This window comes from Lichenostomus cassidix, chromosome 9 (assembly GCF_008360975.1).
Source record: "Lichenostomus cassidix isolate B80296 chromosome 9, HeHo_3.0, whole genome shotgun sequence".
In the NCBI taxonomy this organism is placed as follows: Eukaryota; Metazoa; Chordata; class Aves; order Passeriformes; family Meliphagidae; genus Lichenostomus; species Lichenostomus cassidix.
Genome location: NC_139490.1, coordinates 23,247,758 through 24,382,616, shown reverse-complemented (window position 1 = coordinate 24,382,616; position 1,134,859 = coordinate 23,247,758). Strand labels below are relative to the sequence as shown.

Genomic DNA, 1,134,859 nt, shown 5'->3' with positions numbered 1-1,134,859 from the left:
ATCTCTTCACCCACGGGCCTGGTAAATGACAAGTAGCACCACTGTGAAGTGCCACAAAGTGCCACTGGAGTTATTCATGCTGTTGGAATCCCAAGGCTCTACGCAGGTTCACTGGTACTGGCAGAAGCGAGCCTGACACAGGGAAGAGCTTGTGGAACTAAACTATCACAGAATAATTGCATAATTAAAGAGCGTGGGAATGTACAAAAAACAATGACTTGCAGCCCTGCAGAAGAAATAAATACACAGTAAGCTCCCTTTGCACCAAATGAGGCATCAGGGTGAGCAGAACAGGCTCACCTGTGCGTGATGGGGGCAGCTGGTAAAGTATTGATGTGCACAATAAGTGCAGCTCCTGCAGCTCCTCAAGTAGCTTGTTTTATATACATATATAAGAAAAAGGTGTCCCTTTTAATCTCTGGTCAAGCTATTGCTGGTGTTGGCATGCCAAGCTCTTTGAGGGAAGACCCAAGAGCAGCCCGTGTGTCTCAAGGCATTTTAGGAACCATCCCGCTCTTCCTGCAGCTCCTGCATCTGATGACGCTATCAGAGTTCCCCGAAATGGGGCCTTGGTTGGGAAGACAAAAAGCTGTGGGGAAAGAAGGGAAGAACATGCTGGTAGAGGGCTAGAAATTATCTGAATATCATCTTACGTTCACTACACTTGCCTATTAATAGCCAACAAAGACCAAGAATTTAAGATATAGGCCACCTCATTTGGATTATTTTTCTTTAGCAGTAAGCTCAGGCAGTTTGGGACTTGGTTGCTGGGATTTTTTTTTTAAATCCTCAAGGAGAACAATGATTTTTCCATTATTATAGGTGGCTCAGATGCACGTGCCTGTGGTTGAGATGGATATTGTTATGCAGTTACTCCCATCTTTTTTCAAATAACACATGCCTCTGACAAACCAACTGTCTGGACTGGAAATTCTTGTGTTTTTAGCTGCAGATTGATTCTTTTTGTTGTGTTCCAACAAAACTTAATCAAATTAATTTTTGAATATGAGATTAAGGAAATTTTTTTGGGGGGCTGGCGGTAAATATACATTTATTTTTGCTAAGGATTTCAGTGGGAAATTCCTGCTGAGTTTACCTGCTTTAGGGTAAAGGTCTGTAAATTGACCTGTTCTGTGGCTTTAATGAGATTGATGTTACTTGGTTGTTACGTAAAAAAAAAAAAAAGGCCACGTAGCTTGACCAGTTTATAATTGTCTGCATAGTAGTAAATGGTAGCTTCATTTGATCCAGAGATCTTTCTTGCAGATTTTGTAATGATGCTGGTTTTGCATAGGAGCAGATTGCATGTGCCACATGGAGAGTAACCTTCACTGCCGCCTTACTGCTCTGTGGGAAGGACAGGAGTTTGACAGACATCAGTCTGCTACAAGCCATTCCTGAACATAAGATTGTGTGAGGCATAACTCCCTAGCTTTGGAAACCAGGCTTTGATTATTGGTCTGTTGCCATAAAGTTGCCAAAGGTGGATCTTTTCAGTCGGTTGTCTTTTGTGCTGTATCCTTGTTTCCTCCAAAGCAGGCAAGTTACTGAAGGCTCAGATAGGAGCAAATGCTTCTCCTAACTTTGTTGAAGAGAGAACATTTATTTTGGATGAAATCTCCCAGAGAAACTTGAACAAACACTGGATGGGAAGATCAGTAAACCCAGCAGGATATAACAACATTTGTATGCTTGGACAGCTGAGAATGTCATAGTGGAATATGAAGTAAAAGAGCAAAGTCCAGTGGTTTTAACCTGGCCAAGAACTGGCTGATGGTGTTGAGATCAGAGCTGTTGGTGCTCAGAGTGCATTCTGAGGGTGCACAACAGTGAACACTTACAGAACATCTCAGTTTGGCAGCAATCCCAGGTGGAAGGTCCCTCTCTTGGGGGCTTTTTGGTGATTTTGTCACATGAGTGTCTCTGCTCTCACCAGTGGAATCCAGTGGCTCCAATACCATTTTCGCCCCTTAATTTTAAATGTCCTGATCATATGTGATGAGAAAAACTGACACCATCCTGTCCCCACCATGTTTTTTTCCTTGCAATATTTTTTTCCTTACTCTGCAGCTGGTACTTTCCTGTATTACCAGCAGAGATTTAATCTTGAGTATGATTTCTTGATGACCACTACCCAAAATGTTGCAGTGGTTAATAGTTTCATATAATACCTGTTCTGCAGTCTTCTATCCCGGCTTTCAAGCAGAAATATTCTATTATTTAGTCCTATAATTATTTTCCTTGGATGAGAGTAGTTTATTTTTTAAAAACTGTGAAACCTTTATCACTTATACATCTCTGTCCTTTGACTGGGATGTGCTGTGTTGTGAGAGTAGATGCTAGAAAGGCTTTTACTGTTGGGAGTTTTATTTAATAAAAGAACTGGTGTTGGAGTGTGTTTTTCTCTAATTATTTTATTTTAATTTTCTTCACTTTTTTTGTGCATTGTGGAAATACTTAGGGACACAACTCTTTAAGTGCAAAATTGTCTTGCTTTTACAGCCATTAAGGGGTATCAAAGCTGTAGACCTCTGTCCAGTCTTGTGTTTTACTGGAAAAATGGACTTGTACTAGGATGGTTATTATTATTATTTACTTTTACTTTGGTGCTTCTTCCTGGCCTTTCTTTATTCCTGGAAGAATATGGAACAAAAAAAAAAATGGAGAGAGATCTTGAATTAATCCCTTTGTCTGTCTTGGGGTAACAAGATCTCTTAATTGCTGAAGATTTCACTGCATTTTTTAAGCAGCTTATTCCAGTGCTGTATATTCTTACTGCCTGGTTTGTTTCCATTGTTTAACTGATATTTTGCAGTTAACTTTTGGGGTTTTTTTTGGTCATATTGAGCTATTTCTGGTGTACCTGAATGTCCATGAGCTGCCACTTTTTTTTCTTCCTGAGCTCTAGCACAAACTGGGTCTTTGAGTTTCTCAGTGTTTCCTCCTAGCTCTGCTTTGCTTGTCCTCTGACCCAGCTTACTGCTTTGTAGACTCTCTCCTGTCAGTTCATGTTTTGAAGCCTGGATCCCCAAACTGGGCACTCTGCTCTGATGCTGATGATTTAGTGTTGGAAGGTAGATTGTTCATTTAGTTAGTTATTTATTGTGATGAGCTCTTCACAAGTGTACCTTGCTCTTCCCTCATCCTTGTTTTTGTCATTCATGGAAGGCTTTGCAGGCCATCCACGGGCTTGAGAATCTGCCTTAGCCTGTGCTCAGATATCTGAAGTCACTCTGGATTTCTGTCAGCGAGAGGCACAGTCACCCTTGTCACAAAGGGAGGGGTGCAAAACTGGATGGAACCGGCATGGGAAGTGGTTGTGACTGGTGAAGCAAACATACTGGCCTGTGACAGGGGCAGCTTCCCCTGTGTGGTTAGCACAGGCAACAGCACAAACATGGGCTTAGCTCTCGGCTGGGGTGGGATCAGACAGGAGCCTGGACTCTCCCCATGCTCCTTGCGAGGAGCATGAGGAGCTGTTGTTTGGTACTGCTGCCTGGTGCAGTTGTCTGTGTTGTCATTTGATTAGCTGCAGTCTTCAATATTCATGAAGAGCAGTGAAGAAAGAGGCTGCCGTGTTTGTTTAGCATCAAGCTGTTGAAAGCATACATGGAACACCGGTTTCTCCACATCCTTTGATTTCAAATGCTGCTTTTTTGTTATTATAAAATGGTACAAGTCTTCATGACAACTTTGACAATACAGAAAGAGGAACTGTTTTTTATGGTAGAAGTATAATAGCAGCTGTAAGAGAAAAAAACTGGGAAAGAATCAAAAGATGTTAAAGTGAAAAAGGGATGCATTTAAAATGAATGTAATCTGTGTGTTTTACAGGCTTCCCCTAAAATTTGCCTAGGCAACAGCTGTCTTCAAGCATGGGCAGCATTTGCAGCTTTCAGTTCTTCCAAACTGCAGGTACACTTTTGTACCAAGCAGGGATGTTTTGAGCTTTGAAACCAGTCTTCTAGTTATGACATCACATTAGCAACATTTATTTATTATCTGATTCCTCATATCACAGCATTTGTTTCCTATCAGTTTATAATCTTCAGGGAATAGCTGCAGACAGATCTGATTTAGTGCTCTACTGTTTTAAGTGTATGATGATTTGAAATTCGGATTTCACTCCTTGTTTGCCTATTTTGAAATTGCTTCTTGCTGTGTTTTACAAGCTAATTTGTTGTGGGACTATATTGATTGAGGTGGGATGAAGATTTAGAATTTATTAATTTATAAGTAAATTAAGTGGAACTAGGTTGTGCTTTCTAGGCTTTACTGAATTGTGTTTATTCAGTAGCTTTATATTGATAAACATACCTAACTTTTTTTTTTTTTTTTCGTCCTCGGTTGGTGCTTTCCCACCTCATTTTTTTAGGTGATAGTCGGGGCTATCACCTTTGCTGTCCTCCTTGTCACCTCCAAGTGTCTGCTTTTGACTGATGAGCCTCTGTTCCCTCCACCCTTGTCGCTGCTTTCTCGAGAAGCAGTTTGGCTCCTGCTTGGAGGACAAGGTCATGTGCCTGGCAGTGCTGGAAAATGTTCCAGGCCCTGCCTCGGGGAGGGGAAACGTTCTCCTGCAGGTCTGGGATAACCCAGGGGTATTATGTGTGTCACTCAGCAGTGACAACGCTGTCTGCCTTTGCCGGCTCATCAGCATCTGCTCCATTTGTGCAGGTGTTCTGGAAACACACTGAGTGAATTTGACAGCTTTTGGTAGCTGGTTTGTCAATAGATGGAGGAGCCTTTGAGTAGCAGAAATATGAAGGGGACAATGACAGAACAACCTTCCTTTGGCCCCACGTGCCCTGTCTGTGCAGCTGCAGCTCCCCAGCGGTGTTGTCTGTTCTGCTGGGGGGTGTTGGTAGAGATGTGTGGGAAGACAGGGATCTCTGCAGGTTAGAGAGCACTCTGTGGTCTGATGGATGGGACTTGTGCTACTGAGGGTTGGGATGGAGAAGCAGTTGGTGTTTTGGGTGTGTACCTCTGTGGCTCCCTACCTGATGGAGCAGGCTTCGTTCTGTAATTGGGCATTTTGCTGGGGGGGCAGCGCAGAGTACAGCAGTAAATGAGTGACTGCTCGACTGCTCAAGGAATCCGGCTAGCTCTCTGAGAATATGGCTTTCTTTCCTACCATTGCAGTGGAGAGGCCATCAGCACTTTCTTCTTCCAATGTACCTCTGTCAGGGAAGCTCATCTCCATGATTACATCACTTATCTTACCAATATATAGTCCTTTGTAATAGACTAGGAAAAGTCTTGTCAGCAATGTCTTACTTTCCCTTCTAATAGCCCTCCGATATCCAAGGAGAAAAAAAGTCAGCTGCACTTGGATCGCTTGGGAGTTTGGCACTGCATGTGTATAAGGTGCTTGAGCTTTATATGTTTAAATCAAAATCCATCCAGTCTTAGAACATCTTTCACTCTGGTTTCATCCACGTAGTGCTCAATTCTGCCAGTTTCTCTTCTTCTCTGTTCTCTATAGACTGCAATATTTTGAGAGAATCTTCCTTGATCAAGCTCCAAAACTGTTTTCCTGCCCCTCCTGTTTACAGTGGTTGTATATGAATTCTTGGTTAACAGACTCGACAGTGTTGAGTTAAAGGAAGAAAAGGCTTGTGCCATTTTATCACAAACTTGTAACTCTTTCTTATCTGAAATTAAAGTAAGAAATTTATGAAGAAGAAACACTATAATAGAGCAAAATAACAGCCAGTGGGAAGGGGAAGGTAGAAGACTAAATATGGGGTATAACAACTCAAGGCAGGACTTCTTGCTTCTCACAGCCAAGAGCTGGATGGTTGGATGTCAGGAGCAGGAATCTCACCAGCTACCTGACAGTGGTTTGTCCCTAAAATGATCTTTGCTTAGGAACTTTTTGACTTTAAGGATTCATTTTCCCCTGGAACCTGGGGGCTCTGTTCAGAAAAGAGGTGACAGATTTTAAATGTTCATTTCAATCTTACCTTGCTTTTGTCATGTCAATTGTTTGTTGACTTAAGGAAACACTCTTACGTTTGCAAGTCAGTATTTAACTACTGTGCTAATTGTTTTCTCTTCCATTTCCCTGTAATGGGGTTTAATTTTATTAAAGTCTTCATCAGTCTGGGAGTTTGCAAGCAGATTAGAAATTAAATTGTACAGTAGAGTAAATATACTTTTAAAAGTAAATATACTTTTAAACACTAATTTTTAATTGTAAAACCTCTCCAGTTAAAAATGGTATTTTGAAATGTGTTCTGGTTCCCATTTTTCTAGTGAACTAAAATTTCATTCTGTTTTCTTTTTTCTTCCTTTGGCAACTAAACTCATAACTCATTCTTCCCGATCATCCTCACGGTGTTTTAGTAAGGACAGCATACTCTAAACTACAACCTTTTTTCAGATGTGGCTGTCAAATGGCATTTTCATGTCAGAGAAATATCTTCTGTCCACAGAGAACACATGGACACTCCTGTTACAGAAACATCAGCTGTTCCATCTCTGCTCACTGTGTTCATGTATCAGTGAACAGAGGAACTCCTTTGAAGAATAATTGAAACTCATGGAAGAGGTTTTTGTACCCATTGGTGCTCATGAAACTGTCATGAAACTTTTTTCATTGAGCTCATGAAACTTTTTTTAGCTTAAAAGACAAGATTTTCTCAGCAATGCCCTAGGAATGCTGAAGAGGTGTTTTTAGCTTCAGTGTGGGAAATTTTGCTGGAACTAATAACTGTCTTATTTTGTGCATTCTGTTAATCTGCCCAGTGTCTCTGGAACTGGAAGATGGCTGTATTGACTGCAGTTAATATGTGAATAAATAAAACATAAAATAATAGATAATATTCTTTATAGTATACATTTTCTATATATACAGTATATAAAATGAATAAAATGTGGAAGTGTTGAAGGGTTCCCTGGATTCTGACTGGAAAGGAAGGTTCAAGGTTTGGGAGTGCTCAGGTCTGGGTTTCACTGGTGCTGTAGTTTCAGAGGGCTGGTACTGAAACAGGCTGTTCTTTAAAGCTGCAGTCCATACAGGTTCTATCAGATGTGATGTTCAGGCTCTGTGTTGTCTCACGTCTGCTCGTGGTGCTCTGTCTGCAAGGTCACATCCTTCTTACAGTTCTGGTTTTGAATGGTACCTACAGAAATAAGAAGTGGTGCACAGGATTTGACTTCACTTTTTTTGTCTTTTTTTTTAATTGAAAAAGATAAGAGATAAAATCCCACAGGCATAAAAACCTCAAATGCATTCAAGTGTGGACCTTTTGCTCCATGTACTGAATGGGAATTATCTGTGAATTCTCTGGGAGTTCTATACTCAGGACTTTCTGTACTTAAGAAGGCTGTGTGATGTTCAACATGTATATTTTAGGGTGCTGAATGCCTGCTCTAAGTGCATAGTGAAGTCCAAGTTTCAGCCTGCAGGTGAGACGAGTGCCTTCCGTAGCAAATGCACAAGTAATTCCCAGTGTTCCTGCAAAAAAGCAATAAGCCTAAAAGCATTAGTTTAAAAAGGTAGTCGGTTTCCATTTCTCTCCTTGGCAGTATTAAGACCAGAGCATTTTTGATAAAGAAATGTAAAAATCAGTGGTGGGAATCGTATTGGAGTTGCCAAGCTTTTGGAGCTCCCATTCCTCTTGTGTTCCCTCTTCCAGCCAGGTGTGGGAAGGCTAGTTGGGAGTCCTGCAGGGATGTGCTGCTTCCCAAGTGCCTGGGGGCCTGGGATAGACTGTTAAGGTGTTTTGCCATTGATTTTACAAATACGCATTAAAGCAGCACATCCTGCTTGAAACCCATTATTTGTGACAGAGACAGGAGAACAAGGTAATCACAGCAGAACAGGCCAGGCTGAGGTGAAGAGTAAGATGTGGGATTGCTTATTTCTGCTGGTCATGAGCTGGAAATTGATTAGTGTTCTACTTGAAATATGTAATTAATGATGAAAAGAGCCACTGGCAATTTGGAGTGTATTGAACATGAGCTGTGTAATGAAGTAGGGAGGTGAGCTCAGCCGCATTAAATAGGAGAACCTGTTATATCTGGAATATTAAAAAGCTGTAAGACTTAGAATTAGCTCACACTGTATTAGAAAACTGAAGTGATAGAGTATTGAGCAATTTATAGTATTAGCATTAAAAATCTGAATGAGCTAATTATGGGTATTAAAATAGCTGCAATAAAATTTGAACATTAAAAGTTTATAGAGGCTCTAAGCAGTAATTAAGGATGCTATTTTAATATATACTATTTATTCAAGTTGAGCAAAGAAAAATCCTCATGCAGCTCACAAGGGAAAGTGTAAAAAGGAAAATTTGCTTTTAAATTCTTATTGTCTCTTATTAGATTTAGTTGAATAACTAAGAAACATTAGACTATCCTCTTCTCAGACATAGTATAATTTGAGAGATTTCCATGTCCTTACTGAAATTGGAGAAGATAGTCCTTTGAATGTTTATCTAATTTTATACTTCAGTTGGTAGAGTATTAGAGACTATGTTGTGAATTTTTTGTCTGCTCTGTATTTTCTGGGATTTTTCTGTTCTAGAGCTTCTGAGATCACAGTTGAAATAAAAGCTTTACTTTTATGCCTAATCAAGCAGCTTCCTCATTTTTAGTTGATGAAATATTTTTGGCACCCTGTTCTCAGTCTGATCTTGCTGGGCTGCTATTGCTGGGGTAATGGCAGCTCCCTGAAGAAGGGAAATGCAAGAAGTTACAAAGGCTCACCAGTTTCTTCAGAAGTTCAGCAGAGGCTTAGTGGATTATCTGCATACTGAGTTGTCAACTGGACATGCACTTTTCTGAAAGAGATTTACCTTACCTGTAAATTTAATGAGCCATCTGCCATCTCCTAGACAGGTAATGGTTCATCAGTGACACTGTCTTGGATTAAGTACAATACTCAGTTGGACTGAGTAAGATTAAGTAAATAGAACAGGACCATTCAGTTTGCCACCAGCTTCTTTCTTAACTGCTTTCCATTGGGGATAATCGGGATTTTTCCTTCTTACCAGGATGTGGCCCTTTCTGCTAAAGTTTTGGTGCTGTTTCTGTAGCAAATGCTTTTGCCATTCATAGTTTGGGCCATGGCTAGTGTGAAGGTTCAGGCTAAATCCTTTGGGACAGGGGGACATGCAGAGCTCATTTTTAAACTGTTTATTGATGAGTAATCTTTGATTAGCATCAGCATCACCGACTCCTAATGAACATCATTGCCTTTCTCTAATACCAGTACAGGAGTATTTGTACTGAATTCTAGCTATTCTAGGCTCTCTGTCTCCCCTAAATGGAGTTTGAGCCTGTGCAGTCACTCTTTTTGAAACCAATAATGGGAGAACTGTTATCTTGTGTGTCACTGAACAAATAATTCTGGAAATGTTTTAATTTCTTCTTTTGCTCTAAGTTTTACACTCACTGCATCTTCCTTAAGAAGTATTTCTGAAAAATAAAGCTATTAGTTTAGTTGGCTTTTCCTCAAATCAGAAAGTGCTTGTTCTTGTTACATCTCGCTGTTCAGTGTGCTCTTCGGCACTTCTCTTAGCAAGACCCTGATCAATACAGTACTTCATAATTTCTCAGGTTCAACTCAGATTTAGAGAGGATGTCAGTATTCATGTGTTCAAATTATTCTCTGGAAGCAATTCGGCTGTTAGTTCATTCAGCAGACAAAATCAACTTGACCTGGACTGGGAAGCTGCCTCTCATCCTAAACCCTAATTACAATTTATTAAACCCTCTGCATTCATTGATGTTGCCTGTTCATACCACTGCTTTTCATGTTATCAGAGAAATCATTAATAGCTTCCTCTTCTCTGAGATTATATTATGGTTTCTTAGATGCTACATATCAGTCTAAGGTTTTTTGCTTATATCACCTCCTTTCCCTAATTCTTGAGCCTTTCTTTCTTCCACTAAAAAATAAATAAGTAAAAAGACCAACAACTCAGAAGGTCAAAATGCTGAGCATTAAATTCTGTGCTACTAAAGCTCTGGGATTAAGAGATTTTTTAAACTGTGCTGAGTTCTAGAAGATTTTTGAAACAAATCTTTGAAGTAAGGAATATGTATTAGTTTGGAAACAGAGAAACCAATCTTTTAAAACAGTTCTGCAGTACACATTTAATTGTCTGTGTTTATTCCAAATGCTTTTAAGGTAGAAAAGAAGCTTAAAGATTTTTGGCAAATACATATTACTTGGATAGAAACCCAAGAATTTTAACAGCTGTTTTCTGCAGAATGTCTTGGCTTTTCATGTTCTTCATGATTTATATCTGTATGGGCAGTTTGATGTCACCTTTTGCAGATTCATGATTTTCAGTTTGGTCCTCTAAGGCAGTGTGACTTTGCAAGTGTTTGAGTACCTCCTGTCACTGCCAGGACAATGGGGCAGAGGAGGAGATAAGGAAAAGCACCTTGGGATACTTTATTGTTGCTAATTTTTGGTTTTTAAATAGGGTTCTGATTTTTCATGGTTTGACATAACACATTTAAATGCATTGGAAGGACTGAGTTGCTGCATGTCTCTTAGGAGCACTGCCATTAACTTCAGTTAAATTTGGAGGGGGTGGGAGGTGTCCAATAGAGAAATTCCTGCAGTTTTTGTGAAGGTAGATAACTGGCCAAAGTTACTCTCTTAACATCTCTTTCTCATCCCTCTTCTTCACACTCTTCTGCAAGAGCAGGATTTAAATTGTTATTACATATTAGAGAATCCACACAGAGTTACAGAACAGTAACCTAGGGAGAACCAAGCTTCATTGTTTCCACAGCTTGGGGAACTTCTGGAAAGGACAAACACAAGAGTAAGTGTGCAGCAGTCTCAGTTGGCCAAAGCCTACACTTTTATCAGCATGGCAGCAAAACTCTGGTTCCTGAAAACAGAAATAATGTTCTGGTTCTGGAAAAAAATCATCATCACGGTTTAAACCAGAGCAATTACATTCCCAGGAAAGGCAGCAGGAGGAACAGAAAAATGTGTTGTACCTTCTCAGAAATCCCCACAAAGCAGCTGATCAGATTTAGAATCTCATATGATGGCTTATGATGTGTTCTTGCAAATTCATTTTTTTTAAAGTGGAATTGTGCCTGACTCTTCCAAAGCCACATATTCCACTTACTACATTGATAGAGAGAAATTTGTGTACTAGTCACTGTTAGGTGAGATGTTCTTGCTCACGGAGTGAGGACATGGTTCCATTGTTTGCTGCTTTTGCACACCTTGTTTCTCTGGTTGCTGAGGGCAGAGGGATTGGTGCACTCAGCCTCTCATGTTCCGGCAGCAGGGATGGGAATACACACTGACCTTAAGAGGGAATATGGTTTTATTCTACTTTATTCATATTGTATAAATTGTTATGGATTAGTATTTTAGTTTTAATTTAAGAAGCAGTTTATTTGTATTAATTGCATTTACTGGGGAAAAATTCAGCTTGTTTGAGCTTTCAGGTTAAATTTGACACCTTCAAATCTGACTCTTCAGTGCAAAACGAATTTTATGCAGTGCTGATGGTAAATGGGAAATAATTTCTAGTTAGCTAATAAATATAACCCTAGACAGTTTAAAAACAGAAAGAAAACCTAGCCTTTAAATAAAAGGAAAGTGTAGTGAGTCCTACAGCCTTATTAGAAGCGTCTTTTAAGAATTAAAATATAGGAATTACCTTAATGATGAGCAGATTATCAGAAAAAAGCTGTGTAGGATTCATTTAAACAATCAAATTTTCATGTTAGTGCTAATGTATTAATTTAGTAAGAAATTATTATGTTTATGGGATCCTGATAGCAGAGCTGGCATTGATGTGGCTTTTTGACTTCCATCTGAAGAAGTGGGGGCCAAAAGACTACATGAATTTTCAATGATAAGTGTTACAGTTCCAGTGTTTAATTACAATGACAAATTATGCAGAAAGGGACAGGGCTATTTTGTAAAACATCTTGTTTATGTGAAGGGCCAAGGTTGTATCTCCTCCTAACAGTGAGACAGCAGCAGTGTACAGGATAAAATGTAAAAGATACATTTCTGGGATCAGAAGAACGCCAGAAATGCTGGACCTAAAGGTTTGATAGACACCAAATCATTTGTGGAGGGTTTTATGGAAGGTGGTAAGAATACAGTCAAACAGTGTACTGAGAACTGACTGTAGGCTGCTAGGATATAGCTTCCCTCCATCCTTCTGCCCTTGTTTCCGATGCTTCATGCTTCTGCCAACATAGTCTGCAGCACTTAACTTTTCAGAGGACTGTATTGTAGAATTGTGAATGCCTTATTTTTCAACTGGAAGTGTTTCTTAGAAGAGGAGGCCTGGGTAAAGGTATGAAGTATCTGAGCCCAAAGTAGAGAAGTAGGCATTTTGAGGGGGTTTGCTGGTACATCTGAACTTGGTGACAGGAATGTAAAGGTGGGCACAGACTCAAGAACAAAGGAGAGGGTGGGACAGGACAGGGTGGGACCTTCATTTTGGTCAGTGAAGGAATAGAAGCACAGAGGGAAGCTGGTCCCTGACAGGGAAGTGTCCCAGCTGTGGCTGAATCTGCAGTCCTTGAGCCATAGTCATGGAAAGAAGAGAAGAGGAAACTGCTCAAGTCACATTCTGCATGATCAGGGTTCTCACAGTTGGTCTGTGGGAGAAACCAGCCTCCTGAAAATGCAAAGGAGAAGCAGGAAAGCTGGTTCCAGCACAGCCTGGCTGTGTGGTTGGGGAGGGGGGGATGGCTATGGCATTCTGACTGTTGAATCACTGCTCCATGAACTTCACCTGGTGCCTCAAGATACCAAGGCGGATGTCAAGACAAGTAGGGATTTTGTCCTGAATAAAGACAAAGATCCAGAGAGGAGAAGAACATTTGGAAAGACATGAGAGCAAATGTAGTACTGAATGTAGGTGGTAGTGAAAGATGACCTGCATTGTTTATTCTCAGAGGGGTTTGTTGGGGTGGGATATAACTACATTTTTGAATATGAAAGGACTCCCATATATATATAACATTAGGGAATGAAAAGTTTCACCTGCAAAGAGAATACTGATGCGAAATCTAATGTGTGTAATACAAGCAGTTGGGAAGATCTGGATTTTGGGAGTATGGCCACATACTGGGATTTTGGAGGAGGGAAGGATTTTCTGGGGAGTATGGCTACACACATGCATTTGTCTTGTGACTTTTGGTCTTAGTAGAAGTACAGGTCTTTACAGGTCTTTCTTCTGCCTCATGTGGTGTTTTTATTATTGTAGATGTGTTTAAAAAATCAGCCAGAAAATGGCACCACTTTTTTAATAACTTTGAAGATGAAGGTATCTTGCCTTTCTCAATTATTTAAAGGTTTGACTCATGAAATTGGGATCAGCCAGATTCTGGATTAAAAAAAAAAGTTAATGACAGTTTACGATTCCTGTTATAAAACCTGGAGAGCTGCCTGTTGGTATGTCATTGGAAAGATTAAGAGAAACTTCATTATTGTATTTAAACAATATTTTTAAACTAGTCCTTTCCCTCATGACCCCTGCCAGCTGTCCACAGGTAAGAGGAAAAAAGTTCTTCCATCTTGATGTAAGAAAGGAGATTTTAAGGCAGTGCTTTTCTTGCTGTTCAGACACATTTCAGAGTGTTGAATTAACTATAACTAGAAATGAAACCCTGGTTGTTTGTACCTCTGCCTGCTTTGCTCCTGTGAACTGTCATCCAGATGCAGTGAGATGGAATTGCCACTGTACCCCTGAGTCTGGGCCTCACTGCCTTGGGGAGATGTGTATCTCACAGCTCTCTTACAATATAAGGATCAGACTTTCAGAGGTGGTCTTTGTTATCTAAGCTAAAAGGAGTGATTGTGATTCAGTTTTTAGAAAATCCTCCCTGTGAAGTCCAGGGCAAGTGGAAAGTCCTTTTAGGAATTGTTGCATACACATAATCAGGCCGAGGTTCTTGGTGGAGCTCACTCAGACTGAGCTGCTCACTGAGGTAGTGCAGAAGTTTTGGCTGGATTTCTGTCCTGGTTTAACCGCAGCCAACCACCAGGGTCTTACAGCCACTCGCTTGTTCCCCCACCAACAGGATCAGGAAGAGAATTGGAAGGGTAAAAGCTGAAGAATTCGTGAGTTGAGATAAGGATAGTTTAATAGGGAAAGCAAAAGCTGCATACACGAGCAAAACAAACCAAGGAATTAATTCAGCCCTTCCCAAGGACAGGCAGGTGTTCAGCACCTCATGGAGAGCAAGGCCCCAGCAGAGGTACCAGTGACTTGGGAAGACAAATGGCATCACTCCAAATGTCCCCCCTTTCTGCCTCTTATATACTATGCATGATGTCATAAGGTCTGGAATATCCCTTGAGTCAGTTTGGGTCACCTGTGTCCCCTCCCAGGCACCCCCAGCCTCTCCCTGGCATGGTCATAGGAGGGGCAGGAAAGACTTTGGCTCTGTGTAATCTCAGCAAGAGCAGAAACATCTCGGTATTACCAATCTGTGTTCAGCACAAACCCAAACACAGCCCCCTACCAGCCACTGTGAAGGAAATTAAATCTACCGCAGCTGAAACCAGCACAGTCTCTGTTTTCTGATACCCACAGTGTCTTCGAGAAGGATTTCAGTTGGCATCAGTACCAGTATGTGGTCAAAGGCTGGGTTCTGTGAGAGCTTGATGTTTATCTCAAACCAGAAAATATAACAGGAAAGCAGTTTTTATCTTTGTCATGTGAGAGAATGATTTGAACTGGATTTAGAGCATGTGAGAAAGGAAATTGAAACAATTTTCAAGGTCACTTGGAGCTCCAAAGCTCTGCAGGCTTTCTCACCATGTCATTGATGCAGACAGCCCTTGGTGATGCAGGGTCTCTGCAAAGCTCACGCATCAACCTTTATGTTCTGTACAAAGACAATATTCTGCACTTAGCAATTCACTGACCTTCTACAGGTCAGAGGGACAGCCCATGGGCAGCACACCTGCCGTGGCTGAGACAGGCAAGGAACTGATACTTAGGACATGTGCTTGACTGAAAATCACCTGCTGTGTAGGGCGGGGCTTTGAGAGGGAACAACCGGAAATGAGCCGGTGTGGGTAGTACTGGAGTACTCTCAAGTTTCTAATTGCGCTAGTTGCATTTTCCTGAAGTTTTCTCTGTGAGAACAGCTAATTGGCATTTTAGATGTGCAGTCCTTTCCTGTCCTTATGCTTTGTATCTAACACTAATCACCAACTACTCTAACCAAAAACTGGTGGACACCTGGGTCCAGAGAAAGGGAGTGTTGCAGGTTTAGTCTGGTGGCTAATTAGAAATAACCTGACCACAGGATTTCATGAAGTCTACTGAGGCTGAAAGTGGATACTCAGTTTTTTGTTTACTCAATGTGTTTTAAAATACATTATTTCTTATTAGAGATTTCACCCAAAACACGCAACAGAAACCTAAATTAAATTCTGTTTTTCTGTGTTCTATATATGATTTTACAACTAAGTTGAACTTGCTTAAATTAGACATTTAATGATATTTACAAGTGATTTCCCCCTTCAAAACTGAAGGGAAGTTTTTTCATACCTCATGAATTTTGTGCACCTAAACAGGAATATGAGAGTTACATCTTGGTGCTAAATGTGTGCCATTTGTTAGTTTTTTTCCATTGGTAGTGAGTCTAAGCCTTCAGTGGGTACTGTACAGAAGTACTCCCAGTACTTCCTTTTGTGGACATAAAGCCTCTGTTTATTTGTTAATTTTTTGGCATATGTGGTGTGTGTGTTCCTGTGAGCCATGGTTATTAATTGACAGATGAGTTACACTATGATGGCACTTAAAATGCACAACGTGTATTTCTGAAAGCAGTCGTTGCTATAGCAACTTTCTAGTAGGTCACTGGCAGTGTTGTGTGAGTGTGTGTGTATGATTTGGCTGTTAATGCAGACTAATACTGATAGAAAAATGAGAAATGGGAGAGTCAGAAAGAAGGTAGCCCTTCCCCCCCATCCTCTCCCCTCAAAACAGCATAAGAAAATTTTGTGGAGAAAATGCTTACTTAGGATATCGCATGTATTGGCAAGAAACTGGCTATCATCTGCTATAATTAGATGCTTTCTTTCTATTTATGCAAAGATTATTAAAAAAACTCCAAATGGCCTTTACCTGACTCGCTTTTTCTTTGACATCTTTAGAGTTTGGTTAGGGAAGGAATCCATACTCATTTGATACACAAGTAATGTGTTGTATTTATTGAGCGTTAATGCCTATTTTGAAGTACATCTGTAGTATACACTGGAATTTTGAGAAATTGTTTTTTTCCCCTTGTTAGTAAGATCTGTCAGCAAGGTACAATGCGTTTCCATAGCAGTTTAGGCCAATGCAGATCTCCTGGTCCTGTTCTCCCCTGGTTGCTCCCATCTCTTCCCTAGCCATGGTCCTGTGCTCATGCAAACAAGGGATGAGCCAGAGTTCAGGGAGCTGATCCAAATACAAACAACTGGAAAACAGTTTTTAAAATTGCTAGATGATTTCCTGGATTGTATACATGTCATGTGCCAGTACAGCCATAGGAGGGAGGAGCCACGATGACTGAGGCTCAGGGCCGTTAATATGGGTGGTAGTGACTGGGATTCCCACACATTCATTCAGATGTTATTTCCCACTGATTCTGCTTTTGGTTTTGCTCTGAAACTTAGCTAGAAGTGCTGTGCAGAGGACTCTATCCCAAATTCTTTGCATTTGTATTTTTCTCTGAAATAGTTCTCCAGTAGTGTCTCCTGGGTTTTTCTTTATTTTTTTAATTTTTACTGTTCTGATTAGAGAGCATTCATAGATCTCTTTTAGAGTGATTAACCTATAGCCAGGCCATTATTTTGAGTCTTGAATTAACACTGCCTTAAGATAAAAGAAAATGAATTACTTAGGGGAGTGCATTCTAGATTGTGATAAATGAAAATAATGTCACATGTAGGAAGTATTCTATGATATTGTAATTTAATAGATTATTCTGAAGTTATGGTGTGGAGTGTTTAGTGTGAGCTTTGTTTTGTGTTGCCTCTTTTGTTCTGCAAAAGCCATGAAGAAGCTGTGCTGCATTTTCAATTGAATCAATATGGTAGAATTGCTGCGCTACCTGGATGGCAGCAGGGAGGGATCATGGTAGGGAGGGCAGGAGGACTGGAGCTGCTTGCTCCTTTCTCTTCTTTTCTGGCATCCCCTCTGTCTCCATTCGCTGGTTTGCTGGAGTATCCAAGCTGCTGTGAAAACAGGGGTAGGAACATGTGGTCAGGAGCAGGAGGAACGAGCAGGGACTGCATTTTAAACAATAGCAGCCCATCAGATAGGTTCAACCATTGTATGAAACCTCATTCCAAAACCCTATTGAAAATCACTATTCCATGTTGGTTTCTTGGGTTTTTTTTATTATTATTCTCTGATATGCAGTCAAGTTCTTTGTGTTCTTGTGTTTCAAGAACTTGATTCGTTGAAGTGCTAAGTGTTGATATAACCCCCAGAAAAAAAACTTCCATGTCACTTTTTGGATATTCAAGTGATTGCCGAATGCTTTATTAAATATGCTTGTGTAAACTGTGTGCTCTGGAAAAGCTTGCTCTAACTTTGCCTCAAGAGTGAAGGCAATGCTTATAGATTAAAGTATACATTTATTTGAATAATGTGTAGGAAAACTGAGGTAGGACCAGGTACAAGAAAAGCAAAAACTTGTGTCTGCCTTGTATTTTCTGTAAGGATTTTTCCTAGAGGAAACGTTCCCTTAGTTTACTCCTGGGGTTACAATTTTTAGCTAGAACTTGCTCTTGAGAATCTTATGGGAGTTGAGAATGTGTTCAAGGCAATGCTTCCAAATATTTTCACTCTTGCTCTTACAGCCTGACAGTTTCAAATATCAGTTACTGGATGTATTTTCATTTTATGTAGCTGTGTAAGATACTGAAAATCCTCTGCCTTTCTTCCTGAAGGGCAGAAGAAAGTATTTGCAAACTTGTCAGCGTTTAAAGCTGTGTGGTCTGATCTCTTCAAAAACAAAAGCCAAGGAGTCTTACAGGGGGAAATATTCTCTTGTGTGGATCAGCTGCTGGAATTTCCCCCCTCACTGGAGAGCCTCAGCTTCTCTTTTCCGGAGCTTAAGTTTCACTCGGTCTTACCAGCAGTGCGTGGAGAGCTGTGCTTTTTCTATTTCCAGTGTTTTGTATTTGATGGTAGAAGATGATTCTCTTCTGGGCACAAGGTTTTCTTTTCTCACCTGTTGAGTTTTTGTTTTTTCTTAGTCTTAGTTATTCCCAGGGAAGAGATTAGTAAGGCTCTGTGTGTGTAAGCAGAAGGGTGGTACTGTTGGAGACCATCACTGTAGCTGAGCAAAGAATTTTATGAGTAGCGGTTCCTAATTTCCAGATGTTAAAGACTGTGCTCTGAGCACTGACCTTAGCTTCATCACTCTGTCTTGAATGGAGCTTTGACCTTGCACAGACACAAACCAGGCAGATGCCTCTAAACCCCCAGCACATTTTAAAACATGTTTTGTTTGTATCAGGATAGCTTCAGGATCCCACGTTGTTTGTGTTCTTGGTTCCCTCAGAGATGTTGGTTTGTGGCTCTTGATTTCATCTGTTATCCTGCTGCGTGTGAGGCAGCTCACTGCAGCTACTCTGCACTTCTTTTGGTGATTAATCCTTGCATTCCTTCCTCAATTCCCAGGCAAGGTTAGCTGTCTTTGGGGATCAGGTGGGGAAGAGGTTTGGTACCTTATTTTTTTCCCTTGGGAGCGTACTGGGTTTAGGTTGCTGGCAAAGCCGGTGTTGCAGTTTTCCAGTACCACAGGGTTTCCTCTCTGTTTGGGTATCTAGAAAAATAAAGCACTCCGGCAGTTCATGCTGGAACTGTTGGTAACTTCATTACCAACATCATGGAGCAGCTTTCATCTGATTTGCAGCCTTTCCAAGGGAGGCAAGACCTTTCTTCTGTCTCTTTTTAAGTGGTCCCTTTTGGCTAAGCTTTAGATGATCTATTTCATTAGGCTCCAAACTGCTGCATTAGTCCAATAAATTGTTTTAGTAAGTATTTCCCAGCTCAAAAAAATTCTTCCCTGCCTAGGGGGAAGGACTGCTGTCAGTGTTACTAGGAAAAAGTATTTTTGGCTAGGTTTTAAAGTTGGGAGCACAAAAATGAGTGATACTTGCTCAGACACTGTCACTAATTCAATTTTTTGTCATCTGCTTGTCTGAGTAACTCTTCAGAAATAAAAAAAGGTGTTCCTGTATTTTTGTAAGCAATGCAAGATACAGTTATAAAAGAAATAATCAGTGTTTGCAATTTAGATATCCAGGTAAATTAGTGATAGCTTTGAAGTTTGAGTTGTCACCATGCCTTCAAAGTAAAGTATTTTTATTGAGTCAGATGGGAAAACACTGAAAGGGCAGTGGGAAGAAGGTGGGAAATCTTCTGTTTGTGTGGTCAGTGGAGTTAGCAAAGCATGTTTTGGTGATCCTTTTCTGTGCAGTACTGCAGTAAATCCATGGTTCACCTGTGCCCTTGTGCCCTACACTTCTATTGCACCACCACCTCAGCACCTTCCCTGGGCTGGGCAGGGCATGTGGACTCTGAGCTGTGTGGCTGAAAGTAGGACAAAACTGTCTGATAAACAGGACAAAAGCAGCTCTGCAGATCCTAGCTGCAGCCTCCACCCGTGCCAGGCTCAGCCAGTGCTTCCTTTCAAAGATCCCCTTTTGAGGTACCTGTCCTTCTGTCAGGACTGTTGGCATTTGGCAGCAAGGCCAGAAATTGTCAGGAGATGGAGGGCAAACAGCCTGGTTGGATGTTGAAGTCCTTAAGAAAGGAAACTGAGTCAGCTTCTTGTCCAGGTCATGCCCTGGTTTCTGTGTTCTTGCCTCTCCTCCTTGTATTTCTGATATTGCTTGTTTGGTTTGTCAGTTTGTCCAGTTTGGAACTGGGCTCTCAGCTGGTTCTACACAGTGTGATCATCATCTTTCATCCGTACAGTCTTTATTCCTGTACCTGGAATAATGAAAAAACAATGGAAGAGATACTGAGGGTTTTTTCAAACATTTTTTCCTGAGAAAGTTTCCCTTTTAGTGGGGTTCTTGTGATGTTCAAGAAGTTTTTAAATAGCAAAGAGCAAGCAGTTTCACCCCCTACCTATTCTTCCTAGGGTTTTTGACTAACCAAAATTAATTTCCAAATCATAAAAGCTTTTCTTCAGGATGATTTACTGAGCTAAAATAAATCTTCTTCCCAGGTGCTAATTTGTGTTTTCCCTAGTGATATTTGAATTTTGGACTATTGCAGAACCTGTTGCCAGTTGTGCATAGTACTTGATAATAATTTGGGCCTATTTCTTTCATTTCTTATGTCTTGCGATTTTTGTGTTAGGGAGGTCATTAGGAAATGCTGGTGGGTAGCCATCCCTATTTTAGCTTATATTTTATTTCTTGAGTCTGTAGATTCTCGTTTTCCCCTCATATCTCAATCTCAATCAGGAAAAGCTTGCAGGTACAGAAAATGTATTTTTAGGTCGGTTGACATTGCTGAGAAAAAGTAGGCAAGCTCCTGGATCACACTGCTTTAGACTGAAATAAAACCACAATCCTCAAGCTCAGTATGGGTAGAAAGTAGTTAATTGCTGTTAGCTCTGCTGAGGTGTGGGGAGGTATTGCCTGTGGGGCAGAGAGATAAGTTATAGGAATGGAGGAAACTAGTATGGGATAAAACCACTTTGACTTATGAGTCAATTATTTTAAATGATTGTGAATTTTTATTTTCCAGCCATGCACTTTCCTAAGTGTTTCAGATCAGGTGTGAGAACTTAGGAGTGGAATGGTTTTGTTCTGGGAAGTGTTCTGCTGGCAAAACACCTTCCTTGTTTGCTGCTCGTCCTGTTGCTGTTCACCTGTATAATTTTGGGGAAGCCATTGTAGGGCTTTGGGAGATTGTGTTAGTCTGTGGATTAGGGTTTGAATTTTGGTTGCAGTATGATGTCACCTGGGAAACATGATTGCAAGGCTTTTTATTTCTAGCTCCAGCTTGGTTGTGTGTGTTCACTGAAAAAAATGTGCTTCTCCTCACAAGTTTGTTGTGGTGGTTGGGTTGTTCTAAAATGGATGAGAAGATGGTGTTTTAATGTGTGCTTTTACAGAGAAGGATTTGACTGTGTAGCTGCTACAGATCAAAAGCTGTGCCTCGTGTACAAACAGAGGACATACAGTTGGTGAGGTTTGTTCAGCAGTGTTGGTAGGTTTTTGTGTGAAGGAGCCTTTGGGAAGTTCTTCTGACTCAGTGCAGGTGCAACACTGAGTGCTTGCAACACATGCCCAGGCTCTTGGGGCACTGCCTCCACTTTATGGCTTGTTTGAGTTTCACATCGTTGGCTTTGTGACAGGAGGTGTTGGCCTGGAGGACAGGAAACCAGTCTCAGTATAGGCTTTGGGTACAGTCTCGTAGAGATGTTTGTTTGGTATCACATGTTGGATGACTTTGACAGTGTATGAGTTTTCAGAGGAAAAATACAGGTAACGTGTATGTTTTAGAAAAAGAGTAGGCTTGGTTATATCTTTATAATCTTTGTTGAAGTAAGCCCATGAGGATTTCAGCCTGTTTTTGGTTCTGTTCCACAGCCTCTAGACTGAAACAATGTCAGGTTAGGATGTATTGGAGCTATTTAATAGCATGTGGACTTCGAAGTTATTGTTCTTATAAGTTCTTAAGGCAAAATGGGGTCTCACAATGGAGGCTGGTGATCTGACTGAGTGTGTTTGTGGTAGCATTGATGGTTTGATGGAGGGATAATTTAAATTGTGTAGTTTATAGATGCAGTGTAGGTTGTCTTGGGGGTAACCAGCTCACTGAATGGTGGAAAGGGAAATTCTCTAGTGCATTCTGATGGTATTTTGTTCCATCTGTTTTCCTTGGATTAAGGACCTGTGCAGCCTCTTGGTTTTGGGGAGCACGTAAAAAGTTTATGGAGGAGGAGAACAGTGTTGATTCATTTACTGGGAGGAGAACTTGAAGCAAATTTTAGTGAAGAAGAACGAAGTCAGAGTTGCCTCCTTGTTTTGCTGATTGTCAGGGTTTCGGATTTCTCACAGCTTTTTCTTTGGTATCTGGGACATGGTGGCATTTAGGGCTTGGGTGGTTTTTCCTTGAAAGGCTGCAAGTTGGGGATTGGTTCAGAAGAGCGATTGTGGTGGTGTAAAATGTAGGTGCAGGGTGTCTGGTTTGATATCAGGTTGAATTTCCTCAGGAAGTTGTAGCAGCAGGGAAGTAGAGTTTGATTCTGTATTTTTTTTTTTTTGTGTGTGTGTATACATATATATATAGACCTTTTTTGGATAACTTAATGCTTTGTGGTCTACCTCTGCTCCTTTTTTCAGCTCTTGTTCATTTTTCACAAACTCTTTTCTAGGAGCTTTTCAGGTATTTGTAATTTAGATTCTTTAGCTGATGGATAGGGGAAGGATATGGAAATTACTCCCTCTCTGTGGTACATCTGTATATGCTGTCAGTAGTTCCACAGAATGTCAAGGATCAAGAGTGAAAAAATTTGTGCTACCATGAGCTCTTTTGAGAAGTCTCTTTTATGCTAAAGCAGATGGGAATTTTTAAGAAATCATTTACAGAGTTATTGGGGCTAAAAATAATTAACAGTGGAAGAAAACCAGCTTTCTTGTATTTCTTTTTAAAATTTAGTCCTGCTTAAGTGAAAAGCGTTAGTAGAACTCCTGTCCACTTACTGCTAGTAAAAATGGTTACTAAAAGCAAGGGTATTTGTTTAGACTACCTCACTGCAGAGGGATAGCATTATGCTCCTTGTAAAATGCTTATTGGATATTTACTAATCCCTTTTTAAAATTAAAACTGACTTCTGAGGAGCTTGAAACACAAAGGATTTAATAATTTAAAAATATCCACATACCTTCACATACACAATAAGATGATACTTGAATGAATGAGCTGTAGTGGAACAGAAGCCAATTAGCTGCATCAGGCTGAGCCTCCAACCTGTTGTCGGACAGTAGTACAGTAATCCATGGGATTTTGTCATCGGAGCATTGCTGAATTCCCTGGACTTGGAAAAACTGGTACTCCAGGATCTTCCAGTCCCTGAACTGTTAGCATTGAAAGACTGTCTTGGCCTAAAACTTTGTAAGGGTTATCGCTGGAGTAAGTGTGGATACTGTGTAGAGGCTTTCAGGGCCTCAGTTGCTCCAAGATAATGCCCAGAAATTTTTGCAGTTTGAGGGACTTGGATCAGGACATTGTTGCAAGGCTGTGGACCTTGACAGGTCTGGCAATGAAGAAATTGATGGAGCTGTTCCTCAAAGCACAGAATCTGAGACGTGGCTTCCTGAAGGATCAGTTTTCAGTGGTGGGAATGCTTTAACAAAGTCCTCAACATTACCTGCTTCCTGTGAAGAACCATTATTTCTTCGTGCTCTTTTAAGGAGAGTATTGAAGGTGCCTATAAACAAATTAATGGAGTATTACACAGTAGAGTGGTCCTACATTTTCTTCTTGATACATGCAAGAGTCTCTATATATTAACCATTAAATATCCTTTCTGTTAGCAGCTAAGTTAGTAGGTTAGTGACCTTATTTTCATGTACCCTTTGTGCACTTTCCCCATAAGTTCAAATGAGCACCAAAATTGGCTACTTTCCAGAGTTTTTAATTTATATGTGAATTCAAAATGCATGTTTTCTTTTATAATCTGGAAAAAAATTTCTGCAGTTCCTTTTGGCTTTTCTCCTCAGAGCCCCATATGAGGAGAAATGAAAAGACAGAACAAACACTTTATCATTCTGAGAATTTTTTTCCTTTATTTCAGCATTCTGCATGTCAGGCTCTGCTTCCTTTTTGTGAAAATTGGTTTTATTGTTGGCAATTTTCCAGATGCAATGAGTAATAGAACGCCAGATGTCCACTGCTGAGAAGAATTACAGATTAGTAAACACTTTTTTGAGGTAGCATAAAAATCTATTAACAGTGCTTCTGGTGTGCCTGCAGACAATGTGAGCTCCTGGCCTGCTGTGCTTTGTGCTGCACGGAGATGAATATCCATATCCTCTGTGGCCCTCTACATGTGTCTCACTCTACCAGGGATTGCTACCTTCCTCTAGATGTGGATTTTTTTTTAGGAATGTGCACTCACTCACTGAAGTGCTTGAGGGTAAATTTAATCACTTGATTCAGTTTCAATTATTGTCACACATGGGTTTGATTGAGGGTAAAAGTTCCAGAAACATTAGAAGAGATGAGGGTAAGAAAGGGTATGGAGAGTTGGCCTAGTCCTCAGCCTTTCCCCTCCAGCAGGCACAGTTATGGTTGTGCCATGTTTTCAGGTCCAAAGCAGGCTGTGTTCCAAAACCTTTGTCTGGTTTTCCCCAGCTGTTTCCAGCTCCTCAGAATAAGCTTTTACCACAGTCCTTGCCTGTTGCACCTGACAAATATGACCCATCTACTTGGGCAAAGCAAAATTTCAGTGGTGAGTAATTCACATTTGATTTAGCAAGCTATTGGAGAGCTTCACTAGTCCTTACCTGGTTCGTGTGTGTCTTACCTGGATTTTCCTTGCTGCAGTACAAACCCATTGCTTGTGTGTACTCGCTGAGAAAGAGACTTTGCTCTTCCTCACCATTGCCTTTGCAGTAGTTTTGACACATGGGGAAAGAAGTCATCCTCCTTCAGTCTGGTCTGTGTCCAGCTGTCCTCTCCTGTTGTTTTTCTGTGCACAGGTGTGTTGGAGCCTCCTGGAACACTGGCTTGGCCTACTAAAATCAAGTGTGCAAAACCTTGAAAAGCTTTAGGCCATTTTAGTCAGCTGAGTGACCATCAGCTGACCAGGGTGGTCCTTTTTGGGGGAAGCGTTTAATTACCTTGATAATTTGTTTTGATAACTCGCACTCATGCTGTCCCTTTAAGTATTCAGTCTTCTGCAAGTTTTTGGTTGCTCAGTCTTTTGTTTGGAGGATGACTCCACAGTTTCTATCCTAAGCAAAATCTCTCTCAACTTAAAATTTGTCCCATGGGGCTTTTTTTTTTTTTTTTTTGTGATTCTCAATGCTCTTGCATCATCTTAAAAAGGCAATTGAGTTTATCTTCTTAAGACTTCCAACTTTTGGAAATACAAGTGCAGAGAAGCAGAAGACTGCATGGGTCCATGCTCACAGCTTGAGGACAGTAGAAGTAACTTTGTAGAGCCCTTTTCATTTTTTGTATTTTATGTTCAGAGCTGGTAGGCAAGAGGCAGGTGGATAGCTGATGTTATCCTAATGGACAGATGGGAAGGAACAAGTTATTAATTTAGACCTTAGTCATCCAGACATTGGACTAACATTAGAACTCAGTGCCTTAACTCTTAGTCTTGTGCAGTCAGCCCATAATTATTTGCTGTGTGAGTGACAGAGTGCCCGTAGCCCCCAGTGATCTCAGTCACAGTTGTGAACGCTCAGTGCTGCAGAAAATCGGGTCAAGTATCTCACAGTGTCCACAGAGGAAGGCGCAGTTATGTCTGGAGAGTCTGTAAGAATAACAAAAGGAAAACAGGCTTGTTTTTATATGCTCAGTCCATCAAATTTACATTTATTTAAAAAAATATAATTACAAATTGAAATTCTGTTCTGAATTCTGTTCTTCGTCAAGTCAGATCTACGGGCAATTGTTTGCGTGAAGCATTGATTAGTATTTTTAGTATTAGCCATCCTAGGCATTAGAAGAAAGCAGTATATGGTAATATATTTTAAAACTATTGGAGTAAACACTGGAGATAAAGCAGAATTAGGTCTGAGTGATGTGTGACATTTAATTAACTATGCTATTGTAACCGTGGTTAAAACATTGTATCAGCTTTCCTGCGTGATCTTGGTGTCAGTGCCTTTGCACAAACCGGCCCAGTACAGGAATTAGCTGCTACCTTCTGGAAACAGTAGCAGAAGATACAGAAAAACTGATTGGTTTTGGCAGTTCACACATTTTTAGAGACAGAAAACTGAATATAGAAATGTGGTAGTATGACTCGGAGGGCTTTGTCACGTAAGGATTTTATTCCCAGCTCTGGAAGAAGTGATTTGTGTAGCCTTTCAGTGTGAGGTCTTGCGTTTGGAATTTCGAGGGGCACAGAACAATATCACATGCTATGACATGACACTTCAGATGATTTTTCTGGCTGACTGGGCAGGACCTGTCTAGGCTAAAAGCATTTGGTGAAAGGAAGCAGCAGCAGCTCTTTTGCCTGTAGAGTCAGTTCTACATGTTGGTGCAGCTGAGGAGACAACTGCCATTGAAGGCAATATAAGTGGACAGCTAGGGGTTGCCACAAGATAGTTCTTGATCCCACAGGTATGTGTAACATGTCTGGAAATACCTGTAAGGAATGGAAGAAGAGGAAGAAACTTTAGTCGATGATAAAAGACATCTACTAAATGCTCCAGTTTTATGTACAGTCTTGCTGTGTGGATTTTGGCTGTACATTTGACTGAACTTCACATAATTCCTGTGTGTCCGTTGCTCCAGTCACTCTGAATGGCAGCACAAACATCCGGGGTATCAATCAGCCCCCCCAGGGTTTTGAGTTTGGCATTAATGTGCCCTTGTAGGCTGGGAACTGCAGGTTCTGCTGGAACAAGAACATCAGAGACACACTGGAGAGGGATGTGGGTTACTACTAATAATATATCCAGGGTGATTTTGGCAGGTGCAGGAAGTGAAGCATCACCATGCCGTGCTAGCCTAGTTGTTGCTGGTATTTCCTCCTTATGTCATGATTTGACTGGATTAGGAATGCTGTAGACCACATAGAGAGCTTGCTATGCGCCATAAGTAGTGAGGAACTCACTAGTGCTCGGTGTTCGGTTTTCTATCACTTGGACTTCAAATTTTGGTTTAAGTACTTACTAGAATGTGATAAAATGAAATATACTGTGCACAGAACTTCAATGACATTATTTTCAAGATAGGCTGAATGAACATTATGCCTTGTTTGGCCTTAAATTGTGCTCTGTGCTTTCAAAATCAGAGCTGGGAGTGGTGATCTAATTTGATTTTTGGATCGAGTGGCTGTGTGGTCAACGTGAATTAATTTGTTTCAAGTTCCGAACTTGTAGCAGAAATAAAGCTTATGCTTATAGAAATATATAATCCAGAGCAAACAGAAACTCCTGAGTGATGCAGAACACATCAAGGCACTTGGTAAATTTGTTACAAGGTTAATTCCTGATGATTGTTTTTCTATTTCTGCAGGATTTAGAATTCACATTTCCAATGTCTGCATACTGTTTTCACTTTGCAGATGGGTAGCTGGGCAGGAAGGGTTTCTGTGGTGGGCCCAAGGCCTTGGATAAAGCAGTGAAGGCTAGAATTTGTCTGCCTGCATCTGATCCTTTCTTCTTCCTCACCTGGTGGATGGAAGCTTTCAGAGCTCAGCCTGAGTGTGCAGTGCTGATGCCTTTTCCTAGTGGTCAGATGTGGGTTTTGGGCAAGAATGTTGAGGGGACAGATCTTGTCTGTAAAGTATGTAAAGCTAGAGTTTTCTGTGTCTTGTTTTCTGGTGCTGTGCAGGGGCGTGGCCCACCATCATGTTCTCCAGCGGGGAGCGCCAAGGAAGAGAGCAAAGTAATTGGAAATGGAAAATGAAGGTAGGGGGTAAAGGCATTACCTGTTAATTGTACAAGACATTGCTCCATTCACATGAGCAGTTGTTTGAATATATTTTGCAGTCAGATGGGCTAAGGTGACTTGGTCAACATGGAAAGGATTTTGTATTGGAAGTCATTCTAATGCCAGTTATCTTTAGTTTTGGATATTTCTAGGCAATGGAATAAATAATGTTGAACTGTTATTCCTAGATTTAGTAGTTTGTTTTCTTTGTTATTTAAGTTTTGGGTTCAGCTTTATAAGGTGTAGGTACCTGCCCCATTACAAAGTTCATTGAACTTGATTTGGTTGTTGCTATCAGAGAGTTGCTGGGAAGGACTCTGTCAGGGTTTTGTCAGTCTTTTAATTTGTTTGTTGTTTGGCTAAAATAGGTAGATTACTTCACCACCAGAGAGGCAGATAAACAACCAAAAGCCTGCAAAGAATATGGGTAGCTTTGTGTGTTAGTAAAAACTACAGGAAATACTGATGGAATGCATGCACTGGATTCACTGTTGTAAAATCATAAAGCCTTTTTTAAAAGTGAGCCCATTATGAGATACTTATTGAAGAAAAACTATAATAAACCAAACACTTTACTAGAAAACACTCTTTTTACAGAAGCAGTTCTATATAATGGTCATTATGTCTGCTCTGATTATTGTGCATGCTTGGAAAACAGGCAAAAAAGGAAAATATTTACTTGTTTCCCATTGTATGTTTGAACTGAATGGTGTCTTCTACTGAATGCTTTATATTCCTCTATAGGTCATTTTAAGTGGGCCAGCATAAATTTATGTAATCTTAAAATATAGAGGTGCAGGTTCAAAAAGCTACAAAGGTACAAAGGTCATTATAATTGGGATTGAATGAAAACATCAGACTTTTTTTTTTAAACTGAAAGAGAAGCAGTTCACTGCATGTTAAAGGACTGTATTATGCTTATTATAGTTTAAATAGCCCCAAATGCCAAAGTATCATGTATTCGTTCCCCTGTTCTGATCTCCAGGGTAGAGGTGACAAAATGGTTATTTGTCTCAAGCTTTCAAGTTTTTTTTGTCAATGACTTTATTCTCAGGCTGAAGGAGAGAAAGAGGGAGAGTTTGATTTTCCTGGCTATAGGAACAATATTTCAGAAACAGGTATTTCTTTTATTAAAACCAGGAAACCACAAAGGCTTGTATTTATGTAGTCCATAAGGATCAATGAATTTTCCACAGCTGTCAAACTTAATTTAATGCACAACTAAATTGAGAGCCCTGCTCTGAGCACATACAGCTTCTCATTAGTCACTATAGGGCCTCACTTTAATTCCAAACCATGCCTAAGGGACGTGAATGATAATTTAAGTTTGAACTTTGGAAGGAAGTGGTGGCGTTTCTGTGAGCACACAGGAATGTTACTGTAGAGAGGAATTCAAGGCAGTTATATCAAGGCTGTTGATGGCTTCCTGGGTTGAGGAAACAAGAACGTCCAGAAGGCAGCACCCAGCAGTACTGTATTGGGTGTGATTGTGAGGGGTATGGCTGACTGGATTGTGTTAGGGAGAGGTGTTACTCCATGCAATGGAAGACTCCACTCCTGGCCAGTCCTACAAAATGTGCAGCATTGTGCCATTTCCTCTTGGGCTTCTGGCTCTGAGCTGTTCATTTTCTGGCTTGTCAGCACTGAGAGTTCTTGTATTTTATCACACGCTGGCTTTATTAATACAAGAAAGTAGAAAGGCAACTTTGTCATCTTCTGATGGTCCAGTTTGGACTTAGGCACATAGGGATGTTTTTTTCCAGCCCTGTTTTGCGGTTTCCTATTTAGCATAAGGACAATGAGAGAACACCACAGGCCCTTGCAGTTCCTTGGTGTCAAGTTGTCTGCCCTTAGCACGGTGGGTTCAGCTTCCTTGGTCCTCTTTTCTGCTTCTGGCTCTTTATTCCCTTCACTCCCTGCTTCTATGTCAGGATTTTGCTTTTCAAATACGCTATCTCTGAGCAAGTATCCTTTTCCTTGTGTATGAAGGCTCTTTCCTACAACAGTTAAATGCTGCTGATTACTACATCTGAGCATGCAGAGTAAACAGTTGTGAAGGATGATGAGGTTAAAAAGGAAAATTAGAAAAGAAATCCCACATAGCAGTTGTGCAGGATGCCTTAAATGTCTGTGGAAGATATCTCACATGGAGCACACATAAATTTTCTTGAACTTCTTTAGAAAGCTTTGCAGAAAAGTAAGATTGCCACAAATCCTGCTAGAATTAGATAATCTGAAGATCTAAGATGGATAGATTTCCTTTGAGGTCCAGCTAGCATAAGTATGTGTGTCTATGTGTTTGTCTGGGTAAAAAAAAAATTACTTTTTTTTTTCGGTTTTGTTCTAATTGTCGTGATCTTCTCTATTTCAGAGATCTGAACTTTGCTGTTATTTTTTCATATAGGAAATCAACTCAGAACTTACTTCAGTCTGATGCTTGTGTTTGTTTATGGTAAATTCTTACCAGCATCTGAAGTGGTTGCTTTACATTTCCTAGTGGGCATGTCATTGTCCTGTTACGAGCAATTGCATCCTTTGAGAAACAGTAATGGGCAGTGTGTCTAATGAAGAAACACTTATGGAAATACCATATATGACATTTTTGTTCAAGAACTCAGACTACTTTCTGTCTCATAGTGAAACTGGAGAGCTTTTACACCAGCCTGGCCCCTTTAAACCATTAGTGCTGGAGTGGTGCTTTTAACTGCAAACAAACTTTTTGTCAAACTTTTTGTTTATTAACATGTGTTTTGCAACAAAGTGGCTTGCTAATTATATGGTATAAAAAAAAGTAAATTTCATGATGAGACACTGTAGGTAAAACTGTTGGTAGCACAAAGTACTGGAAGAACAAGCATGCAACTGTGAGTCTAATTGGAGCTGTAATATGAAGAGGGAGAAAAGTCTGTTCATTTTGTACTGTTTGGTAAATAAACACTGATGTGTGTTTAGTAGGATGGAAATTACACTTCATATGCTGTACTGTTTTGTTTAGAAGGGTGCACTTTCATTTGGATCCTCCATTTAGTGCAGGTCACATTACCTCTTCCTGGCTGGATTTTTTTCCTGCCTTGTGCAAAGCTATTGGAACACAGGGAAATAACTGCCCATCAAGATGAAATTAAGTATATAAAAAAAGAGTTTGAACATATCCCATGTTTTAAAAACTCACAGTTAAGTCCTCTGTATTCATTGCCATTGCTCAACTGCAATGCTGCATGCAGGTCTTTATATTACCCCAGGACTTGTAAAAGGGGAGACTTGAACAAATCTATTTAGTTTCTCCAGAACTTGCATTTTCTGGAATAATAGGGTTGCAGTTCTGTGTTTTATTACACTGAAGATTATTGAATCTGTCGCATAATGCAGTTATTTAATGGTAAAGTCACGTCTGCTGCCATTAGTCAACTCCTTGATTAGTCTTTTGGGTAGAGAAACGTTACTAGTGAGTGTAGTGGTACCACAGATGCAGTCTACTTTATTATTTAAACTTACAACTTCAGTTTCTTCAAGTTAAAAGACCTTCTGCTGCAGTTAGATGCTTGCACAGCTTCTGACTATTCTGCGAAATTGAGTCACACAAAGCTGTGAGCCAGAGCGTCTGATTGAATAACTGTGGTGCCATTTAAACACATACATGTGGTAGACAAATATGAGAGGTAATGCAGAACATTTATTTTTTAGAGTTTTTTTAATTGCACAAAGTTGCCTTAACAGAATTGTAAAAACTGAGTGCAAGAATAGGATTAAACTGTTATGGGGCCACCCATTCAAAATTTCATGTGGTTTCATGGTAATGCTACTTCAAAATTGACCTTTTTTGTTGACATTGTTTTATTCAATGTATTACTATTTTGGAATCACATCTAACAGTTTTTTTCTCTCTCTTACAGACTGGACTTGGACATTCTTTTCATGAAAGAGGTTTCCAAGTAATTGTCTTATAATAACTTTGAGAAGAAGTTCTGTGTAGCTCTTACTTTCAAGAGTGCTGCAAAAATGATCACTTCAGATTTGCCAGTACTACAGTGAGTATACTCTTCTCTCTATATTTGAAATCTTTGAAATATTTTTAAAAAGGCTGAAGTAAACAGAGAGGTGATTGTGAGGATAAAGCACAAGCTTGAGAGAAGTTCAGGTTAGTGTGAGGGTTCCAGACCTTCTGTGTTTTCTTATGCTAAAAAACTGTGTGAAAAAAACGTAGAACATTTAATCTAAAAGATATTTCTTTCTATGTATGGAGATTTAACTTTGCTCTTGGAAACCAAACAAGGTCTTTGCTACGTTTATGCTTCTGAATGTTGTAAGATTTCAGCAGCATGTATTGGTTTTGGTTGTAACCATATTGTGTATTCCAGTTGTGTACTTTCTCACACCACATTGTGTATTCCAGTTGTGTCCTTTCTTACAATGAGCTGAATTTATTGTGCAAAAAGCCTTTGCCTGCTGCAGCTGAAGACAGCAAGTGGCATGGACATGTTTTGGTCTTGCTGGGAAATAGGAGTGGCTAATACCCATGGGAACATAGCTGTGCTTTGATAAAGTGAGCTATTAGGAAGAGCAGAGTGGAATTCTATAATAGGAGGAGCTGGAGAGTAAATCAAGTAGCATTAAGAAGGAGTTTTAGAGACAGGAACCTGCTCCGCTATTCACGGGGCAGGGAGAGAACACAAGGTGAAGAAGCTCATGGCGTGAGCTTCACCCTGTTTCCTGAGCAACAGACCAAATGGTCTTGGCTTGGAGAAAATTAATTTAATGCTAATTAAAAAATACTTGGATGATAGTGAGAAACAAAGACAAAACCCCCTGCACTTACCCCAGGTCACCTTCAACCTTTAATCCCACCCCATCCCCTCCTGTCCCCAGCATGGGTGCCCACTCCAGCACGGACTCCCCTCACAGAGTCTCAGAGTCCCCCCCATCACCTCACAGAGCTCCCTGTGTGACTGCACTGCTGCTGGTGCCAGGCACCTGTGCCAGGTACATTCGGTGACTAGCTCATGTTAATTTATTTTTGCTTGGAATGTTTTCTAATTTTTTTTTTAACCTCAGGGTGTGAAGGAACCTCAGTTTACCAGGGTTGAGTAGAGTTCCAAGCTAAGATTTTAAGTCATGTTACTTAAGAAACTGAATGGTTGGACAATTGAAAAGAAATTTGTCTGACCTTAATAATAACATGCTTTGCATTGCAGTTTTGTCTTGTATTTTTAAAACTTCAATAAAAATTCAGTTGTGTGTGAGTACAGGCTAAAGCTGGGGATGACCTTGATTGGCAGCACAGAGGAGTGTCAACCTGAGGGGGTTCTTGTTAGGTTAGGGATTAGTTGTGGAAGAACATTTTCTTGGTTCATATTTCCACAATTTGCCACATTCAAAAAGTGAGGGAATGTTTGTGAAATATGCCAAGAACAAACAGCTAGGAGATTCTGTGATGGTAGTGATAGAAAAGGGATATTTCCACTTCAAGAACCCAGATGGCCTTAAAAAGTGAATGGAGGATCACAGAGTTTAAGGTTAAAAAGTGCATATTAATGGATTTGGTAACTCTACACACAAGCTGAAAAACCTGAGGGATGTTAAAGATATTGGTGTATTCTTTAATCAGAGCCACCAATATTAAGCAAATCAAAAAAATGAAAGAAAATGTGTATGTTGTTTTGTCTGGTAAAGCTGGGAGTCATTTAACACTACTCTGTGAGGTGTTGGTGAGATGTCATCCTCAACAATACATGTAGTGTTGATTGCTTTTAACAAGAGAAAGTCTTTCATTATATAAAAAATTCAGCATGATATGCATATAAAGATTTTGGGACTCTCCTGAGGGCTCAGAACACTGGCAAGTGTGGATGAAGTATCAAAGAAGGTGATAAATGCTAATTCAGAAAGTCACAGCCAGGCTTTCATCAGGAAGAGTGCTGGCTAAGAGTAAGGAAACCCAGAGTGATTTTTGGGCTAGGGGTTATTAACTTCACACATTTAGGTTTTGGAAGACACAGTGCAGTTCCACACAGAAAGCCAAGGTTTCCTTTCTAGCTCTTAAATGAATTATTGATAATCTCCCACTCCTGTGCTTAATTTCTACTCCTTTTCTGTAACATTTTCTAATCTTTTTGGCTACCCTCTTTAAACAAACAGTCCTAAAGCCAATTTAATATGTTAGTATACATTGCTTAGGACCATATAATATATTCCTTCCCAAATTCTTCTTTGTTGAGGGAACATGAGAGGAGAATCTTTAACCTTTCTAGATACATATAAGTGGCTTCAGAATACAATGAAGACAGTATTTCACTTATTGGTGTTTCAGATGTTTGGAGAAAACATCTGGTATATTTGACCAGTGTGATGGACAGCTGTGAGTCTTCTCTCAATGGCTTGACTCATATTTGCTGTGAGGCATGTTCCTCTTTAGATTTTTGAAGATCAGCCATGAGAACTGATTCATCCATGATTCATGATCCTGTGCATTTAGCCGTTTTTCTTCATGAATGCTTTTTTTCACAAGGCTGAACCTCTGAATCTGCTGGTAGCAATTAGGGAGTTTATCTCTGCCAGAATGTTGAGCCCCTCAGCAACACAGATAAAAGCTTATAGAAGTGGTTTGGGATTTTTTTTTTGTTTGTTTTTTTACAAAACCTGATACACAAACACAGGTTTTTGCTGTGGTATGTTTATAAAAGAGCATGGTATATAAACTCTATAGTTAGGGCTTTGTGTAATAGTAGAAGAAAGGTAAAATGGTTTTAGTTTGTTTTACAGAGATGTGAAATTTACTGTGTTTATGGAAACATGTTTTTCAGAAGCATGATGTGGTAAAGGGCTGCCCAGTAATCTGTTAATTCTTCATTAACCTTTGGATAGTTACAAGGATCACTTACTATAACTCCGGAATAATATCTGGAGTTTTTAGGAGGGACCCTGGAGTTACTGTCACTTTTCTAGGATGCTTTAGTCACCACAGAAACCAGAAAGCGAAGCAGAGTAAACATGGGATCTGAAAAGGGGTTATCACTTGGTCTGCTTTGCTCTGCTCACCCTAACCTTGTAGGTCCCCTCCCCATTCTGCCAAATTCTCTCTTGTTCCTGTCATGCCAAAGGAGTCTTAAGAGGAAAGGTTTAGCTTTGGGCACTGCTGCCTCTTCCCTTCTTAGATGAGGCAGGTTTCCTTAGGCCCAAATTACTTTCCTCACAAAGGCTTCAGGAAGAATAAATTACGACGAAGCCAAAGTTTCCTCCCTCAGATGCCTAGTCACACACACATGGAATGAGGATAGGATAATTCTGGTCTATTAAGATGTGGATAACTGCCACCAGATAAATTACTTCCTAGCAGTTTTGCAAGATGTGTAGGGAATGAGGGACATGGATGCTGGCCAGCTGCTTCTCTCGGTGAGTGTTACAAACCTGACAGAACTGCAGGCTCTAATAAAAAAAGCAGGCTGGTGCAACCTTACTGCTAACCAGAATGTTGTCAGAGTACAGGAATTGAAGTAATAGCAACACTAGTGGTATGTGGAGTAAGACTTTTGGTGGGAATGCCTGTGTATTTGTTATTAATGAGTTTGATTCACCTCTTAGTGTTGCTCTGTGAATAAACTCACAGTATGAATGTGCCCTATATATATATATCTCACTAGTAGATTGAGATTACTTTTTTTTTTTTTTTTTTTTACCCTGAGAGCTAGGAGATGCTGTACTGCTGCTCTGAGTTCAGAAATAAGAGGAAAAGGGGCATGTGTGTGTACCCAGAGCAACTGCAAGGTTGGGACAGAAGCACAAGGCACTACACCTCCCAAACTGAGAGGGCTTACGGCTGCACTGGAAGAGCCTTTTTGTGCAGGAGTTGCATGATTCAGACAGAATTCCTTGCTGCTTGGAATGATGTTTATTTTAATATGAAACCAGCTATGGACTGTAGGTTTTCCTTGATCCTGTCTCCCTACTCCAAATAATGTGGGGATTGAAGGGAACCTAGTTTTTGTTGGTTTTCCCTTGCTCCTTATATATATTCTTTGCTGGAAAGAAGTCCCCTTTCTGCCTCACATATTGATAATATTCATATAACAATATGAATATTGAGATTCATATTGTTTTATTTGAAGCATTTCTATTTGAGCTGCTTTTCTTGAACACCTTACCATCAGTGGAGAAAAACCAAAATGTATAAGACTTAGAAACTGTCTGATCAGTTTTGGGCACTTGACCTTAGCATGATATATCTTGCACCTTAAGATTTTCTGTTCTTGCATATGTCTCAAATTTAGATTAGATCAATCTCACCCTTACTACTGATTTATTGAGCCATTGTGTAAAAGGGAAAATGCCAAAGAGGCTTCCAGCAAAACCAGAGAAATTTTATCATAAGAATATTAAAAGAATAAAATTTAAGACAACAGTCTATTTAAGACAAAGAATAGAAGGTGGTTAATAACTTAACTGTTCCTTCCATATGCAGTGTTTGGCAACAATTGAAATTTCCAGAACTAAATAGACATCTGTGGAGGTTTTGCTACACCCAGACTGAGGCTCTAGCAAAGCTGAGTTCTCTGTGGAGTAGATGCATGTGAAGTAGTAGTAGAGTTTAATTTATTTATGTAGCTCTAGTGTTTCAAGGGAAGAGTTTGAGCCATTTTCCTAGGAGGATTGCTGAATCTGGTTTTGAGAGAGAAATTTTTATCCTAATGGTCCTAGGGGTGTACAGCATTTCCCTAGGACATGGGGGAATTGTTTAGACAGACACACTATGCCTGAAACTTTTCCAATAAGGATTTCTCTCCAGCAATAGAAGGCAGAAGATGTTTTTCTGGGGTTCTTTACTTCAGTGTTCAAAATTTATTAAATTGCAGTTGTGAGGCAATATGCATTTTTGTCAAAATGCACGTCATTTTTGTCAAAACTGCACTTGAGTTGCAGTCTTTGAGTAAAGGCTGGATACATCCATCTGCATCAACATGTTTTCAGTTGTATTTACTACATTGCTTTTCTCTGGTGTGACCCTATTTTACCAAAGAATTTTGAACTCCATATGGGATATCTTTTATTTGGTTTTAGGCTTTTTACATTTTTGGGGGTTTTTCCAAATTTGTAGCTTGATACTAAATTTTTCAAATTTCGTATTTTATGAAGAGAAAAAGCTACTTTACAATTGTATCACAACAAAGCTGCATTTTCAATATTTTGTAGAGGTACTGCGTTACAAGCATGTAATTTGTGAACTCAAATGCACTTGAATAATGATTTCTAATATAGGACGCCTGATTTTCTGGGGTATGTAGAGTATTTAGAGATAATCTGTTGAAGTTAATTTCAGAAAAAGAGATTCGTATATGTTCTGCATTCTAGCTTTTTTAAAGGTTTCTGTGGGCCCCTTGGTGTTTTTGTACTTACAGATGGGAAAAGGCTGGAAAACAATGTCTTAATATTAGAAATACCTCATAGTTCTGCAGAATTATTTGAGTGAGAGCAGACCTAGACAATACAGTAATTTCTGTACAAGAGGATTATCAGAACATTCCCAGTTTTGGTACAATGATACTTTTCTGCATTATTAAATAGCTTTCTTGGTGGTACAGCAAATTTGTGAAGTATTCCTGATGTACAGAGCAAAACACAAAATAACCCCCAGACAACGTGGAAGATCTGTGCGGATCTCAGCTTGCTGGAGCTTCTCGGTTTCTGTAAAAGATCACTAATGCTGCCTTTTATGTTTGAGGCTCTATAAAATACAGAATATATCTGGTTTTCACCTTCCCTTTGCACAAGATGTACAGCAACTGAAATCCTTTCACTTCAAGGAAATTATTTTGGATTTAGAGAAATCTATGATTACACCTAGAGTTGACCCATCTTTGAGTAATCAGGGACATTATTAGTTGTAAATGAAATTTACAAAGGTCTGATGCACAGTAAAAATAAAGCACATCAGTAATGGGTATGGTTTTGCATGTGAGCTGCTCTTGGGCAAGATCTCATGCCTCAAAAGATCAATTACAATCTGAGTTTCTTCAAGCAGCCATGGCTGTCTGGAAGGCAGAGAAGTATCTGTGAATCTGGCTGGGAGGGGTGATGAAAATAGGGGAAATTTTTTTTTTTCTGCTTATTATGGTCTTAAATCTGAAATAGCAACAAATGAGAAATGATTGTTTGGGTTTCTCTGCTAACAGGCATTGAGCAGTGTCAAGGCTTTTTCATTGTACAAGTGAAAATATTTTTCTAACTGCAAAAATTGTAACTGTCTTCAGATCAAAGGGAGTTTTCTATTTTGGGCCTGGCAGTCGTTGTCAGTCCTCTGTATTAATAGCTGAGTGGGGTCTGACTGCGAGCACGGTGTAAGCTGAATGGAACCTTGTGTGACTGTGCTAACGACCAGACAGCTGGATTGGGCTCTACATTGCTCTTGTGGCCTTGAAGGCAGCTTGGAAGCAGCTACAAAGAGTAAAAGGAAGTTGGTAGTAGTGAATACATTGTGGGATTGATGAATTGAGCATGTGCTGGTTAATACAGCCAGTTTTGAAGTGCAATGTGTTTTCAACTGAAGCTGTTAATTTAAAGAACTTCCAGTCAATAAAATGACATTCCAGCCCATGAAAAGGTAAGGCTTTTTGCCAGGGCTAACAATGGCCCTTGGTTTGCAGAACAAATGGGGAAAGCCTTTTAATGCTGATTTTTTTTTTGTTGTTTGTTTGTGTTCTGGCTTAGGACTAAGTATTTAATCAGTCAGTTACAGATTACTTGTTGATTTCAAATCATTTGAATTTATCTAGTGTTTTTCCCCCCCTAGGGATTCTACAAATGAAACTACTGCACACTCAGATGCTGGCAGTGAGCTTGAAGAAGCAGAAGTCAAAGGAAAAAGAAAAAGGGGCCGTCCCGGCAGGCCTCCAGTATGTGTAATTTTGTTTTGTTTTGTTATGCATCTATTTAAAATTGGCTGCAGACTCTTTTTCATCTGATCATCTTGTGGTCACATAAATAGGCTTTTTATGAGTCCTATGTCAGACTTTATGAAGACTTGTAGTATGAAATATTTATCAGATTGATAAGCAAACAATGTTTGGAGTGTTTAAAAAGGGACATAAAAATGACCTCATAATAGCTATTAATTTTTCTTTTGCTAGCTGCTTACATGAACAATAGAGTTTTGTTTTTATTGTCATTACAACATTCTTCTAAGACACGAGAATAACCTCACAAGAATAACTCAGAATAACTTCAAGAAGAAAGAATAACTTTCTTCTTGAAAGTCATAATGGACTTTAAGTGACAAATGACATTTGAGCCATCCTTTTATTACTGATAATCTCTTAATGCGAATGGAAGAATCACAGCATGATATTAACTAGATGCCTCAGAAAATCTGTTAACACATTTAAAAATTCATGTGATTGACATACACTGCATCCTGCTTACAGATTGGGAGCATCAGCCTATCCTCTGGTACAGTGCAGCAGGTGATACTGCTGCCTTTGTCTCTGCTGGCCCATCAATAGGAACATACAGAAACAGTTCTCTGTTGCGCAGGGTATTTAAGAAGGCTTTCTTTTTTATTTTCATTTATTTTATAAAATAGCCAATTTATTGGATAATAAAGGGGAAGTTCTGTGTGTCATGTTTTCCTTCATCATGGTTCTTGAAGGTAATAATTTTAATTCTTTTGGTGGTATCACTTGAAGTACACACTGTGGAATAAGACTTTTGGTGGGAACACCTGTGTGTGTGTTATTTATGAGTTTGATTCGCCTCTTAGTGTTGCTCTGTGAATAAACTCACAGTATGAATGTGCCCTGTATACGTATCTCACTAGTAGATTAATTTTTTTTTCTTACCCTGAGAGCTTTGATCCTAAGGTTTATCTCCTTAACCATGGGCTGGTGAGGCTGTGAGAATGGACAGAACCATGTGTTCCTCTCAGATGTGCTGACCAAGCTGGAGCAAATTCCTCTTTACTCTTGGTTTTCAATTTGTGTCACAGTCTCTGGACTTACACTCGGTGCCAACATTTTAAATCCTGGTCTTTTCTGGGCACGTTGTCTTCCTTTTTTAAAGTTTTTGAACACTTTCCTGTGATGCCTATATTCTTAATCAGATAAATGGATTTGCTCATGAACGTGGAGGTTCTTTAGGGGAAGCTTTAAAGAAGCATGTGAAGAGAGCAGCTCATCTGTTTACATAGCTTGTAAGCAAAGGGCAAAATGAAAAATTATCTTACAAATATTTCATTAGTAAATCTATGGGGTTTTGCAGCTCTAATAAAAAAAACCAGTCTGGTGCAACCTGATTGCTAATCAGAATGTTGTCAGAGTATAAGAATTGAAGTTATAGCAACACTAGTGGTATTCTGTGACCAGCACCCACTCACTGGAAGGGAAAAAGGTGAATGTTACAAAAAGCTTTTCTCCTCCCTCTGTTTCAGTTTTTTAGTAGCTCCCATGTGAACATTTGCTGAAGCACTCTACTGGTCCTGCTGTCAGGTTTCTTTGGGAGGAATTGCTCATTTTGCTTAGAACAACTCCAGGCTCATTAGGTGTGCGTGATTGTGTAGTGATGAACATGCAGAGGAAGCGGTCGTTGCTTCATTCACAAAGTGATAGGCTATAAGCCGACTGCTGCTGCTAAGGAGCCAGACCTTAGGGTTATCACAGGTGATTCTGTGGAAGCTTCATCTTACTGCTTAAGAGGGGTCAAAAAACCCCAAATCCAGTCTTAAAACTTAGAGGAAGAAAGTGCAGAATGAAACAAATACAGTGTCCTTTATAAAACTGTAGTTCATTAAAATTTGGAGAAATTTGCTCAGTTCTATTTTCTCTTTCCTTTTTGACCTCCATCCCAGAATCTCAAGCAAGAGTATATTAGGACTGGAAGAGTTTAAGAGAGGAAAAACAATGTGCTCCTTTATGGAATGGGGCTCGGGAGGTCTCATTGCAACCTCCTACTCAGACTGGGGTCAACTTGGGGATCAGACCACAGTGCTCATGGCTTTTCCAGTTTGCTCTTGAAAACCACCAAGGCTGGAGACTGCACAACGTCTTTCAGGTGCCTGTTCCCTTTTACTTCATAATAAATTTCTCCCTTGGTTTTTCTACAAAAAAAAAAAGCCCCAAAAGCAAAAAGCCACGCAGTGTCTAATATCCTAGAGGAGAAATGCAAACACATCGAAAGGCTAGTCGGGGCAATTGAATTTACAGCATTACTTGATGTTGAAAGCCAGGGACGTGGTAATTGTATTGTTTTAGCAAACTGTGTTGCTAACCCAGCCACTTCCCTCAGGCGAATTGCCTGCTTCTTACAGGAGAGACAGCTCTGACATTCCACCCCCCCCAAGCTCTTCACTACTGATTTTTGTCTCCTTCACAGCTACCATCTACCTTAACTGTCAGATATTAAACAGATTAAAAGATTTGGTTGAATTCAGATGTATTTTTCTCAACTGAGATTTAGCTTAGATGGTTTTTACTTCTGTTAAAGACCTGAGGAAAGGTAGCCCAAAGGCTCATGTGGGTTTTGTGGCTGAGATTTTTTTCTAACTAAAATATTATGGTCTAATCAGATTTGATCTCTTCCTGCAAATGCTGATTTGCCCGTGTCCTTAGGCTTTCCCAGCTACAGTGGCACATCTGCCATAAACATAGTGACCTCTTTTGGAAAGGGACTTGACTTTGTGCTGCATGGTCCTATTACAGAGCTACATACAATATACTCCATTAAATGTATGGATGTGTTTTAAACTCTGCTGAGTGTCACAGAAGGGACTTGACCTTTTATCAGAAAGATATACTACTACAAGAGGATTTTCCAGACTGTTTTCCAAAGAAAGACATTCTTCTCTGCAGATTTGAGACCTCTGTAAGAAGATGGTGCTCGTTTGAAAAATTGCCTTTTGTAGCAAATGCCTCTTCAGTGCCTAGAACTGTAATGTTTTGGGGGTACCTTCACTTTCTAAAAGACTTAGAACTAGTTGATCTTTAAGTCCTTTCAACCCAAGTAATTCCATTCTAAAGCACTGCTTTTCAAGTAGTCCCGCCACTTCTATACTCTATTATAATAAGTACTTGACTGAGTTGGCTAGACAGTCAATTTGCGAAGAGATTAAGTGCACTGGTCTTGCCCAATAGCTCTCAGAATCTAACCTGATTGCCCTGAATTCCCCAGCCCTTGCTGTGAATTTAGCAGGGGTTGCACCATGTCCTGCTCTGGTGGCTGGGGCTGCCATTGCCCATGGACCTTTCTAAACCCTGAGTCTTGCAGACAGGATGCCTGTGAGGTGACTGGCCAAGAGCTGAGTATGTCCAGCCAGTGGGGTATTGTGGTGCATGTATTTGTGATACTGTATGTGAGGATATCATCTGGCTACGTATTTTATGAATTCCGTATGGTCTGTTTAAGGAGTGACCTATAACAGTCTTCTCCTTGAAGTTCTGAGTAGCATTGGCCAAAATGCCCTCTGCGTCTGCTGCGTTATTGAAGTATGGGCATGAACGTGCTCTCCTGTTCTGCATAGGTGATTTGAAAGCCTAAGGGCTTATGGTGCTACGTAGTGTTCACAGTAGTGAGCTCAGGCTCAGATCAGTTATTTATCTGTTATTTTTTGTCTCTCTCTTGGATCAATACTGTTCAGCATTGTTGGGATGCTTTATTTTAAAATTCCTGGCCTCACCTTCCCAAGAGCTCAGAATAGCTTGGCTTAAACCTCAGCTGTTGGAGCATGAGGGTGTGATAGAGATCCCTGGCTCTATTTCAGATTCGAAGTAGGAGTAGACAGATGTAATCTCCAATTCAGAGGACAGGGAGAAACATCAGTTTGTCTGTTCCAGAGGTGGCAATATGGAGATCTCTGCTGGTTTCTCTTTCATCCCTTACTCAGAGCCACAGCGTGTTTAAAGCAAGATGGAACGAGGCACTTCTGATCCTTTTGTCCTCGACAAAGCTGGTACAATTTTGCTTCCAGGTCTTATTGTAGTTTTTGGTATGGAGGAGACAGACCACAATGCCTTATCTTTGCATTCATATGGGAAATTTTAACTTTGCAGCAGAGCCCTGGCCTTATTTAATCTTGCAGCATAGATGTTAGATACATCAGGGGATTGAGTTTTGCGTCTAGTTCCAAGTCATACGTGTCCTGATTAATAACAGGGAGGAATCCTCTTAGAAGAATTTCTTTTCATAGCAGTGGAGCTTTGTGGTTGGTGTGATTTACATGAGTGTCCTGTTTGAGCTTGCCTGCCTGATGGTTTAGGTCTGTTCCTTAAAACTGAATTAACTCTGTAGTTCAGTAGAAATGCAATGCATCTATAACATCTTAGCGAAGACTTTTTTTATCCTGTCACCTGTTGCATTAGAAGTTTTCCTTTTAAGCTTTTGATGGGATGGTCCTTGTATTTTTGGCAATCTAATCTATTCTTCATTTTTCTGTGGAAATAGTCTTTTTTTGGTAGTAATTGCCTCAGCTAGAAGAATTGAAATTATTCAAGCATTTATAGCATACTCTCTTAATTCTTTAAGATGACTTTTAGAACTCTTGATAGATTTTTAAACAAGGGTGGAAAATAGCCTCACCACTCCCCAACACTGCCTCTGCTTTTTTTTGTCCTGAACTGCAAGTGGTGCAGCTGAAGCAGCTCTGGATGCACCGGGTGTTAGGGGACCTGCATCTGTCTTTATTTGCAGGATGAGGCTTTTCACAGAGAACACCCTGTTTGTTTGTATGACCAAAACAGTCCAAAGGGACTGACTGTTGGAATCCAAGAACCTTCTCCCTAGATAACCATGATGGTGGTATGAAATGTGTCATAATCCTTTTCTAATCAGGATTAATTCAGAAAGACCTCAAGCATTACTTTCTTCCACTTAACACGAGCTTATAGTGCAGAGGCCTCTTAAGAGTCTGGTGCCTTGGAGAGGCAAGTTCTTCATTCTTACTTAAGTGGAGATTAAAAAACTTCTTCCACCTTCCCTGGGAAATGAGGTATTTATTTCTCTAAATGATTCATGGTGTGACTGCACATACAGGCCATCATTTTCATATGGGGTATTAGGTGGTATTACTGACCTGTAGCGCTTTTACTGCCTTTGTTTCTTCATGAGCTGCATCAGATCCACTTGGGGAATGTTGGTGGAAAATGTCAAGCTACTTCCACTCTTTTTTTTGGTAGTGCATGAATTAACTTTCACTGTATTACTTGATTTTACAAATGTGGGTCACTTTTTTGTCTTCACAGTAATTTTGAAGACATGAAAGGAAAAGTATTGTGTAGCTAATTTGTTACGAAATCCTGAACTGTCATCATTTTAGTTTAACTGCAGTCGAGGTGAGTGTTTTGTTTCCTGTTTGCATTTGTTTAAGCCTTAAAGCAACAGATAAGGTATGTGACCATCAATACGGCCATTTTTAGAGTTGCTTCTGTGATAAATTCTGGAACTTCTGAGTTTTCTAATCTGGTGTATATAAGCCCTCAGCTTTCATTGTTGTCACAGATCTGAAAAATCATCACAGATCTGAAAAATCATCAGTAATTTCTGTTTTCATTTGGCACCTCAGTTTATTTTGATGCTACACAAGCCTGACTGTTGTGGGTTTCAAAGTGAAAGCACAAATGCAAGTGCTGCAGACTCTCATCTCCAAGCAGCACCTTTCTTGGTGTGGGATTAAAAAGCCTCAAGCATTCTTACCTTGTCATGCTGCTTTATCCTCCTTCAGGCAGTCCTAATTCACCTGCTTCAGGTGGGAACTTTCTGGCTGAAAGGTGTAAAGTGGCATGAAATAACCACAATTGTTGCTTCCTCTAGAATTCAGAGGTTGTGTTTTTCCTGTATCTTGATGAGCATTTGGTATCCAGAGGAGTATTTGGATCCAGAGGAGTAGACCTGCTACAAATTCATCCTAATCTTATGAAACATCTCATTCTACACCTGTCAGTGATAATCTGACAGGTTTACTGGGGCCACACTCATCCTCAGGCAGGGCTGTTCCTATGTGGAAGCTCTTCACAGTGTTAGAGAACAGGGGTTTTTGTGTTTGGCAGAAGGATCACCCTTTCCTGTGAGTGCGTCTCTTTTCTGGGATGCAGTGTTACCTGTGCCTGGCATCCTCAATGCCAAATGCAATTCTTAGATTTGTAGCTTTCATAACTGCACTTTCAAGAGCACTTTGCCTCTGGAGGTATGCCACAGATATTCTGTGTCATGAATGAGTCTTCTTTTGTTTCTGTGAATGTACCTGCCCTTGCTTTTCCTTCATGTGCTCCTTCATGTGCATGTCTCCATCCTGGGATAGAATACCTGGTTGGAAGGGACCTCACAGATCATTGGGGTCAACGTTGTCTGTCAAAAGCACAATCTTAGGAAAGACCCCAGCACCCTGTCCAGCTGAATCTGAAGTGTCCAATGTTGAGGAACCCCCAGCTTTGCTGGGGAGATTATTCCAATGGCTGGTTTCTGGTCTCTGTGAAGTAGGATTTCCTTCTGAACTTTGTGCTCAGAGGTAGGAACCTGTGTGATGCTCAAACCTGTCAACATGGCCTGCAGAGTTTCTTGTTGTAAATTTGGAGACACTACGTGTAAACAATGTTTGACAATAGCATTGTAATGTTGTGTGTTAATGACTAAGGGAATGCCATGTGCTTTGTGCTTGCAAAACTTTAGAGCACCAGGCAGTTGCTGGAGGATCTATGTATTACTTGCTTTCATATTTACATTCTGGAGTGGGATTGAGTTTGAGCTTCCTGCCAGATGCCTGCTGGGTGGAAGTGCTGATGGTTGGTTGCCCTTACCCTAGTGCCTCTCCACCTGAAGACAATGTTAATCCTTGCCTAGCTCAGAAAGTTCCCATTTTGGATTTTCTTCAGTTTCTAGCAGAGAATCTTGTCTACTTGTTTTGTCTTTTGAGGCAGGATTCAATACAGATCCTGCATCTGGATTTAGCTACCCCAGCTTGGATACAGAATGGCTTTTGTTAGACACAAAATTTGCTTTCTCTGCTGTGAGAGATGTTCTCATTGTAAAAAAAGAAAAATAGTGACATCAGAGAGAAATTTTGAGTAGACTCAGTAATATATCTGGTGTTAATTCAGGGCCAAGATATGGAGGTATTTACTTGGGTCTGAAGAATCTGTCTTTATCCAGTAATTTGTCAGAAGTACATCTGTCAGTTATTTCTGTACCTCTTCTGAGGACTCAGTGGTAATCTCACCCTTCCAATTCAAACTAGGAGCCTTGGTGAAAGCACCTCCCTTTTCCCAGGATACCTGACAAATGGAATTTAAACTGGGCATTTACATGTCTAGTGATTACACATTTTGAGCCTGTGAGCATAGTACTCATGCTCAGGTACTGAAGCAGGTGGCTTTTTCCATTGGTTTCATTAACAAGGTAGCTTTGGATATGTGCATTTCACACCAATCTTTTACTTCCTTTCCCTTAATCCGTGCAGCGTTTAATACCTCCTTTTCAACTGCATGTTGAGAAAAACTGAGTGTAGAGGGGGTTTGCATTAGCTTCTGTGAAGGGCATCAGTTTGCATTCAAGTTTTCATTTAGCAGTCCTTGTAGCTAGGTGAAGTATTAACTGTCACTCAGATTGAATAAGTGCATGGATTATATATCTCAAAAGAGTCAATTTACTTCTAATTCTTTCCCGTTTTATTAAATAGTGATCTCATGTCTCTTTGGGGCTCAGTAGTACTTAAACATTTCATATATTGATAATATTCTTGCTGTTACAGGCAGCTTTGCACATGTTTAAAAATTCATTGAGGGAGATAGTATTTTGATCCTAAGTGCAAATGTTATCCAAAAATCTTCACAAAGATTGTACCTTTTTTTAGGCTTTCCAGCTTGCATTTCTATGCAAGTCCTTAATTGAATATTTGCAAGAGGCAACTGCACCCTACCTTGCCCTTTTCTTCAGCTCTCTGGCCCCTCCCCTTTTAAGGCAATGATCCCGTTTAAAGCATGGGGAAAGTTGGATGGCAGGGCTGTCTTCTACCAGCTCTCTGCCAGAAATAAGATCCCTTTCCTCTGCAGTAAAATTCTCAATGTGTCTGCGCTGGAATATGCAACCGAAATTGTTCTTTACTGGAAGCTTTAGTAGAAACTTGGCTGCCAGTATACTCATGGCGTTGTTTACTAAACGATGCCATGAGGGTATTGTCCTAAGTTTAATCTTTGAGTTGCTTATGTATTGTTTTCTTTAACATAATTCCTCAAAATAGCTTCATTGTTCTGTGGAAAACAGCAGCTTTTGCTTTTGTCTGCTTCACAGTGGGGAGAAAGAATAGAATATGGAAGTAAGAAAGCTGATGATATTTTTCCCAGATTTTTTTTTGTTTCTGTTGCACAGGTAACTTAAATTCAGAGCAAATGGTTCACTAGGTGAATCTTTACAGGTGGTATCCATACCACCTGATTAAAACCTTGATGAATCCAAGGAAAATTTACATTAAATAATTTAGACTCAAAGGGAAAAAATGTTTTAACTCATAAAATGTTGAAGCCAGGGGCTGTTATGGTGAGCTACTAAATCTGGCTGTACAAGTTTGGTGATTTGTGTTGAAGAGCTGACTATGTACACAGGTTCATATAAAAGTTGTATGAAAATGAGAATACAGAAAATGTTAATATAGCAAATGTATTTTTAATAACTTGATGTCTTAGAAAGATCATTAGTTATTCTAATGTCTGTGTTGTGTAAGGAACTGACACGAGCTGGTACTCCAGCTTTGGGAGTTCACCACTACTTATCTTGGTGTGGTGGTGGCTTTTCAATAGTTCCTCAACAACTACTGATAAATAAAATTATACGTACCTGACCGGATAAAGTTCTGAGCAACCTGGTTGAATTTCCTGGCTGACCCTGCTTTGAGCAGGAGGTCAGTCTGGAGACCTGGAGATGCCATCCAGCCTGGGTCATCCTGTGATCCTTGTGTGTGTGTATATGCGTGTGCGGGTGTAACGGTGTAATATTTATGTTTCATTTATAAAGAAAGGCTGGGTGATTTCAGATGTAGCTGTAATAAACTTTCACTCTGCTGGTTTTCTTTGCCCAGTCTGCCACTAAGAAACCCCGGAAGTCTCCAGCGGACAAGGGGCGTTCTGACGCCGGAGCTCGAGGAGCGAGTCGTGGGAGAGCCAATGGCCACCCGCAGCAGAATGGAGAAGGGGACCCTGTCACTTTGTTTGAAGTGGTTAAGCTGGGCAAGAGTGCTATGCAGGTAAAACATCTGCTTGTGTTCCCCCTTCACAGTTCAATGCATCCTGACTGGAGTCCAGTCTAAGCTGTGCTTTTGTAAGCAATTGCATTTTCTCATTACTATATTGGTCCAACAGACTGTGTATGATAAAGTACAGGACTAAGTGGGCTCTGATTGAGGGCTGTCGTGTATCCTTCTGAAGAACAAGAGACCTGGCAGAAATTCATGTGTTTTAAATTTTCCATTGTTTTGTTCATTACTCCTAAGTTAAAAATATATGTTGGTGGTTCTGGTATTAAGCAGTCCATTAAAGAATATCCTGTAGCAAGTTTTATAGGGGGAAAAAGCATATGAAATTAATGATGAATCCAAGCCTATTTTGTTCACTTGGTTTTTCAAGAATACCTTCTGACACAAGCAGTTTGGAGTCCTTTGCACTGGAACTTGCATTCCTGCTGTCCCCCTCAGGGCAGCAGATGAAGGCTAAACTAGTTGCCTAGACTTCCACTGAGTCTGAGGGAAAATATGGTCACATCCTGAAGGAAAATTTTTCATTGTAAAAGAAGTAAGATAGTGGTAGTTGCCTCTAGAAATGTTTCTTACCCCCTTCTACGTCAGTAGGTCAGTGGTCTTACGGGATGTGTGAGCCAGATGAGTTGCACCTCAAGACCCTCCCCAGACAATTGGTTTTGACAGTGCTATGTAGTTTTAGTAAGCTGCTGTGCTGCAGCTCTTGGTTTTGGTACTGAGAGGAGAAACGATGGGCCCAAAACATTCTCCAGCCTGGGCAGTGCAAGGCCAACAGTTGTTCCTACTCTGAAGGATTGTTTAAGCAAACCTCCTTTGCATTTCAACAGCACAGGACTTAGGCAGTGTCAGTTAGTTTGTTTCGGTGCTGACTAACATGAGAAAATTAAAAATTAGGAAAATTAGGTGCCAAGTCCCATTCTCAATATTACTTTTAATGTAGCTAAAAGCTAACTGTCTTCAACTCCCAGAGGAATCAAGTATTCCAAATGAGTGAAAGTTGTTGAAAATTTTCTGTCTCAAATCTGTGGAAAGTCTGACATGTAATTTTAAAGCAGTAATATGCAGGAAGGAAATGAGAATTTTTGTTCTTCATAGTTTCTGTGTTTACTCTTATTCAGGATTGACCCTTCTTATCTAGTAGGTGAAGACAGAACAAATTTACTCCTAACAAAGCCACAGATTCCTTCTACCTTTTTTTTTCTACATTAGAGCTTCCAACTTTGTTTGGTTTTCAGCACTTTTCAAATTTGGTTTTTGGCAGGAATCGAGACATCTGGAGTCTATTTTCTGGTTTCACTGTGGTACAGAACGTACAATGTGCTTAGTGTAGTGTATTTGACTTTGAGTTATTGATATTTGCAGAAGCCAAATGAAAAGGAATGGGCAATGACTCTGTGTTTGTGTGTGTGTGTGTGTGTGTGTGTGTGTAACTGACTTTGACACATTTTATCTATTTCAAAAGAGATGCTGACACAAGTCTTCTGCAGATTAATGCAAAAAATAAATTGTTTTCATGTTTGTATGAAGAAACCTTTGGAATTCAGATACAAAGGAATTGTTTTGAGAAGTGGAGAAGAATTTGTATATGCATGTGTAGGTGGATGTGTCTGTATATTCATGTATACATACATGTGTCACATATACATAGACACATACATGATTAATCCATGTGCCCAGCCTGCAGGTAGCCAAAAAGTACACACCACAGTCTAAGCTGGGGAGAAATTATATGCAAATAGTAAAGGAATAGGCAAGAGTATTTGAAGGCCTGGGTTGCAAACAGGCATAAATGACTTGAGGAATAATTTCAAGAGTATGCATTGCTTGGACACCTTTGAAAAATTTACTGTTGGTAAAAATATTAAAAAAAACCAAAAACAAACCAAAAAACCTATAGTAGGAAAGAGAATGCATTTAAAATGTGATTTAATATTTTTTAACTTGTACTTCTGGACAATAATCTCATGTGAAACCAAGGTTCTAGAAACCAAACTGATTACTGTTTTTATATTTGTATTTTTCTGTAATAGCTTAGGGATTTTGGTGTAACAATTAAGAATGTTTGACATTTTTGCTTTTCATAGTTTTATTGCAGGTTTCTTTGTGGCCCATTTTAGCAATTTTATCAGTATTGCAATTTTTTAAAACAAGTGCCATATATTTGTATTTTTCTGAACCTATTATTTCTCAATATTTAGTTCTTTCCCTGTAATATGAGCATACATTTTTTTCCTAGTGCTCCTAAGTTTGCTTCCAGCAATGAAAACCCAGGAAAATTAAATTAAAATATTCTGAGATCACATGAAAATCATGTGCTTTCATTTTTTATTTATCTGCCCCAGCTATTTGCTCATAGAATTTGTTTTATTAGTTGGATTTTTCCGGCTTTGTGATGCCAATTTATGGAAGTCTGTAGCTGAATTCAATTTTCACTTCTTTTAAGCTTCACTCTTTTGGTTCTCACAGCAGGATTCATATAATACTTCTTCAGGCTTATTGTTAGTTGCTTCTTTCAGGGAAATAAAACCAGGTTAATATTTTGTATTTCAAGTATACATAACTTCAGGGATGCTCTTGGCATAAAATCTTTGCCTCTGTCACAAGGTGCTATTTGTGTCTTGTTTGAGCTCTGTAAATCTATTTGATGCCCACGTTAAGTTAGTATCAGATTGTTGTCAGTGTTTTTCATTTGCTCTGTAACCTTTTGTACAGTTAGTGCTTCAGAAGTTGTTCTGTCAGCAGCTCTCTGTGTATGAAGTATGACATCGCCTGCTGCTCATGTTTTCTGTGGTATATTTTCAAGCATTACTCCATTAAGGCTGTTCACTTTAGAAGTTCTTTAGACTCTGTGGTTTTTATTTTCATAGGCAAACACGAAACTCTTCTGCTTTTTGTCATTTGTCTCTTCCACATATTTATTTTTTAGTGAAGTCATTTTATGGTGACAGCTGTATACACTACATTTCCCCACTCTGAACTTCCATAGGCAGAATGGTCTCTATCAGCATTACTTGCGTGCTCAGCTGCCCACTGGTGGGAATGAAGGCTTGGTTGAGCCTCTGCTCTTCCAGGTGAGCTGCCCAGGCAGAGACTGACTGGTAGCTAAAATCTTCACAGACATCTCCACATTGGTCTCTGACCCTGCTGTTAAGATCACAGTGAACTAAAGAGCCTGTGATGAGATCAGTTTTTGTTTAGGACGCAGACTGAAAATTTCTCTTGAGTTAGTTAAGACCAATTATCTTTAATGAAGTTTGTACTACTGTTGGTCAAAGCAAGCATAGAAATGTTCTGCTTTCTTGTGTGTAAAGGAGGTGTGTTCCCCCAGAATCTTGGTGTTGATTAGACATAATTCAGAATAAATAATGGCTCCCTTATATGCCAGCAAGCATTTTAAGATAAGTATCCAAAGTGAGCTTTCTAGTTGAAATGGAATTTTTTGTTGTGCCACCTGTTCTTCCTTGTCTTTCCAGAAATCAAGGATGCACAAGGTTCCTCACTGTTCTTCACTGCACATTCTGGCACATGGGGAGTTGTGTCCTCTGAGGTTCCCTCCCTGTCCAAGGAAGGCTGTATTTGTGGCCCTGCTTACCCTGCCTTGAGAAGGCCATCTCTGGCAGCAGCTCAGGCTTATTCCTGATTAGAATGACTGTATAACCATATCTTCCTTAAGCTGGAGGAACTGCATGTATGTTTTTACATAAATACTTGAGATTAAGAACATTAGAGCAGCTCTAACTGGATTACACCAAAAATCCAATAGCCTCTCTCTGACAGTGGCAGTTAAGAAAGAAAATAAGGTGGCAAAAAAGAATTTTGCAGATTCTCCCCACTCCTGTTTTCAGCTCAGGATCAGTGTGGTGTTCTCAGTGGCCTTAATGGCTTTCTCTTCCCTGAGTTTTTCTTCCTCCTGGAAGTCTTTTGGTGGATCATGTCTCTATGTCTGCCTCAGCTATTTCTGAAAGAGATGGTCTTTGAAGATTGATAATATACAGACATACATTAAGCATTATCCATTTTTTTTTTTGTGTTAAAGGCATGCTTTAGTTTAGTTGTCCTTTGTTGTATTTTAACAGTGCTGTATCCTCCAGCGTGAAGGATGGATAATAACTTAGCGTTTCCCCCGATTGTCTCAGAAACTCCTTAGGAATTTGAGTGCGCAGTCTCTAAAGTTTACAGGGCAAATGACTGCATCTATTATTGACGTTTAAACTAGTGTTTTAATTTTGTTAGGCAGATTTCTTCTGCAGCCTAATCTTGCCTTGCTTTTGGTTGTATGCTACTGAATTAAAAGAAAAAAAATCAAAACTAGGTACAAGTTTTCATGGTTGGTACACATTTGGGAACAATTTAGCCACCAAACGAAGCATTAATTAATTAGAAGGGTATCCCTTAATACCAAATGAATTTTTCTGCAGTCATCACTCAAGGCTTCTTTGCCCTTGTGATTTAATAAAATATAAGATGATTTTGCTGTTAATGTGAACACAAGTGTCAGTAGTACAGTGTGTGAAAGCATTTGTACCTAAAACCACTCATTATACTTGAAGGCAGAGAAGTCTTTTGCCCTCTAAAATGCTCATTTTTTTTTAAGTGTCTGGGGTGATCTGTGAACCCTTTACAAATTGTGCTAGCAAAGGAATATGAATCATGTGTTTTAATAAATTGATGGAATAACTGGAATAACTTCATTTTATTTCTGCACTCCTCAAAGTATCTTTTCATTCTGCTGTTCAATGTTTATGAGTAGTTTTGATGCTCTGTATCATCTCAGAACCATTCATGCCCATGATTGGCTCAGCTTAAACAGACACAGCCCCTTGGAAATGGTGTAACATCTCAATTGTGAGAGATGAGCACCTGCAAAAGTTCTATTCCACATTACAAAACCTGTTTGGTGTGGTGAGACCTTTGCATGGTGCGCTCATCTTTCTTCAGCACTCAGGTGAGGAACTGCTGCCCTGAGCAATGTGGATCCTCTGGGCAAGAGTGCTCAGCCTCGGGACTTTCTGTGATTTCAATCCATTTGAAAGAAGAATTTTTGCAGTACCTTTTATGCACATCAGTGTAATTCCAGTTAAACAGTACCATTTTGATATTCTCCTGAGAGAACTAAATATTTTTTCTTTTGGTAGTGTTTTTTTCTCCCATATGGTTCAATGTAGCATGTTATTCTGATTTCCCTGTGTAATGATATTTACTACCCAGTCTACTGCATAGAAATATGTATTTACATAAAATACAGATAACCCAGTATGGAGAATATAGATCCCTTAATTTTATTGGGAAGAAGTACTTCTAGGATTGTATTACTTCCCTCTCTGTGTTTCAGGAAATAAAAAGTTATGTAGGTAGACACTGCATAAAACAAATTTTTCCATCTTTGCTTATGATGAAAAATCAAGAAACAGATACCGTTACCTTAAAGTGAGATTTTCTTTTTTAAAAGAAAAAAATTTTGTCTTATCAGGAAGTGCATGATAGGTGCTAGCCAAGTGTGAACTATTTCATAATTTCAAATTATCCTTACTGAAAAAAGAACAAAATGCAGGTCCTTAAGCTGCAGTTCATTTTTATTATCTTTATATTAGGTTTTCGCTGGGTGTATATTAGACTTACTGCCTGCAGTTTGGAATGCAGCCAGGCATCCTGGAGCAAATGCCCAATCTGAATTGCACCTGTGTTCACACGTTAGTAACTACCTTCTCCTGGGTAGCCATCTGGGTAATTACTTCAGTTTTCCCAAAACTTATCCTTTAAAGGCTTTTATTCTGTTTTTATAAAACCCAACCTGAACAAATTCACTTTAAATTTTTCATGGAGAGTGTTCTAAGTCTTTCACTATTTGCCTTTTTTTCCCTGGGTCCTTATTTTTAGTGTACTCTCTAAATTCTTTCTATTTGAGTTTCTCTTTATACAGTTTATTGAAGTATTTAATTTCACTTTGCATTCCTTTTTTGCTTTAATGAGTTTCAAATTTCATTTAAGTAACTTTGCTTTGGGTTCTTGGCAGAAGTTTTAGGGTGAGCTTTGTTTTTTTTTATTTCTTTCCTGCCTTGATATAAACACGTTGCACACTCATTCTAGAGTAATTTTTCTCTTTCTTATTAACTGCAAATATAGCATGTCCATGATCAGTTGTATGAAAAGGCAAATTATTTAAAAAGTTCTTTGTACTCTATTTGCCTTGGTTTGCAATTGATTCAGATATTTCACTTTAACGTGCGCTTTGTATATGGTGTCATTTGCTTTCACTTTTGTTTGTAGCACAGTTGCCAGATTGTTACTTAATTTAAATTGCGAAATAGCTTTTTCTGAAATCAACTTTCAGCAATATTTAGTGGGACTGTGCTAATTTACACGTGCTGGCAAGGTGTCCTCTGCAGTCAGTCCCTCTGGTTCCTCCAGCACTTAATGCTCCTAAATGTGGTAATTCTCTTGCACTAAAGAACATGAAATGGATTCTTAGCTGCAAAGGCTCCAGGAGGTAATAAGATAACTAGCTTCATTATTTCATTCATTGCATCAGACTTGCTTTTACTGGCAATCCGAGCTGTTCTTTCTTTTCAGTACCATAAAATGCTCCTGTTTATCTTTTAGCACACTTTGAGATGAGAAGGTCAATATTTCTGCAAGGTGATTGATTTGAAGTTGTTTAATCAGACTGTGGATCTATCCTGTGACTTGCTTGACTTTATTTAGGCTTCTTATTTTTGTAGGGTTGCTTACCTGGCATATTCTTCAAATTATGTTGCATTGTAGTTCTTAAAACAGACTCATCAGAGAGTTCATTTCTGTGAGATTCTCTTGAAAAGTGTTGCAGGCTTTGGCAAATCATTGTCCTGACTCTGTATTTGTACCATACATCTTCTGCCATTTGCAGGAAACCTTGATTTTTCACTCAGTTCTCATAAGGTTGGAAGCAATTTCATAATAAAAAAAAATGGTTGAGTCTCATTTTTGTAACATGTACTTGTATGGACTTGTTGACTGACCCAGAGATGTGGTGCATCTGTGTGTGTGCGTATAAATGCATATAAGTGTGTGTGCATATGTGTCTTGATGTGTGCGGACAGCAGAGAGTGGAGGAGGGGCATTGGTGTCACAGGAGTTATCTGGAGTTTATATCTGTGTGACTGAGGTTGTTGCCAGGAGAGCCTTTTCCTTGTGCATGTGCCTTAAATTTGGTGAATCCCAAAAGCATGGATGTGCTGCCCTTGGGCAGGCTGCAGCACATGTCCTGTTGATCCTGTGCCTCCCAGAGTGCTGAACTTACCATGTATTTCATGCACAGCATGTAATTGCATGTTTCTTTACAGTAAATCCTTGCTCCCCACTGTATCTGAAGGTAAGAACATCTGGAAGCAGATGGGTACCACTGCAGCAACTCATGCAATCTATTGCTGCCTTTTTTCCTAAGTGTTTTGTGGAAGTAGGCAGGAAGGCTTGTGGAGATGAATTCTGGGTTGTGGAACCTGCTTGTAGGTTACTGCCTCTTTTCCAAAGGGCCACCTGGTCTTTCCCTGCTGTCACCACATGTGCCTTCAAGGCATTCTTGATCTGTACTTGATGACACGGAGGGGCCAGAGCAAGAACAGGGGGCTTGATGACACGGAGGGGCCAGGGCAAGGTGAACAAATGTGGGTTGTTTCCCTGAGTTTGCTCTTGGATTATGTATGAGAAGCTGTTGAAAATGTGGGAACTGGATGGGGGTGGCCAGCAAGATAAAATCATCTTGGAGGGTTTGCTGTAACCTGGGGCCTGTTGGTTAGAAATCCTTGTTTTTAATAGGAGTTCTTCTCTCTGTGCATGTTTATGCAAAATAATTCAATTTCTGGCAAGGATTGCATGTTGCACCGTTTGCTACCACTGCTGCCTGTGGTTTGATGTCTTTCACGCTTGTATTCAAACCTTTTTCCTGGTATTTGGATCACTGCTGTTTTGTCTTGATTCAGGTGATAGTTGTCTCTATTTTGGGTCTGATGTGTATAATTTTTTTTTTTTTTTAATCTAGTGTTTTCAGTTTTTGTAGCTCTTTTCTGTTACATCAAAAGTCAACAGTTTGATTAAGTTCCAACTGTTGTAGCATATGTAGTCTGGCTTCATTATCTCCTGTTGCCTTAAACTGAAATCTCTAACAAAATCAGGCAGCAAGAGTGCCAACTCATGGGCGGCTGAGTGTGTGGGTCTGTGGGTGTTATTTTGGGGCACTGATTTAGGGGTTGGTGAATGCAGTCTGTGTGGCTCTGTGCTGATGCAGGCCAGGTTAGGTGCCTGTGCTTGACTTGTCCCCCGCAGCCCCTCCGTCAGTGGGGCTCTCTTGGGGTAAACACAAGCATTTTGCAATGGGAGCCATCTCAGCTTTCCACACATACCTGCTCAGAGAGAGGAGTTACACTGACAGCTCACTGAACACCGACTGTGCACGTTTGTGTCACACACAGTGGTGAGTGTGAAGGCACTGAGGAGCTTGTGCATGTCAACTTAGGTAAAATGAACCTTACCCACACATTCAGATTTCCTTACAGCTTTGTCAGTTCTCTGTGAGGTCCAGACGCTCTTTGCCTAATATCCCTTTAAGAATCTTTGCTTGGATTTTTCTGCTTTTCTTACCTACTGCTGCCACTAAAGACTCTGCATTGCCTCCACTCTGGTCCCCAAGTCTGGAGATGAGCCACTTGTCTTTATTTTTCTGTAAGTTGTATGATGGTTCTGAGTTTTTTAAATGCAAGTGCCACACTGGTAGGACAGAGTGGGCCCTTACTGCCCAAGGACACAGCATGTTCTGCACAATTCTTTTTGTATGAAAGACAATAAATAGAAGAAAAGAGAGGAGCTGCACTGATGCTGCAATTTGAGGTAGTGCTGCAAAAATAAATTAAATAATTTTTTAAAAGAAGCAGAAGCAAAATTTAGAGATATTCCTTCACATTGCTTCCCTTGGCCTTTTTTTTTTTTTTTAGTCCAGATGGGTTTACTGGCAGTATTTATACCACTGCATATATGGACATATATACCACTGCCTATGCCCATATATGCAGTGGTATAGCCGAAGGGGCAGTGTGTTGTAGCAACAAACAGGAGTAAGACTGAACATGGGAGGGAATTTCTTGGGCCAGCCTGGCTTCCACAGGGAGTGTTTTATGTGAAACTCAGCTGTGGATAATGAACAGATGCTGGGGAACTAGTTATTGACTCTCAGGAAAAGCAGCTGAGATTTCCTGGGCTCAAAGAAAAGTATAGTAGACTTCAGAAACTGTCAAGAGATGTGTGACAAAAGTGGGCAAGGATAAAGATACAGAATTAGTTCTGGGCAAGCCACACGGCACAGAGTAGGATTATTCTGCCTGAAAAGAAGTGACCAGACGGAAACGTGGAAAATGCAATCAGGGGCTTGGGGTTTGTTTTTTCTTGTTTTGTAAGAATTGGGTCACATCAAATAGTTCTAACAATTGGCAAGTTTAAAATACAATTATTCTTTTCTTTTGTATTGAATAATTAACCCTTGCACATTGCTGCAAGATGATGTAGATATAAAGCTGATTTAGACAGACACATCCATGAGAGAAGAAATATGCTGGTGTCTTAAGGGTTTGGGAGAGTAACTCAGAAATATCACTGTATTCTTGCCCTTTTCTTAAGCTTTTCCCTACATGGATAAGCCGTCTTGTGCAGGTGAACCTGTAGTCTGACCCAGCACAGCTGCTATTTTCTTTAGTGTAAAAAATAGCTATTGTCAATTGCATGTTGTTCTGCTATCTACAGTAATAGGGCTATTCAAACAAATCTTGTAAATTGGTAGTACACCAACAGCCTGGTCATTAGGCTCTGTCAGTGTTTGCGGTAGGAAATACCTTTTACGTTTGGCTACACTTGGTTTATGTGCCCTGGAGAATTTTGCTGATTAATTGAAATGATTGATACTTCCAGGAGCTAGGTCTGAATTAGTGATGAAATAACAGTGAGATAACATTCTAGATAACTGGTTTTGTGCTGCTGCTTCATGTTTCCTCAACTTGTGTGAAGCTCAATTAGAGGCCAAGACTTTCTGAATTCTTCTAAGTAGCAGGTGGACCCCTTTGTAAGATTGCTTCTCCTGTTGGGTGTGTATCTGTGTGTATGTTGGGAGGCACAACCTGTGAAAACTTAGTTTCCTGGCAAATTGGATGTGTAGAGATTCATGGTGATTGTTGGATAACATGATGGTATGATAGATAACATGAGCTAGTCTGTCCCTGGCTCAAGGGTGAGCATAGTGATGTGTGTTAAACATGGAGCGTTTGGCTTGCTTCAGAGCTGTATGTGTCTGGTAATACACACTGTTGCTCTTTGGTTTTCCTCATAGAGGTCCCACTGGTAGTTTTGGGAGTTTGCACTTGGATTAAATGGAAACTTCAGAGGGATTTTTCAAGGTCCCTTCCTAGAGCTACTGATTAAGAAAAAGGCAGATTTTTCTAAGAGATCAAACAGTTTGGATTTTGTCTCTCCTATTGATTCCTTTTCAGAACAGTAGAAGCCAGTTGTGTGGGCGTGGTGGGGTATTTGGATATGTGTGTGGGTTTTTTAAATTTAATTTTTGTAGAAATTCATTGTAGACCTGAACTGTCCAAAATAAACGAATCCAATTGGAAGGTGCGCTCTGATAACATAATCAAGCTTTTCCGGATGAATGCTGCTGCATGTATGGAACAGAAAAGTTTGGTTTTTTCCTCATAAAATAAGTAAAGCATAATATTTGATTACATTAAATATACACAATTCCTTACCTACAGAGATTATGCAGCTGAGGATCTTGGAATATCAGGGATTATAAAAATATTTCCTGTCTACCTATAGTTCCGAGGGTAGTTTAAAACTGTGATTGAGTTTAATATCCTGTGATCCAGGTGGCTTACAAAAACCCTAAGTCCAACGTCCATGTATTATTTTAGTTACTATGTATTCCTCATTGTATTTTGTCTTCCTGAACTATTTACAGTGTTCCTGAGTGACTGATGTACTACTTTGGCCTTTATAAATACTGCCATGTTCACTATGATGTGTAAAATCAGTATTTATCCCAAAGTGTTTCTACTCTTCAGTTTTCTGGCAATATATACTGGTCATTCTGAATGGAGTAACAGTGTTTGGTTTTTTTCAACACAGTTTTAAAACTGAAAAAATACTCTAAGTAGTTTTGAGGAATTCCAGTAATTTCAATTTGAACTTGTGTTTATACTATTATAATACTAGAAAAGAGTGCATATAGTTCTGCTCTCTAACAATATTTGTTCTGTCTCCACCTTGAGAGAAGGTGCATAGATTTCTGAATTTGTACACATGTATAATTATGCAAAATAAATGCTGAATTATAAAATTCTATTCTGAAAAGAATAACTCATTTGTCTTTAATAAAACACTTTTTAAGAGTCTCTGATAAGTATTCTTTTTTTCTTGACAGTCTGTGGTGGACGACTGGATTGAATCATATAAACAAGACAGGGACATAGCACTTCTGGATTTAATCAACTTCTTTATCCAGTGTTCAGGATGTCGAGGTACAGAACATGGGAAACAAGTTGTATAGAATAAATCTGACCTACAAACATGTGTTAGTGCAAATGCTGGTAAAGATGGGGGAGACACTTGGATTGGTACTCCTCATGTGCATGGTTTGTATAGAAATATTGTCTGCATACCACAATAACTTGACTTAAAGCTTGTTTATTAAGGGCTGCCCTTTCTCGCTTTCTTGTCATCATGCTAAAGTGTACAAATCCTCACTGAGACACTCTACTCAGCAGCAGCAGGAGACAAAAGATCTGGTACTCCAGGTAGGCGTATCTTTACTTCCCCTTTCTGCTTCTTCCCAGTTTCTTAATTGCAAAAGTTAGTAGGTGTAGCTATACCTTAACTTTGATATTTTTTCTTTCTTTCTAGGGAAATGATTTTATTTTTAAACTGAAGAGGAAGGAGTCAGGCTTCAGCTGATTTCGATTAGCAAGAAAGATTTCCTGTGGATGAAGCACCGGTCTTATTTGTTCCTCTGTCATACTTTATCATGTCAGCAGCGAGTGCGCTGCCTTTTGTACCCTGTTTAAGCAGTCTCCATTACCAAGCATTCTGCAGTCAGCCTTTCTAGCATTCTCTTGCCACTCTGTGCCTTCTGATGAATTTTTCTTGTCCTTTTGTTGTCTTTTTTTCAGTTAACTTAGCCTTGGAAAGAGACAAAGACAGAGCTCCACTCTCTCTGTAGTGCCCAGAACCAAACCATTTACTGTTTCTTGGTGCTTCCTAGAATTTACTTCAAGTAGAGTTGAAAACTACCCACAATTCAGAAATGCTTTTTCTTAGTTTTGTATCTGATGTGGGAATACGTCTTTAGGCATCAAGTGGTCTGGCCAGAAGTCCCTTTTATTCGTTCTGAAGTATAAGATAAAGTCTCGAGTAGTTAATAGCATCAGAGAAAAGAAATAGGAGCCATCAGCAGCTTCAGCAACCCTTTTTCATAGCTGAAGGAAATAAACTTATTTTGTGGATGACAGGAAAGACTGAAGCTCTGGGAGCATTCTGTAAAAGGGCTGAAGGTTAGGGCTTAGGTTACCAGCCTGTGTCAATGTCTGTACTGTTCACACAGAATCCCTGAAACATTAATTTTTCAGTCATGTTTGGCAGCTTATGTGAAAGTAGTTGTATTCTGTTTGTTTTTTTTTTTAACTCCCTCCTAAAGGTGTATATGGAAAAAAAAAACACCAAAAACCAACCAGACAAGCTTATTTGTAAAAATTTGGGTAGCATTAAACCAAAGGCATCATTGCCCATATGTTAATATTCTTGTTGATGGAAGTTTTTGGTGAAGGTATGTCATAAATATCTTCATTCCCTTGCTGCTCTCTAATTTATTCTCCCTTCTCCTCATTAGAGAAAACAGTACTCTGATAAGATTCATATTTTTCAAGCCCCTTGTTGGTGAGGGATGCAGGGTGAATCCCACTGTCAGCCATATGCTGCTGGAGCAAGTGCTTCCCAGAAAAGCTATTCTGTTACTGGCTGGGAGGCAGCAGTGCTGTGGGTGCCTGATGTCATTGACTTGCTTGGCTTTTCTTTGAGTGGTGACTTTCTGTTTTCAGTGCTCTGCTCTGTACCCCCGGGGATGTCTCTGCTGAGCTTCCTTCAGCGCCTTCTGGTCCCAAACAGCAAGGGTAGGAGAAAGGAAGCAAAAATTACTTATCCCCCAAGTTTATGGTGTGTTTGGGAGATGTATTTCTCTGTTGGAATTCTTGCAGTGGCTACAGTAACAGCTGTAGAACAGGGTTAAAATCCTGGCAAACAGTTCAGCTCTTTCCAGTTTCCAGTAATATACCTGTTTTCTAGAATAAATAAGAGCTTATCAGAAGAGAGTGGATTTTATTGGTAGTTCACTTAGGGTAAAGTGCATACTAAGCTCTCCTTAATGGAAATGAGAAATGTGGGGTTGTTCTGTATTTTGTGAGGAAGACCAAGTTTCTTTTTCATTAGAAGATCATATGCTAGGACATTTTTATTTCCCTTTAGAGACTTTGTTGACATTCTTGCTTATTTTTATTTCAGATAAATCACAACCCCTTGTGAAACTCAACAACTGCTTTATCTTCCTTAATAGTCCTTAATTTTCTTCTTTTCTGTTTGTTCCACTAACATCTCGGATTCCCCAGCCTTCTTTCCCAAAGTTAGATCTCAGTGCTGACTGATTATATATCTAAGTTTGTGATCATTTACTGAAGGGAGGAGGACAACTAACATGGGAGGAAGTTTTTCAGGGAAGTGTGATGCTAGGTTCATAAATCTACCATTTCAACAGTGCTTAGAATTAGTTGATATCTAAATATATGTAAAGTACATTTAACTTGATGTGTCTTCAAAAGTTGAAGCAGGTGAAGAGTATGTGCCCATTTTCTGACTTTAATTACAAATCATTGAGGCACCAAACTGTTCTGTTTAGCAGCGCTATTGACTCTGACAAAAATACCTTTCTGTTTAGAGAAACATTGATTATTATGTATTTATCCCATTCTCTTGGGCAGCACAGATGCTTGGCATCTTCCAGCTTTGCTTAGAGATTCTGCTGAAATGAGAAGTGATCTCTTGTAAACATGAGTAAGCAGGCGCATTATATAAATTGTTAATACTCACAATAGTTAAATCAGGGACTTTCACAGGTGAACATAAAAGATCTGTGCAGTTTAAAATTCAATAAATATACATCAAATATTCACGCATATCTGTCCTTTGTTAACTCTGCTGAGTATCAGTTTAATGTATGTCCAATAGAAGTGTAGGAGATTAGGTTTTAGCATGATTCCAGTAATATTTCTGTGTTTTTAGAGTGCTATTTGGTGTAAATTGAAGTTTCTTGTATTGAACTGTCAAAACATCTCAGTTCAATAAGCAGATTTGCATGGGAGTTGGTCACTTTTCATGTCATCTTTCCTCTAGTTTGCCTGCTCAATCTATCCATATGTTGCCTTTGCTAATTGTGATTACAGAGAAGTGAATTGGATACGTAAAGAATTCTTCTTTTTCTTGTTTGTTTTTTTCCTTCAAGAATACAACAAAGTCCCTGTCTTTCACAGTTTGTCTTCGTAGTCTTTTCCGTCACATTATGTTGAATTTCTGTGACAGAAAAATGGTTAACGAGAACTGATACATTCACCCATTCACTTTTTCTTTCTGACCCTTTTAAAATGGGTTGTTGCTTTTAGAGGGAGGATCTTGTATCATATAGTACCTTAGTAGGTGAAAAGGTAAGTTTTAAAATACTACTTCTTCATGGAAAATGCAAAAATGCTCTTTGCAGTCCTTGAAAATAAAACAGGTATGTTTGTTGGTATTAGGTGTTTATTTTCCATGGGATTCACAGTCTGTAAAGCAGGTGGTGTTATATTTACTGTATTATTTCTAAGTCAGGAGCAGAATTTCAGAGTTTTCATTATTAGGTAACAGAGAACTTTTTTATATTGTCATAATAATAAAGTGATTTTTCACGGGAGTGCCACAGGACTGGGGGTGCAGGTATATCCACTCTGCTGAGATTTCCATCCCCAGTATTGTGCTGTGGTCTGCAGCATTGTGGATTCAGGCACCCTCCTCCTTTGCAGGAGAGTTATAGATCAGTGTTCAGAGTTTTCTGGGGGGGCTTGTGAGCTCTTTTCCATTGCTTTCTTCTTTGTAGAAACATGTTTTTCTCTTTTCCCTTTTTCTCTTCTTCCTTTGAACTTTTACGTAAAGCACAGCATTGAGTGCTCTGCTCCCTGGGCTGGTTGCAAGCAAACTGAAATGTCTAATCAGCAATATGTTCATGCAGGTCCCAGAAGGATTATAACTGTGTCAGTGTGATGCTGCATCTGGGCTAATTAGCTTTGCCTCTCAGACTGAGTAATTAGCTCAGGTATCCTGCTCTGCTGCTATGACAACCAGGCTGTTTCCATTTCTGGAGCTCCCGGGATTTAGAGCTGACTTGGGTATCTGCATGGCTGTCAGCTTGTGCCTTCTGTTATTGATAGAAAACAAACAGAAAGTTCCTCAAGCACTCTGACCTTTCTACTTTTGGAGGCAGAGAGCCATGCTTGTGGAATAAATATTTTTTTTCCTAACTAGAAGCAATTAGTGGTTGGAACAGCCTCTTGAGCTGTGAAGGAAAACCAGCATTGAGTCCATGGGAAAAAAGAAGCTTTCTTTTGCAGGGTAAAAGGGTCTCACGTAGTTGGAGAGGAAACTACTTGACTACTTTTAAGTGTACAGTGAAATTACTCCCTTTCTTCCTCTCTCGTCCATCTCCTTCCCTCTCATTTATTTTCTGCTTGGTAAGCCAGAAACCTGTACATTCCTAAGCAGGTTTTCAGAAGTGGTTTGAGCACTGCTGCCACTTGCTCACCTGCCTCTGTCAGACAGCTGTGAGACACCAGTTGCTGACGGAATCAAACTGGTGGAACTCCCTTCCTGTTACATGCCTGGCAGTTGTTCTAGCCTCCTCTGGACCCTAAGGGGCTCTCAATTTCTTAACTGCAGCTTTCTGAATTGGCACACTGAAGTTGTCCTTGGTAGTTGGTGAAGGAAGTGTGTACATTTTCTTTACCTGATCTTTCTCATTCCTTATTTTGCCCTCAGGATTTTCTCTTTAGGTTCCTGTGTGGAATCAGTCATGATTGCACATGCTCAGCAAATATTCCATTCACCTGTCAGTTTGAATTGCTGGTGCTGCATAAGGCTGGATTTTTCTCAGGTGTGAGTAACCAGAGATCTGTCTATGACTTTCCCAAGGGCTTAAAGCCAGACTCCTTTGTGGAACTTTTCTTGTGAATCAAATGCTTGGGCTTCCATACTCTTCCCATTTCATCCATGAGTGCCTGGTTGTTCCTCACTTATTCCAGATCCTCTGTCAGATTCTGTTTGAATGGTGCAAACTGAGCCAATAATTGCAGGACTTCTGAGTTAGCTTGCTCATCTTGGTTTTTATTAATGGTCTATGAGTTTAATTAAGGGCAAATGAGTAAATTTCTGCTTCGCCAAAGGAAATTGAAGGCTAAAACCACAAAAAAGCAGCACAGAGTGGTCATTATATGGTCTGGTAAAAGCAGTGAATTGGCAACTGCTTGCTTTGCTGTTGGAAAGGATTCCAGAAAGCAAAATAGTTAGGACAGAGTGTTATTTACTCTGATTAATAATATTTTAATAGGGGGTATAACATGGTATTTAGAGAAGTGGTCTAAAAAAATATTTGTGCATGGTTTTGTTTTGTGATGGATTGAATCATCATTCTGTACTGGGAGGGTGTTATGGAGCACAAAGAAGACTTTGGTAAATCTAATTTCCTGCATATGGGCCTTTTGCAAGGAACTGAAAATAGTGAGAAATGTTGCTGACTTTGGCATGTGTTAAAAAGCTCTACCTCTTCAGTCATTCAGTTATTATTAAGAAGTTGGTATCATAAGTATTTTGCATTGTGACCAAATTAGAAAATAATGCAATTCATCGCATTGGATATTGTATTTTTATTACAGGTATAAACTCTGCTTTCTCACAACAAAATCCATTTTTAGGGAATATAGGGGAGAATGTTGCAAAGTTACAATTAATACAAATTTTGAAAAACTGTTACTTACGAGTATAGGATTTAAGTCATAGCAATTTCAAGGATTTCTAAAATATTTTGTCTGCATGGTATATAGAAATAAATGCACCTCAAGAACTATAAAGCAGTTAAAAACATGCTGTTAACATTCACAATTGGGAAGATAAGACTGTAATATGGAAATTACTTCATTTTAATTTCATGTGTGGTGTAGATAAACAAGAGCTGAACTTTGTACTTCTTGTTTCTGAGCCTTGAGGTAATTTTTACCGTGTGTTTATCTTGAAGTGAAAGCTTACAAAATTCAAACTGAAAATAAGATGCAAATGGCTTATGTTGAAGGTAAATCAGATTACCAGGCATACATTAAATGTTTCATCAGTTCTTTAAATGAAGACAGGTAGGATTAAAAAGTTCATGTCAAACACTTACCAATTAATGTGATTACATCAAAATTTGTGAAGAAGTACAAATAGTTAATATGTGTTGACATTCTGGAAATCAAAGCTTTGGTTTTGTTGTGTGTATTGTTTTAAATCCAAAAGGTTTTCAGTATTTCTTCAGTTTGCTGCTGAATGTATTCATACTTGTCATCTCATACACTCTTTCTTCCTTATTATTTCTTTTTCCTCTTCTTTAGCTCTTCAGAGATTCTTTGGCTATGAGGAAAGTAATTACTCTTTTTAAAAAAATTCTTTTAAACTTTTCTCAACTCCTCTAGAGATGAGAAGCATTGAAAAATAAAAAATCATTCCATCTGAAAGTGTAAAAAAGCGTCAAAGTGTTGCAACACATTCTGTAGTCACTTGTGAGCTAATGGCATTTCTTTCCCAAATTATGTACCCTGCTACTTTCAGAAACAAGTGGGAAAAAGCCATAGGAATTTACTTTCAGTGCAGGAGACACGAAGGATGGGCAAACTGTTTGTGTTTTGAAAATCTGAATTAAATACCTGCTGTAGTGAGGTCTGACTGCAGTCCAAGGTTTTCACTCTATGAATTAGTAACAGGAGCAACAGTAATTTAAACCAAACATATTTTTCTTTATTACTTGCTACCTGAATATATTGAACTATGCACTGCATGTACGACAGCAGACCAAAAATGAGCTGGCCTAAAATCAGCCATTAAGTAATTTATGGGTATGAATTAATATAAACTTTCAAATAACTAAAAATAAATTTATTGAATTAATTGACAGAACTCATGGTACCAGAATATTGTAAAGCGAATATATAACGTAAGGAAAGACAAATTAGCTTTGACATTAATTCTACACTGCCAGTTCTGTATAATAAGTTCAAATCTCTGCTGGAAATGAAAGCGTTCCGTGTAAGCGTGGAACAAAATCTATGTTCTGCCCCTGTGCACTACTAAGTAAACACAGATCTTGTAAAATTATTTTTGGCACTGCTCATTTGGAGATGAATTGTGCAAGGAGTTCAAATACTACTTCTTGTTTTCCACTATATTAATTTAATTACATCCATACCCATATTGATCTGGAAAATAGCACTACTTACATGACTACAGAGGTAAAACATGAGGAGTCTCTCAGTTAGATGGTGCTTTAATGTTATAGCTTTTTAAGAGAAGAGCAGTAAGTATCTCTCGGATTCAGAATAGTTGTTGCCTTACTAGCCAGATCTGTGCCATTTTCTCTTTATTTCTGGGGTTTTCTGTGTTTTACACATTTTTTACAGGAGGAACATCCTCCGTACTAAGCAGATGAGAAAAAGCCTTAATGTGATTTATTTTTGACAGTATTATTCTAAGACTTGTGAGCAAATTATGTCAGGATATGAGTTTGCTACCAGTGTGTGAGATACAGTGCTGGATTCATTATAGTTTACATAGATGGGGCTTTCTGTGAAGACAAGAGCTAATTATAAAAGCAACCGAATACCACTAGATCTTAGATATTTTCTGACTGGATTACAAATTGGAAAAGTCCTCATGTCTCTGGCCTTTCCAAAGTTGCAGATTCTGCTGAAGGTTTAGTCAGACTTTTTGCAGACCAAGGGTAGGAGTTAAATTGCAAAAATGACATTTTTCTCAGCAAATGCTGTAACTACGGTTCTCTTGCCTTTGCATTAATGAAACCATAGAATTATTTGATTAAGTGCAGTGCTGATACACTGCAGTAATGACTTCAGAAGAGAAGATGGGGTGGTTAAAAGGGTCTGTGTCCTAATGAAAAAGTTGTATTCTCTGTCACAAAAAAAGTGGTTAAACCAAATACAATACATTCCTAATCTGAAGGCATTCAGTAGTAGCTGGATACAAGGGAAAAAAAGGCTTGGGTTTCAAAGAAGATACATCTTAACTTAGAAGTGGACTCTAAAGCAGATCCAGTCCTGCTCACATTCCACCACTGCCTACTTCTTTCCTTATTTCTATCAGTCTGATCAGATTGCCTCAGTTGTCTTTAACCTGAATCATGACCAGCTGAGCTGTCGCTGTTGAGCCGCTAGCAGAGAAAAGACCTGAGTTCTCAGTGTGGCAAGAAAGAGGAAATTTATTATTTTGATTTCAATATATATAGACTTTTCAGAGGTTGCCCAGATTGGTCAGCCAGAAACCTCCCCCTAGGCCTGATTGGCCAGGCCTGAACTGTCCACATCTCGAGACACTGTTTAAAAAACATCCAAACTTTATCTTTGTTTATAAAACACAACGGAATGTTCTCACGAGAAAGACCTGTGCTAGCCACACTGAGCCTTACAATTGCTCATGTCCTTTTAACTGGAAGTGACAGAATTTTCTGGCACTGCTGGAGTCAGAGCCATTACAGGGCAGAATGGTGTAAATGGCCTTTACTTTGTCTTTTCCTTATTTGCATGGAGCAGGAAGCATGGTGGAATGGTTTTGGATACCTGGAAGCGTAGGAAGGGTTGTTGTACAAAAGTGCTCCTGGACCTTTCAGGAGCAGCCAGGAGCTCCCTGGCCAGCAGCCTCTGTCCCCTTGTTTAAGGACTGATGACCACAGCAAAGCTGAGCCCTGTTCTTGGGCTCCTGTCATCAGCTCAGACATCAGGTATAGAGTTTTGCATTTCTTTCTGGTCACCAGAACTTAAATTTCAGCTTTGAACTATTGGTGTTTGCCCTCGCCAGCTGTGGCATTGGCCCTGTGTAAAGATGAAGTTTAAAGCACCTTGGTCTGATTAGAGCTCTTCCCCTCAGGAGCAGTCACTGGTCTTTATTAGGCACCATCTCTTGTACGAATTTGCTTCTACAAAGTTATGGCATAATTTTTTTGCAAAACCCTTAATGCAGTTTGTCAGATTTACCGCTGTCTCTACTGTTTATTTGTTTATTTCATCATTATTGAAATAAAGCTCTGCATAACTTACAAGTTCTTGTGACTTAGGGAAAAGGACCTAGAAATACTTCTAGCAATTTATGAGAGTGAAAACAAACCGTATGTGTATTTAGTCACATAGATCTAGATGTGGTGGATTTTCAATACGTGGTGACATAAATAATGGCAATTTTCTGTACTGTTGGTTCAAACCTTCTTTGCCCCCCACTTTGATTTTCATCTTATGTTCTTCAAGTCACTTTAGTTAGCCATTCAAAGTGACTTTTTTTTTTCATTGACGAAGAGGAGGCAGATGTGTTTCAAGAAAGCAGCATCTTTTAAGGTTAACAAACCTTCCTATTACTCCTGTGTTCTCAGAGCCTTTGACTTACTGGTGTCATATGCAGAAACAACTTATTCTGATGTTTCACTCTTGAATGTATTTGTTGTCAGCTTCTAATTAAATCTATAGATTAGAGTTTAATTTTTGATTTTTACATTTGGAGTTACTTCTGTCAAACAGATACTTCTTTTTATTTCTTTTTGTTGTGTGTGAGTACACTTGAGCTGTAAAGATTTTTGAAAATTTTCTCTGTCCTGTGTTCTGCTCCACTTGTAGCACTTACAGGAGAAAGTGGCACACGGGAAAGGTTCCAGCCCAGACCCATTAGTAGAAGCATTTGCAAACCATTTTGTCTAATAGCAGTGATGGATGTTCTCACTCTCACATTTTAATATTCGGCCTTTTTTTTTCCTCTGGTTTCCATGGTAGCCTGTAACAGCAGGATTATCCTTCAGTCGTGTGCTGTGTATAAAAATCACTTTATAGAGCTCTGAGCTGGCGACTTCGTTGGGAAGAACAGGCTGCTCTTGGGGAAGGTGAGAAGTCTTCACCCCAGGAAATGCTCCTTTCTGCCTGTGCTGAACAAAGCTTTCAGTTTCTTCTGACTGGAAACAGAAAGAGACATCACACTGTGATGAAAAATGCATTTAACCCGTAGGGAATTGGACACTTTGATCTCATGCAAACACTGTAAGGTGGCAGGGACTGTGAAAATGGGCAGTCCTCCCTGCATTTCTCTCTAGTTCTTGTCAGCCTGTAATGACAGGAACAAAGTATTAGAAGTCACTGAATCTCAGGATGGTTTGGGTGGGAAGGGACCTTAAAGCTCATCTCTCATGCCACCCCTGCCATGGGCAGGGACATCTTCCACTATCCCAGGCTGCTCCAAGCCCCATGCACCCCGGCCTTGGACATTTCCAGGGATCCAGTGGCAGCCACAGCTTCCCTGGGCACCCTGTGCCAGGGCCTCCCCACCCTCCCATGGAAGAATCCCATCTACCCCTGCCCTCTGGCAGTGGGAGCCATTCCCCCTTGTCCTGGCACTGCAGGCCCTTGTCCCAAGTCCCCCTCCAGGTCTCTTGGAACCCTTTTAGGCACTGGAAGGTGCTAGAAGGTCTCCCTAGAGACTTATAAAAGGTTAATTACATATATAAAGTCTCTTTTATAGAGAAAATGCAAGGAGAAGGGCAAACTCAAACGTCTATAACAGTAGAATGAAGGATGGAGAGGTCAACTTGTGCCTTTAAATGCAGCAAAGTATAAGGGAAAATGGATTCTGAAAACTGCAAGAAAGGCATATGTTCTTTGAGGACACCTCTCCACAGAGGAGCTTAGGAAGCAGCGGAAGAGAGGCAGGCAGCCATACATCCCAGTGGTTTTACTTTGCTTCAACAGCCAAAAATAGCAGTTTTCTCTTTTCACCTGGTTAACATGTTGGGGGAGTGCTTTAAGCTGCTGCAGAATGATGGAGCCAGAATATACCACTGAATGGGGCCAGAAATTACAATGTAACTCCATTCTTTAATATTCTCATCAAGCAGGTGGTCCATATTGTAAAACCCCTTGGTGTTTATATTGTGGGCTTCAAGGAATTCATGGGGGAAGGACAAGAAAGCAATTAGTAGATAAGAGTCTATGCTGACAGGAATGAGAATGTAGTTATGCCCAAAAAACCACGTACTGTACAGAAAACTCAGCATTCCGGTAAACTTAAAAATGTGAGTATGTCACAGGAAAGAAACCCTGATATTAAGGCTTCCAGACATCTTAAACTGATAGAAGTCCTAAAAGGAAAATTTGCAAAAAGTGCTGAAAGCTGGGGGAAAGAAATACTCTATTACAAAGTACTCAGAGAATGAAATGCCCTTTACAAATTAAAACACTGGATGTAGGTTCAGTTAAAACAGTTTATTTTACAGTATTGCTCTGTATTTTCCCACTTTAAAGTGTTTTCCACCAAGCTCTAAGACACAACCAGAGGAGTTATGGGGTGGTTAACCTGGTCTGGTGGAAGGTGTTCCTGTCCATGGCAGGCGATTGGAACAAGATGCAGTTTAGGGTCCCTTCTGTCACTCAGTGAGTCAGCTGGCTGCTTTATTCTGTGTCTTCCATTTGTGTATCTACCAAGAATTGTATGATGATGCATGGTGTGTTTACAGACGTTTCTAATTTCCACAAAATCCACCATTTCAACTAATTCTGGTAGTTAAATTTGTAAGGTAGAGGATCCAAAGCAATTTAAGAGGAGTTATAACTAAGGATTGAAGGCATTTTTCTGATTAAACATCCTTTACTTGCAACATTCCTCTGTGTTTTTCTTCTTTCCTTTTTCTTTAGCAGCACTTGATTAATTTTCCCCCTTGAGTCCACTATTTTTGTGTTAATTAAAGTACTCAGACTTTCCATTCCCTCTTGTAATTCATCTGCTGTTTATTACTATTTGTCTTTCAGCACTCTTTTCAGGCCCTGCTGCTTTATTACTTATGCAGAGTTTTGGGCTTCTAGTATTACTAAGTTTGTACAGGTGAATCTTTTTTATGTTTTGCTCTCAAATACTCCTTAGTGAGTCTTCAACACAGACTGTTAAGAAATACGTTGTATGTTTAGCTTTCCTAGTTTTCTGCTCCCTTTTCCACATTCCCATTTATATTTGTCCTGTCAACACTTGCTGTGATCTGTGTGTGTTCCAGCAGTTCATAGTTTCTCAGTTCTGATGTGACAGTTCCCTCTGGCATTGTATTTTTAGAAGCATATCCAGACTTTTACAGATTTTGGCTCTAATATGTGTTCTCTCTTACCCATGCCAAAAGATGTTGAGCAACTATTCATTGTGTTGTTTTAACTTCACTTTTGGTATGATGCTTCGTCTTATTTTTCCATAGTAGCCAAGTTCCAATCAAAAATTTAGAAATTAAAGTTTACTTTAAGGGTGGTTTTTTTTTATAGGGTTTCTTCTAGTTATCTTTGTAAATCCCTTTTTAAGTAAAGATCCTGTTTCTGCTCTGGAAATGGCCAATCCAGGCACAGAGTCATTGATATCAAAAGCTTTTGAGGCAGCAGATGGAGAATCTGTGCCACTTCTGGAGGGGAGGTTTTTCAGGTAACTTGTGACATGTTTAAACCATTGCTTTTACTGGTTTCCTTCTCCTCAAATTGCCTAAGGACTAAGCTGAGAGTACTTAGACTTCTTAAAGTTCATGGAATTGAAACTTTTGAAGTTCCTAATTTTGTCTGCTACATACATATTTGCAATAAGGAAAAAGCAGGAGTCTAGCCTACGCCCTCTTCCTTATGTTCTCTGGTAAGGAAGGGCCAGTTCCAGCTTTGCCCCTTGTTCTTATGTTTAGGGGTTTTTACATACCTGAAGGATGGCGTCACACGCAGGGTACCTGGGGTTGCAATTGTTTGTGTGCTGCTTTTTTGTACATTCATCCATGAGACTGTAGGGGGGATACCTGGAAAATGGGGAAAGTTAGGGACCATCTTAGACATGGTTTCAATTGTCCAGACTCTTACAGGAACCTTGGGAATAAAAGCAAAAGCAGTCTGCAGCATCCTTATCAACCCTCTTGTAAGAACGCCCCTTGTCTGCGCTTCTTCTCAGGTTCATTGGCTGCAGCAGAGCTGCACACGTCAGAGAGACAACAATGTCACCTCCACAGCTCCTGCTCCCTCCCCAGATCATTCTGCTTTCTGTGCTAATGAAGCTACACAGAACAGCAGACAGCCTTGGAGGTTGATGACTCACCGAAGCTGACACACAGAGAGACTAAATCAAGGTTACACACAGCAGTTGAAGTTTGGCACATCTTAATTTCGGCTTTAATTTCTAAGCACAAAGATTAGGTGGTTTTTTAATGAGATTTCTCAAATTCTTTGTGTTTCCTTACAGTAAAATGCTCCATACATGTGCTCAGATAGTCAAAAGCTAAAAAGGGGCTTTGGAATGGGCTAACAGCTAAGAGAAAATGGGGGGGGTTTGCCTAGAAAAGCAGGAAGAAATAATTATATGAAAAAGAAGAATTCCACTCATCTCCCATACTTTTAATTGAGGAGAGAGAAAGATAAAGGCATTGCTTTGAGCTAGCTCAGCTAATTTTTTGTAGCATATGGAATGGGAAACACTTGCTGTATGCAAAATGAATCTGCCTTTATTACAAAGTCAAACAGTATATATAGTTTTTAGCATGAGAAGTTGTCTCTTAGTTGTTTGCTCAGTCCTTTACAATTCCTCAATACATCTGTCAGGTTTGACAGCTTGTTCTTCTCTCAGGGGAAAGCAGGAGGCTGCTATCTGCTTCAAATCCTGTGCTGATTAGCACCCTTCTGTGTCCAGTTCACATGGGATCTTGGGCGTTGCTTCCTCTGCAGCTCCACATTTTTTCATTGTCTTTTCACAGGTCATTGTCAGTAAATGTTTTGGTCTTTAATATACTCTCAATAAGTTATTTCATTAAAAAGCAGAACTAATGAAGAGGAATTTCTGATGTATCTGTGTTCAACCTTCCTGAGTCATACAAAAGCAGATGAATGTGCTTATGAAGTGCAGGATAAGCTTTATGAGAGACAGTGTTCTGGATGCTATGTAACTCCAAGAAAGCTTTGGACACACACTGCTGGGCAGGAGGTGGTTGTGCTGCAGGTGAAGCTGTTCTTGAAGAAGCAGCAGCATTCGTAATGTGAGTGTCCCTGTCTGTCTCCAGCTCTGTCAGAGGCTGAGATTAACAGATGGGGGTCATGGCTCATACTGTTCCCCAATGACATCATTGGCTTCCATTCAATGACCTGCTTTTGTAAAATTTATTGGGGTACTTTATATCCAAGACTAGTCAGGTTTGGTTAAACAAAAAGTTTAGAATTTATTAAGCAGTGCAGTTACAGACAGAAGTGCACCCAAGTCTCATTTCCTTCTTTCAGGTTAATAAAAAAACCATAGAAATGTTGCAGGTAGATGGTGTCTTTCATTTAATGAGGGAAATAAAATGTTTTGGATATAAGTTGTTTTCACAACATCTCTGCATCTCCTGTCTCACTTTTCGAAGCACACCAGCTTTCCTCAAATTGACAGATAAAGGTCTTCACCTTTCTGCAGCAGCTCTGCAGTGCTTACAAAGCCTCTGTTTTACTGTTGCTTAATGTGTCTGCTTTTTACCATCGAGTAAAGGATAGGGGAGGACACTGGTCAGCCCTGGCCTGGTGGCTCTCCAGATGGTGATGTGGAACACTGAGAAGTAAGGATTGGCTCTGGGAAAGCTGGAGCTCAGCAGTCTGTTTGGTGTGTCATTGTTAGTGAGCTTTGGCACTGTATGGATATCAAATGCAGATACCCCTGTAATCCTGGTCCTTTCCTTCCATGTGCTGGAGCAGCAGTTGCAGGAAAACGTAGAGGCCCTGAACTGAGGATATTTCTTCAGAGCTGTGTCTGGGAATCTCTCATGCAGGTAACAGCAGCTTCCTTGAGGAAAATGAAACAAGGGCAGTTCTCTCTCAAGGAGTAAGAGGCAGGTGAGGAAGGAGCAGAGTATGATGCTCCATCAGCAGCTGCAAGGGACTTGCCTTTGGCCTTCTGAGCTCTGTCGGTTCTTTGGAAACTCCCAGGTGTAGAACAAAGAGGTCTGGCTTATTGCTTTGAGGGAAGAAGGGTGCTGTAAAGGATTCTGGGGGGTTTTTTTTCCCTCTCTTAGTTTCTTATTAGATGCTATGTCTTATGGACTCTAGAGCCTGTCATATCAATCAAAAATCTCTAGAAAATTACTTCTCCTTCTGTATTTCTTTTAGGACTTGTTTTTCTTCATCCCTTCTTTACTACTTCTGAGAAACAGTGGGAAATACAGGTAGAAATAAGAGTAATAGATGACTGAGGAAAAGATCAAAATTCCATCAGGGAAAGCAGAAAGACTGAGGGAAAGAGGATAGACCGTAGCTATATAATCCTCCTGTGACTGTCTTTTACCTCCTAACTTTCTGGAAAGTGGAGGTACCATGTTTTATAGAGTTTTGTTTTATGTGGTAGAGAGATGTTGACACTGACTAACAAGAAATTTGTTTCTCTCATAGAGAAAATATAGCAAAAACATTTGAAGAAGTGTTGTGATACTGACACTATGCATGTGGATCACTGCTGAGCTCTGGGAGCCTGCAGGTGGGACAGGCGCATCCATAGAGGGTGGAAGGAAGGATGCACACTGAAGTGAATGTCCTTGGTTTCAATGAAAGTGAGCTTCCAAGTTCTTTGAAGTGTGAAATGTAGATAAGTGTGATGTGATTAAGAGAGTCAGCCTGGATTTCCAGGAAGCCTTCAGGGGAGTCCTCACTCTGCCGAGTGAGGAGAAGCTGGGGAACAGCATTGCTCAGTCTTGAAAAGGCTGAAGGAAGATCTTGCTGCTTCCTTCAGTTATTAAGGGACTAGAGAAAAGGGGAATGCAGACTCTTCACGTAGCTCTGTGGCAGGTAACAGATACCAGTTGGAACGTGGGAAATTCTAGTTTGACAGAATGGAAAACATCTTTGCTGTGAGGTGGTTGGACACTGGAGGCAGAAGGGCTCAGGGAGCCCTGTGTGGCTGATCCCAGTGTGGGTTCAACTGTCCTAGGATATACTCAGACTCACCTGATCTAGCTTGGATCTCTGCTTTGGGAAGGGTTTGGACTAGCTGATAGTCAGGAATTCCGTCAGCTGAAATTACTCTACAATTCTAGATTTCTAAGGAAAATAAGAAGCTGTGAATTTGTCCTTTAGTGGACATTTGGTAAAAATCATAGGAAACGGAACAGGGAAAAATAATCTGAGTTAAAATATTAATTATATACTTATTGCTTTTAAAATTGGTGGATTAAATCTTTTAGCTATCCAGAAGAATGCATAATAAAGAATCTATAGTATATGAAGCCTATTCCAGTGTGGTGGAACAGAAATCCATTATTTTTCCTTCGACAAGTACTCAGTGTTTTGAAAATTGCTCTGGGGTTTATTGTAGAAGGTACAGTTATGGTACAAAGGAATTGCTCTCAGTTGAAATGAGTTTATCAGACAGACTGCATGTTTTCAAGGCCTTTGCTATTACAGTATCCCACACCTGAGCTTGTGTTATAACAAGAGACACTTGGTGCCAAGCCTCAGCTCACACAGCAGGTACTTGTGGCTGTGGAGAACTCCCCCAAGAGCCCAGGACTGGGGCTGTGACCCAGGAACAGGGGACTGGTGGGATGCCGCTTGTTAGCAGTGGCAATACTGTTTTCTCTCCATTGGTGGCTTCAGAAATGCTTACACAGCAGCAGTGTGCTCATGTTTGGGTTGTCAGGTTGTCCTGTCACCTGACCCCATTGAGGAGCGTCTGGCACCACTGTCTTTGCCCACTCAGATCAGGAGTTTCTGCACACATACAGGTTCCCCCAGGAGGAGGGAAGAACTTGTGCCCACACTGGCCCCTCATTTCAGAGGGAAGCTTTGGTGGGAGCCTGTTCACAGGGCAGATGAGGAGGGAGAGCAAATGTGAAAAGAGCCTGTGATAAAGGCAATGGGAAAGAGGAGATAGACTTAAATGGATTTAGTCCAAATATTTACATTGTTGTATCTTACACTTAACTTGGAGCTCAGCCTCCACACTACCTATGTTTACATTGCTGGGTTTGAGTCAGTTCTGACAGCAGGCAGCCAAAGGCTGTTTCCACACACGCGCTGATAAGCTGTAGTTACTTGCATTCTGCTCTTGAAGCCTGCTGTCATTGTGAATAATTGGAAAATACAACCTCTGTACTTGGCAGTGCTCCGAGAGGCAAAGTTAAGAATTAGAAATAAAGGGCAAATTTGTATGTACATATATTAGACATAAAAAATCTCTCTCAAACTTACCTGCATCTTGAGCATTGAATGTAGTTCTGACCATCCTACTTCCTAAAGGATACACAAATTTAGAGAGAAAAAACCAAGCAATGGGTAAAAGAATAGCAAATTTAGGAATAGTTTTTCATGCATTGCAAAAAAGTCCTGGTTTACCAAATAAAATGATCAGGCAAGAGGTTTAGAAATAGAATGAGGTACCTTCTGAAGGAATGTGGGGCTAAACTGCTGGTGGCATTGATGCAGAGTTATGTGGAGATGGAAAATACAAATGAGTTAAGAGATGATGGAGCCACTATCAGCTGTTAAATCCAATAGTTACAGTGTGCCTTAACACCCTGCAGCTCGGGTAAGCCCTCAGCTACTGGCAGATGTGAGATTTGTGTGATACTGACTTGTGCTTGCCCTCTGCCTAACACCCGATGCTGATTGCTGAGTACAGAAATCGTGAGGTTAATTTGTTTCATCACATCCACCAGGAATGTTCTTAGCAAACACAGCACATGTGCAGGAAGCTCAACATGAGCAGTGCTCACACAAATGAACTTTGGAACCAGCCCTGGGGGAACAGGTGGGAAGTTTCAGAGAAGCATATCTTGGATATGTGCTTTTGCCTCTCTCCTCAAGTGTGGGTGTCCTCTGTGGTCACAGACTCCTCATTCAGCCAGGGTGACCTGAGCAGTGCAGGGCAGGGTGTGCCTGTGGGTGACTGTGGAGCTTAGGGCTTCCAAGAGCAAAAGCTGTAAGACCTTGCCAGGAACAAACTTTTGCTTTTGGGGCAGCAAAGGCTCCTCAGCTTATCACTCTTGTTCATGTCATTTACTGCTGTTCAAGTCTGAAGTTGCTTGACAAAAAGGTGGGTGCATTGTGAGAATTGCTAGTTTGAGTCATCAAAGCATGAAAAGATCTATCTTATGAAATAACTTAGTAAAAATACTAGATTGCAAGTTTACTGTGTTTGGGTGTTAATTGTGTGGCTTCTAGTAAATCATCTCCCTGAGGATGCAAAGCAGCTTACACTTGGCAAGTGCAAATGCTATAGAGCCATCTCAAACCAGCCTTATTGCTTTAAACCCAGAGCAAGGGAGTTTCCTTTATCAAAATTTTAAGACTTGAGCACATGAAGTGTAGTATTTCTCATGCATTAAATTATGTAGGCCTACTTCTTTTTCTACTAGCAGTTTGGGGACTGAGCATGCTTTCTTGCTGAAGAGCATTTTTTCAATTTCCAATAAACCCACTCTGGCTAGACCTGGTCACTAAAAATAAAGGTTTTTGTAAACTAAGAGATTATATTGAGATTATATTTTGAAAACTATTAAGAGATTATATTGCCCATCATACTGGGCAAGACGTCTTCCTTTAGGCTGAATTTGGTGTCAAAGGCCAGCAGAAACAGCTAAGGTAATTTCTGAATGACAATAAGAACAAAGTGTTTCTTTCTTTATGAGTTATGTAAACCAGAACAGTAACAGATTTCTGGGCCTTGTGTAATGAAAGAGGTAAAATTGAACATGCTTTAGTAGTGGTCCCTTGGAATGTCCTGTTCTGTCTCAGTGGCAGTGTCTTTTGGATGTCTGTGCCATCATGGGCGTGGCATGAGCACAGAGTTGGGTCTATAGATGGTAGTCAGGCATTGGGAGCAAAGAGCACTAAAGGGCCATAAGGACACTGAAGGGACTCGAACAACTAAAGTTTCATCATTTCACCATCAAGATTTCCTTTCAGGTTTTCTCAGCTGTAACAGCACCTTGCCATAAAGGTGGTGATGCTAATGTAGTTCTCTGTAATGACTTTTCTGGTCTTCATTTAATTCCAAAAAATTCCCTGGAAGGATTTTTAGCAAAATCAAGATCTGAAAATTCAGGAAAAGGAGCTTGCCACTAAATCCTTGTCCTGTGTAACATTTACATTTGTTATGAAATCCAGAACAGCTTTCTTGAAAATGTATAGGTGGTAGAAGGGGAGAGAAGCCAGGAGTTTCTCATTGCCTGTGAGCCATCAAAACAAGAAGACCAGGTACAAAAGCTTCACTGCTGTTTGTTACTTGGTGTATAGAGTTGCATGATGTACAGTAGGTTGGGAGAGGAAGGGACTGAAACTAGTGAGGTGCCATCAAAGAGCACAATAGAGCAAGTTAAAGATTGTCCAGTGAATTCTTACAATGTGGCGTTGACAAGTTTTTAAAACAGAAACTGAAGAACACAAATGGAAAATAATCTCCTCCAATTCTCATGATTGGGAGGGCAATTTCATGAGCTGTATCATTATAATAATAATAATAATATTCCTAGTTCTGTGAGAGCAGAATGAAGGGCAAAACAGCAATAATGGTTTTCAAAAGAGGAAGAGAAAAATAGCTATAAAAGTAAAGTTCTGTGTGGGAAACACAACCAAGGCAAAAAAATAAAAGCCCTGTTCCAAAATTCAAGACTCAGCTGTAGCCTAAAGCAAAGGAGGAATAGGAATTAAAGCAAGAGAACTACTTGTTTTATTCATGTGCTGTGCGGTGGTCTGAAAATCAACATGAAATGTGAAAAATGAAATGACTAAAGGTAAGGATACAATAACTGCAGGAGCATGATGGTAAAAATCAGGTATTCATCAAATATGTAAAAAATGAAGGGTTACAAAATTTTGTTCTGGTATGTAGCAAAATTGATAAGCAGAAGGTCGATCAGAGAATTGGACTGCAGCAAGAGTGCACTTTTCATGGGTGTACTGTGTATAAGGCCTTCATACGGCAAAGAGATTCCACAGAACACATTCAAACTTTTTATTTGTTTTGTTGTAGGAGGGTAGACTTAGATAAACCATTAGAATTCTTTTTAACAGTCATCTGTGATTCTGTGTTTCATAAGGTTTTAATTGCACAAGACTGTACGTATTTTTCCACTGGGATACTTGCTGATTCATTCAGTAAGAGTTCATTGTCAAAAGCTGCTCTAAGGATGAATTTGGTCTGTGCTTTATAGGAAGCCTCTGGCTTTGGAGTATTCCTTCACTGGCAGCAGAAGCTGGGCGATGTAGAGTCCATGCAGCAGGAAGAATTGGGGAATAAATCAATAAATGGGTCTTCTGTTCCTGCATGTGCTGAAATTCAACCAAGTATTTAGACCAACTTCTTTCTGAAGTCCTGACCTCTGGTCTCAATAAAGAGTTTCAGTTTTCAGGGCCAGAAATCAATAGAAGATCTGGAGCCCTGGTGGGATTTAGGAGTCTCACCATCTATTTGGATGGGCTTCAACTGTCCCCGTACTGCTTCCATTTAAATAAATGAGTAACCCCTATTGATTCCAATGAGGTAAGAGCTACTTCAGTGTTCTTATGTGATCATGGGCAAGCCACAGAAAATGAACTTTCACACTGAGTAATTTTTGGGTAGTTTCAGACAGCTCTCTTCTGGAAACAGTCAGTGGAAGTGCTACATCAGAGTATCCTGACCCAAGCTGAGCCCTGAGAAATCATGTGCTCCTGATGTTTTGACTTCAGTCTTTAGCATCTGTCACACAGAATTTATCATTACCATTTCTCAGACGATTGAAAACTGCACTTAAGAACATTATAGAAGTGGATTATTTCTTATGATCTAAATTATAAGTGGGGAGAAAGATTTAGGAGGTGCACATTGAATGACATCAAGGGAGATAAATACTGTCCATCCAGCAGTTCTGTAATTGCCATCCGTCCTCACCAATGTCTTATTAAACTTGCCCTCTCTTGGCAATTTCAATTAGTTTCTGGTGCTCTGGTCCCCACTACTGATTTTGAGCTGATGCAAAAGAACAGATTGTGTTTTCCATATGCTTTCCTGGGCAAATCTTCTCATGTCTTCATCTCAATGCCTCTATAAATCTTTATCCTGTTTTTCCCATTTGTATGGTTGAGAGATCAGTCTAATCAGTTACCACAAATTTAATGTGCCACAATTAATTCTCCTTTGGCAGGAGACTGTGAATATATTTTATACCCATTCGCCTTAGTCTTGAGCTCTAATTTTCCCACTGCTTTTCTTGCAGCTTACTCAGTGTGGTCCAAAAGAGAAGGGATAAAATAATGTGGTTTTGGTGAATAAAGGTCCCAGTGATGAAAACTGACCATATAGTATAGGTAGTATCCTCCACAGTATATAACTTATTTCCATCAGCACTTCAGTTTTCAGGAGTCCATTTACTAGTGAGCAGTTTGTTGTCATTAGCAGTGTGTAATACAATTACGGTGAGCTGCTGGAGCTGGAGTACCACTTATTTCTCTCACCCAACTTCTCCTTTCCTGTAGAAATCCCAGAGCTGCCATGTGCAGGAGGCCATGGGAGTGTGGCATTTGGTGTGATTGTGTTCCCTGATTGCCTGCAGTGGTTACTGCCAGTACCTCCTGTTTAGAGGTGGAAGTGCAATCATGGGACCACCCACATTCCCAAGGGCACCCTGTTTAACTCCTGGTGGTAAAGGCTGGTTGTTGCTCAGCTCTTGGAGATTCTTACTGTTGCTTTGCTTTTGCAGACCTTAATAATTAAACTAGTTATTCTTACTCTGAATGCATCTTTTCAAGCCACTGAGTCAATGGTGTGTTATATCTCCTGAATATACTGTATCTGGTTTTGGAAACAGTTTTGGGGTTTTTAAGCTATATTCATCCAGTGTTGTATATGCCCTTTTAATCTTTCTCTTCTCTCATTGAAATTAGGTTGGGGACTCTGTGTGGGTTTTTTCTTTTCACTCTTGCTGTGATTATTGACAAATTAAATTGATACTTGTCTAGCTGAAAGTCGAACCGGAATTTGGTCATTAAGGACATATACTTACATGTCAGTTAGAAGAATTTTTAAAACACAATGTGTGTGAATAGGTTTTAACCGAGAACTTAGTCCTGAAGTAAAATAGGCTTCTCAGTTTTTAATGGACTAAGACAATTTAAATTCTCTTCACTGAATATAGAGAGAGAGCTTCATGACAGAGGTAAAACTCAGCTTATAAAAGGATAGAAGACATGAAGCAACTTAAAGTAAAGACTTCAGGAATGCATTCTTGTCCTACAATTGTGCTTTATAGAAAATCTGTTATTCACCTGAAAATGGGAACGTTTTGCTTTTCACTAGTCGTAAAAACTATGAGTTTGAATAGTGCTGGCCACTGCAGTGCTGAAATGTGGTGACATCATGCAATGTGAGCAGAGCCTTCATAGCATGTACACAGTGTTAAATCAGTTTTCCAGAAAAACAAGGGGCTGTGCTGTGGCTGGGTGGGGGAGAGGTGATGGTAGGAAAAGCAGTCAGGCCAGAGCCATTGCCTACTGCCAGATAAGCAGAAACACTCCTTGTGCTTTCCATGACTTCTGTAAACTGGGTCCTGAAAAGCTGGGGAAAGAATGAGCCAGGACAGTGGGCTGGTAAATGCTGCTCTCCACTCCTCTGAGTGCTGGCGGATGTGCCCTTGGCAGTGCAGAGCTCTCGCCCACCCTGGCAGCCCTGGGGTATGTCAGGAGTGTGTCTCATGGTGTGCATGCTCCTCCCTCCTGGGCTCACAGAACTGCACCATTGATTGTTGGAAGGTGTTGGAGGATCTCCCCAGCCTCACCCGTGACACCTCTGCTCCGTGACACCCTTGAGTGCCCAAGGAGAAGGTGGTGCTCTGTCACTTCTGCTGGTGCAAGGGAAATAGCCTGGCCATGATTCCAGAGAAACTGAGGCTATTTTAGGTTCTTAGAAGAAGCCATAAACAGGTAAGAATAAATCAGAGCTATAAACCAGTGAAATAACAAAGGTCAGTAGGTTATTTATTGACTGAGGAGTATGCTGCCAGTGAGAAGAGCAGCAGATGCCAGCATGCCGTGAGAAAAAGGGGCATTCCTGCAGCAGAGGAGGATTTGGAATAGTACCTGTCCACTGCTCTGAGACATACTGGGAACCTGCTTCATTTAGCCAAAACAAAACTTTCAGAGAAGAGAGTTTGGGAGAAATACAAAAACATATCTGGGAGAAATACAAAATAAATACTGGGAGAAGTACAAAAATATATCTGCATGTACAGGTGATTTCCAAGCTGAGAAAATACATTTCCAACTGTCAGATGGTGGATTCCTGGTTTTATATTGGTATGTTGCATTAGTAAATGTTTATTAATGATATGGAAATTACCATGCACAAATATTAATTGCCATTGTCAGAACTGAGGTTGACCGTATTGCCCAGTATGCAGTAGATAACAAATATTATTTCATGAAGAAGCAAAGCCAATTAAAAAAAATCAATATTTAATCTGCATTGTAAAACTGTACTCCTACTAACATATAGAGGCTTGGTGTGTTCTGACTGTGCTTGCATGTTTTGAAATGCATATGTTTCTAATGCTTCTTTCTCAAGGAATAAAATACCAAATTAAAACTTTTGACTAATATTTAGTATGTTTAATTTATGTTTATTTAGCCTTTGTAGAGGGACTAATAGTGTTAGTTGTTAAGCTGCTTCTATTATGGTCTGAATTTTTGAAGCCATGCAGTGGATCATTAATCCAGTTGAACTTTTTGCAAAAGCTGAGAGATTTGCTTTTTGTAATGCTAAAGATAATGGGATGGATTTTGAAGTTCTGCAGTTTGCTTATTCTTCCATTAACAAAAGAAGATTGTGAAGTGTTGAAGAGAAGATCATGTGGCAGTAAAAACAAAAGACTTCATGTTGCCCTGGGTTGTATGATTGGATGTTTAGATAGCATGTAGTTGCAAAGGCAATAATGTGTCAGGATACTTTATTTGTACTGATTGAATTTTGATCAAGTCACAAGAATTTTCATTTATAGCTATTGTGTTCTATTTTCAATTTTTCTAGCTTTGTTTGATTTACGATGAAAAATCAGTTAATCCTATCGACTCCACCGTTCAGATAACATGGGGGAATGGAAAATCCACATGAAAGAAAAACAGATGGAGTTGCTGCTTCTGGTTCTGAGCTGGCTCATGTCTTGGCTGAGCTTTTTGGAGCATTTGGGTTTGCAAAGGTTGCTTCAGTCCATAAACCATGCTGGTCCTGAGCTAAGCAGTGTGGCAACTCCCAGGCTGTGCATAGAGAATGTGGGTATCTGTCATCCAGGGCACTTGACACGGAAAGTGCACAGCCACCAGGAGTGGCTGTAGAACTGAAAGATGGTGCTCATTTGCTTTTGCACACAAAATTGAAAGCACTGGGCACCTACAGACAGGACATGAGTCCTCCACAGTTATCACTGCTGTATCACACTTGCTTCGCTGCAAAGAGTGAAAGGACAAAAAATGATACTAACTCCTTGTTGGAAAGCACATTACAGGACAGATGATTTCTATTTCCCTACTTCTTCAAGAGACAGACTTGTTCAAAGCATTCCTGTTGTTGTACTCTACGCATTCTTATATGCATTACTGAGCTGTTTGTTTAGCAGCAGAAAAACACTGATATTTTGATGTAACAAAAATGTGTTGTGGTAATTTCTCATGTTCTTTCATTACATTACAGGTACGGTTAGAATTGAAATGTTCAGGAACATGCAAAATGCAGAAATAATAAGGAAAATGACAGAAGAATTTGATGAGGTAGAGTATGCAAATAGTTGTTTTAAACATTATGAAATATGTTACCATATAGTCCTGGTTTAAATTAAAAATGCAATGGGCCATTGGATGAGCAATGTCTCAGTATGGGAAACTGCACTGACGAGCAAAGCAGCACCTTCAGCTATTGGATGAGGTGTAACAAGGCAGCAGGGATGAGAGAGGTTCATCAGAGCATGCAGGAGGAGGAACAGGAAAACTGTCATCCCATTGAGAGTAGTGGGGGCATTCTGGGTGCTGAACTTCAGCTCTTAGGAGTGCCATCATACAACAAAGAGCTCCAGATTCCTGACATGTCACATTCATGAGACAGGATTGCAGGCTTTTGCAGCATTCTGCTCTGTTTTGTCTGTGCAAATTAATGTTTTGTTCATTTTAAATGACAATTTAAGCCAAATAGGAACTTGACATGAAAATTACCATTTTGGAACAGTGATACAGAAAGAAATACTCTTTCAAAAGATCTGAGCATTTTGTTTGAAACAAGTAAATTACAATTCAGACTGGGTATCTTCTGTCAAAATAAACATGTTCCTAATGGAGAATGATTTTTAGCTTTGAGATTTTTGAACTGTATTTTCTTTGATTTTTCATGTATAAAAAGCTGAGTATTCTGAGTGTTCATTTTGTTCAGCGAGGGAAACTAAAGCTGGAGCAGGAGTTCTCTGTAGGACAGGAGTATCTCTGACCAGTTCTGAATTGAATGCCAAGGCTGCGATTCAGAAAGTTAAGCAAGAAAACTACAAATATGAGAATTGCTCTTTTCCAGGATGTACTTCTGCACGATTTCTATCTTGTTCACGACCTTAAACAACAAATGTTTCAACAAATGCCTGACTACAGCCATATGCACCTTTTGCTGGACAACTGTCCCACAGTTGATGCAAGAAACTATTTTAAAGCTTTTTCTCATAGGAGAACAATACTCTTCCTTATGAATGTACTTAAAAGCAACAACTCTTAAAGAGTTACAGTTACTGATACCTGATTTTGCTTTCTCCATTACCTAAAACTTTTCAGAACTTCTACTGTTCTAAAAAAAGTTTCAGTTCTAGCTTCTGCCTTAACACTTGAATGGATTTGTGAGAGAATTTGTGGGGTTTAGTACAAAAGCATAAAATTGCTAGTCCTAGGCTGCAGCCCAGTGAATGTTTTGAAATCTGGAATAAACTGTTGTCATTTCTGTAATAGCTCCCCCAGTACCCCAGAAATCCTGAATCATCCCACTGTTCCATGAGTGCTGCAGGAATCAGCTGGTTGCTGGCCTGATGTTTGCATTTATAGCAGGTACTGAAGTAATGATTTTCCTCCTTGCGAGTGGAGGAATGCTTATGCAGGATTTAAATGATGGAAATAACTTTGTTCACTGCTGCCACAGGTTCACTTTGGGACAGGGAATTCCATGGACATCCATTGGCTGCACTATTTGGCTACTTGGCTTAGGAGTACAGGTGTTTTGTAGGTGAATTCCCTCATAATTTTTGTCCTGGAGTCGGCAGGTGAACAAAGACTTAGTTGAGTTTTCTAAGCACTGGGCCATCAAGTACCATGTCAGTGTCACTAATGAATAATATTTTTACTGGTATTCAGGAATAAAAGAACCATGAGGTGACTTTATTGTAAGTTTATTTTTCCCAATTCAGCCAAATGAGTTGTTCGCAGTGCAGTCTTCATGGGCTTTACAGAAGAGTTGTCTGATGTGTAGGTTAAAAATACACCATGCAGGTGTGAGTAGTTACACACAGCACTAGAGATTCTAAGGATCTGTTCCAAAAGCCTGCATAAACACACACCTCTCAAACACATGCATTATGTACCAAAGTTCACATGTAGAGACCCATCAGGTTATTTTGGTGTGGTTGAAATGGGTGTGATTTGGTTAAATTTGATGGCTAGGGGGTTTTCTGCAGGGCAATGTTGTTTATGAAGTTTACGTTCAAGGTTGTTTGATTGCAGCTCCTCGGTGCTCATGTTAGGGCCTTTGTGTGGTTCAGTCTGGGTGATAAGGGAACTCCTGAGAAGGAAAGTGTTTGCTCCTCACAAAAACACAGAATAAATGTGTACAAATGGATGTAACTTTTGTATATTGACTTCTTATCCTGGCTGAGAGATTCAGGATGGAGCATTACTGCCTTGATGGTTTGGAGACTCTGAAATGGACTTACAAATCAAGTGGCCCGGGAGATTTGTACTCAGGCTTTTTCACTGAGGGGAAAAAATGTTTTCTGACTGTGGGGGAACAGTCTCCCTGAAACGCAGTATACAGAGTGAAGTAAATATAGTGAGAGCAGACCTGGGGAGGACTTAAATGTATGTGCCTAGTCCAATCTTGTAATCATTTTTTGAAGATAAAGTGTAAAAATCTGTGGTAAAGTTGCCATTACTGCTATCAGAAGGCAAGTGCTACCCCTAGAATAAGGCTGCATTTACAAGATAAAACAGGGCAGTGTTTGCTTCCTGGTAAGAAAACTGTTAGCTTGAGTAAACTGCACTGAGCTATAAGCTTGAGCAAAGCAAAATCCGTGGGGAGGGGAACCAGCTGATTGGAATATTAACCTGGAATTGAAGTGGCGATACAGAGTGACACAAGCTTTCAATCACATAAGCCTTTCTTTAGGCTTTGACCTTCAATACTTTGAAATAGTCTCTTCTCATTCTTTCCTCCCACTTCGTAATGCCGGACACAAGGAAAAGAATTGAGTCTCGGTACTTATTTTGGACTATATGGAGCCAATACTGCAAGTGTAAAACTGTTACAGTGATGTCTTTGCAGAAATGGTTTCATGCTAATGAGCTTCCCTATGTATTGAAGAATCATGTGTTGGTTTTATTTGTTATTCTCTCTTGGCTTGAAGGAACAAGATGATGTTTAGCTTAGAACCTTAGACCATGATGGCTACACCACCATTAAAATAAATCAAATGGGGAGACCTTTAACCCTTGATCTTTTCCTTTGCTGTTGTGCAGGACAGCGGTGATTATCCTCTGACCATGCCCGGGCCTCAGTGGAAGAAGTTCCGTTCGAACTTCTGCGAGTTCATTGGGGTGCTGATCCGGCAGTGCCAGTACAGCATCATCTACGACGAGTACATGATGGACACGGTGATCTCGCTGCTCACCGGCCTGTCCGACTCGCAGGTCCGCGCTTTCCGGCACACCAGCACACTGGCTGGTGAGTCAGCTGCACCCAGGGCTTCCCTCCCAGAAACTGCTGCTCCTTATCCACTGCGAGAATTACTTGACATTTGGATTGAGGTGGAGCTTGACCAACATTAAAACTGGGGAGAGCTTTGTCAAATCCAAATACGATGTATGGTACCACTATACTTAAAGAACTCCTTTTTTTGTTTGGAAAGGAGTGTGCTGAGGCAGTTAGGGATTCCTGTCATACTCAGGGCTTCCACTGAATCCTGAGGATCAAAAGTGGCATGGTTATATCTTGTAGTTTGTTATTAGTTGTTCACTTGTTGTATAGAATGTTGGAATCATTTTATATTTTGAATTTATTCTAAAGAAATATCAGGACAATGGTATTATCAAAGAATTTCTATCCACCAGAAAAAAATAATCTGTACCTTAACTCTGGAGAAGCATAAGGTTTGGGATCACTGGGCCATGGTTGTAGGGCGTCCTGTCTTCTGCCTCCAACGACATCGCTTTTCAATGATATTTTAAATTAATTCTAAAATGATATTTTAAATTTATTCTAAAGAAATGTCAGGACAATAGTATTATCAAAGAATTTCCATCCACCAGAAGAAGTAATCTGTACCTTAACTCTGAAGAAGCATAAGGTTTGGGGTCACTGCACCGTGGTTGTAGGTCTCCCTGTCTTCTGCCTCCAACCACATCGCCTTTCAATGCAGCTGCTACACACAAGGAAAGCCCTGAGTGTATCATTAGGTAGAAATGGGCTTTCCTCATGTGTTTCATCACACCTATATGTGATGTGTTCTGTAAGAAGGATGAATTGCTCCCCACAAGGAACTATTTTTCTCAATTACAAAGAACTGCTAGGGTGGCTGGCTTGGGTGTAGATGTCTACAGCTGGACATGTCACATGATAAGAAATCCATCTTATTGCAAAGTTCATAGATCATGCCAGGTATTTGAAACTTTTGCAGGAGACGTTTGTCATAATCTGAGTATTTCTACAGTCAATATTTGTTAATATTTAGTCTTTCCACAATCAGCCTTATACAGGTTTTTTCAGTTTCAAGTGTATTGACACCCAGTCTCCAACAAATACAATCAGAATTTATTTACAATTTCATCTCTTGTTATAAATCAAAGTAAGAGGCAGGTTTCCAATGATATTGAAAAAAAACCTCCAGATTAGAGTGCATTTTGATTTTAAAACTGAAACCCAAACCCTTCAACTCACAGTGGCTGAACTCCTTTGGAAACACATTCCCTTGTGTTCTTCACCATACTCAGCAATGGGATGATTAAACCTTGAATTATGCAGGCTTAAGCTTCCAGGTTTGGAGTTTCCTCTACAAATTCAGTATTCCAAGGTGAGCACTGTTTCAGCCTAGATAACCTGCTGGAAATCCATGCCTATTATTTAATATGTATTCCCTTCCATCTGATGTTGTCTGCAATTCTGGGTAGTTTTGATTTGCTGTTTGCTCAGATTGTGGTTGACTGAGTGACTAGGGAAGAGTTTATGGAGTGAGGTCTGCACTCTGCTCCCTGGGATTGATTGGCCATCCCTGCATGGGGCACGTGTTTGGAAAGTATGAGGGGCTTGATGAAAAGACGGGAAACAGAAGGATATATTGGAGTCATTTCCCAAGCCCTGTCCTCTGTGGAAGAAAGAGTTTCCACTGTTTGGAATGGATTCTGTAGCTAGAAACTTCTAGCAAGAATAAGCTGATGCTAAAGGTTAGGTTCATCACAGCTAACTGCAGTTATTACAGCCACTGCTGACTTCCTGCATTAGTGACACATTTATCTAACGTTGCAGTAGGGATAGGAGCTGCCAAAGATCTCAGCATTTATCAGCGATGATACATACCATTTATTTATTTGTTTGCTTGTTTTAACAAGCTTGAAGCTTTGCTTTGATTCTACAAATTTCCTTCAAGCTGTTTTTAGCACATTTAACTGTGTTGCAGTCCCAAAGAGCAGAGATCAATATGATGCCATGGAGTTCAGTCTTGATATAGTTTATTAATATCTACTTGTAGACCTGCATTTCTTCTTGAAGGAGTGTTTTCTTCTTGAAGGTCCCTGTTTCCAGTTTTCCTCTATGCTAGTCAATTGGAATGAGGGATGATTCGCTGTAGGAAGAAGTATCTGTAGGTCACCACCAGCTTTGAGCTATAGCAGTGTAAATCAATTAGAGTAGCCACACTTCTCTATTTGTGTGGTTGCTTTTATACCTTGAAGCAATGCTGCATATTTAATCAGAGAGGATGTGATAGTTTGTTGCAATATTTTGCTGGTTTTTCAATATTATAAAATGCTTTGTACCATGTAATCGCAAAGAACTTGCGAAAGACCCTTATTAATGTTTTTGTAAAAGTAAATTTTAGTACCAAAAACCAGACATGAACAATATATCCAACGTGTGTGAAAACAAAAATTGCATTTTGATACAGCTGTACAGCTGACTTAGAGCAGTGTCAGACCTGCATTCAGAGGAGCTGTGCTGTGGTGCCTTGTGAACTGAGGCATCCTCAGCAGCCATTGGGTTAAGGTTACCCTTAGTATGGAGCCATCTCTGGTGGCACTCTCAGTGCAGAAATGGCTGTAATGCCCCAGCAGCTGCCTTCATGGTGCCTTCATGCTACAGGCTCACAGGCTGGCTCCCTGGTGCACTCAGAACTCATTTGGAGAAGGCAGCAAGGAGCACTGCCTGCAGCTCACTGTGGGGGTTATAGACTCTGCTTTCTGGCTATGGACCAAGGACATGGGCATTGCTTGGGTGGGAAGTGCCTTTCCAGATGGCTGGGCCGGGGTCGAGGGGCTTTTTGCTGTGAGTATGGATATGCTGAGGAAATATTTTTCTTAGATCTGACTACAGGTAAAGAGTCATGTTCTGTCTTGTGCCTTTGCAGCTATGAAGCTTATGACTGCTCTTGTGAATGTTGCCTTAAACCTGAGCATACATCAGGACAATACACAGAGGCAGTATGAAGCTGAGAGAAACAAAATGATTGGCAAAAGAGCTAATGAAAGATTGGAGCTGCTGCTTCAGAAAAGAAAAGAGGCAAGTGAAAAGACTTTTTTTTCCTGGTTCATGTACATTCCCTCTAACAGGAAGCGCAGGGTTGTTTGTGACTTGAGTACCACAGTGAGAGTGAGCTTAGTTCTGCAGTGGTGTTTGTGTGATCTCAAGCACACTCTGTGGGCTACACTTAAATCTTGTACTGCCACATTCAGTTGAGTTTGTGGTGCTGTTGTACACACACTGGAGAATTCCTGTTCTCAGGCTTCTATGTATGACCAGCCAGGAAGAGTCCCAAACTGTGAGTAGTTACTGTTATGATTATGCAAAAAGATTCTGACAAGAGGATCACGTTTCCTCTCTGCACTGCCCACTTCCCTCATTGATCACTGCAGTTATTTCATGGTGTCTCATCAGTACTTCTTTTTTAGCTGCTTTCAGAAAACGCTGGAGTTGGGGCTATAGCACCTGCTCTCAGGGAGAAGGAGCTAGGGAGACGTTAAAGTTGTCTTTAGTAAGTACCAGTCTGGCATTAGGTGAGAAAAAAATAGGTTTCTCAATTAGAAGGTTGCTGTAATCATCCCTAAATAAAATTTTGTATCACAGGAAATTTGAGTTTTAGAGTTAAATTTAAAGATGATGAGTAGAAAATTAATACACATACACCCAAACAACCATAATGTGTAAAGAAGCCAAGATTCATAAGAGTGATTGAAAAATTGAAGTTTATATGGCTTAGATATAGATTTCTGATTTTATTATATTTGTTTTGAATTTCCTCCACCATTGTTTTACTCTGTGGCAATTAAGGATATCTGGATGCTTTACGTATGTGCACCTTATATTCTTTGAGGTGTAACTTTAACTCAGAATTGCTTGACTTTGTAGTCTTTGTCTGGGGATAATTACAATTATGTATATTTATTTAACCCCTATGAGCACAACATTATTTGGTTTTCATAATTCTTAAAAAGTCATGCATTAAGGTACAAAGCAAGAACAATTTCTTCTGCTCAAACTGCAAGGGAAACAGTTTAAATTAAATATTAAACTGATTGTGAGTCTTAAAGCATTTTGAAAGCAAAATAGCTGGAACAGAGTTTGTATTCCATATTTGTTGATTTTTGCTTTGAATTTGTGGAGCACAAAGGCACTAATTGCACTGATTACCTTGGGCTGGTGGCTCTGTGGCTGTGGACTCCTCTGTGCCCATTGGCCCAGCTGTTCTTTCAAAGCTAGAGGACATTCTGGCTCTGGGGAGCTGTGTAGCAAGGATGCTCAGGCTGCACGGGCTGGGGAGGCTTGACAGGAGAAGGAGCATTGGCAGTCCTTCGCTTTGGTTCTGTGTGTTCAGGGGCTCTCATCTCACTGCTCGTGACAGCCCAGCAAAGCGTTTCCTGGGCACAGCCAGGGAGGAGTGCTGGTGCTCGAGTGTGTCTATGGGGTTAAGCACACCAGGGGCACCTGGGCAGAAGAGATCTGTTAGGATTAGGCAGCTTTGTGGCTCTGTGTAAGAATTCCTGACATAATACTGTCTATTCCCAGTGTTTAAATACACTGAATTGACAGTGTCATTCTGTGCTGGCACTTCCTCAGTTGATTCTTTGATGAAGTGCCATCCTAACAATGCTTCCTGAGCAAGTACATGTGCATGTGTTGATCTTCATGAAGTGATAGAGGAACAGTTCACCAACTGAGTGTGGCAAATTAGGCTGACATAGAGAAGGTGGAGCACAGCCTGAAGTGTTTCATGCTCATGGCATTGTCTAAAGGCCCTATGTGAGAGCTGTGCATGGAGCTCTGTCTTGTCAATGAGAGTCTCAGCTCAGGGGATGATTTATGTAGCAATATGCCACAGATCAGAGAAATGTGTCTTTTAGTATCTGCCAGTAGTAACTCAAATTTTTTTACATGTCTTTTTGAGCTTCTGAGCCTCCTTGTAGAGTCAACAAGAGAATGCTTCCCTCATTCTTTACTTATGTTTAAGAGGGGAAGTGTTAAATCATTTTTGCTTTGGTGAGAGCAGGAGTCCCAAGACACAGATGCTCTCTCAAGATACTTGAAGTTAAGCACTCAGATTCAAGTGCATGGTTTAGAAAACTTGAATGTGTACAAAGCAATTAGAGTTTCAGAGAAGATTTGTTTCTGAATCTAAAATACATTTGAGAATTGTATCCTTGAAATGTTAGTACACAGAGGTAAAAGGGATCTCACGTGGACCTATTGAACCTCTGATTCTGCTTCTACACCAGCTGTGCCCCAGCACCTGGATACCTTTACCAGATGATAATTTACCATGTTCATATTGAGCTGTAAATTCTATGCAGAAGAAGAGGGAGGAAGCCATCCATACTGGCCCTTCATTTGTGCTGCTTCATTTTTTACTCAGAGAGATGTCAAAGTACATTTTTTTCAGTATTTCAACTTCCTTGTGGCTCAGAAAGTCCATTCTCTCCTACCTCTCTTCTGTGGTGTGGTTTTATACCAATAATTCATTCCCTGAGTTCTCTGTGAGCTTTCCCTTCCAGGGCCCTAGTAGTTTTTCAGAAAGCCTCCTGAGGCTTCTTGGTTTGTTCGCATCCTCATTTTACTGCACCATCTGGCCTGGGCTGTCTCTTCCTCCATGTTTCTGTGGATGTTTTTCTGCCTGTGGAGTCAGCAGGCTGAGGAGTGATTAGGAACTCACAGTCCTCCTTGGGTTCTGAATTCTCAAACAAGCATTTAGTCTGTGCATGTTTGGGTGGAGCTGATGCTGCAAATACTGTTTTTCCCAGAAGCCATGTCTAAATATGCTTGGTTTGTGTATGCAGAGCTAGTGTGCACCCAGCTCTTTCCTTTGTACACAATCCCTTTTCTGGTGAAATTAATTTCTTTGGCAGACTTTGAACAATTTAGTCAAGAGCCCTCAATGCCTTGGTTTCCTGACATGCAGAATGAAGGCAGCACTTCCTTACACTTGAGTGAGCTGGGAGGCTTCACTCTCTGAGTTCTGAAGCAACTTCAGATCATACCTGCAAGACGCTGCAGAAATATTTGGCCAAAAAATAGAAGCCCTTAAGTGAAAGTGTTTCAGAACTCATGCCATGCAAGAGGTCAAACCAGCTGGTCACAATTTTGCTTCTGGCTTTAAAACATTTTATCTGTTAAATATATACATTCATAATTGCACAGGTTTAATTATTTTATGCATATGTGCACTGTACTAGCAAGGCTCTGTTGTGGTTTTCCTACTGAGAATGTGGGCAAATTTACATTCCCACATTGTGGTGCTGTGCTTGGACTGTAATGAACACCTTGATGCAAGAGCAATGGCTGCTCCAAAAGCTGATTGGATAAAATTGTTGTCATCTTATTAACAAAGCTGCATTTAGGTGTAATTAATTTATACTTACTTAGTTTAGTACAAGATCTGACAGGATGAGAATACTGTAATTAATTCCAAATTATGTTAGCATATTAATTGACACAAGGTAAGCTTCCCGTAGCACTTGCAAAATATGCTCATATTACCCAGGAAGTGAAAAGTTTTTTAAGAAAATGCTCATATTTATAAAAGCATGCTCATAAAAAAGCATGCTTTTTTATTTGGGATTGGGTTTGGTTTTTTGCAGTCCAAGGCCTGGATGTCAAGTGTACTCCAATTCTGGAAATCTTCCTGGTTCTGAAACCCAGTTATTGTGGGTTTGCTGAAGTTCAAGCAACTGACAGTCTTTTACTTAAGACTGAGAACATCTTTAACTCCTTTCCTTAGATAGAATATTAATTTTTTCAAAACTAATCTGTAACCAGCTTTATGTCTGCAGCTGTCATTCACTCAGTTCTGTTTCCCTGTGAACACAGCACTGCTGGCATACTGCACACATTGTCTCTACTTGTCTCGTTTTCAGTACCAGAAGATGATGATCACTTCAAAGAACTAATTTGAAGCCAAATTGATGTTTGTAGTGAATGATAATTTTCTTCCATTAAGACATTGCATATATAAACGTAAATATTTGTATGTATATGCACACAATATAGGCATGTGCTGGAAAAGCAGAAATGGTGAGTTTATTTACATGCTCTTCCAAGGTCTTCTAATGTTTCCCAGTAAGGAATTGTAGAATACCAAATTATAATGAGCAATGATCTTTTATTTATTTTGTGTTTTGTTTTTCACAGCTGCAAGAAAACCAGGATGAAATCGAAAATATGATGAACTCTATTTTTAAGGGTATATTTGTTCATAGATACCGGTAAGCAAATGCATGTTCAAGTAGGCTCTGCCAACAAAGTGTGGCCATAAAGAAAGTAAAGGGCAATTTCTGGGCTGATTTTTCTTCTGATGTAATATTCTCGATGCTGCAAAAGCACTGTCAAAAGCACTTGAAGTTACGAAAGAACATATAGTGTAACCTCTATTAAATACGCAATGGAGCCATCCACACAACTTTGTTTCAGTACAGTAAACAGCTTTAAAGAGTTGTGGAAGACGTGGGCTTTGAATCTTGCATTTTGAAAAGTTGTCCATTTTTGGGAGCACAAAAATGACATGTCTTAAGAATAATCAGTCAATCACTGCATATCATAGGACAGCAGTTATCCTCCAGCCTGGATTTCCTTATGTATGTCTTGGGTGTAAAGAGCAAATTTGGAATATGCTTTACCAGAGAGGAGTAGTCTTTTAAAATAGATTTAGGGTTGTTGTGCATCACAAGATGCCACAGAGCATCTGCAGCACCTTGGTGGAACCGCTCTTTAAATGTTAATTGAGTTGCTGAAATCAAAAGATAAAATTCAATGATACTAAACTATGAAATTAACCTTTCAGATTTCAGTTCTGGTTTAAAGGTTTATAGTTTGTGGAATCTTTTGGGAAAATGGCAGAAAAAAGGGTGTATAAGAAGAGGGTTAGAAGGTGAAGAAGAATCCATAGTTCAGTTGGACAGAGGGATGATTGTAACTGTGGAGAAAAGAATGCAGGAAACCTGGAAGGAGCTCATGCTGAGAAATGTGTGAGTGTGAGCAGCACAGTGGTGTTGCAGGGTGTCTCCTCAGTACCAAGCACAGAAAGTTAGTTCATGGTTTATGGTCAGGAAGCCTGGAGCTACTTGGCAGCAGAAGGATGGGTATGCAGAGCCAGCAGCTAAATGAGTGTGTTAGATTAGTGTAGCACTCACATCGTTTTGTTAGGAGAGCAGCTTTCATGGTGTAGGTAAAAAAGCTGAAGAAATCAAATTCTAAGAGTGTTTCCATTTTTATCCCTTCAGAATTCAGTGTATTATATCAAACAAAAAGTCGCTTTAAAATATCCTCCTAGTATCATGCCCTCATGTGGGTTTGGAAAAAGACTCAGCCTTTTGATGGTCTGCATTCTAGTTTTTTTTCTTTTTTTTGCTTTCAAAATCCTGCTTTTGTAAAAACATGTGCTTTCATGCCTCCTGCCACTAGTAAAGACCTGATTTTGCTGGTGTTGCTGTAACAAAGGAGAGGCCAAATAAATAAACTCCATACATACCCTGGAAAAAGCTGACAGTGGTGGCCCTGTTAGACCAGTGGGGAATTGGCTGAAGTCAGACAGGTGGTGGCATGTCCTGAGCAGAGGGGTGGCACCACTCATGCCACTGTTCAGAGAGGGCAGGAGGAACCTGTTCCTACCCTGCCCCAGAGCCCCCAGCACCTGCTATCCCTGACCTTCTAGGGAGCCCCAAAGAGTCTCTTAACAACAACTCTCTAGGAGTAATTGTACTCAGCAGAGAGCACAGAGTCAAACTCCTGCACTCACTCCTGGGCAAGGGCACAGAGGGGGAGAATACCTGTATGAAACACAGCTAATAGAAGACAAAGCGTAGGGGGGGATGAAATTTAAAGGACTTCAAACTATTAACTGCTTTCATAATTTCATAATTTCTTGAATATCTCTTCTCTCAAATCGTTCAAATTATTTATAAACTTCACATGATTTTACAGTCCTTAAACCATGTACAAGTGGTGATAATTTCAAAAGAATGTTATTTTAATTACTCCCAGAGAATAAATCCCATCCCTCAATATGATTCAGACTTATCTACAGTGATTCATGCTTAGTGACCTTTGTAGCTTAAATAACAAGTCCTTGACCTAAACAAAACCCCAAAAACTGTTCCATTCAGAATGTGTCTTCCTACGAGCGTTGCAGTGAGATTACATCTTCTTTTTGTAGATTGGCTTCCAATTACTGGAAGATTCCAGAGCTCACTTCTCTCATCAAGAAGAAAAAAAAATTGCTGAAATAGCTAAACAGTTTTCTGGGTATAATGCTGGTCTAGTGTTAATAGCAAATTTGGTCCAAAACTGAGACATTCTTAATGAGCACACAGGAAATGTACCCACCTCACTACATATTGCCTTTTCTCCTTCCTCAACCACTTGGTCTCACTATTCTTCTGTGACTTTAGGATATTTGGTTGTCCAATGATTTTTTTAATCCTTTTTTTTAACCCTTGAAAAGGGGTTAAAAGGGGTTTTAAACCTTTTTTTTTTTAAACTGAAGTCAAAAGCTGAAAATTGCTTGCAAGGTATATGTATATTAAAAATAGGAGGGCAGGTCTATTTCTTCATTGCAGTTATATCTGCATGTCAGAGATTACTGAATCTGAGATTATTGACACATAGCTGCCCAGATGTAACGAGTATTTATGAAATGTTCATCCCTCTCAACCTGAGGTGTCAGAGTTTTGGTTTGGCTCTTTCCCTGCTCAGGACTTAGCACTGTGCATCCAGACACATTTCCATTTCAGAGGGTAAGACTGAGAGATCTAGGATTTCAGTCCTACTTCAAAGTATCTTTTTGGTTTGAATGCTCAGAGAGCTTTTCCTCCAAGTGTGACTGTCCAGAAAAAGAGAACTGTTGCAATTTTAGCTTCTGGCAGAGCAGAATGGGGATCCTCACACTCATGGACACGGTGGGTTTGGGAATTTATGCAAGGCATGAACCTGTCCTGAGGTAATATTTTGTCAGTACTGGCAAATAAGGTAAACCTCGCCAAACCAAATGGCATTGCCATTTTTATGGAGAAGATTCGTTTGTCTCCTTCCAGGGTGTTCCTTTGCCTGCTACAGAGTAAATAGGATGATGGTGACAAGTTACATGGGAATTCCACTGTGGGAAACAAGACAGGACAAAAAGGGAGAAGGGAGAGGGGTGATCGAATGGCAGTCTGGGGAGGAAGCACAAACCAGTCAGCCTAGGGAAATGAAAACCCAAATCAAACCAGAGAAAAATCCTTCTCCCTGCACCCTAAATGTGTTATCCCAGGGAGGTGAAATGGAAATGCATTATGTTTCTAGGTATGTTAAAAAAAACAGACAGAAATTACTGATATCACTTACAAGCATAAAAAAAAGGGAAGGGCAAAAAGTTACCTTATTTTATTTCAATGAATTTGACCTTCCTATGAAGTTTAGAAGCACACAGTGCTCCCTTCCCTGCAGAGCTGTGTCTCATACTTCATACAAGCAAAGGTTTTGGGACAGGAACTCTTTGCGGAACACGGGGGTCAGAGTTACATAAGCTACATCTCAAAATCCAAGCCATGCCTTCAAACAATAAATTCCTTGGTGTGGAAGGAGTGTTGGATGATCAACAGATTATTGGAATAGATACCTGAGTAGCTGCTCTGCGCCCAAGTACTCAAGACTGGGAGTGCAGCCCCTCCCACAAGTGGGATACGCAGGGAGCATTCACCAGAACTTTTGGAAGTGGGCTCTGAACTCCTGTTTTTGTAACAGTATCCTGATTACTTCTGGCCTTAATCACAATTCTTAAGTGTAATTTGGCATGAAAGGTTCACTGAAGTGGTACTATGAGTGGCACTGGTAAAATCTGTTTCCTGACACTGCTGTGGTTTGTCCTAAGGTTTAGGGTCTGCCTTGTCAACCCAAAATTTCAAAAGGACACAGAGAATTTCTTATTTGAACCCCTTTTGCCAAGTCTTTTAGGAAGTTGCATGATGGAGGATCTCTTTACACAGAGTAAGAACAGAAGCTGTGAATTCTGCTGGGAATACTTTCCCCATGCAGACTTTGCTTTGCAATTTGTGCTGAAAGAGGGTTAAACGTATTTCATGTTTAAGATTTGTAAATCCCACATTAATTTTAATTTCTGTGCTGGATTAGGTTCTGTTTCTTTCTAGAGGCATTTGGCAAATAATACAAGCTTACATCACTAATTTATAATTATGATAATTAATAATGCATTCGGTATTCCAAAAGTACTTCCAGTGCAGGTGTAATTAGTATTTATATGTTCTTATGTCATCCAGAAACAGTGTGTACATTCAAAAAACTAAACAATTCATAGTGACTCTGACCAGAAGCTAAAATGTGTTTAACTGTATAAAAATGAGAAGAATTACAGTTTAAAGACAAGCAATTAGCACATCCATAGCAAAGGTACAGAGATCTTTTTGGGCTGTATTGTGTTTGATACAGCATTGTATGGGCATGGAGTCCATGTTAGTGATTCCTACAGGAAAACAAGTGATTCTGATTGGTGATAGTTACCTGGGAGGTGATGTGGAGAGGGAAGTGGTGTCTCATAAGCTCCCCTTCTTCACCAGCAATTTAAATCAGTTTGCTGGTCTCACAAGCCTTAACCATGATTCTTTCCCATTTTCAATTATACTGGAGATGTTACATTCTTATTATACTAAATCTTTTAGTTACTTGAATAGTCTTCTTTTTTTCTTTTCTTTTCTTTTCTTTTCTTTTCTTTTCTTTTCTTTTCTTTTCTTTTCTTTTCTTTTCTTTTCTTTTCTTTTCTTTTCTTTCCTTTCCTTTCCTTTCCTTTCCTTTCTTTCTTTCTTTCTTTCTTTCCTTCCTTTCCTTTCCTTTCCTTTCCTTTCCTTTCCTTTCCTTTCCTTCCCTTCCCTTCCCTTCCCTTCCCTTCCCTTCCCTTCCCTTCCCTTCCCTTCCCTTCCCGCCTCTCCCTTTCTCTCTCCTTTCTTTCATCAGCAGGTTGGAGTGAGTGTCCATAGTGCCAAAGGATTTGAAGCAGTTTTTCAGTGTCTGCCTAGGGAAGCTTGACTGCATTCTTAAGAAAACATTATTTTTCCTGCTTTTTGGCTGGCTGTGCCACATGATTAAATGATTGTTGACATTTAGGTTCTTTTTGGGATTGCCATTAAATCTTTCCAAAATCCTTTACAGTTAGTAAGTTTATACGGTGGTGAAATAACCTACTTGGATGTGGGGACTCAGGAAGTCATCCCCTAGTAGAAATGTCTTTCTGGCTACTTTGTGTTGCTGCAGATGACTCCCCTTTTTTTCTTGATTTATACTTACTATTTTTTTAGATTTTTGCAGAAGTCTTGCATTCTTCCAGCTATTTTTTGCTTTTAAAATAGTTTTAAGGTAACTCCATATAAGAGAATTGCTAAACTAGTTCAGTGTGAAGGAGTATACAATTAAACACACACTCATATATATATATATGAATATGAATATATTCATAGTTTTAACCAAAAGTTGTGTTTGTTATGGCTGCATTCCCATAAGGAATGCAATTTTTAATCCTTGAGTGTGATATTTAGCACATTGGTCCTTACACAACTTAAACCTGTTGTTGTGTAAGGAGAAATCCCAGGTAGGAGCTGCCTGTATGCTGCCCTGCCCTGCTCCTAATGCAGCTTGTCTTCATTGTGCATTGCCCCTTCCCTTGGTTCTGAGGGTACAGAGGTTGGACACACCAGCTTTACTGGTGCTGTTGGGAAGTTGGTAAAATGAATGTGTTTCTCATAGGCAAAGAGAGACAGTGGCAGTGGTTTGGTGGCATTCACACACATTTCCCCTCATGTTCATGCATTAAATGCATTACATGCTGTTTATGCATTCCTGCTGTTCCAGCAGTACAGTTTCCTCCGCATAAGTTGAATTCAAACCCTGAAACTTGCCTGGAGAAGTCCCCCTGGCCGCGTGTGATGCTGTGAGTGGTTCATGGTCCCTGTGGGAGCCGTGGGTCCCACCTTGGGCTCTGGAAGTTCAGGGACCAGACAATGGCACGGGATGAGCTGGGCCAGCCTGCAGGAGGGAAGTACAGAGTTCCAGTATGGAGTCATCAGGGGTTTGCTACACTGGGTTAGGGCTGTGAACCTTTGCAGTGTCTTGAGCGGAAGAGTGAGTGTGTTTTATTTATATTTTGTTAAATTTAAATATTTTAGAAAAATAGTTTCTCATTTTTGCAATTATTCTCTTGCTTGAAGCTTGGAATCTCTTTCTTTTCTTCCCATAAATTAAATTTAATTTTGGGGGTCTGTTGGTCTGCTTTAGAATTAAATTGATGTTTATTACTTTTCCAAGAAGATTATTTAAAGAAAAATGCAAAACAAGGGTCTCAATTACAAGCAAGTTCAGTGTTTGCAAAGCATCAGACATTCCGTTCTTCTCTGCAGTGTCTCTTTGTGTTCCGCTTGTATTACAGCTGAAATTTGGAACTGTGAGGCATTGCCAGCTGGAGTGGCACAAGTGATTTTTCATGGTAACAGATGTCCCAGAGATGGAATTACTGAAGGGACAGATGGCCTCCATCCCTTTTCCTGTTGTTTCATTATTAGTAAATATGCCATGCTCCGTGTCAGGCAGGCAGGAAAGTGCCAATCAGATGGAAAATGTTTCTATCCTGGTCTCTTTAGGTGATTGCTCCAGACAGTTTCCTGCTGCCCCTCCTCACTAAGCAGCTGATAAGTCTGCCTGAGATACGTCTTTGCCTCTTCCATGACTTGCCACACCCAGAACGTAGGATAAAAGCAAGAAAACTCAAAGAAATCAATGCTGAAGTGCAAAATTCTCCTGGATTTTGTTGTAGGGGCTTTCACTGGGGGCATGAAATGAGATCTCTTTGTGTAGCAAATTCCATTGTGCACCTCTGGCAGGTGCCTTTGGCTAAACCAAATAACTTCTCCCACCTTGCAGTGGTTCTGCACCTTGAGCTGGTGACAGTCAGGGCTGCAAAGCAAAATAGTGATGCTGTTTCAGAAATGATTGTCCTGAGGAGGTTTGTAGCTTGGATTCATAATTCTGTTTGAATAGAGAGAGGTTAAAGGATGAAGTAATAGACTAAGAAGCAAATTAGGGTGAGAATTATTTTATGTAGAGGAAATACATCTGAATAAATAAATACTGAAATTATTAGATAGATCAGTGACTTCAAGGAGGTAGAGGAACAGAAAATCAGTGAGATGGCACTAAGAACAGTGACAGGCCTCACATAGTGAAGTTCTTGACAAGTAAAAGCAAAATACTACAGCTATGGCAATGGGAATGAGAAGTATAAGTGTCTATAACCTGGCTAATCCTTGTTATTTTCTTTTTCCCTTATTAGTGATGCTATTGCTGAGATTAGAGCTGTCTGTATTGAAGAAATTGGTGTCTGGATGAAAATGTACAGTGATGCCTTCCTGAATGATAGTTATTTAAAATATGTTGGTTGGACACTACATGACAGGGTGAGTACTGTGTATTCCCACACACAGCAGAGTACACTGGAGGTAGCTGCTGCTGCACTGCCCAGCACATATTTGGTGCATCATTCTTGCTTTGCCAAGAGATTGTTCTGTTTCCTCTTTTAATCACGTCCCTTCCAGCTATTTGCTTAAATTAGGAGGCAGTACTCCCATTCTGCTTGGTCCATGCGCTTTTCCTGTGTTCAGTCTCTGCCAAAGTATCTTGATAGGAATTCTTACATGGGGCTTTTCTTTTGATTACAAGAGAAAGAGAAGTCTCCTCAGAGCACCCCTGAGAGCCTCTGTGTCTGAAGCAGAATGGAAGTTAAGAGGAAAAGGAAGTCTCTGGGTCCTCAACAGACATCACTGCCTCCACAACCAGTGGAGTTCTCATCAATTCACTTTCCCTTCCTTGAAGAATCTTTTCAAGGTTCTCTTTAGCTTTTTCTTCAAAAATTTTTTGAAACACCAGATGGAAGCAAAAGAGGTGCTTGCCTGGCTCAGCGCAGTTCTTAGTGCTGATGATATCCAATCAGTTCTTGCAGCAAGAGGAGCCCATTCTGGGTGCTGATAGAGCAGCACTTCTCACTTTTTCTGGGGGATTTTGTACTCCTGGCAGGCAGCAGTGGGACTGGCTGTGCTCCCACTCCCACCAAAACCACTGGAATCACTTGTTTCGCTCTAAACTCTCTTGCTAACCCTGTCCAAGGAATACGAAGGAGACTTACCTGTGGTGTTGAAATGCTCATTAAATTCCAGCATCCTGATTCAGACTATTCTCCTTTTCTAGGAGCACTGCTGGAAAAAAAAATTAAGTCTGCAAGTTTGTTCTGATGACTTACATAATTGACAGTTAACAGCTAATTATTTAAAAATATTTTTTTCAATAACTTCAAACATCATCTTAATATTGAGGCTCTGACTCAGTCACTCTTGTGCTGAAGTCTGAAATACGAGTTATACAGATGTTGACTTTCGCCAATGGAAGAAGTCAGCTTCTGCTGCTGGTTCTTTTAGCTACAGCTGCCAGGGATCTGCATCTATCCTTCATTTGGATGAGCAGTTCACATGTTAAGAGTGCTCTGTGCTTTAGACTAGATATGGGATTTCTTTCCTCTCCAACCTGTATTTCTCAAACTTACTCTTTACAAATTTTCCCCCAACTTTTTCATTATGTATCATTGAACAAAACTTGATCAGGAGGAAGATCCTGCTTACTGCTTCAATCAGCCACAACCACTGTCTGCTCCAGAGCCACTGCAGTGTGTCTCAGTAAATGCTGGAATGGAGACACAAGACAGAGCTGCTGCTATCTGTCCTTTGTTGGTGACATTACTGTCCTTCACAAGCTGCCACGCTCCAGGAGGAGACACTGTTCAAGCTATCAAACCAGTGGGGAGGTCAGCTCAGGTTGGAGGATCAGGATTTTAGATGTGTGGGGAGCTTTGTTTTACTAGGACTTGTAATTTAAAATGAATTATCCCTGGAATAATTGCAGTGGATTTTTGAGAGGACATTCTAAACCTTGTAGAACATTTCCACAAAGCTGCACCTCCAGAATCTTGTGGGGTTGCACTTCACAGCTCTCAGCCCCCTCCCAGTGTCTTTGAAGTCCATTCATTTCCCACATTACTCCCTTTAACCATATGTGGAATCTTACACTCTCATCTGTCACATCTGGCAATTTCTCATGTCACGTCCACTGCTTTCTCTCATCCTCTTCAGTTAGTTGAACCTCAGGGCAGGGTCTGGTCATCTGCCTGCAGTACAACAGATATTTATGCCTCAGATTTTTTTTAAATTACCATGTTCTTTCATATCAGAAGTCTTTATATTTAAATAACAGTGTTAGGCTAAAAATGGGACCATTTGGACAAGACACAGCAGAATTCTATCAGACTGCTCTCGTACCTCTGCTTTGTAGTATTTTTTGTGGCAGGCCATAGAATTGCCTTGGAGTTCTAAGTCTTTAAATCACTAATGTGTTTAATGTCCCAGTCCACCTGATAGGTGGTGGGGTTTTATTGATGTAGTGGATGTGTCATCTACAGAGGGAGACAGACTGTAGGCAGAATGGGAAAGAATCTGAGGCAGGTGTGAAAGGATGAAAAGGGAGAGAATGGAGAGAAAGAGACATTTTGGGAGGCACAGAGAGCAGATGGAGTTGCAATAGGAAGAATATATTGGAAAAAGATGGAGTAAGAGCCAACTAAAAATGCAAACCCCCCCAGAAGCACAAGATTCCTTACAGCATGGTTTTCATTGGCAATGCCTGAAAAATTGCCAGCTGTTACCCAAGTTTCTTGATTTTGCTTTGCTTTGATCAGGAGACAGTTTTTGCTATGATTGGTATTTTATAAATGAAGACTGGGGAAATAGCCATAAACTATTCCCATTTCACATAAACAGAAGTCACCCCAAAATTATTAACTCCTCTGGAAGTTGCAGCTGTAAAAAGGAAACAACAGTGCAGGAGATTCCTGAGCACTTTCATATTCTACTTCAGAAGACATACTAATTAAACCACAAGAAAAACAGTTCTTACACTTCTTTGTAGTAGCTCCAGTGTAGTCTTTCAGAGATAAGATACAGACGTTTAGTTCTCTAATTTGGAAAATCCTTATATTTTGTATGTTAATCCTGTCTCCCAGATTTCAGACAAATGTCTGCAGGGTTTTTTGTTTTTTATACATCCTCGCTTGAATGTGGCTTTCAATTTTTGCCTTTCTCTCCTTTAAAGTGTCTTTTTCATTCCTGTGTATCTGGGAGCATAAATTAAAAGTGTTTAAGATACGATATAATTGCATTTTAAAAGCCCTTTTGAAAAGCAAAGTGTTAAATTAGACTGTTCAGCCTAAATTTTCATCTACTTCATTGATCCATGGAACTCTTTTTGAAACCTGGACAATCATGGTTCTTAAAACCAGTTCCTAACACATACGGAAATGCTTTTTCCTTCTTTGCATTCCTCTTACTTTGCTTATTGTCTATTTCTGTGGAAACGATGAACCCAGGGTCCTCTGGAACAGATGTTCATCTTGTGCTTGACTTCCTAATTATTAATCAGTTAAGCAAGTTCATCTCTTAGTTTTTTAAGTCTCTTCCTGTTTGCAGATTTTATGTTGGCGTACATTTCTTAGGAATCATCCTAACCTGAGCATTCCCACCCAATTAATTCCTTGCTAGGCGGTGTTTGGGGTGTTCAGAGCTCCTGTGAGCTGGATGATTCTCACAGTTACCAAGAGACATCTCAAGTGTGGCATGTTGAGGGTCTGTGGCACATTGCTGCTCCTCCAGTCTGGACTGGAGTGCATCCACACACCCCTTCACCCTGCCCTTCTTTTCTTCCTGTCCAGCTCTTTGCTCTTTAGGCTTCCCAGAGCGTTCCTGCCACTAATCTCCACTGACTTTATTTTAAAACCTTCTTACCAGGATTAGCAAGCTGATGTGCACAGGCTCTTCCCTCTCCAAAGAGGTGAATTCCATCCTTGACCAACAGTTTAAAAAACAGACTCTCAGAGAGTTCTCTTTCCATCATTCTTCTGCTGGAGGGGCAGTTATTTCCAGGATTGCCTCCATGCCTCCTGGTCCCACTCCCAGCCAGAAGGACCAGGTGGAGCAAAACCTTTCTCTCTCTCTTCCTCCCCTGCTTCTGCAGTCCATTCTCCTTGGATCTGGTCCAGGACACTTTGGTTAGGGCCTGGCTGTAGTCTCCTGTAAGGGCGTGCAAGGAGCTGTGCTCGGGGTGTGGTTCCTGCCTGCCTGGCTCCGTTTCTGGCTTAAGCCTTACAGACAGCCCAGTACAGGGCCTGGACTGAACTCTGGAATCATTGATCCATGGAGTTTGGGGAAGTCCCCAAGGGCTTTGGGCTCCATGGGCAAGTCTGAGCCTGTTCTGCACAGATCTGGGGTCCTGTTGTGGGTGAGTTTTGCATTTGGCTGTCAGCTCACAGGTGGGACAGGCCCCAGTGCAGCTGGAACTAAAGCTGCTGTCTCACTGTGCCTTGCAGTGTTCATCCAGGCCAGAACTAAGCTGGGCCTGATCCTCTGGGGCTCAGGAAGCTGAGGCCATCAGAGGCTCATGTCCTCTGAGCGGTGATGATGGCTTCAGGCATGCTGGTCATTATGAGCACCACACAACAGAGCAGACAACATTTCTGGTACTGTGACACAAGTGCTGTTCAAAAAGAATGGCAAGCAGCATTTCTCTGGGCTTTTTTAGCAGTTGATCACATCCATGGAATTTTTCTTCAAGAAAGTTCTATTCTGTACCTTGAGAGATCTTACGGTAGATCTCTTAAAACAGCTTACATCTCCTTGACTTTCACTCTGCAGTCGTAGTGAAAATGATCCCTAGATTAGAGCATGAGTGCCCAGAGATTCCTCATGGATATATAGTGAGGTGATTTTTTAGGAACAGCTGTTCTTCGTGAAAGTTCTGAAAATCCAACTTCTGTGCTGCTTTTGTCTTCTATTTCAATTTTTGAAATAGGTGTGAAGGAGGAAAGAAACTTAAAAAGCAGGATTTATATCTTCTGGTTTTATGTCAGTCTGTGAATGTTCTTTCAGTTTTTAGTGTGAGGACTTTTTAAATGCAGACTGGATTCTGGAATAGACAGATTCAGAAATGAAGCCCTTTGGCTAAGGAGTTTTATTTATGAAGTTCAATAGTTCATTTTGGTTCTTGAGCAGTTTAAGGCCCTTTCACTTTCATAAAAGTAAATTCCCACTGCAGTGAACTCTACAGATTATATTTGAGTAGATTTGTGTTTATAACATTTTTGTTATCCACAAGTATTTTTCAGCAAGAATCCATGGTTTGCCAAGATAGTGCAGTGGAGTTGTCCACCTGCAGCACAGGGGCTCCAGTCCCTTTCTTCCTCAGCAGTGTTCCTGTAGGACCAGACCTTAGTCCATAGGCACCCATGACACCCACATTTCCTGCCTGCAGCAGCCCAAAGCAATCCCCAGTTGGAGAGCAGTTGGGAATGAGCTGCTGCCACCAGCACAGCTCAGACATGGGGACACAAGCCACCCTTCTTCCCAAGGGCTCCTCAGGCTGTGGCTCGGATGTGTTGTTCCTGTGGCAGCAGCCTGCTCCCCACTGGAGGGTCACCCCAGCCTTTTGCATCGTTTTGCAGCCTGTGCTGTCCTATTGTGAGAGATGCAGTGTAGAACATTTTGGGATAACAAATGCAGTGTATATTCCCTGTGACCCTGCCCTCGGAGCTGATGGAGCTGCTGAGCCCATGCCCAGTCATTTGGAGCCCTTGTGCACTGGGTGTGAACACGCGCTATCAGTCCTGAGGTGCCTGGGGGCTCTTCTCTGAAGATAAGCAGCCACACTGCCTGCACCAACAATCTGGAGATCCTGCATCTATAGTTTGGATTTACTTGCTACATTCTTTATCTTTGTGTGGAGTTACTTGAAAGGGAAGCACTATGTAAGTGATGGCACATCCAATTCTTTCCATATGCAAATAGGGAGAAAAATTAACATTGTAGGTGACTGCATGTGGGTTTTGGTTTTTAGCTGAATTGTAAATTGGCCTTGGTCACTCATTTGCATTAAATTTTAAATGTACATTAAGCAAATTACAGTATTGTGCTCTTTAATATTCACGTGCTTTTGGTTAAAGTATTCTGTCAGCTAATCTTGGTGTGTTTTATTTAGCAAGGTGAAGTGAGGTTGAAGTGTTTGAAAGCTCTTCAGAGTCTGTATACCAACAGAGAGTTGTTTCCCAAACTGGAGCTGTTCACTAATAGATTCAAGGTAAGAGGAAATACAGTTTTTGGAAGGAGGACAGAAAGTAGAAGTATCGTCATCCTGTTGTGGTCTTTGAGTCGCGTCTATTAAAAATGAACTCGTTTGTGACAAGACATGTAACTGCACTACTAAAACTGTTACTGAGTGCTGAGATGAAAACAAATCCATTTCACAGGGTTTATCTTGGGAAGATTTGTCAGACTTAACCAAGACTATTATTTGGCTGTATGTGTTGATAGCTTATATATTGTCATTATTCAATCTGCCTGTACTTATTTAATTTCAGGTTGACTGAATTTTAAGGATGTGTACAATATAAAATCTATCTGAAAGTATCAGCCTATAACAAAAGTTTGTTTGTTACACAGCTTTTTTTAGCTCAGTATGTGCCTGTGTGTGTAGGGAGAGTCACCTGGATGTGCCTCACTGTCCCATACACAGTGAACTGGCCTTGCTGCAGAGCAGGAGTTCACACTGTGCTTCTAAACCCCCTGAGTCTGATTGTCCCTGCAGGACAGAATTGCTGGGGGAATATTTCATGGAGTTTTCATTAGCACAAACTTTTTGCCTAATGTCTGGATAAGAATGTGGCTGTTAATTGACTTTGTGGTCTGACTCCTTTATTTTACACATGAACTGTCTGCAGAGGTGGGTGTGGGAACACTGTCCCTGCTCCTGTTTGGCTGCCTGCTGAGGAGAGTGTTCACCACATCAGCTGCTGCCTCTCCCTGTGGCTTTTGTCTTCTGCAGAACACACAACTGTGGTAAAGGCTATCCCCAAGGAAAAACTCATTTATTTCATTCTAATCTTTATTAGAATGCTGATGAAAAAATTGTTTAGAAAAGAAGCAGAGCTGACTGATTTATTTTAACTTAAATCATTATTATGATGCTGATGAAAAATTCTGTTGAGAAAAGCGGAGATTTAAATATTTATAAATACTGTGCACAAGACTTAAACTTCTCCCTGTAGATTTTATGCCGCTTTGCTGGTTTTGTCTGCCATTCCATTATTAACTCTTCCAGTTTGACCTAGAAAGCACAAAATATAAAAAATTTGTCATATTTTCCCTGTATGTCAACAATTTAGAAAAACATGATGATCAGCCTTTTACCACATTCACTTGAGATGTGGAAAAAAGATGCTTAACCTGCAGTAGAGCCTAGATATTAAGGAAGGCTTTTTGTCCAAAATGATAATTATATAATAGAGCAGCCTCTTTATTAACAATTTCCTTCATTTAAGATAACAGTTTTAAAGGGCAGATTAACTAAATATCTGTCAGGAATGAACTAAGTATAGTTCACTAAAGTAGGAGATAAAACTGGATCATTTTGTGAGACCCCACTTAAGAGCCTGTATTCTTCTAGTTTTATAAAACCTGTTTATGGGACTGTTGCAGTACAGACAAAATTTCCTCTCAAAGGAGAGAACCTGGCAAACAGGTTCACACCTCATACTGCTTCTCCAATGCCTTCGTAAGTCTGGTTCACTTTATCATCTCAGGACAACCAGAAAAATGGACCCTCCAACTCTGCTGCTCTGCAATTCTTTTCCTGCTCTCTTTGTGCAGACTTAGATTTGTTTATATTTGCTACTTCTGTAATTCCATTTACTTTTAAATAGACCACAAAAGCTCTTGTGGGCCCTTATATCTACTTCTCTTTACTAGAAAATGTGCAGAATGCTTCTTGTCAGGTTCCCATAATTTGTAAGGGAAAGGACTGCTTTGAGGCTGAACCTGTCCTATCCACCAGCAAAACTTTGCAGGACAATTGGAGACACTTTGAGCAACAGTTACTCAGTAATGTACTCCAGAAAACTACAGGGGCATGAGACCTCTAAATACAGCCTGCTTTTCCCAGTACAGACAATCCTCTTAATGGAAGTGAGGTTACGTCTGTGCATTGCTTCTTGGCTTGGGATGGCACGAGGTATTTCCATTTCTGTCAGAAAGGTTCAGAGGGAAGGGAAGGAGCCCTCTTAGAAATTCATCTTTCTAGTGTCCCATTAAAGCTGGTTTTACTACAGAAATCTGTATCCTTATGAAACAAATGACAGGAAGAGTGAGCTCAAAGTCTCTGTGAGGCTAGAGGACAGATTTATTTAACATAATGATTTATCAGTTTCAGTTTCCAGCCACATCAAGAGAACAAAGAGCTGGCATGGCCCAAATGCCTGCATTTGGATTTACAGCTGTGCTGTCAGGGATGTGGCCTTTGGCACCAGGGTGGAGCGAAGTTCCAAATTAATGCTTTTTGAATCTCTGATACATGAACTAAATGTCTTGCCATCACAGACTCTACCACCACTTCTTTGAAAAATTATTGACCTAAATGCCATTTTCAGTTCCATGGCTGCTTATTTATACTTCTTCATCAGAATTTAATTGACCTGCACAGTTCAGCTGGTGTTCAGTTCAATCCATTCAAACTGTCAAGAGAAATGTCTCTAGAGGTCTTTCAGCTGTTTAAAGAACACATTAATTTGATCCAGAGTGCCTTGTGCTGGGGTGTTAATATTTCACCACCTTCCAGAGAGCTGTGACAAGGATCTGATCTGTCCCTTTTTCAAAGAAAAAATGCCTATTCTTTCCAGCATTTGTGTCTTAAGAGTAGGTGATATGCTGGAAAAAAAGCTTAGTCCATAAAAACATAAATTTGTCCATCAGAGAGAAGACTTGTTTTCCATCAAGAAGTCCAAGAAGTCCTGTCTGATACAGACATTACATGACCTCATATGGAAAAGCTGTGAATTAACTCCTCTGCAGTCAGTTCTCATACCTGACCCTGTGCTGTCTCCACAGCCTGGGAGCAGAAGGAGAGATTGGCTCTTCAGTCTGCCTTGTTCACAAGCCTAATACGGAATGGAAAACTGATCTTCAGAGACACTGAAAATTACTATTTCAAGTTAAAAATACAGGCCTGTGCCCTGTTCTGCTGCTGTACAATGGTACAGGGAATCTCTGTGAAGGCAGATGGAGCAGCTGGGGGTTGGAACTTCCTCAGCCACAGAAGTTACACCTTCAGAGGCATTGGGTGTGCAGGTCTTGCCAGGAAGGCTCTTGGGGCCTGGCTGGCAGCTGCCACCACACAGAGGTGCTGCCACCAAGGCAGAAAATGACACATCCACACTGTTATTTTAAACCTGATATTTCTGGGAAAAATTGAGACAGCGGTCTTTTTGGATCAGAAAACATTCTCGTGTCAGTTGGTTTCAGAGTCCCAAAGGACTCCAGATTCAGAGGGTACCTCCTGTTCTGCAGGCAGGAGGGGGGATCCTCTCCCTTCCAGGCTTTTTTCAGAGATGCAGAAGGAGTTTTGCACCTGTGTGCTCAGTCCTTCATGTGCAGCTAGTTCCGTTCCTGTGGTATCCTCGGGTGTAAGATGCACTTGGAGGCAATGCATGAAATTTCACTGAGACATTTCAGATCACTATCTCTGGCTGTTCTTTCTCTTGGTGGTGTTGTTGCTGTTCCTTGGTCAGGGCCCTAGGAAAAGTTGACAGCAATTCTTTTGTCTTGTTCGTAACTGAGTGTCCTATTTGGAAAGTTATTTTATTGGGTCTCTCCATGGACTCCTTGCAGTCTTCAAAACTGTTTAGATCTACAGGAAATGTGTCAAATTCCCCAGGAACTTAACAGTGATTGATTGATTGATTGATAGAGGCTCATTCAGTCACAGTGACAAAAGGTGTCTCTGCAGACTTGGGTTTGTTGGGAGGTAACACCTGAGACAGCCACGATGCATTCTTTAACTAGTGATCCCAAATTTCTGTATTGAAATAAACATCAGTTGCTTGATATTCCCCTTCAGCCTTTAAATGCCTGGAATAGGAGGCAAAAGAGGTGAAAACCTTTATTTTGTCCTGGTTTGTTCTGGTGATTTTCACTGATGTTGCCTTACACTTCGCTTGTTTCTTCTCCAGTGCCTGATTTTTATTTTTTCATACCCCAAAATGTCACAGAGTACCTAGTCCCTTCTGAAGCATGTTAAGCCAGAGAAATCAAGTTTTGTTTTCAGATGGCCCAATTTCTTTTCAGTAACTTGATCAGTCAAGCAAAGAGCTCTGAGACATATTGCATTTTTATGGCTGGATGGAAATTCTCCCTGCATGGGAAGGACAGCATACACCAATCACAGCCATTTTTGCCTGTAAGGAAACTGAACCTAAGGAGAAAGAAACCTTTAAAAGACTTCTCATAACTACAGGGTCCTTAGAAGTTGCCAAATCATTAGATTTGACAGGAAAATGCTGTGCTTGTCTCTACTAGAAAGAGTATCACAAAACACAAAGTCAAACCATGCATGAATTTAGGTGTGATTTTTCTTCACAGTATTTCCATATATGCAGCATTCCTTGCTCTGAAATTATTTTGTTTCAGGGGAATGAAGTGGGACAGTTTTTCTGCTGATGTCCAACCCAAGTACATGACTTTTCAGGAAAGACCTGTTAAATTAACCCAGCCCAGAACAGTGGTGTAACTGTCAAGTCTCCTCCCTCCCTTCCTGGCAAACACACAGGGATAAGGACTGCTGCAGCACTTGTTTCCACTGTTCCACTGTGCATATGGCACACAGCTAAGGGCTACATTGAAAAGTTGGGTAGTATTGAGGGTCTCTCATTGGCAGTGTGCAGTTAAAACATCTTTCCCCCAAGGGTATTTATTTCATAATCTCTAGAATTTTCCATCTGCTGGCTGTGCTGTGTCTCTGCCCTGTGCCTGACCTGGAGTTCCCTTGCAGGACCGCATTGTGTCCATGACCCTGGACAAGGAGTACGATGTCGCTGTGGAAGCCATTCGATTAGTCACGCTCATCCTCCAGTGAGTGCTGCTCCAAACCCCTGGATTCCCTTGGAAAATGGCCTAAGCCAGTAACATTGGAGTGATTGATGACTTTGCTTGTGTATTGAAGTGAATGTGTTACTTTACACTGAGTGTGAAGTTGAACTGACCACATAGTAATATGGACATGAAGCTAAAATATTTCACTTCATGGAAATATAGGAGGCAAAGCATAAAAAATGTGTGGGTATTTTGGAGCCATTAGTGCATCCATTGTGTGGCAGAATGCCAAAGGGCATTTCTACCTTTTGCCAAGGGCAGAACTGCTGTCCTCCCAAACCAAGTGTCTGTGGGTTATGCTTGCTAGAATAACTCCAGCAGTAACTGAGTGAAGGTCCAGTGCTAGGAGAGTTGATTGGTTTCCTGACAGCTGAAAAGAGCAGGTGGGACACCTGCTTCCAGGATTCTCCATGTAGGGATGCAATGGGTCCCCTGAGGTAAGGATCACCTCAGAAATCTTCCCATGTGCTCATGTGGAACCAGCCTGTCCCCAGCAGCCTCATGAGTGTGCACCTGGAGGGGCACTGCTAGGCTTCTGTGATATATTTATTAAAAACTGTACTACAGAAAATTTGGTTTACAAGCAGATGCATAGAATTTTTGCTTCATAACTTATATCCAGTGGCTCTGCTCTGAAGAATGTTTTTGGACACGCAGAATTTGGGTGAAAGATTGCAATAACCTTTCCTTAGTAAAGAAGTCTTGACTTCAGCTTTTTATTTATGGGTCATTCTGTTTTAAAGAGATTAGCCTTGTAATATTAGGAAGAAATGAAACCTTGCATCTACTGTTACATTTTTAAAGTAAATATAACAAATATGATCAGAAATGACATGTAGAGCACACCTATTCCCTGCATTATTAGCAATGTTTGGGAACACAATGGGATTTAAGGTCAAAAATTACCCAGTGCACCTTTTTTTGTCCATTCCTGCTTTCTCTCTGGTTGCATGTTGAAAGTACAGCTAGATGCATTTAGCACCAGAAGAGTCTGGGTCACCTTGAAGAGCACAGGGCAATGATCTGGTAGGTAGGAACTCCAAAAAGGTGTCTGGAGCAATTCTGATGGGGAATGACCAATTAAAATTATGTCTGGTAGGAAGCCAAATGTAGAGTCCTGATACACAAATGGTTTTGATGGATGCCAACTAAACAGAGGTGGAGGTAACATCCTGATTGTGACAGTGCTGATATTTTTATATCATTTTTATAATATTCTGGGACAGGCTGCTGGGAAGGTGGCACCCCTTCCCTGGAAGTGTTCAAAAGTGGGTGTAGCACTCTGGGACATGGATTAGTGGTGAACACAGAGGTGCTGGGTTAATGGTTGGACTCGATGAGGATGGAGGTCTTTCCCAGCCTAAAGGATTCTGTGATTCCAGCGTTTTAGTTTAATGATGTTTGATGAATGTTTGGCATCTTGCAGTATGTGCATTGCAATGCAATATGGGCTAAGGGATAAGCAGGGAAGTGTTTGTAAGCAGTGATTCTGATATTTTCATAATACTACTTTATATTGATACAACTGGGAGAAGAAAATCAGAGAAACTTACAGTCTTACAGGCCCTTTGAATACCCCTGTATTTTGAAGTTGAACCAAAGACCCTTGAAGTCCATGTCCAACCATTTAGGATTTTGCAGGAAGTGAACCAACCTTGTGGTTGAGTTGTGAGCAGTGGGAGTTGAGGGGATGGAAATGAAAGCTGTGCTGTAGCTCAGGTGTTACTGTGACTCTTTCAGTGGGAGCGAGGAGGCTCTGTCCAATGAAGACTGTGAGAATGTTTATCACCTGGTGTACTCTGCACACCGGCCTGTGGCAGTAGCAGCTGGGGAATTCCTCCACAAAAAGTAAGTCATCAGTTGCCCTGGAATAAGACCAGATTTGTGAATATAACATCAAAAATCAAAGAAGCAATAGAGTTAAATATCCCTATTTAGCAAACCAGGTATTTAATTTAAACCAGAGACTTTGTTCTCTTGTTTGAAGTCAAGACCTGAGGGCTTGAAGAAACTGAATGTACATTTTTCTTGCTCTACAATTCAGATAACTTTTCTTGATTCCTCGAGGGTTAAATATACAAGCACTGCATAAACTTCAAAGGTTGGTTTAAGTCCTGCATCACTTGTTGAATTCCTGGTGTGATAAGATTGGGCCTGTAGTCTGTAGACATAATTTCTAGTGAGTTTTAAGCCAGTTTATTTCAACATTGTGAACTTGAGAGGTTTTTATGTAGCAATAATTACAAAATTTGTTTCTAAACTCACTGCCTTCCCCTGAAAATACACTATGCTACGGTTACATGTCTCATGTTCCCACTGTGCCAAAAGACATGAGCCAGCTTTTCCATGGATGTGTCACACCACATCAGTAACTGTGACCAGGACATTGCCACATAATACAAGTTAACCTTTTTATTGTTTGCCATTAAAAATCTTCCCGGAGGAATTTGATTTTTTTCCCTCATGGGTTGTGACATTAGAGTTCTTAGATATAGATATAGATATAGATATATCTATAGTATTTATATCAGAACCCAGGTTATCTAATTTTTCATACCAAGATACAGGTAGAAAAAAGTACACAAAAGCATCTGTTTTCCTTTGCCAGTGTCTATGGTTTATTACAGATTTAGAAGTCCTCATTGTAATTGTAAGCTTTCGTTGATGGATTTTTGGAATTCCAGCTTTGTGATCAAGCATTATCTGTTTCAAGGAATATTTTTGTAGATTTTCATGACCTACAAGACATTTTATTAATTACAGGAAAGGGTTAGGTTATTTTTTAAAATATATACTAAAATTCCTTTATTAATCAAGGAAATGTGACAAAATAATTTTGAAAATGCCTCAAGGGTAAATAAGGACATATCTGCACCTCAGTGCACTTAGGATAGAGACAAAACTTCATTTTGACTACCCTAACAAGATACTACGCTGTGTTCTGTAAATGTGCCTCAAAGTGAACAGCATGGAGACAAGATGGTCGCATTCTTAACTAATTTTGTCTTGGTTTCTGCAAAGAAAATCTCCAGTTAAATAAGTTAGAATCTATTTGAGGCACTTGAGGTATGAGTTATCTCACCTAATTTAATACATTTCACTATCACTTTCTCTGTGTAAGATAATCATTAGACTTGCTCTCTGTGCAAGGAAAGCAAAGGAAACCAAATAGTACACAGAATATAAAGGATCACCAAGTACAGAGGCTCAATGGCTCACCCCTGAGGTGCAGGTTGTAAGGTATCTTAGCACCTGCAGAGGTGCTCATTGCTTATCTGTTGAGATAAGCAGGGGGGACGAGGTGATGATTTTAACTAAAATACAACATTTGTGTGTAACTCGTCCTTCTCTTCAGTGAATTACAGCAGTGAAATCAGATTTCTGTGTTTCCTGTGTTAATTTGCTTTGTGGTTTCACTGTAAAAGCCAGGAACAGCTTTCAAACTTCTCAAATTAAACTGTCATTGGTGTAACTGTAATATTGGCACATCTGAGGTCTCTTCAAGCAGGAAAATTTGAGTGTTGAGAGGAGTTTGGGATCGGCCATGCATCAGGGAACTCAGTGCAGAGTGTGTCATTTACCTGTAAAACCCCAAATAATGGCTAGGAGCTGGTTTTATCCTTGATGCTGCTCCTGGTACTTGAGGTTGGCTGTTTCGATGGATGTCAGTACTATGTCCCAGCCAGCGTAACACAACCTTAGCTCTTGGAGCACTTAGCTCTTGGTGCAGTAAGTGCTGCCACCACTGTAAGACTGGGTAAGTTATAAATGCAAAACTGTACAAGTGATGCAAATAATTAAAAATGTGCAAAACGTTCAATGTAAGCAGGTTTTGGAGAGCTTTTTCCTGTGTGAAATTATTCCAGCCTTGTAAACTCAAAGACTCTGAAGATAAATTCATCTCTTCAGACAGGCAGAGGTTGCGCCCTCTTTCCCTAGAAAGAGATAGCTTGAGATTCTTGCACTGTCTTATGAACAAATTTACTGTATCAAGAATGAATGCTCATCATAGTATTGCGGAAATGAGATGCGTTGTGATAGCCATGAGCTCCTTCTGCTTATTTTCAGGCTGTTCAGCAGACATGATCCCCAAGCTGAAGAGGCTCTAGCAAAGAGGAGGGGGCGAAATAGCCCAAATGGAAACCTTATTAGAATGTTGGTTCTCTTCTTTCTTGAAAGTGAGGTAAAGAAGTAATTTTTAACCTTTAAATGTTTAATAAAACCTGGAACTTAAGTAGTGATTTATCAACATACAGTAATAAATTTTCTTTCTTTTCAGGTGTTTTTTTTCATATTTTCAGAAATACTGTAAGCCCTTTTCCCTGTCCCTCCATTTCCTTGTCCATTAGGCAAATTGATCTGAAAATCTTCATGGTTGATTTAACTCATGCATGTCCCCAGTGTACTCATGCTGCTTTGCTGGTGCTGTGGTGGCTGCCACAGTGCATTGCTGCACAGAAATGTGAATGGTTCTTTTCTTACATAACCATGCAAGGAGAATACCTCTGGAGTTACTCTTTGTGGAGTAAAATAATTTGAACCAGGAAGGAACAAAAATTTTATAACATCTCCAATTCTGATTAGAATCATAGATGAACTCAGAGTGGAAGGGACCTGCGGGTCCCCATGCTCAGAGCAGAGTCAGCTGTGAGATGATGAGATGATGAGATGATGAGATGAGATGAGATGAGATGAGATGAGATGAGATGAGATGAGATGAGATTTATGCAGGTGCATCATGGAAACATTGGAGGATGAGGACAGCAAGCACGGATGTGGTGACATGAAGTGTTTGATGAACACATCCGGGATGGGATTGTGCCCATGGTTTATTGAGACAGTATCTGTGGGAAGCTGTATGGTAGATGTACTGCAGTAATTCAGGTGGAGATGGCAGTGGAGGGAGGAAAACTTGAGAAGATACTGTCAGGTACAGGTGTTCTAAAGATAGAGGGGGAAGGTTCAAAATTATACATTTGATTTGGTAATAAATAGACTGAAAGAAAGGAATGACGAATGTTTCTCTAGAGAAGGGAGGGTAGTATATTTTGGGTAAAAAGCAAAAGGAAGGGTATTACAATTGGTTATTTTAACTGTTATGAAGCCTTGAACAAGAGACTTGACTGTGAGAATGAAAAGAAACACTTAGAGTTGCTGAGAAGGAAGGACAAAATTTCAGTACAGTGTTCTTGTTTTTCAGAAACACCTCGTAAACCTGTAAGTTAAGTCTGGATGAAGTGTCACTACTTGTGTGAGCCTTCAGTCTGCGACCTGAATGGATTTTTAGTTCCAGCTGCTTTAAAGCTTAGATTTTAACAGAGCATTGTGTTTTACGTTGAAAACACCTTAGATGTGGGTGTGTGTGATTGGAGTTACCCAGCACTGAGCTTGTCTGTCCTTCTGAGGAGAAAAGAAACTCTGGTCCACTCCCAAAGCCAAGATCAGCGAAATGTCACCCATGCTGCTCCCTGAGGTCCCTTCTCTCTCAGGGCCTGTTTTTGCTATTGTTGTTTTTGAAAGAGTTGTTATGAGCCAAGTAGACCATCCTGACTCCAGTTTTAGTACAGAGTTAGAGAATTGAGAGTTTCCATGTGCGTAGGACGAGTTAACACTGCAGCCTGGGGTGCATTCAGGGGAGGGAGCCTTGCCCAGCAGCAGTAACTCTGTGGCGTTTTGCCCAAAGCTGTCAGAAGCAGAGGAGGAAAATGTACTGACACCTCCTTCCCTGAACTTGGAGATGTCTTCCAGCTAAGGAATGAGTCCTGTGTCTGGCAAGCACAGACCGCATGTTGTGCTTGGTACTTGTTTGTAGTGGTTAAAGATAAGTGTAGAAAACAGTGGAAGCCTATGGAATATTTTTCTCACTTTACATCAGTTGTGTTAATTCACATAAAAACATTTTTTACAGTTAAAGTTAGTGTTAAATATACCCCCTGAAATCACCAGGGTTTCTGCTCCTTTTTTCTGAGCACTTATCAGCACATATGAAAACCAAATACTTGTTCAAAACAAATACATTACAACTCTCATGTCTCACCATCTCTCCTTTGTGTAATGCAGTGAGAAGGTGAGGAAAGATAAGTTTACAACTTCTGGGTCAAAACTCTGGCAAAGATTTTTCACAAACAAATAGCTTTGTGGAGAAGAAGCTCAGCTTGGGTTTATTCAATTTTCTGTTAAAACATAACCCCATTGCACTTGTATCATTCAGCTGGGAGAAGATCTTCAGAGTTCGTTTCAAACTGAATTTTCTTTCCAACTAACATAACATACATGCCCAGGACACTCTCTGTGGCCACATGATTGTGAAAGTTGAGGAACTAGTGCTTATACCAAGTGCTGTACTGATGATTGCTTTGGATTTTCTAGTTGCATGAACATGCAGCCTATTTGGTGGACAGCTTGTGGGAGAGCTCTCAAGAACTGCTGAAAGACTGGGAATGTATGACAGAATTGCTTTTGGAGGAGCCAGTCCAAGGAGAAGAAGGTATTGGTTTAACCTCTCTGCTTCCTTGATATTGTACAGTATTGTTAATTATTCCTTTAATACATCTGGCACCCGCAGTAAAACATGTTTTTATGTTGTGGTTTGTTTGGGAAGCATATTGAAGATCATTTTGGGTTAATCCATTTTTAATGCACTTTCCTTCAAAAGTAGCAGTTTGTAGTCTGTTTTTCGTCTTGTACTCTGGAGGGGTTTTTTGTCAGGTCTGCTGTACTGTGGTTCCCTAATATTAAGGACTAAGACTTCATTTTGTCTGAATGTTTAAATAACTATTCCAATAAATTAAATAGCTAATACAGTTTTGAATAAACAAGCACTTCAGGTGATGCTAGTTAAATACGGGGCTTTTCCAGGCAATGTGAACACATAAAGAATTCTCAAGAGGAAAAAAAAAGAAAGGGGGATTCTTTCACCATTAGTTTCACATCTCCTTTTGCTAATGATAGCACAAAATAACCAGGGAGGCTGGAGGCAAAAGGCCCCTGAGGGTAATGAGTGCCATTCAAGATCCTTTATAATCCTTCAGGATTGTCCTGCATCAGGGACCTTCACAGGGCTTGGGTGGTTGAAAAATCAATGTTCCCAGCAAGGTGTGCTCACCATGTCCATCTTTCAAATGCTGACCTTTTGGTATACACCTGCTGCAGTGGGGGTATTTATAGGGTAATTTCCTTAGGAAATTAGGCACTTTGGTTCCTTGTTTCTGCTTAGCCTCGTGGGCTTTGATCCTCCCCATGTGAGCAGAGGTACTTGCCAAAGGGCAGAGAATTTATGCGGAACTGACAGTGAATTGCTGTCTGTCCTCTGTGATGCCCTTTATTTTGTAGATCTTTCTTATATTCCCCTTCATTCATTCTTTTCTCCAGCCTGCATTCCTCTGGGCTTCTTTCAGTTCTGCCATGTCTATTTTGAGATCATATGAATGGCAAATCAAAGAGGAGGCAGGAAAGCCTCGATGAATGTGGCTGCACTACCTTGTGGTGGTGTCTCCTGTGCTGTGTGTCCCCTGTTGCTGTGTGTCCCCCGCTGTCCCAGACGTGTCTCCATCTCGCTGCCTTGTCCCCAGTGATGCCCTGTTCTCCCCGCAGCAATGTCGGACCGGCAGGAGAGCGCCCTGATCGAGCTCATGGTGTGCACCATCAGACAGGCTGCCGAGGCACATCCCCCCGTGGGCAGGGGCACGGGCAAGAGGGTGAGTGGGGCTGCAGCAGCTGCCTGGCTGGCACCAGGGCAGCCTGTAACACCGCATTTGGACGCTTCTGCACAGCAGAGTTTTATAGTCTGTGTTTGATGTTTCATCTGAACACTTCCAAGAAAAATATTAGAAATTCTGTTTCTGGATGTGTTTTGTTTTCTCTTTGTTTGATTTTGGGGTTTGTGTTGCCAAGTTAAGCAATATAAATTTACAGCATAAAGGTTTTTTTTATTATATTTTTGTATACTCTTTTTATCATAGCCCTGCCTTACCTTTATACCCACATCTCCAGCCCGTAATGTTAAAACTAGATTAGAGTGGAAAGTATAGGAGCAGAGTAAGATTACCTCTGACCGTCTTCCATAAAAACGAATGTGCTGCTAATATGGACATAAAATTTGCAGAAAAGTCAACAGGATCTCCATCATGAGGGTGTTTAAGCACTGGAACAGATGCTTGGTAGTTTTTGAGACCTGACTGGACAAAACCCTGATCATCCCAGTGTGACACCTGGGCTGGCTCTGCTTTGAGCAGGAGAGGGACTGGGACCAGTCTGAATGTCTGTGGTTTTAGGCATCCATCCTCTTTGGCCTCTTCCAGTGAATGCCCTAAAAATTTCAGAACTTGACATTCTGGCCATACTGCCTCTTTCATTTATTTTATAGTGACTGTTTGAGCACCAGTGGAAGGCCATTCTTAAGGCTGGACATGCAAACATTTCAGTATAAGTCACACATCAGGGTAATAACAGGCTTTCAGCTGTATTCTCTGTAAATACAGCATCCATGTTCCAAAGCAGTTCAGCTTCTGAAACATATTCCCCTGATTTTTAGTAGTACTCCTCTTATTTAGGATAGACTAAAATGGAATAAACCCACGTGAACATATGGTACTTCTGTTAACTTCCGTTCTAAATAATTATAACTAGTTTATTGAAGAAAGCCACAGATTTAATAAATATGAAATCTGGAGACAGCCTTGGCATTCTCTAAAATTAATTCTCTGCTAAAATAATGCAGTTACTTAACTTCTTAATTTTTATGTACCAAAGCAGATTAGTCTCATGTCCAGAAACGGCATTCCAGGAAAAGTTCCAAGAAACCATCAATTTAAACACGCTTTCTGTACCTGAATTTATAAAGCACATTCTTTGGAATTCCTGATTTATTAAAACATTTCAGGGTTGAGAAGGGAATCCATGAAAGCACTTACATAAATTTACTCAAGCATGTCATATCTTTAATCACCAAAACTACTGTAAGCACAACTTTTTTGTCTCAAGCTGCAAACCTTTCTAGCAGGCAAAGCAACCTTTAAATTTAACAGAAAATTTTCTGTTGGTGTTTTCTGTTTGGAGCACCAAAGAATGTCAGTGTTAACTTTCCAGGTATTTTCTCTTTCTCACAAGATCCACAGCTCAATTCACTGAAGTTCAGCAAATTGCATAGTCTTAAGTTTCCAATGTCTGTGTTCAAAGCTAAAGAAAACACATCAGTAAAACAAATTTCACCATCTGAAGGATGATCAAGGGAGCCTGGAAATCATGCTGGGGACCCGGATCAATTCCCAGTGCTAGGGAACAGCAGTATTTGGTCCTCAGAACACAGCTAGGCTGTCAGGGCTGGGATTCTGACCTGGATTTGCACTGCTCTACGCTTGGCTGGTGCTGCCCTGCTGGGCATGCAGGGGCTCAGGCTGCTCTGGGGCTCCCCTGCCATGCTCTGTGCAAGTGGTGTCTTATCCTGGTTACAGCTCCATGCCCCCTCACTGCCATGGCTGCTTTGGGTTCCTGCTGACACAGTGCCTGGCACCCAGCACATGCCTTGTGTCCAGCTGCTCCTCCTCCCTCGCGGAGCCATGTAGGAGTGACACGGCTTTTGCTTCTCCTCAGTTAGACCATGAGTGGTGGGCTGGTAACTGCAGGGATACCTGCCTTGTCACTGGAGGTTTCTCCTGTCTCATGATCCCACCAGTTCATTCTCAGAGTTGAAACGGAGCAGATTTCTAATTAAATTCTCGGAGTTGAAATGGAGCAGATTTCTAATTAAATTCTTCTTGTGAGATAGTTTCTCCTCTGGTTTTAGCTTGTAACCCTTACTGTGCAGTCTGGCAGATTGGTTATATGTGAATCATTAGCTAACTTGAGTATTTTATTATCATTCTTTGTTTTCAAAAGTATTCTTTCCTTTCCTGAAGCCAAGCAGCCAGATCTAACCTTTGATGAAGCATGCTGGTTTGATTATTGTCTCTTTGGTCACTGTTTCAAGAGGGTTTTGCTCTGACAGCATTAGTGCTTCAGTACATCCTTGTGAACTTGGAAGTATATTCTCACTGAGAATTCCACTCCAGTTTACAGATGAGGCCACAAATCTGCTAATGAAAATCACTGTTACAGTGTGGTTTGGTTTTGGTTTTCTTAATTATACTTCAGTTTGTCCTGAGGTCTTACATTAACACTTGGTTTAATGTGTGAAAGCCAGACCTCAATACACTTGAAAGTAATAGCAAAACTTCCACTGACTTGGGTTATATTTGAATTTCAATCCTAAAAAGATGTTGATGTGTGGAGACGATGTCTTGTTGGGGGATATGGTGTTTTCCTTTTCAATCACAGCTTCTTAGGACACACAGTCCTCCCACTTAATCACTCTTCAGCCCAAATGTGCTTTGAGTTTTTTATTCCCTCCTCTTTTGATTTATAAAAAATACACTTTCATGGATTTTTGTTTGTGATACAACATTTAGAAAAGTTAATGGATGCTATATGCAGAAATTGCATTTACTGTAGTTATTTTTGATCACTTCCAGGTCTTGACAGCAAAAGAAAGAAAAACACAGATAGACGACAGAAATAAATTGACTGAGCATTTCATTATTGCACTTCCCATGCTGCTATCAAAGGTAGAGTTTTCAACAAAATAAATATTTCACTGATTTACAGCTGTCTGTAGATGTTCTCATTCTGGAGTGCAGAAGTTTATTTTTCCTTCCCTGTTGTTTGTTTTGTTTCCATGATGTTCCAGTATTCTGCTGATGCTGAGAAGGTTGCAAACCTCCTGCAGATCCCTCAGTACTTTGATCTGGAAATCTACAGCACGGGCAGGATGGAAAAGGTACCGTGCCTTGGGCAGGAGGTGTGGCTGCTCTCAGGTGTGACCACTGTTCAGTCCCACAGTGCTGTGCCTTTGGTTGGCAGATGAGCAACCCAGCCTTGCTTAGGTGTTCTGGCAGAGGCTTTGCTCAGCGTCATTGTCCTGGTGAGGGGAAAGCTGAACTTCTTTTCTGCTCTGCAGCATCTGGATGCCTTACTGAAGCAGATTAAGTTTGTTGTGGAAAAGCATGTGGAGTCAGATGTTCTGGAAGCCTGCAGCAAAACCTACAGCATCCTGTGCAGTGAGGAATACACCATCCAGAACAGAGTTGACATAGCCCACAGCCAACTGATCGACGAATTCGTGGATCGATTCAACCATTCCGTGGAGGATCTACTGCAGGAGGTTTGTTTTCTTAAAATTGTTGAAGTTAACTGCCTAAAATATGCTTGGATAGACTACAGAAAAACATTCTTAGCAAGCCATAAAATTGTCTATCTGAAGATGTAGTGCACCAGTATCTATTTCATAATTATTTGGAGCTTATTCTCCCTGTAGAAAGTCCCTTACAGCAGTAGCCCTTTAAATCACTGATGATGTAAAACAAGACTATGGGACAATCCTACTTCTGCAAATTTAGTTGAGTATTTAAACAGTCCACATGAGAAATTAAGTGGATGAATTGGTGAAAGCTGATGAAAAATTCAGAAGAGGCTGTATTTACATTAATGCTTGTAGTGATTCCAGTAGTCTCAAATGGATATGCAGGCAACAAAATCAAGCTTGGATTATATTTTGAATAGAAGAGAGGATTCAGTAAAATATGTATAATGGCATATTTAAAGAGCCCTGGAAAGAGTAAAAGATACAGGTGTGAAACCTGGAAGTACCTGGGATTTAGCTGTAAGAATTTATCCCTCAAAATGCATAAGACAGAATACATTAAATAAGAATAGAAACTGTACTCATTTTTTACTCCTTTGCAGCAATTTAACTTTGTGTAGCACTACTTAATTTGATGTCATTTTCATGCCTTTTAAACATAACATGAGAGCTGCACAGACCTTTTTCTTTGCTTGTAGTCATGCACTGCACTGTGGTGGATACATTTGATTTTTGATGTACATTTAGAGGATGTTAAGCTAAAACTCTGATTTAGAGTGGCATATTAAAGGAAATACACCTTTTTTTCCTATTTTTATGTAACATGACACTTACAGGCACACTGTAAATATGCTTTGTCATGTTGCAGAGTAAATAAAAATGTTTGTGTAACTGCAGAAATGTGCATGAGTGAAAAGGCAGCACATGCAGGAAGCCTTCCACAATCCAGAGGAGTTGGGGCACCACTGTGCATTCTTTCATAAAATACATTGACCCTGCTGTCTACCTGTCTGTCATTTTTGGTGTACTTTCTCATTAATTTCTGATCAGAGCCTGGAAAGACAGTCCCAAATTTGTGCTCCATCTCTGCCTCCCCGTGTGTGCCAAGGGAGTCCTTCTAGCTAATGTCTTAGCCTGGGATTTTGAAGTTCCTCACCTCTGGCCAATGGGACCAAAACCTGACTTGTGCAGCAATAAGGGCTAAATCTGGACTGCCAGCAAAGGTCCAGCATCAGAACCACCCGAGTTCTGCACACCTGATGCCCAGCAGCTGAGCACTGGAAATAGGGGCCTTTTAGAGACCTCTCCCTTCCTGGCCCTGCTCCACAGGTCCCTCTGGCCTCATCTTTTACCCAGGGGCAGTCAGAGGACAGCACTGAGGTGCTGGGACTCATAAGTGCCTTCCCAAGAGTCTTGTGAGGAGAAATGGACTAGGAAGGAAAAACATTTTTCCTGCAATTTTCCTTAATTTTTCTTCAGAACTGCTCTATAGCTGCTATTGAAATAAGAAGCCAGTACCTGCTTATTCCCACTCCTTTTCCCTTCACCTCTCTTTGCCAGTGGCTTCCCTTTGTGCTCCAGTGCAGAAAGCCCTAAAGGATGTCGTGGGACTGCTGGGCAGAGCAGGGACAGTGAGTTCCTCTGAGGGCTCCCCTTCCTTTGCACCACGGGGAGCCCAGAAAAGCGAGTGAGGCCTCTTATTCCTTGTGGCTTTCTGCTCCCAGGGGAGCAGGCATCAGGCTTTCAGAGAAACAGTGTCTGAAAGGCATCTGACAAAAGAATTCAGAGGTTTAGATCTCTGAGTAAAAGCAAGTGCATAGGTGCGACACGGGACATAGAGATCTGGAGACAGAACCAAGGCAAAATAGGAGAAGACAAGAAAGAGAACAGCAGTAGCAAGGATTTAAAATTACGGTCTTTGTGATATTTTTCTAAGTGATACTTTGTGGCTAGCACAGACCTTTCCCGTGAGAATTATTCTTTCTCTTCTTCCTGTGTTTTATAAATAAAGTTTGGATGTTATTAAAAACAGTTTCTCGGGATGTGGACAGTTCAGGCCTGGCCAGTCAGGCCTAGGGGGAGGCTTCGAACTGACCAATTTGGGTGACCTTTGAAAAGTCTATATAAGATGGAATTAAGTAATAAAACTTTCTTCTTGATGCCACTTTGAACCTGGGTCTTCTTGCTCTGCTAGCGGCTCAACAGCGACATCACTTCTTTGAATAATTAATTTAAGTAAGTCCATTCCGTAATTTCAAAGACATTTTAAATTGAAAAATTTGCATACTGGTACCCAAGTTAGTATCCCACTGCTTTACGGCTTCTCACTGGGCTGATAATGAGAGAAACATTGGTTGAGCATTGCATCTCAAGACAGGAAGATGTCTTAATTGATACGGTTTTAGATGGAAAAAAATTAACAAAATGAAACGGAGAAGAATTGTTGTGTTTTCTTATTTCAGAAAATCACTGGGAAAATTAGGGTTTGGAAGTACCTCATTTTCACTTGTTTCACTAAGGGAATTTGCTGTTTAGTCTGCAGAAAATATTAAAATTGTGTTGTAGCATGTTCATCAGCTGGTGGTTAAAGCTGATGGATCAGTCCTTTTTGTAAAATAAGATAGAATTCAGATTTTGGTCTTGGGAATAACGTCTACTGCAAAAGGATACTGGTATATAGTATCACTGATATTAACACAGTGATAATGCTGAATATTGTCCGATGATCTTGCTTATTTTTTAGTGCTGTGCAGTGGTTACTTAAATCTTATGGAGTCTAGATAAAAGTCACTGGAAAATTTGGAGTCAGTTTTGGTATCAGCATAAATCCCCAAGAAGCTGCTCCTGCCTGTGCAGTACTGGGCTGGATTGCTGGGCTCTCCTCATGGGTTGCCTTTCCTTTGCAGGGGGAGGAAGCTGATGATGATGACATATACAATGTGCTCTCCACACTGAAGAGGTTGACTTCTTTTCACAAGTAGGTGGTGTTTTCCCTCACAAATCTGTGATATTAATTTTATCCTTTCAGCAACTTTCAGTAGTGTCATGTGTGGAGAAATGAGAAAATACAGGGCCTGAAATCTGATGTGGAGATGGAGGAATGACTGGTGGTGTTTGTCAGTGGAAGTGTTTGGGTTGATCTGCGTCCTTGCTCAGCTCGTGCTGTGACCTTTGCAGATGGGATTTGCAAGTGGTACCCCCTCCCTTGCACCCAATGCTTTTACACCCATGAGTAAGTTACTACAGGTCCTGCTCCCTGCGTGGCACAGTCGGGGCACAAGGGACACCTCTCTGCCAACACACCTGTGCTTTGGGCCTCAGCATAGGAGAGCCTGCAGGAAGCTGTTTCTCGATGCCTTTGAGGTATTTCTCCTCAAAATTACAGAACTAATCAGTGGTAGCAATAATAATAATAATAATTAACAGTTTATGGTGAGTGCCTGGAAGATGCATTTTCTTCCTGCAGTTGAATTGTTGGCCAAGTTTCCCTGTGTGGATTGCACAGAAACTCCTTCAGCAAGCACAAACCAGCTTTTCAGGTTCCTGCTGCTCTCAGAGCTGTGGGCACCCTGAGAATGAGCAGAGCAACCTGCAGAACACTACTGGAACTGTGAATTTTGGAGCAAAGCCAAAGCCCTGATTTTCCCTCTATGAACTGCAGGAAGCATTTGCTCCTGGTCAGCACATAAGAAAGCCACAAATCATTTGTTCTTCATCACAAGGTGGGAGAGGACCTTCCTTCTGGCAGCTCTTTTATACAGCTTGTTTTCAGTGATTCCATTTCCCTCTCTATGCTTAGACTTAACTGATCCCGAATCCTGCACTGGATCACTGTCTGAAATGGTTCTGCAATCTCTATTCTTTGTTCCCGTTCAAGGAGAGTCCCACAAAGATCATTAAATCGTTACTACTTTCCATAGTACAGCAGGCTGACACATGTGCAAATTAGATTTACAATCTCCCCAGTAACACACTGGAGCCACTTCTGCCTTTCCTGAGGGGACTTGGGGAAAGCTCTACTCACATCCAGGAAAGAAGCACAAGTCTTAAGGCTTTCCTGAGATGCTTCCATGTATATTTTTTCCCTCAGGGTTCCAAGTCTCTAGAGTTAATTCAGGCCATAAAGAAAACCTTGTAGAATAACACACAAATCAGGGTCAGGGACATCTACTTTCACCTTCAAAGAAACAGGAAAGAGCAAAGAATCGGAGCTGAAGAGCTGCAAAGCAGTTAATGTATCATTTCTCAGATGATTTCTTATTTATGGCTATAGTTCAATAGGAATTTCTAATTAATATCTGCTTGCATATAAAGAAGTAATGAAATCTTCATTTCTGTCTTAAACGTTATGTGTGATGTGATTTCTTTGTGATAGGAAACAATTCCACCACGTGAGCCAGAATTTCTACTGAAGCTTTGCTATGAGGGTCTTCAGTTCAAAACTCATGTGTAGTGTTGTGTCTCAAATCACAGTGGCTGTGGTTTGACTGTCATTGTCTGGCATCACCTGGGAGTCAAAAGAAACTAAATCAATGGAAGAAGCTGAAATCATAGGCTAACAGCTGATGCCTTTCAGATCTCCTGAAGGGGCACTGATAAAATGGTTGCTGGGGCTTTGGGAAGAAACAGGTCGCTTTCTTCTTCCAGTGAGAGAATCTGCACTGTACCTTAGCCATGCTTTTGTTCCCTTGGTACTTGCTGCTGCTTCATACTTTAAGCAAAAGCAAGGTGGAAAATACAGGGGAAGGGATTATGAGAAAAGCCTTCCAGACCAAAAAGTTTCTATACTGGGATTTCCCAAGCCTGAGCTAATCCTCTTCCTGAGAGGGCCATGACAACAAAGGGCTCACAGCACACTTTTTAATTTATCAAAACAAGGATAGCAGTGTATCAATACAAATTAAATTCATCCTTACAAATTTTCCTTACACATTTTCACAATACAATAATAAATTTTCTTGAGGTCTTCTGAGTAGAACTCATGGAGTATCCACTTGTTTTTTTTTTTTTTTGCCAGAATCTCACAGATATTCAGAGCATTTAGGTACATGGAGACAATTTTCTATATTGACTCCAGCCCAATTCAATTCAACTTTCACACATGACACATCAGTGCTGTAGCAAAATTTTTTATTTACTTACTTCAGTAAATCCAGTGCAAGACACATCCCAAGCATCACCTCCGTTCCCCTCAATGTGCCTTTTGGTTTTGTCTTGCATGGAGGACATTGTGTAACATCTAGAAACCAGGATTGTTGGTATCACTGTCCAGCAGTCCTCAGATATGATACAATATTTGCTTCCTTCCCACCTCCACACTGACTCTACAAACCCTCAGGAGCTGTCATAACTCTCAGATAAAAACACAATGTCTGTAAGTGTGATCAGTCAGGGCACTTCCCAGACGGGTAAATTCATGAGCACATCAGCATATAACCTCTTCCTCTTAGAGAAACTCTTTGCTTAACATTTTTCCCAGTAGTTGAGTAGTTTTCCCAGTAGTTTAGAAGTTTGTTACATCCAGAGGAAGTAGAAATGTTCATAAATGAAACCTCATTAGAGAAATTAGACTGTATCAGTAGCACAGCTGCTCAAAGCCCAAAGCACAGCTCTCTTTGTGCCTCTTGAAGAAGTGAAGCAGTTTCCTGGATGGAAAGGTCACCTCTTTTCTTCGAAAGAAACTTTTTGAAGCTGTTTTTTGCCACACTTGGAGAAACACTGTGAAACTAGTACCTAGCACTGGTACTCACCTGCCTCTTGTCTGCAGAAATGTGCCTCAGCCGACAGGGCTGTCCATAAGGATTAAATAAACCTTGGATGAAATGTTGGGCCTTGTTTCCTGTAATCCATGAAGAGTCTGACATGGAAGGGAGTAAGGGAAAATTCTGTGTCATGTGAATTTTCTTTCTGGGAGCCTCTCTGTCAGTCTGAACCTCTGTGGAGAATGGTATAGTGTCCACGGTACCCTTATAACAATGGGTTTGATGGCTAAGTAGCTCAAAAGGGATAAAGAGGTACCAGAATAGGCCTAACTAATGTGGAAGCTCTGCTTTCAGGAAGTTTCTGTTGAAAAACCATATTTAACTTGTATATACTTAGAATTTTTCAGCTCTGGAAGCTGAAGAGCCCTTCCTGGCTCAGCTGTAAGGCCAGGCTGAGGGCAGGGAGCTGAGGTGCCCCCATGTGAGGGTATGGCCCCTGTGCTGGCTGCCTGATGGGGAATTTCTGAGCTGAAAAGGCAGGAATGAGACAGTTTTTCCTTTCATATTCTCTGTAGGACAATCTGTGCTGATGTCTGCCTCTGCACACCAAGGAGATTTTACTGCTTTAATTACAGTGCTGTAATTAAGGCGTTACCACTCTGCCTTGCTGGCAACCCTGTGATTTACTGAAGCAGCATCTCTGTGCTTAATATCACCAGTCAGGGGCAGCTCTCTGGCAGCCTGTAATTTATCTGTGAAACATTTTATTTTTGTACCTGAAAGACCATCTAAGCCTGGGAAGTATTTTTGCACTTTTTACATTTTTAGTTCCATTTTTTTTTTTTTAAGTTTTCCTATTGTTCTATTCATGCACTTGAATTTGAAGTCAAGATGCACCTTGGCTTAATGGCACAGCCCTGGAGTGCATAGTGCACTTGCTCTCAGCACAAGGGCTCTGATGGTTGTGTTTGCTGTGAAACTCTTCCCAGTGGAATTTTCCAACTGGGAAAGGGCTTCCAACTGGACCTGGGCATTCCCAGTCCTGAGTTCAGCCTCTGTCCCTTTTGGAACTAGAGAGTTGTTCCTTCTGGCTGAACAGGGCAGTTCATGATTTAACCCTGGGCAGGCACAGCAGGTGGGAAGTGTGAGCTTGGCTGGGTGATCCAGGTGCTGGGATGAGCTAGGTGCAAGAGGCTGCTACATCCAGTTGAGACTTCCAGTTCAGTCTCAGTATCTCTTCTTCCAGGTGAGTATTTTAATCAGCACACTTCTGATTACTCTGACCTGGCTTGCTCTTCTATAGATATATTATAAAACTGTTTCAAATTATTTCAGTTTATTTCCACTGCAAAAAAAGGTCTTAAACTTAAATTCGCTTGTGAGAGGGAATTTCTGTCTTTCAGACAACCTGTTGTTTTTCAGTTTCTTCTGTATTTCTCATTTCTCTGTTAAAAAGCTGTTTCATGAGCTGTTGAGCTCTGTAAGGCTGTGGAGTATTTGTTCCTAATGTCACTTTTATTCCTCTCACTGGCAAAATCAAGTTGGTGCAACTGAAATGTGGAACAACGAGTGGAGTGGCAGCCACCACCTCTATCTCATGTCCATGTGTTATCCTATTATTTCACTTCAGATATAATATCATATTATTTCACTTCAGATATAATATCTAGTGATAATGTATATTATTTTCCTCCAAATGAGACAGTAGAAAAACATACAACTTTGTTTTGCTTAAATCCATTTTTATTCAGTAGATATTGAAAGAGTTTGGCTGTCGTTTCTGCTGCAGTGCCAGGGAAGGGTTTTCTGGAGTTCTGTCAATGTTTCCAGAAGAGGAAAGACAACTTAGAGAAAGAGCAGCTACACTTGAGTGACCTTTAGAGATGTGTGGTATGGAGAGAGTTTCTCCCCTCCCTACAAAAATCCCATGTACTAAAACATTTTTCTTGGATTATCAGAAAGCCTGACTTGTGCTTTTAGCATGGAGTGAGCTGCTGTGCAGCTGCTTGATCAGCTGTGCAAACCACCAAAGCTCTCTGAGCTGGGGGTTCTGAGGAACCCAACTAATCCCTCTTTATTTCCTCTTGTTGCAGTGCTCATGATCTCACCAAATGGGATCTGTTCAGTAACTGCTACAGATTGCTGAGAACTGGAATTGAACACGGAGCTATGCCAGAACAGGTACCCTTGACAACACCTGCACTGCACCACTTGGGTATCCAAGGTTTTAAAGAGTCTGATTGTACAGAAATTCAAAGTTCAATGCACTTCAGTGATTTAGGAAAAACATAGTTTGGAATGAAATTTATAGTGGAGTCAGGGGCTGTCTAGGAGGTGAAACCATGGATTCTGTGATTTTTGAGCTCCTTCCCTCACCTTTCTCATCTGTAAAGTTGGGAATACCTAATGTTCCTGGCTCTGCAGAGCAATTCATCAATCCTGATGTTTACATTGAAACCCAACATTGGAAGTCTTGACTGCAGTTAGAATTATCACAAGTGATTATTGTGCATTGAAGGTAAGATGGAAACTTATGAAAACCAGGAAACTAGAACATCCTAGTGGAGTTCTCTTAGTGACCACATCTGGGACTTTGTTCCCTCATAGTTCAGTTTTTGTTTCCCTTGGATGAGCAAAGGAACCATTTTGTATTCTCCCAGGATCCCTGTTTAAACTGCAGAATTCCTACTTCAGTATTTAAGCAAATTTTGAGTTATGATTTGATTTCAGTTAGAAGCCAGTTGTTAATTCTAACTCAGCTTCATTTAGAAAAAAGAAGTTCTCATGAAATTCTGAATAAGTATTTTGTAGAGAGGACCCTAAGAGTAGGTATTGCCACCCAGTGTGTGAAAGTCCTGGCTTTGAGCCTCTCTCTGCATTTGCTGCTCCATGCTGGACTTGTGCTACCTGGAGGGACAGGGCTGGCAGACAAAACCTGCCCATGCAGCTGCCAGCCATCGTCACCTTCTGGGTCTGACAGCCTGCGGCTCTCCAAATGTACAATCTTAGCGGAAAGATCCCAAAATCTGAACTAGGCTCAGTTTTTTTTCCCGCAGGCCACTCTGAGTCAGTTGTAGCATCTAATCTGGACTTGAACTGTTCAAGAGACACCATGGGTGCTTTACTGGGCACCCTGGTCTTCTCCGTGGGACAAGTTGTATTTTCTCGCGTTTTTTTAGCAATTGGGCTACATGTTCATTTGACAGTGGAACAGATTTCCAGGCTGTTTAATGGTGAAGCCAGGTTTAGAGGTATTTAAACAGATGCTTTTGACCTGAGAGATGTAGATGTTGGGTTGTACTTCTGTCATGCTGTGACATCCCCTCTTGCTCTGCCCCTGCTGTGAAGAGTTTTCTGACGTTTTCCAGCATTTACACGGTATTTTTTCACCTCTAGTAGGCTGGGTTCTTACTGCACCAAACCAACTAAGGAGAAATATGATACCCTTGAAAAAGTGCTACCTCCAAGCTTCTCCTGTCTCTTCACCACAAAGTGCATGATAGATTTTCTGTCCACTCCCTGCTGTGTCTGCTGTTTGCAGCGTGCTGGAATTCTGTGTGTTCTTGTGTTACAGATCGTTGTCCAGGCACTGCAGTGTTCCCACTACTCTATCCTCTGGCAGCTGGTGAAAATCACTGAGGGCTCCCCTTCCAAAGTAAGTGGCCATTTGATCAGACAGATTTTACTGACAGGACACAACTTACCTAAAAATGAGTTACACCTGATTTCTTTGTAACTCCCACTCTTGCCATCATTTGTTGTCATTTATAACACATAAAATCTTGATGTTCTTATTTGTTCCATATTTCAGGATCTATTTAACATCATGCATATGTCTAAGCAATGCAAATGGTCTCATCAGGATTTTATAGCAGCTGATTATTATATTTTTTTTTCTGAGAATAATTAATGCACTTTATTGTGAGTACTGCAGTTTACATGGCTGATAAGGAAGGTTGGCAATGCTGACTGAACAGTTGTGAGCAATACTGTTGATCTGTAGACCACAGATAGCTTAATCTTTTATAAAGCTTATCCTTTAATTCACCTTTTATGTTGCAATAGAAATGGGCACTGGCAGGAATAATTACTAGTAAAAAGTAAGTGCACACAACTGTCATGCAATCAGGACAAGGTGAGATGTCACTTCTCCAGGATCTTTCCTTAGCTCTTTTCTCAATCAGAGGCCCACATCCTGTCTCTTAGACCTGTTTCAAAAGTAATACATCAAGATAAAATAGCATGAAAACTGAAGTAGTAACTGTACTTCCCCATGAGCCTCAAAAATAAAAGGTGTACTAAAGTGCTACTCAAATAAGCATTTTATGCATAGAAAAATGATAAAAATACATTGTAAATTCTCTGAGTTGTTTTGAATTAACATTTAAAAATAGCTACTAGAAAAAAAGGAATAATTGTTATTTGTTATTCTGGCTTTTGTTCCCATTTCCCCTTCCCAGCCCCTTTCTTATTAGCATGCTGGTAGTGTGCAGCACTACATCTTGGAACTCAGAGAACTGAATCCATCCTATTTGTTTTAATTTAACTCAGACTCTCATCACAGGAAAGCATCTCAAGTCCTCTACTGGCAGCACTGTTCTCCTCAGGGAGCAGTGTCACTGTGACAGGAGGGACTGAGTGATTGAGAGGAGATGGAGCAGGCTGCACTGCTGCAGCCCCAAACACACAAACACCGCTGGAGGCACCGATCTCAGCCCAGCCCTTCCCTGAGGAGGAGAGCTGGGATGCTGCTTCCTGTGGAACCAAGTGCTCAGACCACCTGGGCACTTCTGCAATGCCTTCATTTGGTTTTCCCCAGCTGCTCTGGGGTGCTGGGTGATGCTGGGGTTCTCCCCACCCCCTGAGGACTGCAGCCGTGTTCTCCTGCGTGCTGGGCCCAGCCTTGCCTTGCCCTGGGGGCAAATGCCCAGGCACAAAGGAGCATTCAGGAAGATTCTCATCACCCTTCCCTCCATTTCTCCATTTTTTGGAACAAAATACAGTAAATTGCTGCAGTATAGCACAGATGGTGCAGGGATAGCTGTCAGCATTGCTGGAAAAAAGTTTCATGTGTTCTTGTGTCTCAATTACAGCAAAAAAAATGTACTTACCATAACCTCCAGCTGGGGATTAACATACAGCCTCTCTCTGCATGGAGCATGGTACAAACTGTGCATTTTGGTGCCCAAGCGTTCATGTGGCTGCTGTTGCAATGTGACCATGATGGCCCAGTCACACTGAAAGAGAAAAAAATTTTATTTATTTCAGTGGCTGGGATTTTCTTGTAGACAAGTTTAATGCAACTGTGTGGCTTTGCCTACTTTTTCAAAACAGGATGCATTTGTATGAGATGTTGTTCTGTGAGGTGAATGCAGAATAGTTTTGATCTCTCCTATATTTCTAATCTTGTTATGATCCACGTTAGACATAGGATAGTTCACAGGAGTGGAAAGAACCCTGAAGGGTCGCTCCAGAAATGCCCTTCCAAGTACAAGTCAGTTTGGCTTTGCCCCATGAAAATCATAATTACTGTCAGCTACAGAGCTCTCATCAATTTGTTGTTTGGTGTTCCACCCCAGCATCTACAAAATAATGAGTTTTGTGCATGCTTAGTTTGAGGGAAGCCCTGCATTAGTGCCCTGCAGCTCTTCAGAGTGGCAGCAGCCTCAGCTGAGGGTAAAGAGACAACCACAGATGTGGCTGGAGCATTTTGCTTTCCAGTGTAGTTTGTTCACTGTGAAAGTAGATCTGATCTGCACTGTGTCATTTCATCCATCGGGAAATCGTTTTGCCCATGGCTGGTTTATAAGTCATTATTGAGGATTGGAAATTGGTAGACGTTAAAGGGCATCACTTTTAAGGTGTGGGTAGACAAAGGCATTAATACAAGCATCTCAGAATGAAAAACAGTGTATTTTGGGAGTATTTTTGAAGTATTCAGGCTTTTACAGGAAGATTTCTGGCACAGTAGTTTAATATGTAGGTGCATGCAGGTTCCTAGTGCTACTTCGCTGTATCTATAATGATCTCAGGGCAGAGAGGGGTCATGGTGTGTAGCCTGAAGTGGCATCTTTGGTAGATCAGTGGATATAGCTGTAAAAAGCAGAGAGGCTTTTGGACTCCCAAGCCTTTCAGGTCTGAGATAAAAGCAGAAGATTACAAAGTAAAAGACAAGCTGAGAGCAATAGCTTGGTTTCTATTCAGATACAAATCAGGTAAACTCTCTGACAGGGAAGGAAAAGATTGTTGGTACCCATAAAGGGGTTGAGAGCAGGGAAAAGAGCGGTAGTAAGAGATTTAAGAGGAGGATTAGTGGGGAAGAAAGGAAGATAAAAGATAAAAATGGAGAGAATTTATAATACATCATAAAACTAATCCCAAGTCTTTGTTTTTCTGTATCCCATAGATTTATGAATTTTTGTTCCCTGGCTCATGTTTCAAAGGTGATTTTTTAGCTTTCCCTTGAAAAAACAGGCTGAGAGATCAGAGATGAAGGGTTTGATTTGTAAGAAATGTTCATGTGCTGTCATCTGGGTCACTTGTGTGAGTTCATGCTGGCAGTAGTAGCTGCTCTGTTCCACCTCGTTAGGTCTCATTTAGGCACTCAATGCACAGGATAAAGTATATGAACATTTTGGAGTTGTAAGTGCAGGAATCAAAGGTGGGAACAATTGCAAGTATCTTGGCAATTTTTACATTTCTTACTCAGGTGTGCTCTGCATCCATCAGGTGCATATTTTATTGCAGGGAGTAGTTTGCAGGTGGGATTCTGGTAAGATTTCCTTCAAAGAGAATTCTTTGGCTACAGTTCAGAATTGCTTGGTAATTTTTGTATCTTTTATTGATTCTGTGGTGGAGTCATACTTGACAACCAGAGGCATACACTGCGAACAGAATCATTCTGGAAAAGCTATTCTTTGGCTGGTGTTCAGATGGCTCTTCAAAAATACCTCCTGTCCTGAGAGGACTGTCCTTGTTTGGGAACTGTCCTGGGCATTATGCCCAAGCCAGGGCACATGAATTGCTGTATGAGGGATACCTCATGTTACAGCTGATGGGCAGGTTTGGATCATGGTTCCTTACCTGAGCCAGGTGTGTTGGACTGGAGCCTCCATGTGTGTGGCAGGGAAAAGCTCAGCTCTTGCGGTTTAAATCAAATTTGGATCATCAGCTAATGGATTTATTAACAGCACATAATTGACCTACAGATAGTGCAGCGCATCTCCAGGATAACTATCAGCTATACAGAACACAGAACCAGGATACTGGACACTTCTGTAATGTTAATGAACACCTACAAATTCCAAACTGCCCTTCAGCCTGTCACAGGCTACTCCAGTCCCCTCCCCAGGACAAACACAAAATCTCTTGTTTCTGCAGTCTGTTACCAGGAGGGTGCTCTGTAGATTGCCCCTCACTGTGCCATATCATTTGTAGATAGAGCTTAAGGGAGTGATAGCAGCATAAAAATGTATCAGAATTTTAGCAGAAGCGTGATAATTAATGATTATTTGAATTAATAAGCAAGTCCAAATTCTCTGCCCTATAACAAAGATTCCACCAGTTAAATACAGCAGAGAGTTTGTGCAGTTATTTTAAAATATTTTTTCAAGGTAGCCTGTGGAGAAAAGGGTGTCATGGGGAGTCATCTTGGTGTCTAAAATCTGAAATGAAAAATTGATTACTGAAAGGAAGGTAGCAGCAGGTAAGAACAAAATGTGCAAGTCTTGAAATAATCCCCAGTGTGATACTTTAACCTTTGGTCTCCCCCAGTCTATGTTCAGTGGAGAGGCTGAGGCTGTGTGGGCTGTCAGTGCAGACTGGTGCTCCTTGGGGTAACCAGTACTGTACTGGAGAGAAATAGTTTATCCTCTGTAGTTTGTGGGAACAGCCTGCTGTAGCCTGGAGGAAAAGTCTTCCCCAGGGGAAAAGACATTAGAGGGTGGTTCCAAAGGAAACTGGTAATTTTCTTGTCTGTAGATCTTGGGGAGCAAGTACACTCTTGAGGCAGGAGACTGGGGGATTAGAACATGCACTTGCTTCCATCGGGATTTCTTCAGGCATATCCCAGGTGCCCAGGACACAGTACTGGGCACTGTATGTGTGTGCACTGAAAAGGAAATACTTGCAGAAAAATAGTCATAAAACTTGGAACACTAAAAAAAAAAAGCATAAATAGAGCAAACATTGAGAGGCAAGATAGAGGTCAGCCAGTTGTGAGTGAGCAGCAGCCAGAGCAGCCAAATGCATGGCTATTAGAGTGTGATTAGTGCACAGAGGACTTGAGATTTAAAAAGGGATTTAAAGAGCAATCTAGTGGCTTGGTGACGTTTCATATTTATATGGGCATGATGACAGAAAGCACAGAAAGCTGAAGGGAAGAAAACAGTTGCACAGTGCAGAAGAGTGTTCCGTGTTCCACAGTCAGATTGGAACCTAAGGGCTCTTGAACTCTGGGAAGTTAATGCTGCAAATAAGAAGTACTTTAGAGGAAAAGCAGTGGGCACACAGGGAGAAAAGGATAGGGTTTGGGAGATGAATGAAGCAAAAGCACAGCATTTTTAAATTACTTCAGTGGAAAAAAGGTTTTAATTTAAAGCTAGAAAGTACCTGAAGAATTGCAGACACTGGTCTCCAGAGCACCCTTGTGTGGACACTGAAAAGCTGCTAGCAGAAGGTTTTCCCTGCTCTGTGAGAATCTCTGCTTTCTCATGCAAGCTATGAAAACAGATGGTTTTTGTAAATAATATCTAAACACCTGCTGTTTTCCTGATCTGTTTGGGTTTAAGGCAGAGTGTTTGGAATTGGGCGTTGTAGGTCTTCAGCCAATCACCCCAGGAGATGGGTGACCACTGACCAATCACCTACGGGATTTTAGCACATATAAGCAGAAGTTGTAAACAATAAAGCTCTCTTCGCCTGGATCTATGCCTGCTGCATCTCTCCGTCCCAGGTACTACAGCACCCTTGTTTGGGTTCGGGGGGTGGCACAGCCTCCAGTCCTTACTCCCAGAAGCTCGTTCTTGTTCCTGCCGTGGAGCAGTGCAGTTGCAGAGTTGTGACTCTGGTTTTGTCTAACAGCAAGCAGGATGGTAAAATGGTTTCATATCAGCTTTTCTGCTGAAGGCAGCAGATCAGGTACTCACACCTTGAGAGCCTGGGCTATGCACCCCACAATGCTCAAAGACTTGGAAATCTAATTAATTTTCTTTCTTCCCATTTTCTCTGTTGAAAAAAATCCCCACTCTGCAGTAGTCTGGGGATTTCTCCAAGCTCAGAAGAGTTCCAGATGGCTTCATTGCACTGTTTAGTTGGGCTTCCTCCTGTCTGTAACTTTTCAACATGGATCTCTGTTGTGCTGTCAGGAGAGGATAATAAATACTGCGTACCTGCCTGTTAGTCACTTTGACAGAAAGAAAAAATGGGAGACATACTCATTCCCTTTTTAACCTGTATGTAGGATTTTTCATAGGTTCTAGCTTCTCCGTACTCATTAATATCTAAATGGAAGGTAGTTGTGATAGAAAGTAGAAAGCATTACAGTGACTGTAATCCCAGAATTTAAAGGGGTAAATCAGGTGATTTTGTAAGAGTGATAAGCCTGGCATCAGTCCGAGGTAAAATCTTGGACTGGGAGATAGAAAACACAATTGGTACAAGGCTGAAGGGCCAAGAGCCAAGGCTGGAAGAAACACATAAATTTGTTGTTTGGAAGATTGTATTTTTGCCTTAGAAGAAAACAAGTTGAAACACCAGTGTCTGTAAGACATTATTCGCACATTGCATTTCAGGTGCATATTTGGATTTAATGTAATTTATATGCAATAGCTCAAATTTGATCCAGATGTTAAAGACAATTAGTAGCTGAAAAATCCTCATGCAATGGAATAGTTTCTGATGCATTTCAGGAGAGATCTGTTCTCTGGTAAAAAACTGGTCATTTTTATTAGTCTGTGAAGATAAAGTGAAGGTATTGAAAATGGGGATGATACAGATCAATTGGTGAACAAAACACAATTTAAAAATTTTTAAAATAGGCATTTTAATGCTACTTAATGGAAATTTTATATCAGCTTTTCTGGTGAAGGCAGCAGATCAGATACTTACAGGGTACCTGATCTGCTGCCTCATTGATCATCAGGGTGATCAATGGCAGATTGTGTATTAGAGCAGAGCAGAGCTGTCTTACAGATTCTGTCATGGCAGGGTAATGCAGAGGCACAAGGGATCCATGGCTACATTATCAGAGAAAAACTCATCAGGAATGGGAAGGTGAGGGAGTCCACAGACCTTCAGTGTCCATATCAGAAAATTCCACTCACTCCTTTGGAAATCATGAGAGGTTTGGGAACACTCAGGGTGCTTGGACATGCTGGCAGTCCTGCCTTGTGCTGGAAATCAGCACAGGGAGAACATACGGACAACAAAAAGGCTCTGTCTGCAGTAAACACAGAACAACAAGAGCTCGTGGCAGGAGGCATAAGAAAAGCTAAAACCAGAACTGAGACACATGGACTGAACAGCCAGCAGCAGTAAAACATTTCAGCAAGGAAAACATTGCTTGTGTGTTGTGTAGGTTCTTCACAATTTCATCAGAGACTGTTCTGCAGGACATTCTCTCCTCCTCATGGAAGCTGGTAGAGCTATGCTGGAGAAGGTCTGCAGAGGATGGGCCAGCCATCCTGCTGTGAATTCATTTAATTTCATTTAATTTGGGGTTCTTGTTTCCTTCTCGGTGATTGGTTAATCATCACTGTAAAACCAAGGCACTGTTTCTGTGTGTGTTCTCTTTGAATATCATATTTCTTTGCCAGCTTTTTGTTGAATGTATGAAATTTTCACCATTTCTTTGTTTTGCTTCCTCCTAGCAACCTTTTATTAATTTTTATATACTTTCATTTTTAATGTTTATTCCAGGAGGATTTATTGGTATTGAGGAAAACTGTGAAATCCTTCCTGGCTGTCTGCCAGCAGTGTCTATCGAATGTCAACACTCCAGTCAAAGAACAGGTAAAGGACATGTCTGCTGTGCTTTTAGAAAAGTGTGAGTGTTAAATTGTAGTAAAACTCAAGACAACACTTTATCAACCATAAATTAAAATCATCTGTGCTCCTGTCTAAATAAACCTGACCAAACACCCCAGAAGAGCAGCTCTATTAACAGCACTTCCAAAGCACAGCTTATGACAAATTAACTTTTGATTAACAATAAGAAAGGATTACCTGGATGCTCAGACTCATTTCCAACCCTCATCACTTCAGGCATCCAACTCAGTCACCTGAAATGAAAGCCTGTTCCTGTAGACACTGGATAAAGAGATGGAAATAGGCACTTTTGGAGGGTGACTCAGACCTCAAATGGGCTGAATCTTTCTGGATATTTTTTCCATTGAATCAAAGATTCTGTTGAAATAATTCGGTCTGTCTCTGCAGAACACAATAGCTGGTTTGTTAGCTGAGGTTATGTGAATATCCACTGATTTATGTCAATAACATTTTATTTATCTACAAATGGCATTTCTGTCAGACCTCCCCAGATTTTGCAAAGACTTTAACTAATAACCGCCATGTGTTTTTCACCTGTGGTATTTAAAAGATAATACTTCTTAAAAGACAGTTTTATTTCTTTGAAAGATAGCTCTGCTTGGCATTTACTGTCTTTTCTGCAGGTTGTTAAATATAAACATCAAATGTTTAGAGATGTCAATGGTTTTATATATTTCTAAAAGACTTGTGTGTCATTGGCTTCCAGCAGATTTTACTTTAGTAATTGTTTTTTAATATTCAGAGTAGTTACTCTTCGCATATTGTATTTATATTATATAGTGTGAAAATACCTTCTAGCTTCACACAAATACCTCCCTTCCAGCTCGAGCTGGACATGATGTCCTTCCTGCCTCAGCAAATGGCAAATGATCCTTCCTATTCCTGCAGTGGGTTTGTTCTTGGGGTGTATTAACATGAGTTTGTTCTCTTCTTACCAGTGGCCACAATGGTTTCTTCATTGATAGATTAAACTTAGAAGCTCCTGTGCTGTTCCCAGTTCTGGGGAAATTTTCAAGCTCAGTCAGACAAACCCACACCCAAGCAGGCCCAGAGCAAGTGTCCCAGGCAGAGTGGGCTGGACTGGCGACTCCAGGGAGCCCTTCCGGCCAGCACTTCTATGATTTGCCCTCATTTTCTTCCTTAAGAAGTATATTTCTGTGAGTGCCAGACTGCTGCTTACTCCCTTTGTTTTACTGGATTTCTTGGAGAATTGTGTGCAAATTGTATTGTCTCTTTCCCGCACTTGATCCTTAATCCAGACATTCTTTCCAGACACAGTTGATGTCTATATCAAATGAAGAAAAAACATACTAAGTATTTAGAGAAACAGGACTAAAACATTTCAACTTTTCCATTGTGTTTGAGTGTAATAAATATTTAATGACTGAGTCCACTGCTGCCTTTATATTGGACAGAACTTAGCACTGGCAGTGCATTACTCATCTGCTCTTTTTTAGAGGTCTGCATTAGGAAGAGCTTCAATTCTATTGAGTATCAAGGGAATTTAGAGCAGGTGAGATCATCACTGGAATGAATCACAGCTTTTTGGATCAAGGGGAGAAAAATCCCAAATAGCAGCATCTGTTCCCAAGGTCTCAGCAGAACGCAGTTTACAATGATTTGCATCTGCTCTTACCTGAGTGCAGCTCATTCAGATTTTATAACACACTCCAAGAAATGAGGGAGCCACTGTGAAGTTCAGCATTCAAAGATTTTATTTTGGAAGTTTGTAAAGTTTTCAGAACCAGAGGTTAAAAATAGAGAAACTATGATTAAAAAGTTCTCTAAAAGGTGCTGAATGTGATCAAATGCAGACAGCTGGCTGTGACCCCCCCCCCAACAAAAGCCATTTGGGGGCAAAACAGTCTTATTGCCATGCAGGAATGTCCAGATGAGCCCTTGGAAGAAAGGAATGTAGGGAGAGCTGCCTTCTTTTCCTCTCTCAGGTAATGAGGATATAATAGTAATGAGCATAAATCATGGACAATTCTGCCCAGGTTGGCTTTTGTCTGGATTTGAAAGCTGGGTATACATGCTTGGTTCTTTTGTTGCAAGAACTGTTGAAGAAATTCTGTGAGAATTTCCTTGCTTATGGCTGCTTCTCTGTATTTTTGGGGTCTTACAGTGGCTCAGCATGAATTTTGCCTCATAATGTTGTTCATGTTTTTACTTGTTTGATTTTTCTTACTGTTTATCAAAAGAGGTGTGTTTTCCTTACTATGAAATTGGCTGCAGGCCTTGGATCAGAGGTAGATTTAGAGTTGTTTTTGCAGAGAAGAAAGGGAAGCTTAATATGGATCATCCAGGACATGGAGAAGGTAACAAACACAGTTCCTGACCTAGGAATCAAAGGCAGAGCATTCCAAATTAGAGGAAACCCTTATGGATACTTTTCACAGCACACAAACAGCTACATCTGAGAGCAGTTTAAGAAGCTGTTTAATAATAGCAGGGGGCATCTGGAAATGAGATCAATGGTATTTTATCTTTTCCTTACGTGACTTTTCACTGCATTCATTCTCTTGCCTTTCAGGCTTTCATGCTGCTCTGCGATCTCCTGATGATTTTTAGTCACCAGCTGATGACAGGAGGTCGAGAAGGGCTCCAGCCTTTGGTATTCAATCCAGACTCAGGCCTCCAGTCAGAACTTCTCAGCTTTGTGATGGACCATGTGTTTATAGACCAAGATGATGAAAACCAGAGCATGGGTATGTTTAGCTTTTTTTCATGGCAGACACAGAAGGAGGAAATAGAATTTTCTGATTAGTTTGTTCAAATGTTTTCAGACTTATTCCTACTTTATTTTTGAGAGGTCTCTGCTCTGAAGTTTCTTATATAAGTAAGTTGGGGAATAAGCTTTTATTATATGATACTATAATTAAGATTTTACATGTAGCTTCTTTTATATTCACAGAGTGAAGTCTTGCATAGGAACTTAATACTTATGGCATTGCCATTCAATGTTAATGCTCCTCACAACTGGATTTTACTTGATGTTTTTTAGAATCATTGATTGCACATCTGAAAATCCAAGGCATGCAGAAATACTGGTGCTTCTAATTTTTCTTTTGTTAAATATTTATAGCTTAGTCATGGTAATGAAGCATCTCCAAATGTCCTGTGTTTGAGAAGTTAAGCAAGAGCATTCAGCAAGTGTTCCCTGAGGCCTTTCATAGGGTAAAGGAAATAAACTCAGTTCCTTGTGGATTACGTTCAAGATCTCAGGACTATGGAGACCAGCCTTGGTCAGTGGTGTGTCATGTTCCTCAACTTCCCTGGAAGTTTTGAAGTAGGCAGGACTCAACAATTATGACCTTTCATTTTAGCTTCTTCTCCAACAATCGTTGCTTTGTGCTCAAGAATTGATTTTTTCCTTAAAGCTCGCCTTTGATAACGTTTTTTTAGAACTTACAGTTACTTACAAATACTCTGCTGTTGGTGATGCTTTCAGAGGGAGATGAAGAAGATGAAGCCAACAAAATAGAAGCTTTACATAAGAGAAGAAACCTTCTGGCTGCCTTTAGCAAGCTGATAATTTATGACATTGTGGACATGCATGCAGCAGCAGATATCTTCAAACACTATATGAAGGTACAGCTTGTGCTTCCTCGTGTCCTGACTGAGCCCAGTCTGCAGTGTCAGGGCCTCTCCTTCCATCCCTGTCAGAGCTGTGGTTACAGCCCAAACACTCATAAAATTTTTCAGTTTTATTTGAGCCTCTCTGGTTGTTTTTCCTTTCTGAATGACACCTGGCCCTGAGCAGCAGCAAGCACTGACTTCACTCTCTGTGCAGTGCATTTGCTTTATTTAAGGAAGCACCAAAAGCTGGTCCTGAGGCTGAGTATTTCCAGAGGCTCCATTCTACAGAGAGTTTCTTACCCTGCTCCTCAGACTTGTTCCTAGAATCCCCAAGAAGTTGCCTGTTCAATGGCCTGTTTCACTTACAGTCTCCCAGGCTTGATGCTTCCCTTGAGCAGGCAGGGCTCTTGTGAGAGGAGATTGGTTTGAACAGGACAGCAATGAAACAAAAAACTCTGTGTGGCTGTGCTGTAAGTGGGTCTTCTGTGGTAGCTGAGTGTCTTCCCAACTTTCTCTGCTTCCACAGAGCCTTTAGGGCCAGTGCAGGTCAGAAGGGGCTCAGCTGCTGCTGCCCCTGTACATGGGAGTTTTCCTGGCAGGACAGGCACAACAGCAGTCCTGGTACAGTGATCCCTCAGGTCCTGTCCCACCTGTCCCTGCAGGGGATCAGTCAATACAGAGGTGACAATCCAAGGAGGAAGAACTGGAAGACAGAGCAGGTCCTTTACTCTAGACCCTGTTTGAGATGTTGATGTGAAATGTAAAGGATTTAACTTGCAATCCTCCTGTTCATCAGGAGCACACAACACAGTAAAATCCCCAGGACACACTGTAGTGTTATGCAGGGTTGGTTTTGCTAAGGGATTGTTTGCCAGAGGGGGAGTTTCAAATTGAAGTTGTCACCATCCAGGTAAATGCCCTCCCTGCTGCTCTAGGCTGGGCTTCTCCTCTCCTCATGCCCTTCATTCTCTTAAAACTGGAGGAGAGAGAGAAAAATTGAATTTAAACTAGTACCGAAAAAGGCAGAAGCAATATTTTAGAGGGAATGAAAACAAGTGGCTGCAAATGCAGAAATATTGATGAGGCTCAAAAAATGCTGTTGGGGAAAAAATAAATATTCTCAGCCTGCAATTTGTAATGATAGTACAGCTTTTCTACCCATATGGGCAGCACCATAGGCTGTGGTTTTCAGCAACCATTGTGTTAACATAAAGAGAATCAACACTTCATGCTGACTCACTCCTTATTCCACTTTATTTGTTACAAAATATAATAAATGCAGAAGTTCCTTACCTTATCACACGGTTCAGTTTAAATTTTGATACTGAAACATTGCCCCCCACTCACACCAAAAACCTGGATTTGAGCGATTGCTGCCTTTTCAAATCAAGAATTACAAGTAATCTTTCCCTTGGGAAAACTGTAAGAAATTGTATAAGAAGTTTGATTTAAAGGGTTTTTGTTTTTTTTCTTCACATTTTTTCTTAGTACTACAATGACTATGGAGATATCATTAAGGAAACGCTGAGCAAAACTAGACAAATTGATAAAATCCAGTGTGCAAAGACACTCATTCTCAGTTTGCAACAGGTAAGAACATTGATTTTTTTTGTTAGAAATGCCTCAACGCAAAAAGGCCTGGCCAGGATTTCCTTTGGTGCCCTTTACAGGGAGGCAGAAATGCTGCACTTCATTAGGACATTATCTTCATTTCCTACTCCCCAGCTCAGGCTGTCACTGGTCCTCTGTCTCAGTAACCTCTGTCTCCATAAATCCACACTGGCAAATTTTGGTCAGATAAAAAGAGAGGAGAGGGAGAGAAGAGCCTTGGAGGCAATTTGGTCCAGGCTGTTTCATGGTATTTGTTTACTGATCCCGAGCCAGCAAGAAGAATTAGGATGCCTTTTTCTTAGCATTTGCTGAAGTAACGCATCTTCCTTATACTATGTCTAAATACTGTTGGATTTTTCAAATTTCAAGCTAATTAAGTCCTCCAATACTGTTAGACATGTTTTTCCCCTGAAAAATTTGTTTTACATCAACTATAAATTACTGCCTGGTGATGAAATCTGTCAGCCAACAGCAGAAAGTGCACTAAATACCACTTAGGCCCTTGAAGTCCCAGCTATAGCCATTGCACAGAGAAATTACTTCTACAAATTAGATGCTCTCAAATGAGCTGGGCCTCCCAAAATTCATTCCTAAGGGATTTCCTGTAGCAATCTGGAAGCTGAGAGAGATCTGTGCAAACTTGGGGAAAACAGATGTACTTCCAGAAGAACCAGGGAGTGTCAAAGCAGCCCCTGTCTGTAAAACTTGGAGAGGAGGAAGCAGGTGCCACAGATCATTCAGGCTGACAAAAATTCCATGAAAAAATAGTGAGAAGAGCTCTTTGCAAGTGCCTCAGTCAGTGATAGGTAACAACCAGTGTGAATTTGTCAAGGAGGAATCTTGTCAAATTAAACTGCTGTCATTAATTACATGGTAACAGAGCTTGTGGAGATGAGAGAAACAGTGGCTGTAAAGCAGCCTGATTTAATATTGTCACTGGCACTGTCTGCCAGGATACTCTCAGCAGCCAGTGAGGGAGATGTGGTGTAAATGGCAATGGCAGGAGAGGTGGAACTGGGTGGAAAGGCACTGAGCACTTCAATACTGTTCTGGGAGGGCCTTGGAGGCAGCAGTGCTGGGCAGGCAGGCACTGAGGCTGCAGTGGGGCAACTGAAATTTTGCTCCCCCAATTCAAAGCACCACCTGATCTGATGGGTGATGGAGGTGTTTCAGAGAACAGCACGAGAATGCAGGACCTGATTGATGAGTTGGAAGAATCAGAGATGGAATTCAGGGAAGGTGGGTGCAGAATTCCACCAAAATAACTCTTAGTTATTGTCCACACAAGCACAAGATGGGGGACAGCTGGCAAACAGCAGAGGGACAGAACAAATTCTGGGAAGGGACAGGGACTCTGTTACGTCGCAGGGCAAAAAGTCATCGCAAAAGCCACTCTCAGGTGGAGCAGGTTCAGAACCCAGGTCTTTCTCAATAAAAGTGTTTTCCAGATGTCAACCTCTGAACTCTCTCTGCAGCTGTTCAATGAGCTTGTTCAGGAGCAAGGTCCCAACCTGGACAGGACATCTGCCCATGTCAGTGGCATTAAGGAGCTGGCCCGGCGCTTTGCCCTCACTTTTGGCTTGGATCAGATCAAGACAAGAGAGGCTGTGGCCACACTACACAAGTGAGTGGTGGTAAATAAACTAGATTTTTGTATTACTTCAGATTAAAACTCATGTTTGGCATATCCTTTCTAAAGGTGCATAATCTCAACAGGCCATGGAATAAGTATATTTTCTTTTCTAGTTTAAGTAGAGGGGTGTGTATGTATGTAGGTAGAATGGAAAAAAAATGGCTGCTACCTCATTATTTCTTGGAATTTATTGGAGTGGATATGTTTGTTTATCACAAGTTAAGCTTGTGTGGGCTGTGTCTAACAACTGAGGATGGTTCTTTGGCCCACACCACTATGGATTCTGGAGAAACCAAAGACTTTCATAACAAGATACTTCAAAAATACTTTGGAAATCTTAAAGTGGACTGGAAATTTTTAAGTAACTGCTGCATGGAAAAGTGTAGGAAGGTTCTGCTAAATTTAACTTACGACTTTGCCATGCCACAAAAAAGTTGAAATGCTAAGGTTTGCTGTCTCAGAGACTCAGTCCTTGAGACCAAGATCAGCAAGGCTGGGTCAGCAGGCAGCAGCCACGTCCTGTGCCAGCCAGGCAGGAGCCAGGGGACACTTGTGCCATGGTGGGTGAGGGAAGGGAGAGCATTCCTTTAGTCACAGATGACAAAGCAGAAGTAGGTGTGTTCCTGCTCTGGGGACTCAGTTCCCTGCTCTGGCTGCAGAGGGTGGCTCCTGTTTGATCTGACACATCCTGTGCAGCTCCTGCCCCCTGGGCTGCACCTGCCGAGTTCCCACTCTGGGCGAGTTCCCTCTTGCAGGGACTGGCCATGTGCTGATCTGGGTGGGGTCTCACAAGTCCACAGGCAGCTCTGCATTCCCCTTAGTTCAAAAGCAGCTTTTTGCTAGTAATGGGGAAAAAACACTGTGATGGGATCTGAGGATACAAACAATTTCTTCACAGCTCAGATTTTGGGCAATTTGTTTGGGGTTGGGTTTTTTTTTTAATTTTGTTTTGTTTTGTTGTTGTTGCAAATGTCTGAATATGTTAATATTTCTTTACTGTAGAGATGGCATAGAGTTTGCCTTCAAATACCAGAATCAGAAAGGACAAGACTATCCACCTCCTAACCTTGCTTTCCTCGAAGTGCTAAGTGAATTTTCTTCCAAGCTCTTGCGACAGGACAAAAAGACTGTGTAAGTAATGCTTTGTGTTCTTCCCTGGGCTCTGTTAATCCATGCAGTGTGGGTTTCAACTCCCTCCTTTGAGGTTTCCACAATCTAACAGGGGCTGTAGAAAGTCCCAGTGAGACATTTCACATACATACTTACTCATCCTTTTTTGTTTTAAAGAAATAAAAATGAATTGGAAAAGGAAAATCAGGTTCACCAATGAGGTGAGCTTGAGACCTCCCAAAACAACGTTGTTTAAAATTTCCCATGGGGTACTGGATATGAAAAAAAACCAGTGTTTTTTCAGGCTAGAAGAAAAGAAATTAAACATCAGCAGTGCCGGGAATTTACAGTCTGTCACCACTGCTGTAACAGCTGTTTTCTGCTGTATATTTTGATAAAGTATAAATGTATATTTGTTGTTTCTTTTAATACATTGGAAGAGGACTCCAGTCAAACATCACCCAAGCACTATGGCCCAGTGTAGAACTGAATTCAAGGAATAACTTTATGACCAGTTAAAAAGTGCAGTTGCCAGATCTGCTGATTTATGATTATAGGTATTTTTCCAGTCAATTCTGTGACCACAATGAGTGTTAGTCAAAGATCAACTGGAATGACCTCAGCTGACTCTTTCTGTCAGACCTTGCTGTGAAGGTTCACAGATTTTTTTCTGTGAAGACATTTCTTTTAAAGGACTTTTTTATTAGGGTTAACAATTATGAATATTACAGTTTTATCTGTGCAATAAGAAATGCATCTTGGTTACTTTCGTATAATTTTTAACATGTACACACTTGAACCAATTTAACTTTTTCATTGTATCAATAATTTCTCAATTCAGCAACACTGTAGGACAGATAGTTAAAGGAGCTTGGGAATGGGATGATCCAGTTGGGTTGTCTTGGCACTCCAGTTATGCAGCTGCACTTCATTATTACATCCTGTAATCTTGTCAGCCTCTGTCCTATTCTTCAGGACAGGATTTAAGGATAACAGAGTTTAATGGCCTATCTTCCTAGCTGAACTGTAGGTTCTCCTGCATGTTGGTCTCAGTGCCACTGGCCTGTTTCCTATTGAATTTAGTGAAATTTAGCCTTTTCTGCAGTGTCATCTCTTCCACAGGTTTTCAGTGTCTGACATTTTCCAGTGTCTAAACACTGTCCATGACAGCTTCTGCTAACCTGAGCCTTCGAGTGAAATTCAGTTTTTTGAGACATTTTGTTCCTTCAGCTTCCATGTTGCCATTTCAGTTCTGTCTCAAAGGTTCCCCTGCCCACATACACAACCAGTGGCTGCTCCTGCAGGACTGTAAGGATTGCAGTGGTGGAATCCATCTCTCCTGGTTTTATCTACCTTTGTTGTAGTCATCTATGCCTGAGCTAGTGACTTCTGCTGAATCTGAAGATCAGTGAAAAGAAATAGATGCTTTAGGGCCTGATTTATCTAATCTGTGCCAGACTGCTGCATGAGGATGAGTTCAGCCTGGCCCCAGACCCCACGGGCTATGGTGACCACGAGAAGGGTCAGTTCAAGTTGCTGACATTGTAAGGATTTTGTGGAGGTGGCTCCCCTCCTGCCTAGGGTGCTCCACTGCCAGGACAGGATTGGGATGCTGGATTTGCCCTTCTCTCTAGCTTCTCCAACCCACAGGGACCTCTCCCCTTCTGCGGGGGCTGCCTGTGTGTAGGAAGGTCCATGACCACCATCTGCTGGAGAAGTCCCGTGCTTGGGATTGCTTCCCTCCCTCCTTCCCTCACTCCCCACCCAGGGCCCTCCCCAAGCTCAGCCACGAGCTCTTATCTGCAGCCAGAAGTGCTCTGGAGCCCTCACAGTCTCAGGAGCACATGGCTGCCTGGCTGCCCAAGTCCTCCCACTTGGCTTCCCTGTCTCACCCTCAAATCATCACCCAGGAGCCTGCAGGTGTCAGGGCCTGGCTCCACAGCAGCCTCCCTGGCAGGGTGCAGCACATGCTGCTCTTCCACAGGGCTTCTGCCTCCTTCTGTGGGGCTGCTGGATTCTCTTTCTGGGGGGAGAAAAGGGAGAAGTTTCCAGTTTGGGAATGGAGAAGCAGCCCTGCTTTCATTTAGTTTTCCTGTCCTGTTAATCTGGCTACCCATTTTATGAGTAATCTCCAGAACTGGTGATAGCCATTTATGGATTTATTCAAATCTGTGGATTTAATATGAAACTGTTCATTTAAGGTGCCAGGCTCATAGAGCTGGAGAAAAAAAAAATTGTACTAACACTGTTACAAACCCACAAGGCAGATACAGGCAGGGAAATCCTGATGGACTAGAGGTGATTGTCCTTGGAGGCACTTATTTCCATTTATTTCTCTCAAAGTCACTGACTAGTGGGTGTCTGATGAGGCAGAGCCTCAGCATGGTGTTCTCACTTCTGGAAATTCAGAGTTGATAAGAACTGCCAGTTTGAAGCTCCCCCAAAATGCTTGCAAAAGATGTCTCGGGGCGCTGTCTTCATCTGGACAGTGAAGAGCTCCTAAGTGGTGTCATTTTACTCCTTCACAATTTGCCCATCAACATGCACTCTAGTTCTGTAAATACAAACTGGCGGCAGAAATCTTACTTTCCAAGACTCTTCTGTAGGTGGATTCTCTGAAGTCATGAAGCACTCAAGTGGCACGGTTAGGTACTGTAAAACAGAGAATACACCAAGAATTTCCAGTTAGTGCCAGGTTTGGGCGTTAGTGTGCACATGAAAAAGGGAAGGAGGAAGCATTTGTAATATGCAGTAGAACAGCAGGAACCTGCTGATTTTTTAACAAAGTTATCCCATTCATTGAATCAAAAAGTTGATGTGATTGTTACCCTGGCATGAGCAGTGTGGCTCCTGGCCCTGTTCTGGAGCTGGGCTGTGTAACAGCTCTGAGCTGCCTTGAGCAAACAGAGGAAAACCCTGCCTTTGGAATATGTGGGGGTCACTTCCACTGCTGGCAACCTGACGAGATGGTATTAAAGGAAATTGAGGAAGGGTGCAAGGAAGTGATGCTGAAGTACCTGAGTTCTTTTACCAAATTTCTGAATGTTTGGCTCTGCAGTCTGAAACTCGTTAGAATCACATTTATGTAGATTTGCATGTTCATTTTAGAGATTACTTCAAATTCCATAATAAAACAACCAATAGAAAAAGAAAACAGCTCCCATGCCCTCCAGACCAGGAGGGAGTTGTTGGTTCCTCCTTTTAGTTACCTTGTGTACAATCATGGCAGTGGACCAGGTCTTCAGATTTCCTACGGAAAAATAAATGCTTGCATTTGACTAAACCTGTGTTTCTTGTTCCAGGATCCCAAAAGATATCCTGCATCCTAACCAGTTTCTCTTGTTCCAGGACAAAGGATATCCTGCATCCTTGCAGCAGTGGCTCTGATGCAGTGGTTGCTGACACAGTGGCCATATCCAGGTGTCTGTAGGGAGATTGTTGCATCTCTGTACCCCCTGCCTTTCCTTTCCAGGCACACCTACTTGGAGAAGTTCCTGACAGAGCAGATGATGGAGAGAAGAGAGGACGTTTGGCTGCCGCTGATCTCGTACCGGAACTCGCTGGTGACAGGCGGCGAGGACGACAGGATGTCAGTGAACAGCGGCAGCAGCAGCAGCAAGGCCTCCTCCGTGAGGAATAAGAAGGGCCGACCTCCCCTCCACAAAAAGAGGGTGGAAGGTTGGTGTGGGCTCAGGGCTTTGGCATTGTGGACTCTCAGGAGAGTGGGGTATACCGGTTCATGCAGAAACATGTGCTACGTGCTGGATGTGGCAGAACCAAGGCTTCTGTTCTGCACATTCTGTTAGGCCTGGGCGTGTCTTTAGGGGAAATATCACCGCAGGCCCCTGTTCTTGTTTGTTGTGACTGAAATTGGCAATCAGAGCTATTAAAGCTCTTACTGCTGGTGGAGGTGGTGTTTGTGGAGTTACCTGCTCTGCAGGTAGTGCAGTTACCTGCTCTTTCTCACTCCTGGACTGCTGGGTTTCTGCCTGTGCTTCCCTCTGGGCAGTTCTTAATTCACAAGGAGTTGGAGCAAATTCCAGGCAGAAATTCTGATATAGATCTCTGTTGTTGCAGGACCACTGAGGAACACAAAAAAGACACTATTTTTGTTTAAAATAGTACTGTTATCTAGTGTCTGCATTTACTCTTTCTGGGAGCTCAGATGTGTTCATCAGGAATCTGGCTGTGATAGCAAATTTCTTACATGGCTGTTTCTGTTCCTAGTCAGCCTGTGTGATGTGGTGTGGACTTTTGTGAGTATTAATTTACTGTTCCACTACAAAGTAGGTGTAAGTGGGATCTTAAACTTCAGGGTTTTTTTCCAAGGTCAGTATCTATGACAGTAACCCCTCAGTAAGGAATCAGGTGCAAATTTTCCTGATATACAGCTGTTTCCCAAAATATTCCTCAAAAGTTTACCCATACAGCCAGGTCCATTCTCCACTGCAGTTCGTGTTGAACAGTGCCTGCACCAAGTCCTTTGGTTTCTCACAGCCAGCACTGAGTGTAGGTACATAACATACTGGCTCCTTTCTTCAGGCACTGTTTTTCCTCCTTCAGGATGCCAGGATGTTCACAGAATTCAGCTACTGAGATTTTCTTCTTTCCTCTTGTTGTCATTTTCATTCTATTGTACTGTATTTTACCTATATCATTTTTTTAATCCTGGGAAGTGTAGTAGCATCTTTGCTTCTCTGTAAGGCAAATCTTGGGGTTAAGATGTAGTTTTTAGGCTTTGTTTGCCTCATATTCTTTTGTGTTCCGCTCTTTCAGTGATCAATAGAAGGGAGAATTGATTTCCAACACTTTTCCATTTGAGAATCTCCTCTTTTTTTGTTTCTTTAATTTCCACTCTAAAGGATCTAGAACAGGAGAAAGGTCACTACTGAAATGACCGTGGCATCAAAGAACCATGTCCAGTCCCCTCTGGTTTCTTTCTCACCTAAATCCAGCACAGACCGGCTTAGAGAACATTCCCCATTGCTCCTGAGAGGAAATGTGCTCTGTGACATTTCTTCACAATGCCTTAAGGAAATCAATAGGTTTTTTAAAAATAATCCCTAACATGAAAATGGTTCAAAGGTATATTCAAGAATAGGCAGCTTTTTGGACAACATTTATGCCTCAAGGGTAGTAAAAAGCAAAGGCAGAATGAATAGATCTGTGGAGTTCCCCTCTACTTCCTCACCACACATTTCCTGTTAAATCTGTGATCTTGTCATCTCTGTTGTCATCTCCTGTCTTTTACTCCAGCAGCTGAATTTTTTTCTACATGTCTTGGGCTGCAGACTTCCTGCTCTGTCCCATTCTTATCAAGTCCTCCCTCTTCCCTCCTCTCTGCTTTGCTCCATTCCCAACATGAGCACCAGATCCCACGTAGACCTTCAGTCATCTTTACATTATTATCACTGAGTAAAATATCCCTTCCCTGCTCCACTCCAGTGGTTTTGATATCAGAAGATCTGGACTGACCAGATTTTGTGGTTTATGCTCCACCTCATCTTAGTGTTTGACTGTATCTTGGTTGCTGTAGGTGCATGGGATTAATAGTCTCATATTTAAATTGTAAATGCAGGAACTGGGAATTCCCTTGGTTGTTTATGTGCAAGATACTCAACAGTAGAGGCAGTGCTGCACTATGACTTTGTTTGCAATGGGGGTTTGTGTTTGTTCAGGATTTCTGCTTTAAATTGTTGTTATTGCTGGGAATAGCTGGTAGTAATACTTAAAAGGACAGAGTCTAAAATTAGAGCTGAAAACCTTATCATTGCAAGTGTTTATCCAGGGGATCCCTTTGCACACTTGTTTGAATGCTGCCCTGCATGTGGTCAGAAATCAGCAGTGATTTTAGTGTTCTGTCTCTAGATGAGAGCCTGGAAGGCTCCTGGCTGAACAGGAACGAGAACATACATACTCCAGGGACACTGCAGGCACCTCAGCTCACCTCCACTGTGCTGAGAGAGAACACCAGACAAATGGGAGAGCAGATCCAGGAGCACGAGTCGGAGCAGGGATCTGAACAGGATTTTTTACACAAGTAAGTATTGGAATTGCAGCATCAAATACAGTCAGACAGGCAAAGGAATTGCATGTGGTTTATATTGATACTCTTAGCCTATGGCTCCAGAGATGCACTGTTGATTTGCAAAGCCACCTGGAAATGTCTTGACTACAGCTTAGCAATACTTGGATTATCTTCAGGTCCCAGAAAAAATACATTGTAATGAAATAATCGTAGAAATTCCTTATGTTAAAACTCTCATAGTGCAGGCATGCAGCTCTGGTTAAATCCTCTTAGTGCTTGTGTCCCAGGCTGGGTGGAACTGTTTCTCCAGAAGATCTGTAGGTATTCTCTTTTCTTTCCCCCTGCCCAAGGTCAGAGTTAAGGTTCTCCAGACACCCTGACTGATCTTTTCTAAATTAACTCTGCGATCCCATTCCAGCGACTGAGCTAGTAATTCCTGGTTTGGGGTAACTGCCATAAATTATACATTCTTTTTGTCCCTTTGCTCCCATTTTATCACCTCCATTTAGTGGGAAAACATTCGTTATTTTCTGTCAGTGGTTCCGTGGTCATTGCCAGCAGGTGCTGCCAGGATGGGGCAGGTGAGCACAGGCTGGGTGTTGGGACAGGCATGTGACCCTGGGCCACAGCTACAGACCAGTGAGCTGCTGAGCTGACAGGTTAATCATGTTCAGTAGAAGGTTTGGTTCTAGGTTGCTTTCCCATGGGTTATCCCAGTTTATCCTGTTAGCCTTACTAGGGTGCAAGGGTGCATAGTACCATAAAACCTGGTGTTGCTGCAGAAGAGCTGCACTGAGTTTGCTGCTGTTTCCTTATGCTGCCCCATACAAATTGTAGCAGAGGCATTGCTGGCTGTCGGCATCAGCAGTGCAGCCTGGAAGGTATTTATTTATGAGCTACTGGCCCTTAAGTTCATGGTATTTGTGTAAAAGCAATTTGGTTTTCAACGTTGTGTGACATTTTTGTTTTAAAATGTGTCAGTTACTAATTTGAATCCACTCTTGCTCATACTTTGCTTGATCTAACACAGTGAAGTAGTATTTTAACAGTAACAAATTTTAGAGGTGCCCACTCTAGGTGCCTGCCCCTAAAATAGGAGCAATGTCAGTGTTTTCCATACCTGCTTTTATTGCAACAGTTAATTGATTTTTTTGTGCACATACAGTGAGAGGAGACAAGTTGTGTAAGGCAATCTAGAAGATGTGTACAATGATGGATGTGATTAAATTATCATAATCTGAAGTATGGCCAGACAGAACTTGGAGACAGATATTGCCCCAAAATAGGCAGCTCAGGCCTGTTGCTGCTGTCAGTCCTAACATGCTCCCTTGTGTCAGTCCCCAGATGCAGATCTCATGGCTGGGCCAGCAGAAGCTGGAAGATCTCAATCGAAAGGACAGGACAGGAATGAACTACATGAAAGGCAGGAGTGGCGTAAGGCATGCAGTGTAAGTGCTCCCAGCCTGCTGCCCTCAGCAGACTTGTGTGCAGAGCACCAAAGGGAAAAGTTACTTTGCTGCTGGTTCCAGTAATTTCTGTGCCATTTCACCCTTGTGGTGAACGCAGAGGGACAGTTTGTAGTGCTGGGATGGATCCAGTCCAGCCCTGCCGTTCCTCTGTCCCAGCCTTCAGTTGTTCCCATGTCAGGGGGTTCCATGGTTTGTGTGCTGTGTAATTCCTTGTGAGCTCTGCCCACAAGCCTGTTCCTTTGTGTGAACTTCCTATCCTTTTTTGCCAAGGTGTCCCCCCGAGCAGTAGTGGAGGGAACACATATGGGTGAATGCTGGGGCACCACATGCTCTGTGTTGATCCTACCGAGTCCTTCAGCCGGAGGCTGGAATCCTTACAGCCTTTGGAACTGGGCTTGGAGGCACTGCTGGAGTCCCAGGGCTTTACCAATGATCCTGGCCAACAGTGTCGCTTCTCCGTGGTAAAGGGCAAGCAAACACAGAGGGGTTCTTGCCCTGTTCTTGTTGGGCACAACACTAATTACTGTTCATAGTGCTGTAGTGGGACTTGCTGCTTTAGCCTGGGCCAGGACTTAAACCCAGGGGGGTTTTAATTCCCATTGATATTCCAGAGAGTCTGCTGGCTTTACATTCAGCATCAGGGTTTGGGTGAAGGCATCAAGTGATAGGATTTCAACATTCTTTTTAATTACAAAGATCAGGGCTGGGAAATTTTTCTGCCTCAAAATGACTCTCTATTTATTTAATCAGACGAGGTCTAATGGAAGATGACGCTGAGCCCATCTTTGAAGATGTAATGATGTCCTCACGAGGCCAGCTAGAGGACATGAATGAAGAATTTGAGGACACAATGGTCATTGATCTGGTCAGTAAATCTTATCAATGGCAAGTTTAAAACAGTTGAAAGCTAATTTAAAAGGAATTTTAGAAGTATGAACAAAAATTTCCAAAATTTTGAGCCTGACTTCTGTTTGTCTGAATGTTAGAGTGGCAATGATGTGGGCACTCCCAAGAGCCTCCAGCTGAAGGATCAGGCCCAGTGGGTTTGTTCCACAGCCGCACAAGGAGCATTGCTTAGTGCTCCTCCTCCCCAAGATTCTCTTCTTGGGCAGTAGCAGGTGCTGGCAGCACCATCACCCACCTGCGACTTGCACCTGATCTGCAAGGATCAGGTTATGAGTTTCAGGCTGTGCTGACAGGGCTCTTTAAGCAACCACACTGTGTCAGACTGACACAGCCAAAGGGTTTCTGTCTGTTCTTTCCTGGTCAGACTGACACAGCCAAGGGCTTTCTGTCTGTCCCTTTCCTGGTTGGTTTGATTTTGCAGAGGTGGGGTGGACAGGGGGTCCTTTTTCGAGGTCTCAGTAAGTCATAGCCAGAGTCCTGCTGGCACAGCAGGAGGTAGCACAGGCACTGGTGGGTGGGTAGGAGTTCCTTAAACAGGAATTGCTCCCAAACAGATCCCATCATCAATGGCAGTGTCAGGTGCCTTCAGGTACTGCACTGACTGCAGGCAGAAGTTCCTTGCAGCACTTACAACCTTACCTGGCCTCCCTTGTGGAATGGCTGCTTCCTTATACAATGGGTAAAGGAGCAGTTTGCATTACACACCTCACCATTTTTATGCCTTTCTGTTTATCCTTTCATATCCAAACAACAAGCCCTCGGTTACATTAGGACTGGGCTGTAATGTTTTGGAAAGACCATTTAACTGATGATTCACTTGCAGCTGCTGCCTACTGAGGTTATTGCCAGTACTCATGTGATTACCAAGTAACATCCAAGGCAAGGAAAGGAAGGAACTGATGAAGCCAGTGAGGCTGACATTTACTCTTGTGCTGTTGGGGAAGGACAGCCCTAAGGGTTTACGCCTCAGAAATACTACGATATCTTCAGTACCCTTTTTGTTGGTAAATCCGTTTTTGACCATGTCAGAGCTCAAGTTTCACTGTGAACTTAAAAGCACAGTTAAGAGGGAGTTTCTGTGCAGTCTGGCCTATAGTCCCAATACAGAAACATTCTCAAGTCAGCAAGAGCCTTGGGCAAGTCCTTAACTATGAGCACAGACTTAGAATTCGAATCCATCAGCTTTTTACCCCCTTCCTTCAATACAAAAGAATTGAGGGAGTGCTGTCCTATGTCAGGGTCCAGCTTTGCCCCAGAGGTTTTGTGCCATTGGGGGGGCGGGTGAGGGGCAGGGACAGCTCTGCTGTAGCCTGCAGAGCTGCCTGTGCCCCGTGCTGTTCCAACTCCTGTGTGTTGCAGCCGCCGTCGCGGAACCGGCGCGAGCGCGCGGAGCTGCGGCCGGACTTCTTCGACTCGGCGGCGATCATCGAGGACGATTCAGTAAGGCCTGGCTTGTTCTGCTTGCTTTGAGCTCTGCTCTTGTCCCACCCCACGTAACCACTGTGTTTTCCACCTTTTCCAGGGATTTGGCATGCCCATGTTCTGAAGTCTGGCGAAGACCTTTTACAAACTTGGAACTCTATTGTTTAGAGCTAGAGGCCTATATACTGTGATAGCTTGTATGAAAACCACATTTTTGATGTGATACGGTTTGATTTTTAACCAAATGATTGAGGTCAACCCATTGGTGTAGTGATGGAGAGAAGAGCTTCTTAATGACACACGGGAATGTTGGCCAATCCAGTCACCTCAGAAGGGCTGACCTAAAAAATCATTTGTATCCCTGTTCTTGACTGTCCTAATACGGATTTTTTTTTTCTGGATGAGGAGGAAGTTTTAAATTGTTAAGACAGCTGTCAGAATAAACACTGTTCTACATATGTTTTCTGAAAACAACATTGAGTGAAAACAGAACTTTTTAACTTTATTTTTCTGCTGTACAATTTAAAACAGTTTTAACATTTGCCTTTTTATGTTTTCAAAGCTAGCCATTTTTATTAAACCTATGCCTATCAGCCACTGACTAGCAAGGCTACTGTAAGCAGGTCATTCTGGCTACAGAAAAGTGTTTTGGAACACACTGGATTTGATTAACATTATGGTACGCTTATGTCCTCTCATAGGCATGGAGAAGAACACTCTCAGAGAAGAGGTTAGAATTCTAATGAAGTGCATCTCTGCCAAAAAATTTCAGATTCTGATATGATAAACCCAGATTTTATACTCTTGAGAAGATTTATTTTTATTTATAATGGGACATAAAGTAAGAGATGTCCATGAAGCCACTTTTCCAACAGATGCTGTGTAACATTCATTTTATATAGCACACGGGGACACAAAACCAGTAAATTTTCTATTGGTACTTGCTCTGTGCATTTTTAGCAACTTATACCAGCAAATAAAGTATTCTCAGTAAAACACACAAATGGTTCTCAAGTAATCACTTTGCTGTTTTTACTACCTACTTCAAGCCTGCCAACACAAGGTACATAAACAGCAACTTTCCTATTAAAAAAATAGTTCAAGGGTGGGGGAAAGGATCACTTTAGCATACTAAAAGTAATTTTAACTGTACCATAAAAACAGAGTCTACTTTCCATGCCGTAAATTCCCTTTTCTGCTATTTTTGTAAATTAATTTTGCCAGTTAGAAGTACTGTATGTGCTGCATAGAAATTTGTGCTTAGATGGTGAAGTTCTTAAGCTTACAATGGAATACAGCTACATTTTCAGTGTTAACTGTGCATATTGAGAGTAATTCTTTGGAAAAAAATATGATTTTTCAAAAAAGCTAAAAACATTTTAAAAAAATTCCAAAAATCCCCAAAACATTCTCAGCTAATTCATTGTACTAAGCTATTTTTCAATGTCTTCAATGATTTTGGATTTCATTATGCTTCAATTTTATGACTCAATGGAGTAGCTGCTCCTTACCCAGCCTGGGTTGGCCCCAGCAGTGCTGGCCCTCCACAGCTCCACATCTCTAACAAAACCCAAAAAACCTTCAAAGGCCCCAAAACCTTCATCTTCTTTCTGCACTCAGTAGCAGTTGAGATACAAAGCAGACTGATCCACTTGGAGCACAGCAGTTTCAGAGGTGCTTTAGTTGTAGCAACTGCAGAAGAATCACGGAGCTTTTTTCTGTTTTGAGCTTACTGGAAATCAACCCAACCCCTCAGTGCCCAGTGCGGGCAGGGAAAGCCCAAATTCAGCCAGCCCAGCGCCTCACCCAGCTGAGCTTGGCTCTCACAACATGTGCAGTTCTCAGACACAGTTGCCAAAAATGTTTGACCAGGTAATTCAGCCATTCCTCGGTGTGGGCTGGGGATGTATTGACCCCAAGATGTAGCTGGAACTTTCTAAACCCCATTCCCTCCCTCTGTGCATCCCCCATGGCCCGGGTGCAGGAATGGCTGCAGGACCTGTCCCAGGATCACTCTGTGAGCATGGTGGCACAACAGATGCTGCCCAGTTTGAGTCAGAGTCTCAGACAAACCTTGTGCTTCACAGTCCTCTGTGTGGAAAACTGATTCCTAATTTAACATTGTAGAATACTGTACAACAAACATTTATTATCATGGTACCTGCAATGGGTCTCCAGTTCAGTTTGCAGTCAATAGGTTTTTGTATTATGAGTGTCTCCTTGATTGGTTTTGCTAGTAATTCTGTAAATTGTACATTTACAATATGAGGTTTTTTTTTCCTTTTGTACAATTTAAAACTGATGCTTCACCTTTCATTTAATAAACTATTCAAAATCATGAGTATGATGAGCACCCTCTTCACTATAGCTTTCTTTTAAGTGCTTGTTTGGACCATCACATCATGTCATCCCATTTATTAGCAGGAATTCAAGGAATTATTAAAGGCAATACTGACGGATAGTTTTCATGTAGCCCAGGCTTCACAACCTGATCTGTATCCCACTCCCTAACCCACTCAGCCTCAAGAGTGATGGAAAACCCTCTCTGGGCTTCTTTCTCCCCCTCCACTGTTGTGTGTTTTGGTTGGGGGGGTTGGGGGGGCAGGGGAGGATGAATGTGAGATTGCTGTAAATCTGGGAAGGCCCCACACCAGCTGCAAACAGCTACACTGCTAAAACTTAGGATTTCTTGAACTGCCACAAGGTTTGAGAAGAACTTCTCTCTTCTGCCATGTACGTCTGAAGTGAGCTGGAGCCTGTGGGAAGAAACTGCCATGGGAAAGGCTTGGAAGCTCTAACAAGCAGCTTGGCTAAATTAAGTTTTACAGAGTCCTGAAACAAAATGTCCATGTTACTCCCATGTCTCAGGGAGCTCTTTTTTGTCCACCCCATGAATGATTTAATCTCTCTAGTGCTAAAGAAAACTGACTGGTTTATCACCTGGCCCACTTCCTTAGGAAACATCACTGGAGTCAGGAAAAGGAACAAGATGCAGCAGCTGAGGCACAGGGATGATTCAGTCTCAACTACTCCCAAGACAAAACCTAAAAGCTCAGTCTCCAACTTCTTGTAAGTTATGGCAACTCCTGCTGCACTGAGGAACACAGTAAGTAACTTGCCTTGCTGCTCACTGTTGAAAGGATTTTATTTTGTACCTGGTTTTTGTAGGTGACTGGAATTCAAGAAAATCCTCAGTAGCCTGGTCAGAGCAGCTTTCCAGCCTGTTTCTAGCATATTGTTGTAGAGCAACTGACTGTTTGGAAATGGAGAGGATCTAAAAGCCCAATTCTTGTGCTGGTGAGGGATGGAAGAGAAGATGGAGTCTGTAGTAATACTTAGTTTAGGAAAAAACTTTAAAAGCTGTACTTTCCTCTTTGTGACAAGTGGGTTTCTCATGGAGTGTGTCTCCTCCTGACTCTGGGCAGGCTGGAGAAGCTGTGTGTGTATCCCTTCACTTACAACAGCTTCTGCCTCTAAACCAGCTTTAGCTTTGGAAAATCCTCTTGGGTATTACAAACCCTGACAGTTTGCTCACAGTTGAGTAAGAACTCATCACCACAACACCCAACAGTAACATTTCAGTTTACCTTCCCCCGTTACTGCAGCCAGCTCTGTTCCCTGGGTAAGCTCAGAGAGCCTGTTCCTGGTGAGGCAGTGACAAGTTCATGCAGCTCCCGTGAATGTGCTGCAGCCAGTACAGCCAGTGTGTCTGCAGCCTGAAGGTGCTGCCTCCCATGCATCCAAAAACCTGGGGAGCTGGGACTCCTCCTATCTGAAATTCTCCTTTTACACTGTGCTTTTAGATGATGTTTAGCTGTTGCTTTCCGCCCCCCCCCCCCCCCAAGGTACAGGCTTCAAGCTCCACAGCTCTACTACTGCACTTTCCTGGGAAGAGAAGCTAATCCAGCAAGTGGCCATCCTATCTCTCTCCCCCTTCAGGCTCATGCTGGGAACTGAGCAGCAGCAGCTGCAGTCCAGGTAGGGAGATAAATACAACCTCACAATAAATGTGAGGCAGTCACAGCAGTCAGGTCACTACAGTCCCTCCCATGGCTGGCAGCTGGTGCAGGAGGACTAAATGTGACAGTGGCTGTTCCTCACTGCCGTGGGGCTGGAGGGAAAAGGCAGCTTCTGGTGAGCAGATGAGCACAGGCCCAGGGCTGATCAGAGAAACTCCTCCTGCAGCAGTTCCTGGCAAGTCTAGCAAATAATCCTGGAGAAAAGAGGCTGGAAGGGGCCTCTGGAGGTCTCTGTTCCAGCCTCTACTGAGGGAGGAGGATTTGCACGTTCCACCAACACTGCCCTTTTTTGTCTGCTGTCCTTAAGAGGAGGCTGGCTGTGCCTTCCCTGTACCACCCACCTCTACCCCCAGCCTGGGGCTCAGAGACCCAGCTGGGCCCTGGTGCTGCTGTGGCCAAGCAGGGAAAAGCTGCCACAGGGCAGGCTAACAGGAAGAGAACAGCTTAGTCTGGGATCAGCACAGCCTGAACTCAAGGGCACTGGAACCCAAGGTCAGGATTTTCCTCTCTGAGTCAGTGGTGCAGGAAGTGGAGTCAGACTCCAAGTGGAATACCCTTGAACTCCATAGGGGTCCAACTTCCCAGCAGTGGAAGGCCACTCAGCTCTACCTGAGCCACCTCCAGGGCTTGTGGAATGAGGGAGGCAAGAGGACATTTGACCTTGAGCAATTATTAACATTCAGTAACAATTAGTTTGCCTGCAGCAGGCAGGGCAGGATGTGTTATTAGCCACCAAAAAGGGTTTAGAGAGGTGAGCTGGTCAAACCCCCAAATTAAATATATACTATGATTTATTGATGGTTATTGGCCAAATCAAAATGAAAATAGCTATTTTTATTGCCAAGCAGACCTCCATTAACCAGAGAGTACATGTTCAGGATGTCTCCCCACATGGGCAGCTCCTGCTCATGCTCACAGTGGGATGTTGGCATGTTTCTTCCACGGACTGGACTGGGATTTGCTGGCCAGCACATCGAGGTCATGGCAGATGCGTGTGCGGGTGGTCGAAGGCTGGATGATGTCATCAACAAACCCTGCAAAAGATCAAAACAAACAAACTCAACCTGACCAACTATGAAGTGTTTGTCTCCCAGCCTTCTGTATCTAGGCTGTAACATAAATTAGCAAAATCAAAACAGTGGTGGAAATAAGTTCACAAGTTACAAATTACCTCGGTTTAAAATAGCCTGAGAAGGAAACATCCCTGAGTCAATTTTTAAATTTTAAATATTACTTGCCTTTTAGAGCACAGTTACTGCTGCAAAGCTGGAACTAACAACAGTGCAAAAACTTGCTCCTGAGAGTTCTGGAGAGCATAATTGAACTAGACCCAACTCTTTCTTCAGGCCACTGCTCTGCATCTAGGGCTGTCAAACAGACTGTCAAAGCAACTGTGCTAAAAAGAAAAAGGCTGAATTTTGAGATGCTTTCTATCTACACAATTGAAAATGCACTTTTCGGAGCAGTCCCCACTTCTCACCAAGCTCTGTGCAGCTGAAGATGAGTGTTGTGTCTAGCTGTCCTTCTCATGCACAAGCTGTTGTTACGCATCACCTAACTCCAGATACAAGTATTTTACCTAAATAACTTACTTGTTAAGCAACAGGTTTACTCAATGCCACAACTTTGTCTCCGTGCCTTGGCAAACCAAATGGGATATGTGTGAGAGACAACCTACCTCTCATGGCAGCAGGAAAGGGATTTGCAAACTTATCCACATACTCCTCCTCTGCATCTGCCTCCTTTCCTCTGAAGATGATCTGGACAGCGCCCTGGGAACAGAAGAGCTTGCGTCAGTGACAGTCCCTCAGCCCTCTGCCCTGCCAGCCCTTGCCCATCACAGAACACAGTCATGCAATTCAGGTGAGGGCTGGGAAGCATCCCCCCGTCCATAGCACGAGGACACCCCATGGTGTTGGCAGGACACTGGTGCTGCTTGCAGGGCGCTGCTGCACCACCAATGAGAGGGGCCTGGACTCACCTTGGCTCCCATCACGGCCACCTCGGCTGTGGGCCAGGCGTAATTGGCATCTCCTCGTAAGTGCTTGGAGCTCATCACATCATACGCACCCCCATAGGCCTGCATCAAGACCCAGAGGATTCCCTTCAGGAGTGGCCTTGCAGCAGCAACAGCCTACACTGCTCCTGCAGCTTTTTGTAATCCAGAGACAAGCAGCTGGGGCTGAATTTTACCTGAAGGAGAGCATGAGCATCTCCACTTTGCTGCAGCAATCTCCTAGGAATAGGCACCACTTCAACTAGACCCCAAGAGAGCAAGGAAGGGAGCTGCTGGTAACCAAGCCTATTCTGCTAGGCAGGCAGGGAGGGCTCAGTGTGTATCCAGACCAGGAGGCCTCGACCTGCACCTTGCACATGCACACAGACCAGCTGGGCAGTGTTCTTCTGGAATTTCCTGGCCAGGGAATGCAGCACTCAGGCTCTGCAGTACTCCACTCTGGAACTGGAAATGCTCCAGGACAGCAGTGATAAACAGATACTGCAGGACTGCAGAGCAAACTGCAGTGCAGTCCCTTTCAGGGCAGTACTGAATGCTGCAGCGAGGCTGCAGGATTGACTAGTACAGCATGGAAATACTCGGAACAATCATAGAAGGCAAAGAGAGAGAAACTTCTTTTTGTTTTTTGCCATGATAAACAAAGAGCCTATCAGAAAAATGAGCAGGAGGGGCAGAGCAGCAAGGAGAAGGCTAAGGCTGTGAGGAGCCAGCCCCAGAGCTTATGGCAGCAGGGTGTCAGGTACCTTATGGAGAAAGGAAGAAGATGAGGAAGAGCATAGCAGAAATCTGGGGAGGAAGAGAAGCCACTAGAGCATTAAACCTGCAGACACAGCAGAAGACAGATGCAGCCAGTGCTGGGTTTGCAGAGGAGGTTCAGGAGGCAAGAAGGCAGAAAGCAGAATTGCTGCAAACAGATGGCATGTACTTAGTGAGACAGGCTGAGTGACAAGGGACAAGAACTGGAGTGAAGGCATGCCAGGGAGAAAGCAAGGATCAGAAACTAGAATTTCCAGAGGGTTGCATAGACAAGAGGAAGGAACTGATGTAATGGTCTGAGAACAGAAGAAGTGGCCTCTCGTAATATGTGGTACAAAGAGATGTTATCAGATAGGACAAATAGAGATGTGACATTGAGAGAAAGCACAGTGGGACAGATGCACACAGCTTGGTGTAACTAAAATTGCCATCAGTGGAAAGAGGAACTCTGGAAGACCTCCATGGAATTTGCCAGCTTACTTTTCTGGTGATGACAGTGATCTTAGGAACAGTTGCCTCTGCAAAGGCAAACAGCAGTTTGGCGCCATGGCGTATAATCCCACCGTACTCCTGAGCTGTGCCTGCAGAGGACAGGAATTGCTTCACTCCAGGGAATTCACACAACCTCATCTTGCATCACTGGCAGCAAACCTGACCACCACCACCACAGTGGCTGCAAATAGGAATGCAAGTCATCCATGTGACAGGATGCTCAACACCCTTCTGTCCCAAAGACAGGCTCACCTGATTGGACTTGGAATCAGCAATCCCATGTAACTTATTTCTAGGACTGTGAATTTCAGACCACTGGATATAACTCTACAATAACTTTCTAGCAGTTTATTCACCTCCTGACTTTAGCTTTCAGCACATGAGATGACCCCAAGTACACTAAAAAGGTTTTCTGTGGATTTTTTTTTTATGTAAGTAAAAATTCTTTTGTGAGATTCAGTATCTTATTTGGTAGTATGTTTGCTGGCTTAACTTTAATGTTTCCCCTCAGTTGTAAGTTTAGTGCCTGGTAATTTCTGCCTACACTTACAAATGTCTGCTCTCAGTTGGAATTTTACGTTTGGTTCTTGCCTTCCCCTGCAGCCAGTGGGACCTGCCAAGCCCACAGACTCTTCCTGCAGCAGGAATCAGAACAGCCGGGGGGGTTCATCCCCAGGGAGCAGCATGTGCCCAGCTGGGACACCCAGCCCAGACCCAGGAGCTTGGCAGCACTCACAGACCCCATTTGTAGTCACAGCCTGCTTTTAATCCACACTCAGAACAGAGTAGCCACTCACTGAAAGTGCTTCCAGTGTAAGATCATTCCATTATTTGAAGTGTTTACACTGCCACCCATGACCAATTAACATAAACTCGTTTCTGGCCACAGATTCAGTCCCAACCTTGTTCTAAATACATATTTTTATCCAGTTACACGTTATGAACACCTTAAATATCATCTCTGTGCACACCTGTAAAAACTAGGAGCTACTCAAGTAGTAGTTTGGGTCACTGATACTGAAGTTCTGTACACCACTGTGAGCCAGTGGAACAGGTGGTTTCTCCTTTTGTACTGAACAGGGACATGGGATGATGCCACCCTCAAAATTTGTTACTTAATCTGAGATTTCTAATGCTAATGGACTAATCTTGCCAAATTCCTTAAAACACAAGTTTGGGATCACAGTCAAGCCTCAGGTCTCCTCTCTTCAGCTTTCTCATTTTTCTTCTGTTTATCTGCTTTCAAATCAACATTCTATGTGCAATAAGTCATTACTTTGAATTACCTATATGGAAATAGATCTTGGATTCTGAGCAACTGCTCAAATCTGGATTGCTGGAGTGTCCTCTTACACCAAGCCACTGCCTGGCCTGTGTCAGAGGAGAAGGCTGAGCTGGAGAGAGACTGGGGAGAAAGGAGAAGAAAGTGTTGCCTCCAACTCCATCTTCTTAAAGCAAGAACTGGAATGCTGAATCAGAACATTCTGGTGCTCTGAGAGCTGCAGAGGCCTCAAGGTAAACCATATTTTATACAATATTTATACAATGTTTATACAACAGTGTTAATGTTAGATTTGATTGTATACAATTTATAGTCCTCTCTCAACCTGTTTTGTAATGGGTCATTTTGGTGTTACCTGCTCAGAGAGCCTGTGCAGAAAGCAGGCTCATCACAGCCCTTTCCTCACTGATGTACCTCTAAACACACGCATTTTCCACTGAGAAGTGCCTTAGAACATCAAAGAGATACAGAGGGGACTGTGTATAACCAAATCAATGCCAATGAAAACATACCTTCCACCCCCCCCCCCCCCGGTGCTTCATGCTGTTCCCCCCCACACCCCATCAGAGGCTGGGAAAGGTAATTTGTTTGGAGAGATCTTGGAGGCTTGGAATGTGTGGTAGGGGGTGGGTCAGACCTTGCTCTGGTGAGGTGGTGCCCTGCCTGCCATGGCCACAGTGTCTGTCTGTCAGCCATGGCACACTGAAGGCAGCCTCCCAGTGTCACCTGACCTAGCCCCAGCTGGCCAAGAGACCACAGGTCCCACCTGGGAGGAAGGCCAAGAATGGGCCAAGACTTTAAGAAGCCTGACCACGAGGCAAGCATGTTGTCCTTTAACCCTACCTTCATCTTGGAGTTTTACATCACTGGAATTCAGGAGTTGGTAGCTCTGTCTGTTTCTCTGTAATACATTTTCCTTTCTTTCTGTTTTTCTCACTTTCTTCTTCTTCTAACCTTCTTCTCACAGAACAGGACATTGAATGGATTTAAAGGTTTTCTATGTCAAATGGGTCAAGTCTATGCCGTGATAAGTGATGTTATGTTGCATTTACTCTTTTGCCAATGTTCCTTAATTTTCTATAGTTTTCCAGTAAATCTTTACTGTTTTTTACCTCCTGAGAATGTTTGGTTGGGATTTTCTCCTTTGCATCTACCTAGAGCAAAAGAACCTTGGTTTAGCCCTAAGTTGAGTGACGGGGTTGTAACACCCTCTCTGTGCAGCTGGTACATCAGGTGGTGGAGGCAGCAGGAGGTTCTCCAGCTGTAGCAGAGCCTGGAGAGCAGCATGTACCAGGATCAGCTGAGGGGCTGCAGCAGATGCGGGTGGAACATCCTCGGGTGCCCCTGGCTGTCACTGCTACCTGCCCGGAGTCAGCAGTGCCAGCTCTCCCCTCATGCTGCCCTGAGGGCTGGGGGACAGTGCTGGGCTGCCTCCCCTGGTCCAGCACAGCCTGTGCAGGGCCTGCTGCTGCCACCCTGCCCAGTGAGAGCTGTGGAGCTCAAACAACATCTAAAGGCACTGCTCAGCATTTAACAGGATGTGGAGCCTCGGTATAACACAGCAATCAGTGTAACTTCCACACCACTTACAACGAGGGCAGCATCTCCAGGGAATGTATTTTCCTTGGACAGGTCACAGCTTTTGACAGTAGGACAGAGCTTGACAGAGCATGGTATTGCCAAGCCTGGCCCTGGCAAACTGCTCATTCCAGTGTCTACCAGGCTGCTGGAGACTGCAGCATTAACTGACTGCATGACCTGCCTCTCTCCTCGGGTAACTCCAGCAAAGCTTTGTGATCCCTGAACACACTGGTTAGTTATGCACTACTTCATTCTATTACAATTTTTTGCACATTTCACTATCCTTTTGTGATGACTACTGTACTTACAATACAGAGTTTCTGTCCCAAAAAGTGGGATTTTAAAACCTGGCTTATTTAAGTCTACTGCAGCAAAGGTCTTCTCAGAGTTCTGAAGATGTGTTTTAACACCAACACCACCGTGCACCACACTGAACTCTATGGGCAAAGCATACCTGGCAGAAACCCAGGGACATCCACAAATGTGATCAGGGGGATGTTGAAGGCGTCACAGAACCGAACAAATCGGGCTCCTTTCACAGAAGAATTTATGTCTAAGCACCCTGGGTTAAGAACACAGAGAACAGTGTTAACAACTCCAGGGATTTCCAGTAATTCAAGGCAATTCAAAATCACACTATTTTAGTTGTATTGTCTTCTTAGAACAAAGAAAAAGCTTATCTGTAGATAACGTGAAGATTATCTGCCATGAAGCTTGCCTGGTTTAGAACTAAGATCACAGAACAAGATACACTGAAAGGCTCATTTCATTTTTCTCACCCCTGTGTGTAAAGACTTCCTATCCCAAAACATAACAGTTTTAGTATCTTTTCTATAACTTTCTCTTCATTAGTATTTTTCAGATCAGTCATATTGAAAGGTTACAGAGTTCACCATTAAAAACCCCCAAGCATTAAACAGTTCAATAATATTTAGAGAAAGATCAGCATATTTGGGAAACATACTGCAAAGTGTTTCTGGTTTAGAATTATATTATGCACAACTGTATTAAAACAAAACATATTTTGTATATTAAAACTTTCTGTCTAGTATCTTGGTAGTATATCTTGTAGGGATGAAACAAGTGTAACACCATACTGGTGTTTCATTCCTGATTTTCCCAAACAAAAAGACACAAGAGTTAAAAACAAGGAGTAAACCAGAAAGTGCTGATTGTAGAAGGTCACTTCAGATATTACTAAGTTAAGGAGAGAAAGCAAAATCCCCGGACAGTTAAAAAGAGTGATCTTAGCTGCACGTTGTACCTTTATATCCAAATCATGTGCAATCAAGAGCTCCACACTTGAGAGGCTGAAGGCTTTGCACTGTTCAGCTACAGTGAGATAACAAAGTCCCCTCACCCTACAGATGAGTTCTATGGATTTTACTGCCATGGAAGGAAGCATGCAGTTTCCAAGCTATGATTAACCCAGTTAATTGCAGGCTGCTACCAAATAAGTGGCACTCTCCTAATCCCCCCCCCCCCAATTGCTGTGAGCTCCTGATGCTCTTCTTGGGCTGGATGCAGCACTGGTTTAATTACCTGGGAGCAGATCACCTTGTTGAGCCACTAAAGAAACAATTTTCAGTTCATTTCACAGCTCACAGCTGCATTACAGGGAGGTTCAAGACAAAGCAAGAGGTGGAAAAACACAGTGAGAATGAGCGGAGAAGCACACAAGCCCAACAGCTCTAACCTTACACAGCATGCAGAAGAAGAGACAGAGGCAAGGCACTGTTACCAGTCTCACACTGGACTCTAACCTGAGGCTACTTTGGGTTGGTTGCCCACGATCCCAACGGTCCGTCCATTCATCCTGGCAAACCCAACCACAATGTTCCTGGCATAGGTTGGCATGATCTCAAAGAACTCCCTCTCATCCACAATCTGCAAAGGTGAGAGGCAGGCAGAGCCCATATGAGGCCACACAGAGGTGCTTAAATACACAGGCAAACACAAACTCAGTTACCTTAGTATTGCAACTTTTAAAACATTTCAGAACTTGCAGAATTTTGAAGGAAAGAGAGGGAGGGAAACCTTGTAGGTTTTGCAGCCTTCATTGCAATAATTAACTAGTCCTACATTATTACCAAAACTGTTAGTTAAGCGTTCCATTAGGGAACACCTCTGTGACTGAAGGGAGCCTTTTTTCCTGACTTAAAACGTAAATCACATGTTAAGAACCTCTTCCTCACACCTTAATTAGTGGCAGCCTTACAAACCAATTTGCAGTGATAAAACAGTTCTTCCTGCAGCTCAGAAGCTCCCATGACATGTTTGACGTAATCTCTCTCTCCTGGCAAGCCCAGAGCCCTTTTTTGGAGCGGCCAGCACAGCCCTGTTGCCCCAGGGTCAGTGCCAGATGTGCCCTAGAGAATGCAGGGAATACAGAGCTCAGTCAGCATCCACCTGGAATCAACCACACACCCGTGTAGCTGCACTTCCCTGGGCCTGGAACTCAGTGTATGCCCTGCCAAGGGACAGCACCAGTCCATGAGGCACGATCAGAATTCACACGTTCCCGGAGATCAGAATTATCCATGGAGCAGCAGCGACACCTACACATGCTGCCTGGGCTTCCAGCAGGATTCCCTGGTTCCATCTGTTTATGGCAGCTGTGCCCATACACACTGCAGTGTGCCAGTCATTTCATTAGCCTCAGTCTCAAAGAAGTTGTGAAAAATTTAACTAGTATTGATGCCTAAAACAGACTACCTGAAACAGAGGCCAAGACAAATTAGGAGTATAAAAAGCGGACAAATTTATTCGTGCCTTCAAGGCACATTTGGGCAAGTAAAGTCCCCCTCAAGGGACTACACCCAAAAATGGATGCTGAGTCACGAGCCCTTCACCTTTTATAAGTTCTGTCCTATTAGCATATTGGTCCCTAATTCTCCAATCACACCCTTAGGCAATGACGTTGACCACCCCAGGCCTGCTCCCCCCTTTCCACCATTGTTTACATATTTTTGGGCCCTAGGGCAATGAATATGTCCTTGAATCTCTATCCAGAGAGCTTTGTTTTGGAAAAAGGTGCTGGGAACAGAGGTTTTTAGCATTTTATGAGAAGCACAGAACTATACCAAGTTACAGATACATGAAAAGTAAAAAAAACCCAGAAATGACTAAGGCATCAGTATAAAAGTGGTTTTAGTTCTTTCCTTAATACTTCCCAAAATATGTGGGAGAGTTTGGGGTTTTTTTTCCTAATTCACCAAGGCATTTTTTTCACATGCCACCTTTTAATTTTCAGTACACATAGTGCTGAAATTCACAGGGGAAGAATCCAGAGATTAAAAACACCCGGAGGTTGCTTTCGCTACTAAAATGAGTATAAATGCAGCCAGTTATTAACTGCAATTAACTTTGTAATTAAAACAGACATATATTTTCTTGTACTGGCCATGTACATAACTGACTCTTAGCATAAACAGGGAAGGGTAAATTTCTGCATTCTGGGCACTTTATTACTTTTATATAAAAGCGCTAGAACCCAAGAAAGAAGCAGCAAGGTGCAGGGAGGGGCCAAGCAACAGAACTCAAGGGGGATTCTGACCCCAGAAAGAACTGAATTGCAGTATCTTTTATCTGTACAGTTGTGCATACAGCATAAAATTTATCCTGAAAACAAATCCTGGGCTTCTGCTAAAATCCCTTTTGTACCCTGCAGTTTTTGTCACCCATTCACAGCTACTACACAGGTAGAAATAGCCACTTGTAAAGACTGAAATAAGTAACAGTATCTATCTTCAGTGCCATTCTGATGGTTTCCATCAATTATTTCTAAATAATTTACATTATTTAGAAATGTAATATATGCATCTTAATCTGAACACTGTCAGACTTACTGAGTGTATAATATCCAGCATATCATAGGCTTTGGTTGATTCACTTGGGACAATGGTGTCCAGCTCTGGAACCAAACGGTCACTGTGGAGAGCAAGTAAGCATGAGCAGTAACATCTACAGACCAAATGAACATCAAAAAAACCTCAGGTAAACATTTCTACCTCTCAGAGACTTCAGAAACCCCCTCAAATTCAGGGAAAGAACCGATTCACTCCATCTTGGGCAGCCAGAGCAGCTTCCTCCTGAAGGAGACCCCTCTTCCACAGGCACCTGTGCTTGGAAAGCCCTGAGCAGCAGAGTCCAGCAGGGCAGTGGGGACACAGCCAAGAGGCTGCCAGGCTGCAGGGGACACAGATCTGTGGCAGGAGGGCTCGGCAGGTCAGGGGCAGCAGCAGCAGAGCTCTGTCCCTACAGCTGGCCAGGCAGAGCCCTTCTCCTGGGGTGGCCCAAGTCTCCCTGTCACACCCTGGCATCTCAGGTGCTGCACTCACCCTGCCCTGCCCACGCTGTCACCCCGGGCTTTGAACACACTGAGATGCAGGAAACCTCTCCATGCTCATTCCCCATCCCCAGACGAGCAGAGAGTGGGAAAAACATTCACACTGTTTCTTCCCTTGACTGACTGTGTTTAAAGACTCTTCTCTATTCCTCCACTAACAGGGACACACCTCACGTGGAGTTTTCCTGTAACAGAGATGCTACCCCACCATCAGCAGTGACAGGATCAGTTACCCCAGCTTTGATCACATTACCCTCATTAAAGACCCGCCAGCACTGGCACCCACTGGGTCTATGGATTCAGTCACAGTCCCAGTGAGGGGGTGTCAGATTTTATGAGTCACCACTGAGAAGGCTTCAGGGAGTATTATATTTGTGCTATTCCATAAAAACACTGATATTTATTTGTTATAAATGGTGTTTCTGTGGCATTCTTACTGAATTACTATTCCAACAATGCCATGATTTAGTACATTTTGAATAAGACAACACAATGCTCTAGACACACAATTTAAAACTGATTAAAGTGATGTGCAGTTTGACAAAATCAGACAAAAATTAACAGTACAGCCCCATGGCTGTCTCTGTGCTCCCTTAGACACGGGACAAAGGAGGCACAGCCCCTTGCAGGGAAGGGAAAAGGCACAGCTACTAATAGAACAAAGTTGACAGCAACACTTCAAGTGTTTTTTCCATACGACTACAAGTATTGCATGCAAACACTTCCATAAAAACATATAATGAAACCTTAATCTGAAGAAATTAAATTTATTTTAACATACTAAACTCCAAGATAAAAATAATTCAGAACTTTCTTGTCCATAAAGTAGATACAGATGTGCTCCAAGCTCTGTCCTATGACCTGTAGTACCCCAAAGGAAAAAAGTGGAAAAATGAAATTATTGGACCCATAAATTCACAGTGCTGAAGGAAATTTTAACAGAATTAAAACAGCCATCATCAAAATGAAGACATTATCCAGGATATCACGTGTTTGAAAATCTCCTTCAAACCTCTACAGACACAGGACATCCGGAGCTTGCTGCTGCAGTCACTGGGCTTGATACATGGAGAGCTGTGTTTCTTACAGATCCCACTTAGTGGGACAAAAGTGCTGCTCATTGTCAAAGCCTGTGGCAGCTGGAGACACCCTCACCAGATGGACACTGGGTTTCATTCAATGCAGAAGTGAATCTGCACTTGGTTACCAAGAATAACCTTCTCTAGAAGTTTGCAGAGAAAGAGAGGTAAAACTCCCACCACGCCATACAGCAAATGGAATACACCAGCCACCTTCCAAGAGCAGGGGACATCTCACCAGAGACAACTTGGTACTGCGAGAAACTTTTAACTCATTGAAATCCAGATCACTTACAACAAACACTATTCAACTCAAGCTTCAGCAGCCAAGGCTGGCATTTTTCAATACCAAAAAGAACTCACCTACCTAGAGGGAAAACCAAACCAACCAAAAAACCCCCAGCAGCCCCAGGACTTCACAATGAAGTCTACCCAGCACAAGTAGGTTATATTTGGTTTGTACCATTTGTGGCAAATTTTTGTGGTGTGAAAATGATGCAATAACAAAGCAATTACTCTAGAGCAATGGACCAGGACTGGAGCAGCTGAAGGGATCAAACACATAAATTCCAAGCAAAAGGAATCTATTAAGATGTCAGTATGTCCAGATGAAATAATACCAGTCTATGCATTAGCACCCCAAATGGGAGATGCTGCTATAAAACCAGACAAATTGAACAAATAGATCTGTCTTCATATGTATAAAGGCTACTAAATTGAAGTTCTTAGTACAAATTCCATTTATTATGCCGCGATCCTCTAATACTGTATCTCATGCCATGTAAAAGATTAGTTCTTTACTTCTTATGGGAGACAAATCTCTTACACTTCAATAGGTACAACATAACTGACAGCTTCTCACAAATAAACTGCCTGTTATAAAGTACATTGATTTTAAAAATGGACTGTTGTTTCTATAGTGAAATTAAAATATAAGTCTACAAAGAGCAATTATCCCAGAACAACTTGTTGAATGCTTAGAAAGATGATGATAACCTCAAAGATAACCCCCCAAATTTAGTAAATAATATAAGAGATTTGCTTTGGTTTGTCACTATTGAACCAAAGCAGTCAAGAACAGAACAGAACAGAACCAGAACAGAACAGTTCAATGAACTAAAGATCAACACCTTAGAAAAATTTAGGACTAGTAATTAATTGACCTCTCTGGCCATTCTCTAAAATAAAATGGCAAATTTATTTATCCAAAAGTGAAAAATGTATCTCAGAGACCAGCACAGTGATTTGTAAAATCAATCCAAAAGCACCTCCCCAAACAAACTTCTGCAGAGACACTGAAAAGCACAGTGAAAATGAAGAGAAAATAACCTTTGAGACTCACATGTTAAAATCCTCAGGCATGTAAGAACCCAAAGACACATCATAAACATGTGAGGAGCTTAAAGAACAGATTCAGGCACCACTCCCATGCAGGAGAGTGTGACAATTTCACAAGGGCTTCCTATGGAAAGGGCTGAACTGAGAGTACAGCCGGAGCTTGGGTCAAAATGCTTTTACTGCACAGACATTCTCTGCCTTTCACAGTCCTAGCAAGGCTCTCTGCTCAGTGTCCCATGCTGCCTCTCTGGCTGTCCAGCTCCTAGAAAAATTCCCTGATAAAAGTCCAGACAGTTGCCATGTTTCTGCACTTGAAATGGCTCAACTCCTTTCTGTGTTATGTTGCTCCACAGTGAGCCTGAGACAGGTACCTAACACACAAAGCTTTCTACCTCCTTGTTGCCTGCCCACCTCTAATCCTAATGAGCAGAACTCATCCAACAGACACAACTGACATGGCAGGGCAAGTTCTCCCCACTGCCACTCATTGTGCTATTTCCTGCCTCTCTCACTTGTTCCAAGGGACTGGGCAGCCCACCTGGACACAGAGTGCTTTTCCCCACGTTCTGCACACAGCCTGCACACCATCCCTTTCAGAAAACAGAAACGAACCTAACAGTGAACATGTATGCACACAGACATGTTGGAACACTTCCCATATTCACATACTACAGCGCAGAATTATCTGCCAAGATCTCAGGCATGGAACACCCATCTCACTGTGCCCCTTGAGCCAGAGAAGCCCTGAGAACTCAGTTCAGAGTGCACTGAGCTCAGCCAGGTTCCCCTTACCTGGGATCATGGCACTCACAGACTGGAGCTGGATCCTGGTTGCTCAGGGGTAAATAATTAAAGAACTCTCGGAGATTCAGCAGAGCATCGATGTCATTCTCAAAGGCTCTGTGTGCAACTCCTGCACAGACATAGCAAAGCAGGTATGGATATCATAGAGCAAGTTTTCCTTTCCAGATATATACCAACAAAGATAGAAAGAAGCAACAGCAAGAACATTTAAACTTGAGCTCTTGAGCTATTTACAACCAGGAGTCTTCAGCCACCAAATCTGACCAGCTAAAAATATCACGAAAATGCGTGGCTGTATCAGACCTCCTCCAACCTAGGCCTAGGATTGTTGATTTCATATTTAAAATAATGTGAAGTGGTTTATCAGCTTTCACAGCCCTAGCTGGATCCCAGCCTTCTGGAACTCTGTGCAGGTTACTGTGCTACACCCAACCGTTGGACTTCAAGTACTTTTTGTAATGGCTGGATCTGGGCAGCATCTGCGTCTGTGTTTTTGGTTCATCATCAGCTCCGTTCACACAGAATTTGAGATCCCACAGTCAGTGAAGTCTTGAGAAGATTCATGGCTCACAGATGTTTTCCCAGAGAGGAAAAAAGGGGAAAAGAAGTGCTCATCTCACACTGCCACTTGGTTTATAGTTAAGCAATTCAATCAATCACTTTAGTGAGCAAACAAGGGACTGTTGAGAACCATTCAACCCATGCAAATGTCTGAACAACAAACAAAAAACCCCACCCCAGGCTAACTTTGCTAAGCCCTGCCCTCCGACAGTCTTCCCATTTCTAGGATCTTTTCTGGGTTTGCTACTTTCTCTTCCAAATACCAGAACTCTCCTGCGTTGCCACTTTGCCTCCTTTGAGTTGTTACTAAACAGGAGCTGCAGGAGAGCGTATGCAGAGTGAGATCCAGTGCTTAGGCAGAGCTTTGTCCCTTGGACTCATCTGCATTGGCCATCAGCTGTTTAGCCAGAACTGCTCTCGTTTATTCTGAACACAATTAGCATGCTCAGTAAAGCCCCCAGCTCTCACCAGACACTGCAGTGTGTGTCTTTGCACCCCCAAGCTGCTCCTGGGTGACATCTTCATTGGTGACAGACTTCACCACATCCGGGCCGGTGATGAATAGGTAGGATGTGTCCTGGGGGAGGAAGAAAAGCAGAAATACAATGAATGCCAGAGCCAAGCTGCAAAAGCACCTAAGGAACAGCCACAGCCTCTGGAGACTTCCCCCAAAATAAGAACAAAGAGAGAAATGTCTTTAAAAGGCTGCATTGTATTAAAAATCCACTGAAAATGCAACTGTCCAAAAGTTGTTGGGGAAAGTTTTTCTCAACTTTTCATGCCAAAAATAAATCCAAAGCAGGAGATAATCTCAGAAAATACTCATTTCCATGTGGTCACTCAGTGTGTGATGAATGTCACCAGCAGCAGCTCACGACACACCCTTACCTTCACCATGAATGTGAAATCAGTTAAGGCAGGAGAATAAACCGCTCCACCAGCACAAGGACCCATGATGAGGGAGATTTGGGGAACGACCCCAGAACACAAAACATTTCTCTGAAACAGGAAAAAAAATCTGGTTTTATCAATAAAGTGCATCTTTAAATCTGTGCCCAGATTCTGCAAGAATTCACCATCACAAATAGGACTGCTTTATCTACTAGGAGATATACATGTCTTGAGAGAATGTCTTGATGCAAATGAAACCAAAATGAGTTTGTTCTTTCTGTTTTGCTCCTTTCTGTTCAGTTGATTCGCTATACTATGCAAAGACTGCAAAGGAAGAGCCACCACAACAGATGCTGCAGGGGCAAAAACTGCACTGAGCCTGGAGTGGGGAGGAGTGGATGTCCCTGATATTTGAAAGTGTAAGTACACTGTGCCCAGAGGTAGAAGTAAGTTTTACTGACCAGCTGGGAGAGGGATTCTTTTAAATTTAGGTTTCTGCACTGGCTTGAGTTTCACACGAAGGTGAACGACTGCTCTCCAACACAGATGGCATGTTGTCCAAAAAACCATTTACACTGCTTCCTGTGCAGCTGAGTCACAACAATTTCTGTAACTGTTCCTCCCAGACTGCACCACCCCAACACCTGTCAGCATCTGATCCACCTGACATCCCACCTGCTTTCCTACTGAAAGGACCATGTTCTGTGTGTGCACTTTAATGCACTGTACTTTAGCAGGCATACAAAATAATGTCATTTCTGTGGAAAAAATGAGCAGCAGTGTGCCTACAGGAAAAATTCTTGCATTAACCGCAAAAATCCTCTAGGAACTTAAAATTTTCACCAGTGCAATCAACACTGAACATCCCAAATTGGTAATGTTAAGTGACTGGCACACTTTTTTGAACAGAAACCTTCTGACTTGCATCCTTTCTTCCACCTACCCAAAACTCTCTTTTATTTCCCCATCTGTGCCCCATCTTGACAGAACAGGCACTTCACTGCTTCTGATCTGAGCTTTTGAAGTTTCCTTTCAGTGCACAGTGCTTTATTTACTTTAAGTCCCTCTTTCTGTAGTGGAAATCATTCACCCTTTACCAACCCTATTGAAGACAACTATACTATGTGAAATTGATAACCTACCTGTGTTTCAGAAGAGACACAGGGAAGCTGACAGTGCATCACAATCCAACAAAACACTTAATTATGGTGTGCTCACTTGTCTTAAACTGGTAATTGCTCAGAGAAATTACATCCCAATACAGGCAATTGATAATTTAGGTGTAAAGCACTAAGTTAAGTGGTTGCTTAGGGCTTTTCCTCCAATTAAGCAAAATGCTGCTTGCTCTTTCATTCTTATTACACGTGTGGTGGTTTTGATTGCCTCAAAACATCACTAAAGTATTTTTAACATCTAGGAGAAATTTGGACTCCTCAGAAGCTGTTGTGGTAGGCCTGGGGAGATGTCTGAGGGGTGGGGAGTGGCACAAAGATGGCTCCTGTGAGTCCTGAATGAAAGTTCTGGAAGTTTTTCATCAAGTCCAGCAGAGCCAATCTCTGATAGCTCTGAAAGTGATGGACATGCTGCTGGCCAAGTTTGAGCCAATTAGAGGTGCTGGTTACGTCTCTGTGAAAACATATTTAAGAAAAATTCAAAACAAGGTAGGCACGCACGTCTTTGTAGTTAGAGGAGGAGGAGGAGGTGGAGGTAAAAATATGTGAAGGGAGAACAGCATGGAGATTGCAAAGGTCAGTGAAGAAGGTGGGGGAGGAGGTGCTCCGGGCGCCGGAGCTGAAAACCCTCTGCTATCCATGGTGAAGGCTATGGGGGGAGCAGAAGGTCCCCCTGCAGCCCATGGAGTCCACAAAGATGCAGAAATCTACCCACAGCCCATGCCAGAAGAGCGGGTAGATGCCTGGAGAAAACTGTAAACCAGTGGGAGTCTCATCTAAAGAGTTAAAACTGCAAAGGCCTTGCAAAGGAGGGAAAGGCCTTGCTCCTGGGATGGAAGCAGCCTGGCCTCAGCTCGGGAGAGTCTGCACAGCACCCTATGGACAAGAAGACTCATGTTGCAGCCGAATTCGGGGGGGATGTTGCTCGTGAGCGTGAGATTGGACCCATGCCAAAGAAGTTCCCAGAGGACTTTCCCATGGCTAAATAGAGAACCCCTCTCCCTGATGGATTGACCAGAGAACCCCTTACCCTGCCCCCTGCCTGTGTTGTTGGTTTTGAAAGAGGGAAGGGGGGTGAGTGGAGAGACTGCTTCTTAAGAGGGAGGGGGTGAGAACAGAGAAACTGCCTGAAGAGAGATAAGAGTATTTGTAGTAGAAAAACTGTGGTGATGAATAGATTTATGGACCTACTCTGTGAACTGCAAAAATACCCCATACCCTGCCCCCCCTGCCCAAGCTTGTTAGTTAAAAAAGAGGAAAGGGGGTGAATAAAATGGGTTTATAAGAGGGAGGAGGTGAGTGAACAAAATAGTGCATGGCAAGTTGATTTTTGCCTTGCATTGATCCTCCAACTCTGTTAGGTAATGAAATCGCTTTTGGAACTTTAAGTTTAGAGCCTGTCTGCCCTTTTCTTCTGTGCGTTCTCCTACCAGTGTCCTATCTCACTTAACTCATGAGATTGGTGTGTGTTTTTTACAGTTTTCTTTTTGCAGCAAGAGAGAGTCAAAGTGCCTGGCGTTTAGTCAAGAGTCAAACCCCGACAACACATTGGATCACAGAGCTTTACAGAGCTCAGCATCATCCTTGTTTAAAACATGGCTACATTTGCCCAAAGCCAAGAAAAGAGCCTAGGTCTGAGTTTCATACACTGCTTTATCCATTGGCTGAAACCGAGTGATAACCTAGAAGTTCACTTACAAATACCCATTTGCATGTTTTACCCACCTTTGTGGATGCCAAGCTCCCTGTCCATCCAGCAGCCTACTCACCAAAAATATGTCTGCATAGCCTGCCAAGGACTCCACTCCCTCCTGGATACGGGCTCCTCCAGAGTCATTCAGCCCAATCACAGGTGCTCCAACCATGGCCGCTTGATCCATGATCTAGTGATGAACACAGACTCCTCAGTACTGATTCAGCTAAGCTAAACCCCAAAATGTACATCACCTAGAGAAAATGACCTCTATTCATCTGCCTTCCCACCCATGCATCTCCACACTCAGCACTGGTTTTGGATAATGCAGTGTGAGTGACACAGTCACAGGAGACAGACAATTTCTTCCTGTTCATAAGAGGCCTCAACTGCACCTCAAACATACCCCCAGATATGTCTAATCTGATCTTCAAAATTTGGTGCCGTGGAAGCTGTGGAATCTCGCTAAGCTGTATATTCTAATGCTTGATTATCCTTCTTAGAACTGCTTTGGGAAGACTAAACCAAATCATTCCTCCAGAAATTTAGAAACATTACATTTCTCTTGATACACAGCAATGAGGGAGAGCAATTAGCTATTCTTGGCCTTTATCTCTGTTGAATATTCAAGTACCTCAAATCTCCCTTCAGTCTTCATATTCCCCTCCATGTTTTGAGGCTAAGCACCACCAATTCATTCCCACATCCTGTTTTCCAGGGCTCAAATCATTTTGGTTACTTGCCTCAAGATCACAGACAATACAACACAGAGGCTTAAGTAGGAGGATTCAATTCCTTACATCCCTTTCATAAAATATTCCTGATTATTGAATCTCAGTAAAATGTTTACCATTTTCACAACACTACAGGACTGGCATATTATGTTAAGATCTGTTTTAACTTCAAGATTTGCTTTAGCTCCTAAATAATTTTTTGTAAAACATCAGTTAATCCCCATTTTGAATTTTGAAGTTGCTCTTCCCTGCCCTGTATTAGCCCTTTCAATTATTGGTACAAAACTGTTTCAGACAATCTTTACCTTGCTAAGTGTTTTACAATTCTAGTCCTGTCTTTCAGAGTGCTTGTAGTATCAACCTTGAATTTTATATTTCCTAGAAACACCAAAACCACACTTAGTGCCACTCAAGTCAGCGCTATCTCAGGAGTTCCAAAACTCCAGCCCGAATATGACCTGGTGGTAACTACCTCTGTACAGCCCTAGAATTCACCAACACATTCTGCTGTTTTCCAGGGACTTAGATATGGACTTTCTTTCCCAGGGCTTTTCCAAGTTCTTCCTAAAACACACATCAAAGACTGAGCCCCAAAGCAACCAGTGCCCCCAGAGCCTTCCAGCTTGGAGCCAACCACTGGCACTGGTGCCCACCAGGAACAGCACCCACCAGGAAGGACTCACACTTTTTCTAGTTCTGCGATCAGCACCTTCCCTGCTGCTTTAGAAATAAGAGATCAACGAAAACCCAGCAGAAAGCATCCCATCATTCCAGTGCCATCCCATCCCTCCCCAGTACAGACACCACAAAGCTCCAGTGTGAAAGGGTAATTCAAATCCTTCCCAATATCAAGACCTGGTAAAACCAGAGAGTTGTTACCTAGCCCAAAGTCTTTGTACCCACTCACTCCTGAAGAGTCTATGCCAAAGAAGAGTTATTTCCACAGCATAAAAGGCCTTGTGCACCAAAAACCTTGTTTCTGATTCCATGGCAAGAAATTTCAGGAAGACTTCCGAGCTCACACTACTCAACAATCATGCATGGAAGAGTTCTTGTCTCCCCAGCCCTGGGATTCAAAAACTTCCAGCAAGACAAGCAGACAAACAGGAATAAATAGCCACAAGTGCCTGGTAACAAAAACTCTCAGGATCAAGGTGACCTCCAAGTTGTAAAACTGTTTATCTTCAGGCTGTTTACTTGTTACATTTGCTTTTTTCAAATATTACTCACTTTCACAGCACACTGTTTAGAGGAAAAGGTTTCTCCAAACTCATTCCACATTTCTGCAGTGGACAGTGGAGTATTTAATTTATATCTGTACTTAGCAAGTCTCTCATGTTTTGCAGCACAGTAGAAAATGTAACTTAATAAAGTGTGTACTACCTGGAAAAGCTCTCTCACACTCAAAACGCTTCCACAGACACCTCTCTCAGGTATGCACACATAGCCAGATCCCACTAAAGTCAGTCATGAAACATTTTCTCCAAAGTCAATATCACAACAGACTGAAAAAAGGATGCTGACAATTTTTTGGTTTTCTCCTTTGCAATATTACCTTGCAGATCTTCTGGGCATGAGCTCCAGATAAACTGCCTCCAAATACAGTAAAATCCTGAGGGTAAAGCAAATTCTCAGATTAGAGGAAGAATAATTTCAGTAAAAGGTTGTCAATTATTGCCAGTAAATAATATAATCCTACAGTGCTCTGTATCTGGTATGCTGCTTCAAAACAACTGAGTCCCTCAGTGAAGCCTGCAGATCAATGCAGTTCAATCCAAGCCTCCTTTCCAAGAAGGAAATACAAACCTGGACACGTCACCATTCTAGACTCATGAGTTATGTCCAAAAGTTATTATTCTTTCAGGGTGCTGTAGGGACTACATCAGCCAAAGCGGACTATTGTGGCTACCTCTAGGCTTGAGCAGAGAGGTCTCTGACAGGCAATACAAGGCCCTGGGACTGATCCAGAAGAAAAAGGGGATATTGACACCTACTGGCACCAACAGAGCCCAGACCCAACTCCTGGGAGTCTCCCCGCTGCATTCCCACTGAGTGTCACTCCTGAAGAAGCCCCAAAAGCTGTGTGGACAGAGACAGCATGGCCATGACTAACAGTTCAACCAAAAAGGTTCTGCATCTCAGGAGGCAGATCAACTTGGACGGAAAAAGATCTTTAAATATAAAAAGGGAGGGGTGTATCATGAAGGAACACTTTTAAATTCTACTAATGCAAAACGTGCCCTCTACTTGTGTTCTAAAATGAAGGTTTGTGTTTGGCTCCTATCTGACGTTGAAGCCCATTTAATAATGTCTTTCCTTGGAAGGAGCACACATCCAAGACAAAAAAGGCAGGGTGTATGCCTTGCTCCAAGGTCACACAGCAACAGCCACTTTGGCCATGAGAGCAAACGGAACAAAGGCTACTGTGTGGCCCAGAACAGAGCAGCACTTTCTAATGATCTGAAAGAAAGCCTTTCTTTCTTAGCATTATGAGTAACCAAGATAAGTCTCTACCAAAGATGTTTCCTCCAAAATATTTTTATTTTAATATAAAAAAATATATTTTAACATGAAAATTATATTTTATCTATTTATATGCTATCACAAGCTTTCTTATTCTTCTTGGATGAGGGTGCCCTGCTTCTTCCCACAGGTACATTGCTACATGGCCACACTGAACTATTGTGAACTTATTTTAAAGGATAAGTTCACACTATTTAAAAACAAGTAAAACTTTACCTGACTGAAAACATAAGCCAGTCTCCCATTAATCCGTCCACGGCCAGTCACCACACTGTCACCAGGATACTGCATTAAAAACAGATAAAATAATTAAAAAATAATAGAAGAATCAAATCAACTATGATGTCCACTAAAAATCCCACAAATTCCTACTAAGACAAAGCAAAGGCTGATTTCCTGAGAGGTCTGATCTTCCATGTGATCTTCCATGATCTTCTTTGTGGAGCAGTGGGGGCTCCACAAAGATTTTCCCCAGTGCCGAAAAGGAAAACTAGAGGTAATAGATTCATTATGTATTAGAGTAAAGATCAGTGAACTTAGCAGTTTCCTTTCAAATTTAGCACATCTGGAGCTAAGGCAAATGATGCCCTTAGAGACAGGACGTACCTTTTATCAGGACTACCTGACGTTTTTGAAAGAATGGACACAGTGCACAAATCTCTAAGGTGTTGATACAGGATAAAAAACAACACTGGACAGGTCAAAACAATGTAATTACAGTCACCCCAAATGCTTGAATTTGATCTGTCCCACCTTTCACCCTGTAAATAAGGAAAGAAAGAACTGGAAGAGCAAATGGAGCTTGTGAGTCTTAAAATGTGCTTAATCTATATTGTATCACTTTCTAGTAAAGGACATATAGAGAAGTTTTTCAAGACAATAGAAAATGAACTTTACTGGGCTGTCATCAAGAAATTACAGATATTGAAGTGCTTTTTGTTGTCTGGTATTAAAAAAGAAAGGAAAAAAAGAAAGGAAGAGGGGAGGGAGGGAGGGAGGGAAGGAGGGAGAGAGAGGGAGGGAGGGAGGGAGGGGGAGGGGAGGGAGGGAGGGAGGGAGGGAGGGAGGGAGGAGAGGAGGAAGGAAGGAAGGAAGGAAGGAAGGAAGGAAGGAAGGAAGGAAGGAAGGAAGGAAGGAAGGAAGGAAGGAAGGAAGGAAGGAAGGAAGGAAGGAAGGAAGGAAGGAAGGAAGGAAGGAAAGGAAGGAAGGAAGGAAGGAAGGAAGGAAGGAAGGAAGGAAGGAAGGAAGGAAGGAAGGAAGGAAGGAAGGAAGGAAGGAAGGAAGGAAGGAAGGAAGGAAGGAAGGAAGGAAGGAAGGAAGGAAGGAAGGAAGGAAGGAAGGAAGGAAGGAAGGAAGGAAGGAAGGAAGGAAGGAAGGAAGGAAGGAAGGAAGGAAGGAAGGAAAGGAAGGAAGGAAAGGAAGGAAGGAAGGGATAAAAAAAGGAAAAAGAAGAAGTGTGTGGTCCAGGGGCCACTCCAAGGTGGTCTGTTCTCAGGAAGGTCACACCTGCCTGGGGCCTTTTCTCAGGCTGCACACACAGAGTATTCTCCCAGCCCCTGGCACGCAGCATAGCAGCACACACCTGCACTTCAGTCACTGTCACACTTAGGTGACTCCCAAAAGCCCCAGCAGCCCACAGAGTGGCCTGGATGCGAGCACAAATCCTACCCTACCCTCAGAAAGTTCCAGGGACTCTGAGAAATTCAATGCTAAATTAATATTCCAGCTCAGTGGCCACAGTTAGATCTGTGAAACTGTGCTCTGTAAACACAATCTGCAGCTCACTGAAGGGTGAATTCTGAAGCACAAGGGAAAAATTTAACCCTCTTGTCACACTCAGGACTCTGCTGCTCCTCCTACTTTCAGAAACAGCAATTTGTTATGAGTACTGTGGGATGCAGCATGGACTAACATGATGAGAGGCAACACGGCAGTTATTTGAGTTTGCTGGGGAACAGAGCAAAAAAATTAGAGGAAGAAAGATGATTGCTCTGCTACTCCCTGAGTGGGGAGGAGGTCTAACACAACATTCTTCGCAGCACCAAGTGTCATCAGTCTCTGGCTAACACAACAAACAAATCCTTCCATTCTTAGTGACCCAGCTGGAACCCTGCTCTTCCCTCCCGCATCCAAAGGCTGCAGTCCTGCATCCTGAAGGACTGAAACCCAATGAACTGGTTTAAGAACTGCACAAACAGAAGCAGCAGCACACACTGAGCAGCTCCTCGCCCCACACCACAACCCACAGGAAGCAGCCTTTGGCTACAGGAAGATTCACAGCGAACAGGCACATTTGCACCAGACACTGACATCCCAGCAGCTCACTGGTCCCTTCTACCAAACCACAACAGAAACTTTTCCCAGGTAGTAAATTATCAGGCATCAACATTATGGTGAGAGACTTTGGGGAGCCATGGATTTTCCCTCTGTGTGTGGAACCCCCTGTACCATGTTGGTTCAGGATACATAGCCAGGTATCCAAAAAGTGCCTTAGCAAGCAGGGTGCAACTGGCTAACAGAGCAGTGCACATGCTGGGACTTCCAAACATCCAGAGCAGATTGTAAGGCCCAAAACGATTTTCTGACTGTAGTTTGGCAGGCATAAACACGGATCTGAATTATTTAATCTAGTAACTTTAATGCTACCTGTAGGGAGGCAAAAGTATCTACCGATTTGCTACTCCTATCTGATCTGATTGACAAAGTTGCACCAAAAGAGCTCTGCAGCCTCCTCTACCGTTTAAAATGCAAATCTAAGACAATTCCCAGGAAGGTATTTGAACAAAACAGGCGACCTTATAAGAAAGGTATAAAGTTTAAAAGGTGACCGTATAAAAAAGGTATAAAGAGAAAACTGTGTAAGCTGTTAAATCGAAACTGAGAGTACTTAGAGCAAATTTACAAAACAAAATTATACATAAAAAGGAAACTAATAGAATAAATTACATGTCAACAGAAGAGCCCATTTTCAGCCAGTGGGCTGGCTGCACAGCAGAGGACACTGAAACGAATTATATGAAATTAAACTACCTTGTTCTTACTGGAGTCCATCCCAAAGTCAGTACATCTGTGCTCCACAAACATGTCATATTCATCAAAACTGTCAGGGTCCAACAGCAGCAGAATTCGTTCCCTTGCTGTCAGCTTTCCCTGAAACAGAGCAAGCAACAATTAACAGAGCCATCAGGTAGTTCTGCCTGTCTGACCACCAGCAGATGCAGTTTAATCAAACAAAACCTCACTTGATCTGCTACACTGGGCTCATTAAGCAACTGCAGGCCCCCAAAGCCCATGTAGTGATTATCCTCTTCAAAACCAAACATAATGCAAGCCAGACTCCGAAAAGAAGGCTTACTGTTGGAGTGGCACTACCACAGGAGAAAGGAAACAATCTCAAAGACTTTTCAACAACATATAAATGCATCACAGCTATTTTTGCCTACACATTCAAATGCTGCTATTAAGGCCTTTGTTCTATTTTTAACCATGGAACCCTTCCACAGCTAAACCAGTCCTATTCAATAGCTCAGGGCTCAATTCACCACACTCAATATTTGACTGCAGTAAATGAGACGAAAAAGGAAGTGCAGGGATCTTCTGACAAAATCTTTCTGTTCTTTTTCCTGCTCGACACTGGTATGGGCAAAAGTAGGAAAAGAGCCAAGAACACAATCAATTGGCCAGATATGCATGTCCCTTGCTCAGTGCTATGCAGTAATAAATGATTGTAAAGTTCTTTACCAAGCAAATCTGTTATTTCCAACCCAGCTAAGCATCTGTTGGCAAAGGGCAGGGCACCCAGGTTGTCTTCCTTAGGGGATGATGCAATTCTGCATCAACATGACATTAAAACACACCTCAGCTTGTCTACAAAACATCTGAACAGTAGGCCAAAGAGTTCATGAAAACCAAAAAATGCAGGAAAGCCTAAGGAAAGCCATAGTTTGAGTTCATATAAAACATAAGCTGTTCAAGGCCCTAGACATGCAGAAGTGCTTGTATATGGGTTCACCAGTGTCCTTAACAAAACCCAGCACGACTGAACTCCCTTCAGATGCTGTATAACCAGGGGAGGGACACTGCTGATGGGCAGACTGATTCCTGAAGGAGCCTTCACAGAAAATCACCATTCCCACCTCCTTCATGCCTACAAGCCACCATGGTACCACCAGGGCCTTGCACAACACTGAAAAGGCATCCCAACAAGAAGCAAGAAACAAAACCAGGAAACCTCTGCTGTCACCCTCATCAGCACTGCCTACATTCTGAACAATAGAGGAATGAGACTATAAACCCACCTGTTGTCACCCCTCCCACCTGTCTTTTCCTCTGCCATATTTCCACTCTTCCAACTCTTTAATCTCGGACATCAGCTTAGATTTGCAACAGTGGTATAAAGCTGCAGCTGTGCTCAGAAGTGTTAAGCAATCTAGAACTAACCATCACACTGACAAGCAGAAGTTGCAACTTTTGCCTACGCTACCTCTCACATATACTACAGCCAACCTGGGTGACCATTCTGAGGTAAAGAAATTAGTACAGGAATTGTTCTTTCTTCTACCCAGAATCACAGGCAATGCAGTCTTAAGCGCTGCTTGAGCAAAGCTTCCCCCAAAGGGGCGTCTGGAGCTGCCACGCGAAGCCGCGAGTCTCCAGCGCCGAGCGGAGCCGCGCCGTGCCTGGCCTGCCCTCCCCGGCGAGCGTGAGCCCGGCGGCAGCGGGACGCGGCTTTGTCCCCGCCGGCCACCTGTGCTGGGCTCACCCGCCTGTGCTGGGCTCACCCGCTTGTGCTGGGCATCGATGCGGGCCTGGCCGCCGCCGAGCAGCGCGGCGCGGCGCTTCTCCTCGATGCGCTGGGGCACGGGGGGCGGGCGAGCCCCTGAGGCCGCGCGGCCCCGGCACAGCCCCGCCGCCTGCCGCAGTAGCCTCACGGCCGCCATGTCCCGGCGCTACGGAAGCGGCGCCTGCGCGCCCGCCCCGCCCCGGCCCCAAGCTCCAAGCCGGCCCAGCTCCGCCGCTCGGGTGCCCCGACCGTAGCGGGGCGTTGCGGGGCACACGGCTCCGGGAGGCCCGGCAAGGGCCGCTGCCTGAGCCCAGCCCTCCGCGGCTCGGTTGTTCATCGCTGTTGTCTGTGCGCAGAAACCAGCGGGGAAACGCATCAGCTTTTCCCCCTTTCCTTGGTGGTGGAGAGATTTGTGGCTCTTCCGAAATGGGGAAGGCAAGCAGAGGTGTCAGCTCGCAAAATAAGCTGTCCTCTCCTTGTTCCAAGTGCCAGAAAGTATTTGTTAGGAAAACAGTCCTTGTGACACACCAGCACCGATTCTCTGCCGCTTCCTATGAAGAGGCAGTGTGGCTCTTGTCACGGCACACTTTCGGACGGATGAGGCAAATCAAGACCCCGTAAGAAGCGAGTAGGTCGGGGCGTGCGGGGAATACGCAGTGCACACAGCAAGTGCCCGAGCTGCAGTGTCTCCGCAATCCAGAGATCTGATGTCATCGGCTCCCAGGCAGTTCTCCAGTGTGCAGGCGCAGCCATCTGCGCAGCAGATCATTCGTTACCCCTGTAGTCCACCTCCGACACCCGACCACTAATAAACCACCGGCCTGTTCCAAGCAGGGCCAGGTGATTATTGCCGTACGTGTCCACATACTAAGCATGAAATGCACAAGCATGGCCCTGTAGATATCACAAGTCTGAAGAATCTCCAATAATAGAAATTCTTGGATTACATAGCACATACAAGCTGTCTTACACTAATTCATTTTGAAAGGGCTCTCAGGCTCCAGTCCAGCCTCCTTACTCAGAACAGACTCAGCACTGAATTCATACCAGTTTTCTTAGGGGTTTTGTCAGTTACATCTTAAAAGTACGCAAGGACAGAGGCTGGCACACCTTTCCCAGTCTGGGTTTCCGTGCCTGACTGGCTCCATGGAGAACTGATTCCCCTCCCACCCGTTATATTCAATAGCAATCTGCTCTGTTTCAGTTTAGAACAGCTGCCTCTTGTCCTCTGACTCTGCTCTTCAGTCATGAGGGGTTAGTGAGGTTACAGCCACGGGCTCTCCAATACCAGAAAGCAGCTGCTAGGGGTGTCCCCAGAGTCCTCTCCAGGCTAACAAAAATAAAGCCCAGTCTCCAAGCCTCTCCTCGTGGGGCAAGTGCTGCAGCCCTTCACCATCATGCTGCCCTTCCTCAACATGATGTGCCAGCCTGGACACAGCTGTATAGCAAGAGATCCTGTCAGAAACTGACATCGCGGCGAGAGGGAAACTCACGGCAGTCTCAATATGAGATATAAAGTAAGCTCCATTTTATTTCACCAAACGAGAAACTTATATACTGTTACAGAAGTTACTATTCATAGCTAGACACACACCTGCAGTCTGTTCTCACACATTCAGGGATCCTCCTGTTAACTCCCTTATTCTTTTCTCATAACACTTCTGATTCCCTAATCTTTCTCATGACATTCTTCCCACAGAACATTCTCAGGTAAACAAACCACTGTAGCTTGTTGGAATTTTACTGAGGCCTGAGAATACTGAAGCCCTGCTCAGGTTTACTCAGTTAGCATAAGTTTTGCTGGAAAACTGCGTTTTCCAACAAGAAACCTTGCCCAGGTTAAGACACATGACATCCATGGCTCTTCCCTCATCCACAGAACCCCTCACTTTGTCACCAGAAGGCACTGAGGTTGGTCACACGATTTACTCCTGGTTAATCTATGCTGGCTATTCCCAATCACCTTCTCCGTGTGCCTGCAAAAGGCAGCCAAGAACACTTGTGCCATGGCTTTCCTCCAAGATCAAATAGAGGTGGACCCCCTCACAGACCCACACTTCTGGTAGATGGGTGTAACCCCAGCCTTTCCCCAGCCATCTGGGATCTCCGTGATCTCCATGACCTTTCAACGATGACAGTGGCCTCACTGTGACACCTGCCAATACTTTCCACACACTTGGGTCATCCTGTCTGGTACCCCAGAATGTGTCAAACTTTCTCAGTAGCTGCTGATTCAATCACCCCCACTACAGTAGCCCTCTCCTTGAGCCCTGCCTGCAGGCACAAGGGCCTGGGGGAGATCTTGGCAGTAAAGTCCAGACAAGAAAGGCACCAAGTACCTCAGCCCACACACTGCTGAGCAGGAGGCTGTTTCAGCCCCCAGCCAGGGTAGCTGCAGGATTCCAGCTGCATTCCTGACCTATCTGTGAGATAGCTGCTCCTCTGCAGCAGCCAAACAGGCATTTCACCCTCCCCAGTCAGGAGGTTTCTCCGTCACAAACAGCCCAGGCAGAAATCAGACCACAGATACTTGAAGCAAAAGCCTCCACTGTCCGCTGCAGTGGGAAATTCTTGTATGCTGCAGGTTGGTTCGGTATCACTCTGGCTGCCTGCAATAGTTTTTTCATTAAAAATACACTTGAAGAGCAATTCTGCAACTTCAGAAATTAGAATGACTACTATTCAGAACATGAGTCACATGCAAAAGAGGTTGGAAATCTGCATTCTGGGAATAGGGAGGTTTCCAAAAGCCCCCATCCTGGAAGACAAGGCTGGCATCGGAAGGAGAGCCAGCAGAGGCAAAAGGGCATTCTTTGGATAGTTGAAGTTCTGCCCAATAGAAGAGGGGGAGACAGAATTGTCAACAGTTGCAGGTTACATGTTAAAAACAGAGTGAAGAGGCAAAAAAATACTTTTAGGAGCAACTTGCTGGAAGTGTGAAAACTAGTAAATTCATTTTCAAATACTTAAGGAGAAGGAAGCATGCCACAGATTCTGGCAATAAGACAAGCCAAGATTAAAGGGATAGTTCAGACTATGCAAGAGAAAAATAATTACTATTCTTGGTTTATGTGAATTCAGTGCAAAGGAACTTGAGAAGATTTTTTTTGGGTTTTTACTTGGATGTTTACTGGGTACACTGAAGGTTCTGTTTCACCCCGAAGAGTAGAAGATTAAGTTATAGAACAAACTATTAGCACTAACACATCTTCAGGACCAAACTATTTTCACCTCACTCTTATAAGAGATAACTCACTTAAATATAAAGTCTCTTGCTAAAAACTCCTATGGCAGGTGGCTGTGGCAAATGTCAGTTTTTAAGGCAGGCATTAAGGGATCTGAGAAAACTTTAAACCTATAAATCCAATGTGAATTATGAAGCAAAAGGCCAAAAAAGCCACCAACCAACAAAACCCACACCAAACCAAAACCCAGTATTAGCAAACACGTAAATAAATAGGAGATATTGGGAGCAGTTGGCAGAGATTTTGTGCAGAGATTCCTGCCATGCACATCTAGTGGCTTTATTTAGTGAAGTCAAACATATAAAAGGGATATTCTGTTCATATAATTACTCGGATTTCCAGAGGCCTTCGAGAATGTCCCTGATTAGGAGCTTTTGAAACTAAGCTGTCATTAGATAAAAAGGAATTCACCTCACAAAGCTCAGAGAGAAATGAAATTCAAGTAGATGCTAAGTGATGTACCGGGGAAAACCAACCCCAAGAACATGTCTGTTAGCAAAAGGAGCAAGTTCACAATACCCCTGCAAAAACATCAGCTCCATTTTCAGTACTGATCAAAGAGTCAAAAGGTCCTGGACACAACAATGCGGGGGCAATCTACCTAAGAATAGAAAACAAAAGGAGCTGCTGCTCTCTCTGTAGGTCCCCAAGACACAAATTGCTGAAAGACTATGCTAGGAAAATAACACTATATGCTTACAAGAATATTACTGTTCCCTACATTATTTGTCACTGCCTGCTTTTGGAAGCAGGATACTGGACTCAGCTCTGACACAGTCATTCTTACAAGTCCAATATTGTTAGAATTGTCAAGTTAGAGATTGTCACAGGAATGCATCAGAAAGTGAAAATTCTCCAGGCAGTTTCTCAAGAAGCCCCCACAATGCAAATCAGTTAAAGAGGAGAAAGTATTCTGGGTCCCCAAATCCAGTTACAAGAGGACTTTAAACCATGAGAAACCAGTGTCCTGATATTCAGTTTTTCCATGTTCAGTCAAATAGTAATTTGTGTCCGGCTTTGGTAAACAGTAGTAGGGAATAAAACCCAGTTCCATCATCAATTTGTATTCCTGTAGGAAACCACCCAAGGTCATCAAAGTCAGTTGATCTATTTAATTCAGAGGGGTAACTCAGGGGTATAAAGAGGCACATTCTCGTTGTATGTACAGTAGCATTCTCCCTAAACCCAAATTAAACTGGAGTACATGCAGAGCTGAACCAGTATTTCTGCATTAGCAGTCTGGCTCAGAATCAGTTTGACTGTTTAGTGCTAATCCCAGATCATCTCTACTTGCTCTGTGCTGTTCCTAAGTGAGAGTCCTGTTCTGAAGAACTCCCACACTCCTGGAAGCCCAGGTTTTGACCAGACTCACAGCCCACAACAGAGAGGAGCTGGGCATTCACTAAAGGAGCAGACTTCCTCCAAACCTGGATTTATAGATAGTAAGGCCAGAAGTGGCTGCTGTGATCACATCAGACATGCTATACAACATGAGATTGACTCAGGAAGATACGCTATAAATTACATATTTTAATCAAATATCAAATACTTGTATTGCATTTTTAATTAAAAAAAAAGAAATTCATATTCTTTGTTTGATGCAGTGAAATAATCAGATTGTATTGGTTTCTCAAAAAAGCATGTCAGAAGACCTCTGAGTGAACATAAAGTGTTTGTCAGGGGAGTCACAATAAAGGACCTATGGAAAGATGTAGTTGTAGTCTTAGAGCTCAGAACAGGGAAAAGCACCAAGGGGATTAACCATCTATCTGCCATCAGGCACAAGACTTCTCAGGACACCAGACACCAGAAATGCTCTTGTCAAAGAGCTGCACAGAGGACATATGGATCTAAGAACACACCTTTAGGAAGTCACAGCAATACTTATTTGCCTGGATTGAGAACAAGGCAGTTAAGGAAACAAATAAAGCCAGTGTTTTCCAGCAGCTCTTCTGTCCCACTTACAACTAAGCCCCAAAGGAGAAAGGCCAGAATATCCCTGCTTAAATAATAATAGCCAAACTAAAGACTTATTTTTCGAAAGAGGGGCTCCCTGTGTGAGCTTGTGTAGTACTTCTAAACCTCACAGCTCAGTGGGCAGTAGGGAAGAGCATGATGCTCCTGGAAGCAAAATTCAACAGCCAGCTCGGTTATGCCAATTCATTCATGCAAATGCAGAGTTTGTTCACATGCCCCTCCCAAAGCATTACAATTCAATAAGCTGTACAAATTAACTTGCTATGCTATTTGCAGTCACCATCCTGAGCTGGCAAACAGGCATAAGAGCTACAACAGGAGTAGAGTGGTACTTCACCTGGACTGACAGAGGGCATGGGATGTTCCTAGCACATAGAAACCAACGAGAACCCCCAGCCTAGACAAGCAACAGCTGACTTTGGATTTACGGTATTATATCCAGAGAAGAACTTTAATTTCTTTGCTTAGCAACATCAGAAGAACATTAACAGCTTCAGTGAGGAGGTGGACTGCTTTGAGCTCTATCAATGCCCTCCTGCTTCTAACAAGCATATTGGGAATGTGTGTTTGTGGCATTTCTGAAAGTTAAACTAAACAGATTTTTTACATTAGCCACAATATAAAGTTCACTCACATGGTTCATGTAAATACAACTATTAGGCAAAAATAACTGAAAAAGAGGGATTTGATCTCACCTGACAGAACTTCAGAGTTGCACAGATATACCTCATGACTCCTGCTTATACAACGTAATAACAACGGGAGGAATTTAATTACCAAAGATCTGATATGCAAAATGCATGTACTTGATGCTGATTCAAACAGAACAATTATTAGGCCAGACATGCTCACACAGCTGGAGGAAAGCTATTGCAGCTACACCCACTAGCCTGATTCGAATTGGGGAAGGGCTGGGAGAATGGAAAGAGAAAGTTGTGCTGAACAATGAATGCTGGAGAAGATGTCCTACAAATTCATCCTATGATAAACAATAAATGCTGCAGAAGATGTCCTGCAAGTTCATCCTATGAAAATTCCCTTCAAACATGTCACCCAAATGAAGTAAAAGAATTGTGGGTGACTGGCTTGTGAAGAACCATAAGCAAACCCCTAAACAATAGTGACTTCGTGGGTGGGTTTTGCACTGAGATCCCAAGTTAAATCTTAACTTAAAGTTGTTGGGGAATATTCAATCTCAAGTCCTTGCAAATCCAAAACAGAAATAGATTCCTGTTTATTTGCTGGGTGTTTCTGAAAGTAGTAGATAGTTTGAAAACACCAAAGAACACCAAACAAACAAACCTCCCCACACTTCTGCAAAGAACTGGTAGGCCTAAAAAGCACTGCTATAAAACTGTTTGTACAGCATTGTACACCACTGGATATTCCGATGTTCAACAACAGATAAGAAACATTCTGGCTTAGAACAAGGAATTCCTCCTAAAAATAAAGACAGTTGTACTAGTTGCACTACTCCAGGTCTCAAGATTGATAATGCACATGCCTTTTTTGTTGTTGTTGTTCCCTCCAAAACAAGCTGCTTGCAAAAAACAGACCCAAATGAAAAAGCAGAAATTGGCTTCATCATATGTAAAGGTGAATTTGAATGAAAGGGCCATCACAACCAGTCCTATAACCCATAAAAACAGTGTGTCCATGCTGTTGCAGGTGTGAACCTCTCAAATCAAAACCAGATTCTCAGAGAGGGAGGTTGATAAGAGATTAGTAAGCAACTGGAATATGTTTCTAAAAAGCAAGGCCACTCTGGAATAATGTATGAGAATACTTCTGAACACAGAGAAAAATTTGTTATAGTGGGGAAGTCTAAGGTTTGTTCATTAATATAAAGGGAGGCAAAACCAATGGACTGAGGGTACCAGTGTACTCTGCTTTACCAGGATTCCAAAGGCATATCATGGTTGCATGCCCTTGGAATATTTAGGAGTTACAAAACTAAAATGACAAATTCAAGGAAAATTAAAATGGCAGAAACAAGTGAATTGATGCAGCTTGTACTGCAGGAGAGGTCTCTTCAGCTGTGTCTCATTGGGATGGAAACAAGGGTGAGTATGGATCACTTAACAAAGGGCCACAGGCTTTGCAGAGTCATGATAACCATCCCCAGCTCCTCTGACTGCTTTCTGGCAAAACTCAATGTCTTTCTTTGAAGCTGTGCGGGAATACTTGTTCTTTCTTCTGCAGTTACTGTGATTACCTATTTGTTGGTGTTTGATTTGTTTTTGTTAATTCATTAATAACATCAGTCCAGAAAATACAGTGTTGTTGGAACTGTTACAATTCCTCTGGCCTTACCCTGCCTTTCTTAATGATACTCAAAATGCAGTGACAGAGAAGGAAACCCGCATCAAGTCAAACAAGCAAGCAATTAGAAACAAGCTTGCCATTGGCAGCTGTTTGAGGGGAGAAAACAAACCCATAAACAAAGCAACAACAAAACCCCACGATTTTCTTCACATCCAAGCTTTCAGAGGCAACGTAGGTACTGACCTGTATTTTTTTCCTACTCAGTAACTTTCCCTTACAGATGCGGTGCTGTAGGAATCAGACACTGTAGGTTGCACCACTTCCACAGTAGAAGGAATTTAACATAGGGAGCTACTTTAACATCTCATGTTCTATATTATACATTTACAAAGAAGTATTCACTGAGATCTAAATGTTTATTCTGTTCAAGTGCTGTAGAGAAGAATCAAAAACTATCACCCAAGGACCTGGGCCATTAACACATATCTGTGTTTGGCAGAATTAATAGGCAGCATTCTAACCCAATCTAAACAAGGAGTCTAATTTTTCCCAAACTCAGCCACTGGCAGAGCATTAACAGGAACTGGAAAATGAAATAACATTCCTAGTCCACCCTTATTTTCCAGTGAAACAATAAGGGGATGTACTCAATAGCTTATTAAGTGTTTCAGTGCTTGTTCGGTGTTAAGCACCTACCACTGGCTGGGCAGGGAGACAAACAGGGAGGACACTGGTCCCACAAGGCTGGCATGAGGGAGTAGCAAAGGTGGCTACTGCAGGGGGCAAGAGGAGCCAAGGAGGTGAGAGTAAGGCAGATGAGGCAGTGGTATCAACTACAAGAATGATAGTAAGGAAGGAGAGCAGAGCAGGACCAGCAGCAGCAAGGGTGAGCCCTTGACCAACAGCCATCTGCAGCCAAGGTGAAGGTCCAAGGGCAAAGCAGGCAGCCAGCAGAGCAGACATGGCATCAGACAAAGGTCATCTCTTATGCTTGAAATAAGCTCCTAAGGCATGGCATAGAGGGCCCAGGTGGAACTTCTCCCCACGTGGCTGTTTCCCAGCAGCCTGATGTGGGTTACACAGGTGCAGCACATCAGGGCTGAGCCAACCTCCTGAGGAGGGAGGCTGCAGAGCTAGGGGGGCACTTAACCCCTCACAGCTACTGTCACCAGCCCATTTGTCCAAGTGATCACAAACAGCTGAGGTCCTAACCCACCCTCTTGGAACAGCAGGACATCCTCCAGGATAGTGATGCTGATAGATTAGAAGAAATTATCAACAGAGGCAGGAAAAATTAAATCTGCTGCTTGGACTGCACTGTTAGAAATGATCTCAAGGGTCTGGCTGGAAAAAAAAGTGAAATTCAGCAGATTAGCCAGCAATACTGGGTGGGGGGGGAGGTGCATGGAAAGCACTGTGGCCTTCCTCTGGTCTGAAAGGTATCACCTAGTCAGTCTTGCTACCCTTGCAGTTTCTTATTCTATTATTACCATAACTTTTGAGAATAATAATTCCTTGTAGTTCAAGAGAATTTATATTATCTGTGTTGCCAGGATTGCAACTGTTTTTAAGTGGAATCCAGAGCTACTTATTTAGTTCCATCACTGAGTGCCAGAATAGTGCAGGCTAATACTGTGGGTGGGGAGATTGAGGTTTGGCCCTGGAACCCTACTGCTGTCAACTGCTGAATCCCAGCCTGTGCATGATACCTCAAAGGAGGTATCCCAGAAATTAGACAATGCTGGTAAAACTCTTTGGGTGTTAAATAAGTTACTTGCCTAAGAGCCAGAGCAGTGTGCGGGGGAGCTGGGAGGGGTTGAGGGTGTCCAGGACACTGTGTGTTCAGAGTTTGGCAGAGGATGTGACACAGGGAGGTGTGTATGAGAATGTGGATTTGGTAGGAATTTGCTTGGATGTTATTTCAGTCTGTTGGCTTGCTTCAGCACAGAGGGTGTTCCTGGCAGTAAGCTGACAAAGAATTGGGTATTTTACAAGCAATGTAACAGCAGGCTGAGGGTGAGAATGAAGATGCTGTGCCTTGGAGTGAAGTCAGGTTGGGGATTTACTGGGTGCAAGGAGTTACAGTCCAAAGATGGCTACTGAGTGTTTGCTGGGAGGCAAAAGGGTGTTGTAGACCTGCATGGTAACGTGGGAGATGTACTCACATGAGCTGTACCTGTACTGTGGAAATAGTGCCAGGTGGGGAATGAGCTGCTTGGTAGGACCACTAGTGCTAAATGGGTATTTGGAGTCAAGACCCAAATTCCTGTATTTTGTGCATATACTCATTTTTTGTTGGGCTGCAAAGCTGGGGGGATTCATGAAGTGAACAAGGAACTATAACCTACACGTGGAACTCTTTGATTAGTTTCACATGGGCAACTCTAAGTGAACACAGAGGGCCAAGTGGGAAAAAGGCGAAGCTCTGGCAGGGAGTTCTCCAGAGGGCAAAACACAGAAGCAGTGAGGGGGCTGCCCAGTGGTGCTGGCAGTGTTGCAACACAGGATCTACAAGTCTGTGAAATGGCCTTGGTGCTCACATACGAAGTAAAACAAGTTAACTCCATAAAAAAATCCCGCCTGTGTCCATGTCTTGGTCATACCTGCCCTCAACCTGCACATCCACTGCTGTGCTATACGTGGGGTCTCCAGCAGGAACACTTGTGACAGACTTCTGTCCACAGAGGAGCGTACGGGAGGCTGGCGGTGTCCTGAGGGGTTTGTGCGCTCCGCAGTTCCTGCGCCAGCTCTTCCAAGAGCTGCCAGGCCCCGCAGCTCCCCCGACTCGCATCGTGCCGGCGGAGGGGACCGGTGTATCAGCCAGCTGCCGAGGTATTGACAGGCCTGGCCGCAGGTTCCAGCACGGCCTGAGGGCAGAGGCGGGGCCGCTTCCTCAGCCCGAGCGGAGGCGCTCGCCATGACAGGGGCGGGACGCGGCGTCTGCTCCCGGCCGCCGTGAGGGGCAAAGCCGAGGCGCGGCGGAGCGGGGGTGTGCGGGCGGAGTGTGAGGCGATGGTGCGTGAGGCGGTGTGCGGGGCCACAGCCGGGGAGCTGCGTGAGGCGACACGCGCGAGGCGCTCGCGGGGCCCACCGTGGACACCGAGGCGGCGCGCGCCTCTCCCGCCCTCCTGCACGCGGCCCCCGCTGCTCGGCCGGGCGCCGCTAGAGGGCGTCGGCGCCCCCCCCCGCCCCGCTGCGGGCGCGCATGCGCGGCGCGGGCGGCGGCGATGGCCCCGCAGTGACGGCCGGATCTAACGGCGCCACCGCGGAGCGCGCGCGGCCCGCCCGGCCCTGCCCGCGCGCCCACCGGCCCCGCGCAGGAGGCGGCGGCGCCGCCGCTGTGATGCGGCCGCGGTGAGCCCCGGGTGCCTCCGCCGCCCTCCCGCCGCATCGGGAAGCGCGGCCCCGCCGCCGCCCCGCGCCCGTCCGCGGATCCTGCCTGCGGCCGCCGCCATGCCGAGCCGCCGCTGAGGGAGGCGCCGACAGCAGCAGGGGCCCCGCGGCGGGACGGGCATGGCCCGCAGGGACCTGCAGTAGCGCCGCCGCCGCCCGGGCCGAGCTACCGCTCGGAGCGAGGCCTCCCCCGCGGGAGGCGGAGGAGGAGCCGGCGCGGCCCCCTCTGGCAGGGCCGCCGCGGCCTCCGCGCTGCCGCCGCCGCTGCCGCGCGGCTCCAGGTGGCCCCGGACCAAGGTGACACCCGGCCGGCCCCCGCCCCGGGGCCACCTGCCCCCGCGGCCCGCGCAGACCTTCTTCGCACCGCGCAGCCGGCGGCGAGCGAGCGGCGGCGATGAACCCGGTGAATGCCACTGCTCTCTACGTGTCCGCGAGCCGCCTGGTGCTCAACTACGACCCGGCGGACCCCCAGTCCTTTTCCGAGATTAACAAGCTCCTGCCCTACTTCAGGCAGTCCCTCTCCTGCTGCGTGTGCGGTGAGGATCTTTCTTTTGTTCCTGCACAATGAGCCTCCCCGGGGCTCCCGCACGGCCCTGGGCCCGCACCGGGGCTGGCCCGGCCTCGCCTCGCCTCGCCCGGCCCGGGGCAGCTCCCAGGAAAGTTTGCCGGGCCCGGAGCCCCGGTGCCGCGGCCGCCGGGGGGGCGGCTCGGCGCTCGGGAGAGGAGGAGTGGGACCAGCCCGGGCTAAACCCGCCCCCGGCGCGGGGCAGCGGCGGGCAGGGCCGGTCACAAGGGCAGGGAGGCGGCAGGGGCTGTGTCTCAACAGCCGTGCACACTGCGAAGGCGATGGTGGCATGGAGAGTGTTTTCCCCAAAATGCAGTGCTGTGTTACGGTCAGTGCCTCGTCAAGGGTACGGCAGTTGTTAGTGGTTATTGGAATACCCTGTTGTAGTGGCGTTAATCGCTTTAAACAAGCGATGACTAAGAGCTAGTATGGTAGAAGATACTCAAAACAATATACAGACCATGTAGGCAGGGGAAAAGGAACTTCGCACTTTTTTTTTCCCCTCCTTGAAATGTAAACAATAAGTAATTCCGATTGAAAGCCAGGAATTTTGAGCTGACAGAAACAATAATTGATTTTTGGTTTTTTGGTGCCTAGCAGATAATTGTTCTGTAACAGTAATTACCATAAAAAGTAAACAGGCTGGAAGTCTGCTAGGCTTTCTCCACTCCCATCCCCCAAAACAGTGTTGTGTGTGCTGTGGGCAAAGGCAGTATCCGGAATTTCGGTCTTACGATCTGGGAAATACTGGGAAGGAATTGCTTTCTGCTGTGTTAAGGAGTGGGGGCATGTGTCCGTTCCTGGGAGGAAGCTCTGGAATAAGCTGTCAAGTTTCCTTGAACTTCCCTTTGAAGCCTTGGTCAGTGTCGGGAGGGTGCTCTGAGCTGTTAGACCTCTTGGTTGTTAATTTTTTTTAATTCTGCTTTTTTCTCCCTCTGGTAGTTTTAAGTCCTGCCCTGTTTGTGTTTGTATTTTCCTGACCGTGGGTTTATGCCCACTGTTTTTGCCTGTGTTTGTCGGTATTGATGATTGTGTTATGCTAAATTTGAATTGAATCACTGGGGTTTAGAAAGTTAAATACTTTATTTATTTACGGGATCAGTATTTAACTGTCGAGAGGGCTAAAGTAGCGTTAGATGCTTCCTATCCTCTCGCTGTTGGCTCCTCCCACTTAAAGTCTTAGAAAATAGAGATCTGTTTGCATTGGGAAGGAGGGAGCCCGTTCCCAGGATCTCTGCGTCGTCATTTCCTGAAGTAATTTGTCGTAAGGATTTTTCCTTATGGAGCCCTGATGCCAGTATTGATGCACTTCTGCTTTTTATTTCTTATCACCTTAGGTCCAGTTAACTCCAACCCCGGCTGTGCTTTCTTCTCATGAATTCTTCCTGCTTTTGGTCATCACCAGACTACTTTTGCCAAAAAACATGCAAATATTCTTCTGATTTTTTTTAAAATAAGATATTTGCATAAGGACTGTGTGTTTCCAATTGCTGTGCTCTCTGGCCTCTCCACTTTAAGTCTGGTCTTCAAAAATGTGTTCTTTGTTCTCCTTGCCTTGCCTTTTTCCCTTCTTGGCCTTTTGCAATCTTGATTTTACACTCTGTACAGTTGAAATTGTCTATGTTTAATTTGTCCCTGCCCAAATTCCTGAGTTGTCTTTTTTTCCTTTCTTCAGCTTTTCTTGCTTGCCTTTTCTGTCACCCTCAGTTTGGTAGAGCAAACCACGTTTTTAGTTTCTTGCTTCTATTTCCTTGTGCCTCCATGAATATTCCTATTCACAAACTACCTCTTGATGGTTCTACTTTCTCTCTTGACCCTTTATTTTCTTTGAATGTTAAAGTTATTCCTTTGGTTTATATTTTTTTCTTCTGTGGCCAGCTTTCAGATAACTGCAGCTGTTGTTTATTTCAAGTATTTTGCTTATAGCTGATTAACCAGTGTTATCTCTGCCTCCTGGGCTCCTGTTTGTGGTGTGGCAGTATCCAGAGGCCTCAGTAAATTCCACACGCTCTGTGAAGCCATGCAGTAAAACAGAGTTATTCAGGTGTCTGTTTTGGGCCTGAAGTGGGCATGGGGAAGTGGGCCTACCCCACACAGAACTGCCCACTCTGGTGTTCCCAGTGTCACAAATCTGCAGCTCAGACTGGTAAAGGCCTATCCATCTTTTTCTCATTTGCTTTTTGTGTTCCTTTTCTCCTAGTGCTAAGAGCTGTTACACCTTTTCCACCTTCTGCAAATTTAAGGTCATTAAACCCCGTACAACCATTAAAGCAATTTTAACTTCGGTGTTTTAAAGGGTAAAGTTAAGTACTGAAGTAAAGGTTACACTGAGAGATCATGTCAGTGGGTGCTGTGACCACCCAAAACTCTGACAGAATCCCAGAATGTTCTGAGTTGGAAGGGACCCTCAAGGGCCATGGAGTCCAGCTATTAGTGAATGGCCTGTAGAAGGACTGAACCCAGCATCTTGGTGTTCTCAGCACCCTGCTCTGACCAGCTGAGCTCACTGTGCAGTGTGGCTTTGGGCTGGGTTTTTTGTTTTAATACTTGAAAGCTTTTCAGATGCTCATTCCTTTTTGCCGTGCTTGTCTATTTAGACCATGAGATCCAAATATGTGGCTCTGGGTCCATGTACACGGAACTTGGAGTGTCTGGTACTTTCCTTGCACAGATCTTTGTAAAGTACTGACTGCAAAGGTTTAAAACTGTGCTTCATTGGAGAAATGCTGCATGAAGTATCGGTAGCGGTTAAATCCTCAAGTGTTGGACTTCTAGGAATTCCCTTGGGACGTTACTCCCCAAATTAGTGCTCCTAATGTCATCAGCCTTTGCTCAGTGTGTAATCTTTCTTGAGTGCGTTCTGTAATGTTTTGTTATGCTGTAGGTATTGATTCCGTGGTCAAGATTGTCCCTTTAATTTTATGGAATTGTTTTTAGGAGAAATGAGTGCCAGCTGTATAAATCAACTAACATTCCTGGGCTTCCACTGTGCTCTCAATGCACAAGGCATAAGCCAGCTCATTTCCTTGTGATCCCATAGTCTTTTACACCAGCTCACATAGCAGGGGGGTGGCAGAAGTTTTTGGACCCACATAATTTTGAAATTCTAATAAAAGCTCTGATTTCAGATTCAGATTAGCACACATGGAGTTGCAGCAGTAGAAAGCCAAAATGTAAATACAGTATGTCAGTGTATGTCAGCTGAATCAGTTCTGGGTGGATTCAAGGTCTCCCTCTTGCCTCATGATGGGTGATAAGGGCTCAGTTCTGTAGCTGGAACGGCTGTGTGTGTATTTCTAGGATTCAAATGTGATCATGTGGCAGTTTCCTGGACAGTAATGTAGGTAATACATCATCCTTTTACAGGGATGTATAAGACAGTATTTCCTAGAGCTTTTAAAACTTAAAAATAACTGTTCCCGAGTGTGCATTAGGCAGAAGGGCTGTGCCTTGTGTGTTTTGAGGATGTGAAATACAAGTTTCAGCCTCTGGAATAAAGTGATAATTATTATTAAATTGCATGTTAATACCACATTTAGTTTAAAAGTAGCATAGTAGAATTTTTGCAACAAACTTGTATGTTTTAAAAGTGCTGTCTGTTGGGATAAACATCTTAGTAGTGCCTTTCTCTGGTTCAGATACCATGTAGGTAACTGCAAATCATTGGCCTTTTCAGCATTAACAGCCTTCTCTGAAATTTGGTTAAAATTCTTGTAGGAAACACGATTGCCAGTCAGATCAGCTTAGCTTCTTATCCAGAGAAAACACTATCCTGGAATCTCTGAAAGATATTTCAAAGATGTGTGAAAGTTACTGCTGGTTGAGAATGAGAGAGTGCTTGGAAGCTGGCAGGGCTGCAGGATGATGTTTTGTGTTTGGCCAGGAACCCAGCTTGTGCTGGGAAATACCGGATGAGAACACAGTTCTGGTCTTAAACATCCTGTAATCCCAGTAAGGGATGTGAGAGAACATGTGGTTTTAGGGGGATTAGGGGTGGGGAGGAACAAAGAAACCCATGCCAGCACTGGCTGGTACCTCACAGAGCCCTATCCAGTGTTCTGAGGCAGCTCTTGATAATTTCAGCCAGGGGTTTGAAGGCTCAGTGGTGCAGTAGCATGGTGGCAGCAACTCCCAAGCATGGGGAATGGCATGGATTGCAAAAAAACCCCAAAAAAACTGTTGACTTTTTGTTTTCCTAGATAAAGATTAGTGTAAGGATATTTCCCTCCTGCTCTTGAGTAAAAGCAGTAGCCTGCTTTTGAGAGTTTTATACTACCAAAGCAAGCTGAATGCAGTGTATAATATAATTACATATTATAATCAGTTATACTTAGCACTAGATCTGGAATGTCCCCATACTTGGTGGTATACACTTGTGCAAAATTTTCCACTTTTGTGCCATTTTGTCCATGTGAAGGCTTCTCCTCCTCTTCCTTGCCCCTCTCTGAGCTAATTCTCCTTTGCTTCTGCAGTTCCTGTGTCCCTCAATCCCCTCCCCTCACCAGCAGCTCTTGGGCTAGGTTCCAGTTTGCACGCAGAGCTCAGTGCTGTGGGCTGCACTCTGTCCCTGGGAAATGGTGTGAACTGGGCCTGGACAGTTGGACTGAACTTCCCTCAGAGGAGGGGAGATACTTGAGTGATACCTAAACAGTTGGAAACTTCCTAGAAAATTCAGTTTCCTGGCACAGACATGGAAGAAGGGAGAAGAAACAAATTCCCACTACGATAAAACTTAATTATATGAATGATATGGGAGTTTGTGTTTGGGATGTGAGCCATGGCTGAGTTGAGCCATGAGAGTTTTAGAGCGAAAAGCATATTTAAGTTTGGTGATGGAAATGTTTGACCTAGAACTCCTTCCATGTCCAATCTCCCTAGACTGAGGAGAGTGAAGGCTGATTCATGATCCGTGCTGCCAGATCAGTTGCCTTTTATGTTTGAAAATTGGTCTGTCTCTGTGGGGATTTTTAGGTATTTTTTCATTGACATTTTCTTCTTTCCTCTGTTTTCAATGATGAGAAATAGTGTAAATAAAACTACTGGTAGTTTTTAAAAGTATGTTATTTTCCCCTTAAAATTACATGAATGGTTGCCAAAATACTTCTGAATTTGTGAAAAATGTGCAAAATAATCAGAATCTCTGCAACAACCATCAGGGAGCATGGACTAGATGACTAAGTACCTGTCAGATACCTTCTGGGCAGGTATTCTGTTTGTGCTTGGTTTGGGGAACAGTTGTCTATAAAATGTCCACTCTCACATCTCTGCATACACCAGTTTTTACTGAAGAACATGTTGGGTGATTTCCTCTTAAAGTCTCCCTACTCAACTTCACTGTTGCCTTTTCCTGTTTTTAAATCCTGTGTGTGACTCCTGGGAGAGCTGTGTTGTCAAGGTTGTCTGCATTGTGCTGCAGAAGTTTTGATAAGATAAAGTTCTGCCAATAGAATTTAAATTGGTTTCTAAACTAAAAATACTCCGCCGCCTTAGAAGAAAATTGAGTGGGAAGAGAAGTAGCTCTGGTGTCCTCGGTGGCAGCTGGTTGACAGTGGCTTCCAAAGGGGGTTGCTGTGTTGTCTTGTGCTGGGATTGGAGAGGAGCGTTCCTGCTTGAGGAGCTGGGAGATGATGGATGGATTTGGTGGTGCCTGAGGGTGTTGATTAAAACGATTCTCGAGTGTTTAAAGAGGAGTTAATGTGTTGCCGAGAGGCATCTTTATTGGGATAGCTGAGCTGTCCTGGTTCGCGGGCACGGAGCTCTCCAGCACAGGTTCGTCTGCCTGTCGAACGCTTTGAAAGTCTGCCTGTCGAAAGTTTGAACTTCAACACCTAGTTTGTTAAAAATACATTTAGACTTTTTCCTGTCAGGGATTTTGTAAACACAAAGACCTTCAACAGAACTATAACTTTGACACAGGACTTAGTAATGTTGTTTCTTATGTGGGGGGTGGACTCAGAGAACAAGGCAGTCCCTTCTGCACTTAAATGCAATTTGTTGTCAGTTTTTTTCCTTGAACTTTAGCTAAAGAGGTTGACTGTATTTCTCTGAATATGAAGAAAAATAGTCCAACTGTCTTTTAATCATGGTTAAATTGGATTCCCATGGTGTTCAGGCAGAAATAGTGCAGTTTTTATTTTTCCAAAGAGTTGTACAAACATTAATTCATTAGTTACAACCATCCCTCTATGAGGGTAATAATGTCTTTAGCTAATATTTCATAGTTATTTGCTGGTGGAAATTGCTCAGAAATACTCAGTAACCGGCACAACGTTTTCTCTGATAAAAGCTTGAAATAAGTATTTTTTGTTGATTTGTTTTTTGGGCTCTTTTTAGTGCTTTTTTTGTATTCCCCATGTATCCATTTCACCCAGTGAGGAATCGATGAGTTCTTGTGGATATCTTTGGTCAAATTCTGGTGGCGTGGTTGTGGTGATCTAAGGACAGGGTGGTGTTTGCAGGAAGAGATCATTTCACTTGGTTCACAGGGAAACTCTTACTGTTTCCCAGAAAGAGTTGTGTGCTGAGAGTCTTGGGAAACTTTTGTTTATTTCTACCTTTTGGCTGAATAGAACAATACCTGTCTACAGAAGCTGTTCTCAAAGGCCATGGAAGGCTCACACAGCTATAGTGTTGTGAACTGCTCTTCCTCCACGCCATGTTCTGTAGCTGTGGGTTCAGAGCTCTGCCCTTGGGATATTGCAAAGGTGTATTCTTGTCTCAGCCAGGAGCACGGCCGCTGCACACACGGATGTGTTTGGGGAACATGCTTTGGGAATGCTGTGCAGTGGGTGGGATACCTAGGTCACAGGGGATCCAGCAGATTTTGGTGAGAGGAGCTGCCAAACATTTTTCTACCTGGGACAACTGCCAGGGCAGGGGTAGGACAGACATCAGTCTGGGGAGTCTGGCTCCTGACTTTGGTGCAGTATTGGTGAAATGCATCAAATGCACCATTGTCCAGCCCACCACGAGTGTAGGTCTGGAAGTGGGGGGTGTTAGGTTAGGGCTTGGGATCTGTGAGAACTTTCCCTGCTGTTGTGTCCTTGGCATCTGGCTCTTGTGTTAACCTCTGTGAGTCTGAATGTGTTCAGCTATCTTCTAGGAAGTACCCAGATTCCCCACCCATATAAAACAGATCCCACACATTTGTTGTATTCCTCTGCAGATGGCTGACAGACCTTTTCGCTGCTCATCATATGCCTGCCTGTCTGTCGTCAGATAGTTTTGCAAATAGTGCTTTTAGGGGGTTTATCCAACTAAGAAATGCTACTTCTGTGAGGGTATTTTCTGTTGTGTTTTGCTGTGAAGTCTTATTGAGCTGCTTATTGTTCAGTGGGCTCCAGGTGATCATTTCTTGACTGAGAAGATGCTGTTGAGGATGGCAGGGGAGCAGTTCAGGGAAGATGGTGGGGAGAGCAGGGCTTTTCCTTCCCGGTGTGCTGCAGCTGAAGCTCTGGAGCTGCAGGGAGAGGGGTGGCTGAGCACAGAACCCTGTGCAGTGCTGTCACAGTCAGTGAGAACCAGCTCCCATCCTTCAGGAACTCCTGAGTTCTGAAACTTGGACATGGCAAATTGTTGGAGCTTACTGGCTGTTGGTAATTATTTCAGTAGAAATAATCAGATGATGTTTAATCCTGAAATGAAAAGGCTGACAGTGTAGCAGTGCATCTGTCAAAGCTCCACCTGTGGATATGACTTTGGGATCCTTGGCACGTAGAAGTTGTGTGTGCCTCAGATGGGTACAGCTTCCTGTTCCTCAGAGCATGCTGGAGGTTCAGCATTTCTGTTTCTGTAATCCCAATTTCAAAATGAAATCGTAGTCTCCATGCTGTTTGATGGGCACAGATCGGTGGGTGGGCTCCCTTGCTGCTCCCTCCCCTGTGTCCCATGGATGCCAGCGTGGCTGGGCTGGCCAGCCGCCGGTGCTGGCTGAGCAGCACAGAACCAGGGCGCTTCTGGTGACCCCAGGGCAGCCGAGATCAAAGACTTCTGGCTGACACATGGTGGTGACTCATTGAATTCTATTTGTAAAAAAATTTGGTGGATTTTTTCCTATTTTACTTCATGAAATTAAGATTTAATAATGACGTAATTCTTAAGACTTCGGGCTGTTGGAAAAGGCAAGATAATTATGTTCCAGTAGCATTTCTGTGGACCCTAAATTAGTTGTGTTTAGCCTTTTCCTGCCTTTGCTGAGCATAGGTAAGAGTGGCTGGAGGTACCTGTCCAAGCCTTTCTTCCCCGTGAATTTTATTCATTTGGAGCACATTTGCTGGGTATAGACACTTAACAATTGCTTTGATCACCAATTCTTCTCCTCCCTTTGGTCTCAGAGACAGAATTTGCAGCTGCTTCCCCTGTCCCTGCATCTGTGAAATAATGCTTATTAAGGACCACAGTAGGAAGTATTCTTTATGGTTTAAGTGACCTCGCTCCTGGGACAGCCTTTCCAGGAGAGCTGGGATGTTTGGTAAATAATACATTAAAAGCTTTTCCTCTGTATATGCTCCTCATTAATTGTAAGTGCAAATATTAATGTAGATGGTTTGTCAACTTTCCTGAAATCAGTATAGTAAGAGCTGATGTGGTGGGAAAGTCTCGTGTTGGAGGCTTTGTAAGGACATGATTTTGCTTTTGGTGTATTGATAAACCCATTGCAGAAGAGGGTGTGAAAAGACAGGGCAGGGGTTCAGTAACACCAGGCTACAGAGGGCTGTAAAACTGAGGGTCTGCAGTGAGTAATTGTGGAAGGGTCTAGCACAGGTGAATGGCTGCACAATAAAATGAAAAAATACATTTTAGCTTAGAGAAATACTATATTATAAACATGGGAAAATATTAACTTCTCAAGGCCCATCATGTTAATATCCTGCAGTTCTATATAAATGTTTAAATTTCTAGAGAGGATTTGCACTGATGGCCACCAGGCAAAAGTGAGATCTTGGCCTTGCAGTGCAAAACCTCCAGGTTCCAAAGGAGCTCAGGTGCTGTTTGTGGGACAGTGCTGCTGACTTAGTGCCCCTCCCTGAGTATTACAAGTAGTGAAACTTAATTTTGTGTGAATTAGCATCTCATGGTTGACTTTTTTTTTAACTTGCCAATACTAAAGCTGAGGAGAGTGATAGTGCCACAGACTCTCTATATAAGAGAGAAATTTGGGAGAATGAATATTCAATGAGATATGAGCTCAAACTGAAAATATTCCCACAGCTCAGACATTCCTAATGTCTCTCCAAGTGTAGGTTGCTTGGCATTTACTGGGAGTAGGACTTGCTCTGTTCTTTCTGTCAGTGAGAGCATGTGAAGTGTTTTGTCTTGTCAGTTCGTCTGGTTTTTCCCTCAAAGCCTCTGGAAATTTAAATTTTTCTGTATCCTCTTTTAGCATTTGTACTTATTCAGGAGTTTGAGCCAAATTTATTTTGGGAGAAATAAAACACACAGTTGGCGATGCCTTTTTTTAAAATCTAATTAGAAGTTAAAGTGGTATCTTGTTTATTCGGTATTTTAGTTCTGCGAAGCATCACAACTCAGCCTTATAGCCCTAAAGAGCCAAGAGAGGCTACAGGTGGATGAGGAGCATGCTCAGCTGCTTTATGTCATTAATTAATTGGGAATTAATTTACACTGGTGGCTTTTTGCCCTGTAAGCACTGTAGTCCCATGAGGTGACTGGACAAGTGTTTGGTGTGTTTGCTCCTGCACTGGTCAGGGCACTGCTCCTGCTGGTCCCCTTGAACTCAAGATCCAGCGGGGCTGGACCATTGCTGGTGATTTCTCTGCAGAAGGACATGACTTCTGGGACGAGCTGGTGGGATTTGAAGCTTTGGTTTCGTTCTCTTCAGGGAACTTTTCTCCCAGAATCAAGTCCCATGTGAGGACCACGATGGCCACCTCTGCCTGTGTTGCTGTTTATATTGTGTCCTTTCAAGGGAACTTGGGGAAAAAACCCAACTTAATAATTGTCCTGCAGGTTGGACTGTGTGACTTCATGTTCCATCTGTTGGCTTTAAATCTCCCTGGCTTCATGTGACAAGTGTTTTCTGTCTCCTCATGGTGGGGTCTTGTCACAGGGTCACAGCAGGGCTCATTCTGTGCCACTGCCTGTGCTACCTGCCAGCCTGCTGAACAACGGTATTTCTCTCAATTTATTAAAAAATACTATGGAATGGCAATCTGAGCACTGACTCTTGGGATTTGGTGCTCCAAACCCAGTTTAAATCAAGCCATACCTACTGAAAGATGGCTCAGATGTAGGGCATGGAGCAGCCCCTTCCCAAAGAGGGCTCAGGAAATGCAGGGAAAAGGGATCAGGAAGTGAGCAAATGAGAGAAAACATCTTTGGTATTTTTGGGTTTTTATCTCACTCTGATTTGATATATGCTCTTTTCTTCCTCTTCCCAAATTGTTTAATTTTACTCACTTGTTGCAGCAGCATGTTTTCGCTTTGGAAAATCTGGGTGGGAATTCCCTGGTGGCTGTAACTCATGCAGCAGAGGCTCCTTCTGGGAGAAAGGTCTGATCAAAGCTGAGAATGTGCTGCTGGGAGGGGAGGGAGTCCTGTTGCTGGGGATAACTGTAGATACTCTGCAATTTAATTTAGGAGATGGAATATCTTTCTGGCCTAGAGCTGCCTGCAAATAGCAAAGCAATCCTGTCACTTTCTGGATATAGGAACTAGTTGGATTGTTTCTGTACAGAATTTAATTTTTCTTGGTTTTTCATATTTTATCCTTAGGTAGTATTTGGGTTGTTCTTAAGGAAAACCAAAACCATTCTTCCAGGTTTTTACAGTTTTGGGGCTCTGCAGACAAAATTTTCCACACTGTCAGTGCTGGGGGTCTAAAGCTTTCTGGGCTGTCAAGTGTGTGTGTGTGTATTCCTTTAGCAGATGATTTTTATTAGTTTTTTATTCTACACAGTAAAATCTCAAAGAAAATCCTTTATTCTGATGACATCAGTAAATGCTAAATGAAAAATAACAGTCTGCTGTGTCTTCCCTTTAGGGGTGGATATTTCATAATTTTTACATTCCTTTTGGAGTTTCCCTCTGCTCTGTTGCCATTTGTTTTTACTAATTCTATTAAAATCTCTGCAGTAGCTTGTCATGGGGGTTTATTATTGCACTTTGGGTAAATTTGTTGAAATCTTTTGTGTTGTGTAAGTTTCCGTGGACAAAACCAAAGGGGAGAAGGAGATTGGTAATATTGTAGTTGAGAATATAGTTCTGAAGGCTGCAGCATACAACAAATCACAGTGTGATGGTTTTCTTCTAGTTTTATTTAATGTTGGTTTAAAACGAGGTTAGCAGCTGTGAGAATTTGTATGGGCTGTTGTTTGGATAGGATGTTTTCTTGTGAATAACTGAACTTCTTGAGGCAATTTTTTTGGATAGTACGAAAAATTCATTCCATAGTGTCCTAGAAACCTGCCTTAAGTCCATTGTAATCTTCCTCTTTCTTTTTCCCGTAGGAAATTTGCTACAAGACCCTATTGCTCCTACCAATTCCAACTGTCAGCATTATGTCTGCAAAACGTGTAAAGGCAAGAAGATGATGATGAAGCCCTCGTGTAGCTGGTGCAAGGACTACGAGCAGTTTGAGGAGAACAAGCAGCTGAGCATCCTGGTGAACTGCTACAAGAAGCTGTGTGAGTACATCACACAGACGCCGCTGGCCCGGGACATCATCCAGGCCGTGGATTGCTCTGCAGACCTGCTGGCTCTGCTCAAGGATGGGGCACCACTCCACGAGGAGACGGAGAGATCCTCGGACGCGGCCCTGGCTCTGTGTCTGACACATTCCCCAGTCCCTTCCACCTCGGAGCTGGCACCGGACGCGCCGGGAGGGTTCACGGCGCTGCCGGAGAGCACCCCTGGCATGGACCTGCGGGGCTCCGTCATCAATGGGCTGCCCTCCTGCAATGGGCTGGCGGTGGAGAAGCTCGGCGTGAGCATCCCCTCTCCCGAGCACGCCAGCGCCATCGACGTGTGCAGCACCGGCGACTACATCAAGACAGAGGACATCCCGGGCAGCCTGCAGCCCGTGTGCGACACGGTGGCCACCAGCGACCTGTGCCCCACGGGCATCGACATCTGTGGCTTCAGCGAGGACATCAAGCCGGGTGGGTCGCTGCTGCTCAGCGTGGAGGAGGTGCTGCGCAGCCTGGAGACAGTGTCCAGCACCGAGGTGTGCGACTCCAACCTGCAGCCCAGCTTGGAGGCAAACATGGCCAACGGCCCCTTCCTGCAGCTCTCCCCCCCTCCCCTCAGTCATAACATTTTCATGTCCACAGATGCTTCTCCTCACGGGCTCTCCTGCACGGCGGCCACGCCCAAGGTGGTGAAGCTGAACAGGAAGCGCTCTCGCTCCGAAAGTGACAGTGAGAAGGTTCAGCCTCTGCCCATCTCCAGCATCATCTGCGGCCCATCGCTGGGAGCTTCGGCTCCTGTGACGGTCAAACAGGAAAATAAAATGTCTTTGCAGCCTATTGCGACTGTACCTAATGGAGGAACTACTCCCAAACTCAGTAAAACTGTGCTCCTGTCTAACAAAAACATGAAAAAGAACTTAGAACATGCCCCTAAGAAATCCCACCCGAAAGCCAAACCAGGGGTGCTGAAAACAAAAGACAAGGCAAAGGAGAAAGTTCCCAGCAGTAATGTTATGCCAGGAAGCCCGACAAAAACTGTGTATAAAAAGCCACAAGAAAAGAAAGGGTGTAAATGTGGTCGTGCCACCCAAAATCCAAGTGTTCTTACATGCCGTGGCCAACGCTGCCCTTGCTACTCTAACCGCAAAGCCTGCCTTGACTGCATATGCCGTGGCTGCCAAAACTCCTACATGGCGAACGGGGAGAAGAAGCTGGAGGCATTTGCAGTGCCAGAAAAGGCCTTGGAGCAGACTCGGCTTACTTTGGGCATTAATGTGACAAGCATTGCGGTGCGCAATGCCAGCACAAGCACCAGTGTAATCAATGTGACAGGGTCACCAGTAACGACGTTTTTAGCTGCCAGTACACACGATGAGAAAAGTTTGGATGAAGCTATAGACATGAGATATGACTGTTGAACCTTTCTTTCTTTTCCCTGCCATCCGTAGGGGAACTGCTACAGGTTTAAGGCAGCTATGGTTCTGTTTAACTTGCTGGAGCTCCTGCGTTTAGATCACTTGTATCAAGTGTTTTTCATTGCTATGTTCTGTGTATTAGTGTCTGGGGAATAGTTGCAGATAATGGAGGAGTTACCCTAAAACTGTTTTTAGTTCTTACAGCACCTCATAGTTGGAGATCGATTGCTGATGTAAATGATTTTATCACAAGATCTTTGACAAGGAGTATATTAACCTCATTGTACTTGCTCATGCTTTGTGCTCAGTCAAAGCTTCAGCTTCAGTGTAGAAAAGTGGCATCCAGATAGTGCATCTCAACTGTGGTAGATGATGGTGTAGAAAATAATTATTGATGGGTTACAGTCACCATGAGTAGGAAATGAGCTGACATTCCTGTGGGAAAGGCAGTACTGAGCTGGAGGATGCAGTCTGGAAAAGGACAGATAGTTGGTGACTGTGAGAATTGGCTGTGTGCTCTACTGAACAGTGTCCAGTAAAAAAAAGATGAATAAATATACTGAGAGAGCTGGCAGGCCAAAAGGCATCTCAGGCTGCAGGTGAGGTTCAGGAGAGTCCGGTGGATGCGAAGGTCTAGCCCCAGCTTGGATGCCCCATCCTGGTAACAAAATCATCCTAGGGATTTCTTTTCCTGACACTTCCACAGGTCACACCCCTGCTCAGTTGCCCCCTGTGTGTGATGAGTCACTGAGGAGCTGGGCTGGGGGAGAACACTACTAGTACCCCACGAAGGCTCAAGTTCTGTTAGCACCATCCTCTCCCTTTCCCGAGTTCCTGCTGTTCTACTGCTGTTGCTTCTAGGGAAGACAAGGGCTTCTGTGGGTTATAGAGAGTCCTTGGCTGACTTCCCCCCCCTCCGGTGCTGATCAGTGCCCGGGATAGAGAGATTCCACAGCACTGATCACCACCCGGGGGTTGTTTGATCACGCTTGTAACAGACCTGGGACCCCTCCCGCGGAGGGGAGTTCCCACTGGGAGGCACCTCCCAGCCAGGGCACAGGATCGAGGGCTGTCAAAGGTCAAATTTTGGGGTGTTTGCTAAACAGAATAAGCTATATATAACTAACTCCACCCTGAACCTATTTCGTTTTTTGCTAAAATGTTGAAAGCAGCTTTTGAAGGTCAGTGCTTTTTAGCCTGGGCTAAAAGGCTTGAAAATGGAAACATAACAAAGTTATTGAGCTTATCTGGAAAAGTGTTACAGTGGAAGAATTCCTGATAGGAATTCAGCTTTGTGCAAAAATGGTTGATTTCAGCGCAATCCTTAAATAAGAGTGCAGGCACAAGAGTTTAGTTGTGCCTTCAGGGCTTCGTTGGGAGCCTGAAAAATTGAGATTGCTTTGTGAAAGCAAAAGTTTCTCCTCTTGGAATGATACAGCACAACCCGAACATGGGCTGACTCGAACACAAACATTACTGTCTGATTTTGAAGGCAATTCCTGTTTCAGCAGCATGTTAAATAGCGTGTGGATTTTTTCGTTCCTTTCCTGCTTCCATCTTCCCTTTTCCTCAGGCAGAGCCCCCGCGGCACTTTCCGGTGCTGGGTGTGCTTTGATTTGGCACAAAGCATGTACAATGACGGTTCCTCACTGAGAAATGAGAAAAACCCTTTGGACACAAATGGCACCTCCTTTTGTTTTGTAGTGTACCATGGTGTCATTTTCTGTGAATGTGGTCAGAGCTTTCTGTTGGTTTTGGTTTGTTTCTCCCCCCGTCTTTTTTGTGGGGTGGGCAGGGTGGGGGGTTAAAGCCATAGGAAGAAAAATGTGATGTACGTGTCCAGTCTGTACTTTTTTGTTTTTGTTTTGCAAGAAGAGTTGAAAAATATTTTTGATAATGAGTAAATGGTGGAAAATGCTTCTTAGTATTCTTGTCTTTATTTGCCAACCCAAGTACCTAAGATCTGTGTTTTTTAGCCCTCATGAGATTTAACGATGTCCTATTAAAATGTATTTAGTTAAAGTTGTATGTGATTTTTGTGTTGACCCAGAGGGATCCTACCAGTCTCTAATTTGGTGGTTTGATCGTGACCTACTAATGTAAATCTGTTTATTAGTCCACTACATGTAAGCGAAGTAGCGACCCGGAGTCTGGGAGTGGCTGCACAGCACGGGTTGTGTCGGAATGCTTTTACAGAGCTGTTCAGTTTTGCCGAGATTGTTGATGGTACATTTTTAGGACTTTCATTAAATTAAATACAAAGTACCTTTGCTCCAGAAATGTGAGAGTATTTGGAATCTTTACTATCTCACTGCTGCATTCAATGTGCTACCAAAAGCTGGAGAATTTAGGTCAAGAGTATTTCAGAGCGTCGACAGGAGAGCCCTGATGGTTAATGTAAAACTGCAAATGGTAGATTCAGGTTGTTTCTAAAAACATTTCCTTTTATGCTGCCACATTCTTGAAATGTATATTAAAATTCAAATTGATTTAATAAATGTTAGTTTTCTAATTCTGTTTTGCAACTGCTGAAGGCATCAGTGTGGCATATGTTGAACTCACTGTCTAAATACTACTTAGTGTGTTGATGACTAATTCTGTAATTGTTTAAATTAGGGTTGGCTTGCTTTGGTTTCCTTGCCCTCCTGGCTACTTGTTTGTGAGCTGAGCAATGGAAAGGATTGTCTCGGTGCTGACAGGAATTCCGGTGGTTCCAGCTGGGAAAGCATTCCTTCCAAGCAGCTTCCTGGTGTGGGGCATTCCTGCCTTGGCTTGGGCAGAGAGGAGGGTGAAAACTCTGTCCAGTGCAGCCTAGCAGGGCCTTGTCCCTACCGCCCATCCCAAGGAGCTGGGGGCTCACTGGTGGGGAACAGCTCAAGATCGTCTGAGCTCCAGCCTGGCACCAGCAGGGCTGCCTGGAATTCCCGGCATTCTTCCTGGGGTGCTCTGGATCTGGGGAGCTGTTCTCAGCCTTAGCAGAGAGGGAGCTGCTTGGGGATTTCTTCTCATGAAGGAAGTGTGTGATATTCCAGTTTTCTTCCCAGTCCCCTTGAAGGCAGGGATTAACTTCCAAACTTTATTAAAACTCTGTAATTTGTAGAGCTGAGTCAGAAAGAAAAAGAAGCAGTTTATGGTCGTGTGTAGTGGTACAAAAGCCAGTGCTTCTGACCATCCAGGTCTGAACGTGGATCTGAACAAGGAAGAGGAGCCCTCTACCCTTCCATGTGGAATGGAAAGGCTCTTCCTGGGTATCACACGTGTTCAGAAATGTTCCAAAGCACAAGTCAATGTGGCCCTTGGTGATGGGGTTTAGTGGCCAGGCTGGAGCTTGGTCAGAGGTTGGACTTGGTGCTAGTGGGGGTCTTTTCCAACCTAATGGTTCTGTGATACATCAGAGGTTGGGATTAAATCCCAGAGGAGGGGGGATGGGGAAACAACAAAATGACCCCTTGGATGTGTTACCTTACTGTTCTCCCAGCTTGAGCTGTTCTTGCTCGCTGGCTTGTCTGACCCCATGGTGCAGAGCCAGGGGCACTGGGCGCACAGCAGCCTCTCCCTGCAGATGTTCTTCCCTTGCATGGGAGCTGAAAACATTCCTGGGAATGGAGGTGGCAGGGAACAGCTGCCTCCTGCACAGCTCCTCCTCCTCTCCTTGGCTCCTTCAGCGCAGCCCGGGGCTGCCCCTGCCAGCCACAGCATTTGGTGGTGTTAGAAAAACCTGCAGAGTTACAGGGAAATAAGCCTGAAAAGCCTGTTTGCCAAGGCAGGTACTGCTGGCACGGCAGGCAGCTGCTCCATGGGTCAAACTCTGAGACTTATAAGGAACAGATCCCACAGCTGTGGCACAGGGATGGTGCAGAGTTTCTGGTGTGACCCAGCACAGAAGCACTCCCTCCCCAGACACTTCTTATTTCAATTCTGTATAAATCAGAAAAGAACTTTTGATTGCTAACTTGGAGAACTGAAAGGATATAAACGAGCACCTTTGTAAGGATCATTGGATCATTCCACATGTGTGGCACGGCTGAAGAAATCCCCTCTGAGGTAGGAGATGCTATTTCCAGTACTAACCAAAACATCACAGGCACATATTTGGTCATAACTATTTAAATTTAGAAATTAAAGTGCTTTTGCTACCCTAAAGAAATTCACCAAAAGGTGACCATTCTATAGACAGATGTAGGCACCCCTTGGTGAAGCAATACAAGAGCAATATACTGACTGTACTTGAGCATTTGCATATAAGTAAATTAGAAAAGGCATTACTGCTTTTCTGTTTTTTCCTATTATTTTTTTCTTTTTCCTTTTTTAAATTTTTTTTTATTTTTTATTCCACTTGCAAATGATCCAGGAGATGTTCAAATTAGGGAGTTGGGTGTTTTGGTAAGTCATCGCATTGAGGACGCAGATGTGAGGCAGGTAAGTGGTCAGATTGCTTTGTCCCAGTATTTTTGAGAAGAAAGCCTGGAATTTTGGCTCTGGAAGGCATTTGCTGGCAGGTGACTTGGTGATGTGAGCTCACCACAGCAGGGAAGGTGAGTTTGGCACAGCAGCTGGAGATGAAGTGAGCTGTAACACTACCCCACCACTGAGACAGGTTTTCCTTTTTAAATTCAAAAGTCCTTTATTTGCCAAAAAAGACAAAAATACGAAGTAAAAATACAAAGACCAAACCATGCCAGCACAAAATGTCTCCAAAACTACTTTTACAAAGTATGAGAACCTTTATTATTATTATTATTATTATTATTATTATTACATATTCAGTTTCTAACGCACTCACCCAGTGATACAGTGAGGAGCACAAAAGGGGAAGCTCTGTTTATGTTTTTCTTACAGTAGCTTGGGCTTGTCACTGAGGTTCAGTTTTGTTTGCATAGACCTAAGCTACTGATCTAGAAACTCCAAATCCATACTGTTACAGTGAGCTCAGCATTGGTCTTTCAGACCTATTTTGTTTCAGAAACTAAGCCTAGTACCTTGGTTAGAGCATTGTGAGCCAGCTTCCTTAAATCCATGGTTCAGGAGAGCAGGAAGGCTTTGGAATCCCTTTTTTGCTGTCCATGTCTGTTCTGCAGCACTTACCCCTCAGAGGCAGGAGGGGAGCTGGGGCAGTGCCCAGGGTTCACTGCCAAAAACTGGGATGCAGCAAGTACTACTGAGATTTTAGAAGAAAGAAAGAAAGAAAGAAAGAAAGAAAGAAAGAAAGAAAGAAAAGAAAGAAAAGAAAGAAAGAAAGAAAGAAAGAAAGAAAGAAAGAAAGAAAGAAAGAAAGAAAGAAAGAAAACATCCAACTAATACCATTCCAGCAGTAATACCAAGCCGTATCTCCCAGCTTAGTACTGCAGAGAGAAAATATTTGCGATACAAAAGTAAAAAAGCGCGGGGTTTGTAAGGACACAGGGCTTGATTTTGCTAGACAAAAGCAGACTAGAGAGAACAAATAAGCACATATTTTTATCATGCAAAGTTGAACTTTACTCACTTTTCTGACAACTTGTAAGAAAAAGTCTTTGGTGTGAGCTGGATGTGCACTGAAAAATGCAGGCTGTGTCCTTCCAGGGATGCAACATCTGAAGTGGCATTGGCAGGGAGTTGGGAGGCAGCTCCAGGGACTCCTACAACTCTTCTGGGCAGAGATTCTGGGGCTGCTTTGCTCCCAGAGCCAGCTGAGCTCAGGGACTACTGTGCTGCAGCTTAGCAGCTCTGCTGGCTGGGCACAAGCACCCTTGACTAGCCCAGAAAAAAGCAAAGGACAGGAGTTTCCAAATTTACCTCACTGAAATCCTGCAGAGTTACAAACGTTCCATCCAGATCAGCTGGGGAGAGGGCTAAGTCACAAATGGTGTATAGAATACCTCCTCTACGAAGGGCTCTGTGCCTGCTGAATTGGGGTTATTTTCAAGTACTTTTGGGACAGAGTAATACTCCTGGAGTATTACTGCAGTTTTGTGCTGCTACCACAGTAGCAGTGGCTTCTGCAACTTGTCCTATTCACATAGAACGCAAAATATTTGCTGTAAATGAAGGGTTTTTTGGGTTAGCTTATGTTGACCTACCAGAAAGCGTGGACTGGGTTTGGATTCACGCTGCATTGTTGTAGCAGCACTGAACCTCTGTTTGCAGGAGAGAGGGGCTGGGTTTGGGTGCAGCAGAGCAGATACAAGTTCCTGTCTCCATTTATTGAACCAAACCTTGGGAAGGCAACTGGTGAGTTTTGGTGAGTTCCAACTTCTGCAAAGAAAGGCACCAGTTTAGGCTACTGTGGTGTGAGGTGGGTGCCTGAATTCAGGGATGGGTTGAGTTAAATGCCCTCTGCAAAAGTCAGCTGAGAAAGACCCTGAAGTGGTGGGTGATTGAGGCTTTCCAGAACTGGCATACAGAACATTCCAGTACTGCTGCTGCTGGAGCAAAGTCCATGAGGGTTCCATTTCAGCCTAGAATGGGGTCATGTTCTTCAGGTTCCTTTTAAGGAATCTTTCTCTTTGGAGAGATGTGAAGGGATATCAAACTGAAAGGCCCCTCTGGACCATGACAGTGAGGGAAGGGTGAACTCCTGCTGTGCCCAGGTTCTTCTTGGAAAAATGTGCCTGGAGCTGGTTACACCCAGCAGCCGTGGGACCTCCATCCTGTGTCCATTCCTGCAGTCAGTTCCTGGGTGATTCTGCATTTGGGCATTTGTGGAATCACCACCAGGTAAGGTTTTCCCTTATGGCAGTGATGGAGATGGGATCCAGACCCACTGTGTTCTTGCTGCATTCCAGGGTCTTGTCCTGGTTTGGTCAGAGTGCTCCCTGCTTCATCTGTTATTATGGGATGCAGGTCATCTGGCAGGGCCTTTGCTAACAATGTGGGCATCCAGAGGTTTCCCAAATATCAGGTCCAGGATCCTGGGGCTTGTGTCTGCATCTGGTTGGTTCACATGAAACCTTGCTCTCTTCCCGATTTTGATCCTGGGAAAGTTCCTGAGCCCAGGGAGGCAGCAACACATCCCCCTGGGCAGTGGGAGGCAGGCCTGGGGCTTCAGAAGCTCTTGGAGAAGCCCAGGCTGCACTGGGGTGATCAGCCCAGTCCTCATGTGGTTACTGACCCCTGGAGGTACCCCAGGGATCCAGCCCCATCCTGTCCGTGGGGACACACAAGTTCTCCTCTGCCTGGGTGGGCTCTGTCTCCGGAGAGGGCAGCAGGAGCCTGCTGGGAGCAGGGGCAGGCATCTGGGAATTCTGTGTGGAGGCACAGCTCGAGGGTCTCACAGGGAACTAACAGGAGATACAGTGCACACACCACCCCACTGTTACAGACTGGGCACAGCTGGGATGGGTCAAACCAGAAAGTAAGGCCCAGACGTGTTTGTGCATCTATGAGTGCTAAAATTAAGGATTGGTAAGAATTTGTTCCAATCAGCTCTGTGCTGAATCACAGACAGTGCCAAGAGGCACAGCTGCAGCAGTGTGTGCTCAGAGCAGAGGCATCACTTGTGATTCTAGGGGGAAAGTTGGTTTAATTTTGCACTTAAAACAAGAATTCATTAGTTACAGCATCTTCTGAGACTGGGAGAAAAATTAATTTTTGGCAATAATACAGCCTAATTCCTTTACTAGTTAAAAGACCAGGTTGGTTTTTTTCTTCATTATCTCAGCTTAGTCTCTTGGCTACAGGTTAAAGAAAGGCGCCAGGAGAGGAGGAGAACACAGGAATGGACGGAACTGGTGCGCACCAGGCACAGCAATCTCAGCACAGCAGCTGCAGGGCAGAGATCAGTATTTGCTGCAAACACCCTACAGAACACTTCCACGAAGTAGAAATCTACACAGACAAAGCTCTAGCCAGAGGCAGATCAGCACACGAGGGGATATATAGAACGGGTAACTCGGTCTCAAATTCCTGGAGAGCATGACATGGTGTAGTGCTGCAAGTGCTCCCAGATCCACAGCAGTGAAACAGTCCAGCAGCCAGTGCAAGATCCTGGGAGCAAAGCACAAAGGGACTTCACTCTCCCCATGCACAGGCATGTTCCCTTCATTTCCAGGACGTGAAGAAAAAAAAGAACTTAATTGTGGCCTGTGTTTTAAAGGATTTCTAGACACACATTTAAGTTATTTTGGCAGCTCTTTTGTCACTCCTGGTGTAAAGCAAAGGGGACAGGGTGGCACAGGACAGAACTGACTGAGAAATGACCACTGTAGATGTTGCATGCAGCTGTTACAGGTAATCATTAGATGCTGGCATTTATTGCACATCTGGGCACTTAACAGAATTTATATATAAATGAAACAAGGTGCAATCACCATTGTCAATGAGTGTGCATGATAACATATTGTAAAAAGCCTTTTCATAGAAATTACCTTATTGCAATTACACAGGAAGACAAAAAGGTGTCTCAAGTTTCAGTGTACAAAATAAAGCACATTGTTCCAATGACGGATTTAAGAAAACCCCTCAAGTGCCTTGGGACTGAATGCTCTCCAGTTTGAAAGACATGGGCTAAGTGTCTTCCACTTCTCTATGCCGAGAGATCTGAGATAACTAGTTTGTCTGACTTGTCTCCAGTTTCAGGGGGAGGTGAGACTTCATCTGTGTCATAGTCTTCTTCACATGATCTGCAAAGACAAAAGGTGTGTCTTTAAAAGCTGTATTTTGGTTTTCAGGGTACTTATTTCAGTGGCTACTAAGCCAGCTGGCTAAAATGCAGTAGCATGTGAGAGATGAATCTCGAGGAGGAGATTCCTGAGGCATTGGGAAGAGGGTGGGAGTGATCAGTACTCTGACAGCTGACATGGACCTATACCCCCATCCAGCCTCATCTATTAGTTCCAGAACAAATTCTCACTAGGATTCAGCATTAGAAAATTTGAATCCAGCTTCAGTAACATTTGTCAGGACCTCCCAGAGCCCCAGTAGTTCAGTGTAGAAATAAAGGCATCCAGCCACACCCCCAGCCCCTAGAGGAGCTTTGGCTCAGGAAAACTTGGTCTCCAAAGCATTTTCTGGCTGAGATGTGTTTTGACAGACACAGGATTCAATTGTGGCCACACTCTCATGTTCCTCTCCCCCTCACTTTGAACCTTGATATACAGGATTGAGCATTTATGGCCCAAGGAGGTTTGGTGGGAATTCCCAGCTCCAGCTGCACTATTCAGGCTCGTTGGGTTCTGTGCCCTGCAGCACAGGATATGGCTCTGGGGCTCTCATTTCTAGTCCCAAGAAATGATGTTTTTAAGATGTTTCCCTTCAGTCACAGCACACTTTGGGTTAGTTTTGCAGGGCTCCCAAGAATTTAAGTTTTTTTTGTTCCAAAGCAAGGCTGCTCACAAAGGAAATGAGCAGGTGCTCCAATGGTGAGCACAGGAGTGGCTCTCATGTGTTCAGTGGTAAACTGAGCTGCAGAAAGGCCAACTCCTTTGACAGCCCAGCAGAGATGTTCCAGGAAAGAACTGTGTACCCCTTCCTGCGGTGTTTTCTCCTTGGCTAACCCACATGCAGGCACAGCAAACCCTTGGGAAGCAGGCAGGGTCCATCCTGCTGTGGCAGGATGCTCCCTCTTCTGACCAGGTGTGCAAGGTTGCTAAAATATGTGCAATTTGCACCCTTTTTGCCTCAGTGGTGCCTGTGGGGGCTGTGTGGCCCTGCCTCCCCCACCAGGAATGGATTGGGAATGTTTGTAGGTGCCTCAGCTTCTCTAATTTCTCCTTGGTTTAGTGATGCAGCTGAGGAAAACTTTGTATTTCCATTTGAATGCTGTTCTTAGAATGTTCCTTTTGTATCTCCTTTTCCTTCAATTCCGCCCCCTCCTGTTAGCCTTGTCCCTTTCTCTCCTACACACGGAATGTGACTTCTTCCTGGCATTGCACAGTCACCAGCAGCTGGAGCTCCATTATAATTTTCTTTTTCAGGCACCTTTTGCTTCTGTACTAAACCCTCTCATGTCTGCTCCAAAAGGGGCTTCCCACTTTCCTTTCCCAGTGAGTTACTTTTCCATTGCGCTGGTTTGCTCCTTAAGGCTCAACAAGTGCCTGCCTTTCCCATCTTGGAATAAATGCTTTCCAGCTTTACAGTTAAGGAGCTTCCCTGGGATGGTTTTGAACAAGGTTCGCACTAAAGGTAATCAATCCCTTGCTCTCCTTCCAGGCTAGTTTCAGAACTTCACAGTCCCATAAAAACAAATATGGGCTCGTGTAGGTTGAACATCCATTCCTCAAGACTCAACTGTGGCAACTCCAAGTCCTTCAGAGGAGGGAAATGACTCCAGGGAATTCTTTGCCTTTCCTTCTGGCAAACCCATTTTGGCTCTGGGTGTTTCAGCGATGTCCTTGTCCCCCCTTGCCCTTCCTTACACTGCTGGGTTCCTGGAATGGAGCAGCCAAGCCATCAGACAACTGGAAGGAGACAAGAAAAAAGGTCCAAGCGGCCCTTGTGCCTCTAAGCCTGTGCCTCTGTGCCCCCTCTCCACTCCGAGCAGGATGCTTTCCATTGTGCCCTGGCTCCCTGTTGCTCAGGGGATGTTTTCCCACCAGCAGCTGATAAAAGATCCTCTTCCTCCTTTTTTTCCTTCCCATGTAGGAAGATCTCTCTCCCTGAAGGCAGTAGTGGTTTCCATGACCATCAGCTGGCAGAAGCTGGGTTCTAGGACAGTGAACCAAGCAGTGCCCACTGGCACCCTGCCCTGCAGGGAGGGCTTTGCTTGCTGCAAAACCAGGGCTTAGATCTGCATCCAGGGCTCGTGCTGGCCAGACTCAGCTGTTGGTGCTGCCTCCAGAGAGCAGTGTGTGTCCATTCCCCAGGGACAGCCTCTCTCCATGGAATCTCACACAGGTCAGAGAGCAGAGGTGGCTGAGGAGAGCTCAGATCAGCTAGGGCTTCCAGTGAAACGTGATGCTTTATTGTGGTCTCGAGCACGACAACACCTTCCTCTTATTTTTGGTGACTGCAGTTCTCAATGGAATCCAGCATCCTGGAAGGCACTGGGAATATCTACTGCCTTGCTGAGATTCCCATTCCAGGAGCAGGGCTCTCTCCTGGGCATACCTCAGCCAGCCAGCCACTGACTGGCTTTAGAAACTTTCCTTCCAGAGAAGTTAATCACAGATGTGAGACACACTTACTAATGCATTTGTGATTGCTGAATGCTGGTTGTTTTCAAATGTGTTCATAAGACAAGGACCAGATTTCATGTTCTGCCAGCGAACTTAGCTAAAAATCTTCCCACCTCTCCCTGAGCTCATCAGGAATTGTCTTGGTTCTGTCACTGCTCCCTGTTTCTGTCATCCTCAAAGGACAACAGAAATAATGTATGTGCAAAAACTCAATGGCTCTTTCTGGCAAATTTGTCTGGGCATCAAGCTCTTTGTTTTTCTTTTTCTCTTCTTTTTTTCCCTGCGTGGTCTGTTGCTATGCTCCACAAATGAGATCTAATCCTGCTGCCATGACTACAGAGCTTTTCAGGGGCTCTTAAAAGCAAGCAGCCAGGTTGCTGACATGCTCTTTGCAGGAAGACACAGAGCTGCTTCAGACCAACTTCAAAAATCTGACATCACCTGTCGCTTTTCCCCTGGTTTTGGTGACTTTGGGAATTCATGGTCCTGCAAAGCTTTAATGGCAGCTTCCTGTTTCTTTCCTGTGCTCAGGACACAGGTGTTGCAAAGCAGATGCAGGGAATGCAGCAATTTCGTCTTTCATCCTGCCCTACCTCATCTTCCATTGTGAAGGCCACAGAGGGGCTGAAGGAACAGCCCGTTGCTGTTTGCATGAGCAGGCAGAGAAGGGAACAGCTCTCAATAGCTCTGCAAATCTCTGTGGCTAATTAATAGATGCTACTGGCATCCCAAGCAATTTCCAGTGTGGGAAGTTTTGAAAATTATGCAATCTTCTCAATACTCTAATGGCTCTGTAAATACTGCTCAAGAGTGGATGAAATCCTGAATCATGCAGGATTAACACAGGGTAAGCACTCTTAGGGCACTTGAAAGAAATATTCTCAAGAAGATAACAACACAGACACAAATCTAAAGGAAGATCAGACTGAGTCTCCATTTATCTGCAGGAAGCCTTTCCACACAGAGAAGTTCTAGAGCAACTGCTCTGCCTAAATTCACTGATTAAAGACAGCTGGTGTGCCTGTCCAGAATCTTGCAGAAGGCTGAATATTGAGTGTAGGTATTGAAGAAACCAAATATCTGAAGAAAAAGTCTCAATAAACTTAGTAAATGAATGAAAATATTGAAGTACAGGTTATGAAGAGCACAGACTAAAAGACATAAAGTGTGACTAAAGAAAGTCTCTGCTGGGTATAACAAATAACAGAGCTCCTAATCTATGACAGTGTGACATGGTCAATGCACGGCCAAAACCAGCACAAAGTCATTTGAGCTCTATTCCTGCACAGTGCCCAAAAGAAAAAAGGCCTAGTCCTTTTCCCCAGCTCCCTTCACTGGTGTGTGCAGCTGATCTAAGTGGCTGCCCCCCAACACCACGCTAATCCTGCTGTTGGGAGCGGCTGTGCCAGGCCTCACATGCTCCAGAGTCCAGTCCAAAGGCTCATCCCGCTACTCCACGAGCTCTGTTGGCAGTGGCAGCATGTGCCCCCACCAGAGTCCAGCTGGAGGCAGCCATGTGTGCCCAGGGCAGTGCCCACGGCAGGGCCAGGCCCATGCTCACCCCTCCTGGAGCTGCTCGTTCCCAGACTCCTCAGCCACCAGGATCTCGTACTCTTCGGCTGCATACCTGTCCCAGTCCGAGGGCTCGGGGCCATCGCTGTCCACATCCTAAAGAGATCACACAGTCAGCCTCCAGGGTAGTAAACAATGGATGGAAACAGCCAGGCAAAAGCTGCCTTAACTGATAAAGTCACAACTATCTTAGAGTGTTCGAACATCTGCGCATAAAAGGCTATGAAAAAATACCTCTCATGGTCTGTAAAGCTCAGCATGTGACCTGAGCTGGCAACAAACTGCATCGGCTCCACTTCAGAGATGCAACAACCACACACTTGCTTTGCTCTAGCTCAGTCTGTACTCTCCATACAGGACTGAAGAACTCAGTGATTTCAAATCTGGCCGTCAAAGGTTAATTGTAACTGATCTTTTGAGGGACTCATTACAGTTTGTATAGTTAGGGCAAGTTTTAGAGAAGATTATAGGATAACACCTTGATAAACACCTGGCCCTGTGCCATTTATTACAGGATGGAGATAATAAGTTATCCCCCTGGTCCCACATGACTGCTTTTATGATGATCCAGTTCAAACAAACAAACAAAAAAGGTGGTTCTGTCTTGGGACATATTTAACCCTTGAATCATGGAACTACGAAGTTTCTATTGGTGATTATGTGGGAGCAGTTGTTGGGAGCAGAGAGAAGGAACCAGAGCTGGTTTAGGCATCCCCTCCACTTTTCTGTACTTTCAGCAGATAAGAGGCTTCTGGGAGACAGTCAATAAGCTGTACTTGTGAAAAAAGTGTTCCTATATTCAGATGAATTTTCCCTACATCCATAAGCACTCCCAAGCTGAGTGTGAGAAAGACTATATTTAGAAATAAAGGTGATTTATACCTTTTGCACTGCAAAGGGATCCCTCTGTTCATTGTCCAGATATTTCTCTAAATTGAAGAAGGTGTTGAAAAACACATGCGCCATTCTGCACCTCTTCAGGTCTCGCAGGGTTACTCTTCCTACAAAAAAAACCCCACAGGATTGTGCTACTGAGTTCTTAGAAAAGTTTTGATTACAACACCAGTAGGCTTTAATATCACAAAATTCCTTCCCAAGTCAATCAATTATTCAATAAATGGGTCTGTTCTTTAGGCTTAAATCTCACACACATATTGAGGCCTTTGACTTTCATGGGAAATATGAAGGAATGTGAACAGGGACGGTTCAGTTTTATGATGTAGACTGTCAGCACATCCCACAGCTGGAGTAGATGACTTGTTGCTTCAGTCCCAGGCAGTTAACTAACGACCTCTCTAGTTTTAGTATTTCAGACCTCCCAATGCACAACATTATGGCACAACGTGCAGTAGTTTCAGCCCTGGGACTCACACACGGCTCTGCCTGTATATAGGTTTCACAGAGGCTTTACTTTCTGAATCTCCCACAGATCAAAGGAGATGAAAGCTCTGCCTAAACAGGACTTACCTTCCCTCTCTGGCTTAACAAGGTCCAGCATCTGGCAGAGCAGGTCCTGGAAGGGCAGTGGCTCGATGCCCATCACTTCCATGCGCTCGCACTGCTCCTCATAGAAGTACTCCAGCTCGTACATAGACAGCACCCCATCCCCGTCCAGGTCCATGCAGCGGAACCAGTACTCGATGCTGGGGACAGAGACACTGCAGCACTGCACTGGGACACCCACACAGCACAGACTGCAGCAGTGCTCATTCCCCTTACCCACCCCCAAGGCTCTCCTGCCACAGCCTGGCATAAACCCAGGGATGGCATGCCCTTTGGGAAGGGTCAGGGCACAGGCCAACACTCCAAGCAGCTCCTGTTGGTCTGCCAGGTGGCTGTGAGCAGCACAGCCATGCTCATGGCCTGTTTCACCCGTATCCAGTGTCCACTGTGCTGCAGCCCAAGGGGCTCGCATAGGGCAGGGAATCCCTGTTTGATCCAGCAGTAAGAATTGGCCAAATAGAGCCAGCTCTGAGCCCAGGACACTGCAGGGACCCTGATGAGGGACAAAGGAGCTGTGTCATGCACTCATTGGCTCCTTTATACACAAAGCAGAGCTCTCAGGCAGCAGCATTCTGCATCACCCCTCCCCTCTGGAGGGTCCAACCCTGCAGTTCTGGATTCTTCTTCTCTTGTTATGCCTAAGATTCCTTGTGCTAACACTCACGTGCACATCTGGATCAGCCCTGCACAGTAGTCTCCCACTGGCTATACAAGCCAGGTCACAGGCATGTTTTACAAAGTGCCACAGTGAAGTTTCCCCACAAATCCTCCTTACACACTCACTCCAACTGTGAGGAGATGTGCTCACTGCTGCCAGCACCGCAGGAGGGTGTGCCCATAGCCTGTGTCTCAATCAAAGAGATCAAAGGCACTGGTCTGACTACTAGGACATTTAAAACTACAAGAAAACTCTGCTTCTACACAACATTTCCTCAAGAAAGGCAAATGATTTGACCAAACATCCAAAGTAACGTTTTCTTCCTAACGATCCCCAAACCCCAAGCTGGTGCCTCCTGTAGAAAGTGGTAGGTCACAGAAGCTTCCATATCTTATCTGCTCATCTCAATGATTTAACTAAGACACAGGAATCAGTCTCACCTTGTAGCACTTCTTTTGTCTTCCTCTGAAATCAGGAGCCACACAAAATCGGCATAACTCATGCGGCCTTCCTTTAGAACTTCAGTGCCTCTAGAAGACATACCAGAAAATTAAAATCACCAGGCTTCTAAACACTCAGGAAGCCATCAAAGATATTTTTCAAATCATTAGTGAAAGAAAATGGAGCACTGTCACCCATTTAGCCTGTACTCTCTGCACCCTGCAGCAGCAGGCACAGCATTTGCTGCCTTTTTATCACTGCAGAGCTGAGGCTTATCTGCCACATCCTCTCCAACAGCAAGTCACTTTGCAGTGGCTTCAAAGTGCTCTCCAGCTATCCTTGTGCCATGTCTTCCAGCTATGACCAGTTATCCCATCTTATGGGATTTTTAATTTGTTTTCTTATGATACCCAGAAGTCTCACTCCATTTTCAGGCTGCTCCAGCTACAGCACCCTGTTGGAAAGCATTCTGATCAGGAGCATTTCTGAGAGTAACTTGTTTTTCTCAGCCTGACAGAAATCCCCTTCCCTTCTTCCCCCAGGCAGTGTGCTGTTCCTCACCTCACGACAGCGCCACTGAATATCCGCTCAATGATCCTGTTTGACAAAGCTGGAAATAAGGAAAACACGGAGAAAATGAAGCTACAGCTCACAGCAATAACTGCAATCAGTTGCTCATGCTGAATCTGCACAGAGCCCCATCCCACTGCTAAAAGAAGGCTGTAACTACACTGCCTAACCACCCTTTGTTTAGCAACGTTTTCTAATACCCAAAGATGAATCTACCAAAGATGAGTCTGCCTTTGTATCCTCCCAAACACCACACTGTCCCACAAAGATGCCAACTGTTATCTGGATCCTTGAAAATAGGTGCTACTCCTACTTTGCTGCACTAGGATTTGTCACACAGCAGGAGACTATCCCAGCATGTACTGCAAAAGAACTTCAGTTATCAAGCAAAAATGACACATCAAATCCCCACAAAACACTTTTTTAGGAAAGGACAGGCTCTGGCAACCGCGCTGCAGGGAAGATAATGAAACAGCAGCATAAAGGTGAGGCTCTGCTAGCCAGGATATGTGTGGGACAGATTGTTATGGTAAGAGTGCAAGCCAAACAGCAGGTACTAGTTCTGGGCAGGATCTGCACAGTGACCTCACCCTCCCAGGCAGCTGAACCCCACCTGGGCTCTTTCTACACATTCTCCATCACTCCTGTGGTCCTGGCACAGTTCTAACTCTGCAGCCAGGCAGACCCAGCCTGCTCCATCCCTCAGGTGCCCTGGCACAGCTGACAGGCTGCTGGGCACTACACCCACGGCTTCTCTCCTTAATCCGAGGCTGCCAAGTCCCTCAGGCCTCTCAAGCCTCCTGTGCAACAAATACTCCATCCCACACTGCAGCTTCCCAGCAGAGACCAATCTCCTAAAGACCACCCATCCTAAAGGAGGCACTCCTCCATCCTCACCCACCCAGCCCCATCATCAGCACTGCTGAGCCCTGTGACTGCCACACTCACCCAGAACCCCCATGGCCTCCCCATAAATGCCTGCACTTGGAACACATCATCTTTTTAGCCCCTTGTGGATTTGCATTCCAATAATTTGTCCATGGCCCTTGAACCTTTGAAAACAAATAGCATCTACTCAACTTGTGGAAAGGCAGTTCCACACTGAACTCAAGAGATAGTCTCCAGAGTCCATCTGCAAGCTGAAATCCCCAGAGCTTCACTGGACTCTGGAATTCCTCTCATGCATAACTAGATTGTACTTCAGCAATCTTTGAAATTCACGTGGGCTCTTCCTTCCTGTCCCTACTTCCAAGTTCCAGCAAAGCCCCCAGTAAGTAATATACAAGTTTCAGGACATTATTTTAGCCTGTCCTCCTGGCAGTCACCCATACGTGAACAGAAGCTCCATCTGTACCTACTCATGCAGAAAATAGTGTGTTCTGCAGTTCTCTGTGTCTAAGCCTCTACAACTCCTTCTCTAAATCAGCATTTCTTTAAGAGATGGATGGCTCCATTAAAACTTTTTTTTGAGGCATCAAATTAACCAAATTAAAGGCAGGCTTTATTCTTCAATAAGAACATTCTATTTTCAGCAATGCCCTCACCCCACCACATTTGCAGGCAGCATACCTTGATCACTGTACCTAGCCAGGTCTTTCTGGCTGATGTAAAGGTCATGGTCAGTGTCCAGCTCCCAGAATTTGCAGTATATAACATAGAAGTGCTCGTAGGAGAAGTAATCTGTGATCTGATTTATGTCATCCTCTTCTTCCAAGAGAGCAAGAGTCTGAAAGGGTACAATTAAAGTGGGAAGTTAAATGTGGATGAAGAGGCAACTCAGCAGCTGAAGTGCTCCAGTCTCACAGGAAGTTGGGTGAACACAGCCTTGAGAACTAACCCAAAGTGCAGCCTTTCCCCAATAAATATTGTTGCTGCATTCCTTAACAGGCACTTACAGTGTACCTGGCTCGGCATTGTAATCAGCACATCTCTGCCACTCCTGTCAACGATTTCTGCTCGTTTTAAGCTGTAGTGAAGAGTGAGGCAGAGAAACAGGAACACAAACTGCTGTGTCAGCTGAGATCCATGGTCTGGGAAACACTCCTGACCTGCACCAGACTCTTACAGCCACTTCCAGCAGCAAGTTCACAGTCCTCCACAGGAACTGAGCTGTCTTTACACATCACACATCCCTGTCTGCCTCTTGATGGGCAAAATCAACTCTTGTCCCAGACTCACAGATCCCAAACCAATCACACTGACTTCCCTGTGCTGTCACTGGCAGGAATCATTCTGGTTTAACTGGGAAGCTCAGAGAGATTTACAACCATAACATCTGTTGACATGTCTTATTAGGAAACATCTAGTGATAACATCCATGTTTCATTCCCACTTTACACCTTCCTGTCCTTCCCAGCAACCGGAGGGGATTGCATGTCTCCCAGTGCCACCTCCCTACTTTTCCTTTCATTGCTGAGGCCACAGGACACCAGACACCTTCTTATCTTATAAATCATGGCTCCAGTGAGCTGCAGGCCTGGCCTCCCCTGCCCTCACAGCCTCTCCCAAGGGAGCAGGCAAACACAGCCTGAACTATCCCAGGGAATAGTGTCCCCAAGCACGCAGGCTCAGTGGTTCAGCTATCCACAACCATAAAAACAGATGCTGTGCTATGTGTTGGCACTGGTATTTCAATATCAACTTCCAGCCACCTCCACATCCAAGGAATCCAACTGAATCTGAACAAAACTCTCACATCCTGCTATCCACCAGGTTCAATGAAGTTTCAGGCAGAAATTACAGGATGGCACTGCTGGACCTGCACTATTATTCTGACTTGCTGACACCCAAGTCCCTACACATTTCATCCATCACTCACTGGCCTCTCCAGACTATGTGTGTCTCTCCCCCTTTTTGCAGATAATCACTCAGGGAGATTTTGCTGTAACTTTTTTTCTTCTGTAGCTCACACCCAAAGATGCCATTTACACATGCAGCAAAGAGCTGAACTTCCCTGCTCTAGGAGATGAAAGGCAGAGAGTATTTAAAGGGAGAAAACGAGTGACTAAAGATGCAGGATAAGCGGGGAAGATTTATTTGTAACAGAGTCTGGGCAGGAACTGGGATCCCAGGGCTTGGACTGGCATGAGCCAATTCAAAGGAGCACTCATTTTTCCATTAGCTGATGGGATCAGTAGGAGAGATGATATCTGAAAGAAGAAAGAACATGAATTCATACTTGAGGGGTTTGAGGAAGACAGCACACTATGCCTGGAAGGGCAAACAGGACACAGGAAGCCTGTTTCACTGCTTTAGCCAAGTCCTTCACCTTTCAGCCTAAAGACCTTCTGGCTCTTTAGGTTGGGCTGGACATGAGCAACCTGAAACAGTTTTAACCTGTGTGCTCTTTTGGGCAAACTACACAGAGGACAGAGATCCAAATCCTGACGTAAGGACACACTGCAGGCACTGGAACAAGAACTAAGCTCCATTCATTATCCTGTGGAGAACAGCTCCCGAGGTGCCTCATCCTGCAATTGCAGAGATGCTCCTGACCAGCTGTCAGTGGCTGAGGGCTGCCTGAGAGGCAGAAAATTGGCTCTCCTACCCCTGGCATTCCTGCAGCTCTTCTTGGCTTCTTGTGAGCTACTTCACATGGGTCCACTGCTGTGTCCTGCTTCCCTTCCTGATGGCTGGAGCAGGAGCCAGGCTGCTCCATGTGGCCTCAGAGCCCCACGGTCATCCCCCAACCTTCTTGCAGTGCCCTGAGACCACTCCTGTCCCTGCTCTTCTCATCTCAACTCAGACACATCTCCTCCAGTAGCTCCAGTAGTCTCCTGGCACTGAGCACTTGGCTCATCCTAGTGCAGCCCAGGCCCAGCTCCCTCACCATACAGCCGCAGGAACAAGGAATGCTGCACTGGATCCTGTTCCCACAGTTATCTACGTACTTGCAAGAAGTTGCTTTTCCTCAGCTCTGTTAGAGTGATCTTCCCCGACCAGGATCGATTGACTGTGTAGAATATCCTCTGTATAACCTGCAACACATGAACAGTACTCTTGAAATCAACTCCTGAAAAACACAGCAGTTTGGTATTTAAATGCAGCAACTTGGTCCATTCACTCATCCTAAAGAGACTTCTTTTTGAAAACTGTTTTGTGATCTTTTTTGTAGATACTACTATTCTTAATTCACTACACAGTCTGAAAGCAACATTTGCTTCTTAAATGGTATTCTCCATTCCCAGTCTGCAAACATTTACACTGTTCTTAATTCACCTCATTGGGTATGCAGATGTATAATTTATGTCAGGAAACATGTTCAAAGTGTTGATGAATCACTCTGAAACTGAGTTTTCAGGTTTAAGGGGCTGTAGCTTGCATGAATCATGAATCCTCAATGAAATAGGGTTCTAGGGGAAAAAAAAAAAAAAAAAAAAAGAGGACTTCTGATTCTTCTGACTCCTGCAGAGGAAGCAGGACATGTAAATGAAAGATACAATTAACATCTGACCTACTGTAACTACAACAATGCCTCATGTTCTCAGTGCCTCTGGTGAAAGTAAGCAGGAGAAGTTCTGTCTGCAATTGTTTTGGGCAGGTGTTAACCTCGATTTGCCTCTGCTCCAGATCTACCTCTGGTGAAAATGAGCAAAAATCATGGGGGAGAGGCACAGACCCTCAGAAGCCAAAAGCAAACAGCTTCCAGCATGAGCCTGAGCTCACCCCCAGGCTCCTCAAAAAGCAAACAGACCTTCCCAATCTGCTCCTTGTCAGCTTGTCAAGTATCATTACAGAGTGAGGGAAACACAAATGTGTCACCAAGCACATGCAGGAATAAACCTAACAGGGCAAACAAGAAGAAATAAATATCACCAGCATGAGAAAGGAGGAAAAGAATTAATTTCACTATCAGCAGTGAAATCTTGTTGACCAAACCTACTACAAACCTTTGATGTCCCTGACATGTTGGCACATTACCCCAGAATTTTGGTAACCTTTAGTGCACGCTTTTCCAACACAAAAATTAACTTTACACAACAATGTGGACATTCCAGGGATTAATCCAGCTAACAGATTAAATAGGACGGGTTTGTCTCTTAGCCAGAACTAGTTCCAAGTGGACAACCACAACTGAAGGACCATCCTTGGACTCAGTCACACAAGTGCTGGTTCTTAGTCCAGAACAGATCCAGAATCAAGTGTGAAATTGCTCCAAACAGTCTGCTTTGGGATACACAGTGAGACAGAAATTGCTGATCGCACACAAAACTCTGAGAGCAACAAGAATGATGTGAGGATTCAAATGTACCCTGAAGAGAGAGAATTAATGGACTCCAATCAGCTGAATATGACACTGCAGGCTCTTCATCACTCAAGGCCTAAGAGGTGGATGTCCTTCTAAAGTTGGGTGTCACTTTAATTAAAAACAAACCGAAAGAGAGGTCTATCCTAACTGCAGCAATCACTGAGCAATGTTCTGTGGCCTGTGTAGCACAAGAGGTCAGACTAGGTAATCACAAAGATCCTTTCTGGTCTTAAGCACAATGTTTGTTTCTTCTTTAATGCCTCTGGCAGCCACTGCCATTGTGGACTCTATTTCTGGACTTGTTTGGCTTTTTCTTCCAGATTGCACAAGAGCTCAGAGACTGGAGTGGATCTCATCTCACACATCACCCATTATCACACCTGACAACTTTGTAGCAACTCTTAAAAATACAGGGTGTTCACACCATTCCAAGGACTCAAAAATAGCAATCCCAAGAATCAGAAACAGGACCCCATACCGCTAATTCTGCTTTTCCTCTGGCTGCAGGGTAATAAAAGACAACAAACTATTCCCATTTGTGACACATAAAAAACTGTTTGTCTAAAAGGCCACACTGATAAAGATGTTCCATCTGTTCCTTTCTCACCTATCTGTAAAACTAAGCCGTTCAGAGGTAAACTGGGATCTCTTTTCATCTCTTACTAAGACCAGTCACTCAGTGCAGGCTTTATTATTCAAATAATGGTCCGGTTTCAGTGGACATTATATAGTATATATCTCACTGTCAAATCTCAGTACTTCTCTTTTTCTTTTCCAGGTTGTAAACACCAAGTGGTCAAAAAAAAGCATTTGGGAAACATCCTAGAACATCACTACCCAGCCTGCAGCATGCAGCACACACTTGTGACTTAGGCCATAACTGGCTTGATTTTTCTGAGTTCAGTATGTAACCACAGACCCATAAAACATCCTGAATTGGAAGGGGCACAAGGATTATGGAGTCAAACTCATAATTAGCTTTCAGAAGGAGGAGTCCCTTTCTACTTGCCCATTATCCTCATGTAATCGACCTCCAAGCCCAAACCATTTACAGATAAGTTCCAGACCTTTCCTCAATCCTCCCCCACAAGAACAAAAGCAATACAATTTCTGGACAAAACAGGAAGCTTTATTAATCCCCATGGCCATCGTCATTTGAATTGGTGCTACTGTATAAGCTGAAGCACTTTTCCACAAGCTTTAATTTTTTAATTGTTTTTAGCTGACAGCTTTCTAAGAGAAGCATGCACTGCTAACTATGAGCCTGGTTTGAATATGTGGGTAGAAGTCACACTAAAGCTTTACAATAAATGCCACAGGATATTCTGTGATGTTCTGCATCATCTCCACCAGCTTCGGAGTTGGTCTCTGTTGAAACAAACACAACTTGTTTAGTAATACAGTGGCCAATAAAACAGATATGATACAGAAAAAATTCCAGCCTGCTGTGTCCAAAAGGCACCTTTAAAAGGTGCTGAGGTGGCAATAAAAACTGAAAGGTTTATACACATCTTACCCATCATAGACTGTGAGCTCACTCTCCAGGAGATTCAACCAAGTGATGCTGTACCCAGCAATGAACTCAAAGCCATGTGTCCTTATGGCTCTCATCTGTAACACAAACATGAACTGTAATTCTTGTGTGGCAGCAAATACAGCATTCTGTCTCTGTAAGGAGGTACAAGGCACTCTACCTTGAAGCAATCAAAATGATCCAAGTGGTCTCAAAATCCAAGGACAAAGCCGTTTCCTTCATTACCTCCTGGTGGAAATACTGGATTTTGTAACATTAAAGAGGGATGTGCCAAACGGTCTGTGAAAGGACAGGTGAGCAATAGGACTCCTGCTATCAGAGAGCAGAGCCACTGCTGCAGAGGGTCAAGTGCTGCCCCTCCAGATGGGCACAGCCTGCCCAGCAGCCTCCTGCCTGCCCAGGTGCTGACCCTGCTCCAGCCCAGGGGCATTCTGCTGTCAGCACAGATCCTCGGAGCAGCGCTGTCCTGAGAAGTGAAGGACAGCTCACCTTTGTGAGATGTGCTGCTCCACAGCCCTGGCCTCAACCACAGACCACTGTTCCATGCTGCCTTTGGAGCAAGCCCTGGAATGCACCTCTCCCAGCATTGCCAGGAAGGGTGCCCAAAGGCTCTGGCTGCAGCCAGAAAGCACAGTGGACACACAAGCAGGATCAAGAAGCACTGAGGAGCTTCATGTACTTATGAGAGTCTGGTTCTGTGAGTGCTTTGGTGACACAGCACTGTGCCCAGGCACCATGGAAGTGGCGGAAAAGGAGAGAGGAAGGAAAAAGTGCTGCCCCTTATTAGCAGCCTGCACTTCAGTTATCTGGAAGTGGAAGCTCAGCCTCAAACAGCTGGTCTCAGCCACACCCTGCAGTGCTCCTGGTGAGTCCAGAAAGGGCAGCAAGGGTGGTCATGTGGGGGGCTTACTCTACAAAGACATTTGTTTCTTGCCTGAAAAATACAGGAACAGTGTGCGACTTAAGAGGAACCCATAAAGGCAAACGCAGAGAAGTGTCATGGTCAGCAGCCAGGACAACCACACATGGCATTGACACATGGATACTGCAGTCAGAAATGAATTCTAGTGTGACCTTAAACCTCTCAGTCTCACCCCTCCATGCACTTGAAACACCAAACACCAGGGTGCACAGGCACTTTCAACACTCACTCATTCATGTGCCTCCGTAATTCCTAGGCCATTCCTATACCTGTTCTGGCTTAATGTTTACGTTATCTTGCTCCACAGGGACTACCTATGTTGATTGTACACTGCTGTTCACTGCCATGTTCAAGCGCACCTAAAACATTTAGAATGGATTCTCATTACACATTCTCATTAGTGTGACAGTTCGGGGCTTGTCCAGAGAAAGTGTCTTTGTGCCATCTGCTCCTTACAAGAAAGGAACAAGCCCGTGTGTGCCAGCAGCCTCCCAGCTGCCATGTGTGCTGCAGCCCCAGGCAGGCCCTGGCAAGCAAACAGGAGAAACTTTAAGCCCTGAGCCCTGCTGGGATATAGCTCCCACCAGGTCTGTCATTATTTGAATGCTGCAATTATTTGAACTTGTTACTGCTGCAGAGATAAAACTTCCCAACATTTATACCTTTCATCCAGATTCACACCCAACATGAGTCAAGCTCAATGCATAAAAAAAGTACAAACATACTCAGGTAAAGCAGCAGCCTAAGTGCTGACTGCAGAGCTGAAACAAAGCTACTGAACAAACCCCAGCCACAAACTCCCTCACAAAAGCTTGCACACACAGAGCCTGGACAGGCATCCTGGCAGGAGGAGGGTTGGACAGCAGATTCCTGGGGGCAAAGGATGCTTTGTGCCAGGGAACAGACACAGATCCTCCAAGCCCCAGTGACAAAAACCTTTGAACAGGCAGCCTTCCATGTCTCAGCAGCCCAGCACAATTCAGGGTGACTTAGCAGCTCCCAAAGACCAAAGAACATCTTTTCCATTCATCAGGCCAAAAAAGATATTTTTACAGATTTGCTTAAGACCAGAAACAATCATTATTAACCTTCTGAATAACCCCTTGCACATACAGGAAAATTGATTTTTTCTTTGGAAGCAGTTCGTAAAATATCGCGTTGCCAGTAGTATTAAAAACACCTATTTTTTAGAGTAACTGAAGGAGTTGCTGGTGGGAACAGTGACAGATCCCAAAGGGAGGCAGCAGCATCACAGGGGATCAAACAGTCAGCCTACCGTTGTAATATACCGGGAATGGAACTCTGGAGCATCCTTCAGGAACGTGAGGCCAGGATGCGTTTCCACCACATCCTGCAAGGCAAGAGAAAATGAAATTAAATAGATTTTCTTATCCTTTTAAAGCTTAGAAGTTACTGGGTTTACAAACCAATACTTTTGCTACTTGCAGCATTAACGGTAAAACTGAAATATTTTAATCTATCAAGTGAACCTTCTATTATTGTAATATAATACATTTGCTGGGCAATACGCACCTGGTGGGCCAGTTTGATTTACTTAAGGACAGAAAAACAAAGGAAGAGAATTAGTGAGTAGATGAAAACTCATTTTCATTGAACGAGACAAAAATTACTTAGTTGACCATGCAACTATCTCCGCTCCAAGATTCTTGTTTTCTTCCATTCATTGATGATATTAACATTTGTTAGAGCTAGGTGTCAGAAATATACATTCTTTGAGAAAGTTCCCTTTTAAGTCTTCCACAACAATGAAAGCTCTGTGAGCCTCAGAATGCTTACAGATATGATTAATGCTTTTCCAAAATTCACTTGAACTATCTGTGGAGGTGTCTCTTTCTCAAGACCAGCTTTTTGTAAGTCAAACACTGGCTCACTATGCCAAATCTGCAAGATCAGATCTGTGGAGAAACTGCTCAGATCCTGAATGAATCAGTTCAGATCCTGTATGAATCAATGCCTGTGTAATTTCTCCATGTCTGTCTCCTCTCCCCTTTAAAAGTGTTCCAGGTTCTGCTGTGCCTGTTCCACACCATGGTGCCCTCAGGGGTGTGACATGCCCAAATTTTGGGCAGTATAACAGGATGTCTCAGATGGTGGTGTAAATCAGGGTAACTTTGCTTATCTCTGGCTGACTGACAGACAGAGGAGATAGTTGTGCATGCCTTGGATTGCACCAGGAGCTAAAGAGCAGAGCTGCAATCCACCAGGAAAGGCAATGTGCCCAGTGGAGAAGAGATGAAGAGCAACATGAGGAAATTTACCCATCACAGCCCCAGTTCTGTTTGAGAGATACAACCAATGCAGACATAAAATCTTTCCCCAAAGCAGCATCTCCACAGAGGTTTTGTCCAGAGGGCAACACAATGTGAGAAATCTAGGGGTGTGTGGAAAAGATCAGAAAAAGTACAATAACTGATCAGAGAAGCAGATTTATAGAGACACCACAGAGTTGCTCTAAATGGCCACAAATAATTTAAAAAGTGATATTTTGTTAAAAATTAATAAAAGGGAAAGAATGACATGAAATCAGGATGAGCAGATTTAGCCTGATTATTAGGAAAAAAAATTTACAGTGAGAATTGTGCACTAGCAGGTTCGGAACAATTGGAACTGCAGAAATTTCGCCAAGATTTCCATGTGACACTGTAACTGGTAATCTGGTTAGACAAATTTAATTATAACTGTCTTGCCAAGCAAATAATACAACTTTTCCAATAAGCTTTTGTGTTGTGCTTGACTCTCAACAGCAACAAGCATTTTTCCCCATATCCACGTAGAGAAATGGAGCAAATTTCAGCCTGGTTAGCAGGCGCTGATAAATATGAATCCTGACAATAGACCTGTCCTCAGTGCCTTTAACAGGATTTGCAGCTGGTTTGGCAGTTAAGCAAACCAGTCCACTTAAAAAGCTTATTTCTATTTCACTCCAAAATGAACCCCACCCAGGTGCTATTCAAACCAAAGGTCTGCTCATCCTTGGAAAACATTTAATGCCATGGAAATAAAGAAGGTACCAAGTGAACGCAGCTCTGTGCCCACCCCTCCCTGTGGAGCTGTGGCAGTACCTGGAGCAGCGGGATGAAGTCCTCCTGTTGTAGGAAGTCACAGCCAGGCTTTGCCAGAAGGGAAATGAACCTGGAGGCATCATCGTGGCAGTTCCGCAGGACTCTGCGAGAGAGGGGAGGAGTTACTGCCAGCCCTTTGCACTTCCCAGCTCGCCAGGAGCCACAAAGGGCTCAGGGCGGCTCACAAAGGGCCTTATAGCAGAACACATCTGTACTGGGAATCACGCCACAGACCACCAGCGCTTCCTTCAAGGTCTTTCAGCCACACCAGGGCACCCAGTGGGGATTTTTTCCAGCTTAACACTGCTATGGTAAAGCAAGTTTCTTACTAAGCAGCTGTGGAATCAGAGTAAGTAACCTGACTCTTGCCAATGGTGGAGGCTCACTCCAAGTGAACAGCACCAGCCCAATGGGATGCCACAGGGTGTGCTCTGCAATGTAACCCTTCACTATACCACAATATTTGGGGAGATAGCCAAACTACAGGGACTGAATATTCCTCCCAAAAAATCACTTCTCAGAAGGAAAACCAGCATCCCTTGTTAATTACAGCTCATGTGGTGCTGAGCACCCTACCATGGAGAACAGCCTAATGCAGGCATTAGTAGGCCTGAGTACTTGGAGAAGTGTGTAAATTCAGCCCCTTTGGTCGACAGCGTGCATCTGACACACCAGTTCTTGTCTCTGCCTTCTTCTCACACAAAATACTGCATTGCCCAAAGATATCACAAAGATATCTTTGCCCAAAGATGTGACTCACTCCAAACAGAGAAACTCATGAAGAGAGGAATTCCAAGGCATTCACCAAGCACTAGTAACAGAACAGAGGGATATATTGAATGCTGCATTGTTCACATAGTATAAAGGAAACTCAGGAAACTAAACTGTTTTCTTTAGTAACTGTGAAAATACTAATGCACTGTTAATTATTTACTGTAATTATTCACCACCTGCCTCTCCTGAAAATGTATGAACACAGTACTGAACTGCCTGTAGTTCTCCTGGAGAGATCACACTAACTTGTTTAGCTGGCCTCGTCATTCTGGGAAAGGCAGACTTTACGAAACAAGGGTTTTTAAATAAGCAAAAAAAGATTTAGCAATCCTGTTGGCTGCACATTCCTATCATGGTAACTGTCAATTAACAGATATATTCTAAATCAGCTACAGAAAGAAGTGCTAATGTTTTACTTTAAAAAAATCTGGCACATAAAGATGAATTCCAAAGCCCTGTTTTAGCCACAAACTACAAGATCTGACATTCAGAAGTGTTTTATATTGAACAATTCCTATAGCCTTCATGAGCAGTGAGCATGTGGCATTTTGAGAAGTCAGTCACCTACTAAAAGGTTGAAAACAGGCTTCAGAAACTAAAGATACCTGGTTTAAAGTTACACCTGTGTTCACATAGCTACAGTCTAACTTCACCAGGAATACTACATTTCTTCTGTCTTCTTGCTTTCCAGCAAAGATTTTGTAACTGTCAGAGGGGAAAAGGAGGGGATAGAAAAATAATATCTTTCTAAAAGAGCAGTTAAGTGAGAAAAGCATACAAAGCTTGGCTTGGAAATGGGGTGATTAAAAGGATACAGAAGAGGGACATGATCACAGTCTGCGAATATCTGAAGGATGTGAAAATCAGAGAAGTGAAAATACATGGTATCATACATGAGGGATTAATTAGGAGTAATTGGAGGAACCCAAGGAAGGAAAATATATTGTCTGTGTCAAGACAAACTCAGTGATCACAGTCACCCCTAACATTTTTGTAATTTTGCCAGGGTAACTAGAAGCTGTTTCGACAACATCATCACAGGAAATACTTTAGGAATTCAGGGTTAAAGGCTACATCAAGAATCTGCAGAGCAACCATTAAGTAAAAAATTAAAGCCCTCTGTGGAGAGGAGATGGAGATGCTGTTTAGGTGTTTCACAGAGTAGACTAAAGCCTGAATTGCCCTGGAGGGAAAAAGATTAGGCAAGAAAACAAATCTGGTCCATGTCACACCTCTGAGTCCAAGCACAATGCATCCATCCAGAGCTCTATTCCCATGGTGTGTGGAAGTGACTGCTGAACTCCTCAGCTGAATTCCACAGCTTGCCTGAGGAAGGTGGTAACTGTTAAAGCTCACAGAATATCTAATTGTATGATGATGCTTTATTCTACGTTGTTCTTTCTGTCCTATAACACTATTACACACCTCCTCTCCCAGTTCCCAAATGGCACTTGCTTAGTGCACCAGTGTAGGAATAATAAGGCCAGGGACAACTATTACCAAAACCACAGATATCTACCAGCTATCTCAGAGTAGCTGACATTCCTGGGGAGCTTGTAAATACATTTTATATGACAACTAACTCAAAACACCTTATTATCTATACAATTACCTCCAAGTTTGTTGATGTCACATGGAAACAAGTGTTCAAAGAGTTTTGGGGGAAAAAACTTGAGCTGCTGGGAGATTTTAAGGCATTTAAAGAAGAGAAAAATTATTTGAAAAGTCTGGTGGAAAAGAAGTGAAAAAAAAAGACTTGTATGGCAGGCTGACCTCTTTCCAGAAAGAGTTTTGCATTTGCTATACTCACTTCCTCCACATGGACACGAAGGAGTGCACAGAGACACGTCCTGTCCTCTCTCCTCCGGACGCAATGAACAGAGGTGCTTTCCAGTAGAGTGGGCAGCCAGAGATCTGCAAGGAAACACCAGGACAAGGAGGAATACAAAACCAGTCTCAAGAGGAACCTGCTTGTTTACACACCAGATTCACCACTGAGGCCTTACATCGGGGAAATAACGTGGTCATGGCTTTATGACTCACCTGTGTGCCATTTACTGCATGCCAAGGTTAAGAATTCACACATAACTTTCTATTTTGTCATGTGCCTTTTCAAGTGGCTGAGAAACACGTCCTCTCAGGCTAGGAAAAGGATCTGGACTACTCAAGCTCTTAAGCTTTGTCTTTGAATTGTTTAGCAAAATTCCCTACAAAGTGAAGTGGAGAGACAGGCATCTCCTCTCAGAAGAACACACACCAGCTACCTCCACTCAACCCTAAAGAAGAAGGGCCCATTCTCTGTATGGGATGACTTCTCACTGGCAACAACGGAATCTCAAGTCTAATTACAGACAATTAAAGAGTAAATGCCTTAAGGTGAAGTAAATCCCATCCTGCAATTTTCAGTGCAGTGCCTTCCAGCCAGCACAGTCCATTATTCCCAACACTGCAAGATCTCAGCAGGGGAACACAAAAATGAAAGCACACATGGAAAGAGGTTGATTCCAGCCAAAGGAGTCCCTGACCAGCAGTTTTGAACCAGCCTCTGCAGAGGCTGCTGGCTCTCAGTGGCAATCCAGGAAAGACCTGGCATTCTGGAGTAAGGCTTTGGCAGCAGGTGTGGAAATGGTGTCAAACATTCAGCTGCTCACACAGTCAAGTACCTCCTCTTTACCACAAAGACCTTTCCAGCCACTGTCCTGACTCCAGACAAGCTATAATATCCACAGAACACTGGCCTTGGAGGGAGTGCAGCTGACTCCAGCCAGATCCAGGTAGGAAGGATGTTACAGCAAATGGAAGTAGGAATATTTTGAAGAAGCAGTTGAGGCATCATTTCTGCCACAAAGTCTCTTTCATCCCTTCTATTAGGCAGGACTATCCTGCAACTCCATTCTCAGTTTCTTGTCCAGGCCTGCATGTTTCTTTGGGAACCTCAATCAGCCCAAGAACTGCTTTTGGATTTTTTCCATCTCTATGTCAGCCAACTGTGCTTCTACTATGGGTGTTTGGCTCCTCTGAGGAAAGAACAACATTTATTTTTTGTTGTTTTCTTTGTGCAGCTGGTTTTGAAGCATTTATTTCAGAGCCCCAAATGGTACCATTATCAATAATACCATGGAATAGAAGCCAGCCTTTCAATAACTAAGTGGCAGGGAGCACATCTGTGTAGAGACTGATATAGAGACCAGATGGAAAGGCAGAGGTCTCGTCTACACCACTGTCCCACTTTTCCCTGTTCAAACCTTTTTTGGTCAAGCAAGGATTTCCTATTTATGTTTTCAGAGCATGTTTACAAACAATGTGATTGAATTCCTCTAAAAACAAACAAAAAAACCCAACCTAGCCTCTCCTTCAGGAAAACCTTTCTTCTTGGAAAACAAGTGCTGCCCTTGGAGAGACCATCATTGCTCATTTAACAGTGCCAGAGATGCATTCAGGGCAAGCTGAACATACAGGATGTGTTTGGCAAGTACTGGCTTTAGATGAGCAGCACTGCAAACTGTGGCTGAAGGAGAGGGAAACAGCACGGACCATCTGCAGTGTGCTCCCACACAAGAGCTCTGTGCTGTCCCCTGAAGGCAGAACTTATCACCAGTTGTACCACCGGCATTGTGCATACTGAATGTGCACAGCTCAGGGGCTGGGGGCTGACTGGGCATTGCCCTCTTCCACAGCCAGCAAGCTGGAGGTTGGAAGCTGCTTCCCCACACAACACTGCAATAGCACCTACAGCTCATGCCAGCTGAGCAGGACAGCTACAAAAAGCCATGAAAAAGGCAGCTGGCACTACCTGAAGCCACAGAAGCAGACAAGTTTCTGCCTCTGAGTTTCTCAATCTTCTGGGCAGAACTATGAAGGAACAGAAAAACAAATGCAATTTGTATTTGCTAAGAAATCTTAGAGAACTGTTTCATAAATCAAAGCAAGAACAAACACACACATCTGATGTGACAATCAGCAAACTGAGATAATTTTTGTTTACTACTATCTAAATCTAAACAAAAACCTGCAGATCAAAAGGATAATGGTTCTTCTTTCCCCCTACAACAGCTGAAAGATACACTGAGACTAAAACAAAGTATCTCTTCCAAAATTAAAAACCTAAAGAATTGAGTCACAGAACCATTAACGCTGGAAAAGACCTTTAAGCCCATCAGTGGTTACCTTAGCAATTTTCCCCATTCCACAGATGTTCACTTTCTCATCTTCAAACTCTGTAAAGGCCTCTTCAATCCTGGCAATGATTTCTTCATTATTAGAGCAGACATTCGGGAGTCCTTTAGGGAAGTAGAAACGTGGAATGTTTATGGGCACAGGGGTACTGCTGGTGGCTTTATTCACAGGCACAGGAGTGCAAGGGCTAACCACAGGCTGCAGTGGGGCTGAGGGTGAAGTTCCTGCCTTCTTCTCTTGTTTACTTTGAACCTGAAAATACAATTAATAACAAACACTTTTTAAGGGCATGGCACACAGAGCAGGAAAAAAGTTGGTGCTTCCAGTGACTAGGAGAAAATTAAAGCCCTCCAACAATTAAATTATGGCACAGGGATAAAAATGCATCTTAAATAGGCAATTAAAAATTACTGCATTATGAACCACTGCAAATTTAGGATATGTCACTTCTGCTTTTATGCCATTTCTGAGAATTTTACATACGTAGCTGTGGATTATGACTTCCTATTGAGTCACAGGAGAACATACTCTGCAACTCCCCATACCACAGGCAAGGACAATGCTATTTCTTCTCATGCTGGTTTTGGTGTTCTCATTCTGCCCCATGAAGTATCTGCTCTTTAGTATTTCCCCTTGGAACCAGAGTACCCATCCACACAAACGGCTTGCCTCAAGTAGGAACAAACTTATATTCAAACAAGGACATTTTACATCCCTTGGGAACAGAATTAGTTTTGCCAAAGTACTGCTTCACAGAAAATTAAGAAAAGATTTTCAAGACTGCCTTCTCAATTTCAGGAAGCCTTTTATTCTGTGCCCAACTTAAATAGTCCCAGACCTGACTGTGTTGAAGGCACTGGTAAACCAATTTTTCCATCAGGAATTAGGAGCAGCCAGCACAGTGCCATTAGGCCCTCACATGATACCTTTTCCTCACTTCTCTCCTGCCTGTAAGGAACATATGGCTGATATGGTGATCCCCACTGGATTCCCTCTCCAAGGGATCTCTAGTTCTAGCTCTACATCACAGGCAGTATTTGTATTTAAATACACAAGGATACCCCAAACCGGGGAATTTTTCAGACATGGGAGGGAGCCATTTTAAAACTTTGACAAGTAACTACAGTATAAGCTGCAAAATCAGCTGCTGGAATGCCAAGGGATGACGAATTCCCTGCTCCCCCACGAAGACACTCGTTCTTGGGAAAAGGCAACTGGTTTTCCCACTGCACAATGCAAGAGTTGTTATTAATGTAACAACATATGTGATAAGGCTCAGAAGGCAACAGTCAAGTAAATACAGCTGTGACTTCCAGTTTGTTTATTCTAACTGTTTAAAAACAAAATGGTTTTAGGATAAAGCAGCCAACTCTGAGTCCACTAAATGCAGAAGAATGTATACGATGAACTGACTAAACTCTTTGCCTTATATTTTCTATAAACTTGGAGCTTTTTCTTAACACATACTGAATCCCCCAACTAACCACAGGTTTACTTTCAGTCAGGTAAAGAAGTGAAAATTGTAAAAGCTTCTTTAAGCACTGATTTTACCTACAGTTTACAATACATTATGACCCATTCATCAGAGACCCATGAAAGAAGGGCGAGAAGGATTTTCCTCCTCTTCACGCCGCTGCTTTATGGCTCTTTCTTTAAATGAGAGGACCTCTCTTCTCCCAGATTGTCTGATTTCAGGAGCAGGAACACTGGCACACACATGCCACCAGCCAGAGCACACTTCTGTCCTTAACTGCTCTGTACACAACACATTAACCTGGAGCTTGGGATTCTTCAAGTCATCTCCCGTGTCTTGCAATCCAGGAAAAGCTGGAGATAGAAAAGCTTCAATATTTCTATCAATACCAGTATTCAAAGTCTGAACAGTTCTTCACCTTTGGAGAACCAGCCTGATCACCAACATCTGCTCTCCCTCCTGTCTTCCTTGACTGTTCCTACTCGGACACTGCACATCTTCCTGTCTGCTCCTGAGTGATGCTGGAGCTTGGAGGAGTGCAGCTTTGAGACTCAGGGCATTCCTGAGGCTCAGAAGAGCTGGAGGACAGTGAGCATCAGCCCTGGTCACTCTGTCCTGCAGTAGGACAATGCAGGTGACCTGAGGTGGTGGCAGGGATTAAGCTGAGGGGAGTAGGACACTCACTTTGGGAGCACAGTTCACTGGGTTAAAAAAAAAGACAATCCTTCCCCTGGCTTCCTACTGCCCTTTCCTCAGTGGAGCACCAAAAGCAAAGCCCGGCCAGGCTGAATGTGTGTGGGGAAGGAGTATCCAGCCCCAGCTTAGGGATCACACAAAATCGCTGCTTCTGCTTTTACCACTCACCCCCACCCGCCTGCCCTGCCCAGCCAGGGGCTTCTCCAGCCAGCACCCAGCTCTGCTCAGGAGTTTTCCCTTTCTGGATCCCAGCACAGGGGAAGTCCCTGCCAGTCTCTCACAGCACCATATTCATACAAACAATGCAAAGCTCGAACAGACATCGAGGTGCTGACTGCAGCCACTTGACTTCTATAATAGGACTTCACATCAGTTTGCTCCAAGGCCACTTCTCACAAACAGGTTTATTGCTCTCTAATCTCTTCAGGACGCGCAGGCACTCCTGGCTGCCAGCACGGGGAGGAACAAGGAGAAATGACTCAAACTTAACAAAAAGTTCCACAAACCAAGATGTTCTTTCAAAGGACACCGACTCTTCACTGTAACAATGTGTCCCCTTCCCTTACAGTACCACGGAATGATAAAATTGTATTTTTGTTTTCTTGGCAGCAGCACTGGGCCATTTTCCTCCCATTCTGCATATTACAGACATCCCAACATGGTACACAGCCTGAGCTGACCCTGCTGGAGCACAACTCACCCCCTCTGCCCAGGTCTCCACCTCCCAAAAACCTGAGCAACTCCTCTGCCTCCAGGTACTCCCAGAGCCAGCAATGCCTGGTAGTGGCTCACACAAGTCAGGAGCAGAAAGGACACATTGATTTCATGATCCACAACCATCACACAAGCCAAAAGGTCAGACACCCACAGGAGAAATACAGGAAATTCTGCTAGGCTTCAAAGGAGAGAGTCAGTTCAGACAAAGGTTTGAGCTGACCTTCCCAGTAAGACTGACTCATTCCCTCCTGCTCAGTTCAAGCCAAACTAGGGGCAAGCATTGCTCAGGGATGGCTGCTTTTCAAATTCTGCCTCAGTAATAGAAATACAATTTTTGAATTTTGTCTTCTTCCTTCTCATCTAAGAAATGAGCTGTTTATGACACCAAGAGAAAAAAAACAAGCAGCAACTAGTCCTTGAGGATTCTGTTCCCTAGAACAACCTTGCAAATCATTACTCTGGGTTGGGTATAACCACTATGGGGACAAGAAGTTATTATTTACAATTTTCTGTGAAAAAAATTTAAGAGAGTGGTATGATGGGAAATTCTGTGGAAATTCCTTGGAAATAAACAGTTTCTTATTGCAAAAAATTAGCCTTAAATGCTGTTTGCCTAGTAGAACACACTTCTCCAACAGGGATGTGCATTTTCAGAGAGGACAGCTAAGAAAAGAAATTACACATACTCTAATAATTAGCTTTGTTACCAATAACTAACAGATAAACATTTTTTTTCTTTTTTGCTCAAGGGGAAGATGAGATTAAAGGCCATTTTTAAACACCATTTTATAGCATTGTGTAATTTACCCTAACTAGAATCTGTCCATCCACTGTATCACCTTTTGCCAGCCATACAATTTATTTATGGTCAGACAAAAATAGTGACATCTGTGTTATAAATAAACCAGACAGAACTACAGCCTCATTGTAGCTACACAAACAAAGCAGAGGCTAAACCTCTGCCATCCCAGGGATGTACCAGTCCCAGCAGAAAACTCCACGGAAGGAAGCAGTATCACATCAAGTGCTCAAATTCTTTTTACTCCTTCCTCCTGGCCTCAGTCTCCAACAGGGTCCTAGATAATATAGTTACCAGTTTCTTGCTCTTTTTCCAAATGGAATACTGTAATCCTCTTTTCTAGGGTACAGTGACTCAGCCTGGGTTCTTGCAGTCCACAGTGCTGACTTAATGTCTCCTTTCATTTTTCATAGTTCCTGCCTTCCTGAAGTCTGATGGTATCTGGACACAAGCCATTCTCAAAGCTCATCAGTTCTCCAGAACTGGTTTGTATCTCTCACCCGAGACTTTCTCTTCCTTTCCTGCCCTGAAGACCTTTCCCATCAATGAACCTTCTGGCTGCCTCTTTCTTACCCATTTCTAAGGACAGCAAGAACAAAGGCTTATCTGCACATGGCTCCAAACATCACAGAGCTATGAGAAAATGCATTTCTGGACAGAATATTTTTTTCTAGGAAACACTCACCAGCAGAAACAAAGTCTAATCACAACAAAACAAAAATGAAAACAAACTCTACCTAAGCAACTCAGAATCCCAAAAGGATTTAGGTGGGAGGAGACACAGTGCTAATTGTAAGGTTGGATCAAGCTCCTCATGGCCTTATCCAGTTGAGTTTTGCAAACACAGGCCTCACACACCTCCACTGATGAATGTGCCTATAGAACCTGGACACAGCCCTCAGCACAGCTCAGGCTGGAAACCCACTGGCTGGGCAACAGCCCTGCAGAATGGTGTGGAGGGGATGGTGTGCATGGGCTGAGCACCAGCCTGCAGAGTGAGCTGATTAAAGAGAAGTCGAATTATGTCCCAGACTGTCTCAGGAGTAAGGCTAGGAAAACAAGGGAAATTGTTATCTCTGTGTCTGACACTAGTGAGGCTCTATCTGGGTTTCTGGGACCAGTTTTGAGCCTCCACTCCAGGGGAAAAAAAAAAAAAAAAAAAAAAAAAAAAAAAAAAATAAATAAATAAATAAAAAAGATGGGGACAGACCAGCCAGATATGTACAGGAGGGAAATCAGAAAGCTGGAATCAAGATCAGGAAGCAGGAGACCGTGAGGGCTGGCCCTGGCTAGCCAGGGGGAGAAGAAGCCAAGGCTAAACACAGCCTGCAGCTCTTGGAAGTGCAGTTACAGTGAGGACAGAGCCAAAAATGCAGCTTGGGAGGGATAGGCTGGAGGGTACTGGGGGTAGTACAGCCTGTGAGAGGTCACCAGGAGGGGCTGTGGGAATCCCTATCCTTGGGGAAAGCCAGTGCTGATTGACCCAGTGTATATAGGGGTTTACCAACACCCTTTTCTCCCCCACCTTCCTGGCCAACATCTGTGTGCTCCACAAAGCACTTCTCATTCATCTCTCTGCCCCCTATCACCACCTTACCACCTTTCACCTGCCAGCACTTTTGTGTTCTTAGTGAGCCCAGTTACTTCTACTCTCAAACTCCCAAGCCCTAGGTACAGCCCCACGAGGCAAAAAAATTTAATACCTCACTGTTGCCACGTGGGAAAACACCCATCCCTGCCCTCCACACCCAGAGATCTATTATCACTCTGGGAATCGATTTAGCCCACTTGGAAGGACAGCAAAAAGATTTGGCTTTGCTGCTGGATGATATTCTACAGTGTTATGAACTAAGCCAACTCACAGAAAGACCTGTGGGGCCCAGGGCAAGAGACGGGTGGCACACAGTGAGGAGGTAGAAAGAAAAGAAGAGGAACACCATCTCTTTTGAGCTGTGAGTGCCCACTGCAGTAGTTCACTTGCCTCGGGCCGGCAGCCCCAGAGCAGTCATTCCCAAAGCATTTAGCAGAGGTACTCCTGCTTCAGACCATCCAGAGGGCTCGTGGACTAAAGCCTTGTCCATTTTTCAAGCTGTTCTACCTAGAGGTTTCATCCCTTCCTGCAAACCCTACTCTGGTTATGTTCTTAGTGATCAGATTAACACTGGAGAGGGAATTCAGCTGTGCTGTGGTTTTTGACTGTCTCTCCAAACTGCTCAGCCCCGCCCAACCTATTACTGCACATTATTACCTCATCCAATTCTCCCCCAGGGAGTGAAAAACACACGTTCCGGAGATTAACCTCTGAGATGTACTTTACCTGTCACCACAACACATGAAAAAATGTGCCACAATATGCTTTGGAGCAAGTTTAATGCTGTTTCTCAGGAAACAGCTGCACTGATCCTAATTTCAACTTTTTAACTTCCTCATTGGTCACCCATTATTTGAATGTAGATGAAGCTCAAGATGGGCTGATTTCAGCATATTGTGAACCCTTAAATCTGGAGTGACTACATGTCCATTTGGTGTCCCAGCATAAATTACTCCAATCTTTTGTCAGTTGTTCCAGAAAGTGAGTACAGCAGCTAGGATTTACCAAAAACACAGCTGTGGTACAATTTCCATTTCTTTGGCTACACCTCTGTGATCTTCAAGGTCTTTTCCAGACTAAATGATTCTATTATGTCCTTAAGCCACAGCCCAGAGAGAGTAGGCAACAGCACAAAGAAGCACCTTGTGATGGTAAAATCATAAAAGCCCAAGCCAGGTAGGCTGTTCTGCACAGATTTGTACAGTTCACAGCAGACAGCAGGACGTTGTGGTTCTTCCACGTGCAACAACAAACATTCAGAGCAATCACACAAAAAAACTCACAGAAAATACTTGAGTCTTACGCTACTTCTCCCCACTATTAAATCACTGCCCTTGCTGTTAATTTCCCCCCTTGTTTACAAAGACATTTTAACTCTGCAATCTAAGCCTGGAAGATTTATTTTTAAACCTGCTGGTATCTAGCTGCAAATAACTTTCTGCAAATAGACACGCCTAGAGGGGACACAGCTTGATTCTCTGATCCAATAAAAAAATACAAAGAAAAAGAAAAAGAAATGCCAAGCGTCCAAACCTGGGCCTGCTGAAAGGACTTGAGCCGCCTCTTGAATCGAGATGGAAGAACAAAGTCACAGCCCTTGGCAAGGAAAGCTAGCTCCCCTCCCAGGTCTGGGTCCCTCCGCAGAGAACTCTCCTTGATCATCATCCTGGGCAGCTCCTAAGCAGATGCTGACCTTTTCAGAAGGGGCACGGGCACTTTGTAGGAGACCACGTCAAGACCAGCACGTTGCTTTCTTGATTTTGACTTTTTACAGGCAAAAAATGGCAAATGGCTTCAACATATTATGTCTTCTCTCTCTTCACAAGGACAACATCTGGCGACTTTATCTCACTCCTGAAGCCAGAGCTCCCTATTTTAACCAATAGTCAAAGTGTCTTTCAGTACCACCAGGATCTTCTGCCTTCTTGTAATACTTTAATTGAGAAACATGATCTACAAGTGAATCTATTTCCCTGCTGGCTACATGACAGACAATCTGTCCTTGGCTTGTAATAGGCCAGGGGTGACATGGGAAAGGAAGCACCCACCACCACTACCAAGGGCTCTAAAATTAGATACCCTGCAGAAGTGGCTAAATATACCATCTTCCCCAATAGTTCCTACTTTGTGTGCTCCAGTGCTGACAGCCGAGTGGCACCCCAGTCAGTCAGGCTCAGCTAGAGTTAAACCAGGCTCAGCCAAGGGCTCTGCCTGTGGGATGGCAGTGGTGTGAGGGCCCTGCTGCTGAGGTGATGAAGTAGAGGATCAGCAATAGCTCCCACTCTTGACTGAAGCCTGTAATTTTCAAAAAACATCAATTTTTCCTTCTTGCTGGAAAAAGCAAATAATCTAGTTCCTTTATTGCCAAGCAAGCACATAAGGATGGTCCTGGATAATAAGCTCAGTCATTCCAAAGCAACTCTTAAGAAAACAGTTCCATAAAGACATCAAAATGCATCATTCTTGTTATTCACTTTCCCAGTAACTCTCACGAGGCAAAGGCAAAGCACTTCTCAGGGGACAATAATCTACTTTTTCACTGCACAACTTGGAGCAAGCAGACTTCAAACCCTTGCTCTGACTTTGTCTAGGCTTCTTAGAAGTGTGTTTTCCCTCTCCTATCATGAGAATGGTGCTGAACAAAGGCTTAAATCCAATTATTCCTACACCAAATTAACAGAGTCCCATAGGGTGCTTCTCCTACTTGACTGTAAAACAAGAGCCACTCTGCCAGGATGCTTTCTAAGTCCAGTAGCACAGAATAACTTCTAGCTAGTAGGACTTGCTCTCATCAAGGTAATGCATTTGAAATGCAAAGGTCTCACTGAACCTCACAACAGAAAGCTTTAATGGTCATGTACCTCTGATGGCCATTCCTGGGTCCCTGTAGAAAGCCCCAAGTTAATATAAAGCCCAAATGAGTACAAAGCCTAACAGAGCGGCACAAATAGGATGGGGGGATGAAAAAACAGCCTCCAAAAAGAAAAAGGCAGGCAGGAATGTTTAAAGTGGAACTGCAACTAAATAAAGGATACACAGATGCATATGTAACACATTTGGAACAAATTTGGTTTTTCTTACTCTAACAATTTTTTTCTAAACATTAAGGCAATGCCTAAAGAGCCCACAAGGCTCCACTGTACTAGGAGTGCTGCAGATCTCATGCATCAGCATGTCAGGAGGTGATTTATTGTAAATCGTCTGTGGCAAGGGATGAATTACTTCATGTTCTGCTTACAGCCTGCAGAGGAAATGAAGTCCAAGGAACCTCTCTGACCTCCAGCTGCATCCAGACCAGCTACAGAGGCCTTTGACAGACGTATGCATTAAAGAGACACACTAATCTGGCAGCCACCAGTTCCTACTTTAAAAAACCAACACAGCCACATACTTTTCATGCACAAATTAACCAGTCACAAAGGAACTCAGACGTTTGGGGGTTTTTCACTGATAACCGGAAAAAACACAAGCAAGGCTCACTGTGTCTGTATTCCAGTGTTTTAGAATAGCAGGTTTCCAGCATGGTACTTCCTATCCTCAAAACACACATGGTGGGTATAAACAAAATACAGTACTATGAGACATCCACAGTAAGAAGATCTCGTATCAACAGCTTCAAAGTCAACTAGACAAAACCCACAGCAGAAAAGTCTGGTCCCAACAGCCAGACCAACTGCACAAACCACAAGCTAGAAAGCCCTCCTTGCTGTAGGTGACCCAGGTTGAAGGGGAGAGATGTCAGATTGCCTCTGTTAGCCACTTTTCATTCTGAGATGCTTTAGATTCACATAATACTTGTATTTATTTCAGTAACTGTTAGCAAACAGAAAAAAACCCCACAGAAAAAACCTATTTGAATTGAGAAGTAATGAATAATTGATGTTTGAAAGGAGTGCAGATTGTGTATATAGCTTAAATGACAGATATTATCAATCTGATGAAAACAATTTGTAACAGATGTAAGATGAAAGTTGATTTTTCAGATGAAGTTTTACACTATATTTTGGATACATTTTGAGAAAATGCAATTATTTCAGGACAAAGTTAAAGTTACTATGACATTATAGAAGCCACTTTTTATAATTAATCACCCCATATAAGATCCTTGATAAGAGTATCATTACATTTGCAAAACAAAGAAGTACACAAAATTATGAGGGGGAAGAATTATGAAGTTGCCAGGTCAACCTTGACTTTCTATAATTCAGAAACAGTTAATTCCACTCAGAGCCTTCTTAGGGCCCCCTAGTTTAAGCACACAACACAGACATTTTGATTAAAAAAGCAAAGTGTGTGGCCTTGGGATGGTGTCTCAGGGCACAGGGAGTTAAGAACCTTCTGAGAGTCCCAGCAACTTCTACTCCATCAGTCATTCAGGAGAGGCAAGACTAGACAGATGCTACCTAGAGCCCACCCAGAGGAAACGTGGAAACTGGGAACAGCCTCTGGATACTTTACTCAAGGCTCCACTATCTGAAATTTAACATGGTTAGAAAGAATGGTCCAAATTCACTTATCAACCCTGCAAACCCTCTGCTCCCAGATCCACAGTCCCTGGCCAGAAATGGTTGGATCACCCATCTGATCACCCACAGCTTAGCTATGCCACTTATTAAGATGGCAGAAAACAAAAATGTTAGCTAGGTTTAACTTGTGTACAAGCAGCATAGTCAGTATAAAGGATTCAGAACCAAGCAACAGGAAGTAGAGAGCATGAAGGAGAAAGAAATGGGAAGCAGAACTGCTCTTTCTGGCTCACAACAACACAAGTAATCCTTTTGAGGAGAGCTACCCAACAGAGGAGGGACAAAACCCAAAATGGTCTCTTTATATCAAAGCCTGGTCCTGACCCCTGCTCCCAAAATTATTCATAAACTTTATCCAACAGTTCTTAAAATACAACACATGAGCAGAACATGGAACAGAGCTCTGCACCATTCTCACTTGATTCCAAAAACAGAAGGACCACGTTTCTTACAGACCTTTCTAGGGTTCCTTCACTAGAGCACCGCTGCCAGCATTAGCTGAATTTACTTTGTCAAATCAGCCATCCTGTACAGGTAGCAGACCAAGGGCACAGAGGGGTTAAGTTCAAAAACATACACCACTGACTTCTCCAAATGTCCTTTGCATAGGACATTTTACTCAAAGGTAGCAGTCTTTACCTTCCAACACATCCCAACACTCAGCATTTCTGCAAGTCAGCTCAGAGCATCCCAACACCTCCACCTTCTTCACGGCTTACTGGTCATAATTTCCCCCAATTCCCTCAAACCTGCTGGTCCATCCAGGATCCTTATTGCCCTCCTCCCTACAGACAAAAATACAGATAAGTAATGGGGGGCTCGTCAGCCTCTAAAAGGCAACTGCACTGCTCTCACCCTACTATTTTTTTTCAAAACCAACATACTAAAAAATCAGCATAAGATAGGCACAGAGAACAGGAAATCCCAAAACAAATACTTAGGAGGTTTAGAGATAAGCAATGGAAAACTGGATCTCAGAATGGGAAATGTTGGACTGTAAAAAACTACACAATGCTTCCAGGCCTGTCCGAGAGAAGTGTGATGCCCTCATTATGTGCTCTGCAAAATTGATGGACTTCTTGAGTATTCATTTCCTAGTTTCTAAACATTTGGGTTTTGAAGATGAACAATCCTATTGTTCTCTGTGGTGGATCACAATTGGGTTTATGATAAGAGAAAGTCTGTTGCTGATGTAAGTTAGCACAGATGTAACACAGAAAGGCCAGCTGAGCCAGAGAACAGCCTGGTCTGAAGGACTCTCCCTCTCCTTTTTCATTGCTTAGCATTTGAAGGATATTAAATCTGTCACAACCTTCACAAATGAAAGGTGTGCTGTGTTTTCATCAGTCTCAGAACTCTGGGGTTTCTACACGTGTGCCCAGCTATATGATAATAGCTTTATGAGCCTTAAGAAAATACAACAAATACTTTGCATTATTGAGGCATGCATGCAATACTGAATGAGAATCCACACGGAGCTTCAGTTACATCCAGAGTTATCCAGGAACATGGATGTGTTCCCTAGATGCAATACCAGGAGAGGGTATATAGCACATCTGTGCTATACATGACAGCAAACCTCAAGGCAAGTGCAGAGCCAGCAGCCCAGTGCCTTGTGCTCACTGCTGAGGGGACCAGCTGCCTCCACATCCTCTGCCTCCCCAAAACAGCTCTTCCCTCCCAGGCTCTTTGGTTCTGGGCATCTGGACAAGGCAGGGATTGTGTGGCTGCACAGAGGAGCAGAGCTCTGGTAGCTGTGGAGTACATGTCCAAAGAAGGCAGGCTGGGAGCAAACTCACACACAGCTAGGTGGGATCAGAGAAACACAACCTGCCAAGGCATCACATTGAGAAGCCACTTGGCAGCATAAATGCATCCCATTTTCAAGCATTATATAAAATCTGCCACAAAGCCAGGATCACACTTCATCAAACAGTTTTGTTTGAAGCTCACAAGTTAGAAAATTTTGTAAATTAATTTATAAGGCAAGAACAGCTATTAGAAGGAATTACTTTAGTGCTTTTGGAGCTGTTTAATTCTACAGTATTTGAGGAAAAATACTCTTTCCCTTGCGGGAAATATCAGAATACCATTGTCTATAACCAAAGTTGCCCAGAGCAACAACAGAAACTCTTGGAGAGCCTGATCTAAAAGGATCTCAGCAACATCATGTAGGGTAAGACACACCTCACACATCCTCTTTCAGAACTGCACCAAATTTTGGGGAAAAGTTTTGCTCTGTTTTGAAAACCTGCACATCATGCTCCAACTGGAAGGAGCTGTGAAAGTTCCCTTACAACCTGGGCTCTTTTTCACTGCCTGTGTGGAAGGTGGATTTTGGAAATTGAAGTCCTGTCTACACTTACTGCCTACTTGGAAGTATGGCAACAAGCTTTCTTGAAATTTGGCAGTTATTACCAAATGAAAAGCTGTGCTGGACAGACAGCCCTGGTTCCCACTAAAGCAGGCTCCCATCAAGACCCTTTTTCCTGGGAAAACCTACTTCTCATCTGAGATACAAGTAATGCAGACTCCACATGACTCCATGCGCTGGGGACAGGGAAAGCAAAAATAAATACTCTGAGATTCTGCCCTTTGTCTCATGGAGGATTGCTCCCTTTAGGAATCAGTGATGAGGAGGACAAGAAAAGCTGTTCAGAGACGGGAAAGGGAGAGGTGGAAGAATCAGTTCTCATTGAACTGCTAAGAGGCAATCCAATACTTGGTCTCAGAAATAAAGGAATTATTTCTACTTATTAAAGTAATTATTACTACCCTGTATTATCAGTGACTCATTTAAACCACATGCAAACACTCTACAGGAGCACCAGCAGGAAAGGATCGAGCTCAAAGGTGAAATTGCATGTCAGGACCTATTTTATTTTCTCATGGGTTTCAGTTTCCTTTTCTTGTTTGTATTTATATAAAGGTTACCTTTTTGTCAGGTTGAACACATTATTCCACACTGCAGCATTCAAAGCACAATGCATCACTTAGCACATGTAATTTTTTTCCCCCCTACATTTTCCCACGTTTGTTTTACTCATTACCCCATCAAAAGTTTGGTTCTCTTACCTTTATCACTTCTGGGGCCTGCTGAATTGAAGCTGGAACAGAGTCTCTGGAGGCAGCCCCAACATGGCTTTTTTGCCCTGCGAGAAGGGACTGTGAAGGAGATGCTAAAGTTTCCTGGAGAATTTGCATCACTTCCCTCTCCTTGGACAAACTCCCCTTGCCTGTCTGGAATTCCACCAGTTCCTGGGCAAAGTCCTCAATGCTTCCCAGGATACGCAGTAAAAGGGCTTTGTCATCCTCTTCCATTTTATGACCGTTGGTTTCCATTATTTTTGACAAAGAAGAAGGGGGGTCAGCGGGTTTACTTTTGGGTTCAAGAGCCAGAGGTAGAGCCTGTCTACCCTGCCTGCCAGACACCTGCAGAGAGGCAGGTTTGCCTTCCTTCCGTGAGGGTTCCCTCAGAGTATGCTCCATTTTCCGTGAGAAGCACTCCAAGTCTAGCAGCAGCTTGTCTATCTCCTCCTTGTCCACCCTACTGTATGTCTGGGCTCCTCTGGGGATACCAGCTTGGGCACCACGCAACACAGGATCCGACACTGGCTGTAAAGGAGCCATTTTCTCGGGAGCATCTCCCACCCTGGCCCGCTGTGCTTTAGCATCAGTAGGAAGGCCTGAACCAGCAGCTCGCTGGTAGCTGCACTCCAGGCTCTGCCAGCCCCACTTCTGCTCTGCCTTCTTCCCTGTCCCTGCCGTTCTGTCCCCATCAGACTCCTCCTCAATGTACAGCACCTCGGTGGCAGATGTGCAGTCGCAGGGGCTCGGGGCTGGTGACTGAGGTAGAGCATCTTTCACAGCTCTCACACTGCTCTCCTGGGGAACACCGGGCAGGGAGTTGGAGGTGAAGCTCACAGTACCTGTTTGGATGGACTGGGAAGTGCTTGTCACCTCACCCTGACCTGGCAGAAGAAGAGGAACTGCACTTGAGGATGGCAACTGAATGATATCTTCATACCTGGGTGGCTGTTCATCGGCAAAACCCAGGGGAAAGGGAGTTTGCTGCAAGCCATGGAAACAGTTCACCAGCTCTGCCCAGTCACTTGCTTCCCTCTGCCCTGCTGGCTTCAGCTCAAAGGGCAACTTTTTCAGGTACGAAGAAAATCTTGTCATCAGATTCATGTATATCATCTCTGAGTTAGCCAGGGGATCACTGCTGTTCCCTCCACTAATGCCATCTGCAGACTTCTTCTTGATGCAGTGCTTGATTATGTCTGTGCATTTTTTCAGATCCTCCGAGCACTTGAGCAAGATGTCCAGGCACACCTTAATATCCCCACCAGACGAACCATCTAGCTTGTGTTTTTCTAAAATCTGGGTAATGAAGTTTTCTTCAGGGAAGGAATGAGAGGAGAAGGGAACCACAGGATTCACAGTCACTTCTGGAGCATCATTGCTCTCCTGCCATTTCTCCACAGGTGAGGGATTCTGCAAAAAGCCACATGGAGGGCAGTTCTCATCATTGTTGAAGTGCCCATAAATCAAGTCAAAATCAAAGGATCGTCTGCTGAAAGATTCTGACCGAACTTTCCTTCCCTTTCTGTAGGCCACATGACTGGAAGAGTTTTTGAGCTTTTCAAAGGAGAATTCCTTTATTTTACCACTGGCAAGGTTTATCGCCTCACCAGTAATGTCTTTTAAACTGCTGGAAGCTTGCATTGAAGAACCTTTCTTGATTCTTGGATTATTAGGGAGGATTTGGTGATAGTCCTCATTTCCAGCCAAGGCAAGTCCATTTTCAGGGATGGGAATTTTAGGGTCCAGGTTGGCATCTTGGACACTGACCTCTGCACAGACACTGTGGTGGGCAACTATGCAGGTGAGTCCCTGTTTGAGCAGCTGGCACGAGCCTGTGCAGTAGTGCACGGTGTGCTGGGAGTGCTGCTCTATCACCACGCTGCTGTAGCAGTTCACTGAAGTCACTATCAGCTTGTAGGTCGCTGCCATAGCACACACCACACTGAGATGTGAGGCTGCAAAACTCACCATGAACTTCGCAAGGAAAAGCTCACTTTTCACAGCCACACCACATTGAATGAGAACATTCACATGTCATTTGGAAACATCCAAACTGCATGAAGAGCTAATGCCTTGGAAAGCCCTGGAGAACTCTGGAGTGGTTTCAGCAGTACAGTTTCCACAATTAGTGCAAATTGCATATAGTTTAATTTAAGGCACCCTGATGCTCGTGCTCCATGCAGAAAGTTTTGCTCAGCAGAGGTGCAGCATGAGCTGTTCCGTTTCCAATGGTCCAGGTAGCTTCTCCAGCAGGGGCCATAAAATTCAGCCAGCTCTTAGGCAGAAGTGACAAGTCAATGATTTTTGTTCAACCCTTCTTCTCTCTTTTTGGGTAGGTCAGTAAAAGGTAGCTAATTCAGTGGCACGTACAGACAAAAAATCCACAGTATGCCTGGGAGATTCCTCTCTCACCATGGTGACACAGGTTCCTGCAACAGAAATAAAGGTGACAGTCATTATGATTGCCACGTATTATGCAGCTTTGCCTATTACCAAACATCTGGCACCAGACAGAAGAACCAGCACACAGGCCTGCACAGAACAGGAGTAGGCTGATATTCTTCCCCCATGCAGATCTACCATATAATAACAGTGCTGAGGTGCTGACCTATATTTATAATGGGCTATGTGCTGCCATTTTAACAGCTCTATTTTAGCTACTCAATTTTTTTCAGACTTGCTTTTTTCCTCCCCACACCAAGCAAAACATTACCTTTAATTCTAATTGAGTAAAACATATTGATCCTGTTGTGAATTTCTGCCTTTCATTTTCCAAGGCTCTAAAGATAAGGCAAGGGGCAGTAGAAAAAAGCGCTTTCAGGATTTCCAAGCCGTCTGGATTATAAAAAGCTGCAAAAAGCCTGCAGCAAAGTAGCTGAATGCCTTTTAAGAATGCAGTCTTTACTAAAAGGCCACATTGGCTTCCATTAGCCTTTCACCAAGGTCTCTGGGACCATAGCAATATATTTTAAGAAGGAATAACTGTTTCTCTTACAACCCATAAATAGCAGCATATTTAATACAGTAAATCCACTGCTGTAGACATTGAGGATAGTAAAATCTATACAAAGTTTAAGCCTATGAAAACTAGGAATTGAGTGTTTTACACTTAGCACAGTCCTTTCCAGCTGCATTTCCTATCATCACAGTCAGAACTGCACCAGAAAATATGCCAAAAGCTGTTAAACTTTGTTAAGAAAAAAAGGAAATCTCAGATATAAGGGTCTTGAATTTTAGACATAGCTTCATCTTTCTTTAATACATGAACAATCAAATGAAAACACCCAAATGAAATTCTGAGCACCCTCTATTCCTGTACAAACAGAAATCTATTTAGTAAAACATTATTATATCACACAGCTAAGTCACTCCACAGCACGGGTTTATTTTGGTTTCTTCAAAGGTAAATATCCAGCACTGTGAAAGGCCTGCACTTGATTAAAGCACTGCCCTCCACACAGCTCCATCTCACCAACTTAGCTCAAAGCCTGGACAAACACAGCACAAGGCAAGTGCCCTAAGAGTTTGGTGCTGTTGTAATTAATGACTGCGGAGAATACAAGTCTAAACGTTCACATTTTACATATTTTAAAGCCTTAATTTAAAACTAAGAAGCACTGATTCAGAGTGCTCAGTGGAATTTGTGATGTGCCATGTCTGCTCACTGCACTTATACACATGGAGTGGCACAGGTAAAGAACCCTTCCCACTTTGTTCTTTGGATTATATAAGGCATTGAAAGGGTTGCATTCAAGATGAAGAACTAACTGCCATGCTGGGCTCTGTAACAGGCTGCCACCTGCCCATCCCAGCCGCAGGCCAAGCAGTTCCTCAGCTCTTCCTGTCCAGTCTTGCTCCCTTCCACACCCACTGGCACTGCTCCAACGCCCCTCCGGCATGGGAGGGCCCTCCAGAGGGATGAGCAGAGGTATGAGGAGTGCCAGCTTCCTGAGGGACCAGCAGTGGTACCAGGTGTGCCCCTTGCACAGATACCAGGTGCGGCCCAGCCACGGCAGTGAGTCAAGGTGCCAGCAGAGAAACGGCGAGCATAGAGCCCTTTTCACACGCCTCGGTGCTCACACCATGACTCTCAAACGCAGGGAACACACTCCACACCCTCCAGTCACTCCTCTCAGGCTTCACTGTCACATGTGCTAAACCCCCTGCTGAATCAGAGCCACAGTTTAAAAAGTGCTGTTGGCTCCCCAATGCCTTCACAGGCTCTGTCAGGAAACTCATGCTAGGCCTCCAAAAAGTCCACTGATCTACAGGCTCCCTTCAACACATCAAGGTTAGAGGTCTGCTGCTTTTCCTTTTCCAAGCTTCCATCAACTCCAAACAAGCCTTACAGCATTTCCTGAAATAAATATTATACAATATTTAGAGAAAGCAGAGGTCTTCAGGACAGCAGGTTTGATGAAGAATTAATATTGCTTCTCAAAAAGCACAGGACTTCCTGAGGGATCCTTCCTCCCTCTGTGTCTTATACAGCAAGGAGAGACTGGTCTTCCTTTTACCAGCAAATGAACAGTTTGGGTTTATACCTAACTTGGGCAATAATTACATCTTGATTAAGTTATTTCTTAATTAGAGTAATAATGTATTAGTCACTGTCTCCTTCTCCTCTGTCACTCCAAGGGTAACTTCCTCCCTCCACACATACCCCTTTCACTGACTAAGCCAGTTTCTCTAATCCTTTAAGCCACCTTCAAACAATGACGTTTTTACACCTGTAAGGTTATTCCACAAACCCTTCAAGGAAAAGGTCTCCTAGATTCCCAACCTAAATGGTTGGATTCCCAACCTAATTTTTTTTTTCACTTCAATGTTGTATTGCCAGCTGTGCCAAATAACAATTCTAGCTGTTTATGCAATCATTGGTGCACTCTAATCCCTTTCTAGTTTGCCTGTATTCCTCTGGTAATATCATAAAACAACTCAATCCAAACACAAACTTGACACGGCCAATACAGAATTGCTTCCTCCTGCCTCTGCTGTCAGCACCTTTTACCACTGCATCAAAGGAGAAAGTAATCAAACAATCAATACAAAACCCCAATATCTTCTCTTCTACCACACTAACTAATGTCTTTTCAGTAATTATTTATTACCTGCTTTATTATCACTGTCTGCAGAAACATGCTCAGGTTATTCAAGGGCTGGAGCAACACAAATCCTTACAGATGCAGAGTAGAAATTTCCCTCCTTTCCCACTGCCTTGCCCAAGGTAGGACATGCTCAGCTTGCAGCTTTATTTGAGAGTGATCCGTTGAACATGATCCAGCATGCAAACCAAGTCAGGACAAAGTCTAAGAGAGGAGTATCCCTGTTTTCAGACCTGGGAACATGGTCTCACGCTGAGCTTCAGTTGTGACTGTTGGGCGGGGGTGAATAACACCTACTATTTATGAGCAGAATGAAAAGACCAAATGTATCAAGAAACTTTCCTACTTGGCTCTTTCCAGGCTGCCACTTCATTCCAGTTTGACTCCAGAGCAGCCCCAAGTTTGGAAACACTGCAGAAAGATTCTGTAATTAGGACTGGTGCCACGAAACAAACCCAGCCCCAGGGATACAGGACTGCCTTCGAAACAAAAACTGTGAGTGAATAGGGCTTTTTGTGTGACTGCAGAATAATGCTTTATGTCTGTCCTATCTCTGCAAGATTACATGAATCACTTTCCAAAGGAAAAAATTATTGCAGATACTAATTACATAAAAGGTTATTCTATAAGACACACAAGAAATTCTATTCATGCAAAGATTACGCAGGAGTTAAATAATTGAACAATGGCAATCTGTTCAGATGGGGACTATCAGCCAGCACTTGACTGACTTGCAACTGAAGTCCAGAAAGCTACAGGACAGGGCTCCAATGCCTCTGAAAGTCTCTAACTCACTGAAAGTCTTCTCAAACCCTTATCTGCAGCAATAGCAACACGAGCTAGAAACCACCATAATATAGTATGGAGCCAGCCAGCCTTCCTGCAGCAGGACATGGCCTTGGCATCACTGTGAAACTGCTCATTTCTAGTGGAAGATGTGGTAAGACCAACCCTTCAGTTTGGTACACTTGCAAAAGAAAAGAAAGACAGAACACAGATTTGCCATTTGAACAGTCACCAGTATGGCTTCACGTGTACCACACTGCCTGTGTCATCAGGTGTCAGGTCCTACCCTCCTAGAGGGGTTTGTGCTACCAAAAAGCAGCATTTAACCGTATCCTCTTATTTAGAAATTATTGATTTTTGTTTAGAGTTTACTGAGAAAAGCAGATTTGAGAGCAAGCTATATTGATTATAGAAGATAAAAGCAGGCCAACAAAGCAATGTTTTCTTGCAAAGAAATTTTTGTAACAGATAGAGTTCTGCTGAATTAAATGGAAATTTTACAACCAGACATTTAATAAATTATTTTGGACCCCATAACGAAGGAACTGATCAACAATTCACCATCATTTGCACAATTTATTACTTTCCAAAATGAGCAGGAGACTAAAAAGATTAACTTTTCTTCCTATACTTAAGAAGTTCAGAAGGAAAAAATCTGAGTTGCTCCTTTGTCCTGTATTTCTTATATATTTACAGCTTATAAAATTTTGATGTACTTAATGGCAACAGAACTATTTTGTACGTAGGACTTAGGTAGAAAGTGCAGCTTTTCAGTCCTTGGGACCAGCAGAAATCTGATGCATATGCAGACATTTCAGGGATAGTAAAAGAAACCACTCACAATTGCACCTGTGTGGTTTGGGGATTAGAGGGGCTTATACCATTGACACTGGTAAGGCAACCAGAACCTTTAGAACCTTTATTTCTAGGAGATTTTGGCTCCAAGCTATTTGATGTTGTAGAAACTGCAACAAACTGTGATGGCTACAAATCCCCACTTGCCTCATAACCCCGGTTAGAGGATCTGACCTACTCAAACTGAGCACTTCTGTTTGAACCAGAGGACACTTCCTCATATCTTCAAGTGCTTCGATATTTAATTACATGCACTGTGGAAAAGAGGTCATCATTTCCCATTTAAGTATGTTCAACATCAGGTTCCATGAACAGCTATCCTACTTTCTTATGCTAAATTAAAAGAGCTTTCAGGAAGACAAATTTCCTCACCTACAAGTACTGACACACTATAATCAAATCACCTCTTAGCCTTTTCCAAGAGTGCCAGAGAAAGTCTGAGACATGTCTTCAGAGTCATTGCTATAAATCCTTGTCTGAGTTCTGTCTGTAACTTGCCATTGTTCTTACAAAAACATGGCAGAGGTGGGATTCATCTCACCTACACAGACATGAAGTGTGAGGTGCTGCAGGCAATGCAGATAGGGAGGCACCTCAAAAAGAAAGATCACCCCAACTGAGTTTAACAATCTAATGTTGAGGTGATGAGTTACATTAGATGAATCCTATCTTTCAGGATTACACAAGAACACAGGAAAAACCATTTCTGTCTCTAAGAATGGCTAAATGTCATCCAATGCTAAAGGAGTATTAAAAAGACATGATATTTCCTAGGTGTACTCTCCTGGCCTCCAACTGTTCCCAGTTAATGAGAACTGTAAAGCTGGATGTGGTTTGTGTGTACTTACTAACCTTTGCTGGATTTCTCTCCCATGTGCTTGAGCATCTCTGGATTCAACAGAAATTTTTTGCATCCTGAGCATTTTTCGAAAAGTCATTCCACCACCCACCACCCCTTCCAATCCTGTCACTCATCAGCTTCAGAATGTCAAGATCTTGTACTGAGACGCTGCACAAATGCTACTCCTCCATGCACTGTCCACAGCATTCAGCATTCCCAAATTTACAGAACTCCACGTCATCCCTCTGCCTTCTCTTTCCCTTCCCTTAGCTTACTCAGTTGTCCTTATGCAGAAGCCACTTTGCACCTCTGATCATTCCCACTGTCCCTTTCATAAGCTTTTCTGATTCAATTACACACTTTAAGACACAGGAACACAAAGTGGGTACAATATTCAGGAAAGATGAGAACCACAGGCAGAAATGATTTTTTGAGCTGCCTTTCAAAAGTCAGTATTATCCCTATATAGTGTTTTCCCCTTCCCAGCCTCACTGCTTTCAGATAATGCATTCTCAAGTGTCTGCTCTCATAACCACCTGGGTTAACTCAGACACTCTGTCCCTCTTCCTACTTGTCTTCCAAGAGGAAATAAAGATATTATTGTCCTTTGTAAAATGCTCAGAGATTTATTCAGAGAACACTCTATTCTAGAGGAAGGTGTTCACTTTTAGAGACAAATATTTTCATGCAGCCTCAGAAAAAAGGGTTCAGAGATGGGCAGCAATAATGAAACAGGTCTTGAACAGCTTGTCTGTAAGGATTGACAGAGCAAGACCAGGCACTCCATGCTGGAAGAGAGGTGACTTCAGACAAATACAATAATCTACAGAATCATGAATCGCATGGAAAGGGCAGACAGGGGCTGACTGCTCACCTGCTCCTCAGACACAAGAACTATATGGGCAGTGGCACCAAAAGCAGGTTAAAACAAGCACACACACACACACACACACACACAGAGCAAACCTGGGAAATGTCTCATCAAAGGATGCCACAGACCCAGAAAGCTTCTGGGGAGTCAAGGGGCCATGTTTTTACACCTCCTCTGTCAAAAGTCAGCACCTTTTTACATGGTGGGGGCACCACTGGATACCCTTTAATTCTTGCTATGCTGGGGTGGCAGAATAAACAGGGATATTCCCATGACTGCAGATTTCTATCATAATCCTTCCTCTTATCCTTCCTACTTCCAAACATGTATTTCCAGGCTCAGTTCCACTTTATTTGGTTACTCTTTTTACAAAAGCTCTTCAGTCATATGCTTTTCCCTAATCTTAACTACAACCCCTCGGAGAGGGGAGAATGTCTGCCCCTAACTTTGGCAGGGTATGTTATTCATTAAACAGAAACCCCATGGATTTACACCATGGCATTCTGGTTTGCTCTCTCTCCTTTTCCTAGAGATATCATTTCTATTTACCTTTTTTGTTGTTTTTGACTGCTGCTGAGCAAGTTTCACAGAGCCTTATCTGCACTACTTAAAAGATCTCTTTTCTGAATGGCACAGATTCTCATGAGCTCATCCCTGCACAGGGAGTTGTTTATCCCTTGTGCACATTAGTTTACAACTGCTGGTATCAAGTACCTCCAACCAAGTACTGTGAGAACCTTCTACTCTGCAGAATTAGGGTAGCTTTTGTTTCTGCTACCCTAATTCTGTGATTTTCAGCATACTCAGGCTCTCTTTCAGGCTATTTATAACTGTGTTGAACAGCACAAGCCTTAACACAGATCCCCCCAGGACTGAAGAGTGATCATCCTTCCTGAGAAAAGCTGATAGTCCTTCCTATAATTTAACCAGGTATTAATTACTGAAAAAGCTACACTGCTACTCCATGGCAGTTCATTTCCTTTAGGGAGCATCAACAAAGTTGTTTGTTAATCTATCTCTGAAAATCCAGACACAACAGAATAATTGCTTGTCTCTTATGCCTTCTTGTCCAAGAGCTCCAGACCATAAAACTTTACCAGCTGTAGCTGGACTTCAGCATTCCCACAGTGACCCATGGAGGTCACTGCAATGGGAATGCTTATCAAGGCAGGCTTCCAAGAAGACATGACCTTGAGCCTCACCATCCATGGCAGGACCATTAGCAGTGCTCTGCAGTCACTGTGCACTTGGAGAAGCCAGTTTTTACAATGGGAAATCTGGTTTGGTGGATTTACCCTAAAGAAAAAGAATCCCCCAACATTAACTTAAATACAACCCCTCCACATTTACAGCAGCAAGGTAAGGCAAGCCCAGCACTCAAAAATAGCTATAGCATCAAAAATAATAGTCTGCACTGATTTCTAAAAATAAACCTGGCACTAGACCATAATCTATTGTTTTAAAATACTGACTTGCAGTTAGTGAATGCAATACTATTCAGTGTAACTCCTTCAGGTTAAGTGACAGGGTTATCTAATACTCCAGTGCCTCTACCTGCTTCACAAACATCAGTACACAGAGTCCCTGAACATGAACATACCAGAAACTGCTGGGAAGCACCAGTGCACAGGGCATGCAAAGCTTGCCACTGAGGGTGTCAGCTGAGAAGGTGGAGAGTTAACCATACCAGGAAAGATGTCACCCTTTTCAGCTTTTCTGAAATACCTTTCTTCAACTATCTGTTTGCACAGTCTTGGAACTAAAACTGACCAGACAGGAATTTGTGCCCCATGAGACTGGTTTCCACTTAGACAGATGAGACATCAAGAGAGTAAAAACTCACACAATTTTTCCACATAATACCAACCTGTTACATAAAAATACTTTGCTGACTCATTATTGTTCCAGTCCCATGTCTGTGTAGAACCACCAATCCTGCTCACTTAGCAGGACCCCAATACATTCACAAACATACTGAAGTTTAGCAAGGCACAAGTAAAAAAAAATTTAAAAAATTAATGCACGAGCTCTGACACACGGACAGAAAATAAGGTGACCAACCAGTAAAACACTGGAGGTGAACAAGCTTCAAAAGCACATAATTAGCAGCGCACAGGGCAGAGGTCAGAAAGCCTGCTTGATTAAGAAATGTGTCTCCTGGACGTTTATAACCTTATATGGAAAAAGATAAGTTCATATTAGCAAGATAAATTTATTGTCCCTGGAATGTTAATTTAGTATTAACAGTATCCACTCACTTTACACAAATTAAAGTGATTTTATTTAAGTATTAAAATAACAAAGGAAGATTTGTGTCCAAGACAGCATTCCCTCAGTCATTAACTCCTGCTGACACTGAGGTTACAATTTACAGATTCCCTGAAACCATTTTCGGAAACTTACTTGGCAGTTAGATGTCTCCTGTAGCAGACTAGCCATATGCTAGTGGTCTGCAGAGCACTTTTAATTTAATAACAACTAAAACAAAAAAATTGTTTTCATTCATTGCCCTCTATTCAGAGCTCATTTCTCATTGCTGTCATATCTAACTTCTTCAGGTCTTACATGTATCACACTGAAGTCACTGAAATCCTCAAGCAGACAAGACTTTGGGTAAAATTCTCTTTGTCCAAGGTGACAGCCCACTTCCCCAGGGCAGCCTGAGCTCCCAGCCCATATCTGGCCCCAGCTCGAGTACTACAACTATTCCATGGGTCAGCAACAAGCACAGTGACACAGAAAAGCTCCGACTCCGTGCTGCATTCCCAGCCTCTCCTCTGAGGCACAGTCCCAAGAGCCAAGAGCAGTCATTCCCACCAGCCATCCCTTCCACAAGCCCATTCCTGCCAGCCTCCATCTCACACTGGGAACAGCAGCAGCTGTCGAAATGCAACAAATTACACCAAAAGGTGCAACATGTCCTGGCATCCAACAAGTCTGGCACTGCTACAGATTTTCATGCCTGTGCCTTCAATAAGCCACCTGAGAGGCACAGAGCAGTATGACCAAAGCACAAACAATTTAAGGGAGCGTAACTTTTCTGTCCCTGTCCTCTACCAAGGAAAACTAGCCTGACATCCCAATAAGACAGAGGAAGTAATTTCTCCTGTATCTTTATTAACCCAGGTAGTTTTACAAAAATCAACAAAACAAAGAGAACTTCCATTAATTTCTCTCAGGAAAACAAACAAACAAACAAACCCAGAAAACCAGATAAATGCAAAGATTCCCTCACTTCAGGTGAACAGCTGTGTTCACATTCATGAAGCTGCATACTCATTAAAATGAAGTCACTTTTAACTAGCTCATGTTTTACATGTATGACCTCAAGTATTGCCTCCTGCAATCAAAATTATTCATTTGTCCATCAGCAGAGTATTCACATGTTAATCAAACATTGATTAATTGTTAACATTGTTAATTATTAACATTGATAATATTTTCCCTTATTATCCTCATTTTACCCTGCAAAGAGAATACATCAGTTTTTGGTGCTCAAGCCCTGATTTTCCAAAGTATATGACACTACGGAGTGTTTCATGTGGTCAAAGCAAAGCACCTGCTTAGTCACAACTGCTCTAGTAGTCCTAGCTCAGATATTCCACAAAGCAGACCCAAGGACAGAGGAAATACAACAGTGAAATCTGCTGGAAGAATCTTGTCCTGTAGCACAGACAAAAACGGTTCTTTATGACAGCACTCAACTACCTTAATTATGGATGAGAAAGTTCCCTTCCTCCCACAGTTCTACTCTATTGTCCTGTTTCTGACAGAATTGGAGCACAGGATCTAAGCTCTAATTGAGCCATCAGAAAAGTTCAGTGTAACAGGAGAAATCCTGGTCTTAAGGGGAAGAAGAACATGCAGTCACTTAAGTCAAATCAATATTGGAAAACACTTACATCACGGAGGAAAAGCAACCTCTGTTCTGCACCAGTACATGCCAAGTTCAGAGTTACTTTCAGTCAGATTTTCTGTGCAATTCTGTTCTCTACGGAGAATGGTTCTTACTAAAAACAAAAAACCACCAACCAACACTCACCCCACCCATGAAAAAAGAGGGAAAACAAATTCCACCGTGCAGCATCATATTTATACCTCCAGGGCTACCAGCAGTGAGTGTCAAACCACAGGGCTGCACCACAGAGCTTTCTGAACTGCCTGAGCCACATTATTCATTACCTGCGCCACAGGTTGCAGCTGAAGGAAATTAAATAGATGCTTTACCAGTGAATCTCTGCACTGTTTGGCAGTCACACATCAATCAGCTGTAATTTGAGGAGCTTTGCCCACAGCTACCTTTAAGACAGCACCTCTGTGCAAATTACGAGTACAAAATAATATGACACATGACAGTGGTTGCAAAGGTCTAGGTAATGGAAACTGGCCATGTGCCACCAGGAACTTCAACTTTTCTCCTTCATTTTCAGGAAAATATAAATCAGTTGCAACTGATACAGTGTTACCCTTTCCAGATATATAAATGCTGAGAAAAAACCCAAACAACCCACAACTGTCTCTTGCTTCAGTTTCTCAGAATGCAGCAGACATTAAACACATAATTTTACAAAACTAAGTTTAACAGTACTGACAATCTCCTCAAAGTTCTCTCTAAAATAACCTCCCTCTACACAACCTAAGCAAGCAGACCTGCCAAGCTTGAGAGATTGAAACAAAATAATCAATAGAGAAGGTGGTTTAAATAAATGGTTAAGTAAATTCTTGGAAGAGTTATTTCCTGAAAGCAGGCATCACATCATGTGAGGTAAAGCCATAAGACCACCACCAGGAAAAACGGGCCCTGCCTTGCAGGCAGCACTTTAGCAGCAAACAGCTTGGGGGACTACCCGCCTCAGGAATCCTTCCCTAGCCTGCATTTCTGCAAAGATGGGAGCACAGAGCAGCACAACTCCCAGGGTTTCCTTCTTCAGCAGGAAAAAAGAGAGGAAATATAATTAGTCCCAGGATTAAAAATATTTACATTACTTGAGACCAACGCAGTCTGATGACCTGCAGAGAGAATTACTCCGACAGGAACACCTCCTTCATAAATCATTCCACGCGTTATTCAATCTCAGTTTTACAAGTTTATGCTCAACTTAATCTCGAATTAATCTGCCCGTGAACCAAGGAGTCTGGTAGCCACAGCTGTTCCCCTTCTTGCTCAGGAAGAAATACGTCGGGGAATAAAAATTAAATCCTACTTTCACATACGTATTCACGACGTATTCATTCACAGCCGCAGTGAAGATAATGGAAGGGCGCTGAGGCAAGCGGTTCACAGCCTGAGGATCCCTCAACGGAGTTAACCTCTAGCTCTCAACAGCCAACACCTCCGGGCCAGCCGGGACTGGGAACACGCTGTGCTCAGACCCTGCTACGCCTAAGCCCCTGGGGACAACTCTCCGGGGACAGCTCACAGCCCCGGCCCCTGACACCGCGGACCGCCGGTGCTCCCAACGCGCTGGGGGCGAGCATCGCCTCCCCCGTGTGCCCGGCACCGCCGGCCCCCGCCGCCCTCGGCACACCCCGCCGGCCCCTCACGGACCGCGCCAGCGCCCGTACCGCGACCCCCGCGCCGGCTCCTCACCCACAGACACCGCCCCGGGCCCCCGCCACCGGGCCCCGCGGGGACCCCGACCGACCGCTGCCTCAGACAGAGTGAACCCCCGCCCCGGGCCCCGCCGCCCGCCCGCACGTACGTACCCGCCGGGGCAGCGCCCCGTCCCGTCCCATGCCCAGCGCCGCTCCCGCCGCCGGGCGCGCTCCGCCACCCGCCCCGGCCGCCCCTTCCGCACGGCCGGGCCCGCCCAGCGCCGCGGGCCGGGGGGGCGGGGGGCGGAGGCGGGTCCCGCCTCGGAGAGCCCCCGGACCGCCTCACGAGCGTCGGGCGCCTCGGGGAGCCCCCGGGCTGTTTCACGGCGTTTCCCTGCCTCAGGCTTACCAGCCACCGCGGACCGCGGGTTTTGTTTTCCCCTCAGGAACGCCACCAACGCCTTATAGAATTACAGAATCGCCAAGGCTGGAAGAGACCTCCGGGCTCATCCAGTCTGACCACGCGTCCAGCACTGCCACTGCTACTGTGACCCCTAAACCACATCAGCCAGCGACTGTTCAAGACACCTCTTGAACACCTCCACGGACGATGACTCCACCACCTACCTGGCAACCTATTCCAATGCCTGACTACCTAAACAGTGAAAAAAAATTTTAATAGCTAATCTGAATCTCCCCTGTCTCCGCCTTAGGGCGATTTCCTCCTGTCGTCTCGCTGCAGGCACGGCAGAGACCGTCCCCCCCTCACTACAGCCTCCTGTCAGGGAGTTGTGCAGAGCGATGAGCTCCCTCCTGAGCCTTCTCGACGGACAAACCCTACTCCCTCAACTGTTCCCTATGGGACGTGTTTTCTAGACCCTTCCCGAACCTTGCTGCCCTTCTCTGGATACACTCCAGCCCCTCAATGTCCTTTCAGAGCTGCAAAGCCCAGAACTGAATGCAGTGCAACCTCACCAATGCTGAGTGCAGGAGAGGAATGACTTCCCTGGTCCTGCTGGCTACAGTACTCTAGATACAGGCCAAGATGCCATTGGCCTTCTTGGCCACACTGCTGGCTCATATTCAGCTGCTGTCAACCAGGACCCATGAGTCCCTTCCTGCTGAGCACTCTCGATCCACCCCTGCCTCAGGCTGGAGCTGCAGGGGCTTGCTGTGACCCACGTGCAGGATGTGGCACTTGGCCTTACTGAACCTCACGCTGTTGTCCTCAGCCCTTAGATCGAGTCTGTCCAGGTCTTTCTGGAGAGCCTTCCTGCCCTCGAGCAGAGCAACACTCCCAACCAAGCTGGTGTCGTCTGCAAATTTACTGAGGGTTGCTTCATCTCTTTTCTTCCAGCCCATTGTTGGCTGGAGGCCATCAGTAGTGCCCTCTGGCAAAAGGTACAGATTAAGAGGGAAAGAGCCCTGTTGGTGCAGCTGGATGAGGGAGGCAGCTGCAGCCCCTCAGCCAGGAACAGCCCTGCATTAGCAGCTGCGTTGCTGCACTGCAGATTGTGTTGCAATCATCAGACATGATCTACGGGAGGAGGTGCCCAAAGACACCTGGACATAGCTGCAGGTAAGCCATATGATATTAAGGTCAACCTCATGGGGCTTTTTCCTAAGGGAGCTTCAGACTTGTCTGGTTGAAGCAGCCCCTCCCTTCCATTGCACACCACCCTGCTACCTCACATGTCCTTGCAGCTTACAGGGGCAGCTGAGAATCCCAGCTGGAACACATCAGATCTGTCACTTGCACTCCAGTGTATCTCCCTCTCCTTCACAAACACTGTCTCCCAGCACTTCTCCTTGTACCTTCCTTCACAGCCATGATCTCCCTCCCCAAAAGTCAAATACGGATGCTTCCCTTTTGCTGTTCCTCTTCATTTTATTGTTGTATAAATTGTGCTAGAAATCTTTTAGTATACTCTAAAAACACTAGGAAGAATTTGACAGAAAAGTCTTCAAAAGCTCCTCTCATTCCATTCTCAGAGATGAGGGAAGCAACTCTGTCATCCACAGATACCTTTATTCTTCATTTCTCTGGAAAGGAAAATTACTTTCATGGCACTAAACTTCTATAGTCACCTCAGGAAGAAAACATTACTTACTGGTCAGTGCAGGCAGGCAACATCTGAAAGGGCAAATACCTCCAAGCAATCCACTGACCTAACCCTGCTTGTCAGGACTTTTTCCCTCCTTGGCCTCTCAGTCCCCTGGCCATTTGTGCAGGACAGGATGTGCACTCAGTCCTCTGCTGCAGGACTGGACATCCAGGCACAAGACACATGCACAGGCAACTGGGGCAGGGGACTGTGACTGGAAAACCCAATCCAAGGCCAAACACGGGTCAGTCATGCACTGGAAGGGAGCTGTGCTTCAGTCACGTGGGTTTTCAAGTAGTCTTGAAGGACTGAACAAAATTACAAGAACATAGTTAAACGTTAACTTGCTTCCACTTACCCTGTAAACAGCAGCACGGCTGATTCCTTTTGTGCTCTGGAAAGGTCAAAGCAGTTTTGCTCGGTGAACACTCTGAGTTAAAGCACGGAGATTGAGATGCATCATGAATAGTGTACAAATACTAAAGTGCTACATTAAAAAACATTTTAAAAGCCCAACTTTATAGACTCTAGTGTGCACCAGTTCACTTGAGATAAGTAGCAGATGGAATATGAGAAGTGAGCCCAAGCCAACAAACTCAGGAAATACAATTACAGTATTTGCCCTAACTTACCTTGCCTGGCTGGGGATGAATGTGGGTGGGTAGGCATCTCAGGAAGCCCCTCAAGATGGTGTACCCTGGGCAAGCTGGTATGTTCCAGAGGCTCATGGACATTTTTTGTCTCTCACTGCTTCCTTTCAGGAAGTCTGAGACATGGCAAATGCGAGAGGTTGCTGTTCTTCCCCAGAGAGCTGGAAAGCTTTCCCAGGAGTGGTATTGGACTGAGGAGTTCTTGCACTACGCCAGGTAGGTCTCAGCAAAATTAGTGAAGGAGGCAAGCGCACCCCAAGAGCGCTCCCCTCTGTGCTTTCCCCTTGGAGACTTGTGGGGTTTGTAAGCCAGAGGAACTTTCCCCTCCACTTCAGCTGGGGTTGGATGAACCCCAAAGAACACAGAGTAATGCAACACTGTGAAATTATGAAATGTAGGAGACAATACTCATATTTTCTTAGTATCAAAAGAGAGGCCATTATGTAATGCTTTCTACCGTGGGGGAACAGGAATGTCTGCTTGGTTCCATGATTACAGGGGAAGCAGTACCAAGTTAGTGCTTAACCATGTCCTTGGCAATTTTGTTCATTCCCCAACTTAAAAAACCTCCAAACAAGTTCTGAAGTGCAAAAAGTCTGGAGAGGCTTCACTACGTGACGTACAAGGCCACTCTACAATCCAATCCACTGCCCTTCCAAAGCAGGAAATCAGTGCCCTCCAAAGAAGCAGCCTGTCAGTCCGCAAGGAAAAGGGGAGATGCCCGATTTCTCACCCCGCCTCCTACCCGCTTGCCCTGGTGAAGTCACTGACGTTCTGTCCTTGTGTGCTACAAAGTTACAGAAACCAGTGCTTGGCTATGCTAAAAATACGCCTGCCTGATCCTGAACTGGCCCCAAGTCGGTGTTTTATCAGCACAAATGCCAGCTGGGAGCGTGCGCAGCCACTGCTCGTGCTGCTCCACCAACACTTTGTGGTCTCTAAGCCACGCAGTGAGGGACAAGTACAGCTTGTGCTGCTCCCCACAGGGCTGGTCGAGGAAGTGCGGGCAGTGCCCGGCGGGTGCTGTGGTGCCGGGGGAGCCGTGCAGCCCTCCTGGTGCAGCCCGGGTACCTCCGCAGGGGTCCCTGTGCCGCTGTTCAACCCCACTCTGTGTGACGAGCCTTCCTGACCAGTTACGGACCGCGGCGCTCATCACTGCGCCGGTGTTACTGCCCAGAGTGAAGGTCACACTGGCCAGTTACAAAATCACAGAGTAAATCACTAAGGTTGGAAAAGATCTCTGAGATCATCGAGTTCAACCTGTGACTGATCCCCATCTTGTCAACCAGATTAGGACACCGAGTGCCACGTGCAGTCTCTTTTCAAACACCTCCAGGGATGGGAACTTCACCACCTCGCTGGGCAGCCCGTTTTCCAGCGTCTAATCACCGTTTACATTAAGAAATTCCTCCTAACGTCCAATCTAAACCTCTCCAGGTGCAGCTTAAGGCCATGTCCTCCTGTCCCCTCCCTTGTTCCCTCCCGTCCCGTCCCTGCTCCTGGTCGGGAGCAGAACCCGACCTCCTCCTGGCTGCATCCTCCTGCCAGGGAGCTGTGGAGAGCCAAACCCCCCCCCCCGCCCCAAGCCGCCTCTTCTCCAGGCTGAGCCCCCCAGCTCCTTCAGCTGCTCCTCTCTGACTGGTGACCCTTCCCCAGCTCCATTCCCTGCTCTGAACTCGCTCCAGAACACCTCCCAGGGACGGTGACTCCATCACTTTCCCCAGCAGCCCATTCCAATGCCTGTCCACCTCTTCTGTGAAGAACGGGGAAGGCTGGAAGGGATCACTGGAGGTCAGTGGGTCCGACCTCCCTGCTCGGGTAGAGCGGGAGGGGACCACCGGAAGTCACCGGGCAGAGTCCCCCACAGCAGGACGCTAGGCAGCCCGCGGGCATGAAGCGGGGGTGAAGAGGCGGACCCAGGGGCCCGTGTGCCCGGCCCGTGTGCCCGGCCCGTTGTAACCCTGCGGCCCGCAGGCAGCGACTACCCCAGGCCGTGTCCCCCGCATAGCGCAGGCGCGGGGGTGACGCAAAGGGGCGCGCGACGGTGACGCAAAGGCGCGCGCGGCGCCCTCTCATTGCGGCCGCGGCGATGAAGGTGGCGGTGGCTGGGTGCTGCCACGGCGCCCTGGACAAGATGTACGAGACGCTGGAGCTGCTGCAGCGGCGCCACAATGTGCGGCCCGACCTGCTGCTCTGCTGCGGGGACTTCCAGGCCGTGCGCAACGAGGCGGACCTGCGCTGCATGGCCGTGCCGGCCAAGTACCGGCACATGCAGACCTTCTACCGGTGAGCGCCGCTGGCGCGGCCCCGGCCCCGGCCCCACCCGCGCGGGCTCGGCCGGGTCCAGCAGCTGCCGTGTCTCCGCAGGTACTATTCGGGCGAGAAGAAAGCCCCGGTGCTCACCGTGTTCATCGGCGGCAACCACGAGGCTTCCAACCACCTGCAGGAGCTGCCCTACGGCGGGTGGGTCGCGCCCAACATCTATTACCTGGGTAAGGTCCTCCCGCTCCATTGCCAGCCCCCCGGCGATTCCTCCCACAGCCCTTGCCCCGCCCGGCCCCGCCGTGACCTCCCTCCCGTGGCCCGCAGGTTACGCGGGCGTGGTGCGGTTCCGCGGCGTGAGGATCGGCGGCATCTCGGGCATCTTCAAGTCTCACGACTACCGGAAAGGTACTGGGGCGGCGGGGAGGGGAGCGCCGGGGCCGCGCCGTGGTGGGAGCGTCTTGCTGTGCTCAGCCCTGAACTGTCTCTTAGCCTTGAAACCTCCCTTGGCTCAATACACGGATTTTTCTGGAGCTCGTAGATGAGTCTGTAGCTGCCCAGTAACCACAGCAGGAAGCAAGGCACCTTTTGAGCGTTGTTGGATCAGTGTTGATTTTTCCATGGCAGTGTCCTTTCAGCGTGCAGTGCAACACTGTTAGGTTTTCCTTGAGTGAAACAGTCAGTTAGTTTATAAGTGTGACCCTGTATAAGTGTATTATCCTGCCCTGAGGTTTAGGGTTAGTACATCTGGTTCCTCCTGGTTATGTGGGTATGTATTCAAGAGTTCTACCTGGGAAGGCTGGCAAAAATCTTGTCGCAGATGATACTCCATGACAATGAGTAGAAAATAGTTTATTCTTTCTCATCTCAGCACTTGAAAGAGTGGTCCTTGTGGTTGCTGTACTGTGCTATCTTTACTAACAAATGGCTTCAGAGAAGCTTTGCAGGTGGCTTTCAAGCTGCAAAGCACTGAACCAGTTTTCTAGAGCGCCTGATTCTGTCTAATACCTGTCAATGCTGATTAAATCTGCTGTCATCAAGGGGGCACTTCGTATGCCAGAATATTGCCTGAGGGAGATGAGACTCTTTCGGCAATGACTAAAAAAGCAAGTTTTCTGTTAATTCTGTGGAGTATGTAGGAGCTATGCTAGGCATTTATGTTTCTTGTCCCAAGGCAAAGTTGGAAACTCATCCCTTTTGTCAGGGTACACGTCTCTGCTTCCGGGGCCTGTGGTGCCTGTGGGCAGTGACAGGGATGTTTAAGCTGCTGCTGAACCTGTTAAGCTCTAGTTTCATGATGGGTGGCAGCACTCTGAACAATCACAAAAACTCACAGCCTTGTATTTGGGGTTATTCCAGGTGTCTGGGTGACCCAAAAAGCTGCTTTGCCAACAGTGTAGGAGGCAACTAGTGATTCAGGCAACTACTATTGTTTTCAACATTTCAGGCCACTTTGAGAGCCCACCATACAACCAGCAGACCATCAGAAGTGCTTACCACGTGAGGAATATTGAAGTCTTTAAACTCAAACAGGTCAGTGAAAAGCCCATTTTTTAACAATGGTTGTTTTCATTAATTTGGAAGTAGGAAGTTAAAGCTACTCTGATCCAGTATGGTGGATACTGAACCGAATAATGCTTTATCACATTGATCAGACATCTGAGGGGTGTGTCCTTTGAGGAGGAATATTGTGGTTAGACATTTTTCCTTTTAAATAAAGCTTTAAAAGATTTCATGAGGAAGAAGTTGCCTTTGATTGTGGGCAGAGGACTTGCTTTCTAGGTGTGATTTCCTCTGTGTGCCTGATTCATGGTGATGATACAAACCCATGTATGAGGCAGTAGAAAACACAGCTGGCAGCCCCAAATGATTTCTAAACTTCTTTGTCAATATGTTGTATTTATGCAATGTGCTTTTTGTCATGACAGCTAAAGCGTCCTATCGATATATTTATGTCACATGACTGGCCAAGGAGCATCTATCACTATGGAAACAAGAAACAGCTCCTCAAAATGAAATCCTTCTTCCGTCAAGAAGTGGAGAACAACACGTTGGGAAGCCCTGCTGCTTCAGAGCTTTTGCAGCACCTGAAGCCCACGTACTGGTTCTCAGCACATCTCCACGTTAAATTTGCAGCTTTCATGCAACATGAGGTAAAGGGGCGGGGGGGGGGGGAATGAAGAATGTATGTGACCCGGGCACACTTTAGAATTCTAGTGCACATAATCATCTCCAGAAAAGCAGTTTAGTGGCTTTTGTTCTTAAAACTCAGTTTAAGCCACAGAAGATTAAGTGGTGTTAGGGCTACCAGTTTATGTAAATTAAAGAGATGTTATAAATGAGGGGTGTAACTCCCTAATCTTCTTCAGGAACAGCATGAAATAGCTGAAGTTATTACTCTTGAAACTTGTTAATTTAACTGTATAGAAAAGCACTCTCCTGCTCTGTTGGGGAAGGAGACAACTTCACAATAGGTGATAAAAAGGAGACAACCTTATCACAAAAGGTGATAAAGGAGTAACTGAAGAGGATGGATACCTGGGGGTGGGAGGATCCCCGTAGTACAGTTTTGCAGGTCTGGTAGCCCAGGTTAAGCCAAAAACCAGCCTGTAGCTGAAACGCTATCACTATCCCTGAAAGTGGTGCCAGTGCTGTTCCTGTACACAAGTTATTCAGCTGTAAAAATGCAACTCCAGACTTTGTAGGCTCAGGAAGTCTGTTTCCACTGAAGTTACAGTTTTTCCTTTTGCTCCACTGCTGGATGTGCTCAGCTGCCTTGGTTAGTGTTGAAATGTAGCTCTTGCTTATCTTCTTTTCACCTGCTTCCTGTTAGACTCCCCGTGAAGTCTGTCCTTCTCTCTCTTCTATTTCATTAAGTGTTTTTCGGTAGAAATCATACCTTTAAACCTGTCTGCACAACTTGTTTAGAATGGTCAAATTTCACAGAAGTGCTAATGACTGTTAACACCATTTGCTTCCTCAGACAAACTCCAAAGAAGAATTACCAAAAGCAACCAAGTTTCTGGCTCTGGATAAATGCCTGCCACACAGAGACTTCCTGCAGGTGATGAACATGTGCAGAGGGTTTTCACTTTAAGTATTTAATTTGTTTAAACTGTTAGTGCTGTGCTTAGATATAAGATGAAGAATAGTGCTGAAAAATAGAAGAATTTTAAAGAAACTAGGAATGCTCTGTGTGTGTAACGATCTTTGTATAATTTTGTCCTGAAATAAGCAGACTATATTGTGTAGGTGCAGTGTTTGCTTACTCCTACCATTTCCATCCACCTTAGAACAAGTACCTGGCTTCAATGGATGAGTCTAAAATAGTTTGCTGTGAGAGTGAGCTGCTGAGAGCATATTCTTCAAATGCAGTCAAGTGTTTTACTAGTCTTAAAGTTGCTTTTATCATCCCCAAGGGGAAGTACTTCATTGTCCTTTGGATGTGTGGTGGGATCCATTTGACCCAGTAACTACCTTTGAAGATGGAAGAGAGTATGAGGATGAGCTTTATCTATGCAAAGGGACATGAGTGCTAGTCGAGACTTAAAATCCTGTAGCAAAACTGATCTGGATTAGTACTACCTCCAGCAGGAGGGTTTAATTACTTTATGTGGAGTGTTTAAAGTCAGAGCCTGACTAGAGCTTTAGCTAACCTAAATGGTTTGATTTGGGTTAAAGTCACTGAAGACAAAGTGCTTTGAATAAGTTGCATCACTGTGTAGTTGATGGCAGTAGGGAGGGAGTGTGTTCTGCTTTTTAATTGCTGTAAGCTAAAATTCAGAAACACCTTTTTTACTGTTACTGATTTTCCTTTGTTAGCCCCTTATGGGGGGCTGGCTTGAGAGGACTTGTTTGCTTGAGACCACTAGCTCAGTGTACTTTAAACTTCATTAAAACTCTGTACAGTGAAAATAACACTTGAAACTTTAATCAGATTCTGGTGTCAAGAGAAATAACTCACCTCATGTGTTTTCTGTGTGTTTGTAAGCAGATAATAGACGTGGAGCATGATCCCAATGCGAGTGATTCGCTGGAGTATGATGCCGAGTGGATTGCAGTCCTCAAGGCCACTAACAACCTTGTTAATGTGACGCAGAGCTCCTGGAATATGCCTGAAAAGAATGGCCTCCATGCCAAGTAAGTTGTCTGCAAAATAGAGACAGAAATGTGGTTTTCTTGTTTGCTTGTTTTTCTGGAATGGAATTAAAGTTATGTTGGAGTTGTGTTTCTGTTCTGCAGCATGTAATGCCTGTAGAACTTGCTAAATGCCTTGGAAAGGAAAGGAGATGTTGACAAAAGATGTACACTAAAGCATACAATTTCTTTACTGCTCTACCTGGGCAATTAGTTTCATTTTGGAAACATAGATAACAGCATTTGAGAGACAGAAACTATACTGTGGGACTGAAAATCAGTCTGGGTTATGGGGTGGGTTGACATAATACACAAATCCTTGGTGGGGAGAGGGGTGTCTCAGTACTGACCAAAGGAAAATGAAAACCTTCCTGAAAAGGCATTTGAGGAACTAGGTCTCTGTTGTATGATGGATTTAAGGAACTAGGTGTCTGTTGAAAGATGAATTTGTAATCCATCTTTGAAGGTTGCTCTCTGCAGTGGGAACACGCAGTACCTTTTGACTAATTGCAATTCCTTAAACTTTATGCACTTGTTTAGGTGGGATTACAGTGCGACAGAAGAAGCCATTGAAGAGGTGTTAAACCATGACCTCAAAATTCCCTGTAACTTCACATTGACAGCTGCTTGTTATGATCCCAACAAGCCCCAGAAAAACATGGAGCCAGTTCACACCATCAATCCACAGACCACTGAGTTCTGTGCCCAGTTTGGCCTCACTGACATCAATGACAGGATCCAGCAGGCTAAAGAAGAGGGCTCAGGACGAGGTGAATGTGAAGAGGAAGAGGAAGAGGAGATGGACAGTACTGGGTCAGCAGAGGAGCCTAGTGAATATAATACAGATAATTCTGGCCTCTCCTCCTTTAATCCAGATGAAATAATGCTGGATGAAGAAGGTGGTGATGAAGACTTGAGTACATGCTCTGTAGATCCCTCCCCTGATCACCCTCCTGAGTTCTCTACAAGCTTCTCTGACATCCGGATCATGCCAGACTCCATGGCAGTGTCGTCTGATGATGCTATGGACTCCAACAACGAGGAACTGGAGAAGACTGGTGGGAGCAAGCAGGTGGAGGAAAAGAGCTCCACTGAGAGGTCGTTAAAACGCGTTGGTGATGAAAACGGGAACAGTGGCATTAAAAAAATCAAGAGAAGGAACCAAGCTATCTATGCTGCAGAGGATGAAGATAAAACAGATTAATGCTTCACAGGATGAACTAAGTAACTTAAGTTCTCTCTCAACCTTTCTGTGGGAAGGTGCAGAGAATTGTAGTGGACTACTTGTTCTTTTAATGTTACGTGATCTTAGTCATGTTACTTTCTTAAGCTCAGAGGCTGGATGTGCTTCTCACAGGGAAGGTGATTTATCCAGAATAAACGTCAAAGAAAGACGTTGAAAGTTAAAGAAAGCTGAGAAAACTTTTCCAGCAAAGTACTTTGTCAAAGGATGTAAAGCTCATATATCCCTTGGTTTTGCTTCAGTTCTTGGTGTATGGTATATACTCCATATCTGCAACTGTACAAGACTCACCATGCTTGTTTAACAAGAACTCTTAAACTGCAGCCCAAGTCCAAGTGACAGGATGTCTGACTTACAAGACTGAATGATTTTATTTTATTGCTTTTGTCTTGTTTTATACTGAACTACTTTAATATGAAGTAGCATATGCAATAACTCTATGAATTAAATTTGAAAGTAGAATTTCCATGTTAACAAAACAGCAATAGAAGAATGAAGAGTTTTTTTTCTGGTGATAGTCATGCCTCAGAAAAACTTCATGGTCATAAACAAAGCAATGTATATTGTCCACGACTGGCTTTTAATTACAGTTTTGATAGCAAACCAAGTGTCTTGAATTGGAGTATGACAGTTTTATGGGGACATGGAAGAGTGCATCTCTCTTAAAAACTCGTTTGAGTTTTGTTTCTCAAAACTTGAGATCAATGTCTTCTAATGGAAGTAGTTAGGAAGAACAGCTTCCTAAATGTGGACATCACCACTGTCTCAGCTCTGTGTTCTGTATTCATACAAGGTGGTGGATATATAAGTTGCCTGAGACAGTAACCTCTCCCATTATCATTAGCCTCACTTTTCACTTGTCACTTCAGTAGCTGTAAATTGCTGAATTTTTCAAACTGGATTTGGATTCTTCCAAAGCACCTTTGTAATCTTCAGCCAAGGGAGAACAGGAGCTGGCAGAATAGCCTGTCTTGGAAGTTTTCTTTTTAATTTTTTTCCCTGAATTATTAGCAAATTGCACACCTTTGACCTAAAAGGCCATGGGGATAAAACTGAGTGAATTAATGAAAATGACAATGCTTTTAAGCATACGTCATTAGACTCATTAGCCTTCCTGACAGATGGAATTCTTAGATGGAATTCCTCATGGTTGGGCTGCCCCGAGAACAGAAGTAGCTCTTGTGCTTTTCCTCCTCCAAGGCACAGGCAGTGTGGAGGAGAAAGGGTGAATGAAATGGATCAGGGAGTGTGAGTTGTGTCAGAGTCGGGAATTCTGTCTTTAAATCATTTCCGTGGTCTGGGGTTCATCTTGCTTCCTCCCCTGTTGGCAGTTCAGTACAAAAACTAAACATGTTTAGTGTTTAAGGGCTAGAAGAGGGCATAATTAATGCTCTCAACAGTTAAATTAACAGCTCATCTGTCAGAACAGCCATGGAAAGAACCATGCTGAGGTGTGAGGAGAAACTGGGGGGTAACCCGAGTATGACACTCAGGGTATGTAAAGTGGTTGTGAAGTGTCAGATAAGTTAATGAAGCAGATGAGTCTCTTTAAGGGTCCTGGGTCTGCAGTGCTAAAATCTTAATCATGCCTCATGATCTGAACACTATAATGGAAATAAAGTATTTTAAGTATAAATTGTGTTATGGACTTGAAAAGCCTCCCAAGGAACCTGAGAATAGCATTGAGCTCTCAGGGTCTTGGCACTGGAGTGGAAGATATATCTTAATATGTAATAGACTTTTCAGTCTGATTCCTTGTTTTTCAAGCAAACTGTTCTGTTGTGTGTTGTCCCATGCCTCCCCTCCCTTGTGATAAATGTGTTTCTAGAAGGCAGGAGACTTCGACAAGATACGATACTGATTTTTGAACCTTTTAAACATTTTTTAATAAAGTATTTCAGCGTCCAATGAGCAGCGTGCAGCTGGTAAACATGGTGAACATAAAACGTTTTTTGAGTGTAAATCATGTCTGACCTCTAGAGTTGCCCTTTCTTGCAGTTGTTCACGCCCTCTTTGCAGGTTGCAGTGTCCTCCCCTACTTTACTCTCATCCATTATGGATTTTCCCCGTTGGCAAGATTCTCTGCTGCAAGGAGGATTCAATAGAAGCTCTGAGCTTCTCCAGTAAAGGCCAGGTACTTCAAAAAATGTGGAAAACTCTAGGGAACGCTGGCAAATTTAAATCGGCTTTTAAGACCCAGAGTCTCATGTCCTCTTTAAAAAGATTTAGAGTTTCTTTAATAACTTGAAATTTTGGTGAGAAACCTCTGGAAAACATGTTTCTCTGTTCAACCCTTGTGTTGCAGTTTTTTTCTGCATGGCTTTGCTGTTACTGGTCCTTGAGAAAAGTGTTCACCTGTTCCATCCCAGGCCAGCACACAGTTATTTTCACAGCATGTCATCAGTCTGCTCACAGAAAAACAAAGCAAAGAGGTATAGCCTTGTTTCATAAGGGGGTACTTTTAAATAAAAGCTATTAAGGTCATCTTGTGACTGCATCCTAAGGTCTGTTTATTACGCTGCTGTTACCCTGTGCAATCTCTAGCAGCTGGCAAACCTATTTTCCTGGGAAGAGCTAAGGGCGAGAGGTGTGAACCTGAGCTGTGATGTGTCTGCTGTTTTTTGTGGCTTTACTATCCTCCCATTTAGTTCTGACCTCAGGGTGGATAGAGTCAGTGTCCCCATGCCCCAGGCTGGGGAATACCGTGGGGCTAATAAAAAAGCAGATCTTGTAGAACCTGTAGCACATCTGAGTGAAGTTCTGGGTTTGGGGTGTTTTCTGTGAAGAACAAATTCAAAACCAAACAAATCAACGCCGGCAACAAAAGCAATGACAAAATAAAGGCACGCAAAGCACTAGAGTGCAGCGAGGCTGGGGGGATGTGCTAGCTGGCGCTAGCCCCGCTCGGCCCCGCTCGGACAAAGGCCCGGCAGCCTCCGGCTCGCGCTCCGCTCGGCTGTGCGCGGACTCGAGTTCGGCTCGGCTCGAGCTCTTTTCGGCAGAGCTTCGGATTTGCTCGGGCTGTGCTCGAGTCGGGCTCGGCTCAGGTTCGGCTCCACTCGGTCTCCGGCTCAACTCGGCTCGGGCTCGCGTTCGGCTCGGGCCGTCACCCTCCGAGGCCCGCGAAGGCCGCGCCCTGTCCCGCGCGTGCGCACAGCGGGCGCCGTTCCGCACGCGGGTGGCGTGCGGTGGCGCAGGCGCGGTGGGGCGGCAGCGGGGGTTCGGCGCCGGCCGGTTCGCTGGGCCCGCCCCGCTACCCCCGGCCCCCGCCCGCCGCGCGCCCGCCATGAGCCCGCGCCCGCCGGCCTGAGGCGCCGCCGGTGCCGGAGCGCTCCGCCAAGATGGCGTGTGTGCTGGAGGCGCCGCTCCGCATGAGCGTCCTCTCGGTGAGTGCTGCGGGCCGGGCCCCGCCTGACCTTGGTCCCCGCCGGGCCCCGCTGTCTGGCGGCGTCGGGAGCGGCCCTGGGGCAGCGTCGGGAACGGGGGCGGCGCGTGCGGCGGGGCCGCGCTCCTTCCCTCAGTCCCCCGCGCCGCAACTTCTCCCGGCGCGGGTTTTCCCTCCGCGAGGAGCCCATTCCGTGCCTGCGGAGGCACCGGCGCTCTTGGACATGTCGTTGGCTGCTGACACGGCTCAGGCTCGCCGGCCCCGGGCAGCTGCCGCTCGGCACATGGAAGGCCCTGGTGCTGTCGGCGCTGCCCTTCCCAGGGGGCTGCGAAGCAGGGCAGGGGGCTCCCAGGTGCGCTCCCAGCCTGCCCCGGAGCGGGGGCTGTGCCGGTCCTGGGACCGGGGCTCTGTCCTCACGGCGTCCCGGCACCTGCGGCAGGGAGGAGCCGCCGTGCTGCGGGAGCCTCTGACAGCCACCTTCCCTTGCCCGGGGACGGCCCAGGGGGCACAGCGGTCCTGCTGCATCGCACGGGTGCTGGGAGTAGCGATGCAAAAGGTGCAACCTGAGTGCTGCCGCAATAGCTGAGGGTTGACGCTTTTTCTTCTGTTCCCTAAAATATTCGTGTTGGCTAGCGGATCCATGAAACTGATTATGTCGATCAATCCTTTTTTTCGGAGACTGCCTGGGTATAAATGCCCTCCTACATACTGCAGACCTTGTAGCTGATGGGGTGGAAGCCAGGACATTTTGGAAACAGAAAGCTGTGGGATCTTTGAAGTCTAGAAAAGTTCTGTGTGGAAATACATACGTAGCTAAAAGTCTGTTGCTGTTCTCAAAAATACTGCCTTTGGTTACACGGTGGAAGTGTATCTGTAGGATTTACGTGGCATAATTTAAGTGTTCCTGGAGACAAAGGAGCCCTGCTGCCTCTAGATGATTCCTCCCTGTGATGTGAGACCACAGGCAAGAAGCTGCTGGTGGCTCTGACATCAGGGTTCGGGAAGCAGGAGTAGATTCAGCCCCTGAGCAGATACTTGCTAAAGCAAGGAAGAGTTTTCAATTCCCTTAGAGCTTCTCTCAAGGAAAACTCATAAGGAAAAAATAGGTAAAACTTAGTGAAAAGAGAGCTGGCAAAAAGAAAAAAAAAGGTGAGATAATGGAAATGCACCCTGGCACGTGTTCATGAGAACCTGGATGGAAAATTCCCTTCCCCTTTCCCACCCTCATATTTTGGAATGCTTGCCATCTCTGACTTTGGATCTCAAAAGGAATAACAAATCAGTGGTGCATAAGTGTGTAGCTTACAAGCATAGTCCTGTTGCTGAGAAGAGAGTTTGCTTTGTCGTACACAGCACTATGGGAATGTTGTAGGGAGTATTGTGCTGCTGTCCCATTGAAGGTGCGTGGCACAGGCTCTGAAATGTAGATATGTTGTGACAAAGTAAGTTACAGAAAAATGTCTTGTTAGGAGCTTCCTTCATTTGGAGGGCTTGTTTGTGGGTATGGTTCTTGAGCAATGTTAAGTACTCTTTGAAACTTTTTCTTCCAGGAATTAATTTTTATTCTATATAGTAATTAAATGTAATAAAATTGCAATTTAAGGCAGTGCGGATAACTGCAGTTCATAAACAGCACTCTGTTAACTTGCTTTGACACTTACAATGTTGTTATCTGCGTTAAGCACCTCATCTTCTCTAGATCACGCTTGAACACAGAGTTATCTTTCTGTGATGTTGCCCAGCAGTAACACACTGCACATTTAAATATTATTCTGTGGGTTGCCTGCTTCTTGCCTGGGAGGTTTTGTAGACTTGCTGCTGCATAAGCCATTCTGTGAATTGATATAAATTATTGCAATTTTTTGTTCTGTCTCTGCAGGAGGTCACAGCCAGTAGCCGCCACTATGTCGATAGATTGTTTGACCTCGATCCCCAAAAGGTCCTGCAAGGTGTCATGTAAGTCAGTGAAACTCTCTTGGGCCCTTGGTTGTGTGTAGGCCAGGTATACTTGATCCCACTAGAGTAATAGGTCAAGGGCAAGAAGCTCTTCCTATGTTTTTTTTGAGAAATATAGTTGGCAAATCTTAATACAAATATGTCAGTATTGATATATAGTATTGATATAGACTCTCACTCCGTAGTGCATATGGTTCATAACACTGCCTCCCAGTTGCCAGAAATGAGGTTAAACATTCTGTGAGCACTGAAAATTTTTTCAGATATGTTTCTTCCTTTTGGCTGCATTTTACTCTTCTTCCAGGTCTGTTGAGATTCTTCTCTTTTACTGCACTGCCAAGTCAGTGTACCTGCGTGTTTCCCCTGCTGCCATGCCTGAGTGTTGGCTTTGACTTTTTTAATGCTTGGCTTCTGTCTCTGCATGGAAACTTCAAGCTGCAAGAGAATGCTTCCACAGAAATGAATTTGGATGCAAGTTATATTTCAGTACCTCTGTTTCAAGCCAGTGGTCAGGGTAGGGACTGAGAGAGTGAGTCAAGGAGTAGGAGTGTAACTGCTGCAAAGCTCTGGTTGTTCCCTTGCTGTCCTTGGGCCATGAGCTTTCTGCTAGAATCACTTTCCAGCAAAGTGGCAAATGAGACCTTGCCCAGGACTGACTGGTGGTGAAACGAGATCTTTTTGGGCTTACCAGTCGCTTGCTGGCTGTGGCTGTTGAGTAAAACATGAGGAGAAATCAGAGGAACAAGTGGATCAAAAAAGCCAAGAATGTTGGTTGTGTTGCTTAGCATGACCTGAGGTGCTTCCCAGTAGCAGAGGAAAACAGTTATTCCAGGTGTTCAGGGGTAACGTGTCAGTGTCCCTTTAAGATACATGAAGAACCCAATATATGTCAAACTGTCCTGGAAGCTCTCTTGGTGGGAATACTCCCTTACCTGTATAAGAACTTCTGATACCCCACTGTAACTATGTACAGGTTCTTTGCTGTAGGGTAGGCTGGTTTTGCTTCCACCCATTGGGCCTTCATAGTCCCCCTCCTCATAAAGGTGGTGGGGTGGTCCTGGGGAAGGACATGTCCCATCCAGTGTCCCAGTGGGGTGACTGAGCCCCTCTTTTCTCCCTGGCAGATGCTCTGAGCCATGGCTGACACTCGATCCCTGCTCTCCTTCCTTTTCAAAGGTCTGGAGCCCACAACCCTTGGTAATCCCTTCCCTATCTTTTGATATGCTATTCATCTTTTGAAATATAATTGACCTCCCAGAAACAGCAGTTTTAGGCAGCATCTTTGTCTTGAATAACGTCTGAAATTCTTCATCTTGTCCGTGGGTATCAGTGGATTCTATGCTGAGATCCTTTTCTTGTATTTAAAGACAAGAAAGTACCTTTTTTTTTCCACAATATCTCTCACAGGGCAGATTTGGATGGTAAAACTGCGTTTGTGATGCTCTGGCTGAAATCTCAATTGTTAGAGTACCTTTGCTGAGTCTGAGCCAGTCCTATGTGGCAGATGCGTTGTTTTCGGAATAGTGGTGGGTGGGTGTGCAAGAGTCTAATTTAGAAAAATGGATATAAAAGATAGAAAAAAAATATAAAAGAACATGAAAATGTATTTAAAATATAGAATTTAGAGCAGTGGATGTGTTAAAAATTTCTGTCCGTCCAAGATTCTTTTTGGGCAGAAAAATACTACTTTGCCCTTCTTCCTTTGCTTTCAGGGTATATGCAAAGGTATTGAAATTGGAATGAACTGGTATTTGGGGTGGAGTAGGAAAGGAGTAAAGTTTTTCCAGAAGTGCCTGTCAGAAGCTTTACCAGATATGCTTCATCCTTTGCAGAAAATATTTGTTTCCTAAGATATGCTGGTTTTTCTCTGCATCCTGGCTGGAAATACCAATGACCTAGATTTTTATTTTGATTGATGGAACTGTATGAATATCAAGGATCAGAAAATGGGCTGTTGTAAGAGGCTTTGTTTCTGCAGATTGTCTTCATTTACAATAGTCCTCTTTTTCATATGCTTGAATTAATAACTTGGGCTTGGGGCTTTTTTTAATTGCATCCTTGTAATTTTAATGAAACCAAACTTTTGAATGAGCTTTGATAAAGGTGAAATGTACCTAAATGCTTCTTGAACTTGAAAATCGTGCCAGTCCAGTTTTCATCTTGTAACTTGAGAAAGCTTTACTTACATGTTATAAAAACTTTTAAATGATCAAAATCTCTTCTTTTCCTTTCTTTCCCGTGAATTTTAAGAGAGGTGGTGTTTAGAGGCTTCCTTGTCCAGACAATGAAGCTTTACCTGGTTAGGGGCATTTTACTTTTCCTCCTACTGGGAAAACAGAAACCATTTTCCTGTTGTCTGGTACTGCTACATGTGGGTCTACTGATCTTACTTCAAAATGATAAGTTTCCTGCAGACCTTCTGTTCACATAATTTCTGTCCTGCTCATCTGGGTATTGATGGTGGGTAGGAAGGGGGGAACTGTGAGCACCTGCCAGTAAATCCTGAATTTCTGTTCAGGATTTGAAAAGTTGAGATGACTATTGCCTCTTTTGCTGTACCTGGTAGTGAACTAAAGCGTTCAAGGCCCATCTCCATACCCACATCTGTGTGGCAGTGTGTGTATTTACTTGTTACTTACCGTCTTTGTAGATGAGCAAGGTTAATATAGTAGTTCCTTCTGTAAACATGATCTCTACATTGTGGCCATGCTTATGATTGAGAGGAGTTAGCAGGTTTGCTCTGTGTCTCCTTAGGCATTCCTGTGACCCTCTCCTCTTGTTGTAGAGCTCAGGTTCTCTCCAGTGCGCTCTGAGTGCATTCTGCAAGGTCAGCACTGATGTCGGGTGTGCAGCTCTGGAGTGCAGCTCCTGTTGGCAGTGCATGCACTGCCTCACACAGATACTGCAGGGCATTAGATGCTGTGGTCTCTGAGGCTCTGTTCAATGTTTTGCTGGTATTGGCAGAGGAACAGAACAGAAGTGGCTCTGTAAATTTCTGTGTTTTTATGAGAGCTTCATTTGTCCCAAGATGGTTGCTGCAACATCATCCTGTGCTGTGCAATGTGGCAGTATTTATTTATTAAAAGCATTTCTGGGTTGTGATCCTTAGACTGTGATCCTTTACTTTTCACATGCTGTCGAGCTTAGGACCACATTGTTCAGATGCAAGACTGATAGCTGTTTTTATCTTCTAATTTATTTTCTGGTTGGGGGCTTCTTTGAGAGACATTTTGTCATGCTTACATTTAGTCTGGTGCCTTCAAAGTGACATCTATCGTTTTAGGGAGAGCTGTGTAATCCCACCTCAAGGCTGGGTGTGAAAGGAGCATCTTTTCTGACAAGTCTGGCTATCTCAAGATCCCAACTGTTTCTCATCAGGCAGTTCCTCATCAGTCAGAGGGTGTCATCCTTGAAGATATGTAAATTATCATCTTTGTGGTGCACTGAGAATTCCCGTGCTACTGCTGTTCCTGTCTGGTAGGAATTAGTGGACAAGCATTTTCCAACCTCATGTGAACATTTTATTTCTCAGCACATAGAGAGAATGAAGGAATGAAAGAAACATCCTATAGAAATAGCATGTGATCCTCACACAGTGTGTGTTTTACATCCAATGTTTTGATTTTTGTATTTTGGATCTGAAATAAACGTTCCAGGCACATGTTTAGATGACTGTGTAATAGTGTGCTGTGTTCTCAGCCATGGCAGTTGGAGTGAGCATCAGTGCTGTGTTCACACATGCCCACAGCAAAAGCTTTTTGAAATATGAGAGGCAACTTCATGGAGTGGGAAGAGAGGAAATTCCCATCTCAGTTCAAATGGAGCAACAGGTACCCCCCTTCAGGGAGTTGTAAAGAGGGTACTTCTGCTTCTTGTTCTTTTTGTCTGTTAAACAATCCTTCTGTAACACTAAGTAATGAACAGCACTTGTTTCCACATTTTTCGTTCCAATCAGCTGCATCCCATTTTCAGTCTCAGTTGAGCTTCAGTTTTTTGCAGGAGCTGTTTCAGTTTTGTGCATATTCCCTTGGCCCTGTGGAAACAGAACAGTCCTTAGAGGGTTGTTCCTGTTAACTTTGCCCCTGTATATTTTTGGCCAATTCTCTTGTCTCCTAGACAGTACACTATAATAAATTAATATCCTGCATGAAACTTAGAGGTGTTATTGGCTAACAACAAGTGATGTAATTTTTTGAAGTAGTGTTTTTCTGCAGTCATTCAAGTGTTGAGGAAAGAGGCTCCTGAGTCTCTTTTTGGTGCTTTGTGAGCTGCAGGATGGGCTCTTTGCAGCTTGGAGCTGAGAAGCTGCAGGATCTGATAGAAATTGGAGCAGGTTTGGGTGGTGCTGGGAGCGCTGCTCCATTTGTTGGTTTTTCCCTTTCAAGAGGTGAGCTGTGCAGAAGACTTTTCAGAGAGAGAGAAACCGAAAAGCTTAAACATCTGAGAATTAAGTCGTGCTCTGTGAAGAGGGGCTTTCAGTGCAGTGGGTTTTGTAGTCGGGTGGAAGGATGGTGTAGACAGAGGGAAGAGAGGGAGATGCACTTCAATGCAAGTGTATTCCTGTCACAGAGAAAAGGTACTCTCACTTTTGTGTTTTCTTAATAATGCAGCAAAAGGTGCATATGCAGAATAGCTTCTTATGGCAAGTAAGTTGTTACATATTGTAACTCCTGGTCTGATGTATAGAGGTGGGCTAAACTTCAGGTGTACCTATAACAATCTTGAGCCTTACAGGGATGTTTGATATTTCAAGCCTTGCAGTTACTACTCTCAGCCCGTGAGAGCATGTTGGTTTCTCTGTTTCACTGCCTCTCAGATGGCTGTGAAGCCACTTTTTTCCAAAACCCCTCAACTGCTACCACCCTCGGCATGGTGATACTGTTGCTGTTGATGATTTCAGGCTCCGAGGTAGGTAAGGTAGGAGAAACAGCCCCTGTCAGACTGGCTGAGGGAGCTGAAGAGAAGGAGGGGAGCAGGTCACAGGAGTGATGGTGTGGGACTTGGTGACAGACCTTAAGCTGAGCACAGCTGAACACTGCATGGCCATTCAGAGTTTACCTTAATCTGTTATGCAAAGGCAGTGGCTGCCTGAAGGGGAGGGCACAAGCAGCAGGTAGCTGAGGAAGAAATAGTTCTGCCCTTTGGGGGTGTGTGGGATTTTGTCAAGACTGAACTTGGAGGTTGGGCCTGAGGGATGTGTGCCACAGAGCCAGCAATGCTGCTGAGTTTGTGATTCTTCATATTTGGCATTGGAGTTTTTGGTTCCAAGCTGCCAGTTTGCACTGATTGGGCTCAGCATTAAAGAAAGTTGAATTCAGTTACTTTCCAAAAGAGGCTCATTTTCCATTTGCAATATGGAACTTTTATGCTGATGCCCCGTAAAGGGTTGGCATTTCTAGTAACATGCAAGGGACAGAACTCTGATTACCAGTTAATTTCTCTACCAGATAATTCAGCTGACTTTAGTATATATGCTGTGTTACTGTTGCTGAACTGATAATGTCAATTGTTGAGATGCTTTTCTTTGGGGATTGCTCATAGAATTACTTGCTAAAACATACTTCAAAGAGGCATTTTCTCAAATCTCCAGAAGCTCCAAAATGAGAGACTTTGTGGATATAGATATTATGGGATTTCTGTTCTAATGAGTAACACCCATTTGAAAAAGAGAATTTAGACATGACTAGGCCAGTACATCATGTTAGCTGTGATAGCTGTTTGGAGCTAAAAATTAGAGGTTCTGTTTCATGTCAGAAGGACTTCAGATTATTATAATCTAGTGGGTATTAGCTATGTTAAATTAATGGGGTTTGGTGATCCTTCAGTGGTTGCTGGCCTAAGGTGCAGTGGACAGTGTCAAACAGTGTTCCAAGCTCACATCTAGAACAGCCAAGCACTTCCTGCAAGGCCATTTTAAGGTATTTTCCTGTCCTGAATGAAACTTTAAACTTCTCCATGTGGATCACTTGTGGTGGGCAACATTCTGTAGATAAAGAGTGGTGGGCTTAAAATGCGACAGTGGACAAAAGTAACTTTAAATAAAGGGACAGTGAATGAAGAATAGTGCAGTAAAAATGTAGTGTTACAGATACCTCTTGGTTTAATGAAATTTCATTTAATTTTTGCTTAAGCTGTGGGATGCACTGCTAAATGCCAAAGGCAGTCCTTCATCCTGGGAAATGAAATATCCTTGAGGGGAGATAGAGACATAGAAAAAAAAGGTACTACAATTACTTGTATTTGATGGTTTGGGTCATTCATCTGAAGCAACAGTGGTGGAGCCATTTTTTTCACGTGGTTTGGCTGTTTCAGGACAGTTGTGAAAGAAGTGTTTTGCTGATCTGGCATCACAGAGCAGGGATTTTCTGAGTGAGGATTTCTGAGAGTTCTGCTGAGCTGCAGCTGTTTTGCCCACACCTGTTTTGGGATAATTCTTTACTGTTAGGACCTAGTGTGATTAAATAGCAGAGATTGATGCTGGAATTGAAATTCTGATTATACAGGGCTCTCTCTAGCTAAAGTTCATGGGGTTTTGTTTGTTTGGGGTTTTTTTAGTTTGTAAAGGTTTCACAGAAGTTAGCTAAACTCCCATCCTCCACTAACTTCAATCTCCTTAAATTTTGAGTTACATTGTTTTTAAGGCTAAGGGAGGCAAATTGTCTCTCCATTAGAGATTTCATGCAACTTGTCGCAGGATTTCTGGACTCAGTGCAAAGGATGAGGCAATAAAACATGCTTGGGAGAGGTGGGAAAAGCAGCATCTCCCTTTTGTCAGTGCACGTAGAGACTGGAAAGGTACTTGAGTTGGAGCTGCAGCCAAAGACGTGGAGAGCTCAAGTTGATAAGCTTGATCAGAAGGGCAGCTTGTGAATGGACTGATGTAAACTCCTACATGGAAGGGTTGATATGAGAGGTTTCTGCAATCTGTCACACACAGTGAGAGGAGCACTGGAAAACAGGATAAATTCAGGGTAGGAATAAGCTATCAATATCTCTAACTACAGGTATGGGTCACTGAAACACCTCCCTTTCTGTTTGGTAGACTTTCCTTGGCAGAAAAGCTTATGACATGGTAAGTTGCCTCTCCAGAGAGGATGCTAGGAGTTAAAGCATTTTCTGTGGCATTGTGATATGGAGGAGTTGGATTAAATGATCACTTTTTGCATTATGTGTGTTAAATTCTACTGTTCTGCAGTGCTGTAATTAATAGGCAGGTACTATTTTTCTTCAGCACTTTGATTTTATGCACTGAGACAACAGAATTAAGATTGAGAACAACCATGGATTGAGGGGCTTTGGGTATAGTTTGCAATGTATGTTAATTGTGTCACAGTTTCTAAGTGTTAAAATTCAAAGGAGTTGAGTAACACTGTATTGATGTACTGCTTTGTTCCTTCCTTTAAAATAGTCTTTTTTGTTGCATCTACTGATATTTTTGAAGGGGATTAGAAATCTTGAAACTTTGCTTCCCAATTTGATAATATGTTTTAAAAATAAGCTTATTTAGTATGTCTGTGGTTTGCTTGAGTTGGCAAGAGTTTGCAACGTTTTATTCACTTGGCTGGACACGGAATCATGTTAGTACACTCAATACTTACCGAAGGAGTAGAAAACAGCTTCAAGCCATAGTAGTGTCCATCTTAGAAATTAATTCTGTGACAATGGTGATGGACATATTTTAGCATGCAAAACTGGTCATTAATTCCTGATGTTTTGCACCTGTCCATAAAAATGGAAGAGCGGAGGAAAGAGAGAAGGAAGAAGAGGCAAAAGTTATGAAAAACATAATTGTCCAAACTTAGCTCCTCCACAGTGAGTGTCTGACTGGAATCCAGCTAGTCCAGGTGCTGTTTGCTTATATGATCCTGAAACTTAGAAACTCTCCTGGAGTTGGGACAGATGGCTTTTGTTTGAGCTGTGTCCCTGTATCAGCTGCCACTACCTCAGGTGTTTAGAGGATTGCATTTTGAGTTTTTGAAACCTTTGAGAATGCTGCTTTGCATCACTCTACTGTTGGTGACTTTGGGCAGCCCCTGGTAGATAAATATCCAACTCTGACAGTGCTTTGTGTTGGGAGCCTCCTCTGTCTGCGTAACTGGCTTGGAATCTCTTGGAACTATTTAATACTAAGAGTGAAAGCTGGAGGTGCCCAGGGCTACTTTTCCTTGTGTGATTGTTGAGCTCATGTCTAATACCCTTCTCAGTCTAGGAACCCCTGAGACATGGCTCCCTGCTGTTTTCCAAAACCATAAGATGAGGAAATGTCATGCAGGCTGTTTATTTCCTCCTCTTCTGTGGAGTTCCTGTGGCTGCTTCCTCAAGTCACTCTGGCTCGTTTCAAGATCTTTTGTATTGCTTTGCTGGAAGGTGACGTAGGAAAGCTCCAGGGCTTCCTAACAGAATTTTATAATTTGTTCTGCTTGTGCTTGATTTACTGTATTTACAAATGGAGGTAGAACCAAATTGTCCTGTGGGTGTCCTTGTATCCATGCTGCTTTCTCAGGATCTCTTTTGCAAGAGAGGTGTAAGTATGGGGGATCCCTGGGCATGCTGTGAAAGCCTGTTCTTTCTCAGCTGGGACCTGAGCTCACTCTTCTGTTTCATTGGGGTTTTATTCTGGGGAAGGAGTCCCAGAGTTAGAATTGACTTCGTGAAAAGGTTGAACTTCAGTAGTTTCTAAGTGGAGTGAAGGTCAGTGCCTCAGCTTCCTTCTGCAATAGTAATTTTCATTGACAGACTTGAGGACTAATTTTCTCAGGATACAGACATTTAATAATACTATTTTTTATTGGTTAGGAATCATTGAAACTGAAAGACCATATTTTACTCACAAACTGTTATATTTAATATCGCTTCTTGCTTATTTGAAGTGGCTATATCGGGTGCTTTTAAACATTTACATATTAAACATCAGAATAAAACCAGAACTTCATACACAGTTGTCAGATTAGTTACTCTTGTAACTGTTGTCAAGATGCATTGAGATGGAAATTAGATTTTTCTTTAGTTTAATGTACTCCTAAAATATTTGAAACACTCATACTGTGTTAGTATACTAGCATGCATTGCACTTTATTTATTGCTAATTAATTGAACTGATTGCTTTGGGGTTGCAATGTTCCAAAACATTGTTAGAACTGATAAACCTCACCTGATAATTTTTTCTGCTTTTCTCAAGTTTGTAGGAAGAAAATCAGTCTCTAGGTTGTTTCATAACTTAAAGCTGAGTGGTCACAGAGTTGAACTGATGAAACGATATTTTCATTTCTTTAAGAAGCAATAAGAGATGGAAAAAGCTGGTTTAGCACTTCAGGAAGCAATATTCCCAAGCATTTAGCTATGATCTCTTTGCAGTATTTTGTTGTTGGCAGCCTGTGTTATTCCTCCTTGCAGGTGTTTTCATGTAAATTACTTTATTGCACTATAGTAAATGTCAGCATAAATATCAGATTTTAAATTTATGTATTAAATTGATTGTAATTCAGGTTATTTTGTTAAATTATCTGGAGTTTAGTTTTAATCTAAATGATAAGATTTAATATGCAGGATATAAAAAAACAAAAGCCCAACCAACTTCAAATGCATCTTATGTGCCCTGTTTTACGGAGCTTCAGGTTTGTCTTTCAGCTCTCCACAGAGTTGCTGCTCTGAGCTGAGACACTCAGTAGTTCTGGTGTGTTCTGGGTACAGATGCCAGGTCTGTGATTTCCTGAGGCTGCTCTGGCAGCAGGCTCATAACCTGCTGGAGAGCTTGGAGCTGGGAACTGGAAAGCCTGGATCTCCCTCTGGATCATGGTCCTGTCACAGCTTAGGCCTGCAGTCACCACAGATGAGTTGTTCTACCAATGTTCTCATCTCCCTGTAACTGCGTTGTTGCTGCTGTTCCCTTCCTCATGCCAAGGGCTCCTTTGAGCAGAGCAAATGGGAGCAGGGTGCCTGACATTTGGAAGTGAAGAGGGTGTTGGTTTTAGACTCATAATTTCTGAGGTTTCTTTGTTACCTCATGTACGAGATAGTGATCTTTGCTGCTTTTTTTTTCTTGGATGAATCTCATGATGTCTTGGATCTGAAATCAGTCAAGCTTGAACTCGTTGGAGGTGATGTTCTTAAATAAGGGAGTTGCCCTTAGTTTTTCCAGGGTTCATGATTCACCAAGGACCTAGTACTCTAGGACAGCCTATGTTAGTTCCCTACTTCTTAGGGAATTAGCTTCCTGCTAAGGGAAATCTCTATAAAATATTATATGGAATGACATAATTATTTTTCATAGTATACAAAAAAAGTCTTCTCCTATTTATCATTGGAGTACGGCATTTTAAGGGTGTTCCACCTGCTTCCTGTGTATAGAATAGGGTCACTTTTGTAGGTGGCAGCTTGGAAGAGAGAAGTGTGGCAGGGAACATGGGAGTGCCATAACATGCACAGACGTGGGAACCTTTGAGTCCTGTCTCTGGCAGCTTTTGGTACCTTACCAATATGAAGGTATTTGACTTCTTTGCAAGTTGATGTTGGTGAAGCATGCATGTGTTGGATTTGTCAGAAATCTCAAGCTTGTGATATTTGTTATCTATCTGACATTTCTGAGGAACTTTATGAATGTGGGATGGAGAAATTAATCTGAATCATTTACAGATCAGGATTGTGCCCTCACTGACCCTCTCCACTTGAGTGTTATGGAACTTGGCCATGCTCCTGCCACTTGTGAAAGGGTCTCTAAATCAAATTCTAATAGGCAGTAACTTATTAAATGGTTATAAGGTTATATGGGATTGGGGCAGGAGTCATAGAAGTTGGGTAGTGTTGTTTTTTGTTTTGTTTTGTTTTTTTAACACAAAATACAGTGTAAAATCACCTGAGCAGAGCATTAAAATGTCACCAAAATCTGTTAATTTTCAGAGTGCTCGGTTAGTGCCTCCTGTTTAGCTACCTAAAGTGCCTTTGCAGACTGTGGATACGGTGCAGCTTTTCCAATGGCTCTGGTGCCTCAGGGTAGCAGGGAGAGGCAGCCTCTTCAGAAGTCCTGGAGTGGCCTGAACACTTTAGTACCTGAACTTAATACATCTGTTGGTGCAGTTTGCATTATTCCTTTGAGACATCTGACTGTTGCTTCTGCCACTGTTTTGGACTGACTCCTGTGTTTCACAAACCTTTAAAAATTACCTTTCATGTGAAATTTTCAGCATAGAAACCACTGAAGTACTGTTTCTGATTTTAGTGAAATCTTCAAGTCCATTGCTGGAATTTTTGGGGGCTTCCAGTTTAGCCTGTCTCCTCTCCTGGCTCTTTCTTCTCTACCTCTTGCCTTGTGGTGTGAAGTTACCCAGCTTAGGCAGACACAACAGGAAGGTGCAGCATTTCCCACTGATGCTGAGCTGTGTGGAGCTGTCCTGGGCTGGCAATTGCTGTTCAGTGGTAGCTCTTTGGCAGGGGCTTCCTGACTCTGCTGGATCCAGGTGTGCCCAGAACTGCAGCTCAGCTGCTTTTAGTGCTGCTCCCATGCTGGAGCTCCAAGATGACAGCCAGCCTTGGAGCTAGCTTAGAATTCCTTGAGCGCTCTTGTGTATGCAGGGGAGGGCACGTGCAGTAATTCAGGGAGAACAGGCAATTGCCTTTTGCTAATTGAGCTTTATAAAGCTGTTTGTGCCAGTGAGGTGTTGTCCACCTTGGCTAAAAAGTTTTTTACAATTCTTATAGAGGGAGTTGCTAAACTTGGGGCACTTGGGACAGCTGCTTGGTGCAGTGGAATGTGCTTGTTCAGTGGGCACTAAAGGACTGTGTGGTTTTCCTGCTGGCCAAGGCAGATCTTACAGGATGGGGCTGCTCTACATTTCTTAAAAATTGCAGATAGTAGCTGAGACAGTGATATAGAGGCAAGAAAATGCGCACACTTAAAGCAATCACTAACGCTCCCAAATTATTTGAATAAATTATATGCATAGTGATTAACTTAGCAGTTTTGCTGCAAACACTATAATCACTCTAGTTTTGGTTTTTGTTGATAAAGAATTACCTAAAGTTGATATCTCTTTATTCTCTGCTCTTAAAGGCCCCAACAACTAGAAAGCTTCCTAGAAGTGCATCATCCTGATTTTCTGAAACCAGTTCTAAGCTGCAAGCTTGCTTTCGGAATCTCTGGATGTTAATGTATGCTCAATATGTTCATATGAAGAGAGAAAATGAGCAGGTGGTGATGGTTTTTAGGATGCAGTAGCAATTTTCTGAACGAGGTTGCAAACCACAGGTTTTCATAGGAATTCTTAGTGTGCACAACCAGTGTCCACTTTTCAAAATGCTTCCCATGTTCCTGTACCACTGTATGAATGCCTGTAATGTGTGTAACCTTGCAGTGACTCTCAGGCAGGAAAATGCTTTGGTTTCCGCTTTATTCCTGAGACCTTGAAGTACAGATGTTTAGGTGTCCTGCTGAAATACATGAAAGGATGCCTGGGATAAAGAGGAAAGTGAAAGTCTGGTCTCTGGAGACTGGTGATAATTCCTTGTTCCTTTTCCTTAGCTGCCTTTTCCTGCACCCAGTAGAGTATTCAGTTAAAAGTTTAAATTACCAACATTTGACTTCCCGACCATAAGTGGGGTTTTTTAATTGTTTTAGAAGTCTAGTGACTGTATGGGCACAAAGAACCAGTACATCCAGTTTTGCTCAGTAATAAGGCTTTGTGTCTGGTGTGCATGTGAGATAGTTTGGGATTTTGCTACTTGCGGGAGCTGGGATATAGTGGAATCCCAGAGCTCTGGGATATTTTCCTGTGGGCTGAGGAAGCTGTGCCCTGAAGCACTGCCCAGTCTGTAGCTGCAGCATGGACATGTGGAAAACTGCTTGATAAGCCTCATGGAAATAGTAAATTCTATAGATAAGCCCTCAGTACCTCAGCATAATTTACCAGGGTTTGTTTTTCTTTCTGGATTTACAGAGATATGAAAAATGCTGTAATTGGAAACAACAAACAAAAAGCCAACTTGATTGTTTTGGGAGCAGTTCCAAGGTATGTCCTTTGCTACTCTCCTTTTCACTGATTCACAGCAGGTCTGGAATAGTGATCCTTGGATCACAGGCACTTTTTTGTTTTAACTTTTGATTGTAGTTGACTGAATACTTTCTTTAATGTAACCGAGAGAGACTTGAAATATCTGTTAAACTCATGTATTACAGAGCAGGCTGTTGAGTAATGCTTTTAATTTAGAATTTAATAGAATTCTCTAATGTAGTCTTGGTGTTTTTATTGAACTTTATCAGCTCAGGAATAAAATCTATGTTTTGACATTGATATTAATGATGGATGAAAGTGGTCGTATCTTAATCCTGTTCTTCAGCCAATTGCCTGGTGAGTTCATAAATGAAAATGTGTAAGGTTATGTTAAAGATTTAATTTAAAATGTGAAAAACATCTGAGATAATTTGCTTGTCTGCTCCACTTGCTTCAGAGGATTAAAAACCATTGATCATACTTTATTGTGCCTTGCTGCTTCAGCTGATGTTAACCTTTTCTGGATCCTGATTCCACTAGTAGAATTGAACAGGTAACTTTAGCTCCTGGACTGTTCACTAAAGCTTTCATTTCACCCCTCTTCTCCTCCAGCTTTCTTTCAGCCTCATTTTGCCACAATGGAGAATGACAACCTTGAGCACTGCGGTCCTTGTGCTGGCAATGTGGCACCCACCTGTATCTTTTTTTGCTTAAATGGCAACCAGGTCTCAAACTATCCTGCCTGAGAGCTGCTGCTGCCTTGTCAAAAATGCCTTTAATTTGTAGAGAATATCTTCTCACTGACAGACTTTGTGCCAAGGCCAGCCCTAGAAATTCTCTAGGGATTATCAGTGGGGCCACCCCCTGTATAAAACCTGCTGGATTATCCTCCCTATTGACCAGATACAAACAGGTGAAGAGAAGACTTCACAGGAGATGAAAAGATGAAAGTGGCCATTTGCTGAAGATGATGTGAAATTTAAGGAATTTCTATCAGCAATAGGCCCTAAGGGGTTTTTGCAAGTCCTGCTGATTCTTGTGGCTTCCATTTTAAAAGCTACAGATTTTCACCTTCCAAATCTAGTTCTTACATTTTGTAGGACTTCTGTTCCCTCAGTTATCCTGCTTTCTGCTGCTGTTTGTTCTGTGCCCAGTAATGAAAAATCAAAAGTGCTTTTATTCTTCATTGTTGTTAATGCCTTCTTGCTGCCCAGGTAAATTATTCAATCTACAACTGCAGATAAATGACTGGACATGGGAAATCTTAAAAGGTGAACTATCACACTTGTCCTTGCTTCAGGACAAGTTATTCTCAAATGACAGGAAATCTGATATCAAGGCTCTTCAGACTGGAGGAGTAGATGAAGTACATTGGGTTATTGTGACAAAGATGATTCTCCCTGACTATAACCTGGCATCATCTACCCCAAGTGTCTTTCTGAAGGTTTTACAATTTCCTCAGGGTGTTGCAGACTGATTTAACTAGATTATAGACTGTTTAGATTAGAGAACTCCTTTGGTTGTTCTCTGTCAAGGGGGTGGGAATCCATTGTCTCTTTTGATGTGCCTTCTAATCAGTGAAGCTGTTGGAGTACAGGGACCTGTGGAATTCCAGTCTGGAAAGGCAAGCCTCTCCTTCAGTGGGGAAAGGAATAACCAACCTGGCATTCTTCAGTTTGTCTTTAAAAGAAGTTTTCTTTTCACAAAGTTCAGTTACAGCCTGTCAAGAGAAGTCAATTCTCTTCTCTAATGGGGATTAGAATTCTGCTGCTGCAGAATTGTCCTGTGGTTCAGCTTGTTGTTTACTCATTTCTTGCTTCTCTCTTCTTCCCCAAGTATTACTCCATCAGGCTTTCAGAAAATACCCTTTAGACCCAAGGAACCCCTTCAGACCTGTCACTTAGTGGAAAAGAAAAGAGTGTTCAAATATTAGAACAGACTCATATGAGGTTTGGGAACAAGTCTAGGAAGTATCTTTTCTTTGAAATTGGGCCAAATGCTACTGGGCCATATGAAATAGCCCTATTATTTTAAAATATTCCAAAGAAATGCAAAGTCCTTTGAAGATCTCCATACAAAGGAAGCAATTGCTGTGGTAGAATGGTGGATCCCTGTTGTTCCTGGGCCAGTGGCCTGCTGAGTCTGAGCTGGCTGTTCAATGGTGTCAACTTTGGAAAGGGACATGTATCAATACCTAAAATGAATTTTTTTTGGGGCCCTTTAAAGTTTAGTGTGACCTGTGGTCACCTCTGAACTGCTTGTTCTGAAGAGTGTGTTAGGAAAAACAGTTGATTGAAGAAAACTTGCAGAATTGCCATGTCTGGAATTTAAAACTGGGAGGTGTTAAAGCTATGTGGATGCATGCATAGACATGGCCCTCGATGTTCAGACTGGAAATAGCCAGCCTGTGTGTGAATTTTCTTTCCTAAGAAGTGATTTTCTGTATCACTTCGTAGAATCGTAGAATTTCCATTCTCATGGAATGCTGGCCTTGGGCCCCTGTCAGGACTGCAGAAATGTTACTTTTTGAAATTCTTGCTTTTTAGTAGCAGTCCCAGAAAGTAGGATTTTTAAAGTTTAGAGGGGAAAAGTTATTTTAAGGCCAAGTTCTTTCAGTGGTAGACCAACTTAAAGCTAAGTCAGCATTGCCAAAAATGGTTTCCTACTTGTACCATCCTTCAGCATTTTTTTCCTTCTACCCCACATTAGTGCTAGCAGAGGCCAAGAAGTCCACAGTAATTGTTGGTGTGCTTCTTTACTCAGCGGTTTTATAAGAACAAATGCTGCAGCTTTTGTGTCTCTCACCATGTCAGACACCTCTTCAGAGTCCAAGTCCAATATTTAATGCTTTCTGTCAGTTCCTCTTACAAAAGATCTCAGGGAAATGATTGAATCCTCAGTTCAAATGTAAATTGTTCTTTCCTAACTTGACAGGGCTTCTGAACTAACTAAGCACTGTTCGTCTAGTTAGTCTGTATTGCTGCTGGCTCCCACTTCTCTCAACAGTAAATGACTCCCAGAGGTGGAATTGGAAAATAAAACCCTTCGGTGAAATGAACATGAGAAAGTTCCTGATAAATCAGTGTTGCAAGTCTGTGGAGCAGCTTTTGGTAGCCAGAGAGATGCAGCATTGCTGGTTTGCCATCCAGACACCAATGGGGCCTTTCGATCCTGGGATAGTGTCCTTCCTTCCTTCCTTCGTGTAGGGGATGGCAGTGTGGCGAAGGCAATGTCAAATTCCAGTCATCAGAGCACAGCTCTGTCTTCCTGTTTGTTGTGGTTACCTGTTGAAGCTCTGATCTGTGCGATTTTGATAAAAACCTCACCTGAATCAAGTTATTGCTATCTAATTATTGCTGAGAGTTCAGTATTTAAAGTCTAATCCACTTCATTAAGAGCTTCAGTTATTCCTTTGCTCCAAAATGAGTACAGTTTTTAAATCGCATCTTAATCCCAACCACCCAGGGCCTTTAACAAAACCCCTAAATCATTCTCGTTGCTTACTGAAAATGATTTTCTGACTTCCAGCTGATTGTTCCCCTGTTACATAGTCAATTATTTGGAGTGGTAAGATGGTAGTGTACTTCTTCCCAAAGCTTTCTCTAGGTAGGTGCACCTCAAAGAGTTTTGTATAGTTAATTTTAACTTTTCCATGTAATTTATGAGTGAGTCTGTTTAACTGTTCGGTTTTAAAATTTTTTAAATTTCTTTGGAGCACATTTTAAAGGCTATGTAGAACAGCTGAAGGATTCTTTTCCATTCCATCATTTGAATTTTGAGTTCTGCACAGCAGACTGTTAGGTTGTCTATGGAAGTGAAAAGTAGTAAGAATTTATTAGGGTTTTAAATTGTTTCTAGGGCTGTGAACACACCAACATGAAATTTTATGTTTCAATTTATTGTTAAACATAATCAAATTCCTTCAGGGAGTGTTCTTTTAGAGTTTGCCGAAAGAATAAAAAATTGCTGCTTTGATAACTGTGTAACCTGGTAAAAAAGATGAGAATGAAAATGCTTTAGGTGGCTCTGCCCCTGGCAGTGTAGGTAAAAGTGAGGTGAAAAGCCAATTTGGTGTAACAGCTCTTCTCACGGAGCTACTCTCTGTACTTCTGACCGTGTTCTGCCTCTACTTCTTGTGTTGTGTTTGACTGCACAGAGATCTCCCTCAGCTCAATAATCACACAAAACTAATTCTCACAAAAAGCAGGTCTTCTTCTGTGGAGTTAAAAACAAGACAGAGGAGCAGAGAATGGGGAGAGCAGAACTTGCCCCACAGCCGTGGAGAAATGTGCCATGGATCTCCATAATGGGAGCTGGAAAATTGACCAGGACAGTCCCTTCAAATGACTCAATATTTGATCCTGCCTTGGAGCCAGGCCAGTGACCTGAGGATGTGTCAGAGCTCCTCATGGCTCCAGCGCTCCTCTGTGCCCCACTGATTGCCCTGGTGCCTGCAGGAGCTGAGGTCTGGCTGCTGCTGGGGGTGTTAATAAATGCGCTGTTACCAGGTCTGCACATCTTCTGGGACCTTCATCATCCCTGGCATGTTCCCAGCTTGCTTCCAGGAACTCCATGCACTTGGACACAGCATTGTGAGGTCTGTCATGTGCATTAGAGAGTGTTTATTCCAAACTTCTTGGATGTCCTTACGAGGCCAGGACACAATTGTTTCCTGCTGCCTTGTTCTACTTTTTGTGCAGTTTGCGTTGGGATTTTCTGTTGTGCACTCCACAGGATGGGAATCTGTGCCCAGGTGCTGTGGTTTGCTGTCGGAGGGGAAGCTTCACCTGCCATGCTGGTGTTTTTCAAGGCTTGCTTTGCTCTAGGATGGTGAAAGAGGTGGGGAGCAGGGCCTCTCACAGGCTTCCTGTGGTAGTCCTTTGCTTTTCTTCAAATCAAGTTAGGAGTCAGGACCTGATTACATAATTAGACATCTCTTGAAGAGGAATAACCCTGTCCAGGTATTGGTATATAACTGGAACAAGGTATTCTTGTAACCCAGCTGTGGAGTACAGGTGAGTCAGGACAAATATTTGCAGGCAGCAGAATTGCATGAGAGGTGTTGTTTAAAAGCTGTGCAACCCCATATCTCTGAAGTGCCTGTTCTGATAGCAAAAAGAATGTTGTTAATACAAGATGTACTTCTAATGCCACCTTTTCTATTGTGTATTTTTATTAGAATTTTAAGTTTCAAATTTAAAAACATCACATAGAAGGTAGCTTTATGATACCTTGCATTACTTGTTCTTAAGGAGCTGGAAGAGTCAAATCTGTACAAAATTACTCAAAAATATGTTCTTGATGTCCTCTTTCATATGCAGATGCTGGATATTGGATGGTGATGTCAAACTCAGTGAGACTACAGTGTAATCTTTTTGTATACAATGGAGAATTTCGAACTGCAGGTGAATGGAAAGTAAAAATAGCTTGATTTTTGGTTTAAGGCTGCTTGGCATCCTCAGACAAAAACCTTTTAGAATTCGTTTGTCTAAAGGAACGGTAGGTTGTTCAGATGGTGGTCACAGGCTGGCTGATGTTCTAATTCAGACAGGAGTTAGTGGAAGACTTAGAATAAAGTTTGAATGTGTTTTATCAAAGTAAATGGAATGAACAGTCTGATGGTGAACTTACGATTAAGACATCTGTCTTGGGCAAAGTGATAAGGTGGTTGAAGCAAGACTAGGTGAAGATGTTGCTTTATGTAATGCGTATTAACACAGGTTTTGTGAAGCAAGAGGCTTTTATTGTCTTTAAAATAGTCTTGAACTGAAACAGTGTAATTCACTGTGGAAGTTAAAAAGCTCTGAGTACTGTTTGTGTACATTTATCTCTATTTGGCTTCAGGGGCTGTGTGTTGATCCCATATATTCTGGTATAAATAGCTGAAAAGAAAGAACATATTTCTATTTTGCTGAGTGGGTCATGGAATGGTCATACAGAGAAACATTGGAATAAACTGAGTTCAGACTGGAAATCTGACAGTGCTGATGCACTGGGATGAAGGGTTTTGATCTAGTAACCAAGAGGAGAGGCTGTGCTGCAGCCACCTCAGCTGCCTTCAAGTCACTGTATTATGAACACGTCGAGGGAGCTGGGCAGCACCAGGGTAGGAGCCAGGACAGGAATCTGTGGAGTGCTGGAGGAAGCATTCCTGCTGTAAAAGGGATCTCTATGGAGAGGAGCTGTGGCTGTTTTCAAATGAAGCATCATGAAAGAGGAAGGTGAGGGAAAAGTTGATTGTAGTCATGAAAAATACAGAGTTTTAAATCCAGAGCTCTTGCAGCTCAGTAGATATTGACACTCTCCAAAGTTGAGTTTAGTTATGTGAACAAGAATCAGACTGCATGCAAGTTATGTGGTGTATATAGAACAGCTCATGGAATATTAATGTCAGTGAAGATGTCTAATCATTAGGATAAATTACTAAAGCTGTAAGCTGAGACTCCTTGTTTTTATTCCTAAGGGAAAACTTTCTTTGCTGCCAACTTCCTTACTTATACGCTGCATACTGTTCAACTTGGCTCTTTTAAAAAACTGGCATATTTCAGAAGCAGTTACCTTTGCTTTGTAGGGCTTTTTAGGGAGTAGAGTTAGCTCAGGTCCCTTGGATCCAGCCTCTGGAGATTTGGAATTACCATTGCTTTCATAAGGGAAACTGGCGTCTCACTTCAGGATAGATTTCTGTGAATAACAGTCATAAAAATCACTTGGTTTTGAGTCTTCATGTGTAAGAATCTATAGCTACTTAATTTGTCACTTCAGATACTATTGTACAGAAATTATTCTGAGTGCTTTTAAAGTTATACTTAGTTCTGTCTTTGGAAAGTTCAGTGGAATGTAATTGTTATGTCTGAAAAGCTGTGCTTTTTAGCACTAAAAAGAACAGATTTAAAAAAAAAGTTTGTTGTCCTACCTTGTTTGAGTTATTCTCAATACATGAACTCTGTTTACAGTTTGGGATCAGCTCTCACTGGGACTTGCAGCATATTCAGAGGTCACCCTCTATGCATGCAGTGACTTGTTATTCCATATTCTGTCAGCCAACAGAACTCACTTCAGCAGTGCCTTCATCTTCAGCAGTGCCTTCATCTGTGTGTTCATCACAGGGATTCCCAGGGCAGAGCTTTTGGGCCTTCTTGTAATGGACTGGAAGACAAGCATCTTCCAAGGTAGATTAAGTTCTAATAGGAATTGTGGTAATTCCAGGAATAGTGTATTCATCCCCTTTGCAAGGGACTGGTAATACGTGTTCAGATAATTATGGCTCAACTAAAGCTCTTATTCATATAACATACTTTGATGAAAGGTGTCTTAAGCTTAACAGCACACAAACTGCTACCCCGGGCTTTCTCCATGGGCCTTCTTATAGGGCTTGAGGAAGTGCTGAGTTTCATCTCTTCCTCAGGTGGTTTTAGGAACTTGAGAAATTTCTGTGCCAACTTGTAAATGGGATGGAGTGTGAAAGAGGGAATTTTTATACTTTTTAACTGTGAGGTTTGGTGCTCAGATTGGATTGGGGAGGTCTAAATCATGCCAATCTGTGTTATGGTGCAGGACTCTGCTGCATCACACCCACCAGTCATTGTCAAAGGAAAGGGAAATCCGAGCTGTGTCTTTTCCTTGCTAAGCCACTGTAGTTTCCTTTTGCTCAGCAGCTGCTTCCCTTGGAAGTTTTCTACTTTAAAATAATCTGTGGTTTTCCCAGGTGTACATCATTCCTCCAGCTGACCTTACTTCTGTTTCTTGGCATGGTTGTTTATGGAGTCCCTTAGTCACTTAATTGCCCTTAGAAGGGCAGGGACAAATGGCAGAAGTTTTATTCTATATAAATATTAGAGGAAAATATGTGAAGAAGCCTTACAGAGGTTTGAAAAAAGTCAAAATACTGCATTTTAAAACCTTGGAAAATGCTCATGAATATGTTGTGAGATCTTTCCGTCGGCTTTATTTCATTTCCTGTTTGTTGTAATGAACTTTACTGCAGGACCACAGGCTGAAGAGTGTCAACAAGAACATTAGCACCTTTTTGCTGGTTTAGAGTATGTTTTCTGTGTATCTCTGCTTTTGTTTTCCACTGAAGTTCTTGGGCTCTACAAAAGTGTGTTGTGGTGGTTCTAGCAGAGCCTTGTTCCAGTGTTTCTGCAGGTTTGGAAGTCCAAAGGCTGACTGATGAGGAATAAGGCTGGAGATCAGGGATCCAGGTTATGCAGGGACATCGTGTTCTTAGCACATGTGAGCTATGAACAAGTACCTTAATCATATTTTTAAGTTTCCAAAATCCAAATTATAATCTTCTCTTCTGTCCCCTGCATGTAAATGCCATTTTTCTACCTTTTTATCCTGATGATATTAATATTAGGGAGGAATGCATTACATCTTTGCTGAATTTGTCTATGCTAGAGCCTGGGAACAACAAACCAGTCCATGTTGTGCCCTGGGACAATAGAAGGATTTGGATCTTTGTATTTAATGTTTGACAGTACTTTATTAATTAACAGTTTCATCTTTAGTGACTGTATGGATTCTCCTAATTTGAAACTTTTTTTGTAATTTTATGGTTTGTTTTTGAAACTACTTAATTTTCAATGTTACTTGGTGTCAGTTTTGTCTTTTAAAGACAGAAATAGAAAATATTACAATATGCATGTCTAGCTCTGTGGAACACCTGATCTGAACCTCAAACTTATTTTAAAGATGTAGAAAAGGATATTATTAGTGTTTCAGAAACTTATTATATATAAAATGGGAACTTAAATTTTGATCTTCACTAATTATAAAGTTTAGTTAGGGGTTTCTATTTTAAGCAAGTGGAAAGACTTTAGATTGTAGTCAGCATGTTTCATTTTTGCTCTTTAACAGTAGCAAAGCTGTAACATCTGTTCCACGTGTGGAGTGTTAATGGTAAAGAAAATAGTAATTACTTTCTTTGGAAGAGAACAGCCTTCAGAATTTACTGTGCTTTTGAATTTTTTAAAAAATCCTTTTGGGGAAAAAAGTCTTTTTAGGACATGATACTGAGGGGCTGGAGTGTGTTCAAGGAAGGGAACAGAGCTGGGGAAGGGGCTGGAGCCCTAGGAGTGGCTGAGGGAGCTATGAAAGTAGCTCAGCCTGGAGAAAAGGAGGCTCAGGGGGACCTTGTGGCTCTGCACAACTGCTGACAGGAGGGGACAGCCAAGGGCGGTCGGGCTGTGCTCCCAGGGAACAAGAGACAGGATGAAAGGACACAGCTTCAGGCTGGGCCAGGGGAGGCTCAGGTTGGATATTGGGAAAATTCGTTCATGGGAAGGGTTGTCCAGCCCTGGCAGAGCTGCCCAGGGCAGTGGTGGAGTACCCATCCCTGGAGGGTTTTAAAAGCTGTGTGGATGTGGCACTTGGGGACATGGGTTGGCGGTGGCCCTGGCAGTGCTGGGGGGATGGTTGGACTTGATGATCTGAGGGGACTTCTCCAACTTTAATGATTCTGTGATTCATTCTGTGACTGAACATTTCTGGGTACAAGGAGCAGGTTATTTGTTGAACACCTTGATAATCAGAGAAGGCTGTTGGCCTGATTTGTACAGGGAAGATGCATCTCAGAGCAGATTTTCAGGACTTCTGAGTGAAAATGGAAGGAAATACTCCTACATTTCTGAATTTCTAAATTAACCTCTAGGTTATTGAAGGCTGTTTTAAAAGATGTTATTGCTACTGACATTTTAAAATTAGCAATTAGATCAATATTTACCAACACATGCAGCAGAGGAGTCAACCAGACTACTGAACAGTAGATGAGATTGTGCTTTCCATACAGGAACTCAATATCCTCTTCTTTTCCAGGATGAATTTTAGCCAGAATCTCTGAGTGCATTTGTACGTTACCGAAAAAGGTTTTGTTTCCTGTCGTTACCTGATCTAGAAGGCAGAGAAAATAACCATATATCTGTAAAGAAGTAATAGTAGTGCAAAGTTATCCAGTCCCACAGGTCCCAGGATTGAAGGAGTGCTGTTATTCCTCAGTGATGATTTTGCATGCCACTGATTATGTATTTTGCTTCTTGATACTGTAGAAAGAATCCAAAGTGATTTGGACCGAAACTGCACCATTGGCAAGATGTGCTTTAAGCTTGAAGTGATAGTGTTTAGCCCCAAGTCAGCTGCCTTCCTGCACATAAATATTTCCTGGGCATTCTTTGTGTTAGTATGTGATAATTTCTCAGTGTTCAAAACTCAGATTACTCTCAGCCCTCCCCATGCTTGTGCTTGGTAATGGACTTATTTTGCAGGTGTGACTGAGAAGAAATCACTGCCAAAGATAACCATCCCCACAGCGGTAATCAGGTGTTAGGGTTCCCTTTGCCATCAACCTCAAACTGCGGCCTCATTTCCTGTAACTGAAATTTGGGATCTCCCTGGTATCCTGAAAGCCCTCATCCTGTATATCAGTACTGAGACAGTACCTTTTTAAGAAAAAGCAATGGGGTATTTTTCTACACTAAGTGAAAGCTGTGTAGGAGCACTCTGTGTGAAAAGGTTATGAATTAAGTGCTTCTCTACTCTTGCTCAGTCTTCCTCTTTCTGTTAAGGATTTCATCCTCTTTACATAGCAGGATTCAGATTATTTTCTTCTAGACTTGAATTTTCTCTTCCATCTGAATTTTCCTCTAAAAATACTTGTGTTTGCAGGTTGCTGTATTTACTCCAGCAAGAGACCTCGAGCACAGAGCTGAGAACAGAATGCGCGGTGGTCCTGGGCAGCCTTGCCATGGGGACAGAGAACAATGTCAAATCTCTCCTAGACTGCCATATTATCCCAGCCTTACTGCAAGGTACTCCGCCCTTAATGGATCTGTGTTGGTAGATGTTCCTAAAGTACTGAAGTAAACAAAGATAATGAGACTGAATGGACAATTTTGCCTGTATTTATAGGGTTGCTATCACCAGATTTGAAGTTTATTGAAGCTTGCCTGCGATGTCTCCGTACCATTTTCATCAGCCCTGTAACTCCAGAGGATCTGCTGTACACAGTAAGTTGTAAGCAGACTATTATGTGTTTTTAAAGCCTACAGAGAGGGTGGGAGTGAAAAATCTTGTTTTCTGGAGTAGTGAGAAGGCCTTGTTTGAGCAACAGCGTTAGCACTTCTCACCTACCTTTAATATATCTGGTGCCACTAACATTTATGGCCTGTTTGGTACGAGCAGGTCACCAAGGCAGCCCACTGACAAAGAAAATACCTGCTTTTTCAGACTTGTGTGCAATCTTAAGGAGGAAAAACAGTCTCTAAATGATATTTTGAGGTACTGTTATCAGAGCTATACTGACAACAGTTACTTTCTGAAGCTTAAAGTTCTATCCAACACTATCCTTCCTCTCCAGATGGGAGAAGGCTTGCTCAGTTTTTGTACTTCCAGTGGAAGAGCTTCACCTCTAAAATGTTTCTGCCCTTAGTTAATATATGTGTGATTTGCATTTAAGTGACAGGACGATAGGAAATGTGCCTCTCCTATTGCTATAATCCTGAGTTCATCCTGGAGCTGTTGGTGCTGGCCCTGGTAAGGTGATGGGGCAGAGCTCTCACTGAAGGTACGGCTGTGTCCTGGGCTTGCCTAAAGCCAGGCACTTCCTCTTACTGGGAAGGAGGGTGAAGGAGGGTTTAGCTGCTTCCTTTGTCCTGGAGTAGGGGATGAGGTGAGCTGTTGGATGAAAGCTGTAGTGGACCAGCAATCTCCTCCTGCTCAGAAAAGGGGAGCATTGCCCCAGTCTTGGGGAGGTCACAGAGCAACTCCAGCTTCTGAGGGTAATTGGGAGCCCACAGTGAGAACCACTCTGGTCCCACTTAGGGAGCTGTTGCTTGCTGAGGAAGTCTTGATGCTTACAGAGAAGGGCACAGGTAGCACCTCGTGTCATACTTTCTTTACAGTTTGGCTATTAATAGTCCACAACAGATTTTCTTCATGATTTTTTGTCTAGTTGCTATGCAGTGCGCAATGTCTGTTTTGTTCTCTATTCCTTTTCCAATGGCTTCTTAGTTTTCATTCCAGACACATGGATGTCAACTTGTAGTTTTCTGTGGACTCGATCTTACCATACACCTATTCTGAATTTCATCTGGTAGTTTGTCTATCTTAGGAAGTCAGCTTGCATTTACTGTGTGTGGATTATCAGCTAGCTTTGTCCTCCACTGGTCACTGCCTTTTTTTTCCAGGTGTTTTGCGATTGTTCAGCAAGGAAAACTTCAGTGTGTATTGCATGTGTCAATGAAGGCACCTCTCCTGAGTGATCAAAGGGCTTCTTCTTTGTGTCTCTCTTCCTTTCTTTGGCTTCACTCCATGCTCCCAGATTCCCCCAAATCAGTCTTTAAGAGTTGATAATTGCAGAGGCATCTGCTTCCTGCTGTCAGCATCCAGAGCCAGGGTTTAAGATGATTGTCTCCATTAGCAATCCATATCTCTTCCTGGTGATCAGTGCTCAATAGGGACTTTTAATTGCTCCCTATTTGGAGGAGAGATTTGATATCTTGAAGGGAAAGGAAGGAGTAGAACATGGACAGAAATGGGAAAAAAACATCATTAGCGTAGAAATAGCCACTAACACGGGAAAAATATGCCCAAGAGACTGGGTTTTGTGTTTCATGCTTTGCTTTCTCTGCTGCACAGCAGGGACATCAATTGCTCCCCCAGTCCTTCTTCAGGCAAATGGGATGTCCTTGAATTAACCATAACCACAGGAAAGTATCATCTGGTGAGGGGTCCTTGCTCCTTAGTTCACCTGTAAAACCCATTTTCCCATTTCCTATTCCAGTTAGACACCTCGAAGTTAAGTATTTTATGACTTTACGACTGTGCTTAAGGTCCTATTTCTGCAAATCTGCCTTTTTTTTTTCCCCTTCTCTTGTGGGAATACCCAAAGCCACGCTTTGAAAAGTAATGAATACAGATCCTTTGAAAAGATGTTTTTCCTATCTCTTGGAAGGTACAGCCCCAGCCCACACTGCTGCAAGCTGTGTTTCACAAGGCAGCAGTTGAGACTTTGGCTTTGCAATTAAAGAAGTAATTATGGGCCTAATGAACACTTCATGGCAGACATTCCAACACAGAGAACAACAGGAAGAATTCAGAGTTCCCATTTAGCCGCCCTGCTCCCTCTTTGTTTCTGGTCCCAGCAGCTCCAGGGAGACTGTCACCATTTCCATGCAGCTGCAGGACTTGAAGGTCTCTCAAGTTCTGCCTTCTTCAGGTCCTGTTTTGAAAGGCAGGAGACCAGGTTTGTCAATGGCTTTTCATTCTGGCCCAGCAGTTCTGGAGAAAACTTCTGAGAAGTTGGATCTTGAGTTGTGTCTAACATGGAAGCTTTCCCAGAATTTTTTTGTGGTTTGACTGCAGAGAGAGAACACTCTCTCTCTCTCTCAGACCTTGGACAAGACTGTTTTCAAGACAAGGTGTTAGGAGTTAGCTTAACATCTCCAAGGGTGTTGCAGTCATTCCAGAGGTTTCAGGGACCTCTCAGTTAAAATCCACAATATACAAGTGCTTTAAAGAGAGCTTGTTAAAACATTTCTTTCTGTTTGTGACAGGTACACATCAGCCACAATAACCTGAATATTTCTCCCAGCAGAAGTGCTGAGTGTCAGAACTCCACCTTTCCTCTTTGAGCCTTTCCTTATGGACAGGAGCTTGAAGGATGAACTCCTGGCAGTTTAATTGTTGAGTTCCAAGGGTGAAACAGTTCTTCAGAGATGGAAGCATTTGGGCAGTTTCCTATAGGAGCTTGGGATTTGTACTGAGAAAATGTGCACATCCATCCATCCATCCATCCATCCATCCATCCATCCATCCAGTGTTGAGCTGGATGAACACTGAGCTCTCAGAAAGGGCAGGTTTTTAGGGTCTGGTCCTGAGCTGTGACACCAGGTTGTATCCAGACCTACTGTGCCAGGGGAACCCTTGTTATGGAGGCTTCCTGCATGGGCAGGGTGCAGGTTTTGGTGCTGAGACCCATTTAATGACAATGCAGCACCTGAAAATGAGGAATGACAGAGAGTGCCAGGGGCAGAGATCTATTGAGGTGGAGACATAGGTTCAGACTTCCTTAAATTCCAAGATTATTGTCTGTGTGAGCCAGCCAGCTCACCACAGCAAGGGAGTGTTTTGGGTTGCTGAGTAGATGGAAGCACTAAGGCAAATCCAGTTTGACTCTGACCCTGTTACTTCAACTCCTGATATCTTACTGAAAACAAAAAGAATGGAATCAGGGGCAGAAACTGTTTCCAGCCCATGAAGGCATTCTGCATGTTTCCTGACAGATGTTCTCAGTTGTGATCCCATTTTCCCTTCCTCAATGGGACCCAGATAAAATTCCAGTGAGAACTTGCTGTCTGTGGCTGCTGCGCTGGCCTTGCGGGAGGAGATGCATTCCCTTCTGGGAATTGCCTGTCCTTAAAGGAGCTTGGAGAGTGAGGGCACTGCAGCAGGATGAGCCTCTGTGCTGTTGAGACAATGAGGAATCAGTTTGAGAAATCTCACTCTCCAGAAATGATGAGTAAAAGGCATTCCTGCTTCCTGGGTAGGTTTGGGATGGAAAATCTCAACGTCAGCTGGTGATCAGCCAGGCTTGGTGAAGGGGAGGAGGCACAACTGAGAGGATCAGGATATGTTACACTGATTAATAGCCAGGTGTTTAATGAGCAATGAAACCCCGCTGCCAAGTGTACACGTGCTTCACCACAGCTCAGTGATCCACTCTTCCTAAGGGAGGAATCTGGGTCAGCCTCTCATGCCTTACTCTGTCTTTCCTCCCAGCTGTTTGTGATGGCTGAACCAGGAGCAAGGCTGAATGTTCCCCAGTCTGAGCTGCTTCCTAAAAATGAGTGTTGTAAAAGAACCAATTCTAGCTTATAGAGCTTGACTTTAAATTGTTTGGGTGAACAGAAGCATTTCAGTTTGCTGACTTGGAAAAAAAGAAAAGCAACCCTCTATTAAAAACAAATGCTTTAAGAATAGCCCTTACAAATTTTGTTTTGGTGTTAAAAAGGAATATGAAGAAAATAGGTATTGGGATCCAAGCAGGGAAATGTAACTGTTCATTCTCCCTGAGTTCTTTTTGTATGGACAAAAATTTTAATACAATACATGTGATATGCAGATATTTGTCCTAAGTTACCTGGAACTACTTTGTTAGCAAACAACATTTTAATGGCTTTGTGGATCTCTTTGTTTTAACTGTAAATTATGAGTGTAGACTCAATCTCAGTAGGATTACTAGGAAGATCCTTTGTTACTTAGGTGTCAGTACTGAATAAAAATGGAATTCTGTAGCCTCACACTGACACATAATCACTATTCACATTCAGTTGGAAGTCAGTTATGTTTCCCTGATAAACATTCCTGATAAACATTCCAAAATTATTCTACAACTTGGAGATATTTTAGCAGAATTGTAGAGTAAAATGAACAATTTTCTTACCAGCACAGTAAAGAAGCTCTTGGAACTTTCCAAGAGTTTTTAACCTTTTCATGCCCACAACGCTTCTGATTTGATGTAATAAAATGAGAAGGTGTGTAAAAGATATCTGCAAAGAATTGCTTCTTAAAGGTATAAGCCAGAATAGCTAATAATATGCTTTTTGTGTATTGCCAGAATTTCAGGGGACCCTCACTGTTATTTGCAAGGATTCATTAACTCTTATATCATATGTACAATGCCAGTGTTGGGGTCACAGTGGCACCGTAAATACCTTGTCATAGTGTTTGGTGGTAGAACAGCCCTGTCTCATGAATGCTAAATGAAAATGGTTTTCATCATCCAATATGAGAGCCTTCCCATCCAGGAATTTACCACTGGGTCATGGTGCCACAGTGGTCAGTAAAATGCTCTCACACAAATCACCATGTGCCATTTCATTCCCATTTCTGTAGCTCTGCTGTAGAGCTTCCCGGCAGTTTGAGGCTTGATTTCTGTCCACTTAGACCTTTACCAAAAGTCTTCAATCTATAAACTGCAGCTGGAATACTCATGTGATCAATGCTTCTGGATTTTTAGGTGAAACTGGACCATTGCACAAGGATGTCACTGGCTAGGGTGTGGAATAAATGTTTATTTGTTCCTTCCTGGTGTTAGATACAGATGGAGAGATGTTACACATTCATCTGTGTCGATTAAAAGAGTTTAACTGAATAATTATTTTATTCAAAGATGTGCTGCTTTAATGGTGGCACTTTGAATCCTTTGAAATAATTCAAGTTTCAGAGTCAAGAGATTTCCCTGTAGGTTTCAGGCCTTGCATCTTACAGTTTGAAGCTCCTTTTTTAAAACATTCCTGGCTGTGAATCCTGAGGTCTGTCTCTTCTGTCTCCCCTCCTGACTTCTTGATGGGCGTATCTTAGGGACACTTTGTCACTGAGCAGCCTCTTAGCACTCAATGTGATGTTGTGTTGAACACTGATGGGGCTTGATGCCTTCAGCTGCTGAAGATTTGCAGAAAAGGACAAGAATCTGTTTTAATGGGTCAAATTTGTTAAATCACAGAGGAATCCTTGGTATATTGTCAGTCTGTTTTGCTTTAACTCAGGGAAGTTGAGAACAGGCAGCCCAGAGAGGGTGTGGAGTCTCCCTCACTGGGGATATTCCAATCGGGACACACTCCTGTGCTCTGGGATGGCCCTGCTGCAGCAGGGAGGTGGCACCAGGTGACCACTGTGGGCCCTTCCAACCTGACCCATTCTGGGATTTAATGTCCACTATTGCCCTGCAATCGAACGAGTCCCTTGCTGCCTTTTGGGTTCTGGAGTTGGAAAAAAATAATGTGTTTGTCTCTGGGCTGTGTGTAAGGGCAGATCAGATGGAGCTGCTGTTGGCCAAACCCTGAGAATGTTGCTTAAAATAGGTAGTTCCTTGCTCTTCCTATGCACATAAGCATGACCTGAACATGGATATATGGCTGGTTGTACCTGAGAGAAAGTCTTTATAAATAACTTTCTTTCTGTAGGATGCTGAGATGCCAAAGGAGGCTCATGTTGATCTTTTCCAATTGATGAGAAACAAGCAGTAGAAACAAGCTGGGTTTATTCTCAGTGTGTTTCTTGGCTCTGTTGTCCTGTTGTTTCCTCTGGAGAATAAGAAGGCTGGATTGTCAGCAGCAAAGCTTCCTAGAATAAGTATGATAGTTGTATATATACACATAAATAAAGAATATTAAAAAAATAAATACAGCAGAGCTTTGTATAATCTCAAATACCTGTGCAAAGAGGGGAGACTGGGTACATGTTTATTTTGACAATGTTAAAAAGTGTGGTGGAAATTTCCCAGATAATTAGGAAATAAAATTTCTCATAACCAGTGTGTTTGAAGCTACAGTCACTGAAACAGTCAGGCCAGTGCTGCTTTCAGGGCTGTCACAGGAGCTGAGGTGCAGGAAGGTTTTGCTCTAATATCAATCCATCTCTCCCTAAATCAGAGACTTTTAATTCATCGTTGTGAAGGTAAATCAGAGTCTGACTTAGGTGTATAGGGCCAATATAGCACATATGCTTTGGAAAGGAAGGCTCATTCAATCCTTCCCTCTGCTCAGCTCCCTTTATCTCATGGAAGTAATTTAGTTTACCACTTTTTCAAACTAAAATGACCATTGTTTATTTTACTTTCGCCATAGTTCCTGCCACTAAAATGTGCTGGTAAAAGTAACTGAAAGCTTTAAAATGTTACAGTTTTGTAATTTACCACAGAGCTTAAGTAACTGGATGTGTTTTCAGACGAGAACTTGCCACAGAATCATGGAAAGGTTTGGGTTGCAAGGGACTTTAAAGATCATCTTGTTCCAACCCCCTGCATTGGCCTAGGGAACCTTCCACTTGAGTATAATGGTTTCGTTTTGCTGATTTATTTGGAATTCTCTGTCACTAGTGTCACACCCGCTGATAGTGTCTGTAGTGTGTGTTTGACTGCTAGACAAAGGACATTATGACCCCCCATGAATCAGTTCCAGGGGACTATGCCCTGTCCAGGCTGGCACTGTATTCCCTCCCTGCTCCCTTGGACTCAGGGCTGGGAGAAGAGGTAAGTCAGCCCCACTGGTGGTAAGACAATACTAAGGCAACTCCTGGGGTAATCCCTGACAGTGCCCTTGTTTGGTTTTGGTGTATTTTCTCCCCTGTTCTTCTATTGGTTTTGTCCCAAACATTCTGAAAGCAAATTACAGGAGTTTTATTCCTGTTATTCCTATTTATTCCGGTAGCACTGACCTTTTATTTTTTTTCCATGGGGGTTTGGCTCAGAACAGTCACTCGTGCCTTCAACTTTTAATGAACGGCTTTTAAGAGTCTTGCTCTGTATCTATGAATGTTTTGGTGGAAGGGAGAACACTGAGTGCAGAATCAGGAGTGCTGGTTTAAGTAACAAACTGCAAAGAGGCTGTGCTGAAATGCGTTGTTAACACTCTGTTCTTTTCTCACTTGTTTGCAGGATGCTACAGTTATTTCCCACCTCATGGCACTGCTTAGTAGGTCTCGATACACACAAGAATACATCTGTCAGATCTTCTCCCACTGCTGCAAAGTAAGAAAGACAATCAATGTTCTTTATGCAACCTGTGTTTCTGACCTGTAAGAATATGCATGTGCTGCCTTTTGTGGCAGGAATTTTGGGCCAGTGATGACTGAACTGGTACTGCTCTGCATTTGCTGCAGATTTGTTGAGGTCAATATGTGCTGCTCTGCAGTAGAAGAAAATACCAATATATTTTCTATACAAATATATGGGGGTTTTGTAGGCTTTGGCTACTAAACAAAGCCAACAGTCTAGGCAAGTATCAGTCTTTACTATTAGCACTGTAAATCTTAGAAGACTTCTGTTTTTAGTCTGAAAGTCTCAGGACAGTGTGAGCACCTCTTTGCAGAGGTCATGCAGCTGCTTTCAGCTGTTTTAAACCCAGAGACTTGTCTAAGAGGTGCTGTAGGTTGAGAGGAAGAGAAATGCTCTTCTCAGCTGAGCTCTGTCAGTTACAGGTTCATTCAGATACATGTTCATTCCTGCTATGTAATGCAGTTCTGTTGATAAGTGAAAACTGATTTAAAACCAACAGCAACCGCACCCCAAACATGGTTGTGTCTTTCCCTCCCCCCTTCCCCCCCTGTTCTAAGTTTCCACACAGGACTGGTTTTTATCGTTGCAGTTTTTTGGGAGTTACTGTACCAGTGAGTTATACAGTAACTGTTTTAAAATAATTCAGGGTAGGAAATGAGATTTTTACATCATCTTTTCCCTTTAGCAGCAATTTAAAACTAAAATATGCTAGATTGTGTACTAACAAATGAGAAAGTTCTCAAGTTTATGAATTTTTAAGTATTTACCTTGAAAAATGTCTTTCTACCTTATCACTTACAATGCATGCTCTGGAATGGTGAATTATTCCTTTGTTAAGTATCTGTGTTCCTTTGCCTTGACTGTTATTTCTGTACACTCATCCCATTGCATTTCTTCTGCTATGTGAAACTGAAGATGAAAACTGTCCAGTTAGGGGGATATAAAGATGCTAATGTTTAGAGAGCTGTTTAAAGAAAACATGAAGACAAAAGCCTACACTGGACTGTGGAAGTTCACATCTATAGCTAATAGTGGAAAAATAAAGGTATTTTAGGACCAAAAAGCCACCAGTGAGGTATGTCCAGTTTAAGTGGCCCTTGGAAGTCTCCTTAATAGGCTGAGGAGCTCAAACAGGTGAGGAATCAGGCCATGTTGGCTTACAAGAAAAATAACCCAGGACGAATTATAGGATGGTAGAGGAGTCAGTTTATACAATCAGGGGTTTGCTCTGGCCATATAAACCTCTCTGTTTTAAACCCTCTGTTTAAAACCTCTCCCTGTTGGCTGGGAGAGAACAGAAAACAGTTGTCATCTTTCTCCAAAGGGGTTATTTCCTTGCAGGTCCAGCAACTCCTGGGGACTTGCACATCCAAAATGATGTTAACAGAGCAAATGCCCAGTCACTTCACAAGTGAGGAGGGTCTTTTGAACTCACCATTCTGTTTTGAATGCCTTCTCCACTCCCAAAATCTCTCTCAGATTTTACAGTGAATGTCTGGAAAAAATCAAGTTTCTGGAAAGAAGTTGTTGGCTGTGTGAACAGAGAGAAACATGGCTGCACATGAAAGGCAGGGTGAGGGGTATGAGTGTTAGAAAATGGTTGCATTTGCCGAAAAACCAGCTGCATAACAAAGAAAAATATTTGAGGTTGAATAAACAGATCATCACAAATGTTAGATTGATCAAGAATTCATTTCCATTGCCCAGGCAAATGCAGCTGTTCAGCAAAAGTCTAAAATGCTCCCTTCCTTCTTTTTGGTTTAGTTTTGGGGTTTTGGGTTTCTAAGATCAATTACTGTATTTTCAGACAAAACAAAATAGATCTAATACAGTGAAGACAAATTTGCAGGGATGTTTTGACTTAATAAGCAAAGTACGTTCTTAAAATTTAAAGAAAAATAAATACTGAAAGTTTCAGTATTCACTGCATTTTAAATGAAGACTGTCTTCCCCCAAAAGACTCTGAGTGAGATAAGCTTTCCTACTTTTTTCCTGAAGCAATAAGGTACTATAAATAACCCTTTGTATTTACGTAAGGCTTAGGATATGTTCTAAGAGGCATTGATGCTTTTATTTCTCTTTTTCCTCTTCTTAGTAGATGTATTAATTGAACTAACAGTGACTTATAGCTGTGTCCCTCCTTGTTCCTGCACTGTTCCCAGTTCACATCTGGTGCAGCCATTTCTTTCTCTGCCTTTTCAGCATCTCTTGTTGCCTTCTCAGTCTTCTGCCCTGCCTGCTCCCATTTCTCTGGAAAAGCTGAGACTCTTGAGCTAGGAAGTCCATCATTTGGGTTCCTAGCATATTGCTCCTGGTTTCTGCTTTTGCTGCTCTATTTTGCTGCTTCTCCTTGCATGTTTAGAGTTAAAATGAACAGCTGGGGAGCACTGCTCCAGAGAGGAGCCATCCTGAGCAAGGGAAAGTGGTGATTTACAGGGGAGCAGATGCAGTTCTTAACATACGGAGCCAGGATTCTATCAACACAGAAGCAAATAAGTAAACTGAAATCAGGCTGATGTACCTGGGATGTGAAAAGGCAAGTCACAATTTAGTTTTTGAGAGTCTGTCTATCTCACTTCATTTGTTTTCAGAACAAGTGGTGTGAGTAGGTAAAATGTACTGATTGAATGGTCAAATTAAACAGGTAAGGTTTACATTTGAAAACTCATGGTTGTATAAATAATTAAAAAGTACTTCTGGAACTTATATTTGAAAGTGGTGACATGTTTGCATAAGTAGTATTTTCACTGCTGGTTGAAAATTAAAATCTCATGTGTGGGAAGGGTCCAGGATAAAATCTGTAATCAAGGCAGCTTCCCCCAGGCTGTTTTCTTAGGTGACCTTAGGCTGCTGCTGGATCCCTGCCCCAAGGGACAAAGACACTTAGGTAGTTACTTTTCATTGTGGAATGACTTGTTACATTGGGCTATCCTAATGTTTCCTTGAAAATTGGCATTTTCTGATGGAAAATTATGCAAGAAGTTATATCTGTTCCTGAAGTATATCATTCATTCATATTTGGAGAACAAGATCACTGTCAGAGGAGTGGAATTCTGCCACTGTACCTGAAGACAAACAAAACCAGGCTGCCTGTTGAACTCTGGGGGGCTTGAGCTGCTTGACATGCTCCATCATATTCTCAAGTTTTTACCTTTGTATTTGCAGCTGTACCTCTTTATGGTTGTGCTGGTTGGTGTGTGCAAACATAGCGTGTACATATTAAATATACATCCAGTTGTGCAACTCAGATACCCCCAGGTGTCACCTCTGTACAGGCATCTGTCCTGTCTGCATTCTATGGAGGAATCACTAAGATTTGGGAATTACTAGATCTAGGGCAGTACGATTTCTTTTGCTTTAAACTCACTCTTTTTTTTCCCACATATTTCAATATCTGATCTTCAGCTCCAACTCTGGCATAGCTGAGGCTTTAAATCATTGCCTCAGCCACTTCTGTGCCAATGTAAGTGGTTTTCCTCCTTCGACCATGCTGTTTTAATTGCATTTTTTGGTAGAAAGCTCTTGGTGGCAGTAGCAGCTGAAGCATCTCTTAAAGCACCAGATATGTTACATCTGAAAGTAATTTTATGCTTTTTTCTTAGAGGTAAGAGATACTCTAAGAATGTTCTTTTGGCTATGAGAGGAATCTGATTTCAGCTGTATCTCAGATTTGAAGATAATATGTCGTTGATGCCTACCAGGGTGTAAGAGGTGCCATAAACTCAGCTGGGGTTGAACAAGAGATTAAGGAATGAAGAGACTTTCTTCACTTGCAGACTAGTCAAGGAAATGCACAGAGGGATGATAAATGCTGTGGCATCCTATAATCTGAATTTAAATGCGCACAGCCTGTGCTTAATGCAGAGATGGCCAGAGCTATGAGCCTACTTCTAAGGAGAGGTTTGCGAGTCACAGATCAGCTTTGGCAAGAGACTGCTGAGGCCTGCAGGCATTGAGATTTCATGGGTTTTTTTCAACTTTGAGCCATGTCATGCTGCAGAGATTTCTGAGACCTTTCTCCTGCAAAATTTAGTATTTGTGTTTAATTCCAAATACTCTTTTGGAAGAAAATACTGACATATCAGCCACTGCCAACATAGATCTTGAGGTCAATGAATAGGTGATGGCTGGCTGGGTTTATGGCCAAATATGCTTGAAACTAAAACATTAAATAATAAGAAATTGGAGGAAAACGTGACTCTTCTCTCAAAGCACTGTCACTCTGTGTCTGGAACCAATTTCAGAAGAAATCCCCTCTCTTCTGCAAGTTATAGTTGTTGAAAATGCTTAATATTAATAGTGAAGAAGACTTCAGTGACTGGGGATCTTTTATGTGATTTGTAGAGAAAAAATCAGGAGCTTTCAGTTGTTTCCAATAAGAAGAGTAGAAACAGAAGTTCTCTATCCATGTTTCTTCATTTGTGAGAACTGATTCCATTGCCTGTTGAAGGAGAGAGTGGGAATGATTACCAGAAAAGGATAAATGCTATAAAAATGCAAGTTGAAGTTGTTTATGTTAAAAAAAAAAAATTGTTATGCCAGCTGATTACAAAGTAAATGTTTGTAAATGTATTTTAAATATTTAGCAATGAATTGCAGATAGTGGAAACCTCTACGTGTTCTTCTAAAAACCCTGTGTTGTGTTTCCTTTGAAGGGTCCAGATCACCAGACAATCTTATTTAACCACGGAGCTGTTCAGAATATTGCACATCTGTTGGTCTCCACCTCCTACAAAGTAAGACACTACAACTACTCTGTGTTTAGCATGTATTTATGAAAGGAATTCAAATGGAGATTATAAAAAACATGTCTGTGCCTATGAACTAAAACTGTAAACAGGTAGGATATATATTTGTAGAATAACAGTTGCTTCTACTTGTCATAGCCTGTCAAAACCAGAGCCATTGTACTGTAAAGTTAAACCAGCAATAATGGAAACAGAGCTGGCTGGCATTGCTCCAAAGGGGAACAGGCACTTGGCAACCCAAGTGGTCTAATTTGTTGGATAAAAAATATGAACAAAAAGTTAAGCTGAAGAGAAGCAAATGTGGTCTTGTCCTAAACAGGAAGTGATACCTGTAAAAGACCATGGTCATGGAATGTGTGGAAGCCACCAGCTACCTGTGTGTTGTGCTTCCTGAATTCTTGAGTCTCAGATCCCTTCTCTGTTATGTTTTGGAAGTCCATCCTGGGCTATCTGAAAGCACCACCTCAGAGGACAAGCAGCATACTCTGCCTATAACTTGGTGGCCAGGAGGGTCATCTCCTTCTTCTCAGTCCTTCCACTTGCAAAGACATGGACACAGTTTAAATTTGTGCAGCTGTAGAAGGGCAAGTCAAAGACTAATATCTGAATTAATCTAGGTTTTCTGATCTGGGAAAATGATAATGGTTGATTTTTCATGTGTCAAAAAAGAAGTTTTAAAGGTTTCGGAAACCAGGCAGCCGAGAAACATTGATTAAACCAAGACTGCGGCATGCAGAAGGAGGAGCCAAGATGAAGAAATTTATCAATCCTTTTCACACAGGTGGTAGCTGAGGCTGTATAATGCCAGTAAAACTTATGGTGTGTGTTTGTTCTAAGATTAGTGTGGAATCACTTCAGCTGGATGGTTCTCTTTAGACATTTTAATAAGCTCACCTTTTTATTTATTTTATTAAGCTTCTAAAATGTAAATCTCAAGGGCATTTTTTCTGTTTCTCTAATGTACTTAGGAGTCCTGAAAAGCACTATTGTTATATGTTTCTATTCTGCTGTTGTTTTTTACACACTTGTGAGACAACACAAATAAGACCAGTATTTCCTGTTTAGTCCCCAAGTTTTAATCCTTGCTGGTTTTCTTCACGAACAGTTCACAACCCTCCCTACAGAAGGATAATTCCAATAGGGAAATGACAGAAGTCAGGGTGTGAGTTAGATGTTTCTATCTGCCTTTTATTCCTCATCTCCATTTCTTGTTAAACAGAATTATTTTCTACAAGCCTATCCAGCAGTATAGTCTGATTTTGCTTTGAAGTTGGTGTTTCTGTTTCATCCTGTTATGTTTTCACACAGGTCCGAATGCAGGCATTGAAATGCTTCTCAGTTCTAGCCTTTGAAAACCCGCAGGTATCCATGACTCTGGTAAATGGTGAGTGCAATGCTGCTGTTGGTTTGGCACTCACTTTTTGCCTGGCTGAAGGAGAATCACTTGGAGCTCTCTCTCTTTGCTTGCAGTGTCTGTTGATGGAGAATTGTTACCACAGATTTTTGTGAAGATGTTACAAAGGGACAAGCCCATTGAAATGCAGCTCACGTCAGCCAAATGGTAATTGTCTTCAGGAACTGGGGAAATAGCAGGGAGTTTAGTCCTTGCTGTTTAACTGCTCCCTTCTTGCTTGTTCCAAAGTAGTATGGGATGTAAAATCTTAGGAATAATTAGAGATACTGTTTGCATTATCTAAATCCCTGAACAAGTGGCTGTCAGTTTTATAACTTTTACTCTTTGCTGTACATAAACAGGGAAAAATATTTCTGGGCAGCACTTCCGTGAGGAACGTTCAGCCATATGATAGCTTTCACTGGTAGCTTGGATTTTATGATAAGTTCTTATTTGAACAGGCAGAGCACAGTCCTGAACTATCATCCTTGGTGGCTGTGCTGTGTTGGAGACTGAGCACCAAGATGATGGGAGAGTAGACTTAGTCCCTCTTTCCAGCTGTTTTAATTAAAATAGATTATTCTTCAGGCTTCATGTGCTCATACAGCAGAATGAATGCTATCAGTTAATTTCTGTACTTCAACTTTCCCTGCTGGTGTGGGCACATTTGTGTGTTCATATTCATAATGACTTTCTACCCTGTGACAAGACATGACCCAGTTCCATAATAGCAGCACCAGGGTTATGCTCACTCCATAAACTGGGATTGAAACCCTTTAGGACCATTTTCCTTTTCTTGTGTTGATAGTAATGGAATAAATAACTCCAGGGGGTTAAAGAGATAAAATTCTGCATTGCTATAAACTACTAAAATTAGGTTTAACTAAGGAGTTTGGTCACTATGTGTTCTTTGATTATTCTTTTAATTTTTGATGTCTTTTTTTGACAAGGAGCAGTGAGTTCTCTGAGTTCACCAAACAATTTCACAGCCACTTGTGTCAGTGCAAGGTCTCTTGATTCTGGGTGAGGAACAGGTGGGGTAGGTAGGACCTGTGACCCTCTGCTTGTGCTGCCAGACTATGATGCCTTAACTCATTCATGAAAGCAGTTACAGTGATGTGCATGTGTACTGGAGGGGTTCTTGGGAAATCCCACTCCATGGAGGAGGTCTGTCTTGGGACCTCCCAGCCTCACTTGCAACCACAATTGCCCAAGCAGTCTGGTTTTACTGGTTTTGTTAGGCAATTCTTAGTGAAGAAGGCAAGTTAAATTAATTGCACTGGAGCGTTCTCAGTTCTGATTGATTTATGTGTTTCTTTGGGAAGTCAGGAAATACATAGAGATTGACATATTTTAAAGTAATTTTTGTTACTAATCTCGATATACAAAGCAGTTGACAAATCGTGAAGACAGGCTGGAATCAAAAGAGTTGTTCTGGGATGGACAATCCCAGGTCTACTGATATTCTTTGCTGACTGAAGGAATTGGGTACACAACCTGTCTTCTGCTGTTGCTTTGCAGTACATTGGCTCAGGTGGGCCTTTGAAAGCATGAAAGAAAGTGATGTGGTGAAAAGCAACAAAAGAAAATTGCAGGAAAATGGTAGACAAACCAATCTCATGAGTTTCAGATTGGTTTTCTAATTAGTCCATGGGCACTCATCCTTCTGAGGGGTCTCAGTTTTACAGCAGTCCTGGAGCTTGCAAAGCCATGCTGGTTTTTCTTCTATAGGTCCACTCCCTACCCAACTGCCTCCAAGTCAGACTATTTCTTCCTTTTTCCTAATGAGAATAGTAGGTGAAATTGTCACAGATCATCTTTTTTTCTCCTTGTAAATTACATTTCACTCGTGCATTGCCAGCTTCAGTCAGTGAATCTGCAGTTCATCTGATTTATCATTCGACTCCTTGGAATGCAGATCTAGAAGGGTTTTTTCCTGCACTTTGAACCTTCTGTAAAATTTCTTCTTGAATCCAGACTGGCATTCAAGACTACTTTAAGAAGATCCCCCCTCCCCTTTTTTTTTTTTAATTCAGCTGTTGAAGTAGACCTGGAAGACTCCAGGTAATACCTCTTGATTGAAATGGAGCAAAGATCCTTCCCTTGAGCAGCAGTGTTGGCACACACAGAAGAGCAGGAAGCCCCTTGGGGACAGTGCTCTGCAGCTACAAGCAGAGCAGTAACCTTTTCTGCTAAAATCACCACAAGTGCGTCCAGCTAAACCAAACCTATGTTAGCTGAAGTAAAAAATTGTTTTCTTTCATGCTTGAAATAGAGCTGCTTTGTCTGGTAAATAGGGATTAAACTGGACTAAATGGCAGCTGCAAGATGGGTGCTTGCCTCCTGATTGTGCAGGTGGGAATGAGTTTCTTGCTGCCAGCTGCAAGGCTTTGGCAGTAAGGGTTTATCGGATGAACTCTGTGCCAACATTCAAGTCTTATGTCTTACTTTCTGAGAAATAATATATAAAGAGACTTCTGATAGTGGAATTTTTAGCTGTGGCTGTATTCATAACAGATGTTATGCATGTTGGTATAACATCATGGTTGTATGAGCATATTGCTCCTTAGCTGAGCAGTTCTGATTAAGCCTGTGTACAATTTCAGCCTGCTCAGAAGAAGGTCCAAACATGTTAAAGTCACCTTTACTGAAATAGAGTTATATTTTTTAACCTGCATTGTGGAGGAACCTCCAAGTTCCAGTGGTTAGTTCAGAAGATAAAACAAAGGATACTGGTGGAGAGCAGTTCCCCTTCAACTCCATTCCACTGCCTTGTAGCAGAGCAAGTAAAAACTGTAAACCACTTTGAAATAAAACACTTATTTTTGGTGGGTAAACTACTTTGCATTTCTGGTAGCTTGAGGCACTTTACAAGTACATTAACAAAGAACTTTGCATTTGTCTGATGCTGTGTGTCAGTGAGACTTTGGGATTGTCATATCTTCTGTGAGCTCTTGTCTGATAAGGAACAAATGCTGTGTCACAGCCTTGGCTGAGTTCATTGTTAGCAAGGGTGTGCTGGTTCTTGCAGAGTGTAAAACCCTGCCTGTGGACCGGCAGCACAGCAATGCCACCTCTCCTGGGCTGGGGCAGGGCCTGGGTGGCTGTGCCTGAGCCATCAAGCTGCCAGCCCTGTGCTGGTTCTCTCCTGATGGCTGCACCAGGGGCAGTACACCCCAGGGGCAGGTACTGAAAGGCACATGTGGGTATATTGCACCTTTACCTTAGTGCAGACTGTTCCTTTTGGGTTCGTGGCTCAGTCAGGGTGGTGTGACCCTCTGTGGCCAGAGCGTGCTGCGTGTATTGATCAGTGCTCCTGCAAGTGGTCCTGCACTGCAGACCTGCCCCAAAGTGCACCTGGAGGAGTCTGTGTGCCCAAGCCCGGCAAGCACTGATGTATTGAAATCAAACATAGGGGAGGATGTTTCATCAGGACAGATTTTGTTCTGCAGCAGCTGAAGTGCATCAAAGCCATGGTAGGTGACTGTCTTGTGTTGTTGCAGCCTTACTTCCATGTGCAGAGCTGGTGCAATACGGACGGACGATCCCTGCATCGTTCTGAAGGTGAGCTGTGTCCCGTTTCAACCACCATGTAAATGTAAAATAATTATTCTTTTTGTGCTAACCATGACAGCTGCTTAAACAGTTCTTCATTCAAAAGCTTTTGTCATGTAGGTCTATCCTGGTTTTATTTCCTCATACAAAAAGTAGCACAAAATCTGTTACACCAAAGATTTCAAAGCACCAAGTTCTCCTGATTTTTTTAATTTAAAAAATAGTTCCCTGGTTTCTCTTTGTTTGCAGGTAATGATAGATGACAAATCTATGTGTTGGCTGATACTAAGGTCCACCCTCCTGTCTTTTTGTGCAAGAAAGTCCAATGTACAGTTCATTCCGGTGTGATTATTGGCATCTGTTCTGCATAGGCACCTGGTGCTACACAGCTGAGGAAGCCAAGCTGCATCTCTCTCCCTCATCCTCCTCCTTAGCTTTGATCCAAATTGACACTCCAGCTGTCTGCTCTCCTTTCTTCTTACAACACCTGGAAACTGGGGGCTACAATTCCATTCTCCCTCCTATCCCTGCTGCAAACCTCTGTCTTCTTTGGAAAACGTCTTCCCTTGATAAATCGCCCATGCTGTGCTGCACCCTGGGCCATGTCCTGGTCAGGAGGTGTGTGTTCCAGAATTGTTCTGCCCTGGGACAGGGGGCAGGGCCTGTTGGCAGGGGCAGGTCATTGCTGGGGGCTGGATACTGCCCTGTGGAGCTGCATGTGCTGGGCCACATGGGCCCTGTGGAAAACCACCATCCTTTCACACCTCTGGGAAGGGATTTGCTTGGGCCAGCTCGCAGCAGCAGCAGCAGCAGCACTTTTTTCCTCATGGAAGCTGCTTCAGCACAAATCTGTGTTTGAGGTTGTGGAATTAAATGTGTTGTAGTGCTTGAGAGTAGATAAAAGACTGAGGAGAGAAGGAAGGTACAGAAGCTTTGCCTTGTTCAAACTCAGTGAACAAACTTCACAAACAGTGATTCCTCCTCCAGGAGCTCACAGTTGCTAGATAACACTGTCCCTGTGGTTAATCCAGCCACAAATCCTTTGACCTCTGCTGAACTAAACTAAAGTGGTAGCCCCTTTAGCATTCAGGAATTATTGACCCTTTGCTATCAAATTTCTGCATTTGGGGGCCAGTCAGGCATCTGTGTTTCCAAAATGGTTTTAACTTGCTTTCATTGCTCAATTTGAGTAGTGGATTGGCCTCTAACATGGGAAAAAATGAAATCCCTTGGGAAAGGCAGAGGAGGCTGATAAATAATAGATTTGATGGGAAGGGAAATGATTTGTCTGGAATCCTAATAATGAAACTGTCCACATAACCCAGATGCATCCCAGCCATACCATGGAAATTAGATATTCCATCTTTACAGTCCATTTCCAGACTTTTATCTGCTGGCCAGGTGTGCTTTATGGCTTTCCATCTTACACCCCTGCACAGCCCCCTACTCCTTTGCATTTATTGCACTGTACTGACCTGTAGGTCCAATGGAACAGGTAAAATGTCTGTCAGAATTCTTGCTTTTGTTTAATTTTAAACAGATGGAATTGCTAAGTGTTGAAAAACATGAGATCTGTGTTTTTGGGTGCATGCAGCCTGTGACTTAATGGCCAGCCCTTGAATTCCTAGAAATAGCTCATTTCAGGCTCTTTGACCTTGGAAAGAATTAGAAAGTACATTGTCTTTGTGATTTAGACATGGAATTCCCATTTTCTTTCTCGCTCAACATGAATATAATTTTTTGAGAGCTTATGCTCAGTCTTCTCTGCTGCCTCAAGTGCCAGGTATGCGGAAGGGGCTGCTTTGGCTCACTGGGTTGGAGTAGCTGCAAATTCACAACCTCACTAATAATCCTTGAGGTGGCATCTGGCTTTTTGAAATATGTAGGCAAGTCCTGCTTCCTGTGCAGTGGAGATAGGCTATTTATCTGTTTAATCATTTGAACAATCAATAGGTAAATGTTATTTCAGGTCCCCAAAACATAACTCTGAGCAACATTTACTAGAGTAATTCTGTTGAAGTTGGTGGAGCTGCACAAGCACAAACCTTGGTGTTATTCCTCATCCATTTTCCTTTTTGAGAAGGCTTGAGTGAGCAGAGTCCCAGCCCTTGGAGAATTGGCCGTTCCAGAGTTAAGTACTTTTCATTGAGCTTCAGGTAAAGAAAGACTTGATTGTTTTTTAGAGAAGGTAGAGAAAGTAGAGAAGGTGTGACAGAACTGTCATCATGTGGGTGTAACCACGGTAGGGGAGATGTCAGGGAAGGCAGAATGCACATGGATTCCACGCGGGCTTCTTTTCTGGTTGATCAAATATGCTGCTGAGGTGTACTGCTCCCTTGCCTCCTGCTCCAGGCAGCAGGTGTGTGGGAAAGGAGCCCTGAGATTATTTCTGACTGCATTGTCCATAGTTAATCCTGGATCACAGATGGGCAGGAGAGGTCAAGTACTTGTTGAGGGCAGCTTGGGTAGTTTTGGTTCTTGTGTGTAGTAAGAACAAGCCTGTGCAAATATCAACTTTTGAGGGGATTTTTTTTTAAGGATTTTTCAGACTTTGTCCATGGTTGCTTCTAAACATCGCATCTTTAACTGTGTGAGAAGTTGCTTGAAAGTAGCCTATTGCACACTTAGCAATGCCTGAAAAATTTCTCTGTGTGTGCAGAGAACCCACACTGAAATGTGTGTGTGTGTGTAAAAGTTCTGATCCAAAGACCAATGCTGAGCATTGCTGTAGGATAGTTTTTTCATTTCTTTGGAGTTTCTTTATCAATGTAGCTGCACTAAAAGCTCCTCTTTTTGAATCTTTGCAGACTCTGCCGTGCTTGGTTCGAATGTGCAGTAAGGACAGACTGCTGGAGGAGCGGGTGGAGGGGGCAGAGACCCTGGCCTACCTGATCGAGACGGACGTGGAGCTGCAGAGGATGGCCAGCATCAGCGACCACCTCATCGTCATGCTCGCCGACTACTTCAAGTACCCCAGCTCTGTCAGCGCCATCACCGACATCAAGAGGGTGCGTTCCCTTTGAGACATGGGCAAAACCAAAAAGAAATAGGCTCAGGATGGTTTTTTTTGTTCTGTTTAAACCTGATGCCTGAGCTCCTCGATAGAAAGGTGACCAGAGGTCTGGCAGGACTTGATTGTTGATGTTTGTACTCTCCAAATCTCAGTCATTGCTTTTTGGAGACTTCATTATCCAAACTAAAGGCGTGTGTATCTGGACTCCCCATCTTCTAAGTTTAAACATCTTGCCTTCAGGAAGCAGTACATTTCAGCTTCATAAGAGATAGTAGTCCACATGAAGATAGATTTGTCTTCAATTCTTAGCTCAGGTTTGTGGAAAATCCCAAATTCAGAGGTGGTTCTGTTGTGTTAAAACAGAAAAACATGTGGATATCACGCAGTGTTTCATATTATGAGTTATCTGCACTTGCAAGAAGTTGGATAAACAGAGACCAGATGTACTTTGGAGGCTTACAGAGTCTGATTATTAGAAAATACCCAAAAAAATAGATTACAGAGCGTTGCTCTTTTTCCAAAACTGGGCCTAGGAGATAGGTTCATTTCCCAGACCTTTATAGAATGGTGTTAATTCTGCATAGAGAGCCTCATGAATGCTGTGTAAAAATGCAAATTAAATCTAACAAAATCTGTTACGGTATAAAAAACTAAGCAAGGAGAAGTTTTAACAGCTTATTGGGGAACAGTGGACCTTGGCTGTGGCATCAAAAATAGGATCAGGTTCCAAAAGTGAGTGGGGCAATTCTAAATATTATGACAGTGCTCTGAGTGTGCAGAAAGTCTGTAGCAGCAGCCAGCTGGGAATCTAGGCTGCTGGCTTTGAACAGAGTTCTTGGAATTGCACCCTGTAAGGTAAAACTACATGAGGAGTGAGCAAGGCATCTGCCAAACAGAGAACTTGTCTATTTAAAATATTTATAACAATTATATAATACTTCTGCTCTAATACAGCTGCACTGGAGAGAATTACTCAGAGCTTAATTTTTTACATTCCTTTTATTTCAGCATTCTGCTTCTTTATGCTGGCATTTTCCTGGCATTTTGTGTAGACTTTGAAGATTGCATTATTTTGTAGAACTTTTTGGTGCAGCGTTTTGAGGGCAGTCAGAGTCACAGAATTATTCTCCCTGAAGAGAACACGAGGAAATCTGAGAGCCCAAATTTGCTGTTCCAAGCAGGATCAACCTCAGACACTACTATTTTATGATGTCTTTAGTGCTCCCATTAATGATAGAATCATAAAATCACAGAATATCCCAAGGCAGAAGAGACCCACAGGGATCATCAGTCCAGCTCCTGTCCCTGCACAGACACCTCAACAATCCCACCCTGGCAGCATTGTCCAAACACTCCTGGAGCTCTGGCAGCCTCAGGCTGTGCCCATTGCCTGGGGAGCCTGGGCAGTGCCCAGCACCCTCTGGGGAAGAACCTTTCCCTGATATCCAACCTAACCCTCCTTAACATGGAGGGTCTGAGATTTAGAGACCAGCTTTGGCTCCTGCTTTTGCTTCAGTTCTCTTGATAAAACTTCCCTTGATTCTTTCCCAGTTTTTTACTCCTTCTGGCTTGTTCCTGTAGGTTTCTGTTGGGAGATAAGAATAGTTTTTGCCTGAATATAGTCTTGATAGAGTCCTAACCTTGTTTGGTCTTCAAATTGAAGACAAAGTTGTCTTCTCCATAATTCAGCAGAGAAATGAAATTCTTAACTTTGATTATTGCATTTAGCTCTAAATGTGGACATGAGCTCAGGAAGGGAGCAGCAGTTCCTGTGCTTCTGGCTGCCCCTGGGGAGGCAGACAAAAAGAGTGGATAAGCAGCAGTTTATAGCTAATCAGAGTAGGACACTGCAGCTGTTCAGTGGCTAAGCCTGGTCCCTGTGCTGTGTTTCTCAGCTGGACCACGACCTGAAGCATGCCCACGAGCTGCGCCAGGCTGCCTTCAAGCTCTACGCATCCCTGGGGGCCAACGACGAGGACATCCGCAAAAAGGTGAGCCTGGGGAAGCTGCTGGGCAATGCTCAGCCAACGAGGAGCTGCAAGGCAGCAATTCCCACCCCCCCAGTGGATTTCCTCAGTGTGATGCAAAAAGGTCGAAATGGGAAGGCTCCATCTCCTCCATTAATATAAACTTTCAGATTGTGTGGAACTGGAACAAAAATTAATGTCTTGCTATCAGAGTATAACAAAAGTACAGTTTAGTTATGTAAACATCTTCACAGTGGTGAACTAGACTCGCACAAGAAGTTTTCTTTCAACATTTTTGGTACTTAGCTACTCATAGGGAATATTGTTGAGGCATATGAGAAATTTCTGAAACCTGTGTTCTGAGAGATAGAATACACCTCTGTTCTCATCTATCCTATTATATAACAAGTGTTTAAAAAAAAACCCCAAACTGGAAAGTCTGCTCATATTGGGAAACAAGGTCAGAATTTGTTTCCCGATTCTCAAGTGAGCAAGGGGCCTTGCACTGTCATAACAAAGCAGGAGGTGATTCAAACATCTCAGCAAAGAGATTGGCTGCTTGGAGCACTTACACAGTTAAAAGTGAATGTGTGGAAAGTGGAGGGAACATAATAAATGAATGATTAAAAGGAGCATTTTTTAAAATTAATCATGGATTTGCAGTGTCATGTGGCAAATGCAGGAGGCAGGAATGTTTTCTGAGTTTATTTGCTGGTTAAAGGGGAAAAGCAGAAGGAAGGGGGCAGGAAAACACAGGATGAAAAGAGAACATCAGGAATATTTATCAGTGGGGAACCATTCAGGATCTCCAGAAGTCAACCCCATAAACTCTTCTTTTGTTGCTTTAGTTAATAATAAGGATCCTTCTTTCACACAGCATTTAATAAGCAGTGGGTGTGTACATGCCAAACTTGATTTATTATGCAAAATCCATCTTTCATCTGGGTATTAACTCCCTTTTATCCTGGTCTTAAGTGCTTGTGCTGGCCTTGCCTGCAGATGAACCATTGGATATTTTTTATCCACACAGCTCTACAACCTGGCTCTGATCTGTAGTTTGTATATGTCGTGGGCACTCACAGGTGTTCTCTTTTGTTTTAACGTGATATTAAGGGTAATTCATATATATATATATATATATGTATGTGTGTGTGTATATACATATATATATATATGACACCCTCTTGTTCCTTGATAAGTAAAAGTAGTAGGGGAACATAGAATGTAGATTTTATTTCTAAATTGTTTGCAGATGCACAAAACTTTCCACTTAATCTGGCAAGAGAGTGTGGCGTGCTGGTTTTAGCTACAGCTTTTATATGTAACATCCAAATGCTGCAGCCCAAAGCCCAGCAAGCCATGGATGCTACTGTTGTGCTGTGCACTGACCTGATTTCCTTTGGCCCAGATCATTGAGACTGAGAACATGATGGACCGGATCGTTAACGGCCTGTCTGAGTCCAGCATCAAGGTGCGCTTGGCTGCAGTCAGGTGAGCCTGTCCTCGTCCCTGCAGAGCCTCTGTCTGTCACAGTCTGTGCTGCACTGGGAGAACTCCTGCTGACTGACTGACAGCTATTCTGAAGTCAGTTCTGCTGTTGGGAACCTTCCTGGGGGAGAGGGGCAGTTACCCTGGGCTGGTGCAGTTTTTTCCCCTGGCTGTTCCCAGGCTGCTCAGTGCTCAACTCCCAGCTCACTAATCCCTGTGGAGCAGCAGGGTGTGCACAGCAGTGTCCCTGTGGCTCTGCATGGCTCACAGGGAAGGTTTCTCTTCATTCCAGATGTTTGCACAGTTTGTCCCGTTCTGTCCAGCAGCTCAGGACAAGTTTTCAGGATCATGCTGTATGGAAGCCTTTAATGAAGGTAAGTGAGGAACAGTCAGGTCTCAGTGCCTGAAGTGTTCTGGTCCATCCAAGGAGCACAGGATATCTGTTCAGTTTGTTTGCCCTGCTGTAGAGTCATGATACAAATTACCTAGAAATCAAAATCCCATGACCTTCTCCTAAGAGATCTATAAATCAACAAAAGCCATCAGCAGTAAGCATGTGATTCATGCTTGGTTTTTGGTTGGCCTTTTCTTTCCTTTTTCTCGTTGAGGTGTTTTGGGGCTTTTTTTGTGATCACTGAGTGAAGCTAAGTTATTCCTAATGTTTACATAGGGCACTACAAGGATTATATGTCCTTTAATTTCAGATCCAACTAAGTGGCACAGTTCAGACTTGGTCTGTATGCCCTGCAAGAGAATTTAGATCTGCATTTTCTCCTGTAATTCTCTTACCACCTAGACCTCATTGCAGATTCTATAACTGAAGTCAGAGAGCTCAGAAAGACCTTTAAAAATTAGACACGTTATCATATAATGCAATTTTCTGCAAGATTAAATGAGTTTCAAGTGCATAAGGTATATGTCATCTCTCATCCTGTAATGCCACTGTCATAAATGCAGATAAATAAACCAGTTTCTCAGTTTCAACATATTTTAGACCTTGAAAATGGAGAACAGACCAAGTCTGCTTGCAGGCCTGAAGGCTTGGGTAGTTTTGACACCCATAGGAATCTCCTGAAGTGAGCTTGACTTGACTGTTCAAAAGTGAACAGCTAGTTCACCACAGAAGGGTGGTGTTGGCAGTAGTGAACAAGAGAGGAACATGTTTGGTTTAGGAATTGGTGTTTTGGTGCTGCTGGAGATCCAGGCACAGATAAGGGACTATAATTTGTCCCAGGCTATGCTCCTCTGAAAGGATCCTCCTGAGGGAATTTGCTGTGTTGTGCTTAGCACGAGGTACAGAGGGGTTCAAGAGGCTCTTCCTGGAGCTTTCTCTGCCTGGGAGTCCTTTGCAGCACAGGGCTTGTCCCCAGTGATTCCTGCTAAATTGGACTGAAAGCTCTCAAATCTGACTTCTGTGAAATAATGCATTGCTCCAGCTTGTCCTGTGGTGCGTATCATTGTTTGGGTCTGCACTGCTAGCATCAAAGCACCTCCTGAAGTCTGGAATATCCAACTACAGTATAATTCCACGTATTTCATTGCAATGATCCCTTCATTATCCTACCAGCAGAATTCTTCTCTCTCCCCTCTGTGACTTCAGGTTTTACAGAATGCTCCAAATGAAATTCTTGTAGTAGCATCCTCCACGCTATGCAATCTTCTTCTGGAATTCTCTCCAAGCAAAGAGGTGAGTACTTAGCCAGCAGCAGGGAGAGGGGGTGGACTAAAGTGAGATTACCAGCCACTGATAGTTTGGGAATAAAAAAATTCATCTGCTTACAGCTCTGTGACAGTTAATTTGGTCTCTAAAGAAAAGAAGTAGACATGACATTTTGTCACTTTTTTTTTTACTTGTAAAACACTATTATCTCAAAAGGTCATAAACAAGAAGAAATCGAGCTGATAATTTGCAGTGTGATCCATTGTCTTAGAGAATTACTGTTGCTGCAATGCTGAAAATGCTGGAATAGCTGAGTCCTGTGTTTTTATTGTTCTCAGATGAACACTACAGGATATCTGGTTCTGCAGAGTCTGTATTTCATACAGATCTTACACACAGATCAACACTTCATAGCAATGCAACAATTCCCCAAGTCTAAAATACTTCTTAATTGCAGAAAATATTTGCAAGATTATGCTGTATGTGGGATCCTGCAGTGCACTTTGGATTACCAGATTATCAGTTGATCTTGGTGGTTTTAATCATATCTGTGAGATGGAAAACTAACTGAAATAATGCCAAGCACAATTCACTGGCTCAGGGGCTCTCTTTTCCAGACTGCAGGTCAATGTAGTGTTTCCACTTCAAATTGGATTGAAATACTGGATTTTCTGTCAGGATACATGGTACACATCAAAAACATCATTGCCAAAATAAAATATTGATTGTGCAATACTTAAGAAGGAAATATTTGTAAGTAATAGATTTAAAAGCCTCTATAAGCCATCTGATCTCTTTTACATATCACCCTTTTCTTCTACATAATATTTTGAAAATTGTATCTAAACCACCAGTCACTTCAGTAAATGAGCAAAGCTGAAGTGGCTCTGTGTTGTACCCTGTGAACAGTACAACCCTGAGTCAGAACCAGTTTGGGAATGTCTCCCAGTGCTGTGGCTGTGGAGCAGCCCCTGGGCCTGTTGTGGAATCCCTGGCAGGTTCTTCCAGTGCAGAGCACCTGGGACCAGGTGAGCTGGGGCACAAACTGCTCCTGCTGCTGCTCAGAGAGGAGCTTGCTCCTGCAGCATCCAGCCTCTTCCACACCTTCCTGTTTTCATTGGATGAACCAGTAAATTCAGTTCAGGAGGAAAGCAGTTGTTCCAAACTTCATATTCATTACATTAATCAGTTTGAAAGAAAAGTGCATGTACTGGTATTTTTCCTGTCATTTAAATATGATATTACAAGGTTTTGTATTTCAAGCTGGTCATCAAGAAGTCTCCAGTTTTCTTTATTATTCTGAAGTTTTTCTGCTGGGTTTTAATTTGGTCTGATTGCTGGACACAAAGATTTAATGCCAAGCAAGGTGTCAAGTAGCTTTCATTGTCCTTAACATCTTTTAAACAGTGACATATATCCCTCTTATCACCCCAAATGAGATGATTGCTCAAGGAAGATTGTTTTTGGAGAGCAGTCCCAAGCTGAAAGTTGCCAGGAAAACCCATTTGCTTGTGGGGTGTGGCAGATGTGTGTGTAACATCACAGCAGTGTGTGATGATGTATATAGACGTATAAGTGTGTGTACATCCATGTCTGTACAAACACAGAGACATAGGAGAAAACAGCTGCCTTGATCTGACTTTTTCATAAAAACCTGCTTTTATATGGTCATGGATATGGGGTGTGGTGTGGTCAGTTCATGTGAGTGTACTGGACATGTTTTAAGCTCAAGAAAAAAATACAAGCAGTACATTTTTATGTTATATTTACATTTCCATATATGCAATTTGTCTAAGTAGTGTTGTAAAGATCTGTTTTTCCCTTCTCCTTTCAGCCTATTTTAGAATCAGGAGCCATAGAACTTCTATGTAGTTTAACCCAGAGTGAAAATCTTGCCTTGCGAGTGAACGGCATTTGGGCTTTAATGGTGAGTAGGACACCCTATTGAAATACCCCATATGATTTTATTCCTTGAAAAGTTTATGGACATATCTTGTAGAACTTGTCAGTTGTTATTAAAAATGACATAATTGAAATCTGGCTTGTCTTTCCACCAAACTGCAGAAAAAAAACAGCATCATCCTGGAACACTTCATCTATTAGTCTGTAAAATAAAATAAATTCTTCAGTTCTGGTACCAATTTTGTTGCCAAGATCATTCAGGGAAGCAGTTAAGTAGTGTCAGTAGCGTGCCAGGGGGCAAATATATGCAGGTAATAACCAGGTCAGCTGTAAGACAATGTGGAAATTTAATTCACTGTGTAGCAGTTGCTCATAAATTACAGCCTTTTTGCAAGATTAATCTAGGAAGGATTTGTTCTTGTAGGGAATAGTCTACTAAAAGAGTGAAAGCCCAGGCTTCAGGTAAAAAAATCACTTAACGTGTGTGTGTCTGTTTTAGAATATGGCATTTCAAGCGGAACAGAAGATCAAGTCAGACATCCTGCGAGGTCTGAGCACAGAGCAGTTGTTCCAGTTGCTTTCTGATTCCGATGTAAATGTTCTGATGAAAACTTTGGGACTGCTCAGGAATCTTCTCTCCACTCGCCCAGTAAGTAGAGCTGCAGACAGACCTGAAAGCTGATCAAACGTGCAGCAATGCTTCTGTGCAAAACAAGTTATTTTTCTGTTTTAACACCACTTGGATTTATTCAAATATCTGTAAATGTACAAAGCAGTGTGACAAAACATTTGAAAGAATTCCGTGCATCCATGGACACAATATGTCTAGTTATTATCAGAGCTAGACATATTCATGTAATGTTCACTTCTATTGCATTTAGCTTACAGCAACATTATTTTCATAGCAGTTTCTCTGTGAAACTTGTCCAGAATGACACTGAGGGTTGCACTGTTGAGTCTGTGTGGAGAGGTCCAGGTCTTAAAGATACCTGTGTTTCTTCTTCCTTGGCACTTGAAATATTTCTGTTCTTATCCAGTTACGTAGATAGTACTGGCTTTGTGAATTTGGCTGGGGGATTGTGCACTTACAAAATGCAGACATTTGTTTTGCACCCTGAAATAAAGTGGTTGGGAAATGTAAGCCCATGAATTGTTTTTGACAGAGAGAAAGAGGTATTGGTGGAGCAAAAGAAAAGGGTAATTCTCTGTGAAGAGCAGAGGGAAAACATGCAGCAAACATTTGGCAAGCCAATATTTTTGAGGGGAAAAAAACCATGAAGGTTCTACTGTGCATTTATCATATATTATCTTTCTACCATAAAAAGGTCCCTGTAAAAAATCTGATATTTGTACTCATTGAGTCTCAATAGCCTTCGTAGAAAATTAGCTCTGTCTTAATGTAAAAAGATATTTATTAGGCAGTCATTCATTGAATTCACCCTGACAATGTTCATTGTCACTTAAAGTGTTCTCCATCTGGAACTATGTGTCAGCTTCACTGCTTCCTGCCGTAGGTTTTAGAGCCGGAACCATCCATTTTCTACCTCTACCTAAAACTCACTCCAGAATAACTCATCCAGCAGCTTTCCAATGAAATCCCATTATCAGCAATTTTAAGAAGTCCCACAAAAATCCCTGAAGTCTTAAAAATTGTAGTGTGCCAAGTGCTGGTCATCTCTGGTGCCTTATTGCCGCCACTCCTGACGTTTGGTATCAGTCAGTCCAGTAGATCTTGTTTAATCTTTTCTCTTTCCTTCTAGTGTAGGTGTTTATAGTCTGTCACCAAGTGACCTTTGAGCTGTGATCCTGTGACCTTAGGGCAGCTTCCCCAGGCAATAAGCAGTGCATCTGGCTTATTTCTCAGTCCCCTCTCAGGTTTTGGAAATGTGGCTAATGGACCTGGGCACAGTGTCCCTGCAAGAGTACCAGAGAAGATGCATCAGTTTTCTCACCCATCTCTGATATTACCTCCATGCTGTCAGATGAGAAACAGCTGTTTCTAATTGCAGCATCATACTTAGAGCCCGGGTCCAGCAGGATTCAGTCCTGAGAGCGGCCTCCATGCATCTGGGACAGCATTGTCTTCTCTCCTGGTGACAGGGGAAGTACCATCAATGCCCATATGATGCTCTCTCAGACAAGAGCAGGCTCCACATGAAGAGGAATGTTCTGAAGTGTTTCTGCTGTGATAAATTCTTGGTTTGGGAGAGCTCACTGGGAGCTGTGCTCTGTGTGCAGTGTTGCTACTCCTCACTTGGTGTGATTCTGGCAGGAATGTCCCTTCTTTGTCTGGGGAGTGACACTAAATGTATTTCATCCTTGCTTTGGCAGCACATAGACCACATAATGAGCACTCATGGGAAGCAAATCATGCAAGCAGTGACCCTCATTCTGGAAGGGGAGCACAATATAGAAGTCAAAGAGCAGGTACCTTTTTGTTTTGTGTTGTCTTGGCAGAATAAAATGTAAGAGAGCAAAGAATGCTTACTATTCACAACATGTCATTTTTTTTGGGATTATGATGTGCTGTGAATATTTAACTGAGATCTGTCAGATGAATAACTTGAGTACCTATCCACAAGAATGCTTTTCTTTCTAATAGGTTGTTACAAAGTTGTTTAAATTGAATGCAGATGGGTACAAAGTTGTTTACATGGAATTCAGATTGGTTTTGCAAATGGAGGTTTGGCAAAGAGGTGGGATGTGAGAGCAGAAGAATTACATTGGGAATTGCATGGCAGGAAGGGGACAGTAGGAAGAGAAGGAGAAGCACTAGCAGGGGAAAGAGCATTTTGATGGAACCCAGGAAAAAGTGGGGAGGGACCTGCCCTGACAAATTAAAACTTAAACAATATGCAAGAGGAAAGACAGAGGGTAAGAGGAGATGGCCAGCAGGGAATGGTATCCTGGGAGCAATGTACAGGGACAGCTGCTGTGGGGGTGCTAAAGCAACAGTGAGAGGAGAGGTGGGCAGTATTTGGCTGGAGAACTCTTGTGCCAGACAAGACAGGCAGTGGGAGAACCGTGTTCCTTCCTCATAACGGGACATGTGGTGGCGAGGGATGGGGGCAGCAAGAAGCTGTGGCAGATGCCAGAGGAATGCTTTGGCTTAGGTTGGACATGGGTAGCAAATAGCATGGGGAGTGTAGGAATACAGCTGGTCTGAACTCTCCTCAGGGCAGAATAGGCTGAAGGCAAACAGGCCTTTTGTGGCGATTTAAATGCAAAATTAGCAAAAAAAAACCAACCCAGAGACTCTTGATAGCAAGTTTAGTGACACCATGGCTCTGAAGCAGCTGAGAATTAACCTCTTGTGTGTTTCTAAATAGGTCTTCCTGATAAAGCTATGGTGACAGGAATGGCCTTTTTTGCCATAGGAGGTTATTTACCTCGCCAAGCCTCTCAGAATCACTTTGCAGGAGAACCAGCATACCTGAGAAATACTCTGGGAAAGGGCTGGGGCTGAATATGGGCTTTGGACTCTGGGGCCTTTATCCACATAGCATTTGCTTGGTCCCTGTGGTGCAGCTGGCTCTTGTTTCAAGATCCAGTGCTACTTGTCTGCACACTAGAACCCGTGCTTGCAGCAGGACAGTGCTTGTCTCTGCCACTGTTGGGCTCATCAGGATTTAATTAGCAGCTTGGAGATAATTAGTCCCTTCAGCTGCTGACACAGTGTAGTGCAGCGCAGACACGGACACCATACAAGTGCTGATGGTGCTCCAGTGTCCTGCCAGCACGTCCAGAAAAGAGGGTCAAGTTCTTCCAGAGCTCTGTGGGAAAGACCTTGTAGAGCATCTGCCGGTGACCCTGAGAGCCAGGGAAGGAGCTGTGCCAGTCAAAGCTCTGTGCAGATAGTGCCAGTGTGGGCCTGGATGCTTCAAGGGCATCCTGTGGGATGGCTCCTCTCATTTGCAAGAAGTAACCAGCTGCAGCAGTAGTTGGAGTTACCTCTGCACGTAACGACTGGGATTAGACCTGTTGAAAACAAATTACTCCTCTGCCAGATCAGCAGGAAGGCTTCTGTCTCTCCTTTTCCTGGCCTGAAGAACGAGGTGGAAATTACTGGGGTTTGTTGTTGTTTTCCCTTTCCCCCCAGCCACTGCTACAGAGCAGACTGCTTTATATACCAGGGCATTTAATCTTCTCTGTATGCTGCAGACTTCCATGAGAAGCTTTAAATATTCTTCCTTGCAACGAGCGCTGCTCTTCATTCTAAAATGGCGCTGAGTGTTTTTGGCCAGGGCTGCTCCCCACAGCTGGTAACTGCTTGGCATTGGCCCTAGATGTGAGTGAGCTGGAAACTCCAGATTAAAGATATTAGAACTAATTAAAGGAATTGTTTGTCCTGAGTTCAGAGCTGTCAGGGAAGCTGTGTAAATCATGGGATGTGATCTGGGGCCAAATAACTTCCCAGTTTTTCTCTCTTTCAGACATTGTGTATCCTTGCCAATATAGCAGATGGCACGACAGCAAAAGAACTGATTATGACCAATGATGACATCCTACAGAAAATCAAATACTACATGGTAGGGGGGATTTCTCTTAAAGGTTTCATGTTGCTCTTTTGCAGGAATGAAAAGAGGAAGGTGCTTTAGGGTTTTGTTTTGTGAATTATTCACTATCATACACCTAATTTCCATCTAACCAGTGGAGTGTAAGTGCAGTTCTGTATGGCAGAGGTGTAGAGAGAAACTGATTCCAAGGAAAATCCAGGGGTTATTTCCCATAAAAATGTTACAGTGACTTCAGCAATAACACATCTACATAGAAAATATTTTATGAACTTGGAAAAGACATATCTTGGAGATGTCCATAAATATTTGGAAGGAAGTGATTGAACACTAGAGTGCCTTATATTATAGCCCTATCTTTGAGAGAAGTTGTAGATAAGAATTAGTCCCAGCTTTGCTACCTTATTTATTACAGGATGAATGCCAAAATATAAGTCTTGTGATTTTCTGAATTTCTTCTCCTAAACTTGAGTTCTATTTTTTCTATCTTTAGAGTCATTCAAATGCTAAACTACAGCTTGCTGCCATGTTCTGTATATCTAATCTCATATGGAATGAAGAGGAAGGTAAGAAACCCTCTTTATTAATGCACAGACAAGTTACTATCCTGATCAAAAGGCTTTTGTTGCATCGTAATCAATATTTAGAGTGCACAGTGGGATCCAAAGTATAATGGGAAATAACATTATAGGTGTGGTATGGAATACATGGAAGCAGTCAGGAGACACTGAGGAGAGTGTAGAGAGCAGTTCTGGGGGAGACACAGGGACACAGTGACAGTAAACAGGAGTTGGAGAGTCACACGGTGGGAAGTTTGCACTTGTAGCATTTCTGTGAAGCATCAAAACAACTGGAGTAAAAGAGAATTCTTGTAAGAACTTCTGAGTTTTAAAGGGGCTGTAGAAACTCTGTTGGAGGGAACAGGTTCACTGGAGAGAATAAATGGATTAGTAGGGGATTTGTGACAAAGAAATTTTCCACAGCATGGATGGCTTGGGTGGCTTGGGCAGAGAGACTGAAACCAGCCAAAGGACTTGTGTGTGGGACTGAAAACAATGGATAAGGCATTTGGTGTGAAGAGTCATGGCCTGGGAGAGTGGGACGTAACCATGAGGGGGCTGCAGGATGCTTCTGCTCAGGAGAGTATGGTGATAGGAGGAGAGGGCACAAGGGAGGCTCAGAAACACCTTCAGATGAATGTTCTCTGCATCCAAATCCTGTGAAATCAGAGAGATGAGAATAAAACTGCTGAAGTCGGGATACCTTAGGATAAAGATTCTTCAAGATGTTTTTGGCTCCAAACGTGCATACAGGGCACAGCAAAAGGAGCTGGAGCTCGCTTGGGAAGCAGGCAGAGCTAAGGGAGTATTTGCATGGCTGTGCTCTAGCTGGACATTGCTCCTTACCCCTCCTTTAGCTGGTTTCTGGTCCCTCTCCTCTCTGTGTCCTGCAGACACCTGGGCTGGTGCCACTACTAACCATGTGATTTGTTGTTTTTGCAGGTTCACAGGAGCGCCAAGACAAACTTCGAGACATGGGAATAGTAGATATTCTACATAAACTGAGTCAGTCCTCAGATCCAAATCTGTGTGACAAGTGAGTATGAAGGTGGTACAGGATCACCACAGTTGTTAATCTCAGTTAAATTATTTTAAACTAATTAAGCCCAACAGTAACTTTGCACACACCTGTACTGTTACTCATATTAGTATCTACACAGATCATCTGGCTGCTTCCCAAACACATATAACCAAAACAGCTACTGACAGATTCTGGGGTTTTACGTGGACCTTTTGCAGTTATCCCACCTGCAGTTAGCAACAGCCCATATTTCTTCCGTTAGCTAAAGGAGAAGATCTGATTTTTGGAAGATGTGACACAGACAACACAACTCAAAACAGTGCAGTGTTTTTAAAATGCATTAAGTTTGGGATTCTTGGTTTTATGAAAGGTGTTCTAGAGTTCATAGACATATTTGTAGAAAAGTTAAGGCTTTTTGGCTTAAGATCTATGCCAGAGTACCAGCACTGAAGGTGATAATCAGGAGCATATTGATATCCCACTGGTGCCACACCAGCCCCCCTCCATGAGCTATTATAGCTTGTGATCACAGCAGGAAGCTGGAAAGAAACAAATAAATAATTTCCTCCATATTGATGAGTTGTATCAGATCTTGGAAAAGTCTGTTAAAGTCACGGTAGCAGGTTGGGAACTGTGGGGGAAAAAGGAACAGCAAAGCCTCTCACTTCAAGTGGCAGGAAACTCATAATTAGCTGACCTGATGATGCAGCTGTAAACCTAGAGTGGTGGGAGGTGTTTTTGTCTTAACAAAAATGTTGCACAACGTTAGATGACATAAATTCCAGTATTAGACTGGCTCCCTCCCTCTCACCTCACTGCATATTTTTGGTGGTGCCAAGAGTCCTATATGACTCCTGACAGGCCTAACATGCTTTTAGTATGTTCTGAGTTGATACCCCTTGATTTCTCAGCTCAAAGACCTGCTTTTTGTGGTACACCTGTATTACAGAAAGTAAGTGCTCTTCAGCTACTGCTCTTGAGGGATTTTGGAACGTGTGTATAACACACATCCCAAGCCCCACAGTGCTGGGAGGGCCTCAGTTTGTGCTGGGATCCAGTGTCATTGGTCAGATCAGGTTATCCTTGGATGCCAGGTGGATTCTTTAGCAGTCACAGCCCACACAGATCATGTCTGCACCACAGGCCAGGTCCTCCCAAAGTGAGGGAGCCTTTTTCCTCAGCCCTCCTCCCTTCCTCCCCTGCTGGCACAGTCAGTGTGTCCATGAAGCTGTTGCTGCTGGAGCCAGACCCCTGTAATTAACAGGTTGTTCTTTCTTGCAGGGCGAAGACAGCACTCCAGCAGTACCTTGCATGATCATAGACTAATTGAATCTATGGACACCCCTCATGTCTACTTAAGGAACAGCAGGAGATACTCCTGACTCCTTATATTTGCACAAGTCACCTTGGGCTGCATTTTTCTCAGGTGCAGGGAGCTGCTTTGCAGAAACAGTTTGAATGATCAGGTCTCCAGTGCACTTGAGAATTTTCTTGATGTAGTTTCTTTACTCAGAGGACTCTGGGGGGGGGTTGTTTTGGTTTTTTGGGTTTTTTTCCTGAGCTACTTGGACTCTCAGAACAATCAGTCATTGTTTTCCTTTTGGGCCTCCAATTCTCTGCTTTAGCTGCAGCCTTGTGTGGGTGCATGGGTGCTCGAGTGCGTGCGTGTGCCAGGCTGAGTGTGTGGGTGTGAGACCTCACTTTTGGTTTTCCTTTTTTTTGTGTGAAAATCTTTTTCTACAGGTTTTCAAGGGTTAACCATTGTTTGCTGTACGAATACTTCAATGACTTATATACAGTTTGAATGAAATGTTATTTAAAAAAAAACCAAACTGTTGTATCCCATAAAGTTTATTTTGAATTTTGAACAGATGAATGTTTTTAAGTAAAATATATGCATTTCTGAACTTCAGCTTAACTTACATTATACTTCCTTTTTAAAGAGAAAAATAGAGTGAGACAATAGACAACTCCAAATTCCAAGCAGCACATTCTGTATTGACAAGATCCAAGAGTTCTTTGCCGCAATACGAGGTCACCTGATACTGATAACATACTCAAATACGTGGAATGGGTCAACTGCGTTGGGTTTGCGTTTCTTTACATTTTAGAAAACAAGCTCGTACTTCAGGGTTAGCATGACTGATGGCTTTTCTGGAAAGGAGCAGGTGGCTGCAAGATCAGCAGGAATAATATCTTGTTTTGCCAGCCAGGAAGTTGCTGAAGGATTGGCTTATTCCTGGAGAGAAGGATTGCTGATCACTGGAATCAGCAGAGCAAACTGTGTTGCAGAAGTTACACCTTCCAGAGACTAGAAGGAGCTGGCAAGCGGTGATTTAAGGGATTGCTTTTGTTTTGCTTCCTTTATCTCCACAAATAGTTAAATGACTTCTGAATTATTTCCACAAAAGATCAACTGGATGTATTAAGTTGGGGAAGAGATGGAAAAACTGGGGGGTTGGTCTTGTTTTATTGCTAAGTAATATTGCTACAGATTTTCTGTATATATGCAGCTATACACACGTGCATGGATTTAGATTGCTGGATAATTGGTGGGGTGTGGCTGCATCCAGAAGCCCTGACTGTCCATATGTTCCTGAAATGGTGCCTGCAGGTGTGCAGAAGGAAACTTGAGTGCAAGTGAAGGGGACTGTGTGAGGTCAGGCTGCAGTGGCAGAACCCAGTGGTCTTCCAGTCTCCTCCAGCAGTTCAGGGTTCTGGCTCTCTGCCCAGGCCTCCTTTTCTGGTTTCAGTTTAGACCATAGCTCATAGTCAGACTCTCCAGATGCTGTATTTACATAGTACTAACAGACACTAGAGTTCGCAGCCAATGTCTTAAACCAAATCGTTCTTCTCTTACACTGACCTTCAGGAAGGCTGCAGCAAGAAGAGAGGTCTGTAACTTTGCTAACCAATTTTGATAATTATCTACATCTTTAATTTCTAATCAGAAGGTCAAATTGTGATGACAGCCTTACTTTTTTGCCAAGGTAACTCTTTGTGTCAGAAAATGTGACCACAGTTTAGCCTGGAATTTGAATGTGCTGTGTATCAGATAACTGTTATCACTTGGTTGCAAAGGACAATATCTACATTTCATGTAACTTCTTCCACTGTCAAATAAAAGTGAGCACCTGACACTTTCCCCAGGCACTGCAGTAAGTGACTGGCAGTTTTTTAACATCCTTCTGCTAATGTTTCATGATGAACTTCGGGGGTTAAACACAAGGGAAAGTAAAAATACATGAGAACTTGTTAAATCTCAGTACCTCAGAAGTGAAGTCTTGTTTATAAAATTCAATCAAATATGTTTTTGCTTGAACTGAGAAGAAAGTTCTGAGGAGGTATTGTAAATGCAAAACTGTCCAGTGGGCATCTCCCTGCTCCATTTGCACTCCTGTCTGTATTTAGGAGCTCGAGTTCTTATGTATCTCCTCATCCTTCCCCAACTCACATTTCTAAAAGCCAATCTGAGTTTGATTCTGTAGAACTTTGGTGCCTACAGGTGTTCAGAAAAAAGGTGAGTAAAAGTATCTCTGTACAACTTTTGAAGTGGTTTCATAAAATTCTGCCAGAAAAACTAAAAACCAATGCTCAGACAATCTTGTTGCTGTGTGAGAATAGTTGACATTTTCCAGAGGTATTGAGAGGACAAACTGTTGGATGAGAACATTTTGACATTCAGTTAAGCTTTGTGAATAATTTTTGATGTTGCTATAGGTATGTACAAAAAGAATACTGTAAATAAAAATAACTTTACCAGAACATCTAGGTTTTTCTTAGCTTCCTGAAGAATTGAGCTCTCTGTGCCAGCCTCTACAGTCTGAGATTCCCAGTGGAACAGACATTCCTGGTCACCCAGAGCTTTCCCAACCTAATGAGGTAGCAGCAGTTTGTGAATTCAAGGGTTATTTGCAGAACCAAAGCAAAGTTTGGACACCATATGCATCACCAGGACTTCTGTTGTTCTTGGGCCATTTCTCTGCTGAAAAGCCGTCCTGATGGATGTTGATAAGTATATGTGGGTCTAGTGATGGGAGTCCTTCTTGCAGAGGTTACATGTGCTACAAAGTTGAGCAGGGGATTTGGGACACTGCTGTCAGATAAGTGGTACCCTTGGCTCTCCCCACCACCTTCATTCCACGCGTGGACTGTCTCTCCCAGACAGAAAATCAAATGAGACATCACGTGTCTGTTGTTCCAGTCATAGATTTGCATTGTGGTAGTGAAAGAAGCCAAGTGACCTGTGTAAAGCAGCTTGTGCCAGGATATTCTAAAGGCAAATATCTCATATTTTTAAAAATTTATTTTTACAGACTTTACCCTTTGCAGTAGATGCTGTGTCTCCACAGAACTGCTGAAGCAGTGACGCAACAGGCAGAGCAATAATTGAGGTGCCTGAGATTAGGCTCTTGAAGAGTAGAAAATTGGTTTAAAAGGACTTTCTTTGGTAATCCTGAAATGTGAGCACAAGAGCTGTCAGTTTGCAAACTTTCAGTGATGGTCAAAATCATCAGGGTTCTTCTGCAGGCTGATTGCTACAAAGGGAGGCATTGTGGAGATGTTGATGTACCAAAAACTGAACCCCCAGCCAGGAGGCCTGTGAGCAGCTGAAGGACCAGGCCTGCAGGCGTCGTGTGCTGTGTGACAAAGAGCAGCTCCAAGGTGTGCCCCTGGAGCCCAGTGTGCCCAGGCGAGAGAAGGGATGGGGTAAGAGCTACAGACCTACCCAACCAGCGTCGCCGGGGGATGCTGGGTCCTGGCACTGCTCTCACCGCAGAGAGGAAAAGAAAACCACACACCTCCCCAGACTGAACTTGTTTGGCGGGGGACACTCTTGCTCCGTGCCGGGAGGTCACACCTGGATCCCACGCCTTGCTTTGAGCCCCCAGTGTAGGAGAGGTTGGAAGACTGGAGTCGGGGGTGAGTGTTGGGCTGGGGGGAACTGGATGGGTGAAGCAGGCACAGGAGGCAGAAGGGCTTTACCTGCGGTTGCTGCTCGGGCAGTCTCGGGGCAGAGGGAGCTGAGCTCGCCGGCTGCAGCCGCCATCGGACACGGGGGAGGCAGCGGGGCGGGCTGGGCTGGGCTGGCGCTGCCCTGGCGATGCCAGCGCTGCCATGGCAGCCTTGGGGTCCTGCCAGCTGCTGCACAGGGCCCTGGGAGGGAACGGCACTTCAGGCCCCGCAGCAGCACCTCGGCTCTTGGAGGAGGTGTGAGTAAAGGTGTGCTCAGGTTTGGGGTGCTGCAGCAGGGCCGGGGTGATGCTGCGGGTGCTGTGTCCGGGCTGGAGCAGCAGGGACAGGTAAAAAGCTCTCTGTGGTGCAGATTGGCGAGCAGTTGGATCCACGTGATTAGAGGCCGTCTGCAGTGCTTTGTGCTTGGGACAGCTGCTCAGAGGACCCTGTTCCTGCAGAAGGATGGCTGCAAAGAAAATGGAGGTAGTGCTGCAGGTCAGTAGGAGCCAGGCCTTTAGCAGACCTTGTAGACTCTCAGTAAGTGCAAAAGATGGAGTTCAGTCTTGGGGTAGCTCAGACTGTGCTCCCAAAGCCCTACTGCGAGGTCCTTGAGGGGAAGAGGCATTCCTGGAGGCAGGTGGGAGGTGTACGAGGAGCTGGCAGGTCACACCTGTCCCCAGTCAGGGCTGTGCGGGGCAGAGGGAGCTGCTGCAGGTTATGTTTGGGGCTTTTGAGGCCTGGTGCAGGTTTGGCAGCTGTCAGATCAAAATGCATCTGTTTTGTGAGGTAATTGCTCAGAGGACATTTAGAAGTAGAGAACTGAGGAAGTAGGGGGTTCTCCTGGAGGCAAGAGTCACTGGATGTTTCTGACCAGGTCATGTATTCAGAAAGATCATTGTAAATGTGGGAAAGCTAGGAGGTACAAGAAAAATTCAAAAGTTGAAAAATCTATTTCACAGTGATATGTAGAGGAATTTTTTCCTGTTTACATTGCACAGGTGACCTGGTGATGCTTTATAACTACTGCATGGGGAGGGGGTGGGTCTAAGAGCAGTTCACATTGAACTGAAAAAAACACTGAAAATCCAAAATAGGTTGAAGGTCTGCTTCAAATTTTGAATCTGGTTCAGTCTTCACAAGAGACTTGTGAAGAGAGAGAAATAAGGAAAGATAATATGGGCTTTATGACCTTGTTTATTTACTGTTTAAACTGGAAAATGTGAACAAGTGTAAAAAGGAAAGAGGGGCACTTTATGAAGGTAGAAATGGCTTCTTTTGCTGCTTGTCCGGCTGTGTTCCTGTGGGATGGGGAACTTGACATCAACCAGCCTGTGCCCCTTTGGCAGCTAAGGGAAAGCTGGGTCTATACCTGCAAAACTGGGATTGTCCACATCTGCAGATGAAAGTTGAACCTGTGTAGGACATGAGGAGATGTCCTGGAATAGTTCTAGTTTTGTTACAGAAAAGCCAAGCAGCCTCAGGACATCCAAATTAGCAAAGCACCTTGAAGGGTGCTAGCAGTACTTGAGTCCAGTGGTTGAACTCATGGGCAAACTCATTATCACAAATTACTGTCATAAATCACTTAGACTTGTTAGCATTCTGTGAAACACTCCGAGGGTGGTCCCAGCGCTAGGAATAATTAAATTTTGTAGTTCTGCAGGTGTTCTCTGAAAAAACGGAGCTTGGGTTCATGTGCTGAACAGGCAAATAAATGGAGATGTCTGAATAGCTCCCTGTTCCCTGACTGAGACCAGGCCCTGGAGAAATTGCCCTGTGTGACCCCCAGTGACACAGCTCTGAACACCTGTGAGAGGGCATTTCATCTGCACTGGAGTTTCTACTCTTGGAATTCTTGGCTGTGGGATTTTAGCAGCCCTTTAATGCCCATTGGTGTTATTTATTGGGAAATAGCTGGCCTTGATGCATCCTCCTGTCTTCTGTTGTAGTCTAAATGTTGTTGGGGTTGATGATACCCACTGAGGAAGGAATTAGGAATCTTCATTGTTCAGGATGACCAAAACCAGATTTTGCATTTCTCAAGAAGCCTTTTTTATTTTAACTTGCTGTGTTTTCCTAATTACATACTGAGGGGCAAGTCTGGTAAGATGGGGAAGATGCTAAGGGTTATATCCTTTCAAATAAGAGTATTAGGAGTGTGGGATAATACAGTGTGTGATGTGGTGTATGGAATAGTCTAGGGCATCCTTGACAGGATCAGTCCCTGAGCAAGCTGATCTAACACTGAGCTTTGGAAAAGGGCATTAGATGAAGGACTCCACGGGTCTTCCTAGCCTAGAGCTCTTGAGCTCTCTTTTCACTATGCTTTGGAAGTCTTTAAGCAGCAGCTGGGAATTCATGCTGGGCTCAGACCCTCCTCTAGTGCCCACACATCATGGAAGCTGAGTATTTACTAGTTTAGTTTATCAAGGCTGAAACATCTCAGAGTAGTAGAACTTGTGTGCAGACAAGGTAAGAAACTGCTGCTGCTGAAGAATCAGGTGGTTCATAAACCCTGTGAGGACTAGGCCTGAATGAGGTGTAGTTCAACTGGAGCCCTGGTCAGGCAGATGGAGGCCCTGGGTTCATCTGGGTTCCCAGTTTGGGGTCCCCAGCCAATCCCCAGAACAGCTCTTGGTCTCTCTGCAAACTGAGTTTGGGATCCCCAGGCACCCACTATTCCAGCAGTGCCACTAAACAGGGCAGGACTTGCCCTTGGCTGGATGCTTTGCCCTTTCCATCTGCCTTTCCTTGGATCTTGTGAGACATCCTAATCAGCTGGTCAGAGGTGAGAAAATCCCAGTTGGAGGAGTTTCCTGAGTGCTCAGGTAATGCCTCTTCAGGCAGGTGTGCCCCTCTGGAGTGATTTCTCAGTATGTTTGCAGAAACTGAGTAGTACCTGATGACTTGCTGTGGCTTTCACTGTGTTTTTCAATTTTCCACACAGATTAACATCACTAGCCAGGAGCTTTGGGAAGAAATGTTGTGTCTCAAGGGACTCATTGGTAAGGGTAAGGGTTTGGTCAGCATACGGGATTGCTCTTGTCCTTGTCTTAAAATGACACCAGGGCTGTCAGGAATTATTAGTGTTAAGGTGGTTAAGTCAGTCTCTCCATTCCCCTTACCCTGAATGGAAGAAAACAATATTCTAACCAAGGTGAGACCAGCAGGAGGTTGTAGTCCTCTCCATGTATGTGGGATAGTCATCATGCAATCCAAGCAGTGCTGGTCCAGGAGCTTCTGGAGAGTCCAGTCTCCACTGCTTGGACGAGGACTGTCTCCAGCACAAGGAACAGCCCTGACTTCCAAGGTTCTTGGGAAAACCTCATGTGTTCTACCTCTGTGTAGCAGTGTCCCCTGGGAAATCTGGTACTGCCAAGGTCACAGCCATGTCCATGTTTCTACTTAAGACTCCTCACATCATTATTAGCTTGTTATTTTATAACAAGCTAATTCTGTCCTCTGATGCAGCATTTCAAACCTTGCGAGGGTTTCCAGTTCAGAGCTGAATATGGTCTTGTAGAATATGGTCTATTGGTCTGTGTCTAAACTGTCCTATTTTCACCTCATCCTTACTCTTTTACTTGCTTGCAGTTGTCGATGTGTTTCAAGCCTGGTGTGGCCCATGCAAACCAGTAGTGAATCTGTTCCAAAAAATTAGGAATGAAGTTGGCAGCAATCTCCTGCATTTTGCTGTGGTAAGATCTCATTTGACACTGCTTGAAATACCCAGTCCCCTGAAATCAGCTGACGTCCAAGAGCTGAGATCACTTGTCTTTCCAGTATTCAGCCCAAACCATTGCAGTGCAGGAGGTGCAGCTGCTGGGAGTGAACCTGTCACATACAGAGGCCTGGGTACATCTATAACAATTCATCTAATCAAGAATTTTCAGGCTTCAACTGATGTATGCTTTCCAGATTTCTGCTTAAGCAAGTAACATTAGACAGAGTGATTAATACCAAGTCGCTCTGGTGTACAGGGAGAGGATGCAGGAGCTGGATTTGGTCACCCTGGAGAGAAAAAGGGACAGATGTCCAGTGGGGGAGGATGGAGGAGGCAGAGACTGATATCCTCAGGGGAACACAGCAACACAACGAGATAATGGGATCAGTTGGAGCAGGGAAAGGTCCAAGTAAAATGAAGGAAAAATTATTAAGGTGGGAGTGTAGGACACTGGGACAAGTGCTCAGAGTGCTGTGCAGAACTGATTCGTAGAGAAGCTCAAAACTGACACAGCCTTGAGCAACCTCCTGTTGCGCATAGACCAGCCCTGCCCTGGGCAGGGTCTGAGACTGGAGCCCTTCACAAGTCTCTCCTACCTCCAGCCATGCTGTGACTCTGTGTTCAGATGCTTTTCCTGGCTGGAGGCAGCTCTGGATTGTGGACAGAGGCGAAGGCTGTAACGTTTCTTGTGGCTCAGCCCTCCTGCCACTGCAGCTCCTCCTGGCACTTCTCTGTCCTTGAGGTCCTTAATTCACTTTTCAGGCTTTTTCTCTGGGATTCACACAGGCAAGCTGCTGGGAATAGATATCCCTGTCCCACAGGAGCTCTGTTCCAGCTCCTGCAGGTAACATCTATGTGCTTCTTGGTCACTGGAACTGAGCTGTGAGCTGGTTGTGGCCCTGGCTCTGACCAGGGTAATTTTGTCCCCTAAGTGGGGGACCCAGAGGTGTTTTCTTATTTGTGGGGGAGAATACCAGCCAGCTGAGGGTGTATCTGAGTCCAGGCATTTGCCTGTGCATCCCTCCAGAGCAGAAATGCTCTCTAGAAACACCTGTTTTATTCTGCATTCCTTTTAGGCTGAAGCTGATTCCATTGATGCTCTGGAAAAATACAGAGGACAATGCGAGCCTGTCTTTCTGTTTTATACAGTGAGTGAAAATATTTTCCCAGTAGTTGCATAGCAATAAACATGACCTGCTGGTGGGAACAAGTGTAATTTTGGAGGGATGTTTCATTTCTTTTATGTGTGATTGGACAATTTTACTTGCTCTGTATCTGCTGGTGATCAAATGGTGTGCAGATAAGAATATACAGCCAGTGTGCTGCTCTGTGGACCTGCTTCTGCAGGACCCTACTCCTCTCACAAGCTGCTTTATTTCATCCTGAGATTGATGAAGAAGCACAAAGATGGGTGTTCCAAGGTTTCTCTCTTGCTGTGGAGCACAGCAGCTCTGAGGGGAGGAGGGCCTGATACATATAGTGTGGGTGATGTGCTGCTGTGGGGAATTCCAGAGCCCAGAGAGCACAACCTGAGCACTTGCTGACTGATTTGCTTCTCACATCTTCCAGGGAGGAGAATTAGTGGCTGTTGTAAGAGGAGCAGATGCACCATTGCTGCAGAAGACCATCCTGGAACAGCTGTCAGGGGAAAGAAAGGGTTTAGAACACGGAGGAGAGCCTGTGGTGGTAATGGGTCACTAAAGCCTCCAACACACATAGATGTGCATGCAAGAGGAGAGGTTCAGCTCCCCAGGGCCAGCATAGCTCTAAAGCAGAGCCACTTCTTGCAAAAATCCCCTTCTCTGCCCAGCCAATCTGCTGAGTCACTACCACAGGGACTGGCTTTCTGTGTGTGGTCTAACATAATGACATATCTGAGGTGCAAAACTGCCTTACCTGTGTGTGACCTGCTGCTCTTAAGGCATCTCTAAAGCTTGGAGCTCTCTACTGACATTAGCTGGCCTGTTCCAGGGAATGCTTTTCCCCCAGCTCTGGCTGTCCACTGGCTGAGAGCTCAGCAGGTGACCCTGGACAGGCAGATCCTCTGCTGTCCCTGTTGAGCTGATCTGGCCCAGGACAGCAGAAGGGCTATTCCTGCTCAGGGGGAGGTGGGACCAGAGCCCTGCCTGGCGCAGGCTCACCTCGAAGGGTCCGTGTGGGATGTTCCTGGCTCATCCATGTGCTCTTGCTGCTAGGTACCGGACAGAGCCTTCTCCAGAGGGCACGGGAGCAGGGCTACCCTTCAGGAGGAACACTGGGAAGGACAAACAGGTAGGGCAGCACGGGTGTAGGATGTTCTTTGTGCCTTGAGTTGGAACCTTCAGCGGGGATTCAGCTGCTGCTGGGACACCAGAGGGGCACAGATCACCACACAGGGAAGTGTCACCTTGAAACAAAACAGACCAGGGTAGCTTGGGTGTATCACAGTGTGAAACTCGGAATTTATCCTTCCAATGTTTGTTTTATTTTTCATTTGATCCCCCTTGTCTTCTGGCGTGGCAAGGGCTCCTGGAAATCCCACACGGCTGTCTTCAGGTGGTTTTTAAAAGAAAACACAGACACTTGGGCTCCAAATCTGGCTACACCATCTCCTGCTTTGACTAAAATTAGCCACGAATTCCCAAAGGCTTTTGCCTCTTGTCCTAAAAGGGCCATTTTTTCTTGGCTTTGCTGTGACAGTGCTGCATCCTGGCCCCGTGGACGCCAAATCTTAGGCTCCAGAATGCTGGGAATCGTAGCAGAACCGTCCTGGCTTTAGCCGAAGCAGCGCAGGCTGAAGGTGCTGTGAGGGATGTTGGTCTCTGTCTCTCCTATCTGTGCCCATTGCTCATGTTGTCTATTTCCTTCCACCGGAGGCTGACGCACCCATCGGGCCCGGGATGATAACGGCAGTCGTGGAGCAGATGCGAGTTTTTTTGATAAATAAAAGGATTTTGTGTGGCAGCACCGCCGGCTCCCTGGCCTTGGTGTCGCCCGGTCCCCGCCGGCGGCGCGCGGCCCCTTTAAGGCCACCACGGGGGCGGCCCTGCGGCGCTGCGGCTGCGCGGGGAGGAGACTGGGGACGCGGGTTCGAGTCCCGGCGGAGCCGGCCTGGCCATGGCCGCGGCCTCGGAGCCAGCGGAGCCCCTGGAGCCCGTGCCGTGCCCGGAGCCGCCCGCGCACCGGCTAAGCGTGGCGGAGCTCGACCGTGAGCTGGACTGTCGCAGCGAGCTGGTGCGTCCCGAGCCGCCGCGGAGGCGAAACTGCCGGGCCGCGGGGGCTGCGCCCGCTCGGGCGCTTCCCGCAGGGCCGAGGGGTTCGTTGAGGGAGGGTCGGCGGGTTCCTCACACAGCTGTGAGGGAGGGGAAGGTTTCTCAGCCCCCGGCGGGTTCCTCACACAGCTGTGAGGGAGGGGAAGGTTTCTCAGCCCCGGCGGGTTCCTCACACAGCTGTGAGGGAGGGGAGGGTCCCTCAGACACCTGTCAGAGAGGCTTGGCAGGTCCCCTCAGACGCCCGTGCGGGAGGGTCGGCGGGGGAACCCCAGGCTGATCTGTGCCAACTCCAATATGGTGATATTGGGTCACTGTTGACAGGGTCACTGTCCCTGTCATTTACATAAATTTCGCGTTCTTCACCATATATAGGAAAAACCCCAACAACCCCCAAAGTTCTGTGTGGCCGGTGCCCGATGTAGCAGGTACAGAGTCAGTAATGTAATTTCTCTCTTGCTGCAAGACACTTTAGAGTGCAATAGCGTGTTTATTCTCAGAACATCAAAATTATTCTATTGACTGTATTTAGAAATAAGTCTCACACAGCCTCCAAGATGGAAATATTATTCACTCAAGCAGGTGAAGCTGTGTGTGATTCTGCCCTCGGAGCTGCCGCCTGCCTTTCCGGGCAGAGCTGTGTGCATAGCTGCTCTTTATGTGGCTTTAGTTACGATTTAGAGGCCGAGTAGGCAACCTAAACTCAGGCTGTGGTGTCTGATGTACAGATCGACGACAAAGAATTTGACATTCCTCAAGTTGATACCCCTCCAACGCTGGAGAGCATCCTAAATGAGGTGAGCGATCCGTCGGACAGGGGGGAGGTCAGGTGAGGCAGCGCATGCTCCTTTTCCTCTACTCCTACTGTGTTTTCCTGGAAAACAAAATTGTATAACTTCATGGTATCCTGATGCTGATAGCTAGCAAAGTGCATGCACAGTGGAGTAATTGCTCTACAGTGTGGGATAGGAAATTTTGGGGTTTTTTTCAATTAAAATATCCACAGCTACAGCATAAAAGATTTTCATCAAGTCTAAGCACATTTATCTGTAGATCTGGAGAGTCATGGGAGTCTAGAAATCTGTTAAAGGTCAGGGTCACCCAACAGCTTTTTTTAGCTAAAAGTAATTGGAGAGTATTTAGGATAGTTCTGAAGTTGTGGGAGGAGATGAGAACTAGATTCTTCACAGCTTCATTTGTGTTGCTTCTGTCACATATGTAGCTCTGTGGTAGGAGTGGTGAATAGGTTCAGTAACTGATGTTAGCTGTGATACCTTGCAGGGGATATCTGTCTCATTTGTATCCAAGTCAGTATATTCCTGGAGTAGCTGTGTGAGTGCACAATCCTTAGAAAAGTAAAGATTAAAAAAAAAAGTAAAGATAAACTCCAAGAAAACAATCTTTTGAACAAAATGAGGAGATTGGTGGCTGGACTTGCTCGGAAGCTGGTATGAAGGGGAAAGGAGCCTGCCAGGAGTGACAGTTCTTTTAAAAAGCTGTGTTAAAAACACAGGTATAAGGTGTTCCAAACAGAGAGTCTAGAAACAACAGGAGTAGTAGGGGTAGCTATGTCCTGTTTCTGCTGGTGCCTTGGGTAGGGGAAGTTTAGTAAATTTGGGTGATTTCAAACTGCAAGGACATACAGTGGCATCCACATCAGAGGAGCCTCTCCAAGCCTCTCCAAGGCTTAAACTTGAGAGGTAATGACGAAGAAAATACAGTTCAGTGCAGACAAGTACAAGGTCTTATTGCAGTATCGCAGTACATGTGGGATGGGAATGACTGGCAAAACATCTTCTGGAAAGGATTTTAGCAGAGTACAACCTCTCTGAGCCAAAAAGGCAAACAGTTGTAGATCAGGAAGAGATGCTTAATGGGCACAGGCTGCCAGGTATAAGAGAAATGAGGGGTAACTGCTTTGCTCTCTGCTGGTTTGGCATCAGCTGGCATCAGGTTGTCTGCTCCCTCTGGCTCTGTGCTGAAAGAACAACAGGATCTGCACTGGGTTTAAAAGACATCATGGAGAATGGCTCTTTGAAAAACTGTAATAAAAAATTCCATACTCAGACCGAAAGGAGAGAGCGATTAACAACAGAAGAGCACAGGAAAAAGCAAAATCAAGCTTTGGCAGCTGGAGAGACTGCTGGGCTCTTAGTGCCACTTGGTGAAGCACTGGAGTAGATGATGATAACTCCAGGCCTTCTCTTGGCAATTTAAAGACTTGAGAACAGCTCTTTTAAAGACCAGTTAAAGTTTTTGTGGAGTACATAATACTTGGGGAAGAAAGGTTAGTTGACTTTTTCTCCAGCCCACATTTGTTATTATTGTGAATTCTGGAAACTGGGTGTTCCACAGAATCAGTCCAGTAAAGTAATAAATAGTTCTGGCTTTTAAATATAAGGCTTTCTTGTTTTCTCCTTCTCCATTCCCCACCTGAACTGATGCTGTTTTGCTAATGTGTCAGTAATGGTGTTCCGTATTTTGAGCATTTAGCAAACTGTGGCAATTCTCTCCCTTCAGACTGATGATGAAGAAGAGTCTTTCATTTTGGAGGATCCTTTTCTCTTGAACATTGATAACACGGATACACACTCCTATGACACCTCTTCCGTGGCCAGCTCTGACAGTGGGGACAGGACACACCTGAAAAGGTACCCTGGGAGGTCAGATGATTTGTGAAGGGATACTGCTTATATCCATGAAAAACAAATCCTTCTTTTTTCACAGAACACTGTTATTGCTCCAGGATTACATAGGCAAAGATGAGATTTGTAGTTTCACTGAGGGCTGGCCTGTTTGAGCAATAGGCATTTTATGGGAGATAGAGTATTTAAATTTCACCAGATTTTAATGGAATATATAAAAAAATGAGCCATGATGACTTCAAAGAAAAGTCTAAAGGAGTATCTGATCTAGTCTGCAAGCAACTGGTGGTTATTTGTAAAAGACAATTGCTGTCATTTCTGTGAGTTGACTGCTAATGTTGACATCTAAAATCTAATACTGGTGAGTTGTCTCTTTAATTACCCAAATGATGGTCTGAGCCACTCCCATGGCTGCCTGGTGTGCCATGAGCAGTTGCACAGGATGTAAACACTGAAGTCTGATGGTTTATTTGGCATATGGTGGTGTACAGACTCACTGTCCCTTCTTTTTTCAAATAAGATGGTTTGTACTGAGAAAAACATTACCTGGAATGGCTTAAACATCTTGTGGTACAGAGTATGCAGAAAAACCTGGAGGTGTTCCTGTCACCTTTGGGTCAGGCTGGTTGCTATCGTTATGAGTCCTTAGCCATATTACCGTCTATTAACATGTTTGATGAGACTCTGTGGGAGCTGCTAGTTTGTGCACCTCTGGAGAGATAAGAACCCAATGTTTCCTTAGTAGTTTTGAGAATTTGGCTCTCAGGTGGTGTGAGCTTGGCAACAAAATTGCAGCTTTGCTGGGGAATTTTCCCTGTAGTGTGTGCTAGGGTTTCCCAGTGCTCTTTAGACATAACTGCTCCTGCACTGGTTAGTTTTTAAAGATGTTTTCTCCATAAACGGAAACACTTAACCTTCCATATCAGATGAGCTGTGTTTAATTGAACACTATTCTTAAACATACACCAAATTTTCCTAGGGATCTGTATTCTGCTAAGAAGCCTTTTCCAATTGTGTATTTTCCTTAGATACTCACCTTCACAGGCTGAAACTTCCTCACTTACTGAAAGCTCTGCAGTGTTGCTTTCGGGATGTATGAATGACTTCTGAAGTTTGCAGATATATGTGCTTGAAACTGACCATTTGAAGAATTACATTTTTTCCTTCAGGAGATGAGTTAAAACCAAGCTGTGTGCAGGCACAGCAGGGCAGAGCAGGCTTTGCTGATTATCTCATGTCTTATCTCATCCTGTGGTCCCGAGGAGAAGAATGGAAACTGCATGAGTTACAGGTGTATGTGGAATTTACCTGCTGGCTTAGCTGTGGGTTAGGCAAAGTTCCAAGCTTTTATTCTGCTCTGATACTTTTGGTTCATTTGTTACTTCCTTAGGAAGAAAAAGCTCCCAGATTCTCTCTCACTCCATGGATCAGTGATACGGCTCTCACTCCTGAAGGGAATTTCTGCCCAAATAGTGTCTGCAGCAGTAAGTGTCATCTTCTGTGCGCATCTCCCAAGAAAGATTGGAAACTCTTGTGGTATGCAAGCGAGTGTGTGGTCTCCTGCCTGCCCTCACTATTAGTTCTGTGTAACACCATGCCTGGGACATAAACTAGCAACCAGTAGTCCCTAGGCAGCAGTGCATCAGGGCTTAGCTGACTTGCTGTAGCAGTGGTGTGGTGGTTCACTTTGAGCATTGATTTGTGTTGCTGGATGTCATGAAACTCGGTGGGAAAGGTTCATATAATGTGAAAGTATGCTTTGAAGGTGCTGGAACTGGGTTTGCTCAATGTGTGCAACAAGCACATGGCTCTTTGAGAAGAGCACAGTAACTTTTACAGGGAATTACAAGATATTCTGCTTCCTCCCTATTTCTGGGTGTTGCTAGCCAGTGGTTCCCTCAGCTCTGTCTGCCCTGGTGGAACCATTAAAATGCAGCTGGTGTTGATTTTTCCTTGTTGAAGTTCTAATTCTTAGACATGCACAAGGTGGGAGTTGTGTGTCTCACCCATGGGTTTTCCTGTTTTTCCAGGACAAAGTGGATGCTGGCTTGCCCACTGCAATTGTAAGTACTCTCACAGTTTTTAAGGACTGTGTACTTAGTTTTCATGCCAATTTGTTAAAGCAGTAAGTTAACACAGCTGGTAAATGCATCTTCCTTGACTTTTCAAGTGTGAGGACTGGGAGGAGCAGTCTGAAAGGGGGCAGAGTTCAGCCTCTCTTCACTGCCCGGCTGTCCCTCTGCTGATTGAGCCCCACACCCTCCCTTTTTTGTATCATCACCAGCGCTCCTTAGCTGAGCATCTGACCTGTCCCCATCTGTTGAGCACACTGATTTTCCCTGATTGTTTCTTCTTTGCCAGTTATTGCTTTGACTCCTAACAATTTTTATAGAAACTTAAACCAAAGTGCTCCAAGTGATGGGTTCACAATCTGTCTCACTGTCTGAAATTTTAACTAAAAGCCTGTCTGAATGACACTCCTGCTTAGCAATTTGCGTCAAAGTTGAAGTCAAGCCTGCAAATTATGTCAGTAGTGAAACTACCTGTAGTGAACAAGAAGAGAAACATTTTAGTAAGTTGAAATACAGTCAATATATTTTGCCCTTGTGAAGTGAGTTTTAAATGTTTTACAGAGAAACTAAAGATGTGCTCTGTTGCTTTGACTGTAAGTAACAGCAGCCCATAAGATAATATACTTTATGTTTAAAAAAGAAAAGGAAAAAGTAGTCACATCTAAGGCAAAAGGCTGCACAGTAAGGTCAGAAACGCACGCTGTGCCTGATATGTAGGTAGGATAAAAACCTGTACTTACACATCTAGACATTAAATAATTTGATTTTTTTTAACCTGACTTACACTGGGTAAGAAATAAAAAGTAGAACAAGATGAATACATCTGCAGCATTACATTATTTTCTATTTAGTTTTATTTCATTGAGTGCAGGTTTGTAAGTGCAGTAGGATCTTGGAGGATATATTTAATAGGATTTGTTTAATTCCCCATGGAAAGAAGTTGGAGTGTCTGGCTTGCTGTGGACTGCTTTTCAGGGGACCAGCATTGTCCAGGGTTTTAGAAGAGTTCAGATGTGGAAGTAGCAGCTGAGTTAGGATGAAATCCTGAGTATTTACTCAGCAACTACACCAAAAGAATGAGACTGACTTTAGAGAGATGAAATTTTGCTGTGGGTACTACTCGGAGCATTTGAATTTCAAACAGCAGAGGAAAAAGCAGCTCTGTGATGTTGAGAAAATCTATGGGATGGTCATTCAGGTATAGTACTTACCTGTCTTCATGTAGGAATTGTGCCTGTTACTAATAAATTTAAAAAATTATAATCTTTGAAATCTTCCCTTTTTGGCAACTTTGCTTGGTAAGTGGTAGATTTGTGAATGATGTTTCTTCTGCTTTCAATCTTCCTGCATGGCTCTTTCAGGCTGCATCCAATCTGATAGCAGTGGGGACTTCCCATGGGTTAGCACTGATATTTGGTAAGTTAAAAATAAAGTTTGGAGTTTTTTGCATTTTAATGATCTTAAAAAAGTGCAAACACAAGCAAAAAAATCCCATCCTGTGTTATAACTGCTGGCTGGATTTCTTCTATGATGTTGTTTGTGCTAAATGTGTTTTTCTTTCAGTAAAGAAATTAAGCAGAGGTAATATTTGTCATACTTATTCATGCTGCTTCTGCGTTTTTGGGGGATTGACATCTTCGATATTGAGAAATTTAGCTCTGTGTCAATTGTCTAAAGAGCCTTTTCTATGTTTGAATAGAAAACACTCAGTTTTCTAGTGGAAGTAGGCAGAACCAGTGTACAACCGTTGTATTAATCTTCTTCCCTATGACAGAACAGCTGTCAGCATTATGGAAGTTGTGTATTCTGGGAAGTGGGGCTTCTGACTCCTGGCTGCCTGCAGACCTGTGCCATGGGTGTCTCCTCTGCTCTTCCCCTGCACCTTCCCCAGGCAGGCTCCTCTGTGTCCCTTCATTCTGTCACTCTGTTCTTCCTCTTATCACCAAACTTCCTTACAAGGGTTTCTGAGCCTCTGTTTGCCCAGCCTATCAGCTGGGCCAGAGTAGCTCTTGAGCTGTTCCAGTCGCATTCAGGTTTTGTGCCTTTTGTCTATGCAGCACCCAATTCTTAACCAGTTTAGGAATTTCAGTGCATTTATTGAAGCTGGTTAAAATTATTAGAGACCAAAAGTTATGGGGGACAGGGTGATCCAGAGGGATGGGAAAGACTGACAGTGCAAGACTCACCTTCCTGGGTTTTTAGACATTAAACTATTGAATGCCATTTGCTTCATCCAGTATTGAAACAATTCTGCTGCCTAAAGGCAAGGTGAACAGAGCCTCAGATCCCTCCCAAAGGTCCATGGTGCTGGGTAAGGGGCAGAGAGCTAAGCTGCACTGGGGAAGCTCTGATGAAATTTTTCATCCCTGGGGGTGTTAAGGCATTAGGTAAGAGTTGAGACAGGTTGTGCAGTTTTTTTGCTTGGGGATCTTCAAAACTCAGCAAGGCCCTGAGCTCATGGAGGTATCTTTGACCTTGCTTGGAGCAGCAGGACTGAGACAGAGACCTCCATGCACAGTTCCCTTACAGCTACAGTTACTCCATGAGTCTGTGCTGTAATTTAAAGATGATGAGGAATGCAAGTTCAGCATCCAACTTTGCTTCAGAATGCTTCCTGGACATTTATTCTCTGTTGAATTCCTTCAGTTCTGTCACTAAAACTTGAGCATTGACCCCAGTGTTCTAAGATCTATCCAAAGAGAGAAATCTTGGCAGGATGTGGCTGTAGAAAGCTTTGTTGTGTGCAAAGAGAGGATTGGAGTTCTGGCTTGGGTTTATTCTGCAGTTTAAACCAGTTATGCAGTTATGTCTGTACACCACTCAATATCTGTACCTTTCTTTAGGAAAAAAAATTTTGCTAGATGGGTAAATTAGGGTCAGACTTACTCCCTGAAGGGTTTGGAAGCTGTTTGCAGTGTTTATACTGTACAATGGGAACATAACGCCTTTTTTTGATGCAAAAATGTTGGTCCATTTTCTAGTTGAACAAATTTCTCTGAATTGTTGTATCACTAACACATTTTTTACTCCTCTATTTTTTTTCTTTCATGTATTTGACTTCAGCTAATTTGTTTCCTCCTAAGTATGTCTGTACTCTTGGCTTTTCTACTCTGTCCTTATTACAGAAGACTTGGGAAACTTTCATTCTGCTTTTTTGAATGCTTCTGTTGACTCCTGGAACATTATCACAGGGCAGTTCTCAGACTGCACATGTAATATTGAAAAGCAAAATTTTCTTCTGGATTAGTGTTGCATTAGATGCCAATTTGGGCATCCTGTAAGTGTTGCAGAAGAGGTGGTAGGAAGGGATGTTTGGAGGCCTGGAGACACAATCCTCTGGTACCTGCTCCAGGACCACATAATCTCGCAGGGGGAAAAATCCTCCTGACCCATCTGAACCTCTCAGTCTGCCATTTCTGAGATTTGCTGCTTGTTACATGGCCTGACATTAAGGGGAAGGGTTTGGTGCTCTCTGTTTTTACCTGTCTTTCAGGTAGTTTATCTGCAGTTTGATGCTTGGTTACTGCATTTGGATAATGACAGGGCTTTTTATGCCTTAGGAATATGGCCCTTAGCTTTTTTCTACGGCTGTGCTTGCCTGGATGATTTTTTCTTTTTTCATTTTTGTTGTAAAGGAGGGCCATCTTTTTGTCAAAATCTTTCTGAAACTTGTTTGGAGTTGTGAATGTTGAGCAAATGAACAATTATGCTGTGTGCCATGAGTTGTCTTGAGGATTGCTAGTTGGGGTGGAGCAGTGCTCTCCCAGCAAGCCTACACTAATACTCTCTGGAGTTTTCTTTATTCATTTTTCTAGAAAAGCCAAGAGGATTTGCACTACTCCAAAACCAGGACTGAACACATTTCATTGAGCTGCGTTTATTTTTCATAAAGACTTGTTCCAGACAAAAGAATTCTGTATAGCTAAACTTTGTTTTGATCAGTGTGGTACCACTATTTATTTTTATTTTCTCTGTTGGTTGTAAAACTTATGATTAGTGTCCTGAGTCTTTGTTGAGGTGTGACAGCATTAAAACTAGATCTTGGAGATGTTTTGGTTTTTGTTTGTTTTGTTTTTAAATTAATGGGGAGTTGATTTGCTGGCTGGTGGTAACTGGGTGAAAATAGTTTTACCAGTTATATTACTGTTAACTTCCAGCCTTATTTCCTCTCAGATTTCTTGTTTTTGGTCTTCAATACAATGAAGTTCAAAGTTATAAGCTTACTTTTTAAACTGCTTGGTTTTAGCACATTAATCATCAGAGCATCATTTCTTGAATAAATCAGAAGGGGAAATATTAACCAAAGGAAACACTCAGCAAAATCTGAAGGTTCTGTCTTTGGAGGTTGTCTCATCTGTGCTGTTCATTGCTTCACTTCTTCCTTTTATGTTGATTTCTGGCTTTTTCTCTCTTCTTTTGGCCCTTTCTGTGTGGACTGAAAAGGAAAAGGTACAGTACTGCTGCTGTGTGCACGTCCCTGCATGACCAGCCCCTGTGCATGTTGTCTGTGCCAGGATTTCAGGTGCAGCTCAGCAGTGAGGCAGTGCAGGAACCACTCATGGTATGATGCTGCTGGGAATTGCTTAGTGGCTGCATGTGCACTGCACACTCCCAAATTCTCCAGGCAGGAACAACAGAGAGACAGGTAAACATGATTTTTATAAAGTCCTGGGGAAGCAGGTCCATAGCTGTTTGTAAAGGTGTTACTTTGAGATAGGACAAGGCTCTTCCATGAGATCACCATCCATCCAGGGCATTTCCTGGCACTGTGCCTTATAAAATTAGTAGTGTTTAGTAATTCTTCAGGAAATCAAGGAGGTCTTTCAAACCTAGGAAAATCAGGGTTTAAGATCTTGATGAAAACCTGGTGATGTGAGCAGTATCCATTTCTGCAGTGTTATGCTCATTTCCTTGGTCTGGAAAGTGACTTATTTCATGTTCACATGCTTGTTTTTATTCTGGACTTGCAGAATTGTATCTAATGGCTATCTCATTTTGACTTCAGACCCTGAGAGCAGCACAGTTACTGCCAGGACATTTTTAGATGAAGAATTGTCTTATGTAAATTGAAAAATTAAAAACATATTTTGGCAATTGATAGCCACCTTGGTTTCAGGCATTTGGGAAAAGCTTTTTATGTTTAATCCCAAATGTGCCTTACTTCCAAGCTGATAATATAAATCTGGAAAATCATCAGATCAGCTTTTATAACCTTTTGCTTTTGCCTATTTTTATTACTTTGCCAGCTTATTAGTAGGAGCTCATTGATTCTCTGATCTTGCTTCGCTTTGGAAGCAATTTCATCCATATTATAGTTGAATTTTTAAAAAAAATCTTATCTAATGTGTCTTCCTTGTGTGTCATCTTTTGACCGTCTGGAAACAGGAACAAGTACTGGATTGGTCATACAAATCACTTAATTTTGCAATACAATAGAGGTCTTGTTTGTTATGAGTTGATATTGTAGGTGAGGGAAAAAGAAAATGGCTTTTGAAAGTTCCTGTGAGGATACATATAAAGATGTAAAACCTTTTCAGAGAAAGCTGTGGAAGATTCTCCTTTTTCATGCCTTAGAGGAAACAGGTTATTGTTGACTCACTGACAGGCTTAAGCTGAAGTGGAAGGTAATTCCCTGAATGAAAAAGTCATTCACCTGCAATATGAAGAGCTGCCATATTCCCCCATTTTCAAACAGATTTTTATGCTCAGCAAGTGGTATTTTTGTAAATGAGCTGTATTTGCAGGCCTCTGGAACAGGATTTATTTCTTTGGATCTTGACACCATTTGGAGAATGTCTCTCTGGGAAACTTGTTTTCCAGCTGTAGCTCTGTTTTCTGTGAACTTCAATGGAAATCTTTCGTGATTGATTCATCTTTTTTTTTCTTTGACCTGTTCTGATCTTTGTCATGTACACCCCTGTCAAAGTGATCTCAAGGTGTGTCCTAGTAGCGTAGCCAAGGATGTTTTCTCCTCACCCTGAGCAGTGCTTAGAGCAATCCAGGAGTTCACCTGTTGTTCTTGCTAGTGTTTATTTCCGAATTCCACTCACACCTCTTCATACAGGTGGGATTTGGAAGGTGACTCCCACTCTGATCTACCTGTGCAGACTGATGAATGCATCACTTTGGGGAAGAATTGCAGGATACATCCATGCTCTGTTTCACAGCCAGCATGTTCCTAGCAGTGCTGCAGCTTGGAGAAATGTGTTCCATGCCTTGGGCACATCTTCCAGGGGGGTTCTGGTGCTCAGCTCTGTTTCCTTGCATCAAATCCTTTCCCTTTCTTGCTCTAGGTGAATCCTGAACAGTGTTATTGTGGTGCTTCTGATATATTTCACATCTCTCTAGTCTTCATTCCAACAGTTCTCACAAAGCATCTTTTCCTATTCCCTCCCTCAAAAGCAGGACGAAAGAGGAGAGAGGTGGAAAAAGCAGCTCCGGAACGTTTTTCTTAGCTTTTGACAGCAGTGTGCCAAAGACAGGCAGAGGGTTCTCATCCAAACTCCTGAAAAGCACCATCTTGTAAAGCACTTGGGAGTCTCTGGTGGTGTGAGCCTCCAAGACTTTGGTACAAACAGAGGTGCTCATGGTTTGCTGTGTGCAGGGGTGGACAGGACATGGCCCTGCAGCCCCACAGTCCCTGTGGAGGCTCTGCAGGCAGTGGCACCTCCTTTGCAGCAGCCTGGGGCTCAGGGCGGGACTTCCTTTACAGAGTAAGAGCTGTGTGCACCAGAACTCATGAGGGCGTTTTAACTGTGCACCTTGGGGACAAAGGTGCCTTTTCCTTCCAGCCTCTGGCTTTTAGCAACAAAACCAAGGAGTAAAATTACAAAATAAAATAATGACATAAAATTGCACTTACGAAAAGTCTGTGTTGGGGTTTTGTAGCTGATGTTCAAATGCAGAAACAAGGCTTGGAAGGTAGAATTAGTGTCCTGTCATCTTCATTGCCACAACTTAAGCACCATTGCAGAATAGTAAAAGGAAAACTAGATACTGCTTTGATTTTTCTGGTAGTTTCTTTTTCAGTATGTAATATCTCTGCATCTCCATATTTCCTGTCCCTGGTTTGTACTTTTAAAAATAATTTTTGTATTTCCCTGCAAGACAGTGTCCCACTCTTTCTGTTCTAACATGAGCTCTCATCTTATAAACCCCTTTTTAAAAGAACTTACCTGTAAATCTGTGAATTGTTAACGTACCCCAGGTGAATTGTACATGTAAATAATTGCATGAGGTTAATTTTAACCATTAGTTTTCCTGTAATTCCTTACCAATTGTTCTGCTCCAGATCAGAACCAGGCTCTCCGGCTGTGTCTGGGCAGCACTGCGGTTGGGGCCCAGTACGGGGCCATCTCTGCTCTCAGCATCAACAATGACTGTTCCAGGCTGCTGTGTGGCTTTGCCAAAGGACAGGTAATTCCCCAAGGAGCTGCTCCAGTGCTCTGTCCTGAGAGGTTACCTGGAGGTGATGACAGCTCCCAGCCAAGCCCCTTCAGTCTGTAGTTGTGTGTTGGCTGGTTCAGTGCTCAGAAGCAGCACACATGGTGTGATGTGCTCAGAGCTTTTCTGGGCAGCCTATTCCTGCTGAATAAGACTGCTGGGGGAGCTTTCTGTGGAGGAAGTGAGTAATGTAGAATATAATGAAGGATAGAGTAATTGTGACATAGTTCTTATTAAACTGAAATGTGCAATGGCTCACTGGGACAAGCAGTTGAGTCTTTTTAGGTCACGCTCTGAGGTCTATGTGTGGTAATTAAAGCTGTTTTTTTACACTGGTGATGGCTTGAAATTCTTGAAACTCATGTGTAACCTCCAAATTAATTTTTGCTGATACCTTACTTGTGTGACAGAGGTAGCATAGCTTTTAAATGCAGGGAAAAGGTTTTTTTGCAGTTTTATGCCCTTCTCAGAACCAAAGGAGAGAAAGCAATTCCTGAACAAAACTAACAAGACTAAATCAAAATAGGTAGACATTACTTTCGTAGCATTTAGAGGAATACAAAGAAGGCTACTTTGTTTTTCTTTTTACATTCATTTTCCTTTGCTCCTTTGGCTTTCACGTTCATAGTAGCTAAAACCCTATGTGCCTATGGTGTGACTAAATGACAGCCTGCTGCAGGCCGTGTGGAAATATTTAATCCATGCAGGAGAGCAGTTTTAAATGATAGTCAGATAAAACATTTTGGAACAACAACTCTGAAACATATGGTCTAGAAGTGTTGATAAATGTCTTATAGGATCACATAAAGTACTATTTCCCATAAAAAGTTTTATTCAGATTGTGATCTCAGCCCTTCTGGGCAGTTATGCCATGAGTAGTTAATAGTCGTCAGTTATGCAGTGAATAATTTGGGACTTCTGCCTTCTTAGTTGAGAAATTGCTTGAATTTAAAATTAAGTGCAAGCCAAGCTCTATCTTCCTACCTTCCCTATCACACTGAGCAAGCTCAAGAGGAGAGGAGGAGCAAGATTTGTGGTAGGCATGGAGATGCTTGAGTTTTGCTGAGGGGTGTTAGCAGTGATTTTTCACCTGTTCTCTGGTTCTGTGAGAGAGAAATGCAATGTAGTTGCTTTTGTTACCTGCAATGCAATGCTTTGTTACCTGCTGTGTGGTAACAAAGTTACTTTACACTCTTTAATGTTGTTATTAGGCACATAGCTCTGAGGTGAGGGAGATTGGGCAGCTGGAGAAACCTGGTGAAGGGGACGTGGTTCAGAGTTAACACATTGTGTCCACTGTAAGCAGACAAGTGAACTGCTTGGAAAAACAGGACCAGAACAGATTTCAGGTCACTTTTCTTTGGCATGAAAACCCTCCTAACCCAGGGTGATAATGTCAGCATAGGAATTTATTGCTGTACTGTAATGCCTCATGCATTACATGAGGACGGAGAGAACACCTTGACAGTGAATGTGTACTGAGCACAGTCTGCTTGCAGATCACCATGTGGGATCTGGCCAGTGGGAAGCTGCTGCGATCAATAACAGATGCCCACCCCCCAGGAACAGCCATTTTGCACATCAAGGTAATAAACACTAAATGGACTCCTTTTGTTCCACTTTTGCTCAGTGAGATGTGGTGAATTTCCTTGTGCACTACTTCTAGATTTTAGATGAGAGCTGGCTATGGCAATGGGATCCCGAGATGAGAAAAATGAGCAGAGATTCCATTTTAAAATGAAACTGAGTATACTGACATAATAGTTTTGGCTGTGAGTTGTACTGTAACAAACAACAGTTGTTGTCTGTTATAACTCCTCTCTCTGATGCCAAAATATATGACGAATTAGTTGTTAGAACATGTTTCTCTAAAACTTGCAGTGTTTTGACCTGGATACATGACTTGCCAACTTTCAAATTAAAAAGAGTCTGAACTGTAGAAAGTAGCTTCTGTCATCAGTTTTTCAAATAGCTTGTTGGGAGTGTTTTGGGTTGAAAGAGACATCATCTACGGTGCCTTGTTCAGCATAGTGTTATTGTCATACTCACAAAATCATATCTGATTTTGTTTTACATGGCCTCAGATGTTTGCAACCCAAAATCTATAAGCGCACGAACACCTTCAGAAGTGTCCCTAGCTGAGACTGTGATCCTTTATTGTCTGAATTATTTGGTATCACTAGAACTTTTGGATCATTCTGGTTCGGGTCTGTCTGTGACTGCAGCCCATCCACCAGCTCTGGCCCCAACCCATGGGCTCGAGGCTGAGAGCCCATCTAGAGGCAGCTCAGGTTTTGGTGTGTTGTAGTTCTGAGCTGCAGCAGAAAGTAGTGGGGCTTTGGTACCAAAATCTTGCAACAGGGCTTGCTGGGGAAATGAAAGTGAAACACAAACCTTGCTTTTCTTGCACATCATAGAAACACCCAATAACTGTCTCAACTCAGCATGATAAAGATGTCTTTCTGTAGGTTCACTGCTTGTACTCTGTGTGCTGTTAGAACTGCCATAGCATGTATTTTTATATCCATATATCTGAGCTTGTAGTTTATTTCTTAGGGCTATTTTAATCTCATTTTCTGCTCAGTTTACAGATGACCCGACGCTTGCAATTTGCAATGACAGCGGAGGCTCCGTGTTTGAACTGTCATTTAAGTAAGACAATAACTCCACCCATAGAAAGGACAAGAAACCAATGCTGGGTCATAGTTTCTAAGACCTAGGGAGAAAAAAACCCATTGAAACCAATAAAGCTACTGAATGTTGAAAATGTAATTTAGGGCTGCAGTGTAATTTCTCAGCTGAAGCAAGGGGCTGTATGGTAGTGCAATAGCTGAAGAGTAGGCTTAGTTATTTAGGTGTCAGTATATTGTCCAGGATTTGGCTCCTTGTGGGCTCTTGGTAGGTGCTACAAAAGTGCTATCTCTCATTTTTCCTTGGCTCATTAGTGAGAGTTGTCCTGTAGTAGCTGCTTGTTTCCCTCTTGGCCTCTTCAAGAGGAGGAAGGATTGACAGTCAATCTGATCAAGTCCAGGAGCTTCCCAGACATTATTGTTAGATAAGATCTCAAGGAATTCTTGTCTGTATGTGAGTAGTTGTATAGGATTGCCTTCAGTGACATGACAAAAGTGATCCGTGGAGCTATGCAAGGGACTTTTTAGGGGTATTTATGAAGGTTCACTGATGAGATTGTTGGGCTGCCACCAAGCTAATCTCTGCTCTTTGCAGGAGGGTTATGGGAGTGAGGACATGCGAGTCTCGGTGTCTATTCAGTGGCTCCAAGGGGGAAGTTTGCTGTATTGAGCCATTACATGCAAAGGTTGATTTGAGAGACCATCCTATCACCCAGTATTCACTGCTGGCCATGGCCTCCCTCACTAAGGTAACTTGCTGCTCACAGGGGACTTGATGTGAGAGATCACAAAGGAGAAGTTCTCTGCTGCATACTCAATCATTTTATTTTGCCTTGTTGCTTTCCTTGAAGATCCTGGTTATTGGCCTGAAGCCATCTCTGAAAGTGTGGATGACCTTTCCCTATGGCCGTGTGAGTAATGAAGCCAAACAGATGCTTTTTGGGTTATGGCTACAAACATTTTCTTGGAGGGAAGGAGATGAGATCAAGAACAGGTGTTTGGTACCACTACCTTCCACAGCAATGTGGAATTGCAGTGATAATCTGCGGGTCCGATATGTGCAGATTGTGGCAAAGAAGTGAGAAGGCTGTACCTTCCAGCTGTACCTCTGTGAAGTTGCTGATTTTCTCAAATAAACAGGAGGGAGCCCCTCAGCTTCTTGTCTTTACTGCTGCAGCCTGGATTCACCCACAGATGGGATGTTGACCTGATTATGGCTACAATCACCTTGGGCTGGGGCCTCTGTTTTACATTAGAACCATACAGCAGACCCCTTAATTATAGGGACAGGAACCAAGAGGAGTTAGAGCATTCAACGCTCTTCTAAACTCTTGATTATTCACTCTCACTAGTCAATGGTATAATTCCTCTTGGAAAAGCAGCTGTGGGTAGATGTGGGGTAGGCTATGTTGGAAGAATGGAGACAAGACTGGTATCAAGCTGCAGCTTGTTGTAGTCCATGTATCCATATGGGATTGGATCTACCCTGAGCAGGTCAGACACCAGTGGTGTTCTGTCTCCGTGTCCCCTTTGCCAAGGGCACACACTGATCCCAAGTGTGTGGCTGGACCAAAGAGTACAACCTGATGCTGGGGATTTGCTTTCCAGTCCCTGTGTGTACAGGGCACAGTCAGTGGGGAGCAACTGATGTCCTGGAGCTGAGGGTCTGTCTGGTGTGCCTTAACCACTGGCTGTGCTTTGTGTGTGACAGATGGACCCTTCGAGTGTCCCTCTGCTGGCGTGGCACTTTGTGGCTGTGCAGAACTCGGTGAACCCCATGCTTGCCTTCTGTCGAGGAGATGTCGTGCATTTTCTTCTGGTGAGCCTGGGTTATTTTGTGCTGCTTTCAGGTGGTTGCATCTCATCCACACATTCAGGGATTGAGCCTCTGTCTCAGTGACAGTGTGGTATCTGAGCATGCTGGGAATAGCAGCAGCTTCCCACTGGCTCAGGAAAACCAACCTGGTGGTCACTGCTCTTGTGCTGCAGTGGTGCCCTTCCCTGGAGGCATGAGATTTATCTGTTCCAGAAGTATTGATTTGCAGTGTGTTTCTACTGGAGGTAGAGTGTGGATTGTTTTCAGGGAGAGCACGTGAATTTGAGATACCATCTTAGTTTTTGCGTTAAAACGTGAGTCTGGAAAAAAATTGTATAAAACACTAACAAAAGAGCTTTCAGTCCTGTTGGTGTATGACTTCATTCCATAGTGCTCATCCTGTTTAGATCTGCCACAGTTACACTTGCAGATAAGGTTGCTTGAAGATAATTTTTTGCCTGATTTCAGTATGAGAGGAATACCTAGGCTTCAGAAAATCTGGCGTTTTGGCTTTGGAGTGCCAAGTTTGTTTCCCAGTTCTGTTATTTTGGACCTTAATCTTTGCTTAAGCACCCAGACGTTGTGGTGTCTGGATGGAATCCTTTTTCTCCTCTCTCATCTGTTGGTAAAACTGGGGAGAAAGGAAAGGATGTATGTTTAAGCTTGTCTTGCTGAGATGCTTGTCTGGGAGAACTCCAGACTCCTGGAGTGGGTGTGGTGCCCTTTGGGAACTGAGAGGGTAGACTGAAGGAAGTCTTTGAGTCTGAGCCTTGTCTGATTCGTCTTTTAGGTCAAGAGGGATGATACTGGTGCAATACATGTCACAAAGCAGAGGCAGCTTCATCTGCACTATGATCTCATTAACTTTACTGTAAGTCTGAGTACTGTAGAATGGTTAAAATTTTTTTGCACTAGTGTTCTTGTAAATGTATCTCAGTAGCCCTTAGTTCAGTGGTTTTGGTTGTGTTTATCTGGTGATAACTAACTTAATATGTCCTTAAACTTGGGGCTTTGTGGAGAGCCAGGACAGTGTGTGGTTCCCACCTGGGAGCTGGGGGTGTAGTTGTCTTGGCTTTGAGACCTCTGGATGGAAATTGTGCTGGAGCATAAGCAGTGTGCCAAGAGGACAAGTGCTCTGGTAGATTGCCATTTGTCTACAGTTGTTTTCTGAGGAGATTCCATGTAATTTCTCTCTAGAAGGAGCCTCCCTATCTCTACCTGTGAAGTTATGCATGTGTGCAGTTGTGAAGTGGCTGTGTATAGTGACAAAGCTACTGGCCCTCCCAGAACTCCCAGTAGGAGTACTCAGGGATATGGCCAGAGCCTGTTTACTTGGCTCTCATGGAGCATGCACTGCTGAAATGTGGGATTTGCTGCTTTTGCAGTGGATCAACTCACGGACAGCGGTGCTGCTGGACAGTGTGGAGAAGCTGCACGTCATAGACCGTCAGACTCAGGAGGAGCTGGAGACCGTGGAGATCTCAGAGGTTCAGCTGGTCTACAACAGCAGCCACTTCAAGTCTCTGGCCACGGGGGGCAACGTCAGTGAGGCCCTGGTAGGCACTGGGGGCCTGTTTGTATTTGCAACTGTGTTTAAGATAGGCCTTAAGTGGAAGCCTGGAGGGAAAAGCCTTTTCTGGGAGCATCTCAGAAATCACACCTGGTGGTGATGTGGGCAGCTAACAGACAGCTCATGTTTCCTTTTGTGCATTGAGGTTTTTAGGAGCTGCTTCTCCTTTACCAAGCTTTGGAATACTCTGTCTAGAATAAAAGCTGATGTGTTTTTTTCTTTAAGGTGATTTTTTTATTTAGTACACCACAGACTGGAGCACTGGTTACTGGCAGTTGTTGCTACTGTATGAACTCTCACTTTAACAGCCATCTTCCTATCCGTGTGCTCTACACATTTGCTCTTGAGGAAGATTTGTGAAGAAGTAGGTGGCAAGGAAAAGGCCCCCGTAACCATTTTGGCACCTGAGGGTAGATGCAGAGCCCTACTTCATTGTGTTTTTGAGAAGCCAGAGCTCAGCGGTATTTGAAGCTGAATTCACAAGCAGGAAGTAGTGACAGCAGAGCTCTTGGACTTATTACTGCCCAGTCGCAATCTGTGATGTTCTCTCTCCAGCCTCATATTGATTTCTTCATTACAAAGGGTCTTGAAAATGTATTTATGTTGCTTGGGAAATTTTACAAAAACAAAAGGCAGTTTTACTTGCATGTGATTTTTCTCCCTGTAGGCTCTGGTTGGAGAGAAAGCTTGTTACCAGTCCATCAGCAGCTGTGGTGGTCAGATCTTTTACCTTGGAACTAAGGTAAGTGGGGGGAATTTTTCTGTAAAAATACAGAACATTGTTTTCCTTTCTACATCACCATTGATGGTAGCTCTTCTTCCAGAGAAGGGCCTTTTGTCTTCTGTGGAGGTGTCTTACGTTGTCGGATTAAAGAAATGTGCAATAATTTTGTTTTAGCCATGGTATGGGCTGAGTAAAATGTTGCCATAGTTTTCCAATATCGCAATTCATTCTGCTTCTGGGTAAACTTAGTCTTACTTCACTGACATCTCCTCTGTCCTAAGCATCTCTCTCTGTTACAAATGTGCTAGGGAATAAACAGAAGAAAATAAGTCAGAAGAAAAAAAGGCAGCTAAAACTGGGCTCCAATTTATACTGCTTGAGGGTTGCTTTATTTATTTCATCTGTACTGGCATGCCATGGTGGGTCTGTGGGGTACCACGGGCTGCATGAGACTGTAAGTAAATAACTTTCATTTTTTCTTTCATAGTCTGTTCATGTCATGACATTGAGAAGCTGGAGAGAGGTATGTTGAGAGGGAAACTGTACAGCTTAGGCTTGAATTGCTTAAATACAGCTCAAAGGAGGGAGGGAGCATTTGTGAAACATTTACTGGGCACTGTGTTCAGGATCCGTGATTGCTACTCAGAGCCACTGCTGTGGATACGCTGATTTCCATGGGGACACTGCAACTCCTGCTTGCATGAAGCTGCAGGCTGAATAGAGACCCTGTTCTCCCAAACAAGACATCATGCTCTGCCGTGTGTCAGCTTCTGTTAGAGCAATGCATGACTTAGCAGGGATGTGTCATGCAAGCCTTCCGTCTGCCGCACAAGCATCCAGGAGTGGAAGAGTTTGTCTCCAGCCACTGCAGGAGCTGCATCATAAAATCTATCAAAGACTACCTAGAAAGTTAATAGGATTTTAAGTCCTTGTTGGTTGAAGATCTTCTTGGAGCATAATTTCTCTGACAGCTGAAACCCTATCAATGCCCACACGAAAGTTCTTAGTGATCTATTTATGTCTGTTCCTGTGTTGTACTTCTCACTTGAATCAAACAGCTGTTTTCCTTTCTGCATCACCACTTTGCAGTGAGTTTATTCAGTGTGTGCATGTTCTCTCCCAGGCTTTGTTTTGCAAGGCTAAGCAGAGTTCTTTCATTTATCTCTCGTGAGATTACTTTCCCATTCCTTTCTTTATTCACAGTCCCTATTCTCTGCACGTCCTGTGTGCTCAGTGTCTTGGGCATAGGCAAATAGTTTGGCTCATAATGCTGCAGGTAAGATCTTACCAGTGCCATGCACAGTGTCACCCCTTCTTCACAGTCTCTGCCAGATTTCTCATGCATCCTTGGATGTAATTTCTCTATTCCTTTGGCTGCGTGATGTCAGTGAGTTGGGCACTCTGGAGGTTCATTGGTGCTCCATAGCCAAACTAGTTTCTGCTGGAAGTTGCTTGTGCTGTTGGGTAGCATCATTCTTCTGTTACCAGGCTCAGGGGCACATCTCTTGCATCTTTCTGTTCCTCTGTCTCACATCACGTGCTGCCAGCTGGTCATCAGCAAACTTCAGTAGTAAATTCAGCTTATGCCAAGCTAGTTATAGTTTATGTGTGGAAGGCTTTAATGAATCAAGAATCAGCTTCAAGGCTGATTTCCAAGGAACTCTGGTAGCCATTTCTTTGCAAACTCAAATTTCTCCTTTAAGCAGTGACCTTTAGCATTTTTGCTCTTGGCTGCTTTAGGGCTCCTGTTCTCATCATGTGACATTGTATCAGAACCTTTAATAGGATTTGAACTGTTCAGCTCTGTTGAGCTTTTAGTTACCAAGATCACTTCTCTCTACTGGTTTTGTCTCCAGCCATTCACCGCTGACTTTTGTTTAGTAAGCTGTAATGAAGAGTCTTGCTCTGCCCCATGATTTCATATACAGATTTCCCTGGAATTCAAAAGTCAAACACAACCTGGGCTCTGAGGCAACCCCTTGCTAAATTACTGTGTGGCTCTCTCTGTATTGCGGTTGTGCCTATATATCATAGGAGACTTAACCAAGAGTTTGAATTGAGTGTGTGGTGACTAGGGTGTGTGGCTGAGAGTTAGTTCTTGCTGCAGAACAGAATGCTGGGCTGAGACCTAGAATCTCTCTTCTCTCAGCTCTTTATCGCTGACCTATCATACCAAGGCTAGTGGTGCTTGACCTTGGATGCTGATAATTTCTTAAAGCAGAAAATACTTGTGATCTACTTCAGTCCTTGCTGACTGTAGGTTCAGAAGATAGAGGGTAGGATGAGCGCACACTTTGCTGAAAGCATGGCCAAAAGCATTGTTCGTTGTGCTCCAAGTGATGGGGCAAGGATGGGGAATGGAAAATTTTTATCCTTTGTGTATCACACAGTCAATAATGTTTTGGGTCTCCGTCCACTGAGCATCTGACTTAAAATGTCACCCACAGGAACTTGAGGTACTGGGGTCTGACAGTTCTCCAGCAGAAAATGTCCATTAGAGAGAATCTCTTTGAGATACTGCAGTGTGGTGAGAGCTTCTGAGGTGTCTTGTCCCCTTGCTGTCAGGGATTGTGACCCACTACTGGGAAATGCTAGTCTTAAAGGGGAGGGAATAATATTTTCTGTAATTCTGAGGTCCCATATTCCTTGTTGTTTTAGAGAGTTGACCACCTTCTGAAACAAGAACGTCTCACAGATGCCCTGGCTCTTGCTTGGTCCTTTTATGAAGGTAAAGCAAAGGCTGTTGTAGGTAAGTTTGGATTTGTTGGCTTTTAATTGAGACCTCCAGGGAAGGTTTTAAACCTGTGCATGTACAGAAATCACTTTTTCAGGGGAAGGAAAACAAAGGAAGAGAATTAAATTGAAGAAGAGAAAGTAGGATGTGTTGGCTTGTGTTTGGCAGAAGCAGCCTTTATATGGAGTAGTTTGATTTTTTTTTCTTTTTTTTTTTTTTTTTTGGTCACAGTCCCTTTCAAGTAGTCGATTTCAAGTGAAAATCAAACTTAATATGTGTGTAACTCCAATCTGTTGCCACTTTGCCATGAAAGAGGTGGGTCCAGATGTTGACTATGCAGCCTGCTAAAATATTCCTGAAGGCCATGCATGACCTGTAGGTAGCTTTCAGGGTGATTCTCAGTCAACTCTGCCAAGCAGATGCTTTGATCCAGGTCTCTCCCTTGACTGCACAAGGAACTGAAAGAACCAGAGTGGCTTTTGGCACCATGTTTCCTACAAAGGAGGTTGCTTTGAGAAATATGTTAATTGTGCCAGAAACTGCCACCTGTGTGGTCTGATTTGTACTGGACACATTGACTTTAGAGCAAATAACTTCTGATGGCTGTGACAGATGAGATGCAAGTGCCCAGGACAAGATCCTGCTGTGAAATTGCTGATATATGAAGATGTGTCTTGTTTTAGTGCATGGATGTAGCACAATAAAGCAGATACTAATGCTTTGAATAATGAAAAACTGACTTTTTGAGTTGGCATTTACGGTATTTTCCCCTTTTAGTGCACTTAATTCAGCTTCTTTGCATCAAGACCTCCTCCAGCAATTACCCTCATGTACAGTCTTTGACAGCCCTCTGTTAATTGTTCTCCCAGAGTTAAACAGGACTTGGAGATGTTCTTGCCGTTCCTGTGCTGGAACAGTCTTGAAGTAAGGAGAATAGGCCTTTTGGAAGAAGTGTGGGTTAAAAGTAGAACACAAAATTGTGTTTTTACATATCCTGACCTCTACATCTCAAGGAGGGTAGTGGTGTTAGCATCTGAGCTGTGGAGTTTTTGTATTTCTGCTGGTAGCTTAGATGAGAAAATATTTGTTTTTCACCCCACTCCCTCATTCTTTCTAGGCTTGACTGGGGACACAAACAAGAGGAAAGCAGTCATTGCTGACAGAGTGAGTCCCTGAGTTCTTCCCAACTGGATTTTCATGTGTGCTGGTGATACTGTGTTCCTGAAAGGAGTGGCTTCTGTCCTCCATGAGTTAATCCAACTAACTCTAGAATATATACATGTTCCTCTCTTGCTAAGACTGAGAGCAGGATTTTAGAACAAAATTTGGAAATTCCATTTGGGTAGAGGTGGGGATAAAATCTGAAGCATTAGCAATCCAAAATGTGACATTATGATCCAGGCTTGGAGATCTCTGGTCCCCTTAGTGAAGAGAAATCTTTTGTGTAGGTAACTCTGGAGTTTCCTGACCTTTGATTGGCATGTGTCCATCAGTGTTTGATTTGCTGGCTCTCAGGATGGAAACTGTGCTCTCTGTTTATGTAGACATGGAATAAACACTTGAGCTGATCCAGTTCAGTTGTTACAGGGACTTGTATCTGGGAGGGGTGTGTTTAAAATTATGCATTTACTGCAATAATTATTTAGCTGTGCTCTGTTCTTGTTATTTTATTTGCAGGTAGCTATGTTTTGCTATGTAATACACTGTAACTTAAACTTTGGGTAAAATCATGGCCCAGATGAACGTTCAGGATGGGGCTTCAGGATGTGTTCACTAGCCAGAAACCTGGCTGGCAGGATGGTTAAAGTTAGTGTAGGCCTTCAGTATCCCTCTGGGCCCTTTTGTGCTCTTGTCACACCACTGTCTCTTGGCAGCGTCTTCCCTCTGCTCCTTCCTGCCCAAGCGTTTCATGCCTAAAACAGGACAGCAGAGTTTATAGTACTGCCATCCCCCAAGCCTGTCTGTGAAATTTGCTACCAAGCAGGGCCTCAGTACAGCATTTGAGTGAATTTTCTTGTTTATTGTAATTCAGATGGTTGAAATCCTTCTCCATTACACCGATCGGACTCTGAAGAAATGTCCTGAGCAAGGAAAAATCCAGGTTATGGAGCAGCACTTTCAGGTATGGTACTCCAGAGGGCTCTTGTAGAAATCTTTTGGCTTTTTAAATTAACTTTGTTTTGCTGCAAGTATTACCTATCTGTTTTTGAAAAATCTTGCTGTGGTTTGGCTGAACTCTCACCTGTTGTGTGCACTCTTGAAATCAGGATTTGAGTATGGTGGGTGGCAGAGCAGAGCCTGTGTGCCCTCTGTGCTCTGCAGGAGTGTCAGCAGAGATTTTTTCCATATGCACCAGCATATGGAAAACCTGTAACTGTGCCAACTACCAGCTGAGTCAGATACCTCATTGTCTCTGCTCTTGGTGGTGTTGGCAAAGATTGCATTTGTGCTCTGCAGGATGTGCTGCTTGACAGGATTTTTGCCAGTCAGTCCCTACAACTTTGTTGTTATTTGTTCCCCAGGATGTGGTGCCTGTCATTGTGGACTACTGTCTCCTGCTGCAGCGCGTGTAAGTCTGGGCTGGCAGGCCTGTCCCCCAGGGCTGACCCCACCACCCCAGGTAGCCCCCAGTCTGTTTCCTGGGACACCACGTGGTGTAGAGGAATTGCATCACATAATTTCATAGCATGTGTCACATTACAGTTCAGAGCAATGCCTAAAAACTGGTACCAAAGTCAAGAACTCAGTACTCACACAAAACTGTCTCTTAAATTTGCACTGAAGTGTTAAGGAAGAAAAGTTGTTTTGGACCAAGAACCTGCCTTAACAGATTTTCCTGTCATCATCAGCACTTCCTTTCTAATGGCACTTTTTCAGCTGCAACATCCATAGCTGATTTATGCTGTGTAACTTGCCCCAGTACAGGAGCTGAACAGGGCATTCTGTTCCTGAGCCTGAGAAATACAGAGAAAATGGAGTTTAATTTGGAGCCTTCAGAAAGCAGATAAGCAAGATTTTAATAAAATTATTCGATAACTTAAACTCCTCCTTCCTCCTAGGGATCTATTATTTAACCAGATATATGATAAGATGAGTGAGAACTCTGTAGCCAAAGGCATCTTTCTGGAGTGCTTGGAGCCATATATCTTGAGTGATAAGCTGATGGGAATCACAGCTCAAGTGATGAAAGACTTGCTGCTTCACTTCCAAGACAAGAACAGGTTGGAAAACTTGGAAGCCTGCATTGTGCATATGGATATCACCAGTTTAGACATACAGCAGGTGAGTGGTTGTGTTGCATACTGTGCCGATTTATTCAGAGGAGCTCAATAGTTACAACATCTTGTGCTTCTAAGCACAGCATGGCATGTGGGGTTTCCCTGTGTCCCTGGGTTCAAATTCAGTGAGTTGGGAATTACAGTGTGGCTGTGTTTTGCTCCCTTCAGTTTGTGTCTGGCATCAGTTAATGCATCAGCAGCTGAATGTGTTGGAAAATACTGGTCCTTCAGGATTATTCCAAATCATTCTTTCCCATTTTGAATACCTTACCTGACATCAAAGGCTGCAGGAGCACAGAAAGCTGGAGTTGTTTGTCAGCTTGGGTACTTGGTTTTGCACAACAAAGTTAGTGGAGCAGGGAGGTGTTCCCACTCAGCAGTCCTGATTTCTGATGGCATGGCTTTCCATTTGAAGGGTGAAGCTGCTTGGGATCTTGATGTTATGGTTCACTAATGTCGCTGTTGAGCAGCCAGCAGAGTAATGAATGCATCGGTTCTCAGTGGCAAGAAAGAATGACCTTTATTGTTTTGATTTCATCACATTTATAGAGTTCTCAAAAGTCACCCAGATTGGTCAGTCAGAAGCCTTCCCCCAGGCCTGATTGGCCAGGCCTGCACTGCCCAAGCTCTGGGACACTGTTCCAAAAACATCCAAACTTTATCTTTATTTACAAAACACAAGAAAACTTCTCATGGGAAAAACTGTGCTAGCCACACACTAATGCAGCCAAACCCAAGCAAGGTTTCTGAAGAGCTGGGTTTTTAAAAATTTCATCTCTAACTCACATGAATGTTAGAATATAGACAGTCAGGTTCCATGCTTGCTTGCGTGAGCAATAAGTTGGACACTCCTTTGGGGCATTTGGGGTTTTTGCAGACTGGTTCTGTAGGTGGAAATCCTCATTCTGCTATAAGTCATACTCTTGGATGATGGAAGTGCAAGGACATGGCCTGGGGAGTGACAAAACTGTGAGCTAAGAGCAGCTGTGTAGCTGCCCTGTGCTTTGCTGCCTTGCAGGTGGTTCTCCTGTGCTGGGAAAACCGGCTGTACGATGCCATGATCTACGTCTACAACAGTGGGATGAACGACTTCATCAGCCCCATGGAGGTAGGAGAGGCCCTCCTGCAGGAGGGGTTACTGCGGTGTTCAGCACACTTTCTTCCTGAGAAACAGCATTTCAAACCCAAAGCCTTATCTTATTCTCTCTGTTCTGTGTTCTTGCTCTTCTCAGTTTCAAGGGGGAAATAGTTTGTGGTATATGCAGTTTATTTTACTGGATGTAGTAGAGGAGAGAAGTAATTTGTAACTACTGTGCTTTAGAACACCAAATTCCCTGCTGAGACAGAAATCCTCTGCAAAGTTAGGAGAGGAAATATAGTCATGCTAATAAAATATAAAGGAAAAGCAGCAGAAGATAATAACATGATGATTTAAGGAGACTGCATGCACACAATTAATAAAAAAGCCGTAAACAGCCCTTGCTCGAGGTATGCCTTCTTCTGAGGTCCTGGGAGAGATCTCTCAGCAGGAAGCACAGCACTTCTGGAATGCTGTCTCTGAAGGCTCTGTTGGTGCTACTGGCTATCCTGGAGTTGTGCCTGGTGTGCCAATGGCTCTCTAAACCCTGTGGGTTTCACCATGGAAACACTGTTGGTATTTTCTCAGTAGGGCTGATATGGAGAGCTGGGACTATTGGAATGTGAAAATCTTCCCCTGCCCAAGTTTTAGCAGCTGTAATGTCATTTGATTTTTCTCAGGAAGGAAGCTCTTTAGGTGGTCATGATTTTAAAAAGGACTGTGGAAACCAAGCAATAGCTGTATGGGTATGAATAACTTTGCTTTCTAGAGGCAAGTGTTTAGATGTTCTACTTGCCCAAGCTAGGCTCTGGTGACCCTGCTGGGTGGGCTGCACGTTGTCTGGTGACAGGAGATAGAGAAGCAGGACATGGGGCTGGTGGGTTATGCTCTGAATGACCTCTGGGACTGCTGAACGTTGCTTGGCTTTAGTGTGGCCCATGCTTAGGGTTAGAGCTGATGGAATGAAAGCTGTTTTTTCATAACATCAGCTGGGAAAAGCATCTTTTGCCATGTCTTTGAGTCCTCTGTGCCTTTGAATTAAAAGACACAGATAAAGAGTTTCTGTGAGAAGACATCTCATTGATCTCTGCTTCATAACCATACAGGTTCGTTGCTTTGAGCTTTTCCAGCTGCTTGAGCACTGCCTTTTTTCTTGTTACAGAAGCTGTTCAAAGTCATTGCTCCTCCACTGAATGCTGGGAAGTCTCTCACAGGTACAGAATTCTTTCCCTTTGAGGGTTTTTCGTTTTGATACTTGGTATTTTGAATATCCCTGGTCACTTCTAACAAAGAGATGCAAAAAGGAAACACCCAATGTAAGGGTCTTGGAGAGCAGAAGAGTGTTCTAGTACTATTTACTGTGTGTAAAGCTACTCAACTTTGTGTGATAAACTGTGTGTGTGTGTGAGAAGAATTGCATCTCTGTGTCTTGTCTTGTGAAGAAAGGGTGACAAATAATTTTTGTTTTCTAGATGAGCAGGTGGTGATGGGCAACAAGCTGCTTGTATATATAAGGTAAGGTCCTTCAGAAAGTGTGTGAGGTGTTGCCTACTTGTGGCACCAGGTTTTAAACTTGCTGTAGTTGCAGAACCTTACAGGGAGCTTCAGGTTCTAAGAGATTGTGTAAAATAGCAGTGGGTACTCACTAGAGTTAAATTAAATTTACAATCTCTTCTTGATGCACATGGTGTGAGTGAATGGGAGGGATCAAGTTGGAGGCTTATTGCTGCTGATGTGCCAATATCATGTTTTTAATGTCAGAATTTGGTTAGAGTGGGTTCTGTCATGTGTGAGGCACAGAGCTCCTTGACCAAGGGCTCTGTAGCCTCATGTTCTGTAGCATGCCTTGTTCTGGCCCTTTCTGCCCTGCCTTTTGGGATAGCTGTGCTCATCTGCTCCTTGCTGTGTTCCCTGTCATTTGCAGAAGCTTGCACAGGAGGGATTCATTAGCGAATTCCTCTTTCTGGAATTTATGCAAGATTGTGAAGTTAGCTTCTGAATTATTCCAACTTCCTAAAATGGAAAATTTTGTGAGAAATACGCAGTTTTACCAGTACTTTCTTGCTGTGGAATGACATCCCTTGGATGCAAATTCATGCAGTGTGTTGGCTCAGTGTGCATTAGCAGTGGTGCGGCCTGGGATACTTCTTGCTTTCATGATTTACAAAATAAATTGGTTTGCCTTGTGTTAAGAACCTCCTGGAAATCAACTCAAAAAATGAACAGTTCTCCTCAATCTCTTCAATGTCAGGGTGTATTCAAATTTTTTCCTCCTTTTCTGTAGCTGCTGCTTGGCAGGCCGTGCATATCCATTGGGTGATATTCCTGAAGATCTGGTACCTTTGGTAAAAAATCAGGTGAGAAACCTCTTGGAAGGCAGCTTGAGGTTTTTAGTAGCTGCATATGCCTTCTTTTATGAGTTTCCAAAGGAAAACTGTTATAAGTCTGATAACTGTATTTTTGTGATAGGAGTGTATCCCACTGTAATTACAAAACTAGTTTTTAAAGGATGAAATCAAACCGTTGTTGCAGTCTGAACATTTAAACCTAGTATTTTTCTTTTGACTGTAAATTGGGGTGTGGGAACAGTTCTTAGTGATTGGGGTTTTTGCCTCCTTCTTTAACAAAAGTTATCAGAAGTGTGTAGCTGTTTGTTCTTTGTAAACTTGACATGTCAAATATGGGAGCATACTCCCTGTTTTCAAATGCATGTGACACAGGATTGACAGTGGGGGGAAATGTCTCTAAGTAGCTCTTGGTTGTAGGTTTCTTAAAGGCTTTTGAGTCCTTTGGTGTAATCTGACAATTTCTTGAGGGACTGTGTAAAATAGCAGTGGGTACTCACTAAAGCTCACTTAAATGTACAATCACTTCCTGTCAGGATGTCCCTGATCATCACTTTGTGCTCACCAAACTTCTGTCTGAGCTTCTGGCCGGTCTTACCACAAACATTTTTTTTTGGTTTTGAGCATTTCGCTTCAGTTTCTGGGTTCCAATAAGAGGAAGTGCTTTTTCTTTTGCACTTTCTCTTTGCATTGCAATAGAACAGCTATATTTTGGTTGTGTGGTGGGGTTTTGTTTGTGGGTTATTTTTTCCTAATCTACAAGTTGTAGCTGTATGTATGTGATGGCTCTGATTTCTTGCAGCCCCTTTACTCACAGGCTGTGCAAACCCATCCACTCCCCTTTGATGGGCTAAGCACTGGCTATTGTCCTCTCCCACAGTTGTTGGGTTGTCCCCTCCTCAGGGTCTGAGGGGCAGCAGGAGCCCAGCCAGCAGCACTCACAGCCCTGGGAAGAGCCTTCAGCCTCTTTCTGTGATTCCTGCTGATGTTCCTAAGAGCTGAGTTTAAGTAACACCTTTCTGTCTGCTGGGTTTGTTTTGTTTTCTCAAGCATTCCTAGCTGCCAGATTGGGATCAAGGAGGCCAGCAGGGAAGGTGTGGATCTGAAAGGCAAGCTGCTAATTCCTGCTGGATTCAGTGCCACTGTGCTGACAGCAATTTACCTCAGAATAGGAGTAAATGAGGGACCATGGCACTTGCTGAGGGTGGCTGGGAGAGCACATGGCCTCTCAGCTGTCTGTGGGATCCCAGTGTGTATCCGGCATGTACTCCCGAGTGCTGCTCCAGCCTGGAGCTGCCTGTTGCCTTCCTGCTGGCAGTCAGCTCTGCTGTGTGCCTGGGTGAGACACTCAGAGCTGTCCCTGCCCTCTTGGTTCCCTGGGATGGTCTGGACACCTCTGTCAGGGGCTCAGTAAAGGGAGTTTATTTTGGAAGATGCCCTCAAATTTCATGAACTGCAAAGTCAGTGGAAGAGACGGAGTTGAAAAGCACCTCAGTCAGTCTTTGCAGTGCCAAAAGCTTTGTGCCTCACATGGAGGGAGTAGATTGACTGGCTCTTCCCAAGTGAACTGTGGACAAGGAGAGGAGCTATGCCCTGTATAAGGAGGAGTTGCACAGCTTCCCAGGAAAGCTGACAGGAAGGGGAGGGAGTTTTCCAATTTCACATGCTTCTGCAACTATAAATAAGCCTTTATTTTTGTTTGGTCTTAAATTTTGATTGATCTGAAAGTGGTTGATAGTCTAAGGAGGGGGATATTTTCCTGCTGACAAGTGACAGAAAACACCACTCAAATAAGAACTGATGGACTCCTAAAGGGCTTTAAAGTTTAAGTGCAAAGCAGGTGATGGTGCTGCTTTCCCATGCACCTGTGCTCCCAGTTGGAGCTCCCTATGGATCTGAAATCTATAAGAAATCTGCTGTGTTTGCGTGCCTTGTCCTTGCAGGTGTTTGAGTTCCTGATCCGGCTACACTCAGCCGAGGGATCTGTGGATGAGGAGGTGTATCCCTACGTTCGGACCCTGCTGCACTTCGACACGCGGGAATTCCTCAATGTGCTGGCTCTGGTAAGAGATCCTGGCTCTCGGAGAGCAAAATGCAGTGCCTGCTCTTCCATCATTGCTGCATGATCTATGAGATTCCTGTCAATAAATCCATGCTTTAGCTAAACCAGGAGTTCCTGGCTTGGGGCAGGAACTGTTCTGGTGCTTGTTCTGTAAGATATCAGATGGAATCACAGTAATCCTTTATGTCCTTAAATAAAAAGTGGTGGACAGGACATTACACAGTGAAAGTTCTGGCAACAGAGGCTGTCTTTGAAACAGAAGTAAAACAAGAATAATGCATTTGTAAAGAGTGTTCTAGTACCTACCTCCTTCTCCTGCATGGAGATCTGTCTTATTTTCCAAGTTTTTAGAATTTCCTATGCCCCTTTGGACCCGTTGCTTTTACCTGAATATGTAAAAAACGTTTTAGTAGTTACAAAAGAGCAAATTCTGTCTTGGAACTTGCTGCTTGGGGATATGCAGAGAAAGGACTCAAACCAGCATTGTCTGCTTTGTGTTCACTGGTATTCTGAGGGATTCTGCTCAAGGTGTCAGTGTTTTGCCTCTTGCAGACTTTTGAAGACTTTAAGAATGATAAGCAAGCTGTGGAATATCAACAGAGGATTGTGGACATTCTTCTGAAAGTGAGTGCGCCTAAAAATGACCCTTTGTTTGTATCTGACTGATTGTATGCAGTGTCCTCCAGTACAGCCTGTTAATCTGGAGGAGGTGTTTCCAGTCGTGCCCTGGCTGACAGCTCTGAGGAGGTGCTGGGTGTGGATTCACCTCAGCCAAAGATGTTGGGTGCATATTCAGGAATGATGATTCATGAACTTTAAATATGCTGACAGAGAGGTCTCCTTTCCTGTCTGTGCTTTCACCTGGGTGGTACTTTGTCAAATTTCTCCTTTCTGCAGTGTTAAGCTTATTTTTATCTGCTTCTCATTGGATCTACTCCCTGACTCCTTCTAAGCAGGATAAAAGGTCCCAGGTATTCTGTGCTTGGCAGGGGGCCAATGCTTTTCTGCTGAATCCCTGCTCCCCCTGGCTGTAAATGCAGTGTTTGGGATGGGGCACTCCCAGGATGACAGGCGTATCTTTAGTTTAGGAGAGAAGAGGAATGTCAGTTGTCAGCCTGGTGCTCTGGAAATCACCTGTCATCCCTAGCCCCTCTTCCCAACAATGGATGTTCCCATTAAAAGCTCTCGCTGCCAAGCGCTGTTTGCTTGCCCCTCTGAGCTGTCACCATTAATCATGAGTGACTCACTTGGAAGCTGTTTATGTATAAACATATCATAAGTAGCATTTCATTGTCCCTGTCACCACTGATAGATGAGACAAGGGCACAGTGAGTGACTTGGGTGGCAGTGCTGCTGCAGTGGGCTGAGATAATGCCACTGTGAGGGGTTTGTGAGCCTTCTTGAGCCGTTGGTGGCTCTGAGGGGTATTTTAGCCCTGTGCTGGCTCAGCCCCTCTGGTTTGTGTCCTGAGCTGCTGTCAGCAGGAGGTGGCACACTGCAGCTGTGTTCCAGAGCTGCTGGGGATGTGTTCCTGTCACGGCACTGAAAGCAGGAGGGCAGCTTGAGAAGGGCTGCAGCATTGCATCTGCAGGCAAACAATGTGGTGTTAAGAGAACTCTCAGTCCTTTGGTCTGGAATCTGCTGTCCTTTTGGATAAAAGTTAAAAGCTTTTGGAACTTTCCATTTAAATCCGGCATTGGCAGTAAAGTAAAAACCTAGGAGATAGCAGTGCTTTTGAAATAGTTTGGTGAACATATACAGTCTGCTAATGCCGATCAAAACTTTGCCAAACGTGTCATTCATGTGACTGGCCTGCAGCCTCTGGGAGCTTGCTCTCTTCCAGGGTTAGAGTATTTTCACCTTCACATGGACTGACAAGGACCCAGTTTGTGAAAAACAAAGTTAAAATTAATAAAACACTCCAGATATTTCAGTGAATAGTATTTTAGTGGTGTTAGGTAATGCTGTTCTGACTAGGCTCCTGTAAGAAACAGCCTTTGTAGACAGAAAATGAAAATTCAACAAGAATGATTGCTTTAGCTGGTGTTTCAAGCAAAGTTCTGCTTGATTCTCTATTGTGTTTTGCCTGCCGGCCTCACTTGTGTAACGTAACCATTAGATTAGCATCTCATGGGGTCTGGAACTCTGGGTCACATGAAGAAATCAATTGACTCCCCCCAGCTCTGACTGAATGAGGTTATAATCTGCACTGCTCCATGGCAAGGCTTAGCTGGAGCAGTTCTTAGATCTTGACTGACAGAATTGTCCGGATGATGGATTTCCTCCCAGCTAAACACACTGCTCTTATAGGGGACTCTCCAAACAGGGGCATTTCGCTTTCCCTTAGGGTTTAGGACTTTTTTAGAAGCCGGAGACATCAGGCTTGTGTTTTATGCGCCAGACAGGTGACGAGCATACCTTGGGTTTCAAATCCCTCTTGTAGTGACTCTTAGATATTCCTTTTTTCTGTAATTTCAAGTCAGCACAGCCACAAGTTTCTCTAAATATTGTTAGACTAACAGCTAATTTTATGTGAAGATTTTCCCCAAACCTGTAGTCATTTCTTAGCTATTAGAACAGTTCTTTGCTTGCCACAGTTGAAGTGGTGAGTGCCTGGGGCTTGAAGTGAAGTGTTTAGGTTTTTTTTCTCTTATAGTCTTTAACAATGTAAAAATATACCAACATTGCTCTGCTCAGAAGTTGTTACATGTCCCATGAGCAGCACAGGCTACAGAGGTGGAGATAAATATGGGTTTGGAGCCTCTTCATGCCTAAAAAGCAGGGACATGCAAAAATTCAACTGTTGAGTTTACAGCAGAGAGGTGGGGCCTCTTCAGCTTTAGGATAGAGGTGCTTTAGCAAGGACACATCCACTGTGTCTTAAGGTGGCACAGCTGAAAGCTGCGGGAGGGGACTTGTGTTTGACCTTCAGGATGGACCAACACCAGCAGGTGTCTGGGGTTGGAGGCGACACGATGGTTCACAAGGATATCTTGTTGTCCTGCTTACTTTTCCCAAAGGCAGCTGCAGAATAATCCCTTGTGGGTTTATTTTTCCCTTTTCTCTCTGCTATTTCTCAGGTCATGGTGGAGAATTCCGACTTCACCCCATCACAGGTTGGCTGTCTCTTTACCTTCCTTGCCCGGCAGCTTGCCAAGCCCAACAACACCTTGTTTGTCAACAGGACACTGTTTGACCAGGCAAGTATTCCTGAATGTGTATAACATTCCAAGCAGGATGCAGCACTGCAGAAAGTGTGGCCAGTGCTTTAGACTGGAGCAGGTCTGGAAGTACTGGTGCATTATAAACAAGGTGACATCTTGCTGGGCCTTTCCCAGGAGCAGGGTAGAACAGACCATGCAAGCACAGTACACTCTGTGTTTCAGCTTGGCTGGAATTGTGTGAGAAACAGCAGCATGTCCTAGGAAGTGTTCAAAGCCAGTCTGCATGAAGCTCTGAGCAATCTGGTCTAGTGAAAGGTGTCCCTGCCCAGGGCAGAGGGGTAGAACTGGATGGGCCTTCCCAACCCAAGGCAATCTGGGATAAGAGGTATCAACTAAAATTACATTAGTGAGCTTATAGAGCATGTTAGTGTAGCTGGTAATTTTTAGTTCAGGTGGCCACTACCTTCACTACTGTTTGAGAAAGGCATTTGCGCCAATGCATGCCTGAAGCTTGCATGAGCTAACTTTGTATATCAGCTTAAATCCCAGAAATTCCTGGGACTGAGGAGGAGGCTTCATTGGCTGCAGCAGTTGTGCTATGATGGATAATAGGGATGTATGAGCTCTAATAAAAACAAATTAGAATATATATGTCCTTTGTCCTAATTTAAGACTGAAGAACACTGTGAAGGCTGAACAGATTTGGATTAAACACATTTATTCCACGTATATTAGATTTTATGAATTACGTAATTTCCTGTTTCCCTGATGAGATGGCACAGTCCAGGAGAGAGAGTATAGTGATACCAGAATATAGAGTCAGTATAGTGGTACCAGCTCTTTGGTGTGCAGTCCAAAGCAGAAACATGAGGTTGCCTGAGTTCTTCTATATTGCCTGGGTTCCCTAAAGTTTGGTTCTAGATCCTGGTGCAGAGTCTTGTGTTTCCCTCCCAGGAATCTTTCAGCAGTTCTCTGCTATTCCAGTATCCCAGTTTGGTTCCAAGACCAGGTGCATTTAGATGGTCGCGTTGTGTGGTGGTTTGCTGTTGCCACTGCTGGTGCTCAGGGTGTGCTGGTCAGTTTGTGCTCCCAGCTGTGCCAGCCAGGCCTGGCTCACACCAACCTCTACCCTGGCACAGGTGCTGGAGTTCCTGTGCAGCCCGGATGATGACTCCCGGCATTCCGAGAGGCAGCAGGTAAGAGCCTTCCAGGGAATGCTCCTTGGAGCACCAGGCAAGGCCTGGCTGTGGAGCACAGTTTGTCCTCAGGAGTGGGTGTGGGCCTTGGGTCGCATGCCAAAGACATGGGCATGGAAATACTGGGCAGTGCTGGGCACAGCAGGAGGGAAGGATTCCACCCCAACATTGCCTGGAGGAGGAAGAACTGAGGCAGGAAAGTTCTCAATAACCATGTGGCTTTCATAATTAACGGACAATCAATTAACAAAATCAGTATAGTCAGCCCTTATAAAGGGCTTATAAAGTGTAATGGAGCAAGAGCAGTGTACTTGTAGTGACACTGGCTGTTCAGCTGCTGCTGCTGCTGCCTTGTAAATAACTGCTGTTCAATCTCTGCAGGTCCTTTTAGAGCTGCTCCAGGCAGGAGGGATCGTGCAGTTTGAAGAGTGCTGCCTTATCCAAATGGCAGAGAAGGCTGAGTTGTGAGTTTCTGGACACAATATATAAAAACTACCTTTAGATCTTGTGTATGATATTGAATTTTAAATCTCTGCCTTTAAATCTCTTCCACAGCTTTTTTTTGGCTCCACTTTTCTTGTTTCTACTTTGCAACTATGTTTGGCATTATTTCCCTGTGCATTCACATTATGCTTCATTTAAGATGTTCATGTGTAGTCCCAGACTTTCTCTCCTGGGTGTTCTTAGAGAAAGCATAGGAAAGAGGGGGTGGAACTATGGAAACCCTTCAGGAGAAATGCTGTGGGACTTGATGAATTTTGACATTCCCTATCCTAGAGCCCAGGCTGTGTTCAGAGGTACAGTTGTATATTGGAATGCTCCACCCCTGGCAGATGGAGGTCCCTGGTTGGGGTGAGACCCACAGGTGGATTTAAAAGCATGAAGGGGTCTGGAGCCACCCCCATGGTACTCATTTTAGAATTGAGTAGGAGAGACAAAAACAGTGTCTGAAAAGGCTAAATATTTCCAGCATCTCCTTTAGATGTTTTATGATTCCAGAAAGTGTCTGTCATGCCAGAACAGAGCCAGCCGGGGAGGCATCTTCATCCAGGCTGTGAGTTTGAGTGTAACGTGAATGAATCCACCATACCACAAAGGACCCGAGGGATGGCAGTGGTGGGTATGCCACGCCTGTTTGCCTCGGTGTCCTAAAAGGAGTGACTTGATCAAATTTTTCCGATTCAGTAAACACTTTTTTTTCCCCTTGCTTCAGAGAACTTGACAGCCAGACCCCCCCCAGCTCAGCCACTTCCATCAGAACTGAAAGAGCTATAGTGTAATATTAATTAGCGCTCTTCATTTGGTTTGACTCAGTTACATCTGATTTTACGTAAAGTCTCAAAATATTGAAGATGTTTATTAAAATGTGAAGGTAGGAAACTGTGTCATTGTTGAGTCATGTTCAGTGAATTTCTTCAAGTTAGTGTAGTGGATTGGCCTAGCTTAGAGCAGTGTTATGGAAACAAGGAAGATCATCTCTGGCAGCAGAACCCGTGAGACCTGATTTTATTGAGGATTGTTGTCTTCTGTCCCTTGCCTCTCCCCCAAGTAACTCCAGTTTTCTCTGTTCTGTGTGATCACTTCCCAAAAGAGGGAGGTTGATGGGGAGGTTGGCCTGGGGCTGGTATAAATGGCACTCCAGCACACTGGAGCCAGCCAGTCTGTGTGCTCAAAACCCCAATGTAAGACCCTTCCAAAAGCTGTTGTGCTGGCTCAGCTGAGTGGTTTTCCTGATGTGGGAAATTTCTCTTCCTTTCAGCTATCAGATTTGTGAGTTCATGTATGAGCGGCAGCTTCGCTATGACAAGATCATTGGCTGTTACCTGCGGGATCCCCTGAGGAAAGTGAGTAACCCTGCTGCTCCTGGCCTTTCTGGTTCATGGCCATGCAGCCTCTCCTGCTGGCCACAGTGACTGGGCACAGCTACCCTGCTCTTCTACCATAATTACCTTAAACATGCCCTTAACAGTTGAGGTTTCTTAGTTATAGTCAAAGCTGTTTGTGTTTGTCTGTTGGAGAGGAGCTGATTTTTTTTTTTAAACCTCAGAGTTTTCCTTTATTTTTAAATGTGGTGCTGGTGTATCAAACCTGTGTGCAAAGTCGGATTTATTGTAGTTGTGGCTAACTGCAACACTTTTTGTTTCTGCCATTGGTCTCCACATTTTTTTCCCTGGACATAGGCTCTCTGCCCTTATTATCTCTCTGCCATGACCTTCTGTGTGAGCCTCAGTTGCATACCTGCCACAGTTTTTGAGGTATTCCCTTCCCTACCACCAACAGAAGTTGGGATGAGAGTCTGGCAAATGTGACCTCACCAGGTCCTTATGAAACCAGGATGCTGTATGTTTGGTGGGTGAGGGATTTGGAAGAGAAGGTTGTGATAGTGAGGTGGTTAGAAACCATGGCACAGGAGAGCGCCTGAGCTGGGGACAGTGCAAGGGAGCCTGGGGGAGAGGCCAGCATCAGGGAGGAACTCAGGCATATGCTGGGAAAACTGAGCTACCCTCTAGCAGTGTTCTCTCTGCCTGTGCTCCTAGCTCAAGTGATGTTCTGTCCTTTTTCCCTGTGGACAAGAGGGAGACATTTCTAATAGTGGAAGAACAATTCTCTTTGACCTCAGTGCTTAACACATTAGCATCAGGTTCCTTTTGGCTCTTTTTTCCTGGCAGTTCTTCAGGAACTCTTTAGGGACATACAGCCTCCCTACAGATAGCTCATCCTGACTTTCTAAGAGAGGAGTAGCCCTGAGGTCATGCCAAGGCTGTTGGAAACACTCTCCTTTCCAAAAGCCAGTGCTGTCAGTGGTGCTGCAGAACACACTGCAGCATTTATGGGTTTGTGCCTTACAGGAAGAAGTTTTCAACTACATCCACAACATCCTGTCCATGCCTGGCTACAGTGCTGAGGAGAAGAAACTGGTGTGGCAGAAAACTTTGGACCATATGGAGGTAGGTACAGTATATCCTGCACCCGTGGTGCCTCAGCTGCGGCTAATGGCTCTTGGATCTGCTGGGTGCTTTTCCATGAGCATAAGTGTCCCAGTGCCAAGTCACAGCTGTTGAGACAGCTCAGTGCTCTCACACATTAATGTAAGTGCCTCTCTCGGATTCAGGCTGGCTTCCTTGGCGTTCTGCTCTTTGTAAAATGTGGCCTTCTCAGGGGGTGATGGGCAGTGAGTGCTGTGGAGCAGGGGAGGGGTCCATTAGCAAATCTTTCATCTCCCAAGCATGCAGCACAAAAGGACAGGACATGGACATCACTGACCTCCGAGCCTGTGGGATCCAATTCCTCATCCTGATTCCTCTCACTGATAAGTGCATTCGGCCCTGGCACTGCTAACCTGGGGGAAGATGGGGCTGTGACTTCTCTGTAAGACACGGGCTGCTGTTAGACTTTTTCTAGCTAATAATTTTTCCCATGTCTTCAATCTCTGTCTGCTTCAGGGGATAGAGATGTGTCTGAAATGATTGTCCAGTCAGTAGATGTGGGGAATCTATAATATTTTTAGTTCCTATAAGGTGCTGTCACTTCCCTCCAGGGTGATCTGGAGAGAAGCCAGGAAAATCTGTCTGTAAAACAAACAAGACCACACTCCTTAGCAGAAAATGGCCACAGAATCTGTATCCTGTGAGGCAGACAAAAAGCTAATGGGCACATCCAGAGTGCTTTTAGTTTACCAGCATCTGCAAGTAGTGCATGACTAATGAGAAAATGGACCAAGAGGGAGAGTGATTCAAAAGACAATGCACAAAGAAGCCCTGTGAATGCAGCTGTCTGACATGTGGCTCACTGAGCTCACAGCCCCTCTCCAAAGGCACTGGCAGTGCTGTGGGACTGGTGGGGATGGTTGGGCTGGGGCTGAGCAGGCCTGGCTCATTGCAACCTCATCAGAGCAACTGGGGTTCCAGGTTGGGCAAGCAGCTGTCTGCTGTGCTGCTTCTTGTGTATGCTTCCTTCTACTGCGTCTCTGGTCCCCCAGAGAGCTGCTGGGCAGGTAAGGGGCTCCATGGGCCACCTTTCTTGGGTGCTGTCACTGAGATAAGCTCCCTCTTTCCTTTTGGCATCTTCTGTTTCCCAGGATTGGCAAACAGTATATACAGTTCCATGTGGTTTAGCAGCCTGGTGGCTGCTGTGGGCTTTTGTCCTTTTCCATTGTGTTAATCCTGCTCTCAGACATTCAGGAGACTTGAAACAGTAAATAACATTTTACTGAAGCTGTGATTTCAGCTCTTCAGAAAACTGCCATTTGCTGAGGTATGAATGCAGCCAAACCAGCCTTTTCAGGCAAAACTAGCAGTGTCTGGAGAGGATTTCCTGGTGATTGTGTGACAGAAAGTGGGCTTGTGATCAATGCCACTTCTCACTTTCCCCATCATCTCACAGCCATCTTTCCTTGATACTTATCTTAAAAAAATAAACCCTATTCTCTTCAGTCTCAGTACTGGTCCTTTTCTGCGTTCATACCCACATGCCTTTAATTCAAGTACTGCCCCCTCAAAACCCCATTTGCAAGTTGTTCAGACCTGGGAGAGGATGGAAACCCAAGCCCTAAACATTTTGCTTGGGGACAGGCTCTGAAGGTTGCACTGATTCCAGGCAAGAAGATTGGGCCATCTCCCTCCAACCTGCCAGTCCTACCTTCAGCTATCCTGGAGACTCCCAGGGAGGGTTTGCCCAGAGAGAGAAATCTATTAAGGCAATCACACTGCATCCTTTTTGTGTCCCTCTGCCCTGCTGTGTTTAAGATCTCTTGGGTGCTTTGGATTGCCTGGGTTTGTGGGGTGAAGGATTGGTGGGGTCACAGGAAAGGGCTGAGCTCATGCAGTAAAGCTGTGGGATCAAACACTCCAGAGCTGCTTATGTGGGGGACAGGTTTTCCTTTGGAAATCTCACCAAAGGCATCATCTGTGACAGCTCTTCCTAAAGAGTTTATGGAATGGTCAGGCTCTTCTTTGCTTCTTTACACCCCTGTCTGTTTCTGGCATTGGCTGCATTCAGTGGCTACTATGTCTGTCTGGAGACCAAGCTACTGCTAAGTAACTTCTTCAGTTTGGTTTCTTTTTCCAGATGTATGCTTCTGAAAATTTTCTTACTTTACTGCTGTAACTGTTGTTTTTGTTTAGTAAATCAATGTCTTCTTGTTTTTAGGTTCAGCAGGGTCTTTTGGGAAAGGTTACCAGGTGCACAGTATTGTTTTGCAGCAGTTGCTTTTGATTCATTTGGAAGTGTGGATGCGTTTGGAAGGGTTAGAAGCAAAAAGCTCACACTGTGGATTGTGTAGACTTGTATGATACGAAGCCTTGTGGCTAGCACAGGTCTTTCCCATGAGAACATTCTCATGTGTTTTATAAACAAAGATAAAGTTTGGATGTTGTTGAAAGTGTCTTGAGATTTGGACAGTTCAGGCCTGGCCAACCAGGCCTAGGGGGAGGTTTCTGACTGACCAATCTGGGTGACCTCTGAAAAGTCTATATATATGTTGGATTCAAAATAATAAAGTGCTTTTTCTATGCCACGCTGAGAATCCGGGATCTCTTCTCTGCTAGCAGCTCAACAGCGACAAAGCCTTTTAGCTCAAGCTTAACAGAAGGCAAACCCACAGGCATCTGAAAGATTTTGTGTTTCCTTCTATTACAATAAAGAAATTGCTTTTTCATGTCTGGACAGGTATCAGTTACAGTGACCAGTTACAGGAAGCTTGCTTTTAAACCTCTGGTTTGGTTCAGTTCAAGCCAGTTAAACACTGTTTCCACTGGACTGAGAAATTCCCAAGGGTTGGTTGTTTCCTCTTTCCTGCTGGCTCTCAGCTGGGCACTGGGAATGTCTTCTTGGCAGGAGGTAAAGGCAGTTGTCAGAAAACTTGATGAATAACTTCCTCTCCTTAGGACTGAGATGGGGTCTTGGTGTGACGAGTTTTGTGTTCTTCAAGGCCTGGTGTGTAGCAAAATCATCAACTAAAATCCCTTTTACCAACTACCCTTCTGGTTTTTTTTCTGTGCGATGGTGTTTGTTATCTTACACTTGCATCTAAGCAAAGGTGCGATTACACTATGGATGGGCTAGGTGATGCTGCATAATTATATTGCCTGTGAAATCCAAAATAATTAATTTGGTTGTGTTTTCCTCCCCAAAGGAGCTGCTGGTGCTGAGCCCAGGTAAAGCAGCTGACTTGGCAGCCATTCACTTCAGCGAGCAGATCGAGAGCATCATCTCAAACCTGCAGGTGAAGTGTCAAACTCCATTAATTTGGGGCTTCTTTGTAGTGGGGATGTCATTACTGTAGGAAATGATTGCTAAGAGTCATGGTGAGCTGTTGCTGTGTCAGAAACAGAAGAAAAATGGATAATAGCTACTCACTGATAGGAATTGCTACGTCTTAATTATTTGGCCTGTTTGTGGAGTTCTGGCCATAAAAATGTACAGTCTCAGAGCTGCTGGTTGCAGCTTTTAGGTGGGGTTCAGTATGGTTTGGACTCCCAGAGCAGCATTGTCAGCAAACACATCCTCAGAATATTTGTGCAAGACAAGCCTAAAGCATCTCCTTCGGCAGGCACCAGCTGGGAACTGTGTTTTCTTCAGCTGATGCAGTTCAGGGATCACTGCTTTACAGCATATTGTTTAAAATAACAATACTCTCTCACCTCCTGTTGGACAGGACCGGTTCTTGCTCTTCCAGTTCCTGAGGAGTCTCCTTGATCCCAGGTATGTAGACAATTGGACTTTAAAAACTACAGCTTGAAAACATGGATTAAAAATCAATTCCTTTGAAACAGTGCATCAATAATCAGCCCACAGCCAAGATGAGGCTTAGGAAAGGTGACCTGCTCCTCGGAGTGCCCAAAGTTGAGAAGGACAGCCCAAAAAAGTGTTGTGGGGAGTGTCTTTCAGGGGAGCCCCTGCCAGCCTGGGAAGTGCTGTGGGCTCCAGTACATGGAATGTGCTGCTTCTGGCACATGGGTGGGAACTTGGGCACTGCTGCTCCAGCTGCTCCAGAGGGCTGTGGAATGGTTCCCTGGGGCTGGAGCTCCCATTTCTCTTCTCAGCAATGGCAGCTTCTCTTCCCATCCTGCTGCTTTGGTTACTTGACCGAGGTGCCCAAGTTTGACATAAACAGAAGAGCTTTTTGGTCAGCCGACATTTTAAATTTCTGTCTTGTTTCAGAACTGCTGCCATATTTCACTGCAAGCTCCTCTTTTTAACTGCTTGCCTTCTCCATCTGCTCCTGTTCTTTTGGTGCTTCAGCACTGAGTGTTCTCTTTCTGTTGCATCAGTATCAAATGCTACAAGACATTTATATATGCACAGATCTGGTTGCTTTCAAGCAATTGTTAATAGAGCTGAGGGAGAGATCTTGGTTTGTCAATTAGCTACAAATTAATTGTGCTTAATGAAGAGGAGGAGTAGGAAAAGGCAATATTATCTAAATCCAAGTGTCAATGTTTCAGTTTTTGTTGAAGTGAAATAAAAAGCATGCTTTGGAAGCCAGGACCTGGAATTAATCAATCACTTCCTGGAATTTTTTAGCATGTAAATTAAGGAAAGAAACCCAACCAACAACCAAACCAAAGCTAAAACTCCAAACATATGTTTTGTTATTTTCTGAGTTTTACAGACATGTTTGTGTGGAAGGTGTTCATTTCCACACCTTCTGTCTTCTCAGGGGTCAAAACAAAATAAAAAAATATCTTTGGGTTTTATAGGAAAGAAATTAGATTATTTAGTTAATAAATGATTAATTGGGGGGGGAAAGGAAGTTAAGCAGAAATGAAAGCCAGCTGGATGTTAAGTAGGACTATGTTTATTCTGTGGTATCACTTGCACCCAGTGAAGGTAGTAATTAACCTGGATTTTAATCTTATGCACAGAGTGCCTCCCATAATCTCTGAGTAATAAATGTATCTAATTTCGTTCTACCGTAATTAGAGCTAAATAGACCCATTTCTGCTGTAGTTACCTTCTAATCACAGGCAACACGTGATGTGTTCAAACCAGCAATGGGAAGCAACTCTGTGCATCTGATCTTCCCACAGGCCTCTGCTTTTCACTGAAGGAGGATATTCCATGTGGTGCACTAGGCCACATGGCTTTTTCTTAACACTCAGATCCTGAGGTCTGTTCTCAGTGGTGTGAAGTTGTTTTCTTCTAATACCTATTGAAAGGAGCTGAACTGTAACCTGGGAGAGGCAGGGAAGGAGGGGAAATCTTGCTCTGCAGACCTGAGTGCAGATACACCTACACTTTGTAATATATTTATACGCAAAATAGTGATTAGGTTCTTCTGAAAACATCTGTCTCTTTACAGCCAATCTAAATGTTTATATGCTTTTGTGAAGCAAAATTCTTGTTAAAATAAAGACTCTTAGAGCAGTAAATGAGCTTTTTAAGGTCTCAAACACAACTGATTGCTTGATCATGTGGGGACAAGACTCATCGTGCTGGCCTAGCTATCCAAGTTGGTGGAATTGCATTAGGGATTAATTTGGCCCATTTAATTTAGCTAGAGATTTATTTTTAAGGAGGTGGAAGGGGGAAGGGAGGAAACAGGGTTAATAGGAATTGCCTGGGGAAATTAAAACCAAATGTCTGTATGTTTGTAGCATAAAGCAGCCCCAGGAAACAGAGAATGTAGTAGGGATTGCTTGGCTCATTAATCACAGTCTTTGTTACATTTCCATTTTAAACTCTCAGGTTTTTTCCTGTAAAAAACCCAACACAGTGGACCATTGTCTGTTGGCATTTGTGTTTATGTATTGTACCAACAATATTAACTTATTTAGCAACCTAGTGTTCTGGGTTTATGAATGTAGTAACAGACTCCTAAACCATGAGAGTCTGTCCCAAGGGCTCTCCTCTGTGCCCAGCTGCCCATAACACTTGAGGGGCTCCTTTGTACCAGATTTTGTCGGAAGTCAGTGCTTCTCTCTTGCTTTTTGGAAAGACTATGGCAGGAGAGACATTAGATGTGGTTATATTGGAGTGAACACATTGCCATGGAGCTGGGCAGGACCTGCAGGTCTCAGGACTGTTGATTAGTTTTAGAAATTATCAAAATCCAGCTTTCTTTCCATTGTCTCTTCTCTGTGTTTCTTGGTGAAATAAATGGTTGAGGAAAGGGGGAGCTTGCTCATGAAATCATGAATACTTGGTGCCAGAGCTATTAACAGACTTGAAGTTTGCTCTCATGCTATAGGTGCATGACTTGCCATTTTTCCTGTCTTGGTAGACAGGAGATAATTTTTGATAGAGACTGTTTTATTTCAGTCTACTCACAGAAAGAGGAGAACGCTCACTCCCTTGCAGGCACTGGGAGAATTTACAGGGTGTTTTTTGTGGGAGGAGTGGACGGTGAGCTCAGAATTCAGGATTCTTGTTTGGTCCTTCAAGGTCCATTCTTTGCTGTCAGAATACAATAGTTTGGGCAGAGTTTTTGTAGAGTTGTGCCTATACTTTGCACACTGTGATCAGTACCTGGATGAGGCTTTAATTTCTAGGCATGTTGCATTTATAATAATTGAAATCACGGTAAGCTGCTCTTGGCTTGCTCAGGGCACAGCGTTCTCCTGGCCTTTCTAGAATGATAATATTCCTTTTGTAGCTCCCAGGAAATAGTGGATATTGGATATCAGACCTTTTCCATTCCATGGCTGTAGGGTTTGCACACTAAGACATCTTCTCCCACCGAGGAATTTCTGTTCAGAAAGATAACAAAACTCGATAGACACACCCTGATCCATTTCCTTCCCTAGCAGGAGCTTCAGAAGAGGTTTAAAGCCCTGTTTCCTGGACTGGATAAACTTCCACTGTTTCTCTGTGTGATGCACCAGTCCTAGAACTGCCGTGGGAAGTCTAACATGCAGTGGCAGAGAGCTGCTGTTCATTTAAGGGTTGCAGGTGCTGTGTCTGACTCCAGGAAAGCATCATCCTTTCCTTCCTCACAGAAGTCTCCTCCTTCACATTGCCCTCTTTAAAACCAAGATCAGTAGGAAACTCAGGACAAAGGGACACGAGCACTGCTCAAAATTCTGTTTTCTCTTCTGTTTCCCTCACATGAGGACTTCGTTTAAGAGTGAGCCCAGGGATTGGAAAATGGGGATGTTTTCTCTAAAAGAGGTATGTGTTCCTTTCTCAGTGAGGTAGATCAAAAGGATGAAACATTAAAATGTGGTAAAGGAAGTCAGACGAATTTCAGGAACAATAATCAAAAAGCAAGAAAACATTTCCCCAAACACTTGCAGAGCAGGTCTGTAGGACACAGACAATCAGCATCTGAACAGAGCACTCGGACCATAAGGTTTCATTGAAGCAATGAAGCAAATTCTTTGTGCCTCTTTGCCATGGAGTTGCTGGAGATACATCTGTGCTGATCTCTTTCTTCACAGGAGTCTTTGAGAGTTTAATTTGTACTGAAGCATCAGGAGAATATGTTGTGGAACAAATGAAATGCCTGCTGAGAGACCTCTAGCACCAGTAACTAGTAGAAACAGCATAATTTTTCTCTTAAAGATTTTTTTACTTCTGTATTAAGGACAAAAGACAATACACAATTGAATAAGAAACTCTTCTTCCCAGCCAAATTTCTGGGCTAGAATTTGACTTGACTTATGCCTGTTTTATTCCAGAGAAGGCATTAACCAAGACCTGCTACACCTCCCACCCTTCATCACTGAGCAGTTCATCGAGCTGCTCTGTCAGTACAGCCCAGACCAGGTTTTGGAGACACTCAAAGTTCTGGAATACTGCAGACTGGAGGAAACCATCCAGGTAGGAAAAAGATGTGAGGACAGGGGCCAGGGGATGCATTCAAATCAGCTCCTATCTCTTTAAACTTCTATAAAGGTACTTTAGCTTAGGCTTGGATTAGCTCCTGGATGGTCTTCCGATCTGTTTCTGTCCCTCTGAGCTGCTGAACTGCTCTCCTGCAGCACAGTTGGATATATTTAATAGACTGACTCTGAGTTGGGTCTCAGGGCTAATAAGAAGGGGCCATTAGTGCTCTGAAGCTGCTGAGAAACTGCAGCGTAGAGGGTGGCTGTGTTGGTGCTAATTAGTCATGTTGGTGATACATGGAATCATGGGCCGGGGCTTTTTGGAGAGCAACACTGCCAAAATCTGCCTTGTGCTGGGAGAGCGACTGTTCCTTCCCTGTATGGAAATTGTACCAGTAATTTTTGAAAGCTGGTGGTGGCAGTAGTGCAAGCTGAGAAATTAAAGGAGATGCGGGAGAGCTGCTCAGCCTGGATAAGGTGCCTGTGAGCATAGCACTCCCAGCCCATGCCATCTGCTCAGCATTGTGTCATGGATAAACAAACATTGGCAGTTTTCTCCAGATGCACATTTACCTTTTTCTTCCTTTTAACTCAGATAACCCAGAAACATCAACTCCATGAGGCTTCTTCATATTTACTGGAGAAGAAGGGAGATATCCATGGTGCCTTTTTGGTTATGCTTGAGGTACAACACTTCCAAATCCAGAATGTGGCATTGTTGCCACACCATGCCATCAGCATGGTGGCCTGTGCTTAGTTTGGGTTCTTGCTCCTCAATTTGTTTGCCACTAGAATGCATGCAAGCATTTGCCTTCTCTCAAATACCAATATACTGAGGTGTCTGCAGACTCAGAACATTAGTATATTTTTCTGAAAATCCTTCAAACATTCAGTAGATAATAGATGCCGAAATCTGTTTTTCATAGCAAAGAATCACCTTTCAGCTCCTGCTTTCCTTTCCATATTTGGAAAGAAGTTTATGCCATGTTAGTCATGCTGGGGAGGAAAATGGGGGTGAGCCTGTGTACCCACACCTTTGACAAACATTTCTGTCAGGATTCTTGGGAGTAAACTCCCAAGTTGACTGTTCTGTGTCGTCTCTTCTGTTTCAGCGATTGCAGAGCAAGTTGCTGATGCTTACTCAAGATGATGAAAGTAAGAGTTACCAAGTTAAATTCCATTTTCTATTGAAAACAGATAGATAAACACAAAAATGTGAAACACTTGTGTCTGCCGGCTGGTACGAGATTCTGTTTCAGGCATTGCAGTGTCACTGTTTATATTTACATGGCTGTGGTAGTTATTTGGATGACACTCCCTCACTCTGGTGTTCTGATCTTGGTAGAGACCTTGAACACTGTGAGGGATGGTTTGTGTGTGTGTGTTGCCCTGTCAGCTTTTCCCATTGGGACTACTCTTCTCACTGGCTTACCAGGCACGTTTCCCATGTCAGAATCCGTTCAAACTCATTTCTGAGCTTCAGCTGACATTGTATGGGAACAGTGATGGGACACAGCTGGGAGTAGCTTTTTTGAAAGCAAATTTCTCAAATAAGAATGTTCTGCCCGCAGAAAATGAGTGTATGCACAGATGCGCTGTTCACTAGCCCAAGGACTCATGGGCACCTAATTAAATGCAGTGCCCATAGTTGTTACTTAATTGTATCCTAAACTACAGCTAAGATCTTCTTTATTTGATTACATGTAATGTTTTATTTGCCCAATTTATTGTGCTATTCAGGAAAAGTGCCAAAAATCTGGACTTGTCTTTATGATGTAGTTGCTGACTGTAGTGAGCAGACTTTAGATGAACAGCATGATTTTATTTTGCAGAAGGATTGGTAGTTAGCTTATCTCATGGGAGTTAACTTGTCTAATAGTTTTTATAATTGTAATTTGTTTCTCCCCCTGACACTTAGGCTCAGCTGAACCCTCCTTGCTAGAAAATATTGAAGATACCTTAATGAAAACAATTGCCCTTTGCCAGAGGAATTCACACAGTTTAGATCAGCAACAGCGAGAGGTAAGGTAGTCAAAAAATGTGTCACTAAAATCAACCAAGGCCTCTGTGTCTCCTGAAGTTTTGCCTCATGTGCCTCTGGCTTTCCCAGTCCTTTGGACACTGGGATGTCCAGGCAGTCACTGTGTGCCTCTCCTTCTGCTCTCCCCGTGGTTCTTCAGGCTTTGGACCCACAAAAGAGAAATCCTCACTCATGAGGATGAAGTGCAAAACAAAGTTCAGGTCAGAGGGAGGAAGGGGTGAGACCACGGCCTCTCTCCCTTTCCAGCTGCAGATGGAAGTTGGGCACAAATGTCAGTCAGACACTGCAGAGGCACTGTGAGCTCTGAGCCAGCTTCCTGGTGGCACAGAGCTGCTGCTGCTGTCACTGTGGCTGCAGAGCCTGTTCACAGCCCCTGCACTGAGTGTCAGCCTGGGCTCTGAGTGGGGAGGCAGTGCAGCTGCCTTGAGCTCTGGCAGAGGCAGCTGCCTTTGCCTCTCTGCTCCCACTGAGGTTGCATTTCCATTCTGCCCACATCAGTGACACAGAGGCATCTTTAGTCCTAGGATTCTGCATCATTTATGTAATTTCTGAACTCAGAGCTGATAATGTTGTTCCCATGTCTAAGGAGGCAGCATGGCTGGAAGTCAAGAACTCTGCAATTTCTTCATGAGTGCTGCCCAGTGTGAGAGCACTGCCCAGGAGAGAGACCTGCTCTATTTCTTCCCTGCAATGGTGTCACTGTACAACAGATAGGGAGAGAATTTAGATGTCCCTTTCCATCTGGGATCCATTTACTGTGCTACCCACTCTGTGAGCTGTCTCTGCCCTGGAGAGTGTGCCTCTCACATGGATAAGTAGTTGGGGACTGAAAAAGGAAACACATTGTTGTCACAATTCCAGTAAAGTGCTTTGCTCTGAGGTGACTTTACCAGATTTCAGCTCTGTCCCACTGCAGTCATCAGAAATGCAGTTCTGTTCTCAGACTGTGAGTCTTGGCCAATCGCCTCTGATGTTGCTCACAGCTCATTTTTTAGCACTGCCCTGTTCTTACTGGCTCTTTCCTCACATTCCATTATTCCAGGCCCTCTGGTTTCCCCTGCTGGAGGCCATGATGTCCCCACAGAAATCCTCTGGTTCTTCACAGTGTCCATACTCTGAATGTGAGTACTTTGGCATTTTTGACCCCAAATAGTAATCAAAAGTTGTGTGTTGTCTCTTCTATGATGAATGAACAGAAGAAAAGTAGTTCTGTTCTTCCATTTCTGAATATTCTGGTCCCTGACATTCAGGGAGCTCAGGTTGGGTGTTTGGTAGGCTGCAGCTGTCAGGTAGATAGGGTTTTTTAATTTATTTTGTCCTGAGTGGGAGAGGAGCCTTACCATAGGCTGTGCTAATGAGCTGGTTGCATTGAGGATGCTCTCTGAAAGAGCCAAGGTGCACTGTGTATACAAAGGCTGTGTAGGTTGTGGTCAGCACTTGAGGAACTCCTGATGTAATGCACTATTATTGTCCATGCCCAGCCCTTTTGTGCACCTCTGCCTCCCACTGGGAAAATCAGTGGGACTTGAATACACCTAAATACAGCTAAATTCTCTACTCCACTTCTGAGTCAGCAGCACACCTTGAACAGCCTCCCGTTGCGGGAGAGATCAGAGTAGTTAAAAAGAGACTCAGCTGCTTTGGTCTTGACAGTCCCCAGCACAGGAAGGACATGGAGGTGCTGGAGCAAATCTGGAGGACGTGTCTGGAGGGATGGAGCAGCTCTGCCGTGTGGAAAGGCTGGGAGATTTGGGTTAGATGGGATATTGGGAAGAAGTTCTTCCCTGTGAGGGTGGGGAGGCCCTGGCACAGGGTGCCCAGAGAAGCTGTGGCTGCCCCTGGATCCCTGGAAGTGTCCAAGGTCAGGCTGGACAGGGCTTGAAGCAACCTGGAATTGTGGAAGGTGTCCCTGCCCATGGCAGGGGGTGGGACTGGATGATCTTTAAGGTCGTTTCCAACCCAAACTACCCTGGGTCTGTCTGAATAATGTCTCTTGCTCCACCTTTGCTGAGAATCTAGGAACAAGTTCTATGCAAAGGTCAGTGCTAGGAATTTTTAGAGTCTGTGGGCCATAACACAGACAAAGATCCAAACTGGAGTTTGGTAGCAACAGGGAAAGAGAATTGTGGTGCTACCAAGTAAGTCAAAATGTGGGTGTTTACTGTAAGGGGTGTGGGGGGGAATGCAGAGGCATCATGGGGTCAAAGCCTTGTAAACACCCCTTCTGCTGCAGAAAGCTGTATGTGCTTAGTCCAGTATGTGCAGGAGAAAAAACATAAAAGCTATTTTCAAACCAGAAAACATGACCTGAAGTAAAACTCTCTTTATCTGTAAGACTGATCTATCTTTACTCCTGGAATCCTAATGATCTGCTGTGGCTGTTATGTTTGACATTCCAGCTTTGAAGAGTTTGACAATGCAAGTGCTGAACAACATGGCTGCATTTATTGCTCTTCCCTCAATCCTGCAGAGAATTCTCCAGGTGAGTTCCTGAAGAGAAGGAGGTTTCACCAAGCTCTGCCATTCTGTTACTGGGAAAAGGTATTCCCAGGTCATTAGAGGTCAGATCAGCTAATCGTCTATTCAGTGTTTCAGTAGAAGTTCTGTTGGTGAGACATAAGGTGTAAAAGCTGAGAGAATTATCTTTATGTATTATGTGGGAAGGTAATCAAAGTAATTCCTGCAAACCAAATAAAATACTGACTTGAAGGTTGCAATTACTTTGAACTGATACTTTAGGTTTAGGGGCAAAGCCACATTGAATTTCCCCAAACTTGGCACTAAATTTGAAAGTCTTTTAGTAAAGGCTCTGTGATGGACAGTTGTGAAAACACTACAGCAAAGTGTGTAGGATTTGGAGAGAGATCATGCTTGGGCCCAAAACATCACTGATGATGCAATGTTATTTTAGAGATGCAGTTAGTGAGTAGCAAACTTGCAGAAGAACTGATTTTAAGTAGGATCTTGGGTTGAGTGATCACAAGCAAATATAACTGGTTAATTTGCAAAACAGATAAAAGCTGATGTTGGGATTTGATAACAAACCTTGAAAAAGGCAGAAAAGGAATTAGAAGGATTGTCTGTGCTGTGGAGTGGATTGAAGGGTTGAGACACTGTCGAAATGCTGTTCAGGGTTTCTGTTCAGGTGAGAGAGGAAAAGGGTGTACAGGCTTCACAGGGGGAACACACTTCTGGCAACCTCTTGGTTTGATCTTAATATTGCACACAGTCTTGGGTTTTGAATGAAGTCCTAATTATAAGATAGCAAATCATGTTGTAAGAGAGTGGATAAAAAGTGTGTTCAGTTGAAATGTGGTTTTATCAAAGGGAGGAAGTGTCAAGCAAACATAATGGCTCTTCAGTAACTTACTTAATCTACTTTTAGCTGAGGTTTTGGTATAATTTCCTGTTGGGCTTTGTTTGATGTTTAAGGTAGGAAATGATGGAGAAGCTGTGAGTCAGTGGGAGGCTGCCAATGGAGGCTTCCCTGGGTTGTGCTGAGAGCTGCCAGGATGGGGTGGGAGTCAAAGCAGTGACCACTGTGCAGATAACACAGCTGGGAGGTGTGACAGTGTCGAGGAAGATCCCGTTCTCCTTTGGGATGAAGGGAGAGTCTTGTTGGCAGTCTTCAGATATTTCATTCTATTTCTGTTCTGATGGACTCTTTTAGCAGGAATAGAAAATCCCTTTTCCAGAGGCTGGCACTGATGTCCTGGAGGCAGCAGGGGAGTGAAATTTCTTTGTCTGTTGTAGAGGGAAGTGCTTGGTGTGATGGCTGTGCTGGGGAGGCTGAGGAGATGCTTCATCAGGTGAAGTGCTTTACTGGGGACAGAAATGGGTCAGGCATAACTGAGAGCAGCATGTGCAGCTCTGGTCACTGGGTTTGGGGGCAGGGGGGAACTGCTCCTGCCCATTCTACCTCCCTGGTCAGCCTGACAAATTCAGTCTGACTAAAGAGAGATTTGGAAAGGCAGATTTTTTTAACAACTACAGAAAAAAACGATGACTTCTTAAAATGCAGAGAGAAGGGCTGAATTCCAGGTAAAGAGCACTAGTAGCAGAATTTCACAAAATGGGGACAGTAATTGGTACCTTGTAGCTCAAAAACAGGTGTAGGGAAAATAACATCCTAAAGATCCAAGAGAAGATCCTATGGAAGGGGAGGTGGTGTTGATTTACACGATCTCTAAGTTCACTTTGCCTCTTAACACTTCTATAGATTTCACTCACACCCATGTATTTGCAAACCCCTGAGGTGTGTGGAGTGAGTGATGTGACCTGGATTGTCTGTGGGCAGCAGAGAGGGTGTGAGCCCCTCAGTGCATCCTGGGGATCCTCTGCCTAATGCCAACAGCTCAACTGTGTCCTTCAGAAATCGCTGGCTGTTTAAAGGTCGATTTTTGCCTCTTAAGCTCGCTTAAGCTTCTCCCAGCTTCTCAACCTCCTCCTTAGGAGATGGGCCCTTCTACTGAGAGCTTGTCTGTGCTGGGTCTCACCAGTCTGCTGCCTTCAGTGCCTGGCATCTCCTCTGGAAACAGTGTCCTTTGTTACAAGACAGACCCTTCATTGAACCCTGTGCTCTTGTCCTTAATCCCCCATTTCCATTTACTCTGCCTTCACACAGCCCTTATTCCTGGGTTGCTGGCACTACCCTGCTTCATCTCACTGTTGCCTGTGCATTTGTGGCTGTGTTGTGTTAAACACTTGCTCCAAAGCATTCAGAGTGTGCCTGTGGGAGGTTTCTGTTGGGATTTATTTGGATACACAGCTTGGCCTTTAGAAGAACATTGCTTTGAATCCAGCTGGGTGGTGGTGTTGGGATGGTGATGAGCAGGTCTTACTCTGTGGCCGTGTCATGAGTGCCCAGCTCAAATGTTCAGAGATTCTGAACCCTGGCCCTGCTGGGGATCACAAAGCAAACTCCCTTGGAGCTAGGCAGCAGAAAGCACTGGATTTTTTGCCTCCCAGTCGTCTGCTTCCTTGGGTTACCTGGGAATGCCATTTAAGTGCCCTGCAGGGGAGAATCACATGGCAGGCACAGGTGGTGCTTTCCCAGACAGGGAGATCCCTGTGTTGTGAGCCCTGGCTGGGTGTTCCTTTTGCAGAGCTGTGTAGTTGCTCTTTGAAGCCATGTAAAATTCCAAACCCTGGTGCCAAACCCTTCTGTCTCGGCCCTGAGCTCTCTGCAGGGCACTGAAATATGTTACTGATGTGCCACCTCAACTGTGACCATGAGGAAATAGTGAAACCAGCCTTTCTGGGCCCTGGGTGCATACAGCCTTTCCCAAGCCCTCCAAATATTTTGGTGAAATGCAGAATTACAAGTGGTGCTTGTCTGACGGGGCCCTCAAATGCTGTTCCAGCAGAGCTCAGGGCTTGGTGGTAGAGCATAGACATGCTGGAGCTGCAGTCTGGGAGGTGGCACAGCTGCCCATGAATTCACTGGGGGATTTGTTGGAAGGTGGATAACATCAGTAAACTGAGGTAGATTATCTTGCCTTTTCTCAAAAGGAATTAGAGTATTCCAGTTTTAGCAGACTGTTTTTCTTCCTCTTCTGGGTTTAGCTGCTTACAGATTATACTTTATGCAAATGTTAACTTTGCAACCAAAGTGCTTGGCCAAAGGGCACTTTGTAAGGGCTGGGGCCACACCTGCAGCTTTCCAAGAGAACAGGCAGGCTCCTGGCACCTGCCTGTCCCAGCACCTTGGCTCAGCATTATCTTATTGAAGGCAAGTGAAGTAACAATTGATAGATTTGCTCCTGCTCATCCTTTATAGTGTTGTGGAGTTATTTATTAACTGGGAAGTCTGAACTAACCACATTAGGAGAGATACCAGAGGAATCCTCTTGAGCATTAAGAAAAGTTCCATGGTATTAAGGATGTGAGTACTCTCTGAAGAGGGCTGAGAGGTTGAGTCTTAATTCCCTTACAAAGCTGTAATCCTTCATGAATGTTTTGTAACCAGATGCAGCAGATGTCTCCTATAAAATGGAGAACTGGAGAACCCAGAAATTTAAAAGCTACCTGTAGGAACCTCAAAGAGGGGAAGGAAGGATTCTCTGAAAACTGTTCCAGAGTTTTCAGAGATCCAGATCCAGAAGATCCAGAAAGATCCAGAAGATCCAGAAAGCCTTTCCTTATATTTTTTTCCATTCCTGCTTAGGGCTTTGGCTGTTTTTTCTTCTTAGTCTGTGAGATCAGCACTGGGATTAGTTGTGTGTGCTGTGGTTGCTTTGACCCCTTGCAGAAGGGAGAAGCTGAAGTGAATGTGTTTGCAGAGTGCATTTATTAGCACTGGTAGCAAAGCAAGTGCTATTTCCTGGACCCAGGAAGAAATGGGAAATGGAAGAGACAGAGCTGGCTGAAATGTCTGCATGAGCACCTCTGGGCTGTGTGTGGATCCCTGCCAGCTCTTCCCCATCTGTTTGTTGGTGGCAGCCCTGGGCAGCCAGTTTGGCTCCAGCTCCTGGTGCTGATTCCACATTGCCAGGGCAGCACCAGCCTGAGAGCAGCTGCTGGGATCTGTTCCTGGTTGGTGCAGTGCCTGCTCCGCGCCATGGGATGGCTCATCCATGTCTGGAGCGTGCCTGAATTCCAACCTGAGACCAATTTTATGTGGTGAAATTAATGAAAAATATTCCTCCATAAAAGCAATTGATCCCATGAGGCTTTTATGACTGGAAATTTTGTGGGGTCTGAAGCTGCAATTTAGAAGCATTCTAAGTGCCTGTAGAAGTGACCTGGCAGCTGCAGATGTGATGCTGGAGGCAGGCAGGCAGCTCCAGCCCATCCCATCGGATGCTCCAGCAGGGAATGGTCACAGGCTCACTGCTGGCACCAGGCTGTCATGCTCCAGGTGAGGCTTGGCCAGACCACAGGCCTTCTCTGTAGAGAAGAAAGTCCATTTTCTTCCTACCTGACCTTATTTTTAGACATCATCAAGCATGACTTGAGGAAAAGAAAGCAACTGAAAGCCCCCAGACTTGGGTTCTCTCTCTGCAAAGCTGGAGGTGGGTCTTTATTCTTCTCTCTTCTTCACACCTCCTCTTCCTCCACTGTGTGTCCAGACAGGAAAATGGTGACTTTGAAAGTCTGCAACTGCAGCTTAGGAAGTTTGAGCTGCTGTATGGAAGTGGTGGTGCCTGGACAATTTGTGAGTGACCTGTTGGCCATGTGCTTGAGGACTTTAAAAGAGTATCTGCTGGCTGCCAGTCTATCTGCTCTGTGCTCTGGATCACATTCCTGCTGTCTAGAAGTCCTCTGTTCCTCCCTAATCCCTGCAGTGACTCAGTGCAATACACTCCCTGTGCTGTGCTGCTAAATGGTGCAGGCAGAAGGGAACCTTGGAGTGTTCAGGCTGTGCTGTTCACCCAGCAGAAAAGGAGCCTGTGCAGCACATCCAGCTCTTTGTGCTTCCTCCAACATGCTTCAAATCCACAACTGGTTTTGACTCAGTGCTGTTACTCAGGGCTGATTTATTTAGGTTCGAACGTTGGTGTTTCTGCCTGTCATGTTGCCCGTGAGGGCTGTTGTTCAAGAGTTCCTTGACTTGCTTTCTGTAGCTTTGGTCCTCCCTCAGGGTGTCTTGCAGTGTAGCTTCCATGCTGCTTTAGTTGTCTTTGTCAGCTGCCTTTTTCACTCTTGCTTCTCCTTGCCCAGTCCCAGCATGGAATCAGCCTTTCTCATACTCCTTTTCTCATTTATTTTATCCAGAGCTTGTTTATCCTGCTCCTGTTTCTGTTGTCTCACCGCCATTCTTCTACTCTTTGGGTTAGTTTCCTTTCCACATCTTGCCAGTCTGTTTTTGCCAATGTCCTGCCTATCCCACCAGACAGCTTCTCAGCTCCCTGCACAGAGTGATGCTTCAGGAAGTGCCAGGGTGGGTGTACAGGAAAAAAGGGTTCTTTGGGCTGGAGCAGGCCCAAGGAAAGGGGAGATGCACAGGCTGATGACCTGTACCACAGCCCTGTGCTTGTGCTGCTGGGACATGGCAGTAAAGCTGCTCAGGGCATGTGGAAATCAGCCCTGCAGCACCAGGAGAGCCACAGGGCCCTGTTCCCTCTGACAGCTGAGATGTGGGCTCAGCAGTGACTTGGGTGTGCTCTTCCAGCCTGCAGCTGAGGGCTGTGGGATAAGCCTGGGGTGAGGCACCCCTGGCTGGGCAAGAGCACAGGGCAGTGGGGGGGATGGAAACTGGCTGGCCATACTGTTCCCTTCAATATTTCTCAAATGCACTCTCTATTCAGCACCTGCAGCTCCTAAATGGAATTTCCAGTTTTGACCCAGGCACAATTATTTATATTGATGTTGTCATCTACTGAGTTTTGCTAATTACTGATTTTTCCCATCAGTACATGGGATTATTCTGCTGTCCCTGTGCATGTGCAGCATATTTAACTCTGCAGACGCAGCTTCTGTTTGCAGTTCCAATCCAGAGAATAAAAAGACTAAAAAAGAATCAGAATGGTCATATCCTGTGATTCAACTTCAGCTTTGCATTTCTTCATACAGGATCCAGTTTATGGAAAAGGGAAACTTGGAGAAATTCAAGGGCTTATCCTGGGAATGCTGGACACTTTTAACTATGAACAAGTAAGTTGCCCATGTTTCTGTTCTGTCCACTGCTGCATGCAACGTTATTTCAGCTGCCTGGCCTACTGCTCTCCCTCATTTGTCATTTCTGTCTGAAGGGCAAAGTCAATGGACATGTGGGTGATTCCTGTGTGATTGGGGGATTGGGAAGGGAGAATGTTCTGCTCACAGATTGCAAGTGAAGGGACTGACAGGTACATGGTGAATACCTCTGCAGCTCAATTCTGTGTTAAATGTACCAGAAGGATAAACATCTGCTTTTTCTCCCGCTCATCCTGCAGTTAGGGATTCAAAGGCAGAAAGCTGATATGTTTTGTCTTTATATGCAGCTTTAAATAACAGGTTTTTAAATTAGACTGTTTTTACCCTTCCCAGTGGTAATGCTGCACTTCTTTAGTGACCTGATGAGATTTCATCTTCATCTCAGTCCTGCTTTTCTCAGTCCAGTCCCAAGTCCCAGGCAATGCCCACACTTCAGCAGTTTCCTGAAACTCCTTTTCCCCTAAACAGGATGCACAGTGTTCCTCCAACCCCCCCTGCCCCCCTCTCTTTCATGCTGCCATCCCAGCTGCTGCTCAGGGCAGGCCCCTGGGCACCAGGGCATTGTATTTCAGCCAATGCAGAAACACAATGGGAAATAGCTTTGCTGTGGAGGCTGAACACGAGGAGCCTTTGTCTGTTTGGGTTCTTGCAGAAGGTCTGGGCAGCTCCTGTCCCCTGGCCCTGCCTGGCAGCTCTGGGACAGGCTGTGTGTCCAGGTGGGACCCTCTGGTGCAGCCTTTTGCAGCTGCTGCTGTGGAGTATGGATGGATCAGGGAGCAGAGCCCCTATGCCTGGGAGAAACCTGACACTGGAAACTCGGGGTGGTTCTTTGGGCTCTTTGAAAATGGGCATCCATTGAGAAGGACAAGCACATGAGCAGTTCAACGTGTTTTTTTTTTTTTGTTTTAACAGCCATAAAAAGCTTTGATTTTTTTTTTTTTTATCAGCACATTTCTCCTAAAATGGGATGTAAGCAGTAGCTTGCCAGGTAGAAGGGGAAAAAAAGGGTTTGGTGTGGAAGATGACAAAATGAGCCTGCCATGCCTCTCTTAATGCTCTTGGACAAAAGTCAATACAGGCCTTGTCTATTTGAGAGTGCACAGGAATTGCTCCATTAACGTGTGATGAAAGGATAAGTGTTTTGAGGTCAGTGGCTAGAAAGTGTAGAAGGGGAAGTGATTTTATTGGATTGTTTCTGCTCTTAGTGAGCTGCTCAGCTGCTTGTTCTGAAGAACTGGTCGGCAGGGAGTTTCTGCAGTCTGGAGGTGCCAGACTGACCTATTCTGTATGTTGTCTTCCACACAGACCCTTCTAGAGACAACCACGAGTCTTTTAAACCACGATCTGCACTGGTCCCTGTGTAACCTGAGAGCCTCTGTCACCAGAGGACTTACCCCAAAGCAGGATTACTGCTGCATCTGTCTCCAGCAGTACAAAAGGAGGCAAGAAACTGCTGATGAAATCATTGTTTTCAGGTAAAGTTAAGGGATAGAGTTGCAGCTGTGGTCATGTTAATAGTTTTAAAAGGGGAAACAAATTTACTAGTTGGCTTGCCTGAGTAATGATCTGTATTCCTGGGAGCACATCTCCCTGCTGCTTTGCACTGTCAGAGGGCTGGCTAATCACACCCATCAGAGCCTGCTTTGCATGCAGCCATCTCTGCCAGGCTGGGAAGAATTGCCTCCCAGTTCTAGGAGCTGCCTGTCAGTTTTCTGTCCCCTCTCCCGGCAGTGCACTTTGGTCCCAAAGTGCAGCACCCTAGGCTCATTTGTGTATTTGTACATCTTGGATCTTTCACAACCCTGGCATCTTCCATGTCCTGTCTGTGACCAGGTGTCTGTAAAATAAGGTGAAATCGTTGTTACCTTGGTGTTGTGGTCTGTGCTGTATCAGCAAATGGGCATCCAGTGTTGATTCTGTGAGTCTGGAAATGCTACAGGAGGGTGATCTGTATTCTCAAATACAGCCTTTCCCCACTGCCCAGCCCCTTCCTCTCCACAGTACAGGGGGGGTTTCCCTGCTTCCTAGCACTCACTCCCTCTTTTCCCAGCTGTGGGCACTTGTACCACTCGCTGTGCCTGCTGAGCAAGGAGTGCGGGACAGTCACCAAGGGCCTCATGAGGTGGATGTGCTACAAATGCAACTCGAACAAGAAGGGAGGGAAGCTGAGTGAGAACTTCTCAGAGCTGAAAAAAGGGACTGCAGCATCCCTGGCACAGGTAAGGTTTGTGGGGTGGTTTCCCTTTGTGTAAACTTCCATCATCACTTTGTTCTCTGTCTGTCTGTGCCTCCATACAAGCCTCTGATCAGTACCTGATCTGATCTCAGCAGCTCATTGGTCACTTTTCTGAATGCCAGTTTGTTTTGGTGGGGGTACTGCAGTGGAAGTCATGGAAAATTTTCATCCAGAAGGTCTGAGAGCTGGTGTGAGGGGCAGCTGGATGCTTGCAGCTGATGGCGGGGACAGTTCCTATTTAATTATTTTTAGGTGTGTTTTATATAAAACTTAGATTAAAAGCTGGCACATTCCTTGTGGCTGGATTGTGGAGCCTCTGTTCCACCTTCCTAGCAGATAATCTGGCCCAGGATAAAGGGCTGGGATTGATTTGACTCACTAAGTGCTTGCACAATGTTTTAAGAAACTTCAGTGTAACCAAGATTGATGCAGCTGGATTTGGGTGAGAGAACAGAGAATTCATTTGTATTTATTGTCAGTATTTGTGCAGTGGAAGTTTCATCATCCCTGATTCAAACAGAAGTGCAGCCTCAAATATGCATGTCTTTTCCCTGGGCTGGTGCTGTGCATGGTAAGCCCCAGTAACAGGTGGTTTGTTGGGATGCCTTTAGGGATGTTGCACGTGGACAGCTGAGCTCTGCTGCTCCAAGTGGCCCCAGGTGAGGGTTTGTGCCCAACTGCATGGGGTACTTTGTGCTTTTGTCACTGTACAGATGTGCACAGAGCAGCCTTTTCACTTCTGGAACTACAATAATTCAATCTTGGAGTATGTTTTTATAGTAGTACTTTGGTTTTGTTGTAGCAGATGATTTTAATTCCTGCCAAGCCCATCCTGATCAAAAGCTGGCTAAGGGCCTTAGTCAGCTCCCGTCAGCTGCTGCACTCACAGGCTTTCTGCTTGGGGGAGACATGGGAAGAGGGAATCTCACAGGCACGTGTGGAACACCATGCAGGCTCTGCAGTCAGGCTGTGTTAGTGTTTGATTTGGTGATAGCAGCAGAGCTCTCCTGGGAGCTTGGAATCGACTGTGCTCCAACCAGGCTGAGCAGTGTGTGTGTCCTGTCCTGCTGCAGCGGGGTGTGGGCACTGGATCTAAGGCTGGGAAGGTTCAGCAGCCCCACATTTCACCCTTTGCCCCACATGAGTGGGTGTAAAGGGGGCTGACAGGCTGGGGTGTAGTTTAAAAACTAAAGGCAGAATTAAGTACTAAAACTGCATTCAGCATTCAAGTGCCTGACACTTGATTCCAGTGCTTTATCCCTGGGTTTCTCATGGACAGTCAGTCAGGGAGCCCCTGTGCCTCCCCTTTGAGATCAGTCTGACTTACCCTGTAGAGAAGGAAGGGGAAAATGCTCCACATGCCATGGCAGTGACTGGGGTAGGAGGAGAAGATGCTTCCTTTTGTTTTACTGATGAAAATGAAGGGCTAGCTGGGACTCAGGACCTAAAAGGAGATGTGAAGAGACTGGATGGGGAAGAAGGGTCACAGCATGGATCATGTAGTGCTGGCTGGGAAATGTCCATCCCAGTATGGGATGCTGCCCTGCTGCTGTCATGTGCTCTTGGCAGGGAAGTCAAGGCTTCCTGTTCCACACACACAGCCCGGCCCAGCAGAACTTGGCCTGGGTTCAGCAGAGCCCCCAGCATTGCTCAGGCCCCCAGCTCCCCCTTCCAGTGTCCCAGATCCTCTCCAAGTCTGTGATGTTCCTCACGTATCTAAATTGCAATATTTAACTGTTGTACTCGCATGTCATCAAACTGTTGTGCAGTCACAGCTTTAGAAAGCTGAGTATATTTAGACTCTGCAATGGACTGGAGAATCTCCAACTCCTGCAGGAAGTTTGTTTGCTGAACAATCACTGCACAGCAGTGTTAATTAACCCTGGGAGGTAACGATTCCTCCAACTTGGTGTGGGCTGAGTTACAGAGAAGACTTTCTGTGCTGGGAATGCAGGCTGGGGGAGATGGGGCTTCTCTGTGTCCCCTCGTAACTCTGCTGGCCCCAGCCAGACCCAGAGCTCTGAGCTGGACAAGTTGCTCTGGCCTCCACAGCTGCTGTCTGTGAGCAGGAAATCCCGAGGGAGGTCCTGCTAACACAGTTGTGCTTCCAGCCCTGCCCTCCCTGGATCCCAGAGAGTCAGATCTGGAGCTTCCAGATGCTTCTGCACAGGGATCTGTGGGGAGGGTGTTTGGTTCCAGCCCTGTCCTCCCTGGATCCTGGAGTGCCAGCTCCAGAGCTTCCAGGCCCTTCTGCACAGGGAAGGGTGTTTCCATGCCACCCCTTTGAAGACCCTGAAAGCTTAGTTCCTCTCTTGGCAAAGTCTAATAAGGTTTTTTTCTGTTTTGTTTTTTTCTTTTTCTTTCCATTGGGAAATCTTCAGTTGAGGTATTTATCTCCTATGGAAGCCTTGAATTAGTAGAGTCATGCTGAGAAATGCCACTGAGCATCTGGAGTGCATTTCACAGCACTAATTCTGCCCTGCCCAGGCAAAGGCTGTCAGTTTGAATCGTGCAGTGTGGCTGAGATGTGTATGTGAAACGACAGCCCAATAGACAGCATTCCCTCTGCCCCTGTGCTCTGTGTGTGATGCTGGGGCCATTCCCTGAAAGTGGGGAGCTGGAGAGATGCCACAAGGCAGCAATGACCTGTTATGGGATCAGACAGCATGGATTTAAGTGGAGACTGGCTGGGATGAGTGCTTGGCACACTTTGCCCCAGCCAAGGGGAACAGAGAGAAGGGCAAAGAGGCTTTTCTTTCATCTGGTTCTGTTCCCAAAAGTTTGTGCTTTCCATGTTACCCCTGAGCCTTGTGGGCTTCCCAGGGGTAATCCTTTGGGGCTGGAGGATGAGTAGATAGCTGCTCTAAGGTAGCTTAGAGCATATCTTAAATGAGAGTTAAAAGTAATGGGAACTTGTTTTTACGATGGGTCTCTAAAATGCTTGCAAAGCTGTGTGTTTGTGTTGTGTTTGGTGCTCGCTGAGGCGTGGGGGTGAGGGCTCAGCAGCTGAGCCACTGCCCAATTCCTGCTGGAAGGGCTCTGGGTATCTCAGTCACTGATTCTCAAAACTCATTTGCCTCATTTCAGTGAGCTAGCTCGTGTTTTCCAGTCCTTCTGCCAGCCTGTGCACTGGGGATCAGGGAGAGGGAGAGTCCTGGCTCCTGGGCCATAAGCCCTGCCATGAAGCCCTGAGCTGCCACACTCTGGTTGTTCCGTGGCTGAGGAGTCCTGAGCACACTGTTGTTGCAGCTGTCCAGATGGCAAATATGTTTTATTCAGGAGTTTAATCTTGTCAAGTCACGCCAGGATGGACAATGGACTTGATCCATAGTTAATCCAGTTTGTCAGGCTATACCTTTGGGCTCTGTCCTGCAGCTTTCCAGCGTCCCTTCCTGTGACAGCCTTCCAGAGCCTCGGGAACGACTCCCCTGTGTGAGGAGCTGGTACCACATCCCTTCCCTGAGCTTCAAGGTCCCTCTGCGCCACATGCTTTCTGTTGGGCAACAGTGAAGGTTTAGGGTAGACTTTCACCAATACTTATTTTAGAGCTCGACAGATGTTACATAACCTCCATCCATCAGGAGGCAGAGTAGTTGTTACTGTTTTTCATGTAACAGTGACCATCAGTTATTAACTTGTCTCCAGCAATATAAAAAACTTCCAAGGGCTTTGTAACTTTAAAAATATGCAGATGTGATTCCCCCAGTAACACCCTACAGATAATTAGTGTTTTATACAGTGACAAGAGTGGGCATTCTCTCCCCTGTGGACAGTGTTCTCATGTACAAATGAACTAAACAAACATCCTTTGGCTTTGGAGGTGGATTCCTTCTCTTCAGCAGTATGCAGGAAATTTATGTGAAGAAGGAACTGGAGACACAGAACATCTCTGTTAAAGATTGCTTGTAATGGAAAGAAAAGTAATCTAGTAAGAAGAAAATTGAGTGTAGGAGTCTTCATGAGGAGGTAGAGGAGGACTGGTACCAAAGCTAAAACTGAAAACTAAGTACAAACTTTAAAAGACTGATTTGAAAACCAAAATTATCCTTCAGCAGCTTTTAAAACAAAATTGACTGTTTTCTTGTGCTTATATTGGAGGAGTGGGTTCGTTTTGTTAATTTTGTGGGGTTTTTTGAGAAATACCAGAATGAATTGTAATCATGTCCCCTCACCTTCCTTCAGAGCAATCTGCAGCCTGGCAGAGCGCTCATTCCACTCCTGCAATCCAAAGTCTGGCACTCTGGGGCCTGTGAGAGGCTGACAAAGAGCAGGGACAGCTGATTCCAAACTGCCTGGAGCCAGGAGCAGCGGGACTGGTATCATCTGGGGAAGTTGGGTCATGGCCTGGTTAAGAGCAAAGATGGCAAAAAATTGCAGTGGGGAATCTTGGCTTGACTTTACATCTTGATTTCTAAGGAACTATTCCTATGGTTTGATGAAAATTCCTTTCCTTTTAATAAAACATTCCAGTCTGGGAGGATGTGTAGCACAGACTCACTGAAATGCAGTTTCAGCTCCCGGCTGCTGGGCTGCAGGCACCTGTGGATGTTCCCACCAAGTGCAGCACTCCCTGTTGGTAGCAGTTGCATGAGCTGAGGCGGTGCCCCACAGCCCAGGATGTGTCCATCAAGATCCAGCACAGCACCAGGGAAGGGCAGGAGGTCACTGCCTTCACAGAGGGGCCTGGGAGCAGGGGCATTTCCCAGGGAGGCTGTTCCTCGGGCTGGGCTGGCTCCTGCTGCTGCTGGAGAGGGGCTGGCTGCCTCCCCTCTGGGAAATAATTAACTGGCCCAAGGTTAAGGGTGCAGCTAACTCCTGCCTTTGACGTTCCTCTGAGGGAGGGGAGCAAAGTAAAGGGAAGCCAAGGCTTTGGCTGTTGGTAGTTGCTCGATAGGAGGGTAGGAGAGGGAATTTTGGCTGTGCCAGTGGTGCTGGCTGTGCCAGTGGTGCTGGCTGTAGGTGAGGGTGCAGTGGCTGTTCTGGACAGCAGCATTGGGAATGCGGGGTAGCATCAGCATCTGGTAAATTCCAGCAGTGAGGACCTGCAGTTCCCATGCCCCCCTTCCAGCCCCTGGCACAAGGAGATCAGTGTTTTGTGGTCTGTGTGTGACTTGGGCACAGACAGCTTTGGGCAGCTGCAGCTGAGCTCCCGGGGCCAGAGCTGGGCTGGGCACATTCTGGACCTTCAGGATACACAGCAGTGCCAGGCTGCTCCCAGGGGTCAGGAGGGACAAAGGGAACAGATAACAGAGGTGTTCCCTTGGTTTTCCATGAGGTTTGGGGTCACATTACTGATAAGCCTCTGACAAGAGAGGTCAGTAACCCTTACACCACACAGGACTTCTCCCTTCTGTGTGTCTTTACACAGGACTTGAGGGAATGGCTGGAGCTGTGTCAGGAAGGTTCAGGCTGGATATCAGGAAAAGATTGTTCTCCCAGAGGGTGGTGGGACACTGAACATGCTCCCCTAGGGAATGGCCCCAAGGCTGCCAGAGCTCCAGGAGCATTTGGACAATGCTCTCAGGGTGGGATTGTTGGGGTGTCTGTGCAGGGCCAGGAGTTGGATTCGATGATCCTTGTGGGTCCCCCCAACTTGGGACATGGTGTGATTACCTTCCTTTTCTCTCCCCAGCTCCTGCCCTTGAGATAGCATTGCAGCCTTCTCTGGTTGGCCCTGTGAGATCTGTTCAACAGCCTCTTGGCTCATCTCCAGAAAATGAATTCTCTGTATGAGGCCTCTGAACTCTCAGGTGCAGGTGCTGAGCTCAGCCCTGGCACAGGCCTATTGGGCATCATCTTTATAATTTAATCCGTGTGCTACCATGCTTCCCTTGGAGACTGCTGGATGAGAAATGAGCACTGTCTACTGGGCCATGGTGCCCAGTGAGGATGTGTGGGAGTTGTGTTTTTCTAATTAGCCCTGAGCAGTGTTATTGCTCCCTTGGCTGAAGGCATCAGCAGCAGTCCAAGGGAATATTCCAACAGTGCCTGGTGTAGGCAGGAGCAGCTGCCCCAGAGCATGTGTGGGAGCACAGGGATGGGCCTGTGTGCTTCCCTGTCCAGCACAGACAGTGCCCTCCTCTGCCCCTGTCACTGCAGTCTCACATGGCTGCAGCAGTGGCTCTGTCAGAGCACAAACAGCCCTGTGCTCTCCCAGGCCCTGAGTGGGAGGTTTGCTCCTCAGGTTCAGCTAAGTTCAGCTGGGGATTCAGCTGAGACATCTGTCTTTCCGCTGGTGCTGCCGAGGAGTAGAGGCCAGGGCTGTGTGACAGATTGGCCGTGCTGGGGAGGCTGCCCTGCCCCGGGCAGTTGGGGCTGTTGGCTGCCTCTGATGGGAGCAGGCAGGGCTCCCCTGCTGCCAGACCCCTGTGTGCCACCCCAGGTGTGGCTCTGCAGATTCTGAGACTGTCCCAGGGCAGGTTTGCCCAGGTCCCGACAGGTAACCTGCACAGCCACAGGCCGGGTGGTGCCTGTCCTGGAGCCTGGCTTGGCAGGGGCTCTGCAGAGCTTGGCAGCAGCAGGACACTGCTGTTCTCAGAGGGGGATCCTGGGGTTTCCCTGAAATTCCTTAACAGCTCTGTAACATCAATGTCATTCTAGTGACTTTGGGTCACAGCCTGCCTTACTCTCTTTGGTTGATTGTTCCAGGTTCCTAGGAGTAGCCTAAGAACAGCAGGGCCTTATCCTACAGAAGAGAGGTGGATTTACTTAGTGTAGCATTAATTGGCTGAGCTTTCATTAAAGCCCTGAATTTGGGTTTGTAAGCTGATAAGCCATGGTGAAGCAGGGGAGGGAAGGCTTGGTGTCCATTACCTGTGGGCTCAGCATGGTAAATAGGAACATGGGGGTTTCCTTTGTTCCTAGGAATCACAAAACGCAGGACTTCTGGGTGCATCTCCCTGTGTTAGGGAGCAGCTCCTGGGGCAGTGGGGTGCTCTGAAGCTCTAACTGACGCAGCAATGTCTTGTGTGGAAGAACTGGCTCAGGGGCAGCTCTGGGATGGGTCTCTTGCCGTGACTTCAGACGGTGTCTCCACTCAAGCTGCTGGGATCTGCTTTGCTTAGGCACTGGCTCACAATCGAATTTGTAGCTGTTAAATTAAAGATAAATGCAGGCTTGGGAGGGCTGTGTGGTGACTACCAGAGGGGGTGGAATATGTGCAAGAAAAACGTGCAGTGGAGATCAGCATTAGTGGTGGAATCTAGGAGAGCTGGAAAAAGAAAAAAGCCTTTCTCCTTCCTCTTGGCCCAGATCCTCAGGAGATGAATTATGTCTCCGGGGTTCTGTGTCTTGTCTGAGCCTTTCCAAGGGGGTGTAGGGATGTGGCTGGAAGTGGGCTGGAGGTGCCGAAGGCTCAGTTCTGGAGCTGGCCAGCCCATTCACTGGCCATTCCACTCACTGTGGAGTGAGCCCAGCACCTTCCACTGACACCTGAGTGCTGCTGCTGCACCCTGGGAGCCTCCCGTGGCTCCTGAAGGAAAACATGCCTTTAGTGACACGGTTGAAAAAGGGAAAGGCCTGGTAGCAGTTGTTTCCATGACAACAGAAAGAATTGCCTGCAATATTTCAGCTCATCAGCCTGGGAGCAGCCTGATTGATAGTTACGTACATGTGGTAGGGAGAGAGCAGGAGAGGGGAGGCCAGTTATATTGCATTTTCCTTGTCCTTGAATGCCTCTGGCCACAGCAACTGTGGAGGGCAGTTTTCCCTTGCTTTTTGTGTTTTCCAAGTGAGGATGACCTGCGTGTCCCTGGGAAGCACCGGTACAACCTGCCAGCCGTGGGTCCCTGACCCTCCCTGTCCCAAGCTCCCAGGTTCAAAGCCTGTGCTGGGTGTGCAGGGAATGGGGACAGCTGGCTCCTTGACTGGCAATCAGCAAATAGTATTTACACTACAGAGAATATCCTGGAGGGGAAGGAGTGAGTTTGGCAAACATTTCCAGCAGAAGCGATCTGCACTCGGGACATTGCTCTCTTCCCAGACTGATGATCAAAGGCAAGATCTGCCGGACTTTGGGACGGTCTCAGAACTATCCAGGCATCAAGAAACCCATGGGGGCTCAGTGCATCTTCCATTGCCAAAGAGCTTAAAGTCAATGCAGCTTCAGTCAGTATCCACTGTCAGGACTGTGGTCTTTTTGGTTAGTAGCCCTTGGGAAATTTGTGTTTTGGGGAAAATATTTGAGCGTTCCCTTAAAAATAGAACTCCAGAGACAACAGATGCCAGCCAGCCTGCTGCTCATGAGGGTGGCTGTTCTCCTGGCTCCTGTTGGGGTTTCTTGATGATGCTTTTGCTTTGCAATATGAGCAGAAGCATTCAAAATAGAAACACTGTGGTGTGATAAATGGAACAAACCTACAAGAATCTGTGATGCTTTGTCATCTCTCCCTGAGCTATGTAAATGGTGCCGTTTACAGCAGTTTGAATGTGTGCAGCCCTGCCTGCCTTAGTGCTCTTGGTGCAGCTCTGGGCCCTCTCTTTGCCCTCATCTGCAGCTGCCTCTCACTGCTGGGGGACACTAGGCCTTGTACCCCACAGCTGGGCAGTGCCATGGCCTGGGGCTGCAACTGCTGTGTGATTTACCTTGCCCCACTCCTCCCCCCCACCTTTTCCACTCCTCGTTTCCCAGCTTTCAGTCTGTAACACCCCCCTAGGGGACAAGAGAAAGGCCCTCAGGGTGCCATTAGTTGTTTCTAGCCGTTGGCAGAGCCGTGGCTGGGGCAGCAGGCACAGAGAGCCCTGTCTCTTCGCAGTGTTCATGTGCTGCTGTGTGGGGCTGAGCGGGTCTGGGACACAGGAAAGGGCTGGGGGGAACTTCTGCTGCTGCCTGGGAAGGAGCCTGGAGAGGCTGCTTGGCCACAGAGACCCATTACTTCTCTTCCCAGCTGGCTGTGAGGGAGTTTTCCCATGCCTTTTCTCCTTCCCCAGAGGCATCCCACTACCATCAGTCAGTTCCATCAGGGACAGAGCCCAGCAATAACTCACTGTGGATGCAGGGGTGTGACTGTCCTTTGGACAAGAACAGGATTAAATTTTTTTCCCCTCAGACCTGGGGTGCACATGGTGGCTTCATGCCAAGGGAAAGTCTTAAAGGAAAGGCTAAAAAGGCCTCTCAAACAGGCTGTGGACCAGCTGCTCCAGACCAGGAATGAATGCCTGTGTGTAGGAACTTGACACCTTGCTCTGTGTGGTTTCTGTAACCTTCTCACTCTTTCTCAGACAAGTTCAGAGTCTGTGTTAGATCCTCAGCAAATCCAAGCCTTTGACCAGCTCTGCCGACTCAACCGAGGCACATCCCGGGTACGTACCCCCCATTTTCCCCTCTGCTTTTAAACTGGTGACAGGCATTTTTCATGTTGCCAAGCCAGACATTGGCACTGACAGCAAGGGCTCTGGCTCTTCTCCGAGGTTTGGTCTAGTGCTGGCCCTTGGCTGTGGCACACTGCAAGGCAGCCACACTGGGGAATTCACTGGCAGGGAAACCATGGGAATGCATCTGGCTTTCGGGCTGGGCCTGAAAGTGTCCATAGGGTGATCCTTTGTGGATTTGTAACTGAGCTCCCCTCCAGACAGCGCAGCTTGCGCAGTCATTCAGAACATTCCCTCCTCCCATACCCGTGCTGTCCCAAGGAGAGTGCAACTCCCTCTGTCCCTGGCATTTTTCTTGTGCCTCCTGCCAGTTTTGGCTGTGGTTGTTGGCACTTCCAGTTCTTTTTGGGTTTGCTTTTCAGTTATGTGACTTTTTTAAAGTCACAGTTATGTGACTTTAAAGCAACGTGAAGACCCCTGGAGAGATGTTCAGTTGAGGACTGTTGTCCTGCATGGAGCTCTGTAGGGTCTCTCCGTGCCACCCATACCCCTTCCTTTACCTGGGCTAAGGTTTCTCTCACTGCTGCAGGGATACGGTGACACCCTGGGCACTCTGTGTCCTGCAGGAGTGTTTCTGGGCTGACCAGGGGGTTTTCCTTACAGCTGGCTCTCCTGACAGAGCTGGCACGCGGGGGCCACGGTGGCAGTGACAAGCACGGGCTGCTCAGCGTTTCCCACGGGGACCCAGCCACCAGCAGCGTCTTCCAGAATGAGAACTTCCAGCTGCACCTGACGCCTCCTCCGCTGGCTGAAGAGTAGAGCTCCTGCTCTGGCTGGGCCACGGCTGCCCCTGGCTCGTGGTGCTGGGAAGCCTTTCCACCACCACCTGGGATTTTTCCTGACAACACCCTTCCCAGAAACCGCTGTGCTCACTGGGCACTGGTGGGTCATAGCTGGGTGATGTCCCAGCTTGGCTTTGAGCTGGAAGCTGGAACTCCGGGACAAACCCCAGTGTGCCAAGGCACGGGGAGGGCTGCCTGTGCTGACCCAGGGGCTCGTGGCAGCAGTGGGAACTTTTCCAAGTAACTGAGTCAGCTTTGCCCCGCTGGTGGAGCCTGTCCCAGAGCCCGTGTCACAGAGCTGTGCTGGTTCTGTGGCTGTGGCCACACCCAATTCTGTGTTCTGCTCAAAGCAGGTCTTCTGGCAGGGCCTGGCCCTGCTGTCTTGTGGCAGCAGCCATACAGAATGGGCAAACCTGGACAAGGCTGAAGAATGCAGGAAATGATACCTGTGTGGGCAAGCTGACCTGCACATGCTATGCTCTACCAACCCATTAAAGAGGCCCTTGGTTGAACTTGCCTGTGAGACTTCTGCACTTCTGTGAGTGGGCTGCTGGTAAGAGAAAGATAAACCTTGTCCCGTGGGTGATGCTCAAGCCTCCCCTCTTACATTGTTGTACCTGTGTTGGGGGTGGGAGGAGCATGTGTGTGAAAAAGGTGCCTCTGGCTCCTGGGGGCTGCAAGGGTAGAGGGTGGTTGTGATGGGCACTGATGGTCAGAGAACCTTTAGCAATTTGCTCTCACTGCTCCAACGGAGTGTTGGTGGTGTTTCTGTGCTGTCAAGCACACTCCTCTTCCCCTGCTCATTTTGGCACTGGCACTTGGGTGTTTTGGGGTTCCCTCGGGGTCCCAGCTGCTCCCAAAGCACAGCACCATGTGGGTATTGCCCACTGCACCCACAGAACTCTGATGGCTGATCTGTGCAGAGGTCACATGGAATGGCAGGAATATGGGGCAGCACAGCTGCCTCCAAGGATCATGGAAGCACCAGGTGTTGTGCACAGCTTACCTGGGCAGGAGCAGTGCCAGCACCGTGTGCCCTGGGAGCCGAGGTGCCCCCGTGTGCTCACCTCCTGCCCTTGAGCAGAATTACCACTAGGATGTGTCCAGCCTGCAGCCACACCTGGGCATGGTTGAGTCAGGGAGCTGAATTCAGCCACACATCAGCTGGGGCAGCCCTTTCCAGGTGAGTCAGAGCTGGACTGTGAGGCTGCCCACCAGTCCCAGCACTTACTGGGCCTGGTGTGCTCCCCCTGGTCATTCCCTTCCTCTGCCTGGCTCTGGGGGTGTGTCAGGTTCTGCTATCTGAAGCTGTGAGTGGTCCTTCCATTGCTGGAAGTCCTGGAATGTTTCTCTCTAGCATGGAAAGCACACAGGCAGGCAGGACCAGCACAAGGCCAGTTGTTCAGTATTTTATTCAAGAGGAAATATACACACACCTCTCCCTAGCAGCGGGAGCAGCCAGCCCAGGTCACGACTGGGACAGCACGGCCACACCCATGTTTGTGCAAAGGAAGGAGCCCCGATTCCGTGGGAGCGTTCCCGAGCTGGGGGGTGATGGATGGAGCACAGGGAGATCCCCACGGCTGGGCCCTGCCCGAGTTCTCTCCAGCAGCCCCGGCACTCCCCAGAGCCCACTGAGGCTTTCCAGGAACAACAGAAGGAAGAGGCAGCTTATTGTGCTTAAGACATCTGAACAAATCCTGGGTAGGAGACACTCACAGCTTGTGGGTATTGCTAATTACTTACAGTTAAGGAAGGATGGATCCTGATGGGGATGGGACCCTGTGGGTCCTGTGGAGTCTCTGCCACCAGCACTCGCCGAGGTCACCGTGCTCCCAGCCAGTGCCCAGGCAGGGCTGTGGCTTCTGCTTGCCTGCAAACAAGGTGAGCTCGTGCTGGGTCAGGGGTCCTGCTCACCTTCCCTGCCCTCGGTGCCCCAGGGAGAGCTGGTGAGAAGCACCCTGCCCTTGGGAAAGGCCTTGCTGTGCCACCCCACACATCCTACCTGGAAAGGAGAAGCTGTTCCCAGGGAAGGAAAAACCTTCCTCTTTCTGGGAGGAAAGCTCAGATAGGCCAGGCATGAGAGTGAGCTTGTTCAGCTCTCCACTTGGATTACAATTGAAAGGTTAAATATGAATAAATGCTGTAGGTTTATACATAATGTTTCCTTCTATCTATGGAATGTGTCTGAATGGTCCAAACACACCAAAATGTTGTTAGAAACCTTAGTTAGCCAAGAAAGACAACCCTGCCCTTAAAAAAGAAATAAATCCTATTTAGTTTTGCTACAGCCTTTGTTTAAATGCCCTCAGAAAAACAGAGTATTTTCAGGTGCCTTGTGAGAATGTATCTGTTCATGCAATGGCCCAAGTTCCTCATTTCACAAGCATTGCACATTTTTATGTAAGTCATCAAAACTATAAAACCTATTATTTTTGTCTGAAAGTCTTAGTCTAAAAAGTACAGCATTACTTTATATCCACCCATGGAAACTCCTAGACACGCGCATGTGTAACAGACACACACTGTTGCCTAAATGTCTTCTAAAGATACTGATTACAAAGTGTATAAAATCGGGAATACATTGTCAGGATACAGTGAGAGATGAGCCATCCTCTACCACGAACTATACTCTAGGGTCAATCACTAACTGTACACATTTATACAGCCTTGGATTCACCAGGGACTTCTGAAACGCAAACAGCAACTACACAAAGAGCAGCAGTAAGGCTGCAGGAGCACAGGAGTTACTGGCTCCAGCTCCGTGGAGCTGGCTGGAATCTGAGAGTGATGTTTTTGTTTCCTTCAAGCAGGGCTGAAACCAAACCTCCTGTGAGACAGCTCTGCTACCAGCTGGGTGAGGGACCCCTGCTCTGAACCTGTTCATGGTCTGGGAGTGGAGGAGCAGGAGCCAGAGCCTCCTCTCTCCACTAGGATGACCTTAGGCTGTATTTTAACAAGCTCACACGCCACTGAGCCCGTGGGCCACCTCCCAGGGGCACCTCCACGCCGTCCCCAAGCTCTGCCGACACAGTGGTGTGGCTGGTAAAATTCTGTTTGTTTAAACTTCGTTATTCTTCAGGCAAATGCAGGCTCTGAGGCCATTTGGTCCTGAGTGTCTGGCACCACAGAGCCCATGAGGAGGCAGAGGCAGAGCCGAGGGCCGGTGTTCGGAGGTAGTCGCTTCCTTAGCCTGTCCTGGTACTCCCCAGTCTGGTGTATTGGTTACAGGGCCGTGCCCCATCTCTGCCTGCCTCCCCTCCTGCCCCTGTGCAAAAGCCAGAGCCCCTTCCCAAGATCCAGGCAGAGAACAGGGACCAGCTGGATTCAGGCAACTCATCCCCCTTGCTCCAAAGCAAGACCTGCCTTCTCAGGACATTTCAGAGCCTGGCCTATCTTAGCTGCTCAGTGCATAGCCTGGAGAAAAGTTGGAGGCACTTTGTGCATTCTGTAGCCTGCCATTCCAACCTGCTGGAAGCGTGGTGCCAACAACCTCGGAGAAGGCTGCACCAGCACTAGGGAGACAAGGCGCCAGGACAGACAGGGACGGGAGGAGCCTCATGTAGCTGTTTGATAAAGAGTAAGGGCACCTCTGTTTGCCGCTCCAGGTGTGCACCCCCCGTGCTCTGAGGGCCTCCTGCCAACAACCAGACAGGTGGGAACATCTCGAGTGGCACGTCCTCATGTGAGAAGTTGTGTGTGGGGGGGGGTAACCCAGACCAACAAAAGGGCCTATTTCTGCTAGAAAAGTCTTAAGATTTGTCACTACCTTACGTGCAGACGTGGGAGAGCTGATCAGGCTGAGAACGTGTTAAAATTGCTCAGGCTGCTGCTAGTTCACCTTATGTAAGTCCTGTGACCACACTCCCATGAGAAGAATCTGAAATATCAAGTGCACTGGAAAAAAGGGATTGTCAGAAAAAACAGAAAATAGAAATACTACAAAAACAACATTACTGAGAGGGAAGTGGACTGAGCCAATGCCGACTTCTGTGGTCACACAGTGGTTTCTATAGTCTCAATCACTTCCATCTCACACTGCGAGGGCGACAGGAGCGGGCACTCGTCCGGCTCCCAGCTGCTATCTGGGCTGTAATCCTCCTCTGAGCTCAGCTCGGCCACCCCCTCCGTGTCCTCGTCACACGACTCCACGTAGTGCACCCCCACCGCATTGATGCCGGAGTCCTCGGAGCTGGAGGGGGACGAGCAGTGCTCTGGTTTTGGTGTATTGCTCTCCTTTGTGATTAAGGCATTGCGGACAGAGGCCTCGTCGGGCTTTGCCCTGTGCGGGGCGGGCGGCTGGCGCTGCACGTAGCACATCTTGCCGTTGATGCACTTGACGCGGTAGTTGTCGATGAACAGGTCGGCGATGGTGCAGAACTGCGGCGCCTCGGGCGGCAGAGGCGGCTGGAACGCGGGTGCGAACTTGAGGAAATGCTCGGTGAGCGACACTGAGATCTGGATGGTGTTGGGGGACTCCCGCGGGCGGATGGGGATCTCGGTGCTGGGGAGCTGCTCCACGGGGGTCATGGGCTGGTAGACGTATTTACCTGCGGGGACACAGAGCAGCAGCGTTTAAAGGTTGTTGTCTTCGACTCAGAACCGAAGCGATGGTGGTGACGCCTTTGGTCAACACCAACAGTTCCCTGCTGGCAGCAGACGCTGCTTCTTTTGTGGCCTCTCCTCATGTGGATTCTCTGACACCTCATGCTGCAGGTAAGCACAACCTACTGCACCCCAGTGCTGCTCTTCTCCCCACCCCTGCTTCGAGGGCAGCTGTAGGACATCACTACTAACTCTGGAGAATTTACTCCAGGGGGACAACTCCATAGCCATGGAGGGGGACAGATGCCAAGTCTGCCCACACCCCTTTTTAGGAGAAAGAAAACTGACAAGGATCTCAGAGGCTTTTTTCCCCCTCACTGAACAGAGCAGTTCTAGTTTACATCTTTATTACAATTATTAAAATCTTATATTATTATTATTATTATTGTTATTCACGTGAGTCTCCTTGTACATTTCCATTTTCTTCATTTCTGGGCACTAAACAGTGTTTTTCCATATTATAAACCAGAAGGACATACATGATTACAATTAATGCAGAAAATAAGGGATTTTCCAGGCTATGGAAATGCTTTTGGCATCTTGATTATCTGGTTAAGGAGTAAGAAAATAGGATTATGTTGGTTATATTGAGCAGAATAAAGTGTGAACTGAACATCTTCACTAAAAGAAATAAATAAGAGAGCAGAAAATTGGGACTATGTCAGGAAAAACTGAGAAACCCGAGGCTATGCCTAAGACTGTAAAATGCTGCATTTTATTTGCATGAAGCCTCTGAAAGATTCATGTCTCCCCAGGAAATCATCCGCTGGGAAAGCACAAATTTCCAGAAGCCTTGTGAGTAGTGGGGCTGTCGGAAGAGTTTTGCTGCACGCACTGCAAATGCTGCTTTGCACAGGCAGCAAATGCACCAAAGCACGGAGGGGCTGTGCGGGTGCTTGGAGCTCTCCGGGTGAGGGGCAGAGAGCTCCTGCATTAAAGAAGGCTGAGCGCCGGTGTGCTTCCAGCTCGGAGGTAGGTGCAGCGTTTTCCCCTGAATCACCCATTCCTCTGGAAAATAGCAGAATGGCTCTCGTTGGGAGGAGCTTAGAGATCACGGAGTTCCAATCCCCCTGCCGTGGGCAGAGATACCTCCCACCAGCCCAGGTTGCTGCAAGCCCCAGGGAAGGTCTCGGTCCCTCTGCAAAGCCTCTCCGCAGCAGAGAAGCCTCGCTGAGGCTGGGAATTCCTCCCAAACCTGGGAAGAGCTCTGGCAGCGCTGGCGCCGGGGCGATGCCGGCGCTCCCGAGCCCACGCACAGCCTGTGCTCTGCCAGCTCCGGGGCGTCACCGGCAGCCTCGAGCACCGGGAAGGCTTTCCCAACCCCGCTGTGCTGTTGGAAGGGAAACGAGTCCTGTGAAAGCCGGCTGGGACTTCCAACCCCCATCGGCCAAGGACAGGGAGCACACCAGAAAGGCCACGGAGCCAAAAGAAGAGCTCTGGAGCGTGGGAGAAGCTCCAGGCACGGCAAGGGAAAAGCCCACCCGTGTGCCGTGGAAGGAGAGCGCAGACAGAGCTGGCAGCGGAGGAAAGTGTGTGAATAGCTTTGACCAGCTCACCCCGGATACCTCATCCAGTGTGTTCTCCCTACGATCTGCGCAACAGTAATAGTTAACAGAGCCACGGGGAAAGCTCAGTGACAACAAATCAAGCTTTCCCCCTGCCTGCTTATGGCTGGATGACAGAAAAAACAAAGCCATCCTCTCCACTTGCCATCTCCTTACCATGGTGCTGTTTCTAAACGTGCTGTGACTCAGAGGAATGAGGTGCTGGCATCCAGCAGCAGCACGCTCCAGCCAGAGGCAGAGCGCAGCTCTCATTCCTCCAGCACATGCAGATCCTTGGTTCTGGTGGTCTCTGAGTGATGGGGTCTCTCAGAGGTTTGTCAAATCTTGTGGACAGAACTTCCCTACGAAGCTACTCACCCTCACAGCCACAGCAGCAGCCCACGGCTTCCTGCCATCTGCTGTTTCCCAGAAATCCTTCTGTGAAATTAGTGAACATTAAATATGCCACTGCCTTGCAAAGCCCCACAGCTGATGATTACTGTGCTGCTGGCTGGGATAGTGTCTGATAAATTCAGCTCATGGAAACTGAAGTTCAACCTGCCCTTGCCTGAAACCATGATGTTCTATTTATCCATAGACTTGGAGTGCTTCCGTGTGGGCTCTTTTGACAAGCAATGATAAAATCAGATATTGATGAAAAATACTTCCTCAACTCAATTCTGCACCACCTCTATTTGAAGAGTCCAAGGAAGGGTCCAGTGAAGATTTTACCAGGATGAAGAAAAAAAGTGTCTGTACAACAGGACTCTGTTTTTCCACTTACTGCAGTCACCATGTGCTGGCAGAAGGCTGAGGGATGTTGGGAGTAGAAAGAAATGGATTTAAGCCAAGGAAGCGTACAGCGTGGGCATGGAAGGGTAAAGCAAAGACTCCTCAGTTTGACTTCTTTGGTGTTGTTTTTCCCGTTTTGGGAAAAGAAGAAGAGCGGCAGACAGGTCAGCCGAGGTGCTGCTGGGAGCTCAGCTGGTTGTGTCTCTACTGCAGCAGCACACAGCAGCTCCTTGTGTGTCTCAGGACTGCCCTGCTCACACTAATTCCAGGGCAGGAGCCCTAATTCCCATTCCCTTAGCACAGTATTTCAGAGCCTGTGTGTGTGACCCCACAGGGGCTGAAATGTTCCTCATGTTCCAAGGACAAGCTCTGCCAGGGCAAAGCAGGAATCGGCCAACACACAACAAAGAGAATTCACTACGTGAACTGATTTCTACATTTCTTTAGAGTTCTGGTACAAGTCTGTCAAGTTTCAGCTGTTCTTAGAGGCAATTTTAGACACAGTAAACTTGTTTCAAACCATGACCAGGTACTCACAGCTGCTACTGTCAGACTGGATTGTGGATAACACTGTACTCACAGCCTCGGTTACCACTCCTCACCCTACATAATGTACGGGAATGCGTCAGCCAGGATGCTACCTATGAAAAATAAATGAAGAAGTTTAGAAATAATATTGCCCCCCCCACCCCTGCCACTTGCAGGATTGCCAGGGCTGGCTTTTTCACAGAAAATGCCCCTAGAAGCACAAGCCCCCAGGTTCTCTTATAATCCATCTCATTCTGATCAAACACCTGTGGAAATCAACAGCAATATTTTGCTGACTCTGAACAGCTGGCAACAGTCTGTGATAAAGCAGTACTTTGAGCACCTATTCTGATCCATCCCATTTGATAAACTAGCTCAGAACATATTGCCTATTTATTCCAGTCAGCTGAAGAACTCTGTGACTGCACTGTGCTGATGAACGCTCCTGTAAATGACAGCGTTCTGCAAAAATACAGATACCATGCAAGACACTGCATCCCAAATTGTTTCCTGGGTCACTTCCCCACCACTTCCTATGTGGAAAGCGGTGAAGGAAAAATATTGCATGTGTCAAACACGTCTAAAAATCAAACTCCAAATCCTGTGAAAAGAAATTTGCTGCATTTGCAGAAGTTTGAGAAGTCCTTGTGCACTGTAAGCTGCTCCGAAGTGGTGTCAGAGTTCTGGCTCTGCACTTCCACCACCGTGGCAAAAGGGCTCAGGGGAAACAAGAGCCTGTTCCTCTCCTGGAAACAGTGACTATGTGAAATCAGGCTCTGCCAGAATGACTGCCATGGTAAGTCTCGGTTGTCTGTGACAGGTGAGATGATGAAATGAGAGACTGCAGAAATAGGTCTGTAGGCTCCACGTAACCATTTGTCCCCTTGAGCCTGCCCCATCCCCCACCACCACTGCTCCTCTGTCTGACCCCTCGCAGCAACAGCAGCCTTGCACAACGAGAAAGGGACGATTGTTTCTCCTTTTCTTCAGCTGACCCTTGTGCCAGCACACAAACCAAATCCTCAGGGACCTGGCACATGCTACAGCCAATACTCAACTGCAGAACAACCATTCAAACACGTCCAAGAAAGTGGGTGCTGGGCAGTGCTCATCTCCCTCTTGCTCTGTGCACAGGAATAGGATTTCCATTGCCAAATCGGATGGATGCTGTTCCCCAAAGCCTTGGCTCCATGCCTCCAGTGAGCCTGCCAGCAGGCTAAGGCAGGATCCAGCAGAGCACTGAGTTCTATCATCACCTGCACATCTCCAGCAAACCCAGGAAACTTGGAAAATTTTTTATGTTTGTGGCACTGATAAGCAGAACTATGTGGCTGATTGACTGGAAGCTGTATTGTAGAGCCTCCTGCTTCCACACCCCCAAATCAAGCCTTGAGGAACAAGCCACGAGGTCATTTCGCTCTGATTTTTTGCTAATTGGGCAGTCTGCATTCATCCTCACCAAACAGACACAGCAGCAATTTCCGTGGCTAATACAAAATAACTTAACCATGAAATAAGCAGAGGGGCTGCTGGAAGATTTTATTCTCCACATCCCTCCATCCAGGATTCTGGTTTACCTCTGACACTCATTAATGTGCTCGGCATATTGAAAAAAAAGTCCACCTTTGGGAGGGAGGTTTCTTATAACAAATTCTCCAGTTTTACCCTCTCAAAAATGCTACTTTGGATAACTTAGTCCTAATAAAGAACACCATGAATTGTGCTGCACTTCAGAAAATGGTAGGAGAGAGCCGTGGATCTTACAAGACTAAGTCAGCAATACATACCACAGATATCTGTTCACATGCAAGGCATTTAGATATCTATTAACTAAAACATAAAAGCTTTTTTTCATATGTATTCTTCCCCCTGCAGCTGCTGGAACAAATATTCCTACAGCCTACCATCTGCCAGCTCATCTACCTCAAAAATCAGCAAGGTTAAGGAAGACCTGCTACTTGCAGGCTATTAACATGACCTGGCTCAGCTTAGGAACTGCTCCTGTGTGGGCTGAGCACTTGTGCAAGTCCCAAGCAGAGGTGGCTGGAGGTCAACAGGCTCTGATCCCAGTGGAATCTCTGTGCCTTTGGCTGTGGTGGGTGCTCCAGAGAGGCTGGAGCTGTCCATGGCTGCCATAGGCCCCCAATGAGGGTGTGGAGGGATGTGTCCTGTTCAACAGCAGGGAGCTGCCCCCTAAATGCTGGTGACTTGCTGCTGCCTGAACCTGCACCTGTGTAACACCACCAGTGAGCCTCCCTCGTGGAGTCCAGTGGGATTCTCACTCCAGCTGCGCCAGACTTTCCTACTGCCACACGCAACCCTGCCAAAAAATTCAGCTCACATGGGAGGAGAACTGGTCCCACTACAAAGAGTATAAAACCCCTCTAATTAAATAGCACACAGCTTTGAAGGAGCGAAGGCAAACGAAACATTCATAATGCATGTGTGACGGGGACAGCGCTGCCTTGGAGGGGTTCCGCATTATTCCAAGGGGAGCTCCCACCACAGCTGTTCCATGTGTTGGAAACCTTGGAGATGAGCTTCTCAAGCACTGCCTTTCCTCACAGCAAGAGATGGAGAACAACGAAGCCCTCTTCTGGTGGCAATTGTTCCACATCCCCTGGGCGTGGTAGGAGAGCCAAGTCTGGCTGTTTGGGAATGCCGGGTGGATGTGCAGCACTGTGCAGCCTACGGAAGCGTCTGGCACGTGGTGATAGCTCTGGAGTGGTGCCCTGCTGCCAGTGTTGGCACAGCGGCCCCAGGACAGCACAAAGGTTGTCACACGCCCACCCGGGTTTCCAGGGTCCCCAGGGCAGTGTGTGGCACAGGTTTGCCAGTCCAGCCTGAGGGCACGGGAAGGAACCAGGTATAGATTCACTGCTGGCACAGTAGAACCTTGGGGCAGAGGAGGGTTTCCTCCTCTACAGACAGAAGCAGAGATCACTGCACACCCTGGACAGGTTTATGGAGGGCACTCAGCACCCTCAGGCTGCTGAAGGTGCCTATCACACCTCTTGTTGCCAAAAGGTCAGCAGAGCAGAATTCCAGCAGGAACTGTGTTGATGGGCTGAGCACCTACCCATGGTTGCTGCCCTCCAGCCCTGCCGGCTGAATAGTGGACAAAATGACTGCTCTAGCTTTCCTCCTCCCCCTCCTCCTCCTCCTCCTCCTCCTCCCTCCAGTTACACGCACAGCTTGGAACAACAAACCCTTACAAACAATGGTTGCCCTACCCATAAAGACTCACCAAGGGCTATCACAACTCCAAATTACACTCAGAGCACAGTAACTTTTCCAGAGGGGCAAAAACAAATGGAAGAAGAAACCTGGAGCACATTTATGGATGGCACATGTGGAAAACCTCACTGCTCACCTAGTCTGCACTTTGTGATGTCTGGAATAGACACCATGTCATATCCAGCAAATCATCATGGGCTGCATGGTGAATGTAAGATGTGGAATGAGCCACCAGCGAAAATGAAAAACATTCCAGAACACTGAGGCACTGACAGATTTGCAGTGCAAGCTCAAGTAGAGCTGAACTGGGCCACTGGTGGTTATAATGAGGCATAACTGAAATGCTTGTCCAACTTGAAGAAGCCTCATAGATAAAGATATGCAACACCTCAGTGCAAATGATATTTTTGCCTTGCACTTTGTCCAAACAACTTTGAAAAAGCAGTGAGATTTCTCAAACAGATTTCTGGTGCGGGGAATGCAAACATAACATTCCGCATACCTGCAGGAATCCTGGCAGAACTAGAATGCCCAGTAAGGGATCACAGAAGAGACTCCAAGGGCACAAATCAACCCAGCAAAGGAACAAAAGAAAAAGAAGCCACACACCAGGACCTGAGCAGGCTGGAAGTGCAGCAGGAAGGGCTGGCAGGCTGTGCCCTAACAGAAATGTACCGCTGTAAAGGGCTCCTTCTTATAGAAACGCCTCGTTCCGAGCACTGATGAATCCATCCCGTTCCAGACCCCATGCAAGCACAGGGAAGAACCAGTCCAGCAATATTTTGGCAGTGGCTGCCCAGCAGCAATTCCATACAGCTGCCAGCTCTCTCCTGTGGAGGAGAGGTGTTCCCTCCCTGCTGTACAGCCAGACAGCTGTGCCAGCCCTTGACTCAACGCTTTTCACAGGAAACCAACACAAAGGGGGAAAAAATCAGAAAGTTTTTCTTTCTCAAATTTGTATTTTAATGCCCTTTTGTCTTGATCTGTTTTAAATACGAAAGGGATAATGACAGCACATGCTGTGAGCTGTCTAAGCCTTTCACGAGTTTCTGTGCACATCAGCTTAAGAGCAGGTAATGCTTAAATGCAAACAGACCCCGGAGCTTTCTCCATCATCCCTGCTCTTTCCTATCACTGCTTACATGGATTTACTGGACTTAGACAAAAAGCAACCCTGAAGGCTTGAGAGATGTTTCATGCAGCCATAAACCTCTTAAAGGGGCTGTATGTGCCCACTAACCCTTGTAAGGGAACAGAATAGCAACACCCAACAGGGCAGTGAGCAGCAGCACACACCATGTGTGTTCTGGAGGAGCCCTTTCAGTACCTGGAGAATGTCACCCATACCACAGGTGCTGCTAACCCCAGCCCCGTGCCAGCTTCCAAAAACACGGGAGCACAGGCATGGGAAGCATGGCATGGCCCTGGTTGCCTCTGCCAGCACAGCAGCTGGGCAACACTACCCAAACTCTGAAGCCAAGGATCTTCACCTTCCAACATCCTTTCCAAAGCCACCCTCAAAGGCCAGAATAGCCACTTCCTGCACATTCCCCTGAGAAATTTTATCCCCCAAGTTACACTAGATATTTTTAAAATTCAGTGGAGAAAATAGCAAAAAAAATGGCTTAGTGCTAAATATTTATTCTACAACCCCATCCCTGTGCACCATCTGCTCAAGCTTCAGCAGTCCATGGTTTCCATGCAGCCAGTCAATGTACTGATATGGCAACAAAGCAAGATAAGCATAGCTCCATGTCAAACTACCTAGAAAAACCATGGCATTGCCTGGAAATCAAAGGGACTGGAGATGCAAGGTCCAGTTGTGTTCCAGGTGTGTGGTACGTCCTGCTGCAGGGGGGCACCCTGAGCCTCTGCATACAATGGAATGCTTTCTTGGGAATTCTCAAATAATAAGAATAGCTCACCAGGGCCTTGAAGGAAAGGTCCTCTCCAAAGACCTGCACTCTGCACCCACACAGAACAGCTGGGGCAGGAGGTTGGGTTTTGCAGATTGGAACAGACACATCTCTCTGGCCACAGCATTTTCCTGCTGGCTGACAGGAGAAACAATGACCCATGGGATGTGCTGTACCTGTGCTGCTCCTTTCCTGTGGCCAGAGCTCAGGATCAACTGCTGACACATCATCTGTGTGGCGGCTGTGTAGGAGCAGGAGCCTTCAGGCTGCACACTTCCACATTCTTCAATTTCAGTGCTGGGAACAGGGTCCCTATTCCCAACACACTCTTCTAACCCTCATCCCACTGCTGTTCCTGGTGCCTCATGCACATCTCCATTCAGGCGCCATTCAAACCAAGCTATTTCTATCAGAAGCCTCTAGAGAACACATTTCTGGGGGATTTAAAGGACTGCTCTCCCTGCTCACACCCAAAATACATCACCACATGGAGGTTCTGTGTGTAGGTATGGGCACCAACCCTCCCCTTGGAGGGGTGTGGGATCCAGCAATGCTCTGAATGAACAAATAGAAGCCCAAGTACCACCACTGGAGGTGGAGCAGGTGGGCATAAGGTTGAGCCATTGTGTCACACAGTGCCACGGCATGTGAATGACTTGGAGCACCTGGACAGTGCAGCAGGGAGCACACACAGCTCTCTGCCATGGCAGGGTGAGCCACTGCTGGCAGAGGTGAGAGTATCACCCTCAGTTTCACATCCAGAGAGTCAAAATCCCACAGCACCAGCTGGAGAATGGCTCCTGTGCCAATAGATCAAGGTCTAATGGCACAGGGAGGAAAAACAAAGCAAACGTGATTGTCTCCTTCCACCTGCCCTGCCTACAGCTGGGCTAATGCTGGTGCACTGCAGGAAGGCTGCAAGGACTCGTCAGTCCACCCTGGCACACCTGGTGCAGTCCCAGCCTTTCACCAAGGACTAGGGGCACATGTGAGTGAGTGAGTGAGGAGTTCAAACCCCTGGAGTGGGGCTCAGGCTCAGGAAAGCACTGAAATCCAACCAGGCAGCCACACAGCAGGGAACAGCCAAGCACCCTGCCTGGAACAGTGGTAGGTGTGCTCCACCAGCAGCATCGCCTGTGGCAGGGAGAGGGACAGACACAGAGCCTGGCACAGAGCTGGGCACAGCAGGGAGTCATTTAGGGCTGGGTGCAAGCACACTACCAAACAAGCAGCTTCGAGAGCAGACGTGTGGGCTTTCGAGCTCCGCAGCCACCAGTGAAAGCAAGAATACAAATGCGTGCCACTTGAAACTGTTTTACAACATAGGTTATGTATAAATTCCAACTGTTATATGGCCTAAATTAAAGTATGGCTATGTTAAAAACAAGGCCCAGTTGCCAAGCAATCAGTTTTCACTTTCCCAGTAGGTTTTTGACTTCCATCTATGTGAATATACTCAACTATTGGCAAAAACATCTCCAAATTGCACCAACTGCACTTCTTGAGTTCTGTGATCAGTCACTACATAAAAATTGATTAGTGGAAGAATCAAAGCCATTACGAAAACATACTCTGTATCTTGTGGGCAGATAAATTCATGGAGGGGCTGGAAGAAAAACCACAACACATTAAACCAGGCTCACTTCATATGCAGAGGGAGAGATGCTCTACCTGGAATCCAATCTACTGTCAACCAGCTTTTGCATTAGTATAAGCTTGTGCCATCCATCAGCAGCTAAGCCCACACGGTCACAGCTCTCATTCGGGAACATCTTACACTGTTTGTGAGTAAAGCATTTTGCTTTTTATCCTCTATAGAAACACAAATCTCTAGCAGAGCCTCCCCAGTGTGCAGAAGTAAGTTACCAAGGCTGGCAGTGAGTCATGAAGTGTACGGCAGTGCTGGTTAAATCGAGAGCCATTACATAAGAACACCCCAAGATGCCCCTGCTCTACAAGCCTGGCTCTGCTGGTTGCAGCAACATGAGCAGAGACAAAAAGTGTTCTTGATGAGCACACAGGTACTGCCAGGAAATTGGAGGTGTCCTGTGCCAAGCACCTGAGAGGCCTCTTCAGTGCTTCCAGCAGACCTGAGCAGTGTCAGCTCTGCAGACCTGCAGGATGGAAGTCACAGCAATGACAATCCTGTGACTCAGTCTCATGGGACAATGCAAGGCTATGACCATGGGCTGCCATTTAAGACACACGAAACAGCCATCAAGAACCATAGAGGAAGGATGATGTGACAGCAGGCGCTTTTGCATTGGGCACCGGCATTAAGCAATCTCGCAGATTCAAGCTGGCAAACAGATTCCCTCACCTGCAGAGTCCAGGAAGGAAGCCACACGCTCGCCACAGGCACTGTGCTCCATGTGGATTTTATCTTCAGGCGGTTCCTCTGCAGTGACAAAAGTGCCAGGAGCCTCTCACCAGCAGGAAGCCCTCCGAGCAGGAGCACAGGCCCAGCCCTCACCATGCAGGGCTCAGGACACTCTGAATTCACAGACAACCCCCCCAGCTGACAAGACACAAGGTTAAAGAACTTTTCTTTTGGAAGTACTTGCTTCTGGTAGGAAACATCCCCAGCCTTGTCCTTTCAGGCTTCACAAAACCAGCACTTAACCCTTCAAGCAACCACAGAGGAAGGAGTCAGTTATCTGCTACTCTCACAGGCTCTTACCAGCAGATCACTGACTTTGGGACAAGCAGATACAATTCTTTGTGAATTATGCTTCTCAGGAGGACAGACAGACAAAACAGCCTCACAGTCATGCACAGCAAAGAGTTTTTGGCTGGCAGGAAGCATTTTGGTACAGATTTCCCCTTTTCTTAGACTTCTGGAGAAAGAAGTGCAGTGATTTCTGTTCAATCCCGGATGAGTTGTAGAAGAGCTAGTCCTACAAGACACACTGAGCAAATAGACTGAATTCAGAGATTTTCCTGTGGTCTATTTCTGTTAATAGGGCCTTTGTTAATAATAATAATAATAATAATAATAATAATAATTATAATAGAACATGCATGTCTAAATGCCATCCAGGTCTGGCATGGTGCACCCATAAAAACTAGTGGTGTTTTCCCCTAGAGTAACACTTCAGAATATATTAAGCTGACATTCTTTCCTTCGTTGTGTACAGCTTAGTGAAATTAGGCTGGAATATCATAGCTCTTCAAAATACAGGTGAAGAGAAGATCTTGCACAGCCACAGGCAACAAATCCTCATTAAAAGTCTTTTCCCATTACAAGGTGCAACATCCACCTTTCTGCAGCTCCTGCCTGGCACTCAGCATAATGCCTTGCTTGTGCACAAACATTCTGTCCGGACACATGGACTTAACAGAATGAATGTTCAAATCCTTTTCACAGCAGAAGTAAATTAAAAATGCCTATTTCTCCCAGGATTTGTGGTCATTCTCCTTCTAGACCAAGCTGTGTTTTCTGGGAATTCTCAGCCCTAGTGTTCCTAGCCCCACTACTCCATTCCACTTTAGACAGAGTTTTCCATAAAGAAAAATGAACGAGCTCCTCCAAATACTCAGAATTTCAAACACAAGCATGTAACAACTCCCTTTCCCTGCTTACCCAACAAATCAGTCATCAGGATGTAGTTTTGCCCTGTGGAACAGCACTGCTGGAAATTCAAGTTGCCATCACCACTGCCAAGCTGGTTGCTTCCAGTGAGCTTCAGTCCACATCACATCTGTGGACAGGACACAGAGTACCAGAGCTCTACTGCCCTTCTGCTCCCACCTGGATGTCGTACGACGAGTGTTGTAGCCACCAAAAACCCACATAAGGAAAACCCACTGGAACAAGCGCAAGGCTTTTGGAGATGTATGGTATATGCAGTGCTGCAGAGCATCCCAAGGCTGTGGCTGCTCCTCTAACATGCAGGGATTGACAGACATTGGCTGCAGGCAGGCACAGCTCCTCTTTAGATCCCCAAAGCCTATCAGGGTGCACCTCAATTCTTCTCCTAACCATCTCAGCTCACTTATCACCTCTGTCACAGGAAAGCACGGCTGCCTCATGGATTCTCTGCTCACAGCTCCCACGGGCAGACTGGGGTCTGAATAATTACATGGGCTTGGGAGATTGTCAGAGCCCCTGCTGATGGCTTCTGTTGCTGGAGAGGGGGAGAGACACCTTGGAGATGCTGTTGGTGTGCACAGAGGTCCTGAAATGCTGCACACATCACTGTGTGGCAGGGGAAAATACCTGCACCTGGGCCAGGTGTGTATCTGCCGGAGAGCGGGCAGGAGCTGCCATGGACACACAGCACATCGTTCTCCCTGGAAGAGGTTTAATCGAGAATGGCCTTGACAGAGAGCTTTCACCAGCATTGTGGGACAGACGACAAATGTTTTAATTTTAAAATGTTAGAAAACCACTAGTGATTCAAGCAGAGAAGAATGTGAACAGCAGTATCTGCTCAGAGCACACCCAAGTGCAGTGACTGTGCTGATTTACCTCGTTCCCTGGCTGCAGCTGTGGGCAATGGATAAGGGATTACCCCCTCCCCCGGCCAGCACACAGCTGGGACCGATAAGACCCCAGACACATGGGCTGTGCCTCCACTGGGTGCCCTCAGACACTGTGAGGAATGGAGTTCTGAGAGCCAAGAGAAACCCCGGGTTGCCTGTTCAGGTGAACAATAAATGTAAATATACTCTGGTTCTACATCCCCAGAATACTACTGGCATGGCCAAACTTAGAGAAGACCTTCTCCTCAAAACCACCCAGAAAACACATGCCCTTTGTGGTGTGCCACCTATCACACAAACCCATTTTCTCCTCTCAGCTGAAAAATTACAGTTCCTTGGATCTCTTGCCAGGCCTGCCTGACCTCATGCAGAACCTGCCAGGTGTGGCAGCAAACTCCAGCCTAACAGTGCCACAATTTGTGACGCAAACCAGGGAGTGGGAGGCTAATCCAAGGCACACCTGCAAATGCTATCCACCACCTAGCAAACCGCAAGGGCTGGGGAGCAGATGCATTTATTAAAACCTTTACTGCCACCACAGTCTTGTTCCTTGCCTGAGCCTGGCAACTATGTTCCCTTCCTGACCACCCAATGGAGACCTCACACTTTCCCCATGCTTGGTTTGCTTTCTTGTGAAGGGTCCAAACAGCTGTACCTTGGTAAAGTGGTGGAACTGAAATTTATTTGCTGCATTTACTTTTCAATACAAGATATGCAAGAGGCTTTAAGGGACTAAAAGCTTGCTCTTGATACTGAATCAGGGGGGGAAAAAGCATAGAAAGGCTAATACAAGGTGGCACAATTACTGTCTATTGATGCGACTGGTGTGGGACCACAATTCATCATGTATTATTGATAACTGCAGCATAATGTACCGAGGGTTTTGCAGGGTGTTTAACAGAATGCAAGATATTCAGATTACAAATAAACCCAGATGCAAGAGAATGCTCCTAATTGTATCAAGCATAATGCTTTCTCTCACAGTTAATTCTTAGGAAGTAAAATTCGCAAAACACAGTCAAAGTCCTGCTGTTGGGTCAGGACAGATGCAACCCCGAGAATCTGATCCCTTCTGACAGAAACAGGTACCATCTCAGAGCCAAGCAGCCTCACAGCCAGCATCAGTGCAAATCAGAGCCGCAGTGGAAATCCCGAGGTGAGGAAAGGGAGGCAGGCACCTTGCTGCAGACCTGCCTCTGCTGTTTTCTCTGGCTCTGGAAAAAGTAGATTGGAGCAATTCAACTCAGTTTGCATCTAATAAACAAAACCTCACAAGGCTGTCAAAGGGGAGGGGAGGAAGGTGAACAGGGGACTTCCACCCTGGCAAAGGAAATGCATGTGGGGTGCAGTGTGAGCAGGAGAAACATGTAGTGGGACAAACATGGTCTGAAGTCAAAAACACCTCCTGGGCCAACATCTTCTCCCCTGCTGGGAAAAGGACTCCAAAACTTGAGCCCTCATCCTGCTTCCACGTGGAGACTGGAGTCAGCACAGCCCCCCAGCAGCACCCAGGGGAGGGTCTTTTTGGACAGCTACGGCAGCAGGGATGAGGTGTTACTGCACTTCCCAAAAGAGCCCGCAGCTCCAGTGACACCCGAGGCTCCCCACCACCCTCCCATCACAGCCTCCCCAGGCACAGCCCTCCTGCACCTCTTACAGAGATTGTACCTGGGCTCAGAGCTCCCCAGGCACAGCAACACATTAGAGAAATACCACACAGGGAAATCTGCTCCCCACCGAGCCCGAAACAGACTACAAATGACCCAAAATAAACTCCAGGCTTAGACACAGAAGTCATCTAGGCACCCAGGGCAGCTGAGGCTCTCAGAGCTGTTTGGATACACTGAACAGTCTCTGATCTCCCTGCCAGCTAATATTGCCATTTTATGGACAGAGAAACATCGGCGATGGTAAAGAGAGTGCCTACAGTACTGCTCACTTCCGAGCATGCCAGCCACAGTGGCTTTAGGGAATTCAGACTGGGTTCTTTCTCAATTATTCCTTCCATAGCCAAGTGGCTCTGCAACTATAAATTGCTCCTGCCACTGAAGTAAGCAGATGTGATCCTGAATACACATGAGGAGACAATCTACTCATCATGGCATGGTGAGTTTTTGTAATTTCTCAGTGTAAGTGCACTTTAACTGAGTTGACATTCTCCAGGACCTTGGCCACTGATGGAAAATAATACTTCGATGGCCCTTTTAATTGATGTAGAGCTTCCTGTACCCCAATACAGCTCTTAAGAGTCAGAGAAAAGCACTTTCAAGAACCCTCTGAGGATTCCCAAGTTGGTATTACAGCACTGTGTTTATGGAAGATAAGTCCCAGTGCTGTTTAATTACATCTCTGACCTCTATACAATTTCCCATTATAGACCTCATTCTTACCCCTTGCAAGTCCAACTCGACTCATTCCACAGGAGCAGGATACAAAGAGATCCTTAGCTCTGAAATTTGCATTAGGAAATGAGGGGCAAGAAGGGAGCGTGCTTCTCCATGGCTTTCAGAAGATTAAACAGGGCAATGAAGTGTGTGACTTCCTTTAAAATCCTCCATTTAAAATCCTAGTTTCATGAAGCAATGGTATCTTAAAGCTTCCTTAGCCATAAAGGAGGAATTGAGAAAGGGATCTGTACTTCTTGCAAATGCTATAACTATGTTTAAATCTTACAATTGCCATACAGAAGCAAAGGGTTGGATGGGATTTCAAGTGGGAAGCAGCTCCATGTAATGCCTAAGAGACACCAGTTTAAGGCTTCCCTGAAGGACCACAGGAGTCATGGTCCTTCTCAAGTGCTCTGCTCCCCTGCTTCACTGTTCTTTCTAGCTATGATGTTTTCCAGTATCCAAACCTAAACGCTCCTTGTCATAGGTAAGAGATACCTGGTTATCTGCCACGTCTGGGTAGAGTGGGACTAGAACACAAGTTCTCTGCAAGGCTACCTTACACTTTGCAAAGCTCATCATCCCTCCCTCAATCTTTTACAGTCCAAACAGCGCTTTCCTTTTGCACCCCCTTGTAAAGCATATTTTCTTAGTTTATCACTGTGATTTCCTCCCCAGTTCTCCTACAGCTTTATAAAGTGCAATGCTCAAAGCTCAGCCCATCAGCCTGGTTTCCTCATCACTGAGCTGAAGAGACTAATTAAATTGCACACTTGCCATGCTCCTGGTAATGCATCCCAAAGCGAAGGCTGGGGTTCTGGGTTTAGCTTTTCTGCCACACAGACCTCCTGCTGCTGACGCACAGGCAGTTTGTGATCCATCCTAATCCCCAGATCCCTGTCTAAAATGTTGCTTCTCCAGGTGTTTCCAGCTCCATGTTTGACTTCCCCATCCTAGGACCATTTCCAGCTGATTTTGGGTAACATCTCCAGTTTATGAAGCACCACTCTGATCCTGTACTCCAGCGTGCTCATAAGCTTATATATCTTGATGGTGACCACAAACAACTGAAACCAAAGAAACGTTAGGAAGAATCTAGGTCATAACTTGAGGGCTTTTGTGTTATCGATAAAATGCCAGTGAGACATCCCTGTCCCTGTGCACCTTCTCACACAGCCAGTTGTACCACACAATACTGAGGGTACAGACAGTAAAACCCCATTGCTCTGAAGTGCTTTCAAATGAACCCCAAATCAAGTCACAATTCCTGAAATATGTATTTAATTGATATAGAAGCTTGTATCCAAACAAAAGGCGGATTTTGGGGCAGCCCCTTTTCCCCCTGTGAAACAAAATTTGCAAAAATTGCGTGTGAAGGGGAATCCGTGGAGGAGATTAAATTACAAGGAGAGATGGCAATGGCAATGGATTTAAAAGGAGAATGGGATGTCAGGAGTCCAGGGACACCCTCAGCAGCACCAAGTAACCCTCACATAAGGGTCCAGTGTTAACCCTGACCGTCCAGGCTTTAAGATCTCCAGAAAACAACATGACCCAAGTGCATGGCTCCATCACCATTTCCTGACCTCGCATCAACACGCTGCTGGGAAAGCCTGCTCTTTAAGGCTCTATGTGATTAATTATTCATCAAACTGTGTTTGGACATCTACAGTTCAATCTCAGCCTCCATGATTAGATACATCAGGATCTTGAATACAGATATTAAAGTCGTTGGGCGCCTTTTCACCAGAGTTGGCTCAACACCGGATTTTAAAGCTATCTGCTATATATAGCCTAAAGCAGTTACCTCTGCTCAAAAGGGTTTATGCCTGTAAAAAGCAAACCATTAGCACCGAGAATGAAGTGGCTGGTGCGAAGGACAGCGATGCCCAGAAGCAGCCGCTGCCACAGCCCACCCTCCGGCCGACCCCGGGGGCGAGGGGCGCCGGAACCCTAGGCCCCGAGGGAACTCTCCGGGCAGGGCCCGAGGTCAGGGTCCCACTGTGGCCGCCTCGGCACGGACAGCTCCCGGCATGGACAGCGAGCTGCTCCCGGCCGCGGGACGGGACGGGACACGACGGGACGGGCGGTGAGGCTGCGCGAGAGGACCGACGGGACATTCGGGACAGCCGGACCGCGCAACCCCGCCCGCTTCCCTCGCCCCCTCACTCACAGTGGCACCATCCCAGGTGGCAGCACCAGTGCAGGCGGAAGCAGCGGCCGTGGCTGTGGGTGGCGCAGAGCGAGAGCCCGTCGCAGGGTTGGAAGTCGGGTCTGCCCGCGCAGCTGCGGGCGAGCGCCTGAGCCTCGTCCAGCTTCTCGCTCTTCGCCGCCGCCGCCCCGCTCATGGCGCCGCCGCTCCGCCCGCAGCCCCCGCGCCGCAGCGGCCAGAGGAGGAGGAGGAGGAGGAGGAGGTTGAGGACGAGGAGGAGGAGAAGTAGGAGGAGAAGGCGCCGAGCCGCAGCGGGGACCGCCCGCCCGCCCAGCGCCGCGGGGGCAGCGCCGCGGGCAGGGCCCGGCCGCCCGCCCCGCCCCGGCCCGCCCCGGCCCGCCCCGCCCCGCAGCACCGCCCGCGGTACCCCGGTGGCTGCATCGCCCGATGGCTCTGTCCCCCGATGACCATGCCCCGCGATGGCAGTGCCCTGCGGTGGCCGCGGCTCCGCATAGCTGTGTCCACGACGGTCATGCCCTCGACGGCTGCCTGCCCCGGTGGCTGTGCCCCTCGATGGCTGTGACCCCCACGGCTGCGTCCTCCGGCTGGGTGGGAGGGTGACCCGCGGGCTGCCCTGCGAGGCGGGGTGAACCCGGTGCCCGAAGGCGCTGCCGGCAGCCTTGGCCCGCTGTGAGATGTCGCTGCTTTCCCAAGGCGCTTGCAGCGGCCGGAGCGCACGGGCGGCAGCGGCCACCAGCCCCGGGCGAGTCAGGCCGGCTCCCAGCAGGGCTGTGGGCTCGCTGCCAGGCTCCCCCGAGCACTGCCCCGGCAGTGTGGAGCTCCTCTGCAGACACCGCTGGCCTTGATAAATGGACCCGGGCACCCTGGCACGGGACAGCAGCCTCAGGGGAGTGTGGGCAGCAGGCAAGCAGCTTCGATTACAAGCGATCTGGGGCGCTCCAAGTGAACAGCTCTTTGCTATTCTGTGAGACAGGTGCACACAGATCCCCCCTGCAGTGCCAGAGCCAATGGAGCAGGACACTGTGCTGCTCGCACATGTGGCCCGTGGCACAGGCAGGTTTTAGATGCTTTTTTATTCTTCATGCTACTTAAACTAATTCAGAAACCCATTTATTTCTAAGCACACAGTGATTTAAAAAACCCTGATAAACTTTGTTTTTCATTTCGTAAAATAATCATCAGATATAATTTTGTTTAATAAAGATATGAAAGTGTATTTTTATTTTCCAACAATCATATCTTTAGGCCAAAATTAAATTTTGGATTTATCTTGAGCCGTGGCTACATCATTTGTTTCCTAAGTGTGGTGGTGGACTTGTTTCCCTGCTATGTTTGAAAGAATATTGCAGTTTTATTGCTGCTCTGCTCAGCACTGGGAGTTGAAGTCAGCTTTCTGTTAGAACAGAAATCAAATGGTCATTTTCATAGTCCCTTGTCTTTGTACAATAACCAATAGCTCTATGTCAGAAACAGTCAAAATAGACTTATTTTTCTGTGATCTCCAGATTATTCCCAGACAGTTCTTATGGGGTCTCTCCTTGGATAGATCTCAGAGGTCTCCCCATCCTGTACACCCTCCTGAAGGTGTGCTAAGAGAATAATTTACTTCTTGCCAACAAGAAGGACTTTAGAGCAGCCAAGCTTCTGGTGTCTGGCTGTGATCAGCTCCACACTTCATGGGTCAGAACAAGGGATATGGGTCATAACTGCAGAGCACAGAGCTGTACTGAAGCTTTGAACCACCTCTGACTGTGAACCCTGACTTGCAGTGCAGACCTGGTCTCTGCAGTGCTGCTGGCCTTTCCTGCCCATCTGTGGTTCCCTCCTGCAGCGCCTTGCTGCCACATGACTGTGTCCCAGCCATGTCCTCACTGCCTCTCGTCTGGAATGGCTACACCCATTAAACTCAGCCTGTTTGGGCAGGGGGTGGGTGCTAGCTGCACTGAGCAGGAGCTTTGAGCCTTCCTTGGAGCTGGTCACCAGGACTGGGAGACCTTCACAGCCCTGTACATTTTAAATGTCTCCAGTGTTTATTACATTGGAAAGAGAGTATTCTGACATTCCTGGAGGCTTGCCTGCTTTTGCTTTGCTGAAATTCCACTGAAATCTTGCAAACATTTAGGACCTTGCTCAGCTGTTTGCAAGCAGAAGAGAAAGTGATTGCAAATCCAGGTGTTTCTTTGACACTGTCCTGATGTCCCCCTGTTCCCTGGAGCCCACCAGCAGCAAACAGGGGACACAGCTTAGCTCCCATGAGAACCCTGGCCCAAGGAGAACTGACACTTCTACCTGCTGGCACAAAATGCTCCCTCTCCAGCACTGTCTCAGCTCCAGAAGTGCTCTAAGACCAGCCTGGGCTGTCAGATCACTTTCTGTTCAAAAGAAATAAAGGAAGGAAAGTGAGCTATGGGTTACAGAAACAGGGGTAGGTGTTTCTGGCAAGACCCAAGCACCTCGTCCAATTTGGGCATGCGCTGCAGGACAGCACTTCTGAGCAGCCTAAGGCAGGGAGCTCTGTGCCTCTCTTTGAAGGGCCAGTGCTGCAAGGGACTCTGATCAAAGCTAAGGCAATTCTCCCCTTTGGTGCACTCCCGTGTGCTACTGTTTTGCACAATGCCTGTGGCTGAGCAGTTAATGGAGGCATCTGCTGCACTGGCAGAGTTCACCGACTTAATTAAAGACATCTAACAATCCTGCAGCTGCATCAGAGAGGCCACGGGTGCTCTCAGGGCTGACACTGAATCTCCTCAGACTGAAAGTGAGCCCCGCACTGTGCAGAAAGCACAGACATGCAGTCAGGCACTCACATGAAAGCAGAAGCAGGGCCCAAAGATTAACGATGGACTGGAGCCAGCTTGCATTGTGTGTCGCCATGGCCTCACCGTGCTTGAGAACTGTAAAACATCAGCTCACGGATGGCTTGGAGTGCTCAGATGTGCAGCAAGTGAGCAGAGCTGGGGACATTCCTCACCTGTAGGGATGATTTTACCTGGAAAACATTTTTAACAGATATTTTCCCACTGAGTGGAAATGGTTTACTGTTTTGAAATGACAAGTGGGAAAATTAATCCTGTACCAAGTGGTTATCAAGTTCTCCTCTGAGCGGGACTGTGTTCTCTCCTGTTAAATGAAGAAACATTTCACTCACGGGCATATTTCTGGCATCCCTGCAAATTTGAGCTGATGGGGACTGTGCAAGGCTGTTATTTTAACAACTTACCGAAGAGGCTCACAGAACAAACTGGTGGTTGCTGCTCGGACTGCTTGTCAGCAGGCACCAAGGGCTTTGGCTGTGCGGCCAAGCATGGGCAGCTGCCCTGCAGGGCTGAGGACAGGGAGCTGTGGCTGCCCTTTGGTGCGCTCTGCCCTGCCGGGAGCAGAGCAGGCCAGAGGCCAGGGCTCCCACACACTGCCCCGGCCCTGCCGGAGCTGGGAATGCGACCTCGCGGCGGCAGCAATGTCACCGCTGGCTGCTGGGATGTCAGGCAGACAGAACGATCGATGCTGGGCCGCTTTGGTCGATGTGAATTTACAAATGGACTGTCAGGACAGACATTACTGTTGTGAATAGCCTCTGTTCTCAGCAATTCCTGAGAAGGGGAACGGGCCCACCAAAGGCACCAGCACACAGGTGCTGCAGGTGATGGGAAGCACTTCTGCCCCAGGATAGAAGCTGGTGGGTCTCATATATGGGATAATATTGCTGCTCCAGAGGAAAGGCACATCCTCTGCTCCGCAGCCTGCTCCCACTGCAAGGAAATTGCCCTTTTCCAACTGATCCCCAGTGTGGGTGAACACCACAGCACGAGGCACAGGAGAGGGGAGGTTAGCCCGGGCAGGGCATCGTGTCCAGAGCTGTCCTGGGGCTGACAGACCAGCTGCCAGCAAGCCAGGGCTGTTGTGTAACGTTGAGGAGCCTGCTCACATGGAAGCAGCACTTCACCTTGGAGATAAGATGGCTTGCTCTCAGCAGTGGCACTTAAGTGATTTGGGGCAAACTACCCCAGTTTGCTAGGCCTAGCGTGTCTCCTTCTCCAGTCCTGGAGAAAAATCCTCCCTGGAAGCAGGCACTTGGTTTGGCCTGTGACTCCTGAAGGGTTTCCTGCCCTCAGTCTTGCTCCTTGACCCACTGGTGGACGGGAGTAGACAAAGGTCAAAATAAGACATATTTAGAAAAAAGAGGAATGCAGCTTTTCAGACACCAACTCCTCCACAAATAGGAAAATTATCTAATGCCACCATGTAAAGAAGTGATGGGGAAAAAACAAAAGCCAAGCATATTTGCTTTTTTTCTGCTATCCCACGTGACACCATATAATCTGTCATTAGATAATCAAAGCAGTTTTATTAAATTAAAAGCAAAAATTAAACATTCACTGTCCCTGAGAAGGGAATACAGACTAACCTATTCCCCACACCAGACTGGAAGATACATTCGCTAGACATGTGAAATGGGAGACTTTGTCCCAAAGCATCAAGCCTGGAGCAAGTTGGCTCCCTCTCCCTCTGCTCTGCCCTTTGCTAGAGATCTGCCACCTCCCTGGCTGCCTTCAGCTGTGTCCCTGCGTGCACAGCTCTCGTGCTGTGCACTTCTCAGAGCACCCTCTGCCCATGGGAAATCCTGGTCAGTGCCAGGCCGTGTTTCAGTCTGGTCAATTAGAGCCTGTTGAGCCCCAAGACCTGATAGCTGTAGGCAAGCAAGATGCAGGGAGTGATGGCAACATATTCCCACAGTGAAGAGATGCCAGAAGATGTTTCTGCTTGGACAAAGCCAGGTGGGGATAATGGCAACAGAGGATGGAGTCTGGATGCAGAAAGGCAGACATGAGCCAGCACCACAGGGCAGGTTAGTCAAGTTGATGTATTTGTGGCTTTTCTGGCATTTAATAGAGTCTCCTCTGCAGCAGGGAGCAGGGACAGTACCAGGGGACAGAAAGAGATGGCCCCTTGCTCTCTGCCCAGACTTGCTATGTCCACTTCATTTGACTTTACCTCTGAAAGGTGTTGCACCCTTGTGCCATCTGCCCCCCAGCAGTAGGAAGGGAGCAAGTTCCAGCTGGCTGGCTGCAGAAGAGCCAGGGAATTGAGTGGAGGTGGTTGCACAGGAAAGAACTGTACAAACTGGGAAATAGGTTGAAAGCAGGATCTGGTAGGTCCAGTAGGTCTTGGGAGAACTGTGATCATAACTTTCTTGGCTCCAGCCATGATTTGCATTGTGGGCTGTAGATGCTGCTCCCTGCCTTCCCCAAAATCAGACTGGAAGAGGAGTACAGCTGTGATGACCTGCAGGCAGTGCAAAATGAGATAAGCCTTTAGACCTCAGTGTGCGAATACAGCGGGTGAGGCTGGGGCTGCGAGAGAAGGATGGATGAAGGCAGCGGTGACCTGCAGCAGGTGGGGGACTGCAATCAATCACTGGCCAAAGTTATTCCCTGCAGAGGCCCAGGAAGGCCTGTGACTTTGTTTATGGGCCTGTGGCACTTGGGGTTTGATTGGAAAAACAGTGCAATTAAAGCACTGGTTTCATGAGATCAGCCTCCATCAGAGGAATCACAGCTTGGAGCTCTGCCGGCTGAGGTAGGACATCCACTCCTTGAGCGGGGGGTTCCCCACAGCCACCAGCTTTTTCAGAAAGGCACTGGGCCGGAGCCCGGGCACATCGGGGTGGGCCTCAGAGTACTTCTGCAGTTTAGCCAGCACGCGGGGGAGCCCCACGGTGGAGGCATAGAACATGGGGCCACCCCTGTGCTTCGGCCACCCGTAGCCATTGATGTAAATGACATCCAGGTGCTCTGGGCCTGATGCTATTCCCTCAGCCAGGATGGCAAACCCCTCGTTGATGAGGGAAAATAAACACCGCTCCAGGATTTCCTCCTGGTCTATAAAGCGGGTCTTGATGCGGTGGGTGTGTCTGTAGTGGGCCAGGAAGTCATGAAGCCATGGGTCTGGTGTGGCTGTCCTGCCCCCAGCCTTCTCGTAGCGGTACCAGCCATTGCCAGTTTTCTGGCCGAAGTGGCCGTGCTCACACAGGAGGTCTGGCAGGGGGCTGTAGCGCTGGCTGTGCCGCTGCCGGGCTGGCGTGCCCGCAGGGAGGGATGGCCCTGTCAGGCCCTGGTCCTGCCGAGACCTCCAGCCCACGTCCAGCCCGGCAAGGTCAGACATGCGGAAAGGGCCTATCTTAAACCCAAAATCTTCCAGAACCTGATCTACTGCTTCTGGTCTGCTTCCTTCCTCTAAAAGGAAAACCGCCTGTTGTACGTATGGATACATCATGCGATTCCCAACAAACCCAAAACAATTCCCTACCACCACTCCAACTTTGTTCAGGGCTTTGGCCAGCTGCATAGCAGTGGCGATGGCAGTGGGGGACGTGTGGCGGCCGTAGATGATTTCCAGCAGCCTCATCACGTGGGCAGGGGAGAAGAAGTGTGTGCCAATGACCTGCTGTGGGCGGCTCGTGGCAGAAGCTATTTCGTCGATGTTCAGGGCTGATGTGTTTGTACACAGCAAGGTCCCTGGTTTGCAGATCTTTGACAGTTTGTGGAATATTTCCTTCTTTAGTGCCATGTTCTCAAACACAGCCTCGATGACTAGGTCTACATCACGCAACAGATCAAAGTCCACTGTGAACTGGAGATGTGCAGGGTTATGGAAATCCAGGGTCTGGGCAGCCCCCTCCATTTTCATAGCCTCGTGCTGCAAAAGGAGCATCACAGCTTTTCTTCCCTTGTTCAAATACTCCAGATCCTGCTCCAGGGCTACCACAGGTATGTTGGCCTTAACCAGAGAAGCCACAATTCCTTGTCCCATTGTTCCCAGCCCTAGGGATAAAAGTGAGATAGAATCAAAGACTATGAATAGAAAATTAATCTCTTGACAGTAGCATTTCCTCTGTATCTCCAAGATAAAAAGTCGAGGCTTCTGGAAAACAAGTGGTGTACACATAGAAAACAGATATTTAAGACTGTGAAAAAAGAAGGTGAATTTGCTCTTTCAATGAGCCTAAATGTTTGAAAAGAGGTAGCACAAAAGCAAGTTAGTATCCTTACTAGCTTACAAAATTCCAGTGGGATTCACTCAATGTGCACAGACTGTGTGATTCATGTCTTCTCTCTGCAAAGTCTTATACCTGTGGAAACCAGGATTGCTTAGGAGAGAGAACCTGGGGATCAAAGAGAGAAGATCTGTGTTACAGCTGCAACCCTGTTACCCCCTTCTGCAGGCAGGTTCAAAGCAAGCTTCACCCTGAGAGTATCAGTGCCTCGCTGTTCCTGTGAGATGGTCTGTTATGGGCATTGAGCAGACACATCCCCCCAGAGATTTTGACACCGGCAATGCTCAAACAGTTGGTTTCTCCCTCCTCCTTCCAAGCTTCCTCTTTGTCTCCCTCCTCTTCTCCCTCTGCGCTTCATCACGTAATCTTTGGAGCAAAAAAAACTTCAGCTGCTATTTCTGTAAAGACTTGGATGCTGATCTGCTCTAAACTTTGTTTCTGACGTGTTGTGTGTCTCTCAGTGCCAGGTCAAATGGGATGGAACTAACACAGCATTCTTAATCTAGATTGCAACATCTTCTCTCTCCTTTTAGATCACTCTGGTATATCAGTAGCCTTTTGCCTGCTGTTCACTTTATATCAGGCATCTCTGCCCACCAGGAACTCTCCAACTCCTCCAACACAGTCCATTCCTAACTTCTGGATATTCTCAAAGTCAGTCTTCCTTGTCCAACTGCACAGTTAAAGCTCCTGCCCAGAATTCCTGTAACTGAGAATCCATTTATTCTGTAATTATTTTCTCGAAGATCCATAAATGTGCTACCTGCAGCTCATGCCCCCAGGAATACCAGTGTAGAGATTACTGGCTTGATCCCTTGCACCAGCTCTGCCCTCTGACATTAAATGAATCTCCATTTCCCTGTGACACACAACCCACACCACTGATCCTGCTCTCCCATGGTGGAGGCTTTTCCAACTCAATTAATACAAACTAGCAAAGGAAGGTCAGCACAATTTTGCCAGCTTTACAAGTACGAAGCCTCTGAAAGGGAGGATTATTAATATCCTAAATAAAGCAGCAGCCAGACAAAATACAGGTTTGTTATAATTCTGTATAAATGATTTTTTTAATCCCAGGTTTACAAATGAAAGTCAGCTAAACAAATAAACAGAAACAAGGGGATTAAAAAAATTATCTAAAGCAGCTTTGTAAAGAAGAGCTGAAATTATGTCATCATTTAAACAAGTTCCAGCAACCAAGGTCAGACAAGGTAGGACGTTTTTCCTGCATGCTACACACCCTTGGTATAGTTTCTGCCCACCTTCATCTTGTGTGCACACAAGACATTTCAAACGTTCCCTGCTTAGCCACCAGAAGATAGTTTTTACTGGCATCACTAGCTGGCACCCTGCTTATAAACCATCATTAGACTCCTAAGTAAGTGCTGAAGTTCCTTTCTAGGAAATTAGATTTGCTACTTCATAATCAAGTTCTGTTGAAAACTAATTTGAAAATAAAACTAGAATAACATGAATCAGCTCTTAGTAATTCAGTATCTGTGGTTTGCTGACTGAAAAAACCTGAACACAAGTAGCTCCTCCCACTGTGCTCACTCTCCAGAGCCTTTGATGTGGGAGCAGGTACAATTAGGGACAGGTTTTCCCTGGCTTTGGTGGGCTACAGGAACTGCTTTCTTACTACAGTGCAGGAGGGTAACTCACCCCCCAAGCCTAACCCCATCTATCAGGCTCTCTTTAGAGAGCTTGAAGTCAGCCTGAAGTGGTTGCAGTTCCACATGGTTCCCTCTTGAGGTATCTTCCTTTCCAGGGTGGAGGCCTGGGGTTTCTCCCTAGAATCTCCAAGCTCTGCACATCCTGGGTCTTACTCGCTCCTGATCCTCCCAGCTTCAGTCTCATGACTGAAATCTTAGCAGTTCTCTTGCAATATGAACACACTGTCTCTTCCTTAATCAAAACCTCTTCCGCGAGCAGATATTCCCCAGCCTTCTTTCCCAGGGAAGCTCTGCAATGGTGCCAGGTGATTCCCCTGGTTGCTTTCATCATGAGTACTCCATGTAGGTTTTAGCCATCCCATGAGAGACAGGCACACATGCTTGTAGTACTACACTTTCTAGGCCACGGGAACAGACTTATAGATAAGATATGAGCTTGCCAAGCTTGTTTCTGACCTAAAAAAGCTGTCTCTCAACTTCCTACAGAACTCTGCAATGGCCTGTATGAAATGATGTTTAATGAAGCTGGCAGAGAGAGTAATGAAAGCCCCAAGGGGGTTGTTACATTAGAGCTTGCACAGCATGATTCCCCTGGAAATATTTTTTAAAATTGGGCTATAAAACTAAGAACAGCTTTGGCTATCTAGCAGGGAAAGATGCATTTCTGAGGACTCTTCTTTTGCAATTCAGAAAGCCAAATGATCTTGGGGAAGAATATGTTAGAACAGGAAAAAATTGTAGGGAATCATTAGGCCTTACACAGAAGGCTGTGGAAGAAAGAGAAAGGGAGGTGTTTCATGCTTAGCTCAGATCACACAAGCCGAAACACGGCAAGGAACTACTCCAGAATTTCTACTGTATGTTCCATTTTCTTACTCAGTAGTGCTCTCCCTTCCCCCAAACCATGAAAACACTATGTTCTCATTTTTCATGCAGGGGACTGTTTTCATGTCCAAGGCACGTCTTCCCAAAAGGCTGAAATCTGCTTCAGGAACAAGAACAGTGCCCAGCCATCCTGCTCCCGGTCTTTTGTTGTGAAATGAAGCTTTGACATATAATTAAAACTACACTTGCACATATGTAATTTCAGGCCAAATATGGGCAGGACAAATCCATTTGCTGGGCAAGCTGAGTGAATAATGATGGTTAATTATTGATCTGTCATGTGAGGTACTTAGAATAAGAAAAATCATACAAAATTAATTGAAAGACTCTAAAAACAAATTTCAAAACAAAAGAAATTGAAATATGTACAAGGCAGATCATGTACAGTCACACACACTACAGAAATACTGATCAGTGGAAAGCATTCTGAACTATAATGAATATTTGGACTTAAAAATGCCTGGCAATGGAAATAATCCTTTATAGACTGGTAAAAATATGCAAGAACGGTTCCAGTTCTCCTGTTGAAAACAACAATAAGCAATTGGCAGTGATGGGCTGCTGCAGGCTGGGGCTGCTGCTTTCTCTGTTTCAGGGTATCAGTTTCAAGCAAAAATGTGATATTCCAGGCAAGCAGGGAGCTGTGGGGAGATGCAGTTGGAAGTGACACAGAGAAAAGAATCCTCTTTAGGGGTAATGAGGAACCAGAGAAAGTGAAAAGAGGTGGGAGCCAAGAGTTCAGAACAACAAAAGCAAATGAAACAAAAAGTCAACATGAAAAAGTCAACACGATCTTTTCAGTTGCTTCCCACCATGCAGCAATAAGACATGGAAGCAGCAGCATAATGCAACATGGGTTTAGTGTGTGAAACAGCAAAGCACTGTCTGTGGGAAAGTGGGATCTGCATGGTTTCTGAAGAGCCTAAATTGACACAGCATCTTTCTCTGACTGTTCTCCCCTCTGCAGCGAAAATAGAGAGATCCTGGGTCACCTAGGTAGACTCAATACTTGCATAGATGAGCAGCACTATTTTAAAAGGTGTCAGTCCCTTGAAAATCATCCCTAGGATTTTGATTTCTGGTGGTGCAAGGATGTACTTCAGATCAAAAACGTGAAGTTACCAAATACTGTAGAGCATTGTGCTGGCTGGAGAATGACTTTTTGTTACAGTAGCCTGAAAGAAAAAACACGATTGTGTTGGCATGTTCTCTGCCTCTCTGTAATGGACTCACAATTTCATGGATATCAAGAGGCAAAATAGGAGGAAAATCTTCCAAAGGAAGGAAAAAAAGGCAGGTGCAGAAAAAAGTGATGGAAAGCAGTGACACTTTGGTGTGGGAATCAGGGTTGAAAGGAGGTGATCAAGAACCCCCAAGAAAAGAGATGTCACGTGAAATGAAGTATGATGTGAACAAGAGCATAAGCAAAGAAAGCTCTAACTGGTGGGATCCAGAGGCTGTGTGATGGGACCAGTGATTCAGCAAAGGCTGGAGTCTGGGTGAGTGTCTGAGTGCACTGATGAGCTTTAATGCCCCTGAGGAGCCACACCTGGAGCCTCCACCCACCTGCACTGCCCATTGTCCTGAGCCCCGTTTAAGATCAGACTGGGCTTGTAGCCCTATCTTAAGCTTCTTTGGAGGAGTCTTGGTGGCTTGCTGTGGCTATGGCCACTGTTGATCCAGACCACAGCCTGCAGACTAGCTTCCTGCCTTTACCTTGGACCTCCACCATCCTGGGAGCTTTGCTTGATTGCCTGTACTTCCAGTAGGTCCTGGCCATGATCTCTGGGCCTGCCCTGCCTGCCTTGATCAGGTACTGTAAATATTAATGCAGCAGTGGGTTGTGCTGCCATCCAGAGGGAGAAATGGGTGGGCAGGAGCTCAAGGAACATAGAAGTGTAAAGTCCTGCATGTGGGGAAGAACAGTCCTGTACACCAGTATGTTCTGGGGGCTGGCTGCTGGAAAGCAGCTCCCCAGAAAAGGGTCTGAGGTTGCTGGTGGACACCAGGTTGACTCAGCAGCAATATGACCTTGTGGCAGAGAAGATTAATGGTATATGGAGCTGTATCAGGAGGGGTCTTGCTGGCACCTCGAGGGAGGTGAGCCTGCCCCTCTACGTGGCACTAGTGAGACCACAGCTGGAGTGCTGGGTCCACCTCTGGGCTTCCCAGTACAAGAGATCACATCAAGTGATTGCAGAGAGTTCAGTGAAGGGCAGATAGGATGATTTAGGGACTGGAGTGTGTCTCATGAGGAAGGGCTGAGAGAGCTGTGACTTCAGGATAGAGAAGGCTTGGGGGGATCTCACCCATGTATATATAAATACCTGAGAGAAAGGTACCTGGTAAAGAACATGGAGCCAGACTCAAATGGCCCCTGGTGATAAAATCAGAGGTCATGGGCACAAGCTGAAACATGGCAGTTCCATCTGAATATAAGTAAATAATTCTTTTTAGTATGGGATTGTCCAGAGAAATTGTGGAGTCTTCACCCCTGGAGACATTCAAGAGTTGTCTGGACATGGTCCTGAGCAACTGGCTCTGGGTGACTCCGTTTAAGTAGAGAGGTTGGACAAGACGACATTCAGAGGTGCCTTCCTGCCTCAAAGATTCTGTGGCTCTGCCCCCTGGGAGGTGTTATTGCCATTGGTTCCCCATCCCTGCAGTGCAGCTACTCCCTGCCAGTAGGTAATTAACGGAATATGTTGAACGTGGCTAATGTGAAGGTTGCCTGTTACCCTGGGCATCCTAAGCAGGAGCAAGGAAGGAATATCTTGGTATCTGGTCCTGGTCTAATTACTCCTGGAATTCTGTTACCACTTTGGCTATGCACATTTTATGAAGTGTTGAAAAATTGGAGAAGTTTAGGGTCATTAAAATGACCAGAGTGTGACAGACTGCGCTCTGCAGTAGAAGTATCAAAGCACTTAGTTTATGTAGTCTGCAGAAGTAGGAGTTAACTTCAGCATTGTTTGTAGTCAGCTAAGAAAACACTGAAATTTGGGGGGTAAGCTGGGGCAATTTCAGCTCAGAATTCAGAAATCTGTCCAGAGATGAGCAGCAAATGCTTTATCTGATGGGTGGGAGATGCAGCCCAGTCAGTTGCATTTGGAAATGAAATACAGATTATATTTCTACTTGAAACTTTCAAATAGAGGTTGCATTTGTCCTCAGAATTCCCTCTAGCTCAGTTACAGCCCCAAAATAGGCAGCTCAGCTCTAACAGCCCTTCTGGCTAAACTGTCACTGTGATTAGATCTTTGCAAGTGTGTTGTTCTGGCATGGCTTAGCAGCACAGAGCAGAGACTATCCCTCCTGGTCACCTGGTCATTCCTACAAACTCCAGCACGAGCCCTCCTGTCAAAGCATACGCTGCAGGACTGACTGTGTCCAAAGTCCTGTGCTCGTCAAGTAACAGAGTAAACAATAAATTAACACCTTTTTACCTGAATGTTTTAACAGCCGCAGATGCTTCTCACAGGGTTTGTGGAGCAATGTTTAAAAACCTATCTCTGTTAAAAATATAGCATGGCAGCTAATGAAGAGAACTTCCAAAAAAACCCTCTATGGCCTGAAATGAGTTGTCATTTCAGGAGCCCTGAGAAGCACCCAGAAAAAGGCAGAGTTGATCTGGTGAGATTTCCTTGAAACAGAATGGATGTTTTCCAAGTGCTCCATTACTTGTCTAACCATTTTTGAGTGCTACTATCAACAGCCAGAGCTGAAAGATATTTTTTTTTAATCTCAGCAGTGCATCGAAGGTTTTATTTAAATTGCTCTTATAAAAAATTAATTGAAGGCATTATCTTGCTGGGCTACAAAATGGCAGGAGTGGATCCCAGAGAGATGAAATCTTCTTAAAATACAGCTGTCAAAACATTTTTGTATTAATACATCTCTGAGTGACTCTATGCACATGCACTTGCAGTACAGAACTAGACCAGGAGGAGGAGAATATCACACAAACCTGCTTCTAACACGGAGCAAAGCCGGGACTGGGTGTTTAAAAGGGAGCAGACTGCTTATGGTCCACACACGAAGCTGTCTGTGAAGAGAGAAAACGCTATTCTTCCAGAGAAAGAGGAGGCATCAGGTACTAATCTAGTGGTCTGTGAGTCGCTATCTGCATTTGGAGCTTCCCAGTGCGGTGTCAAGTTCACCAATGTGTGTGGAGTATCTGCGGGTGCGATGGGTGTGAGTGACTGCTGGGGACTGCCAGCGCGGTCCCAGCGGTGTCCCCGTTGAGCTCAGCTCTTGGCTGTGCTCACAACCCACCGCAGCTCGCTGCCCTTACCTATGACGGCGGCTGAGCGCACGGGCTGCGGGGCAGCGCTGCCCCAGGAGGCTCCGGCCGGAGTTGCCCACCTGCGCACGGCTCTCTCGGCGAAGAAGGCGTACTGCAGCGCCTGGGCCTGCCCGGAGCTCAGCAGCACCCCGAACAGCTCCCGCTCCCGCCGCACTCCCTCGGCAAAGGGCTTCTCGGTGGCTGCTCGCACGGCCTGGAAGCACAGCTCCGGAGCCAGGAACCCCCGCGCCCGCTTCTTCACCTTCACGAGAGCTTCCTGCAGAAACTCTTCCATGTTGGGCAGTGCGGGAACTGCCTTCAGGCTGAGCCTGCGGTGTCCCAAGGGCTGACCTTGGGGGAGAGAAATGGAGTTACAGAACAAAGCATCCACATCTTTTCTGATGTAATCTTCCCAGACTACAGATTTCCACCCCTTTTCACAGGCTTGGGAAGGCAGTCTGCCGCTTCTCTGAATTTCACTGCATTAGGGCTTGCATGGCACAGTGAGCTGGCTCTAGAACTAAAGCATCTAACATTTCTCCTTGCCTCTGTTTGCTCTGATGATAACAAATTTTCAAGTCCCTTCTCAGACTTCAAAGAAGTAAGACTTCAGTTTCAAAGAAGCAATTACCTTCTTCCTTTTCTTAGGTTCAGAGTGCCCTAACTTTCCATTTCTCTCCCTCTCCAGCTGCCACATTCATATGGATCTTTCTATAAGCTTCAGTAACAAAGTTTTCCTCCAATATCGTTTAGTATTCAGCACCTAATTGACACTAGCCAGAGGTATTCCAGCCAGAGTCCTGACCCAGACATTGATAAGAGATTGGGAAATACACCCTGACTTCAGCTCTTCCCTGACTAAAGTAGCCCTTCAATTCACTTCGGAGCTAACCAAGAGGAGACCTCACTCAGCATGAGCTGAGCAGTAAGTGAATAACAAGGGAGAGTTCATGTTTGTGTCAGCAAGGGATGAATCAAACGACCACACAAATATGGGAAGTTCATTACAGAAAAATGTTGCTATGGTGATACCTAGAAAGGATTTTAACTGAGAGAACTTAGTTACATTTCAGATGCCAAAATTCCCTGTCTTCTTTGTAAGTCCAGACTCTGACCTGGCCATACTCAGATGTCTCTCTGCTCTTAATGGCAGCTGGCTCAGTAAAGACCATGGAGGAACAAGATCAGCAATTTGGGATGTATCCCCTTGGTATTGCAACACAGGGGATACATCCCAAATTGTTGACAAAGACCCTGCTTGTCATAGCAGCCACATCCAGATCATTAACTGTAGCATGTCATTGCATGGATTGCTAGTGTTGTTCCCAGAAGCAGCCAGGACTGCCACCAAAGTCGGCTGGTGGGCTGAGAACCTTCTGCTGAAGCTCTCTGGGGACAGCATCTCCTTGCCCTCTTCTCTTGGAGGAGCGCTGCCATGGAGGCACACTTCCCTCCAAGGCATCGTATTGCATCCAGCTCCCCCTCCTCTTCCTGTTGACTGAGCTAGGGAAGTGCTAATGTGTCAGCAGAAGACTCAGGAAATCCTACAGAGAATGCTGAAGAGCAGGAATAATGGTGGCACTGCAGGCATGGTTGCCTGAGGAACATGTCCTGACTCTAGCTCTAACTCCAAGACTGAGCACTGCTTAGGAGAAACAGAAATACAAGTTTTCAGGAAGAGTTAATATATTAATTTTCTGTAGTAAAGGTCTTCAGAGCTCAGGTTTTTTAATTAAGCCTCTTAATGAGGACAAAAAGATGAACACTCACTGTGTAAGTAGCTTCCCTTGTAATCTGAGTTCATAAAAATGTTTTCACATTGACAGTGGATATAATTTGTATCAGCCAGTATTGCAGGATTTAGTCAGGATAATGTTCCTTTAGTTTGGAATATTTTTTCCCATAAATCTAAGTTCTTAACTCAGAAATGCTCTTTATCTGGAGTTCTTTATTTAGGACTTAAATAGTGGGTTTCATTCCACCACAAGACAAGCTTGGGCTTGTCCCAGAAAGTTGGTCTGATGGCTGGAAGACTGAGCAGATCAAGGGACTTCATATGACATGCAGTGGAAAGGACTGCTAAAAAAAGGAATAACACTGGGAGCCTTTAAGCTTGGTCTTCAGACAGCAAATAGCACCTGTAACCACAAATACTGATGTGGGACAGGAGACAGTTCCTCAGACTCAAAAAAGTAACTCAGGATCCTGCAATAAAACTCTTATTTAGCTGCAAATTAAATAGGTTTTCAACAGCACCTCTGCAATATCATAGCTCCTGCAATGCTAATAAGAATAAAGGACATGTTTATGAACAGGAAAGAATTAACAGAATACAAAGCTGGGAAGAAGAGATCAGTGTGGGACACCTGCAGCTTGATTTCTGAAATCAAGCCAGCAGGAAGATGATGAACAGTGTCAGACACAGTGCTGCAGGAAAAGCATCATCCACACACAGGAGCTAGCACAGACTCCTGCTTTGTTTAACCAGGCTTGTAGTCCAGGTGGCACAAAGCACAGATCAAGTCTTTAAAATTTCTATCCACAAATGCACCATGTATGCATGCAGTATCAAATATTATGTTATTTAAATAAAGAAGTATCATCCCAGAGTTGTAAACCCTTGGGATACTGCAGGGTGGCACAGGCAAGAGGCAGGACAAGCCTAATGTTCTTCCTCGTGCAGGGAACTGCTTGTGAATTTGTGAGGAATAAAGCCAAGCCTGGTCCCTGCCCCTCAGGCTGGCAGAGACAAGTCCAGGCCATGTCAGACCCTTCACAAACTCTGTTTGTGCCCAGGACACTTTGCTAGGCCTCTGTCTAAAGAAGGTGTCAGCCAGAACCTTGAGCTCTGGGGAGAGATTAAAATGTCTTGATACTGTGCATCTTGGCAGAGATGACTCATGGAAGGGCATTGCAGCTGTAAGGGAAAGCCTTTCCTCCAGCCTCCATATCAAGGGCTCAATTACCCACCTGCATCTGTTCCGCCCCTGGCTTTGATGAGCCTCGATAGGAACAACTGCCTCCTCCGCAGCAACTGCCAGTGGCTTACAGGCAGAAACTCATCATCTTTCCACACAGATTAATACCTGGGGGACTTGAGCTACTCCAAATTGCTTTGATTTTCCTTGGCTCTTTGGTGCAAGGCACTGGTACTGGTGTGCTCTGAGGTCAATCAGCACATGTGGTCAGAAAGCAAGGGGTGTATATGGAGAGCTTCAAAACCTGCTGTGTGGAGGCCAGAAGCCCATTCCTCCTCCAGCTGAGGAAGACTAGAGCAGGCCAACAAGAAGTGGGCAGGATGAGCTGCAAGCTGCTTGCCTGCCACCCGCAGTTCCAGCCATTTGTCAATTTTGTGATGCCATCAGCTGGGAAAAGCCTGAAATGCAGCTCCGGATTACTGCAGTGATCATCAAGCACATTTAATGAAAGGATGTTCTCCTTGTCCCCAAGGATTTAGCTCCTGTCTGTTTCTTTTTAAAAATGCCTTCAGAAGTGAAGATGTTTTCTTTAGCCTGGAGAAGCCAGCTTGCCTGGAGAGGTCAGAGAATTATTCTCACTTCCTATCTGCAATATATAGATATTGGTTTTCAATGAAAAATCTAATGCAGAATCAGTAATTGCCTCTGTGTATTCCTAAACCCACTTACTGTTTCAGAGCATCTTTTGAAGATGTTCTTCATTAGGAACAATCTATAAAAATGTATGGATGAGAATGCTCCCTCAACATGACGTAAAAGTAGCTCTGTCAGCTGTGTATCACAACAGTAATCAAGGACCCCTGATACAGTAAGGCAGTCATTTGAGACTGATCTCTTGACATGAGATACTGCAGCTCCAGCGCTGAGAAAGCTTTAGAAGAAAATTATTTCTGAATTGATTCTTTGAGACTTATCTGGCAGTACAGCCTTCCCAGGAATAGAAATTCCAGTGGTGACAAAACTAGTTATTTAGCTAGACTGCTCTGTAAGTAGTCAGCAGCTGTTAGCTTTATGTTTAAAAAAAATTCTCATCAGAAACAAAATGCTGCATGCCACACAAAGCCAGTGGACTTCTGTGATGGCTTTTTGGGGTGTTTCTGGTACATTCTCTTTGGTTTTATTAAGATTATCTAAAAAACATTCACTGAAAACAGAACTCAATGTGAACAAACCCCACACCAACCATATAAGACTGTCATCTCTTCTGCAGCCCTGTTAGTTCTTGATGGAGAAAAACGAAAGTGCTGCCTTGCCTTTGTATGACAGGAAAATTATAAACTTTAGGCAAAGGCCAAAGCTAGGAATGACTCAAAAGGAACATACAGGCTCTGGGTACACCAATCTTTCAAATTATTAGATAACTTGAGGGTAAACGGTGCATCAAAACTTGTCATGGTCTTCTGCGGGGTCTAATGAGAAATTTTTCAAGCAGGAAGGAAATAGATTAGCTGGCTCGCCAGTGTTTTCACTATTAAAACATGTACTGTAAATGCCAGTAAAGCTGTTGGAAAGAGTCTGAAAGCATTTTTAAAGTCCTGTGGGAGTAGATATATAGTGTGATGTGAAACACCATCAATGACATTACTCATTTTTGCTGAGGTAACTCAAGCCAGCAATAAACAGATTGAAAATCTAATAATGGGCAAGACTGGGATAGGCTATCTGCTGAACATTCAGCCAGGATCCTTGTATGCTTATACAACTCCACCAAAAAAAAAAAAAAAAATAGTAGTGACAATTTCCAAAGAAGATGAAGCTAAAGAATAGGAATTTGCCAGTGGACACAAGCTCCAGAGAGCAAGTTCCCCTGAGAAATAGTGTGGTCAATGCTTCCTTCTTGGGGGTCTCCTCTAAGGTGAAGCTGGCTTTCACAACTGTCAGCCCCTGCACAACATCTGTCATGGAAGAAACAAGCATGCAAATAGCTAAACTTCACCTGATTGCACACAGCATTTGTTGAAATCCAGAATGTTTTCTGGTTTGCCAGTTCCAGCAATGTATCCATTACTCATTTCATGACACACTGCTGCTGCTGCCATCAGTGCTGCTTTAGATCTTGTGCAAGGCATCATTCAGAGCCCAGAGGATACATCACAGGGAGCACTCTTTGTTGGGTTAATTTGCCTAGGAGAATGGTAATATTTCCCTACTCTCTCAACAGATGGAGAAACAGAATTCTCACTCAAAACAGACAAACTCAGTGAACCAAACTACCTTTGTTATTCTTAGAAGCAGCAGTGAAGTACATCATCCATCTCTTGCTATATTATCCATCTTATTACCCATCTTATATTCAGTCTGATGACATATAGGAAAGAGAAAAGAGGACTGCTTATGTCATTGATTCTGCACTAGAGAATGAAGCCCGAATATACTGTAGGATGAATACAGTGATAAGGAAGGGCATCTGCTATAGAAAACTCAGCCAAAAAACACCTTGGCACCTGTGTGGTACATCTCAAGGTGAGGGGGAAGTATACAAGACACTGATATTTAAGAACAGTCCATACTTTGATGTACCTTAAAATATGGTGCACTGTTATCTAGGACAAAGCTTAGGCTGCCTCAGCTTCTAGCATGGAGAAGGGGCCTTGTCTGTAGTGAAGAGAACTGGAGGAGCAAAAACAACACCTCAGCTTGGAACAGCATTGTCTGTAAAGGCCATGTGATCAAAGGAGGAAGGGTTTTTTGCTGTCTTACTTCCATCTCATTGTGACAGAGTCCCAGATGAAATCCAGTGGTCAGGTTCCAAAAGCACAAGGAGGTTAGTAGTGGAAAAATGCCCTGTTTTCTCTCAAGGCAATGCTCTCATGCTGCACAAGGAATGATCCTCTTCCTAAGTTAACTCCAGTGAATTTGATTCTGTTGTTTCTAAGATGGCGAATAAAATTTCTCCCCATTCCTCCAGTCTGCACAGGCCATTTTTTTATGTGGCACCCAAAGGATTAGGGACAGAGTCACTTACAGACCATGGATCATTAAATTGGTCTGAGGATGTGCCAGCCCCTCCTATATAGGGGGAAAGTTATTTTTGCTCAGCCATTATGGATGGTGCAACCAGAATGCAGGCAATGCCAGCTGGGATTCAGAATGATATATGGAAAGAGCACTTACTCCCCAAAACCTGCAGAGTGCAGCATCCCAGAGGAGCATGTGAGTTTGGATATATGATTAAAAAAGCAGGAGGACTTGATATGTATCTGTTCTCTGAAAATTACTTGAATTTCTGCAGCTTTCCAGCATTTGCTTTTTTTCACTTCAGACAACAGGAAAAAACTTTGCAATGAATTCTATCTTACATGGATGCCAAAACTCAAGAATGGAGCATATAAATTGGAACAAACTGGTGTGCTTTGTTCTGACTCTTTTCAGCCCTGAAACATCACCGATTATTTCCTGGCACTGCTACAATTTGTTCCTCACCAATCACTTTGTTTGCCAAACGGATTGCTGCCTCAATGGTGTTTTCTTCCACAATTTCATCAACCAAGCCCAGCTTCAGTGCTTCAGTTGCTGGAATGTGTTTTCCTGTGATAAAAAAGAGAAATAAGGTGACTACAGTGGAGCCTCATGGGCAATTTTGTTCTTTTCCATCTGATCAAATGACTTGTGCATCTGGTCATTATCCCCTCATAGGTGGAAGCAAGTTGAATTTCAACCCAAGTATAGGTAAAAAAATCTTTGTTTTAGACCAAGGTGGTATGAGTCAATGCCATATTCTTCTATATAGACATAGCAGTTACCTGTAGTGATCATATCCAGAGCAGCTGGTACTCCAATCAGTCTTGGGAGTCGCTGAGTGCCTTCAGCACCTGGAAGTAACCCAATGGTGACCTCTGGCAAACCCATCCGAGCCTAAAATGAAGTAAAATTCAACAATAAATCTGATTAGAAAGAGTAGAAAGTATTAGAAAGATAATTGCAAGCTGAGCAATACAGAGGAAAGACAAAGAGATGTGAGTCACATTGCTCCTCTAGGAAGCCTCAGAATTTCTACATAGAAACTTCATCCTTGCTTTTTGCCATATAAAATATTTAAGAAAAAAGCCCACTTGACCATTTCCAGAATTCCTGTACAAATGCACAAGGAAAACATGACCTTTCAGAGGACTTCTGTGCTAGTTCAGCACTGGGGGAGAGCTGTGGGGCCAACTGCATTCCCCAGATTGACACGTGTCAATGCTTTCAAGTAGTTGTTACCAGCTCCTGGAGGGCACACTGACTGGTGTGTCACCTCCTATTCTAATTCTTGAAAGTGTAGTAAAGGGTTGGAAAGATTCTTAAAACAATCTTGTTTCACCACCTGCCATGGACATGGACACATTTCACTCGACCAGGTTGCTCAGAGCCCCATCTGACCTGGCCTTGGACATCGCTGAGCTCTTCCCTGATCTTCCTTTAGCTGTCTCTTGGTGCATTTGACATCTGGTAGAGTCACAGCAGAGAAGTCAGGGCCAGCAGGAAGTGCGTGGGTGTCTTCTCTTAACAAATGTATCTATATTTTGCTGCCTTTAAAAAAATAGTTTGCCCATTTTCTATTGAGCTTTTAAGAGATTTTGAGTTACTTTAAGACCACTGCTTATAGTTCCAGTAGTCATGGCACTTCATGATGTGGTTTAGTGTGCATGGTGGTAATTGGTCAAAGGTTGGATTTAGGGATCTTGGAGGTTTTTTCCAACCTTAATGATTCTGTGATTCCATGGCCCTCACCTTAGGTAGCACATAGGGTGAGGTGGAAGATATCTTTATGCCACACTGCCATGGAAAAACAGTGACTTACTGCAGAAGTGAGGGGATGGCCCTGTCACTGAGGAGTCTCTACAAGGAGACAGGTACTGCTCAAAGGTGGTTCAGCACTCCTGAACTTTGAAGGAGGGGATTGAAGAAGAAAACCCCAGATCACTCCTTAAGACTCTTAAAGCTGTCTTTTGGTCAAAGTGCTCCTTGGGGACCCAGAGCTCATGGGGAATCTGACCATAAATGCTCCATGCTAGCTGAGTTTCAGCTACCTGTAGAAACTAGGCCATGAACAGAAAGAAGTGCAGAAGGGCTGGGGAAAAAATAAATAAGAGAAAGTCACGCTGCATGAGTCAGCAAGATACAGTTGCCTGCATCAGAATATGGATGATGAAACCTAGGGCAAATTAACGTTTGGTTACTGAAGTTTCTATGCAGCCATCTTATCCTTCTTGTTACAAACCAGCTTTATATTTAGAAACAACTCAAAATTAGTTAGTAAGACTTAGGAAAGTACATCAAGGGTGGTGGTGAAGGATGTCTGAACACACAGACTTGTACCCTATAGCTATGAAGGTACTCTCCTCTGGGCAGAGGGTCCCAAGAAAGGCACCCTGTCCCTCTTCTCTGCCCGTGCCTCCTGTAAGTGGCTCCTGACGCCTTCAGCAGCCCCTCTGGCCCTCAGGGTGTGTTACCTTCACGTGTGCAATGCGGTAGTGACAGCCCAGCGCCACCTCCAGGCCTCCTCCCAAGGCGACGCCTTCGATGGCTGCCACCACCGGCTTCTCGCTGCTTTCGATGAGAGACACGATGGGGCCCAGGCCAGTGCCATGTCTCTTTGGAGAGGAAAATCCTCGGATGTCAGCTCCTGAGGGAGTACCAAGAGATTAGGATGAATTAGCGGTCAAGGTGGTGACTGGAAAAATCCTTCCTTCTGTGCCACTGGACACAGCTACTGACAGCCGCCCAAGTCCTTGCAGAGCAATGCTGCTGGCAGGAGAGTGGGTAACAGGGATCAAACCCTTTTGGAACCACCTTCAAGCAGCCCTGGATCCTTGATCCTGTTCAGAGAGCTCTGGGGAAGGCTGAGTACAAAAATACAGAGTATTTTTGTATGGGTCGTGAAGTCACTGCAGAAATTTGCAAACATCTTTGGTGTAATAATGAGCCTGGAGTAGTTTTGTGTAAATTACTGCTAACAAGCAATGTAGAGCTCCACAGAAATTCCCTAGCTTTTCAGGCTTCTAGAACTGGAGAAGATCTGTTATTGGCCACTGCCCCACCCCAGGTACATTTCATACACTGGACCAGAAAATGGTCCAGAGATTTTACATAAACAAAGCTTTGGAGACTAAGGGAGCACCGGAATATTATGGAGTTGAGCAGCTCTCCCTCATTTCAGCACGAACAGACCAGTTTATTTCTGGCCTGGACAGTCTAGCTTGTCATGTGCACCATGTCAATTGTGGCACAGCAAAATAGGCAAAGCCCCCTGTCCTGTGGCCAGTTCCAGCCAAATCAGGATTTTTCTCAGCAGTATTATGAGGCAGAGAATCTTCAGATATGATGGGTGGAGAGTGTTTCCTCTTTTGCTCAGGCTCTGTTTGATGTCTTACCTGCACTGAATTTCCCATTTTCACCACAAATCATAACAGCTTTCACTGAGGGATCTGCTTCAGCTTTCTTCAGCCCATCCTCTAAACCCTGGAGAACTGCCAGACTGAAATAAAATAGAGATTCAGTAACCATCAACTACATCCCCTTCCAAGAGGTCTGTGTTATAAACACCGAGCAGCCCAGTGGAAATGAGCACCATGTCCAACAGTCTGTCCAGTATCCTGTCTGGTGCCACGGCCTCTCCAGGTGAATCCTGCCCTTGGCCTCCCTCCCTCCCAAGGACAAGCACCCAAATCCAACAGGCTAACTGCTGACCTGTCAGTCAATGCTTGGAGAGTCAACTTCAGGCTATGACACTGCTGTTTCCACAGCAAGCATCACAGGGAAATGTTCTTTTGACAATGTCTTTATGAATTAAACATTCAGATTTTCAGGAAAACAGTTTAGCGTAATTTAAAAGTAATTAATGCTAAACCACTGATAATCTGGGAACTTTTTGAAAGGAGCTCTAGGGATAAAAAACTTATCTTTCAAACACCTGACAGAGGCTCTGTTGATGTTAATAATGCTTTCACCTTGTGAAGATCTGCACATAAGTCTAGACTTAAACTCATGTGGGGTCCTGTCAAAGGGAATTTGGGCATGAAACACTACACAGAACATGTTTGACTCATCTGAACAGGTAGTTCTGCAAACACCAACAGTAAATGCAGCCAGCTAAGAATTAACAAAGAATTTAGAAATGGATCTGCAGAAGCATAAATAGTGTTTTTTCAAATCAGATATTTAAAAAGTCTGGCCCAGCTGTATATCCACTTTCAATTTGCCTCTTTAAAGCTTATTTATATATGTTTGTGTTGATGGACATGGAGAGCATAGTCTGTTTTAGAAGGTGGTAACAATAGAGAATAGTAGGTAAAAACAGAAGCATTAACATTCTAGTAATAGAAATATTAAGACAAATTTTGTGTATATATAATTTAGATACTAAAATATACTGATATACACACTGTTTTAAGTATATAGTTTGTGAGACACTATTCTTTGTGTATGTGTAGAGATGCCTCTGACACAGAAAATCTGAGCCACAAGCAGTTGGAGGCTGGAGGAATATCCAAGAAGTATCATCCATGCTTGCCCTGCCCTGTATAGAACCAGCAATCTTTCCTAGACTTTCTGCAAACCATGAGCCCAGCTCCACGTGTAACCTCGGTGGTGATGAGAAGGGAGCAGAACTCTGCTGATGCCCAATGGAGAGGTGTACTGTTAATTACACAGAACTAATAGAAAGGCCCAAGGCATGCTCATCTTGTGCATGTTTCTCTATGTATTTGAGGACATTTCATCTAAAAAGGAAGCTTGTTGTGAAGTAGATGAAAAACACATCACTGTACTCCTGCACACACACATTTTTACAGGGCAGTGCTTGCAGCATTCATGTGATAATCCATAGTCTGAGAAAGGAAACCTGGGAACCCAAGGTCTAAGCCCTGTAAGCCAGCTGTGTGAAGGACTGCCAGACATCCTCTGCATATTCCTCCTTCAAAATCAAAAATTAAGAGAAGCCATTAGCAAAGTCTATCAAACAGGGCTGTTGGCTGGGATGGGCTGTCTAGGAGGGTCTCAAGGACCATCTGCTGCCTGGATAAGGCTGAGCTACATAGAAGGGTCAGTGGGAGCCCAGAGAGCTGACCATCAGAGATTGGGAAAAGTGTTATTTTTGGAGAGAGAACAGACAGTTGTGTACCAGTTTCCCAATCCAGACATCAAAGACAACTCTGAAGTCTGATGTTAGTAACAGTTCTGGAAGCTGAAACTTAAGATGAGAATAAGTTTGCCATGCTAAAGTAAAACTGTGAGGTGAGTCAGTAAAGGTCCTTACACTGAATGTAGCGCCACGTAGCAGATTATGAGAGTCTTTCCAAATTGTATATACTAAATATGTTTTCATATGGTAATTGTTTTTTATCTCCCTCCCCTTGGCATATCTGTGGCTGCTGCTATTTGTGGAGCACTCACAGGATACACCCAATGCTCCCTGCTCTTGGAGTTCTGTTTGTGCATCAGTAGAGACCCAGGCCACAGCAATACCAACCTCACCCAGGTGGGAGTGGGCTGGGAGATTGCTGGGAAAGCCATTAGGAAATGTCATTACACTCTACAAACCATGGTGCAAAGAGGGAGAAAAAGTATGTCCCATGATCCAAACAAATGTGAAGTTACTAATTTGCAAATATTGTATAGACAATCCTGTCAGGAACAGACAAGAAGTAATCAGTATTTCTGTGTCTGTTCCAGGCATGTGATCAGCAGATGCAAAATGCCCATCTAAAAGGGTTGCCTGCAGCAAATGGAAAGGTTCAGGGTTTTATGGAGGAAATCAGTTACAAGCCCTCAGCACTTACAGCAACATACTCCTACCAAAATAAAAACTAGTCATCAAGGCTGCCACAAAACCAGTTTGATCCCTACATCACCTTTATTAACCCTACAGGACTGTTTATGCTAGTGAATAACTTGGTGTTTGTATACATATCTCTTATCTTTCCATATAACTTTCTCTCAGTGGGTATTTTTGTGGGATAAAAAGGAAAGAAAATCAGACTTTTTGCAGTTTCTTGTTTTCCTAAGATGGAGTGACAAGTTTGCCTTGGATATATCACAGTCCAACACACTGCATTGCTTTGTCACTCACTTGTTATAACTGGCACTAAAAGATGCAATTTTCAATTAAAGTACTGTAGTAAAATATATGATGTAGAATTATAAAAATACTCAGGAGAATAGAATCCCAACATCAAACTGCTAGAGCATTAAAGAAACAAAAAGTCACTATAATTTGCATAAGTATTTCATTACTGTGATAGTGTCATTCATGTGGCAGTAACAATGCAAAAATTCCCTCCATGCATTCCAAGGTTGCATTCCATGCCACACAGTCAGCTCCACCATGGATACTATTTTGATTGCAAGAAAAGTGATTCTGACTAGGTGATTCTGACTAGGTGATTCAGTGTTACAGATTTCAGAAGCACAAAGCAGGCGCTGTTAAAGAGCAGGTGCACACCAGAGTAAGAGAATATTCTTGCAGATTACCACACCAGGTTGTTTTTATTTTACAGAACTCATTGCAGTGACTGTGATGTGCTGGATTTGTAACAGGGTTTTAATATTTACCTTAATTGTTTCACCTTTTAGCTGGGGCTTGTGAATGTTATTTTTTTTATTAAAAAAAAAAAAAAAAAAAAAAAAATATATATATATATATGGGAATCCTGAAAATTTAACTAGTCACATTTAAAGAAGTGAGACTTTAATCCAACAGCAGAAAATGTTGTTTATGGAAAACATTCAGGTCTGGTCCTTTCCCTTTGTACTTTTCCTGGCTTCTAATAAGTTTTAAAAACCTGAAAATCCCAAACCTGAACAACAACAGTCCAGGCTCTCCCATTGTCACAGGCTCCTTGTCCTCTGGATAGCTTCCTGCAGTATTTTTCTTTGAACTAACTGCTGGGCATTTACATAACTCTCCTCTTGAAATTGAGGACTTGTGTGCTGGAGTTACCTGCTCTGCTCTCTCTTGCTTCAGTGTCAGATCCAGCTGTGTAGTAGCTGCTGTCACAAGTTGTTGCGTGACTAGTTGCTAATACAACCTGAACAGCCATGCACGTAAATTAAGGCCAGAGCCAGAATGGCATCCTTTTGGTAGAATTTTAGAATAGTTGTTTTAGGAAGCAGATGCTTATTCAGCCCAGAATTTTCTCCCTGCATCTCATCCCGATGAGGTGTTGATCCAGTCCAACATGGGTAATCACATTCTCCCCTCACTGCTGTCTGTCTGAAACTGCAGCTTCTCTAATCTCCTTTACATTTTCTGTTTTTTATGGTGATCAGGGTCAGAAGGACAATCCTGGCATCCAGGGAGTGCCTTTCCCAATCAAACCTGTTACACTGTCATACTTCATAGCATCCCACACATAAGCTCCCCTATTGCACATCCTCCCCTATCCTCCCTGGAGCTTTTCTGTCCTTGTCAGCTCAAATGCTGAAATACTCCTTAAAGTCCTTCTAATTCCCAGTGCCAGCAGCCTCCTCTGCTGAGAAGGGGTACCATCCTTTCTCTTGTGAGTCTTGTTTTTCTGTTCCCCAAGACTCCCAGTTCTTTGCATATCTAAATCCCTTCTCTCAATGCCATGGTCTCATAAATGCACATCTCTGAATACTGAACTTCTGCAAACCAGGAAAAAACTCTCCAAACAAAGCAAATTTGGCATATGCTACCTCTGCTGGTGGAGAGAAAGATTAGCTTAAAGGGGAGTCTGTGTGGGAGCCAAATTTGCTGCCAGACTCTCAAGTCAGCACACATTGCTCAGGAAAGCAGTGCCCTCAGGTACTTGCACAGCAGAGGATGGTGTCATACAGGAAAAAGCAAATTCCTGCCCACCAGTTGCTTCTAAAGTGCTAATGGCCAGTGTGATGGCCAGGAGGGGTGAAATGGATAATGGGGAGAGTTAAGGGGAGGCTGGAGCAGAGCAGAAAAACTCACCAGTCTTAAAAAGCATCTGTGCCTGCTGTGAAATGAAATTTTCAGGATTGCAGGACATGGCTCCTGCCTGTAACTTTCACTGCCTGCTACCACCTGTGCAGCCAAATATTACCAAGAGCAGTCACAGACCTGCTCTCTGTGGTCCAGTACAGAAATGTGCAGAAGCAGGAGGAGCACCCAGGCATCAGAGTGTGCTCTGCCTTTCCTAGCTGTAGTCAGGTCAGCTAAAAACTACCTAATGGCAAGGTGTGAGAATAGGGTGTGAGAATTATGGACTTCTTTTAAGGGAAGTATTATCCTGGCATGCCACCAAGGACCACAGACATGTCTCAAGTTGTAGTTTACTGAATCTGAAGTCTGACAGGTTCTTCCTTCTTCCTCCTGGTACTGGGGGACAGGACCACAACCACAACATCTGTCACCCCTGGTGTATCAGAACTGTACCTTGCTGTAAGGGCACTGCGGGGCCCGGGGCAAAGGGCAGCAAAAGCAGAGGTCTGTCCTGAAGGAGTTGTTGTGCAACTGCTGTTCAAAAGCAGAGATGACTTTGGGTTTTCTCCGAGACTACTCAAAACAGGGGGGTTAAGGTTCCTTATCCATGTATCTGTTACTGTTAATTGTTGGAGTCAGTGATTTTAAAGCTCTTTCAACCTCAGCAATTCTATAATTCTTTAGCTCTGTATTTTGTATTTTTTATGTTAAGGGTGGAAAGTTTATTGTGAGCACAGCCTGGAAGTTTTCTAAGACTGGTCTTGGGTGCAGGAGGTCCAAAGGGTGCCTTACACCCTTACAGTGCTGGGAGTCGTACACATCTGGTTCATCTAAATGCAGCAAGTCTCTCCAAGTTTCTCATGGTAATTATCTCAGCATGTGAAAATGTTCTTACTGCGCTTCTAAGCATGTTGCAACGGAAGAGTGAGCTTTGCCAGCTACAATGTAGCTTTGCTCAGAAGAGCAGCAGGTTTCATCTCCTTTTCATGCTCTCACTTGTCTTCACCAGCTTCTTTTTAACAAACTTTCTGATTTATAAGTCAAGCACAGCTGCAGTGGTTTTCTTCTGGCTTATGAATATAGACTGAATAGGCACTATGGTCACTCTTACTGAACAACTACAGCTGCTTAGAAAGGTTCTACATGCCATTCAGAGCTAAAGGAACTAAAATGTAAAGCTGAAAAAGCATGTAAGTCCTTTTCAAGACACATGGAAAACTAAAATTCCAGAGGCTCCTACAGATTGGTGTTTGACTTTTTCACTGGCTCATGTTTGAGATCACATGGGACCTTTCTTGACCCAGATCAATATTTAGAGGTCAATTCCTTAATCATTTCTAAAGGGCAGATGATAGCCTTCTGATAGCCCTGGCTGGGTTTAATCCTGGTCCCAGCTCTGCTTGTTGAACCACACCTGGTCTCCACAGAGCCCTTTGCCCTCACCCCCGTGCACACTTGGCCAGCGCAGGGATTTGCCAGGCAAGTGCTGAGCAGTGTGTGGGGTAGGCAATTAAACCAGGAAATCGGAGAATTAGCTTGCACCAAGCAGCGCTGGAGGCACTCCAGGCTGAGCAAACACTGCTGTGCTATGTCTTGCTGTAAGCAGTGTCTTGATGTTTTAAGACTGGAAGGTGATGAGAAATAGGCAAAGTTTTAAACAGCTGCTGGGGAAGATGACAGAGAGGAGCCTGGCACCTCTCCTGCTGAACCCTCCAACTAGAAATCATAAGAAGGAGCAGAAGTTATGGCAAAGTTCAGCATGTTTTTGCAAAGCGAGATCCAAGCTCCCTCTGAAGGAGCCGCCCGAGGGAACCGAGCGGTGTAGGAGAAGTCCCGGCAGAGGCTCTCTGGGGCCGCAAGCCCCGGGACCGGGGGGAGCCTCACTGGGGCACGGAGAGGGGAATGAGATGAAAAGGACGGAAATCGGAGAATCCCCCGCCCCGCTCCCAAGGGGTTCCCCCAGCCCCGGCGCGGCGCTTCTCGCGGGGTGCCGGCGGTACCTGAGCGCGTTGACCGGCGGGTTGCGGAGCCGGATGACGGCCACGGCCGAGCCCCTCACGTACTGCGCCATGCTGAGCACTCCCGCTGCCCCCTGTCCCCGTGTCCCCGGGCCGGGCCCCGGCTCGCCCCGCCTGCAGCCCGCCCTCCCCGCCCGGTCACCGCGGGGCTGGCCCCGGGCCCGGCCTGCAGAGAGCTGGCTCTGCTGCGGTTGCAAAATGTGGAGTATGGAAAATTTCCTAAGAAAGTATGTTCTTTAATGTTTGATCTTTGTAACTTTCAAGCATAGTTAAAACGAAAGGGGATTTAATCCGTGAAACAGAGAGCAGCTCACAAGCTCCAAGGTTAGGTGCAGGTGTTAGAAAAACAAACTACTTATTGGTAGAACAGCCTTGTTAAGGTTTACGGCTCCACGTTTCAAGGATCTCAGTCCTAGGGGGAGGTTGGCAATGCTTGGGAAGAGAGAGGTGCCACTGGGAGTGGGCACAGAGAATGCAGAATTTACAGGCCACAAGGACATCTGGCAGAACTGCCAAGATAAAGAAGAAACTAATAAAGCCAACTCAGCAATTGTGCTGAAATCAGCTCTGACATGTAAAAGGCAATTCCAGCAGGGGCAGATCACAACCACCAACTCATGGACCACTGGCCCAAGAAACCAGTGACCCAAAAGAAGAGGAAGAGTGAGCATGTGGGCTAATTGGCATGGGAAATGAAAGAATAATTAAGTGGTAGAAGACAGAATATTAATTAATAAGAGAATGATGTAACTTCCAGCCAATGAACATCAATACCTTCATTTGTCAAAATGTATAAACAGTGAAAAGTTTTGAAAGTTGTCAAGCTGGCTTCTGTGCAGAAATGTAAATAAATCAAATATCTTCACTCAGTGTTGGATTGGCCTCTTGCACACTGGGTGAAAGAACCTATTCTGGGACAGCACTGGGATTTAGTGTGTGCTCCCAGTCAAGCTCTGTCTCCCTAGTGCCCTTGGGTGTCACTTCACACCAGCCCCTCTGTAAAAAGAGCTACAAGGTATGGGGGCACAGGAAGTTTTTAATGTTACAAAATGTATCTGTTCCACTAAAATATAATTTAAGAGACAAAGAAGATTCTTACCTATACATTATTATATTCTTATTCATATCTCTGTAATCCCCCCTTTTATGTCTCTTGGCCTTTAAAAGTGAGTCCCTGGGCAGAATGGCTACAGCTTCTTTCCTGGTCTGGCACAGGTGTAGACAATTTTAGAAATTGATTTACGTGTACAGAAAGGTCCTTCACTCAAAGCAACCTTTATTGTTACTTTTATATAACCTTTATTGTTATAGCTGCTGTGGTGGGTCACTCCAGCTCTTCTGTCATTTATTGTGTAATGTTAAAAAAACCCTCAAACTAAGGATAATACTCTGCCATTTGCTTGTAAAACAGTGTGATCTGGGAGTTTATAAAAATGGTGTAAACGATGTGTTGGAGGGCTAACTGGTCTGGTATATTTTTATTAACCAGAATGAAACCCAAGATCACTCTAAGATGTACTTTGTGTTTATAATTTACAGGTCTGATCTACTTGTCCTTTAATAACACAACTGCTGTAGTTGTGATAAAACAGGCCCTTTCTGAGCCTGAATAAACACAGAAGAACACAGTGCTCAGAAACAGAGAATTCATTAATAAAAAGAAAGTTCTACATTGTCATGGAAAAGCTCCTGTAAAGTTTAAGGTTATAGGACTTATGTTTGTCTTTTTTTTTTTCTTCAAGGTTAATGGAGTTTGGTAGTGAGAAGAAGAAATGCATTTCAGTGTATACAGCAGAGAAATTTTAAGTCTTGGAAGTTGTGCAAGTACCAAGTGCAAGGGCCTGAGCTTAAATCTAGCTCCCAAACCAATGAGAAAAGATGAACGCGTGGCACAGGCCTCAACTAGGCTTCTAGCTGTGCTTTCCTCTCACAGTGTTGCTGTTTCCACAGCAATCAGACTCAAGGTTGTGCAGCTCTGCTACATCTGAGCAGAGATGTAGATCCTCTTTGAGTATGGGAGGAGTTCATGTTGCAGAACCTGTCAGTGCACTTAACCTTGGCAAAACATTATCTGGATGGTCCAGTTTGTTCCTGTAGCTTTTGTGGATTCTCCAAGAGCTTGTGCAGGTCTCTGTCAGCCCTGCTGTGCTAAAGCTGTGCAGGGGCTGTCTGGCAGTCTGTGCCTTGCTGGAAAGCAGCTGTGGGCTATGGAACCACAGGACATGGTGGCAGCTTCCTCCAGCCCTGGGCCTGCCAAAAGAAAAGAGATCTCTCTGATTACTGATGTTTTGACCTCATATTAGAGGGTAATGCTCAGAAAATCCACCTTGCACTCAGCTCTGGATAAAGGTTTCTCAAAACAGGAATAGCAAATGAATAGAAAGTCCATTATTAGAAGTGGATATGAGGGTATTCACCAAATGACAGATTTCAATGGATGTGAACGTTGTGCTTTGTCTTCTGAACCCCTCAGAATGTGCTGTGGTAGAAGAAAAAGATTCCTGCTTCTTTCTGAGCTGAAGTAACATGAATGTGTAAAGTCTCCTACAGCCCCCTGGGATCATCAGCCTGTTCAGGAAGTGCTGAACGACACAAACAGGTGCTTTATTTATAGGAGGTGCAGCTTAATTTTTATTTCAGTACACCAGTGCTGCAAGGTACTCCAGAAGAAGCACCTTGATTTGCTCTAACCTTATTCACACAGAATAAAAATTCCTGGAAAATGCTTCTTTGACAGCTGGAAAAACCCTGTCCCATTTCTGTGCCCAGAGACATTGAAAAAGGTGAGTGTGCAGTGATGTCCCAGCTAGAGAAGCAGCGTATTTCTGTGCAAACAGACTCTGAGGAATATAGAAGAACCAATCAGCTGTTTTGTGCAATTTGAGTGGGGATTTGTGGTAAAACCCATAACCACAGTGCTGAGAAGGGCAGGAACTCTGAAAACTTACTTGTTCTTGACAACAGCTGGTCTAAACATCAGGCCTGAATTACCTCTTGTGGTTGAAACAACAGCTCAGGGGGTCAACTAAATCCACCAACAACCATTGTCTGCTTTATCTTTAACAGCTATGGTTTTTAAATGTTGGTTTGATTTCTGTCTTAAAAAATTATCTGTTGTGAAAAAAGCTGTTGAACTCCTCATCCTTGTAATCTGGTACACTGTTCTCTGCCCCTTCATCTGTGGTAAACACCAATACTGGTAAATGTTTGATCAAAAAATAGTTTTCAAAGGCTTGTTTGGTTATCACACCCTTAGGAGACCTGCTCTGATAACTTTAGGATCCTTTTGCAAACTGTCTCAAAACCCCACCTTCCCATAGCCTCAGTGAGCTGGAGTTCAGCACCTCAAGGCTGGCACAGAGAGCTCTCACAAAGGCACAGCTGGAGCAAGTGTGGTTACTAAAACTACACAGCAAGGCCCATTGTGGGTCACGGAGTATCATCCTATTCCAGAGTTTAAAGTGCTGACCAAAAGCCACACTTTCTTTCAGCCATGAAGTTGTTTCAGGTTGATGTGATAAAAACATATTTTAAAACTTTTCCTCCTAGCTGGGTGTCCTTTGAGGAGGGTTTTTTTTTTTTTTCTGCAGTAAAAAGGGATTTTAAATGTCTTAGAATCTTTGTCTCCTGTTCTGTCTTGTAAAATAAGGCTGGGTATGATTAAATGCATACTTAACTTTGTCCCTGTTAATACATTTAATAACTTAAAAACCTAACATGTAGGTGGTGAACAGTTGTATATCCAACTCTGCAATTCCCCCTTCGAAACAAATATTTTAAACACATTTGTTAAAAATGTGTGTGTGCAGGTTTGGAGAGCAGTGACACAGCCCTGTGAGCAGGATAGCTGTTGGCATAGAATCACAGACTGGTTTGGGTTGGAAGGGACTTTAAAGCCCATCTCATTTCATGCCCTGCCATGGCCAGGGACACCTTCCGCTATCCCAGGCTGCTCCAAGCCCCGTCCAACCTGGCTTTGACGGAGTTTTTTGTCTTACTGAGGCTTTACTCTGCTCCTTGGCTTCTTGAAACCCAGAATTACTCCTCTAAAAGTCCCCTCTGCATCAGGTTTGGCTTATTTATATATGTAAGCCCTGCAAACACAAAACCATGGACAGCTTTGCACACATGAGGCTGGTCTGACAGATATGTTAGCAAGGTAAAAACCCACTGCATTTCCCATCTGTTCAGCTTTTATATCTCTCTGTGCCACACTAGACATTTCATATTTAAATTGTCTTAAACAAAAAATTGCCATTTTAAAGCTAGGACCTTGAGTTCTCCCTGCCAGAACAAAGCATGTTGGTTATTTTTAATAATGCGAGTCTATTTAATGAATTTTGAGGTCTGATATTTGTGTGGTTTCAAAGCAACACCTCCTGGCAAGCCGTGGTATTGCTTGTGCAGGGAGAGACCTCCCTTTTGTGATACGACAAAACAGGAATGCAACGGAGTGACAGAATCACTGGATGCTTTGGGCCGGAAGGGACCTTAAAACCCAACTCATTCCAATCCCCAGCCATGGCAGGGACACTTTCCACTATCCTAGGTTGCTTCAAGCCATGTCCAACCTGGTCTTGGACATTTCCAGGGATGGGGCAGCCACAGCTTCTCTGAGAAACTGTTCCCACATTATCGGTGATCTGCAGCAAAAACCTCTCGTTAGTGTGTAAATCACAGTGTCATGGATGTTCCAGCTTTCAGTGGGGGAGAAAAAAAATTAGGAGCACGGTCCAGAATTCTTTAAAATGTGAGCACACATAAGCACTTAGTGCTGTCTCACAGGTGTTGCTGCCTCGTTCCTTTGTGTATGTGTGTGTTTATACCACAGGTGCTGGTTTACAATGGACAATATCACCACAAGCCATGCAGGACTTTATCAATAAAAGTGCAAAGCCAGCAAAGGATGCTTGCTGTTATCCATATAAATGGTGAACAGAGGTTATTTAATAGAGGTTAATCTTTGCCCTCTTAATGTACTCCCTTTTCCCTATCCCAGCATAAAACTGACTGGCAGAAAATAGAAGCACAAAGGGAAATTCAGAGCAGTTTCAGAAAGCTGTTTTAGTGCTCCGAGGATCCCATTCCCCGAGTGCTAAATCAGCGTGGGTGTCCTTAGGAGCAAACAAAAATACTACAGGAGACTTGGAAACCTCAGGACTAAGAACAAGGTGGCAGTGCCCTCACTCACAGCACCACACGTGGGTCAAGGCGCTGCTGTGCTGCACTGGCATCCCGTGGAACAATCCAACACATGGAATAAAGCAAGGAGTCAGGCTGTAGAACAGTAGGCGGTGGATACAGAAGGCTGAGATGTGATAAAAATGTTCATATGTTCACAATAAAAGCAATACAGGTCATTGTAGAGGGATATTTCTTGAAGCAGGCAGTAACACTGTCAATGAGGGTGATAAAAAGATACATGTAATCAATACATTTTTCCGTTCTCCATTCCAGATTCGTTGATGTAGCACTAAAGAAACTGTTTCGTGTCCAGTAGTAAAGTACAGTGTTAAAAGCATCTGTCAAACCTTGGCATCTTAATGTCCAGTCTGGTCACGCAGGCTGTCATCTGTGTTGAGAGAACTGGCTGGTAATATCAGACCACTGGCGCTGCTGTCAGTAAGTCCTCGAAAACAGTGTAAACCTCAGATACCAAGAAACCACTTCGTGGTTTGGCCGCCCTTATCGCACTCGGCCGCGAGGCCGGTGTCCGTCTATCCGCGCCGGCCCACGCAGGTACCGGCTCTCGGCAGCCCTGCCCGGGCCGGCTGGGGCTCTCGCACACATCCCGCCTGGCCCAGGGCTCCTCGGGAGCACCTCAGGACGGCCCGAGGTGCCCGCCAGCACCAGCCCCTCCCGGGCACGGCCCGAGCCTCACGCGTTCCGCTCGAAGCCCGCCCGCGCCCCGCCTCAGACCCCGCCCACCCCCACCAGACCCCACCCACGCCGGCACACGCCCACGCCCCCTCACGCCACGCCGACGCCCGCACAGACCCTGACAGGACTCGCTCGGGCCCCGCCTGGATCTGCTCAGGCCCCGCCCGCATGGTTTAAAGCCCGCCGCGCCCCTCAGACCCTCCCCTGTGCCATTAGCTCTACTCCGCTCTCCGTCACCCCGCCCACGCCCCTGACCCCGCCCACGCCCCTCCTCAGACCCCGCCCAAGCCCCTGACCCCGCCCACGCCCCTGACCCCCGCCCACTCGCCTCAGACACTGCCCACTCCCCTCAGACCCCGCCCACTCCCCTCAGACCCCGCCCACGCCCTCAGGCTCCTCTCCGCGCCCCTCATGCCCCGCCCACAACCCTTCGCTCCCGCGCGCACCCCTCAGCTCCAGCCCGCCCCAGGCCCCGCCCCGCCGCCTCAGCCCCGCCCCCGCTTTAAAGGCAGCCCGCAGCCGGCGCGCGCCCGGAGGTGACGTGTGCGAGGCGGCGCGGGGCGGAGCGGCGGGCCGGCTGGGGACGCGGTGCTGAGGGAGCGGGCTGCGCAGGTAACGGCGGGCTCGGGAGTACGGGCTGCTTAGCGAACCGGGGGCTCAGGGATGCGGGGCGTGCAAACAACGGGGCGCTCAGGGAGCGCGGGGTCCGGCTGACGGAGTGCTGAGGGAATGATGTGCCCTGGGAACGCGGTGCTCAGGGGTACGGGGTGCTCAGGGGATGGGGTGTGCAGGTAACGGGAATGCTCAGGGATACGGGATGCTCGGGGAATGGGGTGCTGAGGGATACGAGGTGCTCGGGGAATGGGGTTCCCGGCTATCGGGACGCTCAGGGAACTCCGTTCGCATTTTCAGGCGTGGAGCTCTCACGCTTGTATATCTGATATAAAAAAGGGACTTCTTCCAGTTTAAGAGAGCGGTCAGAGGTGCAGCCGTGTCCCTGGCCGCCGCCGAGGTGCTGGCGGTGCCTGTTGTGAGGCAGGTGAGCAGTCCCAGGGTGTTATCTCGCTTTCCGGGCAGCAGGAAGCGTTTCAGTCAATCTCCAGACAACCTGGAGCAAATCCCGCCGCAGTGAAGCCTGTGGTGTCTGTCCTAATCCTCTCTGGGGGCTGTTGACAACAACAAAGATCAGCGCAGGCTCCCATGGTTTTGTGCCCTCTCTAGTAAAAAAATAAGTGTAGGGATTTTGATGCTTCTCTCACCTGGCAGAAGTTTGGGACAGTGGAAGGGATGGATTTAGCTTCACTTGGACTATATGGTTTAGCGGAGAGAAGTGCAGCTCCTAAGTTAATGAGGGAATGCAGGAGCTGTAGTGCCAGGACAAGGGGGAATGCTTCCCGCTGCCTGAGGGCAGGGTTGGATGGGATACTGGGGAGGAATTCCTCCCTGTGAGGGTGGGGAGGCCCTGGCACAGGGTGCCCAGAGAAGCTGCGGCTGCCCCCGGATCCCTGGAAGTGTCCCAGGCCAGGGTGGATGGGGCTTGGAGCAGCCTGGAATAGGGGAAGGTGTCCCTGCCCACGGCAGGGGGTGGCACTGGATGGGCTTTAAGGTTGCTTCCAAATCCAAACCATTTGTCTTTTCTCCTTGTAGGGAAGGGCACTTCCCCAGGCACTGTCTTGTGCTAAATGGATGACAATGGGTCTAACACTTGCAAGTGTAGTGCGATGAAAATAAAACATTTAGAGAAAACAGATAGGAATCTGTCTCCTCTCTCATTTGAGCTCTGTGGGAATTTTGCTGTGGGAACTGCTGAGATCTTCTTGTGACTTCAGTTGTTCTTTTAACCTGTAGTTTACTACTTCAGAGGTAGGCTGGTCTTAATATAATGATCTCATTCTCAAAGCAGAGTGGAAAAATAAAGGTAAATACTTTCTGCATTCACTCCAAGATGGAATGGAGTGATCTGATTGCTCCAGGGAGGCATTTGGGCTATGAAAGCTTGCATTTTTGTGGCAACTGTATGTATCAGCAAGCATGGAATTTCAGGAGCGGGTTTGAGATTATGTTACTGATGGAAAGGAGGGCCCTGTGCACTTCTTTTCCGTCCCTCTGCTTGTCTGTTTTCCTTGCTCCTCAAGTGCAGGTGTAAGTGGTAGTGTCGTGGGCTGGATTCATGTGCCAAACCCACCAGCAATTAGTACCATATGGAAATTGAATCCATGGAGCTGTGTGTCTTTACTTGTGCATCCAACAGGGAGAGGCAGGCCCGCCAATTAGGCAGTGACAGGGATCAAAATCAGTTAAGCTGCTTCTGAAGGTGTTCCCTGAGGCTGCACTTCCCTGGACGGTCCTGGTGTCTGTGGTTTAGCTTTTTGGTGGTGTTTGTTGGTTTGGATTTTTTTGGGATAAAAGCTGTGCACTACTCCATATTTCCTGATGTTGCTAGTATCCTCAGCCTCCTCCTTCCATTCTTTCCCAGGAGAAATATTTTTGTTTCCTGAAAAGATTTCCTTTTGAGTGCTGACCACATTGGTACATGTGAAGGGTTAGAAATGAAAGGGTAGAACTGGGGAATTTTTAGAATGCTGTCTGTGGTGATTTTCACCATTAACTCCATTGCTAGAACAGATGTTCCTGTTTATGTAACAAAAACAGTTTTTGCTAAATGTAAAGGTGGGAGTGCTAACAACAAATAAAGAAATCACATTTAGACACAGAGAGCAGGTGGATAAAGAATTGAAACAGATGTAGGAAAGAAGCAATTACTCTCAGTTGCTCACTTTTGGCCTGAACTGTATTTTAACAGCTGTTTCTTACAGCAGAAAGATCTGTCCAAAAAGATGATAAAAGATGAGACTATTGGCAAAAAATTATATCAGGTGCATGCAGAGAATCTTTTTTATATAAACACTTTTCTTACCCTCACTAAGAATAAGAACAATTAACCTGGGGAAAAAAATCACTTTCATTTATTGTGTTATTTTAAAGTTTATGTTAATACAGCAGTTCAGACTTAGTGGTAGTTAGTGGAAAATAAATGCTTCTCCTTGTAATGTACAAGACTTTTATATAAGCCTTTGTGACACAGATTAGTGGCTTAATTGCAGTGTTAAAATACTACTTCTGGGACAAATGCTGGATTTTCAGAGCTTGGTGTGGTTTTGTTTTAAATGCTTTCTGCTGTGTGGCTCCTGTCCCTGCCGTGAACCTGCTTTGCCATGTACACATCCCTTTGTTTAGATCTCCTTTCCTGGAAGCATTTTCCTTTAGTTCCCTTATTAAAATCATTAAAGCTGGATCTAACTGCTGTCACTATAGAACTTTCCTTCACAGCTTCTCATGAAGAAGATAACCTGCCTCTTATTATTATTTTTTTATTAGAAATGGCAGCATAATCTTTAAAAGATGACTACATCCAGTATTCCAGGTGGGTCTCAGCATTGTAGAGCTCAAGTTAAATATTGACTTGTGCAGGACTTTGGTCTTGGGTAATCCCTGCTGAAGCTGCAGCCAGGAAAAGGTATTGTGGCAAAGAAAATCACTTTAAGCCACCCCCTGCCAAACTGAAGCCAGTCTGGCTGTGGGGAGTGGTCCCAGAGGAGGCTCAGCAACCCCCCTGAGTGTCCCCATGCCCAGGGCTGGGAGTCTGCATGATGTGAGGGGACAGCCATGTCTGTACCTGCCAGCAGCGACAGCCTAGTTTGGCTCTCTGTAGTGAAATGAGTGGAATTTGGGGTTTCCTTGGTGGTGCCAAGTCTGGTGGTCCTTTCTAATCTTGCCCTTATTTGTATGAAACCGTTCCTTGAACTGGAGTGTGCCAGGAGCCCAGCTGGCAGGAGGTCTCTGCTCTGGGACCATGGCTCCCACTATAGAAGGCTCTTTGTGCTGTATAGACACGTGATCCCTAGAAAAAATAAACATTTCTCATTCTTGCAGAGATTTGCTCTCAGATATGAACTAAGCAATAACTGTTTCAGCACCTTCAGCCTGCTCCATCCCTCTTTCCTTGTGTTGTGGGTTTTTTCACAAAGGTCTAAAATCTGCTTGCTGAACTTCATTGGAAATAGAATTCCTCTGGGACTGACAAGATAAATTTTGTTCTTTGTGATGTGGTGTGTATCGTTCTTGACTGCTTTGCTGTGGGGAGTTCAGCAAGCAACACAGAGCTGTATGTTAAAGAAAATTCATTTTTCTCTAGCTAAGAGGCTTTGTAAGAGGTGGGAGGCATCTTAGACTTTATTTACTTGTGGGGAAAAGGAATTTCAAACTAATCAGGAGGTTTTAGCAAAAAAAACCATCCAGTCATCTATGATGCTTTAGGTAAAGAATTTTGGCATGCTTTAATAGTAAAATATTTTGAGCTGTTTATACTTGGGGGAATAAGTTATTTTATATCTGTGGTAAGTCTGTTTTCTGTCAGAATCTGGTTCTAGGAAGATTTTTCTCCTGTGTTATTGGAAGAAGGTTGGGTATGTCATGTGTCAACTTTGTTTACTACAAACTGAGGTTACAATGGAAGAAACATTTTGTTTTAGATGCAGGATTGGGTTGACGACTCCTGCTTTTTAACTTTATATTTTTGAAACCATTTCCTTAAGTGTGATGGGTGTGAACTGAAGAACCTGTAAAGTAAAACGTGGCTCAAGTTTTTAGCATTCCTGTCAACTTTCTCCACTTTGTGAATGCTGTGTAGTGGTGTGACTCACTGTCAGGTGTGTGTCACAGATGTGTGGCTGTCTGGTGTGACTGAGGTCAAGGTTTAGGCTGAGCTCCAGATGGTGGCCAGAGGATTACTTTGAGAGCTAATTACAAGGCTTCTTTGTGTAAGTCTGAATAGTTACATCACAAACATATTTCTTTAATGATTCATCAGGCAGTTTAGTGGGGGAAATAGCCCACAAGGTTTTAACTTTCTGATGAGGTATGTTTTGCCCTTAGCCTGCCTGGCTTGTGACCTGTACCCCAGCACTTGCAGGCTGTTTTAATGGGCATTCACTTCTTGACTCTGCCTGTCATCTCTGAACTCTGGGTGTCTCTTTTTCTGTGCATGTGTGGCCTACATTTCTTCTTGCATCCATCGCTGGAACAAGCGAGCTGCTGTGGTGTGAGCTGTGAACAAAGGCTTCTGCCCGTGGTTTATTCAGGCATGGACTCCCTTGAGTGAGCAAAGGCTATTTTTGGAGTTCCCTCAGGGATAAGGTGGTCAGGAATCCAACCTTGGAGCCAAGCAGAGGGGACTGCAGCAGTGTCAGCCTTGGTGTCACTGTGCTAGGTCAGCTGCTTGTGGTGGTTCTGTCAGAGAGGATCCTGTCTCCTGCAGACGGGTGTTAGTGAGGCCACCCAACAGCAAATTGCTGAGAAAACATTCATTTTGCTCCATTGCTTTGTTACTGTTGCCAGGAAACACCTTGTCCACATTTCAGAGACTTGTGAGTTTTGGTTGCTTCTGTTGTAGCTCAGCAGATTTGCCCTACAACTCATGGATAAAGAGCATTGTCCCCAGTGTCTACATCTCCAGATCACTGTGCCAGCCTGTCTTGGCAGGTTGCATTGTCACTCTCTTAGCTGGTGACACTCCAGTTGTGGCCTTTGGCCTGTGGCAGGATGGCTCAGTGCTAAGGGGGATGAAATTTCCTTGCAATGTTATCCTTCCCTTTGTCTGGGCTACTCAGGTATCCTTCAAAGAGGAGTTTCCCACTGGTGCTGTATATCCAGTGCTGCTGCCTGCTGGCATCAGGCCAGCCTGGCACATCCATGTTGGTGGAGGAAACAGAGTGCTGTGTTCTCGTGCTGGTGGTGCCATGGACCTCATCATGTGGATGGTTGAGTTTTCATAGAGTCATTTGTTTTCTATCTGTTTTCCTCAGAGCAACCTGAACACTAAAGTTCACCATGTTGCTTGGTGGCATTAGGACACTACTTCAGGAATGAGAATGTTTAGCAATTGCTTTAGCTTTTGGGTTGCTGGAAGGAGTCCCGTGTCCCTGGGCACAGATCATTATGTCATATACCTGAGACAGAGCACTGTGACCTCCCTGGTTCCCTTACAAACAGAGCTCTCCTTTAAAGGGTTATTTACATTCCCCAAGGCACAATGTCTGGTAGTTTTGATGTGCTTGTCTGTCTGTAGTGGGAGGAAATATTGGTGCTGGTTAACTGATTTAGTGTGTTCTCTGCTCCTCCCACAGCTTGATGGGCAGAACAAGGGTGCTGTCTGTAGGCTACAAACATTGTTTTTGTGTTCAGTCGTCCATTGTCTGTTCCAGAGGCAGGAGCTCTCTGGACAGAGATAACCCAAACAGTTTATGTGCTCTGTGTAGTGCAGTCAAGTTGAGGAGCTCAGTGGACTGATCAAATGGGCAGTTGACTGAGGACATACCTGTATAGAAGCCTGATTGTGCTCGGAGCCTTAGGGAATGCTTGCACAGTCATTTTTCCCCATGTCTAGGGCCAGAAAGTATAGCCTGCAACAAAAAGTCATCACGATGTCTATTCAGAGGTAAAAGGATTTGTATGGGTTTTCCTTTCCTTTGTCAGGGAATCGCTGACCTTGGGGCCAGCCATGAGCTGGCTGCTTTCCTGTGCTTTTGAGCACACTGAAACAGCAAAGATCAGTCCCCAGAATCCATGTGAGATTTGGTCAGTGAACCCAGAGTATCCTGAAGTCTCTCTTTGCCTTAATTTCAAAAATAATTCAGGTCTTCTTAAAAAAATCTAAACCTAAGCCCTGGCTTTCTGGTTCATGAAGTGGGAGGCTGTTGTGTGCCTGACCTCAAACTTGGCTGCTGCTCAAGGTTCTGCAACATGTGATGCCTGGTGTTGCATCAGGTGATGGATGGGGGATTTTGTTGATTCCCTCCTGGCCAAGGCATCTTTGAACCTTCTATTTTGAGAGGTCCATATGGTTGCAGGACTGAAAGAAACCCAAACTTCAGTGCTGCATGCCATGGGATGGTGCCGGGAAGTTCTTGACAGTTACAACAGCCCTCTCTTCTCCAGACTGTCACTGGAACCAGGGAAGGCAGTGGTAAAGAACCTGCTCAGCCTCTTTGTGCTCAATGAGCTTAGTGTTTTCTTTGGAGGTCACTTCATACACCTTCATTTCCCTTCTTCCCCTGTAAGTCATGCTTTGTCCAAGGTTGCTTCCTAAAATTTCATTTCCATCTTTTTGCTGAAAACTCACATCTCCAAAAAGAGGTGCTAGACCACACACTTGTTTTTCTATAATTAGAGGATTGAATCTTCCAGACATTCTTTGAAGCCACTGAGAGGGCAAGACTATTGCCAGAGTCACCTGGAGGTGCATTAGGGACTCTTAGGAACTTGTTTATGCTCTGTGTGATGAGAGCTATTCCTTGTCCTCCTTTCCCTCTGGCTAGCTCAGATTATGCTGATAGCATTAGTGAAGAACACTTCCAAGTCTGATGTCACTCTACAGCAAAAACTTGGAGGTTTGTTGAGACACTCACCACGCACTGGGACTTTGCAGACTCACCCAGGACTGAAACTGCATTTTGTGGAGTAAAATGTACTGAGAGTGGTATTTGCAGGGAGGACTCTGATGCTTGATTCTGAGACAGCTAAGAGAGGGAGCTCCAAGCAGAGCTCTACATGCACATTGTGCATGTGTGGAGTTACCTGAAGTTGGGGAGAGCTGCTTTTTAAGCACTTTTCTTTAGTCCCTGTTGTCTGTATGACACTCTACTCCTCTTTTTGTAGTTCTTTCAACCTTCAGCAGCAAGCTGGCAAAGACTGAGAATATGGGTCATGAGTAAAACCTCTATACCTGTGAGCCTACAAAGAGATGTAGGACTTGTTTTGCAGATATTCCCAAAAGGGGGAAAACGCTTGGGGAGATTTTGCATCTCCAGCAGTGAAGTTTGAAAGTGGAAATGGACAGTAGATACAGTGCTGTAATTACTGGAAAGCAGGAGTCTTTTCCAGGCTAGTCAGACCCTTGAGAGTGTGACCTGAGCAATCTGAAAGAGGTGGAGGATTTCACTGTCTTGATCAACTTTGTGACTCTTTCACAGACACTTCCAAAAGGACACAAAATTGATAACGGGAACTGCAGGATGCGCCGCGTTGAAACTTTATCTGCCTAAGTAGCTGCTAGTCCAATTCCATTAATGTTTGCATATTTAATAAACTTTTAATGTGGGATTTTAATGAGTTGGCAGTTATCTCTGAACACCCAGCAGCAGTCTCAGAGTTTAGGTGGCTCTCAAATGGAGATTTCGCTCACTTAGAGGGCATGTGGCCTTTCTGTGGGCAGTCAGCACTTGGCAGGCTCTGGAATACTTTGATTTGGTTTGTATTGATGTACATCAACAGTGAGTTTTTAATTTGGATGGAGCCCTAGGGTTAAGTTTTTGGGGAAGGCATCTTTTTAGAAGGCTGGATGTAAGAGAAGTGATCTTGGTTAATCTCATAACACTCCATTTATTTACTTGGGATGTTTCTTGCTAGTGATCTAATTATTTTGGCTGCAAAATGGGACTGCCAGGGAAATTGCTTCTAATGTGGCATTTGCTCATTTACACTCCCAGTGCTTTTGCTTTGCCTTTTCAGCCTAATTTTGCAAACATATATCAAACTCCTCAAAGTCCCAGACAGGGTGAGAAATGCCCTACTTGTGCTGCACAGTTGGACCCAAGTGTCTCTGGTGAGGAGAAGGAAGGTAATATGTCATTAGGGGAACAGTGGCAAAATTCAGCTGAACAGTGTTTATGCTTTTGAGATAAACCTGAGTGTAGTAAATATATGTCAGTATGTGAAATGCAGCAGGCAAGGTGAAAAGGGATTTTTGATAACACAGTGTAATTCTCAGTTCTGGCACCAGTATGACTTTCAATAAGTTCCATTCCCAGTGTTCAGGATGAATTCTCAATATGCTACTGTAATGTGGATGGTAGATGTGTAAGCTGTAAGGGTGGCAAGGGTGAGGAAATAATTCCTTACAGCCTTCTTTGAGATAAGACAAAAGTAATTCAGAGACTGGACCATCAGATGGGTTTCAGGGGACCTTTCAGTGGGCCTGGTAAAAAGCAGGACAAATCTAATGTTTATCTGAGGCATATTTTAAATTGAAGTTCTTTTTTTATCTCCAGAACACCAGTTTGGGAGGAACAGCAAAGAGAGTTAAGGACAAAAACTGATGGACAATTACATCTTCTGAAATGAGCCTATTCACACTTTCTTACTGGAAAGTAACTTGTTCTGAAGGTGAGTAGGTTTTGTATGTAACAGATGAGCTGCCTGATGCCTTGGGCCATGACCAGTGGTCTTCCCAAAAGTAGATCCACCCTCATTCCAGCTTAGCCTGATACTGCCTCTCTGGGCTGGCACAGCCCATGACAACTTGCTTGTGAAAATGTGTGTTTTATCACTGGGAGAAACAGGGGGAGAAGTAGGGAATATTTTCCACTAATGAATTATCATCAGTTTAGAAGCTTGTGAAAAAGCTGGGGTGCTTAGTGAAAGAGGTGGGCCATTGGGAGCATGGATATTTTCTGGTGATTGGAGAAAATGTAGGTGTTTTATTTGCAGACTGAGAAAGTTAATCTTGTAAGACAAACTTGGGATTAGTTTAGTGAGTATTTTAAATTACATAAGGCATTTTCAAATTTTGTTCCAGTCATACCTCAAATGATATTTTCAGGGTTCAGAAGAGCTGACAAGAGTGCTTGCTATCAAAGATGGTAATTTTTCCCAAAGTAAAGAACATAATGCTTGAATGAAATTAAATCAGAATTTTTATTTTGTAGAGTTTCTGATACCTTTTATGTTATTTTTGTACTCAGCCCCTGAGGGCCGTAGGCAGTGACCGTACAGTTTTGTTTTAAAATCCTTTAATAACAGAAATCAAAATGGGAAATGTTACGTAAGTCCTGCACTCAGCACTGAAATTTATGAGCATTTCTGAGACAGTCAAGGTTTGGAATACCTTGGTTTAAACTTAACTCTCACCTTAATAAATAACATATAAAGGAAGCCATGAGGCTTCCTTATGTAGGCCTAAATTTGCCTGCTTAGCAGCCTTAATTCTGATTTTTTTTAATTAGGCCAATGAATTTACTTTTCTGATAGGTACTTTTTTAATAATTATTTTGTCTATTTTTTGGTATGAGCAACTAGCAGCTCTGAACTCAAAGACAATAGTGGAGTGTAGATGGTGAAAAATAGGTGGTTGTCAGTTGTCATACTGTCTGCAGAGAAATTGCTTGAAAATGTTTAGACCTGATGTCACAGGTCTTTTGGACGTAAATGCTTTTCCATGTGAGTCAAAAATGCTGGTAGAAGTTCAGCATACAGTGAACTCTTTTCCTGTGTTTTTATGGATTTGAAGCCCATTAGCTCTATGAGTTCCTTGAATATCTGTATATTTGGTAGCTCTGAGAGCCTCTCAGGAGTGTAGGACTTGACATATACCGGAGGATGTAGTGTCAGGGGATTTTACTTGTTGAGGAAGAAAAGTCTTGTAGCTGGAGAGAGAAATGCTGTTCCCATTCATTGGTGCTCTTTGATGTCTAGTATGGTCTGCACAGTTTTGTGTAAAAGGATGGAAACCTGAAAGCCCCAAAGCAAGAGGTGTGACCAAGTTCTAAAAGCTCTCCTGTCTTTCCTAAGTGCCTATGTTTTCCAAGTGTCCTTTTCAGATGTTATTTATGAACCTGTTGCCAAAAATACCCATAAAGCTAGCGAATCTCACTGGGAAATACTTACTCTGGTGTAGTCTGTATTTTGTTGTTGTGTGGATGAGCAGAAATACCTTCTCTGCCTTTTGCTCTCTCCCAGTCTGTAAAAAGTGCAACTTTAATCTGTGGAGAAAGATTCTGCAGCAGGGTGGAGAGAGTGAGTGAAAAGAGGGTATTTTTTCTGTTCTAAGGCTTCTTTGTTCTCAGAGGTCAGGAGGAGCTGAGCTCCAGTGATTTCATAGACGCTCCTATTACCTGTTCTCATGCTGGCTATAAGCCTAAACAGTGGATCCTCCTCTGGATGAGTCATTAAGTAAATATCAGGCTGTGCTGGTATTCCTGCTCTGAGTACTTGTTCCTATTTCTTGTGTGTTTACTCACTGTTTTCTTAGCTGCTATCACAACCCCAGCAGATTTTGTCAGCACGGGGACTTCTCACGGTGTGCAGCTGGGGAGAGGCACCTGCGCTGGAGCGAGGAGCTGTTCCAACCTTGTTCGAGGAGGGATTTTCAACAGTAGCTGGGAAATAGTTGGAGATATTTCCAGTAAAACAGTTCTGGTTCTTGGCTCTTGATCAGAGGCATCTTGCCAGGTGGCCTGTGGGTTGGATGTGGTGCCTGCTCTGGCTGCATCCCTCCTGCAGGACAGGGCAGGAGAGGAAGTGCATCCCATGGGAGCACCGGAGCACACGGTGTTCAGAGCTGGCACTGGAGCTGGAGCCTTCAGCAGTTTGTTCCTGCTGGGCTGCTGCAGGGAGGGTGGGAGCTCTGTGAGCTGTGCTTCTCCAGCAGCTGCTGCAGCTTGAGGTGGTTCAGGAGTGATTGTAGAATCCTAGAATAATGGAATGATTTGTGTTGGAAGGGATCTTAAAGCTCATCTAGTTCCGTCCTCTGCCACTCACTAGGTCAGATTACTCAGGGCCCCATCCAGCCTGACCCTGAACAATTCCAGGGATGTGGAAGCCACAACCTCTCTGAGTAACATACAATAACATGGTGCATCTCCTTGCAGAGACTTGTAGCTTCCGTGGGGACAGGGACAGGATGCTTCAAGTGTTTGTGCTCACTGGGAAGCTCTTCTAGGGAGGGAGTAGAGTGTGTTATCCACTGGCCCACCCATGCACCATAAGACTGGCTTCCATCATGCACATGTTCTCACATTGGATAACCACTGGTGTTTGTCTGGAGTCTTGATTTGTGTGTGTTTTTCAGGTGGAGATTTGACTGTATCAGGCATCTATCCTAACTATAAAACCTTGGCTAAGTGTAGAGGTCCCTGGTAGGTTCTCTCCATGCCTGTCTGCCCCGGTATGTCATCACTAATGGCCTTACGGGATTTGTAAATACCTTGGTGTTTGTGTTTTAAATTCTTGTCTTGTTAGGACAAAAACATGCCATTGATTTAACCTACATCTTGACAAAATACGGACAGTTTCAACCTTGGGCAAAAACTGGATGGTGCTGTCCAGCCAGAAGCAGTTGCCATTGTTACTTTCCCTGGGAGAGGGAGTGTTTCCAGTGCTGGGTGGCTGAGACTGTTCTGGGAGAGCTGGCCAGGCCATTGGAGGTGACAGCTGTGGGGCAGCACTGCATCAGCTTCTAGCTGCATCTTTATTTTACTGATACTGCCTTCAGGGCTTTGCTTGTTCCTTTCTGCCAAGGGAAGCCCTCCGAGCCACCTCTAAAGACACTTGAAGAAGTCCGGCTAATCGTGGGGTTCTCTCTCTTTCCTGGAGATCCTGAGGTTCTGTGTTATAAACTGCAAGCCCAATAGGTGCTGCTGAGTGGTGGCACAAGCAGTGTGACAGCCTGAGACACAGCAAGTTTCCTATAGGAAGATCCATAAGATTCATCCCCGCATTGAATTTGTAGCCAGTGTTACAGAAGTGGATTTGAGAGCTTGGCTGCTGGATGTACATGGACTTTCTGGGATGTTTCAGTCGCTGTGTTGGGAACCATTTGTTTTGCTTTAACTGGATGTGAAATATCACCGCTGTGGCCTGATGTGTCCCCTTAATGGCACAGTGTACAATCAGCATAGGCCTGAGGCAAGCTGTTCACCCACTGCGCTGTCGTTAACTTGCCGCAAACAAACCTTCAGGAATTCCTGGTCTGGGACCTTTGTGTGCCTTTCTGCAGACAAGTTTCGTTAGAAAGAAAGTGTCCAGACTAAAATGACTGCACATTTTTCTTTTATTAAGATCTGCTGTTAAGGAAACAATTTTTGCTAAGCAGAGCACTTTAGGCTGACATTTAGTAAAGGGAATAAAACATAAAAACCTGTGATCACAGAGGAGGCATTGCTTCAGATTCCCATGGTGATTTTTCCAGCTGCCTGAGTAAAACAATTCTATTTTCATGATATATTTTCCCTACATTTATATATTTTGTTTGATTATGTTCTGATCATATGCTTTTGTATACTGATTAGTAGATACAGGTGCAGCAATAAAGGAACTGTAAATTTGCCAGGTAGAATTGTTTGTCTGCAAGTCCCCTTATCAAATAAGATGATACTGTTTCTCAAGCACATTGCACTTGCCATCTTGAAACAGAATTACATTTCTATTAAAATAATGTTTACTCAGTGCTTCCAAGTAAAGGAGAATTCAGCATTACTGATAAGGACCACAATTCACTTTTGTTGATTCATTGACTACATGGTTTCCATTCTCTGGTGCCTGAGCATTGCATTGCCTGCTATTTTGGAGAAGCTGTGTTTGGAAAGCTGCTCAGTTCTTTGTGTTCAATGTCAGTTACCACTTATTTTTTTTTTCCTTTAAGTCTAACTACTGCATTTGAGTTGATGCATCTCTTTTAATCTCAAGTTTAATCTCTGGTTTTCTCTTTTTTGATTTACACAACCATGATAAAAGCAGCCAGGTTATGCTGGGGTCAATTCGATGATAATAAATTCCTTCTCTCCTTTCTTAAGCCCCAGTGCAAAGGAAAAAAGCTAAATTTACTGGCTGTTCTTCATGCCTTTTTGTCCAGTGCAGAAGAAAATTAAGCTATTTTGACCTTTCTTTGACACTTGTAGTCAGTGAAGATGAGGGCAGACAAAGGCTTTGTAAAAATAAGTGAAGTCGATATTGTTTTTTTCTAAAATTGTTATTAATACACTTTAGTGTGCTCCAATTAAAGTCCCAGCCTGTGAAGGCAAGTGCTGGCACTCTCAGCTGCTATTTCATCCAACTTCAAGGGTTTTGCCATCATTTAAGTGCTTTGTGACAGAGGTTTGAGGGGGTGGCTCTGAGGGGGTACCACACACATTTGGTGAGCTGTGTCCTGCCCTTTCCCTGGCATTGCTTGCACTGCCAGAGCATCACCTGGGCTGAGTAGGACTGGCTGAAATCAGGGGTCCTGTCCCTGGTACATGACATGGAGCGGAAAAAGGTCTCACAATAAATTGGAGGGTTTCATAGAGTCCCAGTGCTCTTGAAGCTCATTCTGCTCCTGCCATGGGCAGGGACACCTTCCACTATCCCAGGCTGCTTCAAGCCCCGTCCAACCTGTCCTTGGACACTTCCAGGGATGGAGAAGCCACAGCTGCTCTGGGCACTCTGTGCCAGGGCCTCCCCACCCTCACAGGGATCAATTTCTTTGTAACATTCAATCTAAATTTCTTATTTTAGTTTAAAACCATTCCCCTCTGTCATTGCATTGTCCATTGCACCTGTAGTTTAGGAAGGAAAGGAGTGTGCATAGTTTACCACCCAAAACCTGATTGTGTGCTGCTACTTGGTATTTTTCTGTTGTACTTGAAGAATGGATCTGTGTGCTGTTAAATGGTTGTGCTGTCTCCTGAGAGGGCAGGCAAGAAGGGAAAAACTTAATGTTTCCATGACAAAATGTTGCAGCACTAGCAGAGGATATTGTATCAGTCCAGGTAATTTCAGGTCGAACAGAACTCCTGCTTACACTTTGCATTCCTGCTTCTCCGCTGTGCATTTCCTAGACAGCTGTGCTTGCAGTGGCTGCCTTATCTCAAAGGTGATTACACTGGTATCTTTATTTGCTCTGCCCTGTGCTGATACCAGCCCTCACCCAGATCTCTGTTTCCAGCCCAGGATGGGTAGAGTGGAGGCTGAAAAATGAGCTGGTGCTTAATGCCTTTCTTGTGGATGGCCGAGTGTTGTTCACTGAGAACCTGGACAGCATAACTTAGTGGTGAACTCAGGCTGTGGTTGGTTGTCTCAGGCACAGACTCCAGGAAAAAAACAGCCCTGATTTTTCCCTGATAGAAGAATTTCCAAACAGGTTATGTGTCTCCAAGTAAAGGCTTTTCTGGATGCACTTCTCTAAAAAATCATAATACATTTGTGTAGCGTGCTGTCTCTTGCAGTTAAAGTGATTGGCAGTTTTTGGAAAGTGCCATCTGAAAAATGCAAGGGATTTGATTTCTCACAGTACATTACAGAAAGCTTCCCTTTGCTGTTTTCCCGGCAGAAATGGCACAACTCTGTAGCAGAGTCAGGTGTAGGTCACTGCAGTTTGCATTTTGCTTTACTCTGGAAAGAGCTCATCCCTTCAGAGGTGCACGTGGTGTTGTTCAAAAACTGCTGCTGCCATCAGTCAACCCAAATTTGTAATTATATTACTGTGAAAAATGGGGCTGTGCAGAAACAATTCACGTTCCTTAAAGAAATTAATGGTGCAATGGTGTTGATATTGCACATCAGGTGATACAAAGTAAAGGTCAGAGCTTGAGATGATTGTGCCTAAAAGGCCTCCCTTTTGGTTTTGGGTGGCTGAATATGATAGTTTAGATTAAAACAGGCCAAGGGAACAACTGTGTAGCCAGCTTTTGAAAGCCAGGTTTTTCAGCTCTATGCCTAAAATAGTGAATGCAATTATGCATTTCATTGGTGTGCAATATTTATTAAAGATTCTGTTCTTAAGTATTATAAATACTTCTGCATATTGCTTAAAAGGATGGGCAAAAAATCCATCTTGCCTAAGAAATGGCTCTGGTTTTAGGTTAGATAGAAATTTAGCTTATTGTGAGCTCATGGCATAAATGCTGTTAAATGAGCTTTTCTGAATTTTCTTAACACTGGAGGATTTTTATACAAAATGTTCATGTATATATATGTGTATGGTTAGAGACATGTCCAGTAAAAATGGGCAATTTGATTAAAGCAGGAATTAAAGGAAGCGTTAGAATGGTTGCCTGGGGCTTCAGTATGATTTTGCAGTGCTCTGGATGGTTAATACAGAATAGACTAACCGCTAGGACAGAGAAGCCCAGAATAATTTTCCTTGTCCCAGTTAAGTCAAGAACTATTAGAGCAGTGGAAATAAGGTTTCAACAAGAGGGGAAGAAAGGGTGAGGGACGTGTCAGTTCTCAGTCTTGCTGGTGAGAGGGGAGAGGACCAGAAACTGGAATGGAAGAAGGGTGAGTAGCAGTCACCAGTGAAAAGAACCTAATGTTGCATGTAAGTGGATAAGGAATTTTTGTTCTTTTTGGTGCTTTTTTTAAAGAAAGCTATCTATATGAATATTTGCAGTAAGACATGGAGGTCAAAGGAATACGGGATTTTCTTTGATCTGTTTGTCAGGAAAGGCTTTTTCTCTGCTTTCAAACCTGATGTTTGAGCCATTACAAGTAATTTCTCTCCAAGCCAGTCCCACCAAACTGTGCTACACTGGTGATGCAGGAGTTTGACCCTCATTCCATGGCTTTGCTTCCCTGGTGCTGGAAGCAGGGAGGGCAGAGCAGCTCAGAGGCTCAAGTAAACCCTTCACTGCCTAGGTCATACTTAAATGTTTGGAGGAGTGGCATCAAGTACTTTTTAAATGTACCTTTACCACCTTTTCCTAAGTTATATTTCTCTCCTGTCATGTCTTGAGGTATTGGACTGTGACACTGCAGTAGAGGTAACATTCCTGAGCAGCATATTGAGGAAACAGAAGCTTGACAGGGATTGTGTGAGAGGAATCTTTAACCTCTCTTCAGCACCCTGTGGTGGTTCTCTGGGAATTACTCAGGAAGCAGAATTTCTGGTCTCTCTTGGAAGTGCAAGAGTAACAAGACAACTGGGAGGAATGAGAAGGTGTTAGACAACAGTCCCATATGCAGCTGCAGCTGTGAGGGCTGTGTGCTCAGTAGTCACGACCAGGAACCATTAGGTTTTCTGGTTGATAGCCTTTGAGTCCAAGGTGACAATCGATAACCGACCTGTGTGAAGAAATGGGCTCCGTGCTAAAGGAAGAGATCTTCTGCTCTGCTGTTCTTTGCAAGGTGCTAACTCAGCATTTTGCTTGAGGATTGGTCTTCAGGACTAATTTCTGATAGTGCTTTATCTTTATCCTCCTATCAGCAGTCTGGCTTCAGAGTGCTCCATGCCTCATTCCATTACTCCTTTGGCCAAGGGAGTGTTGAATGCAATACTCCTCAGCAGTTAATTTGATTGTGCTGCCCTGGCCTTTGCCTGTGTTTGGGATGACTACAAGAAAATGGACCAGTATGTCCAGGCTTCCAGGAGATATTCCAGGGTCTAGAGAACATACTGCTGTCCATTCTGAACTGATGATGTGTCTAGAGCAAGAGAAACTGTTCTTGCACTTGGGTGAAAATACAATCCCTTCTCTCACTCTCTCTGGTTGATATTTTGCAACAACAGGGTTAGTTTCTGTGGTTTTTCAGGTTAAAATACATATGTTCCTGTGTAGTTGAGATTCATTATCTGTACAACACATTTGCTTTTAAACTACTGAGAGCGATGAGCCTGTGTCTGCAGTGTCTCCCTCCCCATGGAGCATGTGGGAAGGAAGAAGTGTGATCAACCTGTTTGTTACAGATGAGAGTAAAGATGAACCCAGAGGGGAGGCAAAACGGATCATTAAGTGTTCTTTTTTTCTCTGAAAGCTCCTCTCATGTACTGAAGGCAATTGTCCTTCTTGACATCACAGATGATTATATTCACAAAATCTGACCCCGAAATATCATCCCTATATTAGACACTGACCATCTACAGTCAGAGTCTTATTTTGTGCCTTTATTTTGATTACCTTGGTTACCTCGGGCACTTGGCAGGAGCAAAAAGCCTCATCATTCTGATTGCTTCAGGTTCCCAAAATGTCTTTTGAGAGAAAATGTTTCCTGAGCTTTGTTGCAACCTCTTAAGTAGAATTTGGTCTTTCTGGGAATCATGTGAGATCAAGTGATTGCCTGGAGCAAGAGAAGGTACTGAAGCTGCAATAGCAAAGAACTTGATGTCAAAGGCCATCTGCTGCTGCTCCCCATCTCTTCAGCCTTAATTTACCAGGTTATAAATTCATCTTGTCTTCCTACAGAATGACTAGTAGGTCCTCAGCAGTTGAGCTGGGCAGTTTCTCAGGGATTAATTCACATTTGTATCCCAGCCAGAAATCTCCTCCTTGTCTTGCATGGGAGACAGGAGTTTTATGTGTTTTTGCAGTTTGACAGACTTTAAGATAGCTAGTTCCCCAAGACTTAGTCTCGTTCACAAGATTCTTTGATACTTGGCCAATTTGTCTAAAAATACCATTTATTAGACACAGAAAATAACAAACATACAAACATAGAACAGATTGACACACATAAACACACAATGGATACATAATTGCAACCCTATAATAGTTAAAATGCAGTTATGGGGTAAATGCTTGCTTGAACTATAAAAATAGTTAGAAATGCAAGTTAAGAAATGCTTGCTTGAGCTAGCTGAAATGCAAGTTAAGAAAGGTACCTAAAAATTAACCGGAATAATACAATCTAGGAACTCAATGATCTTACCAAATCTAATTTTAGAGCTGGAATACATTGGAATTCCTCACCCAATCCCAGGGAAGTAACCACAGGGCTGCGTCCAGACCCTGGGGAGAAGACTTTACTTCACGCTCCAATGTCCATGTAGAAAGCTTCTACCTTTCTGAGGTTTCGTGAGCTTTTTATAGGATAAAAGTGTGTATTTGTAGTCACTGGAAATTTCTCACATTTTCTCTACATTCCACAGGGGAGTGTCTTTTCAGACTTTCAGTCGCCAGCACTAGATAGCTGTTGAATAGGCTATCAACCTAAGTTGAGCCATCCATTTCTTGGGACTGATCAGAGAGAGAAGGGGGAGGGGGGAGCATCCTGCCACACTCCTGCATAAACTTTTGTCTAGTCTTCACAAAACATACTGAATTGTCTTTTGACCTTCTTTCTGGATGCTCCTTTTACTATCTTCTTGGTTTTCCTGGTATCAGTCAACAAGTCCGTGTTAGGATGTCGCTTTGACCTTCAGGTTTGCAACCCATCTTACGTAGATACCTGGTAGGAGTAGAAAATACTGTCCCACAATAGAATCTTAATAGTTCTTTTTTTTTTCCCAAGCATTGGGTTATTGATCAGTTCATAGAAAGAATTTCTTATGAAAAAGTTAAATGAACTCCTGAACGCTTCTCGATTGAAGAAAATGGAGAAAAATATGACAGTCTATATTGATGTGACTGAACTACACATGCACAGAGCATTGATTAACTTGGATCTTCTGCTCATGGTATGTATTTTGTTTACTCTGCTCAGTCAGAAATGCATTTCTAGCAAGATGGGGATAGCATTTATGGAGTGAACTGTGTCAGTGTTGTGGAAAACTCGTGGAAAAATCTTTGCTAGGACCACTGTCCATGTCCAGGTCTGTAGGCCTACGATGCGCCTCTGATGTTCTGGTTACATACCCGTGTGGCCTTTCTTCACATTGAACCTAGACCATGAAGGACAGAGCATCTTTTCAGCCATTTTGCTTATAAGCAGCTTTAGTAGTTTAGTTTAATATAGCTGTTCTAAATTTTTTTCATTTCAGCCTAAACACAGTGGCCCCATTGATGCTGTGTAGGTTCAGGTATTGCAGTATATGCAGGTGGCATTATTTTTTTCTTTAGTTTATTTCGTCTGCTGTTTAGCACAAGGGAGGCTCCCCTGGCCCCCCTGCTACCAGCAATTACAGACAGTTGCCAGTCCCCAGTGGGAATAAATGCTTCCAGCCAATATTTACAGCTGGTTCTGTCATGGAGGGATGGAGCTGCTGCTGCTGTCAGTTGGAGGTGAGGGAGGTTTCCTTTCAGCTCTCCAGTGAGAAGAAAGATATAAAATGCAGCTCTGGTGGTGGCTGGGACAAGGTTTTGATTTTTTTTTTTTTTTTTAATGGCTCAAGCTATTTAGTGTGTCTGTGTTTTATTCTGAGGCAGAGGGTCCTGGTCTGGGGAGTGTCACCTTGGTCCTGGTAAGGAGGGAGCCACCCTGGCACAAAGTATGACTGGCTGAGTCTCCTGAGGTGTTTTGTGAGTCTGTCCAAGGGCTGCTTCCTTGGAGTGTTCTCCCTTCTGCAGCCTTGGTACAATATGAGGGTGAGGTCAACAGCCAGTGCTTGGTAAGGGATGGGGCTGTTTCCCTTATTCAGTGCCATATATCTTGTATATTCAGAGTGAGTTGCTCCTAAGAAAAAATGTCATGGTTGTGTCACAGGAGATTGCAGTTACAGCAGAATCATATCCTAATGTGTCAATGTAAATATTTAATGTTTTCTGTCATTTGAGTAGCAGGGCACACCAGCATTTTCCTTGTCATCTCTATCTTTTTAGTGTTGGACTTGGCTTCTTTCTCCAGAGGCCTGCAAAGGTCACTCTTGCAAGGAGAAATGCCATGACATCAGCTTTCGGGAAGCTGAAAATTCAGAGCAGCCAGCAGTGAAAATTTAGGTCCTGCTTTACCAGAGGTGATGCCTTCCTATGTCAGGTGTGTGTGGAGGAGTCCAGAGTGCTGTCTTGGCTTTGCAGGTTTGTTTCCATCAGCTTATTGCAGTGACAAAGACATCTGATGTGTCTGTAGTTGCAAGGAGTAGTTGTGTTCTTGTAGGTTAAACAGGACTGTGCTGTGGGTTTCTATTTCTTCCTTTTTCCACAAGTGGAAAATTACTTGTTGGATTTGCCTCTTATGGTCACTTTCTCAAATACATTCCCAGCCTCGAAGAGAGTGCAAAGGTAAGAATACTAGTTTTTAAATGTTTTTAAATCTGTTTATGCTTTTAAAAGAGAAAATCTGTATAATAGATGACCTTCACTTGTTGTGTGGAGGTTTTCCAGAGGCTGGACAGATTTCAGTAGTGTTTGTCATGCACTATTCCCTACTTTACCAGTGTGTTCAGCTGGATGAGGCTCTCCTACAGGGGGTGGGGAAAATAAAGCCAAAGGGTTTCCTGCTCTCATTCTGTGCTTTTCCAGTCAGTTCTTGGGCATAGCTGGCTTTGGGATAAGTGAAATAATTCCAGTAAAACAGTTATGCTGTTGGGGTAAAATCTGGGTTTAATCAAAACCCTGTGTGCTTGGTTTAGTGAAGCCGCATTTCTCTTTAGGATTGCAGACTGGGAGAAGCACTAGATATGCTGGTGGAGATAGCAGAGGAGTTGTGTGAATTTCAGCAAGTGGATACAGAAGAAGGAAAAAGAGTGAAGTTTGAGATGTGAAAGATATAGATAGGGAAAGGAAATAGGCTTCTCTCTGTCAGTGGAGGGGAAAGAAGCAGATAATGGTGATCAGGTGGCAATGTAAGGGAAGGAAATAGCAGGAAAGGGAAGAAAAATGGAGCTGGAGATCTCATAGGGGTCATGGAATGCATTAATTTCTCTTTCAGACTCTTCTTCCATTTTAGGCAGGAAGTAACACTAATTAGCAATTATTATCCAGGATTTATCTAACCAATCTGAGCTTACTGTTTTGAGTGGGATGGGAATAACTCAAGGAAATTAGGGGGAAAGAATGATCCTTACTGATAAGTTTTATTTGTTAGGAAAGGAGCACAGAGAGAAAGTCAGTCCTTGTAGGGACAGTGCTGCAAGAGAAACAGTACCAGGGGAGTCCTTTTTCTCTTCCCAGGGCTCTGGGGATCCATTTTCTTCAGTGTTTCCATGTGTGTCTTCCTTCTGTGATTCTCCAGTTTCACAGTGTTCTTAGCAGGCAGCATCGTGCTGTTTGTCTGCAGCCCTGGCTGCTTCCTCAGGTGTGCTGCAGTAGCTCTTGTTATCCCCTGCACTGTGTTGGGCTGTCGGAGCTGTGAAATTGAGAGCTGGGAACACTCCAGAGCTCCATGTGTGCTGCTCACCCTCGTGCTGCTGCCTTGAGCAGAGAGAAGGGAGGGAGCCGAGTGTGTTGCTGTCTTGTGCGGCTCTATCTGTAGTGCCAGGTATGAAAATCTCTCTGGTGCTTTTCTCCTATTTATTTTTATGTGTACGTGCTCACTGTGTGTCATCTAGAAATCAAAGGAGGAGTGTACAGTTCAGCCACAGCAGGAGAACTGTGCTTACCACTAATCTGCTGCTTTGCTCAAATTAAACATTTATGGGGCCAGAGATTCCTCACTGCTCCATCTCAAATCTTTCAGCCTCCTACACTATGATGATTTTTTTCCTTGCATTTTGACACAGCTCCTGCAAGAAATACAGTGAAATCAAATTATTCTTCACTGGCCTCTCTCCTCATCTTTTCTTTGTGTGCCCAGTTTGTGTTTTTTTCCTTGACCATGACATATGGGGAGCAGCTGTTGGTAGAAGCAATGCTTTATATTCCCTATGAGTTGAGGTTTCCCCCCAGTCTGACAGGCAGAGATGTGCCCTCAGTTATTGGTACCTGTTTCTGTTCCCTGGTCTCTTCCCAGGGTGTAACTGGGTAGGAGCTCCTCACTCCTGGAAGCAGGGAATAACCCAATGATGCAGCACATTGCCTGCTGATGCTCCAAGCTGTGCTGGCTGACTTGGTCTCCATGGAGAGCAGTGGGATACTTTCCAAGGCCTGGATCTCATCTGCCTCTGCTCTGTGGCCTGGAGTGAAACCTGGGCAATGGTTCTGTTTCTTGGGCACGCTGGAGTGGAGATAACTTCTGTGAAGAAAGGGTTGCTCCTGAGCCTTGCCAGACTTCTACAGGACTTAGTGGTCAATTTTCCCTGCCAGAGCATGGTCTTATTCTCTGATTCAAGTTTTCTAGCTTAAAGTGGTACTGCATGGATGCTGAAAGCCCACGCTCCTAAAATAGATCGAGTAGAGCAAGCACTTTAGTGCTGACTCCTCTTCAGGAGAGGAGAGGGAAAGTAACAATGAGCAGATGGCAGGTATTAGTCATATCACCTAATACATCTGAGCACCTCAGACCCCATGGGCACAAAGGTGCTGGGGAAACCTAGAGGGAAGGAATCCTCCCAACAAACCAGAGTGGGTGTTGGAGTCTCATGGGATACAGGCAGAGAGAGCTGAGAAAACGAGAGGACTTGCAGTCAGATGCTAACCCAAGGAGAGTGTGTTCACAGAGAGCCCTGGCCAGAGCCTGAGCCTGCGCCTGCATTTACTTGCCCAGTTTTCCAAGCCATTCCCTCATATATTTGACAAGCCTTTCAGAGCATCACTCCTTGGAGCTCCCATGCTTTGTTCCCTCTGCAGAAGGGGTAGAACAAAGGTCCAGTACTTCAGAAATAACTAAATTCCCCCAGTTTTGGGATCAGCTGGAATGGCATTATCTGAGCTTCTGCTCAAATAAATGCAGTACAGAAGCTGCTTGATCTTTTCCTGTAGTATCTAAATCTAAATCTAAATGCCAGTGTGCACCTTACAGCTGAGTTGGGCTGGCTCAGCATCCCCTCCCTTCTCCAGGTCCTTGGTGTCCATGTGCTGGCCCTGGCCCAGCTGGCAGCAGGCTCATAGGAGAACTTGGAGATGCTCCCTCCTGCTGATGTGCTGCAAACAGCGTGGAAGCAAAATACAGAATCTGTACAGTCCCTTGTGCAGCAATGGCTTCCAGCAAACTTGACACCACAGAGCAAGTAGGGCATGGAAGTACCTGCAGAGGTGGTGTGGAAGTGCAGCACTTCAAGTTGCTTGCTCTGGCTGCCCTGTTTCTATAAACATTTACTTCAAACCCAACCTGGCCAAAAGGCAGCTGTGGACACAGTAGAGGGTAGGAAGGTACAAATTTGGGGCTCTTTTGACTTCCCTGTGCAGAGATGGGATCATCAGGAATCACAGTATTTGTATGACCTCCCTGAAGAATGGCTGTATCTTGATTTTTACTTTTTTTCCCCCCACTTATTTTGGAGTTTTGTTATTACAACTATTCAGCATCAGGGGCTGAATGTGTGGTCTCCTCCTTTTTCTCCTCTTTCGTTTCAACTTTTTGGCAATAATTTCCAAAGAGCTGCTCTGCTGGAGTTACTTCCATCATTTTTCACACTTGTGCTCAGCCCTCTGTAGATACCAAGCACCCCATGGGCATCTGAATTACAAATACCATTTTGGTGGCACCTTGCATCCTTGGGCTTCAGCTTCTGCCAAACCCCTAATGAATGCAGGAAGCGAGTAAAACACTTCTGCTGTGAGCTCTGCTGATACATAAGGGGTTAAACTATGCTCTGTTTATTATATGCTTTAAATTGTGCCAGAGCATTTGAAAATGCGGCAGTGGACAGGGCAGCAGGCAGTAAACACCGTTAAATGACAATACTGTTCAATATTTGCTGTTAATTGAGAGAGGCAGCAGCTGCTGGTATGCAGCTTCAGCCAGGATGAATTTGTAATGAGTCTGTAACTGGGTTTTTTTTTTCTTGTCTAAGGTTGCATCAGCCCTTTACAGTTCAGTAACATGCTTGGGATAGAAATAAAAATCATAGTGTGCCCTAAACTGAAGATTTTATTTTGTTTTTGTTTTCCAGTGTGTTGTCATGGAGCTGTGATAAATTTGGCAGCAGTAATAAAACTGCCTTGTATTTAAGGACCAAACTGAAAGATTTTGGTAAGCTTTTCCATCCTGTGTGGCAGCCAGTGGAAATGTAGCAGGCAAAGCAAGCTCCTCCTTTGGAATAAAGCACTTTTGTTGGGTTCTCAGATGTTTTCAGTTCAAACAGGAGTTTTGGTTGAAGTTTCTTTGCTGGCACTGCTGCAGGTTGTGGTGTGTGAGAGTTCTGTCCCTTGCTGCAGGGGCAGGAGGAGAGGGAGCACTAATTCAACATTTCCCTTGTCCTTTCCCTGCACTTTTGCCATGCATGTGTGTTGAGCTTAACCTTTGAAAACTTGCTGATAAGCTGTTATCAGCCAACAGTTAAAATAACAAACCCTCCCACCTTGTGGAGTTGGGATAGGGACTTCCCAAGGCTTCAGGGCCTGGGTATGGAACAGGAACATCATTAATCCAGAGCAGCCAGGCTGGGGGCAAAGTTTCCTCTCTGAAGAAGCCAGCCAGAGCTGCTGCTTTCATGCTGTTTATGCAACCTGCCCTGTAAATATTTATTTTGCACAAAATGCTTTATTTTGAGCTATGCATGTTGTTATGAACGGTCAAAACTGTGTTCTAGTGGTTTTTAGTAGATCTGAAGTGGGGCACAGGAAATTAAATTCCAGCTCAGTTGAAAACAATGCCAACAGTCCTTTTGATTTCAGCACAGCTCGGTTTTCACCACAAGTAGAAGAATTTTGAAGCAAATAATGTTTTGTTTGTTCAGTTCTTTAAACAATCCATCTGCAGGGGTTTGCACTTGAATTGAAATACTAAGAATTCTGCGGGTATTTTGGTAGGGTGAGAAATACTAGACTGAAAGAATTCTTTGGGTGCACAATGACTATATTAAAGAGATTTTAAAACATCCAGTCAGCAGGTGTGTTTGTAACCCTGTTCCCAGCTGGGGTGATTTCTGTCCTGCACACCTTTGGCTTTTGGGTCTGTCCTGTTCACATTAGCAGTTTTTGCCCAGTGAGTGAGTGCTTTTATGCATTCTTAAGGGCTTGAAGCTGCCACACACAATGCTGGCTTCTGGACTGGATTATAGAGGGAGGAAATCTTTCAGGTTGGATGTGGGAAGCAAGTGTTAAAAGCCAATCAAAAGCTATAAAGGGTGGTGGTAAATGGAACTGCAGGAAGAGCTGAACTCCTCTGGTACTGAAAGTCCTTCAGCCCCACAAGTCCCTTCCCATTTAGGCAGTGGCCATTCCCACCCTGGCTGCTAGTTATCAAATGGTGGTTTCAAACTTGTCCTTAAAAGCTGTATTTTTTCATGTGAAATGCAGTAATTTATTCCAGTGGCATTTGGCCAACTTTGGGCATCTGGTGTCTCATGTTTTTTATGAACATCATTCCAATTTTCTCTGCTGTCTCCTATATATGTATATGAATTGTGTTTACAAGAATAATGTATCCCAATACATTTTCTCATATTTTTGTGTGGTTTTTATTCTTTCAATCTTTATTATTGTTTCATCTATAGTATTGCTTACAGTGTTTGTTTTTTAAGCAAAAAAATAAACCTTGTGTTTACATGCACTATTCCTGTCTTAAAGTAGTAGTGAAAATTATAGTTACTGGCTTTTGGGGCTTTTTTCATTGACTTAGTAATGTAATTTTCTTGTGAACAAAGGCAAACATTTACATTTTTAATATATTAAAGTATAAACTCTAAATTTTGTCTAATAAAGCTGTTAAAATGCATGTATATTTACTCTGGATTTCATTTGGAAATTCTTCTTAATTAAAATAGTTAATGCAGGGCTGGTATGGGGTCAGAGAGGCTGCAAATTGGTACTTTCCTGTGCAAGAATATTGTTATATCATTATCTTCCTGTTGCTCAGATAGGGCCTCTGAGTGTAGCCTAACCTGGCCCTCACAAGCTTTTCCTTATTGGGAATGTGGAATTACCTGTCCTGTTTCACCGGCAAACTAGAAAAGATAAAGAGAAACCTAAAATGAAATGACAGTGGGACAAAACTTAGTGTTTTTCTCAAATGCAATTAGCACTTGCTCCCACTTCAGCAAAACATTAGGAGTATGCTGAACTTCCCAAACATTGGGAGTGGCCTTGGGAGCAGCTGAATTGTAGTGCAGAACGTGAAGCAGGTGGTGCCACATGGATGTTGTTGTCTAAAGTCTCTTTATTCTGGCAAGACACTGATGCTGATATTTCTAACCCTCTTCCTCAGTGTTACAGTAGCTTGGTTGTGTCTGAAGGTTGCTGAAGGATATAAGGAAAACAATGTGTTTGGGTTGAAAGAAGGTCTTTCAAAGACCAGGTAGTTTAATGTTTGCAGTAAAGTTCTGTAATTTCAAGGTGTTGATTATCTTTAATTTTATGAAGAGCTGGGCTAAATCTTGCAGCCTGTTAAATTTGTGGGGGGTTGGAAAAAACATGCAGTGGGCTCAGGACTGGGAGTCTCAGTAGCTGTCTCTCTCCTTGCATATTTCTGGAAGTAACAAGAATAATGGTATTTGGAATTGTATGTATGTAGCAGGACTGTAACAACTTTTCCTAAAATTTGCTTAAAATTAGGGAAACAAATAGCTTGGGGTTTGGGTATAAAGTTAAGTGTAAAATATCATTAATAGATTACCTTGAAGTATGTTATTTTACAGGCTAATCCAATCCTGATGTAATTTTTTAATGTGGAAAGCTCTGAGCTCTTTTACTGGAGCTGCTTGCTTAATTTAGATTAAAATTGTACCATAAAAGGATTATAGAGTATGTGCCTGTGCTAAGAAAGGATGTACTAAATATGTTGAGGTATTTTTCTACTCCCAGCTTCTTTTTGAAAGTGCATACTTAATTTTGGATGTTCTCTGCTGCCTTTAAATATGCCACGCAACATCACGATGTGCTGAGGGGATGTGTGGGATTGATCTTGGGAGTATTTTTTTCAATACACTTCAATAGGATTCTGAACTTTCTTGTTCTTTCTAGAGAGAAGAATTCAGTGCTGGACTGTCCTAAGCATTACCCATGGTACAGCTTCCAAGGACAGCTTGATTTCTGTGACTTGAAGAGGAGGCACATGTGCAGTGAGCCAAGAGGACATGGGCTTCCAGTGCATCTGGAACAATGTTCAGGTATCAGCATTGTTGATATTTACTTGTCAGAAGCTCAAAAGGATGTCAGATGATAATGTGCTTACTTCTGCAGTTGTCCTTAAATTTTAAATATGCTTCCCATTGTAAGGTAGGAGGAATGAGCTGAGTTCACCTTCTCATTTTATGTTGTGGCCAAAGCAATTTCCCTGCTGAACTTGCAAACACCTGATGGGATCCAGCTCCTGTGGGATTAACAGGAAGAGACAAATGCCAAAGGGGTGTCTGCATAGGCTGAGGTGAAGTTAATCTTAGTGTTTACATGTTTGCAATATAATCTGGAGTCTGAAAGCATTTGAATCTATTAATTCAGGTGTATTGATTTTGTGAGGGGAGAGTGTTAGGATATTATTTTCCATTGTTATAAGTACTTTTTCATGGTATTTCCCTGGTAATTGGCTGGAGAATGCAGATTCTCAGAGGAATCCAGGCTGTTGCAGATACACCAGCAAAGTTCCAGAAATGTGGAGATTCATGGTTTGTTTTTGAAATTGCAGTTTCTAAGAATATATCATTGCATGATCCTGTGTCATTTATGAAATTTTTTAGTTTAATTCAATCTATTTTATGTATTAAAACTTAAGTGGTAAAACTTGTATGTTAGCAAAATACATGTATCTATCTATATGAAGAACTGAAAAGGAGTGAATTCTATAAAAATTCTACAAGCTTTATGGAATTAAGTTTAGAAGAATATGTAAAAAATAGTTTGTTTTCTTTGTGGTTGCTAGTTGAAAAATCATTTATTCTTGTCTATAGAACGATCTACAGATTTCTTCAGTTAGTGGTTGGATATCTGTGTAATGCAAGAAAATGTAGTTGTTTCACTTGAGGAGACTGAAAATGGTTTTGTTCTACACATTTTCTTTATGTTTGTGTGATCTTTGTTGTACAGAAATGCTTCATGCAGAGAAAGCTGCAGATACGTAATTTTAGGATGTGCCTGAGCCACCTCTGAGTGGGATTGCTGGAAGATGTGAGATGGAGCTACATTTTGGGATTTGTTTCTTAATATAAAAGCTGTCAATTTTTACCCATTCTGTGAAGAGTGGTGGGTGCTGTAGAGGCAGAACATCCATATATTTAAATTCTGGCTGTCTCTCATTACAAGCTATAATTAAGGTGAAGTATTTTGCTGAAGCATTGAATTCTCCCTTGATTTGAACCTGGTTCCATCTCAGTGAAAGCAATTAGTTGTTGAACCATCCTGTCCTTGCTTCATCAGTGACAATTCATCAGTTGCTTCATCGACATAGCTGCTTCTAATTTATCTGATTTTTTGTGGTTAGTAGCCGAGGCACTCTATGTGGGAGTGCTCTGTATGGCAGTTGTGAGTAGAGGAGGCTTGAGGATGGGAGGTCTGGCCCTGAGGGGGACTGTGACTTTTATAGAGGACTGGAGGTTATAAAACACTCCCGTGAAGCCCTGGAAGGCCCCAGGGTTAATGCTTCAGCTGATGGGCTTTTGAACATGGCTCTCAGTCAGCCTCTCTTAGCCATGACTTAAATTTACTAATGTGGTGCTGCTTTTCCCTGGATGGGCAAACCCTGTATGATACAAAACTGGTGGTTTGAGTTGGAGTAGGACATTGGATAAGTTTGGTGTGCTCTTTTGGTGAAGTCTGTTTAACTTTTGGTTGTCCCTTAAGGTCAGTTCTGTGATTTAATTAAGAAAATATTTGGGGTGCTGTGTAGTGACCCCTTTGGGGTGCCTTCTCCATCATTCTGCAATGTCCAACATTGTGCTTGAAAACAAGGACCAAACCCCACTGCTGCCAAGTTTAGTGTTCTAAACCCCAATATTCCGCTAATCGTGATGGGAACTATTTAAAGTGCTGTTACATCTCATGAAGTGAGTAATTCTGCATCAGATACCTCAGACAGATCAAGAGGGCTCTTCTGGGGTCTGCAGTGAGCACTGGGGGAGCAGAAATCTCTTGGGAGAGAGGCAAAAAAAGCAGTGAGCTCTGAAGCAAAACCTACTGAAAGCTTCCTGAGTGACATGAGTCTGGGAGGAAGATGCTGAGCAGGTTTTGTTTGCCTTGAGAATATTTACATAGGGCTGATCCACTCTTCTTGAAGGAACTTTATCACAGTACTACAGAGAAAACTGTTGGTACTAAATATAGAGCCTTCTTATGGCAGTCTCTTGACTTGAATTTTGCTGTCTTAATGGGCTTTCAGCATTTTGTAGGTTTTTTGGTAGAAAATCTGAATAATACTCATTGAAGGGGCTGTATAACAGTAGCAAGGATGGAAAGATTTAATTTGGTGAGACCTTGCACTGCAGAAGATCAGAGCAATTTTTTGGCTTCTGCTGTTGCTGCAAAGCTTTTATTGCTTCAATATCTTCACAGAAGATCCCACAGAGGTTCCAAAAGTTCATCTTGACCTTTTACATCAAAGCAATATCACTATTGTTGGACAGTTTTTGTGAGGTGATTTTTTTTTTCCTTCCTAATACAGGAAACAGTTTGAGTTCTGTAGGCTGGTGCTTCACTATTTGCCATTTAGAAAAATTCTTCTCATGGCCTAAGTAATCTTTTCTTGTTGCAGTTTAAGTCCATTGCTTTTCCTACACACTATAGATGTGGAACGTGAGTTCTGTCTATCTTTGCAGAAACCATTTCTGTATTTAATAGTAATATATGATGTCTCATTCTCAGCTTCTCATTTCACTCTGTCCAGACTGAGCCACCTCACTGTGTTATGTCACCCATCCCTCAGGGCCCACCTGATTACCTGTCTGCCTTTGCTTGTCATTCTGGGGTGGTTTCTCACATTCCTGCCAGCCTTTCCCAAAAGCAGACTTTCCCAAAGGCTTCTCCAAAACTGAGAGGATCAGGAATCTGTGTTCCTGCCAATGGACAGAAGTTGCCTTGTTTGTGACAACTGGATATTTATAATTTGTGCTCAGTCTCTGATCCTCTCCATCCCCAATCCTTATCTACAGTCCAGCTGCTCAGCAGTTGTTTCTATATTTATGCAGGTGATTTTTTTTTTCCTCTGAACAACACTTGTCCTTGGGGAATTGGACTGCATTTTTTAATCACTTCTCCAGTTTCATTAATTCCTCTGTGCAATAGCTTCCCATTTATGCATGTCTTCTTGCGGCAGTAACATAAATTATAGGACTCTTCTCATGGCACTGAGGCTTCATTGTCAGGTCTCATTGCTGTTTGCAGGTTCCTCACCTGGCAGAGGAAAAGTGACTGTGGCTCAGCTGGTTTCACAAGTGTTCCTTATAACTGCTATTTATGAATACTTATTTTTAAAATTTTTTCTTCAGTATTTATCACTGCTGGCAACTCTATTAGAGTTAATTATTGTTATGGAAGGCTTGATTGCAGCATGTTCTCTGGGTGGAATATTATTTTGTGCCTGTTTTCCTGAACAAATAGATCTAGTTTTCTCACACAGCCTCTGCTCAGCTGGGCCCCACCGCTGTCAGTCTGGGGTAGCTGTTGTTCACTTGCTGCAGTAGCTGCCCTTTCTAATGTCACTTACGTAGCACAATTTTCCTTTGTGATGGAGTTCCAGAGCTTCTCTTTATGTCTCAGGAGCTGGGCTGCCATCCTTCAGAAGACAAAAGTCTGCAAATACAGTTTTTGAACTTTTGCAGCCTCATCAGTGCATATTCTCAACATTAAAGTGTCATGTCTCCCCTTAAAACTACACAGACTTGGACCCAAAAGGCCAGGCTTACCTGGAAAGAGGATGGAAAAGCACCCAGAAACTCCTTCAAAAAGGAACCCTCACCAAACTTGTGCCTAAAGAAGGGAGCACATAATGCTTTTTGTCTTGTCATTGTCTTTTAGTGCCTTTAGTGTCTTTATTTTATTTTATTTTATTTTATTTTATTTTATTTTATTTTATTTTATTTTATTTTATTTTATTTTATTTTATTTTATTTTATTTTATTTTATTTTATTGTTAGTTCCTGGAGTGTTGCTGAAGGCAATACAAGGTTAAAGGAAGTCACTGTATATTGTTATGTGCTCCTACCCATCATGGTTCACAGAGCACACTCAAAAACACAACAGGCAAGAGCATGGAAGGTGGTTTTGTGTAAGAAAACTCACTTTTGGGTAACAGAAGTTGGTAGTACTTTCATCTGAAGAGTGTGCAATGGTGGTACAAGTGTCTGTGAGGTTTTGTGAGTAGGTTTTAGGGAGATACTTATGAGAATGGGAGCTTTCCCTTGGGGTATTGTGGGTCTGTGCCCGTTTCCAGCTTCCTGCTTTCATTTTTAAGCAGACCCAGAGACCTCTTTGTGGCTCACTGAAGCTACTGTTTAGGGAGCAGAGGGAGCAGAGGCAGGTCTCAAGTTTCTGATCTGAGAGGCTCCAAGCCATGTTCTGGGCACAGCCCTCTTGTCTGTGGAGGAGAAACTTGGGCGCCAAAATGTACCCCCAGCTTAGTCTTACCCCTGAATTTGTGTGGGACTCGTCTCCCAGCTACAGGCTCTTGGCTGTGTTGACTCAGGAATGGGGTCTGAAATCACCAGGGCTGTCCTGTTGTAAACAAGTTCCCTTTTCAAACAGGGCTCCTGACTGGAATTGCAGCTCACTTTTCCCTGGGTGCTGCAGATGTCCCACTTTGGGACTTCTTCTCTTTTCCTCTGGTCACACTTCTCAGCTCTCAACGGTGGTCCTGTCAAATTACAGTCTTGTTCACCTGCCTTTGCAGGGAGGACTTCTCAAGAGTCTCAGGTCTGGGCACATTCTGGATAAAATCCTATATGATAAATATAAAAATTTCATTCCTGGTCTTAATAAAATGCCATTGAGACAATTGGTTTAAAAATATGTTGTGTATGGCCTGTTGAGTGTGTAAGAGAGGTATAAAATCACAAAGAAAAGGGAAAATAATAAAATAAATTGGCCTGTACTATGTTACATGTTCAGTTCTTTCACAATATAACAGTCTCCTGTAACTGATATTTCTGGAATGTGTGGGGCATCAAATAGGGTCTACCCATAAATCTCTGTAAATACCAGGTTTGGAAGGATGTGAAATAGAAGCTTTGTTCCTTACAAAAGAGAAAGGTGAATTTCACTACTCAGGTCTGGACATAATGACAGCACGAACAAGAATCTGATTCTGTGATTCTGATTTTTCCTTCCTTCTTTCCACACACTGCTGAAGGTTAGAACACTCACAAGAGGGGTGTGTGCCTACAGGCTGGGAAGAGTGAATTCAAGATTTCACAGGTGTTTAGAACTTGACAATGAAATGCCCCTCCCGCCACCTTATCTTTGCAAATATTTACCCAGACTTTTGCCTGTTGGAGAATCATTTGCTGTCTCACTTCACCTATTTACTCATCCAGGAAGGAAGTTTTCACAGTGCAGTCCCTCTTGTACTTCCAAGTGTCTGCTGAGTAGGTTTATTAACAGTTTTAGTGCTGCATAATTATGAAATTAACCTCTGAGTCACTCCCATCCCTTTTCTAATTTTCTGCTGTTGTCAGTGGAATATGCTATGGGAAGCATTAAGGATTTGATTTGGGTTTGAGGTTCCCTGTGTGGCTGTTATGGGCCACTGTCAGAGGCAGGATCCTGGGGTAAGTCAGCCTTTGATCTGAGGCAGCAGAACCATTCTTACCTGTCAAAGGCTTGTTTAAAATTTGTGCCCAAATTGCCAAGGTCTATAAATAACAACGTATGCTATTTTTTAATATTGGCGTAATATTGGTATTCTCAGTCTTCTGCAATTTTAGTTGTTCACCAGTTTATTAAAATTCAAGGTCACAGGACTGGAGAACTTGTTAAATGATTATTTTAGGACTGGGCTCAAATCAATAGAAGTGCCAACTAGGAATGTTATGCCTAGCAGATGCTGTATAACATTGTTATTAGTTATTAATTGGCTTGGAAATACTTTATTATCTTGTATTTTTCAAATATGGTAAATTTACTACTTCTAGCTTTCCTTTTGCACCCATTGCCACCAGTTTGGCCTGTTATTACTCCTACTGGTCTAGTTAATTGGTTGCCCATATATCCTTTCAGAAATCCTGCTGCCTGTCAACTTTTCTCTGGCACTTGTGTGGCCCCTTATGGACTTTGAATTTTTAATACCTCATTACCCTTGCTGTATATAGTACAATTTTTTTCCTTGTTTTCACATTACTACTGAGCCAAATTGTATTTGGGCATCTGATACTTGAGTTCCCTGCTTCTACCACTGATTTTGTCTGAGTGAGAAGGAAGAGGATAATTTCTCTTTCTGTTATTGATCAACTTAGTTACTGATCAAAAGATCTGTGTAATGTGTACTATGAAAATACTTACCTGGTTGCAACCCAACATAATCATGTAGCAGCCATCAATATTAGGGCAATGTGTTGGGTTGTTTTTTTGTTTCACAATGAGTTAAGATGATATCTTGTATTAAATTCAGGATCTTTGTGTTTAAAAGTTTTAACCTGAGCAGGTGAGGTGTAGATGAAATTGAGTGTTGGGGTACTGAACCAAACCACTATGGACAAGAAAATCTGAAATTTGGTGCACAAGCTCTTTTCTTCTCCTGGAGTCTTCCTGGGGGGGGGGGTTTGTTCCCACCTATTTTCTCTGCTGGCTCTTTTTATTATTTTTTTTTAATGTCACTACAATTAACCCTTGGAAACATCTGAAAATTATTTTCCTTTCTGTTTTTCATTCTGACTTCTTCTATAGAGATATTTCTCCTTCCGCTTCTTACATGTGCTACTGTCCTCCTCCTTCTAGTTCCTGAACTGATCCCTTTAGGGTAAGAGAGTAAATGAACATTTTTGTCTGTTTTGAAAATGCCAGGGAAATCTGGAAGCTGTTTCCATCCCATGGTGGTGTAAAGCCAAGTGCTGGGCTCTCTGGAGGGGAAGGGAAGGCAAGGCAGGGAGTCAAAGCAGGTGCAGCTGGGATGTGAAATGGGGACACAAAGTGATCCCTTTGGAGAAGAGTCTCTCCATCTCTCCACTCCTGCTTCTCCTTGGGTGCAGGAGTGCTCAGGCTGTAGCAGTGGCCTTGTCTGGGCAGAAATCCTGTGCTTTGGTGTCTTTTGACCTCTTGAAGAGGTATTTCTTCAGCAAAACATAACTCATGCTTTCTTTGATCTTGAAAGTAGGTAACAAGAAATTTGCATTCCTTTTCATTTTCCCTGGTCATATTTAGAAATCTCAATTCAGAAACCACTGTCCAAACTCCAAGCCCTCCTCCTCCCTCCACAGGAGCTGGTATCTGTGGTGCTGGCTTACACGAGGTCAAGTAGGCACAAAATCCTTGGTTTTTCAACCCAGATCTGTGTTGTTTCATCCAGTCCTGCTTTATTTTGGGATATTACCCACTTTCCATAAGGAAAGGTGGGATTCTCCCAGACATTCTTTTCGGATGTGACCCACCAGAGTAAGTTTTGGGACACCCTGTTTTGGCATAATTGTTTCCTACTGGCTAGGAAAAGGTGTGGTGAAAATTATGGAGATTCTCTCTTAGTAATTTGGAGGTTGCAAATTGTTTAGAAGGAGTTTTAGAGGCCAAATCGATGTATTCTGGTCTACTTTGAGGCAGTGTAATTGCAGAGCCTGCAACACAGGTTATCCTCCAAACCTTGACCTTTGTTCCTTGCCATGTTCATCCCTTCACGCTTTCCCTCGTGTTTCAAAGATACAAAAAAGAAGGCAGACCTTGTGCTCTTTCCCTCTCCATATCCAAGTGAATCACTGCTCCTCTTGTGAGTGTTCACCAGGACTCTGCCGAGGATTTGGGTGTCCTTGCCTCTGGTCTGCACAGTGGAGTGCAGACCAAATTCTATTGGCTTGGGATTGGAACTGGAGTGCAAAGGGCTGGGATCCGTGGGTGCTCTGCCCACCACTCCTTGTGTAGCCCCGGCAGTGAAAGTCTGATCTGATCTTTGTTACTGGGGTTGTGAGGGTGTCCGCCCGCTGCTGGGAATGTTTGACCGGAGCTCAATGTGGGATTTTGTCAGTGCTCCTATTTTTATTTTACTGGTGCTTTTGCATCGCTAATCAAACACAAGCCTCCTATTGTTCTCCCTGCCGCTTCCTCCCGGTACATGCTTGTATTTAGTTATTTTAATAATAATCCGCAGGGTTTGTAATCCCGCAAGAAGCCGGCGGTGCTGAACTCCTTTTCTGCTTGCCGAATCCATTCGGTTCCCGTAGCAGATGGCTGCTATTTGATCCGCCGCTGTCCCCGGGAGCGGCGGGCACGGGGCAGCGGAGCTGCGCTCGGCCGCCGCTGCCCGCGGCGTGTTACTGCCGGTGCCGGTGCCGTTCCCGGGCTCGGCTGGGCCGGGGATTGGTGCCCCAGGCTCCTCTCCCGGTGCGCAGCCCCCGCCGGGCTCCATCCAGCCCGATCTCCATCCATTCATGAATCCGTGACGTCAGCACGCTCGGTGCTTCTTTGCAGCAGGCTGCAGGATTGTGTGGGTGGAATTTCCTTTTATTTTGCAACACTTCCTTTTTTTTTTTTGCCTTCCATCTTTTTAAAACAAGAAAATGGAGCATCACATAGGAAATCATCATCCTTGTGAGTATTTGGGGTAAAATGTGTTTCTGTGAGGGGTGTGTGTTTGTGTGTGTGGTGTTTCATGGTCAGCATTCCCCTTTCGCCATTTATTTCAGAAGGACAGATGTATGTTGCATTTGTGATAGGAAAGGGCTGAAAAAACGATGCTGAGAAAGGGAAGAGGAAACGTGAAACCTTAATTTATCCATCAGTGCATATCAATCTGAGAGCTGGCCTGGCCTTTGCCTGTCGGTGTGCTGGACATTTTTCACTTGCAATTTTGCACGTTATCTTCTTGTGCCCCCCTTTTAAAGGGGAAGGGAATGGCAATGGAGAATGGATATAAATGGAATATACATGCAATGACATAAGAATTACTAGATAGTGTAAAGAGGCAGGATTGCAATTTTTGCCTTTTGGGGAATTGTAATTTTTTTTCATTGTGGGCTAATCAAACAATTCCTCTTGTGTGTTACAGTGATAAATAATTTAATTTTATTTCTGAGCTGGAGGTGGTTTTCCTTTCAATCAGCCGGGTAGGAATTTGCTCCTGTATTATTGAAAATAGCAGTTTGAGCTGTCTCTGATGTGCTGAACACGATTTTCACCCCGCATTTTCCTAATAAATGAGGGAGCTGGGAGTACCTTTGCAGTTAACGATACTGTTCACTGGGGCAAGATTTGTCATATTCCTGCTCACCTGAATGGGCATGATGTCATGTTTTCTCCCAATGAAAAGAGGAGCTGCTCTTTATTTTTGTTTTGGGGAGGTGGTTTAGGTGCTGCAATAGCTTAATCATATCAAACCACATGTCTCCCTTAAGTAAAAGAAAAATGGGATATTTTAAGTAGATCTGGAGAAAGATGACATCAGGCCCATGTGTTTGGATATACTGATTTTAGCAGTAGGCAATCTGTTCAATAGAGGAAGCTGAAGGAGTGTATTTGGATCAATAATTTTGAGGGAGAAAATAAGAAAATATTTGAAAGGAGAGAGATGCAGTCAGTGTGGCTGGGAAATATGAGCCCTTTCCACAGTACCTGCTGTGTGGGTAGCCACAGACACCTTGGGATACCCCAGAATGGGGAGGGTAGAGTTGTCATGGGTTTAAAAGTTTCTGTCACTATCCTTTTTGTTGTGCTCCTGAATGTATACGGGTTTTGTTTCTAGAGAGAGGCAGCCCTTTGAACCTCTGTCTGTGACAGCCTTCCGCTGAGAAACACAAATAAATCCAGATTTTGATGTACTGGGGGTTTTGTTTGTTTGTTTTGCTTTAACACCAGTTTTGTTTCCTGTCTTTGGGGCCTCCAGTCTGAGTCTTTGATCTAGAATGGTCTTGTCATTCAGATTTGTCTTTGTCCCCTGCTGCCCAATAGTAAAATTTATAGCTGGCATTCATTTTGACCCCTGTGCCTGGAATCAGCAAGTAACTTCTAGCACAGAATACATGGTAGGGACTCCCACTATAGCTCCTCAGCTATAGGTGAACTTGGGTTTAATCATGTTTGGGGTTTTTTGGTTGCATTTTTAACCTCCCTCTTTCGTCTCCTGTTGTAAAGACTGGGTAAGTGGCTTATCTCCAGTGGATCAGAAAATTAAGTAATGATTTATTTGAAAATCTCTTCCTAGGTAAGCCCTTTCACAATTAGGAGTTATTTAAACACGGGTCTGCTCTAAGTAGTGGCAGGATAAAAAAAGTTTTGAGTATTTCCTGTTTTCTTAAGACTTTTTTTTATAGCAAATGTGAGATGGTGGCTGATTAGGCTGGAGTTGTTCCTACCTGGTATCTGTTCCAGGCTGTCTGCAGTTATATGTGGGGAGTGGATTTTCAAGAGTAGGGCTTCTCAAAATGGCAGAGTTTATTTAATAAAGCTCTTTTAAAATATAAAAATAAAATAAATGTGGCATGGCCTGTGTGAACAGATTTTAAATCAGTGCAGGCTGCCCTTCAGCTCTGGTCCCTGGGGCCACGGCAGGCAGGGGAAGGTGCATTGAGCCTTTTAGCCACACTCTCACCTGAGATCCTGGTGGAGGAAGGCAGCAGCAGGTTCACTGCTTGTACAACTTCCAGTGAGTTCTCAGCCGTTACTGAATCCAAATGAGTCAACTGAGGCAAATGTTACCTCTGGAGCTCTCAGGAGTTTGGCACTTCACCAAGCTCTGTCCAGCTTATTGGACTTTGTTTTTTATCCCTGCTTGGCAAATTCATCCCGTGCAGGGGCTTAGGCTTTTGCAGGCTCCTGTTTTGTGACATTGCAGCAAATCACTCTCATCTCCTGGGGAGTGGGGAGTAAATATTTCACCCAAAACACAGACTACTTAGGGCTGAATAGCAAGTTGGCAGCTGTGGCTGGGTGAGGAGCAGCAGCTCTGTGTGTAGTTACTTCCACCCCTATAAATACTCAATGTGTGCTTTGACCTCTGTACTCTCTTCATGCTACATCGTCAACTGAGAAGTCAATGGTTGGAGGGGGTTTGAAGGCTTTGGCAACAGTCGGGTGTAGGCTGGGGGAAGAGCAGATTTGTCTGTGTAAAGTCCGTGGTTTATAACCCCTGGGTGAAGCTGTGATTGTTGGGGCTGTTTCCTCTGAAGCCATTGTTCCCTCTGGAGCTGTTGGTAACTTAGCACCAGAGGTGCTGTGAGGGAAAGAAGGAGAAAGTCCTGGCAGGGGAGAGAGGCTGGACTTTTTCCACCAGAGTGGGCTGGAGGAATGGAGTTCTCTGTGTGGACATTCTCTTCATTCCAGGGATGCTTGTCCTTTCCTGTCCCCCATCTCTGTTACCTTCTGGAGGGCATCAGAATCAGCAATGCAGCCATACAGCTGTGACTCCCCTGCTGAAACACAGTGAGTCCAACCTCACCATCCTTCTGTGCCTGCGGAGCTCCAGGTGTTGGGCCAACAGCAGCCGCCCAAGAGTGATGCAGTGGGGATGTGCTGAGTGCTGGTCTCTGCAGGGTTGCATGGCACGAGCTGTGCCAGGCCTCTGGAGCTCCTCTGGCATGCAGCCCCAGGCCAGTGTTGTTTGTGTGTTAGCAGCACGTAAAGCTGTAGTGGAGCAGGCTCACACCTCTAACCCTGTGCTGTCGCTAATACAGGCTTACGAGAGGCTCCTGAGTGGGGCATTGTGCTGCCTCTGTCGAGGAGTAATCCTCTTTGCTCGTGTATGGTGTTTGCTAAATACAACTTGGGACTGCTGTCATTTCCCATCTGAGATCTGCCAGCTGGATTTCAAGTGTCCTTCCCCTTCCCAGCAGGTGCACCCAGGCTGGGACCTGGGGTGGGGTGACAGGAGCCAGAGCACTGCACCTACACCAGGAATTGTTGTACTTTCATGAAGAGCTGTTGAGTTTCTTTAATTCTTTGTGTGAAACACATAAGCTCTTAGTGCTGAAAAGTTTGTGAGTAGCTTTTACATGTCAAACGTGCTTTGCAAATGTTGAATAATTCATATCTACTATAAAAATAAAAACAAGCGTGGGAGTGAGTGAGTTTACCTGAGACCAGTCTGACACCTCACGTGAATTACAGTGAGACTTTGATTCATTCACTAGATTCCTGAAAGCAACACTGTGATATTGATCTTCATCCTCAAAGATCTTTCAGACATTAATTAATTTCAATGCTACTCTTTGGAGGAAAATAAGGTGTTTCAGTTCTGTAAGTGGGGGAAATTCCAAGATACTGTTTATTGGTAGGACTGGAACATTTAGTGCCTTCATGTGGCAATGTCAGTGAGGCTCGAAGGCCTTCAAGTGAACTGAACTTGGAAATTTTTCTGGTGTTTGTTCTTGTAAAATGTTTTTATTTGAATCCTTGAATCTGTTGTTGTTATTCAGTAATAGTAATACAAGAACATATGATAATTAACTACTAATATAATAACATATGGATTGATAATAAGGTGGGGTTTATCAATGAGGTAAAAGTGCTGAATTGGGAAGGGTGAAGAGAAAAGCACAGAGCCTGAAGCTGGTGGTTGGATTTGAAAAGTTGTTTCCTGCTATGGAGACAGCTGGAAAAGTGAAAGAGAAGAGTGTAACTTAAGGTCATTTCTACATTTTAATCTGAGATTCCAATAGTAATTCAGTAATATAAAAGGCTTATCAGCATTTAGTCTGTCTTTATCCCAGCTGAATATTTTCCAGTATATTGATGGGCCTGCGGTGGAGGGTATGAGTGGTGAGTGAGATGCCAGAACATGGTGTGTGGAGCTGCTGGTGTTCCCTGTGTGCACGTAGCTCACGCCTTGCAACAGCCATGGGGAGGGGAGGAAACAGCAAATGGGCAACCAAAAGTTGCACTGATTTTTGTGAAGTAACTGCATGCTCCTTGGTTGGTTCCCCTGCTCCCCAGAGGCAGGTGGCTGGTGGGTTCCCTTTTCCCTAAAGCCGGGCACCTGTCCTCGGAGCAGGGCTGCTCTCCAGCAGGGACGTGCAGTCCCTGGTCCTTGCAGCCAGTACGAGAGTCATTATGCAACACCACTTATTTCCTATGGCATCAGATTATGCAATTTCTGAACAGAAGATTGCAAAGCCCTGGAAGAACACAGTAGCATTTTAGCAGATCCAAAAATACCTTCTGCAGGATAGAGGCAGCATTTCTGTGTGTAGGGCTGAAAATACGCCGTTACGTAAGGTGCTTATTTCACAGCCGGCACTTGGCAGGGCTGCCAGGTGAAGCAGGACATGCTCTCCCTGCCACTGGAGAGGTCTCCCTGCACTCACCGGAGGCTGGATGGGCTCTTTGTCTCCCTTCTTCACCAAGATGAATTTTTATTGCCTTTTTATGTTTTTTGCTCCTTTTGCCAAAATAAAAGAAGTGGATGCTTGATTTCTCTTTCCAAATCAAGCACTGCTTCACCACTCTCCACAAATTTGTGACCTTATGTTGAAGGAGGTTCTAGTGAAACATTTGTCTCGTGGTGTTGGAGGTAGAAATTCATTCCTATGCTGAGAGCTAGGGCAGATGCACACATTACATGTGGGGATAAGAGTCACCAGTTCTTTTAAGGTGAAGTCTGCCGTGGAAATCTATTAAATATCTGTAGGAGTCAAGAGCATGTTAGGAAAGGGGATCTGGTTGATACAATCTGTTGGGATTTTGGCAGGAATACTTACCAGAGACTCTTAAAGAGACTAAACAGCTATAAAATAACAGGGACACTAGGCTGGCAGACAGATCATTGGTTAAATGATATGGAATAAGAGTAGGGATAAAAAGATGGTAATGTTGAAACATTTTCCTTGGCTTTGGAGATGGCACTACTCATACGCTTCCCACCTTTTCTTCCTTTATCCAGATAATTTAGGAATATTCTGAAGCAAGATTATTTAGGCTGTGAGACTGCACAAGGATGGTGTTCAGAGTAATAACTATGGAGGCTACCTGCAGGAACTACTCTAGTGGACCTGACTGATAAAATATCAGTTCAATTCAGTGTTGATTAAACACAATTCAATCTCAACATCCAGTCAGAATTAGGCTCTGACATAGCTTTTACTGCTCAAGGATGAGATCTTAGGTTGTAAGAGACCTATGGAAATCAGGTCAGCATCCTGAAGAACCAAAATTATCATTGTACCTTGTGCATTTCTGTGGCATTCTGTCCTCTTTGGGAGCCCTGGCTGTAGTCTGACTTTCTCATCTACTCAGAGAAGCCATGACTGCCCCATCGCTGGAAGTGTTCAAGGCCAGGTTGGATGGGGCTTGGAGCAACCTGGTCTAGTGGAAGGTGTCCCTGCCCGTGAATTTTAAGGTTTCTTCCAACTGAAACTATTCTGTGATTCTGTATTCTATAACTCTTGAAGTGGTATAGCAGGAACAGAAAAGAGGTGGTCAAAGACACAGAGCAGGGTTCATATGGTGAGTGAGAAGGTCAAGGAGGAATTGTTAGGCTGAGAAAAAGATGTTGGAGGGGAGGATAGGATAGTTTTTAAAATCACAGCTGGAATTAAAGAGATAATAGGTTCAGGTATCACTGAAGCAGTGAACAACTGGCTGAAGAAAGAAAGGAATTAAAGGGATGCAAAGTGATGAGTTACCTTCTACAACAGAGAGTTATACTACAAAACTCCTGCCACAGCACAGTGGTTACCAGAATGTCCTGGTTAAAAAATTCCTTGACACATTTGCACAGGACCAGTCCATTATATGCTGTAGCACAGACGCCAGCCCAGTGTGCTGTGGGCAGGGCAGCTGGGGGCACTGCTGGGGGAGCTTTGGCTGCCCATACACCCTTCCCTTAGCTTTGGAGCAGGAAAGGGGGTTGGATGAACCTCCTGAGCTGGTGTGGCTTCATCCCATTGCTGGAGCCTAGGTGTTCCTTCTTTCTCCTTGGCCAGGCTCCTTTGGGACATGCAAGGTGCCAAGCGAACCTCCAGCTGGCTCTGCACAGAGCCGGAATTCAGCCATTATGGATATTTCTTGGCTGGTACACGGTGCTATTTTTGTCATTGTCAGGAAGGGTTCAGGCCACAGAGCTAGACAGGGTTCTCTTTCTCAGTGGTACAGCCACAGACAAAAGGATATCACAACTAAAATCATATTTCCAAAAATGATGCGTCCCTGTTTTAGGATAGACTGAATATATTGAATAAAGTCTAAATTAAGTCAGCATGAGGTCAAGCTTCTGTTGTGATAACACAGACTACATGCAACATAGTTAAATGTCTGTGGTCCCACATGCTTAATGCCCATGGCCATGTTAAAATATTCTATTAACATTTTAGAATGATGATGATGATGATGATGATATTTGTGAGCCCATAGCAGTCACTAGCACGTCGCTCAGGTGAGGATTATGGTGTCTGCAAAAGGCAGTTGTCTTATGAGGTGGTATCCAAATATTTATTGGAGAAAGGAAGTAAAACTATGTGTTCCCATCAGCATTCTGCAGGAGGTGCAGAAGTAGTGTAGTTTATCTCACAACCTGAGGGAGCAGTGTAAAGCACAAAAAAGCCAATGTTACAAGACTTCACTTTCCCTGATAAATGTGCTGTTTGTTGTAGAGAAATGTTTGTGTGCAGAAATATAAACAGAGCTGTTACAGTGACGGAAAATCTCAGCTGGGTCAGATGAAGAATTTTCACCTGTTTTATCAGAAATTGGTTCTTTTTGGCAATATAATTGTAATATTTACAAATAAGGCTGGGTTGTGGATGGGCATTCGTGTGAGTGTGAGATGGGAAGAAAAGTGCTTCCTTGAAGGAGCAGTGTGTCTTGAAAAGGAGTCTGATGGCTAAAAACACTCAAGCTTTTGCTTGGGCTGCTCCACAGTTGGCCTAAAGGTTTTCCCATAGCTTGGGCTTGGTTACACCAAGTTAATGTGGGCAAGCTTCATAGTGTAGTTTCTTTTTTGGCAACCTAATAAAAGAGATACTATAACTTATAAAATTATATTGTACTTAATTAGTGTAATAATGTAACTTTAAAAAAAGCAACCCTCCTGAAAACAAAGAGTTTGCCTTTTGTGATGTGTAACTCATTCTCTATTAATAAATCTGCTTTTACTCTTTGTTTTCAAAGCAACCACAAGCCTATATTCTGAGTAATGTAAAAAGTGAAGAGCAGAAGAGGAGTATTTGATCCACTCCTATAGCGTTTCCTCATCAGGAGACCAGGAAAGAAAGTCTGTTGAAATCCTGTGTAATAAAACCACATGGTTCCAACCCCAAAGGTCAGAAGTCACAGCCAAAGGTCTGGGACTTGCTGACTCAGCAGCTCTCAGATGTTCCTGTTCTGGAGTCGTACAGATATGGGAAAGCACTGTGCATAGCACATTTCAACCTGTTGTAGAAATTCCCTGTGGAATTAAGAGATAGTGCAAAGGGGCAGGAGAACATGATGACTGTGCTATATAGATATGCTTTTTGTGGTTTTGTTAGATTTTGGAACATTTTAAAGCATTGTCCCAAGCCACTAGTTTAGATTATACACACATAAATTCCAGTCACATTATCAGTGAGGAAATGTGTAGTTACCTTGCTGTACCCACTGTAGCCAGGCAGAAATCACACTGAGCACCAGGAAAAAGCAAGGGAACTCTGAGGCTTGGCTGTAAGTAGTGATCTGGGCATGAATCTCCTTTTTCTGGGGTAGTTCCATGTACCAGCTGAATAATTTCTGTCAGCAGCTCTGTTGCAGCCCCTAAACATGGACCAGACAGTTGTTTTTCTTTCCTTTGCATGTTGGAAGTGCAAGCAGAGAATATGTTTCACTGGCTAAGATAGGAATAGTGTTCAGGGAAGCGAACTTAGTGTCACTGAAGATTTGGGCTGTCAGGAGACTGAGTGGTGGCCTCTGTGCTTACATCACCTTCCTAGCACACTGACTTTTTGTTTGGTTTGGTTTGTGTGCTGTGTCTGGAGTGGTGATTTGCCTCTCAATTTTTAGCACAGCTCTTTAAAGGAGGAACTTCAGAAATGGTCCATGCAAGGCATTGGGTTAACTCAGCTGTGTCTGCAAACCTGATCATTGTGTTGACACTCCTATAAATATTGGACTTGTATAGGCAGATATTTGCTGGCTCTGGGGGAGTGTGAGGACACCTCCTGGATGGCTGTTTCCAGGGACAGACACAGTATCAGGCAAGATGAGAGTGTGCCTTGATAGTTGATTCACCCACTTGATGATCTGGGTAAACTCTCACTTTTTTAGTAGCTTGAAACTGCATTTTGGGCTATCCTATGTGTTGAGGTGCAGCCTCACTCTTCCCAGAAGAGGTGCATTTCTTGTTCCTTTTGACTGGGCATGATGGGATTTTGCCTGGAAAAAAATTCTTTGCATGGAAATGGAGCCATTTAAGAGAAGTTGTGATTGTACAAAATTACACCAAGCCTCGAATCTCCTTCCAGACGGAAGATAAATTTGTTAGTGCAGACTGCATGACCTCATCAAAACAATTCAAATCCAAGGGTCTGCCTTCAAGTCTGTGTGTGCAGCAGCACTTTGTGAAATCTCAATCTCTTAAATATGCAGTCTTCCCACACATAGAGCTTCCAGCTTTTGACTGGGAGGCTGCTGCAGCAGGAGCATTGCTTGGGTAGAAACAGCACAGCCCTTGGCTATGCCCTTCCCTGGAAAAGCTAAAGAGGCACATGCAGATCACAGACATAGAATCCCTGACTGGTTTGAGTTGAAAGGGACTTTAAAAATCATCCAGTCCCACCCCCTGCCGTGGGCAGGGACACCTTCCACTATCCCAGGTTGCTCCAAGCCCAATGCAACCTGGCCTTGGACACTTCCAGGGATCCAGGGGCAGCCACAGCTTCTCTGGGCACTCTGTGCCAGAGCCTCCCCATCCTCTGAGTAAAGAATTTCTTCCTAATATCTAATCTAAACTGGCCCTCCGTCTGCTTAAGGCCATTCCCCCCTTGTCCTGTTACTACATGCCCTTATGTGAATGCATCCTGAATAGCAAACAGTCTGGATACAATGAAACTTAAAACTTTCAAGAAAATGTTTTTCCATGTCTTGAATAAAGCTAAGTTTTATTGGGAAGAGTTTAGCGTGAAAAATCTCAGCCTTCTGGTACTATGACTAAAAGAATATCGGAGGCACGACAATAACACTTGGAAAATGCTTTTAATCCCTTGTTTGAAGAGATGGTGAGGTTTAAAAATATTTTGCTAAGGCAAGAGGTTGTATGTTCCAGAATTTACTGCAATAGAAGAGAATTAAAAAAATACATTTCCCCAGCAAGTCCGCACTGATGTGTTGTGGCAGAAACCATCTTCTCCCCCTCACCCTTCTGCAGCGCTTTGCTTCAAGTTGGCTTAATAGGAAGTTGTTTTAAAAGAAGTGGTGCTGTTTCATGCTCTGCAAACAATTAGTTTGCTACATCTCTTAAAATCAGGCTGCTTAGTCAAGGGCCTAAATAAGGCTGTATCATGCCAGTTTGAAAAGAATTCCATAACTTTTGCATGCCTCCTCTCCCCATGAAGCACATACAGGGGCATGTAAGGTGTCAGGACACTGCCTAAAGGCTTTTTTTATTTGAAACATCTCAGTGTTGGAGAAGGTAATTTGATCTGGAAAAACAGACCTGATGTCCCTTAGTCTGGGGCTTTGTTCTTGGCTGAGCTGTGTAGTGAAAAGCTGTTCTTTCCCTGTTAAACCTCCACAATTGAACATTTGAGAGGCAGAAAACTGCATAGAAATGTAAAAGCAAAACTTTAGACTGCGCTAGTACTCTTGAGAGTCGCATAACAGCAAAATTATTTTATCCTCCAAGTCTGATTTAATCCTTTATGCACTTCCCATGGGTTAAATTTGAGATACTTTGGGACACTGTTACCTTAAATTCTGGCCTTTACATTTGAGTTTCTTGCAGGACACCTGGCTGATGTTGTATTTACATTGCTTAATATTCTGTGATACAAAAAGCAGATTTCTTTGTAGGAACAGTGGTCACATTTTACTCTTGCTTAAAGAGTCACTTGTCACTGTCAAACTTTTGGAAATGAGCAGGGGTTGTGCCCAGGAACACTGAATTGGGCTTGGCCTGGTGTTTATCTGAAATTCTGTTCAGGTCTGAAGCATTTTCCTATCAATAGCAAAATCTGTGATAATACGACAACTATAAGTAATTGTACTATGAAGTCACACATCTTCCATGCTGGGGAATTGTCACTGTAATGCTGGTCACCTGCAGGTTGGTGATAACCAACTCTCCAGCTTCCCATATGAGTCTGATTCAGCTCCTGTGCTGGTTTGGGCTGTGCTGCAACCTCTGTCTCACTTGCTGTTTTGATTTCTTTTAAATAACAAGGTTTACAACCTAAATAAAGCTTTTATGCAAACCCCACGTGATCAGGCAGGATACAGGAGGGTAATCCAGGTTCCTAGCTGTTCCTGTTTGCTGCTGAAGAGGAGCTGAAGCCAAGGGCAGGAGCTTTCCGACCTGCAGGCTGAAGGGCTTATCTCTCCTCTCTGCAGTGACCTCATCTGGAGGCACTGAGCTGTTCCCTTGCCATTGGCTGTGTCCTACCTGGCTGCCTCTTTCTCCCTTCCATTGACTGTTTGCAGAGCCTGGAAATTTGCACCCGCTGTAACTGATCTTACTTTTTCACAAAGTGCTTTCTGTTAGGGCCACTTTTTTCCCCCCCTTCTCAGCTTCTCATGGAGTTTAAAACTGGACTTTGTTCCATGTTGCAGGCTGAATTCACTTAATCTCTTGTGGCCCGAAGTTAGAGCCTCTTGTTTCAGAAGGGACTATCCCAAAAAGGTGTTTTGGCAGTGGGCAGCTCTGACAGCATGACCCCCAGCCATTGACCTGGCTCTGTGGGAAGGTGGCACCACCATTGTTTGTGGAAAAAGGACCTCTCGGTGGAGCATGGAGCAAGAGATGGGGGCACTTCTTAAAAGGGACCCCAGCTCTGGATTTATGTGCACCCTTCCAGAAGCTCTCAAATTCTTCCTTGCTTATGGGGGTGACATGTATGGTTAGAGTATTGAACATATCTTGCCATAGTGAGCATGGAGGGTCAATCAAAGGTCCAGGACAGTCGTAACTAGGTGGGGCTCTGACAGCAGCTACAAACCAACCCTTGGTGGACTTAAGGTATCTCTGTCACTGGGCTTTGTTTCCCTAACACCTTGTCTTTACGGTTTGCAGAGGGATCCTCAGATTGTGGGCTGTGCCAGGCCCAGGAGCAGTGGCTGGACTCAAACCATAGCTAATCTGGGGTTAGCTTTAGTCTGATAATGCTATGGGAACTTTCTGCAAAGAATCTTTCATGATTTTGACCTTTAGGCTCTTGTTTAAAATTGTGGTGTTTGTTTACTGGGCAATTCCTGCAGTAGGTTACCGAGAGTATTGCCTGAGTGGAGTTTCTGTTGGAACCATTTATTTGTTTCTTTTGGGGCAGTAATTATTTACCAAGTATCAGCAGCTGTCTGGAAAGTCTAGTTAATTATCAGCTCACCTCAGTGAAACTGCACGTAGTGAAAATACTTAAATAAAAAATTGAAAGTTGTTCTTTTTCCTCTCATTTCAGGTACTGGGCCCACAAGTCCCATGTGAGTCTTGTCGTACAAATGCTCTGAGCACACCCTCGGGCCGTCTCCTTGATGCACACTCACGGCATCATGGCCAGCACTCAGGAGCGCTTGAGCCTGTCTTCCTCTCCCAGCTCCATGGGCAAAGCGTTCTGTGAGGACAAAGACTTGGGAAGGTTCCCCGACGAGCACCCCGCGTCCGGCAGCCACCCGTCCCCTGAGCTGCTGGAGGACGTGCGGGAGCGCGGCTCGCTGCCGGCCGAGCTGCTGGAGGGCGTGAGCAGCCCGGGCACCGCGGCCGTGCTGACCAGCATCAGCGAAGACGCCCGCGACCAGTTTGAGAACAGCGTGCTGCAGCTGCGGGAGCAGGACGAGCCCGAGCCGGGGCTCCCGCAGGGCACGCGCAGCCCGGGGGACGGCGACACCAACGGCGCCGCCGATGAGGTGAAGGTCCAGTTCAACCGGACGGGCAGTGGCAGCGGCGGCTTCCTCGAGGGGCTCTTCGGGTGCCTGCGGCCCGTGTGGAACATCATAGGCAAGGCCTACTCCACGGACTATAAACTGCAGCAGCAAGGTAAGAGGGAACCGCCTTCACTGCCTTGGGGTGAGATGAGGGAAGGAGCCCAGGGCTCTTCCCCAGCTCTCCACGTGGCTGTTTTTGTCTTGTCCAGCTCTCTCGTGGGTTTCCAACGATAAATCCTGCGCTGTAGAGCCAAGAGCTGTCATGTGTGGCAAAGGCAGCTTGTGGTGGAGTCAAAACCAGCTGCCTGTTCTGCCCCATAGCTTGGACCAGTGTGACAGGGCCTGAATCTGAACTGAGTGTGGGGATCAGAAAGAATTCTGTAGAAGTACTTGGTACAATCCCTCTGTTAATTCCTGGAAGTTTTTTTGTGCCAGATGGAAAACACTGACATAGGCACTCCCACTTCAGAACCTGCATGTGAAAGCTGTCCCCAGCTGATCGTCAAATAGCAGGAGCATTGCTTCTCTTTGTTTAAAAGACTTTTATTTCTTTTTATTGAGGAGTGATTTTCCTCTTTAAAATGTCATTCAGTACTTGTCTTTCCAGAATTATGTTCTTTAATATTTATACCTTTTTCATTTCAATGTGTAAGCGTAAATATGTAAGTGTATGTGAGTATAAATATATAAAATCTGTAGCTTGGGAATAAGTGAGTCCCTGTTGACTGCATATATATCTATATATCTTTCTCTATCTTTAGGGGTACTGAAAGCTAAAGAGCTGAGTATTCTCTGCTGTTAGTGTCTGATTTCTCCCCTAGCACAGGGGGAGGGAGGTGGCAGATGGGAAAAGAACAAGCTGTCATTAGAATTAAGGAGCTGAAATGGTTGAGGCTTATGGAAAATAGGAACAGCCTGGCCACTGCAGTACCGTGGGGCAAAGTCTCCTTTTAGCATCACTCAGTAGTAATCAAATGGCTTTCTGGCACTGACAAATTATAAGATACAAGGTCAGAAACCTGTCTGAGTGGTTCAAATCTAAACCCCAGAGGGATGGGGAACAACTCATAATATGAGGGAACAGAGCTGTTAAATAACATGCTGGGCGAATTTGCCTTGAAATCAACTTCCTAGAGTCAGTAATTTCCAGTTCATAACTGAGCAAGAAATGCGCCTCTGCATTTCAGGTGCCTCCTGAGCAGCATCCCCATGTGCAAGGGTTTGCTTGGTTTGAAATTCTCTGGCACAGTTGGTTCTGTTTGTTTGCTTGTTGTAAACTCAGTGTGTCACATGTGGTTCAGACTATAAATAAAATAAGTGACAGAAAGTTCCCTGGGGGATTAAGGCTGTTGGAGTGAGTGCACAATGGGTGGACAGTTTTGGAAGGGGCTGTCTGAGTGGGGACAGTCTCCCTTGGGAAGGAAAAGCAGGTTCTGAGCAGTCAGATGACATTCAGAGCAGGCATTGGGCAGTGCCTGTGTGACAGTGCTTTGGGTTGGATTCTCAGTGTTTGTAAGTGAAGATAAAGATTTCTGAGGAAAGGCCACAGGTGCACAGTTGCAGTAGTTGTTCCCAGCAATTCTCTGTCCCCACTGCTGCCTCTGAGCTGTCCCCTGCTCCTGTGTCCCTGTCACCTCAGACCAGTGGCTGTGCGAGAGCTTCCTGTGAGACAGAGAGATCCTATTTCCCATATAACTGGGCCAGCAGATGCACCGGAGACCACAGTGCAATCTGTGCTTTGGTGGCCCACAGGGGACACTCACTTTTGTATGGAAGTCACCAAACTGAAAGACTGAAGCACTAGCTAATGAAAAGGAGCAGCTGAGAGCAGTGCTGGGGCTGGAGGGTGTGCATAGAACTCCTTCCTGTGCACAGGGTGTCTTGCTGTTGTCCGTGTTGGGAGCATGTTCAGAGCCACACATCCAGGAACACTGCAGTTTGCTGCTGGCATCAGACCCTTCTGAAAGGGCAGATTTGAACTGGCTACAGATGCGGTAAGGCTGAGGATTAATTTGGATCAGCTATATGTAGCCTGTGTGGTTGAGCTGCATTTTCAGTGTCTTCGCTATTAGAAAGGGAATGAAAAGAGCATTTTTAAAAAGTTATAATTATTTTTTCCTCTGGAGCTGCTCAGTTGTCTAGCTCTGATGACAGTAGTACACATCTGTTCCCCTGATGGCACTACTACACTTCAGTTACCCAAGGATAAACCTTTTCAAACTGCTTCAGTGCTGAAACTTGAGGTTTTTGTCAGAATATTCATGTTCTCTTTTCCAGATGAGCTCATTCTTGCTTCTTGTCACCAGAAAATCATCTCTGTGTGTCTCATCAGCTACATACAAGCCAACAGTTCAGTAAATGATGTATGTGATTATTTTTATTTTTGCTGTCTTTCAGCAAGAGCACAGGGGATGCATGGATTGTGTTTGTGCAAGTGCTGTGTGGTTGAGGAAATGTCTGTGGCTCTTTCAGCAGCAGGGAGAGGACTGTCGTGGCTTTTCATTTCCCTGGGTGCTGTTTTACATCTTTGGGCTTATGCCATGGATCTGTATAGATGATTTTTCCCCCCTTCCTTGTGAGACAACTACTTTAAGCCTCATCCAGGAGTAATCCTTTGTGTTAGGCTGAATCAACAACAGGGGTAGCAGTCAAGTTTGGATTTGCAGCCATTTGGCCTTCTAGTACTTAGAGGCCTTGTAAAAAGTCACTCAGCCTCTTTTTTTATATGGGTAGGTAGTGATAGGGCAAGGGGAAATGGTTTTAAACTAATAGAAGAGAGATTAAGATTAGATGTTAGGAAGGAATTGTTCCCTGTGAGAGTGGTGAGGCCCTGGCACAGGGTGCCCAGAGAAGCTGTGGCTGCCCCTGGATCCCTGGAAATGTCCAAGGCCAGGTTGGACAGGGCTTGGAGCAACCTGGGATAGTGGAAGGTGTCCCTGCCCATGGCAGGGGTGAGGCTGGATGGGCTTTAGGATCCCTTCCAACCCAAACCATTTTATGTTCCCTGCAGGTGCTTAGTGGTGCTTTTTTCTGCTCAGTGGTGTCCCTGCCTGCCTGGTTTGGCTATCCTGCAGGCCCATTCTTTGGGATGTGGTGATGGTATTGTGGTTGTAAGTAGTAAAACACAAATAGGTTTGGTGTACTTGGGTCCATATTGCCTGTGAAGCTTTGGCTCATGACTTGGTGAATGAGGGAAAGGATAAGGACAGTTTTTACATGATTGTTCATTATCTTCTTGTTGAAGTTACTGCTTGAGTGTCCTTCCTGACACCTGAATGGCCACCAAGGGGGGTGTGCCTGTGCTTCCCTGCAGGACACGGGCTGGGCAGAATGTTGGTCAGCTGGGAACTGCCACAGGCTCTTTGCTGGTTGACCAAGTAATGCCAGTTGCTGCATGGTGAGGAGTCATTCCTGCAGGGAATGTCTGCTTTTGCATTGTTCGGTGCCAGCTGATGATCCGAGGTTTAATTACTTGGGGTTTGACCCATAAGATCCCTCCCTCCCATGTTTTTGCAGTTGTTTACCCGGATTTCTAAAGGCTGTTGGTGAGTGCTTTCAGGGAGACACACTCAGTTCTTTGATTTGCATCTACCAGTTATTTAATTGGGATTATGGGGACTCCAACACTTTAAAGCAAGACTTGTTTGTGTTTCCTAGAGACTCATTAGACTTCCCAGCCATTTCCTTTGGATTAAGAAGCTGTCTCCAGGAGCTGCTTTCACCTTCCCTTTAACGAGTTGTGTGTTTAGCGACATTGTGAGAGTTTTTGTGTGTACCTGGAGAGCAAGGTGCCCATCAGAGAGTGCTTGTGTTGGTGGGGTTTGTGTCAACCAGAGATGCTTCTTGTCACAGTGCCAGTGCTGGAGAGCAGCCAGCACTGGGAAAAACTTCCTCCAAATAGATTGGCTCAATGGCTCAGGCTGCTCCTGCGTTTCTTCCCCATGGGAAACAGATTCCCATCATTCTACTCAAATGGTTCTTAATCACCTCAGAAACGCAAGTTCTTGTGCAATTCCTGCTGCTATTGCACTTTATTTAGGGGAAGTATTCCACTGGCTTCTTCAGGCCCAGAAGAGTCTATTGCACTGTATGTTACCTATGGTTTGGCTCTTTGTTCTTCTTGGTATTCCCAAAGATGGGGGGTATTTCACTGTCACTACACTGAAACCTCTTTCCTGAATTGAGCCCCTGATGATCAGGATGCAAGTAGGATGTGGGAGAGGATCTGTGTTCCCAAATAAATACGAGATGACTTTGCAGGAGGAACAGCTTACTTTGTTTACAGCCTCTGCCATTGCAGAGGTTAATAGGGAATATTAGAGGAAGGTAATATTACCATATCGGGAATATTAAGAACCAACTAGGGTTCCAAGGTGGTACAGTTATCCATTACTGCTCACAAACTGTAGGTGCTTCATGGAAATGAATGTCAGTGTTCTGTGCCCTGTACAGGAAAGGCAGATTTGTCACAGGTAAAGATGGAGAGAGACTTTGGACAAGGGCTGGAGTGCCCGGACAGGGGGGAATGGCTTCCCACTGCCAGAGGGCAGGGATAGATGGGATACTGGGGAGAAATTCTTCCCTGTGAGGGTGGGGAGGCACAGGGTGCCCAGAGAAGCTGTGGCTGCCCTGGAAGTGTCCAAGGCCAGGTTGGACAGGGCTTGGAGCAGCCTGGGATAGGGGAAGGTGTCCCTGCCCATGGCAGGGGTGGGGCTGGGTGGGCTTTAAAATCCCTTCCACCCCAGTTCTTTCCATGATTCTATGAAAGAAAGAGTTATTTCAGTACAATGGAATAGTTTCAATGTTGCCTGTATGAAAATATGGTTCATAACACGCACAAAAAATCACCTGTATATGCCACCTCCTTTCAGAAGCGATGCATTAGTGAACTAAATAGAAATACAGATCTTCTTGATTTAATTATGAATGGATGAAATAATTTTATTAATTATCTTATTATTTTCTTTATTTAAGATCTTTTAGTGTATAAATGTCTAAAGACTTAAATGCCAATATAAGTTCAGCCCTGTGAGTGGATCCATGAGTAAGGCAAATAGCCTTATGTCTGGGAAGGAACATGTGCTGAAGGTTGAACTCTGCCCTGCCAAGGTGGAGGGAATTTCTGCTGTGGATGAGCAATGTTTTTGTTTCTAATTCAGTGAACAGAAGGAGTGCTGGGGTCTGGCTTTGGGGGGGAGCTGCCTTTCCATGGCTGTGCCTGGGGAGTGCTCACTCAGCAGGGGACAGCAGCCACTGCCTGCCTGTGGCAGGAATGATCCCAGGGAAAGGTTTGAGCTGGAATCAGCCCACTGACAGTTGGGATGTACAAGTTTCCCTTCACTGATGACAGTATCTAAAATGGACACTCTGGCATAACCCCAGCTGCAGCCCTGGGAGCACCCCAATGTCTTGGAAACTGGATGAGATGAGGACACACCTTTGTAGGCACCTGAATAGGGATCTGGGTTCCTTTTATTTCAGAAATCAGTGGGTTGCTTGCTGGGTTTGCTGCTAAATAATTCATTCTCTAAAATTAGATCTTTATTGAATTACAGTAAATAAATAATTGCCTGCCTTTTATCCTGCTCTTTGTGAGATTTAAGGTAGTTTCAAGGTGACTGACAGGGAACAGGGGTGTCTGTTCTGATAGGTGCAGCTCTCTTGAAGCAGTTTATACAATGCCACTGGACCACTCCAGCATTATCCCCACAAATGTGTGTGGGTACCGAAGAGGAGGAATTGCCTAAGGTAGTTTTGTGTGCTTAACATTGATACACACAATATTAGTGTGGGAAAGACCTGTTTCTGTGCCTGCTGCTGGTGGTTGATGTGCTTTGTGTTGGGTATCTTGGCGGTTGCTGCTCTGTGTTTTACAACCTGCCACCTCTGACTTTCATTTCCTATTTTGTCTGTTTTAGGGGGTGAAAATAATTTTTATATCACTTATGAATGTTAAATATTTCTTCTCACCTATGCTTTTCAATGGAGTCATGCACTTTGTAAGAGACACTATCGTTGTTCAGCAATGGGGTAGAGGCTCTCCTCCCAAAATTGCCAGTCCAGGGTCCCTGGCATGTGACTGCCAAACCGGAGTGGCTCACCCAAGTGGTTAGTGGGGTGATGAGCTCTGAAAAAACAGCTGGAAAGATGGGAATGAGCATGCTGGAGGTGGCTGGGATGGCTGAAAGGGATGCTGGGGCTGAGCACATGGGGTCTGTGCCTCAGCTGTGCCGGGAAAGAGGTCACCTACTCCCTCCAGAAGAGCCCACCCTGAGGTGCAGGAGGTGGCAGGTGCTGCCCTGCTTTGCTCTGACAGTTTTCATGGTGTTGACCTTTTCCGTTATCCCGATTTTTTGCCTATACCCAGACACATGGGAGGTGCCGTTTGAGGAGATCTCGGAGCTGCAGTGGCTGGGCAGCGGGGCACAGGGAGCCGTCTTCCTGGGGAAATTCCGGGCGGAGGAAGTGGCCATCAAGAAAGTGAGGGATCAGAACGAGACAGACATCAAGCACCTACGAAAGCTCAAGCATCCCAACATCATCGCCTTCAAGTAGGTTGTGGCCCTTGTCAGGAACTTCGTCCCCGCAGGAGCGTTTTACTCAAGTTCTGTGGGAAGGGTTTTACAATCCAGGAACTAAGCTGTGTCTAGGACAAAGTGGTGGTCACCCTTCCTCAGCAGTTGTCTGTGTGCTACTCCTCACTGTGTGCTCTCTTTGACAGGGGTGTTTGCACCCAGGCCCCATGCTACTGCATCATCATGGAGTACTGTGCCCACGGGCAGCTCTACGAGGTCCTGCGGGCAGGCAGGAAGGTTACCCCTCGGCTGCTGGTGGACTGGTCCACGGGCATTGCCAGTGGCATGAACTACCTGCACCTCCACAAAATCATCCATCGAGACCTCAAGTCACCAAAGTGAGTCTCAGCTGCTTAAACATCCCCCAGCTGGGGTTCTCTATTTTTTTTCCTCTAGAAATAGTTTAAAGTTTGGGCAAAAGGCTCCATGATTTTTTACCCCATGTTGACTCAAAACTAATGATAGTGAAACTCTTGCAACTTGTTGGCACTTAAGAAGAGTGGAAATTTTACCAGTATCTTTCATGATAAATATCAGTCAGGAAATATTTAATGTTTTGATGATATTTGGTCCTTTTTGGAAGTGGGATATTCTGTTGCCTCCTGCCTTTTTATCTTTCCTTCTTATTCTCTTGTTATTTCCCTGGTTTTCTGGAATGTGTCTTCCTCATTTCTCTGTTGCCTTCTGACTAAAATGTTCTGGCTTCTTTATATTCTTATTCCCTAGATGTTTATCACTTCCTTAGCCTGTAAGAGTGCATTAAGATAGTGCTTTTAGATGATTTACAGCACAATTTAAGGTACATCTTTGCCTCTCAATTCTCAGTTACTTGTTAATTTGCAGTTTTATTAAGATTAATTTTTGACTTGTAGCATTCAGAAATGCATTTGAGGCACAAAACACAACCACCCAAAAGAGACTGAGAGCTTTCATTGGGGAAAATACATAATCTTTTCTCTTGTACTGCAGTTGTGAGCAGTGTGGTCTCATCAACTGGTTGTGTTAATTAAGAAGGGATCTATTCCCAGTGGTGTTGTGGTACAAGAAAAAAAATCACAAAATGCTGATTTTTTTTTTTCCCCTTCTCCAGTGTTTTGGTTACACACACAGATGCAGTAAAGATTTCAGATTTTGGGACATCTAAAGAGCTCAGCGATAAAAGTACCAAGATGTCCTTTGCGGGGACAGTGGCATGGATGGCCCCAGAGGTGATAAGGAACGAGCCTGTCTCTGAGAAGGTGGATATCTGGTGAGTGCTGTTCATGCTCAAGTACCTTTACCTTCTGTTCAGTCTCTTAGCTTCCCAGTACTTCCTATGTTCTTTCCTCCTCCTGTGCCTGAGAATGGCTTGCTCTGTGGTGGGCTGTTCCTTTCTCCTTCTGCCTGGTGCCCTGAGTTTTGCTGGGCTCTGATGGAAGGGGAAATGACACAGGTGTGCTGGCTGTGCACTGACGTGCAGGTTCCAGCTGAGGCTCAGTGCAGACTGTGTCCTGCAGGAAGCAAATGCAGAGATTCTTCCCTGTGTCATTATTCAGCCCAGAGCTTTCTCCCAGTGCTGTGCTCAGGGTCCCCTCAGCAGCCTCCACAGCCAGGGTGGTTTTGCATCGCTTCCTGCCCTCTCCAGAGCCATGCTGGAGCTGTGGGGAGGTCCTTGCTCTGCTCCCCATCCCCCTGTGCTTCCTGTACACCAGACTGGCTGTTGTATGTGCAGCCCCAGGATTACAGTCCAGTGAATCCAACCCATGATCCAAGAGGGAGGAAGCCAGAATAGGTTGTAAGAGTTTTGGAACCTGTTTCCATCCATGTGAAACATGCTCTGTGTCCAAAGGAACAGAAGAAATGGTTCAATCTCCATGCTATTAAAAATGCTTGAAAGGGCTCAGCCTTGGAGATCCTTTGGGAAGCCTCTCCACAAGTTTCAGAGCCCTCAGGGGAACTGCATCTCCTGTTTCTGCCTCATTATTTCTGCATATTAAATGTCAGCAGTCAGGACAAATGCCCTTCTCCCTGCTTTACAACCAGGAGGAATTTTGCTTCTTGTGGTTTTTCAGCTTCAGACGCTTGTCCGTTCCCTGGCAGGGCAGGGAGCTGCCGGACAAAGCTGTGGGTGGTCCAGAGGGCAGTGGAGTCAGGAGCTGCTGCTGGAGTTCTAGCTCGGAGCTGGGCTTGACCTGAAGGGCAAGATTTTCTGCAGGGATAGTGGTGTAATCTGTGGCATGCAGCTGCTCTTGTGCTCATGGTGTTCTGCATGTTTAATTTGGATGTCCAGGCCACAGCACAGCCAGCTCCTCCGGAAGGAACACTTGGGTTGTTCTGGAAAGAGAGTACACCCAGCATTTGGCTGCTGAGCCCCTCCCTTTGAATCATGGGATTGTGAGGATGAGGGGTGCTGGATTTCCACCCCTGGCTTTTTGTCCTTTAGAGTGGTTTAGGTTCAGAAATATTGCATGGAACATCCTGTCCAATAAAACCTTTGCTCCTTCCCTCAGTGACTTGGAGATGTTGCTCTTTGGTTCTAGTTCCTCTGGAGTTCACAACAGTGGTGATTGCTCAGACTCTTCCTTGACATCCATTCCTTCCCCAAGATGAATAAAAATGATGTTCATGAATGCTGCCAACAAATGAGAACAGTTCCTAAGCTGCTTATATGTCTGCTCTCTCTCATTTTTAACAGCATGAAGAAAAATAAATCTATAATCTTATCAGGAGTCTTGAAAATCCTTTGTCAGTTCTTAGTCATAACAAAGATGCAACCAAATGAGCTTTTCTGATAGTTTGTCCAACTTCCTGGATCCCTGCTTTCCTGTAGCCCACGAAAAAGGATTTTGAGGCAAAAAATATCAAAATTCTGCTTGTTTGTTGGTTTTGGTTTTTTTTCCTTTCCATGATCTGAAGCCACTGGGCTTTGAAAGTGAAGCAGTTTTCCCATGAAGTTGTTTCCTGACTGGTGGTTGTTCACACCTGGTAGTTTTTCCCTTAGAAGTTCTTCTGTACTTAATAAAAGCAACTGGATATTGGTACAAGCCAGAAACAGAAACACCCTTCTCACTTTTCACCCGGCTGGAGTCCTCAGCTTGGCAGGGTCAGTGTCCCACAGAGAGATAGGACATGGAGGAAGGTGACACGTCTGGCTTGGAAGTGGAAATGGTTGTGCCTCACCTGTATCGCAGCTGAGCTGCTGATGTGCAGTAACAGTGGTGGTGGTTCTCAGCACCATTTTGTTTACCTCTGTATGGACTGCTTTGGTGTTTCTTTGGTGTTTTATTGGGTGATGATTGTATACAAAACATATGTTTGCTGCTAAAAATTAAGGTTTTGGTCCTTTCTGATCACTTCACTAAGGAAGAGAAGCAAAGTGAGTTTTCTTTCCTGCATCTTTCAGTTCTTTTAGGAGGTTCTTTCCCAGACTGAGTTCTCTTAATTAATCTTTTCTTGCTTTATCCTTCCTTTCTTCAGAACAAAAGGACTATCAGATGAGACCTCATGTGCTTTTGGTACTGACAGTTATGCAAGTAGCATTTGTTTCCTAATTTCTGTGTTGCAGTAGTTGTGCTGAGTCTCAAATGTTGAAACACTTACCTGGGACTACAGGTAACAGCAGAAGGAGCCTTCAGTTAGGGAAAACAAAACCAGTTAAATGAAATGTAAAAAAGCCACCAAACCTTTTTTGTGTTGTCTCTGTAAGACACTTGTCAGTCTGTGCAGTAGTCAATCATCTGTTCTTACCAGTAAGAACAGTCCAAAGTCTGTCTGAGAGTAGACTTTGGAATCTTTTCATTTAACAGAAGCAAGACTTAATCTATGCAGAAAATGTGCTTTGAGGTTCTTTAAAATCTCACAAAGAAGCAGGAAAGGGTGAGTGAAAACCAGTGTAGTTTTTAGCTCAGGCCAGTGCTGGGGCAAAGAAGTTACCTGGTGTGTTAAAAACCATGGTTGCACCTACTTGCAGTTTCAGATCAGACATCCCCATTTCCCTGTCTTGCCAAACAAACTGTTTCTTTCAAGCTTCAGATGTTTCTATTGACAGCTGCTGTGTGAACTCGATTTATCCTGGTTTATTTCTTCGTCAGGTCGTTTGGGGTGGTGTTGTGGGAGCTGCTCACTGGAGAGATTCCCTACAAGGACGTGGACTCTTCGGCCATCATCTGGGGAGTGGGCAGTAACAGCCTCCACCTTCCCGTCCCTTCCACCTGCCCAGATGGCTTCAAAATCCTCATGAAGCAAACCTGGTAAGAGCTTGAACCCCACACAGCACAGACCTAGGGCTGGCTCCCAGCAAAACCTGTGAAAATCTGGGTGGGAGTGTGGAGCCCAGAGCAGAGGGCTCTTAAGATACTCTCACACTTGTCCTGAGAGCAATTGGTTTCTGCTTCCTTGTGGCAGCAGGCTTAGACTCCAGGATATTTTCAGGAGCCTTCACAGCAGGTGTTGCTTTGCTGTAGCAAAGTAGGGGATAAAAGGCAGGTCTGTGGGAAGGGAAAAGGATCTGGAAGAAAAGTAGGGTAAAATTCCTTGAGGCTAGATCCAGAGTGAAGGAAACTTATTTTTCACTCTGAAACCCCCTTGTAGGTGACTGGCTTTTGGACTCGACTAAGAGGAAACTGAGCTTTCTGTCTGGAATGCAGATCTTCCAGGTTCAGATATGGAAAATGCTTTCAGTTTCCTCCATGTACCAGATTAGAATTGAAATTCTTTGTCTTGGGTTTCACAGTAATGCTTTGTTTGTAATTACATCTTGACACAGTGTAAAGGGTCTTCCAGCATTTTCCCACTCCATGAGTACCAGCCATTCTCTCCATGGGGAAAAGGATGAAAAGGGGGAAATAGGCCAGAGCATTTGTGGATCTTTCCCAGTGGCTGTTTATCCCCAGCCACAGCAGTCAGGCTGTGGCAGTTCTGTGCTCCACGTGGCCGTGGGGGCAGGAGGAGCTCGGTACAACAGCGAGCACCCACAAACACGTGTATCTCCACCTAGTGGAAGGAGTTGGTTGGTAGGGGAGAGGAGGCTCCAGAAGCTGCTCTTGCCCTGTCAAGGTGGATTCAATCCTGAAACTTAAATGCTGGTCTTTTTTCTCAAAAATTCAAATGTTTTTGTACTTGTCTGTGGTCTTAAGGGATGCTCAGTGCATTGCTGTGCACTGTTCAATGTACTCAGGCATGTGCTGTGTGACAACTTGCAGACCTTTAGTGCTTAGAAACACCCTGAATGTAAGTTTTCATTTCTACTAGATTGACTCTTTCCATTACAAAATTTGGAAATTGATGGGACAACAAACCAAAGTGTGTTTCTTCTTGACAAGCAAGTCAGGATACAAACTTAAATGGTTCCTGTCTTTCACTCTGTAGTCACAATTCCCAATCTTAAACATTTTGCATCTCTTTTATTTCCTCAGAATGGGTCATCGCAAACCACCTCTAGCACAATTAAATTGTATTTAGCAAAAGGGAAAACCAGAAAAGCTCCTTTACTCTAACCCATCATCTTCTTGGTTCAGAGAGTAGGATCTAGTGAAACCCTTTCAGAAGGGCAGGAGAGGCTGGCAGTGCTCATCCCTCACCTCACCCCTGGCTGTTTCTGTTTTATTTCAGGCAGAGCAAGCCTCGGAACCGTCCGTCCTTCCGGCAGACTCTGATGCACCTGGATATCGCCTCTGCTGATGTGCTGGCTACTCCTCAGGAAACCTACTTCAAATCCCAGGTAACTGGAAAGTGCAGTAGCCTGTGAGTGGTGGAATTAGCTCCAGGGATCTGATTTTGGAGGATGCATTGAGTACAGCAAGAGTCTGGATCCATGATTTCAGTTTGTTTCTTGGGGAGAGGCAACCTGATGGGTGCTTGAAAATCTTTTACCCAAACTTTTCTAAGCTGAGACTCCTGCTGCAGGAACCAGAGCTTCAAGGGGCAAATAGAGTATCACCTTAAACAGTCATCATCATGGATTTAGCTTTCTCAGTCATGAACCTTTCTACGTATTTTTACTGCCAAAAGGAAAGAAAATATTCTCTTAGGACAAAAAGACCTCTAGGAATTTAAAAAAATATTTCTTAGAAAATGCAGATATGTTTTAAATTCTCTAATTGGAGCACAAAATTGTAAATACCACTTGAAAATACTGGCACTAAAGGTGCTGCAGTGTTGTTACCCAAAATAATTCAGCTAACAGAAATACACTCCCAACCCAAAGCTGTAATTTTCTGCAGACACAATGAACATTGCCCAAGAGTTTTTCTGTGGTGCACCTACAGATCCCAATTCTTTGTAAATAGCTAAAAGTAAATTGCTTTCCTAGGCTGAATGGAGAGAAGAAGTGAAGAAACATTTTGAGAAAATTAAAAGCGAAGGAACTTGTATCCACCGGCTGGATGAAGAATTGATTCGGCGTCGAAGAGAAGAGCTGAGGTCTGTTCAGTCTTTTGTGTTTAGTGCTTGCTTTTCCCATCCACTCTTCCCTTCTCCAGCTAAATGAACCTTCAGTTTGTCCTCACAGGGCCTCTTGCTCCAGCCTCTGACTCTTATTATTATCCTCTTGTACTGAGGTTCCCAAAACACAACCCAGTATTCCACGTGGTATAAATTTGGGCAGACTAAATTCCTTGTGATCCCAGAAACAGAAATTCCCATGGGCATAGCCTAGGCCATGAGCACTGCTTGGCTGATGGGAAGCTGGATGGAAAAAGTGGGATCTGTCCCTGCTCTTGGGCAGTGTCAACAGTTTGCTCCAGACAAGGTGGCAAAGGCTTGTGTGTTTCCCAGGGAATATTTCTGCCTGCAATGTGGTGTTTGTGATAACAACAATGAAGCAGGTGCATCCATCTCAGTGGAAAATCCATCCTGAGGCTGGCTGTCAGCTTTTTCTGCCGTGACACTTTCTTTGGATTAGTTATTTCAGAGGAATGAACACACTTAATTTGAACAGCCCACTGAAACGTATTTTGAACATTAGACCAACTTAAAAACGAAAGTAGAAGGCTTTTTTAAAGAAGGGAAAATGTTTCCTCCTGTGATACAAGTTTGCAAATACAGTGGACAGAAAAACATAAACCCCTGAGCAGCAGTTCTGTGTCAAACCGGAGGAGCCAAAGGGGCCCTTGGCCAGGCGGTTTGATGCAGTGGTTGATCAGTGTTCCCTGTCCCCAGGGAGCTTGGGGTGGTCACATCTTTCGGCTGTGGTTCCATTTATCTTCTGCAGCTGTACTGGAGCTGTGGGGACACCCCAATGTTCAAGGAATACAGCCACGTGACTTCTCTTCTGTTTCCGTAGAGGCTGTTTTAGCCCCTTCTCTGTGCAAACAGGATGATCAGGGCTTGGCCAGAGGGCTTCTGGGTGCATCTGAGGCATTTGCAGCTTCTCTGGGGAGAAGTGTTGCCACTCTCTCAAGGCTGTTAAACACTTTCTAAATCATACCATGATTTATTGCTGTGTCAGGTTCTTAACCCATCATCATTCACTGTTAGTTGTATCTGGGGTTCAGTGCAGTACAGCTGGCAAATTTGACTTTTAAAAGGCCTTTCCTAAAGCCCCTGTACTTTTCCTCATTCTCTTCTCTTGGTCCATGGAAGCCAGACTGGAATAAAGCCTTTTTTGCCTTTCAGACATGCATTAGATATCCGTGAGCACTACGAGAGGAAGCTGGAGCGAGCCAATAACCTGTACATGGAGCTCAGTGCTATCATGCTGCAGCTGGAGGTGCGGGAGAAGGAGCTCATCAAGTACGTGTCTGTGAATGGTGACATGCACATGGCAGTCTGTGCACAGGAGAGCAAAAACAGTGCTTCATTTCAAAACTGGATAGTGGCACTTGTAGATTTAGTGTCCCCTGACAAACTGCAAAGGTTAGGGAATTGCTGGTGAGTATGGAGAGATCCCTTTGGAGTGAATTCCTGCAGACCACTTTCAGTGGTTACTGAGTGGGAAAAAGACACCTTCCTACTTGGTGCTGGCATTCTTTGGCCTATGTGCAAAGACAAGAGCAGTGCTGCTCTTGGACTGTGTGCCAGGGCCCTGTCCCAGCTGCCTGATCCCTGCAGAAGGAATTTGGAAGTGTCTGTGTCCTTTCCAACAGAGCAGGTTGTGTTGCACCCAGCCATGGCTGGGAATTGGGCACGTGTGTTCCCTGCAGAGCCAGTTCCTGTCCAGAGGGACCTGCAGATAGAGAGAGAGACAACTGATGTGGTTTCCTTCCCCTTGCCCTTCCCCTTGCCCTTGCCCTTCCCCTTTCCTTTCTTTTCTTTCCCTGATGTTTCAGGAGGGAACAAGCAGTGGAAAAGAAATACCCTGGGACTTACAAACGTCATCCTGTCAGACCAATAATCCACCCCAATACAGTGGAGAAGTTGATGAAGAGGAAAGGGGTCTCCCATAAACCAGGCAGCCAGACCAAAAGGTGAGAAGTAACAACCCAGCCCTGTGCCAGAGCCAGTGGTAGATCCCCACTGAGATAAGCAGGCAGTTCCTTCCCTTTGAGCCTGATGAAATGCAGGGTGAGACAAAGGGGTGTTCACTCTTGGGCATGGTCTTATCCTCAGAACCGTAATTGCTTAATTATCTTAAAGGGATGAATCCTGCTATCCCTTTCACCTGGGCAGCTCTCTGGAACCACAGAATCACAGGATGGGTTGGTTGAATGAATGAATTGTTGGTCCATGTGATTTTTGAGCAGATGAAGGTGTTTGGACAAGAGATATCTCATGCGTTTTCTTGAATTCCTGACTGTCCAAGCAGTTAGATCATCCTTGACTTGGATGGGAATAAGCAGGACAAGGGACTGTGGAAATCAGCCAGGCCTCAGGGAGGATGAATTCATTGTAGAGGAATTAATTTGGGATTTGAGATTTGGGAATTCATGCTGTCCTTTTTGTTATTTCTCTTCTGCATGACTTTTAGATAGGGAGATTATTTTTTTCCAGATGAGTTGTCTGTTTTATTCTTTACTTTTTTGGGGATTTCCAGGAGTTAGTCCTGACTCCCAGTGAATAATCACTTCTGAATTAATATCCCCACGTGGCTCTGAGATGAGCAGCCTGATCACCACCATTGTACTTGCATAGAGTGAGAGCCATTCTCTACCCTAAGGTCCTGGGAGGGAGCTATTTTGGGTGAGAACATCAAAATAAGAGCGGAAGAGGAGAGCATGTGACAGTTATTGGGAAAAACAGCAAGAAGGGAGTGTCAAGCAGGGTGGGCTGAACGGAAAGGGCATTGATTGAAGAGAATCACAGGGACCAAAATGCAGGAGTCAAGCAAATGAAGGAGAGGGCAGCCTGTAGATTTTAGGACGCAGTGTGTGCTTTTGGCTCCAGCTGCCTCTTCATCCTGGCTCCAGGCCGGTGTCACTTCTTTGTGAGTTGATGTGTTATTCCTGCTCCCTGTGTCCCAGGCCAGATCTACTGAAGTCAGAGGGCATACCCAGCACAGAAGCAGCATCCAATGGCTCCCCAGTCTCAGGAAGTCCCAAGATGTCAACCCTGAGTGGCAAAAGCCGGTACCGCAGCAAGCCACGGCACCGCCGGGGGAACAGCAAAGGCAGCTACAATGAATTTGCAGGGATCTTGAAAAACCAGCCAGCGCAAGATGACGCCCCCCCGCCTCCCCCTCCCCAGCCTCCCCACGCCCCCGGAGCAGCGCAGCAGCCCGGCCACGGTCCCCACGGGCAGCACTCGCGGCTGCACGCCCACGGGCAGGACATCGCCACCTGCGCCAACAACCTGCGCTACTTCGGCCCCGCAGCAGCCCTGCGCAGCCCCCTCAGCAACCACGCGCAGCGCCGCGTCTCCGGCTCCAGCCCCGACCTCATCTCCGCCGCCATGGAGGCCGACTGCCGCCGCGGCCGGGACGGCAAGGACAGCACGGCCGAGCGCTGGGAGTGCTGCCAGGCCGATCCCTACGACCCCTGCCTGCAGTGCAGGGACGAGGACAGGGGCCAGGCACAGATGGCGGCTCTCGAGCCGGGAGGGAGCCGCCCCCAGTCCCCAACGTCCCTCTACGAGAGTGCGCAGTTCGTGGAGAAGCTGGAGGAGCAGGGCACGGCAGCCTCTGCCCTGGGCACCCCACAGCACTTGGCTTCCTCAGGGCTGCCTTGCAAAGCGAGATCCCTCCAAAAGGTAAGGACTAGGGTTTGAAGACGTGGTGTTGGTAGGGCCTGGTTCTCTTACGTGCAGTTTTGCCAATTTTGGTTTGAGCTGAAACTTGTTCTCCTGAATTTTTGATGCTGAAACAATCTCAAAATGCTTTGAAGCCTTTCTTCAAAGGAGGGGATAAATGTGTTCTTTAAATTGTTCTGTAATATCACCTAAGGGTTTCTTTGAGAATCTGCGGTGTTGCTGTGTCTCAGAGCAAAAATTCAACATTTGCCGTGGTCTTGGGGACATTCCTTTTGCTGTATCTGCCAGAAACTGTCCCCCTGCACTGAAAGTCATAGTTCTGTAAATCTTCTGTATTTTGTGAAGATTTTGCAAGAGTAAAAAGGAGATTATGGCACAGTTGAACAGAAACAGAGCTTTGTTCCTCCAGCTTCTGTCCAGGTGGTGAGAGAAGTAAGAACCAGTCTGAGTTCAAAGAGCAGGGCCTGGGTGGAAAAGTCAAGGAAAATAGCATAATTACCAGACCAAGAGTGTGGTTTGGGCCCAGCATGAAGGGTGTGGGACCTTGTAAGACACGGGGATGGGATGAGATAGAGGCTGACAGGTGGGGTAGGATAGAAGGAGGCTCTAAAAAACAAGGGTGTGGGGGTAGATTTGGATGGGAGAAGGAGAATAAAAGGCTCTGTGGTCACTGAGGTGAGGAATTAAACAAATCCCAAGTTCTCCTAGTTGGTGAAACACACTGGCAAAGGCTATGTCATCCCTTATCTCACTGTGATGGGCTGCTGCAGAAGAGGGTGAAGGCAAGAGTGCCAAATCAGCTCAATAATTTATGTGGATTTCCATGTGACACTAATTGCTTGGTTTGCTTCAGTGAGAATCTGGAACATTCTGTACTCCATGCCTGCTAAAATACTCCAGTGTATTTCCCAGTCAGTCACTCCAGATTCAGGAATGGCAGCATTAAGGCTGCCTGAAACAACCTCCTGGTGAGACAATGTCTGAGTCAGCGTTCCTGACAGGCTGTTTTCTGGTCTAGATTCTTGCAGCTTGTTGGTGTAATGACTTTGTCCTGGAGGACCAAGGGCCAGCCACGTTTGAACTTCCCCAAAGGTGACACCCTTTTTGTCCTTGTTTTCTGCCAGAGTGGGGACGAGTCATCAGAAGAGGAGGAGGGTGAAGTTGACAGCGAAGTGGAATTTCCTCGTAGACAAAGGTAAAAGGTGAATTCACTCTAATCTCTCTTTGGTGGGACAAAACTGAGGAAAACTCTCATAGCAGCTGCACACCAGCGCTGAAACTAGGGAAGGTGCTGGCAAAAGAACAGAATCCTGTTCGCTGTGTCCCATCCACCCTCAGCTGATCCCCCATGTCCACTCACTGTTCCACCCTGTCCTGAGATGGTCTCTCTGGCCCAGCTTTCCTGCTGCAGGCTGCTTTGCAGCACAACTTGATCACACTTGGTAACATTATTCTGCCTCTATAAATGAGCTGCTGCATCTGTTTCCCCAGGATCAGACTCAGTGGATGTGGGAACCCTTGGTGGTCTCTTCCCAGTGTTGCTTATTAACTGTTGCTGCAGTGGGGCAGCCTCCAGCACCTTTGTAGTTGAATTCAGATAAGATTGCAGAGCTAAGTGACAACAGCAGATTAAATTTAATGGTGTTGCCTGTAAAATAAAACTTAGGGGGAGTATTCCTACATAAGCCTGTGGAACGGCAGGATTTACAGTCCTGTGCCCAGGAAAGACATCATGGATTTGGTGCTGTAGCTTTATGAAAGCAGCTGCTTGAAGTGCAGAAGTGATCCAGTAGGCAAATAGGTTAAAGGTTTGATTTAAAGGAGCAGAGAAGGAAATAAAAGCTTGTCTGCTGTTGTGTGCATCCACAACACACCTGCAGCTTAAGTTCTAATGCCCCCTTTGTTGCCCCAGCTCAAAGAGAAAAGTAAAATTTGGAAAAGTACTGGGAAGTGTGACAAGAGTGGTTAGGGATGGTTTGTGTAGAAGAAAAGATTAAATCCATAGGAAATGTTTCTCTAGCCAGAGGAGAGGCAACACCAGAGGTGCATGAAATTGTAATTTATGTGGAGAAAATAGACAAGGAATGATTCTTCGCATTTATGTTAGGGGCAGCCAGTGAAGCAAACAGGGCTTTAAAATGAACAAAAGGAAGTGTTTTTTCCATCCAGAACATTTTCAGATGTGGAGCTCATTGTCAAGGTGTGCTGTGGAAATCACACTATGAACTAAGTGCTGGATTTCTGGAGTGTGGATCCATCAGTGACTGTTAGCATTGTCATCTGGGTTTGAGCTTAGAGGTCAGATCTGCTGAATGGTACAAACCAGGAAGAGATGCCAGGAGAAAGCAGACTCTGTCTGCATGCCCTGTTCTCATACTCTTCCCAGATTATTCCTTCCTGCCTGGGAGGCAGAATGTTGGATGAATTATGATACTTGTACAGTTTCTGTGCAATGTTGTGATTTACTAACTTGGAAGGTTAGGAGGACAAATTGCCTGTTCATGTGATGCCCAGTTGTGGGTCTCCTGGCATGTTCCCTCAACTGATGTGTTGCCCCATTGCTGCTGAATCCTGGCACAAGGCCATTTCCAAGGTCAAGTAACTGTGAGCTTATTTCTTGAGTGGACGTTTCTAAATCCTGCCTGGCTCTTGGGGCTGCTGTCAGGGAATGCAGGTGTTCCCAGGTGGGTTAGTTTGAACCCCATAGCACAGCCTTGCCTTTCGTTAGGAAAATGCACTGTCAAAGAAAAACATGCTTCAGGGCAGATCAGCTAATATGGACATACCAGATAGGACCAAATAAGAACAGATTAAAGATGCAGATCTTGAACTAAATAATTCAAAAGGGGTAGAATTCTGTAGTTCCAGGATGTGGAAGGCCTGTTGTAGCAGACGAGTGAACACAGTACTGAGGAAGTTCCCTGTGAACGTGATCCAAGCTGAACACTGAACTTCTCTCCCACTTTGCAGACCCCACCGCTGCATCAGTAGCTGCCAGTCCTACTCGACCTTCAGCTCTGAGAACTTCTCCGTGTCGGATGGAGAGGAGGGGAACACAAGCGACCATTCAAACAGCCCAGATGAGCTGGGCACCAAGCTGGAGGATGAGCTGGCTGAGAAGCTGGAGGACATGTTGTCCCAGACTCCAGAGATCCCCATTGAAATCTCCACGCAGTCAGATGGGCTTTCGGACAAGGAGTGTGCTGTGCGGAGGGTCAAGACTCAGATGTCTCTGGGCAAACTTTGTGCAGATGAACACAGCTGTGAGGTGAGTTTGTTATCACCTCATCCTTCCACTCAGTGGAAGAAAACTACATAAATGTTATGGAAAGTAATCCAAGGGCCAGAAAGTTGGAACACTGCCTAGGAAATGCTGTGGTATGTATACTATGGCAAAGCAGCTGCTGCAATACCCAGTCTTCCTCCTGCTTGGCAGAAGAGTGGGTGGGGGAAAGTAGCACAAACAAAGCTGAACATAATGTGCTGGTCAAGACGAGTGTGATTTTGCCATCAGATTTGCAGTTACACTAAGTAGAATAAAAATAGATAATGAAATGGAGTGGATATAAACTGCCTCAGACATATCCATCAGCAGCCTTGCTGACAAAGCCAAAATGACTTTCTTCCGTTCACTGCCTTTCAAGTGTTTGGGAGGGGTAGGGCAGAGCCTGCTGCACCGTCTCCTCATAACCCTGTGTTTGGGAGTGCTCTGACCGGGTATTTCTGTGCTGTCCCTTCGCTGAGGGGAGACAAGTGACCTTTGGTGGGGCAGTTGTGTGCTGTGCTCTCTCATGTGTGCCACTTTCCTCCTCTGCAGGCAGTGACCTTTTCCTGGCTGTTCTGGCAGACTGGGATGTGTGGGTGATGTGCAGTACAGGAATGGTGCTCAAGTCTCCCCTTCCCCTTTTGTTTTGCAGAACCCACCACAGTTTGGAGAATCAGACTGTGACTCTTCTGAAGGGGAGTGTTCTGATGCCACGGTCAGGACCAATAAGCCCTGCAGCTCTGCTACTTGGTAATACAGATCTCCCCCAAAGCTTCCTGGTACTGGCATTTTGATTTCCCTGAGATTCCACTTCATTCCCCTTCATCACACTTTACAGGAAGAGAAGATGCTTCTCCTTCCCATCCCAAGAGTGATTTGCAATAACCCGAATCTCTGGAAAATGTCCAAATGAAATTAATTCTCTTTGAGCATTTCAATCAAGAATGGCAGGGATGTATTTTAATGAATAATCTAGTTACTGTAACATGGATATTTATTTTTTTGACATTTTAACACTTTTTACTGTAAAGAGTGGATTGTATTTATAGACACACAGACTTGTTGCAAAAAAAAAAAAAAAGTTCAGAAAGCAAGCACACTATGGAGAAACATCCTGGGAGTCCTGCCTGGACAGCTTTGTGTACAGATGTGGGGGATTCTCTTGCTGCTTGCACAGGGGACCAGGCCTCGTGGCCCTGAAGATTGAAGAACAGATCAAGAAAACGAAACCACTCAGTCTTATCCAATGAGAAAAAGCAGAAAAAGACCTGACTGTAGGGTCACCTGTGAACAAAGTGTTTTCAGTACAACCAGCTGGGTCATTTTTAATCAGAAGGTGGACATGTTCCTGGAGGAAACTGGTACCGAGGTGCTAACATCCAGGGTCTTCTGAGTTGATACATCCCCAGGAATGTAATGGTGGGTTTTATTTTAAGGATTTTTAGTTTCTTTTTTTAATCAGCATTTTGTTGTGAGATCCTGCAAATGTATTCTAACCTCGTCCTCTCGAGAATTGGCATCAGAGCACTTCTTACCACCGTCCTTGCTTCACTCTGGCAGTGTCAACCTCCAGCTGAGCAGGGAAACCTCTCTCAGAAGCAGTGTGCCATTTCCCAGTTTACTTCCTCCTCTTACCTCCTGTCTGTTTCAGTCAGTCAAAGAAATCAATCAACTCAGTGTTGGCCAAGCAAGGACTTGCAAAGCACGGATAGCACATTCCGCAGAGCCTGAGCACTTCTGGGGGGGACACTGGAGATGCCTGGACTGGACTGGGAGAAGCAGCCTCTCACCTACAGCAGCACCAAGAACCAGCAGAGAGCTGTGTGTTGAGGGGGAAGACTGGGAATCACTGGCCTGGCTAAGAGCATCAGCCCTGCTCTGTCTCCTTATTCACTGTATGTTCTTGGAAGCATTAGCAGCTGCCTGCCCTTCGTGGCAGGCCTTGTGCAGGGAATCTTGATGTGGCTGTGGCACGGCTGTGTCTCAGGTGTGCCCCGAGGCCTCTGTTTCTCCTCCAAGCTGAAACTCCGCAGGTGCAAGTGAGGATAGTACTGGTATGTGACAGGCTGAGGCATCGGCAGATGAGAAAAATTTGTTTTCTGATAGAACTCATAGTGCCTTCCCTTCAAACACTACTCTTCTAAAACAATATTGAAAGAGAACAAAACGATAGAGCACGTTTCCCCCCCCTTCCTTAGTTGATGTCCCCCTGCAAGAGCTCTCCCTCTGCCCTTCCCAGTGTGCTGGCTGGCACAGCCAGCCCGGAGGTGAACGGCAGGAATGGACCATGGAGAGGTACTTCTGTTGCTTTGTTTACATTTTATGTTAAAATATTGGTTTGAACTTAACTGTGGTAATTTATAGCCTCATGGCAAAGTGAAGGAAAATGTCTTACTTATACAGAGAGCAGTATTGTATGAGTTAAATTATCCCATATTTTTAAATTTTTGTAGCTGGACTACAGACAGATCTTAAGTTATGATGTTATTTTATTATTTATTGTCATTTCTGTAGATCAGAAGGTTGGCTTCACCGCTAGCACAATTGTAATCTCTGTGTGTGACGTTACCTTCTCCCTGCTCACCAGAGGGGTGGGAGCAGAGCTGGGTTTAGTGGCTGTCAGGAGTTGCTGCCTCTCATGTTTTCCAGGATGCTGTTACTCCAGGGCAGAGAGGGATGGATGGCTGCAGTCAGACTCCTCGTGGGCACAGTTGCAGTTTGCTCATGTTGCTGGTGGTTGGCAGCCACTGAACTGGTGGGAGTGTGGAAATGGTGGTCAGGGACTGAGTGGCTTTTGAACTGATCACAAAGTGAATAAACCATGACAAGATTCCCTGGCCAGAGCATCCAAAAGGACATCAGGGAGGAGGGCAGTTGCCCTGGGCAGTGGCTCCATGTGGCAATTGCCCCGGGCAGGACCAAACAGGCTCCTGGAGAGGGAGTGACCCACTCACCCCATTTTGGGTGGAGGCAGAATCCCATGGGCAGTGAAGCTTTTCCCTGGTTCCTTTCTTCTCTCTTCCCACCCCTTGGTTCTCCTTCCCAATGTTCTTTGTCTCTTGGCCAGTGGCAGGAAGAGCTGGCAGGGCCAGAGATGGCTTTGCTGTTGTGGTGTGAGATGGGTTTGGTGGTGCAGATAGTTACTCAGGAGGCTGGAGGCTGAGGTGTGGGAATTTAGCGGCAGAGAACTGTGTGCACATAACACACTGTGGTGTAAAGAGAGGGGGAGAACTGCCATCAGGTATCCCCAGCAGAGGATGCCAGGCTCTGTGTCCCTGGGGACACTTCTTAGACCTGGCAGGCTCTTGGAGGCCCGTGGGCAGCACTGGTGTCCTTGGGTAGCCCCACAAAGCGCCCCAAAGCAGAGCTGCCTCCAGCTCAGGCCTGCCAGTGTCCCCAGGGCCTCCAGCCATCCAGCCCGACAGATTCCAGAGGGGTTTGGGTACCTGTGGTCTCTGCATAGGCTCCACCATGGGATGAAGCTTCACTGGGCTCACAGAGCTTTGGTGTGTGGGATTTTGGGACCCTCCTGGGCCTGCTGTCCTGGGTGTGTGCTGATCCCTCCTCATCCTTGCCTGGGGACATGCTGGCCTGTTCTGCAGCCTGGGCAGGCAGGGCTGCCACCTGCAGGCTGCCACGTTTAGCTCTTCTCCTCACACCCCTGGATCACTGCACTGTTATGGTCCAGCATCGCTGCTCCCACCCGCCCCACGCAGCATCCCGCTGGGAATGCCACTAGGGCAGTCCCTTGCCCCGCCTGTGGAGGTGTCACCCAGCCTCCCCTGCACACACCCCATGGCCTCGCTGTGTGTGAGCAGAGCTGGCTCCACACCCCCACATTCCCGGGATGGTTGCTGTCGGTTCTGGGGGGTTTATGTATGATTTTTCTTAGTGAAACCTCCCTGGGATTGAACAGATGCTGTCCCCACGTCGCTGTCCAGATGCCTCTGCTGCGGTTCCTCACACTTCATCTCCTGGCAGGCTCTGGGGCTGAGAGGTGTAAGTGGATCTGCTTACTCCTTGTAGTTACACAGCGTTCCAGGGCTGGAGTAAACTGTGGGTTCCCTTTCCAGCATCCTGAGTACCCTGATCCAGTTCTCGTGGCTGCTGACAGCTCCTGAACACTAGCCTAGATTTTCTCCCAGAGCTGAATGTTGCCCTCCCCGCTGTCGTGTTAAGTAGCCATTTCATCTTGGCCTTGTCCAGTAGTGTTCATCCCCTTCTCCCTGCTCTGTGGATTCCTGAGACAAACTTGATTTTTTTTTGTATTGACCAGTGTACAGTGATGGAAACAAGAATGACTATCAAAGCAAACAATGCATGGAATAAAAAGCCAGTGTACTTCAATGCTGCCGGCTGGTCTGGTGATCTGGGAATGGGTTCTCATGGACTTTGGGAGGATGTCATGAAGTCTTGCTCTGGGGTTGTCCTTATGCCCCCATCCATGCCAGGAAGGTTATTTTATCCTTCAAGTGCAACTCCTCATGGAGAGCAAAGACCAAAACCAAAACCCCAAGAACAGAGTATCATCCCTGGGGGATGAGGGTGGTGAGGCCCTGGCACAGGGTGCCCAGAGAAGCTGTGGCTGCCTCTGCATTCCTGGAAATGTCCAAGGCCAGGTTGGATGGGGCTTGGAGCAACCTGGGATAGTGGAAGGTGTCCCTGTCCATGGCAGGGGGTGGCACTGGATGATCTTTAGGATCCCTTTCAACCCAAACCTTTCTGGGATTCTATAATTTTACGCTCTCCAGCAACTGGGACAGAACCCACCTCTTTATTTGGAACCCTTCTATTTACACAGGGTAGTTACAAAAGGGTTTCAAGGTGCTTTTCAATGACAAATCTCTGCCAGTCAGACACATCCATTCCCATTCTTTTTCCCTTTAGTCTTTATGGGGAGTAGCAGCCACTGGCAGACCAGAGAAGCAATGTCAAGTGTTCTGACATGACTGATCCAGGCAGTTCAAATCCTGAGCATTTTGCTGCAGGGTGTGCTGGTTTAACATGGGAATCAAAGAAGAATCTTCTGCAGCTGTACCCTGAAACACCATTGTTTTCTCAACTTGGTGCTTGTTCAGCTGCACTGGAGCACAGGGCTCATCATTTTAGGCCAAAAATGCTAAATCGGCGTGGAGTTGGAAGGACCAGAGCCTGCCTACTGCCCCCAGGGCTCCTTGGCCTGTGTTCCACAGCTGGGTTCTGGTTTGCCTTCCTCACAGGATGCCAGTACTTCTTTTTTTTCCCCACAGCCTCAGGCACGTAGGAGACTGATTTAAATGAAACAGGAAAAATAACTGAGTGTTGACAAAGCCCCTGTATCTCTCTCTCCGTACAGGCACGGGTAAACATTCATTAAAAATAAGAACTGACACCTCCTCTGAGATGAGAAGGATGATTAAAAGCTGCCACTGTCCTTAATGGCACAGAGCATGCAGAATATAACCCCTGGGAACAGAGTCCTGCAGCTTTTACCCCAAAACTGAGGCACATGAGCCATCACAAGCTCTTTTTGCCATTGAGTGTCTGAGCCTGCTTGTCCCCATCCAGCTTCAGGTGTTTCTTGCTGTATCTCTTGATGAGGGTCCCTGGAATCAGCGCTGCCACAGCCATGACCAGCAGCTTGAGCAGTGTGTCCCAGGAGAAGATGGCATCCAGAGAAGTGATTTGGGACAGAATGGACCCTGTCTGCACACAGATGAAGTTATATGGTGTAAGGCCTGAAGGAATCAGAGCAGAAAAAAAGCTGTTAGTACCCCGCTATGGAAAATTAGCTCAAATATGCCCAAGGTCAGACACAGAATCACAGAATTGCTAGAGTTGGAAGGACCTCTGGAGGTCATCCAGTCCAACCACCTGCCGAGGCAGGGTCACCCAGGGCAGGAATGTGTCCAAGGGGGTTTGGAATGTCTCCGAAGATGAAGACTCTGTACCCTCCCTGGACAGCTTTTCCAGGGCTCTGCCACCCTCCCTGAAAAATTCTTCCTCATGTTGAGGTGGAACTCAGTGTTTTAATTTATGGCCATTACACAGACACAGGGGTCTGTGCTTGTAACAGGAAGAACCAGGTGTAAAGCAAAATTTGCAGCATTGGGGACATCTGTTTACAAAGTGCTCAAGGGCAGCACAGAGGAAACAGATCAAGGGTCAGAGTCCCAGCTCTGCCCTCCCTGGCTCAGTGATGCCAAGAGCAGCAGTGTCACACTGTCCCCTCAGGCTGTGTCTCTAGGCCTTACCGATGAGGACTGAGAGGAAGAACTGGGACACGGGGATGTTTAAAATGGGAGCCGAGAGGTTCAGAAACCAGTTTGGTGTCATGGGGAACAGCCTCAGGAACAACAAGAAGAAAAATAAGCAGCTCCTGTTCTCTTCTACCTGCCAAAAGAAACGTTGCACATTATTCCTGCTCCTCAGACAGCAGAAAGAATAGTCATGATACTGGAGTGAATTTCAGTTTTCTTCTAACATGCCAAAGCACAACATCAGTTCAGAACTGATAAAAAGCAGCAGTTATGTATGTATGGGAGCCTAATGGTGAGCCAGCCCTCTCCAAGGAAGGGGTGGAAATGGGATCTCATGTGAATGAGAGATCTGGAAGTCAAGATCAGAACACGTCCAGCTGTACAACACAGCATGGGATGGATGGAGGCAGTTTTAGAGCACACGGGCTTCCCAAACACTCCTTTATTTCCTGTCTGCTTTTCCTTAGGATGTGGGGTTTTCCTGGCAGCCCCTTTGCCAACAGGCTTGCTCCAAGGGAGTAGCCTGCTATAAGACTGTGCCTAAGCAGGCCTAATGCATCCCTGCACACGCTCATTTTCACTGTCACCCCAAGAGCAGCTGGGCCCAGGGCCATCCCGGGTGTCAGCAGAACCACCAGTTCTTACCTTCCCTTGCAGCAGAGCCACTTTCTCAGGGAAGAAGTGGATGATGAGCTGCTTGCCAAAGGCAGCAGAGAGCAGGTAGCAGAAGGTGGCTCCCACAGATGTGAGCACTGAGCACAGCACCAGTCCAGTCCATGGCCCGAAGAGCGCTCCAGCCAGGACATTCTGCGGGGAAAAGGTGGAGTGAGGCCCGGGGGACACAGTGTACCATAGAACCACAGAATTGTTTGGGTTGGAAAGGACCTCTGGAGATAATCCAGTCCAACCCCCTGCCAAGGCAGGGTCACCTGGAGCAGGTGACACAGGAACAGGTGGATTTGAGATGTCTCTAGAGGAGGGACTCTGTGCCCTCCCTGGACAGCTGTTCCAGGGCTTTGCCACCCTCCATTGAAAGAAGTTCTTCCTCATATTGAGGTGAAACTTCTTGTGTTTTAGTTTATGGCCATTGCTCCTTGTCCTGTTTCTGGGCACCATCCTCTGACACCCCTTGGAGATATATATATGCTCTAATGAGATCCCCTCTCAGTCTTCTCCAGGCTAACCAGGCCCAGCTCCCAGTCTCTCCTCATCAGAGAGATGCTACAGTCCCTTCATTGTCTTTGCGGCCTCCACTGGACCCTCTCCAGTAGCTCCTTGCTTCTCTTGTCCTGAAGACCCCAGAACTGGACCTGGCACTCCAGCCGTGCCTCCCCAGGGCCGAGGAGAGGGGCAGGATCGCTCATTGACCTTCCCAGTGCACTCCAGGATCCCACTGACCTCCCTGGCCCCCAGGGCACATTATCCACCAACACTCCCAGACCCTTCCCAGCAGAGCTGCTCTCCAGCAGGTCAGCCCCGACCCGTACTGGTGCTGGGGGTTACTCCTGCCCAGGTGCGGGACCGCTCGGGTCCCTCGGGCTCCTCCTGCCCGAGCCGCGACTCCCCGGCCCCTCGCCCCGCGCCGCCCCTGCCCGTACCAGCAGGCTGGAGCCGGGGATGGCGAAGCTCTGCTTGTACAGGTACGCGCCGCAGAACAGGGCCAGCGCCGCGCCCCGGTGCTGCCGCTCGTAGTCCCGCAGCGCCTCGGCCAGATCCCGCAGCTCCTCCAGGTCCGCCGGGAACCGCAGCGCCCTGCGGGGGAAGAGACACACGGGCAGCCCCGGACGAATCGAAGGATACCCGGGCAGCCCCCGAGGGACGGACGGACACAGGAGCAGCCCCGGCCCCGCACACCCACCTGCGCGTCTGCCCCGCGCTCAGCCGCACCGACAGCAGCCACAGCGCGGCCGTTGCGGCCGCGAAGACGAGCAGGAGCCCGGCCGGGCGCCGCCACATACCGGGTCGGGGCCGCCGCTGCCGCCGGACCGACCCGAGCGAACCCGATCGGCCCCGGCTCCCTCCAGCCCGGCCCTGCCGCCCTCAACGCCCCGAGCCGGGCGCGCAGGCGCGGGGCGGGGCCTCCATGGGGCGGGGCCGCGCTGAGGGCCGCCATGGCGGGCGTGGCCGCGGGCGGGGCGGTGGCAGCTGCTGTTCCTGAGGGCTCCGAGGTGGTTCGGCCGCGGACGCGCTTTTAACCCTTGCTCTAAAGCCATGTGCCAGCATGGTTTTATTGTCACTCCCCCAGCCCCTTTAGACACTGTGCGTGGAGAGCGGGTCCCGCTGCCCCCACAGAAGGCGCCCGAGCGCCACCCAGTGAGTCCCCACACGGCGGTGGAATGTCTGTCCCCCTTCCAGGCACAGCATGCTCGGGACTCGGCTCCTGCTTCAGCACGGGATGGGCTTGAAGGTTTGCTGCGTGTTCTCAGTCAGGACAAAGTCGTACCGGCACAGCTGGGGTCTGCGTGAAAACACGGGCCAAAAGTGAAAAAACAGCGTTTTTTCTGTCATCTCCCAGTCGACTCTCCCCACGTGCTGGAGGCCAACATAAAATAATGCACCTTCTCGAGAGAACTGGCTCAAAGTCCACCTGAAGTGAGGTTGGCATTAAGCTAGGGATACCTAGATCATTTTGCCATTTTGTTCTACATTAGCTTGTGGAAAAAAGAAACACAGAATGTCCAGCAAACAAACAGGCACTGCATGCAGAATCTGTGGTTCTCTTTAAACCAGTGGACCTGTGTCCACCAAACCTGCTGGTCCTTCCAGCTTGCCTGCCTCTTCCTGCCTCTTCCCTGCTCCTGGCATGAGGGATTCTGTCCCTGCTCTGACCTGGGTCCAAACATTGATCTGGTCTGGAGCTAGTTCATCTGAAAAACTGAGGAAATACTTGGGCCTTCCCTGGGGAAATAGGAGCATTAGCTGTGAAACAGGCAAGGGGAGAGGGCAGAACATCCCTCCCTCGGACAATGACTGATTATTTAATATGTTAAAAGTCTCGAACTGTGTTCATGGCCTGTGGCAGTTCCTCTCTGGGAACAGAGAGCATTCTCTGATTACATTTCAGGGCATTTGTGTCTACTTTTTAAAAGACTAAACGTGGATCTGGGACTGAAGTTACTGGGGAGGTGTGGGACAGGAGACAGGGAGTGGCAGCAAGGGAGAGATGCAGGACTTTGCTTACTAGATGTACACAATCTTTTCCTTGTTCCAAGGCTAGGATAAGGGTAGCAGACCGCATGAAATGCAAAGAAGCATGTTCTGAAGCTCTATATTTCTTTTTGCTTCACCCTCCTGACCCTGTCATCTTCCACCCTCATTTTAACCCAAATTTAAAGCATGGTGTGGTGTCCACATAGTGTCCTTGCACACGAGGTCACATTTAGTGCTTGCTGAGGTGTCCTTAAATCAGGGAAGCTTGAGGGTAGGACAGCAGAGCAGACAGAGGTTAATGGGGTGGTAGAAATCTCATCAGCAATGGTGTGGGAGGTACCTCCTGATGTCATGGGCACCAGTCAGAGCTTTGGGGCAAAGCAGCCAGCAGCTCTCAGTTGCTGGAATTTCAGGAGTAAATTAATCTCCCTGCTTCACTGGCCATAGAAATTGACTGGGATATAAAATGTATATTGGGGCTGAACATCTGTGCTTTCCCAGAGAGCTACATTCCCTTCATCCCAGAGTTCAGGCCTGGGCAGCTTCTCAAAGGTCATTTTCCTGACCAAAGTTTAAGGTGTCAGGCCACATCACAGTCACATCACATGTGACATGTTCTCAGTGCAACAAGACAGCCTCTGTGTTCAGGCAGGTATTCAGCAGTGGGATTCCACTAAAGAGGAATTTATTCTCAAGAGATGTGTATGAGAATTACTAAATGTAAAATAAATCTAATTCTTCTGCACAAACTCAGCCAGGCCAGGAATCTGGGAGATTCCTTTACTTCTGTCCAGTCTGCACCAACAGAAATGGTTTGTCTGTAAACATCTGCTCACCTTTCTGGGTTTGTCAGTGGGCGAAACCTCACGTGGAGAATCCTGAGTTTGAATTTTGGGCCAATGACAGATCCTGTGGAAAATGTCACAGAAATTCTTTCCACATTTTCAAGATCCTGGTCGAAGCCAATGAGTAAAGTGATTTGGTTGTACTGCTGGAAGGTGGCAGCTTCTCTAAAGGGAAAGGAGACGAGAGAGAGAGAGTCAGAGAAGGGAATAGCACGGGGTTTAATGTAGTGGGCGTAGTATTAGAAACAGGGCTGGGGAAGGAGGCCTGAACTTGTGATTAGTTTCTGATCTACAGGAAATAGATATGGATTCAGGTCGCCAGTTGTCAACCTGCTCAGACAGTTCTGCTCTGAGTTTTTTGGGGTGGGAGTGGGGACACAGAGGTCAGGTACCATTAGGTCCCAAAACAGAATTCTCACTGTGATTCTGCTTTGATGCCAAGTGGACTAGACCCAAGTGATGTTTGTACCTGGCTGTCTGTGCAGGCCTGAACACTGAGTCACCTTGAGATATGCATGAAATCTGCACTGGCCTTGGTGTGGGAGAGATGCTGATTGCTTTGGTGCTAGCAGATACCAGATATGGCTGAGGGAATGTGCAGTTAGAGACACTGGGGAAAACTAGTTGAGCAGGATTGTTTGGCTGAAGGGTGCTTAAGATCAATCAGGAATTTGCATGTCACATAAACACCAGACATTAATTTGTCCCTCTGAGTGGAATGAATTTATTTGGATGTGACATATTCAGGCACAGGTTAATCTCCAGCTGTCTTGGGCACTGGGAGCTAGAACAGAACACTCCCTGGAAGGGGAAAGAAAGAGGGGGAGATGTTTTTCCTTCTGTTTTAGTGGAAGCCTAGGGCCACTGTTGTGCTGGCTGGAATTGTCCACTTCAGGCCTTAAAATCACTGAGAAGGGCCCAGGTCACAGGACTGGGCTGTTGTGTGGCACGTGCTCGTGGAGGTTGTGGAAATCCCATAAGGCTAGGAAATCCCACAGACATGTGCACTAGCAATTATCAGCAGAGATACTGGGGGAGGATGCCTTGCCTCCTCCCAGGTGCAGTTGTACCAAGGGATGTGTTAGAAATTAGAGATGCTCAGACCAGTAAAACTTACGGATTAACTCTTGATTCTGCCCTCTGCCCAGTCTCATCAGCTAGTACGATGCTGAAGGTGCCTCTCCTGGTATCTTTGTTCCATGTGATAATATCCACCAAGTAGTGATAGACTGATGGGAGAGAGAGTGAGTGGGGTCAGATCCTGTGGGCTCACTCTGCTGTCCAGGCTATGTGCTGTCTGAGAGCAGAGCTGCGGGTGCAGAATGGACACAACCCCTGCAGTTTATCTTGAATATCCCTTTCTCCTCCCTGCTCTCCATCTCGTTTTGCAGAGATTTCAGCCAGAAACACTAGGAGGTGTCAGGAGAGCACTACAGCAAGGGTTATCCATGCAGAATGGTCTCTCTGTATGGCTCCCAGCACACTGCCTTACTCCCTGCCTTCCTCCTTCACTTCCAGATTGCCCTTTCTCTCTCCTGTCTCCCTGTGAACCCCTCCATTTCTGTTCTTTGTATCTGTCATTTGTCATCTGTCATGGAACAGAATTATCTATTCTTTGATCTGCAAGTCTAAATTCACTTGCTCACCATCAGTGGAGCTCCGTCCATAATCCCTGCCCATGCCCTGGTCTGTTGGTAATCACAGGAATGAGGAGAAGCCTTGATGAAACCATTTTTTCCGCAGATTCTCCTCCTCTCCCTATGCCTCTTGCATTTCTCCAGGGTAGCTTTTTCACTTGTGCAGCCTGTCTTTCTCTCTTATCATTCCCACACACCTCTTACTTTCACAAAAGAATGGTGTGTTGGTTTGAAACACGATCTGGGAATGTTTATACGTAATTTGAAAGTTCTCAACCAATTTCCTAGAACTGTAAACAAGTTGGCTTTCACAGCACCAGACAGGTTTGCAGATAAGCAGTGTCATGGCAAACCACAGATGGACACAATTCTGTCCAGCAGCCACTGGAGTTTCTAAAATGCTGGCTGTAACACCAACAGCAAATAACCATCTCTGCTCAGCTGCTTCTGAAGGAGGCAATGCACAAAGAAAAATAATCTCCAAAATCTCAGTCACTTACTGCAGAATGGCTCTTTTTCTGCTGTATCAAAAAACATACTTGTCACTGGATGGCTCTGTTGTGTTAAATAGCTTTTCCACTCATGGGCATAATAACCTGCAGGTGACAGTTTGAAAATGAAATAGTTACTGCACAGGTAGATGAGCCACTAAATGGCTGAAAATAAGCAAGTATTTAAGAAATAATGCATTGTTCACCAGCTGCCAGGTTGCACTGTGACATGCATCCTCCTGTACACCACAGGCTTAGGACTGAGTGTACCTGGTTACTGTTCAGCACTTTCTTCAAGCTGATCATTTTCCACATCTGCTATCCATGGTCAAGAAGGATTTCATTTTGCAGTGCAGAATGAAAATCATCCCCTTGGCTTTGCCAGTTCCTTTCTGGAAGTGTCAGATGTTTTAGCATCAACACTTCAGAGCTGCCAGCCTGAGGCTGGGCTGTCATACCCAGGCTGGGGCAGACAAGTCCAGAATCCCCTTTGTTCACCCCTTTGCCATTCCTTTTAGAGCACAAAGGGGTTTGTGGTGCTGGGAAATGACTTGGAAATCTTATTTTAGCCAGAACAGGCCCCTGTCCCTCAAACTCTGCAACTGAGGCACTTAAGTTCGCTGTTTCTCTGACTTTAGTGTAAAGATCCCAAGTCTTGTTTGTGCTTTTCTAGTTCTGGATCCTTTACCTGTGGATTTCTGTTCTAGATCATAACATGATGTGATCGTACAAGGAGCAAGGAGGTGTCTGAGGCCTGAGAGACCTCAAAAACCTCGAAATAATTCAGATCCTTTTGCAAAGCACCATGTTGTGTTAGTCCTCTAGCAAAACATCACCCCCCCCCCCCCCCAAGTTACAATGATGACAGGCAGCTCAGTATTTAGGATGGATTGATACTCCTTGGATCCTTACCTAGGATGGGGCATGGCATGGGCCAGAAGGGTTCACAGCTGGTGCATTTGCCATCCCTGTAATTCCTGTATGAGTCGCACGGGTATGTGGTAATGTTGCAGCTCTGTGTCAGGGAGGACAGGAACAGGAAAACAGACCTCTGGTGGTCACATTTAAAATACTGCAATCCTTAATCATGTACAGGGAAGAAATATTTTGTTAGCAATCCTCCTGCCTCAGGGAAACAGGATTAATGCTGACAGGACACACCAGTGGACAGTCATTGACCAGTCTGAACCAAACAAATTGCACTGAGGGGCACTGGGCTGTGGCAGAATGGTAAGTAGGCACCAGCCTTCTCCCTTTGAGTGCATTCAGCTCTGCCTGTGTCTGCTTTGCTTTTCTTCTTGTCTTTTGGGTTTTAAAAACATTTGTGTGGTTGCTGCAGTTCCAGAGGATCTAACTATGGATCGAGTTCTGTTTTTGGTCTTCTCCTCTCCTCTCTGAGCTCAGGCCAAGCTGGATATTGCTTTTAGCTTTGCATATCACCTTCCATTTTGGTGTAAAAAGCTCTTTAGAAAGACATAACTAATAAAATGAGTTGCTGCATGAGCAGCAAAATGTGTGAAGCATCATTTCCTAGGGATTTTTGGTTCAGGCTGGTCTCCTATGTAGATTCTCTTTGGTCTGATAAGGGCTGAGTTCACAATACTGCATTTCCTTCTGTAAGCTATCTTCTTCACTCAGCTTTCCTCAAACCAGTTCTGCTGCCAGGCTGAAAGCAAAAAAGCTTTCTTTTGTTCAAGACCAGGGCTGTGCCTTCCAGACTGCACTGTCGATCACAGCCAAGGAAGGTGCCTTGGCTTTGGGATAACTGCCTGCTCCACATTCATTTTGAACCTGTTTTCTGAACAGGTTCTTGCCACTGCTAGCCCTTGGGCTTTTGTGTGTTACAAGTAATTAGAAACAAAAAATCTCACAGGTTTTCTGGACATAGTCACAAAATGAAGGCACAAATCTACCTAATGACTTTTTGCACAGAGGATTAATCCCACTTGCGCTGTGACAGAGGTGCAGAGAGGTCACCTTGACTCGCATTTCTGCCTGGTGCACAACAGCTGAACCCCTGTCACACCAGTGCTGGGAAGAGGTTGCTTCCACGGCTTCTCCAGAATATGGATTTAATGTATTTTCTAAGCAGTGATGAGGATTCTCTGGCTTTCTCATCTTTTTCTGATTGGAAACATTTTGACAGGGTTTGTGCAATTCAGGGCAGGATTAATTACCAGAAAATATTGTCAGTGGACAGCCAGGTTGGTCGGTCCCACCATTGGGGTAGAAGTCGATGTGGCCCAGTGCTTCTCTGTAACCCAGTCCTAACAGAAGGGAAGACCAGGGCTCAGGAAGGGAATATTAAATTGTAAAAAGCACTAAAGGAAATATAGCAACCTAACTGGAAAAAATAGTAGTATTTAGGATGCCTACTTGTATAGGAATATTAATGTCATCCATCTGTTTAGGCAGCAGGCCAAACAGTTGCGACCCAGCTGGGTAATTTAAACAGTGGTATCAAATACCTAAAATAAGTCTGCATGCAACAAAATGTGGGGGTTTTTGTTGCCTGTGTGCAGGAGAGGAAAAGGGATGGGAAACCTGGCTATTGCTATGCTGCTGAAATCTGACTTCCTGGAAGGGCTGGGAGAAGGGAGGCAGCAATGAGGTGGGAAAGCCAAGTGTTAGGGGTGGGGTGGCCATGGGAGCAGAGCAGAGGGCTGGCATCCCACTGCTGGCCTGGCTGGTGGATCTGGAAAAGGACAGGGCTGAGGGAAAGTCCAGATTTGCCCTAGAGGAAGGTTTAGCTCTTAGGAAGTGGGATGGAGACTAGAAGCATCATGCAGGGAACCATGGGGTGGGGTTAATTGATCTGCTGTGTGAAGCACTGAGCTATGGGACCAGCTTTGGAGACGCTGTGTGCTTGGATGCAGCCTGACCCCACGGTGGGGTGTTGGTGTGTCCTGCTCTGGTAGGACTGTGTGCTGCAGGAGCTCCTCCAAGGGTGCCTAAATCCTTGTAATTCACAAGCCATGAGGCTATAACTGCTGTCATCAGCAGCATGGTTTGAAATGCAAATAAACCAGCAGCTCCTGAGGGAGTGCTGGGGACAGCAGTGGGCAACACAGCAGCCCAGAGCACCTGTGAGGGCGTCTGCTGTGCTCCTGGGCCAAAGGAGCAAGGTTCCCCTCCAGCACTGCTGCCCACCACAGCCCTGCTTCCCCTGCTCCCTGTCAGTCTCTGGGTTTCTGTGTAAAGGAAGGAGGTGGGATGTCACCTACCGTCGGTGTCGGAGTGAATGACATCAACAAACTGTGCATCCGTGGGGTCCAGCCTCTCGCTCGGCGCTGTCCCCCGGTACAAGGGGCCTGCGGGGTCAAGGCCTGCAGCACAAACCACAGGTGTGGCACCACCTCACTCCAGGCTGTCCTTCCTTGAGGTGAGAGGACTGCTAGAGGAAGGCTTACCTGTGATTCTTCCCAGCGTGCCATCAAACATCTGTCCCACAAAGCCGGAGATGTGTGCTCCCAGGCTCACTCCTATCATGTGCATGGAGTCAAGGGATGCTCCATCAATCTGGGATTTAAAAGTACTCTTGGTCATGTGTGTTCAGAAAACAAAAAAATATCATGAGGAGGAATGTAACATCTCCCAGGGTGTTCCACTCCATGTAGTTTTCCCCCCTTTGACAGTCCCACAGTGCAGCCAGCATTCCTGTTTGAGGCCTATGCCTCAGAGAGCTGTGATAAGAACAGTACAGGCAATGGTTGTATTTTCCTGGGGCAATGACTACAAGTGTGGAGAGGAACAATTGATGGACCCCAGGAGTAAAATTCCAGTTGCCCCATATGTGGTTCCTGCAAGGAATTAGCAGATACTATGATCCTAGTGATCCAGCATCATTACCTATGCAACAACTTAGAGGAGCTGTGAACTGTAGCTGATCCCCTTAAGTTGCCTTTTGGATATACAGAAAGTGGACGTAGAGTTTCTAGGTATGGAAAAACATGTTTGTAGAGTTTTGTACTCAGAAATGTAAAGACTTAAAGTGTAAACTGAATATTTCACCAAAATCATTGTACCAAGTTCAAGGATAGGATTTGGCATTGCAGTATAGATGACTTCCAAAAATTAATGTATTCCTTTTTTCGGAGTTTCTATTCCCAGACATCCTGCTGGTTTAAGCACTTCCTTTGTGCCCTTTACATACTGTGCCGTAATTACTATATCGTAGTGTGAGTGTCCAACTTACCAACATTTCATCAATAAGTTTCTTCAGAATCTCAGCAACTCTTTTGCACTTCCTGGCAGCATAATTGTAGATGAGAGTTGTTGCCCCCTGGTTCCAGTCCACAATGATGACGTTCATGTCCTCTACAGAAAGCAGGAGATGCACCAGGGCAGGGATCCAGACTGGGGCAGAGCCTGTGAGTCGATACCCGTGGACGATGAAGGTTGTTTTCTTGGTCACATTGAGGTACTTGGAGGCTGTTGAGTGGAGCTCCTCGGCACAGGCTGGGTTCTGCCGGGTGTAGAGCAGCAGCTTCACTTTCAGCTCTGTCCCTATTAAAGCATTGCCGAAGCTGAGGGCTGTGAATGCAGGACATGTCTCCTGAGGATCTGAAAGGAGCAGACTGACAATCAGAGTTTAGCACCAAGGTATTTACTTTCACCTGTTGTACCTGCCAGCCCTGCACAGGGCCAGAAAAATGTGTCATGAGTAACCTGAGTCCAAGGGCTGCTCCCTTCCTCTCTCCCCTCTCCCTCTCCTCTCCATCATGCTCATGACTGAAGTTAAGAAAACTTAGGTTTTCTTGCCATGTTGGGACAAAGAGAGCAATCACACCTTTTTGGAGCAACATTCTCTGAAACACCACAGGCTTGCTTCCACTGGCAGCTGGGAGTTGGCAGGGACTCTATTCACAAATCTCATTGGTGTGAGGAAGGTATTAGAGACTGACAAGTGGGATGGTTGCTGTACTGGTTTGTGAGCACACCCAGGTGCTCCGGACCAGGTCCTAGGCTAAACAGATGTCCTTGGGATTGGTTTGTACCTCCAGCCTGGAGCTGCCAAGCTGCAGAGGGTCTTGCTGTGGTGAGGGGCAGCTCAATTCTTGATTTGTATGTGCAGATGCTGCCTGGTATTCCAGACTGCAAAATGCGAGACTGTGTGAGATGGTAATTGTGCTTTATACACAGCTGAAGAGTAACTGAATTTGATGTAAGTGCTGCTCAATGGGATGGCCTGTGCCACTGGAAAGCCTATTTTTTTCTTTGCTTTTCCAGCAGAACACCAGCTGAGCCTTCAGAGCCCAATACAGTCTCCAACAGGGTGCTGGCAGGGAATGGAATAACTGCCTCCAGACAGACACTGCTTGTGAAGGCCCTCCCAGGTTTAGTAGCCTCTTCCTGGCTCACAATCCTTTCCCTCAAATCCTTGTAATCTTATTGGAGAACCTTGTGGGGGAGAGTGTCTCTCTCACACATATGTCCTGGGCTGCAGTAATTGTTCATGCTGCAGTTCCTAGAGGAATCTTCCTGATCTTTGTTGCTTAAAGGACTGTGGAGTAGGTAGAAGGGTTTAGAAAACCTGCAGCTGCAAGGTAATTATGCTCTAGCAAATCTCCAATGCTCTGTGCATTTTAATTTCTGAATGATGAAACTCTTGCAGTTTCCATGAGCAACTTCCCCTTTTCTCCTCTTCAGGAAATCAAGAACATGAGAGTGATATAAATGCTCTGTGCCCAGCACATAAAACAATCTGCTCAGTTGCCATAGTTCTGCTAATTGCTTTGTAGAAGCCCCAGGAGCTCCAGAAATAAAAGTTAATAGGCTAAAAGGATGTTGCAGTAAAGTCCAACTGAATATTTTAAATTGCTACCATAAATTCAGAAATAAATTTTAACATCTGAAATCCATGGAGTCCTTCCTGTATAAAGCCCATGGTAACATATGAATGGTGTGACAGGAGTGGTGGGAAATGAGCCCTCAGCCAGGCCCAGTGAAACCAGGGGCCTTTGAGTGAAGGTGTTCTGCCTCTGTAATGCTTCACTCAGAGCTCCCAGGAGCAGTGTGACTCTGGGCCCTGCTCCCAAGAGGAAGGGTGACCTGGGTGGCTGCCTCCTGGCCAGCCTGCTCTCAGCTCATTCTTACAGTGCCAAGATGCTCCAGGGAAACAGCAGCAAGGGTTCTATGACACTGCTGTGGTGGAGACCCCAAAGTAACTAGCAGAGAAAAATTAATGTTTTTTGCTGATGCACACCAGCTCACACAGTGAGACTCAGTGACTGTCCTCTAGGTGCTACTGCAGCATAAAAAAATACAACTGTGTGTTTTACTAATAACTAGGCATTGTTTTACTTATTGTATAGAAGCACTATATGGTGTTGTTAATTATCTTTACTGCCACTGAAGCTGTAGCAATACAGGCAGAAATGCCAGGCAAGAATTACTTCTATATGGTGCAAGATTGCACTGATTGCTTAACTTGTTTCTGTATCCCCTGCACTGTGCTGAGGCTTGCCCAGAGGAGCACTATGTTTGTTATCAGAACAGCCCACACCTTCTGGTACAGAAGAGCTTTCAGAGAGCTGGTCAGCATTTGCTGACACCTAATACAGGGACTGTTTGAAGAGCCTTGCTGTATCTGCACTGGCTCTCTTAGATTGGTTCTGTTTTGATTAAAAAAATCAGATCAGTGCTAATAAGGGGAGGAAACCTGCCAGCTTCTCTTGTGGCAAGCTGGTGCCCATCCCAGCCTCATCCACCATGTGTTCAAAAGCTGACACATGAGGATGGCCAGTTATCCTGGCTTTGCTCTTCCTTCTGCTAAGCACAGTGACTCCTACCCAAATGGCTGCAAGTGTCTTTGAGACTCCAGGATGACTGGGGCAAGTGGCTTATTGAGATTTACTCTGCAAGCAAATAAGTGAGGTGGAAACTTTCAACCTGGCACTGTACTTAACCCATGTCCAACAGACCACCTCCCTTCAGGAAAGAGGAATGGATGTGGTCATTAACCCAGCATCCCAGTAACTCACTTCCAGCCCTTCCTTAGCTTGCTCTGGCAATCCCCATTCTCCTTTTGCTCATTTTTTTGGTATGTAAAATAGGAGGCAAACACTGGTTTGCTGGGCAAGGTGGTCTGATGTCCCAGAACCTGCAGCAGGGAGCATAGAAATGTGTTAAATCCATGCACCTGCCTGGGAGCTGGACATGTTTGGTCTTGAGCCTGAGGTCAGCCTCCAAGGTGCTATTGCAGCAGGACATCTTCAGAATAACTTGGTTCTGAAGTTTATACATCTATGTATCTATCTACATATCTATCTATGTATCTATCTATCTACCTGTCTAATCTATCTATCATCCATCTATCTATCTATCTATCTATCTATCTATCTATGTATCTATCTAATCTATCTATCCCTATCTATCATCTATCTATCATCTATCTATCTATCTATCTATCATCTATCTTCTATCTATATCTATCTATCTATATATCTATCAATCATCTATCTATCTATACACATATATATATTCTAAAGTTATATGCTCCTAGGTGGGAATGTTGCAGTCATGGGAACAGTCCCAGGCAGACTCCTGGTATTTACTGCAGTCAGTGCTACTTAAGGCCTGCATTGCTCTGGTCTCTCTCATTTCTCTCTTGGAGATAGTGTTTGGAGGCTTTTTCTTTGATGCTGGTGCTCAGGATAGACAGATTTTGCCATGGTGGCATTTTGGGGCTGTGGTCCTGAGCTGTCTGCGTAAATAAAGTAGCAGCTGCGGTTTTTGCCAGTCGGGTCACTCTTGCAAAAGGAAGTTCCAACACATTTTTCACCTCAGTGGGTCAGCAGTCACTTGGCTGGACTTGTAGCTGTCCCAGCTGTGGTCCTTGAGACACAGAGCTACTCTTCCAGTGAACACCTGCATGGAGCCCAGGTGAGTGTGTCAGTCTCTGTCTGTCTGCAGGAGCTCTGGCACTCCAACCCCTGCCACCTCGCCTGGGCTTTGTAGAGTGTGTGTCATCAGACTGGTCTTAACCATCAACAACAACTTTCCCCCCTTAAGCACACTTCACTACCACACTGAATCTCGAGAGCATTAGTGAAGATTTCTATCACTTTTCCTCAGAGACGTGTGCCCTCCACCCTTTAACGGGTCCTCAACAGCTCACTGTGTTTCCTCGGTGCCTCTTCACGCGATTCTCTTTTCCCACTTCTTGTGACTATATTTGCTACAGAGTATTAAACAAACCAAGCAAAAGGCGACCCTGAGATTACTCCAGAGGACCTGATAAAACACAAGTTAGAATTTATAAGAACACTGTTTTTCTAAACCATGTTTGTTTTCCCTACAAAGCAGAGAGCTGTAACTTGCCTTGCTCCCGTGTGTATGCTAACACAAGGCAGTACATTTGTTTATTGTTACACAGGTTGATTCTTGTAGAGCAGGAGGATATCAAATGGAGCTCACTGTTCATAAATGGTAATTCATCCTTCGCCTCTGTCGTACATGACATCCCTGAGAAGAAATCATTATTCTCTGAAGATTTCGAATGACATTTTCAGTGTCGATGGATAGTACTTATATAAGAGAAATGTTTGCAAAGGGAGGAAAAGACAATAAAAAATACTTCTGGTTTTCCATTTGGAACTCTTAGAACTGACTACATTCATGTAACCAGTATAATTTGCTTTGCCAAAAGAAATAATACTAGTGAGAAACCCTGTGCATTAACTGTAATGCACAGGGCAGATATATTCATGTTTCTGTAAAGTACAGAAAATGTGTTATATTTGACAAAAACATTCAAAACAAATGGTTGATTTCTTACCTGTTTTCACCCCATACAAAAGGTAGATGAACACAACACACAGCCTCAGCATATGGACTTCCACATGGAACTTCTACGGGTAAAAGATTTTAAGGATCCCACAATTTCTCTGGCATGTGTCTGCCGGCTCTGACAGCAGTTTGCTTGGGTTTTTTTCTGCCAGTAATAGTAGGTGTGGTGAAAGGAGGAAGTTACCAGCCAAGAAATTAAGTCTTTAGTTATGCAATTGAAGCTTCTTCTTAAGAAGGTGGGGCACCTTCTATTCTAGCAGGTTTCTTTAATTTAAATATAATGTGCCCTGGGGGATGACTAATCAATGACACAAATGGGTTGGTATCACACTGTAAGCAGCGATTTGACTACACGTGTTGAAACTAGGGAAATTATTGCCTATTTGTCTTTTGCAAAGAATGCCAGGAAGATTGTAGGTGTCACTGCAAGCCTGATAAGCATCTGGGCGGGGCCAGTGCTTGGTTTCACAGGGCCTTGCCTTTGGAGGATTCATGATGATCCCTCATTTCCCATGTCCCTCCTGTTCTCCGGAGGGACACGGCCCAGAGCACCTTCTACAAACCTCTGTCACCACCTCAGGCAGGAGACAGGTGCACAGCACTCTGTTGTGACAAAGGGAAGGTACCACTTCAAGGTGTTGGGCTCTCTACTGCGCTCACAAGCAACTGCTGTTTTGGATGACACTCATACAACTGGCATTCCCACATTTTCTCATAGACTTGCTGGAATCTCATGAATTAAGCTCTAATTCAGGTAAGGAAGGATTTTGCTTTCCTTGCTGGATGGGACGAAGAAGATAGCCAAGCTAAGGTAACTGTCAGGGGCAGGAAAGGAAGTCTGAAATTTGAGCTAGAAGGTATAGTGGCAAAACTGGAAAAATGAGGGTGGTGGGGAATTTGTAAAGGGATGAGAAGGGAGGGAGCAGGGATGGCTGCTGGACAGAAGTTGGGTGGTAGCTTTGCCTGGTGTTTTCTTAGCAAATTCTTCTAACACAGGCCAGGGAAAGAGAATGTCGGGCAGACTAGAAATACCTCATTAAGGTCTTTCTAAGCCCAGGCACTGCTTTTTTCCCCCCTGGTGATGATCCAATGAGGAGCTGAACTATTATAGCTCCCAGCTGCATAGCTGGTTCTTTGGTTCATGCTGTACTTATTAAGCTTTTTGACTTTGCTAATTCTCAGGTTAATCCTTAACTCTTCCTGCTGTCTGCAGCTCCTTCTCGTTCAGACAAGTGTGTGCTGCTCCTCTGGTGCAGACATGGATCACACTTGAGGCAGAGCATGTGCCCAGCACGATTCCTTCACCTTGAGCTCTTCAGCCTCAAGCAGTTCAGCAATCTGAGTCTAACTGAACTTGTGTCATGCTGTGATCCCACTTGGTAATCACCCAGGCAAAAGCTGCGGTTTGTTATTTTGAGGAGGACGAGCACTGAGAAAAGACACCAAAAAAGTCTGTGGATCTGGAAGCTCCAGGACAGTGCTTTTTTCTGCTGCACTGGCAAAAGAATATAATTTAAACATTGTTTTCCTTCCAGCTCCTTTCTAATCTCTAAAAGTAATCCTAAACTCTGTCAAAATATTTTCTCCGTAGCAAATTCTGCCAATGGTGAGACGGAATTGGTCCAACAGTGAAACGTGAAAAAGAACAGAAGGCTTTTACCTGTTGCAAAAGACATCTGAGAATCAGAGATAAAATAAGGTAAATCAAGAGGGCCTCGTCTTTCATCTCAACACAGAAAGAGGTAACAATTTGTTGCCTGAAGCTAAGCCCTACTTGTTTCTTTTCCCCACCACTTTTCTTGGATTTTCATTTGCCATCTGAGGTTGCTCACCCGAGTGGCTCTCACTTCAAGAGGTCTTACTCTGGGACTGGCAGGTTCTTCTTTGGAACTCTCAACCATCCCTCAGAAGGCCATGACTTTGAGTAACTACCTTTTCAGCATAAATGAGACTGTCTGTTCGCTGTACACGTTGGCAAACATTCCCAGGATGTCAGCACTGGAAATGCTGTCCACCACCACCACGAGACCCCGAGAGCAGGAGTTCAAGTAACCAACCACCTGTGCTTACAGGTTACTCCCAGCTCTTGAATCTGCTGACCAACCTTTCACACCTGCCCCACACATCCTGCCTCAGCCACACACTTGTTCAAGATGGGAACAACTCACAGCTATTTGGATTTCGTACACTGAACTCTAGACAGTGATCCCACTGTGAGCTCTGAAATCAACTGCAACTTGAGACAGTAAAAACTACTTTTTAATCACATGTAGAACACATTTATGATCAGAATTAGCACCAACTTAAGAACAGAAAACACGAAATAATCTTATAAGCATGAAACATTCTGTACTTGGCTCTGAGATGTCAGAGCCTCTGCTATTTCATACTCAAGAAAGAGGCATTTTAAACTGGTCACTCTGAGCAGAACCACTGTTGGAATTCTAGAGTTTCAGAAATGTTGTTTCCTCCTTAGGGCAGCTTATGACAGCAGTGGTCAGCTGAAAAATATTTTTATATTGCATTCATGCATCTGCTGTATGAAATCTCACTGATTCACTAATTTCCCGTGGGTGGAACATTTTCATGGAGATACTGGAGAGCCAAATCTGTCCACTTCATTTCTTGCTCTTTCACTGACTCGGTGGTGCCACCATTGTCTTGCTCTGGTTCAGGGAGCTCATTCTGAGAACAAAACACAAGTATAATGCATTCCACATGTAATACACTTCCTGAAAGCAGGAGGTTGTTAAGATTTGTATGGGTAGATACAAAAATCCACAAACAAGACCAGAGGGTGCATCTGAACTATAAATATCATACATACTGATCCACTTAAAAATATTACTGAGCTCCGTCATGAACAGTATTGTTTTCATTTGAATATGGTGCTTAATCTGAAAGGTAAATTGTTTTCCAGGACCCTGGGGCCTTGCTGTACACTCAGACTGCACATGCAGTGAGGGACAATATACAGCAAATGCAGAGTAAGTAAATAAAAGTACAATGCAATTATTCCATTGTTTGTTTGCAGTGTGCTGCTTCTGCTGTTGCCAAGAATACAAACACTGCAGAAAACCAGTTCTGTAACATGTTCCTTTCCTATGGCAGGTGAGAAATCCTTCCTGTCTGCATGCTGGACTCAACACCTGGCTCAGGTGTGGCTGAGCTGGATCAAAACCAGAAGCCAGAACCCCCTGCCAGGTGTGCCAGAGCTGCTCAAAGCACAGTAAGGGGAAGGGAGAGTTTAACTGAGATTTCATTTTCCTTCCTTCTATGATTTGTTCTGTCTTGCTGTATTGGTGCAGTCACGCTGAGTGTGTGCTATTCTGCCAGACACCATTTGGGCAGGAATTCTGAGTTCTAGACCTCTGGAAATCCCAGCATGAGCTAAATAAAACATTTCAGCTTTGAAAACAGTGCACAACTCAAGCCTCTTTGAGTTCCCAGGAATGTCTCGAGTGAGTGCTGCAGCAGATTCTCAGGACAGGCTCAAATCCCACTTTCACAGCCATTCTGGTTGCTCCTCTGCAATGTCCCCAGGTAAGTCCCCTGTGAATTCATGCTGGTTTTTCCACGTGACCAGAGCCAACCCCATCCCTGGGGATCTTTATGTCCACAGCCAGACCCTTCCCTCTGTTGTTAGTTGGTGAGGCTTCCTTCCCTGGGGTTCTCATCTGTATGTGACTGTAAGCAATCGTGAGGCGGCTCTAAAGGAAGAAACAGTAATGTTTGGACTCAGGGTGAAGGCAAATGTCAGCAAGGACATTTTAAGATATTCAGCCTGCCTAATAAAGGTTATGCCAAGCAAAGGAGGGTTTGGGCTCTTTTAGCTGAGAATCATGCTTCTGCAAGATGCCTTCCTCAAGCCCAACTCTTGGCAGGAGAATGTCTGCTGTACATATGGATTTTGGAGTCATACAGCTGATCCTTGCCCTCTCTGAAAAGCCAGCAGTGGAAGGGATAAAGCTCAAGCCACATCACAAATTTGAAAATGTCTCTGTGTTGAAAGAAACCAGCACCCCACAATCCCCACAGCTGCTTTATCTGTGCTAGCTGGGGTAAAGCTTGTGTACCAGAGAGAACAAGGAAAGGGAAAATCCTCAGCTACCTCCCACTTTCCTGTAAGTTTCAAAATAGCTAAGGAAAAGTGTCAGTGTGGGGCATGTGCAGCTTCAACTCTGCACTCTGTGGGATCAGCAGTAGCTTTTCCCCCAGTGCTCCTGTCCGGCCTCGTGGCTGTACCCTGGGTGAAAGAAGAGGTGCCATGCCTTGAACACAGCACTGCAGGAAAGAGTCCTGCTGCTCCTGCCAGTCCTTCACTGCCATCCTGGAACTGCCAACAGCGACACTGTATCTGGAAAAGACTGCTTCAAAACACCTACAAAAACTTCTCAGCTTCTTTTAATGGACTTGCAGGAAGTGGAAATCAAGTGTAATCAAGACTGCAACTGTTAATGTGAGACTGATCCTCTGCCCTCCAAACCACCTGGGAAAACTACTTCAAACACCAGAAACAAGAAAGGGAAGCAGAGAGAAAGGATGATTCTACTTCTCCCTGATGCCAAACTCAGGACAGTGGAATGGGAAGGACATTCCAGTTCTGAGAAGATTCAGCAACTGGTTGGGGAAGAGGGACAGAAGCATCCACGTCCTCATGCACACAGGAATGACTGGCATATAGGGCAAGGAAGGAGTCAGATCCATCCCAGGAGCCTTTTGTACAAATTAGCCACACTACAAACAATATTCTGTGCATGTTCTTGGAAGGGGCTGTGATAAACAAAGCAGCCTTAACTCAGATTGATAAGTAGCAATTCACCTACCAGAGGAATAGCCACATCCTCGTAGGGCAATTTATCTTCCCTCCATGCATCATCGATCAGATCCAGGATCCTGCCATCCCTCTGCACCTCGCTGTCCATCCTCACAGTGGGTGAGAGCAGCTAAATCTGTGACACAAAGCAGATGCTGTTTAACAACATCCCCAGACATGGAGCTGGAGTTTGGACTATGGGCTTGCTGCAGTTTTGATGGCGATCCATATGAAGTTTAAACTTACAAGGAAAACCTTGATTTTCCTAATCCACTCAAAAAGGGGTTATAACCACAGGAGAACCACTTCATCTAAAAAGAACTCTATCAGGGTGAATTGCAGATTGATATGCGTCAGAGATTAATATATAAAACCAGCTCATTGTTATTATTAGTATTTACATGTGTTTATATCTACTGACTTTTACAAGTTTGAGTTTGAACATCTAGAGCTGCCCAGAACCCTTTGCTGCCTGCTGACTTTCAGCCCCTGACCAGTGCCGTGCCTCACCCACACCTTCACATGACTGCGACAAGTCACAACAAAGGACTTCAAGGCACCCAGAATTCTACCCGAACCTGAAGTCCGGGAAACTGGTGAAACAGAAGCAAAACAAGAGCTCTCTTTCACCCCCAGCTACTGTAATCAGTGCAGGATGTTTCACCGCACTCTGCCCTCCTAGAAGGGTCACCTCAGGCCCTCGCCCCGGGGTGACTCTGCGAGGCAGCAGCAGCAGGAGGTGGCTCGATCCCGGCGGGTAGGAGACACCTGACCCTCATTCAAAACCAAGCCAGGCCTCAAGCTCGCCGGCTGCCGGAGCCGCCATGTGGGCGGCCATGGGCACGGGCCGGAGCGCATCCCAGCCCCGGGGCCATGCGATCCCAGCTCCTCCCGGCCGGCACGGCTCCGTGACCGCCCGTGTCCCCGCCGTGTCCCCGCCGTGTCCCCGCCGTGTCCCCGCCGTGTCCCCGCCGTGTCCCCCACGTCCCCCTGCCCGCCCTACCCTGCCGAGCCCCGGGGCCGGCAATGCGCAGGCGCCGCCCCAGCGCATGCGCAGCGCTGCAGCCGCAGGGCCGGGCCGTGCAGGGTGGGCAAGGCGGGAAGGAGGGAGGAGGGAAGGAAGGAGGGAGGAAGTAAGGAAGGAAGGAAAGCAGGAAGCAGGGCGGGTCGGCCAGCCAGCCAGCCCGCCCGTCAGCCGGTGTGGGGGTGTCGGCAGCCCGGGGCTGCTCCCCGGGGAGCGGCGCTGGAAGGGCGCCGGGCAGCGAAGCTCTCCCGCGGCGGGTGCGGGGAGAACACCGTAAGGGCTCGGCAGCGGCAGGCTGCGGCTGGGGAGGAGCTGCGGCACGGGCAGCAGGGAGCGCCTGCCGCTGGGCAGCTCCGGGGGCTGCAGCGGGGAGCGCTGCCCGGGCACGCTGGCCCGCCGCCTTCATGGGCCTAAGCTGCACCCGGGCAGGTTTGGGTTGGCCATCAGGAGAAATTCCTTCACAGAAAGGGGGAATAGATAGTGGAAGGGGTGAAACAAAGGGCGGCGGTGGAGTCCCCAGCCCTGGAGGTATTTAAGGAAAGACTGGACGTGGCAGTCAGTGCTCTGGGCTGGGTGACGAGGTGCGGATCGGTCACAGGTTGGACTCGATGATCCTCGAGGTCTTTTCCAACCTCAGGGATTCTGGGATTCTTGCCCTGGCGAGGAGCGGCTCGCTCCGGGCTCCTGCTGCAGGTGGCATTCCTGCCGCTGGCCAGCGGAGCTCCTCTGTGGTGTTTTGGGAGGTTATCGCTCCTTTTGTGTTCGTTGTGAGCATGCTTCCAGCAACACTTTAAGACCGCATCTTTATATGTTTTTAAATGCAAAGTAATCCCAGTCTTTTCTCATGGGCACTATTCTTAAGTCCTTCTGTGTGTTGTAAAATTTTCTCCGCTTGACTCTACTACAATTCTGCCTTGAGCTGGGATGCTAACCCTTATTTATTTTAAAATGTGTCATTTGGTGCTGTTTTTTATTTCTTTTTTTGGTTTTTTTTTTCAGTTTGCAAATACTTTCATTTTCTTCACTTTCAGAAGTGACCAGCCAGCTCTCCTTGTAGTTAATGAAGAAGATTGTTCCCTCTTGTGGGTCTTTACTCAGGTGCCTGTAACTTGCTCATTGCAACTTGCAAGTGTGGCCAAAATTTAATACTCAGTCAACAACCTTATACAGCATAAAACTGCCTAGAGGTGTGTGATTTTAAGGCTTTACCCAAAACCCTGGGTAGGGTAGCAAAATATGCAAAGCTGGCAGGCCATGAGAAGCTGCCAGGGTGCCCCGTCCCTGGATGTGTTCAAGGCCAGGTTGGACAGGGCTTAGAGCAACCTAGGATAGTGGAAGGTGTCCCTGCCATGTCAGGGGGTGGAATGAGATGGTTTTAAGGTCCCTTTCAACCCTAAGTGTTCTGGAATTCTGTGCTGTCTCCTCATCTCTCTGCCCACTGAAAGCTGATTCTGTGTAGGTGTGATTAGAATGAAAGAGGAGAGCTGCTATTGTCTAATGTCTGCTGTTGCCACCTGGAGAACTCTTGGAATGCTGTCAACAGCTCAGGGGATCTGCTCATCTGCTCTTCTCAGCACCCTGCCCTCAGCAGAGCCACGAAGGTGTTCTGCATTCTGATTGAGTTTTGTGAAGCACAAACAGGACCAAAGACAGACAAAACACTGTCAGAATAGGGATAGGATTTTTTTCTGTTTGTATTTTTTATGCTTGTGGTTTAAAACACAGCTCCCAAGGACAGGCTTTAATCCCTGAATGGTGTTTTAAGGTGCTGTAGGAGCATGATAGACAATTCTTTGGGAAAGACAGCAAAGCCGAACCTGCATTTGTGAAAGTTGCTGTCTCCCTTGCTGTGACATGCTGCCCTTTTGTTGGTTGCTTAATAATGCCATATTAATGTTTGAGGAAAGGTGTCGGAAGGACCCATCTTCAGTACTTGAGAAAGTGCATAGATTTTGGAAACTTAAGTTTGTGTTAATAGCTCTGGATGAGTTCAGTTGTTTTGGTGTTGGCTGCAGTTTCATGGAGGAGACATTGAAATAAAGCCTGGCTTCCTGGCTGTGGTTCCATGATAACTTTTTATTCCCCATTTTTGGCCTTAATGTAAACCCTTCTTGCTTTCACCAAGACATGAAATTTCTATGTGTGTGCACAAGTTTTTTACTTAAAAGGTGTAGTTTTCAACTAAAACAATGTGCCACTACTGTGAAGCTGTTCAATTTATTTTCATAATTTAAGAGGAATTTTTAAGGAGTTTGTGCTATCGTAAGAGAAAATTCCCACAACCATATGAACAACCAGTGTGTTCTGAGTGTGGAGGTAAACTGTAGGGTCTCATTTACCTAGTTGGTAATAGAGGCCTGGGAAAGATCTAATTTATGGATGGATTCTTACTGCTATTTGCTTGTGTTTTCTCTCTGAAGTGACAAACTTCCCTGTCAGAGGTGGATCTCGGGTTGGCCCCTTTGAAGCCCAAATATTTCTGTTCCTCTACAGTTTGGTGCTCTCAGGAATCCCACTGTGTTGAGTTCACCCAAGTGCAGAGTTGCTCAAATGCAGATTCTCATTGCTCCTCTCTGAATTTCTTGGATCACATAATTATATCACTGCAATTTGGTAGAGCTGGACAATAGCATTGGATGTATTTTTTGGTAGAAAAATCTGTTTTCCTGTATTTGGCTTGCAAGTTCATGAAGGTGCCATTGTTTTCCTCACCTGTAATTGCATGCTCCTTGTACATTTTATAACTTCTTTGCTTTGTGGGCTTCTGCTTGTTCTGCAGTTGAATGGAGAAGCAGCCTGGTTTGTGCACTGCCATGGGTGACCACTACATTCCTGTGCTTCCCTAGTGCTGAAGCCACCAGGATTCAGTGATGGAGGCTTTGCTGGAAGGAATGCAAAGAAATGGACAGGGGAGGTATGTATACAGCTGTACACAGCCGTCATTCCAAATGATTTAAGTGTTAACCTTGCCTCTGACGCAGAATAAATCCTCTTCTATCAGTGAGCAGTGGGCTTCAGCTGCTGCAGAAGCATAGTCGCTGGGTGAGCTGGCTTTGCAGTAATTCCTGCTCAGGTGTTATAGTCTTAATGGTCAGAAATTTAGTCCTGCATCTTCCTGAAAATCTTGCTTCTTTTTTTTCACTTGTTGTTGTAAGCTCTTCTTACTGTCCAACATCAGGAGCAGTAGTAAACAGAGTTGTGAATAAATATTTATTTTGTAACAGTCTTGCAAGGTTAATGGTGTGTGACTTTATCTGATTTCACTGAAAACATCTGATTATTTCCTGCTTGTGTTGAAACTGCAGAGTCCCACTCAGCTCTGAGGAATCCTTAATGCTCTGTCTGAGGTGAGAGTCTCCAGACTTTTCAGTCCCCGAGAGAGACTGTAGTGACAATAACAGAACAAAATGTTTTATGTGTTAAACAACCGTGAAGCAAAAGTCACTGATGCCATTTTCCTAGTCATCCTTGAGAATGTGACTCAAATTTATTTGATACTGTATCTTCTTCAGAGAACTGGTTGCAGAAATCAAGTTTAGACTTTGCTACATATTAGCAGATGCTGCGAAGGAAATGTTCCTTCTCTGCATAATATCTGCTAATTTTTGGTTAACTCACAGCACAGGGTGAACTTCAAATGTGACTGATTTTGGCTCTTTTGAGAAGTATTTCTTTTCCTATAGAAAAACTGCCAAGTTGTGAAGTGTGCATATGCCCTGGGGGAACAGAGAAATTTCCATCCCTTAACCTATTGATTTCTGTTTCTTTTCAGTTCTTCCCGTTTGACAGGCAAATTAAAGGGGTAAAGATCATTATGGAGTTCACCACCCTCTAGGGCTGTGTCTGGCAAACTTTAATATTGTCCCTGTCTTGGCAGCTTGGGAAGTTTTAGAGGAGTTGCTTGAATTGGCTTCAATAATTACTGCACCAAATTAGAAATCTGGGCGTCGCTAGGGAGCTTGTGCTCCCCGATGGATTGCGAGGGTTTGATTCTTCATTATCATGTTGTCATCCAGCCCCCTCTGCTTCAGGGTTTGTCTGCATTTGTGATAAATTTCTGTTTTTGGGAACTCATAGTTTGGCTGTAAGATTCCTCTGGTGACTGAAACGTGCTATAAAATGCCTCTGCCTGGAGAGCAATTAAGGCAATACAAAATATGAATTAAGCATGCTTTGGTTTACTCAGATAATGCATAGTACCCAAGGCAAAGGGATGACTGCCTAAGTGTGAAGTGATGTGGTTTAGTGGGCATGGATGGTATTGGGTAAAAGGTTGGACTTGATGATCTTGGAGGTCTTTTCTGATCCTAATGATTCTGTGATTCTATTTTCGTGCAAGCTGGTTTGAGGAGAGTTCAGAGCACTGTGTGTAGAGTTGGTGCCTTGGTGCCAGTCAGTGTGTTCTGCTGCCTGTGTTGGCTGGGGACATGGGACGTGTTGGGTGGGACCTGCTTTGTAACTCCAGGCTCTCTCCCTGCCAGCGGCGGCTTCTTGACCTCCTGCGAGGCCGAGCTGCAGGAGCTGATGAAGCAGATTGACATCATGGTGGCTCACAAGAAATCTGAATGGGAAGGGCAGACACAGGCTTTGGAAGCTTGTCTGAGTGCTCGGGAACAGGAACTTTCCTCTGCCAAGGCAGCTCTGCAGGAAAAACAAAAGGAGGTACCTTTGTTTCATTCTATTTTTTGGTTGGAGTCAGCAGTGTTTTACCTGTCAGAATCAGGAAATCAGGAAGAGAATTTTTAAAGGACCTGTTGGGACAAGGTGTCTTCTTCATAATTCCATCAAAGTCAAGTGATCAGTTCCCCTGGTGTTGGTGGAAGTCCACATATTGAACTGTTTGAGTTATTAGAGAGAGCCCAGAGACACTGATTGTGGCTACAGCAGTAATGGACAGCCCAGCAAACTGCAGTCATTGGTAGAAAAAAAACACTTTCTACTATAAACTACACCAGGCTATTGCTGGGAAAATCTCCACTGTCTGTTTTACAGAGCTCTGGTTTTGTGGTATTTTATTAAAGACCTGAGGAAAGTGCAAAAAAATTCTGTATTGGTGGAAAACTATCAGTAAGTCAAGTTTTTGCACAGGATGTGGACCATAAACTGCAGTTGAGCCATAGGATTTTCATTTGCAGCAATGGCAATTTTTATCATATAGATTATTGTTATTATCAATTATGTTTTCTCAAGACACTTGAATTGTTTCTTGCCATCAAAAGCAAACATGGATTTCAAAACTGAACTGTAAAATATATTTGAAATCACTGCTGGAGTATATTCATCCTTTTGAATATTTTGCTTTTCTATGAGAAGCTGCAGAAGAAAAAAACTGTGGGTTTTCTTTTAATTTTAATTGTTGGCTTGTGACCCCTTGGGTTGTGGATGGGAGAAAGATTGGAGGCAAAAAAAAAAGGGAGAAAAATGAGTCACAGGAGCAGTTGAGTCAGTGTCAGGGAAGTCTTTTCTGTGAGCTTCAAAGCCCCATTTCTTTCTTTTTCCTTGCTATTTGGAATCTCTGCTTTGCCTGAGCATAGTAAGGTAATGACATGGCCAGCTTTTTTCTTGGTAGATAGCTTGAAATCATAATGTGTATTTGTGAAGAATTTGATGAAAATACTGGATAGAAAAAGGCTTTTGGCACAAACCAAATCTGTCAGCTTTGTCCCCAAAAGTGAAATCCACAAACTGGCTCAAAACAAGAAGCCAGAACAGAAACAGTTCTGGCCCCAGCCTACCAAAGATTTAGGCACAGACTCGATCTATTTCGTAATGAGGGACTTCATTGAAATTTCCAGGTACCTCCTGACAATAAAGCCTGCTTCTGTTGTATTTATTTGCTTTTTATCCCTTTGTTCAGGTTGGCATGTTGCGTCGCCGGGTTGAAGATGTGGAAAAATCCAAGCAGGACATGGTTAGAGAGTATGAACAACAGCTGAAGAAATTCCAGGAGGAGGTGAGTTGCAAAAAGAGAGGTTTGATTTTTAGTTCCCAGTTGATGACAGGTCAAATACTTTGCGTCACTGTTTTTGTTCCAATGCTGTGGTTTTAAAACTCCCCATTCTCTTAAGTGTTTGTGTGCTTACCAAAAAGAGCATTTAGCAAAGATAAAGGGACATTTTTATGACTCACTTGGCCTGTTTCTTGTGCTTTGGTGGAACTGGGTGACAGAGAGAGAGAACTGTTGGAATAGAGATGTTTTCATATGTTGGACTTCTGCAGAAGTTTACTGCAAGAATGTGCTGTGTTTGCCTATCCCAGTCACTGCTTTGCTGGTTCTGGAGCTGCCACAGGTACAGCCAGCAGCAGTTTCAGCATTTCTGAAATGCAAAGAGGGTGGAGATGTAGCTGGCCTGGCTCGTGTGAGATCAGGAAATAACAGTGGTGTGTGGTCTCATCTTTTTGCCTCTGTTGACACTGATGACTTTAGCAGGGATTTTGTACTCTGAAGGAATATTAGTCTTAATATCTTTCATAAAAACCAAGCGTACTTAGAAAATGCTGTTCGACAATAATATCAGAACTTTCATCTCAAAGCCTCTTGCTCAGTGCAAGGTGATACCTGTCCTGCAGGTGGTACAACAGCATTCCAGGTTTATGCCTGAACTCTTTGCCTGTCTCCACTTGCCAGCAGCAGGGAGTGAACTGGCATGAGCAGCTGATAGAGCACTGACCTATTTTCTCTGGAGGGCTGGGCCCAGTTCCTTCTCACTTCAAGCCATAAGTGAAATTAATTTGGTAGTCTCTGCTCCAATGACAGAAGGCATATTTTCTCATTTAAAAACACCTCACTATTCCATATGACTAACAGTCTTCATTCACTGGGTGTTCTCACTGGAATTGTGGATAAGCTGCAAAGCAAAGCTGAGGTACATTGGCAGATCAGCCTAAATTGCTAGGGCTGAAATACAACCTGTGTGTTGTGGCCTAAATTGCAGTTTGTGGTATTTTACCCACACAGAATTAATGCTGATGACATTGAGCTCCAATATTCCTCAGTCTTCTGTTCTTAGTAGTGTTTGGGGAAATTATTTCTGTCTCTGTTTACCACCATTTCCAGTGCAATTACAGGTACAGTGTCTAACTCACTGAGGCTGTTGAAAGAATAAACCTCTTATCTCCTGGTATGTTTGGCAAAAGATGTTGGTATTAACTCTAAGCCTGAACATCTGTCTGTTCCCATTGAACACACTGAAGTACTGAATGCATCAGGTCTTGAATCAGATAGTTTTTCTTCTCATGGTCCTTCTGTTTATCCATGGACTTAGCTTTGTCCATCAGTAAAACGGCAGTGATGGCTTCTCAAATTGGTGTGGCTATTTGGAAACTTTTCATTTAATAGTTGAGTAGAGGAGGGGCTCATCAGATGAAAAATTCTCTGCAAGTTCCAAGTCATTATTTGCATGGAGGGTCATTTAAATGTCAAGAGTTTTTTCCTCATTCCTGCTTCTGATACGACTTCAGCATCCTAGCAGCAGGCGTAGGAGTGATATTTTCTGTTGGCATTCTCCACTCATTGTGAAATACACAGTGTATCTAAGCAGAAAATGACAGATGAAATGGTGTTGATATTATGGGTAATGGCAATTCTCATACTTTCCTTCTTCCACTAAACAGGAGAGTTCCAGTTCCCACCTGAGCTGCACAAGCGTATTTTGATCACACAAGAATTACCCATGTGTGGTGTGGTGGGTGTGGTGTGGTGGGTCTGCTCCTGTGGGTGAGGAGATCAGCCAAAGACACTGCCAGCTCTTCCTGGGGCTGGGAACGACCTGTAGAGAGGGGGATGCTGTGCTCTTGCTGCATTGACAGCTGCATATAAACCTCCAGCTTATCAATATTTCAGTCATGTTTTGATTGTGGTAAGACAGAGCTTTAATTAAAGCTGCTGATGTCACGACTTCAGTGGCATCTTGCTACTCTCATACAGCTCGCATGTTTTGCAGTGCTGTTGGTATAATAGACTCATTATCCAAATGGAAGCCTTCACTTGGGAGCTGCGTGGCCTTGATGAGGGGATTGTTTGTGTGAACCACTTTGTGTGTCTTCTTTCAAAGGGCTGTGTGATTCTTGTCTTGGGGCCTTGAGCAAAGCTGTCTCTTTCACTGTATCCTGCAGTTGTCCCGGCTGAGGAGGAACTATGAGAAGCTGCAGAAGAAAAAAACAAGAAGCAGAGGAGAAACTAACAAGGGACAAGAGGAGGACAAGTTTGAATTGAGCCGACTGACCAGAAAGCTGGAGGTATGTGGTGAAAAAACAAGTGCTGACCAGCTTGTGTGTATTAACTGACTAACTAGGCTTCACTGGTGACTGAAGAGTCCTTAGGGCTATGAGTTCTGCTTAAGGAGCACTGCCCATCCAGGTACAGCTCTTCTCAACTGTGTGTATAATAAAGGTAGTTTCCTGTGTGGGGCCTCTAAGTGCACAGCATAAACCTTAATGCTCTTCTTACCCTTAGACTAAATAAAAGGAAGAAGGTACTGGAAGAGTAACTAACTATGTGAATGGAATGAATTCCAGTGTGGGGAGGTTGTATTCTCACTTCTTTGAGGAGGAGGGAGCTACATGTCAAACTTCTTCTCAACCCTGTCTCATATTCTAATCTTTCTGCTCTGCTGAGCTCAACCCCACTCAGTTTTCTCCTCCTGAAAGATGTGGTAATACCACACACCTGACTGATGTAGTGCCCAATTTTCTGGGGCACAGATTAGCAGTCAAATTTTGTATTTAATTCATGTCATCTTGGTGATTTCAATAGCAGCATGTTTTGGAAGCTAAAGCCAGTCTGAATTGTTAAACTCCTGACAGCAAACCCATGAAACCAGCCATGAATGTATTGGCACTTAACATTTGTGAGCAGCTGTACCTCAGGAGGGGAAGGAATGCAGAAGTTAGATGTGTGAGGGGCTCTGCACTGCTGAGTCACTGCATCAGTTGAGTGGCTAATGGTTTCCCTGCTGGGGGAAAGGTGAGAGGATTGCCTTCCTCTCTTCAGGGGAGAGAAGGCAAACATGGATGTGAACTGGAGGGGGATGTACTGCTCCAAGCCACCCCTGCTGTCCTTGCAGGAGTTCCGTCAAAAATCACTTGACTGGGAGAAGCAGCGCCTGCGGTACCAGCAGCAGGTGGCATCGCTGGAGGCACAGCGCAAGGCTCTGGCAGAGCACTCCGAGCTCGTGCAGGTGCAATTAACATATGCTCAAAGTTTCTGCTTTGTTTGTGGGATGGAGGGAGGGGGTAGAGGGGAAAGGCTTATGAAATCTCTCAGGCTCCCATACAGTTCAGGTTGCCATTAATGTGACTTTTAATGTCCCTGCAGAATGAGGTTTGCTTGCACGAGTGCTGTATGGAAAAAAGATCTGGGGTCTGCCATCAGAGATTAGATAAATCTTGTGCAGCTTTCCCAGCCATCCCTCTGGTTAGCAGAGAAGACAGTAGGATGCAGATTTCCCTGGGAGACAGAGACCCCAGCATATGACACTTTAAAATAGCTGTTATGTCATGTTGTCTAACTGAAAGCTGTATACCTGCCAGCAACTAAATATGTACCTTGTGGGTCCAGCTCAGAGGGTACTGTTGGAAAATAGTCTTCCCCTACAACAGAGACTTCCACAAAACACTGGAGTAACAGCAGTTTTCATCCCCCTGCCTGTTTTTTTTAAGTCTCTCAAAGGCAAGGAGTGGTGAGGCTGCTGTTCTGCAAAGCTGATGGCTCAGTGAATTAAGTGGTGCTGCAGCAGAGCGAGATGAATTGACCTAGAGCACAGCTGTGAAGTCACACAGACACAATCACAGCAGACACTGATAAGAAGCTCTTGCTGGGACTTTGCACTTAATGGGCTCCTGAGTTGCTCTTGAGTGGAAGCTCCTGCAAGGAGGGAGACCGTGGTGACAGGACTGAAGCTGGCTCTGACAGTGGCTTTGTGAGAGGCTGACACTAGGAGATCTACAAATGCAGAGAGAGTCCTTGAGCAGAAGGTCTTGCTGCTCTGCTGTCTGTGTGTCACTGATAGCTCAATTGTTTGGGAACAGATGTGTCCTTGGAGCACAGGCTGGGACTCTGGGGCACAGAGGAACGTGTCTTACTGTGCAGCAGAAAAACAGGAGGTTGGGGAGGTTTTCCCAAAGCAGCGTGGCTGCCTTAGGTGCACAGGTACTGTAATCAGACTGCCTGAATCCTCAATTGCTTTGAAAAGCCCAGCAGGGAAGTGCTAAACTTTTTGCCTTGGATGTTTCTGTGCATTTTGTGCTTGGTTATCTTTCTAGCACAAGGTCAAGCTGAGATTCATGACCATGGAGTACTTCCCCTCTCCTTTCATTTGGCTTCCCCTCATCCCTTGCAGAGCAGCTTAGTGAAGCCTGGAATTCTTCCCCAGTACAGACCACCTTCTGGAACACCTGCAGTCTTTAAAGTCAGCAGGTGAAACCTGGAATTCTCTGCTGGCCTGCATGTTGTGTGGTTGGAAATAAGAGACAGTGTAAATGTTTTCTTAATGCAGAAATAAATATTCAGGCAGTCTGGTACTTTGGCTTCTTGGGTAAAGAAAGGCTGTGCTTTAAACTCTTGCCCTTCCTACTTGCCTTTTCTGTCATGACTATTCAAATAATAATAAAAGGCTGTAATCAGAACTATCCCATAGCCTTGCAAAGGAGCATTTCTTATAGTTTGAGTAAATCAAGGCATGTGGTGATTCTGAAGCTGGCAGGCATTGCTACTATTTGAAACTGGGAATATAAGACTGCTCAAATATTTTGTTTCAGCCCTTAAAAATTCAAAAGTTGTATACAAAAAGGGAATACATGAAGTGAGTGTTCCTAGAAGCTTATGTGAGAGCTGGCTTGTTAAATTTCACCAGCTAGCTGTGTGGAAAGAAATGCTATGAAATAAAGTATTGTGCCCATAAATAATAGAACATGTATTGTCTGCTACTCGTACGTACCTTGTAACTTTTTTGTTTGTCATTAAAACACTGAAAAATTCAAAGTGAGCGTTCTCCCAGGCTGCTGGAACCAGGTAGGTACTGCAGAGAGCAAAGCAAATTGGCTGTTACACTCAGTTTGTTTTGGGGCTATTTGGCTGTGGTTTTCCCACCGTACACCCAGAGCTACTTTCTGTCTTGGTGTGGCATTAATGGTTGGGTAATCTCTGCCTTGTGCATGGTATTTACAAACCTTCTTACCTGCAAGCATTTGTCCTGGGCTAACTTTGGGCTCATGAGCAAAAATAGCAGGAGGCTTTGTTCTTAGACAAGTTATACTTAGGCAGCTGGAGTGATATGAGATCCTCATTTTCCAGATTCTCTTTGAACTGCTTTTGGAATTGAAGGGCCCCTTTTTTTTTTTTTTTTTTTTTCTTTTCCTTTTTCTGTTTGCCTTTGGAAGTTTCACCCATTATGTAACCCTGAAACAATACTCTCTCTAATTCCCTGGAGGGTATTGTTGCTTACTCTGAGCATGTGGTTCGTTACACCAAGCAGTCAGTAGTTGTGTTGAATGTAGCTTTGGTACACCTTTTGTGTTTTTGCAATTCAGCTTTAATGCAGATGATTGCTGTTGGCAGACCCAGCTGGCCAACCGGAAGCAGATCCTGGACTCGGTGGAGCTGGCGAGCCGCTCGGAAATCCAGCACTTAACCAGCAGGCTGGAGAGGGCCAATGACACCATCTGTGCCAACGAGCTGGAGGTGGAGAGGCTCAGCATGAGGGTGGATGACCTGAGTGAGGACAATCGGATGATTCTGGAAGATCAGCAGAGAGTTCAAGAAGAATTAAGGCAGTCCAAGAAAATGGTAGAGGTCAGTGGAGGAACTCTTAGCAAACGGGGTCTAAAGCAGTGCTGGTGAGAAGTAGCAGGAAGGCTTTTCATTCCAGAGATTTTGTCTTCTTCTAGAGCCTTTGTAAAGTTCCTGATTGGCCTCAAAATTGACTTTGTACCCATGTGCTGCTCTGCAGTATTTTCAAGGATCCTAAAAAATCTGATCAACCTCTCATCACGTTGTAACAAACCAGTTTGGTCCATCTTGCCACAGTCACATCATCTGCCTCTCGTGCAGGTACTGCAGGATGAGAAGATGGAACTGAGAGCCACCTTGCAGTCTCAAGAAGATTTCATTGAGAGCTCCAAGCTGCACCAGGAGCAGCTACAGAAAGAGCTGGCCAGGATGACTGAAACGCTTCACACAAAAGAATTCCTCATCAGGTAGCATCTGTGCCTTGCTGGTTCTTTGGCTTCTGAATCCAGATCTATATTCCAGGTTCTCCCACTGAGGACAGCAGCAACATTTTCATGCTTTCAATACAGCTGGATCTGTATTATTTGTATTTAGAATATTACACTACAGTTTCTCACAAGAGTTGTTCTGCCTTGCAGCATTTTTCAATTTGCATTGCTCTTGAAATTCGCAGATAATCAATGAAGAGCATGGAAAGAATCCACTTCCTCAACTGGGTTTCTGGAGGCAGCATGGGGCTTTTGAGGCTGTTTCTCCCAGGCATTTTCAGCCAAGTGCTGGAGGCCTTTCAGGGTTTGATAAGATGCTTATTGACCTGGGTGAAAGTTCTCACTGACTGGGGCTTGGTGAGGTAACTGTATCTCTGACAAAATCATCTTGGCCTTCCCATCTGCCCTGGCAGTGTGCAGAGGCTGTTGGGTTCTGGTGGCTGTGTCAGAAGGTTTGGGTGTTGGCCACCTACCAGTCTCTGGCAGGGAGGCCAACATCAAAATAAAATGTAATATTTTTTTAATCAGCCTGACCTCAAGCAGGGGCTGTCCTCCAGCTGCTGTGTTTGCTTACTCACACTGCACACAGCGGTCACCTGCTGTTGGGTTCTGTGTGTTTTTCAGAGAATATCGAGAAAACCAGTGATTGTGTTCCCTGTAGCAGTGAACTCAGACATGATGTTTCTGTGCTGAGATTAAAGCTGCTGTTTCTGCTTAGGGCCTTGGAGGAGCGCTTGCAAGGGAAGCTGCTGTCCTCTCCAGGGCTGGAGCTGGAGCAGGTGCTGCTGCAGCTGGATGTTGCCCAGAAGAAGGAGCAGCACTTGCAGTCAGAGGTGACTCGTCTGGAGAACAGGTAGCCCACTGCTTGCTCCCTCTGAAAGTGCAATTAGTCTTGGATAATCATACAAGACTTAATTGTGTTCAGCAAGTTAGCCAGTGATTTTTGTAGGCTTGTTTTGAATATCAAAGGGCTAAAGAAATCAAGTGCTATTCATTTTGCAGTATAATAGTGACTGCTTTGCTAATTGGTTGGCTGCCTTTCACTGCACACTGTGGATGTTCTCAGAGTTCCAGCTTACTTAGGCTGAGCACCTTCACTCCTAATAGGCTAAGGAGTCTTTGTCAGGCAGCTGGTAATAACCAGATCCAGACCGTCCTGTGAAGTGAGAATTATACACAAGCCTGCCCAGAGAGATTGTGGACTCCCCATATCTAGAGGCATTCAAGACCAGGCTGGGTGGGGGTTAGAGCAACCTGATCTTGTGGAAGGTGTCCCTGCCCACAGCAGGGTGTGGAACAAGTTGAGCTTTAAGGTCCCTCCCAACCCAAAGCATTTTGTGATTCTATGATTTCTCTCCAAGTTTGTGGTTTTCAGACTTGTGTTTACATAGAAATTTTGTAATCTTAGTTTGTAAAGAAACAAGCAAGAAACAGGTATTATCTGTTAGATCAGCTTCCTGATCTCTTGTGAAATGATTTTGGAAAGCAAACCCAAAGGATTGGTGAAGAACTTGTAGGCTGAGTTCAGTTTCTGTTGTAATGGACATAATGGACTGCCTGGAAGATCAAAGTTTCTCTGACCATTTCCCCCTCCTTGGGTTATTCTAATCCATACTTTTGCATTTGGCACCCAGCCTGGTGTCTTCAAATGCCAGGTGTGTGCAGCTGAGCGAGGAGCTGGGTGAGAATATCAAAGAGCTGCAGTCCCTGGAAGAAGACCAGACTGAGTCAAGGGCAGAGATTAAAAAGGTAACATGGCTTTGTTCCTGGGGAGTGGGATGGCACTGGTGGAGTGAGCTGATGCCTGTGTGCCATGTGCCTCAGCAGTGGGACCAGGGCTGCTGTGCAGGCAGGGATCTGCCGGAGGTAAAGAGCACATCTGGCAGAGGAAGGGTTCAGAGGATGTGTTTGCAGGTGTCTGAACTTGGCCTTGTGAGTGTCTCCTGGGCCTTCCCCAGTATTTCTGTACACTGTGGAGATACTCAACTTTGTGCTGGAGGGGCAAATATGTGACGAAATTAAGGTCGGAAATCCTGAGTTTAATCTTAATACAGGCTCCCAACAGGGTGAAGAGCAGAGAGGGAATGAATTTGCTGTAATATGTCCTGTCACAATTGAGACAGGACTTCAGACTTGTGTCTTGATCCCTGTGTGAATAAGGGAGTGTGTTTCAGGTTTGGTAGCTGGACATGAGGGCAGGGCCTGGGAGGAATGGAGCAGCTCAGCTGCCATGAGGGGCTCACCCCAGAGCTCTGAGCACCTGAGGGGGGCAAGCCCTCCACAAGCTTCACTTTTCATAATGGTCTGCATCAGCTTGTGTGAGAGCTTTGACTGGAGCCTGGTAGAGTGGAAGCCTCATTGAACGTGAGTGAAAAATCTCACTTGCTTGGAAATCTTTCATCCTTTATTCTGAACGTACAGAGGTGCAGATCGTCCCAGATATGTGCTTGGTTACACATCTAAACAGCCACACAGTAAATGAATCTCCCACAGGCTGCTGGGGAGGAGGGAGAGATTTATGAAGGCTGTTTCTGTTTTATATACTTGGGAGGCATTGAGGTGACATGGAGATAAATCACCATGTGTACAGTATTTACATGGGTAGGCAGAGATCATCTGGTTCAATTTTCTAAAATGCTTGTAATTCTCAGAAAAATCCTGGGTGTTTGGGTGGTTAATATTTCTGACTAATGGAATGGAGTCCTGGGGAAGGAATTATGCTGCTGTTGTTCTGTTGAGCCACTGAATAAATATATAGTGGTCCTACCAGAATACTGTATGTGGTGCAGGTCTGCCACCTCAAAAAGCATTGAATAAACCAAGATAAGGTATGGAAAAAGGTGACCAAATGGAGTGGTTTTTATACAAGGAACAGCTGAATGGAATAGGACTTACCAAACTGGAAAAGAGATAAGTGAGATTGAATGGACTAAAAATAAAATCATGCCTGTCATGTGGAAAGTAAATAGGGAATGGTTATTCTCTCATAATGCAGGGACTAGTGGTCATCACACAGAGTTATGAAAACAAAGAGATGTATTTTTACCCCGTGCATAGCTGGCTGATGGAAGTTTGCCATGGGAAGCTTTAGTTGCTACAAGCTAATATCAATTCAAAAGACTTAGGGTAAATTAATTCCTGGAAGAAAAATCTGGCTCGAGCTATTTAAAGTTACCATCTTTAAATGGTATCTTTAAATACCTCAGGCAGGCAGAGTGGCAAATTGCAGGGTTATATTTTCCAAGAGTTATTGTGCTTCCCCAAACATGGTGAGCCTTTGGCTCTCTGGTTTTGCCTAAGAAGGCTGAATGATGACCTGAGGAGGCTGTTGGTTTGGTCAGTTATGGGTCTTCTCAAGTACTTCATGGCATGAAACGTCTTTCCAGTTGGCAGTGTATGGTGTGGGAAAGGATTGGGCAGAGGTGGCTCTCAATCCCAAAGGACAAGCATGTGCAGAGGGTTTGTTACATAGAGCTTTTTGTTTTCCAGGACTGAGATCTCACATTATCATGTGCAATACTTACGCTTTTTTTGCTGAAACATGTTTTAAAAGCTCGTGGGTGGTGTTTGCATGCCTTCCTCCAGCTGAAAGAGCAGCTCTCTCAGGCTGAACAAATGCACAGCATCGAGCTAGAAGGGATGAAAAGGGAGATCTCCAGGCTGACACAGGAGCTGCTCCAGCGGGACATCACCATCGCGTCGGCGAGCGGCTCCACCTCAGACCTGGAGCAGCAGCTCAGAGCAGAGATTGAAAGAGCAGAGAGGAAAGCAGTGGAGCACAGGGTAAAAAAGGGACAAGACTCCTATGCTATCTATATAAGGGATCTGAAGGCTTGGGACACCATCCTGCTTTTTAGCTACATTAGTAGTTTTCTTCTCTCTTTAGTCTCTGTGCAAAAACTTTGAGACTTTCTGATGAAATCTTCTAATGGTGCTGTTCCCTGAATCTGTCTTGCTGCTCAAACCAGCAGCTCACAGTCCCACAGAATTCTTTGGGACTAACTAGGTAGGACTGATGACATCTTTGAAAACTCAAGTAGATGACAGTGCATGGTTATTTTTGTGGCCTTCTCTGTAGGGTACCTGCACAACCAACAGCCCAAACCTTGCTCTGTACTTGAATTTCAGGGTGGAAAATGCTTGGAGGGCATGTATTTTGTTCTTCTTCTGAGCTTGTTATTTGCCTCTGTCTCCTCAGGTAATTCTGGTCCAGCTGGAAACCTTGAGGCTGGAAAACCGTCATCTCTCAGAGATTCTGGAAAAAACAGAGTGTGGTAAGCTGAAGGTATGCATTGAGGACCAGGAGCTGGGAAGGGACTTACCTTGTGTTCTACCTGGGAACAGTCAGAGTCTCTGCCCAGGCCTCTCAAAATGGGGATAGAGCTCGATGAACTTAAAACCCAAGCAAAAGAGGCAATTTCAGAGGAAATAAGGTGCAGAAATACCAAGCATTTGTTCAGTCAGAGAGTGGTGAAGAGAGCTGCAGAAGCAGCCATCATTTCTGTTTCTTCTCCATGGGCTTTTGCCCATGTTTTTTAGTACATTGTTTTACACTTCCATTTTATGCCAGTTTACCTCAAACCCATTTCATCCTCAACCCGTGACATCCTTTTGACCTGTGCTAGAGCTGTAACTGCTCTAGTCCTTGAAATATTTGGGGTGAGAGCGTGTTCTCCCTGGTGAGGAGCCATTCAGCAGGGCTGTACCTTGCACTCCACAGACAGGCTGCAGACTGGGAATATGGGCTGGATTCCTTGGGACAGAGTGCTGTGATAGGCTTCTGCTGCTGAGCAGAACTTCCAGAACTCTTGAGACAGAGGGGAGAGGAGGAGCCTACCTGGAAGCCTTGCAGGAATGATAATACTTTGGAGTTGGCTCGCTTTGTGAAGGAAGAAGTGGCTGGTTTGCAAGTTCTGTCTCACCTAAAGCAGAATGGATGCTTCCCATGGGGCCAGGACTGGATTCAGGCAGCTGACAACCTAATGGGAATATATCAGTGCTTTTATCCTGTCAGATCTGTGGGAAGGAAATACTCAGCTCTTAGTATTAGTTTGAGGTGATTGTCAAATGTGCCAAGTTCCTGGGAAAGTGTTGAACAGAAGCTTGTGGCTGGTGAGATGGAGAAAAAACAGCTTTCTGGAGGGCTGATTTGAAACTGAAATAACCTAAGGCCCATTACTTTCTGCTTGAAAAGTGCCTGGTCGGTTTTGCCTCTGTGAGTCCCCAAAAATGTGCTAGTGGAGTGCAAAGCAAGAAATCTGCTTTAATAAAAAGCCCCACAGCCCCAAGGCACAGGAGCTTGATCTTGCCAGGTGGTCCCAATGCACATTTGGAAAGACCTTAGATACAGCGGTGATGAGAATGAATTAAGCATCTTGATTTAATAGAACTGGCAAAAGGAAAGTGAGAATGACACAGTAGTAGAAGCAGTGGAAATTATACCCACCTGGCCTAGTAAGAAGAAGCTGGGAAGAAGCAGGTTGTTCAGAGTTTCCAAAAGAAAGACCAGAGGCAGGTGCATCTGAATTTTCCTGGGTCCATGATTTCCTGTTTTAAAAGGAATCCAGCAGTGAGAGAGACTGACTTTCCCATGCAGATCAGCATACTGGGTCTGGATGCAGGCCCAATAAGGCATACATATAATTCCTTTGCTCTTAAGAAAGTCTTGAAGGTTTTGCCAGCCAAAATGAAATTAGAGGCTATGCCTTAAGGAATCTCTTGCTGGCCTTTGCTCTGGATGTGACTGTGGTGTCTTGCAGACCAGAATTTTTGACTTCTGCCCTTCATTGTCTTTTAGGGGGATGATGGAACCCTGAGAGCACTCAGGGAGGACTATGCTGTTGAGCTCCAGAAATTAATATCCGAGAACCAGCAGCTGCGGAAGGACCTTGCAGAGACCAGGGCAAAACTGGGAGTCACTGCACAGGTGTGCCTGGATGAACCCGAGGGCACTGCTCAGCAGGGGCAAGGCAGAGAGCCCAGGGATGTACAGCACAGGTGAGTGACCCCAGGGATGCTGCTTCCTCAGGGTGAAGGACAGCAGGTGGTGTGGGGATGTGTGGGGTTTGATGATGTGCTGTGTCTCTCTCATGCATCTGGGACAACACAAGGAGTCTTTGGGAATCTGCCTTTATGCCTTAAGCAGTGCAGTAGCTCTGCGTCCCAGCTGGTTTGTGTTCTGCAAAGCCAGCACTGTTTGTTTTTTGTTTGCCTTTGCCTTTGCCTCTCTCTGGAGCAGCAGTCTGTGCTGGTTTTGGTGTTTTCTAATCCACACGGGATTAGATGTGGCCCAGGCAGCTGTGCTGCTTTGTTGCTGTGCTAGGATGTCAGGTTGTGGTTTCTGGTATCTACAGGTAGCAGAAGAGAGAGAGAATTTCATAGGGACTGGATGTGCATCTGGGAGTGCTATGGAAACAAGTTTGGATTTCCAGAGATATTAGTAACGTCTATGTTAAATGTTGAGTTTTTGCTGAAGTTCAGCTGCTAACAGACAAACTCAGTTCTGTGCTCAAACCTGCTTTCCAGGACAGCTTGGGAAGCACAGCTGGAGCAGGATGAGCATGCAGAGAGGACATGTCTCCAGCCTGACAGAACTGCTCAGCATCATCACAGGGAGCCCCAGAGGTGTGAGGCTGCAATAACAGGACCTGTGACCCCCGAGATGGGTGAGCCACCCTCCCAGAGCAGCAGCAAGAACTGCAAGGAGTCACAGGCCTGGCTGGGATCAGAGTCTGTGCTCCATGTGGTGGATGAAAACAAAAGTTTTGCAGATGACGCATCTAAGCAGCCTGCCTCAAATCATCACAGAGAATCTGTGTCTTTGGTAAGCAGTTGTACAGGAGCTAGTTGCTGCTCAACAGCTGAAAATAGAGCTGGGTTCTTATCTGGCAAAGGAGATAGGCTTTTGAATGCATGACCTAACTGCATGATGTGTGTGATCCTGTAAACATAAAGGGAGGGAAAGCCACTACTGGATGGTTAACACTTGGCCAGGGAGATCCATGTGGTGGCTCTTCAGAACTCCTTGGGGAAGGGCTTTGTGTTTTGTTCTTGCTAAGCTAATTCCAGGAGCTTGTGGTTCTCTCTGTGCTGGTGCTGTACCTCAGTGTGTAGCAGGACCTGCTCATGTGCCCTCAGAATTCTGCTTCAGCTTTTGGCTGGGCTCAGAGTGGATGTGGAGTGCTGAGTATGGCAGTAATTCATACAGTCTCTGGGTGTCTGGTTGCTGCACATCTGTAAAGCACAGGGTGAGTTTGACCCCTCTCAATGAGGCTGCAGCAGTCAGCACACTGAACTTAAAGCTGCTTATGCTTGCTGATGGCAGAGTCTGAAATCCCTGCTTCACTGCACAAGGGGAGGCTGCTCTTTCTCCCAGTTGCTGATCGTACTTTTCTCATAGGGAGCAGCAGTGTTGACACTTTCTTTGTCCTTCTACCTCAGCTCAGTTGCTGAAGCACTTGACCAAGATGCAGAAAATTTGCACTGAATCACTTCTTCTGTCATGTTTAGGGTGGGGAGAATGCTGAGCACTGGTCCTTGCTCTAGATGAGTTGCCCAGCAGTGTTCAGAGCAGTTTCTCCTATGTGTGTGTTGGTAGCACTGACAGCTATTAAACTGTTAACTATTAACTATCTTTTTGTGGGAGTCCAGAGAAGAGGCTCTAAGGCTGATGCACAGATAAGTGGAGGCTTATCAGATTTGTTGATCTTGGTGAGGTTTACTACCAAGAATGGGTCTTGATTGTTTCAAGACTAAAGTAGCTTGTGCACGTATCCAGAAAATGATGTTGGGAGCTTAGGGAATTGCAATATTCTAAATGGAAACTCTTCAGGTGGCAGGATTGGACCTAAAATGTGAACAGTTCCACTTCAGGGTCTGAGAAGCTCTAGGGCTTGATGTTTAATAGAATAAAATGGTCAGCTTTTTGTTCTGAGAGATAGAAATAAGGTTTCTAAGGAAATGCAGGTATTTCTCCTGGTGTTGACTGGGACTCCCTGCTCGTGGTCAGGCTACAGTGTCTTTAAATCAATTCCTTTAGCACTAAGAGAGGAAAACTGATCAGTAGGCAGTGGTGGGATAGGAGAGATTTGCTTGTTATCTGTAGCCTTTTGTGTTTCTCTTTGTTCCTGGCTGTTGATAAAAGACCTGAAAATCATGACACTCCAGATTAGGAAGTAACTAGTTACTTTCTCTTGCCAAGACAGAGGCAAGTTGTCTGTATTGGAAAGCAGCCCTTAGTAACCTTAATATTTCACGTGCCAGCCCCTGTGCATGAGGCTTCTCTTTGTCAACTTGTCCATTAAGCCTGGTGCACAGTGTTGTTTTTGTAAGTTAATAACTTGTGGGTAAGTGATGTGAAGAGCAGGAATAGTTCTTGACTGTAAAGGAAAGAATCTAGAGTAGTTTGTTGACCATTACTGGCTGGACTGAAGTGCTGTTCCATGAGCTGTGATGAGAGTTTGGCCTGTACTTGCCTGTGGGGTTGTACCTGGAGCCCCTTATTTTGGGGAAGAAGAGGAGGTATATGAAAGAAGGCAGAGATATTTCCAGCGTGGAATATCTGGTGAAATAATTACCAATCTGGCAATCCTTTCCCTTCCCTGGACCCAAACTCTGAGGTGCTCCTGGTCGCTGAGATGGTTATGGAGACAAGGAGCAGGATGTAGACCTTGAGTTGCACTAACACTCAGGACAAACCCCTTGGTATTCTCTGCTGACCTTCTCTAGCCCTGATTTTTTGTAGTGATTTTTTGGCTCTGTTGGCTCGGTGCAGCAATCACTGCTGGCTGGAAGCTGTTGGGAGGGGTGTGACCTGTGATACCTAATAGGTGTGAGACCTGACTGCTTAGTCTGCCCACTAAGATGGAAATGAACCCTTTAGGGGGATTTTCAGTTGTGTGGTTTGCAGATCAGTGTGTTTCTGGCCAAAACTTGGAATGAAGGAATACCTGATAATCCTTTGTTTCCCTTCAGTGCCCCTTGCCTACTGCTTCTGTTGGATCCATAGCTGCACGATACCTGGAACATGAAGAAATGAGATCCCAGCACATCCTGGAGTGCCTAAATGCTCACATTGAGGAACTGAAAAAAGAGAGTGCAAAGATAGTGAGACGGTTTGAACACCAGGAATAATGTTTCTTGTGGAATTGGAATGCTTGTTTCCTTGCATGGTTCCAGACTGTGGCTGGGGAGTTGGCACTGGAGCTTGAGTGAGAGGCCATGTGTCCCCTTTGGAGCTGAATCAACAGGATGGGAGTTGAGGAAAAGGAGCACCTCTCTCTGTGCTTACTCCAAAAAAGGTGTTACACCACAAACATTTTAGGCAGCTTGCTGTAGGTCAGAGACCTGCTTCACAACTATGTGCTCACTCAAAAGATTATGGTGTTTTTTTAAAAGCAATCCATTTGCTACTTTTTATGTGAAGTATTTTAAGTAAATTTTATACGTGTAAGTGTTGAAATAAATCAGAATGGCAAACACCTCTTTTCTTGTTCATATAAATACACGAAGTGACTCTTGTGGCTTATCTTGCCTTCTCATCAGGAGCTTGGATCAACACCTTTTCCATCAAAGCATAGCTATGTTCTTCAAGGAATATAATTCCTCTTTCCTTTAGGCTATCTGCATTTTCTCCAGTTCATTTGACCTTAGTGGAATTTCTTAGTATTTCCTGGTCTTGCAGTTTCTGCTCTTTACAGTTTATGCAGTATCTGGTGTCTTTATCTTGCCATACAAGGTGCTTGAAGTACTGCAGAATAGCTGAGAAAGGAATGGCTGAATTCTGGTTGTGGTCATGGCTCTTGGGAAAGAGGAATGGGAAATGACATTGGATGGGAGGAGAGCCCACAAGCAAGTGAGGTTCATCCACATGTCATTGCAGCTGCTGTGTGAGTTGGTGCCAGCCTGGTTTGAGTGTGAACAGTTCAGTGCAATTGCTGCATTAAAATGAATCTGTGACCTCTTTTGGGGAAAATATTCTGTCTTTCCTCAAGGGAAGTAAGTTGTTAATGAGTGAATAGAACTTGTTTCCTACAGACTTGCTTTTTTCCAGGGACTCTGCAGTCCTTCTGGGGCTGAGTCTCCACGGCCTTTGTACAGGCAAATCCTGGGCTGGGGCCATCCCTTGTCCATGTCCATAAGTTTCCTGTTCCTGTGCATCAGCTTCACCTTGTCTTAGGAACAAGGTCTTGTTCCTTGTCTTAGGTGTCAAGGAACAAGAATTCCAAAGCACCACATGTATGCAGAGCCCAGCCCTTGGGTCAGGCAGGTGAATTCAGCCATGGAGATGCCTGGCTGCAGACTGGGGCTGCACCTGGGCAAGCACCTCTGCATCCCAGGGGTCAGAAATGTCCTTGTATTTCAGCTTTCTTATGGCTTTTCTTGGTATTTCTTTCATAGCTCCTTGCATGAGAATAAAACCTTCAAATCCTTTCTGGATTCTCACTGTGCAGTCTTTGTTATGAGGAGTTGAACTGCCTCCACCTGGACTGTGGTTGTGTTCTGCACAAAGTCTACACTGGCCTTGGATCCTCTGCAGAGCTGTCCATGGCTGTTTTTGAAACATCCACCCTGTCTGTCCAGATCTCGAGTAACGACTTGCTGGTCATGGGGCATTTTGATAAAATCTGAACAGCAGAATACACCAAACTGTTTCCTCTTTGCAGATGAACCTTTAGATACACCAAATGTGGGATATGCCAGAACCTTTAGGAATCCCTCTCAGCCTTCAGTGATGCCAGCAACTTCATTTTTTAAATGATACCTTGCAAATAGTATTATAATTCCTGAAGATTTGTTAAATTAGTTACTGAGTGTTGCATCACACAGTTGATGTTTTCAGAAGTTTAAGAGACATTTTTGCCTTGTTTCTGATGTTCTCTCCCATATCTCTTCAGAGACATTTGGCAGTTCATGTTGGCAGAAGGGAAGAGCAAGCCTGAAGATGATCCATTTGTTTAATTAGCAGCTATAATCATACAGTTTTATCAATTTCTAATACCTGCAATAAGCAGCTTCATTCAGGGAGTAGACTAAAAATTTGAACTAATGTGATCTAAAACAAAGTTTGCAGCTGGGGACCTGCTGAGTTACTCCTCTGTGTTGGTGTCTGTGTGTGCTCTGTCTTTCCCACCTTCTTTCTTTGCTGATGCCCTGAGATAACTGAGAAGTCTGTTCCAGAGCTGTTCTCCTGGTGTTGGAGCCTTGGCTTCGTTGAAGAATGTGCATTTTTTATGAGGGGGAGGAGAAGGAGCTGTGTTTATCCTGGAGGGAGATGTCACCGCAAGTGCAGACTTCTGAGGTGCTTTTATCTGGGGCTGCAGGGTTTCTCAGGCTTTCTCTGCCTTTGCAGTGTCAAACCTCCTTTGGAATAATCACCTGACCCTGGAACCTTTATAATTAATGAAGCTGGAGAGGGGTTTTGTGTCTTTGAACTTATGCCTTCAACAGCACTAAAGGATTTCTTGCACATTTGCTGGGTAGAGCCAATGATTGTTTTCTGTTTGAGACAAAAGTGTGGAACTTTATTTGCAGCACTGTTTGTATATCTGCAGAGTGGGAAGCTGTGCAGGCTCCATCTGTCTTTAGTGTGCTACATGTGTTCTGCTGTGGGTGTGACAGTGCTTTAGGTCACTCTTTAAGTCAAGGGGTTAAAGAATCTGGGACTCAGCAGATGTGTGGCATTGCAGGTGCCTGGGTTTTGCAGAGTTGGGTTGCAGGAACAGGGAATACTCCCCGAGCTCATGCTAAATAGGGAGCAATAGTACATAAACTGTCCTCTCTACTCTCTGGGGGTAAATTTTAGTTCCCCGTGCCATCTTAAGACAGAAATAGAGCATGTGACCTGCAGAGAGGCTTTACCAAAGTGTCTGTTGGTGTGCTTGTGCCTGTTTGTGTACGTGTGAGTGAACATCAAATGTGTGGTTTCATGAAGGGTGTCTGTACTTCAGCATCCTTGACCCTGTTCTGTAGAAGAAGTTGTTTCCTTTAGTCCCTAAGCTCTCTGGGATGCTTCCTTATCCTGCCATTGTAAGAAGTGACGTATTTGACTGGATCAGCTTGACCTGTGAAGTGAAAGCTACTGCAGCGTGTCCTCCTTGATCTGAAAAGTGGGATCTGAGAAAAAAGAACTCTTCTGCCAGGCACCAGCATAAACCAGGGCTGTCTGTGCTGACAGAATACTTGCTTTAGCCTTCAAGGTCCTTAGGCAATCAAAAAATCCCTGAGTCTGCCTTGCATCTGTGCTGCTCAGCCTGTGTTGATGCCCAGGGAGCGGGTGCCTGCTGGGCTCCAAGGCTTGTTAGTGCTCCTGCGGGGAGGAGCTGCTGCCACCGGTTTATGAGGGCGAAAACTGAGCTGTTTGGGGGAGGACTTAAAACCTACTTTTATGTCGCACATGGAGCTTCTTGTCTCCAAGTACAAAAAGACCCCGAAGCTTTGCTGTGCCCCCAGCTTACCCTGGGGTAAGCCCTGTTAGCTTCCATGTTGTGTTTATGCTTGCAGCTCCTGCCCTCAGCAGCCTGCATCCTCGCAGAGTGCTGGTCCTGGAATCTGGCTCCAGGTACTCAACCTGAAATGGCAACGCAGCCCTGGCTGCTGGGCTAGAGGGAGTAGGAGTGAACCTGCTGCAGGTGGGCAGCCCTGTGAGTAATTCCTGCTACCCAGTCACTGAGGAGGGAATGTAGGAATAACCCACCTCTTCTGTGCAGAAAATACAGCAGCTTTGGAAAGAGAATTCATATTGTTTGGTCAATGAAACAGAGTGCAAAAACATAACAAGTTTATTTTCAATTCAAGCTCAAACATAATATCTCTTGGGTCATGCTCATAGACATCTAAATCAGTTATGAAAATGTTGCTCCATCTCAGGATGTGCATTTGTGGTGGGATTCGGTAGAAGCCCCCGTTTGCCTTGTGCATGGAGGCATTTTCCAAGAGTACAGCACCAAATGGTTTGTTACATGATAATAATGTCACTCAGCCTGCTGTCCCACAAAACCCCGTCAGTTTATAGCTGCAGTATTGCATAGACAGGTTGGAGTAAGGAGTGATTTCTGAGAACTTTATTCTCCATTTTACTGTAATTTTGGTTATGGAAACACCCATATGCTTCGGATATAATTACAGCAGAAAAAGTGTCTACAATACTCTAATATAAAAAGGTAAAAATGATTTTGTTTATTGTATTTAAGAGTCCGTGTAAAAAGCAATTTTCCAGTATCACTGAAATCTGTAAGACAGTGGAGTGCACAAGGAAACTTCAAGTTGCATCTTTGTTGTTCTCTCTCCTCTGATGTATTTTGCAACTTGACTAAAGATATGCAGAAACTTGGTTTAAATGTCCTGAAGTTCCTCGTGTCCAATGTTGCTGCTCAAAAACAGGGTGAACTCTCTTCATCCTGCCCCATAACTAGGTGAATTCTTGGAGTAGCCCTTGTAAGACTTCTTTTATGGTCCTTAACTTGGAAACCAGCAATCTCTGCTGGCACAGAATGCCTTGCAGACAGTTGGTTTGTTCGTCTAAATATTTGTCTGGACAGCATTACTGAAACATAGGCAAGGGTTTTATCTCTTGTCTTCTACTGCTGCTCCTTTTTTTAACAGGATTTTCTTCTTCCTTGACCATCTGTGAGCCCGCGGTCTTGCAAAAGCCTGCAAGTAGTGTTGTGCATTGATTGGAAGAACAGATTTGGTTGAGAGAATGAGCGATCTCCTGAAGCTATGTTCGTTTGGGGCACGTTGGGGAGGTTGGTTCATGCAGGTGAGTGAGAGAACAAGGAGAGCGCGTTACTGGGTCTCGACTTCGTACTTGAGGACGTGCGAGTAGAAGCTGTGGTTGGCGTTCTCGTGCACCATCACAAACACCTCTCTGCAGCCCGAGGTGTTGCAGGTTCCCTCCCAGCAGCCCCTGTTGTGGGTGAGAGGGTGGGTGTTCTCAGCCTGCACCAGCACCTTGGCCACACCGGGCATTTTGAGTTTGAACTGCACGTTGCGGTTGGCCGGCAGCAAGCCCGAGAGCGGCTCCAGGATCTCGTAGTCTTGCAGCCACTTGCTGTAGCTCTGTGGGAAGGCCGGCCACTTCACCTCCGTGTTCAAGCACCTGATGAGGTAGTTGAAAATGTAATCGTAGTTACCAGGGTCCGACTTCTTCTTGGAGTAGATCTTGAGCACGAAGCTCCCGGCGTGCGGGAGGTGCACCTTCAGCTCGATCTGGTTGCCGCGGTGGATCTGCAGCACGTGCCGCCTGCCCATGTTCTCGGCCAGGCTGCTGCCGTCGGTGTGCAGCGAGGTCAGCACGCTGATGTCCTTGCCCAGGGTGAAGGTGAGGGAGCAGCGCCCGTCGTTGGTGTGCAGGATGGGCTCGCGGTGCGAGGGCCGCAGGAAGCCCTGGCGCTCCGAGAACCAGCTCGGCCCCACGGGCTGGTGCAGGGCCTTGGGGAAGCGCATGGCCTTGTCCACCGAGTCGCACTCCACCACGTACTCCACCACGCACTTGTACACATCGTCCGAAGCCTCAGCCTTGGAGGGCTTGGCAAAGATCTCCAGCTTGTGACTCCCTGTCTTCTGTGGGTAGATATCCAGCTTCATTCCGTGTTTTTTCAAAGTCATTAAACCGTGTTCATCTGTTCCCTTCAGCTTAAACATAAATAACGTGCCGGAACGGCAGTCCACGGATACAGAGGCTTTTCCATTTACTAGGAAATACAGAAGAAAAGAGGCTGCATAGGAGTGTCAGCACAGTTTTTGCATGTACCCCCTGTTCTGGGAAGCCTAATCTGGCCCAATAAATTGCTGTTTCTCTAATAGTTAAAACCAAGAGCTGCAATTGGCACATCATAGCTTGTCAGCTCTCTGCTTAGACCAATGTGCCTCAGAAAGAGTGAGAGTGGCCTTTGTTTGGGAGATGTGCATTTATCCTGTTCTGATACACCCTGACATGGAGCTGTGGTCTGATAGAATGTGAAAGCCTGTGTGAAACATAACTGAAAGTACCATCAGGCCAGGTTTGACAGGGTTTGGAGCAACCTGGTCTAGTGGAAGGTGTCTCTGCCCATGGCAGGGGTTTGGAATGAGATGAGCTTTAAGGTCTCTCCCAACCCAAACCATTCTGGAACTCTGTGCTTCTGTGATCAGCCCATGTGCTTGTGAAGGGCTGAATTAGAGGCGGTTAGTCCTGATTGCCAGCCCAGTAGCTTCTCTCAGGAACTTCAAAGTGCAGGAACTCTCCACTATGTAGATATGGGATTAATCTACCTCCCTGTGAGCCTGATCCCAAACAGCTTGAAGTTTTCATTAAGTCCTAAAATGTTTTTGTCTGTAAGTTTTAACTCTGTTAGCATTCATAAATTAGCCATCCAGTTAAATTCCTGCAGCTCTTGGAAAAATCTGAGGGAGGGGATCTTAAATGTGGGCCTTGTCATTCAGTGGTGGCACCTGAGTGGCTTTATGCTAAAAGAGCTGCTGGACTCACTCAGGTTGCTCAGTCCTGCCTGAAGAGGTGCCCAGTGGTGTGTGTTGGCTGTGGGATGCCTGAGGGAAGATGTTCCATGGCTTCTCTTCCAGAGGGTGTTACCTGTTTGGATGATGGGAGTCTCGGGGTGAGCAGCCAGCAGCCCCAGCATGTAGAAGTTGCTGTTGTGCAGCATGTTGTTCTCAAACTCCTTCAGCGTCAGCGTGGGCTTGAGAAGCTGCCAGTTACTGTTATCTGGGAAGTGATTGTTAATGAACAGGGCTGGGTGAGTCAGAAAGTAAAACTCATTGTACCTGGGAGAAAAAGGGAGAAATTAGGGAAAATGAGTAATTACAAACAGTGAATTCTTCCCCCGCACAGTGGTGGTGGTTTCAGCAGGAGGATGTTGGAGTGGTTTGAGCTGCTGATAAACTGAGATCTGTGGGTTTGAAATTCCTCAGGCAGAGAAGAAACCTGAGTTTTGGTCTTCTGTTTCCAGGGCAAACACTGAGCTTTAGGATAAACTCTGGGTATTTGCACTATTCCCTTTCACCCACAGGCTCCTGGAAAAAGAGGGAGGCATTGGGTGTTGATTGAAATTGATGCACAGAAGCTGTGAATCGAGTGCCACGGAGTATTGCCTGAGCTGAAGATATGATAAGCAAACCCAGCTGGTTTGTGGTTTGCTGCTCAGGGCTGCTGCCTCTCTACAGGCCATGCTCCATCCCTTGTGCAGACAGCCCAGGTACTTTGCTCATGGCTTTGGGTCTTCCTGTGGCACCTAAAATGTGTCTGGTTTGCCACTCTCATCAGCTTTCCTTCTGCCTGTGTGGAGGGTTTATGTACTAAGGTAGAGGGTGTTCTTTACCTGTAGGTGAACTTGGTGAAGGAATCATCTACAGAACCACTCCCCCAGGTGCTGTCCAGTAAGTGCCACCTTCCCTCAAGGTACACAGCGTTCCAGGCATGGTCAGAGTCTCCTGTAAAGGTCTGCCCTGTCTTGTACCCGTGTCCCTTGGCATGTCCCGAGAGCTTCTTGCACTGAATCCCTGCAAGACTGAAAGGAAGTGATAAGCTGCAGCAGGAGAGTTCTGTTTTAAACCTGGCAGGTATAAGTGGGGAAGGAGAAAAGGTGATGATGCCTGAGGTGTTGGGTGGGGCTGTTTTTGTCGCCTTTGCACACAGACTCAGAGCATCCTGCTGAAGGAAGGGCTTTTCCTCTCCCAATTTTTGCATTTTCTCTGTCTTTTTGCCTGATGCACCATCAATTCAGCGCTGTTAGAGGATGACAAAGATAAAGTGTGCCTAATTGCTCTCTGTCTTGTTACTCAGTGGAATCCCTTTGCTGCTGTCCACAATTAGCCCATGTAATTATAAATTAAAAGTGCAGGCTGTTCTCTCCCCATGACAGTGGGCCTGGTGTTTGACACCAGCTAAGGTATCTCAGACCTCACGGGATTGTGAATGCTGATTTAGTTTCCTGAAAGAATGAGCTTGTGCTTGCCCAGGGTAGAAATGATTAAACAGTCTCTTTTTAAAAACATAATGAATACCTGCATGGATGTGTAAATAAGATTTAAATAAGCACTGTGTTAATAAACTCCTTGCTGATGGATTCTAACATTGGCATCTTATTTCACCATTAATCTAAAATTGCTTCACTTGGAACATTGTCTTTTGTGTAGGACAGCATTGACATTTTTCTTCTTCATTGAGAAATGTGTTAAATGGAACAACTACCTTAAGTAATAAAGTGTGCTGGCTTCCAGAGTGAGATTGTCTGCATAATGTGGGTTTAGCTCAGGAGAAAAGGGATATTTATGGGGAAGATAATTAGCATGGTTGTTAAGAAGTCAAGGCCTGATAACAGATACTGGCTGGCAATTGGCAGTGCAGTGGAGTTTGTAGGGAGGGCTGCTTTTTCCAGGGAGAGGATGCTGGTTTCCAGGGAAGGTGGGCACTTCAGCAAAGGAGAGGATGCAGCAATGATAATGGGCACTGCCTGTTCCATGAGTATCCAGAACAAACAGGCTAGGCTGGAAGGAATTCCATGGAGAAACCTGGTGCTGCAGGTGGTCTGGAAAGCCCTTGCCAGCCCGCAGGCCCTTGTGAGTCAAATTGTAATGTGGAGCTGGGCAGTAAATCTGAAACAACTCCAGTGACAAGACTGGTGAGAGCTTGGATTTGCATTATGTAACTGAGACTAGGAGCTGGCCTGGGAGCTTTGGGGAAGATTTGATCCTGGGAGTTGCAAGGAGCTAAGTACCAAATTCCCACTAATTTCATGGGGATTGGTGTCTAATCCTTCTAGGCTTCTCTAGACATTCTTGTTAGCTGGAATATTCAGAGGGAACATCAAGGGACAAGTTTTGCTCTCACTGTGCTCTCAATTGCAGTGAACATTGGCAAAGCAGCCAGAAGAGTTTGTGCTTCTATGCATTCAAAGTTCCCAAAATAAAGACCAGAGCATTTAAACTGATCTCTCTAGTAATGGGCAGACAAAAATCCAAGCTAAAACATCCTGTAAAGGAGCAATTCTGTAATGGTGCAAAGGGTGCTCCTGTCTCTGTTGTTGTGCCAATGACTTTATACAGATAAATTAAGCAGGCAGAGAGAAGATTGGGAAGATCTCCAGAAATGGTTGAAGTGGCAGTGTGAGGTTGAAGATGACCTAGATACAAAATGGACTGGAAGAACTGAATTAAGAAACTATTGGCAACATTTGCTTGGTGCAGCAAGGAGATTAAACACAAGGTTGCTTTTCTGCCTCAAAACCAGTAGGAAATAGTCTGGCTCTTACTACAGGTGTCACTGGAATTCAATGGCATCTTCTTCATTTTGATTTTAGTTGACTTTGATCATTTAATCAAAAAAGGAGTAAATCTGGCTTCTCCAGAAGGAGACAGAATGGTTTATGGTTGCGGTAGGTAGGTGTACGCCTCTGTGCCTGAAAAGAAGGAAAGCTACTGCCTGCAGGAAACAGGAGAAGCAAGGGGATGTGAAATCTGGAATATTTACAGATGGATTAGGAAGAAGGAGCAGCTAAGTGGTCAGATCCCCTTTAGGCAGAGGCCAGCTTTGCTCCCAGATTGCTGAAACCTCTCCTGGGAAAATAATTGTTGTGCTTTTATCACTAACCCTGGGGAGTGAATGTCTCCCTAATTCCAGGCTGCGAGGTTTGGCCTAAATTAGATTCATGAATTTGCACTGTCTCACTCAGCCATGCTACCTCCTCGAGTCTGCTTGTCAGCTGAGAAGCCAGTTCTTGATAAGTGCTGCTGAAATATTGGTCAGGAGCCTGTGTTTGCATTCATTGCTATCACACCTGATCTTAGGGAAGTGATGCCTCATGGCCAGCTTCCCACTATCTGTGCCCACCTTTCCTCTGTGACAGGAATCTCAGCTAATGGGAAGAAGTCTGGCTGCCAAAGCTGTGGTTGGAGGTGACAGTGTTGTGTCTGTAACAGGAATTGTTCCCTCTGGCACTGGGACAAGTAGGACTCAATCAATGTCAGCTGTTGCCTTCAGCAGGACCTTTTGGGGGGACTCCTGATGCCTGGCAAATTGGGTTGGTTGTTCAAGCTCCCTCACAGGAGCTAGGAAAAAAAGGCATGTTAAAACACATTTTTTCCCCCCAAAATTTGGCTCTGAAAAGCCTTTCCATAAGACAAGTGCTCTTTGCCTCCTGCCTTTCTGTTTAGGCTCAGTGTAAGAGCAGAAGAGAGCATGGGAAGAAGGGATGAGGAGATCCCTGTGCAAAAAAAGGGTGTTGTCTCTAAGTACAGTTTTTCAGGAAAGGAGCTAAACATTTTGCTAATATTTGACAATATAATAGTCTGGATGACTGGGAGGTTTCCTGAATCACATAGTGACTAATCAACCTGGAACTGAGGAATTGCGAGTAAATCAACAGAGCCTTTAAATAGTCAGAGATATCCTTGGAAAGATTAATGCTTTTAATGAACTAAGCATATGCTTTTTTAATGAACAGATGCAAATCTCCCCCCTTCTAACTGCTAAGAACTGTTCCATAGGCTGCAGCTATAAATTCATATTTAGGGTCCTATATCTTTAGTAAACAGGATCCAATATCATAGAATGTTTTGGGTTGGAATGGACACTATTGTGGGATATGTTGTTGTTGGGAAGCATTCACCACTTCAGCATCTGGTACAGTATGCTGGTTTTTCTTAAAATCTCTACTTTTCCCTGTAGATTTTGTCTGTTCCACGGTGAAATGCTTCTCAAATAATTTTGGATGCCGTGGAAAGCCAATTGTTACTTACACTTGCTATTAAATTGATTTTTCCCAGGAAATGGAAGCTGCTTCCTGGGAGAGGCACCTTGCATGCCCACCCTCTTAGGATTGCTTTAGGAAGTCCCATCCAATCTGCTGTCCCTGAGTTGTCAGGTCCAGTTTTCTCCTCCTTCTGCCCAAGGCTGGTCCCCAAACTCTCCAGGCACCTTCAGTGCTTTCCCTGCTGTGGAGTTTGGGGGCTGCCTTGTGCAGCAGCTGTCTCCTTTCCTTACTGGGTTGGAGAAATGTGAAGGAGAAGGGGTTGGGGCTGCATCCCTGTGCTCCCTGCCAAGGAAGGGGCTGCCTCTTCTTGGAAATGGCTTTGTGATTGTAAAACCCTGCTCTGTGGGGGAAGTTTAGGTGACTAAATCCCCAGTGAAGTCCACTAGGTTTTGTTGGCAGGAGAAGGGATTTTACTGATTAAATCCCAAAGTAGCTACAAAATGGGAATTGCAGTATTGGCTTCAACAGTGCTGCACCTTGAGATTGGCCACACAAAACAGCATGGTAAGAGCAAGGCAGTGTCCCTGGGGTGCTCCTGGAGGAGACAGGGCATCTCCAGAGGGTTTGGGGAAAGTTCCTCCTGGGACTCTGCCTGCCTCTTGCATGGGAGCATGTTGGACACAGCACTCCCTGTTCAAATCTTGTGATGCTTTTAACCTTCACATCCAGATACTCCAAGGAAAATCCTACTTCTTCTAATCAAATTAGCTCCATGTTTTCATCTGCCATTATGTTAATGCAATGCGAAGCTCAGCAGATGGCACCAAGTAAATTATGCTGGGGAGGGGGGTGGAGGGAGTGGAGGAGGAAGCAAAATTGACCTTTCTAGGACTTGCTGTTTTTCCACAGCATGGTTTGAAAGCTAAAGTTCCACGTCCTGCTTAAAGTCACATCAGTCAATGCAAAGGCAGACAGGATAGGCACAGAGATGACAAGGAACGTTAACTCTCCCTGGCATTGGATGTTTCTGAACTTAATTTACCTGCACATGTGTTCAAAGAGCTCGGCATAGCCCTCACAAATGCTCTTGCCCATCTGAAGCACATCTCTGGGCTTGCTCGACAGCTGGCTCTTGTTGTGGTAGCCCACGACATCGTATTCTGGGGAAGGAACACAGGCAAAAGTTCATCCAAAAGCCTGAGGCCATGGGACTGATGGGTGGCAGGAGCAACGCTCGGATCGCTTTTCATCTCCGTCAGTGGAGTGGAATGAGCCGTGGCTGTGCTGGGGAGAGTGGCCTGGACACTGCTGGGGCAGAGGGACAGATCTGTCCCTCATCACCCTTTGCTCTAGGATTAGGCTGGGGTTCAGCAGTTGAATCCAAGTGGGAGGAAAACTTTGTCTTTTTGGACAAAATGGATGTCCTCAGTAATTGCCCTTGAGTGGAGGATCTATAGTCTCAAGAGTTCCCAGTAAAAAACAGAACATGCTGCATTTGAAGGAGTCAGGCTGGTGTTACCTCAAAGGAAACTACTTAGCTTTTTGCACTCTTTACATGCAACTTGTATTAAAATTACCTGGAAAAGTAGCTTGTTGGAAAATACCTGAAGTGGTTTGTTTTAAGTGTTTCACAGAATTGTGGAATGGTTTGGGTTGGAAGGGGCATTAAAGCTCATCTCATTCCAGTCTCCTGCCAGGGCAGGGACACCTTCCATTAGCCCAGGTTGCTCCGAGCCCTGTCCAGTCTGGTCATGTCAATATCAGGAAGCTCAGGAAATCTCGATATATTAGAATGAGTATACAACAGCAGCACAGCAGGGCTCCTTCAGACAGAGCTTGAGGAACTGGTCTGGGAAGGTTAATTCAATACCACCAACCTTGGCTGTGTCCATAACCTCTTGCTTAAAATACAGATGTATTTTTCTGGCAAAGCTCTCAGGAATGCTGCATCAGCTGCTTCCTCCTCCCCTCAGTGCTGGGGCAGAGGAAGAAAAGCTGGAAGCAGGCTGTGTGTATGCCTTGATGAAATGCTGCCACTGCTTCTCTTTTATCTGAGGGGCTCATATGAATCCTCCCCGGCTCTGGCTCCAGGCACTGAGAAAGGCTGGCTGCTCCACCCTGGCTGTTCACTGGCCACCAGCAAAGCCATGGGGCACCTGGAGGGGTGCTGGCTCCATAGGGCTATTTGTGAAATAATAATAAGCTGAAATAATTTCCTTTAGTGCTGATACTGCACATGGATAGCAGCCCATCATGGGCAGGAGTTGAACTGGGTGGGAAGAGATGCCCAGAGAGCAGTGTTCTCACTTAAAATCCATCCAAGGAAGGAGCTTATATCATCAGCACAATTCCAGGATAGATACATTGCATTTTTGCCAGCAGATTTCAATTCCCAACTCTGCGTTTCTTTCCCATGTGTGTAAATAGGGGTCAGTCTCACAGGAAGGAATGAGAACTGGAGCCAAGGTGGTGTAAAAGATCTTGTGAGGAGATCCCAGCATAGCTGTCAGGGCCAGAGACGTCCCCTGAATGTGTGAGGAGTATGAACTGACTCCAACCAGGCCTGGCCCAGGTGCTGTGGACAGCAAGGGGTTAACAGTAGAATGACCAGCACTGGGCAAGTCAGAGCCTGGGCTTCAGGATATGCAGAGAAATCAGCACTCCCCATATTTCAGGGCAAGATTAAAGCAGTTTGGGACTGACCTAACTGTGCTAACTCTGCAGTTGCTGATCTCCAAGGGTGTGAGATGAGGCCACTGCTGCCCAAACTGCTCTTTTCCTCTCCGTCACTCAGCCTGCAGTGCAGCAGTGCCCTGTCAGGATGTGTAGCAGGGGAGGCAAAGGACAGCTCTGCTTCTCTGGCCCCAAGACTTAATGGGAAAGAAACATTATTGCTGATATTATGCAAAATGCCACCATGTTGCACATCCAGTTTCCACCACCAAGGCGCTGGGCTGGCAAGAAGCCCTTTCTGATGTGCCAGACTGGAAAGGCTGGTGCCAGACTGGTGCTGCCTCATCCTTCTCTTCCCATCTTCTGGTTCTTGTCTAACTCCAGCCTATTGTGTAATGGGACTGGGTAGGAAGGGGCAAGGGAACCTGAGTGGCTGCAGCTCTCAGGACGGTTGAAAGGGTGCAAGTACAGGCAGGAACTGCACTCACACTGGTGCCAGTGTGGGACATGGAGCTGGGCAAGGCAGCTGGATGGCTCCTGGTGGAACCTGTGTGACACTGGGATCCTCCCACAGCAAAGGCACCAGGACCAGACTGTGCTGGAGGGGCTGTTCTGGGCTGGGGGGACTTGGCACAGGGGTGGAGATCAAACTTAGAATGGTTTGAGTGGGAAGGGACCTTAAAGATCATCTCATTCCACCCCCTCTGCTATGGGCAGGGACACCTTCTGGTAGACCAGGTTGCTTCTGAAATCTGTATCATCACCTGCTCCTGCTCCACCCCCTCAAAACTGGGCTCTGGTGCTGTTGGGTGGCTCTGAAGGTGACAAGCAGGCCCCTGGTGTTGGGCAGCCTAGTTTCGTGTTCCAGCTCTTGGCTGGCAGGGACTTGTCTGGTCACACCTCAAGTGGAGTTCCAGGTTCATCCTGGACACACAAACCTTGTGGGACCTGGCAGTGAGAGGAGAGGGACTGGGGAACAGAGAAGGTGAGAGACCCTCTGGATACATTTCTGGATAAAAACTTCCAGAAAGCCTTCATTCTACTCTCCACATGGAACTAACCCAGAGGTACAGAGTGAACTGCCATGGCAGTGGGACAAGGACAGTGACAGCTTTATCTTTAATTGGAGATCTCAGCCTACCTATGTGATGGCATATCCACATCCAGATGGCTCGGACCTTCTCCAAGTCAGTCCGGGCTTGTTTCAGCAGGGCTTTGACCAGTTCCTCCACGCTGTTCTTGATGTTCACCTGTGTGTGGGGCAGAAGCATTGCAAGGTCGTGGTGAAGAAATCCCTGTGGTAGACCTCCTGACCTTCCCACTCCCTCGTTCTTCTGCTGCCAGTGCAACCCCACCTGCCAGAGACTGCTCTGCCTCTGGCCTCCTTAAAAACAGAGCTACAATGCTGTAGGTCCATGTATTCTTGGTTATAGTTTCCCCCGAGAGAGGAATCTCTTTGCTAATGTTTGAAGGGTAAAGGCTTTTCACTTGTTTGGGAGATTTTGAGGCTGTTGTCCCATAGCTCAGCCTAAGCTGTTGCTGGGAGCCAGGTTCATGGAATGTCCCCACAGGGGAGCTGGGAGGAGGACAGAGGCAGAAGCAAGACTTACTTCTAATGCGTAGGCATCCAGCTTCTTAAATTGCTGCAGATCTACTGGCATGGATTTCAAAGAGGATTTGTCCCATGGATATGCTGGGAAGAAACGAGTTGTCATTGTTTTGGGAAGGGGGGGTGTGTTTTTCCTGGCAGTATGGTGGAACAAGGGGACAGAGCTCCTGCCTGGCCCATGGAGATATCCATCAGTGGGTGCTTAGGGAGCAGAGGACACGAGGGCACCCGCAGGGGGTCCCTGCCAGCTGCAGGGAAAGCAGGAGCCATCCTGTCTACTCTGCTAGAATTTGGGCAATGCTGGAGCAGGAGCTGCCCCTGCGACTTTGGGACTGCGTAAAAGCATGGAAAATCCTGGGGTATTTTATGGAAGGGCAGGAGATAGAATGCAGAAATACCAGGGAAAATCTCTACTGTGCAAGCCTTAGAAAACACACGACTACTTAAAAAATCCCCAGCACTAAAGAGCTGGGTTTCTCTAGGAGTTTTGCACGGTAAAAGGCCACAATTCTGCAGGAATCCAGGCGCATGAGGAATGTATCACTGGGAGCAGTCCGACTGAACCCACTGTGCCTACCCTCTGTCTGCATCTTTTCAGGCACTGAGCTCCTGGTTCTACTCAGTGTGAACAAAGGGTTAATAACTTGCCCTAATTAATCAAATAACTGATTTTTTAAACAGTTTTGGAATGAGCTGACACTGCTGTCTCCCCTCAATAAGCCATGGGGAATAGATGGACATCTCCCCGGGACCTGAGCCCTCCCTGCTCTGCTGGCTGGAGAGAGGAGAACTGAGACAGCCATCTCCCTGTCCTGTGCTGGCAGAGCTATTCAGGGCTGAGAGACTCCTCCAGCTATCTCTCTAGGATTGTTCTTTCTCTAGGCAAAAATGATTTAAAAGAGATCCTGAAGTGAAAACACTGCTGTGTGACTCCTGAGTGCTGGGAGAAGCGAATGGATGGTGCTCTGGAGCTGCTGTTTGCCTGGATTGCCTTGGGCTGTGTAGGGGCACAGCTGGTCACTTTCTGTGCATGGAGCCTCTGCAGCTCTGAAAATTACCTTTTGCCTTTTTGGGAGGGGTACATTGTTTTTTTTTCAAAGTGGTTACGGGGTTTTGTCTTTGGCCGGTTATATCTGCAGAGGCTCCGTGCAGGAGCAGCATCGGCAGGGGTTGGGAAGCTCTGTGCACTCACTGTGTGCTTGTGCCTGTTTGCCTTCCTTGGGTATGGAGCCCTGGGATAGGCCTGGGCAGGTGAGACATTCCCAAAGCCACTGCCCTCTGCCATCCCGATGAACAGGGGCTCGGGAAGCTGGACGCTACCTGTGCTGATGGATAGTTACCATGGAGGTCCTTTGCTCCCGGGGGCCGCGGGGCCTCATTCCTCTGGAAACCTGCAAAGCGGAGAAGGGAACAGGACGGGGGAAGTTGTTGGCCGCAGAAAAGAGACAAATAGAAATAAATTATTGTGGGGTTATTTTGTGGGGAGCAGGACCGGGTGGGAAAAGTTGGAACTGAGGCTCTTCTTTTCCCATTCCCTTCCGTTTGGACAGGAGTGTCGGCACCCTGTGGAGCGTGCTCCCCATCCCCTCGCTGCCATCCCGCAGAGCCTGCATTCCCCAGCAGTCAGGCATCTCCTGTTATTGCCCGAGGGTTGGGGACGTCAAACCTCAGCCCACCACGGCATGGAAGAAGGGAGCACTGAGCTCCGGAGCTGTTAGCTGATAACCCCAGTGGGAGCTCTGTGGCAGCTGGGGGATTGCTGAGGGACACTGGAATGTCACCACCCGCCTTATCCCAGAGCTAGAGGAAGGGCAGACACCCACAGCCCAGGAGCAGAAGGATTTCTCTCCTCAAGCCCCAGGCACGGGCAGTGTCCAGCAGCATGTGCCCTTCAGTAGCCTCCCCATGGGAAAAGCAGCCTGTCTCCCGCTGGGAGCAGCCTCCCAGGGCAGGGATAGCTTGGAGATATCCTAGTGATAGAGCAGAGCCTCACCTTTGTTGTCGTGTCCTCTCAGCCTCTGGGAACCTGCAACAAGCCCGGCACGATCAGCGGGATCACGCCAGCCCTGCAGGGGCTCGCAGGCTGCAGCAGCCCCTGGAGCTCCCTGGCTCCAGCAAAGGGAAGGGAGGATGGGCTGAGCCTGTGCCCCGGTTTAAAGCCAGGGCTGTACCTTTTCCCAGCGAGAGTCTCTTGATGAGCTGGGGGCTGGTATCCTCACGGTGAATCTCCACTGTCACTTGGGTTCCTGCAAGAAACAATGATAAACTCCCTGAAAAGGGACAACTAACCAGGATATGGAGGAGAGGGCAGGAGTGCCTGTCGAGGCAGCTCTTTAGACAGAGCAGCAGCTCTGGTGATAGCCAAGGTTTATCACCATATTAAAGAGCTCTTGATGGAGCTACAGCAGCAGAGAATCAATGTCTTTGATTTTTCTTGGAATTAAACAGAGAAAGGCTTGAAGTGATGAAAATGGTTGGACTTGTGATACTAAAATGTCTGTCAAAGGCCATTGCCTGTCAGAGGTAGCATTCTGGCAGGGCCAGCTGTGGTCCAAGCATGCTCTGACGCTTCAGAAAAACCTCCCCTAGAAACCTGGGTTCTGGTCTTTAAAGTTTCAGAGAGGGAAATAAAGGAAAAGAGTGAGGGAGTCTCTTATAAGAACTACCTGAACTTTTTGACAGAGACTGCATTTTTTGGGCAGGTGTTTCAGAAGAGTTTGCAGCTCCCGAGGTTCCCTGGAGGAGCTCGATGTGCTCCTGGGCTCCCATTTTGAATCAGGCAGGGGTTACTCGAGAGACTGAAGGTCAAGATGTTAATGCACCTCGGGGCTGCCATCCAGTGATATCTTCTACGAGTTTATCAAGAGCCTCATGACGTTTCCTTGAAAGTCAGCTCTTGGAACTGGCTAATTAGGTGAGAATCTGCATTTTTATCAAGTAATAAGATTTTCTGCAACATTTACCTTTAGAAAAGTGAAATTTCCCCTGTGATTATGCAGAGAGATTCAATGTCCTTTCCCAAAGCCAGAAAGCAAGAAAAACTGTAAAACCTGTAAAAACCTAAACCTTTGAGCTTGACTCCAGTTCTAGGATGGTTGCAGGTATCAGGGTGTCTGAATTAGAGCTGGCTGGTGTATTTTGTCAGTTAATTCAAAGGTAAAATGAAGTTGTTTCTCAGAGTGATGACTTTATGCAAATGGTTTGATTTCCTTAAGATTTTTGTAGTTTCAAGGGTCCTTTTTTATTGCTCAGGATTATTTTTACCTTGTGTTTTTGTGGGTTTTCTCCCCAACTTTCACTTTCTAAGTTTTTCACCATAAATTAAAATTCTTTGTTTTCAAGAAACAAACTCACTGGTGATGAATGCCTCCTGCTGATGAATTTAAAAGGCATTTAGCAAATGAAAAAGGTAATTCCACAGGAATTTTTCAAAGTGCTGTATCATTGCTTTAAAAACTGGTGGCATGAAATAGTTGCTGGTTCTTTTATGACTTTTTTATTTTACTATTCCTGATCAAGATATCCTCTATAAAGAATCACAGAATGGGCTGGGTTGGAAGGGACCTTCAAGATCCTCTTATTCCAACCCCTGCCACTAGACCAGGTTGCTCCAAGTAACACTTGCTGCTCTCCTCGTGCTCTGCGGCCAGACAAGTCCCAGGCTAACAAGTGCTTTGAGGATCAGCTCTCCCAGGGTGGGATTTTTTCTCTCTTTTGGGGTGTTCTAGGGTTATTTTATGGGAGAGAATCTTGTTGGGAGCTCAGTGAAGCCCTGCTCTGTCTCTTGGGTCACCACTTACCTTTGTCAGGGCCTGAAGTGATGGGTGGTGTCTGCTCGCAGGGCTCTGCGGGGCTGCGCCGGCCTGGGGACACCAAGGGAAACATCTCAGTGCCTCGGAGAGAGTGAAACAGCCGGCAAGGATGGGCTTCAGTCAGCCTCTGCAGCTCCCAACCTCTGCAGTGAGGTAAGGAACCCCTCGGGAAGCTCGCCCTATTCTCCAGATTCAAAGCTGGCTTGCCCCTGGTCTGGGGTGTCTGACCCCTCTCCAGAGGGATGGTTCCAGTCCAGCCCAGACTGCTGCTGCTCAGAGCGGGGCTGCTTGGACCAGAGGGTGTTTGGAGAGGTGAGTGGCAGAGAAGGGCAGTGCTGGGGACTTGGAGGTGACGTGGGAGCACAGCTGTGGTTGTCAGCAACTCATCCTCATCCCCAGCTCTCACCTCTGGGAGACCCTGACTCTTTTGGACCCGGGATCCTCGGAGCACAGGGAGGTGTGGGCAGCACCTGGCATGCCCAGGGCACACACAGGGGGAGGCAGCACAAATTCACTCCCCGGGGAGGGAGCAAATGCCAGGGGACACGGAGCCCTCGCTCCCGGGCTCCGGTGGGTGTTGGTCAGGGTGATTTGGCTCTTTTTCAGAGTCCTGGGATCCCCATCCCACCAGCCACCAGAAGCCAGGGAGGAACCTGGATCTCAGCTAGTCAGAGCCCATTTGTACCTTGTGGCTGTGACACGGATCAACCTGGAGTGATGGCATCTCATGGGGTGGGGCCGCAGCATGTTTGCCTCAGTGGGGCTGGGGATTATATAAATTTGGAAATATTGTGGCTGCACCAGGGGTGTCGGAGGCCTCATCAAGTCACTAAGAGGGCTGGTGAAAGGGGAATTCATTAACCTCTGTGGTGCCAGAGGAACCAAAGCTCTGCCTGCTTCTCTGGTGTCTGAATTCCCCCCTCACAGGGGTTCCTCCTTGGTGTAACTAAAATCCACTGTCTGGTACCATGAGAATTCCCTGTGTCTTGCTCTGCCTTTGCCCCTGCCTTTCTCTGCTTGACACCACGGTAGGCTTAGAATGCCAGAAGAGCAAGTGGGATGATCTGAGCCCCTTCCCTGGGAGCTGCTCCTCAGTTCTGGGGTCACCTCCTCAGATGTTCCTCCCCAGCTATTTCAGGGCAGAAGGCTGGAAATTGGCAGGGGAACACTAAGGGCTAGCAGCCCTCATTCCTGGTCAGCAATCCCACCAGCCTTGTGCTGAGTCTCTGAGTGGGGGAGATGAAGAAAGGACTGGGGGAAAGATGGTTGAAAAGCTTCTTTGCACCCCCCAGACCTTACTTTAAGCAGTGTGAGTGCCGGGGAAGTCTCTGGAAGTTCTGTCTGCAACCTGAGCAATTTGGGGCACTGAATTTCCCCTGCCTTCAGCTGGCTGTGAAATGTAAGAGCTCTGTGCACTTGTAATCTGATAGAGCTCCGTGGCAGGAGAATCCCTGCAGATGGATGTGTGGGGGCTCGGCTGTGCCACCCCTGTGCAGCCTGCCCACGGGGCACGGGGAACACGGAGGGAAGGGATGCTTCCCAGGGCCTTCCGTGTGCCTCTGTTGGAGCCCCTGAAAGCACTGGAAAGGGATGGGTTGTGTGAAGCACGTATATGCTCTGGAGGCACAGCTGGGAGCTTTGGGTGTGTGCTGGGGTTGGTTTCTCACAGAGGGAGGGGCTGACGTACCGTTCAGCTCTGTGCCCTGAGGTAGCTGTGATCTGCTGTTTCCATTGCCATCGCCCTCCGAACCTGTAAGACAGAAAAGGGAGATTGGCAGGGTCCTCCTGGGCTGAAGCGCTGGCACTGCCTGGAGGCCAAGCACCCCAAACACTTCCATGCAACCAGCTGAAGCCAGGTGTCATCAGGATCCACCTTCTGCTCATCTGCAGCCTTGGCTGAAGTTCTTGCTGCTAAAATATGAAATCCCAGGGGGCAGAAAGTGCAATAGTCCAGGTCTAAGCTGCTTTGGTAGGATTTGCTTTTATTTGAGCAGGTGCTGGATGCTGTGCTCGATGGAGCATGGACACACCTTGGTGATAGCTCTGCCTATAGTTGTTAGCCTGGGACTGGTTGCCTGAAAATGCAGCTTCTCCCCTAGGTTTTAGAGCAGGAATACTCATGCTTCTCCCTTTACTTCTGCAGGAAGGGACCCCTTGCAGTTGCAGAGCACGGCCGTAGCTTTTTGGAAGACCCGCTGCAGGACAGGGAGCTGGGCCAGGGACGCTGTCCCAAACTGTAGCTATAAATGGCTCAGGTCAGTGATCCTCGGAGACAAAGCCTGGGCACGCTGCGAACAAAACAGTTCTGCTCCTGTACTCCAGTGCAGCGGGTGCTGATGTGGGGCGAAACTGCCGAGCCCTCTCCCTGCTTCCCCTGCACAGCCCTGAGAGCCCGCGGGGCACCTCAGGGCCAGCGCAGGACACAGCAAGGTGCAAACACAGCCCTTGCATCAGTGTCCGTGTGTCTCCTCCTGCACCCGGGGCTGCACTCGCTGGAGCTGGACAGGGCGCAGCTCGCAGCGTGGCTCCAGCAGGGCTCTGCTGCTCCAGCGGAGACACGCTGGGCTTCTACAAAAAAGTTGGCATTTCGGAGTTTTGCGGCATGTGTGCACAGAGGAGAAAGAGGAGGGGAGGTCCAGCCCCTGCTCCAAAGCGGCTGCTTCTCTTCCCTGCAGCCCTGCCCTCCCTCGCCCGATGCAGGCGCTCTGTTACCTGCGCCTCGGCCGCCTTCCGTCTGCCCCTCTCGCTGCCCCTTCTCCTTGCTCGCTGCCTCCTCGGGGCGCACGATAAGCAGCAGATTGATGGTGACTGCACTGGGATCTGCCTTAAAGTCCATGGTACCCATCAGCGCATGGCCGGGCCGCGGGTGCTGCCGCCGAGCCGCCGCTGCGCCGAGCGGCTGCGAGTGCTTCCCAGACTCGGAAAGGCGAGCGCGCTCCCGCCCGGCGCAGCCCCGGCCCCGCCAGCTGCAGCATCAGGGCTCTGCCAAAGCCGACCCTAATGAAGAGGTTACAAGTCACCTTTGAAAGGAAACCGCAGGAGGGATCCGTTTCCTAAAGCAGAGGAAGGAGCTGCGTTTCGGGCGGGGGGTCTGGTTTCAGAGCGTGCCCCCGGCTCCCTCCCCTCTCTCTGCCCTTTTCGGCTTTAAGCACTTGTCTACACTCAAATCCCCCAGCACCACTGTTCGCTGTGGGGGATTCGCTTCCCGGCGCTGGCACAAATCCTTAAAAGGCTTTCTCTTTGGATCCTGTCCCCCGGCAGAACTCAAAGGATGCTTAGGAGCATAAATAATAACAATAACTGCTGCCGGAGGAGGGCAGCGGTGGGGAGAAGGGGCTGGAAAGGGGACACGAGCCTTTGCAGCGGGTAGGATCGGTCTCTGCAGGACTGCCTGGCTTGGGAAGGGACGGCAGAGAAGGGAATTGCAGGCTGCAATCCGGATTGTCCCTAAGGATCCAAAAAATCCACCTCTCTCTGCCTCATCAGCCTGTGAGCCTTGCTCTCTGGGATGGTTGGAGACGGCTGATCAAAAAGGAAAGCCCTGCAAATCCCTGGCTTTCTAGTAACTGTCCCAGCCCACAAAAAGGGGGACACGAAGGGTTACAGTGCGGGTTAGATGGGCTCAGCTGGTCCCTGCAGCTCACAGAAGGGGCTGGCAGGGACACTCGTTCTAATTTTACCACTGGCCTCTGTCCCAGCCGTGCTGCCAGCCCCTGCATTGGCCGGGGGTCCCGGGGGAGCGACAGCACCTGTGGGCTGAAGGGCTCTCCGGCAGCCTTGGGAGGGACCAGGGGAGGTACCGGCTGGCAGAGAAGGGGTTCAGGAGCTTGGCATGGGCAGGGTGCCTTTTTATGTGTGTTGCTGGTGCTTTTCAGGCAGGAATGTGAGAGCAGTGGGCTCTTCTGCCTGCAGGTGCAGAAAGTTGTTGTTCTGGATCCACGGGCATGAGGTGGTACTACTACCTGGTGTTAGGTTACTGTGTTTGGAGACACGGGTTTTCCCGTGGATCTCTAAATAAATCCTGTCCCCTCCCAATCTCCTGCCCCTTTTCTGTTCCTGAGCCCCTTCCAGAGCACAGACAGCTGATATGTCCCTGTGCTTGCCTGCAAATCCAGCCCTAAGCAGCTCCTCAGCATATCCAGAAATAGCGTGTGTGGCCGCAGGGAAGCTGCATCCATCCAGCTCTGCGGCTGCACCCCTGCACAGTCCTGAGCCCCCCGTGCCCCCCTGGATGGTGCCACACATCCCTTCAGGGAGGGCAGTGCCAGGGATGGCATATGCCTGTAACCCCCAGTAACACGGCCAGGCCTGTGCCAGAGTGGATGACAATGTTGTTGGGGGCCAGGTTTTGCTCTTTAGTTTATGCATTAGAGGAATTTTTGTTTCAGGGGTCCCTGGCTCAGCTCTGGCTGTGGGGAGCTGGCTGGAGGAGGTTAAACCTGGTGAGGAGGAGGAAGGAGGGCCAGATTCATGCTGAGCCACGCTGGGCTCCGCCAGGCAGACTTTCCAAGCCATCTGGGGCTTGCCCATCTCCAGGTCAGGTCCCCGAGATTTATGGCTGGAGTGACTTTCTAATCACAGTTTCACCATCTGCCCGTTGGCCTTTAGCACCCCCCTGTCACCTGTCACCTGTCACCGAGCCCTGCGGCTCCTGCCCAGCCCGGGGCACCCTTTCATTCCCGACCACTCGGCTGGGGTGCAGCCCTTTCCTTGCTGTCCCTTCTCCCTGACATCCCCGGCGGGACAGTCTGCTCTCCTCGACTATTGATCGGCACAGCTGAATCCTAAGCCTCTTGTCACCCAGTTTTTGTACCAAACTCTGCTCCAACCCTATTTGCTCTGCTCCTGCCTCCCATCTGCAGGGATTTCCCTGAGTGTCCCAGCATTGCTGCTCCTCTAGGTCTGCTCTTGTCCTCGTTCCTCTCCAGCTCCAAAGAGGCCATGGCTCAGTGACAACACACAGGAAAAAAATCTATGTGGGGACGTTGGTAAGAGCCACTTCCAGTGGTGCAGCCCAGGCCGTGCTGGGGACCTGAGCTGAGCTCAGTGTGACACACTGGTGGCCACAGCTGAGTTTGGGCTGATGTGTTTCTTCCCTGGCACCACTGAGCTGGAGCCTCCTCAGCCGAGCAGGCAGCGGTCACTGCCTTGGGGGCTGCTGGCACTGCCCTTGCCACTGGGCTGTAAAAATCTCTGCAGCCTCATTTCCTCTCTCAGCGATGAGCTGGCTGCTCCCAGCCTGGCTGCCCAGGGGCTCCTGCGCCTGCCTCACCCGTGTCCTGCCACACGGTGTTTGCAGCACACGGAGAGCATCTACAGGGAGCTCCTGCTTCCCTAGAAATGCCAGTCTTCAGGAAGAAGGTGGTTGGGTTTGGAAGGCTCATTTGCATTTTCCTTTCTTCTCTTTTATCCTCTGTTTTTTCCTTGAGAGAGAGGAAAGAGAAGGTTTCTGATGGTGATTTGCAGTGAGCGCCATGAGGAAGGCACCAGCTGTGCCTGAGGTGGGTGCTGCTGCTCCCCTGCAGCAGTGAGCCTTCCTGCTATGTGAGTTTTCCATGGATAAGAGTAACCTCCTCACTGGCCTGAGATAAGGACATGACCAGCAACATCTCTCCATGGGCCAAGATATTTTTGAAGCTAAAAAAAATTTGCATTTTGAAGAGGGAAAGGAGAAATCCTTTTAATGCCATGTTGATTTTCAAATAAAGGCAGCTCCTTGGATTTGCTGCAGGCTTTCAAATGTTCATGGTGGTCCCAGGGAGAAGAATTAATGGCCAGAGAGCAAGAGCTGCTATCAGAGTGCCATGACTACATGTATTTACCACATGGCTGGCGTTTCTCCACGGGGGATCTGGGGGAGAGAGGGAGTGTACAAATGTAGAGCAAGAATTAGGTTATTTGAATCCCATTGGGTGGAAAGGGAAATTGCAGGCTGCCTTCCTGGGAAAGGGTTTTGCCTCTTGTGCAGGTGTTTTGCCTTCACAAAGGTCCATAAAGGCTCCAGTAGAAGGTGTGTTGGGAAGATATTCCACCTCTGCTTGTCCAAGAGGGGCTGCTGGAGACCTCAACCAGGGCCATGGTTGAGGGTGTCCAAATGTTTTTCCAAGACTGTTGTAGATGCCTGCATTGGAAAACATGCTAGTGTTTTCCAACCTGCTCCTTAGTGCGGTGATGTGGGTCATTTTCTCCTGACCTGCCTTGGAGGACATGTGACAACCTAGTGTTTCAGGGTATTCTCCACTGTCTATAGAGAAATCCATGTAACCCCATAGCAAGCAACACCAAAGTCATCTAAAGCTGAACCTCTCTTAATGTAGTTTGGAACTAACACATCCTGATGATCCCTTTGGTCACTGGCTGATACTCATTGCTTTGAAACTTTTCCTTTCATTTGGTGCTCCTTGTGGCACAACAGTGTCCCTGTTTTTCCCAGCTGTGCTGTGCATGAAGCAGTTCAGTGTCACCTCTGAGCTGTGGAGCCTTCGGGCAGGAGTTGTTCCATGTTGCTGCTCCTCCTCCTCTGAGCCCTGTGAGCTCTGCCATGTCGCTTTGGAGAAGGAGGTCCAGGGCCAGCCATGCTTCTTGTGCAGATGTGCCAGCGGCTCCTGTCCTGTTCTCCATACCCTCCCTGTCCAAGCTGGCTTTGTTCATCAGCCAAGAGCTGGGTGTTTTCACCTCACTCTCCACCCAGACTCTCAAGATCCCTCTCCTCCTCAGAACGTCTCATTCAGAGCTCATTATTGTGTGTGTGTTTGCAGATGTATTTGGAGCCCGGAGCTTGTTTTGGTTTTTTTTTTCAGACATTACTTTGCATTTGCAGACATTGAATCTCAACTCCCGTTTGCTCTCCCAACTGCAAATGAGCTGTGGAGGCCTGGGATGCATCCGTGGTGGGTGACACATTCCAGCTGCACTCTGGTGAGCTTTAATCTGCTCTCCTGGCCTCCCTGTCCTTTCTCCCTGCCTGCGACAGAGCTGCCCTTATTCTCCTGCCGGCATTTTCCAAGCCCACGCTGCTCAGATGCCTTATTCTGCAGTTCTGCTGTGTCAGCAGCTGTGCTTTATGATTTAAGACGGCAGCAGAACTTTCCACTGAACTATAAGCCCATGTATTCAGTTTCCTGGTATCCACACAAGCTAATTGATGGCAGGGGCAGCCCTGCCAGAGAGGTCAAGGACATGTTTAGATGTCAGGGAGACAATGAGGGCTGGTTTAGAACTGAATCAATGCTGTGACCCCTGGGAGGAGCAGTGGGAGTGATGCTTTGGGGGCGAATTCTGCCTCCCCTGCAGAAATACCTGTCCTCAGGTGGGCGAGCCTCTGGCAGGAGGTCCTGCATCCCGAGGGGGATTGCTGGAGATAAGAGGCAAGCCTGGCTGGTCCCTGGCTTGCAATACAGCCCAGCACTCCTTCCATGAGGAGTCTGGGTACATCCTTGCTGCACAGAGGTGTGGAAGCAGCCATGTGAGGAGTGCAGAGTGGGGTGAGGAGCGAGGTGTGGCTCGGGGTGTCACAGCTCTGTGCTCTGAGAGAGAACTGTAAATATTTCTGCTGGTTTCTTCTACTCTCCCTTTTTTCAGTGCCAAAAGACATTGCTGTGGCAATTGCTGCTCTTTGTTCCTCCAAGAACAAGCTCTCAGCAGCTGAGGATTCACCAGATGTTTTGCTGTGGTTTCTTAAAAACAAAAAATACTAATGTGGGTGCCCCGGGGCAGAGACCTGCAGGAGTGGCCTTGTGTCCTTGGGCACGTCGGATGGCGCTGGCAGGGAGCTCCTCCTTCCCCAGCAGCTGGATGGGGCTGTGTCTGCAGCGCCCGGAGGCAGCGCCTCTGTCCCCAGCACTGCCGGAGGCAGGGAGAAAGGATGGGGCTGCTAGCAGGACTTTGGCCACCAAAGGCTGCCAGGCTCTCCAGAGCTATCCTGACTTGTCTGTCCAAGCATGGATCATTGACCTTCAGCTGCTTCTTGGCTTGGGGTTTGCTGCTGGCCTTTCTGGATGAGGACAGTGGTGCTGGCTGGGCTGCACATGGTCATTAGACATTAATCCTTGGATAATCTTCAAATAACCCATCCTTTGAAGGCAGTGGGGGCCTCTGCGACCCTGAGGAGGATTTAGGGATCCTTTGTTGAGGTGTCCTGGTAACCCAAATTATCCATTAGCTGTGCCCTTGGGGATGTGCTTTATTGTCAACCACTCCCCTCAAAGCTGCCCCCAGACATGTGGGGGTGATGTATGGCACCAAATGCATCTGAGATGGGCAGCACAGTTATAGCTGTTTGAAGACACAGAGGAGAAGAAATGAAGGGAGAGAGAACAAGCTCTATTTGCTTTCACCAGTATTAAAGGTGAAGGAGGTTTCTCCCCCAGCGCAGGTTGGCTTTCTGGATGTGCTCTTCTACTCTGCACAACTGGGGCAGATTGTATAGCTGTTCTTTCCAAGAATCCCCCAGAACACCCAGGCAGGGTTATTTTTTCCCTGGAAGGATATTTCTGGTATATTCAGGAGGGAGCCTTGCCCCTTCTAATTAAACAAGCAGTGTGGCACATCCTGGAAGATGTGGAAAATACTTTTTTTGCATTTTATCAACATCTTTCTGCTGCAGGGATGAGCAAAGCCCTTCTTGGTGACCCAGTAGACAAAGGAGTTATCTTGACTGTCCAGCCTGCCTGTTATTCTCTAATACAATGGCAAAGGCAAATGGAAGACAAGATTGGAAAAAATGCTTGGAGCTCACTGTGAGTTGGGATGTTTGAAGGAAAGTGGGCATGGTAGAAATCAATCCTTCTGGCATGACAGGGACCCTGCGGGGACTGAACCTCCAAACCTTCCTTCCTGAGACACCATAGGAGTGGGGCTGTTCTTGGGAGCTTTGCCTGCAGGAGGGTGTGGCTAGCACAGGTCTTTCTCGTGAGAACATTCTGTTGTGTTTTATAAACAAAGATAAAGTTTGGATGTTTTTTAAACAGTGTCTCGAAATTTAGACAGTTCAGGCCTGGCCAATCAAGCCTAGGGAGAGGTTTCTAGCTAACCAATCTGAGCGATCTCTGAAAAGTCTATATATATTGAAATCAAAATAATAAAATTTCTCTTTCTTACCACACTAAAAACTCAAATCTTTTCTCTGCTAGCAGCTCAACAGCAACAGGAGGGCAGGCTCCCTGGTTGTGTTTACCTGGGCTGGAGCTCAAGGACCTGAGTGGTCCTTTTGGGGCAAGGCCATGGAACAGCCCTCACTGGAGTTATTTCCTCTTGACCCAAGGTGCCAGGATGCTGTGGAGGGAGCTGGATGCTGTCATGGTAGTCATGGTCACCTGATCTATTGGACGAGCTGAGGACACAACAGTGGCAAAAGAAACAAGTTCACCACTGCCTTGGCTGTAGAGGTCACTGGCTCTTGTGTTTGGGCAGCTCTGTCTGTGATTTGCTGCAGTGTCAGCAGTAAGAGCTGAACAGTTGGAATTGCTGTGAGACCTCTGTTTGGAGGAGTACCCCTGGTGTTTCTGGGAGCACGTCTGAGCTATGGTTACCAAAATACCATCAGAGGTGCTCTTGAGCGAAGAATCTGATGCTTGTCAGGATGGGATGAGGTGTGAATGCCAAAAGGAGATGGATGTATTCAGTTCAGTTCAGTTCGGGGTGAGTCAGGCTGGGCTTTGCTGCCTATAGGAGTCCTCAAGCCTGGAGTGCTATTGACTCTGTGTGTTCCCAGGACCAGGAGTAACACAAAGGAGGGTGGTCGTGTCCCTCACCACATGTGAAGCTGGCTGACAGGAAGAATGTTTCCCCAGGGGAGGCTGGACTATTTCTTCCACACATGAACTTATTTTTTTTTGGCTAAGGCCCTGGAGGTACAGATGACATCCTCCTTTTACCCACCTCCTGCCTTCCTTGAGGTCCACATCTTCTCTCAGGCTGGCTGTTACTGCCATTCCCACCCAAAATCTCCACACCACAGTGCTGTCCTGTACTCCTGCTGCCGTGCCATGGGGTGTTTGACATGGGCTGGAGTATGACACACCCACCAGGTATGGGCTGCCTGCACCTCCAGGGAGAAGCCCAAAACACTAAAGTATTTTGCACCAGCCACACCTTCCAAAAATTTCTTTGCCAGGAATTTTGTCACCAGCTGGGAAGAACCATTTGGCTGTTCCCACAGGTCAAAGCCCCCAAGTGTCTGATGTGCTGCTCCTGCTGCAGCCTGGGAGTGCACCAAGATAAACCAGAGCCCCTCTCAGTTCTTTCTGGCCTTCCAAAAGCCTGGAGAAGATGAACCTGGTAGCCTGCTGTTCTGACATGGACATTGCACCCGGCTGGAATCAGCATCCCAGAGTTGCCATGGAGATGCCTGATGGGCATCTCTAACTTTTCAGAAACCTGGCAGGATGCCGGGGCATCCTAAGCAACATTAACAGCACTGAAATAGATTCCTTCTGCTCCAGGAGACAAAAAAAGCAGTCAGGGGAGACTTCTCCCCTTGGGAGGGAATGAGCTCACCTGTGGAGTTGGGCTGGCTGTCTTGTTCGGTTGCTGCTCCCATCTCCATGTGAAACGCTGGGAATAGGAAAAAATGTTATTAGACTCTTTCCTGGAGCAGCTGACCAGAAACCCCATTATGCTTTTTGCTCTGCATGCACAGTCCCAGGAAGCTGAACGCTGAAGGGCACAGTGGGGCTGTGACATACAGGGTGCTCTGCATGGAGGAGGAGAACATTGTTTTCATAAAGAAATGGGGGAAAAAAAGAAGAGGAAAGCACAGTCAGCAGCACAGCACAACGGCCTGAGTACAAGAGTGAGAGCCAAAGGGTTAAAGCAGACCAGAAAGCCTAAGGGGATCCCTCAGGATGGCTCCTGTGCATCTCCAGTAATGAATTTTCACTCCTGTACTTTCATTATCATTGTCCCATTGTCCCCCTTAGCTCTGCAGCACATTATTCCTGTCATTGAGGCAGCTGCAAGGACAGTGCTGTTCCCTCAGCATTCCTGTTGGAAATGTGATGGGCTCAGTCTCAGGGCAGGAGTGTTATCCCAGGAGGGATGCTCTGCTTTGCCTCTCTCTCCCTGGCTCCTTCAGATTGCCCACAGAAGTCCCAGGTTTGCCATGGTGCCCAGAAGAGCCTGGCATTTGGTTATTTTTTGTCTTTCTAGCAATGTTTTATAGCTTCATGGAACTGGCTGACCGGAGAGGTTGTGGCAGTTTCATCGCAGGAAGTATTCAAAGTCAGGTTGGACAGAGCTTGAAGCAACCTGGTCTAGTGGAAGGTGTTCCTGCCCATGGCAACCCAAACTATTCCCTGATTCTATGAAAATTTATTAGTTCCCTGAAAACTGGGGAACTGGGTAATTCATGAATTGGTAATCCTGGTACAGTGATTAATATAATCACTGTACATATATAATAATCCTGATACACTGATACTAATATCTGTGGTAATCCTGATACAACAGCACTTGGAGTTTATCCCTTGTGTCTGGTGGGATCAGAGAAAGCTCTTTTTGTTTTTCCCAAGATCCCCCAAAAGCGGAAAAGCAGAATAGGTAAGGCTGTATCCTCCGTGAACCCCAGGGTGCTGTCCTTAAGATCACATTTTTAAGTACCAGTGCCACCTGGTCTGTCACTCCAGTGCTGGTCTCACAACAGACTTACTGAGGTCGTTGTCTTTGTTGTCATCTTCGCTTGCACAGCCTGGGCAGAGCCTGCAAGGAAAACATGACCGTCAGGTTTCAGTCCTTGAGCAACTGAGCTGCTCACCTGCGAGGCAGGGGTTCTCCCTCAAATCTGTGTTTTGCTTCTTCCACCAATTTAGCTCGAGGGTGACATGGGGACATCCATTGGTGACATGCACATGGCAGCTGCTTCTTCCTCCTCCCTGCCCATGGCTCAGGGCCGCGTTTGGAGCCGGTGCCTTTGGACTGAAGGCATGTCTTGCCCTCCTGATCTGTGTCTCTTTCTACTCTAGGCTTATTCAAGCAAAAAAGGCCCAACCCCTGTGGCCACCCCTACAGAGCCAAGATATGAGGACCATTTCTTGTTCGGTGAGGGAAAACACCAGAGAAGCAAAGCAATTTCATTGCTCTAAAAGTATTCCTTAAATATGCAGCTATAAAAAAGGTAAGAGAAGAGCTCCTGGGCTTTAGGTGTGGAGGCTGTGCTCGGTGAACTTGGTGTTTGGACACATCAGTAAAACCTGGAGTTGTGTGGATGCTGGTGGCAGCACCAGTCCGCTCTGTCACCGTGGCCACTCGCCTCGAAACAATCCTCCTGCCAGCCCTTCCCGTTGGTGACAAAATGCCAGCGGATTCACAGTGCTGGGGGCAAACACAGGCACCAGCTCTTTGCTCTTTCCATCGGTGGCGCTGGGTCAGATGACAGCCCCCCCGCCACCTTCGGAGCATTGTTATTTATTTGTGTGGTGGCAGTGCCTGGGAACATCCCCCGGGGCAGGGAGCGTTTCGCGCTAAGGCAGCGCAGGTCTGGACACGCAGCGCCAGCGGAGTAAGTGCTGAGTGTCACTGCAGTGACCCCACTGTCCTCAGCCGTGCCAGCGTGGAGGCAGCACACGGCCAGCACCCTGCCTGCCTTCTGGTTCATTTGGTGACCCAAAACGCAGAATCACAGAATCATTTCGGTTGGAAAAGACCTTCAGGATCATCGAGTCCAACCTCTGCCCTATCCCCGCCTTGTCACCCAGCCCAGAGCACTGAGTGCCACATCCAGTCGTTCCTTGAACACCTCCAGGGACAGTGATTCCACCACCATCCCACCGGGATTGGAACCGACAGTTCCTCGGGACCATGCTGTGGAGTAGCCTAGGAGCAATGCGTGGTCCTGCTGCTCCGGACGGGAGGGGACTCTCGGCAAAGCAAGGCTGTACAAACTGCCCGCTTTGGGGAAAGCAACAGGTCTCCAATTAAGCAGGAATCCGTTCCCTGGGTTTTGCTTCTCGACCTCAGCTGTCCCAATTAACTGGCTCCCCTTACAGTGTTTTTCAACTGTACAGAGATGAGCCAAGGACACATGAACGTAACGTGATCCAGGAAGATTCCCCGAGTGCCAGGAAGTTGGAGCGCTGCTGCCCCTGCTCTTTATGGCCGTGCTCGCTGCTCGGGGCTCCTGGAGCGGGTTTGGAGCTGCTGGGCTCTCACGTGCCCACGCCTGTGTTGGTGCTGCAGTAACTCCCTGGTGCTCCCCGGTGCACCTCCGAGCTCCCGCTGTGCCCCTGCCTCGGGGGCTCTGAGCCATTGCCCGGAGTGGCCACAGCTCTTGGCCAAAACCCTCCCAACTTTGCTGGTGAGGGTGCAAAAGCCCCTGATGGGGAGGGCAGGGAAGCACCAAGCGATGCACGCAGCCAATCCCTGCACCTGGCTTCTCTCCCTACAGCCCCGCTGCAGGATCTGACTCCCTGCCCGTGTCCCCAGCCCACGGGGTGGTGGCCGGGCACAGCACTTGCTTCCTGCCGTTGCCATCCTTTCCCTTCTCCTGCAGGCCAGGACACGTACCCTGACCTGCCCTTTCTGCTCCTTGTGCCCTTGTCCGAGAAGCAAACGAGGCAGGGGGTCCTTCCTGGAAGCTCTGGGCAGCAGGACGAAGCTGCACCAACAACGGCCACCGCAGGCGGGTCTTTACTAGGTGATTGTGGCTTTTGAGGATTTGCCGGCGGTGCTGAGATCCCTCTGCCATCCGGCTTTGCTCCGGGGTTTTTCTCTCTGCCAAATTCTGCCCACGGTTACCCCAGTCTGTTGCTTACAGTGGGGCGCGAGCAAGATCCTCCACAGCAGATGGTGATGCTGGGAGGGGCACTGTGATTTTGGGGACCGTTCAGTGCCGACCCCCGCCACGCCAGCAACTGCTCCGGCTTTGCCCCCGGTGGCGCGGTGTCCTGCTCGGCCCGCGGGTGCGAGGGAGGCCCAGGTGGCCTCGGTGAGCATCATGTGAGGCGAGGAGCCGGGGGCTGGCGGCGGCCGCGGGCCAAGCGGCTCTGACCATCTGCTCCGTGCCGTGCCAGGCTGGCGGCTGCTCCGGGGAGCGTCCGTGCCGCGGGCCGCGGGCAGCGCCGTAACCGGAGCCGCGGGGCCCGCAGAGGAGCTGACTCTGGCTTTTCGGCTCTGTCTCATGTATATTTATCTGTACGTACAAACAGAGCCGCCGGCTGAGCCGGGTGGCTGTTCCAGGCCGAGCCGATGTCTAGCGTCCCTGCTCCCGTGGCTCCATCCGGCCTCGGGCCCGTGGGGAGCGGCCGGCAGGGCAGCGAGGAGGGGAGTGGGGCTGCTGAACGTGGGCAGCGGATCTGGGGGGGTTTATGCGCCTGTTTGCCGTCCAGAGAGGGGGTGTTGGGGGTCTCTGCCTGCTCGTGGCAGCAGGTCATGCCAAGGGCCAGGAGCCATGAGGCACGGTGGGATTCTGGTAAGGATGGGGCAGAGCATGAGCAGAGCCTGTCCTCTCCCTCTCGGGAGCAGCAGCGAGTGCCTTAGTCAGAAACAGGACTTTTATCTAAAGTATACACCTTGGCAATGCAGAAGAAAAGCAGGAAAGGGCTTTTTTCAGCACTGTGGAGCAGCTGACAAACAACTGACTCTACATTTCTGATTTGAGCCAAGCAAATGAATGCAGCCTAAAGCATGGCTTTTTCTTGAGCTGGGGTTTGGATTTCAGGGAGTGTGTTATCAAAGGCAGAAACGTGGCAAGAGGATTGAGTGAGGCCTGCTGGGCATCGTGTGGGACTGTGTTTTGGGACACTGGAGTTGGGGAATTTTCTAATATTCTGTCTTTTAATTTCTTCCTTGCCTTTCCTTGTAGCTGGTAAAATGCATGAGACCATTCCTAACTCCTTGTCAACCAACCTGGACAAACTTTAGGACTTAATGCTGGTTTGGGTCAGAGTGAGCCTCAAAGGGAGACTCATTTCATCTGAGCTTAAAAATCTTTTAAGAATTGCCTTAAAAGCAAGGATTATCCAAATGTGGCAACATGAAAAACAACTGCTTAAAAATAAACCAGCACTTAACTGAATTTAGGGGATCAGGAAGGTAAATGTGGGAAGAAATGAGGGGTGGAGGTTCCCTGTAATGTTCCCTAAACCTAACAAGGTCTTTTATTTCCATCCCAAAAGTGCAGTGAGAGTCAAAGAAAAAGAAACCTGAATCTAGTTGACTTAAAGGTCATGAGACTTAGCGTTGGGATATTTGAGGTCTCGTGATTTTTTAAATGTTAATACTGCAATGCCTGTGGTGGAAGATTCACTGCCACAGTCACCAGCTCAGACCCAGGGACTCGAGCTCCTTTTGCCCTGCTTTAGTGGGGGTTTGATGGTGGAGTTACCAAGTTACCTGTAGGATAGGTATAGGATAGGACCTTTTATACAAGGTCCATGAGTAAATATCAAAGAGGAGATTTTCTTCATAACTCCTATAACTTTTCTGCTGCTTTCTGACCAGCCCCAAAAGGGTTTAGTTATTTAGGATTTTGGCAGCTGGAGTCACCGTTGCACCTTTTTTTTTGTCCTTAGGGATCTCAGCACACCTTGAAGAGGTCACCTGAGCTCCTGCCTGAGTCTCGGAGAATGAGGACCAAAGGCTGAGGGTGCAGAGCTGCAGAGCTGAGGTTAGAGGCACATTTCTCTGTAGTACTCAACTTTCTGAGGCTGCTTCGTCTCTCTTCTCCCCAGCCCTGAATTTTACCCACACATCATGCGGAAGCTGCTGGTTGAAATATTTCATACTTGGTTTATATGTAACGCTCAGCAAGTGCACAGGGCAGCTCTTAAAAGGTCAAGTTTATATAAATCTATAATGCATGTGTATAAAATAGATAATAATTTCTGAACCCCTGTAAAACATAGGAAGGTTTTTTTAGCATAACCCATTTTAATGCTAAGATAGGGGAGGCCACCTTCACAGAAAACAATTTCTTCCTGATATCCCATCTAACCCTACCCTCTGGCAGTGGGAAGCCATTCCCCCTTGTCCTGTCACTCCATCTCTTGTTCAAATTCCCTCTCTAGCTCTCCTGGAGCCCCTTTGGGCACTGGCAGGGGCTCTGAGGTCTCCCTGGAGCCTTCTCCTCTCTAGGTGAACACCCCCAGCTCTCCCAGCCTGGCTCCAGAGCAGAGGGGCTCCAGCTTCCACTGGACCCTCTCCACATTGTTTCAATGTTGTGGACACCAGAGCTGGACACAGCACTGCAGGTGGGGTCTCACCTGAGTGGAATAGAGCAGTAGAACCACCTTCCTCAACCTGTAGGCCTCAAGCACTCTCCCATTTCTCCCCTTCCTGGGAATAGCTGCAGCATGCACCAATGCAAACCCCAGAAGCAGACTGTCCCCTTGGCAGCTCTTCCCCCAGGCTGGATCCCTGATGAGGGATGGGGTTTTTCCCTCCTGGAGTTCCTCAGTGTGTACGAGATAAGGATGTGACATACAATTACAGCATCAGCAGAAGGGCTGTGATTCACAGGGCTAAGGACATCCCAGGGCCAGTGACACACCAGGGCTGGTTGCTCCCTGATTGACTTCCTTCTAGGAAAACACATCCTCAGTAAATCAGTTACTGAGAAACAAATAGTGATGTTTCAGTATTGCTGTACATTACTTAAGCGAGGTTAATTCTTGTTCTGCACTTAAATACAGAGGGGCAGGTGCTCAGCTGCTGGAATCACATCTGCCTCCAAGCAGATGAATCCCCACAGGGCAGCAGAGCTGTGATATTTACACTGTGGTTCACAAACCCTCAGTGCCTCCGTGCAGCCAGGAAGCCTCTCCAGTGATTGCCCACATTATGCTTGGTGCCTGCCAGTCCCTTCCCAACGCAAACACCTCATTAATTCCCATGCTTTTAAGGAAATGAAGCCATACAGAAATATGCCACCGGTAACAAATTATGTGGTACTGATGCCACCAATTAATGCTGCAGGAAATAATACTCTATTTCAGGTGCTGAATGGTTTTATTTTCCTGCTAAATTAATTTGCCACTCTATAATAAATCATAAAATGAATCACAGAATAGTTTGGGTTGGAAGGGACCTTACGGATCATCCAGTTCCAACCCCCCTGCCATGGGCAGGGACAAAAATGCTGCCCTGCCTGGAAGCTGCTAAATTAACTTGTAGACATTGTCTGAAGGGCTAGAAAGGAACTTCATCTTTTCCCCTCTAGTTCTCACTATCTGAGAGCAAATAAATGGGTAAGTCTCCAGTACCAGGGATGGCAGTGACTGTCCCAGTGCTCCCAGCCTCCAGTACACCTCCCATCCCGGTGCTCCCATCTCACCTATGGATACTGCAATATTTCTAAAATCCAGCAGCTGCCAAGATACCATCAGTCCCTTCTGGGTTTGTCATTACCTCCTTGCCCAGGTGATGCAGAAGCTGTGAAAGTTTCCCATGCAGAGGAGGATGCAAGCAAGATCTTCTGGGACTCTGTCAAACCCGTCGCAGCTTCTTTTTCCATGGAGTAGCTAGGATGAGTTATGGGAAAATAAGGAAGTGAGAGGAAAGACATAGTCCTGCCAGGCTGATCTTTGCACCTGCCAGCTCAAGGGGCAATGTCAGTATCTTTTATAGAAGCTCATAAAGGAGAAGGCTTTTCTACCTAGCCAGGTGAGGTGGTTTTGACGGAACATTCGTGTGTGGATGCGCCAGGAAATGCCCAAATGTGCAGGTGCTATGGAGCACAGAAGGACAACAGGGAAATGAGCTGGGCAGGAAGTGAAAGCAAAAGGGAAAGTGGATTGGAAAGCAGGAGTGCTGGGTGGTAGCACCTGCAGTTGGGCAGGAGGAGGTGTTTACTGGCACTGGCTGTGGCTGCCTCTAAAGGTCTCTTGGGTTATGACCAAGGTGCTCTGAGCAAACACTTCAGGAACAGTGATTAGATTAAGCGCCAAATTAATCTCAGTTTAATTAGGCCCCAGAGTTGGTAAGCAACATCAGTTTAGCAGGGCTTGGCATGCAGGGTGTAGCCCATCTCTGTCTGCAAGGATTAGCTCAAAAATAGCCAGGCTATCATTGTCGATATTTTTCTTTCTTTATGTATTATTCAGGACCTTTCTACGTGTCTGATTAATCAAAACCAACATCTTGAGACATTTACTCCTTGCCCTGGGCTGCAGCGTGGCTCTGATCGGTGCTGGGTGCTGGGCAGTGTGTGAGGAGCTGTTGGTATCGTCCTTGTTGGGCTGTCAGAAGTGGTCTCAGGCCATCAGCCAGGGAAGCATCTGAGTGCCAGGGACAGCAAGGCCAAGAACAGAGACTTCCAGCTAATCAGCAGGAAGGGAGAGCTGGCTGGGTACAATGGCTCTTTAGCAGGGGCTCCTGCATGCATGGCTCCAGGTGGTGCAGGCAGTGCTGCAGGTGAGGAGAGGTCACATTCCAGGACACTGGGGATATGTGCTGTGGGTCAAAAGGCAAAAGAGCTCAGTTGGGAGAATGTGAAATTAAGACTGACCTAAACCCAGCCAAAAGAGAGAGAGAGAGCAAAAGCAGCTACTTGTGTAATATGTTCTAAAACTGGTGCCATGTAGGAGCTCGGTAAGTCCTTAAGTACCACTCTCGCCTCTCCCCAGTCTTAGTGCTCTGTCCTGCCAAGATATAGAATTAGTTAAAAAGAGATTTTCTTTAAACCCCACAGACTCTCACCTGGAGAGGATACCCGTCAGCCAGGCGTGTTCTCAGCAGGCTCTTGGCAGCTCAGCCGTCTGGAAGGAGTGATGCAGTGATGTCGGGGTGCTCCACCTGGCTACCCAAACACTGCTATGGGTAATGAGAAATGACTTTGACAGTGTGGAAAATCTGGGCATTATTGAGAAGTTAAATCAGTCTCCAGCTGGATTAATTCACTGCTGGTAGCTGGAAAAATTAATAAAGTGCCGATCTGTATCAATCTCGGTGATTTTCCATAAAGCTGTAAAGTATGAACATTATCCATGGCAAACTGCTGGAATAGCAGCTCAGGCTTGGACCAGCGAGAGGCTTTGTGTGGTGAGTTGCTGCAGCCCTGCAACATGCTGGGATGGGGTTGGGAGGGATGTCCTGGCTCCCAGCCCCTCTGCCAAGGCTGGCAGGATGTTCAGCTGGGTCCCTCATCACCAGCCAGGGTGTCCCTGCACTTGCGCCAGTGAAGTGGAGCAGCAGCATGGGTGAACCTTGCTCCTCCCATTCCTTATATCCTGTCCTGAGCATGAAGCTGGACATTTAAATCCCCAACATCCCAAATATCAACTTCAGGATGCAGCTTTCAGAAAATAAACCCAGATGAGTTGAGCTCTGACTTCTTGACTGCAGTGAGCACAGTGGAAATCTATTGAACAGCCTGCGAGGGAATAATTTCCCAACTTGTACTGGACTGATCAGAGATGAGGTCTGAGTTTGGGTTAAGGGTATAAAAAATACACAAATTAAGCTGTTTTTTTGCACCTGGCAAGGGTGAGTATCTGAAAGTTAAACTGGCCTTGGCTCGTGTTGAGTGGGGTTATCTGTGCCGGCCATAAATCGAAGTGGGATGGCTTAATTGCTCCTTCGCAGTAAATAAAACTCTAACTGAGATGTCTGCTCTATAATATAGAAGGGATCTCCCAGGCTATGGAGGATGATAGCTCGCTAGAGAAATCCATTTGGAGGCTCTTTGGGATCAATAAGCAGTTAAGGGAGCGCAGGAGGATGACATTGCCTGTCTTTGTGCGCAGGCACTGCAGAGGGGCTGGGCTCTTAAATGTGCGAAGGGCAGTGCTCAGGCTTGGAGCCATTGGCTTTATGGTGGTTCCAGCTGGGATTTTGGGATTCTGGTGTCCGAATCCAGAGAGGTAAGAGTAGCCTGTGCACTGAAATAAAAGGTTCCTGATGCCAGGGTTATGGGCTGAGCCACCAGGTTTATGTGAGGGTTCCATGGTTCAGAGGGCTCCCAGGGCCAACGCAGCTTGCAGGTAGCCAGCCCTGGGGCTCCTAATTTGGCCTGGAGCAAATCCACTGCCACAGTGGAGTGAGCTCAGGGACTCAGAGCTGGTTTCAGCTGAGGGCTCCCAAGAAGTGCTGTTGGTGGGGTAGCAGTTCCATCCAGGTCCTTGCACTCACTCACTGCTGGTGGATTGGTGTGTGCTCTCCGTGTTTTCCTGTGCTGTTTCCCCCATCCCTGGGGCAGTTGGAATGTGCCATTGACCATGGGAAACCTAAATGGCAATGACCAGCGCATCCCTAATAATTTACCTTGGAATGCTGTTGTGCAGAAGGGAGATGAATTGGCACTTAGCTTCTGCCTTCCTGCCTCTTAAAATGGAAATATTGCAGCTGCCTTCAAGCCCCACTACTCTGCACCTTGCCTGTGTTTAATTATTAATTCTCCTGTACTGGGAGACTGCAACAGGAGCTGCCTCTCCAGCCCAAATCCAATTGGGATTCAGAACCAAATCCTGAAGTGGTTCCGCCTAGTGACTCACAGATGTTTCACCCAGCATCACTCCCCTTGGGCACACACACCTTCCTCACTCTGTGGAATGCAGGATGCTGGAATTTGTGGGTGTTACCAAATTCCCACTGGCCTCAGGAGGAGTTAGAAGACCCTTAAATTCTCTGAACTGTCCTGTTAGAAAGAGGGAAGTTCTCCCTGATGGTTTTGGAGCAGATGCACTCAGTACCATGGTTTGCCAGCACATGCTTGGGAAGGGTTGAGGGCAGGTCATGGTGTGCAAAATTATATATTACATTTTCCCTCATGAGCACATGAGAAAATGGCCTGGCTCACAATCACTTTAGAAGGACAGGCGGATGTGAGGCTCTCCAGAGCTGATGTGCTTGGCCTTGTTTAATTTGCTGTCCTGGAGCCAATCCGCTTAAGTGGCACTGAGTGTACCCCCATGCAAAGCCCAGAATCATAAAGATGGAGCTGGATGAGGTGTCCAGTACACCAAGGCACCACCACCTTCTGCCTTGACTTTTTCCAGCAGATAGTTGTGTGATCCAGTCACAGGAATGCTAATTATAATCATTTTTTGGGGGGGAAGTGGGGTAAACCTCTGCTAAGTGCTTCTAGATCCATGATGTTCAAGCTGGACAAGCTTAATGGGAGAGTTTGAAATATGAGTCAGAACTTGGCTGGTTTTGTTTTGTTTTGTTTTGTTTTTCTGAAGGGCTATTATATGTGTTTGAGCAAGTAGTGCCATGATTCTCCAAACAATGTGGAAGTGTGGGGAAACCCGCAAAGTGTAGGAGCAGAAATTCCCTCAGACTTCCCCTCCACTCTGACCTAGCTAAAATGAGCCAATAGCTTCTAAAATTGTTGGGTAGGGAGTGGGGATGGATGTAAACATGCCTCATTTTCTCAAGGAGGCCAGCTGTGAAAACTGTCCTTGGAAAAAGAAGGTACATGTTTTGCTGCTCGCCATGAGGAATGTTTTCCTGCTTGTGGCATCAATTAAAATGAAACTTTAACTGTTTAAAATGATCCTGCCCTTACCTCTGTGGCCTTATTTAGACGTGCCTGCTGCCTCGCATCCCATCCTCACTCCTTCCCCGTGCCAGCCCTGTCACACTGGCATGGAACATCGGGATGTTGCACATGTACAGGTGGTGCTTCCAAAGGCATCTGTGGGGACAGACACTTGGATCCAGGCTGTCAACATGGACAGCACTGTCCATCCCATGGGGGCATTGGGCTGCCTTCCCTGGAATATAACCCTTTCACAGCATCATCCTCCAGCACTCTCCTGCCAAAACCCCTTCTTTGCCCTCATTCCCCCTTTGCTCTGGCCTCAGGATTATGGTTTTTTTCCCCAGAAATAACAAATCCCTGAGCTTGGAAGCATTGCACGGACACATGTGAGTTGGGGGAGGGATGACAGCTTTGGCCACACCATCAGATGGTGGTGTGAAAAGTGCCATGGGCACCGAAAAACCTGGGCAGCTGAGCCTTGCAGCCATGCAGGAATTGCTCTCCAAATTCAAGATATTCTCTGTATTTGTTTTTCTGCCTGGCTCCATTTGCTGACAGCAAACGACCCATGGCTTCAGGCAGCCGGGGTCTGTGCTACATATTTTTGTTCATCCGTCCCTCCCTGCCAAGTGCTGAAGTCAGACAAGTGGCCCTGGTTGGTGCCAGCTCTGGTTGCTCACACTGGGATTAGCACGTAGGGGGTTTGCTCCCCCTGAGGAGGCTGAGTGGGCCCTTCTCCCTTACCCTTCTGCTGCAGTGAAAGATGTCTGTGACTTTGTTTTTGACTTTCTGCAAGAGGTTGTTGTAAGAAAAGGCTTTTCCCTGGTTTTTGCATGTCTTTGCACCCTGGGTGAATGTGGGAGAGCAGGAATGCCTTGTGGTACTCACTGTCTCGGCTTGGTCTTGTGCTCGATCCTTGGGCTGGACACCAAGAGGGATTAGGGGGAAATGTCAGACCTGGGGATCTCCAGGAAACCAAGGAGAAATCTCCAAATGCTGAGAGACCAAAGAAAGTAAACACTCCCCGAGATGGTAAACACAACTGGATTGCTCACTTACAAGTGAAGCCCTTGTGGTTTGCTCTTTGCTTGCAGCCTTTGCCCAAGCAAAACCAAAATCAACTGAAAAAATACAAGAGATGGGAACTGTGCAGATGATGAAGAAAGACAGTAAAACCAATACAGAGATCCTGGGCCACCTCATCAAATAGCAGGAGCTGGTGTAGGGGTATTGATTTCAGCAGAGCTGTGCCAGTTTACGCAAGTTAGGGCTTTGACCTAAGTAATTCACCGTAATAAAGATATCTAGATGCTGGAAAACTTCCAGAAAAACTGTCTCCTTGGAACACGTTTGTTATTGATGTATATGCATATCGATACACACACATTAACACTATGTGGGGCTGTAAAATCCCTCACTTAAGGCAAGTTACAGCTCGATTTCACTGTGCCAGGCAGCTACCTGCACCACCTGCCAGAGCGAGGTGTTGCCCTTGGCAGGACCAAACGTTATTCCTGTTCTCCGGTGCTCAGGGAAACTTGATCTTTGCTCTTCCCGTCACTTGGAGCGTGACTGGGAGGTGACTGGGGGGGGTGAGATGTGGGATTTCTGCGAACCTGCTGGAGAACAGGCGTGAGGGGATGGCCAGGGTGGGAGCATGGCCGCAGGGGGAATGTGCAGACTCAGTCCTTCCTTGGAAAAGCCGGGCAGTGCTGCTGGTGCGAGTGGGCTCCTTTCGGGGTGCCCCCACTGTAACCCTGCCTGCCTGCTGCTCAGCAGTGCTGGATCTCATTGCAGGGAGCACTGCTGGGCAGGGCCTGCCTGTGGCTCGCTGGGGGATCCAAGTGTGGAGGCACTGGTTGTGCTGGTGCTGCCTGGGGTGCCTCTGGGTGCTGTGCCCTTCATCTGCACCCCAACTGCCACCTCAGGGCATCCCAGAAGGTGCTCTCATGTACTTAGGGCCTGGGAGCCACCTGTATGTCCCAGGACTGTCCTCTGAAGCTTACTCAGCTTTAGCTGCCAACAAAACCAAAGCCAGGTTTAAGGCTTCAGATTTCCCATGCTTCTGACAAGTCCTTGTGAGTGCTGAGCAGGATGCTTGGAAGCCACTTGAATGGGAATGGCTTGCTTCCATAGGCTGTTGCACCTGTTTTGAACAGCCTTCTTGCGACTTTTTACACAAAGGCCCCTCACCTTGGAGCAAAGCATCTGCTTAGGTCTAATTTCCTTCAATGGGACTTCAGCATGTGCTCAAGTACTTTGCTGATTTGGGGCCCCAGTCATTAGCTTTAGAGTTGATTACTCAAGTGGATTTTGGGTGAGGAAATGGGAATGCTAACATCCAGTGGGAAGAGCTGAGCTAGCACTCAGGCTTAAATTGAAACCAGCCTCAAGGTGTTAGTGCAGGCCCATCAGGAGTGATGGTCAGCGCTGGGTCCCAGTCTTGTTCCCATGTTTCCCTGTGCCACCCAGGAGTCTTCTGGCACAAGGGAGCACCTGGGCTGTGCCTGGTCCCAGCATCATCCTCCCCCTGCTCCATTTAACAGTTTAATGGTGTTTGGCAGCTCTAAAATCATAGTCTGAGCGGCTTCCCCCACACCAGAGCAGAGAACGCCACGGAGCTGATTGCGTGCACTGGAGGAGCTGATTAACTTCTGGTGTTGCAGATCATCAGAAATGCAAACAACCCGCACTGTAAATATACATTTAGGGCAGATCAGCAGTGCGTGCATGCTCTCAGGCCCTCACCAATTACCCAAATTGGTACGTTCTGCTCCTCGCACTGGCGGATTTGGATGTAATACATCATAGCAAAATCAGCGGCTCACAGCTAAGGTTGTCTGTTGTGCTGTGCTTCTCAACTTGGTGGTTATTTTTTTTAGGAAAAAAGTAAATAGATTATTTGATACATACATTTATGAAGTTTGTAAAATTGTAGGTACAGGTAGGGGTGGAGTGTGTCAGCCTCAAGGTGCTGCCTGGCCTTGAGGTAGTGGCATCCTCCCCATTCCTGGCTCTGGCATGTGTTGGCCTGCCTCACTGGTGGTGAGGGGGAGCAAAGGATTTCTTCTTTTTTTTGATGGATGATTTGCAACCAACTGTGGGGGCTTGGATTCTGGCAAAATGACAACATTCAGTGCAAATGGGGAAAAAGTGTATTTTCGTCCCAGCACCCCCAGTTCAGTCTGGCCTGTGTGCTGCAGCCTCTGGCCGCCAGCCACGTGGGCTGGAGCAGGAAAACTGAGGCAAACCCTGTGTTTTATCCCTCTGATAAGCCTTGGGCACGCTCTGCAAGATTTTTTCAAATTATTTTGAGAGAAATGAAGGGAATGAGCTAAATGTGACACTGAGTAGCCTCAAAAGGGGTCAGTATTCTGCTTCAAACACACATACAAACCTGCCCGGTTGTACCGACCTTTGAAAAAAACCAAATGCACACAAAAATCAGCTATCTGAAATGAAGGCATGATTTTGTAGTTGTCGAAGGGCTGAAAAGTGCCGCTTTCCTCAGGTTTATCTCTTCTGCCTCCCCCAGGTCTTGCTCTCGAGTTGTTCAGTCTCCACACCCTGCCGGTGGGAGAATCGCACCTGCAATCTGGAGATAACCTTTGTGCCTCCAGCTGTGTCTGCCCATCCAGCCTGGGGGATCTTCCTCCCTGTGTCTACTTTTCACACTCAGGATCACTGCTCTCTCTGCTGGCGTGACCCGAGCACGCCTGTGGGCGTGGAGAGTGCCACAGATTAAACACCTTGTTTTGAGCCTGTGTTAAACACACTTCATTGTATGTCTCCATTTTCCGGGGATGTGCTTGTCTGATAAACACAGACGTGCACCTCATCCCATGGAACTCTGTTGTAACTCTGTGTGTTTTACAGGGAACTTGTGAGGCTCAGGGAGGGCTTTGAGCTGCTCTGATGTTGGGTTTGCTTCCCCTGGGAGGGCTTCCACCTCCACACTGGGTGCCGAGCCCTTCTCAGCACAGTGGCTCAGCTCTGCGGGCTGCAAGAGGTAAGCAAAACACCCCAGAGCAAGGAGGTGGGAGATGAAAAGAAACTTTGATGAAAGAAATGAAAGGGCAGGGAGGGGAAGCGGGTGTAGCATGGTGTCACCAGGATATGCTTGAAGCTTCTGGAGGGAAAATGGGAGCAATTCTGCGGGAAAGTGGAAGTTGCTTGTTTGAAGGGGATGCTGATGGATGGGGACAGTGAAGGTGGTGGTGGCAGCCCTGTGGCTGCCTGGCCACAGTCCCAATGTGGAGCAGTTTGGGTTGGGAGCATGTCATGATCCATCAGCCCAATCCAATCAGAGACTCACAGGATGGTTTCTATTGGAAAGGACCTTGAAAATCACCTCAGCCCTCCCTGCCATGGGCAGGGATACCTTCCACTTGATCAGGTTACTCCAAGCCCTGTCCAACCTGGTCTTGAACACTTCCAGGGAAACTACAGTCTCCCTTCTTCCTGATTTTCAAGGTTTTTCCTCAGCCCAGGAGCCCCTCCTGACACAGCAGAAGGAGAGCTGTCACCTGGTGTGGAAGAGCTGGATGTGGGACTGTTTAAAATGGAATGTTTAAATAGGAAGAGGTGGTGCCCACTGCCTGTGTGTGCTCTCCAGTGGGAGTCTCCAGCTGCAGAGGAGCCCTGGTAGGAAGAAATGAGTCTCAGCTGTGATGTGGCTGCAGGATAAAGAGGGGCCCAGGTGGACTGCAGGAGGTTCTGAGTAGCTGAGGTAGTACTTGTTGTCCCCTCTGGCAAAGCAGGGGCCTTTTGTCCCTTCCATCACAGCAGTGGCTGGAGCTTGGGCATGTTCACCACTGCCCTGAGCCTGAGTGATGTGGCTGAGCAGGCAGAGAGCTCTTGGGATGTCATAGCACATCCTTGGTGGGAGAAGAGGGAGCACTTGGCTCTCCTCTACCAGGTATCCTCCATTTGTCCTCTTTGACCACCACAATTCCAGACTCCTTACCTGCCATCTGCTTCCATCCATTCTGGGGAGGGATCTTGTATTTTATGTATATGTATGGACCCATCCACTCGTCTGTGTTTGTGCTGTGAGCCCAGAGCTCTGAGAACACACCTAGAAATGTCATCTAAAAGTAATGAGATCAATGATCCTCACCAAAAGATCTCTAGGATCCTGCTTTCCTAGAGAGCAGGATGCAAACCTTTTCACAGCGGGCAGGAATGCTTGTTTGTAGCTAGCCAAGTGTAGGGTGTAGCCCAGGCAGGAGACACCTTGTGACAACCTCATTTGGGTGGAAAATCCACCTTTTTGGCCAATATTTAGCTTCTGGCACAAAGCAGAGCTGTGGCTATGAGGGATGCTGGCCCATGATTTCCTGCTTCCTAAGGAAGTATGTCAGTGGGAGGAAGTGTCTACCTTGTCCTGGCAGAGCTGCTGCCTTTCCCTGCCTGCCTGGGGAAAGCAGGAGGATTTCTCCTGCTTTCCTCCTTTGGTTTTTATCTTTTTGGACCAGCTGAAGGTAAGGACTCCATTTCCTGCTCTGCATAAGGGGTTTGGGATGTGCTTCCTTCCATACCTCCAGTTCATTTGCTTAAGATCTTGTTGGTGTCTCTCATTGTCTGGAAATCTCTGTTATTTACCAGGAACATGGAGATTTATGCAGGACAATGTCAGATTCTGTGTAATAAATTTACCAAGATTTTTTTTTTTTTTTACATTACCAGCAACTTGTAACCTCTGTAAAATCAGTAATGATTTAGCTGTAAAGGGTTTGCTGTAGCGTCCTTCAGACACTGAATGAGCAAATGACATTGGAGGCTGGCAAAGTAAAAGGCAGATTCATTCCCAGAATGGGGCTCACTTGTGGACGCATTGGCATGAGACGTAAAGATGTTAAAAGATATGGGCAAAGCAGGTATGGAAATTAATAATTTCCGATTAATGAGGAAGGTCCTGCATTCCTACATGCCTGCAGGGAAAGAGAGCAGTGCAGGGAGGATGTATGCCAGCCCCTGCAAATGTCTGGGGTCACCTGTGGTGTGGAGGGAGCATCTCGTGTCCAGGGCACTGGGTCTTTTCCCGAGTTCCATTGCTTTCCTGGGTCGGGCTTTATTTCTCCTTTCCAGCAGCAGCCACCAGTGCAGAGCCCCAGTGCTGCCGGCTGCTGACCTCCAGAGGTTGGTGGGAGAAAACCTCGGCCGCCTGCGTGGCCCGAGGGGACTCGAGGTGCAGGTCCCCACCCCGGGCACCAGAACAGGGGGGTGTCTGGCCCCAGCCCTGTTTGATGAGTGACTGGGGAGAGGAGATGGCTGGCCTGGGTGAAGCCTTGAGCAGCTCTCCTCTCTCGGCTGCTCCCTGAATTTGTACCAGCCGGGAGCCTGTTCCCCAGTCTGAGGGATCCACGCAGATCCATGGCTGGATGTGCCAGCTGCTGTTCAGGCTGGGGGATCTCGGCGTGTGCTGAGACTCTGGGAGTGAGGACAGACTGTCCCAGTAACCTGTGCTCAGGTGTGGAGCTCGAGACTCACCTCAAATGCTGCTCTCTGCGAGATGGCCCTGCTGAGCTGCCTTTTCCTGGGGTCCATGCCCTGCAGCCAGGGATGTGCAGCCTGGAAAGGGGGTTGGGCTGAACTGTGGCAGATACCACAAAACTGTGGGAGAAATGCCTGCAGAGAGGCAGCATATGTGCTCAGGCTTCATTAGGACAATTTCCTCTGTACTTGAAGAGCTGCCTTGCTGCTGTATTGCCTATTCCTGGTGAGCACTGTCACTGTCCCCAGCTGGCTGCAGCCACCCCAAGTGCAAAGCTGGCAGAGAGATGGAGAGCACGGGATGATGCTCAGGTGGGGATTGTCCTTCTGCCCACAATGAAATAATCACAAATGATGGTCTAACACAAGCTGTTATAGCACGACAGTTAATTTTCAGAATTACCTCTGAATAAGTTTCAAATTTTGGCTCAAAGCTCTTTTAGCTTCCTTTTTTTTAAAAAAAAAAGAAATCCAAATCTGGATTTTCTTATTGGTTTTCTGTAACCTGGTATTTGTAAATGGAAATAATTTGATGTTCTTATTGGCTTTTTAAAAATAGAAATACAGGTAACAGTTAAAAGCTTTTTTGAAGACCCTGATCAAAAGTCTTTGCAGGTTTTGATCAAAAAGGTCTGATTTTGGTAAAAAAAAAGCTGTTGCTGTATTTCTTCTTCCCCCACCTGTATTGCTCTCTCTGCTCTCCTCCCGCTTCCACTTAGACGAAAAGAAATAACATTTCCACAGGCTCAGTCAGCATCAAAGAGTCACTTATTTAAAGGGAGGAAGAATATTGTGATGTTTCACTGCCTGTTTTTGATTCCGTGAAGGAATTTCATCCCCTCCCAGTTGCCATGTCTGGCATCCCTCCCAGATCTGAGCTCTCTGGAGGACGGAGGCAGAATTATCTCTGAGCTTTGCAGCTGCCAGATGTTAACCGATGAAACGGCAGCCTTGCTGCTTCCCTCTTCACTCTGGGTAAACCTCTGCCTGCCTGCCCTGTTTGAAATGCAAAACTGCCTCAAATCCCCTCTCAAAGGGTTCTTGATGTCTCCTGCCAATCAAGCCTGGTGAGGACTCCCTTTATCCCTCTTCCAGCAGCTTGCTTTAAGAATTGCAATTCTGTGTGGCTCTGAGGAGAGCGTGGACATTCTGAGTATGGAGGGGTGGGAGCTGAGGCTGGGGCACTTATCACATCCCTGGATGTTATCTGTCCTTTTCTGCCTGTCAGAAAACAGTGTCTTCCTCCCCTACCTGTTTGTGACGCAGAGCAGAGCTAGGGATGTGCAGGTCACTGGCAAGGTTATCCCAGACTCATTCAGGTTGGAAAACACCTCCAAAATCATCTAGTCCAACCTGTGCCCAATCCTCACCTTGTCACCCAGAGCAGAGCACTGAGTGCCACGTCCCATCGTTCTTGGACACCTCCAGGGCTGGGGACTCCACCACCTCCCTGGACAGCCCCTTCCAATGCCTGACAACCCTTTCAGTGAAGAAAGACCTCCTGATGTTCGGCCTGAACCTCCCCTGGCACAGCTTGAGGCCATTTCCTCTTGTCCTGTCCCTGTTCCCTGGGAGCAGAGTCCGACCCTCACCTGGCTCCACCCTCTTGAGCTGTAAAGAGTGAGAAGGTCACCCCTGAGCCTCCTTCTTTCCAGGCTGAGCACCTCCAGCTCCCTCAGCTGCTCCTCATATGACTGTGAGTGCCTGCCTGAGCAGGAGGATGTGCATGATGGGAGCCAGGATGTGGCATCTTGTGGTCTTGGCAGCTGATGCCTTGGGAGTGACTCTGGGAAGGGCTGCTTGGATATTGCCAACTACCTTGTGCACAGTGCCTATGGTTCCTGTTCAGAGAGGCCCAGGGGCACTGCTGGGGCCATTCAAATGTGTCCCTGGGCTCTCAGAGCAGTGGCTTGGTTAAGACCCGGTTGGGAGGCAAGTTTCTCTTGCAAGCAGTGAAATTATCAAGGCAGAACTTGCTGGGTGAGGTTTGGTGTGTACAGGGAGGTCAGGGCGTGCAGTAGGTCTTTCTGGCCTTCACCTCCTGTGTCTGTGAGATTGATGATTAATACAGTAGGGAGGCAGCAGTGCCTGCAGAACCATTCACTGGCTTATATGTGTGACTAGTGGTTTTGGGGCCTTGAATATGCCTGGTTTTGTTCCTTTTACCTGAGAAAAACTGCTGTCATTGCCCTGGTGATGCCAGCACTACCAGGCAGTTGTGTGCTCCATGCAAAGGTGCAGGACAGATGCTCTTGCCCTTGAGTGCAATCATCTATGTAATTACCCTTAGAGCAATAGGAACGGGGGGAAAAAATCATATTATCCTTATGATAGTGTTCATGGCACCATTGATCAAGGTGACAATTGGAAATTCATCACGATAAAGCAGGAAAAAATGGCAAGTTTCCTGTGCATGAGGTGACCACCTGATCCAAGCCAGCTTTTGGCACTCTAATGAGTGATTTCTCTAGGAAAACATCTGAATGGGACCCTGAAGCAGCAGATATGGAGTGGGCTGGGCCATTCTCCCTCCTCCTTTGGATGGACTTGCACCTTAAAGACTTCCCACCCCTTGTGTGCTTCCAGACATGGGAACGTGGCTAAGACCGCAACAAGCCACATGCTGTGATAAAGTGAAACTCTTGTGGCAGGTTCCCCTCCCTGCTATTTTTTTTTCAAAGCTTCCAAAGATAAATTGCATTTCGCTTCAAGATAATGAAATTTCCTTGGAGGAGCGACATATTTTTCTGTAGCTTTTGCATTTGGAACATGAGGAGAGTTTTTATTTTAAATCTCCATTGAAAGTGTTTGTCTGTCTATATTTTGCTTTCTTCCTTGTGAATGTTCTGACTTCACAGAGCTAGCAGGGACCCGGAGATGGAGTGTTTCTGTCACTTATTATAGCTTGCCTTGGCATAAAATTTAATCTTTGGATTTTTTTTTTCCTCCTAAAGAAATGAAAGTTGAAGCCAGATTAGAAACAGATAAAAAGATGTCATCCATCCTCAGACAAAGGAGTTTTTGTTTTTCTCTTTTGCATTTGCCTTTGTTAATCCTCTGCCTTCAAAGGGAACAAAGAGATCCTTCCACCTGGAGATCCTAGGAAAAAAGCGAAAATGAGGAGAAAGTGGCAGGGCTGATCTGTGCTTCTGTTGTCCCATGGCTGACGGGTCTGCTGGGACTTGCAACCATCCTGAAAAACCCAATTAAAAGGAGAAACCAGCTAGCAGAAATTGCAGCATCTATGAATCAAAGTGAATTCTTTCACTCCTAAAGGAACTCGCTGATCTTTACCTGTCTCTGCTGTCCATTGCTAGAGGTGCAGGTGCCTTCCCTGCCTCCTTCCCCATCTCCATGGCAGTGTGGAGGGGAGAACATGGCGTGTCCATCCCCTGACATGGTGCCTGGTGTCGCACCAGAGCTACCTGAACACTGCTCCCACCAGTGATTAATATGTTCTCAGGCACTGAGAGGCTCGAGGCACTTGGCACTTGACTGTCTCCTATTTTGGAACTTAATAAACAGAATATTCCACCAGCAGAACCTGCAATTTATCTTTCCATACTGCACGGGGAGTTACTTTGCGGCCTGGCTCTGGCTGCGTTTCTTGCCCAGAGAATTAATAGACTCTTCCATACCCCAGCTCCCTCTGTTCTCACTCTGGTTGCCAAATTAACCTTCATCTCACCTACTTTTTCTTCACGTCTCGCTTCAATTTAGTCCTCAAATTGTTCACATGACAAAGGAGTCGTCCTTCCTATAGCTTCTTCTACTCTGATAAGACACCTGAATTTTCTGTGAATGCCTGGAGAGGACAATAACTTGTCTCCCTGCCTCTCTCCCTTTAGCTTCCTGATGGTATTTAAGCCCAAAAGTCTCCCTGAGGTTATTTCCCTCGGGAGAAGAGTAAGCAGTTTGGGCTGCACTCTGCCAAGTGGCTGAGTTGTGACCTGAATTCACTGAACATTAAATGTTTCTAATTAATGTTATTACATCATATTACATTTATTTGGACTTGCAGGAAGGGATTCAACTGTGCAGGAGGTGCTGCAGGGGCTGGGCTGGATGCTGCTCATCAGCATTGCCCTTGTTACCTGTCTCACCTGGCTCTTGTGATGTGGCACACACCAGATAAGTCTGGAGTGCTGGAATATTGAAGGGATCTGCCTTTCTTGTCAGGGAGGCTTTGACTCCTGGGAGGATGCTGTAGGTGCAGGTTTTTCCTCTACAATTAATGCACAAGCAAGCTGCTGGGAGCAGCCTGCACTGCCTTGGCAGGATTAGGGATGAGGGAGCAGTGCTCCTGCGCTGTGTGAAAAGCTTCCTGCCCTCCCTGCAGGCCTGGCCTCGGCTTGGAAAATAAACAGGGAGCGTCACGGCTGCTTTAGCTCTGTGCTTGTTCTGGCTGGGGAGGCTCCTGTGTCCTCTGCCAGTTCTGCTGCTCCAAGAGGCTGATGCAGGGGAGGTTTGTTTGACCTTTATCCTGCTCTGAGATGCTCCTACATTAGTGAGCCACTCACAGGATGCTCCTGCCACTAAGGGCACTGTCCCAGTGAGCCCCCAGTCTGGGCTGTGTGGTAGCTCTGGTGCAGGGCAGGAGCCTAGGTCACCCTCTACCTGCTGTCACAGGAGATGTCAGGCTCCCAGAGAGTGGGCTTACTGCTTCCCCGCTTGAAGGTGACCCCTCCAGAGCCCCCTTTGCAGTGTGGTTGCTTCCATCAGATGCACAAGGATGGCCTGGTGGGATTCATGTTTGTGCTTTGGCTGGTCCTGTCACAGCCAGAGTGGTGGGGCGGATGGGGACCGGCACAGGCTGTGACCCCTGTGCTCTCGAAGGTGGTTATGAGGGTTTTGTGAGGAGGAGATCTGTGCCGTATGATAAGTTTTGATGCTTCCTTTCACTGGGATCCCAGATCTTCATCCTCCACGAAGGCTTTGGCACCGCCTGAAGCAGCATCTGAGAACAAAGGCAAAGCTGTTAATTAAGACAGAGATAATTCTGGCAGCCCACTGCCGCCATCTCGATGTGCTGCGGGCTGTGAGCAGAGGGACTGCCCCTGCACCCTGGGCATGGCACTGCCCAAAGCCATCCTTTTGCGGGGCTGCTCGTGCCCTGAGCAGGTCTGTGCCCTGTGTCCTTCCTGCACAGAGGCATGGTGACCAGAACTCGAGGTTGCTGGTGGGCTGGAGAGTGGTTTTGCTTTCTGTGGGGTGTTTGCCTCCCACACATGGCTGGCTCAGAGAAGAAAATAGAGCAAAATGTGCCCAAAGCCCCATCAGGCTTCAATGCCCTTGATGTGCCCTCCAAGGAGACACTGGTGGGCATCCTCTCTGGGGCAGATTGTGACCACAATCCCACTGGTTGTGCAAGGAAGAGTGGCCCTGTGACGGGATGCTGCCACCTTCCCACTTCCATCCCCAGAGGGTACACAGCTTTTTCGGAGCTGTGTCTTCCAGGAGAAGCAAAGCCTTGCTGTTGGGAGACTCGGAGCAAGGCTGACGGAACAGAAAACATTTTGAACAAACACAGCTGGCTTTCACCCAGCGCAGCCAACTCTTTGGCCAGCTGAAAAGAAATCAGAAGAATATTGATGTATTATTCTTTTTTTTACCCTACAAAAATTGTCAGGCTTTTTTTGGTCAAATGTTAGCTTCTGAATGCAAGTTTTTCAGTTGATAACTATTATTTGGGAGGAAAAAAGAAAAACCCCAAACTGAGGCACTTCTCTGGATAACTCAGGCTCAGCTCTTCCCCTCTTGTATTCTCAAACGATTAACATTTTTTTGCTTTGCACATCATGAATATTCTATACTTGAGCTGTTACTGAGTTGTGCTAGATCAGATAAATAACATGGTGTTGCTTTTATGGCAGACTGGATAAAGATGCAAATAATACTGACATTTACTTCACAGTTTTCTTTCTGTGATCCTCTGAGTGAGTAAACTGGATTGCTGAGATATTCATGGGAAGGAAATGAAGAAGGGTTGTCAAGATGAAAGCAAATTTCCTTAAAACTTAGCCAGAAGGTTCTTGGCAATTTTTTCTGTTATTTGCTCAGCTGAATTGGAGCTGCCTGAAAATATATTTTGCACAACCGCAAAAGGAAAACTCTTGTTCCCGTGGCACCACTGACTGTTTTTTGCATGCTCTTTCCCTGAAAAGCTGATGATTTTCCAGCGTTCGGTGTCTCTGCAGGGTTTCTGGTCCCATCGTGGCAGCAGGCGAGCAGCCGTGACCGGAATGAGCCCTTGCTGCCCGTCCTGCCCGCGCTATTTTTCCTCTCGCGCGTGTGCTGGGATGCTGTTTTTTCTCTCCCGCGTGTGCTGGGATGCACGGATCCCTGAGGAGGAGTGATGGGGTCAGCTTTGCTGTAGGGCGGGGAGCCGAGCAGAGCGGGATGCTGAGCCCGGCCAAGGGTGACCAGGGCGGTGCGTGGGGTGAGGAGGACAGGGCGAACGTTCTTCTGGATGGTTCCTTTTGGAGAGTGTGGATGTAGATCAATCCCAGCTGTGCTTGTGGGTACCAGGGCACGGCCCGGGGCTGGCAGTGACAGCGCTGCTAATGAGGGGCGCTGAGCATCCCGGTGTCCCCCGAGCGAGGCCGCTGCTCCCGGGTGCCCAGGTGGCCGCGGCGCCCGGAGCGATGCCCAGCGAAGGGTGAGCGTGGCGAGGGAGAAGGCAGGAGGCTGAGAGGGCCCCGCGTTGTGCCCGAGCCCTGCGGCCGCAGTGTCAGAGCCTGAGGGGAGCGGTAATGCTGCGGGCGGCTGAGCAGAGGGACCACGTCCCTGTGGGGCTGACGGTTCACTCCAGATTCCTTTTGGGGGTGAGAGAGGGGAGCGGGATAGCGGCGGTGTGATCCCGCCGGCCCGTCCCCGCTCCTGTCCCCTCCCGTCCCCTGCGGCGTCGCGGCTCTGCGGGTCCCGGGTCCGCCCCGTCGCGGGTCCCGCTGAGGGGAGACGTGCCGCGGGGCGTCCTTTCGCCGCCAGGGGGCGCCGTCCCCCTTCGCACGGGCGCGCGCAGCGGGTGGGGGCGTGGCCGAGGCGGGGAGCGGCGCGGCGATTGGCGAGGCGGCGGCGGGGGCGTGGCAGGACGGGCGCGGGGATTGGCGGGGCGGGAGCGTGGGCGGGGCCCGGCTGCGGCGGGGGCCGGCGGCGGCGTGGCCGCGCGCGCCACTCGCGGCGGCGATGTGACCCGGGCGGGCGGGCAGCGGCTTTGGAAACGCCACCGGCCCGTCCCGTCCGCGGCCCCGGCCCGCCCTGCCCCGGAGCCACCCGGCCCGCGGACGCACCCCCCATGCCCGCTCACGGCCGCCCGCCGGTAGCGGCTGACGCCTGCGGGGCCCGAGGAGGCGATGGCTGCGGATCTGGTGGTGCTGCTCTGCCTGGCCGCCGCCGCGGCCGCCGTGGAAGGTGAGCGGCGACCGGGACTACCGGGAGCGGGTGGAGTGCTGAGCTGAGGGTCCCTGCGCCTCCCGCGGCGTCCGCTACCGGGGAGCCTCCGGAGAGCGGCTCCCCCGCCGTAAGACACCGGCACGGGAGTGGATCCCGGCTCCGTGGCCCCGGCCGCTTGTGCCAGCTCGGGGTACCCGGCCCGCGGGTGATGCTGGCAGCCCGTGCCCTCGGGAAGGGGCCGGGGATGGATGGGGGAGCCCGCCCGCATCCACGTGGGGCGAGAGGCTGCTCCGGCTCGGTTCCCCTTCCCCGCGGAGCCCTGCCCGGGGCCGCGGTGGGGCATAGCGGGGGTTCCCGGGACCGTGGTGGGGCCGTCTCCGGAGTCCACGCTAGGTCCCCTCTGGTCCCGGGGCCGCTGTGGGGTCGCCTCCGGAGGTCGCGGCGGTGCGCGGAGCCGCCTCTGCCAACCCTCCTTCTCCCAGCACCGGCGGAGGACGGATGCGCCGGGAGCCGTGGGCAGGTGGTCTCCGTTTCTGGGGATGAACCGAGCCGGGATACACTTGGCCCGGCCGTGGAGCCGCAGGGCAGGTGCGTGCCCGTCCTCTCGGCACGGTCCGTGCCGGGGGGCTGGGGGTCTTTTCCCCATCTCCTGCCTCGCCGTGGGATTTGCTGGGCATCGGGAAGGTGCCTGCAGCCAAGACCCAGGCTCCGGGTGGTGGGCCTGGTGGGACAGCCGGCCCGCCCCAGCCTTGGTGCTGCATCGCTGCTTCCGTGCCCGGCGTGGCTCTTGAAGAATTGCTTCTCTTACATTTTTTCTTTATTTTGCCACTGCCGCCTTTCTTGCTGGTGCAGCACCGACTCGTGGCAGGGGTTGCCCAGCGCTGGAGCGGTGGCTGCGAGCAGGGGATGTGGTGCAGCCCCTCGGCTGTGGGCAGCGAGAGGCGTGGATGCGGGGGATGATGCTCAGGGTCTCAAAGCGCGGCCGGCCGGCGTGGGGCTGGGCTCTTCCCGGGGGGTTGTAATGTGAGTGTGGTTTTGGCTGAACTGGAAGCTGTCAGAGAAGGCTGGAGGCTTCGGCTTAGCTCCGGGCAGCGAGGAGCTGGTTCGGGCGCTGGAATGCTGCTCCGGTGGGGTTTGGCCGCAGCTCTCTCTGCTCGCAAGCACGGATCGCGGTGGGCAGGCCCGCTTGCTGCAGCACCCCCTTCCCACTGGCTTTTGGCTGGCACAGGTGTTTGCTTTTCATGTTTCTCGGGCTTCCTCATAACATCTCTGTAGGAATACCTGGAGGTGGGAATGCTGGTACTGTGCTGAAGCGTGATGCAACGAGTGCGCGTTTGCTCGGTGGCGAAGCCGCACGTGAAGAGGCAAGACCTCTTCGCAGCGCTTCGCTCGTCGGCGTTTGCAGCGTCAGCGGCTTGAGGCACTGCTGGAATTGTGGCTGGATGGGAGACCTCATCTCCCTCTTGGTTTGAGTGCACTCCTGAGTGTCGCCCAGGTTGTTCCCTAGCTTGCCTGAGCTCTCCCCGGGAGCACTGGCAGAGCCAGTGTCCCTGCCCAGGACTGAACCTGTTGAGGAGTGGTGATATTTCTACTCTGCTGAGGAAGTTGCTTGGATAATAAAGTAGTATCCTCGGAGAGATCTCAGATTTCAGGAAAAATTTTGGACGGGGAATTTCTGAGGTAGAGCAATTGAATCTGATTTGGAGTTAAGGCAAGAGTCTAATGGCATGGTCGTGTAAAGAAAATGCATTTTTATGGGGTTTATTTAAGTCTTATTGAATCTCTTGATGCAGAGGTTGAATTTGCTAGATTGAAACATAGGTTTCTCTAATGGAGCTGGTGTATCTCCTAGGACCTGCCCTGCCCTGGGGTCTGGCTTTCCCCCTGGAGCATCCGCGAGGCTGGATTTGCCGGCAGCCCTCTGGCAGCTCTCTCTGACAGCGCGGCAAAGCCACGGCTGGCGCCCAGCTCTGCCCTGGGCTGCAGGAGCAGCTGAGCCGGGGATGGCTCCCTGCATCCCAAATCAGCCAACGAGACAAAAAGTCTTTTTTTGGGATGGCAGGGGAGGCATCTGGGGGTCTGGACCCGGCTGGAGTGGGACAAGGATGCAGCCAGGGTCAGGGCCCGGGTTGCCTCCAAACCTCCCTCGTTATCCTCCATAAAACCTTGCTAACTCATTGCCTGCGGCACGTGAACCTGGACATAGTAGAGTCACTTATGTGACTTTCTTTATGGTTCCTTGATTTTTTACCAAATCATCTGGCTTAGCTGACCCTTTTGTGCTGGACACCTGGACGTTTATAGTAATTTCTAAAATTTTTTTGTGGCTTGCGAAGAGGAAGAAGGATGTGAGAAGATCACAGCACCAGATACTCGGTCTCTCCCACACCCTGCAATCACTCAGGAGCCGCTCGCGTGCTCTCTCTCGTGTTAGCTGAACCAAATATAATCCATTTAGCATATAGAGAGGGTGGTAATGGGCTGACGTTACACGTTTTTACTCGGCTTGGAGCTGTTGGTAGGTCAGATGGGGCTGATGACCATTTCGGTGCAGCTCTTCCACATTCTCTATTTCACCTGCCTGCCTGCTCACCTCTCCATCATCTCCCTGCCTCGCGCCTGCTCTTTTAAAATCCAGTTTTTTCTCTCCGTGCTTGCAGCATCACGATAAGAGGAGCACAGGAGGGAGGTGGAAAGCCCTGCTTGGGGCTGGCGGATCCAGCTTAGTTTTTCTTCTTCTGCTTATCCGCGGCTTCAGAACCGCCGCCTGGGAGAGGAGCAGGGATGGGCTTTGCCTGGAGAGCGACGTCTCTGGCTCCTGCTCTGTGCATGCTGCCTGCCCCAGGCGCCCGCTCTCCTCCCTCTTGGCTCGGGATGCACACATCTGTTACAGGCATCCTTTGGGCTTCCTCCGCTTCCGCCAGGCGCCGGAGTGGTGCCTGTGCCGAGCAGGCTGAGAGCTGCCGTGCTGCCTTTCCCTCAGCACCAGCACCGTGCGGGCTCCCACCTCTGGCCCAGCCGCTCTGCCCTGAGCAGAGCCCTTCCCAAGGAGAACCTGGAATTAAGACTTCAGGAAGGCATTTGGAAGTGCTGGTAACCTTCGTGGGAATTTGCAAGTGCTACCATCCAGCCATGCCTTTTACGCTTGGTTTTTTTTGCACACACTGTCTGGGGAAAAAAGAAAGTGCTAAGGGGAAAACCCTTATTCTTGGCATGATGAGTGAGCCCAGATACTGTCAGCCTGAAGGAAAAGTGTTTTGTCAAGTCATGGAAAAGGGGCCTGAGACTGCAGGTGCCTATGTTGCCTTTTTTTTTACTAATTCCTGGTATCTCTGTTCATGGAGAAGGTGGGGGTCTGTGATAAATATCTTGTTTTCCTGTCCTTTTGGATACTGGAGTGCTGTGTGTGCTCCTGTGTGTTTAGTGGCCCTGACTGCTGTGGCATGAGCTGCCAGAGGGTTTGCAAGGTGGCCTCTCACCAATCCTGGGTGTAGCTCTTGATGCAACAGGACAGAGTGAAAACCTTCCATTTGCCTTAGAAATCAGAAGAAAATGTGGATGTTTGGTGATATAGGAGGCCAAATATGTTTGTCTGGATCTGGATCCAGGCTACGGTGCTGAATAATAGATGTTTCTAGCAGAGATGGGTTCTGCAAGCTAAAGAAATACGCAGATTTGATGAAAAAGGGGAAATGGTACCTTGGGCAATGGGTAACTCAATGCTAATCAGCTCAGCAAAGTCTTGGAGACCCCAGTCCTAGTGCAGTGGCATTGCTGTGGGATGAGGCAGATGGAAGTGACGCTTGGAGCAAGGCTGAAGCTCTTGTGCTGTGTGTGCACTGTGCTGGCTGAGTCCAACCAGCTCCAGGGGGCTTTCCTACCTCTCCCAGCTGTGGGTACCCCGAGCTCATCATACCCCATGCCTGCAGGAACCCCAAAACTGTTTGATGTCGCCCAAAGGGCACCGAAGTACTTAGTTCCCTCCAAACAGTGTTGGTTTAAGGAGTCATTTAACAGCACAGCAAGGCTGTGTAAACGGTTGGGGCTGGGGGAGGGAATGCCTTCCCCAAATATTTATTAAGATTTGAGAGCACATTTCAATTTGACCTTGTTCTGCTGCAAACAGAGCTCTCAAGGGTTGAACACATCAATGATTGGGCAAGGGAAATGTTAAGGTTGGATGCTGGCTGGGTGGCAGTTTGGGAAGACACATTCTCAGTTGGAATGGTAGGAGGTTGGAGTCCGTGTTGCTTACAGAGGTCCCATGTTGGTGTGGGAGCAGAAGGCTGTGGAGAGGGAGGGAGCAATGGCAGAGTAGTGTCAGGAGAGAGCTGGGACCTTGGGTGGCCTCTGGACCCCGAGATGGTCATTGCATTGTCCAGCTTTTAGGGGTAAACCCACAGTCTTTCCAAAATGAGAGGCTTGAGAGGTTGCCTGGGTGTGTGCAGGGAAGGAAATGCGCACAGACCTGATGCAGGCTGCAGGTAAAGGCAACACAGCCCTTTCCTTAGGGACAACAGGAGCAAACTCAACCCAAGTCAGCTCTATGGCTTTCCAGGTAATTGACAAACGTGGATGGACTCCCTCCTTCCCTGTAAATGTTGCTCACAGCCACAGCTGAATTTTGGAGCTCTTTTATTTTGGTTGCCATCCATTTTCCCACCAAGTCTCATCATGAGAAATGGTGAGAAAAACAGGACACATGTTTTGTAGGCACAAAAGGATCTGCACTTTTATTTATTTATTTCTCACAACTTTTGAATTATTAAAGCACGTTCAGGGGAGATTAACTTTCCCTGCTCAATATTTATTATTGTTTCATTTCCCTGAAAGTTGGAGCTACAAGAGCTTTGATGAATGAGCTGGAAGGTTCTGTAGTTTTTCTATGGCTAATCTAAATACGTCCGTGTCCTTTGCTGAAAAGCTAATTTGTAATTTCCTACGGTAATGCCGCTTAGTGAATTATAATGATACACTGGGGCCTGCTTTTCCTCCCGGCCCTCTGTCAGGGGAATAACACTGCCATCGGAAGACGGTGTGAAACCTGGAAACCGGCCATTAGCCCCCTAAATTTTTGGTCTAATAACAGGAATCCAGAAAGCCTGTGCACCATCTGGTCTGTTTTCTCATGTCTGGGCTGGAGAGCATCCGCCTGGCCCCGGGTTGGTTCCAGGGATGGGAGTGGTGCCCTGTGCTGATGCCACTACCCGCAGGTTTGAGTCAGTGACCGAGCTGGAGGGTGCACACAATCCCTGCTTCTGGAAACCTCTCCCACCACCCCAATTATAACCAAGTGTTATCAGTCTTTTGAATAATTGAAGAGGCTTTCTGTTGAATATTTAATTACAATAATATTTGGTTAGCAGGGGTTGTTGGGCTCAGTTTGTGCAATTGAGAATTGCTGCAAGAAAGGCTGTTAAAAGAAAATGTTGTTGCCCATGATCATTGATTTATCTTTTTTTTTTCTTTTTAAGCTAATCAGTTACTTAGTTGAAATTGGTTAATTAGCTCAGCTCCATTAAGATTCTTTGGCATTTAAACTTGATGTTTCTAAATAATTATAGTTTTGCCTGCTAAGCCCACAACCCAGGGTGACCTAATTACTATTAAAGCAAGATGTGCTTTGGTCTGGCTTTAATAAGTTCTTGCTGGGAACCCTGTGGTGAAAAATCACAGAGGCAACAGTTCAAAGGGGAAGGGGGTTGTGCTGAGCCCTGGATGAGGAAGATGAGTGTCCTTCAGCCTCAGTTCTTCCAAGTTAAAGCAGGGATGCTCTTGGTGTGGGAGGAGGGGAGTCCCAGAGCATCCCATGATTGGCATCTCTGTTCTATGCACTTATGTCACCGTGGAAGGTCATGGCAACCAGTCGTTTGGAAGAGGTGAAGGTTAAGATTGTTTTTAGTTAATTGATGAGTGTTAATTTGCTTTTTTCTCTTCCAAGTCGTTTCCCTTAGTAAGCGGGTGGAGTCCTTTCAAGGTCCTTCCAAATGGAGGGAGAAAAAAAATATGGTATTAAGTTAATCGTGGTGATTTTAAGCACTATTGAGGTTATTTAGGGTGTTACTAAGATCTAGTGGAAATTGTCCCTGCCCAAGGCAAGGGGTTGGAATGAGATGATCTTTAAGGTCTCTCCCAACCCAAACCATTCTGCGAGTCTAGGATTTTATTTATTTATTTATTTATTTATTTATTATTTGGAACTAGCCATGCCAAGTAATTAGGCATTAGTAAAGCCTCAGGTATGTGCTCGTTAGTGTAGTGAATGAAGTGTTTATTATCTGGGGAGGCATCCAGACAGGGTTGCTGGTGGTTGGAGCTGATGAAGCTTTAATTTGTTGCGCAGTGAATGAAAGCGGTGGGTGGGGATAGGTAAGAGGCTGTGGAAATCCTCACTTCCGGGCTGTTTGCTGCTATCCTTGATGGGGGCTTCTGCACGACTTCAAAGGATTGTTTAATAACACTTTCTCCCCAAAAGCCCTTCTCTCGTCCCACCTGCCTCTCCAATGCACCAGAACCCAGTGTACCACATCCCAGCAGCAACTTTTTGCACTAAATTTTGGATTATTCAAACCCAGCCAGCATTTTCCTTGGGCTGCTCTGAGCACAGCTGGGTTTTGGTGTCTTTTCCTGGCTATATATTATTTTTTTGAGGGGATGGGTGTCTCAGCGCACTGGCTGCTCCCTGCTCCTGGCTCTGCTGTCTCCCAGAAAGGCTCTGCAGTCCTGCAAAGCCCAAGACCTGTTGCATGTCCGTGTCTTTCCCTCCCTTTCTCTATTTTCTTTCTGTTTGCAGGGCAGAGCATGGGGACACCTTTATTTGCATGTCCTGGGGCAGGGCAGGTCACCTTTGACTCTGGGTGAGGATTGCTTCTCCTTGAGCCCCAAAACCTGGGCAAACAGGGCTGCTATATCTGCTTTGAGCAGCCCTGGTGCCCCCATGCCCTCTCCCTGCTGTGGGGTACTGTGGGTGACCTGGCAGGTGACACCCAAAATGCAGCTGAGTGATGAAGCCGGGGAGGCCCAGAGCCGGTGTTGGCCCCTTGTCTCCTGGTGCTAAAACCCACACCACGGGTGGAGGGATGGAGCAGGGAACAGCAGTGTTTGAAGTTTTATGGAGGTTTTTCATTTCTTTTTCAGCAATCAGGGACCAGGGATAGCTCTTTGATTACTCGGGGCCTCTGCTTGCTTCAGCCGCTTCCGTAGCCACGGGGTTGGAGCTGGCTCATTATCATCCTCGCTAGGGCCCTGTTGATATGAGGATAATTGCTTTTTGCTCAAAAGACATTAAATCACCCCGGAACAGGCAGAGGGGTGTGAATTACATCTTCCCTGGGAAAACCGGGAACTCAGCAGAAGAGTTGAAAGGGAAACACGGTCCTCAGGGGGCAGGAGGAGAAGGGGGCTGACTGTGGGAGGCTGCTCGGGGCCCACTGGGTGTTCCCTGCCCTCTGGATGGGGGGAACTGGGAGGGAGATGGCCTGGTGTACTGGAGACAGTCTGGGGCTCACCCAAAACCTGCAGCTTCTTATTTCCAAATGCCCAAGAAACAGGATGGACATGTAGGGAGAGGGCAGGAGTGGGATGCTCTTGGAGTGCTCCATTTGGTGCTGGCTTTGCTTTTCATTTGAAGCAAATGTGTTTGGAAGTAGCAGAATTGTAAGAATTGTAATGTCAGAAGTATTCTTTGTAATGATTATGACTAGTCCAGGACCTTTGCCTCCCGTGATGTATCCATGGAGCTGGAGGGGGTGCTCCATAGGTGTGTTTGCCCTCACCACCTGGCTACTCCATCCCTGCTCTTCTGCTGTGATTATTTTTAATGCAGTTTATATTTAGTCCTGGAAATTGTGGGCATGACCTGGCTGCAAGACACACAGAGCTGCCCTCCTGGCCTGTGGAGTTTGGCTGAAGCTCTCCAGAAGTTCCACACAAGTGGGTGAATCTCCTGTAGATCTGTGGCCTTTGCTACCTGTGCTCCTTGAGGTGAAATTGCTGGTGGGGGTCTAAGTCCTTTGAGCCCATCAGGCTCTCAACAGAGGCACTGTGAAGTCACATATATTGATGTTTGGGACCAGAGAGGGACTGTAAAGTGGTAATTTCTGGTTTAATGAAATAAAGGAGGATCAGCTCTGTGCTGTGTTTCCTGGGGAGGGATGTGTGGCTCCTTGAGCCACGTGCATCATGCCAGGTAACCTCCCTCTTGCTCAGTCAAGTGGAGAAAAGCAGCAGCTGTGCAGGAATTAAAGGCATCGATGCCCTTTTCTTTGGGCCCAGCTCAGGTCGAGTCCTCCTGCTCTCTGTCCATGGGCTGGCAGTGCCCCCCTGACCCCTGGATGCTGCAGCCAACTTGGCAGAGGAGAGGAGGTGGCTGCTGGCTGCTGGGAGCTGTAGGGGCACGAGCCAATTGTGTTCAGTGTCTTTCTAAAACTCAGCTTTTATTCTCACGCTGTGCGTGGGTTATTGCCGTGCTGGCGGCACCGCTGCATGCCTGCAGGAGGGAGGCTGGAGAGCCTGGCTCCAGAGCCTACTCAAAGCCATGGAAAGCTGCTCCTTAACTTCAGTGGGCTGTGGCTGAGGCAGGAGAAAAGGGGCTGCTTTGAGGAGGATGCTGCTTTTAGCCCCCTCCAGCTCTGCATTTTGTGCCAGCACTGGGCTCTACTTGCTGGGGCTGACTGGGGCTGAGGAAATCCTGGTTTTTTCATGGTTGGGTCCTTAACTTGTGGGAAGATGGTGTGGCTGCCTCCCATCAGTGGGAACCACTTGGCAGCATCCCCGGAAACAGTCCAGCTGCCTCCCACCAGTGGGAGCCACTCAGCAGCATCCCCAAAAATGGTCCAACTGCCTCCCACTAGTGGGAACCGCTTGGCAGCATCCCTGAAAATGGTCCAGCTGCTTCCCACCAGTAAGAACCACTCAGGAGCATCCCCAAAAATGATCAGGCTGCCTCCTACCAGTGGGACACACTCACATCCTCCCCAAGAGAATCTATTTTTTAATAAATGCCTCCAGCTCCCTGATGAGGGGCTTTGAGGAGTGATGGGTGGGTGCCCACCTTACCCTGTGCCATGATAACTCCTGTGTTTTCCCACTCTGGATCCTTCCAGGCTGGCCCGTGTGGTCACTCCTGTCTCCTGAGTCACCAGCCCAGCAAATTTTTGGAGGTGGTTTGCAGAAAGGCACGTTTTTATTTTGTTCTTTAAAGCTTTGTGATGTTCAGGGGAAACTGGGATGTCTTTGAACCACTTAAAGTATTCCTAATAGGTTACCTTGAAAGCTTTCTGCAGTCTTGAATGAATCAAAGTGCGAATGTTTATAATGCAACACCCACACAAGCTGGGAGAGGAATTTTATTAAGGCAGGAGAGTCAGAAAACAATAATAATAAAACATGTTTTATGAAGTTGGTGAGAAACTTATAAACTAGGTGAAGTTTTACAGCAGATCAATTTGATACAAGTTGTAAATTTGAATTCCCAGGCTGGTCCTCAGGTCTTGCTCTTTATTACCTGAAATAACATTCTCCACTTTTAATAGCTGGCTGCGGCAGAGCGAGCGTGGTTTTATCTTTCTAAATGATCCGCCGTGCGTGTCTTATAATCAAACTTCTGCCCATCCTCAAGGTTCCAGCCCTCTCCTCGAGCAGCACAGTGGCTGTTGCCAATTAGCAAATTGCTGCTCTTTGCTGTTATAGGGGGGACTTTGGGAATCCTTCCATACATCCCCAAGTCTGGATTATTGAGATTTTTTTTCCTGGTAGAAACCACTTTGCTTTCTGATAAAAGAATGTTTTGTTAATGCATCAGCAAAAAGGGACTGAAAGGTGGTCTTGATAAATCACTGTTTTGCAGTATCAACTTGCTCTGTTTCCCTGCTCCTGGCACGGCCAGGAGGGATGTGGGCACTTGCCAGGGCATTGATGGGACCAATGAAACAGGATGTCTGGGGTCTGTTCCTTTTTTTTCCCCCAATGTTTCCTGGAGAGTCCCCTCCATTTCCCAACAAAGTTTGTTTGTGGTGCAGTCCAGGGACCAGCAAGGTGTCAGTGCATGAGCTGGCTCTGTCCCCATTCGAGCAGTGGCCTCCCAAGGCATGCGATGACCCCCTGACTCCCCTCTGTGCCTCCAACCCCTGTGTCACTCAACTGTCAGCAGCTGCACCTGAGGAAAGGGTTACAAAAATGGTTTCTCAGCCGCCTGTCCTGTTTGTGCACACACCAGCAGATTATTCCTCTTGAAAAATAAGTGATTACTTAAGTAAGGCATTCAAGCTAATGGCCAGATTATTCCCTTTAAAATGGGAAAGTAATTAGGGATGTTTTTTAAATAGGCTTCCCACCCTTGGATCTGCTGGGATTAGCCTATGTGGGTGTGTAAATATTTAGTTTCCAATGACTTTTTTTTTCCCTTTTTTCACCCCTCCCCTTCCTTGAAGTAGCAGTAGTGATAAGCAACAGAAATGAGGCAGCAGCTGTGCTTGGACACTTTCCCCAGCATCCAAATTATAAATGGAATTAAAGATGACGCTCAAAGGGAAATTAAATTGAGGTTTTGCTGATGTGATGCACCAGGGGTTCCTCTGAGTGTGTGTGTGTGTGGAATTGAAGAGAAATTGTTGGGTGCTGGGATGTTTGGGGTGATGGAGAGCAAGTCCAGTCCTGAGTAAGAACTGTGACTGAGCATGGTGGGCTTGGTTGGATCTTCTGTCCCTGGCTGCCTGCTAGCTGGAGGGCATTTTGGAGCTTGTTTCCATGCATGGAGGTCTCTCTTTAACTTCCAAACAATTTAGACTTTGTGCACCAAGGCACTTTGATGTTTGGCTTCAAAACCATATCTTGTTTTGAAACTTGTTGCAGTGCTTGCAATGTGTTGGTGAAGCTGGGAAGGCGAGCAGAAAGAAGCTGAAAGCAGAAGCAAAATATGCAATTAGATGCAAAAATGGTTTTAAGTGAGTGATCTGATGGAGTTGCAGATTAAAGGAATGTTGGAACCAGTCATTCATGCAGCTCTCTTTGAGATCTGAATCCCTGGAGGCTCCTGCAGCTGAGGAGCATCTTGCCAAGCCAGAGGAGGCCTGATCTTGCATTCTCCCATCCATCCAATGGATAAATCCCAAGCCCTAGCGAGCCACCAGAAGAAAACCTGGCTCAGAAGAAAACCTGCACAGCCCCAAGGTTGGAGCTGTCATTGATGTGTCATGTGGCTTTGGTCCCCGTCCTGCTGCTGGGAGGTACTTGGGAGATACTTGTGGGCCATCGGTGCTTCAAATGTTCACGCACCCATCATTTTTCTTTCTGGCAGGGGTTATTTATTGGAGCTGCTTTAAGGTGCCTCAGTCATTTTTTAAAGGCTGCATTTGTGCCGTTCAGCTGTTTTTGGCAACTTTGGGACTTTTTGTTTGCTTGCCTGCCTGCTGGAAAGCCTTCAGAGGTTGTTAAGGAGGTGAGGGGAGCCTGTAGATCCAGATTTTTTTTTTGTGTGTATTATTATTATTATTATATATTATTATAATTAAAACATATTTTTAGCAGCTGAAATTCGAACCCGTCTGGGTATTTATATAGCTAGATGTTTTGGATGAGGAATAGGCCAAGAGAGTCATGTGGTTGGGGCCAATGTGAAACAAAAGAATCCATTTATTATCCAGGCAGGAAATTTGTTCCTCGGGATGTTGTAGCTGCAGACATAATGATTTCATTTCCTCTGGTTCACCCAGATTAATGGCTTGTTCTCTTTTGTTTGTGTGCCTGTGTTATTCCTGCAGCCCAGCTTCCCCTCCCGCTCTGTGCTGGCGTGTGCGAACATGTGTGTGAGTGCCCTGGGTGAGGAGAGGGGGCATGGGGGTCCCCAGGCTGCAGCAGGCTGCTTGGGATGGTGGGGTGGGATGCTGGGAGAGCCGAGCAAAGCCTCTGGGACCACCTGGGGAATCCTTCCTAGCAGTGATGGATGACCTGTCTGGGTGTATTCTCCTGTGTCTCTGGGGATCTTCTGCATCTGTAGTGTTTTTCTCCTGTTTACATTTCTGGGGATCTCCTCCTGCATCTGTAGTGTTTTTCTCCTGTTTACATTTCTGGGGATCTCCTCCTGCATCTGTGGTGTTTTTCTCCTACTTGCATTTCTGGCGGTCTTCTCCTGCCATGGTCACCGGAGCAGCGAGGGATGTTTTCCTGTGAGGGTGTGGTGGGATGGGTGAGATGAAGAGTTTTGGACAAGCGTGAACGTTGATCTTGTGGAAGGTGTGAGAGCAGTGTGTCTTCTCCACAGCTACGCTCCAGGATTGATGGAGATGTTGTGTGCTTGGTGGGAAACCCAAACCTTTGCACCCTCCCAAATATCAGGCCAGGAAGCGGCTTTTTCCCTAGGGAGCTGAGCTGATGCACAGGGATGAGGGCGTCGGCCCCAGGGCTGTGCGTGAGCAGCTCCTTCCTGGCTGTGAGAGTTGGCCTTTCCTTCCAGGCAGGTCCCAGCCCCTCACAGGGCCACTGGCCATCTGGGGGCTGGTGGTACTTGCACTCTGTCATCGATAAAAACCCAACAGATCCGTCTTTGTGGATACTCCAGGATCAGCAGCAGCCTTGATTGCTCCCTTTCTCTCTTTCTGAGTGTTTGTCTTTCAAAAGTGACATGACAGGCAAACGTTTCCTTTGTGCTGCTGTCACCTGGTGGGTCCTTGGGGAGCTTTGGTGCAGAGCTTTTAGTTTACTATGTGCAGCACGACCTGATCTTCTGCTCTGGATTAATCTGGAGCAACCTCGTGGAATTGTGATGGGGAGTTCTGCGTGGTGCTGCCTAGGATCTACCTAGAGAAGGATTGGTGACCATCTTGCTGCCCCCATGCCTGGCTCTTCCTCCTTCCCTCCTTTAGGTGTTTCTGCTCTAAACTGGGGAGGAGAGTTTCTTCTGCCTCTTCTGGAGGAGGTTTTCCAGCAGGGACATCACTTGCTGAAGGAAGGCCCTCTTGACCATCACGGTGCATGTGCCACCTCAGGTACCATCCTTCTGGGGCCTTGGTGCACTGATCCCTTCTTGCACACCTGGTACACCTTCTTGCTTTTGTTCCCCTGCACTTTTGTGCTATGAGAGGTGCAAGCCCAAAAGCTGCAGAGGAGAGGAATGGGAAGCTCCTGGTACCCTGTCAAGCCCTGGGCGCTTTCTTCCCACCTGCCTGCCCTCCCAAATGGCTCCCGTGTCGCCCAGGTGACAGAGTTTGTGAGGATATGACAGCTCCGTTGCACAGAAGATGATGAACAGTAATGAGACCCAGAGCACAATGTGCACTTAAAGTGATTTATTTCAGCAAGGAAACCACAATCAAGGAGGATGGGTCACCGTCATCAGGAGAAGAGGTGGGTATGGAGATGAGCTTCAGGGGAACTTTATCATCAACCAGCAATGCTTTAAAAATGAGCAGAGCTGGTGTTGCATGAAATGGAGCTGTGCTGGTTGTGGCGGGACCATCCCTCACCTGCAGCGGATCGTAGGCACTACTGGGGTTTGGCCAGTGACTGGGCTGGCTGACTGGGGGACTTCTCTTTGCTTACCTTCCTGCAGCTGTGCTGAAGTTTTTTGGTGAGGTGTCACCTGTGTGTAAAGTCAACATTTGGGAAGGAGACTGTCCTGAGGAGGAGAGGGAAAAATAATCCCTGAACCCGCCTTGGCTTGGCTCCCAGCACGCAGATGGCTGTCCTCGTGCTGGAGCCTTTTCCCAGCTTGCACAGGCACCGGGGCTGGAGGCAGGGGTGTGCCAGGCAGGCCGGGTGCCAAGCGGCACCTCCTGCCAGCATCCTCCTCTTCCTCCTCGCCTTCCTCACCCCCAGGGCCCGTGGGAGCTGTGGCTGCAGCAGCTCAGCCAGGCGCTGCACCTTGCAGGAAAGGCTCGGTCTAAGAATGGCCCTGAGCAAAATCTTGTGATTTAAGTTTGATTTAGAGCAGTGCTCACATTTCCTTCCTTCTTACAGAAGAGGCTCCTGGCATGGGGAGATCCCTGGTGCTGCCCCTGTGCTGGCAGGAGCTGGGGGAGGCAGGCAGCAGTTTGCTCATTGATTCCGGCAGCGTTCAAATGACACGCCATGAGCTTACAACAAAGGGTCCTGAGCCCCTGTTCATGAAGAGCATCTTCCTTGGGGGTGATGGCAGTTGCTGGTAGTTGTTGGTGAATTTGGGCAAGGATTTAACTCAGCCCCACTGGCCTGTTGGAGCTGGCACCTTGTGTGAAGGTGCCAAGATTTGGAAATCTTGGCAAACACATGTTGTTATTTACTCACCAGACCAGCTGTGTGTGTATGTACCTAAAGATGGCTCAGACTGATAGGAACGTTTTTTGGATAGGATGCAGAATAGTTACAGATCCTGGCTGCCGCTTGTTTTGTCCAAATCTAGAAGTGGAGAAGAAAAGAAAAAAGACAAAGCTGGGAGAGCCCAGGATGAGTTTCCAGGGCATTTATGGAAACAGCATTTGGATGTGGAGCCAGAGCAAAAACCCGGCAGAGTCTGCTGATGGGGCGCTCTGCCCTTTCCAATGGACCCGTTGGCTTTGCCACATCCCTTTCCCCACCTGTGCAGCCTGATGGTGGGGAGGACTGGGCAGGGGATGGGGCTCTCCACTGTGGCATCCCCAGGGATGCAGGCAGAGCCTTCCCCCATCCCACCCGTGTCCTGATGGAGGCTTCCCTGTGGCGGCAGCCCCGTGCGCTGCTGTGGTGGCACAGATTTATTTCCCTTTGCCTCTTGCGCTCTCTGCCTCGTTTGCACTCGCAAGCTGGCTCCATATGGTGCAGAAGCCGCAGAGACGATGCTCGGCACGGCCGGCGCTGGGCTGGGGGGCGGCGCGGGAGCTGACGCTTTTGCAGCTTGCTCCGTTTGAGGTTCAATATTTCCACCTCCTCCCCTTGACGGCTCTGCTCCCGCAGCTGCGGATCGCTCGTCATCTCCAGCGCAGCCAGAGCATCCCTGTGTGATTCTACTCTTGCCCTGCTGCATTCTCTCTTCTCCCCCAGTGCACGGGTGGGCAAAAATGCTATTTTTTAGTTCTTACTTACTCATGAAATTTTTGGCTAGCCCCCCAGAAGTCTTTAGTACGTGCCAGATGCTACATTAAAAAATAAACTATCAATGGGGGTGCATCTGTTCTGTGCCGGGGTGAAAAGTGAGGCTTTTCCCCCAAGTGTTGGTGTCTGGGGCAGCACCAAGCCCTTGGCTGCGCTGGGAGCTGTTGCACCCAGGCTAAGCTCGAGTCCCCCGGTGGTGCTTGCTCTGAGCAGTCTGTCATGTTTGTGGCTCACACACAATCCCTCTGACATTTTAAAATAAGATCTAGTAAATAGGAGCCGGATGGTGCCAGGTGCATCTCTGGGCGTGAGGGCTCTCTGACAGCAGGGCTGGCATTTTAGATTTAGGGCTCCACAAGACGCCTGTTTTTGTAGCGAGCGCAAAGCTTTTCTGGAGAATGTGGTCCAAGACAGTGACTCATTCTGAATCTCTAAAGATGTGATGGCGTGTAGGGAAATGCAGGATAAATGTTTTGATTTTTAGAGTTTTCCTCACAGGCGGTGCTACCCTGGAGTAAGGCAAAATAAATCCAGCGGGGAAGGAGAGCTGTTGGGAAAGGGGGGACAGGTCTGGCACATGAATTCACCAAAGCTCAGTGCATCCACTGAACTCCTGCATTGGAAGTTGGCTTTGTAGCCAAGCACGTGTCCCTGTAAGACGTGGGAGCCCGCTGCTGGGGAGATCCCCTGAAATCCCATAGGTCCCGTGGATCCAGGCATGAAGATTATGTGTCCTTGTAATTCATCCTAGCACGTGTAATTGCAGATGCTATTGATGTTTATGGCAGCTCTGTCTTCTCAGGCGACTAATTCTGTATTTAGAGGCTCTCATTTCCAAGGTAATCCCAGCTGATAAGGAGTCCACTTCCATGGAACTCGTTAGGCTTCAATGGCCCTTGTCTGCAAAACCTCAAATGCTGCTAGTATTTATTATTTTTTATCTCTTTTTGGAGTTCCTTGCTTTCTGATAGTGTGATGAAATTCCCTTTTCCCAAGAGAGGAGCTCCTGGCAGAATGTCCTTGTGGGTGAGCTCACTTGCTTCCATTCAGACTGGCTGGAGCACACCATGTGCAACTAGAGTCGGTACTGGGATGTTGACCAAGATGTGAGCTATGGAAAAGTAGCAGAAAATAGGAAGTTGTTGACATCACTACCCAAAAATGTTTGGATTATTCTCAAGACTCTCTGCTCCCCCAGGATGTGTCATGCGTTGGGGTTCTGGATCGTCCTTGTTCTCTCGGCTGGTAAGATGGGTGTCCAAGCCAGCTGGTGTCCACCCTAGGAGTGGAGGCCTCTGTGCCCAGCCTGTGCTGGAACCACCTGACTGCATGGACAAGGGATGGAGTATTCTCAGGCACCTGACCTTCAGCACTTTGCCCTGTGCTCCTGAGGGCTGATCTCATGGATGGTAAAGAGCAGACGAGTGCTCTGCCCAGCCTAAGTGATCCTTCCTACAAACCAGACCTTCTCCACCACTTACCTGGACCTTCTCCTGGGCAGCCTTGCAAAGCTTTTTGGAGGTTAAGGTTTCTGGGGGAGCCTCTGCCCATCCCTGGTTGGCTGAGCTCCTCTTCCACATCTTGTGGAGCATGAAGTGAGTTAAGTGCCAAGCCTGACATATGGCAATTTCTGGGGCAGGCTGCGGTGTTCTGAGAGGTTTGCTGGCAACCTAGCCTTGAGAAAGCAGAGATGGGGATTTAAATGCATAGTGACATTGTTCTGGAAAATGTTCGTCTGAAAGACAACTGTGTCATCTGCTTGCCCTGGATGGGCCCTTGGCATGGCTGGGTCTGTTTTGCGGGGGTCAGGGTGTTCGTTAAAATGCTTTCTCAGCCCTTGGTGCTGCTTGACTTTGAGTTGCCAAACTGTGAATGATGATGTATGGATGGTGATCTGTGTGTGTGGAGTGTGTGGATTTTGGGTATCCAGGGCCTGTGTGCAATTATAAAAAGTGTGAGATCAGCAACTGATTCTGCCATGACAGGAGCAAATGAGCTTCTGATATTTGAAAACTTGCTTCCAAATTTTCTAAAATAGGTTTGCAATTTGGAAAACAAAAGGTATTGAAAGCCCTATCTTTTCTCTCTTATCTTTCCATTTGATTTAGTCCTCTTTGTTTGTTGTTTTTCCTGTGATGTGCGCATTTTTGGGTAATTCTCTGTCATTTCCTTCCCTTTCCCTTATCTCTCCCTCTGCAGTTCTCTCTCTTTTCCTCTCTATCCCTCTCCCCCTCTCCCTCCCCTCAGTAATTTATTTGCAGGCGGTTGTCTCTTTGATTTACTGTCTCTCTCCTTGGTAGGATTATGATAAATGGATTGTATGGCTTCATCTGAGCTTGTCCAACATCACGTACCCACGCTGGGTCAAGTCCCTTCAGAGCCTGGAAACCGAGGGGAGATGCTGGGGCTGGAGGTGGAGCGAGAGTTGTGAACAGTACTTGGTCCTTATGGTCCTGACTTTGCATCGCTACCTGAACTGTTTTAGGCTGGGGTTTTGGTTTGGGTTCTTCTCTTGCCACACGTGTGTGTGAACGCACAGATGCTTGCAAAAATGGAAGCAGGCATTTGATTGGGTGCTTTCAGGCACATCAACCAGCATATTTCAATTTAGTGTATCCTGATGTGGGGAGTGTTTGCCACTTGCAATTAGAGCGTTTCATCCCGCGGTCGCAGCAGGCAGCGCTTTATTGATAAAGTTGTTCTACAGTTGCTGAGCAAACACCCCCAAATCTGAGCTTCATTAAGTTATCGCCTGCCCTGCTGCGATGCATCTTCATTGCACACTGAAATCCATGGCATTGACGGGGGATCCCGGAGGAGGCCGGGACTGTGCTGTGCAGCCACAGCTTAATGCATCCCGTCACAAATTGACGCAGCACGCTTGTCCTCGCCTGATATATAGAAATTTCTTCCCTTTCCGAATGGAAGTGAGGGGTTTTTTGGCAGATCTCACGCTGGCAATGGCTGGGATGTCTCTGCAGAGCAGGCTCGACTGCTTCTCTCTCCCGAGAGGTTTGCACAGACCCTTAAAATCCAGGAAGGCAATATTTTATGTTGACTTCTTGTTGTTTGGTGCATCCTCCCCCTCCGTGTCTGGGTTTGTTACTCGGTGGGTAATCCTTCATAACGAACCCGCAGGAGATTGATGGGGAGAGCTCGTTATGCACTTCCAGAGCCGTTCCACCGTTGTTCTGTAGCAGCAAAATGCACCATTAAAGGCAGAGAGCCCTGGGAATGATGGGACGTAATTAGTTGTTGCTGTAATATTTTTGATTGAAAGCGCAGAGATGCTGGAAGTGGCTTTGGGAAGTCGGTGCTCTCGGGAAGCTGTGAAGAGCAGCAGCTCCTGTCAGAGGGGAGAGGCTGATCCTGCTCGCACCTTTCCTGCTGCTCCAGTGCTGTAATTAAACCATCTGGGAGATGCCACAGCATTCCTGCTGCGCAGCCAGCAGCTTTGGTATGGCATGGCAGCATTGCCCTCACAGTTCCAAGCAGGAACCAAATGAGGAGTGCTCCAGCAGAAAAGACTTTTTGGGTGGAATGTGCCCCCAGCAGCTCACTGCCTTTATTCCTGCAGCAGTACCATATGGATTTTGTGTTCCTGCTTTTCCCCAGCTTATTGTGAATTTCAGGGTGTGTTTAAAAACTTGCACAAGTGAACCTGGACTGTGTCCATGGGATGTTGTGGTTAGAAGTGTGGTCCTAGAGAGGAACCTGGAATTACTCAGCCAACTTCCTGGTGTGTGTGTTTGAACCCTTTCCTGGAGTCGTAGAATTCCAGAATGGTTTGAGTTGGAAGGAACCTTAAAGCTGATGCTGTTTCATTGCTGGCCATGGGCAGGGACACCTCCCACTATCCCAGGTTGCTCCAAGCCTGGCCTTGGACACTTCCAGGGATGGAGAAGCCACAGCTTCTCTGGGCAACCTGTGTCAGCACCTTCCCACCCTCACAGAGGAGAATTTCTTCCTAATATCCAGTCTGAACATACTCTACTTTGGTGGGAAGCCATTCCCCCTTGTCCTGTCACTTCACACCCTTTTCCACAGTTCCTCTCCAGCTCTCTTGAAGCCCCTTTATGTACTGAAACACCACTATAATATCAGCCTGGAGCCTTCTCTTCTCCAGGCTGAACAATCCCAATTCTCTCAGCCTTAACTATCTTCTAGGTATCCCTCTAGGTATCTTCTTGGCCTCCTCTGGACTCACTCCAACAGCCCCATGTCCTTCCAGAGCTGGACACAGTGCTGCAGGTGAGATCTCACCAGAGGGGAGTGGAGAATAAATTAATCTATGGAAACAGTGAGAATTGAATACAAATTATTCCCCCAGCACCTATGGGACTTTCCTTCCATTGGCATCGAGAGGTGTGATGCACATCACGAGCGTATGGAATGGTGATGATGGAAGCCATGGTGCCACATGGACATGGCTTGCAGTCACGGCAGCCCCGGGAAGGCAGAGCTCTCGATACCACAGCACCTAGTGTTATTTAGCACTAGGCTTAGGAATAAAGTGTCTTGGCTCTGTTTCCCTGTCATTCCCTTTCCTTGGTAATGTCACCAAACTTGGACAGAAGCTTCCCAAGCTGTGCGTTTGCCTTGGGCTGATTTTGCTGAAGCTCTCGGAAGGGAAGAAAGAGGGAGGAAGCAAGCTTGGCATTTATGAGTATGAAAGAGAGGGGAAAATATGGTGCTTTCCTTATGGAAAAGAAGTGTTGCTATTGTTCTCCTTCAGAAAGTCACAGTGCGGGGCTGGGGCTGCCCAGGGATGTGCTCTGGGGCTGGACTGTGCGCTGACCCCATTGGCACTTGCTGAGGCACATCAGGATGAGTCTCTGAGGATCCTACCTGTGGAGCATCCTCTGCTCCCCAGACCCAAGTCCCCTGTGCCCTGCCCTGCCCCTCACTCAGCTGCCCTCCTGTCTCCCCTCCCTCCAAAGGCTCAGCTATCAGCACCCACCTCTCTGCCCCCCACGCATCTTGGGGGGCTTATTTCCAGCAGCTGGCATCCTTTCCAAATCTCCCTCTCCCCATCTGTTGTTATCAAGCCTCCTCTCTCCTTATTTTGCTTAATTTCTGTCTTTTTCCTCTTGGTTTTCTTAGACAAGCCTGCGTCTCTACATATGCCCAAGCATTTGCTTTCAAGTGCCTAAGGCTGGTTCCTGCCGTTATCTTCTTGCAGGAGGGAGAGAGCTGCTGTTCCTTGCTTTGGGGAGAGGGACCCGAGGCAGTTATTGAGGAGTGATGCACTTACAGAAGTTTCTTTGTGGCATCCCTGAGCAGAAAATTTGTTGCTGTATCTCTTTCTTTCCAGATGACAGGGTCAAAACGTGATCAGGTTGGGTTAGTTTGGGTTGGCCTCCTGTTGTGTGTCTCTGCCTGCAGCCAGACCTTGCTCCTTGCAGGGAGAAGTGACAGCTTCTCATGGCATGATTGGCATGAGCTTGCCGTGTTGGGAGGTCTGAAATACAGATTTCAGGCTGGGAATTTCGGGAAATAAGTTCTGCTTCATTTTGGACAGTTCAGAAAGGTTTTTTTCTGGAAGAGGCTTCAATCCTCTCAGGAAGGGTGGTTGGTTGGCAAGACAGCATCAGCTGGTGTGAGATGAAGGCTATTCTCGCCTAAATAACTTACTTTTCCTTGCTGTTGGAAGGATGCCAGCCCATCCTTCACTCCTCTGAGGCACAACTTATCCTGCCGCAGGCATCATCTCTGGCCAGGTTTGCCCAGGAGGGTGTGGGGAGCCTGGGACAGCAGCGAGTCCTCCCTGCCTGGATCGCACGAGTGCCATCCCAGATGGATGCGCTGCTCGGCGCGGGGAAGCTGGTGCATTCTAATTGCTGGCATCTTTACTTGTTACGAGTGTAATTGTGAGTAGACGTTTGTTTTTGTATTGATAATTAGGGACTGGAACAGATGGTGAAGGCTTAGTTTAAAGTAATGTGTCCATTAAAGAAAATCTACTGTATACAGCTGAAGATTCTTCACTCCAAGAGAGCTCAGCTCTCGGTAGCAGAGCTCCTCTCTCCCTAATGAAGGCTTGGGCCGTCACAGCCTGGCCAGCAGAGCTTCAGGTCACAGAGACTTCTCCCAGGGAGAGTGCTGAGCTGCCTCTTGGCAGAGCATCCCTGGGCACCTGCTGGTGCCCACGTGCAGGTGGGGAGGTGTGGAAGGAAATGCAGGAGGAGCGGTGCCTGGGGCAGGTGAGGGGATGGCAGTGTCTCGGGCATGGAGCCTGGCAGGGTGGGACTGCCTGACCCAGGTGACAGGTGACATGGTTCACCTGACGCGGCCAATGATGTCACGCTGGATGTCCGAGGTGCAGGGGGATGATGTACCGTGGGGGTTTAATTAATACCCTTTGCCAATTAATGAGGACTGGTCCTCACAGAAGGGCGAGGCAGGTGGGAGGAGAGGTGTGAGGAGTCCATGTGGCTTGTCTACTCATTAAGGCTGCTCAGGCACTGATCTGCACTAATCCCCTCGTTAGCAGCATTCCCTGCCTGTCCTCCTTTGCCTGCTCCCAAGTGATGGATGGGTTGGGGGGTGATGCCTGTGTCCCCCTGCCTGTAGGGATATTTTGCTGATGTGGGTGCTGGGATCTCTGTCTTGTCCCCCATTTCTCTGCGAGGACTTGTGATCTGCAAACCCTCTCCTGCTGAAGGAGGGTGCTCAGCAGCCTTAACCCTGAGCAGCCTGGCCATAAATGCCCCACCAAGGTCATGGTGTCACTTTTACATCCCAGAAAATGAAGTAAAATCCAAGGTTTCCTCCAAGAGGAAATAGGAGAGGTCAATAGGAAGTTGCTGAGCTGTGTCCTTCTGATGCCAGTGCCTCTGCAGTCACAGGGTTGGGTGAACTCAGCAGGAATGTGAACTGGAAGGGGGTATTTAACCGTCTTTGTGTATTTAACAAAAAACTCCCAAATTAACCATTTTGCCAGTTTATGGATCTTCTTGTCTATGGCAGTGTCCTTGGGAGATAGGACAGGACATGAGCAGGAGATGGTCTATAGGGAGTCAGGCTTTCAGCCCTCTTTTCCCTTTGCTTTGCAAATTGCTTTGGAAACATGGAGCTGTGGAAGTGCAAGTGTTGTCCATAAAAATGGGGATTTGTTATCTAGTGTACAACAAGCCAATAATGACACACTTGAGGGAGACATTGATTATTTATTTCAGAGTTGCCCAAGCCTGGGTGCTCGGTGGTGTTGAAGCATCGCAGCTATCAAAACTTTTTACTGTTCATACATTCTAGCAATCAAAGGAATAAGTGTTCACTGGCTACAATGTTCTCTTATTAAATAGTATCCTATCTGCTATTGGTATGCTCAGTCTTTCTCTTCTTTTGGGTCGATGGTTTTTTGGGTCAGTGGTCGTGATCTGCCCCTGCTGAAACTGCCTTTTACCCAGTCAGAGCTGATTGCAGCACAATTGCTGAGTTGGTTTTATTAGTTTCTTCTTTATCATGGCAGTTCTGCCAGATGTCCTTGTGGCCTGTAAATTCTGCATTCTCTGTGCCCACTCCCAGTGGCACCTCTCTCTTCCCAAGCATTGCCATCCTCCCCCTAGGACTGAGATTGTTGAAACATGTGGAGCCCTGAACCTTAGCAAGGCTGTTCTACCAATAAGGAATCACTTTCCAACACCTGGACATCAGTTAGAGCTTGTGAGCTGCTGTTTCACAAGGTTAAATCCCCTTTCTTATTGATTAGGCTTGAAAGTTACAGAGATCAAATATTAACTAACATCCTTCCTTAGGAAAATTTTACTTATTCCACATTCTGCAACACAAGCTCTGTATCTGCAGTGGAAACCTTGTGAGTGTGACCTCCCTGGCCACATGCTGCAGAATCCCCTTAGGACTCCAGAAACATCCAAAGTGAAAGCTTCTCTGTGGTTCCTTTCCATTTATTAATTTATTGTTAATTAGTTTATTTATTTAGTTATTTTGAAGTCTTCTTCATCATTGCTGCTGTGCCTTCCTGCTTTTCTTCCAGAATATCAAGCCTTTGGGGAGGAAAACAAGAGGAGGGAAGGGGTGACTTTTGGGAGGGGTCCTGGTGAATGTCACCTCGGAGCAGAACTGGTCCTCGTGTGCTGCTGTCCCACAGGGCAGCTGTGCTTTATCAAAAGTACATTCCTCTGTCAAAGCCCAGGAAAGGAAGCTGCAAGTGTGTGGAACAGGAAGGGAGATGATGGAGTGAAAAGCCTTTCTGAATAAACCCTTGCAAGAAGTGCCCTTCCTGTAACGGAGCCCGTCCTTATTTATCCCAGAGGGTGGATGAGCCATCTCAGGTCTCAGCCTGGCCATGCTCCCCGTGTCTCCCTGTTCTCCCCTACCTCAGTTTCCCTTGTGCGGCATAAGGACACCCTGTTTGCACTGGGGGAGAACACCAAGTGTTTTTTAGGGGCTCTCAGAGCATCCCTCCCCATGCAGCCCATTGGCAGTGGGAGATGTTTGCATGGTCTGTTGCTTTCACCTCCACATCCATTTATGCCTGTACACATCTGCTTGCTCATTTTGAGGGCTGTTGCAAGGATTAATGGATATTTAATTAGGGGCTGGCCTGTTTTGAAGGGAAGGAAGGCTTGGAGGTGGTGTGAAGGTGAAGGGTGGTTGGAGTAGAAACTTGTTGGAGGTCTGGAGCACAAGTCCTCAGCCCGATTTTGACAAGTGCCTACAGTGGGAGTGACAGGACAAAGGGGAATGGCTTTCCACTGCCAGAGGGCAGGGTTAGACGGGATATTGGGAAGAAATCTTTCCCTGTGGTGGGTGATGAGGCACAGGTTGCTCAGAGAAGCTGTGGGTGCCCCTGGATCTCTGGAATTGGATTGGCTGATGGGGCTTGGATCACTCTGGAATAGTAGAAGAGTGGCAGGGGTGGAAGTGGATTAGCTTTAATGTCCCTTCCAATCCAAACCATTCCTGCATTCCATGATTCAAGCTGGAGAGGAATTGCAGCTGGGATACCTCATTTTTAGCGGCCAAATGGAAAATGACCAAAACTATAAAGTGGTGTGTGACAGCGTGAAGGTCACCATGCTTTTCTGTTTCCCATATGGAACAGGAGCAAAACGTCTCCTCTCCAAGGGCACTGTGAGTAGGAACAGCCTGGCACCGTGCAAAGCAGGGGGGCTGTGGGCTTTGAACCCCCCTGGCAGTGCCACTGCAGCATCCTGGGGGGAGTTCGGGGTGTTTTGCCAGCTCCCAGCCCCTTTTCACTCCATCCCTGGCCATTGCCTTGCTCTCCGTGCCGCGGGGGCTGCGCTCACCCCTGGGAGGGATTTCAGGAGCGTTTATCACTCGTGTCAGGGTGGGGAGTTCCTGGTCACGCTTCTCCAGCTTCACATCCCGGAGCGGCCGGCAAAGGGAGGGGTTGGAAGATTAATCGGAGTGTTGTTTCCCGCTCGTGATTGCTGGAGCAGGCGCGGAGAGATTAAAAGCAGCAGCCCGGCGGCAGCACAGATTCCTGGGCTGATTTTTATTTCCTGACCTTTATGTCTCTGGTCGCACCCCTTTTCCTGGCACTGCTGTGAGTACCTGAGACCATGAAGGAAAGGGGAGTGATGGGGGATGCTCAACTCTGCCAGCTGCCAGCGGCACATCTCCTCCTCCTGTTTGGTTGGGACACAGGAATTGAGGCAATTAATCTGCATGTCTGCTTGCTGCAAACAAATAAATAAAACCTGGAGGGTTTTCCCCATCTGTTTCTTTATGGTGTTGCTCTCACTATTATTCTTGTTGTGTTTTGTTTTTTTTTAGTCGAAAAGCAGGGAATGATGTGACTCTGTGAAATACAGCATCCGCTGTGACTAGCACAGGTCCTTCTTGTGAGAACATTTTGCTGTGCTTTATAAACAAAGATAAAGTTTGGATGTTTTTGCAAACAGGGTCTCAAGAATTGGGCAGTTCAGGCCTGGCCAGTTAGGCCTAGGGGGAGATTTTTGACTGACCAATCTGGGTGACCTGTGAAAAGTCTATATATATGGAAAGCAAAATAAAAACTTCCTTCTTTTCTTGCCTGAGAACCTGGGTTTCTACTTCTCTGCTAGCGGCTCAGCAGCGACAATCCTTTAATTTTTAATATTTTTTTTATGTTGGTGATAGTATTTTCCTTTCCTGGGCATGCAAGAGTCAGCGCTGGCAATGTGGGCAGGGTTCAGGCTGTGACTCCTTGCAAAGAGTCTTGTCCTGCACCATTTGCTCTGGAGCAAAGCTGCCCTGATTCCATTAGGTGTGTTAGGGCAGCTGCTGTTGGTTCCTGAGCTCTCCAAGGTGCGTGCTCCGGGAAAGCAGCTGAGTGTTTTCCCATGTCTCTGTGCTCATAATGTAATGGAAAACTTAGGGAATAACTAGTTTACTTTCCTTTTCTTCTGTTTCCTCAGAAACTTTGATGGATACGCGGACGGCGACGGCCGAGCTGGGCTGGACTGCCAACCCACCTTCAGGGGTAAGTTCCACTTGTCCAGCTGACCCTTACATGGTCTTGGGGGGGTTCATGCTTTTAACCCCACTATTTATGGGGGTAAAATGCTGGTGAGAAGGTGGGGGAGTCACACTGGGTGCCGCGGTGCCCCATAGGGCTGGTGTGGAGTGCCAGGGCATTGCTGTCCGGCTGATCCAGGCTGAGCATCCCTTCCCCAAGCCAATCCTGAGGCCTTGGTGATGATGGAGCTTGTGTCCATCTCCATGCTCTCTTTTCCTCTTTCTGTCCTCCTTCCTGGTGAAGGGTTCAGCCCCCTCACTGCTCTCCACTCCCCTGCTCGTGCCTTCCTCTCACCATGCCAAAAGGCTTGTAATTAGAAAACATTAGCAGGCTCCAAACAGCTTTCATACCTGGAACATCATCCATAATTGCACTCTGCAGTGCTCTTCCTTGGCTATTAATGTCACTTTTATGAAGTAATGAGGAACCAAACACCCTGAGGCACTTAAAACATCTTTTTTATATAATATGAGCCTTTGAGGAATGGAAGCATAAAATAACCTGACTCACATTCTCCTGGCAAAAAAAGTGAGAGATGGAGCTGTGGATGGGAAGGGATGAGACCTGATGGATGGGCACCACAGTGGGACTGGCAGGTCAAGTGCAGCAGCAGGGCCTGTCCCTGGGGACTCTAGGATGTGGCACCAAAGGGGAAAGGATGCCAGGCTGTCTTTGTTAGGGTGTCACTGGCTTGGCCAAGTCTTCAAAAGAAATTATTTTGCATACCATCACCAAACCTGGGTCACACCTGCAGCAGGCATGAAATGTCAGAGCCCCTTGAATTGGAGCATTTTGCTACTGAATTGCTTTGGAAAATTTCTGGGCCCAGATAAATCACTGGAAAAATGCAGGAGGGGCACGTGCAGGTGATGGAGATGGGATATAAATAGCTGCCTGCAGCTGCTGTCACTGAAAGCCTGTGCAAGACAGGCAGGGAGCTTGTGTTGTAAGGCGTGGTGGTCTCACCCTCTGCAGAGCAGCAGAGTGAAGCCCTCCCCAGCCCCATCCCTGCATCCCACTGTGTGCATCCTTCTTGTCCCTCTGTGTATCCCTGCAGCCATCCAATTCTTGCTCCTCCGAGAGTTCCTGGTGAGGCTTCTGCTTTACAGGAGTGTGTATTAAATCTTCCACAGAGTATTTAAAATGCCATGTCTTTTATCTAAAATCATATAATCACGGAATCCTTTAGGTTGGAAAAACCCTCTCAGACCATTGAGTACAACCATTCCCCAGTACTGCCAAGGCCACCATTGACCCATGTCCCCAAGGGCCACATCCACATGGCTTTGAAATCCCTTCAGGGATGGGGACTCCACCACAATGTCCCTCTTGTCATGAGGGGCCCAGAGCTGACCCCAGGACTGAAGGTGGTACCCAGCACAGGGGATGGTCACTGCCCTGGTCCTGCTGGTCACACTATTCCTGACAGGAGGAGAGGCTCCTGGCTGCTGCTGGGTGTCAGCTCCTTCTCCCAGGCCCCTCTCATCTCTCTCAGGGCTGGAGGCACAGGGGTTTGATCAGCCACCTCTCTTGACCCTGTGGGTTGCCACTGGCATTGGCTCTGTGCAGGCTCTGGGGCCCTTTGGTGGGGCATCTCCCCATGGTGTGCTGAGCTCCCAGAGAGGCTGTTCACCCCAGCTCACAGATCTGCCCCAGGGCTCAGGGGACAGGCGATGCTCATGCCAGCCAGGTCACAGGGGCTGTGGACCCCCAGGACAGGCTGTGGCAGGATGTGGGTTCTCCTTCTGCTCTCCCTGATGGACGTGCTTTAAATCTTAGTGGAGACAGAGAACAACATTGACTTAATCGCAAGCTCTCTGTGAATTATTTAGTAGCATCTCATCAAAATGATGCATTTGTCACTGTTAGAGCACTGGTGGCAGCAGCTGCTGGCACTATGGGTCCTTCCAGCCACAGGCACCTGCTGCTCCCAGTGCCCAGTAACAGGAGTGCTCGACCCAAAGGATGCACGAGACAGTGGCAGGATCTAGCCCTGGACCCTATGGAGGGTTTTCCAAGGGGCATTTCATGTTCCTGAATGCAGGAAACCTTGAAGTGCAGCAGAGTCTGCTGGCAGGTTTTGGCTTTGAGTTTTGAGGCTCTGAGGTTTTTGAAGATGAAGAGGAGGAGTCCCTCAGTGCAGACAGCAGAGCCATGGGATTGGTGCTAGTGCTGGAGGAGAGCTCGTTGTGTGGCCTTAATTGGAGGGAGAGCGGTAAGGCAAAACCCAGGTGGGAGCAGCAAACAACAGCAAACCCCTTGGTTGGGGAGGAATATGCAGCTCCTGCCCTGGAAAGGTGGCTGGTATTGAAGGGGCACTGAATCCCCCGCCTTGTGCACAGGGGAGAGGGGGTTTTGCAGCACTTGCACAGCATGAGATGAGAAGGAAGAGCACTGGGCTGAATGAGGGAAGCTTTATTGTTGGTTTGGTTACCATGGCTTAACAGCAATTTGCAACCTTGAGCTCTGATCTTGGTTTCAGTGTAGCAGGACTGAGTAGGTGGGCCTGGCAGTGAATGCTCCGCTGCGCATGTTGGCAGCGTGAGGAGGACTCTGCTTTGAAAACAAAACAAAAACCTGTGTTTTATTACATCAAGCCTGTGGCTTACATACAGGAGGGAAGCTTGGGGACAAGTTGAGAAATGCAGCTGTTCAATGGAGAAGGGAAGAGGGAAAAAAATCTGTGAGACTTCAGGGTTGGTTGTGGTGCGTCAGCTCGTCAGGACTCAGTGCAGGGCAATGTGACAACATCACCCATTGTGCCCCATGTAAACACAGGCGAGAGCACTGCTGCAGCATCGCTCCTGGAAATTATCCCTGATACTGAGGGAGCTGCTTAAAGATTGCCATATGAATAATGCTGTTATGAGGAGACTGTAAACATGGATTAGTTAAAATGAATGGATTATGAGGTTGTAAATCTGTCTGTAGGACTCTAATGCCATCATAGACTATTCACAGTTTGCCGCTGTCCCTTAATTGAAATTGTAGCCTGGATTATATTAATGCCCTTCTATAAATCGAATTGCGAATCTATATTCCCTCTCTCCACAGCAGTAATGTTTTATTTAGTTGGTTTTCTTTGCCAGGGGAAATGATCCCGTTGTGCTAAAAGCGCGGGGTCAGGCTCACTCTCCGGCCCACGTGCTGGCTTGGGCTATAATGAAGCTGTAGTCTCGTGCTGCCTTGCCTCCTGCCTTCAGGTGCCTGGGCCATCTTTCTGCCCATTTTAACATCCTCTCAGGGTAGCTAAGGCAGTTGCCCACGTGGAAAAGATGTTTTAACATCAGCTGGGACAATGGGGAGAGGCATGGAAGGGGAATAGGGTGGGTGATTTCTGCTGGTGCTGGCCTGATTGGTGTTCCTGAATGTGCATCACATTTTGTGTCCATAACCACACTCCTTGCCCCCTTTGGAGCTTTGGGATTGTCCTCCCAGCCCTGCCCTGTGCAGGGCGAATGACCATCTCTGGTCCCTCTTCCTCCCTCTCACCACCTCTCCCTTCTCCTTTCTGCAGTGGGAAGAAGTCAGTGGCTACGACGAGAACCTCAACACCATCCGTACATACCAGGTGTGCAACGTCTTCGAGCCCAACCAGAACAACTGGCTCCTCACCACCTTCATCAACCGGCGCGGGGCTCACCGCATCTACACCGAGATGCGCTTCACCGTGCGCGACTGCAGCAGCCTCCCCAACGTCCCCGGCTCCTGCAAGGAGACCTTCAACCTCTACTACTACGAGACAGACTCTGTCATTGCCACCAAGAAGTCTGCCTTCTGGACGGAGGCACCCTACCTCAAAGTGGACACCATCGCTGCTGACGAGAGCTTCTCCCAGGTGGACTTTGGGGGCCGGCTTATGAAGGTGAACACGGAAGTGAGAAGTTTCGGGCCCCTGACCCGCAATGGCTTTTACCTGGCTTTCCAGGACTACGGGGCTTGCATGTCTCTGCTGTCTGTCAGGGTCTTCTTCAAGAAGTGCCCCAGTGTGGTGCAGAACTTTGCCATCTTCCCAGAGACGATGACGGGCGCGGAGAGCACGTCTCTGGTGACTGCACGTGGCACCTGCATCCCCAACGCCGAGGAGGTGGATGTGCCCATCAAACTGTACTGCAATGGTGACGGCGAGTGGATGGTGCCCATTGGCCGCTGCACCTGCAAGGCTGGCTATGAACCCGAGAACAACGTGGCCTGCAAAGGTAAGGCTGGATTCGGGCAGCAAGCCCTTTGTGTTGGTTTTAGGACAAAATGTTTGTCACCAAACAAACAGTGGGCAGTACCTCCCCTGATGTGGTTTTGCTCCAAGGAGCAGACAGGAATTTGGGAGCAGTGGTCAGCCTGCGTGCTCTGTGTGCTCTGGGCAGTGGCCAGGCTTGGTGAGCAGCGTGGCGAGGGTGGGGGTGGCAGTGCCAGTGCTGCCACCACCCTGCTGGAAGCCACCTCTGTGATGTGGTGCCTTCAAAGTTCCACGCTCACCAGGTGGGCTCTTTCATGTGCCTCGTTATTTCCCTGGCAGAGCTGGGCAGCTGCCGTCGGGCCCAACTGCAGCAGGGCTGCTCTGATTCTCGGCGTTAATTGGAATTGTTGTGCTGGTTTTTGGGTTCCCCCGGCCACGCTGCTGGCGTGCTGCTGCCTGCTGGAGTCCTGCAGTGTGAGGTTATAAATATGGAAACAGTGCTCGCTGCTTTTCATCTCCTTTTGCCCTTGTTGTGAATATTTCCCAAATACCATTGGAGGGCTATTTTTTTTCTATTTGCCACCCTTCTCCTCTCCCAAATGAAGGTATTAGTTTTGCATGCTGCTTGAAAGGAGAGTAGAGGAGAGGGCTTTTTGCTCACTCTGTTTCATCAGTTCCAATGGCTTGTAGAAGGTCAGCATCACCAGGAGAAGGAGAAAGTCAAAGTGCTTTAGGGCTGGTTTTGGGGGTTGTGATGGGAAAAGGTCCGACTTAGATTCCTTGCACCTTCTCGTGCAGGTGGTGGAATGTGTGTACCACCAGGCTTGGCTGTGATGTTCCCTGGGGAGTTGCCCAAGGTGTTTCTTCTCCACCTGTAACTCTGGATGTATGAAAATGGCAAAGCTGGGATTCAAGCTGTGGAGAAGGTTGTTTGATGGTTTGTTTTAAACCTAGGTACTTGTGTAGGTTTTCACCTTGCAAAGCCTCATTCCCACCTGGCCAAGGTGGGGAATGGCGACACCTCCCTGTGCCAGGGTTCCAGCAACAGGAAACCCCCAGAATCCTTGCTCAAACAGCATTGCTGGGCTGGGGGATTCCTATGAGTTTTGTGGTTGACCCTGAGGTGGTTTTGTTCCCACCGGGAGATTCCTGTGAGGAGCTGAAGCACTCAGTTGGAGGGAGGGCTCTCTGCAAACCGAGCGTTTCTGGCGAGACGTTCCTCTGCTATTGAACCAACAGACAGAAAGCGCACATGGTTATATGGCAAAATGACATTTCTCATCATGGGAAAACAAATACTAATTTTAGCTAAACACTGCAATTGGGAAGTAATGTCACTTTGCCAGAAATGGAGGAAAACAGTGATAATGTAGAACTGTGGGTTTTGGTGGTGTTGACCTTTCTGCCAGCTGGAGGAAGGTGGGGTCTTGAGTGCTCCTGATCCCTGGGAGGAGCCTGATGCACCTTCTCAATGCTTGGGGAAGGGCAGAGGATGGAGAACAGCAGGACAGGAGAGGAATGGGAGCAAACCTGCTGAGGGTGGCTGTTAGACCCATCTGCATGGCTTTTCTTATTTCCTTTTCTTGTGCAAACTCCACAAGGGTTGTGAAGTGCTCATGCTATCAAAACTACATCAAGCAGACCCCAGGAAATATGGGATTTGTTGGGTTTTCTGTGTCCTAGTGCCTGTCTCCAGCTGTGCTTCCACTCCTCTTCAGTGCTGATCCCCAAGGAGAAACTGCTGAGCTCCTGGTGAACATTTTGCCTTTGCATGGGGAGTGTACTTTGTATTCAGATTCCTTGAGGCGAAGATTAGGGATTCTGGCAGCTCCAAGGGAGCAGAAATATCCTTTATAGATTGACTGGCAGCTTGTAGGATCCTGAAAGGCACCGGCGTATGCTGTGGGTGCAGGGCAAGCGGGTGTTAAATGGCACCAGGCATGTCTGTGATGACAGCAATGTGCTGTTTGATGATTCCATGGGTGCTGGTAAGATGCTGTCTGTTGAGCAGAGCTCTGATCGCTCCCCATCCCAGTCCTGTGAGAATATTTTCTAGTTCCCATGTCAGGAAGACAGAGAAGAGGCTGGGATTGCACAAGACCTCTTTGTCTGAAGGTCTTGCTTAATGCTGCTGAGGAACCCAAAACCCCAATTCCCTGAAAGTTAACTAAATGCCTCCTAAAAGCTTGATCCAGGGTTAACACTAGGAATTTTGGAAAACTGACTGTGTTTGAGTAAAAATCTGACCTTGGGTTGGACTCTGGCTCCATGGGAATTCATTGGCCATCAAGCTCCTCCTTGTATCCCCACAGACCTTGGAGCTGGCAAGGGAAGACCTAAGCCCACTGCTGCCCTTCACGAAGGTTGGTGGGCAGGAGGTGGCACATTGCAAAGTTTAGAAATAAAAATTCCTTGGTTTGCTGTTTGACTTTGTTTACTCAGAAAGGGTAGTATTCCCCTGCCTGGTTTGCCTGGAAGGGAAGCTGCCAGGGTTGCACCCTGGCTTCTGGGAAGCACACGCTCCTGACATCTGCTCCAAGCCCTCATCAGCCTGAGATGAGCCACTTAACGAGCCTGTGGGAATTGTCACCAAGGAAAAAAACCAAAAAAAGAAAATCCCTCAGTATTTGTAGGCTGAGAAAATGGGCTTAATTCCTGCGTGGTGGGGAAAAAAAATAGGGTTGGATTGCTTAGCTCCCCCAGCTCCCTCTCATCCCTCGCTCCCCTGGGAAGGAGGCTGTGCCTATCACGGGGCCATTAGACCGGAGCGGGTTGGTGCTGACAGTGGAGCTCGGGGCACTCAGGGATTCATTAATCCTGGCTTTTAGCGGCACTTACAGCTCACGGGAGGCACAGGCACAACGTCATCTACATCGAGGGTACTTGGAGCCCCGAGGAGATGATCCTTGTGTTTTGGGGTCACAGGGGCAGGGGGCTGCTACCACCACCACGCCAGGATGGGTGTGGGAGAGAGTCTTTATGGGTCAGCCCCGTTATTTGTTTCCATCCCGGGCTGGTTTGGCACTGACTCCCTGGCACAGCTCTCAGCCGTACCCCAAAGCCCCGTAGACTGCCCAGCCCATCCTCTTGGGCACCCCGTGCCCGTGGGGGCGGTGGGTCAGTGCGAGATGGAGGCTCTGCCTGAATCCCAAATGAGTAATTCATGTGGTGCGAGAGAGAGCCCACGCTCTGCTCGGGCTGATATTAAATCCATTCGTCTTGCTGTGCCCCGTCCCTCAGCCCTGCTTTATGGCTTCCTCGCGTGGTCAAGGGGCAATGCATCATCGTGCCGGGGAGGAGGTGGGAGGGAAGGTGGCAGCAGGGATCGCTGGGAGGTGGGGAAGCCTTGGATGAGCACGCTGGTGGATTTCGCTTGTTCTCCTCAAGGAACATTGTTAAGCCCTTTCTCTCCTGGTGTTTGAAACCTGATGATGGCAAAGGAACCCCTCACTAGAATGTTGGCAGTTGTGTCTCTTGGCTTTCATCCCTTCTGACTCTGAGGAGTGGGCACTGTGTTGCTGTCTGTTGGAATCATGCTGGCTTTTTCTCTGACCTTCCTGGTGCTGGGCACTAACCTGGGTACGTGGAGAAGGAAAAAGTCTGGGATTGAACCAGCTTTGTGCTGAATTTCTTTGTTATACTTATAAACCCAGGAAGAAGGGGTGAGAGAGCAGTCCTGCTGCTTCCCGGCCGTGTCTCACTTTCAGTTTTCACCTCCTGGCAAATTCCTGTGCTGGCACATTCGGGAGCCTCCGATCTGCCGCTGCCAGCCTGTCTGCTACAGCAGCTGGAAATCTGAGCTAGCAGGGGGAAAAGCCAAACTAAACCCCACAAAGCAAGAGCAAAGCTGGGCTGTGTTGCCTGCAACGCAAAGGCTGCTTATCAAGCAGCCTTGCTTCCAGGCATCCCTGGCTTTCCACACAGCAGCGAGACCCCTATCCCATCTCCAGCCGGGTCTCCCCATCCTTTCTCACCTGCTGAATGATTTGTCGGGCTCTACCCAGCCTTTGCCAAAGCTCTGTGTGGGTTTATCCTGATCTCCTTCATCCCTTTGATTTCTCTGTCTCCTTGCCTTGTTTGTCCTTCCCTTCTGCCTTTTGTGTGGAGGAATGGATTTGGGAAAGGAGCAGCGGGAGGAGCACGTCCAATCTTGAATATCAAGGAGCGAGCAGCTCCATGCTGGTTCCCCTGTTATCCTTCCCTCCTGCTGAGCAGCCCTGGTGATAATTATTGCTTTCCTCTACTTATCCATCACAGAAGATTGGAAACAATGTGATTTAGAAAGTGATTTTTTAAATAATTGCAAACATTTTGCAATTAGTAGTAGAACAATTTGCTATCACTTAAAGCAAGGGAATTGTCAAGTTTTCCCAATGAAACTATGTGTTGAGAACTGGGACTTTTTAGTCTCTGGTTGTGCCCTTGTCTGCCTTTTCCCTGCTCCATGATCCAGCCTGGTGCCCCTGTATCATTTTGGGGAACCCAGCAGAGGTTTTCTTGGGTGATGAAGGTGATGTTGGTTTTGTCCCATGGGTGAGTGGCAGCAAGGGAGGTCATGGGGACACAGGACCCTGCTTCCTGTGCCTTTGGCTCTGTCTGTCCCATCCCAGTGTGCTGCAGCTCCATGCCCACCTGTCGGGGTCCCTGAGGCAGGGTGAGCACACCAGGCGTTGGCAGAGGCTACAGAAAGGCCTTTTTTTGCTTTTAAGAGTGGCTTAATTTTTAATTTTTTTCTCCAATCTGCTTGTCTATGCACTTCCCTGTGGTTGGGAATCATCTTCTTTCCAGCCTCTGTTGCTGACCTCCCTTCTCCCCACCATTCCATTATCTCACTCCAGATTACCTGGCCTAAAAGTGATCTTTATTTTAAGATTTTCTCCTCTAAAACAGGAGGGGAAAACCAAAAAGGTATCAAGAAAGTTCCTGCCCTGCCCCTCTCTCTTTCCACCTGCCCTTGGATTTGGCTTAGTGGGGCACAGGATGGGGCTGGCAGCATCCTGGTGTGGGGAGGTGCAACAGGGGCTGGAGTGCCCATGGATAAAAAAGAAACAATTTGGCTTGAAAACCATCAGCACTTCCTCAATCCCTTTCCTGGGAACCAGGGCTAGGCCAACCAGTTTGTTCCCAAGCCATTCCACCCTGATCTGCTCCCATGGACTGATGCACACTGGGTTCTCTGTCCAGCAGCTGAGTACAAGAGAGTGTCTCTGGCTGATGCTCACGATTCTTTTGGTGGTTTTCCGGTGAAATGTTTCCCTTCATGTTGGAATTGGGATTTCAAGCTTTCCTCCTGCCCAGCATGCTGCAGGGTGTGTCTGGGCAGTGTGTCAGGATGCTGGGGCTGTGTGGATCTCCTCCTCCCTGTGCATTGCTGTGCCTCTGCTCCCTGGGACTTGGGCACCGGTGAGACACTACCCCACTGACCGTCCCAAAAGCTGCTTTCAGACCCAAATCAGAGCAGCTGGGGCACCTTCCACTCTGAACAGCCACGGAGATGTCCTGGGGGTGTTTTATTCCAGGCTTAGCTGAGCCATAAACCTCTGACTGCTCAAAATGGGCCTTTTTCTCCTTTTTTTGTCTCCTTTTTTTTTTTCCTTTTGTTTTTGTTTTTTGGCACAGTACCAAGTTTCCTGCCCCTCTCCCGTCCTGCATCAGCCCAAGCTGCTCTCCCTGCTCGGGCTGTGCTGGAGAGTGGCAGCTCTTCCAGCTCCTGCCGAATCCTGGTGGTGGTGCCAGCAGGAGGGAGGGAGGGATGCTCCCCTTTGTTGGAGGGGCTTTGCCTTTGCCTGGCAGCGATCTCCCAGCTTCCACCACTGGGTGGAACAGGCAGCCCAGTTTTACCATGGCCACGCTGTGGAGGAGAAACATTGGAATAAAAAAAAAAAAAAAAGGAGGGAGAAAAAGAAAAAGAAGTGTGATTTTTCCTAAATTATGCCTTAGTGAAGGCATCCATTAACCTCCGTGATAATTTTGCAAGGAAAATGTCCAGGAAAACCTTGTTAACTTTTTTTCTAATGAGTGTGATGGGTTTTAATGAAAGTCTTAATTAGACATTATTAGCCCAAATGTGCCTCTGGTGGATTCAGACCCTTTTCCTTCCCCTGGAGCAGAGATGGAGAAGGTCCATGAGTCCTGGCTGTTGCCAGGAGGAGGCTTGGGCACCACAGCCACCACCCCCTATCCCTGTCCCTAAATCATCCCTGTGGCCCAAACCCGTCCAAATGAGAAAAAAGGGAGAAATGCAGAAAATACCACAGGCAAGGTGTGAGTGGAGGCCAGGTGAGCATTGCAGGGTTGGAATTCCCAAGTTGGACTGTCACAGCAGTGCCCTCAGAGGGATTAGGGAATGGCCCACAAGCTTCCATGTATGGCTTTGTTTTCCTGCTTATCAGTTTTTTCCCTCCTTATATTGTTCTGTGGGCTGTTTCTGTATTTCCCCTCCCTACCATGAGAACTTTTGAGTATCAATGAATAACATTGATTCCAGCCTTAAAACAGGAAGAAAAATCCTCTTTCGATTCTCCCACCCACCCAGAGGTCTTTCCTTGTGACTGTTTGCAAATGGAGGCATAAAACTGCTTCCAAACCCTTGTTCTGTTAATGACCTATTTAGGAAACTTTCTGTGGTAGCTGAAGAACCTGGGGAAATTAATTTTTTTGGGGATTTTGTGATGCAGAGCTCCATATGCATGTATCCATGAGCATCCCTGTGGCAGTTGGCTGTGAAACCCATCCATCTTTCCCAACATTATCCACTCACCCAGCCCAGGAGACCTGACTCTCACCCCGCTTCCAGCACATTGAAGGCCTTTGCTGTCCGTCCAGAGCAGGGATTGTTCTCCTGGACAATGGGAGAGCTGCAAGGAAGCGCTGGATCCGGCCCATGTCCGGCACCGCATTGTTTCACCCATGTTTGCAAACAGCTAGCACCTGGCAAACCCAGTGACTCAGCCAGGGGCTTGGAAAGCCTTTCTATAACTTTTTCCTTTTTGTTTTTTGTTGGGTTGATGTTTTTGTTTTTTGCAGTCACAAGAGAACTCCTTTGGGAACGGCTCCTCTTGCTGCAGTTTGCTTGCCAAGGGGTGGGAATCTCATGCGTGTTTGGGGCTGTGCTGCACCCTACAGCCCATGGCAAGCTCCAGGAGCCAGTGTCTCTCCCAGTGGGATGGCAATAAGCATTTAAAACATAAAAAAGGAGTTTTTTACCCTGGCTGGGGAAGGGGCTGGAACAGCAGGAGTGGCTGAAGGAGCTGGGGCGCTCAGCCTGGAGAAAAGGAAGCTCAGGGGGAACCGACTGGCTCTGCACAATTCCCTGACAGGAGGGGGCAGCTGGGGGGGGTCAGGCTCTGCTCCCAGGGAACAAGGGAAAGGACAAGAGGAAACAGCCTCAAGGTGTTTAGATTGGAAATTAGGGAAAATTTCTTCACCAAAAGGGCTGCCAAGCCCTGGAACAGGCTGCCCAGGGAGGTGATGGAATCACCATCCCTGGAAGTAAGTGTTTGAAAGCTGTGTAGATGTGGCATTTGGGGACATGGGTCAGTGGTGGCCTTGGCAGTGCTGGGTTAGTGTTTGGAGTCAATGACCTTGAAGGCTTTTCCAATGTAATGGTTCTGTGATTCTACGATAATAATAAAAGGGATTTTTCTCCCCTAAGCCATGAAATAACTCATCACCACTCCCCTGTGCAAGGCATCATTTGGAAGCTGAGTTGGGCTGCAGTTTGTCGCTGTTGAGCAGCTAGCAGAGTAAGGAAGTCAGTTCTCAGTGGCAAGAAGGAAAAGGCCTTTATTGTTTTGATTTCATCATATATATATAGAGTTTTCAAAAGTCACCCAGATTGGTCAGTCAAAAACCTCCCCCTAGGCCTGATTGGCCAGGTCTGCGCCGTCCGAGTCTTGGGACACTGTTTTTAATAACATCCAAACCTTATCTTTATTTATAAAACACAAAAGGATTTCTCATGGGAAAGACCTGTGCTAGCCACAGCAGTTGGGCTTTGCAGGTCTCCTGCAACACCTGCTTGGGGAAACAGACCTTTGTTGATGATGTTTTAGTAACTGAGAGACCCAGAGTGGTGAAAAAGCCACGGACCAGGTGGAATGAGTTGCCCTGCTTTCTCCTGGCTGTCCGAGGAGGTTTGTGTGGGTTAGATGTGCCAGCTGGGACACTGCTGAGGAAGCACAGAGCCCGCTAGGATGAGGGAAAAGTAATCAGTGCAGATACTGAGGTTTTAATTTTCTCCCATCTCCCAGCCCCGCTGTGCCCCGGACGGTGACAAATGGAGTGGTGCCATGGGTGTCAGCTCTGAGTGTGCTACAAGTGGTCATTTGTCACGCCTGGTGCCTTGGCTTGCAGAGGATGTGTGGAGAGAGGAGCAGGGCGATTAAATCAGAGCGTTGCTTGTGCTCTCCCACAGGCCTTTGGAGGAGCCATGGGAAAACCCATCTGTCTGCAGCTGATGCAGCACTCACGGCCAGAGAACCATCTTTACCTTGGCTGTGGGAGCATCAAACTGGAGTTTTGGGCACCTCAAATTAGGAATTGCTGTTCCCCCACCCTGGGATCCAGCAGCAGCCAAGAAAATGCCATTAATGGCATGGAAGGAGCTGCATCAGTTAGTTTTTGTGTTCAGCCCAGGACTCAGCTGCTTGTGTCACATTTATTGTGTGAAATGGCTTTTAGGCAGGAGAGCTGTGGGCTGCAGTAGGAGCTGGTCACCTTGGTGCTCTCAGTGTGGCTGCATCCTGCACAGCCACTGCTGGGCTCCCAGAGACAGCACCTCTGTAAGCAGAGAGCAGTTCCTGGGGTAACGCTGTCCTTGTCTTGTTCTCATCCCTTCCCTCCCTTGGGCCTCTCTGGGATGATGCTGTGGTGGGTGCAGGCAGAGCTCTGCCTCTCCTTGCTGTTCTGGGGGAGGGTTGTGGAGCTTGGGCCACAGGACTGTGTGCTGAGGTGAAGAGCTCCAGCCTCAGCTCTGCTCTCTGGACTTTGCTGTCTAAAACTCATCTGTAAAAGCAGGGGTTTCCTGGAAAATGAAATACAGGGGGAATTATGAATTGAATTTCCATCCTGGCTCAAGCAGCTTTGCCCGGTCTGCAGCCTGGAGAAGAAATTGCCCGTGAGGAGAGATACAATATTGACTTACAGATTTTTTTTTAAACTTTTTTTTAATTTTTATTTTTTCCTTTCTTATAGTATCTATTACATCCAGGCTCAACAGACCTGCCCTGGACATAGTTTTGGGATGGGTTGATGCACAGTGTGGTGCAGGGAGACCTGGCCACCTCCTGATGGGCAGGGATTGCTTTGGTGCTTATGGGTTTTGCTCTGTTGCAAAACAGGGAATTTGAAATGGTTCTGGGCATGGCAAAAAGATTCTCTGTCCATCTGGGTGCTTCCAGGGACCATCATTCTCTAGCTATACCCAAATCTCCTGGTTCTGCTGCAGGCATCTGTTTCAGCACACCAGGCAAGTGAGGGCAGCAGTGCTGGAGGAGGGTGACAGGGAGACCTGGGGTTATCACAGATCTCCTGCTCCACATCAGATCTGCTCCTGAGCTCTTAATCATGTGTTATTATGGAAGACAACTTATTCTTAGAGAGCCCAAAGTGCAAATTATGTTTCACAGCTGAGAAAAGCTTCCAGAGCTGCCTATGTACAGTAAATCCCTGCAATCTCGGGTGGCTTTGAGTTATGTGTAGCAGATGTTGAGGATGGAGGAGACTTCTCCTTTGTGCCTGCTTGTTGCTATCACCAGCACAGACACAGGTGGAAATTCCAGCAGGGAGCAGCTGTCTGGGCTCAGAGGTGGGGTCAGTGGGTGTTCTCCCACCCTGCAGCTCTGGGCATCTGTCCTGTCCCCAAGTGGGGGCACCAACACAGACAGTGCCAGAGTGTTCACACCACTTCCAGGAGGTCCTTTTCTGTCCAGGAGCTCCAGAGCAGGTTGCCTGCCCTCCCCACTGTGGCATAGGGGTGAGCAAGTGAGGGAATCATGGAAGCATGGAATGGTTTGGCTGGAAGGGGTTTTCAAAGGTCATCCTGTCCAACCACCTGCCCTGGATGGTGCTGTGTGTCCTCTCTCCTCTCTGCAGCTGGGTAGGAAGGCACCTTTCCTCCCAGGAATAGTAATTATGGCTTGTTCTGCTATAAATATTCATAGGGAAACTCTCTTAATTGCTTTTCTAATTAATTCCATGCATGGCACTCTTGGGGTGGATGAGGAATGTGCCTTGGTTGGGACGTCCTCCCATGTCAAATCCATCCTCCCATGGCAAATCTGTTCCTGGGCATAGTCCTTAAGCAGTCAGCCAAACCACAGCCCCCCAGGGCTCATCTCCAGCAGGATGGCAGTGTCCATGGTGGGGCAGTGTGACCTGAGGCACGATGTCCTGCAGTGCTGTGGCAGGGACACAGGGAAGCTGTGTCCCCATGTCCCTGCCGGCAGCTCCAGCCTGGCCCTGCGGCTGAAACTCTCCCCAGCCCCATCCTGGGGCGGCTCTTCCTTCACGATGTCAGCACTAACGAGGAACCACTTCAGACATAATTAATGAGCACTTGATGTTCTCTGGATTGAGGGGACACTGCATGGCATGAGCTGGAGAAGGAGGAAGAGGTGCTTAATTGGTTCCTGTTAGGGACAAGAGATGTTTGCTTCCCAGCCAGGAGGGGATTGTGCTTCGGGGAGCCCAGTGGCGATGACACCCCAGTCAAACGAGGGGCTGGAATTACAGAGTGACGTTGGTGGTTTCCAAAATCCCTGGTTGCAAAGGAAAGATGCATCTTTTTCAGGGCCCTTCTAACCACAGCCCCTGCCAGCAGCTCTGTAGCTGGGGGAAGAGCTTCTCGAGAGATCCTCCAGGAATTTTCCTGCCGGTTCACTTCCCTGTTGATGAGGTGGCTCGATAGCTCACGCAGGCATTGAGGGGTGAACATGGTGTGCTGGGTTAGGTGGGACGTGGAAGTATTGGCTCTTCCAGTCTGTGTCCATCGACTCTGGAGTCTCACATTGCTGCAGTTCCTGAGGGAAAAAAATATTACTCCATGGAACCTGATACCTGGAGTGGGGGTAGAGCATCTCTGGGGGTTGTGTTTTTGGGATGTAAGTCCTGGCCTGAATCTCAATCCCCCAACTGTTTTGCACCAAAGTCGTGGTGAGGTGTGTTGTGGGTGACAGATGGTGCTGAGGCACTGGCCTTGGAGCACTTCCAGGGATGGGGCAACCACAGCTTCTCTGGGAAACCTCTGCCAGGGCCTCACCACCCAAGGATTTCTTCCCAATATCCAATCTAACCCTGCCCTCTGTCCATGTAAAGCCATTCCCTCCAGGCCCTTGGAGCCCCTTTAGGCACTGGAAGCTCCTTCTTGCAGGGATGGCAGTCCCAGCAGAGGGAAGAGGCTGCAGCTGCTAAATCTGTTTTAAAAGAAGAATATAAGGAGGTTAAATAGCCTCAAATCATTGATGAGAACTTCATCCCCCTTTTATATCTTGACTCAGAATAATGAGCTGGAGCACCAGTAGCATGGTGAGGAGCAGCCTGTGCCTGGTACTGCTGTGGCCATGTGTCTGCTGCTCGCTCTGCTGTGAACCTGTGTATGTGTATGAATTGTCTGGAGTTTGATCAAATTATTCAGTTTGATCACTGGAAGTGGCTGGTTTATGACAAGGGAGTGGATCTGTGCTGAGGGAGCTGCAGTGTGGGACTGAGCAGTGAGCCTGGAGCCAAGTGGAAACTAAAACAGAACAAAACCTGAGTGGGAGGACAGTGGTTTTCAAAAGTGACCATGACAAGTGTTGGGTTTTTTCCTCCCGTTGGCTGTTTTGGAGAGCAAAGTGAGTTCCCTGCTCCGTGGCAAGCTGGCAGCCCTGTGGCACCATCTGCCCAGGGTGTGCCTGCTCTTCGCTTTGCATCCATCTGGGACAGATTTTCTCTTCAGACCTTCAAATCCTCCCAGCCATGAAAAACAGAGAGAATGAAGTCCCGGAGTGATGATTAAATGGGTGAGCATGGACCTGTTGGGAAGCTGCAGGCCATGAGCAGTCAGGCACGTGGGAGCCTGAACCAGCTGCTTCCATGCCCTGCTTGAGGCTTAAACTCCTTGTTTAGGGCCATGATGTCACCTAAACATTGGTGTGGAAGCTCCTTTGCATCCTGAGACCCTTAATTTTTCCAATCCAGCCTTCCTGGAGAAGAAAAAATTGCTTCTGGGTGATCCTTTGCTGCATTTTGCTTCCATTAAAGCAGGTGGGGCTTGTAATGTGAGCACTTCAGTCTGTGAGCACCTCGCTCCATCCCAGGGGATCAAATCCCTGGTTGATGAGGGGTGGGATTTTTGGGAGAGGTGAACAGGGATGCACTCAATCCTGTTGCCTCTAATATGCCTTGCACAGCTCCCTACCCTGTAAATACCTTTGAAATCCCACCCTGCTCAGATTCATTTCTCATCCATGAGAAGAAAAGCAGAAAAAGAACCATGAGAAAGGTAAAACCGCATTAAAATTTCCTTTCCCTCCATGAATAAACCATGGCAGGCTGGCTCTGGCTTTCATTTACATGTGTCCCAAGGTGGATCTAAGCCCATTCCTCCCGAGGTGGAGGGCTGGTTTAATTAAGAGGCTGTGTCACGCAGAGCTGGGGCCTCATTCCTCCTGCAGCGGGAAAAACAGAGCCCGTGCCTGCAGGATGCCAGCCTGGATGCTGGGAAGCTCATGTTTATCTCATGAGTTTATCTCATGAGTTTATCTCATGACTTTCTGCCTATACAGTGCTAAAAGAAGGGAACACAACAGAGCAGGTGCTGTTTGTAATTTGAATGGCCCTGAGGCAGGAGTGTCTCTGGGTGATCCAAAAAATCCAAAAATTTGTGTGTTTGGCTAGAAAATGGTGAAGTTTGCACCTAAATGAGGTTTTGGGACAAGGATCTGGGGACAAGGCTCTGCTGGGATGTCCCATTCCCATGTGGTGTGGTTTCTGGCATGGCTTGGGGACCTGTGCTGAGCTTTCTCCCTGGAAGCAGGAGGATGCTCTAGAGCTGGAATGCTTGGACTTCCCTGTTTCTCCATCTGGGTCATGCTTCTCTCCCTACACCAAGGACTGGATGCTGGGGTTTGGTGGCTGATGGGGCCTTGCAGGGCTGGGTCTCCTTTCTTGGCATGGTCAGGAAGGTGGGATGTGTGTGTTGGGTATCCCCCCACCCCTCCTGGCGTGGCAACGCTCCCAGTATGGAAACCTCTCTGGATTAATTTGTGGATGCCTGGTGGAGAGCGGCAGGGCAGAGCACCCCCCAGTGCTGCCAGCTGCCTGCTGGGCTTGCCACAGCCGTGCCAGGCTGAGATGCTCCTGGAGAAACACTTGGCTTGATGTAAAAGGGAATCAGATCATTAAAAAGTAGGAATGGGGGCAAAATCCGCACAAAACAAACTGCCAGCCCTCTCCTCCACAGAGAGGCAGGAGGGAAGGGATGACAGGAGAGCACCATGTAGGGATGCAATTAAACCTCCGGCACCACTCGCCTGCTCCCTGCTTGGATGTGTGCAGGGAGGATAACAAGGGAGATGAAAGCAGGGTGGGAAGGCAGCACCCTCATAACCCTTGGAAGGTGGGAGGTGATAGCCCCTGCCTGCGGGTGACAGCCTGCCCAGTTCTGCTGCTTCTCCCCCAACCTGCAGCCTGTGTCATCATCACATCAAAGGCATCAAAGCCCAAATGCATGGATTGGGTGGCAGCCCGGGGTCTGTGTGTGTCCCATGGGTGCCACCAGTGCACCTGGCACTGCCCTGGAGGGTGAGCGGGAGCCTGGGAAGCTGTGCCAAGTGCCTGCCCCTGTAGTCACAGCATCCTCTAAGTGACACTTTTCTGCAGCACACAATTTCATGTGGGTGTTTATTTGCCTGGATGGTGTCTCTCAGCTGAGAGTGTCTGGGAGGGTGTCCTAGCCAGTGTCTTGCTCAGGTGACAGCAGGATGGTGAGGAGAGGTTTTTAAAACACCCAGCAGTGGGACTAACCAGTTTGAAGGCTGAAAAACTGATGGTTTTTTTTCTTATTTTATTTTTTTAATGTATTTAAAGATAGATTCTGCATCGATGGTGTCTACAAAACACACAAGGGGTTTCTAGCAAGCATCTCTTCTCTTTTTTGGGGGGTTTTATCAAGAAATGGTGAGCCTCCTGCAGAAAGCACTGGGTTGAGGAGCCAGGTTTTTTTGCTTGAAGGGGGTCCTTGCATCTTTTTCCAGCAGGCTGCAAATGCAATGAGCCCCAGTTTCTCATTTTTCCTGACCTGTGCTGTCCTCAAACCATCCTGCCCATCTCCCAGGGGTGCTGGTAGGTGCTTCCACATGTCCCTTTGGAGCAAGGCTGGATGATCCAGGCTCTTTAGTGCCTTTGCACCTGCCAGTGCTCTCCACACCTCTAGTTTGCTTGAGGGCATCATCTTGTGCAGCACTGCTGCTTCTAAGGCAGCTTTTCATCACCTGCTATGCCAGAGTGCCACAGGTGTGCTTAAAGACACTGGGATTGCCTTGGAAAGGCCCTGGACCCAAAAGGGAATCCAAAACAAGCGTGAATTTGGGGATACCGGGAAAATGGGGTTAGCTTTGCTGCAGCAGGGACAGAGGGGCATGGGGAGGATGAGGCACTGCTGATTTGGGTGCTGGCAAAGGCTGGGGCAGGTCAGGGCTCTCTGAATCACTGCTGAATCTGTACTTCTTTGGAGAAGCTCCTATTTTAAAACCCAAGAAGGAAAAATGCCACTCTGCATCCCCAGGGAGCTTTAGAGCAAGTTAATATAGAGGCAATGTCTCCTTTCTTTCTTCCTTTCTTCTTTTTTGTTTTTTGATGAAAGCTTCCCTGAGAGAGTAATTAAAAAGTGCAAGTTTCAGGTGCTAACTGAGAGGATTTAGTTTGAGGAACGAAACGCTTGAATACCCCCATGCTTGGATATCCCCATGCTTACACCCTTCCCACAGAGGCTGTGACGATGGCTTGCCTCGGGCAGGAGCAGCAATGGATGAGCCAAGAGATCCAGCTTATCTCTGGCTCTTCCTAAGACTCCTGGCATCTGGAGTACAATGGTGCAGGATACAGGCGAGTTTTAAGCAGTAAAAAGTCTTGCAGTGCTGCTGTGTGCCATGACTGCTTCCATAATCCATGCTGCTGCTGGGTACTTAACAGACTCCTCAGGGAATGGTCATGGCCTCAGACCTCATGGCCTCAAGGCTCCAGAGATCATGGAGAGTCTGGACAGTGCTGCCATTGATGCACAGGGTGGGATTGTTGTCTGTGCAGGGCCAGGAGCTGGATTGATGATCCCTGTGGGTCCCTTTCAACTCACCATATTCTGTGATTCTGTGGTTTTGTGATTCTCAGATTCTGTGATTCTGTGGTTCTGTGATTCTGGGGACACAGCTCCGTGGTGCCTTCACTGGATGTTTGCCTTGTGTGAGACATGTCCACAACCCTCCTCTGAGCCTTTGAGGGGGGTAGGAGAAGTTCAGCTCTGGCTGGGAGTCCCCAGTTGTATCCAGCCCTGTGGTCACATCCTTACAATCACTCCTTTAACTTGCAGCTATATTTCCCCCGAACTTCCACTGATGATATCTCGCTGCAAGAAGCCTGAGTTTCACCAGCCCCTCAGTGATGTTCCCCCCGGCCCCCAGACATGGCAGCTCTGGAAAAGGGGTCCTGTTGGCAAACTCACATCTGGGATGCACAGCATGCCTGGTGTAAGGGCAGGATGATGGATCCACGGGCAGCTTTGTGCTGTGGCGGGGTTAAGTGCTGAGCATCCTCCCTGCCGAGCAGCACGGAGGAGTTCTGTGCCTCAGCATTTACAAACACGCCCCTGGTGCCTAAATGTGAGGAAATGGATAGTTAAGCACATCATTAATCTTACCCAGCCCCCATAATCAACAATCAATTAATTCTCCTCCGGGCTGAAGAGGTACAGCTTGTGCCGTAGCCTGGGCACAGGCAGAAAGAGCCCCTTCCCACAGGGAAAGCTGAGGCAGAGCCTCATCCTGCACTTGTCCGACTCAGTATCATGGATGCAGACCTTGCCAGCTCTGGGAAGCTCTTGGAGCAGCCCTTAAATTACAGCAAATGTTGCACTGGCCATTAGTGGGGTGATTTATTGCTCCCTCCTGGGCTTGAGCCCTCCATCTGAGCCCTGCACTCAGACTGTGAGTTTGCCATGTGAAGGATTATGGATCCCACCATGGCATTGCAAGGCCTGGGGGTTTGTGCTGTGTTTTGGGTGTGAGGTGCATGGTTCTGCTCACCCAGAAAGAGGGGCAGCAGCTAGAGGGGAGAGCTGCACCCACAGCAGGTTTGAGAGGGAGGAGAAGGCATCCACCTCCCCGAAACTGTGGGAGGCTTTAGGCAAGCACAGTGTAATTACAGGAGAGAAAAGCTAATTGGTAATAATAGCAATTAAGAACCACGTGTCTGCAGATTACAGGAATTTGCGGATAAACGAAGTGATAACGGAAACCTGTGGACACTGGGTTGCAGGGTGCCATGTTCAGGTGTTTTGACAAAGCGTTGCTTGAATTAATTGTAATTAAACATTAACAAACCTCTTCTACCAATCCACCAACATGTCCTCAAGCTTAAAACTGAGGCATGTTCATAGCACTGCAGCCCTCTCATTGTCCTCCCTCCCTCCCTTCCTCCCTTCCTCCTCCATCCTCTTCCATTAAAACAGGTGGCTGTTCCCTGGTACCACTGCCTTCCCCTTCCTGCTCGTCCAAAGAGCCTGGCATGTTTCAAGGGTGTTCTGACACGTCCTCCAACTCTAAAGCTCTTTGCACATCTCGTGCATGCTCGCCCTTCCTGTGGGAGCACAAGGCTGCTGGGACATGGTGGGAGGGCGATGGTGGGAAGGGAAAGGTGAGGAGCTGGAGATGCACTTGAAGCCTTGGTGTCCACTTGTGGCTTTGTCTCCTGCCTTGTGTGTGTGTGTAACTCTGTGCTTCCTTGTGCTGTTATGGGAATAGGGATCAGGATGTGTGTGGATCAGGGAAGGGTCTGCATCCTGCTGCCTTCTGCTCTGGAGCATCCTGAAGGTCCCCATCAAACACGCTGGACTTCATGGTGACCTTAATCTGTCTCGCTTACCTCTGCACAAGGTGGTGGGTTATGGCCCTGAGTGCTTCCTTAAGATGCCACATGCATGGGATGGCTGTGGTAGGCTGTGGAGGACTCAGCAGTCCTCCCATGGTGGGGAAGTGGAAGGGCGGTGGGAGATGGTGGCTGGTTCCTCTGGAATGCCACATCCTCACCCAGCTATCAGGGACATTGGAAAGAGACAGTTCATTGCAACCAGTTGTGTGCCTCAGGCTGGGGGGGGGGAATCTCCTGAATAATAAAATTGTAAAATATTGTTTTGATTTATTCTTTTCTATCATCTATTAATATCTGGAAAGGCTGTGTGAGCAGGAGGCCTTCATGAGTTTTGAATGACAGGTTAAAGGGCTCCAATAAAGATTAGATGGTCCACTATCTCCCAAGGAAATTGCACCAAAGTGGTTACTCCTGCTTGCTCCTATTAATTTCCTCTTCATGGCTGCTAGGAGATGCCTCATATCCTGATGCAGCAGACAGGGGCTAAGAGGCACTTTCCATTATCTCAGTCATCACCGTGTTTATGAGACACATCAGGTGTTTCTCTGCAGAGCTGTGCCTGGGGGGTGACAGCGTCACAGGGGCAGAGCTGGGACCTGAACGGGGCTGGGACCTTCCTGCTGTGAGGCCAGGAGCAGTCTCTCCTGGGCTGGATGGAAGTCTGGTCCCTTGGGTACATGTACCAAAATGCAGATATTCCCTTCTGTGGCCTTTGTGTCTGTCGGATTTTGTTAGATGTCAGGGATGGATGAGCATCCATCCATCAGTGCCCATTGGTGAGGACGGGCGGGGTGGGGCGGAGATGAGAGACCCCATCCCTGTCACTCTATCCTCGCCCTCTCTCTGCAGAGCAGCGAGATGGTTGATTAATGAAACCTCCCCTGTGGCTGATTAAACCCGCACTGTAACTGGAGCATCTCCATTATGAATTAGTTGCCATTTCCCGCTTGAATGAATTCGGAGGCTGGGAAGCTCCAGCCCCAGGCTGTGGGGGATTAACAGGATGGACCCATAACACACTGTCATGGGCGTCACACCAACTTTTTAATTAAATATTTAAATTTTGCATGGAAAAAGAGCTGTGGGACCTGACCCAGGCTGTTGGGGTGGAGGAAAGGGACAGTTCAGATCAGCAGAAAGGGAGCCCTGTCCTGGACCTGCTTGTCCATGTTCCCATGTGTGTTGCTGGGGAAGAGAGTCCCACAGCCCTCTGCCATTCCCCTGCCTGGGTGTGAGCAGTAGGGAGCGAAGCAGCTACTGCAGCCCCCTTGCTCTGCCTGGCTAAATATCATTACCATGTGGTTGCAGTGTTCGTTTGGTGGCTTCAGAAACAATCCATGGCCAACATGGAAAGTTCTGGCTATCCTCGATTCATGGGCAGGTGTTACCCCATTTCACTCTGATACAGGTGTGAAGCTTTTCTGTGTCTCCTCTCCCTCTCTTCCTTTCAGTCTCCTCTCCCTCTTTCTTCTCCTCTCTTCTCTCTTCTATTCTGTTCCCTTCTCTCCCCTTCTCTCTTCCTCTCCCCTCCCCTTCCCTTCCTTTCTGCCCCATTCCAAGGACAGGACCTGCTTTCCCCTGCATCCCGGAATGGCTCAGAGCCCACCCGCTCTGCTCTCTCTTGCAGCCTGCCCCGCAGGGACGTTCAAGGCCAGCCAGGGCGCGGGGCTGTGCCTGCCGTGCCCCCCGAACAGCCGCTCCACCGCCGAGGCCTCTCCGCTCTGCGCCTGCCGCAACGGCTACTACCGGGCAGACTTCGACCCGCCGGCCGCTGCCTGCACCAGTGAGTACGGGTCAGGGCTGGGGGTGCAGGGTCTCGCTCCCGTGCTTCTGGGGCAGCAGCAGGGATGAAGTCTCAATCCATGAGCAGTTTATTTTCTCCCCCCGTCCCGCTGTGGATGGGAGTTGAGAGCGTGGCTGGGTGGGCAGGGTGGAGGGATGGGATTGCCCCGCGTCCTGCCTCGCTGGCAGCCTCTGGAATTTATACATCACCGTGGCAGCGGTGGTGATGGCAGGGAGATAGTCCTCAGGATAAATTAGGATTTAAAGTTATCTGCTCTGGCTGTCTTGTTCATAGTCTTGTAGATGGAGTATTTTTTAATAGGGGGAAGGCTGCAGTAAGCTTTGGTATTCAGCGATGTGTTGCTGCTCAGCTGCCTGCCTGAGCTGCCTGGCATGGCAGCAGTGTCCTCAAGCCTGGCTTTTGGTGGGAAAAGAGCCCAGGAGAGAGTAGAGAGCTGCTGTGCTCTTCAGCCTGCTGGGAGCTCAGGCCTCAACTCCTCCCAGATATGCTTCAGGCCATTATGGAGCTTAAGCACACAGATGCTCCGGACCCTCCATGCTAGGAAGTGCCCAAAGCACACATCAGAAACAATGAAAGGATTTGTGTGTTTTGCTGGATCACCTGAGCTCTCAGACAGGTATTCGGCAGGTTGCACAACTGCAGATATTCTACAGGTCTTTATTATGCCTCGTTACATAACTGATTTACGGCAGTGTTGTGCTATAGGAATACAGGAAAAAATGTCTCTGCTGATTTTTATTTCTCTCATCAGTGCTTGATTTTGCAGTGCTCCAATTTGAGGTGCCAGCTGTTCACCCACAAAGTTTCTCTGTGTCAGAGGAGTAAATAACAATGTGGAGCTGCAGGCACTGCCCTGGACTGGAGTCCTTCCAAGGGCAATTCCTGCTGTTCCTGTGCCCCTGCAGAGGAGGACAGGGGCTGCAATTAAAGTGGGAGGAGTTTGGGGAGGCAGCAGTTTGCCATTGGGGCAGGGAAGAAATACATTTTTATTCCTTTTTCTTGAAAAGATATTATCTGCTTAAGGTATGCAGTGAGGATTTGGGTTAAGGGTCCTGAGACAGATTGCAGATTTTTGGGGGTAACTCACTAATATTGATCCCGTTGAGTCTTTGTGAATCCTCCAGTCTTGTTCTCCTGGGGAATCAAGGTCATACTCCCTGCTTCTGCCCCTGCTGTGGCCCCTGCCACCCTCCTGTAACCCTCTTTGACATCTCCACCACAGGGAAGCTTGGCAGTGGAATGTCTGCGGTGCCTTAGGTCCAGGAAAGCCCATTCCAGCAAGGATGCTGCACTGATAGCTACTCCATGACAGACACATTTATTCCTAAAGAGGATAAGGGTTAAAGGGAATGGAATTCTATTATCTTAATTTTTTTTAAGGCTGTCACTTCTCCAGGCAGTTTAACAAAATCTTTCATCTGCATTTTCCATGGCAGCAGCTCAGAGAGGCTCCCAGAGTGTCTCTGTGCAGGATGACCTCTCCATCCCACCAGCCATGTCACCATGGTGCTGATGAATCCCCTCCTGTCCAGCCCATCCCCGTCCGCTAACAGGGCTGATTTATCCTCAGCCCTAATGATGTTCTCTTGCACACACACATGGAGGGCTCCCCTGGGATGGGTTTCCCCAAGACAGAGTGTGCTTCTCTCTCTTAACCCTTCCTTGCAGGTCAAGTCCTCCATCATTTTTATTGCTCCCTGTGTCATGGCAAAGTCCTTTTTCTTGCTTGGAAGTGCAGTCCCCAGCCCAGTCGGCATGAGGAATTCCTTGCTTCCTTTATTTAATATAATCCAGCAGCTGAATTTTGTGGTTTTGGCTGTGGAGCCATCCTGGCTGACCCCAGATCCTTCCCTGGATCTGTGCAGACATGTGTTTGTATGTCAGTGATGCACTCCTGGATTCCTCCTGAATGGACTGCAGCCCTGATCTGGCAGCACTTGCAATTGGAGCTGCATTCAATTCCCATCCTCCAAAGGATTTGCAATAGCTCCCAGTGGGTTTGATCAATGCAATTTTCATCTCTTGTTCAACATGGGAGCTGCTTGCAAACCATGGAGTGGTGCTGGCTCTCCTCCAGGAGAAATTCCTGGGCTTCCAACTTGAGATATTGAACCCTTAATCACCATTTTTGACTCTGTCTTCTTCTGCTGCTCCTCTGGTTCTTTGTGGTGCTGGCTAAGTGACTTTTCTCTTGCTGGGATAATCTGTTTGAGGTGCTTCTCTGCATGAGCACTGCAGTTATCTCAGCATCTCCTGGTGGGATTAAAATGGGTCCATCTTCACAGATGGATCTGTGTGTGCTCCATGTAGAGGTTTTTTGGAGACTTAATGGATTTGTGGCATGGGAGTCCTCATCTCCATCTGGGAAACCCAGTTGCAGTGCAGGTAGTTGCTGTCACCAGTGGGGAGAGTCTGACCCTGAAGTGAACAAAGCTGTAGACACCAAATCCCTCCTGAGGGAGGAGGTGATGAACAGCACAGCAGACAGAGCCCTGGGGTGTCCTTCTCCATGCTGGAGCCTCCAGAGGAGGGCAAGGACCCGTCTCAATCCCTCTCCTTTCCCACAGGTGTCCCATCTGGCCCCCGCAATGTCATCTCCATCGTCAATGAGACGTCCATCATCCTGGAGTGGCACCCTCCGCGGGAGACGGGCGGCCGGGACGATGTCACCTACAACATCGTGTGCAAGAAGTGCCGCTCGGACCGGCGCGCCTGCTCGCGCTGCGATGACAATGTGGACTTTGTGCCCCGCCAGCTGGGGCTCACCGACACCCGCGTCTTCATCAGCAACCTGTGGGCTCACACCCCCTACACCTTCGAGATCCAGGCGGTCAACGGCGTGTCCAACAAGAGCCCCTTCCCGCAGCAGCACGTCTCCGTCAACATCACCACCAACCAGGCCGGTCAGTCCTGGCGCGATGCCGTGCTGGAGGCTTGGCGGTCCCCCTGCCAGCTGCAGGCTCTGTGTGGATAAAGCTCTGTGTGCCAAAGGAAAAGATCCCAGGGTGGGAGGGTGTGTGGTGGCTGTTGTGCCCCCAGCCCTGGGTGGGGGTAAGGCCAGGAAAAGACTGGGGAAGAGGAATAGGGATTGGGATAGGGAAGGGTTGTCTGTGCCCTGGGCAGGGTGAGAGTTGGCTGGTGGGAGGGATATCCAATACCTGCTTTTATCACGCTCTAGATTGCTTGGGGATGAAATGGCATCCTCACTTTCCCCTTTTTCCCAGCCTGGAGAAGGGAGATGGGGTGAATCCAGCCTTGAAACTCAGTTTGACTTTGTAACAGCATAGAAGGAGCAGCATCCTGGGGCTGAGTCCAGGCTCTGTCTCCTCTGGCACATCCCTCTCCCATCATTTTCCTCTTGTCTCCTTTTCCAGCCTCCCCTGCTCCCTTTGCTCTTCCCAGTCAGCCATCAGGAGCTGAATGAGCAGCTCTGAGTCAAACAGGGGTGTCAGTGGGGTGAGTGTGCAGGGGGAAAGGTGGCAACTGGTCCTGGAGTAGAGGGGATGGAGACCCATGGGCTCTGGGTTTAAAAAGGGGATGGGAATTCCTGCTTTGTGCCAAGTGTGTGGGGCAGGCAGCCTTCACCATCCTGCTCCCTCTGAAGAGCACAGTGGAGAAACTTGGTGTAAATATTTCAGTCTCCTGGCTCCAGGGAATACAAATCTACACTTGTGCTTGGCTGGCATCGCTGTCTGCTGAACCACGTGCAGCCAAACCTGCCTTTTGTTTTCAGGCCGTTTTTTTCTGGGGTGGATTTTTCGGGGGTTTCTTAACTCTTCCCCACCATGGGGAGGTGGGAAAAGCCAGGTCATCTGTCTGTCTGTACCCCAGTGATCCCTCTGTGTCTTGCAAAGGCTGATTACAAACATGGAGATGCTGGGCTGTGGGGTAACCTGATGGAAATCCATCAGGAATATCCAGGGCATTGGTGCTCTCCCTCTAAAATCTTTGGATTTGCAGTGGGTTTTTCCAACCATTTTGCCAGTTCTATCCAAGCTAATGGGAGTTAATGAAACAGCAGTGAAGCTGACTGCTTAATTTTAGCCCATGGGCATCTTCCCAGAGTGGATGTGGAGAGATTTAAAAAATATAATATAGGATTAAATATTCTGGGTAAACAAAGGCAGTGCTGAACTATCCACATCTCCCACTGGAACCATGTGGAATAGGGCTTCTGCCACCTCCAGATTCCCTCCATGGCATGATCCCATGCCCCAAGCTGGTTGCGCTTGGCTCACGTAGTCCCTGGATTCACACAGGGGAGGTGTTTCCCCTGCCCAGCACTGCCTGTGGGCATGGTGAGAAGGAGGAGGAGGAGGATGCAGAGCGCTGGGTAGGGGGCTGATAGTGTAGACAGGACATGCCAGTGCCCCTTTGGGTGTGGAGACACTTGGATACCTTTCTTTTGATAGGATTAAGTGCACAATTAGGGCTGTATTGGCTGGCTCTGCCCCTTAGAAGTATAGCTTGGAGGGCACAAAGCCTTCAGGAAAGGGTCTCCTGACTAATTTAATGGCTCAGTGTCCCTAATGGTGGAAGAGCAATGTTCTTGTTCTCCTGTGAGAAGCACATTTGGGTGCTGAGGATGAGCATCCCCTGAGAGCCCCTAAGAGCAGCTCCAGCTCCTCTGCAGGCAAAGCTGGGCTGGAGTGTCCCTGCCCTGGTTTCCTGTCATTGTCCTGAGGGTGGGCAGATTTGTGCTCCCACACCCCATTCCTGAGAGCATGTGGGGTGGCAGCTGTGGCACAGCTCCCTGGGTGCTGAGTGCTGGCTCTCCAGAGAGGCTGTTACAGCAAAAGGTGTCACACAGGGCTGGAGCCTGTCACCAAGCCTTGGTTTGTCCCTGCTGGGAAGAACTTTGCTCTGTCTGTCCTACCATGGGAGACATCCTTGGAGCGAGCAGTCCCTGGGAGAAGGAGCACCGAGGATTTCTAAGCCCCTAATTAAAAGGAGTAGTTGGTTTAAATAGCAGAATTCCCTGGCTGGCTCACTGCTCTGCTTCCATGTAAAGCTGCTGAGACGCTGCTCTTCCCAGTGCTAATGAGTGAGCTGGTCCCATGGGGAAGCCAACCACAGGCATGGGAGATTTGGGATGCCATGGAGATTCTCCCCCTCCTCAGGGCTGTTTGGCTGTTTTTGCTCTCCCTCCCTGTTAATTTTCCTTCTCTCTCTGCTTCCTCGGCAGCCCCCTCCACCGTGCCCATCATGCACCAGGTGAGTGCCACGATGAGGAGCATCACGCTGTCCTGGCCGCAGCCCGAGCAGCCCAACGGGATCATCCTGGACTACGAGATCCGCTACTACGAGAAGCTGAGCCGCATCTGCACGCCCGACGTCGGCAGCACTGTGGGCTCCAGGCCGGCCCCGGTGAGCCTGGGGGAGCTCTGCCATGGGGGCTGGCCTGGGGGCATGGGGACAGGGGTGGGAGAGAGATGTGACTGCAAATGCTTGAGTTGGAAAGGACCTTAAAGCTTATCTATATGCAACGCCCTGCCGTGGGACACCTGTCACTAGATCAAGGTGCTCTGAGCCCTGTCCAATGTGAGCCGTTCCTTGCCCATGGCAGCATTTTGTCCAGCACATCAGTGCCCATGGCTGCCTTGGCTCTGGTATTTGCCAGGATAAGCAGGAACCTGAGTCATGGGGATGGTATCAGGCAGAGAGAAGGGGGATGGTGAGGAGCAGGGAAGGTTGTGGGGGTTGTCCCTGCCCCAGGTCACTGCGTTCCCCTGGTCCCTAGCAGCTGTCCTGCCCCACAGGGACACGCTCCCAAGCCCTGCGATGAACCATGCCCAGCCCAAGCTGTTCCATCCTTCCTTTGTCTCGCCAGCTCTAATGAATTCCTCTAAGTGTGAATAATTAGATGATCTCACCAGCAGCCTCTCACCAGCAAAGCACTAGGGAACGTGGCAAAAAATGAGAGTGGAGATCCATGAGGTTTCTAGGCAAAGGACCTCTGCCAGCAGAGCTGGGGCTCTCAGCAGAAAGGTGCCATTGAACCTGCTTGAGCAGGGTCTCATAGGGCACATTATGGTGTTTCCTGGAATCACAGGAGGGTTTGGGTTGGAAGGGACCTTAAAGTTCATCCAGTTCCAATCCCTGTGCCATGGGCAGGGACACTGGGTTTCTATAGCTGTGGGATGTTTCTGAAATGCACAGGGGCATCAGTGATTTGAAGAGGGGGAATTTGTTGTTCATAAATTATTTTTGCCCTGGATGATCTTACTGTTTCCTTCTGCTACTCCATGCTCTCTGCTCTGGTGGGACCAGGGGGCTGCCCTGGGAGGCACTTGCTGCAGGGGCCTCTCCAATTCCTTGTGGGTCCTGCTTCATAAAATCATAGAATGTCCTGGGTTGAAGGGACCTTAAAGCTCATCTCATTCAACCCCCTGCCATGGGCAGGGACACCTTCCACTATCCCAGGCTGCTCCAAGTCCCATCAAACCTGGCCTTGAACATTTCCAGGGATGGGGCACCACAGCTTCTCTGGGCACCCTGTGCCAGGGCCTCCCCACCCTCAGAGGGGAGAATTTCTTCACAACATCCAACCCAAACCTACTCTCTGGCAGTGTGAAGCCATTCCCTCTTGTCAGGCCCTTGTATATAGTCCTTCCCCATCTTTCCTGTAGCTCCTTTCAGATACTGGAAGGCCACAATGAGGTCACCCCAAAGCCTTCTCTTTTGCAGGCTGAACAATCCCCATTCTCCCAGCCTTTCTGTGGGATTCTCTGTGTCAGGGATGCTCCTGGAGCAGAGGCAGAAGCAGAGCCTCTCCTTTATCCCCCTGCAGCCAAACCTCATCCCTGCCCTCAGCGGGGCCAGGTGGGCTGCAGTCCCACTGTCCCCCCTGTCCCCTGTCCCCGTGACACTGACGTGGCTCTCTCGGGGTGCCCGCAGGACCACAACGAGTACAACTCGTCGATGGCGCGCAGCCAGACCAACACGGCGCGGCTGGAGGGGCTGCGGCCCGGCATGGTGTACGTGGTGCAGGTGCGCGCGCGCACCGTGGCCGGCTACGGCAAGTACAGCGGCAAGATGTGCTTCCAGACCCTCACCGACGGTGAGTCTGGCGTGCTGGCGTCTGCAGCTTCGTGCTCCGATTGCATTAAAGAGCTTGTTCACAAACCTCTGTCCCAGCGGGCAGCGTGGCAGGAGCTGGGGGTTTACAGAGGTGTCTTGTTAGCCACCAGCGGGAGGAGTGATCTGCTCTCAATCTCCCAGCTCCAGGTGTCCCTCTGCTATTTATTTCTGACTCTGCTGTCTCCAGCTGTGGGGACAGAACCCTCTGGCACTGACCGGGAGTCTGGTATGGTGCAATGGGGTGGGAGGAGGTTTGTAGACCCTTGGGGGTCTGGGATGCTTTCCTGGGATTCTCAGAGTCCCTCTGAGCCATCAGGGCAAAGCTGGAAGGGTCAGACCCATCACTGAAAGCTGATTTCCTATGCCGAGGGGGTGTGTTGGACCAGCTCATGGCCTTCATGGCTTCTTCTGGCCCCTGCCCTTCCCTGTATCCACAAACACTGGATTCCTTTAGAAACTACTAACTCATGGGAGGGTTTTCCATTAATCCCAGCTTCAGGACTAATCCAGAAGTTGGTGAGTGAAGCAGGTCCTCCTACCCCTGGGGCAGCCTCTTCCCTGTTGCTGCTGGCATGGTTCCTTCTCTGCTTAGGTGACACCCATACCTCCCAGCCTCACTGCCTGCCTTTCCTAAAGCTTTTCATCTTTCCTAAAGCTTTTTTTCTTCCCTAAAACGGGTCACCCCGTGCTTGCATTCATGTCAAGTACCAGCTGGGGTGGGAAGAGGAAAACCATGCCAGGCGACCAAAGGGAAGGAAATGGTAATAAACCCCCCTCCAGTGCCTCAAATATTCAGGATTAGAGAAGCGAGAAGAAAAATCCTGCCTCAAATAAGCAATTAATTGAAATTTAATAAGAATGGATTGTGTAGGTTATTAAATAATAATTGATTGTTAGATGAGAATTTCTCAGGATTTAAGCAGCATGCAAAAGATAAATCTAGTTGCCAGTAATTAACTGCAGAGTAGAAAAACACAGATAAAAGGGTTCTAAATGCTTTCTTTTGGATGAGTTTTATTTTAACCCTTGCATGTGGATGCTGGCACAGCCTGGCAGACCACACTGGGGCGATTGGAGAGAGGGGTGTTTCTGGAATGCTACAGAAGCCCCAGGAGTGATGGGATATGCTGGATACTGCTTGTTGAGAGTTCCCACACCACTGATGGGGCAGGGGGAAAATGGGGGAGGGCACATGGAGGGTCCAAGTAGTTTTCTTGGGGTTTCCAAAAGCAAGGCATGTCCAGTCCTCCCAGTGCCACCTTGGCTTACACCTCAGCCCGGTGCTGAAGGATGCAGCAGGTGGCTGAGGGGACACGGGGTTCTGAGGGATGCAGGGGGTTGGAAGGGTGCTCCGTGGGGAAGGAAGGCTGTGGGTGTCATAGCTTGACAAAAGGACTTGTGTCATATTGAGAGGTTAAAACCTACAAGCAAATCTGCAGAGAAGGTTCAGGGTTCTCCTCAGCCTCACTCTCAGAGTTCACCATTGTGTGTTGGACTCTCTGATGTCTGAGCTGGGTGAAGTTCTGGCACAGCATCCCCTGGCTGGCTTGGTTATTAATGGTGTCTTTTCCTCCTTTCCTGCAAAATTCTCACAGGAATTTTGTCTGTGAGACCCCACGTTAAAATTGGTCAAAGCGGCCAACAGGTTTAAATCACAGAATCTCAAAAAGGTTTGGGTTGGAAGGGACCCTGAAGCCCATCTCATTCCAACCCCCTGACATGTGCAGAGACACCTTCCAGTAGATCAGGTTTCCCAATAAATAAATGTACTGAAGAAATGCCAGAGGCATGGACAAAACCATGTGAGCTTCATCTCTTTGGGAAACTGGGCCCACACATATTGGTTTGACGTTATTCCCCTGATCTTCTCTTCCCTGTCTTTAAGCCAAAGATGTGAGCCAAGCATGACAGTCCTACCCAGTGCAACATGGCACTGGCTCCTCACCTGCCTCAGCTGAGCCTCCTGCCTGGATCCCCCCTGTCCCACCACCATGGGAGAGCTCCTGTGGAATCAGAGGGGGCATGCTGGGATCCCATCCCAAAGGCTGCTCTCACTCCATGAGCCTGCCAGGGAGGATTGACCTCATCCCTCTTCTCTCGCAGACGATTACAAGTCGGAGCTGAGAGAGCAGCTGCCTTTGATCGCGGGGTCTGCAGCGGCCGGCGTGGTCTTCATCGTCTCCCTGGTGGCCATTTCCATCGTCTGCAGCAGGTGGGTCCCTGTGGGATCAGTGTCCCTGGAGGTGGTAAGATGGAGAATAGGGGTAGGAGGGGTGGGACAGGGGACCCATGTGGCCAGAGAGAGCAGCACGATGCCACTGCTCACAGAGTGCTGCTGGCAGGGGAGCCGTTTAGGGCCACCAGCAGCTGCTGATCCCTGAAGCCTGGCTGTTCTCTCCTGTTTTCCCAGGAAGCGCGCCTACAGCAAGGAGGCAGTGTACAGTGACAAACTACAGCACTACAGCACTGGCAGAGGTGAGCAGGGAAAGCGGGAAAAGCACTTAGGGGAGTCGCTCCCAAACCTGCACCCAGCATGTGCCCCACTCCTCCACTTCCAAGGGGGACCATGGGATGAGGGGAGCCCCCATGGCAGATGGAGAGGACCATGGGGTGGGAGTGGAGATGTCCACAATTGTGTGTTGGGCATGGAAGGTTGCAGTGGTGCAGCACTGTGGGTGGGAAAAGAAGAGTTAGAGGAGGGATTTGGGGAATGGTGATGGATTTGTGGGGATGTCAGGGGCAGGGGGGATGTAGGGGACGATGGATGGGGAGAGGGTGCTGTGAAGACTCCCAGAGGAGTAAAGGACTGAGGAGGTGGTGTTCAGGGGAGGATGAGCTCCTGGTCTCCTGACACAGGCTCTGCCTGGGCCTGGATTGGTGCTGGGCTTTTAGAGGTATTCTGGATTTTGGGAGCTAGGGTATGGGTGCTGATGGCATTGCTGCTATCCTGGCTGCATAGCTGATGCTTGCCCTATACCCTGCTCTGGGAAGGATGTGCAGCCAGTGACTGGGACTGTTAACTGGCTCTGGGTGGCTGATCCCCTTGGCAAACAATTAGGAGAGCCTGAACTTTTCCTAGGAGACCTCTGGCTGGTGGAGCTGTGCACCAGAATTAATGCTAGGTGTATTTGTGTGTAATATCTGCTCTGGTGCCCCTCCAGCAGCCACCACTGCAAATGAGAATAAAGCAGCAAAGCAGCAACTTTGGGGGGCAGGATTTGCCTGGTGTCTTCAGGCTCTGTACCCCATCCCTGTGGGATCCCATTTATGCTCTCCTAGAGATGCTTCCCAGGTGCAATTTGCTACCTTGTGGGAAGAACCATCTCTGGGTCCTGGCTGCCTGCTTGGGGGAAAGGGGTTTGGGATGTGGGGGTGGAGGAAGGATGGGTGGGGAGGGTGGAAGCAGGATGGGTGAGCAGAGGGGAGGGATGGAGATGGAGCAATCGGCCTGGCAGAGAAAAACAGGAGGGCTGAGAGGGATTGGAGACAGGCAGGAGAGCCCAGCCAAGCCAGCAAAGCACACTGGATCTCTTTAGACCTTCTTGGCATCACAGTGAACCCTCCCAACATGGTAGCAGCACTGTGGGGAGCCCTAAACCTCCCGGCAAACAATAACCTCATTTCCAAACATCACCAGGTGATCCTGAAATAAAACGGACCAGTGCTTTTCCTCCCTCTTTCCTCCATGTTTCTGCACTGCCAGGGGGCAGGGGAAGATTTATTCATTATTCAATGCCTGAGAGATAAACCCATGTCAGGCTGCAGGCAGACTGATTTTTCACATTTTCCCCATTTTGAAGCATTCCCCACCCCACGTGCATCCCTAGCTGGCCCCAAGCACCCCAAAATCCAGGATGCTCAAACTAGGTAGGGAAGCAGAGAAGCATGTGCCCATCCTGGGTTTCTGAGCCTGGGGGCTGTGAGGATTGGTGTCAGAAATCTGGGTGCCAGCGATACCCCGTCAAGGTTAGTGAGCCTCCAGGCACTCCATCAGTGCAGAGGCTGGAGCAAAACAGGTGGGAAATTTGTGGTGAGCAACTAATGGAGTAATGAGAGCATCCTCTGGAACAAATCACCATGTGTTCAGTGGTACGGCAATTACAGCCTCCCAGCACAGCTCTGCCATCCCCCAGCAGCCCCCCCGGGATCATCTGCTGCTGGCAGAGTGCTCCCAGTGGGTTTTGGGGTGAGATGGAGTCTCTCAGGGTGTAATTTTTCATGGTTTATCCCTTCCACTGCTTCACTGGGAGCTTTGGGATTGGGGAAATAGGGAAACGCCCTGTTGAAGCACCAGCAACTTAGCAGGAAGGGCTTTTTGCTGTCCCCATGATATTTATTGCCAAGGAAAAATGATGTGAGAAGGAACTGGATGCTGAAGTCAGAGTTGTGGTGCAGAGTGTTTCAACTTTTGAAGAGTGATAGAAAATATGCCATTGTCTGCAGTAGTGAAAAATGGCCTAATCCAGTTTTCAGGAATCTTGGGATGATTTTAATCTCACAAAGATCTTTGCAGGCAGGCTCACCACAGGTGCCTTTGGTGGTGAGCTGCAGTACCTGGAATTGCACCCAGCTTTTGGTGGTGTGACGATGATGAGCTGGGGGCTGAGGTTGGCAAAGATGAGGAATGGGCTTAGGTACTCAATTGCACTCATTTGGATGGGATAAGGATGAGGGGGGAGCTGACCCTGGTGATCACTGAGCCTATGGACAGACCCTGGGGCACATCATAGGGTGTTTGAAAACCAACCTGTGTTGACAGTGGACAGGAAACTTGGGCATTGTTTTCTCCTCTATTTTTTCAATATTTTGATCAGTGAGCCAGTCTCCGTTACGATCCTGTAAATCCCTTTGTAATCCTGGCTGGAGCATCAGCTGCTCTTGTAAAAAAATTTATGGGGCAGTTAAAGTGCATGAGACAGAGCCATAAAGGGATTTATGAACTGGGAGATGCACAGATGGCTTCATTGCAGCCTTCCCTGCCTCCAAGGTGCAGAGCTTTTGCCCCAAAGGCCACTTTTGGGGGTGAGGATGCTCCTGCCTGGTTCCTCCAGAGTCCTTGATACTCCACAAGCAGCTCTCCCTCGGTGGCTGTTTAGCACCAGCAGTGCCCACTGCAAGGCTTTCATGCCTCCTCCTGAATTATTTCACAGCTGGGAGCTGATTTAGATTCCTGGTGCAGAGGTGATGCTGTGGTCCATGCATCCATCTGCATGCTGACTCTGGAAGGACTTTGGGAGCACCAGTGTGACAGGATCATGGCCTTGAAAGGTCCTGAACAGTGTAATTGAGTGCTGTTAATCCCTGTAAGGGTGAGGTGCCTTGGGGAGAGTACCAGGCAGGGACGTCCCTCCTGATCTCCTCCAGACATGACCTTCAGGGGCTGTTACACCATCTATGGTCCCCTTTTTGGGTGAGAAAGGGCACAGGAAGCTGAACCCCCCAGGGGGAACCTACAGCCCATTGTAGGTCCCTTTTGGGTGGTGGGACAGCACCAGTGCCCCGCTGAGCCCTTGGGATGGCTGTGACCACACTCTGCCCTGCAGCCGTGCCCCCCAGCAGCTCTGCAAGCCCCTGGCATCCAAACCTGACATCTGCAACCCCGTTTAGGGAATTTGGGGACCGCTTTTGGCTTTTTCCCCCTTGGAAAAAGGGCAAGAGCCCACTTCCTGCGTGTCCCTGCAGTGCGGCCAGATCCTGCTGCCGCACCTTGCCCTGGGCTAGGGAACACACGCCTGTCCTGGTGTCTGGCCAAGCCATATTTCATGGATCCATCCAGGTTGTTGGTTATAATTGCTGCACTCTGTCAATTTAGTAGCCGCCACAAAGCCATCAGAGACCTTTTTGGGTAAATAAATATTTTTTCACTAACGTGTGGAGCTTCATAAAGCCTTCACCATAAAGCCAGCACGCTGTAGTTCAGGTCTGTAACTGCTCCCATCGCTGGGGAGGAGGAAGAGAAAGGATAATGGCAGAGGACCAGAGGGCAGAGAGGGAGAGGAGGGGGTGCAGGGGAGAGTTGGGTGGATTGGTGGCCCAAAGAGGATGATAAGGGTCTCTGGAGGTGTGGTGCAGGTTAGCACAGTGATAGCAGCCACTTGGTGGAGAGTGTGAGGACAGGAGGGTCTCCAGGTCTCGGCCATGGTACAACTGCTTTTGGTTTTCCAGGCTGCCCAAAACTGTGGGGATGCCCCAACCTGGCATTGTTCAAGGCCAGGTTGGATGGGGCTTGGAGCAAACTGGTTTAGGGAAGGTGTCCCTGCTCATGGGGTACGGTACGGGATGAACTTTATGATCCTTCCAACCCAAACCATTCTATTAATTCTGTTTCTGTAATTCTCTCATTTTTGCTGTTCCTGTCTCCCCTGTAACAAGGGTCTCCAGGGATGAAGATCTACATCGACCCCTTCACCTATGAGGACCCCAACGAAGCTGTCCGAGAGTTCGCCAAGGAGATCGATGTGTCCTTTGTGAAGATTGAAGAAGTCATTGGGGCAGGTGGGTCTCTCTGTCTCCTGCTACCCATCCTTCCCTGCCCTCTCCTGTGTGGCCAGGCATCCACCTGGAGCAGCTCTGTGGGGGAGCATACAGGGTCCTTCACCTGGAAGCCTTGAGACATCAAGCTCATGGGTTGGTGATGGGTTAGGGTGGACACAAGGTTGTTTTATGCTCTCAGAGTTCTCTGAGGTAGGAAGGGCTCCAGGAATGTATTCATTTGGCTGACCACAGGGCCTCGTGGGATTTCCCATGGGGCTTTTGCATGAGATAACAAGAAAAGCCAAATCTTACTGTAGTCTGTGCCATATTTCCATACATATGTACATGAACACGTGTGTGTGTGTGTGTGTGTGTGTGTGTGTGATCTGTGCTGTTTTATTGCCATTTTAAAATAACTGTGTCATACTCAGAGAGGAGAAAGTGTGAAGCCGGGGAGGGGAAGCTGTGAGGAAGCAATGAGTCAGTTTGGTCAGGATCAAGATCAGCAATGTATCACCTGCCCTTTGCTGCTCATCAAGGCAAAGTGGCTGCAAACATGGATTAAATGTAATCCCTCTACAGGCAAATTTTGCTTTGGTGAAGTGAAAGCTCTCCTGCTTTCTCAGTATTTTAAATCAGAGAACAGCAATGTAAACAGCCCAATTATTTCCCACCCCAAGATAAGTGATGTGCAGAAAGGCAGTCAAGATTATCAATGCCAACAGCTGATATTTGAGGTAGTCCTTAAATGTTGATGTGCTTTCCCTGCAAATCCTCCTTGTGGGGGTTTGCACAATCAGCTGCAACCTCTGTCTGTGTCGATGGTGGGCTCTTGGGAGAAGGTTGCAAACCTGAACACGTCTCCAGCAGCAGACATTGGCCCTTTTAAGGAGGATAGGTGGGCAGATTTGTAGAGTAGAGCGGTGTTGAAATGTGAACTGGCTGCCATTTCTCAGCTGGGCAAAGAGTCCTTGCTCTTTGCAATGTTTCATGTGGAGGAGGAGGAGGTAGCTCTGGTGGTGGTTGATCAAAGGCTGGACTCAGTGATCTTGGAGCTCTGATGTAACGGGGTGCAGGAGGGCTGCAGGGGCCGGCAGCCCCCCAGAACGAGGTCCCTGGGGCGCATATCTCCACCATGTCCGGGCCAGGTGGCCCCCGGGGTCTGCTCAGCATGGCGTGGGTCTCCGAGCCACAGAAATTCAGCAGGAAACGCAGTGAGACGAAGGAATGAACTGGACCCATCTCGTTTCTGCCAGAGAGGTTTATTAGGGGTTCTTAGGTGGGGGGTTGTGGGGACAGGAAAGGGGGAGGAAAGCAAGGGGTAGGAGCAGGGGCTAGCAGCTTGGAGATGGGACCTTGAACTGATGAAGGCATTGGCTTATAAGGGAAAGGAAGGGGGCGGGGCTGGCTCCCCCAGAGCCAGTCCCAGGAGGTCTGAAGGCAAGACAGGCATAGGGAAGCCACTAATAGATTTCGGATACAGCAGGGTGCATATTTCAAAATGAACCAATAACATACAGAGCAGGGGAACAAGGGAAAAAGCTACATGAAAATCTGGAAATCACGTTGCTACAGAGCTCTTTTCCAACCTAAATGATTCCATCTTGCACTCCCAGGGGAGTTTGGAGAGGTGTATAAAGGGCGCCTGAAGTTGCCGGGCAAGCGGGAGATCTACGTGGCCATCAAGACGCTCAAGGCTGGGTACTCGGAGAAGCAGCGCCGGGATTTCCTGAGCGAGGCCAGCATCATGGGGCAGTTCGACCACCCCAACATCATTCGCCTCGAAGGGGTGGTCACCAAAAGCCGACCGGTCATGATCATCACGGAGTTCATGGAGAATGGCGCCTTGGACTCGTTCCTGCGGGTAAGGCGAGGTGGGGCCACGCGGACTGTGGGGTTTGGGAATGAGATATTGGTGTCCTGTTTGCAAATCCCAGGCTGTTTGCTTAGCTTGGGAGCTGGTTGCAGTGTGCCGTGCATCCCTCAAATGTGTGTTTTGGGGTGGTTATCTCTGCTTTAATCAGGCAGGGCAGCTGGATAGTCCTCTGAGGAGGTGCAGCATCCTCCTGCAGCGGGTTGGGCTAAGTGGCCCTGGTCCCAAACTCACCCCAGTGCCTGCTCTTTCTGGTCACAGCAAAATGATGGGCAGTTCACAGTGATCCAGCTGGTGGGAATGCTCAGAGGGATTGCTGCTGGGATGAAATACCTGGCAGAGATGAATTACGTGCACCGAGATCTGGCTGCCAGGAACATCCTGGTCAACAGCAACCTGGTGTGCAAAGTGTCTGACTTTGGCCTCTCGCGCTACCTGCAGGACGATACGTCTGACCCCACGTACACCAGCTCCTTGGTAGGTACCTCCTGCAGGATTGTATCCTGCCCAGCATTCCCTGTGTCCTACACCTGCTGAACCTGGGATAAGGGTGCTGATGTACACCCTGGCATGGGTGGGACCACCTCATGAGTGTTCCCACTCTATAGATTTGTGCTCCAGAGATTCTGGCTGTGGTTTCCACAAATCATCCTCTTTTCCCTCCTTTCTCTTCCTTCTTTTTATGAGTTTTCTACCTCCCTCCTCCCTAAGCACCTTTCTGCCTTCTGCAGTTTCCAGATAAGCCTCTTCCCTCTCCTCTGTGGAGGAAGGGTGCACGGAGGAGTCCCTGGAGTGACAGGAAGGGGAGGCAGGGAGATCACAGCAACTCCTGGCAGCACAGCGATGGTGTTTTAACTCCCCTTCCCCCAGCGCTCCAGGTCTGGTCTGCTTTTCCCTGCTGGAAACTTGTTCCAGGCATAAATTAAAGAAACAAGTCTAACGGGAGCTCTGCCATTCCCCAGCCACCCTTCTCCTCCTTAATTAACTCATTCATAGGTAACGGCAGCTCCGCTCTCCCCCTGCTCCTGGCTACCCCAGGGGACCCCCAGCTCCCCACCATTGCCATTGTCCTGCTTGTGGGCCCCTGAGAGGTGTTAAGGATGATCAGAGGGGAAAGGGAAAAGCAACTCGTTGGCCTCATCTCATGGATTAATCAGAAGAGTGTGTGGTGGGTGCTGGCACGAGGCAGCACCAGCTCCTGCCGGAGCAGTTCCTCGGGCTGCTGAGCTGTGCCCAGGTGCCAGGGCTGGCTCCAGCTGCCAAAATGGGAAAGCCAGGGACATGCCTTTAAGGTTGACTCAGTGTTTTGGCCCAGTTGCAGCCCCTCACTGTCCCTGTCCTGCTCAATGGGATGTTCCTGTCCCGCTGGACCTGCCCCACTCCCTGCACAGACCCTTCCTGCAGACAGCAGCCTTTGAGCAGACACACAGCTTTTATTTTTCCTTCAAAGACCCCAGCAGTAGCTGCTGAGACAAGGCATGAATTAGTCTTTTCCCCACCTTCAGAGATAAAAAGAGATTATCTCATCTGTGTTTTTATTTAATTTAGGCCATAATAGATCTCCCCGGCAGCTGGGAAGTGATGCTGTGCCTGCGATTGCATCACTCTGCCTCCCACAGCAGGTTTTTTGCTCTGGGGAAAAGGCAGGAAAAACAACCTAGCAGTTAATTTCTCCATTTGTAGTTATTCAAATCAAAATTTTTGCCATTCATCCTTCAAGAGAGGCTGACGCGTCCTCGGAAAGACTATGGAAAATGATTGTGCTAAACGATTTACAATGCAGTCCTGCCCCCAGAAAATTCCCGTGCGTGTCTGTGGTTTTCCTTATCCCTTGGCTGTTTTTGTGGTTATTTTATGGAGCTTTCCCAGGAAGCAGTCCCTCTGTGCATGCTGCCCCTCCTCACATCCCTCAGCATGGCCTTTGGCCATGGGACCTGCCCTGGCTTGAGGAGGTGGTTTGAGATGGTGAGCCTGATTTTGGGCTTTTGGGAGAAATTAGGAGCTCTGCCAAACGCACTTTCCTATGCCAGTGCTTTCCATTGGATTTTAAAGGTGTTTTGCTTTTTGCCTTCCACATCAAAAGTGGGGCTTGAAGGACCTTCTAGCAGCTGTAGGAGCCCAGATGAATCCATAGAGGATGCTTTTAGTTCAACCATGTTTCCATTGAAGGCCAAGGGACAGAGATGCCTGTGGCTCCTTGCCTGTGACAAGCACTAGCCCAGTCCTGCTTAGCCTTGTCACCCAGTGGCTCCCTGGGAAGGGACCTGGGGACAGGCCACTGATGTGCTGGGTGCTGCAGGGCAGCCAGAGTGGGTTGGTGTCACTCAGTGGGGTAAATTCTTGGAGAAACCCATTGTTTTGTTCAGCTAAGCCCTTTTAGGCAGGTACAAGATACATTAACGGAATTGTTTTTGGCTTCTGCCTTCTTGTCCCAGCGGGTGCCACCTGCCCAGTCCTTGGTGGGGTCCCCAGGGACCCATGGTTTGGATGTATGGGATGGCCCCAACCCTAGCTCATGGGCACCCAGGCTCCTCTGCCAAGAGAGTTTCTCAGCTGCAGTCCCTTTTTCTGCAGGGGGGGAAGATCCCTGTCAGGTGGACAGCGCCGGAGGCCATTGCCTACCGCAAGTTCACCTCGGCCAGCGATGTCTGGAGCTACGGCATCGTCATGTGGGAGGTGATGTCGTTCGGGGAGAGGCCCTACTGGGACATGTCCAACCAAGATGTAAGCACTGGGGGTCATCCATTCTGCTCTGGGGCTGGGGGGGTCCTCATTCCCTCATTCTCGAAAGAAATCCCTGCCTGGAGGGCTCTCTGCTCCTTCCTGGAGCCTCGGGAGCACTCGGTTTGGAGATGAAAAAGGCTGGTGAGCGAGAGGATGCAAGGAAGGAAATTGGGAAGAAAAGCCAGTGGGCTGGTAATTGGACTTCAGCAAGCTGCAGGGCCTTTGAAAATGTTCAGAGGGTTTATGAGCGGGGAAGGAGCTTTGGAAGTGTGACTGCTGTACTCCGGCGAGATCCGCGAGATAATGAGTGGCAGCTCTCCGCTGGGAGGAACTGCAGCCGCAGAGCATCAGAGCGGAGATTAACCTCGGAGAGCTCCCGGCTCCTCCCGCTCCCTTGGCTGCTGATCAGCCGGGCTGGCCGTGCCTTCCCGGCTGCCTGCAGCCCCTCTGCCTGCACACGCAGCTCAGGGAGCCCTCTGAGTCCCTCATCTGCTTCCCCCTAACTCATCCGTCCTCATCCATCCTCAGGTCATCAACGCCATCGAGCAGGACTACCGGCTCCCGCCGCCCATGGACTGCCCGGCCGCCCTGCACCAGCTGATGCTGGACTGCTGGCAGAAGGACCGCAACACGCGCCCGCGCTTCACCGAGATCGTCAACACCCTGGACAAAATGATCCGCAACCCGGCAAGCCTCAAAACTGTGGCGACCATCACCGCTGTGTGAGTGCCGGGCACGGGGATGCTCCCTGTCACTGCCCCACGCTGTGGGGAGAGGCTCCCTGAGCGGCTCGAGAATTCATAAATCCTTAGGCAGGGGTGGGGGGGTTCTGTCTTTGCTCTGCCTGACAGTCAGACAAAGAACATGCAGTTTTCAGCCAAGCAACAGCAATAATTCTTTGCTATTGATTCTTTATGGTGTGTGCCCATTTGGGTGCGGTGGCTGCTCTGCTGACACCTCACCCCTGTGGCTCCTACAGGTGGAATACAATGTGTGGGCTCGAAAAGCACTGCTTAGCATAGTGGTATTCCCAGGGGATGGGCTTTCCTCATTGCCTTCCTTGGGTGTGTGCTGGGCAGGGAGCACAGGGATGCTGGGGGTGGATTGGGGACTGTGTCCCTGTGCTGGCCAGGTTCAGGCAGGGCAGCCCTTCGGTGCCAGCCAGGCTTGTCCCCAGCGGTGTGTCCTGTTTCAGGCCTTCTCAGCCCCTCCTTGACCGCTCCATCCCCGACTTCACTGCCTTTACCTCAGTAGATGACTGGCTGAGTGCTGTGAAGATGAGCCAGTACCGGGACAGCTTCTTGACCGCTGGCTTCACCTCCCTGCAGCTGGTGGCCCAGATGACATCCGAGTGAGTTGGTCAGGCAAGAGCTGCCTGAAAGTGGGGTGCTGCCCAGGTGGGGAAGTGGGGAGATCAGTTCAAGGCAAAGGACAGGTGTGAGCATCCCTCACACTGGTCACCTGGAGTCTGGAGGTGGCCACATTTGCCATCTGGGGGTCAATGTGTGGATGTCTCCCTGCTCTCAGACAGTGAGGTTCATGGGGCCATGCTTGAGCTCTGTGAATGTTCCAGCTAAGCTTACATCCCCCACCTCCCTTAGTGACAGCAAAACAGCTTCACCACCCTCAGCTGCCCATTGACCTTCCTCTGTCTGTCTGTCTTCCAGAGACCTCCTGAGAATAGGGGTGACTTTGGCTGGGCACCAGAAGAAGATCCTGAACAGTGTCCAGTCCATGCGAGTACAGATGAGCCAGTCTCCGACCTCGATGGCGTGACGTCCCTTGTTCCGCGGGGAGGGGCCGGGAGGGTGCACAGCAGGGCGGAGCTGGGAGGGGAGGAACTGACGTGGGGCAGCTCTGGGACAGGAGCTGCCGCTGCCTGGGGACTGCCACTGTGGCTGGAGGACCTTCCTGGGACTCACCTCTGGCTGGTGACTTCCGTTCCTCACCAACAGAAGCACACTTACCAATGTCATGGGGAACAGCGTATAAATACATATAAATATGTACAAATCATATATTTAAAAAGCAAAGCAAAACAAAAAAGACATAAAAAACAATGAAGACAAACCAATGTGTGTTGGGGAAGCAAACCCAAACCCTAGAGACCAGACTCCTATCCCACCACCGGTGAGCAGTGGTCAAAACTGAGAAGGAGGAAGGGGCTGTTGGGGAAGGGAGAGGCACAAGATGGAGCATCCTGTCCAGAGCAACCACCTTCCTTTTCCTTCTTTTGCCCTCCCTCCTTGCCCTGGCCCTCCTGGCTCACCCTGCTCCCCTCTCTGCTCACGGACTGAGTGGAAGTGTCCTCAGACGTCTCCGCAGCTCCCTGCCATCCCACCTGGGTGCTGCTCCGGCAACTACCAAAGGACTTCACTGACCACTGCATGGGGGATCCAACTCAATCCAGTTAATGTCTTCATATTGAAGAAGAGATGTACCTTCAATAGAAAAACCTTGGTTTTTGGTTTTTTTTTTTTCTCTTTTGCTTGCATTTTTTTTGCAAAAAGGAAAAAAAGGATTAAAAAAAACACGAACTGTCCATCCTGGAAAATGGAAAGAGGTGTTCCCGTGTGTGTGTGCGCACTTGTGCGCCTGTGTATGTTGTCAACCTTCCGTGGACTCACTGCTTGTCTGTGACCGAAGACCAGCGCTGACCCTGCGGCTAATGGCCAGCTGGTCCCCAGCTTGGGGGGCCAGGGGTTGTGCCCACAGCCCCCGGGGGTGGGAAGCAGCTGGGAAGCGCCTGGCAATGAAGGAAGTGCTCAGCATCCTGCACGTGGGGAGGAGGATGGCAAGGGCTGGCCGACGCGGCAGTGATGGGACGGCACCGGAGGAGCTGCCACGTGGCTATGACTGGTTTGGTGGCTGCTGGAGGAGAGATGCTCTGGGAAATGGACTGCTCAGACCTCCAGAGCCTTGGCGATGTCTGGAAGATGGCTATGGAGGACTTTTTCCCCCATCTTGTGGACCTAAGGATTTTGATATTGATTTATGGACTTAGGTTTCATGGCTTCAGAGGTAGGTCTGATTGTCTTGTGTGTCTCTGTCCATTGTCCATCCTTCTCTGTATTTTTCTGCTCTCCTTTATAGCCTCTCCAATTGGAGGTTTCCCCATACTTCGTTTGATCTTTGTTCTGGTTTTTGGTTCCTCCATTGGTCTCCTTCACAAATTGATCCAGTTAAAATTGCCCGGCGCGTGTCAGTGTTTACCCAGAATATTGTAAAGCTGGGCCATCTGATTTCCTCCCATGGATCACACCGGGAGTTTATAAAACGAATGAGCTCTTAATAAGGCTTTTACTTAGAGGGCTGCGTGCGAGTTGCAATGATCCATCACGCGTGTGGTGGGGAAGCAGTGCCATGGGCTGGCTGTGCCTGTGCCTCAGGGGCTGCAGGTCCCAGATGGGATTTGGTGGTGTGTATGGAGACCCCTCATCCCCCTCACTCACCCTCCATCCTCCTCACTCACCCTCTGTCCCCATCATTCTTCCATCCCCACCCTGGCAATGCCCCACTTCTGCTTGCACCATGAGGATGTCCTGCATCTGTCCATGTCCTGGGCGTGTCCTGCTTCCTGCGCCACAAGGATGTCCCACATCCAGCTGATCCAGCTGTGTTGTAGGGGATGTTACTTCTCTGCCCACATCTGTCTGTGCCGCAGTGATGCCCTGGGTCCATCAGTGCCATGGGGGTGGCTCAGGCCCACCTGGGCTGTGGATTTTCCCCGTGTCTGTCCTTGCCATGGGGCTGCCCCACAGCCAACCCCACTGTGGGATTGCTCCACCTCCATCTGCCCCACTCTATTCCCATCTCTATCTGGAGATGCCTCACCAGATTTGCTTGCTGCCACCGAACGCAAGGGGACGAGCCTGTGCTCTGCTTGCTGCCAGCACTTGTCTGCATGTCCTGGGTGGGAGCACTGTCCCCTGTGCTGGGGCCATCAGGGTCCTCTGTGGCTGGGGGTACCCCCATGTATCCCATGAGGAGCATGTCCTTGGTTCATGATGGCTCATGAGGAGCAGGTTCATAGGGTCATGCTCGTGGTTCATCACCACCGGCAGGTGAAGGACCCTCTGGAGTGCTCTTTTCACCTCCAGTTTCTTTTCTTCCATTGCCTGAGGCAGATGACCGGTGCTCTGCCAAAGAACGGGAACTAACAAGATGCAGGAATGAGCTTGTTTCAATTCACTGAACTCCCCCCAGAGAAAGAGGCAGAGAAAAACACCCCTTGTTTACAACAGCAGGGACTGCTCCTCGTCCTGTCTGATAGACGATTGCTAATACCTCTCAGGATGTTGGCGGCCCAAATCTGTATTCCGGGATGTTGTCACACAGAACACAACATGCAGATGGAGCAGGCGCCGTGCATGCTAATGCGCCGCCCCGCCACATTGGTATTCGCCGGCGCTGAAGGGTCCTTTGTGGGGTTTTTTATGATTTCTCTTTTATTAGAAGGAAGCTAAAGGCATTTAAAGGAACGAGTGACAGCCGCACGGGCTAAATATCAATACTGCACCTTTACGGCTCCCCTGCCGCTGTCGCTGGCCCCGCGAGCACATGCGAGGCAGCTGCTGCTGCCAGCTCGGTGCCATCCCTCCCCCACCACACCACAGCAACCCTGGTTTAATGTAAAACCTTTAATACACAACCACAGTCTCATAGGGTGAGAATGGATCTCTGAGATCATCAAGTTCAGCCTGTGACTGATTCCCACCGGGTCAACCAGTCCGGAGCACTGAGTGCCATGAACACTTCTGGGGACTGGGACTCCACTACCTCCCTGGGCAGCCATGTCCAATGTTTAACTGCTCCATCAGTGAAGAAATTCTTCCTGGTGTCCATCTTAAACCTCCCTGGTGCAGCTTGAGGCCATTTCATTGGGAATATGAAATGTGAAGCATTCAGTCCTGCCCATCCCACCCAGCAGAGCAGGTACCCCTGAGGGATCAAACAGGCTGTCCAGGTGCTCAGGTGCCATTGGAGATGCCAAAACCATCTTGGTTCAATTTCTCAGGGTGGATGATGCTCCTTGGCTTGGGGCCACCAGCAGTGCCCCTGGGCATTGCCAGGGCTGGTGCTCTTTCCATCATGCTGCTCTTTCCCAGCTCTCCAACATCTGATGTCTCCTGAGCTGTGTCAGAGCATATGATTCCCATATCCCACCACTCTGAACCAGTTGTCCTCACCGCTTGGCCTTGTGTTGGGTCCAGCCAGCTCGGGGACCTGGACGTGTCCCCTTTGGGGTCATGCAAGAGCCTAGCAGCACATTGTGGGCTGAACCAGGAGAGTGCAGGTGGCTCAAACAAATCCTTGCAATGAAGAGGTGCTGTGGGTCAAGGGAGTTGCTGTCAAGATGATACTTGAGGGAGGGTCACCATGGGCCACCTGTTCTCTTGCCTTTCAATAAAAGTCTTTTCATCCAAACTGGGAGATTTCACCAAAGGCCATCTGTTAATGGAAAACAAGAGGGAAAGTCCAGAGCAGCCATGCCTGATTTTTGCTTTTCATAAAAAAAAAAAGCATAAAAATTTCAGATTACTTCTGACAGACAATTTTGTTTCTCTAGAGGCCTTTCTTTCAAGTAAAATCAGTTTTCTAAAGCAGGAAGCCTTTCTGTCTGGAAGTGACAGTGCTGTTCTTGCCTGACCATGGCAGCAGGGTTGTGTTTGGCCTGGTCCTCCTTTTCCTTTGTCAGATGCCAAGGAGGAGGCTCTCACCGAGACTTGTGTGGCACTTCTTTGATGCTGCCCTGTTGCTCCTGCTCTGGCAAGAGTCTCTTCCTTGGTCTAAAGATGAACACTCTATATCTTCTGATCCATGCTGGTTGGTGTTGGACTTGCTTGCTTTAATCCCAGAGGAGAAGGGATGGCTCAGAAACTCTTTTCTCCCTGCAGAGTTTTGGTTTAAAGGGAAGAAAAAGGAGTTTTGGATGAAAAGGAACCAACTTCACAGGGCCTTCCTCCGGGCTGGGCTCTATCCATCACACAGGGCCTTGGTGGGTTCCTATGGCATGTGGAAGTGCTGGGAGATGCCCATTGCTGGTGGACCCCATTGGGTTGGTTTCTGACCCCCACCACTGCTCAGGGTGAAGTTCAGCCACAGTTCCTTGCTCCTCTGGCTGCATCCCACATAAAAATCCATGCATGGATGTGGCTGCTTGCCTGGGTGAGCCCACATCGCCCTCTCCCCTGATCCTGGCCTTTCATTTTGCACTTTGCAGTCCTCAGCTCCTTCTCTCCATTTCTATGGCAACTGTAAAAACCTCAGCCCTTTTGTGTCTTTTTTTGTTAGGGTTTATTTTTTTTTGGTGTGTCTGTGTTACCTTTGTCCTTTTTGCATCGAGTGTTCAATCAACAAAAGGGACTTTAGGCTACCAAACCCCTGCTCTGAGCTTGGCTCAAGGTCTTGTGTGATAGTCAGTGGGTAAGATCCTCACAACTGGACTAGATGTTGCCAACTGGCTTCACATTTCCAGCTCCACTGTTACTTCCCTCATCCCCCCAAAAATCCCCAGTTGCAATTCAGCTGCATTGTTCTCCCTGGGGCTTTTCAATATCTTTTCCACAGCCCCATCCCTGGGATGTGATGGAGGAGCAGCAGGTTTCTCAATGACAGTAATTAAAAGAAGATGTCGTGTCTCTGCCAGGGAAGGTGAACCCAAGCCCCTCACACATCCGAGGCTTGAACGTAGAAGAAGAATGTGTATTAATGGTGTAATTATGTGCCTCTTTCCAGAAAAAAACCCGGATGCATTTTATGCCATTTAATGACCTTCAAATTAACAGTTCTTTGAAAGCACTTATGTATATTTAATTTTAAATGTTGCTGCAAGTCAAAGCAGGGCTCACAATGAAAACAGCAGGCAGTGGGTTTTTAAATAAGAATGATCTCTGACCATTATTTCTGAGATTGTCAGCTTTTGGTGCCGCTAATGCTCCTTTCCCAAGGAGAAAACAGGATTGACCTTCCCCCTGTCCGCCTTCCCTTCTCCACTGTCTCTGCTCCAGAAGCTCCCCATGCACCAGCCTGAATCCCATGGGATCTCCTCTTCTGCTTTCTGCTTTTCTGGGTGTTTGATTCACAGAGAGGAAAGGATTGGGTTGAGGTTGGGTTGCAGAGATCTCATCAATAAGTTTGCCTGCATACCAACGACATCCCTCTGGGAAGCAGGGGAACATCCCAGTTGGCCCATGGTCTGGGATAAATCACTGTGCATCACCTGTGAAGGGTTTTTTTTGGCACCCTTGCCGTTGTTCTCCAATGGGGACAGACACGTTTCCCTTTGTTAAAGTCTGAATTAAGGCTTTTGCCTCTGATCCATAAAAACTGCCGATATATCTGAGCCACTCTGTGTTCACTTGGAAATCATTACTCTTAAACATTGAATTTAAGTTTAAAAAAAAAGAGGATCAATCAGCTTCTGAGACGAGGAATGGATTTACAGACCCAGAAATGTTCTGTAGCTCCAAGGCCATCCATCCTCCTTGAACTGCCAATGGGAAGGGCAGGGGCCAGGGAGTCACATCCAGCTCCAGCACTCATCCAGGTGCTGCTCATCCCTGCTGCCCCAATGTCCCCAATGCAGGAGGAGCTGCAGGGGGACTTAATATTCAGGTCATCTGCTGCTGTGGTGCCCCTTCCATGAAGGATCCTGCCGGGATGGATAGTGAAACAATACTTGGATAGTTCCCAGTGTATCTCCTCAGAATTCTGGAAGCACCAGAACTTTCTTGAGTGATGATGGAGGAGAGACAAAGTTCACACTGAAGGGACTCCCATGGCGAGTTTTTTCATATGTTTGGAGGGTTAGAGGGGTCCTTTGGGATCATCTTGGATCATCAGCCCTCCTGCCATGTGGGAGTGGCTCTACCTCTCCCAGCTGAGCTCAGCCTCCTCCAAAGCCTGTCTGAGAGGTCTGAGAGCTGCTCTCAGGTTGTGTTTTCCTATTTTTGATGTTCTTAGGGTTTGGCTCTGTGTCTCAGGGGAGATCTGCTGACTTGTGACCATCACTGGACCCTGATGGGCTGTGTTGCCTTCCCAGGGTTTGACATGGAAAGGGGAGCTGCTCCAGTCAGGAGAGGGCCTCTTCTGCATTGCCTGGCTAGAAGAGATGTGAGGTGGGAACCATGAGCATCCATGGCAATAAATGTGGTCTCATGGTTCTCATCAGAGCAACAGATCGGTGCTGGGGAGGGGAGTGCATCTGTCTTGGTCACCATGGTACCCTTCACCTGTGCCTTTTAGGGTTGTTAGAGCTGCTGGCACTCTAGATGGTGTTCCAGGGCTGTCCCTTTTGGCTGTTCTCTGTGGAGCAGCACTGTGAGCACCCCTCCAGCCCAGGCATAGCTGCCCCCTTCTCCCTGTCTGTGTCCGACTATTGCCACTGCTTCTGCTCTCCTTCCTCTGGCCATTGAAATTTAAACTGCCATGAAGCCCCTGCCTGTCCCACCCTGCTGCATGGCTCTGCTGTAGGGCTGTTTTGGGACATCTCCAGGTCCCTGTGGACCCCAACACGTGGACAGCTGCATTGCAGGTGACACAAGCATGGAGGGGGTGGCCCCATCAGTGGCAGAGGCAGGATGGTGTTGAGGTCTCCTGGCCCGTCTCTGGAGGGGAATACTGGAGGGCGTTAATCTGAACAAACCAGCCTTGTGAATTTTAAGTGGATTAGCTGAACTCTGCTCCTTCCCAAAACAGACAGTGCCCTTTTGGGGCGCATGTGGAAGTGGATTAGGCAAAAATCTACTTAAGGCTGCGTTAATTCTAGATAAGTGTAGGGGGATTAACGCCCATCCACTTAAAAAAATTAATTGTAGTGAACTTTCCTCTGTGTCCCCAAGTCAACAAGGCTCGGCAGCTTTCCCCAGCCAGCAGCTGGGCTGTGCCTTTCCCTTCTCCACTCTCCCATCCCCTCCCATTGTGCAGGAGCTGCCACCGCGCTGGGGGAACCTGCTCCTCTCTGATTATCCTCAGGGGTCTCATTAAGCGATTGAACCCTTGTGTGAAGGTAGGGGACGGAGGGCAGAAAGATTATAGTCGCCATCAGTGCAATTATCAATGCTAATTAGTGCCAAGCAGGACTGACAGCGGGAGATGCAGCCCATGCCAAGTGTTGTCTGAGGAGCCAGCTGAGCCTCAGATGGGGTCCTTGTGGGGGCTTCCATGGTCGGGCAGATGTGGAATGTGCACACATCGGTTGATTTGCTTATTTTTCCTGGCTGTGCTTAGGGTGAACTCTTCAGGTTGCCCAGCCTGAACACGTGGGAGCCAGCCTGCCGTGGCCAGGGGCTCAGGCTGCGGTTAGTGCCGGTGGCAGTGCCATGTCGTGACCTTGAGGGTGCCCAGCTGGGAATGGGGCTCTGGGAGGCCCCAGGGGAAGGGGATGAGATGTGACTCCCTTTGCAGAGGGGTTGGAAATGGGCCGGGGTGCCCGGGGAGGGCTTGCAGGATACAGCGATGGCTTTGGGTCACTCAGAGCTGCCTCCAGCCTTCCCTGCTCCCACCAGCTGCTCCCTTTTTCCGTGGCATCACACGGACTGTGTGCAGCTGTGTTTGCAGTGCCACCCATCCTTGATCATTTTGGGTATTTGCAATTCTGCCCATTCCCATGAGCGTGGAAAGGGAGAGCGCCCCGGGGCTGACACGGTGCCCACATCCCAGCCACGCCGCTCCATAACTCCTTTCCTCACGGAACGCCTTCTCATCGCACAAACGTGGCCTTTTTATTGCTATTTGTGTTACGCCAGCACTCGGAGGCTGCGATCAAAGCCCTCCGCCCACCTCGCAGGGGGTTCCCACGCCGGCGGTCCGGCAGGAGGAGGAGGAGGAGGAGGAGGAGGAGGAGGAGGAGGTGGGATGAGGGATGAGGAGGGTGACTTGGTGACTGCGTGCCTGGGGATGAGCTGCGCTGCCCACCCCCATCCTCCTCCAGTTGTTCGTGAGCAGTCCCTCGGGTCCCTTGGGATCCATCCTTTGGGATCGGCCCAAATCATCTTTAGCTGTCCCTGCGTCGTTTTTGCCCCGACGAAGGGAAAGGCTGCAGCGCGTGTGGGAGAGCTGAGGAGGCAGCCAGCACCCCCGGGAGGGCGCGGGTTCCCCAGGGAAAATAAACTCCCGAGCCCTTCCCCAGCCTCGCTGCTGCCGGGCGGCTTGGGAAAGGACGGCTGAAAGAGCTGGGAATGCCGCGGGGGAAGGCGGCCGAGCCGGGAGCAGCGCCCGAGGCTCATCGCTGCGCTCCAGCTGTAATGTGGCACAGTCCGGAGCCGATAGGAATCACCGCCACCCCACCTCGATCTGCACCCATCCCCCGGGCCCGCCCGGCTCCAGCAGCGAGTTCAGCATCCTTACATCAGCTGTGTGTCTCTTACTGCTTTTTTCCAGCTGTTTTGCCGTTCTGGTCCCATTAACGTTAACAAGAGCTGTGAGATCTAACCTCCAAGCACGGCACCGAAAATGGCCCCCGGTGCTCAAGAGATACCCAGCAATATATTTTCCCCCTGCTGAAGTTCCTTTTTTTTAAGATAATCTCAATTTCTCTTCCCTTTTCTCTGCCCCTTTTCCCACCAAACACTACATTACTAAATAAAACTTTCATTACTACCTGGGTTTGCTAAAGAAAAAAATTATTTCCATTCGGGAGAATGATGAATTTTAATAGGAGTGAAATGTCAGGCACAGCTGGAGTGGGTTTCTGAAAGCATTGGTATGTTTGGAGAGGCACAGAGATGTCCGGCAATAATTAGCTAGTGAGCCCCAGTTTTCTGTGGCCCAGCAAAGGGACCCAGCAGTCAATTGCTTTGTTATTTAATGTGCTGCCTTTATGTTTCCAAGGTGCAATTGTATATTAAAAGCATTTTTGCCTCTCCAAAGTGGCTAAATAATGGAATTTCGCTGCTGTGTGGTACTTCTTGGTTGCAGGGTGAGGAGAAGGTGCTCCTGGGGCTGCTCCTCTGGTTCCCAGACCTTCTGGCTTCCCCCTGGCAGCAGAGAAAATGGGGATTTGTTTTGTTATATTGGAAAAAGCGATTTGATAGTGCCTGGTGGTTTGCTCCTGCTCTACACCTGAGGGGGCTCATCTTGCAGTGGGAGGTGAGGGAAAGGCATCTTGGCTGCTGGGGGACACGGAAACCCTCCCGCCCCCAAAAATTGCATCTCAGCCTCCGCTCCCTGAAGCAACTCAGCTTCACAAAGCAATCCATCTCTTCCATTCCTTCCTTTTCCCCCTGAGGAGAAATGGCGAGCTTTCAGTGAAATCATCACTTTTCTGACAGCATATTAATTAATCCCTGCTTTTTGCTACTTGGTTTTCTTTTTGGTGTTTTTTTTTAGGGGCTGTATGTGCTGTAAGATGCCTTTGGGTTTCTCCGGGCGCGGCGGGACGGGGCTGCGGGGGCTCGGCGGGGAAGGACGTGTGGCTCTCCGAGCTCTGGACGTGCCAGTTCTCACCTTCTCGTCTCCCTCTTCCCTTGCAGGGGCATCGAGTCCAGCATTGCAGCGGGGCAGCAGCGCCCCAGAGGGGTCCCCAGGGGCCTTTCCCCCTCCTCCCACCACAGGATGCTCCGGGAGGTCCCGCAGCGCCCCGGTCCCCGTCCCCTTGTCCTGTACATAACCAGTGAGATGTCTGTAAAAGATTTCAACCCTTGGCATTTTTTTTGCTCTCCTTCCCCCCCACCCCCTCTTCCCCAATTTGTTGATTGTGTTGAAATTGTCGGAGTTTGTAACAGTATCTTTCAGAGAATATTGTACTAAAGAGAAAATTGCACTCAATAAAAATGACGAAATAAGCCTGGTCCCTCGCCTTCCCCTTCCCAGGGGCAGCCTTCCTGCTGCCGGCTTCTCCGCCGCTCGGAGCTGGGGGAGTGTTCGCCATGAATATTCATTTGGGGAGCTGGCAGCGCTCCACCGCTCCTTGACTTACCTCGAATGTTGATGTCTATCAGATTTGGCTCCCCGGTTTGTAAATGAAGCGACTTTATTCTCGGCGATCCCTATCGCAGCTTGCTCGCAGCAAAAAAGCCGGGAGAAGGAGTTTTCCTGGCGCGGGTGTTTGTGCGGAGCGCGTTTCAAAGCCCTCCCGTGCGGTCGCTCGGGGAAGCCGCGCTGGAAGCGCTGACTGGGATCAAAGCGCCGTCTCTGCTGGCTTCCCGAGTCCTGCTGGAGCCTGGCCATGCAAAGGCTGAGGCTCGTCTTGAACCTGCTTTCCTGAAGGATTACTGTAAAGGATGGCTGGAAAATGGATTCTTCCTTGTGCATTGGCTGCTCTTGGGCGTTTTACCCCACTGGGATCACACAACTCAGCCAACTGTGTCACACACGCTCTTGGGGTGGTCCTGTGCAGGGTCAGGAGTGGGACTCCATGATCCTTGTGGGTCCTTCCCCCTCAGGATATTTTCTAATTCTCTGATCCAGGTGATGATGAGAGCAGCTGGTCCTGCTGGCACTGCAAACATCCTCCAGCTGGCAATGGGGACTGAAATGGGGGCTGAAGGTTTTGTAAATGGATCCATTAAAATTATGCAGCCACCAACGAGATATTTGGGGTTCAGAAAGAGGAGCTTGATACTGGGAGAGCTCTGGAGTTGGGGTTAGGGATTCCCATGCCCCTGGTTATGGGGTGAGCGTGGGGAGGGAGGCAAGTGCTGGTTCAGCTGTAGGGGCCAGGGGCTGGCATAACCCTGTGGTCCCTGGCATCCTGGAATTGTCCCACCAGTGGTGGTGTTGATATGGGGTGTTCTCACAGCTCCTTTCAGGAGATTTCCAAGCCCTTTCTGCTTCTCCAGGGCCATTATAGCTGGGAGGTTCTTGTTACAGGGTATTTTCAGTGGGTGAGTTCCATGTTCTGATGGAGATGGCTCCAGGTCCCTGCAGCAGGACTCCACTGCCCCGGACTCACAAACCCCAGTGAGGTTTGCCTCACACTTTACACAGGGGCAAAACTGATGTTTTGGGTGTTTTAGGTGTTTTTTGCCAAGCCCATAATGATAAATGAAAGCAGAGAGTCTCTGCCATCTTTGGATATGCAAGATACAAACAGGCAGCAGCTGATGGAGGGCAGAGTGAATTTGTTTGTGTGTCCTTAATTGAGTAGACACTTGATTTAATGGGCTTCTGGTGTGGTTTAAATGAGTGTTCATGTTTGTTGCATCCTCTGGGATTTGGGGCGCTGGGAGGGTGTATCCTTCATACAGGTCACTCCAAGGTTTTCCCCTTAAGTAACCAATAGACATCTACAGCCAGTGCTTAATACTCCCAAAGCAGTTTGCCTTGGAAGAGCCTTTTAACGGGGTCTGGGGGAGCCCTGCTGTCAGTGTGATGGTTAATGGGGGTCTGAAGGGCCTCGGGGAGCCCAAAGTTCCTCAGCAGAGCCCGGATGTGGCCAGCGGTCCCTGACAGACCCTCACTCCCTGATATGGGTTTATGCAGCTGCAGGCTCTGGAAGCTGTGTTTTATTTTCCCCACGGGATAACCACTCACCAGCTCTGCCTGCATCCCAGCTGGAGTGAGATGTCATTTATGAAGCCACACAGCATCCAAAGAAACTTTCCCTGAGCTTCGAATATAGACACAGGCGGCTGTCACAGCCAGAACAGAGCCTAACCCTCAGAATGAAAAATCTTTCCTTCATGGCTCCCAGGTTTGAAAAATGGAAGCAGCATGTTAGCTCCAATTACCCCACAGCAGCTCCCAGAAATCCCAATGCACCCGGTGCTCCGGCACAGCACTGTGCTGGCCATGGAATAAATCCTTATTTACCCCACTGCAAGGAGAAAACTGAGCCAGGACTGTGCTCAACTCCATGGGGTGCAATGAGTGGCTTCCCCAGGTGGTTCATGTGTGGAGTCTGGTGGGAGATGCTGTTATTCCAGATCCACAGCTCTGACCTGAGTACAGCCCTTCCCACGGGAAGAGAGTGGCTGGGAACACATTGGCTGTGCAGAGATGTGGCAGGGAAAGAGGGCGAGGTCAGACACACATCCCCTGGCCTCTCCCACCTCCCCTCCCTCCCACACTTGCCAGTGAAAGACAAATAAAAGATGAGCCCAAGAGGACCATAGGCTAAATTGTAATTGGAGCAATATGGGCCGATGATAAAGTTCTGTGCCAACCCACATTAACTGGCAGCATCTGCTGGAGTGATTGGAGATGCCTCGTTGCCTATTAAAAGTGCTGGGATTTTCCTGGAGGGCAAGCCAGGCAGGCTCAGTGGTGCTGGAGAGCCAGGAGGGCTCGGATGGAACCAGTCTGAGGCTGCTGCAGCATTGAAATCTCCTCCCAGTCACCTCCTGTTGCCAGCCAAGGGGCTCGTTTCTGTTTATGTCGTCACCCCATAGACCCCTCAGTGACAGCACCTCCTCCCTGTGCCCCACAGTGATGGGGAGACAGGACAGGATTTACTCCAGGCAGTTAGTTTTAGCTGGATTTCAGGTACCACCCTAATTAAACCTGCCCTGCTGTCCCCTTCACTGCCCCAAAACCACTAGCAGAACACAGGGAGGGGATTCTGCCCCTCTGCTCTGTTCAGGTGACACCCCACGTGCAGAGCTGCATCCAGCTCTGGAGCGTCCAGCATTAGAAAGATGTGGAGCTGTTGGAATGAGTCCAGAGGAGGCCACAGAGATGCTTCAAGGGCTGGAGCCCCTCTGCTCTGGAGTCAGGCTGGGAGAGCTGGGGGTATTCAGCTGGAGAAGAGAAGGATCTGGGGAGAGCTCAGAGCCCCTTCCAGTGCCTAAAGGGGCTCCAGGAGAGCTGGAGAGGTACTTGGGACAAGGGATGGAGGGACAGGACAAGGGGGAATGGCTTTCCATGCCAGAGAGCAAGATTAGATGGAGTACTGGGAAGAAATCCTTCTCTGTCAGGGTGGGGGAGGCCCTGGCACAGGGTGCCCAGAGAAGCTGTGGCTGCCCCTGGATCCCTGGAAGTATCCAAGGCCAGGTTGGAGGGGACTTGAAGCAGCCTGGGATAGTGGGAGCTGGGACTGGATGAGCTTTCAGGTCCCTTCCGATCCAAACCGTCCTAGGATTCCATAAAGCTCCCAGCTCCATGCTCTCACCCAGCCAGCTGAGCAAATCACACCTCCTGGGATCTGGGCAGGATGGAAGACACCTTTGAGCTGCTCCTCTGCTGTGAGCTGAGCTCCTCTGCCCCTGCTCTCTGCCATGGGGAGGATTCAGGATGCTTCCCTGCAGGACCAGCCCTCAGAAACACCTCTCACACCCACCTGGCCCTGGAAAAGTGGGAATGCTTTGCTGTGGAGTGCACTGGGTGCTGGCATTAACCTGGGTGGGAAACTGCTTCTTCTGTCACCCCAGCTTTGGGGAATGTCCCTGCTACTTCTGGACCTACTGGAGATGCTGGTGCCCCTCTGAAGGAACACGAGAAGTGGAAAGCTCCCCAAACCCTGAGATATCTGTGCTGCCTGGCTCAAGACCCCACATCCCAGTGCTAGGAGGTGCATTCCCCACCCCAGCCGAGGGGACATGCTCCCTCCTTGGCCCTGTGCTGCACTCAGAGCTGCTCCCGAGCCTTTCCTCTCCTGGTGCCACAGCAGCCCATGCATTATTTACCACGAGCCTTCCTGCACGCCGAATTATTCATTTCCCTCGTGGGCCCTTTCCCTGGCTCTCTAATCAGAGTTTCTAAGCTCCTTATAAACACTAATGAATTTATTTCCCCATGCCCTTATGAGGGAGATGGGGTATTATATCTTCTTTATACACAGCCAGCTCAAGCATGGATCTGGGGACTTCAAAGCACATTGGCACTCTGGGAGGCTGGAGTGCTGGCATCCCACACCCTGGAGGTGTTTGGCACCATAGCCATGGACATCAGCTGGCTCCAGGTGTCCCAGCAAGGAGAGCAGCTGATGTCCAGCCTGATGCTGGCTCCATGCCATTGGTCCCTGCTCAGCCTTCATCCCATCCAGCAGCTCCCTCCTCCCAGGGAACCCCCCTTCCCTCCTCTGTTCAGTATTTGTTTGGTCACTTGGCTCTGAAAACATGTGGCTGCAGTGCCAGGGGTGGGAGTGGGTGACCCCTCCACAGGACTGTGGTGTGTGCACTCTGGGAAGCTGACCAGATCCCCAAATCCGTGCCCAACTGGAGAATGTGCTGGGGGTGGCTCTTGATGTGGCTCCTGTGTTGATCAGGGAGGCTCACCTGGCTGCACACACAGGCAGTGTCTGAAAAAAGTGTAACCACAAAATACCCCAGCAGCTTCATCCACCACTGCGGAATTGTCCCCCAGGGCAATTCAGGGGGTGCTTAGGTTGGAGATCAGGAAAAGGTTCTTCCCCCAGAGCACTGCCCAGGGAATGGGCACAGCCTGAGGCTGCCAGAGTGTTTGGACAATGCTGCCAGGGATGCACAGGGTGGGAGTGTTGGGGTATCTGTGCAGGGACAGGGGCTGGACTCTGATCCTCGTGGGTCTTTTCCAACTCAGCCTGTTCCATGATTCTGCAATTCTAAGTCAGGGAGAAACAGGTGGGTTGCCTGGGACCTGCTGTCCCCAGTGTGACACTCAGGTCTGTCCATGGCTGTAACAGCATCCCTGGGATTACCCGTGGGCCCACTGGGAGCTGCCCAGGGTGCAGGAGCATCCTGTCCTTGCCTGATCCCTTTGCCATTTGCTGCTGCAGACATTCCCGGATAGGCTTTGCTCCCCTCAAGCTTCACCAGGGACCCCAGGCGGTCCTTGCTGCTCCGCTGGCCCCTCTGCCCTGCAGCGCCCCTGGGGCCTCCAGGCTCCTCGTCCTGCCCACCTTCCCTGACCCTTCAGGTGGCCTCCCCGTACTGAGTCAGCATCTTTTCGCCGCGCTCTGCCCTCGTTTGGTTCCTTTGCGTGTCCCCACTCTATTCCGGACCCCTTTCCTTTAGATTTCATGTCCTGTTCAGCCCACGCGGCCTTGCCGGGGCTGTGGAGAGCAGCCGGGGCGGGAGGTGTGTGGCAGGCCTGCCTTCAGCTCCGGCAGGATGTGTGCAACAGCCGGGCAGCGGCTGGGCTGGCAGTGCCGAGCGCTGCTCCCGCTCGCTGGGCTGTGCTGATCCTCCTCGGCATCCCGAGCCTCAGTCACCGAGCCGAGCCGAGCCGAGCCGAGCCGAGCCGAGCCGAGCCGAGCCGAGCCGAGCCGAGCCGAGCCGTGCCGAGCCGAGCCGAGCCGAGCTGAGCCGTGCTATCCCCGCGGTGCCTGCGGGAGGCTGGAGGCTCCTGTGCTGTCCCCGCACAGGGTAGTGCCCGAGACTCCTCTCCGCCGGGAGACGAGGTCAGTGCTGCATCCCCGGAGCACAGGAAGGCTCCCGAGGAGCAGGAGCACCCATTCCCAGCCTGTCCCGTCGGGAATGCCCCTCAGGTGTGGGTGACACCGCCGCACACAGGGATGGATGCAGGTCCGGTGCAGGAGCACCAAATGCAGGGAAGAAACAAATAGGGTTGGGAGATCTGTGCCAGAGAGCTGGAGAGGGACTTTGGACAAGACAATGGAGTGATGGGACAAGAGGGAATGGCTCAGATGGGACATTGGGAAGGAATTGTTCCCTGTGAGGGTGGGGAGGCCCTGGCACAGAGTGCGCAGAGAAGCTGTGGCTGCCCCTGGGTCCCTGGCAGTGTCCCAAGCCAGGCTGGACACTGGGGCTTGGAGCAATCTGGGATCATGGGAGGTGTCCCTGCCCATGGCAGGGGGTGGCACTGGATGGGCTTCAATGTCCTTCCAACCCAAATCCTCCTGGGACTCTGTGATTCCGTGCTGAGCCTTCAGTGTGCCAAACCACTCCAGATGCATCCAGCAGTGTGTGGAGGAGTTTTGTCACTGTGTATGTCCACCACCATGAGCGACAGGGAACAAACCTCCTCAGACCAGGAGCCCGAGCATCCTCCCTCCATCCTCCCAGCTCCCCACAGAACTCAGACATCCTTCTCCTTTCCAGGGCTGTTCCCCGGGTGAGCTCGGTGCCGGCTCCACGGCTCGGTGTGCACAGCTGTTCTGCCAGCAGATTTCCTGGGATGCTTTGCAGCTCCACACTCCTCCCTCTCCCAGCAAGGAGATGCTGCTCCTGTTTGAGCAGATGCTGGCACCGATAGCCCTGACAAGCAGCAATTATTGCGCTGACAAAATAAAAGTTTTGAGTTGTTTTGCAAATATTTTTGAAGCCCTGATACAGCAGCAGAAGTAGGCGTAATTATACATAAAAGTGTACCTCCTTCATAGTCTTTTAATTATCTACTCAGGTGAACCATAATTTGAGGGGAAATGCTTTAAATCTGTTCATTTCTAATAATAAAAATGAGGTGGGAGAGTGCTATTTTAATGTAATTAAGAGAAGATATGGCTGGATGGATGGTTGAGAGAGCAGGATCTGTGCTGTGCTCAGGGGACCTCAGGCTCTGTCCCCTCCCCTGTCACCACAAAAGTCCTGTTTCTGTGCTGGGCAGTCCATTAGCACCCTAGTGGAATTAAATGTTCACATGGGGTGACAAGATTGTTTTGTGTCAATCCAGGGTAGTTTTGTCATCAGACTTCCTGAGCCCAGCTTTGCCAGGCCCTGCCCTGTAAAGTCTGGGACTATTGGGACACCCCCTGAGACTGGGCTGCACCTGCAGGTCACTCTCCAGCCATGTCAGGAGAACCTCTGGAGGCCAGTGTGGGATGGAGATTTGTCCTGGGGAAGGGAATCATGGAATGGTTTGGGCTTGAAGGGACCTCAAAGCTCATCCACCTCCTGCCATAGGCACGGACACCTTCTACCATCCCAGGGTGCTCCAAGCCCCGTCTAGATAGTCTGGGCTCCTCCCAGGACTTGGCACCTCTTGCTGGGGACTGAGCTGCCCACACCAGTGCTGGCACCTCCAAAAACTGCATTAAAACTGGCCCGGCATTAAAACTGGTTCCAAGCCTCCAGCTCCTGCCAAGCATTGGCTGAACTCTGATTTCCCCTCTTCCACTTCCACCCCTGAACTGCTGTCAGGAGAGGCACCTTTTAAAATAAGTTATTTCCATCCAGTCTGCAGCTTTCCAAGAGAAGACTGAGTGTTGAACTTTATTTCTGTTCTAATGGCTCCTCAGAGTCCCAGATAAGATCACATCCTGGCTGCTCCGGGCTGTGTGCTCCCCACATGTGGCACATCTCACGCACAACCGGCAAGTGGGATGGATGATCCATCTTCTGGGGAGGAAAGCTCAGGCACGAGGGGATGAGGTGACTTTTCCAGGAGTCTGCAGGCAGCCCATCCCAGGGGTGCTCCAGGTGTTTGTGTGGGACGTGCAGCTCCCTGCCTTTGCATCTCCCAGGGACATTCCCAGCTAGAGCAGAGGGAAAACCAGGCTGTTTTTCACTCACTTTCCCGGGAACCCAGAGCCCTCCCCGCCTGCCTAAGCTGCTCCTGTTATCGTGAATGTCAAGCACTTTGCAAACAGAGGCATTAAATGTCAGATCCTGTCCCTTACAAGCCCTGCTTGTAATTTGAATGCTCAGACATGCTCTGTGCTCACCTCAGTCCCATTCCCTTCCTCTGATAAGTGGCATCCCTGGTGCCACTGCCTTGGGAGGTGAGACCACCAAGCAGTGTTCTTTACACCACTCTGGACCCTCATTCCAACATCTTCATCCTCCCTACTGGATATTTAAAAATCCTTGGCATCAGATTTCCACCTGGCCCTCTGCTTTGGGGATGGGAATAGGCGTTTTGGGGGAGGTGTTTGGATCCTGTGGCTCCCTATGTCCCTGTGCAGGACCCTTTAACAACCAGAGGCAATCTTCCCTTGCAGCTGTGTCCAGGTGCTCTTCTCCTCAAAAGCTCCAGCTCCACATGAGGCAGAGTTGCTCCAGGATTTCTCACAGGGATTTGCCCTTGCTTCTCTCTTGGGTAAGTGAAATGAGGCATCCTGCATCCACCTCGTGAAGTTCAATGAGTCTTGCACCTGGGTCAGGTAATCCCAGACACAAACACAGGCTGGGTGGGGAAAGGATGGAGAGCAGCCCTGAGGAAAAGGGCTTGGCAGTGTTGGTGGACAAGAGGGAAAGGCTGCCTGAGGATGATTTAGGAAGAAATCCTTCTCTGTCAGGGTGGGGAGGCCCTGGCACAGGGTGCCCACAGAAGCTGTGGCTGCCCCTGGATCCCTGCAAGTGTCCAAGGCTAGGCTGGACAGGGCTTGGAGCAGCCTGGGATGGTGGAAAGTGTCCCTGCCATGGCAGGGGGTGGGAATGGATGAACTTTAAGGTCCCTTCTGACCCAAACCATTTTGTAATCTCTCAATTCTCATGCTGCAAACTATCTTGAGGCTCCCCTCCCTGTTCTTCTGTCACTTCCTGAATTTGCTGTTATTTTGGATAAGAGGGTGGCCCAGCAGGGCTCTGGTGTGTGTTCTTAGGGTGATACCAAGTCTTTCCCTTCCCTTCATTGCTGCCTTCCCCCTGGTGTGCACCCAGGCACTGAGCTGGTCCCTTTCCCATCCCTGGCAGTGGGAACAGCTCACTCTCTGGCTGTTTGTCCTTGATGGAAAAGCTTTCCCCAGGAACAATGGACGTACCAGCTCTGAGTCACTGGTAATAGGAGTGCTCAGCTCTCTTCCCTTCGGAGCCTTGAGATGGGTTTCTCATTTGCACTGTGGCATTGACACAGTAAAATAATGCAGAAATCGCACAGAATGAATTGAAGCAAACACTGCATGTGCCGCTGCCCAGAAATCTGGGACTCGTTGCATGGCTAACAAGGTGCATTTTAATAATTACAAATGAACCTGTGGCCAAGAGAGCCTTCACTGAGCACACCTGGAATGAATGCTGATGCTGTCGCTCCTCACAGAATGCTGATAATCACATTTGCCAGTGCATTAGAGCTGATTTAGGGGTAAACAATAGCTTGCATCTGAATTTGTTTTACAACCTATTGACTGTAGCAGGTACCTCTTTTCCATTGAAATAATTGTAAATATTTTACCAGACCTTCACACTGCATTTGTTTTTGGGGTTTGTTTGTTTTGTGTTTTTGTGGCTTTTTTTTATTTTTAAAATTTATTATATATTTATTGTGAGTTGACAACAATTGTGTTCACCCTCCATCTAATCCAAGGAGCTCATGGTTGTTTCCTCCCCTCTCCATCCTTTGTTGGAATAATTGTTCTTCCCACAGTGCTACTGCATGGTTTGTAAGCTTATTTCAGGCTCAGCTGTGGGGATTAGTGATAACACTGCCTATTGTAGGAAGGTTAATATTATTTAAAATTGGAACTAGAACAAAGGCAATTCAATCCCAATTCCTTGCTGTCTGGGAGAAACTGCATTTACTGACACTATCCAGGAAATGCCAGGTAGGAGCTGGGCCTGTGTCTGGAGGACTGGGAAGGAGGTGAATCTGGCTGGGCAGCCTGAGTTCAGCCCCAGAGTTTGGGCAGGGGCTCGGAATGGCCCTTCCTTGGGTCATCCCTTCCCTGAGGGTTGTTTTTAATACCTCCTTAAGCACTGCCCTTGGCCTGGAGATCTCCATGTCTCACTGCAGCAGGGATGGGAGGTTGTGTTGTGGTGGAAATGCTCAGGTTTAATTTTTTCCCAGTGTAGCAGGGTCTTGGGGGTGTTCCAGCAGGTCCACACGGGCAGCTGGGAGTGGGGCTGGGGATGCTCCACTGGTCAGGTGGCTTCACTCACACAGCCCTGTTGGGGCTGGGCTTTGGTTAAGTGATGGCAAAGAGTTTGAGCTGGCAGCTCCTTCCCTGTGCATAGCCAGTGATGTGAGACCAGGGCTCCAGCAGAGAGCCCAAATCACATGTCTGTATGTCTGTCTCTGTCCATGAATATAGATCTATGGATATACATTGCTGTATCTCTGTATCTGCTTTAAGCCCAGTTAATGCCTGGAACATTGCTGAGAGTGTCTCAGCTGGAGTTTGTGTCCCTGTTTTGGCACATGCAGAGTTGGAAGGTTCTTGAGAACCTCTTGAGAAGGTTCTCCTGGTCTGGTGAGAGCAGAGGAGCTTGTGGCAGGGTGGGAAAAGCTGAGGGTGCAAGGTGGTCCCAGTGCTGGCACCATTGGACCTCTCCCTTGGGATTCTCCAGCTCTCTGTCCCTGGTGATTCATGCCCTGGCTCTTTAGATTTCACTTGGGGATTGCAGGGATGAAGGAAAGGTATTGCTGCCTCTCCTTCTGTGGAGCTTCTACAGCCAGAGGTTCATCAAGTTATAGAATAAGCTGAGCTGGAAGGAACCCAGAGGGATCATCAGTCCAGCTCCTGTCCCTGCACAGACACCCCAACAATCCCACCCTGTGCATCCGTGGGAGCACTGTGAAAACTCTCCTGGAGCTCTGGCAGCCTCAGGCTGTGCCCATTGCCTGGGGAGCCGGGGCAGTGCCCAGCACCCTCTGGGGAAGAACCTTTCCCTGATCTCCAACCTAATCATCCCTCAGAGTTAGGACCTGAGGGAACGGCCAGAGTATTTTACTGTAACATTTGTTAGCAGTGCTGAACTCCCTACTCAGCTGTCCCTCTACCCCATCCCTGACCCCAAACCCCTGCACTTGGTACACCCTGCAGGGAATGCTGACTCTCCTTCAGGCTGGGAGATGCTGGTGTGACCTGCCCTGGCCACTGCTGGTCCTTACACTTCCCCTCCATCCCCCTCCCCAGTTCCCCAGAGGAGCGGAGCGCGTGGGGTGTGCGAGCACACGGGGGGCGGTGAGAAACCCCAGACACACAAAAGCTGGAGGAACCACCAGCAGCTGTAACCCTGGCAACTGTGTCTCAGGATTTGAATGTAATTATACCTCGAACGTGATAAACACTCCCAAGGACTCCTTATGTGGAGATCATACTAAACAAGTCTTTGAAATTACCCTCATCAAATATTGATAGAGGGAGAGTTTAAAAAAAAATAAAAAAGGAAAAAGGGAAAGAGAGAGAAAAGGCAAATTCTTGCTCTTGCCCACGGGTTAATGAGGATCTGTTGGTTTATCACCATGATGCAAACCCCACTGAGAGCTTCAGAGCACAGCAAAGTTAAAAGTGGGGGCGGGAGGAGAAGAGAAATAAAACCATCAGGTGAGGCAGCTCTATCGATTGGCATTTTGTTTTATGTTTGGCATGCAGGAAAGCCATCCCAATAAACACAATTTATCTTGCCCAGCCCTGGCAACCAGGGTTTAATTGCTTGGGAGAGGGAGTGGGTGGTGGAGAAGGGGTGTTTCTGAGGTCCATCAGGGTGGAGGGTTGTGTTGGTCAGCAGAGACTGAGCATGGGCATCTCCTCCCACCTGCAGTGTTGGAAACTTCGGGCAGTGTGTTTCCCATCAGGAGAGCAGGTTGAGGTCCCAGGTGGTTTCCAGCAGCTGTGGATCAGGTGTGTAGGAACATTCCTGGAAGTGGTGGTGGTGGCCCAGTGTGGGGATGCTCCTTGCTCGTCTCCTACCACCACCCTCTGTCCTTGGAAAAAATCCACCAGGGACCTTCCCTGGCTCTGGTGTTATGCAAAGGGAGGGAGCTGGGCTGTGCTGCTCCATTTTCTTCTCTTGTTAGGCCTCATAGAAACAAGAGATGCACTAAAAACCCTGGCATGAGTGGAGCTGGGGTGAGCTGCTGTGCTCAGCAGATGTCCTGTGCAAAGCCTGGAGGAGGTTTGTGAGCAGAGTGGCTTCTTGTCTCTTGAGTCACCTCCCAGCAATGCTTGGGGCTGGGGAGACCATGGGTGAAGAAGCACCAGTGCTGCCTGGAAAAACAAAGCAGCTCAGACTTTGTTGGAGCGGAGGCTCTGGAGGTGTGGAAGAGGAGAGGGAAACAGCTCTTCATCCTGGCTCTGCAGGCAATGAGTGTCGGGGGAAGAAGGCTGGAGAGGGCCAGCTCTGGGAATTGCTGGTTGTGAGGCACTTGGTGGCTTTTTGAGTTGGCTTTTAACAGGAAGAAGAGGCAAACAGGAGGCCCTAGCCACAGTTTGGTTGTTGTGAGTGTTGGTTGATCAGCCACAACCAGCTCTCAGCTGGACTCATGGAGACCTGGAAGCAAAGGTGCGTTTCCCCCTTGTGCTGGGGGTGGGGTGGTGGCGCTACCGATGTGCTTCCAGCTGACTGTAGGTTTTATCACTTGGGAAAGGTTTGAAGAGCAAACCTGAGCTCCAGAAACAGAGGCAGCAGTTGACATCCCCATGGAATCCCTCATGGGAGCAGTGGCCAGCGCTGCAGTCAGGGTGGACTGAGAATGCAGCCAGAGGGCAAACAGCATTTCAGTAGGAATGATGGAGGCATGATGGGATCACCGGCTTGGTGGAGAGCCAAACATCTCGGGTGGAAAACCTCCCTTCCCCACTGAGCATCTCTGTTCTGGGCAGGCCTGAGCCTAAAACAGTCTCTCAGCACTCTCTGAAAAGACCTGGAAACATCTCCTGAGCAAGAAAACTCCAACTTTCATCTCCAGCCACCCAGATCTGCAAAGTCAGCCTGATGCCAAGAGCTGTGCCAGGATAGATGCCAGCCTGTGACTGAGCAGGACTGGCACCTTGTTGACACCCACCTGATGTGTCCCCAGCCCTGTGCCAGGGCCAACACAGTCCTTTTGCTGGAAACAGTGGGCATGGCTGTGACACACAGACCCTGGAGTCCTCTCAAACACTGCCAGCTATTTTATGAGGTACTTGGAATCAGTTGGAAACCCCTGTAATGCCAGTGCTCAGTGTTAGTTACTGCTGATGCAGCTGGGAGAGGAATAAGGGAGTCTGCAGCTCTGAAGGATGTGTTGGGTGTCACTGGCCCAGCATGCAGGGTGTATTTGTGGAGCAGAAGGCAGCTGTGGCTCAGGTGAGGGAAGCAGGAGCTCTGTTGGACTCCTCCATGCTGGGAGATAGTTGTGGAACAGCGTGGAGTGTGTTGGAGGGAAAGAGCTGCAGGTTGTGATCTGAAATGTATTTCACAAAAGATTCAAAGGAAACTGCACTAACCCTACGGCTGCTCTGCCTGCTGAGCTGCTGGCTGAAGCTTTTTCCCATGCAAGGACAGACTAGGGTGGATCCTGTCTAGTGTGTGCTGGTGGCTGCTTGCTGTTAGCTGGAAAGGGAAGATGGGTCTGGACAACATGCTGTATCTGAAGCCTTTGAAGGGGGGATCCAGATGGTGTCTGCATCCCTTGTTTATCAGGCTAAAAATACAGAACTTCAGAAAAATCTCAGTCTTCCTTTCCCACTGAAAATTCCCATGAATTCCCCGTTCTGGAGTCTTTGGAAGGGATGAAGGTGGTTGTGTTCCTGCACAGCCCCCCTGCGAAATGCTCCTGCCGCCAGCAGAAGGTGCCAAGGGCGGTGCAGATGCTCTGGGAGGGAGTTGCTGTGTGAGGGAGCTGGTAGAGGTGTGATAGGAGGGCAGATGTGGTCACACAGCCCCCGGGGTGGTGCAGGGAGGAAATATCAGCTGAGGGCAAAAACGACGCCTTGACCTTTCGGAAGAGCTGCCTGTGTGAGGTGGCTGGGGTGCAGTGAGTCATTGAACAGAACAGCTGAATCCTTGGGCTGAGCCACGCAAGAACTATCCCAGCAGAGGAGCTGCTTCTCCCAAGAAGGCTCTCAGGGTTCATGCTTAGATGGTTCCTTTAAAGGTTAATTCTCACCGGCAGCATCTGGAAGAAAACTTGGAGTACTCAGAAGAAACTCAACCCACCGCAAAGGATCTTCACGTTTGTGAGGTTTTTTTTTTTGTCTTTGTTTTTTAAATGTTAAAATTTGCTCTTATTCATTTCTCAAGTTAAAAATAAAGAGAAAGCCAGCCCTCCCAGCTCGGCTCCTAGTGCAGGGCCACAAAGACAGCCGGTACAGAACGGCACATTCCCGGGGTCGGCAGCGCGGTGGGCTGCGCTTCCCTCTGCTCCAAGGTGGCAGAATAAAGAGCTCCTGCAGTCACCTTTTTTTCCAAGAGTTGCATTGTTAAACCCTTCCGTGGGGAAATCCAGGGAGTGTAATTGCTCTGGTCTGACTGTGCCCGCTGAGCCGCCTGAATTAAGTGGGTGTTTTGGCATCCTGAGCCGAGCCTTGTGGGAAGTGACCTTCGCCTTCCGCCGCTGCTCCCTGCAACCTGCCGCTAATTAGGATGGAGAGAGCCCTCCTTTGTTTCCAAATAGTGGTTTACCTCTGTCTCGGCGTTCAGCCGGGAGCTGCCCGGTGTGACTCGGCGCATAATGAGCGCGGCACAGCGCACGGCCGAGCTGCAGCGCCTTTCAGCTGCGCGGAGCCGAGCGGGAGGCGAGCTCCGAGCCCATTCACCGCACAGCCCCTCATTAGCCAGCGGCGCAATTAACATTTCAAATGACGCTTTGTTAAAAAAAAAAAAAAAAAAGAAAAAGAAAAACCAAAAAGTAACTCCCATCATTTCCATGGAACCTTTCATCCAGTATTTGCAAACTTGGGAGCGGCATCAATGCCCGTGGTGGCACTCAGGGGTCACCGCTGGAGCCTGCGGAGATGTGCGGGGTTTGGGGAGGTGTCAGGGGTCCGCAGCTCCTCCAAAGAATCATAGGATGGTTTGCGTTGGAAGGAGCTTGAACATCCCCCAGTTCCAGCCCCGTGCCGTCTCGAGACCATTTTCCCAGGTAATTTCTCCTCTGTAGTGGTCTGAGAACTGCCTCAACTGCCTCAACTCCGGGCACTGGGAAAAGGGGGATAGGGAACTTCTGCCTTTTGGAAAGACATTTATTTCCAACCTAATAAAAAAAGACAAAGATGATCAAGTTTTCAATGGTTAAACTCAGCACCTCCCCTGCAGGAGAAACTGGAATATGGGACACTTAGAGGGTTTAAGGCAAATTTACTCAGAAAGAGGATTAGTTAAACTGTGGTGGAGTTCTGTGTGAACGCCCCCATTGCAATGTAATCCGGTTTATCGGCATTTGTATTGGAAATGAGCTTGGTAAACCCAATTAGTGTCACTTCAGTTCTGAGTGAGAACACTCTGCAGGGATTTCCTACCTTTGAAGCAATGTACTTTAAATTCATACCTTTAACTTTACCCCGTGAGACAGCAGTTTGCCACATCTGGTGACAAGGGGACAAGGAACAGGACAGATTTATTGGGATGTGTGAAAGACCTCTGCCCACACTCTAGAAATACTCAGACTCCAATTCCCCCTAGACATCTTGGATCAAGGCGACCCAACCCAAAAAGCGTTGGCTGAGTGAGTTGGGTGAGCAGTGAGTTAGAGATGGCTCTGCAGACAGCCCAACTTGCAGGAGGCCATTGATGCACTCAAGAAAGCATCTTCAAGCCGTGGCAGCTGCTGCTGCAGATCCCACGGATCCCATGGCAGCCTCCTGGTGTGTGCAGCTCAGCCTCGGATGCCATCGGAACCCCCTGGGCAGCGGGAGCTGAGCGGGCAGGCAGGGGGCTGTGCTGCCCTGGGATCAGCCAGGACCATCCTCTGGTGGCAGGATGTGATCCCTCTGGGACAGGTTGTGTGGCAGGAGCAGGAGGAGCTTGCTGGGATGTGCCGGGCAGTGAGCAGGCACACAGAGAGGGATGTGCAGAGACTGAGGGATCCAGCCTGCAGGGGCCTTGGGATGAGCAATCCACATCAGCTCAGCCTCAGCACCATCCCACCCAGGCTCACGGATGGGGTCCTGCAGCTTGGCTGGCTGCCTTGGGGCAGAGCAGCTGCTCAGGTGGTGATCTGCCTGGAACAGGATCTGCACAGAGCAGGATCCAGATCCCAGCCAGCTCTGGAGGGGAGCTGCTCTGCACAATCCAGAGCTCAGCTACCCCTTGGGCAGCCCCAGCTGAGTCTCCTCCCAGCTGTTCTGTGTTCACCCAGTCAACCCAGGGATGCCTCGTCCTCCCCGGGTGCTCCCTGAGGATTTCCTGGCGGGAGCTTTCTAGGAATTGCCAGTCAGCCAGGGAAGTGCTTGGCAGAGCAGGGCACAGACTGCCCACCTGCCACCTCCTCTCTCCTCACCAGTTCTCCCTGTATCTTTAGATGCTGCTGAGAGATATCGGAGCTTGGATGGTAGCGCCGAGTTGGCAACTTTTAATATTGCTGAAACATAATCAGCTTTTGCTTCTACAGCAATTAGCATGTTATTACCCATAATGTTTTGCATGGCAATTTTGTTGTAAACATTTGTACTAATTCACCATAACCTAATTATTTTTATGACACATAATTATGAAATATTTTTGGAGGAGGAATGGCTTCATTTTCTATTTATACCATTATTTCCTGGAAGTGTCAGTTATTTTTACATCAGGAAACAGCGTCTCCCCCCTTCCCCAATTAGCCCTTTCTATTTACTGCCTCAACTTGCCTGGAGAGCGCAGTCGCTGGGACCACGTTCTCCTGGAGCTGTGTGATGGATTCCAGGAGAGCCTAATTGAGCTGTAATTTGTGGGAATGTGATACATAAATGGAGGAAGGTAACAAGTGGTTTTCTTTGCTGCTCGGTGGGTGGACGATTCCCAGTTACAGCATCTGCCAGGATGCTCCTTTCCAAAGTATTTGAGGAAAGAGTTATGCAGTGAAGCTGTCGCCTTAGGACTGTGTTTTTCAGGAATGCCAGCACCCTGAACTCAGAGGCAGGAACCCTTGAGGGAGATGTTCTTGAGTTTCATAGAACCATGGAATATGCTGAGCTGGAAGGGACCCCCAAGGATCACCAATCCAGCTCCTGGCCCTGCACAGACACCCCAACAATCCCACCCTGGGCATCCCTGGCAGCATTGTCCAAATGCTCCTGGAGCTCTGGCAGCTTCAGGCTGTGCCCATTGCCTGGGGAGCCTGGGCAGTGCCCAGCACCCTCTGGGGAAGAACCTTTTCCTGATCTCCAGCCTAACCCCTCTTTCTCCCCCCAGCACAGGTTTGGACATCAATAACCTATTGCTCAGATCTTCACATCCATGGACCAGAACAGCTGAGAGACTCCTCAGCCCACTGACTTCCAGCTCAGTGTGACTGTGCCAGTGCACTGAGGAGGGCATGGGGGTACCAGACATGGGTGGGGATACGTGGAGAGCAAGGAGAAACATCTGGGCTGTGGTTCAGGCTCCAGAGAAACATCCCAGGCTTGAGCCGTGGAGGGAAATGCAAGATGAACGTCTGGAGCGCAGCCGTGATGAGCCCGGCCTTTAGGGAACACTGCAGGATGAGGGGAGAGGGGGGATTGGATCCCTGCAGCCAACATTTAATGGCAAGAGGCCTTCCTTAATCACATTCATGGAGGCACCGTGTAGAAAATTCTGAATTCAGGCTTACTCCTAACAAGTATGAAACTTGGCAGGCTGAAAGGCTTGTATATCTTGTCTGATCTCCAGTCTGGAGAGGTCTCAAAACGGAGCCATGTGTAGCGCATTGACATCTTAAAAGAATTTCTTAAAAAAAAAAAAAAAGGCATTTCTAGATGACTGTATGTCATATAAATGAGATTTATTTCAATGCCTGTCATGATAGTTGAGGCAGTAACAAATCCAGTAATTGCTGGTGCTCTGGTCGTGTATGCTCTGAATGTTTAACTTGGAGCTACATTTTCACAGCGAGTCTCAGGTTATTGAGTCAATCCCTTTCCCATTTTTCCTGTCTCCTGGCTGGTGAAGATGGAGCTGCACGGTGTGTTGGCCACGTTGGGCAAAGGGAGTGTTGCATGCAGGCTGCTGTCTCAGAACCTGCCTATAATTACCTGTTAATTGTGTGTAACTGATGGGGACCGTGGAAATCAGGTTAACAAAAACTCACTGGCATTTTAAAATCATTCTCAGTGCTGGCTATGAGCGCCGTCACACTTCAGGAAATCCTATACATAATCAGAGGTGCAGAGCTGAAATGATACAGTGGATTTTGGGACTGCGAGACCTGGGAACAGAAGGGAGTGGTTCTGTGAGGAATTTTAGCAGCTCTTTGCCCTCCCTGAATACCAACAGCCTCCTTCAAAAATGACTTGTCCAACAACGCTTCTTAAACGAGGTAGCTTTGTTCTTTGGTAATTCACTGCCTGTGAGAAAAGTGAAGGTGACTTGCCAAGTTCTTTCATCTCCAAACCCTGGTGTTATCCTTGATCTTTCCACAGAAGTAATGAACTGAGATAGTGTAAAGACTATCTCACAAAGTATCTTAAAAATGAAGTGAACTCTGCACTGGGTTATGATCCAGCTGATACTGCCATATCCTTAGCAGAACTTGAATATCTTGTGCCCAGCTCTTGCTGTGACTTCTTTTTTCAGGGATTATACATCAACAAGGTTATTCTGCACATCAACAAGGTTAATCTGTACATCAACAACAGTTAAAAAATGTGTCGTAACTTGATGTCATATTTGATGTCTATCAGCTGAACTCCCTTAAAGGCATCCCCTTGAAGCATCCTGAGCAGGGATTTTGGGGTTGAGTCAAGGATATCTAGAACGTTTCAAGTGACTGGCCATCGCTCTGAAAATGCAGGGAGGTCACTTTTGCATGTAGCGACATTGTTGCAGGGGACCTGTAAGAGAGCAGGACAAATACAGCTACAGTGCATGTAAATGGGTCATTTTAATTTTATTTTAATACCTCTGTGGAATTGTGTCCTGGGTGGCAGCAAGCAGAGGATATTTCTGTTTTTCAAGGTATCTGGTAAAGATCAGACTGGCCTCATCTAATGCTATGGAGGTCAGGAAATTGGATGTAGGGGTTCATTGCAGTGGAGAAGTTTCCCAGCTCGTGACTGGAAATAACACAGTCAGGAGTCTCTGATATACTCCAGGAAATATCAGTTGGGTCATGGCACTGCTTTGTTTTTTGCAGGAACAGGTGAAATAAAAACAATAAAAGGAGGCAAAGACAAGGGACACCTCTTCTATATCAGGAATCTTATGAAAAATCCATCCCTTATCACTGCCTGAGGTGTTATGAAGACTGAGTTAAATGTTTGTATGACCATGAGTCAGATCATATTTGTTAGAGTAGACAGACTGATATCATCTACTCATAAAAACACCCCAAAATATTCCACCTGCTTCAGCCTCACTGAGAGAGGAGAGCACATTCACCTCTGCCTCTGTGACCTGCTGGGCCACATGTTTTATATACATGTGAAAGGAATCCTTTATTAACATCTATTGGTAAGTGCCTTGGCAGGGAGGAATGAGGCGGGCAGCCTGCACCAGGGGATCTTCTCGAGGCACCTGTCTGGGAGTGCTCAGCAAACCAGATTTTAAAATGGATTTTAGAGGTCGTGCAGGTGTCAAAGGGTTTGTCCATGGTGCATCCAGCTGTGTCAGCCTGGCGGTGAGGGAAACCATGTGCAGAGCTGACAGGTACCTGGCCACCCCAGAGCCAGGTCCGTGTGCTCTCACACCGGCCCTGACTGCTTCCATTTCCCCCAAAGTGGGATTTGCAGCGCTGGGATGTGGAGGGAGCATCACAGGAGCAGACAGATGGGCTTGGAGAGACACGGGGAGGTGGCTGAGGCCTGAGTGTTCCAAATTTATGGTGGCCATAAAACCCTGTGGAAATGATGGATTCTGCTCATTGCTCACGCACATAATGACAGGTTTTCGAATAAAGCAGTAACTGATAGTCCCTGGGCTGGGAATTGAATTTCTCCTTTCATGATGTCATCATGATGTCATAGTTTATTGCCTGTAATTCTAAACCCCATGGCTGCTGTCAGCTTGCTGGGTTCATGTGTGTGACATCACATGGGGTGTCAGCTCTGGTCTCTGATGATGGGACTCTTCTAACTGTGATTTAAAGTGCTTTCGTGTCCTGATGGAAAAGTTACGGCTTTCTCGGGGCGTATCGTGTTCCAGGCCAAATGCTGCCGTGGCTGAGGAGGGAATGTCATTTGGAAAGGTCTTTGGAGGGCAGTGAGTGCAATTCTCAATGCCGTGTATTCAGAAAAATATAGTTTTTCTGGCCTGGAGGACACTGTCACGGCAAGAATGATTGTTTGGGGATGAAAGGGTGACTGACGTGTGTATTCCTTGTGTCCTTTGCCTCCTGTCTCCCAAAAGAGCTGATGTTCTCTAAGGACAAATAGAAAGAAGAAGAAACAGGGACTCGTGCATGGCCAGGCTGGTTGAGGGATCCTCATGTCCGCCTCCAAACACACCTTGTGCTCAGAAGAGGAATTTGTGGAGAACCCCCCAGGTGGTAAGGGATGCACCTTGTAACTCTAATGAGAGGTGTGTTCCTCCTGTCCCAGGAAAGTGTGCCTTGCCTCTTCCAACCCCAGGCTCTGGACCCAGCAAAAGCTGCTTCTGAGGGCAGGAGCAGCACAGGTGGCACAGCCAGGCCTGGGTGTTGGCTGCTTGGGCTGAGTGAGTGGTTTGGGTTTGGTTACCACAGTGACACACGTGGGTCTTAAACAGGATGGAGGGAGGTGGGTACAGCAGGGCACTGTAATCCTGTGTTCCCAAGGTCTGGACTTCAGAGGAGAGCTCACCAGACCCTGTTGAGATCTGCCCACAGTGGAGAGCCCACAGCACGTGTTTCACCAATACTTTTTCTATGCAGTGCCTATTTTCTCTTTATTTTGGAGAGGGCAGGCTCATGGAGCAGGTCCCTTGTTCAAGCACACCCTTGTCCTCTGCAGCCCTTTGGATTTGTATCTGTAACCCCCCCATGCTTGTTTTTTTGATGTGAAAGGTTTATTTTGACACTTCTGGTAAGTCCCATCCTCCCTTCAGCCTCTTCCCCAGCTGGCTGAACTGAGCCTGGATTCCCTAGAACAGAAGGATAGGCACAGGAGCAGAGTCTGTCGTTCTTTTGCAGAGCCTGTGGCAGCAGATTGCAGCGTTTGCTGTCAGTTCATTAATTACGAGGGCATTAACTTCCAAGGCTAGAAAACACTAGAAACACCAAGGTTGCTGCTTGGATCTTCTAAATGACATATTGAATAGTTTTGCATTGGTGGAGAGCTCAAAAGCTGCCAAGTTTTCCTGGGAATACCTGGAGCTCCTCTGTGATGGGGCTCAGTTAGTGCAAGAGCCTGTGCTTTGTTGGCTGAAACAACTCATCCAGTATGGAAACATAAAGAGTCAGTGTAGGATCTGTGGTCCTGGGATGACAGGTTAAGCTTGGTGCAATTCCTGCTGCCAGTTTATAGGAACAGCCTCCAGGAGTAAAGTGATATTATTGTTGGATGGTGTTGGATATGCTGTCCCAAAACTGCACCAGGAAATCTTAGCAAGTTGACATCAAAGCTCTTGCTGATATTTGGAGTCTGTCTGGCCAGTGCCAGCTGTTGCAGAAGGAGAAAACCAAAGCAAAGGCATAGCAGCAACAGCAGTGACACAGATTTTTATTTTTTGTAGTGTTTTAATTTTTTTTTTTATTAAAAATGCACCCTGTGGCGCAGCTGGCTACTTGCTCAGCACAACAGCACCAGAGAGGAAATTCCTTCCCAGCGCTCACAGGTGATCAACTTACACATTGAAGCATGAAGTTTGATTACCCTTGTAACATTTTATTAGCTTGCATAGCTGCAAATGTTATTAATGCTCATAAAATTATCCAGTCCTTTAAAATGTCTGTTCCACTGGTGTGCGTCTCCATGACTTCCTGGGGTAGTGGATTCCAGGAGTGACTCTGCTGGGTCAAGTCGTATTTTTCTTTTATGTCTCTTCAATCTACAGCCCTTTTGTTTCATCAGGTGCCCCCAGTTTGCTTTTAAATTACAGGGCAGGCTAATGTGAAAGCAGCACACTGGTTTTGATGGCAAACTTTGCTCTTTTATGGACTTTATTTTTTTTAGTGTACTGATATTTTCATGTGTAGAATTAATAAGTAATGTATGTTTGTGTATATCTGTAGGTGCATGCATATACCTGAAAGTGTGTGCATCTATTTTTATATAAACACATAAACTCATGTATTTATTGTGTCCCTTAGACATCTTTTGGGTGTCTTTGGTGCCAGTGGTTTGGTGGAGGGATCCCACCCCATATGTGTCTCTGAGGGATGTTCTGAGAGGCAGAGTAATAACACGGAAGAAAAATGTGGCTCTGAGCTGTGTGTCAGCAGACTTCAGACACAATGGGGCCCGTGTTTCCAGACAAGCCTTTTTAGCTAATTAGCTGAGTAAAAAATCTATTTCTCTTCTTAAATTCCCTGCCATCCATCCACCTAATAGAGTCAAGCAGCTCCTTATTGTGGGGGTTATGCAATAAATCATCTATCTCCAGAATTTATCTCATCGCTCCCAGCCTGGGCTCTCCATCTCTCTGTCCACAGGAGCTGCCTGGTTGCCCATTCTGGCTGCTCCCTTCTGGCAGTGACTGCAATGGAAATGTGCTGGAGTTCTCCTCCTGCTCTGAGTGTCCCTCCCTCTGAGTGTCCCCCAGCAGCTCATCTGTGGGTATGTCGTTGCTTGTCCATTGGTTTTCCTACAACAAACCCCCGGGAAGCAGAGGCTGCTGTGGCTGTGTGGTCTGGGTGACCTCCTCACCCTGGTCTCTGCAGCCCATGCAGGGTCTGAGCTGGTCTCCAGCATCACCTCTGGAGCTGGGATGGGTGAGGAATGGGGCTTGGGGGAAATCAGGAAGAGCTCTCTTGGCTTCAGCATCATGCAGGCAGGAGGATACACCCCCGAATATTGGTTCTGTGGTCAATTGAATAGGAACCTCCCTTCTGGAAAGACATCTGAGTCTTGTGGACCCATATGGCAACAATTTTCACCTCAGGTCTGGATTTGGACATTACAATTTCAGCCTGCGGCTGTTGGATTGCGGTGAGCAAGAGTAAAGAGCCACTAACATCAGCCATTGTTTTGGGTAGCAATGCATGGACCAGAGTCAAGCTGCTTTTTAACCATCTTCTTAGCAAACTAAATTGACTGAACTCTTTCAGGTTCTCACCTTAAGGCTGGTTTTTCACACCCAAAATTTATTGTTGTAGCTATTGTCTGAACTCGCTGTTTCTGACAATACTTCTATTTGTAGGTGTGAATACAAGAGCTGGACACAGTGTTCTTGCTGGCTGTTCTTGCCAGCACCAGGCAGAGATGTGAAACACGACTCCCTCTGCACTCCACTGGGCAGGGGGGCTGTGGTTGGCTCAGCTGGGTGCTGGCAGCTCAGGTTCAGCCAGGTGTCTACCCTGACCTTCACTCACTGCCCCACGCAGGGCTCGCTGAGCCCCTCGCGTCCCACTGACGTCAGCTGCACTTGGCAGGGACTCTGCTCGTGGGTGGGCTGGCAGGTACTTAGGGATGGAGAAAGGGTGAGCTGGTCACTGCTTTGCTGGGCTCTGCTTTTGTTTGCAGCTCTTGAGATGTTTGAGGAGCATGGAGTCAGCTTCTCTGGCTGGAGGAGAATGCTGCTGCATTTTGTTTAATCTGTTTACGACCTCACGTTGTATGAAATTGTTGAACCCTCATTAGTTTACCAAGAAAACACGTTTCCTACAGCCTGGTGACCTGTCCTTGGCTGGAGTTACTGTGCTATTATCCCTTGTATTTCCTGCAGATGCTCAGGGCCATTTTTCAACGTGTTGCTGAAAACCCTTGAACGTGAACTGAGAGCTGCCGTGGTCCTTCCCCTGGCTTGAGCATCTTCTTACTGTCTCGCTTGTTTTAATAACAGAAATTAAATTGTTGGGCAACGATTTCTAAAACTGTTTAAAAACAGAACAAAAACCCAAGAAAATTCTGGAACAGAATGCTTTTGTTGGCGAGAGTTAAGGTTTGTAAATATTTATTCTTCACGAGCAAAAAATATCAGGCTGTTGTGATAGAAAAACCCAGGCAATTCAAATTTAAAGTGACAGCCCCCGTGCAGGAATCGGGAGCCTGCAGAAATGTCAATAGGTCAGGCCCAGTTGTTGTGTTGCCATCAAGCTCCTCCACCATCCAAATCCAGGAGAGTGTTTTCCACCCTTTGTTGTTGTTTGGAAAACAGACACAAGTGTGTTTGTGCCTCTGTGCTCCTCTCAGGGGATTATCTCACCAGTGCCCAACCTGTGCTACAGACAGCCGCCACCCCAAAACCTGCCTAAGGATCATATTTACCCCGGGTATTCTGGAAAATTTCTTCACTGAAAGGGTTGTCAGGTGCTGGCACACCTGTCCAGGGCAGTGGTGGAATTCTCATCCCTTGAGCGATTTAATGGACATGTGGCTCTGGCACTTGGGGACATGGGGCAGTGGTGGCCTTGGCCGTGCTGGAGGAGCAGTCAGACTTGATGGTCTGAAAGGAATTTTCCCACCTAAACAATCCTGTGATTCTGTGTTGTGTGGATGCAAGGAGGAGACCTGGAAATGTTTCTCTGGAAGGAAAACCTCTAGAGCAACTGCTTTTGACTGGTTTTGGGAATGTTCTGTAAGCAGGGGCATGGAGCATGTTGTGCCAAGCTGGATAAAATAAGTGTGGATGTGGCACTCAGAGACATGGGTCAGTGGTGGGCCTGTGTTGGGGTAATGGTTGGATTTGATGACCTTAGAGGGCTTTTCCAACCTTAATGAGCCTGTGAGTCTGTAAATCACCTTCTGCTAAAGTGTGATGTGAAGCCCCACACTTGGCTCTGCTCCTGGCTCTGCTTTGCCGTGTTTTGAGGCCAGGTGGAAGAGTGATCCCAAAACACCTTCCCTGTCTCCTGCCAAGGGTCAAAGGATTTAAAGGGTTTTGCTGAATGACCAGGTGCTCTCTGGACCTCGCTGTGACTCCCTGGGTGCACATGACTGTCATTAGGGGGTAGATTTCCCAAGTGGCTCTGCCTGGACAGACCCTCTGGAAGCAACATGAGGCCTCCAGAGTGTGTTGGTTGCCCGGAAAGTCTGTTTGTGGGAGCTTAGCCTCCTGCAAAGGAAAGAGGCAACAATTGCATGCTTGAGTTTTGCAAAGTCAGGGCTGTAAGCTGGAAGTTGTGCATAGGAAGTTTTTCCAAAGTAAATGAAATAAATAAAATAAAACCGTGGGGAAGGAACTGAAGGCATGACAAGGCCTTCGTTCTGCTTTGTATTCTTGCCTAGGAATGCTCTGCTCAGCTGTGCATTAATCTCTGGTTTACTGTGCAGCCTTGGTGCTCACACTCCAAATCCTCAAAGGGTGTGTGTGTGCAGGTATTCATGGAGGTCACTTCACCCCGGAACTGCGGGGCTCCAGGCCCTTTTTGTGAGCAATAATTCATTGCTGCTGCGGCGCCTTGATTTCCCTGTCAGAGCAGGACGTGCTGTGCCTGGGCAGCAGGAAGGAAAACTGGGAGCAGAACCCTGCAACAGCTCCTGCAACCAGAGCAGCCAGGATGAAACAGCTTCAGCCAGGAGCAGTGGCAGCCACGAGGAGCCTGGAGCCTCCTCCACTGTGCCCTACATGACCCTGAGCCAAAGGTCGGGCACGGGCAGATCCTTTCAAAAATCAGATCCTCTCCAGCAGCTGAGAGTTGGCTGTGGGGCTGGTGGAGAGCTCTGCCGCAGCTTTGGGCTGGGGATGTGATGAGCATTAGCAAGCTGCCTCCTTTCCCCTCTGCCATTCTTCAGAGCTGCTGTGTTTGGCAGGAATTAATGGGTCTGGAAAGGGATGCTGTGGTTGCAGGCTCGGGTCAGGTAGCAGCAGGCCTGGAGGTGACAGGGTGGCAGTGCCAGCTGTTTGACAGTCCTGCCCAGCCTCCTGCAATTAGATTTTCACAGAGCACATCCCTGTGCCTCGAGCTGTGACGTTTCCAATTTTCAGGCCCTGCTATTTGGTCCTGTGGGTGTGCTCCACCTCACAGAAATGGCCACCTAACGAGCCCTAGGTGATTAAGCTGGAATTGCCATGCTGGTGGGTACGTGTTCCACCCCGGCCACTCCATCTCTCCTGCTCCAGTGTCTTTCCTCGCATCCTTGACTTCTGCAGGATTGGGGGGAGCAGGGAATTTTTATCCTCTCCCATGCAGTTAATTAGGAAGCATTCCAGTTTGTGCCGTTTGGCGGGGAGCGTATCCAGGCTGTTCAGCAATGCTAGCTGAGAACAGACCTTGCAGGGAAAGCAGGAATTCCTGATACTGCTCCCTAATTTGGGATGAGCTCAAATCCACCATACTCTAACCTTTAAGTCTCAAGATTGCAGGCCCTCCTGTGATCATTGGCACCAGGGAACAGAAAAGAAAGAATCATCCGAGAGTGGAGATGTTGGTTGGTCCTTGGCCTGGAATTGCTGTGCATTCAGTCAAGGAATCAGAGCAGGATGGGAGATGCTGAGTTCATGGGGAAACAAACTCCTCACCAACTCCAAGCTGTCTCCACACAACAGGGCAGCAGCAGCAGCTCTTGCTGGGAGCTGTGGGGGAACAGATTGGTTGGGTATAGCAGAGAGCAAAATGCATTACTCGTCCTTTGTGATCAGCTGAGCTCTGTGGTGGCATTGGGCTGTGCCCTGCAGCTCCAGGAGAAGCTCCCACACTCAGAAGGTGCCTTCAGCTTGAGGTGCAGCACCACACATGGTCTGAGAATGCTCCTTACAGAATCACAGAATCCTTTAGGTTGGAAAAGCCCTCTCAGGTCATCAAGTCCAAGCACTGCCAAGGCCACCACTGACCCATGTCCCCAGGTGCCACATCCACGTGGCTCTTAAATCCTACCAGGCATGGGAACTCCACCACTGCTTTGACTGCTGGTGCCATGGCTGGACAACCCTTTCTGTGAAGAAATTGTTCCTAATATCCAACCTAAACCTCCTCTGGCACAACTTGAGGCTGTTTCCTCTCATACTGTTGTTTGTTATTTGGGAGAAGAGACCAACACTCACCTGGCTACAGCCTCCTTTTAGGTAGTTCTGGAGAGCAATTATTCTGTGTTTTCTCACCAGCAGCTGCTGATGCTTCACAAATGGGAAAGGGAGGTGGCCCATGCACTTCAGGCTGGGCAGGACAATCTGTTTATATGTGATTGACACTGGGAAAGCATCACTGAACCCTTGCAGAGGGTGACAGCTCATTAGGATTCAGGCTCAGTCGCTCTTCATCCTCTGGAAAATGCACCACCTGGCAGGATCACTCACCTTGACCCTTGGTGACAGAAAGAGATGGCCACCAGCTCTCGGTCACCACTGGGGCATGTCACAGGGAGTGACAAACTGGGGGGGAAGGAGCACGGGATAAGGAGAGGGGGATGGCACAGGGAAAAGAAACATCTGACTTGGCTGGGCTCAGGGAAAGCTGAAAGAGCAGCTGCTATTGCATAAATAATGACTGTTCTCCATCCTCTTCTGCACAGGCAGACAAGAGACTCCTGCCCACCACAGCAGTGGGGATGTGCTACCTGGGGACTAGGAACCATGGACATGGAGAGGTGTGGGGAGGAGCAGCCTGCAAGCTGGGCCATTTGGGACAGAAATGCCTGGCTGGGACAGAGCAGTGGGTCACCTAAGCTAGGCCCCTGCCTCCAGCAGCAGCAGTAGAGGGAGCACACTGGAATGGTCTCTCTTCCCATCCATTCCAGCTGTGCCCAGCATCCCCAGTCCCTGGAAGGGGGTAGTAGAAGGCAGTTCTGTCTTGTCTCTGTAATCTCTGTTGTTTTTTGATCTCCAGTCCATGAATCTCTTTAATCCCATTTTCTGCCTGCTGGCCCTGTACTTTGATGCTGATTTCCCATCCCCCACATCCAGCTGAGTTTGGTGTTGTACTATCAGGTCTGTACATCCAAAGAGTCTCCCTTTTCCAGCCTTCTCAGTGAAAGGAGACAGGGTAGGCTGGAAGCATCACATTTCATCATCATCTGCATCTTCATGACACATCACAAACTTCAGCATCCTCCAGCTCAAACTGGGATGGCCCTAACTTGGCATCTGGAGGGGGCTCAGTGAGGTGCTCTGCCAGGTCCCTGTGTGGGGGAAGTGCCTGCAGCAACATCTCCTCTCTGTCCTGCTCTGTTCCCATCTCTTGGCAAGCTGAAACTCCTCGGCTGAGGCAAGAGCTGAGCTCCTGGAAGTGAGAGTTTGTTCTTGCTGACCTGACTTGTGATCTTCACTCCTGCCAGAATTAAGGGTGACCCCTGACTCTTGGTATTCTGCTCCCACCCAAGACTCAGTGGCTCTTCCAAGCTGGAGCTCTAGGCAGAGGGATGAGAGATGGTGTCTGCTGTTAATCTGTGTTGATAGGCAAGCTCTGAGTGGGTCATTCTCCTCTGGGGAGCCACTTCTTCACAGTCATTGACCTTTATTTGGTCTGCCTTATTTACTCAGGTGGCGAATTAGGTCACATTGAAGTGGCTTCTGCTAAGCTGAGCAATGGCCACTTAAATCTGGAGTGACCGTGTCCACACAGAGGTTAATGCAGTTTAACCCAATCACTGTAAATCTGCCCTTGCTGTTGGGAGGATGGATTTCCATCACCATCCATGCTCAGGTCTGTCCCTTGGTGAGGCAGAGGAGGAGCAGCCTGCTCCCAGTGGGCAGTGGTTGGAGAGGGGAGCTCAGCCCTGCTGCTCCTCTTTGCCCAGAGCAAGAAGCCTGGTTCTTGGAAGTGTGAGTCTCTGTTTGTATGTTGATTTAGAATTCTGGTTGAAAGAAACTTAGTAATGCTTATTGCTGTCCTTAGACTCCCTTTAGTCTCTGTTGGTTTTTACAGCTCTTGACATGCACAGGACAGAAGAACAAGGTTCCCAGGAGGGACAGAGTTATCTAATGAAATAAGAAACTTCCTGATCATTGGCAGGTGTTGAAGGGTTGTGCTAACATTGCAGCTTCATCAGTCTTGGGCTGAGTAATAAGAAATTATCAAAACAGGAATGGCAGAACATGCTCCTCTGGGACTTGGAGATGGTCCAGCCATGGCAGCTCTGATCCTGACAATGTGGTACAGCTAAAGCAGAGTTTTGTCTGGTTTATTTTCTTGCTTCAAGGTGGCTGGAGCTTCTGTCTAATGCCAATCCTCTTCTGGACATCAAGACCTTTGCAGTTGGTGGGTAATGTATCAATTACTAGGAAGAAAATTTACTGTGCCCCAATGAAAGCAGGGCTCCCTCTGTGCTTCACTTCAGTGGGTATCCCTGCACTCCATCTCCCAGGGCTTTGCATGTGTAAAGACTGCAAAGTGTTCACACGCTCCAGCACAGCTGTATGGAGAACTGCTCTCCATGTGGATCCCACTTGAGACCCTCCCCAAGCCTGCAGCGAAGCTCAGTATCAAACTCTGGGCAAAGTGAATGCTTTTGGTCTCTGAATGCCCCTGCAGGCAGTAGCACTGCACCCATCACCTTGCAATGGCAACCACCCCACACCCATCCAATCCTTACCCCACTTCCCATCTTGCACTCTTCACAACCCCATTGCTCCTTTGTAATGCCAGGTGGGATCAGCAGTGGATTTGCCATGAGGTCAATCTGCCAGGATCAGTTGGATGCACTGGCCTCTGTCAGCAGCTATCCAGGCTTAACATCACCAGCAGTGTCTAACATTGATCAGTTGTGCCAGGTGTGGGGAGGACTGGCTGCCCTGCAGAGCTGAGCCTGAGAGGAGGCATTTACTCTGTTATTACAGAGAGTCACAAGGTGTCCTGAGCTGGAAGGACCCACAGGGATGATTGATCCAGCTTCTGGCCCTGCCCAGGACATCCCAACAGTCCCACCCTGTGCATCCCTGGCAGCATTGTGCAAACACTCCTGGAGCTCTGGCAGCCTCAGGCTGTGCCCATTGCCTGGGGAGCCTGGGCAGTGCCCAGCACCCTCTGGGGGAAGAACCTTTCCCTGATATCCAACCTGACCGTGCCCTGACCCAGCTCCAGGCATTCCCTGAGTCCTGTCCCTGATCAGCAGAGGGAAGGGAAGCTGCAAGGCTGATGTTGTACCTTCCATCCAGCTTGGTCACCCTGAGTTGAGCCCAGTCAGGGCAGATGCTCTTGTCCAGCCCTAGGGAAGGCTCTGGCTGTCAGGAGCTGCTCTGGGTGGACAAGCTTTTGTCCTTGAAGTTCATCCCTTTGAGCATCTCCCTTCTGAGGAAAGGTGGCTTTAATCCCTGCAGTCTACGAGTGGAAAGGAGGGAGAAAGAAGGGGGGCAAACTGGAGTTGTGTGGCGTTGAGATCAGCAGGAAGTCACAGTTATCCCCCAGACTTGTAATACCCAAACTTCCCTAAAACAGAACACTTAATGTGCAAGGAAATGAGGTGACTGATAACAGAGATTACCCTAATGAATAAACAAATGTTTTAAAAGACAACTCCTCGTGCAATGCGTTATTTTTAACTTAGCGGCAATTTGCATGTGAGTCAATTTGCATACATTAAATACATCTCCCCTTCTGCACCGAGCTCCCCCTCCCCTTTGGTACAACATCTCATTATGGGGCTGCTGGGACCGGGGAGCTGGTGGCTCTGGAGGGGATATTAATTTGCCCAACACATGCTGTGTAGGTTTTTATCACTCGCCGCACATTGGACCTTGTGTCTTTGAAGTCACCAGTGCCTCGGAGGGCCTTCTGCTTGAGGTGGTTGAAATGGAGAAAGAAAGGAAGGGGAGGGGGAGCCTCTGGGAGAAGCGATGCATGGAGAAGAAAGGAGATTGTTCATCTGGTGTTAACTTGACAGAAAATGAGCGATGCAGAAATCTCTCCCCTCTGCCAGAGAGCCCAGGCATCGGGTGAGGAGTGTTTGGGTTGCTTCTTACTTGGGGTGGAATTTGCCATCTTCCTGGGAGCCACAGAGAAGGATTGCTGGTGAGGAGGAATGGGCCAGTAAGAGCTCCAGGAGGAGGCCACGGGACAGGGGGACAACTCTGTGTTGTGTTGTGGCTCAGGGAGGATGTGGAGGTTTGTGTGGTAGGACTCCCTGCCATGGTTTAGTATGTGGAGATCCCCACAGGGATTTGGCAGGTGGCAGATTTCCACCTCCAGGAGAGGCTCAGGCTGGATATTAGGAAAAAGTTCTTCACTGAAAAAGTGGTCAAGCACTGGAACAGGGTCCCCAGGGAGGTGATGAAGTCACCATTCCAGGAAGCGTTCGAAAAATGAGGAAGTGTGGTACTTTGTGATGTGGCTTAGTGGGTATGGCGGGATTCAGTCAAAGGTTGGACTTGATGGTCTTGTAAGTCTTTTCCAGGCTTAATGATTCAATGATTCTCTGCTGTGGGACCTGCTGCCACCCCATGCCTCAGTTTCCCCAAGAGAGAGAGAGGACCAATGATGCCAACTGCTCTTACAGCACTTCAGGACATGCTCAGAGCATGCAGTGATGGAGACCTGGTGGGGGGGAACTGTTCTCCATGACCTGGATGTCGCTGTGAGGGGTGTTGTGATAAAAACCCACAGGTGTTGTGACATCCCTGTGTCTTTGATAGACAGAGAAGTCACTTTGCAGCCCTAAGATCGACTCACAGGATTTTGAAATGCTGCTGATGCAGTGGAAAAAGCTTTTGCTGTTGTACAGTGGAGCCCAGGGGGATTTTTCACAGTTCCAAGTACTGACCAGAAACCCTGGAAATGTTTTGAGGAAAGAATGAAAAAGAAAATTTCTTTCAATTAGTTCAGCATTTTTCAGCCAGTTCTGGTTGCAATCAAGAACATTGTACTGAGCTCGAGTGTTTCTTTGAAAGAGCCTTAAAAAAATCATCCAGGGAAATGAATAAAGGAAGTGACCCAAATCTAATCTAGACTGATAGGCTGTAGAAAACTTATCTTCACCAAGTAACAAGGTCCCTTCTCTCTTCCCATGTAACACGAATCTTAGCCAAAGCCCCTGCAATGTGGCAATTCAGGAATAAATGTCAGCAGCTCCTCCATGCAAGGAATATTTGGATGTCAGCAGCAAGAGGCAATGTTTCTGATAAACTGGTGCAAATGGGATCCTGGGATCAGGGCTGGTGAGCTCTGATGTCATGCAATTTCCATGCTTTGAGGGTACCCAACCACTGCAGAGCAAAGGGTCTTGGGCAGGTCGTGGGCAGCCCACCCCATCCTCCTCATGAAACCCTAAAGGGAATCACTTGGTTTGCTCCACAGAAACACCAGCCAAGGGAATGAAGAGCGTGGCATGTGGGTTGTTAATTAGAGAGGATGGGGAAATCCTCTGCTGCAGCAGCCTTTGTGCTGTGTGTGCAGCGAAAGAGAGCTCCTGGCCTTGTGAGTGTGGTCCAGGGGGTGACAAAGGGCTCTCACCTCGGGTAGTGAGCATGGCTGGCCAGTAGTAAAAAATAATTGGTGGGGGAGGATCTACTATATTATAGCTGGACACGGCAGCTCCCAAGCAGTTTGATTCCATGGCCTTTGGAGCAGAAGCAAGTGGCACACTGCAGGAGAGGAACCTGTGGGAAGGCAGATCTCTGCCTGGAGCTGTGCAAAGTGGCTGCTCCCAACCTGGGCTGCATTCCAGCGGGGCCTGATGGAGAGAAATGGATGCAGGATTGGAAGGGCGTGGTTTGAGGTGTTCTTTTGGGTGTGTTGTGATGGACTCTGGGCCACCTCCCTGTCCCCAGAGTGTCCCCATTGCCTGCCAGGCTGTTCCTGGGTGTCTCCACAGAGGGAAACCACCTCCAGCCCCCACAGACCCCGGTGAGCAGCCTTGAGCTTGTCCCCCTTGGTTGGAACAAGCCCACCCTGCCCTCCTGAGTGCTGCATTGCAGAGGGGACATCCCAAAAGGTGTCCCTCGGAGGCCACCCTGCCATACAGGATGTCGTAAGAGCTGCCGAGTGAGGTATCCGGCCCCGCTCCCTCCTGGCTGGCCCCACTGCTGGGATTGTTTCCACGGCAAGAGAACAATACCTCTTCTTCCATCCAAGAAACATTTATTACATGATCCGTTTCAGATGTCTCTTCGGGGAGGAGGGGAGAGAGGAGGAGAAATAGATCTCTTTTTTACGGCGGCACGGCAGGATCCATCCCGTAATGGATTAATTATCCCCGCGCGCAGGCGGGCTGGGGGGATGTTCGGAGCAAGCGCCAGGGTTGCCTTCCAAGAGGAGCAGACGTGGATATTTCTAGCCTCCCTTTTCACAAACTAAAAGGGGTAATTAATTAATCTGGAAGCTTTCACGTTCATTATAATTCCCTCCCTCTCCTCGTTTTGTTTCTCCCTTTCGATTGTATGAAATGCAGAGAAAGGTAAAGAGTTTAGGGCCCTATTGTGCTGCTCCTTCCCGAGCCCCTGTCAATCTCCCTGCTTGCTTTCATAACTCTGCCTCCTTTTCTCTCCCTTTAAAGCCCTCAGAGGTCAGAAACATTTCCTGGTTTTCCTTGCATGCCCTGAAGGAAATGGTCTGGGCTGGATTATCTGCCGGTACAAACCAGCACTGATGCACAGGCTCTGTCAGCAGAGTATTCCATGCTCCTGGAAGCTCCTTCCATCCATCACATGGGTAAGGGAGGAGAACCATCCCTCGGGCCTCCTCCCCCTCCTCAGCTGGGGAGGAAGGCACAGGACTAATCCTGACAATACAAACACTACCCAGGTAAAGACAGAGGCTCCAAAGCCCAGCAGGTAAATGCTGTCACGATGCCATTTCCCCATCCTTTCCCGTTTTTTATTTCCAGCCAGCCAAGCTGCAGCTCGAGCAAGGAGCATAAATCCTGCTGTCCCTTGACTGCATCTGCTCATGGAGCTAAAGAGATATAAAGGATGTAGCCAGAGTGAGCCAGTCCATTATGGAGTGTTCTGGAGAGGCTGAGGCAGAGATGGAGCCAAGGATTAGAGGACATCGAGGAGCAATTGCAGCTGCTTTGAGCAGAGCACAACTTCTCTGAGACACCTAACAAAATCTAACTTCCCAGGGATGGAGAATTGGAAAAATCTCATTTCAGAGCTGTAGACCCCAATTATTTTAGCTTTGTGAGGCCAGAGGTGAGCTGGTGGGAGGCGTTTTCACATCTCCCAGGAGGTGAGGAGTCCTCATCTGAAGGTCTGGGTGCTTGTTGGAGGAATGGTGCTGCTCCCTGCCTGGCTGACAATCCCCTTTTCTGTAGGAAAACTTCTGAACAGCCCAGTCTAGAAAAACTCAGTGGTTATTGAAGCAAGGTTGCTGGTGCTTTGCCTCCCTGTGAGGCAAGGAAGGAATTTGGATGTACATCCAAAAGTGAGCCCTGGCCATGGAGCTCTGAGAGAAAACCCCAACCTATCATCTCTCCCCTTACCCAGTACTGTGGGCATTTGACATGGCTGGTCTGAAGGTTAAAAAATGGCAAAAAACCCCAAAAATTCCCTTCCAGAGCCACCTCTTGGTGCCCTTTTTTGGTTTTTCTGGATGAGAAAAGTGTCTTGGCGGTCAGGGAAGAAATTCCTTGGTCCTCTGATAGCCTGTTTGGTTCTCTTTGTCTGCCTGCCTTGTGTACTCGTGTGTCATTTGCTGCTCTTGGCAGTGAGTGGGAGTTTGTGGAATGAGAATATGAAATTCCTCCCTCTCCCACATTGGTACACAGCTTAGAAGGATGGGTTGTCCTGGCTGCACCCCTCCGAGTGGCAGAATAAATAATTGGGATATGAAGAGCTGCTGTCCAACTCAGTATCGTGTTCAAAGGCTCCTGGCTGACTGGAGAGCAGGAGAGGCTGTTCCAGTAATGGGTTGTCTGTTCTTCCTCTGCCCAAAAACAGGTTTAATGAAGCATTTGTTTTTTTACTGCCCTCTCCCTAACTGGGTTTTTAAAGCTTTCCCTCAGAGCTGGGTGACAAAAGCAAAATTGTGTCCTGATGTGTTTATTTGAATTCTTAAGTGAATTTGCTTGGGCGATATTCCCAACCTTTCCCTGGTGACTTTCCAAGAACATTCAGGCAATGAGATTTTTACTGGCAGAAAACAAAACAAAAAAACCCACCTCCCCCACCCCCCCAAAAAAAAACCCCAAGCAAATCTCAGTCACATTTACAGGTTTTTTTACCACTATTGATACCTGCAGTGCTAAAATATCCTGAACATGGCCTTAAAAAACAGATTGGAGAAGATTTTGATGAATAATGAATTGTGATTTCTTTTCATTTACCTTCTGGTTCTGGTTGAACTCTTCAAGCTCTTGAGTTATTCTTTGTAATCATGAGACCTAGAAACTGATTTTCTCTAGGTCTGAAATGATGAGTCTTTGTAGCTGAGTTAGCTGAAATGCAGATGTTTGTTCCTCAGCATTTCTTCAAGTGTTGGTTCTGGTCCAGTTTGGACCAAAACTGGATGTTAGTATTATTTCCCCCCAAATCCTGCTATAAACAGGCAATCCTAGAACTAAACTTTAGCCAAGGTATGATGTTACATTCCTCCAACTCTGTGTAACCTTCATGTTTGTTAACTTGATCTGTACTTGTACATGGTTTCCCAGGGCCACAGACTGCAGTAATTCAGGTGAAAAGGGACTCAGGAAGTCTTTTGTGCAAAATCCTGCATCTGGATTAATTTTGGGATCAGAGCAGGGCTTGAAAACCTCCAAAAATGGAGACTTCACAGGCTCTGTGGGCAACCTGTACCCTGTTTGCCCATCCTCGTGGGAGCTGTTTGTATATCCGGTGTTTAAACTGCTTGTTTCAGTTTAGGTCTGTCATCTCCCATCTCCCTCTCCCTGGAAAACCCCCGGCTCCAGCTTCTTGCTAACTCCAGGCAGGAGTTAGACTGCTGAGTGTCCCTAAGCCCAGCTCCCTTGGCCTCCTTTTGGGGCAAAAATTGCCTAGGACACCTTTTTTCTGGATCCCTTACATCATCATGCTTGTCACAGAACTGCCCCAGCTCAAAGGAGGTCAACCAAGCCACAGTTTCCCAGTTTTCAGCTGGAGATGTGGAGCTGACAGGTGACTGACACCAGTGCATGGCCTGAACTTGGGAGAATGACCTGCAGGGATTTCTGATGGGTTTGCCAGGCATTCTCCCCTCAGCTGCTGCAAGACATTTGATTGTGGGGTGTTTCTGATGAAATGTGTCTGCTTCAATGGGTTATTGCTTCCCAAGGAAACTCGATTTCATTGGGAGACAACTGACCAGCTCCTTTCCTAAAAAGCACCACCATATCATCTGGTGTTATCAGCAACAGAATGAGAGCTGGCAAAAAATTTAATTTAAAATGCAGAAATAACTAATGCTGGGGGAAAACCTAACCTTTTCTGCTTCACTGGGGACTAGTGCAGTGCCAGGGGATTCACTAAACAGCACAGTTCATATTTTAAATATTTGCTAAGTGAATGTAGAGGCAATTGTTTGGGGAAGTATTTGTCAAATAAACTCAAACAACAAATGCATTTGAGGAAATTGGATTTGTCCACCTGATATTGCAGGAACAGGAGAAGAGGCTAAATTCATCAGATAAACTGTTCAGCTGAACTGTTTGTTCTCCTCTATCCACCCTCCAATCATTATTTTAGAGAGACTACAACTGTTGTAGGCACTGTGCAGAAAATTTATAGGAAACAGATCTCTGGCTGCTGAAGCCCAGAGCCTTCATGATGGACATGGCAGATAGGGGAAGATTTAGCATGCAGCACTCTGGGGAAGGAGGTGAGCCCATCTCTGTGCCCAGAGTGGTGAATTCTCTCCCTGCACCCACGTCAGACATTTAGCAGGTTTATTTTGTTTTATCCAGCTGCAATGTGGTAGTGGGAACTGCCAATGTGGGTTGAAGCTTCAGCTGGTTCCATCCTCAGCTACAAACCAACAGCTGGGAAGGCAGGTCAGGACTTTTGGGATGTGAGCACAGACTGGGAAATGTGAGGCACCAGTGCTTGGTACAAACTCCATCTCCTGGCTTCCTCCCAGCACCTGAAATGAGGAGGCAATTGCTCCAGGGCTTTCCAGTCGTGGTGATTTATGGCTGAGGGGGAAATGGGTTCTGGGCAGGTGCTGCCCATCTCCATCAGTTATATATGGGAAGCCCTTGGCCAGGTGCTTAAAGCAGGATGGGGAGATGTGGCTTGCTTTATTTTGCAGGCAGGGACTGTAGAAATCAATTTTATGGCTGCCCTGGCTTCAAGGAGTGCTGAGTTCAGAGAGCAGGAAAGAGCTCCTCAGGGTTAACTGCTAGGATTTGAGGGTGTGAGCAGAGCAAAAGCAGTGGATGCAGTCCCTGCAGCATCCTGAAGCAGCTGTTGAGAGAAGGAAGGAGAAAAAGAAGAAGAAGGAATTTGGTTCCCAGAAGAGCAAATTCAGGGAAGTCACTCAAAGATGAATTCAGGAAAGCAAATGGTGCAAAGTTGCTGTTGTCAGAGCACAGACTGGTTCCCAAATGGCTTGGGAAGCTGAGATCAAGACAGGAGGTGACTGTAATTTGGAGATGCAAGATGTAAGGTCAGGAGCCAAATCTCTGAGCTGCAGAAAACTGAAGCTGTATTTCAGGCTTGAAAAAAAGGTGGAGAAATGATGGAAGAACAGGTTGCAGTGAGAGAGGATGGAGCTCAGCTGCAGCGGAGGCAGCACAGCAGGTAGGGTTTTTGTTCCCAGGGAGATTTGTTCCCTTTAGAGGGGTCTCAGCTGAGCTCCTAAGGCCTGTCTGGGTAATCTTTATCCTCTGAGACCTGGATCTCTGCAGTGGGGCTAAAATAATATGGGTTTTCTGTGCTCTTCTTGTGCACAAAAATTTTCTCTCGGGGGCTATCAACCGAGTGTCTGCCAGGGCTACAGCAATTCATGCTCAAACCTCTCAGACTTTCACAGTGGAAATGAGCCTCACATAGAGATATCTGGAGAAAATCCAAAGTGCAAGCCTGTGGGTTAGAAAGTGCAAGTTTTCCCTCTGTATTTGTTCCTTGGGTCTTTCGGTATTTGTCTTTTAACTGGATGAGCTGGGGTTTGTTCCCCTTAGAGGGTAGTGAACCATGGGATGGACTCCTTTGGGATACCACAGGATGTGATCTCTGGGTGTTTCTCTCCATGGCCTGGATATGCTGGGCTGGATCTGTGCCCCATGCTTTCAGCTTGGCTTTCAGACTTGTGGCAGCTTTGCTGAGGTAAATCCAGGTCCTGTTCCAAAGCTCCTGGTGTGCATGGAGTGCTGAGGACCAGCTCACCTATCTGCACACTCCCCTGGGAGGGCCAGCTGGGGACTGAGATCTGGGATACTTCCTCAGACCAAACCTGCCCTTGAGTGTCCTGGGCTGTGCCTGGCTGACCTCACTCACTGCTTCTCTTCTGGGTTTGTGCTAAAATCCCTGGCAGTGTTTGCTGCCCTGGAGCAGCAGTGGCTGCAAATGGCAGAATATTCCAGTTGGTAGGGACCAATGATGTTCATCCAGTCCAACCTCCTGCCCACTTCAAGGCTGACCAAAAGTTACAGCCAGGTTGAATGGGGTTTAGAGTGATCTAGGACAGTGGAAGGTGTCCCTGCCCTGGGCAGAGGATGGAACAAAATGAGCTTTAAGGTCGCTCCAACCCAAACCATGCTGGGGTTCTAAGGGCAATGGCCAAATGTCTCTTAAAGTGGACAGGCTTGAGAGATGAACTACCTTGGTCGAGGGATTGGACACCTTTTTGGTAAAGAAATGCTTCCTGATATCCACTCTAAACCTTCCCTATGCAGCTTTGAGCCATTCCCACTCACCCCACTGTAGGATACTGGGGGAAAAGCCTGAGGAAATAATTGCTTTGTTTGTGAGAGATGCCAGTATTTATTTTTGTCCCTTGTGCTTCCCTGAGTTCCCTGACCTGCATTCCTGAGTGGCAAAGCTGTGCCCATCCCAGAGCTATCATTGGCATATCCAAAAAGCCATGTTTTTCTGCAGTCTCAGGGTAGGGGGCTGTGCCAGGGGCTGGTTTGCTCTGGCAGCTGCTGATGGGATGCACAGAAGGATCCTATTGGAGTGGAAAGCACTTGAATGCAGGACTCTAACTCCTGGGAATGGCTCTGTGTGGGTGTGGGCACATGGGCTCCTGGGCAGTGGTGGCCAAAGCAGGCGTGGGCTGTGCTCAAAAGTTCTGTGGGATCAGGATTTGGCTCCTTTAGGAGCCAAAATCCAGGTTAGTGGGCTTGGCTGCTTTTTCTCTGTATTCAGCTTCAGCAGAGGCATTACATTTCTGAGGAATTGAACTCTCAGAATTAGAAGCTGAGTCTTGGTCAAAAAAATCTTGATCAGAAACATCAAGCATGAACTTCCTGTCCCCCAGGTTCCCATTGTTATTCCAGGAGGGGCACCCCAAGAAGTGCAAGCACCCCAGCTCTGGGGCCTTGGCTTTCCAGTGTGGGGCAGAAGGGGATCCCAGAGGGGAAATCCTCCCCAGGCAGCCGCTGAGATCCCAACCAAGCCCACCTGTTGAGGCTGTGTGCTGCTGTGATGCAGAGCAGATGTGTTTGGGCAGGTGTGGGGTGGGCTGGCTGCCAGCCCTGGCTGCATGTGTTCCCAGGATGGAGAACCCCTCCAAAGATAAGGCTGCAGTTCCGATGAGGGGATATTGAGTTTTCTGCTGCAGGGCAAATGCTGTCCGCTTTGTACTGCAGCTGCTGATGAAGTCACCTCCTTATTCCAGGGACCTCTGGAAAAAGCCTTTTTCTTTCCAGTAATGTACTGGCTTACCTGTTTTCAGGCTGAGGCTGGAAACCTGGATTAGGAACTTTGTCTGGGGACATGTCTGCTGATGGCAAGTGTCCTCTGTGCTGGGAAGTTTTCCATACCCAGTTTCTGTTCTCCATTTCTATATCCAGCTTCTCTGCCACTGTTGGTGGAGGTGTGCTCTGCAGCAGTCTCTGCAAAGGTTTGGTTGGCCTCCTTTCCCTGTGTGTTTTGCCCTCTTCCCAGGCATATCTGAAGGGGAAAACCCCAACATGTCTAGCTCTGCACTAGGAGGAGCAGATTTGGTGCTCAGAAAGACTCCCTGGGCCCCACCAGGCAGGTCCAGGGTGTGACTTCCCCTAAGCTGTGCCATGGGGTCAGGCTGGCAGGGCCACCCTCCTTGTGCAGGGTGTCACCTGCATGGCCCCATGGGAGCTGCTCAAACTTCTGGCTGTTTAACTTGCTCTTGTGCAAAATCACCTTAGTAGGACTCTGCTGAGCACAGGAAGAGGTCAGGAGCTGATCTGCAGGGGCAGGATTTGTGTCTCCAGAGTGTGAATTCCACTCGGGTCTTCTGAGGGCTTGGGGTTGAAGCCAAGAGATGAGGGAGGAGGATGGAGCTTGTCTCTGTGCTGGCAGCATCTCCTTTGACACCTGCACTGCAATCCTGGGCCAGCTGTCTCGTGCCACTTCAGTCCCTGGCCCAGCTCTCTTAGAAGCAGCACTAATCAGCCTTTAAATGCTGGGGACATTAGGAGAATTTTCTCCATATTTTACAGGTCTCCTGGGGCACAGCAGCTGTGAGGGTGACTTGTGGAGCTGGGAACTCCACTTGGCTGTGGGTCACATCCTCGGGTGTGTCCTGTATTCCTGCCTGGTGCCAGGGTAGGGATACTGAGTGCTCTCCAAGCCTAGATTAGTGTGTACAGCCCTTGTTGTGTGAGCCACAAATGAGTGTCAGGGCTGCCTGCTGGAATACAAGGGCAGGGAAATTACCTTGCTGGAGCAGGCTGGCAGAGCAGCTTGTTCCCCACATCCCTGAGGACACAGAGCCATTCAGTGCCTTTGTGGAGTGGCCCTGCTGCTCCATCCGTGCACATCCTGCACGTTGCTGATTTATTTAGAGCTCATTTTGTACTAAACAAAGCAAGAATATAAAAGGAGCCACTTGAACAGAGCAAAGGCAACCCTCCCCGGACTTGCGACAGACACACTGAAGCTTCTGGAAATGTGTGTTTGATGGTAATCATAGGATAGTTCAGGCTGGAAGGGAGCTCAAAGATTATCTGGTTTCAACTTCCCTGCAGGGATGGGGATGGGCAGAGACAAATTTCATTACGTGAGGTTGCTCAGAGTCCCCTCCAACCTGGCCTTGTATCCTTGCACTGTCAGGTCCTTTCCACAGTTGTTTTCCCAACCATTTCACTGTGTGAATGAAGTCAGGCTTTGCTCTTCTGGAGTTGCCCCTCTCAGCAGTGGCTTATCTAAGAGCCTCAGCTGCCCCACAAAATCTCCAGCAGAGCAGGAAACAAATCAGGGCTGTCACTTCCCCCGTGTCCCTGAGGACAGTGCTGGGCCTTCTGTGGGGGATAATGATGGTTTTTGGTTGATTTGTTGAGGATGGAAACCAGACCAAGACGTGACCCAAAGCTCTCTGTCCTGGGATGAACATGGGGAGCTCAGAGCTCCCTGCCTTGGCTCTTCCTGCTGCTGCCTGCATCTCCTCCCTGCCCCATCCTAAGGGTGAGGGCTCAGTGGGATGCTTAGGCACGGGAGAGGTTTCCATATGCCACCTGTCATGGACTGCAGTGGGATTTGCAGTGTGGGGGAGTATTTAAACAACATTTCCCCGTGGCCCAGCCTCCCCACCTGCAGGAGCAGGTGGATTTTTCCTTACTGAGCTCTGCTGTGAAGGTGGATGGGATGGGCTGTAATTGCACTTCCTGCTGGACATGCTGAACAGCCACCCTGGGAGATCCAGGACACGGGGAGCACAGTGCTGGCTAGAAAGCTGTGTCCCTGCCTGGCCAGCAGCTTCAGCTTGGCTTGTTTTCCATGACATCCTTCTGAAAAATGTTTTTCTTTAGAAGAAACACACAAACCTTTTCTCCTTTGTCAAAAAGGAAAGAGTTTCCTTTAAAACCAAAAGCAAGAAACAGAAAATTGGAAGATTTTTCATAAAGTTTAGGTTTTGTCAAGACCTCATTTTCCTTCAAGAGGTGGAGAGAGGAAATATGGGAGAAGCCTCTAACTCATGTCAGATACCTGTGTGCGTGAGCATGATTTGTGTGCTACTTCACTTCCTTCTCCTCTCGCCACCTTCCCTCTGACAGAAACTCCCTTCCAGGGCCTTCTCCTTCGAATGTTCTTAAAATTGATTTCTCTGTAGCACTGGCTATTGGCTCATTGTACTCCGAGCTCTGTCTCACTCAGCTGAAGATCTCTGAACTTCTGGATGGACTCCTGCAGTCCTGGGACTGCTTGTCTGGCCAGTGATGCCAACAGGGATGAGCAGATCCTGGCCGTGCCTCCCTCGGCACAAATCTTCATTTACAGAGGGATTTTCTTGGCTTCTCTCACGATTCCTGGCTCCCTCGTTCATATCCAAAGCGGTGGTTTAGCAGAACTTGTTTTGACAAAAGCAAAAGGATATTCACAGCCAATTAAAAATATGGTAATGGAAAGATGGGGAAGAAACGCAGTGCTTCCTCTGCTTGAGGGGGTTGTTGGGAGCTGTCACTGTGCTTAGAGGGATTAACAGTGCGTGCTGCAGGTCCGTGTCAGATAGAATGTTAAGCTCCCAGGCTACAACCATGCTCCTGGGAGCAGGGAAACAGCCATTCATTACTGTGGGGATGGAAGGATTACTTCAGTAATTTGCTCATTGCCTTGTGCTCTCTCTCGTGCAGACACACACACACATGTAATCACAATGCTCAGTTCATGAGCATCTCCTGCTGCAGGTGATGGAAATTTAGGGTTGCTGGGTAGTTTTCCCTGTCTGAGATACCTTGTGGTCACGTGGACGGGCCAAGTTAGGAAGGCCAGAGGTCTTGGAAGGTCTGGACTTGCATCCCTCCTCTCCCCTTAGGACCTGTACTTTTAGGTGGGTTTCTCTCTGGGCTGTGCTATGGGTGATAGGTGTCTTGAACTGCTCATCATCCTCTTCCTCTTTGGGTGCCTGGGGTGGTGTGAGCATCCCAGGCAGGCAGTGTGAGTGCAGATCAGAATTTGTGCCTCTGATCACTGCCTGGGAAGAGCTCTCTGTGCAATTCCTCCTGTGGTGTGGGGGTAGATGGTAGCTGAAGCCATGTAAATCCATGAAGGAGTAAAAAAAGATGTGTTGGAAGTCTCTTGCAGAGTTTGCTTTCAGCTGTGTGCAGGGTGTGCCAGGGCTGCCAGGAGTCTGTGTCCTGGGTTTCTGCTGTGGATCAGCAGGTACAGATGACAAGTGATGGATCACCTTTGAGGTGACACCTCAGGCTGTTTTCAGAGATGTCATTCAGCAGAAACTGAGCATATGGAATAGAAGATGTGGAAAGAAACTGGAGCCACATGCATCCTCTTACTCCAGGAGTGTTGAGCTGGAGAGACAGACAGGCTCTCTGATATCTGCCTTTTCCTCTTTGCTCCCCTTGTGCTCCTCATTCACTGCTGTTTTGTCACCCTCTTTGGTTTCTCTCTCACCTCCCCTCAAGGGATGAAAGTCCCTGGGTTAGTCTGGAGTTGTATGGGAAGCATTCTGCCCTGCTTGATGGACGTGTTGAAAACAGTTCAAAGGTGTCTGGCAGTCACAGTAGTCCCACTTCCAGATTTTGTGTGCCTTCAGAGAAGCCCCTGTGCTCCTGATTCCACTCCCACATTGTGGTGAGAAAGGTGCAAGGGGAAAATTTGCCTTAATCCCCATTTGTGAGGTCCTGCCATCTCCTCTAAGACAAGCTATGCCCCCAGGAGCAAAATCTGTGCAGGTTGATGTGCAGAAGAGTAAGGGCTGAGCTGCTTTCTGGCAGACAGCTGGAGCAGACTCTAAAGGGTTACCTCAGACAGCGAGAAAAGCCAGACTCTACAGCACTGCTGTGTTTTTTTAACAGGCAGCCCAGACTTGTAATATCAGCACTTACTGAATTAATTTACTGTGTAGCACCAGTAAAGCTCTAAGTTCTTTCGGTGAATTCTAGTTTTGAGAAAAATCAAGAAAGCAATTACTTGGTTTGGTCATTAATTACTCACTACTGGACATTTTCGAAGGCGTCGCATGAAAAGCCTGAGGCAGCCATTAAGAGCAGCTCTAATGCTATTGATCTATTTGTGCTTATCGTGGAACTTCTCTGCTTTTATGATGTTTTATTGAGCTGGGGGATGCAGGTGTCTGCAGCCAGGGAACGTGAGCTGCTCTTTCCCGTGCTGGGGTTGCCCTCTTGGCAGGGAGTGATGTCTTCTCTGAGCATTCCTTGGGGGAAAGCCCCTCAGGATGGTGGGCACTGGGAATTCTGACCACTGCACACCTGCACAGCCTGGGCTGTGCTTGGCATGATTAGAGTGCCTGCACTGGGCCATGCTGTTAAAAAGGTGAATCCACCATGGGAGAGGAGGGACAATTGGAGCCAAGCAAAGGGACTTGCCTGTGGACTTGCAGGAGGGCAGTGACAAAGGATGTCCAGACAGAGCCACAGAATCACTGAGGCTTGAAAAGACCTCCAGGATCATTGAGTTCAACATTTGGTCTCCACTTTGACACCAGGCCACTGAGTGCCATGTCCAGGCATTCCTTGAACACTTCCAGGGACGGGGACTCCACCCCCTCCCTTGGCAGTCCCTTACAAGGCCTGATCACCCTTTCCATGGAGAAATTCCTCCTGGTGTCCAACCCACACCATACCTGGTGCAGCTTGAGGTCATTTGCTCTTGTCCTGTCCCTTGTTCCCTGGGAGCAGAGCCTGACCCCCACCTGACTGTACCTACCTAGCAGAGACCTCCTGGCATCCAGATCTGCTCCATTCTTGAAAGGTCACCTCTGTCTTAAATCTCTTGCACTTCCACTTCCCCTTCAAGCAACTCCTTCCTGAGTTTATGCCTCTCTTCTTGTGATTCAATACCACCATGGCCATTTACTGACATGAAGCCTTTGGAATTGGACATAATCTGGGGGAAAATGCTATCTACCAAGAAATAAGGGGCCAGGAGGGGCAGGCAGAGCATGCCTAGGCAAGGGTCCATGCTGCTTTGCTTCCTTCCTCCACAGCCTCTGGGATAATCCTTTCCTATCGCCTAAAATCCGAACAGCCCAGCTGCCACCCTGGAATGCTGTGACATGGAGCTGAGATTAATCCCGCTGGCAAGTGAGAAAGGTGTAAGCCAACAGCAGCAGAAGCATCTTCTGGTGAGTTGGATATGCAGCAGGGAGTGGTGACAGCTCCTGGAAAAGGGCAGGGTTGTCATTTGGCTCCCAGGGGGTTTCTCAAGGTGGATCAGGGTCTCCCAAGGTTGGTGTTGGTTGAATCAGGATTTGTTCTGGCTTCATTCCCAGTAGTGAAAGGTGTAGCTTTTCCATGTACAAACTGAGACAGAAAATGCCACTGTGCCATTATTCTATTTTTCTCCCTGTACCTTGAGGAACTGGAAAAAGCAACGCACATTTAACAGTGCCAAGGGGATGTGGCTGTTCTGCCTGTGCCTCTTGGCCTTTCTCTTTCTCCCATCACATTTGGCATGCAAAATTGAATCATACCCTTCTCACCCGCTTCCCACTGGGGGAAAGGTGGCCTTTAAATCATAATATGATTGCAGACAATGTTGCAGAAGGGGAAAATGAGATGAACTTTAAACTCCCCTTTGCTTTGCAAATTTGTTCACGTCTTCCCTCACAGCTGCTTAGTCATGCCCATTAGATTTACCATTTCCTGGCAAGGAAAAGGGGAAGCGAGTTTTATTATCTATTCAGCATCTGACTTGGTGCCTTTCTCCCCTCTTTTGTCTGGTTTAATCAGAAATTTGCAGAGGTTTTGATTGGGCTCCTTTGATCAGAGCGCAGAATCCCCCAGGTAGGGGATCGTTAGTTCTCATTAGCAGAAGAAACATTTTTCCATGACGCTGCACATCCTTGTCCAGCTAATTGAAGAGTCATCACAGTGACTTTCCTGCCCCATTAGTTTTCATGGATACCTCAGATGCCTCCAACAACTGACCAGGTTGAAAAGGAGGGGGCTGGAAAACAACCCACAGAAGGGACCAGGCATTGAATTAATTAGGAACTGCCAAAAGAAATACTTTGCATCTTTCTGCGCAACTTCAGTGCTACTGGATGGAATTAAGAAAATGAAATCAAGAACTTGGCAAGTTTTATAAGGAGGCTGGGTTGGTATTTGCATATCAAAAGTAGCCAGAATTTTTGGAACAGTAATACACATTTTGATGGGGATTTTGGTCTTTGTGTTTGAAGAGTTAAATCAGTTTTGGGCTATTAAAAACTGTAGAAGAAACCCTAATTTGCATATGTGCTGTCGGTAGGAATCTTATCCCTCAGCCTGGCACGTCCCCAAATTGGACCCTGGACAAGATGTCCATGTTGCTGCTCCTGCCTGTCAGCTCCCCTGGTCCTGCATTTGTGGTGGCAGGGTGGAGGAAATGGGGAGGAACGGGAGAACATTGAGTAGGAAGGAGGAACATCTCTGCAGTGGGCTGGGAGCCAGCGGGGCTGCTCAGAGTACATCGTGGGGCTGGATCCCAGCCCTGGCTCTCCTGCAGCCATTGCAATTCATGGCACTGCTCAGGGCAGAGCTTGGGGCTGGAAAATCTGCACTGCTGTGAAATGGGATAGTGCTGTGCCCTGGGGCAGCTCCATGGGAAGTGTTGGAAGAGGCAGTGCTGCTTCCTGAAGCGTGCAAGGTGAGAGAGAAGAACCTGATACCTGAGGGCTCCAGAGTGGGACCCACCCTTCAAGGTGAAGATAAGAGCCCTGTGTTGGGGCAGGAGGCTTTTCCTTCTTCATGTCTTTCCTCTTTTTCTTTGCTTTTGCAGAAGTCTCTGGGTGCTGGGACAGAGAAACAGGAGATGCAATCAGTTCTGTCCAGCTGGAAACCATTCCAGTGGTGCTGGGTGTGAAAATGAGGATGTATTTATCACACTGGGTACCTGTGGACAAGATTTGGTCCCTCAGATGCCATCAGTTTTCCATGGAGGGTGTTTTGCCAGGAGCTGGTTGGATAGGCCAGAGAGCATCAGACTCTCCTGGCCTGCAGATCGAGAGGTGATCTCAGCAGTGACCCCAGCAGTGACCCCTCAGCTGGTGTTCTGTCCCAGAGCCTGTTCCAGTCAACACTGGGGACACACACAGTTCCAAGTCGTGCCCTGTGTCAGTGGCCCAGCCTGGGCCTGGTTTGGTGTGGCCATTCCTGCCCTGTTCACAGAATCCCAGAGTGGTTTGGGTTGGAAGGGATCTTAAAGATCATGCAGTCCCACCCCCTGCCATGGACAGGGACACCTTCCACTGGAGCAGGTTGCTCAGGTTGCCATCCACCCTGGCCCTGAACACTTCCAGGGGTGAATTATCAGTGGACTAGTATTCCTCAATCTCTGGCCTGGGGATGTGTGATCTTCCTGCAGTGTCAAACACAGGTGGTTTTTGGCAGTAGAATGGTGCTGAGTAAGCATTCCCTCCTATTTATCATCCCATTTTCCGTGTCTGGTGGGAGAACAAGTTGAGGAGGAGGGAAAGGCACTCCTGAGCCATAGCTCAGTACAGAGAGACTCTTGCACAGCAGCCAGGCACGCACATCCCCCAGCCTCCCCACCACGTTATTGTATTACAGCTGACATTCCTTCCTTCCACTAATATGTTATTTTTGGTCTGACAGCTTTATGAAGGAGAAAAGAGAAATAGAGAGAGAGAGAAACACGTACCCGGACAGACACAGACAGTATTCATTCCTTATCAGCAAGGAATGGGTTTGCCTCAGACACCAGAGATCTGCTGATTGAAACATCTTGCTGTCTCCAGCAGCTCACTCTCTGTCATGGAAGGCAGATTCCCAGGGCCTTCAGATAGGAGTGAAAGGGGCAGGATTAGGTGTGGAGGGTTGGTCTTCCAGGGATTGTGCCTTGCTGGCCTGAGATACTCCCTGAACTCTACTGGGATGTCTGATTAGTGGGAGAAATCAGTCTGCTGTCTGTGTTGGGATGTTGCCAACAGGGTGGGAGGGTGGCCATGGGGTTGATCCCCTTCAGTGACTGGTTCTTGTGCTGGGAAAGCTCCCCAGGCAGGTGTGGCTCAGGGAGTGATGTCCTGTCTGTGCTGGTGGAAGAGCCATGACATCCCCATGGAATCCTGATGCTGTTTCACTTCGGAAAGAGGGCAACTGGAAAATGTGTGTGGGAAATGCCATTGGTCATTATGCTTCATCCCAAGGCCAGCAGGCAAAAGGAAGCATTTATGGGAAGTGGGAGAGGCAGGAACAAAACCCAAAAAATTGAGGGCTGTGATTATGAAAGGGGAAAAAGGGAGTGTGAAACAAGCTGGATTTCACTTGAGCTGGATGTTTGCTGGCAAAATGTGAAAGGGAAAAGGACTGGGAAATAAAACCAACTGTGAATGAAAGAAAGGGGAAGAATGTTCCAATATGAAAATAATGCTGAGGTTTGCTCTGCATCCCATGACTCATCAGGTGACCTGGAAATTCATAATGTTGGCTCATTGCAGGAGAGGTGGTTAGAGGCCACCAGTCGTGGAGGGGCCAGCCTGGACAGCAGGTCCCTCCTTGGGCACACCAATCCTGGATGGTTGGCTGGGCAGCAATCGGCTGGAAAAAGAATCAAAAGGCCAACCCAGCATCCTAGATAACCCTATGCTTCTCTGCCTTTGGCCCATACCCTTTTTCCCAGGATGCTAACCCCACTGAACAGCCTCTGCAGCAAGATCTGCCTCAGGCACCTCGTGCTGTCCCCAAAACAGCCCCTCTCACTCACTGTGTGCTGGCTGCCAGGAGAAACAGCTCCAGCCCTCTCCATTCCCACATTGCAGCAAAGCCATTCCATTCCCAAGCATGATGGGAGAAAGGCCGATCAAACAGAGCAATTAATTCAACAAACAGTACAATTAAGCTGCGATCCCAGTGTAGTTTCCACCCTGAATCAGAATAAACAGCCTTCCCAGCACGGATAAATAAACTCACAGATGGAGGCTTTTGTGAGTGGCGGAATTTTCCCTCTGCAGCCCTTCTTGAGAGCACATAAAAATCGCGGAGTACATAAATCTCTGGCTCTCCATCCTGCTGGATTGGGAGGAAGGAATGGTGCTCCTGCTGTGGGGCAGATGTGTGCTGGCTCAGGAGCGAGGGAAGGGAGCTGCTGGCGCACAAAGGCTGCAGCAGCAGCCTCCTCCATGTCCCCAAGGCCAGCCTTTGTCACGGCCCAGACACGAAACACATGGTGTGAAAAGCTGTGAAGGAGGAGAGTGACCTGCTTCACACTTGGCTGGACTCACTTGTTGCTTCAGGAACTGATGGAAAATCCCCTGGTTTGAGCAGGGTCTCAAAACAGTCTGAGCTGGTGGTGGAAAAAATCCTCCACAGAGCTCTTGGGCAGGGTACAGAGAGTAGAACAGAGGCCTTTACCCATGGAAAAGGGAGGTAAATATTTCCAGGGATGATGCTGACTGCAGGGAGGTGGTGGGATCCAGACTGGCTGCTGTGACCCTTTCCAAAATCAGCTGGAGACTGTTCTGGGAAAGGCTTTTCCATTACCAGCTGATCTCCATCCTGAGTTACTGGAGTTGGTGAAATGTTACCTCCCTTGAGGGCTGGCTGACTGCAGGAACAGCGCGGCAGCGAGGGCAAGGAGGAGTTTGGGAGTTTGGGCTGGACTTCTGTGGGAAGAGCAGCTGGAGTGGAGGTGTTCTGCTGGCATCAGGGTGGAAAGGATGGAGGGGGCAGGCTTGGGTTATATTGCAGCTTGCACGGGATTTGGGGTCATTTCTTTGAGAAGCAGCCAAGACGGAAGCAGGAGAGAATTGTGCAGTTTAAGAGGTGTGAAAAGCCTGTGTGATGTGACCCTGTAGATGTTGTGGGCAGAGAAAGGAAAGGGGTTTTTTCCAAGGAAAGCTTCTATGGTGCTGTGTGACCACTGTTCTGCTGCAGGAGACTGGCTGGGGCCAGGGGAGAGATGGGTGCTCCAGATGGGTGTCTCTGCAGCAGCCCCTCTCTCAGCCCTGTGAGCAGGCACTCTGGGGAGCTGTGGGAAGCATGTAAGTCACTCACCCAGCTAAACTCCATCCCAAAAGAGATGAAGTCGAATTCTTTCCTTTTCCCTACTAGATGCATGTTCCTCTTCCTTCCCTTCTCTCCTGCCTCCTGGATGAATTGCTCAGGATGTCTTGAACACCCAAAAGGTTTGATTTAGCATCCAGGATGCCCAGGTGGTGACTTGAGGTGGTGAATCTGGCTGCTGTGCTAATCGTCAGAGGAGCTGGGGAAACAATTTCCAGCCTCAGATTGGGTAAATTCAAACAGTGAGAAGGGTCATGCTGAAGTGGTTCAAGCTTAGGAATGTTCTGTGCATGGCACAGGAAATTCAGCACCTGGAGTTCAGGGCAGAAGACACCTGGGTCAGCAGGCAGGTTTCTGTGTTGGGAAAGTGTGGCTAGCACAGTTTTTCCCATGAGAAGTTTTCTTGTGTTTTGTAAATAAAGATAAAGTTTGGATGTTTTGGAACAGTGTCCCAGAACTTGGGCAGTGCAGGCCTGGCCAATCAGGCCTGGGGGAAGGCTTCTGACTGACCAATCTGGGTGACTTTTGATAACTCTATAAATGTGATGAAATCAAAACAATAAAGGTCATTCCTTCTTGCCACTGAGAACCGATGCATTCATTACTCTGCTAGCTGCTCAACAGCGACAGGAAAGTTGTGCAGAAATGTTGAATTTGGCTCTGATGTTTGCAGCAAGGAGGTCTTTTTGTACTAAAGGCCCCATTCTTCCATCTTTATGGAATTGCTTCAAATATAACTGATGGACTCTCAAATTCTTCAGATAACACTTGTTAAACCCAAGCCCCTGACTTGGATGGGGCTCTGAGCAACCTACTCTAGTGAGAAGTGTCCCTGCCCAGGGCAGGGGTTGGAATGAGATGATTTTGAAGGTCCCTTCCAACCCATTGTCTGACTCTATGGTAAGGCCATATGTGTTGTCAACTGGCCAGGAATTTTCCAGAGATGTTTTCTTGGATTGTTGTTATGTCTTCTGGGACTTCCCCTGCGGTGGCTTCACCTTTATTGTTGCCTGGGTGTTGCTGTTGCCTGTTAACCAGCAGATCTGATGGCTGCAGAGCAGACTTTCTGAGGCTTCACATATCCTCGGTTGGGTTTGGACTTGGAAAAAGAAGGAAAACATTCCTTTTGTCCTGACTGGTGACTTCCATGGGCTGAGATCAGAGCCCTTCCACTTCCAAATAGGAAACAGCTGCCATTGTGCTCATTCTCCATGAGCTCCCAGGATTGGCCACCCTCCAGCTTCCTGCAGAAACACCCTTCAGCTCGCTGGGAGCCAGAGGTGAGCCAGCTGCTGTGACCCTACCCTGTCCCCAGCCCGGCTGCAGTGCTGACACAGCCAAATCCCGGGATGCAGGACAGGAGGCTCGGTGTCCCCAGGTCAGGATGGAAACCACAGCTGGCTTGGGAGGCTCAGCAAGGGAATGGCCACGTCAGGTTTTGAAGGCAGATGTTTGGCCAAAGAAAGGTCATTGTGGCTGCGGCTCTCTGGTGCTGAGCTAAGGAGTTCCACCAAGAAGCAAAATTCTTGGCTTGGAGCTCCTCTAGTTTTCCTGAAGGACTTCTGGTCACTTCAAACGACCTCAGATCTGCTGCTGAAGAGTCAGATGGCTGTGCTGTGTCCCATGGGCCTCTTCACCAGCATCATGACTATTAAACTTCATCACACTTCTCATCAGAAATCTCCCTAAACTGCAGCTCATTATTTTTCAGGACAAGGGTCTTAGTGGGAATGCTCTCCCTGCAGAGAGGCTCTCCCAGAGTGCAGGCAAACAGGCACCAAACCTGTTCCTCACCAAACTGGGTTCATATCTTGCAATGTGGCAGGAACAGGATGCCACTGGGGATGCCCAGCTCTGTCCTGGTGGCCCTCGAACTGAGGAGGAACCGAGGAGCAGCCAAGGGCCTGACTGAGAAAAAAACTGTTCTGGTCACTCTGTGGCCAGTGGTTTGGCTGATTCCTTGGCAGCCTCTGGTGAGTCTTAAAAGCTGTAATTGTTCTTGGCATGTCCTGGGCAGGGCCAGAAGTCGGACTCTGTCCCTTGTGGGGCCCTTACAGCTCAGGTTGTTTTGTGCTCCTCAGCAAGGCTGTAACATTAAGGGATGGGTTCCTGAATAGTATCTGGACAGGAATCCTGCTGGATCATGGCACAGCTCTGCACCTCAATGACCTTGGTGTCCCAAGGAGGTTTCACCTGTGTCCAGGTATTTCTCAGCACCGTGTCCTTGAGCTGAGCCAGGCTGGAGGCAGGGCAGGGATGGGATGTGGCTCTGCCTGCTCTGGCCCAGCCTGAAGCAGAATCTCACAGGAGAAATCCACAGGCTGTTGCTTTGCCTCTCTTTGACAAGTCAGCCATGGCCTCTGTTGTCATTTACAAATCTGGGGCCCTCTCAGTAAGTGCTGTCACTGCTCCATGACAAAGTGTGCTTCCCTCGCTGGCGTCCCTTTGCAGAGATCTCTTGGGCAGAATGTTTGTACTCATTGACACGGAACAAGCTCAACGGGAATGAAATCATTTATAAAAGTCACGAGAGCCTCTGGATATTGGCGCTTCATTTCCTGCCACGTTCACCGAGTCGCAATTAACACCGACCTGAAATATTGCACAGGGCTATTTGTCCTGTCTGTCCTCTTTCATCCCTCGCTTCCTTTTTCCTTCCTCATTTCCTTTCTTTCTGAGCTGGACATATGTCTCCATTTTCACCTGTTTTTTTCCTCTCTTCACTCATTTTGTTCTCAGTTTCACTCTCTTCCCTTCTCTTTGTGCTTTCTTTTTTGCCTCTGCTTCCCTCATCCCTTGTATTCTTCTCTTCCCCTTGCTTCGTTCTCCCTCTATATTTAAACCCAGGCAAAAAGCAAATTATTTATGAAGGGCTGTAATTTATGATGCATTCTTAATGTCTTGGAAGACACAGATAATTTATTTAATGAGTAAAGACACGATAATTCACAGATGATGATTCCAGTCAGAAAATTAGTTTCATTAATTTGCTGTAAATTCACTGCCTTGATTTAGTGCACAAGGAGCTCCTGAAACCCCATGAAAACCTTTGCCACAGTGTTTTTTTGTCATCACTGGACCAGTGTGGAAGTGTGCTGGCTTTCCCACCCCTTGCTGACTCTGTCCCACTCCTGCTTGTGCCCTCCCAACAGTGAGCAGAGATAGCTAAAACATTTCTTTTCCAGTATATGCATGTATGAGGCTGAGGAGGAACAGGGATGGAGGTGGAATTCCATTCCAGGAGGTGATAAAACAGGCAGCAGTCTCAAAATGTTTGTTTTGCAAAGCCACATGCTGTTCCCCGAGCTTTTGCCTGGGAAGTTCGGCTCTATGAGAGAATAAAAAAGTCAGTTTGCTTTTTTTAATTGAGTATAAAAGGTACTTTTTCAAATAAATTTTGGCGCAGACAATTTTACAGGAGAGTCTTGCTGATAACTGCAGTCTATATAAATATTATAGGAAACCTATAGAAGTGATTCATAGTGTACTATTGATCTAATCTGATTTAACTAAGTGTTTGCATCATGCCTTATTAATCACAAATAATGGGGCTCCAAGGACACCTTGCAGAATCAGGGCTTTGCTCTTCACAGCTCTCAGTGTCCACAAATTCTGGCTGTATCCTGCTGGGACTGCTGTAGTCCGTGGAGTTTCCCAGGGGATGAGCTTTCCTGCTGTATTCATGGTTTTATTTTAAAACAGGTCCATCATAGTGCTCTAACCCACCTTTTTAGTTACACTATTCTGCTGCCTGTTTGGTGTCAGGCCAGAGGAAAGCTTCCAGATTTTACTGGAAGGAAAACTTGCAATGTGGATGAGTGTTTGTGGTGCCCATAGTGGAGTGGGGTGGGGAGGTGTGTCCTGCCAGTGGGGCTGAGCTGGGACCATGCAAACCACAGGAATTCCAATCAATCAATCAATCAATCAATCAACCAATTCTCTACTGAAGGTTCTGGGAGTCTGGGGAGGTCCCAGCTGGCTGGAAGCCTGCCAGAATTATTCCAGTTTACAAGGAGGGCATGAGGGAAGATCCAGAACCCTACAGACCTGTTAGTCTAAGCCCAGTGCCTGGGAAAAATAAAATAGAGAGTATCACACTGGGCACTATTAAAGGCATTTAAAGGACAATGAAATCATTAGGCCCTCTCAGCACGGATTCACATTGCTGTGCAGTTCTGTTCAATATTTTTATCAGCGATCTCGATACAGGAGCTGAATGCACCATGAATGAGTTTGCTGATGATAATAAACTGGGAGGTGCTGTTGATTGTCGTGATGGAGAAGAGAACTGGCAGTTCTGAGTGTGAACTGGGAGACAAAGGGATCTGGGGGCTCTGGGTGGCAGCAGCTCAATAGGAGCCAATGGTAGACATGAGGGCAAACCACATTGTGGGCAGGGAAATCACAGCTGGTCAAAACAGGTGGGCATCCCTCTGTGTTTAGAGGTGGTGCACGAGTGCTGTGTCCAGTTCTGGACTCCAACACTGGAAAAGGATGTTCAGGAACATGAATTTGGGTGGTGAAGCACTGGAACAACCTTGCTGTGTTGGAAGAACCTTCCTGGAGAGGTGCCTGCTGCTCCAGGCCTGTCAGTGTTTGAGAGACATTTGGACAATGCCCTTAATAACACATTTTAAGTTTTGGTCAGCCCTGAAGTGGCCCTGGGATAAGATGATGGCTGTAGGTTCCTTCCAGCTGAGCTGTTCTTAGTTCCACCTCGGTGGCTGCAGAGAGAGGAGTCTGATAAGGATGAGGTTTTGTGGAGGATAATGCTGCTGGCACTGGTGGTAGTGCATGGAACAGAAAATTGAGCACAGGGTGGGATCCTGTTTCCTCATTATAGGTGGGAATAAGCTGGTTCCAGGATTCTTGTACAGAATATCTAGCCTCTGTTGACTGTGAGATTCCCCAGACATCCTGCATCTGCTGTGTGCACTCAATGGCTTCCCAGATAATTCCAGTGAAATGTATTTCCCCTTGGTTTTGCCTGGTGCCTCGTGTATTTTACCACAGTTGGGTTGGTATAATCAGGGATTGAAAAGATGCTTTAGAATATTATAGATGTGCATCCGAGTGGGAGATCCTGCCCCTCCCTGCTTGCCATCTCCAAAATCCTGTACAAAGGGTTGCACAAGGCTGTGCTTGACTTGTGGGAGGTAGAAATGTCCCCTTCTGCCAGGGTAGTCAAGTGAAAGCCTCCAGGAATTTGGGAAAATGCTTGAAAAGTGTGTGTGTGGGGAATATAAAAAATTTGATACAATGTCCCAAATCTTTTAAAAAGTAAATGATGTTGGATGAGATTTGATTGAGTCACTCTTCCAGGTCCTCTGAGGAGCACAATCAGTGGGAGCACTCAGTGGGAGCTGATGGAGAGGAGCAGAGGATGATTCCTTTCAAGACAAGGTCCTGGAGGTCTGTCACCTATTTGCTGTGTCTTCTGGTGCTTCTTGAGCTCAGGAACACCTTTTTCTTGCTGATACCATGCAAGCCAGCCCCTTGCTCCCCACAAAGGTGGCTTCTCATGGGTACACGTGCCATGCAAGCCATGACAGCAGTTGTGGTGCTGTTTGGCAGAGGCTCTGCTGGAGTGTGCAGGTCAATGACTTGCTTACCCAGGGTTGCCTCATGTTTGAACCTTTTTTTGGTGGAAATCTGAGCCCCAGTGGTTGGGTTTTGGCCTGGCAGAGCCTTGCATAACTTGCAGTTGCGTCTCAGGAGTGTGTACACTTGTAGCTGACCCTACTGTGTTTCTCAGTGAGCAGAGAGCTGAGAAATGTCCATGGTCCAGCCTTGTTGGGTGCCTTGGGAACAGGAGCCTTCATATCTTGACATGGTCTCACAGCTGGAGACGGTTTTCTAGAAGGAGAGAAATTTTCCCATCCTTCCCAAACCTGCTTCCTTTGTGTGTCCTGGGACCTGCAGACCAAGCTGCCGAGAGGGGTAGGATGGAAGAAACTATTCTGCATTCCCACCGCATGGCTCTTGAACCCAAACCTGCCTTCTGGGTAAGGGACACTTGTGCTGGATTTGAGATTTGCTGGTTTGAAATTCCAGCCTTGCAAGGGCTGGCATGGGGCAGGGCAAAGTGGTGGGAACTTATGGTGAAGGTCAGCATAGCCAGGTGAAGACTGTGTGTTCAAAACCTGCTCACAGCCCAGGAGAGCATAATTTCCATGCCCTTGGCTCTGCTGCTGGTCATGGATCACTCACCTTCCGTACCAGCAATATGACTAAACTGCATCATTTGTTAGAGGAGCAGGAAAAACATCTTGGCAAAGCTTGTCTTGCATGGGATGAGGCCTCCCCAGGTTCTGTCTCAAGCATACACTGAGTGTTCCAAACCTCTCCCTGGAGTCTGACACATGAGGAATGACTGTCCTGGGCTAAACCCTCTCCCCTGGCCCTGGCAGTGGTTTAGCAGCACGGTGGGAGCAGCTGAACAAACACAGGAGCAGCCAATTGCACGTTCCTCAGCACTTCTCCCCAGAATGTCCCCTCCATCCGTGGACATCTCTGAGCCTCCAAAGTGGCATCAGCTTTGACCTCAGGGCCAAACAGCCTCTGCTGCTGGCCAGGATGGCTGGCTGGGGGGACTGTCCCTGCCAGAGGCTGCCCCTGCTCTATCTTGCTGTAGGGCAAAGGGGCAGCCAGCCATGGCTGTGGCTCAGCCTGATACCTTAATAATTTCTATTTATTTTTTACTCTTACTGTAACTTGGAAGAAGAGCACTCTAGTTCTGTGCTTCTTACAAAGTGCTAAAAACCTCTGTTCTGACCTTCAGTCAAAACAATCCCTCTGAATAGAAATCTAAGGACACATTCGTTTCGCTAAGGCCCGAAAATATGTAAACAATGGTGGAAAGGGGGGAGCAGGCCTGGGGTGGTCAACATCATCGCCTAAGGGTGTGATTGGGGAATTAGGGACCAATATGCTAATAGGACAGAACTTATAAAAGGTGAAGGGCTCGTGACTCAGCATCCATTTTTGGGTGTAGTCCCTTGAGGGGGACTTTACTTGCCCAAATGTACCTTGAAAGCCTTGAATAAATTTGTCTGCTTTTATACTCCTAATTTGTCTTGGTCTCTGTTCCAGGTAGCCTGCTTTAGGCATCAAGCCCTCATTGTCCAGATTCTTGACATATCACTTGGATACTTTGGAGTTGGTAACAGGCCAGGTCCTCTTCTCCAGAGGGGTCAGCAGAGACAATGGATTTGAGTTTTCCGTGGAAAAGGAGATGAAGTACTTCCCCCCCTGCACCTGCCTGTAACGTGGCCTGTTTGCCACAGCCAAAAGCAGTAGGTTTTGTCTGACTTCTGCTTAATGTCACATTCCACTGCTCTTGCCTAGACGAGGGCTCTATCCCATACCCTGAGCTGGTAATAGGGAGCTGTTTCACTCCTAGAGGAGTGCTTGTCCTTCAGCTTGTTTTATACTGTTCTTGGTCTCCTTTGAGTTCTGGAATGAAGCCAGTTTTCTTAACACCAGGACAATTCCATCCTGCCCCTTCCTCGAGCATCCCTTGCATGTCTTCTGCTGAGCATCCCTTTGTCCCCTGTCCCTGTGTGCCATGGTGATGTCTCAGGGGTCATTCTTGCTGGGCTGCCTGCAGGGCTTGTGGGCTGTCCCTGAAGAATAGCAGTGATTAATTGTTTTTTAATTATTATTTTTCTTTTTTTCCCCCCTCAGCTGTTTTGGAGTCTCCTTCCCCAAGGTGGCACAGCATAGGCTTTGGTGGTTGTGACAGTGCCCTCAGTACTTCTGTGAGGTTGTTCCATCTGGAGCCATTTCCCTTTTCCCTATGGATTATGCTGCACCTCCTTCCCTGCCAGAGCATCCCATCACACCAGCCTGGTACAGTGGCCTTTTCTTTTGGGTGGCTGTTGCTTTTCCAACTGGTATAGCAGGAATTGCCAGAAATTTGCACAGAAATTGTAGCTCCTGGGAACTGCTGTTCCTCCTGGGAACTCTGGCTTTGCTGGAGTCTCTTGCCTGGAAGAGGTGCCCACCACCTCCTGCCACCTCCCGAAGACATTGGGCTGCACTGGGAGACACAAAGTCTTGCCTGCAGCTGTCCTGGTCCCACATGGCACGGGTGATCAGCCAGACTCCCTGGGAAAGGTGCTGGCTTGCCTGGATCCCAGGTGGAGAGGAAATAGGAGCCCCCTGGAGCGGCTCGGGCTCCCTGCTGAATGCAAGTTCACGTCCTGAGACCTTTTCCAAAGCACGCAGAGGAAAATCTGCCTGGGGCCGTGGGGAAGCAGTGAGTCCACAAAGCAATCTGCTTGTGTTAATCCCTCACGGCACAGCATAATCGAGCTCAGCCCCAGCAAAGTGCTGGGCAAATATTGGTGCCTTTTTTTTAAACTTGTTACAAAAGCTGGAGCTTATCACACTCTCTGAGCTACAGTGTCTGCCCCTGTGGGACAGCCGGTAGGAGCCTGGCTTTCTTCCTGAGGACACCATGCCCCTGGTAAATGGGATTGCCCATTGTTATTTGAATTTTGCCCTTTTTTTCCTGCTATTACTTGATCCCCTATTAAAAGCTGTCCTGGTTAGCTGCTCCCCACACCTTCCACCCATAAAAATCCCTGTGCAGACAGTCCCAGGGGTGATCTGGTGGGGTCACAGCAGAGCTGCCCTCTGCAAACACCAGGCTCTGGCACCTGCCAGGCTGCTCTTCCCCCTGCACCGCTCCCCGAGTAATGAGGCAAAATGGAAACAGCTTTTCCCGCGGCAGCTTTGCGACCTGAGAGCTCATAAAGGCTAAAGCACTTTTAATTATGCGCTTGTTCCGATTATGCCCAGGCTTTGTTTCCTCCCACGGAGCGGGCCAACCCTCTGAGGTCAGGATGAACTTTGGACACAGAACTTCTGGCACTCGCAGTGAGGAAAGCTGGAGAGTTTTCCCCTCCTGAAGCCAGGCACCTGCACTGTGTGATCTACGGCTCCCCCGAGGCCAGTTCTCCTGGCCATAAGGCTGCTGAAAGCAGAACAAACACATTTGTTTCTGGACACAAAATAGCCTTTCTGTTTCCCCAGGCTCCGCAGAGCCCCAGGAGCCCCTGTTCCCCTCCCAGCTGGGAGATGGCAGGGGGTGATGGAGCTTTAGCCTTTTGGGAAAGCTTCTCAGCCTGGGTTTGGAGTTGAGATTTCTTGAGCTAGAAAAAAATCTTACACCCTGAGCTGATGTGAAAATGAACTCTGAGCCCTCTCTGGAAAGGAAAAGGAGGGTCTGCAAGGAGAGGTTCAAGACGGAGATCCCCTTCAGTTCCCTCTCCTGTGGACTCTGTAGAAAACGACAGCTCAGGTGCCAGCAGCCTTGTACAAGAAGCCTGTATCAGAACTGTGAGGGCAAAAAGTTAATTTTATTCTGGCTCGAAGCAGGGTTATTGGGGAATCTTTCAGGGTACTGCATCTCTGTCTCGGCACTGTTGCCCTCTGTTTGCTGGATGCCAGTACAGCTGTAATGTTATGGCCAATTAATTAGAGCCACTTCCCCTTGTTTTCCCCTTATAAATCACTTCCTCTTTAGTCAGCCTGCAGAGAAAACAAGGGGAGAGTGAAACAAGTCTGAAGTAAAATATGAACCTCCCTTTCATTCCATATTTCAGACAAAGGCAGGCTGTGGGACAGGCAAGGAATGGGCTTTCTGAGCCAGTGCTCTGTGAATTCACACTCTCTTTATGAGCCCCTTCAGCGCATGAAGTGAAGTTTTTAATGGCTGTGGCTGCTCACTTTGAATGGCTGTGAAGTCTGGGTCACGGCACAGCAGCGTAAATTCCCTTCCTCTCCGCTGCCATCGGAATTAGCTTTTCCCAAAGTGCTAAGCCTGATGAGGGTGGGTCAGCTCGGAGCTTGGCCATGATGAAGATCTTAATCAGGGCTCCAGCCACAGTTTCCATCCCTGATTGTGAAGGAAGAACAGGGTGCTGCTTTTGTGTGCGTTTGGCTTTGTTTAAAGCCTTTCTAGAAGTTACATTTGGCCAGCTCTGCCACTGCCTGGAGTGGCATTCTCCATGGAAAATGGACCAGACTCTGTGCACAGCTGAACTTGGGTGGGATAAGTGTAGGCTTTTCTTCTTAGCTGCTTAGGTTTGTGTGTCTTGGCTTGGGCTCTTTACTGTCCCACCTGAGGGCTCCCATCCATGGGTCTATCCCTACAAAACGTCCCAGGAATGAATGTGATTTTGTCTGTAAAGATTTCAGTGTCCCTCACAGGCAGCATGGTGGGTGGATGTGATCCTCAACACTCAGTGGGCAAAGGGGAAAGAACCAACTCTGCTTTCCAAATATCTGCAGGTGGGCCAGCTCAGCTCAGCCAGCACTGCCTCGAGGTGTGAAATGATCCCACAGCCTCCTGATCCCACACAGGCATTGACACACAATAATCCTTGGTTTTTGTGGGATGCAAGTGCTGGGAAAAGGGGAAGGGGCCTCAAGTTGCATTGTGGGAGGTTCAGGTTGGTATTTGGGGAATTTCTTTACAGAAAGGGTGGTCCAGCACTAGAACAGGCTGCCCAGGGAAGTGGTGGAGCCCCCATCTCTGGGAGATCTTCAAAAATGAAGTAGATGTGGCACTTGGAAGTATGGGCATGGTGGGATTTGGTTGAAGGTTGGGCTTGATGATCTTGCAGGTTTTTCCAGCCTTAATGATTCAATGATTCCCTGGCCAGAGCTTTTCTCAGCTCTTTCCCACTGCAGCTGTGCTACTTTGTTTTCCATAAGCTGCTCTTTCTAGCCTTTGTTGGCTTCCCAGGTACCTTTGCAAGCCTCCTCCAGCTAAGGTTGATCCGTGCAGCCATTCCTACTTTCCAAAGCTTTCATCAAAGTGGAAGTCTGGGCACTGTGTGTGAACTACAGTTTCTCTTTCATCGCAAATTCAGAAACCTTAAACAAAATAGCCCCTTGGCATTGTTCCTAGGAAACCACTCAGCAGGCAGTTGGAAATAATCATACAGATAATTTACTTGAACACTGCCCATAGGCACATTTTAGTCTTCTCCTCTATTTCTAAAGAAATTGGAAAGAGGGGCAGTGTTACTGTCTTTTGAGAAATAATAGAGGCCCAGGGTTGCACAGGCAGCAATTCTGGAATTTCTTTTGTTGCATTAAGGGAAAATGAAAAAAAAAAAGAGAAAAAAAGAACAACCCGCACCTCAACCTGCAAGTAGCAGGAAGCAAATAAATTCTGTTCTTTTTTCAGACAGAAAAAAGTTCATTGACAATTTTTTTTCTTCTATAGAAGTATCCAAAGGCTATTTTGAGTTCTAATGAGAGATCTTATTAGGCTCTTGTTTTGAAGAGGGATTCACAAAAGTTTGGGAGAGAAGCAGATTTTGGCTGACATGGTTATATTGTTGCAGTCTTCCCCCCCTTCCAAAGTTTTCATCTTCCAAAACTACAGATTTTAATTAAAAAAAAAAAAGGGGGAAAAATTCTCGGCCTTTCAGCTCCGCAGCACATACAGACAAATAAATTAAAAAGTGGGAGAAGTGGAACTAACCCAATAATCCGTGAAAACCTAATTTCCCTCACAAGCGTTGCTGACGCAAACGTCTCCCCTCTCCCTTCCCCTTCTCCAGTTCAGGGGCAGTGATTGGAGAAATTGGCTAACAAGATCAGAAATTTAATTACCGTTCTGCCTCCCCTTCCCAAGAAATTGGATGTCACACTTCCTTGTAGCCTGTTTTGAAGATGTGCCGGGGCTGCTGTTCACATGACTTGAACCTGACTCCCTACCCTCTCCCTCCACCTTCCTGCCCCTGTTCCCCACGGAAATATCCATCCCATGGAGCTAATCCTTGGATTAGCTGAGATGGGAGAGGCTGTGGGTGTATTGAAGGCCATGGTAAGGCTTTGCCTGGCCTCAATGGAGCCAGTTTGGGCTCCTGGTGATGCAGGCAGCATCAGAGGGGAGAGAGCTGGAGTTGGGATGTGCCATGGAGCAACATCTCCAGGTGCTTGCCATGTCTCCTTTTCACGCTGGAACAGGCAAAGGGAGAGGACAGGGTCAGAGAGGGCTCTGGGTTTGCTCTACTCCTGCTCCTCCAGTTTTATGCCTGGGCCACAGACAGCACAAAGGAATTTCCCTGTCTGTTTAGGCTGTCTCAGATCTACAATCCCTGTTTTTCCCTCGTTGCTTCCAGGCTGAGGCTTTTGCAGGGTTCCTGTGGATGCTGAGGAGCAGAGTCTGTCTCTCCCTGGCTGTGGTGAGGGGCCTGGTAGGGCAGAGATGAATGAGGAGCAGAAGAGAGGAAACATGGCTCGCTTTGTAGCGTCATGTCTGTCATCAGGAGGGATCTGGGATGTGTAATTAGCTGAAAAGGAGACTGTTCTACATAATACAGGCCTGTTGTCCCCAGCCCAGCAGGCCGGGTGACCCAGCCTTTGGTCTCCTGGCTGGCAATGTCACCACAGTCCCCTGGTAACACAGCAGCCTTGCTGGAGACAGATGCTCTGTTTATTTTTCCATTTGTATTCCCAGCGTGTCCCGCTCTGTGCTCACTGTAAGCCTGGCTTAGAAATTCCCTGCAAGCACCTTATCAGATAATGAATAATGATTTATTGAACATATGGGTAAACAGCACAGATAAGATATAAATACACTTCGGAAGTGCAGTTGCATTTGTAAGGATCTGTACCAAACCCGCCCCGCCGATTCTGGCTCTGCTTCCAGCTGCCACAAAGGCATGTCCTGCTCGGGCTGCCATGCATCCCTGCAGGTCCCATCCAGGGGGGAAAAATGAAGGGCAAGGGGTGAGGGCAAAGCCACCTGCCAGGAGATACTCACAGGGTTGGTTGCATTCCTTTGCTCTGGCTGTGGGAGCCAGGCTGAAGCATGAGCAGGCTGTGGTACTTGAGCTAAAATTTGAATTTTGATTTGATTTTAAACAAGATTGAAGATTTGTTCAACCACTAGAAACAAAGCAAGGCTGTGGAAGCAGTGTTGCGCACGCACCTAAGCCAGGATGAAGACAAGGGGCATGGCTGCTCTGTGCACATGGGCTGGGACCCCAAGCCTACCTGCGGGGTGGTGTTGGCTTCTGGAAAATGGGTTCCTGGCACTGAACCCTCCCAGGTGCACAAACCAGTGCTGGTGTGCTTGGCCATGCTCTGCCTCCCTGTCAGTGGATTCTGCACAGCCTGCAAAGAGCAAAAGCAGCTCTGTGAGCAGGTGGGTACCTGATTTTTGTGCTGTGGCTGCCTCTGGAAGGAGATGGAAGGCAGGATCCAGCTGTAAACTCAGGGATATGATACGATATGATATGATATGATATGATATTATATTATGATATGATATGATGATATGATATGATGATATGATATGATATGATATGATATGATATGATATGATTGATATGAATGTGGTGACAAATGCTGTTTGTGCTGCCCTGGGATGGAAAGACTCACTTGCCTTCCCTTTTGGAGTAACTCATTCCCGGTGAACACCATCTCACAGGGCATCCTTAGTCAAATGAATGGTGCCTGTGTGCCTTTGTTGAGTTTCCCACACCTTTGATGCTGAGTTTGCTGGTGGAAAACCCCATGGAGATCCAGCACTGCTGTTTCCAGAGCTGTCCAAGAGTTGTGGTATCTCTCCACCCCATTCATCCTCTGTGCATCATCTCCTACATGGTCCCCACTGCCTCAGGTGGTGTCCCACTTGCCAGGTGTGTGCAGCTCCTCTCTGCAGCAGAGTGGAGGGGGGAGCTGTCAGCCTGGCCTCTGGATTTATTCTCCCTGCTGCCCTTGAAAGCCACTCCTCCACTCTGTGGCCAGGGCACCTGCCATCAGCCAGCCAGTGTTATTTGCAGCCCCTCCGAGGTCGTGGATAAATACAACATGGATAAATACTGTGCTTTCCCCTCTGGTTAATCATCACTCACCAAAGGGAGGGAGGTTCAGAGCCTTTAAAGGAAAGTCAAAGCTCACTGGATGGGTTGGTAGGATGGGAAGGGTTGTGAAGGACCTGGCTAACCTGGAGATATTTTAGCTCAGCCTGGCATTTTGGGGGTTGTGATGTCCACCTGGACAGACAGAGAAAATCCTGCCTTTTTTCAAGATAACGTGATAATCCTGTAAGATGCAGAGGGGGGAGAGTTCAAGAGTCCTCTGAGATCAACTTTTGGGTGCAAGAGGTTGGTGCAATTAATGAATGTGGGAATACCATTAATTTGGATTTTCCAGCTTTGGTCCTGCCTCCTGTGAGTGAAAAGATGTTTTTCTTTTTATGTGCTCTGCAATAGTGGCTGTAGCATTGCTTTCCTCAAGGCTTTTTTGAGGCTTGGGGTATCATTTCCTTTTTTGACCTGGAGATTTTTCAGTGTTTCACTGTAGGAACACTTTCCTCTTGCTCCGTCCTGGCTGTGCTCATCACTCCCTTGTTTTATCCCAGCAGGCCTGGCTCCCCATCATGTGACTCCTGGGCTAAAAGGTAAATGACAAAAGCCCAGGGATGGGAGCCTGATAAAGCTTTGTGATCCAATCTGTTGGTGAGTACAGCCATGGAGAGAATTTGATTAGCATACATTTCCTACCCGGAATTCCTCCGGAGCTTCTGGGAGTCACCATAGCTAACTCAGGCTCTGAGCTGTGGGGTTTATGTGCATGCAGAAACTACACTTATTTTCTTTCTTGGAAAGAGATTTACTGGAGCGTTTTCTGTCTTATTGTCCATCCCCCTCCTCCTTTCCCTCCCCATCGGGGGATTTTGTGCTGCTGTGGAGACTCTTTGATCTGAGTTAATTCTTTGACGAAGCTTCACAAGACAATGGGAAAACAGAGCACTGCTCTGGAGCGAATCTCTCCTGCTCAGAAAGGAAAATGTGGGAATCGTGCTGGCTTGGTGAGGTGGTGCAGCCCAAAGGCAAAGAGCCTCCCTTGCTGCTCCTGGGGTTCTGCTTCAGTGGTGGACAGTGGGATGAGGATTCTGCTCCCGGCTGGGGGGAGATGTGGGAAAGGCTGGATGATGGAGGGTTGTTTGGATCAGTGTGGGGGGAACTGTGGTGAGTAATTATCAAAGTGAGTGTGGGGAGTTGCCTGGTGGAGGGGCATGGGCCACATGTGCTTTCCTCGCTGCAGGAAGAGGTGTAGGGATCAGAATGGTTGGGGACAACCCCATGGCCTCGGCTGGTTTGGAGCTCTTGTGCCTCAGCCAGAGCCAGCTGCTGTTAGAGACACTCCTGGGAGTTTGTAAGGCCTGCTCTTCTTTCCAAAGGCCTGTTGGCTTTCCCATACAAATCGGAGTGGATGTAGCCATGGATTCAGCTCCTGCCACACCACACTGCTGTAGCTGAGCCTCACCTTGGAGAAGCATCTGCCAAACGAAGCTATGTGTGCCAGGGAGCACCCGGAACCTCGGGAGCAGCTCCCGTGGGAAAGTCACCGAGCTGCCTCTCGTTGGCCTTGGTGTCTCCTCCTTCCCTTCCCTTCCTGGGGCTGCTGCCCTGTTAATTGATTACTCCCCTGTTCAGCCGTCGCTTGTGGGGCTGAATGCGCTGAGTTAAAGCGTGAGAGTGGAGAAAGGGAGCAGTGATTCCGAGCGCCGGGCTTGCATCTGAAAGATTACGGCACAATCTAATGAGCTCATTAATTTCATTTCATTAACCAAACACTGCTTGTGGAGAATGGCAAATATTTAAAGAAGCGCAGCAGGGTCAGAAACACATTTAATTAATGTCGTCACGTGATGCTGAGAACAGGAGGGGGGAATAAATCCTGATGCTATACATTAACATCCATGGTGACTTCTCTTTTATATTTAATGTGCTGCTTGGATAAAAGGCCTGCCTGGCTCCTCTGAGTGCTCCTCTGAAGTGTGTTTCCCCTTCCTCCCAGGGTCCATGGAAGCCAGGCAGTGCTGTTATCCCATTTAGAACAGACAAGAGGAGGGAGTTCCATCATGGGGTGCATGGTGGATGATGCTGCTTTCCCTGTGGTCCTTTCCCTTGCTGGGCAATGCCTACTGTGATTATCACACTAAACTAGTGATGCCCTGAGATTATCAGCTTCCTGTTCATCCAGCTGGGCACCCTGGGCTCCTCAGTGGGAGTGAAATTGCAAGTGCACACAAGTGAGAGGGAAGAGAGGGTTGAATCCTCTCTCAAACCCTTTGAAGTCTACACTTGGCTGTTTGTAGGGACTGGTATCAGTCACAGAGTGGGTTCTCATCATGTTCTCCTCTATGTCTAAGGGAATTTGGATCTGGGTTTTTTTGGCATGAATGGTCTCATATTTATTAATCTCTTGTGGAGGTGGGCTTTGCTAAAAGCTCATTTTGATGTGCGGGAGGACATCTCATTTGTGATTCTTCCATTAGGGCTGCTGTGAGGCATCTGAGGAAAACTACAGATTGCTTTTCTGATTGTCCTGGTACACTCTGCTTCTTCAGGAAAATTGAATTAGGATGGATATCTGGATTGCACCTGAAGGTCTGGGTTTCTCACTGGCAAATTATTTCTGTGGTTCCAGTTCAAGGAGCATCCCGTCTGAAACAATCTTGGAGGTAGTGGAGCTGGATTTTCACCCTGGAGTCTGGCAGCACTCCCATGTTTGTGCGTGTACTTTGTGACATATTGGGATACTCTTAGCTCTGCTAAAGGGCCCTGCTGCTGAGAAGGCCAGGAGGTGGCCCTGATTTAGGGTAAGTGGTCAGCTGAGTTTGTCTGGGATGTTAATAGAGCCAAGACTGCAGTACCATGAAAATCTTCTTGGCCAAGGAATGGTAAAACCAAAGCTGCCTCAGGGGACCCCTCCATCCTGCCAGCAAACCTCAGTGTGTCACCCATCCCACTGCAAGCCCCTCCTTGGAGCAGAGCTGTGTCTGTGCAGGCAGGACCACTTTTCCCTTGCCATAAAAGCAAATGTCCTGTGCTTGGCAATATTCCTTAGTGGTGATTGCAGCAAGTGCTGCTAATGCACTACTGGTGGTGGGGGGAGTTCAAAGCAGGGATGCAGCCTGGCTGGGCAGGTGGGGAGCAGGCAGGGCCAGGGGTCTCTCATTAATTCTGTAGCTGGAGGAAGCAGCCAGGCTGAAAGGCCAAGCATAAATTGTGAATTGCCCATGAATTAGTCCTTCAGTGACAGTTTTCTCCTCAGAGTCTGGCACTTCCACAGGCAATCCCAGGCAGTGGGTGAAGGCAAAGAGCAGGAGGAGCTGATCTCCTTTGGCTCTGCTCTGTGGCAGCTCTCCCATTACCCCATCGCTCACCCCTTGCCTTGTCATTACTTGATTCCTCTTTATTGCAATAAAATGAAGCCGTGCTTTGGGCTCCCGAGTTCATCCTCCAGCACGCAGCACTAACCCAGGTGGCTCGAGGCCAGGTGCTTCCCACAGGCTCAGCTCCTGGGAGCAGCCCGGGGAAAACCTGCGGCTGGGATGGAGGGGTGGGTGGCTGCCGGGGGCCCAGGGGTCTCAGCACCACTCTGGAAGCACTCGTGTGCCAACAGAATGAGGGATTTGTCCCCCTGTGCTGGAGACCCAGCAGTGCAGGTGGCCCAGAATGAAGGATTTGTCCTGTGCTGGGGACCCAGCCATGCTGGTGGCTCCAGTGGAATCCCCTGGGGAATGCCAAGGGTCAGCTGCTGTTACTGCTCCCTACAGAGGAGCCCCCATTGCCCATTGCTGCATTAAGTCTGGAGAGCGGCAGAAACATCTGATATGAATTCCTGGTGGTTGTTTGGTTCCAGCCATTCAGCTCACCTAGGGGGAAAGCAATGGATGAATGGAGCCTGTGTCCTAGGCTGGCAGCTGATGTCCCAGGGAGCCCTGGGGCCTGTGCTGGATGAGTGTGAGATTGGTGCCCAGGAGGCAGAGTGACAATTTCCACGGTGAGTGGGTTGGAATGTCCTTCCCATTCCTGACATATGGCCCTTGGGCAGGCCCAGCCTGTGCTTTGCACTTGGCTGGATGGTCCCAATATCCAGCTCAGCATGGGAAGAGGCAAAATCCCTTGCTTTTCTTGGGAAGAGTAATAGTCCAGAGCGATCTGGGGAAAGGTCCCTGCAGGTCCAGCCCAGCCGTAGGACAATGGTGTTTGCCTGGGCTGAAGTCAGGGCCTGGAGCAGGAGGTGAGAACTGTGGGGAACCTGGCAGGACTCAGCCAGGTCTGGGCAGCCTTGTCAAGCCTTGGAGCTGGCAGGCTGGCAGCATTTCCGCGCTCTTGGTGACACTCATCGCCCTTTCCTGGGAGGATCTGTCTTTCTCCTGGCTTTGAAGCCAGAAGCGAGATGCCCACTGCGTCCTGCTGAACCTCTTCTCATGCCTAGGAAGAAACCCTTCTCCTGCCTGGAATCACCAGGATAAATCCTTGGGTGGCCGAGGAAGGAGCTGTGCCCTTGTGCCTCAGGGGTTGGGCTTTGCTGCCCTGCCCTTTGCAGGGATTAAAGCAGTGCTTCCCTGTGGCTTCCTGGCTCCTGAAAAAGCCAGGTCACACCAGGGATGTGACAGATTGGCCGCTGACCTGGAAGGATATCAAATGGAAGGATTTAGCTTCTGGAGGGGGCTTGTCCAAGGAACTCATGGGTGGAGAAACAAAAAGGCTTTCCAAATACCAATGCTGTCTGTTCTGCTGTTCCTCAGAGGGAGGAACTGGACTGAAAGAGCACCTGATAGCAAAAGGCTCCCTGAACCACGACTATTTCTCATAGTTCCCATTCCCAGCCTCTTTGAGGAAGTGTTTGACCATCTTTGAAGGTGTTTTCTAGTTCAGTGGTGTCATCTGTGAACAGATTTTCTTGCCTTGCTCTCTGAGATTTGGCCCATGACCAGAAGTTTGCTTACCCCTTTTGTACTCCAGATCCTTGAATCCCTGACAACTGGCCAGCTCAGGGAAGTGGAAAAAACCTTTTCTTTTAAACCTTTCCAGCAATATTGACAAATCAGAATGTTCATGGGATTGGGAAAAAACAGTTTTGCCAGTAGAAAACCAATAGGTAGAATGTCAGACAAGAAACATGGAATTTGACAGAACTTAAAATAATATTTTTATGTAGTTATTAGTTTTTGTCTTTTCAGGGTGAGAGAGATTCCCTGCTCGTGAGCTGAAAGGCAAAGATTTTTTTTCCCACCTCCAGTAGTGGCACCTTCTGCTGTCAGAATTGATGGCTCAGATTATCAAGATACTTCAGGCTTCAATACTTATGCTCCCTTAATTGAGGTATTACAGATACTATGGATTTTTTTTTAGTACATCCTTTACTTTTTGTTGTTTTCCATGGTTCAATGGTTGCTTCCGTGGGTGAACTTAGAGTTCTACCCAGAAGGTAAACAGAAATCCTTAAATAAATAAAAAACTGAAAGAAAGTGAGTCTAAATATAAATCTGTCAAAATCAGACTCTTCTTTCTCCGCAGCAGCATTGAAGGGAAACAATCGATTGCCAGGATCTGTATCCAAAGAGGGAAGCGAGGGAGCCGGGGGGAATATCCTCCTCGTGGATGGCAGGGTGGGATCTGGCAGCTGTGGGGCTGTGTGTCCATCAAGGGTGTGGAGACACATCCATGAACTGGGGAGAGAAACCACATGGGGCAAGTCCTGCCTCTGCTCAACTCCTGAACAAAAACCCCACAGGCTGCCATGGATTTCACCCCTGGGGGAACAAGGAAGAGGAAATGCTCTTTTTCACCTTTTGGTCCAAGCATTTACTTGTCCTCCAAGTCAACTTAGTGGAAGATGCCCTCAAAAAATCCAGTTTCTCTGTTCCTGGGAGATGTGCACCCAAAGGCAAAGACAGATTTTGGAATTCTTCTTGTTGCCAAAAGTCACAGAAACTGGATTTCCAACAAAAACTTGGCATCACTTTTCGTGGTCACTCAATCCATAAAACACTGTGCTTCCCTTCTCCAGTTCTTCCTGTGCAAGTCTTCCCGTGCTTCTTCTTTTCCTTAGGCACTCTGGCAGTCATTCCAGTTCATGGAATGTTGGGCTGTGGCTGAAGTACTTCAGTCTATACTTCTATTTCACCAAGGAAGAAAAGAAAAAAATTCTTTTTGTTTCTTATGGAAAAGTTCAGACAAAAAAATGGTTTTCATTAGAAATTCCCATAGGGAAGGAACAGTAGACAGAATCCTGTTCTCTGACTAACTGTTGTTTCAAACACTGAAGCAGAGTGAATCTTTCATAAGCTGTTTTAAAGCAGGGACTGTAAACAGAATTGTCCATGAAAATGGAGAATGTCTTGCACATCCTAAAAAGTGCCAGGCTGTTGTTGTGCAGGGGCTGCTCCTGCTCCACCTCCTCTGATTAAACACCAACACACTGTGTTAAGCAAAGCCTCCAGGCAGCTTTCCATATTCATAAGACAAGGGCTTTACCAGGAAAGGAGGCTTTTTGGGGGAATGTCAGTATGAATATTACAGTCTCTCTGCTCTTTGTATTGTCCCCGAAATCGTCAGAGAGAAATTGTAGGAGATAATGTACAATTATGCTGTCACTAAAGTGTGTGGAGCTGCTTGCTGGAGCTTTGGAGAGAGATCCTTCTAGGAACAAGGCTGCCTGCTCCCACCTGTGCTGGGCCTCATATATGGGCTGAAAGCTGCATTTCACTCTGGGTGTGGGGGAGACTGTCTGAGCCTCAGCAGTGATGTGTTCTCCCTCTCCTCTTCAGCCATGAAAGCGTGGCAGATGTTGGGAGTGGAGCTTCCAGAGGTGCAAGAAGAGGAGATCCTAATAACTTTCAGGAATGACTCAGGATGATTCAGAGACATTTCATGTCATCCCAAGGACATGGAAACACATCTCCTGCTCCTCTACTGGTATGGATTGGTTTTGTGTGGGTGGGGAGCAGGGGGATCCCGTCTTGGCTCGTTCCTCCTTGCACAAGGAGCAGATTTGGAGTGCAGTCTTGGGTAAAGAAGTTTTGGGTTTGGGAGTGAGGGGTTTGCACACTGCTGGGGTTTTGGAGAATGAACCTTCCTCTCATCACCTGCTGTATTTCTTGGTTTAAGTCACTGACAAGTTCTGTGGAGGATTCTGTGGCAACAAAGTGGAGGTGAGGCTGTGACATTTTGCAGCCCTGGGGACAGGAACTTCTTGCCTCTTTTGTTTTTGTGAGTGATGTCCCCACTTAGGGCTGTAAAATATTTTTCATTCCATTTATTATTTCTTTCCCCCCTATAATATTTGAACATGCTCAACATTTAAATCCTGTGCTGTGGACTGGCCAGAGCTGGAGGAGCTGCTGAGCTTGGGGCAGCATTGACAAGAGTAGGAGAACATGATGGGAAGGGGTTTAACTGCCCTGTTGCTGCGGGGATGGGTCAACCCCTTCCTTGCCACTGGCAATTGCAAGAGTCTGTCCTGTCAGCTGCTCCAGCTGGAACATGGATGGCTCTGGGGAGGCATCTTTTAGGATCCCTATGGAGTTGCAGTAGGTGTCACTTGCAGGGATTGCTGACCCACAAGGTCTCTCTCACCTCCTTATTCTCCCTCTCCGGGAAGACAAAATCCATTTATGTTTGACAGGCCCATTGGTATAACAGCATGGAGCCAGGCTAATGCCTGGTGGGGTTGGGACCACACAAGTTTGGGATGAAGCTCCTTTCAGCTGTGTGGTGCCAGAGGGTCGGGAAGAACTTGCAGAGAGAGTCTCCTCTGCCCCATCCCAGGCATGGTCAAGCTGCCTGGGGGTCTGTTGAACCTCATTCTCTCCTTCTCCCAGGGCAGGAAGCTGATTTGCTCACTTGTGAGGTGCTGAGAGCAAGGCTGGGCTCCAAACCCTGGCTCCTGGTGAGCCAAGACGGAGGAGAAGGGAAGAGTGGTGGATAAGAAAAGCCTCCTGTTGCCAAGCAGAGCAGTTTTATTGCAAGTCTTAACGGTATTTACTGCTCTTTCCAAGAGCCCCACAGCCAGAATTCGTATAGTTCAGCTGTCACTAAAAGGCAAATGTACGGTTCTGGCCCTCCTGGCCTTGTTGACATCCTGGAAAATGAGATTCTGGAGTGGCAAAGAGCCAGCAGGCAAATACCCCTCCCCAAAGCGTGCTGTCTTCAGATCCCAGAGCAAAACCTGGCACTTGGGAAGCTGTGCTTGGGTTCATTGGTACTGATCATCTGCCCAAATTCTTCCTGGCTTGTTCAGGCTGTCTCTGAAACCCACTAGGCTTGGCCTGAAAATCTCTTATTCAATGGCATTGATCTCGTGGTAGCGAGCTGTTTCATTTAATTGTTCTCTCTTTGTTTCCCGGGGCGTTTTCACTCCTTCCCTGACACAAAAGCCTGTCCTTGCCGGTCACAGCATCCCCAGGTGGGGCTCCCTGGCTGGCAGGGCTGGATGTGGCTGGAGAACATCTCTGGGAAGGGCATGAGGAGGGGAGCATCCCTCCATCGGCCCCGTGGCTGCACAGAGCAGTCTTTGTGCTGACAGGAGAAGAATAGTGCGACTGTATGTGTGAGGCTTTTTCCCAAGGGATGTGGGACGGGGCGATGTCCAGGGATCAGGCACAGCGAGCCCGAGACCACTGCTGGGCATCACGAGAAGCCTTTGCCTGAGAAAAAACGTTTGCTCTTGTCTTCTGTATTGCCCCCACCCCCCGTTCCCATGAAGATAATTAAATCAGAGGTTATGACTGCGGCTGGGGAAGGAGAAGTGTCACACTGCCCTCCCTGGGTGGGGTCCTTGTACCTTCCTTCCTCCCACAAATGCCACCTCTGAGCAGGCATCCGGCCCGGCTCCTCTTTCTGTTTAATTTATGAATAAATAATTGCAGCGGCGGCGAATAAATCAAGCGGCTCTGGCTGCGCTGCCGCTTTGAGCTCTCTGACGTCCCTTTATCTCGCCCCGAGCGATGCCTGGCAAAGCGTGCAGCATTCCCCGCTCTTCCCCTTCCCTCCTTGCCCATTGTCCCCCCAGCGCCAGCCTGCAGAGCTGCCCCCTCCTTTCATTCCCTGCTGCGGGATGCTGTCCCAGGCCACACAAGTGAAAGCATTCCCGAGGCTCAACAAGCTTTCCCGAGGGAGGGCGGGCAGTGGGAACGGCGCAGGGGGGCTGTTTATTATTCTTTACAGGCTCGGGCGGCTGCACTCTTCGGGGGAAGATTTCTCTATGATGGTTTTGTGGTTTTCCTTCCAGTCTGTGGGGGATGTGCGCGGGGATGCTCTGTAGGGCACGGCAGAGCTTTGGAGCAATCAGGTGTAGATTTATTTTTCCCTCAAAGTCAACAGGTATGGGCAAAGAAAGATTTCCTGTTTTTTATCAGTTAAAATCAGCGGCCAGGGCTGTTGTCCTGGGCTTGTAGGGGTGTGGAGATGCTTTTTTCAATGCAGACAGGACTGCAGACAGCATTGGTCCTCCCAGCAAGGAGCAAAGCTTTTTCCTGACCCAACTACAGAGGCGAGAGGATGGATCTGAGGATGTGAGGAACAGGCTGGGATGCTGGAGGCTCACTCAGGGATTTGTTGAGTTTCTCAGCCTGCTGTCAATCTCTGTTTTACCCCAAGGAGAACTCGTCAGTGCCCAGCATCCAGCATACAGTGCCTGACACAGTATGGAATGAGCTGCCAGCAAGGCCAGCACAGGTGTTAAATCCTTTGCCTGCTGGATTTTCCCAAGGCCTGTTGGATGTGACCATTCAGTGCAGGTGCCACTTCTTCATGCATGAGCTTTGTCAGACACATCTGACATCAGTCCCAGAGCAGCTGGGAGGGGTGGGAGGTTGTTTGCAGCGGCTGTTTGCATCCCACACCCTTTCCACTGGAATTCCCCATCTCAGCTGCTATCCCAGCCCTGGTCTCCTGCACTATCCCGTGCCGTGCTGCCACGTCTGCTCATGCTCCAAACACTTTTTCTGTAGCTGTGGGATGGGAACAAGAGTGGGAGAGAGGGATGGCCACACCCTATGAAAAGGAGAAAAATGGGAATTTGTGTCTACAGCTTTCCAAGGTGTTCCTGCTAATGCTAGGTGGTTATTGTAGCACCAAATGCATGGAAGAAATTAATGGGATTGGGACATTTGTCCAAAAGAGCTGGAGAGGGACTTTTCACAAGGACATGGAGTGACAAGTCAAGGAGGGATAGCTTAAAGCTGGAAAGGGCAGGTTTGGATGGGATATTAGGAAGGAATTGCTCCCTGTGAGGGTGGGGAGGCCCTGGCACAGAGTGCCCAGAGAAGCTGTGGCTGCCCCTGGATCCCTGGAAGTGTCCAAGGCCAGGTTGGACAGGGCTTGGAGCAACTTGGGATCATGGGAGGTCCTTAAGATCTCTTCCAACCCAAACCATTCTCATATTCTACTGATTTGAGAGCTGCAAAGGCATTGTGTAAGGCCGTGTGACACCCAGCCAGATGTGTGCTGCTGGCTGCCCTTCCTAGGGACCAGCCAGACCCCCATGGAGCATCCCTTAATGGAGTGGTGATTGCTCCAAGGGCTGTAGAATGTGTGGAACAGAGTTGGGAAAAGAGCTCTGGGACAGGGGAAAGGGCAGATGGAGACTTTTGCACCGATACTGATCCGCCCCAGCTGAGGGATACTCAGATATTGGAGGAGAGGTCACAACAGCAAAAACATGTATTGCTCTGGGAACATCTTGGCCCATGAGTATTCAGGAGCCAATCCCAGCAAGGAGCTGGTCTCTCCGAAACCTGGGCATGCTCCTCCAGCTGGGCCACAGCCACCTGCCAGGCTGGAACAGCAGGCTGGGGATTGTATGATCTGACAGCGGGTTTGTGGCTCAAACCCACCTGGGACCTCAACAGAGCAGCTCGCTGCACCTCTCCCAGGAGAAGGAGAGAAAAACTTGTCTCTAATCTCTATTCCTACTCCAGGGCTTTCCATCTAATTTTGCAGCTCTGTATAAACTTTGATATTGCTGGATGGTGTTCTCTGGGAGTTGCATCTAAATCTAGAAACACTCTGTAGAAACACTCTGCATACATTTCTTTGTTTTAATTATTTTTTTTAACCCTAAGTCAAGCAGTTTTGGGTGAAGTTCTGGGCCACGTTAGACTTCAGCTTCAGGAACAGGAGAAATGCATGATGTCATCAATTGTGTGCCATCACATGCTCTTGAAATGCCATCAGACTTGCTAAATATTCAGTGTATATTTTCTGTCTCAACAGACTGTGTTGGCTGAAACTGCTTATGCAAATGAAAAGCTGTACCTCTTCAATAGATTGTTAGGAGCAGATCCTGAATAATTGGGGTTGAACGGAGCAGTAGGTGGGAGAAGTCAGCAGAGTCAATAATTAATCAAGTGGCTTCTTGTCTAGGCTGGCTGTGGATCCCAGAAAACCCTCTGTGAAGACAGGACAGGCTCCGTGGAGCCTGATGTTCCTTCCCAACCATTGCAAATGCCTTGCAGGAGCTCGAGTTATGCAAAAACCCTTTTTTAGGTTTTGCCCAGCAGCTCCCAAGGGAAGCCTGTTAGAAAGTCTTTCTCCTCTGAGTCTCAGCATGTGTTTCTAAACTCCAGCTCATATTAATTCCCAGCTGCTTTGTTCATTGCTGGAATGGCTCCTTTCCCCCCTATTTTCCTCCCTCCCTTTTTTCCTTCTCCAGCCCTCCATGTATTTCCAGACCTCAGCCATGTCCCTTCTTGGCTTTTGTCTGGCTGGACTAAGTGAGCTGAGCTCTTTTCATCTCCCCTCAAAAGACAAAGCTGTTTCTTGTATCACCCTCTATTTTTGCAGGTCTTTTTCATCTGGAGTGGACCCAGTCTCCCAAATCACAGCTCTGAAAGATAACATGCCCTTTCCATGGACATGTTGGGTGCTGGGTTGGGGGGTGTGAGAGCAAGGAGCCACATTCCAACCACAAGCCCCAGAGGGAAGCACAGCAGTGCCACAAACAAGCAGCAAGGAACTCATTTCACACTCAGGCAAGTCCCTGATAAGGGAAGAATTTTTCTTGTTGTAAAATGGGATATATGCAAAAAAAGAGTAGAGTTGATTTATCTGGGTGATTGTTAAGAGTTAATCGATAAAATAACAGTTTCCACCTTTTTATGAGAAATTAGCTGATTAGAAACTTGATTAATGGGATGATTTTTCATGAGTGTAATTAAAGCACTGCATGGCTTCTCGTGTAATTGATATTTAATGCCTACATGGAAAGCTGCTTTTCTATAAAGAACAGTGTTGGGCTGTAATTTTTTTTTCAATTAAGCACCTGTGGGTTGGGCAGAGGAGAGGCCAAGGGGCTCATCAGCAATGGGGAAGGAGAGAGAAGAGGATGAGATACAACTGGTCTGGCCATTCCACGAGAAATGGGAAAAATGCAATTTTTCAGAGCCATGCATGGGATAAGACAGCTGGATTGGGGTCTATAAGCAGGAGAGACAGTGGGTTTTCTTCTGAGGACAGAGGTCTGATGCGTCCAAGCTCCAAAGAGCCAACAGAACATCCAGAAACAGCAGCCCAAACTCTCTTGGAGGATATGAGAGCAGGGAGTCGTCCCTCCAGTATGCCTCTGACACTTGGTGAGAAGTTCAAGGAAACATAGTAAAAGTGTGGTGGTGCTTCTTCTCCTGGTGTCCTGTTCCAGGGCACTGAGGAGGCCTCCTCAGCCAGGGGTGGTGTCTTTGTGTGTGCTCATCCTGGAGGAACTTCCTCCATGGGCTTTGTAAAGTCTTGAATTGTTTCCCAAGAGAAGCAGTGGATCATAGGCAAAGTTGGATGATTTTCCTGGAAGATCTGCTCCATCCCAATCAGCCTTATGGGGAAGATTGCCTAGCTTGTATTCCCAGAGTCCACAGTTTCAGTGGTCTTCCCTGGCCTTGAGGTCCCTTAACTCTCCAGCTAAAATGTGTTGAATGTTACAGAATCCCAGAATGGCTGAGGCTGGAAGGGATCACTGTGGGTCTTGTGGTCCTGGAATATCCCCAGTGAGGCTCACTCCACATCCTCTTCAGACCATTCCGAGGCTCGGCATGGGAAGAGTTCTTCCTCTTCATCTGGAACTTTCTGGACATCAGTTCCTGCCCATTGTATCTTATCCTTGTATCCTGGTCCCTTTTCCTTGTGGCACCTCTGGCAGTGTGCTTGTGGCCAGTGTGGGAAAGGCCTGGTCCAAAATCTGGGACAGCTTCTGTGGCAATTTTAGCAGCTTTTGGACGATGATTAAAGGTGTGAGGAGATATGATGGAGGCACAGAGCATTGCCAAGTGTCCACACACACGTTTTTAGGCTGTAGCTCATACTGAGTTATATGATCTGAATTAGTTCACTGGGGCATTCCAGTACCTGAAGGAGCCAACAAGAAAAATGGAGAGAGACTATTTCCAAGAGTCTGAAATGCCAGGACATGGGGAATGGCTTCCCACTGTCAGAGAGTAGGTTTAGATGGGATGTTGGGAAGAAATTCTTCCCTGTAAGGGTGGGGAGGCCCTGGCACAGGGTGCCCAGAGAAGCTGTGGCTGCCCCTGGATCCTTGGCAGTGTCCAAGGCCAGGCTGGACAGGGCTTGGAGCAGCCTGAGATAGTGGAAGGTGTCCCTGCCCATAGCAGGGGTGGAATGGGATGATCTTTAAGGTCCCCTCCAACCCAAACCATGCCATGATTCTCTGACATCCTGTATGCATCTCCTCCACTAAAGACAAGAAGTTTGCTCCTGCCCACCATGCCCTCTGTCCCTTTTAATTAGCGGCATTAATCCAGATTTCCTTCCCTGACAGAGGTTTGCAGCCCTCACTGCAGGGAAGCTGTGAGGGATCACACCAGTGGATGAGGCTCACTCCTCTAGAAAAGCAATTCTAATTATCCCCCCATCCCAGATTTTGTCTGTGTGTCGAGCAGCTGTTCTGGGAGCTCGGGAACCTGTCGCTGATGCATTATGAACATTTTGTTTTGTTTTCCTTTTCCTTGAAGCGAGAGTGTTGGAAGGTGGGAAGATGGTGCTAAATTGTGTTTCTTGCACGTCTGCTGAATTACAACATGTCTGAGTGACCTCCCCGAAGAGTCAGACAGGCCTTGGCACAACATCATAACTCTCCAAAATGCACACAAACACTCTGGTGCACCGGCAGGAATTCCAGACCTCACATGCTGGGTGATGGATGCTGCTGGGGGGCCCAGCAGCTGCCCACATTCACAGGAGAAGGCCTTTCTTCTTTTGTCCAGGAGCAAAATGTTAATGAATTCCTCTGGAATGGCAGAGGAATCAGTGGTAGGTTTTAAAGCTGCTAGCCCTGATTGCTTCTGAGAGAGCTGCTCTGGAAATCCTTGATGGCCCAGGCCAGTCTGCAGCCTGGTTTTGCCTTGCAGACAGCCAAACAGCAAGAAAGCTTCAGCACAGAAAGTTTGCTTGTCATTTTTATTCTAAAGCAATGGAATGTGTGGGATATGCCAAATCTGCTCTGTTAGGATTCCATTAAATCCTATTTTTTTCCTTTTTTTTTTTTTTTTTTTTTTAAGCTGAGCGTGCATACAAATCTTTGTTTTCTCTAATTGCAATCCAGAAATGTTTTTACTGTGGCTTCAGATGACATTCTATAAAAAGTAAACTCCACCAAACAAACACTTTTATCCTGAAGCACCATCTCTGAGTGCTGACTTCTTGTTTTGGTAGAAAACATTTCATTTTCTCACTGCAAGCTTGGAGATGGCAGAATTTTTGAGGGTTGTGGTGTATGATTCGAATTCCAAAATGCCTGTTTCTGGGAAAGGGTGGAACAGCCCAGTATTCCTGCAGCTCTTTCCATGGGCAGACCTGGGAGTGAAGCTTTGCATTGTAATTGGGTTTGTTGTGCAGTTAGCCCTGGTGTGAACACAGCGAGAGATCCCTGGGAGAAACAGACCTTTTGGAATGGAATTGGGTCTTATCTAAGAGTATTAATTAAACTTTTGGCAAATTTAGTCTGGGAGTAAGTACAATTATTTGGTTCCATTCACCATCCTTCGCTGGCTGGCATTGCTATAGGAGCTCCCTGTTACTGGCATTGCCTCACTCAGGGATCACTTCCCCATCCCAGAGTTTGCTCCTGGATTTATTTGGATAGCTGGCAGATGGACAGGCTGTCACTGCCTCTCTTTGCCTGGCTGACACCGGAGCAGGCTCAGTGTTCCTTTCTCCAGAGTTTGTGCTCAGACCAGAGCAGGCTTTGAAACAGGTCAGAATCCCAAAGTTTGTTTGCCAAAGCTTGGCTTGGGAAGGCAAGGGAGAAACTGGGCTGAAATGGCCACGAGTGTAACCCCAGCTGTGTGCAAATGTCCCCTGTAAAGCAGCCTGTGGCAGTGTGTGTGCAGCTGCCAGGATTTGGGGACAGATCTCTGGTCTGGCACAGGCTGTGCTCCAATGGGAGAAACCCTGGCTGTGGAAAGCATTCCTGGTAGTAACCCCTGTCACTTTTCCATGGATTGCTGATGAGAAACAGGTTCAGTGGGCTCCCTACAAGAATTCCCGAGGGCTTGTGTCTCCCACAGAAACTGGGGATGGTGCAGGCAGACTGTGCCTCACCAGATGTGGGATGAGGAGGCTGAGCTGGCTGTCTCAGCTGCTGCTCCTCTCATTTATTGATGTGGTGTCCTTGGGAATGTGGCTCTCCTTGGGAACGTGGCTCTCCTTGCTGCTGGGGGACGGGGAGTCATTAAAGTCTTTTGAAGGAGAGCAGGAGAAACCAGAGAGCTCACGGAGCTGGGCTCAGAGCTGATCTCCAAGATGTGGTTTGCAATCCTTGCAGTGAGCTCCATGGCTGTTGCTTCCCTTGATCGAATTCTTCCAGGGCTTTCCCCCTCATTTTTGGGCTCAGTCCACAGACAGGATCATTCTGATCTGAAGTCCAGATGTTGGACAGCAAATGTGTCACCCTGAGATGGCCCAGAGGGCTCAACCAGGTACTTGAATTGCTATTCTGTGATTAATTGCCATGAGCCCCTCTGTGCATCTCCTTCTATTTCCATGGTCAGGTTATTCCTTAGGAGGTTTTTTGGCTCCATTGGCTCGCTGTGGCCATGGCTGAGCTGAGTCTGTGATCCAGTAAAACCTCTGTGTGTTTGCTCCGCTAGCATTTTGCGAGGGCCAGCTCGGAACACTTTGGGCAGATCTTTGGTTTTGCTGGCAGGAGTGTGGCAAGGACAGGACAGGCTGCCTGGCCCTGTGCTTCCAGCATAGCCACACTTGTGCTTTGGCAATGAGCAGGCAATTTCTCACTGATCACAATGAGGGAAGAATAAATTAATTATAAAGATTTTAAAAAGTCCAGCTGCTTTTCATTTTCCAAAGTGCCCATTTTCTTAACTATTCCTCCACATTATCATCTTGTTGGATTTCTTCTGTTTCCTTGATGCTGTTGTTGTTCTGTGGATTCCACGTCACTCAGCAAATGTCTCCTCTCTCCTTCCAGCCAACTTGCACAATACATTACAATTACACAATTACGCCGTTGTAATCAAATAATTAAGTTGCACATTAAACACGCATTAGAGCTCACAAAGGAAGGAGCTTCAGACATGGGCATGGAATAGGAGGGAGTGAGCCAGGCAGAATTGGTGCTAATTACATTTTGCTTTTAATGACTCAGGGACTCCAGGTTTTTGGTCTCAAGTGGCAAAACGGCAGTGGACTGAGGCTGCTGAGGTTTAAATAAGCAGGCAGGCTTAGTGAGCAGACTTCCCTGTGGAGAGAAACAAGACTCAGTGACCAAACACACCCAGAAAAAAAAGGGAATAATTGGGAAGCCTGTTGGATTCCAGTCTATTGAAATCTGTTTTAATTGAAGCTCAGAATCAGCTCTCCCAGGAAAAGGAGGACACCTGTCCCTCACCAGGGTGGGACTCAGCTGGTCTGGCTGTGAAGTTTTTGGGATGTCATTATTTTAGCAGTGGGGCTGGGATGTCTTTGGGATGTTGTTATTTTAGCAGTGATAGAGCAGGAGTGATTGAGTTTGTGGGTTATGTCATAGATGTGCATGTTTTCCCCTTTTTTGTTTGTTGATGTAACAAAAATAACACACCACAGACCCAGACCTGTGTTCTGGCCTCATCCTGACCCTGCTTTGGTCCCACACAGAGCCTTGTGGCCATGGCCAGCTGGGATTCTCCATTCAGGGTAGATCCAAGAGGCAAAAGGTGTGGTGCCACTGCTCCTAATTCAAACCCTTTGGGATGAGGTTGAGGACAAAAGAGAACCCTGGGCTGGTCATGCCAGAACTAAACAGCAGGAATCTGCTTTTTCATACAAATTTGGGTGGATTTTTCAAAGGATTCTGTGTGACTATTGGACAAAAAGCCCTCGTCTGATGTCTCCCATAGCTGAGAAGCGGCAGAAAGAGCTGAGGTGACATGGTTGCTTCCCACCAGCTTTCAGAAGTGGGCTGAGGGACAACCTGCAGACTTCACCTGCATCTCTGCAGCAGTGACTGCAATCTAGGGAAATGAGAGGTCAAATCTGAGCAGAAATTGCAGGCATGGAGGAAGGACTCAGGAGAATGAGAGCAAATGTGTGACCAGTTTGATATGCCAAGTTAAAAGTGTCTGTGTGTCGGTCTTTGCAAGTAGGATCACAGTCCCTTCCAAAAACTTTGGCTATTAAGCCTCTAAGAATTTCTTTGTAATGGGAACTTTAATCTTGCAATTAAAAGCCAATGTTTGTGCTCAGTAATTGCACAGAGGGGAGAAGGAATGTTCTCTGCTGCATGAATCAGCACTGGGAGGGGAAGAGTGTTGATAAATCAGGGGCCAGCAAGTCGCAGCAGCCTGGAAGGCTCCCTGCCCTCAGTGGCCTAAGGGACAGTGTGTCTGTGGCCTCTCAGGAAATCCAAGTGGCTGAGAGCAGCAGGAGCCAGCTGGGAAGTGAGGACATCAACCGAGGTACATCAAGCCACTTGTCACTCTCTGGTGCTCTCCCACCACTGCACCAGGCATTCAGGACGTGCAGAGCTCTCCTGGGTTTCTCACCATGCCACTGCTGTGTCCTCTGGCCTGTTCTAGAGTCCTGCTGGAGCTGGGGTCTCTCTCCTTGCTCACCACACAAACTGTGCCTATCTAGTGTGGAAAAAAGTCACAGCAGTATCTCTTCTCTAGGGCTTTGGGAAGTGGCGAGGAAGACATGGTGCAAGAACACAGAAACTCCACTTCAGCACCATATTTTTCCTTAAAAATGAGAAGAAAACACAATCCTGCAGAATCTTCACAAATCCCTGCTTTGAGCTCACATATTCATGCTTAAATAAAAAAAAAATGCTGAGCTTTAGGAAAAAAAGCTCTTTGATGTATTAAATCTGATTGACTGGGTTCCTGGAGCACGTATAGACTTCACACAATGCAAATGGTGCTGATTAGATAAGATGGTGTTTAAAAGCAAAAAAGCCCAGCCATAGAAAGGAGATGCAATTGGATTAGCAGATCCAAGGCTGTAAGTGCAGATCGAATGGGCTATAAACAATTTAAGGCTTGGGAGAAGGCCAGTGCTGCTGAGTGTTCATTTATAGTCCAGTGTGCTGGCTCTCCAATCCAAGAGGAGAGAGCAAGGAATAAGGGGGGAAAAATTCTGGGAAGGGTGATTTTTTCCACTGAGACCTCATCATGTCATCATCAAAGATTTCTTAGCATTTCTGCATCCACCTAATATTGCATATGTACTTTAAAAAAAAAAGATATATCTGTATATAGCCACTGAAACCCCAGAGCTATGTGTTTATTCAGCCCTCCTACCCCTGTTGGCTGTTGTTATGTGCATCTCTCTTGTCTAAATCTTGTTCTTGTGTCCACGTCCAGGTGAATTACAGGAGATTCCTGAGGGAACTTCAGGCAAGGCACTTCTTGCTCTTACACCTTGAGTGTGGCTTTAAAAACAGCACTCCCAATCAGTCCTCATTGGGGTTTCATTTTGCATGGAGTTAATGGGGTCTCCTTAAGAATTTCTGAGGGGTTTTCTGGGTGCATGAATTCACTGCTTGGCTGCTTTGAGCTTTGCTGGCTGGAGAGGGATGCTGGAGGCTTGTGTGAGTATTCCTGTTTTCTTACAGCACTGCTTCTGGGAGTTGACTGTTTATGTAACTCCTATAATGGAAAAATGGATTCTGGGGAGAAAGGAAGAAGAAAAGCCTGGGAGCTGAAGTTGGATGTACTCTGAGGTTATGAAATCAGACCAAGTGCCCATCCCCAGGCTTTTTGGGTAGTGAGTGATGGGACTGAATTCCCACGGGGTGACTGTGGAGATGTCCATGGGGGCAGATATTTGTGTCCCTGCTGTCTGAAATGTTCATGAACTTCCTTTTCAGAGAGGAAAATCCCCAGCAAACAGTAAATAATTGTCTGACACATGGAACCAGGGACACTCACTTTCTTCTGGGCATGGTTTTGTTTTTTGTTTAACAGCACCTACAAATCTGAAATACCAGAACCCTTTGCAGAGGGGAATTTCTGGTTGCCTGAATGGTTTTGATCCCCTCTGTAAATCTGTGTGGACAGACATTTTTCTCACTGTTCTTTATTTCCTACCCTGATTTCTAACCTGTCTCCTCACTTGTTTTATGTCCCTGTCCTTCACCAGGGATGGCATCACCTCCCAATATAGGTCTGCCAACTCTGTTATTTGCTCTTTACTTCTTTTTCCAGCTCGTTAATGAAGAGGTGACAACAGACTGGTCTGGGAGTGATCTCTGCTGAGCCCACCAGGCACATCTCCCCTTCCTGACACGTTGCTGTTTGTCACTCTGCCTGGTTTATGCTCCCTCACTCCTTTCCTGAAGCACATGCTTTCTCTCATGTCCAAGTCAATTTGAACAGAGCATCAGAGTGATCATTTCTGGGGATCTGGCTCAAATGTGTTTCTGAAGCTGAAATACAGTTTTCTGCTTCAGTTGGATGGAAGGCTGGAGCATCCTGGACCAGGTAGGGGCTGAAGAATCAGTGTTCTGATTATTTCAGGCCATGTTTGTTGCTGAGGATGGCTCAGCCTTGGGAACCCTCTCTGGCATATGTCCCATCCTGGTGGTCTCTGCTCTCAGCAGTGGCTCTGGCCACAGCTCTTGGCTATAGGCAGCCAGTGAGGTCTGACAGGGGCAGCCAGCCCTGCTCCTCAGTGTCCCCCTGGCAGGGAGTGGCAGCCAGGGAACCCCTGGGTCCTACAGGCACAAGCTACAGTGGGGAGGAATTGAAGGTCTCAGAGCAAACAAAGCTGAGGGAAGGTTGTAACACACTGCATCTACCCATCATCTCCTGCTCTGTGACCACCCCTTGCCTTGACAGGCCCTTTGGGATGTGGTTGCCACCAGCGAGGTGAGAACAAGGCAACAAATTTCACATGGCAGGTCTCAAATAGGAGTGTGGCTTGGCTTTCCACCCCTCCCTTGGCTGGGTGGGCATAGGGAGGAAGCCTCTGGCTGTCCCTCCTTGGAGCCAGCAGGATGTCCCACAGTGGCCATGCTCCAGAACGGCCTCTGCTCACAGTCTGGCAGAGCTGGGATTTACCTTCTGGCATCTGATGATTTTCCTCCTCCCTAATTGGTTCCGTTAATTTATTGTGGACAGGAGCTTGTTCTGCCAAGTGCTAATTGCAAAGGTTATTGTTTCTGCCCTTTTCAGAGCACAGCAGGAAACCCTTCAATTCCATCACACAAAAAAACAAGACAAAAAAAGCCAAAACTTTTGGAGCTGGATGTGAGCCCGTCATCCCGTGCGCTGTTTGTGCCACAGAGCTGCCATTTCCTTGGCTTTGCAGGGGAAGCCTCCTGTCCATGGCATGGGGGCTTGGCTTCCTCCTCGTCATGATGACCTTGTCCGTCATCCTCTGAGCTGTTTGGATCTGGATTTTGGAGGTAGGATGGGTGCATTCCAAAGGCTGGGAGCTGGTGAAGTGATGCCATTCCCTGTGTGGGAATTCTTCCCATCCCTGGGCAGGTCTAGCAACATCTTTCCAAGGAGCAAGCCTGGGCTGGCATAGGGTGGTGGCACCTTGTCCCCCGCTGTGGTTTCTCGTGGTGTCTGATGCTGCCTTCTCCACCCTGTGGGTGATGCACAGCTGTTCCCAGGTTATCTGAGCTGGCTGTAGCTCATCCTTTCCCTGGTGAGGGTAGCCAGGATTTTGATCTGGAAGGGTTTTCCCAGCTGCAGAAGTCAGGTACCTCGGGTGAAGTGGGATGCCTCAAAGCCAGGCTTTTTTCTAGCATGGGAGAAGAGGAACAGTTACTGCTTGGCCATTTGCTGTCAAGACTTCAGCATCTGCCTGGATTAGTCTGGATTTCATGGCGGGCAGCAGCCATTTAGCCCAAGTGCCTGGCACTGCAGTTCTGGTGGATTTTGAAGGTGAAAAGCCCAGAGTCTTTCAAGGGGGTTTCTGCCAAGCTGTAAAGCTCATCCTGGTTCTCCATGCTGCTGGAAAACCTGGGGGGCTCTTCCTCCTTCGCAGGGCCATACGTGTTCCTGCCATGCCCCAGACCATCCTTTCCCTGTATTTTCCATGGTCTCTGTCCCCTGAGGCTCTGTATTTGCTCTCCCAGGCTTTGTTCCCACTGCAGGGTTTACTCTGGCTCGTTTCCTGTTTATCTCATATCATGGCTGGGGTTTGTTTTTGTTCAGCAGCTCAGAAGCTTTTGGAAGTGAGTGTTTATAAACAGAGGGATGTTTGGGACCACATTTGGATCCAGCAGCAGACTCCAGGGGTGTTTTATACGGATTATGGGGATGACTTTGTGCTGTTTCTTCCCTGCCCTCTGGCCCAGTTTCCTTCTTGTTCATTCTTTTCCATAAAGCTCAAACTTTCCCCTCTCCTTCAGCTCTCTCCAGTCTCACTCCCAGCAAGTACCCAAGGCCAGCCACTCCTCACTGGGCAGATATGCACAAAGTAACAGATTAATGACATATATTTAGTTCTGTTCCAGTCTAGTCTAATGAAACATGATAAATGTTTTATCCTTGGTTTTATCAGCATTCTGTTTCCCCTGTACAGAAAGTCTGGCTGGCACCTGTGGGAAGCACTTGCACGTGAAAGAAGCACTGTTAACACCTAGATTTCAGGGAAGGAGTGCATATATCAAATTTAAAGGAGCTTTTGAGCTTAAGATATAGAGGCAAATTACATTTTATAGTGTGACTTTAATAGCTGAGGAGCTTTGCAGGCAGCGAGGTGGCTGGTGGCAGCTCAGGCAGTATGTAGGACACCGTGCCAGCCATATGTGTTGCCATATCTCACACGCAGCCTTGCAAGTCATTGCTTTTTATTGAAGGCAGGAATTTGCCAGGATGTCAAGGCTGTCTTCTGCACTCTTGAAGAAGTGCCATGCTGTCTGTAATCCCCAAAGGCTGGTGACAGGAGGGCAGCAGGCACAGCCCCACCAGGTATCTCCTGTTCTCTGTGCCCCATGTGGGGGAACCGAGGCTGGGCTGTGCTTCAGCGTGTGCCCTTTCCTGTCCATAATGTGGAGCCACTTTTCATTCCTGTGTGCCAGGCGTCTTTCCTTCTGCCTTCATCCTCGTGCTCTCCATCTGTCCTCCTGCCTAGCCATCCTTCCTCAAGAATTCACATATCTTTCCTTCCCAAATTTTGGCTGAGCCTCCCTGCCTTTGTGTCGGGTGCTTTGTAAAGCCTCGTGCTAATACCTGGTCAGGATGAAAGCCTGCCCTCTTGCAGGAACTAAATGATGCAGTATTTTTTTCATATTGTTGGCCAGAGGACAGACTCCATGGATGTGTACCTCCCAGATATCCCAGGGCTTTTCCTGGGGCTCAGTGTGTGCTCTGAAAGCTGCTTGTAGGAGAAAGACAGAAAGCTCCATGTGGTGCATAAATGGGTGTTGTTCCACATGCCTCAAGCTGAGCAAGAATGCTGGTAGTGAAAATGTCCAATCACAAAGGAATCTTTCTTGGTTATTCAATTTGTGCAATATCTTATTAGGAGGGAAAACCAACTGTTATCTGCCTGGGAAAGGTTAATATAATAATAAGCAGATACTGACTTCTATTGAGATGAACATGATGATTTATTGACCCGAGAGGTAAATATGCAGTGAAGCAAAGCCAGGGTCAATATTCACCAGGAGAAGAATAAATTCTTGTGATTTCTACAGTGGGGAGACCACACAGACCAGTCACCAAAACACACTGGCGATGGTGGTCGCTTCTTCAGTGAGACAACTAAATGTGGTAGACTTCCAACAGGCACTTCACCTTGTTTCTTTAGAGAAAATGTCAATTTAGAAACATTCCCTCTAGATATTTTTGTCCTTCAAAACACTTTATGAAGTATTTAAAAGCACTTTCGTAAAAACCAACCAAACAATAAAAGTGACTCCCAAGGGTCACGGTAGGTTTGAATTGCCAGATGTATTTCTTGAATAAATTACATAATTTTATTGTATTTTATTTTGCATTATTAGAGAAACGCTCAGCTTCCAGCTTCCAAGCCTGGCAACTCCCAGCCTGATGGGAGATTTTTCTGCACACGTTTTCATTTTGATTGCAAGCCCGTTTGTCATTTCTGAAATGCCTCCACTCAGAAATGTCAAGCATCTCTTGTAGTCAGCATGGAGAAAGGCAGCTCGGAATGCTGGCACCTGCTGCAGGGAGCAGCATCCTGCTGCCATGGACCAAGCAGCCATGGATGGGGGGGATTTTTGGGATCAGGAAGGTGCAGCACGTGGGGATAACTGGTGCTTGGTTGGGCTGTGGTGAGAATCACCCACTGCAAGAAGTGTTTGGTGAGTTCTCTGCTCTGCCAGAGCTGGTTGTGCCCAAAACCTGACCCTGGGAGATGGAACCTTCAGCTGCTCCTCGTGGGTGAGAAATACAAATCCCTGTCTTGTGACGTGCCAAAGGCTTGTTCCACGGGGATGGGGATGGCAGGAATTGTAAACACACCCCGTGGGTGGAGGGAGAGGAATTGCACTTCTCCAACTTGAGCCAAGTGACATGAACAGGGATATTATTTTAGAAAGTTTATCTCTTTTGTATCTATGGTGACAAGATCTTTATCGGGGTAAGACAGACTCCCAGGCTGTCTGCTCCTTGTTATCTCAGGGTAGGATGACAGTCTAAGTGTCACGTCTAGAAATGTTATCTCTCCTTTATTATTTCACTTGTGAGGGGCTAACTGGAGTGTTATCAGGGTGTTTACAATCAAAACACGTGCAGCTCAAGTGATAAAAGGGAGAACAGACATCTGATCTCCAAGGATATGAAGACAATGCAGCCTTGAGCAGGAGGAGATGGATCTTATTATTGGAAATGATTTGGCAGGCTGGGAATGGACAAACAAGTTCAGATCATAAGCTTGAGAGATGGGCTAGGGGAGAGCCTCACACTCAAACTCCTGCAGAAAATGGAGAGATGATCGTATCAGCAGCAGTTTCGGCTAAAAGAGAAGTATTTTCCAATAAAATTTTTATGATTTTTTTCTTTCTGTACTCTCTTCTCACTTGGAATGTGATATGGAAAGCTGTCAGGACCAGCGAGTGGAGCAGAGCTGCTTGAAGTCAGTCAGAATCTGAGGAAGCTTAGCCAGGCTTGGAGGGAGGAGAGCAGAGAGCTGCCAAGGCCACTGCTCAGGGAGTTCATTTCGATTAATTCCTTATCTTGCCTGGGTCAGTGCTGTGTTAATTTAGAGAGTGCACAGACACTGGGTTAGTGGTGACCATAAACCTTATCCATGATCTCTTTAGGGACAGGGAAGCTAAATCCCTAAAGGGCTTAGGAATCTGACCCTGGGATGCTTGTGCTGCTGGAAATTGAGAGAGGTTCAAAGCCATCCTAGACATCAGAGCCTCATTAACCTCCAGCTGGAGCAAACCAGGTGCCAAACAGTGTCAGATTGTTTATCTAACATGAAAAATCCTCAGTAATTAAAAATGGGGCTGTGCAACAGTCTGTCCAAATCCAGGCCTGACTCCTGGAGGTGCTCTTGGCTAGAATGGGCTGCCTGGGTTTCTCTGGTGTTGTACAGGATATGGCAGGCACATTCCATCTCCTCCTTCCTCTCTTGATGCCAATGTTCTCCAAGCCAAACTTTGTGGCTTCTATTGCACAAAAAAGAGAATTTTCCATCATCTTTCCTCACCAGTGTGCCCTGTGAAGTGATGGCACCCAGAGGTTTATGCCCTCACATGGAGAGCAAGCAGAGGGTCTGTGGTGGCCTCTGAGCTGGGAGAAGACCCAAGCTGGAGCACAAATTCCAGCAGCAGAGCAACCTCTCTCCCTTGGGAAGGAGATGGGCCAGGTGGAGGGGATGTAGATGTGGGCTGGGTGTTGTGAGCTGCTGGAGGATGACAGGAGTGGGCTCCTGGTGACACCTGAGCACCTCTGCTGGCCTGGCCAAAAATGGGAAAAAACACCTGCTGCAGGTAAAGGCAGGGAATGAACATGAGCTTGTGAGCAGTGTTATTGTGCATGGACCTGTCTGCTTAACTCCATGCTCCTCTTGCTGTGAGGATCTCCTAAATCCTCCTGTTTTCTACCTGAGTGACTCTCACATCCCTCGAAGGACTGACACTGCAGGGGGACAGCACCTTCCTGATCTCGGGGACAACAAGGCAGCAGCCCCTCTGCCTTGTTTATGAGAAATAGCCTCTGTTTGGGTGGGTTCTTGTGTGAATCCTCAGCTTTGCAGGGCCACTGGGGCCACTTTGGCCAGTGACAGTGACCCACTGCCCCTCCCCTGCCCTTCATCCCTCACACCTTTAATTGCACTTGTGTTCCTGGAGCGGATGAAATTCATTATCCAGCAATGTCCTTTAGCAATATCAGCCTTAATTAACTGCTCCCCTCTGTATTGCCCTGCTCTTATCCCCTCCAAATCTCCGTGCTGAGCCGGGCTGACGGCCCCCCACATGCATCAGTGCCAGCTGCTGAGCCATGACCAGATAAGAAGAAATGGGATTCCTTATTTCTTTTTTACAAATACATACACATGCACACACAAACACACAAACCTGGAAAAGGTCAAGGTTACTGGGAAGGGAGAAGGCCCTTCAAGACAACAAAACCCCTTCTCTTTTAAAGTCTCCATAGCAACTGGATGGAGCATCATGGGATGTCGAGATGAGAGAGGACTATTCTTCCCCTACAACACTCTTTCCACTTCATTAGACTCTTTATCAAGTATCTCTGCACTGGGCTGAGTACATTTTTTGTGTCGGGGAGCAGTGCTGAGGACTCAAAAGCATCCTGACCTTTTCAGTGGGACTTTGGGAGTTCCTTGTGGGAGTTGCATCCTCTTCCCCTGCCTTCCTCCCCCACAGCCCCCTTGTCTCCAGTTCACATGACCTTCTCATCAAAAACCCTGTGCCTGGTGAGGTATGAAGGGTTTCTTTAAAAGGAGAAAAGAGCAGGGAAAAAGAAGAGAAGAGTATGAGAATGTCCTTCGCTGGCTCTGGAGGTGTCAAGACCCTGGCTGTCAGAGCTGTGCATCTGCAGGGAAGATTAATGAGTCTGCTTAGAGGAAATCCAAATAAAATAGAGCAGAATAAATACCAAGTAACTGTGTGGGTGATGAGGGGAAGGGTGAGGAAGGAGCAAGGCAGTGTGACAGGGCAGAAGTAGATATTCCTCAGCCTGGTAAGTGTTTGAATTCCCTATGGAGGGGTGAGTTAGCACAGGAATGATCTTTGGATTTAGTTCTGTGGTCTCCAAGTGCCAGGGCTGTGTATGGCTCTGTGAATGGCTTATAAAGCACTGCTTGCACTTGCAGGCACAAACACTGGGGATTCTTCCCTTCCTTAGCAAAGCATTCACCATAGAGAAGAATTTTGTGTTCAGCTTCTCAACCCTTGGCCTGCATCACCTCGAGGTGCCTTGAACTGCTCTGCAGCTGGAAGCACTGGTTGTTCTTAGGAAATGTCAGTGCCTGGTTTGTGTTGGGCAGTGGCTTGGGGTGTGGGGATGAAGGGATTTAAACCTTTCTATGGAACCAAAGCAGCATGGGCAGCAGGAAAGGGGGGATTCTGCCCCACTCAGGTGAGACCTCACCTGCAGAGCTGCCCCAGCCCTGTCCCAGCACAGCAAGGAGCTGGAGCTGCTGGAGAGAGTCCAGAGGAGGCTCCAGGATGAGCAGAGGGATGGAGCAGCTCTGCTGGGAGAGCTGGGATTGTTCAGCCTGGAGAGGAGAAGCTTTGGGGTGACCTTATGGTGGCCTTCAGTGACTGAAGGAGCTACAGGAAATATGGAGAGAGATTCTTTAAAAGGGCCTGGAGTGCCAGGGGCAAGCAGCTTCAAACTGACAGAGAGTGGGTTTAGATTAAATATTAGAAAGAAATTCTTCCCTGTGAGGGTGGGGAGGCCCTGGCACAGGGTGCCCAGAGAAGCTGTGGCTGCCCCTGGATCCCTGGAAATGTCCAAGGCCAGGGTGGATGGGGCATGGAGCAGCCTGGGATAGTGGAAGGTGTCCCTGCCCATAGCAGGGGGTGGCACTGGATGAGCTTTCAGGTCCCTTTCAACCCAGGCTATTCTGCTATTCTGTGATCCTGTGGTTTTATCCCACAGGAGAAACTGGACCTTGGAGCTGACCTTCCTGGGGGAACCATGACATTGTTACCTTTAGCTTTTAATCCTCTGGATTTTCACTTCTTCCAGGGAGTCCTTGTGTGACAGTCTGCAGGGTAATTTGAGCAGACTTCACACCACGAGCACCCAGCTGAGCATCTATCCCTGTGGATCAGAGTCTGCAACTCAGTATGTTTGAATCCATGTGAATCAGAGCAGGAGAGGGATTTGTTACCATGGCCAGAGTTGATTCAATAAGTGTTTGTAAAGAGCACTGAGGCTAGACACGCTTGGGCCATGTGTTCCTGAGCTGTAAGATTTTCATGGGTGTTTTTGGGGGAAAAAAAACATTAAAAAAATAAATAAGCTTTGCATTTACAGTAGAAGTTGGGCTATGAATATCCCAATCCCACTACTTCAATCCTCATGGGAGTAATTTTCAAGTGGGAAATCCCATTAAGTCATAAAGGGCTCTTAAGCAGTTCCCTCTGATGAATTTGTAGCACTCTGCAAGTCCCATAATTCCCAATATCCAGATGAGGAAACGGAGGTTAAGTGACTTAGCCAAGGTCATGTAGCAAATCAATAACCACTCCAGCCCCTCTCCCATTCACTCCATGTGTCTCTGCTGTCAGCACAGGGGATCAATCCTTCCCACAAGCCCCAGCAATGGACACCCAGGCTTTGAAACGTTGGATTATGTGGAAAAAACAGGAACATCTTCATTCAGAGAGCTGGACTGGGGGAAAAGTCATGGGGCTCCTTCACCCTCCTCGCACCCACAGCTCCCTGAGTGGGGACATTCCCGGTTCCTGCTGCTCCCTGGGAGGAGCCAGGCTCCCCACAGCTGCCACAAACCCCACATCCTGAACTCTGGGGGTTGGGACAGCAGCATCTTTGGTGTGGTGACAGAAAATTTCCTCACGCAAGACCTGCTGGCAGTGAGGAGGGTGAGAGTCTCTGTCAACCCCTGTCCCACAGGGACTGTTCTTCCTCTTTCCCACAGCTTGACTCTCCCCTGATGGGTTTCAGCTTCCTCTGCTCATTTCTTGAGTTTGTGGAGGATAATGCACAATAGTTTGGGGGTATTTCAGGAGTGGGGATTTGTGTGCTCACTCTAAGCTTGCCATGGCTGGCTGGTCCCAAGGAAAAGGGTTGTTTTTGCTGGGATCAGGCAGACTGTAATTCTGGGACTCTTAGGTTACTTATTGCAGTTCACCTGTTTGTTGTCTTTATCAAGGAATCCCAGGATGGTTTGGGCTGGAAGGGACCTTAAAGCCCATCACATTCCACCCCTAGGGACACCTGCCACTATCCCAGGCTGCTCCAAGCCCTGTCCAAGCTGGCCTTGGACACTGCCAGGGATCCAGGGCCTCCCCTCCCTCCCAGGGAAGGATTTCTCCTGTCTATCTAATCTAAATCTATTTTCTCTTCAGTTTAAGGCCATTACCCCTTTATGTCTTGTTAGTCTTGCCAGCACAGCCCTCTGGAGTCACACAGGAACGGGAGATGCTGGATGAAGACATCTTCCAGTGCCCAGTCAGGCATTTCTCCGCCTGACAGTGCCTTGCTTCCCTGTTGTCCTTCAGCTTTTCTGCAGTTAATTCAGAGCCATTGGAATTCCTGGTTCTGCTCTTGCTGTTGCAGTAGCTGGTGCTTGACTCTAGCTCCGTTCCCTCTCCCAGGTAAAAGGCACAAAAGCACAGGGAGTGAACCTAGCTGCAATGTTGGGATCATCCCACCAACCCCTGGCTTCCCTGGGTTTTCTCGAGTGCCTCCTGCAGCCCTGTCAGATGCTTACCTGGGAGGCTGTGCAGGAGAGCTTAATGAGAAGTTGTTCTCTATGCCAGGCTCCTTCCTGCTTTGCTGTAAGGTCTCTGAAGGATGACACATGTTTCATTTATGTCTCCTTCTTCCTCCTGATCAGCACTTCTCCAGGTGTCTGGCACTTGCCAGACCTCTGGCATCCTTACTGCTGCCCAGCTTAACCTGCAGGAAAGGTGCTCTCGGGAATATTGCAGGTGGAATGGCCAGGAGGAAGGTCAGCACCCTCCTGCACTATGTCCCATGGATTTATGGCTTCCCAGCTCCTCCAGGAATGCCCTGACCTAATCCAGAGAGCTGCTCTGTGCCATGGCCCTGGTGCTGAGCCAGCACTGCCAGCACTGGCATGGGATGATGGATGGGAGCTCCTGCAGAGCAGAGCTTGGTCTTGGAGCTCCTGGAGGCCCTCCAAGGCTGGCTTTGGGGTTGACCAAGTGTTTCGCTTGTTTGGATGCTTTCCATGTCTTTGGGCATTTGGCTGTGTGTATTCTGGGGGCAAGGGCAGCACTCCCCAGCTGCTGCTGGGAGAATGCTCTGGGAGGGAGGCTTCCCTGGAGACATCCCTCCTTTCAGCAGCACATGGCAAAGCTCTGAGACTTCACATTCAGTGGGAGGCACAGGAGATATTTTGGACGGCAAGCTGTGGCTTTAAAAAAACCCACCCAGTAGTGATTTGAGGTTTTCTTCTTGAAGCCTTCCTGACTTTGAACATAAATCACGTCTGTTTTGGTGAGCAGGCTCCCAGCAAGACAGACCTGTTCCTGGGATTATTGTGACCACAGGTATAGTCACTCCATTTCCATCTGGGAAGGCTTAGGCCCCCATTCCCTGCTGTGGTGCGGTTGGATTTCACCTTCCTCCACATCGTGGCATTTCGGAGAGAGCTGCTTGTTTTACAGAGCAGCTGTGTTGTCTTAATGCAGCTGTAATGTGTGTTTGTCTTGGGGCACAGCAGGACTAGGAAGAGGTTTTATTAGATCATTCCCAAGTCCCAATAATCTCCGAGTCTCTCTCGGATCTGTGGCTGTCAGCTGTGCTGCTCTCGCTCCGTGGGATGGGGTTGGAAGCTGAAGATGGGAAATCACTTCTGCGGGATCCTTTATCTGCTTCATCTCCGTGTTACCTCTTCCCTCCTGGCTGTTTCCAGCAGCCAGGGAGGAGTTGGTCCTCGTATCCCAGACCTTAAACCACAGCCTGACAGCCTCCAGGGGATCCTCCCTGCCCGGAGCATTGTTTGTGGGACTGCTGGTGGCACTGCAGCCTGGATCCCAGGGAGCTTTCCCACCCCGTCACCACTGACTGCCAGCATCGGGATCACGGTAAGGCTGCTGCTTCCCTGCCTCCAGAGTGTGTTCTGTGTGTGTCCTGCTGCCAGAGCTGGAGTCTGCTGCTTGCTTTTCCTCTTCCCAAGGGAATTAGAGTCTCCTCAGTCCCTTGTGTTTGGATGTGTTCTGTCTGACCGTGATGAATTCCCTAGGTGCTTGCAAATTTTTATTTTACTGCTGCACTCCCCTGCCTTGCACCTCATCCTGTGATGGGCATATTTCTGGATCAGAGATGTCTGTTGCTCTCAGAATGGTTTCCTTTTCCTGCAGTACATTCCCAGTATATATTTATATATACAGTCACATTTTGCTGGACTGCTCTCCTCTCACCCAGTGCTGGCTGTAGCGTGCTTGAGAGACATCCCACTCCTTAAACACTATTTGAGGTTTTCTCTGGCAGAGATGATGTGGGGATCATGCAGGTCACTCCCTCTCTCAGTTCCTTGTGTGTATCAGCTGTATATTCATCTTCTGTAGCTTTTGCACCACAGCTGCATGAATGAAATTGTATTTTAGGCTCCTGTAGCATCTCCTGTGCTGACTGTACCACTTGTATTTCAGTCTGTGCTTTCCCTTGGCATTCAGCTTAGAACTCCCATTGTCCTTGTGCTGTTGTGGCTGGTGGAGTCCTTTTAATTTGTCTGTATTTTGCTGCATCTTTGTTTCCTTCCTCTCAGAGCACCAGGGAGGTCTTTGTTGTCCAGCACGATCACGGCTGTTATGTGTCACCATGCCTCTGCCTGCTTGTTTGGGAGCTGCTGGTTTCCTAAAACTCAGCCTGGAAAGGGATGCAAATCACATCCTTGGGCTGCTCTGATCCACGTTCTCAGTAAATGTGAATTACTGTGTTGTCCCAGCAGCTTCTTGTCCCTTTGTTCAGCTGCTTTTAGCAATTCTTACAGAGTTTAGGGGAATGTACAGGAGTTTTCTCCTTCCTCAGTTCTTTCACAAAAGTCTCTATTCAGGGAATTTCCTGCTGCTTTTTACTTGATTGTGTTTTTTTCGGTTGTTCCCAAAGGCCACCCAGGAGCTGGACATCATGGAGCTGAACACACACCAGGGTAGGTAATGGACGTGGCCCCTGAAGTGGGAAAAGCCCTGTGACAGCTCTGACTCAGCCTGAAGGCTCTGAACCAGAGGAGGGAGACCTCAATCAGGGGCAAAGCAGGCAAGGTGTGTTGTGTGATTCATCCCAGGGAGCTGCTCCTGGCCTGGCTTGGAGCAATGTCCTGCATTTCATTTCTCCTTCTTTGCCAGGTTGTCTTAGCTCTCGCACAGGACCCTTGAATGCTTTCCCTGAGCTGCTGCCTGAGCCAGCTTTGCCCAGCTCAGACTTGAGCAGATCCTGCAAACTTGGTCCCATTTCCCGGGGCTTTGGCATCTTTTGTGCCTGGAAGAGGCCAAACAAAGTTCCCTCTTTGGAGCTCTGCTCCCTGTGGTGGCTCCCTGCGCTCCTCAGCAGTGTGAGGGAGCATTTCACATCAGGTCTGCAGGGACAGAGAGGGGCACCTTTAGTATCTGCTGTTCCTGTGGGTCAGAAATGGCTCTGTGGAGGCTTTCAGTGGGTTTTCCTCAGCCAGCTGCTGCTGTGCTGTGCTGTGCTGCTCTTGGAACATGGCACAGCCTTTCTCCAGCAGCGTTTGCTGGCGCTTTGTTCTCTCCCTTACCCAGCCCCTCCAGTAATTGCCCACTGCTCCCACCGTGAGCTAAAGAGCCTCCTATTGCCGAGCACAGCCCCTTTCATTGCCGCTGCTCAGGGCCAGCTTTGGGGTTCAACCCTACCAGAGCTTCCCCCTGTTTGTTTGGGTTTCTCCCTCGCCGCATTCACACCTTTCCACTTTCATGTACCTGCGGGAGCCGACTTGCTTCTGACACCGAGTTCAGTCTCCGAACATAAAAGAAGAGAAAGTCAGGACAGAAAGGCACTGGAGCTTTCTTCTTCCTTCACACCTGCTGTTCCCGCTCGTCAGGCACTTCCAAAGAGGAGAGTTCTCCAAGTTCCCAGTCATTACCCTTTACATAAGCATAATATAGTGCTGCACTTCCTACAGGGAAGCTATCTATTGTAGCAATCTGTAAAACAAAAGCTGGATTGCTGCTTCTGCTATTGCTCCCAGAATCAAAAAGCTGCCTGCTGTTCCTCAAATGGGAAGGCTGAAAGCCTTCATCAGAGGGTAGTTCATTTTTACACGACATTTTTACACTCAAGCAAAACTGAAAGCAAGGCATAATTTGAAACAGCCACGCTCGCCGTCAGAGCAGAACCACACAAATAAAATGCCTGGGATGATGGAGTTGAATACGTTGCAGTCAGAAAAATGACAGTTTGCAGCGAACAAGGAAAACTAGATGGATGAATGGGAATTAGTGAGGAGCAGACTTCCAAGGCAGACAAATCAAATTGAGAGCTGGATCATTAGATTCAAAGGAAGCAGGTAAGGAGTGCACTAAATTGTGCCTTAAACAACAAACCAAGGGCCTCAGCCTCTAGGGAGAGTGGATGGAATGGCTTGGGACATGGGAGTGGCTCCCAGGGGTGACCTGGCCACTGGGCATTGTGACCTTGCCCAGGTCACTGTGTGTCCTTTGCATCAGCTTCTGTGCTGGGGCAGGGCAGGCGCTGCATGTAAAAGGTGCTTTTTAAGATCCACAGATATGCCCAGAGCTCCAGAAGAACCAGCTGAGGGCTTTCTGGACGGACTGTCCTGGCTCCTTCATCTTCCAGGGCTGCCCCTGGGGTCTACTGCATGGAGCTTGCTCTTTGCTTAATCCATTCCCAGAAGGCAAAGGGATGCACAAGGTGAGAAATTATTGAGTTGTTGAATTTTTGAAAATTAACTGTGCATTATTATACCCAAGAAACTGGAGTGCAAGAAACACACTTCACATACAGTGGCTCTTTGCAGATGTGAGAAAACGTGGCATGGTTTGGATCTGCCTGGGAACTGCTGAGCTGCGGGAATTTGTGTATTTTTAAAATGAAGCTCATGTTTTTCTTGGACAAACTTTCAGGGCACTGTAACACAGAACTGAAGGTCACAACTCTTAAGAAGATTTTGAAACGCCCCAGATGCTCAGCGTGATAGTCTAGACAAGGCAGCTGAGGCAGAGATGCTGAAGGAAGTTCCTCAGATTGGTACAGGAAAGAAAAACCCTCAGGATGGACAACTTCCACACAGAGCTTCCCTTCAGTGCTCCTGCCTGTCCACTCCTGCAGAAACTGCTCCAGCTGAGTCCTGCTCAAGGATAAAATTCATGGTCACAGGGGAATCTCTCAACTGGAATCCCATCTGGCTGATTCTCCCATTTCAGCTGAGGTGGGAATTTCACTGGATCCCACAGAGAGGTATTAATGGAATGACAAGGGAAGTTCTCCAGCAGGAGCTGAAAAGCACCACCCTTGCTGGGGGTAGAAACCAACACATGCTCTACAAAATCCACAACTGATCTGATTGTTCCCACGAGAACCATCGAATCAGAATCATAAAATCATGGAATGGTTTGGGTTGGAAGGAACCTTAAAGCCCAACTCGTTCCACTCCCATCCATGGGCAGGGACACCTTCCACTATTCCAGGTTGCTCCAAGCCCTGTCCAGCCTGGTCTTGGACATTTCCAGGGATCCAGGGGCAGCTGCAGCTTCTCTGGGCACCCTGTGCCAGGGCCATATTATAAACCTGATATTAGCGCAGTGTAATTGAGGGAAATGAATCCCCTGCTGTCCCAGTTATCCATTGTTATCCCAGGTTTAGCCACATGAACCTGTCAGTGAGCAGCTCTGATCTGAACACAGCAATTGTGAGGACTCTTCTCCCGTTAATTCCTTAATAAATGGTGTCTTTATTTTATCAAAGGCTTTATTGTTGAAGATGTTCAGCATGTCCAGGGATTTCCATTTCCCTTGGCAGCCTCCCAGATTTCACCCTGCCATCACTTCCATCACAATTTGTTTACTGTGGAAGATGTTCCCGTGCTGGTTTGGTTGTCTGTGATGTGACTCCGTCTAGCAGCTCTTAAGAAGACCTTTGCACATCCTTTCCATGTTTGGGTTTTTTTCCCCTTTCCTTTTAGCTTTGGTTGTTTGCAGCAGGCTCTGTGGCAGCTGTAAATGTTGGTTAAAGCTTTATTGAGTGCCCGGTGTTTTCCAGCCGCCTGCTTCAGCAGTTTATTTGGGTCTCTGGTGATGTTTAGAAATGCATTTCCTCTCATCTCTCCCAGCTATATTTTACTGTTTGCTCATTTGCTTGATGACAGCTCGCTGCTGGGTTTTGGAAGAGCTTTGCAGTGCATTATCTCGGGAGTTAATCCTGACCTGCTTCTTTGGCTCCAGCAGCTGCCCTGGCGTGTCCCGAGCCGGACGTTGATGGTGTCAGGAATTTTCTGCCAGCTTTTTGCTGTCAATATTTTTGGCTATTGCTCTCTGCCGTTCATGTTTGGATTAAGCTGCCCTGTGACATCCTGAGGATGAGCTGAGATGTGTCACTGCACAAGGGATCAGCCTCAGTCTCGTTGGGCAGGTTCCTGAGGGCTGGGGAAGGTCCAGCCCACGGGGTTTGTCCAGGACAGTTCTTGCTCCAAATCCACGTTCTCTGATTTTTGAGCTGTCCTAGGAGACCGCTTCACCCTTTTCAGGATGATTTAAGAGGATGTGCTGTTCAGGATTCCCACTCGAGTGTTATTTATTAGTTTTGTAGTATCTTCCAGGCTGCTTTCTTTGGTGTAGTGTTGATTCCTTGGGGACAAAGGAAACATAGGCAGGAAAATGCTCGCAGGAGGGATAAACCACGAGCCTGACTGATATCTCTTCTCTCTCTCCACGGTGTTTTTTCACAGATCAAAAATCAATTAAGGACGAATTTCACTGGGAACTCTTTAAACAATGTGCTATTTCATTAGAGATTATTGCAGGCTCTTTAACATTTGCAGTCCAGGTGTGAATTACAAAATTAGCCGGATTGCTTTAATGATTTCCTCCGAGGTAACATTCCTCCTAGCACCCTGTGCCTGGAGCAAGCTGTGCAGGTGCTGCTGGAAAAGGGGTGTTTATTGTCTCCCCCCACATCCTGCTGGAGACACAAGACTGAAGGAATGTGTCTTTGGTTTTGATTGTGACAGCAGCCTGGCTGGGCACAGGGCTATGGCCTGGAAGATGAGAACTGAAGGAAATAAGAGAAATAAGAGTGGGATGTTGTCAGAGAGGCAGAGAGGGGCTTTGAGATGAGCAGATTTGGGGTTTTTTCCCCAAATCCTTTCTTGAGCTGTTACCAGCACAAGCTTCTGCCTTTGTTAGACTTCCCTATGGCTTTCTACCTCCTTCCTTGGTTCCTGGATCTGTCCCTCCTGCCACCCAATCCCCATAACACTGAGACAGAAGCACTCTGGAGATGCCAGTAGGTTTTTGCTGGCATCTGGATCCCTTGGGACACATCACTCCTTTCAAACCCTTCCCCTCCTGAAGGCACGAGGAGCTGAGCAGTGTGACTTCCTCTGCTCCACTGCAACCCCCTCTCAATCATTAATCCTGCCTGGAACTTGCCCTTTTCAGCGCCTATTCCCTCCCTCGTCCATCTTGCCTTATTCACAGCCTGGCTATTGATCCTTATTTGGGGCTCATCTGTCTTGGTGAGCTCGGGGAGCCACCCCTGTGAGGGAGAGGAGCACCTTTCATTGCTTTCAGGGTGCTGGAGTTGGGTGGGAGGGAAATGGGTGAGTTTTGGGCTGCATCAAACTGCAAGTTTGATGTGGTGTCTGCATTTCCAGAGTGCTCTCCCCACCTGAGCTGCTGCTGTTCTTAGAGATGCTGCTTTTCTCTGTATATTTTCCTTTCCTCTTCTCCTAAACCCATCAGAGCTGCACCAGCCCTATTAGAGCAGCTCAGCCTCTCCTCCCTCTCCCTTGAAGTCAGCAAGACCAGGATTAGTCCTCAGGCAGCCTGTAGAACCAAAGACACGTGCTCATCCTTCTCTGCCCTCCTTTTCCCATTTCTTGTCCCTCACGTCACTTTCCTCTGCATTTTTCTGTCTCTGCTCAGCTCTGCCCTGCCTCAGGAGAGTGCTGGGCTCACCTTGCTCACTGCAGGGAGGGCCCAGCAAAGGCAGCAGGTAAAACCCCACCCTCTGCAGAGACCCACTGGCCATAATTGCCTTGCTGGAGAGCAGGAGGGAGAGGCAAACAGTTCTGATGCTTTCCTTAAATACTCTCCTGGGCCCTAATTATTTTCAGTTTAGGATATTTTCTGTGTCTGGGAAGACTCATCAGTCTAATAATCCTTGCTGGATCTCACTTCCAATTACTGCCCAGCCCTGCCTTGAGCCCCCTGTAAACTTCCCACAACCATCTTTCCCGATTTGCTGTGGATCTCTTTGACTGCTTCCCTCAATGCTCCTTGTTCTGGGCCTGGACAAGGTGCTTAAGGAGCAATTTTGTACCTGAAGGGAGGCTGTGGCAAAGTAGGGTCAGGCTCTGCTCCCAGGCAGCCGCAGGAAAAGAGGAAATGGCCTCGAGCTGTGCCAGGCTGGACATCAGCAGGAATTTCTTCATGGAAAAGGTTGTTAAACATCGGAAAGAGCTGCCCAGGGAGGTGGTGGAGGGAGGTTCCCATCCATGGAAGGCCTGGAGGTGGCACTCAGGGTTCTGGGCTGGTGACAAGGTGGGGATTGGGCACAGGGTGGACTCGATGATCTGGGAGGGCTTTTCCAACCTTGGTGATCCTGAGATTCTGTGATCCTCTCCCACTCCTCCAGTGACTCCATATTTTTGAATCCCCCTCACCTGCCTCTTTTCCAGGCTGTAGCATCCCAACCCATTGGGTTGCTCTTCACAGAGAAGCCATTCCAGACCTTAAAAAGTTCTTGTTGTCCTTCCAGAAACCTTTCCTGCTGTATTCCTCCTGCTCTGCACTGCTGGAGCCAGGCAGGGATACCATCCATGTTCACCTGGAGAGTTTTGGGGTACTTTGTGTCGCTTGAGTGAGCTGCATGTTTTGGAGGAGCTGGCTCTTATTTCTGAACGCTTTTATTACCTGAACCTTTCCAGCAAAATGCCAATTATTGTGAATCCTGAAAGAGCAGCTTCCAATTAAAATCCTAGCTGCATCTGACTTGAATGGTGTTCACTATTTAGGGTGCATTTGAAAGTGCATTTTGGGAGGTGCCTTTCATTTCATTTGTGGTGGCTAACATTATCCCTGATACTGGAGGAAATTAAAAATGCTTCCTGCTCAGAAGCAATGATTTGTAATGAAAATATGCTGTGTGCTGGTCCATGGCAGCATTACTAAAGTGTCTGGATGTGGTGCCAGGTGTTGCTTTGGGAATTCAGCTGTGCCCAGAATGCCCTGCTGTACCTTTGGTGGCCTTTGGGATGGGAGAGCTGAGTGACCAGGCTGGGTCTGCTCTGGGGAATCTCCTAAAACCACTCAGCACATCCAATGTTTGCACAGATAATTTGGTTCAGATGGGCTGATGAGGTCACGTGGACAGAGTGTGCCCAGTTCTGGACCCTCATGACAAAAAGGACATTGAGGAGCTGGAGTGTGTCCAGGGAAGGGAATGGAGCTGGGAAGGGGCTGGAGCACCAGGAGCAGCTGAGGGAGCTGGGAAAGGAGCTCAGCCTGAAACAGAGGAGGCTCAGAGGGACCTTGTGGCTCTGCACAGCTGCTGACAGGAGGGGACAGCCAGGGGGGTCAGGCTGAGCTCCAGGGAACAGGGACAGGAGGAGAGGGAACAGCCTCAGGCTGGGCCAGGGGAGGGGCAGGGTGGATATTGAGGAGGAATTTCTTCACAGAAAGGGTGATCAGCCATTGGCAGGGGCTGCCCAAGGATGTTTGGAGTCCTCATCCCTGGAGGTGTCCAAGGAACACCTGGATGTGGCACTCAGTGCTCTGGGCAGGGTGACAAGGTGGAGATTGGTCACAGGCTGGACTCAATGATCTTTGATGACTTTTCCAACCTTAAGCATGATGTGCCATTTATTCTCTTCAGCTCCTGGAAGTCCAACAGAGGGCAAGGGGCAAAGTCTCAGGAGGGTTTAGTTTTGGGAGCTGTGGTTTCATGGCCTGGGAACCTCTGGTTAACCCTGTCCTGAGCACTGGGTTCAGATCAGCTGCTGGAATGTTGTTCCACCTCGGCTGAATTGTCCAGATCCCATAGAATAGTTTATATTCGCTGAGGAAAAGAAATCAGCCCAACATAAACCTGTCCTAACATGGTCTGAGCAGATTTGGGCCAGCAGTGAGTGCCTGACCTGGGCCAGTGCCTCGTGTCCCATAGGAGGGGCACAAGACAGAATTGACAATTCCATCAGGGATGCCTGTGTTTGTATTTACACCTTCCTCATGGGAATGTGCACCAGCAGATAAAAAACCTGCTCTAGTGGATTCCAGCATTAAGTCAAGAAACTATTAGATTTTTTCAAGGGCTCACACTATTCTCCTAAAAAGCAGGTTTTTACGTGTTAGTTTGGAGCCCTTTTGCTCAGCCTCAGGTGTTTTTATTCCTTCAGGGTATTTGCTGAAAGGACAAGAAGAAAATGGCTCAAGGTGATATCATGCAAAAAACTCCATGTTCAGCATGAGAGTGTTACATTTTGGTTTTTCCTCCAGCAGGTGTGGGATAGCTTGCCTCTCTTTTGAGTCAAGGATCAGATTAGAAGAGTAGAAAGTGGAAGAATAACCAATTTAATCAAAATCCCACCGAAAGAAAACACTGCAATGCACAATTGTCCTTCTCTGTGTACAGGAGAGGTAGTGAGAGAAAGTACCACATGTGACACATGTTAGTCGTGTGCTTTGATGCTCTCCTGGCATCAGTGAGGATGAGGAGACACAGAAACTTGAGCAGAACTTTAAATAATGGCTGTAACTGAACACACTCCATTTCAGTTGTACCTGCTTATGCAGCAACTTTATTTGTTGTTTTGTTGTTCTTTTTTTTTTTTTTTTTCCTTTTATAGTGCATATTTTTAAGGAGCCTAGGAAAGGATTTTAATGAATCTTTGGGAGATATTCCTAACTTGGTTTGTAATTCTGAATTCCAGCTCTGCTTGGCTGGGGAACTCCAGAAACCCTTACCTTTATTTCAAATCTGTCTCCTGCAGCCTTGCCTTGGTATGGATGATGCATTTAAACTGAGGGGAGGCAGAACAAGAAGGGCTGGCCACATGTTTTGCACAATGGATTTTGCATGCAGAGATTTAATAAGGGGAATTCATTGTTTTTTATTCAAGGTGCTGTTATCCACATGCCACTTTTCCAAGCCTGCATCTTCCTGTGCTTGTGGACTTTTCTTGAGGTTTGATTCCCTTCCCTGGAAAGGGAAGGCAGAGTTAGGGTGGTTTATGATGTTTAACTCTGACTGCACCATCTCCTTTTTGCCTTGATTTCTTCAGGGGGTTTTCAGCACCACCTCGTTACTGAATCTTCTGCTTTCCTATGTGCATTGCTCTTCCAAGGGTCTCCTTTAGGCAGGTAAAGGCATTTCTGGAGTGTTTATCTGGGCACTGATAGGCTGGGAGACCTGGTGTTCACCAGAAGAGAAGGCTCTGAAGAGACCTGAGAGCTCCTTCCAGTGCCTAAAGGAGCTCCAGGAGAGCTGGAGAGGGACTTGGGACAAGGGATGGAGGGACAGGACACAGGGAATGGCTTTCAGAGAGTAGATTTAGATGGGATGTTGGGAAGGAATTGTTCCCTGTGAGGGAGGTGAGGCCCTGGCACAGGGTGCCCAGAGAAGCTGTGGCTGCCCCTGGATCCCTGGAAGTGTCCCAGGCCAGGTTGGACAGGGTTTGGAGCAGCCTGGAATTGTGGAAGGTGTCCCTGCCTGTGGCAGGGGTGGCACTGGATGAGCTCTAAGATCCCTTCCAACTCCAGCCATTCCATGTTTCTATGTGAACCAAAATTCTGCTCCTTTTCACCCCAAAGAGTGATCAGCACATTCAAGCTCTCACAAGTGCAGCCATTTGTGATTAAAACCAGCTGAAGTACAGAGCTTGTGGATTTGATTAAAAACATTTCATCAGATCCTGCCTTTGGCTGCACCATCCTAGTCCTGATCTCCAGACTTGAGAGAGGGGAGAGCCTTGGTCTGGTGCTCCCTGTGATCTGCTGAGTGATGGGATGTGCAGGCAGCACCAGCATCCCAGATCTGGCATGCCCTGCTCAGCCTGCAGGGATGCCATTTGTTCCTCTCTCCAGGCCTTGCTTCCCTCCTGCTTGTTTAACTGTGGATAATCTCCCTGGTACAGTGGGTATTTGTTGTTGGACTTAGCCAAAGCTCCAGCAAAGCTCGGGGTGAAGGCAGGAGCAGCTGCTGAGTTGTTCCTCTGCTGGATTTGCTCAGCCCCCCCTGCCTTGTGCTCCTGTGCCCACTCACCTCTTTATTTTCCTTCCTCTTCCTCCACTGCCCTTCCTTTGCTGTCTTAATTCCCTTTCCTTTTCCCCTCTCTGTTCCTGGCACCTGCCACCCCGATTGCAGAGTCCCAATGGGATGTGTCCCTGCCCAAACACTGGGACATTTGGTACTGGCTAGGAGAGATGCAGCCAGCAAAATGCAGGTTATTTTTTATTCCAGCCTTTTGATAGCCAACCTGGATGGCTGTCAGCTCAGACTATCTCTGCTCCTCCTTCCCTTCCTTAGGTGAAGGAGACAAGTGAGGCTCCTGAGGGTGTTCTTGGCTTCTCTGGGTGTTGCAGGGAGATCCCTGGAGCAATCCCACGGAAGCATATGGCTTGTGTGAGTGCTGAGCCCCTGTCTGTGCAGGAGCTGAGCTGCACAGGCTGGGAGAGGAGAGCTGGAGCCTGCTGGGGTGGGGTGCTGTGCATTCACATGGATATTCACCCCCACCCTTCTCAGCTCTGCTCGTGTGAACACATTAAATATGAGCACAGGTGCTTTTCCAAGAGGTTTCAGCACCTCAGCCACTTGCCAGCCATGCAGGTGAGTGAGAGCTTCCCCCCCTTCCCGGCTCTCCATGGGGACCAGCTCTGCCCCCATGCTAATTTGGGCTGGAGGCAAAAGGAAGGATTTCCAGGCTAGCAGAGCTCAGGCAGGGCTGGGGCTGGAGTGCTGCCCTTTTCCTTTTGTCCCCCTTCCCCTCCTGCCTTTCCTTTGGCTTCTCCCCCCTCTGCTTCTCTTCCTTTTGGAAAGAAATGCTTCGTTTTCAGGCTGTGAATGTATACAGTATTCTGGGAGGAATCTCCCAGCCTCTGAGATACTCTGGAAAGGAAAATGGATGGGGCTCTGCTGTCTGAGGGAACAGCAGGACATTGGTTTGGGAACAGGGATAAGGGATAAATTCCCCAGCATGGAACATCTCCTCACCTCAGCCAGCCCTCCAGGAAAGGCTGCAGACCTGCTGCAATTCCCATCGCCTCCAGTCTCTGTCTCAGGGTAGAACCTTGCACTCCTCATCTGAAGACAGTCTCTGATGCTGTTCCCAACATGCAGTGGATTTCTTCTGTTTGGCCACTGCCATTGGTCCCCAGAGGCATCAAACCTGGACATTGATCGTTTGTAACATTTGGGGGATTTTTCTGCACTGGGCTGGGCTTTGCTGGTGCCCTGGCGTGGCCAGGGCTGGTTGTTCCTCTTTCAGGTTCCCTTGTCAATGCAATCCAAATGGAAATACGTCCTCAGAGCATCCCCAGTATTGGTAGCACTCCTAACATTCCCTGCTCCTCCTTCTTGCAGGGCTGTAGTGAGATTGAAGTGATGGGATTCTCTGTCCTGACAGAGCAACCCCTTTCCAGACACCTGTGTGCTCAAGATTTGTCTGGGATATAGGAAATATCCACTCCCTGATGGTCTTGAGGGGTTGAACTGGACAACAACTCGCCACAGATTTCAGATTTTGGGCTACATCTCCACTGAGATACCCTCCACACCTTTTATGTACCAAAGTCACCAGATTTATCCAGATTTTTGGGATGTACCATGCAGTCACATCAGTGCTGTCAGCATTAACTCAGGTCACCAGATCTCACAGCTCCAGCTCTGTGAAGAAATGAGTTGTTTCCTATTCCTAACATCACCTGGCAGTTTGCTTCCCAGAGCTCCTGGAGGCCAAGTGTGGTTTGCTGTGCATCCAGCTCAGCACAAAAGGTCGAGGGAGGAAGAAGAAAGAGGGATGACAGATGGAGAGATGGCTGTGAGCTGTGAGAGAGCCAGCAATCCCTTATTGATCAGCTCTGAAGGTGTTTGGAAGCAGCTTTTGGCCGGGGGGCTCTGCTCAGGACAGGTGCTGAGTGAGCACTCGCGCCAGGAAAATGGGATTTTCTTGGGGAGGAAGATGAGGGCAGATCCCACACCAGCTCTGCTGTCCCTGAGGAGAAGGGGAGGATTCCACTCAGCCTGGTGCTGACAGCCGTGTTATTCATGGAGTGAGAGGGGCTGAGGGAAGCCTGGGCTCCCCCTGCCCCAAGGCCAGGCTGTGGTGAGGAACAGCTCTGAGCTGTAAGGCTGAGCTTATTCTGGGCACTTAACCCTCCCTGCACCAAATTCACTGCAGGCTGCACTGGGGCAAACTGGGACAGCACTGCCCACCCTTGGAAACCACCTCCCCCAGACCCAGTGCCACAGGGAAGCAGAGAAAGGCTTTTCCCATCCCAGGGCTGCTCCTTCCAGCCGGCAAAATTCATGGTTTGGGAGGTCAGGGAGCCAAATGCCACCAATGGGCTGCATAAAGGGCTGGCTGATTTTATGGCCAATAATAACATTTGTAGTTATACAAGCTATGCTAAGATAGGGCTAATCAATTCTCATGCTGCAGGTCAGCAGCTGATTGCTGCAGGGGTCAGCAAGGAATTATTTCCTTGCCATTTACAGCTTTATTTAATTGGCCAGATGCATTAAGGGCCTTTTAATTATTTTTTTTCCCCTTCTATCCTCTGAAGCATATGGAATTAAGCACTTCCAGGGACAAGGCTCTGCGCTGCTAGGGCACCACTGCCTTTTCTAGGAGGGCAAATCATGATCCCTTTTAAGTCTGGGGTTTTGCTGGGAGTTAGCAGGGTGGGTTTCGTTCCAGGAGGGGATATTTCAGCAGTGCTTCCTGGTAACTCAGAGGAAAATTCATTTGGCTCTTCAAAGCCAATCCTGCGAGCAGGATCTGCTCTGAGTTTGAGTCCAGAGCTGGATGGGAATTTTCCACTGCTGTGCTCGTTACGCAGGCATAGCAATTTCTGTAATTGTTGATTTTAGCTTCACTTTCAAAACCCCAGCAAAACCACTGGGAAAAATCCAAATTGAAGAGCTTTGTTTTGAGTTGAGTCGAATTCTCTGCTTTAAATGAAACTTGCAGTTAGGAGCCAGTTCAGCGTGGGAGGGTTTCTGCCAGGGCTGGTTTCAGGGAAAAGCCTGGAGATGCTCTGTGCCCTGGCATGGACTGTCCTCTTTGCAGGGATGTGTCCAGAAGCACCATTCCCTTTCATCAGGAAAGAAAACAGATGCCATCCATTTCAATGAAAAATGCCTTTTCCTCTTCACAGCAAATCTGCAAAAGAATTTTTCATTTCAGCAGCTTTCCACTGAAAACCTGCTTTTTTTCCCAGGGAGGATTTTTAAAAATTAATTTTCTCATTCGATTGAAAAAAAAAAAAAAAAGGCAGCAAATCTGGGCTGTTTAAAATATTCTCTTTAAATTAGAAGTTCCATTTGCTGTGTGGGGCTTTCAGACGAGCTGAAGTTTGCCCTGGTTCAGACTGGAGCACCATAATCCTTGGATCAAATTTGTTCTCTATTGTTTGGGTTGTTTTTATTGCATGTTTTTACAAATTTTAGGAATTACTGACCTTTTTTCTGACTTTTGAGAGGGAAAGACATAAAACCTCACCCCCAGTCTTCCAGGACAGCAATTCTATTTTAATTTTAATCCTTATTTTAACTGGACAGATTTCTTATAGCAGGAAGGAAAGCTCTGATAGGGAAAAAGAGGGCACTGGCATGTGTATGCAATCCTGCATTATTTGCTACAATATCCCAGATTTTTAGCCACTTTTGGCTTTCTTCCTGCCTTCTCGAGGCTCTCTGCATTCCCAGAAGGATTGTCCCTCTCCTGGTCTCAAGAGGAGCTTGATGGTGGGAAAGGCAACCTCACCCCTGTCCTAAAGCAAGCTCTGCTGGAGTAGCTGTGAGGTGCCTAATGAGGTGATTAGAATGATTAGGATAATGAGGCAGTGATGTGAGGTCCTGTGGGACTCTGAGCAAGGCACAGGAGCCTGGAGGTTGCAGTCAGGTAGGAAAGAGGAGGGTGGGAGCTCAGGCTGTGGTCCTACCTGAGCCAGGGTTTGGGATCCTCCCAAGGCAGTGCCACCTTGTGCAGGTCATTGCTTTCATTCTGGCTGCAGTGAAAGAAACTCAGCTCATTCCTGCTCCTTCAAATCCTGCTCTGACAGCCAGGACTAGAGTCTTGAGGGGAGTCAGACCCTTTCTGCAGGCTGGACTAGGGGAGGCGTCTCCATCTCAGATCTGTATGGAGAAATCCATTCCCAGGGATGGAAAGGTCCAATGAAGCCTGCAAAAACTCCACAGGGAGGGCAAAACCCACATTTTCTGCACTCTGTGTATCTCTGCCCAGGGTTTGACTTTGGCCAGGATGGAAAGGGTTGCAGGCAGCTCGAGGCAGATGAGATTTAACAGGCAGGAGAGCATTCCAAGGACATTGTCCTGGCTGAAGGCAAAACCCTGCTGGGCTGCTCCGCTCCAGCGCCTCGCAGGGAGACGTGTCCTTCTGTCCTGCTTCTGTCCCCACGTGTCCCAGCACACTGGGGCTCTCAGGCACTTATTGTCACTCCTTGTCTCCGAGGGGGGCTGCTCCTTCCCCCCGTGCTCACAGCAGGGCGTTGGATTTGGCGGCAGAATTCCCGGGAAGCACTGACAGTCACAAGGTTGAGCTGTCACCCTGTGGTTGGCAGAGCTGCTGGGCTGCGTCTTCATCCACAGCAGTCACACTTCTCCTTTTTACCTCTTCAGAGACAGCAATAAATTAATTGAAGGTTATTAATTAGATTAATTGTAAAACTTCCACGAATTGCCGCCTTCTATATCCCAGTCTATAATCGCTTGCCTTCCGTGACCAATTAGATGGGGCCTGTTAAGGTTTTATCCTTTTTCAATATCAAGAAACCATTATTGTCATTGCTTGAACACTGACAGGAGAGTGAGGTTTACCTGCTACAACCTGGTTTTAGGAAAAACGTCCCAAGAAAATGATTAATGAATTCCTCCAGTTGTGCTTTGCAGAGCACAGGGGGCTTTAGGGCTGCATTCATTTGCTCTCTGGCCAAAACCTCCTGCAAAAAGCTTTGCTGAACCTGTGGGTGGGGGTGGATCTTGGTAAGGTTTCATCAGCCCCCTCAGCTCTGCCCTGATTTGGAATTGAATATTCAAGTTACAGCTGTGTTCAGTAGAGCTGGCTAAATGGGGCAGGAGTGAGGGAGATTCAAACCTGTTCTCCCAGCTGGAAAAAAAAAAATCTGAAACTTTAAAAATGCAAGTCAGTTCTTCATTTTGATGCTGCATAACTGTCTGTGTGGATGGGAGAAGCAACAGGGCTGTAATTGCAGACAAAATCTCTATTTCCTCTAATTGTTCCCGTAACTTGATTTACTTTGGAAGTACTCGGTAGATGCTCTGCTTATTTACTGTCTCTCCTCACTGCTATCACTTCTCCTGCCTTGACTGATGAAGCACATTCATAATTTCTCTCCGTTTGGTGTGGACAGATCCAGTTGGGCTCAGCAGCAGCTTGTGCAGATAAGGAGCTTCTGGCGAAACGGTTAATATCAATCTAGAACTGAATGAGTGATTTATGGCCAAGAGGCTGTGTAAAACCCAGGAAAACACCAGATGAATCTGGGATTTCAAGAGCATGGAGGAGAATCTGAGCATGGTGAAGTTATTTTGTAGATAGGAAAAGTAAAACGTTGGGGAGATGGGAAAAGCCAGTGGGAGCATGTCTTCCCTTGGTCCTTAGGCCATCCAGGCTCTGGTGAGATACCTCCAGGAGAATTTCCAAGTGCCTTAAGGGCCTCACTTGGCCATCCAGGCTTAGCTAGAAGGTGGCATGTGGGGTACAGCTTCCCAACAGGCAGGCAGACAGACAGACAGACACACACGGTGTCTGTTGGGATGGCAGGGAATACAGAGCCATTTCCATGGCATCCCGAGAGGATGCTGCTACCTGGCTCTCCTCAGCATCCCTTTTCCTGCCTTCCACGCCGTTGGCTTTCTGCACACCTCGAGAGCTTTCTGCTTGCAGTTGTTCCTGCCACCTCCTACTTTTGGAGCTAGGCACAAAGCCTTGCTGACTTTCCACTCAGGTGTGTTCCTTGCTCAGCTGCTTCTCCTCTTCTTTCCCACCTATTTCCTTAGGATTTCTTCTTCCTGTGGAGCTTAGCCACCTGTGTTCAGCTCCTGTGCTCCCTCTCCCACAGGTGCTGAGGAAGAAAGGAGGCTGGAACAGCTGCTTTAATTTCCTCAGGTCTCCCTTCAGCTGCTGCCTCACAGCTCCAAGGGCTCCCACCTCAATCCAAACTAAGCGGTTTTTGGCCACGGCTCCAGATCTATTCCGGATCTTATTTCCCATGTGCTCTGTGTAACGCTTTGTCTCCAGACAATTTCTCCTTTTAATTTTGCAGTGAAAATTACCTAAGCTGGCTGAAAGAAGTGTTTCAGAGCTGACTTGCTGATTGCAAGCCAGAGCTGAGGGCTGCCTTATAGAGATGTTTTCTTCGGGAATAATCAGCCCAAAGCCGGTCTCGGAGGAGGGTCACAGATGAGAGCTATCAGCAGAGGGGTTTGTGGAACACAAGGCTTTGCACTCCAATTTCAATGCAGATAAAACCTGCCAAGTGAAGTGGATCCTTCCCTTGTCACTTCTGCAGAGAGAGATTTTATTAACACCAATTGCATGGAAACAGGGGGTGGCCGCGGTGCCCCCACGGAGATAAAAAGACATTAATGCACTTAGGCTGTGACAGCAGAGAGCAGCTGGGTTTGGTTTATGTTCCTCTGGACTCCAGGGACAGTTCTGCACGAGCAGGGCGGGACTTTGGGGCTGAGCTCAATGGCTGATCCCTCCAGCAGAAATATGACAGAACGGCTGGGAAGGAGCGGGAGCAGCCCAGGATGCAGAGTGTGGGTGGCAAGGTCTCGAGTGGCCTCAGCTCTGTGGCAGTGTGGGAAAGGTGTGAGACCTCAGGAGCACTGGAAATGGGATGCTGGGTCTGAGGACAGACAGGTGATCAGGGAGAATCCTGCCTGCATGCTGTAGGGGCTGGGTGCTGGCATCCCAAAGATTTGGGAGCAGGTGTGGGGTTATCCCTACTGCTCACCTGCCGGAGCTCAAGTCACAGTCATGAGTTATGGATCCTGATTTTCTCTTTCCAACAGAGCCATTTTCACTGCCTTATGTTACTGCTGGAGCTGAGCTTTAGCCTGACCTGCACAAGGGACTTGGGAAGCTTTGGGCAATGGGATGCATGTCCACATCCTGGCCCAGAGTCCTTTGTAGTTTCCTTTGCAGCCATTGTAGTTTCTCTCACAGGATCCCTGAGCAGGAGGACTGTGACCATTTCCCAGCCCTATGCCCCTGTCCTCCACAGGGTGTGGTGTTGCTGAGGCTTCCTCTATTGCCAGCACAATCCTAAGCTCCTCTCATTCCACAAGGATGTTGGAAAGGCTAGGATTTTAAATCCCCACTGCCCATGCTGCTCCCACCCAGCACAGCCACTGCTGCTGATAGATGGATGGATGGGTGGATGGATGGATGGATCTCCCAGTCCTGGGCAGGCACTGGACAACACTCCCTGACTGACTGCCTGATTGATCAGCACATCTCCTTCAGTCAAACAGACTGTTCTGTCGAGGCTGCAGCTGGCTCCCTGCATTTTGGAGCTCCTGAATCCTGCTGATGGGGGTGGGAGCTGCTGCTGGAAAAGCTTTCTCCTTCTTGGTCATCTAATTTTGAGCTTTCCAATAAATAGGCTGCTCGACATTTTTTGATATAAAGGTCAACATCTTCTGGTAGACTCGAGGATTTTAAGATAAGTGGAGGAAATGGCATGGGTAGGCTGATTTGATAATGATCCTAATCCTGTGTCTGATCTCTGATAATGATGGTAACCCCATCAATGTATGCTCAAATCACTGAAAATGGGGCTCAGATCATTTTTGGCAGCACTGATGCCTCTTAGCACAGAGTGGTTTTGCTGGAGACTTTAACTTGTGCAGGAGCTGCCACACAGAATGCAAAAAAGGTAGCTTAAATTGTTTTTAGGAAAAAAATCAATCAGAGCAAGTGTTTTTGGCTAAATAAGGTCTCAGTCTCCTGAGTCAGCTTTCCCAAAGCTGTTGTGCTTGCTGATGAATTATTGTGGGGATGAGCATACAGCTGACATGCCAGCCAAAGTGCAGTTATGGGTGGAGACTTGTTTCAGAAAACACCTTTAAATTCCACAAATCCTTTCATTCAGGCAGAGGAGGACAAGGACTGCCCTATTTTTTGGTGCTACTGAAGAAGCTGTGAGGTTTGGGAAGTTCTGTGCATTGGGGAAGGTGAGAAGTGGTTTAGCATAGGGATTTCCTGCATCCTTCCAGGCTGTGGGGAAGAGATTCTGAAGCATCTTCCACGCTGTGTGCATTGGAGATGTTTCCTGGCTATTGCGTGCTTTTTTGGAAATGCGGAAGGGAGAGCAGAAGAAAATTTAGGAGGAAGTTCTGCCTCTGTAGACCCTGGCAGTGCCATGTCAGCGCTCTGTTGCACAGCACACACAGGGGCTGATGCCCAGAGAGAAATCCAGATCCCACAGGATGCTTGCAATTCCTTGGAGGGCTCTCACAGCAGAGCTTTGCAGTATCCAAAGGCTTCTGGGGAGATCAGAGCTGCCAGGGTCTGGTTTCCAGTGTGCCCTTTTACTTTGCTGTCTCTTGTGAATGCTATTTAAAGTTTTCCCAAGTTAGGGATAACTCAATTACATGGTCCTCTTTTCCTGAAGAACCCCAATGCCTGGATTCCATTTTGCTCCCTGATTTCCAGTTTCTGATCTCATATATGGCACCAGTTCTCAGGGAGCCACAGAGCCAGGGAACTTGCATTTCTCTTTTCCCCCGAAATGCCTGCTTGTTTTTGACTCCAGGGCTCTCTGTGTGACATTCTCCCAACAAGGCTCACATGGGGCTGCTCTCTCCTCAGCACAATTCGTCTCTGGGGATTGTCACACACCTCCCATGGTCCCACAGCCTTCTTCTGTTTGGCCTCTGGTCTCTGGCAGGCATGAGCTGAGCCCTGATTGCCATCTCTCCTCAGGTGGATCACTCATTGCTCTGTAAGTGGCTCAAGCCAAGGGCTTGGATTTCTTTGATAAACTGCCAAAGTGACATTCTGATATCTGAGTCAAAGCACTGAGTAAATGCTTTTCCCATCTCCCACTACAGTAGACTCCCAAATCCCAGCAGAAGCAACTTCTTTTTATTACTCAGCCATTTGCTGCAGGAATTATCTGTTCTAGCAGGAGAGAGTTTGTGTTCTCTGTGTTAGGCTCTCGCTATCGCTCACTCCCTGTAGAGAGAGGCATAAAACTCCTTCCAGGTGACATTTACAGAAAAAAATCAATTGTTTATCAACATCCTGGCAATCAATAAATGCAGTGATAGGTGCAACTGTCTCTATTGGAGCTGAACCTTGATTGCGGCAAGACTGGATTTGCTGCTAAATCCACCCGGGCATGAAGCTGGGCTGGAGCTGTGGGGCCAAAGCCTGGTGCCAGATCCTTGGAGAATTTCCTGGTGCTCTGCTGAGCCCTTCCCCTCCTTGGGATGCTGCTGCTGGTTGCCCTGGGCTCATTCTCTGTGGTTTCTGCTGCTGCAGAGAGCTCTGGAGCTGTTCATACACAATGGTCCCTCAGAGCCAGGGAGAGATTGCTCTCTGGGTGTTTTACATGAAGTTTTGGTGAAGAGATGAACCACAGCACAAGGTGCTCAGCCCAGAGGAATTCACCACTGTTTTGAAGATGTAAATGCCTTTTTGTCCATTTTCACTAAGCCTTCAGTCTCCTCCCTTTTTTTTGAAGAACCCTGTATCATATTTTGCTCCCAGACTCTCTTGGCATGCTGGCCATGGTGCTGGAGAAGGTGGGACTGGAGGAAGATCTCTCACAGAGCTTAGGTGTTCCTGCTATGGCTGGTGATGAAATTCCAGCTGCACTGGTGAAAAGGCCAGGTTGGAGCAACCTGGGATAGTGGAAGGTGTCCTTGCCCTTGGAATTGGAGGATCTTTAAGGACCTTTCCAACCCAAGCCTTTCCACGATTTCATGGTTGGCATCTCCAGACATCCATCTCCTTCCTTCTGTGCTCCCCCTGTGCTGGTCACTTTCCCTGGGACACCTGCAGCCTTTCCCTCTTGTTTGAAGCTGTTACTTGATTAAACATTGTCTCATTAAACAAAACAACCTAAAAATGTCCTTATTTGCAGAACATTCCTGAGCCTGAGCTTTCCCAGAGCCAGAGCTCCAGGAGTGTTTGGACAATGCTCTCAGGGACAGGATGGGATTGTTGGGGTGTCTGTGCAGTGCCAGGAGTTGAGTGCTGGATAATCCTTGTGGGCTCCTTCCAACTCAGAGGATTGACTCTGATCCAATTTTGAGGTGTCCATGTGGCCAAGGTATCCCATCATGAAGAAATATGGAGAGGAATGGAAGAGTTAACACCAGCAGCTCCCAGACACGCTGGAGAGTTACATCATGTTGCTGTGGAAACTAACTTTGTGAAAGCACAGTGATGTATGGGAAAGCTTTGGGTCAGCGGGTAATAAATTCTGTTTAAAAAGTGATTTTTTCCCCATCTGCTGATGTAAACATCATTAAGAGAAATGACGGCTGAGAGATGGATTTCTTTTTATATCAATTTTCAGACAAAGAAAATAATTTTTTTTTATAATAAAAAAGTTGCTGGAAATCAGAGAGCGCTATAAATAATGAAATAAAGAAAAAGCACCGGTGATGGAACAGAAATTTTCCCTGGTGATTGGTTTACAGCTCTCTGTGATTTAATGGGAACTTGCAGTTGCCTGTGGGAAGCTGCAGCAAAGCCCTGGATGGGCTCCGTGAGCTGACACTTTGCAAATTGTACCATGAATCCCAAACTTTGAGGGCTTGGGAACATCCTTGTCCTGAAAGTCCTCTCTCATCTGCATTTTCCTGCTGCCAGTTTCCAACCTGCCCCGTTGCCATTGGGATTCTCGTGAAGGTGTGGGGCTTTTGGGTTTCTTTTTCACCCTTTGGGACCCAGGAGGGTCTGGGGTGAGGCAGCAGAATTATCTCAGTGTACCCAAAGCTCTGTGACAGTCCCAGCCAATGGCAAGGGTGCCACTGGGAATGCAGACTAGGGTGTCACCGTGATGAATGGGGTAATTAATAAGCAATTAATGTGCCTCAGAGCATGGCTCCAGCTTTCCTCCCAGCCATCCACTCAGCACTGATCTGCTTTCTCTGGTGATCAGGGCTCAGAGCAGCTCGGGATGATGGAGATGATGTTTCCAGATGTCCCCTTGATGCCACCAGGATGCAGCTCTGCACTGGCACAGCAGGGAGTCTGCTTTAGAGGAGAGGAGATTTTAGGGTGGGTTTTTCACTAATTGATGGGATTTTAAAGGATTCTGTGGATTGTTCTCTGAAATTTCCTCCTGTGGCAGCTTCTCCATTCCCATCCCAAACTCCCTGAAAGCTGGCCCAGGTGCAGATACCCCACCTGGCATCACAAATTCACATTTCCCTGCCCTGCAGCACTGTTCCCAGCTCATCCTTCTGCCTCTTTCCTCTCCTGGCTCAGCCTGGATTTTTCCATGCCCTCCAGCATTCCCTGCTAGCCCAATTGTCCATCTCTCCTGGGTGAATTCTCTCAGTTACATTAGAGTCCACCAAGAAGTGCTGATGGCTAGACCTGAGCAAGAAGTGCATTTTCCTTGCAGAGGAAAATGATGGAGTTTAATTTAAACGTCTTTTTTGTGTTGAGATGTCCCTGTGAAACCATTAGAAATTGTTTACATATTTTGAGTTGATTTTGGCATTTAAAGCAATTGGATTATAAGAGAAGCTTCTAAGTGAAAAGATGTTTTAGAATTAATATCAAAGTATTCCATGCCCTCAGAATAATGAAACATGATGTTTTGATGTTGTCAAAACACTCGGGTAATTTTTTGTTTAGAAACAAGAACGTGTTGGCATTGACATGCCCAGGTGAGTTGTTCCTTTTGCAGAAAATCAGCGTTCTGACGGAAAATCCCGAGGGAGCTCAGGTAAGAGCTGGCAAACCTTGCTCACTTGTGTAATAACATCCTTTTCCCTCCTCAGCCTCAGGGCTTGTGCTCTAGGAGCAGTCCCAGGGGCTGGTAATTAATTGGCGTAGCTAATTCAGGGAATGAGAGAGAATATGACAGGAAAACAGGAATAATCTGCAATGTTTGTGAGGGAGGGAGTAGCCATGGGTTGCCGAAGAACCCAAGTAGCTTAGAGGACATCACTGTTCTAATGAAGAGTAATAAAAATAAATGAATGTGGTAAAAATGCTGAGCAGGTCAAGAGAAGGCAGAAGATTCCACAGCTCGGACACGAGGTAATTTTGCATTTTGTCATAGACTGATGGAAACGTGAGAGAAACAAAACCTTTAAAAAGCAAAGGAGAGGCAAAGGGATGTGTGAGATTTCCAAGAACCTCTTCCCTGACAGCCCACATGTGTGTGTCCCTTGAGCTCAGGGATTGGGGATCACGAGCAATCTAGGCTGTCTCTGTTCATGAAGGTGCATCTCTGGGGCTGCCTGGGCTGCTCTCACGGCTGATCCTCAGCATTCCCATCCCTCCACGGAGAGATTCTGCCTCAGGAAAATGTCCTCTCAAGTGCTGGGCTGGATTGGCTGCAGGTTGGGCATGGCCATAAGTGTGGAGGTGTCAGGACCTCCTGGTGCTTCCCTTGGTGGTATTGGAGGGGCTCCTTCCTCTGGGGTTATCCCCACCCCCTGGAAGCTCTCCACAGACTGCCTGTACTTCTAATTCCCCCAATAATTTCTTATTTCTCCAGCCCAGCCCAGCACGTGGATATTTTAAAGGCCGCCTTAGCCAGCCTATGTGCCAGCACAGCTTATGCCTCCTGTACCCAGCCCAGTCATGTCATCACTTACTGCTCCTCCAATATTTGTGTCAACTGTGCTCTTTGCTGGCACCAAACTCTTGGTTTCCTTTCCAGATTGCGGGGAAAAATCTCCAACATCCCCTCAGCTGGGAGCAGAGCTTTCCCTGAAGAGCCCTGAGCAGAAAGACTCATGGGTTTGGGGGATGAGGAGCTCAGTGTGACCCAAGTGTGCTCACTAGGACCCAGAACCCAACCCTGCCCTGGCTGATCCCAGCGTGGGCAGCAGGAAAGGGGGGATTCTGCCCTCTGCTCTGCTCAGGTGAGACCTGCAGAGCTGCCCCAGCCCTGTCCCAGCACAGCAAGGAGCTGGAGCTGCTGGAGAGAGTCCAGAGGAACCATGGAGATGCTCTGATGGCTGGAGCCAGGCGGGGAGAGCTGGGGGTGTTCACCTGGAGAGGAGAAGGCTCTGGGGAGACCTCAGAGCTCCTGCCAGTGCATAAAGGGGCTTCAGGAGAGCTGGAGATGGACTGGGGACAAGGGATGGAGGGACAGGACACAGGGAATGGCTTCCACTGACAGAGGGAAGGGTTAGATGGGATACTGGGGAGGAATTCCTCCCTGTGAGGGAGGCACAACCTGGCACAGGGTGCCCAGAGAAGCTGTGGCTGCCCCTGGATCCCTGGAAGTGTCCAAGGCCAGGCTGGACAGGGCTTGGAGCAGCCTGGGATAGTGGAAGGTGTCCCTGCCCATGGCAGGGGTGGAACTGGATGGGCTTTCATGTCCCTTCAACCCATCCCATGGTTCTATGATTAATTCTGTGATTCTCTGATTCATTCCATGAGCCCCACCTGAGCTCCTCCTTCCAGAGTGAGATTTTCTCTGCTTTGGAAGGGTCAACATTTCAAGCCATGGCCCCCAATTAATTTTGCTCTGTTTTGTCCACCCAGCAGAATTCCAGGCTGAGGAAATTGTGGGAGCAATTTTAACATGACAGTGGTTTTAACATGGTTTTAACATGACAGTGGTGACGAGAGGGCCAATGATGTTTCTGTCAGTGCACTGAGGGCCATCGTGCACTATTGATTTTTGAATTTGTTTGGTTTTTGTTGTCTTTTTTTCTTTTAAGCAGAACACTCCATTCAAAGCAGGGTAAAACACTCTTTTAAATATTAATGCTTTCCCCCACTTCTTTCCTCTGTGGACACATCTCCTCCTGTTTTCCTGGGTTCCCATCCTGTCAGACAGCTGGAGGATGTTCCCACCAAATGATCAGCAGGTCGAGGATGCTGCATAAAACACTCAGCAGTGCCCCTTTAACGTGGAAGCAACTTGACTTTTATTGCCAGTGCTGAAAGCATCTACAAACGGAGATTTAGCATCAGCCTCCAGGCTTAAGATACAGCTGTTATATTTCCCTTTCTTCCTTTAATTTTTTTCTCCCTCTCCTTCGCACTAATGTAATGCTTATTTAGGAACTGCAGCCATCTGTGGCTGCTAGCGATGGCACTGTTAAATTTGCTGTTGCTTTCTTTCCCCTGGTTTGATGAGGCTCCCAGAGCACAGAGAATTCCCCAGGACAGCAGAGGCTTGCTTTGATTGCTTTTTTTGATAAGCTCCCAAAGACATTGTTCACAGGGCTCTGTCTGTGCTGGCAAAAGGTGGTCAGCTGGGGAGCTGAGATCCTGCCTTGTCGAGGGTTAATGAGGTGAGATTGTGAAGAACCAGCCAGCAAAAGAAGTTGGTGACATTAGAGGGGATGGTAAACAAAAAGGGAGAGAAGGAGGAAGGGCTGGGCCTGGAGCTCTTCCTGTTCCTCCCAGCAGGCTGTGGTTGACCGTGAGATGATTCACGTGGGAATTGGGGCACTCGTGGTACTGCAGGGAAGTTTTTAGTGTTTTTTCCATTGAAATGGCTCTGCTGGCCAGACGGACAGGGATCTATCCCGAGTGGGCAGTCTGGAGATGGGCACAGCCCTGCTCCAGCCCAGCACAGCAGGATGGATGTGTGGTGCTGCCAGCAGGCACTTGGCTCTTTGTGTCAGGAAAGGCAAAGTTGGCTTCCTCCTGCTTTGTCCCTGAGCTGCCTTCAAATGCCTCGTGTTCACCCTTGTGAAGAGAGGTAAATCTTAAAAATTGCTATAAAGAGAAAGGAAAATATCTCTCCTTTGGGCAAAGCCCTGTAGAGAGAGCTGCTCTGGATGTCCTACAAGTGATTTACCTTTTAATCTCCCTATCCTTGATTTAGTTCAGTGTTCTTCCTGTCACCTGCTCCTTTAAATTGTCCTCTGGGAAGTGTAGCTCCTCTTTGCACTCTGGAGCCTCTTCACTGTGGATTGCCCTCTTCATGGGAAGGTTAATAATGAATTTACCTGAAAATCCTTTTGCATCTTATGGAAAATTGGAGGACCCACAGAGGGGAGGTGCTGCTTTATGGTCTACAGGAGCTGACATGGGTTGTGTTTGACCAGAAATCCTTTGGCTGCATCTCTCTGGGTACCCAAGCCTGTTCCTTGCCCCTGTCCAGACTTGTCCTGCAAGGCAGGTGGCTCCAGGCTGTTGGAAAAGGCTTTGCTATCTCCCAGGATGGGACGAGCTGTTCCAAATGGTGATGGTTTGTCTGGTTCAAAGCCATGGCAGGGAGTGCTGCAGCCACAAGGGGTGGAGTTGGTCGAGTTCCAGGTGTCAGAAAAGTCAGTTTATCTTTCCAGGCTGCCTGAAGGTCCCTGTGTGCCTGAAGCCTCTGGAAGCTCCTTAGCTCACCAAGACTGATGGTTCTCCACCCTTCACATCCAGGCAGTCCAGAGCATGGGATCACACCTGCCATGTTCCAAACCAGTCCCTGGGACGTCCCAAGTCACGTTGGGCACCCTGAGCTGGAGGTGAGGATTGGTACCTGCACTGCTGAAGGCACAGCCCCCAACTCCTGAGAGCCTGGCACCGTGGTCCTGCAGCTGTCAGCATGATGAATGGATGTTAGGTTTTATTTCCTGCTTTATCAAATACTAATTATGTAGATGATAATTCTCAGCATCACGGTTCCTTTTGGCTCATTTGTTTTTCACTCTCCAGAGCCAGAATAGGGGGTATTTCCATCTCCCTCCAGTACCATTCTTGAAATTCTGCATTAATTGCTTCTCTTTGGCTTTTGCTTAAGGTTTCCTGCTCCGACCAGGTCAGTGTATTGATCCTGCACTTTGATAAGGTCAGCAGAGATCAGCTGTGACATTTCCAGGAGATTTGCTCCTCCCCTAATGGGCTTAGTCATCAAAGAGTTTTCCAGGGGACAGTGCAGGGGAGAGATTGAATTTCAGCCCTTACATATGTTTATTTGGGCAGGCCTGGGAGGTTCTGAGCAGCGGGATCACTTGACAACTAAAGGATGTGATGTCCAGGTCCTGAACCCTGCGTGTGGTGAACCCACCATCGTCCCTAAATGTCACAGAACCTCCGTGTGACTGGCTGAGGTGGCACCAACTGATCCCAAAGGGCACAGAACAAGGTGACCCCCCTGCTGGCACACCCACAAACCCTGGCTGTGGCAGCTCCAGCCAAGCCCATCGCTGAGCATTCAGAGGAAGGTGAGCAGATAACAAAAAGAGCAAGCAGGCAATATCTGCTGGGCCAAATGAGCCTGGAGGAGGAAAATAAATCAACAAATTCCTTCCTGAGGTCTTGGGGAGTGAGGCTGGATTACAGCTTCACGAGGAATGCAAGGCTGAGCAGCAGATTACCCAGAGTTTCCTGTTCTTGTCATGGCTGAGGGGACAAGGAAGGGAGCAGGAAGGGATGCCCTGAGCTATCCAGCCCTGCTCCCTCTGCTCCTGTCTGCCAGGAGCTGGTTTAAAGCTTGGCTGTTCAGGAGTTATCTACTACAGCAGCATCCAGGGAGGAGGATCCACACCCTCGTGAGGTCCTCCAGTGTCCCGTGTCCCTCCCTGCTGGGAAATTGCACTATATTTTGGGATTTATCTGACCTGAGTTTCCAGGCATTGAATCTCATCATGTCATTGTCAAAATCCTGGGAAGTCCCCTGCAAGCCAGGATGTTTCCATGTTGATGCCTGGACATCTTGGGATGTACTTCGCAACTCTTTGGCCAACTGAGCCAGCTAAGCCGAGTTAGGAGTTTTTCCAGCTCTCAGCTGTGTCTGTGGAATCCTTTCAAATGCTCTCCTAGGCCTCCCCTCCCTGTGTGGACACCCAACATCTCCTGGAAAAGTTCTGAAAACCCAGAGCTGTGCTATGCTCTGCACAAGGGCTCTCAGAGCCTCTAAAATGCTGGAGGGGGTTGTTTTTTTCATATCAAGTCATGCAAATGTGGGTGAAAAAGGGCGGAAATGGAGAGTAAGAGAAGAAGCAAATGCAAATGTCCAGTGACAGCCTGGTTCCTGTCCCTGCCTGGATGAATATTCACTTACTCCAGGGACAGCAGTCAGTGCTTTCTGAGGTAATCTCTCACATAGGAAGTAGCTGTAATTTGCATTCCTGGTTCCCAGAGGTGTTACATCTTGCACTGGCTTGCATCAGACTGCATTTTTCCACAGTGATGTACCTCGACAGTGGAGATGGGGGTGAGCAGCTTGTGGTCAAGGGACTGTGTCTGGCTGAGCAAAACACCCTGAGTGTTGTCACCCTTTCCAGCCACGTGTGAATGTTTATCCTCCTGAATCCCTGCCTGGCCACACGGATCAAGAGGCCGTCGATTGGAGCAGATCTTGTTGACACTTGATAGGAAAAGGTGAGAAAAATGTATTTAGTGGCTCTGTAAGAGGCCATGAATCCTGGCCCTTGTATGTGAGCTCATTTAACCCTGAGCCCTGTTTTCATCCTTACTTACTCGTGACCTCCCTTTCTGCTGTCTGTAAATGTTCCCAGCAAAGAGAATCACTCCAGCAAATGGTGGATAAAATGCTGAGTGATGTGGACAGAGTGCAGAGCAGTGGAATTGATCTACACTGCCTGGATGTCCCTGCAGATCCTGGAGTAAAAAGGTTTTATGTGGGTGTTTTCAGTCTAGGAAGTGAGGCCATAAAGTTTTCGGGGTGTCCCAGGTAATGACAGAGTGATTCAATCAGGCTCTCTTATCAGATTCTCTGTCTTCCTTGCCTTCCCCTTTGCTTCTCCATCTCTCCTCTAGAAGGCTGCATTGGCATTGCTCAGGTGGGCAGCTCAGCCTTTAGCAGGGTAAGCAGATTCCAGACTACAAGGCAATGTAAAAATTCAGCAGTTTGATGAAGTGTGTGGCCCCCAGACCTCCCCTGGGCAGCCCTGCACACCCTCATGCCTTGGGGCTCACCCCAGGGTGGCTCATATGTGTTTCTTGCCTGTTCTGTGCACTCAGGATTCTTCTCCATGGAGGATTTCCAAGGGATCAGCCTCTGAAATGCTCCTGGCTCTGCTCTTGGAAGCACCAGGGAATCATGTACCAACCTGGGCCCACAGAGGGAGGCTGAGAGAAAGTCATTGAAGTCACTTTAATTGGCTTTTTCCCACCTGGGTCTGAATTACCTGGAGGAGCAGAAGAGCTTTGTGATGTTCTGGCTGGGGTGCCATCCCTCTCCCTGCAAATCCTGAGTAACCTAGCAGAGATGGAGCAGTGTGAGGGAGCAGAGTGGAACAGAATGCAGCCCTGCAATCAGGGATGCCACCAGACCATGCAGGTGCATTAGGTCCTGTGCCATACTCAGGTTAATGCTTTGCAAACACTGTTTCCAGGCAAGAAGTGATAGCTCCAGCCATGTTTAAATATGTTCAAAGACTGATGATGAATTCCTTAGGCCTTGGAGAGGATGATGCAGGACAGTGAGGTCCTCAAAAGTGGATTTGAGATGTAGGGTTGTTTCAGTTTCTGTCTGGGGTGTTGTGGGAATTAGGGCAGTCACAGGGCTCCTAGCACTCAGTCACCTTGGTGTCACCCACTGTGTGGGCTGTAAGGGCACCCTGGGTCCCCTTGAGTACCTTCCCTGTGCTCCTGCGTGCTGCAGCATGGCAGGAACTGATTGGAGGTGGAGCTTTGGGAAGCAGTGCAGGACGGGGTTTGGAAAGCTTTGGGAAGCAGTGCAGGATGGGGTTTGGAAAGCTTTGGGAAGCAGTGCAGGACGGGGTTTGGAATGCTTTGGGAAGCAGTGCAGGATGGGGTTTGGAAAGCTTTGGGAAGCAGTGCAGGATGGGGTTTGGAATGCTTTGGGAAGCTGGTTTGCCATGTGTCTTGGGGCTGGGTGTTGGTGGGGCTGCTCACATCCCCCTGCCAAAAACATCCCCAGGCAGCTGGGATCTGCCTCTTTTCCCGTCCTTTTCTCCCACCCTACTGCTCCTGCTCAGCTCCTTCCCTGTGCTCTCCTGCTGGTCTCTCTCTGGGTTTGTGTCCTTCAAACCCTTCCCGTTAAACACTTAGTCATCACTTAGCTAAACTACTATATACAAATATAGCTCTTTTGATCTTCCTACGTAAATCAATACCTGCTGTCCTTTCATCTTCATGGGGGCTTTCTCTGAGCTCTCTCCAATTTGCTGCCTTTAAAATGGAGTTGTCTTTCCTAATTCTCCATGATTTTCAAATTTTCTGAAGCCCCCGCACCTGCAGGATATCCTGGTGGCTCCTTGCCACCTCCAGTGCCTTCAAGTGGTAGACGTGCTTTGCACAGAGCATCTCCTGTCCCTGTGAATTCCTGTGGATCTTCCTGAGCATCCTCAGGTTGTTCTGGAAGTGAAGAAGCCCAAGCTCGTGTTCCCAAGGAACTGGGAAAGGCACAAGCCAGTCTCAGCTTCCTGTGCCAGCCTGAGCTGAAGGACAGTTGTCCCACTTGGGTTATGGAAAGGAATTCCTGTAGTCATTGGTAGCTGCAGAGATGAACCCAACGTTGTCTGCAACAATACAGCAAATGCCCAGGGAAGCTGTGGCTGCCCCTGGAAGTGTTCCAGGAGAGGTTGGATGGGGAACAACTTTGGAGCAACCTGGGATAGTGGAAAGTGTCCCTGCTCATGGCAGGGGGTGGCACTGGATGAGCTTCAAGGTTCCTCCCAAACCTGAACCATCCTGGGATTCTGTGAAATATGGGTCACAGGTACAAGGAAGCCCAAGATCAAGGAAAGGAAATGAGCTGCAAGTAGCAGGTATTTATCCCTTCAAAGTAGGGAATGTGGACATCCCTTCCTGAGCCAACCCTGCCTGGCTGCCCCTGTGGCTCCGACGGAAGGCTTCAGCCAGGCTCCACAGGAAGCCAGACCTGGGACACTGATCCAAAGCACACGAGGGGGAGAGGCACTGCCATTCCTGCGGCAGGGATGGATTGGCTCCTGTCAGCTGCCCGGCTGGAGCCGTGGGAGCAGCGGGAGTGTCCTGCTGAGGTGTGGCGGGAGGCGATCCCGGCTGTGATTTAGTGCAGGTGTCACAGCCTGAGCCCAGCTCACACTTCATCCCCAGTGTTTGCTCTCTTGGTTATGTTACAGTTGGTAAATAAAACTGTCAGGGAAATGGGCTGCAGCATGTGACCGTGGCTTTAGGGCAAGAATTAAGTCTCTCTGTAGGATTTGAAGAGGCCATTGTGCAATTCCTTTCCCCTCTCCTTACCTCCAGTTACTCTGGGACCATTCCACTGCTGGACTGGGAACGCTGGGAAAGTCATTAAAGCCATTACAGTAAAAAGGCTTCTCCCTCCCCCCTTCAAATGAAAGGTTTATAATAGCAATAAACCCTTGATTTTAGCATCCCGTTATGGGTCAAATAAAAGCTGGTCAGGAGCAGGAGACAGAATCTCGTCCCTCTGCTCATCCCCTCTGGATAAATGTAGTAGTGCTGCCATGGGCCATATAGCTTAATTAGCCACTCTTCTCTGCTGTTCCTTAGGAAAAATACTTAGCAAAGCCTAGGCAGCCTGTCCGTGTCGTATTTCCCGTGTTCCTAGAGGTGTTAATGAATTCATTAATCACTTAATGGCAAGGAGGGTCTTTAGGGACCGGCATCACAATTTACTGCTCCCAGGAGGAAGAGGCTCTGTCACTGATCTAAAGTTTCAGCTCCACTAATTTGTGCCAGCAGAGCCACCGAGCTCCTTCCTGCAGTCCTTGGAGTCCACACAGACCTCCCAGAGGGAGCATGGCAGTGGAGTATGGAGTGACAGGGGCAGGAGTTTGCTGGATGAGGTCTTGTCCTGGCTCTGGAGCGTCCAGAGGCTGAGCAGAGCAAAGGAAACCTCTCCCCACCCTTGTGCTTGTGTTCTTTGTTGTTTGGTGGTTTTGGGGTTTTTTTCTTTTTTCTTTTCCACTGGGACAGGCTTCCTGAAAAACCACTGGAAAGGCTGCTCTGTGCAATAGGCTTGGAAGCTCATCCTGAGCCTCAGAGGCTTCTTGCTGACTTATAGGAAATGCAAACTCTGGCAGTGCGGCTGTGTAATGTGGCCTGGGACTGCAGGCTCTGCTGTGAAACGAGTCTGTGAATCTTTTCTAACTGCAGAGCGTCAGGGGGATGTATTTTGACTGAAACTGTCAGTTGAGATGTGAATTTGAGTGTTTGCATTTCTGTGCCGCAGAAAATGTTGATTATTTCAGTCTCTCGCCCTCGTTGCGGGAGAGCGGCGGATGCCAAAGTTCCCAACAAAACGGCTCTTTTGGCTTCTTGCTGATCACACAGCAATGCAGGGAGGGGAGGAGGTGAACAGAGCCCTCTTCTCTGCTAATTCCCCTCCACCAGCCTGTCATCACTTTGCAATTGCACCTTTTGGAAAGATTTTTTTCTCCCTGCTTTTCTGTTCTCCCGTTTAACTTCTGCTCCGATTTCTCTTTCCATCTTTCCTCTCAGTCTGTTGCTTTCCCAGACTGAGGGCCAAGGGCAGCAGTGGAAGTGTGTAAGACAAGGGGTAGCAGGGCCATGCACGGGGCTGTCCATGTGCAGGCGTCTGCTCCCCATCCCTGACTCCTCCCGGGCTTCATTTCCCGCAGTGTGGTTCTTTGTTCAAGAGCCATTGTGAGGACGTGTGAGAGGAAAGGCGGGACAGAAGCTCCGTGTTGGCCTGGCAGAGGAGAAAGGAGGGAGAGAAGCAGGAATACAAACCCACTTCATCGGAGCAAACACAAAGGGAAGCAATTTCAATAAATGCCAGATGGTCCAAATGAACCAGAGCCATGGAGAGCCCTCCATGTCCAACTGTTTGCTTTGGCAGGGAGCCTTCGGCTTTCAAATGAGAGTTTCCCAGGCACCCTCTTCTTTTCCTTGGCTTTCCTCACCCCCTTTGCTCATCCTCTGGACCCTTCCTTGTACTCCCTTTGCTCTCCTGCCTGGCTTCCCATCTTCTGCTGCTGCCCGTGGCTCCTGTTGCCCCTCAGATGCTGATGTGTAGGAGAGTGAGGGGATCCCTGTGTGTGTGGGGATCCAGCCTCATCCCAAGAGCTGTCCCTGTCCTGTGGAATGTAGGAGCTGTGCACGTGGCCAGGCAGGGGCTTTGCATCCTGGGATGCAAATTTTGGGAGGAGGATGGCACACTCCTCCCAACACAACCCTTGGGGTGCCCGAAATCTGGGCTCGTCCTTCCCATGGAGGAATGTCGTGCTTGATGATCTTGGATGTCTTTTCCAGCCTTAATGATTCCATGAGCATGAACTTCTTCCTCCCCTCCTTGGGAGCCTGGATCGACCCATGTTTTTTTGTTTCAGCTGTAATTCCAGCAGGATCCTTGCAAGCAGAGGACCCAGCACATGGAGGGAGGGACCTGGCATGGTTCACCTTGAGCATCACCACCTGAGATGTTGCTCCAGACACTGCAACATCCCAGGAGGGCCCTGGAACACCACAGGAGCAGAGATCTGTCTGCTCAGGGGCTCTTTTGGTCCTGCTCTGCACTGGAAACATTCATTATTCCAAACTGCCTGCCGCTGTTTGTACAATAATTGCGAGTGGTGTTTGCCGTGTTATCTCCACAGCTCGGGACAGGAATGCCATCATTATTACAGTCATTAGCAGAATGGATGTTGTTGTCCGGAGCTGCTGGGGCTTTCCTGCCCTCCAACTTCCCACTCTCCATCCTTCCCAAGTGGATATTTTTGGGATATTAGGGTTGAACCGGAGGGGGAGAAGGGGGAACAGAGATTACAGGGAGAAGAATTGGTTGGAGAGATGCTAGTGGGTGTCAGAATTGGCAGAGCTGGTCTCAGGGATGCTGCTCATGGAGCATCAGTAGGAATATAGGGAAAACAGCATTTCCCCAAGTGTTTGGGGTGTCTTAGCTCTGTCCTGCCAGCACAGTCTGAGACCTCTCCCTTAAATCCACCTGCCTGGCACCTGAAGAGATGCTTTAGCTGTGCTGATGGGGATCTGTGGATGCAGAGGAAACACTGGAATGCAGCTGGCAGCCCTCAGCTGATGGGAATCCAGCGATGAGCAGCCCTGGTGGGACCCAGGTAGCAGAAACTCTGGATCCACAGGGTCTCTCCCATTCCCTGCAGGGTGGTGCCCATCTCAGCAGCAGCTGGAAGCCCCAGCAGAAATTCTGGGTCCATCAGGTCTCCCTTGATAAACAAAAGACAGATGGGAAGGTTATGTTTTTCTGTAAGAATATTGGTAATGTGGCTTCCCTCCCAACATCTGGCAACCCTGAAACCTTTGGAAATTCATTCAGATTTCCCTCATTTCAGGGGTGGGATGTGGGAGGGAGATTATACTTCCCAAAAAGTCCTGCTTTACCTTGATGCCCTCTGTTCACCTTTCCTAAGGAAAACGTTGCACTTCGTATTTCAAATCCCACAGCCATTTCTCTGAAATTCTCATCAAACTCTTGACAGACTTGGGGACCAAATAAAGAATTTTGTTTAAGTTGAATGATAGGTTTCATTCAAACCCAAATGATTGTTTTTCCCATTTTTGTAAAAAGGAAATGAAAGTATTGCTTGATTTTCCCATGTTCCTTCAGTTTTGGAAATTTTGGGGAAACCAGAGGTGTTAAGTATCTAGCTCCCTAGGAGGCTCCAGAGGGAATGACTTATTGGCTTGGAGTATAAAAGAATATAGACAAACCAGAAACAAGGTTTGTTTGGGGCTTTTCCCCTGAAATATTGGGGTTTTGCACCATAGTGCAAAAATCGCCCCATTCTTCCAAGGTTTGGCTTCTCAGTGTTTAAAGAAATTTACATCTTTGCAGGACAACCACGTCCTCAGTATTTTAACTACAGATTCACATTGGTTGTCCTTGTTTTTTATAGGAAGCTGGGGAAAAATTATTTATGGGCATATTTTCCTCCTTTCTAAATGCAAATTATTAATTCAAGTGAAGAAGTATAATTGTTTCCTGATATTAGGTATTTTTAGGTGTGCTCACATCTGAATGCTAGCAAGGAGGCCTTTTTCCATTACCCTTTGGAAAGAAAAACAAATTTCAATGGGATTGTATTTGTTGAATACTGATTAAAGGAACTGAACAGAATTTCAAGTTTCCATGGGAAATAAGGTATCAAATGTGACTTGGTGAGTGAAACTATTGCCTGAGTCTTAAAAGACTCTTATCAGATTAGATCCCAGCTACAATAAAATACAATTTGTAATGCAGATGATGAAATAATATTCTTTGTCATGAAAAAGGAATTTCTTGTGTTCTCCCAAACTTGGAATACAGCAGGAGTAGTAATGGACACACACAATGAATGAGCCAAATCTGCTATGAAAACGTCATCTGTGTGTTTCCAATTACCCCAACATGTGAGATTTAAAATTATTAAGGGTTGTCTTTCAATTTTGAGCAAAGTCAAAAGAAAAGGTGATTTCTGTGGGAGTCACATTAGCCCTGGAGCTGATGCTACAGAGACAAAATTAGTATGGTTTGGGTGATCCCACAGGTCAGATCCACAAATTCCAGGTCCAGCCCTTCGAGTTCTTCAGGTTTGTGATGTTGTTCCTCAGGGGTTGTGGTTGTGGTGGCACCCAGAAAACCTGTCCTGCCCTGTCCCACCTTTCCTTGTGTGTGACCTCATGTGGATTCTGACACCTCCCAGCTGGATTTCAGCTCCCTGGCTGTCATTAACTCCCACAACCCAATCCCACAGACACCATGGGGCTGGGACATCAGGGATCCTCTGGTGGCTGAAACTCTCATTAAGGTGGTGACAATGATGTGGGGGGAAAGAGGGAAGCTGTGAGTAATATCTGCAGTGGATCCGTAGGAAGGAGGATTGCCTGGAGTGAAGGCAGCAAACTGCAGTGCTCTGGTGATGCATTTCAGCCTCTAGAAAGCTCAAATTGATCTTTGATCAATTCAGGAGTCCAACTCCTCAATTCGATAAATCTGTCTGTAGATTACCAGATTCATCTTGGACTGGGGTGGGGTGGCCTTGGCTGGACAACAGGCTGCTCCCAAGGCCACTCTATCACTCCCCTCTTCATCTGAACATTGGAGAGAAAAATGCTTGTGGGTTGAGGGAAGGACAGGCAGAGATCACTCACCAGTTGCCTTCGTGGGCAAATCAGACTCGAGTTGGGGAAATTATTGAATTTATTATCCTTCAAATCAACCCCAAATGCTCAAAAGGAGATGATCACTGGGGATTTTGGCTGTAATTGGAGAACCTCCACTGCTGTCCTGAATGTTCCCTGGAGGGTAAGACAGAGCCCATGGCCCAGGAACATCTGAAGGAGGTTGGACTTGGTGACTTCAGTGTCCTGTGCCAAGCCAGGACAGAGACACTGCTAAGGAATGGTGCTGAATTCACCAAGGTAAACATGGGACAAGAAGAGGCATTAAAACTGGGCCTGGGTAGCTGGGGCTGCTGCTGCTCTTGTTTATGCTGAGTCTCTCCATGGGGGTTGTTCTCCAGTTTGTCTCAGCATGACGAGAGGCCTTTAAGTGAGAGGCTGTGGTTTACAGAGTCAACAGATTTAAGCAGGCTACGAATATTAATTATTAATTACTGTTGGAGAGCGCTATCCGTTAGATTGGTGAAGTAGTTAACAGCTCTGCCTGGTCCTCCCCGCAGACACGCTCTGGCTGTCAGATTTCTCCCCCCGACCAAGACCTCAGCGCTAGAATTAGGCCAGAAACTATTTTCCAGTCGAGTGGCTTTTAATGGGCTCTCCAGACGTGTTCTTTGCATCCTGTGAGTGACTGGATCCGCGGAGAGCAAAGTCACTGGGATTGATTCATTCTTTAAGCAGTATTAGGGGTTTAGCCAACTGGGGCTTGGTGCTGCTGGAGGTTGGGTCTGTTCTGCAGGAGCACCCACTAATTACCCACAGCACAGGGCAAGGGGCTCCTCTGGAGAAGCCCATCTGCAGGACTCCTGAGGGAAGCTGTTTTTCTGATGAGAGGCACAGTGCTGGTCCTTTCTGGGTCATTTCTTGTAGAGAAAGTGCTTTCCCAGGGTCTCAGGATGTTCCTGGGAACCCTTGTTCACCTCAGCTGTGGCAGAATGAAAGAAGCAGTGCTTGGTGATGAACACAGAGGCTTGGAGATGGTGCCACATCCCAGCTCTCTGCAGATATTCAGAAAGTGTTAGAATGTCTCCTACATGTTTTAATGTCATTAGGGTGCTGCTGCACTGCTTCCTTCTTGGGATGTTCTTCCCTGTGTGACACAGTGGCACATCCTCCCTCAGGGACACCTCCTTGTGATCTGAAGTTTCCTTCACGGGAAGAGACTGGCTATGGGAGAGAAGTGCTGTGATGAAAGGGCTTTGGGATGACATTGGGAAGTATTCTGGTGGCTTCAGGTGTTTGGATGAGGCTGGGCTCGTACTGTCTTACAGCAGCAGATGGGGAAGACACTCCAAAATTACAACTAAGGGCACAGAAAGCTTTGAGTCTTCTCTGGCGGCCTCATCACATTCTACAGAGCTGTGTGAGGAGCTTAGACTTCCTTCCTTCCTTCCTTCCTTCCTTCCTTCCTTCCTTCCTTCCTTCCTTCCTTCCTTCCTTCCTTCCTTCCTTCCTTCCTTCCTTCCTTCCTTCCTTCCTTCCTTCCTTCCTTCCTTCCTTCCTTCCTTCCTTCCTTCCTTCCTTCCTTCCTCTTCCTTCCTTCCTTCCTTCCTTCCTTCCTTCCTTCCTTCCTTCCTTCCTTCCTTCCTTCCTTCCTTCCTTCCTTCCTTCCTTCCTTCCTTCCTTCCTTCCTTCCTTCCTTCCTCCCTTCCTCCCTCCCTTCCTCCCTCCCTCCCTCCCTCCCTCCCTCCCTCCCTCCCTCCCTCCCTTCCTTCCCTTCCTTCCCTTCCTTCGCTCCAAGTGTGGGAGCCAACGAAAGGAAGATCCACGAGCCTCCAACTCTCGAACTGCCTGGCTTCCCTCACCTCCTGGGACAGAAATTTGGGATAAAGCACAGTCCTCGTTACGGGAACCGCTCAAGCAGCAACAAAAAGGGCAGTGCAGAGGAGGCTCCCTGTGCCAGAGGCAGGAATATTGTGATCCGCGAGGAGCTGACTTGTTTCCAAACACCTCGCACGCTTTGTTCGTGCGCTGTGTTAAATAGCCGGCAGAATTTAATTCCTCTGGGAAAAAACCCCAAACAAAACAGCCTCCCCTCCCCCGAGCGCAGCCACGCTGTAATTGGGCTGTGACAAACATCTCCCGAGCCGGCACGGGGGGTGTTTGGGATTCTGACGTGTCCGCTGTCTAGGCAGACAGTTTGGCAGGGAGAGTCACAGCTGGGTGATTCCAGCTCCCCCAAGCCAGGATTTTCGAGGGAAAACGCTGACAGATCCGCAGGAACAGCGAGCAGGACTCTCATAATTTATTTTTAATGCCGCGCTGTCTTTAACTGTGCAATTTCCTCCAGGGTGTTTGCTTTGAGATTGCGGGATAATTACATCGCAGAAACCAGGCTAATTACAGTTAACAGCCTGAAAAAGTGACGGCCCCCATTTCCCACCCCCTCCCAGCTTTTTCCACCATCGCTCCTCGCCACCGCCGGCGAGGAAGTGGGAGCTGGGATGTTCCCTTCCCGTGCTGGCCCCACGGAGCTGCCGCCCCACTGATGTGGGCTGGGTGGGGCAGTGGCAGCCCTGCCAGCACCGCGGTGACAGCTCCATACTGGGAGGTCACGGCTGCTGCGGGAGGGACGGGGAGGTGGCGCTGGGCAAGGCTGGTCCGCGGTCAGTGTGTCAGTGCCCTCTGTTGGGACCAGCCCGAGCACAGGGCTCTGCTGAGAGCGCTGCCAGGGGAAACAATCCTGGATTTCCCGAGCCTCGCCAAACTGCACCTAAACCCAGCACTGCAATGCATGCAGTCATCACACGTGTGATTCTCCCCCCAGTTCACCCATTCCCCAAATCCAGCACTGTGCAATGCATGCAGTTATCTCCAGGTGTGATTTCTCTCCCCGTTCATTCCCCAAATCCAGCACTGTGCAATGCATGCAGTTATCTCCACTCCGTGTGTGTTTATTCCCCCCAGCTCATCCATTCCCATTATCACCTTCAATTGCTCACTGGCAGGCTGGGCATGAAGCGACTGTTGGCATTCCCTTGGGCTGGGATTGAGGTCAGGCTCCTCTGGTCAGGCCTTCCACTGCCTTCCCATTGAAAGATCCTTCCCCCTGCTGCCCCCAGGCTGTTTATTCTGCATTTAACGTTGGTGAATGTGGTGAACTATGGCTTTTATGGCTTTTACAGGATGGTTAATGCCTTTATTTTAGCCCAAATGGTGGGAAAGAAAGTCCCCCCCAAAAATCCAAACCTGACAAATGTGTGGGCTTGGGTCCTAGTGAGACAAGAGCAGTGTCTGCTCCGAGACATGTCCCTGTTTCTGTCTCTATCAGATGGGCTAATAAAAGCTCCTCATGTTTCCTCCAGGCCTTCCTGCTGTGATTTATGGGTTCAGACCAGGCCCTGGGCTGTCAGAGACATGGAGGGTGGGAGGGATGCTGATTTTAATGCTGATTTTAATTGAGGCAGCACAGTCAGAGCTCCCAAGGCAGCAGGGATGTGCTGTCCCCAGCAGCCCAGGGGCTCCAGGTGCTCAGGGTGGTCTTGCAGGGCCTGGCTGAGCTGAGCTGCCCAGCCCATGCTCCATCAGAAATCACTCTGAGAGCTGAAAAGGCTCATCCTGCCTTGACCATCACCTTGCAGGATCACACCATGGTGTCCAATCCCACAGGGAATGACAGCAAAGAGCTGTGGAGCAATGCAGCCCCTCCTGCCACCCCCAGCAGCTGAGATGCTGCTTCTGCATTTGCTCCCTGGGTTTCCACACGATCTGGCCCCTAATTCTGGCAGTCTTGAAAAACAATTCTTTTTCTCTTCTGGGATTCCCCATTAAGGATTAATGTAATGATTTCTTTTTCTTTCCCATTGTTTGTTTTTAATGATTAAGGTGATAGTTATAAATTGTTAACAAGTTCTGGTGGAAATGCGATCCCTGGGAACTTCTTCTGCGCTGAATAAAGTAACGGGGAGATTGATTTAGCAAAGCCGGTTGAGTTGCTGTGTCTTCAAAGATTATCTTGGTTCTGCATGAAAGGCCAGATTTTTGAGCAGTATTTAGGCCTAGCTGAAGTCAGGTGCTTAAGCACCTTCAAAATAAGAGAAGCCTCTGCCTGTGGGGAGTGATAATATTGTGTGTTAAACCAGCCAGTGTATTAGAACTTCCCTTTTTTTGGCCGGGTGATTTTTTCAGGTGAATCCTTTCCTCTGGCAAAGTGCTGAGCTGGCACAGAGGGATTATTTGATGAAAAAAGCCCTTTCTCTGCTGGGAACAGCCCATTTCCCTGGAGGCCACTGAGCCTCCAGTGAGGGCTGATGCTGGTGACATCTCCGTGGGGCACTTGGTCTGAGGGCTATGGCTTTGCCCAGAGCAGAACCTGTGGGGTTGCCTTGGCTCTTTTCTCTTTGCTTTCCTTCTGCTGAGTGTTTGCTGAGCTCCAAAGCATTTACTCCTGGCAATTATTCTGATGAGGCAGGGGGTTATTTGAAAACTGTGAACGGAGGTTTCTGGGGAAATGTCTTCAAAGGCTGATCTCTTTTCGATGGAGGTTGTAATTGTTTAATGATTTTCTATATGGATTTCTGTGTGGGCTGCTGCAGGACAGGCAGGGCTGGTTTGTCAGCAGAGAACATCTGCTTGTGCTTCGCCCTCTCTTCCCCTAGAAGGTTGGTCAGCTGCCTCCTGAGCAATACTGGAGATTTTTGATTTATATTTCCCTTGGCTTTCTTGCTCTGTCTCAAACCCAAACCTCAAACCTCAAACTTGTCAGGTTTTTTTTCCAATTAAATCAGCTGTCTTTCCCACACACCTTGGCTCTGGCATCCTTGGGCTGCAGTGGTTCTGCTTTAAAAACCAGAACAGGGCTGGGGCAGGACCAGCAGGTCCAGTCCTCTTTGACTGCAGCTGGTGACACATCTCATCCCTCTCCTAAGCTGAAAAAACATTCCTATCACATTGTCTTTCCCCTAATTCCTTGGATAGCCAGAAGCCTTATTCCGGTTTCCCACCTGAATTTATTAGTGAGTGAGTTGTGACCTTTTGCTGATGTTGTCCTTTCACCCTGAACAGCGCTTTCTCTTCCTTCATGTTAAACCTCCTGGAACATGGAAAGAGAACAATTTTATCACCTCTTCTCCTTCATTTTCTTACACTAACAAGTCAGGTTTTCGCAGGAGCTGCCTCTTGCAAAAAGGCCACCTTTCCTCTGATGAGCCTTGGAGCCAGTTCCACGCTGAGCTCACCAGCCTTGACCCCAATTTTGGGTGACAAAGCTTGCACAGGGCCTCCCATGCAGTGTCACCAGACAGGGTACAGCAGCTCCTTGCCCACCCAAGGCAGGTGTTTAACAGGGCTTCTTACAACGCTGCTGTGTTTGAGGAATGGGACTTTAAAAGGTTTGATCCCTTTCTCAGTGGAGTTGCAGTTGAAATTCCCATTGATTGCTGAGGTGTGTGTCCTGGACTTAATAAATCTTGCTGCTCAGTGCCAGGAGTGGCGAACTCCTCTTGACAGGATAAATCCTGTGCCAAAGGCGTCGCTGTGTCTGATGCCTTTGACAGGGGCTCAGAGGAGGTGCTGAAAGTGCAGCACCAGGGATGGGTCCCCTGCTCCTGCTCCATTTGCTTTCCTCAAGGAATAAAGAGTGCACCAAAATTGTTAATTTTTTTTTTTTTTTTTTTTTTAAGAAAGAGCAAGAACACAGCAAAATTGTCCCCTTGGCTCCTTGAGCAGGCAGAGGGACTTGGGACACAGCTGGCACTGTAGTCTGAGGTTTCGGAGTCCTTTTACAGAGGTGGTAACACAGGGAGTGGGTGATCCTGAGTAGCACAGGAGGATCAAAGCAGCCTGATCAGTCCAAAGTGTCCCTACTCATGGCACAGAGCTTGGACTAGATGGCCTTTAAAGGTCTCTTCCACCCCAAACCATTCCATGACTCTGTGCTCTTTCCCTCCAGCCATGGCATGCGGTGTTGGGAACTGCGCTCGAGTCCCGGGGCTGGCTGGAGATCAACCAGAGATCCTGTCTGCTGGAAACACAATCCTCCTGTTTCCTGATCTGAGCCCCATAACATAAAGCAGATGTAAAGGTCTGGTGGAGACCAGGAAATCTTTTGTGTGTGAGGTGGAGGGAGCGCTGTGTGCCCGAGGAGCCTGTGAGAGGGGAAAATGGGATACCCCTGGGGCCGGAGAGACCTGCCTCAGCAGGGGAAAGGCCACTGCGCCTGCCGCAAAGCCTGACGTGGCTTTCTGGAGTGGCCCTGAGTTGGGCAATGTCTGCGGCACACCCCACTCCGTGTGCAGGGTCGGTGGGATGCTGTGCTGGCGTTTCCCAGCTCCAGCTCGGCGCCGTGGAGGTCCCTGCTGCCTGCGCTGCCTCCCGCGGCGCCGAGCTGCGAGTCGCTAAACAAAGCCAGGGAAAATCAGGCACAAGCTGTGCAATTTGCAGATGATCTGTGTACCTGCTAGCTCCGAACAGATGTTTTCCTTCGCGTGACCATTTGTGAGCTGCTTCCCTGTCACAGGCTGTGGTAGCTGCCGTGCTCGGCAGTGAGTGATATCTTACACCTGCACGGAGCGGCGTTCCTGCCATAAACCTGCTTTGCAATTCCAGAAATCTCCCATTACAGAGTTTTATACCCGGTGCAAACAACAGCAAAATAAGGCTGTTTAGTATTTTTGACAGAGGCTTTAGAAAAAAGCTCTGGAAGATAAGAACTGCGGGAGCTGGATGGGATCTGCAGAACTCCGTATCCTCTCCGAGGAGCGGGTGCTGCAAAGGGAAGCGCAGCAGAAGGCAAACCTGCCTCGTGTTAGATCTGCTCATCATCTCCTCGAGCTGGAGGTGGCCTGCAATATTAATATCCCTTTCAGCAGAGATGTTGGTATTTAGCTGGTGTAACTCCGGCTATTCTTGTTATCCACGCACATTCCTGCTTCCTCTCTGAAATGTCACGGATTCTTGGCCACGACAACTTCCCGTGGAAGTTAGCTCCAGGCTCTAATTCTGCTCGGGTTTCCTGCTGCAGGGCTGTGCCAGAGGGGTGTCAGCAGCACAGAAATGCTGCCTCAGTCATTGTAGGGGGAATTCTGAGCAGCGCAGCTTAACTAGAGCAGGCTTGGCTTGGGCTTGGCTTTTTCAAGAGGGCTCTAATGGATTAAAGGACTGCAATTCCTCATCTCCCAGGCAGGCTGGCAGGTGTATAGGAATGTGATATCCTCCTTTGGGTTACCCGCGAGGGGGAGGGGGGGTCTGTCTGGGAGAGGCTCTTGGTTTTTCCTGGCTCCTTCCAAGCTCAACTGGTGGATCTTCAGACAGGTGTTTGGAATAAATGTGCAGCAAAAAGCAAAACGAGCCAGGAAGAGCCTTGTGCTGAAGAGAGGAATTCTGCAGGCTGTTTCTCCCTGGGATGTGCACCCTCCAAAACAACCAAAGTCTTGAGGAAGCTCAGGGAGAGAGGGATGGGGGGAGGATTCTCTTCCCAGGAAAGCAGCACTCGCCCTGCTGCGGTGTGGCCACAAACCCAGGAATGCCTTGCTCAGCCCCTCTGGAGACAGAGCCCGGGGCTGGCTCTGGGAAATCTGTTGCTCTGTGCTTTTTGCACCAAATTCCCAGGTGGGTTTACCTGCGGCAATCAGTGGATTCCCTGCGGGCGCTGCTGGAACGTCTGTCGGGAACTGCTGCTCACCATCTGCTGCGGGCTGGGAATGGGGAGCAGAGCACCCTGGCAGGTTTGGGGAGGTGCCTTCTGGCAGGGAGAGCTCTCTCTGGAGCACCAGGATCAGACCTCTTGCCTGACCAGAGCAGAAATCTCTGCTCCAACAGAGAAGAAACCTCTGTGTGTGGTCCAGGTTTGTTGTGCTGCCCAGGAGGCTTGTGCCCAGCAGTGGGAACTTGGTTTGGTGGGGAAAAATGGATATGGGGAGTGGGGGACATCCTTGTCCTCCCCAAATCTTCCCTCACAGTGTGAACAGCTCTGCTCCCACAAGGAACTCCAGGCTGTTTAGCGTGGCACCTGCCTTTTGGGGAGAGCAGAGGTGGGAGATGTGGGGTTCAGGGTGAGGTTTGGCCTGGAGTGAGGAGCAGCTCTGGCTGGGGGTGTGTCGGGTGGCAGGAGGTGCAGTTACAGGGTGTTTTGCCAGAGGTATCCAGGGAGAATTGACTTCCAAGGCAGGACAAAACAGCAGAGGGAATGGAAAGGCAAGGAGTGTCCCATGTCACAGATTAAAGGCAAACAGGCATTTTCCCATGTGGAGCTTCAAAAAGCTGGGATAAAAGAAAAGCCAAAAATGTCATCTGAGATGTAGCTCTAAATGAGGGGATTTTCCCAGTCAGCTCAAATCTCCTGTCCCTCTCACTGGAAGGGGCCCAAAGCACCAAGCACTATTTAACTTGGGAATCTGGGAAAAGGGGGACCTTGGCCCTGGGGCGCTGGCTCTGCCAGGGTGACCCCTCTTTTGCACAGTGTGCAGTGGGAAATATTTCTTCCTTCCCTTGCCTGGCTGTCAAATTCATGCCCAGCTCACCGACAAATCCATCTCTTCGGAGATCAATTACAGTGTCTGGCTGCCAAGCCTGGAAAACCAATTAACTCCCAAATTTTTTTTTTTTTCCTGTTTTATAGAAAAAAAAAGTGAAGGGAGAGAAAGAGACAAAGAGAGCGAAACACACTGAAGCGGGGGCATAAATCACCTGGAAAACATTCCAAACATTAAAATAAACAAGGACGAATTTCAACTTCATTTGTCTCTTTTGGAGATTCTGTCACTGATTTATTTTGCTGCTCTGTCTGAGCCTCAGTTTTGTCTTTGCTCGTGTTTGGAGTCAGGTGCTGGGTCTGGAGTAGAGCCCCGGGGCCAGATGTTCCTGTGATGATTCCTGCGTGGAGCATCCTCCCTTCTGCAGGACTGTGAGCCCCTCACCTGGGGTCTGTGGGGGTTAAACTCTCTCCATCCTGCAGCACTTTTGGGAATGGATTAAAATGGATGCACAGCTCTGTCTGGGCTGGTGTTTGGGAGAGGAGCATGAGCCACCAGACTTCCCAGGAGGAAATAGCTCTGCTTCCCAATGCCAGACTTCTGGCTCTGTGCAGCCACCCAGAACTGGCTGTTCAGATTGAACTCTTTGTCTAAACCTCACGTCCTTGATTTTTCAGGGGATTTCCTCAGTTTGACCAGCTCTGCCATGTCCTCAGGCCTCCAAAAGGCTTAAAGAGAGGAGATTCTTCCTGCCAAGGCAGTGGAATGGTGTCCATGTGGGAACACTGAAGTGCCTGAAGGTGAGCAAGGCCCAGGGGTGGCTCAGGCTGGTGGTCTCACAGGGATATTTAAAGAAGGGCTGGGAAAGGGAAAGGAGGAAAGACCAACTTATTTATCATGTTTCTGGTTTGGGGAACTGGCCAACCAAGGGTGTGGCAAGGCCCCAGTGGTACAGCTGCCTTCCAGAACTGAGGGCTACGGATGGTAGTGGAGTGAGGAGAAGCACCTTTGCCTGAATAAGAGGATTTTCTGTTTCTAAAATGCCCTTTATTTGGTATTTTGGGGTGGGAATGCAGGCACCTGACTGTGGTGGGTGGTACCAGTGGCAGGCATTGAGCAGCTGTGCAGGAGCTGCAGGTGTCAGGCAGCATCCCTGAGGGTTCAGTGCCCACCTGGAGTGGCAGCGAGCTGGAAGAATACCCTGGGACATTCCAGCTGTCATTGCTCATCTCCAGGCCTGGAGAACCTCTGTCTCGTTCAGGCAAGAGGGATTTGAACCTGGACCATCTGTGCTGCTGCCTGTCCCCCTCCTTCAGGAAGCTTTGGTTTTCATTCCAGAGGGGAATGGATAATCCTGGGGGTTGCTGTGCAGAGGAACTACCACCCTTCCTTCAGCTCTGTCAGAAACTCATAAAGAGGCTGAGAACAAATAACCTTTCCTTGGGATAACTTAGCTGCAAGTCCCAATTCCCTGGCTGCTCGTTTGGAGATGCCCTTGTCACCCCGCCATGTGGCTGATCTTCCCTGCGGTCCCGCAGCATTCCCGGCCCCAGTGATTGCTGCGGGCAATCAGCAGCTCCCCATTAGCCCCTGATTGCCGAGCACTCCCGGCACAGCCTTTGGGAAAAGTTTGGGAAACTCGGGAGCTCCGCACTCCGTTTGCACAGCCACACCGATCCCACTGCATCCCGAGTGCTGGGGATGACTTCAGCTGAGGGTTTGTTTGCAGGGCTGCTGTGGGATCTGTGCTTCCCAGCCTGGCTGTGGAAACAAAATCCTGTCGGCATTGTCAAGGAAACCTGGTGAGAGCGCAGAGTTGTCCAACAGCCTCCAGGCAGCCTGGAGCAAAAGCTCTGACAAGTGCAAATCGGAATCCAAATGGAGATTTTTTTTTTTCTCTCCAGCCCAACATTGTTGCAGAATAGAAGGATGGCATCAGGAAAGCTTTAAAAAAAAAAAAAAAAAGTCCCCTAAAAACCTCCCTCCTGCTGTGTCATCCTGTCCAGACCTTCCAGTGACACAGCCTGGGAGTGGATTCACAGAATACCAGGATGGTTTGTTTGGGCTGAAGGGACCTTAAATCCCATCCAGTCCCACCCCGCCATGGGCAGGGACACCTTCTGCTATCCCAGGCTGCTCCAAGCCCTGTCCAACCTGGCCTTGGACGCTTCCAGGGATCCAGGGGCAGCCACAGCTTCTCTGGGCACCCTGTGCCAGGGTCTCCCCACCCTCACAGGGAAGGATTTCTTCCCAACATCCAATTTAAACCTAATTCTTCTGGAGATTGGCTTGTCAGACTAGTGTGTAACACAAAATCTCCACTCCTTTCATTTCCAAAGCTGCCAATGAACTGCAGTGATGGGAATCAGGAGAAATCCATGTCCAACAGGACAGAGTAGGCTCTGGACAGTTCTTTTGCCAGACTTATTTCCCCAAGAAACCATTGCTTTAGACACAACTCATTACTCAATTTATCAGTCTCTAGTTACCCTTCACATTCCTATATCCCAAATCTATGGGATAGATTGGGTAGCTTAATTTGAAATGGGAAAGCAGGCTGGAAATCATTGCTGTGCAGATGTGTGGATGGTGGGCTTTTTTTCTGTTCCGTGGCTCAACTGGACTTAAATGAATGAATAAAATCCATTCTGGTAGTTCCCAGTGAGGAGTGTATTCCTTTGGAAAAAGGGAAGAAAAAATCCCTCCCAACATTTTATTCATCCCAGAGTGAAGCATTGTGATTGGGGGAACTCAGCTATTTTTTTTTCCTCCTCAAAATAGGTCAACTTTGAAATAGGAAACGTCACACTGGAACCAAAAGTTGAATAGAAATGTTTAGAAAACATGGGATTATATATCCATATATTTGGAAGTTTAACGAGATTGTGGATGGAAAGAAAGCACCCAGGCTATTTATAATTCAATTAGGCTTAGATTTAGGAGTAGTTCTCGCTCTCTGTAAACTGCATCTCTTTTTCATTTGGAACAATCTCCTTCCTCCATCACAGCCCCTTTTCCCGGCGCTGCCTGGGAATATATGGCTGCAGCTGGGAATATATGGCTCTAATAGAGCTGCAATGACTGGAGCTGTACTGTGCCAGCTAACTGCTGTATTTTTCTTTCCCAAGGCTCTCCGGGCGTGTTCACAAGGGAGTATTGACATTTGGGACCCAGGTATGGAAAACCAGGCTGTGAGCTGCTGGAGCTGTTATTAAGGATATTTATTCCAAGCAACTTGCCCCTGCAAGACTTCTCAAGGTTGTGCCTCTTTTTCCCCATTCTCCTGTAAATGTCCCATACCACATTCTCCATTAATTTCTAAAATAAATCTAACAAAATGCTCTCCTTCCTGGGTTTTCTTGATACCTTTCAGTGTTCCTTCACCCTCCCTTCACCCTCTGTCTCTGCACTACTGTAAGTAGGGAGTGAATTCCTACTCTCACTCTGGGGCTTGGTTTCCAAACTGTTTATTGAGTCATAAAAAGAGACAATTACAAGTCATTGCCCAGGGATAATGTGCGGATAATTTTATGACTGGACAAATGGTTGGAACAGCCCACAAATGGTGGAGAGCAGGAAATCTGGGATCTGTTGCCGACAAAGCCACCGCCGAGGAGATGAACTCTCTGTGCTGACAATCAAAGCTGCTGCAACAACTGTGAGCCATTAAAGTTGCTGTGGGGATGGGTGGTGGGATGGGCTTTGTTTCTCTCAGACGTAAAGTGGTAAAGAACCTTTTGGAAAGTGTTTGGAAGTTCATCCTGCTTGGAGTGAGTGTGAGGGACCACCAGGACTGCTCATGTTCAGGTCCACAGGGCCAACAGCTGGCAGCTGGGGATTCCTGGAAAAACAAAGATTAAAGGGTGTTAATGCTTTCAGGCAAACAGGGATCATCCCAGAGATAACAGAGGGGTTAAGTTTCTCCAGGCACTTGAGCAGTGTCCCAGCTTCGAAGCTGCTGCTGCCGGGTGACACTCGGCTTGCTCCCACCCATAGGATGGCATTCCCCATCCCTGTCACCCCAAATCCCGGGGATTTCATTATTTCTGTTTTTAAGCCTTTATCTGTAGCTGGTTTAGTTCCTATCCAGTGAATTTTCCAGTTCCTCTGTGATTCTGTGGGTACAACAGGAAATCATTTTGGATTTAAAGTGTGCGCCTGACCACTGAACGGGGAAAGCTGCTGCCATGGAAATGCTTCCAGTTGTCAAAGATTCAGGAGTCAACAGCTCACCTGTCCAAATCCATTCTGACATGATGCTCCCATTGGTCCTCTCCAGGAGGAACTCCTGCTCCTTCCTGGGAGCAGAACATCATGTCAGCACTCTCTTCTCTCCGCTGAAGTGGGGCTCAGTGGATGGGGTGGAGAGGCCCTGGAGAGGTCTCAGTCTGCCCATCTCCCACGAGGAGGGCTGAGCTGCACCTCTCCCAAACCCCTGGCAGATCCAGCCCTGTGAGTGGGCAGGAAGCCACGGAACTGGGAGTGTCTCTTTGCAGCTGCCAGGACCTCCCATTTGTGTGGCAGTGATGCAGATAGAATGCCATAAACCGGTTTGCATCCTGCTTTACTGCGGATTTAATGATCGGAGGAAGAACTTGACTGTTTATTAAAACATTAGACAATAAAGTTTAACAATAGACAATAAAGGGTTTTGGTTTTCCATCCTTCTGATTATTAAAGCAACACCACATTGGGCTGGAGAGGGAGCTGATACCAATCCCTGAATCTATGGAGTTTTCTTCTGTTCCCACCTTTTCAGCCTGGTTCCTGTGCTCAGCTGGCTGACCTGGCTTCTCCTGGGGCCAGAGGAGAAAACCAGGGCTTCCTAGGGTCACTTGTCCTGGCTAAGGAATGTTCAGCCAGCTTCCAGAGGGCCTGACCTCTCTGCACACATTTCAGTGGGTCTCCAGATGAGTTTTTTTGGCAGGAAAATGCACAGAGGCAAATCTCAGACCCTAAAACACTCAGGGTGTCCTTCAGCATTGAACTCCTTGGGCTCCTGTGGAGAGCCCTGCAAGCTGAGCAGCCCTGCTGAGGGCTGGTGGGATTCCTGCAGCCTGTGGAGTTCTTGGAGTCCTGGGTAAAGGTGCCTTCCAGCTCCAGTGCTGGCAGAGGTTCCCATCCAGTGGGAGTCTGTGGATCACATCAGAAGGTCAGGGATGTAGGGTAGGTGTAGGAGGAACCCCTCCCTTCCTCTCGTGCTGTGGAGGGGTGTGAAATCCAAGTCTGGCTTCCCTAGGGAGCTTCAGCCAATGGACCAGAGCCCAAATGTGAGGGCAAGGCAAGGCTTTGTGCCTTTGCTGGGCCTGAAGAAGCGGGGGGAACAGAAAAGAGATTGACCTTCAGCAAGGTGAAAAGGAGAGGGTTGCTTGTTCACAGTCCTGGCGTGAACCAGGGTTTGTACAAGCTCGGAACACTTTGGGCACTGAGCTCTTCTCTGAGCCCTCCAAGGAGACTTTCAAAGTTGCTAGGAGCGAGGGTGAGGTTGTGGACCAAGAGCCTTCTCCAGTGGTGTCTGAGGAGCAATGATCCCTTTGCACTGGAGGCAGGAATTACAGGTGAAGCCCTCCAGGGATGTGTGACAGGGGTTTTGCTGCCTTGTGCACAAAAAATGTGGGAAGGGGAGCAGGCAGAAAAATAAAAATTGCCAGGACATGGCACTGCTCAGGACAGGGGCAGCAAAAGGTGATTGCAAAGAAGCTTTACAGCATAACAAGGGCTCAGGATGATGTAGAACCATGGAATAACTGGAGCTGGGAGGACCCACAGGGATCATCGAGTCCACCTGATTCATTGTTGGCAACTAGACATGGAGAAAAGCAGCAGCAGCTGCACCTGTGTGGTCCAAACGAGCTGTCAGCCCTCTGGAAGATCAGAGTGGCATCACAGGACACTGGGAATGGCAGCAGGAATGTCCACAAAGGCAAGGGTAGCATGTGGAGTCACAGGGGGAAATGGAGCATCCAACAGAGCCTGGCACGATGCACTGCATCCATCCTGGAGCAGTCCTGATGTCTCAGGGAACAGGGACAGGTGTGAGAGGAAAGCACAGCTCCCTGTGGTAGCAGCAGCACCTCAGGGGACAGGAGAACTTGATCTGAGGACTGAGGGAGCAAAAGAGGGGAAGGAAGTAGCTTGGAGGAGGTGGATGTGGGGCTGGATGGGTCCTTGCTGCGGCCAGGGCTGGTGCTGGATGGAGATCCCAGCCTTGGCTCATGCCTTTGGCACTTTGGGTCTGTGGCAGCACCCAAAATGTAGAGCAGGGAGGGGACAGCAGGGCACACCTGATCAGAGCCATTGGGGGCCAGCAAGCCCCACTCTTGCCCTGTCCTTGTCCTGGCCATTCTCAGCCAGTCCCTCCTGCTTCAGGGTAGCAGGAATGTGCCATTGGACATCACACTGTCACCTAGGCTACACCAGGGGACAAACTTCAGCCCTGGGAGATTTAAATGCACTCAGGCTCCCTCCTCAGTCTTGGAAAATCTTAAGGATTAAATCCTGACCCCAGTGAAAACAGCGGAGCATTTTCTGGTTGAGTCCAGTGGGCTGGAATTTAATTCCCAGGTTTAAAGGCTCTTTAAAATCAGCTGTGATATATAACCAGTCTTCTCAGCCTCTAAATACCTCAACAAGATTGGCAGCGCTCCAGGAGGGCCATGGGCAGGATTACCTGCAAATCCATAGGTCAGCAGAGAAACTGGGGAGCCTGGCTGGGGCAGAGCAGAGCTGCAGAGCTGGAATTGCCTCTGCTTGTGGCTGTGGCGTGCGGGAAAAGCTGAGGAGCAGGTGAAATCCTTCCCTTTTGAACCTTGGAAATGCTGTTGCGATATTCCTGTTTGTGCTCACCTTTCAGAGGGTGTTTGTGCACATATATTTATGTACATACACACACACACACACCTCCCCATGGGTACACACCACACAATTCATCTCCTCAGCCTGCAATCTTCCATAAACTGCAAAAAACCAGACAAAAGATGAAAATCAAGTCCCTCATCATTGCTAAATCATCAGAAACTAATATTAGAGCTGCTGGACGATTTTCCCCCTGAACTATCCCCACTCCACGATCCTAATGCGATGATTCTTCCCGTAGCTCTTTACATTCTATTATTTATAAGAAACAATGTTCAGCCCTCCCCTGACAGCATTTGCAGGGCTGCGGAAAGCAGTGCGGCAGAAAGGTGGGAGAACAATTTTGGTGATGTTTCCATAGCTACCTAGCTGCTAAATGTGGTTTATTCCATTTTAAAGTCACCCAACACACACACACACAGACACGCACACAGCCCTCCCCTCGCACACGCAGGCACTGGGAATGCAGCCCCTAATCCCTGCTCTGCCTATTCCAGCCTAATCTGCCTGGGATTTGTGCATTTGAAGGGCTGCTTGCTGCCTAAATAAATGGCTGGATACAGCAGGAGGATAAACATATTGTTTTTCGCTCGCTCTCCTCTCCAACGTGTGTGTTCCAGTCGCTCCCTGTAATATTATTACAGATATTTTTCCCAGCCGTGGTGCGCCGGGGAAGTCGGAGGTAGGAGGGTGTCCTCTCGTGGTCTGTGGCATCTTTGCAGCCTCAGAGCTGGGAAAAAAGAAGGGGGAAAGGGATGCCTTGGAAGTGGGTGGGCATTTTAGGGGAAAACCTCTTTGGCTGGGGTTTCTGAATTCGGGGATTGTGTGCATAGACATCTCGGCATCCCCCTGATATCGGGAGAGAAATCCTCCCTGTGCTTGCTGCTCATTAGGGGAGCAGCTGGGGGCCACTGGAAAACATTCAGTTTTTCAAGCCCATCCCTGGAAATAGGAGGAAAATGAGGCATGGAGAAAGATTAGGTTGGTCCCATCCTTCCGGAGCAGAGGAAGTCTGCAGGGAGCTGTTGCTGAGCTGGCTGCACAGATTCTTCCCAGCCCTGCTACCAAAGGAGATCTGGAACTTGGCATCTGCTCCCTCTGGAGAGACTTGCAGGGTTCATTCTGCTGCCTCCGTGGGGCTGAGCCTTCTCCCACCCACACAGAATCTTCCAGTCCCTTCCAGATACCTGATTCCCAGTGCTGCACTGGTATCTCGAGTGTCTCTGCAAATGAGACAGGGAAAAGCTGGAAGCAGGACAAGAAATAGATGCAGGCAGGGACAACAGGCAGAGTCCATCAGAAAATAGGAGAAGACATGCCCAGCAGGAATTTCCTGCCTCAAGGTTTATTTGAATGTAGATGAAATGTAAATGAGAGGAATGTTCTCCACTCAGAGCAGGCCGAAGCTCTGGGAGAGGTTGCCCAGAGAAGCTGTGGCTGCCCCTGGATCCCTGGAAGTGTCCAAGGCCAGGTTGGATGAGGCTTGGAGCAGCGTGGGATAGTGGAAGGTGTTCCTGCCATGGCAGGGGTGGCACTGGGTGAGCTTTAAGGTCCCTTCCAGCCCAAACCATTCCATGGTTCTGTGAATACAAATGAGAAGGGTTAGTAGGATGCAGTAATCTGAGGAGAGCAGCCTGATCTCCAGCCATCCTGCCAAGATTCCAGCCTGTTCCCTCCCATGCTGTGTCACACCACGACTCCTGCAAATCCTGTGTGACACAGCCACGGTGATGTGTGTCCACAGCACACAGCTTTTCCTGGGAATGGCACAGGATTCATCCCTCTGCTGCATCCCAACGACCCCTGCAAGCCCCTCCCAGGGATGCTCTGCTGTAAATCTGTCCCAGAGAAAAATCTCTCCTGAAGTGGAGGATTTTTGTCACAATTTTTTTCTTCTTCTGCCTGGCAGGAGAACGGCAGTGAAAAGCGCTGCTGAAATCGTGTTTTATTCCTGTTTGTCACCAGGTGCAAAGCAAATAAATCATCATTGGAAAGCAAAGGCACCTCTGACCATCCCTCACCTGCTCATGTGTCCTGTTGTTTTGCAGCTTCCCTCTGCTCCACGAAGTTGCCTGGAGTCTGCCAAGGTGCCAGGCACAGCCAGGGCAAACCCATCCCTCTGTAGTGCCTCAGCTGAACAGGAGGAGTGGTGGGGAGGGGGCAGATTCCTTTGGGACTGCTGGGATTCAGCACAGCCCTGCATGGCTCTGCCAGCACAGCTGCAGAGAGGCTGAACCTGCAGGGATCTCACACCTGGGGTAAACTGCCTCAGAAATTACACAGGTTTCATTGTCCAGCTCTATTCCTTCCCAGGCACAGCCCTGTTTTTCCCTGGCTCTGCCTGGCTTTGTGGGGAAGATACTCCCACCTTTCTTTGGGAGCCCTTTTCATAGAGCTCAGTGCAGATCCAGCCCATTTTGCCATGGATCCCTTTTCCTTCCCAAGCTTGCTCCAGCTCTGAGCAGGGCAGTCTGGCTCTCATCCCTGCAGATGTCCTGCCTAGTGTCACCCCCTTTCACAGGCCCCATTTCCCACCTGGTTGCTGTTTTTATCACTCCTTTCTCCGCCAGGAGGACACAGAACCACAGGGCTGGGCCAGGCTGGGGAGCTGGACAGGACCTGCCCCAGAACCCCCCTGAGTCCAGGGCTGATCCCCACAATGGGCAGCAGGAAAGGGGATTCTGCCCCTCTGCCCTGCTCAGGTGAGACCTGCAGAGCTGCCCCAGCCCTGTCCCAGCACAGCAAGGAGCTGGAGCTGCTGGAGAGAGTCCAGAGGAGGCTCCAGGATGAGCAGAGGGATGGAGCAGCTCTGCTGGGAGAGCTCGGATTGTTGAGCCTGGAGAGCAGAAGCTTTGGGGTGACCTCATTGTGGCCTTCCAGCACTTGAAATTTCTTACAAGTAAGATGGAGAGAAACTATTTCCAAGGGTCTGGAGTGCCAGGACAAGGGGGAATGGCTTCCCACTGACAGAGAGTAGGTTAAGATTGAGTATTGGGAAGAAATTCTTGGCTGTGAGAATGGGGAGGCCCTGGCACAGGGTGCCCAGAGAAGCTGTGGCTGCCCCTGGATCCCTGGAAGTGTCCAAGGCCAGGCTGGACAGGGCTTGGAGCAGCCTGGGATAGTGGAAGGTGTCCCAGCCATAGCAGGGGGTGGCACTGGATGGGTTTTCAAGCTCCTCGCAGCTCAAACCATTCCATGATTCTCTGGAAATGAAAAGCTAAACCCTCTGGAAGGACAGCCCCAGCTGCCCCTGACTGGGCTATTCTCCTGCACAAGGTGAGGTCCAGCAGTAGGCCAAGAGATGCCATCCATGTTGTGCAGGTTCTGGCCAGGGTAGGAACATTGCCTTGGAATTCCAGGATATCTCTCTTTGTTCCTTTGTGCTGGACCAGGAGGGGCTGGCAATCAATGGATTCCCTGTGGCCACAGAGCTCTCCTGGGCCATCATTATGGGGAATTATCAGCAATCACCATGTCACTGTTTCCAAGACAGGCTCTGTCCTGGCCTCCTTTCCTCTCCAGCCCCCACCAGGCAGCTGCTGGAGGTCAGGGGGTTTTTGTGGCTCTGTGGTGGCAGGGAATATCTGAACTGCACAATATCAGCCAGGGGTTGCACTGCAGGCCCCTCTCTAGCCAAAAGCAGAGGCATGGGAACATTTCCTCCTGCCTTTCTTACCTCTTCCAGAACTGGCACCAGGCAGGATACTCATGGGACCTGGCAGGGCTCTGCTTTGGCTTTCCTGCTGCGGGACAGGGACAGCTCTCCATTCCTTTGCCCTGGGAAATAGGAAAAGCTGCCTCCATTCAGCACAGCCACAGCTGCCTGAAACATTCCTCCAGCCCTGCTCTCTGGAGTAAGGAAGGCTTTTTTTTTTTTTTTTTTTTAAATCAGTACAACTTTTTACAGCTCAAATTCAAATAGGAGCTTGAGAGCTTAAACAATGAAACATAAGGATGTGCTGGCAGGGCTGGGTTGTCTCTCCTGTTCGCAGCTCTGCTTGGCATTCATCCGGGCAGAAAAACACCTGTGTCTGGCTACCACAAGCTGAGCAGCCTTTCCAGGCATTCCACTGCTCTATGTGACATAGGACAGGTGGGCAGAGCTTTGGGAAAGCTGGTGAGGGACTTCTGACAAGGGTTTGGAGCACCAAGACAAGGGGGAACAGCTTCCCACTGCCAGAGGGCAGGGTTAGATGGGATATTGGGAAGGAATTCTTCCCTGGGAGGGTAGGGAGGCCCTGGCACAGGGTGCCCAGAGAAGCCAAGGCTGCCCCTGGATCCCTGGAAGTGTTCCAGGCCAGGCTGGACAGGGCTTGGAGCAGCCTGGGATAGTGGAAGGTGTCCCTGCCCATGGCAGGGTGTGGCATTGGATGATCTTTAAGGTCCTTACAACCCAAACCATTCTGTGCTGATTCTGTGATTCCCGTGGGGTTGTGCCATCCTAAACCCACTGATCCAGTCTGCCCAGCAGCCCTTTCCATGCCTTCTCCCTCTGCCCTGCTGCCATCTGTGGCTTCATGCATGCAGGATTTTGGGGTCCTCAAGGCGTGTTGGGAAGTTGCTCTTGTAGGGCAAGTTCAGAGTAGGGGAGAATAACAGGCAGGGTGAAGTGTCTGTGCATCAAGAGCCACCCAGGCACTGCCCTTCCCAACCTGGTTCCAGCTGGATGGACCTGCCTGAAAATAATTGCAGGTTTGCCCAGGAAAGCTCAGTTGCTGTTCAGTATCGTTGGTCAGCGCTGTCTGCTTCTTTGCTTGGATGCTCCCGAATGCCAATGAAGCCTTGCCATCCTCACCTCCTGCTTGGTGCCTCTTGTTTAGTCTCCTCCACTCTTGATTGCCTCTCCTCTCTCCTCTCTCTCCTCTCTCCTCTCTCTCTCCTCTCTCCTCTCTCCTCTCTCCTCTCTCCTCTCTCCTTTCTCCATGCCCAGCTCCTATCACAGAGCAAGAGCTTCCCCTCCTTCCACCCCTCAGAGTTCCTGTGGGAAGCATTGGTGGTGCCAGAGGCCAAAGGAAGCCCAAGAGAAGCTCAGAAATCAGCAAAGGGGCCTTTCCTGCCCTCCATAAGCTATGGAAACACAACTGCCCCCTCAATGTGTTGTCAGGGCAGAGAACAGACCCTGACTAAACACTGGATGGAAACAGGAGCAGAAGGATGCTGCTCTACTGGAAAGAGGGAAATTCCTCCCTGGCTCCTGGAGCAGATCCCCAGCTGGTGTAAATAAAGAAGCGCCAGACTGGTTTACACAAGCTGCAGCTGCTGGAAAATGTTTTTCCCAAAGCTTTATCCTGACAGGGTTGGTTGTCTTTTCCTATTTTCCTCCAACTCCAAATGGCACCACTAAAATCCACATCTCCTAGCCCACCTTGTTCCTTGCAGCCCATTTGGGGAGCAGCAGGATGGCTGAGACAAATCAGACCTGGGGCCAATTCAGAGCCAGAAACACCATGCTAGCCTTTCCAGGGATAAAGCTGGGCTGTTCTCCTTGCCAGCACCCCCAGTCTCCTCCTTCAGAGCACTCAGCAGGCACCCCTCAAAGGCTGCTGGACAAACAGCTGATGGATATGCCAGGGGGAGCTGGAAGGAGCTCCTCATCCGAGGGGCATTCTCTGCTGTCCCCAGCGCTGCCTTCAGTGTGATGGTGATGTGGGGACAGAGCACAGACTGGGGCTGGAGGCATCACCCCAAAACTCTGTCTTAGGAGAGCTGGTGTTTAAAGCCTTCTCCCTCTAAATCAGCCATCTGTGCTGTTTTCTCTGGGAGTGATAAACACTTAAGGGTCACCTGCTTGCTTTAATCTCCTCTGGCTCGTATTCATCTGAGCTGCACATCGTATTAATTATTTTCCTTTTATTCCTGCCCATGCCAGCACAGGGGGATCATTACTGCTGCTGCTTCCTCTTTTTATCGTGTGGATGCTCACAGTCACCAGCTCTGGAATCCTGGACCACGAGAGGACACTTTGCTGATCACCTTCCTTCATTAAGAAAACTTAATTTTAGTGCTGACAGGAAATTGGATTAAAGAAAATAAACCACCCAAAAACAGCCATAAGGTTTCTTGTTGGATTAAATATTAAAATTAATAATCCAGTGCTTCATTCAGCTCTGTATTTATGTTAATATTTAATTCAATAACAGCCCGTGGTTTAGAACATTTTCCCATTTGTTTAAAGCTCCAGATGAAATTGCAATTCCTGCCTAAAGTGGAGCAATATGGAGCTAACTGGTTTATGCTAATGAGGAGGAATGGCAGCTCCCAAAATCCTCTGCCTGGTGGCAGGGGGGCTTCAGCAGCAGGGAATGCCAATCCTGCTGGCTGCAGGGAAGTCTGGCAGCAGGAAAAGAGGCTGCAGGGCCATGGTGCAGATCCCAGGGACTGGGAGAGCTCCATGTGCAGCAACCGCTCAGCTTTCAAGTGAAAAAGCCTGGAAAAGATTTTTCTGCTTGGAAAGGTTTTCCCTGGAAAAACCACTGGGAATGCCAGTGAAGATGCTGGTGCTGGGCTGGGGATGTGTCCTGGCCGGCAGGGACACATCTAGAGGCCTTGCAGGTGGATCTCTGCTCCTGTTTGGATTGTTTCATCTCTCAAACCCTGCCAGCAGAAAGGTGCCTAGTGGTGGTGTTGCCACATGAAGTCTGAGACTGGGATGTGATCCAGCATGGACTGATGATGGGAAATGGGCCCAGGTTGCACCAAAGGAGGTTTAGGTTGGATAGCAGGAAAAATTTATTCACTGAAAGGGCTGTCCAGCCCGGGCACAGCTGCCCAGGGTGGTGACACAATCCCTGGAGGGACTTAAAACCATGTGGGTGTGGCCCTCAGGGATGTGGATCAGTGGTGGGGAATGGTTGGACTCGATGGTCTGAGAGGGCTTTTCCATCCTAAATGATTCCATGGTTCTGTGTGGATGTGGGGTCTGGTGTGAGGCTGCTCCCAGGCTGAGTTTCCCATGGATGGCTTTGAGAAGACATGGAATACCAAGCAGGATGCACCAATAACAGGCTGTGCTTTCCTTTTTCCAGTGCTTTTTTCCTGGCTGGACTGCAGCTCAACTGCTGCTGCAGTCCTGGGGTTCAACCTCAGCATCCCATGGGAAGGAGAACTGAGGCTACAGGGAGAATCCATCACTCAGGAGATTTAATAATTCAGTGCAGAAAGGAGTCTGGGATGTCCTGATGAGTTGCTCTCCTTTCCCAAGGGAAGGGAAATGGATGTTTCCCAAGGGTGGGCAGAGCTCCTCGCTGAGGCTGGTGCTGGGGTTTCACCCACTGGGAAGTGTTTGACATGACAAAAGCCCTTTTCTTCCCCAGGAGAGCTCTAATCTGGAAAAACAGGATAATTGTGGAGTGACATGAAGAAAGAATGTGGGACACAGAGCAATGATCAGTGAAACTTAAAAGCCTTGGAGTTCCAAGTGAGTTTCCTGAAGTTTGGATACATACCCAAACTTCCTTGAACCTTTTGGGGCCTAATTAAATTCGAGGGGACTTTAAACATGCATGGAAGAGAAAACTTTTTTTGCTATGAAAAACCTGCTTAATAAAACAGATTGTGTGCAAAATAGAAATCTGGGCCTTGTGAAGGAAGAGTGAAACAACACTAATGAGCAGAGTCCGAGTGTTAATGAATGGGATTAGCATTCCATTACCTGCAACTCTTATAAATAGCCCCACCAATTTTAGGTTCCCTGTTCTTCAAAGAACCTGATGTGATTTCTGAGGGTGGTTTCACGTGGTTAGCTCAATTTTGTACCAAGAGAAGCTGAGGCAGGAGCCAGTCACTTGAACCACCCCTCAGGCCTGTGGTGGGGGTGGAGATGGGAACACTGAAGCTTTGTTTTTGTAGGGTTTGATTTGGCCTTTGGGCCTTCAGAACTCACCATCACCACCATCCTGAGCTCTTCCATTCACCTGCAGACAGCATTGAGAAGGTGACAACTCCAGCAGGTGCTTCTCTACTGGATCCAGAGTGTTTTGTTCCCCTCTGGATCTTGTGTGGACATTGGCACTTGGGAAATACCCCAGGATGGGGATGGTCCTCATTCCCAGAGGGACTTTGTCCACATCAGAGCATGTCCCTCCTGTGCAGCTGTTGAATGTGTGACAACAAACAGTCCCAGCAGCCTTGGCTGGAGGACCACAGCTGTTTCCCAAGGTTTGTTGATCCCTGCTTTAAATGATATTGAACCATCCCCCTCCTGCATCCCCATGTCATCCTCAGCCTGCTCACTGAAAGCCAGGAGTGGTTTCATTCTTGTTTCCTTGCCCTTTGGAGCTCTTCTGGGGGCTGGCATGGCCATCTGTGATGGAGAAGGATCCCAGTTAGAGCTGGATGGGACTGGGAAGGATGGGGCTAGTTTAAGGGCAGTATCAAGAAATATGTGTTCATGGATGTCCTTGTCACCTCCAAGTGCTGGAGAAGGAGATCCCTGCCCTTCATTTGGGCTCTGCAGAGGCTGATTTTGGGGAGAAAGCTGTAGAAGAGATCAAATGCTGCTGTGGGAGGGCTCGGAGTCCTTGGAGGCTCTGTTGGTTCACACAGTATTCCTTCCTTCCTTCCTTCCTTCCTGCCTTCCTGCCTTCCTGCCTTCCTGCCTTCCTGCCTTCCTTCCTGCCTTCCTTCCTGCCTTCCTTCCTGCCTTCCTTCCTGCCTTCCTTCCTCCCTTCCTCCCTCCCTTCCTCCCTTCCTCCCTCCCTCCCTCCCTCCCTCCCTCCCTCCATTATTTCCAGCCAAGCTCCTGGTGCAGTGATGGACATGTTCAATAACACCCTGGAGGAGCAGGCTGGGATGAGGCACTGTTCATAACGGGAAGGATGTCAAGAAGGAAGGCCTGATGTGTTCAAACATCTGGGCTGGGATTCCTCTCACCTCACCAATCACAGCAGAATGAGGTGCACGCTCAGTTGAACTCTCACTGTGGCCCATGCAGGAGCAGGTTCCTTCCAGAAGGCCATTTCTCCTATCCCAAAGGGTATCCACGATGGATGGGATTGGGAGCTCATGGGAGGTTTTGCCATGCTGGTGACAATACAGAAAGTATAGACAACTTTGAGACCATATACCTGACTTTTAGTCAGGGCTGTTAATAGAGACAAGCCCTCTTCTCTCCTGGAAAAAGCACAAATAACTGTAATTTCCCCAAATTTCTGACAGGGAGCCGTCATTTTTTCAACAGCCCTGGCAGGCAGGAAGAGCTGCTGTCCTGAGAGGAGACAGGTGGTGCTTGTGAAGTGGAGTGAGGAAACAGCAGGGAAGTGCTGCTGCCTGCTTGACAGCAGGATTGCATCTTGATGGCCCTCCTCAGCTTCAGGGGCAAGGTCCAGACCTTTGGAATTGTTCTGTCCTGCACTGCAGACCAGGCTGAGGAGGGAGCTTTCCATATATTTTCCATGGAACAGCTCTAGTCTTACCAAAGAACACTGGGATTTTGTCTCCTATGCCCTCAAATAACGTAGGCAAACAGATTCATGAACCACGTATGGGTGGGCTGAAAACATGGAGGGCAGATTCTCCTGGAACAGAAAATAGGGAAGTCTTTCCCTGTCCATCTGCCTGATCCATGACTGCAGCTTTGCCCAACTACCTGTCCTATTTTTTTCCTGTGTTTTATTCAGAGGAGAGTACGGATGTGTTGTACATCAGCTCTCAAGGCCCCTGGATCAGCAGCAGCTTGCAGAGCCTGGAGCTGGGCTGGATGTGGAAGTAGCCCCAGGTCTGGGCTGGCCCCAGGCTCTGCTCCCACCACACTGGGATTAAAGCATCCGTTACTGGGAGGTGCCTCTACTCTAGGCTAGGAATCTCAGCAAGTGCTTGCTGAGGCTCTCACTTGGCTGCCTTGCTATTTTTCCCTTCTATTTGGGAACAGATGAGCAGGGAAAAAGGCACAGATGACAATATTTTGCCATCTTTTACTGCTGGAAGCGAGGATGAGCAGCTTTGTTTGCGCAGCCACATCTCTGCAGGCTCCTGGCAGGTTATCCATGGACCATGGTCCGAGATGGTGGTCCTGGGGAGTGGGTGGGCTCTGATTCTGCAGGGGGAGGGAAAACTCATCCTTTCCTTGCTCTCAAACATGGATTTGGAAGGTCTCCTCTGTAAGAGAACAAGGGGCCCTGTGGTAGGACAAAGGGGAGTGTCTTTAAACTGGAAGAGGGCCTGAGTTAGGTGGGATATTGGGATGGAATTCCTCCCTGTGAGGGTAGGGAGGCCCAGAGAAGCTGTGGCTGCCCCTGGATCCCTGGCAGTGTCCAAGGCCAGGCTGGACAGGGCTTGGAGCAAGCTGGGATAGTGGAAGGTGTCCCTGCCATGGCAGGGGGTGGAACTGGTTGGGGTTTAAGGTCCCTTCCAACTCAAGCCATTCCATGATTCCATGACTCTAATCAAGCTCTCATCCTGCTCCCAGGCACTGCCATCAGTACAGCCTGCTAAGCTAAGATCCCTGCAAGGAGCTGCAGGTGTAGAGAGCTCAGGGATTTGGGGCTCCAGCTCACCTTGTCACATCAGTAAATGTGTTTGAATTCAGACTTCCAAGCTGCCAGTCAGATCCATCACCTCTGGACACTTCATTTTGTGCCAGCAGGGAGAGGCTGCCCATCCTCAGGTGGGTACCAGGCTGGGCAGCTGTGCTGACATCTCCCCTGCCACACCATGGGCACCTGATCCATTATCTTAAACCCCCCACAGAGTCTTAAAAACCTCCACAGGGCCCCAAATTCCCCTTTGGACTCCGAGCAGGCAGCATCTCCCCTCCCAAAGAGAGCTGCAGCAGAATTTCAAATGCCCGACCCAGCAGGATTTCCGTGTGCATTCAGCAGACTTGCAGAGGGGTTTTTTCCACCTTAGGGGTTTAGGCGGCATAGCAAGTCCAGTAATGAACTGTTACTCTGGCAAATAAGACTTTCATTAGGTTAGGATTCTGCCGGGGTGTCTGCGTTCCTCGATAATGAACCATGATATTGTGCAAAGCCCGGGCGTGGAGCAGAGCTGAGCTTCTCTCCCTGCTATCATTTACCCACTTATCACCAGCACACCCCTGCTGCTGCACACGGGGACTGGGACAAGGGTTTCTTCTCCCTGAGAAGCATTTTTTGGGGTCAAACAGGGATTTCATGTGCTGAGCCTGACCCTGCCTCCTCACTGTTGATGGCCTACAAACAAATGCTGATTTTTCCTCTGTTTTTTGTAGGTGTTCATTATTCATCACTCATAGGTCCTGCGATTGCAGTGCGTGTCTCCTCTGGTGTGAAAACATTAATAACTGCTTTGGCTAAGCACAGAGAGATCATTTATTTCACAAATACACCGAAAATTCTAGTCAGCTGGGATTAAAGCACAGTGGTCCTTTGGAGGCCAGGCTTTCAGGGCATGTTTTACCAGGAGAAAGGATTCATTTGCCATGGATCTACCCTTTCCCAACCTGGCTGCTCACCCTCCAGCCACAACCTGAGCTATGGGGCTGGTGGAAAGAAACAACCATCAAAACTGATCCCAAGCAAGACACAAAACTGTGGATTTGGAGTTATTCCCACCATCTCTGAGGGTCTGGAGCAGCATCCTGGTTTTGCCCTGGATCTCTCCTTCCCCATGATGTGAGGGTGGAGCAGACAGGATCCTGTGCCCTGGATTCAAGGCTGGGGGGCTCAGCCCCATGGCTCTGCCTCCCCATCCTGCAGCAGCCCTTGGCTGCTCCCAGCACTGGTCACCTCCACCAAGGACAAGGAGCAGTAAATCCCAGCAGCCTCTTTAAAAACATTTTAATTAAAAAAACGACATAACAGGAGCTTTAAAGGACATGAAAGACAACAGCTGTGGAGCTGCTCTCTGCTCCCCCCTCCCCTGCCTCCCCCTCCTCTCTGCAGTGCTTTTCAGAGCAATTTTCCTGTAAAGCTTTTTGGGTTTCCTGCTTTCTGGCCTCCATCCGTGGATTTGAGTGCAGGCCGGCCAGGAGGGAGGGGACAGGCAGTCCCTGGGCTGGCAGGAGCTGGCAGGAGCTGGACACACCAGGGGACAACCTGCCTTGCCCAGCCCCAGAGCAGAGCCCATGCTGAGGTGGGGACTGGGAGCATCAGGGAGAAAGAGGAGGATCTAAAGGGCTGCAGTCAGAGCTGGCTTGGATGAGCCTGGAGCTCCAGCCCAGAGCTGCTGGAGAGAGGTGTCTTGGTGCCCAGCTGGAGATGTGACTCACGGCGGGGTCTGTGGGGCAGGGCTGACCTTTGGAGAAGGCCAACCACCAAAACCTACCCCCAAATGATCCCAGCTCAGCTGCTCCACCGAACCCGGGGCTAGGTGCTGGTGGATCTAAGGCTGGATTTGCTGCTGGCTGGGTGGATGTCCCACCTGGCAGTGTTTCATGGATTTGCCTGCCTTGGCACAGGAACACCATGCTGTGGAGCTACCACGGCTGCCCCATTGAGGCTGAGCTGCTTGAGGCCTGAAATCTGCTAACAGGGACTTTTAAACCTGGTTTAGATGGGATATTAGGAAGAAATTGTTCCCTGTGAGGGTGGGGAGGCTAGGAAGGAATTTCTCCCTGTGAGGGTGGGGAGGCCCTGGCACAGGGTGCCCAGAGAAGCTGTGGCTGCCCCTGGATCCCTGGAAGTGCCCAAGACCATGTTGGACAGGGCTTGGAGCAACCTGGGATAGTGGAAAGTATCGCTGCCATGGCAGGGGGTGGGATTGGATGAGCTTTAAGGTCCCTTCCAGCCCAAACCATTCCATGATTCCATGATTTCACTTAGAAGCTATTTCCAACACTGAGAGCATTAATCCAGAGCTGGGGATCTTCAGCCATCTCCTCTTCCCAGAGGGTCAACACATCTGGAAGATACCCCCAAGAGCTAAGCTGGGCCAGCCATTCCAGAGGGGTCTCCCAACTCTGGTGCTAATACATGATTTAGGTCAAACACGATGTGGCATTAGCAATTAAAGGGAATATTTGGATTTTTTAAGGAAATCCAATAAGAAGGAGGAGCCCCCACACCACTTTTGAGAAGTGGTCCTTTCTTTGCCACGTCTTTTCTTTGATGTGATCACTCCCTCCCACCCCACATGTCCAGCATCTCAGGCCTAAAATCATCAATCAAACCAACAGAGTGAAGGCAGGAGCGAGGCCAAAGTCTTCCCACCAGGATTCTCCACGCTTTGCATTTTGCAAATGTAAAGCCCTCGCCGGTTCAGGGCTTCCAATTAGAGCTGGGCAAATGAAAACCTTCTCAGCTCGCTGCCCAATCCTCCACCAAAAATTCAAATAAGAAATGGTTTGGATCAATGCAAAGTACAGACCCTTTGATTTTTTTTCTCCTCCCAAAATAAACCCTTCTCCTTCCCACCCTGATTAATTTTAGATCCCATGAAATGTTTTATTCAATTGCAGAATGAAATGTCATTTCAGAACATTAGCTGGAATAATATTCCTTTTTAAAAAGTGCCAGAGCAAAGAAGTTCAACTTTTAAGACCTCTTTTTTTACCTCCCTGCATGGGTGTAGGAATAAATCTGTTTTCTCATGACAAAAAAATGGGATTTTTGAATTTTTTGGTGAGTGCCCCGTGGGATTTTAAGTCTCTGGAGAAGGGATATGACTGAACTCCAGTGGGGCTGATTTTGCTGGAAGCACAGGTTGGCCAAAATCATTCTCATTCCCAAGAGTTCTCTCCTACTTTCTCCAACTCTGCTGACTGCTCTTTAATCAACTATTTAAAACCCAGCTCCGAGACTTCCCATCAATTTCCAAATCCCTCAGACTTGGTGCAAAAATGAAATAGACCAGGAAAAGGAGCACATGGGAGGCCACTGACTAGAATGAGCCTGACTGGAGGGGTGGGGTAGGATGTTCCTGGTGTGGGGGGAAGAGGGAGTTTTGGGGAATGGGCAATAAATTGATTTTCATGGATTCCAGGGCTATTTCCAGTGTGGCTCCAACGAGCATCGCAGGCGGATCTGGAGGCAGGGCTCTGAGAGGATTAGTAAAGATTTATTTTCCTTTTTTCTGGAGCAAGATGAAAGGGGGGAAGGCGAGGGAGAGACAAGCAAGGAGTGCTACGGAAAGGAACTCATTATTTTTTATCTTTTCCAATGACCTTGTTTATTTTAGTCCTGCTGGAAAGCAGCTTCTTTTCTTGAGAAAATTTGGAGATATCTGGAGACTGGGGCTGGTGAGAAGGGGAAAAAAGGGAAAAGGGAACTCAGTGAACTGAAGAAACATGGAAAATAAACAGAATAAACGTAAACTGAGCTGGAGAAATACCCACGTGGGCTTGGTGCTGTGGTGAAATTCCACATCTGGGGGAGATGTTCTCCCCATCCAACCTGGCGTTGGACACTTCCAGGGATCCAGGAGCAGCCACAGCTTCTCTGGGCAGCCTGTACCAGGTCCTCCCCATCCTCACAGGGAACAACTCTTCCATGTATTTAACCTAAATGTTCCCTGTTTCAGTTTGAACCCAGTGCTCCTTGTCCTATCCCTACAGATCCTGATAAAGAGTCCCCTCTGTGCTCCTTGTAGTCCCTTCAGGTCCTGGAATGTGCTGGGAGGTGTCCACTTCTCCAGGCTGACCAGACCTTGTGGGGAGCAGAGGCATTGTCAATGGGACTCTCCTGAGCCTTGCCCAAATTGCATCTCCTGAAGGAATTCCCTCACACCCATTACAAGATGGATTTAATTTGGTTTTTTCCCTCTTAATTTCAGTGGGCTTTGATCGCAGCTGGGAAGCAGAGGCAGCTCATGGACACATCTCTGAATCCTTCCTCAGCCTCCTGGACACTGGGCATTCCAATTTCTCCTTGCCACTGGATATTCCCATTGCTCAGGGTTTGAATTCCAGCACCCCATGAATTTAACCCTGCTGGGTTTTTAATTTTCTTTCTTTTTTTTTTCCTTTAGCAGCCTGTTTTGCCATTATCCTCTGCACTGGGATCATCCTCTGGAAGGGGTCGGCTGGACTGTGGAAGGAGCACCAGGAGAACTTGTGAGGATCCAAACCCAAGGAGCAGCTCTGCTCCAACTGGTGCTGCCTTTGGGGGTGAGAAGAGCTCCCCAAACCCTCAGGAGATGCCCCGTGGCTCTGATGTCCTTCATGGTCCCCGTAACCTCCAAAGCAACACCATATCCATGGTCAGCTAATCCTGTGGCTGCATCCACAGCCTCTTCCTCTGTATTAAACCAGTGCCGCTCAACCTCCAGCTCCTGGTGTTACAAAAATCCATCCTGAAAAGCTCCCAAAGTGGGAGGCCAGCTGTGCTCCTGGCAAAAGGCCGTGGGACCAACAGGCAGGGTGGCTAATTTTAGATAAAACCAATTCCTGCTTTCAACCCTGGGCTCGGGTTGGGCTGCTCGTGGTTACTCAGAAACCCTCCTGAAAATGCTCCAAGTGCTCAATTTACATAGCTGTAAAGGCTCATAAATAATTCGAGGTGCTGGGATTTAATTAGGTGACCTATACCGGGGAGGAATTTTGGCCTCATTTATGGAAATCAGAGTCCTTCCGGAGGGAACCCAGGGCATGAAGTGGCCGCGGAGTTGCTGTGGGAGCAGCTAGGGAGAAGGAAGTGATGAGGCCCAGCCCAACCGCTTACCTGCAGCTCCTCATCAATCCGAGCACTAATCAAGGGTAATTGGACTTAAATACAACCTTTGGGAGCTGCGTTTTCACCGTGAGAAGTCCCAGAGAAGCCCATTTCGCAGCAGGGTGATGTTGCCCAGGAAAACTGAGGCCCTTGGGATGTGCTGAAGGCCTTGGGATGTCCTGAAAGCCCTTGGGATGTCCTGAAGGCCCTTGGGATGTGCTGAAGGCTTTGGGATGTGCTGAAGGCCTTGGGATGTGCTGAAGGCTCTGCTCCGCCAGCTGCAGAACCCAATTACCTCCAAATATCGAGCTTGCAAAGAGGATCCTGCCTCTCTATCCAGTGCAAATGCCAGCCAGGCATGTCTGGGAAGCTCCAGCTAAACTCCAGACGCTTCAGGATGGCTTTGATAAGTGTTCTGTTCAGTGGGAAGGCTCCTTCTCTAGATTTAACCCTCAGACTTCAAAGGCAAAAAGAAAAAAACCTCTTTTTTTTAATTTTAACCCACTGCTCTGAGCTGCATCTGAAGCCGACTGAAGAGAAAAGGAGCGAGTAAAGGTTGGACTGTGGGGAGCAAAGGGAGGCAAGAGAAAAATGAGATGAAAAGGGCTTTGTAGTAACTGTGCTTCCGCAGTAGACTTCCCAGTTGCCAGCTAGGGTCTGGTGTGATCCCACAGATCCTCCCGGGCTGCCTGTGCTGATGGGGGCAAGGGGATCATCCCAACCCCTGCCCCAAAGCACGGCATGGGGGAGAGGCTTTTAAACAAATTTAACCCTCACACAGGAGAAAACACCTTTTTATTTTGAGGGGGAAATGGTGCCAGGGGGCTCTCTTGTGTTCCTGGTGGACTCAGTCATCACTCCAGGGGTTTTACCCTTCCCAGGGGTGGCTGAGGCAGGCAGGGCTGTGCCCAGGGCAGTGCCTGGCACTCCCCTGGGATCCCAGCACAGTATCCCACATTCCAAGCCGTGTCTGAGGCAGCAGGGCTATTATAAATAATTTATTCTCTGGGCAGAGGAGGGAGGAAGAGAGAGCGAGCTTTTAATTAAAATGATATCTTACAGATCAAATAAATATGAATAAGATGCCAAAAACAACTGTATAAATCCCAAACATTCTCCTGTGTTTTAATTATTTGTGTTGATAAAACAAGAGCGGAGGCATTTGGCTCTGCTCGGAGGCTGCGGAGGCGAAAGGTTACGCTGGCATTTTTTATGTTCTGTGCAAGGAACAAATGTTTCCGAAGCCCAGATCTGACAAACTATAATTCATATCAGGAATTAAATTGGAATTTAGAGAACAATTGTTAATATTTCAAAGTAATTGTTTAAGAAATTATCATTTTGGTATCTGCCGCAAAAATAATTACCCACCGCTAATTTTTCTTTTTCAAAGGCTGCTATTTGCTGGGATAATGTTGGAAAGATGAGGAGTTTGTGCTGGGAGCTATTTATGTAGTTCAAATGGGGAGATAAATAGGAAGGGACTTTCATGTTCCCAGGCAAATGAGTCTGACTAATGTATGGCTTCGAGCTCAAAAGTGGGCCTTGGATTTATTTGGAAATTGGGGGAATTTTTTATGCATGGGACTTGCAAGACACAGCAGGTGAGAAAATAATCAAAACCTGTGCATATTAATTAGGAAATGGTCCTCAAATAAACCCTTGGAGCATGGAGAACCCATTCCCGCCCAGAGCGGGGTACCAGCATCTTACCCACCACCTTGGCAGGATTTTGGGGTGGAAAAGGAGCTGTATTCCCACTTCTGCTCTTCACAGGGCATCAGCAAATTGGAACAGGGCTGAGAACCTGAATATTTAGAGGATCACGGGGAAAAAGTGGGATAGAAGGGATCTTAAACATCTGCATCCCAGAGCTTGAGGGTGGGGTTATCCGATCCCGTTGCATCCTGCTCCTTCCCTCTGTTGTGCTGGTGGAAAATGAATCCACCTCCCTTCAAACAGGGCTTTCCTCAAGGGATGGAGAGAAACTGGAGCAGTGGCAGCACCAGGAAAGGTCCAGCAGTTCCAAGGAGTTGCTGTGGATTTCTCTCTTCAGACAGAATCTGGCAAACTGAAACCATTTCCGTCAAAACAGTTTCAAGCGCAGAAGGAGAAATTATTTTCCAGGGTTTGTTAACATTTTTCTGCAAAACTATTACTCCATCTTTGTGGGACTAATTCCCAGCTGCATTTTGAAATATCTCCCTTCCTGCCACGCTCTTTTTTTAATGGGTGACTTTTTCTCCAAGCGATGCCAATGTCAATGGGGATTTTTAAAGTGCATAGGGAGAAGCAGCACTTTTACAAAATCTTCTGGGAAAGGCTTTTTGTCACCTTAACCCCCATTTTTCCCACTGAGCTGTCATCTTTGATACCCTCTGGCTTCCCCAGCCACCATCTGGACCCCCACTAACCCTCCCCAGTTGTGCTGTTGGCCACTGGGATGTTTGGGCTGAGCCAGAGGTTGGTCCCTCCACCTTGAAGGATCCAATAAATCTGTCCAGCCACCTCCAGGGTGGGGGAATATCCTTGTGGATGTGTTTTCCAGCCCCTCCATGCTACACCTCCCCTTTCCCTTTGATCTCCAAACTCCTGTGAAGATTCTGGTCCCTAATGAGGGATACACTTGACCTTTGCAGATGTGGTGTTTAAAGATTCCTGGAGACTGTAGGGGAAGCAAATAATCCTCCTGGGATCCTCCTCCCAGCTTGCTGTAAGCACCCCAATTCCAAAGCAGATCACAGGAAGATGTTGGTTATCAGCAATTAGCAGCAGGAGCAGCAATTAAGGCAGCTTTGTGTTTGCCCTGGATAGGGCTGGTGCTCCTCTCTGGGAGCTGCTGAGATCCAGGGTCTCTCCTTGCATGCCTGGAGTTCAGGATCCTGCTGTGCCAGGCTCTGCATTGCCCTGTCTGTGCCGTGCTTTTTAAATAATTGCTGTGGTTTAGGAATTAATTGCAGTGGTTTCAGGCACAGGAAAACACACAGGCAAAATAGTCCTGGTTTGTGCCATCCTGCTGTGGCTGTACCCCACAGACGGACCTGGGAATCCTATCCAAGAATGGGCAGGAGAAAGCAAAGAGGGAAATGTTCCCTTTCCCCATGGGCAAAGGGAGGATGATGGCTTTACACCTCCTGCTCTTGCAAGGCAGTGAGAAAGTCCATGGGAGCTCCTGCTGGAGCGGAGAGGGTGTGGCTGCCCCTGGATACCTGGAAGTGTCCAAGGCCAGGTTGGACAGGGCTTGGAGCAGCCTGGGCTAGTGGGAGGTGTCCCTGCCATGGCAGGGGGTGGAATGAGATGATCTTGAATATCCCTTCTGACCCAAGCCACTCCATGTGACAGCTTGGAAAATGTGGGGAACGAATGGGAATGTTGCTCCCCTGACCCTCTCTGCTGTGGGATGCTTTCAGTGGATGAGGGAATAGGGTTTGGAGCCCTTCCTTTGGGAAGTTCATTTGTAGTGTTGATCTGTTCATGGTGTCAGAATTATAGATGTCTCTGCCAGGAAGTTTTTCCTAATCTCAAACAGGTTAGGTTTTTCCCTAAACCTATTCTTACTTTCCTAGAATAGTTTGGGTTGGGTGGGATCCTAAAGCTCATCTCATCCCACCCCCTGCCATGGGCAGGGACACTTTCCACTATCCCAGGCTGCTCCAAGCCCTGCCCAGTCTGACCTTGGACACTGCCAGGGATTCAGGGGCAGCCACAGCTTCTCTGGGCACCCTGTGCCAGAGCCTCCCCACTCTTTTAGTAAGGATTTCTTTCCAATATCCCACCTAACTCAGGCCCATGCTACTTCTTCTGCATCTGTGGAGAGACATTGAAAAAAAATCTCCCTTTCCTGCTGTTTATCATCCCTAAATATCAGAACTAACAACCCAGGCTTCCTTTGCTCTTTCCAACGTGCCTCATAAATCATCCTTACACTACTGGGATCATTTCAGAGCTCTTCCCTGCCTTCCCTGTCCATGGGAATGGGCTGCAAATTTCCACATGGATCAGATCTGAATTAGTTGCCTTAACCCAGAGGCTAAAGAAGGAGTGATTCTTCTCTTCTGCAATGCATTGATTTCACAAAGGCTAAGCACTGTTGGTTTGGAGGTTTTTTTCTCTGATACAACACAATAAATTGGTTTTTAGGGTTTTCTTTCCCATAAGGTTTGTTATGGGAAAAACAAGGGAGGGAAGTGGAGAGAGAATCCAATCCCTTCCTAGGTAAATCTTGCCCCCACCCCAAATACCTCCACATATTGGGGTACAAGGACTGGGGTGGTTTTCTCTAAGAGTTGTCTGCCCATCCACAGATCTTCCCAGCAGGCCTCTGAGGCAGGATTCTGCCCCTTGAAGGTGACACTGCCATGTCCCTAACCCATTTCCCCCAGAAGCACAGCCCATGGTGGGAATCCTCTTCAGCAACAGCCATGGGCTGGGATTTGAAGCATTCCTGCTCTCTAAGAACACTTGCAGGGATGCCAGGACATGTGGCAGATGCCCAGGGAACTTTTCCCACTGTTTTTCCAGCATGAAACATGCCCAGCTCCACCTGGGAGCATTCCCTGGGATAACCACCCAACTTCTGGTCCAAAGCTCTCAACTTCCTGTTTTTTTCCTCAAAGGCTTTTTAATAATGCTAATAACTATATCTACTACATAATAACTATAATAATGCTAATAATAAACCAATTTGATTGGTGTCATGTTAAACACAGAAAATGCTCCCAGGGAACAAGGGGTAGGACAAAAGGAAACAGCCTGAAGTTGTGCCAGGGGAGGTTCAGGTTGGATATTGGGGAAATTTCTTCGCAGAAGGGTTGTCCAGCCTTGGCACAGGCTGAGGAGGACAATGGTGGATTTCCATCCCTGGAGGGATTAAAAAGCTGTGTGGATGTGGCACTTGGGCACATGAGGCAGTGGTGGCCTTGGCAGTGCTGAGGACTGGTTGGACTCAAGGACTTTTCCAACCTTAATTCTTCCATGATTCTAAACTCAGGTGGAAGGTTGGAGATCATGGTGTGATGCAAGGAGGGAAGGACACAAGGGACCAGCTTGTCCCTGATGGAAAAGCTATGTGTTTGCTCTGAGAATGCCCCAAAGGAGAGCTAGGTGTTTGTCTGTGCTGCAGAAGGTCCCAGGGGGATTTCTGGGCAGCCAGGGAGGTGTGGAGATATTTTTGCATCCAGGAGAGCTGCTCTGAGGAAAGAGCTCTAATTAGAGGAAAATATTTGATCTCCATAGGCCTTTGGTGAAATATCTCAGAAAGGCAGCAGATGTTGCTGAAATTATTTCATTCAACTCTTTCCCCCCTTTTTCCTCAGGTTTTTTTCTTTCAGAGCAAAATTGAATTAAAATTCGCTAAACAGCTCACGGCACTTTATTGAGGGGTGCCAAAAACTTGCTTGAAATCAAAGCTGATGCCTCATGTGAAGCAAAACACATCCCTTTAGAAGTCACAAGTCATCCCAAACTGGGAGCTACCAAAGGCTCCCCAAAACACGTGGTGGCACAGCAAGGACAGGCTCCTGCACTGCTCCTGGTGTCACCCTGGCTGGTGCAGCATCCAGGTGATCTGCACTCTGCATGGTCCTGCCTGGAACCACTCCTTTCCCTGGAATTCCCTTTCTCTGTTGAGCCAGAAGGGTCAAATCTGGCTCCTCAGCCCTGAAAGAAAGTGTTCATCACTTCAGGGCTGCCTTAAAGACCTCTCAGAAGGTCCCGTGGAGGTGTGTGACTTCTTCAGGGTGGGTTCAAGAGAGCAGCTTTAGAAAACCTCATCAAACCAGGCTTGATCTTCAGTTTAAGGAGTCTTGGGACATCAAAACCCCATTTTAGAATATTTTCCGGTCCCCACAGTGGCAGTGTTAAACCAGTTCTGAACTTGTGTCTGGTGTGAGACAGCACCAGCCATGAACTCCACTGGACAGGTGGAAAAGTAGGAAAACTATTCTCCTGCTGCAGGGGACGAAATGCAGTGTGGAATCATAAAACCCTGGAATCTCCTGAGCTGGAAGGGACCCATAAGGATTGAGTCCAACTCCTGGCCCTGCACAGGACACCCCAACAATCCCACATCCTAGATGCCATCCTATAAGCACAGGCAACTCCATTCAAACAGGGAATAATCACCTTGAATTGTCATTGTCTGAGGATCCACAGAGAACCAGCTACACAGGGAACATCAAACAGAAACCTTGTTTGGATTAGAGAGTCAGAACAAGGGGCTTGATGGCTTTGCTGCTGTGTGTCATCCCAAAAGCACCTGCAGGACACCCCGTTGAACCCCCCAGGACAGGTCACTTCATGATGTTGAGGGAGTCAATGCATCGATCCGTTTAGCAAATGATAAGCAGGGTTTTGCTTTCATCAGGGCGGTGAATATTAATTGATTTGACAGGCTGCAGCTTGGTAAAACAAGAACAGGGGCATCGGGGCATCGCTGTATTAATTAGCCATGGTGGAGCTGCTTTTAGCTGCTTCCGAAGTTTAATCAATATGCTCCATTGGAGTCCCCAAAGGCTTATGGAAACAGCCTTTGAAATCCTTTCAATTGTTGCCTCTGTGAGGTTGCAGGCTCTTGGCATGTTCTTGTTCCGCAGTTTTCCTCCCTCCTGAAATCCATGGTGACCCGTAAGGACGGGTATGGGTGGGATTTCAGATTTGGATCTCCCACTTGCATTCGCCAGGAATAGAAATAAATGAAAGAGATGTTCTGGTTTAGTCCAATAATAATAATAATAATAATAATAATGCCAGACACTAATGAGCTGCCCTCTGCTCCCAGTTCTTATCTGCAGTAAATTACCTCCATAGGCTTCATCTGATGTGTACAGGCAGGGCACCATTGAAATGGGGTTTGGCTGAGCCCTCGCACTCTGCTCGGGCTTTGATTTAACACAAAGCAAGGCTTGAGCTCATTAAGACATTTTACTGAGAGGGAGGGAGGAGAAGGCGAAGCCCCAAATAAAGCTGGGAGTGGAACAGGAGGGAAGGGGGTGGAGAAATGCAACACGGGGATGGGGAGGGGGAACTGGGAAGGCAGAGAGGCTGCTGTGCTCTGAGTCCTGTTTTTATCCAGGAGGGGAAAGGAAAGCCAAGTGGAAGGGACAATGGGACCATGGGAGGCAGCAAAGCAGGGATGGACTGGGAGAGAGCAGGAGGGCTGGACCACTGCTGATGGGGTTATGAAAAATCCATTGAGGAAGAGCAGCTCACCAGGAAAAGCATCACAGGGGAGCGGATGAGAGCTCATCCTGTAGGATCTGGGAAGTGTCTCTGACCTTTGGGATCTAAGACAGCCCGGGAAGGTCAAGGTGTCACCATCACCAGCAGCTTCACAGGGAACTTGCACAAGGGCTGAGAAAGCAAGGGCAATGCATGTCCTGCAGAAGTGTCCTGGTGTCCTGCCTTCCTGAAGTCTTCGCCATGGGCTGTGATGAGCTCAGGGCTTGTCCAAGACCCCATCTGAATCCAGGACAGCTCCTTTCCCAGGGGACACCCAAGGGCTGAAGTCTTTGTTATGTCACAGAATCATAGAATCTCAGGATTATAGAATCCCAGAATTATAGAATCCCAGACTGGTTTGGGCCAGAAGGGATCTTAAGGATCATCCAGTTGCACCCCCTGCCATGGGCAGGGACACCTTCCACTATCCCAGGTTGTTCCAAGCCCTGTCCAACCTGGTCTTGGACACTTCCAAGGATGGAGAGTCCAAAACCTCTCTGGGCGACATCTCTGTCCTTAGCCATGGCTCCTGCAGATCTGTGAGCCTGCTGAGACCTGAAACACATTTTCCCAATCCTTGAGTTTCTGACTTTATCATTTGTCGCAGCATTCTGCTGTTTTGGCTTCTCATCCCTTTTCCATTCAAAACCTGCCCAGCAGCGCCCACAGCAGCTTTCCCAGCGCACTTCCCCATGATCCTTCAGCAATTCCGGTTGTGTGATGCCCCAAGGTCACTGCTGCAGATGTCACCCCAGTGAAGGGACATGGGGAGACCAAACACCACTCTCAGGGCCCCAGCATAATTATTCCAATTGCAGAGGCAGCCCTGAGCTGTGCCTGCTGCTGCTGCCACGTGGATTCCCGGCACAGGCACATCCTGCTGTTAATAATGGAAGATCCCTGATCTCTCCGGGGGCAACGCTCTTTGCTACGGGCAAGGTACTAAATCACAGCTGAAGTTTCTAGGCCAAATTATTTTCACTTTTATGTTTTGAGGAATGAGTTTCCTAAAAAGTGTGAGGCGGATTTTTAGGCCTGCCTGCCTTGGCTCAGCTGGTCATGGGTAGAGGAGGCAGGATGGCATTAGGGGAAGGCTTGGACCATCCTAAAGTGAAGCTAGAGAGGTGATCAGATAAACTGGGGAAAAATAGGGCTGAAATGGACCCTGGAGTTGTGTCTCAGCCCTCCCCAAGGCATAGTTAACCCTTTCCTTATCAATGCCAATGCAGAGCCCCAGGAATGTGGAAACTTCCTGCAGCAACATCTCTGGCAGCGCCAGTCAGTTCCCAGCTCTTTCAAAGGTCTCTCAAAGGCTGGTTTGGGCTGGAAGAGATGTTAAAACTCATCCTGTTCTGCCCTTTGCCATGGGCAGGGACACCTTCCACTATCCCAGGTTGTTTCAAGTCCATTCCAACCTGGCCTTGCTCACTTCCAGGGAGGGTAACTCTACCACTGCCCTAGGACAAGTCCGTTACAGTGCTTTCAATGAAAAAAATTTCCCTAATTTCCAACCTAAACCTCTTCAGGCTGTTCCCTCTCCTCCTGTCCCTGTTCCCTGGGAGCACAGCCTGACCCCTCCGGCTGTCCCCTCCTGTCAGGGAGTTGTGCAGAGCCACAAGGTTCCTCTGAGCCTCCTTTGCTCCAGGCTGAGCTCCTTTCCCAGTTCTCTCAGCAGCTCCTGGTGCTCCAGCCCCTTCCCCAGCTTCACTGAAGAATGAGGGGAAGGGACTCTGACACCATCCAGGCCAGTGAGTCTCTTCCATTCAGATCCCTTATTCATTCCTCCCTCTATGCCTTTACCCAGAAAATCAAGGATCTTGGGCATATCTCAGACTCCTCCTCAATCGTCTGAGCCTTGGGCACCATCCAGCTCTGTCTGTGGTGTGTGGGAATGGCCTATCAGGTCCCCCTTTCCTGTCACAGTGTCTTGGATTGATGTTATGATAATCCTTTATCCCCTATCGTTGGCTTATATGCCCAAGGAAGAAAAAAATGTGTAAAAATGTGTGGTCCTGTCTCTTTAACTACACCCAGCCGAAGGGAGAAACGCGGGTTGTTTTGAAAACATTTTCCCCAAGCCTCGCTCCGGGGAAGGATTCGTCGCCCGGCAGAGACTGCGTGCTGGACGGGGGTCGGAGTAAGCTCTGTTCCCGTTTTTTTTTCCCCATTTTTTCTTTTTCCTCGTTTGGACCCCTTCTCTTCGATCTGCCTTGCCACCCGGAGACCCAGGAGGGCCAGAGGACAGCAGAGCTCTCCAGGGAGCTCCACCCGGCCCCGGGGGGGGCGAGGAGGAGAGGGGCTGCGTCTGAGGAAAGGACTTTTTAATCAGGTTGAATAACTCCTTTTCACCTTGGTTTTCCCCTTCCCCTGTGCCTTGCAGGGCACTCTGCGTGGTTTTGTTAAATAAATAGTTTTTTCTTCACTTCCATCTAAGAGGTTCTGTTGTGGGTGGGGGAGGGGGTGTCGGGGCCCTTCGCTCTCGGAGGAGAGAGAGTCTTATCATTAACCCGGGACACACAGGAATGTGTTGGCTCCAGATGTCATCAGATTCTGCAACATGGCCAAAATGCCTTTTTCCCTGTGAGATGATGGTTTGGGATGTGGTTCTGCCTCCTGGTTGTGCTCATGAACATCTCCACGGGTACTGCCAGAGGTCAGAACTCCCCCTGGGCCATGGACAATGCAGGAGTCAAGGTTAATAACTTCTGCTCAGGGGGATGGCTGTGAAGTCTCTGAGATCAGTTGGGCTGGGACTCCTCCACAGAGGCCCCCAGAGAGGACAACGAAAGGACTGAGGTGTCAGAGCCGAGAAGGACACACAGGAGAAGGGGTGGAAGTGCAGGTTCTGCAGCCAAGGGAGCCTTTTGCTGGCTTGCTGGGATTTGTCTCTGAGGGCTATGGAAGGGCTGGATGGTCCCCTGGTTGCTGGATCCGAAAACAAGGGGTGGATGTGTGGGGCAGGGGTAGGAGATGGCCCAGCAGCACTGCAGGAGAACACACAGAGCTGGTTTGGAAATGAGCCCTGTGCAAACACATTTCTGTCTCCATCACTCCTCCTTCTTACAGGAGGCCTGGGAGTGAGCATCCGATCAATACTTGGGATTTGTCCAGAAAAAAGAGCGACAAAATACACGTCCCTTGCCAGAGGAGCTGGGGTTTATCCCGGGGAAGCTATGAGTGGTGCCAGAGGGAAGCCTGGGGAATAGCTAGGGATGTGTACATTTATATACACTCACCTGCCTCTGCTCTGCTCTGGGGGCTGCCTGCCCCGCACCCTGCTCTTCCCAGCACCCAGTGATGCTCTTCCTGATGGGATTGGTGGGACAGAGCCCCACCTTGACTCTGGAACAAGTATTTCCTCTGGGGGAGACAGTATTTGCTGAAGAAGAATCACCCATGCCTCACATCATCGTTGGTCTGAGAGCTCCAAAGGAACCCTCTGTCAGCACTGCCACAATCACCTTTCCATCACCCTGCTCCACCTCAGTACAAGGAAAATGTTCTCATTCAGGAATGGATGGGAGGAGAAGGTGAAGTGCACTGATGAATTGGCACTTGGACAAGGGATTAGGATCAATAAACTCTTTCAAGAGCCACCCCAAAAAGGGTTTCTTCTCGGAGGGGGTTTTCTCACTGGGACTGGTGGTTCTCCATCCCAGTTTGCCATAGGAACGAGGTTTTCTTGGTGAGGAAATGCTCTCAGGATGGGGCTTTCTCCGTGGGGAATCTTCCTTCCATATATAAGGAGGGGCTTTTAGTGTGCACAGTGTATTTAAATGGAATTGCACATCCCCCATGTTGATTCTGGTTTTTCAGCCCCATTTCTCTCCTCACAGCACCTCTTTGTTGGAATCACAGTTTTGTTCTGACAAAAGCCCTTCAGGTTCTTATTTCATTTTTCAGGTCAGATCCCACTATGTGAAGGGAGAAGTGACCAGGTGAGGTGCAGGAAAATGTTTCCAATCTCAAATCCCTTTTCCTTTGGGATATCCTGATGCCCTGGGCCACCTCAGGAGTTACCCTGGGTAGCAGGGAGCACCTTCAGTGAACTCTTTAAGCTAAAACTGCTTCAAAACCAGCAGAATGGTGCCTAGAACCCACACATCCCCATTTGAAATGTATTTTTATCCCATTTCCAAGCCTTTTTTCACTTTCTGCATGGCCTTGAGCCAAGACTGCAAGCCTGCCATGCCCACAATTGCTACAGAGTCAGTAAGTCCCAGTCCTCCTGTAATGAAAACGTCACTAATGATAAATATTTAAAGGGATGTGATGCTTATTTTTATATTTACTGCCCTGACCTTTATGTATTTGGATTTTATTTTGTGTTTTATGGGGCTTCCCTGGGCCTTTTCCCAGCCACACACACACAAACCCTACAAGGCTCCCGGAGTGTTGTTGCATTATAAGCACACACAGTCCTTACAATTACTGAACTTTAATGCCTCCTGTAATTACTGCCTGCACTTTGTGCTAATGCTCGGGGTGATGGAGGGAAGAAGTGTTCAGATGCCAACAGATCCACATCCCGAGGGAATTTCCAGGGGGAATCATTGCCTTCCATCCTGTGATTAATTGTGCCTTGTGTGGGGAGGCTGAGACTTTTCCGAGCTCTTGGCACCCACGGTTGATGGAAAAGCCGCCACAGGAACACTCAGCTGTGCACAGCCTGCTGTGTCATCATGGATGGCTCTTCAATTCCAGTCTTGCAGTTCCACAAGGGAAAAATCAAGAAAAACAGCAGGCACAAGGAGGAGAATGTGCGCATTTCTCCACAGGTCTTCTCCTTGTGCTGCCTCACCTGTGGGAGTGCTGGGGAGCACTGGAAGCTCATCCCACTGTGGAGGGAGCTGTCCTGGGCTTGTCCTGCTCCTCCTGGGTGTCAGCCCCACTCCAGGAGCAGGGACAGGATTTAGGGATGTCCAGCATATCCATGAGGACAGGGCTGCCAAGGAGCCAGGCTTCCTGCAGCAGCAAATTCCCCAGGTGTTTGCATCTGGCAGCCTTGGCCGAGCCCCACATCCCGCTTTCCCTGCAAGGAGTGGGGAAAAAAATGAAAGGAGGAGTTAATTGGCCTGATTGGACTTTGCTGCAAAAGTTTCAAAGGAGAGGAGAAGAAAGTGCTGAGGCAGCTCCTTTCTGCGGCTTTGAACTTTAGTCTTTGAAAGGAGGTGGGGAAAATCTTAAGGAATTAACGAGGACTACAGGGAAATTATTGAGGAGGAATGTTCAGTGCTCCCAGCCTGGAAAGAAATAAAAAAAAACCCTTTCTATATAAATAGATAAAAATATATGTATAAAGATATAGAGACATTTGCATGCACGTGGATGTGAGAGTGTGACCCCTTCACCCAGTTGTTCTTCTTTGTCTCTCTGATTTGATTTTAATGATTTTTATGAATTATTTGATGTGCTTCCATGGTGCCTGGGAAGGGCGAGAGCTTCCCTTCTCCCGCATCAGGAGCTGTGGAAAAGGCAGACACAGCTTGGCAAAGACCTGGGGTTTGCCACCACTCTGGCAACGTTTATGGAATCTCAGCCTGGACCGGAATTCTTCTCTTTCCAGGAAATATCAAATACTTTTTTTTTTTTTTTTGGTCAAAAAAAGCCTCAAGATAAATATTCTTGGATGAAAACCTATAAAAAGCTCAGACTGACAAACTATTTTTTTAGGCACTTCTTTTTCTCCCAACAAGAATATATCTGTCAAGAGAAACAGATGTTCTCGATGAAAAACCCTCTTTAATTACAACTCTGTCAAAAAACCTGCAGACAGATTTCTCTTTTTTCCCCCCAAGCCCATTAAAATGTGTGCGAATGGCCAAGGTTTGAAAGCCACAGCTCCTCTTGTAATATAATATTTAAATAAAACATTTCCCCATTAAGCTGAGAACCAACAAAGCCACAAGTCAAAACTCACGGACAAATCCAAGCTTAAGGTTTGCTTTTATAAAATGAGGTGTTGAGCTTAAAGCTGAGCTTTGCACAGTTTCCTGCAGTGCTGGGGTGGTTTTGGGGCCCTGAACAACCCGGCTCTCTTACATGGTCAGGTGAGCTGAATCCTGCTCTCCAGAGGTTAGGATTTCTGCCAATCACACCAAATATTTGCATTAAAAAATCGGAGTTGAAGGTCTGGCCATTAGCCAGGAGTTTCTTCAAGCCTCACGTAATTTCTTCACTAAACCTTGCTGTTTGCCCAGTAAATATTTTCTTTAGTAAACACATGAAAGCCTGACTGGAAGCTTTCCCTCTCCACCCTTGCAGAGGATGGCAATGTGACATAAATGTTAAAAGAGGTTTCTCCAGCACAGCATTCCCCGAGGCTGACATGCCACGACTTATCCAGGAGAATAAAGTTCTGCTGGAGAGACTGGCAGGAATGCAAGGTTGATATTTCTTTATTTATTGGTTACAGTAATTGGCCAGAACATGGCTGAGTAGTTGGAGGAAAATAATCAATAGTTCTTGTCCGCTAATGAATGATTTTTCAGCAGTCACTGGTGTAAATAGGTTTCATTAAAACAGCAAATCCTCCCAAACAAGAAAATTAACGAGGGCTTATGAAACCTATGAAATTGCACAGGTCTGAATGGCTGACAGCCATGACAAATATCTGCTATTGTTGGGGTTGGGAAGCAGGTTTTCACTTCAATTTTCACTCTTGTCGCTTAAATAATATCAATAATTAGCAAATCCATTATTCCTTTCCCAGAAATCTTCCAGAGTGAAAGATGTTGGCCCCAGCTCAAGACAATGTCCTGTTCCTGAGCAACCTCCACATGCCTGGGCTCAGTTCCTGCCAAATCCATGCTCAGCAACTGCACCAATAAACTGGGAATTTTAGAGGTTGAGACCTCAGACTCACCCATTTCAAAGGGAGGGGACTGGGCAAGATGCAGTGGTTGCTTTTCTTGACTTCTGGGAATAAAGGGATGTGAAACTAATCTTCCACCAAGGGGTTTCAGCCAAGCAAATTGGGGTGTAAGGCAAAGGGAAAAACCTGGAGCTCTGCACCAGTGCTGCTGGAGCATCCTGGGGTCAAAGGAGGCTGGGGTAGAAGAGATGGGACTGCTTGGAGTTGCTAATTTTGATACTTCTCTCAAACATTAACTCTGTTTCTTCTATCCAAAGAGGAAAGCTCCAAAAAGTGATTTCTTTTGGCCAGCCTGGAGCAGGGTCCCTTTGCCTGAGAGGAAAGGGGAACTCTGCATCCGCAGCTGCAAACACCAAAACCCCAAAGGAACTCAGTGGAAAGTTTCCCGACACGCTTCCTCAGCTTCCCAGTTACTGCTGGAAGAGTCAGGGGCCCTCAGGAGCCATGGGGAGATTTCTGCAAGTGGAAAAACACACGGGAACTCTCAGTGCCAGAGAAAGATCTCCTTCTCCTTCTTTCTCCTTCTTTCTCCTTCTTTCTCCTTCTTTCTCCTTCTTTCTCCTTCTTTCTCCTTCTCCTTCTCCTTCTCCTTCTCCTTCTCCTTCTCCTTCTCCTTCTCCTTCTCCTTCTCCTTCTCCTTCTCCTTTTCTCCTTTTCTCCTTCTCTCCCTCATTGTCCTTTTCCTCCTACCCCTTTACCTCCCCTTCCCAGTGCCCTTCCCCTTCATCCGCTGTGCTCATTTTTCTCTTACTTCCCCTTCATTTTCCCCTTCCCTTTCCCTCTTTCCCATTCTCCTCCTTCTTCTTTTCTCCAACCCCCTTACTTCCCCTTTTCAGTGTCCTTCCCATTCATTTCCCCTTTCCCCTTTCCCCTTTCCCCCTTCCCCTTTCCCCTTTCCCCTTTCCCCTTTCCCCTTTCCCCTTTCCCCTTTCCCCTTTCCCCTTTCCCCTTTCCCCTTCTTTTTCCCCTTCCCCTTCTCCTTCTCTCCTCCTTCCCCACATTCCCCTGGATCTGTTCCTCGCCTTGCCCTTCCCTCCCTCCCTTTCCCACCCCCCCGCGATGGAGAAGGCTCTCCAGGGCAGGAGCAGCTTTGGGCACTGTGTCTGCCAGCAGCACCAACCAGAACCCGTGATCTGATGGCAAATTGTGCTGGTAATCTCCCTCCGAGGGAGCTACTCCCATTTTTCATGGTGGCGAGTCCTTTAGGGATGTGGATGAAAAGAGAAAGTGTTTCATTTGCTCTTTGGGAGCTGGAGCTATAGATCAAGGCCCAGCTCATTCCCCCAAGAGCAGAAATGGTTTTTTTCTGGCGAGAATTGAGGCTCTCCCCAGTGGAAACTAAAACAGTTATCTGCACTTTCATCCACAGGTCAGCAGCAGAGATTTTTCTCCCAAAGCTGGATAAATCCAGGCTGTTAGTGCCTCTCCTTCCCACTCTCCTTAGTTATTGCTTTTTATTTCATGAGGGGTGAGGCCCAAGCAAACACTTCTGCCTCCTGACTTTGTCCTTGTCTGCTTGCAGAGCTCTTGGGCTGTGTTTGGCTCCCAAGGAGATCTGAGTGACCCTGGGTGGTTCAGGCTCAGCTCTGTGAGGAGATGGCTTTGCCATCAGCCATCCCAGCACTGGCACTTCCCAACACTGCACAGGAAGTTCAGTTCAAGGCCTGGGGAATTGGGAAGGTGTAAGTCAAAGCTGGACAAATGTCCCAGAGTGTTTTCACCACACCAACCCCAGTCCATGGACACCCACGCAAAGATCCCAGCTGGAACTGAGGCACAGCTGGAGCACAAGGAATGTTCTTGGCTCTGCTGCAGGAAGGCACCACCCAGCCACTCCCCAGCCCCTTCCCCTCCCTCTCCAGGGCACCATGGAACATTTGAGACCCAAAAATGCCTTTCAAGTGACCTCAGCCAGAGCCCCACACACTTGGCTCTGTGTCTTGACCTTGTCTTGGTTTCACTGTCATGGACAATCTTGGCTACCAACCCTGTCCCTGTCCCTGTCCCTGTCCCTGTCCCTGTCCCTGTCCCCACTCCACTCGCCTGGCACAGGTGCCATAGCACTGGGCCATTCCTACTCTCCCTTTCCAGTGTCTCCACACATAAGAGGTTTCCAAAGCTGTGCTGCCTTCCCTTGTCCATGATCCTGACAGCCTTAAATCCTGGGCCTCTCTCACCAGCAGTGATTGAGCCTGTCTGGCTCAATCTGGCTCAATCTGGAATAATTTATTCCTTCCAAGCCCTGGAAGTCCCAGCAGAGATGCCCATCTGCTCAGGAGCAATGCTCAGGATGAAATCCTTCCCTCCTGGAAACACCCAGCTGTGTTCATAAGCATTGGCTTATCCCGACATTCCCATGTTCCTCCTTCCCTGCAACGCCCTGATCCCAATCTTAACCCTGTATCCCAACACCATGCCTGTTTGCTCTGCTGCAGCTGAAGAAATGGAGGGCTGGACTGGATTTTGGAGCCTCAGCAGTCTGCTCACATTCATGGCCTTGCCCTTTCCAGCAGGAAAGCTCCCCAAATTCCCATGGCCCCCAGAGCTTTCCCTGCTGCCCCCTGGAGAGTTGCTCTGCCCAAACTGCTGGATGAATGAGCTTTCCCTGGGAGAAATCCCCTCTGTAGTGTCCCCTGCTCCCCCAGCCCCTTGGAGCCGAGCGTGAAGTGTGCTTTATTGTTTGTCACCCGAAGCACTTGAAAAAATTACACGAATCCATCAAAGTAATGAATCTTCTCAGCAGAGGCAAACAGACAGAGACAGGCAGGCGCTGAGCCGAGCCCAGGCAGCTTTCAAAATTAATACCAAAGAAACGGTGCCCTTTTGCTCTCCTTTTGAGGGTGGCTGCATGGTCTCGGTGAGAGGACATGCAGGTGACGGCTTTTCCTAGGGGACATGTCCTCCTCCAAGTCCTGTCCCCCTCCTGGTGTCCCACGACAGCAGCAGCTGGCAGCTCTGGAGATGACGGGGTGACGCCACGGGTGATGCTGCCTTACACTGATGAGTGCAGACAGGGCACTTAGGGAACAGCTGGATTTTTGGGAGTGCCAAAAATCATCCCCTTCCTCCAGCCAGCCTTAAGTGGCTCCCTGCAGCCCTCTGGGCTCTCCCTCCAGTTTGTGCCTGAGCAAGCTCCTTAAATCCTGAGGGGAGAGAGAGGCTGCTCTTGCTGCCAGGCCCATGCATGGCTTGTCACATCCTGGGCTCTATAAATAATAAATTGTGGTGTTCCTGGCTCCTCCAAGCTTTCATTTTGTTCCCAGGGACAATATATCTACCTGTCTATCTATTTCTCTGTGTACATTTTGTGTGTGTATAAAGACAGACATATATATCCATACACACAGATTTGAATGTCGGACCAGATGATCTTGGAGGTCTTTTCCAACTGTGATGATTTTATGCTGTTTCATTTATCATGTCTCAGCCATTAGATGATATTTCAGGGATGTGTTACCATTATATGGGGTTGGAGGGGACAGGTCTGAGACCACCAGGTGTACCCCAGCTCCTCCATTCCTCTTCCATCCCCACACCCACATCCCAATTAATTCCCATCACCCTGCACTCACTCCCTCCTCCAAATCCCCAACCCTTCAGTCCAGCTCTTGCAATGAGAAGATGCTCAAAACTGTTTTGTTTAGGGATTTTTTTTTTTTCCCAAAAAAGCCTGCCATGGGGAAAAAAAAATCCAGAATGTGGCATTTCACCACGGACCACAATTCTGCTCTTCCAAGAAGGAAACACAAAGAAAGCAAATTGCTTTGGAGCACCAGAATCCCTCTGTTGTTCCAACCTCTCCCAACCTGAGGGGTTTTTAATATTTATTAGTCCACAAAGCAGCAGCTTTGCCAGTGCCTGCAGGGCCTGCCCTTGCCCTGAGGAGAGGAGTGGGGACAGAGAGTGGGAAAGAAGACGGATGGATCCAGAATTGTCTCCAATTTATGGGGCTCCGTGATTCCTGCCGCCGTACGTCTCCGAGAAATGACACCACTACTTCAGGAGCAGAGATTAATATGAGCTGGCAGGAGAAGGACAAAACAAATCATCCTCTGCAGGAATCTCATTTGGGGCCTGTTGGGAAGAGCCCTGGGATGAATGGCTTTTGTAAAGACCACACCAGCACACGCATTTTCCCCTTTTTCCCTGTTTTCCTGCAAATTGAGGTCTATAAGGTGTGGGGTGGAGGCAATCCCAGGGCTGCTTTTGTCAGCACAGCAGTCGTCAGTCCATGTGAAAGTCCTGCAGGGGTGGGAAGGGTTGGATGAAACTCAGAGCTGAGGTAGGAGGGCATGGAGGGAGCTGGAAGCTGAAAATCCACGGGGATCCGCAGGTGCACAGGGAGAGGTGGGATCACCCTGGGGGCACCAACCCCCTCGTTATTAACCACGAGATCAGCTAAAGGTCAGGGACAAGGATCAGGGACTGGCATCCTCTGGAACTGCAAAAAACTCTGGAGGAGGTGGGTGCACATCCTGTGCCACCATGGCTGGGGGACCAGGTGGTCACAGACAGACATCCAGCCATCGCAATTGGGAATTTTAGCACCAGCTCCTGCCCATTTCATCACCATGGTGCCATCTGAGACTGCACCTATCCCTCAGATTTGGGTGCTGAGACTCTCCTGAAAGGGCCCAGATGGACATCATCCCCATCCAACCACGGAAAAACCCGTCCTTTAGGGAAAAAAGCACAAATCCTCAAACTGGGAAGGGAGCAGGGTGATGGCAGCCTGCAAACCCAGCAAGCCCTGCAGCCTTTCCCTTTCCTTACTCCATCAAATCCAACCCAGTGCCACTGCAAACAGCCCTCATCCTTCCCAAGGAGTGCAGCAGGGCGGGAGTGATACCAGCACAATTCCAGCTGGATCTCAGATTGATACAGAATTGATTAGATTGATTTTTTTTTTAAGGTTCAGCCTTGGAATAGCTGAGACTGGAAGGTGCAGCTCAGCTTGTACTTCCCCCAAACAATTTGTCAGGCCCCGCTGTAGGAGCCTAATGACGGCTGTAATTTATGGCTGACACACCATATTTATCACCTCAGCATCCTCTCCTCTTCCTTCTCCCCGTCTGCCTCGTTAGGAATGGCATCAATAATGTTTATTGTAGCTTTTAATTTTTTATCGTTGCTATTCTTACCTGTGCTGCTGGAGATGAGAAAAGGCATTAGAGCAGGCAGAGCCTTTGAGATGTGTTTCGGGGGAAATGATGGGTTTGGAATTTTGGGAAATCCTTCCAGAATGCTCACATGGGGTGAGAGGGGTAAGAAAATTGGGCTGTTCCTCCCATTCCCACCAACTCTGTTGGCCTGTGTAAGGATGCTCAGACCTCAGCTCTCTCACAGAGTGGAATTTCCTCCAAAATCCAAACTTCCTCCAAAATCCAAATTCCCCCAAAACTGTGCTTCTAGCCCAACCCTCATGCCAGGCAGCTCCCGTGTTTTCCAGCAGGCTCGTTTTGCTGCTGAGTTTGCAGACACACAGCCTTGCCATGGAGACACCTCGGAGTCACTGGGATTTCCTTGGTTTTCCTCCCCATTTCCCTCTGCTCCTCGCTAACAGAGCTCTGGTTCCTCGGGAGATGTTTGCATTTTGCAGCCTCTTTTCACACCTGTAAGTGAAGTCCCGGTTGTGGTGGATCTGTGAGTATGCCGGCAGCTCCTTCACTGCAGCAGGTTTTGGCTGCCTCCTCTTGAATGTTGCAGTGTTTGGAGTGGCTGGCAGATCCCTCATGAGGAATGAATTATTTATCCCAGGCGCTTCTTCCACACCCCGGTTCTGCCCCAACCCCATTGACAGAGTTAGGACACCAAGTGGTGTCCCTAAAAATATCTGAAATCCCTCACACCTTGAATTTTCCCCTTCCCCCCCATTTCCTTCCTATTAAGCCTTGAGGGAAGAGGTTGCATTGGGTTTTGAAGCCCCTTAAAATGACAGGACCAGGTTGGATGGGCTTGGAGCAACCTGGGATAGTGGAAGCTGTCCCTGCCCATGGAATGAGACAATATTGAAGATCTCTTCCAATCCAAACCGTTTTGGGATTTTATGACCAATAGTTGCCAAAGGGAAATCATCACCCCCTCCTCTTTCCAGCCATGACTAATTCCCAAGCCAATGGTTGTTCCAGCATCATTACAGGAGCCTCTCAGACGAGTTGGTCATTTACAGATTAGACAGACATTGCTTACATTGTTCATAACCGATTATGGGATTGACAGTTTGGCTTCCACCCAAAATCCGGAGTCCCAATTTAGCCTAATTGGAACAGAACAGCAGAGCAGGCTGGGGGAGGGGATAGTGACTGCTGACAATTTAGTTAACGTTGATTTTATTGATCCCTGAAAAGCCTCTGATGTTGCAGGTTCCTCTTTATAGGGCAATAAAGTTTATAGCTGGGATTGTCCCAGGGGATAACAGCTCCGTGTCTCCAGCTGCTCTCAGGTGATCACTGCCAGCCCCATCCCTAGTTTGCTGAGGAATAATCAGAATCCTAGCAAAAAAACCCCAAAATTTGGTTCAGGTCGTGGAATCAAAATGCCAGAAATACAACGATGACCAAATTATAAAACAATCCCTCCCAAATGTAGATTATTGTGTTAAAACAGCCTTTAAATTATTCTTATTCTATTCAATTCTATTTTTTTATTTTCTATTCTTTCTCCTGTTCTGTTTTGTTCTGATCTATTCTGTTCTGTACTGTTCTATTCTATTCTAGTCTATTCTAATTCTATTTTTTTTCTATTCTATTCTTCTTTTTCATTCCACTCCATTCCTTTGCATTCCCATTCTTCTGTTTGCTTCTTCTATTTCTTGCTTCTTATTTTGTCCCACAAAATGTTGCAATTTCTGATGTCCACCCTTAAGATATTCCCAGCTTTTCCTATATTTATCCTCATGAGACCTCTCTGATGTAGCCTGGGATCCCTCACAGATGTGGGCTGGAATTGGTACTTCTAAAACCACCCAAGAAAATCCAGAAATTTGTCAAAAGCAATTAAAAAAAAATCACACAAGGAGCAAAGTAGATCCTGGATTCAGCACTGGTGGTGGAGCACTGAAGTTTTGGTCAGATCCATGGGTGCTGCTGCTAAAATTCCAATTAAAGGCACCCCTGTGGCACAGGAGGGGTGGCTGGAGTGGAGCAGCCCTTGGATATCCAGCAAAGGCACAAAGCAAATCTTGGAGCAAGTCCCAGGCAGGCAGGGATCTGAGGAGTTTTCCCTCCCAAGCCTTTGCCCCCAGCCTCTGACCACTGCATTCTCCCTGACGTGCTGGCAGAGCTCCTGTTCCAGGCCTGTGGCTTTGAGCTCATTTGTCAAACTCGGGGATCTCTATGAAGGGCTGTTAGCAGAGCATTTACTTCCCATTCCTCATCCTCTGCTGTCATCACCTCCCAAGATTAATTAAGGAAAAAAAAAAAGACATCTTGTCTCTCTTTTGTTTCCCCATTCCTTGCATTTTTTAACAGCCCCTTTCTCTGCATTCGTGTCCTGGATGCTGCTGGGGAGCAAACCAAGCAAGACCCAATCCTTCCCTCTTTCTTCTTGTGGTTAATAAATCCATTTTTTTCCCTCTCTGTAGGTGGAAGTGGTTGGCTGAGCTTTGTCCAAACATCAATTCTCTTCCATGGCCTCAGCTGCTAAAGCTAAGCCAGGGAAGATCCCAAATCCATTGATTTAAGATTGTTTGAAGCGCTTGTTGCAGACTTACAGCCCCAGTGCCAGGGTCGGTGTCTTGTCCCCAGGTCCCTGCCAGGGTCACACGATGCCATCGATCCTCTCACCATGGGATAATGGGGGGTTTGGCTCATGTGTGTGCTCCTTGCACCACTTCCCTCTGTTAGGAACCGTAACCTGTGCTTATCCTTGTGCCACAGGTTCTTCCATGGCCATTCCCAATAGCCCTATTTGTTCTGCTCCTGAGCTCATCCTGGCCCCAGCTGTGTGAGTGACTTATGGTTAACACCAGAGCCACCCCTTTCCCTGACACCCTCCCAGCCCTGCTCCCTCCCCACATCCCCATTATCCCAGCCCCAGTGACCTCCACCCTGGGACATCCCTTCCCACCCCTTCGTTCAGCGTGGTGTTATACAGTGCGAGTTTCACTCTCCAGTCTGACCAGTTCCCCCAGTGCTGGCTGTTCCCGAGCTGGGGGTGCCAGGACACTCCCATGGGATGGTGCCAGCTGTCCCTGTTGGTGGCAGCTGGAGGAGGAGCTGGCTGTGTCACCGCTGATCCATAAAACCCGAGTGGAAACCTGCGGGAAGGCGGGAGAGCCGCCCGGCAGCCGGCGCTGCCCTCCCTCAGGGATTCGGGGATTTGCCATCTGCTCTCCCAAAGCTCAGCCCTGATGTGAGTCAGCCGAGGAGGAGGAAAACGCAGCCAGCTCCGGCTCTGTCCTTGTCACAGCGGCTCCCAAATGCCGCCCTCGCTGATGTGTGTGACAATGGGAGACACCCGCGCCCTCCCTGTGTCACTGAGCCCACGGCACGGGAGCTGCCACCGCCGCCTCAGTGCTGCCTCTGGCTCCCTGCATCCGCAGGACAGGGTGAAAACACTTTTTCCTTTCTCTTTGCTCTCTCAGCAACTCATCCTAAATTCACTCATTCCAACTAAAGTCTGTCCCTGCTTTTCCTGGACTGCCCTGCTCCGCACGAGCACAACTCCCGTTGTTCTTGAAGCCATCCATCACCACCATCTCCATCACCCCAAGCCACACACGGAATAAAGACGTGGAGCAGCAGCTCCTTGGCTGGTGTAAATCAACACGGATCTCCCTCCATTGCTGGAGTCAAACTTCCACCCAGCCGCGGAGGGAACCCAAAATGCTGCTCGTTGGAGCAAAAGAAATTTCGGCAGTAATTAGATCTGGAGCGTGATTACCCAAAGGGAAACGCAAAACAAATGTGGGTGACAGATATTTCCAGGATAACTGGAGTTATTAATGCTTTTCTCCGGCAGTGACAGGCACAGGGGATTAGTAGTGCCTGAAAAAGTCTGGTTTAGTGTGGGAAAAACTGAGGGCTGGAAATGAAGCAAGGAGGAGGCCATCTGCTGCTCGGTGAGCTCGCGGGGCCTTGCGAGGAAAGCTGCAGCCAAAACAACAAAAGGCAACGATGGGAGGCATATGTGAGGAGAAACACCGACCTGTTGCTCCTAAGTTTCCAGCTAAAAAGGGGGAAAAAAAGGAGGAACCTGTTATTTGTTGCACGAGCTCCCCTGGAATTAGTGACCCTGGCACTGCTGAGCACAGCAGAGCTGGGGATGTTTCCAATTAAAGCCTTTGCTTCCTGGCCTGGGTTGGGTTATTTGGGAGGGGCTGTGGAGAACCAGCCCTCTCTCTGTCATGAATGAGGGATTTAAGGTTGCTCAAAGGATTGCCAGCATTAGTAAAAAATACTTTAAAATGAATTTATAAAATTGGAACCTGAAGTTTAATGGCAAGGTTGCTCCATTACTTACTCCATGGATACAAGGGAAAATTGAAGTAGAATGGGACCAAAATGATTTACACAGAATCTGAAGATGCAAAAGGGTACAGACACCTTCCCACTGAGTCCTGGGGTTCAGAGCACAACCCCTTGCTTTCTAAACTCCTCATGCAGCTGAGATGTGGCTAAGCCCAACCTTAGTCTCAGGCTTGGACAACAGTTTAGGTCCACAGGAATTAACCACATGGATTTCCATGGTATTGAGTCACCTACTATGAGCAGCTCACCATGGATCTGGGAGTAAGGAATCTCTCTGCCTGGAGTAAGGCAGGATTCCTCAGTCCAGGTAGGGATTCTCAAACCTTGGGAGGCATCCCAGCTCCAGGGGAGAGTCACAGCTGCAAGGTAGAGAGACCTGGAATTAGACTAATCCAAAGATCTGTCATTAGCAGAGCTTCAAGGAGCAACCAGGGATGTCCCAGCTGGAGGGCAGAGCCCAGCAGAGCCCATGAGGGCTCACCCTGACTGTTAGAACTGGGGACAGAGAGGTTGGCTGGTAGCCAGAATGGACACAGCAAGAAGGGTGTGAATGAGACTCCTTGAACCCACAACATTCCTTGCTCTGTGATAAATGAATCTTGGAAAAGCCACCTCTGTTCCTGTGTTAATCACAGGACTGGGGATCCATGCTGTGGAGCACCGATGTTCCCTGGGTCACTCTGTGCCTTTGGGGGTTTCCTAAAGGAATTCTTGGCCCCTTTGGAGTCCCAAGGTACTGCTGGTTGGGTTGAGGGGGCTGAGTGCATCTCACACCCTCCACACTCCAGAGATGCCAGTCCCCTCACCCAGACCTTCCTCTGCACGGGAGATCTGCTCCTTCCAGCAAGGGAGGGGAGGAAAAGGCATGAGCTGATCCCTGTCCTGCACAGCTTGGGCAAGCAGCCATGAGCTGTGTGGGCTGGGAATGGCTTGGGAATGCCATGGACTAACCCACCCTCAGGTTTGCTTTTGGGTGTGTGCACTTCCAAACCGCTCCAAGGACATCCCTCAGCACGTCTGGATACCCCAAACCAGATGTGCTCCCTCAAACCCATCCAACCCTTCCTTGAATACGTAATTTGCAAGAAAGCAGGGCTAAAAAAGCATTCAAATAATGTAAAGGATGTGTTTTTTGCTTTTAAATATAAGGAGTGTTGACATGCAGGGAGTACCAAGATGAATTTCTAGCAGGGTTGTTGGTCAATAGACATTAAACAATTTGTTTTCTGCTCTGTGCTCCCCACGGGTGTTAGAAACAGCCTGGAAAACCACCCAGTCCCAGACAGATGCTTCAGGGGAAGCTCAAGACCTTCACAGCAGGGCAATAACCTGCCCATAATTAAAGCTGAAATTTTAGCCAAAATTCAGGTATTTACTAGACCATCCAAACTACAGGGCACCATCAGGGCTGCTGGCCACAACCTGCTGCAAAGCCACAACCTGCTGCAAAGCCACTGATAATTTCATTTTCCTACGGATTTGAAACAATGGGGAAGCTCCCCAGGTGGGGACAGAGCTGTGGCTCTGCTGAGACAGGTCTAACCCATCTGCACAGATCCAGGCTTCCCCTGAGAAGCGGGAATCCATCCCCCAGGCCCGCGGGGAGGGGAGAACACCCAGGGCTGTGCTGATGAGGTGACAAGAAGGTGCGAGGAGCTCCTGGGGAGGTGGGAATTGGAGGTGGGAATTGTCACGGCTCCAGGTAACACCAGCACTTCCCATGTGGCCAAAGGCAGGGAAATATATAAATGAAAGGGAGGGAATGTCCCACTGGGCTCTTCTGGTGCCACCTGGAGCTGGATGGCCCTTGAGACCTGCAATTTTGGGTATTCCTAACCTCCTCCTTAGGCTTTTCCCTGTGCCAGTAAGCAGCAGGAGCAGACAACCCCTCCTGCCACAGGGTCTCGTCCCTCAGGATGTCTGTGTTCCAGCCTTTTGAGGCATTTAAGGATATTTGGCTTTTTTTACACAGACTGTCACAGTTAGTGCTCTGGTTCTCCTCAGGACACCTGGCCTGGAAATATGGGAAAGGATGACAGCACCAGTGGGTTCCCATCTGGCAGCTGGGAGGATTTCACAGGATCTCATGGATGAGACAATGGATTTTAGGAGTGACATTTAGCTGCCCTCTGTACTTCAAATGGGCCTTGGAAATCCCTCCAGGTATCTGGGAGATGCCAAAGCCTGGGCTGAAGGAAAAACAGTAGAAGCCAAACACCTCACAAGGAATTACCTCATGGAAATTCCCAAACTCCAAAACTATGGTGGTGAGAAGGACAGCAAGAAAAACTCCTTTTCCCCAACAAGGGAAATGCTTTTGTTCATGGCTGGAAAAGTCCTCCCCTGGTTGTTTCCTAGCAGAGTATTCCATTAAACCCAGAAATTCCTCCCCATTCCCACTTGGGAAAATTGCGCTTTTCCTTTTTGATCTGGACACTGAAAGTCCTTGGCCAAAACATAACCTAACACAGATTTTAGGGAATGCAAACCTCTGGAACGCTGCCCTGGTGTGGCTCTGCCTGAACCCCAAAACATACCCCCAAACTTTTCTGTTTCCTCAATATCCCAGCAAAGACAACTCAGCTAGAAAGACCCATCCCGGGTAGGAGCTCCTGGATCTCTTCCCATGGGAAAGGCAGATACTTATTTAAAGATGGGACTGAATCAAAACAGACATGGGGAAATGTCAAAATATTCCATAAGTAGGAAGAGGAAGGAATACAGTTGTCTCTCTGCCCTGTGAATGAATAACTTCCATCCTGGGAGAAGCAGGAGTGGGAATGGAGTGAGTGGAATCAGCTCTGCTCCGTCAGTATTGACAGAAGGGAATAGCTCCTCCTGCCTCGGCCAGAGTGGATTCAGGCAGAGTAAACTGAGAGCTGCAGGGGCAGGGAGCAAAGGAAAACAGAGGAGATTGCTTGGAAAACATGAGGAGGGAGAAGGAAAACTGGGCAGATGCTTCTCCCTGGACATGGTCATGTGGATATGGAGCATCTTGGCAAAAGTGAGAGGAGAAACTGATGCTGCTGGTGCCATTCCCCCTCTGGAATACAGGGAACCACAACAATGAATTTCATCCTAGAACCTCGATTTTGTTTTGGATGGCTGAAGTCAGAGGAATGGAACAAAATGATCTTTAAGGTCCCCTCCAACCCAAACCTTCTGTGGGAATGATTTGTGGCAGACCAGGGGGATATGAGGAATTAAAGTCTTTTAATTCCTGCTCGACGCCATCCAAGAACTGTTTTCCGACAGAGGATGTGTTTGGGGAGCATGGCAGCATTTAGGATTTGTTTGCAAATGACAGCTGATACCTAGGATTGAATTTTGCTGCATAAAGATTTGGATAGTCCTGCCAATTCCCATGATAATGCCTTGATTTATTGGCTCTTTCCTAAAGACAAATGTGAGATAACTTCAATAGGCAAAGTTGGCCTCGACTGCCACTTTTAAAAATACTTGAAAAGAGACTTAAATTAGGGGGAGAAAATGCAGAAAGTTCTCTAAAAAGGGACAGAATAAATTTAGAAATCAGCTTCAGAACTGGCTGGATTCTGCAAATGTCTAAAACTAAAAATAGAAGGGAACAGATGATTTTTTTTGCCCTTCTTGATTAATTTCTCTCTTTTTTCACTCCTCACACTGGGGTCCCCTCTAAGTTTACACCGAGCCCACGAGCCTGTGCCTGGTAAACATTTTTGGTGTTATTTTTGTCTAAGTGGCAGCCCTGGGTAGCATCCAAGCACAACCACAACAAACTCAAGTGAGCCAGAGCAGCGTGAGCACCAAAAAACCCTCGGAGCAGACTTGCAGCGATGTCACCACAACTCCATCCTGTGGCACTGTCACCTGCATGAGGTCCCAGAGCCACACAGCCTGTGGGGGTTTCTTGGCTGGGGTCTGGCAGGAGCAAAGCCCTGGCACAGGAGTGTACCTGTTGGAAGTTTGGGTTGGAAAGTGGGATATGGGCTCCTCACTTCCCTCCTTCCTTTTGCACCTGGTGGACAGGGAAATGTCACTGCAGCACCACAACCCAAAGCACAACCCCTGCGAGATGAGGGTGGAAATTGGAAATTTCGTGACCCTTGACTTCAGTGATGAGGATGACAATGACAAGAGCAGCAGGATCCTGGCACAGCCTGGCTGCTTCCCGGCACCTTTGCTGCTGGAAAGGTTTCTGCTGTAGACTCCCCAGCTGCTTGGCATTTGGGAATAATTCAGCGTCAATCAAAGCAGGAGGGATAAAAAAAAGGGGAAAAGGAGAACCCATGATGAATTCATCCTTCACTATGGCATTAGCACAGCCCAGCCCTGGCCCCCTCCTCCGTGTCAGTGGTGAAAAATGCCTCCTCTTCTCCAGCAATTACCTGGTTGGGCTCACCCTTGGAATGCCGATCCCTCGGGAAATGGCAGCGGCAGCCCCGCTCTGCCAGGCTGGTGATGGATGAGCCCCGGCTCAGCCCTGCTGCCATCTGCCACCAGGGTCCCCTCCCCGGCCCCCAGCAAGTGACATCCGCGTTCCTTCACACGGATCAGGGGCGAGCGGGAAAAGTGGCAGTGATGAAAGGGCCCTGGAAAAGCGTGAATTAACTACAGAAGGGAGGAGATGAATGAAGAGGCGTGGGGTGGGAGGAAAGAAGATGGAAAGATGGAAGGGGAGGAAGGGAGGGATTACCTGACTCATGCCCAGGCCCCTGAGGTGTAAACCCACTGTTCATGAAGCTCCTGATTGTCGGGGTGAGCCCTCTTTGCGGGGATGAGCTCATTCCTGGGATGTCCCTAGGAAATGGAGTGTGTCCCACCTGACACACCACTCACAGCCCACCGTGACCCACAAGGCATGGCAGAGCAGAGAGCTGGACTAAATCTGACAAATGGCAGTTGTCAAAACCAAAACTAAACTGGATGATGCTGGGCAGTTAAAGAAGACTTCTGTGGCGCCAGGGTGACCAAACGGAAAAGTGACTTGGAAGCCAAACCACCTCTGGATTTCACAGGATGTGACAGAGTGTCTGACGTTGGGAAGCTTCACCTGGAGGAGTTTGGGAAATCTTTGGAAAAGACCTCTCTCCATCCTTACGGGAGATGCAAAGCTCAGAGAAAGCCCTGCTTTGCCAGTGGCATTTTCCAGGCTGGGTGGATCTGTCCCACCTCCAGAGGAACTGGGGGAATTGGAATCTCCTGAAAGGGATCTGGTGGTCAAACCCTGCTGTATTTTTCAGGTTTATCATCAAAACCTTCAGCTTGGGTCACTGTGCTGTCAAGCAGAATCACTCTGCACAGTACTTGGTTATTGTCACAGCAAGCTGTGGATTAAATTTATCATGGTAATAAACCACTTTCACTTCCCGGGTTTGATCCCAGGTTTGCCCCAAGCTGCTCAGGTCAAAGGAAGCTGAACGTCTGAGCTGAAATCCCTCTTCAGGCAGGATTTACAAGGGGAAAACAAGAGGAAAAAGATGCTGGCACTTCTAGAGATGCTCTGAAAACGCTCACCAAGCAGAAACGGTCCCACAAGAATTATTCCCCCAACTCCAGCTATCCCAGGCTCCAGGACATTGTCCTTGCCCATCTGTCAGCTCAGCTCCAATACAGAACAAATCTCATTAATGGGTGCCAGAGATTTAGGAAAGGGCTGGAATACGGCAAAGCCCTTTAAAACAGGAGATAAACCATTCTGTGCTCCAAGGAACAGGGCTGATGAGGAAGATATAAACACCAGCAGGCCTCCTGGGAATGCTGGGGAAAGGCCAGGACAACAGCACAGCAGCACAGCTCTGTTGGGATGACCCCACAGCAGGGAAAATAATTTATTAGGACTGGCAGGGGAAATAAAACTAAAAGCTTTCCCCAACCTAAGGGTGCCATCAGCACCAATGCAATAATAATAAATAACAATTAAAAAACAAATACGTCATCATCATCATCATCAGGATCCCATCTAGCAAAGTTTATCCTTTTTGGGAGTGGGAATAGCTGGGTTAATTCTTCATCCCATCCATTTCCAAGTGGATTTGGCAATAAAGCTGAAGAAGAGCTTTCCAAACCTGCAAAGTCAGGACAGGTAATGGCCTGGTGTCTTCTGAGGAAAAATATCAGTGGGAAAAAAAAAATAGTCACAATTACAATGTGTTTTTTTTCTTGGAAAGTATTAATTTGGAATAATGTATCAGGATATTTCTCATTCCAAAACCACATTTTGGGAAAAAAAACCACAAAAAAACAACCCCAAACAATTCTTCCTAATGTTTTACAGGTTCCAAGAACTTTGTCTGCAAAGGGTGTTCTCCAACGGGCAAAAGCTGGGAGACAGAGAGGGAATGATGCCAACAAGGAAAAAGCGACATTTCCCCGTTACTCTGGGTTTTAACACCTCCAAATTTTTGCAGCCACCTTAACACTTGTAAGCTGAAATAATAATTTTAAAATAGAGCAAACATTCTCCCCCTCCTTCCTCCTCATCCCCTGGTCCTTTTCTCACACATTTTTCTCCAATGGAAAGAGCTGGATAATTTAATTTGACGTTTTGGGATATATTCCCTGCAGGAAGTGTGGAAATGCCACCTGCTACCTGTGTGTTAGATTTGATCATAAATCACCAGCACCCAGCACTCGACAGGATCTCCTGATATTTTAATGGCCAGAAAAGGTCTGGCCACTGCTGGAATTAAAGCCTAAATCGCAGGTTTATGTTTTTCTGGAAATGCCAAACGCTGCCTTGCTTCTTGTATCACTCTTAATTGCCCCTCCTTAATTACAGGGAGTGAAATCATTAATTATATTCAGTGGAAAGAGACACAAACCCTTCTGCTGCAGGAAGAACTTCCCTCTTGGAAGTTCAGAATGATCCCTGGGAGGATGTTGGGCATTGGAACAGGAATATTTGCACAATGCTTTTAGGGTGGGATTGTTGGGATGTCTGTGCAGGGCCAGGAGTTGGACTTTGATCCTTGTGGGTCCAGCTTGGGATATTCTATGATTCTGCAGTGCTTAAAACGCCAGGTGAAAATGCACACTTTTGGTGGCTCCTCTGTTCTCCCAAAATCCAAGGTGGAACAGTTGGAAATCTCAGGCCAGGTTATGGATCTGGCTGCAACATCTCCATGGAGAGCTCTCCTCACCCTGGGCTACAGCTCCCATGCTTCCAGGGGGCTCTGAAACACCTGATCAGACAAGGAAATCAGAAATTTTGTGCTATTTTGCTGGAGAAGTCAAGTGATCAGAACATCTCTGCTCAGTCCTGCATAGCTGGGAGAAAATCTTCAGGTTCTGCTTCCAGGGTTCAAACTGGGAAGGGAAAAAAGGAAAAAAAAAAGAATGGATTGGGTAATGTTGGTTTGGTATCAAACTTGAAGAGCACAAACACACCCAGGCAGCCTTGTCTGACAGCAGAGGTGCTGGAAATATGTCCAAGAGGGACACAACTTCCTGGGGCTGCAGGAAGATCCCAGACAGGAGATCCACTAAAATATCTTGGGTTTCCACCATTTTTCTGTCACCCCACTTTTCTGAGGATCAGGAGTGGATGGGAAGCCCTGAGTGCAGCTCTCAGTGTCCAGGGTTGACACTGGGAGAGGAGCATCCTGAGCATCTTCAGGCCAGAGCTGGATCAGGAACAGCGCCGGAATCCTCCGCAAAGACTTCAACATTTCCGCATGATTATGCGAGCAAATATTTGGGCTGGAAGTGCTGTTAGTCATTATTTGCAGTTCATTTTCTCGTATTTGTTCTCTGTCTTTTAAATAATAAAAGAGAGAAAGCCAAGATGACAGCTCACAGCATTCCCATCCAGGAGTAGAAACAACAGCTGGGTTTTTCCGGCAAACACTTTATGGTTGTGCACAGCTTCCCGGGAAAGGCTGTGCCAGGGAGGAATTTGGAACCATGGCCTCTGTGGCACTGATGGGTCCTGGTCACCCACCAGGAAAATCCCCACTGCTGGCCTGTGGTGTTCTTGTGCCCAGAGTTTTTCTGGATTTACACCCTGGGGCAGCGCAACAGGAACCATTCCCTGTTTCCAGGCCTCCCTGGATTTGGGGGCTTCCCTGCTTCGTTGCTCTTTGGCACCTGATTTGGAGGCCTGATCATGGCAACAGCTGTTCCTCAAATTCAGGGCTTAGCAGCATTAATCACATCAGAAGGCAGCAGGGTTTCCTCCAGCAGGAAATCCAGGAAGAGCTCTGGACACGTACCCAGGCAGAGAAAGGTTTACACTCACCGATGGAAGTGCAAGGCTTCCTGGGCATGGAGGCACGAGAGGAGCTCTTCAGCAGCAGAATGGTAAAACCAGCATCCAAAATTACTTGGGATGCAAAAACACCTCTCCAGAACTCCCCCAAATCACATCCCAGCTGCAGGTGTCTCTGTGCCCCCAGCACTTTGTGCCTTCACTGTGTTGGAAGCAGTGGTAGGGCAGGAAGATCTGGGCAGCAGCACTTCCATATAAACAACCTGACAAAGGAAGTGTGGGGTTTCTGCCCTGGGCAAAGTCATGGCTTTGCGAATGAAGGGAGACATTCCAGAGCCTGATCTGACACCAGCAGGGTCATTTCTGCCCACCCAGTGTGGGCAGCTTTGGGTGCCACAACATTAGAAGGATCTAAAGGAGGGACAGAAGATGGGGAAAGGTCTGGAGGGACCACATAAAGAGCAGCTAAGGGATCTTGATCTGTTTAGTTTGGAGAAGGGGAGACTGAGGGCAGAGCTCATCCCAGTCCACAGCTCCTGCTGAGGGGCAGCTCTGAGCTCTGCTCCCTGTGACAGGGACAGGACCCAGGGAATAGCTGGAACTGTCAGTGAGGGTTAGGTTGGAGACCAGGAAAAGGTTCTTCCCCCAGAGGGTGCTGGGCACTGCCCAGGCTCCCCAGGCAATGGGCACAGCCTGAGGCTGCCAGAGCTCCAGGAGTGTTTGGACAATGCTGCCAATCCCTGATGCACAGGGTGGGATTGTTGGGGTGTCTATGCAGGGCCAGGAGCTGGATTAATGATCCTTGTGGGTCCAAATCAGGAGATTCCATGGTTCTTGCTCCTGGGACATGAACAGGCAATAACTGGCTCCTTCCAAAAAACATCTTGTTTATCCCAGCAAGTCTAAACAGAAGGTGACAGTTCAACTTAAAACTTAAATGCTTCCAGAAAGCTCAACAGAACCCCCCAGATCAGAACATCTCCCCAAAAGTCAGAAGAATCTCAGGGTGGATGTGGCACCTGCCCCCTTGGGTTTGAGACCACAGGGGAAACCAGCAACCCATGGACCTCCAGAAAACCCTCTCAAATCACATCAAACATGTCTCCAGTGAGATATTTTTGCTTTATATTGGATATTGGGAAGAAATCATTCCCTGTGAGGGTGCTGAGGCCCTGGCACAGGGTGCCCAGAGAAGCTGTGGCTGCCCCTGGATCCCTGGAAGTGTCCAGGGCCAGGTTGGACAGGGCTTGGAGCAGCCTGGGATAGTGGAAGGTGTCCCTGCCCATGGCAGGGGGTGGCACTGGATGAACTTTAAGGTCCTTCCAAACCAGGCCATTCAGGGATTCTGTGGTCACTTGAAGAGAAGGAAAAAGGATTTTGTTTCCAAGGACAAAGTTCTTATTGCAGTTTTTCTGCTGAGACCCAACAGGCCTGGCTGGGAAACCATTCCCAACATCTTTCTTGAGAAGGAAAAGGGGAAAAATCCCAAACTGATCTAAAAGCTTGGCCCCCCAGAAATTGAGGTAATGTAACACAGCAGCATCCCAAGCCTCCCCTGAGTCATCCCTTGATGTGACTGTTTATAATGCCCTGGGATCAAATCCATCCTTGGAGGAGGAAGGCAGGATGCTGTCAAGACTCGAGCAATTCCTTGTTTTCACTGAAATCCAGGTAATACTTGTGTTGTGTTTTCAACTCCTCTTTTGAGTTTGTTTTCCGTTTCCACTGCAATAATAATCCTGTGCCTGAAAATAGCACAACTGGGGTGACCTTTCCATTCTGTGTGGATTAGCACAGAAAGAGCCACTTGGTCAGGTTAGAGCTGCCAAAAACTACCATGGCTGCTACCTCTGAGGCTTCCACCTGATTAATTTGGGATCTCTGACTTGGAGTTTGCTCGTGGGGAAACTGAGGCAGAGGGAAGGAAAATTTGCCAGCAGGACAGGGCTGGGAGCAGCACTGGGGGTGATGTGCTGGTGAAGGGGTGAGATCCAGGACAGGAGGAAATGACCTCAAGTCATGCCAGGGGAGGTTTAGATTAGATATTAGGGGAAATTTCTTCCCAGAAAGGGTGGGCAGGCACTGGCACAGGGGTGGAGTCCCCATCCCAGGAGGGATTTGACAACCCTGTGGATGTGGCACTGGGCTCAGTGCTTGGTCAGCACTTGGACTTGAAGGGCTTAGAGGGCTTTTCCAACCTGAATGGTTCTGTGATTCCCTGGGAACAAATTTGAGAGTAATGAAAAATGTCATTCAATCACCTTTTTGAGATTTTCTCTTCTCTCCTACCCAAAAATGGTGAAAGCTATCTCTCTGAAAAGAGACGTTTCTCTTTCATAGAAAATGATTCTGTTATTACCAAAATACCTTTGGTATCTTTGTTTCTTTCCAAAGCCCCAGTTTGTGATTACTGGGCTTTGGGATAGCACCACCAGGACATTTTCTCTCTGGTTTCATCCCTGCTCCAGCTGGGCCATTCCCTGTTCCAGCTGCCATAAGTATCCATCTTAATTTTCTGCATTCCAAGAGCATTTGAATTCAGTGGGGACAATCAGGTGACACTTGACTTTAATATTAATGGTTCCTTTTTATTCTGGAGTTCTCTGCCTCAGTTGAGAGCAGCAATTCTCCACAGCAAGGGCCTCATGCCTTGTTTGACAATGGGATCTTTTTCCAAGGAGCCACCAAAAAAACCAACACAAACACACCCCAAACACCCCAAACAACCACAAAAAACCAAACACAAACAAACAAACAACAAACAAAACAAACACACAAACACACAAAAACAAACAACACAACAAAAACAAAAAAACCCAACAAAAAAAAAACCAAAAACCAACAAACAAAAAAACCACACAACAAAAAAAACCAAAACCAAAAACAAAAAACCAAACCACCAAACCAACAACACACCCCACCAACCCCAAAACCCAAACCCAAACCAAAAACACCACCCACCAAAAACCAACATATAGGGAAAAGAGTGTGTATTTGCGGTCACCTGAAAATTCTTCACATTCTCTCAGTGTCTCGCTCTGAGTTCCAGATGCCAGCACTGATAGTCAGGATTAAGCCATTGACTTAATCTGAGCCATCGATCTCGGCTAGCAATCAGGGAGAGAGAGAAGGGGGGGGGGTGTCTGTCCTGCCACACCATGGTAAGATTTCCTAAAATACCACAGGAGCTACCCGGTCATTTTGGCAAGGATGGTTTTCCTGGCCCAATCTAATGAGTGTCTCGATTCTTTTCCCCACAAAGATTTCAAAGTGGTGCCACATGAAATGTCTGAATCTCTTAAGGGATAATATTCCATTGACCCAGCACATCTATCAGGCTGGAGAGAGGTGGGGAGAAGAGCAAGCTCAGCATTACAGCTGCAGTTTTACTCAGGCCATCACTTCGGAGATCAACCTGTGCAGGGAGCTCAGATTTTCTCATTCTGGGGTTCAGGGCTAGCCTTGAAATAAATTATCCCTGCAAAGAGCTCCAAGAGCTTCCACACTGCATCCAAAGGGTGGGGAGCAATCCATCAACATCACTGGGCAAAGAGACAAGGGGGAAAACCAGGGGAAAAAAATCACAGTGCTGCTCCCAGGAGTTCAGAAGTCTCCAGCCAAATCAGAAAATCAAGGAGAGAAGCTGAAAAAAAGAGAAAGAAATAAAGAAATTAAAGTAATTATTGAGTGCTGCAACTTCTTGGCTGTGGGATTTTTTTTGGGGCCATTTTGATGATGCTTTGTAAGACCACATACTAAATGAAAAAGAGTTGAAAAAGGCTCAGTTTAGATGGGATATTGGGACGGAATTCCTCCCTGGGAGAGTGGGGAGGTCCTGGCCCAGGTTGCCCAGAGAAGCTGTGGCTCCCTTATCCCCGGAGATCCAAACCCCAGTGCCCTGCAGCCCAAACCTCCTCCCTGCTGGAGCAAACATTCCTTCATTAAAGTACTCCATAGTCTCTCAGGAAAGTCCCTTTTGCCCAAAAAGTGCTTTAAAATCAAACAAAACACATGCTCTGAGTTTGCAGCCTGCTCTGTTACCATCCTTGATGAAAGGAACACTTTTTCTTCCACCTTTTGAAATGGTTTTCCATCCCCTCGGCAAGACCTTGGGCTAGAAACAGACTGAAAAAAGAACAGCTGCTTTTTTTTTTTTCCCGTGTTTTTCTTTTTTAAAAAAATGAATTTTCCCCCACCTCAAGATTTTTTTCCCTTCTGCTGGTATTCAAGTTTTGCAGCTCACTCTAATACTGATCAGTGCCAAGCAGGGGCTGCCTGAGCTGGTTTTTAAGGATAACTGGGTGATCTCAGCCCCTGTTTTACTGCCAGCCCCCCAGTCAAGTCTGGGAATTGTGGAATTTGGAATTGTGGAATTGTACCTTTCCCACATTTCCTCCCTACACTGATCCTACTCTTCTGCTTTTAAAGCACCCCTTACGTTGTTTATACAAACATGACATGGATGAGAGGGTGGGAGAACACAACCAGCAGGATGGACCAACCCCATCCCAAATCCAGCACAACCTGGAGCAAACCCCTCAAGCACAACCTCCTGGAAACCTGGAGCCACCAGCAGCCTGGGAAAAACCACCCTGGTTCCAGCAGGGAAGATGCAGCCCCAGCCATCCCCACCTCTCCCTGCTTTCCACATTGCCTCTGGTGTGGCTTAAGGAAGTCAGATAATTTCATGTTATTTTAAAAAATCATCAGCAGTGGTTAAGTAGGAAAGGACACCATGGAAGAGAAGGACAGGGATCTGCTCAAATGAGTCCCAAAATGCTCCAAGGGCTGCAGCCAGGCTGGGAGAGCTGGGGGTGCTCAGCTGGAGAAGGGAAGGGAAGGCTCCAAGGAGGCCTGAGAGCTCCTTCCAGTGCCTAAAGGGGCTCCAGGAGAGCTGGAGAGGGACTTCGACAAGGGATGGAGGGACAGGACACAGGGAATGGCTTCCACTGCCAGAGGGCAGGGAGAGATGGGATATTGGGAAGGAATTCCTCCCTGTGAGGGTGAGGAGGCCCTGGCACAGGGTGCCCAGAGAAGCTGTGGCTGCCCCTGGATCCCTGGCAGTGTCCAAGGCCAGGTTGGATAGGTCTTGGAGCAGCCTGGGACAGTGGGAGGTGTCCCTGCCATGGAAAGATGAACGTTAAGGTCCCTTCCAACCCAAAGCAGTCTGTGATTCCATGGTTCCCAGTCTCCTCACAGGAGTGAGTTAAGGACCACAGTGGTGCCAGCAGAACCAAAACAGCAGCAGCTTCTGCTGGGGACAGGGGACATTAAGGACACACAGGAGCCACTGCCAGGGCAGGAACAGCTCCAGCCAGGCTGGGCAGCAGCAGAAGTGTCCAGGATGGGCTGAGTGCAGCCCCAGCTCCCAGCCCTGCCCTCATTCCAGGCAGGATGCGCAGATCAGTGTTGGAGCAGCTCGGACAGGGCCCTTTATCTGCTGTCACTGTCCCTGCCGGAGCTGCCTGAGGGCACAGCTCAGAGCTGCTGCTTTGAGAGGCTGCCAGCACACCCTGGCACTCCCTGCTCCACTGCTCCAGCAGCTCCTGGGGACACCGGGGGAGAAACGTCACCTTTAATGACCACAAGTGAGACAGCTTCATCCGGCACCGCTGGATGGCTCCTCTGCCCAGCCCCATTTCCACACAGTGGGATCTCATTCCTGCCTTTTTCCTTTGGAAACAGACCTGTTTCCCTTATGGGATGGAGCAGGAGCTGGCACATATCCATTTTTGATCCCCGTGGGCAGCTGGGATTGCTCCAAGCTTATGTCTTTATCTCTCTCATCACGAGCTGACATGAGTGGCTCTGATTTCTTCTCTCGCCATCTCTCTTCCCTGGTTTCATGCAGGCATTGGGATTTCCTGCCAGCCTGGGAAGCAACATCCCATGTTCTCTACATCTCCTTTGGGCATGTGTCTGGAGAGCCAGAATGAAGAATAGCTCCTGGGAGGGAAGGGGTTCTTCCCATACCTGAGGGCTTGGGCACCCCCTGGCTGCTCCTCATCCCACCTGGACCAGTGCTGGAAGTGCCCAGGAGCTGAATTCCTGTCCTGATGGACACTCCAGCTTGCCCTGCACCAATACATGGCTATGTGACGTTCCAGCTGCATCCCTCCAAAAAATGAGCCTTTATTTCCCATCAAAAACTCAAGGCACCTCTGAAGACTTTCCCCACTAAAAACCAAAGTTCTTTTTATTCCTGGAATTTCTCAATTTCCATCTATTTTTCAGTAAACCTCATCATAGCACCAGTACTTTGGTAGGACAGTGGGGAAAATACAGGACCTTAAACCAATCCACCACTGAAGATAAATGCTTTTGCTGCCATAAAAGTACATTTTTCAATAATAAAAGATGATTTTTTCTTCTCTGTTTAAGTTCTGCCAGCTCCTCTCATGCTGACAACACCTGGGATTTCTACAGAAAGCCAGATTTGGGTGGGTTGATCCCTTAAAAATATTGTTTGTTAAATTTAATCTACTTCTCTCCTAAAATAATGTCTGCAGCAAAATTACTCTTCTGGGGTGCATAGAAACAGAAGCACCAAATAATTAACTGGGGTAGGGGAGGGATATTAGGGAATTTTTGTGATGATGCTGCAGAAGGGTTTTCCTACAGGTGAAGGGATCACTGCATTTCAACAGGGAAATCCAAGAATTCCCATTGTTGTGCTCCATCAAGGCCTGGTTTAATTCCCAGCAGCAAATGGACACCCACAAGGGAAGGCAAAATCCCCTATTTCATGTCCTCACTTAAAATTACAGATATAGGAGTGATCTTGGCTGTTCAAAAGCCAAGCAAAATAGTGTGAGAGATAATATATATGGCTGAAATCCAGGGTACCTGAGGCAATCCTGGTGGGATGGAGCAGTTTATCCTGGTGGAGAGGGGGAGGCTGGACCAGGAGGGTGAATGGTTTTATGGGCTTTGATACTTAATGGCCCAACTGGAAACGACATGAAAGTCCCTGATTTTCAAGGTGACTGATTCGAGCTGTCTCAGACCCTGTGTTATCACCAGCCACTCCTGAAATCCTCCAATCTGTCCCTGGAGACCTCCCGAGCCAGGAGGCAGCAGGACTCCAGGGCTGGCCCTGATCCAAACTCTGCAGGCAAAGGCTGATCTTGGCAAAGTTTCTGCTCTGCAGTTTGAAATCCAAGAGCTCCTTCATGCTTCCTGACCTAGGATCAGAAACATTCTCACTCCAGAGCTTCTTTCACCGCTTAGCCCCAGCTTTTTTTTGAATCTGTGGGTTTTTTTTTTAACTAGTAAGGCTCTTCTTTCTCTTTCAATGGAAGAAATTCTACTTATTCCATGTCGGGAAACCAAAGGCATGAGCAAAACCTGTTCTTCCCTGCTGGGAGGGCAAAGCTGGGAGGGCAAATTCCCCCTGCGTTTTGGTTTAACACAGCAGACAGACTGCAGGGATAAGGGGGAGTCAGCCCTGGATCACCCTTTCTGCAGGAACATTCTCTGTCAGAAGGGTGGATGAGCCTTCCCCGAGCCTTCCCCTTACCTAGGGCTCTTCAGACCTCAAATCCTCGGGTTCTCCAGCACCCTTGGCTGTGGCACAGGGAATCTTGGGCTCAGCCAGCTCAGCCCAAAGACCAAAAAACCCCCCAAGCAGTGGGATGGAAATCCCTGGAAGGGCCCTGCGGCTCCTCCAGTGCTAATTGCCAGCAGTCCAATTACATCCATGGCTCTGATGGATTTAATTGTTGAGTTGCTGAACAGACAAGTGACCTATTATGGATCATTGTTTACAGCAAATTAGTTCAGAAACGCCCATCATTCTGCCTGTCATGCTCAGGGGCAAACTCCCTCTGCTCTGCTGTTGAGCCAAGGGCTTCCCTGGCTCGGGAACACTCACAAATGAGGAAAAGCTGAGCAAAGACACAGCCAGGGCACAGCACAAGCGTGGCTGGGCAGCAGGAGAGAGCTCCGAGGTGAAAGGGGTCAGAGAGAGAGAAACCAGCAGCTCAGAGGGGAAAAAATGCCCGAGGAAAGAAGCCACAGAGGTCCTGGAGGAGCAGATGGGAGAGGAGGACATGGGAACTCTTCCACCACAGCTCAGACACAGTTAAATGGAACTGCAGTGGGTGAGGAGGGATGGGTGGGCAGGAGTCCCAGCAAAGGACAATTCATCCCCAACAGCTTGGGAGAGGGGAACTTTGCTTCCTGAGGGGTCTGCAAAGCAACGCCAGAGGGGAAAGGTAAAGGATCTCTGAGAGGTTTGGTATCTCGGAGTAAATAAAAGGAATGTGGAGGGAACATTTACAGGACATAAATGGGGCTGGGCTGAGAAGATACTCGGGAGAATTTTGCATTTTTCTTGGAAAACAGGGCTCTCTCCACCCTGGGGAAAGCAGGGTTGGATCTGGACGTGGTTCCTATTGTGCATGGATGACATGGAACACCAGGACAGCATTACCCGGACTGTTACCTGGAGATAAAAGGAATTAAAGCAGGGGAGCAAAAGCAGCTTAAAACCAGGCCTGCCCTTGACTTGTACAATATATTTCAACAGCCCCATAAAAAGATCAGGGAATTCAGTCAAGCATGAATAGTTACAAGCATAAAAGAATGGTGGTATTATATTTATTATTAAAGCCCTTTGAAAGCCCCCTTATTGCAGATGGATTCGGAGCCTCTGGGGAAAGTCAGGGACAGGATATTTAGCAAAAATGTTATTAAAAATAGAAATTGTTTCCTATGACTTAACCTCACTGCCTAGGGGGAAATCACTTAGGTGGTGTTAGAGGAGAGCACGCAGTTATGAGGCTGGGATCGTTATGGAAAACTGCACAAGGTTTCTGGGATAGCAGCCGTGGTCCTGCTCCCAGGGAGGCAGATTTACCTGTGCCTCCCACCACTGCCTGCACCCTCAGCAGGGGGAGGAGGCTTTTCCTTGGACCCACCTGTGCTTCCTGCTGCAGCTCTGAGCTCCAGGGGATGCTCCCAAGGATCCACACTGTGTGCTGAACGAGCAAAGAGGATGTGGAAGGGGGGAACGTATTCCAGGCTGGGCTGGATGGGGCTTGAAGCAACCTGGCCTGGTGGAATGTGTCCCTGCCCACGGCAGGGAGTGGAATGAGGTGATCCTAAAGTCCCCTTCTACCCCAAACTATCCAGGGAATCTGTGACATTATGCCATGAATGGAACTCATGGCATCAACACCCAGCAATTGATCAGTTTATCAGTTTATCACCATGCTGTGTCAAGTCTGCAGCTCCAAGATGCCCCCAGTTCCCCCTCCTTGGTCTGGGGGATTTGGGATTGGTAGCCAAAGGGCAGCACATGGGATGCCACCATGGCTTGCTTGCATCCCTGGGTCCAGCCTGGATCACAGAGTGCCTTTTTCCCAACTGAGGCTCTTCAGCACCTGCAAAAAGGTTCAGTGATGGCAATCTGGTTTTCTCTCAGGAAAGCTCCTCTGCCCCACAGCCAAAGGCTGCATATCAAAGCAGCATCAGGTGTGATCCCTCCTGCCAAGCTGACCTGGAGCTCTTAGAGAAATGCAGCTCCAGAGGCCATGGAAATGCCAGGGGATGCTGAGCTGATCCCATTGAGTCCTGTCTTCCTCCTGGGATACATCTCTGGGAAGATGGCAGATATCAAACATTCATCACAGGCACTTGTCCCTTTAGCGGCTGACATTGGTGCAGCAAAACAGGTTTTGATCACTTGAGCATAATGTCACTGCAATCATCGCCTGGAATGTAATTTTGCTTTAAAAAAAAACAGGGAAGGAAGATAAAGAATGAGACTCAGAGGTCTCCATGCTTCAGAAAAGCTGGCTCTGAAGTTTGGCTGTAAGCATCAGATCTCAGCAAATTCTGTAAACTCCCCCTCTCCCCCCGCCTGTATTTGGACATTTTCCTCTTTCTTAATGATATTCCATCAATTACATAACTTCACGGGATCAGTATTAGGGAGTTCAGCTTCATTATCAGTGCAGTTATTGTCCTTTGGAGACGGAGCTAACGGCCATTTGTCTTCTTCAATTCAATTAACAGCAATCCTCTCCGGACACCACATCGGTTGCACTCGGTGACACTCTGGGACATCCCCTCCTCCACCAGGACATGACCCCCATCTCCTCAGACGAGCTCTGGCTCCTCTCTTGCCAGCTCCCTGCTGTACATTTCAGCAGCACGTCAGGAAATGGCACAGTAAATTATCCAAGAATTAAACCAGGCAGGGCGAGAGCCAAGAGAAATCCATTTATCGATGGCCATTCCCACTCTGAAGTGCTTGAGGAGGTTGACAAGACAGGAACATATCTTCCCTGACCAGCAAGAAGATTCTTCCCAAGGAGGACAAGGTCACATCTTGCTGCAAATGATGAAGGCTGGGGATGGACTGAGGAAAGAGTTTCAACATTTTCAAAGCCAACGGAGCTGCTCCAGAAGATCCGTTGTGACTTTTTGGCACAACTCTGGATCATGGAGCCTGCATTTCCCATTGTCCCTGACCTCTGCTCTATGAATGCTCCTGTCACTAAGTTCAAGGAGCCTCGAGCACATCCCTCTGTGACATTCCAGCATGGGAATAATCCCCTCACATCTGTAGAGATGCCATATTTGGGGGTTTGGGTTAATGGATGGACCCCATGACCTTCGAGGGCTTTTCCAACCGTAATGATTCCGTGTAGCTCTCCAGCAGTGCTCCATGGAGAGCTGAGGGTTCAGGGCAGCCCACTGCCATAAATAAGCCCTGCTCTACTCCTGGCATGTGGTGATTTTAATGGAAAGCATTAATTGCTGGCAAATCTCTCTGCTAGAAATTGGACCTGACAAATGCCTTTTTAGAATTACTCTTACACTGAGGAGGGATTAGCTGATCATTCATGAATGCAAAGAGCACCTGGATCACTGGGAGTGGGCAAGAAACTGGGGTAGTCTCCTGACCAGCCAGAGCCTGCAGACTTTCCAGTAGAAGAGCTCCCAGTGCAGGCAGAAAAGCTGCCTGTGAGCTGAGGAATGTGTCCTTGTGGCTCTGGGTCTTTCCTTGGAAGTCTGTCCATGCCACCAGGAGGTGACCACCCAGCTGGTCTGGCTGAAGCCCCCCACTGATGACACCAGCACCCCATGGTCAGCCTCCCCAAAGCTTGTTCCTGAAAGGATCCAGCAGAACCCAGCATTTGGTTTGCCAACGTGTCCTTCTGCCTTAATGCCAGCAAAATCCATCCCAGTGGCCCTGGAGCAGGCCCAGCCCCACACTGCTCCCGCTGCGAGGAGCAGTGATGGGATCACTGGGATGTAACAAGATTTATCACCTGCTCCTGGAGAGCGATTGCCTGCTCGGTGTCCTCAGTAAATAATGTTCTGCTGGCATCATCTGGGACATCATTAACCCTGGAGACAGCGACACCGTTTAACCTCCCGCGGGCTGGCGCAGCTCCCCCGGCTCCCGACATGCCTGGGTACTCTGCGAGTCCTTCCAGGGACAAGGTGAGGCTGGGATGCCAAAATCCACATGGGGAAGGAGGAACAGGGTTTGGTAGCATGCAGAAAGCGGTGCCACGCTGAGGAGAACCTTTGGGCAGCTCCACCTGAACAGCCTGTGGAGAGAGCCCACAGTTCCTCAGGGCTGGTTGGGTCGTTCTGGCGCTGAGGGTGGCATGGCACAGACTCCAGCTGCTGGGCACACCAGGCCATTTCCCAGCTCCCATCCATGGCCATGGCTCCTCACAGGGTTGCAGACAAGCAGAGCTCTCCCCACACTGTGCCCAGGATCTCCTCACTTCCCTGATCCACCAGCACAATCCACCTCAGCGACTTCCTTCAGGCAGAACCTGAACCAAGGGCTCAGGACTTGGACTCGGCTGATCCTGTCTCCTCACTCTGCCTAATAACTCCTGACTGCTCCTGCACTGTCTGTGCTCGAAACGTTGGATTTATTAATGCATTTTTAATTAGCAAACTCATTCTCCAGGGGAAGGTGTCTTGCATCTTAATGACCTGTGCTTTGAACCTTTGCCAGAGAGAGTTTTATACCACAAACCTCAAGCTGCAACCAAGTTTCCTGACCCTCAACTCAGGTACTGAGCAGCCAGGGAAGGGGGGAGGAATTTTCTGTGTGGATGCATCCCAAGTTAGCCCAAGCTGGTGGGAAGTTCTCACACTAATTTGGGTATGACCAATGCCCAAAAAGCCTCCAAAGCCTGTGCACAGTTAAAGTGCTTAGGAAAGGCCTGTTGGAGCTTAGCAGTGGAGTTTGGGTGGTCCCAGGAGATGGGGAGAGGTCTGAGCACGTGTCCAGAGTGAGTGGGGACAGCCAGGAGCCAGTCTGACTGCTCACCCCAACCCTCAACAACAACCCCAGCAACAAGAAGGATGCAGTTGTTGCTCTTTGTAGCCTTCTTCAGGCCCATTCATGACCCAGTCACTCACCAGGTCTCTCCAGGAGGCACCTCTTTGCAAGCCCCACCTTCCCAAATCAGTTTGTAGCATTAGGGGCCAGCATAAAACCCTGTTTTTTCCTAGCAGTTTGTGACATTTTAATCAGCTCTTCCGGATAGAGTTACACATTTAAATGCTGTGCTGTTGCCTTCAGCTCTCCCCAGGCATTTCTTGGTTCCAGCATGGTCTCAGTGTTCTCTGTACTTCCTCCAGTCCCAGATTTCCTTTCAAACCAGCCGTGACAATTGAGATGTTCCAAGAGATCAGTGCTGCAGGAGCTCACCGTCCCCAGCCCCGGCTCAGAATCCATTTCCCACCTCTGGGAGGAGCAGGGGTTGAACCCATTTCCTCCTCTCCATGCTTTGGGAAGGGTGGGGGAGCTGCTGACAGCTTGGTGGTTTATTTCCTCACAGCTCCACAGGTCCAGACCTTCCAGAGGCGTTCCGCAGCGCCAGCTGTTGCTGGGTTTTCTGGCTGCTCTGCCACACAAGCTGTTAGCGATGCCATTTGTCTCCATCCTCCTCTGAAAGCTCATCCCAGTGGCACACGAGTCCCAACAGCAGCTCTTTCCCTGCCCTCTCCCATGCTGGAAGGGAATGACACAGTCTCCAGAGGAGCAGGACCTGGCATGGAAACCCCTTCCTGGTGGAGATGGCAGATGCTGAGCATTCCTGCAGCTCCTCAGTGTGCAGGAGGTATTTAAGCTCCGTTGGGTCTCCTGATGAACATCCCATCCTCGGCTCCTCTGGCTTGCCATGCAGAGGCAGCAATGTGTGTGAGGCTCATTCCCACTGCAGGACCTGCATGAATCCTTTCTGACTTCCCCATCCCTCTTTTCTGGACAGCAGCAAATGTCAGCTCACCTGGCTCCATGTGCTCCCCGTGCCATGCCTCCACCTCCTGGCATTCCTCACCAGCCTCCCATTTGTCAGGAATTCCTTCTTGTGCTGCTGGGATCGCTTCACTGCCTTAAGCTGTGCTTTAAGGACTTAGGAAGCAGCTCAAGCACTGTTGCATGTCTCACTCTTCCCCTCAGCTCTCCCCTCTCAGAGGAGAAACCTGAGCTGTCCCTGACCTCCAGCAAGGTTTCTCACTGGGTCCTGCAGCACTGAAGGTGCTCTGCAGCAAAGAACACAGAGTTAGGAGCAGGGAATGACTGGAGCTGTGTCAGGGGAGGGTTAGGATGGATATCAGGGAAAGGTTCTTCCCCCAGAGGGTGCTGGGCACTGCCCAGGCTCCCCAGGGAATGGGCACAGCCTGAGGCTGCCAGAACTCCAGGAGTGTTTGGACAGCACTGCCAGGGATGCACAGGGTGGGATTGTTGGGGTGTCTGTGCAGGAGTTAGACTGGATGATCCTTGTGAGTCTCTTCCAACTCAGCCAATTCTATGATTGTGTGGAAGAAAGTTGGTTTCAGAAGCCTTTTCTCTCCTTTCTTCCTCCAGGCAAGGGGGAGCAATCATTTGACACAGCTCAGCTTCCTGGGATTTCACAGTCCCTTAGCAGTCATGTCCCTCTCCACCTGGCCCTTTGCAGGAAGCAGCCTGATTTACCAGCAGCATCCCTGGCAGTAGCACCCGGGGCAGGAGCCCTGCAGAGCCCTGAGGCCACAGCCCAGCCTCAGGACAGGGCCCAGAGACACTTTCCATCTCCCCATCCAGCCTGGACAGCACGTACTGCCGAGGCAGCACTCCCAAGCCTCCCAGAAGGAGCCATTTATTATGCCCCTTCTCCCTCAGCACAATCCCTGCTCTCCTGCATCCCCAAGCGCCAATATCCCGCGGTTTTTCTGATCCAATTTATCACTGGGCTGTTTCCCCCAGTCAGCAGATGCCCTGTGCTCAGGTTCCTGACGGATCGATTGATGCCGAGGCCTCCGAGGTGCCACTTGCCAGCTCCCTGAGTTCCAATTCCCCTCCTGTCTCCGTGAGGTGTGGGAAGGGGAGGGCAAAGCCCAGAGGGACAGTGAGGGACAAAGCTGCAAGGGCTGCTGGGCTGGGAGAAAGGCTGTCAGGGGTGTCACGGCAGCATTCCTGAGCTCTGCATTCCTTAGGAATTGCTCAGTTTGGCACCACAGCACCTGCCCTCCTGCTCTGTTGGGATTGAGTGGATTCCCGTTTCCAGCTGGGGCAGGAGCTCTGCCCCTCCACCCCACAGCTCCCCCAGCAAATCCCACTGCAGCCCTGCAGTGATTCCAGACTCAGATCCCCATGCCACATGGAATGGGAGATGCAATGGGAGATGCATGTAGGAAATGCAGGAAGTGGAATTGAGGTCTTCCTACTTCTCCCAGCAGGAGGGAGGCTCAGGGCAAAGCGTTTCAGTGAGATGAAAGCTCATCTTTGCTGCATCTCTGTTCCACTCTGGAAGGGGAAAGGTGCCCAGTGAGGCCAAGGGAGCCAGCGAGCTCCCCACCAGTGACCGCCTGGAGAGCCCGACGGGGGTCGCTGGCATTTAGCCACCTGAACAAACAGCAAGGACAATTAGCACTTTCCCCTCCTCTTGGAGAGACGGACACAGCACCGTGGCAGGCATTCCTGAGCAAGAAAATACCTGGGTCACAACCCAGCAGTTTTCACACCTGGGGTCCTTAATGGATTTCTTCCTCCCCGGTCATTCCCCTGCACACGCAGTTGGTCCAAGCTCTGTTTTCTCAACTCGCAAGAGCCTTCCCTGAATCCTCAATTAGACACACAACCTCTTAAGGAGTGAGACAAAGCTCCCAGAAGTGGTTTTATGGTTTCCAAGACACAAAGCTCTCCTCCTCCAAAGCACTCTCCTGACAAACACTCCTTCCCCAGCTTTCCAAGTGCATTTTCAAATCAAAGCCGCAGCTGTGAGAGGTGACCTGGACACAAGACTGGCCTCGTGCCCCACTTGGCTGCTCTGCTTGGAGAAGACCTTCAAGGGAAGCAAAAGGAAGTTTCTATTTGTGTTTCCACTCCCATGATGAAAAGCTCCTAACTGTTGGGGAGGTGGCTGAGAGGATGGCCAGGATACCGCAGGCGTGGGAGAGATCTTGTCTTTATCAGGGAGGAGGAAAGAAGCAGTATTAGCAAGGTCTTCCAGCTTAGTCTCTTGTTTAAGGACAAAAAGCTCACCTCCAAATGAGAGTAGCAACAGGGGAGAGTCAGGAAGGAGACAAAAGTTAAGCATTGTCATTGGGAAGATTGGGACAGACTTCATCAGCCCCGTGCTGGAACTGCCACCTCTCAGCAAAACGCGGGGAGACAAAGAGCGTTAGTTATGCACTGTCATGGTGCATTAAATAAAGGTGGCTGCCCTCGAGCCCTCCTTCCCCGAGCCCTTCACCCTGCTCCCCTTGGGAGCATCATTAGAATGGCACAGCAGCCTCAGCCCCCCGGGGTCACGGAACCCAGAGTTGTGAGCTCAGCAGAGTCCGAGCAGCTCTGCGGAGACGCGGCAGAGTGACAGGTGAGGTCCCTGCCCTCTGCATTAGCTTCATTTTAATTTGGAGCTGTGCTGTTCATTACTTCCATCACATCCAGGCTCAGCTGGCTGGCTTGGAGCTTTGGAGCACTGCTGACTCGGGCCAGAGCCTGGTGCTCCATCCTGGGGTGCCAGCTGTGGGCAGGTCACAGCCCTGACACCCTTCTGCCCATGCCAGTCCCAGGGATGTGCTGGGACATGGCTCCTCCACCACACCTGACACACTCCTGCTGGTGGGGCTGGGCACACTCAGGGGTGGTCCATCCATTCCCAGTCCCAGCCCCAGTCCCAGTCCCAGTCCCAGTCCCAGTCCCAGTCCCAGTCCCAGTCCCAGTCCCAGTCCCAGTCCCATTCTCATTCCCCTTCCCTTGCCCGGAAAAGCTTTCATTCACTGGAGGATGAGCCAGTGGGATGTGGACAGTGAGTTTGCCACCAGAGAAGTTTCCAGGAGGCAGTTCAGCTTTTGGAATTTTACAGAACCATGACAGTAGTACCTAGAAGTGGAATGCATAAGTAGTCCAAGGGCAGAAGTTTCATATTCTGGAAAGCAGCCTCTGACTACAGGAATGAGCTAGAGAAGCTGGAGTATCCCTGGCTCCCTGGAGTCCCTGGACTAGGAGCTATTCCAGTGGCTTTTCTGCCCAGCTTCCCAAAGTTTCTGGAAAGCTTCAGAGGAACTATTTGGATCAGGAGCAGTATCTTCTCTTCTAGCCAGAGAAGCTGTGGCTGCCCCATCCCTGGAAGTGTCCAAGGCCAGGTTGAATAGGGCTTGCAGCAGCCTGGAAGGTGTCCCTGCCCATGGCAGGGAGTGGAATGAGATGGACTTTGAGGTCCCTTCCAACCCCAACCATTCCATGATTTTATGATGCTCAGCCCGTCATAAAGTTAGGGTTCTCTTCCCAACACTCCCCATCAAAGGGATACTGGGAGAAAGCTGGAAATGGAAGTATTTTTCAGCAGTTTCTCCCCATGCATTTATGCAGCTGCTCCCATCTGTCCCCAGCCCTTTTCCTGGGAATAAAGCCTGGGCCAGGCAGTCCCTGGGCTGCTCAGCACCGCAAAGGAATCCCTGCAGCGAGGCCAGACAAAGCAGGAGCCTCCCCTTGGAGAGGCAGCACAGTCTGGGGCTCTGCTTATGCGAGGGTTCATTTTCCAGTCGGTAGTGCTGGAGCTGGAAATTCCATTCTGAAAGGGAATTAAGAAGCCTTGCCTCCAGCTGGGAAGCTGCTGGAGAGAGCAAACACACAGCACTGCACAAATCAGGAAGAAACTGGTAACTGAGTTGGACCTCGGCTTCCAGACAGGTTGATGTAAGAAAGATTTTCTGCTCTCCTTCAATACAAAGTAGGAAGTTTTGAAATCTAATCTTTCCTTGGGAAAAAAAAAACCAAACCAACCCTGGTAGTCTGCAGCTCCTGCCACTTGTAGTCCATATATTTACAAGGATCCTTGAGCAGAGACAGAGCAATTTGCTGGGATGAACATTCACAGAACGAAAGGAGCAGGCACATTAGCGTGTCCTCCACAGCAGCCAAAGGCCACTGCCTTGGATTCCCACCCTGTGAGGAGCCAGAGAACACTCAGGAAGGCAAAAGTCTATGGAGTCAGGGCAAAGCAGCAGCCAGGGCAGAGCGAAGCAGGGAGTAAGGAGAGCTTGGACAAGGCTCTTTGGCTGCTGCAGAGGTGGCTCAGGCATTGAAGTATTCACACAAGCCATGCATGGAGAGCTCATCCCAGGAAAACCCTGCTCTCCCTGCAGCAGTCCTGGGAGAACCAAGCTGCCCATCACCCTCAGCATTTCCCTTCCACAGGAATGGGATGTGGGATGTAGCACTGGACACCTGGCTGAGGCACCTAAAGGGATGTGGAGCAGTGCTGCAGCCCCCAGTGCAGAATTTTCCCCAAACACTGAGAAGAGACCAGAGCTGAAGTGCTAAACCCACTGGAGGAGAGGAGACAGGATCCTCATTGTGAGAGGTCTCTGCTCTGGAGAAATCGAGCTTTTCATCAGGACAGGAACTGAGAAGAGCCTTTGAGTCCTACCCAAACCTTTGGGCCAGCCTGGAGTCCTGCCAAACAGGGAAGCCCACAAAGTGATTACCATGTAAAATTAGAGCCCAAATGAAGCCCCAGCTGCTCAGCCCAAGCTTGTGCCTTGTGCCAGTGCAGCCACAGGGACATCGAGACTCAGGTGGTGGCTCGGGGTTGGTGCTGCAGCTTCACCCACGGTGGTGTGCAGAAAGAGCACTGATCCCACTGGGGAACCTCCTGCTGGGATGTGCAGATGTCCCAAGAGAGCCTGGAATGCCTGGTGCTCCAGGAGGATGGGCGGGGAGGACAGTCCTTGAAGCTCCTTGGAGAGGAGGCTCAGGGAGCTGTTCCAAGCAGAGCTGAACAGGGAATTTGGAGATCAATGATTCTGTCTGCCGAGAACAGGCGTGAAAAACAACCTGCTTTAGTAAAACTTGCTGGAACTTTTGGGGGGAAATCAGTTATACTGGAGCAGTTGACAATTAAAGAGCATTCTCCAGCAACCATTTTTCACCCAAATTACTTTTCAGACCCTCCACTCAGACACATAAGATGTATATTCATCAATAAAGTAAACACACAGATTCTCTCCCGTCCCACCAACACTGGTTTCTGGACAGATCCCCTAGCTAGGGAAGTAGGAAGCACTACAGCAGCTCCTGAAATCCCCCAGATAACAAGGAAAATCCTCACAGCCAGTGTTAACAGGATTGCAGTTGTTTGGTTTAATATGGATGTATTTATGTATTGTTAGTGCAATTTGGCGAAGCTGTTTCCTTGCTTGCAAAAGTCTGGATTTAGCAAATATTGGCTGGTTAACTATGTTGTTCCTTAGCAACCCTAATTGGATTTCAAACGGGAGATTTTGTTTTGGAAATATTACCTGTATCACTTAGCACTGCGAAATAAGTTCCTGCCTTCCTCATGCAGATAAACCCAATCAGCACTCCCCAATCCACTGGGATTCTGGCTTGTTTACCCTCTGCTATGGCAGGAGCTGACAGATTCCCTCCTCCCCCGGCCAGGACCTGCAATCTTTTACCAGCACTTGGAATTTCAAGACCAGCACAAGCTGCTGCTTGTGGAGTGGCAGCCCCATGGTGACACTGTCCCCAGGCTCGGTGGCCTGGGGTTTATCCTTTAGGTTGGAAAAGCACTCTAAGGTCAACTAGTCCAACTTATCTTTCAGCACTGCCAAGGCTACCATCAATCCATGTCCCCAAGTGCCACATCCTCATGCTGTAAAATTCTGTCAGGGATGGTGACTTCACCACTGCCCCGGGCAGCTGTGACAGAGCTGGACAACAGTCAAGAAATTTCCCCAATATCCAACCTAAATCTCCCCACTAGGCACAACTTTAGGCTGTTTCCTCTTGTCCTGTGCCTTATCCCAGCTCAGCTGCTGCACACATGTGTGGGAAGAGATCCCAGCTGAGCATGAAGGTGCTGAGCTTCCTCCCATCATCCCAACGCTTGTTCTGCTGAAGCACCAACATATCGCATGGACCTTCCAGGGATGCAGAAAGTGAGGTGGAGTTTCTTTTCTCCAGTGCCTCTTCCCTTTCCCCATGTCCCACTGGAGTCAGGATACACAATGGGATGCCCAAAGGTGCAGCTCAAAGCCTGTGAGCAGATGGGGAACAGCCCTGCGAGCAGCGCACAGCAACAACTCCAGCCGAGTTTTCCGTGTGTGAGGAGTGTTTTTGCTGGAAAGCAGCTGCTGTTGTGCCATTTGGAGATAGGGAAGGGGTAAGCCAAGCATTCAGGCAATTACAGCCTCCAAATCATTGCACAGCCATGGGCCAGTGACCACGGGGGGAGCCGGGAATGAGCATTGATCGGAGCCCAGGGCAGCGCCAGCCCTGCTGCTGCCACTCCTTAGCACGGAGTCCTCCCACAGCCCTGAGAGACACACAACTCCAAAAGGTCAGCAAAGAGCACAGCAGGGAGCTCAGTCTGTCGGGATCAGGGATTTGGAGCTGTGCTGCACCAGGCTTCCTCTGCCAGAATGGTTATTCTGGACTGGTGGCTCCTTCTAAAGCCCTTCATCTCCACAGAGATGTGACAGCACGGGAGCTGAACAATTAAAGAGCTGCTGATGTCCTTGTGAAGCACGGAGGGAGGAGAGGCAGTTCCAGGGAAGTGGCAGCCTGCAAAGCAGGCTCTTTGTGCTCTGAAGATGGTAATCTGCATTTTCAGGAGGAATGAAGCAGCATTTCCCCTGAGGGTTTCAGGGTGTAGAGGTATGGGAAGAAGTGTGGTCCTGAGCCCCTCGCAATGAGACAAAGCACAGATTCCTTCCTTCCTTCCTTCCTTCCTTCCTTCCTTCCTTCCTGCCTGCCTGCCTGCCTGCCTGCCTGCCTTCCTGCCTTCCTGCCTTCCTGCCTTCCTGCCTTCCTGCCTTCCTTCCTTCCTGCCTTCCTGCCTTCCTGCCTTCCTGCCTTCCTGCCTGCCTGCCTGCCTGCCTTCCTGCCTTCCTGCCTTCCTGCCTTCCTCCCTTCCTCCCTTCCTGCCTTCCTCCCTTCCTGGGATGCTGGACTCAGACACAAACCTCCCAGCATGGCCACACTCAGTTGTAAGCCCATGGGTTTAGCCATAACCCCATCTGGATTTTCCCAGTGGGGAAAAACTGCAGGGAGTTTCATGGAGAAAACTCTTCCTCAGCTAAACAAATGCCATCTGAGCCAGGCTGGAGCCAATCATTAAGCTTGGAAAAGACCTCTAGGATCATGGAATCCAGCCATGGCCCCAGCACTGCCAAGGTCACCACTAACCCAGGTCCTCAAGTGCCACATCCATATAGCTTTTAAATCCCTCCTGGGATGGGGATTCCACCACTGCCCTTTCCAATGCCTGACCACCCTTTCCATGAAGGATTTTTTCCTAAGATCCAATCCAGTGTATTGCCACGATGGTTTGGAGGTTTCCAGTCTAATGCTAGCCCAAGTTTAGGTTGGCAGATCAAGCCTGGGAAATGAGATACAGATTTTCTGGACTCTGTCCCAGAAGAGTTTTCCTTTCACCTCCCGGTAACTACACACCCTTAAGATGACTCCAGGAGATGACAGCACCTTCCTGGTTTTGTTTGGGATACTCCTCCAAGCAAAAAGGGCCTCTCCAGGGGCTTGGGTGAGAAACTCAAAACTGGGGGAAGATAAATGAAAGGAGAAACAAAATAATCTCCACTGAGCCCTCTCATTATGAGCCAGGCCAGGAAAATGCCGTGGATACTTTCCTGGTGCTGGAAGCCAGTCTGGTGGAGACTGTCCCGTCCTGAAGGGCTATTTCCTTCAGGTGGAGCCAGCCTGTGTGTTCAGAGGGGAAACAGGCAGGGAAAGGCAGTGTTATCCTGCTGAAAATTTAAATGAAAGTAGATTTATTTTGTCTTTGCTCCAGATCTCAGGGGACGGTGTTGACTTACATGTTGGAAAAGCAATCCCTGCAAACAGCAGCTCGGAATTGTTGTATTAAACCTGCCACCTCCTGCCAAAGCCCTTGAGCAAACAAAAACCTGGTGGAAGCTGCTGATTTCTTCTCGACTCAACCCCCAGCCTGTTTGTCAGGTTCCAGATGCATTTTACAGCGGTTGAGAGGGTTTTTTTTGGTTATTGTTGCTGGCTGATTTTAGCAAACCAAATGTTGAAGAAGAGCAGCTCAGCAAGTGAAAACATTTCTCCGATAAAACTCGGGGTTGAAATGAAAATTGTCATTTCAAGCAGGATTAAGCTACAATTATCCGGCATCTCTTTTAACTGAGAATTAAAGAGTGCTGAATAGAAATGTTGTTGTGTTCTGTTTGAACACCCACAGCCCCGAGAACATCCTTTATCTCGAGACTCAGTAGTTTTCCCTTTTATTATTACCTGCAAACCTGTGCTTGGTTACAGCGGAGGCTTTGCACGGGGCGATATCTGCCAGTCGATCTTCCTCTGCCAGGCTCAGCCTACCTAGACAGGGACTATTTTAAGCTCTTCAGATGATATGAAAAATCAAATGTGAAGAGAAGGAGGGAGGCTTTGTGCTGCCTTTACAGCCCTGAAATCAGCATTCAGCTCAGCTCGTGAATGACCCTGATCGTCAACAATTCTGCATATTCCCACAATTAAACAACATTTGAACTCGTGATAATGGCAACAGAACAATTATCTGAACAGCCATCCGTGGGGTAAGCAGGCTGCATCAGCAAGAGTCAAGGCTGGTGCAAATAAAGGCTTAGCCTCGCAGAGGAAATCTTCAGTGTGAGGAATAAAGATTCTTTACTTCACTCCATAAAATCCACGTGTGAACAATATATCAGATGTCAGGAGCAAATGTCTGCTGAAATTTGGTTGCTTAATTGTAAACCTTGCTGACTATTTCCACTTAAAAACCAAATCTTTAGTGTTCTGGGATTGCAGAGAGGCATTTGCCTGGTCTTGGTGTCAGAAATATTCTTTTAATGTTGGAGCTTTGTGGGGGAAATGCAGAAGCAGAGCAACAGAATTTAATAATTGGGGGGGAGTAAGAGGAGGTTTTAAGGGCCTGAATTTATTCTTAATGAAAGAGATTTCATTATATTTCTGGAAAATTTAGAATAAAGGACTCGGGGGCTCATTTAATAGGAAGTCACATAGAATCGTAAGATGATGGAATGATTTGGGTTGGAATGGAACTTAAAGCTCATCTCATTCCACCCCCTGCCATGGCAGGGACACTTTCCACTGTCCCAGGGTGCTCCAAGCCCTGTCCAGCCTGGCCTTGGAAACCTTCCCCTTCCAGTTTCTGCTGTTTCTCACTGAACAAATACATTCCATACTGATGGCAGGGGCCAAAAAAAGCTCTTTTGGGCAGATCTGTTGCATTAGGAAGTCGCCCAGAGCAGCTGTGGCTGCCCCTGGATCCCTGAAAGTGTTCAAGGCCAGGTTGGATGATGCTTGGAGCAACCTTGGGTAGTGGAAGGTGTCCCTGGCCATGGGGATGGAACTGGATGGCTTTAAGGTCCCTTCCAACCCAATTCCACGATTCTAGAAAAGCTGTGTGGTGGAGGAAGCCTGCAGCCCATCCCAGGTGGGAGAGCACCAGCGGCTCTGGGAGGATCATGGTGTTGTGTTCACATAGCATCACCTACCTGGCTGGGCTCTGCCTCTGCCCTCATCCAGAGGGGCTTTTCCTCCTACATTTCTCCCCTTTTCTCCCAATAAAGCTCCCTGTTCCTTCCCAGCTGAAAGAAGACATAATAAAAATGATGGCAGGAAATTGCAGGCGAGCTGGGGTTAAGAGAGACAATAACAAAACTGCTTTTGCAGGGTAATCTCCAAGCCTTTGGTAGCTCATGCTAAAGAGGGCTTTGAAATCAGCAAGAGAATTAAAAATATTGAGATCAGCTAAAACACTCCTATCCTCTGCACATCAAAGAGGATACCCACAGGGACAGATTTGCTGCCATGGAATAATTTCCACCACTTTTTACAAGAAAAATGAGAGCGTTTGGTTCTTCTCCCCCCTTCCTTCAGCACGAACGCACCGTACAGAGGCAAATTACCTTTCTGTGCTCCCTAAAAATCTCCTGATGCAAAGAGCTGCGTGGGGAGAACAGGTCTGCAATCCATTAGCCATGGCAGAGAGCTGGGGGGAAAGGGAGAAGGAGGAATCTGCCTCCCAAATCCATGATAAGGCTTAAAGCCCAGCTTAGCCCAGAGGTAGCCCAGGCTCCTACAGCTGGGTTCAAGCCACCCAGTTGGCCACTGATGGGTTTGCAGTCTGTGCAAACCCCCTTTTCATTCCCAAAGCAAAACAGGGCTGAATCCAAGGAAAATCTGCCCTGAGTTCTGCCGTGGGGATTTAGGTGTGATGGAGCATGAAAAGCATCACAAGCCTTGGCAGCAGGCTGGGCTCAGGGCCTGTCACACTCACTTGAGCTTGGAAGAAAGGTTTTTAGGGGTTCTGTGGAATTCCCTGAAAGGCAGGCTGGAAAATCTGCACATGGAGGATTGGAGCAGCTCTGTGAGAATGGTCTGGGCCTGTCCATCTGCCTGGAATAGCAGCTGTATTAATAAATGGGATTAAATTAAATATAACTCTGCCCCAGGCAAAGAATTCCCTCCCTTGCTCCTGACCTACTGGAATATCTTCTACTTTTCCTTGTTTTTACAGCAAAGTCTGGTTAAAAAATAGGCTTTGTCCCAGGGAAAAGTGATTTGCCAGGCCCATCCCTGGGAGGAGTGGAAGATTCGGGGTGCAGGGCACTGTGAAATAGCAGAATTCCTCCAAATCCTGTGTCAGGAAGCTGGCTGCAAGCACTCAGCTTGGCTGCTCTCCATCAGCCCTTCCCTAATACATGACTTCACCCTCGTGTTTTCTCCTCTTCTTCCCTGTCCTGCTTCTCATCTCCAGCCTTTTGGGGTTGGGATCAGCCAGTTCTGGCATGGTGAGTGCTGAGCCCCCGAATTCAGCACAGCCAGCAGGGCAGGATGCCAGCCAGATGTGGCTGCTGGGACACAGGGACAGTGTGGCTCCCAGGGCCCTCCAGGAACCATTCAGCACGTGCTTTATCCCTAGAAAAGAACAAGGGAAGGCCGGGGCTGTGCTCTGACAGAAAGCAGACAGTTCCCGGGTGTTCACTGCAATCCAGGCTCAGGAACACATTGCCTCTGCATGGCGCAGCTATCCCGATTCCTGGGGTATCCCTGCTCCTGGGAATAAGTCCAATTGAATTAAAAATGAGCTGTCAGGCCCCAGGCAGCACATTCCTGCCTCCCCTGGCCCACCCAGCCTCAGGGGCTCTGCGCTGTGGGGGGTGGGAGGGAAGGAGTGGGACTGTGTGTGGGCTGAGAGGGACTGGACTCTGGAGATTGTGTCCACAGAGCAGAATCCCAGAATCCTTTAGCATGGAGAAGATCCCCAGGATCATCAATCCAACCATTCCCCAGCCCTGCCAAGTCCACCACTGCCCCATGTCCCCAAGTGCCACATCCTCATGGCTGGTAAATCCCTCCAGGGATGGGTACTCCACCACTGCCCTGGGCAGCTGTGCCAGGGCTGCACAACCCTTTCTGGGAAAATTTCCCTAATATCCAATCTAAACCTCTCCTGGCACAGCTCCACGCTGTGTCCTCTCCTCCTGTCCCTGTTCCCTGGGAGCACTGGCTGTCCCCTCCCGTCAGGAGCTGTGCAGAGCCACAAGGTCCCCCTAAGGCTCCTTTTCTCCATGCTGAGCTCCTTTCCCAGCTCCCTCAGCCTCTCCTGGTGCTCCAGCCTCTTCCCAGCTCCATTCCCTGCTCTGTACAATCTCCACCCCTCAATGTCTCTCTTGTCATGAGGGCCCAGAACTGTCCCCAGAACTGCCTCAGCAGTGCCAGCACAGGGGGACAATCTGCTGGGTCCTGCTGGTCCCACTGTGGCTGGGACAAGCCAGGATGCCCTTGGAGGTCCCTTGGCCACCTGGGCACACACTGGCTCTGAGCTCCTCAGAGCACCCAGACAGGGCTTGGCAAGCTGGAGTTGTGCCCCTCACACATGCTGGGGGAGGTGGGGTTGGTCCTGCTCGATGCCTCCAGGAACAAACTTTGTTCCTGTCTGGCCCAAATCGGTTCAAGGGCACTTTGCCAAGGCAAGAGGTGAGGAAGGAACAAAGCTGGACTTATGCTGGACTCACTGGTCTTTCAGACAAGCTCCTGCTGCCCCCTAGGCCGAGCTTTTTTGACAGAGAATGTCCTGGTTTGCTCCAAAGTCCCCTCTTGGAACCAGGATTGGAGCTTTTAGGGCTGTGCCCACCCTGCCAAACCCTTGGAGGAAGCAGAATGCACACATGGACACACCTGGCTTCTTCCCAGCCCTCAGAAGAGACATGGCCAAGCCCTGTTTGTCCCCCAATCCTTCTGCTCTCTCCCTTTTACCTGTCCCCTGCCTCCACCCCGTGCACAGAGTGCTGCTGCCACTTCTGTTTTACTGTCCCCAGAGACACCAATTCTGCAGCCATCACGGCCAGAGACGCTAATTAAATTGTTCGAAAATCCAATAAAAATGCTTTATGAGAGTGTCTGTCATCGGCAAAGGTTTAGGGAAGAAAATTAGGCTCTTCCAAAAGCAAAGCAAAAAAAAAAAACTTCCATCCTTCCTCATTAAACCCTCGATGTATTTAACTGTAAATGGTTGCTGGGTGCTACAAATTGCAACTGGTCCAGTGGGAGCAGTTTCCCAGTGAAGGGCTGGTGGGGAGGGCTGGGGACGTTTTTTGGTGAGTGTTTTCTGCTGTCCCTGCCCTGAATGACAACAGGGGCTCAGGCACAGGCTGGGCTGGACAAACCAGACCCGTTTATAGATTTTCTCATTCCCCAGCCAGCGCCAGAGAGGATCAGTAATGCAACCAATTAAGAGGATTAAAAGCCATATTTTTTATTTATTTTTTTGATGACAGAAGCACTGCCAGGTCCTGTGGCTGTGATCAAGGTCCCCATGCTGTCCTTGTCCCAGAGAGCTCAGGGATTGATTCATACAGGGGATTATTGTCCTGCACTGCTCCCCCAGCTCTCAGTGAGAGAAGCCTGTAGCTGTTCCCAACCTCAGGAATGCCACGTTCTTCCTCATTTTCTACCCTCTGTGCCCCAGAGGATGCACAGTTATCCACACAGAGGGGAAGAGTGTCTGTGCTCACTCTCTGGCCCTTGGTGTTAGCTGGAAATGCTGGCAAATGCAATTGGCTGGCTTGGGAGGGGAATGGCTGGGCCACCCTGGGAAGGCTTAAAAAACACAAATACCACAAGGCTTATGATGTAAGCACTCCAAACAGGCCAAATGTTCTGTAATTTCTCTTAATTATGCAAATAGCAGAGAGAAGGAGCTGTCAGGGAGCACATTCCCCACCCAGAATGGGGAGCACTGGGAGCACAGGACCTGTTGGCAGCGCAGAGGCAAAAGCACCAAGCCAGACCCCTGAGGTGGAGCTTTCTGCTCTGTTTTGCTGCTTCAGCTGGTGGAGTGGCAGGGGAGCACACATCTCCAGAGGGGAAATGTCCCAGGAAGAGCCGGGGCTTCCCATGGTCCCTGTCAATTCAACAGAAGGAAGCCAAACAAAGGGGCTCCAGCCCTGGGGCTCTCCGGTCACCTCATCCCAGCAGAAGGTGGGATCCTGACTGCAGGGAGAGACAGACACTCCACGGATCCTCACTTCACCTCTCAGGGGTTTCATCTTGCTTCCTGCAGGAATTTGGCTGCGGGGTCACCCCTCCGAACCCCCTGGGAATAGCTGCTGAAATCAAGCTGCCTGCTGAAGCCCTTTTGTTCGGCGAGGCTCCTGCTAGGAGAGGCTCTGCTTTTATTTCAAAGACTCAGCAATTTGGATCGGTTTAACCTTTTCAGGGTTTCCTGAGCACAATAGCGCAGATGAGCTTTAAAGCCTCTTCAAGAGCACAGGTTGAAGCCGGAGACTCGGGGGGAGGGAGAAGAAGCCACGTCAAGCCGAAGGAGCCGATACTGTCACTGCCAGACGTGATTTGCCTGCCAACCCCCCCGAGAGCTTCTGCTGAGGCTCAGAGAGAAGGGTTTGCTGTGAGAATCAGGGCGGTGCTGCTGCGTGTCCTTGTCCTGAGCAGAGGCTGCTCCAGTGGGCGCCAGGGGCCACGGAATTCCACCCTGTGCCATGGCATGGAACAGCTGGCAGGAGGTCACCAAACCGACAGGAACACCCACCAAGGGTGTAAGGAGGGGAACAACACAACCCACAGCCCCCATCAGTCCATCCCCTGTCCTGTCCCACCACCCCCAGGACACCTCGATGTCCCTTCGCACAGACCCAGCTCCCAGCTTCACCCCGAGGCTGTTCCACCGCATCCCCCCAGGAGCTGAAACACATCCCAGCCCCCGAGAGGAGTATGGGCACACCGCGGAGAGCAGGGCCGAGGCGATGGCTCAGCGGAGCAGGGCAGCAACCCTTTGATGTTGGAACAACAAAGGCGGTGCGGCAGGGAAAGGTAATCGGGATGCTGCGAACAGCGGGATGCATTTCAAACGGAACGGCGAGAGCTTTGAAGATCGATTCCTCCCAAGGAAACACACTGTTCTTCCCGGGCTCCTCCAGAGCCCCAGTCCTGCTCTCGCTCTCCCGAAGTTTCTGGAGCTGGGTCTCTGTTGAAGGCAATCTCTGGGAAGGTGTTGGTGCCCGGGTTGGATGCTCCCTGGGGAGCCAGCTGGAGCCTTGGGCTGCTCCTGCTGCCCGCGGAGCCAAGGCAGGAGGAAGGGCAGGAATTATTCCCGGGTCGCATCCCCTCCCGGCCCCAAGGTGAAGGGGAAAGCCGCTCCGAGCAATTATTTACAGAGCAGTTGATGAATGTGCTCCCAAGGTGGATGTAATCAGGACTCCTTGCAGAGGGAGGGAAGGGGACTGGAGCTGGGGAGGGAGAAAGGAGGAGACCCCCAGCACCCCAAGGACACGCAGCCACTGCTGGGGGGAGAGCTCAGCCCTCGCAGTGCGATTATTCCATTTTCTGGATTTCCATCATCAGGAAAACCACAGCTTTGTGTTTGCGTGGTTTTTAACCAAAGCTCCAATTCTGCATTCCCAGGGCTCCTGGAGCCAGGGCTTAGGAACGAGCAGGGAATGCTCTCATTACCTAAACCTTTGTTAACACTCACTCACATCACCTCGTTCAGATTCACATCAACGGAATTGGCTTTTTTGGAACAGTTCCTTGAAAGGGGGAAAAAAAACAAGCAACCTTTTTTTGTGTCAGTGTTTTCTAAGCAAAATATTTTGAGCTTTCTGCTTTGGTTTATTTGCTTTGTGTGAGCTTTTAAATCAGGCACAATTAACACAAAAAGGAGCGAGATCTTGTAGTTGTCAGGAAACGCTTCAGTTTTCCCTTTTCATCTGCTAAACATTGATACATGAAAATAATCTGCCCCTCCCTCCACTGCTTGCTTCCTTTTAAAAACCACCAGCGAGCTTCAAATAGGCCCTGGGAGCTGCCCTGGGAGTGCCCCTCACCCAGATCCCCCCATCCTGCACCCACACCTTGGTGGGGACACAGCCAGGTTTACACTCCCCCAATTGCATTATGTTTGAGTGGTTTATGATTTGGATTTTCATGCAGAGCAGCCTGTTCCAGCTCCTCATAACAAAGACAATTATGCTAAGTTTATTGGATTTGCATTCAGGGCTGATTTGTCAGAATTGTATATTGGTTCTGGGAGATGGAAGGGGAGGAAGAGAGGGGGCATTTGCTTTTCATGAGGACAGGAAAAAAAAAGGTATAAAATTAATTTCTCTATTTCACAGCCCCTTCTCAGTGCACAGATTCCTTCCTTCCTTCCTTCCTTCCTTCCTTCCTTCCTTCCTTCCTTCCTTCCTTCCTTCCTTCCTTCCTTCCTTCCTTCCTTCCTTCCTTCCTTCCTTCCTTCCTTCCTTCCTTCCTTCCTTCCTTCCTTCCTTCCTTCCTTCCCTCCTTCCCTCCTTCCCTCCTTCCCTCCTTCCCTCCTTCCCTCCTTCCCTCCTTCCCTCCCTCCCTCCCTCCCACAAAGATTCCATCCTATAAAAGATTCCAGACTCTGTGCCCACTGCCCAGTTGAAGGACAGGTGTGTCACAGCCAGGCCACCTCTAAGGGCACACTTCCAAAGAAATCCCATGGATGCTGAGGAGGCTGCTCTGGGATTTCACACCCCACCACTGCACTGGAATTCCCACTGCCAGAACTTCCAACCCTGTGCCAGGCACTGCAAACCCATCACCCCTTCTTCCTGGAGCAGAGTGCCCATGATCCTGGAGAACATGCCAGTCCTCCTGGAAAGGGCTTGAGGGTGACTTTGTGTCACCTGCCAGAAAGGCTCCTCCTTAGAGCAGTGCTGAAGCCAGGTAAAATGTCACCTGGCAGGGAGAGCATGGAATCATGGAATTGTGGAATGGTTTGGGTTGGGAGTGACCTTAAAGCTCATCCCACCCCACCCCCTGCCACGGCAGGGACACCTTCCACCAGAGCAGGTTGCTCCAAGCCCTGTCCAACCTGGCCTTGGCTGGACTAACCCAACCCAACCTCACAATATCCCATCTCCCTCTCCCATGGAAAACCTCAGTGCTGGCGAATGCAGGTATTTCCCAACTGGTTTCCTGACTTCCCCACAAATCCCATTTTGCTTTATTTTATTTTCCCCTCCCAAGGCCCCCATCCTCTGTTTGCACGTTACCTTGCTGTGCATTTATCGATGCCATCCCAGCAGTCTCCATGGCAACCTGGCCCCTCACAAGGCATGACGCTCCCGAGGTCACAGCAGAAAAGTGGGAATGGTCGTCCGTGGAAGAGGGACAGAGCTGGATCCATTCCCTTTATTAAAAAGCTACAAATGGCCACATATTTTTATGGCCATGTGTCTGCTCTGGCTCCTCCTGCCCATGAAGGTGGGATTAAAATGTTGAGTTTTATCTTGGCATGAAGCCATGTGGACAGTTTGGATCTCACGCCTGTCTGAGGACTCCCAAAGGGATGTGAGGGTGGATCCAAAGCACACTGGGGACAGGAATGCAGGTCCTTCCTTGGGCTCTCTGTTCTATGATCCCAGAATGGTTTGGGTTGGAAGATCCTCAAAACCCATCCAGTGCCACCCCCTGCCATGGGCAGGGACACCTTCCACTATCCCAGGTTGCTCCAAGCCCCTTCCAACCTGGTCTTGAACACTTCCAGGGATGAAAATCCCCATTTAAAAAGTCTCTGCAGACTTTCTAAAGCACATGTGTGCTCCGTTTTGGCAGTAACTTGGGGAACAGGGGGTTTGCCTCCCTATCCTCCTCCAGCATCTCGTACATATCAAACACAGAAGAGGCTTTGGAACAAATGTGCCACGGGGTTTGCTTCCCTTTTTTTCCATACTCCTTCAGAAGATGGATCTCTTCCACCTGCACCTGGTCCAGCACCTGTGTGCCTGACTAAGAAGGACTGGTTTAATTGTCTCCTTCTTCTGGGCTTTCAGTTTAAAATCACCCTGTTAATTTGTTCTGCCTCTTCCAGCTTCTCAGTGTCTACTCAGAATTGCAAAATGTTGATATTTTTTTACCCTGTCCCATGTTTTTTATTCCAATTGAAAGCCAGTGGTGGAGGGTGGCTTTTTTTCATGGCTCTTAGGGGGAAAACTCACCTACAAAAAATGCAGAAGCCTGCAGGAAGGGAAACAACCCACAAAGCCAAATAATGCATCCTAGAACCTGGAAAAGTGTCTTCTCCAGCTTCCCTCTGTATTCCTGGCATCCTGAAGGATTCCAAGGGCCCAGTTTGCCAGCAGGGCAGCACAGGATGGATGTCCCACACCCAGCCAAGGCTTGTCACCAGTGTCCCCATGCCCTGCTTCTCCCTGGGCCACTGTCACTGTCAAAGCCAGACATCAGCCCTGCTGCTCCAAATCCTCTGGAGCAACTGGAAATTGCTGCCTGTGCTTGGGAAGTGTGACCAAAACAGCCAACAAGGCAGGTGGTGGCTTCAGCAGGACCTGCCCAGGAGGGCTGGGAAGAGAGGAGTGACAGAGGTCCCACAAGGAGCCCATGCTGGGTGTGATAATCAGCCCTAAAACCAGCCCAGTTTTTAGGCTCTTGTGACTAATCCCAGCTCTTCCTCATCCCTCCACAGGAGCTGTTCACAGGGCCTGGTTAGGCTCAGCCCTGCACTCATTTTGCATTCCTTGGAGTGTGAAGACACCACTGAAACCCCAAGCAACTCTAATCCTGAGAGATTCCCCCTGGAAGATTCACATCCCTGTGCAGCCAAAATTTTAGATATTTCCCTGATTGCCGAAGGCAGGCAGTGAAACACCACAATTCAGGTGACAAGCTCGTACAAAATGAGCTTAAAAAATGTGATTTAAAAAACCAAAACAAACCAGACTGGGCTCCTCTTGTTTGTTTTCTGGTGCCAGAGCATCCAGACCGACTGTGGAAAAGACTCCAGAACCACAGGCAGCCAAACCCTTCCTGGGCATTGCTGAATTAATAGAATCATGGAATGGCTTAGGTTGGAAAAGCAACTCAAGTCCCACTGTTCCCCAGCAGTGCCAAAGCCACCACTGCCTCACGTCCCCAGATGCCACATCCACACAGATTTTAAATCCCTCCAGGGATGGGTGTTCCACCACCTCCCTGAGCAGCCTGTTCTAATTCCTGACCACTCTTTCCATGAAGGAATTTTCCCAATATCCAACCTAAACCTCCCATGGCACAGCCTGAGGCTGTTCCCTCTCTTCCTGTCCCTGTTCCCTGGGAGCAGACCCTGACCCCCTGGCTGTCCCCTCCTGTCAGGAGTTGTGCAGAGCCACAAGGTCCCCCTGAGCCTCCTTTTGTCCATGAAACCTCAAATTTCATGGATGGGTGTGCAACAAATCACACTTTGGGAGACCCCCAAACAGAGCCAGAGAAGGAAGAGGAGCTGGAGGGATGACAGTGCCAATACCCTTTGCCAGGGCAAGATGGGAATTTTAGGTTATGAAACCAGTGTCCATACATTTGTTGCCATCCCACAGCCAAAACAATCAGCAGAGTGCACAACTCTCCCTGTAGAGTTCATGAAATTACAGAATCATAGAATAATATCCTGAGTAGGAAGGGATGCACAAGGATCATCCCCAAGAATCCCACCACATGCCCTAGTTCCTTCTCCTGGAGCAGTTTCCTTCTCAGCCAGAGCACTAATGAAAAGGAGACTTTGGAAATGTGATTGAACAGCAGCTTGGGCAAGTTTGAGGCACAGGCTGTAAGAAGGGGTTAAGTGATCCAAGTGAGTGATGTGAATCATTAACGGCAGTGGGTGGATCCTATAGTGGGAATGAGAACTGTGCAGCCCCCGGGGCGTGGGGGCTGAATGCCGTGGATTGCCCTCCTCTCCCAGAGGAGCATCCCCGGGCTGAATGCCGTGGATTGCCCTCCTCTCCCAGAGGAGCATCCCTGTGGCCTTCCCACGCCACCTTCCCCTGCTGCAAAGCCCAGGCTGACCTCGGGGAGAGCTCCCTGTGCTGCCACAGCTTGGTACCACCAACACCTGAAGATGCTTCCCAGCAAGCCCAGGCTGAGCACTCGGAGTTTTGGGAAAGGACAAAGAGATCTGGTTGCTCCAAGAGGCATGGGAAAGCTTCAGTGGTAAAAAGCATCTTTGTTCTCTCTCAGCAAATATTCCTATGGACATGTGGGGATTTGGCTGTCCTGGTTTTTCCCTCCAGCCCCTGGTGAAAGCCAAGAGCCTGCATCCCACAATCCCTGCTCCAATCCCTGTTCCCACAGCTGCTGCTGAAGCAGGTGGCACAAGCCCAGAGATGCTGCCCAAGGAAAGGACATGTGGGAAGAAGCCTGGGCAAAGAAGACCAACAGGGATGTGGAAAGCTTCTGGATACTCCAGAGATGCCTTGGGCTCATCTTTAGGAGCTCTGCAGGTGCAGGAGGGGTGAGCAAGGGGAGTGAGAATGTTTTCTAGATGTCTGTAGGATTGTACAGGCGCTTTGATCCTGTCTGGCCTGGGGCACTGTTCCCCTGCTCTGGTTCAGAGCAGCTTCTGTTCCCAGAGGCCAGCGCTGGAGCAGCTGAGCAAAACAGCTGCTGGAGAGGTTCTGGGTGCTCTGCCTCTGGCATCCTGCTGAGAATTCCTTCTGTGGAGCTCTTTCCAGCTGCTCACCTGCATTAATGCAGGGATCCAACAGTTTGGCTCCACGGTTTATTAAACTTCGCCTCTTCATGACAAGGTGTGAACCTGTGCTCTACAATAATTTTCCAAAGCTTTTACATGCCAGGGAAATTACCAGCCATGGAGCCCTAAACAGCGGGGGAAAGAGCAGGATGAGCATTAGGGATGAGCATTTGGAGTGGAGCAGATGGATGAGGCAGCCGTGTGTGAGGAGCTGTGCATCACAGAGCCCGAGGAAGCCTGGGACAGGGAGCTGTCTCCTGATCACCATGTAACTCAGCGCCTGCTCAGGTGCTGCCCGAGCCAGGTGTGGCTCCAGAGGCTTTTCCCAGCGAAGACGTGGCCCGAGGCATTGTTCCACCAGCACCTGGTGGTTCATTGATTCATCTCCACCCTCCACCCTCCTCCTCCTTCCTGAGTCACGCTGCCCTGGTGCTGGCAGGACACTGCTGAGTGCTGTGATCCGCAGGCTTGGCTCACTCCTTGCGGCTTCCAGGTGGGTGTTGGAGCTGTGGGACTGATCAGTGAGTGGGCACCAGCCAGATCAGTCACCGTGCTGGGTCACACCTGCATGTGGGATCTGTGGGCTGTGCAGCCACTGCCCTGAGCCAAACAGCCTCTTTGTCACATCCTGGGAATCTCAGCCAGCCCAGGACTCAGCCCCTCCACCCCTCACCAGCACCTCCAAAGGTGTCTGCACCACAGCTGAGCTGAGCTGGGCTCTGGCGATGGATGAGAAGGGAGCAGAGGCAGGAGCAGCAGGAGACAAGGAGAAACCAGGCTTTTCAGAGCAAGCAGGGAGGCACACAGTGAATAAAAGCTGTGTTGGAGGTGGCAAATGACTGATTCAGGGCTGATAATGGCACTGAAACACCTGCAACCTCCTCCTCCTCCTCCTCTGGAGCCCAGGAGCTGGCACAGCTCGGGGAGAGGGCTCTGTGTTGGATGTGCTGATGTGGGTGGGTGGAGAACATGCTCCCTCCATTGGTGCCTAAAATGAGGGATGGCAGAGCTGGCTGGAGCTGCCCCATGGCACCTCCAGGCTGCAGGAGACACCTGGGGCCAGGAGGCTCACTGGGAATGGCCGAGCAAGGATGCTCAGCTGTGTTTCCAAGCTGTGCTACATGGAAGGATCCTTCTGATTTCCCACTGCTCAGAGATGAGCTCTCTGCTGGGCGTCCAAATCCCAAGATCAATCCATCCCTTGTACAGCTTGTTGGTGTCTTCATTGCTCTGGTCCAGGCCAAGCAGCAGCCTGGAGATGCCACAGTTTTATCAGCAAAAGCCAGAGTGGAGAAAGCAACACCTCCTTTGGAGGAGCAGGAACTCAGCTGTGGGGAGGAGGAAGAGGAGAGGAGAAGGAGCTCCTTAGGCTCTGAAACACAAAGGCGTGAAAATCAGGCACCACATAACACCAGTTTGTTGTCTATTTTCTATTCCACAATAAGAGCTACTCAGGCTGGCTCAGCATAATCCAAGGAATGCATCAGCCCTGGACACAAGGTCCTTCCAGCCAGGAAGCAGAGACCTTCCCAGCTTCATCTTGCTGCTGGCTCAGCCAAAACAATCCTGCAAGATCCCTCCTGTGTCATGGAGGCCTTTCTTCCTGGCTTTTCCCACACAGAATTAGTTTAATTCCACTTTGGCAGTACCAGTGATAGAGAACAACCCCTATCTTGACATGTGCTCCACATGGAGCTGGGAGGATTTGGGTTATCCTCCCTAACACAGGCCTAACTCCCTGCTCAGCCATTAGGAGGTATTTAAGGCAAATAATGGATCTTAGTGACCAGGAAGGGACAAGGAAGGGAGAATGGGAAGCAGTCTGTGCTGTACAGTCCTTGTGGCCACAGTCCTTAAAGAGAGAACTGTCACCTCTGGAGTCACTGGAGCGAGACTGGCTCAGGATTCCTCTGTGGAAGAACTTCTGGAGCTGCCTATCTCCAAGTACAGGAGCCCAGAAAACCAGGTTTGCCTGGAAGTCTGACTTTAGGAGACAAGGTAAGCGAGGTGGATCCATCCTCATAGAATCCCAGACTGGTTTGGGTTGGAAGGGACTTGACAGACCATCTCATTCCTGGAAGACACCTTCCACTACCCCAGGTTGTTCCAAGCCCCTGGAACAGTTCTGTAAAGGTCAGGCAGCTCCTGCAGTGATTTCCCTGGGGACGTGGCACAGGCCGTGTTTTGTGCTGACACTCCCTGAGTAGCATTTGCTGTGTGAGTCAGGGGATATTTAAACTGCTCATTTACACAGTGAGCTCTGACAATAACCCTTCCCAACAAAATACCAGCAGGGAGAGAGGCCAGAAGGAGACAGGCTGCTCCCTGCATCCATCCTGTTGTGCTACTCTTGGTTTACTCAGTGTTCCATCTGTTCCCCTGGGCCTGAATTAACGCCCAAGCCCACAGCCCCTGCCTGTGCTCCATTTCTGTAGAGAAGTGGCCACAGCTGAGAGTAGAAATGAAAGCTGCTGCTTTGGATGAAACCCTGGGAACACATCCCTGACACCCCACAAAGCTGCTACATGCCTGACAAGTGACATTACTCTGCTGTGGGCCACAATTTGAGAGTGTCCTTGAATATCTGCAGCTCCTGTGGGACCACACTGACTCTGTGACTTGTGCAGGGATCACTGCAAGAACAGGAGGACTTGGAGCTGAAGGGATCAGCTTCCAGGATCACATCCATTTGGTCACAATGCTCAGGACATTTCCTTGTGACACAAAGACTCTTTTGTAAGTGCACTCCCCAATGGACTATGCATGTTTCCTTCAGCCTTTGACCTCCTGGAGCTCATTCAGTCTGGTTGCCAGGAAATTGTTTGGATTGGAACAGTTTTGCTGATGTTCTGGAATGGAAATGAATGAAATGTCAGCAGGTAACTGCTGGGATTTCTGCCTGTTTCTCCATAACTTCTGTTTATCAGCTTATTTTGGAAACCTCTGCAAAGAAACACTGTTCACTCCACCCTCTTCAGCCTCATTTTGCCCTGTCTCTGCTCACAGCAAGTGCTTTGGCAGCTCCATTTCCCTGTCAGCCTAATCAGATCCACTGGGAACTCTAAAGCAGGATTCAAGTGAGGTGGAGTGCTGATGGTTCAGCTTCCCAAGCCGCTCCTCACAGGACCTGTGGAGGAATCTTCTACAGGCTGATCTTCTAGACTTGGGATGGATATAAATCCCCAGAGCTGCTGACCTTTCCGTGTAACCTCTGAAATGTCCTTTCTCCACAGAGTGAGCTCGAAGCAGTGGAGGCTGTGGAGGAAGTAGCCAATTTGAATATAAGTGAAAAGGGCTGGCTGTGCACATGGAGGATGTGATGGATTCAGAAATATCACAGAGGAAGAGAAAAAGGGCTGAAGGAGTCGTTCTGGCTGCAATGAGAACCAACCTGCTCCCTGTGTCTGTGGAACTGCAGCAGAAGGTGACCGAGGAGCCTCATGGGCCAGTCCCTGACATCACAAAAATCGTGGAATGGTTTGGGTTGGAAGGACCCTTAAAGATCCCCCAGTTCCAACCCCATGCCATGGGCAGGGACACCTTCTACTGGACCAGAAGGTGCAGTGGGAAGAGCTCAGCTGTTTGGGATGAGTGTTCTGGAGGAGGACTTCCGCTGTCCTTGCGGTTTGTACCGAGCCAGGACAGCTCTGGAGCAGTGAGCTCTTGTTTATGGACAGCTATCCCAGCTGGCTGCTTCCAGCAAACCTCTTGGGACACAGCAGGCAGATGGGAATGTGTGTAGGATGGCAAAGTTTCAGAGAGGGCCTGCTTCCCATAGCACCAAAGGCTCAGCAATAAACCTGGGAACAATTACTCCACAAAGCCAGCCTCTCCCAGGCCTCTTGGTGGGATGAGCAGAGATGTCTCTGCTCCATCTCTGGCCACTTGCTCCTGGATGATGGTGGCCAGCCCACAGAGGAGCAGATGGGAGAGAAGGAGGCAGAGCCTAAAAATAAAGCTCATGGAAGCAGGATGTGGCATCCGTGCTGCTAATGAACGGCTGTGCTGTCCTGCAGGGTGGCATGGATCCAGAGGATGTGAGGAAAGCTTGGAGCCTTTCCTGGTGGGATCCACCCAAACCACGGCAGGATTGTGCACTTCCTGCACGCCATTCCCACAAAGACTGGCTCTCTCCAGAGCTGCTCCATCACCAGCACAGCTCCAAGGCAAACTGGGCAGAGGAGCTGGATCCAAGTGCCAGCTGTCTCCAAGAGCTTCCTGCTCCCCACACGGCTGCTGTCAACATGGGCCAGGCCTTGGCCAAGAGCAGCATCTGCAAGAGGGTGAGCCAAGCCAAGCTCTGCTGGCACAGGGAAAGCTGGGAAGAGCTGCAGTCACATTGGAGCTGCTCAAGGACAATCCCTTGGGAGCATGAGTAGCCACGACCAACCTCTTGGTTTTCACATCAACACAAAGAATCAAAGCTCACAGAATGGTGAAGGTTGGAAGGGACCACAGCAGGTCACCCTGCTCCAGCAAGGTCATCCCAGAGAACATGGGCTGCATCCAGATGGGTCTGGAATATCCCCACTGAGGGAGACTCCACACCCTCTCTGGAATCTGTTCAGGGCTCAGTCACTACACAGGGAAGAAGTTCTTCCTCATGTTCAGGTGGAACTTCCTGGGCATCAGTTCCTGCCCATTCCTCTTGTCCATTGTTGGGCACCACCAAGAGGAGCTTGGATCCAACCTCTGGACACCCTTCCTTCAGATATTTACTCCCAGGTCTTTCCCCTTCTTGCCCCATGGTGGGGGCAGTGTGGGCAGCCTTGTTCTGTGGCACTGTGGTGGGCTTTGCAGGTGGATGAAAGCCTGTCTGTGCCACAAAATAGAATCCAGGGAAAGAGCCCCTCCAGGAAGGCCAGTTCCAAATGTGAGGAATGTTTCCTTGTCAAGATTTTTGTAATATGACAAAAATGTGCAGACACTATGAATAAATAAAAGCAAAGCAAACCTACAATGTTCTCCCCCTTTGGCTCTCCTGCCTTCCCTTCTCCTGGGGAATGGGTTGGGAAAAAAGACCACACAAAGCAGGCACCAGTTGGATTGCTAAAGGCACTACCAGGAGGTGTTCAGATGGAAAGGTGTTGGGAACACCTGGAGCCAACTGGATAATAAAATGTAGAAAATCCTACATTCTGCCAGCACTCAAATTCCATGGGGTAAATCCCTGCCTGGAAGCAGCCTGGCTTGCCCAAAGCTCTGGAGGACATGAATCAGGAGCTCACAGCTGGCTGTCCTGTGCCCAGCTCCAGGTAGAAGGTTAACATCCAGCTGGATGGTCTGTGCTTCCCTCAGTCCCAGAGGAAGTTTGGAGCAGGAGTAAAAGGTCAGGGGGGAAGAGAGGAGGACAACAAAGGACAAAAGGGACAGTGTGACACACACCACCTCTTCCTTCCTTTCCATGCAGCTCATCATCCTTCCACGCTTCCATCCACAAGGGTGGGCAGTACCTGAAGGGAGCTGACAAGAAGGGGCTTTTCACAAGGGCCTGGAGTGGCAGGACAAGGGGAATGGCCTTAATTGGAAGGAGGTGAGGTTTAGATTGGATATCGGGAAGGAATTTTTTCCTGTGAAGGTGGGGAGGCCCTGCCATAGGTTACACAGGGAGCTGTGGCTGCCCCTGGATCCCTGGAAGTGTCCAAGGCCAGATTGGACAGCGCTTGGAGCAACCTGGGATAGAGGAAGGTGTCCCTGCCCATGGCAGGAGGTGGAACTGTTGGAGGTTTAAGACTTCTTCCAACCAAAACCACTCCATGATTCCATGATGTGCATTTGGCCAGTCTCCAGAGAAATATTTTGGAGAGCAGGCTCATCAAAAAGGTGCTCTGAAGCTGCCTGAAGTAACAATCCCTGCACCCATCGCTCCCTCCACAGCCCCTTCCTGTGCCCCTGCTCCATCTCCACCCCATGATGCTCTTTGCCAAAAGCAGCTCCCAGTGATTGCAGGAGGCTCCCACTGTTCCAGACATGGAACATCCTCCGTTTGTCCACAGCTTGCCAGGCTGGGATGACTCCTGAAAAAACCGTCCATTCCTGCTGCTTGGTTTGGGCTCAGCTTGTTGCTGATCACATTAACAAAAGCAGTGACACAGCATTTCCAATGGATGCCAGGAAATAATTCCCTGTGTTGGAAGAACATGAGGCTTTTTGTGCTCTGCACTTGAAAATCAACTGAAATTTAGTTCTCCGTGATGAAATTTGCTGCTCTCACAAAATCCAATCCAGATTGGATTAAAATATGTGTATTTTTTTATTGCTGCTTCCACGCAGTGGTGTTTGTGAAGGTGCCTCCATTTTTGGTTTTTCCATAGGTTTTGGGTGTCTCCATGAGCTGTGACAGATCTCTACGGCTCTCAAGGCCAGGGGAGCCCATGAGACAAGCAGGAAACAACTGGGAGCCAACAGCAGATCCTGGGCTTAGCTCCCACTGAGCACCTCCTCCTGAACAGCTCCAATCCTTGCCACGAGAGCACAGGAAGTACCAACACCAAAATATAAAACCAGTTTGCCAAACCCACAGCACTTGGCACTAGAAGGAACTGTCCCACCATATCCCCCATGCTCCTTTGGAACTTCAGGCTGCTGGTGTGGAAGGTATTGGGGTCTCCACCTTAGAGCTGATTTTAGCAGGAAGGTTCTGCTGTTGCTGCCTCTTCACCTATGAGTTCAAAATTCCTGGCATGGAAGTGGTGGAACAGAAGAGGATGTTGGATGGAGCTTGGAGCAACCTGGTCTAGTGGAAGGTGTCCTTGCCCATGGGAGGAGGTTGGAACTGGTTGATGTTGAAGTTCCCTTCCAACCCAAACGGCCCAGGATGGCAAAGCCACCATCCTAGGCATGCAAGGAGAAGGGAAAGTCATGGGAACTGCCAACTTGAGGTCTCCTCAATCTAGGAAATACACTCAGAAAAGAAAGCAAAATTCCCAAAGTGATGATGGGCAAGAAATCCTCCCATCCCTGGAAGTGTCCAAGGCCAGGTTGGACAGGGCTTGGAGCAACCTGGTCTAGTGGGAGGTGTCCCTGCCCATGGCAGGGGGTGGGATGAGATGGGCTTTAAGATCTTTTCAACTCAAACCATTCCATGAGGATATGATTCCATGATTTCTCCTACGATCAAAGATATAGTAAATGACCATGCTACTTCTTCCAGCCTGCTTTTCCCTATGAAAACAAATTTCAGTGTGAAAGATCATAAAAAAAGGATCAAACTCTCCCTTATCAAGCCCCTGAGTGGCCACCCTTGATCAGCAGAAGGTGTTGATTCCGAGGCAGAGCCAGGTGGTGGATCTGTTCCAGCTGCATCCTCTGTGTGCTCAATATTCCAACATCCACCAGGTCTCTCCTCCATGCCCAGAACTCCTCCTCATGCCTCGCTGCCCCGGCTCAGCGAGCGAGAGCTTCTCCTGCAGCAGCAGCTGTGTGTTTTCCAGAGCAGCTTTGGCAGAAGCTCCTGCTAACAACACATCCCCCCCGGCGCGGGCAGCATGCTCCATTTCAGCCCTTCTCCAGCCCCATCGCTAATGAAGCTGATCCAGAGCAAGGAGTAATTGTGTTTGCAGGTGACAGGGCTGGGAGTGCAGTGCTGGGAAACACATTCTTGGCAAGGAGTCCCGGTTCGGAGGTGAGGGAGGGCAGCCAATTGCGAAATCCCTGGCAAAAGTGTTAGTGTCAGAGCAGTGTTGCCGTGCTCGGCCCAGCTGCTTCGGGAAATGCGGGAGGAGTGTGCCTGCGGGAATGCAGCGGAGTCGGGAAGGGCTGCACCGGGATGGAGAGCCAGGATCCGGGGCATGGCAAAGCCTCCTGTGATGGCTTCACTTCCAGCACACCCCCAGGTGTGCCCGTGGCTGCTGGAGCCACTGCTCTGCTGGAAAAATGGGGCTGAGCAGAGCCTATCTGGAGATTTGGGGATTTAGGAAGCCTGGCAGGAAGGTGGTGCCCAAGAAAGGCTGTTCTTGGGAGAAAGACCTGGATTCAGGCTCTGGGTTCCAACCCAGAGGTGTGCACTGGTGCAATCTGGTGCAACAATAAACAGTAAACAATAAACAATAAACAATAAACAAAAGCTCCCAAACTTACCCTGGGATGCTGCAGTGCTGGGAATGCATCACCTGTATCAGGTGGTCTAGCCAGGAGTTTGGTGTCTGTTTCCTACCTCAGGAATATGCTCCTTGCACAAGAAATACCTTGCTGGAAGGACCTGAACACTGCACAGACAGCCCTCAGGGATCTTTCCTGAATGGGGAACAGAGATAGAAGGTGCTCACAGATGCTGAAGTGCATGGAAGAAAATGTTCCATGATAAAAACCCCTCTGGATGAAACTCCTCCAGGGCCCAGACCACAGCAGAGAGGATGCTGCAAACACTGGACTGCACTTCCATCTTGGATTTACCAACTTTTAACAGCACATGATGGTGCTGGCATTGCTTGGGGCCAGTGGAGCACTTGGGGAAGAAATTCCATGTGGGAAATACAGAGATCAGCCCCTTGGAGTGCAGTGTTGAGCATGGCTGGAGGGGAGAGGGGCATGGACTACTCCTTCCTTCCTTCATTCCAGGTCTTCCATCTTGGTCTTGGAGATAATGTGTGGATGTGGATTCCCCAGGTTTATTCTCTTAGTTGTGTCTCCCAGTTTGCATTTGAGTTAATGCCTGGTGTTTCATCCCAGTGCTGGTTTGAGTACTGAGGCTGCTCCTTCTTCCTTCCCCACACTCCAGTTATTCATCTGTATCAGCCACAGGTTTGGCTGGAGTGAAGGCAGGGATGTTGTAACCTCATCAAGGCTGTGCTGTGCCCATTCCAGAGTGCCCTGCACATTTATGGTGCCAGAGAAATAATAAATAACAATAGTGAGTCTTCCAGAAGTGCCCCTCGATGAGGACTCAGATCCCACTGGGAGGAGAAGCTTTCCCTTGGGGCTTAACTCTTACACAGGAGCTCGTTATCACCGAACAATTCCCTTCAAGGCTCCATAACCTGAGCTCCATTAAAATGGATGTTCTGGTGGTGACTGATGATTTTAGAAAGCAAGAGCTGCACTCTGCTTCCAGCTAAACACGATGGAAATCCAGGGTCACTCCCTGGCCTCATTCACATGGGGTGAGAGCGATTGCAGCCCAGAGCTGTGAAAATCCACACTGCCACGAGCACTGACTCCTCATCATGCCAGACACCGTTTTGCCCTGAATTCCGCCCAAACCATCAGAGATTTGCAAGGATCTGAAGGCTGGGTTGGCACCGAGTGAAAGAAGGGATGTGATTAGAGGGGTAAAGAGGGTAAAATGCAGCCGTGTGAGGTTCTCTGCCTACCGCCGGATCCATGGGGGAGGAAAGGAAAACAGCCACTTTCTGTCCCGTTTTGTCACTGCTAAAGTGAGTTAATGAGATTCCAGCAAGCAGGCATCCCCAGGAAAAGGCTCTCATTTGATCACGGGGCCCAGCTGCTAAAGCTGACCTCGGAAAAACGAGGAATATTTTATTAATTGAGGTCTTCCACGTTTGAAAAAAAAAGCCTGACTTTCTGGCAAAGGAGACCTTGGAGGCTTCCGTCTGCTTTTGTGAGCCTGCTGGGTGAGGGGCAGCAATTAAAAGCACTTTGAGGAGGGGAACAGTGCTTCAAAGAGCTGCGGGGAACTTGGGAGGGTGGAGTGGGGAAAAAGGGGGAGGAAAGGCAGTGGCTGTGTCCATTAGACCGGCTGCTTCCCATCGTGAGGCTGTCACACACCTCGGGACAGTGGTGCTGAGCAGGGATGCTCCTTGCTGGAGAAGGCAGGATCCCCTCTGGAGCACCGGGAGCCTCGAAAGGCAGCTGGGTTTAGCAGCACTGAAAATGAGGTGTCACAGGTAATGAGGCAGCAAGACACTGGTGTAGGACAAGGGAAGGCCAGCACGGGGTGTCCAGAGGCACTTCAGTGCTAATTGTATTGCTGGTGATTAGCTGCTTCCACAGGCAAAGCTCTGCTGTTAACATGGTCCTCCTTTTCCAGGAACCTCGTTCCCTCCTGCTTAGCAGGGTTGGCACTTCCAAAGGGGTTTGGTCCCCCGCAGCCTGCGTTTTCAGAGGAATTTTGGACAGATCACAGAGCTGGATGCCCAAAGCCTGCTAGAAATCCAAGTCAGAGACTCCAGCAGTGCCAAACTCTTCTTTACAGATTTCCTGTGGGAGGCCAGAGCAAGGCCCCAGGAATGCAGCTCCATCCTCTTTCCATGTGTCCATTCCCAGCTCCACATCAAGGAAGAAATAAGGAAAGAATTTTTACAATGAGGTGGTGAGATCCTGGCACAGGGTGCTCAGAGAAGCTGTGGCTGCTCCATCCCTGAAGTGTCCAAGGCTAGGTTGGATGGGGCTTGGAGCCACCTGAGATAGGTGTCCCTGCCCATGGATTGAACTGGTGAGCTTTAAGGTCCAGAACCCTGGCTAGAAAAGCAGACATGGGGATGGGGCAGTGGGAACATTGGGCATGTTTCTGGGAGGAGGATGGTACAGGGAAGGAAGGAGGCAAGAGGGAAAATTCAGCTTTCAGTGAAGGCAAATTTAAAAAGCAGCTTTTCAGGATCAATAATAAATTGAGAGGGGACAACAAGTCAGCAAAGGGCTGCTCTGGACCTCAAGGAAGGGAGGGCACGACCTCCCACTGCCTACAGCAGGTCCTCCCAAACTGCACCTGGAGACTCCAGCATTCCCAGTGAATCTGTGGTGAGAAAACAGTCATGTCACAGCCATGGTTATTGGCCCAGATAATCCATATCCCTTTTCAAAGGGGAAAAATCCTAATCCTCTCTCCTCCTTTCCCTATTAGCCGTGTGCAGAGTTTATAATCCCTGAGCTCTGATGGTGCTGGGGGGTCCCACACATGGAGAGTGAGAAGAGATTCCTCCACATCCCTTCTCAGAGGCCCTAAAAGAAGGGGGAAAAGAGGGGAATGAAATGAGGTGAAGGAGAAATGAAAACCACAGCAAACAAGCCCATTCCACCGTTCCCAGCAGCTGGAAGCACGGAGAGAAGTGAGCACTGGCTCCACTCCAGCACCGCGTTCTCCCCGAACGAGGAGCGTGTGGGACTGGCAGCAGTTTTCCAGCCCAACCTTCTGCCTCAGCAAACACTGTGAGGTGGAACCATCCCTTTTGAAGGTGATTAATGGCAGGGAGCTCCTGGGGGGAACTCAGCTGTGGCACAGTCTGTCAGGGGCAATGGAGGGAGCGGTATTTACCTTCCAGTGGATCACAGATGATTTCCCTCTGTTCTCTGGGCTGTTGTTCATAAATGGGTGTCTGGGAGTGACAGGAATCCCGGCCAAATGCACAGCAGAAAGGTGTTTCTGCCACTCAGGTGCTGGGCTTTGCTTAACAGCAGTTGGAAGGATCAGGAGGGGATTCCTGCCTCCCAGAGCTATGATTTGCATCAAGACAATGCTGAATATGGGACTTTCTGAAGCTCAGCACTGGGAGGAGCAACAGAGGATTCCTGCCCCTCGAAAAGTTAAGGATTGGATTGAGAGAAGAGACCAGCAATGAATGCATGGCTTTTGGAAGCTCATCACTGGGAGGTGCTGGTCTCACTGGGGCTGGCTGGGAGGGCAGCCTGGCCATGGAAATGGAGCCAAGCCTCTCTCATCAAACTCTATAATGTTTAAAACAACTGAAGTTCTATCTCAGGGCCATCTCAGCCCTACCTTGTTGAGGAGATCATAAACAAAAAACCCCATCCTGATCTGGACTGAATCATATGATGTCCAAATCTGCATTTCCCTTTCCTCTTTCCAAAGATTTCCCTGCTTTCTGTCCTCTCCAAAGACTCGACAGAACCCTTCCAAAGCACTGCTGTCACAGGAGTCACCCCCAGTTCGTGCAGCCCCCACACTGCCCCTTCCCCTGGCACCTCTCTGACATGGCACCTGCCTTTCCTGCCCAAGCCCCAAGGACAGGCTCTTCTCCCCCAGGAAAGGCTCTTTTTCTCCCTAAACTCACCATGCCTTTCAGTCCAAGCAGCCTGCAAGGGTGATGACATTGGATGCAATCCAGCAGAAACACAGATGGACATCCAAAAGGCACCCAACCTCATGGCAAAATAACCTGTTAAACTCCAGCCAAGAGGAACTGCCCAAAAATATCCTTGGAGTTCCATGGTGAAGACTCTGAGGTGAAGGGTGGGTTGGCTTTGTTTTGCTCAGGGGGCTGAAGACAAGTCCTGGAACTGAGTGCAAGGGAGGGAAGTGCCATGAAAGGAGGCAGGCTCTGAAAAATCAAGGAATCATTATCCACAGAGCTTCAAAAGCCCAGATAATGCCTTGGTTCCTCCCCCACCCCATGCCTTATTTTTCCACAGGTTCCCTCTACCCAGCACAACCTTGCTGTGCACTGTGATTATTTCTGGCCCTTTCCCAGGGGTTTGTGGCATTATTTCCATTTCACTTTGTTGGGATTGCAATTAGAGCCAATCCAGCCCTGTAATGGCCACTATCATCCCCGGGGGAGGGGGGGTGCAAACAGCTTTTCCAGCTCCATATTTCTGCTGTTCCAGTTCCTCTGGCTGACCCTGGAGGCAGAGGCACTTTCTCTTGCTCATCCTGCTGAAGGTCAGGCAAGAGCACAGAATAGCCCAGAGGCTGGAGGGAAAATCCCAGCAGAATGATTGCAGCTCCTGAAAAAGGTGAAAGGCAGGGTTGTTCTGCCAATACATGTGGGTAAGGGATTGATTTAAAGAGGGAAAAACATGGAGGGAGACAAGGAAGATCTTTTTACTCATTTCATTGAGCTGTTTGACCAAGTAAGTTCCAGAAATTCCGAGGACATCAATCCCCAGCTGTTGGTTTTCTCTCCCAGAGCTCCTTTAATACCTGTTAGGTGCTGCCCAACCAAGCAGGAAAACTTCACATCTTCCCCTTCACTTCCTGCTCTGCCTGGGCAGAGGAAAAGAGAGGAACACTGCTGGTTGTGAGAGCCTTTAAAGCCTTTGGAGGGAGAGCATGGAGAGCATGGAGCAGATGGAGCCACGCTCTCCCTGCAGCCTGGGTGCTCCCATGAGCCAGGGAGGGGCTCATTCCTACGGGGATGGGTTTTAAGGAAGGAAAATGTTGGTGATGGAGGAAGAGCAATGGTCAGTGGGGATCATGGGTCACAGGGAAAAGATAGGATAAGTGAGAACAACACTGTGGGGATTCAGTGCCAGAAAGAGATCTGCAAGAAATCTGGAGAGGAGTTGTTTACAAGGAATTGTAGTGACGGGACAAGGGGGAATGGCTTCAAGGGGGAACTGGGAGAAAGTATATTTAAATGGATATTGGGAAGGAATTATTCCCTGTGAAGGTGCTGAGGCCCTGGCCCAGAGAAGCTGTGGCTGCTCCTGGATCCCTGGCAGTGTCCAAGGCCAGGTTGGACAGGGCTTGGAGTAACCTGGGATAGTGGAAGGTGTCCCTGCCCATGGCAGGGGGTGGAACAAGGTGCATTTTAAGGTCCCTTACAGCCCATTCCATGATTCTATGACAACTGCAGGAGAAATTTGCTGGAAGGAAAACAGTGAGGCTCATCTGCACTGGGGTGTTCCTGCAATCATCTGCGCAAGCAAATGTTCTTGGCAAACATGAGAACAACCAAGAGCAGGGACATTCCCAGGTCTGCAGCCTTGTAAAATCCTAGCTCACTTCCAGCACATGGAGTTCACTTCCAGCACTAGCCCTGCTAGGAACACAGCACATGCTTTGAATTAACCATGTGGTTGAGCACCAAGCTGATGGAAAATCTTTCCCAGTCCCCTGTGTGGGGAATAAGAGCATTAAGGACCACCTGAGACCCTTGACTTGGCCCTGAAATCCCTGGATACAGCAGGAGGAGGACGCTTTGTGCTGGATTCCTGTGGTAACCATCACTGAGACCCTTCCTTGAGCAGCGAGAGGTTACCCAGGGCTGCCCAGGAGGATGGGAGGGATTGTGGATACCTCAGGGTCCAGAGGCAGGAAATTCTGTAACTTTGGCCTGAAAATGTAGATTTGCTACAGAAACTCCTCATTTCAATATGCAGGCTTCCCAGAGCCCAGGTGACAAGGATGAGGGAGAGGTGGACTGGGGAATAATGGGAAAACTGGAGGGATAATGGGAAGGCCAGATCTCAGCCCCTGCTGAGTCCCTGCTGGAGGCATGGGAAGGTGCAGTCACTTCTCTCAGCCTCATCTGCCTTCTCCACACAATTAAAGGTGGAGGCGCAGGGGGAGGAGGATGAGGAAAGCCCTGGAGATGGGATGTGGGCTCCTTCACAAGCCTGGTTCCAAGTCAAACAATCAGCTGAAATCTCCACACGGCTTCTCCAGGCAGGGGCTTTACCCAAGGTTCTTTTCCACCTCCTGTTTCATGTGAAAGCTTTCACAAGCCCTGCTAATCCAACACAGAGGGAACGCCAAAGCCGTGAGGTGTTTTGCAACCCCCAAATCCTGTTCCTCACCCCATCTTCCCTCCTTGATAACCCCAAGAGATCCTCAGGATCCCCTGAGCTGTGCCATGGGCTGCCCTCATCCATGGACTGCAGCTCCAAGCAGCTCTGTGGCCCAGAGCATCCACAGCAGCCGGAATTAGTCAAAGATTAATTCAGCAGCACACAGGAGGAAGGAAAACCTCTCGGTCCAGTGTGGGCCCTGAGCACAGCCCAGATTTCCACTCTCCAGCACTTCCCCATTTCCCACTCACGCATTCCCTCTCTGAACCAGAGGCAGAGGTGCAGCTCGGGAAGGAAAGGCACTCCCAGGGGATGGAGGGATGTCATTTCTAATTCCAGGGGAGGTGACTTTTGAGAGGGGGGAGGAAGAGCAGAGGAGAACGATGGCAGCAGCTCCATCCCCTCTGCTGGTTGCCATGGCAACACTGTGGGTACCAGCCCAGGGGTGCACACACCTTTCCAGGCTGCCTTCCAAACGGGGGAGCAGGGCTTGGAAATGGAGCCTTTGCATTCCCTGAGCTCTTTAATATTCCCCTGGAGCAGGTCATTGTCTCTCGTGTCAGGTAGGAGCCCTTTGCTTCCCCTCCCGTTCCGCTGGCAGAACTCGATCTGGAGATAAAGTTCCTCCGCCAGAGCCGCAGGGAAGGAGTTTGTCCTGAGCCATTCCCACTGACTTTGCCAACGTGATAATGTTGTCCTGCAGCAGCTGGAGGATTGGGAGCAGGACGGAGCACACGGAGCTGTGGATTAATGCCTTCGCCTTCCAAGGTCAAACATGGAGTTTTGTGGAATTCCTTTGGTTCCTTCTCCAGGTGCACAGAGCTGGAGCACTCACTCCAGAGGATGGTATTTCCATATATCTTTGATCCATGCAAGTCACTAAATTCCTGTGCTTCTCCTCCCCCAGCTCCTCCTGGCTCTTGGAACTCACAGGGTGCAAGGGGACAAACCCAAGGGGCTGGAAAGGGGAAGAATTTTCCTGGAGAGGCAAGGAAAAACTGCAGATAGACAAATTCTCCTTCTTCTGGTTTCAGTTAACTCGCTGCAAGTGTGCAGCATACTTTAGGGGTTATTTGTGGTTATATTTTCCAGTTTGTCTAAACAAATAGCTTGGTTTTCAAAACACAAACATGTGAAGTGGCAGGAAGTTTTGGCTTTCTCCGTGTTTGTTTAGCAGTGCAGCTCCTGCTGCCATGAAAACAGGAACTCCAGCTACTTCTGTTTGCTGGGAAAGACAAAGTGCTTTCAACAGGGAGAAGGAAAGGGAGCCTTTTGCCCCAGGAAGGGTAAAAAGGAGGCATGAAAGGGAGCAAATGAAGCTTTTCTGCTGATCATGAAATCATGGAATGGTTACAGTTGGAAAACACCTCCAGGATCATCGAGTCCAACCTGTGACTGATCCCCACCTTGTCACCCAGACACATCCAGTTGTTCCTTGGACACCTCCAGGGATGGGGACTGCAAACCTCCCTGGGCAGCCCCTGCCAATGCCTGACCACCCTTTCCAGGAAGAAATTTCTGCTGATGTCCAACCTGAGCCTCCCCTGGCCCAGCCTGAGGCTGTTCCCTCTCCTCCTGTCCCTGTTCCCTGGTTCAGCCTAACCCCCCGGCTGTCCCCTCCTGTCAGGAGTTGTGCAGAGCCACAAGGTCCCCCTGAGCACCCCAATGCTACAAAATTTACTATTCCAGGAGATTCCCATTGCTCACAACCACCTCCTAATCCCAACCCACCCTGTGTTCCTACCTGGAGAGACAGAGGGATCCATTGGAGCAGGGATGGATCCAGAGGGCACTGGCATCCCACAGAAAAGCCTGAATGAGTGATTTGAAGAAGTTCTGTGATGTTTATGGAGTTCAGGTGGGCTTTGATGACTGTGCACAGCCCATTCCCACAGGGAATGGCACACCAGGTGGATATTGGGAATGGTTCTTCACAGAGAATAATCGAACCTGATCTATTGACCAGCAATTCTATTCCAGCATCACTGCACTGAAGGATAAATGGAGCCTTGCTGCCATTCCCGGAGGACACAATTTTGACACAAACAAACCCCTCTCTCCCTTCCTGCCCGTAGTGTCATTATGGGATAGAAGGAAAGACAAAGTAAAGCACAAATGAACACTTCAGAATGGAATTGTCAGCACTGTCCCTGTTCCTGATGAAGTCATGTCTCCCACCCTCTGCCATCCCCTGGAAGAGCTCCCCAAAATCAGGGCCAGAGCTGGGAGGACACTAAACTTCCAATTCCATTACAGCTGGAAACTCTGACCTATTTAAAGTCATCTAAAGAGGTTTTTTCAGAATATAATGCTGCTTTTTTCCCCAAATCTGCCCCAAATCTCACCCTAAACCTTTTCCATCATTTTTGCCCCTTACTATAAAGACTCTTGGATTTTGTTAGACTAATTTCAGCACTTTTTTCCTGACTGAGAGGGGAAAGAAAGAACACAGTCTGGATTTGTTGGCTGTCAGATGGGATTTATATCCAAATTGCTCTTTCTCCCTGTGGTATCCCCACAATTCCCATTGCAGGGTAGCCAAGATCCTGCATTTTCCTGCCACCATCCCCATGTATGGTGGGGGAGCACCACAAACCCTCTCCCTGTGACCTCAGACCTGAATCACAGTGTGGGGTTTTTCCACCAAATCATCCCAACAACCCCTGGAGCTTTGGGAAAGGCTGTTCCCATGTGCAGCTCTGGGTCTCACATTCCACTTCAGCTGTCCTGGACTCACTGGGGATTCTTTCTGCTTTCTCCTTGTCCCCAAAGGCATGGAAACACCTTTGGAGTGGAATTCAGGGAGCAGGAGCACCCCAGGAATGTAAAAAAGGATTTTGGGGCTGGCCAACTCTGTGACCACTTCCTGCCTGTATCCCTTCCCCTCCCTCAGAGGAATTGTCTATCCAAACTGAGGGAAGAGGAAGAGCAGCCACAATTCATGTCTGTCTTCCCTGGGGAAGAGGAGATGCAGATTAGTGCTTCCCTCAGACTGTGCTGTGTCTTCTGCCTCCCCGAGGATGCCCAACCATGGATGAATTTTGGAGGAAGCTGCTGGGAAGGACAGGGATCATGGCTCAATCTCCAGGCTCAAGGCGAGCATGGAGTGACAGTCACCATAATGAGAGGAGGGAGAAGGAAAAGTTTCTCCATGGCTTAGAAGTGCTTGTAAGAAAAACATTCTGAGTGTTTACAAATTGGATAACAAGTGTTTCACAAAATCCATGGCATAAAGCAAAGCAAACATCCCTGGAGTGGGAATTACAGCCCAGGATCTCTGGCCTCCCAGCAGATCCTTCACCTCAGTCCCTCCAGGCAGCAGAGGACACAGAGAATGCCAGGCTGGCTCTGTGCACAGAGAGCCTTCCCAGACTCTGGATCCTCACAAAAGCTCCTCTCTGTACCTTTGTGCAAACAATAAATATTTGCACGGACATGCTTGGATTGAATCCTGCCGGGGGAGAGCAGCTGGGTGGAACCAGGGCTGGCTGAGCACTGACACAGCTCAGCAGCTCCTGAAAACACCAGGAATTTACCCCTGGGGGTCCTGACTCACACTTGGAGAGGGGGTGTTTGCACAGAATGATGGAGCAGCAGGAATAGTGGGAATGGCGATGATGGTGATGTCTTCATTTTATGTCATTCCATCCATCCAAATATTCCCAGGCACTGAACAGATCTGAGTCTGCACAGGGATCACTGCCACCACTACAGGTGACCATCAGAGATGTGACAGGTAAAGATAAAGGAAAGGCAGGATTTTTGGGCAGGAACACGGTATTACTCAATAATGATCCTATATTTCCTGGGCTAGGGGGGAGAAACAAATGGAACAGCTTTTTGTGGCTCTCCACTTTCCCTCTGCTCCAGGGTTCCAGCCCATTTTCTCTGGGTTTTACAGTCAAGGAAATGACACCTCCTGTTCATTCCTAATGTCCATCAGAGCTCTACTGGACAGAGTTTGGAATATCCCATTGCCCAGGGAGCACTGCCTGTTTAATCTCCAGTATCTGGGGGAATACCTGACATTCCAGGGACATATTAGACCTTTGTAGAAAGAGGTGATCCCTCCTCAGCTCTGCGTGTTGAGAAACTTCCAAAGAAAACAACTCAAGGCCCTTCCAGAAATCAAGATTTCTCTAAATGCTCTGGCAGCCCTCGGAGGGCAGGAATTAAGGTTGGGAAAGAACTCCAAGGTCATCAAGTCCAACCTGCTGCTGAATCCCTCCATGCCCTCTAAACCATATCAGCAATGCCACATTATTTCACTTCTGAGCACTTCAGAAGATCCAAGGGTGTGACTGCAGGAGATCCCAACTCCGCAGTGTCCACTTCCCCACATCCTGACTCCAGGAATGACCTGCTGGAACAGCCCTGGGGTTTGAGGTGCTGTGCACAGTTTGGTCTCAGATCTGGGGTGGTGTCAGCCACCATTTCCTCAGGGTGAGAAACAACAGACCCAGACAGGACCCAGGGAGGAGTCTGGTTCCCATTTGCTGTGCTGCCATTGCTGGAAGGCTCAAGGCTCCAAAAGGTGCTCCTCACCTTAGGATGGCCTGTGCCACACCACTGATGGGAGCTGGCCAGGAACCTCCCAGTCCTTGCTGCTGAGTCCCTGAGCATGCTCCCAGGATTTCCAGTGGCCACATCCAGGACACAGCCCAGCTCCCAGGAGAAAGAAATGCCAGGAATAACAGAAGACCAGCAATGTCTCTATTTAACACCATTGGGCCACAGCGCCAGATCAAAGATGTGGGATCCACACATGACTGATGGAGATGCATTTGGGTTTGGAGAAGGAAAGATCTGCCTTCCATCTGCTGGAAGACATCTGTCCACCCCTCAGCAGAGGCTGTGGTGGGATATTGTGTTCCAGACAACCAGCCCTGCCAGTTCCTGACATCTGCTCCCACGTACCTGCTGTTCCTAGAGCATTGGGAAGAGCTGCTCCTCTTCCCAGCCAGGGAAAAGAGCAGCAGCAGGACTGTGAGAGCAGCAGCAGCCTCAGAGAAATAATGGCCCCATTTCTCTTGGTGGAATTTGGAGGGTGACAAAGAGTGATGGCAGCTATCCGCTGCTAAGTGTGAGCAGCTGGACTAATGAGGTGTCCTAGTGAAATTCCAGCACTTTTTTATTTATGGACCAATGCAAAAGGCAAGTGCAGTGCTGGCATTTGCTCCCACTCCAGGGTCAGATCTGCTCTCTCGTGTCCAGCATCCCCACTGGATGGAGCACGAGCTGGGATTCCAGGGAAACAGAGAAATTCCCCAGTCCCTGCTGGTGCCAGGAGCAGATCTGTGGCTGCTGCAGCTGCCTGGGGTGGTTTCCTGCCCAGCACATTGATCAGAGATGAAGTGCTGCTTATCACAGTGCTTGGGACTAGCCTGGCGCTCTGTGACAGCAGCAGAAAGGCACCAAGAGCCCACAGGGAGTTTGTCCCCTATCCTGGGGATAAATCCTTCTGGGAAGGCAAAGTGCTGCTGCTCACATTCCTGCTGCTTCCTCCTCCCTAAGGGAACAGCTGTGTCAGTGCTTCCTGCCAGGAGCTGTGCTGGAAACACAGGGAGAGCACTTGCACAGTGTGTATTTTCCATGGATATATTCTCCATGCTGCCTTGGTGGGTCATCTCCAATCTGTCCCAAAGGGAGGAGGGATAAGTCTTGCTCCCTGAGTGGCTGCCAGCTTCCAGCCCCTCTGGCCGAGCAGGAAGCAGAGCCCTGGCACCTCAGCACCTCCTGAAAATTCAGCCCCATCAGGCCACAAGCAAATGTCCCCCACCTGGACTGCTGAGATATCCAACTGCTGTGGCCAAACTCCAGCAGGTCATTTGGGAATGATGCCCACCAAATCCAGGTGATGCTGCTGCCTGTGCTGGCCTCTTGTTTTTCCATATTTTTAACAGAATTCGTGAAAACATGCATTTTACGGCAGATATAATGCACATAAGGAGACACTGGAGCGTGAGGCAAGGAACTGTTCCTATATTGATTGGAATTCTCCCAGCCACACTGTCGTTCCCATAAATTCCTGTGACCGAGGGAATCTGTATTTCAAAACACACATTAGAAAAAATGTAATTGAAATGGAGAGACCAAGATAAATTTGTGTTATCAGGTGCAGTTACCAAGGCAGTAAATCATTGTCACAGCATAAGCTCTTATCCATATTTCCATATTAACACCAAACTTGGGCTCGGGGCTGGTGCTGCTGCACAGCAAAGGGATCAGCATGTCCTGATGCTGTCTGGAGGTGCTGGCTGTCACCAGGGACTGAGCAGGGCCAGAGCTGTGTCCTCATCCCACCGGGATTTGTCCCCATGCCGGAGCTGCTCTGCAGCACTGGGGCAGTGAACACCCCGAGCTGTTCCTGATCCCCTGCAGCTCACCCATGGAAAAGCTCTGCACCATGGTGGAGTGACACGGGGCTGGGACCCAGGGGGAGCTGCTGACCTTGCTGGCAGTCTCAGCCTGCCCAGAGGACAGACAAAGGGCAGCGAGGCTCTTGCTCTCCACATTCAAATCTCCGAGTATCCCCAAAAGCTGGGCATGAAACTTGAACTGAAGGATCTGTGCTGGCTGCATTCCTGGGGAAAGACAAACACATAACCCTGCATGCCCTGGAATTGTGCTCCTGGTGCCTCTGCCCTCCAGGCCTCCCTCTTCACAAATACTGTCCCCTCTTATCATCCCTGTCACCCCCTGACTTCTCCACAGCGCCTTCCAGAGCGTCCAAACCAGCAGCAATGCCCCTGCCACTCGCCAGAGCCTCTCCTGAAGGACTCAGTGTGGCTCAGGGAGGCTTTTGGGACCAGCCAGGCATTCCATGACTGCCCCCTTTGCATCCCCAACCCGAATTAAGGTCTCTGATTCTGCAGGAATCCAATATAAATACCAATAAAAAGAGCCAACATTTGGTTCTACTTGAGATAATGTTTTGGCCATGGCTGTGCCTCTTTACAGGCAAGACATAAAACCTTGCAGAAGGCTCTCCAATAAACACCCTCATCTTTAAAGGACTTAAAGCCTCACAAGAAAAGCTGGATTAGTTACCAACCTGATTGATACTCATTAAAGTAAAGCTGAGATAATTCTTCCCTAAAATAAGTTGCCACTAGGAATGCACTGATGGAGCTCGGTCAGTGTCGTCCTTTTCCCCCTCATTCCCTTGCTTTTTCTGGAAGAGGAGAACACACACATTGCAGCACAGAGAATGCTGTAAAACGAAGAAGTAATTTTTGGGCAAACTGTCAAGGTTTCATTCCAAACCCTAAATCTTTTTGTTGAAACCCAATGGTTTTCCGGTAAAACCTGTTGGCTCCTGACAGGGATTTTTTTTTTTGTGCTACTGGGTCAGCACTTTCCTTGCATAATGTACAGGCAAATGAGTGTTCTCTGCCCACATTCTGATGCCTTTGGAGGAATGGGATGCAGTCAGAGTCCATGTTTCCCATGCAGGGCCTGTCCCTGCTGAACAGAGGAGAGGAATAGCGAAGGCACCAGCATAAAAATCATCATAAAAATAATGACAACGCCTGCTCCTGCCCCTGTGTGCTGAAAATTCCACTACCCAGCCATTATTCCATAGTGTCCTGGTAAATCTGAAGAGCCAATCTATTCCTAGAGCAACCCTGGCCTGAGCTGAGACAACCCCTATGATTAGTTTTATTCTGCCTAAACCCAAGAGAAATTGCAGGGGGTGATCCTGCTGGATGAGCTCTTTCCATTACCTGCAGTCATCTCCATAAAATACATGAGGAGACTGCAGGAAGAGCTTTTCCCTGTCTGCAGCAGAGGGGCAACTCTGACCCGTGATCTCAGTGACAGGAACAGGACCCAGGGAATAGCTGGAGCTGTGTCAGGATGGATATCAGGGAAAGGTTCTTCCCCCAGAGGGTGCTGGGCACTGCCCAGGCTCCGCAGGCAATGGGCACAGCCTGAGGCTGCCAGAGCTCCAGGAGCATTTGGACAATGCTGCCAGGGATGCCCAGGGTGGGATTGTTGGGGTGTCTGTGCAGGGCCAGGTGTTGGATTGATGATCCCTGTGGGTCTCTTCCAGCTCAGGAGATTCCATGATTCTGTGATTCCATTATTTGAATTTGAACCTGGCATGATTTGAACATGATCTTTAGTACTGAAAGGGGATGATCCATCCATGGCTGGGGGCAGACCTCTGGAGAAACCACAACTCCTTCCAAGCCAAACTAGGGAGGGGCTGGGATACACTTGGAATGTCTCTTTTTATTTTCCAGTAGACAACAGAAAAGCCTCAGGACTTGCTGGAACTTCTCACAGCAGAACAAACACATGGTAGGGGGTTATTTATTTTTGATGGGCTGGATGAAGTCCAGAAGCTCCATCTGTTCTCCTCCACCTCCCCATGCTGGAGCCAACCCACCCATTGCCCCCTTCCCTTCCCTTGGACTCTTGGAAAATTTATTCCCCTATTTCCTGCCTGAGTAGAAAAAGCAAAAGAGAAACTTGCTGATTGATTTGAGTCTCCGAAAGTCCCTGTCATCTTGTTTGATGACTTCATTGCAGAAATGAAATAGGCAAGGGAAAAGCAATGTTTTCAAAACAATTTGGAGCAAGAGAAGGAAGGTGGTAGGAGGGGAGCCACGGGAAGTTGATGGCCTTTATTCCTCAATTCCCATGTTGTGCCTGGTTTGCTGCAGGCTACAGAGAGAAAGCAGAATTGTTATGATTCTTATTAGCTTTTATTTTATAAAGCCTGGCCCACGCTCCATAGGGGTTTCCAGCCAGAGCTGCAAATCAGAGGCACAGCTGGCGCCTGCCTGGCCACCTCATCTTCCCACGAATGTCCCACCTGGCAGCAGGGAAGGGACTCTGTGGTGTCACCAGTCACAAGTGAGGTGGCTGCTGAGGGGACCTGCTGTGTCTGGCTGCAGCACAGCCCTGCCTTCTGGCGGGTGGAACACGTTGGACACATGCTGGAATGACTGGGAGCGACACTCACCCAGCTCCGGGAGCAAAAGAAGCATTCCCAGCTCTGCTCCCTGCAAAAACAGCCAGCTGGGATGAACGATGGCAGGAGAACGAGAGTTCTAAGGGAGTCCAGGCAGCAGCATCCATGGCCAAGGCTGTTCCACAGCCTTTGGCTCCCTGAGGGGCAAGCAGGATTCTCCCAGCTCTGCTGAGTGTGCCCAGCAGCTTTCCTGTCCTACCACACAGGGTTTCAGCCTGGAGAAGAAAAAGCTCTGGGGAGGCCTCAGAGCCACTTCTTGTACCCGAAAGGCCTCCAAGAGGGCTGGACAGGGATTTGGACAAGGCTCTGGAGGGACAGAACAAGTGGAATGGCTTCAAACTGCCACAGTGCAGGGTTAGATGGGATGCTGGGAAGGAATCCCTGTGAGGGTGGGGAGGCCCTGGCACAGGGTGCCCAGAGAAGCTGTGGCTGCCCCTGGATCCTGGAAGTGTCCAAGGCCAGGTTGGACAGGGCTTGGAGCAACCTGGGATAGGGGAAGGTGTCCCTGCCATGGCAGGGGTGGAACAAGATGGTTTTTAAGATCCCTTCCAGCCCAAACCATTCTGGGATTTAAAGCCAGGATGGGGTCACCCAGGGCATCTGGAGAATTCCCCTCTTTGCCCTGGCAGTGTCTGTGCTCAGCCTTTCCTCAGCCTTTGCCTTTCCAGCTGCTCCACACACCAGAGCGACAATTCCCGAGTGCTCTACAGGTAATTTGGGGGGGAATAACAAAACTAACAGGCTCCATGATTTATTCCTTGCTTTTGGCACACTGGGAGGCAGCAAATAACATGGAGCACTGGGGTGGAAGGGGCTGTGTGCTTTGAGGAGGAACAGTGGCTCCAATGAATCTTCAGCCTAAGTGGATGAGACAGACATGGGGTGGGAGAGGGAACAAGGCCAAAAAAGAGCTGGTTGTGAACTGCCCTCATCTCCAGGCAGCCAGGGAGGGTTTTCTCAAGGAATACAGGTGGGATTTGCACTGAAAGGATGTTCCTGGTGGTGGGGTGGGCAGTAGCTCCTTCCCTCTCCAAGGAGCTGTCCCCAGGAGTGTGGCTTTTGGGGTGCCAGGGAAGGACACAGCCTTGGGAGCACCAGGAATGGGGTTTTGCCTCTGCCCCTGGCAGAATCCTGCAGAAACCAATGACTGCTGCTCCTGAAAATCTCCTCTTCCTCTCCTCCAGGTCATTCCAGAGAGCTGGCACAGAGCCCAGATTCCTGCACGGGACTTGCACACCCCACTGCAATAGGGAAATAGTCCTTATCCCAGCCTGAACTGTGAGGAGCTCAAAGGCAGCCATAAATATGCCAGCGCTCCACTTGCTTTTTAGGATTAAAAAAAAATCTCGAGAAGACACATTTCTTAATAATCATTCCTGTGCAGGAGATAGGAGGCAGATTATGCTAATTGCCAGCAGAAGCCTAATGTTCCTTTATCCCAGCAAATTCCAACATGCTGCCAGACATTCCTGCCTGCCATTTGCTCACGTGTTTATTTGGGAAGGATGCTGGTGAAAGAGGGAAATTAATTTTTTTTAGAGCAGAATTCTTGGATTTTGATGCTAAACAAGGCAGGAGGCAAACCTTGCATGGGTGATAAAAGGGCAGAGCTTCTTCCAGTGAAGGAAACACTGTGAGATTCCTCAGAACAATTCCCATTCTATGGGCTCAGGGCAATGGCTCAGGGGGAGCTGTTCCCATCTCACCACAGCTGATATGCCCTTACTCACAAGGAGGGAAAGGCTCCTTGGTGTGTCTGTGCCAAGTCCAGAGCTGCTGGTTTGGGTGGGAGAGAGCATTCCAGGCATTTCAGGCAGTTCATGTTGGAAAAGGCCTCCAGGATCTGTGAGCCCAACCATGAGCCCAGTACTACTTTTTTCATCACTGAACCACAGCCCCAAGTGCCACACCCATGGGTTTGCTGAATTCACAGAATTCACAGAAATCACAGTCCCAGATTTCCCAGAGCAGTCTGAGTTGGAAAGGACCCACCAGGATCACTGAGTCCAGCCCTTCAGGGAATGACCTATATGGAAATTGAACCCAATGTAGTGGAGCAGAAAGGCCTTCCAAAGTGAGGGCCTTGCTGCCCTTATAAAATCCTTGCTCACTTCTCTTACTTTGGCTAATTAGAAATGCATTCTGGGAATGACTCAGCTAAACTAGAGGTGAAAAATAAGTTACATAATTGTAAAACAATTATTAGAACCAATAAGTGCTCATACCATGGGGGTCGTGGTTGGTTACACCTGATGCCTGTTCCTATCGTGGTCTGTGGTGGTTGGTTAAGCACATTTGTTGTGCCTCACAAGTATGGAAACTCATAAAATCCCTGGATTTTTGCAATAAAGTGTCTTTGCCATGCCATGGTTGAGATGGTGAGTTTAACACCACACCCACAGCCCTGGTGTTGCTAGCTCCATGCTTGCCTCCACTGCTGCCCTGGGAAAAATACCTGACTGCTCTTTTAGGGAAGACATTTTCCCTGATATCCAACCTGACCCTCCCCTGGCACAGCTTGTGGCTGTTCCCTCTCATCCTGTCCCTTGTTCCCTTGCTGTGCAGAGCCAGAAGGTCCCTCCTGAGCCTCTTCTTCTTTGGAATCCCAGTGCTGAGCATCCCAGCTCTTACCCCTAAATCCCAAGCACAGAACTCCCTGTACCAGGAGGATTTCTCCCAATGGCAGCACTGATATCCATCCCCAGCAGGCAGCAGTGACCCTGGGGTGCTGAGCTGGAGTGTTGTGACACATGTGAGGCCTTTCTCCAGCCTGGCTGTGACACCAGCGCTAAGCAGCTCTGGGGAGATGAGAGATCTGGTTCCAGTGTGCTCCTGTCTGAGGCCCAGAAATGCAGGGAAATGCATCATTGACCAAGGATGAAATGCCACCAGCACACTCTGCTCTTTCCCACTATTTTCTGCTGCAGTCACACTGGACTGATGCTCCCATATCTCAGTGGAACTTGTCTGCCTGATTGCTGATCTGCCTCTCAAGCATCACCAAACCAACCAAAGTCACCACTGCAACCCTCAAGGCCAGTTTTGCTCATCATGCAGGGAGCACAAACTCAGATTTCAGTCGGTGGGTGATGGTTCATTTCCAGCAGCTCTGAGCAGTGCGAAGCTGCTTCATATTTAGTCATGATATCCCAGACAGGTTTGGGCTGGAAAGGAGTTTAAACTCATCCTGTTTCACCCCCTGCCATGGGCAGGGACACCTTCCACTATCCCAGGCTGCTCCAAGCTCTGTCCAACCTGGCCTTGGACACTTCCAGAGATCCAGGGGCAGCCACAGCTTCTCTGGGGAACCTTCTCTGGCCAACCACCCTCACAGGGAAGGATTTTTTAGCTCAGACAGTTTCTCTTTCTGATCAGGATTCCCAGCTCAGAGCCTCAGCTGCCAGCATTGAGTTTTCTCTTCTTTATTAAATAATTACTGAACCTTCAAGCTCCCTGAACAAGTCTCCCCTGTGCCCCGTGTGATCAGCCGGAGGCTGCGGCGTTGGCTCCACCATGGATAGAAACTCCGGAAATAATGCACACCATACCTTGTGCAGGCTGCTGCAGAGAGGATTTTCAAGGCATTTCTTTCCAGGGGGAGAGATCCATTTCCTTTCTCATTACCTGGCTCTGTGCAGAGAGCCTGGGCTCTGCATCCACAAGCAGATCCCCACTCCTGCCTCCAGCGTGCCCAAGCTGCTGTTTGGGAAAGGCCACAGGTGGGTGTTTACAAGCACAATACACACACTCCTAACAGGAGAACAGATTGGGAGTCCTTGGAGGATTGCACAGGACAAAAACATATGGGATAGACACAGATCCAGAGAATGGAGAGATAAAAAGGATGGGTGATCTCCTGATGCTGTTGCTGCCACCAAGAATGTGTGGTCCAACAGCGAGATGCCTTCACTCTGCTTTTACCTCCAGCACATTATTTAAAGTCCTCTTGGCCTTACCAGGGAGGCTCTATGATTGTGCTGGAGATTTTTTAACCCACAGAATTTAATGCAGACAGATCTTGACTGTGAGGGTGGTGAGGCCCTGGCACAGGGTGCCCAGAGAAGCTGTGGCTGCCCCTGGATCCCTGGAAATGTCTGTGACCAGGCTGGACAGGGCTTGGAGCAGCCTGGGATAGTGGAAGGTGTCCTTGCCCATGGCAGGGGTGGCACTGGATGGGCTTTAAGGTCCTTTCCAACCCACTCCATCCTGGGATTTCATAATATGCACTAAGGTTAAATCAAATCGAACAAACCTTTGTGTGAAAGAAGAAATCCCCAGGGAAAGGCAGATTGATTTTTATTCCAAAAAGCTTATGGATAATAGTGGAGGTCAGATGGGCAGTTCCTTATTCAGACAGTACTTCTGTCCAGTGCACTGGAACAGGGGACACTGGCACGGTGTTGAAGGGACACATTTATTTGCCATAATTTAATGTTAGCTCCAAAGAGATCGGATTTTTCCCAGCACTTCATATTCTGGCAGGAGAGTGGGACTGACGAGGTCTGATGCAAAGGCAATGAAAAATGTGAGAGATATCCATAAAGTGAAGCAGTCAGCTTTAAGGTTCAGCTGGATGAACTGCTCCAAGGATTTATGGTGTGGAAGGCAGAGCTACGGCAGCTTCCAAAATCATTGCTGCAGCCACAGGAAAGGGGAAGGGACTCCAGCCAGGGTGAGGGAGGGCAACACCCAAACCAGGCTCATCTTTCACAGATCACTCCGGACACATCCATGCTCTAAAGTCACCTAGGAGAGTAAGTGCCGTCATCTTTACATCAGATTTGATATCTTATTAATTATAGACTTGGAATGATGGAATGGTTTGGGTGAGAAGGGACCTTAGAGCTCATCCCATTCCACCCCTGCCATGGGCAGGGACACCTTCCACTAGCCCAGGCTGCTCCAAGCCCTGTCCAACCTGGCCTTGGACACTTCCAGGGATTCAGGGGCAGCCACAGCTTCTCTGGGCACTCTGTGCCAGGACCTCCCCACCCTCACAGGGAACAATTCCTTCCCAATATCCCATCTAACCCTGCTCTCTGGCAGGGAAGCAATTCCCCCTTGTCCTGGAACTGCAAGTCTTGGTAAAGAGTCTCTCCATCTTTCTTGAAAACACCCTTTTTATATTGAAACACCTCACTAAGTTCACCCCAAAGCTTCTCCTCTCCAGGCTGAACAATCCCAGCTCTCCCAGCCTTCCCTCCCAGCAGAGCTGCTCCATCCCTCTGCTCATCCTGGAGCCTCCTCTGGACTCTCTGCAGCAGCTCCAGCTCCTTGCTGTGCTGGGACAGGGCTGGGGCAGCTCTGCAGGTCTCACCTGAGCAGGGCAGAGGGGCAGAATCCCCCCTTTCCTGCTGCCCACGCTGGGATCAGCCAGGGCACAGGGGCTGAGATCAGTACAGAAATCCCTCTCCTGGCTTCCAGACCCCAACAGCTCTGTAAAAGAAGACAGGGAGAAAAAGGTCTTTCCCTGAGTCACAGCTGAGCTCCTGTCCTGCCAACACCTATGCAGCCCTTGCAAGCATGAGGAAGCCAAGGCAACTGTCCCTGTGAGGCTCATGGGGGGAACCGTGTCACCCCTCCTGCCACCCACCCCTGTGGGGCTCCTGGGACACCCAACCCTGCTCTCTTCAGGGAGGACACACCCAAGGACCAGCTTCTCATGTGGCATTTCATCACATTCCAGCCAGCAGCATGAGGGAAAGGGAAGAAAATACCCTATTTTTAGCAGAAAAAAATGCAAATTTAAAACATTACCTAATCCAGAGCATTTGTGGCACTAATTTCATTCGTTGACTGCAAAACCCTGATGTGGGAGGAAAGACAGAGCCAATGAGCTCCCCCTTCCCATTTCCACCACACAGGTGTATCCATGCATTGGAATGAGGTGGGAAACTGGGCAAAACCAGTTGGAGTTAATAAAAGTTTTGCCATACCAACACATTTTATTGATCCGCAGATGTGTAAATGATGGGAAGTTTTCCTCAGTTATCCTTAAAGTTATCCTCAAAGTATCCTGCAAGCCCTTCTTGTATAGCCACCAATTTATATGAATATCCCGGAATTCCTGGGCTTGGCAGTCAAAAATGGGAGCATGTCTTTGCTTGGGAATTTGGTAATTACCCATGGAACAGAATCATTTCGGTCAGAAAGACCTCCAAGGTCATCAAGTCCGATTTCTGCTCAATCCCCACCTTGTCACCCAGCCCAGAGCACTGAGTGCCACATCCTTGGACACCTCCAGGGATGGACACACCACTGCCTCCCTGGGAAGCCCCTTGCAATGGATACATCCCTAAATGACATCCTGCCCCAGGAGCGAAAAAATCTCTGGGCAACCTGGTCTAGTAGAAGGTGTCCCTGTCCATGGCTGGGGGTTGGAAGGAGATCAGCTTTAAGGTCCTTCCAACCCCAGCCTGTGATTCTCCTCCCTCCTCCAGCTTTGGGGGATGGAAAGCTGTCCCTGTGGTGTGCTGGGGTCAGGATCCCAGGCAGGGAGCTTCTCCCACATCCATGGAGAGTAGCACAGGGCAGTTCCCCACTGGCTGCAGTAGATGCAAGAAGGAGGATGGAGGATCTCTGGGGCCTGACCACCCCCACCTCCACAGGAAAGGTGTTTTGTACCTGGCATCCCAAAAATCCTTCCAGTTAAATCCAAAACCCTACTCAGCAGCACCTGCCAGTTCCCTAAAATGTAAATTTTCCAGGCAGACGATATTGATATGCACTGACATCCCACAGGGGGCTGGGGGAGCTGGGAATTTGCCAGAAATAGGCAGCTCTTACTTCTGCTTAAAACTCACTTTTCATCTCACATTCAATTATCAAGCACGGGATGTATTTTTAGCAGCTGGCATTAGGAGAGCGCTGTCACTTTTGTTCCAGCCTGACTTGAAAGTTAGGCTTATGGGAAGACTTGGAAGAGTTTTGCCTGTTCCTGTCCCAAAACTGGGAAAGATCAGCAAGGAGAGGCTTGGCAGGTATCTCTAGACCCCCCAAAATGAAAGAAATCCGTGCTGAGGCTGGTTCAGGGGATTGGGGTGTGATGCAGAGCTGGCAGGGATGACAGAGAGGCAGAAAATGAGGCAGCAGAGGTAGCTGATGTTGACAGTGACATTGTTAACAGGATATCAGCGCTCAGGATTCAGGGACCTTCCCGCCCCTGCTGCAGCAGCAGGGAGATGAAGCAGTTTGGAAGAAATGTGTCAGAAAGGCACAGCTCTAATCCTCTCTCGGAGGTGCCCATCCTCCCGGTGCCACCAGCCCCTGCCCTCCCTCACCTGCGGGCTTTGCGTTGCGTGGCAGAGGCTTTTAGGGGAAGCAAAGGGAGTTGTTAAAGCCTCTTGTTTCCATCTCCCTTTCACAATACGCCTTTTATTCCGCTGGAAACACGAACCAGCCCGGTTAATGCTCGGGATTAGATTGGAAAGAAAGAAAACAAAAGGAAGCAGTTGCCTGGGTTAGGAGCGTTTGGAGCTGCCGTTGTAGCGAGTCCCTGCTTCTTGCCAGGTGTTTTGTCGAGTTCAAGTAAAACATCAAAGTCCATTATCTTCCCCGCCTTGCCCTCAGCTCCTCGAGCCAGCGCACAGCACAAAATTAATTTGGTTTATTCCAGCACACGCTATAGCCGCCTATCTTCCCGACTCCCTGGCTGCAAGGAAACAAATTTCCTCCTTAAGCACTTTCCACTTGACCTGCTCTTTTCTCCGCGGAGAAAATTGAGGTCAGGGAGCTGAGGCTGTGCAGTGGCTGCTGCTCTCCCGGTGCTCCATGGCCCATATGGGTGCGGGGTTCCTGCTCATCCCAGCTGGGGCTCCTGCCTGCTCCCTGCTCCCTCGAGACCCTGGCGGATTCAGGAAGGCAACGGATGCATTTCCCACTTGGTCCAATTATTTTTTAAGCCTCTCATTCTATCTGGAGCTGTGGTGGGGGCAGAGCTGCCAGGAGATGTCGGGAGCAGAGTTGGTGACTCCAGCCATCCCATTAACAGGCAGATGGTTGTGGGTTCCACAGAGCTGGAAATGCAACAGGAGAGGGATTTGTCTCCACGTTTCTTTCCTCCTTTTTTGTTTCTGCTCAGAAAAGTGAGCACAGACCCCTGAGGCCCCCACACCCTCCCTGCCTTGGGCTGAGTGTGCCTGGAGCCATGTGGAAGGGTTGGATTGCCATTTCCAGACCCTGGGACAAGTCCTCAGCTTCCCTACCAGCTGGATCAGGAATTTGGTACTGACTCCCATCCCAGGGCTGCTCTCCAGCTGTTTGCCACGTGTTGGGTGGGCAGGAGAAGCAGAGCAGAGCCCCTGAGCCCATCCCAGTGTCACAGAACACGGGATTTGGCCAAGCCAGCTCCGGATGCCGGGATTCTCCTGGCACTGACACTCCAGCACCACTGACAGCACCCACCATCCTCACCTGCACCCAGTGCTGCCCAGCAGGTTGAGGAAGGCGTGGGAAGGAGGTCAGTGCTGTCTCTGCAGGCACAGCTCTGACAGGCAGCTCTCTGCAGCTCATCACACACTGACTGACAGCAGCTCCCGCAGCTCCGAGCCCAGTCTGCTCCACCGGGGAGAACAATAGTCCCTCAAACCCCTGCAGTCCTGTCTGAGGAGTGCCTTTGAAGCATGGGACAGGCATGTCTCCCTGCCAGAGCAATCCTGTGCTCGCTGTTTCCAGCTCAGGGTGAAGGTGAGGGGGAATCTGGAGGTCCAGGCCAGTTCCAAGGGCTGAGGGGGCAGAGGCTGGAGCTCCAGGCCATGGGAAGGAAGGTGACCCATCAGCACATGAGAGGGACCCACACTGTGTGTGAAACATGCCCTGCCTGCTGTTATTCCATCCCTGAGACCAGCAGGGATGAAGAGAAATCCCATTTAAATGCACAGATATGGAGGCACTCTTTGGGTCTTCAGTCTCAGGATGCAGAGTTTGGCCTTGGCAAGGAAAGGGTCTCAGCCCTGCATTTTCTTTACTCCGATGGACTCCTCAGGTTTGTTCAACATCCCCCAGGCTCTGTGGAGAGGCAGCAGGGACACTGTGGGAACCCACAGCCTGCCAGGATGGGCCTAATGGGCAGAGCCAGGAGCTGCTCCAGTAATTGTAGCTTCAGGATCCTGTTAATGTGGATGTGCAAACCCTGGAGTGTGGCAGCGCTGATGCATCGGTGCCAGCTGTGCACCTCTAATGACTGCGGGCCGCCAGCTCAGCACTCCCATTACTCCTTGATTACAATTTATTTACTTCATGGAAGTGCCTGGAGAACCAAAAAAAAAAGGCCAAAGCCCTGGGCAAACTCACCACAGGGCAGGTGAATCCCAAGAGAGCTCCAATAACTCCGAGATGGGGTGGAATTGGTGGGGTGTCCTGGCAAGGAGTTGGACTCGATGATCCTTGTGGGTCCCTTCCAGGTCTGGGTATTTTATAATTCTAGGATTCCCTTTGGAAATGGGCAAGATGCACCACTTCCCGATGGACACACCGAGGGAAAACTGGGATATCGTCATTTCAGCATGAAGAAAAAAGTATGAATAACCAAGGATGCATCAAGCTGAAGGCAGCAGAAGCTGCTGCATTTTACATGACTTGTTCTCAAACTCCTGCATTTCTGAGGTATCAGGTAAGCCTATTTTTCCCTAGTTCCCACATTTGATTATTGATTTCCAGGGAAAACTTCCTGCCTTGCCAGTACTTGGAGTAAGATGCAGTGAATAATTCCCAAGAAATTATTTTCGTGACAAATCCAGCCTTTTCTCGCTGCTCCCAGAACACACACGAACTAATTGTGGTTTCCTTGAGCTGGAAATTATTCCACACCTTGGCTGGTGATTCTGAGCGTTTGTTTTTCGCCGTGTGAGCTGATTTTGAGAAGAGATCTCCTCTCAACGCTGGATATTTGCATCCAGATGATGGTGAGTTGTTCTCATTGCCTTCCTCTCCCTCATTTCACGGCAAAACAAACCCACCTATACGCGACAGCCAGGGAAGCAGCAGAGAGTGGCTGCCAAATAGTTCCTGTCTTAACTCGAAAGGATTTGCTGAGGCCACCGCTCCGAAGCCTCCCCAGTCACACAAAGGCCGTGCTGCCAAAGGCTAATAAAGATGCCTAAGTGGTGAGTGTATTATAATTACCTATCAGCTCGTTTGCAAAAGCACCCGCAGTTAAAAGGCAGCAAATGAAACGATCCCGGCCTTCCTCGGCTTCCCACATAATGAACAAACACATTGCCCATGGCAAGCTCACAGGAACAGATCTTTCATTACGATAAAAGAGTCTTAACCTTGACCAGCCGCTCTGCTCTGCCTTCGTGGCAGTTGTTCCACAGCTCAAATAGTTTGTTTTGCAGCCCTTTGATTCCCACAAAATGCTACAAAATCAAGCATTTCTTATTCAATAGATGCACGAGGTTTTTTTTCATATTTCTTCAGATCTTCCTTGTGCGGTTGAAAGCAGAAAGTGTCTGGCATAAATTCCTGATTGCATTATTAATGTGGAAAAGGGAACATCTGAAGTTAATCTATTCCACTAATGGGTGCTATATAATACATTAAGTCAGGTTAAGCGTGCGATATAATAAAGATCTGCCGGGTGAGATATTCTGAGATCACTGATTTAAGCATAATGGTTATTTTGGTCAATGGTTATAGATTTTTAATAGAATTCCCAACCAAGTGCTGGCTGAAAGGGGAGGAATCTCTTTCTAGGCCAAAATGAAACAACCCCTTGTAACAGTCGTGGGACAGTTTTGGGTCACCACGATATGAAAAGGATCTAAAACATCCAAAGGAGGGATACAAGGATGGGGAAGGGGCTGGAGGGGCTGCAGTGAGGAGCAGCTGAGGGACCTTGGTCTGTTCAGCTGGAGGAGACTGAGGGCAGAGCTCATCCCAATCCACAGCTTCCTGCTGAGGGGCAGCTCTGAGCTCTGCTCTCTGGGACAGGGACAGGACCCAGGGAATGGCTGGAGCTGTGTTAAGAGAGGTTTAAGTTGGATTTCAGGGAAAAGTTCTTCCCCCAGGGGGTGCTGGCACTGCCCAGGCTCCCCAGGCAATGGGCACAGCCTGAGGCTGCCAGAGCTCCAGGGCTGTTTGGACAGCACTGCCAGGGATGCACAGGGTGGGATTGTTGGGGTGTCTGTGCAGGGACAGGAGCTGAACTCTGATCCCTGTGTGTCCCTTCCAGCTCAGAATATTCTATGAATATTAACACTTTTGTTTTCCCCAGAACAAATTCCCTGCCGATATCTAAAATCTTTGTATTGAAAGAATCAAAATGCAGAATTCAAGCATCTGATCAAAGTGATAAGAATTTATTGGTGCTCATGCGACTCAATTCAAATATCAGCTCAGAAGGTGAGTGAGTCTATGGGCTGGTCTTTAATTCACAAGGAAAGGGAATATAGTAGGAAAAGGAGTATACAAAGAAATGTATCTGCTGCGCTCTAAGACATTTTTCCTTTTTCTGTCTAGATCAACAAAACTGAATGTATTTCCCCCTCGAGAAAGGGCTTCTCCTGGATTCCAAAGGGATGTATAAGCAGATCCATTTCAAGGACTCCATAGGCAGCAGGATTGGCCTGAACACAGTGTTGCAGCTCCCATTTTTCCTCCCACAAAAGCACAACGTATCAGCTCAGCTCAAACCAAATTAATGGGATGCTTGGAGAAAACTATTTTCCAATGTTATATTCCTTGATTTCCTAGGGAAGAAATCAAAACCATTCTAAAGCAGGGTGAAACCCTCATGGGCTGCACAACTGCAAGGAGAGTTGGGTTTTGTTCTGAAAGTTGGGAAATTGTGCTGAATTTCCCCATGTGGATCCTGATAGCCCCAGAAGAACTGCAGAGCGAGGCAGAGGGAGGATGGATGTGCACAAAACCAGGGATCCTTGGGTTCACCTTTCACAGTTATTCCTGCCAAACGCCAGGCTCCCCATCCTCTCCCAGGCAGGAGTATTGTTAGGGATGAGCTGGGAGAAGCTGAGGAGCTCCAAGAAAAGCTTGGCTGACTTCCCAACAGTGTCTGCAGGGCATCACTGGCAGTGCCTGCTCAGAGCTGCTGTCCTTGCCCCATCACATCCCCCCCAGGAGATGGCAGAACCTGGATTTGGGAGCCTGGATGTGGAACACTGGAGCCCACTCCGACCCCGGGGTGGGTCCAACACGATGCTCTCTCCCCAAGTTTAGTCCATTTAAAAGCCCTCCTGAACACCAGCACCACTGAACTTCTGCCTGGAACTAAACTCTTGTTTCTCTGAGATGTTTGCAAGAGCTGACCTCCCTCTCCAGCCCAGGCAGGAGCTGGAATCCTCTCCAAGCCAGTGCCCAGACTCCCAGTGGGGTTTGCACTGGGATAATCACTGGCAGAATTGGAGAGCACCTAGCTCAGGAAGGAGAGCTCTCTCCACAGCAGGATCATGTGGGATCGTGTCTGCTCCAGTGATATCACTTACTGGAGATGGCTTGAGCTGGATCAGCTGCAGTTTTCATTTTGGATTTGCAACCTGCAAAGTAAACTGGGTCAGGCTGTGCGCTGGTTTTAGAGCCGATGGAGAAAATCTCCTGCAGCTGGGACTGCTCAAAAAGGGGAAGAGCAAAAGGAAAAGAACTCCGGATCGAAAGGATGAAAGGAAATCAGCAATCGGCACCCAGCTCTTTGGCCATCCCTGTGCCCTGGGAAGCGATCCCGGAGGACTGGGGGTCTGTGCCCTCTGAAGGATGCGCTGTCCTGGAGCCAGTGCTGACCTTCCAGGATTGCCGAGCTCTCCTGCCCAGCCCAGCTCATCTGTCACCCGGGATGTGTTTACGAGGCGCTGACAGCCCTCTCTGGGAGGTGATTGATACTGATTGGAATTGTTATGCAAATACACTTTGCTACTCTCTTCCCTACAGATTCTCCCCGTTTCTGACAGTGGCCATTTTCTCCAGGGATTATTTCTCTTTTTTTTTTTTGTAAGGCCAGGTGAGCTGGACTCTATGGCCTCAAACATCCTCAAATAGAGCAAATAATGTGACAAACCCTGAGGATGGATCTTTATCAGTGCCCGGCAACAGAAATGTCTCTTTTACTTTCTCTGTTCTCACCTCACATGTTTCTTTGCAAGGATCTGTCACCCTCTGTTGACAGAGACAATTTTCAAAGATATCAGAGCAACTTAAAGACTCCAAGTGCCACCTTTAAAGTCAAATATGGATTTTCCACAAACATGGGTTTGTTCCAAAGTGCAACATCACCAGCAAAGTGTTGATTGAAGTCCCAATGAATCCCTAAGGACGCCTCCTTAGGCTGAGCTGGGAGAAGGGCACTGTAAAGGGGAAACTGCGAACAGCTCATGCCTAGAGATTAGGGAGCTGTGGGGCCTGGATTGTCCTTGTAGCTCATGGAAAAACACCTGAACACCACCAAAATGTTGTGTTCTGGCATTCTTAACAGCCACCTGACTGCACAATGACAGTAAAAATTATTTTTAAAATTTGGGAGATATTCCTGCACTACTTTGCCACTTCTACATGCCCAGAGCTGCTTAGGAGCCGAGAGGACCTCTTTGGTCTGGAATGAAGAGCTTTTCTCATATTCATGAGGAACTTTTTAATTAAAACCCAAATTTTGAGTTGAATGGAAAGCAAAATATTACAGATTAGGTTTCACAGGATGGTTTAGGCTGGAAGGGACCTTAAAGCTCATCCAGTCCCACCCCCTGCCATGGGCAGAGACACCTTCCTCTATCCCAGGCTGCTCCCAGCCCTGTCCAACCTGGCCTTGGACACTTCCAGGGGCAGCCACAGCTCTCTGGGCACCCTGTGCCAGGGCCTCAAACCCTCACAGGGAACAATTCCATTTAGCTATAGCCAAGGAGAAACTGAAGCAAGCACTGGAGCAATTGGATTCTGGGGCAGCACCAACTGGTGATACCAGTGAATTGTGGTGGTCCCTGGAAGATAACAGAGCAATTTCTGATGGCTGTGGAAGGTGCTGCTCAGAAGATCCTGGTTCTTTGGTGACACCACTGAAACCCAGGTGGGCTTTGGGTGGAAGCTGTATGGAGGTCACTGCCCGTGAACATGGAAGCATCTCACTCTCCATAACTCTCCTCACCCAAACTGAAACCCCAGAGTGTCAATTCACTGTCACAACAGAGACTGCAGCCTTCAGGCAAGGTGGCTGGAAAGCTGGGAAAGGCTCTGGGGGTGCTTGTCCACTGGAATGTGCTGCCCAGAGAGGTGGTGGAGTCTCCATCCCTGGAGGTGTGCCAGGAAAGGCTGGATGTGGCACTCAGTGCTCTGGGCAGGGTGACAAGGTGAGGATCAGGCACAGGCTGGACTCGATGATCTTGGAGATCTTTTCCAACCTCAATGATCCTGGGATTCTGTGATGTCTCCTACTGTCCCTGCTGTCTCAGTCGCTCTCTTCAGCCCCTCTGCGACCCTCATGGAGCTGCACAAACACAGCCATGCCTTGAGCTGTCTGCAAACTCAACAGCAAAAAATATTTGGGGTGCCTGAGAAGGGATCCAGCAGATCAGTCCTGTGCCTACAGTTCCCATCGATCCTCTCCTGCCTCCCCTCTTTAATCAGGCACCTTGTAAGGGTGGGAAGGGACATTTGCAGCCACCCTCCTTCTCCTCCCGAACAATCAATGGTTATTAAGTGCATCTTCGGGGTGGGGAGGCGAGGAGAGAGACAGCAAGGATTCGCATTGCTCATCAACCCGGAGAGACTTCATTTTCTATTAGGGCTGATAAACAAGCTGGGAAAATAAATCAGTTACCTGCTGCTACCTGACAGGCATCCCCAAGGAGCTCTTCAGAATGTGATACTGCAGGGGCAGCTCCAGAATTCTGCTGGGAACAGGCAGGAGCACCAACAGCTTCCCAAAGGGCTTTTCATCTTCCTTGGTGAGGAATAAAGCACTGGGAGGCTGAGCTGCTATGGAAGCATCCGGAAAAAGCATCCTGAACTCTGCCAAATGCCAAGGATAAGTCAAAAAACCTTTCAGGAAGTGAAGTGCCCCAGCATGGATCAGGTGGTGACAGGTCTTGTGCTGCCCAGGTGACATGGGAGGTGGCCAAGGGAGGGACATTGGGTGGCTTCTCTCATGGGAAGGGAAGGGAAGGGAAGGGAAGGGAAGGGAAGGGAAGGGAAGGGAAGGGAAGGGAAGGGAAGGGAAGGGAAGGGAAGGGAAGGGAAGGGAAGGGGATTTAGGCCTCACTACTTCAGGAAACACCTGGGACTGCCAAGGCCCATGGAGTGGTTGAAACCCTTGGCCAGTCAAGGAAGACAACACAGGCAGATCCTCCCTCCCCTTGGAGTGGGTGGGAAGGGATTTAAATCCCAGCAGTGTGTCCTGGTGCTACAGTGACTCCAACCAGGGGACAATAACAAGCTCCAGGACTATCAGAGGCTGTCACAAGATAGATCAAGGTGCTGAGTTCCTGAGGGCACATTTTCCCTGTTTCCCTATCAGGGCTCCCACAGAACAAGTGCTGTTAGACAACCTGGCTCCCGATCCATGTCACCCATCCGTGGGAGCATGGAACAAATATGAGCCTCTTCTTAATGGGAAATTGCAAACGCTCCATTACCCCACCCTGTTATTCACATATTTCTCTTTCCTTTTGACTCCAGGCAAGCCTGCAACTCCAAAAGGAAAATTTCAGAAATATCAACAATGTCTCTTAATCACTGCAGTAATAAATCATCCCTTGTAACATGGGAACTTCAGTCTGACCAAAAAATGGGGGTTTAGAAAAACCACTGAATCATTCATGCCTTCTGTGCCTGTGATAAAGAGCAGAGGTACATTAGGATAATGGAAATTCCAAAGGGTTTGCAGGGTTTGGCGGAATAAGGAGATGCTGGAAATCAGTGCTGGCAAAACAGGCAGGAATAACCAGGCCTTGGTCAGCACATGGAGTGAATGAAGAGCCTCTGGTGGGAAACATCTCTGCACCTCCAAACTCTGATGTAACAAGGTGGGAGAAACTGAAAACTGACTCTGGGAGTTCTGAGCGAGGCAAAATAAAGGAGTCAGCAGCAAGGACAGCTCCAAAATCCAGTTCCTGTCCCATCCTCACACATGGAGCAGCTTGTGACCAGCAAATCTCAGAATCCCAGACTGATTTGGGTTGGAAGGGACCCTAAAGTCCATCCAGTCCCACCTCTGCCATGGCAGGGACACCTTCCACTATCCCAGGTTGCTCCAAGCCCTGTCCAACCTGGCCTTGGACACTTCCAGGGATCCAGGGGCTGCCACAGCTTCTCTGGGCACCCTGTGCCAGGGCCTGCCCACCCTCATGGCCAAGAATCTCTTCCCAATATCCAACATAATCCTGCCCTTTGCCAGTGGGAAGCCATTGCTCCTTGTCCTGTCCAAGTTCCACCTTTTTCCCCTGCCAGCACTGTACACATGGGTTAATTCCCAAGTGCTGGATTTGCAATCCAGTTATCAGTGGAGTGAAAAAAAGACACTAAACATGGTTAGAAAATTCCTCATCTGTCCTGGTTTCAGGTGCTGTAATGAAGATGCAGGACCTTTCAGCTCAATTCAATCAGCCCCATTCACCAGGCACCTTATGATCCATTAGTTCAATCCCTCCAAATTTGATTGCAGCGTGTTTTGATTCCAATCAATTGTTTTCAGCTCTTCTCCATTGATTTCCATGGACTCACATTATTCTGCCAAGACTCCAGTTAAACCTGGCACTTGGACCAGGGCAGGAGCACCATGGGCACCTCATGGGAGGTGGTTGGGCTGGGCCAGCTCTGCCAGGGACAGGGCCAGCACCACCCTGCTCCCAGCAGACCAATGCAAGGTGACAATTCCAGCTTCAGGATTTTTCCAAACCATCTTCCCTGTCCCATGGCTTCAGGGGGAGCTCAGAACTGCAGCTGGAACAGAGGAAACCTTGTCCATAAAATTCTGTGACTCAAGAGGAATTTTTTCTCAGTGAAAACAATCAGCCATTGGAATCATCTCCCCAGGGAAGTGGTTGTTGGAAGGTAGAATTTGTTCTTTTTGTTTTCATTCTCTTCCGGAATTTTTGTCCCATCTGTTGCTAAGACATCTTAACTCTCAGTATTTAAGAGAGAGAAAGAAGTTCCCAGGCTCAGGGGAGGAGGGCACCTGGCTGCACTCCTCCTGTCCCAGGGATTCTCTGGGGGGAGGAGAAATATCACAAGGAACTGGGCTAAGAAAAAGAGAGTTGGGGGCAGCTCCTGGCTCTCTTGCTTCCAGGGCACCAGAGGAGACAGCTGAGCTTCCACAGCTGGGAGAGGATTCTCTGTGACCTCCAGAGCCCAGCATCTGCATTTCTTCCTTACTGGGTGAGCTTTTGTTTGTAAGAGCAGCCGTTTGAACTGGGACCTTATTAACACCAAATTTGACTGGGGAGGACCTTCACCATCCCCTCGGGTGCCTCAGGGAAACTTGGGGGCTCTTCTCACTATGGAGGAGTCTGGCAGACACTCCCCAGCCCTGTGACTTTCCTGCCGCTGACCAGATTGCCACCGAGTTTCTGGTTTTGTTTGTTATTGCTACTGTTGTTATTGCTTGTTTGCCTCGTTATGGATACTAGTAAAGAACTGTTATTCCTTTCCCCATATCTTTGCCCAAAAGCCTTTGATTCCAAAGTTATAATAATTCAGAGGGAAGGAAAGTCACATTCTCTATTCTGAGGGAGGTTCCCACCTTCCTGAACAGACACCAGTCTTTCAAACCAAGACAGTGGTGGATTCCTCAGCTTTGGACACTTTTAAGGTTTAGCTGGACAAGGGGCTGTGTGGTCTTGTCTAGACTGTGCTTTTGCTAAGAGAGTTTGGATCAGATGATTTTTGAGGTCCCTTCCAACACATTATTCCATGATTCCATGAATTGTGACCTAACCAGGCACGACAGATGGAAGAGACACACACAGAGGTTTCTTCTAGTTCCTCTTTAGAGTCACAAACTCTGTAGGATGAAGAAGCAGAACTAAGGCAGAACTTTCCTCAGTCCCAGGGTACTGATCTGATTATTGCTCTAAAAGCTGTCAGGAAGAGAAGGGGCATCTCTATGAAAACGTCTGAGCTGGGGACAGCCACTGGAGAAAGCTCTAGAAAACAGGGAATTTGTCTCCTGGAACACTGGTCTGTGCTCCCAGCTGAAAGAACTTCTGACTGGACAAGTGGCTCATGGACTTGAGACAGGAAAGGAACTCCTGTCCCCAGGGAGAGCTCTCAGAGGAGGCTGCTTCTCTCCTCTCCTGCTGACACTTTCTCCAGTTTAATTGACAGGGAATATTTCCTTGTGCACCCTCTGGAGTTGGCCCAGCTCATGCAGAACTGACACCCATCCAAGCAGGACGAGGCAGGAGACTCTCCCTGAGCTCTGTCACAAAATCAGGCCAGCGAAACAAACCCACAGAGGATCCTTCTGACTCGGTGGAAAGGTTGCTGTCAAAACCCCAGCCCTTCATTTTCCCAGGAAGCAAGTCTGAAATGCAAGCAGGGGTCTGGAGAGAGCTTGATGGAAATCCCAGGTGGAGGCAATGGAAAAATCAGCTGCCACTTTCTCTGGAAAGATGAAAAGTTGACAACGGCAACATTTGAAACATCAGTGGCTTTTCTGAAGCTGAATAAGCAGAGCAGAGGAAGATCCCCAAGCCAGCACATGGCACAGAGCCCATGGGATGTCACTGTGCACTGCCCTGCAGGGAAAGGGATGTCCAGTTTACAGCCCAGTCCCCACACTGGGACCCCCAGTCCCGCCAGAAAGCATCCCTCTGGAAGCCTCAGGTTTCACACCCTCCTCAAGGAGCGGGGTGCAAGCTCTGCAGGACACAATGTGCTCTCCTCATGGCCACCTGGGCTCCTGAGAGATGACTCCCTGTGTGTGGCTGGGGGGAAAAGAACTCAGAGAGAGCAGGAAAACCTTCCCGGCGTGCTGCTTAATGGAGTGCGAATGAATTGGACAGCACTCCTGCTAATGTGTCAGGATTACGCTTAGCACTGGGAATGACCTTGTTGAAGCTAAAAAATGAACACATTCACAGCTCCACGTGCAGGAGCTGCTGGATGCTCCATGTAAATCCTCAGTGCTGCTGTTCTGCTGCTGATTCCAGGGGTGTGGGTGGAATTCTCCTGTGCTCCTGTGCAAAGCTGTGGAGGAATGGAGCCTTTTGTGGGGGGATTGAGAGCATTTGGGGAACTGCTTTTCCTTTTGCATGTCGTGTTCTAAGGTAGAAAGGCTGAGAGTGCCTGGAAAAGAGAGGGACAGCCAGAGAGTTCCTTCCAGTGCCTAAAGGAGCTCTAGGGGAGCTGGAGACAGACTGGGGGCAAGGGATGGAGGGACAGCATGAGTGGGAATGGTTTCCCATTGCTGTAGGGCAGGGTTAGATGGGATATTGGGAAGGAATTGTTCCCTGTGAGGGTGCAGAGGCCCTGTCACAGAGTGCCCAGAGAAGCTGTGGCTGCCCCTGGATCCCTGAGAGTGTCCAAGGCTGGACTGGACAGGGCTTGGAGCACCCTGGGATAGTGGAAGGTGTCCCTGCCCATGGAATGAGACTATCTTCAAGGTCCCTTCCAATCTGAACCATTCTGGGATTCTGGGACTCTCTGATTCTAACTCTGGCCTTGTAAAAAAGCATCAAACACAACAATGTGGAGTTCTGGGGTTCCATGTGCACTAAATCAAGCCTGGGAGCAAATGGGAATGGGTCTGACTCCTAAACAGCTCATTGGCTTCAGCTCCAGGTTTGTTCATCAATCTCCAAAGCATTGAACAAAAGCTGCAGTGAAGCAGCTATGAATGGAGCTACCTGAAAAATAAAATAAATCCATGTGGTTCCTGGGAATCTTCCACATGCAGGAGGTCATGGCCTGTGCAGCCCCCTGACAGCACAGACACAGCTCAAATTAGACATTTATTTAGTGTGCATTTACAATATGTGATTAACCTCATGTATTTAGATTTTTTTTCATGTTGGCTTTTGAAAAGAGTCTCTTAGGAAGAAGAAAAGCAAAATTGATAAAACTGCTGAAATGCACGGTGTACTCTTGGTCTTTAAGCATAAACTCTTGCTCAGCTCTGCTTATTTTTTAATTCCTTCAAGCAAACCGAGATAAACTGTCCTGAATGCTCTGTGTGCTGGCATTGGGAAGCATAAGCATGGAAAAAAGCTTGGAAAGGATGAAAAAAGGGGAAGATCAGCATATAAACCATTATTGGGGGTGAGGGTAAAAGGGAAGGTGAATCCCACAGCTGAGTTGGGACATGCTGGCTTGCTCAGACTCAGACTCTACTGACCTGTGTCCACCTGCTCTCCCAGCTGTTAAAAACCTTCCTGTGGCCATGCTGGAAATCCCTGAGATCCAGAATCACTGATGTTGGAAAAGATATCCAATACCATCAAGTCCATCCTGTGACTGATTCCCACATTGTCACCAGCCCAGAGTGCCATGTCCAGGTGTTCCTTGGACACCTCCAGGGATGGGGACTCCACCACCTCCCAATGCCTGACCACCTTTTCCATGAAGAAATCCCTCCTGATGACCAGCCTGACCCTCCTCTGGCACTGCTTGAGGCTGTTTCCTCTTGTCCTGTGCAGGTGGAAAAAGGTGCCCCGGGCACCACTTGTGCTGCCTTGATGCAAGAGGCAAGACAAGCCCCCAGATTATCATTCCCAGCAGGAATTACCACTCCCAGCAGGTGTTCCTGCAATGTCCATATCCTGCAGGAAGAATGCACCTTTCTGTCTAAATGAGGAACAGGGTTTCAGGCACAGGAGGGCAATAAAATTAGGAAGGGTGGGAGGATTGAGGGTTTCTGCTCCTTCCCTTTTCCTCCCTGATCTCAGGTTTTTGATGGATATTTCTCAGCAGCAAGGGCACCTGGTGCTGGCTGGAATAAAATCCTCTTATCAGGAACAGGAGGCTGCTGCTGTGTCCCTTGCCCAGAGGAGCTCCCGCTTCCTCTGCTGCCGTGCATCCAAATGTCGAGACGTTTCAGGGAACAGCACAGCTGAAACAGGATTGATTTATGCCCACTCTTCAGTGTTCTGTGGATGCTCAGAATGCATTTATATCCCTGGTTCCTCACAAGTGCTCCAGCACGCTCCTTGGAGCTGCATTATTTCAGAAGGACTTCCCGATGCCCTGGCGCATTCCTGCTTCCGTGCGGCACGCGGCCGATAACGGATTTGTCAGCGCAATTGCCTCGTGATCAAAACAATAAAAGCCAACTGGCAAGGTGACATTTCGGGAGAATTCAGTTCCCTCTCTCTGGGTTCCTCTCATTTAGTTTTATGTGTGATATCTTCTCCTCCCTGCCTCTCGTTGGAAGGTCAGCGCAGAGGCGGAAGGAAGTTGGTATTAAAAGGAAGAACTTGGTTTGATTTAGCTCAGGAAGATTTCTGACAGGGGGACAGAGGATCAATCACTTCTGAAGGTGTAATGCAAACATGGATCCCTTAAACGTTGGACTCCGGTTCTTCCTCCTGCTCAGGCAGCACTTGGATTGTGGATATAATCTCTGAATTTCCAGAGGCTTTTTGTTTAGACTCCTCACTCCTTTGCTCACAACAACATAACACAACAGTTGCAATTAATTATGGATGCACTTGAGTCCAGACATGAGCTCACGCTGTTGGCTTGGCAAAGCAACTTAATTAATAAATAACGATGATGATGATGAATAAAGATGGGAATAAACAAAGGGGGCTCTATATGAGGGATGAAGCATGAAGTATTTATGCTCCAGGCTGTCAACAGACTGAGCCCACCTCACTTCACAGCACTTCAGCACTTTCCAACCACCCCCAAGCTCCTGGTGGTTCCAGGATTATATCCGGATCCAGACTGGAATTCATCAGCTATGACACCAGAAAAGAGTTTGACTCAGGATCTTTGGATCAACAGCCCACAAAAATCAGGCAACAGGGTCAACACCTGCCATGGTGATGATCAAGAATGGCACTGAAACAAAGACAGGAGGTGAAGTCACCAACTGCCACAGCCCCCCCTTCATAGAAGCACAAAACCAGCAGGGTTGGGAAAGACCTCCAAGATCATCCAGTCCAAGCTTTAATGTGAAGTCCTACCTCTAAGGAAACTTTTTCAGAATCATTTAGGTTGGAAAAGCCCTTTCAGAGCATTGAGTCCAACCATAACCCAGCACTGCCAAGACCACCACTGACCCATGTCCCCAAGGGCCACATCCACGTGTCTGTGGGGACTTAATCACTGTCCTGGGCCATGGAAGACACAGAGCAGGGAATGGGCAGAAGCTCTGCCAGGCTCAAGGCACTGAACAGAGGCTCTGAGTGTCCTGGGGTGATTTCTTTTAGATCACACCTTTTCAACCACCAGTAAAGAAAACTCAGAGGCTCCTGCTGCTCATTCCTTTCTGGCCTCCAGCTCCTTGTTATATTTGTCCTAACAGAAGTATCGACCTGAGCGGGAATGATTGATGAGGGAAAACACTGAGCTTAACTGAGCTTCTCTTCCCTTCAAAACAGGGCTTTCAGCAGGAACTTCAGTTCAGGGGTGTCTCTTAGAAGGACATAACTTCATTGCATTTTCCCCGTTAATGAAGGTAATTAGACAGGGACAAGTTGTTTCCTCTTTAAAGATGAGGCAACACTCACTGCATCCCTCATGGAGGCTTTTTGGTTTATTTCAGCTAGAAAGTTGGTATTTGGGGATGCAAGCCTCAGCTTGCAACACCAGTGGCATAAGAACAACCAGACTTTATGTTGAAAATCACAGAAAAGCCCACCAGGAGAGAAGCTTGGAGCTGGAAATGACTGCAGTTCCCTCCTTTTTAATGTTTTTCACCATCACCACTGTTGTCAGTCATTGTTAGGTATTAAATTGCATAAAATACAAGCTCTTGGAACCAAACATCAGTGCTTATCAGCCTATGTCAAAAGTCAATTTTTTCTTTACAGCAATTTCTCCTGGAAATTACTTCTGGGGAGCTGCTCACTGCAGCTCAGCCCTGACTCCAGAGGCACAGGAACAGGAGCCTTGCTCTTCTCCCTTCTCCCCAGATCCTGCAGGTTGGCTTTAGAATCATGGAATGGGTTCAGCTGGGAGGGACCTTAAAGTTCATCCCATTCCATCCCCTGCCCCTTCCACTAGGGCAGGTTCTTCCAGGAGCAGTCCAACCTGGCCTTCCCTTAAAGAGAAAATCTCCCATCCGGTTTGAGTTTTATTTTAAAAGGCTGATGAGGATAGATCATGTGTGAAGTCTAAATTACTACATTAGCACCTACAGTCACAGGTGGGGGGAAATAAAAACTCTTAGGGGATTTATACTGTTAATAAACCCCTGTGAGTGTGTGCCTGACAAATAGCTTGTGAATTAACCTAATAAACAACCACTGGGCGTTGATAAATTGCATCTGGGTTGAAAGTGAAAGAGTAGAGATGGGCTGAGCTGCCTACAGAATTATGATGGATATTATTCCTTTATGATATCAGCATCCAGTGGCTGGGACACACAAGCTGTGGGGGACTTCAAAGATGCTGGCTTTCAACCATCACTGTGTGGTCCAGTTTCCATCACACCTCACAGAGCTGGAAACTCCAGATCAAACTTTTCCTGTCAGCTTTGACAGAGATGGAGGTGAAGCTTTTCCAAAATGGAAGAAAAGGTGATAATGTTGAAATACAGCGTTGTTGTGTGGAGCTGACTTTTATTCAAGCTCCAGAAAATGCTGCCTTTAAATGCAGTGGAGTTGGAAAGGCCCAGGTGAGTAGATTCACTTAAATAGAACCATGGAATTGTTTGGGTTGGAAAGGACCTTAAATCCAATCCAGTTCCACCCCCTGCCATGGCAGGGACACCTTCCACTATCCCAAGGTGCTCCAAGCCCTGTCCAACCTGGCCTTGGGCATTTCCAGGATGCTGAGAGCTGCATCCATGTATTTAAAATGCTGAAGGGGAGTGTTGAGGAAGGGACTTGTCCAGGTTTACCTGCAGCCTGCTCCAGGAATGGCAGAGCACCTTCTTTCCCTGCCCATCCAACAGCCCAGCTCTTGTAATGAGGGCAAAGGGAACCTTTGGATAACAATTCCAGACAAAATGCAGGGTGTGAGGACACACATAATTAGCCCCACTCCAGAAACCTGAGGTCACTCAGCCACTGTCCCAAAGTTAAACCTTGATCCTCATGACTCCAGTTGCAAACCCTGTATGGGACATTTTGGAAGCACCCAGTAACCCTTCCTTCCTCACTATGCAGACATGGAGCAGCAGACCCTCCAAAAACTAAATGCTCCTGACTAATAGAATAGAATATGCAATATAAACATGTTTTTTTGGCTACTGCTGCCTTCCCACCCTCAAAGCCAAGCCCCCACATTATGTCCTTCCCACAGAAGGTGGAGTCATGTCCTGTACCAGCCAACAAGCTCCTGGCAACATCAAGGTCTCAGTTTTTGGCAGAACAACACAACCATGACATTTTCAAGGTGAAGACCTCAGAGAACAAGCAGGGATGTTGGCCCTTTGTGATTGCTGAATACATCCCAAAAAAACCACCCCAAAAAACCTCCTCACAGCAGAACTTTTTGGCCTAAGGGTTTAGGATGACACATGGGTGTATTGGACCTGGCTTTGGCTCCTTGATCTGAAGCTGTCTTTCCATGTGACCTCAGGCAAACCACTTAGTGTCTGATAATTAGAGACTCTTAAACTGATAATTAGAGATTCTTAAACTCGTAAAAGTGTTATGAGATGGCCAAGGTGGGGTGGAGGTGGAAGAGTCTCCAGAAGTACCTAAACCAGATTGATTTTAAAATCAATGTGATGCTTGCAAAAAATGAAATGCCTTTGATCCTCTGGCAGCCTCCCCTCATCTCCTGCATCCCTGTCTGTAAAGCAGAAGGCAAGGAGCAATCAGGAGACTTCATTCCTCTTGGAATTACCTGGTGTTCATTAAATAGGCCCTGAACTGTGAGAGGATGGCATTGCCCCCACAGTGACCCCACAGGAGGAGGAAAGAAGGGGTTTCACAGGCCCAGGGCACATTGGCAGAAGCACCTTTGCATCTTGTCCCTCACCACAGGGACAGGCAGAGCCCACCCCTCAGGCTGTGCCATCTGCTATGCCAAAGTCATAACTCACTGCCAATAACCCTAATTAAAAATATTAATGCTGAAAAGGGTGCCTGGAAACTCTGCAGCTCCATTCTGCTTTCCTTCCAATGGCTGGGTAATTGCAATAATTCCTGTGTCTTGGGGAGGATCACTCCCCAGGGCCTGCCTTCTCGTGCCTCCAAGTGCAAAATCCTTTATTATTTTCCAGGCTGCCTCTGCCACCAAGGTGGTACCACTTCATTAGGAAGAGGGAGAATGGATATCAGGCAGAGCCCATTATGGACTGGGAATGGGGCCATGCATGGGAGCTGCTGCTGAGCTGCTCATCCAGGAGCTTCCACATGCTGGGAGGGGAGGGAGCAGAGGATACACATCCCCCTCCCTGGCAAAGCCCTGCCTTGGCAGCAGGACATGGAGCAGGACTTGTCCCAGCACCAGGCTCTCCTCCTCCTGGATCAGCTGGAGCAGCAAGGAACATGCAAAGGAGCAGAGAGAAGAAAATGGGGCTACAAAATGCAGAGGGCAGGGGAAATGCTGAGAAAAGTGCTTTTCCTGCCCTCTGGGGACAGTGGCCTGAGCTGTTCCACGTGGGAATAACTCCAACGGAGGAACCACCAAGAGGAAGAGAGAAGAGTCTCACATGCATCACAGTTTTATCTTCCTACTTGTATAAAAACCAGAGTCCTCCTTCCTGCCGTGTGAGGTCAGATCTCAGCTGGGATAAACTGGGATGTTCCACTGCCTTTACTTAACTCTTGCTGAATTTCATCTCTGAAAGCAACAACCCCAACCTGCTCCTGCTTCCCAAATCCCTGTTGTCCCCAAAACACAACCCCCCCACTGATGCAACACTGCACTAGGGGGAGTTTTATATGCAAAAACATTTGGGAGTTTTTAGCCATGGAAACATACGGAAAAGAAAATTAACTTTTGAATTCCGTCTGAGCATGCCCCCCACCTCTGATCCATCTTTTCCTAGTGTGTCCTGCTCTCAGCACACATCAGGAAAACAGAACATGCCACTGATTCCTTTCCCTTGGCCGTTCCATGAAGAACCCCGTGGCAGAGTCAGGGAGACCCAGCCTCAGCACACTGCAGGGATCTCCCCATTTCACAAAATCCCCAGATGGTTTGGGTTGGAAGGGGCCTTAAACACCATCTTATTCCACCCCCTGCCATGGGCAGAGACACCTTCCACTAGCCCAGGTTGCTCCAAACTCTGTCTTACCCGGCCTTGGACACTGCCAGGGGCAGCTGCAGCTTCTCTGTTCTGGATTTTGTCACTCCAGGCAGCCCTGTTCCCACCTGCACAGGAGCCAGGGAATCAGCCAGTCTTAAAGAAAAAGCCGAATTTCCCTCTGCCAGTGGTGCGGCACTTGCAGGAGAGCACTCTCAGGCACAACAAATAAATAAATAACTGATAGCCCAAATTAATCCCTGTTCTCACCCACGCTGTGCAAGCCAAGCCCTCAGTGCTGGCCGGTGGGTGAGTTAATTACCAGGCTGCCAGCAGATATTCCATGAATCCTGTCAGGATGTGACAGGCCCCGGTGCCGGCGCCATCCTTCCCAGCGGAGCGTTCCCGCCTGGCATTGCTGTCACGTCGCTCCGTGATGAGCCCGTGATGAGCACCCCAGGAGCAGTTCTGATAAAGTTCCTCTATTCACAGGAACTTTTGTCTGCTTTATTACATTATGTATTCCTCGGAGCCAGGCTGGGAAGGCGGGAATGATTAGTGTGCCATTTGCAAACACATATTGCCGCGTGCAAAGTGATTGCAGTGTATGTGCCCCTATAGCTTTGGGTAAACCTGGCTTTAATTCCTCAAAGAAACATGGAACATCAGTGTAAGGTATGGAAACTCTCATTCCCTATCCTTCATAAAGCGGTGGGGTAAGAGCTGTGGTGAAATCATGTTTTTTCCACTATATTTTTGAGTACGTTTTCACTCGGGAGAAATTTTTATCCCAAATGTTCTGAATCTTTCACAGGGATGTGAAAATGTTTGGGGACAGCAATTGCTCAGCAAAATGTTGCCTTTTGATACAAGAACCTCCCACCAAGGAGAGTCACACAGAATCCCAGAGTGGGTCAGCCTGGAAGGGACCACAGAGGCTCACCTGGTCCCACCTCCCTGCTCCAGCAGGACCATCCCAGAGCACATGGCACAGCAGTGTGTCTGGACAGCTCTGGAATATCTCTAGTGAGGGAGACTCCACAGCCTCTGGTCTCTGTTCAGGCTCAGTCACTGCCCAGGAAAGTTCTGCCTCTGTCCAGGGGGAACTTCTGGGCATCAGTTCTGCCTGTTCCTCTGGTGCCATGGCCAGCTCCCTGGAGCAGAGCGTGGTCCCTGCTGTGACCCTCCCTGCACACAGGGACACCCAGGGCTGAGGGCCTCTGTCAGCTGGGCTCCTCTGGAGGCTGAACAGCCCCAGCTCCCTCAGCCTTTCCTGGGCACAGAGATGCTCCAGGCCCTTCAGCACCTCCGCAGCTTCACTCCAGGAGCTCCATATCCCAACAGAAACGAATTCCTGCACATTGGCAATGCTTTCCCTCAGGAAAATCTCCTTCCTTGTGAAAATCCAATGTAGCACTGCTCTGTGACAAAAGCCACCAATTCTTTGCCTGCTCCTGAGGCACAACATCCAATCTGTGCTGTTTTTATTAACCCATTTCATCCAACATGAATCCCTTTCTCCCCGAGTATCTTAAGTAAAAGCATTCCTGGTCCACAGAATCAGCTTTGCAATATATTTCTAGGATCTGTTTTCCCTACAAACTGCACTGCTGAAAATTGTGCAGCCCTCACCCCTGGAATGCCAGGCTGGCAGCAGGCGATCCCCACATGCTCCCTCAGGAGACACAGTCATGGGAGCCCTGAAACACAGCAGGAAAAGCTGGGATAGGAATGTGAGAGCAGGTTCTGTGGCTGTTCCCAGCCTGGCCAGCAGCTCCCACAGCCCCCAGAGCTGTCCCCATGGGCTGGCTTTCTCCTCACGAGCAGCACAGCCATGCCACATCCATGGAGCTGTATCTTTGATCTTCAGAATCCTGTGAATACTGAGCCTGGGATTTGCATTTTTCAGGAGCAGAGGTACAACAGCTCCAGATGCTTCTTAATCTCTTCATGTTACAGCTGTAAAAATGCAGAGCAGCTCCTGGAGCAAGCCATAAGGAAAGGGAGAAGCCTGACACCATCTCCAGAAATCCCGTTAGCCCCAAAAATCCAAGTGCCTAGATCTCGGATGTTCTTTTCCCATGACATTGGCTTTGTACCAAGGTTATATTTTTATTTATATTTAAGCAAAGTTGGCTGCACATTGCTGAAACACCCCACTTTAGGGAGGCTGCGAACAGAAAATAGGGAGAATCCAGCTTCCCTTTGGTTATTCCTCTAATGGAAGAGGAAACCATCGTGGTTTCCATTTGTTCCCCTTCAGTGCAGAGGCCTTTGCAGCCCAGTGCGAATAAGACCCTGCAGGTATGGTGGTCTTCAGGTCCTTGTTCCCCTTTCAACTACTGGAATTTAATCTCTACATTTCAAACACACCCAAAACCTGCTCAGTATCCCAGAGATGACAACAGGACCTTCAGAGCAGCAGTCTTTAGGAGCAGGAAACAAGGACAGCGTGACAGCTCTCTTCTATGGAAGAAGTTATTTCCAACATCTCTGCTGTGACTTTGGGGGTTCAAACCCTTGGATCATGGTTGGGGGACCTTGGAAGCAACTCCCACCGATCCCCGAGGCAGCTGCCAGCATTTCACAAGATGAATTTACAAATCATCCATCACCAGCAATTCCAATGATTTAATTAGACGCAAATTACTTTATGTCTTTGAAAACATCTCAGATCTTGCTGGAGAAGATCCTGTGCATGTGTACAGACTTGCCAGCAAGGAATTGTTTTCTCCTGCCAAAAGTGCGGGAGCGCAGCATTCCTGGCCCCAGTGGCTGCCAGTGGGCAAAGCCAGTGGAAGATTCCAGTGCCTGCCTGGACCGGAGCCTGCGGTGAGAGGGAGTTACAGCCTTCATCCTCCTCCAGCAGAATCCTCTCCCAGCACGCTCCCCGCAGCCTCTGTGCTCCTTCCTGCAGCCTTGCCGGGAGGTTTCGGCTCCTCGCCAGGAGCGGCAGAGAAGCAGAGGCAGAAAACTCACTCAGCCCCTCAGCCAGAAACACAACAAAGAGCTCGAGGGCTCCCTGATTTGTTCCAGACCGGGCTGGTCCCTGCAGAGCCGCTCAGCCCCGTGCCAGAGAACACAAATCCATAAAACCCCACACGTCAGGAGCTCTCCTGCCTCTGGGTCACGCATCCCAACTGGGTGGGCTGTGCCGAGCAGCATCTCCCTTATCCCGGTGGGCTCAGTCCAGCCACAGCACTGCCAGGCACAGGGAGCCTGGGAACAGCTGCAGAGCTGGGGAGAACAGGCTGATGAGAGACTGGGGCTGTTGGGATGGCTGGAACAATTAACAGAAATCTGAGCCCAGTGGGAACAGGGCTAATGCTGGGATTATTCCCTGGCAAGTTGTGCCAGAGGCAAGCATTGATCTGAAACCTGCACTGGAAAGGTGCAGGCAGCTCCTGTTCACAAAGAACCCTGCCAGGCAGCTCCATTGGGATGAGGTTTGCAGAGGGGTGTGTGCCCTGTGTGTGACAAATGTGTCACTCGGCCTGGCAGAGACCTCTGTGAGTCACAGGGCCATGAAAACCACGATGGTGAAAAGCACTCCCCCACCCAATTTACATGTGGGTTCCTCCAGGGAAATGGAAGAATAATAAAGTGCCCAAAAAAAGTGGCTAGATACTAAAAAAGTAGTTCATGAGGTGCAATAGGAATATAAACTGGGAGGTGAACACTCCATCCTCTGCCTCTGGAGAAAATCAGAAGTGCTGCCTTATTCCAGTCCTGCCAGCTGCTGAGGCTGTGGCTGCCCCATCTCTGGAAGTGTTCAAGACCAGGTTGGACAGGGCTTGGAGCAGCCTGGGATAGTGGAAGGTGTCCCTGCCCATGGCAGGAAGTGAGACTGGATGAGCTTTAAGGTCCCTTCCAATCCAAACCAGTCTGGGATTCCATGTAGCCCTGGATAAATACAGAGAAAACAGGTGAGGCCCTTGGGAGAAAAGATGGATTTGAATATATATCACAGCTCCTGCTACGCTATTTGATTTGTCCAGCAGGAAAAAAATGGAAAGGACAGGCCTGGAAGACCCAGGTATGGAGACCCAGAGGCTGCACAGGACCTGGAAGCAGAGCAGATGCAGAGAGGCAGCTCATGTCCCTAACTGGATCAGTGCAGGCAGAGCTGAGCCAGCCCTGCCACAGGCGCACAGCACACAGCCAGGAGAGGCTCACAGCTCCAGGATTCCTGTCCCAAACTCATCCTCATAGGCACTTCATCACCTGCAGCCCCACAGCTGATGATCTGCCTACATTGGGAGCACAGGGATCTGCGAGAAATTCAGCCAAATTCCCTGAGCACTGTAGGGAGAACTCACTGCAACCTGTAACTAAGCAGTCCAAATTGCTGAGTACAGTTTGTTTTCTCCAAAATCCATACAAAATCTAGCTTCACATACCCCTGCTTCTGCTTCCAGCTGTTTTTGGGAGAAGGGAAGCCTCCTGCCACCTGAGCTCTTCACCTTGCAAAGACCTTGCATGCCCCAGTCATTCGAGCCACAGAGAAAGGCCATGTTGGCAGCAAAACATTTGCAGGCAGCTGCAAGCACACTGACCCCCACAGTCCTGGGTCCTGCTGCACTCTTTCCCATTCTTCCCCTCTGTTTTTCAATCAATGTGCCTCGTGTGATAGATCAAAGGACTTAGAAGCCAAGGGAAGGCACTCCAGCCCTTGGCAGGAGCAGGGAAGCAGACAGCCAGCCCCGCCCATGCAGGCAGCCCAGAGGGGCTGCAGATATTCATTTAAAAATCACATTGCAAGGTTCGAGCAGTGCCATTTGTTTCAGCCTTTCATTCTCAGTTCTTCCATTTTCCTGTTCAACCGCAAGGAAAGAGCCCCATGGCCAAGCAGTCCCAGCCGGCTCCAGATCCGAAGGCTCCGGATGCTTGGCTGCTCCATCCCCGGCTGCCTCGTGCAGATCCCCAGTGCTCACTGAGAACCACCGTGCAATTAATTCTCTTGCAATAATAGGGCAGCACCAATTACCGAGCAGACTCTTGTAGCAATAAAAAAATAATATACTGAGTCTGACTTGCGAAGTCCCAGCGCACTAAATGTCTCTCTTTTGGAGGACTTCCATCTTTATATTCCTGCTCTTAGTTCCTCTTCCTTTTTTTTCAGCCTAATACAAGCCTCACTTCCAGAGGATTCATCCTGGAGCTATAAATTCCCTGTCTGAGTGTGTCAGACCCAGCAGTGCCTTGGGAACATTAAGTTTAATCCATCCAGATTTTTGGCTCATGCCCAGCAGGGAGGTCTTGCCCTTCCAAGACATTGGGAGGATAGGAAAAGATCCAATCAGGATAATGGGGATCCAGATGGATTTAATGGAGACACAACTCTGGAGGGCCCCTGCCTGGAAATCTCTGCCACAGCAAGGGTGGGTGGCATTTAGTGGCACTAGGGGATGGGAGAGGGCAGGTCCAAGGAAAAGAGAGTGACTGTCCCAGGGGAGGGCTTAGCAGGATTTCCAGGTGGACTGAAGGCTTCCCAGCAGTAACAGCTCTGGCAGTGCCTGCAGGGGTAATTCCCTTCCACCATCCCTCCACCAGCCTCACTGCAAACACCACGGACTGCTGCAGCCTGCCTGGGCTAAAGGGAAGTTTTAGTCTCAACTTCAGAACCCTGTGGTTTGGTGAAAGTTTCATGCTTTGCCCAGCCAGCCCAGATTCCCAAAATATGCTGTGGACCAGCAGCAAGTGGGAGCATCCCTCTGGGATCATGGCCATCCAATGGAAATGATCACCTCCTCAGCTGACCTTTCCCTCTGGTCTAGAACATCAAATAAACAGAACAGACCACGCTGAAACTCCATGACAGGAGCCCAAGACACCTGCAATAACAGAGAGAAGTTACAAGTGCTCTCGAGAGGGGTTTTCCTTCTTTCCCTGCTTGACACTTCACTGCTTTCTTCTCTGCAGCAAGGCTGATTACACCTTGTCTAATCTCACTTAAGGAAACCAGAGGCCTTGTGGAGAGGGGAAGCTGTTTTCTTATGCTTGTAAAGGGCCATGGTGCCCTCATGGTCCCATTGGCTGGTTTGGGGCTCAGCATTCCCTAATTACAGCTCACTGGGCTCTGTGCTCAGCATTCCCTGACCACTAGCCATATCCCACTTTTCTCTCCACTTTGGCACAACCACTGCTGGAGAAGTCTCCTGTGTGTTGTGTGTGTTTGCTTTTGCACTGACTGATCTCCACAGCCTGCAAAATCCTCACCTCCAACCTGACCCTGCTGAGTGGGTTTCAGACAAGACCCACCATCCAGATTTAGCCTTTGTTTGCCAGTTCCTTATATATTCACATCCCTGTGGTTCAGCTTGTTCCCTCCTTCCCTCCTCGCTCTTTGCCTCCCACCCCTCAGCTCTGAGATTATATTCCCCTCCCCCAGCACTGTTGAATTCCCTAGAGCCCCACGGATTTGCCCATCACAGGTTTTCCAAGTCACACCAAAGGACACAAAATGCTTGGAAGCTGAGCAGAGATCCTCAGTGGGATTTCTGAGCCTGGGAGAGGCAAAACCAGGAGAGACAAAAGAAAGGGATGATCCCCTGTGGCCAGGCAGGGAAGGTGGGATGTTCCCAGTGGGGTGTTTCTCCAGGCAGCACGTCCGTGCAGGGATCATGGAGCAGTCTTTGCTTTGGGCAAAAAAATTGGGCTTTTCAAAGCTAAAATGAACATGCTCTTCAAGTAAAGTCCCTGGAAGTGAAATTCTGATGAGGCTTCAGCACCCCGGCGCCTGCAGACAGCCTCCTGCTCGATTCACTGCTCTGTCATGCTTGTTACTGGGAAATGAATTCCCTTCACACTGACATTTCATAGACTTCCTGATCCAGCACATAATGAACACCCCGCCAGCCCTGGCAGCCTCTTGCCAAACTAACTTTTATTACCTGTTTTCTCATTATTGTATTTAAATTTTCTGGTTTGTTGTCACTGCGGCTCTTTTTTCTTTCCTTGTTGAAAGAGAAAGAGCAGAGTAAGATAACAAACCTCCCCAGCAGGGTCCTGCACTGGGAAGCACAGATTCCCAGTGCCCCAGCCAGCCCTCAGGGCTGCCCAGGATGAGGCAGCAGCACTTGCAGGCAGCTGCAGAGGTTGGAACAGGGATAAATGATGCAGTGCTGAAGCACCTTGCCAGCATTAAGCACACAGCAGTGCTGGCTGTGTGATCCTACACCTTCCTGACCCGGGGCTAATCACATCTCTGCCATCAGCAGGGCACTTACACCTCATATCCCTGACATTAGGATGACTTATTCCACACTTTTAGACTTATTTGCTTTCACTCTCCTACAGCGTGTAACATAAGAGAGTGGCAGTGCTCAGCAGTGGCTCCCGGGCATTAGAGCTGAAATGCTCCTAATGAAAACCTGGAGAAGCTGGAGAATCATCCCTGCAGCACTCCAGCTAAAGGCTCGAGCACCAAGCTGGCTGCTGGCTCCTGCTGGCTTTATTTTGGGCTAGATGCATCCCTGAGAAGGCTGGGAATGGGCCTTAGTGGACCAGCAGCAAGTGGGAGCATCCCTCTGGGATCATGGCCATCCAATGGAAGTGGTCACCTCCTCAGCTGACCTTTCCCTTTGGTCTAGAACATCAAATAAACAGAACAGACCACGCTGAAACTCCATGACAGGAGCGTGAGACACCTGCAATAACAGAGAGAAGTGACAAGTGCTCCCAAGAGGGGTTTTCCTTCTTTCCCTGCTTGACACTTCACTGTTGTCTTCTCTACAGCAAGGCTGATGCCTTTACACCTTGTCTAATCTCACTTAAGGAAACCAGAAGCCTCGTGGAGAGAGGAAGCTGTTTTCTTAAGCTTTTAAAGGGCCATGGACACAGATATAAAAAGCCCCAAAACCCCAATAAGCAGCACTGAGTGCTTTGTGCAAATTTTGTGTTAACAACCAGACACCACAATAGGAAACAGAAACTTCCCAGCACAAATAAACATCTCATTTTCCCTTCCATTCTTAGAAGAATGGCTAGAGCACATCAGATGGGAGCTCTCTGAATGTGGCCACCCAGTCTGAGGGACCCTGTGAGGGGCGATGTATTTAATTAGGATGTGTTTAATTGCCTTCATTTGAATATTGCCTCTGCTAATTCTGTTGTTAAGCCCCTAATTCTTGTTGGATGGGGCTTGGAGCAACCTGGGATAGTGGAAGGTGTCCCTGCCCATGGCAGGGGTAGGACTGGATGAGTTTTTATGTGCCTCCCAACCCAAACCATTCCATGATTCCTCTCATTCAAGTTATGCCCATGCTGCCACGTGCTGCTCCTCCCTGAGCCTTTCCCAGCTCCAGGAATTCCTTTATGAGGTGAGGGTGTGGAATTGCACTGAGCAGACAGGTGACAGTGTCCTGGCTGTAGTCTCTGTTCCATTCTCTGGTCCTTTCCCACTAATCCTCTTGCTTTTGGAGAACTGCTGGGCTGTGCCATGCCACTTCCATGGGATAATTTCGAGTGTCCCTGAGGGGTGAGAACCCAGCTCAGCACTCATGGCTTGGCATGTGAAGTGACAAGTGCCTGTCCCCACCTGCATCCCTGCCTTTATCCACACTGCATTCTCCAGTTTATTCCTGGTCACTCCGTCCCACGAGGTGCTTCCCTTCCTGACCACCCTTTGTTATCATCATTTACCTTTACATTCCATCCTGTCTGATCTTCTGGACCTTTAGTGACAAAGGGAACAGGGAACAAGCTGCAGGCACTCAGATCCCTGCAGGGCACCACTGCTGACCTCCCTCCCTCCCTCGCTGAGGGGCTCTTCCTGCCTTTCAAGCACTTATCCATGGGATGACCTTTCTCTTAGCCCACAGGGGCTTAGTATCCTTAAGCTGCTTCGCTGAGGAAAGTGATCAAAAGCCTTCCAGAAATCTAAGCGGATTTTGTCCACTGGATTTACCTTGTCTACACAGCCTGTGATGCTTTCAAAGATTCCTGAAGAGATTTTGTGGAGCTTGATGCCTGCTCTTTCCAAAGGACATCCTATCCCACTTATCCTGTTGATCTGTCCAAGGCACCTGTTGATCTGTCCTTTCTTTCTCCCAGTTATCCCAGTTCAGGTCTCCATCTCTTTGGACCTCCACCAGTTGTTCCAGGGGAGGTTTTGATTGATTATTAAGAAAAATATTTTCATGGAAAGGGTCATAAAGCACTGGCACAGCTGCCCAGGGGAGTGGTAGAGTCACCATCCCTGGAAGTGTTCAAAAAACATGTGGAGATAGCACCATGTGGGTTAGTGGTGAACATGGTGGGTTCATGGTTGAACTCCATGATCTGAGAGGGCTTTTCCAACCTTAACAATTCCATGACTTAAGAAAGAGAAGGCGAGCACAGCAGACTCAAAGTAGACATGATCACACTGCCAGAGGGCAGGGTTAGATGGGATATTGGGAAGGAATTCCTCCCTGTGAGGGTGTAAGGCCCTGGCACAGGGTGCCCAGAGAAGCTGTGGCTGCCCCTGGATCCCTGGCAGTGTCCAAGGCCAGGCTGGACAGGGCTTGGAGCAACCTGGGATAGTAGAAGGTGTCCCTGCCCATGCCAGAGGGTGGGATTCAATGTCCTTTAAGGTCCCTTCCAGCCCAAACCATTCTGGGACACACCTTTGAAGTTGCAGCACAGGAACTCTTCCAACACTTTCCCACTGAACAGAGACATAGATCCCTTGATTAAACATTCCTACCCAGACTGATTTTAGCAGCCCCATGACGCTGTTTTGCCCCAGACTCTCCCATCCCTGATAGAGAGCACTGGTGAGAGGCTGGAGGAGCTGAGCTCCAGAGGGAATGAGCTGGTGTTTGCTCCCAGCTCCTCCAGCACAGCCCCACATCCATCCCCTCCATGGGCACTGCCAAGGCACAGCATCCTCTTTGTCCTCCCACAGCACAGCAGCTCAGGGACCTGCATTCCCAAGCCATCCCTGGGAACAGCTCCCCCAGCTCTGCCAGCAGCAGTGTCCAGTGTTTCCGCAGGCGGGGAGCAGTTCATTATCCGTGGGGCTCAGCGGAGCACGTTCCCATGGAAACAGGGAGCCTTTTCATGTCTGTTGACAGCTTTGGAGAGTTTTTTCCCTCAAATGCTTGGACACAGAACAGGTGTCTCCAAGCCAGGCAGTGAGCAGATAGCGCAGAGCCAGCGCAGGCCGATAATGAGACAAGTGTTTGTCTGAGATGAAACATTTTCACCCGGCGAGGGAGCGGGGCTGGAGCGACACAATCCCTGCTGCAGGGACACAGAAACCATGGGAAGGGGACACAGGCTGCCCACACGCCTGGCTGGGAGCAGGGTTGTGGCTCCTGCTGCCTTCCCTGCTCCACAAGCTCCGTGGCAGGAATGGGATTTGGCCTCGGCATCCTGGGAGCGCCGGCAAATCCTCATCAGCGCTGGGAGGCCTGGAGGGATGCTCCTTAACCTGGCTGAGCAGCAGCAGTGAGCTGCTTGCAAAGCAGCAAATCTCCCCTCTGGCAGGGCTGGATTTTCAGGGAGCTGGACTGGAGGGAAAGGGTGGAATAACAAATGTGCAGCAGCCACGTCTCCCCTCGCTCAGGGCAGCCACAGCACAGCAGCCAAGGCCGGCCTGGCTGGAGCCAAACACCAAATATCCACCTCCTCTGTTTTGTTTCTCCCACAGCTCAGGTTTTTCCAGGGCCTGAGCTCAGCCAGGAGCACTGAGTCATTCTGCACAGAAAGATTCATAATTGTTAATGTGGTGTTACATCAAATATCATGTCCAGGATGTGTCCAGGTTTCCATGTCAGGTGCTCCGAGAGCGGCCTGTGCCAGCTTTAAATTGTCTGTGCAAATTGCATTGTGCTCACATATTGTGCTGCAGCCTCACTACCCAATTGCCTCCTATTTTCCCCCCTCAAACACCTGCCTTGTTTGTGGAATGGATAATTGTTCACTGTAGACTTTTATCACCCTAATTATTATTTCGTGTACAACATCCAAACCCTGTCTCAGCAAACACAGAACTGCTCGTTTCTTCTCCGATCTGGCTCAACTTTCTGAACAATGTAGTTGAAAATGCTGGCAATGTTTCATTTCTCAGCACATCATGTACAAATGATTTCAGATAGAAATGATTTTATATATAAATTCATTTCCCACCAATGTCACATATAAAAATGAGAAGCTGAGGACTCAGAGATTAAAGCTCAAGCTCCTCAATATACCAAGCAGTTTTTCCTATTCCAGATGTCACCAGGCTGACGAACTCCAGAGCATTTATCATCCTTCAGCCCTGACTGCACCGAGTCAAACCTCCTGTAAACTTCTGACTGGAGTTATCTGCAGTTCTCCACATCAGCCATGGATCTGCATTCCCAAGGCAAGGCTGCAGCTGCTGATACCTTCAGCTCCTTGCCCTGCATCACAGAGGATGCATGGATAGAGATTCCCATCTGCCCATCCTTTACTCCAGGAAGCTGCTCCAGCCTGGCCCTGCTGCCCCTGTTTTGTGCTCTCCATCACCCTCACCCTGATTCTGCACAGTGCAGACATCATCCATCCCCAGACACATCCAAACTCCAGAGCTGCCCCGAGGACGGAGCTGCTGAAGGATGAAATGAACTCTCCATTTCATCTTTTTATCCAAACGGAATGAGAAAGGCTGGAGTTGTTTTCTTAACGAGACAACTGCTCGGAGTCAAGTGAAAGGTCTCGTTTTTAGATCAACCCTCTTTGTTTCAAACTCCTTAGTGTGAAATTCATTCCAATTCAAAGCAAAATCAGCCCTACGGCCAGAGAGCAAAGCAGAAATGGTCATGGTAAAAAGCCTGTGCTGCTAGGATTAAAGGCATTTTGGACATCAATACAATTTCACATGGAAAAAAAAATATTACTTTAATTCAAACCTTATTTTACAACAGCAGTTGGTGCTAGGAAGGTTTCTAAGCCACTCTTGTTGTAAGCACTGAGCAAGGTGCAGAATAAATAATGTGTGATCATGTTATTGGAGGGTGTGCAAGAAAACACCTGCAGAGAGCAGATAAAATAAACATCTGTCCCCAGCTGCTGAAATCCAGGCAGGTGAGGCCACACCTCGAGTGCTGTGTCCAGTTCTGGCTGCTCAATTTGGGAAGGACATTGAGGTGTGGAGATTGTCCAGGGAAGGGAATAGAGCTGGGGAAGGAGCTAGTGGACCAGGAGGGAGCTGGGAAAGTAGCTCAGCCTGGAGGAAAGGAGGCTCAGGGGGACCTTGTGGCTCTGCACAGCTCCTGACAGGAGGGGGCAGCTGGAGAGTGTCAGGCTGTGCTCCCAGGGAACAAGGGACAGGATAAGGGAAAATGGCCTCAAGCTGTGCCAGGGGAAGTTCAGGTTGGATATTGAGGAGGAATTTCTTCACAGAAAGGGTGATCAGCCATTGGCAGGGGCTGCCCAGGGATGTTTGGAGTCCCCATTCCTGGAGGTGTCCAAGGAACACCTGGATGTGGCACTCAGTGCTCTGGGCTGGTGACAAGGTGGGGATCAGTCACATGCTGGACTCAATGGTCTTGGAGGTGTTGTCCAACCTCAATGATCCTGTGCTGCCATGACTTTAAGTCTCTGTCCTTGATAGGTCAAATGTATCCCACTTTTCATCACAGGAGTTCCTTTCTTCACATTTCATGGGAACCTTTCTGCATCCCAGCCCAAAAATCTGGGAATTCACCGGCAGACAGCACTCCACAGGGATCTCCTGCATGTGGGCACCCTCAGAGCAGAGTTTGGGTGTTTCAGGGCAGTGACACCCCACTCAACTTTCCTGGTCCCCAGAAGAAGATGTTTCATGCCTGTTTTGTTTGCAGTGTGACACCAGGAGGAGGCTGCACTGTGTTGCTGCTGTCAGGATGACAGAGAGAGAATGGAGTCAATGCATGCAAAACATTGGGAAGAGAGGGCTAAAAGTGAGAAAAACAACAAAGTCACCCCTGAAAAAACAAGACTGAAAAGAAGATGAATGGTATGAGCAGTGAGGACATGGAAAGAGAAAAGAGGGAACACCTGGAGAGGGAAGATGGGAAGAGCTTTTGTAAAAGTGGCTTTTCACTCCGTTTGGGGTAATGGAGAATTTGTGTGCCCTGCACTGACTGTGCAGAAGCCATTTCCCAGCTTCCACCCAAGGTCTGGCAGTTTTTTCCCTCCACCTCCATCCCCCCTGGTGCTCTGGAAGCCTCTTTCCCATGGCCAGACAAACCAGAGGCATCCTTCTCCCAGCCAAGCACTCTGCAGTTCCTCTTCTCCATTTGGGATCTGCAACACCCCAAAACCTCTGGGGGCTCCTCAACCCCACCAGCCCTGCTCACTGACACACCTCTGAGCAGCTCTGCTTTGCATTCCCACCTGGCTGCAATCCATGCTCCTCTTCCCTCCCTTTGCTGTTCCAGGGTCTGTCCCAGGTTGGATTACACCACAGCTTCCCGTGATGGGTGTTGGGAGAAGGGCTGGAAAGCTGCTGGGTATTCAGCACTTCCCAAAATCACACTCCAAGCTGCTGGAGGGAGCTGGTGCAGCTCCATGCTCTGCAGCATGTAAGGAATGTGCTCCGCCTGGAGAGGGATGGATTGGATTTCTCATCCCAATTCCACCTGAGGATGGTGGGGCTCATCCCTGCCATTCCCAGCTCTCTGGTGACCAAAACCACACAACAAACCCCAATCCCACTCTTGGAATGAGAGCCAGAGCTTTGAACCCTTTCCGAAGGAGACATACAAAATATCCATGGTTCATGAGATGAATTCCCTTCTGCTTATTATTCAGCTCAGCTATGGTTAAACCAATTTGGGCTACACAACATAAGAGTTATTAAAAAAGATCTGTGCCTGTCAACTTTTCATTACATTACTGCTCGACATTCACCTTGTACAAAATAAAAAAAAAAATAAAGAGAGGGGAAAAAAAACGGAGGAGACTTCAAAATTAAACTATGTTAAAGTGTAAACCAGGCACGGAAGAGGAAGAAATTAAAACACTATCACTGGAACACAGCTTGCACCTCTCCCCCTCTCAGCCCCAGCCAGCCCTCAGAGCCCAAGGGCATCCAACAGCAATGCAAGGAACCAAGAACTCTGCTGGATTTTGTTGTTTGTGTTTGCCTCACACAGATCTCACTGCTGAGGCACATTCTGCCCTCCTGGAGAGGGTCACATCCTCAGGGAGAGGCTGCACTGGGCATCCGTTTGCTGCCAACCTGTGCCCTCCACACCCCCAGCACTGACCTGTGGCCCCAGTGCCTCCTCCCTGCCCCGGGAGGATCTTCCCTCCTCCTCTTCCCGTTCCAGACAGCACAGGAGGAGGGAAGTGCTGCCCTTCGGTGCCCCAGAGGGGTCGTTTTCCTTCCGAAGCGAGCGAGCACAACAGAAAAATCGCTGTTCTTTATGTCTCACCTGATGTTTATTGTATCGCAGAGCATCGCACTAAAGCTGCCCCTCTCCAGCTGCTGGGCAGGGCTGGGTCATCCCACTCTGCATCTCTGCTGCAATTGTCCATCCCTGCACGGACAGCTGTCTGCAGCTTCCTCCCGAGGGGCAGCTCTAATCTCTGCTCCCTGGGACGGGGACAGGGCCCAGGAAACAGCTGGAGCTGTGTCAGGATGGATATCAGGGAAAGGCTCTTCCCCAGAGGGTGCTGGCACTGCCCAGGCTCCCCAGGCAATGGGCACAGCCTGAGGCTGCCAGAGCTCCAGGAGTGTTTGGACAATGCTGCCAGGGATGCACAGGGTGGGATTGTTGGGGTGTCTGTGCAGGGCCAGGAGCTGGGTTGATGATTCCTGTGGGTCTTTTCCAGTTCAGGAGATTCCATGAGTGTGTGATCAGTCAGACAAAGCCAATACAGGGCATGGGGCAGGAGGAAGGGGAGCTCACACAAAGGTGCCTCTCATGCGCCCAGGCTTAAGAGAAGGAAGACTTTAAATGCATCCACAGCTCTTCCCAAGCCTGCTCAGCCCTCCTCTCCAGAGAGCTCATCCTTGCAGCCCCCAGTAACAGCAGGAGCGCCAACAATTCCATCTTTCCACTCAGGAAGGGAAGCAGGAGACTCAAGTGACTCTCCAAGAGGGAAGGACAAAGCCAGCCCAGCACAGAGCCCCGAGCACTGCACTGCCCTTCCCTTCCCCCAGCCAGAAGCAAGAGCGCCAGGCAAGCAAAGCCTTGCCCTGTTCTACTCCAGGATTATTTATCCGCATTTGACGCCAGATGAAATCCAAGTTTAGCTCCTCTAAAGGTCCTGGTTTGCAGGAAAAGGGACTCAGTTTGCTCCCTCGCCACCTCCGAAGGCAAATGAAGGAGGCGAGAGCTGCATATTTGGGTTATTGGCTGTTCCACTCGAGAGAAGCTCCACAATTGGCGAGAGCAGGAGGCGCTTGCTCGGAGCAAACACACAGCTGTGAACACACCGACAGGATAATCCCCGCGGGGAATTACGGCTTTGCAGGGCAGAGAGGGAATGCGAACCTCCCGGTGATGAGAAAGGAGACGGAGCAGGGAAATAAAGACGGAGAACTCCAAGCTTTCCATCAAATCAGATCACTCAGCTGGGCAGAACAATTCAAAGCAGCCCAGCGAGCGAGTGCTTCACGGTGATTGTTTCACCAAAAAGCGAGACCAGAGCTTGCTTAAAACAACTCGAAAAGGTTTTCGGGTGTTTGATAATGAAAGCACTTACCTGGCAGAGCCTTTTCCCCCACATCCTCCCCCCGAGCTGTGTCGGGCAGCAGGATTTTGTTAGCTCTGCCTCTTACAGGTGCTCACGGGTTTAAGGAGAGATAAAGCAAAACCAAAGCCTTTGTTTGCAACGAAATTGGCCATCAGAGACCTGATCCTCCAACCCTTCTGCCTGCAAGAAGCTTTTCTCGCTCGGCAGCTCCTGCCCCAGAAACACTTTGCACGTGGAAGGGTCGGGAGCTGGGATTGTGCTTTTCCCAACCCGGGATGGAGCTCAGGCTTCAGCCAGAGCCGTGCTGAAGGCAGCAAACATCCCAGAGGGAAGGCACCGTGTGCTAAATGTGAATCCAGGAGTGCATCCCGAGCATGCAGCCAGGATTTGGGATGAAGCAGCACCTGCCTGCCTCTCTGTAGGAATCCCGTGCCCTCACTTGCAGGAGTAAAGCTCCATCTCAGCACCTCAGAGGGCAGAAAACACTCCTGGAGGGAAGGGACAGGCAGGTGCAGTGGGAATTATGCTAAAATGAGCCGAATTCCACAATGATAGGAGCATTCCACTGCATCCCACGTGTGAAATTTGTCCCAACAGACATTCACAGGAGCTCACCCCAGGCTTGGGAGCCCTGTGGGGCTGAGCCTCAGAGGCATGAAGGGTCAGCAGGGGTTTGAGGTGCCACAGGAGGCTGGCACCACCATAACTTTTCTCTGGTGGGTTTTAAAGCCGCTTCCTCTGAGCAGGATTTGGGTCTTTTGCCTGTCCCTGGGAGAGTGGAATCCCTGTTTCTTTCTTATGCATCAGGAAGAGTAAGAAAAGGTTTCTGTTTCTCCTCTGGACCAGGGAATGGGGGTGACCACTCCCCTCCTCCCTCCCCAGGAGAGGAACAGATCCCTGCAGCAGGCTCTGCTCTCCAAGCACTCCCTGTTGCCAATGCCCAAAGAATGAAAATCTGGGACTGCAGCATCCCCATCCCCAATAATTTATTCCTAAGGGCCTGTCCATAAGCCAGAGGGACAATTTCTGTGGAGAATTAGCCCAATGTTAGAGCAGAAACAGCAATTCCTCAAGCACCGAGAGCACCTAAAGACTTAAATGCTGCAAGCAATTGCCAAGGAAGCACATTTAATTGGAATAATACTCCCACTGAGCAGATAACAGGATAAACTTCACAAAATAGGATAATGCATGAGGAAGATTTACAGCCAATATTTTGGTTGGGTGTTTTGTTGTGTTTCTACACAGTCTGTATGCTCACAAATGTTAATTTTCTCCTATTCTGTGTGCTCACAACTGTTGATTCCCTTTGGAAAGCAAACCCTAGAATCTTCCACAGCACCTGATTAGCAGGGAAAGGGCAGATAATGGCTGTGATTCCACACAGAATTTCTGGAAAGAAACATGTCCCACTAATGGGAACTGCTCAGGGAAAGAGGAACAAAGATATTCATGGCCTGGAGAGTTCCTGCCCAAAGAACCAAGCCAAAGCTACATCCCAAAGGCACAAATCCACCAGGTTTTCCTCCAAAAAGCAGAACTGGCCTTTGCAAGGATGGAACCAGTAAAAGGTCCATTTCAGATTCATTTCTCTCAGATTCATAGCATGATTTTCTTTTTTAAAAGAATATTGAAAGTCTGTATTTTAGAGCAAATCCAGCATGGTTTCTGGAATACTGCTGTAACCTGCAGCAATTTTTCAGGAATTGTTTCACTTACATTCACATTTAGGGTTTTGAATTCCAAGAAGCCCCAAATCCAAAGGCAAAATCAAGAGGTTTCCTCAGTGACACAATGAGGATCCCCAGGAAAGAAAGGAGAAAACTTCCCATCTGCAACTCCTCCCTCACATCCAGGTGCTCCTGAATCTTCCAGCTTTAGCTGCTTAACTTCATCTTCCCACCTATGTCATAAAACGTTCCAGCATCCCTCAGAGTAGGGAGTGGCTGCCATTGCCCATTCACAGGCAGGAAAAAAAGGGATAAATCCACTGCCTTGTGAAGTTCTGGAGCTCCCCATGTACACAACTACTGCTCCAGCTCCTCATTTATCTCAGCTTCCCATGAAGCTGCTGCTCTGCCAGTGCCATGAAGCCACCTCAGCTGGCTGTACACATCAACCCAAGCACCTGGGAAGCTGCTGGGCTCCATGGGATGGATCACTTTTCAGCCCCACACAGGCCACAAGTTTAGTGCTGAGGCTGAAAGGGCTTTCCGAGAGCTCTCCCAGCAAGAAGCATGAATTCCATGGAGGGACTGAATTCCATACAAGCACATATTTATTCCTAAGGAATTGGCACTGAGCACCAAAAGCAGCAGGTGTGGAAAGGAAACTGGGAATATTGCTGTACAGGAAATGCTGGAGAGTCAGCTGGGTGGGAAACATTTCCTGGTCCTTTCATTCAAGGTGAACATTTGTGCACCTGAGTTGTGGCTGCCTTAATCCTTGGTTTGGTTTTCACCTTGGACATTTTTCTGGCTCTAGCAGAAAATTTTTCTAGCACTGCCATAAATCTCTGGAATTTTGAGGAATCTGTATGTGCATGTACAGGCCTTGGAGCCACCTGGGATAATGGAAGGTGTGGGATGGAGGAGATTTAGGATCCCTTCCAAGCCAAGGTAGCCCATGGTTCTGTGATCTCAGAACCATCAGAAGAGGGATACAAAGAATCCTGTTGAACTTGACTCACTGCAAACCATGGTAAAACCTTTCCCTGTCCTCCCTTCCCTGCTCAGAATCCAGCTGGATCCTTCTTATTCCCTACTTTCTGCTTCCTGCAATTCCAAGCAGGAGAAGGCTCCAGAAGCACTCGCTATATTTTATCTCCAATGACCAATAATAACCAAGGTCAAAATCAAGCAGCTGACCCAGATCCAACCTCCCTTGTCTCTCCCTGCCTCATTGCCTTCCCATTTCTCTCTAATCCCAGCTGGAAATAGATCTCTTCCTGCCTCGGCCACAGCTGTTAATTTGTGTGTGTGTGTTGTTATTTATTATTTAGCACAGCAAAGCACCTCATGAAGCAGCTCTCATGAAAAGCACTACATAAAAGGAAGCTGCTTCTGAATATTTTAGGAACCCGACGTTCCGCTATTGATATTCTAATTCCATTTGTTTGAGAGTCAAGTCAGGCCCCAACAGGTTATTCAACAAATTAATAAATGTTGCGGCTTTTGTCTTCCGGAGGGTTTGTGGCTCCTGGGATTTGCACTTTCATGTTTTTCCTCTGGTAAAGTCTGCTGCGTTTGTTTGTTTAAGAGAGGAGTCCTGATGTTCTTGTGTGATCCCCTGACTCCAACAGCTGGGGCTTGGAAAGCAAACAAACACTGCAGGATGCTGAGGGAAATCAGGGATCGGCCACTCTGCACCTCCCTGTGGTCAGTGGGATTTCCCATCCTTCTTCTGATGGTCCTGGGATGGCAGAGTCATGGAATGGTTTGGTTGGAAGAGACCTTAAACCTACAACAGTGCCACTCCTGCCATGGCAGGGACACCTTCCACCATCCCAGGTTGCTCCAAGCCCTGTCCAGCCTGGCCTTGGACACTTCCAGGGATCCAGGGGCAGCCACAGCTTCTCTGGGCACCCTGTGCCAGGGCCTGCCCATCCTCCCAGTGAAGAATTCCTTCCCAATATCCCATCCAACCCTGCAGCAGTGGGAATCCATTCCCTGTGTCCTGCCACTCCATGCTCCTGTCACTCCACCCATATTCCTGGGATTCTGGCAGCTTGGGGTCTCGCAGAAGTTTCAAGCCCCTGACATCTCAGGAGGAGTGGAAAGGCTGGAGCCACCTGCTGCAGAGGTGGGGTGTGGGATCCAGGAGATTCCTGCCAGGCAGGGAATAGCCCTTGGACAGCCCATGCCTGCTGTCCTTGGGCACAGGTTGTTCCAGAGGAGGAAAATCAGGATTAGGCAGTGGATTTGAACCTTGGCTGTGCTGCCTCAGCTCTCTCACAATCCTCCCAGGGTTTCCAAGCTCCTCACCTCCTGGGCCTCCTCCGTGGTGGGAGCTGATGCCCCAAGAGTTCTCCACGCTTGCCGTGCCCCTTTCCAGCTGCTGGGCCATTCCCTGTTTCAGGAAGCAGGTGGGAGCTGTCATCTCCACACCACTGAGGTGCTGAAAACAACGAGGGGTCAGTGCTGTGCAATGAGACCTCGGAGAAGCACCAGGACACAGTGCTGAGCTCTCCAGCATTCCCAGCTCCACCAGAGGGATTTTTCCCAACAAAGGACATGAGATACTGTTTTCAATTAACAGGAGTTCCCTGGCCTCCTCCTGACCTAAAATTTCCCCTGAATGAAAGTACAAAACCTATTTGTTTAACCTGGACATTTCAGCCTCCTCAGAAGAGAAAGAAATGCTGCCTCCTCCTTAGTCTGAGCTTTATGCAGGCTTTCATCTTGTGCACAAAAAGGAGAGGAGGGAAAGCAGGAAAAATTCTTCAGGGAATTAACAAAAACTCTACTTACTAAGTAAAAAATATCTGTGTATCTTGAACATCAGTGTACAGCTATGCAAAAAGCTGTTCCTTGTCTTTTCCCTAGGAAAAAGTTCATGGATACCCAATCCTTAACTGGCCCAGCCACAGCCTCCAAAACAACAGGAATGCTGAGTTAACCTGGAGAAAAGCAGGAATTAGGTGCAGTGAGTACAGTTTTCTCAATAAAGAAAAAGTCATTTTGGTGTCAAATTGGCACAAAAGCCACAGAAATGGTTGCAGTGCAGATCTGCCCTTCCCGCTGGAGAATCCAAACGGCACTGGCACATCAGTGGGAATGGTGTCAGCTCCGAGGATAATGCCAGGAATAATGTCCCCTCACAGGAGATAATGCCAGCAATAATGTCCCCTCGGCTGTACATAAGAAGTTGCAGCTCCACAGAGGCACTCGAGGGCCACCAGAAAGCACAAGTGTTAAAGTGGAGCTTTCAGCTCCTCAAATTACTGCCTTAATTTATGTGCAGTAAAGTGCAGCAGCCAACGTGTTCCACACTTCGATTTTAAAAGGATTTTTCCCACTTTGCCTCTTGTCCTCTCCTTTAACCTCCCAGTAAATTCCCATTGGCTGCTGCTGCCACGCAAGCCTGAAATTTTAATTCCCTTCCACATCTCCACAGCCCTGTTTCTCCGTGGGTGCAGATATTGGGAAATTAGCAAGAAAAGGGGAAAAATCACATTGGAGAAATTTCACCTTGAGGGTTTTTATCTCCCCACCTATCACAGGAGTAATGGAGCAGACGACAGGAAGATTTTAATGCTGATTTAACATCTATATATTTATGCTGCTGCATATATGTGTTTATTTGTGTTTCTCCCCGAGCTCGGTACGTCCACAGGAGGCAGGAAATGGAGCTGATTAATAGAGCTCCTTCCTCCAAATGCACAAAGTAAATTTGGCCTAAATGATAATCAGTGAGTTTGATTTTATTCCTCCCTCCAGTATCAAGTCGGAGGGAGTGTTTTGGATAGAGGAATACTGATGGAGCAATCCTTCCACACTCCATACTTCTCCTTCACATTGCAATTCCTTCCCATCACAAAGGCTGGAAGGCTGCTGGTAATGTTGGTCAGCGGCTTAAATATTTATAACCTCTAAAAAAATATATGCTAATTTGAAAACAGTAAACTAAGCTTAGGGCATGGCTTGGGGCAAATTTAAACAAAGCCATCAAAACAAGAGCTGTGTTTTATACTGAAGCCATAGGCAGAGCACAACAGGTATAACTCTGAATTTCCTTGTGTTAAGGACAGGCACTAAAGCCAGGGCACTGTTTGCATACCAAGGGCTGCCTGGAGAGGTAATGAATCCAGCCCTGAGCCTGAGCCACAGCCTGTTCCTGGAATTCTAGGGTGGGTTGGGATTGAAGGGCCTGGAAGCTCATCCTGTCCACCCTCTGGCATGGCAGGGACACCTTCTGCTATTCCAGGTGACTCCAAGCCCTGTCCAGCTTGGCCTTGGACACTTCCAGGGATCCAGGAGCAGCCACAGCTTCTCTGGGCACCCTGTGCCAGGGCCTCCCCACCCTCACAGGGAACAATTCCTTCCCAATATCCCATCTAACCCTGCTCAGTCAGTTTGAAGCCATTCTCCCTTGTCCATCTTCACTGTCAGCTCCTTCAGGCACTGCACAGCCACAATGAGGTCACCCCAAATCTTCTCCAGGCTGAACAATCCCAGCTCTCCCAGCCTCTCCTCCCAGCAGAGCTGCTCCATCTCTCTGCTCATCCTGGAGCCTCCTCTGGACTCTCTCCAGCAGCTCCAGCTCCTTGCTGTGCTGGGACAGGGCTGGGGCAGCTCTGCAGGTCTCACCTGAGCAGGGCAGAGGGGCAGGATCCCCCCTTTCCTGCTGCCCACGCTGGGATCAGCCAGGGCACAGTGGGGTTTTTGGGATTGGGCCAGTGATGCTTTGGGTAGAGGAAGGAGTGAGGGAAGGAAGATGTGTGTTAACCTGGTCTGGGGAAAGGATCTCAGGGTTACAGGAAAACCCCATGACTTTGTGCTGGAAGAACCTGGAGACCCAAAGCAGCTGAGCTTTGTCCATACCCTGTGGCAGGAAAAGGAGTTTGAGCAGTTGGGGCAGCAGTGGAAGAACCACCAGAGGTCAAACACGGAGGGATTTAAACCCCTCTGGGTCAAACACCAAGGGATGAAACCCCTCTGGGTCAAACACCAAGGGATGAAATCCCTCTGGGTCAAACACAGAGGGATTAAACACCTCTGGATCAAAACTGATGGATTAAACACAGAGGGATTAAACACCTCTGGATCAAACACCAAGGGATTAAACACCTCCCTTGACCACTAAGGAAGCCCCAACCAGATTAACTGCAAAGCCACCCGAGGACTTTTTGGGACTTTGAGCCAGTAAACAAGGATCCTCCTACAAAACTCCAGGAGTTTTGGCCATATGCTCAGTTTGGAGTGCTGTGTGCAGTGCTGGGGAGATTTGTCCATCACTCTACCCAGGAAACCCACACCCCACAAACAGCTGGCACACTGGACTCTCCTTCCTCTGTGTTCAAGGCTGGCTGGGGGAAGAATATCCTCAATCCATGGGTGCCACTAGGGATGTGTGGCTTTCTGAGGCTCCTGGACACCTTTTTCCCCATGCCCTGCCCCATTACCATAACACCAATGACAGTCTCAAATGTCCCTTGTACAGCCTCTGTTGTGTTTGCTTTGCAGCCTGCTGCTGTTGAGGTAACAGATGTTTTCATTGAGCTGTTCACAATAACCCCTGGGCCTTTCCCCTGAGTGGTTCCAGTTAATTTAAAATGCAGCAATGTGGTTGAGGAGGTTGGATTTTGCCTTCCAATGCACATTAACTTGCATTTGTCAACATTTAATTTCATCTGCTGCTGTCTTGACTGCTCACCTGCCTGGATAGAGCCATTCTCAGCTTTTCACAGTCTGCACTACACAACTAAATACATTTCACTAAATAACTCTGGGCAACTAGAGTTATTTTTCCCATCTTTTCCTCCCCTCTAATTCTGGATTACATTTTTAAAAGCCTGGCCCAAGCTTCCAGATTCTCTCCTCATCTCCTACGGCCACACTGAAAATTGATGCTGCTTTTTTTTTAACTCGCGGCTGCTTCCTAACCTGTGCCAGTAATTCCTTTATTTAAAGCTGCCCTCTCGTTCCACTGCCTCCTTCTCTACTGGGACCTTATCTTTAGATCCCTCTGAAGTCTCTTCCCATGGATATTCCCCGCGTTGTGTTTTCAGCAAAATCTGTGAAGAGGCAATTAGCGGAGGCCTCTGCCTCCTGTCTGTTCCCAGATTAAATTCTCTCACCAATTTCTACTTCCAGTCCCTTATACAATCACTTGGTAGGAGCTCTTTTTCCTCTTTATTCAGTGGGAAAGAAAGGATTTAAAGTGCAAAAGCAACTCCATACACAGCATTTCCCTTGCCCTCTCTTCTGAGGTTTCCAGAAAACCCACAAAGGGAACGAACAGCCACTGTGCCCAGTTCTGGGACCCCAATTTGGGAAGGACAAGGAGGGGCTGCAGAGTGTCCAGGGAAGGGAAGGGAGCTGGGGAAGGGGCTGGAGCACCAGGAGAGGCTGAGGGAGCTGGGAAAGGAGCTCAGCCTGGAGCAAAGGAGGCTCAGGGGGACCTTGTGGCTCTGCACAACTCCTGACAGGAGGGGACAGCCGGGGGGTTCAGGCTGTGCTCCCAGGGAACAGGGACAGGAGGAGAGGGAATGGCCTCAAACTGTGCTAAGGGAGGGTCAGGTCAGACATCCAGAGGAATTTCTCCATGGAAAGGGTGGTCAGGCCTTGGCAGGGGCTGCCCAGGGAGGTTTGGAGTCCCCATCCCTGGAGGTGTCCAAGGAACACCTGGATGTGACACTCAGTGCTCTGGGCTGGTGACAAGGTGGGGATTCGTCACAGGCTGGACTCAATGGTCTCGGAGGTATTTTCCAACCTCAGTGATTCTGGGATCCTTTCCTATTGGGAATTACAGCTAAGAAAAGGCAGATGCTGGGTTTGATCCATAGCTCAGTTTCCTGGGGATCATGTCCAGCCCTGAGGCTCCAGTTTTGGGGACAAGCAGCTGCTTTGCTGTCCCCTCTCCTTCTCAGACACTGGAGGTGATTTCAGCTCCAGCATTCCCACCTCTGGAGAGATATGATGCAGCAGCCAGGGACATGAAAATCACAATTGCAAAGGTACAATTTGCAATTTACCCCCCAAAAGGGAAAGAAGGGGACACTGGGATGAGACTTTTTGAGGAATGGGAATAGATCGGCTCGCAGGGCTCCACAGAGGGTGGGGCACAGCCAGGGCCTGGCTGGAGACAAAGAAAGAATGGGATGTTTTCCTGCTGAAATCAGCCATCCTCCACTCCCACCAGCTCTGCCCTACACCAGACTGTGAAGGCACAAACCTCCCAGGATTTCCAGGCACAAACCTTTGAGGACATTCTGTTCATTTTCAAATTACATTTCCATATTTAAATTCGAGGAGGAAGAAAAGAAACCCCAAATCCAGTGCTTCCTAGAATCCATCAGGGAAACCTGACATAACAGCTTTGACCCCTGGGCACAACTATGAATTCTGAGCAACCTTTTATTTCTCCTTAAAAATCAAATGGAAGCTCTGGGAGGCACAGAGCAACAACGTCCACCGCAAACTCCGTATCATTGTCAGAAACTCTTTATAACTGACTCAGGATTTGCACTTCCTCTAGCCACAGGAAAATGCTGCTCCAACCCCACTCCTTCCAAACCCCCAAGCCCTCTGCAAAATCCCTAACATGGGAATAGAGAAGAAACTTGATATTTTGCCTGTTGGAAAATGTCTTCATCAAACTACGGGAAGGCATTTCCCTGATGATTCTTGTGTTGTCAAAAAAGCAGCAACACCCCTTTGACAAGTTTGCTTTATCTCTGCAGAAGCTCATGAATCTGCTTCCAAATCCTCCTTTTCAAAAGCATGAGCACCAAGAAATTCTCCTCTGAGCCTGGATAGTCAAGGCCACTTCTATTCCTCAGCTCCACTCCCCTCCTCTTCCTCCTGCTTTTGTGATCTGGGAGGGAGGAGCACAACAAAAAATTGCTGTTGATTATTGCTATTATTGGGAGCATAAGGACCCTGGGGATTATGACCTACATACATTTATTATCCAAATCCAAACAGCTCCCATGCTGACTGCAGCAACCAGCAGAGAACAGGAGGATCTGGAGGAGGGAAGAGGAAGGAAGCCATCATCCCCTTGCCTCTCACACTTACAGACACCACCTTGTTAGAAAATCACCTAAGCAAAAATGCACCAAAATACCTCCGTGGGACACTAGCACTCTCCAGCTTCCCAGCTTTTAGGGGTCTGGGAGGATTTTCAGCCAGAACTGTCCCAGGATTTTTATCAGACCTTGTCCAAGCCCTATAAAATGATGCCAGGAGAGAAGTGTGTTTTCACAAGGAGGTTTAGCCATGGAAGAGAAGGCAAAGGAGGTGGAGTGGGATGGAGTCTGCGAGGTCCTGGCTGTCTGCCCCAAGGATCACAGGCTCAGCCAGCTTTCCCAGGGGTTTCTGAAGGCCTGGTCATGGATTTAAGCCACAAACATGTCTGTGCCCACAGAGGTGGATAAAAGATAAACCCATGTTCACCTCTGGGTGCATGAAGGGAACTTTGCTCTTGAGTTGGTTCATAATTGGAAAAACACAAGCTGTACTTTCTGTTCCCACTCTCTTTTAGGCTTTCAACCCTCACCATGCATCAGCTGCCATCCAAAGCACAGGCTGGAAAGCCTGCAAAGCAAGCACAAGTGACTGCTGCCCTCATTAGGAAGGACAAAGCCTCTCAGCAGTGGATAAAAAAAGCAGCTCACGCTGGGGTTTGCAGGGTAGGACACGGGCTCATTCCAATGCTAACCAGATTATTGAGCTCGCTAAAGGCTATCTCTGAAGGGATAGTTGGAATTAGTTGATAGTGATTTAATTTGTGTTGCAGATTGCTAATTAAGCCTGTGAAGAGGACAAAAAAAATTAATCCATTTAGTTAAGGAGATACAATGAGAGATGTGGCAATACTGGAGTCATTCACAGGCAGGAATAAATGGAAAGGTTTGCTCCAGCTCACCTTGGAGCATGGACAGTGTGTGGGCATGGAGGGCTGGCCACCCCCACACAGCCCAGCTCCCCTGGGCTGGGATTGCAGGGTATCATGGAATAATGGAATCATTGAGGTTGGACAAGACCTGTAAGATCAAGTCCAACCATCAGCCCAGCACCACCACTAAACCATATCCTCGGTGCCACATCCACACATTCCCGGACAGTTCCAGGGATGGTGGCTCCATCACTGCCCTCTTCCAAGGCTTGAAAATGCTTTCCATGAAGAAATTTTCCCTAATATCCAAACTAAACCTTCCCTGGCACAGCTTGAGGCCATTCCCTCTTGTCCTGTCCCTTGTTCCCTGGGAGCAGAGCCCAACCCCCACCTTCTTCCACCCTGGTGGTTCCATGGGGGGCTTTGACCACCAACTCCAAGGCTTGATCCAGCAGGAAAATCTCTTCAGGGAAGGAGAGGTAATTAAAAAGCATAAAAAGCACCCAGGGATGTCCTCTGGGAGTGCTCTCAGAGACAGAACAGGCTCCACATTAATCCTGTTTAATCCACCTCTCCCAGGATTCCCAGGGATTCCCAAACCACCACGGCCCATCTTGATTTTCAAAGCCAAGTGATAGGAAGTCAGCTCACACCTCAGTGAGTTGCTCCAGTGTTTAATTAACCTGTTAACCCCGAAATCACTCCAGGCACTGGAAGTCATTTTACAAAAAATGCCCAGATATCTTCAAAGAGGAAATTTAAAAATTATTTTAGGAAGCAGAATTCAATTTACTCATTAAAAAAAAAAAAAGAAAAGAAAAGAAAACCTCTATGAAAACACTGAGTGTTTTTCAAAGCTCTTTCAAAATATTTAAGGAACTATTAAATCAGAAAGGCATCTTGATTTTTCTTATATCTGAAATGTTCAAGGAGAATGCTCCTTTTTTTTCCTCAATGCACACCAGCTTTCCAGGGAAGCTGCTTCATGGCTGATTAGATTTTTATCCCAGTTTGGAGAAGCACCATGGAATTTGAAGTTTGATGTCTGGATGAAAGTTGGGAAGGGCAGTTTGAGGGTCACCCACTTGCTGGTGGCAACTCCTCTGATCTGACTCAGCCCTGTCTCTTCTCCTCCTGCTCTGCCCAGATTTTATCCTTTCATCCATGTGGGTTTGAGCTGACTGAGGGCAAATCCCAGTCCAAGGAGCTCCCACCCCACTGGGATCCAGCTGGGGCATTGCACCAGTGCAGCCCATTTCCCACAGCTCACAGCAGCAATGGGAACCAGATCCTGCTCCATCAGGGCACCTAGGGGATGTCCATCCTCAGCTAAACATGGAATGGTTTGGGTTGGAAGGGAACTTAAAGATGATCCCATTCCATCCCTGCCGTGGCAGGGACACCTGTCACTATCCCAGGCTGCTCCAAGCCCTGTCCAACCTGGCCTTGGACACTTCCAGGGATCCAGGGGCAGCCACAGCTTCTCTGGGCACCCTGTGGCAGGGCCTCAGCACCCTCACAAGGAACAATTCCACAGAATCACAGAATGTTCTGGGTTGGAAAGGACCCAAGTTGTCAAGTCCAATTTTCAATTGAACAGCACAACCAACCACAATTGAAGGCACAACCTTGGTGTTGTTGGCACCAGGCTCTGACCAACTGAGCTGATTGTCCTTCAGATCCAACCTAAACCCACCCTTTTTTAGATTCAGGCCCTTGTCCTGTCACTCCAGCCCCCTATGAAAAGTCCCTCTCCTGCTCTCTCATAAGCCCCCTTTAGGCACTGGGGTTTTCCCAAAGCCTTCTCTTCTCCAGGCTGAAAGAATCCCAAGATGAAAAGGGCTGGATTGCTCCTCGATGCTCCAGGTCTCAGGAGATCACCTCGGCCACCTCCCCCTTCACCCACAGCACAACCCAAAAACTCTTTCTGGAGAAGCTGCAGATTTCTGGGCAGTGCAATCCACCACCCCCAGCTACCTCCCAGCTCAGGACAAAGACCAGCAAGTTTATCCCTCATTCCCAGCGCCAGGCACACAGCTGGAAGCTCCTCAGGAATGCCTGACATTACGTGTCACACCAACCCAGCCACCCCAACAGCCACACCAAGGACAGGGTCTGTTCCTGCCAGTGAGAATGGGGCAGCTGAGATGCCTGTCAGGTAGGAATAACTAAATTCCATCCTGCCCTGCAAGATGAAGAAGCAGCAGAGGGTTTTATTGTAACAACTGTTACTAGGCCTCAGCCAGCGTGGCTCTCTGCCTACCTCTGGCAGGGATTTTGGGAGCACAAACACATCTGTCTGGACAGCTGAGCCTTCCAAAACACACCATCCCCATCCCCTGCTCTCAGCTCTGCAGCTGCACGTGTTTGTGCAATCCACAAATCATCCAGGGCATTCATACGGCATCGAAAGCACCAAAGCATCCCTTCAAGGCCCAGTGAATCCCCATATTCCAAGATCCAGGAATGCTGAAATGCTTTTCCTCCCTTTGTTTTCAAGGTTCTGCTTCTTGTACCCTCAATACCACCACAAAGTAAACTTAATGTGGGAATGACAGCCACCTGAGGGGGTTTGCTAGGGGGTGAGCTCCTCAAAAAGCAGCTTTGCCAAGGAAAACATTCCCAGATAACTGGTGTGTCCTTCCCAAAGATCTGCACACGGAGGGTCCAATGGAGGCATCCAGGTGAGCACAAACCAAGGGGAACAAACAGCACTGGCCACGTGTCCTGCACCCCACAAATCTCCCCATGGAGAAGCCATTCCTAGAGTCATCATTCCTAGAGGGATGACTTGTCAATCCTGCCTGGATTCCACACCACTTCATCCATCCCCAGCAGTTCCTGTGGCTGGAGCAGCTCCACTCATTTATTCACCCTGGGATGGTTCAGCCCTCCGAGGGAAAAGAATTTTTGTGTTTCCACATCTCTTTGAAAGCTCCGCCAGGGAAGCTGCAGCACCTTTGAAGCTGTTCTGAGTCCAGCAAGGTGCCAGGCTGTTCCTGAGTGATAGCAAGGCAGTGCTGCTCCGGGAAGAGGCACGGGAAGCTTGAAAGCAGCTCCAAAGGAGTTAAAGCCCAGCACCCGCCTGTGGGAATCCTGCACCACACAAGGCCCCAGAGATACAAGGGGATTGTCTGGATAAAAGTTGATTAGTCCACATTACAGGGATTAGCATTCCCTTTGAACTTTTAACAACTTTGTTATGTCTTTTACTTGCCTTTTTATGTAAAAAAATAAATAAAAAGGTGGAGGGGTTTTTAAAGCCGATTTTTTTTTCTCTTAAAGGAAATGATTAATTCTCCCTATTACCAACAGATAAAGCCCTGGCCACACTTGAAAGGGGGAGTCAATAACGTGGGGAGGCTGGAAGCACCACAAATCCTATTGGACATGCTCAGGCTGGCTTTAGATGTTTCCTTTGTAGCAGGAGCAGGCTGGATTCCACGGCAGCTCAGCAGCACACGCCGGGATGGCACGGGAGGGGCTGGAGTGGCAGGGTCAATCCTGTTTGGATAGCTCCAAGAAAGCCAAGGAAACCCCAGCTGGAGTGGTGTGAGCAAGGTCAGGGCACAGCAGCTCCCTGGGGATGGCTGGACTTCAGCAAGGAAGTGTCCAGAGTCAGGGAGCGGCAAACCAGGATGAAATTCACCCTTGGAGTTGGCCAGGATGAAAATGGAGATAAGGGGTGGTGTGAATATCACCCTTGGCCAGCAGCAGCCAAGAAAATGATGCTTTATGGAGCTCTGGTGGGGGAGAATCCCTGTTCTGCCTTGTTCTCCTCGCTCCAGCCTGGGATTTACCCCTGTGCTGCCACTGTGCCCAGGATTTGCTGCAGGTGCAAATGCCTTGGGAAAGGTGATAGGGAGTGAGAGTCCTCCAGGAGGGAGAGCAGGAGCAGACAGAGGGATCTCCCACTGCCCCTGTCCGAGATCCATTAACAGGTTAATGAATTCCTCTGGGAAGTGTGTTGCTCTCCTCTCTCAGATGCAGCTCCAGTGGAATGAGGACGATCACCTTGACCCCAGGTCTGCTGTCAGGGACTGGTTCCCCTGCCTGGGGCTGAGTGTCCTTTTATCCCAACAGCTTTAACAGCACATGGCTTCAATCGTGTTCCACTGGGTAGCAGATGCAGCTTTTTCCCTGCTCTGACACAGTGTTCACCAGGAACTGGGCTGAAATCACAAACCCATCCCACTTGGGCCTTGAGCTCTGTGGGAACATGAGCTGACAGCCTGAAAATCCTCATGCAGCACCACACAGCCCCAGCACGAATCCCTGCTTATTATCCAGGACCACGCTTGCCTCCTAACAGGATCACCGGGGCTGGGAATGACCCAAACCTGTTCACCTGTGTGCCAAAGCCCCTTCCTGCTCCTGCATTAATGATATTTCGTGGCCAGGTTCTGACACAGCACTTCTGGGGGATGTTTTAACCAGCCCAGGAAACACAGGCTGCTGCAATAATCAACAGCTCGACAACACAGTTCAATTGACTGATGACTAACACGCTGCCATTTTAGCTCCAGATAAGCAGGAGAACCACGTTTTCCAGCTTTAAACACACCAGCAGCACAAAGAAATCCATAGAATTTCAAATGCCAAACCCCTTTCAAACCGGCAGCCAATATTAGTTAGGAGAAAATGGGAATATCAGGCAGAAAAAGACTCTGCTGCCTTGAAATCAGGACAATTAATAATACATGCAGCAACCCCTCAAACCACCTTTTTCTCCCCTCCTACTGCAGGCAGAGAGAATGAACTGAATTGAAAATTCTGTCAGGAAAAGTACATCCTCCAAAATGGAAAGACAAAAGCACAGTGAGAAAATGAGCTGCGTCAGGCTCGCTTCCAACAGCAGCAGCACGAGGGGCACAGAATTCCCTTCAGGAGACAAAGCAGCCTCAGGCTCACAGCACCTCAGCAAGGCTTTCAGGCGGAGCAGGAAGAGCCCCGAGCTCCAGAGACAGCTCCTGAAAGATTCTGGGATAAAAACTGGTAATCTGAGTGTTCAGTTCAATGGGGAAGGTGAGGAAAAGCCTTCTCCCCCCTCCACCTGCAGAGCTGCCTCCAGCTTGGGGATCCCAGCACAGGAGGGAGCTGGAGCTGCTGGAGAGAGTCCAGAGGAGGCTCCAGGATGAGCAGAGGATGGAGCAGCTCTGCTGGGAGGGAAGGCTGGGAGAGCTGGGATTGTTCAGCCTGGAGAGGAGAAGCTTCGGGGTTACCTCATTGTGGCCTTCAAGTGCCTGAAGGAGCCAACAGAAAAGATGGAGAGAGATTTCCAAGGGTCTGGAGTGACAGGACAAGGGAGAATGGCTTCAGACTGCCACAGGACAGGGTTGGATGGGATATTGGGGAGGAATTCCTCCTTGTGAGGGTGGGCAGGCCCTGGCACAGGGTGCCCAGAGAAGCTGTGGCTGCCTCTGGATCCCTGGCAGTGTCCAAGGCCAGGCTGGACACTGGGGCTTGGAGCAGCCTGGGATAGTGGAAGGTGTCCCTGCCTGTGGCAGGGGTGGCACTGGATGAGCTTTCAGATCCTTCCCAACCCAAACCATTCCATGATTCAATTCTTGCCATGCCAGAAGGTCCTTTGTCCCTGTCTCCAGGGATCTCTGGAGCACAGTATTCCCAGGATCACGGTATTCCCAGCACCACAGGATTCCCGGGATCATGCCCAACTTTCTGGGCACCCACACCCCTCAGATCAACCAAGCCAGCTGCCCCTCACCCTGCTCCTGACCCCACATCTTCCTCAGGCCTGAGGGAAAGTAGGAAAGCAGGAAGCACTTGCTGTATCCACTGTTGATCCAGTTGGATATGGACTTTTTAAACAAGTGACCCATTTGCCTTCCAAGCTCCAGGAACTGTCCCAGGAAGCAGACAGGGAGTGCAGGAGCCTTGAAGGGACACACGTGCAGAGAAGCTTAAAATTATTAATCGGCTTCTTGCTCTGATTATGAAACACTCTCTGTGCTGTAATACAGGATGCAGCCACAGAGATCAAAGCCTCCTGCACACGCATAATCAGGGAGAATTCCTGCCCCAGAGCACGTAGGAGAGCATGGATGTGACAGAAGCTGCAGAAGAACAGAGGGCTGCAGGGAGCTGGCTCAGGTCAGGCAGGGCTGTGCTGGGGCTCTGCACTCAGCATGTGCAGCGTTTTAGGCACTGCCTTTGTTCCTGGGATGATGTGGGAATGCCACAGCTCTTTGTTCTGGATCAGCACTGCCAGTCTCCAGAGTGACACATCATCCCTTCATGACTGCAGGAGATGCAGAACTGCTCAGGATCCTGACTTAATTAGCGCTGTGTTCTATCCCACAAAGCGAACATCAAACGCCTGAAATGTAAGGGATGGCTGGGAAATGGCAGGAACTGCTGGAGAACAGCACTCTGCTGAGCCCTTCCCTAATCCTGGCATCTACTGGAGAGCAGCACCAGCCTCGGGCTCAGCAAGGGAAAGGTGGCTTTCAGTTCAGAGCCCCAGCTGCCAATCCTGGAGCTTCCTTTCAGTGCAGACTCGCTGGAGGGACAACAAGCACCAGCTTCACACTTTTAGATTTTACAGTAATATATAACATTTTGGGTTTGCAGATATTCTACAAACTTGCAGAATAATTTCACTGATTCCTCCTAATTCTGTTTCTTTGCTGTAGCAATATCAGTACAGCTGGATCACCAAGTTTTGGGGTGTTTAAGTTGCAGTCAGGTAAGGGGGGAAAATACCCTGCTTGGGTTCTCCCAGCTTCATGAGCAGAAACTAATTCAGTGGAACCTAAAGTTGATGAAGGCAATTGAATCTCAGCGCAGGATTAGGTTGGATATCAGGGAAAGGTTCTTCCCCCAGAGGGTGCTGGCACTGCCCAGGCTCCCCAGGGAATGGGCACAGCCTGAGGCTGCCAGAGCTCCAGGAGTGTTTGGACAGCACTGCCAGGGATGCACAGGGAGGGATTGTTGGGGTGTCTGTGCAAGGCCAGGAGTTGGACCAGATGGTCCCTTCCAACTCAGGATATTCCATGATTCCATATGACACCTTCCACTATCCCAGGTTGCTCCAAGCCCTGTCCAACCTGGCCTTGGACACCTCCAGGGATCCAGGGGCAGCCACAGCTTCTCTGGGCACCCTGTGCCAGGGCCTCCCCACCCTCACAGGGCGCAATTCCTTCCCAATATCCCATCTAACCCTGTCTTCTGTCTGATCCAAGCCATTTTTCCTTGTCCTGGCACTGCAGTTCCTGATGAACAGTCTCTCTCTGCCTTCCTTGTGGGCTCCTTCAGATGCTGCTATGAGCCTTCCAGGAAGGGATTGGGGAAAGCAGGAAAAAGCCCAGGAGGGCAACTGGAGCTTTGCTGTGGGAATGTAAGCTGGAAGGGGAAAGAAAAGCCTATCAAGCCCAGCTTGTAAGATTAAATGAGGTAAAATCTGCTGTGGGCCTTTTGTTGGTTTAAAATCCCTTTCCCTCTGCTGAATTGTTTCATCTAATGAAGAAACATGATTTCATTCCAAGCAGGCTGTTCTCCCAACAATTATCTGGGCTCCCAGGGGGCAGCCTGGATTCCAGGGATGTAGGGAAATCTGTGGCCCCTGCTCTGGTCTTTGAGAAAGCTGCTGGGCTGGAGAGGGAAAACTCAGTCCAGAACAGGCAGTAAAGAGCCACTACTTTGGGACAGGACAACACCCAGGTATTGAGGAGAACTAAGGGATGAGCTTGGAGGGTCAGAGTAAAACAGCCTTCAGCAGGTCCCAGGGTATCCCACAACTCCTGTGCTCTGCCCTGGAAAACCTCCTTCATCCTTAGCTCCCCCTGGACATTGGGGAATCCTGCACATGTCAATGCATAGCTGTTCATAGTCTTCATTCCTGAGAATCATGGAACATCCTCAGCTGGAAAGGACCCACAGGGATCATCAGTCCAGCTCCTGGCCCTTCACAGACACACCAACAATCCCACCCTGTGCATCCCTGGCAGCATTGTGCAAACACTGAGTTCTGGCAGCCTCAGGCTGTGCCCATTCCCTGGCGAGCCTGTTTCCAGGAAGAACCTTTCCCTAATATGCCCTAACCCTCCCTGACACAGCTCCAGCCATTCCCAGGGTCCTGTCCCTGTCACAGAGAGCAGAGATTGGGGCTCCCCCTCTGGAGGAAGCTGCAGACCCCAGTGAGGTGTCAGTGATGGGTTTTGTGGTGTCTGTGCAGTGCCATGAGCTGGACTCAGTGATCCTTGTGGCTCCCTTCCAGCTCAGGATATTCCATGATTCCATGCTTGGCATGGCAAAGTCCGATCTACCTTCCCACCTCCTGTCCTTCCCTGGGGCAGCTGTCACCCCACAGCCTGCCTGGGTAAGTGCCAAAAGCTGGGATGAGCTTCCACTTCTCCCTACAGTGATGCCCCACAGCAAATCCAGCATTTTCAGGGAGCCGAAGGTGCTGCTCCCACTCCAGCTGCACAGCCAAGCCCTTTGTGGGAGCTGCCACAATCCACACCCATGGGGACACACGTGGAAAATCCCAAACTCAGGCACAACCACACCCTCCCGCCACGCAGCACCGTCTTTCCAAGCCAAGGAGCACAGCCCAGCTCCATGAATCCAATGGATTCTATTCCCTGCCTTGGAGAAGTGCTGGTTTCTCCAGCCGTGGCCACACGCTCATGCATAATGCACTTCCAGTCTCCTGCAATAATGGATCGGTGACACCGGAGCCGCTCGAGCGGAGCGCGGGGCACGGCAGATCACAGATGGAATTTCTTTATTGTTCCACGGCTGCTGCTGGCTTGTGTTTCCCTCACTCAAGGTTAAATCATTTCTGTTTGGAGCAATCACTGCGCTCTGCATTACACGCCGGCAAAATTAATGGGCCCCCCTGGGCCAGCCAACCCCACCCGCCTTTCCCGAGGATTTCTCCGTCCCTCTGCTCCTCCTCCGGACGATTTCCGCATCCTGCGCCTCTCACTAATTTTGGGAACAGCCTGGTAATCAAATCAGGTGTTCAGTCCCATTAACTACTGGGTAGAAAAGTCTGATAGGAGTGGGAATAGGTCTCTCTCCCTGGAAGAACTTCCAGCAGGAGGAGCAGATTCCTGTCCTGGGAAGGGTGACAGGCTGCAGCTTTCCTTCCTCACAGAGCTCCAGTGAGCCATCAGGGGGAGGCGATTGCTGTCCTTGTCAGGCTCAGCTGCTGATGGAAGGATGGCATGTGCCCTGGGCTCAGCACCAGAGGGAAATCCCAGCCTCGCATTTGATGGTTATTGGCTGTTATTTGCTTGCAGGAGCTGTGCACCTCTCCCCGCTGCCTTTGATCTCGGGAGAAGCTTTTATCTTCTCACTGAAACTTCACCCACTGCCCGAGTCTCCCCTCAGCTTCATTTACTGCCCCCACACAACCCAGCACATCAGCTGGATGCTGTTCTCCCTCAAGGCTGGGTACCAATTCCAGTCATCCAACTCCAGGCTGAAAACAACCGGGACCATGAGGACACATGGAACTGCACTTGGCATGAGAAGCATTTGGTGAGCAGTCTGGATCAGCACACAACCAAACCTGGGTGTGTATCCAGCTTAAACCCAATCTGTGCTCAGATCCCTGTCCAGCTCAGTGGCAGAAATACCTCCTCTCCCAAGTGGCTCAAGGAAAAACCACAGGTATTTCTCTCCTCGTTAAAGATCTGGATTTCTGTTACTGGTATGAAAGCCCGAGAACAGCCAGGATGATGTTTCATGTGATTACTGTTAAGCAAACCGAGATTTTACTTAGAAAAATCCTTTCCAAGATTAGTTTTGAAACTGATTTGAAAGCATTTCCCTTTCCACAGTGATCCTTCACCATTTTTCCAAGATCAGAAACTCTCTAAGGCTGCCAGAGCTCCAGGAGTGTTTGGACAACACTCTCAGGCACTGGGGGATTGTTGGGGTGTCCTGTGCAGGGCCAGGAGTAGGACTTGATGATGGATCCCTTCCAGCTCAGCATATTCTGTGGTTCTGTGATTTCTGATGTCAATGGAAAATATTATTTAGATTGATTTGAAATTATTCCATGAGTTTTTCAATGGGGACAAATAACCAAAAATAGAAATAACTCAGAAATGTGCACAGTTCTTGTATGTGTGAGCTACACCTGAAATGAAGTCTCCTTCTCCCCAGTTTGAGAAGAGCTCAATGGTTCTCAGCAAAGCTGCTGCATCCAGAAGATCCCAAAAAGCTCTGCTCCAGCTCCCCCACCTGAGCCCACATGAAGGCATTGTGTTTTGAATCCCTGTCTGTCAGCTCTGTAGGGCTGGGATGCTGTGAGCAGAGAATCCCCCAAATCCCGAGGGACTTGGGGAATGTGGACATGACCCATGAATGTCACGGGAAGAAGCTTGCAGGGAGCCCAGCTCTGCTTCAGCCCAGCCCCACCACCCCAGTGCTCCTGCAGGCATGGGAGAGCCTGTGGGACCAACCCAACCCCACAGCCCATCCCTTGGGATGCAGTGTGGAAACATGGGAGAGGGGAGCTCCTTCCTCTCCCTCAACCCAAACAAACCCAATGGAGAAGATTTGGGAAATACATCCCTGTGACTTTTCCCTCTAATTCCTGAACTCCTTTTTCCTTGGATTCCAACACACTTGTTCCAGCTTCTATGAGGCAGGGGTTTGGAACTGGATGAACTTAATGGTCCCTTCCAACCCAAACCATTCAATAATTGCTGGGAAATCAAGACCTTCATGAGCTCAAAAATGGCAAGGAACAGCCAGACAGCATCAAGTCAGACTTGAAGAGAGAGAATGGGTAAACCTTGGTACTTGGGGCATATTCCTGCAAATTTCCAAGGACTGGGATAGGAAAGGAAAGACAAAACACATTCCCTGCCATGAGGAGGAGAACAGGAGTGAACCTTTCCTAGTGTCAAAGCAAGACAAAAATAAATATGGTGTCAGAGCCTAAAAGCAGCAGCACAATAAAGCCAGCAATAACTCCTGCTCAGTGACACCAGGCAGCCGAGCTCCGCTGGGATAAATGACAGAGAACTTCCTCTGATAAACTAATAAAAGAGATTTCTAGGAGTAATCATTGATTTGACAGGAAGTCAAACAAATCTATCCATCACCGCTGACATGTGTCTACAACCTTCCAAACAAAGCGGCGTCGGGAGGGAGAGCTGGAGCCAGCTGCCCACACTGTCTCAAATGCCACATAAAGACAGCCAGCAGCAGGCTCCTGGATCGAATCCTCCCTGCCACTCACTCCTGGCTCCTCTCTGATACTTCTGGATCTGCTTCTGAAGCCTCCAAACATCAGACAAAGCCTGGTTCTCCTCCCACATCCTGCCCCTGGTTGAGGCGCTGTCTCCATCTCCGCCAGAGATAAGGAGAACAAGGCCTGGAGTTGTTCCATCTCACGCCTCTCCTGCTCAGTGGTGGCTGATGATCTTCTCCAGACCCTGCACTGGGGCGTCTGTCTGGTCAGGACTGAGCCAGACTTGGATCTTTGGGGCTCTGTGCACTCCCAGCTCTGGCTGTGGAGCTTTGGCCATGACCTTAATCCCACCCCAAATCCCAGCAGGACAGGTCTTGGCCTCCTCCTTTGGATCTGGGATTGTGTCAGCAGCCAGCAAGCAGAGCAAACCATCTCCCAGTGCATGCTGAGCCCCTCCAGAAGGGGCTGTCTGACCAGGCTCAGCACACAGCTGGCCAGCAGAGCGGAGCAGAGCAGGTAGACCATGGCATTTTGGGATATCCACAGGTTTCCCACTGCCCTCCTCTGAGCTCTTCCCCTGCTCTCTGCCCTGCACAGGATTAAGCAGGAACAGTCTGACTGCTCAAGTGGGTGATGTCCCAAGTCTGTCTTCTCATTTGTGCATTCCTGGAACATCCCAGCAGCCCTGTGAAACCACAGACTGGTTTGGACTGAGAGGGACCTTAAAGTTCACCTCATTCCACTCCAACCTTCCACCAGAGCAGGCTGCTCAGAGCTCCATCCAACCCGACCTTGAATGCTTCCAAGGATGGAGCATCCCCAGGCTGTCACTCTGCCACAGAGCACAGTCTTGGAGAAGCCAAACCAGGTTTTTCCAGCAGGGCCTGGAAGCAGGGCTGAGCTTCCACCTGTGACCCAGGAGCAGAAGCAGCAGGAAAATTGCAGGCACAGCACAGCCCTGCATTGGAGCAGTTTGATCTCCCCCCAGCCCCAGTTAGGGCTCCTCCTGCTGAGCTGATGAACTGGGAATCCTAAATCCTCCCAGAAAGAAAGTTAAGAGTCCTTTCTTCTTCTTTAATCATGCCCAAACCAGCCCCCCCACGCTGTGCTCCCTGGGCTGCCCTGGGCATCTGTGCTGGCACAGGAGGCACTGGCAGCAGGGCTGCAACACTCACTTCCATCAGCACATCAAAAATCAGGGATCAAATCCTGCTTCCAGCTCCTCCCCCGCCTCTGTTGGAGCACGCAGCACTAACAGGCTGCCATTAGCAGAGGAGGCTGGGTTGGTTTTTTAATTGTAGGTTTTATTTCTAATTTCAAAAGCAGTATTTGATCCTGGAGTCCTCGAGGCTCAGATATTTACAACAGATTCAAACCCAACCCCAGAGCACACACCTTCCTTCAAAACCACCCTGCTGGTAGACTCCTCTCCTTTTAAACACAGCAAATTTGGAACATTTATACATAATTTCTCAAGAACATGAGGTGATTTGAAACAAAACATTAAGAGTTTGCACAAAATTTGCAAGCCACCCTCCTAAAAGAAACAAGTCAACCAAGTGAAACCCCCAAAGCAGCACAGTTTTTGAGAGTGTTGCTCTGCCAAACCCCTTTTTATTTCTGTTTTCCTTTAAAAACCAGACAAAACAGCTCATAATATTTTTATTTTGTTTTAACTGGTAGGAAGAAAAGGAACCGAGAGCTTTCTGGGAAGCTGTGCTGCTGAAGATAAAAGGCATCCTGAGGATTCCCGCTGAGCTCTCCTGCATTGCTGACACCAGGTGCCATCTCCATGCTGGGAACTCTCCCATCCTCAGCAAAATTCCCTTTTCCTGCTGGGAACAGGCTCAGCGTGCCCTGGGAATGGGATTATCCAGGCATGTCACACTGGGGCTTCCAGTTCCCGTGGCTGAGAGATGTGGGAATGGGGGCAAAAAAGGTGCAGGTTTGAGCTGTGAGAGGAATAAAGGAAGCGCTGGGGACGCCATGGAAGATCATCTTCCTGGTGGAAGAGGAGTCGGCAGAGGTCATTCTGTCCATAAGATCCACTTGTTTCTTGACTACTCTGTCATTCCTTATCCTCCTCCCACCCAAACCTAACAGTGAGAAGGAACTTTGCTCCATGTCTTCCCTCTTCATCAGTCCAGAAACCTTGGGAAGCAGCTTTTGTGTCCTCCATCCTCCAGTCACTCCTTCAGAGTGGCTTCCCTGGTTTCTTCAGCTGTTTTCCTGCTTTCTGCTCCGGGCTGTCAGCACCCTTCGGAAAGCTGCAACCACCTCCAGAACTCTGGGCTGGAACCACAAATGGTTCTGGATTCAGAAACTCCAAAATTACTGCAATCCCTGCATCCTTCACTCTTCAGTCCAAAGCACTCAGGGAAGGTCCATGGAAGAGGACTGTTCATATTCCCTGAGTGTGGTGGGGAATGGATAAAAAACTCTTGTGCCAAGAGAAATGGGTGATGAGAAGACTCCTGTGCTTCCCAGGAATGCTGCACTCCTGCCAAGGGGCAGTGATTGAAAGCCCCAGGAACCAGAGGAGTTGGAAGCTCCAGATGCTGCTGGAACAACAGCTGATCCTTGAACTGCAGTGAAGATTTCCCAACACCTTGCGATGTTTTGGGATCAATCCCTCTGACACAAGGATCTGCCAGGATGCAAAGTGCAACGGCAGCAGGTGACAGCCGGATATGGAGAAAGGAAATGCAAATATTTGGGAGAGCAGCCCAGAAGGGAGAAGAAAAGGCTGTTTGAGGCTTGGAACCTCCAGGCTACAGGAGGCAGCAGCTTGTGGAAATGCACATTATCAGGGGACTTCCAGCAGCCAGGTGGGGGTGGCAGGATAAACACCTTGGATAAACACAGAGTTTGGAGGTGGATGGGAATGTCCTCAAGCCCGGCTGGAAGGAAAAAGGCTGGAAGGTCAAGTACACAACCACATCCCAGCCCTGCTCGGGTCATGGGCAAGAGGCAGTGCAGATAAAGGCAATGAACAGAGGCAGTGGAGATAAAGAGTGAAGAGAGAAGCTCACAAAATGAGGTGCTAATTCCCTGGAACAGCTGTTTGGCACATTGCCGGGAATGTGGAAACCCCTCGGGACTGTTCTGCTCCTCTGAGCCTCTGGGAGGCAGGAATTGACTCCCAAAGGAAGGTGCTGCTGTGGGTACCCAAGTGGCTGTTCCATGTGAGGGAGGGGAGCAGGCTGAGGTCCTCATTGGCACGGAGGGAAGGAGGGGGAATGCTGGAGTTCTGGGTTCCTCCTCCACGGTTCTGAAATGGGGAAATGCCAAATGTTGATATCCTCCATAAATACCTATTTTAAACCATAAATACCTATTTAAAACTGCTTCCCCAGCCTTCCCACCACCTACCCTCCCACCCCACCATGGAGGAGCACAAACCAGCCCAGAGCAGGAACTGACCTTCAGCTTGGCTGCTTTTATCTCCTCTTCTCTCTGTGCTTCCTCCCCGTGGAAGTGAGCAAACACCCAAGGAAGTGTTCCGAGGAGCCATCTGCAGGAAAGGGCAGCCAACCTCCCACTCCCAAAAATCCTGACACTCAGTGTGCATTCAGAAGCGGAAAAAATGGTGTTGGAAAGGTCTCTACACACGCACACACCAAACCCAAGAAAGCACAGCTCCTAAATGCCAGGAATTACTATCAGTGTTCCTTTGGTCGATGTCAAAATTGGGATATTGGGTGGAGGAGGAGTTTGAGCATCTTTTTGCTGAGTTTGCTGCTCAGAGAACCACTTGTAGGATCTCTCTGCTGACTAAAATCCCTCTCTCTCCACACCTGAGGAATAAGTGCCTTGAGCCATGCCAAGGATTGGAAAAGGCCTAATAAAAACTCAGGACTTCCTTGCTAGGGAGCTACAGGAAGCTCCTGGGAATGGGGGAACTGTGGGACTTCTCTTTGCAGCTGAGTAGGAAACAGAAGGAAGGTCAGCAGGAGGAGTCCATACACCCAGAAGAGTGATCCCAGAAGGGAGGGAGCTGTATCCCACCAAGGGACACCAGCAAGTCTCCAGAGGGGAGAGAGACCAAGGTGGAAAACCAGCAGAGAAGTGGAAATAGTCTCCCAGGAAAGCAGGAGTGAGGGAAAGGAGCCAGGGTGAGAACATCCCAGCTGGAATCCTCACCCCATTCCTGCGACATTCATTCTCCTTCTCAGCAGGAGGGAGATGTTTATGACACCAAGTGACTCCAAAGCTGTCTCCAAAGGCAATCTGTGCCAAGGGAAAACTGCAGGGAGCAGAGAGGGAACGAGCATGGCATTTCCCAGAGGAGCTCTGCAGAGAGCAGCAGCCAAGGAAAGGCTTTCAGTGCCTGGCAGGAGAGGATGAGGAGTCTGTTAGCACAATGCCTCCCAACAGGAATTCTGGCCTCTCCCAAATTAGTTTGGAAGCCAAACTTGAGGTTTGGATTTTGATTTCATTTTTGTGAGGTGTGGATTAGCTCTTTAAAATGCCCAGGCTCTGAAATATTGGGATTAATGTCTCCTCCAAAGGGAAACCACCGGAATTTGGCTGGTTTTTCACTCACCAATTCTCCCTCCAATCTTGAGCTTTGCAGAAGAGCTTCACCCTCCAGGGTGGCCAGGGAGCTGCCACAGGGATCCAGTGGGAGATGCATTCCCAGGAGAAAAAAAGATGATTTTGGCAGTTGGTCTATCTGAGCTGGCTCCTGTGGTGCCTGCGAGGATTTCCAGCTGGAAACATCCTGCTCTCAAGGTAATTTGGGACATCTGGTTACTTGTCACCACCATCAGAGGTGTTCCCGTCCTCAGAATCCTTTCCTGGAATGTTTTTGTAACGGCTTCATTTGCCTTGGTTCAATAAAGCCACACATTTAAGTGAAGTAATTTAGATATTGATTCTGGTAACATTGAATTGGGATAATTTTGACAGATGGACTATTTTTGCTGGAAGGAGATGCTTTATTTACAGAACAAGCTTCAAGCAGGCAAAAAGAAACATTCTCCAGCCCTCCAGTGGGTTGTACCTGCGTATCCCACCCCAAAACATGCTCAGATCTGTGTGTGATGCTGTGATTTACAGCAACCAAACCACTCAGTTCGACCCTTTTGCCGTGACAAATGGGAGCAGAACCATCTCCTGACTCATGGAATTTCTTTACAACCTCAGCTCATCCCTCATGGATTCAACTCCACTTGTGGCTCCTCACCAGGGTGCTGCTGCAGGATGCACTTGGCTCACCAAGATGCGGTGCTGCCCTTTTCCAGAGGTCTTTTCACTCCCTGAATCCTCACCTCCTTGAAATCCAGAGTGTCCCCAAAACCCCCTCAGATCTCCCACCTTTTCCCCCAGGAGTGTCTCTCCATAAGAAACCTTTAGCATCCTTTGTGGAGCTATGCGTTGTTCCAGTAGGTAGCAAAGAGTAGCTATTTTCTGATAGCAAAGATAGTTTATCTCCCTCGACAGATTTCAAGGTAGCCTTAAAACTCCCAACAAAATGCTGGATTTCCCCCATTCCAGCCCTGATGGTAAGGGAGAGATAAGAGACATCAGCATTATTAACCTGAAAATGTGGCGGAATTGGGGAGATAGAGCCCAAAGCCCATTAAAATTCTCCTTGTCCCCCGGGGGTCATGAAAATGAAGTGCAACATTTTAATGATGCCATACTGGGAGTGCAATTCCCTCCCTCCTGACACCCTCACAGCCACACCCCACTCACACAGAGTCTTGACGAGCCCCTGGTAAGACAAACGATGCCAAAATTCCCATCCCAAAAGGATTCTTCCCTGTGCCCGACCCTGGCAGCCAGCCAGGGCTCTGGCAAGAGCTTCCTCACAAATCACACCTAAATGGCTCTTTGAACGTGCTGAAGTGAGAACATCCTTCCTCTAAAGTCTGTATTGGAAGGGAGATAATTTTTTGGGCATCAATCCACCCTTCCTGGGAGCACAGAGGCTCTTTTCCGAAGTAATTCCAGATTTCCAAGACCGTCCTTTGGCACAACGTTGCCTTGAACAAGGAAGAGCAGGCAATGCACAGCCCAGGACAGGAGTGGTGCTTCTCCCAGCCCTTTTTGCTTCCTAGTGAAAATTCCTTGGGAAAATGCCTTGCTCTGGGGAAGGACATGCCTAAAGAGCTTCTGGCAAATGGGGATTCAGGTCTCAGCGCCCCAATATCTCAGGAATATTTAGCATTTAGTCTATCCTGCTCCTTCAGCCGTGGAAGGATCCTGGGTGGAAGAAGGGATAGGGAGGTAAACCCAAACCCCTTTCTGGCCTCGAGGTGCTGACAGAGCCAAAAGCTGAGCACTTCCTTTCTAACTGGAGCAGGAGCAAAATCAAAGACCAGGTAAAACTTAAATATTTGCAAGGTCTGATCCCACGATGATCCCAGCTGAGGAGAGGCAGGAACAATAACCGGGAGCCAGAGGGATCAATGCTCCAGCAGAATCAGTTGCTGCTGCCTCCATTACCATAAGTAGGACAGACAGCTCTGAAGGTTAATAATGTTTAGCTGAAAAAAACCCAACAAAAAAACCCAGTTACAGAAGAATTGGAAATAGATTTCAGAAGGATGCAAAGGTATATTGGGGGCTGGACACATGTAAAACCTGCTGGAGGTTTATTTTAATATTACAGAGTATTATTGGGACTCTGACATTAGCTTAAGGATGGTTTAGGTTACCCTGGATTTCTAACCTTGAGGTTAATTGACAATTGTCATTGAGAATGTCTCTACTAATTGGTAAGCTTGATTAGACTTAAAAATGTTGGCACTAGGTCTCCATATTTAGGTAAAAAAAAGGCTTCCCAGACTCATAACATACAATCAAGTGAAGTGAAATGACCTTTCTGCACCATTTTGATTGCTGTGCTTTATAAGCTGAATTTGATCCTTTTTTTCTCCTCTCCTTCCATGTCCTGGGTTCAGTTTTTGTTCCCCAGCCAGCCACAATCTTTGCATTGTGTTTAGTTCGTAACATGAATTTGGAAAGAGATCTCAGCTCCGTGCAGATTTCCACAGGCAGGGCTGGAGAAGAGGAGAATGCCCTGCCCAGGGTTCTCCAGCCCCAGCTCTGCCTGGCTAGCAATGAGTGGATTTTTCACTGTTTGTTTTCACTTGCTCTCCTGTTTGCTTTTCCAGCAGGTATCGGATCTCCTCTGTGTTTGGATAACTGCAGCACAAGCTGGCACTGATCTCAGCCGAAGCTTTTGAGTCCTGGGATCATCAAAACACCAACAAATCCGGAGTGTGCAGAAAATCACTCAGCTCCCTTGTTTTGCATTAATACAGATCCAGTTAATGAAAAAAAGGGAAGCAAGCACGGAGCTGGGGCTGCTTCCTCTATACATTATTCAGCCTGGCACTGCCACACTGCCTTGGCTGGGCTAAACATTTAATTACAGATTCATTTGCTTTTTGGGCTCCCTGATGACATTTAATCCTTTCAGCTGTAATAAATGACTCCGGCGCTGGGTGCTCTTTAACCAAAGCACAAGTTTTTTTTCATAACCTCTTTTTTATTGGAACATTTGGGGCTGGCTGATTTTTTTTTAATCAAAGCTCAGGGTCAGATTGCCTGGCTGGCACCAACAGCCCTGCCTTGACAATGGCAGAGTTATGTTCATTGAATATTCTGCCTTCATCCTGTGCCTTGGAGAAATCCAAAGAATGGCTCTGTTCTTGCCAAGCCCCTTTTTACCAGCAAAGAGAAGAGATTATCCCTGTTTTTTTCCCCCCAACCCTTGCCCACCAGGACTGGCTTTTATTTTCCCACTCTCTCTCATCTCCACTTGTGGAAAGCACCAAAAGTAAATATTTGACTCCTCTACTCCTTTTTTTGGAGAACAGCTGAAATGCAGCCAGGCTGTACGATTGGATTATCCTCATCCAAGGATACAGACATCTATCATCTGCTGACTCCTAAAGTCAGGCAAGTTATGCAGAGCTCTGTGCAGAGCTGCTGGAGTCACTCTGGGGGTGAATGGGGAGTGACAATGGCAGAAAGAAATTTGGGGATCTTTCCAGGTGCTACCTGTGCATGGACATTCCCAGGCAGTTCCCTGGCTCTCTCCCAGCAGTTCCTCAGAGCTTTGGGACACATTCAGATGCACAAATCCTGGAGTGGGTCACAATCTTGGGATGGTCAGGGTTGTAGGGACCTTAAAGATCATCCCAGGCTGCTCCAAGCCCTGTCCAACCTGGCCTTGGACACTTCAGGAATCCAGGGGCAGCCACAGCTTCTCTGGGCACCCTGTGCCAGGGCCTCACCACCCTCTAAAAGGAAGGATTTCTTCCTAATAGGCAACCTAAATCTTGGGAACCACATGCTTTCCCCATAGGATTCAGATTATAAATTCCTACTCTTTTAGTTTAAAACCATCACCCCTTGTCCCAGCATTGTCTGTCTGTGTAAAAAGTCAACTCTCCCTCTTTTTGATGAACTCCCTGGCATTACTGAAAGGTCCCAAATTAGATTTGGCTTCCTTGCTCCCGTTGGGTCACTGGGCAGTGCCAGGGCTGCAGCAGTGCTTCTGGAAAAGTGGAGCATGGCTGAGCTGAGGAATTGCTGTGAGGGGTTGGAGATAGCAAAGGCACAGCCAGGTGAAAACATCCTGCTCCAGCTTCTCATCCCATCCCAGAGGAACATCCAAGGAAACCAAGGATGACTCCCTGGATAGCAAACACTGCTCAGAATACCCCAAACATCCTTGATTTCCTCCCCTCCTGTCCCCATGCCCTGCTGACACCCCCAGTTCCCTGCTTTGTTTCTTTATTCCCAGACTTTCCTCTCCAATTCACACCAGCATGGCTTTCCAGGCAGGTCAGAGGGACAAAGGACACCATGCACACTTCCCAGGAAAGGAATTTATTCAGCAGAAGCTCCTTTCCCGCTGTCTGTACAACTGCTGGTCCATCTGAGCAGCAGATTCCTACCTCTAGGAACTTAAACTTCCCCCAGACTGACAGAAGGCTCAGAGATAATTAAATACTGAGAAATCCTGGGAAAAAATACGGTGGGAATGGGGAAGAGACAGAGCCAAATGAGTGCCTTGGCTGTCATGTGAGCTGAGAGAACTCCTGCTCCACGTGGCAACCTGGGAGTGCCAAGAGGGAAAGGACATGGAGGAAGGGGACAGGGACACACTGGCTCTGTGCGAAGAGCTAACATCATGAAGGGACAGGCAGAGGTCAGGAAAGTGGGATACAAATCCAGGGGCTCATTAGTTCTGCTGCTTGTGGAACAACTGCCTGGAATCACCTTCGTTGCTGGCTGCTGAACCAGCAAAGTTTCGCTCAAAATGTCACAAAGCTCTCCAATACCCCGGGAAAGCAAAACACCTTTGTACCAAGCAACAAGGCAGGGAAAGAGCCCAAAAAGCAGGAACAGCGTCCTTCAGCAGGAGCTGGAAAGCAAGCAAGGGCAGAGCCTGCCCACTCCATGTTCAGGGGCTCTGCCAATTGCAGGGACATTGGTGGGACATGTTCAATACCCTGCAGGTGTGACCTGGAGCCACCCCCTGCAGTGCCTCCAGCTCAGAACCTCAGACAGAGCCTGGCCTTGGCCCAGCTGTGGGGACAACCCAAAATCACCCAGATTACTCAGGCTACAAACACAGAGATGCTGTGCAAGGAATACGAGCTCTGAGGGATCAAATTGAGGCCATAGAACAATAACATGAGGCAGCCTGGCCTTTGTGAAGGAGATTAGAAAGGAGCAAAATTTCAGGTTCCACTATTCCATGTTCCACAAATGTTTGGCACATTCACTCCCAATATGTCATAGAATCCCAGAATGGGTTGCGTTGGAAGGCACCTTAAAAAGCCCACCCAGTGCCACTCCTGCCATGGCAGGGACACCTTCCACTATCCCAGGCTGCTCCAAGCCCTGTCCAACCTGGCCTTGGACACTTCCAGGGATCCAGGGGCAGCCACAGCTTCTCTAGGAATCCTGAGCCAGGGCCTCCCCACCCTCCCAGGGAAGGATTTCTTCCCAATATCCCATCTAACCCTGTCCTCTGCAGTGGGAAGCCATGCCCCTTTGTCCTGTCTCTCCATCCCTTGGAAATTGTCTCTCTCCAGGTTTCCTGTTGCCTCCTTCAGGCCCTGCAAGGCCACAATGAGGTCACCCCAAAACTTCTCCTCTCCCAGCTGAACAATCCCAACTCTCAGCCTTTCCCAGAAGAACTGCTCCATCCCTCTGCTCATCCTGAAGCCTCCTCTGGACTCTCTCCAACAGGTTGAGTTCTTCTTTGAGAACAGCTTTATCCTCTGCCAACCCTCCTCCTCTTTTCTGTCATTTCCCTGTTTTCCTCTGTTTCCAGCCACCCACTTTGACCCTCACTGGCTTCTCCTCCATGTCTCTCTGTGAGATTTTTGGGCATTAAATATTTCTGGCTGCTCCTTCTCCTTCCTGGTCCCCAGAACACCAAAGAGCTGCGTCTGTGAACTGAGCAGCATCTCCCACCCCCCTGGCAGGCCTGACACAGCCTGTTCCACTGACAGGGAGCGTCTGGCAGCTCCCTGGGAACCACCTGGCTGGGCAAACATCCCGGGAATCAAAGCATTCCCTGCACAATCCCACGTGCACTGGAGAGGGGCAGCAGCTGTGATCCCTGTGAGCACAGAAATGAGGGTTTGTGGAGTTCACAAAGCCTGGCCTGCTCCAGGGCAGTGGGACAGCACATCCTTCCCACCAGGAATTCCTTCTCTTGCAGCTCTCAGGCCTACAGCCCAGCCAGCACCAGGAGCTTCCCATGCAGACCAGGACGAAGCTGATTCATTGGGATACATCTGGATAATGCAGTGGCCTCCCACAGCGTTTCTTCCTTTCTCCATGCATCTTTCCCAGCCATCCTAAGAGACCTCCTGGAGACAAGTCCTCACCTTGGGAGGGGATGAGGAACCTTTGTGTGCCATCCTGGGCTTCCTGTCCTGCCTGACAGGGAGACATGAAGCACAGCTGATGCCTAAAACAAGCCACCTCAAACAGAGGCCAAGACAAATTAGGAGTATAAAAGCAGACAAATTTATTCAAGGCTTTCAAGGTACATTTGGGCAAGTAAAGTCCCCCTCAAGGGACTACACCCAAAAATGGATGCTGAGTCACGAGCCCTTCACCTTTTATAAGTTCTGTCCTATTAGCATATTGGTCCCTAATTCTCCAATCACACCCTTAGGCAATGACGTTGACCACCCCAGGCCTGCTCCCCCCTTTCCACCATTGTTTACATATTTTTGGGCCCTAGGGCAATGAATATGTCCTTGAATCTCTATCCAGAGAGCTTTGTTTTGGAAAAAGGTGCTGGGAACAGAGGTTTTTAGCATTTTATGAGAAGCACAGAACTATACCAAGTTACAGATACATGAAAAGTAAAAAAAACCCAGAAATTATTAAGGCACCACAGCAGCTGATGAGCTTTGGAGGGGATTGCTCAGGAAGCCATGGGATCTGCTTTGGAGCAAACCCTCTGGGGAGCTTGGAGAGGAGCAGCTCACCCTTCCCAGCAATGCTCTGGGAACCTATAGAAAATCCTATCCCTGCCACTTTTTTGGCTCCAGCACCTGGCAGCAGCAGGATCCACCTCCCCCTCCAGAGAGGGAAAGCTGAGGGTGCAGAGGATTCTCTCCCAAGGCCCAGCATCCCAAAGACAGCATCTCAGCCTTCCTCAGATGAGGAAAGAAACCTTGTACCAGGCTGGAGGAAACGGAATAGAAATATCTGCTAAATCACAGCAAGGCAGAGATATTTTTTAACTCCTGAAATGCTGTTTGGAGTCAGCCTCCCCCTGGGGTTCTCCTGCCCCAACACCCACCCTAAATCACACGTGGAATTTGGCATGGGCAGGTGCTACACCAGCATCTCCCTTGAGCTCCCTGGGACAGGTACACACAGAAGGGACCAAATCCTGCTGTTCTCTGCTGTCCCTCCTTAGCTCCTCTGGCACAGGCCCCACAGGCTGGGTTTGGGTAAACCTGGACTTGAGCAAGGGCTGCTAAACCAAACACCCCCAGCCCAGGCTGGCCAGGGAGCCCAGAGATTCCTTTGCCTCATCACCCACCCACCACCCCAGTGGAAAAAGAGAGCAGTGAATCAACCAACCCCCACGTGTTTGTCAGGTCTTCCCTGTCACTTCCCTCTTGACATTTCCATAATCCTGCTGTGCCTGCAATTAAGAACTTCAACAAAACGCCCGCTGCTCTCCTCCTCCTCCGCAGCACAGAGCAACAAAGCTGCACAGGCACCAACTCCTGCTGAAACGAAACCAGGGAAATGAGCAGCCCAGGTCAGAGGCTTTTTCACAGCAGCCGAGGAATGCGAGAGATAAAAGGCCAGGAGTGTCAGCATTTCCTCCTGGTGATGTGCAAGTGCAGCACGCAGCCTGATCACATATTTATTTATGGGGAGCTGCTCTGATGGCATCTGTCAGAGCTCACTGCAGCGCTGTGAGCTGGGCGAGGCTCGGCCCTGCTGCCTCCCAGCCAGCACCATTCCTGGATCAGCCATTCCTAGAGCAAGTCAGGGCCCAGCTGAAGCCTGAGCTGCTGCAGAACCCTCACACCTTGGGTTCAGGGACACAGAGGGATCCAGCTTATTCCAATGCCTGTTATTTTCCTCTGGGTCAAACACAGGGATGGGAAGGATGAGGAGCAGACTCCAGATTTTCACTCCAGAGTAAGGATTCTCCATGGCTTCTGCATGAAAAGACCTTCCAATGCAATACATTCCTCATGGAAAGGGTGGTCAGGCCTTGGCAGGGGCTGCTCAAGGAGGTATGGAGTCCCCATCCCTGCAGGTGTCCAAGGAACTCCTGGATGTGGCACTCAGTGCTCTGGGCTGATGACAAGGTGGGCAGCTTGGTGACAGCTTGGACTCAATGGCCTTGGAGGGCTTTTCCAACCTCAATGATCCTGGGATCCCACAGTCTGGGTCCAATGCACTTGGCACTCTTGGACAGGATCTCCCTTCTCCCTGGAGCAGCTTGGGAAGGGCTGATGGAGCCAACAGGATGTCCAGCATCAGCAACACTAAAATGTTCCAATCCAGGCACACCCAAATGTCAGACACCACTGATGGCAGAACTGCTCCTGCACATGAACCAAATCTCCTCCTTCTCCTCCCCAAACCACCTCCCTCACCCTCCTGAGTGACCTAAACACCACTCCAGGAGCCCTGCCTGCTCCTCCTCTCCTGCTTTCTGCAGCAATGATTATTTCTGCCCATTTGCCATCCTCTAATTCCTCCAATCCCTCCTGCTTGTGACTGCCCCCCTGTAATTGTGTCACGTGCACATCTTGCCAGCTTAATTCCATACTGATAAACGTCTTAACTTCAAATAATGAGTGGGGAGAGCCAGCACCAATAACTGCTCGTTATTTCCCCATTATTTTTGCTTTGGTGCTGTGTAAATTAGCCAAGGAGCTCTGCACTCCTCTATTTTGACAATTCCATGGCAGCAGCCATTTCAGCAGTTGCTTTAACAATTCTAATTTGCCAGGTTTATTTCCAAGAAATTCCGCCACCAGCAATTTGTCTATTTACTCACACACCCTTTGGCATTCCGTCTGCAAGGCTCTGCCTGCACATCCTGCTCCAGAGGCTCCGGACTTTGCTGCTTTCCATCCTGTGATCCTCGTTGTGCAGAACACAAAGGAGTCATGATTAAAGAAAAATCCAAAAATTACAACTGCAAACTAAAAAGAACGAGTGAAATCTTTGAATGGGTCCTTTTTGTGGAGGATTAAAGGAGAAAAAGGAGTCCCATGTCTCACTCAATTATTTCTTATCTGTTTCGGGACTGCAATATGGGTTTGGATAATTTGTCAGAGTGGGATGAGTGCATCCATTATTTATGTATTTATCAGTTTTGGAGAGTTACCTGGTGGCGATTCTGCTCCGTGGAGCTGCCAATCAGCTGAGCTCAACTACAGCTACAGCAAAGGATCATGGAATATCCTCAGTGGGAATCCACAGGGATCATGGAGTGCCACTGGGACATGTGGGATCAAGCCTGGGATCAAGCCCCTCACTCTGGGAACAGCAGCTGTGGTACAGCCTGAGCTCACTCCTCACACAGGTGAAGAATTCCAGAAATGGATCATCCTTAGGAGCTGCTGAGAGCTCACACAGCCAAAAGGTTTTGCTGCAAAAGCCTCAGGGCACACGCTGGGGTTGAACTCCACAATCTCCAGTGCAGAATCCTACAAACCAAAGGAGATTTCACAGCTGGAGAAGCCAAAGCCCTCTGGAATTCTGTGTTTATAGCTTGTTAAGGGGACTGGAGCAGCTCCCCTGTGGAGCCAGGCTGGGAGAGCTGGGAATGTTCAGCCTGGACAAGGGAAGGTTGTGAGGAGACCTCACAGCACCTGCCAGGGTCTGAAGGGGCTGCAGGGAAGCTGGACAGGGACTTTTCATCAGGAATGGGAACGACAGGAAAAGGGGAAACGGATTCTAACTGAAAGAAGGCAAATTGAGATTAGATATGGGGAAGAAATTTCTCTCTGTGATGGTGGGGAGGCCCTGGCACAGGGTGCCCAGAGAAGCTGTGGCTGCCCCTGGATCCCTGGCAGTGTCCAAGGCCAGGCTGGACAGGGCTTGGAGCAGCCTGGGATAGTGGAAGGTGTCCCTGCCATGGCAGGGGTGGCACTGGATGGGCTGTAAGGTGCCTTTCACCTCAAAGCATTCCTTCATTCTATATTTTCCATCGGGAGCATTCGGTGCTGCTGCAAAGGGTGGCAGAAGGAACCTCTCAGGATAATAAGCAGTAATTAAAGAGTTGTGCTATCAGACTGCTCAGACACAGGCCAGCACCCCTCAGTGCATCCCAAATCACTCCACTCCTGGAGCTACCGGAATCGATGGCTCTGCTCCAGCAGTTCCAGCTGCACTCTGACCATCAGCCTGCTCCTGCTGCAACCAGGGATGTCAAACAGCTCCCAGTGCTCAGACACAGCCATGGATTTCCAAACCCAGTCACAACCAAACCAGGGACAGGTTCAGGATCTTGTCATTTCCCACAGCAGGTGGGGGGGAAAAAAAAAAGCCAAACTGAAAAAGGAGTGTTGTCACCCAGGCATTTTGAGCCAAGAGGTCACAAAGCCAATCACTCTGCCCTACCCAGGAGCTGCTGGATGAGGAGTCCAGCAGCCAAACAATACCTTTTTTTTTTCTTTGATTGATTTGCACATTGTGAAAGTTGGGAGTGAGAAGAAGAGAGCAAAGGCAAAGCTATTCTGCCTTGACTACAATATCTGCCTCCACAAAATTGAAAAAGTCTTTTTGGAGCGCTTCTGAACGTCTCAAAAATCAAGTTAAGGAAAGGTCTGAAATGAAAAGTCAGCTCAACAGAAAAGAAGCAAAAAGAGTTTGCAGAAATGTCAGCAGAAAGTACTTGTCTTTTTCTCCCCGGGGGTTTTTGTTCTAAAACAATCTGGTCAAATCACTCCACAGTCACGATTAGCATCAGTGTTAGCAAATCTTCATTTTGTGCAAAAACAAATCAAATGCATTAAAATGCCTGCGAGCGCAGTTCTTGTGGGAAAGCAACAGCCCAGCTCTGGACTGGGAGGAAACATGTTTAGATTGGAAATTAGGAAGAAATTCTTCTGGCACAGGGTGCCCAGAGAAGCTGTGGCTGCTCCTGGATCCCTGGCAGTGTCCAAGGTCAGGCTGGACAGGGCTTGGAGCAACCTGGAATAATGGAAGGTTTCCCTGCCATGGCAGGGGTGGAACTGGATGGGATTTAAGTTCCCATCCAACCCAAACCATTCCATTATTCCAAGTTTCCTTTAACACCTCAAATGCAGGTTCTGTGGCTTCGCAGGGAGCCCTCCCTGGGCTGGCTGAGCAGAGCATGGGGAAGGAAGAGCAGGAATGATGGATTCACAGGAATAATGGATTCACAGGAATGATGGATTCACAGGAATGATGGATTCACAGGAATGACAGATTCACAGGAATGACAGATTCACAGGAATGATGGATTCACAGGAATCTCCCTCCCACTGCTCAGTGCTCCACTGACCCCGTGGCACAGCAGGGGTTCAGAGCAGCACTGCTCTTCATTGCCACTGGGATCTTGTCAAAGGAGTCTGTGAATCCCTAACTCCTGAGCACTTGGTTGGCACATCCCACTGCTGTGTAAATGTGGTGTGAACTACCACAAGCACTCCTGGTGTCCCAAACAGCCTGTGCTGAAGGACACTTCTGTCACATGAGCCAGCAGCAGAGTCATGTCCTGGATACATCTGATCTGAGGGACAATCAGCAGTAATTAATGTAATCAAACCTCACCACTGACCTGAGCACTTCAGCTTTGCACCACTGCTGGACTTCAGGGCCTTGTCTGACAAATGACAGGACAAGAGGAAACAGCCTCATGTTGCACCAGGGAAGGTTTGGGGTGGGTTTTAGGGACAATTTCTTCCCTGATGGGGTGGTCAGGCCCTGACACTGCTGCCCAGGGCAGTGGTGGAGTTCCCATCCCTGGAGGGATTTCACAGACATTTGGATGTGGCACTCAGGGACATGGGTCAGTGGTGGCCTTGGCAGTGCTGGGCCAATGATCTTGAAAGTCTTTTCCAACCTAAAGGATTGTAGGATTTTCTAAGGTGATACAGATCCCCAGAGGTGTAATCCCAGGGTCGTCCCAGCTGGTCTCTCCTTACCTTGTCCCAGGCTGGGCATTGCTGGATCCCACAGCCTCTTGCAGGAGGCAGCAGCTCCCTCAGTCCCTCTTCCCTTCTCGTTGGGTGGTGACAACCTTCTGTCATTGGGATGGGTCAGATGACATCACTGCACTGGATGTCACCAGCTGGAGCTCATCCCATCCTGAGACAAACCCAAAAATTCATGAAACACGTCACTCTAATGAAGCTCCCTTGGGGCAGGACAGAGACACAAACAGCACAGCTGCCACAGCCAGAGAATTCCTGCAGCATTTGGCTCCCACCATCTTCCAAAATCCATCTATACTCTGGAGATCCCCATGTGCAGTGCAGCTCACCCAAAAATCATGGAATGATCTGGGCTGGAAAGGACCTTTGAGCCCATCTCATCCCACCCCCTGCCATGGCAGGGACACCTTCCACTAGCCCAGGTTGCTCCAAGCTCCATCCAGCCTGGCCTTGGACACTTCCAGGGATCCAGGGGCAGCCACAGCTTCTCTGGGCACCCTGTGCCAGGGCCTCACCTCTGTCACAGGGAACAATTCCTTCCCAATATCCCATCTAAACCTGTGGCAGTGGGAAGCAATTCCCCCTTGTCCTGTCCCTCCAGGCCCTTGGAAATTGCCTCTCTCCATCTTCATTGTCAGCTCCTTCAGGCCCTGCAAGGCCACAATGAGGTCACCCCAAAGCTTCTCCTCTCCAGGCTGAACAATCCCAGCTCTCCCAGCCTTCCCTCCCAGCAGAGCTGCTCCATCCCTCTGCTCATCCTGGAGCCTCCTCTGGACTCTCTCCAGCAGCTCCAGCTCCTTGCTGTGCTGGGACAGGGCTGGGGCAGCTCTGCAGGTCTCACCTGAGCAGGGCAGAGGGGCAGAATCCCCCCTTTCCTGCTGCCCACGCTGGGATCAGCCAGGGCAGAGTTGGATTGGAGGTGGCTCTGGGAGTGACAGCACTGAGCAATTCCAGAGCTGCAGAGAGCAGCACACGGGGGCTGCACAGAAATGATCAAAGTGACACTTGCAGGTAAATCCCGGGATCATCCCACCCAGGGCACGGACAGGAGCAGCAGCCAGAGCCGGGAGGTGTGGGAAGAGATGCCTTTCTCAGCCACAAAGTTCATGGACTGAGCACTCAAAGCCCGGAGCTCCGAGGGCTGTATCCCTGCCTGGAATAATAATTACACCCAGCAACCACTACTGCCCTTGGTTCCTGCTATCGTGGAAGAACAGCTCCTGCTATCACAGCGAAGCACAGAGGGAACGGGAGGAGGACAGAAAAAATACACCAGAAAGCACAAAAAGGCGGAATGTGCTCAATTCAGGGCTCGGAGAAGCCAGCCCGAGCAATCACTGCACACAAATGTGATTACCAGGGTCTGTCTGGCGCTGCGTGATGCAGAAAGGCTTTTCTTCCCCTCCCCTCCCTCCAAGGATCCGGATTGCTCCGAAGGAGGAGAGAAGGGAGGGGGAAGTGCCGAGTGTCCCCACATCGCGGCTGCGAGGCGACAATCCGCACTCGCCGCTTGCCGGTTTGTGTTTCCCCGGCGAGGCGGTTTTGTCAGGAGCGGAATGGTGCGCAGGAATCGATGGGAGCTGCCGCAGCAGCCCAGCTCTGCCGCAGGGAAAGATTGCTGCTGCCACCTGCAGTCGGGAGCCCCTGCAGAAGGCTCCCATCCCCAGCCCGGGTCGGTCAAACGGGGGGGACTGGCCGGGATAAAGAGGTGTCAGCCCTGCAAAAGAGCCGCTGGTAAAGGTTCCCAGCCAGGCAGGATCCCGCTGATCCCGCGGCTTGTGCCGTCCTGCGATGTGGAATGTGTCAAGTGCTTTGCCTGCTCTGCGTGACCCCAGGAGCTGATGGAAATCCCAGCAAATATCTGGTGTAGAAAGAGGTGACACAAATCCTTGAAGAGAGCAACGGAGGTAGAGATCACGTGTCTGGATATTGGCTTTATTTTGATGTCACCCAAAAATAACCCCCAAAGAGCTTTCCCAGAGAAGCTGTGACTGCCCCTGGAAGTGTCCAAGGCCAGGCTGGATGGAGCTTGGAGCAGCCTGGGATGGTTATAAGGTGTCTCTGTCCATGGCAGAATGAGCTTTAAGGTCCTTTCCCACCCAAACCATTCCATGATTCTGTGATTCAGTGCAATGCTCCATGTGCAAACCCAAGAGCTCCAGCAGCAGTGTGCAAGGGGATTTTTCCTGCAGGGAACACCAGGATAGCAGCGACGTTTGTGCAAACGGGGTGATTGGAATCTGAGCTGTGCAATTAATACTGGAGCACAGATTGGGTACCTGGCAGCTCTCCCAAAGCCTGAGGTAACGTCAAGCATCTCCTCCTCTATAAAAAGACAGAACTTAATCTCAAAGGGCTCTGGATGTTCACATCCTGGGGAGGCACAATGCCAAGAATACAGTTATTTTCTTTACAAAACCTGGCCTAATCCCATTTAACTCCTGAAATCAGCTGTCCTCTCTGACGGAAATTGAGCCCAGATATAAAGAAACAGCTCTGCCCTAAAAAACCCACCTCAAACCCACCCAAACACCATCCCCACCCTACTGAGAGCCTGCAGAGCAGACACAGCCATAAACCTCTGATCTCCACATGCCAAAAACAAAATACCAGGAAAACTGGAACAAGAGAGAAAAAGCCATCTACAGGTAAACTGTCCCCAGGGCCCCAAAACAAGTGGCAAAATGCAGTGAATGTGGTAAAAGGGTTATTTACTAATTAACAGGAAATTTAAACATTTGTAAAATCCCCCCAGGGTTTGCTACGTCAATAAATCTCTACTTTAAAAAGGAATGAAAAGTCAAGGAAATTATAACTCCCAAAATAGGAACCTGAAAGTTCCTGCAAGAGTTAATAAAGGGGATGAGAACCCCAGGCTCTACACACAAAATAAAAGGAGTCCTAAAGCGCTGGATTCATATTTCAGCCTGACTTTGGTGCTAAATGTCGACCAATTTTGACAGAAATCCATCACCCAAATAAAATTTGAGGGTCTGAAGCAGAGAGTTGAAGCATAAAAATATACTGCAAAGGCACATTTAAAGCCCAGGACTAAAATTAGTTGTTTGACACAGGGAGCTTTAACAGTGCTGCAATCCCTCCTTCCTGCACTGATTTGGTTCTCTAAGCTCACACATGGCTAAAAACATATTTTTTATAAGTTACACCTTAAAAGCAAGGATTCTCCTCAGTGTTCTGCCATATTAGGACAGGTTTCACCACTTAACATGAGTTTCCCAGGCTAAGTTAAAGTCCTCAGGTTTGTTGACCACTTTCTCAGGATTTAATAAAAGTACAAGGTGTTCAGCCCAGCTCTGTAAATTTGACAAGAAATGCATTTAGCAGTTTCAGTAAGTTATTTCTGCACACCAAAGCCTGGTGATATTCATCTCTTCTTTCAAAAAAAAAGATGCCTTATCCTCTTCCTAATACAGAGGAAAGATGTAAAGATCCCCTAATCTTTGAAGGAAGGTGTCTTCAAACCCTTCACACTCCTCGTGCATGAAAATAAATCCATAGGAAAAGAGGAGCTCATGCTTGGAATGTTAACATATTGTAGCATCAATTATGATATTTATCATGCAGGGAATGAGAAGTTAGCGACCATTTATAGCCCAATTCCCGTAAATATTAGTGCTTTTCCCAGCATTTATACACACCCCCACAATTAATCAGCGGGAAAACTCTCCCCAGATAAATCTGAGTTGCTTCACAGAGGCGGCTTTGTTTTCCCCATCTCCACACTGAGTTTCACAAGGAATGATCCCCCAGATGCTCAGAGAAACCCCTGGGAAGACCTTTCCCTGCTCCCTGCGTGGAAACTGCTCGTTCCAAGGAGGAGCAGTGATTTTGGGGTGATTTTGGGGTGCCTAGCTGGTGGCACCAGTGGCACAAGAGCCTGTGGAGGGGTTTGCAGGCACCTGGAGGAGGTGGCCAAGGAGCAGCTGTACCTGCACGGCCCCCTCTGGTCCCCAGGGGCCAGGAGAGGTCTCCAGGCACTGCATGAAGAGATGTCCAAGTGTTTGCCATGACCAGGGATGGCAGACCCACCACCAGGGACACAACTGGGGCACCAAAGCACAAAGTCCAAGTTTTCCTATAAAACCACAACCCAAAATTTCGTTGGACACAGAACAAGAGAAGTGACCCCAAACTAAGAGGCTCAGCCCTCAGTGAAGCCACTGCCCACCAGCAGCACCAGTTTGGGGCTGGTTTTACCCCTGGAGCTGGAGAGGGACACACACAGGTGGGATTGCTTCGCTCACCTCAGTGAGTGTTAGAAGATCCACTCTGGAAAACAGGAAGACACTCAGAGCATCCCCACAAACCCCAGCCCAGGGACCCCAACACCATCTCCCCCTAAACCCCCAGAGCAGGGACCCCCCAAAACACAGAGCCCTGGTCAGGAACACCTCAGGCTTCTCCCAGGCTGATGGGACCATATTAGTAATAGGTTCAATTTGTAATTAGAAGATGTGAGTCAGTGGGGAGAGGCTTAAGGAAAATGGGAAGCACAAGGCTTTGCTCTGAAGGGAGAACAAGTGGAGATGGGCACAGACAGAGCACAACCAAATGGGGGCATGAGGGAATCAGTGCTGTGCCAGCAGCCAGTGGATCACAGAATCCTCAAGGAATCACAGAATCCCCAAGGCTGGAAAAACCCCCAAGCTCACTTAGTGCACCCATTGCTGTGGGGACTGGGCAGAGCCATCATCCTGCCCTGTGGGAAGAGGGAGCTGATGCCCTCCTGCTGCTCTCCTTTCACTTTCCAACACACAACCTTCACAAAAGAGGAATTTCCAGGACAGTTTCACCCCTCCATTCCCATATCCTCTGTGTTGTTATTGTTTGGGTTCAGGGTTGCCATGAGAACATGCAGCCAACGTTAATTTAATGGAATTATCATGTGTGGAAAAGGACCATGGCCAGAGCCCAGCTCCCTGATTGATTCCCTCCCAGCTCAGAGCAGATATTCCATGGGGTTCTCCCTGGCCAGTCTGGGCTTCCAGGTTTAGCTCACCCCGGCACAGCTCTGCCCAGAATTAATAAACCACGATATTCCTTTCTGAACTGCTTTTCTGACGGAAAAAAGCCCTGAAGGAGTGCCTGGAACACAGAGCTGCCTCATCACTCCCACACTGAATGGATCCTGAGCACTGGGAAGCTCAGGAGTTTCTGGGCAGATTTAGAGCTTTCCTTTGTTTCTTCACTCAATCAATCCCTGTGGAACCCGTTCCAGCTGTTCCCTCCTCAGCAATCAGAGTGAGCTGTGGGAATCAGACCCACACAGCCTTTCATGACTCAGTTTCCACGTCAGCTTTTTCCTTATTTACTGCAGAGCTCAGGGTGGTTTTAGTCTGGGAAACTAAAGCAAGGAAAAGGGGAGAAAGGTGGATTTTTTATATCCAAGTTTGGGTCCTCTGGTGATAAATCTGTGGTGACAGAGAACTGCAAAAGGCCAGGAGAGAGGACACAGATCTGTGGCTCCCAGTCCTGTCCATGGTCCCTGCAATATCCTTCAGAGGAATATCCTGGTTCTCCACAGATTTGCTGCCACTTCAGAGGCAAAACTTGCCATTTCCCCCACTTACCTGGAAAGGGAAGCCAATCCAACAAGGCTGAGTCCAGCAGAAACTGGAGGGGAGGAAAAGGCACCAGATGTAGTAGCCCAGGGTCTCTGAGGCTTAAACCACTGCGTGTTAGCTGGAGATAAGGCCCTTCAAAGCCGTTGTTTTATTCCTTTAGAACCAGGCTGGCTGCAGCCAGAGCTATGAATTCACGGAGCAAAGCTCTTTCCCAAGGCCAATATTGCCTGTCCAGATGATCCCATAATTCCACCGAGGTCCAACATTTCATTTGGCCTCCCCAACAGACCTGACCTTGCAGGAATATTTTCTTGGCACGAACCGCAGGGAAACCGTGAAGAGAAAGTATTAAATGCTTTCAAAGGAGATGAGAGCAGAAGGGGTTTTTTTTTTGTTTCTCGCTGTCTACTCAGTGATAAAGAGACCAAAAAAAGGCAGAAATTCATAAAACCCCATTCGTTAATGATCGGGAAATGCAAAGCCTGACTACAGAATTATGCTGCTCTTTTGAAGGAGCTTCTGGTGGCTTCTGCAAAAGAGAACAGAGCCAACTAATGCCAATAATAGGCTAAATAATTAAAAGAGATGTTTCCTCTCTTGAGGGTGGAAGACAACAAGGGGATTAACGAAGGAAGAGAGATAAAATGAGGAAAAACTCTTGTATTTCCAGAAAAAGTGATGAGTTTATTACAAGTATATTTAAAAAAGGAGAGGCCAGTGATTGACCCTGGACTTTTGTCCTAAATTAGGTTGTTTCAGTCAACCACACCAAAAATCCACCCCCACTCCAAATAATCTGTGCAGTGCTCACCAGACCTGGGAAAAACTGGCAAAAAAGAGCTTCAAGGGGTTGGAGAACCCCCAGTAGGTGATAAGAAAAAATCAGGATTCCTGTTGGCTTACTGAGATTCCTTAGGTGCTGCATATCCAAGGAATTTTTAGTTCAAATAACTTCAAATTAGAACTTTGCCCTGCAGGATGGTTTGGACTGGACAATAAGAAGAATTTCTCCACGGTCACATTTCTCTTCGTGTGGCTCAAAGTCAGTTGTTGGGTTTCCCTCCATCCTCTCAAGGCTTCCAGTTTTGAGAAAACCAGGATTGACCTCTTGGTGCCTCCTCAACCATTCTTGTCCCAGTCTGGAAATAGTGGCAGTGGCCTGCAATCCTGGCTGTCCCAAAGCCCAGGAGCAGCCCTTCCTGGTTTATTCCCAGAGCCAGTTTACACCCCTGGCCCGTGGGTAGGAATTGTGGTTAAAATGTCTCCAAACTCGGAATTATTTTATCCCTGCAAGTACAGATTTCCAGCCCCAGGTCACTCAAAGCAGGATTTCAAAGGCAAATCTCCATTTCTCTTCAGCAAGAAAAATATCCTGACAATATTTGGCTTTGACCTTCTTGAAGTGTTTTAATAAGACTGAAACAATCCATATTAACAGAGATTGAAATGTTTCATTTCCACACGGCTGCTCCAATTGCTGCCTGATACGAGAGGCATAGAGCACAGCAATTTTACAAATGGTTTCAATAATGTCCCTCTAAAGTCTGCCAAAAATCAATTTCTGAGCAGAGGGCTCTTTTCCTGGAGAAAATATCCTCGGGGCTGTAATGCCAGGGTGTGTGGAGAGGGTGAGCTCCGAGGACATCCCGCAAAATCCCAGTGTTCCAGCAGCTCTCTGTGCTTGGAAGTTGTGACAGAGGGAATGAGAGCTGGAGTGATGCTTTTGCAATTCCTGCTGCTACTACAGGAGTAGCAACAACCACTTTAACACCAGGCTTTGGTCCCTCTCAGTTCAAACCCTGAATCCATGTCCTCGCAGGGCAGGATTCCCATCCACCTGCTTACCTTCGGATATTGCAGGGATACAAGGTGTGCAGTCCCTCTATGGGGCCAGGAAGAGCAAAGACATTTTGGGCACCCAAATCTGCTCAGAAATCCTCCACTGATTCCCCTCCTGAGAATGGGGTAAGAACCTCAGGGTAGGATCCTCTTCACCTAAATTCTAGATTTTCTTGGAACTGCTGGAGAGAGTCCAGAGGAGTCTCCAGGATGAGCAGAGGGATGGAGCAGCTCTGCTGGGAGGGAAGGCTGGGAGTTGGGATTGTTCAGCCTGGAGAGGAGAAGCTTTGGGGTGACCTCATTGTGGCCTTGCAGGGCCTGAAGGAGCCAAGAAGAATCATGGAGAGAGACAATTTCCAAGGGTCTGGAGTGACAGGACAAGGAGGAATGGATTCCCACTGCCAGAGGGCAGGGTTGGATGGGATACTGGGGAGAAATCCTTCCTTGTGAGGGTGGGGAGGCCCTGGCACAGGGTGCCCAGAGAAGCTGTGGCTGCCCCTGGATCCCTGGCAGTGTCCAAGGCCAGGTTGGACAGGGCTTGGAGCAGCCTGGGATAGTGGAAGGTGTCCCTGCCAGCCTGAGCACCCCGCTCAGCACGGGAGGAGTAGGAAAGGTTTCAGATCCCTGCTCGCCAGCTGTTATCCTTTCCTCCTTTTAAATCTTTCTCTCCGACTTTCCCTCTTTCTCCTTCTCTGCAAAAATCTTCCTGCCACCTCCTGGAAGAAGCTGCAACTGCTGCAGTGCCTCTGCAGAAGGGGAATAAATGCTCGGGATCTGCTGGAAAGCTCTCCAGGTTTGGGAGGAGGTGGGAGCTCCCACAAATCCTGCCCTGGTTTCGGGTGGATTTCCAGCCTCTCCGCTGTGTCTGCTCTTTTCTCTCTCCCCACGAGTGCCTGCCTTGCTGCTTTTTTTTTTTTTTAAAGATGTTATCAGTGCTAAATCCCGGTGCTTCCCCCTAGACATTGTTTTCTTTTCAAGGAGAAGACAATGAGGGAATTCAGCTAAAGCACAGGAAATTAGGGAGAGCGATTAAGATCCACACCTTTGTGGTGCTGCTTTGTGTTCGTGTCCAGCCAACAATGCCGAGTTGGGTTGTTATTATTGGTGTTATAAAGGGAATGACAAACAATCTGAGCCAAGTCCCCATCAGGGGTTATTCAAACACAATAAATTACCTCTGTCCCCAAAGAGGTAGAAATAAGTCTACAAATGAGTGGTCAATTGACTCAGGTGCCGGGAAATTTTTAAGCTAACAAGTAACAAACTGGGTTTTGTAAGATAAATAGATAAACAGCTAAATATTGGGATACATTTACACAACTCAGGCACAGGGTGGGATTTTAGGGTGTCCTGTGCAGGGCCAGGTGTCAGACTGAATGATCCCTGTGGGTCCTTTCCAATTCAGGATATTCCAGATAATTCACATTCTTTGATGTAACTTCAGCAGATTAATGCTTGTTATTTCGGATAACTACATTTCATATCAGCATTGTTTCTGCTGGATTTTTACCTGGGATAATCCCCTCAGCCCTGGATGCTCCATGAACACCCTTTTAGCTCATTGCCTCCCATATCTGTCCAGTCAGTTTTATTTTCCAGCAAAATCCTATGGCATGTTTGCTAAATACAGCACTGCTTCCCAGGAAGTGCTGAGGTCAGGGAGTTGTGCTGGATAACAACACAATTCATTGGAATTTTTAGTATAATCATTATGCCGAAGCTCTGTAGAATCTCTCCCATATTTATCCTGGGTCGATCCTGAGTGGAGGAAAGGCTCAACAAATCTTCCAGCAAATCTAAGGGGTCTGGCCTTGGAGGGCTTCAATATTTAGTGTACAGGGGATGATTTAACCAGCAAAATCGGGTCTGTTTACACTCCTAGAGAGCTGCACAGGATATATTCCTTAAACTGGGATTTTGGGATGTTCCTGCTCCTCTGCAGCTTCCAAACTACCCCCAAAATATTGTCAGTGGGGAACAAATATCTCCAATTCCTTTTGTACTCAGAGGGCTTTTAAATATCATGGATTTCAAGGCTGGCATTTCTCTGTTAAATCCTTTGGCCAGGTAGAACTCCCCTGTCTTTAAGCAGCTCCTTTGAAGACTTACTAGGATTTTTCCTACCTCAATAATAACTCGTTTGTTTTCTCAGCTTCCCAGTCCCTGCCAGACAGCTTGGATTTCTCCTGGACAGTACTGGCCCTCAAGAAAAGGAAACAGGAATGAATGAAACCTCAGTTTCCCTGGATCTGATCTTATTTTATTGTTTTCAGTTCAGCTGCACTTTGCTTCAGCACCAATTCACCAGCATTTCCCTGTTTCTCACTTCCCTGGAGATTTTATGCCCAATGCAAAACTGGAGAAGAGCCATTCATATTTTCTTTCTGGGCCAAATTGTGCCCCCTTCACACTGGGGTGAATTCAGACTTTCAAGGTGGCTGTAGGGAGGCAAACAGGCGGTCACAACACCTCAAATTTACTGGAATCCAGGCTGAAAGGCAAATTCCTCCATCTTTTTTTTCTTGTGAGATCATTTGGAATAGTTTTTCTATCCATTCTGGGAAGGTTTGTACAGCAAACGGTGGCTCAGTGGCCTTTTTGGGAGCACGGTGTCACTGGCAGTGGCACTGGGGGGTGGCAGAGGGGCTGTGCTGCAGCTCCAGCTCACCTGGGTGCCTTCCCTGGATGTTCCTGGGCAAATCTCAGAGCAGCACTGCAGCTCTGGCTGGTCGGACCTCGTGTCTCCAGACACCAGGGGACACTGTGACACTGAGCAGTGCCCGGGCTGGACATGGCAGCGCCCAGCAAAGCCCTGCCCAGGGCTCCTCCGGGGCTTGGGGACATCACATCAGTGTCCCCTGCAAGGAGGGGACCTGGAGGGCCAGCAGGGCAGGATGGAAGGGGACATTTTCCTAAGTAAGGGAAAAATTCCCACCCTGCAGAGTGGGATGAGAACCCGGGGGTGACAGCCAGGTGTTGCACCCCAGAACATCCCTCACCTGCCTCCAGGTGAAATCCCAGCCTTGGCCTGCAGCATTCCAGCTGGGAAGGGCAGGGTGGGAAAGCACAGGATCTGCCCAAAGCTGTGCTGGTGTGGTGGGGAGAGAGCAGCAGGGGAAGGGCTGTGGATGGAGCCAGGGGGGCTGTTGGACCATGGGGAGCAGGGTTTTAGCAGGACACCGAGGGGAATGCAGGGGTCAGCTGGGCTCCACTTCTCTGTTCATCCCAAAGGCATCTCATCCTTGCACCGTTCCTGAGCACAGCCACGTGTTTGATCACCAAATGCCTTGGACAGATCAAGTGCTGGCTAGAAGGGGCTGCAGTTTGGCTGCTTGGAGCAGAGTTGGTGCTTTCCCTGTCAGAGCTGTCTGATGGCTCCTTATCCCAGTGCCCTGCTGTGGCAGCCCTTGGATGGATCCCACTGGGAAGGGAATTAAAAACTCCCATTTCTCCTCTTTGCACAGCCTTTAAATTCCAGTCTTTATTTACACAGCTTGGGGGTGCTAATCCTGAAGAAGAGAAGGCTTCAGGGACACCTTAAAACCCCTTCCAGTACCTAAAGGGGCTCCAAGGGAGCTGGAGGGGCACCTGGGACAAGGGATGGAGTGACAGGACAGAGGGAATGGCTTCCCCCTGCCAGAGGGCAGGGTTAGATGAGATATTGGGGAGGAATTGTTCCCTGTGAAGGTGGGCAGGCCCTGGCACAGGGTGCCCAGAGAAGCTGTGGCTGCCCCTGGATCCCTGGAAGTGCCCAAGGCCAGGCTGGACAGGGCTTGGATCACCCTGGAATTGTGGAAGGTGTCCCTGCTCATGGCACAGGTAGCACTGGCTACCCCTACTGGCTTTAAGGTCCTTTCCAACCCAAACCGTCCTGGGATTCTGGGATTTGCCTTAGGCAAACCCAGTCTGGATTCAGCAGCATGGGGAGTGTTCCATCTTACGGAGCCCCTGTGGCAGGATGGGACACAGCTGTCACTGCCCACCCGAGCCAGAGCAGAGGGGACAGGACAGCACTCAGCACTGGATTATGTGGATAATTTGGAGAACAGCACAGGAATAAGGGGAGAGGGTAATGGAACCAAAGTGAGCAGGGCTCAGCTCGCTGGGAGAAGAGCCTGTGTTCAGTGGCGCTGCTGAGTCAGGGCCCTAGAGCAGCTCCCTCTCCATCAGCCGGTGGAGTGACACTGGATCAGCCGAGCTGCTGATGCCAGGGGTGTGAAGGCATCTCCAAGGATGCCAGAGGAGGAGCTGGCAAAGCAAAGCCTACAGTGGGCTGGGCTCGCCAAATGCCTCCTCCCACACAGTAAATTCACCCCCAATTAAAAATGTATCTGTTTGCTTTCCTGAGATTGATCACACATTTAATCAGGCACTGCTCAGATATAGAGTACCACTGAAAGGCAGAGATAATAAAGAAATCATTCTTTTAAAGGAGTAGCTGCATTGCAGATCAATTTCTTCAAAACCTTCATGTGCACAGAAATCCTCTGGGATGAATATTTCATAAGGGGAATAACACTGTTAAATTAATAAAACCCCTGCATGCCTAGTTATGAACTACAAAGATTCCTGAAGTTGTTCTAAAAAAATCCTCCTGTTCATACTTTGTACATCAATTTATGACAGAGTCATAGCTGGACCCCGGGGGAAATGGAGGAGAAAAAGGGACCCTTTTGATGTGAGGAGTTCTCAGTCAGTGGGAAGAGCTGCATGGACACGAGTGCCCAGCGAGGGCAGGCAGCCCTGCTGGGAAGGGGAAATGGGACTCTCCAGTGGGAACATGGAACGCAACAATTAATTAAGCTGAATATTCCTTTCTGCCTCTCTCAGGTTGTGGGTGAGTGACCCAAGGAGCTGGACTGGCCTGAAGTGAGGGGTAAGTGAGGTGTGCTGTGTCCATCTTCAGATACTCCTGGGTACCACTGGGGCCACTTCAATATCAGTCCTGCAACTGGTGCAGGTGGGAAAATCTTCGTCCAGCTGAGGGACCTTGGTCTGTTCAGCTAGAGGAGGCTGAGGGCAGAGCTCATCCCAATCCACAGCTTCCTGCTGAGGGGCAGCTCTGAGTTCTGCTCTCTGGGACAGGGACAGGACCCAGGGATGATTAGGTTGGATCTCAGGGAAAGGTTCTTCCCCCAGAGGGTGCTGGGCACTGCCCAAGCTCCCCAGGCAATGGGCACAGCCTGAGGCTGCCAGAGCTCCAGGAGTGTTTGGGCAGCACTGCCAGGGATGCACAGGGTGGGATTGTTGGGGTGTCTGTGCAGGGACAGGGGTTGGATTGATAATTCCTGTGTGTCTCTTCCAGCTCAGGATATTCCATGATTCTGTGATTCCTTGTTATGGGACCCAGAATTGGGGTGTCCATCTAGTTCAGGGGGACCTGAATCAGCACAACAGAGCTTGGGTCTGTCTCCATCCTCACCCCAGAAATCCCTCCCTGGTTGTCACTGCTCCCTCCATTCCCATGCCAAGACCGCACCTTACACTTCCTAGAGGAAAGTAAACTTCCACTGGAAAATTCCCGCCTTCTCCATCTGTCCTTTCTGTCCCTACAAATCTCATTTCCCTCGTACTTCTGCTCCCCAGCCAGGTCCTCACCAGCTCAATGGCAGCTTAGCAGAGGCTTCTCCTGCAGGCTGCTCCCAAACTTGAGAGGAACTCATCAGCTTTTAGCAGGGAAAGACAGAGAAGGCTTGAAACCACCATATTGATCTTCCTTTGCCTTTGAAATTTTCCCGAAGTAGCGCCAAATAAAAATAGAACAAAAATATGTATCGCCGCTTCCCTACTTGTAGCTGATTTGTCTACTTGGCATTATTTTCTTCAGCGGGGAAGAGGGTGAGGTGCACAAAGGGGACAGAGGCACAGGATAAATAAGTAAGAATGTAAAATTGGGTGTTTGGAATTTTTTTTTAATGTTAACCAGATAATGTATTCATAATCTTCCCTGCTTACGACTAAAAAATGAGTGCTCGCCTTTTGAAGCCCTCATCTGGCAGGGAGAGATAGCAGATTTCTAAGAGCATTTTTTATGCTCCTTTGATGACTGCAAGGGGAAAAAAAAAATATTCAGAGAGCCGAAATGACATTTTTCTATAAATTTCACACAGCTCTGCAGGCATGTAGGCATGGAGGCATTCATTAAGATTAGTTGGAATTACTTAAGCACCGTGAATTTTCTCCATCAAGTTGGTAACTGGAACACTGCGGATTAGTTATTGATCAGCTGCCATTAATACTTGGGGCTCTTTCCATGCCTGTTGTTGGGCTTTTTGTTGCTCCTTCCCCCCTCTCTTGTGCGAGGCGAAGCTGTGAAATTCGCAAATTAAACAGGCGCTCTTCAGTCTCTCCTTTGTTTTGGGGAACAAAAAAACTCGAACAGAAAATAGAACTCCTTTGTTCATGCAAATCTTTATCTGCTCTGCCTCACTGCTTCCCCCCTCTGCTCCCTCAGCCCAGGTTTGGGGTGTCTCTCCGAGCTGCTGCTGCAGTCCTTCTGTAGAATCATGGAGAGGTTTGGGTGGGAAAGAACCTTAAAGACCACCTAATTCCACTCCTTTCCATGGGCAGGGACACCTTCCACTGTCCCAGGTTGCTCCAAGCCCTGTCCAGCCTGGCCTTGGGCACTTCCAGGGATGGGGAGTGCCTTTCCAGCAGGGCCTCTGGGAGTGTGGTGAGGTCTCACAGTGGGATTTCAGCACACCAGTCCTGCAGATGGATTTGGAGAGGCCATGAGCTGGGAATTCTGGCTGTGTACAGCTGTGACCCTTGTGACAGGCCCTGGAGATAGCAGGGATGCACTCGCAGCACCTTTTTCCTACACAGGAGGATGTGCCAGGCCACAAAGCCATTTCCCAGAGCTGTGCAGCTCCCTGCACCTCTGCTGACCCCAGGGGCCTGGGCTGGGGACCAGCAGCTCTAGGTCTCATTGCTGGTTATGGGATTTGCCTGGCGCTGAAAACTGAATTTGAACTGCTTGGCACCTTCAAAAATCTCAGTCTCCACCTCTCCAGGCCTTTTACTTTTCTCTTTATCTTCGATTCCTATTGGAAAGATCCTGGTTTTCAGTGGTGCTCATTCCTAGTGAGGAGCACAGCTACAGAGTCAGGTCCTTCCCAGCTAAACTTCAGCCGAGCCAGGTTGGAGACACAAAAGCGTGTTCTTTATTTAAGTTTGTCCCAGAAGTTCAGTGGGATTTCCTCTTCAGGTGCCTCAGCAGAGCCCTCAACCCTTTGAGGTGAGATCCTCCCTGTGCACAATGCTCGGACCTTCAGCCAAGGCCCAGCCCTTCCTCCTCTCTCACAGCAGCCAGGTCTCCTCTCCTTTCCAGGGGGTTTTCCTGAGCCTCTTTGGGAAGCTGGAGTTACTGGCCACCTGGCCACCAAACCCTGGCCTTCCCTGGGCCATCCAGAGCCTGTTGGACTGCCCAGCTGAGTGTGAGGTGCTGCCACTGTAGCAAGAGGGAGGAGGCAGTGATGCCTGATGGTTTTTTGTCCTTTCTTTTTATGCCCTTTTTATACAGTTTTATACCCTTTCCCCTTCCTTCTACCCTTCACAAACACTCCTTGTACCTTAGCCCCACATGTTTATAACTCTTGTAGTCTGATATTTAGCTTAGTTTGGGGTTCTCTGGGGGGGAAGACGAAACATTTATAACTATCTCAAAACTAGAGGCTCCAACCTTGGCCGGAGCTCCTCTCTGGAACATGTTTTTGTAAACTAGGCGGTGGTCTCACGTGGGAGGGGTAATTGGAATAGGGAGACAATTACTTCATTTGTTAGGTTTCTTATTGGGGGATTTTAGGTAGATATGCTAATTTGTGAGGTCCATAAAACTGTATACACGTTGTCCTCGGCGTGTTTTCACCTTTGATGAGTTGTGCACCTGGGATCCTATTAAAACCAAGGTAATACCCTTTTCCCCTACACTGCTGTGTCTGCCACGTATTATTACTAGCTTTTAAGGCATCAGCAGCAGCAAACTTAAAACGCTTGCTGCAGGATAAATCCCAAAGGAATTGTGCTTGGCTGGACCTGTTCTCCAACCAGCACCCCTGAGCAAAGCTCCAGCCCCACAATAACTGTGCATGCAGCTGGTTCTGGCTGTTTCTGTGTCCAAACCACCAGCTCCTGTCACCCTCACATTTCCCTCCTTCTGGTTGCCAAAAATCCCCTTCCCAAGTCTGAAGAGCCCTGTGGAGGATTTGCCACATTTCCCATCAGAGCAGCTGTTCCTTGGCAGGTTCTGAAATAAATGACCAAGGATGACTTTGCAAATGAGCATCCAGAGGAGCTCCAGGCAGCTGCTGCTGCTGAAGAAAACAAGGCTTCACTTCCCCACATGCCCTAAAAATGGTTTCTGTTCTTCCACAAGGACTGGGGGTGCAGTGGAATCTTCAGGGTGTCCTGGCTGGAGCTGCCCTAGGCTGAGGGAAGCTCTGGGTTGAAGGGGGACAACACTCTTCGTTATCCAAACAGGGACTAAAGCAGCTCAATTCACACTTTCCTATTCCAAAGCTGCGGTTTAAAGAAGGGGGAAAAGGCCAAGAGGAGAGCCCTGTGTCAGGGACTGGGAGAGTGGGATTTTCTCACCCACAGGACACCCAGCTCTGAGGTAATTGCTCCATTCTCATCAGGATTATTTCCCTCCTCTTTCATGGGAAGGTGAGAGCATCACCTTTCCCAGGTCCAGGCCTTTTGGAGTGGGAAGGAAGATGTGCCAGTTCAAACACCACATCTACACCTGGAGCAGCCAGATTTGGGCCCTTAATTTTTACTCTCTGACCTTCCTTGGCACCAACTTCCAGCTGTTCCAATGGAATTTATGGAGCATTCCAGGCCCTCGAAAGTGAAATCTCTCATTCCTCTGTCCCTTGCTGCCACACAGTACTCAGGGAGGCTCCAAGGATACCTCAGGATTCACCTCCTCCTCAGCCATTCCTGAGGTACAATCAGGAGCAAAGGCTTTATCAGAACACTGTCAGCTTTTCAACAGGATCCTGGAGCTGACAGACAGCCACAAGAACTTCCCAGGTCCTGATTCTTTGTGCTTTGTCAGCCCTAATGGACCCATGGTCAGACTGAAAGAGGGGAAATTAAGATGGGATATTGGGAAGGTATTGTTCCCTGTGAGGGTGGGGAGGCCCTGGCACAGGGTGCCCAGAGAAGCTGTGGCTGCCCCTGGATCCCTGGAAGTGTCCAAGGCCAGGCTGGACAGGGCTTGGAGCAAACTGGGACAATGGAAGGTGTCCCTGCCCATGGCAGGAGGTGAAATGAAATGATCTTTATGTTCTCCTCCAACCCAAACCATTCCATGAATCTATGGTCCTAATTGTGAGCTGGCTGGAATTGTGAGGGAGCTGGAACTGGACACCAGGGGCTGCCATCAGGAAGGAAATGTCTGTCCCTTGGTTTGGCTGTCTGGCAGCACAGCAGTTCCTGAGGCTGGGAATTATTTCTCCTTAGGGATGTATAAAGTCCCATGGAATGTCCTGCACGGGATGTCTGTTCCGTTCCTTCACAATTGCTGTTTCATTGGATATTTGTCCCAAGGGATCCCCGGACATGGCTGGACTCACTTGATGCCCCACTCCAGCTCCAGTTCTGCGGGACATTCCACCTGCTGTGTCCTAGGTTGCAATATTGATGTAGTTAAGTATTCTATTACCACCAGCTGTGGGCCATTAGCTGCTATCACCCACTCCGGATGACAGGCAATGGGCCATCCGTTAGCTATTATCGCTGTATGTTCCCAAGCCCTCCTGGGATCTGCACAAAAGCCAGGGGACATAATTTATTTTCTGCTGGGTTATCAGATTCCCTGCTTTCCCTCTGCTGTCTTTCCCAGGGAATCCCACAGCCCTCTCTGGTTGTGCTGAGGTGCAGCAGGAGCCCAGGGCACGGGCGTTGCTCTGATCCGAGGTGATGAAGACCCAGAGCAACCTGGATTTGCATTCCTGACTGGGTCAGCTGTTAAACAAAGAAATGTTATTTCTGAGAGGATGAGCAATAAAAAACATGGAAATGAAACAGCGAGGTAATTCCTGAGGGAGCTATGTCGCAGGGAGAAAATCCTGAAGCAATACTTTTTGCACATTCCAAATCCATCCCTGTCTCTCCCCTCTCTTTCCTTCCCTTTTATTTCTTTTGGCAAGAAAACGGCTCATCAAGTGAAATCGAAGTCTAAAAATCTCTCTAAAAATCCTTTATGCCGGGGAAAAGAATATTTCAATGAAAAACAAGTCTGTCGGAATTACATTCAATACTCCTAACAAAGTTAAAGGAGATATCACTGGGAAACAGCATTCCTTGATGGAACATGGCTAGGAGAGCTGGGAGGGACAGGAATCCTCATGGGGAGGGGGAGGCAGAGGAGAACTGGAAACATCCTAGTCTGTGAGGAGAAAAGAGACAGAGCAAAGCTTTTCCAGATTTTCCCTGTGTGTGGAATACCGAGGGTGGCTGAGGGCTGTGGTTCACCTGTGGAAGGAGGGTATAGGGATGAGTTTCCCATCCCACCCATGAACTGCAGAGCTGTGGAACAGGACAAACACATTTTTCCAGGTCCAAGGGGAACCAACCCGCTCTCCGCTCTGCCTCCTGCAGCTTTGCTCTGGACTAAGGAAAAATCTCCACAGCTCTGCATCCTGAGTGTCCAAGGCTGCTTCCCATCAAGGCAAAACATTCCTGCTCAGAGCAGGAAGCAAAGGAAAACAGGTTGGGCCCAACAAAGGTTCTGAACCTGCTTGGAGGAGTCCCCAGGAGCTGGGGGTCCCCAGGATCCTCAGCATCTCTGGATATTCCCAGAATCAACAAGGAGCAGTTCAGGCTCGCAGCCAAAACTCATCTCAGGTTTAAATGAAGGGTTTGTTGTTCTGGAGACGCAGGGAAATTGTCAGCACCACAGACACCTTCATTAAAATCCAAACCCTGAATTATTCAGCTCCAAACAGCGAGAGCTGCAGCACGGGTAGAAGGATTTCTCCTCTCTCCTGCCCAGCTTATTCCCTGCTCACAGAACCACCACAGCAGACCCAGGAGCTCCCTGGTTTTGAGCAGGATAACACATGGCTGTATCCCTGGCACAGCTGGCCAAGGGAATATGCAGAGAAAAACACCAATAAAAGGTGTGGGGGGTGTTTTCACCGCCTGTGTGGCTTCATCTCCCCGTGGTCCTCTGGAAAAAATGACTTCTGGAAGAGCAGGAACAGTTTTTCACACTTGGAAAGTCAAGCTTTGTGCTTGACTCCCAGTTTTTAATGGGAATAAATTAAAAGCTCCCAGTTTTTAATGGGAATAAATCGCCATGTGGTCCTGAACATGAGCAGGTGAAGTCCCATCCATGGGGCATTTTTCAGGTGTTTGTGGGCATGTGAGGTTCCTCTCTAAAGCTGGAAGAGTTGAACAACAGTTTGACAAAAATCAACATCTCACAACCACTCACCAACCAGAATCACAGAATCCTGAAATTGTTTAGGTTGGAAAAGCCCTCTAAACCCATTGAGTCCAACCATTCCCCAGCCAAGGCCAAGGCCACCACTGACCCATGTCCCCAAGTGCCACATCCACAGGGCTGATAAATCCCTCCAGGGATGGGGACTCCACCACTGCCCTGGGCAGCTGTGACAGAGCTGGACAAGCCTTTCCATGGAGAAATTCCTGGGGATGTCCAACCTGAACCTCCCCTGGCCCAGCCTGAGGCTGTTCCCTCTCCTCCTGTCCCTGTTCCCTGGGAGCACAGCCTGACCCACCCCAGCTGTCCCCTCATGTCAGGGAGTTGTGCAGAGCCACAAGGTCCCCCTGAGCCTCCTTTTCTCCAGACTGAGCTCCTTTCCCAGCTCCCCCAGCAGCTCTCGGTGCTCCAGCTCCTTCCCAGGTCAATTCCCTTCTCTGGACACTCTCCACCCCTCAATGTCCTTCTTGTCATGAGGGCCCAAAACTAACCCCACGATTTGAGATGTAGCCTCAAAACAAGTCCAGACCTGCCCGTTACATGAGTGTCTGTATTCATGAACTTTCTGAAATAATCAGTATTAAATGTTCCTTTTTTTTGGCTGAAAGGGGGCTACAGATATTTTTCGGAGCTTAATCATCATTACTTCCCATTCCTTTTTCCCTCCTAGGGCCATATGCTTGGTTTGAAGCTATGGGAATATCTTCAGTCATGCCAATGAAATATTTAGGACTGCCTAAGTAGATTCAGCATAAATTTTCCCTAAAATATGCCCCCAAACAAAGGAGCAGATGGGTTTTGGTGCCGGGTGGGGCAGACGCTTGTCGCCACCAGCCTTTACTTCCTTGGGACATGCCCAAAACACAGCAGCAGCTCCTCCTCACAGGGGTTTTTACTTCTGATTCCAAGCCTGGAGACCCTGAGCTCTGTTCCCAAGCAAGTTTCTCCCCAGCAGCCCGAGGACACGTTGTTTTCCCGAAGTACCCATGGAAAACATGGGCTGTTTCCATGAATACTGCAGTGCCCAGAGGAGCCTCCTGATTTAGCAAAATACCCAGGCAGGGGGGAACTGGGGTATTCACAGCAGTGTCTTCATCTCTACCTGACTGCTGATATTCCACAGCTCTTCCAGAAAAGGGATTACCTTTGATTTACAGAGCAACTTCCACTTCTTGTGGAAAGTTTCCTGTCCGTGGCAGGGGGGTGAAGCTGGATGATCTCCAAGATCCCTTCCAACCCTAACCATTCTGTGATTCCAGCAGAACATGGCCAGAAGAGACACAAATCCCTCCGTGAAGGAAGAACCTAAAGGCTGCTGCATGGACATGGACCAAGCAGTGGTGGGACCATATTTCTTTGGGAATTTGAACCAAAAAAAGCCCTTCCTGAGCTAAGCCTGGGGATGGCAGCTCCTGCTGGGACTCCCTAAATCCCTGTCACAAGGTGTGCTCGTCACCCATGGAAATGTCCCATTCAGTTTTTGCAGCCTGCCAAGTGCTCAGCCTCAGCAAAATCTCCTGGCACAGATTTCCAGCAGCTAATTGTGTGGGGGAAAAAAAAAAAAAAAAAAAAGAAAAAGTCTTTCCTTTCATCAGTTTTCCATGCACTTCCCTTGTCCTCAGCTGAGGAGAACAGAAGTTCCCAATCTGCTCGCTGTATTTCACAGGATATTTTGCATCCCAGCCTGGCCACGGATGGCATCACCAGCCTGTGGAGGCTGTTCCACGCTGGCAGAGGGAAAATCTGCAGCGGGCTGGGAGATGAAAATGATCTGGGAATGTCAAATAAATGTGGAAGCAAAGCAAATAATGCCAGGCAGTGCTGCTGATGGGCTTTTCCCCCACTGAATTCGTGTGACACCTCTGTTCCTCACGAAGCTGCCGCAGAAACCTGTGCTGCTTTCCAGGGAATTTGCTGGAAAACCATAGCTGGAAAGGAAGATGGACCTCCTGTCTGGCTCACTGTCCTCTCTGCCTTCAGGTGACCTCTGCAGAGGGGACTTCTCCTTCTCCTCTTTAGGCTGCTTCTCTCCCCTCCACCTCCCTGGGTGGATCTGCCAAGTGTGTTTTACACATGCACCGGTGCAATTCCTGCCTCCATTTGTATTCCATCTGGCTCCAACAAATTCTGAAAGCCTTGCCTGGGCTGCCTCATTTGTATGCACTTAATCTGGCTTTATCCTGTTTTATGGAGCGTCTTCTTTAAATTGATTCAGGCGAAAGCATAGCAGGGGCTTTGCATAGATTTCGCATGCATGACATTTCTGCACAGTTGGGCCCATTATGCACCATCCTGAGCACATTCTGCCCGTAAAAACTCCATATTAAACCGGGGAAAAATGCAGCAAAATAAGGAGAGCCACGGGAGGAGGGGGGCGAGCAGAGCTGACCACTCCCTGCTTCTCCAGTGCGATTATGGGAAGCAATTCCCAGTGTTCATTCCCTGAGTGTCTAGTGGCATCAGCTTTATGCTCTCCTCTGTGTAGAAATGTGGTTTACTATGCTGAGCTTTGTGGAGCTGGGTCAGACCCTTCCTGAGCCCCAGATGCTCCTCATCCCTGCTGTGACTTCTGCAAGGGTGGTGTTGGAGCTGGGCACAAGATCCAGGGAATTGGAGTGGGGTGGAAGCGTGGTCAGCATCCTCACACCTCATCCCATGGCATCAGGAGCACCTCCTTGGCCACAAATCCCCCCCACTGGTGAGGAACCACATCACCAGAGGAAAAATAACACTGTAAAGGGAGGAGCTGGGAGTGCCAGGACAAGGGAATAGCTCCAAACTGACACAGGGCAGGTTTGGATGGATATCAGGAAGGAATTGTTCCCTGTGAGGGTGGGGAGACCCTGGCACAGGGTGCCCAGAGAAGCTGTGGCTGCCCCTGGATCCTGGAAGTGTCCAAGGCCAGGTTGGACAGGGCTTGGAGCAGCCTGGAATTGTGGAAGTCATCCCCTTCCCTTGGAACCAGCTGGTCTTTAAGGTCCCCTCCAACACAAACCATTCTATGATCCCATGATTCCATGAATTCAGCCATCCTTCCCTCTGCCATTGAAATCCAGTGCCCCAAACCTGTGGAATTCCCGTTTGCACCCTTCCCAGCACACACATATTCTTTCCCTAGCCCTGAGATCCAAGCAGCCCCAGGTGTGCCCAGGTGAACTCCATGGATTCAGTGTGGTCAGGCTGCAGTGCAAGGTGTTACTCACTGTTTTATTAGAGAGAATTAATCCTTCTTTAAGGGCCTGCTAATGATTTGACAATATTATTGTTATGTTAAGGCTGGGGAAATTAGAGAAAGAGCACTTGTGTGAATATGTCAACACATTAAAAACGCAGCTCCATTTAGGCAGACACTCAGGTTAATGTGTTACATATTAAAAAGTCCAATTTCCTTTGCTGGCTGCAAATAACAACGGAGATTATTGACACTGAATGATTTGCAATGTTCTCGCTTGCTTTTCGCCTCTTGTGTTTGTGTGCTCTGTGTGATTTATAATGATTGGAGCTCTGGCTCTATAAATTTTCCCTGTTAAGAAAATATGGAGCTGGGTTTATAAGATACAAGAAGAAAAGAGAAAACAAAGCGTGCTGCCATGCACGGATATGGGAATGAGCATGGGATCTGCTCTTTTATAAATCCCAATAAAACCACTCTCATCATCAAATCAGCATCTTGCTCCTTTAGCAGGAGCCAAATGAATCCACCCACAGGAGTTTCTGCACCTCGGACTGCTCTGCCTGAGGTGTCCCTAAGGAAGGTCCCACAGACCCTGGTGGGACACTTGCCAGTGTGATGGATGAGCACAAAGGGACACATGCTGTGGTCCTCAGAACCAGCCCTGCTGGGACACACAGCACCATCAGAAACCCCAGGAATGCCCAACCCTCTGCTCAGGAGGAGCAAAAAGTCCTGTCATGGTTGGCCTTCCCTCTGCCAGAGCATGGGAGGCAAATCCCACACTTCCACCAAGTGCAAAAGGGAGAGAGGGAGCACCAGAGGCTCTGGGGAGCAAGCCAGGAACACACTGAAGGTTTGCAAACAGCTGATGACAGGGGCAGGTTTGTGCCGGTAAAAAGTAGAAAAAAATCCTAAAACTGCCCTCTGAAATCCCCAGCCAGAGGAAAACCCACCCCAGTTTTTCCCAGGATGCTGCAAGCACTGCCATGGATAAGCTGGGACTGGTGGCCAACCCTGATGTCCCAATGTTCCTTGTGCCTTTGTCACTTGCTTCAGGCTGAAGCCACCCTGAGACATGAGCCTGTAAATGTGTCAACGATAGGTGAAAAACCTCAAAAAACACTGGTCTGAAAGGTATTTCTGCAGAATGTGGAGGGCAGGCGGGACAGACAGCTCCTCTTGCTGCTATCACTGCTTCCTGTGATAACATCACCAACTCAGTTGCATATTTTTGGTCTGAAAAAGCAAATATTCAGATTTAAAGCTGCTTTCATCAGGTAGATGTGGCATTTTAATGGCTCAGCTTAGGGAATCCACCTGTTCCTGAAAGCAAAGCTGGGGAGCACTTTAGGTTCTGCCCTCATTAAATCAGAGTTGGGTAATTATCAAGTCTCTCCGAGGACTCACAAATATCAGAGCCCAGAAAGTCACTGCGGACATTTCTGACTTCCAAACTGGGTAGAAGAGGGTGATGACCTTCCCTGTGACACTGCTGCACCTCACCCTGTGTCCTTGCAGGATGGTCCTCCAGGAGATGTGGAGCAACTCTGAAATTTAGGTTGCGTTCAAAGAGTGCTGATGAGAAAAAGGAGATATTTCTGTGCCTGGCTGAGCTGTGGCTCTAAGCCCCAAGAGCTGGGCTCACACTCCTGAGAAGAATTCAATGTACAGTTCAAAATTGACTTTATAGACTCCTCATCAATAAATCCTCAAAGGCTCTGCTATCAGAATCCAAAGCAGCTCTGGAAATCATTAGATCTGCAGTCAGTAATTGATAACACGCATTTCAAACGTGGAAATGAATTAGCCTTTGGCTTGGGGGGGATGTTAGACTGTATCCAATTTCATTAGGCAAGAAATTCAAATGATCAACGAATGGCCTTTATTGTTCTGCTCGGGAAGGGAACTCTTTGTTATCTCTTCGCCTCTTTTTTGTTGCCTACAAAGTCTCCAGAGCTCAAAAGAAACCTAGTGGTTTAGGGAGATGCCAACATCTGATTTCCCCCCTCTCCAGAGCTCAGGACTTGGGATGAGATTTGCTCTTGGGCACACACAGGGTGCTTTGTACCCATTGTTAACACCTTGGTTTCTCCTGGCAATGCCACAAGATGCCAAAAGCTCTTTGCCCAAGCAACTGCAAGAGCCCTGATAAATGAGATGTGAGTGAAAGTCCCTCTGCCAGCCACACACACACCTTCTCTCACCAAGAAAATGCTTACAGGCCATCTCCCTGCTCAGGAACTTCCAGACACCACTCTCACTAACTTCAAAACACATAAAAGAGGAAAAATTTCAACCTCCCGTTGGACCAGGGAGCATGGCAGGAGGAGCTCCTCCACCCTGAGATGAGCTGCAGGATCCAGACTGGTTCTTCTCCCCCTCCATCCCACTCCCAGCAGGAGTCTGGCCAGGCTTGAGCACATTTTAGTGAGCAGGGAATGTGGAACAGTTGGTGGTGCTGCTGCTGGGGCCAGTGGAAATATTTCATCTTGGGTTTCAGCAGTGAAATAAAAGGAACGACGCCCCCTCCCAGCATTGTTTGGGTTTATTTTAGCTGCACAACGAGGCTGATCCGAAGGCAGGAAACCAAGTTGCCAATCTCAGCGTGTCACAAGGCAAAGTTTGCACAGTTTGGCCTCCATTTGCCTCTTCAGAAGAAAAAAAGGTCGGGAAAACCACAAAATATAAGACTCTTCTCTAAAAAGAATAAAATAATAAATTTGGACCAATATTTAGAGGACTCATTCACTGTTTCTGCTCCAGTTCCACCCACCAGCATGGAGATATTTTTGCCAGTAAGGCAGACAAATCCTTCCAATGTGTCCTTTCCCAGAACGTGCCACACTTCCCACCCCGTTCTCCTCTCTGGACCCACAGAACCAAACCTGCTCTGCTTGGCCTACACTAAATTCACATTCATGGAGTGCTTTCCCTGTCATGTTCTCCTCTGTGGATTAACCAGCCCAATTCTGTCCATTTTTCCTTCCTTGGTGTATTTTTTACCTCTCCGCCCACTCCTGTTACCTCCCTTGGCTCACTCCATCCATGACTTTGGGGAAACTGGGAGATGCTTCCTGCCCAGCCCGCTTATTCCCCAGGCTTGGCCTCCCTGTTTTACATCCCTGGCAAGATCTAGACCCTCTTCACAGCCATGGGAAGCTGGTGACTAAGGGCTGTGCCTGATGGGTGACATTTCCCAGACCTTTCCAGTTGCTATTAGCAGACAGGAGCTCACCCCTCAGTCTAGCTCCAAGACTTTACCCTCATCCCTGCTAAATTCCATTTTTTTTTTTTTCAGACATTTTTATGACATTATTAGCATCTCTCTGTGTTCAAACCCCATCCTCCTGCCCCTCTACTGTCCCACGGCAGAACAAACCACACAGTTTGGGAAATCTCCACCCCATCCCTGAAATGTTCTGCAGGACCAAACCCAAGACCAACTCCTGCAAAACCTCATTTCTAAGTGTCTTGAGATGTTTTTTGGGGGTAAGAAAATGATTCCTGTTCTCCTTGGACATCTGACTGGCAGACAGACCTGGTGGGACACACATCAGTCTCACAGCTGTTCTCCTCAGGGTGGTCACACAGATTTTAGGGTTGCTGGCGGGAGAGACAGCTTTGTGACTCATCGATTCCTGGTGTAGGTGTCCTCCAAAAGTGTGAAAAACAGCACTGGGAGGACTGTTAATTTGTCCCAAGCTGGTGGCAATCTGGAGGAAGAGATGGATTCTGTCCTGGCAGGTCTGAGCCATCCGTTTCCTTCCTCATTCCTCTTTAAACAGATAAAAGATGGCACAGATTCCACAAGCATAAATCTGAAACCCCTCAAATGTATAGGAGCAAAACAGCAAAAAACAAAAGAAAAACCCCACAGCTCCTCTTTTGTCTGCTCTGGGCAGCATCCCAAACTCACCCCAAAGTGCAGGAGTGATCTTAGCTGGGCCATTAGAGGAATTTAATCCAGACCTATCCAACATATCACTGAGAAACCCAGAGAAACCCAGATGGTTCAAGAGAACTCAAGTCAGGCACTCCAAAGTGAGGAAGTCTGGGATTTGAGGTGCTGGCAAGTGCTCTTGGAAAGGGAATGGCAGCACCAGGGCTCTAGTCAGAGCCACAGCCTGGCTGCATTTCCAGCCCCGTGTTCTTCCATGGAAATGAGGTTCTAATGGATTTCTTTAACCTGTCTGAGGCACGAGGGTGTTTTTTCCCCTTCCCTTGCTCTGAGCTCCAGAGGGAAACGCCTCCCTGCTGGATCATGCCAGGACCCTGCTGTGCTGCTGCTCAGCAAAGCAAACTCCTCCTGGCTGAGCTTCAGGAGGGTGGGAGGTTGTTAGAAATTCTACTTGAAGAAGGTCCAGAAACATCAAAAGTCCTCTGTGGTTGCTGTGGACCCCCGGGGTCATCCCGGTGTGCCAAAATCAATAGTGCCCTTCCATATTGATCCTGAAATTTGAGATTAAAGCCATTTTCTGCTGCCAGCTGCCGGCTGGAAACGCGAAGGAGGAATGAAAAGTTCTCACCAGAAGAAAGCAAAGCAAAGCAAGAAGAAAAGGGATTGAGTTGTGTCCCTTTGTAGGAAATAATCAGCTTTAAGCAAGATGAGGTTTAGGTCTCAGCACGCTGAGCACAACCAGGACTGGTTCATTATCACCCAGCCAATGAGTTTGCAACGAAGGATTAACAACATCTTAAACAGATGCTTCCAATGAACTTCCCAAAATATATGGGGTGGGGTTTTTTTTTTTCTCTACCAGGGATTAGAAGGCTGGAGAGTAATTAGTTCTGAAATATTTTGGCTGGATTACTGCGTGCTGCTGTTGGAAGGGATGTAACTCTCTCTCACCAGTCTGCCTAATTCGTTCCATTTTGTATCTCAAATTCATTTATATTGTCTGTGGATTTGCTGAAGGTATAAATAGAACCAAATCCCAGTTTTCATTTGCTGGGAATTTGTCAGTGCACTTTTTTTTTCTTGAGAGCCATCTCAAAACCAACTTTTTTACTCTTTTTTTTTTTCTTTTTTTTTTTTTTTTTTTTTTCTCTAACATTGCAGAGCCAGAGTTATGCCCCAGATTTTCTCAGACGCCCCCTGGTCTTGCATGCCTTTGTGGTTTTGAGGTGTTTGATCTTGGACAAACTGGGAGAGCCACGGTGATTTTGTTGATGAAACCTTCAGGAAATGAGGCAATTTGGGACACAATGAGCTGTTTGGCACAAGGATATACTTGGACCCACTTTCTGGAATGGCTGAGCATCCAAACAGGAAGCTCAGCATGAGGTGGGAGCACTCAACACCTCTCAGGGACAGCAACTGCTCCCACAATTTGGGCACTCTTGCCCCAAGCCAAGCTGGAGACCATTCCTGAGATATCCAGAATTTCTGATGGTTCTTTCTTTTTTTGGGATGTGTAGTTCAATGTAGGACTGACCAGGGTGAGAGGCCATTCCCAGGCAGCTGTGGTTCAGCATATGGAAATTTCATCTATTCATGGCAACTGCCTGGGAATTAAGTCTCTTATCCAGGATGGACTTGCAGGAATTAGTCAGGGAAAATTGCAAAGTTGCAAGGCTCAGAAAACCTCTGTTCTGCTCCCAGGGAGTGTAAAAACCAGGGAAAAGCCAGCCCTAATTGATCAAATACGTGATTCAGAATGAATTATTGGCTCTTCCCTATTGGATACTGGGTGCCAGCCAGGCCTGGAAGTGGCCAGGGCTCGGGAAGATGGCAAATCCCATTGACAGTCAGCAATACTTGGTCTTGATGGAGAGGAAAGGGAATTCTTCTGTTGATTCCTTCAGCAGTGTTCCCACCTTGACTGGGTTGAGATTTCCCATTGCCCACTGAAATTCCAGCTTCTCCTCTCTTCTGGAACAACAAAGCTCCCCTGGGCTGGCTGAAAACCAAACCTCTTGGTTGGGGTTTGGAGTTTTTGGAGAGAAACCCAAATTTACCCTCCAGGAGCAGGCTAAGAGGACAAATACCATGCTGCCATTTCCATCTGATCCACAATTCCTCTCCAAACTGAGTGTGTTTTGTCCTCAGAATGGTTTTTTTCCAAGGACAAAATCTTCCTTTGCCAGATGCCAATAAAACGAGCTCTCCCACACCGGATTCTTCCTGATCCCACAAGTCCCTGCATTTCACTTTGCTTCAGCATCAGTTGTTCCTCTTGGTTCCAGAGAGAGTGTGAAATATTTACAACAATCCCCCCCTTTATTTTCCAGGTCACCCTATCACTGGGATTTGGCAACCTCCGAGGAAGATGAAAGCAAAGGATCTTTATCATGGAGCCCAGAAGAATTTACAGTTCAAATAAACCAATTTGGAGGAGCAGGAGACGGGGCTTTGGAGGTCTGAGCTGTTACTTGTCTGCATTCTGCCGCCTCGGAACAAAATGGGATATTTATAGGAAGGAAAAGTGTGTCCATTTAGGCTGACATTTGGAGGCAACCTTCTTGTTTCTAAATATTCATGAAGAAGCGTGAGCATCTCAGCAGCGAGGGGAACACTCCTTCCGAGCATTTTCCACATTGTTCTGCTTTGCAGTGATTCAGTTCTGTCTGTGCTTGTGTGGCTTTGAGTGGCTCCTCTTTGTTACAGGGGTTTGAGCGATGGGGATGTGCGACACCAGGGATCTCTGGAGTGGGCATGGTGGGCACCCAGCCTGGGATGGGCATCCTGGTGTTCTGGCTGGCAGAGAGCCCAGAGTCACAGGCTGTGCCCTCCACAGCTGGAACTGAGCACTGCCATGGGCTGTGCCCTCCACAGCTGGAACTGAGCACTGTGCCCTCCACAGCTGGAACTGAGCACTGTGCTGTGCCTTCCACAGCTGGAAGTGAGTACTGCCATGGGCTGTGCCCTCCACAGCTGGAACTGAGCACTGTGCCATGCCCTCCACAGCTGGAACTGAACACTGTGCCATGCCCTCCAAAGCTGGCATTGAGCACTGCACCATGCCCTTCCTACCTGGCACCAAAACACCACCATATACTGTGTCTTGCACATCTGGCACTAAGCACCACCACATGCTGTGTCCTCCACATCTGGAACTGAGCATCACCCTGCACTGTGCCCTTCACATCTGGTACCAATGCCCCTGTGAGTGCCAGTTTTGAAGAGCTGGGACCATTCCCTAGAACATTCCAGTTATCCTTTCCTTAATCCCATTTCCCACTCATGAACGCAAAGGTGGTCTGGATCTCCCTGGGTTTTCCCTGATTTGTTCGGGAGCTTTTCCTTGCCCATCTCCCTGATGGTGCCCAGGCTGAATGAAGCATTTGGCAGGGGCTCAGGGCTGGGGCTTCTGGAGCCCCATTGCTTGTGCACAAAGAATGGGATCATCTGTTGCACTTTTCCCTTTTCCTTGATTGCCCCTGCTCATCCTCGCAGCTTTCCTGCTCTGCTATGCTTGGAGAGAGCTGTGGTTTCAGTTTTCCTGCCTGTCCCATCTGTCCTGGGCAGGCTTTGTGCTCCTCTTCATATTTCCTGCTGCAGAGCAGCCTCTGCTTTTCGCTTCTTCTTTCACTTTTTACCCCCTTGTTCTTCCCAGCATTGCTTTACACCATCTCAGGAGGAAATCCAACCACCCAGAGCCTTCAAGAACCCTCACAAACACAGAATTTCTGCCCACCCATCAGCATTACCTACAGGTTTTTATTCTATTTTTTTTTCCCCAGCTCTGAGGCTGGTTTATATGTGCATATATTTGACCTCTGAGGGATTATTGCAGCCGCAAGAGTAAATAATGCGGCGGTGAATTATAAAAGTGAATACCTGAAGATGAAACCTGCTCTATCCCACTCCCTGCTTCCTAATGGGAAGGCCTGTGATTTATGACCTTCTGATAAAGGCATCCTGATGGAGAAAAGATGCAGTTAGAGGCAGGCAGGAGAGGTGTCACGTAGTTTATGGGCTTTGAACTTTTATTTTGGGGCTAGAAACACAGATCTAAAAGGCTATTTATCAGAGCCAGGGGAAAAATGAAGGCATTTTCTGATATTTTTAATGTATTACCTCCAAATATTGCTGGAAAAGTTGGGTTTTCCAGCAAGAAATTTCTGACCAGGTTGTAAATATGTTTTCTCCCCAAATATTGATATTTGTTCCCATTTATTTTGTCCCTGACAGGGAGGATTGCTGCAAAATGCAATTTTTTTGCTCTTAACGTATAGGACGATGTATCGATACTTCGGGAAGATGAAGATGTTGGAGCCTTTAGGCCTAGAAGTGATAAATGGAGAGTGTCTAGGGTGAGATAATTACAAAAGAGTCGCAATTATTGTTGAAAATGCAGGCTAATTTGCATGCAAGGCTGCCAGGTTCTGTTTCGAGAAGGTGAACGAGCTGGATTGACAAATTTGTTAAATCTGCTGGAGAAGCACAGTTTAAAATAATAACAATAATTAGCAGTAATATAATTGATCTATTTTGCTCTGTGCATGACAGGAATTCACTTCCAATTGAACCAGCAAATTAAAGCAACATTTAGCATACTAAACAATATTGCTGCTGAAAACCTCTATTTATATCTGCCAATAATTGTTATCTAACTCGGAGGGATGCAGCCGTTCTGCAGTCACCTTGTGTGGAGGCAGAGATGGGAATGGCTGGGGAATGGCTGGAATTTTCCAAGAAAAGGGACCATATCTGGAGCATCAGGACAGGACAATAACCCACTGCTATTAATATTTTTAATTATAATTATAATATAATTAATAATATTAATACTATTAATGAGCTAGTTTTTTGCGTTATGAGGATAAACAAAATTCAGTTTGGTGTCCAAATCCATATTCTCATGGATATCTTCTGGTTTGAAACCAAATAAATTAAACCTGCCAGTGTGGGGAGAGGATGGATTGAAGAAAACACCACAACAGTCACTTTGAGAGAAAAACAGCCTTTGGTAATGAAAGTAGTGGAAGTTGTAGTGTAATCCTGGGAAAGCAAGAAGGAGAAATCCTTTTTGATTCCTTCTGGAGATTTTTGGATGGAATCAGGAGGCTTTTCCATCTGCCTGTGTGAAGATATATCTCTGCCTTTGCTGTCATTCAGAGCTGAGTCTTAAAACCCCAGTGAAATCAGAGCTATTTTTTGGATATTCGCAAGTCCAAGCTGGAATAGACAAAGCTCAGTGAAAGGCTCAGCAAAGCCTAGCCCAGGGCCAGGCTTGTCCCTTCCCTGAGAGTCCTTCTAGCCCAGCCTCCAGTTTGCTGCCCAGCCCCCAGCTCTCCCAGCCTCTGGAAGCTGCTCCAGTGGGCAGGGGGAGGAGGTTGGCACAAGGTCTACAGCACAGACAGACTCTGTCTGAGGGTGAAATATCAACAGGTAGGAATTTTTTTATCTTTTTCCAGTATCTGACCAGGAAAAAGCATCACCCTGCTGCAGTAATCCTGCTCAGTGCTCACCAAGGGCAGCTGCTCTCCCATGTCCTGGGTCACATATTGCATTACCTTTCCACGTGGGAAATGTCTCCCTTCCACACCAGCAATTCCAGGGATGTTATGGAGTGTTGTGCAAGGCGTTTCTGGGGATGTCTTGGGGAAAGGAGCTGCTCTGCAGAGATGGTCACACAGAGCCAGGGTGGAGACAGGAGCGAGATCCTGCTGTGCATGAAGCCTGGAGGTGGAATTCACTGGGACACATAATTTACATCCTTGGAGCTGGAGCTGCTGGAGAGAGTCCAGAGGAGGCTCCAGGATGAGCAGAGGGATGGAGCAGCTCTGCTGGGAGGGAAGGCTGGCAGAGCTGGGATTGTTCAGCCTGGAGAGGAGAAGCTTTGGGGTGACCTCACTGTGGCCTTGCAGGGCCTGAAGGAGCTACTGGAAACATGGAGAGAGATGATTTCCAAGGGTCTGGAGTGACAGGACAAGGGGGAATGGCCTCAGACTGACCAAGCAGGGTTAGACGGGATATTGGGAAGAAATCCTTCCCTGTCAGGGTGGTGAGGCCCTGGCACAGGGTGCCCAGAGAAGCTGTGGCTGCCCCTGGATCCCTGGAAGTGTCCAAGGCCAGGTTGGATGGTGCTTGGAGCAGCCTGGGATAGTGGAAGGTGTCCCTGCCCATGGCAGGGGGTGGAACTGGATCGGCTTTCAGGTGCCTCCAGGAGATCTTCTCCCCCTTGGTACTTCTTGGAGTTGAGTCAATAAAGTTAATGGAGCTCAGAGAGGGAGTCATCCAACCAAAGGAGAGTTTTAATTCTTTTTCCTATTTTAGGGAAAGATGAGAACTGTCATAGAGTCTGCTCTCAGCAAGAGCTGTCTGAGCCCTGGTGGAAGATTTCCCTGGAGAGCCCACTTCCAGCCCAAGGAATCCCAGACCCATGGGAGCCCCAGCCCAGACAAGAAAGTTGTTTCTCCCTCCTAGACCTGCTCCCTGCCTTGTCTTACCATTCCTAACTCCACCATTCTGATTTAGATGGGAGATTGGGAAGGAATTGTTCCCTGTGAGGGTGGGGAGTCCCTGGCACAGGGTGCCCAGAGAAGCTGTGGCTGCCCCTGGATCCCTGGAAGTGTTCCAGGCCAGGCTGGACAGGGCTTGGAGCAGCCTGGGATAGTGGAAGGTGTCCCTGCCCATGGCATTGAATGTGCTTTTAGATCCCTTCTAGCCCAAACCATTCCATGATTTCAAGCAACTCCTGCACTCAGATTCAAAGTCTGTCCATAGGAGTCCTACAGACTGGGCTCATGTGTGGATGAGACCTTCAAGGCTCTGGCAAATTCCTCCTTCCAGCATGGCATCCCATCCCTGAAGGGAAATACCAGGTTGAAAGAGCCAGGACAGTGCCCGAAACTGAGGCTGAGAGGTCCTGACACACCTTCCCGGCACATGTCAGACTCCACCTGGCTCCCTGCCTCGTTTAATAAGTGACCTGCTTTCTCAGGGACTCATATTAGCGAACGAACTGCTTAATTTCACTGATTAATTAACACAGGGAAGAGGTCTGACCTTGCTGTGGAGGTAATAATGTTCCTTCCAGCACCACGAGGGGATGGTTTAATTCTGTGACCCCAGAGCAGCTGGATCATTACTGCCTGTTGAATACAATACCAGAATCCTCTTTCCTGAGAGGAACATGGGTGAGCCAAGCACTCAGAAAAGGAATTCTATGGTTTATGCCATCAGGAGATCAGGAGATAACGACAGTGCAGGAAGGGCATGAAGTCCATGTCTGTCTCCAGGAACATCAGCCAGCCACGTGCCAGGAATTCGTCTGCTCTGGCAAAATGAGGAGTTGAAAGAAAAGCAGAGGAAACTTTGCCTTTTGTTCTCGGTGATCAGAGTGAAGCAGCCGGGAAGGGAGGGAGGGAGATGGTTGTGAACGTGAGGCTGCAGCTGGGCATGGAATCCACACTGCTGGGGTTTGGGAGCACATCTGGAGGGTTTGGATGGATTTACAGCCTGCTGAGCTACCCTGGGGGTTTTCTGACCCAACAGGCCTGCGGATAGACACGGGAGCAAAAACTTTAGGGTGGGTTTGATTGGTGACCAGGGCGTTGGGACCTTCCCTGCAGCGTTTGGTGGTGGCACTTTGGGGTCAGTGCTGGTGCAAGGGCTGGTGGTGGCCATGGCTCAGCACTGAGCAGTCACCACCAGCCCCATCCTGCAGATACCAATCCCAGGGAGCTTTTTCCTCCCTCCAAGGGTGCTCTGTACCTACACATGAGGTTATCAACCCAGGCACCCATTTCCCTCAGGAAATTAATTCAGGTACTGCAATCACAATTCAATTTCCTACTTCAGTCCTTCCTTGTCTTTCCATAAGATCAAAGCCAGTTTGGTGACCAATTCCTTCTTCTCTTTTTTCTGCATTTAAAGTCATTTACTTCTGCAAATTCCTGCTCTGAGGCCCATTAACCATCCATCACCTCACCCCGCTATCCCTGCACAGAGTCCAGTGGCTCTGGCTTCTGCAGGACACTTCCCACAGGAAGGTCAAAGAGGCTGAGATTCCACCATCACTCTATTTTCCTGGGGGTCACTCTCCTCATCTCTTGGAATCCCCTGGATGCCTTTTCCTCTTCTTCCATCATAATACAGAGATGATGAATGCATTTTCTACATCCAATCTGACAGTACCTTGCTCCCTAAGCAGCTCTCCAGACCTGTTCTGAGCTTCTTGTGATAAATCCAGCACTGGATCTGGTCAGAAGCATCTCAGGCGAATGTTGTGGAGTTTCTTCCCCCGTAGGAAAATGCAGTCGGACTGAAATCAAAACATTTTGAAGGAAACGTGTTGATTTCGGCTGGGAAGTCTCAAAACAGATTGTTTCAACTTTCTCGGTTTGTTGTGACAGTATCAAAATGTTTCATTTCCATGAGGTAAAAACATTCAGGGTTGATTTTGCTCTTAGTTTTGACTTTCACTTTCCATGAAATTATTGTATTTTTGTCATGAAAAGCTCGAATAGAAGCTTGTGGGAGTGTCAAAATCCCCAAATGGGAACCTTCAGTATTCGAGGTGTCCCCAAGCCTGAGTGGGAGCTCTCCTTTCTGCTGGCCACCCAAACAGGGCAGAAATAAACCCAAACCCACCCCTGGAACCAGAGCTGAGGAGAAGGAACCACAATCACGTGCCTTTCCTCAATTTATTTCCTCCCACCCTGATGTTTGCTGCCAAACCCTTGGGGTGCTGCTGGAATTCCCCACCCTGTGCTAAAAAAAGCTTTATGGAAGCCATGAAAGGCAAACCACATCTTCATTTCTCACCTCCACTGTTAACAGCTTTTGTTCCTGGAAGGAAGGAAGTGTTTAATGTCCTTCAGTGAGGCAGATCCATCAGCGGACTGAGGGAAACAATTAAAGCAAGGTAACGCATAGGAATCGACCTGTAGGGGATAGACCCAGCTCAAACGACTCCTCTTCCTCAGCCTATCTGCTTCACTAGGTGGTGATTCATTTCTCCCTGCTGCTCATTACCATGCTCTAAAGCTTGGAGAAAATTGGGAGGGAGCTTAAAAATCCCTGAGCTTCGAAAGGTTTGATTTCCTGGGCCCATTTTTTGTTCCGCTTTCCCACTCGCTGCTGATTTCTCACACAGCTTTGCCCAGGCAGCTGGGGATGTATTTGCCTCTTGGGCATCGTCATGGCTTGGGAAAAAATGGGTTTTGTTCCAAAGTGGTTTGGTTTGTGTATCTCAGCCATGTCTGAATGATGTGCGTTCCTGTAGGTGGAGGAGATGAGGGGTAAATGACCTGCCAGCTCGATTTCCCCCTCTCCATGGGGGTATTTTTGCTCATGTGCCTCTTTCTCTCTTCTACCTTTGAGTTTATCAGGCGGTTTGGTATTTTGGAGATTCCTTTCTTCCAGCAGCTGAGGTTAAAACTGGCTGAGATGAGAAAGGCACATCCCATAAGCTTTATTTCTGCGAAATCTGAAGAGTTGTAGGGGTTTGAGCAGATGGGAGCTGAGCTGGGGTGGAAAAAGCCCTAAAAGCAGAAAGCAACAGGTCTGAGACCTGCAGAGAGCAGGAGGAGGGGATGGAGACCTCAAAATAATGCCCAGAGTCCTTTGTCAAAGCACAGAGAGCAGAAGTGCAGCTTCTTCTGAGAGCCAAAGCAAATCCCCCGTACCTGGAGCCCTGCCCGGGTTAATTTAATGAGCCCAGGCAAACCCTCATCCCACACAGTTGAGGCTAAGGGGTCGTGTGGAGTGTGAGTGTTTTAGGAATACATTAGGAGCAGGATATTGGCGGAGTCTCTTAAACAAACAAAGGTCCCAGCAGAAAACTTCTCTCCGCTGCAATTCAAACAGAATCGTGTGGGGTTTTTGGGGTGCAGCCACATCTGATCCCTGGCCCTCCTCTGCCCCTCACCACGGGACATGGCTTCTCCAACAGCCAGCAGTCCTGGACAAATGACAGCATAAAACCACATCCCTGGGTTAAAAACAGGGGAGAAGGAAGACTGAGACATAACGAAATGGGAGTGCGGCAGGAGGGAGAGCAAATCCCCACTGAGCTGTTCTTGCAGCCCTGGTGGAAGCCCAAGATCCTTCACAGGAACCCTGAGAAGTTCATAAACACCTTTGTTTGTAGTTTCCACTTTGACTTTGTTCAGACTGGAGGGGACAAATGTGTTCCTGTCGCTGGCTGCTGATTCTGCTACTTCTCCAGAAAGAAATGGCCTCGCCTTTCTCTAGCGCGTGCCTCATAAAACAGGGATTAAGAGCATTTCTTTCCAACATCGTTTTTGTAATAGCGCAGCCCCAAACCCCTTCAATCAGCAAACTTGAGCACGGCTTGACAGCCTAAACTGCCATTCCTTAACCCACAGGACAAGAAGTGCCATTTGCACATGGCTGAGTGGCGAGCAGCAGAGATTCATGTTGGCTGCTAATTGCCTTTGGCTCCGAGCCACAGCGCAAACACTCCTGCACCCAGCGCCTTCCTCCTCCCCATCCCATCTCGGGAAATGGCTTTGCCTGGATTGCAACGACTCAGGAGTGTGTGGAGCCAGAATTCTTTCAGGAAGGTGGGCAAGGAAAGGACGACTGGGGAGGAAAAGTTCTCCAGCAATGCCTCAGGAGGTTAGACAGGAGCTCCTGGGCACACAGCTCCCGTTAAAACCTGCTGTGGATGTCTCTGGATATTCAGTTCTCCATGGCTTTCCATCTGTGGAAAGAGCACGTGGAGGAACTTCTCTGCCCTTCCAAATCCTCTAGTGGAAGGTGTCCCTGCCCATGGCAGTGGGTGGAGTGAGATGGGCTTTAAGGTTGCTTCCAGCCCAAACCATTCCATGATTCTGTGAAATTCTACCTTCAACCATGCGTTCCAGTGCTGTTGGAGGTACCTGAATCTCTCTGGGATGTTCACACAGGACTGGAAAATAACACAGAGGAATTACAAGGTCTCATCAAGTGACTTCCAGCAGCGCTGAGGTGGATGCTCCTCCAAATGATGTTGGCCATCTCCATGGGCAGCTGGAACCACCCACCAAGGCCCTTTTCTGCCTGCAGAACACCCCAGGTCAGCTCCAAACTGGGCCAAGTTCCAGCTCCTCCTCATTCCCAACCTCTGATCCCTCAAAGCTGAGCTTGGATTGAAAGGATAACTCCACCAACCCTTGTCCACAGAGCACTGCAGAAAAAAATGACCAGTTCTGGGATCTGGGCCAGAATCTAAAGCAAATAATGTGAACAAGGTTTGTGAATGTTCAGATTTAGCAAAAACCTGAGCAGCCATCCATGAAACTGGGGAGAGGTGGACAGAAAGGTGATGTCCCTTCAGGGGACAGAAGGGTGATGTGGGCAATGGGGTGGAGGAGGGGATTTTCCAGGGTACCCAGGTGAGAGGCCCAGGTGGCAGTGCAAGGCTCTGCCACCCTCACCTGACAATCCTGACATTTTATTCACTTCTATTCATCCACAAATGACTTTCAAAAGAGAATTGGGGTGTTTGGCAAGAGTATTCCCAAAAAAACCTGGCATTTCCAGGTATCTGCACAATCTCCCCTAGAGCCACATGACCGAAATTATCTATAAACTTCCTTGAACCTGGGATAGTTTGGGCTGGAAGGGACATTAAGGATCATCCAGTCTGTCCCTCCCATTTGTTGGATTTGTCATTCCTGAGGACACAATGATAGATTTTGATATCCTGTATCCTTCTGTTCTCATTGATGATGTTTTGTAACTAAATACGCCTGGCATGGATTTTCTTTTGATGGATTTAATTGAAATGATGGCAAATCATTCCAGCTAAAGTGCAGGATATGAAATAGGAATCTACTCCCATATTTACACTCCTAACAACCCAAAATGTGGGATTTCATAGCTAGAAGGAGCTTTCATGGAAACAGCCCAGCACTGGCTCCAGACACTGATTTCAGTTGATTATGTGCTCTGTACCTTCAGGCAAAACAGCACATGCAGGCCTTAAAGCAGGAGCAGTGAGGATTTGGCAAGTTTAGTTACATCCACAGAGAATGCAACCAGCCAGGGATGCCACAAGGATAATGCCAAGCTGTCCAGCTGAATGATGGGGAAAATTCCTGGGGAGAGCTAAATAGTGTTTTCCTGGGGAGGACTGGTCAAGCTAAAGCTCCCTGTGCTGAGCAGATAGAGCTGGAACTGCTCCACTGACCCCAGGGACTAGGCTTGGGTCAGAATTGGAGAATTTCAAAACTTCCATCAGGAATTGTAGGGATAGGACAAGGAGGAATGCCTTCCCACTGCCAGAGGGCAGGGTTAGATGGGATATAGGGAAGGAATTGTTCTCTGTGAGGGTGGGGAGGCCCTCAGGGTGCCCAGAGAAGCTGTGGCTGCCCCTGGATCCCTGGCAGTGTCCCAAGCCAGGCTGGACACTGGGGCTTGGAGCAATCTGGGATAGTGAAAGGTGTCCCTGCCATGGCTGGGGTGGCACTGAATGGGCTTTAAGGTCCTTCCCACCCAAACCATTCTGGGATTCCGTGATTCTCTGAAGCTCTGGAGTTTTTCTGGGATATGGTGGGACAGCAGGAGCAGAGTGTGGGGCTGCCAAGGCTTGTGGCCACTCAGTTTTCCAGAAATAGCTGCAGGAGCTGGACATTCCTTGTGGATTTGGCAATGCCACCACCTCCCTGCCCTCTGCAATGTTCCTCAGAGTCCCTTCATGCCACAGTGCTCTGTTCTGCTGCCTCCTCCAGGGAGTTTGGCAATTCAATGGGAAGAACAAACTGCTGTTGTTCCAGGAAGAACAAACTGGTGTTTTGGGGCCAGATCAGCACCTTTGAATCTGTATTAGAAGAAAGATGATCCTGTCACACTCACAGAAATTCCTCTGCATGTTGTCCCTTCCAGCTCCTGGCTTGCACTTGCTCAGGAAGGTGATGGAGGGAGAGCACGTGGGTCCTACAGACTGGAACCAGACTGGGCTTTTCCTTACAGTTCTGGGGGAAAATGCAGTGGACAGAGAGAGCTGTGCAGTGGTGTGGAGATTTCAGAGAAATGGGGGGACTAATGAGGAAAATTGTCAATCCCAGCTGAGAGAGGCTTCTCCACCTGGCAAAGGCTCCTACCAGGGATATGTCAGTGATAATAAATCTCCTTTACATTAGCAGGGATGGCCTGAAAATGTAATCTGAGTAGGTCTCCTTCCTGCTATAATAACTGGGACAAGACAAACAGAAGTTCAGAGTGATAGCAGACTTAGAAATCAGTTAGTTCTGACTCCACATTTATGCTTTTCTTCATGCCATTCACTAATTAGCATTAAATCAAAACAGTTTGCTCAACTCTTTAATGTGTTTCCCCTTATTTTCAAGGCAGGATGCATTTCTCTTTCTGTATTAAAAGCTCTTTTAGGGAAAACATCTCCGAATACCTCATTTCTCTGCTTCTGTTTTCTACCTGTTAGGAATAAAAGCGCTTTCCTAATAAGCATGAGAGATTTGTGCATCAGGAACAGAGATTTGATTTGTGAATACCTGCTTGGAAATGCTCTTCCAAGGCATATCAGATGTGTTCAAATCAGGGATCAAATCTATTCAAATCAGCAATGGAAACTGTGCTTCTCTCAGCCAGGACAGCTGGATAAGGTGGGTGAGGGAAAGGATCAGATCAGAGGTGGTGTTGTTCACTGACTCCTGAGGAAAGTGTTCCCTAAGGATCCATTTCCAGGTGTAAAACACAGCCATGGTTTCATGTGACTAGTTTTCTGCTCTCAGCTCCCCACAGCAGCTGTAGGAAGAAGCAGGAGCAGGGAGAGGTTCCTGCTCCATGGATTTACCTCCTCTGCTGCTGGCAGTAATGGAGAAGGACAGAGCTCAGTGCTGGAGTCATCCATAAATCCCCCACAAGTCAGAGCAGCCCCTCAGGTGTTTGCAGGTGCATCCACAAACCCTGGAGACTTGGGGACATGGAACAAATGCATTTATATTCCAGGGAAACCAAACAAATGGGAAAATCTCTGGTTTTTTCTGTGGAAACAGGAGTGAGCATAGCTGGTGGTGGGAGCACAGCTGCTCTCCCAGCAGCAGGGTAATTATCCCTGCTGCAGATTCCTGCTCTGCCACGCTCCTCTGTGGCTGCAGGCACACGAGGAGGGGCTGGAGCAGCATTTTTATCCTCACAGAGGGGCCTGCAGCTGATGATTGCAGTGGCGTCACGAGGCCCTTGCAGCATCACAGCCTGCTTGGGTCTTTCTCCCAAAGCTCCAGTGACCTGGAGCTGCTTTGGCTTTGTCTCCACAGGCTGGGAAGGAAGTCACGTTTAAATCTGCCTCAGGAGGGGACCTGGGAGAGTGGATTTCCTGCTGGAGATGACCTGGGATGTGTTCATAATGCGGTGTGTGATCCCTCAGACTCCTTCAGTCTGCAGAAGACAGCAAACAATTCCACTGCCAGCTGGCAGAGCATTCCCAGAGGGAAAGCAGCCTCTCTCCTAATCCTACCCGAAGCAGGAAGGCTGAGTTTGATCTGTGTGCACAGAGACAACGTTGCATTGGCTCAGATGATGACAAGGACATTCAGACCATTGTGTGACAGAGGGTCAGAGACAAATCCCTGCCCATGCCCACCCCAGGGCTGGAATCCCCAGCCCATGCAGCCTGTGGGGTCTGGAGATAGAGGACAAATCCACAGACTTTCCTCATCTGCTCCCCAGCCCTTCAGCTGTGGTTCCACTTCCTCCAGAGCTTGGCAAGGAGTCTTCTACACCCAGACCTGAGGTATCATGGAAAATGCTGCTGATGGAAATCTGGGAAATTTCCAACAAGGTGCATTTTACCAAGAAGGCTGCAAGGAATGCAATGCTGTGGAGAGGTTTAAAACAACCTCCAGCCAGGGCTGCAAGAGCAGCTCCCACCCCTCTGGGGCTTTCAGGGGCCTCAGCTCCTTCTGTCCAACCGAGCACTGAGCCCATGTGCAGGAAGATCCTCAGAGTTTATGGATTGGATAAGTCTGGGCAGAAGATTTACAGCTGCATCAAAAGTCATATTTGTGACTCCCTGCCAGCTGTCAAATCCTTGTTCCAAGCACTGGAGGTCTGAGTTTCTCAAAGAAACCATTGTCAGGATTTGTTTAAAATGAATGAAACTGTATTTTTTGCTCCTAATCTTGTTGATATCGATCCCTCCTATGAAATCAAGGAACATGTAATCAGCTTTCCTATAGATCACAGGCTGCTAAAGGTCATCCAGGTATCTACATCAAGCCAAAATATGAATGATGGCGAATATTTCAACCCTAAACACAGAATGTATCTGTTACAGCCAAGGACAGGAGAGAGAAGGATGTTATCAACATATATTTTAATTTACTGCACGGAAAAGCCCTGAACAAGCACCCTGTGCCTGCATAATTTAATGAGCCTCACTTTTCACCTGGAGCTTCACGTCATGGAGGGATTTTCCAGACCTGGATGCTTTGGGAGAAGATTGGTTGTATCTCTTCCATACTGCTTGCTGGTCTTGAAGCAGTGATGATCCAAACCTGCCACAACACCCAGGAGATGCTCCCAAGCCCTGCCCAAGCACACCAAAGGCTGCACACGATTTTTGGGAGGTGAGGAGTTCTGAGGAGGAGATAGATTTCTCCACTCTGGGACTTCCAGCTCTCAGGTTACAGATCCCAGCTCTGCCTGTAAAAGGGGGTGAGGAATGGTCCTGTTCTCTTCCAAGATTGTTCAGACAATCTTGTTTCTTATCCAGGAGCTCCTTGGCAAAGTCTGCTTGGATTTACAGCCTGTGCTGCTGGAGTTGGACCCCTTTGTCCCCTGAGTCTTCTAGGGAATGACTCAGAGCTGAAGTGTGTCTGTCCTCACCACCAGGATTCACCTTCCAGCATGGGCATGAAGGGTTCAATTCCAGGTGGGGACAGCTCCTCATCCAGAGAGCTCATGGAGGCTGAGGAAGCCTGGACAGTTTATGATTGCATTCTAGAGGAGGATGAGACTGGCAAGGCTCAAACATGAAGCCTCCTCTGCCTCCTGGATAGGCTTCCAGAAGCAAGAGAGACCTCTCTGGCCATGAATTCTGGGCTCCACTTCTCCCCATCCGGCCCAGATGGGATTGAATAGGGCCATGGGCCAGATATGTTTTCACCTTCAGTGCTGAACTACTCACTAAGAAAATTAGGAAGTATTGGCAGCCAGCATTTCTGGATAGTCCTTGGAATGGCTTTTTCTTCCTGGTTGGAGGAATGTCCATTTTCTCCTTGGGATGGAGAAGGAGCACTGATTTCTGCCAACCTTCAGACTTGCCTTGCAAAGAAGAACAAACTCTCAGATAGCTGAGGTAAACCAGGGGTTTGTTTTTCCAGATCCTTTTCCCTTTTTTTCTAATGCCCACTGACATTCCAGAGGCTGCATGGCTGAGTATTTAAATGAGAAAACACTTCCTGGAGAAAATGACCCATGGAACACTCCCAGAGCTCTGGGACACAACAGCAGAAGAGGCAAAGATTACTAAACAGGCGAAAAATTCCATCCAGGTACTGCTCCAGCTCTCAGCAGGCGGTGGGAATAAAAGCTGATGAAGGCAGAGATAAATGTGGTGTCTCCTGATGCTGGGAGATGAAAGCACAGTGGAGTCAGGCATTGCTGTCTGTCTGTTCTCCAGGAACTCTTGGAAAGAGGGTTCTGCTTGTGTTTTGTTGGAATAGAAGCCAGACTGCATAAAAAAGGGTCATTAGGGGCTGTGTTGTTTTTATTATCTGTGATTTTTTTTGCCTCAAGCTAATGGATCCCAGACCATCCCAACCCAAACCAAGCTGGGGGGAGTGCTGGAGGGATCCCTCTGCCAAAACTGAGCATCTAATCACAAGCAGGAGACGGGAACCAAGCCCAGAGCTCTTCAATGGCCACTTCCCAGGGAAAAAGAAGCATTGGAAAGCATCCCAAAGTGTCCAAAGGCAGTTTGGATCCAGCTGTTTCAACCAAGGCTCAAAGGGGAACACACCTGAACACTTTTGTGAGACCAAAATGAGCCATTTCCATCCCAAACCTGGAGTAAGGAGCAGGAAAACTGGAGCAGAGGTTGCAAAGCCTGTGTACAGCTTTCCCCAGCAACCTGAGCTGCAAATCCATCAGTATCCCTGGATAATCCTTTCTTCCTGTACAAGAGCAAGAGGATCAGAAAGGACATGAGCAGAAAGCAGTTCAGGCAAACAGGAGGAGATGGGTTTCATCAATCCCCTGGATGCTGTATGTGTCAAAGGATATGGTGACTGCTAAGAGTCTACTTGGATCAGGCAGGAGAAATCCATGAATGCAGAGAAACTAGGGACTCCAGTTGCTCCACCTCTGGTTTAGGTTGGATATTAGGGAAAAATTCCTTCACCAAAAGAGTGTTCAGGCACTGGAACAGCTGCCCAAGTCTCTAGGGGAGTCACGTCTATGAAGGGATTTAAAATACATTGGTGTGGCACTTGGGGACACAGCTCAGTGGTGGCCTTGGAAGTGCTGGGGGAATGGTTGGACTCGATCTTAGAGAGCTTTTCCAACCATAATGATTCCATGATTCTTCACATATACAGCAAAACCCTAGAGCTGGAGTCTGTGGAGAATGTTACCTGTCTCTGAGCTCAATCCATACTGGAACAGATCCTTCATCCAGACATCTCCAATCTGCCAAGGCCTAGAGTGGTCATGATGCTGCTACAGCCTTTCTCCCTCTCCCTGCTTGGCCCAGGTCCTCCCAAAATCTACTAAAACTCCTGTGGAGGCAGGTGTGGTCCTTGTTTACCAATCCTTACCCTCGCAGCCAGGAAAATCCTGCTCTCTGATGGATCACACCTTGTCCAGTGAATGCAAGTGGATGTAGCCCCTTTTCTTCAGTACAAGGCCAGAATATTTCTGTCAAGCAGAATTCCTTCCAGAATTCCTCACTGGGACCCAACACCAGCCGGTCAGGAAGACAAAACAAGTCTTGCCTCATGAATATGGAGCAGGGAGAAGGCGGGAGGGAACGTGGGGAGCATCAGGGATTCATTGATTGCTCCAAACAATGCTCACGGTTCAGCACACCAGACCTGGAAATATCGATGATTCCAGCAGGCTGGGGGCGATATTTGGGGACAAATGGATACTTTGGAAAGGCAAATTCTCTGCCAGTGAGAAATGGTGTCTCAGAGCTCATTCTGAGCTTGGCACCGAGGAGAGGGAAACGCCTGGGGCACGCACAAGGATTCCTGAAATGTTCCATTTATCCCGTTTTGGGCTGCTGGCTGCTGGCCGTGTTTATGGGCAGTGCATTAACCCCTGGGTGAAACGATCGGCATCAGCAACTTCCCAGCGCCCTTCCCACTCTGCTAAATCCAGCAGCAGAGGATGGGATGCATCCAGCACGTGGCTAATGCAGGATTGCAGCGGGAGCCCCGTTGGAAATGGAGAGAGCCCTGCAAGAGGTGGTGTGAATTCATTAGGAAGTCGTGCCGCTCCAGTCGAGAATATCTGAGCAGTGACCTTCATACAAAATGTATCGCGCAACGCTCGCTATTAAAATAATCATAAACACAGTCAGCAGTAAACAAAACAATCCAAATGTGCCTGGAAAATAAATGCGGCCAGGGGATGGTGGATGGAGCAGGGATTAAATTTACATTTCGGTATTACAGGCCATGAAGGGGTTTTTTTTGCCTTTTCACTTCTCAAACAGTGTTTCCAAAATCAATAGCAGAGGGAGGGAAATGGGGTGATTGGGAACATGGGGAGTAATGGCTCCAGTTTGTCACTGCTCGTGTTCCATGTTGGAGCATCCACAAGGGGAGGAGGCTTCTGGTGTCAATATTTTTCCAGAGCACAGGGAAAATCCTGTAGTTCTGTGGGCTTTTGGATCCAATGCTTCCCCTCCGCCAACAGCTGTCGTTCCCATTGGGATGGGATCAATTGATCCAGGATCAAACCAGATCATGTCCATGACACAGGGACACCCCAAGCACAGCAAAGCCAGACTGGGATCTGTGGGATGGGAAAACAGAGCTACACAGGGACTTCCAGAGGGCAGGGATGAGGCTGTGCCAGACCCCGAGCCCTGTCCAGGGGCTGTGGCAGTGTCGAAGCTGAAGGAAGAGACTCCTTCTGTCTCTCTGAGATGCTGCAAATGAAATCCTGCTGTAATTTTCAGTCCCAGGCTCCTGGGGAAGGTGATGCTCCAGAGGAGAAGCTCAGGTTCCTTTGTGCATCAGGTAGACAAAGCACAGGTCAGTGTCTGTTGGAAGTCCCGGACTGGTGGCCATTCTCTGCTGGATACATCTGGCTGTCCCTCAAAATTGAAAGCTGGGAGTGTTGAGCAGGAGCAGAGTGGTCATGGCTGCCCAGTGAGGATCATCATTCCCAGAGGGGGATCAATGAGCTTGGAAGTTGTCATAAAATACCAGGAATGTTTGGGTGCAAAGGGAACTTAAAGCCCATCCAGTGCCACCCCTGCCATGGGCAGGGACACCTTCCACTAGCCCAGGTTGCTCCAAGCCCTGTCCAACCTGGCCTTGGACTCTTCCAGGGATCCAGGAGCAGCCACAGCTTCTCTGGGCACTCTGTGCCAGGGCCTCCCCACCCTCCCAGGGAAGAATTCCTTCCTAATATCCCACCCAACCCTGCCCTCTGGCAGTGGAAAGCCATTTCCCTTTGTCCTGGAACTCCAAACCCTTGGAAATTGTCTCTCTCCATGTTTCTTGTAAGCTCCTTCAGGCACTGGAAGGCCACAATCAGGTCACCTGGAGTGACCTAATTCTCCTCTTTTCCAGGCTGAACAATCCCAGTTATCCCAGCCTTTCCTCACAGTCTTGTAGGAGTCTCCTTCCCCATCAATAATCCCCACATGGTTTCACCAGTGCCCACCTTGCTCTGGTGTACTTAGCAGACATTCCAGCTTGACTTTTCCCCATTTTCCACAGGCTTCTTCAAAATCTTCAGTTTTTCCCTCTAGACCTGTCACAGTTTCCACAGGAGCACTCAGAGTGTCTCATGTGCTGCACTCCCTGCTTTTCTCTTCCACACCCTCAGGCCCTGTCCTTGCTCTTCCATTGGATGAAATCCCCATCCAGCCCTTGCCAGGAGACCTGCAAACCCACGGGAAGGATCTCAGGAGTGAGAAGGAGATGATTCCCACTGACTCCCCTCTTCCCAACATGTTCATCCTGCATCCAGCTCCATTCTGTTCCCACAGCTCCATCCAGCCTCCAGCATAATCCCTAGGAACACATTCATTTGCAGCCTGGGCCCTCCTGGATTAGCTGCAATCTTTAGCTACACAAGGGAAGAACAAGGAAGAGCAGAGGCTCCAGGGACAGCCTTTTGTTGGAGGTTTTAATATATTTTGTCTGTTCCAGTGACGTTTGAATTTCTCAATTTTCATTCTCCATGTTTCCTTACTGTTCTGTCACATCTTTTTCTTTTTTTATAATCAGCCGTCTTCCCACCCTTTCTACTCCTTCCTGGGAGGTTCTCATCCTGCTGCTAATGCATATTTAGTCACCCTGCCATAGCTGGAATTTTTTTCAACATATTTCCCCTGTTATTTATCAGCCGACTTCAATTTCAGGTCCCCAAGTTTTCCAGCATGTTTCTAACAAATTCCCTGGATTTGCCCTTGTGGTTTGAGAGAGATCCACATTTACTTCCTTCCCCTCTGCTTCCAAATGATTTTCTAATGGTTTGTCACCAGTTATTTCCTGTGACTACCTCAGTAACAAATTCACCAAGTTTTAGGGTTCTAAGGTGACAATGAATTTGTTGGATCAAATCCCATCCAAAGAAACCTCATCCCATCCATAGTGTGATTGTTTTCCTGACCTCCCTTTTCCTGTGTGTGCCCAGAGATCCTGGGCTGCCCTCCACCTCTGGCTGCATTCCCAACACTCCCAACTGCTGTGGTTCAAACCCACATTCCCACTGGAAATCCTCCCCCCCACCCTTTCCTCTCCTCTGTTCCTCACCTGCTGCCATTGTGTGCCCTGATAATTGATCAAATGTTCATTGTATGATCTCAGCTGAGGGTTTTTCCCTTCTTTTCCAGCGAATGAGGCAGGTTTGGCATTTCCTTCCAGAGCCTTTCCAGCACTCCCACAGCACTGCAGTCATTCCCCCTGGAAAGCACTTCTTTAAGGGAGCATTATCAACGAGCTGCCATCGATGCCTCCCTCCTGATTAGCGCTAATGAATCTAATAGGCTGCTGTTATCAGTATCCCTGCACATCATATGGTTTATTGATGGACTTGGGTGCCTATTTGCTCTAATGAAAACTATGGAATTGCAGATCCATCATGCCTAAGTAGTGATGGAGCCCAGAGCCAGCTTTAATTGTTGATTCCTTCGCTGAGAAGGGGATTTGAGAAGCTCTGACTGCAAAAAGCCATTGAGTTAATTTTTTTCTCCTAATAAATAACCCGCTTTACCATAGAGGCAGAAAATTCACACTGATAAAGGAAAATAAATTTTCATGCAGGGCATAATTAGTTCATGGAACTTCTCACCACAGAAAGTTGTTCACGGGCAAGATGGAAAAACTCAGGGATTAAATGGAAAGTCAGAAGGCCACAGTTCCAGCTCTGGCTGAAAATGGTTGGGAAGGGATACAGAGCTGCACATCCCAGATTTCCTACATTTTTCCAAAGATCAGGATGTCTTAAGGTGGGGCAGGAAACACAGAAAGTCTTGTACCATTTTCTAAAGTGTCTGCTGAGAGACAAGGTCAACAGCCTGCTGAGCATCTGACCTGCCCAAGCTCAGAGACCCCCAGCTCCGCCCTTTCACAGTTCCAGGATGGGTTGGAAGGACCTGAAAGCTCATCCATTCCACCCCCTGCCATGGGCAGGGACACCTCCCACTGGCCCAGGCTGCTCCAAGCCCTGTCCAGCCTGGCCTTGGACACTGCCAGGGATCCAGGGGCAGCCACAGCTTCTCTGGGCACCCTGTGCCAGGGCCTGCCCACCCTCACAGGGAAGAATTCCATCCCAATATCCCATCTCTCCCTGCCCTCTGGCAGTGGGAAGCCATTTCCCCTTCTTAATTCTTAATAAGCTGCCACATTCCCCTGTTTATAATGAAATAAGTTCCTTTAATTCCTTATACATTAAAATGAGTTGTTAATAATCCTTATCTATGATGTGAACTCAGCATTCAATATTAGAATAAATGCAATAAACAACTTCAGAAAATTGGGCAGTTTCAGCTGAATATTTTTAATCCAAAGAAAACCTTGGAGTCTTCATAAAATCTGAACTTTTTCACACTTTTTGTAAAAAGCAGAACCATTTCCCACTTTTTTTTCCCCACCAAATCTACAAGTTCGGGTGCTGAGGGCTTTAAAGAAGAGGGTGATTGCAGAGGCTAAATTATATTTGCTCAAAGTGTGTTTCCAGCTGGGACAGGGGGGCTGAGGGGTCACTGTTGGTCACACTCATGGCCAGCACAGGTGTGGGGGATACAGGTGATGCCTTGACCTGTATCCAGCAGGAATTCCAAACTCAGTCTGGCTGTCCATGCACATGCCTGGCTGGGTGACCACCAGCAGCCAGTTTTTAAGACTCTAGGGACAGGATTTTCCTGCAAACAGTCAGAAATTCCCCAGACAAACCAACCCATGGCTGCCATTCCAGAGGGAGACAGTGAACAGTCTGCAAGGACAAAGCCTTCATCCCATTTCTCCTGGCTTTTCCCTGATTCCTGGTTCAACACAGGCCGTGCTTGTCCCTGGGGGGACACACAGGGGACCTCCAGGTCAAGCCAGCTGTGCCACATCTGGTTGGTGTCACAGCTGCACGGAGTAACCCTGACATCTAGTGGCTTCCAGAGCCTGAGCCCTGGACATCCCGAGCTGGGATGAGCAGGGAGGAGCAGGGATGAGCAGGGAGGAGCAGGAGGCACCACAGACTGTCCCAAAAGCCACTTCCCATGGATGCAGCCAAGAGCTTCCCACAGGGCAGAACCAGGAGTGGACAACCAGTACCACTCCGAAGGATGTTATTAATAAAGTCATTTAGGTCATTAATGAATCATTTGTCCCTGTTGTTTCTTCACCAGGCTGTTGGGTTTTGGTAGCCCCAAAGCTGAGTTTGCCATGGGAACCTTGCCCAAGGGAGGTTTTTCCATGGCCTCCCTGGGAAAACAAAGGGTGGGACAAGAGGTTTCACCAGACAAACACCTCTGCAGTGCTGGGAACTCTCCAGGGATGCTCCAGAAGCAGGCAGGAGGAGAAGCCAAGGATGGGGAGTTTTCAGTGTGGCCTCTTCCCATATTAATGCTTAAAATTCCATTTTGATGGAGAACTGAGGCTCCAGCTTCCCACCCCTGCTGCAAGGTGGCTTTTGGAGGAGGGATTTATAACAAAGCCTTCCCCGAGCAGGAACACCCCCTGCCTGCTCTCCAAAGGAATGATTTTGGGAGATGTGGGAGATCTGGCCTCTCTCTAGCTGCTGGTCAGGCCAATGTCTCAGTTCACTCAGCTTTTGGTGTCCCTGTCCCCAGCTCACTGTCCAAACCCCCCAGACCCTGCCCAGGTCCCCTGATCCTGCTGGAAATCCTCCCCAGTCTCCCCTGAGCAACAAAATACCCCAAGGGGAAGCACCCAAAGAGCAGAGGCAGTGAAGGGAAATAGGAAGAGGTTTTACTGCACCACTTCCAGTGAAAACAGCAACATTCCCTGGCAAATAGAAATGCAGCTCCTGCCATGTCTGTGGGGTGATGGAATTGACACTAAGGCAGTGTAGGAAGCAGGAAAATGCAGGGAATGCAGAGGGAATCATCCCGCAGAGATCCCCGAGGGCTGCTGTCCCTGTCCCTGGTGCTGGCACTGCAGACAGGGACCAGGGGAAGCTCGGGCATTCCAGGAACACTTTTGGCACCATTTTCCCTGCTGCCAGCAGCTTTCCCAGCAATGTGGGGAAGTCCCAATGCTCATGTTTCCAGGCTTTTCCAGCTGTAGGTCCCTCAGCACTGCCTGCCCTGGGAGCCCTGGCTTTGGCACTGATCCCAGGGCTGCTCTGGAATTCCCAGATCCTGAGCTCTGGGCCAGCAGGGAGCTGGTGGAGGTGAGGCAGGTCTGGGATGGGGTGAGGTGGAGCACAGCCCTCCATCCCTATGCTCATGGTGTCATCCATGGACATCCTGGACACCCCAGGAATCCTGGATCGTTCCTCCTTCTCCTGCTGCAGCCGTGGGGACAGCAGGCACCAGCCATGGGGTGAGCAGATGAATTCCTGCTACTCAAACCCCTCCAGCTGTGGCTTCCCCGAGCAGTTTGGGGACATCCAGACCTCATGGGTGCATGAAATCCTGCTTGGGAAGCACCCCAGGCAGCATTCCCAGGCTGGTTTTGCTCCTGCTGTGCTGAGGGCGGTGGAACTCAGCAGAGAACATGAAATCCTGGTGTTTTGCCACAGGGAAAAGCTCCCCAAGGGAAGGCAGGGAGGAATTTGTCTGTTTTCACAGAACCCCAGGATGGTTTGGGTTGGGAAGGGATTTTAAGATCATCTCAATCCACCACAGGGACACCTTCCACAAGCCCAGGTTGCTCCAAGTGCATTTGGAGAGCATGAGCACTGGAATGAGGATTTATTCTGAGCACTGCCAAGGGACACAGAGGCTGGGGGTGCAAAAGCTCTGTCCCACCCTTGCTGTCCCCTCCAATGTCCCTAGCCAGGATCCCCATTTCCAGCACAAGCCATCCCCTCTCTCCTCCTGCCATCCCTCTTCCCTGGGCAGAACATCCACCGTGATTTTCCATTCCCTTCCAGCTGTGTTTACAATCACAGGATTCCTTCCTCCTCCTGAAAGTCACTCCCAGGGTGAAATTTGAGGTTGTAAATTATTAAAATGTTATCAAGAGCATGCAGACTTGCCCATTTTTTTTTTCCTGGTGGTGAAGAAGCTGATGTATAATTCAATTTTTCTCCCCACACTTTCTTCAGTAATACTTAAAAACTTTCCATGCACACACACACACGGAGGCAGATCCAAACCTTATTTCCATTTATTTCCAAGTCTCTTTGGGCCAGAGGCTTTATCTTCTCTCTTTCTGCACAGTGCTGAGAAAAGTTTGGGTGTTGTCATTATATGAATAATATATAATAATAATAAATTCAGCATTCTTCCTTTTGGAATGTTTCTTCATAAGAAATGATTTTAAATGCTTTTTCTGAGGGAGAAGGAGCAGGTGAGAGCACATTTATGGCACACAATTATTGCTGTTCTCTATCAGACAGAGCAAGAATTGGCTTCAATTTACAGTTTCCTGACAGGATCTCCTTAAATAAAAACACAACCCTGCTTATCATTTTCCAGATTTTAATTTTTGTGGCTGAAACTTCTTTGGCTTGTGTTTAACAGGGTTCAGCTTTCCTTGAATAGTGAAGGAAGCAAACTTTTCTTTTTCCAAACTCCTCTTTTTCCAAGCTCTGCTTTTTCCCCTTTCACGTTTAAGCAATTTTACAACTTCGAGGGATTTCTGTGCTCCCAGGGATAAAAAAATCCTGTGTTGTTTGGCAGAGCAGCTGAGGTCAGTGGTGGCCTCTTGGAAATACATCTCAACTTAGTGCAACCCAACAGCTCCTGGAAAAGCCAAGTTGCTCCAACCCTGTAGCTCTTTGTTGGTGACAAAAACCTCCAAAAATCTGGGCTCTGAGCAAGGGAGAAAAGCAGGGAAGGAATGGGAAGGAAGGAGAGAGGGCAGAGGGGTGAGAGCTGGAAAGGATGTGGAGGAGATGGGATGAGGTTCAGAGCTACATCCAACCTGACCTTGGACGTTTCCAGGGATCCAGGGGCAGCCACAGCTTCTCTGGGCACCCTGAGGGCCTCACCACTCTCACAGGGAACAATTCCTTCCCAATATCCCATCTAAATTTCCTCTCTTCCAGTTTAAAGCCATTCCCTGTGTCCTGTCCCTCCACCCCTTGTCCCCAGTCCCTCTCCAGCTCTCCTGGAGCCCCTTTAGGCCCTGGCAGGAGCTCTGAGGTCTCTCTGGAGCCTTCTCCTCTCCAGCTGAACACCCCCAGCTCTCCCAGCCTGGCTCCAGCCATCAGAGCATCTCCTTGGCTTCTCTGGATTTGCTGCAGCAGCTCCCTGCCCTTCTGCTGTTGGATCCCAGAGCTCTGCAGGTGGAGCCTCCTCAGGTCAGAATCACCTCCCTCAACCATTGTCACATCGTTATAATAACATATAAATAATATATTAAATACCTCATCCATGTAACTTATATCCTATATCATATCCAGCCTCCTTCGGTGTGAGGCGAGAGAAGCTTTTCCAAGGAGACTCACACTGCCCATTCCAGGAGTTCTCTCCCTGTGTCAGTGATTTCCACCCCCAAAATCCTTTTGGCTCCTGTTTCTGAAGCAGATCCTGGCAGGGAGCTGGTGCTGGGAGATCAGTGAGAAGGTTCTCTGCTATCTCCCCTGATCCTGTGTTCCCCACAAAGCTGCTCTAACTCACTCCCTGCAGCTGAGCAAGAAGATTTTCTCAGCCCTGTGCAGCTTTTCCTGTGCTCCAGCACCTGGATCTGCCCATCTCCCAAGCCTTTTGGTGGCACACATTCCCAGAGCTGCCACACAGGCTGGCACATCCCACTCCAGGAGCCCCAGCAGCATCCTGGAGGGAAGCTGGAGCATTAGCAGAAGCATTCCCATCACACATCTGGCAAGTCTGGCACTTTGGGAGCATCAAGGAGATCCCAATGTGTGAACACGAGCTGGGAACACAGTTTAGAGTGAAACGTAGCTTCCCAAATGCCCTCCTGAGTTGAGTTTAAGAGCTCAAACACTGCCAGGAAGCTCCCAGCAAACTGGGCTCTCCATCCACAGGCAGCAGTGCCATGCCAGAGGTAGGAGAAACTCGGGGGAGGAGGATAAATGGGGCTGTGAATAATGGGGAGTGATTTGTACATGAATTTTTGATGGAAGAACACCCCAGGGACAGCTGGGGGGGACAGCTCTGAGCTCACCCTCTGTCCACGTTTCCAACAAAAATCAGACTCCTCCTCCAGAGGGAATTTGTACCAGAATGGATGAGCAGAGGAGGTTGTCAGCTGTCTCCAGCAGCAAATCTCCACCATTAGAGGAGAAAGATTCATTTTGAAGGATTCTTTTCTCTCCTTCTAATGGAAACCAATCCATCGAGGTGTTTCTCACCTCACTGAAATAACAAAGAGGCTTTTTAATGCATCCCCCAGCCTGGTCCTGCCTTTCCCATCTCTCCTTAATGGATCTTCCAACATGTGATGGGAACTGCAGAGACAGGTCAGCAGCAGGCTGGGACTGCAAATCCATATTCCTGAAAAGGCATCCTTTTGACCCAAACAGGTTCCTCCTCCTCAGAACACACTGTTCTTCTCCCAGGTGGACTTGCAAGGAGAAGGAGACAAAGAACATGGATCAGGGAAGGGTTTGGGTTGGAAGGGACCTAAAAAATCCCCGAGTTCCAACCCCTGCATTGATGCCAATCATTAATTTCATTAATTGCCTTCCTGTTTATGGAACACAAACTTGGGTGCAGACTCAATCTAAGAATTTAATTACAAGCAGAAATCACTTTTGCCTGCTGAACTTGGAAATTTACAATCACCTTTCATGCAAAGAAAGTAAATATTTTTCAATCACAACAGTTTTTGTGAGCTTTTAAATTATTTTTCTTTTTTTCTCTCTCACTTGCTGCCTTCATATTCGTTTTTGGAAGTGACAGGAGAAATAATTAACCAGAACAAGAGAGGCTCCACAAGCACTGAAGTCATTTAGCTTAGAGAGGAGAATGAGAAGCGATTTGATTGTGAGGGATCGTGAGGAGTAATAGGAATTTACATTTATTTCCTATAAGCAATGGGGATGGAGCAAAGTTAATATTTTTAACTCAGAGCCTGGTGCTGCAATGGCAGAGGAAGAAGAAACTGGTCTAAAACCCAGTGCAAGGTCTGCTCCGAATTGAGTCATTTCTCCTCGAGGTGCAAAGCTGCTGTGCCGAGGTCTGTCCTTCTATTTGCTCTTCAGGAAAAAAAAAAGAAAAGAAAAAAAAGAAAAGAAAAAGAAAAAAAAGCTGATTTATGGCCGTGGACTTGCCTGGGAGTCGTTTAGCCTGATATCTGCTTCCCAGATAAGTGGATAAATGGGATAAATGGGAGCTGCTCCTTACGTGCAGAGAACGCTGTCAGTAAATATGCATTATTGCCGGGATTAGCCCGAGGAATCAGAGACATCGCTCATGCTTTCCTCGCTGCACACTTCCCCTAATTCACTCCTAAAAGCCCATCTGTTTAAATGAGCTCGTGATGCCCAGGAATCGATAGTTCCCATTCCTGGCTGCTGGGATGTGCTGGGAGGGGGGGGATTAGGGGAACCCCAACCCCAGCCAGGCTCACCAGGGGCTGCTCTGGGAAAGTGGGAGACCCCAAAACCACTTTCTTGGCTAAACTGCTTCTTAGCTGGGGCTTGACCCCAAAATCTTACCCCAAATCACAGCCTGGCTACTCTGTGCTTCTCCAGCTTCCCCTCCACTCCGTTCCTGCAGGGCAGGAGAGATTCCTTCCTGTTCTGCTGACAGCCCAAAGCAACATCCCATGGCTTTTAGGGGTGGGTTTGAGACCCTCGAGCCTCTGCATGAGGGCAAAGCTGGCACCCTGCAGTCCCCATGGCCTGGTAAGCCCCAAACCCCTTTTGGGCCACCCTAGGGAAGGTTTTGCTCCAGACAGGGAAGATGTTGCTGCTGCTGCTCTGCTGCTGCTGCTGCTCCAGAGCAGCTCTGCACCCCCAGGAGCAGCACAGATCCCTCTCTGCAGCTGCAGCAGCCTTGGCTCCACAGCCCTGCATTTCTCCTGGTGAGCCCACGAACAGCTGAAAGTTGTGTTTGCTGCAGGCTTTGCAGGGATTTCAGCCTCTCAGCCATGGTGATTTGTCACAAAGGGGAGGTGGCTCCTGTGTGCTGGAGGGCACAGAGCACATAGGAACTGCAGCTTCGGCAGTGTGAGGACAGGGAAGTTGATCCCTGTCTGCCAAAGAGGCAAAAATTAATCTAATGTGCCTGCAGACCCAAGGAGAACCCTTTTTTCTCCATCCCGATAGCACTGTGTTTGCACAGATTAAATCCAATGTCCCTGCCTCTCATGCCTTGACAAAGAACAGTTTGTCAAAGGGAAAAAGCAACTTTGGAGAGGCAGACCCAGCCACAAACCTGCCTTTGAATCCCAGCCCGGGCTGTGTTTGCTCCACTTGTTAAAAGCCTGGTTTATTTGCCCACTTGAGCTCCTCAGTGTAAATATTTGCCCTCTCTCGTCACACTCATTAAATCCTCGGGATTAGAGCTGGAGGGGAGCAGAGGGGCTCTGCTGGGATGTGGCTTTGCCTGCCCAGCCCTGGGGTCAGGCTGTGTTTGCTGAGCTGCTCAGCACATTTGGGGCCCCCAGAGCCCCACTTAGGGACCCATTTCCTTGTTTATTCCATCGATTTGGGTTTGTGTGCTGAGGAATCCACGCTGAACATTTCCTCATACCAAGGTGGGTGTGAGCTGGGAGCACACGTGGCCTGGCAGGGCTGGCAGCTCCCGGGGTTTCTAACCAAATTGCATTTCATACCAGACTCAGGAGACTCTTGAAGGTTCTCCTGAGGGAAACAGGTCAAAACCTGGGATTAATGAAACAGCATTTGTTCAAAACCAGGTTGGACGGGGCTTGGAGGAACTTGGGGAAGTGGAAGGTGTCCTTGTCCATGGCAGGGGCTTGGAATGAAATGAGCTTTGAGGTCCCTTCCAGCCCAAATCATTCTGTGGCTACCAAATCAAATTCAGGATAAAGCATTTTTATTTGTCAGCTGGCTGAGGAGAGAGGGGAATATCATGGAATCACATCATGGAATGGTTTGGGTTGGAAGAAACCTTAAAGTTCATCCCATCCCATCCCTGCCATGGCAGGGACACCTTCCACTGTCCCAGGCTGCTCCAAGCCCTGTCCAACCTGGCCTGGAACACTTCCTTGCCTCTAAACACTTTCTGCTTTTCCCCCTCCACATCCGGGTTTCTTCACTGAGCAACAACAAAATCATTGCTGGGGTCAGCAGGAATAAGTTCAAGATCTCATCCCCCTTCCCAAAACCCTGATGGAGGGACCAGAGCAGGGACACAGTCCTGGTGTGACATCTTTGCACTGCCACCTTCCAGCCCAACCCCCAGTGGGTGGATTCCCACACCCAGATGAATTCCCAGCTAATTTTCCCTCCTGGGCCACTAACTCGCTCCAGCAACTACAAGTGATCCACAGCAGAGCATTCCTAAAAGAATCCTTGTTAAACCCACATGTTTTAAAGGAGCAGCCCTGCTTTAGACAGGGAGAAATCCCTTTTCCCCAGCAAAGTTCTGAGGGAATGCAGGATACAAGGCATTTTCTGACACCTCTGAGCTGCTGTTGGAATGCTGAGTCCAACCCAGCCTGAGAAATGTGAGATGTTGGAGCTCACCAGAAAACATTAGTTAATTCTTCTCTAATTCTGAAATTTAGCTGGAAAAAAAAAAAGAAAAAGTAGGGCTATGTTTCCCTTCTGCAAGCACAGATCCCCTTCTCTGATGTGAGGTTTTGCTGAGAATAATTTCCAATACAGAAGCTCTGCCCAAAAGAGCCTTTGAAGCCAAAAAGCTTTGTTTAACCTCAGCAAAAACAGAGCTCCAGACCAAGCTGGAACATTTGTACATCCCAGTCAAGTTTTCAGCATAAATGAACTGCTCCCTTCGCAGCTTTCTTCTCATCCCTCTCTGCCAAACCACTTCCCAACAGGAGTTCCTGACTGCCTGTGGTGCCTCTGCCCAAATCCAAGGGACAAGTCAGTGTTTCCTGCAGAAATGCAGCTGGAAACATCCTGGATAATTCATCTGATGGCAGCAGTGCTGTTAAACAGGGAGGGAAGGTGCAGAAGCACCTGGGGAAGAGGGAAAAGCTCTTTTGGAGGGTTGGCTGCTGCTGGAAGGTGCGCTGGTGCCTCCTGCCCTCTTCCCAGGACACAACTCATGCTTTCCCTCTCTCCAGCAGCAGCAGGAGCCTGGAGTTGCCAGAGTGCCACTCACTTGCTATGTGGCTTTCCCCAGAATTCCACCCAAACCTCCTTTCCATCCCCACATCCCCACCAACCCCAAATCCCACCTTCTTACCCTGGTGAGGAGCAGCAACCCCCTGTGCCCCTCAACACAGCAGTGCAGTGAAACAGCAGAGTCCTGCCATCCCTGCTGCCTCATTTCCCCTCTCTTTTCCAGGGATTTGAGGAGTCCTGCTATAACAGGAGTTATTTATTGCTGTTCCTTGCCATCACTGCCCACCCTCCTGGGGAGGTGTGTGGTGGAAATTTGATTTTCTCTGTCTGCCCCCTGCTCACCCCATGGACAGGAGAGGTGCTGCCCCCCAAAAAGACGAGGGTCCTGGACACCTCCTCAGCTTGGATAAAGGTTTTTCCCATAAACTGTAATTTCCCAGCATCCCAGCACTGCCCACAACTCCCAGCACTGCATTTTTATTGCAGTTGTCCCCATTTAGCAGCTCAGGATGGCTAACGAGCCCCATCATTAACCCCTCGGGGCTGCCACTGCCTGGGATCCAGCTCCTGCACCACAGGCTCACACAGGACCTTTTCTCCAGCCTCCTCCCTCTTTGTTCAAAGGTTCTCTTTGCCTTCCAGGCAAAAAGAACCATTTTAGGAGAGCAGATATCCAGTCAAGCCAATTCTGCTTTGATTAGCAGGGGAGGAAATGCAGAGCATCTTCCTGGCCACCAGCTGTGGCCATTTGGCTCCAGCCCTCCAGATGTTTGCTGGCCATGCATTCCCTCCCAGCTGGTGGCCACTTGGGCACAGGTGTCACCTTCAACTTGATCCTGGAGGAGGAAAAACCCCCAGCTCTCTTTGTCAGACTTGTTGGCAAAAAACCTCTGCAGAGACCCTTTGGAAGCAGCATCTTCCATGAAGGCTGAGCTGCAATCTGATATAAATCCTCCATTCCCAATCCAAGCATCCCAAAGAAAGTATTTCACAGAAGGGTTTCATGGCAGTACAATGAAAATGCAATGACTCATCCCCTCAGTTGATAGTATTTGGTTGTCCTCCATATCCTGAGATTTAAGGTTTGCTCCTGACTCCAGCCAGGCTTTTCTGCTGGATCCAGGAGAGGTAAAATTTGGGTGCTCCTGGGGTTTTGTAGCAGGGAGGGCCTGTGCTGTGCCACACCAGGGTGATCTTTGTCTCTAAAGCATCTCTGGGGAACAATTGACAGCATCAATTCTGAGCCTTGATTTGGCTCAAAATGAGTGAGAACTCTCCAGAAGAACCTCTCCACATGAATCCCACTGAATCCTCGCTGAAAGGCAGAAATGGGAGCAGGAATCAGCACAGACATTCCCAAAGGTGCACAAGTGTCCGAGGTCACTCCATGGAATCTGTTTTCAGCTGTGACCTCCTGGAGCTGCTCTGAATGAAGAAATGAGAGGTTTTCCCATAAATCCTGCAGCTCCTGCTGTGGGTAGGGGTGGATTGGAGATCCTTTCCCACCTCAGGTCTGCTCCCTGCCTGGACCTCTCTGTCCCTTTTTGGTGCCTTTTCCACCACTTCTCAATTCATGTCACCTCCCTTGGGCTTGGTCTGCAGAGCTTCCCAGCCTTGCTGCTGCTCCTGGAACACCCATCCTGCTTCCATCCCACACCTTTCCCACATGCCTGGGGGGATAATCCTTTAAGTGACCCTTTGGGGATTGCATCCCAAAAAAGCCTCGTTGTCATGCAGGAGCACCAGAAGTGCTTCCAGAATTAGCAGCTCCTCCAGGTTGCCCTGTTCAGTTTGAGATGTGCCACTTCAGAGCCCTTCAAGGGCTTGATTTGGGAAGTAAATGGGATTCGGAGCAGGTGAAACGTTCGGTAATTACAAATTATTGGAACACTTCACGTTATGAAAGCCCTTCAAATAATTTTAAATTGCTTTGTACTAATTGTGATCGGTGCTCCATTCATTTCCAAAACCCTCTTCAAGCGACAAGCCCCGGGATATTTTGGGAGCTGGAGCCCAGTGCTTGGTTTAAAAAAAAAAAAATCCACAAAAAATTTCCTTTCTGGAATGCTGCACTCCTGAAAGAGCTGTGAGAAATGCACTCACCAGTTGCATGTCGCAGGTTCTGCCGTGTTGCTGCAGCAACATTCCAAGGCTGATGAGTACAGCTGATACCCCTTGAGCAGAGGATATTCCCCAATCACACCACTTGGGAACCATTCCGATATGAAAGGGAGGATTAGAGAAGAAGACCAGACAAGAGTGTCCCTGGCAGGAAACACAGGCACTGCTGGAGTGTGGGAAAGTGCAGTGGGCACCATTCCCGGGCATCCTTCAGCCAGGACAGCCAGGAAAGCTTTTCCATCCTCCAAGCCAGCTCCAGGCTGCAGGCACTGATTTATATTGGAATAATTGTTCAAAACCTGCCTGTGGAACTGCCATGAGCTTTAAAGTGGGGCCTTTGGTAGGACACATTCCTAAATCCTGATGGGAATGTTTGGGTTGGTTGGAGATCTGGGCACCTTGGAGCTGTTAGAGTTGTAATGGGAGATTTCTTACCTCCCTGAGATCTCCTTGGCTTCCAGGGGGAACCACCCTTTTCCCCCAAAAAAATATGAAAATCATCCAAAGTGATGATTGCAGTCAGTTGAATACAGAGAGCTTGAGCTACATGACTGTGCAGGATCTGCTTCTAGCTGGTCTAGAAGTTGACCAGAAAATCGGGTTATTGTCCCCTTGTTGGAAAATATACCAGTTTAAAAATTTTTTATTTCACTTTAGTCAGGGGTTTTGTTTTTTCTTTGCCCTGGGAAAAGTAATTTTAAATTTCCTTCCAGGGCCTTGTTCCACCAGGTGAGGTGCTCAACTTGGAACCAATGAACATTGAACCAATGAATTTCTATGGGTTTTGACTGTATAAAGTTTGGGGGAAATCTAGCAGAATTCCTGTGTCATGGAATGATTCTCTCTGCACACCCAGGCTATGTGTGGATGAAATTATTTCCGTGGCACATCCTGGCCAGAATGATGCAATGCCTTCGTTCTCTAACGCTAAAAATGTTGTTGGAGGGTTTTTGTTTCCCCCTCACTTTTCAGTGAAACCCTTAAACCAATAAACTACATTATTTGCTCTATCCTAACTGGACAAAAGTGTGTTATCAACCACTAATAACAAAATTAAACCATCACATCTGATGGCACAGGGTACCCAGAGAAGCTGTGGCTGCCCCTGGATCCCTGGAAGTGCCCAAGGCCAGATTGGATGAGGATTGGAACAACCTGGGACAGTGGAAGTGTCCCTGCCCATGGCAGCAAAACTGGGAGTAGATGGTCTTTAATTCCAGACCATTCTGGAATTCCATTATTTTATCCACGTAGAAAAAGGGAAAAGCACACCGCTTTATATTAGGCGGTTGATAGTTTTAAAAGCATGACAACAGAAGGAAAACCTGCAAAATCCCAGTGATTCTGGCTCCTCATCCTCCCTCTCCCATCCCAGCTTCTTCCTGAAGATCTTTTCAGTTCCTGAATTTCCAGGTATGACCATCCACCCACATCCAGCCCCACAGTGTCCCTGGGATATTTTTCATCACTGGAATATTGTTCATCACTGGAAGGTTTTACAGGGACAAATTCTTATTTTCCTGTTTAGCAGCAAAGGCCTCTTTATTCCCTTTTCTATGAATTTCTTCGTGACTCAGCATCTAATGGGTTACTCCTGTTCTGACTCTCCTGGAGTCTTTGTTTGGGTGAGAAAAGTTTTATCCATGGCCACTGAAATTATTGATGGGAATCACAGGGTTAGGGCCCTTCCCACCTCCCTGCACCTGGAGAAACCTCCTCTCCCTCCTGCTGCTGCTCCTCTCAATGCTTATGCAGCTCATTATCCTCTCCTTTCCTGGGAGAATGCTGAGGGTTTAGGAAGCTGAGGGGTTGAAGTAGCAGACAAAGTCATGAGGCTCCTGAAGGTTTTATTGGGGAGGCTCTGCTCTGGGTCCTGGCTGGGCCCTGACTCCAGGTGGGGAAGGGAAACCAACTCCTTTGCTCCTTTTCTGAGTGAGGTTTTCTGGGCTGGAGCTGCTGAGACCATCCCTGATGGGCTTATTATGTAGTGACCTCACCAACGTCTTTGTTTTTTAAAGAGTTGGGTGTTTGTCCAATGATCTGCCCAGAACCACTCACACAGTGATCATGGGATGGTTTGGCTTGGAGGGACCTTAATGCTCATCCAGTGCCACCCCCTGCCATGGGCAGGGACACCTTCCACTGTCCCAGGGTGCTCCAAGCCCTGTCCAACCTGGCTTTGGACACTTCCCAGAGGGGAGAAGATGGAAGGGCACAGAGTGACTGCACTTCCAACATCCAATTGCCTCTAACTCCACCTTCCCAGTATCAAATCCCACTTCTCCCAGTTCCATGGCTTGCAGCTCTGCTGGAGGAAGGGTGAAGACTTCCTGTGTATTATCACCTGCATGCCTTGGTCAGAAATCCAGCTGTGGGAGGATTTTGGGAGGTGTGTGCAGCCAGCCCCAAGCTGTGCCACCCTTTCCCTCCCTGGCAGCAGTGCTAGGAGTCCTCTCCTCTCCTCTCCTCTCCTCTCCTCTCCTCTCCTCTCCTCTCCTCTCCTCTCCTCTCCTCTCCTCAGTTAGAAATTCTCACAAGGCTTGCAGGGACTTCATTATCTCAGAAACCTCATCTGCATTCCCAAATGGTGGTTGGAAGAAGCCAGAGTTTAGCAAGGGTTATGGAGAGCTTGCCAGCCTCGCTGCCTTGAGAAACCAGGCTGCAAACGCAGAGCAAAACCAGCACAAAATCAAAAAACTGCTAATTTACTAATTACAATAACAATCAAACTCAGTCATTAAAAAAAGCAGTTAAAGCTGCAAACAAACAACTGCTTCCACAGTTATCCCTAACAGCCTTTACAAGGCCCAAGTTCTCCAAAGCCGTGAAAATGAATAGCTCAGGATATCATAAATTTTATACTGCTCCCAGAGCATTCCAGTATTCCAGAAAACGCATCTTTCATCCCCCTCAGCAGCCCTGGCTCCCATGCAGACTGCAGCCATTCTCTCCGTGTAATTTTATAACGCACACAACTCAAAGCCTCTTTGTAAAAGAAACATAAAAATGATGCATGCGCATATTAAAGACTCGTATTTATCAGGCTCCAATGTGAGTCCACGTCGGTGCTTAATGTGGCCATAAATCAGCAGCTCTCCCCGTTGAAGCAGAGATGAAACCCTGGGATCAGGAGAAGCTGTTTATGAACACTGGAGCCACTAATCTGAGCGGCGTTTGGAAAAATGTTTGTTAGAAAGATTTCCGATCGGAGCGAATCGCTGCGAGGATGCAGCGTGAGAGGAGAACAAAAATAAAACCCCACCAATTAAAAAGAGTCAAAGACTTCCGGCTCCAGGTGGGTCAGGAGGGGGAAGTGTTTATTTCATGTTTAATTAAAGCAGTGCCTGGAGTTTATCACGCTCTTCAGGTGGAGGTTTGGGTCCTTGAGGAGCCTCCTTAAAGTCTGGGCTGAGGAAAACAAACTCTGGCAAAAGGAGGGGTGGAATGAGATGGCCTTTAAGGTCCCTTCCAATCCAAACCATTCCATGATTCCATGAAAAGCAGTTTTGATGATGTTTTAACAGAAACATGAGCAGGGACACCTTCCACTATCCCAGGTCGCTCCAAACCCCGTCCAGCCTGGCCTGGAACAGTTCCTGTTTCATTAATCCCAACTTTTGACACTCTTTCCCTCAGAGGCTTCTGAGTCTCCTATGAAATCATGTCCCAGAAAATCTCCAGAGCTTCACAGAATCATGGAATCACAGAATAGTTTGGGCTGAAGAGAACTTAAACCCCATCCAGTCCCACCCCTGCCATGGGCAGGGACACCTCCCACTACCCCGGGTTACTCCAACCTGACCTTGGACACTTCCAGGGATCCAGGGGCAGCCACAGCTTTTCCATGCAGCCTGTGCCAGGGCCTCCCCACCCTTAGATCATGTTCAAAATTCTTATTTCTTACACAAAATAAACTCACCACAATAAACCACATGAAATTGCAGGATCTGCTGCTTCTCCATGGGGCAAAGATGCAGCAGCCTGTCCTCCTTGGACTGCCCTTTGCCACCAAGAAGCCACCTGGGCTCCTCACAGTGGCCAGGAAGGGAGTGAGAAGTGAGACCATGGTGAAAAGAAGAACCTCATCTTCCTGGAAAAGAACCACGTCTCCCTTCATCTCTATCCCAACTCCAGGCCCAGGTTTAGGCTATTTTGGGGCTTTCAGAGAAGGGACAGTGACTCCCCCAATGTCCCCCCCAGCCTCTTTCTGCTATTCTGTGTGACCATGAGCTCATTAGTATTGAGATTAGCTCATGCATAGTTCACTTGCAATTTGGGCTCCAATGAGCTCCTCATTCCAAGCCTGCAACGCTCCAAATTCCTGCCTTGCTGAAATCTGTTCCAATGCCACGGCCCAGCCATGCAATTTCAGAGAGAGATAAGATATAGATCTGCTGTACTCTGGTGATTCTCTCTCACAAGTGCAACTTGTCAGGCCATAATTTGATATTCTTTTACCGTTTCTACAGGGGAGGGGGGGGAAAGCCCTTTAATTTAAAAAGAAAAAAAAAATCACATTTTCCCCCTTTTGTTCACTAATGACACAAATAGTAAAATGTTCAGATTACATCAGGGAATGGAAAAGCCCCGTGGAGAAAAGACACTGACAAAAGCTTCATTTTCAGGTGAAATTGCACGGAGCTTCAGGCACCGCATCCTCCTGGTGATGTGGTTTTTTTCCCCTGCCTTTCATCCCCGAGCCTCCCTGTGAATGTTAATCCATTTTACAATGGGACGTTTAAAAGGACTGCAGAGAAATCGGGTTTGATCCTCTCTGATGTCTTCCAGAAATCTCCAAGCAATTTCCAGCTGTGAATAACACACGGGGAGTGTGGGGAGAGCGGGGCCAACCCCGGGATGCTGACTCCAGCTGCAGCTCACATCCTGCAATAAAACCCCTTCTAATCAGCATGCTTTGGGAAATGCAGGGATGTGTTTTATTCTTCCTAAAGCTGCTCGGTATTTTTTACACCTGTGACCACGGGAGGAAAGGGGAAGGGGGAGGCTGAAGGAGGGTGTCTGCAGCAGGATTATGTCGGAGGGTGACATGGATTGGGATTGAAGAAGGGCCAGGTCCAGGGTGTGAGGATGCCCAGCTCGAAGGACAGGTTCTGCACATCTCCAGTGCCTCCAAAGCCAGAAATGGGATGTCCACAAGGGGTGTGGGACTCTTCACTGGAGTCAGGAGAGAACCAGCACTCAGTTAACAAAGTGGGAATCGGAGAATCTTAGAATGCCAATAAAATCCCAGAATGGTTTGGGATTGGAATGGGACCTTGCAGACCAAATGGCTACTAGGAACCTTAAAGACCATTTAGTTCCACTCCATGCCATGGCAGGGACACGTCCCACTTGACCAGGGTGCTCCAGGCCAAATCCAAGCTGGTCTTGGACACTTCCAGGGATGGGACATCCATGACCTCTCTGAGCACCCTGTGCCAGGGTCTTTTCAAACCAGCACATGTAGGAAACAGCCTCCTTGGCCGTGGGGATGGCCAGGGCACCAGCTACAGTGGAGCATTGCCAGGTTTCAGGGGTGGAGGAGGAGGAATATTTAGCAATGGCCCTATTCCCCACACCACCATGGGGAGCCTTTGGCACTGGAATTCCCACACTCGCTCCCCTCGTGGGTTTGCAGAGGAGGGGATGTGGCAAACAGCAGCTGGATGTGCCTAGCCAGGGACATTTAAACTCTGGGATGGTAGATGTGGAGTCAGTGGAGAACAGCTCCCTGCACTGGGGGTGCACAGGGGACAGCAGGAAAATGCTCCATGTCCAACCAACACTGCTTTGCTTCCACCTCCCTGGCACTTCCTGTCCTGTGAAATCATCATGTGGGACCCTTTACCCTTTTCCCTTTGGCATCTGCCCACGGGGCAAAACACTGGATGTCATTCCAATCTACAGCTTATCCAAGAGCTTTTCTGTGCCACCAGATGGCCATGGGAGCACGGGGCAGAGCAGAGATGTCCTGCTCATGGAGGAAAAGTAGCCAGGAGCTGCTTGGACTCTTTCCAAGGTTTGGACTGAGGGAATTTGGAATTCCCTGAATTGTCAGGAGACTTCTTGGTCCTGCATTGACAGGGATTGTCCTGAGGATGTTTAGGACTGAAATACAGGAATTGTAGGATACTCTGAACTGAGTCTGGACTGACAGAGCTCCTTGAGGGATACCACCATCACTCTCCCAACCCAGTGGGATCTCTGGTAGCCTGGGCTGGGCTGTCATTTGGAGAATGATGCCCATTCCCACCCCCTCAGCAGCACCTTAGAGCCAAGAGGGGACCACGGGGGATACAATCAGGGAACAAAACCTCTTGACTGCTGTACTAACCCTCCTGAACCTCTGCACTTATTCCAGCTCAGGTTCTGGCTCTGATTAGGCTCTAAGGGACCGAGAGGCCATTGCCATGTCCAGCCTGGAGAGGGGAGCATCCCAGGTTATCCGAGCAGAATCCACCTGCAAGATCCCACTGCACCTGAGATGTGGCAGTGCTGGCAGCTCAGGGCTAAAAGCAGCTTTTCTTCCCTGTCTGGAGCTGCAGATTTAATCCTTATCAGCGCTGCTAAAGTTTTTAATGGATATCAATGGGGTAAAGTTCACAAACAAAGCAGAGATCGATGGGTGGAATAATACAGTATTGATCAGGGTGCCAGGAACCAATGCACCTCCCAGTCAATAAGGAGCACAGATCACATTCCCGTGGCTCTTACTCACTGCTCACTCGGTGCCACGCTCCAGGGCTGGGAAAGGAGCACATTCCAGAGCTCCAGGCACTGCCTGATGGATTCAGTTCTGTAGCACTCCTCAGATGGGCTCTGCATTGCTGTCACCACCCTTTTAGCTTTGTTAAACCCTTTGTGGCTGGAATTTCTCCCTGAAATGTTGACAGGGAGAAATCCTCCATGCAGCTGCCTGCCAGGAGTGTTTCCCTACCTGCACCAGCAGGTAGTTTGAGGGCTGTGTGTCTGGTTTCCCAGCAGGATCACCTGAAGTTTGCCATCCCAGACTGAAATCCTGGCCTTTTCCTCTCAGGTTCCCTCTTCAAACAGAAAGTTTGGTTTGGGGTACCCAAGAGAAGAGGGACATCAGGACCAGCACTGCTTTGATTGCAATAACATTGATTTTCCCTGCAGGAAAAGGCACAAGGACAATGGGGTGAGAGCTGGACTTGGCCAGGTTTAGGATGAAATGAGGTTTCTAACCACACGTCAGCTGAGCCCTTCTCCAGAAGGGTAAAACTCCATTTGGTGTGGGTCCATTGCTGCAGGATCCTGCCCATGCTGGGCTGCAGCCCCCTTGATCCAGTTGTGCTCTGGAGATCCAGAGGGACCATATTCCCAATGATCCCATGCCCTGCTGCATCCCACACCCCCAGCCAGCACAGCAAGGCAGAGCTCAGCTCACAGCCCACCCCTAAGCACATGGAAGTGCTTAATTCCCACCATCCATGGCTTGATGCCTAGGATTTTACCCCTCGTGGTCCCTGCAGGAGTGCTGCTGTCCCAGCTGCCATCACCCACTGCTGCCAGCTCTCCAGAGAACTCCCTTCCCATTGGAAGTTGGGAGCAATTTGGTTTCCACACCTCAGAGAAGAAAGCTGCCTCCCCCCCACCCCACCTGCTCCAGTCAGGGCTGCACTATCCAATTGTTCTTTTTCCTGGAGCATTTACTGTTTCCAAAGGTTTGAGGGAGCAGGAGGTGCTCGTTCAGTTACTCACTCTGTTAGACACGGATCTTAATGGATGGTATTGATTGGGAGAAACAAAGCAGCAGCTTTCTTTCTCTCTATCCAGGGATTTCTGGGCTCGGATGAGAAGAGTTCGCTGCCTTGTGCTCTAAACAACAAAATACCACATTACAAGGTCCCCAGGAGTCTCTCAGGGTAGCTCAGCAGCGAGAGAGAGAAATGTGCAAGGTGTTAATGGGATAACAAATTAATAGGGAATGGGATTAGGCAGGGACACAGGCTGCTAGCAGGGCTCCCCAGCTCTCTGGTGCTGAGCTTTAATCCGTTTTTGGCACGTTGGCCTTGCTGGCAGATGAACACAACGGGAACCCACCTGATTCCTGGGGCTGCTGGGATCCCCAACGGCAGCTGGGACAGCGATGGCACTGGGAGCAGCTAAAAGACAATTTTAGGGGAAATCAGCGCCTGTGGTACCTGGAAAGGCAGTGAGATTCTGTCCTGCAGCATCGAAGGGCTGGGATGGAGCAGCCAGCTTGGAAACAGTTTTAAAATCATTACCTGACTCTCTGTTGTCCCATGCAATTTTCCCATCCATCTGCCAGTCATTTTGGAAGGTCAGGAGCAAGGACATGCAAATCTGGGGCTTGAGACTCACTGCTGCCTCTCTGCTTTGCTGTCACCCCCAGGCAGCTGGCTCTAGCCACCAAGGCTTCCTCTCCCAGCCATCCCCAGCCTGGATCAGCCATGGCAGAGGTGACAATTGAGCCCAAAATCATTGTCAGTGCCACTTCCTTGCCAAGAAACCCTGAGTCCCATTTCCAGCTTCAGGGTCTTGGATTGGCAGGGACTCATTTTACCATCAGAGCAACCCATCCCTCTCATTGCCCTGAGGGTACCACCCTGGCACCTCTGGAAGTTCCTCTGCCTCTCGTAAAAAATTGATCCCAGGCCTTTGGGATGAGTGAGAGATCCCAGTATCCTCAGGAGTTCACTCCCTGCTGGCATCAAGAGAAAACCAAAAGGGCTTTTGCCAGTGGGAGGAGGGATGGGCCAAAGGCTGGGACTTTTCACTGCCTTTTGAGCATGATGCTGATTTTTGGTGGGCCAGGAGGTTTTGGGGGACAGCTGTCCTTCCCCTAGTCTCCTTGGCTGTGGTGCTGCTGGGCTGGGAGTGGGATGCTCTGCAATCCTTCATCCAGCATTCCCTGACAACACTCTGGCTCTCCCTGACATTGATGAGTTACTTATTATCCCTAGGTTTTTGTCTTTTGCAGGGCCCCCTGTCTTTCCTAGATCATGTTAACAAGACAGCCATGGAGAGCAGTGGCCCTGGGGGTCTTCATTAGCTTTTTCCAGATTTATGTTCCCTGCCAGCCCCGTGCTGAGCTTTGGGCATGGCTGCACAACGCCAGGGTCACCGGGAGATTCCAGAGGTCAGGACCTTCATCCTTTTATTTATAAATGGCAGGGGAGCTCTGCAGTCATCCCAGGGCTCCAGCTGGGAAATGCTGACATGTGGAAGGACACCTGCACACCCACATTCCGGATTTACACAGTGCTCCCAAGGAGGCACAGCAGGATGGAGCTCCAAAGGGTTCCCAAAGCCAGCCTTTGGTCCATTGGGAGAACGTGGGGAAGATGGAGACCAAACTCTCACTGCTCAGGAGGGTGAGATCAGCGTGGCCTTTCAGGTGGATCCCAGGAGGGAGCCCCATTTCCAGGTATCCCTCAGAAAATGAGATCCTGGAAACCTTTTACCTCCGCCCTGCACTGGAGGTGAGCATGAAGAGTGAGGTCCACTCCCTATGGTTTCTACTCAGTGTTCCCAGAAGGAAGCTGAGCTGGAGACCTGACCTGATCTCCCATCCATCTGACCACCCATGAGTGGGATCTGCACCCACCCAATGTTCAGAAATCTGAACGTGGGCTCTGACCCTCACCTGAGTGGCACCTCCCATCCATCTGACCACCCCTGAGTGTGTGTCCCACCCACCTGGCCCACACCTGTAAGCACTGAGCTGCAGAACAGGCTGCAATCCCGATTTCCCTTCCCTTCCCTTCCCACTGCTATCTTTCCCAGAACAGGCAGTTTTGCATTGCTCACCTCACCCCATCCCCACAGCCACCTGCAAGGATGGTTCATCCCATCCCCTGACCCCATCTCCGTGGGGCACCTCCAGCCCCATCCTGGTTTTCCCAGCTGCTGCTGCCAGTAAATTTGCCCTTGGTTAGCAATGGAAACACCACCACCTTCAGGATTCCCCCACACCTTCCCTCTCCCTCCAGGGAAGCTCCCACACCTCGAGCACGCTCAGCACCAGGTCTAGGGATGAGCAGGTTACCAGGAAAAGCCACCCCCCACCAAACACTCAGCTGGGAACTAAAATCCCAGCTGCATTCCAATGAATACATCTCCATTCACACCACTGGATCCACATTAATTTGGAGCAGCTGGGGCCACGCTTGTTCAAGACTCCTATAAAAAGAGCCTTTGCCTCCCAGCTCTTGCTCTCTTACAGCTCTAACCCATAATTTACCAAGTGAGAGATGACCTAAAGAAATTCCTGGGTAGCTGGAAAATGAGAGGGAGAAAGGAACCATTTTATTGTGTAGGCTACCACTGGCAAGGCAGTGCTTGCGCAGGTGCTAAAAAAAGGGAAGGAATCTGGGAAGCCACAATAATAATGTATAAATTCCAGCCTTCAGGAGGCATCATAATGGCTAATGATGGAAGGAAGGGGTGCAGTGGGTGGTGCCGCCCACGTTTCCCTGAAACAGCATCCTTTGGCAATTCAGTATTTCAAAGTCCCCCTGAAGATTTATTAAAACTGACAAAGTTGTGCTGGGTTTGAGGAATAATGAGCTCCTCAAAGATATTTTTTAAAAAATTGAAGGAAACCATGAGTCCCATCCACAGCTAAACCTGCTGCAGCACAGGTGAGTGAAATCCAGCAGCAGCTCTTTCCCTATGGAGCATCCTCAGAATCACAGGATCATCAAGGCTGGAAAAGACCTCTGAGATCATCGAGTCCAACCTTGTCTTGATCTCCTCTGCTTTCCTTTGGGTTAAAACATTCCTGGGAAAAACAAAAGGCCCAGGTGGGGTGAGTTATCCCAGCAGAGTATCCCACGGCTGCCTTGACTGGTGAATTCCCAAAGATTTTGTGTGCTTTCTGTATTTGAGGATGGAGCTGGAGTGACCAGCTGTGATGCACAGGGAGAAAAAGCAACCCAAGGCATTCCTTTGGCCCTCTCCAAGCCCTTGCTTAATATTACCAGGAGCACTTCATGCTTATGTAAGTTTGCTCCATGCCAAAGGAATCCGAATCAAGGTGTTAATGCAAACACCCTCCCCGCTGTTTCACGGGGCTTAAAAAGGTGATCAAGACTTATTAGGATTAAGGGCTCATTTCAGCTGAATTGATCAGATGGCATTTAGGTGTAATTTCAGCTAAAAATACAGGCAAGGGATAAGCAGATTTTATTTCTATATAAAATCGTCTCCTCCTCTCTCTGTGCCATGCACACATGCGGACGTGTTCACACTTACCCTCGGCAATTCTGCCTGCTTTGGGTGGGTTGGGGCTTTTTTGTGCACTGGGAAGGCTCTTCAGGGTGGCTCTGCAGGGAGGACAGCGCTGCCTCCGTCCCATCTGATGGATTTAAAGCCATTCCCTCGCCATGGCACCAAAGCTGCTCGTCCAGAGCCACGTTCCTCGGACTGATTTAGCTCCCACCGCCGTCGCTTCACAGTTGCAATCACAGATTTCTTGGAGCTGGCGCTGAAATGTGTCCAGGCGGTGGGAATTGGAGCTGGAAGAGGAGAGGAGCGGGATGAGCTTCCATGGACCAACATTGCCATCTCATGGTGCAGCTGCTGCCCTGCAAACCCTGCAGTGATGCTCTCACTCCCAGCGCTCAAGGTCGCCGGATCCCAGCGCATGGAGTCGCCGCAGGAAATCCAGGAAAGCCAGGAAACTTTGCTCCCAGCCTTGGAGATGGAGGGAATTTCCCCGGATGGGCCTCAGGATGGGTTCTCCACACAGCCATCTGCATCCTGCCGCCGATCCCGATTTCCCCTGGCGATCCCGATCCTGCCGCGGCCTCTGCGGCTCTCCGAGTTCTGTTAATTCTCATTTTCTCCAGCCTCACTAATAATTTCCCATGCGGCCCCATATCAAATGCTTTATTGAACTCCAGATAGATTAGATCTACCAAATTTCCCTTGTCTGGAAAACCAATTATCTTATCAAAGGAAGATGTCAGCACAGTCTGGCACAAACTGCCTTTGGTAAACCTGGGCTGCACTTTATCTCATTTTTCTCAGTGCCTTTAATTAATGTTTCCTTCAGAATTTGTCCTGCAATCCCAGGTCTGACTGCAAATGGGTTAACACATCCTGAGCTGGATGCTCCTGCTTTTCATTCTCCTTATCTTCCTTACTTTCCCCACAATCCAGGTGATTGTGGGGCTGAATCAGTGCTGTTTGACCCACAAAGCTCACTAGCAAGCTCTGCTGTCCCCTCTGTGCACCCTGAATTCCTGGATAACCAGGGACTGCTCCTGGCACGCCCCTTTCTGCCCACATTTATATATTTCCCCTGAAGAAGCTTTTCAAGAGGCTCCAGATTTCCCCTTACATGGTAGTCGTACCTTTCTGATGTCCTGACATTTTTATCCATCCCTGTCATCTCTCTAATCTGGAGATCATGGAATCCCAGGGTGGTTTGGGTTGGGAGGGATCTAAAAGTTCATCCATTCCCACCCCATGCCATGGGCAGGGACACCTGCCACTGTCCCAGGCTGCTCCAAGCCCTGTCCAGCCTGGCCTTGGACACTTCCAGGGATGGAGGAGCCATAGCTTCCATGGGCACCCTGTGCCAAAGACTCCTCACCCTCATTGTAAACAATTTTTTCATTACATCTTTAATATCTGGAGCCAGAGCATTGCTCATGGGAAGGTCTTTTCCCATCTCTGATATCATGGAAACACAGGAGTTAGTGAGGCCAACTTCCCCAGGAATTTTAGCCACCAAATATATATATTTTTTTAACAGATAAAGATATGACATGACTGAAATGAAGGCAGAGTGGAAGATATTTGTCCACTTTGCCACAACAGACCAAGGGTCTGCAACTTGCAGAATGATTCCATGATATTCCAGGGGAAAATCCTGAATTCTGGATATGCTGAGATTATTCCAATGTGGCAGCAGAGCAATTTGCCATCCCACCATGGCCAGAAGTTGAAATTTTGAGTACCATTTGGAGTAAATGTCCCCTCCAGCTATCAATGGGTCCTTACCCTCATAGCCTGGGGAGCTGAAGATGCTCACAGAGATCCTCCTTGCCTTTCCTCATGCCTAAAAAAAAAAAAAATCCTTGGAAAATGCAGCCTTCCCAGCAGTCTGCTAGTTTTGTTTTGGCAGCTGCTCAACCAAATGTTACTTTTTGGCATGGTGGGATCCCATCTTTCTGGAATCCATCTTCTTGGCCTTGTGTCAAAACGTGCTGACAGCTCGGCTGGGCCTCTTGGAAGAATCTTGGGTTGGTCCCATTTTCTATTTTCCAGCCCACGGCAGCTCTTGGATTGCGGGGAAAGGGAGGTGGGGATGGAGCCTGATGGAGGCAGGGAGGGGATTGATGGGGAAGGAGGGTGAAGAGGGACTCTGTTCCTCCCACAAACCCTTGTGGGATGGCAGGGCACACAGCCCTGCTCCCAGGCAGCCCCTCCTGCCTTTTCTTCACTTCCCAGGCTCCAGTTCCCTGGAGGAAAGCCATCAATCCCAGCCCATCCTCTGCATCCACTGATAATCCAGATTTAACTTCCAGGTGCCTCATTCCTAGTCAGCTGTTTCACACCCTCTGCTCCTTGCAGCATTTTACAGCCAGGAGCCCAAGGAGCAGCAGGGAAGAGGCCCAGGAGCTGGAAAGCTCCACCTCCGAGGCTCAGGAGGCACACGGTGGCCATGGGCACAAAGGGATGTGATAAGGGCCTGGAGCAAACAGCCCAGTGCTGCTCCATCCCAATCCTTGGAAATCATTCCCACATCTCTGATTTCCTTCCCTTCCTCTGTACACAAGCAGAGCAAGCAGAGAGCAGGAGGCTCTGAGTACAGGCAGAGCTCCAAGAAACCAAGGGAAACCTCACAAAAGCACAAGCCATGTGCCCCAAACTAAATTTGCCTGGAAAAAAACCACCCTGGTAGTGTTTTACAGCACCTTATAATGACTTTCTTTCAGTTATGATTGTTGCTGTTGTTCTGGTTAATACCTTTCTCACTTAAAAAGCCCTGAACATGACCCTGGGGCAGCCACGACACAAATATCATTTGCTTGGATTATTCCTGAGGTGGTTCCTGTGCTGGAGGCAGTGAGTGCTTACAATCACTCAGTACATAATGGAGAAATCCATTCCAATAATAACAATAATAACAGCATTTATTATTTTTGAAATATTACTCTGATGAATTCATGAATATAGAGAGCTCTTGTTGCTGGCTGGTGATGGAATTGGGCAGCATTTTCTGATGGACTTTTTCTGGAGATTTCTAATGCCATTGCTCCAGATGTTCATCCATCACTGCTCAGCACCTGATTCCTTATCCTGCTGTGTGTTTGGAGCACAGGGAGAGCAGGATCAGCCTGGCACAATGCAGTGCCACAGATTCCCAATGTCCCACAGAATCCCATGATGGTTTGGCTTGAAGGGGAACTTAAAGCCCATCCAGTGCCACCCCTGCCATGGCAGGGACACCTCCCACTATCCCAGGTTGCTCCAAGCCCTGTCCAGCCTGGCCTTGGACACTTCCAGGGATCCAGGGGCAGCCACAGCTTCTCTGGGCACCCTGTGCCTCCTCACCCTCACAGGGAAGGAATTTCCTCCCAATATCTGGTATTTACAACTATTTACGAATGTTTGCTGTGCTATAAAAAAGCCTTTTCTTATAGGTAAAACAACCAATAATCTGGAGCTTTCTACTCCCTGGTGTTTTTTAGGGGTTGGGAGCTCTGTGGGTTCAGTAAAACCAGGCTTTGCTCTGACCCACCCTGCTCACAAGAATAAACCCTACAAATTCTGATGAGCTCAGCTTGGAGGGGTTTTTGCCATGTAGGGACTGCAGGACTGGCAAAACCCAAATCCCAGGGGCTGAGATACAATCTGCAGCAGGTAACTGGCAGTTTGCATTGGCCCTGCTCAGGGGAAACAGATCTGTTTCTAATGGGAGGAGAAATGGCTTTGTCCAGTGAGGCTCCCAGGTCTACTGGTGTTTGCACTCTGACTGAGCAGCACAACAAGCCC

General features: G+C 47.2%; 18 protein-coding genes and 5 long non-coding RNA genes across 54 annotated transcripts in view; 12 read left to right on the top strand and 11 right to left on the bottom strand.

Moving 5' to 3' along the window:
- The window catches only part of STAG1 (STAG1 cohesin complex component), a 168,337-nt gene extending 8,094 nt beyond the window's left edge, over window positions 1-160,243 (top strand). For 2 of the 4 annotated variants that reach the window (XM_085069985.1, XM_085069983.1), the window contains exons 3-36: window positions 27,513-27,589; window positions 31,505-31,639; window positions 38,392-38,494; window positions 47,650-47,814; window positions 59,264-59,360; window positions 83,878-83,954; window positions 86,940-87,144; window positions 90,038-90,189; window positions 94,309-94,382; window positions 101,486-101,609; window positions 107,281-107,379; window positions 112,120-112,199; window positions 113,961-114,068; window positions 116,289-116,403; window positions 118,590-118,707; window positions 119,814-119,917; window positions 122,729-122,821; window positions 122,944-123,033; window positions 123,214-123,417; window positions 126,303-126,373; window positions 131,192-131,279; window positions 132,673-132,753; window positions 140,016-140,108; window positions 142,678-142,852; window positions 143,596-143,735; window positions 145,212-145,313; window positions 146,810-146,958; window positions 147,970-148,098; window positions 151,550-151,755; window positions 153,946-154,117; window positions 155,443-155,553; window positions 156,325-156,439; window positions 157,840-157,920; window positions 158,003-160,243. In XM_085069985.1, coding sequence (XP_084926111.1) covers window positions 31,611-31,639; window positions 38,392-38,494; window positions 47,650-47,814; window positions 59,264-59,360; window positions 83,878-83,954; window positions 86,940-87,144; window positions 90,038-90,189; window positions 94,309-94,382; window positions 101,486-101,609; window positions 107,281-107,379; window positions 112,120-112,199; window positions 113,961-114,068; window positions 116,289-116,403; window positions 118,590-118,707; window positions 119,814-119,917; window positions 122,729-122,821; window positions 122,944-123,033; window positions 123,214-123,417; window positions 126,303-126,373; window positions 131,192-131,279; window positions 132,673-132,753; window positions 140,016-140,108; window positions 142,678-142,852; window positions 143,596-143,735; window positions 145,212-145,313; window positions 146,810-146,958; window positions 147,970-148,098; window positions 151,550-151,755; window positions 153,946-154,117; window positions 155,443-155,553; window positions 156,325-156,439; window positions 157,840-157,920; window positions 158,003-158,026 — 3,774 coding nt within the window. In that variant the 5' untranslated portion in view covers window positions 27,513-27,589; window positions 31,505-31,610 and the 3' untranslated portion in view covers window positions 158,027-160,243. The remainder of the gene's footprint in view (window positions 1-27,512; window positions 27,590-31,504; window positions 31,640-38,391; window positions 38,495-47,649; window positions 47,815-59,263; window positions 59,361-83,877; window positions 83,955-86,939; window positions 87,145-90,037; window positions 90,190-94,308; window positions 94,383-101,485; window positions 101,610-107,280; window positions 107,380-112,119; window positions 112,200-113,960; window positions 114,069-116,288; window positions 116,404-118,589; window positions 118,708-119,813; window positions 119,918-122,728; window positions 122,822-122,943; window positions 123,034-123,213; window positions 123,418-126,302; window positions 126,374-131,191; window positions 131,280-132,672; window positions 132,754-140,015; window positions 140,109-142,677; window positions 142,853-143,595; window positions 143,736-145,211; window positions 145,314-146,809; window positions 146,959-147,969; window positions 148,099-151,549; window positions 151,756-153,945; window positions 154,118-155,442; window positions 155,554-156,324; window positions 156,440-157,839; window positions 157,921-158,002) is intronic. The other 2 variants (XM_085069986.1, XM_085069982.1) reach the window with 1 other exon arrangement.
- A 2,491-nt stretch (window positions 160,244-162,734) lies between these two features.
- Window positions 162,735-188,633, bottom strand: PCCB (propionyl-CoA carboxylase subunit beta). Of its 4 annotated transcripts, none has more exons than XM_085070000.1 (15): window positions 188,504-188,633; window positions 186,223-186,342; window positions 183,409-183,477; window positions 182,225-182,281; window positions 180,012-180,125; window positions 177,068-177,178; window positions 176,648-176,756; window positions 175,607-175,727; window positions 171,898-171,979; window positions 169,813-169,936; window positions 168,504-168,611; window positions 165,175-165,275; window positions 163,903-164,001; window positions 163,600-163,693; window positions 162,735-162,955 (listed from the first exon to the last, which is right to left on the bottom strand). In XM_085070000.1, exons 2-15 carry the CDS (start codon window positions 186,274-186,276, stop codon window positions 162,834-162,836), a joined length of 1,365 nt encoding a protein of 454 aa, XP_084926126.1. In that variant the 5' UTR covers window positions 186,277-186,342; window positions 188,504-188,633; the 3' UTR covers window positions 162,735-162,833. The 4 variants fall into 4 exon arrangements, with proteins under 4 accessions (XP_084926126.1, XP_084926122.1, XP_084926123.1 ...); XM_085069996.1 differs by lacking the exon at window positions 188,504-188,633 and adding an exon at window positions 187,974-188,166; XM_085069997.1 differs by lacking the exon at window positions 188,504-188,633 and adding an exon at window positions 186,435-186,555.
- Window positions 188,634-198,457: 9,824 nt separating this feature from the next.
- MSL2 (MSL complex subunit 2) lies at window positions 198,458-214,400 on the top strand. Of its 3 annotated transcripts, none has more exons than XM_085069994.1 (2): window positions 198,458-198,477; window positions 210,889-214,400. In XM_085069994.1, the coding sequence occupies exon 2, from the start codon at window positions 210,969-210,971 to the stop codon at window positions 212,484-212,486; it is 1,518 nt and encodes a 505-aa protein (XP_084926120.1). In that variant the 5' UTR covers window positions 198,458-198,477; window positions 210,889-210,968; the 3' UTR covers window positions 212,487-214,400. The 3 variants fall into 3 exon arrangements, with proteins under 3 accessions (XP_084926120.1, XP_084926118.1, XP_084926119.1); XM_085069992.1 differs by lacking the exon at window positions 198,458-198,477 and adding an exon at window positions 198,841-199,391; XM_085069993.1 differs by lacking the exon at window positions 198,458-198,477 and adding an exon at window positions 206,207-207,015.
- Window positions 214,401-220,685: 6,285 nt separating this feature from the next.
- LOC146433541 (serine/threonine-protein phosphatase 2A regulatory subunit B'' subunit alpha-like) lies at window positions 220,686-271,252 on the bottom strand. 2 transcript variants are annotated; one of them, XM_085069987.1, is made up of 14 exons: window positions 271,112-271,252; window positions 256,936-259,376; window positions 244,049-244,309; window positions 241,692-241,795; window positions 239,108-239,210; window positions 237,301-237,375; window positions 232,211-232,297; window positions 229,890-230,046; window positions 228,312-228,360; window positions 227,750-227,839; window positions 226,616-226,791; window positions 226,031-226,149; window positions 225,138-225,244; window positions 220,686-221,083 (listed from the first exon to the last, which is right to left on the bottom strand). In XM_085069987.1, exons 2-14 carry the CDS (start codon window positions 258,916-258,918, stop codon window positions 220,987-220,989), a joined length of 3,408 nt encoding a protein of 1,135 aa, XP_084926113.1. In that variant the 5' UTR covers window positions 258,919-259,376; window positions 271,112-271,252; the 3' UTR covers window positions 220,686-220,986. The 2 variants fall into 2 exon arrangements, with proteins under 2 accessions (XP_084926113.1, XP_084926114.1); XM_085069988.1 differs by lacking the exon at window positions 271,112-271,252 and adding an exon at window positions 270,996-271,054.
- Window positions 271,253-272,808: 1,556 nt separating this feature from the next.
- Window positions 272,809-275,170, bottom strand: LOC146433540 (uncharacterized). The gene is made up of 3 exons (XR_014854151.1): window positions 273,678-275,170; window positions 273,110-273,353; window positions 272,809-272,983 (listed from the first exon to the last, which is right to left on the bottom strand). It is a non-coding gene; the product is annotated as an uncharacterized LOC146433540 (long non-coding RNA).
- A 582-nt stretch (window positions 275,171-275,752) lies between these two features.
- Window positions 275,753-282,973, top strand: DBR1 (debranching RNA lariats 1). Its single transcript, XM_085069995.1, has 8 exons — window positions 275,753-275,981; window positions 276,063-276,187; window positions 276,285-276,365; window positions 277,405-277,490; window positions 277,886-278,110; window positions 278,941-279,021; window positions 279,952-280,097; window positions 280,635-282,973. The coding sequence occupies exons 1-8, from the start codon at window positions 275,785-275,787 to the stop codon at window positions 281,296-281,298; spliced, it is 1,605 nt and encodes a 534-aa protein (XP_084926121.1). The 5' UTR covers window positions 275,753-275,784; the 3' UTR covers window positions 281,299-282,973.
- Window positions 282,974-284,583: 1,610 nt separating this feature from the next.
- ARMC8 (armadillo repeat containing 8) lies at window positions 284,584-345,947 on the top strand. 2 transcript variants are annotated; one of them, XM_085069990.1, is made up of 22 exons: window positions 284,584-284,723; window positions 286,602-286,678; window positions 299,608-299,679; window positions 310,324-310,466; window positions 310,567-310,664; window positions 318,095-318,187; window positions 322,870-322,950; window positions 324,271-324,346; window positions 324,433-324,523; window positions 327,859-327,919; window positions 330,718-330,918; window positions 332,819-332,914; window positions 334,299-334,381; window positions 334,671-334,752; window positions 335,979-336,065; window positions 337,873-337,965; window positions 338,440-338,589; window positions 340,272-340,367; window positions 342,374-342,469; window positions 342,948-343,020; window positions 343,957-344,050; window positions 345,317-345,947. In XM_085069990.1, the coding sequence occupies exons 1-22, from the start codon at window positions 284,679-284,681 to the stop codon at window positions 345,348-345,350; spliced, it is 2,022 nt and encodes a 673-aa protein (XP_084926116.1). In that variant the 5' UTR covers window positions 284,584-284,678; the 3' UTR covers window positions 345,351-345,947. The 2 variants fall into 2 exon arrangements, with proteins under 2 accessions (XP_084926116.1, XP_084926117.1); XM_085069991.1 differs by lacking the exon at window positions 299,608-299,679.
- Window positions 345,948-348,855: 2,908 nt separating this feature from the next.
- Window positions 348,856-355,659, top strand: NME9 (NME/NM23 family member 9). 5 transcript variants are annotated; one of them, XM_085069979.1, is made up of 7 exons: window positions 348,856-348,958; window positions 349,362-349,486; window positions 351,939-351,996; window positions 352,586-352,689; window positions 353,792-353,863; window positions 354,285-354,401; window positions 354,911-355,006. In XM_085069979.1, the coding sequence occupies exons 2-7, from the start codon at window positions 349,454-349,456 to the stop codon at window positions 355,004-355,006; spliced, it is 480 nt and encodes a 159-aa protein (XP_084926105.1). In that variant the 5' UTR covers window positions 348,856-348,958; window positions 349,362-349,453. The 5 variants fall into 5 exon arrangements, with proteins under 5 accessions (XP_084926105.1, XP_084926104.1, XP_084926106.1 ...); XM_085069978.1 differs by lacking the exon at window positions 348,856-348,958 and adding an exon at window positions 349,020-349,258; XM_085069980.1 differs by lacking the exon at window positions 348,856-348,958 and having other exon boundaries at window positions 349,269-349,486.
- Window positions 355,660-355,791: 132 nt separating this feature from the next.
- VPS8 (VPS8 subunit of CORVET complex) lies at window positions 355,792-425,063 on the top strand. 4 transcript variants are annotated; one of them, XM_085069973.1, is made up of 45 exons: window positions 355,792-355,928; window positions 356,692-356,760; window positions 358,484-358,614; window positions 359,999-360,092; window positions 360,639-360,671; window positions 362,042-362,096; window positions 367,972-368,096; window positions 369,623-369,709; window positions 370,708-370,775; window positions 371,349-371,502; window positions 371,605-371,664; window positions 372,465-372,572; window positions 373,360-373,440; window positions 373,955-374,125; window positions 374,807-374,881; window positions 375,351-375,386; window positions 377,522-377,591; window positions 378,715-378,761; window positions 379,630-379,719; window positions 380,120-380,166; window positions 380,657-380,879; window positions 381,894-381,983; window positions 383,116-383,167; window positions 383,426-383,468; window positions 384,238-384,310; window positions 386,242-386,361; window positions 386,913-386,984; window positions 389,441-389,560; window positions 390,664-390,720; window positions 391,102-391,184; window positions 392,480-392,564; window positions 393,570-393,668; window positions 396,854-396,943; window positions 397,376-397,422; window positions 401,340-401,481; window positions 402,082-402,171; window positions 402,599-402,641; window positions 403,405-403,508; window positions 404,570-404,648; window positions 405,927-406,009; window positions 412,042-412,122; window positions 413,470-413,639; window positions 414,215-414,383; window positions 423,620-423,700; window positions 424,373-425,063. In XM_085069973.1, exons 1-45 carry the CDS (start codon window positions 355,812-355,814, stop codon window positions 424,526-424,528), a joined length of 4,170 nt encoding a protein of 1,389 aa, XP_084926099.1. In that variant the 5' UTR covers window positions 355,792-355,811; the 3' UTR covers window positions 424,529-425,063. The 4 variants fall into 4 exon arrangements, 3 of the variants coding, with proteins under 3 accessions (XP_084926099.1, XP_084926098.1, XP_084926100.1); XM_085069972.1 differs by having other exon boundaries at window positions 377,522-377,612; XM_085069974.1 differs by lacking the exons at window positions 423,620-423,700; window positions 424,373-425,063 and adding an exon at window positions 418,221-419,047 and having other exon boundaries at window positions 377,522-377,612.
- Window positions 425,064-425,944: 881 nt separating this feature from the next.
- C9H3orf70 (chromosome 9 C3orf70 homolog) lies at window positions 425,945-446,538 on the bottom strand. Its single transcript, XM_085069976.1, has 2 exons — window positions 446,219-446,538; window positions 425,945-429,101 (listed from the first exon to the last, which is right to left on the bottom strand). The coding sequence occupies exons 1-2, from the start codon at window positions 446,391-446,393 to the stop codon at window positions 428,548-428,550; spliced, it is 729 nt and encodes a 242-aa protein (XP_084926102.1). The 5' UTR covers window positions 446,394-446,538; the 3' UTR covers window positions 425,945-428,547.
- A 4,005-nt stretch (window positions 446,539-450,543) lies between these two features.
- EHHADH (enoyl-CoA hydratase and 3-hydroxyacyl CoA dehydrogenase) lies at window positions 450,544-476,139 on the bottom strand. The gene is made up of 7 exons (XM_085069971.1): window positions 475,985-476,139; window positions 469,447-469,550; window positions 468,526-468,698; window positions 466,837-466,948; window positions 466,517-466,621; window positions 460,125-460,466; window positions 450,544-453,039 (listed from the first exon to the last, which is right to left on the bottom strand). The coding sequence occupies exons 1-7, from the start codon at window positions 476,053-476,055 to the stop codon at window positions 451,769-451,771; spliced, it is 2,178 nt and encodes a 725-aa protein (XP_084926097.1). The 5' UTR covers window positions 476,056-476,139; the 3' UTR covers window positions 450,544-451,768.
- A 1,495-nt stretch (window positions 476,140-477,634) lies between these two features.
- Window positions 477,635-481,878, bottom strand: LOC146433533 (uncharacterized). Its single transcript, XR_014854145.1, has 2 exons — window positions 481,194-481,878; window positions 477,635-478,252 (listed from the first exon to the last, which is right to left on the bottom strand). It is a non-coding gene; the product is annotated as an uncharacterized LOC146433533 (long non-coding RNA).
- A 480-nt stretch (window positions 481,879-482,358) lies between these two features.
- Window positions 482,359-554,706, top strand: MAP3K13 (mitogen-activated protein kinase kinase kinase 13). Of its 6 annotated transcripts, XM_085069956.1 has the most exons (18): window positions 482,359-482,494; window positions 490,990-491,104; window positions 506,277-506,356; window positions 509,287-509,432; window positions 529,956-530,530; window positions 536,786-536,969; window positions 537,140-537,331; window positions 538,084-538,242; window positions 541,064-541,222; window positions 542,583-542,691; window positions 543,283-543,392; window positions 544,587-544,703; window positions 545,240-545,377; window positions 546,371-547,094; window positions 548,219-548,289; window positions 550,065-550,362; window positions 551,012-551,109; window positions 551,198-554,706. In XM_085069956.1, the coding sequence occupies exons 5-18, from the start codon at window positions 530,029-530,031 to the stop codon at window positions 551,232-551,234; spliced, it is 2,898 nt and encodes a 965-aa protein (XP_084926082.1). In that variant the 5' UTR covers window positions 482,359-482,494; window positions 490,990-491,104; window positions 506,277-506,356; window positions 509,287-509,432; window positions 529,956-530,028; the 3' UTR covers window positions 551,235-554,706. The 6 variants fall into 6 exon arrangements, with proteins under 6 accessions (XP_084926082.1, XP_084926080.1, XP_084926085.1 ...); XM_085069954.1 differs by lacking the exon at window positions 506,277-506,356; XM_085069955.1 differs by lacking the exons at window positions 482,359-482,494; window positions 506,277-506,356 and adding an exon at window positions 482,652-482,673.
- Window positions 554,707-555,114: 408 nt separating this feature from the next.
- On the bottom strand, window positions 555,115-558,726 carry TMEM41A (transmembrane protein 41A). Of its 2 annotated transcripts, none has more exons than XM_085069966.1 (5): window positions 558,557-558,726; window positions 558,197-558,350; window positions 557,244-557,405; window positions 556,593-556,731; window positions 555,115-556,076 (listed from the first exon to the last, which is right to left on the bottom strand). In XM_085069966.1, the coding sequence occupies exons 1-5, from the start codon at window positions 558,709-558,711 to the stop codon at window positions 555,856-555,858; spliced, it is 831 nt and encodes a 276-aa protein (XP_084926092.1). In that variant the 5' UTR covers window positions 558,712-558,726; the 3' UTR covers window positions 555,115-555,855. The 2 variants fall into 2 exon arrangements, with proteins under 2 accessions (XP_084926092.1, XP_084926094.1); XM_085069968.1 differs by having other exon boundaries at window positions 558,457-558,661.
- An 80-nt stretch (window positions 558,727-558,806) lies between these two features.
- Window positions 558,807-571,653, bottom strand: LIPH (lipase H). The gene is made up of 10 exons (XM_085069965.1): window positions 571,501-571,653; window positions 566,917-567,284; window positions 566,132-566,240; window positions 565,946-566,047; window positions 564,899-564,988; window positions 563,634-563,801; window positions 562,731-562,826; window positions 561,711-561,822; window positions 560,585-560,758; window positions 558,807-559,056 (listed from the first exon to the last, which is right to left on the bottom strand). The coding sequence occupies exons 1-10, from the start codon at window positions 571,550-571,552 to the stop codon at window positions 558,984-558,986; spliced, it is 1,344 nt and encodes a 447-aa protein (XP_084926091.1). The 5' UTR covers window positions 571,553-571,653; the 3' UTR covers window positions 558,807-558,983.
- Window positions 571,654-571,688: 35 nt separating this feature from the next.
- Window positions 571,689-574,930, top strand: LOC146433529 (uncharacterized). Its single transcript, XR_014854144.1, has 4 exons — window positions 571,689-572,265; window positions 573,103-573,210; window positions 574,432-574,498; window positions 574,623-574,930. It is a non-coding gene; the product is annotated as an uncharacterized LOC146433529 (long non-coding RNA).
- Window positions 573,753-577,424, bottom strand: ANAPC13 (anaphase promoting complex subunit 13). 2 transcript variants are annotated; one of them, XM_085069969.1, is made up of 3 exons: window positions 577,331-577,424; window positions 576,338-576,463; window positions 573,753-574,196 (listed from the first exon to the last, which is right to left on the bottom strand). In XM_085069969.1, the coding sequence occupies exons 2-3, from the start codon at window positions 576,434-576,436 to the stop codon at window positions 574,071-574,073; spliced, it is 225 nt and encodes a 74-aa protein (XP_084926095.1). In that variant the 5' UTR covers window positions 576,437-576,463; window positions 577,331-577,424; the 3' UTR covers window positions 573,753-574,070. The 2 variants fall into 2 exon arrangements, with proteins under 2 accessions (XP_084926095.1, XP_084926096.1); XM_085069970.1 differs by lacking the exon at window positions 577,331-577,424 and adding an exon at window positions 577,019-577,108.
- Window positions 577,392-599,046, top strand: CEP63 (centrosomal protein 63). Of its 5 annotated transcripts, none has more exons than XM_085069961.1 (15): window positions 577,392-577,414; window positions 580,131-580,265; window positions 581,833-582,013; window positions 583,209-583,304; window positions 585,467-585,589; window positions 586,417-586,530; window positions 588,909-589,142; window positions 589,401-589,546; window positions 590,286-590,420; window positions 591,202-591,316; window positions 593,153-593,350; window positions 593,766-593,852; window positions 595,365-595,564; window positions 596,093-596,390; window positions 598,541-599,046. In XM_085069961.1, the coding sequence occupies exons 2-15, from the start codon at window positions 580,222-580,224 to the stop codon at window positions 598,697-598,699; spliced, it is 2,130 nt and encodes a 709-aa protein (XP_084926087.1). In that variant the 5' UTR covers window positions 577,392-577,414; window positions 580,131-580,221; the 3' UTR covers window positions 598,700-599,046. The 5 variants fall into 5 exon arrangements, with proteins under 5 accessions (XP_084926087.1, XP_084926089.1, XP_084926086.1 ...); XM_085069963.1 differs by lacking the exon at window positions 577,392-577,414 and adding an exon at window positions 577,459-577,624 and having other exon boundaries at window positions 580,198-580,265; XM_085069960.1 differs by lacking the exon at window positions 577,392-577,414 and adding an exon at window positions 577,459-577,624.
- Window positions 599,047-602,328: 3,282 nt separating this feature from the next.
- On the bottom strand, window positions 602,329-635,982 carry KY (kyphoscoliosis peptidase). 2 transcript variants are annotated; one of them, XM_085069951.1, is made up of 14 exons: window positions 634,690-635,982; window positions 628,997-629,046; window positions 627,847-627,903; window positions 619,037-619,099; window positions 617,338-617,400; window positions 615,709-615,783; window positions 615,531-615,563; window positions 614,878-614,928; window positions 613,539-613,621; window positions 613,070-613,178; window positions 610,298-610,415; window positions 605,884-606,072; window positions 605,139-605,329; window positions 602,329-604,260 (listed from the first exon to the last, which is right to left on the bottom strand). In XM_085069951.1, exons 1-14 carry the CDS (start codon window positions 634,728-634,730, stop codon window positions 603,353-603,355), a joined length of 2,031 nt encoding a protein of 676 aa, XP_084926077.1. In that variant the 5' UTR covers window positions 634,731-635,982; the 3' UTR covers window positions 602,329-603,352. The 2 variants fall into 2 exon arrangements, with proteins under 2 accessions (XP_084926077.1, XP_084926078.1); XM_085069952.1 differs by lacking the exons at window positions 627,847-627,903; window positions 628,997-629,046; window positions 634,690-635,982 and adding an exon at window positions 620,062-620,343.
- A 16,439-nt stretch (window positions 635,983-652,421) lies between these two features.
- Window positions 652,422-731,221, top strand: EPHB1 (EPH receptor B1). Of its 3 annotated transcripts, XM_085069949.1 has the most exons (19): window positions 652,422-652,669; window positions 678,079-678,143; window positions 681,697-682,378; window positions 701,108-701,263; window positions 703,852-704,187; window positions 706,470-706,651; window positions 708,182-708,344; window positions 710,468-710,576; window positions 710,775-710,839; window positions 714,737-714,859; window positions 716,455-716,702; window positions 716,973-717,188; window positions 717,443-717,589; window positions 719,286-719,435; window positions 719,964-720,157; window positions 720,631-720,786; window positions 721,103-722,456; window positions 727,401-727,555; window positions 730,910-731,221. In XM_085069949.1, exons 1-17 carry the CDS (start codon window positions 652,612-652,614, stop codon window positions 721,209-721,211), a joined length of 3,159 nt encoding a protein of 1,052 aa, XP_084926075.1. In that variant the 5' UTR covers window positions 652,422-652,611; the 3' UTR covers window positions 721,212-722,456; window positions 727,401-727,555; window positions 730,910-731,221. The 3 variants fall into 3 exon arrangements, with proteins under 3 accessions (XP_084926075.1, XP_084926074.1, XP_084926076.1); XM_085069948.1 differs by lacking the exon at window positions 727,401-727,555; XM_085069950.1 differs by lacking the exons at window positions 717,443-717,589; window positions 727,401-727,555.
- LOC146433525 (uncharacterized) lies at window positions 680,584-682,884 on the bottom strand. Its single transcript, XR_014854143.1, has 3 exons — window positions 682,460-682,884; window positions 682,096-682,384; window positions 680,584-680,732 (listed from the first exon to the last, which is right to left on the bottom strand). It is a non-coding gene; the product is annotated as an uncharacterized LOC146433525 (long non-coding RNA).
- Window positions 731,222-739,171: 7,950 nt separating the features above from the next.
- On the top strand, window positions 739,172-745,947 carry LOC146433523 (uncharacterized). Its single transcript, XR_014854142.1, has 3 exons — window positions 739,172-739,292; window positions 743,310-743,416; window positions 743,502-745,947. It is a non-coding gene; the product is annotated as an uncharacterized LOC146433523 (long non-coding RNA).
- Window positions 745,948-825,840: 79,893 nt separating this feature from the next.
- LOC146433522 (uncharacterized) lies at window positions 825,841-829,790 on the top strand. Its single transcript, XM_085068787.1, has 3 exons — window positions 825,841-825,845; window positions 826,526-828,238; window positions 828,451-829,790. The coding sequence occupies exons 1-2, from the start codon at window positions 825,841-825,843 to the stop codon at window positions 827,505-827,507; spliced, it is 987 nt and encodes a 328-aa protein (XP_084924913.1). The 3' UTR covers window positions 827,508-828,238; window positions 828,451-829,790.
- Window positions 829,791-1,134,859: the final 305,069 nt, after the last annotated feature.

Excerpts from the sequence above, each read along its gene's own strand:
- PCCB (XM_085069996.1), bottom strand. The coding sequence starts at position 188,132 with ATGGCGGCCGTGAGGCTACTGCGGCAGGCGGCGGGGCTGTGCCGGGGC. Across the intron at positions 177,179-180,011 it reads GCTATGCAGACATATTTTTG|AGAAATGTTTTGTGTTCTGG; the intron begins GTGAGTAGGCTG and ends TTCCTGTTTCAG. Across the intron at positions 162,956-163,599 it reads CTTTCCTGCTGCCATGAGAG|GGTTTGTTGATGACATCATC; the intron begins GTAGGTTGTCTC and ends GATCTTTTGCAG.
- MSL2 (XM_085069992.1), top strand. The coding sequence starts at position 199,250 with ATGAACCCGGTGAATGCCACTGCTCTCTACGTGTCCGCGAGCCGCCTG. Across the intron at positions 199,392-210,888 it reads CCTCTCCTGCTGCGTGTGCG|GAAATTTGCTACAAGACCCT; the intron begins GTGAGGATCTTT and ends TTTTTCCCGTAG.
- LOC146433541 (XM_085069987.1), bottom strand. The coding sequence starts at position 258,918 with ATGGTGAGTTTTGCAGCCTCACATCTCAGTGTGGTGTGTGCTATGGCA. Across the intron at positions 228,361-229,889 it reads GGCTAGGTACAGTGATCAAG|CTTTGTCAAACAGGATCATT; the intron begins GTATGCTGCCTG and ends CCTTATTTCCAG. Across the intron at positions 226,792-227,749 it reads GACAAAAGAAGTGCTACAAG|CATCGAGTACTGGTTCCGCT; the intron begins GTGAGACTGATT and ends CTCTGTCCCCAG.
- DBR1 (XM_085069995.1), top strand. The coding sequence starts at position 275,785 with ATGAAGGTGGCGGTGGCTGGGTGCTGCCACGGCGCCCTGGACAAGATG. Across the intron at positions 276,188-276,284 it reads GCCCAACATCTATTACCTGG|GTTACGCGGGCGTGGTGCGG; the intron begins GTAAGGTCCTCC and ends CGTGGCCCGCAG. Across the intron at positions 279,022-279,951 it reads CACACAGAGACTTCCTGCAG|ATAATAGACGTGGAGCATGA; the intron begins GTGATGAACATG and ends GTTTGTAAGCAG.
- ARMC8 (XM_085069990.1), top strand. The coding sequence starts at position 284,679 with ATGGCGTGTGTGCTGGAGGCGCCGCTCCGCATGAGCGTCCTCTCG. Across the intron at positions 318,188-322,869 it reads TCTTCTCCCACTGCTGCAAA|GGTCCAGATCACCAGACAAT; the intron begins GTAAGAAAGACA and ends TTTCCTTTGAAG. Across the intron at positions 338,590-340,271 it reads ATCTTCTCTCCACTCGCCCA|CACATAGACCACATAATGAG; the intron begins GTAAGTAGAGCT and ends TTGCTTTGGCAG.
- NME9 (XM_085069977.1), top strand. The coding sequence starts at position 351,894 with ATGACTTGCTGTGGCTTTCACTGTGTTTTTCAATTTTCCACACAGATT. Across the intron at positions 351,997-352,585 it reads GTGTCTCAAGGGACTCATTG|TTGTCGATGTGTTTCAAGCC; the intron begins GTAAGGGTAAGG and ends ACTTGCTTGCAG. Across the intron at positions 354,402-354,910 it reads ACGGAGGAGAGCCTGTGGTG|GTACCGGACAGAGCCTTCTC; the intron begins GTAATGGGTCAC and ends TCTTGCTGCTAG.
- VPS8 (XM_085069972.1), top strand. The coding sequence starts at position 355,812 with ATGGCCGCGGCCTCGGAGCCAGCGGAGCCCCTGGAGCCCGTGCCGTGC. Across the intron at positions 378,762-379,629 it reads AAGCAGTCATTGCTGACAGA|ATGGTTGAAATCCTTCTCCA; the intron begins GTGAGTCCCTGA and ends ATTGTAATTCAG. Across the intron at positions 402,172-402,598 it reads CCTTTTTGGTTATGCTTGAG|CGATTGCAGAGCAAGTTGCT; the intron begins GTACAACACTTC and ends CTTCTGTTTCAG.
- C9H3orf70 (XM_085069976.1), bottom strand. The coding sequence starts at position 446,393 with ATGAGCGGGGCGGCGGCGGCGAAGAGCGAGAAGCTGGACGAGGCTCAG. Across the intron at positions 429,102-446,218 it reads CCACCTGGGATGGTGCCACT|GTAAATACGTCTACCAGCCC; the intron begins GTGAGTGAGGGG and ends GTGTCCCCGCAG.
- EHHADH (XM_085069971.1), bottom strand. The coding sequence starts at position 476,055 with ATGGCGCAGTACGTGAGGGGCTCGGCCGTGGCCGTCATCCGGCTCCGC. Across the intron at positions 468,699-469,446 it reads AAATGGGAAATTCAGTGCAG|GAGCTGACATCCGAGGATTT; the intron begins GTAAGACATCAA and ends GTACTCCCTCAG. Across the intron at positions 466,949-468,525 it reads ACCGCATTGCACACGTGAAG|GCTCGGATGGGTTTGCCAGA; the intron begins GTAACACACCCT and ends ACTTCATTTTAG.
- MAP3K13 (XM_085069954.1), top strand. The coding sequence starts at position 530,029 with ATGCACACTCACGGCATCATGGCCAGCACTCAGGAGCGCTTGAGCCTG. Across the intron at positions 530,531-536,785 it reads CTATAAACTGCAGCAGCAAG|ACACATGGGAGGTGCCGTTT; the intron begins GTAAGAGGGAAC and ends GCCTATACCCAG. Across the intron at positions 550,363-551,011 it reads CAGATGAACACAGCTGTGAG|AACCCACCACAGTTTGGAGA; the intron begins GTGAGTTTGTTA and ends TTTGTTTTGCAG.
- TMEM41A (XM_085069966.1), bottom strand. The coding sequence starts at position 558,711 with ATGGCGGCCCTCAGCGCGGCCCCGCCCCATGGAGGCCCCGCCCCGCGC. Across the intron at positions 558,351-558,556 it reads GCAGCGGCGGCCCCGACCCG|GGCGCTGCGGTTCCCGGCGG; the intron begins GTATGTGGCGGC and ends CTTCCCCCGCAG. Across the intron at positions 557,406-558,196 it reads TCCCCGGCTCCAGCCTGCTG|AATGTCCTGGCTGGAGCGCT; the intron begins GTACGGGCAGGG and ends TTTTCCCCGCAG.
- LIPH (XM_085069965.1), bottom strand. The coding sequence starts at position 571,552 with ATGCTGAGGCTGTGTGTTGTGTTCATCTACCTTTTGTATGGGGTGAAA. Across the intron at positions 567,285-571,500 it reads TTTGTATGGGGTGAAAACAG|ATCCTCAGGAGACATGTCCT; the intron begins GTAAGAAATCAA and ends TGCTCCTTTCAG. Across the intron at positions 561,823-562,730 it reads AGAAAAAGAGCCATTCTGCA|TCTATCACTACTTGGTGGAT; the intron begins GTAAGTGACTGA and ends CTCTCCCATCAG.
- ANAPC13 (XM_085069969.1), bottom strand. The coding sequence starts at position 576,436 with ATGGACAGCGAGGTGCAGAGGGATGGCAGGATCCTGGATCTGATCGAT. Across the intron at positions 574,197-576,337 it reads AGGATGTGGCTATTCCTCTG|AATGAGCTCCCTGAACCAGA; the intron begins GTAGGTGAATTG and ends TTTTGTTCTCAG.
- CEP63 (XM_085069961.1), top strand. The coding sequence starts at position 580,222 with ATGGAGGCTTTGCTGGAAGGAATGCAAAGAAATGGACAGGGGAG. Across the intron at positions 589,143-589,400 it reads AGTCCAAGAAAATGGTAGAG|GTACTGCAGGATGAGAAGAT; the intron begins GTCAGTGGAGGA and ends CCTCTCGTGCAG. Across the intron at positions 590,421-591,201 it reads GTGACTCGTCTGGAGAACAG|CCTGGTGTCTTCAAATGCCA; the intron begins GTAGCCCACTGC and ends TTTGGCACCCAG.
- KY (XM_085069951.1), bottom strand. The coding sequence starts at position 634,730 with ATGGGAAACTTTCACAGCTTCTGCATCACCTGGGCAAGGAG. Across the intron at positions 629,047-634,689 it reads TGCATCACCTGGGCAAGGAG|GCTCTGCCCAGGCTGTGCAA; the intron begins GTAATGACAAAC and ends TTTTCCTTGCAG. Across the intron at positions 610,416-613,069 it reads GTGGATATGCCATCACATAG|AATACGATGTCGTGGGCTAC; the intron begins GTAGGCTGAGAT and ends TTCCTTCCCCAG.
- EPHB1 (XM_085069948.1), top strand. The coding sequence starts at position 652,612 with ATGGCTGCGGATCTGGTGGTGCTGCTCTGCCTGGCCGCCGCCGCGGCC. Across the intron at positions 701,264-703,851 it reads GCCGGCCGCTGCCTGCACCA|GTGTCCCATCTGGCCCCCGC; the intron begins GTGAGTACGGGT and ends CCTTTCCCACAG. Across the intron at positions 710,577-710,774 it reads ATTTCCATCGTCTGCAGCAG|GAAGCGCGCCTACAGCAAGG; the intron begins GTGGGTCCCTGT and ends CTGTTTTCCCAG.